We start from the raw sequence: 1,147,647 nt of genomic DNA on the forward strand, positions 1-1,147,647 counted from the left end.
GATAACTGGGCTGCGCCACCAAATGAGGTAAATGGAACTTAGCTGCTGAAAGGCTGTGTTCACTCTTTCCCTGTTGTACTGTAAGGCAAGCAAATTGCAGGTTGTGTTTTATGAAACACTGTCTCTCTTGACCACTGTGTGGCTTTTCTTAATGTGCTCAGGCTTTTTTTTTTTTAAAACCTGAATGGTCACTGGGCAGGGTTGCTCTCAGCCCTTCAGTAATTCTCTGGTCTGCCTGAGCACTTGTCCTGAGCAACAAAGAAATAACCCCTGACCAAGCCTGTCCTTTAGCCTGGGTCGAAGCATGGACTAAGGAGCCGAGCACTGACTGTGCAAAGCAATGAATTTGGGGGTTGCCCTGAATAAAAGCAGCAGCAGCAGAGGAGTTTGCTTTCATTTGTGGAAATACAGTATAAGGGTGGGTTAAAGGTGCAGCCTTGAAGCCCCCTCCTCAGCAGCCCTCCCCCCAGGGGAGTAGCAGGGCCGGGCGGTGGGTGCAGCAGAGCATTCCCCCAGCAGAGAATGGCCGGGCTCTTCGCATCGCTGCTGCCAGAGCTGGGGAGGGAGGAGGAGTGCTGCCAGGGCTGCTGTGTGCAGAGGGATGTAGTTAAACACCAGCCACCTGAAACGCAAAGTCCACGGCCATGGAGGGTGCAGGACGTGTCTGAAAAAGAACCCCAACAGCTCCTGCCATCCTACTGTTTTCAGCCTCTGGGTATCGCCGGAGTGCTGGCCTCCCAAGTGACTGTAGCATCGAAAAAGTAATCCCTAGCATCAGAGACCGGCTTGGAAATATTTGGCACAATGTTTGTATTAACACCTAAAAATGGGACTTACCTTTAGGAAAGCAACTATTCCTCTTTGGATTGAGCTGTTCAGACCTCACGTGTTTTATTTATTTGTGCAAGGAGCACATTGCAAATGCAGTATGTGTTCTTGTAATAAAGGTTGTGTAACTCGAATCTGATTAAACAGACAGTGGTGCCTAGTTACAGATTCACAGATAGTAAAAAGAGAGATTATATAATGTCAGATTGGTAGTAGGTTCTAACTGTGCCTTGATGATTTTTTTTTATTATTTTCTTGTTGGTTGGTTGGTTTGGTTTGTGTTTTTCAGGAGGAGTATGTAAGCCAAAAAATACCTGATTAGTTTCTGCTGCCCAGCAATGGTTGAAAACAAGAAACCAGAATGAGAAATTTCAATGCAAAGCTAAATGATTCAAAACCACATCCTTCAAATTCTTCCCTCTTGCCCTACAGCTAGTGGTGATAAAAATGAGAGCTGATTCATTTCTTGGGTTTTAACCAAGCATTAGCCATAAGATTAAATATTTGGTAGCTGGAAACCCAAAGAAGGAAATATTAATAATGTAGTATTGTATTTATGATTTATGCTATTATGATTTTACTATGTAAACAGAAGATAATGGGATTGAAGTAAAATGTGAAAATTCAGTTTGAATATCAGGAAACACCTCCTGACACAAACCCATGTTAGATTGCCCGATACCGTCCCGAGGGAAGGGGTGGAAACGCTGTTGCTTGGCTCTCGGGGCGATGGGAGGCAGCGCGGCAGGGCAGGGGCAGGGCGGGAGCTGTGGTGGGCCCGGGGAGCCCCAGCCCGGCCCCGCCTTGGGTCCCGCCGCGGGACGGAGCAGCCAGCGGGGCTGGCGCCCGCTGTCCTCGTTTTGGGGGGGAAGAAGGCTCCTTCCCCCCCGAACCTGGGGGCTGGGGCCCGCACACTCTGCCGTTCGCAGGCGCCGGACCCTGGAGAGCAGCAGGGCGCTTAGCGGCCGGGTTTTTTCACACAGAACAGCTGTTTGTTTCCGTAGGCAAGGCCGTGTTTGTGCAGCGATGCGCAGCTTCGCTCTGTCACCAGAAACATCGCTTGTTGTAAACCAGGAGAAAGAAAAACAAACGTTCACCAACAGTTTCGCGGTCTTTTTTGAGCACCGGCGCTGCCCTGGGGGGGTGATGGCGGCGAGACCCGCGGGGCAGAGCCGCCCGGGGGGACTCCCCGGTTGCCTCCAGCCTGGGGGCGGGGACCTGGGGGGCCGCTGCGCCCCGCGACCGGGGAAGGGCCCGGCCCCCCGGTCCCCGGCAGCCGACGGGGGCCGCGCTGAGCCGCGCCCCGCCCGCGCTCCCGTGTCGTCGCCCGTTCCCGGTGCCCCGCCCCGCGCCCGCACGTGCCTACAGGAACCACCGCGAGCCGCACCGGGGCACCAGGGGGGGGCCGGGGCTGGGGGGGGGCGCCGGTGCCCCGCCCCGTCCCGCCGGCGGCGGCTCCCCGGGGTGCGCAGGCGGCTCGCTGGCTTCCACTGGCGGCGCGCGGGTGCTGCTAGCCCGTCAGGCGCGGTGGCCAAGTGGTAAGGCGTCGGTCTCGTAAACCGAAGATCGCGGGTTCGAACCCCGTCCGTGCCTGCCGAGGCAGCGCGGTGCGCTGGCAGCCCCGCGGCGGGGAGGCCGCGGACGCCGCCTCGTTTGCGGCTCCTTTTTTTTTTTGGGTGCCGCCAGCTGCGGAGCCCCGCTCAATCCCCAGGGAGCCCCGCCGTTGCGGAACCCGGGGAGTGGGGCAACAGGCCCAGTGGGCGGCCGCAGCCCCCCGTGGATTTCCACCGTGGACCCAGTGGGGTGGCCGCGGTCCCCACGGGTCTTCTGCCACAGAGCTGGTGGGGAGCTCACGGGTGGCGTCCGTGGGCTGTCAGGCTCCCACCCGGCGTGCAGCCTGGCTGCGGGGGCAAGGGCCCTGCGCCCCGGGCCCCCCCCCGGCCCAATGCGGACACGGTCTCCGGTGCGTCCCACCGGTGCCCAGCGAGCGCGGAAACCACTGTCTCACAGGAGGGATTTCTCCGTGTTTGCTTCGGGACGGTCGTCTTGAATGCAATGAGTCCTAGCTAAAATAAAGCTGATGTTTGCACCGCGTTGCTGTGGAGGAAGTATGGTGAGCTTGGAAGCGATGAATCCCTCTTGCTGTTACTTTATAGGTGCTGGTTTTGATGTAATTCTCACATAATCCTTAATTGGTAGAGGGGAGCCGGATCCTGGAATAAACAAATACAGCTATGAAAAGCTTAGTGCAGTTGTACCGTTTACGCCAGAACTGACCTTGATTACTTGGTTCTTAATACATGAAGACGTGCGAAGCTTTACACATGCGCAGGGGCATTTCTGCTGGCTCTGTATAACATCACTTTGATTATTACTGCTTTCAGGCAGCTTAAAATATGTAAAGAATAGAGTCATTTCACTGCAAAATCACAATAGCCAGGTATCTGGGAAGAGCTGAGGAGCCTCTTCCAAAAAAACTAGCTGCTTCCTTTAATACTTAGAAAAAGCTGATTTTTGCTGTTTAATGTGCCACACTTAGCCTGGGACTGTCTGAGTAGGAGGCTGTTTGTCTTTCTCAACAGGTATTGAAAGTGTGTGTGTGTGTGTAAGGTGTTTGAGAAAGTTTGTACAAAAAGATTATACAGATTGTACAAGCCACAAAAAAAGCCATAGTACGTTTTGATATAAAAACACGAAATGCAGTTTAGATCTTGTTTAGAAAAATGTGGACATAATTTTACTTGGAAAATACAGTGCTGTCAAAATCCTGTCAGGTTTGTTGGAGGCTTTTGAGGATGGAAGTTCCAGCTTTAAAACACCCTATTTTGACTTTTTTTTTTTTAATTCTACAGTGTCTCATATCAGAATGTCAAACCAAAATGTTTCCAATGATTCAAAAGCCGTTTTGCAGCTTTTGCAGAGAATTTCAGAATTCTGTGGGTTTGTTTCTGGTTGAAACCAATTGTGAAACCGAGGTCCTCCCTGAAACAGGCTTGCCATCCCGTAAACCCGAGCAGTTGAGTCTTGCCCAAACGTGTGCCACGAACCCAGAACTAAGAGCCAGATATTTCAATAAAGCTCTGGCATCACTGTTCTCTGTGGCCATAACACATCCAGGCAGCTTACCAGTTGCTTAACTTCAGTCTCTGCAGAACTGGAATATTCGCTTCCAATCCCCAGGTGTCTTGTGAGGAAGGTCCTTTGCAGGGTCTTTGCCCAGCTCCTCAGGGAGGGGCCCACAGGAAAGCTCCGTACCAGGACTGCTGTTGTGCATCTTCACCCTTGGAACAAGCTCACCTGCCTGCATCCTTTCTGTTCGGTGACGTGCAGGTCTGCGTGTGCCATCCTGCTCACGTTGTTGTCTTCAAGGCTCCCCAGCTCTTCACAGACACACTGATCTGAGGGCATGGGGTTTTTTTCGGTCTTCAGGACCATCTTTTTAGGGCTGTTGGTTTTGCTCAGCACAGCAAGTCCTGGTGTGCAATACAGGCCCCTGCTCACCCCCAAACTACAACTGGAAAAATGATTTGTTGGTTGTAGTAGTCAAAAAAGTCCAGAGGAAGCCAAGGACGTGTCCCGGTACAGCAAAGCATGGGTGGAGGCCTTGCTATAAATACCACATTTCAACAGGTAAAGCTTTCGCAGCAGTTTGTCACCTCTGAAAAGTTCTGGCTGGCTTATTAGAAGGAATGGAGCTGTGCCTCCAGGCTCACGTGTAAAGTTTACACGAGGGCAAGATGCTGTGCTGAGCCTCCTGGAGAAGAAATACTAACAGCCCTGGCTCAGCAAGAGTGGAGGCTGCGGGTTGCTTAAGATAACAGGGACTTCTTGCAGCAGGAGCTGAGGATGTGAAAGTCCGGCCCCACGTGTGTGTCTGTCACCTGGCGTGTGTGCTGCGCTTGGCCTGCCTGGGACAGGAGCACTGCATGGTTTGTTAACAAAGCTGGAAATCAACAGCTAGACCCCAACTGATTTAAATTAGCAGAGAGCCACTCATGCTAACAAGGCTGTGTCAGCCAACCCTGTGTGCGAGCAAAGTCCAGCCTAAAAATAAAATCCATATAAAATGTCCTGCTCATCACATCTAAGCAGAGCTGATCCTGCTGCTCCCTCCCCTCCTGACTTGCTGGTGCAGGCACTGCTGGGGCTTTTGGTTCTCCTTGCTCCCCTTTCTTTGGTGTCTCTGAACCTTCATTTTCTGTGGGGGCTCCTGTCACGGCAGGGTTGTGTTGAGGCAGATCACATGCTCTCTCGCCTCCCAAATTCCTAGCCCCCTCTTTGCACTCACTGAGGCAATAAATATGGTTTTGGCTTTCATTTAATAGCTAAAGACCTGAAGTCCCAATGAACTTTAATCAAGATGCTTATGATCTGATCTTAGCTGTGCTGGAGATGGTTTTGGTTTGGGGTTTTTTTGGTGGGTGAGGGAGAGTTGTATATTTTGGACACAAGTCCTGACCAAAACCATAAAAATTTTTAGATGCCCCATTTGAGTTGTTTTAAGACCTTTGATTTTATTCCAGAAAATGCTGAGCAGTGTCCCTCTGAATATAACACCTCTATTAAATGAGAAGTTATTAAATGAGGATTAAAATGAGGCCCCTTTTAATTACCTAATAAAAACACATTACAATTAATGTACTTAAAAGATGTGTTACTGCTGAGAATTGTGGCCATATTTAGATACAGAATTTCCTGACCTTTCTGGTCTGACAAACCAGTTATTCAGAATCCAGACATCTTCATGACCCCTTTAAAATAAGTGTAAAAATGAATCAATTATAACAGCGGTATTTCTGAATTGTGTATTATATGTATTTTTGAGAGGCTGACAGAAAATGCTTGCTTTTGAAAGGTAAGATGTGAATGGGGACTAAAAGCATAATGTTCAGATTATAATAACATTTTCAGTGCTTTGCAACTCTCCTGAGTGTCTGTCACGTCCTCCCTAGGGTCAGGCTTCAGCGACTGAAAACCAGTGTGTTAGCAACACAGGAGGAGCTGTGAGTCTGGCTCAGAAATAGTAGTGAGATCATTCGAAAGCCTTGCTCAGACCTTGCTGTGTGGAGCTGGGCAGGGGGATTGTCCCAAAGCCTGTTCAGACCCGCTTGTCCTGTTAATAATGTGTTGGATTGTCTTCCTATCTCTCTTGTTTTTTGGATATTCCTCCATGGGATGGCTGACACCTTTTTTTTTCCTTAAAAAAAAAAAAAAAAAAGGGGGGGAAAAAAAACCCCAACCACCCAAGTCATGAAACCTTGAACTTCGAAAGAAAAGCCATGTGCCGAGTTGTGCAAATAGAGCGCGGTGTGCCAGGGGTGACCAGGCTGCCCGAGCCAGCTGGGCCATGTGCTGGCGACAGCCCTCGCTCTCAGAGGCGGGGCCCTGCCTTTGTACACGGTGAACGACAGGGCCAAACTGGGAGGATGCTCAGCATCTGCAATACAAAACTGTGTAACGTTTCCTGCAGATTAGACAACTAAATGTACAAAGTATTTTATAAAGCTGCGACTGCTGGTGAGACCACCAACAAACAATTGGGGAGGAGGCAGTGATCTCGGATGAGGCAGGAGAACAGTATTTGCAGTATTGTCTGAATCCCAAATATTTGGCTGAGTAAATTAACCCGTGAGCAAATAAACCCCAAACTGTGGAAATCTTCACATGGCTATAGCAATGCGATTCCCATTTCCATTATGCCTGGAATTTAATGGACTGCTGAAGTTTGACCAAAAGGCATTTCTTGTGTCAAAATGAAAAATTACAGATCAAAAGGGTGACTTTGCAGACAAACATATCGATCTAAAGCCTGGGTGACACAGACTTCCTGGAAGAGAGCCCAGAAGCATGTCTGTGTTTAAAGTCAAATGGCTGTAGCCTTTTACCACTGATGAATAAAAAATGTTTTTGTCTGCATGCCGAAGGCTCAAGCAGAAACAGAAATTACTCGATTTGTTCTGCTGGAGGAGCAGGTACGTGTTTGAGAATAGTAATCCATTGAATGCTGCAGTATTCGGTAATTTTAAAAAATGACGGTGAGATAGGAAATTTTTCCCCCCTTGAAAACTCTGTTTATGGCAACTGTAGGAAAGGCAAAGCAAGTCTCCTCATGCTGTGTTCAAGGGGCAGAGTTACTGGTGTCCCCTCCCCCACATGAGGAGGGGAGCAGTTGTGAAGTTCCTCCATGAGGATCCCAGTTGTATTTTTGCTTTGGTACAGGAGTAGCAAGTTTTACAGAGATCCAGTCCTGAGAATGCTGCTGTCATCTATAATTAAATATTAATGAAAGGTACCAGGTGTGCCTTCATGACCAAGATGAATGAAAGGATCAGCACAGCATGCTGCTGCTCCTCTGAAAACAAGGTGTAACATCATGAGTGGTGGCAGAGGGATTTTGTGACTGAGCTCAGTGGGCACCCAGGAGAGGGAGTGGGAGTCCTTACTGCCGTGCAGGCATAGTGTGAAGCAGTGTTTGGTGCCTTGCTTTCCCAAGGGAACCCGTGAAAACAGAATTTAAATGGAAAAAGTAGTGCTGAATGGCAGCAAGGGCTTCTGTGAAGCCCAGAAGATGCCAGTTGACACTCCAGACAGCATGTCTGAAATAAACTTCAGTTATGCAGGGAAGGAGGAGCTAGGGGGATGGATGGGAGATTTCTAATCTCATCTCCTCCACAGTCTGTGACCTCAGCAGCATGGGGCCTGCTGGTCACAGAAGCCCTGTGCCTCTCCCTCTTTCTCTCTCAGGTGCTTATTCATGTTCCTGACTGTAAACTGCATGAAAGAAAGAGAGGCTCAGAGCCCAGGCCTGGAGGGTGTGTGCACGGGGGTTCTCCTTATCCATGTGAGTACCTTCCTGCATTTACCACTGAGTGAAGTTTACCGCAGTCAGGAAGCTGTTGCACCATGAAGGGCAGTAACATGAGTATAGCTTTTACTTATTATGACCTTGGTGTAAATTGGAAAAAAATTATATTGGAGCTGATGAAATTATATGTTTGTAAATGCAGTGCCACGGTAGCAGAGTCAGATGTTGGATTAATATTAATATAGCTTCTGAACTACTAGTCCTCATATGAATCTCATATTATGGAGAATAATTTCCTTTGCATTCAGCACAATACAGCTGCACTGGCCTGGTGATTTGGGTGACAAAGCCAGGCTTCGGAGTCCAGCCTGAGACATCATGTCAGCAGTGCAAAAAGCATCAACAAACAGGACAAGAGGCAAAGGGCACAGACTGAAACACAGGAGGTTCCGTCTGAACATCAAGTGGGGGTGAACTGAGCACTGGAACAGGTTGCCCAGGGAGGTTTTGGAGTCTCCATCCTCGGAGATACTCAAAAGCCGTCTGGATGCAGCCCTGGGCAGCCTTCTTTAAGTGGCCCTGCTTGAGCAGGGGGTGGACCAGGTGACCTCCAGAGGTCCCTCCCAACCTCAACTGTTCTGTGATTCTGTGAAACTCCTTTGCCTTTGAAGTTTGTACTGTTTGCTGCTGCCTGAAAGACACAGGGCCAAACGTGCCCCTGTACTAACAGTAGTGGCTTCTTCAGGGTGATGCTCCCCGTGACTGTGGTTTGCCATCTCATTTGTGGCAGCTGTAATTCAACCTGCAGTGCTGAGTTGGTACAATAATCTAAGTTGAAGATTTTAAACTGTATATGAATTCAAGGCAAGGACAGCCTAATATAGAATCTAATGTTTACTGTCTTTGAAGAAGCTATAATAAACTTAGACAGGAAGCTCAAGCAAGAGATGGAGCAATCAGCTAGCATTGCAAATATGTTAGAGGGTTCTTGGGAGCTCCAGCCCGAAACTTTTGTATGTTATTGCTGGGCACTGTGACCGTCAGTTGAGCCCAGATAGTCATAAGAGTTTGATGGCGTTGTGCAGTTTGCATTGTCACAGCCTTACTGGGACTGTGAGGACTGTGCATCTGAATCAATGGAATCGTTGTCACTAATTTCACAGGGATTGTATTCAAGTTCAAACACATATTTCATAATAGGACAAGGAAAATAGGAGGCATATGAAGCTTTACTGGCGTAGCTGGTTTTAAAACCTCGTTTCATACTCCCAGCGCGTAGATGGGAGGAATAATACTGTGGCAGCATCTTTAATTTTAAGAAAGCACCTTGTATAGTCCTGCAAACACTGTCCCCTCTCGGCAGTCACTGCAGTGCCTTGGTGCCCATGTAAGACCTGTGCAGTGAGAAATGAGCTCCCACTCCAAGCCCGAGCCCGCTCCCTGTGAGCCTCTGCTTGAGCTGAATTCCTGACTCCCGTCCTTTCATCACTCCGGGCCCAACTAAGAGAGTACTTGTGAGCTACCAAATATAGAATGTGTGCAGCTTATTTCACAACTGGAACTTGCAAATGATGGAGTGGATTTCATGGACTGAAGCCCCCCAGGGAGGGAGCATTACAGTAAATAATGTTAGTGCATTTGTTTAATCCCTGGGGATTGTGGAACATAGGATTAAAGTGGGCTAAGGGGATTTCCCCATTGACAGCTGCTCCTCTGTGCACAAACACACACACACAATTTTTTTTTTATATGTAACTTGTTCAGCCCCAAAGAATTTAAACTGCATATGGCACTGTGCATAACATGACCGTTGTTTCCACATCTGGTTACACATATCTGTCTCCCCCAGTAATTGTCTTTAATAGACACAATTGGGGATGAGGTAGTTGTACTAAGAGGAGACATAGCTCTGTGTTTGAACAGGAAGCCATTATTTCTGAGCTTAATCATAGCTCGTTAGTCCTGTGATTTTCTCCTCTCCCCCATATACACACAAGCACACATGCTTTAAATATGAAGGCCCCATTTATGGTGGGGCATTAATCTTGTACTGACAATTTGCCAGAGGTTCTTTGGATGGGCAGAGCCTTGGCCAGTGAGCAGAGAACCGGACCATGTCTGAGTGGTGACCGGAGGCTGGAGCTCACTGGCGTTATGTGGGTGCTCAGAGCTGAACAACCAGGTCGCAGTAAAGATCTCAGAAGGACTGCAGTTTCTATAAATCTTTAAAGGACTTGGCTGCTCGGTGTTCCTGCAGAGGTACATGGGGTCAGGCCAGCTCCTTGCAGTACATCATATCTGTGCGTTTTAGAACTTGTAGTCATAAACTTGCTATTCCTGTTGTTCTGATTTTAAAAAAAAAAAAAAGTTCTGACTCAGGATATCCAGCATGGATTCATATTTTTGGGTGAAGACTAACGAATTTCATCCTGTGCCATCAATTATATCTCTCGCTACATTGTGTTCAAGTTTAACTCCTTTGACAATCCAGTCTCTTTGTCAACGAGGTCTGGTGCCGAACTACCAAGCTGTTGGCTACAAGCCACACTTGCTTACATTCTGCTTAGTACCACACGCTGGAAAGTTAACAAATCAATGGATCTACTTGCAGAGAAAGGTATTGCATAAGCATAGGCAGGATGGAGAAAGAAAAACTCAGATTAATGCATGCATTCAACTAGACCAAACTGCATCCACCGGGTCTAAGTGTGTCCCAGTCCCCAACATGCAGTCCAGTCTCCCACTCACAGAAGCTGCCTACTGACTTTGAGGTATCGTGCCAGTCTTTCACGTTGTGAGGCCTTTGTGAAGACCTATAAAGAAGCTACTACATCTGGTTCGTGGCACTTGTAAAAATGCTTTCTTTTTTCCAAACGGGGCTATTTTGAGAAGTGATAGAATCTATTGTTCCGTAGTTATTGTTCTGGGCTATTGTTGGTCTAATGTTATTAATATATTAGCCCTTTGGCTGCCAAACGGCTTGAAACAAACTGCTTATGTTTATTTTTAGAACTGTGAAAGTTGTGATGCTTTACAACTTGATATGCTTGTGATTACATCTGAACTGAATGCAGAGCTAATCCTCTTCCCAGCTCCCATCCAGGCAGGGGCTGTAGTCATGCGTTCCCAGCACAGGGGTTCTGCACACCATGGAGAGCAGCCAGCAGGTATTTGTGAGGGGAGATGAAGTCCAAAGACCTGACCTTCTCAGGTACGGAAGTGCCTCCTGCCAAGGGAAGACTTGCCTGAAATGTGCCTTATCCAGTTACCACCAAAGGGCTGCCAGTGCCGTCAGTGGAAGTGGGAGCGGGCTGCTGGCAGCTGAGCACAGCTCATGGGATTGGGCTCCCTGCATGAGAGCTCCTGCTGGGCAAAAGCGTGTGAAAGTCTTGCCCTGCTCTCATGGAAATTAAGAGGCGCTTCACATCAGTACCAGTGGGGACAAGACGAAGACAAGAGGCAACATGTATGAGGCTGCTGAAAATAGCAAATTTAAACAGTTGGTCAGGACATCAGCTAAGCAGTATGCCATCAGCTTTAATTAGGAAGAAACTCCTCCATTCCCTGGCTCACGCTCTTCCTTCCATACATGTAGGTGCATTATTTGCTTACACATAGATACATTATTTGCTATGAATTTGTTGTGTTCAGCGTTGGTCTGTGGTGTTATGAGCAGCTCTTTGATACAGCCAAAGAACAGTATTTAAAAAAAAAAAAATGAGAATAAGAGGTTGGCAGATGTAACTTGTAGTCTCTGTAAGAGTAACAGTCTTTTAATTTCTAAAAGCTGTTGAGGCCTTTTCTCATTCAACCCAAGTGATTTCTACAGCATCCAGGCCTTCACCAGAGAAAAGGTTAGTGTCTTTTACACAGTTTTTGGAAGTCTTCATTTCTGCCAGTACTCACTGGGCATCATCACTGCAGAACAAATTATTGGGTGTCACCATTCCAGATGGTCATGAAATTTTTAATTTCTATGCCGTATTTCCAAAATGCTCATACAACTTCTCCCTCTTTCAAACCTTTTTGCCCATGGTCCATGATTCACTTTGCATTCTACCATCGGCTTTAAACAACATGTTCCTTGGCTCTAAATATTCATCAGGCTTCCAGCCAAGGAACACGTTCTTCTGTGTAGAGGATGGCTTCGCAGTGTTGATCGAGAGCAGTTAGACGACAGATTGGTTCAAGTTCTCGCTGTCGCGTTCTATCCACACAAGCCAGGTAGAGTCACTTGCCACGTCCATAATGATGCTGATACCGTAAAGCTCTGGGCACGCAAAGGCTTCTAGTGCAGCCTGCATACATGTGTCCGTCTTGTGTGGGTTCTATATAGACACGGGAAAAAATTCAGTGTAGACAGCAGGGATGGGCATCTGTGTCCTGCTGAACCCAAATATTTAAAAGATGAGTCCTCTGGATGCTGGCTTTGATTTTTGTTAGCTTTAGCTGTTGAAGCCCAGTTTGGAGCTTCTTGCTTAGCTGAGGTTTTTCTACCAGGTACAGAAGAAATGATGGAGACATTCCCATGCGTTGGTAATGCCGTCCCATCACATAAACTCAAGCTAGTCTGCATCTCTTGTGGGCCTGCTGCTCAACTCGATGGAGCTGTGTTCCTGCTGTGATCTTTGGTGAACATCAGTTTGATTGCTGACATCTCGCACGAACAGTGTGTGATCTCCTCTCTCTTTGTAGGACAGAACCTTGCAAACCATTCCTTATGTTTATGGTGGCTTCAACATGCTGCTGGACTGGTCACCACTTTGCTATTGGGCTGGAGTAAGCTGTTCAGGGGTATGGCCATGGAAAGAGCTGAAGCTTTTGGGGATGGGGAGTGTGTTTTGTCCCCTTTTCCACAGTTTGGCATTTGGAGGATCTGTAGGAAAGATTAAAGGGAGGTGCAGTACCTGTCCAACCCTCTATAACCTGTGGGCAGGGCCTGTACACTCTGGGTTGGTATCCATGGTATATAAAAGTTTCATTCCAAAAAGCCCAGAATGCTGAAAAACATGATGCAGGCGAGGATGTGCAGAGGAATAATGCAAGACCCAAAAGCAGGAAGAAAGAAAATTCCTTTTTCATGGCATTTCAGCTGTCCCTTCTGACTTGACCTTGCATTACTGAGGGCATTGCGGTATTTCCTTAAAACACTTTTTTAACTTTGTGGGTAAATGAGTGGGGCTTTACAAGACCTTTCTAGTTCTAGACTGTGTGCACTGTGTAGCTGTGCTTTGGTCCCAGGTGTTCTCGGTCACCCAGGGGCGTTCACCGGCTTTACTGGGTACCTGCGCGAAAAGGCGCGGGAGGGCAGAGCGTGTCCCCCGCATGGCTGCGCCGAGGCCCGCGGGAGAGGGCTGCACACACGGGGCGATGTTGGCTGTGGGCGACTTGCGCGACTTGCGGAGGGGGGGCCCGCCACGCGCTGATCGACCCCCGCCGGGGCGATCCCCAGGGCGTGCAGTGCGGCCGAGGGTCTCCCAGCGTTTGTACCGGCGCAGGGGCGGGAGGCTCCGGCAGCTCCCTCAGCCCAGCCCGGCAGCTCCGGCTTCCTCGGCGTGGCCTGCGCGGCCGGTCAGCCCCGCCGGTCCCGCTCCCCGCCTCCCGCCGCCGCTCCCCCGCGGCCCAGCCGCCGCCGGCGGGGAGCGGCCGCCAGGGGGCGCCCTCCGCCCTCGGTGGGCCGCGGGGCGCGCGGGCTGGCGCGGCGGGGCTGCCCCGGCGGCGGCGCCGCCGGCGGGAGGAGCGCGGAGGAGGAGGAGGAGGAGGAGGAGGGCGGGAGGCGGCCGGCTGCGCGGCGGCGGGACGGCGGCGGGCACCGGGAGCCGCGGCGCCCGTTTCCTGCCTGGTGCGGGGCCGGCGGAGCGTCGGGGAGGGCAGCAAGTGGGGTGGGGGGTGGGGAGGGCAGCCCGGGAGAGCCTCCAAATCTGCCGAGCTGGGCTGCAGCGGGAGCTGCCCGGCGCAGGGGTGGGGACTGGCCGCTTCCTTAAACGGCGCGGGAGCGGCGGAGCGGGCCCGCACCGCCCCGGTGCGCCGGGCAGCGCCGACCCTCCCGGGACGCGGCCGCAACACGTGGAGCAAACTTTCGAGGGATGTGTGTCTGCCGCCGGACAGAAACTCCCCCGCATCGGGATTGCGCCGTAATGTTGCACGGAGCAGCTCGCCTCTCTCTGGTTTGATGGTTTTTGGGTGTTGGTTTTTGGCCTTTTTTTTTTTTTTTAAATTGCTGCTTTTGGGTGTTTTGTGTCTGGTCTTTTTTTTTTTTTTTTTTTCCTCTTTCCCCTACTTCTCCTCTGCTGCTTGTTGGGTCGGGACTTTTAAAGCTCGCTGGGGCAAACGCAGCGTGTGAAAAGCCGAGAGAAATGTTGCAGTGTCCCTTGTGGCAACGATTTCTTTTTTTTTTTTCTTTTTTTTTTTTTAAATTTTGCCTTTTGCAAGGGCAAAGAGGAAGGGTGGAAAAAATCCCAACGTGATCAATACCAGTTTAAATACTCATCTGCAAGCAACGGGGCTGCGGGAGGCAGGAGAGGGGACCGCGGTCGCCGGCTGCTTCTCCCCACTTGGTTGTAGCTCAGCCCGAGTCCTCCCTGCGCGTAATCCCGGGGACCTGCGGGGCTGGGGCGGGGAGGCGGCCGCAGGGTCCCTCTCCGAACCCCTTTCCCGTGCTCCCTCCTCACTCGCAGCAGGTAACGGAGGGGCTCGGGCTTCTTTGGCCGTTGGAACCGTACGGGGTGTTTTCGCTCCCGCCCTCCCCGCGCACGAAGTTCCCGCAGGAGCGGGCTCGGGCTCGGCGGTGCCGAGTCACGATGCGCGTCGGGGCCCGGCCCGGGGGCTGCGGGCCCGGTCCGAGGTGCGGGGCTGGCTCCGGGAGCCGGGGCCGGCCGCCTCGCCCCGCCGCGGGCCGGGCCAGCTCGCCAGTCCGGGGCGGGGGCGGCGCGGATCGCTGCCTCCCCCGGCCGGGGGCGGTGGCTGCCGCCGAGGGGGTGGCCCCGCTCCGGCGGGGTCCCCGGTGGCCCCGGGGCGGGGGCTCTGCGCTGGCGGTGGGCACCGGCCAGAGAGAGGAGTTCAATTAAAAAATAGTAACGAGAAATCGCGCAGCCTGCGCCTGATGGGCGAGTTGAGGGCTGGGTCTTTGCGGGCGAGATGAGAGGTTTGTGTCTTCAACTGGCCTACAAAGTCCCAGTTCTCGGCTCCCAGGACCTGCCGGGCTCGCAGCGGGCGAAGACGGAGCGCGGCGGCGCCGCCGCCGCCCGGGGCCGCTCCCGCGGGGTCTGGCCCGGCCCGGGGGGCACCGGCGGGCGTTGCTGGGGCGGCCCTTGCCGCCGCGTTCCCGGCGCCGGGGCCGGCGGGTGCCCCCGGCTCGCCGCGGGCGGGCCGTAGGGAGAGGACGGAGCTGGTTCTCCGCGAACCGTAAGTGCATTTTGTTTTCTTCCACCTCTGAAGGGGCCTCGAACGTGCGCGTCTTACCGGTGCTGGCGGCCATCCCCGCGGCTTCCCCGCGGGCCCCGACGTGCCCGGCCCGGCCGGCTCCGGGCTGGTAGGACGCTGCGCCCGGGCCCAGCCCCGGCAGGGAGCGAGCGCCCGGATTTCGCTCCTGAGAGGCCATGTGCATCCTTCTGACCGCTTTCGCTTTTAGAAAACACATCTGTTTTCTTTTTTCTTTTTTTTTTTTTTTTTTAATACATCTAGTCACTTACATACCAAGTGGCCTCGCTCCCGGTAATTCTCACCCCCCACCCTTCCGATGTTCCTTATTATTTGTCTTTGATTTCGATTCGGCACACTGGTGTGTGCTTCTTTGGGCACAGTGTATGTACAACTCTGTGCGTATCTTTTTGCTTATACAGCATCGTATTTATAAATTCTGTGCCCTCCTGTGTTATGTTACCTTACATTTTAAGTTCTTAGATTAGAATTGCTTTGAGGGTCCTCATAATTTTTTGGATTTATGCAGTGATGTTTTTACTTCTTTCTTGTAAAGTCAGTAATATTGACCTAGAATAAGGAAAAAGGCCAAGTAGCAACAGTATTTTCATGGCTAAGGTCTATAAAGGCAAATGGAAAATTAAAATCTTCCCATGTATTTTTTTGAGGCACTTAAAATTTAATTCTCTCTCTGATACAGCGTTGCAGGAGTCTACATTCTGCTTGTCTGTACACAGACATTTACACACTCCACACAACTTTTATGCTCTGATCCCGTGAGATTTTTGCAAACAAACCCTGTTTTCAGTGCTACATTCTGTAGCATTTGCCCATAAAAATAACAATATTTACTTAGTGTTTCACAATTAGGAAAAATTTGCAAATGGTATCACAGACCTCTGCATACCTTTTTCTTCAGCCTTCTAGATCCAAACACTTGTGCGCAGTATACTAAAATGTATATTAATAGCTATTCCTCTGACATGCGTCGGGGCATGCAGACCTTGATATATCAGAATTATTCCTGTGTGCAGTCCCTTAGTTGCCTTTTTGACCTGGGGGACAGTGGGCACAGCTGGGTCTGCGTTGGGCCTGTTCTCTTTTATTCGTAAGTACTGGTTGGGAGCTTTCTTTGAAACCAAAATTTAAAGGAAAATTTTTTGCACGTTTCTTTTCCCCATATGCCCATTTTTCCAAAGAGCTTGTGTCTAGTGGCCACAAAAAGGGAAAGTATGTGAAAGGAAGGAGTAAAGGCAAAACTACCGTTACCCTTTTAGGAGAGAGCGCTGTTAGAGACCATTCTGCTGGCCTGTTTGCAGCCTCCTTCTCCCTGCAGATCTGTAGCTCTTAATGAAATTAATCTGCAGTGAAATCACAGAAATCTGATTCCAATCATCCACCCTGGAACAAGATGGAGCTACAAGAAGACGAGCATAGTGTAAAAATACTTTAAGCACGCAGAGCTGTATCATTAACATTAAAACCTGATGGTGTGAAAGGGGGGAACGGGGAATAGATTTCTGTGCCTCTCTAGCATGCTCTTTCCAACTTCTTGTGCAACTTCTTAGGTATCACTGGCAAGCAGCAATTTTTGTTGAGGTTGTCTGTGTTGCTCTTCGGGCTCCTGGACTAGCTGGTACGCTAAACTGAAGTTCCTTTCATAGGAGATTTTCTTAATTGTGGTTTGCTTTGTAAAGCTGGTAAACTGCTGGGTTTAGCTTTTGTCAGGTTTAATTTAATCTGGAAATTTTTTTCCTAGCAATAATTGTTTTTTCCTGCCTTTAATTAACTCTGGCAAGTTTCGTCCCCCCCAAACCTATTTTGGAGTACTCTATAGCATAATTTGAGTTACCGTCTTTTGATTTGAGTGCATCATTCATGATTCAGTCAAAGCCTGGCTTCTGTAGGGAGTGAGTGCTCAGCGTTTTAGGGTCATCAGGACTTGTTAAATGTGTACATTTGAGCTTCCAACTTCCTAGTCACTTTTAGAAACTTTATTTTTTTTTCTTAACGGCATTTACCAAGGTGAAAGGACACATTTTTTTCAAGCAGCATTTGTCTGTTTGAACTAGCATGGATGTAGTTGTTTATAGCTGCTAGAACTCTGTTGACAGACTTGCTGATAGTTGGGATGTATTTTTTCTCCATTCATCTACATTATTAGCGATTATTTAGATCATAGCTGCACACACTGCATTGACAGGCACTTTCCAACTTCTGTTTGTGCCCCAAAGAACATACAGTGCAGTGCAGATGTATTTCTCAGCATCTGTTTTACACTGTTGAGTTTAAACATTCTCTCTGAATTAAAGTTCAGGCTGGAAGGGAACATTCCCTCATGCCCCAAATGACTTTTTGTGGGTCGAATTACAAAGTAAAAATATTTTATTTTATTTTTAAATAATATTGCTCTGAAGGCTGGGTTGGGGGTAGGCCACGGTTTAGCACTTTCCAAATGCTAAAGAAGATGGTTCAAGCTTCTGCTGCAAGTTGTGGACAAGCTCTTAAATTACTGTTTTAGCTCTGAAGCTTTCATAATGTCCTTTGCTCTCTGGGATGTAGACTCAATTATCCCCCCCTTCCCTGGTTAATAATGGGGCTTTGTTTTATTTTCACTTCTAAACTTTATGCCTCTCTTGCTAATCTTTCTGTGTGTACAAATATGCTTTCTTCATCAGTCAGACTTGGCAATACTTAGGCCACACTAAACTAGTTCTGGGCAGTACAGCAAGGCTCTCTATTTATCAGGGCCTTTCTGGGGAAGTTTATTACACTGTAGGAGTGACATTTTCAGCCTTCTGAAAGAGTTGGTAAATATTTGGCAGGTTCTACTCCTTCAACAAAAAAAGGGCCATATTTTATCTGTGATAAGGCCTGAAAGAAAACTATCTAGGCATTAAGGGCTTGAGTTGTTGGGCAGAAGGGTGGGGTTCGTGCAGGATATTCTTTGAATTGCACTGAGTGAAGTCAAATGTTTGCCTGCAATTTAGGAACCGCTGTTCCTCTATGTTTGCAAATAGAGACCTTCAAGCCAGGGTTGTATTTTAAGTTGCAGGAGGGCAAGTCTGTGGTGTCTGGGTTACAAGTATATGTAATCAGGGGCAGGTTAGATTCAGACCGTGCCCAGTATCGGCTCCGTTGTTCCATACAGACCTTTCACGGAGGCCTGGACATGCTCGTGTTAGAGCCTGGCACCCTTAGCGAGGAATAAATTTCGTAAGAGTGAAGCATCCAGCATGCACCCAGTTTGCAGATGCTTTCCCCTCCGCTCTTGGCCCCATCCGGAGATGGCAAATCCTGAGCTCGGGGTGTGCTCTGTGCCAGCTCTCGCTGCAGGCCAGCTCTTAAGCACACAGAGGCAAACCAGACGTGGAAGAGAATGTGTTTTTCGCTTTCCACTGCTGGCCTGCTTGAGAAAATCCTTCCAGCTCCTGCTGATTTCATTACTTCCCTTCCTGGAGACCCCAAAAATGGGACATCCCAGAGGAGAGAGGAGGGCAGGAGAGCCTAGAAGAAGCTGCAGGGTGGCTTGTGCTGGCCCGCAGGTGGGGACACCCCTCTGAGGCTTCAACCCCTTCCTGCAGTCCGAGTGATGTCCCTGTAAAATGAGAAAGATTGGTGGCATCTTCGTGGCTTTCACAAGGCAGAGTGCTGTCTCCCTTTGCTGAGCATGGTCTTTGCTTGGTAGAGGGGTTTCTGCTTGGGTTCGATTGCTTTGGGGGAGCAAGTGAGTAGGGGGGAGTGTGCATGTGGTGGTATTAACAGGAGGATTACAACTGCTAGGATCCCAAAGAGGGGAGTGTCTGATGCTGGGGTGGGGAAACCCTTCCTTGATGAGGGCAGAATAGGTCTTTCAAATCCCATTGCCAGTCTGCACATTCGCATGAACCTTCGTGTGAGCCAGCAACAGTGTGGAAAAGAAATCATGTGGCTGCAGACTGAATGAAGGCAATGAGCCAGGGGTGATGCTGGTCCGGAGACGACTTCCTCTTCCCTGCCTAACCGATGGACTGCGGCTTTATGGTGTATTTCTTTAGCACTGAATAACTAAAATATTTCCAAGACTTGGTAGATTTGGTTTTGTACAGACTTCTTGGATTTTATTTGGTCTTAGTGGCCTATCGGTTTAGGAGGATCAGGCTGTTGGTTTTTTCCCTTCTGTGGCAGCAGGCAATGGGCCTTTGTTCTTCCTCTCCTTTGGCAGAAAGTCCTTCACGGTGTCCTGAATGTCCACGTGGGTGGATGATGTGCCCACATTCCATGGCATCATGCAGGATTTCAGTATTTTTCCCAATACAGATCTGTTAGTGACACCATTTATAGGTCCAGGACTGGAGTCTTGACTCTTAGATTGTTCTTGCTAGTGCTGTCTTTCATTATTATTATTTCAATTGCAAAGCGTCCCATCTGACCATGGCTTTGGAGTCTTGCTCAGACAGTTACAGTACGGTACTCTGACAGTTGCAGGGCAGATGACAGACCACGGAGGAATGCCTGCTCCTTCGGGCGTTATTTCGAGGAGCAAACGTTACCCTGAACTGTCCGATCTGGTGAAAGGGTCAGTCTTGTACAGCTGGAGGTAGGGCAGGGACTCTTCCCGTCCTTTTCCTGGTGAAGTCTTGATTAAATGAAATAGCGACATACCAGTTCTTACAGCTGTTTTGAATCTCTATAAATGCACTTTTTTTTTTTTTTCAGTTCTAAGTATGGAATTTCCTCAAACTATAAAATTTGAAAGCAGGTTTCATTCAGCAAGATCTCTTTGCCTGATAACTTTTAAAATATGGTAAGGAACACAATTTAAAACACTTAAATTTAATTCAATCAGCAGCCTGTAGGAACTAATCTACAAGTGGCCCAAAGGCCTGCTAAAATTAGTAATGGTTTTATGTTTTTGGAAAAAAACTCTTTAGGAGTGGCTCTGTTGTTTTACAAAGAGCAGGGCTTTTGAATGCGATACTGTCAATAGGGTTAAATTCAAATGTGCAAGTGCAGTAGTTTAAGGAATAAATTCCAGAAGCTATTTAACGCTCAGCTTCGTTACAGAGTGACGATCAGGTTGGGTTAGGCAGAACTGCCGTATGCTGAAACATCTGGAATAATATCACATTTCCCCAAAACGGAATTTTCTGTAAGAGCAGCAGCAATTGCTGATATTTGAGAGGGTGGAGCTAGCAGCAACCTACAAATGCTGGAAAATGAATTAAGAATTTATAGAGTGAAATATTGAGACTTTGTCAGGAATCGTGATTTTTGATTATGATCTCTTGTTCAAAACATCAGCTAATTCTGAGAACTGGGACTTTCCAGGCTGCGGTGATTGGTGGGACAGTTTACACTGGGGCCAGAAGCTCAACTCCTTGGCACTTGGCTTTTTAGTCTTTTGATGAATTCCAGTGAAACAAGTTGTGGCAAACTGATTTGGAGCTTTGGAGCCAGAATATGCATGAAAAATCTTGTATGAAAAGAGAGATTGTTTCATAAAGAAGAATTTGAATGTAGTTCAGTTAAAATATGCTTGATTTAAAACTGTAAATGCTATTTTGATATTTTATGAAAGATAAAAGTTTCCTCAATTCTAGCATTACGGGTGTATTTTACACCTGAAGGATACTATAAAAGTAGACTTGAAGTCTCAGCTGCATTTTAAATGTCTTTTATTACAAAATCTGCTTTGACTACAAAGATATTTTGTATAATTGTGACTTCATCTGTTAATTTTGAAGGAAATATTTCTGGAGGAGGAAAACATTCCCATGCAAATATAACAGTTGTACAGAACAAGAAGCAGAAAGGTGCTTAATCACAAACAAGCTCACACATTTTAATTTACCTTGGACCATAAAACCAAATAATGTAATTTGTGAAAAAACTTAGATATTTACAGTATCCCTTTTTTTCATTATGGATTATTCAGCAGTACAGTTAATGGTGTTTTATGTCTAGCTTTTAATATATTGAGTGTCTGTTTCACATGAACTACTGTATGCACTCAAAAACCAGCTTGAATCTACATTTTAGAAACAAGGGTTTCTTTTAAACGATTGCACTGAACAATGAAATTCGCTGTGTAACTTAAACTGAATTTCTTAAATCTGAGTTAGTGAAGAACTTAATCCAAAATAGATTGTAACAAAGGAGCAGAACTTCACTGAATCACTTCACAAGGTTTGTTAGCTGCGACTCAAAAAGTGCTACACTGAGATTAGAATTACATTATTCCAAGTCCCAGCCTAAATTTAGCTCCAGGATTCACATACTGGACTCGCTTCATTGGAAGAGTTTGTTTCAGTTGTAGCATATTTGAGCTAGTTTTGCATCTCCTTGGGGAATAAATCATAGCGTGAATGAGAACATTCACACACATTTATGACATTAATGCTATATGCATTCAGAGGTTTTGCATGCATTCAGCCTTTAAAACTCACACTATCTCTAGCATCCTTCCAGGACTTTATTTAATTTCTGTATCAATGGCCATTAAGGGCAGTGAGACACAATTAAACATTTTTTCCTGATAGTGTTTCTTTGCAGACATCTTTGCAAACATATTAATAAGCTTCTCGCTTCAGAATTTCCACTGGAGTGAACTCTCTTCCCCCCAACCCAGCCCCCTGTGAGTAACTGCACTTGTATAGCGAGTTGTTTCACATAAAAATGTAATAAATCCAGAGTAAGGAAAATGCTTATGAGCCAGTTTAAGGTGTTATGTAATACAAGTTACATAAAGTTTTGGATGTCTTCATACTTTTAAGATATTATTGCCTTCAAAAAGAACACAAACTGTAGTTTCATTTCTGAACATCTGATAGGAGTTTAATCTTAAAACATAAATTGGGTTTGTAGATTGTCTACATCACAGAATGAATTTACAGCTCTCCAAAGAAACAGCAGGTGTGCCCACTGCTAAATAAAACACCTCTGGTAAGCCAGTGGAGATATCCTGATCTGCACCAGCTCAGGATTTGTCCTGTACTCTAATTTTGGTGACTGGTAATGTTCTTGGATGAACAGCCATGAGCACCTCGTATCATTTTAGAGCAGTATGTTCATAAATGTTTGGAAATTCTGTAACTTTCAAACCTTTTCTAATTTTGAAGTGCATTTTCCAAATGGAAATATAACTAGCTAGCTATCAGTGTTACATTAATGCTGAATTATGGTCAGTTGCTTGCAGGCAGCAAGCACAGGTTTAAATGTTTAAAAATACATATAATGAGGCTGTTGCAAAGCACAGTAAGCTCTGCTGCAAGTTGCTGTAAATGGGCATGAGTGTTGACTGCAGTGGCGTTGCACTGATTTACTTCTGCTGAAGCCCTGAGCTGATGGGCTACAAGCATGGGCAGTGCTTTAGGGACCCGGCTCCTGCAGCCAGGATCTCACTGAGGAGGGAGGATTTGCAGGAGCACTACCTGCACCGCTCTGGCATGTGGCCTGTGCAGCACACAGGAGATGGATGGGATCAACATGGTGACTGAGCTCTTCCTCTCTTCTCTCCTTTCCCCCTCAAGTAAATCCACACCTGCAAGGAAACACTTTAGTCCGGGTGAAAGAAATGTAGTACATCCCAATACAGCTTCCAGAAATAATCTCCCACCAGAATGATTTCCACAGCAACTAAAGATGTGGCCAAATACTTTTTTTTTTTTTTTAAATGAAATTTGCTACAACTTCACTATTCCAGGCACGGTTTTGAATGTAAGCAGCACTGCTGAGCTATAACCTGACAGCCAGGAAGGAAAACTGAGAATAAAAGCGAAACTGAGTACATTGATTATGGTGGCTGACCTGAAGTCAAATGAAAAAGAACACCAGGCAGCAGGGAGCGGGCAGAAAAGGCGCTGGGTTAACATACTCAGCATATTCTTGCCAGCTAGTCCTGGTGCCTTCTGCTTACAGTCTGTAATGTCCGTAGTGTGTTAGGGCCAAAGGAAAAATACCTGTGTACACCCACAGAAAGTCCAGCTCTGAACCGGAATCTTCTTAACCACAGCAGGGGTAGGAGCAAGGCCTCGTGTTCATTAATAGTATTTTTAAAGGGACAGAATTTCCCCCTTTCCCGAGCATTTCTTGTGCACCCCATACAGTATGGAATAGCAATCATAAACCTGGACACTGGTAGAGCTTTAACATTTTCATTAAAATATCTCATTAAAAGTATCTGGCAAAACGATTCGTAATTCACCTAAGATGGAATTCAGTTAACTTTATGGGTCTAAAAAGTGGGTCCTTGGTCTGAGCTCCCTCTCGAGGCAGAGGGAAGGGGAGATGGCTCCAGGGTCAGTGTGTGTCACCGGGCTAGTCTGACACTTGAGAGTGGGAGGTAGCACCCTCTGCAGTACCACTCTTATACTGCTCATCAGAGGAAGTTTGTACAATCAACTTCTAGCTACAGATGCTAAGACTTACAGCTCCCCATGCAACTTATGCAAATGGAAAAGCTTTAACCACGTATTTCACTTCACTCTTAGATGTGCTTGATGGCTTTGGTATCAGGGGTCTAAAACCTGTAGGTATGAAGCTGCTCCTGTAACACGTCAGTGGTGGTCAGGCACTGAACGCCAGCAGGCACTGGTGCGTGCCTACACAGTTCAGCTCTTCTGAACATTGCTGTGACTTTCAATCTATATGGCAAGTGAACAGGGTTTCTCTAGCCTATTCTTATGGCTCTAAACTATCAGTAATCTTAAGGACACTAGCTCAACTTCATGTTGCCAAATCCTGTCTAGTGTAATGACATTCAGCAAGTGAGGGGGGTGGTGCTGTGACTTTTACTGCTGTAAGGATCTTCTGGATATATAGGGTTAGACCCTAAACCAGTGGACATTCCCAGCGGTTATTGAACCTGTATCTGGCAATCTGGTCCCTTTAGAAAAACGTTTCTGAAGTAATGCTGCAATGAAAGAAAAAGTCATGTAAATTCTCCCAAACCTACAGCATTAAGGCTAGGTTCCCTGGTAATACAGACTTCATGTTTCTGTGGAAGATTTTACTGCATTTTGTACAAAAAATAAAAGCTGTAAACTTACAACAAAAGACCAACATCTTAAGCAGAGCGCAACATAGTTTAAAAGCTGGAGGTCACCATATTAGTGCCGTAAGAAGAGTGAGGGCACCCGGGCTTGGCCAGCCGTCTCTCTGGGGACTGTCGTTCTTTTTCCTCTTCTCTGTTGTGCCCCAGTATCCAAAATAGGCACTTTTCATGAATGTACTGGCAATAAACAGCATGTGATGGGATTAGTTAGGAGGAGCAGCCAAAACGTTTATCAATTATTGTATCTGTTTTCTTCCTCAAAGAAAGCTTCCTTCAGAGGCACATGCCTCCTCTCTTGTAATCAAATCCTCTGTGCTTTCAGTTGGTTGTTGAAAATTGATTTGCACATGCTTTGCTCTAATTGAAGTCTCTTGGCTTGTCAATATTAAATGATTTTCCTGGGTGAATTTGGGCATGGGTGTTCCCTGACTGCGATGCTCCAGCTGGCAGTGCACACGGGTCACACGCCTGCCTCGAGAAGTGGCTCTTGTCTGCTGCATTCAACCTCCCTGAGCGAGGATTTCCTTGGTCATAAAAGAGCCAGTTGTGTCTTAAAAAAAAAAAAAATGGAGCTTTCCCAGTCTCCTCTGCTTGCTCCTCCCTGGGGAATGGATACAAGTTGACCTTCCTGAAATTATTATGAACTAGGAATAAGCCTTTGCTGGAAAGGTGGGAAAGCGCAGTGAAAAAAATCCCCAGGATCATGTACACTGTGGCTAATGAAATGTGAATTTACGTGACCACCCATAGCTGATGCACATTTTATGCTTGAGTTCTTCCATGCGATGAGTCCACTGCTAGCAGGGGCAATAGTTTTAATGATATGCATCATATTTTTTTAGGACTTTGTACACTGCTCATACATAAGGGAACTAATCCCCGAAGTGTGCAAATGAAATGAATATAAGTTCTTACCTGAAGCCTTATTCAGGCAAAGTAAAAACTAAGCCCAATGCTTTTTAAAAGCTTGTGAATGATAATAATTAGCTCATGTTTTAATGCTAATACATTCTGATAATATATATACTATTGTAATACCCATAATGAGTATTGGTGGGAACATGGGGAGAAGAGGTACAAAAGTTGTAATTTAAAAAAAAGTCAGAAACCAGATTTTGTGTGAATCCTTTGGAGTGTATGACCACAGGAATATTCTTATATTCTTTCCACTTACTGAGCCTCAAAGAACTGGAAAAAGGGGAGCACCAGGATACTGATAGATCTACTTAAAGCTCCAGGTCAGTAGCATGCTTAAGCACATGCTTAACTTTAAGCATATGATTAATCACATCCCTGGTCCATGCAGTAATTAAACATGTGCTTATGTACTTTGTACAGCGCAGTACCAGCCTGCAGGCGTTCTCTAAATACTGGTGTGCCTGAGAAAGTGGTGAATCAGAAAGTGATTTTTGGCTGGAGTTTGGAAATGAGCTTAAAAGAGTTAGCTAGGCACCCAGGACTCATTATATTTGAATAGCTATGGAAAAGCTGGTCTTGTTAGCAGAACCGTGAAGTAGCAAGGTGTGGTCATTTACTTTATGGTAATGCCTTAGTTTTGTTTAAAGTAAAATTTAAAATCCCTTTTGCTTGGCAATTTCCTGCTGCTCCCCTATAACTCTTTGCTTCCCTTAATGCTGGCCAGACCAGATTCTGTTCCAGCGAAGCCCAAGCTGGGCAGTCCTGGCTGACAGCTTCTCTCTTAACTCGCTGGTCAGAGTTTAGGTAGATTCAGAATTGGAGGCAGCACTGGCAGGTTGATGCCAGTGGCACAGCTGCTTCTGCTGTTGGTGATCAGTCCAGGCGCAGCTCTGCAGTAACGCGCTGCTCTGGGACGCGGCAGGCATCCGCGCGCTGCTGCCTGCTAGCCATATGCCCACCAACCCGCCCGGGTTTCTCCAGCACTCCTGTGCCGGGGGCCATACCCTTGGCTTACGGCTGCACTAGTAAACCCAACAGCTGATGGCTGTGTGCTGAGCGTGGTCCTGGGCAGAACTTTGGCCTGGGACTTTTCCAACCAGTCCTGTATATGGTCTGAAAGTCAGCGTGAGCAAGGGACCATTATCAATAGGCTCTTTGGATGTGGCCTCCCTTCTTTTGGTGGCTACGAGACTTTAATAGGACAGCTGTGGCCAGACTGGGCTGGTTGGCTGTGCCCTGGCTAATTTGCTAGCAGTCATGTAGCCTCTTCTAGCCAGAGCTCCTCCCCTGGTGTTTTTCTCCTGGCGTTCTCCCTTCCTGTCCCTTTCCTTGTGCCAGCCAGTTTCATACATTAGTCGTCACACCAGCAAGCTCCCTTCTGAGTTGCTCAGGGTGTGTTTTGCTAACATGCTTGTTTGGCCGTGTGATGTGACCAGGCAGCACTGCCATCCTCCTCTTTGCCAGCCTGAGCCAGATAATGGTCTCTTGCCACTCAAGGTGGGTGTAATGTGGCAGCCTCTAGAACACTTTTTGATGACTAATTGTTTTATTTTACATAATTTTAAAAGTCAGTTAGCTGCTTTAACTTCCTTGTTCTCCAAGGCCTCTGCATATAAATGCTAGTGAGGTCACCACAATGAGGCAAGTTAGTGCAGCATCAAACGTTACTATTTGAACTATTTGCTCCTACATATCTGAATGGTGGGAGGCTCGTTTTCAAAGCAGCCTCCATGGAAAGTCTGCGTAATGTGTTTGATTATCCAACCTTGTCATTCTCAAAGGGACCCAGTCAAGATTAACAGGGCCTAAATGTACCATCTTCTAAAAATAACTCTGGCTTTCCAGCTCCTCTGCTGATGTTGGTGGTGGGAGGGAGGGGGAGTGACGCTCCAAACTGAGGATTGCAAAGAAAGTGGAAATGTCAAATGCACATGACCAAACCCCCGCCATGTCAGCCCCAGAGGATAGGTGCTCTTCCTTTAGTGCTCAAGTGCTCCTTCACTTTCGGGTCCCAGTGCAGTGCACCCTCCTGTGCATTGGCTCTTCCAGGGGACGATGCTGGAGCCGTGAGGACAGGGAGCTCGGCACTCCGTGCAGAGGCTGGGCGGCTCTCGCTGCTGGAGACGGCAGCAATGGGGATGTCATTTGTTCCTTGGCAAAGTGAGAGACTTGCTGAATTTTCCTAATGTGTGTATTTTTATTTTCTTGTTTTCTTGCGGGTGAGGGAGACTAATGAACCCAGCTAACATTGGCACTCCTGGAGCACGCTTGGGCCTGCACAAAGGATGGCCCAATCACAGTCATAGTTTATGCTGGCAGGACCCCAGGCCAGTAACTGCTGCTCTTAGTAACTTGTTCACAGTTGACGGCATTTCCCAAACGCCGGGTGCAATTGTGCTGTGCTGCAGTCTCTCTCGGGGCAGGACATGCCTTCGTTCTCCTGCACTGCGCACTTAATATTTTCTTGCGGATGTCTCATGTAATTTTCAAGATGGCCTGATCTTGGTTGGGGGAGAAAAATATGAGACAAGCCTCTTTTCAGAAAGTAAACCACATATAAGTGGTTTTTGGAAGCTGCTTTGCCAGTGTTTCTCCAAAGCAGCTCATTAATTTCAGGGCCACACTGGTATCAGTTATTTTCTTGCTGTCGTGTCCAGTGGCTCGTGCACCTGGAGTCGGCTCCAGGTTTGGGAACTGTACAGTGTGCAGGGTCCTTGGAGCCCTGGTGTGTTTTAAGCTGCTCTGAGGGCAGCCCTTCTGTCTTTTTCAAGCTACACAGAGCCAACGCTGCTGCCATCTAAAACCAGAGGCTGAAGGTCTTGTCTGGGCAGAGCAGGATCGGCAGCTGTTGTTAAAAGGGCCAGAATCTCTCCTGTGAGTGGGTGTTATTCATTTGGTCATACCAGTCCATTCCAGCTGAGGATCTGTCTCTTTGTTTTGTGTATAGGACAATTTGTTTTCAATTTTTGTTTCTGAAAGGAAACTGTCAAGACAAAATTCACACTTAAAAAAATTAAGGGAAACAGCCCTTTGTCCATTTCTAACAATCCCCTTCGATGACTAAAGCTGGAAGAATTCTAGAAACTGCAGTCATTTTCTACCTTCAGTTTGGGTTTGTGCTGTTCTTGCGTTTTCTGAGTTTCAAACCCAATGCACCAAAAAGACTTCAGTCCCAAATCACCCTGATAATATCTGTGTAACCTAGAGATCTGTGCTGTGATGATAAAAATCTGATTGTGCTTTATCTAGAAGTGGAACTGGGGCAGCAGGGAGCCCGGAGCAGCTTGGGCAGTATTCCTCTCTTCTAGCACGCACAGCCTCGTGCTGGCTTTACAGTCCGAGAAGCACCATGTAAAGCCTCGGTGAAGGGAGCAGCACATACCTGTCCTTACTGGAATCTGCCAGCAACCCGATGCGAGTAAAATAAAATTGGCGGTGAGATACCCGGGCTGAAAATTGCAAGGGCTCCCATTACCTGCTTTTGTGTACCCTGGGTGTGCTCTATGTGATTGTGGTGGGGTCCTGGCTGCTGGGGAGCTTGTGGTCTCCGTGGGGCTGGAGCTCATCAGATTTTCTTCCACGTTAGTACAACAGCAAGTGCTGCAGGGTCCTGGTCCTTGCCTGGGGCTCCGTCCTACTATAAAGAGTTTTTTATTGTTAATCCAAGAAAAAAAGAAAAAAACTTTTAAAAATAATAACAGCATGCATCTCATTTTCATTTTAGTCCTAAAAACTACTTGATGCTCATTACAAAGGAATTGATTCCTTAAATGAATGAAGCAGCCGTGAGTGCTGCTTTCAGTGTGGGACTGCTGACGCTCTGACTCATGCTTTGCTTCTTGCAGGCTCTGGCTTTTATGCTTCATTTAGGACACCAACGTCATTAGCATTCAGAGGGCTGCTGCTTTTTTTTATTATTATACTGCTGTTGTAATTTTTTCAAAGATGCAAATAATATTTGGAGCAGAATCACGGCTCATGTTTTATTACCAAATCAGTGCATAGGGTTTGCTTTTGACTTGCAAGCCTTAGAAGAAGTTCTAAATGAAAATAAGGGGTGGCTTTGTACAGTAACGAGAGGGTCTCAGGGGTGTTTTGGATGCCAGGTTGCCTGCTACTGCGGAGCGTCATGCCCTGTTAGGACGGGTGAGGATATTTGTCTTGTGTTGCACATGGCTGGGATCTTTGTGACTGCCCCAAGCCTTGGCATTTCCACTGCCTGCAGAGCGGCCACGCCAGCCTGCGTGCGTGTCCCTGGAGATGGCATGTTTGAACTGCAGCAACTCCAAACAAGATGCTGCTCTGTGCGGCTGAATGTGACAGCTTGGCCTCTTTGTTTTGGAGCTGAATGTTAACACACCGGTTGAGGCCAGCAAGTGCTTGGGCCCAGGCAGGGAGCTGTGCTCCTGGACATCACTGTGCTGCCACTCACATCTTGCCTCGCAGGTTTTCAGAGACACTCAACCACCTGTGATCTTCCTAGCCTGTAACGGGGAATGGGGGAAAGGGTCCTTTGCTGAAGGGCTTGATGTCTTTACTACAAGGAGGGGGGGAAGAAAGAAGAAAAGTCCTGAGAGTCCTCAGGGGTTCCCTGCTCTGCCACAAAGGCCCTGGAAGCCTTCGAGCGTGTCACAAAGTCCCTCTCAAGGGCCACAGCTTGCAGAGACACTTGCAAGCCCACCATGGGGATGGGGCCCGTCCCAGCACCCTACAGACAGAGAGTTCATGGGGAAACAACAGAGCCGATTGTGGGAATCTGCCTATGGTTTCTGTTGAGTCCACCCCCATCAAAATTCAAATGATGATGAATTAAAAGGAAAGTGTTGCACCTTGCCCTAAGGACATGCTGGGCTGGGCTGGGATTTCCAGGAGGACTTGTGAATGGGGGTTGAAAATTCCCAGCCAACTACTTGGCACCTTTTTAGTAAGAAACCTATAGATCTTTTTCAGCTATTACTTAAGCTGAAAGTTGTTGAGAAATCAGTAGTAATTCCCTAATTAAAATCCCTGCTTTATTAATAAATTAAAAGCAACTGCTTCTGCAGCTGGGCATATGGGTATGACCTGCGTGCTGCAGCTGGGCAGCTCCAGGCACCCCGGGGATCGCAGGTTATGCTGCACGAGTGCAGGATGTGCAGCACTGCCTGCGAAACGGGCTGGTCAGCCCTGGGGTCTCCGCTTCGCCTGGACAAAGCACCAGGGCTCATCCGATTGCCAATATCATGTGTATTTGCAGGATAATGTGTTATTGCCTTTTGCCCCAATGATGTGGGGTATTTCAGGGCTGCTTGCAGCTAGCTGTGCCAGGCTCTGTTTGATGGCATTTCTGCCGAGTGACAGACGAGCCATCTGGCGTTATGCTGAAATGCAGTGCGGCGTTTGCTTAGGAGGGAGCTTGCAGGGATGACAAAGCAGTTCCACACCTTCCGCTGGCCGTGTCACGGCTGGGCACCGGGGCTGGGGCGGCGACTGGGCACATCAGCAGAGCCGTGTGTGCCAGCATGAGATGGCACAGCCATGCCGGAGAGAAAGGACCCTGTCAGACCTCTGCCCTCCTAGGGATGGACTGAGCGGCAGCAAGAAAAATGAGGGACTTTCAGGGGCAGCTGTGTTTTACTAACCCAGTCATAATGCCCCTAAAAATCCTTATTGTTCTTGCAATGGTCAACTGTGACCTCCGGCACGGGGAGGCCTGGAAGCAAAGCACTAGCGCTTGGGCAGGGCAGGCCTGCCCTTGGGAAGGCTCGCTTGCAAGGAGCAGTGTTTCAGGCTGGGGAAAGAGTTTCTGTTGGAGTGGAGCTGAAGAGATGTGTTGTTGTGAATTGTGGCGTGGAGCATGTACTGTGTGCAAAGCTCAGGGCGTGAGGACTGGAACACAAAGTGGGAGAAACGAAACAAACGGAGTGCTTTCCCTCCCTGTTGTGGCTGTCTTGCATTTCCCCCCACCAGAGTGAAATGCAACCGGAGAGATGCACAACCCAGCCCCAGAGAAAGAGCCAAACCCAAACCACTCCTCCCCCAGCCCCAATTCCTGTTTTACTCCTCTTTCAGCTAACTGCTCTAAGTCATTGCAGGTCTCTGCTCATCCACAGCACCTTTCTCTGAGCTTTCTTTCTACTCTCATTTTTCAGATCAGACCAGGATGCAAAGAAGCAATTTGTTAAACAGTACCGCAATATTCAATTATTTGCCATCTTTATGCATTCTAACACTTAATTTGCATTTCTGAGAGCTGCTGTATGTTGAGTAAAAGTTTTTATTTTCACTGAACTTTGCAACAATGTTCAAAGCTTTTATCCTGTAATAACTCTACCTAGGGGTATGGATAGTCAGATTAATCTGGCCCCTTACAACAGCAACAGTCCCTTTCACACTGTCTGGTTGGATTACTCATTACCTTTTTGAAAAGGCTTTGTTTAAGGCTTTTATAATGTTTATCAATTAATTGATATGTTTATCAATTAATTCTGCTTTATATGCCTATGCCAATAGATTAGAAATGCATGCTTTTTTTTTTCCACAGTGACTACATAGACTTCCTTTACACATCACTCACCTATTTTTAATTGGGTTATATGGCTCTGGAGCAAGATTTACTCATTTGTTATTTGTTATTCTCAGGAGCATTTCAACTGCTTTTCTTAAAGCTGAATTCTTTGTAAATAAGAAGTGACTAGAAACCCTGAACTGAGTCCCAGGTCTCACTTACTTTGTAAGGCACACTGACGCTACTCCAGTTAAGGTATGGTATGAATGAGGAGCTGTACCAGCTGCTGTGGAATGAGTGTGTTCACATGAAGTCATCCTGCCGTAGCTATTGCAGAATCATCAACTTGGCTGTGAAAGCAAGCCCTAAAAGACAATCCTTGTCCCAGTGACTGTGTGACTAGATAAGATGAGACAATGGGCACCAGAAAGGCACTTTACTATCAGTTAAGGATGGTACTGTTCAACCACCTGGGAACAAAGGAACTTGGGCTGCTCAAGGCCCCACAGGACTGCCTGCACATCCTTACCTGCGGGCCAATTCCAGGAATGTGCCACTTTTGGAACTGTTTGTTTTGGGACTTCCTGCTTTGACACCTCTGATTTCTGAGACTGCCCCATCATAGGAAGCCCCAGACCCTCTGCTCCTCTCCTCGAGGATTTCTTCATCTAGCAACTCCCATTCATCTGATACTGAAACAAGATGGAAGGGCTTGAATGTTTCCTTGGCAAGATGTGTGGATGGAATTAGTTTAATCTGTTCTGATTCTGGTATCTTCCAAGCCAACTGGACTCAATCACCTCAACTGCTAACAGGCTACAGAGCAATGACCTACTACAGTGGAATATTCTTTGTGCTGAAAACAGGAAGATCGGGAATGAGGGTTTGTAACTTTTCTGGATGTGTTTCTGTGTTACAATTTTTACCTTTATTATCACCACCTTACTCAAAATAAGAATATTTATATGTTAAAATAAACACATTTTTGCTCTGAAATACTGGAATACGCCTCCCGAGCTTCTTCCTATCTCAGCTCTGCCACTCTGAAGAGAACCCACTCTTGGATTTTAAAGTCAGAAGGACAAGTCTGAACCTCTAACAGAGGATGTGCACAGAGCAACTCTTGCAATTCATCCTGACGCCAGGGCCCTGATGAATGGATCTTTTTCTTATGTGCTGTGGGAACTCTGCCTATATAAATGTCTGACAAGCTGTTCCAGTGCTTTATAACCTTGTGTCTTGTACCTTATGGCAAGCTGCAAGTTCCCGCTTATGCATCTCGTACGGGCTCTGTGGACGAAACCCTTCATGTATGTGACTGCATGTGGTGAATAGGAGAGCACAGTGGTTTGGTGCTATTTTTACCCTATCTGTTCCCAAAACAGCTCTCCCAGTCACGCCGGTCACACACATCCCCTCCAGTTGCCATCCTGCCTGTCAGAGGTCTGCAGGGACACTTGGTACATGGCCAGGGGCTTATATGCAGGATCCCTTGTGCATGTCCTGCAGGTGGGATCCAGCCCCGCGGGCCCCTCTTTAACACTTTAGGATAGTGTCAGCAGCCCCACCAGTCTGTTTCTCTCTGCCCAGGCCAAGCCACTAAGATTTCAAGAACAAATCTGGCTGGTTTGGGTTTTGTTTTCTTTTGAAAGTTCAGTGTCATTTAGTACCTTCGATTTGGCTTGGAAAAACACAGAAATACCTAAAATAAAGGGGTTTTGAAAAGTAAATGCAGGCAATCATAGTTTTTTTCAGACTCAGTCTCAGGTGATGCCATCAGCTTCTACTGCAGTTAAGCACTGCCCCAGACTTCCTTGAAGCTGCCATTCTTAGTCTATCCTAAGTAGTATGAACACTAAAATAGACCCTACTGAAATAAAACACTCTGGTACTCATATGCACACAATTCCTTCCCTGAAAAATGGATAAAGGCAGATGAACTAAACTTGAGCCACCATTCATGCTACTTTGCACATCCTTGGGAGATGCAGAGCATCTAGACTGGAAATCGACAGCCCACAAAAAATAGACCCGAAGCAGCAAAGAGCAAAGGGTGTGGGGGGAAAAAAAAAAAAAAAAATCACTTCTCTTCAAGTACAAGCAATTCTATTAATGTTTTTCAAGTACCAGTGTTCCAGGTGGCAAGGAGTTTCTCCCTGCAGGGGACACTTTCTGAACTGCCTTGTAATACTGTCAACTGCTTTCAGTGCACAACTCCTGTCCAGAATAGTGTGGTACATACAATCAAACAGAAATTGCATGTCAGATACATAAATGGAATAAAACCAGTGCAGGAAATAATTTTGCAGGCAAATTTGTTGCTTTCGTTTACTGAAGCACTTCGGTACTTTGCTGTAGATGAATAGCTGCTTCATGGAGGAAATACGGTTATTTAAGCAAACTTTCATCATAACTTAAACATTTAATTTTCAGCCAGGCTGAAGAAAAACCAAGCTCTCAAGGGACCTTCAGCTTTAGCAGGTCGTTGGCTTTGTCTTTTTAACTGGACCAGAATCTGCCCTGTTTAACTAAGAGAACATTTGCAGGAGTTGGTGGGAAAGAAACAGCAACTTTTCCAGTGAGATGGCTGGGCCAGCCTTCACAAGAGCTGGACCCTGTTCTGGTGCCCAGTTTGTACTGCTGGGGGTTCAAAGGTTGATGTTTGGTACTTTTCAAAGAGGAAAACCAAAACAAACCCTCAGCAAAGTGAACAGATTTCCCCGAGTCTAGTTAAGCACACAAACTCATCAGCTGACTTAGGATAGCGTGACTTGTGTGTGCATGCCTTTCTCTGCAACATCAAGTTTGAAAACTTTGTTATGTCATTGGAGCAGGATTTGTCTTCCTAACCTAAAAGCCCAGCAGACAGAAAGTCCTCTCATTACTGAGGCTGATGCTGCTTTATATGCAGCTTTAAAAAAACAGAAGGGGGAAAAAAAAAAAAGGACATGCTCTTGCCTGACTATTAAGAATACAAGAAAAAAAGTTTGTGGTATTCCAGGTAAATAATGCTGTCAAGGTGTAAGGAGTTAAATCCCACATTATAGTCGTCAGTAGTCCTCTTGACTGTCTGACATGGTGCCCATGACCTGACAGTGTGACAGACACTGAAGGGATCCTTGATGACTAGTGTACCTGCAAAACTTTCCCTATTTTTTCCAAGTTCGTATTCCTGTACAGTTCACTTATTCTCTCTGTATGTTAACTCAGACTGGTTCTTCAAGCTCAATAGCAGCATGTTCATAGACAAAGAATGCAAACAGAGAAATTCAGAGTTGTAGCACTCCCATTTGTAAATTAGGGTACCAGTAAGCGCATGGAGATGGGCATGATGCATTTATTTATTAGTCTGCAATTAAGGGAAGGCAATGAGGGTTTTTTCCCCTGTGTGCTCCCCCCCCCCCCCGACTCCTCAGGCTGCTCATCTGCCCCATGAGAGAAGCTGAGAAGTATTCACTGCGCTCCTGAATCTGTGGATGAGCAATTTGTTTTCTCCTTAAATTTCCTGTGACTTTTATTCAGCATTTTTAAATGAAAAAATATAGAAAGACTTACTGGTTTCTACAGCCTACAGTTTACAAATATACTCCTAGTTCATCCACTTCTGATGATTCATTCACTTCTCCCACAACAGACTGACATCCCCTAATTAGTGCCAGCATATACAAGAGGCATTTTTAATCATTACATAATAAAGTGGAACTGAAAAGGACTAATGATACAGTAGGGTGCAATGACATTTCCAGTGCTCTGTTACATAGGACAGGTTTTGGCCACCAGCCTGTAGGCACAATAGCCGTTGTTACACATTCATACCATGCTACCAGTTACAATGTATTCTGATATTTATGTCTGGTGGCACAGCTCTTACGCTATGTGTAGTACCAAGTTTTTTGCCCTGTGACAGATGAGAAGCAAATCTATGGATTCGTGTGTGGACTTCCAAGTAGTTACAGCTTGCTCTTAATTGGGGAAAGGAGGCCAAAGGAAATCATGTGCATTGGAGTCAAATACCATTTTTAGGAGTGGAAACTGCATGTGTATTTCAACAGTGATTAAAATAGCCAGGGACCAAGGCATACAAATGATTAATGGTCTCTTTCTGTGAGCTGAGGACATGTCCTACAGAATCCGGCCCTCCTGAGAGACACTCATGAAGTACAGTTTGGCCGAGCACATTTTAAAGGCATGAGCAGGAATTGGTTGGTTAGGCTATATTTTCCTTTCTGTTGTGGATCAACTATGTCATGTGGGTTGAATTATTAGCTCCTATTTCTGAAGTGTGTGATGTATACAAGTAGCTCTAACCCCACCTGAACCAATGGTGTATCCTCGCAGGCAGCCCCGCAGGGCAGGCAGCCTGGAGATGTTACAGTGAGCTCTCACACTTGCACACTGAGTCTGGTGCTGCAGATGGAACAAGACCAGACAAACCATTATTTTAAAGCCGTTCAGTTTTTCTGACTGTTCTTGTTCACATTTTGTGACTGTGCTGCTTCCTAAACCCCTGCCTGTCCCTCTGGCCAGTGGCTAGCTGTACCACTGAGTAGTGACTCCTCAGCAGGAGCAGGCAGTCTCCTGATGGAGAATCCTGCAGGCCGCATGTCTGTGAGCTCGGAGGCCCTGACTTTACAGAGCCAGGCACCTCAGGACTGGCTCAGCCCACCCTGGAGGAATAACCCCATTAGCGAGGCTGTGCCAGGCAGTCTCAGCAGGGTACGGCAGGCACTGGAGCACTGCAGCCGAGCTGGCACTCGCTGGCTGCCTGATTGATGCCCGAGAAGAAACTGCACAGGGTCCTCAAAGCTCCAGCAGCAGCTGTGAGGGTGCTGGGGAAGGCTGAAACCCACGCAGGAGGTGAGCTGGGAGCTGCTGCACACTCCACCCTCGCTCGCTGTGTGGCAAAAAGTGCGGGCTTAACCTCTGCGTGCCTCCCACCCTGGCTGAACCAAAGATAGGAACCTCTGTCTGTCTCAGTGGGTTTCTGCAGTACTTAATTGATTTGTGCTGCTAAACAGCCTCACGCTAAATGAGTACAAGGTGTTAAAGAAGGATGCATTAGTGGGAAAGATCCAGCTGAAACAAAGCTTAGATAGAAAACATGTGCATGCTTAGAGAGAGTGCACCCTCGCCCCGTTCCCACTCCCCGGCCCCTGCACAGAGTGATTAATGCTTTACAGAAACGCTGGCTTGTTTTCAGGCCTCTGACTTGTCCTTGAGCATCTCTTCGGTCTGCCTGTCCAGTGGGGCTTTCTGCTGCAGGAAAGAGGCCAACCAGAAAGCTGAGTGGCACCAATTAATGCAGCCACCCTGTTCCAGCATCGTGCTGACACCACTGATTTGCCCATTAAGGATGTCTTTTCCTGCACAGAGACAACAGGCAAGGCATTACTATACGAAAATTTGAAAAGGACACGAGTGAGGAACTTCTGGGAATTCCTCAGGTTTTTCCAGCTGCAGAGAAGGGTGAAAATGGTCAGCTATAAAAATATTATAGTTTATGCTGTTAAACAAATCATCATTTGTCAACAGGTAGCTGAATTCTATCCAATTCTCCTGGCAGAGCGAGAACTGATTTTTTTCACAATACTATTGTATAGTTAACAGCTGGCAGAAAACGCAACCAAGGCTGTGCTGGGCTGATAAACAACCCGATGAGCCTCGGAGCAGAAGACACAGTGTCTCATGGAGCGACTGCAGCTTATGCTGGAATGTGTTGAACAAACGCTTGTTAACAATCTATGCACAGGCGGAGAATTGCCTGATGAAAATGTACTAGAAAATGTTATTTAAATAAGACACAGATTTTCTTGGGTTATCAAAAGTACAAGCCAGGTTTTAGGTCTAAGAATACTAAACCGCAGCAGCAAACCAGCAAATGTTAGCATTTCTCACTCATTGAATTTGAGAGTCTGGTAATAATGAGTGAAATATCCCAACCAGTTCTAAGATACGAAAGGCAAGCCAGAAAACCAACAGAGAGAAATATTTTTATATTTGTTTCACAGCTCCCAAATTCTGCTGGAGAATTTTCCACTCTTCCAGATGTTTTCTGAGGGGTGGGGGGAGAGAGAGAGCCATACTCTTGATTTCAAATGCTGTGTTGCTTCTAAGCTGATGAGACCACACTGTACCATCTGGGAGAAGGCAAGGTAACAAGTGAAAATGTCCCATCAGGAGATACTGCTTCAGGCTGGAGCTCAACGCCTTGTACAGCAGCATATTACTGCCCTGTGTTCTGTACTTAACACTGCTCTGGTTTTGTCTCTGCTTTGCAGGCATTTTATTTTTATCATGGGTAAGAGCAGGAATGTGTGTCTCTGAGAGAGAATGAGCATGGGGCTGCAAGCTTCATCTCAGTGCAAATAATATTTTGGCAGGAAACCTGCAGGAGATTAAATTAGGGGCCTAATGACTGAATATTAAAACATTTCAAACTTTGAGTTCCTTTAAATAAGCAGCTACAAAACAAGGAAGCGGTCTGACAAAATTAGCAGGTCCAGAGCGCTAAAGGAATCCACTAAGGGTGGTCACTTGTTTATTGATGCAGATTTAAAAGGACCATTTTTATGATTTTTATTAGTAGCTGTATATGTCAACATGCTATTTCCTCAATGCATTTTGAGTCCAGATTAGCTAAGGTTTTAGGTGTTGGCAGACTTGCTACAATAGAAGGGAAATGCCAATGGAATAACTTTAAACATGATCCAATCCCTGATGATTCATTGGATGTGTTAAAATTTCCTTTGAGACCATGTAAGTAATGCAGGGACTGGAGTGCAGAGTGCCTGTGACTCAGCTCTCTGCGAGGCAACGGGAGGATGTCAGAATTACTCACTGGGACAGGAGGAATCTCATTTATCTATTTATAGGCAAGGCTGAGATGAGCTTGTACCATTAAAGAGCTGAGTTTGCCAGTTCCCATAAGGGGAGGAGGAGGGAAGGACCTCACTTTAGCTGTTGAAATAAAAGCTTCAGTATGAGCCTCCTTTTTTTCCCCCATTTTCAAAGGTGATGACTGGCCCGTTGCATTTTCTCACGCTCACACAAGCAGCACGGGGCTCCTGGCCCCAGGCTCCCAGCCTGTGCCAAGAGCAGAGCAGTGCTGTGAGCCCCTGGCCGGGGACACGCTCCCAGCCCTCCCGAGGGGCTGTCGGGATCGCCCGGTTCAGTGCCCCAAGGTCGGGGAACTGCCACTGCAGGGGCATTACTGTGTCATGTATCTGTCTACGAATTTCATTAAAGAAGTGCTTGTTGGAGGCCAGTGCCCACTTTGCCAAAATCCTGTCTGCTGCACGTTTCTCTTTGAAGATGAAGCATTATCCCTTGGCTGGGCATTTTGACTGACAGAGAGGAAAGGGCTGGGAGCTGAGCACATCGCCTCCTTCCAGCTCCCAGGTGAGGAGGGCCAGGGATGCTGCCTGGAGGCAAGGCTGCCACACTGCCAGCAGCAGGACAGCAGTTCCTGAAGACGTAGTTTCAACTATGTAGGCTCAAGCCTGGGAGGAGAAAGATGGTGACATTCTGAGGTAAAAACCAAGAGCTCAAACTCACAGTAAAATGTTTTAGTGGCACTGTTTCTGTAATAGAACTAGCACTTTATGGCATGTGCTTTGCCGTAGCTTTCTTGGTAAGGAAGAGATCAGTACTTGGTAGGGGCAATGCGAGTCTCAGTCGTTTACTGCGCTGCAGCGCTTCATCGCTGGGAACATGTTTGTGGTGTTAGTCTAGGCTGTTCCTTTCAGTTCCCTGCATGTAACTACCACCACGGCTGACTCCCTACCCATAAAGCAGTTATCTAGGAACACAAGGCTCTGGATTACTGATCCAGTCTCCCACTATTACAGTCAATTACATCATATCACACTTTTTGGCAGGCTATTCCAGCACTTCATTTTAAATTTCCAGCCTTAATATCATTTGTTCTTGTGCCAGCATCATAATTTAGTTTAAACAATTCTCTTTTTTCTCTGATCTTTACCTATCAGATGTATTTAGTGAAAACAATCCTATCTCCTCTAGTCTTTGTTTTGAGAAACTAAACAAATGAAGCTCTTCTAGTCTCCTCTTGTTCTAAACCCTCTGATCATCCTCAGTGCCCTTCTCTGTACCTGCTAATCTTCCTTGAACATGAATGAACCTGTATCTTCTAGGATTGTGTTTGCCTTTCCATATCAGATCAGTGGCTCACAGTTATCCCTCAGAGCAAGTAATTCTCTGTGTTTTTTTTCCACCACCCTGCTTTTGTCATTCTCAAGTGAGTAATGTGATATTCTAGTTATTCATTTCTAACTGCATGTCTTGATACTTTGTCTATTCTATCTCAGACAAATTCTGTCATTCAGTTATTGCTGATTGATGTTCTGATCCTCCTCTGTATTAACAAAGCCTGTGTCCTCAGCAAATTTCTTTACTGCATTCCTACAGCTGTGCCAGAGTAATTAATGAAACAAGTAAGACTGGCTCAGGACTGACCCTTGAGGAGTTCCACTTATTAACTGCCTCTGTCCGGCATTTCTCCTTTCCACGGAACTCCCTGTCATTTGCTTTAGCAGTTCTGCATTTGCCATCCACACTAATCCCCATCTTCTCAACTTCAACCAGTAATTTCCCATGTGGTATAATATCAGATTCTTGACTCAAGTCTGGATAGAGTAAATCACCTGTATTTCATTTGTCTAGAAAAAAAAAATCAGTCATCAAAGAGAAATATGAGGTTAAGCTGAGCTCCTTTAATGTGCCAGTTCTTTCCAAATCCTGGGATGGAAATCTGCCAGTGCACCTTGATCTAAGCACACTGAATTCTTTAAGCTTTTCCTTCCGTCTTCTATGTGATAATTTTCATTCCCTTATGTACGTTCCTACTAGAAATCCTGTCTTTGCCCCACTGTTCAATATGATCACCTCTACTGAAAATGTAGGCAAAGTGTTTTTCATTCATTCTTAGACCATATGTAGACTGGTCTAATCTTAACCCTATTCTCACTACATAATGACCACATTTCTTCTCTTTTTCTCTTTTGTATTTATCTAGCTGAAACCTTCTGCCATCTGTTTAATTTCCTTTTCAAAGTCTGATTCACAACTTTACTTTTGACATTTCTCATTCTACCTCTATATTTCCTGACCTCAGCAAATTAAAATCGGATGACTGAGGCAAATACTGCTTCTTCTCTGATGCCGCCCTTGTGGCAAAGATGACAGAATAGCTCATAAAGCAGGTCCAGAACTGCTGGACTGAACACGTCACTGGCACAACGGCTGCCTAAGCTGCTTAGTCAGCCCTGTGGCAGGGGTGATGGGCTCCAGCAAAGAGCGAAGCAGGTGGTCGTTCCCTGCAGTGGTTCCCCTCCAGACATCTGATTTCAATCCCTGGCTGCATGTGAACTGAACACCCTGTTGCTGATCAGACCTTCTGCCCGTTCCTTGCCTGCTCTCAGTTAATTCTCCCCATGTGTTTGGGGCTGGTTATTTATCCCACTGGTTTTGGAGTGTTTCCCTTCAGGGTTCATCCTCCTGCGTGTTCCAGCTAGTTTTGGAATCCAGTTTCCATCACATTCAACTCCTCAGCTCTTCCGTGCAGTTGATTCCACTAATTAGTTCCCTTAATTTCTCAACATTTTCCCTTTTTGAGATGAGTATGTTTGGTGTGTGACTACAGACAGTGCTGGAGATTCAGCCCTAATGAGGTACATTTAAAAGCTCCTCTTTCTTAACCAGAGTCTTCAGAGGCTCTGGATGACTCACAGCTTGGTGCTTTAGAGACAGTAAAAGAACTGCACTTGGCTTTCTGTGTGTGTGAGACTCCGTATCACCATAACACTTCTCAGTATTAACCAGCATTTTCATTTTAAGGACAACTGAGACATAAAGAGCCAAAGATCACATTTCTGAAGATCCTGCATTATATGAGGAATTAGTTAAGCACCTAAGGTGAAGTACAAAGCTTCCTAACCCCATTGAGATCACTGCAGCAGTCTAACCTTGCTCACTTGAAAACAAGGTGTCTGTGCCAAGCTATTTGCTTTGAATTCCATATAGTTCTTGAAGACAGCAAAGCACATCCAGACTGCAGGTGGACCTATCCCAGACACGCAGCCAAGACAAGCAGCAAAGGCCTAGCTGAGACTGGCTGTATAAAACCAACATTAGAAAAGAGGAGGCCTGCCCTCAAAACACTTTGCAAAACGGTACTAGTCACCTAACCCCCTTCAGAAATCCAGGTCTTGCTGTCGCTTAGGGTTTCTGTATTGAAAGTGGGATTTGAACCTCAGCAGCGGGCCACCTACCCACTCACTGATGTTCCCCACTCCCTTGAGAATCGCTGTGGGATCCTGCCCATGACACGGGTCCTTGCTTTACCAGCCTTCTCAGCTGCAGAACGGCAGCAGCACAGCCCTTGCTTCCCAAAACAGCGTGAGAGTGACACTGCCACAGCGTAAGGCCATGTTACCATCCTAGATAGATGGAAACTATCTTCCACTGGCAAACTGGTGCATGTTCAAACCCTGAAGAAAGAGATGAAATGGCAGAGCGAAGCAAATTTCTCTCCTTTCCTCTCCTCTTCATTAATATACTTGAAAATACTTAGGAGTGGGAGAAAAATGTGCCCCTCTCCCAAAGCATGTCTGCCTTGAATGCCCCCTGCTCTGCTGGGCACCTACTGACCTTGGCAGTGTCACAGGACTCATGTGTTTTTCTAAAAGAGTAACCTCCTTGTGAACAGGCTCTTTGCTTTGGGAAACACAAAGCAGTCTTGTCTTCCAAGTGTCCAAGCCTCCTTTTCACGTCTGTTTATTCCTTCACTAGCATTTATTTTTGGCCTTGAAAGAAAAACAGAACTCCACATTAAAGGGATGGTGTCCAGTTAAAACCCACAGGCTGCACCACCCCTTTGCTCCCCCTTTGCAGGGAAGGCAGTGGAGGAGACCAACAAAATAATAATTAAAAAAAAAAGACAAATCTGTCGCCTGTTGGGCACAAAACTGCTTTTGCTTTCTAGTGAAAAGGCAGCAGAGCATCCTCAGAAGCACATAGCAACTGGTCAAACAGGCCAGAGCCTGGATGCCTGAGGCTTTTTTGTAATCGTAATAACAAGTCCAGGAGCCACATTTCCATTTGTCCTGGAAAGCCTTTCCAGCTAGGGCTTCTCAGGGGAGCGACATACCGATGTTCCACAATGTCATATTCAGTTTGTGGTGGGTCTAACCCTTTGGCAATCCCAGACTTTACAACATCGCCTATCAATGATACCAACTCAGAAAGACACCCTTTCATGCCTCTTCCGCACTGGCTCCCCAGCCTCTTTGGCTACTGGAGAGCCAGCACTCCAGGACAAGGCTGCTTAAACTGTGTGAAAGTGCTTAGGAGGGGCTGCAGGTGATCACTGCCTCCTGAGACCAGTGCCAGCTCCACACACACTTCTTCCCGGTTCAGGGCTAGTGCTGAGCCAGACAAAAGTTCTTAGGCTACCAGTGGCTTATGCTCACCTGTTTGACTTTGCAGAGAAGTATCCAGTGCCAGCTCTGTGCCTGTCACCTCCCAGCAGAGACTTGCGGCTGTGTGTGGCCTGATGCAGCTGCAGAAAGGCCATCTAAGGGCTCACAAAGCTGAAGTCTGAGGCACAAAGTTCAAGGCAGAGGTCCTGTATTGACAGTGTGTGTGTGGTCAGGACCTGCATTCCTTTGGGGAGAGGCAGAGGAGGGAGCAAGATTGGATCAGGAGCTCTTCGGACCAGCTCTGCAAGAGGAAATAAGCTCGCTTTGGCAACAGCTATGTTTTGGGCGACCCATCAGCATTCAGCATCCCACGTCAGGTAGCTGTGCTCCCTTCCTATAGCACAGCGACTGAGTTGGGCACCTCAGAACCAAGTTATCAAAGCACCCTGCCCTCAAGACTATGTGACAGTGTCCGCAGCCCTGTTCACTGAAATCAATGGGACTCTGGCCACAGGCCTGATTCATCTCCCTCCTACATCAACACCTTATCTTTTAGGTCCATTGACTTCTATGAAATTAGAGCTGTCAGGCCCTGGATGTCCAGGAGGGCACAGCTGGGCCAAAAGAAAGGGGGGTAGCAACGCTTGGACATGATAGAAGTTGAAACCTCAGGAAAGACTGTGTCTGCCTTGCACGCTTAGCAAGTTAGCAGAATATTAATGATGCATCACTCATAATAGAGTAAGTGCTTCTCGATGCTTGGCTGACTTTGGCAAGGGGCACTTTGAGAAGGATAAAACTGCATTTTCATTGCTGAGAATCTTCCTCCAGTAATAAGATGTGCCCCATGGGATGCTGGTAACATATTGGTATTGTCTGCAGAGAGCAGCTACGGTCTTACATTGCTAAACTGTATGCACAAAATACTTACCCCTGGATATCGTGTTCGTCCAGACCCACGGTTTACAAACACAGAGACAGCCACAGGTAGTCTGTCCTCCAAGTAGCCCATGAATATAGAAAGAAAAAAAAAATTAAGTAATTTTGTATTCTTTCCTTTGCATATAAAAGATAATTAAAATAATTAGAAAAACAGATGCATTGTAACAGTAACTGACAAATTAAGAATTCAGTCACGGTTGTTCAGGAACCCACAGCCTCCTTGCAATACCAATAATGATTATTTATAGGCTAGTATGCAGGGAAAGTAGTCCAGAAAAACTGGATGATTATGATGTAATACAGTCATCCCAACAGAGAAGTCTTAGTGCAAGGTGCAGGCAGCCAAGATCTCACACCATTTTCTCGTCTTGAATTATAAACTTTATTGTAAGTACTCTTTGTGTATTTTGTACAGAATGTCTTGGTTCCTCTATAACAAATACCCATTTTATTCCTGATGAATTTCATTGAAGTTACCCCTGATTTATACTTAAGATCAGAGGCAGATCCATATTACTGCTTTATATATAAATCTCTTCGCTGCCTATTCACAAGGATGCGCAGCTTGGCAAAAGAACGAGTTGAGAGAATGAGCTGGGTGGCAGACTAGCTATTAGTCTTGATGATATTACCATAGCATCTGGAGAATTACATGCAGTACTAACACAAGGTATGAGAAATTCTCTGCTCTTGAAAAGAGCTAACAAAGAAAATACACAGAGGGTGGGAGGTAAGGAAGAGCCACAGAAAAGAGAAGTAGCTGTACAATGTCACATAGCAGGCAAGTGAGAGAGGCAGGAGCAGATCCCTTGTCTCAGCCCTCTCCAGCTTCACGCTGCCTTTTGGTCCTTTCTGTTTCTGCATGTGGATGTGATGCATCTTTAACTAGAAGCTCAATCCAGAAAAAGAATTAATTTTTTTCTTATTTGTGAAGAGAACTAGCTTTCTGCTACTTGTGCAAACAAATTCTTTCTTGCGATTAATACCTGTCTCCTGTGCTAAAGACGTCAGTCTCTGCATGGATCAAATCCTAATAAAGCAAAGCTCTCTTCTTAGAAAAGAACATGTTTTCCATTTTTTCTGCTAACATTCCTCCTCACAATTGCCCTTGTTTAGCCCTATGATAATTTTATGATGCAGGCCCAACATAACTCACAGTACTTCCCATTATTGTGTGCCACAAGTGTTTACAGAGCCATTTTTGTGGTAGATACCAGCCTTTAGACATTCCACATTTCCTGTTTCACTGGAGCCAATCACACACTGTTCAGTACTGAAATGCAAGTCCCTAATTAATTTATACACAATGAAGTACTTCAGTCATTGTAATGATAACGTAATGGAGAACAGCCCGTTAGCAGAAGTTCACTATCTAGCATGGACAAAGTATTTTGTTTTCATGTTTCCATCAATACTAAGATCCATTAATCTTCTTTAAAAAATAAACAACCTACCTCAATCCCAAACTGCCTTTACACTTTTCCACCAGTACTATATGGGATACCTGGGCCAGTCTTGTTTTCTCTCACAGCAAGGAAACCTCTCTGATATGCTGAGAAGAACTGGGTTTTCACCACTACAGGGGACTTCACAACTCATCCAACTCCACTGATACTCTCTTTATAGCATCAGAATATAATAGCCGAGTTTTAACAAAAAGAAATGAAGATTAAATTCAATATATTCTGAAGGAGTGAAAATTCCTAGCAACAGCTGAAAGGGAAGTGGAATTCATAAATGTCTCTTTCATCTTTATCAAATTACTATTCAGTGCAGTTACATTTATTAATAACAACATCCCTTAAACCACATTGTGAAAATCCATTAGCAAGAAACGCTTTAAAATGTTCAACAGGCTGTAACAGATGATTTATCAAAAGCTAAAACAATTAAATACTATGAGCAGAGTGGGCATTTTTATGGGCTATGGGGTTTGCCAGAGGGCCATTATGATATATTCAGAAATGGACTGTTTGCATGGTGTAACAACCTTTTTCTTTTAATTCAGTCATCTACATTAGCAAGGGGTAATGCAAGCTAATAATATTCTTGGAGTTTTTCTTCATCTCACTTCTGTATGTACTTGCCACTAAAAATGCTGATGGTCATTTCAAGGTCATGCATCACCTGTGGCATTTGCTACATGCCGAGGTACCAGACTGCTGCTCAGAATCAAGTTCGGAGAGAGGGAACCTGTGAGAGCGGATCACTGCCCCCAGAGGAGACACGCTCTGACTTCCCTGTAACAAACCCTAACAAGAACCCTTTGCGAAGTTGTTTAACTATCCCCATGAGGGTCACACTTACCAAGACCGACCTGGAGGCAATCACCACATTGTTTTCTCTTTCAGCACAGCCTGCATTTGCCCTGGAAGTTCACATATTCCCCTCTTTCATTTCTTTACTTGCTTAAAACACAGTTCAAATGTCCATCACTGCTGAGTAATCACAATGAAAGTACTAGATACTGAGACTAAATGCAGATGAGGGATTTTTGTTATTATCTTCACACAACAAATTGCCAGTCTTGACTATTGTGAATACCCTGCAACACGGAAGGTTTGTTGAGGTCCCAGGGGGGTCGTTACAGAAGGACTGACTGCGTTGTCCTTCTCAGTTGCTTCCAGTTTACAGCAGAGAACAATAATGGCACAGACAGCTCGGCACTGCTCCGCGCTCATTCCCCAGCCGTGACTGTATCTATCGCAGCCTCCCGCTGCATCAGTATAAGGAGGTTTTTGACGACATTTTCTTTGTTGCTGCAGAAGGCAAAGCCCGAGTCAGGGATTACAGGGAGGGCCGAGGGGCAAGGGGTAGGAGATGCAATCACAGCCGGGGAGCGAGCAAAGCAGCAGCTCTGGGGTCTCAGTCCCTTGCCTGCGCTGCACACAGGGTGGCTGTGGGCTGTATTAGGTTTTTGCTTACTTGCTGACAGATCAGCCCATGCAGGTTCTCCTTCCAGATTTGATCACTGCCTAAATCTGTAAAAGATGCCTGAGGCAGGGGTCAGATGGTTTCTGAGGCAGATACGCATGGCACAGCCCAAATGCAGCCCAATTTCCTCTAGAGTGAGAAGCTCTTTGCACCTTTAAGCTGTATGTTTAATTCAGCACAGGTGAATAGACAGACCTGTAACACAGATGAGTCGCACTCGGTGTTCATGTGTTCCCTCGGTGCACACCACTTAGGAGGGCAAAGGTGCCAGAAGGAATCAGTGGCAGAATGTATCTTCTGTAAGGCACATGAGCCAATTTGTTAGATTATTTTCTGTCCCAGCTGAGATTGTAGCTCTATGATTAGTTTTGACTGAGCACAACTAGAAAACACAAAATTATGTGGGCCAAAGCTCCGAGAACTGCAGCTACAGATGCCTGGCCTAGCTGGTGAAGTGCAGCACATGGCAGGGAAAAAAGGAAGTTAGAAATGAAGTATACATTGCCACCCCACCATATCCCTGCTGCTGAGCTTATGGCTTTCAGGCTTGGGCAGAGTGAAAGGCTAAAAATTTTCACATGTAATGACAGATTGTGTGGCATGAAACATCAAAAACTGTATGTCAGTGCTGGAGCTGTGGGTGCAACTTGTCCAGCCAGATGAAAGCAGTCCAGACTAATGCTGGTGAGACAATACTTGGCATCTCGCAGGCACAATCATTCTTGGCTGTAACATCCCCCTCCTGGTTCATTTTCTGTTTTCTCTGTTGTTGACCTCTAGTGATGGAGGAAAGGGGCTGGACATGGAGAGGAAAAAGAGAAGGCAGTGGATGGTGCTGTGAGCTGGAGAGAGGCCTGTAGGAACGGGAAAGAAAGGGAACAGCTGTGGGGCTGGGAGGGAAACGGAGACAGGGGAATGAAACAGATACACTTCCCCTTTGGGAGGATGGGCTGAGCCAGTCTGAACAAAAAAGGGCTAAAATGAAAGGGAGGAAACCAGAGAAGAGAAGAAAGATGGAACAAGGGAGATCACAGAGAACAACAGGAAGCAGCGCTAAGAGGACAGAGATGAAGGCTGGGGCTTGTTGGGGAAAAGCAAACAGAGAAAAAAACTTCAGGAATATTGTGCAAAAGACAGCGAATTTAAAAAAAAGCCCTATAAAAGTGCCAGCTACCCAGCTGCTGTAAGTGAAACTCCAGTACACTTACGTCAACACCACACCACTGATCAGCACCAGGGGAGGAGGTTTGGGGTTGTTTTTAATTGCATGGAAAGGCTTTCAGTGACGCAGAACACGAACTCCAGCTTCCACTGAAGTCAAAGGGGTTTAGAGGTGCTTACAGCCGCAGAAAAACAAGACCCAGCTTGATAAAGCCCATGAGACAAGATGCCACATTACAACCTTGAGAACAACCAGCCTTTCACCTTGCCTGACTTCCACCTCGAGACCCAGGGTGGTAAGACCAGCACGTGGGGGGAGGGGGCACACAGCAGCCTCTGCACCCACGCCAGGGACACTGCCTCAGCTCTGCCCTACCTGCACCGCAGCCACCATTTGCTTCGTTCTCCCTGATGAGCAGTGAGGTCCTTGATTTACATATCTAAGCTTGAGTAGGGGTAAGAGGCATCCGCTTTGCTGGTTGAAGTGAAATGTTTGGCTTATTGGCATGGCTTGTTTAATTTGGCTCTTAGTGCTCAGCCGGTGTTATTAGAGAAAGCAATAAAAATGCATTAAATACTAGGAACTACATTAAAACAACATGGAGCATGCAATGCAAACCAAAAAAAGCAAGGAGGCTGAGTATGGAGACAGCCATTCCCTCCTTCAATCATCCTCTTCTACATGAATATGAAGAGTGTGGAGGGGTGGAGGGCCTGGTGGTCACCACGCGTCTGGGAAGTGTCAGATCTGTATCCAAGGTTGGCTCCTTCCCCCAGTGCCAGGGTGGCTGCTGAGGTCAGAAGTGGGGGCAGATATTTAGCTCTGATGCAAGCTGACAATTCAGAAGTACTGAGCTCTCAAAACTGAAGGCTCTGTCAGTGTCTGGCTTCAGTGCAGTCTCCCCAGAGGCAGCAAGTGTCCATCCTCAGCCATATCTCCCTCCAATCTACATAAACCATCATTAAAGAGAAATCTGTGCTCCACTGTGCACCTAAAGTGTTTTTCCTCTCCAGGTTTGAGGATTGTGTGCCATCTGCCACCAACCCCATGAATCGCAGCAGCTGCAGAGAAGGATGCCGAGCCTTGCACAGGGAGCAAACACCAGCAATGGAGGCTCCGCCACTCCAGTGGCAGTAGCTGGGACTTGTGTCAGCCTCCCAGGCTGCAAATATTGACCTGATTGCCACAGATGTTGAACTTAATTGGTCATCTTCAAATCCTAATTCACCTCAGCAACACATCTTCATACACTGCTATGGTTCATTAGATGCATTTCAGCTCTTCCACTGCTTGCTCAGGGGTTCTTCTGCAAAAGATAGTCCTCCATCTCTGCAGTCCTTTTCAAACCTTGAGGCCCATTTCACATAAGTGCCTTTCCTCAACTTGCAACTAGTCACACCCTAAACAATCACGTCCCTTAGCAGCCCACTTGCCAGCAGTGCAATCTTAGCGCATCTAGGTTCATCACACGGCTCTGCGAGGTAATGCCCAAGGGCCTCGCTGTCAGGTCTGCTGGGCAGTGATACTTGTTCCCCAGGGATGACTCCCCACTAAGTCAGACAACAGTTAAAGCACAGTTTTGACTGTCTTTGGCCAACCACATCTAGCCTGGCCATGCTTTTAGTGGTATCTACCAAACACCACCAGAGCCGGTGAGTTGTTGCATGCAGCAATGTGGAAGATGTCATCCCCTCCCCTTTTTCCCTCCAGCCAGTGGTTCTAGAAAGACTTTGAAATGCTGCAATCAGCTCCTACACGTCCCTGCTGAGCTCCTTCCAGACTGAATTCTTAACACTTGCCATGTGTTTGCCAAGACATCATTTTCTTTTGACAATATAATAAGGGACAGATCCCCCCCACCACAGGGAAGGACTGAGAGACATCAGAAATCACATGTCTCTCACCTGCCCAGGCCAGTGCTCATTGCTCTACCCCAGCTTTTGTAGCTCAGTCAGATTTCTTGGTTTCTGCTTTGGCCTTGAGATAGGACTCCTGGGGCCCCGAGATCAATAATTTGCCCATTTTGTTAACTGATTTGAGCCACAGCTGTATCCTTGCATTTCTTCTGCACCATGAAAACCACAGCTGCATGTTATGTCTGGGCAAATGGCAAGGTGGTTGTTGTAAAGCCTGAATTTCCTAAGGAAACAAAGCTTTATGTGTGATCACAGTGTGTGTGTGTGTGAGTAGTTCTTGAACATGTCAGACAATTCAATGAGACAGAGAAGAGGATTTCTCAAAGCTGTGAAGCTCCCAGAGGTGCACTGGAGATGACAGATGGAGGATACAGACACCATTAGTATCCCCCCAGGAAAAGGCAGCAGTGAGTGCTCCCTCCACATCAGACAGCAGACACGCACAAGGGTGAACACTGTTCATTAGACGTGCTGATCATGAAATTACTCATTAATAATCTCACTGTGCCTGATCACCTTCTCTTGCCACTCACTCCTTCTGTCTGCAGCTGGACCTGCACAGCTGTTACATTAACAGCTTTCCTCACTCAGCTGCCCATCACCCTGAGGCTTAAACCTCTGGTGATGAGGGTACCTAAGTGTTACCACAAAATGGGTAACGGAGAAAACAGCGAGAAGGTCAAGACGCAAGATGATGGGGGCTGCAGTGGGAGACAGTTGTCCCTCAGTGCATCCATTGTTCCTGTTCAGAGAAGCAGCTTTAAGAAAGTGGTGTAAATTAGAGGAACTGGATCACTGGCTTGAACAATGTCAGCATGTCCCTTCGAGGGCATTCACTCCCACTACACCATAAAACGACAAGTTATTATTTAACAGCAGACCTCACACAGAAGAATGTTTTTCTGTATTCATGACCTCTAACAAGTATGGCAATTGTTTACTATACTCTGAGCAATCCACCAGTAGCTATAATGTAATAATTATAGAGAAACCTTCCTAAAAATATATTTCTGATGCATCAGCAAAAACTCAGCAGGCCCCTCCAGCTGGCATTGAACGTATGAGTTAAGCCCAATTTGAGAATCAGATCGGGCACTACATTTTGTGCAGCTGTGTAAAGACTCCGGTGAGGAGCTCTGGAGCAGATGCCTTGCAGCAGCAGAGGGAAGGACAAGAAGCAACAGACAGGGAAGGAGCCACAGGTTCTTTTCTCAATGGCCAATGACAATGGAAAATATCAGGCCCATTTTCAAGCTGGATAAACTGAGGTTCTGGAAATCAGAACACCAACATTTTCTAATCTGGCTACTGACTTGGTGTCTGGTTTTAGAGGTTCAGTCTGAGTCCAGGCTGTGACAGCATTTTCCAGGGAGTGAGATGATTCATTATTATTATTTTATTTCATCCCTACACACTAGAATAGCATCTGGAGGTTCCTGCAAGGATCAGATCTTCTCTGTGCTCAGTGTTAGTGAACTCCAGCTCAGATTCTTCAAGGACAGATCTACCAGCGCTTCAGATGCTGCTACCTTGTAGCAGAACCACCAAAAAGCCACCCTTCTGCCACTGCCGTTCAGAGCCCTGAGGCTGACCTAACCCCATCGCTGCTATTTTAGCTAATCGGACTGTGAAGGGGAATGCCAGGGCGCAGGTGTTTGTTTTCTTCTTCCAGGACTGTTGCAGCACAACACTTCCCTGGAGACAAGCTGGATTCTTCAGAGACTCTGCTACCTTGGTAGCCCCTAAATGCTTCTGTGCCTCAATTTCCTCACCTGCAAAAAGGCCAAGATGAAAAACCCTCAACTTAGGGCTGTGTTCAGGTTTGGAAAACACTTTTAGCACCTTGAAAGAAGGTTTCTGTGGAAGCCCAAACTGTAATTTATTGCTTCAATTGAAAAAGTGTGTGTTTTACAATCCACAGTCTGTTTACACTTCTACTTCTTATAGCTATATCTCTAAAAAGAACCCAGCTCTGGTAGCTCATGGATTTGGCACAGCTTGTTGAAAAAGTAGGCTCACCAACCTTTCCATGACACACAGTGCTCCTGTGTAACTTTGCAGGCTATGTTTGACTTGTCTGTACTTGAACAGTCACCACTGATTGATTGGCTTCTAAAAATATCCACCCGCCATGGTTCGAAGTCCAGAGAGCTGTTGTTGATTTAGATGGAGACCTTCTTGCTGGTCAGAGGCTAAGACCGACATCTGACACCTGGGTGCTGCTCTGTCTGGGCTCTGCTCTCTGCCTCCTGCCCAGGGAGGGACCAGCAGAGAGACCCTGCGTGCTGGGCAGCACCCACACTCAAATCCCTGCTCCACCACACTCGACAGCTCTTGGTACCGCAGAGCGAATGGTGGGATGCAAGCAGCCCTACAGGCCCCTTCCTTTCCTGCATCCCCATTTCCAGACGCCCCTGCAGCTGCTGGTACTAAGTGAGACGAACTGCAGCTACCAGGAGCCCCGCAGGTCCTGTAAGTCCCCCCACAGTGGTGGGAGAGCTCTCAGAGTCAGGTATGCACCTGCTGCAGGAGGAAGGCATGGCGGCATACCCTGGAGAAAGCTGCAGACACATCATCAGTGTTACGACAGCGCCCAGGAGAACAGCCAGGCTGCCATCTCTGTTGGAGGCACTGGACGTCTTGTTTCATAAACCTGTCACTGCTGGCCATTAAGCACACTGTGGTACAGCTTCTAGATCCCATCATCAAGCCGACTTTAAGAGAGCACTCCATCACAGAGTGTAGGACCAGGGTCCCCCCTTAGGGATCCTGGTGTTCGCAACCCCCAGCTATGCACACCCAGATTACTACAGCTGAAACCTCAAAATGCATTTTGGAAAAGGAAGGGCGTGCAGAGGCGGGGGGAGCCATGGTTCAAGGAGAGGAGCCCAAGCAGCTGAAACCTTCCACAGAGTGAAACAGCAGAAAGGCGGAGAGCCAGGAGCAAAGCAGTGTCTGCTCATTCCAGCAGAGATGCATCAATACCAGCGTGCCGGGTGCTGCTTAAGGAATGCGGTGGCACCAGGCTTGCAAAAGATGTAAAACCGAGACAGACTCTCAGCACCGTGCACCACCACCAGCAGGTCTGGGCCATGCTGATCACTTACCTGCTGACGTGGAAGCTAACAAAGACAAAGCAGAGTGCAGTCTAATATATACACTGGATGTTGCCACGTTACTGCATGCATCTTAACACAGCAGGATCTTTTCTAAATGATGTATTATAGCTGAGCTAAAACCTAAATAATAAAGCCTACTTTTGACTCTCTGGAAGATCACAGCTAGACAGCTGCCTATGGAATACCAGGCTAATGGAAGAAATTAATGGCATTCTGGGAGTGTACAGGACTGGAGATGATCACTGCAGCCAGACTCCACTTCCACAGCTTTGCATGCAATCCCTTTTGTATATGGGTTACACAATAGGACCCTGGCCCTGCTGTCCCGATGCAGAACCCAGTTGCTCAGAAGCCCAGAGCCCTCCTCATTTCCAGCTGAAGCGTATTCCATGACAGTTTATAATCATTCTGTTGACCAAAGATTTCCTTTCATTTATATAATATTCTTCCTTCTGCTGCATCTACAGAAAGCAGTGCCCTCGCTTCAGCTCTGCTACGCTGAACGACCCACACTCCTTTGGTTACTCCTTGTAAGTGTTACCTACTGTCCCAGTCACCTTCTGAGTTTCACTTTGGATTTATCCTTCCCAAAGATGGGTGTTGAGAAGTGACCATGGCTTTCCAGACAAAGGTTCAGCCATTCCTTGTACAGTGGCAGGAGTGCTTCCTCATCTTTTCTGGAAATATCCTGCCTGATAAACCCTATGATCTCATTTGGCTTTTGTGTTTAGTTTTCAAAGGGGTATAAAGCAGGCTCTCCAATATTTCACTTCATTTTATTTTAGTGTTTGTTATTTGGAAAGAAGAGGGTAGTTAAACTGCCTTTTTAATTAAATTCCTTTAAATCTTTGAAAACAATAAAGAAAGAAAGATAGCAAACAAAGTAAGACAGAAGAATTACCATGTGTATGAACAGAGGTATTTTTTCCCGTAACACATTTATATATAAATCTCTTTTCCAAAAACTTCCAACATTTCTCAGTTGCTCAGTCTGTCTCCTGGGTAACTTGACACCTCACAAGAGGAGCCTTGTGCCTCTGCTCTTTAGTGGGACACGAGTCTTAGGAACTCTATTGAAATTCTCCTCTAAATAAAGAGTATTCCTAATTTCTTGAAGGTGAGAAGAGCTTGCAGTATTGCATCTTTCTCTCTTTGCTTCTCTCCCTCTTCACACAGCTTATGAAAATAAAAGGCTCTGAGCAGCAATAGCTTCATTAAACCAGGGGGTTTGAGCCGTGGTCCCTTCAGGCACACCTCTTTCTATAGGTCTGTGAAAAGCTCCTAAGAATTTACATGAGCAAGGAGATAGTAAATATAGTAAATAGGCTCGGGTTTGCTGTAAAAGGGTTCAGACCTGCAGTGTCAAATGTTTAGAGTTCCATAAAGTAAAAATAAGGTTGGAAAACACTAGCTTAGCTAAAATAACCTGACAAAGGTCCTCTGCCATCAGCACATCATCTACAGGATGAGATCTCTCCACTGAGGCTGGATATGGAAGAAAGCGTGTCTGTCTGAAGGCTCAGACCCTCTAATTCAATCAAATCCATGGTGCAATGGTTCCGACCATGATGAAGACATTTGAGCACAAAGCTGCATCCTGACTCCACCCCATATGTGTGTGGAGTGGCAGGAGCATTAGCCCCAAGAGATCAGGGCAGCTGGAAGCACCAATTTGACCAAGCTTGTCATCTGCCACTGCTATGGCTGGCGACAAGTAACACAGGGTGGATGTAAAACACTGTCAGTTACTGGCACTTAAATTCACAGGACACTTTAAAAAATCACAACATTAAGACTGGAAAGTGTTTGCCATTTTCATTGGACTGGGGAATTGGGAAGACGGCGTGCGAGTTGTTCTCAGTGACCTGTGCAGCCCCAGGCACTGCATTGCTCTGTGATACAGTTTGTACAGCAGCACCACCTCAAAGCTCTCTCCAAAACTAGACCTTTGTGGTAACAGGCACAGAGCACTTTTAATGCACATTCAGCCTACTTAGAGTACAGATTTCAGAAATGTGAGACTGCTGGGTATTGAGGGTCACTTCACTGTCTACCAAATGGCTCTCAGACATTGCTTGCTGCTTGCCCTTTAGTAATATCTACTTTATTTTCTCTACAACTTGCCTAATTTCTTTTTCCTTTAAATTGTTGTTATATTCCTTTTTTTTTTTTTTTTTTCAAATAAGAAGACAATGCTTTCTGTGTCTCCTTCCTCAGACACCATCACTCTCCCAGGGACCTCTCAAACACAAAGGCCAGAAACTGAGTCTAGGAATTGTAGGTTGCAGTTAATCTAAAATTGGTGACTTGTCAATTTTAATAGTTTTATTTTCCCAACTGTCTGCTTGGGTTACACACATAAAACTTTTAAATAATATGCCTTCTCTCTCTCCCCACATAGAAAACCACTGTGCTTCCCTGTCCTCCTTATAGTATGTGACCTTTAGCTGCTCTCCCTTGCTTATCAAGTCAAGGAATTCATTCAGCTTCTCAGCAGCTCCAACCACTGCCTCTCCATTCACATCCCTCTAAAGGGCCCACCCGCTCCTTGATAGGTTTAGAAAGATTTATACTTGCGTGCTCCTTCATATCCTTCCTCCTTAGGCTTTGATTTACCATCCTGGTTTTCTTATCACTCTATAGCACTTCCTACATATTTATCTTTATAGCTCCTCATTTTCCCTCTTTGAAATCACCAATGAGTTGTGTTTCCTTAACGGCAGTGGGAAAAATTCACCCGGCAAAGAGGCCTTTGCAAGGAACTGTGCAAACCTGAGCTCCAGTGGAATGTAAATGGCATTTTCCTTCTGACACTGGCTCTAAGCACAGGAAGGACTTACAGCCCGTATCAAACTTCCTTACGCAGTTCTCAGACCTTTGCCTGCTTTTACATTTCCTGCACATTCATTAAAGGAAAGCTTTGTGCCCTCCGCAAGGCATGAGGAAATACAACCTTTTTCACCTATTTTCTTAGAGCCTCCCTCCACAAAGAGCTACTCCAACACAGCACCACTTTCTCTAGCAGAGACAGTGCCACAGCTGCAAAATGTTGCTCTTCATTTTTTCCCCTCCTGGAGTTTGTGATCAATTCGCTACACAGTTTGTGTTAACCCGTTAAAGAAACAGGACTAATGGAAAAATGCAAGGCCATGACGGAGAGGACTCTGGCTGGGGTAACCACCACCCCAAGGATCCCCATTAGGGTCTCTTAGAGTCACAGATGCACTGACCTGGAGGAAAACAATGGATCAAGACCATCGATGGATCAAGATCAAATGATGGCTGCAGACCCCTCTGTGCTCGGCTGCTCTTGGCCAGACCTGAGGCTTGTGTTCCTCATCTTTTAACTCAGCCTTTGAAGTTACTTTCACATTTATTCTCCTACTCCTAAATATTCCCCTCTGCAGGGATTAAAGCTGGTAGTAAAATATCTCACAAATGTTTACGATCACAATTACACCTGTTCCTAGAAGAATTTCACAGTCAATTGAGTCATATTATTCTTTTCATATTGGCCTTTTCTGCCCTGGTATCCAGATTTCCCAACCACATGAACCAAGTGGGAGCCCTGCAGGCTGTGATTTCAGAGTATTCTTTAAAGTATTTTAAACTGAAATCTTCCCCATTACAGACATACAAGTCAGGCAGATAATGAATGTCTTTAGCTAGCTGAACGGCAAAAAAAATGGAGGAAATTTTTTCAGTAAACATTGACTCTGTAAAGAACTGGGATGTGTATGGCCAAGAACTCAGGCCGGCTGCTATAAATGTTGCAGAATCCTGGATTAGATAAATTTAACCCAAATTAAGGCATTCCTACTTTAGATCACACAACTTTGATCCCTTAAGGGGGAATTTCAGTTATCAATGTGAGTTAATACTGATCTGGGTATGACCAGTACTCAAGCATGCAAGACACTGGGCAGAAAATCAGGGGAAAATATTAAGCTTTCTTTGGCATTTATTCAGCCTGAATTTCCCAATAGAAAAACAAAAGATCGGCACTTATGGGTGAAATTCCCCCATGACACAATAAGGCTTGCCTATGAAATAGGAATTAAGACACGCACAGTCAGGCGATTTGGAAGTAGAGTCTACAAAGTCTAGCTAGAAGCAGAAATAGGAAGGAGAGCCATAGTCCTTCACAGGAGGCTGCTGAGAGTCTCCTACTCCCGTCAAAATCACCTGGAAATCCCAAGTGCTGTAAGGAGAGGAGAGATTTGTAGAATATTCCTGGACAGAGTTCAATTTTATGTAACATCCCTGCCTATCAACTTTGAGCCCCTTTTCTCCTGTAACTTACTTCAGCTGTTAGTGCCAAGCAGCAATAAAACTCTATCCATGTTCACTCAGAAATCATCTTGAAATGCCTTCGTGCAAAGGGAAATAGTTTCACATCCTGCATCAGATTTCACATAGGAATATCTTTCAGATTTCCAGTGTAGAATGATTTTTCCAATAGGAAAAATCAAGTCCTGTAGTAAAGGCTAATCTAATCTAATATTCATGTTCACAAGGATCACTCCCTACCTTTGAATGCCCATGAAATAAATAAGGCTGATAAAAGATTATACAGTCTAACTGCATGAAAGAGCTGACAGACAGCAATGGCACTAAAACTCTTTGCCATAGAGACTGGGATACCATAGTTATATCCTCCTCTAGTTCTAAGGAAAATACAGCTTATCTCTTCCATTGGGATACAGTAACTTCCAGCAAAATGTTCAATAGTTATAGCTCTGTCCTAAAAGTCTAATTGCACAATGCAGTAAAAATAGATGCAACCCTAGCACTTACAAAAAAGTCCTGCAATGTCAAACAACACTGCCAAAAAAATACAATGGCAGGCCTTGGTCCTGCAAAGCCAACATCTAGTCATTCTGCTTTTTCACACATTTGGAATAGCTTTTCTAAAAATCAGTGATGCTATCCGTAATAGGCAAGGGCCTTTTGTGGGATCAGGGGACTCCTTTACTTGCTCTACTTGGTGGAAAATTAGATCTGCTCACTCCTATATAACCTCTTTCAAATAATATTGAATTACCTACAGGTTACTAAAATTAGACTAACAAATAAATTACTTTGTAGCTGAGCTGATAAAATGTGACTGTTTACATATGATTTAATCCTAGAACTAAGATTAAAGACTACTTCAAACAGAGCCTTTGCCCAGTATGTCATATAAAATTCTGTTTGGTTTCAGCAGAGCTGAGAATGACTTTAACAACCTTGTTAATCACAGATTAAGAATGGAAAAGATCCTATTTGGCACCAGGTGTGCCATTAATAACAACTGGGGATGCAGGGGAGCTGCAGAAATGACCTAGCTCAGACGCCAAGGAGAAGCTCTGAGCGCTGGAGCTGTGCCATGTCCGAGGCGCAGCAGCCCAGACTCGGCAGGACAGAGTGGCACTTGTGCTTCCACATGCTGCAAGAGAGATCTGCCTCACCATCGCTCCTCAGCTCATTTCTCTCTGAATTCCTGTAAGCCTATGCTGGATCCATTTGAAAAGCCAGCACATATCCCCAGGGATTCAAAATTTCCTAAATAAGTGTTTTCTAGCCCTAATGAAGTCCCCTCCCAACAAAAATGATGGCTTGTGTCCTGGATGAAACAAGGCACAAGGCTGATGTTCCTCAGACCACCCTTCCCTCAGCAAGGGCACCACGCGCATTTCTTTAAACGCACATCAAAGTCCTTGTCCATCTCTGGGCTATGCTCAGCACTTCAGAGGCGCAGGTGGAGGCTGAGTGTGGCGGAGCTTCCCATGCTGGCACAGGCGGCGGAGCTCCCTGCCACCCTCCTGCTCACGAGCCCACAGACACCTGCCCTGTGCTCCCCAAGCCCGGGCTCAGGGCCAGGCACCTGGGCACTTCTCACAACGGCCGCCCATTCACCAGCATCTCACCCAGACATTCCTGTACCCTCTGCCCTCCGTCTCTCCAGGGAACTGCTCTGCAGTGCTCCGTGGTACTGGTACGGCCACCCGATACCCTCCACCTCTCCTCCCCAAAAGCATTTTTCTGCTGGGATGGGAAATCAGCTGCTCTCGGTTTATGCAGTGTCTGGTCCATAAGAAACTTGCAGGCACTGTCACCAAACCAGATGTGATGTAGAAGTGTGCTGGAGTAGGAAAAAGGTTCATGCCTGGAGGACTCTGAGCCACTGAGTGAAGCCCTGCAAGGTCCTTTCCACTCATCCAAGGCAGAGTGCCAGCACCACAGACTCTCCCAGCCCCCCCAAACTGCACAGAGGCAGAAGAGAAAATCTGCTTCATATTAAATGTATCTAACAATCATCTTTAAGCACATAAAGGCTTTGCTTGAGCAGCTCTCCTTATCATCACCTCCCATGCAGGCCCAGGGTCCCCCAAAATGGATCAGAGGGACTTCGCACTTCAGAACAGCCTGGTTACAGCAGCTGCCCCATAGATAAGCACTGGGCAATGACAAGCCTTCCCACCAGCAATACACCAGAGAAACTCCACAAGCCCATCTTTCAGGTTTTAGTGCTTGCTCTGCAAAAACAAGATCTATATAGGTATATTTTATATATATATATACATGGTACATTAGGGTGGTGCCCAAGTATCTAGTTGGCATTGCCAGCCATAGCTCATTTCCAGCATGCACACAACACCGAAGCCAACACAGCTAACCTGAACACTTACGAGTGAATTATCTCCCAGTTGTTTGTTGTAGGGAAGACAGAAAAGATGGGGAGGATGGACATTTCTTTCCCAATGATTTTTTAAAAAGATGTTTGCCATAAATCTCTTAAAGGTAAAAAGCAGAATAAAAGATCTGGAATCCTCCCTTCTGCTATGCAGAAGATAAGCTGTGATTCAGCATGAAAGTCCTTCTGAATTTTTCCTAGTTCCCAATTACCACAGTGCCCAAATATCCCATTGTGAAACAAAGTCTCCCCCAGCGAGGTGCAGTGCCAATGCACAAGAAACATCAGGGGGTTTACAAAAGAGAAGAGCAATCCTGGCGCCTGATATTCTGAAAACGCTGTGCAGCTGACCTTTGATTCTGAAATCCCTCTCATCAAAACAGAGGCTCCTAAAATCACTTCTCATATTTTATAATGTTGGTCAGATCTCTGCCCTGACAGTTTTGCAGTGGAATTCACGTTTGTGATCTGTACTCCATAGCCTTTAGTTGCTGCAATTTAATGCACGCTTAAGACCCAGCCAATTGCAGAGAGCATGCACAGAATTCTCTTCCTGCTTATATTGCATGTGTTCTACATTGTTTAGTTTTTATTCCATATTCCATGCTATTAATGCCTTGTGTTTCTATAGCATCTCCCAGGTGAAGGGCTCAATACACTTTAGAAATGTAAATACAGCTGAAGAATACCGCCAAGACTGGCAGAAGCCCCTGTTCTGTAACTACTTTGACAACTTTAAGTTGTCTTGTAACTTCGAGTGGTGCCTTTCTGCTCTTGCATGAAGCCCGTGTTCTTCTGCAGAAGCTGCCAAACTGGTGCAGGACCAGACTAGTTTACCCCTGCAGTTCCTCTGGCAGGCGCTGGGTAAGTGACTCTGAGGTTTCTACCCTTTTCATAGCGTAGAGCCAGGGCCTGCACATACTGATTTCCTTGGGAAGCTCTGGAAAGGGGCAGAGCTGAAAAATCCACTGCTGTGCAGCCAGCCCTGGTCCAGCTCTTCTTCCCCTGCAAGTTCAGAGGGCTCTACCAGCATGCTACTGTCAGTACTAGAAAAAAAAGGAAATTCTCCTGAAGGTGCTGTGAAATAGTAAGAGTCTGGGAGCCAGGACTGATCGTGCTGACAGCAACATTTTCTTTGCACAGAGCTGCCATGTGTTCAGGTTTTCCTGGATACTTCTTTTTTTCTCGTACAAATTGTGCCTGGCAGAAGCAGAGGACTTTATACCTTGGCCTAGGATTCCTCAATATCCAGCAGCCAGGTTGAGAGCAGCAATTGCTGGACTGGCAATCTTTGATTTATCACATACACAGGGATCAACTACAACACACATGTGGCCCTGGAGATTTGAGCCTGCTCTGTGCTTCTACAATAATCCCAGTGTCTGAGATTACTGTGCATGTTTGGATCAACTGCACAGAACACACACACCGGATGTTTCCTGCAAATGCCGCATTCACTGTGCCAGTAAACAGATTTCTGCAAGACTAATTGCCTCAACTCGGCTTTTAGCAAGTCTTCTTGTACCTCAGTGTGTCAGTGGGATGCTGTCATAAATCTACAAAGTTCTGCAAACGCCTAGGACAGATATCATTTCGGTTGAATTAAAAAGGTCACCCAAGAGCAGCACAATAACACAACCAACTCAATCACACGAGGTGTTTGTCAGATCTTGTTCCTGTGTGTTATTCTCAAATATGACTCTCTTTGGATTCTGATTGGGCCACCGCGCTTCTAACTATGCCCCCAGTACTCAGACATATGTTCAGCTTTGGTTAAATTTGACTTCTTGTTGTGTTATACAACTGAGCTTTACTCAGTGTTATCTTTTGATTGACTCCTCCACTATTCCCCTCCCAGCATATTTATCTGAGGCCAATGACAGCTAGCGAATACTCACTAGAACTCTTGTCTTTGGCAACGCATTCTGGCAGTAAGTGTTTTCAGGCAGTTTGAGAAGTGGGTGTCACTTACATTAGCTCACTCTAAAATCTTGACTCACCCTTCACGCATATAATCCCTCCTGCAAATTCTAGGCCATGGATTTTAATAGAGTTTCCAAAGTAGGTGTGAGGGCCGCTGGCTGTGCTAATTTAGTTCCTATTGATTTATCTTGTCTCCTTTCACGGCAGCAAATTGTAAATGCTTCCTTTGCTTCACTTGGTGTTTGCTCCCTGCATGACAAGTCTCTAGCATTGATGGAATGTGTTAGTGAAAAGTGCCTTGATGTCTGCTTTCAATATCACGGAGACAGAGCCATCATCTAGTGACAGTCCCACTCTAGGAGAGCTGCCTCATTCAACCTCTACCTATTTACTCAGAGAGGAAAGCTGGGCCCCGTGACGTGAAGGCTCCATAGTAAGAGACACAAACCAATCTCCACAAGAGATGAAATAAACTTGTCTTTACGATTAGAGGTAAAACTAAACTACTGACCCATCTCACAGCCTTTTACATCCCCTGTAGCAGAGGCTAAAGTGGTTACAGACATGAATTTCTTTCTTTGAAGTCAAAAATCAGTTGTTGCGGGCTCCTTTTGGTCAGCAGCAGAATGCACCCTCCAGCGAGAGTCCTGCCACATGCTTTAGTCCTTTATGGATTTTACTTAAAAGTTTAAAATCCAATTTTACCTTCAGTTAGAAGTGGCTAAAAACTAGTAGCTCTTGTTTTGTCTCCAGTTGAGCTCCTATTTCTATGACTGGATCAGACATGTTCTTTTAAAGTCACTGCAGTTTTAGAGGGGTGAAAGGAGAGCCTGACACGCAGGTTCACCCTGAGCCATCACCTTCCTCTAGGGCTTCAGTCAAGACCTTCCAGGTAACGCTCCTGGTTAGCTGGTGATGAGTCCTTATGCATTTATTCCCTGGAGACCTCTGTGTGGCATCTGGAGGCAACTCTGGGACTGTGCAAAAAAGAATTACTCAGGGAATTGTGTGCCATGTTGCGTCCAGCAGCCAGGGTGTCCCTGCAAGAGCTGAGGGCTTCACATCGGGACCCTATGGCCCATCCACTGGTTGGAGTAACAGAGCTCGACTAGCAGGAGTATGTGGCCAGAAGCTGGGAGGCAGATGGAAGAACAAGATCTCCCTCTTCCAGCAGCAGCAAACTACAATGTGGCTCAAACCACATCAAGAAATCACACTTCAATTCCTGTTCTCAGAGTCATTTAGGCACCAACCTCCAAACCTGCTCAAGGCTGGAGAGGAAGCCAGGTGTCTGACTTGCTCTCAGTGCTGGGGCAAAGAAGTGGAAGTCCATGGTATAGCAGTGCAATTCAGGAAAACTGACACTTCATTAGTGGGAGTAAAAGCATCTCGATCTAGTCTTTCATATGCACGTTTAATTACGTCTTGATCCAGTCCCGAGCTCTCTCTGTCTCACACGAGAAAGGCCTGTGTGCCAGTTGCTTTTAGTTCTCATTCATGTCTTGGGTACTAATCACATATTTTTTGAAAATATAGCATGAAGTATTCCCTCTAGGGAAGGGGACATTTAGATGGAGCCTACAAAGATCATACATTTTTGTCTTTGGTTATAATTATGTATTACATTAGTGGTGTTTTTTAATGAACAAGTGACTTAATCTTAAAAATTACACATTTGGAAAAAAGAAAAAAAGTTAGAGATGCCTTTTGCAGCACGCTTCCCCTGCCTCCTTCACTGGGAATCCCAGCATGTGCCTCTGAAACAGATACGCTGGGACTGGCATTTGCCAGACTCAAATCCACAAACTTCTGGTTGTGCCAGTTTGTGAATTACAGACCTGATGTCTGCAAATGACTGGTTTTCAAAGTGAAGGCAGCCATCATTTCAAAGGCTGAGAAATAAATATATCATAAATCAGCATATGTGGATTTTACTTATAAAGATCTAATTAAATTTTGTTCTGTAATTTCAATATGCAGTATACACAAACACGGTATATTTTTTCTTTCTTTTTGGCCATAAATACAAGTGATATACCTTATAATTCTCTTCCTCCATAATGTGCCTGGTTTTTGTGCTGGTAAAGTGACATCTTAGCCTTTTGTAGTCTGTTACAGTGCACTATAGAATTTTTATTGTATGTTACAGTCTGGTTTGGAGATCATCCAACAAAGCGATCTGCTTCCTTTTAAAAAATAACATAAAATACTGCATTTTTCATAACGTGTATAAAGCCATGCAGAAATCCAAGCACGGAAAATAAACACAGCATTGCCAACACCAAGCACTTAGCAGTCCTGTCCTAGGCCACAAAATCACGAGTTTGCCTTACAAATCTTGAGATTTCAAAGAAAAGTAATTTTGGGTTTCCTCTATTTGCCCTTCTTCCTTTTAAAACTTTTTGGTTGTTTTCAAGCTATTCTGTACAATCACAAAAGTTGTCAATTTACCTTCAGCTTTAAAGAATGCTGAAACTCTCACATAATTACAGGCTATGAGGAACCAGAGCTCTGAAAAACAACTGCAACAAAATCTGTGGTAAAATTGCAAAGGCTGGTGCTGCTGCAGGCTGAAATCCACTACCTGGCATAGGGCTGACACATCCTCACCCCTATTAACCCTCACCATGGAGATGTTCCGAGAAATAAGCAGGAGCTAAGACTGCCCTGAACACATGCAGCAGTTGCTTGTCTCTACTTCCCTTTGAAAATTCCAACTTTTTGGCTTACTATTTGACAAGCTTTCTGCTACCAAACCAAATTGCATGCCCAGGCTGAAAAGAGTATTTCAAGACAACACAAAACATTTACCTAAGTATAATTTCCTTTAGCAGTTTCAGTTTGGTTTTTTTTCCCGGTAAACACTGAAAAAGGCATTATTGATCAATGCAAAACAGGCACTGCTTCCACTCAGTTTTTCTGCACAACTCTTACTCTGAAAGTTGCTGTTCTCACTGCTCTTGTGGTGCTTCCAGTGCAAGTCTCACCGTGCAGATCTGTGTGCTGGTTCAGCTCTCATGGACAAAGACATCCATGCTTAAAGGAAAGGCAACGGCCTGATGTCAGTGAGTGCCTAAGCCACGCTGCGTGGCTGGGACTCACCGAGGGATCAGAGCTGCACAAGGGGATTTTGTGCTGGTGTGGTTTTGTATACAAGAGTCACATGGAGTTACCACACCTCTACTGGAGACTTTTTAGTTACTGTGTTTGTTAAAGGGTGGAAAGAGGCAACATACCCTCTGCAGCAGCTCCTGCAGGGACAGCAGCTTGTGAAGGGCTGGGCTGGATTCCCCCCCACCATCTGCACCCAAATCCTTAAAGTCCACAGGACAGGCCTGCATATTAAATGCTCGGGCTTCCCTGGTAAAACAAAAGCATTTCACTGTAGTCAACAGGGCCAGACAAACAAGCATTAAATGATGGATCATGTGTCTTCTTCAGCCCAACCTCGGGCAGGACTCAAAGGCAATGCACTAACAAACCCAGCTGCCAAGTACCTCGCCTTGGCTCTGCCCAAGGTGCGTGGAGCCAGTTTTCACAGGGGCTAAGAGAAACACTAAATCCCATGCAGAGCAGGGCACATTGCTCACCACTCCAGGCAAGGTTGTCTTCAGTTTTCTGAGACACTCGTTAATTCATTTTAACACCAAGATTTAAGCACAAGATCATCTTTCCCTCTGGCTTTCATGATTAACCAGGGATAACAAATGCACTCTGGTCCATCTCACCCTCTTGTCACTGCCAGGGCCAATGCAAAGGAAAAGGATGGGGAGACCCAAACCTGCAGTCCTTGAACCTTTCAATGCTGGGATCATGGGAAGGCTTTCTAGGGAGAGAATGGAAGGCAGGACTGTACCTTTATTCTAATTCAGACAAAAGGGCCAACTCTGAATTCATTTCAGGCCTCTACTGCTTTCACTTAAGTTTGCTGCTTTGTTGGTTTTCCTGCTGTGCACAGGGATGCAGCCAGTGGTGCAACCTTCACAGGGCCTGGCATGGCCACACACCGGCATGTGCCTATCATCCATGTACCCAGCCAGGTGCGTCACGCAAGAGTGTGTCAGATCACACCCAAGCGCAGCCCGTGTCACTCTGCAGCTCATTTCTGCTCAGAAGCGGCCTTGGTGTGTGAGCCAGTGGTGTTTGCACCAAAGCATCCAATATGCAGTTGAAGACTGGACATCTAGAAACTAATTTTACCATGCAGTGTCAAATGCTCAAGACCCAGTCATGCAAACGATGCACATGGGGAGCCCTTCCTCACACAAGCAGCCATACAGCACATGCAGGAGTGCCTGGCTCCAAGCACAGATCCATTTTCAGACTTGTTATAAGTACATTAATTAAAGGGCATCTTTCACTGTGGCATTCGTTGCCAGTAGATGGACTGCGTGCAGCAGAGATATGCTTTCAGTGTTGACATGTAAGGGTAGCATCGCTTCAGCAGTGATAGGAAGGTGTTGATGGGATAAAGCCCACCCTCCCAGTAACTCCATCTCTGCAATCATAGCAGGCCATGAGCCAGCCAGGCGGTTGGTTTTCTCTGTTCCACAGTCCAGCATTAACACTAAGCAAGTACCTAAAGACCCCAGTGGGATTGCAAAGACTTTGTGCCAGGTGCTATTCATAAGGTAAAAGGCAAATGTTATGTGCAAGCTAACCAGCAAAAAGCAAATGGGGAAGGAAATGCAGGATCTGGTTTAGATGCCCAATTCCTACTGACAAATCACCTGGAGTTTGAAGGATGCACGTTCACCTGCAAACCTGGGGCCTCAGTGCCGTTGTGGTGTGGCTCATGCTGACCTCCCTGAGGTCACACAGCAGGGTGGCAGGAAAGAAGGGAAAATCATGGTCTGTTCCCTCACCCTCTTCATCAAATTACACCGGAGTGATCCGGACAGGTTCACCTTGGCAAGACGGAGGAAGCCGGGTGGAGCATTTCAGCAGCTCACGGCACAGCTCCCATGTCCACAGCCATTACAAGGGACCCCGCTGGTCCCGCAGGGCACTGTGCCCTGTTCCATCAGCTGACAAAGGCCTTTTGCTCCAGGAGAAAAAAAAAAAGTAGCATGGTTCTCTGTGAATTTCAGTTGCTCCTTAAATAGTCCCTTACATCTACAGGTCACACTGTGAGTCAGTTTGACACATAAAAGGGCCATTTCGCAAGGCAGCTTATGTGCCATACAGATGTGATCAATCACACAAAACAAATAACCAGCTCCAACAACTACTCGGTTCCAGCAAGGGCAAACGTCACCCCTGTGCCAGGGGCGAGCCCATGAGCCTTCCCACCCACACAGGGCAGGGTCTTCAAAACAGATCACAGGATCTTGTGAGAGATGGATCTTGTGAACGTGATCCTAATGCCATGTTCCCAAACAGTGAATGTCCTACGCAAGAATGATTTCTGTCCTGAAAAATCAAGTTCTGCCCAACTTCTAGGCCAAAGCAGCTCCCATGTCCATGGTGAGGCTGCGAGGCTCCAGAAGCTGTCCTAATATTCACCCGTGCTCACGGGGCACTCATGAAGTCATGACATTAATTTGTACATGGTGGTTAAAGAGCCTGAGAAGGCTGTGGGTCTGATGGCATAGTCTGATCTCCCATGCTATAGCGTGTAGAGTGGATAAAGGAACAGACTGGGGTCAATACGAAGTGAAGAACTGTTCAGGAGTGTCTTGCTGAAATAGCCCATGAACTCTATGAAGATTTTGTAAGCAGCATTGTAAACAGTCTTCTACTAGGCTTTAGCCCAGAGCTCGTAAGGGCAAACCCACAATTAAAACAGACTGCGAAAACAGGGGAAATAGCAACACAAAGTGCCACAAACCCCCTGAGAGGAGAAATTCTTCATCCTGTGTCCAGGCAAAGACTGAATGCAGATGTAATGGCAGAGGCTTGTGCAGCGTCTTCTGCAAGGCTTCCCACCTGGTCCCCTGGCAGCAGGAGGGCAGTTCTCTGCGGGAGCCTGTCCTGTGGTGGCTGGGGCCAGTCACAGGGCAGGCTGGGGACAGCCTCCGGATCTGCCCTGGGGACAGGCAGGGAGGTGCCCTCCAGATCAAGGCTTGTTTCTACAAACTCCTCCTGTGCTGCGTGAGCTGTGTCCAGGTCCCAGCCAAGGGCGGGTGTCTCAGGCCAGGGCTCATATCTGATTGGGCTGGGTGAGACACAAACCTCCAAAGGTATTTCCAGCATTACACCAGCCAGCACTCGCCTTTCTCTCCCAACATGTGAGAGGTTCAACTTGTATCCTCATAACCTCTGCTCTAAACAGAGCAGCAAAACCATTAACTAAGACAAAAGCAATAAAAAAATCTGGATGATGAAAGAGCCCATGTGTGGGGAAAACACAGTATTGACCCAATAGGGCAGGGAGCAAAAATTGCAGCTAAAATTGTAGCTTGGATCAGCCTGACCCGCGGCAAAACTTTTAGACTCCTGTGTCACTAAAGCTCCTATTCTGCAAGGCACCACACAGCAATATGTGCAGTAAGATGTCCAGCAATACCCGGTGTGAGGATAGCAGGGGTATATCCTCTCTGGGGAAGAGCCAAATGCTCCAGAAGCACTTAACCATGGTAGAAATAGAGCTACGGCACTCTCCACAAAGAGGTCTCTTGCTAATTGAGCAAGCAAAGGCTTTTCTGGAAGAAAACCAAATATATTTGCAGACAGGCTAAAACAATAAAGGAAAATTTAAAAGGCTGAACAAAGGGACCGGAAAGTCAGCCACAGAAGTTAAAATCTCCGAAGTGGCTGCCTGCAAGCGGCAGCGGAGGCTGCGCAGCCAGCAAGAGCTCCCTGCCTCTGTCCTCCCGGCCAGCCGAGGCCCTTCACGTACCGTGCTGGGGGAACAGGAGGCGCAGCAAGAGGCTGCAGAAATCAAAAAGATGTTTCAAATAGCAATAAATTATCAAGGCCAGAATCTGCATCTAGGATTAAAAAAAAGAGAAGTGTTGAAGCTATGCACTCTCCTTGGGGAGGAGCCAAACGCCAGGGAAAGCCGAAGCTGTTGGGGTCTGAACCGTGAAGAAAAGCACGAGGGGGACCTGGGACAAGAGGTGGCTACAAAGGCAGCCATGAGCGTGGCAGGGAGCTTGAGACCCTGCCTGTCCCTGCCTTTGGGAGTGGGAGAGATTATGCAGTTTCATCACAGACCCTTTCCAGATAGAAAGATGCAGACTTCAGTCTTCCTATGGTTCAACCATCTTTAAGTCAGTCCGTGGAGCTACAGGGTAGAGATGTAAAATCCTGAACCTCTCAAGAGATCTTGTGTTGCCACGAGGTGGTGGCTGGTGATGGGAGCACTGAAGATGGCCGCTTGGCAGGGAAGATCCCAGCACTCCGTTATGCATTGATACCCAAACTTGCAGAATGTAGGAATTAGTCACCAATAATACGGCAGAGCAAATCACATTTCTTCAGAAGAGACCTGCCTTCAAGTTGACCATTTTCTCCAACACAAACCACAAGCCTTTGATGGATTTTTGAGGATTATACTGAGATTCTCAGCTTCAAGGAAAATTAAGATGTGCCTAAAGCCATTTACACTGCCTACATTTAAACAACATGCCCAAGTGTAAGGGTGTGCTTATATCCCTGCATTTCCTTTAATGTCAGAAGAAAAGATGGGCTTCTTACAACATTCACAGATACAACTCTCAAAAAGGGAGCTGCTTTTCCCGGCCATAGAGGAGCTGGAGGGAGATGGGTGCCTGGCCTCAGGGAGCTGAGCAGAGCGAGCAGCCCCAACCTTGCCCGCCTCTGGAAGTGATTACTTAATGCAGAAACCCACCTAGATTCTGGTCTAACTGCTAAAGTAGATGTTAATTATCCCCTTGATGTTCTCCCTGACTCGGCAGTGAGAATTGCTGCCTGTTGCATTACTGTGATGCTGCTGAAGCCGCCTCAATCCCAGGAATGGTTTGGTGTGATTAACACAGACCGCCTCTTTTCACACACTGTGGGCCAGATTTGTGTAGTAAAATCCAGAGTCATTCCTCTGAAATGACAGATTTCATAGGTATGGCTGAAAACTACTGGTTTATTTCAACAGGGTTATTCTGGATTTACAGCAATGAAACTAAAAGGGAAGTTAGAATTTGCCTATCCTTGACAACTAATTAGGAGTAATAGAGTGTGAATTCAGAGCACAAGTTATTATTGAATTGCTCCTCAGAATACAACTGAATTAGGACAGAGGTACTCTTCATTCTAGAATAAAACAGTAGCATTTAGGAATAGGTACTCCCGAATAGTATCTTCTTGTTATTTTGTAACTCTGGAATAACAAGTACAGCAGCGAAGATTTAGCAAGATGGCCATTTCATGCTTTACCTTCTGGGCATCAGAGAAACTACCCTCCACCTTAATTTTTTCAAACCCAGTTGACTCTCCTTAAAAGAGTTTCTGTTCATAAATACAGTGTGAAGTTCTACAGGGCTCACCTGCACACCTCCTTTCAGCATTAGCTTTTATTGCTAAACTCCTGATTTATTTAAAATGGAAAAAAAAAAAAAATCACACAGAAAAGAAAAACAAGCATTTGTAGGAGTATGGCAACGTTTTCCATAAATGCTTTCCCCATGAGTCAGGGTCCATCCTGTGTACTGACACATCCTGCAGACTTGCACTAACTTGTGGGGCAAAGCCGTAGGTGCACGCAGCCCAGTCACAGGGAAGACACCCAGAGAAACCAGAGAGAAAACTATGCATCCCAGGAGTTGCCATATAGGACAGTTTCCCAGTACTTTTTTCCCAGGATATCAGCACGCTACTCATTTTGCTCCACGCTATGAACACTGCATATGTACTAGAAAGCAGCTCCTTGGTGTTGGACTCAGGACATTTTGGAGGAGCTCTGTCTCTGCAGAGGCTGCAATTATAATAATCATAATCAACATTGCCCTGTGCAACTTGCAGCGCTTCTGCTGAGACTGGAAAACATGGGCTTATCTAAGCCTGAGAAGTGATTCAAACTAAGGTTGTGCATTCAAAGCATAATGGCTGTTCCTGCAAAATGCCACACTTGGACACATTTATTCTGGAATAAAATGTGACTTGATACTATCCACTTTATCCCTTTGGACAGTTTAGTTGCATTGGCTTTAAAAGCCGATTAGGCTAACATAAAACAACGCTCTATTTATTCTACAATGAGTTATGCAGGAATATAGATGATGGAATGAGTCCATCCCTAAAATTAAACCCAGAAAAGCACACATTGAATTGCATATATTAATAACAAGCGTATATCATTTCAGTGCTCAGAAGACCAAATGGGCCCCCTGATTAGAACAACTTGGGTGACTCTCTGTCAGCAAGATTTCCACCCCCAAAATATCGTTATCTAATCTGAAAGCTAGGCAGTTATTTTTCAGTGTCTTGGGCTGTGATTTATAGCATGGTGTATCAGCCCAAACCTCCTGAATGATCTTAATTAAACTCTGAGGGTGAAAAATTAATCACCATAGTTATTTTATTATGCATGACCAGCAAAAAAATTACTTCAAATTTACATAATGTCTAACTGAAAATTATTTAGTAGTCATATTGAGACTAAGATTATTATTAATTATTTAACTTGTCCTTTTATCATCAGGGAGGAACAGGCAACATTTCGGCACCAAGTTTCTGCACGAGGAAAGGGAAGGGGCTGCTTTGGTGTATTTCTGCCTTTTCCCACAGGTGGCCAGGCTCCATACCTGCTCTGGTATACTGTGATAATGCCAAATGTCTGCTCCTCTCCCCAGAAATAGCTCTTTATCAGCACTCCGTCTCCAAAAATACTTTTACCGGTAATATATAACATACATACATAGCCCTGTGTGGAAACAACGGTTCTCAGTGCTGAGCAGGATTATATGCAGGTTTCTCAAACAGGCAAGAGAACATGATGGGACAGGAGCTTCCCTGCAGATACCTGCCCTGCAGGTGCTCCCAAAAGAGCCCCACTTTGTGTCACCACCCCGTGCATAGGACCCAGCTTTACCATCGCCATCCACTCACTTGGGGATGTCTCTGACACCTGCCTTGTCCCTGCAGGGGACACAAGCTCTATGCAGAGCTGCTGGGATGAAGCTGTTTCCACCCCTTGGGTCCCTTCAAGGCACCTGAGTGACAATCTAAGCCTTGAAGCAGCAGGTTGGTGCCAGCCAAGCCCCTACTCTGCTGTCCACTCTGTGTGTTATCTTGACTTCTCCCTGAGGAAAACTTATCTGGGACATCCTGGTGGACCTCTGTGACCTCCTCAACATACTGTAGCATCTGACTTACTGAAGAAATGGGGTCTCCCTCTGAGGAGCTGAATAAACTCCTCCCTGAGGTCCTATTAGCACCTAAGAGGAGTCAGGGAGAGACACAGCCATGGAGGGTCTCCTCAGAAACCTCCTCCAGCCTTCTCCCCATGCCCCATCCCCAGCTTTTTCCCAAGACACACCCTGGATGCCTCTGCCAAGTGCACGCACTGTGCTGGGGTTGGCAGGCTGTGCAAGGTGGGGGCCCATAAATCACAGTGCGGGACGTGCCGCAGCACTTGCTGAGAACAAAGAGGAGCATATTGACAGGTCTGTTCACAGTATCAATACATCAACCCAGAAGAGATCCCCCAAGGTAAAGACAACAACCTGCTTTATCAAATTATCACCTTAATGAGCCAAGATTGCAAATAAGAGACAATTGTGTGGGCTAATGCCTTGGTACGAAACCAGATAAAACAGAATATGGACTGGCATGATCTCTGTAAAACACAGTAGACTAATTATACTGATTTTCCTTAAGAATATCAATAAGAAAAGTTGAAATTGAGAAAGTATCCCAAAAATTAGCCTCATAAGGAAGTCAAGGAGCACCTGGTAAACTATTACCTGCTGCATTGCATTTAAAAGCTAATATGGAAAGTTATTACACCATGAGAGTCATTACTACTAGTTTCATCATCTGCAAGAAACCATTGGCGTGTGATAATATCAGCCGGAGATCAGCCTGGATGCTCCTTTCTAGCCCTACCGAAATGGCTTCCAGCCATACGCCGCATGGCGTAACACTGCTCCTCATTTCTACTGAACCAAGTAGCACCAAGAAGCCACAGTGGTGGACTCAGCTACTGTGCTGGGCTCCACACACACAGACAAAAGGCACTCCCAGCCCTCAAGAACTTGAGGAGATGATTTAAAGAGCATGAAGGGTTTTACCATCACCTGCATCTACTGGCTCTGGTGATTCTCAATAACATAATAATAATCGTTGGGAAACTGGTGCTTTTGTAATTGCTGTGCCTGTTCCAGCCTATACTAATTTTTTCTGTCTTGGTTCAAATGCTACGCTGACAGGTCAAAAGGTAGTCCTCTGTGCTTCTGCCACAACTTTTTTAAACAGCTGTCTCAACATTTCCTTATTACAAAAGGGCAATTTTTATTTCATATATAATGGAAATCTTTTGTTTATTGAAAAACAAGACTTTCATTAATTAAAGCCACTCAATCACCACCTTGATAATAGTTGGTAAAATGGCAGTGTTTTTAAAAACTAGAATAAAAGGTAAAATGTTTAATTTCAGGACTTTCTAAAGGAAAACAGGCTTTCTGTTGAGTTGTCTTCTTAGACATGATAATGACTTTTTAAAAAATTTTGAAAAGAAGCAAAATTATACTTAACCTAGAACTCTTTTTTACAGGTCCCAAAAGAGGGGGAAGTGGTCTCAACTCTCAGATAAGGAAACTGAGGCAGAGATCAATTAATAGAGAGGTCAGAGATCCCAGATTTTCTGGCCATCTACTACATTACCTACAGGATCACCACACAGAGGAAGTTGCATTTATAAGTACTACTTCCTTCTGGTCTGTAAGTCACCAAGGTGACACCATGCACGGGGGCTGTGTCCTGACACTGCCGGGGCCACCCCTGCCAACCTCCCCTGCCGCAGCAGGACGGGCAGCATTTCCAAGCTTTTCTAAGTAGAACAGTAAGTGGGAAGGTAACACCATAAAGTAACTTACACGCAATTAAATCCTCTCATTTGATAGCCCCAAAAGCTAAGCCCCACCTGAAAACATGCTATGTGCCTATGCCAAAGTGCTACTGGACCAAGGCTCAAACAGCAGAATAAAGATCTAGCAGCTTAGACTTCATTGGACCCGTAACAGAGAAGAGATGTTGCTAGTCAGTCCAGTATATATTTATATATCAGTCTTCAGAGAACAGCAATGCTCAGTTGTCCTCATCTGTTTGTATGCCTGGGGAGAGGTTTCCAGTTACACAAATTTATTGCAGGGTGACACTACAGATCTGATTTCTTGAGAGAGATAATGAAGTCCAGGACTTTCTGGCAAGGAGCAGAAATGTCAGTATGACAAGCTGATCGCTTACTATACCATAACTTAATACATCCTGTGCGTGTTTGTGAGGATGTTTTTGATGAACTAGCAGCCCAAATTAGCAAGGAATTTTTAGCATGTGCCTGGTCTTCTCATACATCAGGTATCAGGATTCACCTTGATGGGGGAGATCATTCCCTAAGCATGACTCCATTTGCACAAGCATTGCGATTTATGACTCCAAGGTGCTTGGAGGGATGAGTGGAGAGGTGGGAATGTCCATAATTGTTCAGGGAAAGCAGATGCTATCAGACAAGACTGCACCATCAGTTTCCAGATCACACAGCTCTCTTCTAAACAGGACAGTAGAAACAGCTGCCAGCACTGTCTGCCTCTTGATGACCATGATAAAAAAAATGGAAAGTAATATCCCATTCTCCAAAACGCAGTTTTGGAGCGATTTGGAGTGCTGCCTGATCCCAGACAGTTAAGACTTCTTTTGTAAATCCTGCAAGAGCAGGAAGTGAGGTTGGTGATTTTTTGTTTTCAGCAAAGCAAAGGACTCTGCAGGGGCAAGTTAAACATTGCAACGGTGAAATTAAATATTGCAATGGTGAACTTAAACATTGCAATGGTGGATCACAGAGTGATGAAACAGAATGGCTGACATGAGCGTTGGCAGTTTATAACTCAAACTGCAAAGGAAGATTATATGTTTAGGCCTACAGCTTTGTTATCTTACTGTAGTCAGATCCTGTTTACAAGACTGATGAACACAACAGCTAGAGAAGTGAAACTGTTTACTTGTAGTAAACTGCTGATGCTCACAGCTTTTGCTCCATGTGCCTCTCGTGTTGCTTTCCCATCCTTCCAAATATAGTCTTCTGTGACAGCCAAGATCTGGAAGGCTTTTACGCAGGAGTCTCTTCCCAAAGGGCACTGTGCAGTGCAGTTTGGCCTTTGCATATCACTGGCACTCAGGATATAGAAAGAAATTATCTTTCTGGAGATTAGACAGGAATCCGTATAAACTCAGAAACAGGGAGATTAATTGCTGGAAATAATATTACCAAACCTGTACACTATGTGAAGTGCATGCCTGTGTAGGGTGTTAATGTATGCGTGTGTATGTGTGTATCTTTACGCTTGGTGGGCGTATGTACATACGATCTGCCCAGAATTTCACAAGTTAACTGGGTGGAGGGCAAAGAAGGCTATGGGGAGGGAACAGAAGGATGCATCCATTTCTTGCACAAACCAGATGATTTGTTAATCTAGGGAATACTCACTGACGTGCTAGCCCAACATGAGTGCTGGCCTGCTGACCCAACTCATGAATTCAACTCCTGATCCTCTTTTGTAGCCATGGGAAAGTCCATAAACATCCTTTCTGCTTCCTCTCCCTATGTTACATGGATTCAGATCTAGACCTACTATTGAAAAGGAAGCAAAATAATTTCCAAGAGCCAGAGAGAAAGAGCAGTGGTCTGAAGACAGAGAAGGAAGTGATGGATGTGACAGAAAAAAACAACCTGTGATTTATTAGCACAGAAAAGGTACCTAAGGTACTTCCAGGGCCCACTGACTGAATATGCTTTGAGAAAAGCAGCTGAACAAGTAGATATCAAGGTGACAATAAAATACGTGCTCCTCACATACAGTACTAAGTGAAACGCTGGTCCACTGAAACCCATAGGAGCTTTGCCACTGATTTTACTGGGGCCATAGTTTCACCCCGGTCCTTTATTTCTTCTGTTGACAACACTGCAAACAGCCTCAGTAAGTCATAAAGTAGAAACACGTCCAAGACACTGCTAGTGATGAGCTACATTACTGTAGGTGGTAACTAAACTGTAAATAAAGCTGTAACTCTTTGGACTTTGCCCACAACAACGTTTTTTCCTGACTAGAAATTCAAGCTTGATACAGAGCAGGGAGAACACACTGACTTTTAAAACCTCCCAGGGCAGACTGACATGAAAGACCCATCTGATGCCAGGAACACAAGTAACTGACCTCTCCATCTTAGAAAAAGTTATCTGTGCTCTGCAAAGCTCCAGTGTATAAAATGTATATGAAGAGAGCTGAAAAAAACCCCAAGTAAAATCTCTGACATAACTGAAAAAAGAACATGCCAAGTAACAGCTCTCTGGGCCTAGGGCTTTTCATTCCTTTCCACATAGATCTTGCTGGAGATGAGCTGACTTGGTTTTGGAGTTGGATCCTGAGCCCACACCTCCCAAATTGCTGGGCTCTCCAGGAACCTTCCAAACGCCCAATACCTTTACAGAGAAGGCACCAAATCTCCTGCTTTGCAAGGGAGAGCTGGGCATAATCAGACTGATAATTATAAAGTTAGATTTACCTTCCTGCTCTCACTCACAATCTGGGCTTTCTTGTGACAAAGTCTTCTCTTGTTTTATTTCCCAAAGCCACAGAAATCTTAGTAAGGACATTATTTTGACATTTCTTAAAGCTAGCACAAAACCCTGGAGAATAATGAGGTTTGAAATGGTGATCCCTGAAACGAGTCGTTCTTTTCTGGTCCATACTGCAAATCCATACATTTCTGGCCTGTGTCACTCAGAAGAGCAGTACAGTTTCATGAGACAAGTTTACCAGATGTCATGCTGACCACGAATACTCCTTGAGCAATGTGAGCAAACCCCTCAGCGTTATGCCAGCAGTACAAAAACCTACACCTGAAAGACATACAGGTGTTTAGATCTCCTAATCTGAGCTCCAAATCTCACTCAGAGCCATCTTTGGTTCCTCATGCATCTTTTGATCTAATCCTTGTCCTGACTTGTATTGGTGATATTGCCACTGGCAACAGGCAAATTCAGGAATGTAAGAACAAAGAAACGTAGAACAGAGAGAGACCGTCCAGGCCATAAAGCCCAACTTCATGAAAACCTCATGAGCCTGGAAATTTATCTGTTTCTTCTATCCATTTCTTCTGCCTTGTCAAATAAAAGTTTTTACCTCACCCTGTAAACAAACTGGTACAGACATTTTCAATTTACTCAATGAAAGTATGTTGGGGTTTTTTACAGTCAAAAAATTTAATATCAATGAGACCAAAATTTGAGTGTTTTAATCTTTCAGATTAACAGAAAACTAAGTTATTGTTAAAAAATTACTTCACTAGGTTGATGCTGATTTAAGTTAGCGAGTGCCAGAGTAGCTGGCATCTCAAAGCCAAGCTTGAAATGATCTGTTATGTCCATAAGAGCTCCACAGATTTCCCTGGCCTTGCACAACCACCCAGCTCCTGCCTATCAGTCACGCACTGGACATTACAAGTGGAGAGAGAGCTCTTAACTATCCCGCACATGTCTGCTCATCAAGGCAGCAAACAACGGAAATACCAACACTGACTGTTCAAAGGAAGATGAAATAAGACTGCAAGACTCAAGATATTACAGAAAGAGATGCCAGTAGACAGAAAAATTAGCAACTATTACTATTTACTGGGAACCCTATTTTTCCAGTGGCATCACACATAAAACGCCTGCTCCCATTCTCATCAAAGTTAAGAGCAGAATTCCCACTGGCTGGCCTAAGGATCAGGACCACTGTATATTTTTAAAAGTAAGATCAGCAGCTTTCAAAGTCTCTAGAGGGTTTTTATGATGCTGCCTAATTAATTCAGAAGCAAATAGATTATTTCTCAAGAGGTGAAAAGCAGGAATTATTTAAAAGCTGCCTTTAGGCAAACTACCAGGGAATAAGAAAAATGTAACTACTGGTTATGTCAGATTTCATTTTCCAGATCAAAATTCATTGTGTCAGCTCCTCTTCTTTGTAGTGATTCTTTAAAGATCTAACAAGAACCCTCCATTTGTGGGAAAAGAAGGTGCTGCTTCGCAGAGCAATGCAGCTCCAGGTATCCAAGATCTACATTTTACTGTACTTTTCCCCACCTAATAAATATCTTCCAAATGGGAGTATGTGGGGGAGGGCAAGACAGTCAAGGAAACAGAAGACAGAGGTGCTTTCCCCTCAGCTCCAGGTTGCTTCGGCATGGGACAGGAAAGCTTTTCACCCACTGAATTGTGCAATGCAAGTGATATTATGGGTCAATTATTTAAGTGGTGCATGACTGTAACCCCTTAGATTAATTTCTGCATAAAAGAATAACAAAGGAATCCTTATCCAGAGGTCTTGTCTTCTAAATATGTAAAGATAGGGTAGAAGGGAAAGCAGAGTCACAGATAAAGTCCCATAGTAGGTCAGTGACAGGGCTAGAATTAGCCAAGATCCTCTGCTTTTACCTGTCAACAAAGGCTGCCTCCAGATTTTCAATCGCTGTAGTTTGGCACAGATCTGCTGAAGCAACTGAAACTACACCTGTTCACACCAGTTCTAGTTTTAGCCTGGGAAAGTGGCAAATCTTTTTAGAAATTATGGCTGGAACATCAGAATACCAAAAAGGCGTTAAACACCCAAGTCCTAGTGGAAGTCAATAAACTCAACTTCCATTACATCCCTTGAAACAACCCAGCTGAGATGGAGAGTGATAGGAGAGCTCTTATCTCAATACATCATGTATTGGTAATTTAGAAAAGCTTACTTAGTATTAGCTCTGTGTGTAAGAGGTTTGTGCTTCTTAATCCCATCTAAGCCTTCTAAGACACTGCTTTTTAATTCAAGGTTTTACAAGGCAGAGTGTTAAACACTGTCCTGCACGAAGAAGCAAATGGTGCAGGGCTGGAGAGCAAAGAACCCTGTGGAAAGCACTGCAAGTCCAGCGCTGCAAAACTCAGCTTTGTGGCAGCCCCCGGGATGGGCAGAAGGGAGGATTAGTGAGCACAGCACAGCCTGGCCGGATCCTGCCAGAGCAAGTGGAGATGCTGCAGCTGATGAGAAGGGTGTCAGGTCCAAGCAGGCAAAAGCCCAGGGTACTCCCCCCAGGAAGTGCTGCATGTTAACTCCAACAACTGCAAGAGCAAATACACCATTTCAGGTATGGAAATAGCCACATAACCAACCAAAAAAAAAAGCATCTGACCAGAAGTTTTTTATACTTTACAATACTTTTTTCTAATCTGCTGCAGCACTGCTGCAGCAGCTCTTCAAAACTGATCCACTCTGCTTTGCCTGAAGGACGTGGGAATCATTCCTATGCAACAGGACTAGCAGAGGCCTCTGCATTATTCAGTCCCACTACACTGTCAGCCTTGTTGGTTCTCTCCACGCACAGTACGAATATCACCCACAGCAATAAAAGCCCAGCTTCTGGAAACCACTAGGCTGGAATAATAGTGTGTCACTGCAGCAGCTTCTGGCTCCCAGCACTGCCGAGACGACGGCTGCCGCTCCCCGGCCACAGTTCAGGTTTAAAGGGGAGCGCTGCTGCTTAGCTGGTTTTTCTTTTGGGGTGGGGGGTGTTACATGGGAATTTTGAAGACCTTTAAATATTCAAATGTGGGTTTAGCCAGTCAGATTCAGAAAGCACTTAGAAAACACCAGCATTTGAGAGGGCTGGCTCAACCTCCTGTTTTTCTGGGATGCCCTCCAGGTACCTGAGGACTGTAAAGCAGAGAAAAGGGGAGAGTCAATAATTCACACTTTTACAGGACAAAATTCAGATAAGCCTGAGCAAACCAAGCCAGCCATGCACTCTGCTGGGGCTTAGCTGCTTCAGTCCTTAAATATTTTTGGCTCACGGCTCCTTTGAATTCTAAAAGAAAATTAAGAAGCTTGCTGTTTTAAGAGGTTTTGCACATCTCCTTCCTTTAATTCTCATGTACTCTCTCTGGGTGTGTTTCTCATTACAACTAGGAAAGACCTGAAGATCTTGTTTCCAGGCTCTTCGGTGTGGGGCAGATTTGAATTCAAGTCATAAGAATGTGAAAACAAAAGAACTAAGGTTGAAGAATTTCCTTACTCAACAGCTTTCCCTAGTCTTGACTTGGATCTTGGCGACTACTAATTTCTGTATCTTTTCACAACTACAGAGCCAAAATCGTATTTGATGCGAATGTGCTGAAGACAAGATATTTAAAACATTTCTTCACAGAGTTGTCTATGCCTGGGCCTTGAAGAAAATAAAGGGCTGACCTAACACCTGTGGAGTCAATAGGAATAATTTTTTACTATGGTGGATTTTAGATCTCAAATCTATACCGTGAAGCAGGTGCTGTGGCAGTAAAAGTGAGAGTTGTGACTTCAGTCAGAGATGGCCAGGGACAAAGGACTAAACCCTGTCGTGCAAGCCACTGACCCCTCAGGAATACCTAAGAGACACAAAACTCCTTTGCAAATATCACACCGGTGAAGTGCTGTGCCGAACATAGAGCTGTGCACAGTCACTTTTCATGTGTCCTCCCAGGAAGCCTGGGGTGAGACGGGGAGATGGAGGGACAGGGAACATCACTGGGCCAGGCAGCTTCCAGTTCTCCTTTTTTCAAAAAAGACAAAGAAAAAAAGAAGAAAAAAGGAAAAAAAGAAAAAAGCTTTCCTGCTGAGAGGAGACCCTCATTTAGTCATTACTGCAGAAGCTTTGGAGTAGTCTAAAGGAGATTCAGACGAGGACATCTACTTATGATTATTTTATAGCCTTCATAATGTTCACAGCAAACTCACGCAAGCAAGGACTCATTTCTGTTACATTCAAGAAAGTGTTTACGTTGGCAGAAAATGTATCTCTTCAAAGCCTATTAATGCAGCATTACAAAAGACAGAACAGTAAGTTACTCAAACTGGAGATCAAACCTGTTTACTTTGATGAAAGAAATGGTTAAGGGCAACACAGGGTGCAGCAACATCTGACAGGCCAATACACTGAGTCCAACCCTGCAAATGCTTCCCCTTCTGACCAGGTCAAGAATCTAAATAACACAAATGATATGAATACGCACAGCAGCTCTGTTATTTCTAGCTGTAGTTAGGAATAAAACCAATCAGGCCAGTTGTCAAGGTGGAGCCATGCAAAACACAATGGCATTATCTTAAATGACACGTAAATAAATAACATTTCCATTAAAGTTTTTTTGTTGCTTTAGCCACATATTGGCAGTCACACTTGCTAAGCAGAAAATGGTTTTTAATAGGCTCTCCTGGGAGCGCTGGACAGCAGGGACACTTCAGGACAGTTTATTACTATTTTCTTACTCTCAGTCTCCCTTGGGTGGCTTCTGGATTAGCCAGGACAGAGACACTTGGGCTGCCTCCAGGCAGGACAGCTTGCCTCAGCAGAGCCTCTTCTTTCGTGTGAATGTGACCGTGCTGCTCTCAGCAGGCAGCCGGAGCGTCTCCGTCCCACATTCCTGACACCGGGACACCACTCCCATGCCGGGATGTGCACGGCACAGACATCCAGGCACATGCGTGGAGCCAGCCTGCATTGGAATTGCTGGCCCTGAGCCAGAGCTAATAAGGCTGGCGAGACCTGAGCTGACTCCTGCAGTCATGAGTGCAGGCAGCCAGGTCAGTCCAGCGCTGCATCAAGGCGCTACGCTCGCCCGGAGCCGGGAGTGCTGGGAAACGTGGCATAGAGAGTAGCTCAGATCCACCAAAGTTTATTAGCACCAGCAAGACTTCTGTCATACAGACCTGCCTGGGTATTTTGTACTACTCTTCCCAGTACTCATATTACCTAGTTTCTTTCCTTACCTGAGCTACCCTGGCCTCTAACATGTAATGGTGGGCTACCTGTGTCTGAAATTAATTTATAACAAAATTTAAATACTCTGATGAGTTACAGCCAATCTGCAGTTCAACAGTTTTTGGCCAGATGGTCACCTTATCATGACCATCTCGTCTGATCTCCTGATTAACACGGGTCACTGAATTTCCTACAGCTGGTTGGTCGGATTAGCTCTGAGAGCTGTTAGTCAACAAAGCGCTGGGCCAGCATGGTTCTCCATCACCCACGTGGTGGCTTGAGCAGTGCAGTTAAGCAGGATGGGTCTTTCTAGCAGACAGCATCACTGTCATGTGAGATTCAGAGAGCTGCAGAGGACCTCAGTTCAGTGGCAGTCTGCTGGGAGCTGTAGAAGGGCATTGGCTCCGAGAGCTGGCGCTGAGCTCTTGCAGCCAGCTCCCATTGGCAGGGGGCTAAATCACAAAGTCCTGCCTCTATTTGTAATGAAATCAAGTGGAGTTTTGCTTAAGTAAGGGCTGAGTCAGTCATGAGTCAGGATTCATGGACTTGGCCCAAAACACACATACATTTAAAAATAATTGCCTTGAGTGCTTGGATAAGTTTTCAGCAACACTGGGGAGATGTGAATAATTTTGGTCCAGTAGGAAGATCAAAGAACACTGAAAACATCCATGTTACCCAGCCTCATGGGCACTGTCCAGCCCAACCACAGGAGCTGTTTGCTTCCCAGAGTGAGAACCTCAACCCATGGGTGTCAAAGAGTGAAATCATAGCTACTCTTTGATGTATTTATATGGGTGGAGATTCCAGGTCATGCAATGAAATGGAATTACTCACACCCTTTTGTTCCCAAGGATTAAAGCCTTTATCTTCATATTCTCAGCAGGAATATCATAATGTTTTGGGAAAGAAACCCTAAGATCTATACTAGTTATACGCTACCGTTCTTTTAAATATATATGATATGTGGTTAGCCTTCAGGATAGAATACAGCATCATAAGAGCAAACAAATGAATTAACAGTAAAGAATGGTGTATGACTGTGAACAACTGAGTACGGCCTATCGGTATGGGCCCGATCTTTTTTTCCTCACTCCCACGGAGCACTCATCACTTGTAATCATATGGGAAAACTGCACCAGCAAAATAACGTATTGTTAATATTCCTATGTTGATTCTTTTCTGCCTGTGATATCTTGCCCTAGCTTGAACAGCCCCAGGCACATCTATTACATTCATCCAATGGAGACAGTTCCTTATGGTTTGAAAGTAATGAGGAGATCCATGAAAGTGTTTGCCTGCTTGGTACCAAGTTCATATCTTAAATGATGAGCATGACCCCAACAATAAAGTAACTTTAGGAACAAGAATAATAACTCAGGTTAACAGGTATCAGCTACTCTGTAATAATGAACTTTGTGCTTGCTCTCCCCCCTTGGCAAATACAAAGTAAGCCAAAGTAGTTTTCCCCTTCCACAAAAAAGGGGATAGCTGCATTACCTTTACTGGGGTAAGAGCATGAACAAGGCAATTGTGGTGAAGCACTTGACATGCAGGAGCTTGTTCCACTGTGGTAATTTGCCTGTATGTCAGAGCCCTTAGCACAAGCAAGACTCAGAACCAGCGCAGGTTGTAAGCTGGAAACGGAAATATATCATATCGGGCAGGCAAAGCTACAGAACCACAGCACTTCTGTCATGGATCATAGAGGCAAACCCTCCTGATATGTACTGAAATTGCACTAAGCCATTTGGCATATGGTAATTACTTGCTTTGGTAACATCTCCTTGTGATCTGTCTTGGCTAGCTAGAAGAGGTGTGAAACTGAGCAGCTATTAGGACTAATTCTCATTATCTGCCTTCAGCAGGTGCTGAGAACCACACCACAGAGTGCTAGGTGCTGTACAGGACACAGCAAGGAACAGCCATGCCACAAAGAATACGCAACCGAAGGGAACAGTATGTGTCGATTCACAGTTTTAGAACGTGTCTTATGGTACCTATGCACTTCTTGGTCATTTAGCAAACCAGACCTTAAACACAGTTTCTGTATGACTTTACTACATAGCCGTAACAGAGTACATAATTCTATGTTTGTTCCTCAAGTCAAGCCATTAGGTGAGCATCCTGTATCCAGTGCAGAAGAACATGATGTCTAGTGCTCATGGTTTCAAGGCAAAGTGTAAGTATCTCAAGCACACCCCGAAGCAGAGACAACAAATCCCAATTAAAGACTTAAATTTAAAAGCCTATCTCATTACTTTATGAAGCTAGCTTTGGTTTTGTTGTTTGGGTATTTTTTTTTAACATTTGAGCAAGATGGAAACTTGGTGAGGCCCAGAACAAGTTAGAGAAAACAGAGACTGACAAGTAACTGAGTGATGAGGACAGCACAACACACAGCAGCCATGCCACAGGCGTTTTGCTCATACTCAGCATTTTGCAAGCATATCTAAGAGGACCTTAATAGAGGATTTCATGCTCTATTCCTTCATTGGACAACCACAAATTGCACTCATCTGCCATCAGAACAGACCACTGACCATAGGCTCAGAAAAATGCTTTCAGAGATCCCAATGAGAGCCTCTTCCTCATCCTGCCATTACTCGGATAATCAGCGTGACCCAGTTGTGACTGTTAGAGGGCCAAGGACTTGCGAAAGCCTTAAGCACATGCTTAACACTGAGCACAAGAATAGCTTTAGTTAAGTTAAGCACATTTATGAGTGATTTCATAGAGTTGGGCTGAACTCTGCAACCGCTCGGCATTTTTGCTGATTGCATCTGCATCAATAAAAGGATTGTTTCAAGAACAAGTATCAGCTGTGTGTTACATGGAAGGGAAAGGTGAAGAGAAGAGAAATCAAGGAGGAAAGTTGGTTGGTAAGGGAAAATCAGGGTCTGAAGAAAGACTTTTTGGCTCTTTCAGCAATTACAAAACCTCCCCAGCTCCCAGAAGGGAGACCTCAAGTGAGCTGCCTGTCAGAGTTGTGACTCTAGTGTTCATAAAGGTCAGCCTGGCCACAGGAAAACACAGGCACAGCCAAATGCCAGGCATTTGTTTGGCTTTAAGAGTCACTTACTGCATTAAAAACTGCAAATGGAACGCAGCACAAAGCTGGAGCACGCTAGGACTTGAGCGTTCTCCATTAGCATAGAGCATATGGGAGGCTCCCTTGTGCCAGCAGTGCTTGTGGCTCGTGGAGGTAAGGCCAGGCGTGGTCTGGGCTCCTCACCTCCTCCCAAGTCATTGCCCAGCCTGCATCCTCAGGCAGCCTTGGGAACATTGGTGAAGACTCAGTGACTTGACAGAGGTTCGTCCGTGGTGGAGGACAGAGGACAGGACAAGTTACTGATCTGAGATGTGGTACCGGGACCTGATGAGCAGGGCCAGGACTCACAGGAGACCTGGTTTTTATTTCTGGCCTGCTGGCTGATCATGGATAAAAGCTCGATTCCTCAGTTTCCTCCTTTGCAAAATGGGGTTAATGGTACTGACCTTTATAAAGCTCTAGCAGACAGAGATATTCTCATATTTCAGAAGACAGCTAACAGTGCTATGCCTGGCATTTATTTACACACTTTAGGCCACAAATGGCTTTTTCTCTGCGTGTGTGTGGTGTGCTGTATCACAGGGCTGCTGTCTCCATTGGGCTCCGCAGAGCACCACTGTAACAGAAATCACCAGTTAAATGAATAAATGCTGTGTGTGTTAGGATTTGAACTATTGCATTTGGTCAGTTATTGGAAGGATGACCAGACTGCAACAGAAACAACTTCTTCTTTGAGGGCAGGCAGCCAAAAGGTCAGCATTTACCAAACAACACACAGACAGGGCATCCCAAGCATTCCTCACTAAGTGTAAGCCTCTGCTCCAGCCCGTGTGCACTGGAGCGGGCACAGCACCATGCAGGGTACAGGGTGCAGGCAGGCCAGGACAGGCCCACACAGGTCACCCAGAGACATACAGTTACAGAGATTGCACTTGAATCACTGAGCACGGGATTTGGCCCCATTCCCCATGAGGGTGTCCAGGGCATCCGTGAGCAGATGAAGGCACAGAGCAGGTCTCACTCTGGCTGGCAGCCGCTGGGCAGTTCAGCCCTCCACACGCAGGCATTGTACCAATGACCCGAATGACTTCTTCCCTCTTGATATTTTAAAAAACTTATTTCTGAGTAATTTTTTTTTTTTAAATCTTCACTAACTGCTGTGACCCTTCAGTCCTTTCATTCCCTCCTCTAATTTTATAAGTCCCAGGGGTCAGGTTCTGCAAGCCCGTGAAGCTGGAAGCTGGACTGACGAAGAGTACTGATGGCAGGACCGGAAAACGCAGGCAAAATGCTCTGTGCTGTGGGGATCCTGGCAGTGGGAAGGAGATGACTCCCTGGCTTTCTCCAGCAACGCAGCTATTCCCGAGAGCTCCAACCTCAGCAACGTGCAAGAGCTGGGGTTAAAACGATCATGCTCTGCGATAAAGCTCGAGACGACCAGCTATATTTAAACCCAGCGGGCAGAGGCCCTGCAGCGGCTGGCCCAGGATCAGCAGGCAGCACCTGACCCACACCCCTGACCTGGGGAGGGAGTCCCAAGAGTGGGGCTGACCATGGCGTTGCACAGCCCTGTGGCCGCCCCTCTCTGACCACTTCCACAGACACTTGACGAGTGGGATAAGCCACCCCCGACTCGGGAACAGACAAAACTGGGCTCCAGTTTGCCACAAGAGGGAGCAAAATTGCCGGCTGGGCACTGCGGGGAGAGCTCAGCCCCCGCGCTGGGGACCCCCGGGCTGGGGACCCCCGCCAGCCCCTGACCTCTCATCACACCTCGAGGAGGTCAACATGCATCACCTTCAGTAGTCAACACAATTTCTACCAAAAAAAGTTCGCACAAATATAGAACAGGCACAGGAATGAGCCATGAAAACCAATCAAGCAGTGAGAGCCGATCAGCATCTCCAGCTTTCACAACTATGTATGCATGTGTGTGTATGTCTGAACATATATATATAAAAACATATACACGTCTATATAAAATCTTCCATTATCCCTTAAGGCATTTTATTGTTTTGTTAATTCCCAGGATGTAATCTGTTTTGCATTAAGTGGGATGTTAAGCATCTAATTGTCAAGTGCTGATAAGCCATGGGAAATTTTATTACAAGATAGGCATCAGCTGAATGGAGATAAAACACATCAGATGTTAAGGTACGATTTCCAGCTGAAATCAGTGTACGTACTTGTGAGTACCAGAACCCGGGGCACGCCAGGATGAGCTGCAGAAGTGCTACAGGTGGAAACAGACAAATTGAGGAGTTATAGATCAAAATCTGCTATTACCAACTGCTCCACGTTCCCAGCTGTACACAGCACTGACAGTTTGCACCTGGGCTGATGTTGTCATTTGGAAAAGGCCCCAAAATTCATTCATTTCATGTAAAACCTGACATTTACACCTACAAGTACACAGAATCTAAAAATACCGTCAAGTACCCATAAGTACCAGAGCAGACACTGTAAACATGTTTTTCTTGCCCCCTTTTATCTCTTCAAATGAGGCAGAATTTGCAGCTTGGCCCCAGCCTGTCCGCTGCCATCTGGGAGCCAGTCCCTTACTGGCCAGCCCTGCCATGTGTAGTTCATGCCCTCGTACATGAAGATCAGACACATTTTTGCAATTCAAACTGAGCTTACAGTCAGCCCAAGTAATTGCTTGATCTTGCGATTGCCAGCATTACCTTCCGCTTCCTCCTGCCTGCACACATCCCACCATCTCTTACCGTAGGCAGCGAGGTCTCTGAGCAGACTCTCTTCCCATGTCTGCCGCAGGGGCCCCAAGGCTGCGTGACGCACAGCATGTGCTACCATCCATCTAGTATCAACATCCAATATTAGGGTGTCACAGGCTACTCTAGGTCCTGGTCCATTGGTTTTACTATTAAAATTCTTTAATTGTCAGTAGGCTGTTGAGCAACTTTGTCTGGAATGGCACAAACACAAGGGAAAGGAAAGCGTGTCCCCTTGGCGCTGGCGCTTGGGTAACAGCTCCTCCACCAGACGCAGCATTGCGTCAGCCGGGTCCTACTTATCTCCGTGACCTCCTGATACTTGCTGCTCTCTGTCATGATTTTGGAACAGCAGACGCAGATGCAGAGATTGGGTTTTGTGATACTAACACACTTTGAGTTTTTTAACCTCAAGTACTATTTGTTTTGCTTGGCACTTCCTCTATGACCAACCACGCAGAGGCTGGTCCTCCAGAGCAGCTCTGCGGTTAGGAGCTTCCAAGCGGAGACTGGAAGTGACTGTGAGCCTGTCCCTAACCTGCCCTACCACCAGATCTCTGGCTCCTGTCAAGCTCAACAGGTAAAGGAAAGGCCTTAGAAGTGCTGGGAGCTTTGTGCATTTACTGGGAGGTAGCGAGGAAGAGAAGTATGTTCTGTCTGCCTCCAGCACCTAGCTGGAGCCAGAGGCTGCTTGCTTTAGCCACCATCCGAGCTCAGCAGGGACAGGGCACCAGCTTGTACCCTGCAATGTTTGCACAGGAGTGGGAAATAAGGACCCTCAGAGAAGCCTCACTAGCTCCCCCAGAGCTTCAGAGAGCAGCCACAGGGGAGGCAGTGCAGCTTGGTAAAGAGGGAAGGAGGCTGTGAGAGCTCTCCCGGCACCCTCCACCTCTGGGAATCCACCTTCACCCTCCTCGCGGCACCTCAGCCAGCAACTGGCTGGCTAAAAGATACTCTGAAACCTTTGACAGGGATAAGGAGGAAACATGGCAAAACCCTGACTTATGGAAGAGTCAGAAGCTTTAATTCATTAAACAAACAAAACTTGAGACATTGCTCTGCACTGGCTGTTCACTCCATGCTATCACCTAATCCTGGGCGTTTCAGACCACTGGTTATTTTAATGCCACCTGCATTAGCTTCTCCAGAGGCAGCAACTGCTGTTGATGGACTCATAAACAGCCCTTCCAGGGCATCCAGCTACTCTGAAACAAGTGCCTAGCACATCCTGACATTGTTTTGAATTGCACCAGCAGAGAGTAGAAATTCACATCCTGGTTTAGTGTGCTCCTGCACTGCTGAAACTGGGTCTCCTCCTCAGCAGCCCCTGCACTCTTAAGAAGTTTCACATCAAATGAGTCTCCACGTAGCGAACCAAAATCATCTATGTCTCCTCTCTGGACTGCCCTGACAATTTTCTCATATTCTCTAGGGACTGGTTGGAATGTCTTTCCTATGCACAATTCTTTGATTTTTATTTTATTATGTGTAAAAGATGACCATTTTCAGGTTCCTGAAATTTCCTGATTATGCGCTGTTAAAAAACAATTGGCAATAAGTTCACTTCTAGTTCTTAAGAAGCCGCTTTTTTTCCTTTACTTTTTTTTTTCGTTTTTGCCACAGAAGGTGGTAGAGGAAGCCAAGAAGGAAACATAGTAAAATTCCTACATATTTTAGGGACAGAAAGCAGTTGTCATTTCAGGACGTATTTTTAAGAAAAATTCACTTCATCAGTTGTCAGGCAATTCTGTTATGCACAGTGCCACTGCAGGCAAAGTAACGACACAAACCAGTATTATATTGTATATAAAAATAAGCTTATATTCCCAGCTGAATCAGAGCTGCCTTCAAACTAGGGCTCTGACAGTCCTGACTGGCACTCGGGGCTGGTGACTCAGCAGCTGCTGGTGACTCAGCACCCACGGAAATCGATGGAAGCGCCTCCAGCACTTTTTATAAGAGCTGAATCAGGCCCTAATTGCATTTTAGCCTGGTAAGTGAAACGCGCTTCTGACAACTTCGCTTTGTAGCTTCAAGTCATTTTTTGTATCTGCTCTAAACTAGCTTCAACTGTCTTTCGACAAAGACAGCATTTCCCCACTGGCTTCTTGACCCGAAATGGGTTGAATTTCAACACTTGGAGCTATTTGAGCTCAGATCTTCTATGTGTTGCTTGCAATTACTGTAGGGATCCAAGAGACTTTTGACATGAAATCCTTTGGCTTCAAATAAGCATTTACAAACACAACCCCTTTTTTTTTCCCCTCTCTCTCTTCTATCTCTCTTTTTTTTTTGCCTCAAGGTGGAATGTACATTCTTTGGGTCAGAAAAAGCTATTTACTGCTATTAGGACTTCTAGTACATTGTTATTAAACAATGTGGTGGAGGTGTATGTCTGCCTCTCAGACGTTTGCCAGTTTTCTTTAGGATGAAATTCTTAGTGGTAAAAGAAGCTTGTTAAAAAATGTGAGGGGGAGGGAGGAAAAATATTCAGTTGCTTTGTAAATAATTTTGCTCTGCTTTATTGCTCCCGATGTTTCTGGCTGCCTGACTGCAGCACAGGTCTGTATCTCTTCCTCATGTATGGCCCACAGGAACCCCACGAGCAATGGCTCAATGCTGAGTTACCCTGAGCCAGTTCTGGTGACCCCACAGTTCGAGAACAAAGTCTTACCACAGCAGTGGGCTCCTGAAAGCCATGTATGATACCTGAAGCCATCCTGAAGAAACATCCTCCTGAGATACTGGCCACCTTTGGGTCTGAATGGAGGTCACTGAGGACCTAGCATCACTTTCAGCACTGCCAGGTAGAAGTAGCAGCAGCCAGGAGGCAGGGATGCTGCCTCCTCTGGCATTTAAATCATCAAGGCCCAGCCTGTGTGCGCTGGGCAGCCCCTCACATGGATGCCAGCCCTGCCACTCCATGCCAATGCCAGCCACTCGGCATGCGTGTGGGAAAAGCACAGCACACCCACACTCAGAGTCACAGGCTCCAGTCCCAGCTGAGTCAACTTAGCCCCTTATTTTTGCAGAGAAGATATGCAGAATCTGATGGAGCTTATCACGTGTGTATGGGGCAGGGAGTGGCTCCTTGCCTTCAAAGAGCAGATAAGGCCCTCAAAGTGATTACCATCTTTAAACACTGCGTACTTACTCACTAGACCTGATCACCATGTGAATCCAGACTCAAAGCCTCTCACTTCAGTCACCACGTGGATGGGTTTACTGCTTGCCACTCCTGTTAGCTTGTGGAGTCAGCGCAGCCCTGAGGAGAAGAGAACCATTCCTGCTTTCTGCTTACGCATCAGCAACACCTTAGAAGCTTTGCCCTGAGATGCAACTGTTGTACCTACACGATGTAGTACACCAAGCCTGGGGAGCGGAAGCCCTGGGGGGGGCTGTGAGCAGGGACTGCCTCCACACCCTTCTGTTCCCAGAGAACATCGCACAGATATGTTTGGGAAGTAAAGGAGTTGTCGGGACACACTGTGGGTCTAGGCAGTGAAGACGGCCACCTGGAAAGGAGATTTAATCCCAGGGGCCCATTCCAACAGTGCAAGTGGAAAGAAAAAGCAGGCAGGCAAGATGACAAGTTCCCTACCCTGATGAGAACAGGAGATGGGAGGCACCACCCTCAGATGCAGACGGGATGCCAGGGGGAGTCAGAAGTGGAAAACAAAGCGAACCTTCTCAGTTGACTCAGGGGCAGGAGTAGGGACAAGACAATCTTCTGCCAAGGGCTCCGATTCACCCAGCACCACCTCAGGAGGACTCAGATGGAAAGAATTTCACTTGCGGGCAGAAGGGCAAGTCAGATACAGTATCTAAGCACACTACCCCACCCTTCCCTAGGCTTGTCCTAGGTTTTGATATGCAGTGTGCAAATCTGGAATGCATTCATAAATAAATGTCAAATTCTCAGATGTATTGTCAGCCTTAAAGAAAACGAGCAGACTTAATTTAAAATCCCACTGTTTCTTTGACTCATGACCTGAGTCACATCTCCAGCATTGCTGCTTTTTATATATTTAACACACATGCACAGAAATACAGTCAATACTTATCAACTTCAAGAAGCCAGCAAGATGATACTACAGTGTCTGAGAAAGTAATCTGTAAGCTGTAGCAACAAGAGACTCAAGATCTCTGAGGAATCCCTGTGCAATATGCTTATGTGATAATGATACGCAGATTGCCATTTACTGAAATTACAAGATGCCATGAATCTGCTCCCAAGTTTCCTATCCAATAATTATGTATTTTGCTGCATTTCAAATATTTTGCTCCATCAGGTGACAGCACAGCCCCACTGGGATCCAGATGTCTATTACTAAAAATCTCCTCACAGTGGGTTGACACATTCAACTATTAAAAAATAAAGTTGATTTGTTCCTATGTCTCTGGCCCACGGGAACGCAACGCTCCTGCTGGCAGTCAGCATTAGAAGGAAGCCAGTTCTGACCACCTACACCACAAGCCATTCCCATGGCTGGCAATGTCCCATTTCTTTTTGGCTTCAGAGGAGTGGCTGAGGGCTGCAGGCAAGACGCTGTTTGACAGGGCAGGTTGGGCTGCATTCACCGGCGCCGCTGCCCATTCCTCCTCCTGGGGAGCCAGGCGGGCTCTGTCCCGGCACGAGGCCCCAGCAAGCAGCTCCTCTGCCTCCCAGCAGTACCCGTATTGTTTGTGTGTTTCCAAAAAGGAGAAAAGACGCTCCAGAATGCCACCCCTGACCACAACTGATGGAAGACAACAAAACCCGCAGAAGGCACCTAGCCCTCGCACACCGAGGACATACCTGCCAGTGTTATCCTGTGGGACAGCTTCATCCAAACCACAGCAAAGGGCACGATTTCCACGGACTTCAGCTGAGGTCTGTTTTAAAACCCTTCCTTTTCCAGGACAACCTCATTCTGGACCCATTTTGGCTTGTCACAAAGCCAGTGGCAAACATCCAATGATTTTAGTAGTAGATGTGTTTTAGCAAAGCTTAATACAAACAGGGTTAATTGGAAGACTACAGACATCACCTATCCATCAAACACAAAAAATAACCCTCTGGCTGGTGTATTCTGCTGCTGGTCAGTTGGCAGCAAACTCTCAGGAGTTCAGCAGCAGTCCCTCCTGCCAGCCCAGCCTGCCGCAGGCAGCACTGTGCCCAGCACACCGGGCACACACACAGACTAGATGACCTGCCTGGCTCTCTTTCAGCCATATTTTCTATTATTAGAGAGTTTCACCATTTTACTGTATCTCATTCGTTACTAACAAGGTTTATCATTAAGACTCGCCACTAGAGAACAGGCACTTACACCAGATGATACGCATACAAAAAACAAAGACAACGGGCCAGCTGCTGCTGTGGTGATACTTATTTTTCAACAATGGCAACGGACATGTAATAGCAAGCAGAATACACCTTAGTAATTTTGCAAACCAGGCTGTCAAGCTCCAGTGCCAGGAAATCTACCTGTTGCAAAATGAAAGCTAAACACCACATCGTTGTAACATCCGCACTGCCTACTCATGACTATGTTTAATAAAAACTAGCCATCTCCTTTTTCAGTAAAGCAATGCAGCCTGTATTTATGCCCATGTGAGGAGTTTAGCACCTCTTGTACGCTGCCTTTTTCCAAGAGATTAGCATTTGGTCATAAAAATTTTACTCTGGAGTGGCATTTAACAGAGACACCTTTTGGCAGCAAACTGAAAAAACCTCCATTCAAGCACTGAAGTGGCTGGGCTGTGATACCAGCATAACCATTTTCTCAGAGAGATAATTTGCCTTCTCATCTGTTCTACTAGACGCAGGCCCACGCAGTAATGATAGCCTCATTTCAAGGCTCACCAAAGGGTAGTGGGAATTTCCCCATCACCTTCCACCTATCAAAACATAACTCACTGCCTAATCTTCACTTTTTTACTTTTTGCTAAGTATGATTTTACCTAAATCAAGCCTAACCTCTGCTCAGTACAGCACATGAGCATGAGTTTTAGTCCCAGGATTTAAGAATGGACTTAAAAGCTTGGCTGATACCAGAACTGAGCATCCATTTTGTTCATTATTCATGGCCCCAATGGCGCTGGAGCTGCCTTCAGAAACTGCCTGCTCCGCAACACTGCTTTTGACATGCAGAATTGCCAGCCCTTGTTGGCAACCAAGCAATCCCCCTCCACTCTGGGAATGCATCATTAATTGTGGAATTTGGATACTAGTGGATGTCCTTACAGTTTCCAGACTTTCACCGTTGAGAAAGCAGAGCCCATAAAAGGACTCAGTGGGGCTATTTCCTGGTTAGAAAATAGACAAAACAAAAATTTAGCAATTTAGTCCACTTTGGACCTATTGAAGACCTAACCTCAGCTACTCCACTGCTTGTCCAGAACACATGCCGAAAAGTTAATGGAATTACTTCAGACGTTCCCCAGTATGGCTGAGATCAGACACTGGCCCACACTGTCTGGGGCTGGAGATATTCTGAGCCAGACTCTTCACCCTCAGCCTTGGGAACATTTTCATAATGGAACATGATGTTTGCAAAAACTAGTCCAAAGGTGGCTTCTCCATCTGTAAATATGTCAAGAGCGAATTGGCAAGGCAACTTCTCCGTCCCTGGAATGCACAGGAAATAGCTGTGACTATACTTATCCATAAAACAAATAGCTTAATTCCTACCACCAAAACGGTCTCTGACATGTCGTGCTCACAGTAGCGTTGATAAAAGGCCGTAATACACCGTATGCCCTGTAAACGGCTTTTAAATCTCAGCCCAAGCGTTTCATTATGAGCTCATTAAAAGATGACTGTTCCCTCAGACTGGCTGTGGTCACACAGCAGAACAGGAGGTAATTGGAACCACTTCCCCAGTCTTGTATAAATGTGTAACGTAGCAGTCAACGTAAACCTTCGCTTTGGTTGCCAATGTTGCCATACAAATCAGCACACTAGACTTGGCAGGAGTTCAGCCAAATTTGGCACAAGCTCTAAGCCAGTTCGTTTCACAGTTGTTAAGAAAAACAAATCTGTATCATGAACGTGCTTCAGAGCACTCACGTTTCTGTTTTGGTTTTGAAAAAAAAAAAAAACGGGGGGGGGGGGGGGCAGATTCTGCTCTGATTTACTTTGGTGCAAACCCAGAGTAACTCTACTGCCTTTGATTCTTCCAGGTTTATACTGGTCTGTATTGATCACAACGTGGCTCTCAATCTGACATAAGGGATGATTAAATTAGGCAAGAGAAGGTTTTTTTACCATGTCATTAGCATCAAAATCTTATTCACACAAATTAACGGCATTTTTAGCAGGGTTACCAATTTGCTAAATCCTGTGTCAGAACTTTTATTTTAACAATCTTGTTTAAAAAGTTCATTAACTGCTGGCAACACTTCACTCTAGATTAAGAAAAGACAAGCAAGAAAGAACATAATTTGGTTTTAACTTTGAAATAATTTTCTAATTTACATCCACTGAGGACAAGTGTTATCTTTTGACTTGTGCTTTGTTTTTTTTCCAAAAATATTACTAACCATCTGTGAAAAGCTATCACTGTCTTAAATTTGGGTTATTTTTTGTAAGGAGAAAGACACTGGAAATTCACTAGTTATATTTTACAATGTCAGATAAAAGAAACTAAGTTAAATATCTGACAGTACAAAGTAATTTTGTTTTGTAAGGGATTTTAAGAGAAATCAAAACTGGATCAAAGCTATGTTCAGTTCTACAGCATGTTTACAGTGAGCAATTTATCATTCTTCCATTAAAGTGGACTAACTTCAATAGCCAATAAAGTAGCTTTAATTTCATTTATAGTCTGATTAATTTCAGTAGTGAGGACTGGATGCTATTTGAATCACATATATTTTATTTAATATAATGTTAATTAAAGGCTTAATAATACACTTTGTACACTAGACAGCCAGTGACAGCACTAGACAGCATCAGGAAACTGAGCAGAGAACAGTTACAGCCTCATGAAAACATCCAACTATACACACCTCCTTAAAATATCTAATTATGTGTTTCCTACTTACTGCACTAACATTTAGGAAATGGATATTCTATACTTTAGATGCTTAGAAATAATACACTGGCTGTAAACTGTGCCCACTTCAGTTGCCAGAACTGAGCATCCTTCTTTGCAGGGATGGAGACTGAGGGTTTGCCAATCCAGTGTGCCATGGCGCTCCGCAGAGCCCACAGCGAATCCTCATCCAGCCTCATGGTAGTACATAGACATACGCCTACTTTAAAAAGCAAAGCAAAAGACAGCAAAGAAGCAGAAACTTAGAGGAAGAGGACAATCTGGGAAAGCAGTGAGGATGCCGGCCCAACCACTTGAAAGCTGTTTACAAGGCACAGTCACAAAATCTGAGAAACACCAAACATCGAAGTTCAACCGTTAGAAATTCATGTCACTGTGGCTTTCAGGAACTCCTAAGAGCATGCACTGGGGAGGGAATGAGAGTTCAGCTAAAACACAAGGGGCTTAAGAAAAAGATATTTTAAGCATGCGTTCTGTAACAAAAAGAGTAGCATGACTGGAAATCATATGTCGTCAGTACGATAAGAAAGCCATGAAATACCAGACAGTGTGGTGTTTGTGTGAAACCCGTCAGTAGCATTTGTCACAAAATATCCCCCAATATTCAAGATTTTGGACATATATCATCTCCTTGAAATGAAGCTATGCTGGAAGCATAAAATAGCAGTTGCTTAAAATAGGGTTTTCCGCACAGCAGTTACAGGAAAAGAAGGAATGTGACAGGCCAGTGCCCCACTGCCTGGCTAGCGCGGGGCCGCTGGATGGGAAAGGACCGGAGGCCTCTTCTCTGCTATCACACACCACTGCATTACGTGGTCTCCTTTTAGCTCAATCAAGCTCCATCGTAATAATTATTAAGACATTTCTGCCACCTCCCCTTTTGCTGAAGGTGGCTCCAGAACCTCTCTGTTCTGTACTTGGAGACCATCCTCTAGTTTCCAGCTTAAATTCATGCATGGCCAGCTTATAAATACTTGTCCTCTGGCCAGAAATGGGGTTCAAACTGATTCAAACCCAATGAAATTAATGAGGTTTTTTTTCCCCATTGACTTCAATGAGCCTTGAATTAAGGCCCTGTGTGTGGACAAAAAGGTTTAGGGCAGTTTTTGTAAAAGGAGAGTTTTATCCTGTTGATCTTGGCCTCTCTCCTCAGCCTGCTGTGAACTGTCTGCCTTATTTTCATGCTGTATTCTCATCCTGCTCTAGTGTAAAACTGCTATTGAAATCTAGGATGGTCTTGCCAAGTTGTTATTAATTACTGTGGTTCTCGAGGCTCAGTCCTGCAAACTGATCTGCGTGAGCTCAGAGGTCTCTCTTCAAGGATCTCCTTTCAGGATCTGGGCTCTAGGGCTACAAAACCAAGCACCAAAGGGACCGATCGGATCTCGTTCAGCTCTGCCTGCCACCCCGGTGCCATTGCAACCCAAAGGAGCATGCAAGCCCAGCGCTGCTGTTTTCGTTGGAAGGCAGAGGGCCAGCAGGGAAATGGTGCCGTACAGGCAGCCTTGCCTTGAAACAGAGCTTTCCAGGCCAAAATAACCAGCCTTTTTGCTTGTCAGAGTTTAAGCACAATTCAGCTGTGCTGGAAGAGGGCACAGCTGAGCTCCACTCCTAAGGATGAAGGGAAAAAAGCTGCGTTCCACTGCGAGGGCTGCAGGCTGAGGAAGGGACCAACTGCTGTTGAATTTGACTTTTGTGGCTGGAGCACAGAATATTTCCTATCCTAAGAAATGTCAAGATGTCGCACAGGATGCACATGAGGTCAGAAGTATATCGATATGTGGGCAATTTATTGTATTTGCAGCACTGGGAAATCCTTCTTTTATTATAAAATGGGATGTGGATTAGTTTGCCCTGCCTTCATTATGGAACCTAGTACTTGGCAGTGCCAGGACCACATTAAAAGCAAATTTTGGATATACTTGTGTTGTCCATTTTAGCTGAATGGTGAAAAAAGCTGGAAAAAGCTGCTTTGCAGTGGAAACAGAAAAATCTCAACTAGTTATTTAAAAAAGTTATGAGCTCTTCAATTAGACCACAGGCATTTTATAAGGCAAGCAGGTCAGGATGTACTTTACTCCCTGAACCTGAAATGTTAAAACAGTCATGTTAGGTATTTGCATAGAGTTATGCAGGAGGAGTTTAGATCTCACTAACCTAGCTAGTCAGATGCCTATAAAAATAAATAAGAACCTAAAAAAGAATGACATCAGCCATAACTGCTTATTCTGCTCCAGATTTGGCAGGTAAAAATCAGCAAGAAACCAACCGCATTATGCTGCCTGGGCTCTGCGCCTATTTCCCATCATGTAGGGAGCCAGGCCAAATCCTTGACACAATAGCAATTTTTGCCCAATGCCAACTATTCCCAGCCTGGCAGTGTGAATGCAGAGCTGTCTCCTGAGGTCATGGAACTGTAATGGCATCCAAACTGCAACAAATATCCCTGCTTTAGGAGGTGAAATGGCTGTTGCATATGAGACCATCTCCACTGAGTCACCAGATTCAAACACAAGCTGTCAGAAGACAAGTTACAGTGACAACAGACAAGGGCACCCTTAACGGAGTCACAGCTCATGCCAAGCAGTGTGTAACATGTGGACCAGTGGCCTCCAGAGAGCCTGGAAAACAACTGGGTCAGAAGAATTGTTAAACACCCCAATATCAGGTATCTGTGCGAGCTATGACATAGCAACTGTCAATCACGTTAAGTGACAAGTGACTTCTATTTAGATGTGCTCCACTCAGTCAGTGCCATGATAACAAAAGCACTTTACTGCACTACATCCTTCCATGGAGACAGGGACATCTGACAACAGCACAGTAAAGAGTTTAGCAGCTAGATTGCTATTCACTGCAAGCACAGAGCTTTTCCTCACCGTTATGGTTGATCATCACGTGCTCTATATTGAACAGTGGGTGGAATGACACTGGCTTAATAATATACACCTACTGAGATGGACAAGCTAAAAAAATAAAATTATGTATTTATCTGCCACTAGCCAGCATGCCCCGCATGTGTTCTGTCTGTAAAAGCAGACCCTTGTCTTCATGCTATAGAGTCACAGCAATAGACATGAACCTGCTCAGCTGGGAAGATGCCAAGCCCTTTCTAAGTAATTCAAAGTCAAAGTGACCGTAAAGCTTGCTGTGGCATGAGTTATGGTGTCCTCAGTGGTGTATGAATGTGCTGGAGCACTCAGAAAGGCAAAATGCTACACTGCTGAGCACCTGTGTCCACAATGCAATTGGGCACACATTGGTAGTAATAACTATGGGTACTGTCACCACAAACCGTGGGACATCCCTGGCTGTGCAAAGTTAGGCCTGTGCTAAGTCCTGCTCAGGGCCACAGTGCCTCCACCCTCCTGACAGCTCATCACTGACCGGCACTAACAGTGCTCTTGCCTGAAAAGGGGCGAAGAGGCTCTGTGCTGCTGCGAGGCAGACGAGCCACAACAGGACAGTACAGCTATGATTTTTGGGAGTGTTCCTATCTATTTTTTTTATTCTAACATTGTTGGTGCTCACTTTTCATGCACATTTTAAGCAGCACAGTCTCTGCAATGCTGCTTCAGACAATCTGCTCTTCTCAACCACTGGTACCAAGCTCTCAGTTTGTCTTCAGCAAACCTGCTCATATAAGCCCTACTGCAAAAGCAATATTCCTTCCCCTGTCTGTCCCCCCAGCTGCCTCTCATTGTCCTTGTGCCCTCTACTGTAACACAACAAGGTAATGCCAGAGCAGCCTTGGGCATCATAAATAAATATGGTAACTAACAACAGGCTGTACAGTCAGCAGCACAAAGCACTCTGATTCGCATCCCTCTGAATGGCAGCATCTGGACAGACTGGACAGAGGGGAAATCAGGTTCTTCTCTGTATATCCTGGCCCTGACAGCAGCAGTTTGGACGGTTTCTGAAATCCCATGGCCTAGTAACGAGCTGGCAAGAGAAGAAATATCCCCATCACTCTCTCTTACTAAGGGATGCAATCTATATTATTCTGCAATCAGGAAACAGATGAAAGAAGAGTTCTTAGAGCTTTATGGAAAGCTGTTTAAAAAATACTTTAAGAAAAACTCACAGTAGCAGCTCCAGTGATGAGCCTCTGCAGAAGTCATCACTGGCAGAAAGCTCCCGCTGCCTGGGGGAAGCGCATGTGCTGCCCAGCTGCAGGGATCCTCGGCGGACAGCCCCATCTCGCACGTGGGCAGCGTGACTGCTCCACAACTCCGCGAGCAGGTTACCAGCACCAAAACAAGTGCTAAATGCCTGGTGTGACCCCACGGTACCTGTAATGTGATTCAGGGTAGCCTGGTCCACAGAGATAGAGGGGTAAGAGCCCGCACACAGGGAAACAGTGAGCAGTACCTGGTACTGCAGTAATGTGTAACCCTGTAAGAGCTGATTCATGTGTCTGTAATCTACTTCCACACAGGACTCACGGCAGTTCTTTCCAAAGATTAAGCAAGAGTATTACACTTTACAGCAAAACCATCTCCCACTGACTGAGTGGAGCACTCCAGTGTGCAAACTAGTCAACTGAGCACAGATGCTGGCCCCGGCAGGCGTGCACCAGGCTAGCCTGTGCTGAGAGACCATAATCTGCCCGCACAGCAGAAGGGAGCGGCCGGGCTGCTCGCACCTCTCGCTTCCAGGGCACAGCACCGACAAGGTGCTCCTCTACCCCCCCCGCACCCCGTTAGGAAGCTCCTGGCCTCAGCTCTTCCTGCTCAGCTGAGTTAGATGGGAAAGGATTCCAAATGCCAAATAAGCCTTAGGCAAACAGCCAGGTTTCCAAGCCTCTTGCCGAAGGGGAGACCGGGAGACCGTGCTTCTGCTTTTCTAAGTGCTCTCTGATCTTGCACTTGCAAGGCTTCTAGAGGCTTTTTCCTCCCACTGCACATTAGCAATTCATTGAGTGGTTTCTACAGGTCTGAAAAGGAACAGATAGAAAAAGTTTTAACACATGGAGAGATGGAGTGGAAGAATTGCAGAAAAATAGACCATCATTGAGCCCAGAGCAATAGGGTCAATAGCCCGTTGCACTCTCCCAAAGATGGCACAGTCAGAGGGAGCTAAGATGGTCACAGGAATCTTGGCATCTCCCAAGGAGGAAGAGCTGTGTATCTTCCAAAGCTCCCCAGACATCTTATGTGACCTCAGGTAAGTCACTCCTCTTTCCCAGTTTCCCTCTCTGTACAGTGGTGATAAAACTTCACAGGAGGCTCAATTCATTAATTCTGAAAACATTCAAATAAACAGCAAAGATTCTCTGTAAATATACAAATCCACAAATAAACCAGTATTCATAGGGGAGGAGAAATCATAGGTGGGGCTGAGAACATCCCAAATTTGAAGCTTCCCCCAGCAATCTCCTCCCCCAGCAATCTCCTCCTCCTGCAGTTTCCTGGAAAAAGGCTGTTCTGGTACACACACTGCTCTTGTAATGTGAATTTTGTTCAACAGGCTAATATTATTATTTCTAAATTTACTAATACTGGATACAAAATCATCTGTATTCATGAAAACCTGCAAGTTTACAAGCTCTCGCACATACAAACAGAAGCCATTCCAAACACCGCGCTGTATTTAGAAGGCTGCTTTGAAAATTTGGCTCTTAGTATCACCTTTGGTTGCTAAATAAACTTGGCTGGAGATTAACCGCAGCCCACACAAAAATAGTTACAAAATAGTTTTATGACTGAGTAGAAATGGGTGTTGGTAAAGAAGCACGCTCGATTTTTTTTCCCCTAAAGTTGAAATGTAAAAAAAATACAATATAAGCTCTGTAAGCAGATTCTTCATGGTAAATAAATATGCAGAGATGCAGAGAATGCTAAGTGATCATTTTTAGAACATTTATTTTTGGCAGGATAAACACTTTCAGACCCCAAGCAACTTCTCTGTGTGTACAGAATCTCCGACTGTGAAAAGAAAACAAATAGCAGAGTTTCATTTGTTGTAATCAGGATTTTTTCATGACTGTTTAGAACAAGGCTGGATCACATTTGGAGTGGCTTGGAAATTCATTGTTTAGGCATTAGTCTCCAGTGGTAAACATCCTACAGTATGTGTATAATACAGCAACTATTTTTGTACTTCAAAGTCTTCCCTCATAATTTGGGAAGGTGCAGGATACAAACAACCTCTTCTTTTCCCTTCTAGGGAACAGTGGCTTCGTTGCTTGTCTTTACCTAGCAGAGATCCCTCACTGTCCCGCACCAGACTCCCTCTGCTTGCATAGAAACACCAGACAGCAAATTGCACTTGAGAAATATAACTCTCTTGAGAAATAGGAGTATAATGGGGGGACTGTACAGTCCAGGAGCCTTATTATTCCCCCACTCCTCTGGGCAGAGAGGTTTTTTTAATACAGGAACTCACTGTTGACTCTTCAGGATTGAATATCCTGCAGATGAGGAAATCTGGGACAACAAGGACAGATGCTTGGTTGGTACAAAAGATCACAGCTCCACGGCCAGTGCCTGACTGCAGTCCCAGCTACCATCACTCCCTTCTCAGAGGAGGCGACTTTCATCACTTTAGATAGAGGAATGGAAAGTTCAGGAGCAGAGTTTAAAAATGTATCTTCTTATTTTGAGCAACCTAGTGGAAATCTGGCAGCTCAACACTTCTGAAAACACCCATCCGAACTGTCCCACACTGAGTGTCCAAGGAATGAACAGCCAATATTAGTCAACGATCTGGGAAATGACGGCTTGCCAAGGTCACGTAAGTCTGTGGCAGGAGAAGTAACAAGATCATCTGGCTCTTCTCCTGTTTCTTAGCCACAAAACTTTCTTCCTCCCCTAACAATTACATATGTGGGTTTCCTTAACAGTTTCTTTTTACATTCCTGTTTAAACAGCACAGGGAAAAGGAAGAGGAGACTTGATGTGGAAAATTAGTTTTGGAAATGTTGAGCAGAGTGGATTTGCCAACTTCTGTTCCTCCAGTCAATTCACTGTAGATGCTCTCGGCTCTCACCGAAATGCTATTTTTAGGCTGTACGTCAGATTTCACAACTGAGACTGACAGGATTTTTCTAAAGGCTTTTCCCTGAGAATTAAGAAAGAAAATGTGGAAGTTCTGCTTCCCCCTTTGTGCTGCCGGGGCTTCACTGTAGCTACTACTCCAGGGCAAAGCTCCAAAGGGACCCAGCCCCACAGGAGCAGCTTTTTCAGCAAGTGTCAGGAAATTCCCAGCATGAGGGAGATGTGCAGGTCTTTTACATCTAATGAGACACATGGAGCCTGAAATGTTCTGGGGAGACGCTCTGCAGCAAAACAAAGCACAGACGCAGAGCAGGGCTTCAGAAAACACAGCTTTCTAATAAAATCCTCCAGCTGTTGCCAGAGCTGCCAGGCAGCTCCTCAGGGGCAAAGGCAGCTGCGGTCCCGCAGTGCCGTGAGCTCCCGCTGCCACCCCCAACCCAGCTCGGGCCTGAGGGCTCTCTGGACCTGCACCACCACTTCTTCACGCTGCTCGGTGGTATCCACTGAGCTGTAGCCTTTAAATAAGAAGGCCAGAAATGCAGAGGTGGCTCATTTTGTTACACTGAAATACCAGCAAAGCCTCTGGCAGCAACAGCCGTCTCCATTGCATTATTTGTTGAGCACTTGTCATGCTGTTGGACATGCACATTAAGAAATTACAGTTTCTACATGGTTATTTCCTGAAGTTAACAGGTGTCCAGCTCTGCTTGCCATCCAAATATAAGGAACTCGAAGCAGGTTTAACTTTCGGGTTTTTTTTAGAGAGACACTCTGTGCTTAAGATCTTTGCTATGACTATTTTGATCAGGCCACGTACATATTGACAGCGCTTGCTGACAGAATAGGGCTGCAGTGAGGATGTTTCATCCACACATAAACGAATGGCTCAATCAAAAAAAAAACATTGCTGTAAAAGACTTGCTATTGCAATGTTGCTAAGGATTTTTATTCAATACCCACATGGATATTTGAGACTGCCTGATGATAATGCAGATTGTTTCAAACATTCCAGGGCCATTTATCCATAAGAGGCTTTGGACAAGTAATCCAGCTAGATTTCAGTTTGCAGATCAACGTGTCTAGATATTTGACTGAGCGGTTCTACAGAGAAAACGTAGTGTCATTGTGCTAACTGAGGGCAGTGAGTTCACACAGGTGTAACTGAGTGCAGGATTTACCTCCCAAGGGTTTTCTGGTGCTTCCTGAAGCTGACAAGATTAATTTAGCGATTTGGAAATCTGTTGCCAAGCCCAAGTCCCCCGAAGACTGCATAGCAATAGGAAGATTAAAAGCAGATGGTTCAGCAACCAAGGTTTTATAGTTACACTTTTAACAGACTTAAAATTCTTGGTCTTCGTATCTGCATCTTCATTCTTTCCTTCAATTCAGCATGTGTTAATATCTTTTGAGCACTTTCATAGGACATGAAGCCAAGCACATCATGCTAACAATATGATCTCAATATATATATACACACCTTTGTGACAGGCTTAATAAGAGGTTAAGGAAACGTTGATTCTAGCTCGACCAAAGCTCTATGCAATTAGACCATCTCCACATCGTTCTTAATTTCCACTGAAGGATGCTGGAATTTAAAATATTAAGAGAGAACATTTCCGGGAGGGACTTTAGCAGCTGAGCATGTTAAACAGAATTTAAACACTGTTGCAGTCGACAACAGACTCCTCCATTAAGGTGAGGCATTTGAAAAGGCTTAAGGGCGGCTCCTGGGAGCCGATGGCCACACACTGCTCCCCAGTTCCTGCTCCCATTGGAACCACTGGACCCCTCTGTCGAGGGCGGCAGGAGCAGTGGTGACGTGGGTCAGGCTGTCGGCATCCCCGGGTCTCTGGAGATCTACGATGGAGAAGAACAAGGTGGGAGCAGCTAGAAGCAATAACAGTTCTGGAAGTTACCTAATAAACATCATTGCTCTGTCCAGCCAGGGCTCTCTCCTCTCTCACTGCTCTGACATAGCAGCCATACAGCATTGACCAATACCAGACCAGCCACAGCTCTGTCACAGTTGTGCCAAGGTTCCTACTTCAGGCTCCCCTTCAGGTAAGTAGGATTTAGACCCCAGTCAGTCCAGCTCCAAGCCTCAGCATGCCAGGGTGATCTCCTGTCTAGATCTTTTAGGCTCCAGTGCTAATACAGAGCACTTGCGTGAGCGGGATGGACAACGAGGCATGTCCAAGCAAGAAAGTGCCTGGCTGAATCCTTAGCGACTTGCTCCAAACTCCCAATTAACGTCAGAAATGAAGGGAGGACAAGTGTCTGCCATTCGTCTATGAGAAATCTTCCCTCTCTGCAGAAGTGGCAGTTAAAATATTCACCCAGATTTTCCACATGAGGCCCAACAAACACCAAACACAAATCAAACACACAGAAAATCTCTTCCTCTCCAGGATCTTAGAAAATGTCTTTATAACACAAGCCCAGGATCACAACTGACTTTATGGCCACCCCATGCAGAAGCTGAATGCTGATGCAGAGCTACCAAGGACACAACAGCCCCTTTCTTCCTGTCGTCTGCACTGAACAGCCTCAGGATTTACTTTCTAGAGGTCATTTCAGTTAGCTCTCACAAAGGCACTCGGGGGGGCCAAGCACCAACTACTTCTCTCCATGAATGACAAAAAAGAGCTTTCTTGCCCAGAGTACCCTGCGATACCAAGGCAGCCTTTCACACTACCAGTCTCGGGGTCCCTGGCTCCCAAAGCCAAGGCATTGCAGACACAAGCTTCCATTTTACAGGTCAGGCCCATGGCAGCACACTCCCCACTTCAGAATAAAGCAAGAGAATTATCCACAATGCCTGATACTGAAGACTTCAGCCAGAGAACACAGCTGGCCTGATTCTTCCCATCCTTGAAAAAAGACTTGCAGGAGCGTTTCAAACTCACCCCACGTTTCTGGGTGCCCACTGTGTTGTGTGCTATGCTGCATGCTGCAGTGAGTCCTGCTTTACCCTCTCCAAATGTCACTTCGAAGGCAAAGTTAGTTGCAAGGACAAAAAACTGCACCTGCAAAAGCTGAGGAGGCCTGCTTTGAAAAACCAAACCCCAAAATACATTTGAACACATGAATATAGCGGCCAAACCTCAACTTAAATCTTCCATATGAAGTGTAAGGAATCAAATAACCATCCAGAAAAGATGTCTGCAAAATAACTTGGCTCATAATATTTTCATTTGGGTTAAATTAAAATAATTGTAAATCTTCAGCGCACAGCATGAGAGCTTCATTCTGTGTAACACTGTACATATCCCATTAAGCTTTATACTCAGTTCAGTCCTACAAAAATGCTTTGAAAACCAGACTGAGTGGCCTTTCCTTAGGCAACCAATCACAGAACTGCAAGAAAGCAGAATAAGCTCCGTGAGTGAACTTTGTCCATTGCAGTTAACCAGAGCTAAAAGAGGCAGGGGAACAGGAGGGGCAGAAGAAACATTCCTTGGAACGAAGTGGAAAAGCATCATTACACGCTGATCTCTTGGAGCTGTGTTAAGCCTCAGCTGTGCATGAATTAGAAGCCAGTGCCAAGTTGACTATCTCACACATAAACATGGTTTATCTAATGATCCATTCGTAATGACTTCCAAGTTGTGACTTCCTGGGCATCCTGGAGGTTTAAGGAAAGAAGGTATCCGGCCTCAAAGGCTCCTCAAACACAAAGAATTGAGCCCTGCTGGCTGCAGCTCAGCTCTATGGGGCGCAAGAAACTTTGGACATCATTTGCCAGGCTTTTTGCTAAATCCAGAGGATCAAGAAAAGCAAAGGAGGTGAAAAATCACCTCCATTCACAACCCTGTTAAATCATTACTCATCACTACAGATTTCAATAGCGTGATCAGAAAGCTCAATCCACACATTGGAATGAGAATTTACAGCAGAACACGTGCAGTTGTCTGTGAAAACCATGCTAATTCCTGCTACTCTTCCCCTCATTTTGGATGATTTTGCCTCCACCATCCTGTCCTGACAACCTGGTCCCTAAGGGTATTCACAGAATTGGTGGGAGCAAAGAAGGGCGTTTGCAGACCCTGCCTTCACTATCCAGGCTCAAGGATGGTTCCAGCTGGGTGAAATACAGACATCAGATAAGACTGCTTGGCCCCATCCCATACACAGCACAGTTGCGCATCTGATCCCATGGGATGATTCCACAATGCAGACACTGCTGCAAAGGCACTGTCCATGTGGTACTCCTGGACCACCAACAGATCACCTGAGCTCTGGTCTTCATCCAGTACAGGTAGCTGTCATGGGGGCCAGCATACCCTCTGCCCTGTGTAACATGGAAACGCCTGCAAGCTCACCAGTGTACTGCTTGTGGGCTCCCACTGCTCAGGGAGCTGCATCTAGTTCTGCTAGGGAAACACACTGATACTCCCTGCTTCGCTCGTGGGCATCAGTCCGAGTTCTCCTGACCCCCTCAACTACTCCTTTCCCCAGCACTGCATTTTGAGGAAACTCAGCCCTAGCCATGCAGGTAGAGCAGAGCAGTCACTCATCCCTGGGTCTTATCAAAGCTCTCATTGACTTTACAAGGCTTGGAATTAATCACTCCATTTCTCCAGTCCAGCTGTAAACAGAGTATTAGAATTCTCACTCCACAGTTGTATTGGCACCAAGTGCCAACCTTAAAGAGGGTTTAAGAATCTTTGCTAAAGGTGGCACAGAAGGGCAAAGGTTAACGATTACTGGCACAGTTCTGCTCATTAGTTCTCGTAGAAGAAGAGTTCAGAGTAAGTTAAACCCCAACTCATGAATTTATTTCCAGAGCTCTTTCTGAAATTGCTCCTTCATATTGGTGCCAATAAATCTTACATTCCAGCCATGCTTCTCTAATAGATACAGGCATAAATTCTTATTTCTAGTTGGCCAGATTCACGACAAAGAAAAAGGGAAAAATAAAGCAAAAGCTGCAGCTAGCATTTATCTATCTCTATCCTGTAGCCTTTCTTTCTCAGTACTCCTGCAGCTCTCATATTTAGAGGCAGCCAAGCTCTCCACATGCAGCTTTAATGGAACACCTATCCCCCAGCATCCAGCTGCAGTGTTCAGCTGGGACCACAGCTGCAAATAAAAAACATTGTCCACTTCCCGAACAAACACAGCAATGATAGTGTAGATAATACTTGCACTGCTGAAACAAGAGCCATCTAAAGATTTCAAAGTGCTTTACAGACATTCATAATTTAAGACAATCCACATCCTCCTAAAGGTGATACTGGATCCTCACTTTGCAGAGGAAGAATAGAGGCATTAAGAGGTTAAGGGATTGAGGGGCACGGATGAGTAAGGCAGCACTGAACAAGGTTCTGCTCACAAGCTCATACATCACAGCAACTGGACTTTGTAATGGTTTCTGCAGGCACTGTAACCATTGCTGTATGCTTCTGAAGTCTGCTTTATCAGTTTCTCTGTTTTATTTCCTAAATTACACTCTTGGATATTGTTATCCCATCCCTATTACCCTCATCTTCTCTGATCTGAACCTTACTGTTTCTTACCAGTAACAATCATACAGTCTGTATTACACTGTCTGGTAGTCAGTGGTGACACTGGAAACCAAGGGCGTCTGCTATTTCGACATCATTCAGGCATGATCTGCTTTGGTGAAACAGCTACAATGTTTTAGCTCTTTTCTATACATTAGATATTACTAATAACTTATTAAACACACCTTACTTTTACTGACTTTCCTGCCCAGGCTGTATACTTTCTAACACTGTACAAGCTATGGCTTTAATGAGATGAGCTATCCTTTCCAGGAGGAATCTGGGGTACCAGCCTTGTCAAGCAGGGTCTGTTCTAGCCTAGGCTTTTCATTCAGCACAGGTTCTGTTTACTGAATAACCCTTGAAGTTTCAGACTCCAGTTTAAAAGCTTTAATTGATACACACAAAAAAGTTAGATGAGGTGCTGTCTCTCCTGCTGGACCTCTCCCTGAAGATTGTGAGACTGGGAAGTTTAAAAGTGAAGATTTTGTTCTTCCACTTAACTGCCATAAAACATACCTTCTCTGTAATTAATCCCAGTGAAATAAAACAAAGCAGCCTAAAGGAGTCACCTGTTGCAGTGCAAAGTGCAAAAAGGCTGACTGAATACACAACTTCAGAGGTGAAGTTTGGCTTTTCTAATGTACCTCTTTAATGAGCATCTTGTACATGAACACCACAGAGCACAGAACAGGCCAGAGAGACAATGACAACAAAAGGCTTCTACAACACTAAATAGAGGTGAAGCAATGCTGCAGTATGCCGAGTTATGAATGAGAAAAGCAAACGTAAAGACAGTCTGTCTCATGAAAAGCCAAAACCAAATACAAGGCTTACTCCAAGCAAAGTACAAGCTGAAAATAGAGAATTCAGTTTGCTTCTGAGCTGACCTGAAACAAAAGGCTAAACTTATACCTAGGGCAGAATGCTGGAAGAGAAACCAAACCTAGAAAATGCCTCAGGAATACAGTGGTATTCTTGCAAGTGCAATGGTTTTCCTCTCTCCAAGTCATGGTGTAACCATGCCAAGAGGGGAGGGGACACATTCCCTGCTGCAGTGGTCTCATTCGATGTGCACATGGTTCCACCTTTGGGGAGAAGTGTTGGGTATGGTTAATACACCCTCTGTGGTCCTTTCTACTTCTGTGATGCAGAGGCTGTCACTCTGGTACTTTTTAAAACAGGATACTTATAAAGGCTACCAGAGGACCATCACGGGTGCAGTCAGAATAGCTTCATGAAATAATGACCATGACAACTTCTTACTTAGGCTCTTCACTGAGTATAAATCAGTGTAAATCACAGCAGGCAGACAACCACTGCACCTCTGAGCCAGCTGCTGGCCACCTTCTCCCCTTCCTACCCTTCCCTGGTCAATGGCTGAAAGAGGGCAGAACCAAGCTCTGTCCTTCCCCCCACCAGTTCACCACAGGAATAACCCCTGCACAGGCGTTGTTCTAGCTAAAATCTCAGGCCATGACTCTGGCTGAACAAGGGAAGTGACATAGACCTTGTCCAAGGTGATGAAGGCACAGCCTCTCCCCCGTCCAGGAACGTCCAACCTCTAGGCCGTTGTGCCCCAACAAGGGCACAACCAAGCATACACACCAAGGACTAGAGCAACAAAGCAATGATGGTGCTGAGATTAGGGACCTGCACCTTCAGGTGCCTCTCCTGAGCAATTCCATGAGTGCCCCATGAACTATCTGCAGGCCTCTGTTCTTATCCAAAATAGATCCCTTCAGATTACGATTTCTTCAAGAGAGAGCAGCACCTGAGACCAAACAGAAATCAAGTTCATGGACTAGAGAGAAGGGAGATCCTAAAAGACAGAACTTGCCCCACCAGAAATCAAGAAAAGCTTCTTCCTCGAGGTTATATTAGCACTGTGCTGAGGATATAGGCACCAGGTAAGCCATAGACTGACAGCTCAAATTCAATTGCAATACTCAAGACTCAGTTCTTGATAAATATACACAAAAAATGATACTACAGATGTTGGTAAACAATTGGGCAATAATTGGGCAGAGACAAAAACCAAACGATATTATGGAGATGAAATAATAATATTTTATACTTCAAAAGAGTAAGATACAAAGCTGAGATTTTACTGATGGACTTTAGTTAAGGAATTAGTCATCATTATACAATAGCAATTTGAATATCCTAGCACAGCACGTCACAAGAAAAATCATTCAAAGCTTGGCTGCATTTTAGCTGTATCAATTAAAGTTGTACAACACAGTATGACATCAGATAGCAAAACTTATTCCAAACAAGTATTTATATAGTGCTATTAAATGACAAGGATTTGTTTTAATTGGTGAGTAAATGGAGCTGGAGGTTGCTAAAATAGTCTCTAGCAACCAAGATCACTGGGGCAGAACAAATTGTTTTACTCTGTTTTGTGTGTCTGCATTTTAAGCCTTCCAGACACTACAGTAAATGTAATAATAACACTGTATAATGAAGATGGGTTGAAATAATGAGTTTGGGGTGAGAGGGTGAAGCAGTGACTTGTGTAGCAGTATTTCACCAGGGAAGTAGAGAGAAGCTGACAGAGTTTCTGCCTGGAAAGGGATGAGGAAAAGTGGATCACGGCTATAAACTAATGGAAATCCTCCAGAAACAAAGGTGGCAGTTTAGATATGTAGGACAGCTTTGCCCAGACTCAGTGAATTGCTGCAGTACCAAGAAAGCTTAGTGGTACTGTAGGCAAGAGTCAAAGCTCTAAGAGATGATGAAATAGGTTTGGAAAGCACAAACAGACAAATCCAGATTTTTCATAAAGTTTCATGCAGCACTCACTTGAATGGACACAGCACTGTAGCACCATCCTTTCCAACAGAGCCAACCCAGAGACAAGATCAAGAGACTGCTCTGGCAAAGTGAACACGTCCCTCAGCATCTCTGTTAGCAAAATTTTACTCCTCCACGTCTCCAAGAAGCTGCAAATACCATATGAACAGATCTATGGGCCAGGATAATTTACACCAGCTGGAAATCTGACCCACCTATTTAATGCAATGGAATAGTCATGACTTCTTTCCTGCTGCATTGACTGAGATCTCCCCAACCCTATTCTGAGAACTCTCTAGGCGTTGGGATATTAACCACAGAAAACTGAGTGGAAATCCCCAATCAGGAATAAAACATATGTTTAATAAATGGTTCTTCAGAAAAGACAAAAAAAAAAAAAAAAAAAGAGAGGGGGAGGAGGAAGAAAGGAAAAGGTTTGTAGTTGTGAGATCATAAGAGTCCAACCATATAAGTGATGACTAAGTGTAATCTTGTGTTTCAACAACATGAAGAAAAACATGTTTTTGAAACTGTTGAGTCTGGTGTTCCCAGCCAACAGATATTCTTTTATTGGCCTGCAAGTGACCCTTTCTACTTGGGCTTTCCTCCAGCCTGTGGGTCCACGGCAATGATTAGAGAGTAGAAAATCCCTGCTACTGGCCAGCTGTGCTCCAAATCACCTTTCTCAACCATGCCTATAAACATAATTGCTTGTTTCCATGGAACTGCATCAGAATGACCTGCTCACCCCTCACATAATTCATGTATTTGCGATCTCTGTAGATAAAAATCTTTCTTCTGCACATGTATGAAAGCACTGTGAGGACAGAATCAATTCTTCATTAACCAGGGAAATGGAGGGACCAGATAACCCAGATACAGCAAAACTCTGAAGAATGCAAAACACAGGTAAATTATATCCTAAAATGCGCAGCAAGAATATGGAAATAGGGAATACTTTAGTGCTGCTGCTGACTACAGACCATGTATCAACATACACTGCCAGGTCTTACACCAGGCAGCACAGCACATGTGGATGCGGCACGTTGAGCCCAGCTTGACATCTCCAATAGTTAATTAGTACAGGGACAGTCTGTCTAGGGATAACTACAGTTCACACTGGTGGTGTACAAACAGTGTGGACAAGCACTGTAAAAAACCCAAGTCCCAGTTCAGGTGAGAGCAGAAATGTCTCCTGATAACCCAGAGGAGTGCCTTCCAAACTGAGTAACCAAGAGCTCTCTCCTGCCTCAACTCAGCTTCTCCTTTCCAAATTCAGTCAGCATTCACTTCTCCTCATGGCCCTCTTCTCCTTCTGGCTCTTCCACCACAGGCTGAAGAAACTGGTACTCGGAATTTCTACGCTAAATGAGTGCTGTTCCGTCCCAAAGCAGCCCACAGCAGAGCAGGCTTTCCTGTGGTCCAAGCAAAGGGGAAAGTCAAGTACAAGCAGAGGCATAGGAGTAGGAAGTTTTGGTGGCTCCGATTAGAGAAGAGTGCCCTGGTGCAAACTGCAGTTTGGGCCACAGTGTGGGAGGGGAAGGAGAAGACTACAAAGCCTCAGATGGCTACAGGTCAATGTTTGGCAAGAGCCTGGGTGATCTAGGTAGAAAATTTTGGATCTAGTACAAAGGAAATCCCATGGTTCAGTTTCAAGATGGGTCAGGTCAGCCATGAAGAGAGATACAGAGAGGAAAAGAGGTGAGAATTCACCTCCTTTACTTTTAAAAGAAAAGCCAGAGAAGAGGAAAATCAACTAAATGTAACAGCCAGTGAAATAAATAAAATGTCTGTGAGGCTATTTTGTTGGTAACAAGCTAGTGTAAGTAGACCTTTGTATTAGGACATGATTGTGACGTCCACAAAGATGTCAGTGAACTCCCTCCATTCAAAGGCTGCCGTAGGATGGACGTTTTCATGGCACTCCCTCCCTGCCCCACCGGACCCACCACCATTTCCTGTCAGGCCCTTCACACGGCAGGGCAATCCTGCTCCTGACAATGACTGAGGCTCAGGACTATTGTAACCAAAAAATAAAATATGTTCCCATTAAAAAATGTGGATGATAGCAATTAATTCCACATTTTTGTGAATAAATATCATGTGTTTTGTGCCAGAGCAATTTGGCTTGTTCGCAAAAGCTAACAGTGACACATAAATCTATTTTTCCTGTTGCTCAACAGACCATCTCACTCTGCCGACCAGATTTTGCAATGGAAAAGGTTTTTTCTTTCTATCTTTCAGTCAGCACCTTAAGTAGTACTTGCTACCCATCTTCATGTTGACCTGTGGGTTACAAAACTCACTCAGAGCTACTGAAGTCAAGGTAGTCCTGTGACCGCTTGGAGTTTTCACCAGCCACTGACACCAATTATTTTACTTCCAAGAGCTGCCCCACTGTTTCCCAAGAGTGATGTCATTCAACTGGAGTCAATGATCAAGATCTCTCCCCTCTCCTACGGCCAAACCCAGCAGAACAGATGTGCTGTGAGCATCCTTGCCACCACGGCTACGCTGAATGACCCATCCTGCTCTCCCTGTTGCACAGCTAGGAAAGAGCTCTCCCCTAGCACCCGTCATCCTGGGTTAGCGACTAACAAGGAAAGACCAACATCTGAGCAGAGAACAGTCAAGCATTTGGAAGAAAAGCTAATATACTCCTGTTTTTCCCAGCTGTATTTACTTTGTTTTACTCCAGTGATTTCAGCGTATTGAATTGTAGAAGTGTAAAACCAAAGTAAAGCTGTACAGATTCTGGCTGTTTGGAAGCTTTGCAGATGTTTGCTGGCCTTACGTGGGAGAAGCATCACTATTTTATTGACCAAACTCTTTTTTGTTTTAATATGGAAAATCTCAGTGGCACTTCACTCCATTTGTCTTTTTTTCTTCTTTAGTCATATGATAATGTACACTTATAACCGGTGAATCATCCCCCGAAAAGTCATAAAGAGAAAAATAGCTCGTATGTATGCCTCAGCGGTCAATGAATCATTGACGACAGGTATAATGGGAATAATTATATACTGCTGAGAAACTTTACCCAAAGCCCAGCTCAGAAGGCTAGTTTCAAAACTTCTGAGTTGTGCAGTTGAATCCAAGATTGTAAGTGCCAGGTTAGGAAACAGCCAGGAGAATTTCAGATTTGTGTTGTTGCAAGGAAATATCCTCTCCAAGTGTCTGTTATGTGTTGACAAATTGTTTATACTTAACCAAGCAATAATAATGAACAGTCTAAATAGACATTGATTTTTATGTTTTTAATTCACTTTTAGTGGGAAAATATCCTGGCAACAGAAATATGGATGTCAAGCTTTGGGTGCCAGCCACTGCTTTATGACTATGCTATTTTGAGCAGTAATATGTATTATTTGGTATAACAACATATATTTTTAGGGCCTAATCCTGGAAGTTCCTACTCCAATGAGCTCCAGTCTTCCAGTCAAAGTTTCTGGGATTATACATATGAATGTGAATTTGTAACAGACAGTGTCCAGACAAAAAAAGGTTTCAGTCTCAATGCAGTTTGCCTGCTGCCTTCTAGAAATCATCAGTCAAAATACAAATGTGAGGCAATTGCTCCAGAGCACAAGTGTAAAACCCTTCCCTAAGCCAGCTCAAAGAAACATAGCAACTACAAGAAGACATGTCCGTTGCATCGAGTCCAGCTATAGAAGGCAGCTTTGATATCCCAGTGCAGTGACATTACCTACTTTGAAGAATGTGTATTACACAGAGAAGGCAGGACTGCCTAGCAGTCTGCACGGGCGGCTGACACTTTTCAGCTGGATTTGTATCCTCAGCTGAGCTCAGCCCCAGTGCCAGCTCTGGCAATCCCCAAACTTTTGCACATCTTTAATCAATGTGGAGCAAGGTCCCACAATCACCCTTGAGAGCAAGACAGCAGCTATTTTGTTCTCAGATGTGCTGAAGCCTGTTTGAGAGAAAAGATGCACAAGTGTGCCCTCTCACAGTAATGTACCTGTGTCCACTCCCATCAGTGCACGATACGAATTCTCTCAAAGTGCAGAATTCCTCACACAAGGAAAACTAACAAAATGGATTATGGATTAATCAGATCTGCCGTGTGCAGCATGAGCCTTGCCTTCTGCCAATGGCAAACAGAAGTCCCTAGCATCAAAAATGCTCTTCCTCTCAAATACCCCGATGGTGCAAGAAAATGGTGATCAGCACCATCCTGCTCCAGTCACACCAGCATGGAGCTGTACACCAGCGCCAGCATTTAAGTCAGTGAAGCTATAAACACCCATACCTGGGAGGAGAAGGTGGTTACAGGAACTCCTTCAGCGGAGAGAAACCGGCACCTTCTGAGAGCAATTCATCTGATCCATCTTAGACATCTGTCTTAGGATAAGTTGAATCACCCTCTGGAGGTTCCCATTTCTCCTTGTTAACTGCAAAGGGAGCACAGCTCCAGCCCTGACCAGCTCAAAGGTAAATGTCTGACTTCTGGATGCCTTGAGTTAGAGCAGAAAGATCTCACCCTTAGCTGGGGAAGTAGTTGAAAAGAGATGAGTGGCTGCTGTTGCATTTCTGGGAAATGTGAGATATTATATGACCTGTTAATTTATTCCAGAGTTTCCCTTTATGCTTTAACAATACTGTTCAGTATTCAATTCAAGTCATAACACTTAATGGCTTGTGGTCAGCTAAGCTTATCCTGCATTTCTGTGCCAGCTTAAAAAATAAACAAAGCTGTGTCTACTGAATGGCACAATTAGAGGGATTTATCCTGCTCCTACCCCAAACCCCATACCAAAACATACAAATACTATTTCAGTTCAATTCAGAGAAGATGGGAAAGTCCTTTACATCCAGCTGTAAGAGACTGCAAAAGTTGAACAGTTTGTTCAGATTAGAACATCACTCGGAGATGAACAGCTCGGGGACCTGAACACTGGGGAGAGCTTCAAGTTAACACTATTTTCACTTCAAAAATATCTAGGGGCCTCAGATAAGATCAGAGATGCAATGTGTTAGGGGCTGCACAGTTACTTAGGACTTGGTTCCACCACCGAGTTAACTCAGTTAATAATGTGAGTCTTCTCCTCACTCAAAGCATCACTCATACAGAAAAGCTTTGAGTTTGGAGGGTGTTTTTAATAGTGACTAGCTATCCTACATAGCAGCAACGTGGCATCATCACGTATGAGCCACCCCTCTGTCAATTCCCTGTACAGCTCACTGGAGAAGAGTTAACTCTATGCTGCAAATAATCACCCCAGTAAGACATAATCCCTGTCCTGAAGAATTTACAACCAAAACCCCCACATAAGGTATGGCAGGAGGCAGAAAGACAAAAAGAGGTAGAGCAACTCTTACAGAAGCACATTGGTTGCACAGTTGGGAACAGTATTTAATACCCAGGTGGTGAAATAATAAAACAAACAACCACAAAAAACTGAACAAATTGCCCGAAGATGCTCCATATCTCAGGCAAGGGGAACAAAACTCAAGCCTTTTCATCCTAGAGATATTTTTCTCTCCATGTTACCAGGTCTTAAGCAAAATTGTTTGAAAGTGAGGTCCAAGGTTGACAAGGTTTACTCCTAACTCCCTCAGTTTCTCCGCAGACCTCTTCTGCTATCCCTAGTTTCAGGCAACAAGTGGAACAGACCCCTCCCATACTCAGCTGTGTCACTAACTGAGTAGTCATCCTGTATTGAGACACTGCCCGAGCATTAGCGAGTTACACAGCCAACCCTCAAGCTCTATGGAAGTCTGAAGATGTAAGCGAGGATGAGCCACTGCAGGTGCCAGCAACGTAAGGAGCTCTCCCAGACACATAATGTTAAAATCCTGCCACACACAGTGTGTGCCATGCCAAGCTGCTCTGGGGAAGCTCACCAGTAAGCCTTTCTCCTTGGCATCTGCACCACCTCAAAGAACACCCCTCCGTTACAGGGTCTACACACACTCAACTGCTTCCATCACAATTCATAAAGGTAGATTGTAATTTCTTGGTCCCAAAACAGTTCTCTAGACATACCCAGTCTATGAATCTGCTGCACGGACCTTCTCCATGTGCTCAGCTTCCTGGTTTAAAAGCCATCAGCCAACTTCAATGACTCCATTTCTTCAAAATCCTATTTTAATTTAATTTCAGCAAATCGGACTATAACTATTTAAAGCTGTTTTGTGGTTGTGTGCTTTGAAGGAGAAACCATTACAAGAGACTTTAGAAAATTTCCATTTATCTATTGTTTCTCTGCCCTTATGCACCTTTCCCACCAGCCACTGGAACGCCATCTGCCATCCCACCTCCTCCCGCTCCTGCATTCCACATTCAATGGGCTCCTCTGCAGGCAAAAGCTTTCTCCTACCTCGTGGTGCCTTTATGAAAGACAAGTAATTTCTGTTTGTTACATTCAGAAGGCAATTGCTTGGCCCTGTCTCTAAAAATGTACAGCATATTTACAGAACCTATCTCTTTTACCCTTTGCTTGGAAATCTGTACAATTATGATCTTAGGATGAAAGTGCATTTTTGAGTAGATCATGCAATGAGACAGGCCATTTTATCATAAGTGTCTATATGGAACTTTGAGTGGTTTCTTAAATATATCGTAATAAAAGCACAGAACCAAACTATGAGACCATCTCCAAAAATTGAAGCTCTTTCCCAATCTAAACCAAACTCTGTTTCTGCTAAACAGAATGCAGTTGTCTGATTTGAGAGCAGGAGGGTGAGGAAGAAAGGGAGTATCTTAAAATATATTTTCTACATACTCTTCACTATACTAAGCTGTATAGTTGAGGTTTCACTCAAATGGAGATACTTTCCATTGCATGCTATCCTCTTTCCCTCCTCTCCTATGAAAAGCAGTAGTTAACTACTGAGTCCTTTGTTTCCTCCTTCAAATGTCTTCAGCATCTATAGTTCCTGCAGTTACATCCTTGTAATCTATAGATTCGTATCTAATAATATCAAAGTTCTTCTGTAGCATCTTCTGAAGCAGGATTTCCAAGCTGTGCAGTGAATATACATTAATTTGCAGATCAAAGCTGCCATTGTCATTACACTAAAAATTGACTTGGACAGTATTATACAACCTAGATTCAGTACGACCTTTGCATCCAGCCCTATGAAAATCATCTGCTGAATATCTTCATTTCATAGAGAGGGTTCTGAAACTCCTTGCTGACTCCTGCTAACCCACCAGCATTGCTACCTAGTTATGGGGACTGGGTGACATGCTGCAGTTCTGTCCCATGACCAGCATGTCCCAAAGGAAGAAAATAAAGAAAAAATAAAACAGCCTGTGGAAGGGCCCTTGCTCAAGTTTTGGAAGAGCAATCTTTCCTCTCTTCTGGAGGACAATGCGGTGCTCACAAAAAGGTGCCACGTAAGCACCAAGCAAGGTGATGAGTGGGGGCATCTGCAGCAGTCTCTGAAACAACGACATAAACCCAGAAGCAAACACCATTACCAGACTTCCCTTACACCTTCACAAAGATGCAAATGTGACAAGTTTTGTCAAAAGACCCTTGGTGCAAGAGACCCTCTGCACAAGGAGGGCAAAATCCCAACCAGCCTTTGCTCATATTTCCTGAGGGCTGATAAAATCATGTGCTAATCCTGTCAAAGCTTTCTGCACCCACTGCCAATGGTGCACACATAAATCTGCTTCATGATAGCAACCACTACGAACACACATGCAGGAGGAGCAGTCTTTTTTAGCACAGCTCTGCTTTCAGGTTACCCTGCTGGGTCATGTTACACACCCAGCCACAACATCCTGAAATACAATATCACACCAGAACAGATATGAGACAAATTCTCCTTCAACAACCCAACAAGTGCCTCATCCCTGGCCCAGACCAAAGTACAGCACTGCAGTGCTGCCACCAGCCAGCCCATGGGCACAGCCACACAGGCACAACACGAGCTTGAGGGGAGGATGGCACTCCAGAAATTGCAAAGGAGGGAGAGATAAAAAGTGTATCTTCTTGTTTATGCACATTTCACATGCATGCTCTGTTTGGTTGTGAGGAATTCCCTGTTTCCTTCACAAAAATGAATCAAAGACCAAGCATCTGCCAAGGAGGGCAGCTACGGTGTGCAGCATCCTACCCCACACGCCACAGCTGCTGGTAGATTAGAAGCTTTAACAAATCTGCTTTGCAACACCTATTGCTCTAAAATGGAAGAAAGGGAAGGGGCGAGAGAGGTAGGAAGACCATCATTAAATTTCAATGACAGGGACAGAGGCAGCGAAGTGAAAAAATTTCATTACTGGGCGTCAAATAATCAACTCTGAAATCTTGGCCCCATGCGTGAGGTCACTGGAATTCCCCAACTTGCCATTGACTGCTATGTACCTACAGGGCAGGCAAACCTCTGTGCCTCAGTTTCCAAACCTGCAAAGGTAGGAATATGAGCATTTCCCCTGCTTCAGCAGGGCTTGTTGAGGCTTGGAGGTTTGCAGTGTGCTGCAAGATCAAAGGATCAGAATAATATTACATATTCAGTACAGGTCCATGCACTATTTGCAATGTCTGGAGGCGTGGCAGGTTGCTTAGCTTACAAAGGAAAGCAGGAAAACAGATTTCACAAGCCCTTATACTGCAATTACTTGGGCTTGAACTGGTCCTCTGCGAGATGGGCATGCAAGGCTGTTATCTCCCGAAAAGCATTACCTCAGAGGTACCAAAGTTTCAAGATTTGCCCTAACAGTACCCTAGAAGGAAATACACTGAGCTGGTTCTTCTGTTTGTGAAAACACAGTTTTTGCTTAAGTTTGTGAGTTGCCTCTCAACCATTTGCCCCTTACAAACTTCTCTCTCCCTGCGGCCCTTCAGTTTGTTGGGAAACACAATATATATCCTGGCATTTGGAACACTGCCACAGTTTGTGGTACCCTGACAGGTCTCATATTTCTGGAGAAATAACAACTCCTTTGCTTGTCACAGTAAGCCAAGGTCTTTCTTACAGCAGACACGAACACAGAAGAAAATAAATGTATTCCAGGAAAGCACAGGGATGAGATCACAATTACAAATGGGAATCAGTGTTTTTGTAAACACATACAGACAGAAATATATGATACAGATCTCTTGTTCCAGCTACCATGAAAGGTCACTTAAGTTAGACAACTTGACTGGGGACCTCTGGTAGCAGATGGACTCTGTTTTGCTCCCCCTTCTGCCTGCAGAAACTCATGCTGCTGCCAGTACACCCACAGCAGGTGGGCTCTGTCCTCCCTGGGGCTCCTTGAGTCTGCTGTCCCCCAAGCTCCTGCCTCCCAGTTAAATGAGGGTTTTGCTGTTTCAGGATTTTCACATTTCCCAACTCGTGTATCACAAGTGCTCATAGTGCACACACCTATCTCTCTAAAACCAATCTCCTGCTTGTTAATTCTTCCTACCCACCACACATGCAATATGACAAATACAAAACACAGCTCTGTCATTCCCACAGACACATACACAGACGTTCACTGATCTTTGGTCTGTTTGAGGGGCTCCAGCTGCCACACCTCTCTGTTTTTAATTTGAGTATCATATCTTAAAATGTTTGGCAGTAAAGTGTTTGCCAAAGATTAAATGTTGATCTGGGGCTCAACAAAAATCAATGAAAGTCTTTCCATTGACTTCAATAAGTTTCACAGGATTTGGCCTCGGACGCCTCGCACAGTTCTGAACATGCACAGGTCATGCAGACATCAGCCGGAGCACTTGGCACTCGGCAGGCTCAAGACCTTGTCTTGCCAATGCAAGCAATTGGGACAAAATGGAAGCAAAAATCAGGACAGCGGGGTTTTTTTATATAATTTACCTAGGCTCCTGATTTAGGGCTGACACACTCACAGAAAAATTTGTAAAAGGTGCAGAAAATACAATGAAATAAAGCTGCAAAACACATCTGCCAGGAAAGGTTGGTTTTGGTTCTTTGGAAATGAGCATGTATGACCAAACTGCGGAAACCTATGGAGAGAACCTGAGATGGTGGAAATGACAAACTTTTACCTGAGTACTGCAAGAATATGAAGCCTTGCATGTAAAAAAAAAAACAGCAAGCAAGAAATGTCTTGCTTGCAAAACCTTGGAAAAGTAGTCAAATGAAAGCTCACATTAATGGCGGCATTACCTGAGATCCTCATTACAAAAACAACACTCGTGAGCAGACAAGAGCAATCCTGGACTTTACTCAACAGCAAGGACAGCCAAGATTTTATAAAAAAGTTTCTCAGCTGATACAGACAGCAAATAAGCTTTTTGGGAATGATGCCAAATGCAAGAGGAAGGATGATGAAACCAGATCTGAAAGAACCAGGAAAGAAGTTTACATGGATACCACCTGCAAGTTTGACAACAGGACTAAAAAGCAACACTCTCCACCCCATGCACACACAAAAAGCCATAGGTAGCTCTGCATCCCATGACCTGAACTGGTCATCTCCTGGCTGGAATGACTCTGGAAGGCTTTACCATCAAGGGGCCCAAAATGGAACAAGATACACAGTATCTTAATCTGCTACCTCATCCAAGAGTAGAAATGGGTACTAAAAATCTCAGTGACTACAAAGTGAATAAAAAATTATTGAGACATGAAATAATGCAGAAGCCCTTCACACTAATTAACAACTGTATATGCATGCTGTGGGACATCGTAGCTGATCCCTCACCTGAAGTCTTTCAAGCTGAAGCACTCCAAGGGTCCTGTGCGTATCCAGAATATTAGAAATTCATTTTCTTCTAACTCTATGAGGTCCTTTTTGATAAAAGCAGCTTAAATTGACACAACTGGATGCTGTTCTCAGAGATACGTTCCGGTTCAGCCACATGTTAATGGCTGTAACGCAGAAAACACTGGATGAAATGCCACAGGCTGTAATGTGCAGGTGTTCAGGCAAAAGAATCACAGGGGTCCCTATGGGCCTTGAAATCAGTGAACTGTGCAGAGAGCAATTAAACACTCACAACTGGAGATGACTTTGGTTTCCTTTGCTGAAAGCCTCAGTGTGCAGCTGGTCACCTCTTACTCTGAAGTTTTGTTCAGCAATCCTGAGCATGAAGACAGAACAGAATCTGATGCATATGTGTGTGTGTATATATATACACACACATATATACATATGGCCCTTTTGTGTGACACACAGAGCAAAACAAGAGAAAAGGGATCACAGAGAGGAAGACAGAGAATGGAGCATTTGCAGCTGCTCAGACGATGTGTCCCGCAGCACAGTGAGCTACCAATGCCATGCTCTGTGGTGATGCTTAAGTCAGACCTTCAGCTTCACAGCCAAGTAACAGATAAAGAGAAACTACCGTTCAAGTAAATTGACATCCGGGAGTCAGGGAGCTCTCTGCATCCCTTCTACCAGGCTGTTACTGGTAAGTAACTACTAACCGGATTAGTTTAGAGCCAGTAGTTCAAGCAGAACGTGTCCTTCCTCCCAGTGACCAAAAAGATGAAGCTTTGCTCAGCAGTCTGTACAGAAGTATTGTTCCAATTTGGGAAAACATATCTATTCACAAAAGCACTCAGAAACATGCTTAAAATTACACTGTGTTTACATGCCATCCTGAATAACAAAGGTCTTAAGCATATACTTAAGAGCTTTCTTATGCTGGGTATTTGGAAGTATATGGGGAGCCAAGGAGAAAAGGAATATGCTTGTCCTCCTGCCAGGTCTTTTAAGGAAGACCAAAAAAACCCCAGACATCATTAAATAGTAATATCATGCTGTGAACATAAACTAAAAAAAATGCACCAGTAGAAGTCTGTGGAGCATAGAGATTTACAAAACTATATGCCGAAATGAGGGACAAGAAGGATACTGGATAGTCTAATGAGTACAAAGGAATGTAACACAGCATCTGTAAGGCATTTCTCACCTTGATATTCAGTGAGAAACATATCCTCATCTCCCAGAGAGAGAAACTGAGGCAAAAAATGGTTATATGACTTGCAAAATGCCGTATCAGATCTGGGAAGGCGCCCTGCAAGGCTGACTCATTGATCTCTGCACCAACACACCAGCAAAAGGAATTGTTTCCAAGCCAACACCCCAGGTCGCTGAAGCCGATAAGGAGCCAGGGCCAGGGACACCACTGTTTGCTGTGATCGTGATCATGTGTCAAAGTCTTGCAGATACCTGTTTTAGTACAGAGGGTGACTATTTCTGATAAAAAATTTAGAGTATAGTACAGCAAGCCCACACATCTTACAGATCCCAAAGTCTCATCTGGAATGAATCAGTATCAATTCAGACTTTATTTAAACATATTGTTTAAATACAGTTTATCCCTCCTGATGCTGGGTTGAGAAGTTCAGTCTTTCAAGTATACTTTCTTACACTGAAATTTTCTTCTATTTAGGAACAACTTGAAAACACATGAATGCAGAATTACATGCTCAGATACCTTAATCCTATTATCAATAATCTGTGATGTTTTTCACAGGACATTAGACTGACATGTCTGTGGGACTGTACACACCATGCCACAGCAGTACAGCAGTGTTTGGGAACAGATACAACAGGGACCAGATGAGCTTACAGCACACTGTGCCACATGCCTAATATACATAGCTTCAGTATCTGAAAAGAAAGCTCTCAAACTTCCCGAGCCAAGAGAATTAAAAGCAAAATATACAGCTCAGCTGTATCTTTTCATTTTTATAACATTCTGTTTCTCAGTGACAAACAGCATCTTCCTATAAATTCACAGTTCAACTTCATATAAGTTTGTCCTCTGAACAATGTTATTTGCTGTTTCTCCTCAAAATCATCTCCCATTGTTCCCTACATTAATTCCTTATTGGTGAAATACCTAGTATGGTCAAATGAACGATGAACAGCAAACTTTCTAAATTTGAGCATAAACTTGTCCAGGAGTAAACCTTTTAAGGGCACTTTAAGGATATAGAAGCTTAAATCCCATTTTCAACAGTAATCTAGGGCCAGATTGTCAGGCTGCGTTGGCATCTAAAGATTTAGAGCGGTTCCTATTTTTATCCTAAATGGCTATATACCCTTCAAAAATCTGGCTGCTACAAACCAAAGACTGTGTTTACACTGAGAGAGGAGGGCACAGAGATCTCAGAAATAGCTACACAGTCCAATCCATTCACATGCTGAAGGACAAAACCATACAGGACTAGAGGCTCAGGCCTTGCAAGCCACACAGCCACGCTAGTGGGGTTTAACAGCCCAGGACAACTCCGCTTTCCAGAGTTTGGTTCGATGGTGCTGTGCTTCACTGGCCTCAAGTCCTTCTGAAATGGGCCGTCAGAATCTCACCCCACACCCGTCAACCTCTTTCTCTCCTTAGTACGGCTGAGGGTCATATCTTTAAGAAAAAATATCTAATAAACAGCTAATAGAGGGTTTATACATGTTTATCTGCTGTTATGAACATTTACAGGTGTGAGCTGTGTGTTGCAGAATCTCATCATCAGTAGATGCTCTCCAGCCCAAATGTCCCAGCTATAAGCAGTCAGTTGCTCTCCAACTACTTATTGATCAATAAAAGTCACTAAACTAAACTGTTTCTGAGTGTTTACAATCTAAGCTTACTTTTAAAAGGAATGACTGAGTGGACTGTGAACACTACTAGTTTCAGTGGTGTGAAAGGTCCCAGAGGGGAAACACTGCGTATGGGGCTGTGCTGTACAAGGGTTTGAGGTGGTTTGTCCTTTACAGAAGCCAGTATCGGACAACGCAGGTGTTGCTGTGCACATCAGCACTCACTTCTCCTGCAGCTCCCTTGCGTGACAGCGTAGAAATGCTGGTTGTACTGGTGGCACAAGATGCTCAGCCTAAGAGAGAAATTCCCTTCAACAAATGCACTTATGCCTCATCCAGAGAAGGCATCATGAATTAAGGACCTGCTCGCCCAGCTCTGGGGTCAGCAGATCATGCAATACAGTTTGTCCCAATCAGCAATGCAAACACACATATACTGAACGGCAAGAAGAGCTATAAGCTCATACCTCAAATTAACCATGTGCTTAAGTGTTTTCCTGATTGAATCTGGACCGCAGCCTGAGGACCAACAGAGCACCTTCTGCCACCTCCCAGCATGCAGGAGGGTACCTGGCTCTGAAGAGCAAGTGCTTCCACTGATTTCCACAGCACTTTTCCTCTTGGGTAAGCATTGGCAAAATCCAGCTCAAGAGTACCACCTAGCCTTCTGACAACATTTTACAAACACTAACCAGTGAGCTCAACATCACCAAATTAGGTAGTTATCAACTCTTGCACCTGTCCTACAAGAGAGATTTAAAAGACTGATTGATGACTAGGGTAGGTCTAGCTCTACCACAGCATTAAGGAGCGCAAGAAATACAGACCTTTCTCCTGCGTCCTGTTTGCTTTTGCTGACAAGGCAAACTCCCCTCTCCACCCTCCTCCCATTCTCTCTGCTGGGGCTTTGCTACACGCACTCCCTCAGAACAGCCGACATGATTGACTGACTCAGCAAGGGATGCTCAAGCCTTTGCTTGGTGTGAGACACACCAGCATCAGTCCCGTGGCAGTGGTATGCCTCAGAAAAGGGACAGCTTGCTACAGCCTTTTTTCCCCATAACAATGGACTAGAGAAGGTTTGTGTGTTTCAGGAGTAATCACAGCATAATGTAACATCCTACACTTCGTATTTTATAACCCCCCAAACCCTTTAATTCATCCACACTCAAAGTGACATCCAGGCTCTGCAAAGGCTCACTATTCCCACCAGTGACTGCAGTCACTTCCAAGCTGAAGCAGAACAGCACATAACAGCAAACAGCAGTATCTGCTTATAGTTTAGCCTAGGAAATAGAGGATATGAGCCCACTCCAGGAAATACAGGGCATGTCTTACACTGGTGGCTACCTACAGCCTAAAGCACAGTCCTCCCACATAGCCTGGTAAGTGGGAAGCACAATGTAAAAGCACCTACGTGGTATGCTGCAATTGCTGCATCATGCTGGCCAGAGGTGAGTCAATCTGAGCCTGGAAGCAGCTACACTGCCCTTGTAACAGCATGGTCACAAAGCAAGGGCAGCCAGACAACTCCTGGGCATGAGTTAGGAGGCCTGAGCAATGCTGGTTTGTGCCCTCTGGACTTGCTGGCTCTAACCTCTGATCACTCAGGAAACCCTACTCCAATGCACAGTGTAAACATACCCTGACTTAACCAACCTGGAATCATGCCAGACTTCTGGCATGAAATCCCTTTTACTTGGGGGGAAAAAAAAAATCAAGATGATCTGAGTGAACAAGAAGGGACACGTTGCAAAGGCAATGCAGGAGATTTGGGTTTTGTTCTTAGCTCCGCCCAACCCCAGTGATGATAATCCTTTGTTTGTCTTTTTTCTCTATTTAGATTGTAAGATCTTAAAGACAGAGACAGTCTCTTGGTATTTGTTTATACAGAGTTTATATATTAGTCCAGGGATTACTGCAATGATTAGAATAATCTTTAATGACCACAAATCACTGTGACCCCTGTTTTATGACTCCTCTAAGGACATGCATGTCAAATAGGTGTTCAGAAAGAGGCTCTGAAGTAATTACAAGGTATAAGATACACACTACAGTATTTCTCCATGCTAGCTTCTTGCCAGTACATCCAGCTAGGAATCAAATCCCTGTATTCTTGGCTGTAACCTACTTTCTAGAGGAGAGGCAAATGAGCCTTAATGTGGCTGGGAACTCTGTGCCTTTCCTCCAGCAGACTCACACTTGACAGAGAATTAAGAGAAGTCACTTCTCTTTTTACCCTATTAAAAATAAAACAACAACAACAAAACCAAAAAAACCCAAAACCACCAGAACAAAAAAAACCAAAACTAAAGCAAAAAAACCCCACAACTAGAGACAGAGAGAAATTCAACAACACATCAGAGGAACTAAGGCAGACAGAATCCTCTTGTAACTGGGAACTTTAAAATAAAAGGAAGTCTAAGGCAGGGCTGCTGACTTTAAATGTATACCTGGGGAACAGACAGGAGGAAAGGCAGGAGTAGAAGAAGAAAGGTGCCAGGAGTGGGAGGGACTCACTGATTGGCATCTGTTAAACCCAGAGCTGCACCTTGAATTTGCTTTTCACTTCTGAGCAGCAGCATCAAGAGGAAGTGCCGAGGGATGGGGAGGAGAGGAAATGAGCAGTGAACAGTTCCTCAGCCCATGCAAACCCAGACCCCAGAATGAGCCTTATTGCCAGGTTTATTTCTCTGGGACTGCTTGCCTTTCTCCAATGGCTGACCACAGCTCCTCCGACTTCACTCATCTGCTACAGATTACTTTAGCATAGTCCTAGAGCTAAAATGTATTAATAACTGAATTCCGTAGTTACAAGGGGTTTTTTCTAACCAACAAAACCCTGGCTCAGAGAAGTTTCCATCCTGTACACTCTCCAGGAGAAGTGGCATCATGAACACTGCAAGCCCTGTTTTTAAAGGAAGTTCGCTTCCTTGCCGCCACTAGCTGATCTCTCTTCAGTAACTATCCCCTGGTTACAGGTGTCAAGTCCTTCAGCACATCCAGCCCACCGCTGCTCATCCAAAGGCCAATGGAATCACCAAAAAGGCTTTCATTCCATTTTTGCAGGCTTTGGCTCTGGCCATAGAGAAGCAGCTCTTTGCCCTAATGACTTATGACACCTATTTCAGCTGCTTGGTGTACATTCATGGCATTACCCTTCCTCTCGCACAGCGCAGCCCTGCTGCTGCACCAGCTCATGGGGAAGCAGAATCAAATCCAAACACTGCTGTTCTGAGATTAGCGCAGATGAAATACAGGTTTGCCTGTGTGCAGACTGCAGATCCAGGATTAGTTTAGAAAAATGACTCTGGTTTACTTCACATGTCCATCCCTATACGCTCTTCTTCCAGTTGAGAAAATTAACGTTCTTGAGGAAACATTGATTGGTCCCTAATATTTGTTCAGTCCTGTAGAATGAAGCTCATTTTGGTTCTGAAGTCAGTTCTGTTCAGGTGAAGTGTTTGTTTGCATTTAAGATCTTACTGGATGTTAAGATGAATCAAGGTGCTTGGGGCTGTCAAGTTGAAAGCTTAATATCTTCAAATTGCTGCCCAGGTTACTTTGAAATATTTATGTAATGTACCTTTCTTTTCTGGCAAATTACCATTAATGGGAAAGGAGCTTAAAATTACCTAATAGAAGCACCAAAGTCCTTTTAATGGAAACAATTATTCATTCTAACCTTTTTTTTTATAGATATTATTTTTCCTGTAGTATCTTAAAAATACCTGCAATTCCAGCAAAATGTTTTACGTTAATCTAAACTCTGATTCCATCTTACTCATTTTTTGCAAAGCTGCTGCCTTGAGGAATCAGGCAAAGCAATAGATAAACACTGATTTCACTCTTCTGACTACACATTCGATGTGAAAAATCCTTTTGCTAATGTAGGCTGTTTTTAAAAAGGCTGAAACCACTTCAGTTGGAAAGCATACTATCGTGGTCTCAATTCAAGACCTATTGAAGCCAAATGGAAAAATTCCAAAAACTGCTCCTCAAAAGGGTTAATAAGTCAACAGCGGATATTTTCATAAGGAGTTACTCAATTCTAAACAATTATCATAGTCAGAAAGGTCAACAGGCTTTCTCTTAGCTACCTTAAATACTCAATAACGTTTATTCAAAGTTCAGGTTTTTTTAAAAAGCATCCATTTGAAGAAAATAGTGAGTTTTCAGTGAAATAATGAAGAACAAAATATTTCTATGATTAAATGCCTATACAATGCCTCATCCCCTCCTCGAGGGGCAAAGTCTCCTATTGAAACTCATTTAGGAGAACTGCAGGAAACCAGGGAATCTAAATTATAACAAAGAGGAAGGGTGGTTTGGGACTGTGCCAGCAGACAGGACATTCGTGAGATCTGGGTTAATTTCCCAATATCGCTGCAGCCTTCCCACGTGAACTTGGGCAAGCTGCTTACCCCCTGTGCAGTACCCACCCATAACACAGACATACCACCACCTCTCCCCTGCCCTCTTTAGACTTCCACTTCTTCAGAGCAAGGAAAGATTCCCTCAAAACGTATCAGTACGGTGCTTTTTAGCACAAAAAGGCTTTATTTTGGAGGGGGGAAGTTGGCTGAACTATAGTTCAAACAACAGCTGCTAAACGCAGCGCAAGTCATCACTCTGGTGTGAGGGTGCAACAAAGCCAGAAAACAGCGGAGCTCTGAACAGCAATGGTTCTGCTGTGTATCAGCCCAAAGGAATTCAACTGATATTTTTTTTCTGATGTCCCCTAGGCAATTTTAGCAAGGCCCACTGATTCATACTGTGGTCACAGAGCAATTTTATCAGAAGCAGTGAGGCAGCCCCAGTTCTGCTGGGCCAACCAGCCCCACACCAGACTGGCACCACAGCAGAGCACGGCAGATGCTCCCCAAGGGACTGGGACCAAGGTAAGAAAACACCATCTCTTGTGCAGCAGGTAGCACATGGGTGATGCTACTTGAACAGCCACATGTGCACTGCATTCAGTTGAGATGTCTGAGTCTCCAATCTGTAGAGTTCTTCATTTGCCCTGATTTAAGGCCGCCTGTGCTACGAAAAGCTTCTAAAATTGGTAGGTCCCAATATCGAGGTTGATGAAGCTACAGGAGAGATGTGGAAGCCAAGGAGACAAGTCTATCTTTGCTGCCATGCGTTGCACTTTTTACTGTTCTCTAAATATTCTGTCAGAGCATCAGGTTGGGGCTTTTTTGATTCAGTTTGAAACAAGGAAAAGCTGCTTGTAAGTTATTTGCTGTTGCTGAGCTAGAGAATATTTCAGAGAAGATGGAGACCCAGAAGGATGAACTTCCATCACTGAAGGGTTGCATGAGAGAAACATGGGAAATTCAGCTGTACACTAACAAGTTCCAGAGGTAAAACATGCTCTTGCACATATGGATATGGAAGTTAGTATTATTGCCTTCTAGGACAGCGGAAGAAATGTGAAGATAGAAGAAAACGGAATAAAGTTTTTGGGGAAAACACTAAGCAATGCACCTATTACAGCCACGTTGTAAATAATCAGACAAACAGCCAGCTCAATACATGCTCTACCTTCTTCCTTAAAATGATTGCAATGAATAGTAGGATGCCAAGATGGTATTTTCATGAGAACAAGACAATGTAAAACTAACAAAAACTTGCACCCCTCCCAGGAACTGCTGCCTGTTTATAAAAAACAAATCCATTAAGGCTCTTGGAGAAATGGAATACTCTGGTCCCATCAATAGTGAGCAGGTAAGTAGGAGCGAGATCTAAAAGCTATGTAGGACTCTGCAACAGAGCTGCAGCTCTTTCAGAGTTGAGTGCAAGTACTTACCTTCCCATTTATTGGTTTCAAATCAATCTCATATGCCCTATATTTACCCATCTGTACTTGTGCTCTGGCCTCTCTCAGACTGCACGATAGAAAGACTTTTTTTTTTTTTTTTAGATAGATGTCTAGACAGTTGTCTTCACATCAGATGAAATGATCACACAGGAAATTCAAAGGAAAATTGATGCAGGCTGCTACAAAATAGAGGTATTCAGTATAAGGATGGCAACTCTGTTCTCTGCCAAGGCTCCCAAGGTGGGGTGGGTGGCCCACCTGCAAACTCTAACCACCTCCCACCACCACCCACCCAGCTCTGCCCCAGGATGAAGAAAGTCAAAGGAATTGTTCAATTCTCATCTGAGCTCCACTGAAACCAATGAGAGGTGCCCATGTACAGCACCGCTACATCAGTGGGTGGGACACTGAAGATCAAAATCACCCACAGGGATCTCAGGTCAGTACTAAGAGAGAACCAAATGGAAGTGTAATTCCCATCCACTGGTAGCAACTGAGTGGAAAACAAACACTAAATTGAGCTTCTGCTCCTTCCCTCTTTTAAACATAGTGTCAACTAACAAAATAGATCTTTGAATCATCTTGTGATTCACCATAGCATAATACAAAGTATTAAGTTACCTCTCTGGTTACATGGACAGGTGACACATGATCAGAGCAAAGTTTCAAGACCAAAGGAAGAATCTGCCTATGTAAATAAAGCAGGCGGGAGCTTAATTCATTTATTTTCACAGAAACCATGCCTCTATATGAACTAATTAAAAAGAAGAATTTAGAAGTATTTTAGATTTTTTTGGAGCTACACTAACAAAACAAGAAGAGTTCTGATACATATTTTATGTTCTGTTTCTTCCTTTCCTGCCTCAGCATGTATTCCAATCAGGATGGGCAAAAACCTAAGGCTATTTAATCAAAAAATGTCAAAGTTGTCCAGTGTATGAAATAGATGGATTTTTCAGTTTTTCTTTGATCCTTTTTTAATTTATATGTTATGCAAAAATGTGAATGATATTTCTCTATAATGGAAAATATCTATAGATGTTGATAACATTTTAAATGAAAAATTAAACTACAGTCAAAAAAATATAAAACATCCAGTTTTGAAGAAAAATGCATTTTAGCGATTTTTTAAAGTTTAGTTAAAAGACCATTTCTCCATTAAAATCTTTCCCAAAGAAAAAGTCTATTTCAAAATTCTAAAAACCACCTAGGAAACAAGAGGGGAAGGAATGAAGAGGAGGTTCAGACAGAAAATGGACCCTCTCCCCTTTAAAAACTCTATCAATTTATCTCAAGTTCTCAAGCCAATCTCATAGTGGTGGTCTTAAAGACACAAAATTTATCTTTAACATAACCTTAGCTAACTATAGAGCACTTGCAATTAATAATTAAGTGCTTAAATCCTGCAAGAAAGTCCTATTGTTTTAATAGGAGTACCAAATTAATATGACCATTTCAAGGCAAAAACGATTACTGAATTGCTGTTGTCACGCAAATGACAATTTTAAGCGACTCTAGGAATAACTCTTCCAGAAGCAATTGCTTCATCTTCTATAAAAAGTCGTGCACAGCATTCAGTGAGACAGTATTCATATCAGAGCAGCTGAAACTCCCAAAGCAAACATGAAATTAGGATTCCTCATGGACCTTTTAATGGTCCCATAACATTTTTTTCTTGCCTTTTTTGGTTTTCAAATAATATACATCCTTTTTTACTGCCAATAAAGTTTACTGGTATTTTCATGGCTAACGGTCACTCACGGTGGAAATCAGAGCCAGGGATTAAGGAGGATGCTATTTTTATAGTTCTTCTGGCAGAAATTGCTTCTCCTCCATCTGAGGAAGTAAGCCGTGGCTGGCATGCTCTCCTGCAACAGGTAAAGCCTGGCTACAGAGGACAAAACCAGAAAGCTTGGAGAGAGGGCTTATGTTTGGGGGTTGTTTTTTATTAACCATGGTGTGCCACACAGGGTGAAATCCATCCTTTTAATAAGAAACAAGGAAAAAAAAAATTAGATGCATATCATGTATGCCTTGTTTGGAGAGCTTAAAGGGGAGATGAGTGGCAGGCCAGATTCAATTTCATCTGACTTGAGTCAAATCCAATTAATAAAAGAATTGCTAAATCAGAGCAGCGGGCAGAAAATCCTCATTTCCTTGCAATAACTCTGAGAGGGGCAGGCAGGGCAGCAGCCCGGCAGTCCTGCTGCCAGTCACACGGGTACTCCACGTCAGGGGTGCCAATTATTTATTCATTCAAACAGTAAAGTAAAAAAGATTTCTGCTGGAAATGATCATGCTTGGAAGTCTCTGACTAAGCAGTGATGTGATCACACCTGTGCTCCCCTGTAGCTCTGGCATTTTCCTTTCCTTTTCTTTGTCATATATTTGCTAAACTTTCTCAGTCTTTTGCAGCTGTGGCTGTTTCCAATTCCTCAGCCAGCAGAGTCCTGCCTAGGGCACCGTCTTAGCAGCAGCAGCAGCAACAAAAAAAAAAAGACAAAACCCATCCAGTTATCTCAGGAGAAATACTAAATGATCTGGTGTTTTAACAAATTTGAAATGTAAAGATTTGAAATACAACACATACAGTGTTAAGAGTGCATAAACTGAGGGATCATGATTAAGCATAAAGGCAAGAAACTACAGGCTGTACCCGAGTCCCCAGCCTGCCACCGCCCCGTGGCGTGGGACAGAGACCAGGTGGGTGCTCCTCAGAGCTTTGCCAGGCCAAGCCCTTTCTCCTCTGGTGCCTCAGTTTCCTTGGCAGGAGCTAATGCTCCCCCTGCGCCTGGCCATGTGGGGAGTCTTGGTCAACACTGGGAAGCAGAGAGGAGCTGGAGTAGGAAATAGGTGGAATTCCTGAGCCCGTCGGGAAGACTGGCGGCAGCAATCCCACAGACTGCATGGAAACAGGCATGTTGCTTTGTTTACCTCAAGCTTTATTTTTTAAAGCACCATGACAGCTCTGAGACCCGTTCTGTCTCAGACTAATCTATTTTCCCCTCAACACCTTGCAGCAAGCCGTCTGCCAGCTTCCCGTCCGGACCAGGGGTCAGAACCTCCCGCAGGGACGTACCCGGCTGCTGAGCGCTGGATGAGCCACATGGGAGCAGCAGGATCAGCACAATCTGACCCTCTGATATCAGCTCTCGATGTTCAGGAGCTCCCCAGATCTCAGGCTCGGTACTCGGTAGATTCCAAAACTCAATGCATACGCCTGCAAGAAGTCCCACCTCCTCTGTGAGCAAGGCAGCAAGGCTTCAAGAAACCAAAGCAGCTGAAATGAAATACTGCTTTGTTTGCTGGCACTTCACTTTTGTACAGGTTTGAAACGGGAGACTCCCATTTCTGCATGACTCTGTACAAAATAAACTCTAAGGAAGAACAATGAAAATCCTATTATACAACAAGGATTCATGAGCCTCATGTTAGACTGGATTTATCTCATGAGCGTTTTACCAATATTTCTAACACTAGACATTTAAAAAGTCACGAGTCAGACTTCTTAAAATCACAAATTGGGAGTTTTTTCAACAGTTCAGTTGTGTTTTCAAGCTCCTTTGAAAACCACAAAGACAAGAAACTTGCTGGATTTTTTAATATGAAAGCTGAGTCTTAAGCAACACATTAACTCTAGGTGCTGGGACTTTCCAAATAACACTAATTAACGCAGCACTCGTGATAAGATCCTAAGAACGGATCCTATAATTTTTGTAGGATAAACAATAATAAAATTAATCATTACTATAATTATAACTAGATGTGGGGCTACCTCACAAAAAAAAAAAAAAAAAATCACTCATAAATGGGAATCCTTAACTTCCCCCAAGTTTTGCTTAATCCCAGTTTGTTTTCTATTTAGATTGTAAAATTTCTTGGGCTGACTCTTTCCCTGCTGTTTATACAGCATCTGGCACATGGCGATAGTGAACCTGTTGGGAACCTCTGAACATTGACATAAAATGAAAAATAGCAGTGTGCAGGGAGTTTTATTTTGGATCTCAAAATACGAGTGGAAGTTCCCTGATGAGAACTATCACGGAGTTATGGTGCACATTTGATTTTTTTATTAGAGAAACTTCCTTTTTCTGGAGGTTTTGGATTTATCAGAACACAGCCAAGACAAGATTCTTTCACTGCAAACAAACAAAACAAATCTCTGCCATTTGGGATTTTACAGACAACAAGCTAGAAAAATGTGCTTGAAGCAAAATAATTTTCTAGGTGTTTATGGCTCTTCTTGCACAGCTGCCCCCCATTTCAGGCAAAAAAGTTAATAAATAGGATCTAACTTGTGACAGACACCTCTAAATATTAGCACAACACCAATTAAAACCAATAATGAGATAACTGAGCTTTGCTGGCATAGTGCAGTAGGTGGAAAGCTAATTATGTCAGTAGAGGAGGAATGGGTAAGTAGATTTGAGCCGCAGGACGTTGGCAAAGGCCTGGGAGGAGGCGCAGAGTCCAGCACGGCCACAGCAAGCAGGCACTGGAGGTGGAGGCTGTGCTCAGAAGAGCACTGGAGCCAGCTGCCCTGCTTTTGCCAAGGCACGTGTTGGCCCTCCTGGACACACCTCACCACGAGACAGAAACAACAGGACAAATCCAGCTTCTCTCCCCTTGTTATTTAGCTGGGCAGAACTGATCCTTCACAGTTACTATGATGTGGCACTGTGAACTGTCTATGGAGCACACACAGTCAACAGCTCAAGTTAACAGTTTAACTTGAAAAATCCTAACATTTCCCAGTGATGGGTACAACACAGACAGCAAGGTTTGCTAATTAGGTCATTCTTTACTAGACATATTTGAGTGGTGTTTTGGGTTCTCTTAAAACTGCTGTCTAATGAAGTAATTCATAATTTGTATACTCTTATCACTTAGAAAATCATTATTTCATATACAGGATTAACAAAACCTAAATTTATACGCAATATTTTTCTTTAACAGCCACGTAGTCTCAAAGCAGTGAAGTTCACAGACCAGCTCCCTGCTCAGATTCAAAATTATGTATCAGTATAAAAGGTAGTAAAATAGAGCTGGCAGCTCACACCATCAACATCCTCTCTGCTACCACAGCCCAAGAGGGATCAAGCCCAAGAGGGATCAGAGTAGGGAGGAAAAGAAATAGGTACCATTTAGGGGACAGAAAAGCCTATGAATGAAGGAGCACACCAGGTCCTCCTCCTAACTTTCTCAAGTCCTTAAATAAGAGGAGCACAGCCCAATCGATGCCACTACCGATGACATCCAGGGAGAGTCCCTCCTCCGGCTCTTCTCAAAGCCTGGATTTCAGCTGGGAGAACTGAAAGCATTTCCATCCCTCTCCAATATACATCTGTGTTTATTATTTTTTTGCCTGCAAGACTGACAATGAGCAACCCTGTTCACATATTTGCTAAAGAGCACAGTTTGTTTATATGTCAGCTATAGATGCCAGTGCTTAGTATGTCTGGGGTGACAAGAAAATAAATGGACTTACTATGCCATATTTAGATCCCCTTCCCGTCCCTCACCAGTCCCCCATGTGTTTGACTCCTTTTTGCTCTCACAGGGGACTTGTAGCACATGCAGCACTGTGCCCTTGCCTGTATTTGCTCTGATGCTCAGAGAGCATTTTTAAAGTATGTGATATTTTTTCAAGGACTCGACCATTCATCATCCCAAAGGAAAAAGTTCTCAATGATTTCATGAGGATTGGCCCTTCAATGACTGAAACAGCTTTTACAGACTGACCAGATTCTGCAACTTCAACCACTTCCTCACACGGAAGCAACCGTGTTGAATTTCATCAGATTTGAGGCCTGTAGTGATTTTTCTTCCTGGCGTAGGAACCAGCCTGAGGGAGGTGAAGGTCCCTGAGATGTATTTATGGAGCAGACTTTTTTCTGAGCATTCAATTCTTAGACCTGCAGCCTAAAGCCTGACAGGAGTGCATTTTTCCTCAAATGAATTTTTATACATAAAATATGAAGAACCCTAAAAATGAGAATTCCAAGTCAGAAACCCTCATATCTGAAATCTGGCTCTGGCTGCAGGTTTGCACTGCGTGCTACCCCATGCATCGGGGCTCTTCTGCTTTGGTGTTTTATAGGGACTGGCCCGAGCCAAGGAGTGCAGGACCAGACCCAGCCCTCCTGGCACTCGGCAGCAGGGAGGGATGCCTGGAGCACTCACTGTCAGAAATGCCTGCTGCATGGATATTCAGCTACAGGAAAATTAAATGTGTCACACACTCAGTTTTCACATCCTTACGGAAGTGTTCTAAAGGCTTGTCAGTCACATCCCTCTAGATCAAACCAGATTAAGCATTTAGATGTCCACTCTTTCTTTATACTAATATAGGCAATAAGTCTAATGTCAACCTACAGGCTAATGCTAATGTAAACATGATAAAGGAAAAATGCTCTGAATCAGTTTTTGAAAGTTACTTACAAGAGCCAGGGTCGAGGGGGGAAGGAAATTCAACAAGCAAAGTTAATAAAAACATTCCCAAACTGTCAGCTTAATTAGCACAACATTTAATGTGGTTGAACAGCATGGGATGGTTTGGGAAACTTAGCATCAACTGCAGCAGGCATGCAGTGCCTCAGTGAGAAATGGATGAAATCTCTTTCTGGTACACAGCAAAGTTGCTGGGAAACATTCTGTTTGCTGGGAAACAATATCTGCCCGCAGGATGAATCTGCTGCCCAGTTTTGGCCAGTGAAGGGGACTGAGGACAGCATTCATCCTTGGCTGGCTGTTACATGGAACCGCAGAGTCCCTTCTCTTCGCGTCCCGGCGTATTACGCAAAGCAGAGCACTGGGGAGAGCCTCAGCAAGTCCCCCACCTTGAAACGGCTTCCAGTCTGGTAGGAGGAGATTAGGACATCTTGTAAACAGAAGGAGATCAAACCTGGAGCTCCCAGATTGGATCTAAGCCTCCTACCCTTTTAGTCACAGTATGAAGCAAGTACCAGCATTTTCTCCACCTCAGGCAGGTTTGCAAATCTTGCTTTCCCTGCCCCAAATGCAACAGCCCAAAAATGAAATATCTTATGTGGGGTGGAGTGGTAAATGGAACATCTTGTTGGACACAAGAGGAATCCAGGGTTGGTTTTTCTCGTTTCACTGTTTGGTTGTCAAGCCAAGAAGTCATGCATGTATACAGGGCATTAGTGACATATGCAAATTATTAAAAAAACTTGAGCAGACTAATGAACTGGCACTATTATTTTCCCCCTTGCAAACAGTATCAAGAGATCTTTAAATGGTGAAAACCCTGTTTTTGTAAAGGTGAGAACGTAATGCCAACCAAGAGTCCAACCCAAAATTGCCCCCATCTACTCAGATTCCTAAGGAGACTTAGGAGGATCGGCTTTAAAGATCACTGCAAGACCAAAAATCTTTATCTTATAAACCGGCCGCATTTCCTGAAGACATCCAGAAATGCAAAGCTCAAGCAATTTGTCATCTCTACAGTCATTTGAAAAATATGTAAAGAGAACCATTATATTAAAGTCAAGATTAAAATGGCTGAAAACTTCTGCTGCAATCATCTTCTGGTGGGGGGAGGGAAGCTATCATTGAGCAGAAACTCTAAATCCCCGCTAAAGTAAATCCGCAGCTGCATTTACGCTTTTGCACCATCTGAGGATCCTGGCCCCATAGTTGTTTCAAAGGAGGTCAAAGAACAAGTCTGAGAAGCTATGTACCAGTTTCCTAATAAGATTGCCTTGTCTCACATTTCTGCTGATTTCTTTCATACCTTCAAAGTTGTTACAGCAGCTCATAAAGAGAAAATAAAGATTAGACACAAGCCTTTGCCCTTGAGACCATCCCTGACCTCTGGTTTGCCATTTACATTTATTACAAAAGAGCCTGAAATGTTTTTGAGTCACAGAAAAGCATCTGATGGTTACAGAGGGTTTTGCACCAATAATGCTCTGTTCGCTGGGTTTCCTCAGACAGAACTTTGCAAGGATATTGAAACTCCCTCAGTCACAGGCAATAAACACAACTATGCCAAAGTTGGGAGGAGGGGAAGGAGGGGGATGGTTCCTTGCACACCACTGTTTTCTTATCCATCTGGAATTAGGAAAGCACGCCTGGAAAGAAAGAGCCAACAGCTTTGGATAAGTCAGCCCAATTCCTCGGCTATGACATATTCATTGTATGCACACGCGAGAGAGAATGCAAGTAACTCATTTGTCTGTATTCAGCCATTCTTTAAAATAGAGTAAATTAAAAGATTCACCATGGCAGTAGCAAAAGACTTCTTTAAAGGATCTGCTAGCCAGCCTGATCTGGGCTGAGCCCCCTCCTGCAAGAAGTGAAGCAGTCCTGAGCTCAAAATCGGATTTAAGAGGATTTGAGAGTGTTCACATCTGGTAAAATTTGACCCCAGATCAGTGCTTCCCTGCAGGCTTGTGCCATTGAAATCAATAGGAATTACACTAGAGACGTAAGTGTGGTTAGCTGGGAGTCACAGCAATGAGAGGGCAAGAGTGAGCTGCCATGACTGGTGGGCTCCTAAAAGAGAGCATCCTCCCCTCCTTTCTAGCTTCAGTTTTATTTATTAAACTAGCTATAATTTGTCCTTGCTGAATAGCTATAGCTTCCTTTTTATCTGCCACTCACAAACTGCCCATTGCTACCACATGCTGCACTACAGCCTAGAGGAGAAAGACAAACTGTTTCTCATGAGTGTTCATATATTCGTTTCAATTCAATTTAAATGTGAGCTTCATTATGACCTTGTTAGCACCCTCTCTCCTGTTTATTTTCCATTAACATTCAGCCTGTCAAACTTTATTACACAAATGACCATAGAAATTGTGAGCTGCTTGAATTCTTGCAGTTTGAAACATATTTAGTGGGTGAAATTCAATCTGTCCAGTAGGCCAGGGGAGCTCTCTGCCGTGCCCCAGTCTTCTGCTGACTTGCAAATTTTAGAAGGGTTCACAAGCAAAATGTGATGACAAGAATAAGTCTCTCTGAGTTAGGGAAAACAGAAGCAACACACGTGACTCCCAGGCAGCCAGCCACAGGTACGCTCATTCTGGATTTTCAGAAGAAAATGTAAAAAGGAAGGAACGGATATATTTTTTTCCCCAAATTAGAAAAAACAAAAAACCTAAAAAAACCCAAACAAACAAAAAAATCCAAACCAAACCAAACAAAAAAAAAAAACCCAAAAACCAAACAAATTAGGGGAAACTAAATACTTCAACCCCAAGGATGTTATACAAAGAGATAGAAAGGGGGGGAAAAAGGTCAAATAAATTATATGATTCAAGGAGCTCTGCAAACCACACAAGTATTTGTATGCAGCCCACACCACCACTTCTGTCTCAAGACAACTTCTTTACTGAACTTACCCTTCCCTTTAGTCTCAGCTAGATTTCTTGTCCCCAGAAGAATATTATAACATATGGTTGACTTTTTCACATAATACCTAGTTCACAATCTCACACAAAAACTTCCACAATATATGTCATTTTGACACGGATTTAAACATGATAAACAGTGTAATACAATCTCCAGCTGTTTGAACAATTCTGGTCATAAACTGCCTCACTGCACTGTCATCATGCTCATTTCTGCATCGAGTCTTTGTTCTCTTTTATTCCCTACATTGTTTCTTTTCCACTTCAAGATGTTTTGAAAGAAAAATGTATAAATGCAACATTAAAACCAACATTCCCTTGGGTCTTTTATCTCTATGCAAATAAGAACCCCAATTTTAATTTTTATTAAAATCGGAGACTGACAAAAAAATGTGGCTTTCTTTTTGAAATCTGGTCAGGTCATTCTGGAATATTATGCATAACGTTTCAATAAATGCTTGTATAAAACATTTTGAGAGTGGGAGAAAGTATATGAGAAGAAAATCTAGAAAAATTAAACCATTCAAATTTTTCAGTTCAAAATATCCAGGGTAAATATTTAGTTTGTTTTTATTAAAAAAAAAAAAATCAAAAAGATTGTAAACATTTTGTCTATTTATTAAGTTGCCACAGAAAAAAATACTTTGTTTTCAATGAACTGCAGTGATTTCTTTTTCAATTTTTTTAGCGTGGCCTAGAAGATCAGAAAAAAACCTTCCCTTTTTCTATGCAGTTAGCGTAAAATAAACTTAACATCTAACAGTGAAGCAGATGTCGATTAGAAAAGGTTAATACCCACTGGTATGTTGTTTTCTAAGCCCCATTTCTGGAGGTTCCCTACACTGATCAGTTATGAAATCCTATCTGCTTCTGCTCTAACAACACACAGACCTGGCAGAAAACTCCTCTGCTCTGAATGCTCTTGTGATAGTTGAAAATTATGGAGAATACTTATTTTCCAACTGTTCTTCTATGATAGCACAGATACACTGAAACGTGGAAAGATGAGAGGAAACGAAACAGCAAAGACAAGGCCTATAAAGGCAAGCCTGTATCTGAGACTACAGTTGGCAGTTGCAGGGGGTTTATTACAAACCCTTTCCCATAGAGTTACACATTTCTTCAGTGCTCTAGCATGGCTACAGAATGAATTTAAATCCCTCCCTGCCAATCCAGGTGTGGAAGAATATATTTTAATATCATGAGAAATACAGAGAAAAGGGAAAGGAGTATTTCACTTCATTACTGTGCTTTAAAAAGGGAAGATCTAAGATAAAGATGAAGGGAAATTTAGGGTAGGCTAAGGAATGAGTTCCCGAGGGAAACCATAGAAGCCCCATCAAACTGAGATGTTTAAAATTAAACTCAATAAAGCATGAGAAAGTACATGGCACAAAACAACCCTGCATCAGCAGAAGGATCGGCTGCATAAAGTGTCTTTTTTCACTCCTGGTTTCTGTTGTCTCCTCTCACTGGTGCCCAAGTGTCTTGGGAGTGTCTGCCCCCACACAGCATCACTGTCACTCCTCAAGCAGCCAGGGGCATCTCCAGTTATTTTAATTGGTTTAGCTTCATGTTAAATTCCTATCTATAAATGCAGATGGACACATTATTATTGGTTCATTTGTGCTGAGTAATAACCTACTCTGGGCTAGCTTGTAAATTTACACTTTCCTCTGAATAAGGATGATCACTGTCCCACCGCTTAGCAGTGAAGAAGGAATTGGGGCCTCCCACTAGTTCTTGCCCTTTTGATTTCCCTCTGGCCATGAGACATCATCTCAGGGACAGCCAGCAGGACCCCGGGACAAAGCTTTCAGAGTTCACACTGCTCTAAGTCAGCCAAGACTCAGCAGCAGTCCCTGATGGCAGGTCAGCAGCGAAGAAACAACAGACAGGTGCCCGTGCAGATAACTTGTTCTTTTCACTGTGCAAACTTGGGGCAAAACTGGGGTAGTTCCGGTTTGCAAATATGATGGGGTTATTCCTAGTGTAAGAGAAAGAATTACCAAAATCAAACAGATTAAAAACCATGTTGGCTCATGCCAGGAAAGCCATTAATATAACTAAATGCTGTTGACAGGGAGAAAGATAAAAATCACATGTCAAAGCTGGGGAGAGGAGGATTTGATTAAAGATGGCCTAACTGATTCAGCAGCAATTAAGGTTGTTCTTCAAGTGGTGCAGTTCATTCCTGCCAGGAAGGAGGCAGCGGGTCTGACTCCCTCCTCACTTGCACCAGCCTTACGCTGGTGAAAGCCACCACCTCTGCTCAGGCAGCTGCTGCCTAAGCACAGTGAAGAGCAGAGCAGAATCCTGCCCCAAAAGGCCTGTGGCAATTGTACAGGATCAGATAAGACACCTCAGGAATGCAGCACTGAGTGGAGCACTTGGTAATGCTTTAATTTCCATCCTTGGCTTACTCAGTCCCAGCTTTCATTAAAAGACTACACAGTGGTTGGAGAAAAAGTTTTTACATGAATTAGTTTAAAGGGCAGGAATTACATTCGCATTTTAATGGTGTGGAAATGAATAATCTGAACAAGGAGCAACAAACGTGGGAAGGGCCGCGCCATGTTTTCCGTTTACCAAATGAAAATAACACTTGATTTTCTTACTGAACTACCTCTCCAGTTAGCTGGCAGCAATCTGGTAGACACTGAGGCTCCAGCCCTGCAGAGCACACAGATGCCCTCTGATGCAGCACAAAGGATCATTTTAGCATTTGTACTGGGGTAGCAACTGGGGGCCACAGTTGAGCTCAGAGCCGGTTTGCCCCACCGTACAATGCCATAAGTGATTGAAGGGTCTGGTCCAACACAACGGGTGATGCAGCTGCAGGAGAAGCAGGTAGCACGCTCTAACGCGGGAGGCAAAACAAAGCCATACACTCACCTTCACGCTGTAGCTCCATCAACAGTCCCTTCCTCAGTGCAAAATCCAGACCAGATTTTAGGGAAATGCATCAGAGGACCAGAATGAATCACACCACTTTCCAGGATAACCTCTCTCATACTGATGAGTCTACAAGTGCTTTACAACTAGTTATTAATTCTAAATGCACCTGCTAGGGAGTTAATATTTTTATCCCCCTTTTATCAATATATAAACTAAGGTTCAATGTGTTAAGATGTTGCAGTGATCAATGGCAGAGTCAGAAACAGAAGCCAGGGTCCTGGGAATTTCTTCATCAGATAAATACCTGTTTGCATGTTTGTTTTATACCCACATAAACTAAGGGAGACAACAAACTTGCCTGAAGTTTCACAATGAGTCACTGCAAAAGCCTGGAAAGCACCCCAAGAATACCCTTTAAAAAAAAAAAAAAAAAAAAAGAAAGCTTTGCCCTAACACATTTTTACTCTGTGTGCTTCATTGTACACACAAGTCACGTACTGACAGTTGCAGTGCAGCATCCATCCAAAAGATGAACCGTAAGGAGGCTCTGCTTTGGACACAATCAAGGCTTTTTATTTTTACAAGGAGAATCCCACAGACTAAGAGGCCATGATTACATGTCACTTGAATCTGGCAGAAGAACATGCTGCTGCTGCTAAAAGAGGCCAGGCACACACGGATGCTGGCTTTCCTAAAGTAGCTGGCAAGAATGAGCAATCAAAGGGAGGGGAAGATCTTGGACACGAGGCAGCAGAGGCCCCATCCTTGTGCCAACCAAGGCAGTCAGGTTCTCCTTGCAGCTTGCCCCTCACAGTCAGCAGTGCATCAATCCCCCCACTAGCCCCAGGAAGCCAAACTGGGCTCCAGGGACAGTGCCAGAGCTCTTCCAGTTGCTGCACTGAGAGATTGCAGTTGCCGTCTTCTCATCTACTTCCAAAATGCAGCAATGAGCCTGTTTGAAACATTCAACCCTTGTGTTTCTGGAGTGGAAGGTCCTGGGTGGAGCTAGTCTATTATTTCCTTCTTTATGTTGCTGTAAAAGCTCTATAGGTCTGGGCTGCTGACATTGCACCACATGAGCTCAGGACAAGAGGCTGCAGACAGCTATTGTATCTTATTTGTGTCTTATTTCCAATCAGGCTCCTGCCTGAAACCTCAAAACCACACATCAGCCACTTGGAAATACGCAATAGCGACCAACAGGGCAGTGCTGCTTGTTTAAGACCAATAAAACACGAAGTTGGATGTATGCCACCCACAGCTGATTTCTTCAACATTTTCTACACCAAAACCTATCTCCTGACTTCAGTGGGAATTGTATACATGTATGGTTGCAAAATCTGAATTATAGTTCCTGGAAATCAGAAAAAAAACTTGCATTCAGCATCAGAAATACAACTTTGTGGTTGTGCAGGTAACCAACCTGCACGTACACACGCCTGTATGAATAAGTGAACAAACCAGCTCCCTCTCACACCCGCTGATCCACAGATCAGTTTCTCTTTCGAAAAGAAAGTGGTGCCATCACGTCTGGGGAGGGGGTTTGGTTGGTTGGGTTTTTAGTATAACTTGATTTTGATTACATTACAACTTCTGGTCCTTGAAGAGAAACGATCACAAAGAGCCCACAAAAAAACTCAAGCCTGTTCCCCAGGGAGCTCTCTATCACATGAACTGAATCTGCTTAGAGAAATTAAGGGAGCAGCAACTCTTCTGCTGTTCACTAGCTCTCCCAAAAGAGCATCCCATCCTACAGCAACACCAGTAAGGATGGAAGAATGGGTGTGTATGTAACAGTGCCATCTGGTGATGGCAGCCTGAGCCATAGTCATGTGTTCTGCATATGTGTACTTAAATGACATATTCAGTACACATTTACCGTGACAGCTTGTATTGCAACCAGTATTTTAATTTCTTCCTAGCTGTGGCAGTGGTCTTAAGGTAAAGCCATTGGTAAGTACATCATCTAATTCTACCACCAGCTTTTTGTTATTGTCAGATGCTTCATGCTAAAAAAAAAAGTGCTAGATTGACTTGTCTCAGGGGTGCTGATTCTCTTTATAAATCAGTATTCCTTTGGGGGATGAGGCCTCACTGGCTGAACATCAGCCTCATGATTAAAAGAAGCCATTTTCAGCCAGCACAGAGGCACATCCACTACCTGAGAAAGACCCAAGGACACAAGAGGAAACAGGTACAGCCCAGTTTACTTACTGAAGTTGCTCTCTGTAAAGAAAGAAATGAACATAAGCTGTAAAACTACAGGCTATGAAGGAAACAAAGAGGCTTAGGGAAAACAGCAGAGCTATCTGGAACAGACAAAGGGAATTTGGTGTTTACAAAGGGCAAGGACAGGAACAGCAACTACATGAGCTGGGAGGATGTTCTAGGGTGGCACAGAATATATAACTGACGGTCATTAATCTCTGCAAGAGAAGGAGCTCTTCTTTTGGGCCATCTGTTTCTAATTACTGCCCCACTCAGCTCTAGGCCTAAATTGCGCAATTCAAACTCGATTCCAAACCACCCAAAGTGCTAAAGGTTTTGGAAGGCACAGAAATGGGAGTATCGGGCATAAATTGCAGGGTCTATGGTATTTACACAAGAGCACCCAATTAGTTCATGCATGAGTGCCAAAACAATACACACAAGCACCCCATCAGGTCACACATGAGTGCCAGATTACTTCACCCATGCGCACCCAATTAGTTTATGCAGGAATGCTCCAGTAGTTCACGCATGAGCACCCAATAAATTAATGCATGAGTGCCCAATTAGTATACACACAAGTGCCTAATCAGTCTGTGCATGAGCAGCCAATTAATTTATTCATAAGTACACAATTAATTCATGCATGAGCATATGATTAGTTTATGCATGGGTGCCCAACTGGTACATGCATGAGCACCCAATTAGTTTGTACCCAAGTGCCTAATCGGTATATGCTTGAATGCCCTATTAGGTCATGCTTGAGCACTCAAAAGCTTCATGCATGAGCACCGAAATAATTTACGCTTGAGGGATGTATTTTATGCATGAGTGCCCAATCAGCACATGCATGAATGTCCCAGGAATTTATGCTTGAGGACCCAAATATTCCACGCATGAGCCCCAGTCAATTTATGCATGAGCACCCCATTAACTCATCCCAAGTGCGGTGTTGGACATGGATGCAGGTTTTGGCAGTTGAGACTGCAGTGGTGCCTCTGCCAGGTGCTGGCCACAGCCAGTGCCCAGCCAGCTGTGCAACTGGTGGAAACACCCAAAATGCTCCAAAGCATCAGCCCATCAGAAGAGCCCCTGGTACCCCAGCTCAGCCCTATCTGAGAAGGAGCAGCAGCTGCAAGCAGTGGAGACACATGGAGGGGGAGATGGCTGAGGAGATGTGGGGCTGGAGATGTGCTCTCAGAAGGAGACATTCCACGTGCAAGGAGTGTGCCCTGAGGGACTGACTTCGGGACGACTCATAGGTATTTTTAACTTCTTTACTTCTGCATGCCTTTTGCAGAAGTCTCAGAAACAACACATCTGGAATCAGGAATAGTTGTCTAGAAGCTCTGATACAGGCCAGCTGCTTGTGATTCTGCAGCATGCCCACAAGAACTCAAATCCAGAGAGTAATAACTGGTAGTGTCTAGAGAAGAGTCTCACTAACAAAATGTATTGGCTTAAGAAGGATAAAGGATGAAGCTCTACAGCCTGTGCTACTCAGGAGCTCAGATAAGATGATACAATGACACATAGTGGTCATAAGATCTTATCAGTCCAACTTGCTTAGGTCTTTTAATCATTGGTAAGTCCAACTTGCACAACTTTCCTTGTTCAGGCACAGAGAAAACAAGGTGGTATGTATTAAGCCTCGCTCATGCCAATAAAAATGTACTACAGGAATGAATGTATTTATTAACTCTCAGCAGCGATGCCAATGGTTTTGGCTCAGCTACAGTTTCCTGGCTTTGGACACAGGGTCACAAATCTCTAAGACTGTTGAATCTTGCCCTGGAGTAAGGAAACTTCTAAAGTCTCCGCTGGAGCTGGCTGCCACGGGACAGAAAGCAAAGCCTAGGCACCCTTGAAACAGTATGATAATATTTTCAGCATTCAAGAACAATTTAAGCATTTGCAAGAGCAGGGGAAAGGCTGATTTCAAGATGTTTTGGATCAGCTCTTTGCACTTACATGCAGTTAGATGCAAAGAAAGGGGCCAGCCAGAGCACTCTGCCTGGGAGACCCTGTCACAGCCTGAAAAGGGAGGCTATTCCTGAGAGCACGCTGCAGCGCATCCATGATCCAAGCACTTTCAGGAACAAGGCAAGTGCAGGATTGGCTGTAAGGCAAGAGGAAGCATGTTGTCTACCTGGCTGGCAACCAAACTCCCAAACGCAAAATTATTTATTATTTACCAGAACCAATTATTTCCTGGTATAACTGGCTACAAATTCAGTCCTTTCAGCATTTTATTAGAGATTCAGAAAATTACCATGGAAGAATGGCAGGAAGTCCTTCCTACTACCTAGAAAACAGCAAATATGGGTATAAACAGTATCACTATTATGTATCAGTCCTAGCCATGATACTCTCATAACTGTAACAGTCTTGCCATTAACTTCAACCCCCCCTTCTCCTCTGCATGCCCAAGCTCTCCTGTCCTTTGCACCAAGACAGCATGTTTCTTCATTTGGTTGCATATTCAGTGTCTAACTCAATGAGGCAGATCACTCACTGGAGACTACTCATGCTCAAAAGCAACAAAAATACATTTAGGATTTGCCCACGGCCAATCAACCAGGGTCACAGCCAACCTGAGCATTTTGAAAGAGCTCAAACCATACACAGGCATAATGCTGGCACACAACTGAAAATAACTCACTTTGGCATCCCGTTTCTAAAGGTAGCCTAAGTTCTTAGAAGCACACATCTCAGTGAAAGTTGATTAAAATCATGTTCCTAAGGCCCAGACAGTCTAAATTTTACTTCTAAAAAACTGATGCCTAGAAATTCCTATCTATAAGGCACCTCTCTAGGTGACATCCAACCAACAGCAAATAGTAGGTACAGGGAGTACATACTGGCTGAATCTGGCCTGAAGAATCTCTTCTGAAAATGGGTCTTGGCCTCTTAAATCCCTAAGCTGTTACTGGGAGAGAAAGTAAATACATTATTAGATACAGAGGTAGAAAGACCATATATGGCTGCAGAATGCAATTAGTCAATGGTTTTATGCAAGAGCATTTGAAGAGATTCAGCACATGCTCTAAACAGAATTTGCCAAACAAGGCTTACTTTGGTTCCTGCTCTGCTTTCAAACCAATCCTCTTTCCTAGCTGAGACCTAGGAGAACTAGAGACACATTTCTTCTAATGCAGTCAGAGGCTGCACTTGGGAAGTCACAAACCTCACCAGATGGACCCACCCTATCCAGCCCTAAAGGACAGGATTAGCCAATGGATTTTACTGGAAATCTTGGATTCAGATTTCATTTACACCTCTCTGTCAGCTCAAAATCAAGGACCCCTTTTCCCAGTCTGAACATACTCCGGCCACAGAAGCAACAAGCTTTACATTTCTTCAAGAAGCATAAAAGCTTTTTCATTTCTTAAGCAAAATCCATAGATATCAAACATTTCTTCATGTGTTGAAATCCCTGCTGTTAGTGCTGAAATTTAACCTATCAGAGTTTGCAGTTAAGGAGACCATGAGCAGTCTGTGGTTAAATCCTCAAGGGATGATAAGGCACCTGAACACCTGTGAATGCCTGGACTTACAAGCTTTCAGCATAATCACTTTCTGCCCACAGTACTTAACATAAACATGAGCTGTATGGAGAGCCACTGAACAGTCACCTCCCCACTTCTTTCAAAAAACAACTTTCTCCTTTTGTCCCCCCTAGCTACATGGGAGGTTTTCAGGGGAACCGAGTCAATAATACTGCGAGCTAATAACAACATATTTTGGACAAAGAGCAATGTTAGCTAGGAAAAAAAAAAAAATCAAAATTAAAAAATACACCTAATTAAGCTAGCATGCGATGTCATCAGTTATATGAAGCATCATTAAATATATTCATCACAGCTAATGAATCGCAGGCTGGTTTTACAGACATGGATAATCTTTACATAACTAAATGGTTCACAAATTAGTGGCATTTAATTCTTAGATTTGAGTGTCAGTGAGTTTCCAGATGAAACAGGGAAGAAAAGGATGTTGCAAGAAAATAAGCAGAATGATTTAGCAGCCTTCTGTCTTGACTATTTTTTAAGCAGAGTTTTGCAAGTAGGCAAGAGGATGCCCTGTTACATGCAGACTTAATGTGCAGACTCAGTGATTGAGAAATAATATGTCCTAGAAACAGAGGTTCAGTCTACTGCATACAGATGGGAGAGAGCCCACACTTGTGCTCCCTCTCAAGACAAAAAAGCAAAATTCAGACCATGCACATGGGGACCTCCTCTGTGTTCCTGCAGTCTTAAGTATTTGCCTGACCCCGATGACCACAGCATCTAATCACTACTTCGCAGTGCAATACACTCTAGATACACTGCTCCCCACAATATTGCTGTAAGTGGGAAATACTTTCATAGCAATTTTATAGATCTTAAAGGGAGGCATCAAGAGATTAACTGACTTGCCAAAAGTCACAGAAGAAACCTGTGGAATAGGAGGGAACTGAATGCAGGTTTTTCATACTTCAGGTCAACGTCATGAGTTTGTACTTCTCTTCAGAGCTACCTTTTGAAAGATGTCTTGGCTGTAGCTGTTAAATTCTCTCCTTATCATAACAACTGATTTGTTTGTAGAAAGATGCATGTGTGTAAGATGTACCCATGTACCATGATGAGGTTATTTCATTTTCAATCACAAACTCCCAACATTCCAGAGTTAAAAATAAAAGTAACATTTAGCTCTACAGTGCATGCTTTTGTTCCAGAAAAGGTTAGTTCTGTTCTTGTTTCAAAAACTAATCATGTTTTTGTTTTTATCAAGGTGTTTCTAAGGGTGCGTTTGGCCCCAGAACAGCTCTGGATCAGGCAGCAGTGCAACACATCCCCACTGGCAAATGAATCTCTGCACATTTAGGAGCTACAGGCTTAAATGAAACATAAATCTCCTTCAGTGTGAGTGTCTGGACTCTTCTCCAGGCCTGTTACAAAGCAGATAACAAGTGGGGTCACTGAATAGTACAGAAGAAAAGTTTGTATGGGCTGGAATATGTCAAGCTTTACAGTGAGACATAAGCTTTAAGATTTGTACTTCCAGTGCACTTGGACTCTTCTAGAAGCATCAACCAAGGCACAAAGACAGCAAGGAAAAGATTCAGCAACTGCCGCATAAAGCCACAGGCCGGGTGGGCAGAGGTGCACACATTATTCTGTGCTACAGCTACATACACTAACAATCTCCCAGAGCTGTCAGCAGTTGGGCACTACCAGTCCCATGGCTGGTGTAGCTGGTGTGTGCCCGTTGCTCCTGGCTATGTCTTCTGTTCTTCTCAAGGAAGGATCCACACAAGCATGAAAGAATGCAAATAACTGCTCAGAAAGGAAACACAGGAGTGGAACCCTGGTGATTCCCAGCTTTACCATCACAGTCTGTTTCAGACCATTCCTGAATAAAGATCCCAAGAAGAAAATACAGCCATCTCTAACACAGGCAGTATTTTAAAACCTCACTGCAATACATGCAAATTTCCAGAAAAAGATAAATCTGCTTTACACTGACATACCTTTTTATTAAAGCTAGTTATAGCAAACTGGATGTGTTTCCTAGTATGTATTATCTGACCAATGTCCCAGCAATATTTATTGCTTTTCAAGGCACGTATGGATATTATATCAAATGCCGCCATAAGGCATTGTGAGGAGCTCTTTTCTTTCCACATCTGAAATTCCCTGTACAGGGCAGATCTTTGGAAAAGAAAACATCAGTGAGAAGCAAAATACTTGTCAGAGGGAAGAGAATCACACACACTTTACTAAAGCTGCTTTTATCAGAGCAAACTTTCTCCTCCAAAAATATTCATGTCTCTGGGAAAAGAAACCTATCAAATCAGTGCTGCTTGTAAAGGAAATGAAAAACAGTGAATGTTTATACATTAAAGTGTTTTTAATGAGCTTAACTGCTGTATTTTAGTCTTGGAAGAAGAGTAAAAGTACTCAGAAAAACAAGCAGTGTAACAGAGATTATGGGATCTACTAATTCCCCTTGAACCACTTTGTACTAGTATGTATTCTCTCACCATCTTTGCCAGTCCTGTTTTATGGCATGTGGGATAATTGCAGTCTGGCATAGAAGGAACATGCCTTTTGCCAAATGCAAAAGTGAGCTACTAGTACCTGTGTCACCTCTCTGTGGCATTCAGTAAAACTCATGACTGAATCACCAGCCACTTGCCGCCAGCCTGCTCACTACGTTTAACTTTCCAGTGGGGTTCTTGCATGACAATCTCTGAAGACAGTGGAGCGTGTTCCCATTTTCCTGCTTCTGTGGCTAAAACATAAGAGCTGTGTTGCAGGTAAGAGTGCAGATGAATCCAAGTTTGAAACCAGTTAAAGACAGCAAGTTACAACAAGAATTTGGGAGTGTAACAATTTCATTAATCATCTTCATTATCTTGGCATACATCAGGAACTTATTAGCATAACTTAGGAGCTAAGCAAAAGGGTATGAATACTCAAAAAACTGCAATTAAAAGAGGACAACACACACCCAAGGGAAGATCAAATAAACACTAATCTGTTAAAAAGGAAAGAAGAATACAGAATATTGGAGAATAGGTCCTTATCACCAGTATGTACCACACAGCCAGATCCTCCTGCCTCCGCTGCGCCCAAACCAGTCTCACTGCTGCCCCATAAACGCAGGACTGGAGCTTGAGTGCTTTGAGAATCATGTACGCAAACAGGCAGAGACTGACTATAAGGTAGGGTGACCCTAAGCAAATAGTAAAAGACAGAGATAGCAGCTTGGACAACTTGTAGTGGGCTTAACTATCAAGCCTGGCACCTCAGCATGTTTTGAGGTTGCCAATACATCCTTAGATACTTATTGGCCTCTACAACAAATGGACTTACAGACTGAAGGGAAAGTCTAGCCCCTGCTGCCGCTCAGTATGAATGACAGCTGGAGGCAGATTTAAGAAATCCCCAACAAGATTTTCTGGAAGAGAGGTTCCCAGACAAGCATTAGGGGGAAAAAAAAAAAAAAATCTCTTGCATGGTATGTAAAATCTTGCAAATTTGGAGTAGGTAGAAAGCCAACTGCTTGAGGATTTTTGTATGTTTTTTTTCCCAAGATACAGTTTAAAACACTGTTCTCTTGCTTAAATTTCACTAATGGAGAGAAAGTCACAGTACCAACCTGGTTTTAGCACAGTGAAAACAAGGCCTGTCTGGGTTTACATGGAAAAACTGAGACTTGAAGGAACACTGAGCCATCAGTAGTCCCAAGGTATTATGATGGCAGACACTGAACTCTGGGCAGACCATTTTGTTGTGGAAATACCAGGCGACAATTTTGGCTGAGCATGTTGGCACATGCTACAGTCCAACATTCCTAAACATTGCAAAAATTTCCTTTGAATGCCAAGTGACTGGTGTTGCAAGTATTTTTGAAAGCCCATAGCAAAAGTACCCTTATTACCTTCAACATAACAGTACAACTGGAGAACAGAGAGGTGCCTCCCTGTGACATACTGAAGTAAAGATGGAAGGGGGATATTCCCAGCAACACATGCTGGGACACAAGGCAGCCTCATGTACTGGGATTTCAAGTGTAGGACAACATCTGTCTTTTGGGAAATAACAGACAGGGTTCCCACTTTTTGAGGTCCCCCCTCAAAAAGGGGAGAGCAGGCACCCCTCAGAATATGTTCCTTAACCACGGCTACTGAAAATTGCACTTTCTAGGAAAAGCTTGAGAGAACCAATTGGGCTATTTCTGATTAAGATGAAGTCAGACCTCCAAAGAGAAAATAAAATAGCAGAGGACATCTAAATCAGCTTATAGATAAAGACAATTAAAAAGACAGACAACTCCCATTCTGCCTCCTCCTCCAAGTATCCAATGAGTGAAATGCTTAAACATTTCAGATCTAACCTCATATTTAAACTCATATGAGTTTACACCACCTTGGGGGTATATAAAGTGGCCTAAATATGAGTATAAATAATTATGTGTAATCAAGAATTCAGGCTCCCTTTGCCTGAGGTGGAAAAAAACCATATTCGTTCCAAATCCAAATTAATTTTGGAAATGAATTTTCATGACTGATCAGCGTATCTGCTAATCAACATATCTACAGTCCAGCCCATAGCATGACTGCCAAGAACAGACGGTACTGATGACAAATGATGATACAATCTGCATGTTCATTGAATTTATCAGAGTTTGACGGATACCCTGTGCCCTGGGCAGATAATTAAATGTGATTGATTGGGGTTGGAATGGACCAAGCTGAAATCCATTTCAAAAATCTGGGTTTTCTCCAAAGCAATAGCCAAGAGCAGTGACCAAGTCCCCAGCACACAATCTTTTCATTCATTGCAGAATTTCAAGGTTGTTCTGCTCAGAGAGCCACAGGAAGACCTGCCTGTATAACAGCAGGTCACGACTGCTGGCGTGAACTCTGAAGATGCAGTTGCAGACCATCTTGCAGTGATGACAACAGTGCCTCTCACCACTGACTTTGACTTCTGACAGATGTTGCCAAGACAAGGCCACCTGAGATACTCACAACTTGGTTCCTGGAATCTCTTTGCCTTCCACAGTGGAATAAAACTGTGGTAGTTTCAAAACATGATAGGTAAGCTGTACAGACATTCCCTGCTACACCAGCCCCAATCTCCCTCAATCACCAATCTCAACTCTGTGCCAATAAGGTTCAGTTACTGCATTTTAAACTCCTGCCACACATCCTTCAGAGCCTTTTAGCCTAAACCATTGGCAGAGAAGCATTTACAATGAGATGATGGCTCTAAAGCAGGGCCTGGATGTGCCTTAGTTTCCCCAACAGTGTTATGAGAGTGATACCCTGCAGCAGGTATATCTGTCAGAGCCCAGCACAAGTCATTCCTCCATCCATTAACTCGCTGGATTTGCCAGCCCATGGAAGCACACAAGTGTTCTGTACAACTAGAAAGACTGAGTAAGGAAGCAGGCAGGCAGATACTCGTAACATGTTTCCAAGTACAGTCAGAGCTTACAACCGAGACACCATAGAAGCAGATATCTCTAACATAAACTTTAGCAATTTTGCTTAAGATTGTTGAAGCATTAGCAGCTATAACCTGAAAACTCTTAACTACAAGATGCAAGCCGAAAGCATCTGACTAGTTCTCATTTAGACAGTATCAATGATTAATTAGGATTTAGAATCTGTCCTTTCTTACTGCTTCCCATTTCAATTACCTGCTCATTGAAAAGGACTAGTTCACAACTGGAAGCTTCTTGTTAGCTCATCCTTGACAAGTCCCACTTTGGGATCTACCATTTTCTAGACACTACTGAGAATGAAGAAGAGCTGTAGAAAGAATGTATAGATGAACTTTTGTTTTGCTGCCTCCTGCTCAGCCCTTACTTTCTCCATCCTCACCAAAGAAAAAAAGGCAAAGCCCAAACACATGACAACATTTCAAGAGCAACCTAGGTTTGGATCCTTCACATTCTTGGCACCCAGCATTTGCAACTGCATACATGAAAACCAGCACACAGAACAGGGATTATTTTTTCCCATGACACTTCAAAATAAGGTAAAGGTTGAATACTGCCTGGAAATTCACACTGGATGAGGCCATCTGTCTGCAATCTTCAGGCTGTAAACAGCAGTGCTGCTGGCAAACAGGAAAATTATCATTTAAAGGGAAGAAATAGCCCAAGTGGGGCAATTTGCTGCACCGTGCCTGTGTTTTCATCCAGTACTAGAAGACTGCAGAAGTAAATGAACTAATTATTTAAATCCAGAAATAGAAAGGCAACATCTACTGGCCTAATTCCCATGTCTACATACTCCCTGGAAATATTTTACTGTGAACTTTGACACCAGTAATTCTCACAACAAACTGTGTGCTAAGGTACATGATCTGTAACGGATGCTCAAATTTGGCTCTTGCTGCTTGGCTTGTTATGGCAAGTATTGAGATGTGACAAACCTTTCTGGCTCTTCACTCCCATCCACTGACCTCAGATCTTTGTAACATACTTGCTATGTAAAGTCGCCCATTATTCAGTAGCAAGAATTAGCTGCTACAGCTAAAACCTGTGGGCCCTTATGTCAGACCTGAGTGCAGAGCCACTGAGTTGGGAAACTAAAAATTTGTACTTCAATTTACAATAGAGATAATTTAAACAATCACTCTGGATTTGCAAACCCCAAGTAGACAGGACATACAGGCTCAGCACGTCCACCTCACTCCATATTGCTGGCCACTATCACATCCCTACTGGCACATCAAGGCAGCTGGATGCACACCCTTTAAACAGGTACTTTTAAGAAGAAAAGCTCTCCCTCAGACAATCCTGGCTCTGCACTGAATCCGCTGTTCACTTTCTAGCTGAGCATGTTGCTGCATATCCACTTGGCACAGCCAAAGGAAAGTGCACTTTATCCTGCATCCGTCAGCATCAGTGACAAGCAGATTCCACATAAGGGCATGAAATAGCACATATCAGGGACAAGGTACTCATAAGAAATGTGTGAGATTTAAACAAGAATTTCCATCTTTGCGCTTCTGCCCTGGGAGAACGGACTTGAAATGCCGCTCAGGAAGAGGAAAGATTTTTCTAGAACTGCCAAAGAAGCTTCTACAGAGTGACAGCAAATTCTCCTCTCTCTGCACAGTTTCTAACACACTTAACAACTGCAGTGAGCAGCGCTGAGCCTTCTGCAGCTCGTGTGAGCTCTCATTCGCATCAGAAATCTCTGCAAAGAAAATGCAAGCTCCCCTTTTCCTGAAGGAAGAAGTTCAAATAAAACAGCAGCGCCTTAAGCTGAAGTGCAAGTTGTCAGAGGCCAAGGTCACATACAGACAGAGCAAACTGGACAGCAAGTGCCTGGGCTTTGGGACGGTGTTTGGGTTGCGCTCCTGAGCTCTGCTGCCAAACAAATGCAGTGTCCGGAGCAGGCCATTCAACCGGACTGCACCTCAGCATGTGCAACAGGTCTCGCAACACTGCTCCGAGAATCAATTCCATGTTTGCTGGAAAGTCCTTAATACTATCATACAGAAACCTATTCTTTTTTAAACAGGAGATAATTACTAAAATAGTACAAAAGCCAACAGTTACGTTTCTGTGGCTCACTTCTCCCTTTATACACAAAAAAATTTAATATACCTTACTGATTAAATTCACATATTTGCAAAGGCATGTGTGTTTGCAAATGCACACACAGACACTGCTGCCTGCCTCTCCTTTCAATTCCCAAGCAATTCCACAAATTCTTAAACTCCCTTTGACTAATCAGTTCAGACTATATAAGGGCAGCCCATTCCTGGAGTAACAGATGCTCCTAATTTATCCTTCAACATCACGCCTAGAAATTGTCACAATTGGATGCCAGAGTCCCTAATTTGGAGCGTTGTCTGTCGGAACAGGGATGGCCACGAAGCGAGCTTCAGAGCCACTCTGCCACTCAAAATAATGTGAACTATTAAAAAGGAAAAATTTTTTAAAAAATCAAGCCAGAAATCACTGTTCACTAACACAAACTGCAGGGAGAGGGCAAAGCTGCAACAACTTAGCAAGAGTTGAAATTCAGGCAGAAGAAAAGAAGAACCAAAAATAGTTTATTAGTGAATCAGAGACATAGAAGGAGAGACAGTGAGCAATGGAACAGCACGTGGCAGATCCCTATTGGAAAATAAATGCACACATTATCATGTACAGAAAATAGAAGTAGTGAGGCTGAAATAGAGCTACTTCAAAAAAAATATTTCTGTGAATAGGAACATTTTAAAATAATTTTCTTCATACTGAGTCCACATGGTTCTTTTTGGATTTGCTCTATGTGACTGTTCTAGCAAATAAGGTTGTAAGTAGGAATGTTGTAAACAAGAGCATTTTAATCATATGTTGGCATACACTCAAAGAATTCACATGCAAAAGCATTTCACTGAAATCCTAAGAGTTACATTCATCCAATCTGAGAAACAAAATCACATGTGTGAAGTGAAACAGCATATTATCTGAATTTAAAATACAACATTGCCAACTCCAGCCATTCAAATGTCATCAATGAAAACCTCTGCTTTCCATTGTTCTCATGGAAGCTGCTATTAATGAATTAAAAGAACACACTCATCAAATAGTGAGGCACAGACAAATGTGGTAGTGGCCAAAAACTTGTGTGTCTTTTTCCAGCAATTATATCAGTTGGTCTAATAAAAGGTATTACCTCTCATAACAAAACCTTCTATCACCCTAGTGGAGAAAGGTAGGTAGAGAAAGGAAGAATGAATTAGCCTGAAAGACGTGCTAGAAAGATCATAATTTACGAAAAGGCAGTCAAGTTTAGCAACAGCTGGAGCTGTTACTGGAAAATAAATGAAGTTCTTAGATGAGATATTCCTTGAGACTGTCTGAGTCACTCTCCCAGTAGCTGAATCCAGTGGTCTTCAGAATATTTGGCAATATGAGGAATTGATGGCACATTGTCCTTAAAATACACCAATGGCATCCAGGCAGTAAGAACTGGAGACATTTTTGCAGTCATCTATCACATATAATGAATGTAAAGAAAACTTTTTTTGAAGTAATTTGCAGGTTCTTTTATGTGGGAATTGAAATGAAAACATTGATTTGCTTTATGAGGAATCACTGAATCATGCACTAGTCTCAAGATATCAAGGTGCAGTAATTAAAGATTTCTAGACCTGCAGCAATTCCATCTTGGAAAGGTTTATGTTAAATTAACTGAGAGCAGGTGCATTTCTCAGTCTATTCTAAAACAAAGAGCTGATACAAAGGTATGGAAAACACAAGCCCTTTTGTGGGATAAAGTCTGATTAACAAAGACATGAAAAACAGCAAAGATCAGTCTAAGCCTTCGGCCAGATCTGGCTCCTTTTGGAGTGCCTCTGTCACTCACATCCAGCCCACACCCCAGCTGAGGCTCTCTGGGGTACATAAACCAACACGAGCTGAATACAGCTAAAGCCCACCTGTGCACGTTGCCAGTGGAATCCCTTGAAAAGGCGCAGAGTTTGTTTTAATTTTCTCAGATTATTTGGTTCCACATTTAACAGAAGTAGTGGAGACTTTAAAATATGAAGTGAGTCATATACGGCAGGTTTTATTTGCTTCTGCATTTTTATATATAAATAGTAAAAAAAGCAATTTTTAGTATTTATTTCTCAACACAGATAACAGAGTTACCATGGCTACCGGTCTCCAGTACCATGGTTTAAAAGGACAAAAAAAGGAAACCAGACTGAAGCTTGAAATAGTCAGGTTGCTCTGCCCAATACTCACACCGTGCGTGTTATGATAGGAACATGGGACTGAAATCAGTCAGACGGGAAAAACACAACACTGAAAAGAAAAACAAGGAAAAGGAGTCAAAAAGGTATGTAAGCCATGCACACAACTTCAGATTCAATATATTTTCAAGTACACAGAACATCTCAGTAGGACCTAAGCAGCCCTGGATTTAAAGAAAACGCAGCAAAGTCCCTGAAACAAATTCAAAGACAACTGCTTCATAAGGAGATTAATTCAGCTCCACGGGCAGCACGCACAGGGTAGCCCAGTCCATGGGGTGAATGTCCATTTTAAGGCTCAGGTACAAAGACTAAACACTGGCCCAGCTCCTGAGCGTACCACAGACCAGTTGTGAGTGACCTGGAAAATTTCTCATGGTGTCCATGCCCTACTTCCTCCCACCCCCCCCAGATAAAAACCACTTCCCAGTGCTGCAGACATATGCTGGAAGTTCTTGGTTTTGATGTGCTCAGATGCCCTGGCAATGAAGACAACAAGGGAGCGCACAGTAACGCTGCTCACTGAGGCTGTGCCAGCAGGATGATGAATGGCAATGCGCTGCATTAATTAAAGGGCAGAGAATAATGTTACGTTTGTAATATGGGAACAAACTCCAAGGAAAGAACACTATTACTTTACTGCTGAAAAAATCAATTTAACACTTTCATGCCAACACATGCATCACATCACAGATGGTTTAGATGGGAAGAAGTACACAGCCATCTGCCCCCTCCAAATGCCTGAGGAGCCAAACTCCAACCTTTCCACTTCAAAAATCACTGCAGCCCCTCCAGCCTCCAGGCCTACCCTGTGCACATCTCCACCTCGCTGCGAGGTCCTGCCAACTCCACCCACTGCGAGGCATCACGCTGAGACCAAGGGGCACTCAACACATTCCAGTCCCCAAAACCTTCAATGGCAGCTCCAGTTGGCCACCGTGTTGGTCAGTTGGTCAGCTGATGAGTGCACATCAGCTGCTGTATTCATACATAAATATTTATAACAGGTCATTCACCCACACAATGGGAACAATCGTACTTTGGTGTAACTCCACTTAGAAGTGGAACCAGCATAACTTGTTTCTACCAGTTTTTTCATCCTTCTGTTTTTCTTACAGGAAAGAGTTCAACTGTCTTCAAAAAAAAGGAAATTTGATGCGTCATACACTTGATTTTCTGATATACTGAAGGCCTTTAGACACATGTTTGAACTACTTTATTGATATGATACAAAGGACTCTTTGTATACCAGACTTTCCACTAAGAATACGCAAAGATACTTTCTTATATTTCAAAAGCTGAGCAAAGCAGGTGTTAAATAAAGGCCTGAGAAGAATGTGTGAGTGTGATTCATTTTATATTGATACACACATTGTTCACAAAAATGTAGCCTCATTTAAACAGTGTAATACTTGGAGGAGGAAAAAATTACCTGGCTACACAGGATGATGCACTTTCCAATTCACTGTCATATGAGTGTAGTGATAATTTATTGAGAAAAAGAGATAATTTGCACTTATACGATTGGGACTTTGATATTTAAATCATAAATAAAACTGTGGGCCTCGGTTTTTTCAAAATGATCTTTTTTTCTTTCCCCCTCTCAGGTCCTCTAGTATCATCCTTATACTCCCTTACTACTGATATCAAGTATTTAGAATGCATTTGCCCATCTGGTGACAGGCCCCATTGTGTACACGTCTGAGTACTGCTCAGCGGCGGTGGGGAAGGCTTGGTCCTTTCATAGGATCTGCCTCCTAATTTATCTCATTCTGAATTTTCTCATTACTTTAAATCATATGAGCAAAGAACAACAAGAAGCCCCCTTGGCAATGCCAGCAGCATCAGCAAATTTTAACAATAGTTTGTTTGTGTGTTTTTCAACCTCATGATGGCCTCTGCGTGTTTGACTCAAGAGCTTGATATTTGTTGGAAATTCTGTAGTGCCAGAAGCGTAATCTTTGTGGAAGAATTAGAAGTATGAACTGTTTCCAAAAGCATCACAAAAACATCTCTCTGAAAGATGAGGGGACAGTTGTTTTATATATTTAAATTTTAAACAGCCCTAATTATGCAAGCAAAAATTATCTTTCTGTCCCTCACTAATTTATCCCCACATGCCACTCAGCCACAGACCAATGAATTGCAGAAGCATTGCATCTTGTGCAATGAAGCGATTTTTCCTCCAGCTACTAAAGTAACACCTTGTGCAGAGATGTGACAGTTCAAAGTGTGCATGTTACTTTAATGAAACATCATGATAGCTCATTAAAGAAAGATGGCAACGGAATTGTGGATTCTCTCCTGTTCCCACGTTATGTATACAAATGAATGCTCACTTTTTTCCAAAAGGTACAAGCAGAGTTCAGCTGAGACAGATGTCTACTGCATCAATTGTTCTAACAACCACCTCTGACAGCCAGCCTCCAGTCTGAGGCTCTGATTACCACAGCTAGACCCAGCTTATGGGTCACTTGGGAATTACGATTAGACCATATACATTTTTCTTAGAAGGCAGAAAAACAGGATAGGATGAGTAAGTTTTGGCTCACTAGAAGCTTTTTTTTTTTTTTCTTTCCTTGGGATGAGATGCTCAGGTTTCTAATGAATAATACTTGGTAAATGGCTGAACATGGATGGAAGAAGTGGGGAGGGACAAAAACCAGCAAACAAGAAAAGCAAGTAATGCATGCTGTTAGACTATGTTCTGCAATGCTTTCTGGAAAACAACATGGGGACTGACTTTAGTAGACTGAGACACGCAGGAGAAGCACCTGAACAACCCACAATTCAATCAGAAAGGATGCAGAGGAAATGTGCAAACACTCCACCTACAAGTTTTGAGAATACACGTCCTGGTATTTGGCAACCTTGTTCTCCCAGTTCCCTATGCTGCTCTGGAGAGCTTCTCTGGGAAGGGCACTTACAGGAACAAGATTCTGGATTGCCACGGCTGAAAGACTGTGAGCTTACAGGGAATCACCCTCCTACACTGTTGACTCTCTGCAGATTTGCAACCAGGCTAATGAGAAATGCATGGCGAGGATACACTCTGCTGCTCTGCACCATGTCAGTGAGACCCTGGTTCTGCTTTTGGTCTCACCACTGATCAGCCATCTGAGTTTAAGAATAAAATCCGAAGTAAAAAATGACAGATGAAGCCCTTCACTTCTTCAATCTGCATAAAATGGGGAAAACAATCTCTGCTGCAGCCCTGTATTACCTAGCCACTTCTTTACCTAGAAAGGTCTTTGAGACTTTCCTTAGCTGAAGAAACTGTGGATTCAATTACCATCTTGTAAGCATCACAGGAGGCTGAAGAGGACAAACATATGCATCGGTTTTATTCCTTGCTATGCTACCAACTTCGTGTGTGACCTTAGCAACTCATCAGCCTCTCCTGGGCCTCATTTCCCAATTCACTTTTCAAAAAGTCTGTGGTTCCTACTCAGACAGGTAAGATCACATTATCTAGATCTTTGCCATTATAAAGTTCCCCAACTCTGTTTTATATCAGCAAGGAATTTGGCTCAGCATTTCTCCTGGAATAGTTCCGTGCTGTTGCAAACAAAACAGTGGAAAACAGAGAAAGAAGCTGAGAGAGTAAGAAGAGACCCTTAATTTAAATATTAGATGTTTAAACGCTAAAAACCTGGGATGAGTGACACAGTTAAACCCTTTGGCCAAGGAGATGCCTAGGAAAAGCCTCCAGAACAGTAAAAAAATGGCTTGACAGGAAAAAATACCAGCAAAAGTGCCTAAGGCAAGTTCTGCCTTTTAGCAGACCCTTGGTCGTCTATGTTTCCAGCCTGAACAGAACAAAGGAGAAGGTTGAAGGGGAAATAAGATCACAGTTATTCACCAGATTTACCATAAGAGACATAAATGAACAGAAGATACATTATCATTGTCATTATCGCACAGATCAAGAGCAGCACTTGACAGCCTGTAGCAGATTCACTCCGGAATACCTTGAAGCGCTCTGCCATGCCAAGGAGAATCACAAACATCCTCCAGGCTTCCTATCAAGATGCAGCACATGCACTTCCACCAACGGAGGTTGGAGCAACTGGGTGAGGTGTTCGCACGCCAGCCTGGTACTGCCCCATGGCTCCCCAAGGAAGCAGAGCAGAGACTAACACAACAAACACCACACACTTCTGCACTGCTATACTGGGAGAGATAGGTTTTGTCAGAGATGCAGTCCTCTTCAACAGGGCCAATTTTAAGTGTCACTGTCTGCTGCCAGGCCACTAGGTTTCTAGGGGTCCTCTGAGCACCTGCCAGGGGAGGAGCAAACCTTCCTGTAGACTCGTACATTCCTTATGAATGGACACTTCTAGTCCTTAATCTAGTATCTAGTGTGCTCATTCAAAAATGGTAAATTTGTATTAACCATCCCACCAATACTGTAGGACTTTACACAGTGATTTAATGCAGCAGCATGATTTAAAAAAATGTAGCAAGACTAGTATTTCATACCTGTCCCGTTTCTCTTGAAATCAACCTAATGATTCAATTAAATTAATAATAAAGAGGAAATGAGAGCTTGATATATCACACTACTCTGCACATTACACTTAGCTGCAAACAGGAAAGAAACCACTATAGAAAATAATGCAGAGACCATGCAGGAAAGGAAAGAGCAAAGGAGGAGGCGAGAGGAGTAAATTTTCAGGGGGTTGTTTTTTGTAACCCACCATTTTCCAGTTAGGCCAGATTAGGATGCAGAGCGCACCAATCACTCACTTCAGGTGCAGTCCAATCACTTCTGGAAGAATCTCTTTCTGGCCTTGATTTGGACTGAACTTTCCTGATGCATATGCTCAATACGCCCTCCACTTTCCTGCCGAGTCTGTTCCCTCCACTGAGGCACACGCGACAGTTGGCTTCTAGAGACTAGCTCAGAAAGTAGAGAAAACCCAAACGATTGCACAATACTTGATGAACACTAAAAAAAGATTTTACTTTGCTAAATTCTTAAATTGTCAACATTTTGCTTAGAAGTTACACACTTAATGTAGCTAATTATTCTTCTAGGCATAAATTTAAAAAAGGGACTTTGTTAAAATGAAGCACTTCAGGTATTTGTTTGTTTCAGTAGAAAAAATATGGAGGGAAGTTGAATCCCAGGAGACTGCTTGCTTGTTTGAGCACTGAATTGACTTAAAAAAAAAAAAGGCCCCAACCCCCCAAATGTCTCCACATGGCCCAGGATGCTGAGTCAGGATATATATCTATTAACCACTAGCACACTACTGCACTGGTTGAATAGAAGTGGTCTTCAGGATGAGTCTTGAGAAAAGCTTCAGCTCACCACTCTGACAGAATACTTTACTCATCACTGCACCCGTGGCTCTCCAGTTTTCTTAGCTGCTTCTCATTGCACAGCTACAAAAATGAAATGTCTTTACCCCATGTTACAGATGTGAGGCACAGAAGGATTATGGGACTCGCCTACAGTCACAGAAGAGTTGTGCCACAGGATAAGAAACCAAACTCGGATTCCCCGTGCCAACAGGTACTTGGCATACGGCTCACATTTAGAAAGGGGTTGAGCTCCAGCTTCACACAAGCACTTAATAAAATACAGAAAGTGTTCTTGAGGAGTACCTTGGAGATTAAAGAGTACTGTTGTTATCACCTAAGCCTTACACACATTTTTATATATACTCAAGTGATCAAATTAAGTGCTGCCTGATTTCCAGTGTACAGCATCTCTAATATATCTCACCTTAGGAGCTGAATTTAAGATTGAAAATAAATGGATCTTTTGGAATATCCTGAATAAAGTTTTGGCAGTTGTTTCTACAATCGGATCTTTCAAAATTAAATATGAATAAAAATATGAATACCAAATTAAAAAAGAAAAAAAGCTACTAAAAAGAATTCTTATGATTAGGATTTATGACTCTCTCAATTTCTATCCTAATTATTGTAGAATCTCTTATTCACATTATTTTTTTAATTACAAAATGTTATAAAATTCAAAAATATAGTCTCTGTACTTTGATACAGCCCCACAAAAAGCCACCAGCATAATGAGAAGGGACACTGCAAATAATACCAGCCTCTTCCTCCTCCAAGTCTTTCATTTCCACTGCCACAAAGAGGAATTCCTGAGAGCATCCTTCTGGGTTAAGGTATATCATTCATTGATTTATGTATAAACTCATTTAAAAGAAACTGAATCTACCTACATAAATAAAGGTTATAAAATACCAATTTCAAAAGACTTTTTATTCTGTTAATCCAATAATGCATTTTCCTTTTTTTTTTTTTGCCTTACTTGATATTTTTTCCACCCATATTTTAAAGCAATTTCATGACAAGTAAATCCAGGCAATAAATAATTTTGTTGAGTCTGATCTGTGAATTATCAAATCTAATGACACACTGACACAGCGCGTTCTTCCTGCCATGCAAAATTTATCACATGCAACTCGAGCACCTCTGAGCAGGAAGAGTCTACCATTTTTGATTTATATGACTTGAAAGGAAATGGACACATTTTAAAGTTGCAAAGCTGCAATTCCATTTTGTCTTCTGCTGGGCGTGTTTGATCAAATCAGAGCTTGCAAACCAAGCTCTCTACTGCGGTCTGTGTTTGAGAGGGGAGAGAGTTGGTTTTGCGGGAATGATCTAGCTCAGGAAAAATGCCGAGGTTAGCACACCCTTGTGTAAAACACATTGCCGGCATTACTTGGCACTGCTGCCTGCAGGTCAAGCTTCTGCTCATGTCAGCAATCTTGGCTCTTTTGGAGGGAACTTCACAGGATGACAGAAAAAATTGTACATCCCTCCTCGATGAATCCTCCTCTCCTCGTCCTCTGGACATCAGCAGCAGCACCAGTATAGTTGGATGGTGCTGCTCACCTGGGCTAGAACATCATCTAACACTATTTTTAGCCATGGTTTTCCTCCCAGGGAAATAAAAGATTTATTCTAAGTTTCCTTGGCATCTCCCAAAAAGTCATAAGGGATGGGAGAGAAGAAATAAAGAGAAAGTACTCCTAATCACAGGAAAAGCAAGGGCAGATGGAGACAGGTTAAAATTACTTGGTTAAGTAGTTAATTAGAATCGAAAATAAATCATATTAATATGCTGTGACCAGAAAAAAGTATGCTTTGTTACACTAATACACATCACTTCAAATTCTGTGCACCTAAACAGAGACACACATCCACATGTTGCAACATCATCTCTTTCAAAGAGTGTTAAGTACTCCAGTGAGTGTGGCATTGGCTCTGAGAAACTGCTTTACAGAAGCTAAGTCTGACTTGGTGGGAGCAGGCACAGCATGCTTGCCTCAGAGGAGATAGGAAAGGACAGAAAAGATAAAGGAAATGAAAATAGGACCAAGATTCAAGACAGGAAACTGCTCTAGCAAACCAAAAGGTTGTCTTAGTGCTTCATGCTACAGTGAAGGTGAGTTTAACACAAGAGAAAACCAGGATTCAGATTCTCCTGCCCCATAAACCGGCCTCTCGACTGAAAACATTTCTGATGCATCGGCGGTGCTGGGACCAGGCATGCAGCTGAGTTCTTCTTCTATCCACGGGAGGGCAGAGCTGCTCACACATGACACAAGCACATTTTTACATAATATTAAGAAGTCTGTAACTTCAGTACCAAATACCCCTTATACAGTTTCAAACAGCATCGGTTAAAGGAAGCAAAACTCTTGTCTTTTTAAGTAGATGTCAGGCAGCTGGAGGAACAAACACAACTCATTTCTTAGGAGAGATCTGCAAAAGAATTAAATTGAACTCTATATAAACTGCAGCTGCAGTCCCACAGCCAGGATTAGGAAATTCCAAGAACAGATGATTGAGGTGGCAATGAGATGGCAGGAAGAGTATTTATCCAGGAGAGGAAGAAAAGACTATTTAGACAGTGGTATTAGGGTGGTTCTTAAGCATAATCATAAGGGCTTTAGTAAAAAGAAAGGGCAAGTACAGAACTTCCCCAATTAAGATGACACAGGATGATCCAATGACTAGGACTGCAGAAAATGTAATTTAACTTTGCTATATTAGGAATGAAGTTACTGAGATTTGTTTGCATAGAGCTTGAACAATCAGTCCTTGCATACACAAATCTTCAAAATAACGATCTAATGTAGCTAAAGTATTTTAATTCTTCACTAGGTGTGTATCTTGTTATTTTAAAGAAAACATAGGCTAAATGCAGTTCTCAGGAACCACAGTAATTTCAGCTCATGTTATTCTTGTCACTGATGGAACAGAGAAGACCAACTACAAACCATACATACACTTCTGCTTCCCATACTTAAAAATAACACCTCATCTCTATTTTGACTTACAAAGATTTTACACTTTTTACTCCCTATAGAGTAAAAAAGTTAACCTGTTTATTCACAACATCAGGTCTGTCAGTTCCAACCCGGACAAGAAAATAAAATGAAAGACACCATGCAGACCAGTGCACAAAGACAGACCATGAATCTTCCTCTAGCAAAAAGAGAAGAATGTCCTTTTTACAGGGCAGTTACATTTGTTTATATTATTTTCATAAAGCTGATCCAAGATCTGCATTTGGCAGACATTATTCAGCAGCCAAAAGAAGAATTAAATAAATCAATATAGCTGGCAGCGTGGAGGCCTAAACAGCTGGCCAAAGTAGTTGTGTGCAAACATGCAGCTGCGTGCATTGCTAATCCGTGCAAACATGCAAATGTGCATATAGCAGGAACGTTTAAATTAAGCCGTGTCAGTTTAAAATACCTCAGGTATCATAAGTGAAACAAATACTCCATTGTGGAGCATTTCAAGGAAGTCAAACATTTATTTGGCAGCTCCAGTTTTTCTCTTTGGAACTATCCACCTGCCAGGCTGTAAGGTTCCTTGTGCATTTTATCTGAACACAGAATTCTCTTTTACTTGAAAGTCAAAGGAAGCTGCTCAGGAATTAGCACCTCCTGGAGCCAGGGCTCTTAAATGAGGTGAGGTAACCCTTCCTAAACTTTGCTACAGAGAAAGCAGAAGCAAAATATAGCACAGGAAAGAAGCTCCAGACTTCCTCAAGGTCTCTTTCCTATGTCATGCAAGGACAGGTGGAAGAGAGCTCCTTTGTTCCCGTGTTCCCCTTGAAGGGCCAATCCCCACCATGCTGCCAAAGGCTCTCCTGCCTTTCTTCAACACATCCACTTAACGGTTATTTCACTGGTCCTTTCCCTGTTGTGCCTTCACAACCGATACCATCCTAAAGCTTATCTTCCAAGACAATTTGTACCTTTAGTTTTGGGGAACAGTTGTTTGAGAAGATGGCATGCTAAATGTCTAGATTTGTGATACTGCATGCTCCTGCGAAAACATGAGTGCACAGAGAGGCTGTCTCCAGGCTGAGCACATTCTTGCTCAGTAGCTTCAAGAATGGAGCACTGAGGAGAGGGCAAAAGAGTGCACAAAGTTCAAGTGACCACTGGTGGGCTTTGCCCTACCACCTCCTGAAATACAGAAGCTCTGTAGTAGGGAAGCACCTGTAGTGATGAATGCCACAGAGAAACCACCTACATTATGCTCAGTGGGTATGAATGGAAAGTTGCTCACATCACACCTCTGCCACTGTTTTGGAAAAGCGGTTAGAGCTACGATCTACTATGCTGGGAATTAAAGAGAAATAGGAAAGGGTGGCGGGAATTAAGGGCCAGTTTGCACTGACACTGAGGTGCAGTGCTCTGGGACCTGTTTGATAATCATAGCCCTGAAACACACACCAGCCAGGTTCTCCTCAGGTCCCTGACACTGCTCAGATGGTCACTGCTCACTTCAGGCAAAGAGGGATGGATTGCATCTTGTTTCCCCTTGTATCAACTCTCTGCCCTGTCAGCCTGATGGTTCAGGACATCATAAAAACTAATGTTTAAGGAAGCCCCTTTCCCCTCCAAGCCCACCATGTCTCAGCCAATGGACAAGACAACGCACGGAGCCAGATAAAGTTAGCAACAGGCAATGCTAAACCATTCCTGAAGAAATCGGAGCTTGAGCCAATATCCACAGAAGTCACTGTGAAACACTGTTCTTCAGTAGGTGTTGGACGAGAGCTATACAGTTCATCACTCATTACTACATTAAATGGAGGAGGATAATAATTCCAAAACTAGGAGCCTTGGGGATACAATGCTTTACATGGAGACAGAAGATTTAATGTTACAGGCATGATTTAACACTACTTTTACAGACAGGTGTTAACCAGGAGCAAACCTACTGAAGTCAGTGGACTTACGCCAGTGTAAAACCTGCACAACTGAGAGAAGAGACAGGGTCAACATTAAATGGAGATAGCAGAGGCAGGGATTTTGAGAACTGCCTGTGGAAAAACGTTCACACATACTTTGCACACATCATTGCTATGATTAATTTCTTGTGCATGCATGAAGTACTCAAAATGTGGGCTTGAACTTGCTAACTCCAGCAGTATGAGAATAGACTCACACAGCAGATCCTCAGCTGGAGTAAATCAACATAACCCTATTGAAACCAGAGGAGCTACATCAATTTACAGCACCAAAAGATCTGGTCTGGAGGCATTCAAAAACCGCATGAGGAAAACAAACCCACCAAAAAACAAAAACAAGAAGAAACACATTGCAGGGAATGTGCTTTTCTATCCTAAAAGGCAACTTTGGTTTTCTTTCCCTAAAGATGTACTTATTCATCCTGCTCCTCTGGGAGTTGCTCACAAAGCTTTCTTACATTGCTGTCCATTTAGTGTCAAGTTTCACTCCCACCAGCCATTCAGTTTAGGGGCTCCCTTGCTGATTAAGAGACTTACAGTAATTCAGTAACAGTCCAGATGCTAGACACTGCCTCTCTAGGTAGCTATTTGAGGCCTGGTAATTTGAAACCTTTTATTTAAACCCCCATCATCTTCCAAAATACAACTTTGGAGATCTAACTAACTGTGCTTTCAAATTACTGAAAGCAGCAGGTGGGCTACAAGGAAGCAATTTGTTATAAACATGATGCTGCCTACATAATGGTAGCTGTTTAATCCCTGCAGTGGTTAATGGCCAGCCTGCTGGAGAAGAGTGCAGAACAATTTATGAATTCCAAATATGTTTTTTGTAACAGAATTCTGGCATCCAAGAAGAGTAATGTGATATATGGACCCGACTACTCTGATTATGCCTCAACCCTTCTCGTAGAGCCTGAAGGAAAGATTTTAGGCTATTCATAACCTAGGCTTGTGTTCAGCAGCCTAATCTTCAGATTGGAAACACCTTGAATCCCTGGGGTCAGTTTAGCTTGTCATCCTTTCAGCATACAATAGGGGCATTGAGATCAGGCAGCATTTCTGAGGATGAAAGCTCTGCGAACGGTACAGGAAGCACATCTTGGATTAGATGACACAAATCAAGAGGCTCTATGTTGCTTACAGATACCCATAGTTTGGCGGCACATACGGATGCTGCCCAGAACCCTGACACCCCCCAACCAACTCTGAGAACTGTTTTCTGTTAATGAATTTAAATCTTCAGCAGCTTTCCTGCAAACAGTCTCTGTATGTGCTGCTGGGCAGTGACATATGCTCCTCTCCTCTTTGAGGAAAGATTTTTCAGACTTTACTAGTGATTCTCAGAGTCCCTCTGCATGCTTTCATCCTAGCAAACATAACTGGCACTGACCATCACTCACTAAAGGGAAGAACTGCAAGGCACTTGAGAAGTTTCAGACCACAATGAACATTTCTAACTGCCTTCTTGCATTATTATTATAATGATGATAAAGGCTTGCACCATGCAGTGGCCAAAAGCTCACAAATGCTTCCATTCCTCACACTTTGGACAGGTATGAAAAGAAAACAGATCGTATCTTTGAGAGTCTCTGTGCTGCAATTGAAGATGGAAATATAACAAAACAAACAGCAATCCATGTTGGTTCATACAGCAAACCCAGTAGAAAAATAGAATTAATAGCTGACACTGGAAGGTTTGTTCTGTTTCGGGGGAGGTTCAGTAAACATCAGAGCAGTAAGTCTGAACTGTACTGATAATGCATTGCTGAAGATCCACACTACACAGAGGACAGCAGAGGCTCTATTTATGAATTCTGGATTCAGGACTGAACCAGTACTTTCTAGTGTGCATAGCAAAAAATCCAAATGTGCAGAAGAGGAAACAACCCCACAAAGAGAACAAGGGAAAGCTTGAAAGTGATGTCCCTTCTAAATGAACTGGAAAGAAAATGCACTTACCGCTTTGACAGCAAATCACAAGGTAATTGTTTCTTCCCACAGACATTATTGTAACATAGACAAAAATTGGTCACCATTAAACAAAGTTTACTCAGTGGCATTTTTACTGTTCTGCTGATGGGCCAGTTAAGAAAACACTGAATAAATTATGAAACAATAGAGGGAAGATGGCTCTTTATAAGCAGCGTTCAATATAACAATTTTAAAAGGCTATAACACAAGTTTATTGAATTTGGCAGGGCTTATAAATCCTAACTCCCATTACTGTGCTGCAACTTAAAAAGAAGTATTCTTCAATTCGTCATTGGAAACTTCAAGTTTAAGTGGTCCCAGTGCAAAATGATAACTTACATGCTCAAATGTTTCCATGCATGCACCACAGGTCAAACATCTGGCTAAATGCAGCACTCCACACTGCAGCCTGTCCTGTGTATGCAAGTGCGAGACACTGGTTTTTACATATCCAGCTGACCCATCTCATTTGAGATCTCATTGGCAGTGTTGGTTTTTTGTTGTGTGGGTTTTTTGGTTGGGTTTGTGGGTTTTTTTTTTTTTTTTAAGAATTCTGACCCTCTTGAACAGCTTTCTAGGATGATTTGGTGTTGCAAAAGCTCAAAAGGAGTGCCAGAGGATTTCAGTTAGGATGCCCATGAGTACACCCAGCTGGTTTAATGGCAATCAGGTAACCAAAGGGTATTTTGTGAACCTTTATTTCTGTTGCAGCAACTGAAGTGCTTGCCTACAGACTGTTTCTGACATGCAATGATGTAATTTTGTGGAGTAATGCTTCCCAGAAATTAACCTGGGCTCGCAAGACTCTCCTCCTCCTCCAAAGATCATGAGATCTTTAGAGCCCTGATTTGCAGCAGGGAACAGATGAGACACGAAATGCATTTTGCCACAAGGTAGAATTGTTGAATAAAGTCTGGAGGTTTTCAAAGGGAAGGAGGTTCTTTTCCCCTCTCCCTACATAACAAGCATGCTAATATGAAGCTGCTCTAAACAGACAACTTTTTTCCAGAATATTGTCATACAGGTAGGTCTAGTTCCTTAAGAGCAGAACAAGATTGGATCATTTATTTTGAAAGTAGTAAAAATTTAATTTTTTTTTTTTTTTTAAAAAAAAGAGGCTTAACCAGTGGGAGCTGCTAGAAATACAACTGCTCCAAGCCTGAAATGCCAAACTGTGATTGGAAGTAAATTATTCCAAAATTTGCCAAAAAATCCTGAAGCTTTCTACTTTGCTTTCATTCTATGGAGGATATATGGCTGTGCACAGACTTCATTGAAAAGATGCAAATATTTTGTAGTAACAAATTCACATCATCCTGCTGTATTTTTCTATTAATTTCTGCTTTGAATTTACAGATGAAAAGCTGAAATAAAAATCCATGTTGCAATGAATGTGAATAAGATCCTCCTGTAGAACAACATTACCTTGAAAAGTATTTAACCAGGGAAGGGCTTGAACCAAAGACAACAGGAGCTGATGAAAAAAATCTGTACATCTTTAACAGTTCCTGAATCAATTCAATTAAAGCATTAATTGCTCCTAATTATATATATATAGCTTTACATATCTGCAGGAAAGATATACTGCATTTTCACTGTGACAGAATGACCTGTAAATGGAGACTGTTACAGGGACTAGGTTGTGACATCTATTTTTAAATCTAAAAAATGCTTTCCAGAGTTATGTACTCCAGACCTACCTTCAACAAAACGCAGCACCACTTAAAAAGAGGGATAAGAATATCCTTAAAACAGAGACAAATCTGTTCCCCCAGAGACACAAATGGTTAAATTAGAAGCTTGAAGTTCATCACTTGTGTTTGTGTGAAAGCACACTAAGTCAAATGACAATCTCCACAGAAGATCAGTGATGTTGTGATGACTCTTGGGCTGTACTGGCTTTTGAACACCAACCTTCATTTAAGAGCTTTCTTTCAATACAAGCAATAATATTTGGACAGCTCCAATAGAGCAGGATTTACCACTCTGCTTCTACAGCCCCCCTCTCTAGAATGAGTGCTTTTGAAATACTAATGATTTTTTAAGCCTTCTTTTCTTGGTGAAGCACAGAGAGAGTAACAGCTTTGCCCAAAGTCAAGTGAAGTGGAAGGAAAGTGATATTCCTCCAGGTCACACTGAAAACCCAAGACAGACTAAGAGCTGCATTCTGATCATGATTCTCAGCTCTGATCCAGGAGCTGCTGAAGTTGATGCAAGGCTCTCTGCTGACTTTAACGGGCAACAGACCAGGACCCTTTGGCCTTAACCCATGGGTTAATCCTTGGCACAAGCCTGAAGATAAGTAATTGCAGAGCAGCTACGCTTCTTACAAAGCGGCACATCATGGCAACAGCCAGATTTGCTTCACATGGACTGGGAACGTGCAGTGCACTAAAAACCACAATTCCCATTATTATCACACTGTTGAAACCCTTAGAAATTTGAAAGTGCAGTCTGCTGCTTCGATAAACCACCTCCTCGTGCGCATTTCATGTCACATCCCTTTGTTATTATAGGGTCATGTATTGCCCAGGATCCGTAAGTTCTGTTGTTGTTTAGGTTTGCTAGACAAGACCAAATGAAGGACCCTGGGTCCCTGCCGTTTTCTCACCTGAAAGTACTGATACTTTTTAAAACTCAGGTAGACTGACAAGGATTGCAAGTTTGTATATGAAAACAGATGCAATTATGGCGTAAAGGGAATGATTTTGCTCTAAACTCTCATTTTGTTTATTTCAAAACAAATATTCCCTATAAAAAGCATTGAACACCTATACATCTGAGAGTCCAGCTCTATTTGTTTAACTCAGACACTGGCTGTATGCTAACAAAATCTTTTTTTGAAATGTGCTCTAAATAACACATTTTGAGATGTCATTAGACTAAATGCAAACAGAACATGAGCCTTGACACGCTCTACACATAAAAAAAAGGATTCCTAGAAGTTGCACTTTATGGGACATATCACACACTGCTGACGTCCTTGGATGCTTTGCCAGGGCCAAGATTAATAGCCCATTTTAAAGCCTGAAAATGTTTAAGAACTGAAATGCTAGTGCTGATGGCTGAGCTCCCTCATGTTCCACTGAGATCAATGAATTTGAAAGCATTTGGCATCTTACATGATGGGTGAGCTTTGCTCTAGCTACCAAATCTTGATTAGTCCAAAATAGAAGAACTTTGAACACAGTCTTGGAAGAACGTAGAGGAAAATGTGAGCTGTCATGGAAGAGAAGTAAATCTCCTCCCTGCCAGCCGCAGTAAATCTCTCTCTCTCTCTCATCAGCTTCCCCTTCCCCCACGACCCCAAAGGAAAAAAAAAATTCATCTTAATGGACAAGACTGGACCACCTGATAGTGTATTTCTGACCAGCTATGTACAACCTCCTGGGAATTTCAACAAACATCATAAACAAAACCAGGTGGGAAACTGGTTTCATTTATTTTCATTTTACAGAGAAGTTCAGACTGAAATTGAGTTGTTTACAAAACTACAGGACCTTGAGGGGCCAGGAGAGAAACCTATGTCAATCTGAAATCCACAGTCCACATCTCACTAAAAGCAACAGTATATTTATGTTATGTGCCCAGAATTAGCAATAAATAAAGAAACTCTGTTAAGATGCAGAGGCAAAAATTCCTAGTTTACACAGCTGCACCAACCCAAAGCATTTTATAACACTATGCAGTACCTGAAAAAGGTTGAATTGCAGCCTCCTATGAAAGGGAGTTTCACAGAAGTTTACAACATGATGTGAGGGTTATCAATACACAGTTATAACTGCAAATTGATTACAAAAATAGGCAGAAGTAAGAAGCTGGAGTTTAGCCTGAATAGAGGGATAACTTGCCACACAAGTTCTTTAAAGCTGATGAGTAATTTGAAATTAATGTTTCATCTCATTGAGAAGATGGAGAGTACCCATTTGTACTATGTGAAGAAAGGCTCAGATTGAAAACAGGAACATCAGCCACCTGGTCATCCCAAGTATTCCTCAGAAATCTCTCTCCAAATCATCACCTGAGATATTGAAACTATGGGTAGAATATACAGAATGAAAACTTTCATCTCAAAGGTTAGGATCCATCTGGGGCTATACATTTGAGAGTAGCACCATCCCAGCTGGCCATGGCTAAGATTACCAGCTGTGTGGTAATAGAGGCCTCGCTGTAAACAAGGACAAGTTAAGGCTGTGACATGAACTCTTTCAACTGACTTAGCCTTTGCTTAGAGGTCAGCAGCTCTACAGCAAACACACACTAACAGTTGAGTCAGGAGCATGCTCAAGCACAAGCAAAACTTCAGAAAGAAGCATGTGAGGCTCCACAGCCTCCCCAAGTTTCTTGCTTATAAATGGGTGAAACTTAACTGCAGACCATGACAGTGAGCCTTAACTGCAGGGCAGAGACATCTGTGTTTTTCCATTCTTCTTGACATGACAGTAAGTGCATGTCAAAGAGAAAAAGGCAACACTTCCTTAATCAAAGCAAGGAGCAAGTTTTCACCAGCTGAAAACATAGATTAAGACTTAACTCTGATAAAGCTGCTGTCAGACCTGTATGATTGAAAAAAGATTCACACCCTTGCAGAAGTAGGCTAGAGAATGTCATTTAAAAGAAAAAATAGTTTGCCACCAGAAGCTGATCTGTGTGCAGCTCCTCTGCCATTTTTCATGCAGATTCAGAAAATGCAATTTCATGAGAAAAGGAAAAATTGTAACTTCATAAGAGCTGAAAATTCAAAAGACCAGATCTGTTTTTATATAAAACAGCCCCTTTTCATCATTTAGCTGAGCAAAGGAGCTTAAAAATACATTAAATTAAATTCACTTTAATATCCTCTTAGACTGCTGGGGTGGTACAGACAGTCTCCCACATAATTCAGAACCAAATCACACTACAAGTTGCAGAGAGTCCTGAATACCCTATTTTATTAGCACATAGAAAAGCAGCACTCAATACTAAATAGCTTTCCACTGAGCTCTTCACAAAGTGGCATGGTAGTGCAGACCCCACCCATGCAGCTGCGTGTATTCACCAATGTGAATCCTTTGTGCTATTTCATTTTAAGAAGAGAGGAGAAAATGGACAGGTTTCCATGGTCAAAAAGTAAGCCACTGTGTCCAGGACGACAGCTGTTGATGGATTAAGGTAATTTTGGGCACCATGTTGCCCATATCAGGCAAGACAGGGATGAAACTGGTGGTATTTGTCTGAACAGCACTGCCACCCCCCTCCCATTGCACTACTCTTTGCACAACTCTATTGTTATTTCTCCTTTTGTGGCAATGAATAAATCCCCAAGTTTCAGTCACAGGAAAGGTTCTCCCAAAAGACTGTATGAGTGTACCAATTCCAAAGGTTTGCAGGTCACATAACAGAGATAAAAATAGAAAAGAAAGAAAGATTAGACTGAGTCAAGAAGGAGATACAGAGAACTGATCAATATGTAACCAGTATGTGCCAGTGCTCGAGGCCTTCCCCCAGCATTGCTAAGTTCTGGCTAGTTACTTCAGTGTCAACTTGATGGTCGTGTAGCCACCTAGTAGAGAGGAATTCGCTCTTATATATATTGCATTAAGAAGTGACCTTGGCTGCCCTCCACAGCCCCAGCTTTGCCAGAAATTGCCTTCCTCAATCACGTAGCACCTCCCAGCACAGCCAGATTACCTACAGACATCCGTGATCTCCCTCTTCCCTAAAGCTGAAAACACATGTAAGACACAGTAAGCTCACAGAAAATAATAATATAAAACACCTAACCAACTTGCACTAATGTTCAGGAGGAACACATGGAGCTGAAAGCACCAGGTAAACTCTTGCATTTTGTAGGTTTTGAAAGATGACAATGTACAAGATGAGTAGAGGGCCATGAGCAACAGATTGTGGGCTGTGTTGGAAGAAAGGCAGATGGACTGTTATGTCCTAATATGCAAAACAGTTTTGGTTGATCTCTGCTTTGGTATGAGTGCTCGGAAATGAGACATAAAATAAATTTCAGGAAGATTATCTGGTTTCTTTGTGCCTCAGTTCTCTGTCTACAGTTCCCTAACCAGTGGGGTATAATAAACATGTTAAAAGTCGTGATGCCTTTCTATCCTACAGCAGGATCCATGCAGGGGCTCCACGACCCTCCTACAAACTATACTTAGCAGCTCCTGTCTCAGAAATTTTTGAATAGATATGCAAAGAGTTCATGCAGTTCCCAGGGAGTACTGTGATAATTTTCAGCGATGAAGAATAGCCAATTATTTCTTGCAAAGTATTCAGTGTGCTTGCTTAGATTGTAACTTGAAAAATAATAGATTTTTCAGCTAAAATGTGATAGTACCACAACGACTTTAACAATTTATGCCAGCTGAAGTTGTATCCCTGGACAGTGCCTTTTTTTTGTTATTTGTTTTGGTATTAGGATTATGCATCTACTGCTATAAAAAAAAAAAAAAAGGACACTTTGGAGACCTTACTTTAAAAAGCACATATTTTCATAACAAAGTAGTTTAGAGAAGAAAAATTAACTTACTAGTAATCAAAACCAAAGCCAGATTTGTGAAGTTATATTAGCATAAGACATGGCCCTGAAATGGCTGACACTGATACTTGATTGACACAGCAGAACTAATACCAGTGGGGATCACAAGAGGAGCAACCATAAATTTACAGACGCATCTTTAACTCAGGCAGACGAGCTCTCCCTGTTACATTCTGATCATTAGCGATTTTACCTTCACTTACAGGGACAGTACTATGAGGGGCAGTAGTTCAGCTCTCAAGGTAAGAAGAAAACACCCACGCATTCACTGACAGCAGCATTTCTATGTTCTTCGCACATCTCGCATCTATTCGTCAACCCAGTTCTTTCTGCTTGGAGACTTCCAAATATCTTAATGCAGGCATTCTAAGAAAATTTTGATCTGTTCCCCTGTCTCTCCTCCTCTCCCTTTTTTTCTGTTCACAAAGACGATAGATTAGCTATTTGTATTAGGGAGGTATTTGAGGCCAATGATTCAAGCCACACCTGCTCAAGTAAGGCTTTAATCCATTTGATCTGGGAATAACCATAGTTCTCATGCTCTGGCTAGAAAGTAATTTTTTAGCAGAGTCCAACGTGCATTTCTGAGAACCAAACGTTTGTTTCATCTACCACATGCCTGCTTTTTTCAAGTTTCATTTGCAATATGCACGCAGAGAAAAACTAGTAAACCAAGACTGAAAAACTACAAAAACAGATAAAAAATCACAAGATTACAAGGAATACAAGGCAGATTTAACCTTTTTGTAGTCAGTATCTATACATCCATACAACTGACACTTTGCAGTCCACATTCTCATGGCGGTCCAGTTATTAGACATAGGTTAATTTACTGATACAGTTTTGCACTATAAAGAAACCACATCAAATTATTTACGTGAAGTAAAAATAAAAAGAACAAAAGCTAATTATACCCCCTCTGTCATGGGCAATGTGCTTTCATAGGAATCTGCTCTGAGCACTAACCACAAAACAACCAAAGTTGCACACAAGGAGGACGCTTGCGGGACACTGAAGGACAGTACACAGAGTAACACACAGGAATTGGTCTCGCTGCTGCAAACTCACTGCCATTATCAGGTGACAATAAGGTGCTTAGTTATGTGTTTTCTAATTTGTCATTCCTAGTTTTGCAGAAATTTGTTGCTTTGGGACTCTGAGCACTGTTTTTCCTCATATGTATTCTTAATTTTGTTAAATCAATGAAAAACAGTTGCATTTGTGGTAGGCCATGGTCACACAAGGACAGCTGTATTTCACAGAATCTCTTGACAACTGGAAACAAATTATGACTGGATTCTGTATTCAGCAGAATCCCCCAAAAGTGGTAATAGATAGAAACACTGCAGGTGTGAAATACAATGGTTTGCCCCAAACTGGGAATTTTCATTCCAAATAGGATTTCCAAAAACTACATTAAAACACTACAAATATACTGACCATTTTCGTTACAGGATGAGACATCTTCTTGTCCAAGTCAGAAGAAAGAGAAGGCTCTTACAGACAATTTTTCCTAAGTGTTTCTCCCTTCCTCCAAGTGACTCTTTTGTATTTCCTGGAGAATCAATTTTTTATTATTATAACATTTACAGTCCTCCAGTTCCCACCTCCTCTTGAGTCAGCTGCTGATACCTTCTAAGAAAATTTGAAAGTGCAGCCATTTCTGCTTGATAAAAAAATCAGGCAGTTCTGTTGTCTGTAGGCTGCAGCACAAGAAGCAAGAGGGTAATATCACAGTCTTAATAGTCCAGTTTCTACTAGCAAAAGCAGGAAGAAAAAGGCAGGTAGCCATGTAATTTACACTGGTCCCTCAAGACAGTCCAAAAGACTGCAAACTACAATAGTGCTAGCTTGTTTTGGGTTTTTTTGAAATATTCACTAGGTCTGCATATATGTTAGTTTGAGTTGTCAGAGGGATTTCAAAACAGATACTTATTCATGATGTGGAGTCACATAGATCAGAGGCAGAGCATGCAGTGAAGATTCACGCTTACTAGAACGATAAACACTGCCAAAAAGCTTCATGAGTCACGCTTACAGAAAACTCCTACTTCAGAGATCCTTATTCTTAATCCAGAAGTTGCATTCTCAGAAATCAGTATAACCTTAAAAAACCCTCACATTATAATTCTTCATTGTGTCTCTGAAAGGATTAATCTTTCTTTTTGCATATACTGTCCTGAAAAAGTTACAATGGGAAAAAAGCTGTTATCTTCAGTTTGGTGCTGAATTTATGCATGAACTTGAAAAAGTTATGAGAGCTGTAATTTAATATGAAAAGCAACCTTTCCTAGTCAGTCCTGTAAACTGTTATTTGTAATGCTTTGCATCTAGTGAAAAATTAATAAGATGGAGAAAAAATGAACTAGCTCCAAGCCAGATTCTCAGCTGAGTTTAGCTTGCATTGATCCCCTAGAGAGAGCTAGTTACATTACAGGTTCCCCAAAAGGCATGATCTGTATCCACAGTCTGCTATGCTATATTCTGACAGCCTCTGCAACAAATGAATCTTACAGCTGAAACACTCAGCAGATTGAGAAGGGAAAGCAGCATGGGGAGAGATTTTTGAAGTATGCAGAGCAACTCAGTGGCACTGTGGAAAAATAAGAAGAGGAGAGTGGAGCTCCATTGCTCCATTCCACAAAGCCCAGATGGAGACCTCTGCTGCTGGAACCTTCCCTCCATCCCAGGTCAGAAGACCTCCTCAGCAGTACTGCCAGCTTCCCCCTGAAACTCAAATTGGTTAGGAAAAAAAAAAACCAGACATAAAGCATTATCTTGTCCCTTCTGCCAAAAATGCTACAAATGGCCTTTGACAAAGAGCGAAGTGGGTGGATTTTGATAACATCAGAACAGGATTTACAGTTTTTTGGCCACTGGGGATTGGCCACAGTAGCTTATCCTCCGGATAATTCTCCCCTTTGACTGTCTTTTCATCTTGCCCACGCTGCCTGAGCTGCACTCATCCTTCCCTCCTCTCCTCCACCATTGCTCTGCTTAGCTGCTCTCTTCCTAAGACATCACACAGTTATAAAACAAAATAGTGCCACTAAATCACTGTTTGCAACACTTGTATCATCCACTGTGCTTGCATGCAACATCCTCTTCTCCTAGACTAAATCAGCCTTGTCTGTTTAGGAGAGATCAGCTCCTTAATACTTTGATTTCTACAGCGCTGACAGCTGTACCCTTGTCAGTTCCTAGGCTCTAGCATAACACAGGTAATGACCTATTGAGAAGATCAACTTACCATGGTCAAAAGTCTGCATGAGATGATGACCCTAAGGGCTTTTAAGCACACCACCTGGCAATACCCATGTGCTCAGCACCCTTCTAGATCAGACTTAAACCAAGCCAGCTTAGCAAAACTCTTCATTCAACTGGAAACAAAGACAACTCACTGTCACCAAAGTAGGAGTAGAGAGCAACCAAGAAGATTTAGTGCTTTGACTGGTAAGTCTAGAGACACTGCAAGGCTGCCCAGACAATCCAAGACTCATATCCACCACCCCAGCTGTATGTTTTAAGGCCTCAGTTTGTGAGCCCTCAGTAAATCTGTCTTCAAAGTTCTGGCAGCAAATTATCTCACACCAGAGGTGTTATGAGTAAAGGAGCATAGCTTCAAAAAATTAATGAGTTGGGGTGTATTGTTATGCAACTGAAGAGCACGTTATGTACCTGGCATCCAGTGACACCTTGGAATGAGATGAAAGACATGTTTGCTAGCACACCGACCAACCACCGCTCATTAAAGTGAGCTTCCTTCTGCCATCTCCTTCCCTTATGGCATGAGCAATTTTTACTTTTTCTTGACATGACACAACGTACTAAAAGTGAAATGATCCCTCCCATTCTCTTTGCTGCTGACTCACAGCAATGGTTTATGTCAACAGCAGTTATTTGACAAGTTGTCCAAAGGTTTAAACCCACAGATACTGTATATGCAAACTGAAGAGATGTATCCTTGCATCTTCAATCACGCACACATCAGAAGGGGCAGTGGCACATGGTTAAGGAGATCAGCCTAATACTGGGATTCTCCACAAGGATTGGTGTACTCACTCAGACTCTGCTTTCACAAAGCCCCCCACAGCTGTGATACAGCAACTACTCAAACACATACAACTATTTATTTCCTCCAGCCAAGTTAGCTATTTCTCTATGATGATCTGATGCAGAACAGAACAGCTCAGGAGTCTATCCCTACAGAGTAAACTATAGCTAATACAAATTCTAACACATTTTTCCTCCTCTCTCCCCACTTAACCCTCTAGTAGGGAAGAAAAAAGGGTTTAAAGGTAAGGTTTGTTTTAGTCAAGGTTAGAGAGGAAAGACACTACTGTGCTGGGATGAATGACTTGGAATTGAACTCAATTATCCCCACTCCACGTGTCTCTGAGAAAGTTATTCCTGTCTCTGTGCCTTAGCTGCCAATCTGTAAAACAGAGTAAGACCTACTGTTTCCCATCTCTTGCCCACCTTGTCTATTTAGACTGTAATTCTTCAGAGTGAACTTTTATTTACATGAGCTAAAACACCCCAAACTAACAAGAAACCCCAAACAACTCTCCCCCATTTCTGGCCTCTTTTTTTTTTAAAAAAAATAAAATCTTTTGAATGAGGCATTTCCACATAGATACTGTCTAAATGCCGTTCACACAGAGCCACTGAACAAGATCCCAGGAAGATACAGCACTAACACCTGAGCAGTAAATTTCTGAAGAGGAAGTAAAGCTGCACTGCTGCTTTACTGCAGCTACTACCAGCTCCCCCCAACCTGTCTCGCTCCTTTGACTTCCGTTGGGGCAAAGAAGAAGGGGAAAGATCACATCTCCACAATGAGCATCACTCACAGAGACTGCAGCAGGCAGGCTGAAGGTGACTGTTTTCTATGGATCTCTATTTCAGAGAAAGCTAGTGATTCAGGACCAGAAGCTATGGCAAATGCCATGCTACTGGGTTACCATCACACCAATGCTCCCCTTTGATCTCGGTATCTATTTTCATTACAGAGACAGAGCACACATCTTTAGAAAACAAAAAGTTAATTCATAAGCAGTTTCAAAGCTACAGACAAATATCTCCAATATGCTGCTTACCTTTGTCTGCAGCTTTGCCAGTGATCTGAAGACCAAGTTGGATAATCAGTGGTTTAAGATCCAAGGATCTCAAGGTACTTTCACAGAAAATAATAAAATGGATGACATCCATAGGAGATAAGTGTCATTACTATAGCATATTTTACAGTGGGATAAAAATTAACCTAGGCTAAACTGAATTGCCATTACTAAAGCAAGCCAGAAATATAATGAAAATCTGATTCTCAGTTGCTGGCACTGGCTGGGCTGCTTCCCCCGTCGTACAATTACTACAGAATCCTGCTCGTCTTCACTCCTGCAGAAACTGAGGAGAGCTGCTCAGAAGCAGAGTTCAGCGATAAACAGAAAGGCATTTCTGGTGAAAATTCAAAATGACAACAAACAAAAAAATCCCCTTTGGCAGAAGAGATATTTTCATTTGGAAATGCTGCCAGTGTATCTTATGGGAGTTGTAGCCTGGGCCCATGAAAGCTGACAATCTGCTACTGAATGGCTGCATTATTATCCTCTATAGTTTTACTTTCTTAACCAGACAGGACCAGAGTCTTTGGAAATGGGAGACAGTATGAAAATAGGCATACTAGGGAGCCCAGTCCCAGAGAATGTAACATGAAATGCCTTGGAAGCAATTTTACATTTCCTAAAGGAAGCACACTCCATTTCTGAAAGAAATATTTCAGATCTCTGAAATGAGGATTTCTTTTTTTAAAACAGAGAAAACTTTTGGCAGAAAGCACATTTTTTCACCCCCAAAAAAGACAATGATTGCAACATAGTATAACTTTATTTCCCTGAGATTTTTGTTTCGACCAACATTACTTCTGAGCATTTAAGCTGATGCTTGGGAACAAAAATGGAAGCTCTACACCTTAAAAAGCCATCATTTTTATGTAAAATATGAGGATAACATAGTCCACTATTCTTCTGATGAACTCTATTCATTTTTTCTCCCTCAGCCCTTCCAGTACCCTGGATCCTTTTGCCTGTTGTGTCCACGTCCTGCACTCCGCTTCATATCTAAACTAAACCCTAGGCACAATGACAGCACAATGAAGCCTTGATCAAGCGCTCTGAGCTCTACTGTAAATACATCAGATAGGATGAGATCTTCCCATTTGCCCTCTATAAGCTCTGGATCAAGTCCAGAACAAAGAGAAGTTTATTAATGCACACACATTCCTACTGGCCTTTGAGCTCTTTGGCAAAAATTGCTTTAAACAGGCCCCTGTAGAGACTGAATGAGCAGTATTCAAATATTTACATTGAACAAGAGAGTTAATTACACTTCAAGACATTAGTAAGATTCACTTTGCTGCAACCTCAGCAACATACTACAGCAAACCAGCAACATAAACCATTTTCCGCAATCTGAGGCGGGCAGCTTTCCATCTGGGTTTCAGCTAAGGCAGGAATGTTTCTGTCTACAATAGAACCTCACTAATCAGCACTTCACTAATCCACACGTTTTATTAACTTCGCCAAAAAACTCACAGCCTCTCCCTGCCCCTCAGCAAAGATTTAATAGCAGAGACCTCAAGCAAGGTCTTTCATTACCAAAACACATTTTTTAGGCAAATGTTACGTGCATGGGAGTCAGACATTACAAAGCAGTTTGATAAATAATTTGAGCAAAACTAGAGTTGTCAAAGACTGAGCCAAATCTTATGCATATCTGGAGAAGAAAACCCAAGGCAACTTGAAGCTGAATCTACAAAAGAACATTTTATCAAAAAACACTTAATCCTTAGTATCTCTCAGGATTTGGCCCTTTGTGAACAAAATAACACACACAAATGAAATTTACTTCCTTCTAAATTAACGCTACATTTACCCACTTACTTACTGGCTCACAAATTCAATAACTTCCAAAGAAGTCTCCCTTCAGCCACTTTTGACACTTCATTCTTCCTTTCACAGGGTAGTCTGCATCCTTTAAATGTAAGCCAACAGAAAAAGCAAAGCCAACAAAAACATTTAAATATACTCTGGAATGAAAAGCTCTGTCCATCCCAGTGTCTTAGCTCTGTGCTTAGTGTTCGTACCTCTCTGTCCTAACTGTTAGCACTTAAAAGGTTGCTGCTATAGCAGCTCCGTTTGTCAAGCCTGCCAAATATTACCCACATGCCATCCTTACAAATGAAACTAAATGACAGCACACCATTCATTATCCTTCCACTTCCAAACATATTTTTAAACAAGTGAGAAGATAACCAAATTTACTAAGTTGCTGGGTTTTTTCTTCCTCATCAATTATGCTTGCTGTTGATATAGAATATGAATAATACAATCTATAAATTATGTACATGCATTTATAGAGGAACATAAGGGAAATTCATATACAGAAAACCAATATATTGGATGGCATTTATATTGATCCATTTCTACATTTTTGTATGAAATATTTAACACCACATAGAAAGGAAGGCCATTTAAATTCTACAAATGTTATTTCATTACATCTATTGTTTTTTGACTTTTTAGTTGTAATTTCTGTTAAGATTCAAGCAATTAATTTTAGAAGCATGAATAAGTACACGCAAAGAGCATAGTTTCCATTATTTTCATAATTCCAGAAAAATTATTATAAAAGCTACCTTCATCTGTAAGGAACTGACCAAAAAAAAACCCACCAACAAACTAACTCAGAACTTAAGAAGCTTGTATCTTGTATTATTATGTTTGGAAGGGGAGTGAGAAATTAATTGGGTTTACTTTATATATTTTGAACAGTGTATTGCTAGATTTCTTCACAGGGTTTAGTTAAGACCCATACAAGCAGTAATGTACTAGTGCTCCTCCATCTGCAATGACTAGCACACTAGACAGAAGAAAGTGAATGACTCCAGCCATCAATAATTTCTGAGACTGTGTCTTTTCAGGTCATCAGCTTGAACTGGAAAGCCATACATACTGAAAGCTGTACATTCAGCTAAATAACTTGTGAATGTCTCTTTTCCAGTGCATAGGCATTCAAAACCCCAGGATTTACATGTTTGCATGGGGTCTCAGCAAACTGCCCAAGCACTGAATTTGCACAAAGACAACAGGCAGAATGAAAGAATACGCAAAAAGCAGCTTATTCTCCCACGTAAATTAAACAAACCAATGGATTAGAGGCCTGATTTGTCCAAAACACAGTTGGGCACCCCTTTAAAAATTCACCTGTTCAAGAGATTTTGTTCCCCAGGTAACACTCCGGCTGCCCTTGCAGGTGCTCAGAGGGACTGTGAGCACCTGAACCCCCAGGGATCCTGCCAAGTCCACTTAGCCTATGATGACATTCACATCTCACCAAACCCACCTCTCCCCCAATTTCCCTGGCATACAATATAGCACAAGCATTCACAAGTTCTCTCTGGAGTGCCAGATCACAGTTCCAGGCAAAGATATGATATAGACACCATATATTCTCCTTGAGGGCTAAGGAAAAAAAAGAAGGGAAGCCTCAGCAAACAGATGGTGTACACAGAGGAGGGGAGGAAGCCGCGGTCTCACATGGTCAATTCAAAAGCTACAGACATCCCTGCTTCACATAACATCCTCTGTACTGCCACAGTCCAGAAGAGCACAGAATCTAGGCGCTCTTACACAAGCTCATTTAGAGAGCACATCTTTCAGCTAGCATCTGGTGGTCAGAGTAGATGCAGGTAGATACAGCCAGAGAATGGGCCATCAGCTTGACCATCCCCATCTGGCTCTGGGCTCTTCAAAATCTTATTTCCTCAGTCTAGCAGAGTTCGGTGGATAAATCAAAAGCATGGTTCCTCCAGAGCTCTCAGTCCTGGCAGCACTCCTAGTTGCAGATGCATTGTGCTGGATTTACAGCGAGTAGTGCCACAAGCCTCAGGAATCTAATAGTTTATGTCTGTTAATGATCTAACTCAGTTTATTACACAGATCTTGACATTTTAAATTAAATTACACTCTTAAAGAAGCATACAAGAAACCCCAATGAACCACGACTTCAAGTGAGACCACTAAAAGTAATCCTCGTACCAAACAGTAACAGTCTTGTTTGACTGCGTGTTCACTCACTATCATCATTTATTCTCCAAGTACAGATTTCTGTTCAATCCCTAAGATTAGGTCAGTAGGTCAAAATTGGAAAATACCACGTTGCATCTGGAGAGCTGAATGCTGCTTCTGTCCTTGAGAGTTAAAGTAACGTTGAGATGTTCAGACTTTCTAATCCAATATTCCCCTTTGCCTCTATTTGAACAACGCTGGAAAGACAGGCTCTGTGCATCACTAGTGGCAAGACCCATACACCCACTCGTATGTCATTCTCAACTTCCCACTAATGTTTACTGGGGGATATTTTAATTTATTCAGATAGATGCCCTGCAAAACACCCACCTCACCAGAACAGACATGATACTGAGGCAGGCTTTGACTTTGCACATCTTTATCAGTTACCTCCAAAGCTTGTGTTGTCTTAGTTTTGGAAAACTACTCTGCTTGTTGCCTCTTCTTTTGAACTGTATTTAATAATAACATACATTTTGACCTTCTATAGCATATACTGCCCACGAGTAAAAAAATCAGGTCACACACAACTCTTCTGCATGAGATGGAGATTTTGTCAAGATTCCAGCGAAGGGAGTCCAAAGAAACTAAAAGATGCATCCCATCCACGCAGTTTTGTGTGTCATTATGAGGAACTGAAGAGAGACCAACTAGTTCTTCTGCCTTAAACTTAATCCCAAGTATCCCTTTTAAGAAGGCAAACGTTCTCCCCTCACAAGCAGACGAGGAACAGAGGGCGCTTGAGAGCAATTCTTCTCAAGCTTTGAAACTGCAATAAATCCCTTCTTAAAGGGTTTGCTTAAATGACTTCTGAGTTCAGGTCATCTGATCTACCCTGACACGTGGGCTCCTCTTCACTTCCTCCTTGCTGGGTTAAACTCCGCTTTGCATTCTTGCATCTACACTGTCACAAACATACCTCACTAGCTAAACTCTCCCTTTCCTAAGCAGCACAGAAACTTTCAACAGACCAGTCTGAGATCAATGAACAACGGAATTCTCCCATGATCTGCTGAAATCACAAGGGTTAATGTCAAATTGCAACCTTAGCTGAGCATGAGGGACAGATGTGACAAAGCCTTCTCTCCTAAGACAACCTGCTTTGTATTCAACAGACTAGCAGAAACATACCCTGCACAGTTATACATCTGGAAATCCATCTCTGGCATGACTACTTCAATCAACTTCAGTACATGTGGTACGATACATATGGCAGAGAGACTTTCTCTATCAAAGCAGCATCTAGCAGCCCAGTATAAATGATATTAAGGAGAAGATTAAAACACAAATATATCTACCGATTATTTCTTGCTTGAAACAGTCAACCCAGGGATCTGAGAAACTTTCAAGCTCCATTTTCCTTCTGAAAAGCTAATAAAACCATCTCTCCCACTTTATGGATTACACCCCATTTGTTCTCACTACTCCAAATTACAGTGTAAGATTTCAGTTAAACTTAGGCAGAGGCAGGATGCCAACGCCATATTCTGTGTGCCGCCAAACATGCTGTAAACACACAAACACTTACCTGTAAACATGCACAGGATTTATATGAATATACTACACATACAAATTCACTTTATAAACAGAGGCAGACCACACCTCAATCTTCCAGTCTGCACAGAGATCCAACTCCTACACCACTGGGAATTTCTAGATACGTTCAAACTTGAAGTCAATCCTGGGTGTGCTTTGACCTCTGAATTTTTGGGCCTAAGACAGATCTGAACTTGCACAGAAAGTTTTCACAGATATCTCCTCAATCTCTAAATCAGAGCTTATATTTGAAAGAACCAATTTATTGGTAGTAGCCAGCAAAAGAATTACTGCACTTAATGTAAATATAAATTAACAGCTGTTGGAACAAAATTGGTTGGTATTTGTTATTTTTATAAAGGAATTTAATAACACAAAAATCAGGAGAGACCTAGCACAGCTAATAAAATCAGCCTGAGACATTATAAAATTCATTAGGTCTTTGTCTCCACCTACTGTATGGAGGAATAATACTCGTAACTCCTTGAAGGATACAGATATTTGATACATTTCTCATTTTAAAAACCCAACATCCATTTCATACAGATCGGAGTACTTCAACCTTTGCCAATTGTTACACCAGCAGCTGTTAAAAATCTAACATTGAGAGACAATCACAATGTCTTCTTTTACTTAGAATAGATCATTAGCCCATAATTATTGCAAAGTGGCAACTGTTATGGTTTTATGGTACATTCTTCCTTTATAATAAAAAAGTTTTGAAATACAAGAAACTGCTGAAAATAACTTCTGTAAGCGTAGGGGGTGATTTGGAAACTTCCTGAACAGGAATGAAAATTAAGAGCCTTCATAATATTTACTTCAATTTTTTATAATGACCAACAATTATATTTCAAAAAAACCCTGCAGGATTGCAGTCTAAACCTGCACAGGCCTGTGAACACTCTCAGGTGCAAAGGCAAAAGGAATTAAATAAAACAGTCTTAATTAAAACTCTCAATCTGTCAAAATCTAAAAGAGATTACAGAGAAGTCTGATCTATGGTTGCTCTATACTTTGCACGTCCTAATTTGACAAAACAAAATGCAGGTTATGAACTTTTTCTAAAGATAGCTCTTTCCTGCTATTTTAGCACTCATCCGACCAGTTTCTTTCTTTCCTACCTATCACTAAATTTCTGTACAATCAGAAGCTAAAATAAAGCTTTTCATTGCTATGGAATTGGGAAGACTGGTGCCAGACTCTGCTTGAACAGAAACTGGGGAAACCCCAGGAGTCCATTAAAAACTTGATTGAAATTGTCAGGCTGATGGCAGAGAAACAGCCAACCTGCACAGCAAGGGGGAACAGATGCACCCCAGGCAATTTGATGTTTTTATTTATTCAAACCACATGTTGTTTCCAATCCTCAGAATGTGTTCAGGCAGCAGATTCAAAAGTGCCAGAAAATTGAACTTTGAAACACAGTGGTATTGGTGAACAAGCTCTTTCAGAAATATGCCCTGGATGTACCCAAGTATGTACTTGTAAAGGTGCATACAGAAATGATTTTGTTTTCACAAAGAACTGTCTTGACTGCATGTTGTGGATCTGTGAGGGTTTTCAGCTATTTTGAAAACTGTAGGATTTAAATAACCAGTTCCCTGTTTATTTAATATGAAAGAGAGGATATGGATACTGTGGCAATTTCAAATTTTAATCCTTTTCTTCTCTGTGTACAAAATTATATGGATTTTTCCTACTCCAACTCAAGAGCGTGCAAAGTGGATAAAGGCTCTTATGGGGCAGATGGACCTAAGGATCTCAAAGGCTTAAAAGAAACATCTTCCATTCAACTCGTCATAAACCTCAGGAAGTGCAGTAACCACCTATTTCATCTGAAATAAACAAGTAGAAGATTTTATATGCATATCCAAGCTGCAACAAAAGTTGCAGTCAATATTACTTCATCACTTGTTTTTCATCTTCACTTAAGGAAGCATTCAGGCACTTCTAGAGCCCACAATCAACAATTAATTTGGCCACAAGTGGTACACTAGAGACCCACACCCTCCTCCTCTGTGGACACAGCAGGCTGAAAGGTATCATTGCACCCCTCTCCAGCTGGGCCAGCCTAGCCCACGTCAGGCAGGAGGGCGAGGAAGGGAATGGGGAACCATGTCACCAGGAATGCCATGGCTTGGCCAGAGCTGCACACTCACAACTAACAACTGAACGCTTTCACGTATCCTGTCAGATTGTTTTCCTGAAGGACAAAGCTTTGCAGCTCCAAAGCAAACAGACTTAATTCAGCAAATGCTTTCCCTCCATTCATTATTTACACAGACACAAATATACACGTTAAAAATAATTATAAACCATAAGCAGAAGCTCCACATTGGATAAAAAAGGTTTGATAATATAAAGAAAATGTATGGCCACAAGAGAGTCACCTTTGCATAATAAACCTAGAGGACATGATGGGAAACACCTAACACACACTTTTTTGTGTTCAGTATAAAGGGAACAATCCCTGACAAGCAATGTCAGAAGCACTTGATCTTTGACCTTTGCTGGGCAGATGTGCTGTTGGTACAGGCCAGATGCCAGGATGACAGAGCAAAATCCTTTGGTTTTATTTCCTCTGCTTCACTCTGCACTGTTTTTATAACCTTGTTAATATTATCATTTATTGAGCTCAGTGAGGTAAGCTGCATAGGAATTGTCTAACAGGATCTCACCACAGGGCTTATGTCCATCCTTACATGTTACAAGTAACAGATGATATTTTCCAACGGACTCACGAACATTCAGCAGCAATCGGCCATGATGACAATGGTGGCAGCACCTGCAACTTCAGAGGAAATGAGCCCTAATGGAACAATAATGGCATATCTTGACCATAAAAGTCATGCCTCATTAATCTTTTCATTTACTAGTCAAGGTGTACTTTACAGCAGAAATATTCAAAAGTGCAAGACCAGTTTCAAGAACAAGTAAATGGGCATAAGCCACTCATATAAACACAAATGTGTGACTACACACTCTTAATAGCACTCACAAGAGACCCACAGCTGTATTTGTTAGAGTTTTGCCCACATTCAGTGGGCAGCTGCGAGTCGTACTTGTCCTCCCAGCCAAGGGATGGTTACCTCTGCCCTACAGTACAGAACTGAAGAATATGATTTAAATGAGATTTAATTCAAAGATGCTGTGAAATAAAAGCATATGTTTTGGGAACAGCTATATTTCCAGCTTTTCCAATTCTTCGTGGCAACAAGTTCCACCAACTAATGCATGCAAATTAAAAGCACTTTTGAAAGTTCTATTTGATTATACTGAAAGAATGGGAAAAAAGGAATTCTTCTTTTAAGTGAAATGCACTGCAGACCTGGAACTAAGGAAGCTTTGCTAACCACAGCAACATTGTAATTTTCATTATAAATTTTAATAGATATTTAATTTGGCAAATCACAGACTGGCATTCAAGCCATTTTTTTCCAGAGGGCCTATGCTTTTCAATACATGAAGCTATTCATGTGTACTAGGAGTGGCCTCTGAAGCACTTCACAACAGAGCTACCTTCCAAATACAATTTTCATATCAGCCTTGACAAAGAAAATTTGCTAAGTGGTTTCTACTTCTGCTGTTATTGTCCTTGACAACTTTTTTTTTTTAAAACCAAGTGAAGTGTTTGCAAATATTCTTTTTTTTAGAAGACAGAACAGGCAATGTTCTGTGGTGACTAACTCATAGGTTGTTAAGACTAGCTGAAATACTTTGTCTTCCAAATCCTGTTCAGTATCCAAGTTATTTTAAAAGTATGTAGCTGTATGGATAGAAGATTAATGAATAAAGCTGGCACTGAGCTATAGTAGAATGTTACATCAGAATGAAATCCACCTGCAAAAGGCTTTCTGAAAATCACTGCTGAAGAGAAGACTGCTAAGCAAGAAAAAAAATGCTATTTATTACTAGTGAATTTGATGAAGCACTTTAATAGTAGAGTAAGTTTCCATGCCTAGGAATAAACTGCATTCCTCTGTTGTACACTGCAGACTGTAAAAAGCTTGAAAACAGGAAACTATTTCACAAATCCAGAACTTTCTCAAGATAATTATGACAACTCTTAAACATGACAGACTCTCCACTGAACATATCTCTATCAGATCTTAAGTGTGTAACGATTTAAAAATCCACAGTCAAAAATATCAGCAGTGAAAATATGAAGTCAGAAGGAATTTGGGATATGTCACATTACCACAGTTCTAGTCTATCAGTGTATGCCAACAACTGTCATGATTCATAGGATTTTGCGCTAGAGTACTAGTTTTCTAGTAGAGTACTAGGACATGCTACCCTTCTTCTGGGGGGGACCATGAAGATGAGAGATCTGGTACACACGTATGTCATGTCCTCTCATTCAGTAGGGCCTCTATGGACCACCTGAAGGACAAATTAGATCACATGCAGTCTTGCACAACAGAAGAAAAAGAATACCATTCATTTAACAGTGGTGCAGATGCCATATTTTGCCACATAATATCAGAGAGAGACCTGTAAAATTAGACAATCACTACAATATCAGTTTTGTGATAGTAAACAGGCAACAAAAAGGATGAGAAACAACATGTAGAAAAAAAATCACAAAATCAGAATCTGTAAACAGTAGCATTAAAACACAGTCAATGGAAGTGTTAATGAAAACAGCAATTAGTCTAATTAAATCATCCCTACAGCATCCGACGGCAAAGCACATTGGTATACCTATCATTTTACCAAAGTAACAAGAAGATAGTTAAAACTACCGAGCTGTTAAAATAAATTAGCCCTAAATATCATCCTAGATGTAATGATAGAATCAATATAAAATGAATGCTAAGTCTTCAATCATACTTATTTTTTTAAAACGAAGAATCTATCTAGCCACAAGTACCTATTCCTAGATTGCAATCCCCATGAAGAGAAGCAATGAGATCCCTTGGGTAGAAATTTGGAATAGCCAAGAATAAAGAAACTTATTTGTTATTATTAGAACATGAAGGATATTTGATAAGACATGGAGAAAACAGCTGTCGCCTACATCATTAAAATAGCATTGAACGGTCAAACAGAACCTGCATGGATTAATCATGGGAAGAAGTGCTAAAAATAAATATCCCTCTCACATCAGTGTCATGTCTAAGGTAACATAGCAAGTACAGCAAAAAAGGATACAAGGCACTCTAAACTAGAGAAGGGAAAGCTCACAGCTCAATTAGGTGAGGCTTCAGTTAAAGAGGAAGTAATCAAGTCAAACTTGAAGCATGCCGCAATTGTAAAAATGAGCACAGTTACTGCCCACTCTCTGTGTTCTCCCATATTTACATTTCAGCCTCCAGCCACACCCACTGTTGATAAAATTCTTGAGTTGTTACACAAGGTGGACGCTGCCATAATAGAGAACATATTTATTTTCTTTAGCTAGCACTCATTGCTGGGTCTTTGTACTACAGCTAGCAAGAAAAACTACATTTAACCCCAGGCAGAACCACCATGAGGTACAAAAGACAGACAAAAAAAGGAAAAGAATCCAAAATGGAAAATTCAAGCAGAAAGTGAAACACAAACTAGAGATAAGCCCTGAAACCAGAAAAATCCTGTTGCAAAGCCTTGAGGACTGAATGGTGGTGGAAGCTAGCATTAAAGCCTTAGTAATATCCAGTACCAAGGTAAGCTGAACGGGAATAACTAAACCAAACTTGAAAGGATATGCAGCAAAAGAGGTTGTTTCCAAAGTACCTGGAGTCTCTACGGAACAGTTAAGTCCATTAGTAGGACACTGAAGGTAGCCCTTTTGTTTACAGGCAGGCAGGATCACAAAGGCTGGGTGTTACCAGTTTCCTCAGTCGTATAATACCGTGGCTGTTCGGTATTATAGGACTGGGAAAATTGGTAACACCCAGCCTTTGTGATCCTGCCTGCCTGTAAACAAAAGGGCTACCTTCAGTGTCCTACTAAAACAGCCACGCTACTACATGCTGGCAAAACGTCCACATCTACCCCCTTTTCAGATGGAACCTAATTAAAAGTAAATGACAATAACGTAACCTGTAAGTGACAGAGACATGGCTGATTTAAGAACTCGATACATCCTTTAACCCGAGTTACACACTGTGGAGGGCTGGAAGGTGCTTTGTGCAGTCAGCATACCTGAGAAGGGCTTCCCCCCCCGTCAGTGTTAGGTGCTGGGTTTAGGTAGTCACTCTTTTGCACAACAGAAACCCTGCTGCAGTTAATGGGACAGATGATGAGACTCCCCATTCTTTGCTCTGAGAATTTACCTCTGTACATAATTAGAAGCACCATCATTACAGTTAGCATTCAAAATTGCAGGCAGGAACCAGACACACAAAGTATTCCTATAGGGCTACAATGCACTTTATAGACCACATAAGAAAGTCTGTCCTTAAACCAAATCCCAGACCTGTCTGAAAAACAGTTTGCCCACTTATCTCCAAAAGACCAAATTAAATCTAGTCCACCTACTAACACAAGTGCAGATAATAGAACTAAATGTAGCTCTTACCTAGTAGACAGGCAGCCTCTGCCTGAGAAATATTTATCTAAGTGGCTTTATCTAGAATGTCTGACCAATCCCACTGAAAAGACCAGACTTCTGGCAAACTACAAGATGCAGAATTAGAGACCAAATCAAATCAAGTATGTATGATGCAGAAAAGCTAAAACTAAACAAAATGGAAGGTAAAAGGTGTTTCAGACCAGGAAAATAATGGCCTATATGAAGAATATGGAACTGAAGGTACTAATAAATCTAACACTGAGAGCAAGGTGTGCCTAGTATTCTAGCAAATCCAGTAGTGACAGCAGACAAGAAAATGATGATGGCTTCTGAATCAGCACTGTGACAATTTACAGGCTCCACCTTGTGCATTCATTTCAGATTACCGCTTGTCCTGCTTCAGTTTGTGATATAATGAGCTAGCCACAACTGAAACAAAATTTGCGAACTTCCCTTATGTGTTCTTCTCCTGTAGGAAAGAGAATGCAGCAAGTAAGGTTGCTGTACCAGACCTGGTCCCCCACATGGACCATCTCAGGCTTGCACACAGGGACAAGGGCTTGTTGCAGCAGACCAACACTCCAGGTACTAGGGTGTACATCATCTCATGTGTTTATACTTAATTATTAAACCTGTATTTATAGCTTTGTTTTGTCTGTGAAATAAGAGCTTACAAGATGTGTTAAACCAATATGGAAGAAGCATTTCTTCTGCCACAAGAATTCCTTGGCTGTATCCTGGAGAAGAGAGGGTTAGGCTACATGACCAAAGTGATCCCTATCTATGACATGTACTCATTAAAAGTTTAAAATAGCAGCTATATTAATTTCCCCCCTCCACCCTTCCCCTTTTCCCTAGGGGAGCTTTAAGAGGGGTTCTGAATTGCAATGCAGTATCAGATTTTTTTTTATATGAGACCCAGTATATTTTGGTAAAATGAAGTAAATACAGCAACTGGAGCCACAGAAATTTCTCTGGCTTCAAGCAGAAGAATCTAACAGCCCTGCACAGCATAGAATGTAGACATTCCTAGTTATCCTCCTCTATAGATATTTTATTTTCACAAAAGATGCTATTTTGGAGCAGATGTGGTCCCTGAGTTTTCTAATATTGCCCACTTAAGGGTGTATCAAATCAAGACCAAACATGTCTCTCCTGACAGAGGGTGCTTTTGGAGCTACTCAGTTCAGTCCCCAACTCCTTGCAGAGAATCCACCTGAGACACCACCAGCTCAGTATTCACTTGTGCCAAATCCCTCAGTATGAATCGGCTCCAACTGGCATTGGCTTTCAGTGGCTGCCTACCCAGACTAGAAATTAATTCAGATCTAGTGATGAACAAGGTTCTAATCTATCACCACTCTCCCTAGAAGTTACTAAGACAACCCCTAATATATTATTCTGATTTGTTGCTCATGCTCCTGTTGGAAGTATCAGCTGCACCTCTGACCTTGCTATTCCAATTCCACTACACTACTGTCACCAACACTGTGAAGACCTGTTCAGCTAAAATACTTTTCCTTACTATCTGGAACCCCAGTTACATAAAAGGAGGCTGTACTCTCTGTTATGGAATATAGGTCCTGCTTAATCACACTGTCACACCTATTTACTTCCCCCGAAGCATTTAAGCATGTAACGCAGGAGACAGTTACACAATCCCCAGCCAGCTGTGGCCAGCCACTGCTATAATGTTGCACATTTACTCACAAACCTGTAAAGTGTCTGGACAAAGATTACAGATTAAATGGTATTACTTTATCTGTGATCAAATAATTAAAAAAACAACAACATATTTTCTAGTATGTGTTAAGTAACTGAAGGAACTCCTCTGTGAGAATGTGAAAGCTCTGGAGTAGTTCCCAAGGTAGCAATAGAAATACTAAAGAACTTGTTTAATGTTGGAACAACATTCCACAATATCTACAGATTAAAACTGCAAAGCAGCACAATGAGAACTTGGCATTCTCTGGTACTCCAGATCTCAGAGAAGATGTGTTGCTCAACATAAATTTTACTAAGGACCAATAGATCAAAAAGGACTGAGCAGAATTAACTGGTATTTCCTTTTGAGGGAAATAAAACGACAAACTGAGACCTCAGGCTCATAAGCAAATACACACAATTTATGTATACAGCTCAGTCTTAAATTCCTGCATCACACAACGAAAAGATTTTCCAGGTCAAATGCAGAAGCTTCAGGCAGATCAGAAAAAATGTGGTTAAAATAATTCAGGCCAGAGTCAAGACTTGCTGAATTACAAGAAGTTAACTCTCCTAGGCTGATTTTGGCTACATGTCCTGAAATTAGCTATTGTCAATTTGGAAAAAAACAACAACAAAACAACCTGCAAAGAAACAAATATAGATACTGAGCCACATTCATGGTTTTTGTTCTGTGAAGGTCAACAGAGTTACAATGAATGTAAAGAAAGCCCATTATATTGAAAACTAAAATCCACAGCAATAATGGATTTACCTCTGAGATGACACAGGCCTTGCATAGGGGGATATACAGGGACAGAGCTTCTGCTTGGGTGATGAGCTGCAACAGTTTATACCAGCTGAGGATCTATGCCAAATGCTTGAAGGAAGCCATTTCCATCACTAAAACCAATTACTAGGGTTGTGTGCTTCCCAGCTTTTTTTAGTAGGTTACAGTCAAGTGTTTTAGTAGGTTACAGTCAAGTTATAGCAGGTTACTTCCAAGCTAGGAAGCTATGCCATGAGCAGCTGCTACTCCCAGAACAAACAACTCCTCCACACTTTTATCCTCTAATACTTAAGCCTCCGATGTCTATGTTTGCAATACAGAACCACAGAGGGTAAGTATCACAAGTTCCTTCCCCGTGCCTACAGAGACTTACCCACTAGCTTCACAAAATGACCTTTGTTACAGTGGGGTTTACACTGGTGTCCTTGGAAGCAGCAGATGGTCAGGATGGGCTGCTGCCATCAGCATTTTTCCTTTAGTCTGTGAAATTATTTACATAGTCCCCTCAACAGCGGAGGCGTTTTCTCAGCATAAGAGCAAAAGCATGCTAGTTAAAAGATGGGACAAAACAAGTCAAGCGGTAGTGTCTTTAAAAGACACTAAAATGGGCTGGATTTTATGGTTATACAAGAGCAAGAAACCACTATCTCAATCTGATATATGAATTAAATGCTGTACCTTATCAACAGGAAATATGAACACATTTCCTTCAATTATTTCCTCTTGCAAATCATTCCCTGTAGGTCTCAAAGGAAACAACAGATGCACCCAAAACAAGTTTTCATTTCTTTGCTGGCCTTTTCAAAGAAAATGCAAAACTCTGGGTTTTGTCTTGTTTTTAACACCTCACTACTTAAGACAAAATTTCTTGCTCAGAGAGTTTGAAGGTCTTTACAAACAGGCTGGTATCTTTACCTGTACCTGTAAAATGGGGAAGTGAGAAGAAAAGCAATGGCAACTCTGGAGTTGTACCCAGGTCTTCTTCTGAGCCACCCTATTATGCCATACTACTAAGGCTCGCCCACAATATAAACCCAGCAAACACATTATCTTGCAGTACAGCCTTCTGTCCTTTGAATGGTATCTTATACTGTAGGTGTAGAAGGGGGAAATCTTGTTAGAGATATATGTGCATTTAACTGAGAAATCTCTGACACTTCTGATAAATTTTCCAACTGATTTATGTACTGCCAATGTGTTTCTTGTACGCGTAAAATATTTACGATCCTGGTGCTGTAATGGGACTCTATTCCCTCCAATAATCTGAGCAGGCTGAAGGGTTGTCGCTCTTGGCTTGAATTGCTGTCTCATGTGTTACCTTATGTTGTTTTTAATTGCAACATGTTCTTGCCTAGAATGACATGCTTGTGTCAACACAAAACAGGCTCAGTGCAAGATTCACAATGGAATTTGAAACACTCTGTAGTGTAGAAACATTGGAATCCATGAGCTTGGTTTCAAATCCTTCCAGGGAGATGCTTTCTGAGAAGTCTGCATCTGGTTTTCTAATCCCACTGAAGTCTGAGAGCATTCAGATCAAGCTTTACATTAAGCCCCTTCCCTAACAAGCAGGGCCAAGATGAATGAAGTTCTATTTGCCAACATATCCCTAGAGAGCACAATGCATCTCTGCTGTAAAATCTTCATGCCATTTTTTCCAAAGCTGGTGGGTGTTCTGTCAGTTTTAACCTTAAAGGGAAACTGAAAAGAAATCTTTTAAGTTTACAGTGATTTAAAATACAAGCAGTTTGGCAAGGCAGCCACTCAAGACAATTTCTCCTCAAATAACAAGACAGTCAAGATAGACAAGGCTGATCGCAATTAAAGGTACAGGCTGAAAAACCAAACTTGATTTATAAAATGTATAGAAAATGGCTTGAAGACTTTGGTACTGATGGATTTTTGGAAACATACAGGAAGAAAATCATCCTAAATGATGTTATAAAGACTTCTTGGTTATCCTACACAGAATTCTGTTAGTTTCATCTTTATTAAATATGGTGGGACATCTCCCACAAGCATAGTAAAAAAATATATTAAGCCCGAAGTCAAGTGATGTTCTTTTCTCAGCCATGGGAGAAATTTTTCAGTCCAGTAAGTATAACTTCAGAGTGAAATAAAAAAAAATGAGAATCTAATCAGGGCCATGAATCAGTCTCACTGGGGAACAACAGGGCTATGCAGAACACAGATCTAAATTGCTATCAACGTTAGAAATCCAGCCCGGGGATCTGACACTTGCTGATTAAACTTAGTGCCAGATGAAAATACGCTAAGCAGGGTAGACAATTTTTTGCTGCCCTCTGCAGGGTAGTGTCGAGCATTGCCATCTACAGCTGAAGCCTTGGAAGCGATAAATAGGCTCACAAAATAATCTGTGCTTTTTCAGAACTTTTACAATTTACTGGTGTATTGTTATTTCAACAGTAATCCGTACTCAATTTATATTTATTAATATTGTGTTTATAAATGCAAGTCAACAATTTTACTCCCATTTGTAAGTCAGTTATAGTTACGCTCAGAGTTTCATTCCACTTTTCTCAGTTAAAGAAGCCACTATATACTCAAACCTGATAAACTGAATATTTCCATTCCACAGAGACAAGTGCATGTTCTAACTAATGCAGGACTCAAAAGAGCTGCACTCTCTGTCTGATACACAGCAGCCCACAGAACAAAAAGCCACACCCAATTTCTCAGCACAGCTAGGCCTTTCTTGTTGTGCAGGGAGAGAAGTCTGTTAGACCATGCTTTCTGCTGTAGGTATGTGTTCTGAAGGCATGCCAAAATAAGTTTTGATGGAAATACTAATCCCTAGATCACTCCATCATGTAGGTGTAAAGAACAGGCCCTCTTTCTTGCATCCTCAACACCAGGTTTCCACTCTACTTGGATTGCTTGCTAGGTACTAAGATGCAGGTGCCAGAAGAAAAGACTCTTCCAAGCTCTTGTCTTCCTCTCCTCTCAAGAAGATGATTAAACAAATATCACTGTGTCATTCACTTCCTCCTTCCAAACTAAAAAGTAAATTATTTCAGTCTCATACATTAGATAATATAAAAAGAAAAATCTCCCCGTGGTAAATGTTAACTCCTCATCTGAGAATAAGCAAACATGGGTGCTGTGCTCCCGTATCAGTCAGTGTCAAAACACAAAGCCATCAAAAAGTTCTTGAAAGATAAGTGATTAATGAATATGAGCATTAGTTGGAGATTATTGTTAATCAAGTAACAGCCATTCAATCCACTTACATACTTCATTTGAGAACGTTTCCTTTAACTCCAAAGCAAAGGCAAGAAGGATACGGTTCTAGCTCCAGATATTCTCTTAAAGACTTTATGAAGCTATGTGTTCCCATCTCCTCATTTGCCATAACACAAACAACAACAGAACGAACATATCAGCAGCATCAGGAACCTTAATCCACTACTGTTTGAAGGACACTGAGATTATAAACTGCAAGACACTACATAAACGTAGATATTTTCTCCATCATTACACCTCTGATGTCACATGAGAATGTTGTGAAGGCAACTGTGAGACTGAAGGATAATATGCCCATATACAAGAGGGTCTGATGTGGAGAAACCTTTGCTGGGAGACAGTCGGAAGCACCCAGTCTTCCTGCTGGATCCAGCAGGCCCTACTGTATGTCCATACGCGTATTTGCAAAATGTGTATCACATATCCGTAATTCCTTTATACTGAAATACATAAAAATAAAAACAAACCACTCATTCTGTATTTTGTCATGACTAATTTTGTTAAACACCAGTATTAAATACAGAATCACAAACTGCAACATAGAAATACAACAGAGAAGCTGGAAGGAGGAAGAGTTTTTAAAGCTGTCCAAACCAATTTGACAGCATCAAATGAAAGAAAACTACAAGTTACACAGACACACAGGGATCAGCACGTCAAAACTGGCAAAGCGTGGCAAACAAGCTGAAGCTTAGAAATTAAATACTGCCTTTCAAGCAATTCATTAGCAACAACATAGATCTATGTAATACAAAGTCCAGTAATGCATTGACTCCTTACAGCTAGCACCTGCACTCTTGTTTCCAGAGGTCAAGCATGGTCAATTTATAAACAGCTCAGAAGCAGTCTAAGTAAAACTTCAGAGATGGTGTAGCATTTCTGGCCTTATACAGAACTGCAAGCAAGCCAAAGGACTTGACATGACTCAACTGGTGAAGAACATAATCCAACTCAGAAGCCAAACTTCTGAGTTGGATGAGGGTCAACCTCATTCATCAGCATCATCAAACTGGCCAGCCTCGGTCATTCTAACTGGTGGCGTAAAAGCAAGGCAAGCTGCATGGTGACAGCCTGGGTTGTAAAACGAATCCTCTTGCCAAGAGTACGAGGCCAAAAGATTATTTTCCTGAAAGCTTCCACAGTAGAGATCGCCAGCATCTAAAGAAGATCAAAGAAAAGACGTAAACCATGGGAGATACTTAGAAAACCAATGGTACGAGGTAGCATATTACTTTGCAGTTAACTATTTCAATTTGATCTGCCAGCACTCATTAATCAGACCTACAAACAAAGCAAACAGAAAGCTGAGTTTGGTGACATCTTCACTTTAATGAAGGTCCTTGCCGCAGAGACAAAGCAGTTTTCCAAAAAGCTCAGTGATATACCTGGATTCAGAACACCTGACACTAGCTCTTATGCTGCATGCAGTTCTACATTTTCTCCAGGCATAAGAGGTTCATGAAACCATTACTTTTATCTTCCCTGCCCCTTCCTGCTGCCTCCATAATCACATCCCAGTTAGGAACCCTCCAAACCCTTTAAGAACTAGGTCACTGGACAGAATGGAAGGGTGGGGTCCTGTAAAAGCCAGCTCTGAACAACATTTCCACTAAGCTAGAATTAAGCCTAATAAGCCTGTTATTTAACCAACCTAGCACAAAAATAGGGCAAAGTCCTTCAACAGAAGCAAAAGCTTTCTAGCCAGCAGACACTGAAAGGACTGAGCAAATGAAAAGCCCAGAGTATGGGGCAGCAGATGACCAACACAGTACATCCATGTCAGCCTTCCAGTAGCACTGCCAAACAAGCCAAACCAAGCATTTTAAATATTTTTTTTAAAAAGTCATAAAATAACCAAACAAGCACATTTTTTATTTGTAGTGGTTAACAACTCAGACACTTGTACTCAGTATCTTTCACAAGCACCTAAATCCCACAATCGCAGCTTCCTTAGTTTGTAAGGATCTGAAGAACATAAGCTACAGGTAGGGATGAGTTAGTTAAATAAAGGAAGAGAACTTGTGACAGTTCCAATTAAAAAAAAAATTCAAAACATTCCATAAATTTGAGCCAATGAGAGATTAAGAGGAAAGCCCAGGATGGAAGAGAGAGAAACATGTGAAAAGGAAACAAGTCTTTTTCTCAGATTACCCAGTGTGAAAAACCACTACTGTATTTCTATTTTAAAATCAGAATGATTTTATAGGAAGTCTGCAAAAACTTTCCCACTTCCTTCCGTTATCAAAACAATGGAACTTGAATACAACAACCATTCATGCAATTAAAATAAACAGATAACTGATATTTCCTAAGCAAAGAAAGGAGTGTTTGTATTAATTACAAAAGATACACATCAATGAGAAGAAAATGGAAATGGTACTATTCTGCATCAACAAAGACACAGCAGGTTATCAGCCACTGCTGGCTAAACTCCATCCACTTGTTCTGTCCTAACATACAGCCTGCAAATGGAAGGTTGAGACTCTCAGTTCAACACGAGTCACCATGAAACCGGTTACAAACTGGAGGATGAATACAACTATAAAGATGTGGATGAAACTGCTTCTATCCATTGCAACCTTTGTCCATGGGACTGATCACATGTCACTTAAGAGGATCAAACTTCAAAAAAACAGCCAAACCTACCACTAAAAAAACCCAAAAACCAAACAACAAAAAAACCCCTACAGCAAAAGCAACACCAAACCATACTCTGAGACTGAGCACTCGTATTGCTCCCCTCCAAAGAACTCCATGCTCTAGAGAGACATTACAGTGTACAGTCTGGACCAATTTTCTTGGAGGAAAGGAAGAACACCTTTTACACAAAAAAGTTACATTACTGCACTCTGTGTACCTTTCTCTTCTGCTTCAGAATAACAAAGATACACTAGTCAGACCTAGCTTCTCCAGAGAAACTCAATACACACACAATTCTCGTTACCATTCCACTCCCCAAGAATTCAATTGCTCAAGAGTTTCATGCCAACTTGACAACACTGCCTTTAAATCCTATATTTGACAACAAAATTATGCATTACAAACCCGTAAGGTCCACAACAACAAACACTGCTTCCCAAAATAGAACACAGAGTTATTTAAAACACGTTCTCCTGCAAAGCACCTACCTCCAATCACATACTAACCAAAACTCAAATGAAGCACAAGTAAATTTGTACTCACCGTAAGGATTACATTCAGAGTCCCCCAGTTCTTTATCCCAGTCCTCCACCTCGTACACAGAAGCTGTCTGCAGCTTTGGAAAAGTTACAGCCTCAGGCATACTGGAATCTTCACCACCCAAGTCTTCCAGATCAGGATGTAGGTGAACAGAGTCAACAGGAGAGCCACTGACATCATTTTCATTGTGAGAGATACCAGAGAATTCACTTTCTTCAGACTCACTATCAAGAACATTTGGAATATTCTTCAGCAACCATTCTAAAAACAACAGAAAGAGCCAACAAAGATATTTAGGAATTGAAAAGGAACAATTAAATGCTATATAAATGCGCTTTGTGACTACTAAACCAGTTATATGCAATTCCTTACACATATAGTATCACTACAGTGTTGTTTCAGATGCTTAGAAACATCAGACATAGGCTTGCATCACAACACTAGCCCAAGACAGGATTTTCCACAGACTCTTGTTGGAAGATAACTCTTTTTAAAATAGGGCACAGGACCCAGCAGTCTTGTTTTATCACATTCAGCTGTTAGCATTTATAAATAATAGGTATGTTGAAAAACCACAGCTCTAAGTTTAAAAAAAAATATTTTTTCATAGTATTAATTACTCTTGCATCTAGGCATACACAAATATCTACATGGAAATAATTCATTCAGTGCAGTAACTGAAGAGGCATTTCCCATGCATCACCACAGAGTTTTAAGTGTATTTCCTCAATCAGAGTGTGTTATTACTCAGTGTGTGCTTTGTTTTGCCCTAATACTGTAGACTTACCTTTTCTGGGCTTCCAGGTCATAGTTTCTCTCTTAATAGGAAGCTGTTCCTTCTCAAAGCTTGTGGGCTCTATGGCAGCAGCCATCACCTACAAGACAAGTTTTAAAGAATCAAGTAGCACCTTTCATCGATTCCTCCAATGAGGCTCATGCAACTTCTACTGCATTTAAGTGTTTCTGAGCCATTGAGCCTGACCTGTTTGCTCCCTTTTTGAATCAGAGGTTTTAAACCAGACAGGCTTTCATTTCAGAAAGCAAATCTGCAGAGGGACGGCTCATCCTGCTGCTGCCATCAGTCAGCCCAGGCAGCAGCAACCACGGAACAGGCAGTCTCCTCACAGCCATAATCCTGCTGCCACCCTGAGCTTTGGGAAGGGGTCCCAAAATTGACCCAAAATGCACCAGTCTGGGAACAGCAACTCACTGGGAAAGCTACAGAGGTAATGAAGGCCCAAGAAGCGGAATGAGTACAAGCCCCAAAGACTATGAGCCAGCCACCTTGTAGGAGCCGATGTGCCAAGGAGACAGGAGAGGGCCAGACCCCGCGGCAGCCCTCAGGAGCTGGAGGAAAATGGCAGACACGCAGCTGGAACGCAGAAGGTAACACCTCAACTGGTCTGACGGTCCCCAGAGGGAGAGGAAAGTAAAGGTGAGTTATCCCCACCACTCCCACTACAACAAGGATGAATTCGCTGAAGGACAGCCTCTGCCCAGGGCGGCGGGTGCGGGAAGCCGCGCTCCCAGATGCTCCCAGAGCGGAGGCCGGGCCTACTGGCGGGAGGGGACTGACGGGGGTCGCGGCCGGCGAGCAAGGGCAGAGCGCCCCATACTTCGGGCAAGCCCTCAGGGGCGGGCCCCGCCGCCTCTGCTGCCCACCCGGGCCGTGCCAGGGAAGCGAACCTGCCCGAGCCCCGCTCCCCGCCCCGCGGGAGCCCTCCGCACCTGCCGAGGCGGCGGTGCCGGCAGCCGCGCCATGCCGGCTGGCGCTGAGGGAGCGTCCGCGCGCGGCGCCGCCGTGAGGAGACGCTGGTCCGGCCGCCCCCGCCCGCCTTCGCGCCCTGCCGGGGCCGCTCGTCCCCTCAGCAGCGCCTGCGCCCGAGGCAGCCAGCGGCCGCGGGCACCGCCAGGCCGGCGGCCTCCGAGGAAGGGCGGCCGCTGCTGAAGGCGGCGGACGGGCTGGTTGTGCCTCGGAGCTCGGTGCGACACCGGTCGTGAAAGCGGCTGGAAAGGAGGCGCCCGCACGGCGAGCGGCAGCGGCTCCCGCTTCGGCCTGGGTGCGAGCTCCCGCGTCCCTCCCAACCTGCCAGACCCACGCTCTCTCTACTTTTTGAACGCCTAACTTCTTCAATTGCTACTGAAAATTGTGTGTAGTGAGAGAGAAAAACAATCCGACACGAGGGCAGAAACAAGCAATTAAAACAAGTGGGAAAAAAAGGTGGAGAAATACAGACAAGAGAGTAAGAAAACACATTTGCACTCATAAAGTTGTAAATAAAATATCAATACCTCCCCAGGCTCTGTGGCTTTTTAATCTTGCCAAAAGATAACCATCTCCTTCAGGCCTTGTGCTAGGAGCATGCTCAGAGGAAGATTAAGAGATGGGAAGCACCTGTGCCAACCAGACCAGGTGGGTGCTCCACCAACAGGTGCTGCAGGTTGTGGAGTGAGGGGCAAAGTTCTGCAATGAACCAGGACAGGTGAAGAAAAAGGGTCCACTTCAAAGTGGTGGTCATGAGCTTTGCCAGACTCAGAAAAAAACAAAAAACAACCTAAAACAAAATCCCCCAAACCCAAATTTTGTGTTTAAAAGCTTTGTTGTGTAACACCAGCAGCAAGATGAACGATTCAGGGGAGGGAACTAACATAATAAAGGGCAGAGAGGGTAGAAGAGGAACAATTGGGGGGGGGGGGGGGGGGTGGCGCATGACCCCAGGTGCAAGACAGCTGAGAACTAGTGGGGAGATCAAAGATGGCCTGGCTAAAAGCTTGGGAAAGACAAAGTAGGATGTACTTCAGATGTCACAGAAGGAGCAATTTAACAGGCTGTTGCTCCAAACCTTGTTTCCAGATAGTCAGAAGTTACTGGAAGATGTTGCTTGAGAGGAGGTGCAGTTTCTACTTGTGCAAAAAAACCTTAAGGAACTATTTTTCTGTATTGTCATGGCACCACCACCCAGTCACTGGGAAATGAGATAGAGGAACTACTGCTGCATGTTCCTATATTTTGCCTAGGCATGCTCTGCTGGTCCGAGAATAGCATTTATGCTGATTTAAGGGGTTTGACACAGGAAAATGCGGCTCTATGAACAGCCAAGAACACCACTGTCCCAAACAACTATTACCCATTTTTCACATATTATAGACAGAAAGTTAAGTGTAGATCAGAAACAGATCTCAGCTCCCCTCAACACTTCAGTCACTCTCAGAATTACAGCTTAGGATACAAACACCAAAGGCAAGGCAGGCAGAGAAGTTGGTGTTGTTTTTGAAGAGGATTACAGATGACTTCAAGACTAGGAAACAATAAATACCATAATTTCACAAATTGTTTCTCCAGTGTTCCACTTTTCATTATTCAATAGTACAGTAAGATACAAAGGTCTCCCACAGGTGGTTTCCATGGAGGGTTTTTTTGCATTTGGGTGCTGTAAAACTAGCTTTCCACGGTGTAAAAGCTGATACATTATGACTATTCCATCTGAATGTTCAGGCAGGAGGAAGAGTTTACTCTCAGAAGTCTCAGTGAAGAACACACTCAGAAACACCTTTGCTTTCACCTCTAACTGTGCACTTGAACTTGCCCCTGGCAGAAGCAACACTAGAAGCAACTGCAACAGGGCACATGATTACTCTTTTTCACATATGCAAGGATGTAAAGAAGGTACACTTTAATAAGATCCAGAAACATATTTACCTTTGTACAAAGAAGTTAAAACATGACAGTGCACACTTTTTTTAACTATTTATAGTTTTTCATAAGTGTCCAGTTTGCAGTAAAGTGTATTTGGAAATAAAGTCTTCCACCAGGTCTCCCTGCAACATCTTCATAGCTCGCCAGTGAATGGTCCCACAGTTTTCTGGTTTGCCTTGGGGATGACTTAGCTCCTCTTTGATATAATCCAGCCAGAGATCTTTAAAAGAAAAATAGAAGTTCTGGTTAGATTTTGATTAAATATTACTTAACAAACATACCAAACCTAACATAGAAACTCTGCTTTTCTAAGGGTTCTTGATGTTAACACAATGAGGTTTACTTTGTGAAAGTACAACCACCTGCCCTTGAGGACCCAAAGCCTGGATTCTATTCCCAGCTGGAACAGTGATGTCTTAAGTAATGTAGCAATAATTGAGCTGTTTACTTCCTTAAAAGGAATACTGCAGAAATCTTGATCATAAAAAACATAGCTCCATACTGTTTGCAAATTCAAATTAAAGGTGATGCGCATCTCTTATGCCAGTGTCAAAACCTTATTTGCTAGTAGTTCTGAAGCCATCCCACTGTGCACGACAACCCTGGACTGAAAGTGAAGGGTCACTGCAGAGTGTCATGCACTTAATGCCACAGAAAAAGTAAGTTCCACTCTGCATGACAGCAGTTCCAAGGGCAGAACAAACAGCTACCTTTTGAAATGGATGGAAATAAAAGAGGCAGCACTGAATGAATGACTAAATAAATAAAATCCTCTTACCAGAATCTGTTGAACCAAACTCTCTCAAGGCACGTTCATAGTATTCTCTCAGATGAAGCATTTTGCAGGATTCCTAACAAAGGAAGGTATTAAAAGGCCATTTATTTTGTACAGAAGTGAATCTGCAGCTTGATTACATTCTTACAAAGAAAAAGAGTCATGGTAATTACACGCACACATGCACACTGCCAAAGATTAGTTACCATGGAACTTGTTTTTGTATTACATGCTATGAATCAACTTTAGAAGACAAATATGAACTGAGCACAAACTAATGACACTACTCATAAGCCCTCTGTTTCCTATTTAAATCCAAAGTTAGAAGTCTATTTTGCAAATACAAGGCACTAATTGGATATTCAACAACTTACTTGCTCCTTTTCTATTTGGATCATCTTCCTGAAGAAGTCAAGTGAAAACGGACGATTTTCACACAGGCTGAAGTAAAAACATAAGTAACTTTAGAAGTCAAGCCTTTTTGATATATGCCCTAGAACAATCAGGTTTGAAGGTTTTATTTGTCACCTGGTAAAGACTCTTTTAACTTTCTTATAACCACCAATTCTGTAAGTCCAGTCAAGATACATTTCTTTCATAGTCACAGATTCAGCAGGAGTTGTGGCACGTAAGGATCTCTGCAAGTTTAAAAGGGGAAAAAAAAAAACACCAAACCAAACAAACAAAACACATAAGCTACAATTAAAAGGCAACAAGGGAGAAGAAACCAAATAGCACCTTTTCCCTAATTAGGTATGTGACATAAAGCAGATCTCATAAGTGAGACAAAATACTGGACAAAAGCATCACAAATGACATCTGAAAGACCGCATTAGGTAACACATCCAATACTTTTCACATCAAAATATTGTATTTAGGTTGTAACCTAAAATACACATCTTCTCCAATATTCCATACAGCTGACAATTGGCATTTCCCTAATATCCTTCATGCAGAGGGTTTCACAATGCTCTACAAACTGAATTCAAGCTTCCACCTGAAATACGTGCTTTATGTTGTAAAGAGGGAAAAAACCCCAACAACCCAACATTACAGGCAAAGAGAAAATGTTTTGCCCTAAACTATTTAAGGAATTTACAGTGAGATTAAAAGCCCAGTTTTGTTCTTGAGTTTTCTTTAACAAGGTGGATGTTTTCACACAGATTGAAAAATTCTCTATTCCATCTTCAGATAGACATCTGAAAATAGAGCAAAATTTCTAGACTATGAAGTAAAAGAAGAGTCCATCACTGGTTGTGCTTACAAACATCAAGATGTCTTAGAAGCATGGGGACATTTGTGCATATGAGCCTACATCCAATTGATTTTTGGTAACATACAGTTTTACTTGAAATCCTTTGATATCAACACATCCATGAAGGAACTGCAGTATAAAGCATTTGCTACACATTCCATCCATGTGCATTGTTCCCGTTTATTTACACACTGTCATCAAAAGTCGATTTCTGTTAGTTAAGTACCTGGTAGAGAACGTCCGTGTCTTCCTTGCTGTTTGTGCCTTCACTCCATTCCACCCAGAGGGTCCATAATGGCAAAGTGCCCTACAAAGTAAGCAGATAAATCAAATGATTGAAATACAGTGACTCTGATTTACAGAAACAGACCGCAACACATCCACCAGGTTCTGTATTACAGATGCCTTTAGACATAGCTCTTAGAAAGACAACTTTGGACTGCACACTGAAATCACTTCATGTTTCCTTCCTCACTTACAGGACAAACACTACTTAGCTGGACAGCTGCTAGACATGTTGGCAGGGATGAGAGACAAGTTCTTCTGCATCACCAAACACTGCAGTACAAAGGTAACTTCTGAGAACAAGGAGGAAAGAAACAATCACCTCCTTGTTTGCTCTTCTCACTCCTTGTGCCCAGGGTTTGAAATGGAACAGTGAGAGAGCACATAACTAATTCAAGGCCTGAAATACCACACGCAAATACATCAGAACAGCAAAGAAAAGGAAACACATTTTTTCAAGTAAGACACAAAGAATACCAGGTGACTGCCAGAAAGTATGCAAAATGTCACCTGTGAGCAGATTTTATAAGTGTGAATTTGAAGTGAATTTACAATTCCCCAATGCTTCGGAATGCAACATGCATGAGAAATGTCAAGTTCTTATTTTTGACCATAAAAACAGTTCAGGACTTTGAATGTCTTGTGAAGGAAAAAACCCACTACCTCAAATAAGTATCAGTTTTCCAGCCCAAGACTAACGTGCAAGTCCAAAAAACCAGCACAGACCTTAGATTTCACGTGCTTAACAGCTTCTTCAAAACACTGGGTCACACTGTCACTCTTCAGCTGGATCAGCACCTGCAGCCTCATCTGCCACGTTTCCACTGACAGGCTGAAGCGTTTTGTTGCAGCTTCTGCCACCTCTATAGCCTTCTCAAAGAGGCTGGACTCCAGTAACAGTTGAAGCTAAAACCCAACAGACAGAACTAATCACCACAAGAGATTCGTAAAACCTTGTTAAAACAATACCTTTGTAATATCTTGAACACAATATTGCCCACCTTTATATCTACTCAAAATGGTAAAGACAGGCATGCAAGCAATGCAGGACAGTCTCACAACCATCTCGCAACCTATGTTTCTATGTCAACTCTTACCCATTGCTTATAGAGAGCTTCAGGCATCAAACTGGACTCATGGGCTTTGTTGAACACACTCAGTGTCCTCTGCAGCCTCTAGAACCAACACAGAAGAAAAAGTAAAGAAAATAAGCATTATACCTGCATATACCACATACCAGCATTACAAAGTCCTGTAGATTAGTGTATCAACACGTCACTGAAATTCAGTAAAAGTTATGTATCTAATGCTTTAGGTACCTGCATACATTCCAAGATCAACAGGAAATCTGAGCATCTGAATTACACTTCTTACTTAAAGAGCAGAAGAACAACACAGTAATGTTCTTTTACTGTATTAAAAAGGAAGCAAACTGCACAGGATGATTACTTAATTCACTGAGTCACATCCCAGCATAGATACATAATTAAGGTGCCCATGTGCCAGCACCAAATTTTACTCAAGATTTATTTGCAATAGTCATTTTAATTCATCCTTTTATTTGAACAAGGATGAACAGGTTTGCAGGACTGTCAGCAAACATTAACAAGTTTGCACTCTTAACTCCCATCCAAAGAGGTCACTGTACTTTACTGACAAGGCTGGTTTATGCCCAAGTTACTCATGTTCAGGCAGGCCCATGTAAACTTGACAGTAAAAGTGATCCCCTCAGATGGAGGCTAAATGATTTTTAATGATGGTTTCAGGTAAGTATTTCTGATAAAATGCCAAAATATATTTGCTCCTTGTTTGATAGGTTACAGAAGTCAGTAAAAATAGGGATGATTTGTTACTATGATTTCCTAATAGGCTTTTACCTTTTGCTTTAATTCTTCACTGTTGGTTTTCCTCTTACATCTCTCTAAGCAAAAAGTGATGTAGCTTTTCCACATGTCCTCTGTAGAATCAAAGGCATAATATCACTTTATAGAATCACAAGAGTAAGCACAAATACTTGTCTTTAAGGAATATAGAGAATCCAAGCACTCAAGTGTTAAAGCCAACTTTGTTCTAAAATGTTGTATTATAACAGAAGCCCTACATTTATAACATTAACATTTTAAAATGGCTTCCCAGTATAAGCTGCAGCCAGTAACTCTTTCTAAAGAGCATCAAGTTCTTAGTTCAACTGGGGCTTCAGCACACAGTGTCACAATTGCTCAGTGTACCCTTTGCCTGTAGTTTTCAATGGTCCTGCAAGAGCGAGGACACTCAGAGGCAGTCGAGAAAATCCTTGTCTTCAAAGGCTATATAAGCAGCAAGTTTTGAGTCCACTCCACAGATAGTCCCTTGAGAGTCTCCTTTGGGAGTAAGGGCAATGCCAGATGTTGAAGCTGGATATCCACTCCACTGGCAACTCAAAAGCATTGCTTACTCACAGTTAACCAGCAATACACTTGAGTTCTACAGGTTTCCTTGATTTAGGAAAATTTTTCTATTTGCAACTCCCAAAGTTCTATTCATCTGTGGGCTTCTATTCTCCTCATTAGTTAAATCACATTAATAAAAGCAAACAAGCAAATAAAAGCACTTTCAGTTAAGCAGCTCCTTCAAGAACATAAATACACTGGAAAATAACCGAAATAACCCATAAAATAAACCCCCCCAAAAGTAGCATCTAAAAATGGCTTGCCTTCTCTTAGGTATGGTAGAGCCTGCCAACACCTATTTTAAAGCTTTCACAGTATACAGTATGGCAAGGTATCTGGAAAAAATTATGGTTAAATGCAGGCAGAACTTTTCACCTGTCGGGACTGCCCTCACAGCCTCTTCAAAGACTGCACAGCATCGTTCCTCTCTCTGGGTCATTTCAGATACTTTCATCTGTTTTGTGGTGTGTTCTGCGGACTGCAGGGACCCCAGCTCCAGCTCACGACGGGCCATGTAGTCCCACGTAAGAGGATCATCGGCATACTTGGTCTGCAAACTAAACACACCATATCTATAATACCCCCCAACCATCATTCTTTTGCAGGTATGTTTAGAAGGGTTGTTATATTGGTATAGAAATGTACTTGATTTCTAAGTAATCAAGTGCCAGAGAAAAAACATTTTACTATTCCACAAGAGAAAGACAAAAATATTAGCCTATTTTGGTTTTTTATTTAATATGGATATTCTCCAGTAACAGCATGAACTAGACAGGAAGGTTTCAAGAGAGATCCTTCTTTTGAGAGAGAAACTACTGGACAAACTAAAGATGCAAAAGAACCAAAATACACTAGAAAAATTCACAGTTCCTGCAGTAAATTTACAGAAACTAAGTGTAGTAATTATTCAGCAACAACTAAGTTTTTCTTAGCAGCTTCTAAAAGCCTTTTCTGAAGTTAGATACAAGTGTCCTTTTCTAACAAACACGCTTGCCTCATATTTTGTTTTTCTTAAAGGATTTCCCATAGGCCTTAACATTCTATTTCCCTATAAGAACAACCTTTAGTTGTTAACCTGTCAACTCACTATAAATCAGAGAAGTTATGAGAACATGTTTCGTAAAAAACAAAACAAAATAATAAAAAAAAACGGTACAAAGCCACACCTCACCTTTCAAGAATTTCTTTTTGCAAATCTTGGGTAAAATCAAAGAGCTTTGCGATAGAAAGCACAGCCAGATGGAACTCAACACCTACATTTCAAGAGGAGAAAAAAACCCAACTATCAAGTGGAGTATTATATCCATTGCACACTGCATTTCTATATCTGTGCAAGCTTTTGTCAAAACACAGATAACATTTACATGTCTAGATAGATACACTTTTCTGTAAATCTCAGGGTTCCACCTATATAAGCCATATGTTAGAATGTTGGCTGCCTGACTATTTTCATGAGTTCATGTTATCCAGTTAGAAAAAAAAGGCCATGAGAGGCAGGACATTTCAGACTCCAAAGTGATAAACTAGTCCTGTCCTGACATGCTCACAGAACCTTCCAGCTTGGTTCCACTTGCAAATGTTATCAGAACCTCCTCTACTCCTTCATTTGACTCTGCAATGAAAACACAGAAGGCTCCTGTGGAGGTCTGGGACAGACCTCTCCAAAGCTGCACAGTATACATCAATGAATCGTATCCATCCATCTTGTATCTCCATAACTTATCTTTGAGAATGTCAACTGACATGACTTGACATCATTAGTTCATTACAAATCCCTGTCAGCCATTACTCATCTCCTTATTTTTAGGTGCTTACAAATTATTTGCACACCTACTTATTCCACTATTTATCCAGGAATTTAAATTAAGCCAACTCTTTCTGTAATTTCTTCTAATGTCCTTTTCCTTTTCAACATTGTTATTACATTTTGCCAACTGTCTTCCAAAATATCCCCATCTATCATGGTTTCTCAAAGATATCTGCTACTACTTTGCAATTATTTTACCCAATTCTTTCAATAAAATGGGTGAATTTTACCAAGCCTGGTTAATTTACAATGATCTAAGCTGTTTTGTTACCAGTCTGAGTTCTTACTTTATCACTAGTGCTAGCCGATTAGTTGTGACCTAATGTTCAGTAAACAACAAAGCAAAAAAGGTGTGTAATTCTGAACTGTCCTCCCTTTGTTTTTTTAAGCCAACAAGTTTTGAGACTGTAAGCCCAGCACCTGGGCCACTTCAGCCCAAAAGCTGTTGTACTGAGAGGTGTCAGCCTGCAGAACAGTTATGAAATCAGAACCATCAGCACTATTAGTTTATACTTTGGGCATTATGTAGGTTCTACTGCAGAAATGGTGTATTTGAAAATGTATCTTAAGAGTGTACACTGAAGCTAAGTCTATCTATATTAGCTACTGGAGAATAAGTCCAAGAAATGTTAAACCACCTTTAATTTTCTGAGCAGCATCCCTGTAGATTATGCGAGCCATTTCCCCATTGAGAATCTCTTCGGAATAATTGAATTCCCCCTGCAATATCAATCATAACATCGTTGAAAAAATTGTTTTCCTTTCTCAGCTACCATTTTTGCAAATGTGGAAAATATATCAGAAGAAAATATTCACGTTTTTCTTCATCCAAATCTATTGTTATCTAATTTGCATGTCAGCTATAAAGAAACAAAGAGATAGTAAGTTTAACTATTCCTTTCCAGAAATTACTATTAACTTTCAAACTGAGGGATGTAACAAAGGACTTTAAAACATAAAGAAAAATCAATGTATGAAGTATTTGAGCTGAGCACCAGCCAACACTTGAAAAGCTTAACACAGGCACAGGACATAAAGAAAAACTTCCTCTAAGCTGTTCTTGAACAAACCATTAATACAGATCCTTTGAAACCGTGTATTCAAACATGTGATATGCAAGCAAACAATATCTCTTAATTAAGTTTAGTTGACCTACCAAGTCCATCTTTGCTTGTTCAAATTCCTTCTTTTCTTTCCTTTGTTTTTCAGCATGCATCAGTTCCATTCTGAAATACTGCAAGAGAGAGAATAAACTGAAATTATTGTGGGGGTGGGGATAAATCATAAACATCTAAGTCCACAAATATGGTAAAACAAGCTCTATTTGAGGAGCTACAAATCAGGACTTTGTCAACATCCCACATATGTCCGAGAGCCTTGGTTTTTAAAGGTTTGGGCATATAGCTATCTGCCCTACGTATTTACTCAGAAATTTCCCAAATGCAGAAATTACCACTTTATAGTCAAAGTCTAGTTCTACTCAAAGAAAACCATGTTCCCTAGGCAAAGGCTAGGGACACCAGATCTAATTCAGACAACTATCTCCTAGCAGAGTTTGCAGTACTTTAGAAAGGGATTCTGACACAGTTCTCTATAAACAGTGTTAAAACCTACATAAACACAGGATTTGCTGAACAACTGAAAAATGCTACCAAAGTTTTTTCCAGTTTTCTCAGACTGATCTAAGAAATATGCTGGACTGATTTGGTCTGATTGATCAAACAACTGGTCATAGAAGAAAACCAGGAACTCACTTCTTGATAAAGCTTTGGGCACTCTGGGTGGAAGCGCAAAGCACGAAGGAACAAGTGCCTAGCACTTTCTGATGAGAGCTGTGTCTCCATTTCCCATTTTGCTGCCATAATCCACAGTGCTGCAACAGATGATACAAATAAATTAATTTTAAGGTTAAAGCAAGCGGCTGGTCATGAGAACCTATTCTGAAGCTACTCTCCAGGATGCACAGGTTGTTTTTGTTCAATATACCAACTCCAACATAATCCATAAGATCAGCAATGGAATAAGACTGATTATCGCCCAGGTAAAACCAAGTTAAAGGACTAAAAGCTAAGCAGATCCAGGAAGTTTAATCTGATACAGCTACAGATCCAATGCTGTACAATGATGTCTTCAAAAGCCAAAAAGCATCCGCAAGTATTCAACATCATCTACCCGTGAAACATTTACCTAGTCCCAGACTACCTGGGAAATGGTCATTCAGACCATGGGGACTCCCACCTCACATCACCTTTTGATTGCTCAGCACAATCCCTGTCAGAGCCCTTCTCTCTGAAGCAGCAGCAAGCCAAAGAAAAGACAGTAGGAACTTTTACCCCAATAGCTTGAACTGAGATCTGTAAGAACTTAAACCAACACTATACAACGTATACTGAGTCATTAACACAGCACTCACCATCGTTTTATTTACCTGGTTTATTGGAATGAATGGCCAACATGGTAGAAAACACCTTACTAAGCTGATGTTTTGAATTCTGTGAAAGAAGAAGTTTTGGTTTACTCACTCTAGTAGCAAAGTGAACTACCAGCACCCAAGTTACATTATTAAAGGTTACAAGTTGTAATGCAATTGTACTGGAAAAGACACTTCTCTGCTACTTTATCTTCAGGAGAAAGTTTCTCATATTTGTTCAATACTAACCAGATTTCAAATGTTACCAGACTAGATTAACATAGTTAACTCAAACCTCTCTGAACTACATAGCTAACTTGAATGTTGCCTAAATCACAAACCAATAGTCTCTGACCACTTTTGAGGTAAAGACTGTATTTTTTCTTTGGCCATTTGCGTGACTATGACAAGGTCACCTTCTTCCATACAGGAAAGACAATGACTGAATGCTAATAATAATGTGAAGAGTTGCACAGGTAAGCTTACAAAGTACAGAATTGCCAAATTGTATTTTTCAGCATAGCCACTATAAGAAATGTTTGGAACAAAAATCACAGCTCACAGACAGGTGATCCATTCATTCCAGAGAAGGTATAACCAATATTATGATTCTCCCAAACCAAACGGTATAATTAGCCTTACCTTTGCCACCTGTAAGCATCAGATTTCATACTAATTCATTTTGAGTCAAATTTTACACTTGGATACATTCGTGAAATCCCAGGCAGCTCCAAGACTATCAAAATTATTTCAGTATTACACAGTAAAATTTGTACCCCTGTCTTGTAACACAACTTCCAGATGCCTGATTAAACAACTGTCCAGTATCTCAACTCAGATTATGATTAGCATTTTTAAAACTCACCCATTGCTTGCAAAATGCAACATGTGAAAGCCAAAGCTGGACATCTTCCTGTTAGAAATGCAAGGCGGAAAAGAATCAACCTTACAATAAGGCAAGCACAAAAATCACTTGGACATTGACAAGTAAACAATATGCCCTTGGTACAATGACTTGGCATGCAGAGAAGGAATTCTGAATCTCAAAATTCCCCTTTTTCTTCCCCAGATCTTCAAATTCCTGCAAAACTTTCAAAGAAAACCTCCCATGTCAAGATACACCCTCACAGCCAAATCTGTTACACCGAACTCAACAGAGACCTCACTGTAACGGTTCCTGAGGTGCCTCATTTAGGTTTTACCATTAGATGTATTTTCCTAAAGCAGCTGAAAGTTCCAAACATACAGACCAAACTCACATTGCAATATGTGGCTCTAGACAGCTGAGGACTAATGACTCGAAAAGGACAAAATACTGTTTGTATACAAAAAACATCTAGACTACTGCTAACTGCAAGACCAAATGTCCACTTAGTTTTCCTACTACATTCTTCTGTATATTGTAAATATTTTGTGGCAATATCTAGAAATTTTTACATACCAAAAGGGCATTTTTCAACCTATCAGTACAAATAAACAAACTTACTTTCCATTTTCCTGTAGCACGGTTGAAGAGACCATGGACTCTATGTAGAATAGAGTTCTCAATCTCATCCTTCTTAAATGAATATCCAATGCGCTTGGAGAAAAAAAAATATTAATTTTACTGCAATAGAAAATCTGGCATAAAGTATTTTGCATTCTAAATAACTGACAAACTTACTGCTCTTCTTTTCTTGATCAATTCCAGCAGATTAATTTCATACTAGAATAGAGAGAAAAAAACATTTAAAAGCAAATGAGGAGACACGTAACAGTGAGGGAAAAAAATACAGATCAAGTTTTTTATAGCTAATCAGGTGAACAATAAAAATTACATCCAGGAAAACATAAGCAACAATTTTTTGGCTGGATCACTACATTTCTAAGGCTGACTGAAATTACCCTTGAATATTTGTATTGCACATGATATTTCAGACTTGATTTGTTAGCATCCCATACTCCTAGAATCATAATGCACAAGCCAAACTTCTAGCACCACAAAAAATTAATTACACTTAACTACAATTTGCACAGCACATCAGGGAACTGGGGTCTCTGCATCCCTGGAGAGAGAAGAAACTATAGGAAAGGCACAAGAAGAAAGAAGACTCTCTCATCCCAAACTCAGGCACCGACTCGCGGCTCTGTTCGTGCTCTGGTGTGTCAATAAAGAGCCCGCGCCAGGACAACAGTTACAAGGGAGCACTAGGGACCGGGTGAGGAGAGGCCTCGAGAAGCAGCCCCGTACATCCCTACAAAATGACTTCACTTCTAACTGAGCTGCACCTAGGACGCGAGCTAACACGCTCTGCTAATCAGTAAAGCCTACCTGAATATAATTAATAAAATCCTCCTTCCGAAGTGCTCTCCGCTGTATTTTGTACTCCAGAGCCGAGGCCTTCCTCAGGACAGCCCTGCGGGAAGGGGAAATCAGCGAGCGGGGCAAGTCCGGCCGCGCCGCGTGCGCTCGCTGCCCCCCCCGCGCCCCCGGGCCCGCCACCGCCACGGCCACGGCCACCTCCCGCCTCACCTGGTCTCCCTACGCGTGAACAGCCCGACCCGCTCCAGCTGCTCCAGCTCCGGGACGCGGTCCTCCAGCCGCTGCTCGACGCGCTCCGCCATGGCGGTAGCTGCGGCGGCACCCCAGAGGCCTCGCGCGTGCGCCTCGCCCCGCCCCTTCTGCGTCACTTCCGGCCGTGCCGCGCCGCTCCGCTCCGCCTACCGCCTTCCGGGGCCGCGCCGCTCTGCCGCCCCCTGGCGGCAAACGGCAAAACCCGGCGGGGGCGGGCCCGGGGCGTGAAGAGGCGGAGCGCGAGCGGCCCGGGGACGGCTCACCCTGGCCCGCCGGTTGCGCACGGCAGGGCTGGGACCGGCCCCGATCAGGGCTACGGACGGGTCGGGGCCCGGCAACAGCCGTGAGCCTCAGCGTTTCAAGAACCGCAGAAACGCGGGGTGCTCTGACGTGGCACCCTCTCCACCCAAAAGGCGCGGGGGACATCAGCCCAGAACCGCTGAAGCACATTGCTCTCTGGTGGGAATCCTCCCAGGAGAAATGGCTCTTCCCCTCTCACACGGCACCTTTCTTCTGAGAAAAATAACCAGTAAAACCAGGTGACGGTAAATTTCAGTTTCTTAAATGAGGGAGGTCCTGGAAAATCAAAAAAATGGAGATGAGTGGTAATTTTTTTGAGAGAGTTGTTTTAATACATATTATCCACAGCAGTATCTTCTGCTCTTGCTCTGAGCTGTCACTGCCATCACTGAGCTGGTAAGGGATGGAACCAGCTTCACACCTGCTCTGCCCTGTCGTGGAAATTACTCCCTCCTGGAGGAAAAGGCAGGAGCCCTTTCTCTGAAAAAGCACAGGGGGAAGTGACTAAGGGCAAGAGGACTTCTGGCACAGCATTTTTCATATATAATAGTGGGTGATAAATATAAATGTGGATGATCTTTCCCTTTTATTGTAATAGAATGGCTTAAAATGCATTGCTGAGTACAGAGCAAGAACCTGAGCAGCTGACCTCTATTAAAAACACACATAAGACAAAACACTTTACAAGAACTATCAAGAACAGTGGTCATTTTTTTTCACCTGCTATGACTTGGATTTGTGGTGGTTTTTCTCAATATTGGGTGTCAATTAAAAAAAAACCAAAATGAATTCTTAGTGGGAGAGGTTTAGCAACTTTTCACTCTGACAGGAAATAGTGACACTGTTTTCCCAGAAGTGATCAAACAGGAAAGCTACCAGGAAATGGAGACGCACCATCCAGTCACAGACCAAGAACTACTGAGTGCAGAGCTTGGTGGCTGGGGCAGCTCTGAATTGCAGCTACCTCGTGCAAAGGGGCCACTTACCCACCTCGCAAGGCCGAGGCAGCCCCTGACACACGCTCTCCACCCTGGAGGCTCCCACATTCTCCACTGAACCGCCACAGGCCGTGGGTTTGTGTATTACAGTGCTGCCAACTCACCTTTACCTACGCACAATATTCACAACAGAACTGGTGGAATCCTGCAGCTGCCTGGGAGCAGCTGAGCCATCCCTGCAGTGGAAGGAGGCACTCCCCCAGCAAGGACAGCTGGAGGGGGGAGGGTGATCGGCTCAGCATCCCAGCGCAAGCCACCCCCGCTTGTGGGGCAAATCCTTCAATCTCTGGGGAACTGAATTTCAGTGAGTTCACCTCCCACTGCGTTCAGCCGTCAGTAAAGCAGCACAACGGGTAATCCTCAAAGTGGCTCTGTAAGAGTATTATTCATGATCATTAGTAACACTTATTAATTACATTGGGTTTGACTTTTTTTGAGATGCACCAGCTCAAACTGATTCTCATGTAAGTCCACAGACTTTACTAAAATAGTACTTAAGGAGGACTACACTGGGCATGAAAAGTAGCATTAGCATACTGAATCACTAAGCAAGAACTGGATTGGCATTACTACACTTGATAGTTTAACTTCATTTATTTTGATATTTCTGCATCTGATTGCATGATTTTATACCATAAAACCATTCTGTATTTCAAGCTTCTCTGTCATGGTGCACTTAGAGCACAACATGCAAATGAGAACACCACAGGCAGTGCAGGAGTTCAGAGCTTAACAAATAAATGTCAGTCATTACCTGGAAACCTCTGGGAAATTCTATTTCTGTCTTCTTGCTTTCCTCATTCTTTAAACACTAAGCTCTCCTTTGGCTGAAAACCAGCAGTAACTACAAAAGAGACACAAACACAAACAACAGAGTCTTCTCCTGAAACCTCTTGGTTGATTATCAGTCTGAAAATACTGTTTTGTGGTCAACCTGCAGTGTTCTGCCATGTGCAGTCAGTTAGGAACTTTGAAACTCAAAACCCATGACCAAACGGCCCATGACTGTTTTAACGTAGAGGATAGAGAAGTGTGTGTACTCTAAGGGGCAACAGCAACCTCCACCTTGAATGGTGCTTCCAGGAGAATTCAGTCATACGCATGTATCTACCAACAGGTCTTTGACACGTGAGAGTTACTCTCATACTATCCACACACCGCTAACAATGTGTGCCCAACAATGCCTCTTAGGGCATTAAATCCCTTGTTAGCACTTGTCAAAGCACCACAATATCATCCAATAGAAGCATACAGGCACAGCACAAACCACTCTGCAGGACCCATCACTGTGGGACTCGAAGAAAGAATGGTGTGCACCAAAACAATAGACTCCCCAAGTTTCTAGTTTAGGGGCCTGGTATTTCCCACTCAAAAACACATGCACAAAGTGAGTAACAGTAAGATTTAAAATACTGAACTTGTTGATGACCTCACAGGATTATTTACAAATAAAATAGATCACAAACCAATTGAAAATATTCTCTGTTCCCTCAGATATCCCTCCTTTCTTGTAAATGGAAGAAGTACTAAAATAAAAATGCCTTTCCTTCCCCCAGCAAAACAGTCCTTAGAACAATTAACATAATGGACTGTCAAAAGTGTTCAAACCAAACTGACAAACGTAGTGAGTGGCAGGCAAGCCCAGCCCGACCCACCAGAACACTGCATGCTGGATTTGTCATGCAAATCAAAATGGAACCTGACATGCTCTTTGTTCATTTTCCTTTCAAAAAAATCTACTTTAAATGCCTCCCATGTGCCTTGTTTTGGAAGCTGACATTCCAAATGCATCAGTGCAAATTATCAGAGGGTTCCATTACCCATAAAGACATTACGATACAGAGAGTTTCAACAAATCTTGTTGGGAAGACCAGAGAGACAACTGCTGCAGCTTGGACCTGTAGGGTCAGTCAATTTGCTGCTGCTGCTTCTTTTATGAAGTCTCCTTAGAAAAACTCCAGTAGGCCCTTGCAGGAGAAGTTCTGGCAAGCTGTCACAGCTTAGTATTTATAGATGGTAGTCTGCAAGCAATGGATATATTGTGAATTAGGAATAATATCATTGGCTTCGCTTTAAATCTTGTCTATATTAAAATGCATGACAGTTAATTGATTGATTTAGATACATCTTCTTTATTTCTGCTATTTTACCACCTGAGTGCATAAACAATTACAGGTTTTCAGAAGAAGCCACCAGAGGTACAGTATTTTACATTTAACTTATACTATATGAGGATGGCTTTTAAACAATGAGAGTGATGTTCTGACCTTATGAACATAATTGGGAAACTTCCACCAACTTCAGCTGAGCCAGTGGTTCATCCTTGGGGACACATTTTTAACAAAGCCCTCAAAGCATTTACTGAGTATGTGGGGCTTTGGTTTAAAAATATACGAACACATCTGTTAATAAAGCAGCTTGTAATTTACTCTCAAAAATAGACTAACCCAAACTTCTGGCTGTATTAACTTCCCTAGTTTTGTAATTAAAACAATTAACATGACGATTTGGTTTTACCTCTGCCAGAACCAGCAGTCAATCTACATAAACAGTGGTTTCATCACTGAGCCTCCAAAAATCTGTATTTAAGACTATGCAATCGGTCAGTTGGACTGCTCCATACCTAATGTAATACTGGTACATGTACCTGTCCTACACAAATGGGTTTTTTTCCAGTCTGGTAGATAACCACTTGTCTTTGTTGATGCATTCCTTTACTCTTGCAGCTTGTTGGCCCTTACTCTGCAGCATTAGATCTGAATGCTTCCTAGAATTGAATTCACTTACCTCTTTGTCAACTTTACCGGTAAAAGAAAAACAATAAACATTTTCATTCATGCTTTAACAGAACTATTATGCAACAATTTACTCTTACATATAGTCTCTTAAAAAAGGCAAGACCTTTGCTTTTCTCTCTGCATTGGCTCTGAACTTGAATTTTTATCAATGAGATTTTTCCTCCTACTCATTTTGAGGCATTCGGTTTCTTCTCAGTTGCCCCAACATCTGAACATCTATACACAGGGAATTTTCAGTGAAGGGGAATGATGTCTCTGGAATTGTTTCCTCGCCAATTCACATCTGGTACTCGGTACAAGATCCATCTGTTTATTCAGGGTCTCCAGGGGCTTGTACAGTAGTGGCTATAAGTATGCCTTTTAATTTGATTTTGTCATTTGGCTGGTTAGTAAGTAGCTGACAGTCTGTCTAAATGCAGCAGAGCAGTTATAACTAGTCAGTCATCATATTCTAGTTGCCAATTCATAATCCAGTGGAATGACAGTCACATTTCAACAATTTAAAACTGTATCAGTCAACTCCTACATACTCCCAAATTGTCAACACCATGAAATGTATTGCTTAATTACCTTAATTTTAGTATTATTTCTTGCACGTACATTTGTACTTAGATTGTTGCCAGAGCTCTGTAGTGCAGAGTCATGCTAATCTTAATTTACCTTACTAACCTGTCTAGGTTTGAAAAGTAGATGAAATTGTGGCATGGCCTTGGGTGACCTCCCTATATCATAAGTAACAACGCGGGTGAAGATTGAACGTCCTCAAAGCAAAGCCTCGTATCTGTTAAACACAAAGATGTCAGTACCAGCATCAACTAAACTGGCATGCCAAAGAGCATAAATTACGCCTTATATAGATTTACTTCTCCTTCCAAAAAGTGGGATTAGTGGTCACAATTTGCCTCTTGCTATGTTTCTCACCTTCTTCTGTGGAGAAGTGTTTAGCGTGGTAAAAGTACTTCGACCACAGTCATGGCAACAACCAGTAAAACTACTTGTGGAGTATAGATAATTCAGATTATAGTGTGCAGAATCGTATGTCCCAAGCAGCATGCCAAAAACAAGATAAACTTGTAAAAGCCTTCTGAAGCAACCTCTAGTATATAAAACCACAGATAACATGTTAATTTTCATATGAAACACTTAGATAAGGTCTCCTGTGTGTGAATTTTGTATACCTGTGCTAACTGGAAAACACTGGGAAAAGTTTCTGCCCAAGCAACTGCTGATGATAAAATTCAAAATTCTCATCTTATTAACCTGTACTTGGTTTAGTCACAAAAGAAAGAATTGATCCCTGTTAAAATTTATCCCTTACTTAAAGCTGAAATTAACTTGTTAACTAATTAATTTGAGGTTTCATTTTACTATCTATTGGCATGTTCTTTGCTCCTATATTTTTCTTTTTGCTTGATCGAAGCTTTCATTCTTGTACTGTCAACAGACTTTTGGTAAGAAACTTCTATTTACATCTGTAACTGACTTAATTCTCACATCTTCCCAGTAGTTTCTCTTTGATCTCTGCATTTCTGAGTTTAATCATTGAGTTTACATCAAAAGTTTTTCAGCTGCTGTATCTTTTGGTTTCTGGGACTCAATTAAGAGAACCCAAATCCTGGAAGTTCATTTGGAATTATTTTTGGATAGTTTTGCACTAAGTACTACACATGCTGGATCTCTGAAATTACAGTATGAACTAGCATGATTCCTATTCCATTCCCATGTCTTAAGCACTTAAACATCAAGATTTGGCATGGGTTTTTTCTGTGTATTTTGTTTGGAATCATACATTAAACATATTGTAGTGCAGGTGGTTTTTTGCAAATTTATCATATACAAGAGGTCTACAGATTTTCTGTAAAAATGGCAAACAACTCTAGATTAAAATATTAAAAGCCTACAATTTTTCTTTCCTGAAGCTCAAGTTTAAAAAGGGGGCTTATGACAAAGATCCACAGTTTCTCTGAGGACAAAAGGGACAAGAACTTTTATACAGCTCACCTCAAGCACCTTTAATTTTTCAATCAATTACAAATCTGATGAAAACATTCAAAATGAAGGGCACAGACAAACAAGTAAACCAAATAAGGTCTGTTCTGAGTGCTGTGTGAGCTCAACTGAGCAACGACAGTACTGCATAGAGACTCCAAAAGTCCTTTTCCTACTTATCTTCAGTGATACAGGGAATATGTTCAAGTTTTAACAAAGGTGAATAACACCACCTTGTTTTCTTTCAGCAGACACTTCCTTTTTGATTTTGATCCAATCTTATATGAAGATCTTGTTTTAGACTTTGTCTTTAAAACTAAGTGAGTGTTATCCTGAACTTACTGTTTTTACATTATAAACATTTTTTTTTAGTTCATTGTATGAGATGTATTTTTCTGTAATGAAAGCTTTTACTTTTAGTACATTTCTGGGCTTACAAGTTAAATCATCTTAAGAGATGTTCTGCCTTTCTAGAGCAAATTAATATATTGGGCCTAGGCTTTTCATAATGATTTTGAAATAATTCTGGTATTTTTAGAGTGCTATCTAAACACTAAAGACAAACACCACTGCTAAAAAGCTACCAAGCAAAAATAAATCATTAACTGAAAATCAGGAAATAAATTTCACTGTAGAAGAGTCATGAAAAATGTATTAAAACATCACTAAGAGAACTCCAAGAAATAACTCCTGAGCATGCATTTCTACTAAGCAGTAATGACTAATAATTACCAGTTATTGTTCACAATGTGAATGCAGAAGATAGGTGACTCGGTGCAAAACATACTGTGCATTCACTTTTCACTCTCTACAATAACTCAAAACACATAAGCAACCTGCTCGCTGAAAGCTGTGCATTATGGGTGCATTAAGATTCCCTGAGGGCCAAGTTCCTTGAGTACTGTGCTCCTGGAATACATTTGAACAGCTCTGTACAAAAGCAGTCCCCAGCCAAACACATGAATGAGAATCACAAGTGGCTGCTCTGTCAATCTTCCACACATACCGCATTCATAGCTATACATCAGAATACTTGGATTGCTATGTAAGATCTTAGCTCTTCCCTTTGCCATGCTTCAGAACAGTTGTTCCCTTCCAGTAAAGTTTATTTTCTCTTTTCTTAGTTTCCTGCTTATAAAAACAGGGCAGCACTAGACATTAACATGCAGAAAAGCAAACGGAAACTGAGAGCTACCACCCCAACAGCAATATGATCCTGCTATCCTAAATATACCCAGTACTCTGCCTACCCACTCTCCCGCTGTTACCCAGAAAGCTGCAGCTACTCCCTTTTCTCCAGCTGCAGTATTATGTAGCCTCTGTTTACAAGAGACTGGGGAAACACAAAGTGGCAGTTGACTTTTGCTTTCCAAGTAGGTAGGGAAGAGTAGCTTACCTAACAATTTCCATGGCCTACTACTGCTGATTGGCATCGAATCAGGCTGAAAATTAAGAATATTAACTGAAAAATGAATGAATAACTATTGCATAGGAAATTAACTCAGCATCTAGTGAAGTTTATTCATGTAAGTAAAAGAAAGGGATGCCACTGAAACAGAGCTGGAGTACAGTGAACAGCTGTGGGACCCATACCTTCCCATCTATGTATTAAGTATTTTTGTTTGTCTTGGTTCTACAGCATTTGTCATTTTCAGTTCTCTCATGGAAAACCTGGGTTTGGTGGGCTGGACAGAGAGTGGGAAGGAGAACCTGGAAGCATGAAAACAGGAAGAAGTGAAGTTTGGACGTAACCACAGAAGCAGAGTGCGTAAGGTCTCTTCCATGCTGGATGCCCTTGAATCCCACTGAATGCGTTCATTAGCTCGAGGCCAAAATAAAGAAATGCAGCTACCCAGAACACTCGCTGTGGATTTGTTATTCTCAGCAACACCCTGAATAGCAAACTTCAGTTCCTTACCAATGTGATATAATAGTGTTCCCTAAAAAATACTGACACTGGCTTTCATGATGGCCTGAATCTGTAAGCAATTTTTAAAAAAAGATTGACCAAAAGTTTATATTTAACTAGTAAGCAGTACTCTTCTGTTCCAAAGTTATATTTGAAATTAAGTTCTCAGACGATCTGTAGTAGTATTTAGTTAGATACTAACAATATATACACAGACCTATGTTTAAAGATGTGAGGAAAACAGTGTAATTATACTGACAGAACTTTCACTTACACTGAGCTCCAAGTATACAGGTATTTATTTCCCCTTTAAAAAAGGATTTGCTTTGTAAATATTCCTGTGCTGATATACAGTAATTTGGAAGACTGGAAGCTGGAAAGTGAAGTAGTGTGGCTATAGTGGTACTACAGGCAACCAAAAAAATCATGTAACTATGAAATGAAGAAAAATTTCATGAAGTGCTATAAAATATGCATATACTTTTTCATACTTATCTAAAGTGTAAAAATCACTGTTTAGCCTTTCAAAATGACAGGAATGCCAGGTACATACAGGCTGCAAAAAGCCTTAGGAAAAAGAGATTTATAAGTAGTATGTGCTTTCAATCTACAGGAAACAAATCTGATCTTTTGGATATCAAATGCAAATCCCACTAACAGTACATGAAAACAAGAGTCGATTGGCCATCTTGAGACATAAAATCTGACATATCATAAAAGCACCTCTGGCAGCTACTTCTGCTTTCACTATCAGGGGTTTGTTCCAACAGCAATCTTGGTTTGCAAATGATTGTTTCTTCCATTTATCATATTAAACTTATTAAACTGCCCTTTTTTGCATTATGTTAGGACATTTTCTATATTTATAGCAAAAAATACACTACTTGTCATCATCTTTTACTTTTTTAGTTTTATGAGTTGGTATCAATTTCAGTAAAGCACACTATATTTCACTGCTTGTCTTTTTTAGACTACTTTATTAGAAAACACATATTCACTGGCTCTGCAGATACCCTGTCATTTGCTAAATATAGTCAACTTCTTTCTGTTACTTGGTGTATATATATAGAAACGAATTTTTTAAAATTATTTTTTTAATAAATGTGTCTATAAAATCCATTGGGGTCTATATTACCAGGCAGGTCAAGGACACAACCGTCTCATGCCACAGCTCATTTCTTCTGAAAAAAACATAATGATTTCCATCTTTCTGAAATGGAATGTTTATTTTCTTGCTTCTAACTGTGCTAAGTAAATGTTACTTGCTATTTTATGCCCTGCACTCTTTCTAGCCACCCATAATATGAAGCCCCCAGTATGATGTTTCAGAGTTGTTGAGGCTCTTTCAGTTGAACATATCTCAACAGTACTCTACACTTTTTAAGTACATATGAACAGCCCAGGGCAGCAGAACTAAACAACTTAAAAAATGAAGAGTCTCTCTACCAACTAAGGAAAACAGGCTCAAGCTATTGAAGCTCTACTATTTGGCAGTCGGTCCCATGCTTCCAGAGGGCTTACAGGCATTTTGTGTTGCACTGTCCTGTCCCACTCAAGGCTAGAGTCTCATCCTTAGTTCCCCTGTTCACAAGCAGATCCAACTCCAATGCCAGAGATTAATTGCCTAATTATCTTTCTTACTCCTGCTTGGAAAGTTGCCCTCTGGCTCCTCCTCCTGGTTTTGAAATTCAGAAGGATGAGCCACCAGAAGCAGCAGAGGCTTGTAAACTACTAGGGAGGAAACAGGAATAGATTTTAGGCAATAAACAACTTCCGAGGACAAAATTGCACCTATGCAACATTTAGGGGCCTTTCTCACACATACTGCAGTATTTGTTACCTTTTGTCACTTGGCACAGGATATCAAGATCAACCTCTGATCACCTAAAGATGCTCTTCATTTGGTGTACTGTTGCTATCTAGTCTGTGAGTTCAGAAGGCTGACAAATACCCAGTGCATCAGGAGGCTCACCAGGAAGTCCCCTGGTATTAAGGGCAAAGAAGCTACATGTAAGGTCCTCAGAAACATACAGTGCATCAAAACTGCTGCTGCCAGGAAGTAATTGAAGACATATTCAGCGACAACAAATGAGCGGCTGTAGAGAAATTGAGTAGGAAATAGAAGATCAAGAAACTGGAATACTACGCAAAGACAATTATGATAAGCAGGATAAAATGTGTAACAGAATATTTTAGAAATATCACTTTTTGTTTGGAGGGAAGAAAAATAGAATGTAGGTAAAATGGTGACAAAGATGAATTTCTAAAAGTGTATGAAAATTAAGGTTGAAACAAATTACAGAAAAGACTGCATGTAAAACATCAATGTCTGATAAAAATGGAAGAAGGAAGAGTAATTAAAAAAAGCGTAAGACCTTTACAAAACAAACATGAAAGGGGAGGCAACTGAAAAATAAAATTAACATTTCCAATATTAAATAAGAATTAAGGAACTGTAAAAAAGAAAAACACTGAGGTTTGGGGGAGGGGAAGAGTAGCCAATAAAGACTTATTTATCCAAAGGTGTGTAGGGTGTATCTACATGTTTTCTTAAAATACAGTAAGGCTAGTAACAGCCCATTGAGACATCACATTAGAATCCTCCTCTGTTGATAATGTAAGGCACATTTACAGCATGGCTGATTTTGATATATGGTTTTCCTCCGAATATTTATCATTAAGTGCATTTTCCTTAACACTCAGAATTAGAAGATAAACCAAAACGGTATAGTGCCAGCATCACAGCTGTATCTGGTATCAAATTTCAAGGCTGTATTTCACACATAGACCATTTTTACCCTACCTTGTACAATTACTCTCGAAAAGTTTCGCAAAAGAAAGCAAATAGAAGGGGATGGCTGTTGAAGCCTTTTATGTATTGAGCTTGCTACACCACTGATAAGGACTTGATTAAATAAAGGCAGTGCTTAATTTTCCTATTGCACAGTTGGACTCAATATTTTTATCACATACATGAGGTAGTCCGAGAGCTTGCCCTGAGGGCCTGATCCTGAACGTGTGCTCGGCCATATGCAGGCAGCTGTCAGGACGCTGAAGGTAGCCACAGCGGCACAACCTTTTTTCCCCCCCGAGAACTCCGTGGGTCCTCATTAGGCAGAGGAAGGTGGGAATAAAACCCGAAACATTTTACCTCAGACTTTACGTCTCCCTGCACCTATGAGCAATTTCTTCTGCCACCCTGTGAGGAAACCTCACGGTTAATTCAGGTTAAAGCTACAGGATACCAGCAGGACCTCATGTCCGACCCAGAATAACCATTTTTACCACAAAACCGGTTTATACCCAAGCTTCTATTTCAACTAATTTGGCTCTTTCAACGATCGAGCCCCAGCCCCCGCGGACAGCGGCGCAGCTTCCCTCAGGCGAGAGGGGCACCAGCTACCTGCGCGGCCGCGGAAGCACCGGGACGTGGCGTGGAGCGGCGCCGCGGAAAGGGGCACAGAAAGCCCGGAGCTCCGGACAGCCTGGCGGGGGCGGGCAGAGCGGCGGAGGAGGGGTGCGAGGGCCGGAGCGGGGGAGCGGCCCCACAAGCCGGCGAGGGGCGGCCCCGGGCGGCAGGCGGAGGTGGCCCGCTCTACCCAGCATGCCCCGCGCCGGAGGGCGAGCGGCCCTTTCCCGCGAATTCAGTTCAAAGGAGGGGGAGGGGAGAAGCGCCAAGCGGCGAAGCGCACCGACCAACCAAACTCTTCCAGAACCATCCGTGCGTCACGCGGGGGCGGGCCCCACACCGGCCAATGCGGCGGTGCGGCGCCATCTTCGGAGCCAATGGGCGAGTGGGGGAGGCGGGCGCGTCGTGGTCGTCGGGTTCGGCTGGTCGTAGCGCTGAGGAGAGCGGAGCGGAGGAGACTTAGAGGAGTTGGAGCTCGGCGCTTCCCCTCCCCCCTCCTCACCCCACCCGCCCCAGCCGCCCCCTCCCTCCCCGCTCGGTCTCCGTCCTGCCGGGGCCTTCGCGGGGGCCAGGCCCATGGCTCCTCAGAAGCACGGTGGAGGTGCGGGGCCCAGCTCGGGCTCCGCTGGCGGCGCCGCCGCCGGAGGAGGAGGTGGAGGTGGTGGCGGCGGCGGCGGAGGCGGCGGCGGCGGCGGTGGGGGGTTCGGGGGCTCCGCCGCGGCGGCGGCGGCTCCCGGCGGCAAATCTGGTGGTGCCGCAGGCGGCGGCGGTGGCAGCGGAGGAAGCGGTTACTCGGGCGGTTCCTCGGCCTCCTCGGCGGCGGCGGCAGCGGCGGCGGCGCTGCCCCCCGTGAAGAAGCCGAAGATGGAGCAGATCCAGGCCGACCACGAGCTCTTTCTTCAGGCCTTCGAGAGTGAGTACCGGGCCGGGGGAGGAAGTGGGGGGCCCGAGCCGGCGGGACCGGCCGGGGCCGCCGCAGAAAGGGCGGGAGGAGGAGGAGGGGAGGGCTGTGGAGAGTAGGGGCTTCCGGGGGTAAACATGGTCGGGGGGGGGAGGGAGCTGGGACCGGAGAGGAGGGCGAAGGGGAGCGGGGCTGGGGGAGGAAGGGGGCCCGGCGGGTGTCGGGCGGAAGCGCAAGGTCCGGGGGCCGGTGTGCGGGCAGGGTGGCGAGAGACTGCCGGGGCCCGGTGGGTGGGTGGCGGGCGGGGGGTGTGCCTGCGCCCAGCCGATGAACTTGGTTTCTCAGTTACAGTTCCCATCAGGCGTTCGGGGCGGCTGGTCCCTTCCCTCCTTTAACAGCCCTCGGGGGCACTGGGGAGCTGGGAACGGGGAGGCTCGTCCCTCTTTGGCCGCAGCCTTTGGAGCCCCTTCCAGGGGCAGGACGTGATGAAGACTTCACTGTACTTGGTTTTTCTTTGTCTGGCAATAATTGTCCCTTAGTTGAGATTTCACATTGGAGATTGACCTTTGCGACCCGCGCATCTCCCTGTGGCAGCTCAGATAGGAGGAGGGTCCCCTTGGATGGACCAGAAAGTTGTTTGTGGAAATCTGATGCAAAAGCACAGTGTAGCAGTCAACTTCTGTTGTACAAAAAAAGATTTCTGTGCAAGTGTTAGGGTTTGAAAAAAAATTTTAATGCCCTACTAAATACATGATCCGGTTCTGGGATTGGTGCTGTCACTGCTCATACTCACTTGCTACAGACGGTGACAGTGTTTGAGAAAGTATTGGAGTTTTCCGGGGTGTCTCAAGTCCTGAGTAACGCAGGGTCTTTTGAACCTTGGCCCTTTTAACAAAGCTATATGTTCAATAAATACTGTACTGCAAATAGGTCAAGTGGCAAATGAGTTTTAAGAGGTTTTCTCAGTGTCAGTGTCTGAGACGGGAGGAAGAATTTCTCTTGCCCATGCCTCAAGTCTGTCAGAGAAGGGAAGCACAGAGCTGTGCAGGTAGCGATCAGGAGTAAGTTACAGTGTAAATGTATCGTGGTGTGTTAACTGTAGTGTGAATATTAGGTGAAAAGTGCAATAAGTAAATATTGGATTAAAAAATCTTAACACAAATAGTATTGAATCACATTTTTTCTGAATGTTTTTGTCCCTTTTCAAGGTCATATGCTAGAAAAAGATAAAGATTTAATTTAAGCTTTTGCTGAGTAATATAGACTTGTGAAACATGTGTCTGTCTGCAGGTTGAAAAGCGTGTTTCAGAATTTTAATATTCAGGAAAACTAAAGTTGAAGCATCAGTGCACTGTCTTTAAATTAAATTACATCCTTGTGAATGTAAATTAATGTTTTCATACCTTTCTAAATTGTAATGTCTTTTTTTTTTGAGACTAAAAAACCTGGGATATGTCTTTAAAAGTTGTGACTACTCTCTGTATTTTCATTTTCTAGCAAAGTGCGTGTTTCTTAGTTTCTTTCTTTTCTTTTATCTTGATTTGAAAAATACGGATTTTTATTATGATAATTTGCATCAAGCAGAATTTTACTGTTTTTCATCAGGCTTCTAAAAGGAAATATTGGGATCACTTTAAGATTTCCTTCTCTAATAATAATACATCTCTCTAATAGTACATTCTTTGGGGTCTTTCATACATGTAGAAATAAGGCAGAATCATATCTTTAAAAGGGGATAAAGGATATAAAATGCTGTCCTTTTTCACTCCTAATGGCAGAATTCCATAAATTACAAGTTTTCCAGCTATCTGAAGTAAATGTTTTGCAGTCATATGAAAATAAAGTTTTATATTTCTTAAAAAATAAATAGTTGTTTGTTTTCTTTATGTGGGAAATGGAGGCAGTATTAGCCTTAGCATGGACATCAAGGCATTCTCCATTCTCTATTTTTCTTTCCACTTAATGTGTTTTATCAAGTCATTTCGAAGTCTCTTGCTGATGTTACCTAATGGAGCTGGATTTTATTTCAGTTTAAAAAGGGTGTATTTCAGTTTAGATTGGAGTTCTTATTAGGTAGAACCTGATGCAGACAAAAACCTTTTTTGTCCTGATTTAACTGAATTGGTTAAAACTAAACTCAAGGTCCTCTTTTCCATAGGGAAGTCCTGATCTTTTGAACTTTGGCTGTTATACCTATTTGAAATGATGCTACCCTTTCATGTCAGTATTGCTTATGGGTGTATTATCCTCCCTCAGTTTGCACTTTGAAACAGCAGTTGCTTTACCGGAATCAACATTTTTCTGATCCTATGAATGTGAAAGATTTTGAAAATGAATTTCCTAGGTTAGAATGATCTGTAATGTGTCATAGTCAACTGACAGTCCCTGTTCTTGTTTTGGTACCTTGTGCGAGTGACCATGGTACTTTCCAGAAGGATGAAACAATCAGATACCAAATTGTCCGACTATGTAAATTTAGTATACTCTTTTGGTATTGTATCAGATGTGTTCATTAACTTTGTGAAGAAAACTTACCTATTCCACAATAAGTTGAGATATTTTTTTCTGCCCTTTCATGATCTAAAGCCTGTAAGAAACACATGTTGTGGAAAAGTCATGGTTGTGAGGGTAGGGACTACTGATTGATGGTAGCTTAAACAAGAAGTTGCTTTGTGTTATACAGTAGGTGAAGTAACCTTTGACTTGTTAACTTGGAGTTATTTGGACATTGTGGTGCTTCACTTAAATGATTACTTTTGTGATAATTGTTTTTAAAAACAGGCTAAATTAGATACCTTTTTTATCATTATAAGGCTGTCTTTCTGGAGGTATAAGGTATGTTGGATAACATGTGTTTCTTTTCCTTAGAACCAACACAAATATACAGATTTCTACGTACCCGGAATCTAATAGCAGTGAGTAATTGGTCTTTATCACTCCTTTACTTTGGACTTGTAGGAAATTTTAATTAAAGCATAACCTTTTTTTTTTTTTCCCCTGCAGCCAATCTTTTTGCACAGAACTCTCACTTACATGTCCCACAGAAACTCCCGAACAAATATCAAAAGGTAAAATTGTTTTTGAAAAGTAATCCTAAAAAGTTAACCAAATAGCAGAAGTCCAAAAAATAGCGTAGAGTGACCTCCTCTTTTCACGTGGTGTGTAAAACATGGCCTTTTCTTTTTGAAGAACTTAAAAATATGCACACATCACTTTACAGTTGATTTCTGAGACCAAAGAACTTTTCTGTATTGTTAAGGGGCTGTGTGACCATGCTTGTGCCTTCTGTTGATGTGGATAACTATCTGCAGAATCTAATTCTGCCATGTTTGTTGTCTGTTTTGGGGGAGAACTTCTTAAACACAAAACTGTATAATGTCTGAACTCTTGTAATCAATGATGGTTGATCATAATAATATGAAACATTTTATTTTAAACTGTAACCTAACTGCTTACTTAAAAACAAACAAACACACACAAGACTGTTGGTTTTGTTGATTAGTCTTGGAGAGATCCAGTAATTATTTCTGTAATTATTTTAAAAGCTGAAAAATGAAGGAGGTCAGTTTATAACGTTTTACACAAAATCTAGCAAACACTTCAAAAAGGCTGCTTTGAACTGGATACATGTGAGAAATGGGCTTCAGTTTTGACATAGCAAAATAGTCATTCCTATCATGTGAGGTGCTACAGCTGCATGTCAATAGACTTCAAAATATATAAATACTGCAGAGTGAAAAGTGCAGAGTATGTTATTTATTAGCAGAATCACAAAGTACTTTCAGTTACTTCCCCCTCACTGAAAATCATTTGTTACACTTTGGATCTTTTTGTAGCCTGAACACTTCTTTTAAAATATTTTAACACTAAAGTTCTTATTGCTTGGAAACAGTTGCTGTGGGACTGAAATACTTATGAATGCCTAAGGAATAGCAATAAAATCTGATTATGCAGACAATTCTAATTTAGACTATATTTGTATCTAAGGAAGGTAATACTCGAATGATTTGTTGAGCAACGGAATGTTTTTATTTAAATTAAAGAGACTGTGTTTGGCATTCTTAAATCTCTTGGATATTGTTTAATGTTCTTGCCATTAGCGTTAATGCTACAATATAACTTTTTCTTAAAACTGAATCCATAACATACAACTTCAGGTACTTAGGACAGGTAATGATCAGATTATTATTTCTTTTAAACTTGAAGTTGCTGCTTACTTTTTCTTATAAAAGTTACAGAAGTTAATTGTTTGCTTATTTTAACATAGGGCAGAGCCAAATTTTAAGAAATCACTTTCAGGGTGCTTTGGTTTGGTTTTATTTTGTTTTTAAACTAAAATTGTGCAACAGAAAGCTCTTGCTTATAACTTATATTAACTTATATTTGATTGAATGCATGTGTTTTTACCTGAATCCCTTTCTTTGGGTATCTGCTGTAGTTGCTGGGAAACAAGAAATGGTACTTTGCACATACATGGTGTTGTCTACTGTTTTAAATTTCAGCTCAAATTCAGCTGCACAAGTAATGCTTAGTTTCTCTTTGAAACATACTGATTTTTACTAGTTCCCTTAACACTTTGTTTTAGAACTGTTGATTTCAGTTTGGTAGTGGTCTCATAACAGACAGATTAACAGCCATTTCACTCACTAGTTTTCTGACAATACCGACTTACTGAAATCTGATAATTAGGTCTAGGAAGTAAAATATTTCAATATGTTTTTTTAATAAAAATACAATAATGCAACAGAAGTAAGCTTGCATAGTTGAGGGGAAAAAAACCCAGAAAATAATTGCAAAGAAGTGCATTCTCCCCTGGGTCCCCTCCTCCCGCTTTTCCATGCTCTGTCAGTACTGTGGTCCTTCTCTTTCAGCCTAGTTAAAACCACAGAAGTTGTAGTTTGAAGGTAGTTTGGACTACTTAAATGTAGTGACAAAACTGAGAGATTATGGAAAAACAGTCTCAGCTGAACTTCCAGAGGAGGTTAGCAGGGTAGTTGTTTGCTGTTCTGTGCTAGTAAACACTTTGAAATGTGCACAAGACCTTCATTGCCATTATTTATTCAATAGAAACAGTTAAGGTGTATGATCCTCTTACTCTGGTGAAAAAGGGGCTTTAAAAGAGGGAAAATATCCTAACCAGAGTAGAAGATCTTCCTGAGGAAGGAAAAATTTATGTACCTAGGTTCAGTATAGTAAAAATATTAGTAGAGTTCACTTTGCAAAGAAATATCTTTTGGAACTGCATTACTGTTAGCCTGCTTGTGTGGATCGTGACTATACATGTATACTTATTTATTTATTCCCCTAGAACTTCTTAATTCTACCATTTTTAAATTGCCGATCGTTGTTTTGATTGCCATTTCAGTAAACAGTATCATATCTAAAATATACAGAAGTTATCTCCAAAGTTTATAGAACTTACCTGTTGCAATAGTACATCTTTTATCTCTAGCTCTGTGGTAGTCTGAGAAAAACGCTAGACAATTTATCACTTGGAGGTAGGGAAGTAAAACTGCATTTTTACCAAGAAGTTATCCATTGATGATGGTCCATATGTTTAACACTGAGAAAGTGTTTATAAAGACTAGAATGCTTAGAGTGTAGAGAAATGTTGATAGGGAGTAAGTTAATGGGCATGTGTCAACTTGGGCTAAAAAAGTATTGAAGGTGCTGCTTATCATTGGAGAGGTGATAGGCTTTGGTCAAGTGATACTTGATGGAGAATGGAAATGGGCTTTCTGCCTGTGGGTCTGTCTTCAGGTGTTTATTAGACCAATTGATGGCATTGGAAAGAAGTTACTAACTGTTAATAAAAGTTGCTTCCCATGCAGTATTTCTGGATAAAGGAATATTTTTTTTTTTAATTTATTGGCAGAGTAATGGCATGCTATGATGTGACTTTTAATACTTTGTTAATTATTACTGTGCTTGACTGGAATAAGAGTGGGTGGAGAAAGGAATGCACAAGATGTGTGTACTTGTGGCACAAGTAAATGCTGTCTTGAAAATCCTGGATGTTAAGGATGGTTATTACAAAAACTTAATTTTGTCTGTTATGCCTGGGAACATAGTAGCATAAAAATAGTAATTCAGTTTAAAGTAATTTCTGTATTTTCTTATGTTTTTGCAAGTTAACTTCAAAGGCAACAAATCTGGTTTTATAGGTGTTTTGGTTGCTATTTTTATTTTTTCTGAAAGAGTTTTTAGGAGGACTCTTTGACTAACCTGAGTTTGAAATTAGGAAGGGTTGTGTCATTGTTCGTTTTGGATCAATAATGCTCAAAAATACTAAATCCAAGCTGTGTCATTGTTCTTTTCAGATCAATAACGCCCACAAATATTAAATGCAAGCTGTGTCAATGTATTTTATGAAAGATTGTTAAACTTTCCCCCATTCCTGAAACATGTTTGTCTCTTAGCTGGTTTCTGGCTCATATTCCAATCATGACATAACTTTGCTGTAGAGCTGTTTTAAGCAACTCTTTAGTCTGAAGAAAACCTTCTAAAGATAAGTGGACTACTTGCTGTTCTGCAGAACAGTGGCTGATTTTGATGAGCTTGGGCAAGGTGCACACGAAGACTTTTTTACCTTAGGATCTGAAACTTTCAACAGATTCCTCTGTTCTTAACATCTCTTGCTTTAAAGCTGAGCACTGCAGTGTTCATTTTGATAATGCCACGCTTTAGTGTAGGTGAGTCAGTTCTTGAATCTGTCATCTGTGTGAACCTTAGGCTGAGTAGAGCTTTGAATCACTGATTGCTTATTACACAAATCATAATTATTTTTCTTCTTGTTATCTGACTGCAGCCCTGTGCTTATGTAGTGTTTCTTGTCCAGTGTTACTGTTTAGCCACCATGTGATTTGTAACTAAATCATTCAGATGCATTGCATGCTGAATGTAGACAAGGTATGACATTAGTGTTTCTTCAGTCAGGATATTTCTGTAGATGATGCTTCTCACTTCTCCAGAACATGTCATCATTGTTCCCCCCACGAGAAATTCAGTATTTGGCAACAGCTTATGTTCTCTTATTTCATTTTTCTAAGGTATTAATGTAAAGTAAGGATGCCCTCACAGCTCTTGCATTGTCACTCTAGTCCAGTGTAATTTTGTTGGCATCTAGGTACAAGCATTAATTTTCCTTTAAAGGAAAATTAAAAAACTATTCTGGAAACTATTGAATAACTTCTGTTCATGAGTGAACTTTATTTAGCAATGCACATTAAATTGTATGTATGGTAGAACAGGCTGAACATATGAGCATGAACAGACTGATGTCAGAATTATGGAGAGAAATGATTTGAAGTGATTATTCTCTATGACATTGTTGTCCTTGGTTGTCATCGTCCCCCCTGTTTCCTCTGGGTGTGCTGTAGAAGTAGCTTCAGAATTTGTTGCTCTTTGTATTGTGTCCATTTAATATAACTTTGTGCAGAAAGAAGGGGGGGTTTATAATTAGGCTTTTAACTGTTTTGTCAGAAGGTTTCAAGTGTTCTACATGATTATGATCAAGATTAAAATAGTAATAACTGAAGAGCTGACGCGTAAATTCCTAGTAGGTACAAGTGTCACTAAAGTGGGAAGATTTTTTTGACCAAAGCTGAAATGTGGTTAGATATATTCATTGCAAGGTTTGATTATGGTGCTGTTAAATGACACTTCTTATGAGTAGCAGGATTACTTCTGAAAGGTCTGGTTTTAATTTTTTGAATTATTTTGATACTGCCTGAGAAGATACATTGCAGTTGAGTCCCTAAAAAGGGCACTTTATGAACAGAAGGCTAAAATTGTGTGTGTATATATATACATATATACACAGTTTTAGATTGAAAACTAAGTCAAAGTTTATAGTGAATAAATGTTCTTGTTATATTATGGGAATAGTGGCTATGTGAAACTATGCTTTCTGCTTTCTCTTCACAGGAAAACATTCAAAGTAGATGACATGTTATCAAAAGTAGAGAAAATGAAGGGAGAACAAGAATCTCACAGGTACTGTCCTGCATATATGTTTGTGTCTGTATGTACAAATGAGCACATGCATGTGCTAAATCAGAAGTCTTTTTGACTGATAAAATGAAAGTGATAAAGAGTAATTATTAGAAGCAAGGTAATTACTGTTTGAAATGTTGCTTTCAAAATCTTAAAATGTATGTGTGCTTGTCACTTAAAAACTTGGAGAAAAGCAATATCAGGGTAAACTTTCAATACACATTGTGCTGTTTCTTAAAATGCATGTAGAAGCCTCAAAAAGGTATTTGTCTTAACTTTTTTTTTCAGGACTGTCAGTTGTGTCAGTAACTAATCTGTGTCTGCTGGACTAAAAAAAAAGGCAGATTTGGAAAAATACCATAGTTATTCTATTTGGGATTTATATGGTTGTATACTTGCTATTTTTAGCCTTATGTTCATAGTTACCTAAAAAAAACGCCAAACAAAACCAATCCCAAAACAAACCAAAACCCCCTGAAACTTTTAACAGTATTTAAAAGATCTTACCCATCTCAAGCCATAATAGGGTAACTAGTTATAAAATGTTTTCATTAAAGGCTGTAAAACTTTCAATTTTCCCTTCTAATTCTCTTGAGAAGTATATTCTTTAGTCTGAGATTTTTGTTGTGGTCTGACCCCACATATATCTCATGTTGAACCTTTGCATAGTTCTGTCTGAATAACAGTGTTCACTCTTGAACAAGTAGATAATTTAAAGTCTTAATTCCATATGGAACTGTCATTTGGGGATGGCTTACTCTGTAAACTCCAATTGTGAAATAGTAATTACCTTTATACTGCTGTACCTATTGGTTTTGTCATGTTATTTTTTTTCCACAAGGGTTTACTTTATGTAACACACTTAAATGTTGGATAAAACTCATATTTTATCAGGTCTTACTACTCTGCTTCAGAAAAGAATACTGAACTCTTGCTGAATTTACCATATGGTATTTGGCAAAAGTCAAAGTTCAGCAGTGATGTGAAATTTGGGGATGATGCATTCAGTTCGCTTTCATCCTAGCCTGTCTCTAATGATGGCAACAAGAAGGCATAGCAAGTATGCCTGCTCTGTTGTTTCTTGACCCGTTTCCTAGTGCTGAAATAAAATGGAATGAAAAGCTTATTCACTGAGAAGTGATCTGGCATACAATGTGTTTGTGATATTTTTGTGTGATACGTGATGACCATAACAATTTTTTAAAATTATAATCTTTATGTATGGATTAGTTAAACACCTAAGCTTTTTGTCAAAGTAGGTGTGATAGAAATTAACCAATCTATTGTAAGACTAATTTATTTTATCCAGAATAATTTTTTTCTAATCTATACAATTCAGTCAGAGATCAGTTTTAGTCCTGCAGGTTGGCTTTGTGTTCTCTTTTGTTAGAAAGACTGTAGATAATTTGCCAAAACCCTTCTATTTAATATACTGAATAGATCATGAAATGCAAAGCATTTTGGAAATTTTAAAACAAAACCAGACATTTTAAAGACTAACCTAAGTTGATGGAATGTGTGAAGACCTGTTGAGATGGTTTTTTGTTGTGTTTGCTTGGTTTTTAACCAGCTGTTCTTTTTTCCATAGCACTTGCAAATAATCAGACTACTTCAGAGGCAACCATGCTAGATATGGTTTAGTCTGAAATTTATAAATTTTATGTTCTAAGAGGTTTTACAGATTTATGATATATTATTTTTCCTCAATTATATTTTGCTCCATATATTGTGGATATTTAGTAGGTAAATATTCTCTTTTTAAGGATAAGGATTATGTTGAAACAAAACAGAATATTGATTTGGGTATTGGTTTTTGTGCTTTCAAAACTATCAAAAAATGTACTTTAGAAGTGGTCTGGAAAAGTAACGTGGATGAATGATGCAAGTTGGTATAGATGTAGTCTTCTGAATGCTTAAGCTGTTGGGCATTTTCACTAATCATCTCAGTGCTCTTGGGAATGTTTGTTTAAAAATAGGTGTTGAATGTCAGGTTGTATCTTCCTGAGAAAGTGAAGATGCTCAAAATTGTATCTGGTATTGTAGTGTAACAGATGTTTTGTTCAATACTATGTACTTCAGAAATACTTACTAAGTGTTTTTGAGACCCATTTTAATCTAGGTTTATGAATACTTGCTTTAAACTGAAATGTGTTCTGAATATAGCAATTGGAAATAAAATGGGTCTACAGTCAGCAAAATAGTCTAGGCTATGAGCTGCAGTGTTGTGAAACAAAATAGATGCAATTATTATTTTGATTGCATGTGTTATGGATGATATGGACTTGATGTGACTGATAATCTTTATTTCTAAGGCTGTAGCTTCCCCATTGTAAGGATTTTGCTTACCAAACTTAAAATACTTGTTAGAAAGACAACCGTGATACCAAGTGCAAGTTCAGGGCGAAGTCCTAGAAAATTTCCATCAAAACTTGTCTCTTGCTGGTGAATGTCTAGGAAATATGTTTGCCTGCCTGTGAAAGCAAGATCTCATGTCTTCAGAGAGTGCCATTCTACTGTAGTGTTTACACCTCTACTTTTTTTTATGTGTCAAGTCATAGAAGACATAGAATCAGTCTGTAAAGAGAAAAGTGTTCTACAGCTTTGCATCAATTGCAACTGCTGTATCCAGGCAGTTTCCAAGTTAGGAAGATGGACCAGTTCATTATAGTTCTGCCTCTTTCTTGTGCAGGCCTGCCGGTGAATGGAGTGGAGTGGCCGCTGTGAGAAGAAAATACATATTTGTTCTAACATTTCCTTTCTTTTTTTATTCTGTTTAGCTTGTCTGCTCATTTGCAACTTACGTTTACTGGGTTCTTCCATAAAAATGGTATGTTTGCTAATTCATTCATTATAACTTTGAAATTAGTATAGATCTGCGAGTGGAGTATTTGAATATTTTGAATCTTTGCTGTTTGGATACAGATTTTAACTTATTTAAGTTCAGACTGTCCCATTAGTTACAATACTTTCAATAGTGCTTTAAATATGTTGTAGTGTAATTGTAATGCAGATTAAGCCTTCCAGGGTTTTAGTCAAAACAGTGATTTTGAAAAATACTTCAAGTCATCATCCATTCAAACTGAAATAGACCTTGAGGAGTTCCTGAAGACAGTGATTTCATGGGAATGTGTCTTTGGGGTATTTGAAGTAGCTTTAAAAAACCCCTCAGCCTTCAAATAGAAGGTTTTTTTAGAAGATTTGGTGTTTTTTAATTTAAAATAGAAGTGTGAGAAATCTTATCATGTAGAGCCTAGAAATGAGGCAAAGGCCATGTTGGCAGTTATAAAGGCAATGGAAAACATGTTTTAGTGACTTGCAGTTGTAAAGCCTTATGTGCATAAAAGACAACAGAACGTCTCAAAATCGGAATATTGGACTTCACAGACCAGAATGAAGGGAGGGTTCTGTTCTTTAATGGAAGCAGAAGTGACATGCTTTGTGCGTGGATAAATTCATGTCTTCCCTGAAAAAAAATTAGCTGTTTATCCATTAAAAAAAAGTGGTGTTTCTCATTTTCAGTTAAAAATATTCTGAATAGCATCTTAGTCTTTGGATGTGAAAGCTAATACAATTCATGCAACAGGTTTTGTACTTTTTTCTGGAAGTTATATTCTCTCAAAGTAACTCATGCTTAACCAGATCTATTCAGTAAGATGTTTGAAAGTTAAAGTTGCTCAAGTCTAGATTTCAGTATCACTTCTTTATTAAACTGTAGTATTATACTGAGAAAGTTTTTCAAATCTGTAGATTAGGAACATTCTGCTTCTGGAACTTCAGAATACTGCTGGTCTCAATGGATAGTATTCACCTTGTTTCTGCTCTCGGGAATTTCATGTTATATGTTACCTTCAATATTTAAGCTGGAAAACCACAAGAGGCTTTTGGGACAGCTAGTGATAAGAATAGAGAAGTATAGAATAAAGGTGGAGGAAAAGGCATGCTTATGTGTCTTAAATTCAGACATGTAACTCCAAAATCTGATCCTTCCAGGACTGTATGTAGTAGTAAACCTCACATATGGAATTGAAAGTACCTAGTGGATAGGGTAGTTGGTCCATAGATTTTGCTGGCAGACCTTCTTTTTCTTTTCTGCTTTTCTATTATAGTGTGATTTTAGAGACATGGGCTGTAGTAGATTTTTCAATATGTTAATATGTTTGACTTCCTCTGTGTTTTTGACTGTTTAGATTATGTGACTACTGTTAACTATAAAAACCTTTCACTTCAAGAAAGTACTGCATATAGTGAGAGTCTGATGGTCATTTGTACCATAGAAAAGGATATCACTAACATAAGTAATGTATACTATATTGAATATTAAAGAAAATAATTAATGAAGCTGGTGCAATTAATATGCTTAGTTGTGTGGATATAAATTATGTTAGAAAGTCTTGAAACTGAGAGTGTGGTGGGGTTTTGCTTGGGTGTTGTCATCGTGTGTCCCCATCCCATCCGTCCCGTTCCCGTTCCCTACCGCCCCCCCCCCCCCCCCCCCCGAGTTTCTGTATTTGCTAAGAAAACTTCTAGTATGTCTCATGTTTACAATTTTTTTAAAAAAATCCACGTGTTTCATAAAACTGCTACTGTTTCTAGATGAGTTACCAGAACTCTCTCTTAACTGAAACTCATTAAGCTTGTTCAATGTTGATACAGTGTCAGGAGAAAGGCAAGAGAAGAGACAGGGGTTATGTTGTCTTCACTATACTAAAGCTTTGCTCTTTGTATCTGATGAGCATAACAAAGTATTTCATTGAATGTCAGGTTTTTTGTGACGTCCACTAAGGTGAAGCCATTGTGGTTTTTAACTTAAGCCCATAATAATAGATTTTGTAAGCACAGAAATAACTTCTCACACATTCAGTTTTGGCTGATCATTGCTTTTCAGAATTTCTTTCACAAACTGTTTTTTAACTAGATATATAATCAAGTTTTATCTTATTATTCTTTTTCTGTATGAGGGCACTTTTCCAGATAAATATAGATTCACATAATTAAAGGTTCTCTTACTATACAACGAAATTTATTTTGTAAGGTGGTTCTTAATTGGCATTGCTGATCATACTGCTGGTAGTAGCTGTATTGAAAATTGCGGGCTCTAGGAACTTTACAGTGCAGAGACTGTGAAGCCAGGTCTTATTTTTCTAATACTTTTCAGGTTCTTTCAGGGGTTCTTTAACACCTATTCTGCATATACTTAACCTTGCATAATCTTTAAGGTTGTTTTTTTGTTTTGTTTCCCTATCTGATAGCATCTGGATCTTAAGTTTTGATGCAAACCAAATTCTAGGTTTGCAAGCTGTAACGAAAAAAAAAAAATACAGGAAATAATTTGACTCATCTGTAATTAGTATATTCTGGCTTTCCTTATATCTACCTATATCCTTTTTCTCTGCTATAAAAAGATTTTGACAGTGCCAAAGGTAGCAAGTTTACTCTTTTAAACATTGGAGATCAACTATGCTTTTTTAAACTGCTTGTATTAGAATAGTTCGGTAGGATATGTTCTCAAGTGGGAATTTGCAGTAAGTTTGGGGAGAACTGAAATGTAGAATTTGACTAGAGGTCTTGGTGCTTGGAGGTACCTATGGTTAAAAAGTAATTAGGTGGATTTACACCATTGAATAGATCTTCACTTTTTCAGAACTTACAATATTTTTCTGTTTAGATAAGCCATCACAAAACTCAGAGAATGAACAAAATTCTGTAACCCTGGAAGTACTGCTTGTGAAAGTTTGCCACAAGAAGAGAAAGGTAAAAATTATTTGACAAACTATTAATATATGTTAAAGCAAAATGTATAGCTGCTTCTGGAACATCTAATTAACACTGCCACACAACAAGGTAATGGTGAAATGATGCTTCTCTTAAGATTAATTTAGTCTTTAAATTTAAGAACTAATCTTTTCAAGTTGTTTTCTATTGACTGGGTAAGGGATTCTTAAGAAGCAAATATATATATATATGGATTTTGCTCTGCTGTGTGAGAAATAACTGGAAGTTTTTTAAAAAGAAATCAGATTTGTTAATTGAATTGAACTTGCTTATAAGTCAGATTCGCTCATTGTGAATTTGTCACCTCTATTTTTACTTAAATTTTTTTGTATCACACTATTAAACTATTAATTCTGTTGAGATGTCCAGAGGCTTAAGTAAACTAGGCAATCACAAAATCATAAAATAGTCTATGCCTTTCAGAGTTTAGAAATAAAAGGAACAAATTGTATTTGTTTTGAATTTCCCAGTCATCTGCCAAGTCTTGTCTCTTTCCTTGCTTTTTCTGTACTTATGTTTTTTACATTGATCATCTCAATTATTGCAGATTTTAGCTACTATGAATCATAAACAATTTTCATATCTTTTTTTTTTAAGCATCTTTGAATTTGCTTGCTGTTTTAGCTATGTTTGCTTCACACCAGTTGGCAAATTAGCTTCACAGCTATGGGAATATGGGAAGCTCAGTAATGCATGCTGTAATTTTTAACCAAATGGAAAGATTTGCAGTCAGAACTTTGTGTATTTTCCCTAAGAATGTTAAGCTGTTTTGACATGTTTTTAAGAGTTAATATTGTTTCTAGCCAATTTTGTTACTTGCTATAGTATGGATAAATATGGTAAAAGCAGGAGGTGCTGATGGTTATTTGAAATGTTTTGCTGCAAGTTTCATACTTAGGCCATCTTGCCTTGTTTTTCCAATAGTACACAGTGTTCAATGATCTATTTGAGAGATAACTGAATATAATAAATCCTAGGTAAGTGGTTCTTTATCTCCCAGATAGCACAAAGTGCACTTTGTAATATTGGAAGGAGAAGATAGGAAGCCCTTGAAATATATATATACACATAACCAAAACACTTAATTTCTTTAGGTAAGCAGAATTAAATTAGTATTAATGACTGTTCTACAGTCTGAGTGCCTCATGTTAGTGTTAATTTAATCACTTAGAGATAGATGGCTGCTGCCAGAAGTGATTATAAAATGCCAGTTTTCTTTACATTTTCAAATATCTGGTTTTACATTTAAAACCTGGGATCATTATTCCAGATTTTTTTTTAATCTACATCTGTTACAAGGCTTACTTTCAAAAAGATGGCAGGACAAATACAATTCATAAATTATATAAATTTTAACACCTAATGGTGTTACTTTGTATTCTGAAGACCTAAACCTTAGTTTTCTTGTTTTCCTACAGGATGTCAGTTGTCCGATAAGACAGGTTCCTACAGGTAAAAAGCAGGTGCCTTTAAACCCAGACCTCAGCCAAATAAAACCAGGCAACTTCCCATCACTTGCAGTGTCCAGCAATGAGTTTGAACCAAGCAACAGCCATATGGTGAAGTCTTACTCATTGTTATTCAGAGTAACTCGCCCAGGAAGAAGAGAGTTTAATGGACTGATCAATGGTGAAACTAATGAAAACATTGGTAACTTCAACCTTTAAATAAGTTTTTACAAGGTTTATCTTGTAGGCACGTTTACAGTTGTCTTGATGTGCAGCCTAGGTCATACTCTGCGAAGGGGCAGTAATAGATGAGTGACTGAGTTGGCTTTCACTTGTTTTCAGTCTATTTCAAGATGGGGCTAAAATACAGTTGGTAGCTAGAAACTGTGCCTCTATTTTTGTGTAAATTTAACACCAATTTTTACTAACGTGTGATGGTGAAGGTGTGAGCCAACGCTGTTGGAGGGTGAATAATGGAAGAGCGCCCTGTGGTCAGTGTGACTGTTATTAAACCTCCAACAACACTGGTCACTGCCGACAGCTGTAGGTGCTATCATGGTCTCTCATCAAAACTAAATGACTAGCCAATAAAGAAAATACCTTAATTAGAAATTTTTAAAAGTTATTTTCTTAATCTTAGTGAGGCATATGCTACATTACAAATGTTATAGCCTTGGAGAATGCATGTTGAATGAAAAACTTCTTCTGACTATTTTATAGCTACAAGAGGAGGAAGATCAAATCCCAAATTTTTTATGCTGATAGAGTAATATGACTAAACTATATGTGTTATATACATAAAATATACATGAACATATCTAAAATACGATTAACTGTTAAGCTAAGTGCTCTTTCCTTTGCCATTGTGCTGTTCATTAAATACTGTCCTTTTCTATTGTATGACATATCTGACAACCAACAGCCAGTTATATTTTACAATTGCATAGAAGCTGTTTGATCTCTTGAATTTGTGCTTATATAATAATCGAATACTATATTTCTTATGTACAGATGTCAATGAGGAGCTTCCAGCTAGAAGAAAAAGAAACTCTTCAAATCGTGAAGATGGGGAAAAGACATTTGTAGCACAAATGACTGTATTTGATAAAAACAGGTAATATTATCCAAAATAATTTTTGTGTCTGTTAATTGTTAGGAATTTGTTTAATACTAAACTTAAATCTGTTCTTTATTTTCAGTGTTGTCTGTCTTTGGCTGTATTTTTAGTTGGTGTTTACAATAAGAGCTTAGGTTTGTTGTCTTTGTAAAAAAAAATACAGGTTTCATAATGCACATTTTATACCTGTTCAGTGACAATTGTAAATAATTCCCTTTTATGAACTAGAGTATTGTCCTGTTAACATGCATCAGTATGTCTGTTCCTTGTCAGTTTTTTGACAGATGTAATTTCTGTGGTTCTGTTAAAGATCAGTGACAGCATAATTAAAAAGTAACCCAAACAAACAGCGTCTGAAATATGCTTACTGCTTACATTCTCTTTAGTGGCATAATTTTCTCCATGCCCAGACTTTTGCTGATGCAGTCACAGATTGTATTCTGCTAGCACCTAAAGATGTTAGTTTTCAATTACTACAGTGAAATCAAACAAGTAGTTAAAATCACAGTAGGCTTACTCTGTCATGTAGTTTAAGCGTGATGAAATATTTTAATATTTGTTATCTTGACACTACTTAATATATTTTAAAGAAGGTGGAGTCAGGTAAACTCACATGTAGGTGTAGCTTAGAGCAATCCAGATAGTTCAGAAGATAAGTAGCATACCATTTACTCTTAAGGACATTGTAGTTGTTTGTCCTGCAGAAGATGATAATACCAGCAACAGCCAAAATACAATATATGAAAATAAGTGTTCTATCCATGGCAGGTGTAGATCCCAGGTGGAGGTAGGTATCTAGGTAATTAATAAAAATACATCTTCAAGAAAAAGCTGCTTAAAACTTAGCTCCAAGTGATTCTGACAAAATGGTCATTTATCCAAATATGGTTTTAGAAGTCTTATATTTTGAGTAGGGTTTTTTTAAGAAATATCTTTCTCTAATCTCTATCTTCTTAGAAGTCTTGACAATATTTTGTTCTTTCCTATTACTGAATTCCACTGGAGAACTTTAGTATACTAAACATGATATGAACCATTAGGTGGTTTTGTAGTGATGATACATAAGCTAGGACATTTTCAGCCATGTTGCTGTGTAAGTGACACTGTTTGATTTGCAGCAGAACTAAATCATGCCTAAAAATCAGTACTTTTTTAAAAGAATCTTTAAAATCTTACTTTATGTAAAAAGCCATCTTCAAAATATAACCCATTAACTTCATCAATTATTTGTGGATTTTTGTAAAGTATAAGCTGTTCTTTTATGTTAACTTCTTGAAGTTACGATCTTCTGTTTGATGGAGGAATTGAAAAATAAGTTATTTTACCCAGACTCCAGGCCTAGAAAAGGATATTGGGCAGATCTAAGAAAAGTATTGTCTTAAGGCCTTATGTTCTCTATCTATATGTTTATTTTTTTTACCTTTTGAAGCTCTTCTAAATAGAGTAAATGATGGAGTTAGTGGTTTGCAAGATGCTGTCAAGAAATAGAACTAAAGGTTTCTGATGGCTGGCTTGGTGCATTTATAACTTTATTCTGCTGGGATACGTCTGCTGTAATATAGTTTACATGTAAAAGAAAAAGATAGGCTGTAGTTTACTTGTTTACCAGAATACTGAAGGATCTAGAGACAGAAACAGCCTTTTTCTGTAAGACATAATTCCCAAGTTCACACTGTGTAACAGTTTGCCTACGTTCACATGGAATTTATCTACTTAGCAACAACTCGTTTATTTTGAATGATGCTTCTGTAGCTTATGATCTGTTGTCAGGAATGCTTCAGAAAGTAAAGTCTCAAAAGGAAAAAAAAATATCTTGGGAAACTGAGCTTGTATTGTAAATTTATATTACTTGCTGATTTGTGTTGATGTCTTTTTAAAGCATATGTATCCATGAAACATTTTCCTGAGACTATACCTTTATTCACTGCAACAAAATAAAACAAAATAAAGTAGAAATCAGAAGTTCTCAAGCCTCACTGAACAGACTGCTGCACAGGAGGAAGGAGGATGAGATAGGAAAGAAAGTGAAACTGGTCAGCTGAGATGTTCCAAATCTGACCTGAATGAAATAAGAGCTGGAGGGAGAAAGTGTAGATCTTGACCGGTTGGTAGACTTAAGGGTGAACTTGAAAGTTTGCCTTAAAATTTTCTTACTTCAGCCAAAATAGTCTGAGAAATATATATTTTTTTTTTTTCTTATCCAACTGGGTATTTTATGTAGACATTTTTGTATTTTTTATTTGTCTTATTTGAGAGTCATATGCAACACATGCACTTGGCAGTCTTTTCTCTTGGACAGAAAAAATGTAGCATGTTGGTTAATGTGTGAATTACTCATTCTGGTCTATGTAAAGCTGGATTTTTGTTTGCTTTTTGAGAACATCATACTTTAAATTTGCTATGTTGAAGTCCTCTTAAGGTTACATCTGACATGGCTCTGATATTATGGTAGAATTCTTTAGTTTTGGAGACCTGATTAGGGGTTGCCATATATTGGTTTGCTAGAGCAGAGGAGTTATTAATAAATCAGGAATAGAGATGATTTGGAGGGGGTGTCATTCAGTTTGGTTTTTGTTTCTTCACAGGAAGGTTCCCATCACAGTGTTAATTTGGTATTAACTGTAGTTTTCTTGCATCTCTTGGATGTTGGTTTTTTTTTTTCCTTGCATCACTTGGATGGGGGTTTTTGCATATTGTTTGGCATTAGGCAGCTTTTTTATTATGGATATTGTTTACCTAAGATTCCCACTTAGTTGCCAAATAAATTTGCCTGAAAATCTGCCTTTAGTTTCATGGAAGGATAGTCACTGTAAAATAAATTCTATGTTTTAATAGACAATTAAAATTAATACATATTCTGTGTGGGCAGGCGCTTGCAACTGCTGGATGGGGAATATGAAGTGGCCATGCAGGAAATGGAAGAATGTCCCATTAGCAAGAAAAGAGCAACATGGGAAACAATACTTGATGGGAAGGTATGGATTGTTTTAGTAGCTGAAAGACCTGTCTTCACTTGAAAATGATCGAGATTAAGGTGGAACACAATTCAAAGTATAGTCCATGGCTCTTCTCCTGAATATGGGTTAAATTGAACAGTTAATAGTCTTTCAGGATGATGGACACAAGTTTTGACTTAGGTCTTAGTTTAGGAAAGCTTTGGCTACACTAGATCATTAATACAAGCAGATGTTAGCTACTGTTGGTATGGCAGCTGTCTCTTTCAGTGACTTCTGAATTCCTGTCTTAAAATCAGGCAAATTATTTCTTGTACATCCCCAGTCTCCTTGTTGGCAGGGTAGTATGTGAAGCTGAAGTCCTTGACTTAGTATAAACACTGCTTAGCAACAACTAAAACATCAGTGTGTTATCAACATTATTCTCATCCTAAATCCAAAACACAGCACTATACCAGCTACTAGGAAGAAAATTAACTCTTCCAGCTGAAACCAGAACAGGTTACTTTCTGTTGTTGGGAGAATGTGAGAGAGGATTTTCATGCTGGAGGTGCTACCACAAAGAAAAAAGAAAATAGTCATGGCCAATATGTTTATCACCCAGATCCAATAAGCACATTGTCATTGGTTTTCTGGTTTTGTGATAGCATCTCTGTAAACTAATGAGGCCTGAATATAATAAAGAGCTTTTAAAATGGAATTCTGTAACTTCATTGATAAATTTAGTGTATGATACTTGATAATAGGGGTTTTGGAATTGAGTCAGGTTTCTTCTATTTCTTTATTACTACTATCTTGATAAGCAAGTGGAACATAACATATCCACAGGAGAATATTAAAATAGCATGTCTACAGCAGACAGTGGTGCAGTTTTTAAAGCTTGTGTATTAATATACAATACTGGACTGCAGAATTAGGAGTAGGTATGAGTAGAAAGAGAAGTACACTGGCAGCAGGCTGTAAGTGCTGTTTTCTTTATAGTCAGGGCCCATGCTGCTTACTGTTTAGTGTTTCACAAAGATCAATGTGTGCCACAGTATGTGCATGAAGTGATTGCTCAGTAATGTGCAGGAAACTGCATAGCCATCTTTTTCAGCTTTTTTTAAAGTTTATTTAAATGTATATAATTATGTTGAAAGCACAAGGACTTCAGGTAATTAAAAAATTACATCTGTCCCCATTCTGTGAATATTTTCTCACGACTGTTTTTGTACATGGGAAGACACAAATTCTGCTGTTTTATTTTTATTCCCCCCCCATCCGCCAGAGATTGCCTCCATTTGAAACATTTTCTCAGGGACCTACACTTCAGTTTACTCTTCGTTGGACAGGAGACACAAATGATAAGTCTACAGCTCCTATAGCTAAGCCTCTTGCAACACGAAATTCTGAAAGCCTCCCTCAAGAAAACAAGCCCAATTCTGTTAAACCTACTCAGACTATAGGTAAGCAAACTTTGGTTTTGCTGCTAAATAATGATGTGCTTAGCACTTCTGTGCTTCAGAGTTCCTGACTCACTGGTGCAGCTGCTTGTAATCTTAAACATGAAAATGCAAAATTTGAATGGGCTTTGTTGTATCCCATACTTTGTACATTTTTTAAGGTAAACTTAAAAGCTAAAAATAGTGGGGTCTTTGAAGTCATGACTATATTGAAGTAATTATATACAATACTCATAAATTCTGATGTAAAATAAATTGAGGAAAGTCTGTGAATAGGGCTTCTAGGGTTGTCTGGTGTACTCACCTACTGTTCTGTAGGTATTTGGATTTATAGTATTAATAACTTTTTTATGCTTTGTAGTGAAAATAGTTTTAAAATTTGTCTATCAGATGATATATTTAGCTCTTGGAAAATGTGCTACTGCAAAATGTGACAAACTGTCTAAAATATTGCCCATTACATTGCACATTTCTGGTGTAAAGGTAACTCAAGTTCTTTCAGAATGCTTATGAACTGGCACTGATCTCCTTGAAACATAGTTTGATGTCTAGGCATGGTCCCATGGTGGAAGCCCAATATATATTTTTATTATTTAGCTGCATTTTCTGCATATTCACAAAAGTTGAACAAAGATTTCTGTTTAGGCCTAAAGGATTTTTCTGCTTTTTGGGCAGTCTGAGGTTGTCTAGATAGAATGCAGGCTTGCAGTTAGTACTGTCTGAAAATAATTCTCTGGTAAGAGAAAAACATAGCAAGTCTGCAAACTATTACTACAGTGTGCGGTAAGTCTGTATTTGTGTATTATTGAACTAGTTTCTCCCTAGTCATTCATTAATGTTTAGAGCATTGTAATTTAAAACTAAATGCTTTTTAAGTTCAGAATTTTTAATGATCTGAAATGTAACTGGTTTAGTTTCCTTCTGCAAGTTCATTCCTGTACATTCTTTCCAGACGAGTTTACATGTTGTCAAACTTCGTAATCAGATTTTGAACTGTTTTATCATAACTTTAAATATGTAACACATTAAAAGCAGTGGTGGATAGACTGTTTAAAATTGGGTTGTTTAACCTTGCTTCTTGGAAACATTAAGTAGTGTACAATTATTTTGCTTTTTACTTGTTTGCCTGGTTTGTATTTAATGTAGTAAGTAGCACTTCTATGGAGGCTACAGTGTCATTGAAAATTTAATATAATTACCATTGTAATCTGATCCACTACTTTACAGATTACATAATGCCAAAAACATTAATGCAGTCTGATAATACTGCAAATCTAAAATTATAGTTTCTGTTACCTTAATAAAGCCCATTTTATATTTAAACACATTAGTTCAAGAGCTATTGAAATGTCTAGAAACTGCTCCTTCTGCTGTTGCTGCTACTAAAAAGCTTGTCTTGTGAAGCTGCTGAATATAAAACATTTATCCTAAATTTACATAGGTGATTTTAAGCACTGTTTTAGAAAAACTTTGTAAAATGTCCTTTGACATTTCTGTAGGTATATGTTAAAGAGTATGTGTTTCAGATCAGTTTCTTTATGGAAAGTTTTCTGATAATATTTCCCTTTACATAAGCTTAGCTAATCAGTATCAGTGCTGGGTCTTACCTTGAAAATTTCAATGGATTTATAAGGTTTGACCCCTATTAATTTTCAAAAGCATGCTATCACATTCTTTGAATTCATGCATCATGTAAAAACATTAACAGATGTATACTTGCTGTGAGATGTTTTGCAGAAGATTGTAGTATTAAGATATGCATTGAGATATGAAAAACAACCCATGACTTCTTGTCCTTTGAGAGTTGTTTAGATCTTCTCACAAAATACTGGAATAGCTGCTGAGGGGGGAGTAACTGATTGTATACTGCAGTCTGGTTAACTGAAAACTTCACAAAGTTATGTAGCTATTCAGCAGGTAGCATGCTATTTGATTATAATTATATCAAGGAGTTAAGCTTAATGTAGTTGTTATATTTTTAAATACAAATTTGTGATTAATTTAGTTTAGTTGCTTAATTGCAATTTTGCTAATATGTTTCTAAAAACATGTTTCTTCCTTGATGTCCTAGAGCTTAGCTCAAAAAAGCTACTACTAAAAAACTTTCTGACACTAGATAGAAAAGGCACCTTTGACCACTGTGTCCTTTTTTTTTTAATAGCATTTTCCTGTCTCAGGGTCATATTTAATCTGAAACTCCCCTTTGATTCCTAAGTGGCAGTGGAGGCTGGCCTAGATATTATCTTTCTTTTGTCTAGCTCGCAGTTGTTTGTAACTTTGGCTTGGAACGTTGGCAAGTAAGGCCCAAGGACAGCTGGAAAACTTAAATTGTACTGAAGACACAGTCTGCTCCTGTTTTTTAAACATCTATGAACATACCTAGACTCTTGACTGGCACCCGATTCACTTCAGAGTAATCAGTATTTCCAAACTTGTAGCTAGACTGAGACTGTGTGATTAAGGGAACTTCTAGGTCCCTATTATGGAAGTTATTATCTGGAGTGCAGTGGTTCTGTCTCCAGGCTTAGTCTCTGGGCTATGTAGCCAGGCACTGTTTGTGAAGGGTTGTCTTGCTTGTTTTGGGGTTCATCTATGATAGCACATCAGAGAATTTGTGCACAATGGTATTTCAGTCTGATTTTGTTGGATATATAACTGAGGTTTTGGAGCTGTAGTAGCGATAGCAAGGGAATGAGTATTACGAAAAAAAATACTGCTTTTCCAAACATGCGTTTCGTGCAGTTATATTGCAGTATGTGTTGGGAAGTGTGTCAATGGTAGCTCATCTCTGGTGAGACTTTCTAAGGGTGGAAATTCTTTTCACTGTTTTTAGAGGTTTGGTGTGTAGTAATACAAAAGTTAGAGCAAGAAGAATTTCACCCCTACCTATGCAGAAGCCCCTGTCTAGAGTGATCCCTAACATCCTCAGCCAACCTACAGACATCTTTGTCTTTGGACAGAGTACAAGAATATTTAAGTAAGACTGATTCCTGTCTTCTGAATTGAATGTTGTACCTGAGCTAGGGATTGCAGACACTTAGGTTTCTTAAATCGGGATGAATGGCTGACATTTAATGCACACAAACATGAAGCAATTGCCAATAGAATAAAGGCAACGGAAGCAGGGAGGTGCTTGAACTTTCACTGTAAAAGTTGTTCTGCTTTCTCTTTACTTCCTCATACAAGGCCTCCTTGTATTTTAGAGCTTCTTGGTGACCTGTATTATAATTTGTTAGGCAGATTTTATGCTCAGACTTGCAAAAGAAGTAACGGTATGTTGACTAACTCTAGAAGGTGTGTACTAGTTTACTACTTAATAAATAGTAGGAAACTTCTCTCAGCGATTCTGATAGTAGAAGAAAAAGGTCCAGTGCATCTTTCCCAAGGGTGTATGAATTTGGTGTTGTCATTTTACTTTGGCATGTTTCCCAAGGCAGACCAGTAGAATAAAGACATCAAAGACTTTCTAAATGTGGCAGCTTAAGCTTTGCTGTAATTACAAAGTGCTCAAAGTAACTGAGCCATGGAATTCTAATTTCTCTGATGTGGTGCAGGCTGAAGTGTCAGGCCTCCTCTCTTTTTCATCCAGAAAGAGGATGAAATTTCCCCTGTTCTCCAAAATATTAAATATAAAATAAGTGCATCCTCTAAAAGAGCTCCTTTTGTCAGTAGAGCTGAGACTTGTTTTGCCATCTTTTTCACCATTCAGAAGGAAGTAGGTGTCATTGGTGTTTCCTGACGGTAGATTTATAAACCTGCTTAGATGTATGGGGTTTCCTGTTAATTGCATGGAATCAAACCATCTTACTGAGATTAAAATGTACTGAAGAGGCTCAGAGACAACTGAGCAGTGCCATTACACACACAATAAGTGTTTGAGAGACAAGAGTTAAATATTTTGTGTGTTGCTTGCATTTCATACTGATGTCCGTTGTGTGACTTTGGAAGCTTCTGAGACTGAATTTAAGCAAGGTATGCGCAATGCAGCCATCTAGAAGCAGTGTTTCTTTTTTGTTTCCCAGCCACACCAGCTTTTAGCTATACCTAAAGAATTCTTTGGTTGCTTAAATGGAGTAAGAAAAATGTTGCTCTTTACCTGACCATTTTTAAGTTCTCTGAAGCGTTCTCCAAAACTGGAGATACATCTGGTGTTTAAAAGTGGTGGGTTTGCCTCTAGATTTCTGAAGGAAGCTGATCACCAAGACTTCCTTGTTGCTGATATGAACTATTTTGTCAAAGTACACTAGAGTAGCCCATTTCCTTGAGCAGCAGTGTGCCCTTCTTGGGGCACACTTCCATACTTGGGTAAGAAACAATGTCTTTGGTTTTTTTTTCTTCTCCTCTTCACCAAAGAAATGTGTGTCTATACGTGTCTTTTTCAGCTGTGAAAGAATCCTTGCCGACAGACCTTCAAACAAGAAAAGAGCGAGATGTTTTAAATGAACCTCGACAAAAGTTGCGAATATTTTACCAGGTATTGAAAATAAGCGTTAGAGGGAAAAGCTACAATCTAAATATTGCATGGAATTAAAATGTTTGCTTCTCTTCTGAGTCGGGTGGAAATTTCCATTTGCCTTTTTAGTAGATGCCTTAAGGGGTCTCAGATTCACATATTAAGAGCCATTCCACATATTTCTTACAGGAAGTATTTTTGAAAACTAATCTTCCTGGAGGCATGTCCGATGCTCCAAAATACAAAGGACATCTCTTGTTAGACATCTGGAAGGGGACAGGTGGTCTCCCTATGGGGAAAAAATTCTTGAAATACCAGTGTTTCAGTACACTGAGCTGATGTAGTGTTCTCAAGAACTTACTATTAGTGCAGAGGTCTCCTGAAATGATGCCCAACTCTGGTTTGGGGGTTGGGAAGTTAATGAATGAAATGCATTTGATGCTAATACCACTTGTTCCTTTGTTTGCATCAGTTCCTTTATAACAACAACACGAGACAGCAGACTGAAGCCCGAGATGACTTGCATTGCCCGTGGTGCACACTGAACTGTCGGAAACTGTATAGTTTACTCAAACATCTTAAACTTTGCCACAGCAGGTTTATCTTTAATTATGTTGTAAGTAATCTTTTTGTAGTTTAGCACTACGAAACACTGTACGAAACAGTCTGTCACAGATATTTACATATGCAGTGATTCTGTTGCTAGCCTGTTAAGTTGTAGAACTGTATTTACAGGTTAAATACAGCTTCTTTTGAATGTTTTGTGAATGTCTGCATGTTACACAGGAAAAAAATATTGTGGTATTAATTTTTATTTCTTTAAATATATATAGTAATTAATGCTGATCACTGGAGGATTAATTCTGACTATAGCTGCTGCTTTTGCATTAATGTATTATGTGATGTAGAAAGCAATGTAATTACGTTTGGTTGGAAGTCTCTTGAAGCTTCAGGAAATTTAGAAATGTTCTAGTTTCTAGGGTGCTTGTTAGCAATCTTTTGCTGATATTTTCTTTAATTTTTATAATTAGTTCTATTCTGAGTGGTTTTATATAAAACTAAAATGGTACAGAGCAAGGAAGCTTTAGTATAATCTTCCTAGAGGTTAAAAATTATTTGGGTGTTGTAAATGAAACTAGAGCTATGCCAGGTTATTGATAGGGTGATATTGAAAGTATTCAAAATTTAAAAGATTACTTGTTTAAACTTCCTGAGGTATTGCCATTACTGTTTGCTAAGTATATTTGCAATTATCTGTTTCAGTATCATCCAAAAGGTGCTAGGATAGACGTATCTATCAATGAGTGTTATGATGGCTCCTATGCAGGAAATCCCCAGGATATCCATCGTCAACCTGGATTTGCCTTCAGTCGCAATGGACCGGTCAAAAGAACTCCAATCACACACATACTTGTTTGCAGGTAGGGAAGTGGAAAGCAGGGTCCATCTGTATTTGTGTAATACAGCATGTGGACCAGACTGGTAAATCTGTAAGTGCAATAAACAGTGTTAAATTCCACTATCATAAAACTACAGCAGTTTATGACTAAAAAAATGTTATTGAAGAACTTAATCTGTGATTTTTCTATGTCTTTTCAGTTGAGGGATTGGTTCAGAATAATGTAACTTCTTAACTGCCTTATCCTATTTCTTCCCCAAAAGGTGGAGTGTGGGTTGAAGTGGGGTGTTGGGTTTTTAATGGGGTTTATTTCACTGCTGGTGATTCTTCCGCCCGCCCCCCCGCAATATTTTTGCAAGCTAGAGCTTAAAAGAATAATTTGTGTTAATCAATTACATTTCTTAGTATTTGCATATTTGATACAACAGTTGAAAGCAGTCACTGTTTTTTTTTTTCCTTCTAGGCCAAAGCGTACGAAAGCAAGTATGTCAGAATTTCTTGAATCTGAAGATGGAGAAGTAGAACAGCAGCGAACATACAGCAGCGGGCACAATCGGCTATATTTCCACAGTGACACGTGTTTACCTCTCCGTCCTCAAGAAATGGAAGTAGACAGTGAGGATGAAAAGGACCCTGAATGGCTACGGGAGAAAACCATTACTGTAATTATTCCATTTATACAAAATTATTTTAAATGGATTGTGGTTTTTAAAAGATGGCCGGCAGTTGTTGTAGGGAACAAACAGAGCATATATTGTGAAAACGATGCATTTACTTTAAGAGTAAGTAGAGAATTCTGTGATGCTGAGCCACTAATGATAGAAATTCATGGAATCAAAGTTTGTATTTTCAGGTATGTCTTTAGTTGCAAAGCTAGCTCGGTCCATGTGTGTCCTAACAGGTTTTCATTGTGGCTGGTTTTCTCCTTCAAAGAGGAGATGCTGGTATCACAGGAGTACACACTGGGGTGTGTACGTAATGTGGAAGTAATTTATCAGCAAGGTCTCTACATGATATGACTTTTTTTTCTGACCTTTTTGACTGCAGTGCCTGAATTTTCATCAATAGTTATTCCTGTGATGTATAGGTGGCATAAGTTGAATTTTAGGTTGCTTTCACCACTTGTCAGCATATAGGCAGTTCTGGTGTGGTTTGTTTCTTTGCCTGCCCTTTCTTACAATCCTTTATCTCTCCAGCAAATTGAAGAATTTTCTGATGTTAACGAAGGAGAGAAAGAAGTGATGAAATTATGGAATCTTCATGTTATGAAGCACGGGTATGTTACTGTGCTTAGTTTTGATACAAATAAATTATGGTATAGATTTGGTTGACCATTTTGCATTGCAATTCACTAAGTACTTAAAATTCAGTTAGCTCAGATGTTTAGGAAAGTATCATTAAATGATAATTTGGTAACAAGCTTTTGACTAATTTTTTTTAAAATGTTCTTGTGCCTAGTAGCCCTGCGGCTTTGAAAAGGAAAACGTTGCAGCTGTTGAGACTATGTAATAGATGGTTTACACAGTTACTTTGATAAACCATTTTGTAGAGTATCTTTTTGTTGTTGACAATGTTCTACTTGCATAATGATGGCTTTCTAATTTGACAGGTTTATTGCTGACAATCAAATGAATCATGCCTGTATGCTGTTTGTTGAAAATTACGGACAAAAAATAATTAAGAAGAACTTGTGTCGAAACTTTATGCTACACCTGGTCAGCATGCATGACTTTAACCTCATCAGCATAATGTCAATAGACAAAGCTGTTGCCAGACTCCGAGAGATGCAGCAGAAGTTAGAGAAAGGAGAATCAGCCTCCCCAGCGGATGAGGAATCTTCTGAGGAACAAAGTGGGACAACAAATGGATATAGTGAAAATAATATGAGAATTTCAGAAATGGATAGCATCTCAGGTGTCACAAAACAGAGCAAGAAACAAAAGCTCTGAAGTCAAAAGTCAATTGCCATTCAACGGACAAGCATTGAAGTGACATTCTAGGGTGCATGAGCTCTATAAAGAATTACACGCAAAAATACAGAGATTCCAAACAGGCACTGCTGGATGGAAATAAATGATTTCAACAAGGATATTGTTTTAACAGGGTTTCTATTCAGTTAATTATGCAAGTACTACATGTATATCGGTTTTGGTGATGTAATGACAATATTCTAAGAGTTTGAGCATGAAGAGCAATATGAAATCTTTTTGTAATTTTAGTAATTAGTGTCTTAAGAACTTTATGGAATTTACATAATTTAAGTATATGTAAAACCGTTTTTATATTAAGATTTTTGCATCTGTATCTGGCTGTTTTCCTACCATGAAGTTGTGAAACATTGGGGAAAGGGAATTGGGATACAGTTTCTGCTTTTCTTATTTAGAAATTCTCCAGTTAGCTTTTTGTGAAAATAAGGTCTCACTATTTAAAGTTTAACCTTGATCCTTGTATTTGAAATCATTTATCAATTGATCATAAATTACAAATTAATTTTTTTTACACTAAAATTATCAAAGTTGGCAAACTTAGCACTTCCTTTGTCTTGTGCCTGTTTGGAAAGATCTTGGCTTTTCATGTTACAGACACAGTGAAGTACCACCTTGGCTTTTTGAGGTTACCAGCAGTTTGGTTTTCGTGGATAATTCTGATGTATTGATCACCCAGTGTACCATTTTAAACTTGAACATTAGCTCCTTTATATTTTTATTACACATTTACACAGCTACACAAACTATTTGATGTAAGCCCTTTTTACTGGGGTTCCGCATCATAGTGTGCCATGCTAAAGCCGAGAGTCTATAGTCAGTATGTAGGCATTACGTCGATTAACTTCATTTGAAGTTTATGCCTGCTGTTTTGCCTGAGTACAGACTGCAAGTCCAGGCCATAGGTTTAGCTTTGGCTTTCGAGATGCCACTCTTGAGGGAAAAATGCACTGTAAAATTGGACCAGAAAATGTGTTGCACTTCTTATGCAAGTATTCTGTGATGTATTGTATTCAATACAGATACTAAGATGCTGACTAAACTATATTTGAGCAGTTTTGCACTGCTGTTAACACATTTTATGCATACGTTTACAGATTTTTTCCAATGGAAAGTGGTTTCACTACTGGTACAGTATCAGCACCGAAGGGTTTATTCCAGCAAGCACTGTGGTTGAGTGACATCACCTCAATTTTTTATTATCCTTAAAATATTGCATTTTTCATATTCTTTATTTATAAAGGAACAATGCTGCTGTAAATACAGGTATTTTTAATTTTTTATTTCATTCCATCACCATGAGATGCAGTTCCCTATTTGTTTAAGGGGTATATAAGCTTTCTAATGGTGTCTTCAGAAATTTATAAAATGTAAATACTGATTTTGATGGTCCTTAAGATGTGTTTAACTGTGAGACTATTTAACTAATGGTGTGGATGTGATTTGTCATCCAGTATTAAGTTCTTAGTCACTGATTTTGTGTACAAAATAGGAAAGAGGGAAACTGCAGCTTTCATTACAAACTTCTTGAATTTGCCAGCTCCCTTGAGTTTTAGCAAACTCTAATTATGCCTCTGGATAGTACATCAAGCATTTCTCTCTGGCTTTAATTTGCTAAAGCTGTGCACATATGTAAAAAAATAGATTATTTTAGGGGAGATGTAGTTCTAGAATTATTGCTTATGTCATTTCTTAAGCAGTTATGCTCTTAATGCTTAAAAGAAGGCTAGCATTGTTTGCACAAAAAGTTGGTGATCCCCCCAAAAATAGTAATGAAATTACTTCTGTCCAGTAAACTTTGTATGTCATGTCAATTTATAATAAAAGCTGAAAAAATCCCTTTGTTTTCTATTTATAAAGATGCCTTTTCTATATGTACCTCTGATAGATTTTGAAGATACCATGTAAGCTGGTTAAAAAGAATTTGAATGGTACAGTAGATGTAAAAAAAAAAAACAAAACAAAACCCCAAACAAAAAACCAAAACAAGTTCAGTTGTTTGAATGAATCATTGTTTTTACATTAAATGTTTTATTTGAAATGGGCTTTTGTACATAAAGTTCAGTAATATAAAATCTGCCATGATGGTTGTCCAGTCATTTTGTGTGCATGCAGAAAGGCCACAAGCAGCACCTTGTATAAACTCTCTTCTGCATGTCTTTTAAAATTTGGATACATGTTCTTCCTTTGCCAGATCATTACAAAGGTAGCTAAATTTCTGTCCAGTCTTATTGTTATATTTAAGGTGTCTCCATAAATTACCAGGTTTTTAGCTGGATTATAAAAACTTTCATTCTCCTTTCTTGGGAGTAGAACTGAATACCTGAGATATAGATATAAGTTGTGTATTACTGTTTAGAACTGTAATTTATATAACTGAAAATGAAACGTATCACTTGTGATGTGTCAGTTATAAAATTGTGTGGTTTTTACATGCAAGTGGGTAATGTTTCAAACAAATTTTACAAGATAGTTTATTCGGAGCGAGGTTTAAATCAGTATCAGTTTAAAATAGTGCTTCTGTGGGACTGTAGAGGATGGATGCTCCAGGTACCACAGAACGAAACAAGGAATTGCACTGCTTGGCCAAATAGTGACTGTTGAATAGCAGACACTGAAAACCTTTTTCCACGTTAGAAATAATCCAGATACTGAAATACAGGATATGACAGCTAGATTCTGTAAACTTGAGTTCAGACTGCAGTTGTCCGGAATGCTTTTGTCTCTAAAACTGGCAAGGTTCTTCCAAGCTAATACGTTCATGGCAGATTTTAATGATGTTTTGTATTTAGTGATCATCTTTGACATGACAGGTCTGTGAACCACAAGTTGGAACTTAACATGACTTGAATATTTAATTCAGCACATTAAATACTATATTCAAAATTGTTAGATGAATTTAAGTTGTTAACCTTAAGTGTATGTTGCTTTGAGTGTGTCTTCAATGAAGTCCTTGAATTTTTGGGGGGTGGGATAAAGGTTCATTGCCTGAAATGTGAGGCAATTGCAAATAATTTGAATTGTTATTACTTCAATCACCAAAACCAAAACAAACCCCCCAAACCACAGAACCCTCCCTAACCCAGCAATCTGATTATACTGTTGAGAATGCAGGTGCCATTCTGTGAGGACAATTTTGACAATATTGTTCAAAGCTAAGTATTTCTTAATTCACAGAACAGTTTGGTGCCATCATCAACCAGTGCTTGAATGAAGGTGTTCCCGTTGGACCAGATCCTGGTTATAAACCTCACACCGCGTGGTTTCACAACTGAGAAAACAAAGAGCTTTGAATGAAGGAGGTGAGTCTTCCTTCTGTGACTGACATCTGCTGTTCTTGAGTTGCTTGATTTGAGACTGAAGATGCATTTTTTAGGAGAAATACTCAGCATTTTATCATGAATTACATGAATTGTGTATCTGAGAGAAAGCTACTATGTTGGCAACCTTACTTTCTGGTTTCACAAGTTATTTTTCCTTTAGAAGAGACCAAAGAAATGGAGCAGGCTACAGGTAAAGCAGAACTAAGGGAATAAAGCTGTGTGTTAGTTCAGCATGGATTTTATTTGAAGGAGATTAAATACCTCTGCTTCTTGCTCAGTAATGGGGGCCAATAACTACTATTGTGTAAGAGTTGCACCATTTAATACAACAGTAAGGAGATGGAAACAGTAAAATAGAGATAAATTAGCTGTGAGGGAATATTGAGTCAAGCCATTTACAGATGCTGTAACTAATTTTTTTAAAAGGAAGGAAAATTATTTCTGCAAGAGATGTCAGTTAAGATCTGAACTTCACCTGAAAATGAAGGTAAGCACACAAGTGAGAAACCTGAAAAAATTGTTTGGGACTTCTGAGGGTCAGAAGATTAAAAAAATAAAAAAAGGAAAAGCTCTTAAAGATGGCTGCAGTGCTATAGAATACATTTTCTTACGTTCTTGTTAGAATGCAGTGATGCTCAGCTTTGTGCCCCAATAAATAATTTACTAGACCATACACAGTCAAGGGATAGAACTTTATTTTTAAAAAATTCAAATTTCACTTGACACAAGTCTTAGTTGAGGTAAGTGAATGTACTAGCTTAAGAAAACAACTTTCAGGATTGGATTTCATAAGCATTGAACATGCTTGCAAGGCTCCAATAGCTGGAGGTGAAAAATTACAGAGGAAGTGTCAAGTTTTCTATCTAGCTGAACTCCACTGTGGAAGAACAGAATTTCAACCTTCTTAATTCAAGTGTCTTCTGATTCTTTGCACACTTTACTTTATTACTCAAGTCTCTTGCCCTGAGACTCTTGACCCCTCCCAGGTTTAAAAGGTGCAGCTGTAAGAAGTGGCTGAACAGTACCTAATTTGCAATTTGGACAGCTAGGCTTATCCTAAGGAAAAAAAAACCCACAAAAAACCAAAACCAACCCAACACTGGCAAGCTGCCCTTGTTCAACATACAGCTAAAGACTGAAGTCAGAAAAACTATTTCTTCTATTGTCACCCTCAGCTCTCAAGGGGAGCAGTAGGGGCCTCCTGGGGCCCTTCACAGTTGTCTTTAGCTGCTTTGTATGTATATTCTGAACAGACATGGCATTACCATCTCTGCAAGTACCTGAATTCAAGGCTTAAGCTTTATTTTATAATATGTAAGTAAATATCCTGCAGAATCAATAGTCTGACTAGCCCTTCCAAAGGCAGATGAAAAGGTACCTGACCTGTTGGTACCTCAGAAGTGTACATATTCACAATTTTAGTTTCCATATGGTAAAAGTACTAAGTTACAACTAGTACCTGACACCTGAAGTGTGTATGTAAAATTCCCAGTGCTACAGGGTGGAGCAAGACAAGTCAGCTGCTGCCAGCCTGACCCTCTCTAAACAGAACTTCTTCACTACAGGAAAAGAACCATCTTTTGAAAGTATTGAAAATACTTCACCGGATAATTCAAAAGAACACTGAAAGTGCAGTATAAGCTAGCATTCTCTTACCCCCTTAACAGTGAAATAAGCTTGAAAAACTGAGAATACTGCAGGCTTTTTGTTGCTAACACTGGATAATCTTACCTGCAGGTGTCCAGTCTTCCTCACTTTGTCTTACAGTAAATTCCGACCTAACTCTGCCATGTGCAAGTTCTTTGCATCCATCTGAATCTACTCACAATTATTTTCTTGTAAATGGTATAAACACCAACAGCCATTTTCCTCTTCTGAAATTCTTGCATCCCTACTACAGATGCTTGGGGAAAACACACAGGCATGATGACTAATCTTTTTGTACTGACATGGAGGATGGAGGATATTAATCTAATGTAAATTAAGATTTTTATGCTAGCAGAGAGGGCTAATGTAGCATGTTGACACTGAAGGAAAAAGGGCAGAATGATTGTCTAGGTTTTATAAATATTGCTATTCTAACATGCTAAAATATTTTTAATTTTAATTGAACTTGAGGTAAGAAGGCCCTCAGTGTTACTTTTAAATATTCTTTAAATCTAGCAGTATTGCAATCTTTTGAACTTATCAAAGCGAGGAATAGGCTTGCTTTGATAAGTTCATTTCCCTTAGGGGAAATAGTGGTAATTTTATGTAACTTCTGAATTCAAAGTCTATTAATCCATCATAATTTCTTATCCCATTCTATTACATGGAAGAGAGCTAAATTACCACCTCTGCTCCATTTGGACTGCCACAGGTGAAATCTGTGCCAGTGGGGTCTGCCTTAAGCCTGTATCCAAAGCCCCTCTCCATCTCCCAAGGTGGATCTGCAGCAGCAGGCCCAGCTTGCCAGAGCAGCCTCATCCAGCCCCCGTGCTCAGACCACAAACCTGCACTATTGCACGTGAATGCAAGGCCTTCCCAGGTAGCTGTCTGGGATTTCCAGGAATCCTGCACCTCAGAACAGCACTTCCCTTGTCCAGCAACAGAGACAACAGAAAGAAGGCTGTCTCTTAAGTCTTAGAAGGGCTCTGTGAGGAATCGTGGCTGCCACTCTGCATGTTGTGCCTAAGTACTAAATTGCTAAGACTTGCTCTGACATCAGGGTAACTGTCCTACTCTAGGTATTGGTCTAGTTTGAGGCAAGCATCTGCATTAAGTTGACGTAAGCATCACCATGCAACTACTCTAGAAAATATATTCCAAGTGACAACACACACATAGAACAGTTCAAAAAATATCTGGAAATAAGGCACATAAGTGAGACATTAACTGACTGGCTACATCTTTAAACAGACATTATGGCTCAGATGTCCTTGCTCAGAGGAATGAACGGTACCGTGCATGGAAGAAATAGCTGCTGCATGCAGAAACCACTATCCATTCATACTCTTAAGGCAGCATTGTGTACAAGGAAGCATAGCAGGACATCACTGTTCTAGATACTTTGTTCTTTTTGAGTGGTATAAATAAAGCTTTGGTCCATTACCACCCTTCTACCCCTTAAACGTTTACAGGCTTATTTCACAGAACAGCAGCATTAAGCAAAGTCAATTCTACACAACACACGTACCCTGAGACTAGAGTACAATGAAATACTGACAAAAATCAAGTCTAGAGAAAAAAAGGAAAAGTCTTATGGACTGCTTAAGTTAACTTGCCTACGCAAATGCCTGTTTCTAGCTTTTTCCAGAGTAACAAATCCAATCTTTCACAATTATTTTTTTAAATGAATCCAGTAGGGAGTACAATATAGTGGAGTTCAAGTAGTATAAAGACACATTTTTCTTAACAGACTGATGTCAAACAGCTGGAAACCCAGGTTTTAACATTACACTTTATAGCAAGAACAAAAATCCCTTCACTCACTGTTAAAACACCAAAACTTTCCAGCCTGGGTATGAAAATGAACATCCAAAATACAAAGAGACACAGCATTGATCAAGTACCCAGTCAAAGACCACTTCTCTGTTGTTAGAGCTAATGGTTACTCGAAGCTTGAAGTTTCCTCCCTCATTGCTGGAAGGGCCTAACTGCACAACTTCCATGTCAAATGTCACAGTTGATCCAGAAGTAACAGCAGGCAGTTGGTTTGTCATCTCTTTTCCATTTACAAATACTGCCCCTGAAACAGTCAAGATACAAATGTTATTTTTCACTTTCTGTACATACTAACATGCAATACTATGTCTCCTTATCTTTTTGCAGGCAAATAGAAATGGAAAGCAACCCTGCCACATTCCTTTTTGTCACATTAAACAGGTTGCAGTAACTACTAGCAGGAAAAGAAGATCCATGATCTCACCAAAGATTTTAACTGCGCAAGCAGTATGTACATAAAAGGTGAATGAAGCTGCTCATATGTCATCCAGAGAGATAAAGAACCAGGGGCTATAGGTTTTGGGAAAGGAAAAAAAGGAACACATTCTTCGATTATGTGATTCAGACTCACCGTTTGTGCTAATGCACACAGCTTTATCCCTCTGCAAAGAATCATAACCGTTCTGCTGCTCCACACACACTCCTAGGCTGTCTCGTCTGTCTGGCTGTCCCACAGTTTCAATTCTACCAAGCAAAAAGTTAAGTCAAACCCTGAAGCTTTAAATCAAAACATACACTGAAATCCAGACAGTAATACCCTGTCATACCAGACCTCTGTATTGTGCTCCAGAGCTTTCAACAAATTCATCCAACCTTTTGGGGAGATTCCTGTTGAATGACCAGAAGTCCTACCAGCTTTCCCAACAGCCCCACTGAGCAATGCTCCAACTATTAATCTGTACAAAACAGGAATCTGCTTCCTGCAAACCTTCACAGATTTTTAATAACATTCTCCCCTGTCACAACTTAGTCTTCTGAAATTTCCAGTTGTCTGAAACAACCAAAACAAAAATACAATCATCTATACCAGATTACTAGTCAACATCATGTATTATGGCAAGATGGCTGTAGTTTCAGCAAGTATTTCATAAGCATGACTAAACCAGGGGGTTTTGTTTGGTTTTTTTAATAAATCAGCTTGGTGCAAATGTGTATTAAAAACAATGCCTAGAAGAGCATTTACAAGTCTGGCTTCTGCTCAGCTGCATTTAGGATTTTGGTCCTGGGAAAGAATCTCCAAAGAAAAAGAAAACAAGTTGTGCAAATGACCTGGGTTGCAGTTCCCTTTGGGCCCTAGCAGCTGAGCGAGGCACGGTTTTGTACACTGAAGGACTCTTCTGTATTTGAGTCCTTTCTCTTGTACTGCCATCTCTCAAAGGTGCTAAATCATATATTAAAGAGAGCCTGAGTGACTTGGGAAACTCAGATGGTCTTTTCTAGAAAGGAAAACAGTGGTTGTTTTCATTACAGCTTGAGAGAAAAAACAGCACTAACGTGGTTGTTGCCAAACAACAGAAAAACTTCAGCAGAAGCTTTTAAGAACTGGAAATTAAACTGGGCAGTAGGCTGGCACACAATGGGTTAACTCTTTCAAGACAAACAGGGAAAATAAAATTGGAACCATGTTTTACTTTTGCACTCCATTAGGTTTTTCAGTCCCCTGGGAATGTCACTAGGATAGCAAAAGCCTTGTACTGGAAAGCAAAGCGGAAAAAAAAAAAATTAAATACCCAAGCAGCTTTTAATTTGGAAGTGATCCACAATGTTTTCCCAAAACAACTTTAAATTCATTTTGGTACTCTACTTTAGATTTTAAACTGCCTGAGTTACTGGTGAAGCTTTATGAGCAGCTGTTTATCTGTAAACTTTGTGCATAAGGTAACATTAATTCATTCCATCCCTAGTTAAGGGAGCCTTTCTCGAGCTTTGGGTTGGAAATAAGTGTTTGTACACTCACGAGAATGACCAAAAATGCATAATTATAAACCCATAAAAAAGTAAGAATTCTATCATGTCAATCTGTATCCACATTTACTTTATATAGACCCCTTTTGCAGAATGCTGTCAAGATAACCTGGACCAGCAGCAGTAGGAAGAAAAAAAAAAAAAAAAAAAAAAAAAATCAAGTAACAGGAGAGCAGATACCCGAGGGAGGGGTGATGGTACAGCCAGAGCCGGAGTGCTGACAGGAGCCAGTCTAGGACCAGCAAAACGATTTAGGTTCAGTGCTCTCAGTCGTATCCACACTGAAACCAGGCTGAGGTTTTTATCATTGCCTTCTGTATTCAGCACATCCAGGCTTTCCAGCATCCTGGATTTCCCTGCATCGCTGCCCTGACTCCGAGAGCAGGCTGGGCTCTGTGCTAACGCAATGTAGGAAAGAGCCAAACCTTCCCTACACCATCAAGAGGAAGCACAACCCGAGTGCCCAAGACAACAGCCAACCTGTAACTGCAGTAGCTTTGCTCCTCTCACATACATAGGGAAGAGGATCAGGATCTGGTATAGATCACCCTTCCTTCCTTACAGGATTTTGATTTTTTTCAGGAATTAATAACCAGCCCAAGACAGAGCCCATGTACAGTACAGAGCATCACTGCACAATCTCCTAAGCTTCACGTCACTAGGCTGATTTTTCCTATCACATTAACAAAGTTATTCTCCAGCCTCTATGATTCCTGGGACTTAAAATTTTTTAAAGCCCCCAGAATAGGTGGTATGAACAATGCTCAGTGGAACACTGTTTGAATCCCTTCTCACCACTTTCAATGCTGCAGAGCAAAACCTTGCCTCTGTCACTGCAGCATGCAGACACTGAACCAGTTCAGCCTCCACCAGTTTCCATCTGCCTCAGAGCAGAGAGAAGTAAATCTGTGGGCGATCACATGCACTTCCTTTGTATTAGCTGTCAGGGGAGTTGTGTTGGGTTCCTCACAAAGTCAGCAGAATCTTCATGGGGTGTCTGCTGGCTGATCCCACATCACCAGCCTGGCCAGACTGGCTGTGGCTCCCCACTGCAAGCAAAAGCTTTAGAGGCAGCTGCAGAGCAGGTCACTGTGGAGAAACATTCCCTTTCCTAAGGGCAGCTCCCTGAAGGCTGCAAAGAAACAGGATGAGTCTTCACTTAAAGCAATGATGTTTCCTACAGCTTGTCCAAATGCCTCACCTCAGAGGATAACTGAATGTTATCTGTAATATTTTTTTTAAACTATGTTTAAAAAGCAGATACAAAGCATTGTGTTTATCACAGCTTCACTTTTCACTGATGAGCTATGCCTGTGTCCTGAACATACAAGGAGAATACAAAGCTGCTTCACAAACATCTGTAACGTGAACCTTGCTTATTTGGTTTGCTCTGCAAGCCACTTACCCCCTTGTGAATACACTTTTGTTTCAACAGATGGAGAAAGCCAAGTGCCAAGTACTACAATTCCCTGCTCAGGAAAATCTCACACACTTTCAAACAAGAAGCTACTCTTGGACCTCGGAAGAGGAACACAACCAACTTTTGAAGTTGTCTTCAATCTTAAGATTCGTGTCTTTATAGTTCTTGTGGACATGTGCTTGAGTGCTCTGCCATCCTGAAACAATCTCCTCTTGGAGAGGAATCCACATTACCAAAATGTGAAGCAAAAGATTCTCATGTGCTACCAATAAAGAAAGATAAAAGGCATTGGTCTGAAAGAGAACCAAGGGAAACCTCAAAGTTCTGCCTTTAATTTCACAGTTATTTCTGAGCCAAGAGATGTTAAATCTAGCAACAGATTTCAAATGAAAGCTTTAGATCTTTTTATCCCAGCTCAGACAGGGCAACTGAATACATCCTCATACTACAACCATCTGAAGTGAAGATAATTCATTAGCAGGAAGGGAGAAATGAAACATGATGGAATAAGTTACAAAAATATAATAGAACAGCCCCCTTAAATTGCCTTTGGGGGTTGTCTACTGTACAGCAAGTAGTTTTATTTAACCAGGGAAAGATGGAATAAAGCTCCAGAGTCTGAGGTCTGTAATTACAACTGACATATCCACTAGGACATTCCTCATACCCCATTAAACAGCACCATCTCAGGAATAGGACTACAGGCAGCAAAGCTGCCAAGGTTTTTAATCATATTCTGTGTCAAATGGAAAGCTTGATTTTCACAAGATCTCCTCTTCTCCACTCAGGATTTTCTAATACCGGTTTCAAGCAGTAGTCTGATCAGCACTAATTATCTCAGATGTTAAAGACATCAGTGCCAGACTGTCGCCCTTACCCATCCCAACAGCACATACAATGTTTTCATGTCCAAAGTCTTCAAAGCACGTGGACAGTCTGGGAAGACAAGCACCCACTGACCCAAGGTTAAAAAGAATCAATGGCGAGTCCCTACTGACTTCTGACCAGCCAGTAACAGCTGCTACAAAACTCAAGGAAGTTCAACATTCCACAGATTTGCTCAGCATGGGCTATATTTTACTATCCCTCAGGAGTTCTCTCGTCTCTACTTTAGATAGCTGCAGGTCCTACAAAAACATCAGGTGTTTTCCTAAAGAGCCAGGAAGTAAAAGTAAAGCGAAGGAAGTTCAGACTTCACAGACATGCTACCCTGACTGGGGCTGAGCTGATGTAAAACTCCAACATGCATCATTACTCAGGTTGACATACAGCGCAGATGTAAGACTAGAGAAGGAAGCTTGGCTCACAGCAGATGCACCAGACAACAGCTACCCAGAAAGTACTTGCCTGAATGTTAATGTTTGCCCACAGAAATAAGTAGGAGCTTTGGAGTAGAGCACACCACATGACTGAGAATCATTTCGAAGTGCTATGTTTCTTCGACTGCTCAAGCTGTAACCCTCCAAACCAGCTGTCCATTCTTCAAACAAACAAACAAAAAAACACCACATGAAAAGTGTGAACCTCAACTCAACTAGTTCCTGTCTGTGCAAAATCTAGTCAGTCACAATGTCCACTCAGTTTACCTCATATGAAGCTTAAGCTAAGTTAAGAACAGGGGCTGGTTTTGCTGCCTTCTGATGGAGAAATTCCTTTTTCAAATAATTTGCAATTACAAAAAGTATTTCCCGGCTCACAGAACTCACCAGAAGTTCACTCTTTGCCATGTGAAGTCATATTGTAGGCAAAGGAAAACCTTCATTACCCACTGCCATTAAAAATTTGCAAGTGAAGAGAAAATTTAGGTTTATCTCTCCAAGATAAGCTTGTTATGAGGTCATACAAAAATGCTTAGGTAGGGGTGAGGGATAAGGAAAAAAACCCTTCATTTCTGGCTCACTGATGCTTTTCAAGGCTAAGCAATGAGCTGCCTGCTGGAAAGGCTCACTCACTATCCCTCACACTAGGAAGCAAAGAATAAACTGTAGGATGAAAGGGGAGTTCATCGTACATTACACACATACGTGATAGTTAAGGACACCCCAGCATCATACAAAAAGCAGCTCTAAGTCATTCAGCTATAGACCTTCAGGAGTGCTGCACTGATGACACAGGCTTAAGATGAAGAGGATCAGCAACAAAACAGTACCATGGGGAACTAGTGTGGTATGGCCGATCTGAGGAACACTCCAGGGACTCCACTCCTGCCGTCCATCTCCTCGGGCACAGACTCTGAACTGGTAATCAACATTAGGATCGATATGCAGCACTATGAACTCTGTCTCTGAGCCGACATACACATCTTCAAAGTGACTGGCAGTACTCTTACGATACTGCAGTCGGTAGTCTTGTGGTATGAAGTCATCATCCACCTAGAGAAACATTTATTGAATTAATAAAGGTCCCCCTCTTGTTTTTCTTTCGCCTCTGAAATACTAGGGTAGTACTGCAGGCTGTCAGAGGCAATTCAGAGTGACAAGGTATTAAAAAGCAGAATGCATAACTTACAGAAAATAAAATCAGTGCATGAACTAATACAAAAAGTATAAGAATTATTCAATTACAGTTTAAAAGTATCTATAGGAGAAGAAACATTTAACAGAAGGCTTTGCAATCTAACAGAGATGTAACAAGATCCTTCAGCCAAAAGCTGAAGACAAATTTGCAGAAGAAATTCAGTGCCAGTTTTTAACAGCAAGAGAAACTCACTGTTATCCTTCATAAACAGCTCCAGGGAATTATTTCCAATTCTTTGATATCTCCAAGTCAAAAGAGATTTTTATTATTCCCCACCCAAAAGCTCCACTTTCCCCCAAGCATGACCAAATTCAAGGAACTCCTGTACAGCACAGAAAAATCAGACCACATGTGACAATAGTGCCTATGATTTCATAATCTGAGCCCACATCCTTTGCAAGGTAAGGGTGGCTGGCTGATGGCTGGCTGTGGCTAGAACAATGTAAGTTTGTTTAATGCTGCCAAGGAGCGTAGAGCTGTCCAACAGCAACTAAACCACATCAGAGCACAGCAGTGATTTACTTAAAAATAGTTTTTCTGTACTGAAGAGAAAGGCTACTTGCCCTGCTAATCCCAGTATTCAAATATTTTCTCTTTCTACCCACTGCATCTCCCTAAGAACACAAACATGTTTAGGTGCAAAAGCATAACAGAACAGGTTCAGCCTCATCCTGGATCTGCTAAAGAGTCCTCAAAGGGAACAAAAGCACCACCCCAGCACTGAAATCCAGCACTGAAATCCAGTCTCACTGAGTGTTTGATGCTTGTTGCCACATAAACCAGCCACTCGCTTCTGCAGCACAAATGGCTACGTGTGAATCACCTGTCAGAAACACACACACCAGGATTTCTTTGTCTTGTCTGTACAACAGAAACACAGACAGATTACACTTCAATATTTATTTGTTTAGTGGGAAGAGTACATGAAGGAGTTGTTTCCTGCTTGTCCCGTAGCTGGCACTTGCTTAAGTGCGGGAAGCAGGGGTAGTAGCATTTTCAGCTGCCCCTCCCGACTTCCCCACCCACTGGGAAGGAGGTTGTGAGGCAGCAGTGCTTTAGCGTGTTGGCCCTTTCCACCTGCAGATGGGAGCAGGTAGAGTCCAACAGCAAGAGTCCAACACACAAGTGTCACTGCCAGGCAGGCACAAACCCCGGTGCCAACCACATCACTAGATTACCTTGCCTTTGTATGAGGCCATTACCATAAAAATCTCTTCTAAAGCTTCTAAATACACACTGGAGTGGACTATTCCTCTGAAGGCAGTAGAGAATCCAGAATGAAAGTGGCTTTTTCAGTTTCTTTCAACAAAACTGAAATCTGAATGATTTTCACCCAGGATATTTTACCCACCTTACACCATCGGACTAAAATACCTCCAGGCTTCTCAACAAATTCCTCTAGCTGTACAGGTGGGCGAGATGCCACAGTTCCATGTCTGAATATCTGATTTTTCAATATAGTAAGGAGGCAATCATCCAGCTGGGCAGATAAACAAGGCACATCAACCAAGGAGGGTACTTCTGGTAAACTGAGAAAGGAAAGTTTGCTGTAATGAAAGGGGCCAGCTTCTACAAATTCATATTTCGTCCATACACTTGAATCTGTGCAGATTTGCAGAGAGAGAACAGCTGCAGAAATTGGCATGTGCATTTCAAACTTAAGACTCAGAAAACATTGTGTTTCAGCCCTAACCAGACTGTTTCTCAGTAAATACTCTGAAATACAGGCTGTTCCACAAGGACTGGTTTCACTGTTCACAAATAAACAGCCTATATTTCTACAGAACATATGGAGGTTGAAAACTACTCCATTCTGTGACTGCCAGCCTCAAGGGAAGTCTATGAAACAAACAGGACAGTAACACCTCAAAAGAATCTTTCAAGGCAATTGGAGCAGAAGGCTTTTGTTTCAAAGGATAAAAGACCCCCTATACAAGAAGAACACATGCGCCGCTGCCTCAGATCACCTCGGTGTGTCAGTATCTTACCTATCTAGCTGAATATGTAAAGCTTTTTTTGTAAAGCTGCAAAGTTTCTCATTCTGTTGTCCCACATCTCCATGGACTGCACTCTCTCCTGGAATCAAATGGTGAAAATATTCCTAATGAGAAAACGTCCAAGAAAGGCATTCTTTGCTTCAAAGAATAACCAGTTCTGACACGAACAACCAATTAAACATGAAGCATTCTCAGCACTTTTGCCAGACTCTTAGCTAGAAAATACAATCATAGTTAACAATATAAAGCCTATCTAGCAACTTTTGAAGCTTTCAAAGCTTCCTGTAGACACACCCATAACAGATGTAATAATTTGCCTCAGGTCTCAGACAGTAGCAGAACTGGAGTCAAGATACCAAAGATCAGGATTATTAATCCCTTCCTCCACCTGCTTTAAAGGAAGAAAAAAGCAGAGAACCTTCACTGAGCAGAAAATAAAAAAAGCGGGAGCTTAAAAGCAAAAAATAGTTTCAATCATTGCTCTGTTTACTACAATCTAAATGGTAACTATTGTCATAATGAAATAAATAATCCATGCATTAAAGTGTGGAGATAAATAGAAATCTTTTCATAAGCTTTCCATATAAAGTAGCATCCCACACTTCAGCTTACAGAGACGTATGCTCCATTCTCCTATCTGATGACTTTATGGTAATTTACAACATAAGCAAGCTCAGTCCTTTTCCAAATGGAGGATTACAAACGCTACAAATCTCTAAAGAAAAAGCATACGTCATAACTGGCAGCAGGAGGTTTAATAACCATGGAGGCTTAACTCCTTTCTGACTCAGATGCAACATCTGCTCATTTTGATGACACGACTTAGCAATGCTTCTACTGCTACAAAGGGAATGGTGACCCACGGGGTAGGAAGTACACGGCTAGCCAGGTTCTCATGAGATCTGATAGACACTCTATAAAACTCAAGCAGTCTTTGTCACCACCCTCTGATTCACTATCTTGAGACAAAAAAACGAGGTGACTACCAGCTGTCCCAGAGGTTGTGGTGCTAGAAAAAAAACCCAACAAATTCATAACTATTGTCACTATTCTGAGCAGGAGGCAGAGAGCTGCCAAGCCAGCATGCTCTTTAAGTGCAAAGCTCATGTCTGAGTGGAAACTGGTAGATCTGCTACCCATGGGAGCCTGCTCAATGCACTTTAGTTCGCAAAACTGAGATCATGTTGAAAGAAAGTTAAAGTTGAGACATGAGAACAATGCAAGGAAACTGCCAACATACTCACAGCTCAGACATGCTTCCAGTAGGTTCTCCAGTGTGGGGAAAACAGTCAAGAGTGACATTCCTTTCTGGCTAGGTATTCAGCATCAGTAGGGTACAAACTGGCCCTTACACTAATATTCTACGTGCCCATTTTTGTCTGCCTCATCCTCAAGATTTTTGGAGAACTTTTTCCCATACAGTGGTCATTTCATTCCTCATGTCCCCATCAACTGTGAACACAATCACACTTAGCAGGAAAGAATCTGTTTACTTCAGCTGCAATTCCACTAAGACACAAATAACTTTCTTCAACCAACAGAGACATTTTGTTATTATGGTACCCAAGTCATATTTTATCTCAAAGTAGCCTGACATAATCCTCTCTCTAGCGTGGAGGGGTGCAGGACACCTCTGCAGTGAGACATTTCCAACGTAGATACTTCCTGCCCTTACCAAGTGGCTACACCGATACATGTACACCCTAGGACTGGAGTGGAATATTTAATACGGATTTGTAGGAGCTAATATTGATTGGTTTTTCACTACAACTACCCGACTTTAACCTTTTCTTAACATTTGGTTTGAGAGAAGCCCAAAATGAGCCAAATATGCTGATCATAACAGCCTTTCAGAGAAGACACACTGGAAAGTAGAGCCAAGACTTAGTATCAGGTCCTGCCTTACCTTCCCGGAGTAGATCATCAGCTGTACTGACTCCGTGCTCTATTAGCTTCTGGCATTCATCCAAGGGTTTGATGCTCTCTTGTTCTATAGCATCCACTTCCTGCAGCAGTGACATCAGTCGCTCATCCAACAGCTTCTTTAGGGTCCCTTTTAAATCATTAAAATGTTGCTCAAGTACATCTCTGGTCAATGTTGCACTTTCTCTGATCTAAATTCAGGTAACAGGAAAGAAGGATTCAGGACAAAGGCAAAGGCCATGCACATCTTTTATTTTTCTGAACCACCTTATCTGCATCTGCTGGTGAAAAGCTGCGTGTGAAGTCAGCTTTAAAAAAAGGACCATCAGCAGGTAACAAACTGGTGTAGTAATTTTTAGTACACATACAGCAGGGAAGGAGGCAAAGAAACTAGCCTGGGCAAGGGGAAGAGCACATTAACTAAGCAAAATACAAATTGGGTTACATGTACTTAAACTGAGGATTTTTTCTTGTCAGAAAAGTCTGAATGCTCTGTAGGTCTTTCCCCTGCCACCCCTCAGAACTGCTGTAACCCTATTCAAAAAACACTCTGCCATCATATACAGGTAATACTCACTGGAAAGAAAAAAATATCAGGCTTTTAGAAGACTATCTAGAAGCACTTTTCCAGGCCCTATCACTTCACTGGATTTTTAAAATCCCCATAAAGCTGCTTTTATTATTATTTTTTTTCCAAATAGCCACCTTTGATTTATCTGTTCTCTGGGGTTACAGGGCACGGTAAACAGCAAGTCTGTTTTGATTCTGGAAGAACTTAGACCACAGAAGGTTCTGCAAGTGCTTATTAAGATGTTTGCAAACTTGCTGAATTTGACTTTTATGGAAAAAAAACCCACATTTGAACACCCCTGAGCTAAAGATGAAAACATCAGAAGTAAACATCTCCCTATGAACAACTTTTCTAAGTCACACACACAAGGAAATGCTGCAACATACACACAGCCTTACACGTAATATCTAGCTCTTTAGAAGTACAGACAACCAACACAGGAAGTTCTCTGGTTAGGTAAAATAAATTTCCTCTTCAAGCAATATTCATGAAGCTCTGCAGCTGCCCCACAGCTCAGTTTCCCTTCTCTTGTTATTTCAAGCTTGAGGAAAAAAAGGAAGTATTTAGCTTCGTGAAGGGGCGGGACAGAGGAAGAGCAAACAGTCACTTCTCTAAGCCCATTACCTCCTTTACATGCAGATACAAATTCAACAAGTCAGCCTCAGAATTACAAATACTACTAGCCACGCAGAAGAGGAAATGCAAGTCCCTGAACATACAGGCCTGCATGAAGCTTGTTGAAAATCGTGTCCCGTTGGCCCAAAATAAAAGGATGCAATGAAAGTGATCTAAAGTGCTTTTCCTATCACATCAGCCCACCAGTCCCCAAATGATAAAGCTTCTGCTATCTGAACCCCAGTCTAAGACATTCAGCACTTCTGGACACAGGGGATTCTTGGATGTGCGTTGCATGGCTGATCCTTTGTGTACAAAATAGTGTGAGGCCCTGAAAATGGAAAGAGAGAAAACAGAAACATGCACACAAGCAATTTCCCCAGAGAGGAAAAGGAGAGAGAGGTAAGCTAATGAAGCACTCACAGACACTGCAGAAAGGCGAACTGCCTTCCTCTCAATGCATCTTGAGTTATCAGGCAACACTCTGAGGTGACAAGCTTTGGATTAAAGACAGTCATGAACAATTCATTTTCTTAAGTAGCTTGTGGTTTTGAGGATGACTAATGTATAGTGATGGCCCACATTCACACAGTAGCAGGACACTAACCTAGCAGATTTCTATGCTAATGGAATCTGCTTCCAAAAAACTATCAGGTCACCACAGAAATATTTTCTGAATTTGGTTTTGGTTGGTGGTTTGGTTTTTTTTTTTATTTACCCCTTGCAGAGTTGAATCAAAGATATTAAGGCATTGGTTCTGCAAAAACTAAAATGCTTAGAAGATCTCTTAGCAGAGAAGCCAGTCCTTCACCGGCTCTCCGCAATCTCCCTACCCACACTGCGTATCTTATCATGCATCTTCAGCACAGAGTGGGTGGGTTACTAGTCCCAATGAAAACCCTCCTCTGTATCCCGTGCACAGCTGCAGAAAAACCAGCTAACCTGGAATGTTGGCAACACTTAGACGTGACCCACAGAGTACGTGACCCACGGAGTTCGGAGCATGGGGACAGCAGAGTTCAGGATAGTAACCAAACTGGAGCATAACTCACTAGGCAGGTGTCTTTTAGATGTGAGAGGAAGAAGACAGGCATGGCACTCCCTATAAAATAAGACTTAGCATCCCAGCTACTAGAGAAAACGTTGTTCCTTTAGACATCTCTATTCTTGCCTAGGAAACCTCCCTGTCATCCCAAAAAACGAGGCTCTGTTCAGCAGCAGACCTCAACTCGCACCCCCTCATCCCTGGTCCTTCCTACATCCCCACCCACTCCCCGAGTCCTCCGGCGCCCACAGAGGCAACACGCGGGTCTCCCCGCGGCGTGGGCAGCCCCCGGGCTCCCCGCAGCCATCGCCCACCGCCGGTCCCGCGGGAGCCCCCCCGCCCGCGCCCCCATCCAGGCGCCAGCAGGATGCTCCACGCACCCGGCGCGGCGGGGCGAGGCGGAAAAACACGGCTCCGGGGGAGAGACGCGGCACCGGGCGCTGCTGCTGCCCGGTCCCGGCCTCGGGTCCCGCCCCAAGTCGCCGCCGGACGACGCCCCGCAGGGCGGGAGGAGCGGGCGAACCGCGAAGCCCCGGGCAGACGAGCGCCTCCCGGCCGCTCCTCCCCTCAGGGGCTCGGCGGGGAGCGCCCTCCGGGGAGCCCCGCCGCCACCCCCCACCCGGGCAGCCCCGTCCCGCCTCCCCACCTGCTTTCGCGCCTGGTGCAGCCCCCGCAGCCGCAGCTCCAGCTCCCGCCTGTAGCTCCGCGCCGCCTCGATGCTCTCCCGAGCCTCCTGCAAGAGCAGCCGCGCCTCGGCCTCCATGGCCAGCCGTGGTGGCGAGGCACCCGGCGGGGCGGGGCGGCGGCGGGCGGGCCTCGCCCCCGGAAGGGCCCCACATCCGGGCGCCGAGCCCCGCGGGGCGGAGCGGGAAGCGCGGCGGGTGGCGGGGACGGACGGACGGTGGCGGCACCGAGCGCTGGAGCGGCCGCGCGCGGGGGGCGGCGGCGGGCAGGGCACGTGCGGCCGGGGAGCCCCGCGCCGCCGGAGCCGCGGAGTTTGGCCCCTCTCGCGCCCCGTAACCCCGCCCCTCTCCGCCCGGCGGCGCCAAAACCCGACTGACAGCCGCGAAGCGGGAGGGGCGGGGCGGGGCTCCCCCGGCACGTGACCGGGCCCGCGGGGAAGGGGCGGGGCGAGCGGCCGCGGGCCCGCGTCACGTGAGGGTGGAAGGCGGACGGCCGTTGGCAGGGCGGGCGAGTCACGTGGGGCGCCGTGGCGCCGCCCCCCTCCGCGCGGAGGTCCGAATCTCGTCCCGCGCGCGCTTTTCTGCCCGCCCGGCCCCGCTCCTGTCAGGCGGCCGCGATCGCGCGGGCGGCGGCGGCGGGGCCGCTCCATGGCGCCAGCGCGCGCCTCCCCCCGCGGCTGAGGGCTCCGCTCCCCGCCAGCGCCCGGGGCATGGTGGGCAGGGTCGCCGTGGCCGCGGCGGCCGCCTCCCTCCCCGGGAAAGACGGCGATGCTCAGGTGGGGTCGCGGCGGCGGGCGAGGGGGGGAGAGGGGGCTGGCGGCGGTCGCGGGGGTGCAGCGGGGCGGCCTCGCAGGGGACGCGGCGGGCGCCTCTTTGTCGTTCGCGCCCGACACGGCGCGGCTGGTGCGACGGGGGGAGGCGGAAAGCGCCGCCTGGGCGCTGCGGGGCGGGTGCCCGGCGCCGCGCCCTTGCTCGCAGCCTGAGGGTGGGCGCTCGGGAGCGCTGCGCAGCCCCCGGGCCAGGCTGTCATGAAATGCCTCTTGGGGCACCTCGGCGGAGTCCCCGGTAGCTTTGGGAAGAAGCGTTTTCAGTTTCAGACGATGCGATTTTAGAAGAGTTCAGTTTTTAATAAACTAGAAGAGTTATAAAAGTCTTTGTGAGCCGGCTTTCTTGGAGTCTTAGAATCACAGACTCATAGAAGGGTTTGGGTTGGAAGGGACCTTGAAGATCACCTAGTGCCAACCCCCCTGCCCCGGGCAGGGACACCTTCCACTAGCCCAGGTTGCCCAAAGCCCCGTCCAACCTGGCCTTGAACCCTGCCAGGGAGGGGGCAGCCACAGCTTCTCTGGGCAGCCTGTGCTCACCACCCTCACAGGGAAGAATTTCTGCCTTTGTACAAATAAATTTTCTTTTATGGTTTGAATTACAATATGAGATCTGAATTCTCTTGTATTAATTTTCTTTAAGAATTTAAAATGAATAGTTTTTTCTTAAGAGATGTTAGATGATTACAGTGGGATCATACATCTCATAAGTGATGTTGGAATTCCCTGTTAAGTGCTCTACAGTTGCTGTGGTGAACATCTTGAGGTAACCAATAGGTAGATCATCTGTTTGAACTCTAGTGTTATGAAGTCTCTGCAGAGATGTTTGAAAACCTTGTGGTCACTTTCAGTTTTGGCAGTCTCAAAGTTTCAGAGCAGGATTTTTATTTATTTCAAACAGCAGAATTTTATTTCAAGCTAAGATGGCAAACATCTTACAACATTTTGCAAACATGGAGATAAAGCTGATGTGCACACAGTCTTAGCGCATTGACGTGAGTTTTTTATCCTCTGAAAAAGTACTACTGTCACTAATATATACTGCAGATACTGTACTGCTTTATATTACCATGCTAAGTCATCTTAAGTTTCTAAAAACTAAGGTTGATGTTGAACTTCTTTATAGCCATGCAAGAAACGGCGAGAGGAGGATACTTCTGTAAAAACAATCACAAGATATTTTTCACCATTAGCAAAACCAGTGGATAAAGTGTTGTCACTACCAAAACCCAACAATATATTGGATTATTTTAAAAAGACACCTGTAACTGAAAAAGCTACGTTACCAGTTGTAGCTGGAAAAAATAAAACACCGTTGGATGCTGATGACAAAGACTGTAGGTCACCTCTTAAACCACGTTTAAAGCGGAAGAGGAAAGGGAGGAGAGTTAATTTAAATAATAAGCTAAGACAGATGAAAGAATCTGTGAATGAACATGAAATAGAAATTAGTAGTGATGACAGCAGAGAAACAACAGGACTGAAACAAGACAGTAATGATTTTATTGCTACTTGTACTTTAGTTGACCAAAAATGTGCAAGAGAATTAGCAAAAGATAATGTGCAAAGAGAGAACTTCTCAAATGCTGTCATCTACGAAAAAAACACAAAGAAAGGTGGTTGTGAAATAAATGGAACAAAAAATAGGATAAGAAAATCAAGGAAAAGAAAGCGCAAAGTAAATATGGATTTGTCTGAAAGTTTTTCATCTGAAAACCAGCTGAATGAAAAGTGTAAAAAGGAAACTGAAGATAAGAAAACTATGGTATCACCTACAAGAGCAGAGTGTGACGCTACTGTTAGTGACTCCAGTTTTGAAGCTCGTACGGATGGTAAGACATCACAGGTAAATAATAGTATAATAACAGTGTCATTTGAGGACTTCTTGAGGAGTCAGGAAGAAAATTATGTCAGTCATGTTGAAGAAGACACAAAGTCAGCAATGGACAATTCTGCTACAGCAAATGAAATGGACAAAAGTGATAGTATTGGTGAGCCAGAAAAGTGTGAGGAATCTCAACAGCTACCACTTAGAACAGTAACTGTCCTTGCACAAGTTCACTCCATTCCCCCCAGATTAGCTCCATTCCATAAGAAGCAAAAGGGCTCTAGGAAAATAGCTTCCATTTTCTTGAAGCAGAAAGAGTGCGTACAGGAAAAAGAAAGTAGCCCACCCCTCTTGGACAGTGAACAAGCCGAACAGGTTACTCAGAAAAGAAAATCTAATGTAGTTATTGAGGAAGAAGAATTGGAGTTAGCTGTACTAGAGACTGCAGGGTCTGATTCTTTGAAGCCAAAATGTACTCTGGAAGAAAGGCATCAGTTTATGAAGGCGTTTAGGCAACCAACATCAGATGTAATAAAAAGTGGAGTTAAAAAGGCACCTGGAAAACAAAAGCAAACCTTTGGAAAGTCTTCAAAAGAAAAAGGAGGACCAGAAGATGACATTGCTTCAAATAAAGGATTAGAAAGTGGAGTACCAGAAGATCATGTGGACAAATATGCACCTTCTAATCCTGAAAACAATAGAACTAAAACCAAAAGACCTAAAAAGTTTCAGAAGAAAGGAAACAGAAGAAGGAAGGCTTCAGAAACTAAAGAAACTAATGTCTCAAATACTAGTAATTATAATGAAGATGAGGATTCAGGAACTAACGTTCTTACTAAGGAAAACACCTTAGATGTAAGTATTGCATCAAGTCCAAAAGTGAGTAAGTTAAGGAGGAGTTTAAGGCAGAAGAAAATCAAACCATCAAAAAATGTTACACCTAAAAAACCCAGGATTAGAAATACCTTTTCTGAAGATGAATTAAGTGACTGCCCTTTACAGACTTCTACACCAAAAGCAAGCAAGCAATCCTTGAAGAAAAATAATGTGTATAAAGCAGAGGTGATTACCGTGCCCTTTGACGGAAACAGCCCAATAAGGTAAAGATTTTAGAGTATATTCTCTCTTTTTGCATTTTGTTTCCCTGCAAGTATTTTAAGAGTAAGACATAATTATAAATTGATTGGAATGCATACCAAAGCTGCATGAATACTGATTGTGGTGCATAATAATACAGAAGAACCAAAGTTGATGTTATAATGTGTTTGCAGTAAAGACATTAGAAAAAACAAACAAACAAAAAAAACAACCACCAACTGGGGGTTGCTTCTGTTTGCAGCACTGTATTTTTAAACACTTTTGAAAAAGAGATTGAGAATAACATTTCCCTTTATTAAAAAAGTAATAATTTCTTACTACTTTTTTTCCTAATTAGAATGAGGTTTACACGTATCAGTGCGACTACAAAATCAAATAAAACAGAAACAATGAAAAATGAAGAGTTTAACTCCAAAAATATAAAGGTAATTTATGTAACAGTTTGTGTTTTGGTGTTCTGTTGTTTATTATATGCATATTCGGTATTGTGTAATAGTTTAATAGAATATGACAGTTCTCAGATGCCCTATGAAAAGAGACTATTGCTGTGATTTATGATAGAATGTGAGATAGTTTCTTGTACAGCTATTGTAGCTTAGATTTGGAAATATGTTTTATTAGCATACATCTACTTTTCATAACATAACAGAAAAATCTGGTAAAATAGTGTGCTCGTGTTCTGCAGGTTCTCAGGATGGGACATAGTGTTTGGGCACAGCAGAACAGCTTGTGCTTAAGAATGTCACTGCCCATGTTCCATTTGTTCTGTGGACAAATTGGAGGATGCCCTTGTAGGGCTCTCACTCCCTTTTGAAAAGTATTTATATTACCTTGGTTTGCTCTTCCTTTTCATCCTTTGATTTTCTTTTTGATACAAATAAATTTTATACAGATCATATGCTTTTATGAATGTGAAAAAATAATATGTGAAATACTTATTGTGAATATATTGCTACTAATTGGTGGGTATTTTGGTTCTTTTGTACTTTGTTAACAGGCAAGCTCTACTTCTAAAAATATATCCAAAGCGAAACAGCTGATTGAAAAAGCAAAGGCTATACGGCATAATAGATCAAAGGTTAATGAAGACTTACCAACTCCCGTGAGGCGCTCGTCTCGACAGCGAGCTCTTGTTGAGAAGAAAAAATCACAGGAAAATGAAGTAAGCCTGTGTACTTTGTAGGGGAAAAATATATTTTGATGTTTTTGTGATCCATTTGAGCAACAAAATGTTTCTTATCTTCCAACCATTTCTTTTAAAGAATCAGATAAGGTAGATTTCTATGCAATGGTGTGGTAAATGTCAAATAGTAAAGCAACTGCCAGGCATAGACTGGAAAGCTCATCCTAACACAGATCTGTAACATGCAGCAGATGCTCACACTTTAGAAGTGACTGTTTCTCTTTCCTAATGGTCAGCAAGGTGTCTGTTTCAAATGTGTATGTTTCAGACATTTGAATTTAGATGAGAGTAATTCTGGCCTTCATTTATATATTGGGGATCTTAAGCTATATTTTTTTTTCCTGTGTAAATGGTAATAAAAGGACTGTATAATCTTCAAATTATATTTTCTAACTTCTGAGCTCTCCAGCACTTTCTTCAGTTTTCTCAGTACTGATCACTCAATTGTATTGTTAATAAAGGAGGAAAAGTTGTTTCCTTTCTTATTTTATATGCTTTCCTTCTAGGAATCGGTAATAATTTTAGATTCAGAACTGAGTAATGCCACTACTACAGTGCAGAATGTGAAGCAAAAAAATCTTCGGAGCTTGAATGATGTTTTGGGGAAAAAGTCTAGAAACTTGAAGGTTGCGAAGAACTCAAATGGTAATTGAATTTTACAGAATGTGTTTAGTGTTTATTACAGTTATTGACTATTATAACTTTATTTTATAAAGCTCCCTTTGCAGTACATTAATCTTTTCTTCTGATTTTTTTATATAGTATTTCAACATATATCTTTTATTTTTATAACATGAGTTAATAGTGCAGAGGTTATTTGCATGTGCTGCTTTGATTTTTCTTCATTCAAGGAAAAGACATTTGTCTGAAAAACTGCTGATAGTATACCATGTTTTGTTGTCTTCTAATTTAAGGATTTTTTTAAATATTACAGAAAATAATCTCTGTAGTGATGAAATAACTAGAAATAAAACTGTAAGGAATTTTGTTAAAATATTCTTCTTGCACTTAAGAAAAGGAGATTCCCTAATGTTATTAAATGGAACCTATAGATAGTGAACAGAGAAACAAGGTTAGAATCCTGTATCAGTGCTAATCTAATCATAATTTTTTTTTCCTTTTAAAGGAAAACTGGGATATGCACCTTCCTTCCTAGGCAGAAATGCTCAAAGCTCTGCAGGTGAACCAATTGTGGTCTTTGATGAAAGCAGGTCAGTTTTCAAGATTGCAGTCACTTAAGAATCAAAATATATTTCAAGGTTACTTTAACATTCTCTCATTTTACTAATTTAAATACACACTGAAATGTGATATAAATGATCATGTTTTTTACACTGATCAATATGTTAATCTGCTTGCAAAATTTTGGGGGGTTTTGTAGAGAGTGTATTCTTCTAACCATTGTTGAGCCATTTTAGGTGGTTGAAAATGTAGTTGAGTGATTAAAAAGAAATCCTAAATTGCATATAAAAATAAAAAAACCAAAGAGGATTTTTTTACAATTAAAACGTCTGTAACACAAAATTTAAAATTAAATGTAAACTTACTAAATTTATTTTCATTTCTATTTTCATTAAAGCCAAGATGCATCTGAAAATTCTCAAGACGATGATCAGTTCAGAGCAAAACGTGAATTCCTGATGAGTGGATTGCCAGAGTCACTGAAAAGACAGATTGCAAAGAAAGCAGCAGCAATGGAAGCGTACTCTCTTGCAAGTTCATGTTTTAAGACTGTTGTCCATGTACAGCAGAAGGATGACTGTAAGCTTTTGTTCAGCCATTGTGTAAATGTGTATAATATTTTCTAGTAAATCTGTGCAGAAAAGAAACTTGAACAGCAGAACTTACTCTTGTGACTGGAGTAATTGGTAGTTCCCTCTTGTTTTGTGTCACAGTAAGAAAACAAAACTTAGAAGCTTCCAGTGAGGTGTTTATAAATACATAATTTACAAATTAAATTGATGCTAAAATAATGTATACATTTATGGGTGGGGATGCACAATCCTTAATACTTAGTAAAAAAAAAAGTTAGTTTTTTCAAGTTCCAATTGGGAGAATAAAGTTCGTATTGGGCTGACTGGGGCAGAAACCATTTCCTTCTGACAAAGGCAAAGTATTTCTCAAAAGATAAAAGAACAGCCCATTTCTTCCCACTGAGTGAGGGAGTGTGCTACAATGTTCTTATGAAAGGGCATGACAGAAAAGCAGAAAGTAGAATAGCACTTAACAGAATTTATATTTGCAAACCAACCAATAAACAAACAAAATCCTTAGTGAGCATCTGTCCTACAGAGAGCCAGTGGGACACAGGTTGTTACTTAGAGCAAAAAGAGCCCAGAAGCACCTTACTAGAGTAATGTTGTATGCAAAAACATGCAAATGTGGGAGGTGAAATTCATAAAGATAAAAAGTTGATGCAGTGTAAGTTAAATAAGCTTGGCTTTGACATAATAAAGCTGTAGTTAAAAGAGCATTTGCTCTTAATTACTGTGGGATGGTTTTGTCTGTGACTGTATCTCTGCTTTGTTAACAAAAGTTTCCTGTTTTGTTTTTGGTGGGGGTTCTTTCGTAGGTTATCCGATGTGGAAATTAAAGTCACCATCGTGTCCTCTATTAGCTAAGCTAAGGGAACTGAGTACTGAAGTCACTAACGTCACAAAAATCACTCTCTCACTTGGTGAATTTTCCACTGTGAATTCAAAACTAACTGGAAACTGTTCCGCACCTGTGGTTAGTACTTTAAAAGGGGGGCTTGTGTTACAAGAAAAGTGCAAAGAAATTTTAAATTCTTTTGTTACTTGTTAGGACTTTTGTTGTTTTAAAAAATCCTATAGTTTGAAACTGCGTCAGTCCTGGATTTTTTTTTTTCTTGTTTGTGATTTACGCATTCTGCATCATAACATTAGACAATTCTCAAGGCTTTCTGCTAACCTCTGGGTTTAACAAGACAGCTATCAAATTAAATTATGCAAAACCATCACTGTTCTTCTGTGAAATATTTTTTGAGTAATAATGTGTGTGTGTGTGTTACAGCTTTCTGGCTACCGACCAGTTTTTCCTGATACATTCAGAAAAGATTTACTAGATGAGATCATGTCGTCCAATTCTCAATTTCCTGCAAGAAAGTACTTCTACAAGTTTCTGAAAAAGCAAACGGAACGGTTCGTTTTTGAAAACAGTATACAAGGTTAGTAATCTACGTAGGGAAAAAGAAACACACACACACACACTCCCTCTGGCATAAAAAGGCAACTTGGAATTTCCAGAAATGTTTCAGTGAAGGAATACTGTTGTTGGAAATAAATTGATCCTCACATTTTAGGTAATTTTGACCAAATTCTTCAAATATGATTTAAACAAACATAGGGTTGTAATGGACATAGATTGAAATTCTAAAAGGATGTAATTTATTTTTTTTCTTAGAAAACAGAGATGTCACTGCAAGTTCTGAGGTAAATCAGAAACATTCTGACAATTGGAAGGAAACTAAGAGGAAAAGGAAAGAAACAGAAGACCGTAAATCAAAAAGAAGAAAACAAATTGAAGGTACAGAGACTGAAATAAAATCCAGAGTTTCCAGGAACATTATTTCCCCCATATCTGGAGAAAAACAAGCAGAGGCAGGACAAGCAAGACATTTGGGAAAAAACAAGACTCGGAAACAAGATGTTATGCCAGAAGACACTGAATATTTATCAGAGCCAAATGCACTTTCAGGTAACTGCACCTCCTGTCTGATTTGAATTCTCTGCGCAGAGGAAATGTATATATGATGTATGTCAGCCTTCCACTGTGATGCAAAAATCTTATCTAGTCTTAATATTCTACTAGATCAACTCTTTTGCATGAAGAACTATTTAAAACTGGCTATTTTTTCTGTAGGAGTTGAAAAGGAAGACATGCTCTGGACAGAAAAATATCAGCCTCAAGATTCCAGTGAACTTGTAGGGAACAAGAAAGAAATTGAAAGGCTACACAGGTCAGAAGTGGGAGCGTGGATCCATTCTTAAAATAACTCAAAACATCCTATTACTTGATTATGCTCAAAGACGTGAAGTCAGTTATTTTACTCTATGCTTGAATAACACAGGGTGTATGTTTGTGGCTCTTGTTTTGGTTTACTTTCAAAAAGTTGTGGAAACAAGTTGTCAGTTGGTGTGAAAGATCTTTTGGTTATAGTTTCTTTTACAGTAATACCTCAGTAGCTTTTATGGTATAGTACAAAACAAAGACACACATGAAATGCTACATTAGGCTGTGGGAAGAAATACTTAAGTAACTAATGCCCTTACAATTTTAGGAAGAATTATTTTTGTCAGGTTATTTAAGCTTACACCCTATGAGGAACAGCAACTGATCAGTACTTGTCCATATTTCCCTACAAGCGTGCCTGATCCTGATTTTGATATAGTGCCTCTGCTTTTGACAGTAATTTAGTGCAGAATCATCTAGGTTGGAAAGGACCTTGAAGACCATCTAGTAAAGAGCATCTAGTGCACAAGTCCATCTAATATATTGTGCTTTTGGTTAAATTTTCTGAGCGGGTTTCAATGTTGTGGCTCTTATGCAGAATTTAAAGATCCACCTGACAACACGAAACTATGAATGATAAAGCATTTTCCACAATTTAAGTAGTTCAATAAATGACCTGGTTTTATACCAATCAAATAATAGAATGGAGAATGAAGAAGGAATCTTTTTTTACAAAAGAATCAAACCTTGAACAATTTTATCATTTTTTTTAATCTGAAGGGACTTGATATATTTTTGAGAGGCATAAAAAGTGACTGATGTCCCCTAGTTTTATGTTCTGTTCCATCTGAATTTGATTCACTTTATTCAGCAGTAATTTTTAATTTTTGTTCTGTTCCTTCCTTTTATAGTTGGTTAAAAGAATGGAAAAAAAGAGCTGATTGGGAAGAAAAAAGAAATCAGAAAGGGGAAAAGGAGGACAAAGAGCATCAAGGTGCTGATAGAATTAAAAATAATATATATAGCTTCCCTTTGAAGTTGGCATAAGACTGTCATGAGTTGATAATGGTTTGAACAATCCTTTCTTTTCTTTTAAATAATTCTACAGATTCTTTGGACAGCCTTGACTTTAAAGATAGTAAATCTGATTTTGAGGAGGAGACTAGCCTTTGCAATACAGTTCTGATAACTGGCCCGCCAGGAGTAGGGAAAACTGCTGCAGTGTATGCTTGTGCTCAGGAGCTCGGTTTTAAGGTCTGTGGAGTCCTTTCCTCACTGCTATTTTTCTTACTTGTAACTAGTGATATGAAAGCATTCATAATACAAAATACCTAATTTTTTTTTTAATATAAATTAAAAACCATTGCAGATATTTGAAGTCAACGCCTCTTGCCAGCGTAGTGGTAGACAGATACTGTCTCAACTAAAAGAAGCTACTCAGTCTCATCAAGTGGACAAAAAAGGCATTAATGCACATAAGCCTTGTTTTTTTAACAGTTGTAGCAGTGCCAAGTCACCAAGTAAGTTTCATGGTTATATCTGGGGGTTTTGTTTAGGGTTTTTGTTTTGTTTCAAGGAACTGAATTCCCAAAACAATTTTTAGACATCAGTTGTTTAAAAAGGATAGCAAATTTCAGCTTATCTGGCCATAATAATAAATACTGTGTTGGTTAATGCAATCGCATACCAAATTAAATAATGACTTTATCAAAATTACTGACTCTTGATTATCTTAAGTTATTTCTGTAGTGGTGGAGTAAGTGCTATGGCACTTGAATAGAACGTTGAAGAGAAAGCATTCCCTGTAACAGAAGAGTAAAATAAGCAGAAATCAGCACAGTAAACCTGTCCTGTACCAGATACAAAAATGGATTTGCTCTAAATTTGCCTGAGAAATGTCAGTTTGAGATTACATTTCCAGCTTAAATTTAATATAAAACGTGTCTTGCAGAAAAAATGTATTCTCCAAAGAAAGTTATTTCACCAAGAAAACCTCCACTGTCACCAAAAGGAGCAGGATTAAAACGAAGCTTACCCCCTAAAACACTTGCAAACTATTTCAAAATTTCTTCCAAACGCAAAGGTAATGATGGAGCAGTAACATCTCAAGAAAAAAACAAAGGTAGGCATCGCTATTTAATAATTGGTTACCTTTGGAGATGGAAAAGCTACACTGTACTACTATGGAGCTACTACTAGTATGGAGTACTACTGTGGAGCTGTGTGGACAAGAGTAGAGCAGACTTACTACACTCTAACTGCTGTCAAGAGTTACTTAGTGCATCACAGGTACACTTAACTATCTAGGAAGTAGTCATTACTCTGTATTACAGGAGAGCTAACTAGGGTGCAGACAGTCTGAAGTTCAGTGGGCTTTCCTTAGTTGTTTGGGTTTTGTTCTTTTTTTCAGAGCATTTAGGTAAGAGAAGATAAATTAAAAACTGACTCTAGAAAAATACACCTTTCTATTACCTCAGTGCCTGTTTCAGATTGGTGTGGAATGGTCATTGTGCCAGGTGGTATATGTATATCAAAATGACTGCCACAGAATTAAGAGGTCCTGCAAAGCCAATAAATGCTTGATTGCAGGCTGTGGATTTTAATACATAGAAGGGCACACTGAAATCTTTTGAGTCTCTTAACATTAGAAAGTATATTTCCAAATGTTTCATGGGCTCAGGAAGCCTTAAAGACAGGTTTTGAGAAAGGAAACAATATATTTGGACAACCAGTATTTCTGCACAGACAGTACAAAGGAATGCCACGAGCAAAGTGCTGGACAGAATTGGGGCAGTTGAGTCTAGTCCTTGTCTTTTCAGGCAATCAGTGCACTGTCTTGAAGGACTTACCGACCCCATGCCCCCGAGACATCATAGGTCACAAACAGGTTAGGTGCAGAATCAATTTTACAAATAGTCCGCCCTTCACCAAACATGGTTGAATTCTCAGCAAATTTGTTGCAAATTTTTTAAAATGAGACATCAGAAAAGGATGTAGGTCAGATTTCTAAGTTTTTGTGTCAGTGTAGATTTTCCTAAGCAGTTAATACATGGGGTGGTTTTGAAACCAGTGTCTAGAATGCATATTAAATAGTTTCAGTCCTCCTTTGCTTCCTGCTCAATTCTTCACCCATCTGCAGGAAATACTCAGAATTCACTTGAAGAAAAGAAAGATGCTCAAATTAAATCAATAAACAAAGAAGCAGAAGGAGGAGAACACAACAGAAAAAGTGCAACATCTCTCATTCTTTTTGAAGAGGTAAAATTCCCATGAAATATATTGATGTGAGCAATATGTCCTTTCACTATGCTTAAAAAGTTTAACCTTTTTTTCCCTTCCTCCTTGAGACTTCTAGGTAGATCCGAGCGTGAGGATTATCAACTTAAAAATTAATTCACTGTTTAATGATTTCATCCTCATGAGTACTTTTTTAACCATGGATCATTATTTTTTAAATTTATTTTAAAACATAAGGAAATTATCGTCTATCAACAGTTGTTTGCTGTTGGAACAGTTTTCAGGATTCTGCTAATTTAATTCCTTTGATTGTGTCAAAAGTGTTGGTTTATAATTTTACACTACTTACATGCACTGAGACACTTTAAAAGTCACCATTAGCACTGCAGTAATTACAATATCTAACCCCAGATTAAATTCCTTTCTTTAAGCTCTTGCCCAAAAATGTCTTTGAGTCTTAAACTAAGAATACAAAATTGCAGCCATGAATGTAATATGAAGTAAATAAAGGACGTAGAGCAATGTTGCCAAATTTGGATTGATCCTACAGATCACTGGTGCAATTCTATTAAAAACAAAAAAACAAACTTCAAAAGCCACCTGGACACGGTCCTGGGCAACCTGCTCTAGGTGACCCAGCTGGGGCAGGGGGGTGGGCCAAGGTGACCTCCAAAGGCCCCTTCCAGCCTGGAGCAGTCTGTGAGTTTGTGAGCTTCAGCACAGCCTGTGATCGAAGTGGTGTGTGCTAACAAGTGAACTCTGCCTGAACCATGAACAGCCACTGCCCTGGGGATGTTCAGGAACTCTGTGTTAAGTCTAACTCGGTCGTTAACAGCACGCCTGCATTCACAGCTTGCAGCTATTGTTAAAGCTATTCATTTGTTTTCTATAGGTAGATATAATATTTGATGAAGATGCAGGATTTCTAAGTGCAATAAAGACATTCATGGCAACTGCAAAGAGACCTGTAATTCTTACTACCAATGGTGAGTGGTGTTTGTTACACTAATTGGTCTTTACAGACAGAAGAGCCTCTTTCAGTAAGATGGTTTAAATGGTGATGGTTGAATACAGCCCCTAAACGTAAAATTAAATGAGTGGAGACTATATAGTGAGTATTTTAGTATTTGAATAAAGATACTGGCTGCTCTAATGGGTAAAGAAAATGATTAGTTATGAACATAATGTCATGACAGTTCACTGATCTCTCTCTCTCTCTCTATAGATCCAACGTTCAGCTTAATGTTTGATGGCTATTTTGAAGAGATCAACTTTAGAACCCCTTCCTTGGTAAGTCTGTGTTTGGAAATGCAGATATGTCCTAAGCAAGTAATTGTCAGCTAATTTAAGTTTGAAATTTAAATGTTGGTGTAGGTTTATGTTCATCTGCTGTAATATATCTGTTTCATCAGAATACTAATTTTTCAGGTTTTATGCAAAGACGTATAGGATGTATTTATCTTTACATGTGGAATTTTTACTAGCATGGAAGTTAATTTCTTAACAACTTAGTATTTCAGAGAATTACACTAAGAACATCACTTCATCACAATTTAGTTTTTAGGATGTAGTAAATAATTTCATAGATTATATATCTAATAGTTTTCGTCTGAAGGTTGACTATGCCAGTATTGGTTCATTCATTAAAAAGTATAGAAACTATTCTAGAAATATTATGGGTTCTTTCTTTAATGCAAACACTAGTATTCTCTATAGCAAATAGTTTTATTTGCAGCTAGGTATTATGTGAAAAACCTCAGTAAATGAGAATCAGAAGAAACTAACTTTTGAGAAGGGCGATTTTTAATGTGAAATTGAAAATCTTTTGGACTACCAGACAATTACAGATTTAAAAGAAAGAAAAACCTTTGATGTGAGTATAGTTTACTAAAACCTGTTCACTGGTGATGAGACACGAGGTGTATGTGGTTTCAGGAACATAAGCAGAGTATGTGTGTTTTGTTTGGTTTTAATGAGTTGAATTTCTAAATGGAACTTAATTCTCTGACATGGACTGTTTGGATTTGGTAGAGTATTCTGCTCTTCTATGGAGGTCTTGATGTAACTGCAGTCTAATTTAATAAACTAATCTGTATTAAAAGGAAAAATGTATTTCAAGCATAAATAGAGTAATTTGCTTTTGTGTGATGTATTGAGTGATTGGTAAGAATTGTTTTCAGTGGTATTTGTCTAACTTTTGTTTAGATGAATGCTGCTAGCTATCTTCAAGTGCTGTGTCTGGCTGAGAATCTAAGAACAGATGTAAAAGACTTAGCTGCTCTGTTAACCACAAATAACTGTGATATCAGACAAAGTGTTCTCTACTTACAATTTTGGGTTAGAAGTGGAGGTGGATTCTTGAAAGACAAATGTCTGGCACATCATGGTAGGTTCATTTAATTTTAAAAAAAATCTCCATTTTAACATGAATTTGATTAAATCAGACCTTTCTTAGACATGTATGAATAGATGGTAACTTTCTCTAAGACTCCAACTAAACATTTGGGTAGGGTTTGGGGGTGGGGGTATGGCTACTTCAAAGCCTTGTATATATGCATAAGGAACTAAAAGTTTGATTTATATTCCACCTGTTTATTACCCATCATTATGGTACTTAATTATCTCCCTTTCCTCTTCTGAGTAGTGAAACTGGGCAGAGGAGGGAGCTAGTAGTAGTTTCCCTTCAACTCAGAGTTTGCAGTTCTTTATTGATTTAGCTGAGCTGTAGGTAATTCATCTAGAAGAAGCAGAACTGAAAAAGGAGAAAAATTGGACAGCTAGCAAGCAGTCAGCAGTCCCAAAGGATACAGGAGGAGTGTCCTCAGCAGGCGTGGGGGTGTGAGACAGCGTGTGAGCAAGCGACAGAGAGAGAACAGTGGGGCATTAAAGGAAGGACGGACTATTTCAAATGGTTACTTTGAAAGCAAAGAAAGGAGAGCGGGCAGATTGGTAACACTTAAAGAAATGGGGATGACAAACGGGGATGGGGGTGACTAATTTCAGTTGCTATATTCATTCACAACAGCAGTGAGAGGTGGCAGTTACGGTATCCTTTAGAAAAGGAATTGAATCAAAGGGGAAAAATCAATTTCATGATGCAGTTGTTTCTTTTCAAATAAAGCATGTTATCTTTGTGCAGGAGGAGATGAGACAAATAAAGCAGATGATGTAATTCATTCTGAAAAGACTACTGATTCAAAGATCCATTTCTCTCAAGCTGATGCACGTCTTCAGGAGTTTCCAAAATGTGATACAGGCTGTGTAGAGACATTGCTTGGCCTTAAGAATATCCTGTTGCCTTCAGAAGATTTGTTTACATTTCTTAAGGTATTTTTGTAGTTGACTAGCTAATACTTTGAATGATTGGCAGATAGTTGAGTGCAATTGACTATGAATAGCATCTTCTTAGAAGCAAATTTCTTTGAAAAGGTTTGTAGCAATTAAGGGATTCTGTCATTATTAAGCAGAATCTGAACTGGGGTGGTCTTCTGCAAGCAAAACACTCAAACACAAAGCCAGGAGTATGAGATTTTCTTAATACCATTTTTATTTTTAAAAAAATATTTTAAGGTATTAATAAATTTTTCACAATTATTATTTTACAGCACAAAATCACAACCATGGAGAAATGGAATAAATTGATACAGCTTCTCACAGAATTCCAGATGAAGAAAGTGGATTTTATATATAGTAATCTTGAACTTATTCTTCCCTTACCGGTGCAAGTTCTTTCAAACCAGTCTGAAGCCTCTAACTCCATACTTGAAAGGACTACCATAGTTTCTTCGAAAAACAGATCTACTAACAGTTGTTGCTCTAGAAAAAGTAGCCCTGGAAAAAAGTCTAAAAAAACAAAGAACCAGAAAAGGCTTGTGATATTGGATGATAGTGAGTTATTTGATACTGGACTGAACTATTCAGCTGAATTCATAACTTTGCCATCAGGTAGTACTACATCATGTGCTGAAGTGAATAAAGAGGAATCAAAACTGTTGATGAATAAAGAAGAAAAAGAAATTAAAACGAAAGCCTCAGCAAATGAGAAAAGGTCTACTGGTTTTCAGTGTCTGAATTCACTGACTGAATTTGTAGAGAACATGTCCTTCTTGGATTGCTGTGTAAACACCAACACCAAGGAACCGCTGGAGTTTTCCAAAGATGAAGGATTTAATTGGACAAATGGCAAAATCAAAAATGGTCTTTGTGATGAATTCAGTATAGAAAATACTGACTGGTGGAGTTCCCAGAGCTGTAGTGAAATAAAGGCAGCTATTGAAGCACTCAGTTTTAACAAATGTTCTGTTAATATTTCACAAAACTTGGAATCCTCTTTGAGTACCGGTAAAACACCTGAAAGTGATGAACTGGAGGGACTTACTTTGCCTATTTCAAACACAAGAAATCACGTATCCTTCAGTCAGTCGGCTGATTCAAGGTAAGACTTTGCTTATATTTCTGGAATATAATGCAGTTATTTGTCAAGAAAAGCATTTCACAGGGTGTAGGACTGTTTCAGATTATATACACATTCATACCAATATGAATGTTGTCAGTATGTCTCAGAATGCTGGAATACGTTGTTCGCTTTGCTTGTATAAGCTTAAATGAACTGCTTGGCAATCTCTGCAAGCAAAGTGACTTTCCATGTTTGAATAGCCTGACTGCAATGTGGTTCAGAAATGGTAGCCTTAATCTAGTCTATTTACTTGGAAAGCAAACAGACAAACACCACTGCCACCCCCAAAAGAATAACAAAAACCTAAAGAAATGGCTTTTTCAAGACAGACAGATGCACTGAAATGGATTCTGCAGTACTAGACATGCAAATTTTTCATCCAGTGCCTGGTCGTACTGAGCCTGTATTAAATGCATAGGTGTTGCTTGATGAATTTTTTTGGTAGTAACTTATGCTAACGAAGAATAGCCTTTAATACTTTATAAAAGATCAAAGAATACGCTGCTGCTAGCAAGTGTGGGTATAAAAGATTGTTTTCAACATAAACAAGTTGTCATATGTGAAACTGGCATAATAGGTGAATAAAACCTATTCCAGTCTCTGAATAGGAAGACAGGTTAGACTCGTACTTCTTGAAGTCAGTACCCAGAGGAGCAATGTCAAAATGGATCTAACTGTCTAACCTGTGACCGAGTTTGGCCAATATATCATGAGTTATTCATGGATCTGATATTGACATTCTGGCAAATACCAGCTGCATGAAGCTTTTTATTTTTGAAGACCACAGATGCTTTCAGTTACCTGGTCTGACAGATACGCTAAACCTCACATACATAACTAATTGTGAAGACCTCCCCAGATTAGACTCCACAGTTAAGCTAAGAGCATTGGCCAAACAAACTACTGTCCCTCACGTTTCTGTCTCTGAGCGCAGCTTTGTGATGCTGTGTAAGCAGCACATGGTCACAAGTTGCAGGCATTGAATCCATTGGGATGCAGTTTTGGCTACCAGTATGTTTAACAGAGTTTTAAACCAGTGGATTTGATCTTAAAGGAACAAAATAGGGACTGCACATTCTTGAACAAGAAACAATAAAGCTTCATTTTCCATTTTAGCATTCACAAAAAAGCACAGAAGAGGCTGGCAGTCATCAGAACTGTATTTTCCAGAAGTCCTTCAAACCTGGGTAATAAGCAAGCCAGCATACTTGAATACCTCCCCACTCTTCGCAGTATCTGTAGGTCTGAGAAGCTTAAAGAGCAAGGGAAGACTAAAAGAAGGTAAGTTTTGGTTTTCCTAAATCTTGCTACAACATAGAAGGTAGTTAAGAATTTTAATAAAATATTTTGTCAAATAATTCTAGACAAGAAAGGCGAACATTTGCCTCTCCAAATAATAAAAATATTACCTCATATTTGGAAATAACTTTGTCCCCTTATAGTGACTTTTATTTTTCTTTTTATAGGTTCTTGCATTATCTTGAAGGGATTCATCTTGAAATACCCAGACAAATGATAAGTGGTCTGTCTTTGGACTTCCCTTAAAATTGCTAACACCAGAAATACTTTGTGCCTAATGGTGGTATTCTCACCATAGTTTGATTTTTTTTTTTAATTTTTTTTTACCACATTATTTTATTGTATATTCAGAGCCATTTGTATATTAAATTTCTATAAGTATTTAAAATAATGTATATATCTATTGTCATGATATTGCTCTCCACAACTGAATGTGGGTATGTTTGGTGCTTGTTCAGTAAGTGCATTTATAATATTAAATGCCCAAACTAATCAATGGGGACTACTTCATACTGTATTTCTCTGTAATTTGTGTATCCCATAGCAAGAAATCCTTCCGTAATGACCAACTGTCACAACTTCCACAGCAAAGTTGCTTTTTTCTGAGGAGACCATTTCATTAAAATAAGCTTGTTTCCTCCTGAATTTGCAGTGAAGTGTTAAATAACTCGGGATGGGAGGGGGCAGGGAGAGGATGGGACAAGTTGTCTCAAGTGTAAAGGACTAAAAACAGCTCTTCACAATAACAAAGTCTTCACCAAGCACTATGCCTCAATGTACATATATTTGTATACATTCATTTCATTATTTACAGCTGTCACATCTGCATGTTAATCTCCTAAAAAGGTAGAGAAATGATTACTGTAGCTCAAGATGGTCTGAAATTAGGCAGGATTTTGTAAATAACAATTATTCCAGTGTTACTTTGGTTTCAGTAATATTTAACTACTTCTAGTGTTGTATATTGTGTTCTATTTTTATACTTAATTTTGTATTTGACAAGACTTCAGCCTGATTATTTGTGATTGAATCTGGTTTTATATGACAATAAATTTGTGAGACTTTGCTAAAATTCTGAATATTTCTGTTGTATGAAAAGTAAGACTCCTAAAACTTAATGGTTTGGGTCCATAAAGATGATGTTTAAGGGTTTTTTAACTGGAAATATTTCAACCATATACTTTTCTGTCTTTGTATGGCAATTGGACTGTTCCTCAAACTGAGTCAGACTGGCGCCATGCATTGGTACTCCACTTACCTCAATGTCTCTGTAATAATAAGGAAGGTCATTTTCTAGTACATTCTGTTCTCATCTTATATTTTTCATGTCTTAAAGATGTTCAGGAATGAGAAATATTTATGAAAACAGTAAATTATTTTAATTTTCTGCATTGTAGATAATAACCTTTATAGTTTACTCTTTTCGTAGCCCAGAATTATCAAATAAGAATGAAATAAAGTGGTGGCTGTTAAAATCTTAATGGGTTGTATTGTATCAATGGTCTAAGCAAGTCCTGTACATTTTTGTAAAAATAAATTAAAATTTAAATTTTTTTAAAAAAATAAAGTAAAATTATCTGTTCACTATTTTATAAAGGCAATCTCAATCTAATTAGATTACAGTGGGGACCTACATAAATTGGAAACAGGCCTTATAAAATATGATTATTTTAGGAAACTTGTGGGTAATTTAAAAGACAAAATCGAAAGCAATGGGAGACAACTTACTTCCTTTTGAAGTCAACTCTCTGGTTCTAATAACTGCCTTAAAATTTTTTTTTCTAGAATCTCCAGGCTGTGGTGTCCAAACAGTAAGGTGGAATTAAATCACAGAATACCAGGTTGGAAGGGACCTCAAGGATCATCTGGTCCAACCTTTCTTGGCAAAAGCATGGTCTAGACAAGATGGCCCAGCCCCTGTCCAGCCGAATCTTAAAAGTGCCCAATCTTGGGGAATCCACTACTTCCCTGCGGAGATTATTCCAGTGGCTGATTGTTCTCATGAAAAATTCTCCTCCTGTGTCCAGTCTCCCCAGGAGTAACTTGTACCCATCACCCCTCATCTTTTCTGGGTGACTCTTTGTGAAAAGGGAGTCTCCATCTTCTTTGAGCCACCCTTTAAATACTGAACGTGGTGATAAGGTCTCCCCTAAGCCTTCTTTTCTCGAGGCTGGACAAACCCAATTCTCTCAGCCTTTCCTCGTACAGAATTCAAGTATTTCACTTCTTAAGTTTGTATGCTAGAAGAAAGCAAGTTTCTGAGAGGGATGGGCTGGTCTTGAGGGAAAGAGATCTGGGGCTGGTTTTGATTAACTTGGCTTAAAAGGAAATGTTTCACAAGATCCATTCCAGTACTGTGGAAGTCACGTCCTTTTGGTTCAAAATGTTTTCCTGCAACAGTTTGGGCCCTGCTTAGTCCTTTATACTGCCCGTCTAGCTAGCTTGTGTGTCTCATGTAGCAGGGCACACAACCTTGCTTCCACAGCACGTAAGTGTAATGTAAGAAGCTTCTCTTCGGAGCAGAAAACACCTTTTCTCCTAAAATGTAAAAATCAGCTTCAGGCATCTTGGGAATGACTGAAGATACCTGGAAAGGAAAAAGACAAAACCCATGCCTGCGATCTACCTAAACAAAAGAATTCAGTGAGACCAGAAGTAAAAAACCCCCTGCAGTTTCACTATGAGTACACCCTATTGAAGCAGTGGTTGTTACTGGGTAATTTAAACCCAAAACCTCAGCAAACATGTTCTCATTGAAATATCAGTCAAGTTTCAAGCTTTTTCCTGTCATTTCAGTATTGCTTCCTAGAATGTAAATGAAGGCGACATTATTCTACAATCCCATGAGTAATACAGAAAAAAGCAGTTAAGCCTTATGCATGTTCTTGCAAGCATATGTTGTATTAATACTACTGCAGAGTAGCAGGAGGAGGATGGAAGGATCCCTCTACAAGCAAGACTACCTCAGTCTTTGTAAAAGCCCTGAAACAGGGCAAGGTGTATCCTGGCAGCTGGGAGGGATGTGACCCTTGCAGGTTGCAGCAAGACACTGAACCTCATCAAAGCATGACACTAAGAAAAATCCTGGGGCTACTGACCAATGTCAGGGGTTTTGGTGGTGCGATTATATGTTGTCTTGAATATAAATAACCATTTTGCAAATGTCATACAGATTCTCTTTTTTATTTTACAGGACTTGTAAGGACACCACAAAAATTAAGCTAGCAAAAGAGCTTCAATGTATGGCTTGCACAAAAATTATCTCTGGGGAAAATTAAATGCGTATTTACGTTCTAGTATACAACAGTCCTTACAGGGCTGAAAAGAGAGATTTTATGTAGGTAGCTGACAACTTTTCAGATGTTCTGATGCCGTTTATTTCACGACTTCACAATATTTAAAAATAAATAAAAGATGGAAAAAATGTGTCAGTACTTTCAACTGATAATACGTCTTTAGCATAGTATTTCGGCATCTGCAAAATAACAAGTATTTTTACAAGATTATACATAAACTTCACTGAAGAATCGCGTGTTATAGCGCACTATAGTAATGCAAGTTAACTATGTAAATTAAGTTTAACCTGAAACTAGTAAAATGAAAAATATTGTACTAGCTCTTAATCTATTTCTGATTTAATTAACCTTGAAAACCTTTCTCGCATCTTAATTTTTTCTCTTTTGTCTTTTCTTAGATAAACTCAACGTCAAGTCACAGACTTTCTGACACTGGCTTTATCTTGAAGGAGGGACATTTTCATTAGGATTTGCAAATCCTGAAATGCTCCGTTTTCCCTGCATTGAGTTAGAGGATTTTTTCCTCGCAGCTTCTCGGAGGCGGTGCTGAGCCCCTCTGCTGAGGGGAGCGCGACTCTCCTGCTGCCTGGGCCCCAGCGCCGCTGAACGGATGCCGTTCTGTTCCGCAGCCGGCTTTTTACAACTACTTTTTTAGAGCCAAACCTGAGGTGGAGTTGAGGCAAAGCTGCCGGTGTGCGGATGAGCCCTCCTCCCAGAAACGGGACCCTCCGGATGAGTGTTCAGAGCAGAAACTCTGGCCCGCGCGGGGGGGCCTGGCCCGGCTCCGCTCAGGGCTGCGGCTTCTCTGGCTGTGAGGAGCGGCGGGACGGGGCTGCTGCGGTGCGCGGCCGCTACCGACCCGCCCCACTCGCCGGGCCGGGGCCGGGGCCGGGCGGGCTGTCACCGGGCGGGCTGTCCCCGGGCGGGCTCTCCCCGGCAGGCCCCGTCCGGCGCCGCCCCGGGGGAGCCGCCGGCAGGAGGCGGCCTGAGGGGCGGCCCAGCAGCGCCCGCCCGGGGGCGCGGGAGGGGACGGGGCGCCCCGCGACGCCGGGGCCGCGCTCCAGTTCCTCATTTTCCTGCCGGGGCTGAGCGTCCCGCCGCGCTCCCGAGCACCGAACGGCGATGATGGACCGCGACCGCAACAAGACGCTGCTGCTGGAGCTGCAAAGGGCCGCCGGCACCGGGAACGGCCGCTGCGCCGACTGCGGGGAGCCAGGTAAGGGGGCTCCGCCCGGCCCCGCTCCCCTCGCCGCCCCCCGGGCCCGCCCGGCGCGTTTCTGACAGGAATGTGGGGGTGAGGGAGCGGCCGGCCGGGCCCCCCGGGCCGTGCTGCCGGCCGGGTGTCTGCCCATCCCCGGTCAGCCTCCCGGCGTGGCCGCCTCCGCTCCCGCCGTTCCCGAACGCGGGGCCCGTCGACACCTTCCACCTCAGGTACCACCGAGGCGGGAGGCGGGAGGCGGGAGGCGGTGGTCGGCGGGCCCGCTCTCGGGGGCGGCCGTTCGGGTGAGCCCTGCGGGGCTGCCGGGCGGGCGGGACAGGGCTGATCCCCGCCGGGCCGGGCCAGGAGCGGTGGTCGGAGCCCCGGGGGATGCGGAGAGGACAGCGTGGGACAGGAAGTGGCCTCAGCACACCAGCAGCTTCCCCAGAGTTATTTGTAGACAGTGCAGAAGGCCGGAGGAGGAGAGTGGCGGGAATGGCTCTGCACCGGGGAAAGGCAGCAAAGAGCCTGCGGGAAAGGCCACGGTGGGCTGGCAGCCTGCGCTCGTTGGAGGTGGGAGGCGCCCTCACCCAAGCCAGCGGTCAATCGGTAGACAACAGCAGCTGGAAGAAGACAAGAAGTAGCTTCTGTTGGCTGTGATAAGGGAGGAGCGGAGGGCGACATGCTGAAAGTGTCAGTCCAAGGAAATGGCCTTGCCAGAGCCCTCGGAACGCCTCTGAGCATCGACCTGTCAAGGCCGCTGCAGGGGATGCAGCAGCAGGCAGGAGCAGGGGCCACATTCTTCATTGGGGAAAGCAGGTGCTGTTCCCCTGAGCACAGTGAAGTGACAGCCATACACGATGGGGTGGGATTTGAGGTATTCTGTGTGAAGCCTGGGCTGTGCATCAGATGTGCTTTTTGCCCTTGCCAGTGGCTGTGCCTTCTCCCATGTATTCGTTCGTTCTTTGTGTTTGTATCTAGATCCAGAGTGGGCTTCTTACAAACTTGGAATATTCATTTGTTTGAATTGCTCTGGAATCCATCGCAATCTTCCTCAAATCAGCAGGGTCAAATCCCTTCGCCTTGACTTCTGGGAGAACGATCTTATAGAGGTACAGAGGAAAAAGCAGTAATTCATTTACTTTCCTCCACGTTTCATCATAGCCTCCTCTGCCTCATAATTCTGATGTCATCCACCATGGACAGAGGAACAAAGCCACGCAGAACCAAGTTAACTCCATGGGTAACTTTAGGGGTTTTTTTAATGATCTACTCAATCAAATTACATTGACAGGCGATCATGTTTCTAACAGCCTGCAGTGTATTTTTTTTTTTATAGCACACAGTAACTCCTCATTGTGGTTTAGAAGCCCACAGATATTTCCAGACAGTATGTTCTATTCAGTAATCAAGATATCCTTCTTAAATAATGGTTCAGCCTCTCATCTCTCAATTGAATTGTGTTAATAATATAATCACAGTTAACGTCTGGGAGGAGATGAAGGTATGGGGAGATCGTAAATAGATTTTCTCTTAATTTTCTTTTGTTCTTTTAATCAACAACCACAATCTTGTGTTCCTTCCCATCTGGTTCAGAACTGTAAATACTGAAAAAGGCTCAGCCACCTAAAAAGTGCAAACCATAGTGCCAAAGGGAATTTATAAATGTATGTAGAGACACCCTGAGAGTTATGGCAAGACTGAGCAAAAATTTGCAGTGCTCCCTTTGATACAAGTTTCATTTTATGTTCATGGCATGGTATTGATTTTGTAGTTGCACACTAACTGTAACTTCTTTTGTATTTCAGTTTATGAAGCAGCACGGGAATCTCTGTGCCAAAGCTAAATATCAGGCGAAAGTCCCTCCCTACTATTACATCCCTCAGTCCTGTGATTGTTTGTAAGTTGATGGTGTATTCACTGCTACAGACCTTTACAGCTATTGAACTACTGCTTCCCTCTACAGGTCTCTGGTTGGTTGGTGAAAATAGAGTAGAGGCAGATCAGCTTTATCCATGTTTTCCTCTTTCAGGGTTTTAAGAGAGCAATGGATTAGAGCTAAATATGAGCGTGAGGAATTTGTTGCCACCCGAGTCTGCCAAGATCCTTGTTCTGCAGGTAAAAGTTAGGATTGTCAGGGAAAAAGTGTTAGTCTTAAGGCCAACAGCACAGTGTTCTGTTTGCAACTTTGAAGGTCTTCCAGGTTGGCTTGTCCTATTTGAACTGTTGGATGTGCAGGCCTTGCTTTGAGAAGAAGCTCCTAAGAAAAGGCACTTAGACAAGTGCGAGGGTGTATTCAGATCTTACAGTTCTCTAGTTCTCCACTGATTTTTTTCGTATGAGGTGAAAATTCTCAGATGGAGAAGAGACTTGAAACTCTGTGCCACATCACTGTTTAGATAATCAGTCCTGCTATTGTGCTGCCCTTTTCTGACATTTATCTTGGCCCAATCTGCAGGTAGCCATGAAGGATTCCTCTGGAAGCGTGGGCGGGAAAGCAGACAGTTCCAGAAGAGGCGATTTCTCCTATCAGCAAGGGAAGGGGTGATGAAATACTACACCAAAGAAGTGAGTTCCTCAGCCAGAGTTGGCCATATGTAGCTGGTCAACATCCGTCCTCAGACCCTGTTCTTCACCAGCAAAACCCAGCATAAATAGCTTTGTCTCTAGTTTTGCAGCCAGGACAGCCTGTGTTTGGAGGAGCCCAGATGTTTCTCCATCAACATATGTGGTATCTTAGGCAATTGCTCTTTTGGATTTAGCCCTTTTCCTCATCCCTTATCTTAACCCTGCAGCCTCCTTTTGCTTAGTGAACAAAGGAAATGGATACTGGCAGTTGAATAGCAAAATGAAGAAGAGATCTGTTGGCAGCTGTTAGCTGTTGTATTACCAAAATATTCTCTCATCAGCCACTGCAGTGTCATCCTCAACACATCTCCCTTCTGTGGGCAAGTGTGGCTAATTGTTCTCCAACTATGAGGCTGGAGGTAGAACCCATCCCTTGCAATTCAGACACATCCCTCTCAAATAGCAGCTCAGCATTTGTCTAGGAAAGGGAGTCACTCTTTGTAAGTGATTTTATGTAGCATGTAATTAAGGCTTTATATTTCAGGTATATCCCATATTCAGATATTTTAGGATGTCTGCTTTTTCTTCAGTAGGGATCTAGTTCTCATACGGCTAATCTGTCTTTCATTACCTTCCTGAGAGCACTTTAATACAGTGATGCTTTTCATTTCACAGTCCAGAGGTCCAAAAGCCATTATCAGCATTGAGAATTTGAATGCAATGTTCCAGACAGAGAAAATCCAACATGCTCACGGGCTGCAGATCACATACAAGACAGATGGTCAAACAAGGAACCTTTTTGTCTATCACGAAAGTGGAAAGGTGAATACCACGGAGATTTTGGAATAAGCAAGATGCTTAGATGTTGGATCTATATTTTGGAAAATAGCCTGTTTCTGCAGGATCTGGTTTGATTTGAAGGCACTGTGACTTGTAGAATGTAGAAAGTTGCAGAATTTGACACTAATAACTGTAACATCTTTCTCCTGTTCTGTTGGGGCATATATTCAACTTCACACCCTGAATAGTCTTAAGGCTTCAGTGGGGCATGTATGTAAATCTCTGCAAGGTAACAGTCTCATGGTTTTATACAATTCTATGGTTATATTATTTGAAGCCTTCTTGACATGCATAGAAAATATTGTTCTGCATTATTTCCAAGCAAAGAATGATAATTTTAAGAAGTATGTCTATGGGTTTTGTTAGATTTCTGATTCTTCCCTTGCCATAGTTCTCATGTCTTTCCAGGTACAAAGGTTTTTAAACAATCCATAAATGAATCAACTGAAAAATCCTGTGTACACAGACTTGGGTGACTGCCCATGGGGCATTTTTAAATTATTTTGGAGGCTCAGTGTTTTTCAGGTGTCTGGGACAAGTCACTGACTCTCTGCCCCTTGGGGAGAAAGTACATCTTTGCAAAGAGGTCCCAAGGAAGGAGAAAGGCATTTTGGAGAGGCAGCACTCTTACTTCTTGTTATTCTTGTCTTTATGTTTGTATTTGCTCTTTTCCCTAGGAGATTGTTGACTGGTTCAATGCCATTCGGGCAGCACGTTACTATTATCTCAGAACAACCTTCCCAACTGTCCCTGAGCCTGAGGTGAGAACTGAGCAGGGCTTGAAGCAGTCTGTGCAAACATAGCATGGGAAAACATTTTCTCACTACTTCTGCCAGAGTCAGGTGCTCAAACAGCAGCATATGGGTCTTGGGAATGGACAGAATAGGTAGAAGGAAAGGCTGCGCTGCATAACATGAAAAAAAAATAGTCAACATTTTAGGCCTAAAAGTCTCTGTATAGTCCTTATAAAGTGTAATCTTTCAAAAATCTTATGTTCCTTCTTATTTCAGACTTCCCTTTACTGAGCAGCCAAAAAAACCCAGACCCCAAAAGCCAAAATTGATGGGGTTTAGCTTTGACAGAAACAGAACAGAAAAGCAAGCTTGAATGAGACAGACTTTTTTGTGTGTGTGTTTGTGTTCTCCTAGCTCATACCCAGGATCACAAGAAATTACATCAAAGAAGGATATATGGAGAAGACAGGACCAAAAGTAAGTGCATACTTGGCAATATACAAATAGGATTATTCCAGATGGAGAATATGTGATAGTTCTATGATGTTTACTAGTAAACGATTGGTTGAGTGACTATATGCTTCCCGGGTCGATAAAAAACATTATATTCAAGCCTTTTGTGTTCTTTGGGATCATGTTTTATTTTGTGTTGAAAGTAAGACTGGAAAGAAGAACCCTCCTTGAAGAGTAAGCAAGATGGATTAGCTGGCAGTGGATGTGCAAAGTCCCGTTATGCAACACTAAATGGATTGCTGTATCTGCTAACTGCAGCTCTAGAACTGCAGCTCCTGCTAGAACAGAATATCCCATGCTGACTCCCCTACTTCCCTGTTTCTCTTAAAAGTCAGTAGCACATAAGTCATATCTGCTTATAGCAGCAAAAGTATGATTGAGCAAATTCTCCACAGTGAAGCCTATGGTTTGGTTTGTTTTTTTGTGGGAAAGTGTTTAGGCCACTGCTCCTTGGAACAGGAGAGGGAGATCTCAGGTACTGCTGAAGGAGGAGATAAAGATCTGAGGTCTTGTTTGAACATTGCCGCTTCTTGCCTTGCTCTCCTCTGAGTGAACCATGAGCCAAAGTTCCATTAAAAAGTTCAGTGGTATAATGCTGATATTGAATATGCTGGGGTTTTGGCCCAGCTCAGTGCTAGTGTCCCAGTGCATCTTCCTGCAGGTACTTGCACAGGGCTTACTCACACCTACAAGCATGAAAGATTGTGTGTTTTTCTCCCAAGGCCTAAATTCTGCTCAAACTGAAGTGAGCCCTAGAAGAGGACACTTAAGTTCAGCACAGAGCAGTGAATAGCTCAGGGAATGGTCAGATGAATGTAGGTGATGGAATTAGCACTTTGAAAAAAACCTACCATTGTGCATCCCACAATGCTAGGGACAACCCCCCAAACCAAAATGTTGAAATTGATGGCACATTCTCCTCATTATCGCCACTGGCCCAGGGATCACTACAGTGCTTTCAATTAATCCATTTGCTGCAACTTTCTTAATCTTGATAATCTGACCACTGGTAGAACCAAACTTCCCTGCCTTACCCAAAGGATTGTCATTGAATGCAAATCCCTAGTGTGGACCCAGGGAGAAGGCAGCTGAGGGCTGCACACAGCAGTGACTCACCTGTTACCAGTTATGGGGATGAATGAAACTGAACTCAAGCTCCGAGTCATTTAAGCAGTCCAGGGATCTGCCTTGAATAGGCCAAACTCCCCCTCTGGGACTTGGTCTTTAAAGAACTTCTACCATCTCCTTGCAGCAGAAGGAGGCCTTCAAGGTGCGCTGGTTCTGCCTGGATTCTCAAGACAGGAACCTGATGTACTTGAAAAATCCACTGGTAAGAGGAGTGTTCTCCGCTATTCCACAAGTACCTTCATGAAGTTGGGTGGGGAGGAAGGGTCTGTTCTCATCCAGCTCTTCCAGTGGCTGTGCAAGACTGAAGCAGGCTCCGCCTCAGGAGCTCACCTCCCTTGTGAAGGGATCTCTTTGAAGCTGAGCTGTGTGGGAACTCTGGCCCTTTCAGGGGCTGTGAGGAAGATCTAAGTCTAATGCCTGTAGCATTTATGCCCACTCTCTCCCAGCCCTATTGCCATTGTGCCTGTAACCCTAGGCAAGATGAGCAATATACCAATAACAGAGGCATGACGGCCCCAATATCCTGCTTCCTAGCACTGCTCTGGCCATGAGAATATCCTTCCTTGCTCCTAAACACCCAACAACCAGCTCTGTAATGGTGGGTCCCCATCTCCTTCTTCCGAGAACACCCGTGAGTGTAAAAAAACTCAGGTGTGTTTCCTGCTGCCTGTCACCAAATCAGTGTCCCCTTCACACATCCCCAGTTCCTGTTCCATGTCAAAGGATAGAACAGTGACTGCTGGAGCTGTGCTGTCCACTGGCTAATGGGTGTCTTCTGCCTCCTCCTTTCTAGGATGCATTTGCACAGGGCCAGGTTTTTATTGGAAGGATGGATGAGGGATATGAAGTACGAGCTGGCTTGCCCCAGGGAGTTCGGGTGAAGAAGAGGAAGCCAGCCATCACTGTGGTCACACCAATGAGAGAGTTTGTGTTTATATGTGAGAATGACAGGGAGCAGAGGGAGTGGATAGATGCCTTAAATGGAGTCATTGCCCAGCCTTTGACTGGTTAAGACTAGCACTGAGTTCTGGTGAACTACACTTGGGCTCTGTTCAGCATTGCTCTGTGGACTCTTCCTGCTGGCAAGGATGGTGCTCAAGGCCCTGCAGGGACTCCAATACAAAGGGCTTCTTCCTTCAACAGCCCCAGGCACAGGAAGGGTGGCAACAGAGAAATGAGTAAGAGGGAGTGCAAATACTCAGAAACTATCTGTGACCCTGCAGAACTTTGTTTGAAGTGCCTTCTCCCTTCCTACCCATCTCTGCTTTTGAGCAGAGGAGGCCTTCCTGGTCTGCCATGGGGGTGAATCATCCAGTGTTGTCTCCTGGAAAAAAACAAAACAAAGTTGATGGAGAGTCTGACCCCAGAAGGGCTGGCATGCATTTCCTTGAGGACTCCTGCAGGTGCTGTTATACCAGCTCCTCCTTTTCTTGCCTTGGTCTGCCATCAGAAGGACTCCTCTACATCCTGAAGGATGTACCTGGCAATCCAGCCAGTGGTATGGGGTCATCTGTTACATGAGTGCACAGGGACAGTGACTGAGAGGCAAAGATACCGTCTCCCCTCAGGAAGATGCAGGGTGTCCTGTTGGATCTAAGGTACCAATTCATGCTGGAGTCACAGGATGTCCTTCTCGAGGAGGAAGAAGTCAGGCAGCTACATTCTACCTGGCTGCAGCTCCTGTCCAGATAAGGACATGGCTGTTTTCAACAGGGTGGGTTTAATGGCTTTTACAGTGTTACATCTCTGGCACAGTAAAAAATAAAAATCAAGTTTGAATCATGGAGCATACTGTAATGGAATCACTCTCATGACAGATACTCCTAGCTCCGTGCTTTCAACAGTCTCTGCTGTTTGACTTTTTTATGAGTGGCAAATTCAACATGTGAAGACCAATTTTTTTCAAAGCAACCCCATGTAGTGCCCCGGTAAACCCATCATGAGTACAGGATGAACACACACTGATCTGTCTCACCTCCTAAAAAACAGCTGATGCTTAATGAGCTTGATTAGTCTGAGCATTGAAAGGCAGAACCTAGTTTTAAAAATATTATCTTCAGTGACTTGCTTGAAGACACTCAATGAATGAGGACCAGCACTGGAAGTGGAGGGTGAGTGCCCCCTGATCAGGTACCACTTACATCCATTCTGTGCAGGAGTTGATGAAGATTTCCATTGGCTGATGCAGTGCACTGAGTGTTTTCTTGCCTCAAGACCAAGTCTGAGATTTGGTTCTGCCAAGCAGCCAGTCATTCAGATACTTAATTCTTCTTTTTGGATAGCCTTAGTTTGCAAATCAAGAGGAAGTCTTGCAGACTAAGTTTCTGGTGAGGCTTCCACCTTTTGCTGACAATTGCCAGCCAGTCTGTGATACCCGGAATAGTTCTCTTCTGCAGAAATGGGGAAGTGCCAATGCTTGCAGGGATTAGCGAGATTAACTCTTCCCCACCCCCCCAATAGTGCAGAATTGTTTGAGTTGGACCATCATTCTGCCTGTCTCAGACAGCTCATCTCCATCCAACTCCGAGCAATGCAGAAGTTTTGCTTGCTGATATGCTCCCATGAGCTTCCCTGTGTTCCCACTCTCTCTCCCCATGAAACCTGCTTCATTCTAGCTCACATGCTGGTTCAGCAAATCTTTTCAACAACCTAATTCTGCAGGCCTTGAAATCAATAGCAAAGCACCTTCTGACCTGTATGAGGAACAATGTCAGTCTTCATTTGGGTTGACATATGTTAATTGCTATTTTGAGATGAACTGAGTCTGCTGGGATGACCTCAGAAGAGTTCAGTCCATCCAGTAGCCTGAACTTCACACGATGGGGCTGTGCAAGCCGTGCTGGGCTGTGCCATTTGCTCTTCCGGATGGGTCACTAGACCAGCCATGTCAGCAACTCTGATACGACTTGTTACAAAACCGGGAAATTTTCCGTGAAAATGAAATCGTGCAGATAACAGCAACTTTTCTGGAGAGTCAATAAAAGTCAAGGCCGGGTCATGGACAGCTTTGCGTCACAGTTCACTTCTACAGTCAACCCAAATCCTCCGACCAAGCCACCAGAAGAGCTGGGCCGGTACTGGGCTTTCTGGCTGGCGTGGGGAGCTCTGCTAGGCGGTGGGGCACAACCCGGTCCATCGCAGGGGTCTCCAGCTGAGCAAGGACCAGGGCAGAGCCGCCAGCCGCGCTCCCTCGGCTCTCCGGCACACGCAGGAGCCTGGCGGGAGGAGGCGCCCAGGGGGAAACGAAACTCGGGCGGCCGCTGCGCTCCGCCCCGGGCCGGGCCATGGCCGCTGCCGTGGACCTCGAGCGGCTTCTGAGCGCCGTGGAGCTGAGCTGTGCCTGCTGCTTGCAGCACTTCACGGAGCCCGTGCGGCTCACGGGCTGCGGCCACAGCTTCTGCCGGGCCTGCATCGTCAGGTACTGCAAGGGGAGGCAGCGCGCCGGCTGCCCGCTCTGCCGGGAGGGCTTCGAGCTGAAGGACCTGCGGCCCAACCGGGAGCTGGCCGCTCTGGTGAACCTCGTCCTGCAGGAGGTACAGGGAGAAGAGTTGGAAACGCGGGATGAACCGGGACCCTCCGGAGATGTGGCCTGCAACGACCGGAGCTCGGCGGGGCGGCGACCTGGGGAGAAGGTACGGCCGGAGGCAGCCCGGGGCTCCTCCCCCGGCACCCCCAGGCACAGCCCGGGGCTTCTCCCCCGGCACCCCCCGGGCCAGCTGTGGCCACGATTCTAAATACTTCACCAGGGTCACGAACATGGGGACGTGGCTAGGACTGAGTGAACTTTATCTTTCTTTTCTCTTCCTCCCCCCGCCTCCCCGGGCATTTCCCATGCCAATATGAGCGTTGTCCCAACAATGTCACGTGTGCTGAGCAGATGGGTTTAGCTAAAGCAGTGTCTGGGGTTCACTGGTGGTGTCCGGTACGTTGAGGACTGCATGGCTGCATTAGAACTGATAGCTCTATGTATTCAGCTGATGTATGATAGTAGTAACTGTTCTTTGTGCTGGGTGTTATTTATTGCACCAACATAGCATTGGAGACTCCTGAAAGGCCACATAACGTTATTTTACAGTGCTACAGCTCCACCCAGCTGAATGGCACAAAATGGGACTGGTTATTACCTAGAGCTCTGCTTAAAAAAAAACCCCAATTTGGAGGAGATGAGAAAAATCTGTTGACCTTCATTATTTTAGCACATATGTATCTAAAAAGTCATCTTCAGCCTCTGCAGTCGAGCAGAGGTGAAGCTCACAATTATATTTGAACATGTAATTGATGAGCATTGCATGTTGACTTCACTGTGACTATTCCCACTCAGAATTGTCTTTCAGACCCCTCCTCAACCAGCCCAGTGCTTAACTAGTGTCAATGATGTAGGGATTTTTATTATCCTGCTGCTTAACCTAGTCACACTTTCTTTGAGGGTTATATAGATAAATGGTCCAATGTCACTTTAAAGGAGGAAGAGATATGGGACATCTCCAAGCAACTAGAAATGACTGCAGAGACCATCCACCTCTTGAGGACAGATCTCAGTAAAACAAAGGTATTACACACTGTACATCATGACCTGCAGTCAGCTTATGTTCCCACTGCCACATGGAGACATGCTCGTCTCCAGTGTAGCCTTCCAGCCCAGAGCAGGAATCTGCCTTTTTGTTTCCTTCTTTTGCTGTCACAACTCTGGTTTTATTGATGAGAATGAACTATGGTACCAGCTGTATAAACTCCTGTCTTAGCTGGCACAAAGGGCACCAGAGTTCTGTGTTGTTGCCTTTTTCTGCCTATCCCAGGAGTAGCCTGAATGTTTCTGGTACTCTTAGATGCAAAATGCAAATCATAAAGAGGGAATATTGATCCTTCTAAATTGTCAAACAAAGACTGCTGGCCATAAAATAGTCAAGATCCTTAACATCCCCAAAAATCTCATTGCAGGTAATGAAAGATAGTGTCAAATGTATTTTATTCCTTTGAATAAAGGTAGCTGTTTCTGTTCTGCGGGGGTCAGTCAAAGACCACGTTAGGTGGGGCAGTAGATTCTCATATTCCACGCATCTTTTCTAACAACACAAAGAACTCCATGTTTTCTGCCTTTCAGGAATATACATCTCAGATCAAAAGCCAGATTACTAAAGATTTCTGTTGCATGAAGGAATATGTTGAAAGACAGGAGAGAAACACACTGAGGTTCATTGAACAAGAGCAAAAAGCAGCTCAACAGAAAATTGAAGAGACTATTCACCAGCTCTGTGTGGAAATGAACAAGCTCACAGACATCAAAACCCAAACGGTAAGTGATGAAATTAAGTGGCAGAATATAAGTAGAAACTCTTAAACTAAATGTCTTGGATAGCTGAACACTTTCAGGTCCCCACTACACTATTCTCACTAGATACCAGTCCACAGATATTGCTGTTACCAGGGAAAGTTTGGAGTGATAAATTCAGAGAGAAAAAGTATTCAAAAAGTCATAGGCTGGGGATGCAATTCAGAACTAGATTTGTTCCAAGGACATTGGTGAGCTGGAGTAAAGTGGGGGCTGCATTGCTTAAATCCAGTCTTGAGTCAAATCTAAGGTTAAGATAAGATCCTTCATTATCTTTTTATTTCCGAGAGTATGTATATACACATATGTATGCAAGTTAAAGAACTCACAAAGTTATTAAGTACTTTCTAACAACTTTCTTGGGGAAAATATGTCAAGGGCTCTTAAAAGAGGCAGTTAAAGCACTTTGAATTCTGCAGAGCGCATTTTGATGTTGAAAACAATTCCAATGATGCAAATTAGCTAGCAGGAGTTTGGAGCGGGGCTTACTGGGTGTGATGGTGCCAGGAGGCAGAAGTGGACTGCCAGGGCCATGGCACAGGAGCCTCCATTGGGATTCACCTCGTGTAACTATGTATTTATTCTGATCCAGAGTCCTGCTAGAGGCAAGGAAGAGAAACGGGCACTTTTAGAGCATGAGTCATCTGTCCTACTTGAGACGCCTACCTGCAAATGAGATCAATCGAGCCTTCAAAAGGCCTGTTTCTTTCCACAGACTATAAAGGCAGACTAAGAGAACAAGCTCACATGTAGATTTCCACAGTTTCTAAATTTAGGCAAATGAGGTTTACCCTTTTGTGGGTATTTCATGCTAGATCTCATATTAATACATTTTAAAACTTTTGGGTTGGGTTCTAGAACAAGAAGAAAGTTTAAAAAGAGAAAGATTGTGTATACATGTATATACTTAAGGAAATTGTAATATATACAAGAAAAAATAATCCCATTCTTAGTTTTCTTGGGGAAAACTATTTTTTTTTATTAATAATAAACTATCCTTTCATATTTTTTGTAAGATTTCAGGTTAGTTCTCTCAGATAACTATCCTACAAAGGAAGCTCTCAATACAGAGAGTAAGATTTTAGAGAGATCACTGCTGGTTTTCCACTCTGGCTTTGTAATACAAACTGATGTTCTAGATGAAATAACTGCTATTGTTTACATCTTCCTCTTGATTCTTTTATGTCATTATTAGAGTAACTTATCTGAGAGACATAGGTACAAAGGCTCACCTTCAACAGTGGATAAAATTACCCTTGATGAGAAACTTAATGTTGTCAAAACTGCTGTAGAAGATCTTAAGAGAAAGTTGGAGATTTTACTTTTGGAGAAGTATGCTCGGCAGTTCCTACCAGGTGAGTTTTCTTTATTTTGAAATCTCTTCTTTCAGAGGGCCTGTATCTAGCAGGGTCCTGCATGTGACCCCCCTCAACTCAGTCCCTTGCATGAGGGTGTTGGACTGCTGTAATTTGACGCTACTTTGACCCCACAGTAAAGATTTGTATGAAAGAACCATTCTTACAAACTGGTAGGTCTGTAACTTTGGAAAACAAACCAAAAACTTCAGCAGAAAGAGGTGTGCATGTGTGTGATTATTATGAAACCCCTTGCAGTTTTGGAGACAGCATGATTACTTTGTACCTCTTTCATGGGAGCGCAAAAGAAAAGAACTGACTGACATGCAGGTCAGTACTGGAGAATGAAATATAATTCATTTAAGTAATTTTTTTCTAACCACAGAGTAATGTAACAGCCAAGTCTTTGCTAAGAGCAGACATAAAATTCCCTTCCACCAAAAGCTGTGTCTAAGCAAAACTTTAGATCTGGTATGGCCTTTGCTGTGGAGCTCTCCTCCTCCAGCACCGTCTCTGCTGTGAAAAGACCACTGAATGTTTCTGAGAGCAATTTAAGGCTGACCTAAAGCCCCACTGCCACCGAGGGGCAATCCTCCCTCCCCTTCCCAACCTTTCCAATACTACCTGTACTGGTTCTCAAAAACCCCAGATACTTAATCATATTTTTATCTTTTATTTATTTTTTATTTTTGATCATTTCAGCAACTGAGTTTACAGCTTTGTTCCACAATCAATCAGTGGGCAGAGCTGTGAGGCAGGAACTTCTAAGGACGGCTTTCATGATGAAGCCAATGTATTATGTAACTATACCAGAAAGTCTCTGCATAGCAGTCTTGTAAATATGCCCCACAATGTCACAGAAAATTAGAAACAGCCCTTAAAGGTGTAGGGCTGAATGTCAGACTTTTTGGTCAGCAAGTAGGGTAAAAAATTGTGCTTATGAAATGCACATGCAGGTAACACAGGAAACCCAATAGTCAGAAAAAAATTAAGAACACCGTAAACACTTTTATGACAGAAACTGGCTTATCTGCATAGGAAGATCCAACCCATCTAACTTTTCTGACTGTTCCATTCTCACCACACTTAGGGCAGCAGCATACATTTTTTGGATAAAAATGTTTGCCTACACATCCTTTGATAATTTATACAATCAAAAAAGCAACTCTGCTTTGTACTTTAACCACTAGCTGCGTTTATTTTATGTATGTTTTCCTTTAGAAGCATAAATACTTCCTATCTACATTTTGAAGAAGTGCCTTAACACTTCAATTTTTTTTATTTAGCACAACCTCCAGACTTATATCAGGAGACAAATGTCTGCTCATTATCTCCAGAGTCTGCAGCTAAAAATCCAGAACCAATGATTTCAAGCCAGTTTTCTCAGTGTAAGTATGCAAGCCAGCATGATTCTCTTCAGTAACAATATTCAAGTGACTATGAGACTGTGGATTTGCTGAAGAAAACTGTACTTACAGACATCAGCACAAGATCTGGCTGTTTACCTGAACATAGAAACACAACAAAGTTACCATGAATTAATCAGTTACTGCAGCCTAATGCAGTACTATACCTGACTGCATATCCAAAATAAAAAGGATAAGAAACGGGTTTCAGGGAAGTATATAAACTGTGTTGTAGCTTGTGCTGGCTGCAGAGTCTGACTTGGTGTATGGGCAGTTACTGCACCTTACTGAGCTTTACTGTGTTCAGCCGTAATGACTCCATTTGTTGTCTGAATTCTGCATAATTTTTACAGAAATATTTTTACAGTCAACACACAGCTGTAGCTTAAAATGCAAAATAAATGTTTTTGCTGATAAAATATGCAAGAATATGTCCCAGTGAACAGATGACTGTGTAAGTCTTATTAAGGTAAGCATCCCATTTATTATTGGCAAAAGGATAATTTTTTTGTAAGATTGTGGTTAGGAATAAGATCCATCCTGTAGGGTGCCAAGTACCTTCACCTTCCCACTGGAGTCTGTCATGGATGTTTACGCACTTGTGCCTGTTAAATGTTACAGTATGCTCAGGATACAATTGTTAGTGTTTGGTTGAGGATTCTTGGGGATTTGGAGAATTGAACTTTGATTATCAGGTTTATTGTATGATCATTGGTTTTCATTTCTGTTCTTGAGTAGGGATGCACATCCACTGATACTTAGGATGCTTGTAAACACTGAGGTGATCTGCCTTCTTGTTGCCTGCAGGTGAGAATATTTTCCTTTCTCTCTTCTAGGGGCAGATGATGTGACTTTTGATCTCACGAGAGTATATGAGCGCTTAGCAATCACAGCCCAGAACAGGAAAGTAATGGTTTCCAGCTACCCAACTGATTATGAACCATCACCCAACAGATTCTGCATCAGCCAAGTGATGTGTTCGCAGAGCTTCTCTACTGGGTGCCACTACTGGGAAGTAATTACCAAGGACAGCGATGGATGGGCTGTTGGAGTTGCTCATGAAATGATTGGTAAAAGGGACAAATTAGGAAGAACAGAGCATTCCTGGTGTGTAGAGTGGCTAGGTCCCAAAAAGCAGCTGTCAGCATGGCATAGGGATCAAGAAACATTATTGCACAAGGATAAACCACTGAAGGTTGGCATTTTCCTGGAGCTACAAAAGAAGACTGTGTCATTTTATTCCATCACTGACAAAGAAATGCTTTTGCATACTTTTGAAATCAATAGCTCAAATCCTCTTTACCCTGCTTTTTGGCTATATAGTCTAGAAAGAAATGGATCTTTAACTATAAATCATACAAACTGGAAATAAAGCCTGTTCAGAAATGTGACAGTTTTGCCTATGACTGCAGAGTTTCTATACAGGCTTCAGTGTTTAGCACAGGAATTTACCAAGGAGTGTATAACTACACAGGCTTTCCTGGAAATCAGCAACTGATACTTTGCTCTGCTTTTCGTCGTGCTGTGCTCTGATCTAGCCATACTTCATTAAAGCAACTCCAGTGTATGCTAAAGGTGGTAACCATCCCTGTGGGAGCAAGGTGGGTTTCCTAAGCAGCTTTAAATAGTTCCAGGATATTCCTAGGAAGGCATGCTCCAAGGAAGCTCTGAGGCTGCAGATAAGTCCTTCATGTGGATCTCATTTTCCTACATTGATCCAAAAAATCACAGAAGAACAGATGATGCCATTACATTCTGTCAAGGGAGCTTTCTTTGGAAAGATCTTATTGAGTAAGGAATGCTTAGAGAGCAAGATTGTTACTGATCTCATGCATGAAAATCTTTCTCTTTAGAGTAGGTCCTAAACTACAGGAAACAGTCTTTGTATTTGAGGACCTGACACTTCAGGGAGGTGTGCCAGAAGAACATCATCTCACTGGCACTCTGTCTTGTTTTAGTCTTGCCCAGGCCAAAGGGTTGTCAGTCCTGGTGCTGGTGTGACCATGGGAATGGTTTTGGAAGCAGATGTTTTCAAATTTGTACCAGCTAATAAATCATGCCATCACTTCATTGCTCTTCTAAAGAGCCAGCAAACAGGACTGTGTCATGGAAAGGACCATCTTTTCTTGCCAGGGAGCTTGAGGAAACAAGAGGTTCTATGAGTTTCCTTGCCAGCATACAGGCAATATTTCTGCTGTTGTTTGTCATGTATTTCTAGCTGTAGGAAGGTCCCTGTTGCCTGTATGGAGTGAAAGGACGAGAGCTGAGATCGCGCAAAACCTACTGACAGCTGAATTTCTGAGAGGACCACCGCTTCATGCAGGCAAACTGAAAACAGAGTTCCCAAGAAGCAAAAGCTTTTTCAGGACGATGATGGCATTCCAGAATGAACAAAATGGGAAGTTTAATGTGAGTAAAGTGTGTGGGATTCAACTAGCTCATTTAGCCAAACAGAGTTCCATGGCTTTTAAAGTCATTGACGGAACTGTTGGTAATTGTCAGTTACTCTCCTTTGCTGTCACTGAACGCTCTTGGACTGAATGCACATTTGTAAGATCCCAGAAGTGTGTCTGTCAGCTTCTACAAGACTGGGGGGTAGCTCTCTCTCAGCGTAATGCCACTGCCTCTTGTTAGGACCGAGGTCTCCTTTCCTGGTCTGTCTGGAAAAAGTAAGTGACAGCATGATGAACTCACTGGCCACCTCCAATTTTCCACATACAAGTAGCGCCGTACTGCCCAGAAGCATTAATTTGTTATGGTTTGATCATAAATTACCACACAATTTGAGAGGCAGCACGTTCTCTCGCTTCTGATGTATTCCTGTGCGTCGGACGCACTCGCTGGGCTGTAGCACCACTGCAGCCAGCACCGCTGCATTAGAGTGCATGAAATCTAAATCCTGGCTCCGTCATGGCAGAACACGGAGTCCCCGTGCCGGGGCAGCCCGGAGCGGCACTCCCCCTCGGAGGGCCACGGCCGCCCGCGGGATTTCCCGCCCGCGCTCTGAGGGACGGCGGCGCAAATCGCCTCAGGGCGGCGCGCGGCCCTCAGCCCTCGCGCAGCCGCACGCAGGCGCGCGGGCCGCCACTACCTGGGCTGTCCCTCGCGAGCCGCCGTAGGCTGCCCGCTTCGCGGCGGGGGGGGGGTCGCGGCGTGAGGGGATTCCAGGCCTCAGCGGCTCCGTTTCCCCCGCGAGCCCGATGTGAGCCGCCCCGCGCCGGGGCCAGGCAGCGGGGCCATGAAGAAGGACGTGAGGATCCTGCTGGTGGGAGAACGTGAGTGCGGGAGGGGCCGGGCCGGCCCCGGGGCAGGGCGGGGGCTGAGGCTGTGGGGCAGGGCGGGGGCCGCCGGGGTGAGGGAGAGCTGCTGTCGCCATGCCGCCGGCTGTCAGATCGCCCTGGTGCTGCGGGACGGGGGGGTCCCTCATCTCTCTCCGGGTTCCTTCGCCTTGGGGCGGTGAGCCCGGCCCAGGGCGCCCGCGAGAGGAGGGGAGCCCCGGCCCTGTGTGCCTGGCAGAGGTCGGCGTTGGGTGCTCCGTGACCGCGCCGGGCTTGGTTACAGCGGCGGGAGGGACGCGCCGGCGGGCCCGGCAGCCTGTGAGTGCGGTCGGCCGGGAGCTCCCTCTTCCCGCGTCCCTTCGCTGGATACCGAGCTCGCAGCAGGGAAGTCAGTTTGTGGAGTTGGTCTGCTTCTTGGATGTCCCTGGAGATGAAACTGGGATGAAATTCTTGCCCTGTGTTTAGCCACGTCCTGTTTAAACCTTTTTTTCCTTTTTTTTTTTTTTTTTTTTTTTTTTGTGGAAACCAGACTTAAATCTTTCCTATTTACTGAGTTTGGAAATCAGTGGCCAGATGTGCTCCAGGTGGTTATCAGTCGGGTGTTGTGGATTTGTGGCTAAGACAGGGCCAGGGAGTCCAGATCCCTGCTTCTGCCATTAAGTTACTATATGACCTTGAGTAAACAGCATGTACTTACATGCATTGCAAAGTTACAGAGGGTCTGTTTTTTCATATGTTCCTAAAATTATGTCCATAAGTTCACACTTAAGTACTCAAATAAGTGGTTAGGCTTTCAAAGATACAGTTTCTTACTGATGTAAATAGCAAGAAGGAGGTTCTGTTTTGTTAGTTTGTAAAGTGTGCTTAAGTTCCTCTGAAGAAAAGAATACAAAGTAATTACCAAGTGTTATTAGTAAAATTACTTAATTATACTGAGAATGTAGTACTACTAACAAAGCTTTTCTGAGAATTGAGTCCCTCATATATATTTATAGTACAGTTTATATAGTTATTTTATAGTGCAGGTTGGCTCGGTCTGTACTGCCTAGAAAGATCCTCTATGACTTTAGAGAGGAATCTTCAGGGAGATGGTACTGTGCAGAAGAAGTTAACTTATTAAGCTTGTATTTGACTAGTTTTACAAGACTCCGTTTATTTAGAAATGTATTTGCGCATTTGAATACACAGTTGAATTCCTCTTTGGAATACATACCTAATTTATCTTACTTTCTTTAGTAATGGTGTGTTCTGAATGGCTCTATACAGTGGTTTACGTACAGGTGTAACAGGTGCTTTGGTTTAGCAATTAGGTTCACAATGTCTTCAACTGAAAATTTCAAAGATACAGGCCTCTTAAATATAGCAACATATAGTATGTGACGCACATCAGAGATTGTGAGCATCTTTATATTTTTGTTGGAATTGTAACGAACAGAAGGGAGAAATTTGTTTTACAAATCGGTAAAACTTGTCACTTATACTGTTAGTTCTCTATTGCATACATGTCTTTTATATCTATTAGTCTGAAACCACAAGTTAGTTTAGACCCTGTAATACTTCTAGATGAGAGCAGACTCTGAAATATCATGTGAAGACCTTTTGTTTTAAGCCTGTTCTGATACACAGCTTTTTTTCATCCCCAGTGGTCCATGTTTTAGATTTGAGGTTGTTTTAGTCCTAGTATCCATGGTGCAAACATAAATTTTTAATAGCCAGTAATTTTCAGAATGTGTTCAGCATGTTGTTTTATGCAGCATGACCTAAAAGACATATATAGGAGGAAAAAGATGTTAATTATCACAAAGTGCTGTGCTGTTTTCTTCATCCTAGTCGGGCGATATTATTTAGGCTGCTATTTCTAAGACTATAAACAATTGTAAAGGCAAATGGTTGGCCTAGATTCAAGCGAAGTAAATGAAATCTCTACACTTGAACCTATGGATTTTCATTTAAAAAACAACTCTAGAACACTTGGAAGTGTATTGGAAGCTTATGAATACTGAGTATTTTTACTAACCGGCAGTCTGTAATCTTCTATTTTCAGTCATATAAAATTAATGAAATGAGTTTCTATATCTGCAAAGCCAACATGTTGTGTCACTCTTTCAAATTAAAGCTGACTTAGATGCAAAATACGCTGCACTATTTTCAGTAATTATTTAATAACTTGCCTATCAGGAAAGTACTTATCTATGGAAGTAGGAGGGCTTTTAAAGTTTGTTTGATTCTGTCAATGTGAAACTTAAGATGTAGGCTGTGCAGGAGGACACCTGGCAGTATAAATTACGTTTTTAGCTCATATGAGTATCTTTGATGAAAACACAACCACATTTCTGTTAAGAAACGTGCATCTTACGGCTGTCCAGCTGATACCACTGGGGAAGAATTTACAGCTGTTCTCCCGAAGGAAAACAAAAGTCTTCCTCCCCAGGATAACTTTTTTTTTCTTTTCATAATTTTGTAATAAGTACTCTTTAACTTACCATGACGAAGAGAAGCTTTTATTTCTGGATGTCAGAAGGCCCTTTGTTACTATACCAAAAATAGACTTGGATAAGTGGAATGTACTTTGACTAGATCATCAGTTCAGTAATACCATTTTCTGCACAAAACCAGTTGTACAATTTCATCTCTTCTTCTTCTTCTTCCCGTATTCAGAGTTATATACAATTAAATAGACAAGTGTAAATGCAGCGATATCAGCAAAACAACTTCTGTCAATTGGTGATGTTTTATACTGTTTTCACTAGGAACAGTGGTACAGGCTCAGACTGATTGCGAGCAACATCTTGGTTGATAAAACATGCATGCTAGTGAAGATGCTGTACGTCCAGGATGAAATCTGTTTTTTGCTTGAAACTGAGGGCTGTCAGAAATACACAATCCTAGATAATATTTGAATCTGAACATTTTGGTTTTTAAGAAATGTCAAAAACAAAGCAGTAGTAGTCCTTCAAGATTATCAAAGGAACAGGAAGTTGACAGATGAAGGTTTTTGGAGAGAGGGGAACCCTGAGAAAAGTTACCAACTCTTCATTTTAAATGGCCACATTAAAAATGCTCAAAACCAAGAAATCCAACTGTGATATCAGAAGTCTGAACTTTGCAGGTAAACTGGGTCATTTATTTGGTCAAATAGAGTTGAATGTTGAAGTGGAGATTATATTATTCTTCTTGGCTTAAGAAAACTGTGACTTTAGAAGGGTTGGTGGTTTGCTTTTTTTTCACTTTTTATGGGAGACAGCTCATTTGTATCAAGTTTATATTCTTGCACTTTCAAAGTAGTCAAGCTAGATCGTGGAGACTTTGTCCGTTCATGGTAGAGCCATGTCGTCTTGTCCAGCTCTTATGCTTGGTAGTTCAGGACTGAAGCACAGTCATCTTATCAAGAATACTATAAAAATAGTTAACTGCTAAATTTCTTTCTTTGTATTTTCTTTGTTTCTATTTATTAAGTTTTATTAATGCATTTCTAGTTTGTTTTGAATTTTTGTTTGTTCGCTCAAGTGTTCTGTAGTAAGGTTAAAACCTGCCAATTCTTTTGTGTAAGACAGCAGGATTTGATTCCCTTCTGGATGAAATGCAGAAGTATGAAACGGATCCTAAGGTTTTACAATAAAAGAATTATGAGAGAATTGCTGTCATCCATATTTAGTATGTTTAAACAACAGATAAAAAGCCTTTAACATGGTCAGTTGGAAAATGTTTTTTAAATACTTCCCATTTTAAGATGGGATGCAACTACTGAGTGTAACAAAGCCATGTTATCTAATCTCTGTTTTTAATGCTTTTGCAGCCAGAGTTGGGAAGACATCGCTAATTATGTCTCTTGTCAGTGAAGAATTTCCAGAAGAGGTAGAGCATCCTTATTTGTTTTCTAAGTTTTTATATCTATCCTGTTGTATAATTTTTTTCAAAGACTAAGTTAATAGGCTCTGCTTTAAAATAATGTTTCCTATTTAGAAAAAAAATAAAGTCTAAAACTGCAATGATGACTTCTGAAAGAGTGAGGTAGATTAGTTTAGATATATCTCTGTGTGAAGATTAGGAATTTAAATTTTATCTAAGTTCCTTTGTTTTTCACATGGTCGATTAAACTAATTTTTTGATATCTGAGAAATGCTAGGTTTTTTAAGCAGTTGAAACTGGTCATAACTGGCAGCATATTTCAACATCAGAGACTCATAAATGGGAAGGTGCTGAAAGAGGCAAGACCCTCCAATTTTTTTTTCAAGTGTTGTATTTAAAGAACAAGTAGATTGCAAAATGAACGAGGAATTAAAAAGTCACATCGTATAACTTGGCCATTTTTTGTAACTGAGGCATTGCCTTTACTTCTATTTTTGAAGAATGTTTTACTGACTCTTCTGAAGTAAAAAAAAAAGCTGAAAACTCTGCCTTCTTCCAACATGAAAGTAAAGCAACTTCTACACTTCATTCCTTTAAAAGCAACGCATAGTTCTTTATACCATGAAAAGAACTGCAGCTGCTGCAAATAGTTAAGCTTTTTACATATAAACATGAATGTTTATTTCTTCTGATCACAAGTCTTAAAATAGACATCATGTGCTCGTCTTTGAATCTACACTGCGCTGTGTTCAATGCAAATCAGTAGGTTACCACAGTTCATGATTCAAGATTAGGTTGTTAACATAATTGAATTTAGTTCCCAACCTTGCAGGTATCAGTTTCTGTTTGTTCTTAAACTGCTCGGGGACCCATTCCTTTGGCAGGTTGTTTGTTGATGTATTTAATGAATTGTAGGCCTCTTCACTTCTCAGCTTCTTCCTGCAATATAATCTAGAATATTTCTCTAAATGCTTGTTCAGAGAAAAAGTATCATTTACGTATGACACAAAATCTGCCTGAAATTGCAGAAATAACTTTCAAAAAAATACTGCATCCTATATAAACTGCTGACAGAGTGATGTACAATTCCTGCAAGTAGGTTGTGCAGATCAGACCTATATGGGTGTGTGTGACAGACATTTCAGACTTCAAAATAGTGTTTAATATACTGGGCATTATCAGTAATCATTCTTGATGAAGGTATAAGTAGAGCCTGAAGCTTTACGAAGAGCCATTCTTCTGGTGATTGGCTTTTCTTTTTTCCTTTTTTTTACTAAAAGAAAGCAAAAGTATCATGAAATTTCAGTGCCAGCAGGTAAAAGGCAATAAAGAGCTGTGCAGGAAGTTTTCATTAAAATCAGGTTTAAGTTGATTCTTCCTGAATATGGATTAGTGTTCTTTGGAAAAAATGGCTAGCGATGATAGCTAGTTTACAGTATTTTGCAGAACATACTTTTTATTGGTATCATGCTTTGCTTTGCAGGCTTTTCTGAACTTGATGTTTAGCACTCTGTCAGAAGCAGGGAAGTTGTCAGGTTATGATTATGTAAAAATCGAGACTTGTATTTTGTCTGTCATACTTGTTTGCCTTATCTTGAATATTTTTTTTTTTAACAACTCGTGCACTGTTCGCAGGAGTAGTTCTTATACTGATTTCAGTGGGAGTAGGATCAAGATATCTTGTGCAAAAATTAAAACATTTAAACATAGGTTAAATAATATTCAATTTGTCACTAATGGCATGCTAACTCTGATGTTACTCTCCTGCTAAAGAATGTGTAGCCTCTGATGTAATTGGTTGAACTTGGTAACTCCCCAAATTTTAGACCTTTTATTTATCTTTAAAGTAAATTGCAATTCAGGTTTTGTTTATAGTTTTCACTATTATAGCAGTTCTGTATAGGTGGTTGGATATAGCGGATTTGAGTTCTATAGATGCATCCTTTGAATCCCTTAACACATTGCTTTCTTGCAAAGCATCCAGGAAGTTCCTTATTCAGTAAGTAGACTAATAAAGGCAGAAAGTAGCAGTGACTTTCAGAACATTGCAAAAAACCCAAAAACCCAAAAGTACTTGAACTACTAGTAAGTTGTTCTATTTAAAGCTGACTAATTGGCAGCTGTATTATAGTATATGGCTTTTTTTGACCATCTGGATTTTCTGGATTATCTTTAAAGGCTTTTTCTTGCTGTTTCTTTACAACCCAAGGTTCCACCACGAGCTGAAGAAATCACCATTCCAGCTGATGTCACCCCTGAAAGAGTGCCAACCCACATAGTGGATTATTCAGGTAAGGATTACACGGTACCATTATTGTTTGATTTGGTACGGACTGTTTATCTAACTCAGTGGCCTCTTTAACAGCCATACAGGTATGGGACCAAAGCTACATGTAGGAAAAGGCTAGATTAAAGTAGAAACTCCTGGAATAAAACTAATTCAGATGATGATGGCTGGTCCTGCTAATTCAAAGCCTAACATTAACTACTGTTGGTACTTCTATGAAAGGCAATTGTAGCAATATTCCAGTGAAGTTAGTGTTCTTTGTGTGACAGACATATTTACAGGTTCAGACAAAAGTGGGTACTTTCATGGAATTCAAAACTATTTTTTCTTTCTTCCAGTGAAGAATTTACTGAGATTCAGGAGACTTTACATACCTTATATTCTGTGTTTTTCTGAATTTTTAAGTTGGACAACTTATCCTTTTGTGTCAGTTTCATATTTTGTATTTTTCTTTTTTGATACATTCTCATCTGCTTGACCTTACTGAATAGAAAAATAGGCTCAGTATCAAGGTTCATATGTTATTGTAAACATATATGCAACTGTTGCACAGCTGGAAAAACCCTTCCACCATTTATAATGGAGGCCAAGAATTAGGCCATGTTAGCAGATACCATCCTGTCTTCTCTCTCCCACCACTGCTGAAGAAATATCTGGTGTGTTTACTTATTTGGAACAAATAAATAATGTGTATTATTTCTGTTGGACTTGAGCTTTTGGGGGTTTTTTGAGCTTTTCATTCTATTGGATTAAATGTTTCATAGATTTGGTTAACAGAAGCTTGGTCTCACAAAAAAAAAAATCATTGATGCTGCAGTAAAATTAACGTATGCCATATTCTGTTGTAAAAATTTACGTTATAGAACAATGTTGCTACTTATTATCCCAGGAAGGGGATGCTGATAAATGTAGAGGGATACAAACTATGACTCATTCCAGAGAGAACCTGTCTACAAACATAATTATTCCTCTTTAAGATAGCTGCTAAAAAACTTGTGTACAACAGACTGTTTCTGTCTTGCAAGTTAATGGATCAATTTCATTATTGTTACAGCAGAAGCACTCTTCAGTGCATTTTATGAAAAGATGTTTAAATAACAAGGCTGTCTGGCAAGCATTGTGAAATACCCTAATTCGGTTTCATAGGTTTTTCAGTTTTCTTTGCAAAAATGTTTAGTATTAATGAATGGCTTATTCTGTTGAATGCAGAAGCAGAGCAAAGTGATGAACAGCTTTACCATGAAATATCACAGGTAAGTGTACTTCAGTGTTTCCTAGAAAATAGTTTCGGCTTTTGGAGAAATCTTTCCTTTTAAATTCTCTGCATTAGATGGGCTTCAGTTTGGATTGAAGAAAAAACCCCTCTCTTGCTTGTTCTTGCCTGGCATTTCTTTTTGTTTTGTGCCCTGTGCTATAGTAAACTTTCATCTATTTAAGAAGAGTAGGTACCACCACTGTGTTGGTAAATTGAGCTTAAGCTTTGTCCTTCCAAGTGAGAGGACAGAACCTAAATATCTGTTAATCAGTAGGCCAAGGGATTGACAGTTTTTGTAAAGTAATCCTACCCTGGAAAGATCCATCTCGATTCTTTCTGTCATGTTGTACTATGCACTTATGAATAGCATGGGATTCTTGGTAGTTTTATAATTTCTTCTGTTTCCTATTTTCAGTTCTTTCTGAGCACCTTTGCAAATCTTCTGTACAGTCTGTCATGGTGTTACGTTCCATTTCTGGCATTTGGTTTGGTACTTGAGTGGAGGCTGCAAATTATGATTCTTCAGTTTAGATTTCTTGGTAGCATAGGTCTCTCTGCAGGCATAAGCTGTGAATGTCACACTGCAAGACAGGCTTTTTGGTACTTCTCAACATATAAAATTTTTGGCTTATGCTGCTGTTCATGCTACAAATAGCTTACAAAAGTCAGGGACACAGTTTTTTGCCTAATGGTAGAACTGTTCTTACTCTGATGTTGTTATGTGTGGTTCTTAATTGTCTCTGTTGCTCTAGAGACTCTAAACGGTGGGAACTCCATGCCTTTCCTTTTCTTTCATTTTAGGCAAATGTGATTTGTATAGTATATGCTGTTAACAACAAGAATTCTATTGATAAGGTATGGTAACACATTTTATCCAGTTATTGCTTGAGATGTAACTTGCGCACTGTTAATTGTTGGCAGGCTGAACAGTATTAGACATTTAAAATGCATAAGGTGGTGTTTGAGATCAAGTTGTTAAGAGAACGTACAGATGTATTATTGCTTCTGGTCCATTTCAACATCTGAGTTTTCAGTCATTTCAGTTATCTGAGAAGGTTTCTCATTAATCAGCTCCAGCTTTTATTTATTTCCTTCTTTGTGGGTAAATGTGTGCCTTCTTGGGAAAGAAGCAGCAGCAGTTGTAGTTGAACTTGTGCACAGTTCAGCCATTAAATTTGAAAATGTATTTTTCATGTTTGTTTTTAATCCCACTTTAGGTAACAAGTCGGTGGATTCCTCTCATCAATGAAAGGACAGACAAAGATAGCAGGTGCATAAGTAAAGATGAGAAGTGTGAATTAGGCTGCACATCGATGGGTGTCAATGGACAGTGTTGAGGATGTTAATTGTTTAAGAAAAATCAAATTCTAAACCTAAAGTTTATGTAAGAAGTCCCAAGCAACAAGAGATTTAAAGTATGTAGGTCTGTTACATATGCCAGCAATGCTATTTATTTTGAATTTCATGGGCAGCTTTTACCAGGTGTGTTTATATTTGTTATGGTATAACTGGTTTTGGCTACATGGTCTGTATAGCTTTTTTACTGAGACTGATTTTGTGTAATAACAATATGATTAGTTACTTGTATATTTAACTGTGTGGTTTTTGTAGTATCAGCAAGTACATTTCTGTCTAAGAGTATATCAAAACAATTTACTTAAAACTGCTATAATTTAGTTTTGTCTGTTGGCTGCCAGTGATATTTAATTACATCACAAAAATAATATAATGATTTCTGGTGGGAGGTGTAATGCTAAATTAAGATAGATCTTTTATCCCTCTGTCTTTAAAGGTCTTAACCTTTTTTTGTTTTCAGGCTGCCTCTTATATTAGTTGGAAACAAGTCTGATCTAGTGGAATATAGCAGTATGGAAACTATCCTTCCCATTATGAATCAATATACAGAGATAGAAACATGTGTAGAGGTATGCAAGATTTTCTGAAGTTAGAATGAGTAACAAAAAATACATTCTTGCCAAGCATGTATGGCAACTTTTTAACAGAAAAGGTGATTTTTTTTGTCCAAAATATTTCAAATATAAGTTATTATCATGGTAAGTTTATATGTTAGTTTTCTTTAGAGAAGATTACACTACTGTATAATCAAATGTTACTTTCAAATTCTTCTAATGTATAGAGCCTACTCACACCCTTTCTTTAGCAAGTGTTTTAATATTAAGCCAGACAGATGTCTGCAAAGTATTAAAAATGGAATTAATATCTATGGATATGCCTCTTTTTTTTTTTTTTTTTTTTTTCTTCAAAGTAGATACAACTTTTTGATTTCCATTCTTGGTATGACAGCAACCTGTAGTGAGACTTCCTTTATCACTTACTGAACAGGTACAGGGGCTAGATGTCTTTTTTCTAAACCAGCACTGTACCCACAAGAGGGGGCTAGATCTTTAAAAGTTTGATGTTTGCTTAAATTTCAGAAGAAATCACCAAATAGTCAAGAAACTACCTAATCAATATAAGGATTTCTCTTTCAGTGTTCAGCCAAAAACTTGAAGAATATATCTGAGCTATTTTATTATGCACAGAAAGCTGTTCTACATCCTACAGGTCCTCTTTATTGCCCCGAGGAGAAAGAGGTATTTATACATAGATTCTAAGATCAAATAATAGGGGAGGGGAGTTAATCACTTTCCTGTTCTTTCCTTTTCAGTGGATTTTTACGTTTCTTAGTGTGTTCTGTTACCACCACCCTACCCTCAAATGTCAAGCATTAGGTTCCAGAACCATGGTGGTTGTTTTGTGTTGCTCTAATCCAATCTGTCTTTCCTCTTCATTCAAAGCAATGAAGACAGCTTTTTGTTGCCCATGTGAACTGCTAAGTAAAATGAGAAGCTTTGGGAATGGCTTTAAGCCAGATGTAATGTGAACAAAATCATGTGTTCAATTCAGTTCTCCTTTATACATACATTTCAGAGTAACTCCATTTATTTCAGGGAAAATGCTCCAGACTTGGCCTGATTTAAGGGAAAGAACTTTTCTGATCATATTGTGAGACTTTGGCAAAAGGGATAAGAAACAAGTGATGTGGCTTGTATTTAAGTATCCCAGGTAGTTAGCTGAGCATATTATGAAGGAGAGTGGGTTTTTTTTAAAAAAACATTAATTTCATGGGAAAATACAAATAAAATCTTTAAACGTAACCCCCATGTAGTATTGGGCAGTAGGAAAGTTGCTTCAATCATAAATATTTGTTAAGTAGAGATCCAGAGAATAACCCTGTTTTGATTTCTTCCATCAGAATCATCTTTATGAGTTAGTAATGTTGTGATAAAATTGTTGTGCTGAAATCTTTTTGGTTTTCCAAAACCAATCTCTATGCAATCTGTGTGACTTCTATGAAGAGAAGAGTCCATCATCACTGTAGTTGTTGGGAGAGAATTACCAGTGTCTCTTTTCCTTCACTCGGAAGGTATCCTAGCAATTCTTTTGTCATAGAGATAGTCCATATGATCAATGCTTTGCCTGGTAGATTAATGAGCCCTGTGAAGATTTTCAGTATTTGATGTTTGAAGCCTTCTGAAGCCATAGTTGAAATGGTGCATAGAGATAGCGTGCTTGTTTAGAAAGAGTTGACTGTAGCTCTAGAGCCGTTTATTTTTGCAACAAACTGGGATTGCAGGGCCACTTTTTTTTTTCCCTACCAAAAAATGTTGGGGGGAAAAAAAAAATTCAGTTGCTTTTTTAAAGCTTTCTGTAGCAATAAGACTGAACTTACAGAACTGATTTTTTTTTTTTTAATAGCTTAAGTAATGCCACCTTCCACTTGTGAAGAACTTGAGGCTCTTCTAATAATTGAATAGAAAGTCATTTAATGTGGAATAATTGCTTTAAAGTTATGGATATAAATTTGCTAGATCAGGATTTTGTTTCCTCTTGCTTTTTGTTTTTGTATATTTGTGTATGAATGTCTCTGTTCTAAAAATGTAAAATGAAGGCTAGTATTTGTTTTAATGTGATTGAGCTGCCTCATGTCATTCAGTGTAATATTTTTATATTCAAGCCTAGAAAGATGCTGAACTTTCTTTTATTCCTTAGATGAAACCTGCCTGTATTAAAGCACTCACTCGCATTTTCAGAATTTCTGATCAGGATAATGATGGTACTCTCAATGATGCAGAGCTCAACTTCTTTCAGGTAACTCTTGCTTATCTTTTCACCATGTTTAATAGTTGAACTATAATTCTAGGAAAAAGAAGTGATTGTTTTTGAAGGAACTGTAGTAAGGTGAATTGAAAGGGAACTGGGTCTAAATATTGAAAGTCTCAAGTGCAGCATAAAAGAGTAGATCCATAAAAACAGAAATGGTATTAATTTTATTTCTAACCATTGTTCAAGTTTTAGTTCAAGAGCAAAATAAAAAAAACCCAAACTATTTACATGTAGAAGCCCCAATACTTGTATTTTAAAATAAAATAAAGTTTGTACACCTTTATTTCCACTAAGAATTTGGATTGTCCTTTACTGGCTTATCAGAACGTTTAAGGCTGCATTTCATACAGGACATGCTGTTTGTCCAGCTTAGTAGCCAGTGGTCCTAACGTGGTCTTTTTGGTTTTTGTTAGAGAATTTGTTTTAATACACCACTGGCACCTCAAGCTTTGGAAGATGTAAAGAATGTAGTCAGGAAAAACCTAAGTGATGGAGTTGCAGATAATGGATTAACATTAAAAGGTAAGCCTTATTTAACTCTTAAAAGATGTGTCTTTATACAGTTGATAATCATTCTTACACAAATAAGCTAGTCTTTTGGAATATGATCTCTGTCTTGATTCTTTTAGAGTAGAAGATCTGGGTGTAGTGGCAGTATGATATCAAAGGATGATTAAAATGGGGAATAACGGGGTGAATAAGGTCTGTCTTCTCGTTACAGAGCTTGGAATCTAAATAAGTAAACTGATTCAAAAGAGATTGTCTCCTAGATAAATCTGCATCTTGTCTCTAGGCTCCCTGCCTGCAACACTTGTCAGCAAGGTGTGGCGTCTGTCAACATTTTAACAGCTACGTTGTACAGACTTGCTCAGAGCATATGGCAGAAGTGGAAGAAGAAAAATTTTTTTCTTTCTGAGCATCAGTGTAACTGCTTTGGTTGTGGAGCTTACATAGGACTCATGAGAAATTGTAGAGAGTGGCATTGCCTTACTAAACAGAGAAATCTCAGTGTTCATTAAGCCCTAGAAAGCGCTAAACAAAAATCCTGCCCAGTTATTTTGGTACAGGAAAACTAAAGGCAGTCTTCATGAGACTACTCTGCAGGCTTCTTGCTAAGGCTTACTGTTTTGGATTGTTGAAAATATTGTCTTTATTTTCATACAGCTAAGTTCTTAAGAAAGAACTTAAGAAAGAACTGAAAGAAGCAAACAACAGAGAACCAAGTGGGTTGTTTTAAGGAAAATTCTTTGAAGGACACTTTTACAAATAACATGATTTCTGAACCCTCAGTCTGTGTAGATAATCTGTAATGTCACCCAGGAAGTTTAAAATCTCTGAATGTGTATTTCAAGCTTTTTTGTTTTCAGTGTGATTCTATTAAAAAAACTTGTAGCAGATAAAACATTTCAGGGCCCTAAGATGTCGTCGTTTGATTTTTAGGTTTTCTTTTTCTACATACACTTTTCATTCAGCGAGGAAGACATGAAACAACTTGGACTGTTTTACGTCGTTTTGGATATGATGATGACTTAGAGCTTACGCCAGAGTACCTGTTTCCTCCGTATGTATCACTTATTTTAGCTTTTTTAATTTACTTTCAATTTATGCTGCCTCCTGCTTTAGAAGGAGGAAAGGGTTATTGTAGTGTGTTTATTTAACACATTGTTATATCAAGTATCTCCCTTACTTTATGACCTACCAGTCAAAAAATTGCGAAGGAAGAACTGTCTCTTGTGCCAAACCATGTACTGCTGTCTCTCTGTATAAGAAAGATGACAAGAAGAGACTCTTAACACAAAACTGGAACACGAGTCTGAGCAGCTGCTTATTGTATGTGGCAATGACTTAGAAAAGGCTTGTCAGTATTTTCATAGCACTTGAGATCCTTTGTAAATGCCCAAGTGAAAAAGTTAAGAGACCTACCAACTCTCTCTTCAAAAATGTAACTGCATAATTTTCTGTTAAACCACAAAAACCCCCCACAAAACCAACCAAAAAACCCCCCAAAACCCCTGATTACTTTATATCTATATATCATGTAATATAAAGACACTCCTAATAAAAAGTATGTGCTTTGATCTCTTTAAAGATAAATTACTAAAACTAAATGCAAAGGTCAAATACTAAATGTTGTAATACATAAAGTCTGTATTTTGAGTTTTAATTTTCTATATTTCATAAACACACTTAACACTTCTTGTATTTGTTTTGTTTTCAATAAACAGGCTAAAAATTCCTCCAGACTGCACAACGGAATTAAATCATCATGCATACTTGTTTCTTCAAAGTATTTTTGATAAACATGATTTGGTAAGCTTTTAATTTGAGTGTGTGTCCCCTTATACTTAAGAGCCTTAGTTTGCTAGCAGTTTTGCTAGCAAAAAGTGTGGTTATGTCATTTCATTCAGAAACTGGCTCTGGCTTAAGCTATACGGTCAAAACTAGCCTGCTGCTTATACTTCCATCTACAAGGAGAGTTGGCAGTTATAGTTGTACTACCAGATTTTTTTTAACTAGCTCATATATTCAGTCTTATTTAAAAAAAAGAAAAGAACAGTGATTAAAAAGAGCAGCTCAGTTTCTTATAGCCGGTGTCTTGAATCTTGCAAGTGTACAGCAAGAAATTATCAATTTAGAATAGATATGAATTCAGTGATTTATGTCTGATATCATATGCTTGTTTTCAGGATAGAGATTGTGCTTTGTCTCCTGATGAACTGAAAGATTTGTTCAAAGTCTTCCCTTATATGCCATGGGGACCTGATGTTAACAACACTGTTTGTACAAATGAAAGGGGATGGATTACATACCAAGGGTTTCTCTCTCAGTGGACGTAAGTGTGATACGTAACATTTTACTAGTTGAGAACTTTGGGTATGATAATGTGTTTGTAGATTCTTCTTAAAAACCTAGTAGAAAGAGTGGAAGTTTAATAATTGAAATTGACCTAAGCAGTCACCTTTTTGTAGCCACCCTGTGGCCTAATCTTCAGACAGTCGTTATCACCTGTTCAGGATTTGGCCAGTATTTAGTGCTAACTCTGAAGAAGTGTCTCTTCAAACTGTGGAAATCACCCTGAAACTTGTCAAAATACTTATTTCTGTGGTTCTCTTTAGAGATGGTAGGAATAATGATGTTTGATAATGAGTATTTTTTTTCCTAATGAAAATACAGAAAATTAGGAAAACATTTGCTGAGTGTAGGTTGATTGGCCTTAACAAGTACTGCCTTCATAGTGTTTTGCTGCCTATTAAGACTGGTAAAGTTGCCACCATTTACCTTCAGTGTGCTCTGTCCTTCAGTACTATATAGTGCCAGGAATACTTCTATCATATCAATCTGGAGATAGGAAAAAATTGTTTCAGTACTGTAAGAATCGGTATCACAGATGCTAACAATTTAGAAAATTCTTTTTGTCCCTTCTGCTAGACTAACCACGTACTTAGATGTACAGCGTTGCCTGGAGTACCTGGGTTATTTGGGCTACTCAATACTTGCAGAACAAGAATCTCAAGCATCAGCAATTACAGGTAATAAAAAGAAAGATTTGATATAACTTAGGAATTCAAATTTAGAAATCTGCTCAAGAGTAAATTCTTTAGACAAAGGATCTGTCTTTTTTCACATATATTCTTATTTACTTTCTGCTCAAGTCAAACCTTTGATTCAATATTTTTGATTGTTTTGTGTGCATTTTAGTGTAAGTGGACAATTATTTCATGTTTTCACATACATACGTGCATGTACATCTTGTGAAAAATATTTGTGTTTTTTCAAAAGTAACAAGAGATAAAAAGATAGACCTCCAGAAAAAACAGACTCAGAGAAATGTTTTCCGATGCAATGTTGTTGGAATGAAAGGCTGTGGGAAAAGTGGAGTTCTTCAGGCTCTTCTTGGAAGAAATCTAATAGTAAGAAACCTTTTGCTTATATTCACCTAGATACGCTTTTGAGTTAAAGTTCAACAGCAAAACCAACTGATCTTAGAGCTTTGATTGTTACTGAGTTTGGAGAGTTCTATAAGGGAATATGGAATTATTGGGAAGGGGGTTATTTTTTTTTAGTTAGCATATAGACAGATGGCTATTGCATGCAATAATTGTACATATTGGATTATAGCTATGCCTTTACTTGCAAAATAAACCACAGGTTACTGTAATTTTCATTCATTAATAAATGGAGTAAAAGAGCTGTTCAAATCTAACTTAAAGGGGCAAGTTGCTGTGGTTTAACATGAACTTCTGCATTTTCAGAGACAGAGGCAGATACGGGCAGAACACAAATCTTACTATGCCATTAATACAGTCTATGTATACGGACAGGAAAAATACTTGCTGGTAAGGTTGCCTCATTATTGTTTGCCTATGACTGGTTAATCTTAGAATTCAGTGAATTATTCAGAGCCTTCTGCAAACAAATTTCAGTTTTATTTGTGCCTTCTTCATAACTGCAAATTCCCCCCGCCCTTTTCCGGCTCAAATAACTTCTGGTTTTATATATTGCTAATACTTTAAACTGAACCTGTTCAGGACCTGTTATTTTTGAAACCTTGACCTAAATGGTACAGAACCCAGTCCATTATGCTGCAGGGCATCAAATTATAACATATGATTAATTAGTAGCAAGCAATCTACCTATTCAGTAAAGAAGAATCTGTCATGTAGGGCGATTAGGATGGCTAAAGTTAATCTTCAGTGGGTGAAATAGTTTATTTAAAGCTCATTCCGTTCTGTGTTTTCCTTTATGATAATATGATACCTTTCTTTGTTTTTCAAGATCTAGTCCTGTGGTTTTCCTCTGTAGGATGAATGCCAGTTTCTGTGGGAATCTAAGACTTTGTGTTAAAGTAAATGTAATTTTTTTTATGCTGAGGTTGTGATTGCCTGCAGATGTGATGTTAACAGCTCACATATGCTGTTTGTATGGTAAATTCCTACTTTTTCTTTTTCATTAATTCTGCCTGTTGTCAGTCCATTAGTTTTAAGGATACATTAAAATGAGTCATAAAAATTATGAGAAAAAGTAAGTTATAAAATTCCTTTAACTGTATAATGACAAAGCTTTTCTTCCTCTCGGACCATCTTTTTTTCCAGCTACATGATGTCAGTGACTCTGAATTTTTAACTGATGCTGAAACCATATGCGATGCTGTCTGCCTGGTATATGATGTCAGTAACCCTAAGTCCTTTGAGTACTGTGCCAGGATTTTTAAGGTTTGTATAGTTCATATATACAAACCTTTACATTTATATATCTTTTCACTGACAAAATATTCAGTGTCAGTTACTGGTCCTATACACAATTCTAGTGTTTAAAAGACATTTTATTTACAAGTCCTGGTTATATATGGCTGATTCATTAAAAATGCAGTTTTGTTATTCATACAAAGCTAATGTCTACTTGTCTATATAAAATGTTCTGCTTCTATCTGAAGCAGACTTCAGTGCAATGAATATATCTTAATGCTGTGGCAAACAGTTCAACTCAGGCTGTTCCAGGTTGAATGTATCATATACTGTTCCTTTCACTTTTTTCTTTAAATTTGCAGCAGCACTTCATGGATAGCAGAATACCATGCTTAGTGGTAGCTGCAAAGTCTGACTTGCATGAAGTTAGACAGGAATATAGTATTTCTCCTGCCGAGTTCTGCAAAAAACACAAAATGCCTCCACCTCAAGCCTTTACTTGTAATACGGTTGATGTACCGAGTAAGGATATCTTTGTTAAACTGACAACTATGGCAATGTATCCGTAAGTACTTGAACTGTTACATTTTTCATACTGCATGGGTCATGCACAACACCACTGCATGTCATTGTTAGCCACAAGGATGGAACTGCCTCACTGAGAATTAGCAACAGAGAGACATAAGTGACCTGAGCAGAATCTTCACATTATTTCAAACTGAGAAAGTTGCTTTGTATCCAACATTTAAACCAGTGTCAGCTATTGTTGCTAAGGTATTTTTTAAAGAATACACTACCTCATCCAGCTCCTGATGCAAATTCCAATGAATATGTAGGGTTCTGTTCTGTCCTTACTGTGGATACATAATTCAATATGTCAATATTCATATCTTGGTATTTTTGAGACACTTGACAGTTGGTTACAAGTTACGACACTCTTTAGTAAACAACAGTTCCCCCGAGGCACTGCTTGAAGTTTTTTATTTTCAGGATGTTTATTCTATGTGCTTCAGTTCATTAATCTAATAGATCTTACATTATTTAATAGAATTTCTATATAAACACCTTTTGGGCTTCAGATAGAAGATACTTAAGCTCATGTTGTTCTTCACTATACATCTCACTGTTGCTAAGCTCACTTTGCATCTCTTTTTGGTGGGTAGAGCTTTTAATATGGTGTTGAACTATGTAAATATTACAGCAGATGGAGTCTAGTATGACAGCTGACATTTGCTTTAAATTAAATAGAACTAATGTCACTTTCACCCAAAATAATAGGGGTTGTTTTTAATGTTTGAATTTATTGAATTAGATTTATAAAGCTTTTGTTTCGTTTTTGTTCTCTTGCATTTATTTTGTAGCGCTGGAATACTGGGAAACCACTAAAGTGTAGCACTGACCAAATGTCTTGTCATATTGATATTCTTGCTTCTCCCTTAGTTTCCAAGCATGTGTGTTTGTTAGGGTGGGAAAGGTAGAGGTAACTGTCACTTTGTAAAGTGTGCATTCAAAGTGGTAGAAAATGTGGCTTACTTTCCTTTGAAAAAGGGGTGTTATCTATTGCTGTGCAGACATACTCAGAAGCCTTTAGATGCTTTCCTTACAAACTTAAATAAATTCAGCAAACGTTTTCATTCATGTTTGTGCTTTGCTATTACGATATGCGTATGGTGGTAATGCCAAAATGCCCAAGACGTAGAACATCTAACCTTAAATTCTGCACAGCTGTAGTTGTACCCTTGCTTCCCCAGTGTATTTTTTTTTTCTCCTCTCCTTACTCATTCAAATGTACCTTTTATTCCTAAATCTTTCTCGGTTGTGGCACAGTCCTAATGTGCACCTGATTTTATGAGCAAGATTTCAACTCCTGTCCTTCTGTGTGTTTTCGCAGCCATGCCCGGTTACGCTGTATGTGCGCCTGCAACAGGTGTACATTTTGCATCTGTCAGAACTTCCTCAACTCAGACTTGCTGCAATCTGTAAAGAACAAACTCTTCACTGCAGTTCTTAACAGGTCCTTAACTTTATTTACTAGGTACCAGGTGTGCTTTTAAAATAAAGTTTTTCTGAAAAAGCAATTGGTAACCTTATACTGCAGATTTTTCACTCCATATCCACTAAATAGGCAGATACTTACTTTACTAATTGTCATGAAATTGTCAAGCTTTGTTTAACTTGAAGGTACTTTTGGTCTTTTGAGCTTAGTCCAGTGATTTCTTTGAAACATTACCAATTTGGTAGTTGATTCAGGCACTTAGTGATTGCAAAAATGCTGTGGAGAAATGAGGACTGTTTTTAGGGAACTGGTAATGGACATTAAGTAGCGTCTATAAATCTGTGTAACGTGTCTCACTTGAGACATTATAGGTTTGTTTAGTATTGATTAGAGGTAGTGCCTCTTAGATATCAGTTACACAAATATATTCATAAAGGCACAGCTTGACTCTAGCAGCATCGTGTAACATATTACATGTTTATATTTGCTAGTTGTTTGATATTTGGGAATTCATAGAATTTCTCTGTGTGTGTGTGTTATGCTTGGTTTGCACAAAGAGTGCGTATTTTGTGTAAAAAACCTAGAGCTTTTAACATCCAATTCCTCTCTGAAGAAAACACAACATGTAAGAAGTGGTAAATGGTTAAACATTTGCAAACACTTTGGAAAAAGCAATTGGTAAAGAGAGATAACTGGTTTTCAGCATTGAAAACAGTGCTGTACCTTGTCTTGTGTATACTGCAGGCAGTTTTTGACACACGTGATTTACTAACACCTCAGCACTTGTCATCTCACCCCAGCAAATGGGAGTTCAAACCGAACAATTTTGGTAGTGTAGTGGTTCCATCCTTTATAACCTTCTTGGAGGTGTATATGATAAATGTGATTCTTGGAGGCAACTATGATAAATGTGTTTATTTGAAGGCCATGGTTAGAATATCCTGACATGCTGCTGGTCCACATACGTTACTACTTTTTACTGTTTTCAGATGTAGCGGTTCCAAATAAGAGCAGCTGTTTCCTTTAAATGCAAGTTATACACACAGGAGGCCTATTGATACACCCACCTACAGTATTGAGCATCTTTGTGAAATACCACTTTAATCTAAAATAAAAGTGTTAACCACAGAGTGAGAGTTCAGGGAAGGGTGAAAAACTCATTAGCTTAGGAAGAGACTGTGGGTATGAGTGAGACTGTTCATGCTGTATCTGTTCTACAGCAGTCATCCCTTAGACAAAAATCCCTTGAAACAGCAATCTCTTTGCATATTGTCACTCTAAAACTTCATTGAGCAGTCACTACTAGAAAATCTCAACCCTTTGTTACTGAGGCTGAAATCACCTCTATAATGCATCCTCATTTTTTTGGAATGTTTTTGGGTTGCTACATTAGCTGTCATGGCTTGTTTCTCTCTTGTATGGGCCTGTGATTTTTTTGAGTATACATTAGACATTGCACTTTGTTCATCTGAAATACTGTCAAGGACTCAAGGTATTGAAATCTTCTCATGAGAAGTCTTGGGTTGCTCTCATTCCACAACTTGTCGCTAGACAGTGTGGAATAAGCATAGGAATCTACTACTGCCTAAAAAAAAGTCTGTAATTCAAGGTAAGGAGAATTCCTCATAGACTTTTCCGCTGACCCTACAGAAAGGAAAAATTATTTGCTAGAATCTCTTTGTCTGTAGTCATTCAGTTAGTCACTAGGGTTTTGTTGCAGGTTTCCAGCATGCTCGCATCATCTTACCAACTCTCTTCCTAGTTAGCTCTTCAAGGCTGTTTCCTTACTGAACACATTGCCACATATTATGCACCATTCAGTACATGGACTGCTGTATAACTGCATATATAGTAGAGCTGAGATACCTGTAAACGAGAGGAAATAGCTCCTAATTGTAGACTTAGAAGGGTAGAGATGGCTTTCTTGTTTAAAAATGTTAGCTCCTTAGATGCGTTTTTAATGATTTGTGATTGGATTAGAGAAAGCGTTTGAATCAAGAAGGATTTTCTAATGTAGTTAGTTTATATAACTTTTCTTATTTTGCCTTTACAAGTTTTACCATTGGGTCAGGTAGTTGGGCAAAAGTTAATTAACTGATGGGTAAAGGAGGTTTCTCAAGAGTGCTTATTCTCTTGATCCCTTCCTGTTCTGTAGCTTTAGACAGTGGAAGTAGGTAAACTGAAATTTTTCAGATTGGACCCTTCCTGTATTATTTGTTGCTAAGTAATGCCTAAACACTGTTACCAAGGCAAACTATAATACCACATTTGAATATTCCCACCTTAGTAATTAAAGGAAGAACATTGCCTCTATGCAACTGAAAAACCTGTTCATGCCCACCTTGAGTTTCTCTTCTACGGACAAACTTCAGAGACTCTCCTGAGGGTTTGTAGGCTATCAGGAAGGCAAGTTCAACAAATGTGGAAGTTCAGTTTGGAGATGTTTATCGTGCAGGAATGGGATTGTTGGTTTGAACTACCCAGAATCACACTTTGTTGGTTCTTTGAGGAAGAAGGCACTGCATTCAAAGCACTATAAATGCATGTATGAGACTCATTACTATCCTGTAGTATTTTTATATTTTTAATTTGTTCTTTCCTTTAGGTGTTCATTTGTATTTGTCTGGCTGGCACTTAATCTCTTTTTACTACATTGTTTTACCTCTTTTTAAAAGCAAGGTTTCTGCTTATGTCATTCTAACCCCTTCTTTAATGATGGGCTTGGCTTTTTGGCTTTTTTTTTTTAACTCCAGAGCATCAATTTTAAGTGTGCTTTTCTGCTTTCTTGGTTTTAAATCATTCACTTGTTGCCTTTTGCTTGTACAGTAGTGGCATTTTTCTGTCAGCTCAGTTCATTTCAAAATAAAATAATTCTAATGCATGAAAATTGTGTTGTTCAGTGAGGGAGACTTCTCAGAGCATGTTTTTCTTCCTTCTAAGTTTTTAAATATTGTGGAATAGAAGTGAAGTTCTACTTGCATATAAAACATGGTTGCTTTAGGAATTATTTCTAAGATTTTTTTTTTTCTGTGAAAACCTTCCTTCCATAAAATTAAAATTAAGACAATAGTTTCATTTTCCTGTAATAATGGGAAAGTTTTAAGAGTATAACCCAGGATTTATTTTTCAGTATGTGCAGCGTACACAGATTATTTTTCAAAACTATAGTATATTGCCATTGAATCTAATTGCTGAAATCTATCCCTATAGTTAAGTGTCCCCCAAATTAGGACAGTATTATGATATTTTACTTATCTATTTTCCTCCTTCTCTGACTATTTAATGCGCCATACTGAGTAGAAATTTGCAAAGCTGCCGATTTCTTTCCAAATAGAATATATTGAATTGGCATTTTACATTCTTTTTAGATCTTACAGATAAGCTTTTCATTTTAGATGACTAATGCATGGGGGAAAATTCTAACTGCTGGAGTTGTTTTGCATCCTAGGAAAGTATGTGCCTGAAGGGAAGCTGCAGCAGCTTGCGCATGTTTACGTGATGTTTTTGGAATTCAGTGGCTTATATTTTATTGTTAGAACCTATTTTCTGTCAGAGCAGGCTGCTGCCGCTTGCTGGCTGCATTAACTTGCTTATAATTTTGGTGTGAGTAGCCATGTGACTCGCCTGTTGGCCTCACCACTCTGCTTTTAAAATGCTTTTGTAGTTAATGCAGGAATGTTTTTGAACTCTTATAGTTAAGGTTAAACCTTCCCAAACTTGGGATTCTTTTGCTGCTGACATGGGGAAAAGTGTCAGTATTGGCCCATAACTCAGCAATTTTCTGTGTGTAACCATGACAAGCATGCTCAGTTAACCTCTTGATAAGTGCATGTTCCAAACTTCTTGTGAGTTGTTAAAGCCTCCTAAAAGAAAGAGTGTACAGATTTCAAAGATCTTATTCAACAAGTCACAAGTTACTTAACTCACCATTAAGGGTAGGTTGAATAAAAATCTGTCTTTTTTTCCCAAAACGTGCATTAAAATCTGAATTTGATGCCAAAGGCAAGATTTCTAGACTTTCTTATATATGTGGAACTAATTGTATGATTAAATAAACACTTCAATCCATTTGGGAAATCTGAAAGCTAGTTTTTATTACTAATAAGCAAGAGTTTCAAATACAGCTTCATTTTTGGAGTCCTAACTACTACTGTGTGTGTATATGTGCACATCCATATATATGTTTTACCCTCGGAGAGAATAGTTCTTTGAATTCAGAGTTACTCTCTGACTAGCAAAGCAGTAATAATTTCTACCACTGGTGAAAATTAGTTTCATTAACACAACCACACTGAAATAAAATTTGAACATTATCTATTGAAGAGATAGAAATTCTCAGTATGTATTGGGAAATGTTTTTCTGCATCGTAGCCACTTTATGTCAAAGAACCTGTGCTGGAAACAAACATTGATCCTTTTTTATTAGTTCAGACAGATTTTTTTTCCTTTAATGACAGCTAAATTAGGGATCAAAGTTGGAAAAATTGAATTTATGACAGCATAAAGAATGTTTAAGGAGGAAAAATTGGAATTTTTTTCAAAGATGTAAAGCAATTAGGCATCCATAGTGTTCTGAATTTCAGTAAGTATTTTTGGACTTTGGATTTTTTGGCTGCAATGTTCAGAGGGCCCTAATCATTTCTTATTGAAGTCAGTACGTTTCCTTGAGGTTATAAGATAAATCCCTGCCTTGATTTAGTTCCTTTATTTAAATGAAAGAGTCTGTTACTGTTAGGCTTAGAAAAGGGATCAGAATCAATTTACTCTCCCTTTAGACATGAAAAGAGGATTTTATCATGACTGAGAATATATGAATTGTTTTTAAAAGGATGAAGCATGCTCAGCAAGTTACTTGCATACCATTAAATATGGACATGTGCAAAAGTCAAAACAAGGCAAATTATAGCTAGGAATCAGAAAATCTAGATGTGAGAGTGCTTTATGAGGCAATGCAAAAGCATTAATTTGCAATTTAAACAGTGATTTGCACATTTAAAGGAATGGTTTTTAAATTATACAAATAGTTGGGCATTTGAATTAACCAAATTAAACTTGAGAGTTGTTAGTTATACAAATACTCCCCCAGCGGAGCTTGTCACATAATCTATTAAAATCATGTCACATACAAAGGATTTCTTTTACATACGCAGATAAGTTTTGTAATTTACAGATCTGAAGACAAGGAAGGGTTTATAGTCTTTTATTAAAAAAACCCACCACATGTAGTGATAAAATACAGTCTTTAATTGAATTACCAGCAGTAATGAGATCTTGTCAGTTTTAGGGCTGATGTGTTGGAGTCATTCCAGTGCGTTTAGCACAGGTACTCTAGCTGGTGTGTATGGTGCAGGAGTGTTGCAGTATCCTGTGGACATGTGAAAGCTGAGGCTTTGGGGATGGAGTGGGAAGAGAGTCAGTTTCTTAAGCAGTTTTCTTTGTCCTTAAAGCAATGGCATTTAGCTACCTAAAATCATATATTTTCCTTAGTTCATCAAAAGTACAAACTCCATTTTTTTTGTGTTTTTCCCCAAGCACTAAGTTTTTAACAACTGCACAAGAATCAGGGGCTAGATGGCTAAAAATTATAAATTCTCTGGGCTTTGTTATTTAAGCATATTTGAGATGCTGTTGTTGAGCCATGCTATGAACTGCAAACTGTGCATGTGTGTAAAAAGGTTAAGACCCTACATAGATGAGTTGGGGGCCATGCTGTTAGCAGACGAGGAGAGCAGTATTATGCAGCAGGTGCACGCCGTCAACTTTGTAGAAGATTCCATCTTCATGGAGTCATCTCTTGGTCCACGTTTACTTGACGACAGGTAACGACAGCCAAACGAAGGTCATTGCCTTTCCCTTTCTTCCCCTCAGCAAACCACTTGACAGTTTGCAGAGAGTTTGTCAAAACTAGCTGTAGAAGAACTAAGGCTTGCAGGAATTAATGAATTTGATCTGTTCCATAACCCAGCAAGATATTCTTAAATAAGATTAGGATTTTTTAGAGACCAGCTGTGTTTTGCTGTTTGTGCACCAGAGAGCCTGTTCTTCAGCATGTGGTATGACAGTACACTGATTATCTATGCAGCTTATGTTGCTCCTGCAAATGTCTACTAAAGGATGTCCTAAACTGGTTTTGTGTATTCTCACAGCAAGTAACAGTTCCTGCTTTATTAAACAGCTTGTATGCTGTAGCTCTGCAGTTCACACTATATGAACTCTTTTGGGCACCGTGTATGCTTAAGGATCTCTGTATGCTCCTTGTATTTAATACTCTTGCAGCTTTTACTGAGTAACCCATGATGTTTAATACAGGCTAAAATACTTAGGCTAGTGAAGTTCTGTTGTAAGTTCTATCTTAAAAGCAAACAAATAAACAAACCCTTTAATATTGTTTAGGAACTTCTTGTGCTTTGAATTATGGCATTTATGATAACTGGTTTTAAATGGTAGCTCCTGCTTTATGGTAAGCTGTCATACTTGAGACTACTTTTGAGGATGGCTAGCCGTGTTTAACTGAGCATGCTCACAGACTTCTTGCAGTATTTGGGAGAGTTGGGTCATTGGCTGTCTCTACTGTCATGCAAGATGTGGCTTTTTATGTCATACATTCACTTCATACTGTTGTTACATCTTGTCTTTTTCTGTTGATGCCATTGTCACTGCTTGATTCACTAGCACTTTCTCTTAGCTTTCAGCTTGGTATTGGATGGTTGTTTCTATTGCTGTTCTTGTGAATGTACTGGGAAGAAAGGGATTTACAAATGGTCCTTCTTTTGATTCTAGCTTTTGGAAAAATATTACTCGCTACTTGTCAGTAAACTTTTTTTTGGAAAGAAGTATAAGTAGATGCTCAACAGGACTGGAAAGTTTTTCATGGAAAAAACAGAAATCAACATTTTAAAAAAGCATTTTGCTGGACAGAGTTGTTCTCGCTATGGGTTATTAATTATTTGCTAGCTATTTTTGTTTTCCTTTTCTGAATGCTTGCTGGTACTCTCAAAGAAGACACGCTGCCCTCCCCACATTCATGACTAATGATCTGCTCCTGCATTTCTCTCTGGCTGTGTGAGCTGTCTGACTTTAGTGAGATCTACTAATGTGATCAGGGCTGCAGATCAAATCCTAAGCTTTTAAGAAAAGTACAATGACTGTGTAAGTACTTGTAAGGCTGAATTGTAAGCTGCTTGCCTGTGACAAGTGTAGTGATGAATTTCCAAAAGCAGAGTAGTTTAGCACAAGTTGTCTGATATTCCTGTCATGGAATTAACCTGGTTTTGTATGTGTGTTAAATTTTAGGCATGTGACACAAGCGGACCTCAAGAGCTCTACATTTTGGCTCCGAGCAAGTTTTGGTGCTACTGTCTTTGCAGTTTTGGGTTTTGCTATGTACAAAGCATTATTAAAGCAACGATGATCTGAGAAGAAACACATCTGGCCCTACCAAATAAAAAAAACCCCCACTTTTATGTACATTCTGAATGCTTTAAATTCTGCTAGAAATATTTATATATGCAGAGTTACTTTATTAATATTTGTAATTCATGCATAAGATTATTTTAAATTATAGCTCTAACTACAGTATTGCAAAATGCGTGGAAAAAAGAATTGCATCTGAACAGCCAGCTAAAATGGCTTAACTTGTGAGGCCAAAAGGGAATTTGTTGTAAATAACCTGTACATATTAAAGCAGTAAGACATTGCTTCCCAAAAAGCTATTCAAAATAATGTTCTTAGATGTTTCACCATGGTGACATACTGGTGTATAGTTGAAATTAATTTTCGGTAGCATAGGTTCAACTCAAGAATCATACTTCCTCAAGGATTGCTTATTTATTTCACATTCATCTGAAGTGACTTCATCTTTTTGGACTATAAGCTGTACCAGGCGAATTTGTGATTTTCATTCTTATCTATTCTTTTTAACTGATGAACAAATTTCCCCACTAACTGTATTTCAAGAAAAAGTCACTGTTGCTGTCCTGGCCTATGATTTTGTATGTTACATGACCAGTGACATATTTAGCAGTCTGATTTTTTTCTTTTAAAAGGAAAAACGTAAACTTCAAAAACTGCCAGATCATATGCTGTGTGTAATTCGTGTTTTTCATTTTCCACTATGTTGTGTTTTATAACCCTTATGAATCAGATGAGCAAATTTGTATATTATAAATGTTTATAATTCAAAAAATGTTGTTTAATTTCTCACATCTGTCAATCATACCTGTTGAAACCTGTGTATAAGATAAAACTAAAATAGTACACAGTGCCTATTCTACGGTAGTATATTAGTTGCATGGATCACAGTGCATTCTGTAACTGGCTAAAATTACCTATAGACACAGCTTTTTTAATGATCAAGTAAATCAAACATTAATTCTTCATGACAAACCTATTTTTCCATTGCTGGCCTTTTCAGGTATTTCAATAAAATGACTGTGTACTGTGTTTGTGTTTATCTTTTTTTATTTTCTTTCCCCCCCCCCTTCTTCTGCCCCAAAAGGTGGTCCTTATAAAACCTTGTTCTTTATCCAAGAGAATACTGTCAGTGCCTTCAGTTGTTGGAACTTAAATGTCTTGGTTATATAGTTTCTTTGATTTGTCTTATGACTGTGCTGCCTCCATTAGAGGTTTATTCTGATTTTTATCAGAAGACAAAAGTGACTTCTGTGATATTTTAAAATAGAAACACAAATGCATAGTTAACCATGAACCCTGTGTTTATTGTCAAGGACAAAATAAAGCAAAAGAAAGTAAATAGTTCGTGGGTTGTTTGGGAAAGTAATGTCTGTCTATTATACTGACCTTCCAGAAAAGTGAGGTGAGAGGAGCTGAACCAGGAAGTTTTATCAACAGAATATTAGAAAGCTTCCAAACTCTGAACTGTTACACTCTCTCTAGAAAATTACTAATTTTCTAAAAGTTTTTGAAGAAAAGAGTGCTAATATTTTTCCAGAGAGGTACATATGCTGTTACATAAAGTCTTACCGTTTTCCCTGGGCAAGTGATCATTAGAGACCACTTCTGTATCCTCCCACTCTGTAACTGGAGACCATAGATGCTAGATTTCCCCCACATTAACCTTCTCTTAAGACCTGTTCTCTCAGCCTCTCTCTATGTCCTGTTCCAGCTCTCTACCCATCTCGGTGGCCTTCTGCTAGCGGACTCACTCCAGTGTGTCAGTGTCTGCCTTGTACTGGGAGGGCTGAAACTGGACATAGTACAGCGCAGCCTTGCCAGTGCCAGTTACTGAATGTGGCTGTGGATAGTGCTTGTGGAAGGTTTGTCAGGTAGTTGAACAGTATTTCCTGTTCTTTTTCTGTGAGATGTCTTCTGACATCCATGATCCAGAAAAATGCATCAGCGTTAATGTGGAGCTTCTGAACTGATGACCTAAGCGAGCAAATATTTCTGTCCCTGAATTTTTACAGTACTTCTCATGAGCTTATGGTGCCATGCAGCAATGGTACATGAAAGCTGAAAAGGGCTTTTCCATTCACATTTGTTCTCAAGAGCTGACAGATCACTTGTTTTGTGGTTTTTCCTTTTGTTTAGGTACTACATACCTGCCTTGGTAGAGGGAGACCAGGCTGTGATAGGAAGTAAGAAGGAAGACCACTGTGATAGTGTGACTTAATCTGCAGGGATCTTTGACTGCTCATTGATCTGTTGATCTTTTAACATCAAAGCAAGCAGGGAAGACTAGATATTTACATGTCTTGAGCCTTTTTTCTTTGTTTTCCTAAGGGGAAATTCTGATTTAGTAGATCTTAACACTGCTGATTATTCCCCTACCACCCTCAATGCACTTCTGAAAGGATATTTCAGGACTTCATTTCTCACAAATTTATCTCAGACTGCCACTGTACTGATGCTAAAGCGCCTTTTGAGAGACTGATGGCTCTGCAGCCCTGCCTGGCCTATCTCTGAGGTTGGTGTTCTGGGGAGGGCCTGCTATTTTAAACCAGTCGGTGGCTGTTGGCTCCAAAACACTTCTACATATGTGATACCACGCACTGGATTTACAGTTAGGATTCCCACTCGTCTTCCAGAAGTACCCTCAGAAATCTCTTCAGTGTTATATTAATGACAGTTCATCATCATCTGTGCCAAGTACTAGAGCGTTGTAACTGCTGTTCCAATGATTGACTTGTGATTTATTGCTGTTTGAGCCTATTGCTGTATTTTTTCTGAGGGGGGGACTGATGCAGACGCTACTGTTCTCCCTGCAGCACTTCGGCCTCCCCCTCGGGATATGCCACACTGCCTCGACGGCGACTCCACGTGCTGGGCGTGCGGAAGGAAACGCCGGCTCTGGTGTGCTGGCCTAGTCCCTTCGCGCGTCAGGCAGCCATCGAGTGTTTTCCGGGCTCGGCGGGCGGAAGGGTTTTGGGGACGGGGCTGTGAGATTCCCGCCGCCGCCGGAGCGCGGGCTCGTGTCAGGGACCCGGCGCGAGCGCGCGGGAGGTGCCGCCGGGAGCGGCCGCCAGGGGGCGCGCTGCCGCCGAGCTGACAGGGGAGCGGCTCAGCCCGGTACCGGCGGGGCGGGCGGCGGGCACCGGCTTTGCTGTGAGAAACGGCGCTCTCGGCTCAGCCAGCGCTCGGAGACCGGCACGGGAGAGCCGCCGTCAGCTCCCCGCGCCGGCCCACTCGGCGGCGGCCCGATCGGCCCTGAGGAAAAGGTGTGTCCGGGCGGCGGCGGCTGAGGCGGGCCGGGCCGCGGGGGAGAGAAACGCCGCTGCCCTGAGGGGAGGCGCAGCCCCGCCTTGTGGCGAGGCCTCCCGGGGCAGAGTAGACCGCTGCGGACTGTTACAAAACCAGGCCTTCTCCATTGGTTTAGGGAGAGGAATTTGCACAGACTGAAAGCTGGGAAGAGAATGGAAGCCCCGGTACCTAACCCTGCTTCGGCTCGGTTTGGGCAGGTGGCTGGTGTCTTCTCTGAAAACCTCTGTGGCTGTGCCAGCTGGGTAAGAGTTACCATGTTCACTGCATCACTGGCCAAGACCTCCTGGATCCTGTGAGGGGGAAGTATTCTGCTCATGGGGCACATAAAGAAGTAAGTCAGAAAAGTTCAGCCATTGCTGTTGAGCATTAGTTGGCAGAGAGAAAGAGCAGCAGCTCAGTGAACTCTCTACTCACTTGCACTCTCTTCACAGTGATTTGTTTTCTTCCCTCTGATCCTGTCATTTTCCTAACAACTTCTTTCATTGTATTTTCTAAAACCAGACTCTGTCTCCTCTTCCAATTCAGTCTGATGTGTGAATCGCCTGGCTGTGGTATAAAGTCACTGAGAGGACAAAGATCTTGATTCATCTTCCTTGGAGACACATCCTTCACCCCTCAGCTTTGACCTCGTGTCTGAAAGCTTGTCAGTTCAGGATTAATTGTAAGCATGAATTGATTCTATGTTGGAAATTAACCTTGAGTTACTAATTGGGCTCCATTCCAAACAATTCTTTTAATTTGGAATGAACCAACCAATGTGTGCTGTGGTCCCATCAGGTGACAGCTAAAAAGGAGCAGAGACACATCTTAAGTACTGTAGGGCTGACCTGATAGGAGAGCTCACTCTTACGACAACCACCCAAAACAGGATTAATGGCAGATTTAATTATTTCCCCAGCTATAACCAAAAATTAGAGCCAGCTGCAACCAATAGAGCTGCTGGGGCAGAAGAGAGTAGCAGGTAGAAAGTCTAGAGTCGACTTTTTTCAGTGCTAGACTTGAAAAAGTTCTAACATGAGGAATAGAGAGGGTCAGGAGAATAGTCTTTCAACACAGGTTAGAAATCAGAGAAGAGATTGGGCCTTATTTTTTCCCACTGTTCCTTCTCTTTAGGAGGGAATGTATCCATGAATCAGGGAGAAGCCAAAAGGCAGCACATACAGTCTAATTCATGTTGATCCTAAAAGGTGAACTCCTCCCAGCCACAGGGAGTATCACTGATACCAAAAGAGCCCTTTGCCACTATTACCTTTTGGACACAGTTTAAACCCCAATCTCATACCATCTGTGGTCCTTAAAGATTTTTTTTCATCTTCATGAGTCTGAAGGGGTTAATCTGACTGGTCCCAACTTTGTGCGTGCTATCTAACTTCTTGCTCGGGTTGTGTTTGGCTGCAGTGTTTTTGGCTTCCGATCCAAAATACTGCATTTTGCTTCAGAAGTTGCCTTCCAGGGCTGGCTGGCTGGCTGAGCTCCGGTACAGTAATCAAGCTGGGTAGGTTGCTCCATTTAGTTCCAATTGTGAGAGCTGGGCAGTTTTGTAAAAGCCCTTTGGGGCTACTTTGGGTGGGAAAAAGACCCATGAACAAACTGTTTTGATTTGCTACAGGAGGCTTAGCTAACAGATGTTGGCTGGGTCCCTACTTTGAGGGCTTTTTATTGCATATTCATGAGTTGACCTTTCAGCCACTTCCAATGCAGGAAGGATGTGTATCTACATTTTGTTTGCAGTATTAGGAATATAAAAGGTTGCCTACATGGCTGAATGTGAAAATGGATTGGGGTTTATTATCTCAGGTTCTTTCTAAGTTTCTTCTGAAACCCTTCTGTGTTCTGTCCGCATCTGCTCTGTGGTGGCCCGCAGTTCCCTAGTTTCTCTAGCAATTACTGTTTTCCAAGGTAGAGTCACCAGGGTATGCAGTGGGGAGGAATGACAGTCTAAATTAAGAGGCTCTCACAGACTGGGAAGATGATAATTTGTCTGTAACAAAACTCCTCATTAGAATACTGTTAATTTCCTTTCTGTGACAATTATAGCACAGCACTAGCTCATATGTGCAATGTGCAGAAATGAAAAAAACCTATCATTGCCACTAGTGAAAAACATTCCTTAGAGGAGAAAAATGAACTTGTAATTTTGCAGCAGTTTTCCAGTTTAATGGGAGTCTGGTGTTCAGGTAAGGTTTTGGGGGTTCTCCCTGTTGTTTACTGCATTTATGTTTGACTTCATGTTAGCATTTTCCTGGTAGCATCTGGAATGAGGCGATACAGAGCTCTTGTCATGGTAGTCCCCAATTGTGTGAAACCTGTTACCCCTGAAATTCAGCTCATTTATTCTCTCTTTACTTTATAAACTTGCCCCCCTCCTCCTTACAGACATCTTTAAATGATTGCTATTTCTTTCTGTTGGCATAGCATCTTTTTGCTTATCCATCTGTTTTGAAGTTTTGATGAGGTTTAGTTTTTTAATCAAAAAGAGATTGTTTTTATAATAGCTGTTTAGTGCCTGGAATATTTTGGCAGGCATGGTGTTGTGTGAGTAAAGGGGGTTAGTGCTTCTCAAGAGTGCTGGATTTGGTAGCATGTTCTTAGGCTTTGGGAGAGCAGACTGGGCAGGCTCTAGACAAGCGAGAAGTGAATGCTGTGCTCAAGGAATCACCTTCAAACCTGAAGAAGGCCTGCTCTGTTTAACTGATGATGATAGTGTTGATCATTAAGGGGAGAGAAGCCCTCTTGTTCATCAGTTACACTTGAGACCCCTGAAGAGCTTTTACTTTGTTGTCATTTTCCTACCTGAATCCCAAGGTAGAAAAGTTCTGCTCTTCAGGTCCAAAGGTCCGGGGTTTACTTCTTGAACTTGGTTTAAAAGCTAAAATCTTCAAGTACTGGAAGGGACATTTCTTTAAAAAATATCTTTTGGCTAGGATTGTGATCAGCTGGGCTCAGAACCATGAACAGAGGCAAGTTTTTTTACCTTCGCACTCCTTGGAGATAACGGATTCCTTTCTAATGTTTGTTCAGGATGGGGCAGCTGGGCCATACTACAGGATAAGGTTATCATCTTAACTCTTTCATTTGTTCCCCATTATGGATCCTTTGCAGGATTGAGTTCTCCTGTTGTTCTTTCCAAGGAGTCAGATCAGGTAACAGGGGAGATCATTCCCTTTACTTGACCTTGCTCAGCTGTGTGAGGTATTTTAGCCCTTGGCCCTGACCTTAAATTAGTGCCAGCCAGGCGGGATGCCAAGATGTGGAAGCCTGCTGTTCCTTGGTGGCTGTAGGTAGGTGTAGCTCATGTGGGCATATGGAAAGAGCTTGGCACAGTTTCCCTTTTCCTGCAGAAAAATCTTTTAGTAACTAAGAAGCTAGAACCCAGTGGTTAAGAGCATGGACCTGTGTGGTTTCCCATCACTGTGGGAGACAAATTTGATCCAGGACAAAAGTAATACGCAGTATGGAGTTTCTGAAAGCTGTGGATGGGAGAGACAATATTCTGTCTGCTGGATGGAAGATCCTGTTCCTATTCCAGAGGTATTCTGACTAGATTTTTTTTTTCTTTGTTGTTTTTTAAACAAACTTGTAAAGAAAAGAGGGACTTCTGGCTTGGCTCTGTCTTTGGGGCTCTTGCATCAAGAAATGTGGCCTGCGGTGCTGGACCCTCTCTGCTGACTCTGGGCTCCGTCTGGCTTTGGCTGTCGGTGCAGCAGAAGGCAGAGGCGCTGGCACACGCGGATCAGCCTGGCTCTGCTTGCCCTTCCCCCTCGCCAACCTGCTATTTCTGTACTTGATTAGAAGAAGCGAAAACTGCTGGATTTTTGCCTTCAGTTGAGGCATTCCTCAAGTTCCTAATCCAGGCTCCAGATGGTTAAGGTACCTATCTTAACATATAGGTACGAGTAATTACGGTAAAAAATGTAAAACCCCGCACCAGCCCCTAACTGGGAGACCCTCGGTGACGGCGCCGTTAGCTCCAGACAGCCCGTACGACCCGGCACGGTTTGCCACCTGCCCGCCCTGGCTCAGTGAGGTCAGGGGCCTCAGGAGCGCAACGGCAGGCACCCGGGAGCGGGATCGGCGGGGGGAGAGGGCGGGAAGAAAGGGCTAAGACACCCCCCGGCTCCCCTCGGCCGGGCCCTGCCGCGGGGGCCTCGGTGGCTCGCTCCGGGGGAAAGCGGTGCCCGGGCGGGCACGGGGGCGACCCGGGGCTTCCCTCTCACCCCTCCGCCTCCTCGGACGCGCTGCAGCTCCGGGCTCTGCGTCCGAGACCCCCCGACCCCCCCCAGGGCAGCGCCGGGAAGGACAGGCGGCCCCCCCACCCCCCCCGGCGGGCCGGCATGGCTCGGGGGAGGCGCCGGCCGTGCCCGGGGCTGGGGGCACCGCCCGGCCGCAGGGGCGGGCAGCGGGAGGCGGCGAGTTGGCCGCGGCGGCGCGGGGAGGGGTCACCTGCCCCGTCCGGAGCCGCCGCCGCCGGGATGCCGCCCGCCAGCGCTGCCCGCGCTAATTGGATGTTCCCTGGATGGAGGATTTCCTCCCCTCCCGGCTGCGGGAGTCATGAAGGCAGGCTCGGCTGCGCTTGAAAGTTTGCCAAGCAGCAGCTAGGTTTAATTTCTTTAAGGATCTGGAGAGAAGGGAGGGGGGGGGGCGGGGGCTGGGGCTGGAGGGGGACCGTTTCCAAGCATGGGAGACAGGCTGCCGGAGCCTCACGCCAGCTCTTCCCCTGCTGTGGCTGCCAGCTCAGAGGCGGAAGAAATCGAGGTGCTGGACTCCGAGGATGTCCTACCTATGGCCGCAGAGGATGTAAGTTTCCTTTGCTCGGTGTCTTCCCCCCCCCTTTCCCCCGGGCCAGGTTAATCGGCTCAGGCTATTTATAGGTGAAGTCCGGGATGGGGGGAGGCAGGGGACTGGTGACCCTCCGGGGCGAGGGAAAGCCGCCGCTCTGCGCGCCCCTCGCCGCTGGGTGTCTGCGGGCTCCGGCAGCCGCCGGGCCGTCTCCGTGCCCGGGGTCGCAGTTCGTTTCTCCTCCCTGCCCCGGCCCGGGAAGCCCCGGCGGCGGCGGGTCCGCTCTGTGTCGGCGCCCGGGGCCGCGCCGCCGGGGAGATGCTGGCTCACGGCGAGCTGCGGCCGGCGGGGCAGCGGCAGCGGGGCTGCGCACAGAGGCGTCTCTAGAGGCTGGAGAGGGGCTGACGCCTTGGCTTGAGGGGCTCCCAGGGGACAGAGAGCTTTTCCAGAGTCCCAGCCGCTCGGAGGGTGACAGATGTTTCTTCCAGCCCCCGAGAAACAAACAGCCGAGGAAGTTTTTTCCCCGGCTCGGCAGGGCTGATAGCTTCTCTCCACCCTCTGAGCTTTGACTGGACCTAAGGGTGGGATAACTTGGCACCGGGTCTCTGCCTCTGCTCATACAGCCCAGAAGGACACCAAGTGGTCCTGCGTGCTCTGAATCCGCTCCTGCCAGGCTGAGCAGCCAAGCCTGCAGAGCTGAGGCGGTAGTTCTGCAGCTGCCGGTGCCGGAGGCAGGAGCTCGCTGTGCACCTGTCTGGGAGGGAGCGATCGGGAGCAGATCCTGCTGCATCCCAGGACTGCTCGCAGCCTTCCTTCCTTCCCAGCAAACTCTGCTGGGATGAGAACTGTGCAAAGTGTCTGCTCAGTCTGCAGAGGTAAGTGCAGGGTCTGTCCCTGCCTGTGGAGGCATGAAGTAGTGATATGAAACGTCTTTCTGAAGCTGGCTCTGTCTTGGGTCTTGCACCGATATGAAAGGGACACTTGTGAACTTAAGCCTCCAGCAATGGCGCATCCCCTTTCCCCTCTACTTTTATGGCACTGCTGGAGGAACCTGTCTGGGGCTGCTTAGGGGCAGTGCCTGATCCTCGTCCTCCAGCCCTTCCTTCGGAATCACCTAGAATTCGGTTGCTGTTGGATTTTCCTCCCAGAGGGTAGCGGAGGAAGTGCAGCTGCCCGGTAGAGCTGCATTCCCCAGGCTGTACTCCTGAGCACTGTACAGTCAGGAGGGTACGTGTGATGCAGTTTGACCTCTGCTACAACACTGCCAGACGGTCTGAAGAGGAGCATGCCTGACCCAGGGGCAGAAAGGGTGTAGCTTTCACTTGGAAAGGGTGGCTTTCCTGGAGCTTTCACAGGCCAGGTTTCCAAAGCCCAGTGCTTGCCTACCTCAGACTTTGACCTTTTCTTCACTAACAAATTTTGTGCTTGTCTGGATGGTCTACAAGAAAGGTTTCCTGTTGTGATACACATGGGCCCCTTGGAGTCACTCCAGTCCCTACACGAATGCTGCTGTTAGCAATTCAATCCTGCCAGGGGCCCAGGAGGTGCTGAAGTGCTGAGTGCCTGGCAGGATTGGGCTCCTGAGACAGGAGAGAGACCATGAGCTTTCCCTGATGAAATCTAGATTCTCATCCCAGTTCCGCTACTGTCTTGCTGCTTGACCTTGAGGTAGGACACCTTGGGTTGGATCCAGCTTGCAGTGTCTTGCTGTTACTTACGCTGGGATCTGCATTGTTATTTGACTCTGGTACTTTGTTTTCTGCAATCAACAAAATGGAGCTAGAGCCTGCAGTTGCATTGGTTATGGGAAGCTGCTGAGACCTGGCAATAGATGATGTGACAGAAGCCTGAGGTATCGTATGTCATCTGCAACTCAGAAGAGTAGGAAGTGGTGTAAATGCCCCCCTCCTTCTCGGCCAAGATTTCCTGCTGAAACAAGCAGGCTACAGAGCATCATCTCTGAAAATTCAAACTGTTCTGTGCTAGGAGCATGCCCCCCTGAGACCTAACTGGGCGTTGATTTTCTGTTGTTATTATTACATTTCAAAGCTTGATGTAAGCTCTCTGGCTTGGCCAGCAAGAACTGACACAAAGGTCAGTTCTTTGTGTATTATTAATCACAAAAATATTACGTAGTGGAGGTTTGGCTGTCACAGCCTTGACAGCGTAGAACAGCTCAGCTGTGATGTCATTACAGCTCTTGGAGCAGAGTTCCACAAAGCCAGGATTCAGGCAGTCCCAAAATGTTCTGTTTAAAGTGCTGGGCTGATTTATGATGATAAATGGGAGTTTATAAATGGATAGAGGCATGGGGAGAAGGGGAGCCAGCAATTTAACTGATTAAATGGAATTCAGTGGCCTGATATCCCACTGTCTCTCCAGTCAATTCTGCTTTAGATCTGCCTACCACGTGAAAGGAAATGTTCTTCCAGGACTGGATAAGACTCACCAAAGCTCTGCTTTGCATATAGCGCAGTGAGGAGATTTGCTTCCACGAGTCTGGTGTTGTTTTTTTTTTTTACTCATTTTGCTTTTATGGTAAGGTGAATGAGGCAGAAACAAAGTGTTGTGCTGAACAGCCCTTCAGACAGGAGAGCTGGAAATGTGCAAGGTTTTTCCTGGGGACCCCAAGCCAGTGGTTATCCCACTGTTGCCCCATGGAAGTTGCTCTCCTCAGTTGGCCCCCAAATCCAGGAGAGATGAGAGGGCACCTTAAGCAATTCATTAGGAATTTCCTCTGTTCCGTGGGACAGTGAGGCAGCAAGCCTGGGTCAGGGAGGTGACTTGAAGTCGGTTGGTCTTTCTACAAAGCATAAATCTGAGCCAGTCACCAGCTTGGTTTTTTGTTCCCAAGTGACAAGGACTTGGGGAGTGTTAACATGGTCATCAGTGTTGAAGTGGAGCTTCCTCCTATACAGAGCTTTTAAGGTAGATTTGCTAGAACAAAAGTTGTGGGGTAAATCCTTGTAAAGGGCTCTCTCCAGCATTCCACCTTCTCAGCTTGTTTGAGAGGAATTACCTGTTTTCCAGATGCAGACATGTGAGGCTCAAAGAACTGATGGGTTATCAAAGACATTGCTGCAATTCACTGCCAGAGATAGGAGCAGGCAGCAGACAAGGCTCTGACAACCTGGCAAGGTGGTCTATGGGCCAGTGTTGGGCCACAGGATCTCAGAAAGTGATCTGAAAAAACATTGCTAATTCTTCCTTCCCCTCAGTTTACACCAAGATGTTTTGATCCCTGTGAGTAAAAAAGCTTTTTATTCCTTGCTTGCCTGCAAGTAGATAAAAGCAGGAGAAGACAGAATTAACACATGAATGTTCTGAATTCATCCTAATTTGGATTTGTAAATGAAAACTGTCCTCCCTGTGGTTGGTAGATTCCCCCTGCCTCCTCCCCCGGAAGGGTAGGTGATTCTGGGATGAAGAAGGATGTTGTAAATGGCACTAAATCATTTGGTTATTTCTCTATTAGAATATACTTCTACAGTTTACTGCATGTTAATGTCGTTGCTCTTATACCTTCTTTTTCTTCTTTTTCCTCCCTTATGCATTGCCTCTCAGCACTGGAAAGCCCTATTTGATCAGGTATGTGAACAACTGATATATTGTCTCTGTCTTGTGAGCAAAGAGTCTAACCTCCAGTTAATTTCCTCTGTACTAGATTTTCCCTGTGTTTAAAATATAGCCTAGGAGTAATGTGCTCCATGCTCCCAGTTCCCAGGATGCTGGTGTGCAAGTTATAATTAGCACTACTGGTTTGGGCCTTTCTCTCAATCCCTCTTCAGAGTAGCCGGGGACAGGAGCAGGCCCAGCCTGGCCATCCCTGCTAGCACGGGGGCTCAGCCGAGGTGCTGCAGCAGGTGCTCTGTTTGCTGCCAGTTGTGCTATCCTTGCTCTGTGGATTAAAGGATCCTCTACTCTTTGAGGCTGGCAAACTAGGACCTGTAAAACCAGCACTGTAGTATTTGAAATGGCTCCCCAGCTGCTAAAGTGACTTCTGTGGGGTTACATTCTCCAGGGGAGGACCTGCTGCTTTTAACTTTAACACAATTAGCAAAGTATCTGCTTCTAAACCAAAAACTATGGTTGTATCAGGTAAATGCCTAGGGTCAGATCTGTACCTGGCTGAAATCAGCACGGCTCTGTAGAGCTCTGAGTTATAGCTGCTGAGAATTTGGGTTGTGGATTCTAGTTTGTAAATTATGCTTTTAGCTGCTTTAACTGATGTGTTTGCTTTGTGGTATTCCTTCCATCTGCCAGGTTGAAATGTGAAGCAGCTATAAACTGAAGGATTTTTCTAGGGTTGACTTGCTTCTAAACTGCAGCACTCTCTTGATGTCGTAAACTTTTATGCTGTTGTGTGTGCGTGTAAATGTCACCTTCTGTAAGGGAGCTTACTCTGATGCTGGCATCCTCCCTGCAGTACTAAAGTTCGGGTGGGATTTCGTCCCTGCTTTATGAGGCGATAATCTTGCTTCTGCGTCTGGCTGAACTGCAAAGCCAAAAGCTGTGGTGCAGTCTCTGTGAAAGGATGTCCTTGGTACCCTGGGGGTCCTGTTATCATTCAGCTAATAACTGGACTGCCTGTTCTGATGAGTGCTCATTTATACCCAGTTAGCCATGACCGACTGCTAATCCACGTGTCTGGACTGCAGTACGTTTGTTGTTGTACAGTCAAGCAAGCTGGCAGTTAGGAATTAATTACTATAATTGTTGATCACACCTAAATTGTGTGGTGTATTTGAATTTGCTGGGGCTCGTAGGGTATGCTGCCACTCAAAAGGTGGATGCAAGATAAATTGCTTGTGGTCTGGGCTGAATGTTTGTTTCAGCCACTTTGAATTCTCCCCCGTCTCTAACAGTGGCCTTAATTTAGAGTCTGATTCTACAAGCGTGCTTTGAAGTCATTGAGTCCTTGTGGGATGGGGCTCTTGGCTGGTAGCTACCTTGGGCTCAAAGAGAGGAATTTGTAATTTCCCACTGGACTTGCTTGAATAGTAGATAAGGTTTTTTCCTTCTTTTTTTTCTTTTTAAGGGAGGGGGAAGTTTGACTGTTGGATTTACAGAACATTACCCCAGTAACAAGGGAATGGACTGTAAAGGCAGACCTTCAGTAATTAGCTATGTTTCAATTAGGCCTGCAGCTGAAATTTAAACCTTGGCTGCAAGGCTTTATTATCAAAGAGAATGCAACCTGTGACAACTAGTCGTAAGTCCTGAATAAATCAATAATGTCCTTGTTGCCTGTGGGCAAAGCCAAGGAGCTGACGTCTTCCTTGAGTGTTATATCAGCAATGCAATGCAATTAGCCCTGCAGTGAATTGCAAGATGCTGTTTGTCATGGAACAAGGTTGCTATTCCCAGCAGCTCTGTGCTGGTAGGAGAGAGGAGGGTTTTGTTTAGCTCTGATTGGCATCCATGTGAAACATGAGGACAGTCTTCATAACTAGAGAAAGCCTGTGTGTTGAAACTCAGAACAGTTGCAGCTCTCCCTTGGAGATGCAACCTGGCCTTATGTGTACTTGGACTGGAAATGGGTGGGTGGCCGAGGATTCACGTGCCCTGTGCATTTGTGACTCACGGGCTGCGACTCAAGTTCGGTAGTCACCTTCTCACCTGAGACACGTGGGCCTCTGTGTTTGTGGCCTCCTGGGAGAGCAGCAAGAGAAGGCTCTGGAGAAGGTGTTAGAGCAGTTGGGAACTCACAGGCTGGGAGTCTGCAAGTCTCTTTTGTGGTGATGGAATGACGGTGAACAGTGCAAGGGAGGGGTCAGCACTTCCCCCCACCTTGCCTTTGAGGGGGGAAAGAAATTATTATTAATCCTTTTTTTTTTTTTTTTGTGGGGAGATATTTTTTTAAAATACTTTTTTTATTTGTTTTGATCCAGCTCTCAACTATCACCCTGGGAACTGACAGTGACTCAAGCCAGTATCTCCAGCCACTTGCAGATTGCTTCTTTTTAAGAAGTAAAGAACTTAGATTTGGCAAAAAGGCAGATCTAGAACTGCTTCCTAGGCTTTGAGGTTCAAAGAAGCCCCTCCCAGGGCAAAATCTTGGCTACACTGAAGCAAGTGCCGAAATTCCTCCTGCGTTTAGTGGGGTCAGCACTTCACCCAACAGTTTGGGAGCAGGTAGAATTGCAGCTTTTCAGTGCTGCAGTTACAGTACAGCTGCTGCTTCATACTGTGCTTACGAGATGTGGTTTTTATTACGAGGCCATGGCCCTCGGGCTGCTCTAACTCACTTTTATATGGGAACTTTTATAGGGATTCATACATTTATTTATTGTGCTCATAAACACCCTCCACCCCCACACACACATTAGCTGCGCATCTGCTGCCTTCTGCCGAGCTTGCACTGTCGCTGAGCACTCAACGCTGTCTCTGTGTGGAATCCAAGCTCTGAGCAGAGCGTGGCATTGCCTCTCTCCATCCCTCCACAGCCACTTGGGATTTTCTTCATTTGTCCTTCACTGTCTAAAACCCCATTTTTTTTGTTAATCTTCTGGTGAAGTTAAAAATGCAACAATCCCAGAAGCAGGTCCTGACAGTTTCACACTTCCGTGTTAATTGCCTTGCATGCAGACATGAGAACATCTCGCTGTCCTTGTTGAAGCCAAGTTGTCTGGTTAGAGTGAGTCTGCAGATGAGTCTCCTGAGGGGGGCTGTTCCTGCTTTGCTGTGTCCTTTCTAGGGCCTTGGGTGCCCTTCTTTGCCTCCATGTCCCCAGTGCCCCTGCTTTAGAGATGACTGCAGCTAATCGGTATTATCCAGCCCTTGGCTGTGCTGGGTGAAAGGGGCTGTCTGGGAGGACGATGTTCATTATTAGGACAGACCTGCCTTCTGAAGGTGGTTTTTAGCCTTGTTAGATGCCAAGAGCTTGTATCATCTCTGTTTCCCCATCCCTGTGGCTGCTGAGATTTCAAGGATGTATTAACATTATCAGCCCTCATCTTGGAGTTCTCACTTCTTCTCACCCGTACCCTGGTTTGTAGTCATGACAACAAACTTGTTTTAAATAGACACACACAAAATTCTCCAAAAAGACCCTCCTCACTGGCTCAGCACCTTGATCCTATTGCTTGTCAATCCAGGCTGTGTTTTTGTTGCAGCTGCTTTAGAAATCCTGGATTCCTTCCTGAGACTTGTATGTGGGTGTGATGGCAACATATGAACAGAGTTTATGGGGAATGCAGAGAGATGCCAAGTTACCCAGTCTGTGTAGGCAGCTAATGGAAAACTTGAGCTCAGAAACAAGGCTGTAGAGATATCCTGGACCAGACATGCACTTGCCAGGAGGAGTTCTGTTGCTGACACTACCAGCAGTGGGTGCAGCTGAACCTGCTCTGCCATGGTCTCAAAACCATTAAAATATGGTTGAAAACATGCAGAATTAGCAGCCTTCTTGTATCCAGGTCTGGTTCTTGTACAATTGAAATTGCAAAGCAATCCATAAAATCAGGCCAGCTATTCTCATGGTTGGGGGTAACCAAGACGGGGAATTATTTCTTTTATGTTAACTGTGTCCCTTTTCCCTGGATGGCCTTTAACACAGGCAGGACGAGCCTTTTCCTGCACTGTAAAAGAAATTCCAGTTTGTTTTCTGGGGCACTGTTGAGCTAAACATCACACTTCTCTTTGAAAAGTTTCCCTGATTATTGTTGCTGGCTAACCCCTGCCGGCTGTAGCTGGAAGACGTCGCCAGGCAGGTTGCTCCGAGCTCTGGGCAGTGGTTTGTGCCTGGAGATTTTACCACTTTCTCTGGCAGATTGCTTGTGTCTTACCGCTGGTTTGTGTGGGTCACTGGGAGCAGGAGGAGCAGAAACTGCAAGATGAGGAATAGGAAATGATGGCAGTGAGAGCGGCAGTACAGGCAGGGGGGTTGAGTACAGGGTTGTATGCAACCTTCAAGTCCTTGCCTGAATTTTGGAGTATCGCTGCCTTTTTAGAGTAGTGTTTGTCAGGACATATTCCCACATTTAAGTGGAGTGGTGCTGCATAGAGGAGGTTATAGGAACTGGAATTAGGAAATACTAATAGACTTGTTACTTCATCTCTTATCGTGAACTGGAGAATCAGAGGTGCTGGTGGGAAGACTGTCCATGGCGATAACAGATTAACATCCAGTTCCTAAAATCAGGGTCTGCCTTGTCTGCTATATTAGACACTTCTGTGAGTGTGACAAGAAATTTGCCCCCTTCTCCCCCTCCACCATGCTGTGCATTGTAAAGAGGAAAGACACTTTAAAAGCTACAAGGGTCTCTTGGCAATGCACAGAGGGGGTTCTGCATCTGCCCCATGCCTTGAAGTCTAATCTCATTTACAGTTGTCAGTGTGGGCTGCTGGAGGAGATGAAAGGCAGAGGACAAGGAGGGAGAATAGATTAGTCTTGAGCAGAGGGCACTGGGAGTGCACCTGCCTCTGCCCCGCTACCTTGAGGAGGGGCGGCAAGAGCAGCTGGGCATGTGTCATCTGCTGCTCTTTGAGGCGCCCAGCCATGGAGCACACGATTAATGACTCAAGGGGCTGGGCTTTTGTGAGCAATAAAGCCCTGGGATTTAGACAGGGCTCTCAGGCCTTTTTTCTGAGCAGCACCATCGCTTTGCATTTCTCGAGTGGCATTTTGGTTGCAGGGAGCTGCTGTCCATGGCCACAATGCTTTCCTTTCTCCTCCCTCCCCAAACTGGGCTGACCTTTGTCATGCAGCATTAACCCTTTGACTCCTCCACTTTGGGTTATGGGGTTGGGAAAAAAAAAAAGAGTCCCTTCAAATTCATTGCCTTGTGGACAGACTTGAAGGGAAGAATGGGCTGGTAAGAGAGGATCTGTTTTTGGTGAAGGAGATTGGTTTTCTGCTGCTGTCTGGATTATCAACCCCTCACTGCCTTCTGCCAGAGGCTCTTTTCAATACGGCAGCCCCTGGGAAAGAGGGGAGGGGAATTTATCCTTCAGTTGAGGAGGGAAACTGAGGCATTGAGCAGCAAATAGATGTCTGAGAGACTATTCCCTCTGCAGGGTAATGTCTTGTCTGTTACCACGCCTGGATTAGCCTGTGTCCATCCCCAGTGTTGTTACAGTGGATGGCAATCTCCCAGCGCTTCAAGGTTTATACCCAGATTTGGCTTTTAGCCATGATGTCCTGGAGTGATGGCTCAGCATGAAAAATCTACCTGGAGGTCATTAATGATCTTGCTGCCTCTTGCAGGATGAACAGCAAAAATTCCCCAAGTTCCTCCTTGATCTTCTAATACCTCTGTACACTGAACACTAGCCAGCCTTTAGGCTGAATGCGGGTCTCTGGGATTGTCTGTGTTTACACCTTCCCTGCAGCGTGAAAGGTTTGTGATCAGGTACCCCATTTCTCCTTTCCCTGGCTATTTGGATGCTCCTCTCCAATCCCACCAGCCTGTATGCAGACTGTTGGCTTTGCCTAGTGCAAAAAGTTGGGAGTAGAAGCAATCGATATGAACCAGACATCAGCAGTGTAGCAAACACAGCACTATTAAGCTTGTGCTGGTAAAAGTAGGCATCTCCTGAAATGTTCTAAGGAGTCATAACAAACACACCGAAAAGCACATGGAGGCTGAGTCAGTCTTACACAGCTTGTGAGTTACTGGCAGCTTGATGTCTTAGATTTGTAAAAGCCTCAGGAGGCTTCCTACTCATTACACATTTGTGTACCTTCATGTCTGAGCTGCCTAGAAACCTGCACGTTAGAGTGCAGCGTCCGAGAGGGACGGCAAGCTGCATTCAGACCGTTGTCTCTCTGCTGCCTCCTGATCCCAGCTGCAGTGGGAGGCTTTGGTAGCGTACACTCTGCCATTTCAGCTGAATGTGCGGGGTGGTTTTTAGGCACATAGATCCTTGCTAACGCATTGTTCTCAAATCCTGTCTTGCACATAGAAAATCACTGAAGCAATAAAAACATTTAAGCCTGCATGTTTGAAAAGAAAGGGGGGGAAAAAGCTGTAAACACAGAGTGGATTGATGCTGTTCTGCAAATCAGCTGGTGCATTGTGCTCTGTGACTGTGTGCTCTGTTATGACAGAGAAGGGGAAGAGATCATCCTGTCTCCAGAGGAACAAACCAGCTGCTTAGAGATTGGAAACAGTTTGGAGATGCTTTCCTACACCATCATCACTTATGCCTGTGACATTTACAGGCCTTTTAAAGTTACTCTCTGCCAGACCTGGAAAGCAAGTGTTTCTCCTCTGCGGTAGGAAGTATGATGTTCCCGTTGCCTTCCGGTATTTGCAGTCAGTGCAAATGTACTGGGGCACGTTTGCAAATTAAATGCAGCAGTGGGCGTGTTTTGAGTTTGGCAGCAGCCAAGGAAGCTGTGATCTCTTTCTGCCTCCTCACTAGGCATTGTACAATGTGTTGGTCTGAAATCAGCTTGGTACCAACACACCATGAGACAAAGTTCCAATGATGGGCGGTTTTCCTGCACTGTTGTACATACAGGCTGTTGAGGAAAGCAGATCTCTGAATGCTCTGGATTTTCATGTGATTCAAACCTCGCAGTGCTTGCCTGTTCAAGCTGTAACACATGGGACAGTCACTTCTTTCCTTTTCCTCTCCCAATCTCCTGAGTGGTGGCATATTCTCCCCCCCCCCCCCCAATTCAACTGCTTGTGGTGATGCTGGGAATATTCCATCACCAGAGATGATATGTCTTGGTGAAATGTGTAGTGAAAATCCTGAATGTTGTGATCACATTAAGTCTCTCTTGGACCTTGAATTCCTTCAACTCTGAAACTGAAACCCCAGCACTAGCAAGACACAGAGAATGTATGTATTCTTAGTATATGTTGCTGTTGCTTAGGAACAGCTGTCTCCAGTGACCCTGTATGCTGGTGAGAAGAGTAACAATGTATGAAACTGATGTTAAACAAGCAAGATCAATCTTACCCCTAGGAACTGTTTTTCATGTTCTTTGATACTTGACATACTCTGTAAGTAGCATATACTTTGGAGTTTCCTGACTTGCATGAGGAAAAAATAAATGAAGCTGCTGGAGGCAAAGCTGTTTGTGACTATCATCATACCTTTGGTCTCATGCACTTCTTCAGGGCAGTGTTCCCCAAGAAAGCATCTCTTTGCCTCTGTGATCCTTCACGATTAGGTACCAGTGATGATGGAGATGCTGCTTTGTGTCACATACTTGTTTGTGATGTACAATTGTAGTGGAAGTGCTTGTTGATGGCAGCCTACAGCCAGCAATGTAGCTGTGCTTATCTCTTGACAGAGAAAGGATTACTATTATAAAAGGTGAAAATATGGCAAGTTACACAAAAACTACTGGAGGACTTGATCCTGTGTGCTCTGACTTGGTCTAGCAAAGCACTTGTGTGTGGCAAATTGTCCTGGACCCATCAACTGTATGTTTTTTCTGGGGCTCATACCAGAATGGTGTGTGTCCTAAGGGATTTGGAGAGCAAAGTGGGTTTTTAGGTCTGCCCCTTGGTGCTGAAACAGAGCCAGATGCTTGTTTCCCTCTGCTGTCTTCCTGCCACTCCTCTAACACGTTTACTTACCCTCATGCTGAGAAATAATGGGAAGTGGGCCTTGAGCATCTTTCTTCACTGCAGGCAGTGGTCTCCATGGAAGGATGTTGCTTTTTAGACTTGTTTGCACTGGGGAGGAAAATGAAAGTGTTTATTGTGGTTCCTTCTTCCCTTTGAACTGCTGCCTCTTCACTCAGCTACTGCCTCTTGGTTGCTAACAGAGGAGTTGCTTTTGCACACAGTCTTGTTATCACTGGATTTATATGTCTGGGTTGTTGTCCTCCCCATCAGCAGGGAAAGCACAAGCATTTTTCCTTCATGTGTCCTCTGACAATAGTATTTGGGTTTTGGAGAAACGTTTATCTTGCATTGATTGGGGCATTTAGTCAGCCCCTTTGGGGGAGACTGCTGTGAAGAGCGTGTGAGATGGTCCTGCTGCTGCTATCTTTGGTCTCTGAGCTGTGCCTGGAGACCATGGCTGGAGGAAAAACTTCCTTACAACCTAAATAAAGCATCTGAAGAATCTTTATTGAGCTGCATATTTGCTTTATCACACTTGGACTTGAACTGTTTGGGGAGGTCTTGTGCATATGTGTATGTGTTCAGGATGCTCTTGTGCCTTCAACATGTTAAATATTCTTGTGTTGTCTCCTCTAGACCTCTATGAACTAGAGTGTATGTTGGCTTTTTTAGAGGATTCTCCAGTGTTGGGCATCTCCACCAGAAGTTTTTGCTCTTCCAATGCTTTTCAGTCAGTCTGTATCCCAGAGGCTGTAGTGTACTGGCTTGCTTGTGTGCTCTTCACCTGATGGGTGCCTCCCGCCTGCATTCATTGGCTCTACAGCATGCGGAGAGGCCAAAGCCATGTCTTTTCATGAATGAATGCAATGGCCAGTTTATCTGTCAGGTGTGACAGGACTGGCTTTTGTGGTGGAGAGAGCAGCAGCACAGCTTCATAGTTATATGTGAGAGCTGAAGCTGGCTGGAGTATAAGTGCTGCACAGTCCCCTTCGACAAGACAGATGCATTGGGTGACTTCTCCCAGGGTGGTGATAGCCAAAATGTCTCCCAAAGAATTGTCATATGAGTTTGAAATAGCATCTTCCAACCTTATTCCCTCTGTGGCCCGTGAGCTGAGAGCTGCTGTTGCTGCATTGATTTATGGGATCTTTTAGGGTTGATACTGGTGGTTGAGAAGATCTGGGGCAGAAAGTCATTTGCCAACTGCTGGTTTCTGGCCCTAGTAAACAGTCCTGAAAAGCACAGTGAGAATTTTCTGGAACTGATATTGTTCCAGCTGACTGGAAGCTTCAGGCTGTTATTTGACCATGTGGAGTAATAAAACTGTGAAAACTAATTAACTTTTGGGCCTACTGAAAAAAAAACTAGTTCATGCAAAAAATTACTCCACGCTTGCAAGCAGCAGTGACTTTATGGGCTTATAAGCCTGTATTTAATGACCAAGCATGTAGTACAATGCATGAAGTATGTTCCTTTTGCTGACTTCTGAGGCTGAATAGAACATAACAAGCTCTATCGATCACTGAGGATCTGAATACCAGCTTGGGATAATGTTCTCTTTCATCCTTATTAATTATGTAGCTGATGTGTGAGCGGAGGTTTGACAAAAAGCTGCATTGGATGGTTTCTTGTAGTCTAAACCAGCCTGAATTCCGTGCACCCAACATGAGCCAAAGTAGTTTATTCAAAGAAAGATGCTCTCTGCAGAGTGAGTGCTGTAGTCTTTCTGAGGTCATTCTCTGCTCACTGGTCCCCAGCTGAATGAACTCTTTCCCACTGGGAACACCAGAACACCAAGGTGTTTTTCTGTTGTTAGCAGGCAAACAGTCAGCCCTGCTCAGGACCTGCCTCCTGTGATGAGGATGCTCTGTGTGTGCCTGTTGTGATGGCGACATCAGAGAAGGGATGTTTCTGAGTGCCCTGGTATTGTGTTCCTTGCCAGCGACAAGACACGTATTGACATTGTATAGATGATCCAGCCTCTGTCATCCTACACCAATTTGGAGGGAGGGAATGACTGGCCGTTCTTCCCGGTTAATCAGATTACTAAGGTAACCCTCCTTCTGTCCCATCACTCCTGCATTACTCAGCAGCCCTTAATACTAGATGTTTAACTGTCTATATTATTAGAGTCAAAGTTGTGCCTGCCGATTCCTCTTCTCCTTTGCTAGGGTCTGTCAGTTCAGCTGGTGGCAGAGCTTTGCGTAGAGTCTTGGCTCACTGGGACGCATTATGCTGCTTTGCTGTTCTCTTCTGATTGGTAACTCCTCACCCCAAAGAGCAGAGCTGGCCCTTTTGCAGAACGTAGGGTGCTCTGGAGTAAGCTGTGCAGTTGTTTGCTGTGTTTGAGCTGCACAGGCTTGAGCTATGGTTCCTCAGAAAGCTGCAGGCAGTGCATGGCCTGTCCTCTCCCCCTGTTGAGAAGGGAGGGGAGGAAGGTTGAATATTGTACCAGGTCCCTTTGCTCCCCTGCTACATGGCTGTGGAATGAGGGAGCCTGATCTGGAGCTACCTGCTGTGGGAAGAAGGTTGTGTGCTGGTCAGGTCCCCACAGCTGGGTCAAACAGAACATCTCATATCCTGGCAAGATACTTGTCACGATTGCTGATATAGGAGCAGGTATTTGGAATTTGAAAGAGAAACCATCTTAAAGGCAGGAAAACTGTGATATGATGAGATTTCAAAAAATTATTAATTTATTTATTTTAAAGTGTGTCTCCCCCCCCCCTTTTTTTTTTTTCTGATGAATGTGCTTGAATTGTCATGGTACTCGGTACCAGAGTACCAGCTAGCATGGGTCTATCCCAAGCTTTGGTTTTCTCTGCTAAGCCAAGTATTATTTTAGAGCTATTATTTGACCTAAAATAAGAAGTGTGCATACTTGCTGCTATAGATTTCTGCTTTTTCACGCATCAAATCAAGTCCCTGTGGATTTTCACCTCCCTCCCAGATTTGGCAGACAGTGAAAAAGGGAGCTATTTTTAATCTGAAGTGTTCTGTGTTTCCAGTCCAGAGTATAAAATGTAGTTTTTCTCCTGACAGGTTTCATGGCTGATTGCTATAAAACTCGTAGCCTTTAAAGGAAGGAAAAACTTCCTACAGGAAGGGCAGAAGTTCTGATTTTTGGGGCTATGGATCTTAGTTCCTATGAGAAACTGAAAAGCAGTGGTAATTACTCCTTGGATTAAAGAATTTACTGAGAAGGAGAAACAGTTTAAGTGAAGAGTCTAGCAGAGTCCAGTATGGTAGAGTGGTATCAAGAGACCCAGTTCCCCTCCAGGAGGGGAGATGATGGTCACTGGATTAGGAATCACTTGCCTGAAACAGTATTTCTGGCAACCAAAGAGATTGACGTCACTGCCAGAATGGTGCTTACACACCTCTCATCATCTTGGTGTCACTACATTTCTATCATCCCACTGGAGTCACTGCTCCATCTGTCCTCTTGAGAGGCTGGCATGTATTGTCCAGAAGAGAAGATGAATTTTGGGTCCAAGTGTTCTCCCTGCCCAGAAGACATGGGGATAGAAAAAGTTTCTTCCTCTCCTCACTGTATGTGCTGTCCTGTACCTGAGCCCAGTGTGATGGGTCAGAGGGGAAGTCACCTTCCAGAGCCGGTCCATCCTTCTGTGCTGACTGTCCTGCACCCAGGGGTGTGATGATGGGGATAAGCGAGTTGTTACCACCAAGGTGCAGACACTTGTCTGTGCAATAAGGGCTGAGACCACTGGCTTCTTTTTGCCCTAAAGGGAGGAGGGAGAGAGGCAGAGCAGATGTGACTGTACAGGAAGGCTTGGGTTGGGGAAAGCAGCATGCTCAGTTTTGCGAGGTAGCTTTAGGTCAGGACTTCAGGCTAGGCTGTAGCCTGGATGCCTTGGGTGTGACAGGAGCAACATTCCCTAGTCAGCGCTGAACCCTGTCCCTCTGTCACTGGTAGAGCTGCTTCAGTGCAAACCCCAGCTCAGCTTTCTTCTGGCTCCCGGTGCTGAAGGGGCTGTTCCTGACTGTTCAAGTGCTGTGCTGGTGGCCCCTTGAGCTGGGACAGCCCTCACCTGCCCTGCTGCAGCCTTGGTAAGCACAGAGTTGCAGTGAATAAAACACAAGGTAAGAGAATCTCCCTGTAATTGTATGGGCAGAATTTTTCCTTGCTGAGTAAATTCCCACCCTGGTTACCAACCTGGCAGCACCCTGCAGACTTAGCCTTGGTCCTTGCTGGAGGGACTGGCTAATGCAGCCAGTCACAGCATCCTGGCACTTGATAAGGCTTAATGGGACAGCCAAGCTTTGAGCCCAGCAGACCACCCACAGCACTGCCCGGCAGTGTGCTCCCCTCTCTTCTGCCTGATTCAGCAGGGGAGCAGCTCTTGTCTCCTGGGGCTAGCTAGATAGTTGGTGTTTCTGCCTGGCCTTCATCTTGCTGGTGTTACTCACCAGATATGTCCCTAAGCAGCAGCAGAGAGACACCCAATGGCACAGATCTGATTAACCTCTGCAGCTTTATCCTGTGTCTTAATTGGTTTAGCTGCAGGGGGGTGGTTTTGCTCTTGTTCTTTTTTTTTTTTTTTCTTAAACAGGTACTTATCACTGTGACATCTGATGCAAGGAACGAGTTAGAGTAGTGAGACCTGTGAATAAACAAGTGGTGGTTGCTTCTTTCCCGCTGCTCAACTAACAGCTTCTGCCTTTCCTTTCTGAAAAATTGCTGTAGCTGATGCCTGTGAGATGGGTCTGAGCAAGCCCTGCAGTCAGATCTTTTGGGAGGTGTGGGACCCGCCCAACAGCCTGGATGCCAGACCAAGGGTCCCTGATTGCTAACTGCAGTTCTGTCACATTTGGAAAGATTTCTGCTCAGTAAATGTTCAAAGCAGTATTAACTTTCCATGTTCAGTTTCTTTCATCTTTTCTCTGAGCTTTTTAGTTTCTTTCAGGGCCTGATTCTTCTGCACCTTAGGGTTTTTGCTTGTATCACTGCAGTGGCTGTGGGCTGTAGGGAATTGGCCTTATTCAGCACTGCAATGGCTCTTCCTCTTCAAGGACTTCAAAGCTCATTCTCCAGTGTCAGTTCATTTAGTTTCGCAGGTGGGAACATGGAATAAGGAGATGAGCAATCATATCCTATTACAATGGGGCACAGGCTGCTACAGACCTAAAAAAGGAATGGAATCCATTTGATCCTGGGATTGCCCCTCATTCCTCAAGCTGCTGTCTACCTACGGGTGCCCAGTTCAGAAAAAGGAGAACCAGTTTACAGGAGACTTTCCCCCCATGTCCATCCTTCTGTCTGCAGCACCCAGTTACCTCTTTAACAAGCTTAAAATAGAAGCCTTTCTCCTTGCCATAGCTGTAATTGGTCCTGGATTGGGCACTGGAGAGGGTCATTCACCTCCCTGGGATGGTAGAAGGGGTACATGCTGCTGAGCAGCTCTCTCTTACATCTGCTTCTACCTAGCTGTGCACAAAAAGAGTGAATTGTAGGTGTGATATCAGAGCACGGCTCTGTTCCAGGAGGAATAATAGATGTACCAGCACCACTCTAGTTGTTACAAGATCAAAAGTGCTGTTATTTTAAAGCTGGTAATACTGCCTGGCTTGGCAAAAGGGCTGAGAAATTGTTCCAGGGTTTTAATGTATGTTCAGATAAACTGTCTTCCATAGTGAGGATCAGGACTTTGAATTTAGTCCATGTACAATAGTGTGGGTTTTAGTGTCTTGGTGAAAATGTAACTCCAAGGAATTCCCTCTTTGCACAGGGCTTGAATGTGATTAATTTGTGAACACTGTGTCCATCACAGTTACAGTCTCTAAAGTTCAGTGCTTTTTGCATCTGGGGTGCCTTTACGGGGTGTGTGGTTGTCAGGCATGGACTCTGCTGTTGCTTGTAAAGAAAATGTGACCATTAAGTTGAATTACGATGGATGTTATTTTCCTTTTTCAGATTTAATGTATTCATGTATTTCATGTCCACTGGCCCCTCAACAGCTTGCAGGCTGGATATGTAAATTTGTAGCTGCAAAGGATGACTGATCCATTAATAGGTGGAATTTGATGCTCATAAAAATGAATGCATTTAATGTTGCATGGCAATGGTTTGCTTGAATTTTTAAGTTGCCTGAGGATCTCTTACTTGGAATTCTGTGGCTCAGGCTATATTTGTTACAAAAGCAATACAAATGGGGAGGCCCTGTGGTTTCAGAGGCTTGGCTATTCTTTTGTCTGTGAGTATCACTTACACTTTTTCTGTATCAAATGTTATTCCAAGGAAGCTGTGAAAGTGTGAAATGCAATGATATCTGAAAACAAAGCATTGCAGTCCAAATTCACTGTGTCCACAGAAATATCTGTCTTTGGAGATCTGTTCAGATACTATTTTTCAGGAAAAGCCAAGTTTTAGTAGATAATTTTTCATTATTAGGCTTTCATGGAGGGATGTAAAGGACTAAAAGGATTTGGTGGGTCATTAAAATAAGTACAGATCTGCCACTGTGGGGTTTTAAACACAAGATGAAATCCTGGCCCCTCTAAAGGGGCCTCATTTGCTTCCTTTGGGCCCCATGCTAATTTCATTACTGATTTCAGAAGGGTAGGGACTTGCCCTGATTTTAATTTTATAGTGTTTCTTTAAGCATACAGACATGGAAATATTAAATTGCTTTTGCTGAGGGTTTTATTAAAGGAATTATACACAACATGCACCCCTTCCATGGTAGAGCATTCGTGTAATAAATTTCATTTTTCAGGCACATGAGTTTGTGATGATCCCTCAGATATTGAGAGGCTGTACTCTGAAAACTTTGGCACTTCTTGCTTTTCCCTTTAGCACTGTGAGATAAATACTTCAGCTCTTCATCACTTAGGCAAACCTGGGCTGAAGGGGCAGTAGCAAACTATGCAGGAAGAATATTGTGATGCACACCATAAAGTTGTGCCAAGGAGAAAGGAATATCCAGGCTCAAATGATCTTTTTCCCTGAGGCTTCCATGGTTTATTTTGATTTTTATTAAGGTGAAGTGCTGGATCCAAGCCTTGCGAACAGCCAGAATCTTTCATGTTAGGGAAAAAAATTCATTGCGAGCATCTTCCTTGGCCACAGCCTCTCTAAATGTTGGTGATTTCAATGCAACAGAGTTTGGCTGTGGAAAGTCTGTTGTTACTGTAATAATGTACAGCTCTGTGGGTACTGCATCCATCTCTGGCTGGTTTGTTCTCACAGGAATGTATGCCATGGTTAGACGACTGAGCAGTGTCTCCATTTTGCAGCCCGAGGAAGTGACCACGGTTTGGTATGTTTCTGAGACGACAGTTGAAAGAACCAGATTTGCTGGGTGAGCAGCAGGAATAGAACCAGGGTGAAGCACTAGTGTGCAGTGGCTGGGCACCTTCATGGTGCATCTTCCCCACACTATGGTGTTTGAAAAGAAATCCTCTAGAGGCAAGCAGAGATGCTTGGTTATGATGTCCTGCCTCTGAAGCTAGCTAGTTGTGGTTGCAGGGATTTGCAGTCTGCTAGGGGTTGGTATAAGCCCATCTTTCAACTTGTAAAAAAGTTGCTGTGTTTGCTTGGAGGACATTGGGCAAGTATGCAGGCAAAACCCAGCTGCTTTTCTTCTAGAGGCTTGGTCTCTCAAATCGTCAGTGCCCAGTGTTCTTGGGAGTCTTATCTCAAGTTGGTGAGTTCAGTGGCAGCTGAAGGTATTTGGCATCTTTGGGTATCAATCACTCTTCGGGGCTGCAGAAGGCAGCATTGCACTGTGGACACTTCGGCCAGGCCACTCTAACCACCAGCTCTTTGTCAGAGAGCGCTGGCCTGCTTTGCTTGGACTTGGCTGCAGCACACAGCTCTGCACACAGCAGCCAGCTCATGGCTCAAGGGTGAAGGAATGGTAAGATATGTAGGACTGAAAAAGAACCTTAAAGACATTTCCCCCCTTTCCCCATCAGCGTGCCCCCGTTGTAGGTATCTAGACTGTCCTATTTCCTTGGTGTGGGAGGGATTCTCACTTCAGCTTGTCTGAGACCAGGTCCACAAGGCCTGGGAAGAGAAGAGTGAGTGGAGAAGCTGTCCACCAGGACCTGCTGGTTCTGGTGGCATCAGCTAGCGGTTTCTGAAATCACTTTTACTTTAGCCACCTCCGAACTCTGTAGAGGTGAGAACTGCAGCAAGCAGCACTGGTCAATTAAAATGGCCATATAATTTTCATTGCCATAATAAAGACTACTGTAAAGTAAAATTAATTATTTTATGGAATGGGACAGAAATTAATCTCAGCTAAGCTAGTCTGTTGTAATTCCCTGCTTGCTACAACAAACATCTACGCAGTGAGATTTTCTAGGATAGAAATGTGAAGAGTGTGACGGCCATGGGAATTGGACTGTCTTGCTTTCTAGCTGTGTTCCTTTCCTTGGTTGATAGGTGAAGAAGCTGATGGCTAGCTTCCAGATAACACAGTTACTTTGCTAGCTTACATGGTAACTGTGCTGAAGATCCTGCTATTGCCTGAGTAATCTCATTTCTAAAGAGGGATTCTGCTGAAATCTTTGTCCATGGAGTGAGCTGAGTCAAAACTCTAGTTTCCCCTCCATGCTGAGGAAATATCCAGACTCAGGGTGCAAATCCTCAAACCAGCAGCAGGTTTGTGCCTGTCCTACAAGGGACAGAAATACTGAAGAGCCCAGAGCAGCTTCACATCTGGGCCACGGCTACTTCCTTTCTAGTGAGAACAAGCAGTGAGACTGTCTCTGTCACTGGCTTACATCAGTTTATGGGGGTGCAATAGATTTGCTGTCCCATGCATGCTTCTGTGTAGTACTTTACTGCAGGACTGAGCAAGGCTAAAAATCTTGCCTCCTTGTCCAGCTCCTCCAAGTCACTCAGTGTGATGAGCAGAGCCTGGTTATATCTGTTCTCCATCTGTCCGTTCCTCCCTCATCTTCGCTGTCATTAATTGTTGGCATCTGGCTTGAAAGATTGCCTCTTAACATGGTGCTGATGGGATCTTTCCACAGAGGATTAAGGCTGGAGTGGATTGACAGGAGACAGTATCCTTGCTGTGGGAAGTTTGCCAATTGTGCGCGGGCTCGGTGCTGCTGCTCTTCCAGTTACTTCAGTTCATGTCAGGACGTAGGCAAGAGTTGGTTGCAGCTCTGTACCCCCTCACCGGGGCCAGCGGGCCAGATGTGGCCTGGTGCACTGCGCTCTGGGTTTGGGAGATGCCTCCTGCACCCAGCTGCTGCAAGCAGCCTTTGTCGAGACTTTGTCTCTTTACATCAGCTGCACCATCCCATGGAGGTGATTTCATACCTGGCTCGTCAGGTGGTTTCCACTGTGTGATTGCAGTGCTTTAATCAAGGGTGTGGATAATAGTAACAGCGTTGTGGGGGGGGTGCTGGCAGTAGGAGTTGAGATGTCATTTCTTACTGTACATTTCTTACACGCTCCCTAGGTGGCTAATGTGTCTGTAAATCACACAAGTGCTTTCCCGTAGCTTTGCTTTTCTGTTACTGCCTCAGCTGCCAGGATTTCATGGGACACAGATCTTAGCTTTTGGCAAAAGCACAGCCTCCTTTCCTTGTAAAGGTACTTAGTATGTATTTCCAGTGCCCTGAAATGTAGCTGAGAGCCCTGCTAAAATCACTGAATCCAGGCCCTGAGAGATGATACTTCTTTATGCTTTATTTGGTTTGATTTCCTGTGGAGTCTCTATTTTTTCCTGTATGTTCATGGGGAGCAGGGGAGAATCCCTTGGCAGTTCAGAAGACAGGAATTTCCCCTTACCTTACTGATCTGTTCCTAACAAGTCCTTGGAGACCCTTGTTGCTCTTTCCCAGAGGTGATATGTGTCCTGCAGTAACCAAAGGGTATCTGTTACCTTGCAAGGACAATCTGGGACCTGGAGGTACGTTTACTCCTTGCTATCAGTAGCACAGGTGATAACTCTCTTTTTTTCATGGTTAGGACAAACTGGCAGAAACTTTCTGTTCTTTGAAGCTGTCACACCAGGGAGAGCTTCCATGTGTGTTGGTGCTGTCTATAGCTACAGCTGTTGCAAAAAAGTGTTCTCCCAGTCTAAAGGAAGACCTTTTATATTTAATCCATCTCAAAGATAGCCAAGTAAAACTAGCAAAGTTTGCACCAAAGGGCTCAATTTTGTGGGCTTCTTGGAGGGAATGTTAAAAGATGTTAACAGGGTTTAGAAGCATTGTTGGATTTTATTTTATTTTTTTGGTATGAAAATTGTACTGGCTGGTATTCCCATGTCCCTTTAAGCCATTTGAGATAACATTTATTTTGTGTCTTTCATTAGAACTATTTTTGTCCTGGCTTGTGGGACTGTACAAGTAGAAATTAAAACACTGCTTGGTATTTCCTTGCCCATCCTATCTGTTCTTCATCCCCAGATCCTTTCAGCTCTCCCCAGCTCTCCCCCCTTCCCTCCCCAGCTTGCCTTGAAGGGCTGGGAAAGCCGGTTGCTGGCGCATTATGTTGCCTGTCTGATTGTTGTAGGGTTGTGTTTGTGTGGGGAAGGTCACGAGACAAAAAGACCACCAGGCAGGGGTGGGTGGGGGGTGTTCAGTCCCTCGCCATTCAGTCCTTGTGGCTATGGGTGGGAAGAGTCTTGTTTGCATGACAGGATTCCAGGAGGCGACTGCTTTTTGTTTAGGTTTCTTCCACGGCTGCTGCATGGGCCCTGGAGGGCTACAACAAAAGTAGAGCATATATATGAGATTCATGGGGCTGAAGCGTGCTGAGATAACCAAGAGGCAAAGCCGTCAGTGCAGGAGTGACTGAGCCAGAGTCAGCCACTGTGCGCTTGCAGCCTGGAGACTGCCAGCAGTTGCTCTGGGTGGGGTGTTTGTGCTACATCCAGTCTTGGCTCTGGTGGGAGCTCTTCTCGGGTGTCTCAATCCTGCGGGCTGAGATTCTCAGCTGGATGAATGCTGTGGAAGCTTTCTGTCTGTGGAATGAAGGTTGTAATGCAGGGGGGATAGCTCCACAGGCCTGCCACAGTGGCTCTGCTTCCCTGAATATTTTTGAGACTTCCAGTCAATGACTTTTATTTGCAGCATCTGCTTCCTTCCTTGCCCATCAGCTCCACGCTTCTGAGAACATCCTTGCATTTAAACAGTGCTTACTTCCTTACCATCCCTCTGAGAAGCTGAGGGGCTGTCCCTCAGTGCAGCTCTCCCCTCACCCCCCATCCTTAGAAAGCAGCTCAGTCTATATTTACCACTAGTGTGCACAAAGGCAAACATTGTCAGGGACTCATTGTAACTGTCCCTATTACCCTAAGTTCATTTGCATAAGAAGATTGACCAGCCTGTGGTAGTGGCTTTGCCTTGGCTGTCTGATATGGGACACTTGGATTTGGGGAGCAGAAAAGAACTACAGTTGCCAGGCTGGGTGTGGAATGGTGGTGGTCTCTAAGTGCATGGATGCTACAGCAGCCCTTCCTGGAGGGAGGATGACTTGTCAGTGCCTAGCCACTGGCAGCATAAGTCTGTCTGATTCATTTGTAATAACTGCCAGTTTCCCAGAGATGCAGATTCAAGGAACTCCAAGCATGCCTGAGCTCCTGGCTGTCCCATCTGAGTAAATCCTTCTTCTGTATAGTATGTATGTGAGTATTTACGTATTTATTTTTAGTAGGTGTTGACCCTGCTTCAGTGCTTTTAGACTAAGCAGTGACCTGCCTTGTGTTGTCACTTCCCTCAGGCACATGTAACCTCTTCTCCTTGTGTTTGGATTTCTTCCAGAGAGCTAGCTGTTCCTGCAGGCAGGCACTAAAGGGAGAGGAAAGCAGCTGGGACGAAGCACAAGTCAGGAAACAGGCTGAAATGGTATGATCTCTTGACCTAAAGCAACAGCTAGTGCTGTTAGGGCTTGCTTGTACTGCAGCAGCTGCACGGCTCACACTCCTTTCACTGAATTGAGAATTATTCATATTCTCTTTCCCTTCCCCCCAGTGCCATATGTAACATGATCTGCCTGTGCCCAGGCTGGCAGATGGAAAAGCAAGACACTCTTCTGTTTGCAGTAATGGTTCTTCATGGGCTTGACTGGCCTGTGAAGTTGCAATGTTCAAGCTTGTCAGCTTTGGCTGAGCAGCCTTTCTGGAGACCCTTACCGTTCCTCTGCCGCTGCTGTGTGTGCGTATGCCTGCACAAACACACGTCCATCTCTTCATCTCCCTTCTGCTTCCAGGAGAGACTCACACTTGGACATCTTTTCTTGTTGCTTGTGGATATCGCCAAGCTTATTGTACTTCCTGGGGGTGCTTTGACCTTTATCTTAACCCTTCCCTAAAAATCCCTCCTCTAGTACTTGGCAATTTCCAATTTTTATTAGTTGGCAGTGTAGGAGTGCTTCATGGAGGTGGCTGGAGCACAGGCAGCTTATCTCAACCATAGTAGTATTTTAAGCCTCTTGCATCTTTGGGTGAATTACTTTGCCTCTCTGCCTTGAGTTCCCAGTTCATAAAGTGGAATCTGTCTACTGAGCCAACGGCAGCGGTACCACTGTGAATCATAAAGAGCACAAATTATTATATCAAAGTGCACTCTGTGATAGAGACCTGATTGCTAACAGCCAGATCCCAAGTCTCTGTCCTATATTTTTGGACCTCTCTGAGACGGTTGATGATCCAGCCCAGATTTCTCAGGAATTCCTTTGCTATTTCTTTAGGGGGGGGAAGAAATCCTATGTCTTTTCTCAGATGAGTTGCTGCTTGTGCTCGGACTCCAGGATGCTCACATTTTTTGCCTGAAATTAACTGCATTGGTATTGTTATATTTGCTTGGTGCAAGAAACAAAAAGGAGGAGGCAGAACCAGAGTCTCAAGTTGAGGCACAGATGGGCCCCTCGTGGTTCCTCTAGCAACACTTTAAAGTGTTGCCAATTTGTATGTTTGACTTCCCTGATGTGTTGAAAAGGCAAAGTAGGGTCAAGTCTTAGATTTAAATTTGTTTTCTTTTCCATTGTGTTTGTTTTGAGGGCTGTGTCCCACCTTCTACTGGGTTTCTATGACCTCTCATTTCAGCTTGTGTGACAGTGAAGTCTATGAGCGAGTGAAACGTGAGCTTCAGGCACTGAATTAGCTTTAAATGGTTGTTCCTGATAAATATGAAAGAATTTCTGAGCATGAAGTAAAGGACTATGATTTAAGACCTTACACTATCCCTTTTAGAGCAAGTTACTGTATCTTTTGCTTTGCAATTGGGAAAATTAGATTTGGCACAGGGTCATGTAGGGGGTGACTGATAGACCTAGGAGGATAACGGATACCTTGGCCTATCTCAACCTGGACTCCCCAAAATGGATGGGAGTGTATCCAGCTTTGGGCTCTGCCAGTGAGATTTGAAGTAATAAGATGTGTCCTTTCTAAATGCTTTATCTTCCCCAGCTGTGAAAAGGACAGAGGTGGGTGAATAATGATATGTAGAGCTTTGTTTGCAATTCCCCAGAAGATTGGGAAAAATACTTTTTGTTTCTCTGAGCACAATATTTAATTTGACTTGAGCCAAACCATCTGGGTACTCTGAATGTAAACATAAATGGCAATTTTCTAATGAAACATTTTGAAAATGGTGATGTCCAGTGTTTTGGTCTTGTAGAATCTGAGGGAAGTTCTTCTAAACAATCAATATTCAAATCTAAGGCAAATTCACAGGAAAGTCTTGGTGTGACTCAAATCTCCAAGTTTTTACTTGAAAAAGTTTTGTTTTGAAGATATCATCCTGGCTTTAGAAATGGGAGGAAGGCCCTGCAAATAACACTGATGATAAACGGTGTTTCTATGTCGTACATATAAACTGCATCTTGTCCCACCTTTAGGGTAGCGTTACACTTGCATTTCTTGGACTGCTGCTTGTAATTATTTTGGTGCTTTATCCCATCAGCTGTTTCTATGTCACAGACTCAGTTTTGCTACAACTTTGATGGGGGCTGTCTGGCCTTTGGTGGCTGCTGTTCGAGTTGCTCTGGGTTCATGAGAATTTGTTGACTGGGAGCAAAGAAGGTGCCTGATGGTGGAAGGATTATACAGGGACAGACGACAGTAACACTGTCTGCTCCAGGCAGCTTTTCTGCTCTTGGATTAAAGTTCATGCTGTGTTACTTGTCTCTCTCTCTAAGGCCTTGTCAAGTCCATGTGGGAAGCTATTCTGCCTGCACTATTTCACTTTGTGCTGCTCAGCTCTCTCTCTGCCTCATTTCTCCTCCCTCTTTCCCCTTCCATTCAAGCGGCATCTTTCAGTCTTCCCCATTCAGGTCTGTCTTTGCTCTCTGCCCTGTGTAAAACTTCCATGCCCTCCCTACCATTCATCACCTCTTGCTCATTCACCTCCCTGCTTGCTTTTTTCCATTCATCTGGCTTCCTCTCAGCCAGTCTGGGCTGCCCTCTCCTCCTGCCCCTTCCCCAGTCCTCCTTTTGAGCCTTTGCACTCCCTTCTCTGTGACCATCCGAAGTGCAGCAGCCTGCAGTGTGCTCCATGAGGATGCTCTGCTAGAAGTTGGCCCCACTTGATGGGCTAATTAATCCCCAGTGGAAGCCAGGTGGGATTGTTTTGGGTGGATTAGTCTCTCTAGTTAACTTGCAGGTGAGAAGATTTCCCCCCCTGCCCCCTTTATTTCCTGCTCCCCAGAGATACAGCATGATGCATGAAGAGGAAGAGTATTGCTATTTCCTAACCTTCCTTTTCAGTCTGGTCTTTTTGTCTCTCCCTCCTGGCTTGTTTCCCTTTTGTTTGCAGCTCTCAGGTGACTCTGGGGGGTTGTTTTGATTTCCTCATTACTGAGGAGTGTAATATGCATGCTCTTAATTATGCTGTCTCTCTAATGATGGTTGTTGCCTGTGTCTTCTCTGCTTCCTTCTTCTAATCATCTGCTTTGAGGTCATAACAGTTTTGGAAAGCTATCTCTGCACTTAAGTGTGTGTTGTAAGTGTCACCCCAGTAATAGAGCTTGTGAATTGCAGTAGCCAGGGCTTGTTGTTTCTAAGTCTTAATGCAGCAAATATGGACCACAGGCCTCTGCCAAAGATCGGCCAGCCTGCTGTGCGCCTGGTCCCCTACAGCTCACAGCCCTGCCGGCAACGTGCAGACATCACCCTGTCCTAGTGAAGGAGCAGGTCTCTTTGCTGCAGTGTGGCAGGAAAACTAAGTGGGAGGTCTGCTTGCCTCTGGGTGCCCATGGGGGCTTCAGCTTTGAATGGTTAAACTGCATTCAAGCCAGTCTGTTCAAGTAAAAGGGGAATATTAGAGCTTGGGAAGAGTGCACAGGCTTGTTGGAGGAAGCAGGTGCTCTTTAAAGCGTGTGTGAGCCCTGCACACATGAGAAATCTGATTAGGTCAGTAAAGGAGGCAGAAATGAGGTGGAGGCAGGCAAGGAGAGGGGCTCTGAGTGAGTGCAGGTTTAACTGACAGGACGAGGGCTCTGCTGTGTGGGAGGCTGCAAAGGGACTGTCTGCTGCTGTCTCCTGAGCCAGCAAGGAGCCCCGGTAGGGCCCAGGCAGGGCCAGGCTCTGTGAGGACTTGTTAATGCTGTGAGAAGGAGCCTTTCCCCAAGTAACTGACTAAAAGAGGGATTTCTGTGTGGTACAGTTTGTTGTCAGGCTGGTGAGTGTGTAAAAGGGATTCCCTGCGCACCGTGTTTGGGCCCCACAGAAACACTACACCTTGCAGGGCACAGCTAGCCACAGGCCAGTGCTGCGTTTGGTCCCTTGCAGGGAGAACTGCTCTGCTCCAGCCACAAGGCTTGGGCTGGAAACCTGCAGGGACAGTCCTTCTTCCTATGAAGTCAGCTGCATTCCTGTTGTGGAGTCTTTATTAAATCGTGATTTGCTTTAAAACTTCAGATGCGTTTTGTGTCTGTTTGAAAACTGTGGCAAAGAGAACTCTAGAAACGTTGTGCCTTGCCTTGCGTTTGTCCCTCATATCCAGTAAGAGCATATAAGAAGCCAAAAATGCAGTTTGATTTTTTTTTTCCGATTTGTGGTTGCGCAGCTTTGGCACTTGGACAAAGCTCTTCTACCCTTAAACCAAAGTATATTTGACACAGCAGACACTGGGAAAGTGCAAACGCTGCAGATCTTACCCTTGCAGTCCTCCATGCAGGGAACCTGCAGTCTGGGTGTCATCCAGGACTGATTTGGATATATCTCCTAAGAAACAATGTGAACCAGTGCAGCTTCCAGCAGTCTGGCTCCTTACTGCAGTTGTAACCCCTGTGATCACCCTGGAAAGATGCAAACCAGGATTGCTTGCTCTCAAGTGTTTAAATGATAGAGGTTAGAGTAGTAATTAATATTCCCAGCTCTGGGCTCCAATTTGGAACCAGCCTGTCTGGAGTACTTCTGAGATAGTTATGTCGTAGTGGAATGCCAGGTGCCTACAAGGCATTGCAGGGAATCACGCAATACCTCTGTCTCCTCTTCAGAGGGCTGACATTATCTTCTGCTCCAGTTTAGCTTGGAAAGCAGAGGAGTTTCTTTGGTAGCTTCTAGTCCCCATGATTGAGCAAAGCCAGATGTAAAATGAGTATGAGTTAAATGTTTCCCAGTCTGTTTAGTAGGAATTTTGCTCTGTGATGGTTGTTCTATAATTCCAGTATATGTGGGTCATTCTGGTTATATGTATGTTATTGCAGTTGTTAGCTGGAGCTTTAAATGCATCTGTTTGGTTTAAGTTTTTCTGAGCCGTAATAACTCGCAGTCAGGTCAGAAGGGAACTGCTGGGATTGCCTAGTCTCTCATAACGAGGGCCAGAAGATTTTTTGAGTGGTCTTCTGATTGACCTCGGCCATAGCTCACCTCCTAGAAAAACTTGCAATTCAATTGTAAAACCTCTGGTGAAGTTAATGAGACGTTCCATGTGTTAATAGCAAAAATAATCAATTTATTCTAATCTAAAGCTGCCCAGTTTTGACCTCTAGCCCCTAGATGTGGTAATACCTTTGTCATAGTGGAGAATCCTCTACTGCCAAATTTCTGTTCCCTTTGTGGTTCTTCTGGACAGTGATCAAGTCATTGCTTAACCTTGCCTTTCACAAGCTAATGAATTGAGCCTGTCAGTGAAGCCAGTCAGACTATACCAGTAACTAAGTGCCAAATGAAGAAGTAATGTCACCTCATTTACAAACCTGCAGGTCATGGTTCCTTTTCTGAAGGCAGTGTTACCTTGAGAGCGCTCAGTGTAACAAATAAAGGCTTTTTTTTTTTTTTTCCCCGAGTGGCTGCTTCTGTAGATGGCATTCCCCATCCTGTAAGCTGGCTGGCATTCTTGGCTCCTGGCCATATGCCTTCCTGTTTGTTTTTACTGTTATATGTATTGTTTGCAAGCACCCAGCTTTATCAGAAGACCCAGCTCATGCTTAGTAACTTGCTGCTTTAGCTCATCGGTGAGCATGATGCAGACTTATGCTTTCTCCTGTCACTAATGATAATTCTGTAGGGGCAAGAATGAATTCTCATGGGTCCCCATTAGTGGCATCTCCATGTGATGGTAGCTCTCTAGTTTAGTTTTATTTTTGTGACCTGTCAAATAACCAGACTTTAGCATGTTGGATGTGTGACAGCCTGAGTTTGTGTCACAGTAAGTCCTCAAACAGAGGGCTGTCTGGTGATGTCAGATGCCCTGCAGAAATCAGTTATACCAGCAATCTTGTCTTATGATTTGTGCCAAGTTTGTATTCTCATCCCAGTAATATCAGCTGAACATAATCTATTTTCTGTAGCCTATTCTGACTGATATTAGACCAGTCCTCTTTCGATTATGTATTGCTCAGTATCAATCATCTGTTCATTTGCTGGGGGTTGCTATTAGGCCAACAGACCTGCTTTGTCCCATTAAATTCTTGTCACAGCCCTGCAGTTTTGGGAGTGGTGTGGGTGCCTGTCACCATGTTTGGACAGGAGTTTTGGAGCCATGGTTGGAAGTGCTGCATTGCTGATTCAGAGCTGGAAGAAAGGTAAAAAGCAGATCTTGGTGTTCCTTTAGTGTTCCCAGACTTGCAGAAAATCAGTATTAGTACCGGCTTTTTAAAATCTTTTGGATGAAAGTTACCTTGACCTGCTGATTCAAAACTGTCTAACTTTAGCAGCTGCTGTGTAACATTCTCCAGTGTTACTGCTGGGTCAGAAAGTATATCATCATCATATGATAGAGGTAATTCATTGGGCTTTTGTCCTTATACAGAACAGAAGCATTTCAGCTACTCCTGACTCTTTTGCGCAGGTATGACCTATGCTACTTTTTCCAGATAGTATCAGACCAAAACCCTGTTTTGAATGAGAAGGCTCATCTGCCTCATCTGTACCAGCAGAGACGCCGCTGTGACAGGAGACATTGTCAATAGCAGCAAATTTTTCAGAAATGCTTGCGTATGTTTAATTAACCTGAGGGCAAGCAGGGATCTGACTGTAGGAACTTGGCCTGAAATACAGCCCCAGCTGAACAGCTCTTCTGACTGTTGTGTGTTGGGTTTGGGTTTTTTTCTATAATTTCCTCGTAGCAATAGTGATTAGAGCCTGTCTGTCTCCCAGTTGTGAGGTTGACTTTACATGCTATGCCTTCTACTGAGTTACATAGTCCAAATATATGGCAGCATCCCACCCAGAGTGTATTGCATTTCAGCTCTGAATGAAGTGGCTTACACATTATGTCCTCTCATGATGTAGAAGCCCTGAGAGATGTAATTAATATTGATACAGGGTTTTGAGATTCTCCAGTAAGACATGACTAAAAAGATGTAAACAATAATTATGTGGTGGTGAATGAGAATATTGTGTTCCATGGTAGTATGGATATTGCTGTTTTCAGCTTTTGATATTCAAGGCCTTACACCATCCAGATGAAAAGAGGGTTTTATTTTAGTTAGACTGCAGAACTCATTGCTTCAGGAGATTGTGGAGCCCTAAAAACTAGAGGAATTCAAAAGAGAGAGCAATTCAAAAGATTGGGCATTTGTACATATAACAATGTCTGGACCAGTGCTGACAAGTAGCTCTGGAAAGAGAGTTAAACCTCTTGCCTAAGGATTTAAGAAAAGGTTTTAACTGCTAGGGTGGGTTTGGTCATGGCAGTCACTAGGTGATCTCTTGTAGGCTTCACCTTGTCCACAATCTCAGAAATGTGCAGTCAGCACCAGAGCTGGGCTGGAGATGTAGGGTACATGACTCACCAGTCTGGGCTGTCACCTGCCCAGCCTGTTGCTGCAGCTGAGGACATCTCTCCAGCAGAATGTGCAAGGTGCCCAGTGCTGGATCAGGATTTAAAATTATATTTCCACCGAAAAAAACCCACCACTTTTTAGAGTGCCTCAGCTTCTTTCCATTAGTTTTAATGCACTTACATAAATAATAAAACAGGAAGAAGCAGAGCTGAAGAAGGCTCAGTCTATAAACATGTCTCTTCGCATTAAGCCTTGTGGCATAATGGAGGGCACCTCCTGCCATCCATGCTGTCTCGTTAATCACGTAATTATCTCCCTCAGTTTTAGTGCTTCATCTCCTCCCTTGTCAGTGCTCCTGATAATGGAGCTTCTATTTACCCTGGCTTCTTTCTGGGGAGTGGCTTTGGTTTCAAAGCCAGCACAGTGGCATATTTTGAATAATTTAGTTCTGGGTGGCTTGAACACTGTGTGTAATTCCTCAGCTGAGACTGGAGGCTGATTCCTGTGAGCGTTCTGCCAGGAGGCTGATCTGGAGAGACGCGGTGGGATCGCTCAGAGTGGTGGGTCATCGAGGTGACAGTGGACTGAAAGCTAGCTCAACAGGTCCTGTGAGTGCATCTCAGCTCTATCCTCTCTTAGTGTCTCAGCAAAGACTTGCAGCAAGAAACCCACAGGCAGAGGAAGGATAGGGGAGAGACTTGCATTTAATAAAATGCGTGGAGACAGACATGGATTTGGGTACCTGGCTGAGCATGATAGGCTTCCTCAGCAAGCTGTGAGTCAGAAATTCCTGGGATTTCTGGATGCAGGATTTGCTTGGCCTGTGGTGGCTTGGATGAGGGATCTGAACCTCTGTGGAGTCAAGGAGTTCAGTGTGGTGTCCAGCTGTCATTGGCTTTGGAAAGTTTGATACGTTTCTACACATGAAACCTTGGTGGAAGGCCAGTTCTGTTCATATTCTCCCTGTGCGGCTTGGCCCTGTGGCTTGCTAATTGTCCTTTGTCATTGCAGCCATTATCCAGTAACACTCTGTAAGCGCTCCACAGCCCTCACTGTGCTGGATCACACAGGCAGAGGTGTGTTGCTTGTGCCTTGTAGATGGGAAAGTCAAGGCACTACAAGAGGCACCTGGGCTCACTCCAGGAATCTTGGCAATACCAAGAATCAAACCTGGTCCGAGAGCCCTCTTTCCTGTCTGCCCAACAACTGAGCAGTGGTGCACTCCTGAATCTTTTTATTCTCCCATTCACTTTGAATCTGTGCTTCCAGTGTCTGTTTAGATGAAGTGCTTTTGCAGAAGGTTACAACAGATGGTAGTAATGTAGGTCCCTTCCTTGTCTTTGCACCTAAGACAGTAGGAGAAATAAATTACCGCAGAAATGCCTCTACAGATTGGCTGGCTAGCTGATGAACCTGGTCCTTCAGGCTACTCTGCTCTTCAAGGAAAAGGGAATCTTATCCCTTCTCCCACCATCTCCACTTTGCCATGTGCTCCTGCAGAGACACACCTGAATCCAGGTGATGGGCTCTGTGAACGCCTCCCCGCCTAGGTGAATGCTGAGCTGGGTAGCTCTGTACTCTCTCGCTGCAGCTTTCTGGGGAGCAGGTCTCTCTGTGGGCCCTGCTTGGTGAGTTAGTGAGGGTATATCCTCCGTGCTTAAATGCAATCTGGCTTTTGAGAGCTGGGTGATGTTTTCAGCCCTCGGGTTCACCTCAGGTCAAAGCAATCTAACATGCGCTAAAAGTACTGCTGGACAGCCCTTAAGCACTTTATATTGTCTGGGCAGTGGTGGAGAAATTCATTATTTACAGGGGAAGAGAGTGTGCATCACTGAAGCCAGCACTAATGTTTTACCACACATGTTCAGGCAACTCAGATCAGGTGACTTCTAATGGTGAGAAGGTGGATTTCAAGATGGAGGGATATGCATTTACTTTTGACTGGCCTTCCTCTCTTCTGGATCAGGGTTTCTCCTCTCACAAGTTGGAAGAGAGAGCAGGATCATTAAGCTGCTCAGATCATCATCACCACCAGGCAGTGATGAAACTCCTGTTAAAACAGCCCCTGCTTTTTGCTCTCTCATTTGGATTATAAGGCAGACTTTCATCTTCTGCCTTGTCATTCCTTTAATCTTCATCAAAGCAGCAAATGCTACATACACTGTTGCCATATTGTTGGTTTGGGTTTTTTTTAAAAAACCCACAAACAACAAACCCCCTCTCACCAACTCACAGCATGACCCCAGATACTGTGGAAGGGTAGAGAATGGGCTCTGGTAAAATGTGTGACTATCTTGAGGAGAGTTTCAATGCCTGTCTTAAATGTCTCTTCACAGCTTCAACTTGGAGTCTGTCAATTCCATGTATTGACTTGGAGACTCTTGATTTAACTCCGGCATGGCCCTTGAGGCTGGAGATGGTCTGGTTGTTTCCAAAGCTTGTGAGCATCCCTAGATTGCAGACAATGCCATCTAATGGTCTGAGTTCAAATCCAGAAAAGCTCAGAGTGGTTTCTGAAACCCTTGGAGATGAACAGATTTTGCATGTGATTGACTCCCCCTTTCTGGCAGGAAAGGGTCTACATGTGAACAAGAAAGCGGGCCTGCTATCGATAGCTCCCTTCTGGTGGGCAATAAGGCAGGAGTTGTAATTTCCGTATAATAGGAGGGGAAGCTCAGGGCAATTTATTTCCAGAATCTGCCTCCTAGTCTGGAGCAGAGCTGGGGTCAGTGTCTCCCAGAAGTAAAGATACCACCGAACCATAGAATGATTCAGATTTTGAAGGGACTGATCCAGCTCAAAGCCAACTTCCAGTTTAGATGAAGTTGCCTGGAGCCTTGCCCATTGCGAAGCAACTTATGGCTTGGGTGATGCCAAGACAAAGCCCCTCAATGACGAAACCATGGATGGTAGCAAATTCTGTTCCTGCAACAGATCTACAATCCTAAAGCCAGCCAAGGATCCTCATGTTGTGCCCAGTTCAGCTGTTGACTCTCCAGCTGCTCTGATGCCCCAGAGGGCCGTTTGCCATGGGGGAGAGGAGCAGCTGGCTGCGCTACGTGAAATGTCTGCCTTTTCCCAAGATACCCATTGTCTGTCTGCAGCATCAGCCTCCACCCTACTTGCTCACTCAGCCGTGGCTGATGTGTCTTTAATTAAAGAGGAACAATTTGAGATTTCACTTTATTTTCTCAACCATATTTCCTATCTCCATCAGAGTTTGCAGGGCCCCCTCCCCTTATTTCTGTCTTGTAGTTTTGCTATGGGGCCTTCAGTTTGTGGTGTGTCTGCTCTAAAATAAGGAAGAAATAGGAAAAAATAGCTTGTTTTGGGCCAGGGAATTAAGATCCTGGGTCAGATGGCTGCTACGGTCATTAACATATTTACATTTTTGCTTAAGAGCCTGGTTGAGGATCAAGGGAGTTAAGGGTGATTGTCATTGAAATGCAGAGGAAACGTTGCATGAAATTGCCGTTAGTGTCCTATTGTTTGGGGGGGTGAGGGGGGGGCAGATAGCCTTCCTCATCCCTGCACCCGTTGTGTTGCACTTGTCTGCCCAAGTAGATGCGCAGAGGCAGCAGTAACTACGCTGAAGGAAGCCACTGTGCTGACTTAGCTGTTGGGAGGCTTTGCCTGGGGAGCACTCCCTGTGGGGCTGGACCTGGGGCTCAGCGCAGCCCTGCTGCTGGCTGCCAGACATCGTCTGTCCTCTTGGTGACACAAAGGTGCTCGGCTGGGCTTGTGGGAAAACTGGCACTTAACGAGATCATCATGGATAAATACATGAAGCGTCTAGCAAAGGTCAGTTGCCTCTTCTATAATTAGTGGACCCAAGTGTTTTGAGTGCACCATCACATGTTGGTTTTGCCATGTGTGGGGACTCATGTTCTGCAGGACCAGCTCAACTCCTGGATTTTTGTGGCTAGCTGTGATATCAGAAACAGGGTTTGAGGCAGTTTGAAGTGTTGGGGTGGATTTTGAGTGCTGTGGTGACAGATGAGATTTTTGTATGCTGAAACAAGTTGTTTAAACATAAATAAGAGAACTCCCTTACAGCTGGGGTTTACAGTAAAACATTCTGCTCCAGGTTGTGAAAGCAGCGGTCTGGTCCTGCTCTGAGGCAGGCCTTTTTTAGTTCAGATACCAGTTGTTCATTGCTCACCTGTTACTCTTTCATGCTGTTCAGATCCACTGTTTTAATTCAAACCTATTTCTAATTAGTATCATTAACTTAGTGCCAAAAAGAAAATTATACATAGTAACATGAAAGAGGAGAACAGGCTTCCTAGCACATTTACAGTACTGAAAATACTAGCTACCTTCTGCCACTGCTTTGATTTTGGTGAGACAAGCAGCAAGACAGTGAGCTAAAGGAGGAATGCTGGTGCCTATTGGTGTGAGAAAGAAGCATCCTTGGAGCAGTTCATAGCTAACAGACAGGCTTCAGCTGTCCGTCCATTTGGAAAGCCAGCAGCCAGTAACAGGTATGGGCAGTACCATCTTGAGTGACAGGGAGTATCTGCTCTTGCACTAGTGAGTCTGGAGTCGTTAGTGTGTCCTTGTGGGCTGGGTTGAAGCTCTGAAGTGGTTGTGTAATTTCTGCTCTTGGTTACAAAATGTTTCTGTCTGGAATGCTTTAAAACAGAACAGTCTGGGAAGAGCAGTGGTTTGTGATCTGAGCAGCTCTGTTCTGCTTTGGGAGCCTGTGTGCTTCAGCTCTATCTCTTCTGCCCTTTGAAGCAATAGCCACGTTCCCCTTGTCTGTGGCTGTTGGTCGTTCCTACAAAGTGAAACAACGTGCACACAGCATGGGGAGAGTCCCAGGCTTCAGTCACTGACCCTGGCCTTCAAAGTAGGGAGGTATTTAAGCCTTCAAGGAGCAAATGGTTTTGTCCTAGGCAAGATAGGTTCTGACATCTTAAATGCCAAGATATAGTTAAAGTGGTGCAGTTAAGTAAGATGTTGGTTAGGTCAAATGTTTTCAGGAAACAAGGATAAACACAGGAGTATCTATGGGATTGCAGGTGTTAGATCTATTCACTGAATGACTCATCTCCCAGCTTCTGTAAATTCCCCTTGAGAAAGGTCATCTTAGGTATTATGCTAATAATACTTTATTTCCTGGGTATCTGTGCCTTTGGGATTGGACACTGCAAACTGAGGCTGGTTTGGGACTCCCAGCAAGAGCCAAAAAGCATCAGAGCTGAGCCTGCGTGCGGAAGCCCTGATTTTGGGACTGGTTTTAGAATTTGATCTGTTAACTCAAAGCATCAGAGTGGGCTGGAGTAGGGGAGCTAAACTTCTCCAGGGATTAATATTAAGCCCTTGTTTAACTGTAAACAGCTGATGAAATCCACCTTTGGCTCTGAGTGCCAGCTGTCAGGAAGGTACATCCAGGCCACCTCGCAAGGTCGTAACAACCCTTGGCAGAGGACAGGGGAGAGTGCCCAGCTCTGAGTCTTCACAGGTCACTTAGTTTGTCTTGTTTTGTGTAATCCACTCGCCCCAGCAGCTTCCTCACAGAGGGACTGCTGCTTTGACAGAATAGCGGACCAGGCCTGCTCCAGCAAGGGGCTGTGATCTCCCCTCAGGTTAGACAGCTCCTCCTCAGCAAAGCCACCAGTGATAGCAGAGTCCCCAGGAGCAGCTGGATGAAGGTGCTCAGGCCAGAAGGACACAGAGCCAGATCCTCACATGTGGGCACTGCGTCCTCTAAAGAAGCTGCCCGTGCCTGAGGATGGTCTGTTTTATAGCCTCTCTGCTTGCTGCAGAGCAGAGCCAGCCCTGCCACTGGCAGGCTGTATCCTCTGCCACATCCCCCTTCTCACCTCCTCCCTTGCCAAGGCAGCCTTTACTCTGCTGTGTCTGCTCGAAGGCCCGGCGCCTGTTCAGCTTTTGTTCTCCATTAGGAAAGAGTGAGGATTGTCAGGACCTTTTTGGCTCTGCCAAGGCCTTTTATGTCCCAAATGTTTCCATGAAAAGACTCCCTCCTGACTACCCTGCCCCCTGACAGCCATTCAATCCAGCCAACAAGCTTGATATCATTATCTACAAAAGGAGGCCACTGAGAACCAGGGTCCTCACAGCCAAGTTTGGGAAATCAAAGGCAAATCTCCCAGCAACAGAGAGCTGGCGGAGATCGGACTGCAACACAGCTAGTGCGGGCTGGTCTGGCAGCTTGCGTCCACTAGTTTTCAAAGCACAAAAGAAACGTGCTCGGCATGGTGCCAGCACTGGCTTTGTTGGGGCTGAGGGTGTGCCCGCCTGTGAGCTGGCAGCCCCCCGCAGAGTGTCCTGGGGAGCTCAGCATGGGCTAGAGGCCCGCTGGAAGCAGTCCTAAGTTTGAACAGCCTTGCAAAGCTGTCTCTCTTTGGTCAATGGCATTTTTAGGAGATTCACCACTTAGTCTGAAGAAAAACACTGATGCTTTTGGTCAGAGTGGGATTCACTCCAAATCTCACCGGAGACTTTCCTTCTAATGACTCTGGTTTATGTTCTGAAAACGTCATTGGCTGCCTTGTCACTTTTAGTTTGACATAACGTTCATCTGCTTTTCTCCCTAGCCAAAGACTTTCTTTCCAATCCATCGTAAAAATAGAGAGCTCTTCAGTAAAAACATTTATCATTTATCATTTTAAAGGCATCTGTAGATGTGATCTGGAAAGGTGACTGTCAGAAACACTGAGCACAGAAAGCGCTTGAGGAGGGACGGCATATTCCTGTGTTGCAATTGAGTTAGGAAATACATGAGTAAAACTGATTTCAGTATGTTTTATCTCACAGACTGCATCTCTGGTTTGCTTGAGAGTCCAGATAAAAGAGGGATATAAAAAATAGCCAAGATAAATGATGATGCAGAGGGAAGAAAGATGAAGGGAGCTGACTTAGCTGAAGCTTGGGTAGAGACAGGGTGATGATGCCTGGATTCACCCTCTCTGCAGCAGGGTGCTTTGCAGTCCCTGAGCAGTGAAAGGAAGCTGGAGACGGGGTGATTGCAGGGCATTGCATCACCAAAGCCTAGAGCAGCCCCTGGGCTCCCTGGGGGTCTGCTGCAGGTGATGAATGCATAGGAGGGCAGAGTTGTGTGTAATGTGGAATGGTTAATTCTAGCACTTTCCCCTCCTATCCCAGTTCGATCCTGACAACACCGGCTACATCAGCACCGAGAAGTTTCGCTCCCTTCTCCAGAGACACGGCTCGGAGCTGGACCCCCACAAGCTGGAGGTCTTGCTGGCCCTGGCAGACAGCAACTCTGAGGGGAGGATCTGCTACCAGGACTTCGTCAACCTGGTGAGTGCTCTGGCTGGCAGGGCCTGTGAGTCCTTGGCTCTGCTTAAAACACTGACTGTTGAGGGATAGTCTCTCTCTCTCCCTCCCATCTATCAACACCAGTGTTTGTTGTACCCCTGCATCCCACTCTGCATGGGCTTGCTGAGGCATTCAGTGGTGACTGAACTCTTGAACCAAGAGTCAAGTTGCTGCTGATTTTTCCAGCAAAACAAGTTTGTATGGGAAGAAACTGTGGGAGCTGTTCTAAAAGGAGCACGAAGCAGTGGCTGCTGTTAGTTTAGAGGCTTTTGCTCTCAGTATCAGTTGGTAGCTGTTGTAAGAAGCCATTTGTCTGCAAGCAGAGGTCTCTCAGTCTGGATGTCTCCTATTTTATCTAGAGATTTCACCACTTCCAGACAAAATCTATAGATAATATTGTGTTGACTTGCTGGGTGGAGTCATATTGCACTGCTGTAGGCATCAACAGCAACAGGGATAAAGTATTTCTGGGTCATGTTCATTTTCTCCCAGGTGAGATGTCTCAGACTGCATGAGTCATGATCTGAATGCCTCTCTATCTCTACTAATGAGTCAATTAGTGAAGGGATCTCTCTGTTTCTTGTCAAGGCAGTTTGGCGAGTCTACACAGATGTAGACATGTGTTGTTAGATGCCCAGGATGGCCTAGAAACGTTTGCAAGATAGGTGTCTTGAACAGTGGCCATTCCAGGGGCTTTGCTCTGTTCTTGCTCTGTCATTCCCCCCTGGAGTCCCAGCAAATTTAGTGCAGCAGCAAGAGCAATCTGGGTGACAAAGTCAACGAGCAATGAAAGTCAGTGATGGTGTCTAAGGTTTTACTGGAAAGCTGGATGTGTTCTTGATGCAGAGTATAATTTGCATCTCTGTGTGTTCCTGCAGTCAACATGGGAATCTGATCTCTCCATTTGTTATGATCACTCATGCATGTGTTCTTGGTTTAGAAAGAAAGTGTCTTCTGTATGTCCTGTCTTCTCATTAATCAGGAAAGTGTGGTAACAGGGCACAGCTGTCAGGCGTCCAGCTCACAACCTCAGTCAGGCCATGGGCAGTGAAGATGAAATTACTGTGATGCAATGACATAGATCTGCTGTATCTAATCAAGCTGTTTTGTTAGCCCCTTGCATGTGTTTAGGTACACAGTAGAATAAATGTAGAAACAATTAAGTAGATCACAGTGAGTGTGAGGTTTTCCTCAGCTCCAACTTAATAAACAGTGTGGTCAGTGGTACTCTGTGATCAGCAGTGTATTTATAGTAACAGCTGCTTGTTCTACAGTTTGGTATATTCAAATGCAAGCATTCACTAATTGAGCTGCGCAACACTTAGGTAGCAGGAAGAGGTATCATCTAATATCTTTTACAGGAATGATGGCCTAGGGCCAGCCAACACATTGGCAACAGGCTCAGGAATAGAACTGGGCTTTTTCCTCTCTCCTGGCTCCACTGAGCTCTGGAGCAGTACAAGCTAATGAGAGGCAGGTGGGAGGTGAAAGGCTTGGACATCCTCCTCCTTTGGGGAATAGGAGATGGTGCCAGCTCACACCCACCTGATGTGATTTCTGCAAAATGGCCAATTTCCTTCACTACTATTGAATGACTCCTGTAAAGAAGTAATTGATTTTTCTGTCATCAGTCCCTCTATCCTCATCTGCATTTTTTTTCACTTTCTAATCAATAGGCAATGCAATGCCAGAACATTAAACTACTTACAAATGGCATCTCTCTTCTCACTCCTCCTCTAGTTGCCGTTGATTTCCAACCTCCTAACTTTTTAGGGCTCCTTCTCTTTTCTCTAGTTTCCTGCTCCCAAACCTGCCTTGTGAACTTTCTGATGAAAAGAGACACGACAGTTGACACAGAATCACTGTGAAATAAGTGATTTCCTTTCCTTTATAGCTGTCAATCCTGGAAACTATGTGTGCTGGTGTTTTAAGTGCATGCTTGTGCTTGATGATCATCAGCCATCTCTGCTTTTTTGCTCAGGTTAATTTGTCTGCTTCAGTAGCTTAGCAAGAATTGATCTGTTCTCAAAAATGGTGGTGCTGGATGTGGGGAAGGGAAAGGCTGACCTTTTACTAGATCCACAGAGGTTTTACAAGCATGGCTCAGTGGGTGTGGTTTTCCTTTTCTCCATCACTATTCATGAACAAATATTCTGACATGATCAGAGAACCTCATGGCCTCCCAAACATGTCCAAGGTACTGAAACTTTGAGTGAGAGGTAAAATGACATTAATAAAGCTCTGGCCACAGGAGAGGCCTTGAGGGGAGGATACATTACAGTGCAGTTGTTAAAGCAGAGGTGTGGAAGGAAGGAGACTCTTCTGTGTGTGTATGTCTCACAAGCAGCTCTTCTGGTTTCTTTCCAAGCATGGAGATGAAAGGAGCTGATGAGCTGCCTGCTCAAGCTGCTATGAAAAAAAAATTAACTCTATCCTAGCCAAAACCAACATACAAACATGTGCTGTCTCTCAGAACCCAGCCGGAGGTAGGGTTTAACCACTGGGCATCAAGAGAACTCTGTCTTCAATGGCAGGTCCTGGGATATAATATCCTTTCTGTTTTTTCTGTCAGCTTTGCTGATGTTGATCAAAATCGAGCAGGGAGGGTCTTCCCTTTTTTCAGCCTGGTAGAACCCTTCGTCTTTGCCGGGTTCCCTGGAAGCATGACAGAATGCGATGCTGCTTATTCTGCAGGGTGCTTGGCTACCTACTAGAGAGTCTGATGCTGAGAGATGCTATTAGTGACCACAGAAGCAGCTGTAACTCCATTAAATTATTATTTCCAAGGGACACTACAGGCCATAAACTTCACAGAGCAGTAGTGTTGACACTTTGTTTCCTCCAGGGTATTGGATGTCCCAGAGAGGGCAGTAAAAAATGCTTGCACCCATATGCTCCAACATCATCATGAGCACCAAGAACTCTGCCTGCACTCTCAGATACTGTGATCCCCAACTAAAGGACTGCTATTGAGCAGAACTGTGTTATCTCCCAATGTTCAAAGTGTGTTGTGAAGTTCTAGATGCACCAGAAATGTAATTCTAGGACTTCTCACCTTAAGGAGACCCACATAAAACATACACCTGTCCTCAACTCAGCAAAGCAACTTAAATTTCTGAAATTGAAAGTTTTACAGGATGAGAATAGACCCTAGAAATCACTCAGTAAATAATTTGAGTAATGAATAAATTCAGGAAAGATGAAGACTGCTGGTATGATCTACAAAACAGAAGGGCCTGAAAAAAAATCGGATAGGCAACTCATTGGGAATTATTTCTCCTCTGTCTGTATGAGGTTTATCTCATGTAGTTGTAAAACACAGTGCTGTAATTGTATCCATTTTTGTTTCTACACTAGGTCTTGAAAGAATGGGAGAAAGCAGTTTCAGGTGGGATTTCTTATCCTGTGTCTGAGGCAGTGCAGAATAACAAGTGTTTCCTGTACAAGTGGAGACGTCTTGTACATATTGTTGTCTGGTTGCTTTTCTATGTCATGAAGAGAGGCGCTAAAAATGCATGGTGAAAATTCTGACTATGAACAGCATAGGCCACAGGAGGAGATAATGAACAAAGCTGTTTAACTAACTTTGCTACTTTTAGAGAGGAGACAAGCCAGGAGGTAATTATAGTTGAGATGTTATTTGCTGGGATCCTTGCTGAACAGCAGTTGCTGCTGGAGGTCCTGGACTACTTTGCATAATATCCTGTGAACTGTAACAGAGCTAAAGAGCAGGGACCAGTGATGCCCTGGAAGAGACTCAGTCTCTTATTCTCTGGCTAAACCTTCCTTGTATTCTCTGCCTGAGAATGTGGATTACTATTTTGGATGGGCTGGATCATAGCTTTACAACTTTCTCACCCTCTCAATGTGTTTCTCTTCAGACATGTGAGCAGAGGCAAGAGGGTGCAGTGGAGCTTCTGAGACCTTACTTTGCTTGACGGAGGGGCAATATGGAGCTAGTTCAGGCTGTGGTGGTAGTTTATATTCTCTTGTTGTGAAAATCAGGTAGGTAATTCCTAGCCTTGCTCTGGACAAGGGAAAGTTTTACAGGAACTCATGTTTAATAAAGCAGCTTTTGCTAGAAAAGTAAATCACAGCTTACACTGAGACTAAAGCAAAATCTGTTCTGCAGCCCAAGATTTCTTTGCCAGCGCAAGCCTACAGATCACTTCTGAACCAAATGTGTTGCAAAAGCTGACCTCAGTGCATTCAGTGTGGTGCAGACTGGATCTGCCAGCATGGAGCAGGAGGACTTGAGGGGGAAGGGAATGTGGCTGTCCCCCATTCCACTGGCGCTACCCTGGGAGGTGCCCCTAGCGCACACTGAAGGTGTCTCTGTCCCTGCTACAGATCTCATGTTCAAAGGGCAAGACTGGAAGTCAGGTGGACCTAAGTTTTGTTCCTGGCTCTGCAAAAGACTTCTTGTGAAACTTGTGTAAGCCTGTTTATGCCTCATGGGTCTTTCTCCAGCAGATGGAAGGAGGTAAGAGTTGCATCTCTTTTGGGGTTCGCAGTTTTGGCAAAGTCAATGGCAGTTCTCCAGTGGAAGAAGAGCCAGGTGCTGGGGAACCAGCTTTCTGATGAGCATTTGCTTGAGGAGATGTGTTTGGTCTAGAAGAGCTGAGGACAAAAGCTGTTCCCTGAAGGCAGTGGTATTTCAGCAGGTTTGGAAGGAATTAGTAAGCTCTGAGGCAGAGTTCATGTGACTTGGGGAAAAAGAAAACACTGCTGCTTCCAACAGAAATGTTTAGCTGTAGCTTTATGGTAACTTGAGGCTGATGTAGCATCTCAGTAGTGAGCAAAAATGTATTAGCTAATTAAATGCACATCCTTTGTTTTCCAGATCAAGAATTAACATCTGCCTTGCTTTCCCTGGCCTTGCTAGCTTCTAGGGGCAAGCTAATTCTACCTCATTTTCCGTGAACAACATGCATTTTGTTAAGCACTGTGTAACAATAATCAGGTCACCCTAATCCAGACTTTGCTGGCGCCAGCACACTTTACCCTCCAGAGAAAGATTTCCTTTAGTTTTGTGATTTCTCTGTGACTTGCTCAGTGTGCTGCCAGACTGCAAATCCTGCATCTTCAAGGTAAAGAAATAAAACTGTAGATGCAGGCTAAGAAATTTGCAGCCTCTACTCTTCCTCCTCACGAGTGACAGATACACAGGTCTGTTGGCCATCAGAGAAGGTGAGAGGAAGATATCTTTGCAGTAGTTTCTTACTTCATGGAAGAGGCTGGAACATGATTAGCTGTTAGTGGTAGGCTGTCTTGTGCTATATGCTGTTGAGCTGGATGTTCAGAGGGGCAGTTGTTATGTCAAAATATTGCAGGAGTCATAAAACCAAGATAAAATATGGGAGGTGAAGGAGAAGTGATTACCCCGAGTCTTATGGTCTGTCTGTGCTAGTGGATGCTGTAGAAAGACAAAGGTTAAGATCTGGATGCTAGCTTCACTGTCCTAAGCAGGGTGATCTGTGTAGGCCTGTGTAGTTTGAAGAGCAAGAAGGACTGGCTGAAGGGATAAAATATTTTGGGATTGTGTTACAATCCACAAACAAAAACAGTGAGTCCAAAGTGGGTCCTAGAATGTTGTAAGTGGGAAACGAGCTGGTTCAGTGGAGGCCTTCACTTGCACTTTACAGCTTCATCAGTCTATAGAAACTTATTGTGTGGCTTATCCTAAAGAAAAAATATAGCAATATAATGAATTCCCATTCTAATTTTAACACTTTTGTAGACTTGTAGGAGTCTAATGCAGTGTAGAAAGATACTTAAAGATGTACTCAATTTAAGGATGGTTAAACTTATGTATGTGTTTAGAACAAGCTAATACCTTTGCACAGCCCTGAGTTGAAGCCCTATGGGTGTGGAATTAGCGTGCTTGGAATTAATGAAGTTGTGTTGGGAACTTTCCCTTCTAGACAAATTACTTGAAATTTGGTAAGGATAAAACCTTTAAAATGCCACTGATGGTGTCATTAAATGGGGTTCTCTTGAGTCTGTTTCAGCTGTAATAGGATGTGGGTGGTGAGGTTTTTTTGCTCTTTTTCTTTAAAGAACCAATGAAGTTTAATTAGATTTTAAACTGACCTGTGCCACTAGGAATTAGCAGCCATGTTCCACAGGGGGATGGCAGTTTTCTCTCTGAACTCGACAGTGCTTTTCCCTTTGCTTTGTGAAAAGCACAGCATGTAGGCTGGTAGCCATTAAAATACATGTCTTAGAGGCTGCAAAGCCCTTCCATCTGTGAGAGGGATTTTTTTAATTTTTTTTTTTTCTTTCCCCCCTCAGAGTCACATGTGTGTTGCAGTTGTTCTGCAGACCTTCTGCTGGCCACTTAACGCCACTAAAAGGGGACATTAAAGCACCTTCTCTGACTTAGTTTTCCTTTTGCAGGATAGCAGCACACCCTCCCTATCAGTAGTCACCAAATGAAAAGTTCACCTTGTTTGGGTCTGTTAAAGGACTTTTCTCCAAACTCTCAACTTTGTTTTATCTTAACAGAGCAGAGGAGGGACATATCTCCAGCTGGGCACAGGATTTAGTAGGCAGTAGCAAGCCATGTCAGAAAGACCAGTTCTACAAGGTGCTGAACCCCTCCTGCTGTTCTTTTAGCTCTCTATTCCCTCTTGCTCTAACTCCAGCCTGCTTTTCCATTGCTTTCCAAGGCTTCAAAAGTAGCTGCTGATACTTTTCTTGAGACACTTTTCAATAATAGGTGTCTGGAAGCCATTTGTTTTTATTAGCCACTTCAGTGATAAAAGTAAGGCTTGGTTCTGCCCCTTGTGGGGACACTGTGTGCCTGTAGATTGTCATGGTGATTCTTCCTGCTTTGAAAGGGGAGTAATTCTTGCTTTTGCTGTTTCAGTGCTTGCAATAGTAACACTTTTACTTGGGATACTTCTTCCTACCTGGCTTGGACTGAAATGAGGGGAAACGCTGAAAGCAGTAACTAGGAAGAGAGATAACTTTTTTAAAAAGAAGAATTTTATCTTTTGGCTTTGTTGAGTGTCTATGTAACAGCACCAGGAAGGTTCTATTATCTTTGTGGAGGTGAGATTTAAGAAGTTACATACTGTATTCTTGTGGGGGAGAGGTGAGAGAGGTCCTTTAAACCACAATTTGCTTGAGGTTTTTTTTGATGGTACTTAGAAGTACTTTGTAGCACAGTCATAAGGTAGCTATAAATTCCACTTCCAGTGTCTTTGCATGTCCTTTACTGAACCAGCTGGCAATCTGCATAGAATGCTTAGGTGAACAAGGCTTTGCAGGAACTGTATATAATTCTTTATTACCTGAGTCACTGGGAGGATAAGCAATAAAGCCTAAATCTCCAGTTCTCAGGGGAATCCCCAAGCAAGACAAAAGTTTGCCCAAATTAATATCTCCTCTTCCTGCTAAATCCTTGTTCGCTTTCTACTGAGCATTTTAAGATTAAAAGGCTATTGCAGAATAACCCGGAACTTCAGTTCTAGTGGTTTTGTCCGGTGTTTGTTGTTTTGTTCTAACTTGTTAATCTGGAAAGGTTTGTTGCAGGCAAAGCTGCAGGTTTTATAGCTCCATTTCTTACCCTCTGTGCTTCCAATTAGCTGCACTGTTGAACCAGGGCAGATCCTCTGCCAAGCATCAAGAGGACTCCCATCTGGAGTCCTCAGGGATGTCCTTCAGCTTCTAATGGGACACCCCTTTAAGTGTTCCCTCTGTCCTTGATTCACTGTCTTGGCTGAAAGTATAGTATTTCTGAGCTCTCTTCCTGGCCTTTATTCAGAGGTATAATAATAAATATTTAATTAAAAAAGGTTAGAAAATCTCTTCAGTATTTGATCTAATATTATGCTATTAGGAGTAAGGAGGAGGTTTTCTCAAGAGATGGATGAGGGTGGTCACATGATTGTGTCCTTATCCATCTCTTACCTCTCAGGGTGTTAAAGCCCTTATTGAGGTTCAAAGTTCTTACTCTAGGGAGCATTTCTTGGAGCTGGATACCCCTCCTGTCAAATGTGCCTCACACTGCCTTCACATTTTCCTTCCTGTTTTGGAGAAAACCTGTGATTTTTGATGTTGTAAGTGCTATGTGCATCTCCTGAAGAGGGAAAAAAGCTGTCACAGGGCCAGCTGAGTATCTTGAAACTTAATAACCAGGATGCAAAAGCTGCTTTTGGAGTTTGTTCAGCTTTTACATTGATCTGAGTCCTTTAGATACTGGCTAAGCCTAGCAGCAGAAGAGAGAACTTTCTTCCAAGTGAACTAGTCTGGCAAATAATCTTTATGCCAATTAAAGTGGAACTTAGCATAGAAATTTCCATCCTTAACCATGATTCCTCAGCTGTTTTCAATCATGTACAGTTGAAACTTGAGAAGCACTATGTCAACTTAAATGGTTGTTTTAATTGTGTATGTATCTAAAATACACATGTGAGTGGGAAATGTTATAAAGATATTTTTAAAAATTTTGCTTCACAAAATTAAATCGGGATTAATTTCAGTTGTGGAATCCTTCCCAGCACCAATGAAAAATGGAACAGGTGTTGAGGGGTTTGAAGATTCAAACTTGCTGTGTTTTGACACAATGTTATTTGAACCACAATGTTAGTCTTGTCCTACAAGCAGTGTTCTTGCAATTAACCTTGAAATCTGAATGTGGTTTTACCGTTTCCAATGGAAGTGTTGGAAGGTCTAAGCCTGGCATGTTTAATAGGAGTCCAGGCAAAACCTTGGGCAAGGAATACCCCTGCAATGACCAGAATAATTTATTTGGCCTCTCCTGCCTCTAGCTTTTCTTGAATCCTCAGAGCAAATCAGGATGTTGGTAGTTGCTTTTTTTCCATTTGATACTGTTTGGGAAAGTGCTACCAGGTTGGCTCGGAGGATGTGAACATCTGTGACAGATGAACTTGATGCTGAGCTATGCGTTTTGGGAGAAGCCGTCTTTACCCACATTAGCATTTTGTAGAAGTGTGTAGTGAGGGAAGGAAATAAATGTGAATCTTGAAAGCAAAATTGATTGGAGAGGCTGCATTTGTAAGTAAAGTGGGTTGTAAAACTGGAGCTGACAGAGGCTTTTAAAAAGCTTGTGCTAACTTCTGATTTAGTGTTCTGTGTCTTGGAGGATCAGAGCTGGAGAGCTGAATGTATTGCCTGTCACAGTGTTCTATGTGTTTAAAAATAGCTGTAGACCAGCCTTAAAGATGCCAATACGTAATGGGCAGAAATCCATGTTTTTCAAAACCTCCTAAGTGAGGTTGAATAAAAACCATAAAAAGGGTACTGTGCCCCACGCAAGCCATGGAACTGGAGATGGGGAAATGCTACATGACTTGGCTGTTGATTATCTGAGGCAGCACCAGTAGTGCAGATAGCCAAGAAACACAGAGAAATTGGTCTGCCAGTGGGAATGGACTGTGGCAACGTTTCCATTGCAAGTTGCAGATTATCTGAGACTAGTTCTAGACTGGCATATGTGCTGAACAAAAGCAGGGCTTTGTGCTTCACCAAAGTTTGGCACTGTCCCACACTAGACAGTAAGGACTCTTATCCTAAATTTTGACATTTTCAGTGTTGAAGACAGGTTCAGATCTAAGTAGGAAAAAATTCTCCTTTCTGACAGATGTATCAAACCCATCCTTTGAGCAGAGCTGTAGCACTAAGCCTTGTTTTGTTTTGGTATGGTAATACCAAAGGGCAGAGGTGGCAGTGCATGGTTACCAGTCATGTCAACTTGGCTGTTTTGCAAGGGAAATTTCTTTCTCTCTGCATAATAACTTTTTGCAGGCATGAAGGACTAAAGGAATGTGTTGTTCCCCACCTCTACCTTCACTTTCCACATAGTATTTGCTGTACCCATCTGCCTGCAGCTTTAATATCACGCTCATTAAGGAAGTCCCAGATCAATTGCATGAAGAGAAGTGGGATGGGCTGCCCTGAGCTTCTGGAGCCTGTGCGGGCCAACAATGGACCCAGTGTTCTTTCAGCTGATGATTAAATACTTGGCTCATAAATACCAATATTATGTAATTCCTAAATCAAGTCAGCAAATTGTGACCATATGTGAGACTCTCTGTTTGGGAAGATTTGAGTCTTCCAAAGTCAGTCTGAGGAACAAAATAGGCTTCTCATCAAGAGTTGATGAGAGCAGCAGTAGTGACTTAATCCTCTGTCTTTCCTCATGCCCATCACCTCCTAGCTTGAGATTAAGAGCATGATCCAGAGGCCTGTGGGGTAATGTGAGTAGGCCCAGGACTGTTGTGTTTGCTTAAGCCCTGGCAGTCAGCTTTGCTGCCTCTTTGGAGATCATTTCCTTGTTGGTGTGATGGGCAATGATTGCAGGTGGGGACCAGCAGGATGTCTTCTTACTGAGAGGCCTAATTTTAACAGGTGCTTAGTACATCCAGTCATCCACATCTTGGTGGATTGTGGGGGCTTTTCAGCACACATGGTATGCTCCTGACACTGTGTATCCCTACCTCATCTGCGTGTAAAACCATACCAAGATGACAGCATTTAGAGGTAACCTGAACCTTCTTTCCATGTCCTCTGCCCTAAAGGAGGCCTGACAAATATTTTTATGTCCTTGCCTGAGGTGACAGGAAGTTTAGTTAGTGCTAAGAACTCTGAAGAGTTAGAGTTATAATTATGGGTACCAAAGGCTTTTAATTTTCTGGGTAAATTGAAATCTGGCTCCCACTGACACAGCACCTACTGTTGTTGGTGGATGCAGGGAGTGTCTTGCTTCTTGAAAGTCACGTTCCTTCCGTGGGGTCTGCTGGTGCATTGCAATCTGGGAAGAATACAGTTGGTGCTGGATACCTCCCTATGTTCTGCAAGACTGCATCAGTTCGCAACCTGCTCCATTTAATTTGCAGGCAGTTTTCTTGTTGCCTCTTTGCTAAGAGCTGATGAATTTGAATCCCCAGTAGAACCTCTATCCTGGGACAGGATTCCAGCTACCTAAGAAGTTGACTTCAAAGGTATTTTCCATCTCTGGACACTTTGATCCCATGACCTCGTATCCGAGATAGCCATAAATGATTCATCAGGCATTTACTTTTGTTTGTGTTGACAAACCCTAGAGACTCTTAATCCATTTATGTGTTTTTCTGTGCCTATCTCACAGTATCTGTGGAGGTCTACCAAAAATCAACTAGGAGGAAGAGGCTGTGCCTGCTACTTATAAGTGCAGTTGATGTGATACATCCATACCTGTTGTTCAGAGAGTCTACCAACCGGCAGTGCCTCACAGTGTATAGAAATAACCTTGTTGTGTGTGTTGAGGCATACAAGGTCTTTCTCCAGCAGTCACATATGCTCCCCAGAGAGCTATCAGCATTTTGTCCACGGGCTTCCCTTGCTCTTGTAATATCAACATTTACTGTTTTTCTATCATGACCAGTTTAAATAACTCTTGGCATTTTGTCATCCAGATGTGGCCAGAAACAACCAATATGGAACAGCTTGTAAAAATAATGGGGTGTGAGAACAGACAGTCGAGGGAACAAAGCTGCGACTGTCTTTCATCATTCCTAGAAGGAAATCGTGTTGTCATGAGCTTCCATTTTAGCTTCTATGTGAGGTGTGGAAGGTCCTGTGGTTTATTTTCCTCTCTTGGAGGAGGAAGGCAGAGCTTTCTGCTGAACAGAAGGGCTTGAAAGCAGTGCAGCCTAGCGACCAGAGAAGTCATGCAACTTGGATTCTTCTAACTCTAGTGTGTGGCCTTTGGCAAGTTGCTTAGTGTTGTGAGGTTCAGCTTCCCGCCTAACCAGAAGAGCCAGAGGCTTTGTTCATCTGAGGTGTGATTTCCACACTGATCCTGCAATATCCTGCTCTTAACAAAACTAAGACAGCCTTTCCCTTCTGTTTTGTCTTTAGTATGTTGAAGAACACCTTCAGAAAATATCATGCTGATGAATTTGCACTGCCCTGGCTGTTATTTGGGCTCTTTACCAGTAATGCAGAGAAGGACACTGGACTGTGGGGGCTGTGCTGATTTCAGGTGATTGAACTGACCAAGTCCCTTTTTGCCATGCTCAGCAATAACGGACGGGCTCAGTGGTGCCTGTGTTAGGATCCTCTGCTGAACAAATGCAAGGAAATTTCTGTTGTGAGCCTAGCACAGACATGAACGTCAGCGGCCTTTGGAGTTTCCTGCCCATCTCTCTCACAAGTTTCTACAGCGAGGAGGTGATCATCTGCTGAGGGTGGTCAGCACTTCTTGATGTGAACTGCAATGATGATTTTCTTTGGTTGACTCTGTAAATTGTAAATTTTCCACCAAAGTTCTGCAGCAGGGAAAAACACTGACCATTCGGTGGTAGGCAGGAAAATCACACTTATCACTGTGGTTAGAATAAGCATATCAGCAGCTTCAGTCAACTGTCCAGTATCTTCATCTGTAGCAGGCAAATGTATAGTTTCAGTCTGAACTTTCGTCCACAAGAGGAGGAAACCAGAGAGAACAGAATGAACTCGGTGAGGGAGCATGCACAGTATGTCTCCAACAGGCTGCTCTGAACTAACCCGGAGCAAAGCTTTATTCTGTGGACACCATGAGGTCATTAGGTGGTTAAAGGTAGCTTTTGAAACAGAGGTATGTCTGTCATCTACCCAAAAGAGTCTCACAAATTCTGAGGAAGCCTTAGACCTGGTGGATGTTTCTCTATGAAAATATTGGTTTTCAGTATGAGCGGGCTTTCTGAATGCAAGAGAAGATCCCCAACATTTTTTTTCCCATCATCTTCCCTAATTTTAGATAAAAGCTTTTGGATGATAGACTTGAGAAGACTGGAAGAAAGGTATTTGTGGACAGAATTTTTTCTTCTTTGCCCTTTCTGTTTCTTTTGCCAGAAGTCTTCTTTTACAAGTGTTTTATGAATGAGCAAAGGAAAGAGTTTTTAGGGTAAACATTCTTCCTCACTAAAACAACTCAAAAAGAACAACAACAATTATTTTTTCCCCAGTTTCAAAAAACATGAAATAGATCAATGCTGTCATGTCAGTGAATTTCTGCACTGGAGGGACAGGCTGCAAACAGAAGACTAAGGAGGGATGGGTGGCTGCTGGGAGAATGGGCCTTCACCTCAGGTGGCCCCTTGGCCTTCCTCTGGTGATTAACAGGAGGAGGTGGCTCCCTGCAGTGATTATGGTGTTTTAAGCAGCTTGGTCCAGCTTGGAACAATTACCTGGCTGCCTGGGCACTCTGAGAGCACAAGCTCTGGGCTTTTCTGTTTTTGGGATATTAGCTGAAACCAGTGTGATCCAAGACAACTGGAAGCCAGTGCTGTTGAACATCGTCTTTTATTTGGTTCTGAGAGACTGGAGATGCCCATGGTTTCTGAGATCAGTCCTTTCAGAAGAAGGACCAGGCTGTCACATTTGCTTTGCTGCCTTTTACTGTAAAAGGTCCCACTACAGTGGTCTTTATGCATAGTTAGCCTTTTAAGCCTTCCTGCCAAAGATTCAGCCAGTACAGACAGTGACTCTAATGCAGCAGGTTTGTTTGACATCAGGGCTAATTAGCAGTTATCCAAATCTTGGAGCAAGCTCTTTCAGACCTGTTTTTTTTTTCTTTTTTTTTTCTCAAGCAGGCTAGGCATAAAATTCCATCTGCCTAATTTGCAAATGCAGTTGCTTTAATTATGCATCCAAATTGGGAAAGTGTATACTCAAAAAGATAGACAGCTAATTCTATGCATATAGGATGATAAAGTGTATACAAATTAGCTGTATCCTCCAAAGCCTGCAACATCTCAAAGCCTGCCCCCTCTGAGGATAACTGTTTTAAAAGAATAAATCCTTTCATCTTACAAGCTTACAGCAGCTAAGACAGCCTGTACACCAGTTTAGTTTGTTGTTTTGTTGCTGTTGCTCATGCGGTTTTATTTTACACAAAGGGATAATTTTCTTTGTCCCTCCTGCCAACAAGGACCAGAACTAAAGGGTTACATGCTGTGAATGCACCTGCTGCTACATTCAAGAAATTTTCTATCCCAAGAGATGGCAAGTGCAGGGAAGTGTGATAGAGCAGGGGGAGCTGAGGGAAGGAGAACACAGGAATATGGATCATGGTAACTGCTGGTGAAGGCTGGAGAATGGACCAGAGAGCTCAGCCAGGTGCATCAGCAGCCTCTGCTCTGCCTTGCCAGTCTTCTGCCCTGACCTCCTTTATTGCCATTGTAATAGCAGACCCTGGTACTGGTTTTCCTTGCACCCCGTATAGATCATGCAGTGATCATCCTGAGACTTGGTTCCTAAACCTCCAGACTGGTGGTGGTTCTCTTCCCTGCCTGGATCTGGTGCTGCCAAACTGGCACTAATCTCCCGGGATGGTTGTGCCAGACCTTGCTTTGTCCTCATGGTTTCTTCTGTTTCTTTTTCCAGATGAGCAACAAAAGGTCGAATAGTTTCCGCCAAGCCATACTTCAGGGGAACAGGAGGCTGTGCAGCAAGGCGCTGCTGGAGGAAACGGGGCTGAGCCTTTCACAGAGGCTGATCCGGCATGTTGCGTATGAAACCCTGCCACGAGAGATAGACCGCAAGTGGTACTACGACAGCTATACCTGCTGCCCTCCACCCTGGTTCATGATTACCATCACTATTGTAGAGGCAAGTACCTTAATGCCCTCTCTCTGGGAGCCCACCCCATACTGCCAAAGGCTTTGCTGGGACATGAACAAGGGCTAGAGTGGGACTTGTTTAGACCCAGACGAGGACAGGCATGAAGCTGATAGTCATTTTGGCTTGCCTGTATGTGTGTATGGAGACTGTGATCCTATCTGTCTCCAAGCACAGTTATTAAGTCAGTGAAACAATTTTTATATGAAACCACAGAATTTGGGAAACTAGAGCAAAACTTTTTGAGGAGTGAAAATCAGCACAGTTCTAGGGAAAGTGGTAATTCAAATAATGGAATTAGAAGAAAAATTCCTATATGGTTACCTCTGTTCTGTGAATGGAGAGAAAAAGGAGGAAAAAGAAACTGGGTTAAATATTCTGACCTGCTCATCTGTTGCCCAAATGAGATCTTTGCACAATTGCTGAGTAATGTGCTCGAATAAGCACAGAGGAGGATATAATATGGCACTGATCAGTAGGGTGCTGAGTTCCTCTGACTCAGTGGCTGGTGTGTTATGGGAAGTCACATATAGAATTATACCAATGTGTTGCAGGTTCCTCAAAACAAGGAACTTTCATGCTGTGTGGAGCTGTCAAATGGGAGAAAAATTATTGTACACTCGACACTTCTCCATGGTTTTGAGCTACAAAGTGCTTTTCAGCGAGAGAAGCATTTGCTAACCAAGGAATCTCTCTACTCTTCTAGGTTGCCTTTTTTCTTTACAACGGGGTGGTATTAGACAGATTTGTGCTGCAAGTCAGTCACCCCTTATACCTGAAGAATGCATTACTTTACCATCCTCAGCTCCGTGCTCAGGCTTGGAGGTACCTAACCTACATATTCATGCATGCAGGGTGAGTACATACAGACTGTGCAGATTCCCCACAGTTCAGGTTCCCCAGAGAGAGGGAGGAGGAGGAAGTGACAGAATCAGCTCAGAAATAAAATTTTAAAAATCAATTCTAAATTGCGTGTAAAAATCTGAAGCTGTTGTTGAGTGCTGGGCAATGAGGGGCAAACCTTCACAGCTCTCTGAAGGGAGGAGGCAACATAAGGAACTTAGCAGATGCTACTCTTCTCCCCAGCAGTGTTGGGACCACACCTTCCTCTTATTGTGCACTTCCCCAGTGTGTACTTCCTAAAACTCAACAGATTGAAGTCCAGTGTCCCTCTAGAGGAGCTGTACAAGTGGTAGAACAAGTCTGGAAAGATGCTGGACTGGTATTTAAAAACTGCATGGTGTATTCTTGCTAGACTTCCTAGTTGAGGTTGGAAAAGTCAATTAAATTCCCTGTGCCTATGGTATGTCATCGCTTAGTAATGTTGTCCCTTCTGTAGGGACTGAGATAATGCCTAGAAGCCTGAGTCAAGATTGAACTCCCATATTGTACACACTGTAGAAACACCAGTGTTCCTGAAGAGTTGACAATCTCGACTGACCAGATGGACAGAGAATGGTCCATCTAACGCAAAATGCAAAATGAAGGTGCACAGTAAGATGAATCCTCCTTCATCCCATAGGAGGTATGTAGCAGACTTGGGAAGACAATATAAGGTGTGGGGATTCTAACTCTGTGCTTCTCAACTGTGCTAGTCCTCCCAAGATTCCAAGACACTTAATTGTGTGATGTTTGTGATGGCATGGTGATGAGTGAGTGTCACAGGAAAGTTCATCCCTGTACAAAACACTCTACCCCCTCTGAGTAGTTTCTCAGATCATTATTTTCACACATTCCTGGCAGATAATTGCAATTTTCTTTAATTCTGTCATTGAAAAATCACAGCAACAAGCTTTTTAGTAGTAGTTTATAATTTGAAACTAGATAAAGCCTCTTTGTTCTTAAATAGAAAGCCTATATCCCCATCAGTCAATGTTCTCCTATGAAAGGCCAGAAAGATCAAGCTGATCTTTTCCTTTTTCCATGTCTCTGATGGATGCTGATGTCTCTTCTCTGCCATGGAATAACTTCCTCGTTGTGTAATTGCCTTTGAGCATAAGATGTGCCCCAGATCTCTGAATAAAAACCATAGGACCCAAGGGGAGGGTAAGAAAAACTTACAGATGAAACTTCTGAATATGGCAACATTTGTACTCTGCATGCTAAATTCCTCCAAAAAGTCCATTGTATATAGCTTTCAGTCTGCAAGTGGAGACTATTGGGCTTAGCCGTGAGGCTGGTTATGAAAATGAGAATTGGAAATTTCCATCACTGAGGATGTGGGGAAAACTGGAAGAAACATTTGATTTGAACTAATGTTAGCTAATTTATATCTGTGCTTTTTTCTGGTGGTGGTGTTCTGCTTTATCACTTATGTAACCACAGACTGTTTTGGGATATGTTTGAAGAGAAGCACCTGCACAAGGACAATTTTTGCAGCATTTACATGTCTTCTTGTATCAGCTGTGGCATGCTTTCCTAACCTGTGCAAGGTCACCCTTTCCCGTGAAAGGAGGCAGTACTCTCATGTTCTTCACACTTCCTGACTGAAAAATTTCTCAGATTTATTTCACATCTGTGGCTGGCTCAGAGATGGACAGTGGAGAAGGTGGTGTGCAGGAGACTCATTGTTTTTGTGATGGATTCCAAGTTCTTAAGCTACACAGCCTCCAAAACAGTGGAGAGTCCTGCTGAAACAGTAAACCCCATGATTTATCTGGAGTTAGTCTAAATGTTCATTTGTTGCTAACTTCTATGTGTTAAGCTCCTTTTATATCAGGAGAACAGATAAATCTTGGAAAGGTAATAACATTTGTTAGTGGAAGCCCATCATTCTCTTCTCGTTTTCAAATGAGAGGCTAACACAATGCCATGGGTTCTGTTGTTATCCTGCTTCCAGCTGAGACTTTAAAATGGTAATGTGGACTGCTCCTTCATTTAGTGCACTTGGTCTGTTTTTTTGAAGAGCAAGTGACAGCCGGAAGGTGTCCGAGAAGACAGCAGTTGCTAAGGTTTGGCTGGCTGTGCTTCTAGAAAGATTCCAAAAATGCACAGGCTGTGTGTTGGTCCTGATGGCGGGAGCTTTGTCAACGGATGAAAAGGCAGGAAAAGTTGTAAATTCTGCCCTTCTGCTTTCACAAAAAGCAGACGTTGATTATCTGGGGCCCATGTATTTGTAACACTGCCATAACTAATGACTTGCATTGATGCTCAGTCCCATTTGTTTGGTCCTGGGGAAGGAGAAAGTCTTTAATAAATCAATGAAATTGTCATTTCAAGAATGACGCATTCAGCACTGGCAAAGGCTAATTATATTTTATGGGTGCTTATTGACTGTGGAGCCTTCAAAGCTCTTAGCATGATGGGGAGGAGAAGTGAATGGGATTGCTCGTGGAAAGTCTTTTAAGAACAGCTGTGAATCAAAGCAGTCACTTTAGAGTCTAGGATAAACTTTGCTGAGCTCTTACAAAAGCTTCCTTTGAAAAATAAGACCCAGTGCTTTGTGTGAAAATGTCAGGTGCCACCTCGTGACGTTGACTGTGTGCCAGCCAAAGCTTCTTCCCTCCCCTCTGTAAAAGGGCACTTGGATGCTTTGACTCTTTTCTGTGATCTCAGTTTGACCTTTGCTGGTTGTTCCTAATTTAGTTCCTAAGTTCTGTGAACATGCGGGATCAGAATGAGTGCCAGAATATGCCCATGCCCTGTGGCTTCAGAAGTCTTGAGCAGGGTAGTAAAAAAACTCAGTTACATGCAGCAGTTTCCCATGATGACAAATTGAAGTGCTGAGTGTCTCATGCAGGAGAGAAATTTATCCTTGGAGAGAAATTCACTGTAAACAAACCTATTAAGATATCCGGAAAGGACTGTTTCCTGCAGTATCATTTCCAGCAGTTTTTTCCGGTCCAACTTTAAATTCTCATTTATGAGACTGTTCTGTCATTACTGCATCTCGCCATCAGCGCTTTTCTCTCATGTATATGGGAAATTGCTATGGTAACATGAAGAAAGACCAAAACAGTGAAAATGCGTGTAACTTAAACCAAAGATTGGTAGTGGCTGTCTGTGAGCAATCCTTTTCTTGTATAAAATAGGATGTAGGTTTTCAATGCATTAGCTACTTTGCACTCTTTCTCCCAAAACATGGCTAGGCTTCTGCGTTAAGGGTAACACTGTGTCATTTAGATCCACCTGCTTTGTAAGCAGACTCAGGCACTTCTCATACAGAAGCCAGTATACCCCGGGGTCCAGTGTGATGTGGCCATTCAGCAAGGTCACAGCCCTGTGAGCCCAGGAATCTCAGACACTGGCAGGATGTTGAGAAGGACCTTGCTCAGGGGCCTGGTGCTGTTGTTACTTCACTGGAAGATCCTGCAGATGGCAAAGGCATGGGTAAATATTTGTATAGAGCTTTGAAAAGTGGCGAGACAGTTTTGTTAAGTACTGTTGATCAGAGTAACAAAGAACTTGCTTTGAAACCATTGACTTGGCACAGGAGAAAACTGTTGCACTGGAGTCTTTACCAAATATGCACGTCTCAGCTGTCATACTCTCTACCTTTAGGCTGCAAGTGGTCCTGCACGATGTGCACAGCGGGGTTTTCTACAAGACTAATCTCAGCCCACCTTTTCCCATTGTGTTCAGCAGGAGTTTTGCTATTGACTGGAATGGGAACAAGGGTAGGTGAACAGAGAGCTTCAGTGAATACATCTTGCGTCTCACTGGGCACCTAACCAGCCATAAATATGCCCTCTGCTTCCCATTCTGACCATGATCCCATTGCAGTAGGCACAGCAGAAAAGGGTAAGGGTCAGATAGCATAAACAGTAAGGCGGCATTATGTGTCACAAGGAAACGGCAACTGTCTTGGGACTTATAGGCTTACCTTGCTCTTGACTTGATATCTGTATCCCAGCACGGCAGTGTAATATGTGCAGGGAAAGTCTGTATCGTTAGGAGGTGACAAGAGAGGAGCAGGTCAAGTTTCTGGCTTCTGTTCCAGGCTCTGCTGCCATCTTGCTGCTTTTTTTGACAAGTCATGTAACTTAAAAAAAAAAAAGGGGGGAAAAAAAAAAAGTCTCACTAAGAACCAAACATGCTATGAGGTCTTTGGCTGACAAGAGCTGGGTGGATATGAAAAGGATAATGAGCAGTAAGGAGGGAAGAAACATTGCAGGTCTCAGTCTGATTTTTTCGGGAACCATTGTTCTTCACAGCGTTACAACCTGCTTTCATGAAGCAGGTGCTCTCTGATTTCCTTTCCAAGATATCCCTGGGTAAAGAAGGGACACAAAGAGTTAGAAAAGAGGACAACTGTTGTTTTTCCTTGCTGCAGGATAGAACACCTTGGACTCAATGTTGTCCTTCAGCTCTTGGTTGGGGTTCCCCTGGAAATGGTGCATGGAGCTGCAAGGATCAGCTTTGTGTACATTGCTGGAGTTGTGGCAGGTAGGTAACACCTCTGGATGCCCCAGATGGAGAAGCATCTGAAAATGGTCTGTGCTGGCTTTTGTGTAGAATAAATGTTTTGTGACATTTGGGTGTAGGAGAGGAGCAGTCACTGATCTTCTGTGCATTGAAATTCTTTTTGGAGGCTGAAAGTGGGGAATATGCTACAATTTGACATCTATTTCTAACTAGCCATAGGCTCTGTGTTTAGGAGACCTGCTAAAAAAAGCACCAACAACCTGTTACTTTACAATAGCTTTGCTTTAGATGGTCTTCCTGAATGTGGAAGTCATGCTGTTCCTTTCCTCTTGTGTCCATAGAGGCCTAGAAGAAAGGTGGCATCACAGGCATTCCTGCATGAAGAGTCTTCCCCGCCACCCCCCCCCCCCCCCCCCCCCGGTTCTATGCCAGTTCTTCCTCCATTTGTCCTGTGCTGTCTGTTTTCTACAGCCTGACTAAGCAAGAAGTATTTGGTTGTAGGTTGTGAGCAGTGCACAGGAACCTGGAAATTCATTTAATCATGAAGCCATGGGGTTTGATTGATTTTTAGCTTGTGCTGTATTGCTTTTATTTATGTCTAGCATTTCCAGCAGTTTGGAGGTGATGGAAGTTAGCTGACAATAGATCAACATCTAATTAAAATGGGGAGAGTGTGAGAAAAACCAAGGGCTTCACAGTGGAATTCAGGCAATGATTCACTGCCGTAGTTCAAGATTTATGGTGGTTTTTTTTTCTTCCAGCTACATAATTTTATTTTTTCCATAATGAGCAGATAAAATCTTTGTAAAATGGGCTGCATTGGGTACTAATAAATCCTACATTCTAGCAGAGACACTGTGGAAAGAGTAATTGGACTAGGACACAGGACCAGGCATAGTACAAACACCACACTTTTTAATTCAGAGAAAGGAGCTAGCAGACCAGCTCCACCGTCCCTTGCCTGTTATTTTAATAAGCACTGAAGTGGTCCCCAATCAGCAACTTTCCAGACATAAGCTTTTCTACATAGATCCATCTACCAAACCCTGGGGCTTCATTTATATACGTGTAAATACGCATTGCATGGCTTTGCAGGTAAGCGAAGCAAGCGAGCATTGAATCTGCTGCAGTTGAGTCCAGGCCAGCACTGCGAGTTGCCAGCTGCCTCTCAGATTTCTGTGGACATGGACTTGCTGACAGGGTCTGCAGGGCCACAGGCAGGTTTTACTTGGGCATTGGGTTGGGCTGAATGTCTGGAGCTCTGGAGGCTTGTAGCCAGTGCCTGAGTGAGGCTCACTAGCCCACCTAGCATTATTAGTTCATTTCTGCTACACAAATGATCCCCTTTTTTTTCCTTAGATAAGCTGCCACATCCTCATAGACTTGTCTTTCACACCTTATGACCTATAAATTGTGGAATAAGGTGCCAAAGGAAAGGGAAAACTTCCTTTCTTAGTGCAGGATGGAACTACAAACATGACTGGAGAGTCCCACACAGAAAAGCATTCTATGATACCCATACCTCTTTGAGTTGTTAGCCAATTATTAAACATGCTTTATTCTTTGACGTGTGCCAGGAGAGAGAGAAAGAGGCGTACTTATGCTGAGGATCTGGCAATAGAAAGATAACACAGCTCCTAGACAATCAAGAATAAACAGTAAAATGTAGACACAGGCCACAGCGGCCATTCCCTACTTTATGTTTTTTTCTCATTTGTCTGGCTTTACTAAGACGACATGTTGAGACTGAGATAGAGAGACTCAGTGCAGTGTCTGAGGACTTAACTACAAGTTCTCATTACTCCTTTCTTAAGTTCTCATTAACTTTTTCATTATGTCCTGGTTTTGACCAGGATAGAGTTATTAATGATGATGTTTAAGAGCTGAGAAGTCTCAGGGCCATACAGTGAAGGAAGGAGGTATCAGCAGAGTTGGCTGGTGGAACCTCAGCACTTTCTTGACCTAGAATCAGCTGAGCAATTAGGAAAGAAGTTTGTTAGATTCTGTACTACCAAGGACTCTCTCAAGATTTGCCATTGTCTCTTTTTCCCATTCCCACTCATCACAAAGATCTTCATTATCCCTGCCTTGTGACACCATGTCTGCCTTTGTGTCTCTATTTCTTAAATTACTTCTAAAGTTTGCAATGAAAGGAGCTTTTAGCAGATCCAAGCCTTCAAATGGGATAAGGAGAAGTAGTGCCTATGTTTGGATGTATTGTTACTAGCGATGCCTTTATGTGATTGACCTGTCATTTTGCTATCTTGTGTTTACTGCCTCCACCCAGATTATTTTTAGTTACTTTTGCTCTGAAGTTTTATAAGTAACAGGCTGTGCTCTGATCAGAGGCCTGTGCTAAGTTACAAGTCCCCAGTTCCTTCTCGCTGTGCAAATATTTGTCTTGCCAGCATGGGAGCTACTTCTATTTTATCTTCAGGTGAGGATCCAGACACAGATATTTGTCTGTCTCCTGCTTCCTTGTTAGTTTAATCAGGGTATAACTGCCTTTTTTTGGCATATGTTTGAAGATATGTTTCTGCCTTGCTTGGCTGCTTTTAAAGTAGGTGCAGAAGAATCGATCAGTCACTGTCTTAGCTGTTCTACAGGACTGAGTTAGCTTCCACAAGTCAATTGATTTCCCCTTTCCGCTTCTCTTTGTGTATTACTGACCTGCATCAATTAGCACAAAACAAGCAGTAGCAAGGATGTAGGGTAGGAGAGAGTGTGTTTATTTGGCTGGCAATTGTCACAAACCCTTGTTTTTTCTCCCAGGGTCCCTGGCAGTGTCAGTAGCTGATATGACTGCGCCTGTGGTGGGCTCCTCTGGAGGCGTGTATGCTCTTGTCTCAGCTCACTTGGCCAATATAGTCATGGTGAGTACCGGAATGACTGTCTAACCCCTTTGAAAGTGAGCCAGGTCTGGTGGCCCAAGGGGATTGGAAATGGGGCCTGACCCAGCTGTTGGTCATTCAGAGCTTGCCCCAGTTAAGATTCTTGTCTTCGTGTTGTGGTCCTGGAATAGAAATGTTACACTGCAGTTGGCTTGGTACCCTCATGACTGGCAGCTTGCCAGGAGAAGCCAAAGATGCTGATAATCCAAGATTTAGCAGTGTACTCCAGGCTGTCAGCTCTCCTTGCAAGGGCTGACAAATGTTTGGAAAAGGAGGAGCTGACTGGCTCTGCAGAAGTTGCAGTCCTGTTTCTGTCTGCATGTGCCGTGTAATGTCAGTGGGTACCTAAGGAAATTTAGTGTTTGGTGGATTTGTGTGCAGAATACCCCCTGATCTCCATTTGTAAAACTCAGACTGAAGCTGAACCCTGGGCATAGTAGTGATGCATCTTTTTGTCATTTCACCTAATGAAATACTTTACAAAGATCAGTAAATACCAGCATCGCATCGTCATTCCTCTAAGACCTGGAAATAGGAGCTCATCCAAGGTTCTCAGCTAGGTGGTGGCAAAGCCCAGCACATCTGCCTGTGTGACTCCTAAACTGATCACTGGGCAAAAGGGCTTTGCTGAGAGATTTGTGTGTGGTGGTACAGGGTTGCATGTCTGTCCTGTATCAGCAATGTCAGAGCAGAATAACCATAAAAATGATGGTAATGTGTTCTCCCCTGGGTCTGAGTGGGAAGATAATGCGGGTCGGCTGCAGTAGAGACAGAAGGTCTGTTATATGGATGCTGAAAAACGTGTGTGTGCTGGTACTTGTGTCAAGCCTAAAAGAAAACCTAGTATTTAATGCTTGTATGTGGTGAAGTCAACAGGCTCCGGCTGCAACCCACAGCAGTGCTGCTCCAGGCAGCTGGCAGTGGGGGAAGCTAGTGATTTCCTGAGCAGAACAGGACTCCTTTTGCTGTCTTCAAGTTTTTCAGAGCATGAATGAGCTGGGAGCTGTTGTCCAGTTGAGTGGCTGGGCAGAGAGATAGGGAGTGGAGGAGAGGGGCTACCCCTGTACCACAGGGTTTCTACTGGGGAAATGCCCCCCTATACACAGTGATTTTTAGTACAGTTTGTGTTCCCTGCCACTGGGCCAACAGAAGCAGGAGGGAGTTTCCCCTGTCTCACAGGGTGGTAATGCAGACACAGGGTTTCTTCACACCAAGATTCACAGGGTCAGAGGGGGACATTGGAGGAAATTTTGGTTTGTTTTAGAGAAAGAGGCTCTGCCAGAGGCGTTACCTTCCCAGACTTCTTAAAACATTGCAGAGTGGCCTGTTCTTTCACTACTCATTGGCCTTCTCCAAATCTATTTAGCAATTGTTACCTTAGCATCTCTATTTCTTCATTATCCGCTGTCTCTCTTCTCATCTGAAATTACTTCTACTGCCTTTCCCATTCTGATGGTGGTTTTTTTTCATTTCTTTCCCCCCTTTCTCTGCTCACTTAGTATCTAGATGTGGTGCTCCCACGTGTTAAAAGGCACGTTGGCCGTTTGTTGGTAAAGCACACAGCCTTGCACAGGTGCTTTGAGCGTGCTGGGAAGAAGAGGCACTGTTGCAGAGAGGGTCTCTTGAATCTTCTGTTCCCTTGTGCCTCCTGGTAACCAAAGGAAATGAAAACATTCCTGCTTGTAAAAACTAAATATTATTGGAATTAAATATGTAAAATAACCAACAGGAGGAAGCAATAAAGCATGTCACCCTAAAGAAAAGTGTGAGGGGAGGAATTCAAAACAGCTACATGGAAATGAAAACTGAAGGAAGCAGCACAGTATTAATCAGCAGGAGTTCAGAGCCTTCTGACGGGGTTAGGTGTTTGTGTGGAGAGAGAAAATGAGTTACTTATTTTGTAGAGATTGCATTTTTGCAGAAATAATTTACAGACAGATACCATATAAAACTTGAATATATGTAATATGTATTGCAGAATATTTTTTCAGCAGCCTGAAAAGTCACTGGGTGCTGTTAAAGTTAGGCTGAAGAGTTTACAAGCAAATTTTTTTTTTTTTTTATTCCTTCAATGTGATGAACAGGGAGTTTTTCATAAGAAACCTTCCTAGCGTGGTATCTCATACTGCTTTCAACAGGCAAAATTTCATTTAGTCACTTAGTAATAATAATAGTGTTGTCATACATCTGAGTTCCCCAGAACATGATCTCTTCTTCTGCTTGGAAATTTTGTGCAAGTGGGAAAGGAGGAATATAAACATTCCTCCCAAGATTTCTGTCATGCAGAGATTCTTATTCCACTATATTGATTAATGACCAAGCCTGAAGACAGAGGAGGCCAAATCTGGGCTTTCTTATGGGACTGTTTCCTTGGTATGCTTTTATTGAGGTCTTTATTATTTGTGTGTGCTCTGCTGAAGATCTGAGTTGCAGAATTTCAGGGAGCCTGAGGTACAGGCAGTAGCACTGGAAAAGCACTGTAGGGCTTGAATGCACTGAGAAATGGCCTGACAGGTGATAGTATGGGGCCTCCAAGTGGATCATGATGGCCTGTGTGATGTTAGTCAGAATGATGCTTGTGTTGAATGCTAGGTACTACTGAACATAATTTTATTTGATGTGACCTACTACAACAAGGTTTTGCAGGGTAGGTAAATTCAAATATTCTTAAAAGTCAGAATTTAAGGTGAAACATACTAACATGTTAAAAATTAGTCTGTCTGAAGAACAGAGAATGGCAAGGCCAGTCAAGGACCACACCACACCAGCTGGATCTCAGGCATGGAAAGTCAGTAAGACTGCCAGCCACAGAAGTTATGGACTGTCCATAAGTTGGACATGTCTGCAATATATCCTTCATGGTTATGTCCTCTGGGATTCACAGACCTGTGTTTGGTGTGGTGAGTGGAAAGTTCACAGCCAGGTGGCAAAGGGGTTTCTTTCAAGGGATGGTTGTCCTTGATGCTCTTCCAGTGTAGATTTGAATGTAAAATCCCTCCAGGTTTGCATGCAGCATCACTTTGTTTTCCTTGTCTCTTTTCCAGAACTGGTCAGGAATGAAGTGCCAATTCAAACTGCTGCGCATGGCTGTTGCCTTGATCTGTAGTAAGTATCATGCAATACTTGGCACGTGTGCAGTCCTGTTTTCTTTGTCCTTGTCATAAGAGTTCATGCTGATACAGAGAGTTTTGACTTTGCAGCACTTTTGGTAGGAACTTGCAGCTGGACCTTCTGGCAGCAGAAACCACATCACACTCAGATGCAGATTTTGGCTTTCAACACAAGCATTTGTAAATGAGGATTTGTTGTGAGCCAGCATCTGTAGCTTGTGGCATTTGTGAAGATCTAGGACTTAAACATCTCATCTTTGAATTCGCAAACAAACAATGCTTTCATAATGATAATACTTACATTTCCTAGAGCGCTTCCTATCTGGCATGGCAGTAGCATTATACATGTTACACATTAATGAGTTATCTTCCAGCCATATCCGTAGGGTGGCCACAATAAGGGAAACTAAGCCATGTATTCATCACAGACAATTGTCTTCAAAGTCTAACTCTTTTTTTTTTTTTTATGATTTTGGTATAAATTTTGAAAGATGGATATTCCCCCTCCCCATCTACATTTCCACAAACCCAGACCACTGACCAGCCAGTGGGGAGACCTCATGTCTGTGTGCCACAATGCTTACATAGCCATGGCTTCGCAGCTTCCCTGTGCTCACCATAAAAGGCAGTTTCTCCCTTTCCATCTCTTCGGGGATACAGTGCTGCCTGCAACATGGATTTAAGAAGGGATAGACCTAGAGAATTAATTCCTTTTTCCTTCTTTATTCCAGTGAGCTTTGAATTTGGAAGAGCCGTGTGGCTGCGATTCCACCCCTCTGCTTACCCACCGTGCCCACACCCCAGTTTCATGGCTCACCTGGGAGGGGTGATGGTTGGAATCACTCTTGGTGTCATCATCCTGAGGAACTATGAGCAGAGACTCCAAGATCAGACTTTATGGTGGATCTTCCTTTCTATTTATGTCATTTTTGTCTTGTTTGCCATCTTCTGGAACATTTTTGCCTACAGCCTGTTGGATCTAAAGCTACCTCCCCCTCCTTGAAAACATGGGACAGAAAACTGGAGAGCGGAAGTCATCTGTCAGCTATGTTAAATGAATGAAGATGAAGGATCTATTTTTATATTTAACTTAGGGGAGGATGATTCTTTTGAACACAAGTGTGTCCTGGAGGAGATGCTTAAAGGTCTCACGAAAGAATGGGCTGATCAGTTTGTTCACAAATCTAGCAGGTACTGTAATACTGGCTGGCCTGGACCCTGCAGTTTCTCCACTGCCAGGGCTCCCATTGGGCAGCTTGTACCTGGGCACTTATCAGTTGGTTTGTTAGCACACATCAATATTTTGTACAAGATATTTGTATTTTCCAGATCAGTGCTAGAATTATGGCCAGTTATTGAGAGAATCTCCTCAGTGTTACTGAACACTAAAAGGGAAAAAGAGCAGACATTTACTCATTAGAGACTCAGATGGTTCTCACAAGGCAGCCTAGGTTTGGTTTCTATGGACACATCTGACTGTTCAGCCATACCAGTGCCACTGTCTAATTACTTGAATGGTTCATAAGATATTTTAGCCTACAGTGAAACCTGTCTTGAGCACCTGTCAAAGAAATCAGCAGAACTTGATCACCCAAAGTGATGGAGACTGGTCTTCAACTACAGGTCAAATGAAATTGCACTATAAACCTTGGGAACTCTTAGAGTGTTGTGGGCACCCAGCCAGAGGTGACTTACTGTGCATGTTTCACTTGATTTTAATTATTTTTTTTCCTCAGCCTGCTATGGCTAGAGGGCATGACTGGAGCTTCTTTTTTAAGGGATGGAGAAAAGGAGGGCAAATGTTCAATTGTGTTTTTATCAGCTGACAATCAGGTGCTGTTTTCTTCTCACTTTATTTCTGGCCACGCTGATCTAATACCTGGCCTGCAGTGAGCTCCTAGCAAGGATCTCAACTATTCCAGCAGGTTCTTACTGGAAAAGTGGGACCAGGATCACCTATAGCAGCACAGAGTGGGAACTAGACTTTACAGCCATACAGTCCATTTGGGGCCAAATCTGTCTGCTGAAGTCAGTGGAGTTAAATCAGGTTGTATGTAGCACTGGTTTCCCACTGAAATGGAAAGGATGTTACTGTGTTACAGTGATCATTGTGAAACTGATGAAACTGGTTTTAAAGTGACTGCTAAATTTTGAGGATGCCTCTTCCTGAGGCAACGGATGTTCGGGGGCTCCAAGCAACAGTTAATTGCATTGATGCCTTTTTCTTTAACGTTGGTCAAGCCCAGGTTTTAACAATCTGTAACTGGCCTGTAGCACAGTCCATACAGTTGCCTGCACGGACCTGGGAACCAGACTGGAACATCTGTAGCACAAGCAGTACTTATAGGTACACTTCTCTGTAAGGTGCTTATATTATTTTGCTTCTCACTTTAGAGAGCTGCCAAACTACAGTCCAGGAGTGTGGATGCCCTCCTTTTCTCTCCCCTTTAGCCACCTAGTTTGATGGCCTGGATAAAGCAGCCATAGGAGCCTCTCTAGACTAGCTCCTTTCTTCCTTTTTTCTATTTGCATACTGGTGCCCAGGCACCAGCCACCAGAGCCTTCCGCAGCACATCTCACGGGCACTGTAGCAGTTGGGTTTGCTCTGTAGCAAAATGTCTCTGTATTGTGGGCTTTATTCTCTCAGCTGTGTAATCGGTGCTGCCAGATGATACCACAAACTGGTGGGAGCTTGTCTTTCTAGAGGGGACATTCACAAGTGCTTATCAGCTACCCCTTCTTTGCCTCTTAGGGGAAAAATATCTCTGGTCTGGAAGGGTGAAGTTTAGCTCCCACAGTATGCACTAGCAAAACTCCTGTTGCCTCGGGGAAAGGGAAGCGGGGAGAAAGTAAGTGTTTCTACAGCCTGAAATAAGCCTTACCTGCAAAAGAAACAATTTTTGCTCTCTTTGTGCACAGGAATGGAATCTCTGAGGGCAACTGCACCTTTGTTGTTCTGCATGGCTAGTACATTGCTCATGGGCCCTCAGATCAAGGAACAAGAGGAAGGGTTAAGTGTCAGAGCTCTGTTCATTTTGGAGAAGGGGATTGGTTCCCTGTGCCATTTTACCTCTGCAGTTTGGGTCCAGATCAAAGCAGTCATGAGAGTTTACATGCATCTGTTCAGGTGCTGGCCCAGTGGGTTTCGTAACAGTGGCGATCATCTGCCTGGGGAGCAGCAGGCAAGCGGGAGAGTGGGGAGCTAGGAGAATACTGACAGAAGCATGGTTAACACACAAGGAGGACGTTCCTTTCCTCACCTATTGCTAAGCCTTTCTGATTACAGATGCCTTTAAAACAGGTGAGCAGAAATGGGAGTTCCCCTGAAAGTTTTAGGAAAACTTTGAAAATTTTGGTAGAAAATGTCAACCACAACAAAACCCAGATAATTTTGCTTATAATTTAGCAGAGTACAGTATGCACCAATTGACTTTTATTTTTGGTTTCTCAGCTGAAAGCTACTTAATGTCCATCGGTTTCTCCCCAGAAAGGTTTCTATGCCTGTCAGTGATGTGCTCTGGGGTGAAGCAGCAAGCTACAAATTCGATGACCACCAGTTTCTTCATCAGCCTGACCCTGGCCAACACATCTTTGCCGCTGCTCAGGAGTAGGCAGGAGCTGAACAGAGTAATACAGGCACCGTTTTTCGGTCCTTTATCCATAGATAAACATATTTTACATGAACTGGTTGAAAACAGCTCTGAGGTTGAGCTGAGCTTATGACTTGTCCTTTTAAACTGTTGTTCATCTTTCTGACTTCCATTTTGTGTCCCCATACCTTGTCTGAGCAAGTCTATAAGCAACCCCGGGGACAAAGGCCAGACTTCAGAGCAGTAGTAGATTTATTGTGGGTGAAGAAACGAAACCCTCTCCCATTCCTGCTCATCAGAGCTGGAATCTCTCCCCATACATAGAGCAGGTTGTACACAGAGCCCGTTGTCTGCTAAGAGTCTGTCAGCTCATGCAGTCAGGAGCAGCGCAAAGTGCTTAAGCTTTTATATTATGTTTTTTTAATCACTAAAATTGCACTGTGAAAACTTGTTATGTTTTTACAGAGTATCAGGAAGTCTAGTTATGTTATTTTCTAATGCACCCAGGAGTGCCACAGTGCTGCAGCACCAGAGAGCTAATAGCAACAAGGCTTTTCTTTTACCTCCAGATGTCCTTGAAGCTGCTGGCTTATGTCGGAGACGTAATATTCTCCATCCTGCTCATTTGTGGTTCCAACTTGTCACAGTCAGCAATGTGTTCCTGAAGGAGACGTCCACTGAGGGACTGGTTTTGGTGACTGTTATGGTTTTATTTCAGCTGCTGCCAGGATTTTACATCAGTCGGATAAAATGTGAATCTGTTGAACCTTACGGATGTGCAGTGCTAGAGCGAAAGGCAAGGACTGCTGCCAGTGTACAGATTTGAACAGTGCACATTAAAGAAAGTTATTTTATGTCCTTGAGGAAGGATACAACACCTGGGGAGAAAAAAAAAAAAAAAAAAGCCGTTTCTGTGCTGGACTTCCCATTTAGTAAGTATATTGCAGTACTGGTCCAGTGAGGCTGGGTGCAGGGAGTAGTAATGCAGACTGGGAGAGCCTGGGTGCTGGCTGAGAGCTCCTTCGGGGACATCTGCTGGCAGCACGGCGACAGCACGGACAGGGTCGGCTCCCAGCATCTTGCTGGTCCCTCAACCCGAAGAGAGACGGGAGAAGGGGCTCAGACAGCTGTGGGGAGGAAGAAGGAGGAGGAGAACCAGGTAGATCAAAGTCCACGGGGCTTGCAAAAATTGCACCTTTTATTCCTAGATGCTTGTAGGCAGGTAGAGATTAATTTTGCACACATCCGTAATAATATAGGAAGGAGGAGGGGTGGGGGTTTGTAATGAAGTGATGGGAGAGGAAGTTACCAGAAACAATCTCTGAGTGAGGTGTAGAGGAGTTGTAAAAATGCTGATGAATTTACTTTTGCTGAGTTCTTAAGACAACGTCTCATGTCACTTTTTCCCCATCAGTGAGTGAGGAATCTTAGCACTAATGTGGCATATTGTGATTCTCCACTGCTTGCCTCTTTAGCAGTAGGAAGTATTTTATCAATGGGAAAGGGGGAGGCCAAAGAAATTATGGTTGTCTGAGGTTTCTGGACTAGAAATAAAGCTCAGGGATTCTGTGTCCCAAGACCTTGCTCCTTATGATGGATTGTACTGCCCTGTATGTTCTAAATCAGATTAGATCAATTTGAACTGGGGTGTGAGGGATGGAATCTGACACATTTAGAGCTGGTACTAAAATAACAGCAATGTGCTGACCTCACAAGACAGCTGCTGTTTTGTGCCAATATTTAGTCTCACAGGATCATGGGTAGGACTTTCACACATGCTTCAGTGGGTAAAGAGCTCAAAGTCTATCTGTTTACATAGATTCAAGCTCAGCTCAATTGCTTTGGAAACCCCATCCACTGGCTTTACCCAAAGTGAAACTGGAGAGCATGGATATAGTTCAACACCAGCAACCTCTGGAGGCAAACTGGGATGTAGAGAACAAAGGCCTGTGCCTCTGGGGTTTTAGCCTCTTTGAATATTGCTGCTGTTCTGTTTCTTTTGTAGTAGTGGCTGCTCTACAGTGGTCTGTGATACAACTCAAAAATTCCTTCTGCAATCACTGATGCTGAGAGCTGGTTATAAAGGAAAACAGTGCATTTTGCAGCTCTGTAAAGAAAGAATCACACATAAGACAGAAACCAAGCTTGTTTAAAGGTAAATGAATTTTTAATGTCACCATTAATCATTGGCTTTTAATTGGAAAAAGCTTTCTAATGAGGTATTTCTGAAATGCCAGTAGTAGGACAGAAAATTTATGTTTCCGGGTACTTTACAACACAGAGCACAAAATATTCCCTAGGCCTGACTTAAGTAGCAAAAGTACCTTAATTTTCGGTGAGCTTAATAGATACGTTAGTCACTGTCTCCTGACTCCTCCACAGTGTCTGTTTAGTTTGCAAAGAAACCTAAATTTATGCAGCTTTTCTTTTGCTTACACTACTAATGCTAACAGCACATCCAAGTGTTAAACACAAAGCACTAAACAATGTAATTTTCTGCCTTAAAATACAGAACAAATGATACTTTCCCGTTAAGGGCTAGTAAAACAAAATGATATTTGCAAGGTAAGATGCTATGGTACGTTTCCAAATATTTTTGTATTGTGTACATTCTGTATATTTTTGTTGTAACAATATTATTTGAGCGTAAAATCCATTAAATTTTTTTTGTTGGTGTTTTTTTGTTTGTTTTCTGTTCCTTTTCTCTTTAAATTGAGCTGGACACATGTCCAAAAAACAAGCAAGAAAAAACTTTCAAAGACAGTTTTGTAAATTTGTCTACAGTTAACACAGTATTTAACAAAAGAGCAATTGGTTTTGAGCTCTGCAATGTAATCTTTTAGTAATGACATTGATAACTCATTTTTATGTCTCTCTAAAAGTGTCTGCCTAAAAGATAAAGGGAAGAGTGAACTGCTGCTTTATTTCTCCATGAGATATAACAAGGATGCAGAACCAGCTTGGGACTTGTATTGAAATTCAGGTCTTGTCTCACCATTTGACAACTGATGCTTTAGTGCAGTAGTGACCTCAGAACTGCGGGGAAGTTGATGATCAAGTATATTGGACTGTTTTGGGGGTTTTTTATTGGGGTGGAGGGTTGTTCTCTTTTAACATCAGTCTCTACCGAATGTCTTAAAAACTCAGAGCTGAGACATTCTTGTCTCTGGAATCAATAGCGGGAACAACAGATCCAGGGAATTCTGCAGCAAACCTCCAACTGATTTAGTTATTTTGAGATAACTAAAATAAAAATCCTTCCACCAATGTGGAAGGGCAAGGCTTATTTTGAAAGATATTTTGTGTTTTTGTTGGGAAACATTGGGTTAAAGTGTAACTTAAAGAGATGAAGATGTAACTAGCAGCAGTTCCTGTCAGGTTTGTTATGCCTAAGGGGAGGCAGATCGGCAGATCACTGACTGCTACAGCATGTGGGACTCAGCTCTTGCTGTTAAGTTTTCTGCACTTGGCTGAGCTTTCTGAGACACTTAAATCTCTTTATTCATTAGTTGAGGACTGTCAGCAAAAAGGTAAGGTGGGTTTTGTTGGGTTTTGTCAGTTAATACAGAAAGTGTTACTGTCTGCTAGCACCATACATTTTTCTTGCTGGCTAAAATAATTTTAGAAAGGCAAGCTGAAGGACAGAAATTTGCCAATTCAGCACATCTGTCGCAGAGAAGGAGCCAAAAACTGGCAGCCTTGATACTCATAAAACTCATTATCATTTTATTCCCATAGCTCCAATCATACTCTGTATAGTAAGCGTTGCTCATAAGTGTTGGAAAGAGAAATACTAATTGGTTTATATGCTACTTCTCTTGGGGGTTAAGAGGGGGGAAACCCAAAAAAACCAAACCAGACCCCAATCCTTCAAACTGCAAGAGCTCTGTAGCAGTTAAATCTGAACTTGCATTCTTAACTAGGCCTGGGGGACCTTGTGTTTGGTTGGTTGGGTGTTTGGAGGGGGGTGAGGGGTTGTTTGTTGGTTCATTTTGTTGTTTTGGTTGCTTGTTGTTTTGTTTTGGTTTTTTTCACAAATGCTTTTAAATCAGACCCATAAAAACTACAGTAAAAATCTCTCAGGTTTGCAAATTAAGTGCACATCTCAGCATCTTCTGTCCTTTTGTGTGCTTGATCCTGAACTTTGAATAGCCAATTGCTGGAGGAAGTTGAGTGTGTAATACTCTCCAGGCATCCATGCAGCTAAACCATCTGCTTCTGCATTATTTATTATGCTTTTGCTTAACTTCCTGTAGTTTTGTTTTTTAAAATAGAATTTATAATGGGAAGATGCCAGTAGGACCTGTAAATTCATGAACTACCAGGGTGCATTTCAATCCGCGTGTGTGTACTTGTGAGCATCTTGAGTTTAGGAGTTGGATAGCTGAATGGCAAAGTCACTGCAAAGCTGGGAGAAGCAAGGTGATGTTAAAACAAAGGCTGCAGAAAGCAAGAAGTGCTATTTTTCATAATGCCAGCCACTTTCAGTGCTGGGAAAATTCAGGAAAGGAACTTAAAACAGAAAAAGCTGTGACTGAAGCTGTCCACATGTAACAGTACAAATTCAGTGTGACAGATACTGAACAATGCAAAAAGACTAAGCAAGGTTTTACAGTCAAGGTTAAAAAATCTGGATTTTGAAGAGTGATTTATGATAATTTACCTAGCACAGAAAACAAAAATCTTATTTAAAGGAGCATAGTACAGGTCACAGGATAATAGGATAATTTAGGTTTTAAGGGACCTCAGCTCTCTAAGCTGACCTTGTCTTGAGCAGGAGGTTCAACAAGAGGTAATGGAGGTTGTTCAGCACTTCAGTCAGTTTATCTTTGAAAACTGCCAGGGATGAAGACCGGGCAAAGCAATTGTGGTTGCACCTCAGGAAAAGTTTATCACCACCAGCACTGCTGTGCCTGGGACTGACCTACTCTCTGTAAATATAAAGCCAGCACACAGAACACCTGGCCCTGCCAGGCTCCGGCCCAACTCTCCACTGGTGCAATGATTCCTTACACTCCAGACCACAGCTACCTGCTCTTCACAGCCAACTTTTTTTGTTTTTTGAGCACTGAGCTCTTCCCTGCCTCCTGATCAGGCAAAATACTAAACGATCAGTGCTCCAATGTTGTTAGAAAAGTACAAGAGCAACAAAGGGTGACATGTTTTATTGAGTGGCACTGCTTTACTCACTCATGAATAAAATATTCTGAAGGAAAACATTGTTACTTCTCAGAGCTCCTGCAAATGAGAGAATAAGGGGTTTTCTTTCAAACTATTATTTTCTTCTCTGATCTGCCCATACACATTATGTGTCACCTCAGCTGTCAATATGACACCTGCAGACTCCTGCACATTACACTAACAGCTTCCTCTGCACTGTGTGAATAAAGGGTTTTAAACAGGAGACATCAAGGACAACACTCATTTGTAATTTAATGGAAGCAGACTATTAAGGATTTGAATGTGGTTTATTGTAAACCTCATTATAGGTTCAACACAGTGCCGCAGCAAAGCACTCTTATAGTCACAGCTCTGGCAGAAGTCAAACTTCATTGCACTAGTAAGACTCTTACTGTTTCAGGGAGAGTTGTTCAAATGCTGTTAGGTGTTCCAACACCCTCTGCTGCAAAGGAAAGCAATGGAGTTTTGCTTATATCAGGTTTGCCGAAATAGTCCTCGTGGTCACTCAAGAGGCCTCATGAGTTTTGATTCCACCTGTAGCTAAAGATTTTCTTCAAATCTGTCTAAACGTCCTATGATGTGGGTAAGAATTCATTGCTGAAATACAATGACATATTTTAAAGTCTAAATAATTAACTTGGGAACTTAGTTTACTCCATTTTCTGAATAAGTTTCTGTTAATTTGAAGTTAATATTTAATCTGTAAAATTTTCAGGTTTAATTCTCCATGGTTGAAAAAACAGGATTATTTACAATTATGCAAAATGAGTACTAAGAACACACAAAGGTGGTCTTCACCACAATGCAAACTAATGAAGAATGGGATTTCTAACAGCCTGGGAATTTAACATGTCTGTCCAGTGTATGTATGCATACATACAAAGGCAGTTCCGTTTCATACCAATTAACGACTTATTTATCTAATAACAGCAGAACAAACTGCCAACTTGAAAGCAGAATGTGAAAACTAGCTACAGACTTGTTACCTATGTTCTGTTACATAAACAAATATGATTAATTCATTTGCTGTGATTTATCCAATTTATGCTTCATAATATATAAAATTAAAACAAAAGGAACCAGATCTTAATGATTAGACATGATCATTTTAAAGATATTTAAAATATTTAAAACACTGGAATGCTTGCCAGGTAAGAGGATTTAGGGTTTTTTTTTCTCCATGTAATGACTCTAAAAACCGAATGTCATGATTTCCTCAGAAAAGGAAGAATGTGGTAAGCACTGAAAACTATGCAGGAGTTTGTATGATCTGGTATTTACACATTAAAAAAGCTCACACTGCTTTCTCAAAAAAGAGAAAAGGCAGATAAAACTGCAAGTTAGGTTTGACTTAGCTAATACTTTCAAATATAAATTAAAAATCCTGCGATAGTGAAACTAAGCTGCACAGAAGAAATTAATGATTTATACAATACCCTCAAACAAGTACAGAATAATTAAGATAATTTTAAGCCACTGATGTTTCTCTCATGAATTCCTCAAGGACAGTCACTACATTTCTGGCTTCTGGCATTTCTGCATGTTCTACTTTGACAATCTTCAAAAGGATGTCTCCACTGCCACAGTTCTTCAGAAACATGTAACACTTGAACAAGGCGTAGTGGTTCATTTCAGCCTGGCGGATGAACCTCTTCAGGTTGTTAATGTCTTGTATAGCCTGGGGAAAGAGTAATGCAGCCTTTTCTTATTCTTCTACATGGAAAGAAAACATACTATCATGTGGAAAACTGAAGGAAGAATAGCAAGAGAAGCAAAAGCATTTCCAATAGGAATTCTGTATTACTACTCAAGAGTAATGTAAGAATTGAGTACCATCTTTGATGTGTCTTACCACTGTTACGAGGCAAAATGTGTGGACACCACAAACTTATCCAAGACTTGTAGCAAGAGTTCTTCTGTTATGACAGATCACTGAAGTGTTAACTACTGAATCCATGTTACCCCATTACACGATATTGTGTGTGCACAGCTCAAATTAACAGTATTTTAAGAAAAAAAAAAGTGGGTTTTATTTTAAATATGAGAAAATGCCTTTGGAGTACTCACTGAAGAAACTTTCACACTACTTTACATTCTGATCTTGTCAACTACACTAAGCCAGTCCTCAACTTAAACTCGAGTTAATCAGTTAATGACGTATAAACATCGTAAATAACTTAAACCTCTTCTTCGCTGCAAAAAAAGTATCTGCTTCCTCAAGTCACCTTCATACCTTCTCCAAGTCTTTAACATATATGAACAGGTACCTTCAATTTAAAGTTTTCCAAAATCTGCCGGAAAAGAAATGGATTTCCACCTTCAGCACCATTCACAAAAGCATGCATCCAGTCCTCACAGAATCTGTTGCTTCCTGTTACGTGTTTAGGAACACAGAGAAAAAATGAGAAAAAGTAAATGAGCTCAACATAAATATGTAGCTGCGTTCACCTGGTTTAATCACTCTTACATAGCAACTGATAACAGTGTACCTGAGCCAGGAAATAAGTTTAAGAAAAACAATATACGTGGAAAAGAAAAGTAAACCATAGCTACTATGATTACATGAAATTGTGTTTTGATTGTTCAATCCTTTTTCACAACATTTGTCAAAAATACAACAGAAAAAAAGTTTTGCCACTTTCCTGAAGTGTACAAGTCATAATTTCATGGTCCGCAAACTAAACGCGCTGTGCATTTTATTCAGAGTTCTGCTGTAGCTGGTAAAACAAACTACTTTGCTACCTCACAGGAAACCAAGTGTTGTAGTTTCCAGCCAGAATCCAGACTTTCTGGGCAGGAACCTATGAGCTTCTGAATATCCTTAACTCTCAGCAGCTGAGGGATACAAGGGGGTAACATGAAGAAGTATGCACAGCTGTAATCTCACCTGCATTGTGCAACTGAGGCTGAGGTCCACTACAGTCTATAATCATTGACTTGTGCTGTTCCTCAGTCATGGCAATACACAAGGAGGTCATGGTGCCTTCCTGAACCAGTCCTTGGAGGCTGGCAGCTGCCAGAAACCTGACACAAAAAGCTCTTGTGAACTGCTTGCTTCTTTACAATTCCTGAACAGCAAGAACAGGAGGCTGTCGTACACGAAAGCCAAGTTACTCACAGGTTCCTCAGTCTCTAAGTATCTTTACCTGCTAATGTCTTTTTCTGTTCTTTCATCTGCGTTTTTTACTTCCACAGGAGTATAACTCAAAGCCTTAAAACAAACAAACAAAAATTTAAAAAGCTAGATGCAACTTTGATATTGCTTCTGTTGCTATATTGCAGTTACTAGCAATATATACATAATGTGGTACTTTAAAAATTGCTCTTTTCAGAGAAAGAGTAGAATACTCCATATTATAGACATTGCAGAAGAAATAGAGCAGTTATAGTCTATTAGCTATCCCATCCAAAGCCTCCTCAAACTCAGGGACTAGAGCTAGGATTAATTTCTTTTCTGTTTCCAGTGAATTACATGAGGCACATACACCATACAACATCCCTTTTGGTTCAGGGGAATTATAGCAGGGACAGCTTTCTCATGCTGTTTCTAATTTTATTTTTATTTCAACTTGGACACTGCTATGTAATTTAAAATGAGTTAACTACAAAAATTGATAGAAGAAATTGCTATGTGCTTCCTTAGCAATAAAACAGGGAAAAAGTACTTGCCCTGAATTTAAAAAGAAAAAAAAAAGAAGAAAAAAGTTGTTCCTCATTTACTCCCGGCTGGGAAAGCAAATGCAAGAAACATTTTTAACACGATGGAGTCACTGAGGTTCCCTCTGAACTTTTTTTTAGTTATCCAGTTTGAAATAGACTTACAGCATGTAGCAAAGAGGCGAGTTTGTCCTGGAAGAGCTGTACTACTCGCTGAATAGGGCATATGGCATTCTCAAACCAGCTTCCCAAGTAGGGGTTAACACAGGTTTCCAAGGTTTTTCGCTGTAACAAGTTGAAACATTAAAACTTTAACTACAAATCAGATTTCTACACAAATGGAAGCCTATTAATAATCTATTCAACCTAAGATATTTGGATGTCAGAGTCTTTTTAATTTCAAACCACAGTAAATTAAAATAATGAGATTGACATTTAAAGCCACACTTTCATCAGCATGAAGGGTTCTGTATTTAAAGAAATAGAATTGTAATATTATGGTATATACTGAGCAAAGACCATGCAACAGCACATGGGATGAGAAAGAGACTTAAAATGCATACTTTCCATGAGAAAAATTGTGACAAGAAAATCACTGAAAATTCAGAAATGGTAAGAATCCAGGTGGACATTAGTAACTTTCCTGTAGACCATGACTTGTTACTAGTCATTCTTCTCTCTGAATCTAACCGCAAGTGACCTTTAAGAGACTGGCGCAAAAAAGCCCCCCCCCGTTTTTTTTTTCCTTTTGACTTGTGTGGTTGATAGCACTTTAGACAGTTGCTGTCCCTACAGTGACTCAAGCATCTCTCTCAGTGTTTCACACTGGTACTTAAAACACCTATTTTGTCTCTATAGAATAAATCTTCCAGATTGTCTTAATAATTAATTTGCGTAAATAGTACTTTTCACACTTAAAAAAAAACCCACGTTAGGCCTTACCTCCAAATCAAGGTTTATCTTCAGACTTTGAATGTATTTGTCCAGCTCAAGTCTGAAAGTATCTTCTTAAGGAAAGTAAGATGCATCAGTTAAGACCTGCATTTTTCCCTTTCAGTATATGGCTGTTATTAACATTGTCAGTCACTGGACGGTGTGCACAAACAGGCTGATTTCAAGTAGGAAGCAGACAAAATGAGAACAGAATTTTTACATCATCTCCCTCTCCACACAGATAAAGAAAGTTAAAGGTAAGGATATAGTTCCAGACCTTTCTCTGAGCCACCTAAGAAACAAATGACATATTCTGGAGCATTGATGTCTGATTCCAGTGTTGCCATTTCTAGAAGATTTTCTTGTTGGAAATGACAGTAATAACAACCAACTTTATATTCTGGTATGCTATGCAGAAAAAAAAAAATATTTTGTTACAGATACAATAAGTGCAAAAAGCAGACATACATGATTTCTGTAAAGAATTTTCACCTGATAGCACTGGTGGCTCCTATGGTCACATACAGAACTCTTAAACCTTCTCTTTTTTCCTCTGCGGTGGAATCACAGTTTAAAAGGAAATAGCCATAAACCCACATAGTATTTTTTTAAGTATTCAACAGTAAATTATTTACTACAGTATTTTTCTCAAAGCTGCCTAGAAAAAGAGGAAACTGCCATTGCATAAAACTTATTAACAGCAGCAGTAGGCTGAGAACATGGAATCAAGATCAAACCTAAGTGCAGCAGCAGATGGGAAGATGTGCAATGCTGCCAATGTTTCTTACAGTTTCTCATTCACAAATAATTTTTAAAATTTACCTCAGCCCCACTGATGCTACATTCCCCATTCCTTCAAACAGAGCTCCTTTAGTGAGACGCTTAGCAATAAAGCTGCGCAATTCGGTCTCCGCTTCAGCTGGTAAGTTAGTGTCCAGCAAGGAGAGGCTTTAAAAAACAGGAAGAAAAAGTTAGCAAAAAGCAAATGTTATTGTTTTGTTTCTCTGAACAAGTGCAGAACCACCTGCTTCTAGAAGAGCGACCACTGTGATCTCTCACTGGCTTACAGTGAACTTGCTCAGTGACTTCTGGCCCATCAGAAATGCATCCAGTGGTTTGCCCACCAGACCAGAAGTCTGGACTTGTGTCAGCTGATGCTGAACTCCTCAGCAGCTATGAACAAGTCACTGCCTGTCTCTGTTCCTATGTCTCCCTAGTTGTAATACAGAGCAACAACTCCATTACAGAGCTTGTGGAAAGATGTCCATTTATAATTGTTTAATAAATTTTAAGTCTCTATGAATACATGAAGACCTAAGTCAATACAGTCTAGCAACAAAGGAAACAGAGTTCAAACACAAAGATGACAGTTTAATACATCATCTGACCTCTGTAGTTGTGTCCATTCCCTAGGTATTCCACAAAAAGCATCCAGGGGACGTCAGTATGCTTTTACAGAGGTTTCTGCTTTGAAGAGACTTCAATGTACTTGCTTACTATTCACCTAACAGCAATACAGCAAAGACTTCAAAATGGGGTGTTACAGGCAATTATGCTGTTCTGCAGATTGGCTTTACCTGAAGTCTTCGCTGGAGGGTGTCTCTGCCGCCGCACTGCTGGGACTGCCATCCCCACTGTCTGTGCCCTGCTGCGAGGATCTGAAAATGAAGCCGGTTTTATGATTGATTTTACAGCCTTAACACACAGACCAGGGAAAAGCGACTGCAGCAGGGAAAGGTATGGCCTGAGGGTGTTTTAAAGCAGAAGCAGGAGCAGGGAATCGGGACATGATGGGAGGAAAACAAATCTCTTCGGGGAGAGAGAGAGAGAGAGAAAGAAATAGAATTCAAGCAGCTGGGAACTGATGAGGCTTGGAAACGGCCTCCCCGCGGGGCGGACCCAGCGCGCACCGGCCTCGCCAGGCCGCGGCCCCTCACCTGCAGCTCCGGTAGCCGTACAGGCTGTGGTAGGTGCTGCCGTGCCGCTCCGGCCGCCGCTCCTCGCCCGCGCCGCCACCCTCCTCGCTGCTCTCCAGCTCCCGCTCGTCGCCGTCCGGTAGCGCCGGCAGCATCCCGGCCAGAGCCGCCGCCTGTGCCGCGGGGAAGGCGGCTCCCTGCCGCCGCCCGGGCCGCGCCTCAACCCCCGCCGCCGCGGCCCGCTCGCTCCGGGCCCTGCGCTCCCCGCCGCCCGCCGCTCCCGCCCCGGAGGCAGGGCAGGGCAGGGCAGGGCGGGCGCAGCGCGGGGGCTGCGCTACAGCTTCTCCCTCCCGCGAGTGGGTGTACCCACGGCCGGGGGCCGGTCGCGCCTGGTCCCGCAGCTGGGAGGAGCGCGAAGTGGCTGAGGATTCCTGCGAGGCGGCTTTCAAGGCCTGGAGCCGCTCAAGGTGCAAGAGGCCGTGTGCTCACCCACACTAGAGCTGTACCGGACAGCGCTGAGAGAACTCCCGTTGTTGCAGCTCCTCTGCTTGTTACTTACTGAAAAATACAATACAGACGCTATAGTACCTGTATCAGTGCAGATAATCCTTCAAAAGCCTATTCACTGGCTTAATGGCAGGACCTACTCAAATAACATTTGACAGGATTAGCCGTGCGGCCTGTTTTTAAAAAGCCTACTTTGCTTCTGAAATACTTTTTTCCTGTTAAAACAGCACATTTGTTAGCTCAGCCTCGTAACTAACAGGCAGTTCCCGCAGACAAGCCCTGGGGCCAGGCAGCAGCTCTCGCCCCCAGCAATGCCGCTACAGGAAGCTGGCAAGTTTCCTAGAAGCTGGTGAGCCACGGGGCTACTCAGGGGGCTAACACAGACATAATGCCAGATGAGATGTAACAGAGGGACCAGCCCCATACAGGCACAAGAAGCTCTGGGGGAAGGACAGGGCCCAGTGTGTGGTGCTCTCGGGGGGCCGGCCTTCCCCACACCCCGCAGTCTCCCCTTCAAAAGACACAGACACAGCAAGCACCACTAAAACACTGCGCAGAGCAGCCTGTTAAGAGATACCAGCTTCTTGCCTAGTCTGATTTTGTAGGGAAAAAGTTTCTCCTTGACGGTAAACGCGGAGACGGGAAGCCTTCGACAGCACAACCCCCTCACATCCGCCCCAGACCCTGCCCTGGCGGCTGGGACAAAATGGCGGCCAGGTGGCGCCGCGAGGCACGACGGGACAGCCCAGGAGGTGGCGGGGCTGGCAGGGAGCCCGTCACGTGGGCACCCCCCGCCTCCCGCCGCCGCGGTGCATGCTGGGAGCGCGGAGGCGGTGGCGCCAGGACGGACCGTGGCGGCCATTTTGTGTCTGCCTCGCTCGCCTCCGTGGGGAGGCTGGTGTGGGCGTTGCGGCGCAGGAGGGAAGAGCTCGGCTGTCTCCTTTTTGTGTAGGTCGGGGGCGCCGCCGCCATGGGCCGTAAGAAGAAGAAGCAGCTGAAGCCTTGGTGCTGGTATCCTTCTGTGTGGGATGAGGCGGGTGTAGGGAGCTGGGTGGGGGAGGGGAGCAGCACGGCCTAGCCTGGTCTGGTTTCTGCCCCGTCCTATCCTATTCTCCCCTCTCCTATCCTGTTCTCCCCCCAACCCCGGCTCCTCGCTCTCCTGCGACGGGGCCTTCTCCTCTGCACCCCCGTTACGGTTTGGCTCTGCTTGGTCCTGTTCTGTTTCAGTGCTCCTTAGCGTGGGGATGGGGCCTGGTACGTGCCTTTCCTCTTCTCCTTCCCCCCGCCCCGTGCGGCCTAGGCCGCCCGCTCCCGCCTCCCTTGCTTGAGGCCTCGGCCTCATGTCCGACCCGTAAGGCTAGGGCAGGCTGTAGCTTCTCCGGCCGGCTGTCCGTGGCGCTCCTGTCGCCAGGCCCAGCGGGATTGCCGGGGTCGTGGGGAAAATGGAGAACGGTCTTTATCCCCTGGGGGGAAGGGTGTTAACAGAAGAAAACCCTGCCGCTGATCAGTTATTCAAGAAGTGGGGCGGATGTGGTTAAAAGACTTTTTGAAATGCCTTTTTTTTTTTTTTTGAGGGGAAGCTTTCAAATTTGTAATTGCTGTATCAAAGTCACATATAATTTCTCAGAATCCAGAAATACCCGTGGATTTTTCTTCGATTACTCCTTCACAATTTGGTTTTTGTTGGGAGGTGATTACAGATTTACTTTTTCTCCCTCTAAAATGTTTCTGCCTATTCTAAAATTGTTTAATAAAGGAATTTATAAGTTGCTCTGAGATATTTTACCGGTTGGAAGGCACCTGTGCTTCTATTTTAGATATTAATGTATTTCAAGTTTTGGTGGAAGTGAGGGACACCTTGTGTTAACAACGAGTAGAAAGAAATACCAAATGTGTAATGGTGTTGCTTATGAAGATGTGTGTGGAGTGTTGCTGAAATACTAATGCTGACCTGCAGAAAGGAAATTGCAGTTTGTCTCTTCTGTCACATAGATGTCCAGAAAGTTCTTCGCTTAAAATCTTTCTTTTAAAAACAGAGTTCTTTAATGACTGCAGCGAATTGTCCTAACAATCAATAGTTGGATAACTGAAAAAAGGAATTTTTAACTAAAAACCTTTGTTATTTTTAATAAATGTTAGCTACTTGTTGCTAAATAGTCACTTCTGAGTATTTAGCATCACTTCCTTTTCATGGATTTCAAGTCTATTTCTCCTTTAATGCTTTAGCAACTTTATTTGAATCTACAGGTATGCAGAGAAGGAATGCATCCATTTAGAAATAATTAGGTCTTGAAAAGCACTTATCAAAGATTATGGAAGTAAATGACAATTCTGATTGCGTGCACACATCTTGCCAATCTTGTATCTATCCGAAGAGGGAAATGCTGGATGGCGTGAGGGGGAGGTTTGGTTTCAGACACCCATGAAATAGGTGTCATGCTTTGAATGCTCAGAGGTGTTTCCTATGCTTTTTTTTTTTGCTTTAGGAAAATCACAATGATGCTAATTGGCTCAGTGTTATATAGAGGTCACTTTCAGGATTAAATGTTTCCTTAACAGTCTTCAATAGGTATTGTAACAGGGATTTTGATGATGAAAAAATCCTTATACAGCATCAAAAAGCAAAGCACTTTAAATGCCATATATGTCACAAGAAACTGTATACAGGACCTGGTTTAGCTATACATTGCATGCAGGTAAGAAATTTTAGGCTTGCATAAGCTTTTCTTGACAATATAAAATTGGAGTTAATAGTGAGCTTGAAACGGTGGGGGGTTGGGGACTTCCAGTGTCTTAAAAACTGATGAAAAAAAGACAGTGAGGGTCTGTTTCCAGGAGTCCTGCTGTGTCAGCAGTTATACGGAGAGTATGCAGTAGAGATGTAGGTGTAGGAGTAGTGAAGGAATTGTCTTTGGTGTTCAGAAGACAAGTTTATATAAACTGATTTTAGAAGCTAATTGTAGTTAACAGTGATGAGGAAGCACATATCAAGAAAATGCTTGGCCAGAGAGATTTTTCCCATTAAGGGTGGTTCTTTTCTATCTTGAAAATGGTTGAAGAAGAGATAGACTCTAAGCTGAATTGTGGTCAGGATGATTTTTTTTTTTTTTCCCCCTTTAGGTACATAAAGAAACAATAGATGCTGTTCCAAATGCTATTCCTGGAAGAACAGACATTGAACTGGAAATCTATGGCATGGAGGGCATTCCAGAAAAAGATATGGAGGAACGGAGGAGGTTACTTGAACAAAAAACTCAGGGTAAAGTATGATCTAACTAGTTACCTGTTATTTCCCTAGTCTGTTTCTTACTGATACCAAGCTGTGTGATAAGACGTTTCGCTTCTCAGAAGAGTAAGGGTAGGGTTTATGCGTTTTCTAACTGCAGCTCTAGATGTTTGCCAGTCACGTAGAACGTTGAGAAACATTTTTCTTTTCCTGTTCAGAAGTAGCTGCATGCCAGTGCTGCAGCTGTAACAATTACCTAATGAATATGGGGGTGGTGATTTTATTTTTGAGGGTAAGGGGAGGAAAGGCCAGAGGTGGTAGAAGCCTGGTGATGCCCAAATACTTAGACTTCTTTGCTGTTTAAGTATACCTTTGAACTGCTTTGGTTTATTCTGGACAGCAGGAGACTGACATGAAGGAAAACCCTCATTTATGTTGAGGGTCATTACAGTGTGAGTGACTTTTCTTCCATTTTTTATTTGTACGTATAGGTAGGCTCACATAGGTTTTCTTCTTTGTAGTTCTATGAATTTTTGAACACACAGATGAGATTTGAATTTTATTATTTTAATTCCAACTAGAATACCCCAGATAAAATTAATTTCATAGAATATAATTTGCCTTTAGTCTGACCATATACACTGTACTCTTTAGCAGAGAGCCAGAAAAAGAAACAACAGGATGATTCTGATGAGTATGAAGATGATGAATCTGCAGCTTCGACTTCATTTCAACCCCAGCAAGTTCAGCCACAGCAAGGGTACATTCCCCCAATGGCGCAGCCAGGTTTGCCTCCTGTGCCTGGTGCACCAGGGATGCCTCCAGGTAAGGTGATGTTTTAAGCTAGTTACTGAAAAGATGAGTAGAAATGCAGATTGCTGCTTGTATGCTGATATAATCTGCCCTTTCTAACACTGGGTGATAGAGGTCACAAAATAGTTTTATCAGGTGCACGTAGGCAGTTTCTTCATTTTCTTCCCCCATTCTCTGTGTGAGCGCAGATCTTCCTTTGTGAAGTAGATTAAGATACCTAATGTCTGCACTTAGATTGAAGGAATATGGTAGTAAGACAGATGAGTACTTTAAACATAAGTCTACCAATGATATTTGTGGTGTTTTGTAACAAGATTTTGGAAGCACATCAGAAAAGCTGACATATCTAGAGACTGCTAACAGAACAGGCAGTTTATACACAGGCCACAAATATAGTGAGGAAAGAATTTTGATCAGTGATAGTGGGTGAAAACCGGTCTCTTCTTACTATATTTTCTGTAATGATAAGGCATGTTCTTTGGGGACTACAAAGAAAATACACATCGTCTTGCAGGACTGAGAACAATGGATCTCAGTCAGCTTTTCAGATAATCTTTTACATTGTGTTGTTTGTAAGCAGTGTTATTTCAAAAAAACGTGTTCTAGAACTTCTTGTAAAGCATTTATCCAGTCCAGATTTATTAGATGAGATTTTTTTTTAGTGGATGTATGTTGTCGGAATTGTTTACAGTTTATTTTTCTTTTAAGGTATACCACCATTAATGGCAGGTGTTCCACCTATGATGCCTGGAATGCCTCCAGTTATGCCTGGAATGCCACCTGGGTGAGTAGCAAGAAAGACTTTTAATATTAAGTGTTCATACTTTGCATTTTAAACTGTGACAGAAAAAGTAAAACTAATTAGAAAAATGTGTGTAGGGACCTGTGAACTCTGTAACCTTATTATTAAGACTAACCAAAGAACTGGATGACTGTAAACCAACATTAAAAATATGGCCAAACTGTGACTTACGTATAAAGTACGTTGCCTTTCTTCTAACTTTGAGTAGTAGTATAATAATTTAAAGTTTTATTGTGTTGGTTTAGAGTCTTCTGTGAACCACTGTTCCTTTATGTATTGCACATATGTTGTGCATCTGGTTATCAGTCATCAACCTAACAGGAAAAAAAATACTGGATAGTTAAAATTTTTCTTGTATTTCGGGCAAAAGTAAGATATTTGTTTTTATGCTTGGTTGGGGTTGACACCGTACCCTATCACAATGTGTTTGGAAAATCACAGTTAGATTTTTGATTTTGTCATAAATTTTCACAGATTACATCAACAGAGAAAATACATGCAGTCATTTTGTGGTGGAAACATGTAAGCATCTCATTAATGTAATTCTAGGTACATTCATTATGCCATTTTATGTCATGTTTTTGATAAGCTTTAAATTGTCTTACTGAAAACCTCTGAATATTGCCTAAGAATTGGGGGAAAATGTCTAGTTAGGTTTTGTTATTGTATAATATCTGAAGTTTATATGCTTTATCTAAATAAATATTAGAGAACTGTATGTTATGAGAAATGCATTCTACAAAATATTACTAAAATAGACCCTCAGGAATTTAAGAGTGCAGCTCCATGTGCTTGATCCTTTACACTGTAGGACATACTGCAGGAGCTTTGCTTCTAAGTTTTAAAGTTCACTGAGATGAAAGGTTGGTCTCTTCTGAGACATAAATGTTGTTTTAACAGCCTTTGAATTTAAGAACATGTCATAGTGGAACAACTTGTGGGTGCTCATCACATGACTGTAGCCTTTCTGGGTGGAAACAGAACAGAATTTTGTCAGGCTTGCTGGTACTTAAGTCCTTCTTAAACTCTTTGTTAACTTCAGGTGAATGTAATGTCATCTAGTAAAGACAAATTAATTTGCCAAAAATACACTGCACTTCCTTTTCTGTGAAATTTTAGGTGAGGGTAGTGTGGTGTTACATTACACTCTTACCTAGTTTAACCTAAAATTTAGTTTACTTAACCTGATGATCTTTTGTTCAAAAATGAGCAAAGAAGAATTAGGACCTAGGAAGCAACTTTGGTTTTAGTGTGACACTAGTTCTAGTGCTATCTCTGCAGTTTCTCAGTCATCTTTGGGGTGGCAGCAGGCGGCAAGAATTGAGCACTTTTTTGGGCGGTCTAACAGATAGTTGTCAAAATGGGTGTTGAGGCTGACTTTGCCTTCTCCAACCATTAACCCAAAATCAGGGCAATGGTACTATGTTCATTACTGCTTCTGCACTGGCGGTTCCTTTTGTAGCGGTGGTAGGCAGGTTGAGAATAAAAAGAAGACTGGGTAGCAGTTTGCTTCGCAAAATGAATGCTTGCCTGTTGATGATGATTTGCTTTGATTTTGAAACGGCAGCGGTGAAGGTGTCTTGACTTTTTCATACAAATAAAAACTGCTTCTTAGTGGGGTTTTGGTGTGCAATTGGCTGCTACATATCTGCTTATCTTGCTAACATAAAGTAGTTTATTTTGTTTTCCTAATGCAACTTCAAGTGTCTGGAAAAATTTGAGCAAATTTAAGCTAGGCTTGGTTTATTCCCTGTAAAGGGAATACCTTCCCAATATTTAAAAGCACTTAGTGTTTTAGACAGCTTATTTTTTTAATGAAGTTGCAGCCCTGTGCAGGAGGAATTTGCTTGTATTAAGGGTTGTATCTATGGTTTAGATAGGGAACATGTATTAATGTGTAGTATCGTTTAGTAGATAAGGATAAAAGGAGTCATTTAGGTGCCACCTAAATTTCTGTTTAGGAAATAAAGACCAGTTTTTTTCTCCAGGTAACAGTAGCAAGGGAAAAACCCCACCCCAGACCTGGTTTTGATACGAAGGAAAAATATGCCATAATAAGGACTTCTCATTTAAAAAAAAAATAAATCCCACTTTTCTATCCTTAGCATAGGCAATATTTACTGTAATCGAAACTCCAGAAGCTTTCTTACCCTCTGGTCTCTGCTCTGCTTTTGTTAGTGTTTTGTGGATAGTTCTACAGATTTGGGTTGTCTTACCATTCACTAGAGGAAGGGGAATATGTTAAAATAGTATGAGGGTGCTATAATCACAAATAGACTTGTGTCAGACAGGAGTAGCAGCACAGGTACAGCGATTTTAGTGTGATTTGAGTTAGCTGGTTTTCCTACTTTCTGATTTTCTGAGGGTACTAACATGGGGTCCTTGGAACACTGTGCTGAAACTAGTAGCCTGAAATAGATTTCAAGAGAGACAGCAGTTCTGGAAATCTGATAATAGTGGAAGCAAAAGCCTGAGAAATTAAAGTTCAAATGAAAAGTGTTTGGGGGTTTTCTAGGGGTGGGTTTTGGGTTTTTTTTGGTGGAAAAACGTTTCTAACTGTGGAGTCAGCTGGTTTTGAATTGCCTTTGAGAGCTTTTTGAAATTATTTACCATAATTTTTTGTCTGATACAGGTATGTGCCAATTGTCTTAGCAGTTTATCATGAATGTTCATACCAGTGCTCATTTTCTGTTTAATAGGATGATGCCGATGGGTGGAATGATGCCTCCTGGTCCAGGAATACCGCCTCTTATGCCTGGTATGCCACCAGGTAGGTCAGGGTTGTTGAGCTCGTACTACGGTGAGAGCTGAATTATATTTATTGATTTCCACTAAGATTTAGGATTTATATAAAGAATATATAGACTTAGGCCACCACCCTGATGTGGATTGATTGCCACAGAAGCCCCTCTTCTGCATGGGTGAAGGGGGTTGATCTGTGGCTTTTGATTATAAATAATTACTTGTGTTTGGTACCATTTTGAAGGTTAAAAATAGAATATAGTTTTCTGTTCCAATTGTACTTTCTCTGGCTTTTGTGTTGCCTAGTCTCTCTTCACCCCTTTTGTAATGTCTGCACCTGAAAAGTCATAATGATTGAAAATGTGGGCAATGAGAAATACCCAAGTAATGAACCTGCTGGGTGAAGAAACTAACTGCAATTTGGGTCTCTTACCATAACTAGAAGAGATGTTTCTTGAGCTTGTGCAGCTCTTAAGCAGCATTAAGTTTTGAGAGTGTTCCACTTGACCAGCAGCTCTGCTGTAATGGCTTGAGATTTGCTGGTTTGCCTCCATTTCTCACTGGAGGAGGAGGCAAGGCAGCAAGACAGTCACAGTGTAGTTCTGCTGCGCAGTAATATGATGGAACTCAGGGGAACTGTTAACTTGCCATCTCTGAACCTCTCCTAGAGCCCCGCACCGTATGAAGTGCATGTATTGTGATGATGGGCTACAAAAAGTAGCCTTGTGTCACTGTTCCTCTGTGCTAAACACTCACAGCAAAGCTGATCTGTTTTCATCAAAGTTCTGATGCCATTCATAACGGCTGAATCTTTTGGATTTTGTAACAGTTCTACCCGCGCGCTTGGCAGCGTAGGTGCAGTGTGTTGGAAACAGTTACAGCGTTAATTGCATTGATTAATTGAGAGCATATAAACTCCATGAATGAAAGTCTAGTAGAAAACATGATTCAGTATTGCTCTGAAGTGTTTGAGGTTACTGCCTATGCATGGACACCTGTTGGTGACTGCTGGCATTATCCTTTGTTGTGTTTTATTTTACCGCTGCCTTAAAAATACATCTTCCTTGGGGGACGCTTTGTTCTAAGGAATGCTGTGAACAGAATCCTCTAAAGGATTATTCTTATTTCCTTCAGCTGAATTTGTTATGGATTCCTTGTGGTTTGTAGGTATGCCACCACCTGTTGGTCCTCGTCCTGGGATGCCTCCAATGACACAAGCACAGCCTGTTACAGCACCAGGCATTCTTAACAGGCCTCCAGCTCCTGCTGCATCGGCACCTACCCCCCAGCCCCCAGTTACTAAACCACTCTTCCCAAGTGCGGGGCAGGTAAGGTATCTCATAGCTTGGAATCTGTTGTTATATTCTTCAAATTGCCACTGTGTTGACAGTGTCTATTCTTTATTATTGAGGAGGCCCGAGAAATGACTGGTCAAGTTTCTTGCTTGTGATGATTCTTAAGTTTAATTCAGTATAGTGCTTGAATGAATTTTAAAAGATTCTTTTGTTTGTCTTATAACAGCCATGAAACCAGACAGAAGTTCTGTAAGCACATGGGAAAGAAAGGAGTAGGCAAAACACTTCTTTCTTTAATCCCTTTAGTTTGTTGTTTATAAGGGTGCTTTGGGTGGGTGAAGGGATGTGTTAGTCAGCTACAGGAATCTGATTGCGTAGAACTTTACCTATATCCAGAAATATCCAGAGTATAAATCTTGACGTGACTTGTTCTCTCCTATTCTTTCATAATGGCCTCTCTACCCGTAGATGGACTAATTTATTATATAGTTTTGTTAAACTGGTTAAACGTTGCCTGAATTAGGAGGTTTCTTACTTAAGAAAGTTTAGGAGTAAGTTAAGGTAGTAAAAATTTGTTTATATATAGTTTTGGGGAGGGAAGTGGGGAATTGATAGTGGCTTGTGACCTCTACCCTTTGATTGCACTGGTTGTGTATAAGTCCTGAAGTTTTTACTTGCTTTCAAGTATGTTGCAGAAACCTTCATAGTGTACTATTTGCATTTTGGACTTCTGCAGGGAAGATACTCGTTTACAACTCAGTCCTTTCATAAGAAGGGACTTAGCATAAGAAATCCTTTCATCTGGATACTTTCCACCCATTTGTTTGGAGACTTTTCACTGTTTCCTTTCTTTTATGCTACAGATGGGGACACCTGTCACAAGCTCAAGTGCAGCTTCCTCCAATTCAGAAAGTCTGTCAGCATCTTCTAACGCTCTGTTTCCTAGCACAGCACAAGTACGCAGGAAGTCACAGTTAAAAACAAATTGCTTTGCAACTTAACCCTTTGGACCGTTCTGTAAAATCTAAAATTGACTAAACATCTTCAGATAATTTATGTTATATTCCTGATTATGTTTAGCTGGTAAAACTGCAGTCCTTGATTGTGAGTTGCATCTTACTAGAAATCAGCATGTCAAAGTGCCCAATTTTTCTTAGTGTGAAAGAATGAAATGTTACATCCTGGTTCTAAAGGGTTAAAAAAGCATGAAAGCAGTTAAATGCATTTTAGTGGGCAGTGGTTAGCTTGATGCATGGTGAAGGCTTTTTAGTTCTTGTTGTTTAATATGGTACATCATAACGGATGGAATTTCGTAATTTGCATTATGTGCAAAAAACTGAAATATTTTGTTTTGATTGGAAAGTTCAGATAAGTGTAAATGTACAGTGACTAGAAACAAAAGCAATCTCATAACTAAAGCTTGCTTTGGAGATTACTGTGTCTTCAGAGAAAGCCTGGTAAAGCAAAATTTTCTTGTCTAACAATTTAAGAAATAAGCAGGAAAGATGAGATGCTAGAATCTGTAGTGGACCTCATATCTGCCTTCAGTTGATTCTTTATTCACAAGAGAGATTAAAGATCTGCAGAGATATAGTACTTTGTGAAAATATTGCAGTCTTTTTACAGAGAGAGCGCTTAAAACAAAAATCCTGATACAATAGAGCTTTCTTAAATATTTAAAACATTTCTTAAATACCTATTTTTAATGAATACTAACACTTTGAGCTGTACTCTAAACTAATGGTTGCTATGCTGATAATTTAGTAGAGAACAGTGAATTTATACTTAAACGCTCTTAATGAAACCATAAATCAGGAAGGATTTAGACATTTACCAAGCTGAGTATTTGAGATAAAAATTTTGGTAGTGGGGGGTGTTGTTGTTGTTGTTGTTGTTCCTTTTTTCTAGTTGTGGCTTTTGACCTGCAAATTTTAGACTTTCCAGTGTGTGTGTATGTGTGTATATACTGGGTTTTATTTTGTCTTGTTTTCAGTTGCTCTAGTACGCGATAAGGCTGAACTTTACTTTTGTCAGGCTTGTTTTAATTATGTATCTCGCTGAAAGGTTTCAGAGGTCTAACAGACATCATTTAAGTGGTCTTATGCTTTGAGAAATAAATATTGATCTATCTCTGTGTTTCACAGGCTGCAGCAGCTGTTCCAGGTCCAGTTGGTACTGATTTCAAACCTTTGAATTCTACACCTGCAACAACAACAGAACCCCCAAAACCTACATTCCCTGCTTACACACAGTCTACAGCCTCAACCACTAGCACGACAAACAGCACTGCAGCTAAACCAGCTACATCTATAACAAGTAAGCCTGCTACCCTCACAACAACCAGTGCAACCAGTAAGTTGATCCATCCAGATGAGGATATATCACTGGTAAGTTAAAATATTTTAATTGTCTTACTGAAAAATGCAATTTATGATGATATGGCTGATTGAATAGAATGTCTTCTGTGCTCTGCACTATGCATGTTTTAATAATGGTGAGAGTGTAAACTGTGCAGAATTAACGTAACAGAACCATGCATTGAGAAAACTTCTTCAGTTGCAAGGTGGTGATTGGCATATTGCAGTGATCTTGCTGCAGATCTAAGCCTTATTTTTGTTGGTGATAGGAAACTACTCAACCCAAAATATAATTTGGACTTTTTCTGCATGTGACTTAAGCTTGAAGTTAAACACACTAATGAGCACAGGACAAAAGACTTAACAGTATGAAGTGGTCTTGGTGCTATTACAGCACTCAAATACGGAATTTATGGATTAAACAAATGAATGTTAATTTCAATTCAGATATCTTTAGATTGTGTTTGGCTTTTTTGTCTCAACTTGTTATGAGGAAAAAGCTTGCTTCAGCTGAGGGAGGAGGAGAATTTGTGTTGTGTGTGAAATGCTAGATTGGCCAGTATTAATACAGTAACTTTGAAGGAAGGGGGAAAAATCCAAATGCTACTGTGTAATGTTACTGGTAGCAGTCTTTGAACTTGTAAGGTAGTTGAAATAGTTTAGTACTTGTGATTTACTTTGTTACACTTTTATTTACTTTGCTTTTTGTGAGTTTTAGTCTTAACATGCGTTACGGTTGTCTGTTCCTGATTTTAGGAAGAGAGAAGGGCACAGTTGCCTAAGTATCAGCGCAATCTTCCTCGACCGGGACAGGCTCCCTTGGGTAATCCACCAGTTGGACCAATTGGAGGTATGATGCCACCACAGCCAGGAATTCCTCCACAACAACAAGGAATGAGACCTCCCATGCCACCTCATGGTAATCATAAATTTCCCAGCTTTCTTTTATTGAAAAGATTTGTCTTTGGTATAAACTTTGCTAAAACTTGAAGTGGCATATACTGGTGAGGGGGTGTGAAGCTTTTCACAAAATGCAACTTCTGCCCCTTATTTTAAAAAAAAAAAAAAAAATTCTTCTTTGCATCTTAAATGTTCTGTTTATAGGTCAGTATGGTGCTCATCACCAGGGCATGCCAGGATATCTTCCTGGAGCGATGCCTCCATACGGTCAGGGACCTCCGATGGTGCCCCCTTACCAAAGTGGACCTCCTCGACCTCCAATGGGAATGAGACCTCCTGTAATGTCGCAAGGTGGCCGCTACTGATGCTACTACACACGCTCTAATAGGTTTGGAGATTAAACCTTTTCTCATCTTGTGCTGTTAATATAGCCGAGCTTCCGTCAATTAAAGCTTCATTGTGACTTTAAAAAAATAAGTATCTTCCCACATGCAAGGAGCTATTGGACATTCTTATTTTACACGGGAAAAATTATTTGGAATAATAACAGGAACTTTTCCTGATGTTGCAATTTATACTGTATGGCTTCTTTTTCATGTTTCATCTAGGTTTTTAGAAGTGAAGTATAGTAAATATGGTTCGTTAAATTGTGAAGGCGCTGGAATTACATGAACATACCACCTTAAAGGCAAGTTCTGTAACATTATGTTGCTATTTGTGAAATGATGCCTTCACAGCACTTCAAGTGCTGTTGGACTTCATGTCCCCAACATAGTTTGGTGAGGGCTGTAACTGTTCCCAACTACTTGTACATTTAAGTCTGAACTTGTAACAATATTTAATGTATTTAGAGTTCTTCCTGTTTCAGGGTTTAAGTAAACTGACCCACTAAGGTCGTGTGACTTTTCTGTACTGTTATAAACTTCATTGTAATAAAAGAAGAGAAAAATTTATATGCCTTTTTATTCATGACCAGCTGTGGACAACTGCCTGAAAGGTTTGTACAGATGCATGCCATGGTAGCTATTGGTGTAATGAACACAATTATTGGTGCTGTTTTGATAAAATCTGAATTCCTTGTTCTAAAATTAAGTCACTCCTTAGCTGCACGTCGAAGTAGACAAAGACCTGTACACTTATTAACTGACTCCTCAAAAATGAAGCTGCAGGAGGCACATCTTAACCGTTGGTTGTAACTTCTCATAATGCATATGTTTCTTTATTTGTGCTTTCTTGTCCTCAATAAATTTCAAATGATTTCTAATCCTGGCACTTACTTGTAGGATGTAAAAGTGATTGCTCTAAGATGCATCCTAGTGCCAGATGTGTCCTGTTAGTTCACTCTTCGACTGACTCTTTTTAATGTGCAAATGCATATGAATTTCAGGAGCCTTTTAGATGAAGATTTCTAGAAGCTTAGGTGCATGTCACATGGGTGAGTGACTTCCAGTTGATGTTGTATTGAAGTTGACCTGCAAAAGAGAAAAAGTAGCTTGACCACATTCTCAGTGTATAAGAGAGACAGAGTGAGTGGGCAAGAGGAATATGTTATATGCTGTATTTTTGCTTTAAATGTTCAGAATTTCAGATATCAAGAGAATCTAAAAGATGAATCATCCGTTGTGTGCTATGGTCAGATGTGACTTGAGTTTCTTGAGCCATGTAATGGAAGCGCCTAGAGTAAGAGACCTTTTTATCAGTTCTCCTAATTCCAGTTATCAAAAAGAGGTCTTCCCCATATGTATTAATCATCTGTTTACAAGAGTAGAGTGATAAATTACTGTCAAGGTTGTAATTCTCTGAACGTCTAACACCACTGTGTTGGAGTGCTGTATTTCTGATGAGAATGAAGATGTAGAGGGAGACTTTTGGGGGGCAGGTGAGAGCTTCCCTGGTCTCTTCACAACAGGGGAATAAAGGAGTGGTGAATTTTTCATTTGCAGGTCAACTTTAAATACATGTTCCAGCCTCAAGCCTTATCTGTGCAATTTTAATTCATGGGGATATCTCTTCTTTTAGGGTAGGTTAGAAAGATTATCAGCATTTTTGTGTTGATATATGTTCCATAGATGTTTTTGTGATGGTGGAGTTTTTTCACTTAATAATACTGAGCATTTTGGCTCTCTTTCAAGAAAGTTTTGGGGTTTTTTAGCTGCACTTAAGTACTTTATGTGGCTTTATTCTGTACTGTCTCTTAATAGTCCAGAAATACAGTGCAGCTAAAATACTACATTGTCTCTCAGCTTCAAACCTGGGGTCATGGCATGGCTCATAAAAGCATTAGAGCATCCAGTATGCTCTAACAGCAGCTGAATGGCCTTAGTTTAACCATTAAGAATTTACAGGCACTTTTTCTGAAGTGTTTAGCAGTTTTAAGACCATAACTCCAAGCCTCTGTTGAGAAGCAGTTCTCTCTGATCACTGGTATCTGCTGATCACCTGTCAGATGTGCAGTATTTGGCTTGCAAATGTGCTGAGTGGGCCTTGATGTCAGATCTTTTGTTAGCTCTTCATCTTGCTATGTACATGAGTCTAACAGATAAAACTGTTTTGCTTGGGCATTGCTTTTATACTCTGGTTTTCTTCTGTTTTTCCTTAATAAGGATAATTACAAAACCAAACACTGGAGAGATTTTTACAGTGTCTTACATTCATACTTTTTGTAATACTACATGTAAAATTCATTATAAATTGATCTTAACTTCTGCTTTTAAAACTACAGAACTTCTTGCTTTTTCTGAAGATCATATAGCTGCTGTAAGGATGCTTTGCCCTACTGCCCCTAGTAAAATAAATACCTTCTCCCTTCGGTGTCTTTCTGTAACTCATTGGTATATTATTTTCAGACCCCGACTTCCCGGGATCAGTATTTGAAAACCTTACTGCATGTACTGTTAACTCAGCATATTCTGCAAGTTGTATTAAGAGTTTCCCTCTTAAATAGTGAATGTCTCGTTGTAATAATAGTGCCATTTTGTAGCTAATACTACATAGATTTGTAGCTTGTACACATTTTAAGATTGAACTTTCCTTAGTAGTAATGTTATGATAATCCTTCAACTAAGTACTGCCACATATTATTTGTATCGTACTCTAATAATCCTCAGCAAGCAGGTGAACAGTTTTTCCATGGTTTTTCACGTGGATACTTACTTTCCTGCTCCTGTCATTTCTGTGCTGTAAGACCTGTGATGTGGCTATCTTCAGTTACTCTTCTGTCTCTTGTGTGTACTCTTCTGTAAACAGGCGGGTATTTCAATGCATATGTTGTCTGTTGGTCCCTGCCTTCATTTCTTTGGATACTGCTTCTTAATGTTCAGAGAGTTGGATTTATGGTGCATTTTCCCAAAAAGAGGAAAAATACTTTGAATGTACTATTTGCTTGTATAAAGACTAAGGCTTGGTTTACAGTGCAAAGTTTAATCAACGTAGTTGTGCCAGCAAAATCCCTAATGTAATGCAGCCATGCAGACAGTTTTTTGCTTTAGTTAATCTCTCCCTAGAAAGAGATTGCAGAAACCTTTATGATTACAGAAAAGCATCTCTCTCTCATATCTGTTGCAGGACTGTAGTGATATAATTACACAGGCAGAAGCTTTGTTTTTCAGTTGTTGCGTACATTTGCCATGGCAGATCTTACAGTGAAATTAAAACTTGCAAGTGGATTTGATCAATCTTTAAATTGGTATGTAATGCAAATGTTAAATAAAAAAAACCAGGCTGCAAGAAAATGCTAGACACAGGTGGGAAAATATGTTTAGCAAAATACTTAGAATTTATGACATCTAGGACTTGTTTTAAAGGTTCTAAATTATTTTATGCATGGTCTCTCAATATGACAATGAGAGGCTCGTCTTGTATCTGCTGATTTTTAGAGTAAAAGGGATGAGACTGGCATGAAAGAACCTTGGAAAAGCCCGGGCTAGTTTTTCAGAAGTCTTGATATGACTGTTTTGTACTGCCTCTAGAATATCTTTCTGCCTTTGGCAAAGGTTGCTTTAAATAAAATCTTGAAAATTTAGCTGGCTTATGTGGACTAAAAATGTTGTCTTTGGAACTTTTTGGATTTTTTTTTTTTCTCCACAGATGAGATTTTTTAGGTGCTGATAATAAATTTGAGGCTGGGATGTATATCTAATAATTTCAGTGGATAACTGTTCCTCGCTCTGTGCATGCATGGGAGAATACAAACAAGCTTCTAGAAACATATTCAGCTGCATCTGCCTTCTATGGTTTCTGCAATTATTTTAAGTGTATGGAGCTCTTGAACATAGAACTGTATAACTTTCTTAAAACTGGGATAAAATTGAACGGAATATATAACCTGCAGTTATTTTATAGGAATCAAAGAATTCTGCATACAAGATAAAAAAATATCAAGATTACTTCAGTTTTATAAACAGCAAGAAGGGCATTATGACTCTTCAGTTAAATTGAGACTCTGATATACCAGTCCATGAGCTGGGGCTGCAATTTAAACTGATGACACTTAATAGTAAATGTCTTAATAATTGTACTGGTCTAGCTTCTACATAAATACTAAGGTGAGGGTGAACATTTTCAGTGGCTGATGGAATCTTTAACTACTTTTTGTGAACTAGTACAATAAATACTATCAGTTATGGGAAAAATGCCCCAAGACAACTGACTTATGTTCCATTGATCAAGATACAAAGCGAAACAAACTGTCTAATTCAGAAATAGCTACCAACTGTAAAATTTTTGTTTAGGCCTAACAAAATAGGTGCTATAGCAGTCATTTTCTTTTGTTTGCTTGATCACTGGAATTTTGATAACTTTGAATGCATGTCTTTCACTTAATTGGGTCATGTTTTTTCTAAAATTTAAATTTTTCTTCTTCCTATAGCCCTGCCATAGGACAGGCTGAGGCAGAGTCTCAGTGTTGCCCTGTTCAGTCTGAGGCAAGTGGGATTTATTTTATTCATTCTGGGGGCTTTCACAGCTTTATGGCTGTTGGATATTTATGTCCCCAAACTTGCAGCAAGTTTGGTGAAGGCCCCTAAATTTATTTTAATTTAGGTTTTTTATTCTCTTTTGGTAGATGGGCTCTATATTAATATTTATCTTTTTATTATTGTTGTGTTTTTAAGAGTTTTAGGGGGAGGGAACGTGTTTTAAGATGCTTGGGTACCTTTTCTCTTAAAGGAAGGCGTTTCCTTCAAGGCTGCTCAGGTAGTCCTTCAGCCACACTCCCCCCCCTCCCCCTCTTCCCCTGCATTGCGTTTGTGCTGTATTTGGTTTTGGTTTCAGTAATGTGACTTTGTGTAGTCTCTGAACTAGTGGCATGTAAATACCAATTACTAATGTTTCCTCTTCTGGGGAGATTTATCTGTTGAAGTACTTAAAATGCTTAGGTTTTAACTAGTAAGTGACATTAATAGTCACAAAATTGTGTAGCCTAAATTACAGAATACAGTTTCTTTGGAGGAGGTTAAGATGTTAATACTGCTGCGTATGTAAGCTGCACCACAACAAATATTAATGTAGAGCCCTATGAAGAAATAGATTCAAGTTGGTAAAGTAGAATAGAAGAATGAGAAGTGGAAGCTGCAGATTTTTCAATTTGTCAGTTTCAGGGAAGACCTTTTGTCAAATCTCAAATACACCAAACTTGACAGTATTTTGTCTGTTGCAACAATACTGAAAGTCAGCACTTTTTTTAAACCTTGTGGAATTCTCTTGCATAGTCAAAATTTGCTTAGGTATATGTTTATCTGAAGTTCCTTCTTTCACAAAGTGACTAGCAAAAAATTCTACCCTTTGTGAAGAAAAATGAGCTTTGGTGTTGCTGCTCACTCTGTTGCAGATATATTGGCTTTGAATGCTTGAGGTTGCTTAAAGACAACTTCAGCTTCAGAAGAACAGGTTTTGTCCAAGGAGGTCTTGTAGCCTATCAGCAGTAAAAAAGACAATTAACAAATGTCGGAGTCGGGATTTATAACTTCTTTTAAATTTTTGAGATATTTTTAAAATCTGTGATGTTTTTTGATGAACATAGACTATTTAATTTCTTCAAGATTTTGCTACATAATGACCCCCAGTTGGGATTTTCAGTAATTTTAATTAAAGGATAGAGTTGTAATTCTTAACTTAGAAGAGTGGATTTCACATTCCTGTTGTGCTCTTCTTTGTTTGTACTCTGCCTTTTGCATTTTTCCTGTAGAAGGCCCCCATAAATAGTCTAGTCTGACTGGAAAATTGACATGTCTTCTGTTGACTGTTTCAAATTATTACTGAGCATGGTGTTGCTTTTCTAATTTTCGTTGTGGTGCTACCCTTGATAACAGTGAAGATGAGAACAACACTTCAAGATACACTACTGCAACCAGTATTTGTTTCACCTGTTTAGTCTATAGGAGCTTTTGGCTTAGTTCTTATTTCTGTAGAATGTCTAAGGAAACCATTTAACCAAAAATAATATGCAGTATGGCTTGTACTTTAAGTATGAATCTCTTAGAGACTCAAAATGAAAAATGGGCAAATTTCAAATGCCTGATAATGAAGTTTGTTACCAGTTTCCATTTAAGACCGATGCAGCACTAGGTAGTTTTTATCTAACTACTCACATTCAGCTTGTCATCAAGCACACAAAGCTGAAGTTCAGATATGTATGCAGTCTTGTGTCCAATGGAGTACCCTACTTAGATCCACACTTGGGTTATATCTTATAAATTGATACCCTGGTGAGAGCCAGAAGTTTTCGAATTCAGAGAAACTGCTTTGATCTGTTTTTGTTGAAGATAGATAGGTTTGACAAGTTCATGGAAAAGATGTCTCCAAAATGCAGTTCCTCTTTTCACTGTGTCATTGTTTAAGCTCTGCATACTAATACTTCGGAGCAAGTGAACCATTTATTTGTGTTTTGATATGTTTGTGAGCAAAATAGAGCATATCTCAGAACCATGTCTCCATCGATTTTTTTTTTTTTTTTTCTTTTTCTTTCTTGAAGCTGCTTTTAGACAATTCGAAGATCAGTTTCACACTATCTGCTTCTGAAAGATGCATTTGACATTAAGACAATTCCATGGGGTGTTACTGTATGAATTAAAAGGGGGTTTTGACTCTGGGTTTTTTCTGCTATGCTGCAGATACTGCTTGTAACTTCTGGTGGGTAGTTCACACATCCGTCACCTCCATCCTTTACAGTCCTGTCCTTTCTGTAAGTCTTTAAAGGACTGGACAGGACAGGTCTTTTTTGTTCCTTCTTTGGGAGTTGGTAGTTTTAGCAGATTATATCTGTGTTACTCTGACCTGTTACCACAGACTCACGTTTGTCCTTAAATTTGCAGCAAGTAGTGATGTGCATTTTTCTTTTGCTTTATGTTTTGTCTTTAAAGGTACATGTACAAGTGCTGCTGTCTTTCTAGTCACAAGGATGGCATAATGGCTCTGTGATTTTTGCTGGGAGTATTTCCTCAGCTGTTAGACCAGCTGGCCTGTCATCTCTTTAAAACAACTTGAAAAATTCTCATCTAGTGCAAATGGTTCATATTTTGCTCTTTTTGTGAAATTCTGTTAGTGATGTTTTTCTCCCTGCCTCCTTGTGTGGATCTAAGGGGGATAGGTTAAAAAAAAACCACCCTGTAAATGAGATCTCTTTATTTTAAGGGACGGTAGTGTGTTTTTACACAGACTGCTGTAATACTGCACTGTCAGTATCACAAAGCTGTACACCTCACTGACTGTGGAATTTATTTTCTAATGATAGTATTTTAGTGACTTGACTTTTATAGATATTAATGCAAGTAGGTCTTGGCGAGTTTGGGGTTTTTTTAAGCTTAAGTAAAGGTACATGACTTTTTTTTTTTTTTAAAGGGCAAGAATTACTGATATTCTGCTAAATTGGGTGAATTTGCACCCACTGTTTTTAATAAGAGAAGTGATTAGGAGATGTGGCAAATAAAGTAGGTACCACACAGGAAGTTTTGGCTTGCGTTACAATTGTGTGATGAGTCCATAATGTGTTCTGTGCCTTGCCTAATAAAGATTGTAGCCCTTAAATACTCTGAGGAATGGGCTACCTTCAGAAGAACTTTTTAGAAAAGTATGTATCCTTGCAATCAAAATAATCAGACCAGTGAAGTAATGGGTAGTGACTGGGTTCTGTAAAAATGCAGCTATCAGTGACTACCATATTTTTCTGTAATAGTTGGAGTAGGTAGAGTAAGAAAAGTTTTGAGGCATCCTTTGAAGGGATCAGGATAGAATTGAGGTGATTCTGAAGTGTAATGTATACAACATTCTTTCTGAAGTTCTGAAAAAACTTTGTGAGAGTTTTCTTACACACTGTAAACAGCAGGTTTATGCAGTCTTTTGATTGTCAGAGTACAGATTCTCGTTAAGGCTCCACTAGAAGAAAATACAGTTCGAGTACAGTATTTGTAGATTTTCTTGTATAGTGACTACATTTTTACCTTTGTCATGAAGGTCTGTTTGAGGGAGCCAGGCACTTTAACTTGCTGCTTTTGCAGACAGCCATATCCTGTCATGAACCACAGGATCCAGGATGTTATCCTCAGTTTTTTGTTCTTAGCGTCCTGATGAGTCAGTATTGACTGTCCATGGTATGAACTGTCTGTGAGGGTTGGTATTTATACACCTGAACACTGTTGTGAATAGTGAGGTGCTTGCACCATCTGAGCAAGTTTACAGTAACTTGTTTTACGGGCTTTCGTGCAGTAGGAGCAATCAGCAACACTGCTATTCTAATGATGATGAATTTAACTTCTCCATAAGTATTGTCTTGAACTTATCTTAAGGTTTTTCTTTCTCAAGGATTTAAAGAAGTTAAAAAGTTTTTGGAAAATAGTAGAATTCTAATGCCAGTATCATCTTAACTAAAAACAGTCAAACACACAACTTTGAGAGCTTGAAAGCTTCCTTAAAAACTTCTCTTGTTAGCAGTTAAAGCATATCTGTTAGCTAACTGCCTTATACCAAATTCAAACTTCTGACATCTCAAATTACATTTCTTAAATTTTGTCTAAATCTTAACCATGTTCCCAGGTGCTATTTGGAAAGGGCGTGTGTTTAGAATTTAAACTTCTGCTGCCCTTAGTAGCCAATATGTATAAATGGCTTCCACTAACAGCAATTTTGAATTACCAGAAATTAATGCCATACAACCAAAGCAAGCTATTTCCCTGTCTCCCAATTCAGGATGTTACATAATGCTTTGAGATAAAGGTGTCATGCAGAGCTTTTTTCTTTTTTTTTTTTGTTTAGTTACTTGCATATATGTTACTTGCACTGAGTTGTTTAGCTTCTTTCCCATAAATTTTAGTGGAAGAAAATACATTTTGCTCTTTCGTTTGTAAAGTCTAGAATAAGAAAACACTGTATGAGACTGTTTAATGAAGGAACCTGGCAATGTAAGTATTGTAATTTCCTTTATGTTTGTGGTAGGCAACAAGATTACCTTGTTAAACTTCTGGCTTATGTATGAAAAATATCAGAAAAGTAAGGGCAAACTGAAAGAAGCTTTATAGTTGCCTTTACTTCATATGCTTTTCTTAAGCAACAAATTGCAGTAATTGAAGTTTGGCAGCTTTTTAAATGAAAAACTAAATTATGGGTTGAACTCCTTGGTTTAATACAATTTGTGTTTCTGTTAACTAGCAGCAGAATTTCAGCATTTGCTACTTACTGGTAGAGAAGAAAAATTCCACAGCACTGCCAGTACAGGTTAGTTTAATCTGTAAGTACCTGATGTTCCTATTTGAAATAATTTGTTCAAATGATACCACTTAAATACATGAGGGGAATTTTGGTCTCTGAAATGTGAATGTATCTGTTATCTACTACTGTTTTCAGTAGTGAGTGAACGTTTAGATTTTTTTTTTAAAGATCTGTAACGGTTTTAACTACACTTGTGGGTAGGTAATATCTGCAAGCACTTTTAAGGAAAATTTAATACGGAACCTTAACAAATAGCCATCGGTGTTACTGTAAAGCGTGAAGATCTAAAGTTGAAGTCACTTCTTCAGTAACATGCCTATTATAAAAGAGGCTGTTTTATCAGTGAACCAATTATAGGATACTATATTTTGTTGGGGAATAAGCATTTATGTAAGAATCTGTAGCAGTAATTAATTTTTCTTTTGATTTTCTTTAGTTATTGCTAATTACTGTCTCCTACCAACAGATTTTTACTTTGTTAGGCCTGTAAGCCAGGAGCTTGTTCCCCTCTTTTTTGTTGCTAGCTCATTTCAGCACTTCAGAGGCTCCCTACAAATGTGGTTTTGCCCAGCTGTTTTATCATACTCCAGAGTTACTGCTCTGCCTCTGTTCTTTTTCTTCTGTTGTATTCCATATTCCTGGAAAATGTGGCATTTTGTTTTGATTTTATAGAACATTTTACACCTTAACAGAAAATAGGAGAGGTTCTTTGTGATTGGATAAAAGATGCAACCTTCTCCAGAAGAGCTGCATACATTTGTTTTTATTTAAGCTTTGTGTACTTCATCTCTACACATTAGCACAGGAGATGGAAAACTTTCCGTGCTGTAGGACATAGCGTAGTTTCACAGCTGGATGAGTTGTAAACCCCCGTTCTTTTAATTCCCTTCTCAAGGGCATGTTAGCACACTGAATTTGAGGGGCTTGTGACATCATTGGTGGAATTGGGAAGATCACATACTAGTGTGGTAGCTGAACAGACACTTCAGTTTTGCCAGCTCATCTGAATGGTCTAGAGCAGTTTCATGAGCAACTTGACGCTTCCAGAAGTATTATTTGTTTTAGAATTTTGAAATCTTATGTGACACTGCAGAATTCATCATACTAACATACAAAGTTTCAAGGGGATTGTATCTTCCCAGGTTTTAGAATAGCTACACTTGAAGCCTATCTCCTGGCATCTTTTCTATGTCAGTTAACAGTCATTCACACTAAATTTCTTTGTCTGCAAAACTAGCTACATGCAGATTTTTGAGCGATGTTGCATAGGTGTTTTTCCCTAGAAGAAAAAAAAAAAGGAAAGTTGTATAATATTTATAACTAATCTTTGCCTATATTTCCTAAATCTTAATGGCAGATGTACATGAATAGTAGGGCCATTATCCTATTAACAGAATGTTTGCATCTTTTAACTTCTGTGTTTGACCCTAGTTGATACTTAATGCATTGCTCAGTAATAAGTCGGAATGAGTAACTGACTGCTTTTAGCTGCTGAATTACTTTGTGAAGTCTCAGTTTTGACAGTGGTTGGATGCTGACCTGCCCTACTTGTACACCAGCTTGGCAGTCAGTGGGGGTAACTAAAGGGTAGTAGTGTTCTCTAGTGTCTTTAACAACAAAAAGTGTATTTGTCCAGGGTAGATTCTAATATGAACTCTGGCAGAATGTCATCTCACTGTGAAGATTTATATGGCAATTAATTACAGCACTTTTTGGTAGAATTAAGTTTATCTTCTTTTGAGGTGGGACCAAAACAATACTAGGAATCTGAGCTGTCATAACCAGGTGAGCAGTCTTAAATTGTAGCTTAACTTCTGATACACCGTTACAGCAGCTTTCCTGATGTGGTTCGGAAGTCTTCCTTCCCAGTTCTGGTACATGGAACAGTGAGTTAGTTCACACTATTTCCTTTAGACTTCTGCTTAATGACTCCTAATTACCCCTTCAGAGATTCTGGTGACGCTGCAGCAAACCCAAACTACAAACTGGTTTTAGTACCTTCTTAAAAGTACCTTAAAGCACATGGCTGAATTATGTCCCCTCTCAGCAGTACAGCCACAGAAGTTAGTGTGTCCTGAAGGTTTTTTCTGTAACTTGATACTGCTTTTGTGTAAGTAGTATGAAAGGGATGGGATCATTGATCTTTTTCAAAAGACAGGTGGCAAAATATTGGTGTCGAATTTAATTCGAGAAAGTGAGAGACTGGTAAGTATGTGCATCACTTTAATGCATGCAAATAATAGTAATGGTAACTAGCTTAATTTTATAGCATTCAGTTTACAAAGAAGATTCAAAGAAAATATGGAGCTAACATCATTTGCATCCATTGGGAACCTTCTATGAATTGTATGCTTCGGGAATGGATCATTGCACATATACACGTCTGTAATGTGTGTCTACCACTTTGTAAGTCACTGATTAAACAGAAGTGAACCACTGTTTCTGTGTGGTTTTTTTCCTCCTCTTGAGGAGCTATTTAAATTACTGCAACAAATGTTAGCAGTTCCAAAGTGTGTGTATAAAAATCTACCTTGACTCATGTTAAGGTTTGAGTAACTTTGTACTAGCTCTCTGATTGTCTATAAACTGCAAAAACTCGTTCATGTGAGCTTTATCTTAAAGTGGTTTATACCTGGAGACAAGCAAATGAATCCCAGCTTCTTAACCTGTAGCTTCTTTTGCTGCTGTCCTGCTGTCCTTCTGCTGAACTGACTATACAAAAAGTTTGACTAAGTTGGAAGAGTCAGGGGGAGTATGGAGGAAAAGTATCTAATAGCATTCTCATAAAACCTGGTAAAGGGGGCATGCTGAGGGGTCTGTTCTAAACCCTTTTAGAGCAAAATGCTGGAGAGATGAGGTAGCTTTGAAGATGTGTGTCCTTGCAGCTCCTGTCTACAGGATGAGAATGGATTACTCTGCTAGGCAGGTTGGTCTCATTTAGCTACCATTGTTTACTCAGAGATAAATTTCTAACAGGTGGTAAAAGGAAGATAAATCCATTATTTTAATGCTACACTGCCTGGAACAATTCATGGCATTTTGAGTTGGATATGTGTAATGAGGAAGAGCTTAATACTAGAGGACCTTTTAGGGAAGGCTGCTACTTTGCATGAGGTCTCTACTGGAGTTTACATTCTCTGGCCCTTTCAGCTCTAGGGAAATCTGAGAGGGCATTTGAAAAATGGGAACTGCTTTGTCCTAAAAGCTGGCTAGAGCAAGGGGGTTTGTGTGTTGCCTGGCTGGTTAAAGCACTCTCAGGTTTGATTTATCAGACTCTCTGGGAATTTGAGTATGACTGGCTAAGAGTAAGAAGGATGGGTCTGTACTTTCTCCCCTGTGAGCCTCAGTAGCTTGTTTTGCAACACAGGACCCCAAGTGCTAGTCCGTAAGTTTATGCTTTTTCTCCAAGTTGGTTGTTTTTTGTTTTTTTTTTTTCCCTTTGGGGTGTAGAGGGAGGATTGTGTTTATAATACTCTGGTGAGATAAAGAGTTTGGATCTAAGCCTTTAGTTTCAAAGAGAAATGGGTATCTTTGAAAAACAAGACCCTACTTGGGCCTCAAAGGAAAGACTTGAGAGTCTGCAGTGGCATGGGCTACAGGGCAAAGGATAGCTGGCTATAGGATCGAGTCAGGTGCCTGCAGGCAGGAAGGGAACAAGTTGTCTGACTTCAGTTTTCCACCATGGTGATAGTTTGGTTCTAAAAAAGCTATACTTTTGCCACAGCATTTGGGCAGGTTGGATAAACTGTTAAGCAGCTAATGATTTCTTTTTGCTCCCATGCTTTTCATAAGTTTGCATATCCTATTTCTGCTCTGGGCTGAAGCCATCTTTATGGCCCATGCTACACTTAAGAAAGCTGCCTTTGCCCAATTAACTTTTCAAACACACCCACTCCCTGGCCCCCTGCATCAAGGCTGGGGGACAGAGGAGGCTTTCAGTAGCACTCCAGCTGTTGCTCCTGGCAGGTCAGATGCTGTCATGATTTGCTCCTCCAGTGCCCCTCCCTAGCTCATCTTGGGGAAGGCTGCCTTTGATGTGCTTAACCCCTTAAGGTTAAGCTTAACCCTTAAGCATTTGCTTAACCCTGGTGAAATTGTCCAGCCTGGATTTCCCAAGAAAGAAGTGCAGCCCTCCAAGAGTCTGTTCTGCTGTTGGTATCTCCCACGTTGAAGGCACTGGAAGGAGACAAGTATTGCTTGGCCAGCAGTCACAAGCTTTGTTTCCAGTTCCTGAGGCTGGAAGGTGAAGGCCTGGACTAGATGGAATAATCTTTGGTTTCATCCTGTTTGTTCTGAATTCACAGTGGCTTGCAATTCCTGTTCCGGTTTTTGGCTGTGCCCAGCTCTTGGCCAAAGTTGGAAAAGCAAATCATACCTTGCTACTTCTAGAACTACATCTTCAGGTAGGGTAACTAAGTTCATGTAGAAATAGTAATTCTTCCTAAAGGTTGGTTATTAGATTAAAACTGAAGTTATATGATGTGTTTTCTGGAAATTTTAGTGACAATACTCGTATCAAACAATGTTGAAACTCAATAACAGGCGACTTTATTAAAAGCTTAATGTGACACAATGGTTGCAGACACAGTGCTGATGACAAACTCCTTTGCGTTTTTCAAATTAGTAATCAGGCTAGACAGTGTTTTCAAGCATGGATATATGCAGTAGACAAATTTGAGTCAGGTACTTGTGGACATTTCTTGAATAATGCTGTAAAAACATTTTGCCAAGTGCAGGAATTGTTTGGATGATGCAACTGTAACAGTGCTTACAGATAATCTTATCAATGTCTTAACTGCTCACATGTCTGCACCAGATACAGATATATGTCTAGTATGGTTTGTAATATTTACATGGAGAAGCAATGTGGTGTAAAATTTGAGACCCATTTTTTTACCAATCTTGATGTTTGCAAAGTCAGCTTAGTTGTTTAGTTTCCCTCTGTGCTTCTACACTGGATGTTGCTTGCAGTTGATGGGTAGATGCATGGTACATGTTAGTGAGGAAGTATGTTACAGCCAGTGTACTATACATGTTGTAAGTTCACTTTTTGTTGCCAATACAGGAAAAAGAAAAAACAGTTATAATGGACAAATTCTGTTACTGATCGGGGCCACACAGAAATTAGTTTAAAATCCTAATCTGTGAGGTGAGAAGAAAGTGATCCCTGCAATACTCATTTATTCCAGAGCTCAGTTCACCAAATATTTTGGGGAGGAGGAGAAATAGTGGGTCTTTTGTCCCCACCTCCCCCAGTCCCCAGGTAAATACTGTAATTATTGCTGTCTTTAAGTTTGAAATCTTGGTTTTGGTGACTCCAGAACTACCAAAGACTTCTGTTCCAAGGTATACTATACTAGTAGGGTTCAAACTTTTTTAGATACTTGGTCATTATTGCAGTGAAGTGTGGTTATCTTGCTGCCTCCTAAAAGCACAGTCGGTACTGTTAATGTACTAAATACCTTGTATTCAGCTGACAGTTAAGGATTATTTTCAACCTCAATATTGAAAGCAACAAGACCATTAAATGAAAAACCTAAATAAAAGGTCACGTTTTCATTTCCGGGGGGCACTGAATCACGATGGAGTGGCAAGATAGGAAACGCCTTTGTGTGACCACGTATAAATAAATTTCTGTCTGTGGTCCAGCCAGAAACTCTCTTGAGAACGTCACGAATCTTGGCAATATTCCATACAGTTCCATGTAGCCACTTCATTCTCCTCTCATCTAAGGACCCGCTAATTAATTTATCAATTTTAGTTTTGTGCACAATCTTACTTAAGCCATAACCCTTTCCCAGAAAAAAGTGGGTGTAGATTCTTTTCTTTCTGGTAGGAACATCTTTCATCTTGATGTCATATAAACGCTTCAGGGTTTGAAGGGCTGAGTTTAGAATTTCATCTTTATCTGGATGAGGCTCTCTGTCTAATGCCTCATCTGGCCAGTAGAGCAAGGTGAGCAAAAAATGGGCGCTTGCTGGAAATGGTCTTTTTGCTTTAAAGAACCTTACGCTGAGCTCACGGAGAGTTTGCAGTGGAAGAAGTCTGGCTGATCCTGGTGCTAAGCATGCTAATGTGATGTGGCACAAAATATAATTGATCAGATCGTTGTCCTCCAGCCTGTCCCTTACTGGGTTTTCTGTATAGAAACTAAGGATCTTTTCTAGCTTTTCAGCTGACCTGTTCTCTTTCTTATCTGTTAAGAATGACAGGATAGTAGTGACGCTACCTCCACCACTCTTATAAATATTCATGCGTCTCATCAGCTGGCTCTCGGGGCCACTGTTGCTGTCCTCAATAAGTGATGTTGAGATGAAGAATTTAGCATATACATCAGTCTGTCTTTTTAGCCATTTTCTGGGATTATGAATTTGTTCTTCCTTTTCATCTTCCTCGTCCTTCTCCTGGTTTTTATCTGTTTGGAAATAACTTAGGTCTTCTGAAATCCATTCCAGAGCATTGTACAGGTTCTGGCGTAAGCCTTTTAAGCGGGAGTGAAGCCTTCCCCATGGTTTTTCAATGTCTTTAGGAATGTAATCTGTGATCAGGTATTTCACAAGCTCAGAATGTTCCCCCTCTGGACTTCTGCTAAATACATGGACTGTGGATAAAAATTTAAGAAGACGACATCCTACTTCTACCTCTCCAAAATAGCCAGCGTTATTCATACTGTCACGTTCTGCTTTTGCAGCCTGTTGTGCTGCCCTGAAGCATTTCATGGCTTTAAGAGCCATCTCTATCTTCTGAATGATGCTTTCAGGAGTGTCCTCCTGTGTCATTTTATCCACAGTGAAACTAAACCATTTCCTGTAGACTTGACCTTCTGTATCTAAAATATAAGAATCATTTGGCAAATGAAATTTTGCAACCCCTGCCCAGTATTCTGCATCTTTGAATTTTTCATTGTTGTAATTCAGTCTGGCAAGCTGCTGGGCAAAAAAAGGATCTTTTCCAAGGAGTTCATATGCAGCTTTTAAAACAGCTATAGCTTTTTCACAGTCTTCAGCTTTGCAGACGTGTTCAATGAAGGGGGAGAAAAGAGTGTCAGTATTGTCACCCCTGCTTCTTTTATCGCGTCGAATAAACAGATCTCTGATGAACTTTATGAATTCCTCTCGTCCAAATCTGTTTTCAAAGAGCATCTTTTCCTGAAGAAGTGTCATTGCAAGTTGACTCTGAGGTTCATTCCCTGAAAGCTGATGCAGAATTTCTTTTGCAACCAGACAGTGTATTATCCGAACAGATGAAATGTAGGTGGTACTTTCCCTTAGCTCAATGAAAATCATTCTTGCTTGTTCACTCAGGTGACTTTTGAAATCATATGCTCTTGATTGCCTTTCTGTATATACCCCCAGTCCCAGAAAAGCCTCACAGTGTGACAATGAAACATATGAATTAGGTACATAAAAATTAAGCAAAGCCACATAACGCATCAAGCATGTATCGCGAGACGAATAATCTATGTCTTGCAGTATGTGCCCTACAAAGTCTCTCACGTATGCTTCATTGAACTCCTCACACATCAGGACAAATGTAAGTATGAATTCTGGCTTGACATCTTTCTGCTTCAGTTTTTCAAGTTTAGTTCTGAACAGACTTTTCTCGGAGTCCATCAGCTTGTGAGTGACAGCAACTGTGTCCAGTGGCGAAGCCTTGCAAAGCCTTTCGGGGTCATTGGATCGTCTACAGCACATGAGGATGAAGTAAGGTCTGGGGGAATTAATTTTCCTAGTTGCTACAGCATCCGTTAACTCATACTTTAGTTCTTCTAAATAGTCTTCATCGTAATCTTCAATCAGGAGCAGCACAGGAAGACAATGACTGATTTCTTTTTCTTCATAATCTCTAAATGCAAGTGCGTGCTCACAGACAGTTGCGGGTGAATACGAGGTTTTGATAACAGCACATCTTAAGTCCTTTCTTCTTTTCCATAGAACTTGCCGTGCTATTGTGCTTCCACCACTTCCAGGATGGTGAAATATCTTTAGTTTAGCCACAGAATATTTGAGTTCACTTCCTCGTAAAATGTCATCTAGGAGTTTGCTAGCGTCCTTACATGCTTCGCGTTCAATGATTTCCCCGCAGCGTCTTTTATCAGCAAGCCAGAAGTTTTCCCAGATGATTTTCCTCCCTCGGTAGAAATTTTGTTCTATTTCTTGTATTTCTTTTTCAGTCAAAAGATCTAATTTGATATCATCACACTGGTCAACACAAAGGATTTCTAGGGAAAACAGTTTCTCTTCTTCCAGCGAGGGAAGTGTACATAGCCCTCTCGTGGAAACTGGCAGGTGCCTGGGTTGTGCTGTAGAAGGCAGCATGGTTTGAATGGTGGCATCTACGTGACTTAGTTTCATACCCACAATACTGCATTGTTCTAGTGTCTCGATGCTGCAGGATGCCTGAGCTAGATTAGCCCACTTCCCATAATTTTCTCTGGACTCTGAAATGCAAACGATGTACTCAGTGCCGTTCATCTCTGTATAGAATTCCTGAAAAGTGTCCACAAGTTGTTTCTGCACTGGTGATAGCAATAGGAAAAGCACAATGAAAGACCGCTTTGGCAGGATTTCGTCACAGATACGAGTAATTGCTTTCTTAAGGTACTTCTTTTTCATTCTAATCCATGTATTTTCATCACAAGGTTTTTCATCCCCGAGGAAGTCACTGCGCCCATTGCAGAATATCCAGCTGGTCTGATCAAACAGGCACAAATGTTTCTGAGAGGGAGGGTTGCCAGTCTTGCTTTCATTGGAAAAATCCTGTAAAAAATAAGACCTTGTTGCATGGTGTTCTTTGTACTTGCTGTACAGCCCTGACACATTAGAATCTTCATCAAAGTCAAAGACACAGAAAATGTTCAAGTGCATTAAAAAGTTGATACAGTTCAGATTATCCTTTTCGCATCTGTTTGTGACAAGGATGTACCGTAGGGAATCATCCATATAGCTTTTGCCATCATTTAGTAGAATCGATAGCTTTCTTCCTAAATTTTGATGTATTTCTGTGTGTGCTTCTGTGCTGGAGAGCTCAGCTTTTTCTCTTTGAATATCCCTGTCTCGTAATCCCTGAATAAAAGTAGTTAGATTGTTGTGCTTTACAGGTTCAGACTTTGCTCCTAGTCTCTGATAGAGAGCTCTATCTTTGGTCAGGGTCACCTTCTGGCTGTCTTCATTGTATTTTGGCAAATACACTTCAAAAAGTGTGTCCTTTACTAAACTGGACGTTGGTTCAATGTCAACCTCCACCACAAATTTTTGTTCCTGAGAGTCTTTCGAAATCACTTCAACAAAAACAGGTGGGTGAATACATTTCCTTGCAATTTCTTGTACACTTTCGCAAAAACATTTTTCTATATAATCTAATGCATCAACATAGTATTCTCGCTCTTTAACCTTTATGCCAACGATCTGTCCGTGTTTCCAACCCCTATCCTCTACGCTGTCCATGATGCCAAAATGTATGGTGCCGTTTGTCCTAATGTTCATGCAGGCTGAAGCAAATCGTATCACTTCGCAGGCAAATTTTGATTGCAGTTGATTTTTGTTCAGTTCTGCAGCCGTGGCAAATGATTTGTATTCATGGCAAGGAGTGATTAAACCATTGACTCCTGATTCTGGAGCAAGAACTTTGTCTTTCACATACTTAAAATCGGTATTCTGACTTCGAAATGGTCGACAGTTGCTGAGCTCTAAAACTTCATTGGTATTTTTAAGTTGGGAGTTGTTACTTCTCCTTTGCCTCTTGCCAGAAGTAGAAGCTGGGGTGTCTCTGCTAGTTTTATCTGCTGGATCACAGCTGTCTCCGCTTGAAGTTTTTTGGGCGGGGGCATTTCTGGGTCTTACTGGATCTGCTTGTGCATCAGTTCTGCCAGATGTGTTGGTGCTGGAATGCTTGGCTTGCTGGGCATTTTCCTGTAGCTGCAGAAGTTCGTTTCTCTTGCGGATTAACATGTGGATTTGGCCTCCCTTCATACCTATGCCTCTGAGGAAAGTGTCATCCAGTTCCATTAGCGCTGGACCTGTCACTTCTTCTGCGTGTAGTTTTTCTACATACTCCTTCTTGATTCCTGTAGATTCTAGCCAACACTGGACATGGTTCTCATCCCATTTATTCACGGGTAATGTTCTGTAATCTAGAAGTTTGTTATGTATTAGTAATACAAACTAAAAACATGTCAACATGCTTGACAAAGCATTATAATCCTTGCAGAACTGGCCACATTGAATGCTAGATTGTTTTCTACCAGTCACAGTGAGAGATTGTGTCAGTTCTGATGACTAAAAGCATCCTTAACCTTAATCAAAAGCAGTCCTGAGCAATGGTACAGGACTAATAAATCAGTGAAGTGGGAAACCATGAAGGAGGTTTGGCAGTGATCTTCAAAGGGAGTCATGGAAGTAACCCAGAATGTTTTTTGAAGGGAATGATGTGATAAAGTTATTGGAACTGACAGGGGCTGAGTTCTCTAAACTAGAGAGGTTTGGGTAGATCATTTACCGACTTGGTTTATTTTATGCTAAAGGAAGACACCATCAATACAAACCACAAGGTGATGTTAAGAGTACCAAGTAGTTTCTGCACTAGAGATTAACCCTTAAAGTGCAGATATTAAAAAGCAAATTGCTACATCTAAAGGACAATTTTTTTGAAAGCAACACATACCCATTGCCTTTGAGGAGGGAAATCCTGCTGGTAACAAAAAAAAACCTAGAGGGGAAAAAAGTAACTGTTCAGATTTACAGTTAACATTCCTGTGTTAGTTAAAGCTGACTTGTTCTGTTTCCCCAACCCCCTCCCCGCCTTTTCAGACCAAGGTAGTTTCTGCACCTCTAAAAGCCTGTCTTGCCTGGTACCCTGCCTCCCTCCGCCCGTGCTTCGTGGGGGCTCCAAGCAGAGGGGGTTTTCCTGGAGAAGCACGTGTTGGCAGCTGTGCCCATCTAACAGCCACTTCAGGTAGATACTGGGAAAGAGGAGGCCCGATGCTCCTTGGGGCTTTCCAGCGCCTTTGCCCCCCCCCCCCCCCCCCCCGCCCGGGGCTACGCTGGTACAGGGGTGTGGCTTAGGTGTGGCTTAGGGCGGACAGACACACAGACACACACACACACACACCCCCCCCACACACCCCCCCCCCACACCCACACACACCCACACACACACCCCCCCCACACCCACACACACCCCCCACACACACACCCCCACACCCCCCCACCCCCACACACCCCCCCCCCCCTCCGTGCTCCGCCGAGCCCTCCTCTGCGGGCAGGAGCGGTTTCTCGAGAAAGTGAAACTTAACGGGGAATAGAAACTAAGGGAGGCGCGGCCGCGGGGAGCGGCTCTGCGTGAGCCCCGGGCGGGGGGGCGGCCGCCGGCCCCGGCTCCCACCCGCTTGTAAGAACTGTCGGGGGGGGGGAAGCGGAGCGGCCGTGGTTTTGCGGTCCCCGCAGACCCTCGGGAGTGCTCGCACGGGGTGGGGGGCGGCAGGGCAGGGATGGAGCCGTGGGGGTGTATGGCAGAAGTGTCCGCGTCGTCCGTCGTCGCCGTCCCGTCCCGTTCCCAATCCCCCCAAGCTGCCCGGACTTATCCCTGCCCAGCAGTTCTTCTCCCAGGGCTGGGAGGCTGACAGTGGGGAGATCCCCGCTTTTCCTAGGCCTGCGACCAGTAAAGTAACCGGCCAGGCTGAGAATAACCCACCCACCCCCACCCGCGGGCCCAGCACGGCGCAGGGAGGGTTTACCTGGCTGAGCCTGCCGGGACCGGGTACTGGCTCCAGTGCTGGCACTGCCCGATCCTGCCCGCGGAGGGAGTCCGGGCAGGAGCTGCCGCCGGCGGAGCCCGGGGGTGTTCCTGCAGCCCGGGGGGGCTCTTCCGTGGCCCTGCTGGGACCGGCGATACCGCGGGGAACTGCTTCAGCCAGAAACAGGGCGGGGGTGCCCCAGGGAGGCTCCACGCCGTGGCGGCAGCGCTGTCGCAGGCAGCCCCGGTCCCCCGCCCTGCCTGGGGGCAGCCGCACCCAAAGCGGGCACCTGCCAGCTGCGAGGGTGCTTTTATTTTTATTTAAAAACTGGGTTACCCCTCGCTCCTGCCCAGCTGACCGAAGCGACCAGTGGCGGGGCTGGCGGGTCACCAACGCGGGTGGGCTCAGCCCTCCCCGTCCAGCAGCCCAAGTTCTCTTACAGGGTGGTGTTTCCTGTTACCCACGTGATCGTGTGTCGACTTGGTTTTCGCGCAAAAAATTTATTTATGAGTATTGTAGCACGTGATCGTTGCAGCCATTTTTCTCTTACCTGTGCACCTGCCTCAGCCGCCCGGGTGTAGGGGGCTGGGGGCCGTTACAACAACAAAACGAGGCTCCGTGCCCCCCAGCCCCAGCCCCAGCCCCAGCCGTGTGTGTTTCCTGCACCAGTGCAGGAACAGGGACACAGGGGGTGGGCGCGGGCCCCTCTCCGGGGAGGGGGACCCAGAGGTGCGTTTCCCTCTGCCGCGGCTGTCTCCAGCCCGGCTCTGTTCCTCACTCGCGGCGCAGTCCGGCTGAGCTCCCCAGGCACACATCGTCACTAGAAGGTGTGGGGCTTTTTTTAATCGGAGTACAAGTCTTTATTTAGTAGACTTATAAAAGAACTTTACATGAGAAGTACAAAAATATGAAATAGGCTTTGAATCTTCTTAGGTAAAACTACCATATTTTTTTTTTCCCCCCAAGCTTTAGAAACATGTAACTTGCACAGTTGGCATCTTAGGTAAATTGCTCTCATACATTGTAAAACTAGGAAAAAACTTTCTGTAAAATAGCTCCAGAAAAGTAGCTGTACATACCCAATCATACGCATCACTGTCAATAATTTATTAGTTTAAGACACAATGGCACAGTCATACAAATTCCCACTTTGTTGTTTCTCCTTTAACTAATTCCATTGAAAGATGCAGTATCACTTTCCTCTTCCAGTTGTTAATATGATTAAATATAAACACAAAACGGATTAAGAATGATTTGGCATGCTTTACACTTGTACCACTTGGATTTGATACCACTTTGTAGTAAAAATTAAATAAATATAAATATGTTAAATAAATATATTGTAAAAGAACACCCCACTTGTATCATATTAAAATTCAGCATTTCTTCATCCTTAGCACACACTTAATGCTTGGTCACAGCTTTAGGGCCAATGAAAAGAAATACTGCATCTTTAAAAACATTAGCTCCCGCGGATGTGATTAGCAACCCACAAACAGGAACCAGGGCTCCTCTACAGCCTTATCGCACCCCTTAAAAACACTGCCTGTAATTTCACTGTTCTGTACATCTCTTATTGTTTCCTATTTCGCTCCTTTTTCCCCAGGACTCCTCTTACCTCTGGCTCTGCAGCTGGCGACCCTTCTTTGTAAGGAAGTAAGGAACACTTGCAGTAGATAAATGATCAGCCTCTCACGAGCAGCTCCCAGCTGACATCGGTGTATTTTTCTGAAGTTACTTGTGTAGATCTATTCTGATACTGTGATTTTGTCAAGGACTGTTCACACTCTTCTGTGAATACTGGTTGATACTTAAACGATGAGGCTTATTTTCAAAGTAGGTAAACCTTTAACTGATTTTTCAAGTCAGTATTTTTTAGAACTTCATTGTATCTGCTCAAGTATGAGGGACTGATTTCCCAGGGTAGTACTGATTAAACAGAAATTGTACTCTCTACTGTTTTTTGGCTAATCAGGAATGATGCTTTCTGCAATCACTGTGGTGTGCCTAATGCAGAACGTAGCAGTAGTGCAACAGCAGGTTCTGATGATTTGCTACAACTAAAAGGCTCCTTTTGCAGATCCCAGTCCCTAGTAATTATATGATTTCAATCACCATATTTTGATTCTTTGTAGTAAAACACATCAGTTATAAAATCACATACAGTACAGGGATATTGGGTGACGGTTATATCCGGCTTTTGCTCTCCATTCTCACTGTCTTGAGAACTTGGAATAACCTTACCCCAGGGTTCATTGCTTTCCTGAAGCTACCACTCCCTCCTTGGGCTCCTACCACCTCATGATCCAGTGCAGGCAGAGGTACAAGGCACTTTTTGGAAGCTTGGTTTCTTCAAAGAGAGAGAATTCAGCTCTTTGATCCCACTTTTCCCTGCTAAAGGTAGGCCTGTTTCACAGCCCTGTGCTTGGAATGTTGGTCCCAGAGAAGAAAGCTCCATCCCTCTCCTCTCAAACAGTGTCTCCTGCAAGGCTCAGCTCTGCAGAGTCCTGATGATAGTAATGCTGAAACAGTCTTTCCTGGCAGCAGATGTGCATGGCATTGTAGGTGTGTAGGAGCAGGTGAGGGAAACGAGCTGTAAAGTAACACACAAAATCATCCGGGATGGAGCCCAGGGTCTCCTGCACGTCAGGAGGCAGTTCTCTGTAATGGTGCTTCTGTGAAGGAAGGGAGAACAGGGAAAAGCTCAGTCAGAGGGTTTGTGTCCAAGGATCCGCTTGGAAATAGAGCTGACCACGATGCATCTGCGTGGACAGAGTAACCTCCTATTAGTCTATTGTAAAGCAGCTCAGTACCGAAACCGAGGTGAGACAGAGGCAGACTGGCAACAAACAGCCAAAGGGGGCAGAACCAGTGTGTGCGAACTCCTTTACCTTATTTCTCATTGCCCTCAGAAGATCCCGTACTGAGCCTCCTTTATATGATCGGAATTTTCGAAGATCTACAAAAGAAATTACAAGATTTCTTTTGGTGTTTTGATGCAGTTTTAGTTGCTGGCCTCAAATGTAAGGTATGTGTGCCTACAGTCACACAGCCCGGTGGGTGTGTTTCAGTATCTAAACATGTACTTTAACTTGAAGAAATACACTGACAAGTAAAGGTCATGTGTCAAAACTGAGACAGTGTTCTCCTCACCTTCCTGTCCCTGCAGACTGGGAACAACAGCACGTACCTTGTTTCCACTGATAAAACACCATCCATTACCTGTCTGGAGAGGAACGGTGATGTGCTCTCTCCAGTCCATTTTCACCACCTCTCTTCCACCTCTTTCTAATTGCTTGACTATTGGACCATCTAAAGATTCTTTCTCTATCCGGTCACTAACGTCCTGGAAGAGACATTCAGGTTATTTCTAGTTTTATTTCCAAGCTTTTCCCAACAATGTAAAATTGCTGCTTCTAGCCAATTACAGCCTGTCCTGATAATGAGTTGTGATTCTACTTCACTCTGTGACAAAGTGTGATGCAATGGATTATGCTTGGGACTGGGCTACAGAAGTTTCTGTGATGATGAGCTGTTTCACCATCTGCCAAAGCCTTTTTATCACAAAGCAGAAGATGATAAGGCTGGAAAAAAACCTCAGCTCCTCAGCCAGTTCCCACTCCCCATCTGGATTAAGCCTGCATATCCCCTACAGTGGGCTACCCTGTTCTGGCAAACCCGCCAGGCACCACGCTCTCCTGCATTGCCTCTAGCTGCTAGAGAGCTTCCTCACTCCAATTTAAGTTGATAACATCTCATTCCAGCCCCCCTGTAAAAGATCTTCTGTAAGATTAAGCCAGTTTCTCGAGAGATGCCACCTAGGTATTACAATTTTGCTTTGTCACGCCTCACAGTAAGGTTGTGGATTCTATCACCTCAAACATCCACGACATTAGGAGAGACTGAATTCGAGATTTAAAGAACGTCTACAGGGGTTCTTAGAACTGAAAGGATAGAAAAGGCCAACACAAACCTGAAAAAACTGGAGCTGCTTTTCTAAACTCCAAAAGAATGGGTGTTTTAGCACACAGCTGGCAGACGGACGCTTCTGAGGGTCCATGTTTATCATTTGCTCTATTAAATCACGAGCAACTATATCTTCTGCAAGGAAAAGGGTGGTAATTCTTAGGCTATAGGGAAATCTAATGTTTGGTACTTTAGAAACTCATTATGTTCTCTACTTCCTCCAACACAATCCTGAACACTAGCCCCCCCAGCTCAAGGACCTCCCTCACAGATACGCTGCGCAGTCAACAGAAAGTCAGTGGTGTTGAATCAGTGTGATTATGAAGATCAAAGCTCAGCTCTTTCCCACCCTTTAAATACATGAAATAACTCTACAGTCAAGCTTGTAGGTTCCTGATTGTGTATCCCCAGGATGCCTTGGGGTGCTGACCCTAAGAACTTTAGGAGCTTTACTTGAGTACGCTGGGAACACAACTTTCACCACTGCCAGGCTGGGATCACTGTGGGTCATATTGGCATTTTAACACCCATGAAAAGTTCACTAAACTCTAATGCGTTATGTTTACCGTGCTTTTCTTACCATGCCTCCCTGCATTTAAAGACTCCAGGCTGTATGCACCCAGCAGAATGTTGGCTTGCCGCTGCAGAGATTTGCCAAAGGGATGGCTGCCTTCAGATACCACATAATAAAAGACACAGCCAGCTGAAAAGATGTCCACGGTATACGTCTGCAAATAAACAACCTTTAATAGCAATAAAACATTTTTTTTTTTCCCCTGAAGACTTTGATCATCACAGGGTGGTTATTTTGCATCTAAGAGCAGAAGGAAACTTTTCAGAATCACATATTCAGCTGCAAGCCAGCATGAATGCCCAGGCATCAAGTACTGCATCTCTTAAAGTCTGCCTGCAACAATGTGCCACCTTGGTTGTGCTGCCTCCTCCGGGGGAGCCCAAGGGAAAGCTGGAGACTTACAGGGTTCTCTTTGCAATCTTCACTCAGCATCTCTGGGGCAATCCACCCTTCGGTGCCTGGCACACCCGACCGACGGCTAAAGCTGTGCCTGCCCACTGCCAGCTTCTTGCAGAGGCCGAAGTCTGAAATCATAGCTTTGACCTTCCCATGGGCGTTAGGCATCGAGATGAGGATGTTATGGGGCTTCAGGTCCCTGTGGACTATTACAAACACCCATTTATCCACTTCAGGCAATCCCAATGATATTTGTAAATTTTTAACGTATTTTGTAAACCTTTCACAAGGCTGATCCACCGTTTGTTAAACCAAAGTCCTAACCTCAAGCTTCTGTCTTTGGTAGAGGCTCATCACCTTTTTGTTCCATCACCACTAGTCATTATGTTTTACATGACATGCAGCACCCTGCACAAATGGTAATGACCAGCTTTACTCCTCCAGTGCAGCAGAATGTTACAGGGACAAGGCCGCTGTCCAAGGACAGACACCACTGCTGCCAGCACCAGGTGGAGCTTCTACAACTCTCTCCTCTGGGATTGAAGAAGTTAGCTCCCAGCACCAGACCAGTTTCTTTTTTTTTTTTCTAGTTAAGAAAATATACCGCTCTCCATCCAATAGTGAAACAAGAGGCATCCTTACCAATACTAAGGGAGTGCAGGTAGGCAAGACCAGATGTTGTCTGTTGCAGGAGAGTGATGGGCTGTAAGCCATGGTGGCTGAAGGCCTTCTGCTCAACATACTACAAATTACAACAGAAAAACAGAAGATTCAGCCACAATATTGCTTATCATCAGTCCATTCTCAGATAGTAAGTATACCCCCTTCACCCCCCAAAAAAAAAGTTTAGACTGGATAAATTGCAGGTTAATGCTAGTCAGTAACACACATGAAAGAGTCCCTTTTTATTTTTGGCTGAAGGTGATGATCTCTAAAACATCACTTGGAGCTAGAATTCTATAGCACTGTGCTCCAGAAGCAAGAGCAGAGGGTCTTTGAAGCCTAGATGGTAGGAGTGGGAGGATGACTAGAAAGGAGTCCTTCACAAGAAGGAAAATCAAAGGACAACAGCTTCTGTCCTTAAATCAGTACAGGGTTAGGGATGTCTTTCTAAAGGTCTGAAAACACCCCTGTTGTAGGAATGTGTAATTGTCACAGAGGTGATGGCGGGAGTAACTACATCTCCTGTAGCAGGCACTTCAGCACTTTAAGCTGAAGGAAATTGCAGGCCTTCCAGGGAGAAGACTTTCATAAATTCTGTAGGTTTGCAAGGGACCCGTCACCTCCTGTAAAGTGGCAGCACACAGCTCAATGGCTATGTACTGAAACTGCCGGTCCTTCTCTGTGCAGAAATAGCGGATCACGTTAGGATGCTCATCTGACTCTCGCAGCAACTGTACTTCACGGTCTGCAAAGCTGAAGCACTCAGGAAGAATTCTTTTCACTGCAACATCACGGTTATCAAACGTTCCCCTGCAGACAGGAAGGAAAGCCACGTCAGCCTTTTACACTCTCTGTAGACAAACCATGTACAAAGCAAGTGACAACAGAAGACATTTTACAGAGGCATATTAAAGCATTTCTCATGCTGGAAACAGATAAGTTTGGTCATTAACCATTTCTAAGGGAAGTAGTTTTTGCTAGTGAAGAAACACTGCATGAAAATATTCCAGCCACACGCAAAATACTTTTTCAAAAGTTTCATTTGTGTTCATATTAGATATGTGGGGTTTCTTTATTTAAAAAAAACCCCAACAACCGAATGTAAGACATTCATTGGTCTATTTAATGCTGAATGCACATATTGTCTTCTACCTGTAAACAATTGTCCCTTCAGCTCCATGTCCCAGTACATCTTTTGGGTTAAACGAAATCTTGCCAACCATCACTCTGTTTGCATCTTCATCTGAACAAAAAACAAGAACCAAGGACTGGTTTAGGATGGGTGAAGCCAGCCTTTTACATCCTTCCAGGCCAGTATGTGAAAGTCTCTTTGCTCATGTTTAAATTAACAGCACAGAACATCCCCATTTTGGTACTCATGTTGAGTAGGCAAACACTCTCTGGTGACCAAATGATCCAACAGGCAGAGGCAAACACATTCTGTACACAACACCTGACATAAGGTCTGGAAAGATCATGTCTCAAGACAGTATAAGAAACTGGTGGTGCTCAGCAGCCAAGCTCTAGAAAGTTTTATAGATGTCTTGTTGAATTTAGGAAATGCTGACTGACAGTTATGGAAGGGGGTTTACTAGCAGTTCCTCTGAAAAGCCTTTGAAGGGACAAAATAGTGCACAGGAAGATCAGCCAGGAAGGCAGGCCACGCTGCATAATCCTCCTTCTTGATTCTAGTTAATCATAATAACACATATTTTTACTTAAGCGAACCTCTCCCTAGAACAGCTACAGGTTATAAGAATATACCGTCATGGAGAACATAATCCCTCAGACAGCAGTTATGAACTGGATGTTTTTCTAAAGCAAATAATCCTGCTCAACGTCAGGGCATGGCACACCTGCACAGTGTTTTGCAAATGGTCAGACTAAATGAAAATGATGGTCCTTTTCCGTCTGATCCATGAAGTGTCATCAGTATTTTCATCGTTGTGCTGTATCATCATACAGATGGGGGAAATAGAGAGACTCGCAATAAAAGCCGCTCGATCACCTTTACCTCCTTCTTCTTGCTCAGTGGAGAGGCAGCTCCCAACATCGGACGTGGAGATGCTGGAATACGCAGAATGGTTGGATGCTCTGGGTGACATATTTGGTGTGCTGGCAGCTGAGCTCTCTGTCCGTCCATAGGAGGTGTCCAAGAAATCTGCTTCTGGGGGTAGATCACTGGGAGCACGAAAGGGCAGCTTTTGTTGCTGCAAGAGCTGTATCTTCTCTTCCAGCTGATGCTGCCTCTGCTGCTGCTGATGTACACTCTGTGAGAAAGGACCTCAGTTCCGTAAGTGGAGTGAAGTTTTTACAGTCTCGTCATAAAAGGGAACTCTATAGCTACTGGGGTGGCTACACCCAAAAGGTGGGAGGAAAACTCTTGTTATAACACTATCGGCCAAGTAGGCTGGGGAACTTTCACTCACACGCTTTCAATTTCATTCTGAATTTCCATTGCAAAGCTGAGAAATCACACTGCTTGGTTAATATGGCAAAAGCTAACTGTTACTAGGTTGACTAGGTGTCTTTAAACCACAGAAGGATAAAGGCTTTGATCCAAAAGCTGGAGAACCTGACAGTGGTTCAGGTGAGGAAGAGGAGTGAAGCCAATGGTGTTAAGATCATGTCTGTGAAAAGAGTAACACATACAAAAACCAGAATTGGTGGGGTGAAAAAAAAAATAATCTCCAGAGTTGGCACATATGCCCAGAGAAATCACTGTTATGCCAAATTTGTAGCCTTTGCTACCCACTGCAGATCTGTGAGGAGGGAAAAGAAACCCTGTAGTGTGTTATTTTCTAACTCCTGTATCATTTCTTGGGCTGTAAAATGCTATTGACTCTCCCAAAACTCAAAAGCACTTCAAGCTAAATCAGCATTACCATTGGATAAGTGATGATAAAAGCCACCCAGCCCACAAGCAGGAAAGTGCTGAGAATGATCGTGGCCATGTCTTTCAGCATGGAGTCCACAGGAGCCTCTAGCCGAGGGACAGGCCGAGCAGGCTTCTCCTCAATATCCTTTGGAACAGCAGGAGGCACTTCTGTTGAGGAACCTTCAACGATGTCAATAACCTAAGAGGCAATGAAAGCTCTGTTAGATAAATATCTTCATGGGTAATGGAGCATCTGTACATCAGCCTTTCTGCTAAATCATTTCTAATAATTTCTAACCCTACCAAAGTCAAAGAAAGTCTTGCATGTGGAAAAAACAAAAGCAGCTGAAAGCCCTAATTCTGAAATAAGGAATGACACATCATCATACCAGTGAGTCTACATGCTAAGTACATGAAAATCTGGCACAAAAACATGAAGTCATTCCACGTAGCTTTCCTTCTGAGTCCTTCCCCAACTTCTACTCCTTTCTATTCTTCTATCATCCAGTAAGATGATTATTCTCATCACAAACCTCTTCAATAGTGGCTTTATCAGAGTCAACTGGAATCACGTTTTCAGGCCTCTTAGGTAAGTTGCTTGGGAATTTCTCCAGGATCTTTGTAGGGGCAGATAATGGCGTTTCATGGTGCCCTTTAAATAAAACACATTTGCTGAAATAAAAGGTCATCCCTTTTTAGGAAAGATATTCTTGATTTCAGCATCTTTGCTGAAGAGCACATATAAAGCTGATTTACAATAGGCTTGAGAACATCACAGAACAAAAGCTCAAATTAAAACATTTTTTCCCTCTGTCCTTCCCAAGCAGTCACAGCTATGGTGATCACAATTCTGAAGGACTCTGTGCTCAAGCACTGGCTGTGGATTTGGTTCCTGGCCATTAGAGGACCGTGCATTATGCCTCCTAGCTGGCTCACTCTCAAGGTAGTTTTGCTTTCCGATGTGGCCTTGAGGTGAAGATCATGTTCTAGATACGAAATGGTTCTGAAGGGAATGGATCGTGCTGCACAGGAAAGCAAGAATTGATCCAGCACTCAGCTACAAGTGCTCTTCACACTCCTTTGGCTCGTGCTAGCCAAGTAGGTGAGAAGAGGGAGATGCTACTGCACTTCCAGTTTTTGCAGCTGGAGTAGACAGAAATGTCCTGCTCATGTATAGGGTAGGAAAGAAAAAGGAGGGAAAAACCTGAGGGCACAGGTCATTCAGCACACAGAGCTGCAGAGGAATGCGAACTGTTTAAAAGCAGCTGCCTGACGTACTGCAAGAGTGGGACAGTATTGACAAAGAAAGGGATGACAGGAAGAGAAAGGCGGCAGTTAAAGAAGCTGAAAGTTACACCCTGTCCCTGCCACAGAGATCTACGGCACGTACCAATCACTTAATTATAAACTTGCATCACTTAAAGCTGAACTTCAGATAATTCTTCATTTTTGAAGCAAAATTGTAAATGCCCTGAAAAGTTAATTCCAAAATACTGGGATTTGGGACACACAAGACAGGCTGACACTTTATTATCTTCAGTATCTGTGCCTTAATCCTCCATTTGGAAAATGGGGAAAACATGACCCTCTGATCCATATGATGAGAATTAAAGCAACATTATGCGCAATAAAAAAAATCCAGAGGAACCAGAATACAATATTTACAGTAAATAATAAATTACCTATACCCCTCTCTGAAGAGGAGGCAAATGAACAATAAACAACTTTCCACATACTGAGCTAAGCACTCCTCATCTTATTCACAGAATAAAGCAGAGGCCTTGGGAAAAACGGTATGCAGTGGTATACTTAAAGACATTAATTCATATGCAAGTGAGAACAAATTAGAAACGATTACTGGAATTCAGTAATTATTGCCTGAGTTTAGGCAATCATTGTGACTGATCTACAGCAGCTGAAGAACAGCGCTGAGGTTTGGGTGAGAATTGCCCACCAGATGGCAATGCCATCCTGCGCCAGCGGCCGAGCAGGGCCAAGCTCGGGACCTCCGATACAGAATCACAGAATTGTCTAGGTTGGAAAAGACCTTGAAGATCATCCAGTCCAACCATCAAAATACCTATTAAAAGCCAGTCGTTCCAATAGTTGAGTTTGTTCTTTTCTTTCAGTCTGCCTGAAAACTTTACATCCGTACTGGGGGTGATAACACACTCGCCATTGTCTTCAATTGTGACTCCTTCTGTTTTTGGACCCTCTAGTAAGGGTATGGCACTGCCGCGGGGCTAGAAAGAGAGATTAGTGTTACAATTAAGGAAGCACTGTGTCCCTATAGTATCTAAATAGGCAACTAAATAAAAAAACGAAGGTCAAAATCGGTGGGCAGGCAAAAATTACTGGCAGCAAAGTCACCATAAGTAAACACTGCCAATATGCCCTCAGCAACTGCTTCAACAACCTTGGACATTAGACCTTCTAAATTACATGTTGCCTGTTGCCCAGGAGATGAGATTACTCTCTCTTTTTTTAGAAAAGTTAAATAGGATCTTTATTTCCTACCTTGACAGCCACAGTGTGAGCAAAACAAAACTATGATGCAGTTTCCTATCTATGGGGAGTTACTCTGATGAACAAACCAGCAATTTTAACATTAACCACAATGCACCAGCAATACCGCGTAACCACCTCTGGTCCACTCCTGCTCAGCTTGTCTGGCACAATTCCTGATGAACTACAGTTAATTCTTTGCAGCATTTGAAATGAATCCTGAAATATGGTCATGCATTCTGAAGCTTACTGTTAATTGTTTCATGAAATACTTAATTTGCTATGTATTTCCTGATAGCAATCTGCAATTTAAAACCACATTTCTGTAGGTGTACAGCCCTCAGGGTTTTCTATTTCAATCAGATTCCTTTGCCACTTTACTATGGCACAGTTGTCTTTTTTAATATATTTTTATGTATGTTTCCATTTCAACTTTTTTTTTAAACCCAGGACGGTAGTAATTCTGTAAAGGCACTTTTCAGCAGGTGTCAGTCAACTATTGCAGCTTTCAACTTACCACAACAGTTACTCCTTCGTGCACCATCGATGGTGATGCATACAAACTTGTGGAGTATTTCCCTACATACAGAGTTGGTCTGGGAAAAAACAGTAAGTGTTAGAAAATAGTAGACAAATGGATGTTTCACCATCTTAGCTAAAACCTTGGCAACACAATCCTGCAGAACTAACGCATGAGTTGCTCAAATCATCCATATTTATATCTTGAAAAGCCTGGATCTGTAAAATTGTTCTAAGTACTGCTGTACTATGAAGCTATTCTTTTTAATTATGAAAGCATTATTAGTTGATTATTCACATCGCAATTACTCATTTGACATAACTCATGTCCTGTTTCTGCATTATTCAATAACTGGTATTTGCCAAAATGCCACGCATCTTTTTTATAACATGAAAGGCTTCACATTATAAAAACAATTCCATTCCACATTATAAGAAACTCTTCAACACCGAACATATGATTAAAGTTATGAATATACATTTCCTAAGTTTATGATAGGTTTTTTGTCTCTGCCTTTAGACAGTAAAAGATCAAATATGATATAAAGTAACAGCTGGAGAACTAGAGCTGCTTTTATGTATTCTTTTCACCACTTTGAAACTTGTAGAACAATCCTTAACTGAATGTATACAAGTAAGGTTTTAATGACAAAACTCTGTCAGACAGTGAGAACAACAGGAATATTCATGCTCACGTCAGTTTGCTCTTGGTCTCCGTTTCCTTTGGGAAAGGATATTTCCACTTGGTAATGTGTCCAACCTCCCCAGACATGAACGTCAAGTATCGCAGAGTTTCTATCCCCACGTTAGTGTGCATAACTTTCCGTAATCCTTCGCGTTGCCAGATGTAAAAAGCTACCACAGGAGAAGCGTAATTCTGAATCCACAGTACGTCCCCAGACTCACTGTCTACAGTCACCACCAGTCCATCTCCATTAGACACAAAGTGGGACATTTCTGCAATATACAGATATAGAGGAGATTATCTGGATTGCTGCAGACATGCAACTTTAACAATACACATTAACAGTTCAAGCCCTGCGTTAACTGTGGAGTCCGTTACACGTTACATTGCAGAAGAATATCTGAGCAGCGAATCAGTTGTCTTAGGCTGATAAAAGTTCAGTTGCAATAGCACTGCAATAGCTTTTCCTGAGTCTGCACCACAGTTTACGTTTGCTTCTTCTCCTGCCATTTTTCACTAAATTTTAAAGAGTTGTATCTTCAAGAGCTGTACCTTCTTAGATTCAATTTACCTGAAGCTACCTAACAGGCTGCAGATGTTATTGCATGTAAAGGATAAAAACTGGCAGATGCCTATCAACTGCACAAAAATCAGACAGACAGCTTGAGCTATTAATTATAGCAAAAAATCAGAATATTTTTGCCTGTACACAAAACCCACAGCCAATGGGGGGGGGGGGGGGGGGGCGGGGGGGCAGATCAAAAAAGCAGCAATTAAATTCTTACTGTATTTTATGTCTTCATCAGGTAGAGTAGCTGCATAATCAAAATAGGTTGCATTCCATCGCAGCTCCTTCTTCTTGGTGTCATACATTGTGATCGTGTACTCTGTTAAAAAATATACAGTCTGTGAAGCAAAAAAACCTATGAGAGAATAGAATCAATCGCCTCAAATCTGAGACACTCTTCAAAACACTTACTGTGCTCTGCATTTCATTTTCCCAACACTCCTAATAAATAAACATTTCATAGCTGTTAAAGATAATACACGATCCACTCACACACTGATCTACAGGAATCTCTGAACAAGCCCTGCAGACAGTTACTGCCCATGTTACCAGCATTTTGTTTTTACTGCACAGCTTCTTCTTACGTACTTTGTTGTACTTACAAGTTTCCAAACACTGCATTCTAAAATTCAGCATACTGTGTTCTGTAACTGAACTATCACACTTAAGGAACACATTAATATAGATTAAAGAACAAGTCTATAACACTTATTCCTTTTTAATAGTCAACACCTATATGGTGTTGGTCTAGTTCTAACAGTTATTTAGAATACTGCATTTGTAATTTCAATGGATATGTTGTATCTCCAGTTTCTTTAAACAGTTTTTATAAATAATGTATTGTACAGAGCAAACAGGTTCACAGCTGCTACTAGAATGCACTGTTAAATAGAATATATATGCCACTTAGTCAACAAGAAGAATAATGGACTATGCCTACTGCCAAAGTTTAAAAACACCAGTATCCTTCTGCTGCTATAAAGAGTTAATAATTTTTCTGTGTACAGTCTAAAATCATAATTTACAAAAGTTTTTCTAAGAAATAAACTTGAAAACCTGTACTGATCACAAGGTCATTTGTTATGAGCCTAAACTTTAACAACAACAACTTTTCTTCTAAAAGCTGCAGAAAATAAAGCATATGACCTGTTCTCCCAAGATACAGGAGGGATGTTGATGGGCAAAGACTTTCTGCAAATGAGGAAGTCAAGGTCTGTTGCTTCTCCCCAGTCATGAGGTCAATCACATACCAAATATCCTGCTTTTTACCTGAAATCGTAATTTAAGCCACATTACCATTCAGTTGGAAAAACTGCACTTCCATCAATCTTTTTTCTTTAGTACACTCAAGAACTTAGCATGAATAAAGCATTTTTAATAAAACAATTTCTCATAGTCAGGCTTAGTTTCCAATCCTAAATATCGACAAGAAAAACTAAATACAATATTTAGAACAGTAAGTACTATTGGCTGAATTATTTTTTCACACTGATAGAATCTAACAGAGTTCTGAGTGTAGAAAATCCTGTGAGCTAGCAGAAGAGGAGACTGAAGTGCTGATGTTGAAGGACAGAAGGTGGAAAAGAATTATGAGGGTCTACACATTTCAAATTGGTTAAGGATTGCAATCCTAACATCCCACTCAATACTGTGTCCCGTGACCTTAAATATTTCTTTGACACTAACATATGTGTTCTGTTTAGAAGCTTCAAATAAACATTTTTCACTCCTTTACTGGAGAGACACAAAGTGGAGAACCAGAAGTAGGTATTGTCCATTCAGGAGATTAAAAAAACAATACTAAGTTCATCCTGATCCTTCACACATTTTACTGTTGTGGTAAGTAATAACTGCCCTTCCTTCTCCCTTTCTCCTCCTAAATCCATCTGCAGTTAGAAGAGTCAGGACAGTGAGCCACAAATTTGTTATTATTTGTAGTATAAATGAACTGACTGTATCTCAGATAATGGAAGATGTCTAACCATGTTGCAACGGGATTTCTAATTAAATTATAACTGTCAGGCAGTCAATGACATTTATAAGTCTAAGAAGATTTTAAGTAGAAGTCACATTTTGTTGAGAGATAGCATTTCAAGAAACCAAAAAAGCCCATACAGGCTATTCACTAGTAGTAAAGCTATTTTCTCCTTCAGGAAAAGTAGTTGGTTTTTAATCTTCAAACAGTAATTGAATTCTATATTATTCAGATTTTCTGTCATCAGAAAGGTTCATGAAAAACCATAAGTAATACCCAAAATAAAGCATATTTCCATGCAGTCTGTCTGGGAGTCTCTACATTTTCTAGTTGCTGAATACCTTACAATCTAAAAGAGATAAAATTTGAGCTCACCCATGTACAGAATCCCATCTGAACTGCGACAGGGAGATGCCTGCACCAGCTCTGGGATAGTAAATGGAAGTTTCTAGGGAAAAAAAGACAACAATAAAAGCTTATTCACATTGGTGTGATAGTCTTCACATTTGTTCACAGAAAAGGGTGGTCAGAAAACTTCAGAAATCTCAAATGACAGGTTTCTTGTTGTTTATTTGTATTAATGCAGTGCCTGAGAACTCAAAACTTCAGGTCAAGACCTTGCTCTGCAAACCCAGAACAGAGAGAAGTCTGTCTCAGTGAGTTTACAACAGGAGAAATGCAAATAGAATGGAAGAACCACTTGCAGCTGCGAGGTTTGGAGGCCAAGAGTCTGTGGCTTTAAGGTCTACCATCATGACTTATAAACTGTTTGGGCTTCAACATACCGTGGTTTAATTGCCTCACCTATAACGAGTACAAAATGGTTCTCCACAGGACTGTACATTTATAAAGGCCAGGCAACTTCATACAAATGAAATTGTTGAGAGGGTGAAGCACGAGTCTCCAACTGAAGAGTTCTTGAGATACTGCCAAGCCTGTATTGCACTTACAGAACGGGTGACGATCCTTGCTAAGTTTTAAGAGACTTTTACCAGGATGAGGTCACAAGAGTAACGCACAAGCTGCACCAACAACAAAGATCTGGTCTTTGCTATGTTTACTTAAATATGCTAAAGTTACTCCACTCTTCTTTAAAACTTTTATAATAGTGATTCTAAACAGAAATTAAATTACTTTAATTCAGAAGAGAGATTAACAGAATAAAGGAATAGATTCAAACAGATTGCTGCTTCCTGGATTCACCCAGGAAAAGAACCAAGAACCATTTTGCAAGTTATGATTTGGCTGTACTGGGGAGTGGGGGGAGTGGTGACTAAATGCTAAAATATTTAACAATATTAAAGTTCTTAAGGGAAATCATAGCAGCTGCCAGAGAAAAGAAACTTGTGGGAAGCCGAACATTTTATCTGAGTATCACCACAAAGCTTAAAAAGAAAAGTCAAACGTTAGCTAGTATCTGTGGGTTACATGGATTAGTGACTATTTTGAAAAGGTTCAGCATTTGTGTCTGCTTACTAAATCTTATAAAGACATCTTCTAAAGGTGTCAGCACAGAACATGTATTAGTCCTGCCTTTTGGCAGATGGTTTTAGAAAATTAAGTATTTGGGTGATAGTGATGTATCTGGTTTGTATTATTCTGTGTACACCTTTCCCATCAAATCATATAGATTATTCCGTATTTGGATAACAACACATAAATTTTATTTGTCATCATCACCATTTATCAAGTTACAGAAAAATAGTACAAGTGGACAAAACATATCCTGGTTTTTGGCTAGTCTGATCGAGCTTCTCCAAGAAATTGGTACACTTCCATTAAACAGTACAAAAACCTGCAAAACTTTACAGTACTATCAAGAAAGCAGAAAGCTCCCTTAGGGACTTATCCTTCGTGTGAGTCTGATTAGGGCACTTTTCTAAAAATTATCAGAGGAGAGAATCTAAAAATATACTTACGGTCAAGCCTTCGCTATTCTTGCCACCAAGTGTATACAAACTGCCATCATTTGGGTCTGGAAGAAACGCTGGCCTAGGATTTAAGCAGCAATTATAAATGATAAAAAATGTACTGTGTTTCTCAGAGAATAGGAAAGCAACTATGGTCAGTACTGGCTTTACAGAAAAGTTCACCTTACATTAAATTTTTTACTTTGCATTATTCATTTTTTTAAGCTTAATTTGTTAACTTTGAAAATGAACGCATATAAAATAGTTTCAGAACTGATATAACTAAGATTACTAATACATTTGAAAATTCAAAGACGCAAATGTGGCACACAATCACTTGGATGAAAGCTTTTAAACAAGATCTATATGCTTTTAAAATGTCACAGAATTAAAAACAAACAAAACCAAAGAGGATAAGGAAGGCAAAGAAAAATAAAAGAGTTGCCAGAACTAAGTAAATTTGAGAGGTAAAGGCAACCCCCCCCCCCCGCCCCAACTACAAAAAAAACCAACCCCAAACCCCAACATCAAAAACAAACCACAAAAAAGAAAGGATGTTACCACTGACTTCAGAGACATAAAGTTAAAGCCTGAAATTTTCTAGTTAAATGTGACATTGCAATGCTGGAGGAACTACTCTGAAGTTAACAGCTTGAGGGTTTCATTCGAAGATTCTGGTAGTGGTGGTGGTTGAAGTTTCCCATGCTTCACTATTTTTAGTCTTTTGTTCAAAGAGAGCAAGTACAAACCCCAGAGATCACTCCCTAGCTGTTTCTGTCATTTTCAAAGCTGCCCAGTTAAGATTGTGGCACAGTTAGCACACTTAGCTCTCAACCTGAGCAAGGGCTTGAGAGAAGTCTGCAGACAGGATGCTTCTTCTTAGTGCTACAAATAAGAGAATTTTATGTAGCTAATTATATCCTTTCTGTATCTGGTCTCTAAACCACCTATCTATATTGACTTATGCAAGGCATGTAACTTTTCTAGAACACAGATAGTTTTGGTTCAAATTAAGCCAAATTTCAAGATTCAGTGAAAGCTGAACAAGCAGTAAATGAGATAAAGTGACTTACTCTTCCACATGTATTGGCACCTGGAGCACAGGATCTGCATAAACAGAAAAAGTCATTAATACTGGCAGTTCAATTCCTTGAACTCACTAGATCCAGGATTAAGTCAGGCCTGCAACAACTTGCTCCTTTCCGAAAGGCTGATGCACGGAGTTTGAAAGGGGCCACCTCAGCAGCCTCAGCGATCTCCTGTTTGGTCGTGAAACTAGGTTTGTAAAATGGGAAAGTACAAAGCACCTAAGAAGTTTTAAACCTTCTGAAGTTCTTTGCTCAGTTTTGTCCACGCTACTCCCCAGCTACCCTGGAAGGAGACTCGGAGAAGACAGCAGTACTGTACTGTATCTTGAGTATTCTCATTTCTCACTTGGACACTGTTAGAACTGCCTGTATACATGTTAAAAAAACCTCTTGCTTCCAGTATGTGTATGTGATCGCTGGGCACTGGCTGCCCAGGAGGCCACTGACCGTAACTTGCACAACTGCTTTCACTGTGCAGGCTTCAACAGCCAATTTTACTTAAAACCAAGCTACCGCTAACGGAAGTTTGCAGACACTGTGAGAACAGGGATACAAAAGTACTGGTTTTGGCTAGGATAGTTTCAGCTAGGATAGAGCTAATTTTTCTTCTTAGTGGCTAAAATAGTGCTGTGTTTTGGATTCAGTAGGGGATTTGGTATGAGAAGAATGTTGATAATACACAACATTTTTAGTTGTTGCTAAGAAATCAAGGACTTTGCAACTTCCCATGTCTTGCCAGTGTGCAGGTGCACAAGAAGCTGGGAAGGAGCACAGCCAGAGCAACGGACCCGAATTGGCCAGTGGCATATCCCGTACCATACCACGTCATGCTCAGTACATAGATGAGGGCTGGCCGGGAAGCTCGCTCTCTCACTTCTGGGATTGCAGTTTCGGGATCTCCTCTGGGATCGCTAGCCGTGAATGGGCTGGGCATCGGTTGGTGGGCTTTGGGCAACCTGGGCTAGTGGAAGGTGTCCCTGCCCGTGGCAGGGGGGTTGGAATTAAGATGATCTTTAAGATCCCTTCCAACCCAAACCATTCTATGATTATTATTCTTATTTTATTTCAATTACCAAACTGATTTTATCTCAACCTATGAGTCTCCTTACCTTTACCCCTCCAACTCTCTCCCCCATCCCCTGAGCGGGGGAGGGTGACTGAGCAGCTGTGTGGTGTTTGGCTGCCAGCTGGGTTTAAGCCATGACAATCCTTTTTTGGTGCCCAACATGGGGCTCAAACCCACAATCCTGAGACTAAAAGTCTCATGCTCTACTGACTGAGCTAGCCAGGCTAGTATTTTGTATTTTTTAATCTGTATTTTATGAATTTTTGCTACTTTATGTATCAGACAGGTAAGCATCTGCTTTCTAGCCAACTCAGCATTTAATTTAAGATGCAACACACAAACTGAAAGCCTAGTGCTACACCTACTGAAATGAATGGAAAGGCTGCCAATGACTTCAGAGCAAGACTCCAACACAAGTCAGAAAAATCTTAGTTTCACTTCCTACTACAAGATAAAACCTCTGCGATCAGCATGTCACTGAAAAGAAAAACAAGTCTGCCAAGGGGTATACCTGAAACCTGTTTTTTTCACTGAAATAATCTCCCCACTAAAGTTTATCTAAGAATCCACATTACATAAAAATAAAAGATATTACATAAAAATCCAAAGGTTTGGAAACAATCTCACAGCAGTTGGTTTTTTGAGTGATCAGAATCACAGTTTAGCTTGCATCAACAAAAAGAAATCATGAAATAAAACCTGACAATACTAAATCTAAATCCTTACAAATTAAAAGGTAAATTAAGAACAAGAATTTGATTTTAATATAAGGTGATATGACCTCAAAGTTACTATCTGAGGCCTCAAAAAAATCCTGAATCATGGGATTTTCAATCCTGATGCCAAAACCACAAAAGTTCCCAGATTTGTAAGACATACTCTACAATTTCCAAGACAAACGTGTGTGCCTATTTATGGGTATATTGGCAGAAAGTCACTCAGAAGTCAAGAGGATGCAAGGTAGCTTCACTTCCACAGGGGAAATCAAAGCATTACACCAGAATAAGCCTGAGTAAGAAGATGAAAGATGACCAAGCAAACAAACACTGTTTTTTCACCTGTTTTGTCTCCATGCAAACATCATGATGCAACAGGAAGGAAATAAGAACAAAAACAATGATGTTTTGAGAGCCTTTGATTGGGAAACTGGCAGAGATTCTGGACAGCTTGAGTGTACTGTGATATTTGCAGAGCTAAGCAAGACAAGAACAAGAAATTCAGGGTTTGTTACATGGGTCTTGCAAAGTCTCTACCACTCTGCAGTATATTGTATCCCATGAACTGCTGGGTTTGATGATAATGGCCTAGGAGGACATCCCTTCGTTTTATATAACAGATTAAAAAAAACATTAAAAAAGTTAAAAAAACATTAGAAACCCCTACCCAAACAGATCTCTAGCCACAATGCAGCTGAAAACAGTAGTCACCAAAAGATGCATATAGAATATCAGAGGCAGAAAGTACAATATTTTCATCGATTTATTTTTACAACAGTGAACACTCTCAGAGCAGCTTTGTTCAAAACATAACTACATATTTTTATTTTTTTCTCTTTAAGCCTAAAAAATGGTCCAGATACATCCTCAAAGCTGTCAGGATAAACTACTCAAAAGCATATTCAGCTTCTGCAAACAACCCCACCAACTGGAGAGGGAGCAGTGCTCTGCTCAAGCACTGAATCATACTACATCTAGCAAACTCACTGCTCAGCGAGGAGACTTGTCAACTTTCGTGCTTTACCTATTTCCCTCATCACACAGTTACTCACCACTGCACTGGCATCTCCAGCACTGGCAAGAACACTGTCAGAGTCTCCTTCCAAATCACAACAAATTCCCTCTAACGCAGGGAGACCCTGCAGACCTGTACACTGGCTCTGGGAGGAAACCCACTGGACAGCACAGACACTGCCTAGTCCTGTTATCTTATACTTGGAGCCTCATACATAGGCAGCAAAAACACTGAGATAGTTTAGCTGGTACTCTCAAGAGTCACAGGCATTGACATGCGGTCACAGAAGACAGAGAGCATCTCTTAATGATTACCACCATTACCACAGTTCATTGATGTAAGATGGGAATGCTGTGTAAGTGTAGAGGTCCACATTATATCATAAACTCGATTTAATTTATTGAGAACTCAAGTACACATCAAAATGCCCTAAGAATAATTAGGATTCAAACAAAGGAGCTAAGTGATTCATCGTTACATATCTGACTCTACAGACCATGCTGCTTAGTCAGACCTTTATTCCATTAACTATACCAAGCAATTATTTCTATCCCTTGTGTGAAAAAACTGGTTTCAGGGTATGTTGGGAGGGACCCTCCCACTCCAAACTTACAGTTGATTATATGCTAGTTATTTCTCAGTGTTTGCTTCAAGTATTCCATGAGCTTCACAATATCTAAAGCAACACATGGTGACTAACAACATCATCTCTCCATTACTAAAGAAAAGCAAGCAAGAAAAAAGCATTAGATAACCATTATATAAAGTGGTTCAACTCGAGTTGGGAACTGCTAGGGTGAACTACTAAAAGCAAACAGACATCAAGTTTATATACTCATTGTATCCATAAGTCTAGGTGAAATGAACTAAAAGAAGAAAGACATTAAAGACTACAGGCTAGATTTTTTATAATCATAAATGCTTCATGGGAAGGGAAACTCTCACAGTTTTGTGAAAGAAACAGCATCATAAATCAGCAGAAAATGGCACATGCCTCGGTTGAAGTAAGATTTAATGCAAACGCTACAAGCACTGCTAAAAGCAAAAGCCAAATAAACTTTGCAAATCTCTTGATGAACTGATTACACAGAGTGTCTTACCTGGTAAAGAATAAACTGTTGCCTGTAGTGATGATGACTATTGCTACACAAGAGCGATCTTCATCAACAGTGCTTGAGCAACTTTGTCCTATCTACAAACATCTCCCCCTCAAATGATCATTAGTGATAACAAAGCCGCACAACTTGTCTTTGAAGTGGTAACTGGCTGCATATACATTGTTTAAGTATAGTAATGCAAATTTTCTTTAAAATCACTTTCTAGTCAGCCTAGGCAAAGCATAGAAAATAGTTTCTTGTCCAAATTATCTTCAGAAACCTTTAAATTTAGTTTTAATAAAAGGGATTGCTTATTCTCTGAATTAAATGGAGGTGTGAAGCTGTTATATGAAATTACAGTGTAAAACTAGTACTATCTGAATCGAGTTTCAAATTTTCTAACTGTGCTGTTACTGACATAACACAACACACACTCTACAGTAGAACAGGACAGAATGCAATTTCCTCAAACAAATTAGTATGTCAGGGTTTTTGCAAAGAATGCTCAGGAAAACCTGAACAATTACAGGAAATTTCAAAAGGTATATTAGATTTTCTAGCAACTGATCCTGCTTTGTCCATGACATTTGCAGGAGATTCTGGTTAGTGATGCTTTCCTATAGCTCCCTCTCTGCCCCCAAAATACAGTGAATAATAATAATACAGTATAGCATCTTTGGACTAATAACTTGTTTTCACTTCATTTTCTATCACTGGGCAATCAACTTTTACCGAAAAAAAAGTGCTCCACTCTGCTCCAACTATCTCAAAGGTCTAAGAAGTTTTGAATAATTTTATCAACCACATAGCACCCTAACAGCAAAAGAACACACATACATCTATATATACGTGCAATATTTACTTGCATTAAGCTTTTACCCCAAAGCTTATATTTCTGAAAGCCATTGGAAACATGCCACTTTCAACAATTTCATCAACAAATGTATCCTACACTTTAACAAATGATGCCAGAAAACCCATGAATGTCTCTTCAACTTCTATAGTGCATTTTTCTGAAGCACTCTTGCCTATCAGAAGACATGAATGAAACCCTTATGACAAGTTCCAAGCTGTTCAGTGCATGCTGTAGGGAAGCATCATGCTCATGAGAAAGTCCTTAAACTTTTCTTTAGTATCATGTCTTCAATATCAAGAATAACAGTGCTTCATCAGAAGTGAAAAAAATCCTGCTTTTATTTGTTTTCTCAGTAACTGAAATTAGATTTACTAACAATGATAAAAAAGAGGTAGATGGAACAGATTAAGATGTTATTACAAAGCAGCAGGAAATTTTTTTAGTACTTACTGGCAGGTGAACCAAACCACTGATTATTCTGATGGCTTCCTGCTACATTTCAGTGTTGTACATGAAATGCTAGAAAGCATTTAGTAACAGTATCTGATTCATTTCCACACATGAGGCTATTCACAATGAGGGAACACAAAACTAATGGAGGAGTTTATTTTCTGAAGTGAAAGGCGTTCTCTTTTCACTACTAGCATCATCGACCTGGAAAGATGGGCTGTGGAGAGCCATTTCTCTACATTTTTAGCTACTCAGGTGATGTAAATTTTCTCATTTTCTTAACAATTTCATGATCCTGAACTAAGGTTGTAGCTCTGTGAAGATACTTCGAAGACAATGAACTCTTCACATTCACTTTCATGTGGTTTGGGACATACTCCAACTTTATTTCAAAGTTCGTTTTGAAATAAGAACTCACTCTCAGATAAAAAGAGAATCTTGACTTTAACTTATTGTTGGCAGGTCTTACAATAGTTTTCATATGCTTGAATACAGACTAGTAAAGGAATGAGTCGTCTTATAACTGAAGTCACCTGTTGCTCCACAACGGGTCAAACAGAAAAAGTTCTTGCAAAAGTCAGAGAAGAGGCCTCATCTTCTCTTCAACAGCTCAGCACTCAAGTGTTAACATGCTGAGACTGTAATCATGTACCCTGCTTTCAAAATTTCCCTGAACTGCAGTTCCCTGTAATTGGGTAAGTCATTCTAATACGCCCGATCTGTTCCAATACCAACAACAGTGATGATAACCACTGAACAAAGTAGTAAGTATTCTGTATCAGAACAAAAACTTTACAGAGAAAATGTAATAAAACTGTGATAAAAATACATCTGCCTCTCCCTTAAGCTTCCATTCCATGTAGCAGAGGAAAAGCCAACTTCTTGCAACATCCTACATAAAGTTTTTGGTACGATATCCTGTCCAAAAGCTTTCCACTTTCTAGACTAGGAAAACAAAGATGTCAGAACAACTATGGAGTATGGTGGGGGGTGAGCTAGGAAGCAGGACACCACCCTGTAAATATCTCCAGTGCTGGAAGGAAGATCCGAGTTTTCTATAGATATTTCCATGGGTTTCCAATTTGTTTTTCCTGCAGCCTCCACTAAAGCAGAGTATGTTAATGATTCCTACATTAAAATCCTACAATTCAATACACACTAGCTTTAGCTTTCTGATCTGGTAATTCTCACCTGTGTGTAAATAAGCACATGCACATGCTATTAGTAAAATTATTGCCACTGATACTCTTCATTAAATTAATTCAGCAAAGCACAGTAATGCCCACAAGCACAGGGAGTTCAGGGATATCAGTAGACCAGAAATGCCATCAAAAAGACTGCTGATACCTCTCCTTGTCATTGTGGGCCTTCAAAAATGTTATCCTGCAAGAACTGAAAAGCTTTCATTTTTACAAGGTAATAAAGAGATTTGTAAAATAACTGTGTCAAGAAAAAGAGAATTTAAAGGACATTGATTCTAGGTTATAAAGATTTATTCTAGAACTCTAAGAGTTTGTCCACAAGTACAACAGTTATTAGAAACATGTTAACATAATGACTGGCCAGGAAATTAGTAAATTATTGGACTCAGTTACGCTTCCCTGAAGTTAACATTTTGACCTGACAGCTGGCAGCTGTCCCAATACAGTTTTGGTTGCATCATGGTCAGAAAATATTTGTGCCTGTATCATTTGGTTGTGAGTGGGCAGAACTATATGACATGTTTCAGATTATTCTGAAATAATTCTAACCCATATTTTGCATACATATATGGAAAAAAGCCATATATACAATTTTTGAAACTGTAACCATAATGCTAAATATAATGTATTTGCCTTTTTTCCATATTTCACAAACACATGATAAGATAAAATTTGCACTTTGACCAAAACCCACATCTTTTTTAATGCACAAGATAGAATTGCACATTTTTATCACTATAATGTGCCCTTACCAATGACTGAAAAGAAGAAGTGGGAGATTCTGAAATAGCAAATGAGTAAGTCGCTGCCCCACTGGAATGAGCTGGAAAAAACGGTTTCCTGACCTGAGGCCTCACCATAAGATTTGGGCTAACGGGCCAATTTAAAATCGTGTCATCCTCCCCTGCTGTTGCAATTACAGTAAATGAGGTTAGAGATACTAACAAACTATCCTCTGGAAATTGCTGAAAAGAGCACTGTTTTGTTTTGACAATCCTTATTAATTTACAGCTATGCATAAAGGTATTTCTTCTTGCCTGGAAATAACCACTGTTATTAGAGCAGGACCTACAGATCTCAGATTCACCCTTTAGAATCTACCTATCGCATACCATTAATAACTACAGTCTTTCTATCTGTCTTATCATGACTGGCTCACTGAAATCCACAGGTTATGAGTAATGCATTAGAAATCAAAACCTTTTAAATTGACCGTGGGCCATCAGTTTTTTTAATTGCTACAGAGAACTGAAGATCACAACAAAATTTCTGCTGGCTCTAAATCTAGACCCAAATCTGTGTATATGTTCTTCCGGCAAACTACTTTGAATTAGTTCTTAGGAGAAAAGCTTTTAAGGAGCTGGTGAATGAAAAGAAAGAGATCACTGAACAGTACAGAAGGACACACAGAAGTGACTGTCTGAAGAACAGAGAAATACCTTGTCCAAGAATACAGTTTGAAACTACATTTCTTAACATCTCAAAGTTCAATATTCTGCTCATTAACCTAAGCTCTTCAGCTAACAAAGATGTACAGGATGGTTTTTACAAAGATGTGAGGGAACAGGACAGTCTTTAAATCACATTCTTAAAGCTCACACTGAAATCAGAATTGTGAATATAAAGTCTGACATTAAGGAGAAAAGCATTCTCCAGATTATGCCTTGCCAACGAGTTCTTTAGTCACCATCTCTATCACTGTCTACTTTCTTACCTGCATGTAAAAGCAAACCTAAAGTGCTGCGCCCTTGTACCTTTCAAAGAGATCTATAGGAAAGGACAGAAGAAGTTTCATTGCCAGCAATTTTGGGGAAGAGTTTTCATTCTAAGTGATCTTACTGAGGATGTTTACTAAGTATCTTGCTAGGGCAAGTACAAAAACCATGGGAGTCTATCACACTGTCACTTAGAACTGACAGCTCCTTTTATTGATCAGAGAGGGCATGAAGAGCTTTATTTAGGCTCTGATCTTAAATGCATGCCACACCCTTTCAGTGCCCTTTCAAATTAGTGCCTTCCAACACAATGTGTTTTTGTGGGGCCACAGCAGGAGCAAAGGTGCCTTTCAGGAATTTGTGGGGAAGAGGAGTATGGGTTCATTCTATAAACATTCCAACCATATGCCAGCTTTCCAAGACCCAGGGAACAAGCAGCATCAGTTACCTGGCCACTGAAAAATCCTGAGAGCTGTCAGATAGTAGGACCTGTTGAAGCCAACAGGAAATGAAGGTATTAAGCACCCTCAACAAATAAGTCCACAATCTTGCTATATATAACTGCAGGGAATGCAGCTTTACTTCTGAACTACTGGAGAGTCCTGTTACTAACTGACCCATTTTTTTTTGCCTGCTTTATGGAGAGCACAAGTATGCAGGCTACCTTTCTTGCCAGCGCTACATGAAGGCAGGAAACCCAAACATATTATTGTGGTGACAACCTCTGGCTCATTTACTCTGCATACCTAAGATAAACTTCAGTGCTAAATTAAAACAAACCACATATGGCAAGATTTTCATGTTTGTTTAAGTACTGCCTGATAATGAACACTGCCTTGTTTTTTTCCCCAGTGAAAATAAAATGTATATGAATTGCCCTTTGTTAAATACCTTGCTGTTTAAGTGCAGTAATAAAATGTTCTCTTCCTGATGAATGCTGCTGCAGCACTTGGGGTGACCTCCACAACTTCTCAAAGCACATGAACTACAACACATGGTTCACTGTCTGATAATCAGGGTAAAATGGCACCTGCAAGAACACTGCTTGCAATGCATGCAACTTCCCACTGGGTAATTTGCTGTAACAACAGAAGCATATTGTTGTCAGAGAGAGTGCACCCAACAAATGTGTTTATACACTGATATTAATATTGAATTCTGCACTATTAAATCTCTCTGGGGATTTAGCACAGCAAGATGGTTAAGGACTTTTTTAGGCTATTACTTTCCAACACTGTCGCATCTTTGTTGTGTTTCCCACCCACATGGTGACCACCAACAAATACAGTTTTGCAAAAATAAATAAAACCCCTCCAATTACAAATTAATTCAGCAATTTATATGTACAGGTCCTTGGTCCATGTACACTTAACTAAGTTAACTCATGAAGCATCTTGTAACAATGATAACTACCACTAATTTTTTTTTCCATTGACCCTTGTGTGTTTTTCTATTACACAAAAATAACTAACGGGCAGTAAGTGCTTCGCAAAAGCAAGTGAACATATCTCATGCATGTAAGATGCAGAATAATAAAGTTAGCAACAGAGAGAAAAAAAAAAGAAGTCCTATAAAACTAGATTATCCAGTCTGGCAGTTCTACTGTACCAACATAGTTTTGCAACAACGTTTTTTTAAACATGGGAAGTTCCTTGAGCAATACACTCTGACCAAGATCCTTTTCATTACCAAAGTCTGTTCACTTCTTCCTCAAAAAACCTCTTGCCACTTACTAAGTGTTACTTAGTAAGTAGCAAGTTACTTACTGGCTGCAAACAAATGTCAGTTATGATATCCTTCTAGGATAGGACTATGTAGTGTATGTTCATACCAGTAAGCTTCTCTTAACACCGCAGTAGCCTATAGGAACAATAAAGGAGAAGGCTGATAACTTACTTGTTTTTATTCAAGCCTGTTCAGGGAAAGGAGAGGTCTAAATTTAAAGAGGAGACAGGGGAGAAAATGTAATCACTGCAATTACCAAGATCCTTCAAGAAAATACTTGCTCACCCCTTTTTACTTCAAGAGGAGCTACAAAAGCATTCTCATTCACGAAGTTAACTCTTTGTCTGGTAGATTTACATTCAAATATGAATGGCTTCACAAATAAGAACAACTGGTTTGTACTGCAGACATCCAGTATGCACAATCCATTTCCTACCATTTCAGCGCACCTACTAAACTGACATTAGGTTTAAAAACAGGGGACAGAATGATGCAATCATTGTGACTCCTTTCCATTTGACCCGCTTTCTGATTTATTTCCAGAAGTGAAGAGAAAGTGCTACTATCACTTCTACCATAGATAATCAGAGTTCCACTAAAACAATTGGTATTAAATAATGAATTTTTCATGAAGACAGAAAGAGCTATCTCTGCTTAGTAATTAAAATTATAAAATCGCTTCCAGTCACTGAGCAATGTTAAATTTCTTTTCACAAGTGCAGTTCTTTTATTTAAAAAACTGTGCTGTTCCTAAACATCTATTAGAAAAAAAGGCCTGAGGTTTGCATGATACCCACTGCACCAGTGAATGTAGGGTATTCCAGAGATAGAATCATGCAAGCCCTCCGCCACCAGTTCCACCAGCTGACACTCTCATTTGACATCTGTTCTATGCTTGTTTATATTGCACTCATTCCCGTAAAACATGATACCTATCAATTATATCACTACAGCTTTAACATTCTGGCAAAAAAAAACCCCAAAACATTAATCTGGAAAAGATCTGCAAGTGAAAATATAAAGATGAACACGACTCCAGAAACACTGTAGCTTAATTCTGGAGCAAGAGCCAAATTAAGAAAGAAAAGCAAGTATTTACCAGGCCCTACAACAGTTTGAATTATCAATTGATTTGACTTATTTCTGTTACTGAGTAGAGGGCATCAGGACACCTCCTGCTCACCTTCTTTTAAAGTCCACTTGATTGCTCCTGTCCTCTTGCTGACAGCATGCAAACTTCCATCAAGGGTTGAAACAAACAACAGTGTTTCTGGCACAGTTACTGAGCTGGTGTTCTGGAAAAGAAAAACCCATATGCTGAATGTAATTTACTACAGAGTTTACTCGTAACGGTCATTGTCTAGAACATCACTTCTCTTCAAATCACACACACTGGACAACTTTCTTGTCCCTTTGAATTCACTGATTTTTTTTTTTTTTTTTCTGTCAACATTATGGAACTACTTACTGTGCTAAGTTCCCCTAGAGACAAACTAGGGGATGCTTTAACTTAACCTCAATTTTCAATTTTATATTAAAATATTCTTGTACTAGAGTTAGGAGAAACCAGAGATAGGGCTGATCTAGGAAAGAATTGATACAAAGACTATGTGGTAAGTCAGCTAGAGTAAGGAACTTCAAAGCAGCTCAGAGAACCTAAGTGTTAATGTCAAAATCATGCTACTACCAAGTAAATAGAACATACTTTTGCCAAGGTTTAGTCCCCTAGAGATGAAAAGACACTGGCTGGGTAAAACATGGATAAATAAAACTGAAAGGCGATCAATATTCTGTGAGGCTGACTGTGGCTGAGAGACAGGATGGAGCTGCAGGCATGTAGGCTGTCTCAGAGAGAGGCCAGAATATTTAGGATAGATGCAGCTTAAAGGCTGGAGGAGATCCATATTGTTAAGCCTCTTAATTGTGTTTTTATACCTCCTGTCTCCTGGTACTGTATTTCTGCAGTAGACAGTAAGTAACACTGTTTAAGAAAGTCCATACGTATTAACACACCCACAGACATCTCGAAAGCAGTTAGCTGCAGGATTCAAACCTCAATTTGACAGTCTAATCATTCTGCCACTGGAGACACATCACTCTGTATTTACGTGTATGGGTACAGAGCTGCTGTCATTCCTATAGCACAAGTAGCTTTTGAGCCTGGCTTTTGGAGAGCATGTAATTTTATTAAAAGGGCATCACACAAACATCAAAAACTCAGCGCTATGTAGTTATTGCAGGAACTATGAGGCTAAGACCAAGGTGTTTCACTGCACAAAGCAGAAAAAACATGTTAATTTAATGTCTACTCTTTCTGCCTAAACATGATCCCACGCACCCTAAGACCAACCTATATCCATTTACCAAGTCTCAAGTTATCGCTCAAGTAACTTGTCATTTGTAGACTATCTGCACTGCTCATCTGCGTGCCACCTGCCACGTTTAAGAAGTTTCACAGTTAAATATAATTCTTAACCTACCACAGTTCATGAAATGAAAGTGTATGCATTTTATATAATTAATAATGTCTTCAATGACTTAAATTGTAAAAAACAATTATTAGTCATGTTAGAATTATTGCAAAGCAAAATACACAATTGCCAAATTAAAATGCATGGATATACGAGTAGCTTTCTTTGGAAAACTATACATTTTTAATGCATCTCAGCTAAAGCAATTAGCTTTATTCTTTACCTGAAAGTCTAAGAGGATATTATAAAGCAATAACTACCCAACTTTCAGGTCACACCTACAAATATTATACATGCTTCTTTCCAGTCATAATGAAAACAGCTGGAGCAGACAATTGTAAAACACACCGTGCAGAAAAAATGAAAGCACAAATCAGCAATACACAAACCATAGATCAGAAATAAATGCTGGAAGTTCAGAAAAAAAGGAGATGTATCTTAACACATAAATATAACTTATCTGATGTAGTTAAATTATGTAGGCTGCAGAGACATCTACACTTCAATAAAATATTTACAGCTGCATCTGGAATCAAACTTTGCAATGTTTCTTCAGACAGGGACACTGAATAACAGCTCTTCTCATGCTGGCCTATAAAATATGCAGCTTGAGATGTTACTAATCAGAACTGAATTTAAGAGTAACTTTCTAGCCTAATGACCTGATTTGTATGTAAGAGCAAAGAGAGGCTGTATTGTAGAGTTATGAGTTCTCATTCTTTTGTATTATGACTGTCATTAAATCAAACTATTGTGGCCACTGTATCAAAATAATTCATTAAAATTTTGCCCTTTAGGTCTTTTTCTATATGAACTCCCAAAACAACTTAGGATGGTGTAGTTGATTTACAATCGTCTAAGTCCAGTCTTCCCATTTTCCTTAAATAACCATTTAACAAGCCAGATCCACTGATTCTGCAGCCAGAAGGGGAAGACAGAATCCACACTCCATTATTTGGAGCTGAAAGCCATCTAACTGTGACACTGAATTTGCCTCCCCAGGAAGATTTACTTTTTAAATCCGTCATTGCCTAGCTGCCTGCATAAAGCTATCCTTGAACAAAAATAGAAGGGAGGCTTTTGGTTGCATTCTAGCTATCTTTATAGCTGCTTTTATGCAAAGATATGGCTTCTTTGTAAACAAAGACTGCTTCCTGTACAAGGTTGTAATAATCTAAGAATTAGAGTAACTAATCTTCCTAACCTGGGGACACTAATGAGCAAGTGGGGCACTAACTGAGCAATGGCAGCACTCCTCACGTCTAAGATGTTGTCTTGCATCAGACTGACAAATTCCCTCACTCTTATCATCGGTGTGAGGCAACAAATGACAGTGGTGCAAACCAGGTTATAATATGAATATTTTCTGAGTGAGTTGTGATGAGGCCCCCAAAAGATACTGGTTCAAGGAATACCAGGAGGCTGAAAAAAGCTGCACTTGAAGAGGTTTCTTTCCCTTTGTAGGCCAAACTGCTGTGGAGACTTGCAGATTGAACTGATCTCACCATGTATAAGCTCTTTAAGCATGACAGGACATCTCAATTCAACAGGGTACCAGCAGTAGGAACAACTGTTAGGAAATCCTCCGTATCTTAGAACATTTTCCCCATAGAGTTACTTCAGGTGACTTCCAGCACTCATTTGGTATAGGGTTTTGATCTTGAGATGTACCCAACAGGAGTCATCCTCAGAAACATATGTATAGCCACATACTAGCCCAGAGATGCACATGCAGCCATTACTAATCATTCTGGTTTCAAGCTATTAAGGCAAAAATTTAAAAATTTACAGGGAACAGTGTTGTGATGAAAACAAGAAGGAATGGACAGTGGTCAAAATTTATTTCAAATTAACCTCTGTGCAGTAACTGTCATTCTCAAGTGCCAGATGTTGCCCTACATCAGAGAGCAAGAGGCCGTTTAAAGTGCATACTACATATCTGTGTGAGTTCAAAGAAGAAATCACAATGAGAACTGCAAAATTTGAACAACTTCTTATACTGTTTTTTACTCAGACCTTTGACAAAGCACATCTGAGCTTTCTCATACCAAACAAATGTGTATTTTCACTGCAGCTGTACTCACAAAAATTTCCAGAGAATTTAATTCTTCTTCCAACTGATGCATAGATAAGGCAGAAAACATTGTTAGGCAGTATGTCAATACAACATGATATATGGTATAAATCCTGTACATTTTACACCACAGGGAACACAAGAAATACCTGTTTCTTCATGAAGACCTAGCTACCCTAAACCAGCTCCATTAACAAAAACATTTAATTTAAAAGACTGGAATGACTCTGCTCTTCTATCAAAAAAGTTACACCAAAAACATCCATTATCCAAACTGATCATTTTAGCTAACAAATACACTGAAATTGCATCTAGAGTGAAACACAGTAAGTTGAGCAAGAACATACAAGTGTTAAAGGCAGGAAATGAAAATTATTGAAGTTCCTCTAAATTGCAGGTGGGAATTTTGACACCCAGAATGCAACGAGGAACGTTGAAGTTTAGTTTCAAATAAAATACAACATATAGCAAATCTAGGACATCTTCCATTTATACAGACTGTTTTTCTAGGCTATTTTTTACTGTCTGCACAAGTTTCGCTTAGCTTTTATCTTCTTATCTTACAGAATCAGTATATTCTCCACAAAGCATGTTCTCTTCCTGTCTTCTTACTGTAAAGTGAATAAAACATGTATCATCTTCACAAAAAATGTGCTTGTAAAATAACCACCATGACTATGGGTGCATATCAAATATCAGTAATGTATAGTATATGGAACACTACTTGTTGTAGATCTGTAGATGTAACATTTTCATATTAAACATTTGAATATCTATTTGTTGTGACATCGAGGCTATAGAAATTATGGAATTAAACGTGAGCTCTGAAACTCTCATCAAAACATCAGTAACCAATACTGTCTTCCAGATTACTGACATTGTAGAAGCTGCTAGTACTTGGGACCAAATAGAAAGTACTAATGTGCAAAAAGTGCCTCTGCACATTCTGCAGTCACAGGAATATGAAAACTTCTCCGCACATCCACCCTCCAGATCACTTACAGGCTGAACGATAAAGAAAGAAAACCAAAGCTGAAGAAGCTATTCACACAAGTTTCTGTTGAAAACCAGATGAACACCTGAATGTTGCCCACAAGCAGAATGACCCAGAAACTTCTCAGATATGACTAAGATCATGAAATTACCATAGCTTTTTTAAGCTTTTCTGTGTAGTGTCCTTGGTCTGGAGGAAAAAGGGCCACTCCCAGCTACCATTCTTATGGTGCCTACCACCACTTTGTGGTTAACAGGGAGATGTGAACTCTTCCTGGGACGGCAAGTGCTTATGGCATTTGCAAGCATCAAGGGGACGGGGGGAATGGTACGCTGGAAGAGGTTATTCAGTCTGTCGAGCCAGAGGAATCACCTTCTCTTCAGAGGGCTCTGGGCCCCAGTTCTGCTCACTGCCCAAGGAGTTTCACTGGGAGTGAAATCAGCACCGAGGCACACCCATTTCACTGACAAAAGGATTCTGGCACATACATGCATCTTCTCCCCTCAAAATACAGTTAGGCAGCATCACTATTCATGCTAAGCTTATGTTCTCCACTCTGACTGGCTTTGTCTTAATACCACTTCTTTCTAATGCTTTCCTTCACCTCCCTCATAAGTCCATGTTTAAGTTTTGTTGCTTTTGAAGGGTGTTCTTATATTTAGCCATCAAAGTCGCATTGATGTGGTCATTGCAACCCTGTGTGTCAAAGATACCATCTTCTTTAGGTGAAAGACTGAATATAGGGCAAATTTCATTAGCTCTTCCTTTACTTCTAAAGTTGTATTTACACACAGATAAAACACCTAAAATACCATATATTAAAACTCGTCCATTCATTCATACTTTTCAAAGCATACAGTATCATGCAGTTGTGATTAACCAGCTGAGTAATACACTGACACTGCTGAAGTTTATGACCTAAATTTAAAAAAAACAGATGAGTCTGTAGACGTTGCAATGCAGTATTGCTAATTTGTTTTGAACACCTACAGTAGTCACTTGGAGAAAAGGCTAGGGAGATAGTATAATAGTATGGAAACAAGGTTTCATTCTTTCAAATTGCATAAAACAACAGGCATAAAAATGAGCAGATTATTTAAATAATGACCTGTGCTTCACCCAGACTCAGAAATAAAAAACACTTTCTCTTGATTTTATTAGTGACTTTTAACAGTGGCTAGTGACTGCAGTATCAAGGTTGCAAATACTCAATAGACTTTATTTTGAACACAAAGCTTTATAATGAATTGATTGATGGATTAATTAGAGCCTGGAATTAGCACTGTTATGAAAAGCCATGAAAATTATAAAAACCTGTACGTACAAGCCAAACTTGTTTTCATTTTTGCGTGAAGTATGTAAGAGCATTCTCCACCACAAAATAATCTCTTGAGATAGACTCTTTATAAATACTGGTATACACAGATATTTTCCTCCCTGCAGGGGTGGGGTCTCAACTGTTGTGATGCAATGCAAATTCTTGAAATAGATTTTTATTTCATACTGCAATTTTCTTTCTGAGGCGATACAATTGAATACAAAAAAATATGTCAGGACATGAAATAGCTAAGCAAAAAGAATTTAGTGACCAGAGAAAATGAGACAGAAGGAAAACCTGGTTTGGGTCTTCTTTTATTTTATCTGAAACTGCAATAATGTCTATTTTAACAACGACCCTCTTTGGAATTCAGTGAGAGCTTCTACTGCCTTGACAGTCTGTACTCATAATAATCTTCCACATCAACAGTGATGTTAAGTGAAGGATTTAAAGTATTTGGAAATTACTTGGGGACTTCTCTAGAATTAATTTTTTAATAATTTAATTCAAAACACAAATTTTCAAGCTCTCACTTGAGTTCAACTTTGACAAATGCTCTAAAGTGCTGACTGCTAATAATCAATAACAGCCTAAAATTTGGGACTAAATAGAAAATAGCATTTTTAAGCTAGAACAGAAATATACTACCTAATAGAAATAGCATTTTATAAATAAAAATGCACTATAAATACTAGTTAACTTTCACGCAACAGTTTTCTCCTCAGTCCAGATCTACCACATCTTTAGATAAAATGTTTTACAAATCAAAGTAAGAAAACAACTCAAAACAATTCTGAAGGACCCATGGAGTCAAACGAAGGTCAGCAAAAGCTGTAGAACAAGTTCTGGTGTGTTTGCATACGTCTGTGGCACAGTTCAGTGTCAAAGATGATATTATCTTCATTCACCGCAACACTTCAAATTTTTTTAAGGGTTAGCAGAGCAATGCCCTATTTTTATTGCGTTACAAGAAAACAGATCCCCATAGGAATAATTTCTTCCATTAATTTATCTGCTTAAAGACAATACCTTTGAAATGCAGGTCACCAAGTATGCACAAATCCCACTGAAGTCAGTGGAAACAGCAGATAGAAAGCAAATCAGGCCACTCAGTTCCTTGAGGTTATCGTTCTGTAACCTAGAAATATGTTTTGCTGTGGGGGCGATAGTACAAGAGGTTCTTCAAGTATGAATAAAGAAATGGAAAACCCTTCATAGTGACACTAGATGTGTGATGGTGTGTTGCTGACTCTAAGAATAGTGTTACTGATTTCATAGAAATAATTGAGTGCCACATGTTACTAGGTAATAATTTTATCTTTTCTGAGCTTTAAGTAGGAACACATATGCACCAAACTTAATATGAATGGATGATAAAGGATGGTTTGCTAACTATAATTTACATCCTCATAAATTCTTTGGTAATGTCTGGTTTACCAAACAAAAAAGTTGACAAGATAAATAATCACTCAAGGAAAAAAAAAAAAAATCTATATTCCTCACTTCATAATTAGTTTAATATACATCAGGATGTATATTTGCATTTTACTAAAAAAGTATTAAAAAACAGCTTCAGCATTAACAGCACCAGACACTTTCCTCACAATAACAAAAGGCCTATACCATAATTTATGCTACCGGAACCACAATCAGTAAACCAGTAAGGACGCAAAGCAAAACATTTTCAGACATTAGCACATGCTGCAAGCACTTGGCATATTCATCACAGATAGCCTATGATTCATTACCCTGGTTTTGATAGCTATCCTCTAATTACATTGCCAGGCTAGAGGCTAAAACTCACTATGCATAATAAAACCATGCCGTGAAGAAACTCTCTGTGAAATTCAGTAAACTACTGGGGGGAATTTTTCAGTATAGCTAATAACTAAGTTAATATATGAAAGAGAGCTGACAAAAAATGTATCTTCTTTAGAAAATGAAATCAGATTACAGATCTTTTAATCTTAAACTAAATTCCAACGTCTCATCAACACTGTAACCCAGCTCCACTGACTTTTCATTCATATGCCCATTCATACTGCAATTAAAAAACCTGGAACCTACGGGAGGTCCACTCCAACTATCCTCTGACTCGACTAAACTTTAAGTGGTGCTCTACACCATAAACTTCCAGCTAAGTTTTCAGACTTGATTTTCTCTGTAAAACCAAAACTTACTTCAATATTCACAAGAACACCAGCAATCAAAACGAGTAGGACAGAGTTATAAACACATGAATTTACAACCCAGGACAAAGCTGTCCTTGGCAATTTTACGTGTGCAAGACAAGTTTGCATCCCCCCCTCAAAAACCCTAAACTACTATTTTTTTGAGCGACCAAGGAGATCTGCAACTCAAATAAAACACATAAATGTTAGTTAACATAGTGACTGAAGATGTCCCCTTTAAAACCTTCTGCTGTCTCTCACATAGGTTTTCATGCCTATCAGTTAACTGGCCAAACACATGCTGAGATAAAGAACACATCAGAAGACAAGACATCTGGCTATGGCTGGGGTTTTCCCATGTCAGGTGCAGCCCGCATGTGCTGCCTGCACACACCGCGTCACAGCACCGAGAACAGTCCCACGGGCTGCGGGAGGGAACAGACCCATGTCCCAAATCCCAGAGAGGTGGTTATTTTTGAGTTGCACTTGACTCCATGTTAAAAGAGAAACAGGCAGAGTTTGGAACATCCCTGGCTCACAAAACCAAGGGTTTTTTTGAACTAGAGAAACCTGTAAATTATTATTGTGTAGTATTTACAGTGACTGCTTATTTACTGACAGCTCTACTGCATTTTTCATTGCTGTATCTGAGATGTCACCTTTTATAATGTGTTCCCATACATGGCTAGGACAATTCCAAGAGCCATACACTGTGTCACCTAAATAACACAAGACAGCATTTCATCTTATAGAAAAGAGAGGAAAAGAAGCCCTTGTATGAACATACAATATAAACTGTAGCAAAATAATATTAAAGTTGGGATACAAAGTAACACTACATTTATCAGAAAAAGAAAACACAGAGCAGCAAATCACCAGTACTCTTAAATCTATTGAAAACACAATCTGCAAAATCTTTAAGCAATCTCATGTTCTTCATGTCACCTCAATACCAAGAATTGTATGCCAGTCTTTTTCATGGAAATTTATTACTCAAGTGACATTAATAGTTCTACATAAGCCTTCCCAGTTAAATGGGTTAATCACAGGTGAGATGACTGGGATGGAGTTCACAGATATGAAAACTAGTTCTGAAAAGGGACTGAAGTACGTAATAGATTTTAACTTAGAAACCATGGTGGGGATTACAGCTGGCAGAGCAAAAGACTAGAGTAGAAGCTAAGAAATGGAGAACCTGAGATCAGATACTGATCTGAGGCAAGATGTCAGGGCAGAGAGACCAAGATGAGACAACCTAGAGAAAAAAAGGGGCTGAATTCTACCGGGGCCCAAGTCTAGGTTTTTGTGACTATGCAAGTAAAATTATACAAAATTTAGTAATAATCTGTTGATTCAAAGAGTACTTTTAGTATTTAAAAATACTTCTTAGTATCCTCATTGAGTACTATTCTTAAAACTTCATAAGTTGCAAATCAGTGTTTTCCTTGCAAAATCTGAACTGCAAACCTGTCAGGACCCTGAAGATATCTCAGTCCAACCTTATAGTCCAGACCAAGGCAAAGATATTAACACTCTACAGTAAAGATTTTAAAGCAATTTTTGTTGACCACCTCTGTTTAATTTTTTCCAGTTTCCTAATGAAGGAACAACACTAGGTATGTTACACAACTTCACTACTACATGTGTTTACTTTTAAAGAAGGGGAATGGAGCTATTATATCCGAGGTAAAAAAGCCTTCAGCTTTGCTTAACCTGAACTATAACCCCATATATTACACCAGCATTTTCAGGTAACAATGAACAATCCATCAAACAACATAACCTAAAACTTTCCTCTGTCACACTCAGTATAATGGCAACAGTAAATGCCAGCTGGCCTTTTCATTGTTTCCGGATCCTGAGAATTTACAAAGAAGAGCACCTTTCAGAACTGAAATTTTGAATACTTAGTTTTCCATCTCAGTAGACAGTATACACAGAGTAGACAGCACCCATTTTAAAGTACACTGTTTAAAATTATTACCTCCGTACAAATAATCTGCTCAGCATTCCATCTGCTTTGCACCAGTTTCACTATTCCCTGTGCTTTTATTGCCCCACGCAACACTTTATAACCAACCTCTTAAGGGGTTGTGTAGAGCAGTGACTTGTGCACTTTGACTTTCACCTTTGAATTTAGAACTGTAGTCTCTTTTGGATACCAACCTACTACATGTACACTTAGTGCACATTGCTATCTTTGCTCTGGAAAGAGAATGATCAAAATGCCATAAGACGGTATACAGGGCATGTAGTTAGTCATGGGTATTCGGATATCAACACACACACACTGGGGTTTTATCAGAAAGAAAACAAGCCTCCTCACTTATGATGTTATGAAGGGACAGAACAAAGATCCAGCATGTTTCATTAATTCCTCTAAACACCTACATAGTTTCAGCTTCCAAAGTTTCTTTGTCCTACTTTTATCAACCGCTTTCTGGGAAGTTAACTGTTCTCTATTTCGAGGATTACTGCATACGCTCCATGTTCGGGTACGGTGTTCCGTGGAACACGGAGGCAGGCACGCAGCCGTCCGGCCGGACCGGGGTGGCACACCGCAGCCCCTCACCCCGGCGCACCCCGGGGGGCACCCGGCACTAACGGCAGGAAAACGGGCAGCGTTCGGCTTCGCAAACACCGCCCATGCGGCGGGCTGCGCGCACCGACGGCAAACTTTCGGCAAAGCCCCGGCAAGAGCCCACCGGGCCGTTCGTGCGTCCCCCCCCCCCCCCCGGCTCCGCTCTCCGCGGGCGGGGGGGCCCGGCCTGCACGGGGCGAGGCCTCCCCTGGCCCTCGCCGGCTCGGCCGTCCCCGCACCCCGAGCGAGCCGTGCCCACCTCCCCCGCCGCGGCCGGGCCGGCGGCTGCACCGCTGAGTGCCCTCCCCGCCGGCCCGCAGCCCCCCCAGGCCCAGCGGGCAGGCTCAGCCCGGGCCGCGCCTCGCTTACCCCGGGCCTCGGCGAGAGCAGCGCCAGCAGCGCGCCCAGGCGGAGGAAGAGAAGGAGAAGGGGGGGGCGGCGCGGCTCCATGGCTGCCACCCGCGGGGGCGCGCAGCGGCTCCCCCCGCGCGGCGCTGCCTGCGGCCGCAGCGTGTCCGGCGCTCCCCGCGCGGCGGGGCGGGGCGCGGCGGGGCCGCCCGCGGTGACGTCGGTGGCCCGACCCGGGCGGCCCCGTCCCCCCACAGGTACTGCCCGCCCGCCCCCCCCCCGGCGGTGCCTTCGGGCTCCCCCGCGGCGCCCGGGGGAGGGGGGAGCTGCGGCCAGCGAGGCCTCGCGGCTCCGTTCCGCTGCCGGAGCCTCCCCGTTTGTGCTTAGCCCCGACCAAACTGCCGCCGGCCCGGGGGGAGCCCGGCCAAGAGCCACATTTGAAACGGCGGGGGGTGCAAGGACAGCTGCTGTTTGTTTGGGGGTTTTAAAACACCTTGTGGGTAAGTTCAGGCTTGACGAATTGCCGCCCTCCCCCAGCACCGCCCCGCCCGGTACAATTTCCCTGTTGATTTTTCGCTTTCAAAGCAGATCGGGTCAAATTTATTTGGCATAGCTCCTGTTTTGACAAAGTCACTGTTGACCCTGGTGTGCCTTGCAATGCCTTAAATAAATGTAAAAACAAAAGAACATGCCTCTCTGAACCAAAAATCAGGTCCAAACTCCTCTGAACTGATAAAAATACACACAAAATTACTGAACCAAATCGAAGAAGCTTTTAGAAACGAGAGTAAATTTACACTGTTTAGCAAAGGCTTAGCTTTCAGGTGCCTATTTATATAACAAAGCCACTTTGTCCTTGCTACATATTGTTTGCTTTTTAATACTGATACCACTAATGGAGCTGCAGAGCACACTGAGTGCTAAATATGCAGTCTGCACATAACAGATCAGCTCTGGCAGCTCCCTCTTAATGTGTGCCTTTGATTATACAGGCAGGAGGCATAATTAATGATCTAACCTGCAAGTCTGAATACATAAAAACATCCTGGAGCAACAAACCACACTGAGATTTCAGTTCTCCGGTACTGACAGATGGGTTTCTTTAGGGGGGACTTGGATTTGAAGCATTTGAGAACAAGCAGACCATCTAACACGCTGCATTACACGTGCCATGGTAACAGCACGGACGAGGAGCACATCTAGACCTCTACCACACGACAGAAAGTCCTCACAGCCATACACAACGGCGGTCAACGCGGGCAGTTGTGCCTCCGTGAAAAGCACACGCGATGTTGTACAAGATCCGGGCCTGCAGTGTTAGTGCTTTCGCTCTGCTGCCTCCGCTCAGCTCCCGGCTTCGGGTTCGGCAGGTACCGCAGGATGGCAGCATTTCCCTTCCCATCGGCCTCCATCTTCCCCGGGAAAAAACCCCTCGTAGCTGCCGGCCCGCCCTCAAGTCTGAAAATTGTCTGGCGAGTGTTTGGGTACCATTACCTCTTAAGCTGAATTTCACGCCGTGCTACGTTAAGGAAGTTTTTCAGTTTCGCAAACACTGCGTATGCCACCACCGGATTGTAGTTATTTAACACGAGTGCCTCCCAACGGCCTCGCAGGAGGTAGGAAAAACGTCAAAACCAAGGGCTGAGGCGGGAGGAGGCCACCCGGGGCGGGAAGACGAGCGTCACCCTGCGCCCTCCCGCTCCCCTCGCACCTCTCCTCAGAAACTGAGGAACCACCTCTGAGGTGGGCAGCTCTGAGGTCCGAGCGGGGCCTAAGCTTTTACATTTTTAATATTAAGCCCTATTTTTTAACAACAACAAAGCGCTAGAGCAAACTACTAAAGAAAAGAGTACTGTTTCTGAAAAGGCGAATAAAACTACCGGGGAGGGGCCAGGTTCGCCAGGCTCCCTCAGGCTCCTCCCGCCTCCGCCCTGCCCTCCTCAGCCCCGCCCACCCCCGCGCGCAACCGCACCCGGATGAGCACGTGCCACCGAGTTTGAATCCTATTGGGCGAAACAAGGAGGGGCGGGCGCCGGTTGTCTATAAAAGGGAGCTCGGCGGAGCATCGACCTTTCTGTCAGCGCGGCGAGCGGAGGTGAGCGCTGGCGGCTGGAGGAGGGGGGCGGACGGGCGGGTAGGCCGGGCCGCGCTGATGTCTCTTGACACGTGTTAGACTGCTGACATGCATGAAGCAAACCTACTACTGAGCGCCCAGGCTGCCGCCCACTCTGCGGGGCGGCTGCGGTGCACTGCGTCTGTAACCTCCCCGTTTCCCTCTGTGTCTTGCAGGGCCCGTGGGGCGACCAGCGGCGGTGAGCGGCCGGTCAAATAAAGCTTTTGTGCACCCCGCGAACGTGTCCGGCTGGTTCTTGCGCGCGTCTCCGCCCGTTCCCCGCACTGCCTTTGACCCGGCGGCGTGCCCTGCCCGCGGCGCCGCTGGCCAAGCTGCAGTGCTAGAGCGAAGCGCTTGTTCATAACTGGGGCTGCTCGGCCCGACCCGGGTGGCTCTTTTAAAAGCAAGTGACAGCTCGTCGCGGCCTCCCCCACCCGCACTTCCCGGCGCGGAGCTGCGGGCGGCACAAAATGGCGCCGCGGCCTGAGGGGGGGCAGCGGCCACAACCATGGCGCAGGGGCGGTGCCCGCTCGGGGAGAGGGTGACAACAGGGATCCAGGTTAGGCGTGCTCTAGCGGTTGACCCAGCCTTGGCCACTGCACACGGTTTTTCCTGAGGTAGCTTAGGGTTCAGTTTCTAAAAGAGAGGTGGAGCAAGTAGCAGAAGTCCTGGGATTCCTGCCTATTCTTGGAGGAGCAAAGCCAGCTGTTAAGCAGGAGAAAGCAGCCACTGTTGGGGGTCCTTTATGCACACAGCAGAAGAGAACTTGGAACAAAAAAATTGACTGCAGTGATGTAAGCTGCAGCTAAAGTGCCTCTTTTTTGTCAAAAGCTGTGCTCATGGTGTCCTGCAGGTAGAGGGGGCAGAGTTAGTGCTTTCTGTAAATAGGAAAGTTAAATCTACACCCACACTAGTGATAGGATTGGACATCTAAGAGTAATAGCTGAGTCTTCCTGAGGAAGACTGTAAAAGAAAAGGCCAAACCTACCACAGAGGGTACTGTATGCCACCTGGTAATCATTTTAAGGTTGTCACACATGTAAAGTGAAAAAACATTAAGGTGTATTCCTCATGTGAATACTAACTGCTGCAGTGAAATTTTCACTACAGTAAAATTGATCAGTTTAAGCTTTTCCTTAGAACTAGAATAGTCTCAGCACTGGTTAACCCTAAAATCATCATATGCCATAACCACCAAGTACAACTGATAAATCTGAAAGAGACTGAGCATGCTCTATTGTCTTAGCAAGTTGCATTTCTAAAGTTTTTGAAAAAACTTGCAGAACAGAGTGGTTAAGCACAATGTAGAAATAAATTCTGAATAATTGTTTGACATGGGATAAATTTATTTAATAAAACAAAGCAAGCAGATTGTAGTTACCCACAGTTTATGAAGTGCAATATGACAATCTTGTGTAATAAGTCTAAATCTGTTTACACATTAGTGCATCTAGTCCTTTGACTTCAGTTATTGCACATAGAAATTAAATCATATAAAAGACCTGCGTACAAGACATGCAGACTTCATGAAAGGCAAATAATGCCTACATAATCAGAGCAAACCCCAGAATATACATGGCCTGGAATGGTCAAGGAGGAGTTCAGGTAACAAATATAACCTACTAATATTTCAATTAAAGGTAACCAAAATAGGTGTTCAAATATAGAATTAATTTTAAATATATTAAATGCTAGTTTTCTTTTATGTTTCAGGCAAGGTGCTGTTTAAAAAACCTTCAATATAATAGCTTCATTTAGAGATGGTAAATCATCAAGTTACACATGGAAATTCTGATTTACATTAAATGTGACAACACAACGTACAAAAAAGTTCTTAAAAAATTACTTCTAAAAAAAAGCAAATCATGTTATAAAAGGAGAGCCAAAACTCACCTTCTTTGTAAACTAAAACTTTTTTTGACATCCATGAACAGTTGGCAACACTGAGTATCAGAAAAATATTACATGTGTTAAATAATGGATATGTAGTGTTCAAATGTTGGATTTACTGCATACATTTAGTCTTGAATCATTACACCAGACAGAAATAAAAGGCAGTTGCCCCTCCCCCCTTAGATTTGGCCATTATTAACAGAAACCATCTTTAATTACATCATGATCAGCTTGAATAACTAATGCTCAAATTCCTATTCCACAAAGTCCAAAAAAACCAATGCATGGGGTCAAAATCTTTCAGTCACAGGTGAAAGTCACAAACATCAAGCAATTTGATGCCTGGAGTTGCACAGCTGTAACACAAGAATTTGGTCCCACGCTTTGCGCGTAAACACAGTGCAATGGAAAAGACTCACAGCAACAAACTCCTATAAGAAAAAACTTGGTGTGTTTCATTGTAGCAAGAGGCTCTATACACGGCAGGGTAACTAAGTACTTCTGGTCATGTCCAGTGTTGACATTTTAAGTGTGCTCATGTCTTTATAAACATTCAGAATTAATCATGAACCAAGGTGATTGTACCTCACTATAAGGCGGCTTACTATGGTTTGGTCTCATGGCTTACCAACCTTTTTCTCCTCATTTACAAAAATCTGACAGTCCCACCTTCACTGATAGTTGCGTGTGTTTTATGGCTACTTGCTTCCCAAAAAAAGCGTTAAGTTCTGTATGAAAAAAGTAACATGTATATACCACACTGAATCACAATATTACCTATACATCCAATTTACATTCTTTTATCCTGAAAGCATTTCATATTTCGATTGCTTGACACAAGCTATTGACTGCAGAAGTGAAAGAACATAAAACAGTTCATTCTACACCTCCAACTGCCTGAGAAAGAAAAATATTCTTCCAGTTTTATAAATTCATTCCTTATTTAGGATTTTTCCCATTTGGCACGCAGTTCCTTTGCTGCCAAACAACCTTTCAATGCTGTAATGCACATTAACAGAGCATGAAAACATAAGCTGAACAAAAGGTGTGTCAACAAGCTCCTTGATCTATTACAGTTTGGTTCCTCCTCCCTCCCGCAAAGAACAGGTCATCTTAGCCTCCAAGTTAAAATCCTCATGGCAGCCAGCACAAAAATAAATCAACTGCTTAATGGAATGAAATTTCATGTAGCTGAAGTACACAGGAACAATAACCAGGCAAGTGAGCACAAAGGTATGGTTATAGGCAGTCCTTGTGGGGGGAAAAAGTGGCACAAGTCAAGGATGAGAACTACAGCACAGTTTATAAAACCATGAGAATAACTTTTATAATACTGTAAACTGCAAGAGTCTTCACAAGTCATGGTTGATCAGGGGCCTCCATGATCAGATCTTTCGGAGGGCATGTAGAAGAGCGAGGATCCATGGCTGAGTGCATTAAAGGAATATAAACATCATCCATGTTTGGCATGACAAAGATTTTCTGTGAAAAAGATGCAATTAAATCAGGTTACATTTCACATGCCACTTAAAACCTTAGTTTTCTGATTTAATTACAAAATGCAACAAATGTACAGATAAAAAGTTCTTGAGTTCAGCATTATTTGAGTCCATGCCTGTACTGAAGCCCTACAGTCTCTGTTCCATTAACTCAAGCCCTTTACTTGTTACAGTTGTAGATGAAGCTCAGAAATATGAAGATCTCTGCACTTTCCATTAAATTGAAATAGCACTAAAGCAAACATACCACTTTATTTAGCTCTGCTCCTTTCTCAGCTCTTATCCATATACTTTCAAACTGTACTTTTAATGAAATAAAGAAGTTTGATTTCTGCCTGATTGTACAGGTCGGGGTCCAGAATGAATCTGGTCAGTACTGTTTTCCTATCTTGCAAGTACTTGTAATTTTGGAGGTTTTTTCCTATTTTTCAGTATGGTTAATGTGATTTTTTAAAAAACTATTTTATTTTAAAGGAAGTAGTAACAGGATACCTTACTGCCTCATCTGTTCTTAATTTCAAGTAACAGCTTGGTCCTCTATCATCTAAGAACACCTAGGATCATGTTTTTATTTAAGTACTACAAATTCTGACATGGTACCCATTTCAAAGAACTGGCATTTTTGGCTCTAAAATCATTCTGACAAGATTAAAACAGATTTCCATCCAGGTCTACACACAGTCTTGAAACCATCCCAGAAGTCAGTTTCAGCTGAGTTCTTAACATCCTTTCCACTGAGAAGGAGTAGTGGAGGATACCTACTAGTCTGGAATGAAATAAGGGACATGCAAAAATTAAAAAAAAAAAGTCACCCCTCTAAATACACAAAAACTATCATTAATGAAATGAAAATGTAAGGGAAACACACCTGAAACTCTTGTTCTAGTTTCCTCTCTATCCAGTCAGTTACATGAACCAGAGTCACTTCTCTCTCACCAAGTTTTGGCCGAGCTTTTAACTCCAGGTAGGGAGGTCTTCGAAAGCCGTACCTTAGGAGAATACACAGAACAGGTTTTATTATAAACCCTCCAACAAAGCATATCCTTAAATGTATTAACTACCAATGTTCTCTTAATAGCAGTTCCTACCTCATTTACAACTATTTTGTATTGCACCTCTCTTCCAGAACCCATTTCAGTTACACTTTACCTTTTTTCTTAGTTGCAATCCCTTTGCTAGCACACACCTGAAACATTGCCCAGTTCTGCAGTAAATTCCTCTTACCATATTCTGTCAGTAGGTGGAGGTGGAATGTTAATTACTAGTGTTCCTCTGCACTCTTGTACTTCAACTGTTAGCAGCAATGGAGTATTGGAGACCTCTTCAATTTTCTTCTTAATAAACTCAGTCTCTGTTGCTTTCTGAAAGTATTTTGACTTAGTAATTTTATCCACAATTCTCATGATCTTACTTGTCCGATGTCCTCCGACATACCTTTACATAGAGAGTAGAAAAAGAGTACATCAAGGTAATGTTCTTAAACCTATTGTTTGCTAAGACACCTGTGGATTTCCTGTTAAATGATTAGGTTTTTGATACAAAAATTCTAAACAGATATGTATTCACAGGCGCAAGGAGGACCTCCCAGAGCCTACACACAGCAGCCATACCCTGTCAGCTACAAGTGTCTGGCAGAAATTCTGTCCGGTCTGAACACTCCTCTTTCCCAGATGGCATTGGAAATGCAACATTTTTTAAAACTGCAAATATACTTCCATCATTTATGCCAGGAAGTTAGCAGAAGTGACAAGCCTGTCTATTACCGTTCTAACAAAACTGTCAAGACACAGATGTACCAAGACATATGCCCATATCACATGGAAGGCCTAACCATCATGTCTAATCTACTTATCAGTGTGTGTTGAACAAAAAGGTTTTCATTTTAAAATATTGTAGAATTTATTAGTACAAAGGTGGTGAAAAGGAAAAAGAAGGTAATTTCGGCAGTAGGTAGAATGATATTTCAAAAAACGGTTAACTATGCTTGCAAAAAGAGGCTACTTTTGCTGGCAACAATGTCAGGCAGCATCCTAGCTTTTAAAACAGACGCTTTAAGGACTGAGTATGTTTTTTCTCACACCTATCCCATTTCAGAAATACGCACTCTAAAAATAGCATGTTTGATATTTTCACACACTATATTATACCTAATCTTGACTCTTGATGCTATGTAGCAAAGACAGCCTTACTAAGGAAATAACATTTTCCTATCCTGCAAAAAAATCATGTTTATGCAACCTTTTAGAGAAATTTTTCCTTAGCATGAGATAAGACAAGAAACTCCTCAGCTGATATAAAAGGGGTGAATTAATTTCAACTTTTGGATTTTACACTAGCTGTAACTTTACCCAGATAAAGTAGTTATTCTCTCATCAGTTTCTGTAGTGATAGTAATGCAGATTTTTGAAAGGTGTACAGAAATTCTTTTGGTATTTTACTTTAAAATTCTTTGTTCTCCCTCTTTGTCCTTAAGAGTTCTTTATATGATCTACATATTTTTAAAAGATATGAAATGCACCTATTGAAATAATTCCAACAATTCATCACATACTTTTCAAAAGGTTTTAGGAGTAAAACTCCAAGGAAAGTCCCTTGAACACCTTGAATATGTCATGGAGCCTTTTGGTATATTCACTGTAAAGTCACCGAGATGTATTCAGACATAGGAAACATTGTGATTGTCTGAGACATTTCAGTGTTATTACAGATTTCTTATTGCATGGCATAATCTCAATCAGATGTAAAAAGCAAAAAAACCGGAACAGCAGCCAAAGCAAGGAATGACGTGGCAAAACTGACATTAGGAAATTTTTTTTAAAATTCTCGCACAGCATCAGAGGGCAGTGTTGCACAGCCCAGACACTCCACGCCCTTTGAGGGGGAAAAAAAAAAAAAAAAAAGAACAAAACAAAACACAAAAGCCTGAGCAAGAAAGCTAAGCTTAAAGAAAAGAACACGCTGGAAATAAGGGATCAGCATGGGTATAACATTGTATACAAACAGAGTTTCAAGTTCACACACAAAATCCTGTTCTTGGCTCTGCTACCAGGCAAGACACGCTGGGGAATGTCCCCATAGGTTCTCTGGCCCAAAGACTTGTGTCTCTCTGTAATTTAATAGTGAAGAAATTAGGAGGTGCCAAATGGAGCACTGCCCAGGTCACTCTGCAGAAGTGCAGTATGGTGAACAGTGCTCCCAGCATGCTAAAACACTCAGCTGAGCAGCTTCCTTTCAATTTGTAGTACATGGCTTGATTGCTGCTCTAGAAATGGTTGTGTTTGCTTAATTGCTTGGATATAGTCACCCTGATATCCTGTGTGACAATGAGCATTATAGGACTGGACCAAGATATCAGTTATACTAAGTCTGGAAATTGGGAGGAGGAAAGGATTAACAGCTCACCCTTCTGCTCCTGGAGCCACCTGCTTCTCTCCTGCCAATTCAGGAGCATCATCCTCTTCTGAAGACCCAGCGCTGGAGGATTCCTCATCACTGTCTGCAAGACAATATGCCCTTGGCCTGAAACTGAAACAATATAATTTCCAGGTCAAATATAATATTTTTAAATAGGTATTCATCATGTACAGCTTTGGCTGATATTACAGGTATTTCTCTTGGAGACTCTGAAATGTCCCCTCTTCTTTTTTATAAACTCTATCTAAAAGAACAAAACCAAAATCACTCTGAGGCCAGTCTGTCAGAACTAGCTTCAAAACAGAAAATTTGTTTTCTCTGGTGGAATGTAATCCTGCATAAAAGAGGATGGCAGGAGAATGGCTGTTCTACATATTCAAATCAAATGTGGAGATTATTCAAAATACATTTGAAAGCATCTCTGTTCCTGCTTGCGGCTTTCATAAAAGTTAAGCAGTATGTAGGCTGGACAGGGGTTTTTTTGTTTGTCTTTAGAACTCTGACAAAGACATACTTTAAATTGAAAGGTGAGAACTGCAGTTCTGCCTTGTACTAAAAGCAAACATAGGACTCCAACTTCAAATGACATCATCTACTAACCAAATCCCAGAATCCCCCAGAGATGTTAAACAAGGTGCTAACATATATACCTTATCTTCACAATGTATACCTTATCTTCACAGCACTTTTAACACAAGTCAATAAATATCATTTTGTGTACTCACACACGTGCAATTTTTGCAACATAGATGTATTTCCAGCAATGGTAACACGTGAAAAACACAAGAGAATCGATCTTTGTCATCTGCCTCCAAAAGGAAATGCACAACACTCATGCTAGCAGAGCAAAGTTGTCTCAAACTAGTGATTTACCTTATTGTCGCTACAGTGTGTGTCATCACTTACCAATTTCATGTAGAAAAAAGGCAATTTTATTAACAGAAGTCTAACATAAACCTGAGAAGTAATATTTCTTAGATGTTTTGCAGAGATACTTTTGTTCCATACAAATTTAGGCTATAACCTTCCTTTAGTAGCTTTGCTGAAAATATTTCTTTTCCTACTATATTTGTAGGGAATTGACCTTTGGGCTTGTGAAATTTTAAGTTCCTCTAACACAGCAAATGACGTTTACAGGATTTAAAGTTTTGTTTTGCTTTTTCTGAAGAGAGTCCAAGATGGAATAAGGCAAAGAATGTCATGGGGAGAAGAGGGGAAAAAAGTAATAAAAATCAAACAAGTGCTGCTCTTAGGGTACAAAATATCACACAGTAGTAACTAATTCCAGACTTCAACTATGGAAGAATTTATGTACACAATCACAGAAAAAAAATTCAAATCTTTTAAACAGATTGAAATTAGGGAAGGATACAGTGAATACATTTCAGTATTAAATCGATCTCTACCAAATGCAAGAGCTTGAAATAGTTACACAACAAAGGTTTCAAAAGCATGTGGTTTTAGCCCCAGGGACTATACCCAGGACTATAATACTCTACAGCTTGTTCAGAGTATAGTTTATAGCTGCATTTTCTTCATTCTGTGTATGTGTGTTCTTGGAAATTTATTTGAAGCATTTAATAACCTCACACAGGGCAGGGACTGAGGCTACTGTCTGCTTTTCTGTACACAGAACAAACTGTTAGTTGCTGCATGAAGTCCTAATGTAAAAGGACAGTTCAAGCACAGCTCACAATGCACAGCACTCCTTCCTAACTGCCTATTTAAGAACTGGAGCAGTAATCCCATGACCTCTCTACACTGAAGAATTTGCTATCCAGGCTATGGAATCAGAATCATAAACCTCTTCTTACCCAGACATGTATTTTGTACCTGCAGAAGAGCGTAACAACACACCAAACTGAACCACCTCCCAGAGGACTTCAGGAGTGGTGGATGGTTCATGTCACTGGCCCAAATAGCAATGCTGGAGCTGCTTCTCAGAGAGAAATTCATGTTTTTAGGTCAGATTCAAACTACATATTTTCTATGTGAGACATCACTTCACTTTCCTGTGCATGTCATACCACCCAGTTCAAAGCACACCCAGTGCATTTTCAAGGCTCTCAAAGGTGTCACCTTCTTACAAGAAAGTAGTTTATTTGCTCAGGTAATGGGGCCATCTGAAATGCATCCACAAGCATGAACTGACTAAGGCCACAAGATTTCCTTGCATTAAACACAGCAAAAATAAATAACCTTGAATGAGAATTCAGGGGATCTCTGCATACAATGGACCATTTATGACACAAACATTGGCAGAAAACTACTTTGAAGCTACAGTATTGTTCCCGAGCAGATTGCACCGTATTTTCTGAATTGCCATTTGTCGGTTTGTTTTTACATGGCACAACATGCCAAAAAAAAAGACAGGGTAAGAAAAAACCAAAAAGGATGGGGTAAGAAACTGCAGTAACTTTGGGTTAGCTTGCCTGCATTTGCCTAATTTCCGGTACGATAAAATTAATACAGTAGCAGGTTCTATAAAATTGGTAATTCAATAGTTTTCAACCCTTTTTGAGAGATGCATTTTCCTGAGAGTGCATTGCCTGACAGCATTATCAAACCGTGTAACAGCACGCTTCTATTTCAAAGTAACACAGCAGCAACGACAGAATGGACCGCAACACTGAACCGTTTGTCTTGCTTTACGCTGACAATATCCAACGACAATTAAAACTCAGTGCTGTTTCCTGCACCCTCCTCTTCCTGGATGAGTAGATTACTTTCTTACATGAGTTTGTGGCTACTGCATCTCAAGAGGCGGTTTGTTCTAGGCTCTTGAGGGATAGAAATGAGTGTAAGCAACCAACATGCCTCACTTACAATACGATTGTGGATGCAAGTGCGTGCAGAAGAGTTTGTTTTTTCACAGCAAACATCAACTGATAATTTAAAAAGCCAGTAAAATTAACTAACACAATGGAAAGCACAGATGAGAACCAAACTGTTCTATACTTCTCAGAGTCCTTAATTTTATTTGTTTGTTTATAATATCTATTGTATTTAAGGAAAAAGAAAACAACCACCAAGCAATCAAAAAACCCCCTCACTCAAATTAGAATACATTAGACTGCTCTTTATGTAAAGCTGGCATGTACCTGGCCCTGAGCATTTGAAACATCACAGCCTTGCCCAGGGAGCAATATGGTTAATGGTTATACCTTCAAGTAATTGGTTGCTTAGCTACAGACATTTACATTTGTGTTGCTGGAGGTCTATTGCTCAGCTAGAATCAAGCTGATTTTTAAATATGAAATCAATGCATTCACTAATTATTTCCAAGGCCATTCTTGCACTGGACAGATATAAAAATACACAAAGAAAATCCTGAAGGGATGGGGAAGAAAAGCAAGAATTGGATTTGTAGAGACATTTCCTCCTCTATGCCCCATTTTTTGGGTGGACAAGATTAAAGGGATTTTTTAAAAAAAAAAAAAAAAAAAATCACACCTAGCAATTATACTGATGCAAAATCAGAAATATTTATTTCAAGCAGTGACAACGAGAATCTAGGTCGACTTTAAATCCTCTGAATTTCTACCAGCATATGAGATCATTCAGCCATTAGTTTTTTCACATTTATTTTCTTGTCATGACTGCAGTGTAATATAGTGCTGCTATAAGTATTCCTTCAAGATATCTCAGAATAAATGGTTAGAGCTATGACATGAGTATACAAGTATCTGAATTCTGAAAGACCACGATATTTTACACATATCTAAACAAATGGTCAGATTTAGGGAATATTTTCTGGATTTGTTGGCAGTGGTTGTACACTAAATCAGAGACCACCTACTGTTCAGCGACTGCAGATTTCTTAAGTACAAAGAGAACACAGCACAAAGAGAATCAACATTCGGCTGAGAGGATGGATATTTGACAGGTGTCACTCACTGGGTTAATACAAATGGACAGATTGATAGAATTCAAACATCATAAAACTGACAGGGAAAGCACAAATACAAGTTAGGTAAGTTACAGTATTACAGTATGTGTTTTCTAATTAGTTCGTTTATAAGGCATTTCTCTTAGACATAGCAGGTAAACAGAAGTGGGATATGAAGAAAACTGGAGACTAAAGCAGGGGTGTGATTATTGCCATGATGCAATAAAGCTATTGAAAATGTCTTTACATAACAACTACAGCCCATTTACCTTCCACAGTTGTTTACTATTACATGGTTTACAGCTATAGCTGTATGTACCATAGTAGCACGTTACATGTATCCATCTCCACTATTCAAGTCTTACTAAGACCCCAAATCAAGCCTAAGACAAAACTGAATTTTAGTCACAGAATATTTTTAAATCCTACTAAAATATATAAAAATGATCGTACTACAAAAGCCTTTTATTAAGACAGTTATAAATGCTGTAATCAAACATTAATGTTGCACAGAAAGACCAAGTTCTATACTCACATGTATGCAACTTCCCAGCTCCTTTCAATCTTTTGCAGAGCCAGAGCTGCATATACGCAAGGAAAATTTCACTTTTCACTATGAAAGCTCTCGCTTGATTCTACCATTGTAATACCTTACCCTTCTTTGCCGATCTCTCCAACTTTAAGTGCTTCACCAAGCGGCTCTTTACCAAGTTTGGTCAAGTTCATCTTGGTCTCTAGGGTCATTAGAAAAGATCCATTATAGGACATTTCCAAATCAATCCAAAGTCCTAAAATTAACAACAAAAAGAGATGCCACTTTAAGAACAGGCACAATCACTTTATTTTAATGTCAAGCCAAAACTTGTTTAAAAGAGGTCTATATATCACACTTATTCCAAAGAGAAAAGCTACTTTTTCATCAACTGATTATGTCATCAATTCATAAATAATTAAAAGCTTAAAAAAAGTTTTCTGTTCACATTAAGCTTATGGAACAAACTTGCATGTTCAGATATAAATCAAAGCCACACTGAAAGACAGATCAGTGAGTACAGCTAATGATCTAAAAAAAGGAGTGTGATTTACACACACCTAAACTGCTCAAGAGATCTGAATCAAGATAAAGAAAACAGAATACAATCAGGGATTCACTTCAAAACTATTTACAGTACTGCTCCAAGCCAAACAGTAATGGGGACACTGCTATTACTTATGCTGTCCAAATGAAGCAAAACTTGAAATCCCAGAGCAGTATTACTCATCACACATCGCAACCTACAGTCTCTTTTGCTTTAGACCAATGGTGTATCGAAGAACTATGAAAAGGATCGCTCAGCAACTCAGCTATAGGCATTCTTCTTATGACTCACAGCAGAGTCATTGCTTAGAACAATTCTAGACGTGTGGTATTAAGTGAAATCCTATTGTCTGGGCAGACTATTTGCTTATTGTGATCACCAAAAGAATTGTCTTGGGAATAGCAAGATTAGCTCCTGCCTCTAAGTGACACCCTGCAGTCCCACTGATTAAAAAAAGCTGTAGGGTATTTGTGATCCAGAGATTAGAAATCAGATGCCACTAAGCACAGATTATGCATCTTCCTTTTCTAGATATCGCAGCTGCATACAATGTGCCCTACCAGTACCTGGCACATCAACCACTAATGCATTCTACTTTTATTTACTTATTCGGAAGCAATTGATGATAACTACTCTTTGGGTTTGATCGATCTAGAAAAGACACACTTCTTCACTTAAAGAACAACTGTTTTATTTTCTGCAAAAACATATCAGAAGAATGGCACTGTCCCCAATCCCACCTGTTTATATTAACAGAAATACACACAGCTCCCAAAGCCCAGGTCATTGATACACTATGAGATTACGTGTTGGAAGCAGTACTGAAGCAAAGCTGCTTCTTTACTAACCAAATTATTCCCTTCCATCATACAGTTTTTCTCATGCTGTTCTAAAACAGAACACAAGAACTCAAAGCTTATATAGATTTTTCCTCTTTACAGTAACGAAATAGCAGTAAGATCATCAGAAACAAGAATACAGCTAAACAGACCTTTTGGATAACCAATGAGTCAGCATGCTCCAAATGTCAATGTTGTTTTAACAGTAGATCAAATTAAGCAAAGGATGCCATTACCAAGAGGGAAAACTCCTTCTGGCCAGAAAACGTTCATGCGCATTTTTCCAGAGGGAAAAAGGGAGGTAGGGGAAGGAGAAGGGGGTGAAGAATTGGGCAGATGGTATGATTTATTCAGAGTTATCTGGTTCCCTAGCCTTGACAGAAGTACAGTAAATACTACACCATATGCTGCCACCCAAATAGGGCTGTATTAACAGAAACGAGATTTTTTTTTTTTCCTAACACTGTTAACAAATCCAGTTACTTAGAGGAACCATATAATAAAGTATTTTCCTCATAATCAAGCGCTGGTAAAAACATATGGCTGAAACAAAGCACATCACAATCAGTAACTGCATCTTAAAGCCTCATAAAAGGCTACCCCAAATGACTGTCTCAAACACTGAAAAAGAATTATTTTAAATCCTTTTAAAAAATTCTTTAAAATGTTTGTTCTAGATACTGGCATGAAGTTTTAGGATTATTTTTATTCCAAGTGTAGTTTATTCATAGGTCAATTTACCAAAATATACATTTACCCTTATGAAAATAAGCATTTCCAATTATTATCCCCTTATTTATGTCCTTTTAAGTACAATAGCAAAACAAGTTATTTCAGTAATTATTTACTGCAAGCTCTTAAAAAGTCAGATATTAAGAGCCCACATATCATTCAACAATATGAAAGAAGTGACAAGGATTACAAATTCTACCATAAATGTTTGCTTGACACAGTTTAACTGAACAAGAAACTGAAGGAGTTAATTGTTCTCGCTGCTGTTGTCGGCAATTAATTGAAGTCAAGTGTTCAGCAGACTCCTGAATCACCTCATGACTTAAAACTAGTCTTTGGTTACAACTAAAGTTGTGAGAACCCAGAAAGGAATTCAAAAAATGTTTAAATCTAGGCAAAGGGAAACACTCTGACAAGAACCCCAAAGCATAAGTTCGTTTAAAAAGAAACGACAAAACCACAAGCATCATACATGTAACAATTTTAGAAAGTTTTCACTTTTTCTGTAAATCAGAATAAAATTTCTACTGATGGTGAAGCCACTTTACTACTGGGAACACTGGAGAATGTCCTAAGTGCTGTGGAGAACCCGCTGTCCCACGCAGGAAGCGTACAATAAGAAGCAGCAACATGCTTTAATTCCCCAAATACTGATTGCACATGAGCTTACTCCATCTATTCCATTTTTATTTCTTTTAAAAGACAGTTTTCGTTCCTCATGCAACAAAACAATTTGCATGCTTTGTTTATAAAGCTCATGGAAAACATACTTCCAAGAAGTTGAAGGCAAAGTACACAGTGTTTCAGAGATAAGGCTTTTCCCCAAAGAGTTGCAAGTCTCAAGTGAGATAAGGGCAAACAATAGCATTTGGATACAACAGGCAGCATTAGCTAACATGTTATGCATGTCCAAGAGCATTTTAATAATTCCCCAAAGTCTGTTTTGTTCACACTTTTACGAGGGAAAGGTTAGAGCTTACTAATCTTGTCATGCTTTTAGTCAATAATTTGAGTTGCATAACATTTTTATTATTAGTGATAAAGTTTATTTATTTCCTCCTAAATTTCATGCATCTGGTATTCTTGCAAAGGTTAAGTTAAGAAACCCTTAATAAACTCAGAAACAATTTAAAATTAAAGACTGTTCTGACTACATGTCTTAGAAGAAAAATGGCATCTACCTCTCCTCATCATGTAGAACAAACATTTTTGAAGCTAAAAAACATTAACCCGAGTCTGTTTTCTTGTGAAACTACTCAAGCCATAGGAGTATTCTCAAATATACACTACATATGTGACCACGTGCAAGCCAGAAAAGAGAAAAAAAGAGTTCCGATTCATAAAGCAGCAATATGAAAGTCATTCAGATTATAAAAAAAAAAAATCTAATATTAAGGACATAAAATTATGTTGTATTTTGAAGTTTCTTTTCAAAGCAACCCTGTATTCTTGTTTTCTGAGTATTACAACTGTATTTTCTGAATCACAGTTTGCAGAACAGGGCAACTTTTCTTGAAGGGAGCCAAATCTGTTTTCTGCTACGGTACAGGATCAGATCTGTCTTGAGGAGATATGCATTGTTCTCTGTAGTCCATGACAGAGTATCAGGTACAGGTCTGCATTTCTGTTGCATGCAAATTTTAGTTTAGTTCAGTAACTATTTCCAGTGGAAAGGCACACTCATCTTTCCTATCCATAGAATTATGTTTATACCAAGCCTGATGCTACTACTATTGGAGAGAGAGCGTATCTCCTCAGAACAATCTCTCATTAAGCGTACCTTCCTCTGATTAAAACACTCACAAGACAAACAGATCAAAATTCTGTTCTACGCAGGTGCGAAGGCACGAACCTGGCAAAACCAGAAGAGGAAACATGTATTTTACCTCTGTGATCAACAGAAGGTTTGAAGGCTTGAAGGATCTTCGGCACTGCTATCCCCATATCAAGCTCAGTTAGAGTTAGCTCATTCATGAAGTACGGCAGCTGAAAGAACAGAATGTAAAAATCAAATCCTTGTTGTGGAAACTAAACATCATTGTTTCCTGAGAGAAGAAAGGTCTTAAACTTATGGAACTGATTGAGCTGAAAAGCCACCAGTGAAAGAACACAAATAGGATTAACACAGATTTCTTCCAATTCTAGGATTTCACAGTTATCAGTTTCAAAATAATATTTTAGGAAGAGATTCAGCATCGGAACTTGGAATGCTTTAAAAACTATGCTCAAGTTCAGATGCTGACCTTAAACTTTTAGCATGTTTTTTAGTCAAAACATGTAGCAAGCTCAAGAATGAAGTGTAAATCCTATTTTACTATGGATAAAAGACTTCTTTGGATTTTAAATTCAGTCATATATTTTAGATAGCTGCAGTTATATCAACATCTGAGCTATTTTTATCTTTAGCAAATTCTTTCATAGCACATTACCTTCTAAATCTATCATAATTTTAGTATAATAGAGGCACAGACTCACGATGCTTTAAGTATCTATTTACTGTAAGTATTTCTAATTGATAGAAATTCTATCTCCTGTGAACAGACAGTGCTTTAACCTATCAAAAATACATCCATTCCCCATTCCCAGTCTTTCCACTTAAACTGTTTCCAGTGAGATGTTTGGGTACCCTGCTGTCACAATTGGGGAAACAGCCAGGGCAGAATTAGGTTACTGCTTATTTCCCAAAGCACAAGCAACACCATCTCACAGCTGGTGCTGGCAGCTAAATTTCAGAGCTTTTGTCAGCAAGACTATCTCCCTTTGCCTTTAGGAACAGGCAAACTCCTCCCCAAACATCAGGAGCTAAACAGGCCTGTAATTAACTGCTGCTGTTCAGAAGAGTTACAGATGCAAAGGGAAGACCCAGAAGTCATTCAAAAGCACCACACCTCCCTCCACCCTTTGAGCTTATGCAGTTGATGCACAATTATATCCCATCACCTCACAGACAGTTCTTTCCCTGACTCACTCCCACTGACCTCTCCTGCAAGCGGTGTATGTCTGAAGTTAATAGGAACACATCAGAATTGTGGTTTCCTGATCTCCTCCATCTTAAAGGCAATCTACTATTTCCCAAAGCAGATTTTGTAATTTATAAGCAGTTCTATTTATCCCTAAAGTAAACACAATAATAGCTCTACTTTTTACTTAAAAACTTCACAAATACTTAATCCAGCTGTAGTTATTTTGAAACTGAAGCAGCAAAGTTACCATGTTGAGATCATACCAGGAAACAGATAGCAAAGCTGAACTGGAACTCTGTTATCACATTTATTTACTTGTCTTTTACATATAAGTGTGAAGTAAGTGTTTGTTCTACTGTTTTAAAACTCAAAGACTATGTGTTTGTTTTACTCCATAAGGAATGTGTAGTGCAAGTCTCCAGATTAGTTACCTTTATTTTGCTAAGTTTCATTTGGATCTTCTTTGACACTAGATCAGACCAATACTTTTCTCCTAAAAAATCCCAAAATATTCTTCCAAGCAAAGCATTAACCCAGGCCTCCTGTTCCTCCTCTTCAGCTTCCACATGGGCATCTGGTAACTGAAAGCACAGAGCAGGTTATTCAGCTCTATAAATTCTATAAACTAAAGTCAGAAAAGGCCTCATTTACACTAGGAAGTTCGGATTTATAGGCTGGGTTAGCTAAGAGCACCAAGTGCTCAGCACAGATAGCAGCTTCACAAGCAGATCAGCTGGCCTGACATGAGCTCGCTTGTCATCATCCTGACATGCAACAGAGTGAATGAGAGCACATAGATATAGCTTCATCTCTGGCAATGAAATGAGAAAGTTGTATGTAATTTAACCTCTGACAGAAAAAGCAGCTAAACCCAGAGTGGGCAGACTTAGAAATGTGTCTGCAGTAGAGACACTCTCTCTTCCCAACAGACTGGAACAGCAGCTACTCTACTCCTCTTCTGTTTTATCAAAAAATAGGAAAACAAGACCCAATCTCACATCTTTAAATTCAGTTCAGAAACATCACAAATAGATGATAAACAAATGCAGTACAGGGACACAAATTCTTCCTTCCAGTGTTTGTATATAGGATTCAGGAAACCATACTGTCCCTTCTGCTGCATTAAAGGTTTTATTTACAGTCCAAGAGGACTGTGTCTTGGTCTCATAATACTTGGAGATATATGTTCAGATGTTACATCACTGACTATAGACATTAAAGCAAAGGCAGCTGAATAATTCTGGGTGTGTACATGCTATCATGTATTTCATTAAAACCAGGAGGTTTCCACGAAGAAAAGACAACACACTTAACATCTCTCAACTGCCAGCAATGAAAGGAGAATTTGCCTTTCGTTAGTACAGGCAGAAATCCTGGAGCTGGCAGAAAAGCAGTGCTAAGAGGAGTCAAGTAAATGCTACAGTTTTGAACATAATTTCTTGGCAACAACCGCTCCCAATGGCTGCAGCCTCACGCAGGCAGAATTGCTGGGTTAGTAGCTTCTGCTGTGACGCAAGTTTCCTGACAGCACTCTTGATCTATTTATAGAATGACTTCTGACACGTGCCAGATTCAGCAGCGAATTCATCACTGCTTCAGGGGTTGTCAGGGGCTAGAATATCTTTTTTCCTGGGGGAACACAAGATGTGTTTATTCATACGCTATACCATGGCCTCCTACTCCTTACTGGACATTGCATGAAAGTCTGGCAACAAAGATGCATGACATGAATCACATCTTTTAAATGAATAGTGATTACACTTAACATTAAGGATCTATTTATTAACAGTGCTGTACTTAAAGTTCTGTTTTATTAAGAGTGATTCAAAAGCAGTCCAAGAGACCAAAGGATTAGTTGGAGCGCTAGACATTGTTTGCTATTACACAATACTCACATATCAGCCATTTAGTATTGCTTTTAAAGACATATAAAAAAATGGAAACCATACAATCCATCCATCCACGCCTTACGTCTTTTTGAGCAAGACTGTCCAAATCAAGCTGTAGTCTACGCAAGAGCCAATTCCGCTTCTGTCCCCCAGTCAACCCAAGCAGCAGGTATACTGCAGTAAAAACTGCCCCACTGTCATCAAAGCCACAGGCAGAGGACCATCAGATACATACTAAAGGCAAATCCTAACCCTGTTCACAGCAACAGGGCCAGGACATCCTTCTTGAGAAGAACCAAAGAGGATAAGCACTTTCTGAAACATGCAACAGAAAAACAGTTCTCAGGTCCAGGACAAAAAGCACTGCTTTATGTGGTCCAGAGAGCATGAGCAAAGCCAAATGTGGGGCTGAAAACAGATTTTGTAGTGTAATATCTTCACTGAAAAACTGCTACAAACAGCATCCAATTTATACTTGTGTAATATGACAATTCTGTCCCACTCAGGTGCTCAGATGCATTGAGGAAAGGTAGAAGGCCTTTAGCTCCCTACAGTCAGCAGAAAATGAATATCAATTTTACTACCAAGTACTAAAAATTCCACTTAAATCATTTCAACAAGCCAGGACCTCAAAAATATGCTTTTAATTCAATCTGCTTTAGAATATACACAGAAAAAGCTAACTTTTTACCACTATTGGAAAGGGAGGTTTCTGGAATTTTGGGGGTTTTTTTGTTTGTTTGTTTTAACCTTAAGATATAAGTTATTTTGGGACCAATGGTTTTTAGGACACACCTGTGCATTCCTAATGAAGAAAATCTACAGATATATTGCCTTCAGCTGTACAATCTTTTAGGTACAAGACGCTGCAAAGGTCAGAAGAACCACAGGTGTTCTTGGAAAATAAGAAATCAAACTAAACCAATGAAAAACTTGTATGTTATATTAAGAAGAAAGTGTGGTCAACAGGGAACTGGCAAGCGTGAAAAGCCACACTGACTTTATAAAAAGTTTAGGGCCAACCTGTAGTTGAAATTAATTTTTCTTTCTACATAACTGATTTTTAAAGTAGTAGTTAACAAGATAAAATATATCACCACCTCTGACGCATCTTTTGGGGGAAAAGTATTACCTTTTTCACAGCTGTAGGGCTGCTATCTGCACTGAGGACTGGACTACCCGAAGGGCTTTTCTTTTCATGTGGAACACACTTTGCCATATAAATACTGTAGTCCAGAAGCATTTTCTGCCGCACATTGCCAACCAGATCCTTGTGCTTGGGCTGGGATGCAATTTCTTCTGCACTTCCCTTGCTGCTGCTTCGGCTGTGAGTGAGAACTCCAGATTGACTATCGCTTCTACTGTGTGTTGGCAAGATCCCTAAATTAAAAGGAATAATACTGTTTAACTGAAAAGGAACCTGACAGTCAAGTAGCAGAGCGTATGATCAAACACTTAAAGGAACAAAATTAGCTTGCAGATATAATTTATTCCAAAAAAAAGACCATTCAGAGCAGTGCTTTCTCATTTTGAAGGGTAAATGTAAATTCCACTGCTGCGTGCTTAGGTGGTCCTAAACCCAAATTAGTCAATATTTGGTATGATTCAGCACTCAGTAGGATGTGAGACTGGAAAACTCACCTGATCAATAGCATATTTAAATATGGACACTCACATATGTATAACATATGGCAGAATTCCCCACAGCCCTGCTAGGGAATGCCTAAAATAAAAGTTGGGTGATTAAAATGTACCTATAACTGAACTTTTTTTTAAAAAATTTAATTATAGGCTGTTACAATTAAAAGGACTGTCAAAAGCATGTAACTATTAGAATTTTAATTAGCCATTAATTTTGCATTTGCATTTCAAGAAGTTATATGCCAGAAATAATGATGTTAACCAATTTTAAAAGCTTCTCTGAGAATACATAAAGACAGAAAAGCATGAGTCATTCAGATATAAAACTATATCAGAGGATGGTTCTAAATTAGCATGTCAAACATTTGATCAATACTGTAGATTAACATGTTTGTTGGTTTGGATATACATATATTAGCACAGGACTTTTTATTTAAACAGAAAAATATGTTTGCCTGTGACATTAACCCATGAGAAAGCTCTTTAGTCTTTACAGGAGACTGGAGTGGAAGGAAGGATGGAGGAGGAAGAATGACCAATAAGAAGTTTGAGTGTAATACTGCAAATATTGACATCAGTTACAACAGTATGGAGAGAAAAAGGATTGAACAATTCATCCTAACAAAAATTACAAGAGTTGTTACAGTCACTGAAAAATAGTGTATTCACATAAAACAGTCTAAAAATAGTAAGAATAGTTGAGGGCATATAGCCAAGTATATAGCCAAGAGGAAAAGGCAGGGCGGGAATGTGGGAATGAGAGGCCAAGATAAGGAGCAGAAGAGTGTCTTTAGTATTATTTGTCTGTAAAGATCACTATGGCTCCATAGTTGCTATAACTACCACTGAGAAAACACAACTTTGGTTTGTTTCTTCTAACAGACACTTTTACTAGAATACGAAATGTGAATACCTGGCTTGCTCCCACATAAACTGGATGGCTTCTTTGCTTCAGACTTCAGCTTGGATGCGAGGAGGAACCTTCTGAACCATTCCTCCTTCTCCCTACCTGTCCTTCCAAAGAGATAAAGCACTTGATCCTTTTGGCTAGTATACTTTGCTCCATCCTGAGGTTTCTTGGATTCTTCATTGTTCAAGTCCACTTTTTCAGTAGATAACTTTTCCTCTGTATTCTCTTTATCAGTCTGGGCCTTAGCCATAAAGTCATCCTGTCTAGCAAGTTCAATGCAAATAGGGTACTTCTTATTCCAAATCCGTTTTCGTGCCAGACTCTTAGGAACCAGGAAAATCTGAGGAATAAATGAAAGGGTTAAATTAATTTATTTTTCAGTTGTATCTTCTGTGTTTCTGTAGTCACATAGAGAACATATGAACACGAGAGATACAGATCCTGCACTGGATCTGCTGGGTTTAACTGACTCTTAATGTACAGCTGGTTGATGTCCAGCCCACTGCTGCCACTAGGTCTTTGGTGAGCCATAGCCTTGGGACTAAAACAAGGACCATTCAAGTAGTTTAGACTTCTACAATCATAGAAAAACTCAGTTTTCACTTAAAAGATCTTATTCTCATAGTTATGCAGAAAGAATAGAAAAAACAAGAACCTTATTTCTGTGACCACAGGGTAGGTAATGAGAATCTAAACTGAGTTTTGAAACTCAACTTCTTAGGCCTACCTCATGAAATTGAGTGTTTGAAGTTGGCCATACTCACATCAAGTGATTCTCACATCAAGTATGTAAGAATCAAGGAATAAAAGCAATTTTATTCCTTTATTTATAAATTATATTCTGAATTTGGTATATTCAGAGAGAACTGAGAAAACGCAAGTGATGAGAAGAGTAATAAGAGTTAAAAATTCTAATCTAGGGGCTGAGCTTACCCGTGTTCTCCAAAAACTGTGGGTACATACCTTGGAGAACAGCCATAATTTGCTTATTATACTCAGGGCACCCAGCACTTTTGCAACCAATCGGGGGTGGGAGGAGGGGGAAGTACTGGAAATTTTTCTAAAATACCATGGAGAACAATTGTCAGTCAAGTGCTCCTGTAGCATGTGACAGCTTTGCTTGTCTTCATTATGGGAAAACAAATCTGCAATAGGCAGGAATCTAAGTGTTTGCTTTATATTTTTCACCATATTCCTTTAACGGAAAGCAGAGCTGACAGCAAGCTCCTTTCCCTTATTGACTCAGGGAAACAAAGGGAAATTTTCCTCACTGTCGCCTTGGTCTCTCTCTCCCTCTAACTCTCACAGTCAATTGAAGCATAGTTTCCTCCTACATCTGTACTGCCAAGGCCTTCTATTGATGCAGCACATTAAAAAAATCCATTCTTTTAATCATGGGGTATTGATGTATTACTTAATACAATGCCAATGGAATCAACTTCACATGGCAACTCTTCACAGACTTGAGACAGGCAAATAACATGTAGGAAAACTGTTCCAGCATTATTCTCGATGCACTCTTCCAACTGCAAATATCCCTATCCCCTTCCCTAGACAGTGGGTACCAACAGCAAGTCGTGTCTGTCCCAGCCACATCTCGCTCTCCTCTTTTACATCCATATACAATGTACACTCCCCCTTCCAGTGAAATGCAAATGTTGTCTGATCTGCCTTGGGATAGAGACAACCACCAAAGATTATGCCTTTTGGTGTAAGCTTCAGAACAGTCATGCAGTAATCTACTGTATGGGGAACAATTCTCTGAACTCCCATGTGTTAACTTCTGCTTTGAACTGACAGAGGAAAATCATGCTTTTCCTTTACTGTGTAAATACGTATTTTTTTCTAAACGTGGCTCAATCTTCCTCCCCAGCACAATCTTTTGCAAGTTAGTCACGACAACAGTTTTGTTTACATAATGACAGCACATGAAACTAGAGGAGTGAAAAAAATTTCAAGGTTTCAATGTATTCTTTGTTAAAATCAGATGTAAGGCAGGCACACTCACCTTGCTCTCTGTAAGTTCATAAATTTTCTGGCTGATATACGTGACTTCAGGCTTTGGCTCATTGTACACAGCCCTTCTAGAAATATTTTTATTGGGTTTTGAAAGTCTTAAGGTGCTTCCTTCGAGTCGCACATAGACAGAGTGAGTCAACGTAGCATGGTATGTTTCTGGATCATAATTATAAATTTCATTCATCCATCCCTAGAGAAGAAAACACTTGTTAACAGGCTTTTAAACTGCTGGAAAACCAAGTACAGCACATACATCAAAGTATTTAAATAATTATCCAAGCTTTTTTCAAAGTGACATCACTTACTGTACAAATACAACACAGCAGTAAACACCCTAAATGAGGTGGCACCAAACTTGAGAGAGTGTGAGATGAAGACTGTATCCCAAGAACACAACTTGTTTTTCTGAGTAAATCATTTTGTATATGTAGTGCAGTGCTCCTCCACCTCATCTTCATGAAGTGCTGCGAGATCTGCAGATACAGTCTTGCTGGGAAGAGCAGTCCATCTGCTTACAGCAAACACGGACATTTTCATCACCGACAGTCAAGGCAGAGCAAACAGTCTGCCTGCTTATAGACAGCACTGACATTTTAATCACCAACAATTAAGGACTGAGTGGAAGACCACAATGGAGTTTATTTTAACACACCATCACTGTTTAACATCACTTAACATGTTGCTTTATCTGCCCAGTTACACCACAGCAGTCATACACACAGGGATTAAATGTCATGTGTTCCTGTGCAACAAAAGAAACAGAAATCAAACAAGCAAGCCCTGCTGTAACAAGGCCGTAAGTGCTGACTCTAACCATGGGGGTGATCTTACTCCTCTTCTCTAACATCTTCTTACAGAAAATGAAAGATGATAAATAGAGCAGAAGACAAGCCAAAATACCCATTCAAGGAGGACAAGTTTTCCTTCTCTTAACCTGCCCTACAACATACTTTGATAATTACTTCTACCTGCACATCAAAACCTTAATTTGGCATACTCAGTATTCATTAATGTCAACAGAAAGCAAAGGAGATAGACTTAAACGTACCCTAGAGCATGAAGTAGAATAGCATCTTTACAAATACCTAGGAAAGTACAGTACAGGGGAGAGCATCTGCTGCTGGGAAGGGGGCAAAGCTGAACGAGCATCCCTAGTATTCTTCAAAACAAAATAGTTGTAACTGCCTTATGCAAAACATCCCAGAAATTGCTGCAACATTTTAACTGATTAAAGAAGTTTCCACCCACACATAGAAATATAAAATTTATTTTAGTGCTCATTTACTTCAGTGCCATATAATTTCTCAAGGTAGCATACTCTTTCTTGGGTGCCATAGTAACAGTGATATCTACGTTTTGCTTACTCCAACATCTAGATCCATTTTCACTATAAACCCCGAAAAACCTAGATAAATTAGCATTTCTGTTATGTTCAGGAAAGATTAAGTCATTCATCTTCGCTCAGCTCCAAAGCAGACTACCTCTTTTATTAACAGAAATACCTATACCAACACATGCTCTTTGAAGCAGCTTTGTGTATACAACTACCATATAGTAAATACAATGCATGAGGAGGAGTTTTCTATAAACCATCAAAGTTCTGCACAGCAGGGTTGATGCATGTTTGAGTACATCGCATTCCCTTCCTAGAAATTATTAAGCCAAGACATCTTTGAGCAGACAGCAATTAATTTTCAGCCAGGAACTCCAGCTGGACTTACTGAAGCACAAGGACACCACATGAGTTGCCTAAAGCCACCATGAGCCATTCACTCTGTGCAGAACTGGAATATCCATATGGCCCACAGATCTCTGGAGAGACTCCCACCTGCCCCCCAGCTCAGATCTCCAAGCTATTTCTAGCTCAGACACCGAAGTCTGGAGCCTGCAGCCAGGCAAACATACAGACGAAAATTTGCTGTCTAAAGTTTATCACCTTCTCCCGCAAAGCGGTTCAGCCAAAGACCACACAAGCTGGCACAAAGAGAAAGGGAGACTTGGAAAGTGGATCTTTAAATGAAGCTTAGCCACATGAGCCCTTTTTATAACTGTAATAAGTTACAATGTTATTTTCAGTAGGAGGGTTGGAAACCTGGGTATGTGTGGTACCCAAGAAGGAAGGTCAGAGTACACTTGGAAGTTTCTTTAGCATCCTGCTTGAGATGGAACCAGCTGGAGTTTTCTGACACCAACACTTGAGCTGAGCAGAGGACATGTAGTGATGAAAACAAGAAGTGATTTACACATCATTCTCTTGACTGCTGTGTACCATAGTAAGAAGTAAAAATCCATGAACATAGTTTCAAAGATGAAAACTTGAGACAACATGACCACCTTGGGCCACACATCAGATGCACAAACTTTGCTATACCTTCTCTGTAGATAAGGCTGTTATCCAACACCCTTATAGTCATGTTTAATTTTATCCCTCCAGCACATGCTGAGCCAGCCACACCTGCAATAAAAAGGAGTCGGGCCCAGCCTATATTAAGTGACTTAACTAAGTCCAGAGAATCTCTGGTAGCATCCAGTATGTCATTCACTAGACCAGCACCTTTCCTCTCCTGTTTCTTCTATAACAGTGCCAGTACCAGCCCTTCTGCCAAAAGATTTCCTTACCCTACACAACTAAACAGCAGAGAAGAGGTCCTTTTGAAGATTGCCACCGTCCTCCCAGCAGCAGCAGCAAGACACACTGAATTTAAAGGACAAAAATAAACAAAATAGAATCTCTGCTTCCTCAGTTTGTGTATTCCTGCTTCTCTTTTAGCATTCAGAAGCCCTGGGAAGTCCCACCTGTTTTTCTGATCCCTACCATGTGCCCAGGCTTTCTACTTCAAACAAATGGATTAGCTGGATAATCTGCCAAACACACAATTTTCAAACCCCGTACTGTCGCCTTCCCTGCTCACTGCACATAACAAACCCAACAGAAGTGCAAACGCTGCTTCTCATAGCACAACCATCAGGTTATTAGCAACTGAAGAACCCGTCCAAGACTTTTAACAATGGACTTCACGCTGCCTAAGGTACCAAACGTTCAAAATCTAGAGCCAACAGAACATAAATACACCTACCATCTAATGTAGCAGCCTACATAGTGATTTCTATACAAGGAAGATACTGGCTGCTTCATGTATTTGAGGCAGAGCCCAAAAAAACAAAAGATACAGAAGTTCAAATTCAAATACTTGGGGCTTTCTTTTCAGACAGTACCTAGCTAACAGTCAGGATGAAAGAGATACCACACTACGTTACTACAAATCCTCCTTGTACATGAATTTTTAGTTTCCTAATTTCTAAGGATGCACTGTTTCCTTTTTGCACTCAATTTTCAAGTTATTTTGTAACATATAGAAACATTATACAGCTGAGAGTGAAGTGTTAATACTTCACCAAATGACAATTCTTCACTCTATTAATGAATCTGAATGTGTGCCAGCTGCAGGAATTTTCTTTCTCCCATATAACTAACAGTGTTAATGAAGGAAGTGACACCACCTGCCTTCCACTTCAACAATTTTCATATTTGTAAACTGTTTCATCTACCACAAAAACTATTTTTGAGAAGGTTATCCAAGAAACCCCCAAATTAATTCTGAGGTTCCTGCATTCTAAGAACAATTTTAGCAGAAATACCTCCACCCCTCTCTTTGCAAAAACAAATTGGAACAAAAGATTCACAGCCTACAGAAACCATTTTGCAATGCATCTAAACAGAGAAGTTATGTTACCATAACGTGCTAGCAACAGATGAATTTTCCCCAACTACTGAAATAACAATGGATTTCCTTGTGTAGGAGAGGAGTGACTGTATGATGGGTCTTTTTTGTACTAGCGAAGTTGTTAAAATAAGAAATTTAGTAATTCAGGGAGGACAATGACCATAGTCATATGCTACTCTGCAGCTGCTTGCCATTTACACTGATCCTGTGACCTCCATTTATAAAGGTCAGCAGTTGCTCTGAATTCACAGCTGAAATTAGGAGAAAGTGCCTCACCATCTGACAACTAACCTGAAAAAGTATCTGGTTGGAATATTGGACAGCATGGTTTTTATAGCAAAGGTCACAGTTACTATTCAAAAACCCACACATGTGCTAACAGGATCTGGCCTGTTTGTTAGACAGCAGAGACTGAGCTGGCTCTCAGGGTGCAGCGCGTCACACAGCACCATCAACTGTACTGGCCCTCCGGGCTACGCACGAGTCTGTGGAACACCAGTACTTGCATAAAACAGCTTTAAAAGGTCCACCCTGGTTTGCTTTTCCTCTTTCATGGCTCTGGGCTGCAAATTTTCTTCCAACTGCAGTTCAACAGAATTCGTGCGAGTGAGAACTGCAGAGTCAGGCCCTGTAGAGTATCAACTTTTTAATGGTACTTAGTTTAAGATGTCAGGCAGACCTTAACCTGAGAGGGGAGATGGGGGGAACTACAAAAAAAATCCTCACAAGGGACCCAGAAGGCTGGGGGGACAGACCTGGTCTGCAAAAAAAATAAATAAAAATCATTACTTCTGTGATATTTTCAAATACATAAATAAAAGAATCAGCAAGTCAACTTCACAACACAAACCCAAGCCTGGATTAAAACTGCTCCCAGAGTTTCTCAGTGATATTAACAGTTTGATTTATATCCATTATCTTTAAATTATATAATCAAATGCTCCAGCACCACAATTCATGAAAGACTGCTGATCACTGGAATCAAACTAATTGTATTAGTATCCTTCTCATTACCACCATATAATTATAATGAAGTTATAATACTTCAATAGTATTTTGCTATGAGGAAAAATGTAATGTTTTTTTAAGTTTTTATTGACAGGGAATCTAAAGACACTAAAAAGGTCCAAGGTGGGTAAAAGTAACCTTCACCTTAACTGGAAAACACATTTGTCTGCCAGAGGCCACTACCAAACATGAAATCCCTTGGGTGATATTCAGAAACAGCATGCTGGTAAAAAGCCTCCTCTTTCTGTACAGCTGTGGTTCAAAAAGCTTCACTTCTCCAGCAGGCACTGCCAATAGTGAGTGTCTTCTCATAAAAGTTCGTTCTAATGGAACGGGTAAAATCATCATTTCCATTTTAGCTGTTACTTAAAACCTTTTGTATCAGCCAGCACAACACAAGGGAATGAACACTCGAGAAGGCCAACAAGGAAGTCAGAAAAGACTAATGCACTAAACAAGGAAAAAAAATGTGGGCAGAGGAAAAAAGGAAAAGTAAGCTAGAGAACTGAACACTAAGGGAGTAAGAAGATAAGAAAACATACACTGAAGTTGCAAGGAGTTTGTGTGCATTTTCTGACGGGACAGGGTTCCTCCCTCCAACACCAAAGACATTTGAGCAACATAAGTACAGAAATCTACAGAAGCATACACTAACGAGCACAATGGTGTTTTATTCTTTCACATTGCAAAAGAAAAATTTTGGGGGAGATAATATTAATATCCAGGTATTTCGGCAATTGCTGAGGGGAATTTTCCACTAGTTCTTGAACCCAGGGAAACGCGAACTTCTCAGACAATATTTACATTGGGGAGAATGCACACGTACTTGTACAAAAATAGCCTGACAGCAGTTTGGCATAATCCTAACTCCTAGAGCCCTTAAAGGCTATCTTACTCATAGCCTTTATCATAATGGCATGAAAGCAGTTCAGGCCAGAATACAAAACCAACAAGTCCTGAAGAGAACATCTTTATGCAATAGCATCAAGTTTGATTTTTCCTATATTCACATGAGTTTTGCTACTGATTAAATCTTCATCTCATTTTTTAGAGGATCTAAACTGTACAGTGCTCATTTTGACAGAGGCAAACAGAAAATAGTTGTATGCAGGGGGAATAACAACTTGCAATCTGCTAAATCACATTACATTATATTCCACTACAATATGGGCACTGAGCTGGTTTTTAAACTCCTGAAGCATTAAAAAGCCCTTTTATAGGGCTTTACATATTAAGGACAATTACTTTGTGTGTTAATGAGCACAAGAAATACTTATCAGGTCACATAAAACAATCTACATTCATACAGACTTCTCTGCACAGTTCATTTCTTGCCTACAGTTATTCTCATAAAATGTATCTCCTGGATAAAAGTATTAAAATATAGTTTAATGGTTCCCGAATAATAGCTAACACTTCAAAGAGCCATCTTAACACCACCCAACAATGAGTATCAGGATCTTTACAAGCTTTCAAGTATCAAGGCAAATTTATACGCAAGGTCTCAGCACCCAATTAAGAAGAACAGAACTTAAAGTTTGTGAAGATCTGTACACATAAGCAGCAGCTAGATCAACTGGGCAGGCATGATTGTTCAGTCTGCATTTGCAACAGCAAATAAAGACCACAACTCATAACATTCAAGAAAAGCAGGAACACCAAGGTAGCATCAGGGCTGGGCATGCATCTGCTGCATGTATTCAGCAAAAGTTGGCTTTTATACCCCATTTCACCAATTTTTCTGTTACCTAAACATGAGGTTAGCTATCAATATACTATAGATTCTACAGCATATAACCAATACAGTATGAATTGAAATTCATGCAACCTTTGTGTTGTTATACAACTGGAGATGCACCTTCAGAAGCTCAGGATGGATTTAATATTTACACAAATGCAAGAAAGCATTCACAAATACTTTGATAAGCAAGTGATATCAAGTGAAGGTTGTATCACTATCATTCTGAAATGTTGTTGCACATCAGAAACTAGTAGATGCTTTATTATTCAGAATTCTGAAATTGGGAAAATATTATTTTAACTCATCAGAGATGGAAATTAGGAGAGGCAGGACAGGGACAAGGAAGAAGCGCAAAGCCACTGAAGTTAACTGAGTGGTTGTATGAATCACAACTGGACAGACAGCAATATGCCAGACATACAAAGCGACAACAGCTTGCAGTACCTGAACAAGAAGTGGAGATGGGGAAGGGCAAAGAGGATGGAGGAGAAATTTTCTAAGAGCTTGATTTAAAACCCAGCTCTCAGGCATGTGTTTTACTGAACTGTAATCCATATTATATAGTACAACATTCAAGATAGCAGCATGCAGAACCACAGACATCATAACCCATGAGTATGTCCCTTTCACCACTCATTCCTCCTCCCATTCTAATTAGCTTAATGTTTGAGGAGAATCCATATGCTCTCCAACTACCTATGCTTTACTGGAACACAATGCTTTTGAATCTGCTTAGACTGAACAGACAAGACAAATTACTGCCTAGACAGTAAAATACCCCATAAACAAAATACATCTCACAAGATGCAGCTTCAAGCACAAATGTTATTTTACACTCTAAACTCTGACACTACTTGCTCTCAGTAGTTAGCTGGATCATTTCAAATCTATCAGCAAAAACATTTGCCCTTTTACTTTTGAAGCAATTCTGGTTTTCTACTAATCCTCAAGGATACTGAAGTCTTACATATTCTCAGATACTAAACCATTTGTGCCCCTGCCAAAGCTGCCTGACCCCAAAACAATACTGTATTTACAAATGGGGATAATTCAGCTCATTTACACCTTTCACAATAAATCTAGTTTATTACTTCTACTCAAAAAAATGCTCACAGACAGACACACAAAATGCAATGACCTCACCTTCAGTATTTCAGGTTCTTTGATGTCTAGAGCTCCTGTATTCCATCGCTTTTTCATACTTCTATGCAATTTGAGATATTCATGAGTACGTGGAGTAAGAACCCAAATCACACAGACAGCTATCATAAATCCAAGGGCCATTCCAAGTAAGAGTCCACTTACGTAGCCAGGGAGAGGGATAATAAAGTAAGCATAGACTAACAGTGTTAAGAAGTATAAAGTTTTCACTGGTATTTTAGGTTGTTGCACATATGGATTATTTTCATCTTCACTACTGAGCATAGTACCATTTTCCTCAGTCATCTCTGGATCGAGCGAAGTTTCAGTAGGTTTATCAGTTTTGCTTTCATCCTCTAGCAAGGAAAAGTCTTCAGAATACAGTTCACAAAACTCCTCATCCTCTCTGCTTGCTAGTGCAGACAATGAACATTTTTCAAGTACGAGTGAAGTTTTTGAACTCATGTCCTTTGTGCTTGCAGACTGAGAGCTTTTGGTCTCTGTCTCTTTTGCATGTTCCTCAGCCGTTTTTGACTGATCGTTCCTATTCAGGTTGGAGTCACTTCCATAGAAGTCCCCTTCAGAATCACATTCTTCTTCCTTAATGCTGTAGTTGTTATTGCTTTCCAAATGGCCATTCAAACTGGAAAGGTTTGAGAGTTCTGAAGCACTTGAAGATAAGGCTTTGGGCCTGTGGCTACTACTTTCATCACCCATTATTTTACTGAGCAGCTGAAAAGGCTCATAGATTACTTCAGAAAGGCGTCTTTTAGTATCTTCAATTTTAGCCTCCATTTCAGGTACTTTAAAAAAGGAACGGGTGTCAGAGGGGGATGTTAATGGAGATGAGGGGGCAGTTTTAGAATCACCACCTGTAGCTCGAGGTTGAGTGAACTGTTTGAACAGATGCAAGTTCAGTTTTGAGTCAGGTGGCCTGTAAGACACAGCTTCAGATTCTTGTTTAGAAGTGTCTGTAGACAGAGATTTCACTAAGGTTTTCATTAACTGTCTATGTCGCATCGGTGGGGTGGGTTCTTTTGGTTCCACATCTGTTGAAAGGGACTTGACTAAACCCTTAAAAGGCTTTGAACTAGAAACTGTGGATGATCCACTAGAGCAGACAACTGATCTGGAAGGGGATGAGGATGGGGAAGACGACAGGCTGGATTTCTGTTCCACAGGTAGTGGTGCACCTGATGAGCTAATTGCATGACATGAGTGTGATGATGGAGACAGGACTAGTGGCACTGCGCTGAATACTTGGGATGTGGAAGGAGAATCCAACAGCTTTACAGTCTCTGCAGTTGGCAGAACTGCAGGCGATGAGGACAGTAGTAATGCAGAGTTGGCCACGTTAAGCGAGGTAGCTGGACCAGAAAAGTCATGGCCGGTATGCTCAAAGCAGAGGTCTTCCTTGGCTTCAAGTGCTGTTACAATGCTTTGGTCATCTAGTTCCTCATCAAGAAATTCCTTAAACTCCTCTTCCTCCTCTTCTTCCTCCTTCCCAAATGCAGAGAAATGAATAGTGATGGTTTCTCGGGAGACAGATCTTTGGACCTGCACTTTTGGTGCTGACTGCTTTGAGGACATTTCACCAGTTTTCTCTGCATGGCTACTGTTCTGACTTGTCATTGCAGGTCCCAGAGATGTGTCAGAGTCTGTGAAGAAAATGTAACACTATGTTAAATGCCTTTTTTCCCCACCCTTATTTTCAAGCGTTGAGCGAAACACAAGAGACAGGTTATAGGCAACAGGTCAGTCAAAAATTTAAACACTCTGGACACTCTTTGTATCACTGGCTTTAAAGCTTAGTCAACTTATGGACTGTTACTGAAGAAATTGACTGTAGATTTATTTCACTGCAAAAAAACGTATCTATATTTTAGTTAATATCCCCTTCACATCTGCTTAACTACATCTCATCCTTACTATCACTGAATGCAAGAACAGATTCAAAGAAAGACAAGGAGAAAAGCATGCTTAGGACAATTGGCAATCATGGATAGGAATGGAGAGCACTACCAGACCCTCTAAGATGATCTTGAAGGAAGAATCTGATACAAGTTTAGTAGGAAAAAACAACCCCCATAAAAAAAAACGAGCCGAAGATACTTACGCTCAAAATTACCGATATACATTACTGTTTGCTAGGTAACGTATTTCCACATAGCACAAAAAAAGCAGTATTAAGAAGTGCTGTGCTGTTAAAATTACCTTCAAGTGTTCTGAAATTATAGTTCATCTCTGATGTGTCACCTTCCTATTTTCCCCACTAGATGCACTTCTGAGTTCCAGAAGCCCCATCCCACCACAGCACACTGAAATTCTTCACTCCCAACTCTCAGTTCCTGCTACATACAGCATTAATTATGCTTTCTATTTCTTTTAAATAAAGCAAATTTGAAACTCAAAGCAAGATCAGAAATACATAAAAGTCTTCATGTGTGGGACAGTACCTTCTCGTGTATACCTGTTTGAACTGGTCTATAGGAAGTAGAGATTTAAATTGTATTTTATCATGTGTGTTATCATGGTTTATGGCTGGACTTGATGATCTTAAGGATCTTTTTCAACATAAATGATTCTATGATTCTATGTAGTCTTTGCTTTTCTGGGTTTTGCAAGCTATGGACAAATGATACCCAAATAGTCCAATACTTGCAGGCAAAACATAGCATAATTGGACAGAACTTAATAGTTATCCTCCTGAATTCCACGACTAGACATCCTTTACAACTGTATTTTAGCAGAACCCCAGTACAGTAAGATGAAGTAGCTTCAAACACTTCAAATAACAGACAGTATCAAACTAACTGTTGTCAAAAAGACAAGAGTCAGACTTCTGCAGATACAGCATGTCTGAGATCTATCTCAGATAACATATATACCAAAAGAATTTATTACTGCTAGCAGTTTTGCTGTAAGAATGCATAAGGACACTTCAGTAGAGACAACTGTTCTCACTTTTTGAAAATACTGATCTCTGATCAGATCAGTGCACAGAGGCTGCTTATGCGATAGACACACTAACATACCTGCCTTTTACATCAATTATATCTACATGTTATTTCAAGGATTTTATTGACCCATGAAAGTCAACTTAGCATATATTTACATGGACAGGAAATACCACAGACTTAAACCCAGCACTGGTGACCATACCAAAAGATGGATCAGGAATTACAAGATTAGCTCTGCCTTTCCGGCTGTGAGGCAGCACTTTATCTTCATTGTCAAGGCAGCAAGTTTACCACTTCAGTAACTGAATTATTTTTCAGAAGCTGTTAAAATGCTGTAATCAAACTGTCAAGCTGAATTAATGAGAGGCCTTTGCTGACGCTTAAAGAGCAGTTCAGAAGAATGATTATGTGGTGGTGAAGAAATGTGCACTTCACAAACAGTTGTGATATCAGAGTGTATCATCCAGCAAGCCAGTGCCACCTGTTTGTCATCATCTTCCTACTAAAGGTTGTAGCCCTTTATAGTTGCTAATGGAGCTGTTCATGTAAATATTTTTTAACCTGCCAGTAAAATGAACAGGGTTAAACATTTGAAAATAGCAGATCTTTGCTACCCAGCTTATCCAGTAATGTTGGAACAGAAGCGAGTATCTGTCCACAACTTCCTACTCAATATAGTTGTCCATTTTATGGCTCATAAATTGTTGACTAGTTTATTCCTTGCTTCTAGCATTTGTGTGCTTCCCAATCAGGTTGTACAGAAGGAGCTGGACTCTATCCTGCTTCATGCAAAGCCTCCAGAAATTTTAAATTTCAGTTTTTAGTCCCAGTTCTGCTGTATACATCAGGGAGCCAGTCTGGGTTCAAAGAACTTTCACTTGACACCTAACCATTTTTCTGACAAACTGCTTAAGAGACAAAATTCTGTCTCAAGATCAGGTTCTGCCTTCAGCTTTTATCATAGAATGGTTTTCTTCTGTTCTCCCCAAAACCCACCTGACGTACCAAAGTATAAGTATTAAATGAAGAACTCACTTTCAGTGATGGAGGTGTAACCTCCAGTCCACTTAAGACTCCGCAGATTGTGACCCTTCCTGCCACATCTGTGGGTCAAGTAGTTATTTACCCCAATAGTAAGAAGTCTCAGTTATTCAGAAGTTTAGATATGCAGTTATCAGTCATGTATATGTAACTTGGTGATTGCTACAATCGGTAAGAAACTTGGTCTTATTGCCCTGTTGGATTAGCACACTTGGGAACCAGCATCAAACAGAATCCATGCTTCCTATGGACACAGTTCCATTTCACATAGTTCAAACTGCAAATTTCCCAATTTTTTTAGACAAACGCACCCAGATTTATTTTGGAGAGGGGGAAAAAAAACCCCTACTACTGGACAAGATACATATCCAACTCTATTGCCATTTCCCTAGTGTTAGACCATCAGTTATCACACGTCTCTAACATTTTGTGCCAGTTGAGAAATTGCAAGACTAGCAAACCAAAATCTGTAAGTACAAAAACCCCTACACATTGTCCAGGTCACTGAGCCATTTATACACTATACACTAAGGAAGGAAAAAGCAAAACAACAACCAAAAAGCCACTACACAGGAGCTGCACTTGCACACGATGTTGTTGGTATCAGCCTGAAATGTCAGACCTTTTCTCTTCTCCCCATTTGGCACTAACTTTGTAACAGTAATCTAGCCACACAGGAGAAAAATATTGACTGGCTCTACCCCCAAATAACATTTCTAGTGTGTTATTTTTGATCAGCTAGAAATTCATGGGTTTGGTTAGCTCTTTAGCACACTATGTTTACACTGCACCGTTAATTACCTTGTGTTTAAACACCAGTTGCCATGTTGTGCTAATGCAGTGCTAATTACCTGAAACAGATGAAGTTTACTTGCACACACCAAATGTACTGAAAAAAGATTTTACTGCTTACTGAACAAGCAAGATTTTTTTTTTTTACATCATGATTAACTAGTTAACACAGAAAGGAAGGAAATTCCTGATTAGCCAATATTTGCCTACCCTTAAACATATTACTATACCATGAATTATGTCTTATAAAAGCACATTCTTAAATCAGCACTATCAACAGGGCCACAGCAGAATATTACCATAATCCAACTGCTTGCAATTTGGCATCCTCAGCCCATGACTTACAAGATAAGTCTGTAGTATCCAATGCCTTCAACATCTGGTCCAACTGATATTTCAGTTGAGGGGACTGGTTTGCAGCAACAACCATTTCTACCTGGGTAAAGAGCAGTTTTTGGCCACCTTCTATCTTGCTGGAACTTTATAAATCAACCCTGTTTATAGGGTGGTTTTGCTACAAGGCAGTTCATGCTTTTCCCAAGCACAGGCATATCTTGTATCAAATTTTCAAACAATTGGTACATTAAAAACCAGTGTACAACACAGGAGAAATACCGTCATGCTATTTACTTGAGAGCACGTGTGTTTTGGCCAACAGCAGGTATTTCATTACAGGCATTCTGACTATCAATTGGCATTGCAACAGTAGCACTCTCTCAACATTATTCCAAACTTTTAACAATTCTAACCTCTCTCAGCACACCAGATACCCTACTGAGAGTAATCTCCCATATCCTGTGTCGTGGGGGAGAAATTTTCCCCTGCTCTGGGCAGGCCCATGTTTCCAATCATTCCTGAGCACAATTTCTCTTTTTTATTGCACAGGATTTGGGGTTTTTTCTCAAGTAGATGTTGAGAAGCTTTTCCATAGCTAATACCACAATAACATCCCTGACTTCTACCACTACTGACAGCTCTTTCACTAGGTGTTCGGTTTTAATAACAAAGATATTTCATCAGGTTCTTGAACCATACATTTTTACCCCTTAAATCATTCTAACAGATTCACCACTTCTGATTTCCAGCCATGTTTTCCTCACTCCTTGCTTCCCCTTTTTTCCTATTCCTTAACTCCTCTCTCAGCTGTTTTAAGACCTGGCATTTCCATTTGAAGGGGCACAATTCTGAACCAACTGTTTGCAGATTACAACAATATTTGCAGAAACAGGTTTTCACTGATCCTTCTTTTGAAAGCCACCCTGTCCCCACGTTCTCTGGCTGCCTCTTTAGTGTTTTGGGTTTTTTTCTGTTGTTGATTCTGAATATGTAAGGTATCAGTTTTATTTATGTGGCAGGCAGGCAGGCCTCAATAATAATCTTAGATCCTCAGGCTTCAAATTATTCAAAACATGAATTTTTACCTGGAAGGGAAGGAGGCTGCTTGGAAAATAATTCCCTTCCCCCAAAGGTTTCAACTTTGGATGCTTTTGCAGAGTGAAATGAGAGAGCTGCCAACCAATGACTGTCACTTCTACTTCTTATGCTAAGCCACTGCACCCCCATCACCCACATAACAGCAGTTTATAATCCTCACCTACAGGCGCTGCTTTTAAGGCACTACAACAACAGGGAACAGCAAGCCAGGCAAACAGCGCATGCACACTGCCTGGGAACAGAAAATATTTCTTGCCCAGCCCTTTCCTACCAAGCAGCGAGGCAGCACAGTGCAGGAGCTGAGGATGCTTTTTTACCCAGATGACAACACGTCTCCACCACACCATGATGCACCTGCTGACAAACAGGGACACCCAGGGAGAGGCCAGGTGTTGGGCAGCACTGGGTCAAGTTAGGCCATGACACCTCTTATAAGTGTTGCTACAGTAACATGTGCTCTTACCTATGCCAGGAATGACTAATTGGGAGTGATTATAGAAACAGCCAAGCACCCAAGCAATCTGTCCTTTTGCACAACATCACAAACAGCCTTCTCCAGAACCGGCAAACCCTCTTCCTTTTCCATGCAGTGGAAAAACACACACCCCACCCTTCTTCAGCTTAGCCTCAGAAATCACCTACTTCACAGCACCAAGAAAACACATGGTGCACTGAAGTGCCTATTTTAAACAATCATACTGTCAACTTTATAGATAAAACAAAGCAATTATTTTCACATAAACAATTTAGAAAGTGATTCAACCAACACACAAAGCAGTGAACTAAGAACTGACTTAAAAAACAGGTCAAAGTTGCGTACACCATGCTTAGCTCAATTTAGGCACACTTACTAATTAAGTAAGGGATATTCAGTAGAGCAATTCAATGTTTTTTGTAATCATTCAGTTGGAGAAACAGGACAGATTGGGTAACTAAATTCACACATATTGCAACAGTCAACTATTCCAATCACACTGCTATTACTTAATGTAACATCTACAAAGGGGGAAAGGGTATGCTATATTAGTAAAACGCTTTCATAAAAATCTGCAGCAAGATTCAAAACTTGTCAGAGTATTTTCCCTGCTTGTTGCTACTAAACACAGACCAAAAAAAAAAGCATTTTCCACAAAACAGAAATTCCTTTCCTGTTAAGTCAAGTCTTACAGGTTATTAAAAAGCACTGTAATACTTTCCCCTGTATCTGCCAGTTGCGTCAGAAGAACAAGCGCTAAATGATATTTAGGAAGCCACTAATTTGATTATTGATAATGCCACAATTTGACTTCATGCAGATTGCCATCACTGTTCAAAGGAAAAGATGTTTCTAACTGGTTACATCTCTGCTTTCCCCAATAATCCTTCTGTGCCATCACTCTTTCCAACAGGCACCTCCTGCTTTGGCACACTGTCATCCTCTAGACTGGGGAAAAAAACAGTTGTTCTTCAGGTCTGGTGGGGCTCATTTTTATTATTTTGGGTTACTCAATAGTCATTTCCAAGTGTCAGACTGAAGACAGCTATATGAGTCATACCCTAAATCTATCCTCCATTTGGTAGGAAGTAGAAGTAGTGTATTTGGTTTAGATATCTTTGCAATATCTATGTGGTGTCACAGAAGAGCTACAGAAGATCTTACACAGACAGGACCACCCTAACGCATTAAGCCCTGCTCCCAAACCAGACTAGAAGCATGCTAAATTATTCTCTGTTTGGGAATACCTGCACAAGCCAATGTGATCTGAAATTCATATTTGCTCTCAGAAATTATAAATTCCACTTGATTTACTAGAGACTCAGTATCTTCCTTTCAACACCGAGAGATATGGGAGGACTGTTGCTATTCTTCTATTTATTTAAAATAAATAACAGAGATCTTGGCATCAGACAAAATTCCTTCTCTAAAGAGCTACAAGTCTTAATTTCAGGTCCTTCAAAACAAAGCACACTATTAGTGATCCTTATCATTTACAGTCTTTATTTAAGTGGTTTGAAATAATTGGAAGTTTACATCTCCAATAATCCGTTACCGCTACTTTGCCACAGAAGTAGGCTAGAAATCCAGTTCCCATTTAGCCCAGAATGACCTCACTGAAGCAGAGACCACAGCTACCGGGACATTATCTGTCACGTAAATTTCATCTCATTCATCAGATTTATACTGTAAAAGACAAAAAAGCATACAAAAACCAAATTTCAACATCCCTTCCTATCCCCATTCAGATTTCTAATTATGACAAATTACATTCCCCTGGCATCTCCACGAGTTAATGTATTCCATGGTTAACATCTATTATTCCTTTTACATCCACTAGTCATTACTTTTAAATGAACTACATAGAGAGCATTAGTAATTACTGTCACACAATAGCCCTGTGAAATCTTTGTGTCAGGGATCTAGTTACCCAGCCTGAAGATACTTTAAAGCTCACTTTCCAACAGGAGTAAGAAGGAAGCTTTGCTTCACCTTTCAAGTTCACGCAACTGGATTTGAGATACAGAGCAGGGAAAAGGAGGAACAAAACCCCAATAAAACCTGTTTTAAATCTAAGCACAGAAATGAAAAATTTTATATCAGTATCAAGTACTATTAAAAGAATGTAGTCCAATGTGGTCGACAGAAGTCAACACTAGGATCACAGCCAAAGCAGATGATGCCACCCACTATGGACTAGAATATACACACACAGACCTTCCACAGCACATACCTCTAATAGAGGTCAACCAGGTTATCACAACTAAGTTGGTTAACAGCTAAAATACCTCCATCAGGAGTTCTCTGAGCCTCATTCAAAAAATAAATTTTATTTCTGTGCAAATGATTTTAAGGGACGAATAATCCAAGTTAAATAACCAGCATTTAGGTACACTTAGGGCTACTTCAACGAAAGATCTTAGGCAAGATTTTAAAGTATTGTCAATGAGATGATACTTCTAATGAAAACTATAAACCTATCAGAGATAAATAAGAAGGGTTGTTTAGTGAAGTCTAGGACAGAAAGGTCAAGTAAATTGCAATGGCAAATAAGGAGTCTTCAAAATTACCGGATTTTTTTTTTTTTTTTTTAAGACAGGCGCTGCTAATAAGGTCCTTAATACAAGCTTCTATTTACAATGCTTCAAAAATAATCAAATAAAAATTGTTTAATGTTAGCTAAGCGAGTCTATTCTGTATTAACATTTTCCCCAAAGATCTAAGAAAGGTCAGCTACCACATTAATAATTAACCTTCTATCAGTGAAGGCAGAGAAACCATTCTTTCCTATTCTTCTTCCATGACACATCACTTACACCAAAAACTTCGTAAAGCTGCACTACAGTTTAATTTTGACAAACACAAAAAGCTAAGCAGTTAAAGGATGTCCAGAAACTCAGAAAAATCTAACTTCTCCCTATTTAATTTTTTTCTGAAGACTAAAGTGAAGCATTATTTATAAGAAATTGAACATTTCCCCTAACAGAAGAAATAAAAGAAGTTAGATCTTAAAACAAAACATGCAATAACTCACAGAAGAACAGTAAACAGTGGGTAGAGAAGAATCACTTTATTTTGCTACATATTGTGACATTTATCCTTTTAAAAACAAGAACATATAGAAACACAGAAGCACTAGGAGCTTTCTGCAAAAAGAAGGAATCACTGTTGCAGGACAGGGTCCTCATCCCTCTGGCCCGTAACCTGAAGGTCATGTTCACAGAACAATGCCTCTCTTCTGGACTTCAGAAGCAAGGCACAGTCCCAAAACAACTCGATTCCCACAAAGCAATATGCATCAGCACTAGATTAAGAACAGGGCAGCAGCAAATCTGCTAAAGCGCGAGACAGAAAACTAGCAAAGCACGCCTCTGGTACTTAGCGCAGCGCTTTCGAGCTGCCAGAGCTGGGAGCTGAAGCCTGTCAACACTGAGGCAAGAAGGACTTCTGCAGTTCAACAAACCTGATGTCATGCCTAGACAGAGGTTGCTGCCTTGCCATCGTATCAGCGCAGAACTCTTCAGTTGCTACAGGTCAGATTTTATTTTGCAACAGAACTGATACTCTGAAATTCAAAGGAGAAGCTGGAAGAGGTATGGAGTGAGTATTGGCAACGTTAGCTACAAGTTGAGCCCAGAAACTGGTTCTTAATGTGCAGCTCTTCAAGAGCTCAATATCAGCATAACCTCTGCTGTTTGTTTCCCAAACAACTGCAATACTACTGGTGAAGCTCCCCAATACTCCAAGTATTATACATGTTAGTAAAGCACTGTGAAAAGAACCTTTGTAACAGCAAAAAGTTGCTTTTATCTTACAGTCAACTCAAACTATAATTATGTCTTTTCAGATTACTCACACACTTTCACTAACATATTCTTCTGCTCTTTGCAGTAAATTCAAACTGCACCAGAGTGTAATTTCATGAGAGAACGTTTACTCCCTCTTGGCACAATGAGAATAAAAAGTCTAGCACATCATACTTTCTCCATTCACGTGTTCTCCTCCTATGAACTACTTTATTCTTGTTTCTTTATCACTCATACTTGCAAGCAACAAGTACCATCTTTTCTTTCCAAAACCCTCATGAAACAGTTCAAAGGGACCTTTTACTAGTTCCCTAATTCCCACAACAGAACAAAACAACAAAACAACCACCAAATCCCCCCTCTCCTCCTACGTCACAGATTTTGGAGATTTAGTCATTTCCTGTATCATATATTGCTGTCTTTAAAAAGTATGTTCAAATACTTATTTTTCCAGGTAACAAGTCACTGGCATCAAAATTTTCCCAAAACCTAATTTGGTCTTGAGTGAGAAATGTCCCAGAACAACAAAGGCTTACCAACCTAGATCTGAAACTCCTGAAGTAAGAAATTTAGAAATAAATACATTTAAACCAGAGCATACTCACAGAAAGAGGTAAACTTCTGTCACAGCCAAAAGCCAGTTTTTTTCCACTTTCTTCTAAAACTGCTATACTACCTGACTGAAGCACTCTCTTCAGAGTCACCCTGACAAGCCAAATGGGAGTAAAAAATCCACTGGTCCATTAGCAATCCTGAGCAATAAATATGCAACTGCTGCTTTTGTTCTCTTCTAAAACAGAAGAGAGACTAAATCAGAATTTGCTGGTGCTGTAGAAGTTCAGCATCTCAACAGAAACTGCTTTATTATTAGAGAAATAAAACATCAGAAGTTTAAACATTAAAAATTACATCCTATTGAGAAGGTAAATGGTGAGGTAGAATATAAAACTATGCAACACTGTAACTCTCTCCCTCTTGATCTCAGTGGAAAAAAAAAAGTCAACTCCTCATTAATCTGATGAAAGATTATCTAAAACCTCTGCGGATTAGTCCACAGTTGAAAATGCTGTCCGCATCACTGATTAAATTAAAGGTCACTATAAAATCTTTAGGGGAAATTCTGAGTGACTTATAGAAAAACATGTTTCCAAAACGAAGTAAATTAAGATGCCTTCAATCCTAAATTAAAAAGGCCTTATCAAAATTGTATTACAGGCTCATTTTTCCCCAACAATTCAAATGCACATCAATAGGTAAAAATGCCTACAAGTGAGTGTTCAAGGACTTTACATTTACATTCATTTCACTAACAGAAAGTCAGTCAATATTCACAGCAACTGCAAAGTTAGAACAACCATCATACACCTTCATATGAAAACAGCAGAAATATTAAAAATGAATGTTTGTCCATGTGACGCTAAACACAGATACACTGATGAGCAGCACCAATTAATAATTCAAACTCTAGGTCTCCATATAAAATGTAGTTATGAAAGATCATTAAAAAAAGGAATGGAATCTACAGATTTACAAACCATACCCCATAGGTATCTAAACTGATTATTTTTTTTCCAGTGGATTTTTAATGATTCATCAAATCTCATCTTTCCTATGTACAACCTTCATTTTGATTTCATGTTCTGCAGAGGATTAGCATGCAAGGTGCTTTAAGGCTTTTTTACCTGACAGGGCAAAACATATACACAATCATGGTTTCTTTATGTCTCAGAGATGTTTTCAAAATTAGAGAAGGGGGTATTCTCTGGTTTAACTAAACAAGACTAAAGCATTTAATACTTATTTAGGTTTGGATAAGCATACATCCCTAAAGCAGCAAGGTAATAACTCTTAAAGAGCTACAGAACCACAATAGACCAGTGATGCTACATATGCCAGAAAGGCACAATGGCAGAGCAGGAGGAAGGCAGGGGGTGGTGGGCAGTGCGGGAATGTCTCCACTCAACCTCTCACAGACCCACTCAAGTGGAGTATCTTTGCAACACTTCACGCACTCAATGAGCCCTCTTCTCTACCAGCAAAGTCCTCACAACTTCATATATACAAGTGTCAGCAGGACTTCTTGCCACGCATTGCCACGCACCTGTGAATGTGTCTTTGCACGTGTATTGGGAATGGATGGGTCAATATGCTTCAGCTAAAAGGAACATCTATGTTGTCATCTACAGAAGGTTACTCACTTACACAGATGTCTGCTGGGTTTTTACCAAGGTAGCTTTAGCCAGAAACAGCACGCTATCTCCAGCTCTTCCAATACAGCCAGGTCACTGCTGTTGCCTTTGCAACCACTCTAGACCCTCTGAGAAGCACAAGAAATACAGAATTTCCTATAGAAATGTAGATGACTTCACATGCCTAAAACCTTGGCATGCCCCAGGCACAATGCAGTCATCATCTGAGGATTATCTAGTTTCTGATCTTTCTCATCCTCCAGCTCTGGTGGTACCTTTCCAACTTTTGGATCCCCAGGCAGTTGGCAACAAAACGAAACAAGAACAACTCATCAAAGCAAGGCTACTTTCAGAAAGCTTAAATTGTCTGTGGGAAGGAGGGCTACATCTGCATTTAATACAAATAAAAAAGTATTCATACTTAACTAGAAAGGTAGTTGTACTTAACAAGTGAAAATTAATTAACCTAAAGTACCTGAAGATACATAGCAAGCTATCATTATTAACATAGGGAACTACTGTTAGAGGGCATGTTGATTACATTTATTTCCTTGCATCTCATCTACCCAAGCAAAGCAAAAACTGTCTTTGATAAATGCCGAAAATGCATTCCAGATAGAATAGAACAGGATTTTTCAGAAGTTTTTGCAGGCATAATCCCCAGAAGGTCCAAAGGACAAAAAAGCTTAGGAAAAGGTCAATAAATAGGACTTCATAACATGCAAGTCTTCTCAGATTTGCATGTGATGAGTTTGAGAAGTGGTGGGACAAAAGTAATTCAAAATTAATTCAACCCAGAAGTCAGACTGTTCTGCAAGGTTTCTTAAAAAAATTGTTCCTAGCAGTTAGAGAGGCAGTCTTGCCCATAGCTCTGTGCCAACATTTCACACTACCTGAAAACTGCAAAGGCAAGAAACATAAATCAGCACCATGTGAACAAAAAAGCTCTTCATGATCTTATTTTGGAAGGAAATGGCTTATGGACTAGACTTCCAGACTTCTCCGAAACCCCTGAGCAGGAAATCATGTTATTTTGAGTTGCAGTATTATTAGGAGGGTAAGAAAAATTTTGCTTTGACTTATGTTACTGAAGAGTAGTGTTCACACAGCACTTGGAACAAATAAGATCATACAGAATCACGACCTTCTTAAAATGGCAACAGCAAAGACTGAGAACCAAGTTAAAGCAGCTGAAGAATCACACAACCCATCTTATTCTAGCAACAGGTGCACAGAGATCCTATACTAACAACAGCTTCTATGCTTTAAACTCCTTTAACTTCTAATTCATAGAAGGATCCATAGAAAGTTAACAAAATGTAACGTCAACTCTGAAGAAACCTTTTCCTAAGAATAGCAGCAAAACAAAATGTCAAACTCAGAATTGGTGAGTACCAGACATCTCTCTCTGCTTAAGGCAACGTTCATCTCATTTCATTCAGATTTATGTTCAACTCAAATACCTACAAACTAAAATGCAAAAGTTCAGCAGCACCGTAGCTTTCCAACTAGAGGACACTGTGCAGAGTGATGAGGACAGGACAACATCCAAGATACCAAAATTTTAAAGACTGAAATGGAACTTAGATGGCTCCTAACAACCTGAATTTCTCCCGTGCTAAAGACAAAGTTTTTGGTTTGGGTTTTGTTTTGGTTTTGTTGTTTGTTTTTTTATAAGCAAAACAAACACAAAACCAAACACACAACACAAACACCTCAAAGAGCAAAGATATTAAGTGAGGCTCAACTAAAAACATTAGGACAGACAACCCAGACTTTCCCAGCTTCTCAACTAGGAACACATAAGGGGTCTTTAGGCTTTTTCAGATTGTCAAAAAGGTTCTAGATCCTTGCAACTGCCATACACATTTCCACTGTAGTCTCTCAAAGATTAATTTTGCATTGAAGAGTGGCTTAAGCATTTTATGATTAAAAATACTGGACTATGAGAGAGAAGACACAAGAAAGCCCACTCAAGTGTGCAAGGCTGAAGCAACTATAAAATTCCTAGTCATTCTATTACAGTACAGTAAAATATTTTACAAAATCCACAGAAGTATTAAGGCAAAAGAAGTAGAAGTATGTGGCAAAAGCAACCACATGTATGTTTCCATTTAAATATGCGTTTTTTTTATTTTTCACACAGTATTTGTAACTCTAAATATTTCAAGGTGTAAACTTACTAATTGACAGATGTTGGCAAGCATCTTCCCCAGACTTCGTTATCCAGAACATGAAAGAGGTCCCTGCCAAAGACAGTCACTACTAAAATCAGAGCTACTAGCTTGATTCGCATTCCCCTCCATTTCTTGCATTAGACACAGAAGAGAGCAATAGTTAATGGATCAGTTTAATATATTAAAGTTTTCTGGTGGTTTGGTTTGGGTTGGTTTTTTTTTTTTCTTTTCCTTTTTTCCCCAAGAGTGATTGAGGTAACTCCTATTTCTAAAAGCATTTTAATTGCAACATATGATAGGTCAATTACAGATTGCCTGACCTTAACAGCTGCTTTACAGGCTTGACTCTTACTGAAATCAACTGAGTCAGAAAATTATGAGCACCTCCCAGAACATATTTTTCTAATCCTAATTACTAAGAAACCATGGCAGGTAGATACATGAAAGAAAAACAACTTTGCTAGCAATCTGAATTAACAGGATCATTTTACATAGAAGTAAATATAAAGACACCATATTTCTCATAAGGAAAATCAGTATACTGTGATACCAAAGTGAGGTCCTTACACATCTTATAGCCCTTTTGTTCACACCTTAAGCAACAAGAATATGAGGGGATCCTGCCTACTCTGTTTTTCTCTCTCAAAACGTGGGTACTGTTAGCACACCTAAAAAGCTAATCTGACATGTGAATACTCTCAAAAAAATGTAAACAAAATAAGATTGGGAAGAACACAGTGCTCTCCTTTTCTTCAGCAGCATGGATCTACCCCAACACGGTCTTTTCCTGTGTGAATGAGGCCACAAACATGGAATTAAAAACCTCTCTAAAAGGTTTAAGCTAGTTAACAGTTTTCTGAACTTTTCAGCACTCTTTGAAAAATGTTCTCACTGCCTCTGGTGAAAAGTAGTTTCCAAAGATCAATAATGCAGGAAGCAACACAGACAGCCATTACTCATTCTCTCTCAGCTCAGAAAGCAATTATTTGTTCCTATATGGTATAATTCACTCATATAGCATGCAAACATAGACACAGGTCCTTATCTTAGTGGAAGGTAGACCTCAGGTAGACTAGTATGATGGGACAACATCTGTAAATTAAATCATTCCTCCAGGCCTCATTATTTCAGAGATGCACATACCAAATTCTGATCGGCTACATACGGAGGTGTAAAACATGCACACAGATCTCACTTTTGCAAACATTAATCAATGTAGTTGTCTCCAGGAATTTCATCTGACAACCCCACAGGCTGAAAACAAAAAGGTCAGAAAGTGGGTGTCTCGTGGCAATACATACCCCAATTCCACAATTGCCTGCTGAATTCATAGCACAATATGAAGAAGAGAGGTTAAAAAAGAACTTTTTTTAATGAATTTTTAAGAATCACCCCAGTTCTACTTTAAATTCAAGTAGTATCCATGCACACTCTCTACTGGCATTCTCCTTTACTTCCCTGTAAAAAAGGGCTAAAATCTTCCCTCTCTCATCCTATATTTGCTATTCAATAATCAGGTATTATCAGTGTTATGTTTGTCCAGCAAATGCCTTCAGCACTATAAAAGTTTCTACTATTGCAGACAGAAATAATGTCTATAGCCTCAACTACTTGATAAAACAGGTAAGAACGAATGCATGCCATTGTATGTAGGTTACATTTCGTGCATGCACATGCTCAGAAAGGGAAGTGTCATTAAAGTAGCTTCAGGGAAATGAATTTTAGGTCATCAATTTTAAGGTCTTGATTTGCTGGGAGATAAAAGAACAGCAAAAGCCACCAGATGGATTCAAAAGGGCAAAGGGAAGCAACTGTCTTTGAGCCATATCCTGCCTTGTTCAATTACAGTATTATGCAGGCAATTCTAATTTCAGGCATATGGCAATGTTCTATATACATGCTTAATAAATCCACCATGCATTTGTTTATCAAATAGAGACAAGCATCCATATAAGCTCTGAATTACATGTTAATAAGGTTTTGAGTACACACATACTCCCTCATACATCACCATGCATCAGGGGTGCGGCTGTTTAGTGAGGCTTTTAATTGCTGAGAGAGGTCAAGTCAGAGAAGCCAAGCATGGGTGGCAGCTACAGTTGTCCTCCAGGATAAGGTGACAAAACTGTGATGACTGAAGTGTGAGGAAGCTGCACCCATCCCTAAGGAGCTGTCTCTGCCATGCTATATATAATGGAGGCTTTAGAGACAAGATTGGTTGCTTTTTTGGGAAAACTGAAAAAAACAGTGCAAGTGGCAACCCAGACATGGGATGGAAATCTTTTCACCTCGCATTCATCACCACACTGCGAGACAAGCTCCTCTCTCTCAAATCACGGAACAGCCTCCACACCCCCTCAAAAGTTCTCCTGAACTCCATGAAGGAATCAGAAGTGTGATCCTAACAGACAATGCCTTCTTTAACAGCGTGAGATCTGAATGGATCACACAACTCAGCATTTATTTGGCTTGTGGTATTGGAGGAGAACACCTGACAAGCCACTGCTCACCCCATACCATGTTGTGACTAGAAAGAAATTGCAGGACAGTCAACCCACAGCAGTTGTCATTGGTAAATACACCACTTAAGGCATCTGGATGCAAGAAGCAGATTTTAAAAAAAACATATCCTGAGAAAGTAAAGTACTAAAACAACAGCCATGTGCAGCACAGCCATTTACTCACTTTTATCATTTTAATTGTGAAGTTTTAACTTGATAAAAAGAATAAATATCTAGCTAGAATTTTTTAAATCTGACCAATAAAAATGAAACTGAAAAGTTGTCCCAACTCATCAGAAAAGCAAGGGTTCATAAAATCTGTTCAATACTCCAAAACACCAATCCACATCTCAAAGCCGCATGACAAAATAAGTGGAGATCCATACAACCAAATATTTATGCTCTTAAATACAACACACCTCTAAATGAATCTTTTCAGACACTCTCAGTTTTCTACAACTGCTAGGCACAGATCTTCAGCCTGTCTGTAACCTCTAGACAGTGTTAAGGCATCTTGGAAAACTCAGCCTGATGTCATAAAGGGGATGATAACTGGAATTACAAAACAGGAGATAGTTTGCATACACAGCTGGTCCTTTCTCCATCCACATCTCTTGTTATTCATTAAAATAACATATAAATAGAGTAGTAGCAAATTTTTAAATTTTTTTTTCGCATAAAAATACTTTTGCAAAGTTGTCATGCATTTGTTCAGAAGGTTTATTAAAGACCTGGCAAAGCCTTTATTAACTAGCACATTTTTGAGTTGACAGACATTTAAGATTACCTCCCCCTTAATTCTTCCCCCTTCTCCCAACTAATTTGTTTAATACTTCGAGTCAAGTTGAACAGGAAAAAGTGTGAAAGCGGTTAGATAAAAAGAACTACTACTGAGAAGGTCTTACAAAGATAAGCCTTATCAAACTTCACAGCAGCTACAAACAAGAGAAGAAACGTATGGGTCACTTTCATTTACTACCAAAATACATTTATTTATGCGTTCAACCCCAAACATTACACAAGAGTATTAGGAAAGAAAGTGAATCCCCTCTGGGCAACAGAAATGACAGATACATATTAAGCAAGTAGGACGGAAATACCCAGCTTGGACGGCATCCAGAGCAGAAATCTTCACCTTGCATTGCCCGCTGTGGGGCAGGGAGACGGGAAGAAGAGGTGGGAGGTGACCAACAGGCAGGAGCAGGGGGTATGGGAATTCTATGGGAATTCTGTGACTCAGTTGTGAGAGTATCATTCCCGGCCTCAGCTAGAGGATGCTCTTGGAAACCTGGCTGAGCTCCCCACAGGCACGTTCTCAATACTCAGAAGTTTCAGAAGAGAAGGTAATACAACATACTGCAACTAGAAGCCAGGAGACCAAGACAGCCAAACTTAGATGACAACTTTCACTGTCTGCTGTTAGTATCATATGTTAAGCAATATTTCTTAACCAAGATACCACAATCACAAGAGTGTGAGCATGACTATCTCCCTTCCTTTCAAAGGAGCCTTATTCTTTGAGTCTGTCTGGGCTCATAAATGAGACATTTTTATTTCCTCAGTCTTAATCCCAACTTCCAGTGAAACAAAATTATTTTTGCAGCTATTTAATTTTAGATCAGAACTTCAATGCAGTTCATGACAGGTATCTACATTTCAGTCCTCTGCTTTGAAATTCGCAGTATCAAATGATATAGTAGCTTGGTTTGTGCTTATATTTTTGCAATAGAAGTAGACACAAAACACATGAAATCCAGAGTAAGATCTAAAGTCTTAACAGCTCTCAGTCCTCTGCATAAGCTACTAAAACCCAATACAGCAATTTTTCAGACTCAAACAGATCCTTTAGAAGAGCACACCTACTCCTGAATATGCATTTTCATACTCTTTTTTAAGAGATCCTTGAGAGCTTGACTATCCCATCTTCTCACAGCTTTAGGACAATCCTGCATTGACAGGATAAGTGGCCCAGGACATGCAATACATTCACCAGCACTAAGGGACATTCTTCTGCAATGCTCCTGTCATCCAACACCAGTGGGGTCAGAGAGCATAACAGTTTATAAACCACAGAGACACTAGGTAATGAATATTAAAGCCCAGTTCATACAACAATTCATTTGTGCTAGCCTCCTGGCCTTTATGGAAAAACACCACTGTTTACTATGTTTTATTGATCTTCTGTTATCCTTTGTCCATCAGTCGTCTTGTCTTTTAGAACACTAACTTAACTACTGTGCTATAAATCGATTTGGACTTTGCACAGCAGAATAACACACCTTGCTGTTTGGAAAGGAGAGAGTTAAAACAAATAGGAGAGAAAGACAATGAACAGAGAGCTAGGAATTCTGAGAAGCAGGAAGGCAAGACAGGCAAGATCAGAGAATAAACCCTTTTTTTACCATTATATTCTCATGTCTCTGCAATGACAGTAACCGTCGGCTTTGTCAGAGACAACAATTCTGAGTACCCAGAGAATAAAGATGACTGGTAAATAACTTGACACCTTAGAATCTCTCTTCTCACAGGGGGTGAAGCAGGAAGAAAAGACACCTGCAAAACTTACAGAGATTACTGCACACTGCAGATATTTCAGCCACTCTAACCTACTCTTGTCAAAACTTGCTCCTCGGCTTCCTCTCTCCCAGGATTTCCAACAGAGGCAGGACTGGCCTTGGCTAACGAGGGAAGTTTTTAAGCAGCTCCTCTCAGATGCCTTAATTGAGCAATTTCAACTTAAGGCACTTGCTTTTTATTTTCCAGATCTGGTCATCACTCCATTAAAGGAAATGGTGATACTTCTGGTAATCAGGTCTTAAAAGGGATACCTCCATAGCCCTGGGGATCCAAAATAATTTGTTACTGTAACAGCACTGCTCCACGGCAAGAAACTACAGAGAAAGCAGACAGCACAGGAACAAATATAGGCAAATACTACATTACAGGACTAGTCTGATTGCAAGTCTTACACTACATTGGGCATATTGTTACTATGCTTGCCAAAGAGAGGGAATTTTGCTCTGTAAGCATGCTCAAAACTCATGAAACTAAGTTAGCATACAGCAGTCTCCAGTGCAAAATTACTCCAATAAATGACTTGCGTGAAAGAACCTAATATCACCTTAGAAGACTTAAAATTTCATTTGCCAAGTAGGCACTTTCAGACCTACACTATGCAAAGCTTGGCCCAAATCCAGGCAACTCCATGCACTTCCAGTTCTTCTGAAGAAGAGGATACTTAAGTGCTAACTCTGCAGGTGGTTAAATCTCAGTCCTCACGATGCTCCCCAGCAAACTGCCACACAGAGGTTAAGGCCATTAAATGTTAAATGTTCCTAGCCAACAGGCAGTCTTCGTGTTTTGTTGCCTTAGGTTGGAAATAGAATCTTGACCAATAATTATTAACTTTCTGCCTTCAAACTTCTGGGCTTGCCACATTAACAGAAGCTTAAAAAAAAGTTAATCTGTCCAAGAACAGACAAATTCACAATTCTGACAAGAATTCTGCCTCCCCTACAGACCTGCGCAATAGAGGCATGAAGCAACAATAGAAAACACTTAGAAATAGTGAAGCAACAATAGAAAATACTTATACAACTGTCTCCATGCCACAAATTTCACCAGTTTCTCAAAAATACAACACCCAGAGAGGAAATAGCATTATCTCAGACAGCACGAGCCATCAGTGAAAAGATCCCAAGCATGAAGAAGCCTTGCAGACCTGGAGTTTGTGCACTACTTCCCACTGGTCAAGTCTCAGAAGAGTTCTCCAGAGGACCTCTTTAAAAAATATAATAAAAAAAATATTCCTGCCTAACCTAGTTGAGCAATCTCATTTTTCCTCCTCTCCTTCATACTCCTTCCTTCTCTCAACACTAATGCTTAATCCCACAGCGTACAGTTGTTTGCTTATTTCTCAGAACATGGATCCAGCCTTTCACTCAGAAGAAACAGCACAAGATGTCCATGCCTGCACATCAAGATGGTTTGAGAACTATGAAGCTGAACCACTCTGCTTGCTGTACTCCTTTCTCCCACCACACCGAGCAATTCATTCTCCTAAACACCAGCATTAAAGGACTTGTATATGGCATACTACCTGACAAATCTCTATCGTAAAACAAAAGAGATGAACATGGAACTAAGTTCATTAAATACCCTATTTTAACAGCACAGTGTACTAGGAAGCACAGAACACACAGCATTTTCTATCTTCAAAGTACACTGCTAAAACTCAGAACTAAAAGACCATACAAGATCTTTCTTTACAGAATACGTACTCCTCTTGAAGAGCTGATTAACTCTGTTTCTGTAAATCCACAGATGGGATGCTTGAGTAGATACCTAAGGATACAAACACCTATGTCAAGGCCTCACACATACATAATGAAGGCTAATGCTATCTTCTGAACAACATACTTCAAGAGAATTAGTTCACATAAGTACCACTTTTCTCATATGAAGACTGCTTTTGCAATACGTTGTTGTGAATGTGGTAATTTTCATATAAAACTGCAGACTGTATTTTCTTAACAAAACTTTGGTGAGCCAGACCCAGTACAGCTACAAAAAGCTATAGCTGTAAGAGCTGCCGATGTCACAGGGCGAGACTACTCACTGGGAGCAAGCCTCCATGTCAGCTTAGCTTTGTAAAACTCAGAGTTTAAAAGAGCTGAAAAACATTAATAATCAAAGAGGCACTTAGAATAAAACTTTTTTCTGCACACAAAAACTAGTGGAGAATTAAACTGCAGGAATCAAGCCTAAGAAAAATCTTGAACTGCTCTCCATCAAATTCTCTTTTAAGTCTCTCCTTTGTCATGATGCCCTAAAAAAGCTTAATAATTGTATTATTAATGTGCTGAAATCATTGTCTGTTCATATTGTCTCACCATTTCCTTCATTTAGTCATCTGTTGTCTCTTGAAATATAAGCTCTTTAGACAAGAGAGCATCTTTGCAATCATTGTACAGCACACTGGAAAATGCAAAGTGTTTCATGAATACGGTTCCTATACGTCACGTGCCAGTGCAAAAAAAGTTGTTTTCCCCAGAAACATAACAAAGTTTAAAAATACAATGAACGACTTACTTGCTTATTACCTGGAATTTTAAAATCTGACAAATGTGTTGCCCTACAAGTAGCCTGGGAGATACTTTTATGCTTGTCATTTCTCCTCTATAACTGCTGTAGAATCACAAGATAATTTATGTTGAAAGAGACCTCTGGACCTAGTCTGGTGCAACCTCTTGCTAAAAACAGAGTCAACTTCTAGCCTTCTATCAAGGAGAGGGCACCAGGAATAAGGTCAGTTGCATGCAGCGTTGCAAGTTTGGTTCTGACCGTCAGAGATCTTGGGCCATCAATGCGAGAGGGTCTATCAAAGTTCAGGCAACTCTGTATGGAAGGTTTTCTTTGAACAGGTCTCTCGCTACCTAGCAGGCACAAAGCCAACACTGCCCTAACTCCCTCATTGGCCCCTTAAGTGCTGCATTCTTCAGCTGTCCTGACACCCGGTATTGTTCACTGTTCTACCATCCTCCACCTTGAAATCGCAGCACATCCTTTCTAGTGTCCACTTTACATTACCTGGAGTAAGAAAAGTCATTGCTCATCCCCATTATTGGGAACATGTGACATCCTTATGCACTTCCAGAATTTGTTTCTACTCCAAATACATTACATTTCTAATACCAAGTACACACTGATGAAGGCTCACAGTATTAACTCTTATCTTTATTTCTCTAATCTCTAAGCCTACATTATGCTCTTATTTTCCAACATACATTGTCATCTGATTGTTTCATTTAGGGCAGTAAGGGCTTCTAGAACACGATGCCTTTATTCAAGGGTAAGCATTTTAGAGTACACTGAATTAACATTACTACTTACTGTGGACATCTGATACCACAATTCCTAGCTTACCAAAGGAAAAGAATAAAAATTCAGAGATCTGAGGGACTTTTCCAAGCTCCAAGACTGTGTTTAAGACCAGAATTTACTTACGCTCCTCCTCATTCTTTTGAAACCTACAATTTATCCTAATAAATGGCCTTTATTTTTCTTCAGCTCCTGGGCAGGTACCAGTTACCCTCTGCGCACTCAGCACCACAATTTACTCATCCCATGGGCTGTACAGGCTAAAGCCTGGTCTTTGATGTCACACAGAGAACCAGACAGGGGAACAACAGCACATGAAACATACCCTTATGTATGTTCACTGCCATGCTTGTGACTGCTCACCTGCACATTCACACAATATAAGGTTGGTGGCCTACAAGAGAAATCTTCTGATTTCATCTAATGGATTTGGTTGAGTTCGCACAGAAAGGTGAGGTTAGAGCAGCACAATCCCCAAATCTATCAAGTAAGCAGCTGTTTGAACACAACAAGGCATCTTCAGTCCTCTAGCTACATGATTTTAAATTCATTTCAGTTACAATAACCTTTTATTTACTAGATAAGTTTCTCTATCTCCCATTACTTTGTTTACACATCTACCGCAACAGGGATATTACTGGTGTTATACATTGTCCCGGTTTCCTGCTCCACATTCTTTACTTTGTAAAACAGCTGTCTTAGAAGTTCTTTAGTTAGAAACAACTAAGCATTTGCTATTAATATTTGAAACTACTAAGTGTTGTTTTCATGCAAAAATAAGTATTCCATTAATATATGTACTTTACTGGGCTGCATCCTTCCTCAAGTTGTCACTTGGGATTTCATTAACTTATTTCCTTTCCTGAAATAAAAGCAATATAGGTCATTTAAAGAAGTTCTTTGCATAGACCAAAATCAAAGTTCAAAAGCGAAGTACTCAGCTTACCAATACAATTCACAGCGGATACCATACCCCAGAAGAGTCCAGTATAAGATGTCTCTGAGCAAAGAGTTACCTTTTCGGTCTTTTGTTCAAGAGAGAAAGCGCCTTACCCTGCCCCTGCCTTAGAATCGCTACCTCAAACCTCAGCACCTGCTGGGAGTATTACTGTGCCACCCACAATAGAGCAGCTTGTTGGATCAGCTTTGCAATCAATCAAAACAGTAACCTCTCATATACCATAAAAGAACATGATGTCAGAGTTTAAAAGTTAATTCTAACATCAAAAACATTAGTTCACTTCCTTTTGCTTAAGTTAAAGTACTTTTACCTCTAATTTAGCACATACTCAATTCAGAGAAAATTGAAATGGGGTACTCACACTGCCTGAGTTTTATTCGGAGTTTAGGAATATGAAGTTATTTTAAATTTTTTTAAAAAGTGCTACAGCTTCTTGTAAAAAAATACGCCCCTGAGACTGTGAGTCTGCCTTGTTTTTCCCCGAGTTATGCAGGCAAGATCATCTTGAAAGAAGAGTTGTGTGAAGACTGAGGAGTATGACAAAGCATCTTAACAGAAGGTAATCTTACATCACTGAAGTCTCATGCTGATTTATCTTACAGTTACAATACTAAAGTTACATACAAAAGTTTAAATTAAACTCGGCTGTATACTTAACTCCCTTAAATTATGGGCAGGAGTGCCTTAAGACATTTCCTGACAGATACAAATCACCAAGAAGTTGAGCACAGACGTTCAGAAGGAACTTTAGCACATGCTGAAGAGACACAGTAAACAGATTTAGACACTGAACTGCAATAGAAAGGTAAAATACAAATGACACTGAGAATTAAAAGAGAAGCAGAAACTAAGAGCCGACACCTAGGACAACAGAGACGGAAACAATTTTAGGAGACAGAACACCTCTCGCCTTTGATACTAAAAGCCAACTGGAAATCCTCCCCCCAGTTCCAGCAAGAATAAACGTTACCGCTGTTTCCTCCGCTGCTTGTTTTTAAGGGATCACTTCTACTTCAGCAGTGCTCCTGCCAAACTGCATACCCGACTTCAGCCAAACCTTTATCTCAGTTACACTGATGGAAGGAGGAAGTAACTCCATCCCGCCGAGCCAAATACACCCTGCAGCCAGCCCCGCCGGCCCAGGCACGGCTCACCCGGCGGCAGCCGCCCCGCAGCCCCCGGGGTCCCCGCGGGCCGGCCCGACAGCAGCGCCCGCCGGCCCCTCACGGCCGCCATCAGCCCCCGGCCGGCCCTCGGGGCGCCCCGGGAGCCGCCTCCCGCCCTCCCCGCCCTAGGCCCGGCCCGGCCCGCCTCCGCCTCCCTCCGCCGCCGGACGCCCCTTTCCTGCCGGCCCCCAGCACCCGCCGAGACCGGCGGAGCCCGCCCGGCTCCCGCGCCTCACGCCGGGCGCTGCGGCGGCGCTTCCCGCCCCGGCGGGTGCGGCGAGGAAGGCGGGCGCTGCCCGGAGCGGGCCGAGGCGGCGCGGCGGGGCCCGCCCTGCCTCGCTCACCTTACCCGCGGCTCATGGCACTGCCCGGCGCGGCCCCGGCGTCCCCCGGCCCGCGCCTCCAGCGCCGCGCCGGGCGGCAGCAGGGGGAGGAGAGGCGGCGGGGCTGCCCGGCGCCGCCAATCCGGGCCCCGCGGTGGGCCGGGCCTGCCCGAGCCGCCGCAGCGCCGGCCGGAGGGGCGGGGCGGGGCGCGGGCCCGTCGCGGGCGGGGTGAGGCGGGCCGAGGCCTGGCCGGGCGCGGGGGAACGGCGGCGGGAGCGGGGCAGGGAGGGGACGGCCGGGGGGGTCGCCCCGGGAGGGAGGAAGCGCCCCTTCCCCTCAGGCGGGCCGCCGCTGCCAAAGTTTCAGGCAGCCGTTAAGAGGTGACGCAAGGAAACGCCTCCCCAAAACGAGGAGCCCCTCGGGGAGACAGCGGCCGGCACAGCGACTGGGAAATCCCGTCCTCGCCCGGTCACTTGGAGAACCGGAGCCCCGGTGGAAACGGGGGTGGGTTTGCGGGGCCGTGGACAGCGCGGGCCGTGCTCCGCCGCCGGTGGTGGTGTTAAACCGCCGCGTTCCGGGGTTCTGTGCTGACCACATTTACAAGCAGCCAGTTCCAGGAAACGCTGCGTTTGGTTGGGGTTTGTCTTGTCAACTCTTGTGTATTGGTTTTGCAGGTAAATGTTTGCTGCTGTCATCTCTGAGTAAATCGTTTCGTAGAAGGAGCTGCTGCCTGCAGGAAATGTAGGTGCAAGCACACAAAATAAAGCACTTTGGTATCGAGACCTACACAAATGGCCAAAAACCAGCTGTTACCCAAACAGCTAGGCAGTTAACCTAGGAAACATACTGTGTCGGAGGTCGTTTTATTTACTCTTCATATTTCCCAATTTGAAGCAGACTGAGAAAAATCAGTTAAAAGGTTGTATTCTCAGTAACGTCTCATGCAATACATTACAGCCTTACCAATGCTTTCACCCCTCGCTTAATTGCTCTTGCTTCTGAAGACAGCTAATAATGAGATTACAACATCTACACTGGGTCACACTGATGTCAGCCTTAGCTACCCAGGTTTCTTTAGCTACCCCATGCATTAGTTTAGCTGTGTCAGTTCACTTCTCTTTGCATCAACAATTTCTGTTTGAATTAAAACACGAAGAATCCTACGAGATCTTTCAGACTCTCCTTATTTCATACCAGTGTTCAAATTTATGATGCTTTATGAGTGATAAGGCAAGTTATTTACTAGTCAACATTTAGTGGGATATGTGAGCAGAATTCATATTGCTCCAAACTAGCTAACGCAAGGAGTTAAATATACAATATTAATTTTCAAATAGTTTACTATCTGATCTACGGCTGTAGCTCAGCCAAGGTTTGGGGTCCTGTTACACTAGGCATTATATATACGGTAGGTAGTAGGTTTTGCAGTGTAGTTCAAAAGTAGGTGCAGGTAGCACTCATCCTGCTTTTCTGTTTACATTCCGGGGATAGTTCAGTGCTCGGGGAAGTGAATTATCACCAGGCATCTTTGAGTTCTTTAAGTCTCTTAGTAGCTGTTTTTAAAACCAGGATTCCTGCATGTAACTGTAAAACCAGAGGTACCAGGAGTGCTCAGCACCTGGAAAAATTTGCTTCAGTGTGGAAAGGACTGAGCTCATCAAATGGAGGGCCAGATCCTTCAAGCTGTTGGATGTCCGAGCAGTAAACTCAGCAGTCTTAAGTCTCCCTGAGTTGAAGGAACCCAGCAAAAGACTGCATTGTGTGAGCATCACTGCATCACCTTTATTCGTTCTGCAGTCTTTTTTAAATTAAAAAGACAACATTATATTTTAAATATACGTACAAGTGTATACAATCATCTAGGACAGGTTTCTTTTCATAGCCATCATTGTATATAGGCAGACCTTTGAAACATTATACAAAGCTGATGTTAATGTTTCCAAAGTCTGAAGATAAGATAATGGTTGTTTCTTAACAACAGGTTTTCCCTGCAGGTACAGAGACTATGGCTGAAACTATTACTGACAGGTTGGTTTTAGCTGAGTGAAACTATAAACAATTCACTAGAATTTCCAAAGCTTTTTCTGCCCTCTATTTGCACCCAGCTTAGGCAACATATGGCCTAAAAGACCTGACCTCAAGAGAAATATTTTTGCACCTGAAATCAGGTGCTCAGAAGAGGCTTCTTCCACAGAGTGATACATGCTGAGCAAAGGCTGGAGCCAGCCACTGGGAAAAACTAGGCACAAGCTGTGTCTGACCAGGTTACCTGCCTCTGCGCTTCATAGTGTATATGGCCCCTTAGGAATCCTCTTCTAAAGGCAAGTCCCGGTCAGATGGAAGAGGGGAAAAAGGACAAATCTCTGAATTTTTGAACCATTCAGTGCTGTAAGAGTAAATCCTTTTGTTGGATAATTTATATTCCACCCATCCTACAAAAAGACAAGAGAATAAAGTAATGCTTACTATTTTTAATATTTCGGTATCCTGTGTATAAATATGACATCATTCTGAGAAACAACAGGCCTGCAGGTTCTAGAAATAGGTATCTATAGCCAGGAGCTGCTTTTGAAAAAAATTACTTCAATCTTTTGGAATATGTGAGGGAGACATTTAAATGCCTTTTAAAAGCAGTGCTTGAGCAGGCTGTAAAATAAGTAATATTTATCTCCCAGAGCTACTGTGAGGCTCAGTTCATTTCTCTATAATGTCCCATCAGAATTTCACAGCTCAGGACATTTTAAAGCTTGTACTTTTGTGAGAAAAGAATATTACATGAGATTTGGGTTTCCACATGGTTTTCACAAATCTCTCATTGCCATCAGATCTCCTGGGGAAGACCTGAGAACTGCAGGAGAGGCTTGCTCGCAATTTTATGCTGAGAAGCTTTAAAACGAATGAGGCAGCAGCTGTGCCTGAACATGTGAATCCTGGCGTACATGGTTTATTTGTATGTGTGAGAACAGCTTTACTGTTATTTTGTTTGTTTGTTATCCGTACAATATTAAACACAATGGAAAGAGGCTTAGCACAGAAAAAACAAACAGGCCCCCCCAGCCCACTCAATGTGTACAGCAACCCAGCAAGCACTTGCAAGGCCAAGGCTTCCCAGTAGGCTTCAGCTGGTTCTGACTATGGGTACGGAGAAGAGCATGAGCTTCCCGAATGCCACGCTCCGTCCACAGTGCTTGTGTGCCTATCTCCTGCTTCTCAAACACTGAAACGATAGCATCCTCAGCTCTTCCCAATTCCCTCCCTGCCTAATGGCTTCACTGTTGCCTGTGGACCTGAACTCTCTAAGTTGCAAATCTGCCCACCTTGGCCTCCAACCCACCGATCCCAGCCTCCGAGCAGCAGTGCTGCTGCCTGGCTTTTTGCTGGCACAGAGGAGCACAGCCAGGTCACGTCCTCCTCCAAGAGCCTCCCCAGGCAGCTCTCCCAGCCTTGCTCCAGCTCTGCTTCTGAAATTCCCCAGGGACCTGCAGACACTCTGAGCTCTTGTTGCTTCCTGTGCACATCAAGTCCTTGCACACACTCAGAGAAGACACATTTTCAGAGCCAGAGGAGGTTCTAACTTCCACCTATCTCCCTGCAACTGTGGGCTGATGTACTGGTAGAAGGGCAACAACAAAGACCTCTCTCATGGCTGCCAGGAGGTCAAGTGGATTCACAGGACAGGCTAACACAAGGTCAGAGGGGCATGCAGATCTAGAACCGTGCTGCTGAGGTGATGCCCACAAGCAGACCTGTTCCCAAGGAAGGTGCTTTGCAGTGCAGCCTAGGTCAAACACTTTGAATGCTGTGAATTTGCACTGGTTTCTCTCAGGCCTTCAAAACCTTCTTGATGCTTCTCACATAGGCTAATCTCCCCCCCTGACACTGAATCCAGACAGGGAAAATGGCTGGTGCATACCTATAGCAGTGATGCCATCCATCTCTGGGGAAGAGGTGAGTCCATGTGCTGTGCAGAATAGCCACGTGCATACTGCCAAAGTCACATGAAGGTTGCAGGAGCTGGTATCTGTATTTCAGTGTACCTGGCAAATGCACAAAACTCTAAAAGCCTGAAATTTGATCTGCACATGATGGAGAAGTCAATACCCCTCCCTCCGCAGAGACCTTTGTGAGTTAGAATATATGCTGTCTGAGTGCTGGAGTACTTCAGAGTGCAACTGTGACAAAATACAAAGCTGGGGGACGGTATAGGGGATACAGTGGCACTATTCTACATTTTGTCTGCGCAGGCATTACTCCAGAAGTCCTTGACAATAATATCAGATGCTACAGACAATTTTCTATTAATCAGGAAACGCAAAGCACAAAATAAACAGCGTGTGTCCTGACCTTTTAGCTGCCAAATCATTCACCTATTTTAACTCTACAAGTAAATTTAGTACTCCTGATACAGAACAGCTGAAGCTACATATTTAAACCAGGCACATACACTGCAACTTTTCCAAATGCACAGCTCTACCACAGGAACCTTAACACCAGCCAGCAGTACTCTTCTACTCTTGCCTGGACAGAGGCTACGGTTCTACACTTATGTGCTTAATTTAAATGGTTAGTAAAGGGAAAAGAGCACTGACTATAGACTAGAGATGAACAGCAACCTTCAGATCCAGAACTCCAAATCAATTGTCCAATATTCAGGAGGAGCTGGGCCCATAATGTTTTTTGCGGGGGGAGAAGCAGAACATATGGTCAGGTCATCTATGATGATTTTATTGTCCCTTGTCTTCACAGGGAAAGTCAGAAAAATTAATCTGAATTAATGACAAGTGTGACTTGAAAGTGGTTAGGTAAGTTACACTGGAGTCCTGTATGAGTGCTGTTACTCAGAATTAAAGTGGCATTCATTTGATTTAGCTTTCTTCAGTTTCAGAGTGAATTACACTAAATCAGATTAATGCCACTTAATTCTGAATATGAATATCTGCATAGGGTTTAATAGAATTTAACTAATCTATTTTAAAAGATAATTCAGGTAAGGTTTCCTGAGTGGCCCCTTCGAGGAAAGACTCACATCAATAGACTTAATGGGAATTGTTCCTGGATTGTGTTGGCGTGAGGTCAGAACATCAACACTATCATAAAAATAGCGACATCTTGCTCAAACGTCTTTGTTCTGAGAGCAGTAACATCTGATCCGGAGCTGAATGTATAACTGGTAAAATGGAATCAGAAATGGCAGCATGAAGTGAATCCTTAGTTACCACAGAGGGATAAAACACTGAAGAGACTTTGGTTTCTCCAGCTGAGATAGAGAACTGGCATAGATGGACCCCTGGGCAGGGCATTTCTCATGTTCTGAAGGTGTAAACATCATTGTGGCCCATATCCACGTAATGTAGAACAAACCCAAATGTCCATGTCAGTCAGTCCAGCATTTTGGAATAAAATAGGGGTGAGATCTTCTTTTAAATGGGGCAAGTTAGAGACTGAGCTTTGCTGAGGAGATTGGGCTTAAACAATGAGAACACGAAAGTGCAGTTATGTCCCGGAACAAACAAGAGCACGGCTTTGAAACCAAACACAGGACTGCTATTTTCCCATGTTAAAGAACTGCCTCTGACAGAGCATTCAGTACTTGTCCATTCACACAAAATAATCACAGCCAAAATTCAATCCTTCCTTTCTGTCTCTACAACCAACCAAACACCAGTGACAGCTCCGTCCTGGCCCATTTCTGTAACAGATTTGGACCCAGCCTCTGAAGCAAAATGTTCTCAGTGCCTCCACAACTGAATTCTTGTTCACCTCCAAAGAGCAGTTCTGAACAGGACTTTCAGAGACTGTACTAGAGAGCAGAGTAGCCTCTTAGCTCAGACATCTGAGGTAGATGTCTAACGCGAGGCACTGAGAATATTCCGCTCAGCTTCACTTTGTAATTTTAGTGACCTGGTGCATTATCCAGTCTCCAAACCTGCCCAGATGCCCTGACCCTTCTGCTCAGCTCCCACAGCCATCTTACATTGCTGCCTACTGCAAGTAGCATCACACTGTGCAGGGCAACATCTGGCTCCATACGACCTTGGGGTTTTTTCATATATAGGAGCGGTTCCCTGTTGTTCAAGAGTGAGTCATGTCTTGTTCAGAGTATCATTAAATCTTTTAATTAAACATTGCTCAGTATTCTATCCAACCCGAATCCCTGAGTCAAAATTTCAAGTGCTGATAGATGCTGTAATATCTTTTTCACATAAATCCAGTGAGATATACTAAGGAATCTGATAAGTAAATGCACAGTCTGCTCTGGAAAAAAAAGTAAACTAAACATAGTCATACCTTATACTTTTAGAACATCAAATCCAGATTCCAGGCAATATTAAAACCTTCCAGATTTGAGTGAGACTCACCAGTCAATACTGCCTTCTACTGCATCTAGACAGAATTAATCTTGATATTCAAAGCCTTCCAAAACTCTTCATGTTTTAAAAATAGTGAAATGTATTTCTTTTGAAGTATGGGCTTGTTACAGCTATTTAGGAACATCCTACTCAACTCTGATGGATCTTGAAACTCCCCTGGGGATGGTTTAGATGTCGGTGTTCATTCATTAACAAATTGGAAACTGTCCAGGGCAATATTGCAAGAAAACACACGATGTCCAGGCTTTCTGTTTCCTCCTTTCTTAAACAGGACTTTCTGTGCAGTTCTCTACAAATAAACCCAAGGTTAAATATGATTAGTAGGGCAAGGAATGCAGAGAAATTCAACCCAGTATTAGCAATGCATACTGCTTATTGGTCAACAGCGGATTTCTCTCTAATGGTAAGGGAAGCATATAGTAAAAACTTCACTTTGGCAGCAAGAATCTCATCTCGCCCCAATTCCATCACATATTCCTGTTCCTCGTCACTGACAATAAGTGTGTAAAGGTCTTACTCTTCATCAGCACAAAGACACATGCTGAGTATCTAACCCTAATGTCATCCAGACACAGGGTTCAGGCAAAAGTTTATGACCCCAACAGGTTTAGCGTTGCCTTTCATTGCATATTCTTTTGTATAAGAAACAACAAGCTCTGGTATAGAAGCAAGCAGCTGAAACAGGAACAGTCACCCTAAGAAAGAAGGCAAAAGGGCAAACCCAGAGGAGAAGCTAATGCATTCAGGGTTTCTCCCAACTGAAATGTTGGTCTTTGAAGATGCAGGGAGGAAGGTAGTGCTTGGAGCAGCTGTGTGCTCCTATGGTCTGGCAGGAGCAGCCTTCTCTCAAAACCAGGCAGAACCAGATAAACTCTACAAGAACAACCTTGAAGAAAAAAAGCTGGTGGAGTGCTTCTGGATAAAGTGCTGGCTGAAAGGACTGAAATTGCATGCAGAGAAAGTGTCTCCTATTGTCTGATTCTGCCTCTGTTCAAGGAAACAGAATTTTGTACTTTCTTTGCAAATAAAAGCGCTGCATCAAAGTCCCGGGTGATCAATTTTGTCTGCTATTAGAAACAATCCACCAGGCCTAAAACCCTTTAAGTGCTTTTGGTCAAAGACAGGGAATAAAAGCTCCATTCATTTCCTCATGGAAAGGCAAGAACTTCATCCCTTTGACTGCAACTGCACAGAGCTTGAAAAGTCAAGGATGCATGAAGCGTGATTGCTATGACTTATGAATTGCAGAACAGGGGACATGTGCTGTGGATGTGATGACTGCTGACACTCCTTTGCCCTCAACCTTGTCTTTCACTGACATAAGTACAAAGGAGGTGTAAAGCAGCCACCAAGTCAAACTAGTGCCCTGGTGGAAACGACTCCAGCAATTAGGACAATCAGTTGGTGTGAGCACACAGCCCTATCCATGTTTGTATGCAATGAAGAAAACACAAATGTGACCTTTGTCACACAGTCAGTGCACTAATTAGTGTGTCAGAGATAATAACCATTAAACATGAAAATCTGACCTATATAAGCTACAAAAGAGGAAAAGGCAGCAATTTACTTAAGTCTCTGTTATACTGTTAATGATTATAAGGTGAAAAACTAGACCATAATGCAGGAAACTTGTAATTAAAAAGCATCAATTATCGTTTTCTCCTTGTAGGGGACATTAGTCAGGTCCGCTTTCCACAGTCCCATTCAGTATACAGATAGACACGTAGGGCTGTGTGATTCATCCTGGAAGAGTCAGAAAGAAATCAAGTCAGTGGGAAAAGATCAGCTTTAAAAAAAGAAAAAAGAAAGGAAAAGGAAATAACTATAGTTAAAGAAAACCCTTTCAGCATTCCTTGTTTGACAAAGCACAGGTGTGTGTCAGGGTTGTTTTCTAATAGGGCAGCCTTGCCTCCCTCCAGCAATGACTAAACTGGATTTAAGCAGCGTACACAATGTTCTGAGGTTTCAGGGCTGAGCCAGCTAATACTTTCAGTCATGCTGAACATACCATCCTTCTGTAGAGATCAACTAGTCCCTGAGGTCCCTGGGAGGAACATGAATCTCTCTTCATAAGTCTGCATATTTCCCCTCTCTGCTCCCTTAAGGTCTCTGACTTCCAGCCAGGGAGGACAGATTGTCTAGAGGCAGTTACAGGCTCAGCAACCACAGGTGGAACCAGTTTTTCAAGAGTGCCAACGCATGCTGTAAGTACATTTAGATTTGTTATTCCAGCCCTGAGGAATACCCTGAGTCAGGGCTGAGCTCTGTTCACCGAATTTGTCTGGAAATTGCAGCCAGGGAGGTCTCACTCCTGTTGTCTTTGTCTATATGCAGGCAGTTCCAGGAGTCCAGGGAAGTACAAAATGCTAAATTCTCATCTGGAGGCCACAGCTCAAGTGGCAGTGGCCACATGTAGTGAGAGTTATAGGAGTATCAGGCATGGCTGGTCTAACTTGCTTGTGAGATGTAATGGCCAAAGCAATTGAAGCAATAACAGGCCTTCTAGTCCTGATCACCTGACTGGGTGATATGGACACAATTGGTGGATAGAAAATTTAATTTATCATTTTGCATGCAAGGACTGCATTTAGACACACTTGGCTTTACCTCATTTCAGCTCTGCCATGGATCACACTGCAGAATCACAGCTCATCTCTAGCCCCCTCTGAGCTTTTGCCTCATAACAGCTTTTGCAGCTTTTGGCATTCCTAGATAAGAATGGCTTGCTCTTTAAAGCTCCTGTTCCTTTAGTGATCATGAAGTTGAAACAAAAATATAAACACCAACTCAAACAGTAATAAAATCAAAACTGAGTTTTGCATTATGGAGACCGAGATTTTCATTATTACTATGCTTTAAATAATTTAAAATTATTCAAAAGCAATCTATATTTCCTATTGACAATCTCATGTTAATTTAATAACCTGGGTGGCGGTAGTTTTCATTAATTGACTTACACTCTGACCGCATCTTAATAGACTTGACATTTTTTTCTTCCATTAGACCCACAGCCTATAATCAAGCAGGGATGCCAAGTTCACCCCTTCCAGTAATACTGTGACTCAGCCCACTTAAGACAAACCCTGATCTTTGTCCCACTGATGTCAACCTCTCTGTCCCCTCCACTCCTGAGGCACACCAGCAGTGCTCATTTTCACTGCCTTGGAAGCACTTATCCCCAGAGCAGAGAGTTCCCTAAGGAAAAGCTGGGGCTGGAAAGTGGTGATTGCACCTGGGAGAGGACATATTTCCACAACTTACTGCTGGCAGGAGCCTGAACTACCCCAGAAGTTCCCACTAGTGAACAGCCTGGGTGGGTGGTGAGAGCCTCAGGGGAGTTCAGCCATTTGACACGGATTACTTCCGTGAAGACAGCAGTCAGTCAGGGATGTCTGGCAGCTCTGAACAATATGAAGTTCACAGGCGAGACTTTTCTGCCCTTGTAGCACTGTCTCATTGATTTGCAAAGCGAAACCATGTCAGTTGCAGTGGAGACTTGGCTCTGCCTGTAGTGAAAAAATGAATAAACAAAAAGCCAGTGCAGAGGATTTAAAGCCAAGCTCTCCCTGTGCAAGTGTTGATAAGTGCTTTGTGGAAACAGGCTATTTCAGCAGTCACAGTTCCTGTGCTAGCACTGAACAGGGTTTGGATTATGCCTGCTAAATAACGGTGTAACATCGTGTTCTGTTTTGAAGACACACACTCCCAGGGTCACCATCATAGTCTGTTAGAGCCCCTGTATATCAGACAGCTCCTCAGAGCCTCATGACTACATGGCCCGTACAGGACTAACGCACTGACAGCAGCAGTTGAACCTACTGTCTTCTCGGAACAATGGTGCTGTTACCTGCAAAAGTGCTTTTTATTAACAGGTATATTTTCTACTTCTCCTAGTGGTCACAGGACACGCGGATGTTTGGGACAAGCCACCTCCACAGCACTGACTGTGCCGCAGCACATTGCCCAGAGCATCGCCAACACCGTGAAGTGCGGAGCCCTTAAGGTGACTGCACTGATGGGTTGTTTCTTCCCAAACCTTCCACAGTCTGGGGGAGCTCTCTCCCTCAGCCCTGCCCACCCCACTCTTTCATCCTCTTTATTTTCACTTTCTTTCTTCCCTGTAATAAGCCTTCATTCCAAGATCTCCTTTTATCTCCTGAGTAAAACATTAAATCAAAAAGACAACTACAGAAAAATCAGGGCAGTAACCAGAGGACAGCGAACTGTCACACTGATAACTTTTGGGTTTTATTCAGTGAAAAAACTGTTGCATTTTCACTGCCCCAAAAGAGGGCTAGTGATTTCATCTAGCACTCCTACACATTCAGGATTACACAGAAAGATATTACTAATTTCTTAATTTCAGAGCCAGATTCTATCTTTACCATAAGTAATAGTTTATTTGTGCAATTACTCCTCAAACAATACCTTTTGGATCTGAATTCCTCCTAACCTTGGGAATGTGGTAAGACCCAGGATACGGTGCAAGGTCCATTTCTAACAAGCACCGTCACAGCTTCACACACAGTTCAATGCTACTGCAGATCCCAGGTTGACCAGGGCATATTCCAAGTGCCTTTACAGTGGCTGCCTAGACCTTTGCTGACTTGTGCTAAATCTTTCATTTCAGCTTCATGCTGTTATTCTGTTTTCTGTCATCAGACTTTGCAGGTGACTCCCTCCCTGAGGAAACTGTGATTTCTTTTGCTATTAAATTTAAAATTTAATTACAGTGATTATTTCCTGCAATGGTGAGAATTTTTTCAGCCTTCCCACTCAGCATGTCTGTGGCTGGTAAGAAAACAAAGTACCTGGATAAATATAAATGCTCTCGCATTTAATTGAAGCTTCCCACGCAAGCCATATTCTCATGATTGCTAGACTCTCTAAGCTTTTTTTAATGGGAGCACCTGTGATTTAGAGTGAAGCATTTCAAAGCATAAAGACAATAAACCCCATTCTTTCTGATTCTTTAGACATGACAACTGGCTTATTACCTCCCAAATAACAGTAAAACTGATGTTTATTCTGCTTGGTGAAAGACCGGTGAAGTCTATTGAGAAAGGCCTTGAAATTCTAAATATCACAGTGTGCTAGCATTTTAAATCTGTACTGATTCTTTATTACTTTCAGTTTGATTTCTAGTTTAATTGGTGGGGTGTTTTTTTCACTTGATACCTCTGGTTTTTTCTCCAGCTTTCTTTTCCCTGTACCTGTCCTCTTTCTCACCAGGGAACGGCTGTAGCCAATCTGACAGCATTACTTCCCTTGTCCCCAAAAGCTGGGGGCTTATGATGCAAGACGGCTTAGTGATGAATTGCAACATGAAGAACTTGAACCGACCCAAGCTCACAAAGGAGCAGTCAGAACAAGCACACAACACCCCAGAAAAGTAAATAAACTTTGGGGTTTATTCACCCACCGATGAGCAGGATATGTACTCTGCACAGAAGTAGTGCCGCAGCATTTACAAACGGTTCACTAACCTATGCGAGAGGGAAACAAGTCACGGCTGGTAGGTTTACACTGCATTTTGAAAACTGTTCTTTAAGAGTGGCAGAGGTCCAGAGGAAGAGATCGTACCGCTGCAGGAATAAAAGTCATAAGGCTCAGTTTACTCCATGCACGTAGACGTGAAAAAGTTAGAACCCGGCGCAGAGAGCGGGCGCGGCGCTCAGCCCTCCCCGCACCCGCGCACCCTGCCCGCCCCCCGGGGCTATCCCGGGCGGGGACCGCCGCGGAGGCAGGAGGGACCGGTCGCCACCCCTGCAGGTCGGTTGCCACCAGGGGTCAGCACCGGCCCAAGCCGGGGGCTGGCAGCGGCCGGCGCCTGGGGGCTCGGCCCGGCGCCGGGCGCGGTCCCTCCCGCCCGGGGCACCGGTGACCCCGAGGGAGGGACGGACAGACGGCTCGGCGGCTCTGCCAGGCAGGTTCCAGCACAAACCAGACAGACGTCATCATCGATTTTTCCACGAAAGGGCACGCAGAAATATACTTACGTTAGACAAGAAAATAAGCAGCTGCTAGTTTGGCGGAAATGAAAAAAAATTAACAGTGGCAAGGAAGAAGAGCCTGTTGATTTAAAGCATTTCTGTATCTCATCCCTAAAGCCTTCACTCTGCAATGGTAAAAATATTATAAAGTTAACCAAGGCAGCAGGGTGGGTAAGCCTTTCTGAAGGTGCTTAGTGCCAGCGGGGTGGGGGGCGGTCAGTGGAACTGCTCAGACAAGGCATGCCATGCCACAAAGGGCCTGGGGCTGTTCTGTCCCACTTGTCTTCTCAAAAAGTAAATATTTGGCTACACACCTCATTTTATATTGGTTGAGCTCAACTTGGTGACAACATATTTGGTTGTTTTTCAATAACATATTGTTTGATCTCTAATCTGAGTTTTAATCTGTTTCAGTAACAGATTCAAGACTTATTTCCCAAATGTTTCCAGTGGGACAATGTGGTCTGTTTGGCATCCACAAGACATGCTCATAAGAGGACATTTGGACTCCTTGTGTAGCTGTTTACTTCATGGGCCCATTCACCTTGTCTTCACTGGAGAAGTCTGCCGATCTAACCTCCCATATTTTAAAATATTTTTGGTATATCTGTAAGACAAAACAGAAGTGCTCAAGGCAGTGCACAGCACTCTAAGTTAAAGTGGACAGATCAGATATGCTTTAGTATGGCAAACATCTTTTATTATAGACTAAATCCAAAATAGTTTAGGATTATTCCAGCCAAGAGACAAGCTGAAACAGATGAATTGTCCCACTGCTGCTCCATCACGCCCAGATGACATTCTGAAACGTCCCAGAAACCAGGGCTTTCCTGAGCTGTGCCAGGGACTGCGGAAAGGTTTGTGGAGGAACTGTTGCCTTTGTAATTTAACAAAACAGTTATGTGAATGCAAGCACTCTTGTGCTCAACTCTTAAACCAATTTAGTGCATTTAACTGCTGCTAAACTGGTTCATGACACCAGATCTAAGTGCCTGGAATCACTTGTTGCAGAGATTACATCTTCCATATGTAAATTTATACAGTGGTTCATATGGTTCATCACTAATAAAAAAATTTACAGGTATTCATTTGCAAGTGGTCACTAATACGAACATGCAAGATCCCATGACAAGTTCAATTCAGAGTTTTCTTTATTAAAATACCTTTTCACATTCCTTATAATAATGTGTTTGTACGGACACTCATGGGATGCTAGAAAGAACATGTCAACAGAAGAGTGCTGTGAAGTCAGTCATTTATGAAAGGCTTATGATACAAACAACATTTGCGTAGGGAACAATAAATTAGAGATATTAGCCAGTCACTGGAGCTTGAAAATTTAAACGTATGGAATGAGGATATAAAACCCTTTTGTATTTCTTGCTGGTTTTGTGCCTTTGATGCAATGATTAAAGCAGTAACTATGTATGTATATACAAATCCATGTCCTCTCTTTCACTATTTTCTAATTAAAATGGCCCAGATCTTGTAGTAATTTAATTTGCAGCAAGAAAAGGAGGGCAATTGCAATATCAAAGACCCGCTGGTTAAGGGGTTGGGGATAGTACTGTTTCTGTTCTGTTTTGTGTTCTTTTTTTAAACTAATGCAGCCGAGATAAACACGGTCTGCAAAGATTAGATCCAGGTCCAAACTGGGTCCATGTTAGTGGTTTATCATACTATAGAGTAAAAGGATAGATATGGAGGTCCATACTGGACAAACTGGACACAAGTACGACTTCAGATCTCTCCTAAAATCAAAGGAATAAGCATTATACATAACAGGATTTTCAGGTACAAACTCACTGACCTGGGTGTAGTATATCTACCCACTCAAGACCTATATTCTGCATCATCCAAAATAACTGTGATGGGCAATCATTCCTCGAAGAACCATCACACCAAACTAAACAACAAGCATCAGAACTTTTAAAGGGGAAAAGCAATTTAGCAAAGAATAAAGAATATTTGTGCCTCTACTGGTAGAAGCACTTGGTAAAGTACTGAATCTCTGAACAGTTATTCAAGTTTTTCGAGAGCCCGGAGCTCGCTCTTCCGTTAGGCCCTCATTGCAGTGGAGCATCCAGGTGAGCTATAAATTAGCTGGCTCCAAGGCTGGTGGCAGTCCAGCTGCTGCAGCACAGGGAGTTCAGCACAAGCTGCAAGATCATGTCAAAGTACACACATGGCTGGCCAAGCTGTGCTGAGCTCTGTTCTGCCACAGCAGTGTTACTGATAACCAAGTTAGCTAGTTTAAAGCAAGCTTAAATATTTCTACATCCTACTGGCATCACAGTAATTACTGCACTGTAGAAATCTATTTCCTCAGCTGTCGCTTCCCCTTTTATTTCCTCAGAACATGATGAACTGGAGGCAAGAAAGGCAAAATTGCATTAGCAAGAGAAATTAAAGATGAGAACCTAGGTCAGTGGTTTCTAGAACCACTTTCCTATGAGAATTTTTATCTGTAATTTTTTCCATTAAATGCTTTAAGAACATCTCTATTGTTCCCTGTAAGGAAATAAACTTTGAAAAGAAGAGCCTGTCAAACTCATAAATAAGTGCTGCAGAGCTTTTGAAACATTTGCAACATCTTCCATCTTGGTTTGTTTTCTTCCAGCTGATCTTTGAGATGACTGTTCTAAGTAGCATCAGGATGCCCTTGTATTCTCTGTGGGCAACAAGAGCAAAAAAGAAAAAAAAAAAAGTTATGAGTATAAATGTCCCCCTGCCCTCTCTTTCTTTTTCGATCAATACAAAAACTTTAAATATAGTAACGTATTCCTTAAAGCACTGTACAATGAGCTAATAAATACTCACAGTTCCCTGGGGAGATATTAGTATTATCTTCATCAGATTAAAAAGGAAGTAAGACAGTGGGAGATTTAGGTTAACAATTACAGGCTAGACTGCAGTACTGTTAATCACCAACATCTGCAACCGGGCGCTTACTGATAAAAGTTGGATTCTTAAGGGAACTGCTGGCACTGAACAAATCTGAAAGCCAGATCCCTTTTTTAGTAGCAGATGCTCAGCTGCCATAATTAGGCCCCCATCTTCAGTCCCACAAGAATAAAAACCTTTTCCTAAGAAGCACCTGGGTATCTCAACAGTGACCAATGCAGCGTTCAACTTTTAGACACCGTGTTTCTACAGGAGCCTGCTCCTTTGAACAGGTCATCTTCAGAACACAGCAGGGGCACTGAAACCTGGCACGGAGAGCCACAAAAGGCAGCGTGCAGATAGAGGCCTCCTCGACGCCAGCCAATGGGAAGGGGCAAAGCGAGATCCCAGACTTCATTGTCTTTACATTATATGACAGAAATAATTCTGTCCACTGAGGATTCACAACTGTCAAGTCTTTCCTGACAGCAGTTGCCAAAGCAAGTCTTCCTCCCACAAATACCTGCTAAGAGTACATGGTGGCCTCTAACCTAATAGTTTAGTCTGTCAGCACCGAGGCGCCTATTCCTTTTGTGGACTTACCCCCAAAGGATTTGCCCCATGAGTCAGAGGCAGGAATTCCTGGTTTATAATTCAATGTTTATTTCAGAGTATCACCTTGTTCTTCATATCCTGACTGCCTGAAATCCCCCCCCAATTTTAAATGGACACATCCTTCATCTTCATTTCCTGTCTGGAACTATTGTGCCATGTTACTGTGCACAGTTAAACACATGCCAGCTCCCCCTTCGGAGCTGGCTATGTTGTGCTGGCAATGTCAGCAATTCCTTCACCACTGAAAATTTACAAAATACTTTTGGGATCACTTGACTAAGATGAGAAAGGAGCTAAAAAAAGCCAGAGATTTCTCCAAATAAACTTAAATTGTACAGGTTTCTGTCTCAGAGGGTACATTCTGAGGTTGAACAAATAGGCAGCTAAAAGTACACTATGTCCTGCCTGAGGCTGCCAGTCCTCATGTACGCCTAGGACAGAATCAAACAAACAAGCAAACATACACATCTAAGAGGTAATAGGGGAGGAGGAGGTATGAAGTCAGAACGTACCGCTGAGGTAAATTTGACACAATACCAATTAGTATTTGGCGAAGTGGGTATCTCATTGTTAAGATATTTCCTTCAATATGTTTTCAGAAACTGGGACCATTAAATAACTTAGAAAGATTGCCAGCTCTGATTTCAGGAAGGAAACCTCCTCCCAGTTCCTCTCTAAGTAATTCATTTCTTTTGCAAATGCTTCCTATGGATGGCATTTAAGATACAAATTTCTGAAACAGAGGAGAAAGAGGGAAGCAACCCCCAACCCAAAACTTCAGGTTAATTTCTAAATTACCTAAAAGTCCAAGACATCCAGGTTCAAGGTACTCTGGACTGCAAATCAGTCAGAACTTGTACTGCAATTGGGCCTTTATGCAAGTCAAATAATTCAAACTTTAACTGATTGTTTTTATAATGCACCACCTTTCTTGACATAATACAAACACATTCAATGCCTGTGTGTAACACAACACATTGTCAGTACACAGTGTTTACTAAAGCCCTGAACAAAATTTTGTAATGGTCTCTCAGTGAAGATGTAGCAAAGTTCCTAAATTTCCATGCTGGATTATATTTATTCTGACAGAAACTATGTAGAGACAAATGCACAAAGCAGGACTAGCTCTCATTAAAATGATTTGCTTCATCTTTCTTTTCCACAGTGCAGTACTTGGTTTTGCCTGTGACTTCTGGAAGATCAATGCAGAACTGAATAAGTTAACAGAGTTTATCTGAGGAGTGGAACCCACATTGTTATTTGAATTTAGAGAGTGAAAAGGACAGCAGGATCTGTTGTCAAGTCTCCACCATCATTACCAAAACAAAAAGGTTGCATGTCCTCCTGTTTCTAAAAACATAGCTCTCAGCAAAACATCATTCTCTCTGCTGTGGTGCCCTTTGTCCCACACTTCTGGAATACCTATTACTTCCTAAACAGAGCCAAATTCTTCAAGTTTTTTTGACAGGTCTCTGTAGCTATGTAATCCATCTGGTATTTTCATATGACTGAGATACCAGCTGACCAGCCTAGCTTCTGAAGCCTCCTTTCGCTAACAAAATAAGGGAGTAGCAGATCGAAAGCAACTTCACCTCTAAGCCAAACACTTCATCTGGCTATAAAGAAGCAGAACAGCTGGGGAGGAAGTTTAAGCCACTTGATCACTATATAAGGAGCATTTTCCTTTTCATGAGTAGGATCAACAACTCCTCATTTGGACCAAAGCTCTGAGGTGCCTGAGAGTTAAGCATTGTGTGAAAATGAGCTACAGAAAAAACTAGTTACAAGAAAATAATGATAGAAAGCACATTAGTAGCACCCCGCCTCTTCTGTACTCATCTATGTTGCCTGTAAAGTGCTGAGAGGAAAATAGGGGGGATGGAAAATCTATAAAGAAATTTATCTGTCCAGTCCAACTTTAGGTCACTTATCTGAAGAGTTCAAAAGAGGGATGGTGCTGCTTTTTGTCACAAGCTTTATTGGAAATAGAAGTGGGAATTTCTGAAGCAGAAGATGGGGATCTGTTTTTTTGCTATGTCCTTTAAAGCACTAATAATTCAAAAAAAGAAAGAGTTACTATGTTAAGTACATGAACAGTATCTAAGGAGAGGACAATGTCACAGATGTGAACTGAGTAAGGCTACTTCTAGGAAAACTCAAGTAAGATGTGCAAGTGTTATACAGTTGACTTTTGTTTGGGGTGTTTATGAAAATGTGATTAGTTTTACAGAGTATCTAGTTTATTACTTTCCTATTGTTAACAGGAGTTTGTTTAGACAACACAAAGAAAACACTGCCCTCAGCTGACACTTTTCTCCCTTGAATCCAACATTACTTCATAGATTGTCTGGTTTAGCAAGCTTTAATAGCCCAATTAATTATGGTGAAAGTGATTTACGTGGGGTAGTCAGTGCATTTTCACTGAAGCAGTCTCATTATACTTCCATGGAAAGATTTCTTACTCACTTTTGGCCACAGGAAAAGAAAACAAAAAAATCTTCATAAAACTTTAGTCTTTCATCCAATATCCATTATAAATTATGTAGGGTGTGGAAAAAGAGAGGCAAAACCTGCTCCCTGAGCTTACACCAGGTGTCTATCACAGCCACACTTGACCATTTTTCTTTTTGTGTCGGACAGGGACAAATTTCCTTCTGCGTGATTCTCCAAGGAATGCTTGGTATAACCCAGAGGAGGGTTCAGCTCAATTTATTTTTAGAAAATTGAGAGCAAAGAATAAAAACAAACCTTTAAACTAAGAGAGACAATGATACTATAAACCCTATTGGCCTGTTAATATATGTCTGTTTATTGTAACACAATCTGTGACCTTCAGTGCACTGCCAGTGTCTGTAAATAATACAATGGGCTGCTTCTTATCCCATGGGGATGTGAGTGCTGATGGAGCCTTTCAAAACTCAAATGGATGCCATAAGCTGACGTAGACTGTGCTATTGTGATTCTTATTTATGAGTCTCTCTATTTTTCTTTTTAAGTACAAGTTTGAAAGTCACAAACTGGATGGCAGAAAAAACACCTAGTCTGAGTGGTTTGAGCTTGAATTAGATACTTTATCTAACATTCTTAAAAGTACTCCTGAAATGTAAGTTCCCTGCCCCTTAGATCTCTTGAAAGCAGAGCAACAGCTCATTCAAGACAAGTATTTTTTTTAAAAAAAACCCCGTATTTTTTCACTTGCTTCTTAGCCCTATAAAGCTGTTCACCACCTACAGAACCTTCACAAAACTCCTCATTGTTTAGCTAAGACCCTGCACATGTGGATGGTAATATTCTCACCTCTTGGTTAGAGCAGCGTAACTGTGACATAGCTATGTACTCTGAGGTAAAACATTGCTTGCCTTTAAAATTTCTTACAAAGTCTCAGTTTTCACCACCAGCCTTTGAGTCATCCCACTTGCTATACCAGTGGATGAAAATGAAGCCAGAAGGAAACAGTGGCAGACAGTGAATAGAAGTGACTTTTGCGAGTTCAGGTGATCAGCCATTCCCCCTTAGTTTAACTCTTCATTTCACATCTTAGGAAGGACCTCACTTCTCTGGATATTCCAATCACAGAATGTACGTGTGTGCACGTGAGCAGGCACACCTCGAGGAGATTCACCGGCACTAAAAACCCTACAGATTTTACAGATGGGACTGGAAAAACAGCTCTGTCCCTAGTGATACATTAACCAGTTTAGGAGATTTTCATATGCAAATCTTGAGTGCCTCGGGTCCATCAGGAACCTGAAGCAAGCAGCAACCATCCCCAACTTTGTGCCATTCTGTCAGCATGAATATTTGTGACACATATCCAAAGCTGTGCAGGTGTTCAACACAAATTCTTGAAAGATCATTATTTGCATCTACCTCCTGTACCAGCACTACCAAATACCAGTCAGTTCCATGGACTTTTAAAGCTGACCATTCTATAAATGTAGTACTGAAAGCCCGATTAGTAAGAATATATATGAAGGGATTGCCCAGTAGCTGTCCAGTAAAGGTCCTGAACAACAAATAAATAATTAAAACATAGCAACACTTGAACACTATCTCACTAGATACACAATAATCTCAATCCAATTTCCCTATATTTAACTGCTTGCATAAAATGTATACTTACAGAATGCCTGTTTTCCACAGAATCTGCAAAATAAAATATGTCTAAATTATGAAATAGCACATTGCAGAGTGATTAGTTCTATGTTCCAGAAAATACACTTTTATGTTTAATATAACTTCTTTTGTTCACCTTGCAATGATGTAAAATTGCTACCTATAACTAAGGTTCAAGCTCCAGCCCTAAGAAGTATCCAGGCACTATCTTAATTCAAGAACACGGGTGGGACCAGACATTTCAAAGACCATGTTGAACAGTATATGTTCGACAGCTTTCCTGGTTATGGTTTAGAGCAGAAGTCTCTACTGAGAGCACAAGCTGTTACTGGACAAAAGAGTCTTCCTTTTAGAGGCAAGTTCTCATGAGCATTATACTTCCTCTTCCAACTCCTTGCCAGGAAAATAACGTACTGCAGAAATCCGGTATAGGATGCAACTTTCAGAGCCAAATAAGATCCTGCAAAGACACCTGAAATTTTATTAATAAAAAGATGCTTGTTCCCAGTGAAAGCCTGAGAACCAGCGGGCTCTTTCTATTTACGTTCAGTGAACTTTAGATCTTAGGCTTTTTTTTTTAAAAAAAAGTGGATTTAGCTATTCAGAAATTTCACAGAATACCTTCAAATACTAAACAATAAATATTTCTTTGCCCTCTGAAAGTAAGACATGAGGAAAGCAACTCTGCTTTTAGAGTAAGACTTCAAGTCTTGTTAAAAGTGCTCTTTTGTATGGTCTGTTAAGATATTTCACATGTGACAAAAGTGTGTGCTGAATCTTGAAGGGTATTTTCTTGGAAACCATATCAAATTCAGTGGAAAGAGATTGAGTCAAGGAAATAGCTCAAAGGAAAATGCCCAAAGCAGAGGGTTTGGACTAGGGCTCTAGGTTAATCTTGCCAGTATTTTTTCTATAAATGTGGGGTAGTCTCTGCATCTGTGGTTTTTTCTAAGTATGTATTTTCTAAATAGCAAATAATAACATCTGTCCTCCTATAGGCAGAACACTTATGTAAATTTTGAAAAGTTCTCTGAAGTCATTACATGAAGGATATTATGAAAAGTACTATTACCATAAACAGACCTTAATAAAGGTCTTTTAGAAACTCCCTTGCTAGCCAGCAGAAGTAATGAGGAAACTGAACAAAAGTGAATCTAACTTTGCAGATAACAATGCTAAAGTGTCTTTTTCTCTCTCCTTTATGATTACATCTGTGTATATTTGCGGTGCAGTTAAGCTCATGCAGTTTCTACCATCCACATTTTTATTACATTAGGATTGTGATTCTGCTTCACTGAAAGCAGCACCATGAACACAGTATACAATCAGGCTGCAATTTCTGAAACACAGAGAAACTATATGAATGTCGCTGTCATTGTACACTATGAGTTTTCTCCAAGACAGTTCTACCCAGAACTTTTAGCCTAGGAAAAGGATTCAAAACTGAAGTGACTACAGCACCTTATACCAGTGCATAAACTTAATTTCAGTATAAAATTTATCTTAATGTCTGGCAAGATTGATCCCTATATGTTTAGCCAGTTTAATAAGAAATAAAATAAAAAGTTATATGAGAAACACATAAAAGCTTTTTGTGTCCTGAAACCTGACAGAAGTGGACAAAAACACTGCTGACCCAGTGCTACATCAAAGCTTGACTTTAAGTGGACAAAACTATATGTAAGGTTTATGAAGTGAAGTATTGACAAGCTGTAGTTTAGTCCTCTGTCACAATGTGTTGTGCTTACAGGAAGGAGGAAATGAGAAATTTTGTATAAATTCCAAACTTCAAACAACGGGATGTTTGCTACCCCAAAGCTACTAGGTCACAGTAACAGATATCCCGCCTTGTTATCTGTCACCCAGATTCAAAATAGTGTGACTTTCTAGCTAAGTATCTTATCTCTACCAGAAGAATGTCACAATCTGTCCTTTGAAAGTGCTGCTGGAAGGCTATATGATTTCTAAAAGGTACCAATCAAGTAAGCCAGCACGTAGCCTCTAATGAAAGCACAATGATATGGTACTTTTACTGATTCTTGCTACATCAATCTTTTCACAAGCTTTTTATTCCATTCCTGTTAAAAATATGAAGTGTTTTTTACTTGAAACACACTGATTTTACTGCGATGAAAGAGAACAGAGAGATTTTTCAAATGACATCTGGCTTTCCCTTACTAACAAAAACAGGGAAATGAGATATCCTGGATTCTAGTCATACGCAGAAAAATTGGTCAAGCTCCCATAGGAGGGCAAACAAGAAGCTGCGTATTTTGTGAAAGGAACCAGAGCTGAAGGTCTGGTGCTAGTGATTTCTAAGAGATTCACAAGTCTAATAAAGGTAGGTGTTTTTATGGATTTCTGATGAATTTAAACCCTTGCTGTTGCTTTTAGTTGTTGGGGTTTTAAATTCAAAGAACACATTTTTACAAAGGAATACATTAATGGCAGGAATTCAAAATGCTGTCATCCCCACCTGCTCTGCCCTTTCTTGTTGCTAGAGGTTATGGAGAAGAGAATATATGCCTAAACAGTTGCAATTCATAATCCATCTCAAACCCATCTCCAACACTGGTGAAAGCTAAAACGCTAGATTATCAACTGGGGATGCTGAACTGCAGACACATACTATGTTCTGCCAAGGCTTTTGTTGGAGCAGTAGCTTCTAACAGAGAATCTTGGCAGGCAGCTTGGGAACAGATCTTACACAGGGGCATGCACGCAATTCAGCTTTGCAATTTTAGGTTCAAGCAAGGTCAGAAGCTCCCTGCATATTTGTGCCTTACTGAAACCATCTGGCTTTGCCTAATTTTTGGCTGCAGCTATTATAAGCATTTGGATCTGGAATCAATGTCTCACAGATCCAGGCTTTGGTCTAGAACGTGTCTTGAAACCTAAAGATCCAAAGAGTTTTTGTTTTGGAGAAGGGACAGGTTATTTGCATGATTTCGGACTGCATGCAACTAGCATGTCCTCCTAAGGCCTGAGTTTTGAATAATATCATGAATCCCCAGACCCTGGGAGTTTTCTCTATGCTGGAAAAGGCGTTCAGTGGGAAATTCTGTGTAGTACAGAGGTGTTAAGCCTGAGGCTCAGTAGCAGGAAAGTATTTGAGTAGATTTCCTGATTGCTAGAACTGATTTCCAATAGTTTGTTCCAAACCACTGAATGCAATGGGGATTTCTCATGCCTCTTTCCACTGGGATATATTTATTTTTCCATAGTACATTGTTGGTTGCAATAGGATTCGTAGAATTTCCTGTCTCACCAGTGCAGTTGCTTCCAAATGAGCAATTCATTTTTCCAGACTTAGCAGCACAAAGGTTGGTTCTGCATTTTGTTCACTAGATTTCCATTTTCCTAATAAGAGATTAGGAATAACAATCTTGCAATAAACCACTATGAGTTCAGTTCAGCACACATCAAGATCAGGGCGAAGCCTATCACTGGCTTCTGTGAGCTCTGGATCTGATACAGAGCAAAGGCAGAGTTCACCAAGGAGCAAGAATGTACTAACACATTGTCTTCCACAAGAGGTTCCCTGTAAAAATATAAGGAAATCTGTCAACTGGAGTTGCCTCTAGTCTTCTCAGCAATATGAACAGAACTGTGCTACCCCAAGAACTGGGATCAGTGTTGAGGGAAGGGGAGCTGAAATAAAGAACCAGTATGGAGATGCTTGGACTTCCTGCCCCTACTGCCTCTTGGGAGGATGAAAGGTGTGATGGAAGTAAATCATGCATCTAAAAGAGCCTCCACCCACCCATCTGAACTTAGTATCTGACACATCCTGACCCTCCCTCAGGAAGAGCATCAGCTGCCAGCCTAGCCTGGTGGGACTCCAGCGCAGGCAAAGTAAGCAGCAAGGCCACAGTCATTTTATCATCCTTGGCAGTCTGTTGATTTAGACAATTGCCTGTTTTGCTTAAGTTTTGGACTGTCTCAGTTCTTTTCGAACAAAAAGCAACAGCTCTGGGACTGGGCTGGATATTCCTGACTCTCAATATAATTTGGCCTTTTCACAGAGCAACCAGAAAAAGCAGTATTTTAAGGAAATTAGTTCATCCTGATAGGTGTGAAGGAGTTTTAGACAAATGTGTTAACTAATTGTGACCATTCCCTAAACTGCCATTTGGATGTCAGGTTTGATTTAAAGCTGAGGCTCCAAGCTTTAGGTACTTCATGTAAAATACTAAAGTAACAGCCTATTGCTTTAGAAAAGGTTTTAAATCAATTCCTGGGTGAACTTCCTGAACGCTAAATCTTCTTGCTCTGAATTAAACTAACCTTTCAATAACAATGCAAGGACAACTTCATCTCTTTGAGTTGTTTCCAGAAACAATGCTAGTGATCAGCATCCTCCTTAAACCTCTCATTATATCAGGAAATACAGTGTTCAGCTAAAGACTGACATTCTCTATCTACAGGACTATTATTTGACTTTCAATCAAAATACACCTGACTAGACTTGAATTTTGCAAATGACCTGCTTTTCCTACTGTTAACAGGTTAACTGTAGTTAACCACATGCAGGTCTTCTGGGATTTTAAATGTGCATTTGACAGCTTGTTTCTGTCTATCTTTAATGTAACGCCTCTTTAGGCCTGGTACTCGGAATAAAGCAAGCAGCACAGCAGATAAGATGGGAAGTCTTACCACAGTGTGATGGAGACACTAAAATGATAGTAACAGGAGATAACATAGCCAACACCAGGAAAATAAAAAGAAAAAGAATAATGGCAGATGCTCACCATACTGCCAAAGGCCTGGGACTTGGGAAAAGTCAGAGCATTATCTGCACTGTGGATTCATGATTTGGTATAAGGACAAGCAATAGCTGTAGAACTCAAAATACAGAAGTTGGTTACTGACATGGCATCTGCCTACTGGGGACAGCAGTGAGAGCCATCAGAAGAATGAAGGGGAAAGATATTTTAGCTCAGTCACAAATTATTGCATCAGACATAACAACTACTGACAGCTCTTCAGCTTCCTCTCTAGTGGATACAATTTCTGGAATGCACGGAAATTCCTTGAAAGGAAAAAATTGCTTATAAAGCACTCAATTAACTCTAATTAAACAAATCACAATAGTTAGCTACAAACAAATAATAATAAAATGTTACATAGGTCTTAGGTGTTACATCTGTCAAACTGTGTAGCTGGAAATTAATGTAATTTGCCCAGAGGACACATTTGTCTGAACCATTAACTTCCTGAAGTAGACTGTACTCTTGGGCATTTGCTCAAAAATCTCAAAGAATATTCAAAAGTAGTGAAGCTCATAATGGTAAACCAACTTCTGCACCCACTAGTAATGTTCAACCTCCTTCACAATTGGCCTTTACTAATATTAATATAAAGTACTTAAGAAGATAGATCTGTTTCCTAGCGATCCTCCACTGCATTTATACTTTGCCACCTTGCAATCACACAGCCTATCAAAAATCAAAGTAAATATTACATTTGAATAGGCTGTAATGTAGCTATCCAAAGCAACTGCATAGCTATGTGATGCACTGCTTATCTATTTGAAACACTTTTCCTGTGTATCAGTCAGGAAAAACAGACGTGATTAAAACAATAAACTGTTACTATGTTTCCAAGAATAACTGAAACTGTAGAATGTTATGCATAAAAGAGCAGGTGGACTGCAAGATTAAGGGGCGTTTGCATATCATGTGGCTAATTCAGCTCTGTCTTTCAATCATATCTTATTGTATTGCAGTTCCCACTTTATGGCAAGTACAGTCTTATAAGAGCGTTGAATTATAGCTCTGCTGTACCAACCTTGAGTTTACACTACAACTCACAAAACATCCTTTTAGTATACAACACTTTCTGTTATGGCAAAAATAGAAATGATGAAAGGTGTAATAATCAGCTTCACACCTTGGCAGAAAGCAAGGGAGGGGTTATGCAGTCAGCTTCTGCAGCTTGTCACAGGTCCAATTCACACTCACTGGAAAACAGAACATTAGCAGCCTTTTGGTTCAGCCCTAAAATGAGCTGTTTTTTTCTCATGATGCTGCCAGGTGATCTTACATGAAGTGCCTAGCCCTGTTCTTTAGTGTAAAGGATATGCTGCTTTTCACTGCAAGGCTGTGAAAAATGACTACAACATATAGGCTCAGCACCAAGCCAGGAGTCAGGATTCTGAAATTCTGTTCCCAGTGTTGTCACTCTCTAAACACATTGCCTTAAACAAATGACCTAATCTCTCTGTTTACTCAGCTGTAAAACGGAGATAAAAATTGCCTTATAAGTCCTCACAGGGGAAAATTAAGTAATGTTTTCTAAAGTACTTGGAGACCCTCACATGAAAGATTCCCTAGAAACAAAATACTGTGTCAGAGCAGGTGGGAAATCCCTTATAAAATAGAAAAATAGCAAAATAAAACACAATGATCAAAAATTAAATATGGCACACAACAAGCCCAGCTGGTAACATGGATGGGGACAAAACCTGAGCAGTTTACAGCCCTAATATTTACAAATCTAGACTTCCTAACACAAAGAGAGGAAAGGAAATCCTTTCTGATTTAGTCTTTGACAAACTATGAAGAAAGACTTTTGACCTACTGTCTCTGAACTCATTACTGCCAGAATATTTATACACAGTAATTGCCAGTAAGCTGCTAATGCTCGCATACAAAAGTCTGTGTTACAGAAGGTGGAAGGGTAGAACGGCTGGCACGTACAATCCGAGACAATTTTTGATGGTGCTTAACACAAACAACCCACCCTACTGAAGTGACCATATTGCTTTAAAGGTTTTTAGAGTTTGTTGTTGGAGGCTTCATAGATATTTACTGGAATTATATCCAAAACCAGTGCAATATTTTGTAACACATGGCAAACATGATCAACTAAGAGGAAGAGTGTTGTTCACGAGCAGTTTGAGATAACACAACATAGCATCCTAATCCCTAACAGGGCATGTTCAGCTCCAGATTCAGATGCCAAACTACTTAGCAGGTAGAGCGCAAACGGGCTGATGAAGTAGATGTTAGAAATATTAATCTCACTACATTAAATATCATTGATTTATGAGAAACCATGAGGGTGTTATACAATTTATTGACACCTGTGATTTCATAGCTGCCCTTTGGTATGTTCCTATGTGACTTGGGTGTCTTTTTATGGCGTTTATCTTTTAAACTATTCAGTCACAAATTTATCTCTAATCTCTATACAAATGCTTTCTCTATGTGTTTAATTTTTCACTAGCTTACTTACCATTATTAGCTTTTCTGATTTCACTATAAACTGTTTCAGTCCCCTTCTGTACAGGAGCTGGAAAATGTATTGGCACAAAATCAATTTCTTTTCTTTTTTTTTTTTTTTTTTTTTTTTTGTTTGTCTTATGAAAAGCTCCTTAAACAAACAGAACACACTGTTTTACTTTCAGAGGAAGTAGTTACATAAGCAGCAATGAGCCTGTGGAGTCTGTATGAAAAAGCAACTGCACCCCCCACCCCAAACCCAGACTGTAAGGTTCTGAGAGGGAGATGTCTCCCCCTCTATATAAAAATAAAGATGAAAATAGACTTCCCTTTCTAAATTTGACTTTAACATTCTAATAATCTTCTCCACCTAAATTGATACTGCTTTAATTTCACAGAGACATATACCACTAGAGAAGAGTTTCTCTGGATCACTTTGAAGAGCTTCTTCAATTTGTTCTAAGGATTTGGGGATCCTAGACCTAAGGAGATCTATCATTTGGAAGACTAACTACACCCCCTTTTGGCAACTAGCCTGATTAAATCTTATGGGCACAAAAATAATCTAATTTGCTGTTCTTTGTGAAATGTCTCAGAGGAATATTTGCAGATTTCACACTGCCCAGCTTATATTTAGGTGCTATCTAGGAAAGGTCTCCTCTCAGTTCCTCAGTGTGGTGGACTCTTCCATTAGTGCATGGAGATCAGGCAGACATAGCAAGACTGAAGGCTAAGAAGGCTTGTGGAAAGATAGAAAGTAAGGAGAAAAAGCAGACAGAGAAGATTTGTGCCTCCAAGGACACAGCTGGGATACAAATGCAATGTTAGTCTTAGATACATAATTTTCAGACCATGAATTTACAAGTAAGTTCCTGTAAAGCTCTGCTCTTGTATGAGATGGAAAGCAAAAAGCTCTTCCTTTTTTGTTATCCGACATCTGTGAAAACTTACCCAGAGTTCTGATACCAAACTACAGGCATTTACCCCAGTAGGGAAGGGGCAAAGACTTGTCTAAGGGCCTGAAAGTAGAAAGAACTCAGCTTCTCTATGGCCAGCGTAAACACAGCTCTGGCTAGTAGGAGATTAGAACAATTTCCTTGATTTCTTGCATGGTTGTAGATTAAGAATCCCTGGGCAACCATAGTAGAGCAAAGTGCTCCAGAACTCTGTGCATTTGAAACCACTTTTTTCATTTGGTATAAAGGCCTATGCAGGCAGAGTCTAGGAGCTTGATGTTCAAGGAATTCAAAGCCTTTTAGAAACATTCATTCATTTCAGTTAAACTGATTCTCTGAGAAAACCTCAGAATTCTATCAATATCACCTCCAATTTCTGTAGATCTTCAATAAACCAAGAAGTTAGATTTTTCTAGTTAAAAAAAAAAAAAGAAAATGGTTGTTCCCCCTCTGCAAGAAACTGGAAAGAAAATTCTCATTTCTGGATACAGAGTCCTGTACTTTAGCTATAAAAAACATTTAAAGAATTCAGACATACTGATCTGCAGCCAGACTCAGAATCAGGAATGTTACTGTTCTGCATCGCTCTGAAGAACCTAAGTGTCTCTCACACCACATTCTAATTTCCCAAAGCTAATTTAATTTTTAATTCTGTTAATCATCCTTTAAATGTTGGGAGCTAACACATCAAAATTGAGTTGCAAAACTGCTATTAATTTCAACAACAGTAGGAGTTACACTTCACCAAGTACCTAATCACACCTTTCAAACTTGCAGTTTTGGCATGAACTTTCTTTGCAAAATAGTCTGGAGATCTTGAAGTGCATTTCATATGCTTACGGACTATTGCTTAAATTATCAATTCAATTTCCAGTGAAGTAAGAAGTCATCTCCTCAGAATTTTAATGAGAGGTAGCTCATTTTGTTTGGAACACTTTTTTTTAGCAGATTACAGTCTTAAATCTACTTCTGTTGACTCTGTGGAAAGACTTGGTGGGAGGCATTTCCTTAGCTTGCCTTTTTTTTTTTCAGACCCATTTCATTAAATTGTGATATAATGTCACTGCCCATGTTATTTTCTTTGTTAATCTTCCAAAAGTCATCTCAGCACTGAAAAAACGCACTAGGAGAAATTACTTGGATGATTTGGAATTTTATTCCTGCTAACTTTATAATGTTGCCACCCTGCAGATAACTAACCAGCTATAAAAGTAAAAGGAGCATGTTCTTCCTCACCATCATTAGCAGTTTCTCCCTTCTCACTTTAGGGATATTTCCTGATCTTACTTTAGCACTGGCTTTTGGTTTTGCTGGGATTAACAATAAGGGGTCTAAATCACTTTGCCATCTTTTTGCACAACTCAGCTTTAGAAAAGATAAGCACTGTATTTTTGTCAAGCATCTAATCTCTGTAAGTATTCCATTTAATCATTCTCTAGAATTACCACCTCTTTAAATATCAAATTAACATTCCACTATGACTACCCCAAATAAGAACTGGACTGTGTAGCCCCAGGTCTACCTCATATTTGTCTAGACTCTTCACCCCTGCTTCAAAAGGTAGGTATCAAGTTATTCCCACATGGAAGTTTTAAAATAAAGAAGTGCAATTTTTCGTCTAGCAAGCTTACCACTCACTATCAGTAACACTGTAATGAACCCTGATTTTTGCTCCTCATACAGAAGCATAGTACATATAAAGTTCCTAACGCTCTAGCCTATTGGCCATTATACTGTGTTAAAAAGTATTTCAGAAATGACCAGCTAGTGCAGACATGGCTGGAAAAACAGAGTGAATTCACTTTTTTCAAATGTAAGTAGTTCTTTACTGTCAAAGACAAGATGTACATCTTTCTACAATTATGTAATTTGTTTTGATGTGGCATTCAATTATTCCTGATTCCCAAAAGTGACATGAAGGCTACTGTTATAGCTTAGATACTGCAGCATTTATTGCAGTAGTCTTTCACAATACACAAAATACGATTCTCCCGCTCCTGAGATGAACATTAGTATTGACATTGACAACAGTAGCAGGAGAAACAAATGACTGGGAAGATACATTAATTTGAAGTTAGTCCTGAGAGATCAAAGAAACCTGGAGTTTCTCAAAAGACAGAAGGAATCAGACTCTACATGTAGCCTGCTGGATGAGATATGCATGCCCAGAGAAAAGGTAAGCGTGATATACTTGGTCTTCGTTCAGAAAATACACAGAATCAAAACAGGTGCGATAGGGTTTGGAGCTGGGTCATAATCTGAAAGGTCTGTTCCCTAAGAAGGACTGGTCATAACCCACAGACAGACATGAAAGAATATTATGATTTGAAACAAAACTTGTACAATAACATCAATGTGGCAGAAGTATCTGGGACAGTCCTATGGCTGAATTATTTTTGTGGGTGCACATGATTACGACAAGGGTATATAAAAAAACCTGGCTTTGTTCCTCTTTTCCCAAGAATAAATCTTATCCTGCTCTCATTGTGATAGGCAGTGAAAGGCTGAAAGACTTAATCTTGCAACTTGGTCTCATACGACTGGTTCCATTTAAGCAGCATCCTCAAGATGCTCTGAAAGATTAACACATTAAATACTTGCAGTGCAGTTGCCATTTAGGTAACCAAAGCATGCATTTACTAAGCATTCACTTGTGTCCTGGGTGCAACAAAAGAATTAGATTAGGGAGCTATCATATCTCAATATACCTGAAGCACAGTTCGGTCTTATAGAATCGATTAATGTTCTGTATGTCATACATAGGTGTGTAACATGAGACAGCATTCTGTTAAAATGATCTGATCCCATTTACACACTATCTTTTAAACATTATTTTGCAGTTTGCAGTTTAATGGGGTTCAGTCTACATAGCATGGATACTATCTTGCTACTCAGTCTGGTATACTGGAATAGCGTTATATATCAGGAATGGGATGAAAAGGCTATTTTTAGAGATGCTGATCTTGCATTTAATAGGGCGTTTAATTTAAATAATCATGCACTAGCATATCTTTTCCATTCTACACCATTGTATTGTGTAGTGCACGCTCAAATACAGTTGGAGCAATTAAGTATTAGCCCAAATCTGAAAAAGAGCACAACAAATACGGTATCTCAGTGCAGAATTTAGCAGAGGTGGATAAATAGCATGCTTAGAACACATGGAAAACTCTATGATGAATGATACCAGCAAGTGAAAACAGAGAAAGAATAGGAGGACTGGCTGTTGTGGGAGAGCTCTGCTGCCAAGCTTGAAGAGTGAGCACTTTTGCCCAAACATCTGTACTACTAAACTAAACAATCATGTCTTTGGTCTCTGAAGTGCATGAATGGTTCTTCCTACCAGGAAAAAGCAAATTTATCCCTTTCTTCCTGAGTCTGCTTCTCATTCAGCTAAAGCAAAGAAGCTAGAGCATAGCATAAACATGTCTCGTGGGTTTTATTCACTCTTAGCTACTTGAAACTTTTTGTATATTTCTGAAAGATTTAGCAGCTTTCAACACAAGGGCATAACGATATCACAGATCTCCAGATGACACAGAATGACTGAAGTGTGCATTTGGGTGTTGGAAATAAATTTCACTGGATATTTCTCCTTCAAGATTGCAGAGACCTGTACCTTAACGTCATGCTATGATGTCTGGTTACTGTTACCACAGAACTCCAGGCAGAAGGCCAAAGTTATCTGGGCATCAATATTCTCATTTCTCTGATTAATGTGCCACAAAATGGTCTCCAGGCCTCTGCAGAGTAAGGGACTAAATCTATGGTGTCTCTCTTCCTTCTCTATCACAAGTGAATTACAGCTTTAACCCTTCAACCAGTTCCTTTATAAAGGAGAAAATTCCACTGCTTTCTGTTCTCTCCATTATCCTACCCTGTGGCTAACCTCAAATGGCTGTCAGTGAACTTGGACTCTTGTAACATGAAGATTCACAGCAGGCTGCCTTCTGCTCAGAGCCACAGCTCCAGCTGGAAGCCCTGCTCCGCACAGACCTCACGTGGATGGGAAGGGCAAGTGCACAAGAGGATCCCAGGGGAAGAAGGGCTGTGGTGAACAACAGCATGGTTGCCACAGCATCATCTGGATTAAGGAGCGTTACTGGCATCAAACTGTCATGCACACAAAACACAACCTGCTCTTACATTCACAGGTGCCAGTATCAGACCAGTGTCAGGGAGTACCAACATGCCCAGAGTTGCTCCCAAAACATAACCATAGAGGCCAGACAGTTTATTACCTCTGTGAGGATCAAGCGTTGATACTTCAACTTCAGTGTACTCCACCTCAGCACTCTCAAGGTCAGGTCCTGCCCCAAAAATATCAAGAAGATGTTTCTTTGTAGGACCGCATGCTCCATTTGAGCTGTGGGCCTGATCCTGCTACCACTGAAATTGATGGACAAGTCCTCATTGACTTTGACAGGCGCAGGATCAGGCCCTACTCATGGCAGGTGTGAGTTACTCTGCTAAGAGTTGTAAGGCCAACCCATTCCTAAGGGTTATCCCAATCTGAATGGCAGTGGACCAACTCGAGCCAGATTTCTGAAACTCTGGGATGTGCAAATTATGCCTAAAATTCTCACTTCAATTTAACACCTTCAAAAGTAGCACAATACAAATGGAGCAGGGAATTATCTGAGACTCTCCGATATTCCTGCTTCAGCTCCTCTTTTCTATTCCTCTCCCTGCTACTACTTTTTCCTCCTTTCCTAGAGCTGCTATGGCAGGACACCTCCCATTCTCCACTTTCCTCACATTTAAAGCCTTCTCTAAGTCTTTCATGGCTTCCCTCATCACCTCTCATACTCTCAATTTCTGCTTTGCCAATAAGCAATTTCAGGACTTTTCTCTTACGTTGCCCTCCAAGCTCTCCATAAAACATCTACAATAGCAACCCATCTTCCTCCTCAAAATGCTTCTCTGCCACAATGCCCACAGAAAGCCTGACAACGATCAGACACCTGACTTGCTAAGACTACTAGCTAAGAAATACTGGCTACCTGGATACAACAGACATAAGAAACAGCTGTTGCTTTCTACTGTGTCTTTTCCTTAGGGTGGAGATGGTTTTTGAATAGATTTCTGTAAAAGTTGGAAGGAACCACAACGGTTGTCCAGACTGGAATCCTGCAGAACTGCTTGTGGATTTTTTAGAACAGAAATTAGAGAAAGATCTAGTGATTAGAACAGCAAAATTCTGGAGCAGCCTTCCAATAGCATTGGTGAAAGAAGGAAAGAAAGAAAGAAAAAGCTGAACAAAACAAAGTGTTTAAGGTGGCATTAGTTAATAACAAAGTTTAAATTGCAAGCTTCCTACAATAGCGGTGATTCTGAATGATCAATACAGCCTTATGTTCCTATGTTTCTGCTGTCTGTATGTTTGCTTTGCATGAGAATGTCTCTCTAGTTCTAATTTGACTTATCCAGGCCACAATGGAGTAACTTCCATGCACAGACTATAAGCTCCTTCCCTTTGCTTTCTGAAGTAAAAGCTATTGTCACACAAATGCAGAAGAGATATTGTTAATTTTAGAGGTATATGAATAATAGACTTGCTTTTCACATCTGGTAGAGAGATCTGCAATAGCCTAGCTGGTTTTAATGCAGCTTCCCAATACACAGTAGGTAAGGATTGAACCCATTTATTTCTGGCACACATGCAGATCATTAAACTAGAGCCCATTTCATCTGAAACAGGTAGGATAGTGTTGCAATGGAAAAAAACAAGAGTCATTGAGCTAGAGTTTCCAAGTTTTCCTGTAAAATTAACTTAGTGCAGCACCTTTCTCTTAGTTTTGTGGTACAACGCTGCCTTGCACACTCAGAACTGCATCAAAGAATTATCGATTAGAAATTCCTGACACCTAATGTTGCATATAGGCTTATACAGGAGCCTAGTTCCATGCTCTGGATTAATTTTAGCATAACTTTGATCTTCAGTTACACTAGATGCTTTTCTAACTGTCTTTCAACTCATGGCCCAATAGACAACCAAGTCAAAATGTACTATAAGCCATCAGAAATTGCATCTAACCCATGAGAATACTTTCACATCAATATAAAACAAAAATACATGGGAGAAAGTATGCTTTCAGATGGCAATACCCATCATATTTAAGTACTATTTTTTTACTAAATATCTTAAAAAACCAGTCTTGAAGAATACAATGTGCTAGTTGATGCAGTACTTGATGACACATTTTAATGGTTATATACATTTAGCCCACATGGTGTCTGAAGGTATTTGGCAGGTTATTTTATTCAGATTTCGTAATAGATTATTTTTAGGTTTAATGCTTAAATATTTCAAGATCTGCAGAAATGAAGAAAGGACAGAGAAGTAAAAGAAGCAGAAGTCTATAGAATTATTTTTTTAATTTCTGAATATTTGTTGTACAGAACTTAAAATTTTGAGTCTAAGTTGTATTTTTACACCATCCTTCACTAGATGGCCTGGAATGCAGCACAACTAATTACATTTCATAATGCAGTTGGTAAATGAGGCCTATCACTGTCATTCTGTGCATAAGGAAAACGTCATTTTGCTCAGCAAAAGAGTCTTCCCCACTATCAAAGAGAAAAAGGAATGGACTGGACCTATCAAATCCTGATTGCTACCATGAGAAAACATCACAACTTTCAATCATAAAATCATTTTAAAATCTATTGTTTAAGTATGAAATTACCTTTAGTCTCATCTGTTGATTTCATGTGATTTTCACTATCTTCAATGTAACCTGATCCTAAAATATTAAAGCAAATTTGATCTAAATATTTATTATAGCAAATCAAATAAATGAGTTATACAGCTGCAACTCCTAATGTGCTTATTTACACATGAGAAATTCTACTTTTAGATTCACACCTAAGACATTCATATAACACAGGTGGGAAGAATGTGGCTTTTTAAATGATCAGCTAAAAACCACCCAAGGGGTAACTTTGTTTGTATCAGGTACTCTAAATAACATGTCCACCTATCTTTGTAAAGTGCATCAAGATCCTGGAATGAAAGGTGCCCAGTCACAGCAATTTAACATCTCTATACTGTGGCCACCTCACAGAACCAAGTTCCACAACTCAAATTTCCTCTCTGAAATAATTTTCTTGCAGCTGTGTTAAAACTGTCAAAACCAGAAAGTAATTTTCTTTTACCATGATTTCTCCATCTATAATATTGTTAACTGATGGCCTGGTAGAAGTGTCTGAGCAGACTTATAAACTAATCTTTGTATAAGACATACTCATAAAAAACTGTACATAGACAAAATGATAGAAGATACTTGGAAGAATGTTATTGGTATTCCTCTGTATTCCCAAAACACTGGGTCCTATCCAAACAGCAACAATGTAAGTCCAAAACTTTAAAGAAATGTTTAATTAAGCCAACTCACTAATAGTCTTACAGCAAAGTATCCTACCTGAGTAGTAGTCTCCATCATTGTGCTGTCTTGTCAGTTTTTCACTTGTCAAGTTTGTAGCCAAGGCAGAACTGAAAAGCAAACCAACAAAAGTAGATCTAATTATCCCAAACCAGTCAATAAAACAACATGATGCTACGCAAAGACCAGTCATTGTCTGTGCTGACCACCACACATTCTTAACTGTTGAAGCTAATAAAAATTTTGCCTTTGTCTTTAAGAGAAGTACAAACAAACTTTAAGGTCAAAAATGTTCCCCTCTTACAGCTCTCAAAGAAGAGCTCTGTATTTTTAATTCCATATCTAAATGCATACAAATGCAGGCCTGACATTCCTCTATTTCTCTTAGCTGGCCTTTTTTTACTATTTTTAGAGTATTTCCTCATCCTGTTGTTGTGTTAGCAGGTGATACATGAAGCACAACCATCTATTGTCTGCAGGTGTGTGCCATAATAAACTATATTCATAGGGTGGAAGGCCTCCAGCCCTTTTGTCATGGTTTAACCCCAGCCATCAACTAAGCACCATGCAGCCACTCGCTCACTCCTCCACCCTCCCAGTGGGAGGAGAATAGAAAAAAAAAATTGCAGGTTGAGATAAGAACAGTTTAATAACTAACATAAAATAGAATAACAATAATTTAAAAAAATAATAATGAAAAGGAATGTAACAAAAAGAGAGAGAAATAAAACCCCAGAAAAGACAAGTGATGCACAATGCAATTGCTCACCACCCACTGACCAATGTCCAAGCAGCGATCCACCCCTCCCAGCCAGCTCCCCCCAGTTTCTACACCGAGCATGACATTCTATGGTACGGAATAGCCCTCTGGCTAGTTTGGGTCAGCTCTCCTGGCCATGCTCCCTCCCAGCTTTTTGTGCACCTGCTTGCTGGCAGAGCATGGGAAACTGAAAAATCCTTAATTTAGGATAAGCGCTACTTAGCAACAACTAAACCATCAGTGTGTTATCAACATTATTCTCACACTAAACCCAAACCACAGCACTGTACCAGCTACTGGGAAGAAAATTAACTCTATCCCAGCCAAAACCAGGACAATATCCACCCCTTATTCTATACCATTTATGCCATGCCCAGGTCCCACACTTTCCAGTACATCCCAGTTAATCACCACCACCTTTCTTGTTTCTTAATATATACACACAGTTATCATTCCCACAGTCTATGGGACATCCCTATAAAATGTCTCTTGAGGTCATTCAGTCCATGACTTTGGGGTCCATCTGTCATAACAGTCTGTCTGGGCAGGAGGGATGGTGCGAAGTCTGCTCAGTTGGTCAAACAGGATCGGGCTTCGGTGCGGTGCAGCAGGTGGGTGACGCTGGGCGCAGCAGGAGGATGGTGTGCAGTTTTGGACTGTTACATGCTGAAGTCAGTTCTGGTTCCAGCACTACTGCGCTTTGCTCGGTTTTATCAAAGTTCATTCTTCATTAATCTAAGTGATTCTTACTGTAATACCTTTAATATAGCATATAACAATTATAGTAATGATGACATACAGTTGCAGGGTTATATAGCAATTAACATCATAGAATTTATTGGCTATTCTCACCTAAAATCAAATCCCCTTGAAGCAGACATTGGACTTCCCTGTCGTTCCATGTCACCCACCAAGTACACCCTGGTCCTTGAGCAAAAGCAACCCCTTGAACAGCTTTGCCTTTGCCTGAGGCAGGAATAACCCAGCTTGTTTTCCCTAGCATAATTTTTGTGTACTATGGGAACTTTATCCCCTTCTACAGTAGGTAAAAGTTCTGATTGGGCAAGGCCAGCTCGACTGACAGATACTCTAGTGTTGGCTAACCAGGTGGCTTTTGCTAAATGTGTATCCTAGTGTTTGAAGGTCCCAGCACCCATTGCTCTCAGCGTAGCCTTTAACAGTCCATTGTATCATTTGATTTTCCCAGAGGCTGGCACATGATGGGGGATGTGATATACCCACTCAATGCCATGCTCCTTGGCCCTAGTGTCTATGAGGTGCTTTCAGAAATGAGTCCCGTTGTCTGACTCAGTTCCTTCTGGGGTGCCATGTCACGACAAGACTTGCTTTTCAAGGCCCAGGATAGTGTTCTGGGCAGCGGCATGGGGCACAGGATATGTTTCCAGCCATCCGGTGGCTGCTTCCACCATTGTAAGCACATTGCACTTGCCTTGGCAGGTTTGTGGGAGTGTGATATAATCAATCTGCCAGGTCTCCCCATATTTATATTTGAGCCATTGTCCTCCACACCACAGAGGCTTTAACTGCTTGGCTTGCTTGATCGCAGCACATGTTTCACATTCATGGATTACCTGTGCAATAGCGTCCATGGTCAGGTCCACCCCTCGATCACAAGCCCATCTATATGTTGCATCTCCTTCCTGATGGCCTGAGGTGTTACGGGCCCACCAAGCCATAAATAATTCACCCTTATGTTGCCAATCCCGATCTACCTGAGCCACTTCAGCTTTAGCAGCCTGATGCACCTGTTGGCTGTTTTGATGTTCTTCAGCGGCCCCACTCTTGGGTACATGAGCATCTACGTGGTGCACTTTCACAACCAGGTTCTCTAGCCAGGCAGCAATATCTTGCCACAATGTGGCAGCCCAGGTGGGTTTACCTCTTTGTTGCCAGTTACTCTGCTTCCATTGCTGCAACCACAGAGCATTTGCCACCATCCATGAATCAGTATAGAGAAAATGTATTGGCCATTCTTCCTGTTCAGCAATGTGTGAAGCCAGCTGAAAGGCTTTCACTTCTGCAAACTGACTCAATTCACCTTCTCCTTCCGCAGTTTCTGCAACTTGTTGCAGGGGACTCCATACAGCTGCCTTCCACCTCTGATGCCTTCCCGCAGTGTGACAAGATCCATCAGTACACAGGGCATATTCCCTCCCATTTTCTGGAAGTTTATTATACAGTGGGGCCTCTTCAGCCACATCAACCCCTCTTCTGGTGACATTCCAAAATCTTTGCCCTCTCACCAGTCCATGATCACTTCTAAAATTCCTGGGTGACTAGAGTTTCCTATTCGAATCCATTGTGCGATCAGTGCAACCCACTTACTCCATGCAGCATCAGTTGCACAATGTGTAGAAGGGACCTTCCCTTTGAACACTCAGCCCAGCACCAGCAATCGGGGTTAATAGGAACTATGTTTCAGTACCAACCACTTCTGAGGCAGCTCGAACTCCTTCATATGCTGCTAATATCGTCTTTCCAGTTGGAGTATGGAGGGTTTCAGATCCTTGATATCCCTGACTCCAAAACCCCAGCGGTTGACCTCAGGTCTCCCCCAGTGCTTTCTGCCAGGGACTCCGGGTAGGGCCATTCTCCTTGGATGCAGTGTAGAGCACATTTTTAACATCTTGTCCTGTCTGGACTGGCACAAGGGCTACTATGTGAACAATCTCCTATTTAATGTGTTCAAGGGCTTGTTGTTGCTCAGGGCCGCATTTAAAATCATTCTTCTTCTGAGTCATTTGACAGAGAGGGCTTACAATCAGAATTTGGAATATGCATTCTCCAAAAACCCACAACGCCTAAGAAAGCTTGTGTTTCTTTTTTACTAGTCGGTGGAGACATAACTCCTATTTTGTTGATTGCATCCATTGAGATGTGACAACATCCATCCAGCCATTTGATTCCTATAAACTAGATCTCCTGTGCAGGTCTCATAACCTTACTTGGTTTCATGGTGAAACTGGCTTTCAGAAGAATTTGGATTATTTTCTCCCCTTTGTCAAAAACTTCTTCTGCTGTGTTGCCCCATACAATGATGTCATTGATTTACTGCAGGTGCTCCAGAGCTTCACCATGTTCCAATACAGTCTGGATCAGTCCATGCCAAGTGGTGGGGCTGTGTTTCCACCCCCGGGACAGTTGATTCCAGGTGTACTGGACACCCCTCCAAGTGAAAGCAAACTGTGGCCAGCAGTCTGCTGCCAAAGGGATTGAGAAAAATGCTTTAGTGATATCATTTGTGGCATACCACTTGGCTGCCTTTGACTCCAACTTGTATTGAAGTTCTAGCATCTCTGGCATGGCAGCACTCATCGGTGGCATGACTTCATCAGGCCACAGTAGTCTACTGTTAGTCTCCACTCTGTCAGACATTTGCACTGGCCATATGGGGCTGTTAAAGGGTGAGCAAGTCCTGCTGATCACCCCATGGCTCTCCAGTCAACAGATCAACGTATGGATGGAAATCAGGGAGTCTTGGTTGGTGTGATATTGCCACTGGTGCACCGTTGTGGTAGTGACTGGCACCTGTTGTTCTTCAACCCTCAGTAACCCCATGAAGGATCTTCTGAGAGACTGGGCAAAGTGGACAACTGTTCAATTTCCTCCGTCTCCAAGGCAGCTATACCAAAGGCCCACTGGTACCATTTTGGGTCCCTGAAATACCCTCTCCTGAGATAGTCTATGCCAAGTATACAAGGGGCCTCTGTGCCAGTCACAACAGGGTGTTTTTGCCACTCATTCCCAGTTTGGGTTATTTCAGCCTCCAATGCAGTCAGCTGTTGGGATCCCCCCATCACACCAGAAATACAAACAGATTCTACCCCTTTATAGCTTGATGGCATTAGCGTACACTGTGCACCGATATCTACTAGAGCCTTGTACTCCTGTGGGTCTGATGTGCCACAGGATCCACACAGTCCAGTAAAGGCAGTTGTCCCTCTCCTCCACCTGGCTGGAGGCAGGGCCCCTCTAATCCTGGTCACAGAATTCTCCACTCATTTCTTGTAAAAACAGATTAGAATTCCTTCTATAGGAGTAAGATCAGCCCTTCCGCTCTGTCTGGCACACTGCTCACACAGCCCACCAGAGACTGCAGCACCAATTTTTCTGGAAGAAGTCCCATTTGTGATTGTTCTTCCTTGCAACTCACTTAATTCACGTACCCATGCATCTAGGATCAAGGCAGGTTTTCCATCCCACTTCCTCATGTCCTCTCCATGATTCCGCAAGTAAAACCACAGGGTATCCCATGGTGTGTACCTTCTATATTCTCTCTGTTGAGCAGGGACACACTTACTCTTAATAGATGAGATACTGGTCCATACAGGTGGGGATCAGGACATACCCTTTTCGAATTGCTGAAACTCTCAGGACAGTTTCTCCACAGCTGTGACGAGGGAGGAAGAGAGGTTTTCTCCATATCACCATGGCTGGTGAGCCACATCATCCACCGTCGGTGCCTCTTCGTCTTTCCAGGCCATTACTACCGATGCATTGGCATGCGATAATGGTGCGCTCCATACAAACTTCTGCCACGTGGATTGTGTGCACTGGACTTCCTCTGGATCTGTGGGTAACTGCGCATTGTCCGGGTCATAATAAACTATCTCCCACATGGCTAATTCCCTCAAGTATTGGATACCTCTCTCCATAGCGGTCCGCTTGCCTCGTTGACATACAACATCTTTCTTGAAGGGGTACCTTTCCTTCACACTCAACACAAGTCACCTCCAGAGGCTGAGGGCTTGTGTCTTTTTTCTAATTGCTTTGTCAATGCCCCCTCCCCTAGACAGGGATCTCAGCTGCTTGGCTTCCTTACCCTCAAATTCCAAGCTATTGGCCCTGTTATCCCAGCACCAGAGCAGCCAAGTGATAATGTGCTCACCTGGATGACAGCTGAAATCTTTTCACATACCTCACAGGTCACTCAGGGATAGGGATCAGAACCTCTGGTTCTGTCTCTTCCTCCTGTTCTCATGATGACCCTGATTCATCTTCATCCCTCAGTATGTGAACTGATTTTTTATATCTCTTCTTCTGTATAGGGGCAACTGATACTGGCACTGGTTGATTCTCTGGTACAGCTGTATCACCTATTGCCAGAGTCTGAGTAGCCATAGTGCCTGTCACTGGGGTCCAAGTAGCCAGAGTGTCTGTCAACAGGGTCTGAGTAGCTGCAATACCTATCGCAGGGGTTGATCTTTGGGTGGTGTTCTGAAATAGTTGTTTAACCCTAAACAGGATCTGAACCACATTCAGGGTTACTAGCAAAAGGACTGTTTCAACATCCCAAGGATATTTAAAATTTTCAAATGCTATTTTAATTAGCCTGGTCGAGAAGGGGAAGATGTGGGAAGATGTCTCCTCTATAGGCTGGCTTTCCAAGAAAAGGTAAAAGGTGTACTTATTAATAGTTTCCAATAGATGGCTCCCAAAGTACATAGGTGACAGCAGTGCTGAGTACAAATACCAGGTTATTTTCACGACGAGCAATTCTATCATATCATAAACCAGTGTTGCAAAGAACAATATGATAACTTTACCCCAGTTCCCACTGACGATGAACAGCACAACAGGGAGAGTATACTGCAAGTAAGGTATTACATAACACAACTTTTAAAACAATCACACCAACTTTGAAGCAAATTAATCAACATTGTGACCAGTGACTATTAAACCAACACAATGAATACTTCTAACAAATTTGGTTTAATACACTCTGATCAGATCTGTCGTTATCTCAACCCTTCAAGCCTCATGCTAGGCGCCAAAAAGGACCGTCGTGGTTTAATCCCAGCCAGCAACTAAGCACCACACAGCCACTTGCTCCCTCCTCCCTCCTCCCAGTGGGATGGGGAGAACCGGAAAAAAAGTAAAAATCGCAGGATGAGATAAGAACAGTTTAATAACTAACATAAAATAAAATAAAATAATAACAATAATTTAAAAATGCAAGAATAACAATAACAGTAATGAAAGTGAATATAACAAAAAGAGAGAGAAATAAAACCCCAGAAAAGACAAGTGATGCACAATGCAATTGCTCACCACCCACTGACCAATGTCCAAGCAGCGATCCACCCCTCCCAGCCAGCTCCCCCCAGTTTCTATACCGAGCATGACATTCTATGGTACGGAATAGCCCTCTGGCTAGTTCGGGTCAGCTCTCCTGGCCATGCTGCTCCCCAGCTTCTTGTGCACCTGCTTGCTGGCAGAGCATGGGAAACTGAAAAAACCTTAATTTAGGATAAGTGCTACTTAGCAACAACTAAACCATCAGTGTGTTATCAACATTATTCTCACACTAAATCCAAACCACAGCACTGTACTAGCTACTGGGAAGAAAATTAACTCTATCCCAGCTGAAACCAGGACATCTTTAAAGAGAAATACTTCACCATTACCAAAAAGCAAGCCATCTTACCCAGACATCTCCATGGATGGTCCTTTAGCTTGATAGAGAAAAATAAAAGCATCTATTAATAGACTGCACAAGTAAAAGAATTTAAAAGTAAAAATCAAACCAAAAATATAGTGATTATCTACCCAAGTCAGAATAATTTCTCTTGGCTATCACAAGATTAATTACCTAGTGTCCTACATCCTGCTTATCACCAAGGTCCCTTAAATGTCTTTTTCACAGAGAACCTAAGTTCCCAAACCCCAGACTTTAGCCTGGCCAATTTAAGCAGTCTGGGACATCCAGATACTCCAAATTTTCTCAAATACTTTGTAATGTACTGCATATCACGGGATAAACCAGATTTACTTATTTTATGAAAGAATAAGATCTGAAAGAATACCTTAATGATAAAAGACAAATCCCTAAGTGAAATTGTATTACAGTGTGGGGAGAAAAAAAACCATAACCCCACAACCTAATAATCCTAAATTTGTTTCATGAGGACTAGAGAAGTACCTCAGTTACACCTGAGTTGGGATCCCATATCAAATTGTCATAGCTCTATAAGGGATCAAAAAACTCCTCAGGCCTTGTCTGCCTCTACCTTGCACCGGACTGAATTCCAGACCTAGGACTGCATCAGAACAGTGCGATTCTGGCCTTTGCTTCACTAGTGCCTTCCCAGCACCATTAGATAGATGCTCCCATTCTGTCCAATATACTTGGAAAGCTTCAGCATACTTGCAGTTTAATTTGGGCCACCCAGCATTTTTAGGTAGATTTTTAGTTTTTTAATTTATATCTAGTCATCTCCTAAAGCCTCAGCCCCACAAGCCTTTGCTCCTGAAACAAATGCAAGTTTAACTGTAAAACGTTTGTCACCAAACAAATAGAAGGGGACCATTCATTACCCTTTTTCTTCTTACACAAAAACCACCATGAAGCGAAAGTTACTGCTCCTGCGATAGGTATTAGGACAGATGCAGCAATGACTCCTTTCTGCCAAACCGCTAAGATGACTGAAAATAAGAAAGACATGTTTGAGAGTATGTACAGTGGCAGGTCATCATTACCAACTTCTGCAGTTCCTGACCTTTCAGTTTACTACAAATTGGCCTTCTTACACTCTGGGGAAGAACTTTAAGGAGACTTGCATGCAAAGTTCACTAGAGAGCCTCTCCTTTGTGACTGAAAACTCAGTACAACAACGGGTTGCTTTTAGCTTGCATCTGGCTCCTTTGGCTTTTGAGCACCCCTTAAACTTTTTAATGTAAGTTAGACAATCTCTGTAAACGGATCTTTGTTTAACTTCCGACAATGGTGGAACAAAAACAAGTAAGGGAGTTCTACTTAGTAACATTCCATATAACATGACCTCACCTGTCATGATGACATAGCATGCAGCTTATCATAAAAGTTAGCTTACCACTGATGGTTATTGGATGGCTTTTCACATCCACATTAGCTCGATTAGAAGCCATGCAGTAATATGTCCCTGTGTCCTGCCTGTTCATTGCTTTCTTGCGCCACACTATTCTGTCTGCATTTTCACTTGTTTCAAACAGAAGAACTTCATGATCAGTTTTTCTAAAAATCCTGAAGTGGATTGGCCAAGATCCTTCTTTCACAGAGCAGAGAAAAGTAGTCTCACGGCCATCTTCCACTTCTCCATACGGAATACTGCCCAAGCTGGCACTTCTGATTGGTACTACAGAGGAAGGCACAAAGAAAATCAATATTAGCACTATTAGAAATAACTCTGATGATCAAATACTGTAGAAATACTTGCTTTAATGCTTAGTTAAACAGAGATTGAATAAACAGTATTAATATTTCTGAACAGTCTCTGCCAGACAGCATCCTCTAGTACATATTTTTATACACCCAGAAATAGAGAGGGCACTATAAAGAAACAAAGCAGACACAGAAGGAAACTATCTCCATTGTACAGAAGTCAGTCAGCCTCTTCTCTTAAACTCCTTTGGATGCCCCTCAGACCCCAACCTACAGATTATTTAATTTTCAGAAATAATCAGTCAGCAGTTCAATATTGTAAATAACTACAGTTCAATTTATATAGTTATGCAGAGTTATGCTATTTTATGCTAATTGTATTATATCTTTCTTGTACTCTTTAATGTACAACAGTAAATATCAGCAGATAATGGACCAAAGGCATAAGCCAGTCCCCATTCTAATGGTTACAGAATATAGCAAACACAGTGAGAGAAGTTAGTTTGCATTTAAACAAGTTGTAAGAAATACAGTTATTAGCCAAAATACAGTTTTTAAGTTTGCTGGTTTACAAATGAAGTATATTAGCGTATACAGAGCTAGCACAGGAGCAGATGAGCATCAGCACTTATAATCATCTGGGGAAGAAAATGTACATACATTCTGCGATGTAAGGCGTGTAGAATGTTAGTAGCTTCACAAAATGTTTGGGATATGTAGCATCTGTTTTGCTAAAAATCACTAAACAAAATTTCTCTGGAAATATTATAAATGTGTTTGGGGCAGGGTCATGGATAACACAAGGCAGATGTAAAGGAGGAGTCATTAAGGCAACACTGATACAGAAGAAGGAGGAAACCAAATCTGATAGGAAAAGCTGCTAGTCATGAAAGCTGTATTTGTATTAGATAGGAAGCAGGAAACAGAATTAGAATTAAGATGTGGATTACTATGACTGATCCCATCGTAGAGAGAATCGCTCTATAAAACAAGTCTTTTTTGAGATCTGGTACAGACAGAAAGGACAGAATACAGAGAATTCGAAGTCACCACCTCAGGAGTGGTGGACTGCAGAAGGCTGGCTCACCAGGCTCCAAAATGTGACCTTCTATTCAGAACTTCCAAACAGTGTCCCAGTATATCGTGAACCGCTGCTCTAACAGCTGGGATACACTAGTTCCAGCAAAGAAATACCCACTTGTTAGTGGACTAAGATTATGCTTTGGATTTGTTTATTTGTTACTTGTTATTTCAAATTATCTTGACTTTAAATCTCACTGGACAAATCTCTTCAGAGTTCTATCATTCAGCTTCTCTCTAGTGTTAGCAACACACATCCTGGTGGAACTGATGAACTTAAGGTCCAGTCCTACTTCTATATCTAGGCAAATGCAAATACTGTATTCAAAGACCTGTTTGGGGGCTCAGAGAGTAGAGAGCATGTCCTTCAACTCTGCAATAATCCAACTGACTCAGAAGAAATGCAACAATTCTGGATGTATCTGTTCTAGCCATATACATCTCAATGTCAAAGCTCAGAGAAAAACCAGCCTGTTAACCACAAGGTTGTCTTATTAAAACCAACACAATTCGGGTTCAAGCCAGGACACAAAACTGAAAACTCCTTGGTAGAGAGAGATTTTTCTCTTCAATACGTCAGGAACAGACTTCTGCCCTGGTCCTGTACTACTTTGCTGTAATCAGGTTAGGTAAACCTAAAATACTGCTGATACATTCAAGAAAATAGCAAGGAGCCAAGGATATGGGTTAAAAGGGCTCTACAAGTAGATTTGCCATCACCAATTCCCTTACTTACAGTCCCAAAGAACTCGTTTTTTTCCAATAGCTGTATGCGGTTACTATCTGCTCAAACAACATCGACACAGGTGCTAGCAACATGGACAGGATACACAGCTCTACTTACCTTTCACCGCATATTGCCAAACCACTACCAAAATAGTCCATTTTTTTTACATCAGACTGACAAAACTGACCAACTCTGAATCGAGTAAGGTAGAGGTGATGCTACTGAGCAGATAAATATTTTGAAGATGTTACAAGCAAATTATTATTTCCTTTAATAAAAGGTCAATACCTACAATTAGTTGGTTCCTTCTGTAGATTAAGAATATTTTCAGGTCCTCCAGGAGCAGCAGCCACAATCAGTGCTTTATTTCCACTTGGGTAGGAGACTAATATTTCTGCTTACCTCACTCACTATTAAAGATGAACCCCAACAAGACAGTATCTGTCAACATGAAGCCTGCAACTATTAGGGACCTTCATCTAGTGCAGAAGGCTTCAGTATGCCTCCTCAATCAGCTACTCCATTCTCTACAATTATCTTAGATTTTCAAATTAAATTCAAGGTACAATCCATATCTTGGGTACAGGATATCCAAGAAATTTCCTTAAGGCCGATTGTGAAACCTATTGTTAACAAATAAGTTCTTTGGGTACACAGGGAACTGCTTGTGATGGGGACAGAACATACGTAAATCAGTGACAGAATTTTCTTGAGCCAAACCTTTGAACCACTAGGATCTAAACCAGGAACTGTCACATGAAACCTCGCTACCATCTGCTTTGAGTGCACCAAACGAATCTACAGAAACACAGTATACTGGTTAAAAAATCCTACGAAGACAAGACGCTCCCTTACACACATAATGACAGGGGAAACCACACACACGTTTTAAGAGTTATCAGTCCTGACACAGGTCTTACATGCCTACTACAGAATTATTATATGCTTCGGTTTCTCTTCATATCTGCCAATAGCACATTTGCAAATCACAGCTTTTTCACTTGCATTCCCCTTCTTGAAGTACTGCTAAGATTCCCAGAGTATATCAGACATCATGCTTTCTTCTGTGGGCTTCCAATTCCTCTTATTTTTAAAGCTTCAGCTACCATCTTCCTTCATGGGCAGAGAAATTTTCCTTTTCTACTTCACACATATTTGTGTGAAGAGATCAGAGACTTTGCTCACGTGCAGTAACTCCTAGTTGCTAATAAGGCATAATAATAGTCTGACTTTCAGAGCTACTTAGCAACTGCAGCTTCTGGTGTTGAACATATGCTCAGTGCCTCTGAAAACTGCAACTAATAACAGAGGTATTTAGAGGGATTATTAAAAGTGCAGGTTTACATCTTTTACAAGGAATCTAGCTAGCTCAATTATTTTAGTGAGTAAAATCACAGACTAACTTCAATATCATTATGTATACATTTAATCCTGTCCTATGAAAATCAAACATGAAGAAAATGGATCTGGTCCTGAAAGTTTTAATCATTAATTTTACTAAAACAGTTTTTAACATTAAAATAAACTCAATTGTAGTTAAATTGATTCAGATTCCTATCAGGATTTTTACTTTAGTGACAAATAGTCTGTGAGACAGATCTCCAACTATTTTTAATTCAAGTGAGCAAAAATCTGTAAACTTTTCACACCCATTTTGCTTAGTCCATCATTTGCTGCTACAGTTTCAGAAGTCAAAATATGACATTAGACAAGAAGAATTAAACAGACTTACCTATTATTGTGATGTTTAGAATATTGCTAGTTTTCATACCACTGGAGTGATTATTTCTAGCATCACATTTGTATCCTTTTTTGTCATTTTGTCTAATATTTTCATCCAAGAACGTAGCATATGTGTCATTAGTTACTATTGTCTTAACTTCGTTTCCTTTGTGGAATCTGAATGTTATTGGCGGTGTTCCCATCGCTGAACGACAGATTAACCGTAGAGGCTTCCCTAACACCACCTCCGGTAAACCACTGACGACAGAAAGAGTTGGCTTGGAGACTGGAGCTAAAAGGGGAATAAAGAAAACAAACTGTTGCAAATTACACCACATAAGGCTGAAAGATACTATTTTACAGAAAGCATATAAACATACAATATTTAGCTAGTTTGCACACACGGCCTACATTGGGAAGCTCTTCCTCATTGATAGAATGGAAGCAGAGGGTGACTTGAACAAAACAAGAACATAGATAGTAGAATATATGTGACTTAGAATAAAATAGCATACAAGGAGAATATAAAGGAAAACAAAAAAAGGATCAGTGACCCAGCTGTGGATCATTCAAACTTCAGAACTAGCTCCAACCCAAGGAGTAAATCTGTAGAACAAAAATATATGCAAGTACCATTGCATGTATTACCTGAGATGGATCCTGACCTCTGTTTCTGCAGCACAGTGAATCACAACCCTGTTAATCCCCCTTTACAGACTTGAGAACCGACTGTGCTTGTTCCATGAGAGAGGGAAGGAAACTAGGGTGTTTATAATTAGTGTGCTGGTGAGGGGGTTTTATTGATAGCAAAAAACTTGGCTGTTCTGGAGTAGAGCTATCCAGATGACCTCTGCCTCTCATGGCTTTCTGCCTGGAGGGTCAGAGGGAGGGATTCAAGGCAGACACTGACAGAGTTTCAGATCAAATTGATCAGTGAAAGGTTTGCAGAACATTCCCACCTCCTGCAAATGGTAATGAATGAGAGTTTATCTGGCACCTAGCAGAATCAAGGGAACAGAAGGAAGACATGCTAAGTCCCTTCTCCTAGGGCCAGCCCTGGAAAAGTCTGACTTGATTAGATCATGATAGGCCAAATCCTCTACAGGTAAAAATGACAAGCACACCTCACAGGAGTTAATATTGCAAGAACTAATAGACACCCTCCTAGTTCACGGACTAGAGACTGATTCTGTGAACAGATGAGCTTATTTATACGCTTATGGTTTTATTTTTTTCCCCCACCACTGGGATCTAAGCCTCTGTATCAACTCACCATAAATGTTTATCATTACAGGTTTGCTCTCCTTGACTATTCCTTTTACTTCAGCTTTACAGATAAAGGATCCAGTATCATTCACATTAACTCTCATTGTTAAGTTTCTAGAATTTTTCAGTGAGATGTCTCCATTTGAATTTTTCCGTAATATAGAGAAGTTAGCTTTCCGAAAACCACTAATGCTGCAACTCAACGTTAATTCTTTATTTTCATCCAGGTTACTCGTAGAAGCAGACAATATTGGCTTGGGGAATAACTCTGCAAGATAAAAAGAGAACAAGTTAATTCAAATTGAGCCTAAAAGAATATGACTACCTATCTCAAAGTATATAGAACGAAGGATATACTGAAAGTTTACAGTCAAGGAAAAAAACAATCATGTTATTTTAATATAATAATATTTTCAGGGAAAAAAGAAAATATATTTTAAATAATTAAAATATTAATCCACTGAGTAAAATCTAAGATGAACAGAGGTATTACCTGACACAACCACATTCAGTTTGGTGGTTTTAGATGCTCTCCCTTGCTCCACCTTACACAGGTATTCACCACTGTCCTCTAGAGTAGCTACTGCAGAGTATTTCAAAATTTTCTCATCTTTTACACTCTTCAGTATTGTTTTGTTTTTCTGGAGTATGATTTCAATGTCACGCATTCGGGCTACCACAGTTGAGCATTCAAACTGTATTCTGTCTCCTTCTGTAATATTACCAGAGGGCTTGGCATTCAGAGTAGGCTTTATAAATGGTTCTGCAAGAGAATACATATAAACTCATGACCCAACTTTTTAATTATAGCAAGCAAACAAATGTAAAAACAAAAGCTAAGCAACTTACCCTTGACTGTAACAAGTGTTCTGTTGCTGTGTTCTGAGCTTTCAAATTCAAGTAATACACTTCTCTTTCCAAAGCAATCAAAATATAAAATATTATCTCCCTCTTCAACAGAAAAATTCACTTCAGAAAAATTTCTATATGGTTCATACACATGTTTTTCTTTAGGTGTTGAATTCATCTTTATCTTCCGGAAAACGAAATATAAAGGAGGTACTTCTTCTGGCAGCTCACAACGTAATTTCACAACTTCACCCTCTAAAACTTCTTTTTCCTCAGCAGTCAGGATTGGCTTGGTCATTCCTTAGAACAAAAAACAAGAAAAGAAATAGAACATTGCACAATCCTGAAATAAACACTATCTCTGATGACTATGGTAGTAATTTATGCTAATGAACAGATGCAATAATTTGCAAGAACCGAGCTTTTGAAGACAGTTCCTTTGATATGTGGGTGCATGCCAAGGCACCTTCAGAAGAACAAAATGTCCCTCAAGAGGGTAATACAATTTCGATGCAATGTGTGAAGTGTGAAACTTGCTGTTTTGAAGGTAATACTGCTTCCTCCTCAATGTTTCCTATTGCCACTCAGAAATGAGCAAGCAAAGAAAGTAATTGTCGTGGCAACTTCTGTACCTAGAGGTGCAGGCCTCTGAAGAAAAATTACAGGCCTTGCACAACCCGGTAACTATTTAATGATGAACAAATTCTTTCCAAGTTGTTTTTCCAAGGGCAAAAATGTCACTTGCAGTCAAGAACACATGGCTAGAAAAAGTATAAATGGAGGTGGCCCCTGTTCTCATAACAGGTGGAAGAACAAGACCGATACAACATTGTCTGCAAAAGTAGCCCACAGCTGATACTAGCTTTGGAAACAGCTGTCAAAAGGTGAGAATCTCTATGCATTATTTCCAGCTTTTCCAGTAATCTACCTGCTCCCCATCATGTTTATGACCTACAGGCACAAGCTTTCACAAATAATACTTCTTTAGTCTAGGGAACAGCAGCTCAGGACGGAGGGGATGGTGGCACAGGAGGCACAGATATTCCTGACTATCAGTGATCTGCCATGTAGCCTCGGGATTGTGATTTCATTTCTGTGCATTAATGGGAGGATTTACTACTGAACTCTTGTAAACTACTGTGATGTCTATGGATAGAAAACGCTTTGCAAGATACCCTATTTAGCTCTGACTATTATTACTTCCCCTGGAAGGCTGTTCTCTTCTTGTATCTTAGAAAAGTGCCATATTTGAAGGAATACTCACCTGTTACCCAAACATGTAAGGAGTTACTAGATTTTGTCTTTCCGCCTGCTTCCACAGTACATTCATACTCTCCTGTATCTGAAGATCTAGCCACAGGTATTTCATATTGTGCATCTTCTCTGTCCGATACGGTCATGAACACAGGCTTGCCATTCTTAAAAACTGTAAAGTTATGCTTCAGCTGGAAATCGGTACTTTTGCTAATATCAGCACGGCAGACAACTGACATACGAGCTCCATTCTTTACTTTGACAGATGGCTGAACCTTGATTTCAACTGTGTTGAAAGTAAAAACTTGATGGAAAAAAAATAAAGAGTTATATTTATTTTCAATTAGTCCAACATAATACTGTTATCTCAAGCTGCTACATTTTAATCACAAAAATGAATTCATTGTGCCCTAGTAGCAGTTGTTCTAATTTTTGTGGTCAAATCTCACAGATGTTGACAGTGGTAGTAGCTTTACCTTCCACTGTACAGATATACTAGAGGCAACCACTGATTGCCACAGCGCACACTGTCCATCTGCTCAGCCTTCGCCTTGGGGGTCAGAGAATGATTAATTTGGCCATGTTCACGCCAAATCTGCTACATTCCCTAGAAGACACAGAGGACACTGGAGTAAGTTTGCAGCTACTTCTTGGTTTTCCTTATTTCTCATGGTTTGTTGTCTTCAGCTCTAATTGGCAGAAGATCTGAGAGGTGAACAAAGTTTTGTATTTAGACTTGTCTGAATAAACTGAAAAATGACAGTAAAACCCTGCTTAGAGTCGTATTGAACCCAAAGCCAATTCGTCTCCAATTAGCAGAAATCCCTGGAGTTATCCTGGTATTTTTTATATGAAAGTAAGGTTACGGTTATGTCATTCAGAAAATTCTACTTTAAACATGTAACTCACAAGCTTGGGATAATCTTAAATCTCTAGTTTAGGATAACTAGACCATAACAGAATATATACAGGGTCAAGTTCTGCAAGCAAACATGTACATGCCTAACTTTACATTGTTGGCAGTCCAGCAATCATATTCTCAAGAGTCCTTAGGATTCACACTCTGATTAATTCAAATACAAAATCATATGCAAAAGCAATACTTTCAATTAATTTAGATATCTTAGTCCCTGAAAAAATATACCGAATACAGTATTCAGATTAAAAACAATTACAAATAAGCACTTTAAGAAATAAAATTTATATTTATAGATTTAATATATATATAGTGCTTCTGTGTTTATAACCACAGCAATGATTAATAATTTGTAGCTTAAAAATTTATATTTATTAGAATCCTGGGGTAATTAATATTTTTATTCAGACAGCTAGATGAACAAGTATAGAGAAAGATTTATGAGTTCATTCACTTTCCCTTCCTTTAGAACTTACAGCTTTTGGGTATGCCCATTTTGGCCAGGATTTCTATTAGAAATTTGCTACTAGAACAGGAAAACTTTCCTGCATCTAAAGAAGTCCCTTGCCATGTACGCTTACCAGCTATTTATAAATTGTCCTTGCTGGAGAGTTTGGGGCATAAAATCAATGCAAAAATTGTAAATTTTTTTGCATGTGAATAGACTACATGACAGCAAGAAGCAAACATTTCTCCCTAGTGATGGAAAGAAGGAAGCACGCAGAGTGTCCGTGCTGGAAGTCAGCAAGATGATAACGTAAAAAGTAAACACGTTCCTTTCAGAACGCAAGTTCTGTACTCTGCTCAGACGTGACCTTTTCTTTTGCAAGAAAAAAAGCAAGAGAGAGTGCCCTTAATTTATATTCTAAAATATTATCCTACCTCCTTGCTTGTGGGCATGAGAGGGTTTTTAAAGACCAAAACAAAATGCTAGTAATTAAATTTCCTCTCCCATCTCTTCTCTTGTATGCCTCAGTAAAGCAAATTACTCTAGGAAAGATTTCACCAAAACATTTATTAAAGTATGAGCAGCACATCTCTCATTTAAAGACTATACCAAGAAACACCACCAAGTAATACCTTTTTTTTTTTTTTTTGACATGGCCAAATTTTGTACTGAGCTATAGTAAAGCAAATCCAGATAAACTCTGTTATGCATGCATACCAACAACAGAAGAATTAGTGAAATTAATTATTTTCAATTTGTATGTGAAAAAAAAAAACCTATCATTACCTACCTCTCTCTTGAGTGTCAAGTTCTGAACCTGGAAAAAAATGAAAATAAATGTTATTTTCAAAGCTTACTGACTGAGAGACAGTAATGGGAAACAGTAAAAAGTCCCAACAAACCCCAAACAAACCAGAAACACATGTACCCACCCAGATATTTAGTTATCAGACTTACACTGCAAGAAAATCACCAGAAGAGCAAGATACATCTCGTTCCTGAAGAACAGACACTTAATTCCAAAATACAACAATATTCATCATCAGGGCTGATACCTCCAGGTTCCAAAAAAACAAGTTATGTTTTTTCTGTTGTTGTTTTATGGAAACAGATAAAATTTTGCCATTAAAATTTGTAAGTTTTCCCAGATCTTCAACAGAAACTGGCTAGATCAAGTAATCGTTCCCATTACTGGAAACTGGAAGTGGCAAACAATGAGAATCTATCTGCTGCTCACAAGCAGATTACTGTTCAGGAAGTGACTGGACTTTTCCTGAGGGCGCCACCAAATGCGTTTGCTTTGTTTAATTTCTTAAGGTGTATTAAAAAAACAAGAAGTTCCAATGACATTTATCCTGCAGTTCCTGTCAATACGGGTAATTTTAAGTCACAATTAACCATTTACGAATACAAATTACGGTCGCTATTTGATCTCAGCAGATCCTTGAGCAAGTATTTCCCTTCATCCTGACATGGAGAAGTCTGTCAGGGAATATATGTACATAATTATTTATTTTTACCCTTTCCTCCACTTCTAGGTGGCAAAGAACAGCTTTACTGTAGGCTGCATAATAAATTTAAATTATCTCAGAAGCCATAGCTAATGTTGTGTTAGACTAGCATATGGACAGGTGGACCTCTCATACTACCGCCATATATGAAAAACATGGAACTGCACAAGACTTTATTTTATGTAGTTGGGACAGTGCAAAAAACATACACAATCGTAAAACTTAAACCCCACAAGAAAGTTGGAGTTTCATTTCTCAGCAGAAATCTGAAGCTGCACTGGCCCAATCTGAAATAGAGAATACGCTGGAGCAAGAGTTAAATCTGCTAATAGCTTGAGACTGTTTGAATTCAGGCATCCCTGAGAGACCTGCTGACCTTTTCTGCATTGTTTAGTTTTTTGCAATGGTATAGGTAGCCTGACAATATGACAGCCAACCTAAATCAGGGATGATTAATTCTGCACCCAAAACACTGAAAGAAGAAGTTGAGCAATCGTGATTAGAGGAGGAGAAGCTGCAAAACATTCTACTTCAGCATTTTGCCCTCAATTTCCACTGGTATAAATGTCTACGTAAGATACAGTAAGGAACTGATGTAAAATTCAGAACACTTGAATTACTCAACTTCCTTTAAGAAAATGGAAGGGGTTTTTCTGATTATGGATAAAAGCCTAAAGAAAGTAAGAACCCTAAAGAAAGCCTAAACACAAGTAAACCTGTAGCCATCAGCTTTGATTAGGGTGGAATTGTTCTGAAGAAGACTAGTTGTGAAGTAAAATGTAATCATTACCCAAAATCTCATTATCAGGATCAGTTTCTTGATATTCAAATGGGGATGGGATGGGAGAGATGGACAGAACAAGGAAACCAAGAGGATTAGAGAGATACTGTCTTGTCCTATCTCTCCTTTTCTACTTTTCTTACTTTGGTACTATCATTTTTGTATGAATGTGCTTTTAATCTTAAAGAATCTTACAATGCAGAAGTGGCAGATTTAAGCACCAATTTTATTTTTCCAGAAAAAATTTACTCTGTAACTTTCAGGAATTCAATGTTCAGTACCTTTCAGTTGTTCAGAATATTCCTTTCTTGGTTTATCAGTCCACTTTTAAGTCAGACTTAAGTCATTCCACTTGAGCCCTAACACTGACTCAGTCTATAAGCTTGATAAAGTGAGTTGAAATCATACCCTTCAAAAAGTGTTCGAGTTGGGTGTCCCAGAACTTCCTAAGTAGCAATTTAGTTATTCTTGACAATCGAGTGCTTGACTCTTAACCCCTTACTTTCTTTCCTTTGTAGACAGTTAATGCTCTCGTTTACTTCCAGCAACATTTTCCAAGCTTGTTAAAACATTGCTTAAAACAATACTACATACATTCACAGACGTCTATAAATGAGACATACAGTTCTCATAAGCTTCACTGCTTATATGAAAAACTTTTTTTTTTCTCCTGGGGTCAATGAAAACCGTATTTTTTTTCCCCAAAAACCAATAGTTTAAAACTATAAGTGCACTTTAATGCTTGTATTACACACTTAAGCATGGTATTTTGCAAAAGGAAACAGGAGGGAAACACTCAGCCATTTAACAATGTATTGGCAATATGAACAAGCATCTATCTAGCTGTTTTGCAGGGAAGGAGTACAGAATGGCACAATAGTCGTAGCAATTAATGACTAAGAAGTGAGCTGGTTAACTAGCAATAGCATTTGTTCTGCTTAATCCAGTCTGTTTGAAATACACCACCAACAAAAGACTGTTGGTTTGGCCAGTTGCCAACAATGGTCTCCAGAGCCAGGTAAAGGAAAAGAGGAGGAGGACATATGGCAGGTGGAGAACAAAGGTAGATCAACTTTTGCCATTGATAACAAAAAATAGGAAGGAAGGAAGGAAGGAGATTTCCCCCTTCCCCTTTTCCCCATAAAAGAATTCAGCAGGATGTACAAAGCCCAGCAAAACCACACCAGTCTTTCCCACAGAGGGGACAAAGGCTCTCCTCTTAGCCACAGAGAGGGAAGAAGAAAGCAAGTGAAGGCAAATATCCTTCAGAGTGAACCAATATGGTTGAGTTCAGAACCAGGCTAGTTACAAACTGAGGTGGAAAGGCCAGCTTTTAGGATGAACTAGATCGGGAGTAAGGTTTAATGGTGCCAAAACCTGAGGCTGTTGTGAGATGTCACTCCCAAGTGAAGGATGTTCCATAAAATCTCACAGGCCAATTAGACTGTCATATTCTTGATAAATCCTCAACATTGCCCTGGAGAGTAAAATCTAGCTGATATTCACCAAAATCCAAGAAGTAAATTCAACTGCAGGAATTTAAGCCAAAATATCATGACACTTGGGAGAAAAGCATTTCAAACACAAAAGAATGGCTTGGGACCATCTTACATTGTTAAACTGAAAATCAGATGAACTTCAAGAGTTTAAACTTAAAAGTACCTGTGCCAGTAATACAGCTGCATATTTTCCTAAGTCATCTTATTCTAATCTCTCAAGATATGTTTTTCTGAAATATGTAAGATCAGACAAAGTTATCCTAATATACATTATATAAAGTACTCTATTCCATCCCTATTACATTTGTGGGAAAATTAGGATTGACCTCAAAGATGCAACACACCTTCTGAAGCAGACAGAACAGTCATTACCATCTGACGCAATGACCTTTGAAACCTACGGGAATCATTACATTTAATCTACTGCCCAATGAATCGGACCCTTACACATTAAAGCTGTGCTCATCTGGGAATTCACGACCCCTGTTTCTGCTGGCTGGGTCCCCTGCTACTTGCTTACATATGACATTTCCTAAAAACCATCCGCTCTGTCATCTGAACTGAGCTTTGCCTAAAGTCAGAGGCAAAGCCTATTTTCCAAATAAGGGCAAAATGCTGAATAAGGTTTTCAAATTTTTCCCTCTGCAAATACAATGTTTTCAGCCAGTCCCTTATGACAGGAAAGGAAGCTAGGAGTTCACACCACACTTCAGCTGTTTGTTTTCATTTGCTCTCCAGCTGGCTGGCATGACAGTAAAGAGCACACCACAGCGCCGATCTTTAGGGCTGACATCTCACTTCCTCACAGAACACACGCTGATTCCAGTGAATCTTCTGGGGCCCCTGAACTTTGTCTCCCGGTCTCAAATGCCCAGTTCCTGGTGGGAGTTTCACTTTCTTCAGAAAAGATGAAGTCTCTCACGGGTTTACCAGCAAAACATTTCTCTTAACACAACATCCTGGGGTCATCAAATCTTGTCCCTGATAATGGAGGCTCCACAGAATTTCTGGTATAGGTTCACTGATTTTAAAAACAGTTAATTGCTATAGAGGTCTATCTACAAATATTTGGTATTTTCTAAAGTTTACTTAAAAATTTATAAAAATTCAGAGATCTGTGTCTATCTATACTGAAGTCAACACAGTAACTAAATCAAGAATGGAAAAGCAGCTCTGATTTCTAATCCTCCAATCCCTGACATGTAAAATTGTTTAATCGTTTTGGTTCCTTACAGCTTAATTATCACCTCGTGTTTCAGTATACTCATAGATTATAGAATTATAACAAACATTGCTGTTTTCACAAGTCTAGACAAATCCCTGGTGAGCTGGGAATGAACTGAATTTGCTCTACATATATTTTCAAGTAAATTGTCTTCTCTTGAATGTGGGACATTTGCATCATTTGTCTTTATTATAAAAATGTCTCTTTATACCTCCCTAGAGAAGAATAAAAAATAATTTTATCCCTGGATTTGAATATTTACAAAGAACATTAAAGAAAATAACTTTTTTTTTCCAGAAGTCTAGAAGTTCTACAAATTACAGACTCTAGACTGCCGAAAGTTTGTGCTTCTCACAATAAATTGCATTTCACAATGGCACCATCTACTGGGAGATGATCACGACAGCGAAGCACACTGTCGTTCCCTCCCTTCTCTCTCAATTACTGATATCCAACACCTGCACCAAATGGCACTCTAAATTAGATCTGGAAAAGTAACTGAAGGAACCAAGAAGCTGATAATGAGAGAACATCACTGAGGCTTTCACGCTGAAATCCTTCTTTTGAATACAACAGGAGTTAATTATTACTTTTTGGCTTCCTTACCGATACGGTGCAACATTGAAAAGAACACTAGGAATCTGAAGTCTTGACTTGTATTTCACGTAGCACACACTTCCACATACGTTAGAAATTAATTCAGTCAAAAGGAGAGAAATGCGTTCTTTCAGAGTTGTGAAATCTATTTGTTGGTTTATATTATGATTGTGATCTCCAATACCACCTCTCAAACTTCCTCTGTTCCAGTAGTGTGCCTAAGTGACTGATTCTGCATCTTGAGGACATTTTTAACTGCTGTCTTCTACCGGGTCAGCAAGTTCCTCAGTTTAGAAACAGACATCACGGACTGTGTCACTAGCACACACTGTGCTTACCTGGCAACATACCACAATTTGCACTTGTTTTGCTTAACATCCAGCATTTCTGGATGCAGCAGATAAACAGCCTCAAGCTCTGCAATAATATTTATCACAGAGTATGGACAGTGTCAGAGGAAAGGTCAGAAACTTCTGGCTGGAGAGGGAATTAATTCTGCAAATATTTTCCCTTCTCTGTACGTTCCCATCATTTTTGTATTGCTTGATGATTCTCCAAGCATTATTCCACATCAGTTTCATAAGTAAAATTCAGTTGGTAGTCACTCAACAAGCTGATCCAAGTTGACAGAAAATCTTTCAAGCAGACTTTACACAAACCAAGAGGAAGAATTTATGTGCTTCCTCATCTGCACCCATTGCTGCTACTCATATAATTTATGGTTAGGATGCACAAAGGAGCAGATACACCTCAGAGTACACAAACAGAAGTTTGAAAAGGGCTGAAAAACAGACATAGTTCTGACAGGTGGATTTTTTTTAACACTTTTCATTCAGTATGTTTTCAAAGTAAAAAAAAAAAAAGTTATTTTTTATCAGAGGTTAGGAAGCAGAGAAAAAGTTAAAATTACATCTATGAATTTGTAAAGAAGGCTGATTAAGAGAGTACTTGTATTTTTCAACCTACGGTATTCATACAGCAATTCCTCAACACATTAATCTGGAACACTTTCCAAACAGTGATGTCAGAATTTATCCCAAGAGAAATAAATGCATTAGTAACCCAAGTTTTCAGTGTCTCATCAAATTTTTATATTTCTTTTTTCATTTTGTGGGGGAGGAGGGCACAGGGAGAAGAGTCAGGAGAAAGACACACTATTTAAAAATACTTCATCTTTGGGGGATTTGGGAGCTGCTAGGTTAATCAAATTGGGTACCCAAAATTTCCTTTCACCTGATAACACGTTCCTTGCAATTTGCAGTTCATTGAAAACCATTCACTACATTAAAATTCTCAATCAGAACCTGAATATCACTGCAAGAAATTTAAAGATATCTTAAATATGCCTATGGAAGAGATCCTTTCCTCTTCTACTCTTACTTGTCCTCTAGAAAAACGATCTTCTCACAATCAAATACCAAGTAGTTACAATAAACAGCAGACTTGCTACCACAGCTATTTTGAGTAGGAGTGTAAAAATATGTTATTCCATGACCATCTAGCTATATCAGTAAAACCTTTTTGCAGACAAAACAGAAACGCTTGATTTAATTCATCACCAGACATAACTGTCAGTCTATGGTGATTTCTAGGAAACCTTCTGCAGACTCTACTGTAGCACACACTCTTCCAGAATGGAGGACCTCTCAGGATGAGAAACTGGCACTGGGAATAAAGTTTGTAACTCTGCTGAAACATGCAAATTTCCCTGGAAGCCTGTGATAGGACAGATACAGTGTGAAGCCTTCACAGCCTTACTACAGAATGCTATCTCACACTGTTTTCATTCTTAAGTCAAAGAATTGACCTTGAGAATGAAAGCTCAATTTGTCTTTAATTCTCTTCCACCTGCTAGCTTGAGGCAAAATATTGTCACAGCAGCAAGTGAGACACATCTCCCCCTCAGACTTGTTTTGGCCAGATGACTTCTGTTCATTACTCTCTATTAAATTAATTCAGTTCTTCTCACATGTACAACCACATTAATTCAACACAGGAAATCTGTAAATCTAATAAAAAGGGAACTCCAAGCTTGCACAGATCTTACTCTATAAAACTCTACATACACGTGCTGAACAAATAAACATCATATTAGTCCAAAGTCAATAGCCAACTCTGCCAGAAAAACAATCAACATGGAAGTAAACTTCATTTACTATTACCCAGAAAATTCTTTGAGAGACTGATGTGATAGTTAGTATTCAAAGTTAAAGACAGTATTCAAAACCTCACAGAAAGGTAATGCCAGGGGCTAATTTTGCCTTTTTTCACAGCTTCACATTGACAATATGGTCAACTGGATGCCATATGGACAATGGATGCTGTTCTCCTTGCTGAAGGGCAAAATAAGACAGTAACATTTTCTCTCAAGTAATACTACAGAATTTAATGAAGCTCATTCTCTTGGGGCAGGATTTATGATAATGATTTCTCAAAACTAATTGTAATATCTCTCCCTATTCTCGGGATTATCATGAATATGTAAATACTTTATGCTATAGAAAGGAGCTGCTTTTCGCTCCAAAATGTGCATGTTTGTGGAGGAGCGATCCCCCGTGCACCCAGCGCTGAATAAACATACCTTCTTTATAACCTTACTGGTTGTAAAGTTGTTACTCCGCACATCACTTGTTCCTGTTATCTTCAAGAATAGGCCCCAACTGTCTTATTTATTACTCTCTTATCTTCAAACCTTTCTTCTTCACAAAAGCACCAACCTTCAGCTCTGTCTGCACATACCAGAAGCTACACTGACACTGACCTAATTTATTCTCAGTAAAAAAAATGTTTAGCCAGACAAAAAAGCACAACGAAAAAAAAATGTTAGCAAGATATTTTGGCTTACGCTTCCCCCCCTTTGAGACTTATAGGATAATGTAATATCCTGTAAGTCTCATTCCATATGAATTTCCATGTTTGATCCTAACAAGAGTTACAACAATAAATCATGATACGCACTAAAACACAGAAACAGATTATCACTATGATCATTATAAACAGGTTTTTCAACCATGTCCAATTTGGTAGCTAAGAGTTAGAGTTTCTTACTACTTCCAAATATTTTTCTCAGTTATTCTTTTAGTACAACCTACACAGATTCCTATAATAGCTGTAACTACACAAATCATCCAATAACGTGGCTAGCCATCCTTTTAGAGACCATCCACCTAATTCTTGGAGGATTTTGTTGAGCCAACTATTTTTTCGCTGCATCCCTGATCGCCCTGCTATCTACGTGAGAGAACTCAGTGACAACTAAACTTTTCTTTAAAAAGTGTGGACAAATTCACAGCTCACAATAACTGCTCGCCATTACCCCCACACAACATGAATCAGCTTCTTAGAAAAAGAAAAGCGTTCGGTTCTGGGTGAGCAATGTCAGCCAGCCCCTCAGCGGCTTTACAGACCAGGAGTGAGATCGGCGGCAGCTTAACGGCTCCACGCGCCCTCCACAGACCGCCCCCAGCTCCGTGTGAGGCCGGCGGCTGCCCACAACCCCTCTCGCCTCCCCACACCGGCCAGGCCGCCCTGCCCGCGCCTCAGGTGAAGGGGGGGCGGGCCCGGGCCTCCCCCCCGACCGCAGCCACCTGCGGGGCGCCGCGGAGCCGCTTCCCGCCACAGCCCATCATGGCCGCCCCCTCCTCCCGCCGGGTCCCTTCGCAGCTTTCGGGACACCTTGCCTCCTCCGTGACCTGCCTGCGAGGACTTTTTTTTTGGTGTTCTGACAACGAACAGGCTCTCAGAACAGGAAAATCCACAAATGCGCCTAGTTCCTCCAACAGCTGCATTTTTACACGTGCTTCCTGCCAGCTGCAAAAAAATATTCCACTCTTGTGGTTATTTGTCAGCATTTCCACATGAGAAACATTTGTGAGGGCAGGGTGGAGGTTGTCTTAAAAGAAATTAAACAACAACAACAACAAACACCACCACCACCACCCCAAAAAAAAAAAAAAGGAGGAAGGACACAAAGGCACACAAAATTCTGTGAGGGAACTTTGCAATACTGCAACAGACGAGGCTTTAGGAGGGATTTTGTATAACACAGGAGAAGAGGACAGACTCTGTAGGGCCTTGTCTTGTTACCTTCATAAACTGGAGACAAAGAAACAAGAAATTAGTTGCATCAACACTTTTAAGGGATTCTCTGTATAAGTAGTTACTTCACATACAACAGGGCCTAGAATTCTTCAAAAGGCATTGCCCATGTGTAGCTGAAGATTACATTTACTTTGCCCAGAGGATGACAAATAAGGAACGTCTACTTGCTGTGACTGTAATTATGTAGCTTTGTATTATTACTCATTAGATGATCAAATTAGTAATCAAATTAATTTCTGCAGTGCTGTTGAACTCAAGTTCATGATGAGATTTGTACCCTCTAGTACAAGATTTTACTTCTTCACAGCTTCGTATTTGAAATTTGACCAAAATATTTCCCTAACAAACTGGCTAGCTATAAATATTTATCAGCATCTTAAAACTTCAATAGATTTGATATTCTTTTTTTTTTTTACAATTTTGAATACATCACTCCTAAAAAAAATCCCAGTACTGCATACTCCCTTAGTCTCAGCCATACAATCCCTTGCATTATTTCTAGCAAATGTGTGACTCTTTCGTGTGAATCAGTGATCTCATTCTAAGAACAGTGCTACAAAAATTATATAGTCTTGTATGCTGCATGGCAGCATGGTTTTACCACACAGCTCTCACATGGAAAAGCTGCTGTTAATGTCAGCTACATTTTAGAACAACTGTATGTGACATTTAGTTGTATCCCAAACTGCTGTTCCTTACCCCACAGCTTTTTCTTCTGCCCACTGCTCTGTCTGCCATAGGCTAAATGTAAGTGGAATATGAGAAAAGTTTTTACACAAACATCTGTAAAGATCAGCACTGTTTCCATATTTAGGACTTCCTCAACCCCTAGAGCCACTCCTCAAAGATCTCATCACTGTAACTCCACCAGCTGTCTTCTTCAGTATCAAGAAAATGTATTTGCTCACAATTCTGCTGTTTGCCTACCGTAAGCCAAGGATATACTTTTTATATATTACAAATCTTTCTAAACAAGAACCACTGTTTCTTGTCTGAAAACTTTCTTTTCTTCTCTTAGTTCAAATGTCTCAGCAGATTTGGAAAACTACTGCAAGTGGCAAAGGTAGGTTCTCTTCCGGTTTTGCAATATTGCTGAAATCAACTGTTAACAAAACATGGGGAGGGATTTTTAAATGTCCAAAACCTTCATGTAAAATTAAATCTTTTGCCCCTGTCTGTGCAGTGAGGCAGTTTACAAGTTTGTATACAAAGTTAGCTGTTTCTTTGCTGACTTGTATGTACAGTCAAAATTGCTTTAAGTTGTTAAAAATATTTTTCACGCTCTAGAAGTGTCATAATTTATCTTAGTCATGGCTAGTTTATTACCATTTTCTGTGAAAAGACATTACAAGTTTTTATTATTAATTTATTTGTATAATCTCATAAACGCAAACTAACCTGATAGACCATCAAGGCTCCTGCTGCTACTATTCAGAAGTTCAATCTACTTACACAAGGTTAATTCTGCCTGTATACATACAGCCACCATTAAAATACTGCTTTTACTTTCGGGTTCACATGCTACCTCTCAACTAGCTTATAAGGTTACTTTCTCCTATAATTAACATCCCATAATATTTATATTTCTCTTTTATACTTCCATTATTTTCATTGCTGCTGTAGTTCAAAAACATTTTTGTTGGTTAATCTCGATACATCTGTTGGCTTTGTGTGTATATGCTCCCTTTTGTATGAAGACATGAATTTTTCATCAAGTGTTTGTTTGAAGCTACATACTGATTTTGAAAAATACGAAGTTTTGTTGCCTGCTACCTGAGGCGGAAAAAATATAACCCCCTATTTAGCCTGGTCCTCAACATATTTTGGGAAAAATCTGAGAGTTTTTTGGAGGATAGGTGCACTGAACTCACTCAGAAGTTTCTTCTTTCCAGACATGCTGTCCAATCCCAGGCTCATACCTGTTCGGGGGACTTTGAACGTAGTGATGAACCAGAACGTGAGCCTCTCCTGCCACTCAGACTCTGGATCTCCACCTGTCAGATACACACTGTTTAAACAGAGTCAGAAAGTAACCACTTTATTTAGGCCAGACTTGACCCCAGGTTTGTTTAACTTGACTATCAACTCTGCCAGTGACATGGGTGAATACAAATGCAAAGCTGAGAATAACAGCACCGGTGGCGGAAAATACAGCAACAGTCTCAACTTCACCCTTAAAGGTATGTCTTTCTTACTGCTGCACATTTTATTTTAGGGGCACATATATTGCATCAGACGTGGCTGTCTGCAGCAGCAGGAGTCAGGGGTTTCTTTGCGGTAGGTACTGTTTTGGACTGCAGCGTGTGCCTGCCTTGGCTGCAGAGCTGAACTTTACTGCAAATGGCTATTATTTGCTTAGGAGTCGGCCGTGCTGTCCTGATCTGGCTCACTGAGCTCTCCATCCTTGATGCCCACCTCATTTGCCAGTGTTGCCACTTAACTCTAAGCCTTGCTTTGGAGCTTGTCCTGTACTCAGTGATGCAGTCTTTTCAGTTTTCCTTTTACAGAGCCAATTTCCAGACCAGTGCTGAGCTCACCCACCTCTCAAGCAAAGAAAGGCCAGAATGTGACTCTGTCTTGTCTCTCAGAGAACGGCTCTCTTCCTATCACATACATATTCTTCAAAGGAAGACAAAGCATCTCTACACCAGTGAAGATGCAGAAGCGGGAAGCAGCTGTGATTTTTCTATTTATCAACTCCTCTAGTGACTTTGGAATCTATAAATGCAGAGCTGAAAATAGCTTTCACAATAATACAAAATACAGCAACAGCTTCAACTTTACATTAGCAGGTATGCACGCATGAAACATTTTACCACTGTCAATAAACAGGGACCACACAAAATTCAGAATGTTGTAACAATGCAAGTTTTTTAGCCAAAAATTTTGTTCCTGCAATTCAATGCTCAAAATATAATTTTTTACAATAAAAAAATGTGAGTTTTTAAAATTAATGCAAACAGGTAGAATTTCATGCAGTCTATATAGTAGTAAAAGGTGAAGTGACCATGAGGGATGACTGTAAAAGATTCATTTTTACAAGACACCCCTGGTCCACCCTTGCTCCACCTTGAGGAGTCTAGTTTCATTTTTCTATGAAAGAGAGAGTCAACTGGCACCAGCGAGCTCCCTTCCTTCTGCTGTGACAGTGTGCCCTTGGGACTCTCCTGCGTAGTTTGGTTAACCACAGTTAATCCAAAAGCTGAAAGAAATGCAAAGTCTTGATTTTAATTTACAGAAAATACTTAGAATATGAAAAAACATTTAATTGCATAAACACCTTTTTTTTTTCTTTTTGGCAGAAGAGAGAAGCCATTCTCAAGCCTTGATCATTTCTCTTGGGCTGATCTTGCTACTATTCGTAATAGGATTTGCTCTCGCAATTCCGTTTTTCATAATTCCTTCATACAAAGCAAGTGAGTTATTTGAATGTCTTGTTTCATTTTCCAGAGATGCTCATTTATGTTGTCAATACAGTGTGTGAACATCATGTTACAAGTAGAGTTATGCTCTTGGTATTTGAGGATGTTGTCAAGTCTCCTCTTAATCAGCATAGACAAGACATTGACAAGGCAAAACCTCTGAGCTCTCTTAGATGGTAGGTCTGCGATGGGGGAAGCAAAGCAACATCTAATTTAATACACACAAATGCTGGAAGGAATTGGACCTCGTTCTCAATAAAGAAAGTAAATTCTATTAAAAATGCCCTTGGTTAAGGAGCAATTTTTATTATGAAAATAACATTATTGAGATCTCCAAGTATTCAAAAAATATTATGGAGCTGTTTATTTCCCTCTAAGAAAAATTGATATATGTATATAGGCATATATTTCTCTTTTACAATTTGCAGAAAAACTTCAGTCTACTAGGCCCTCAACTGCCCTTACTTCAACAATGAATGCAGAAGAGTCTGAAAACTATGTCATCTACACAGAGATCGGTAAGTTACTTCCCTTGCAGTCATGAAACTTACTTGTGAGATTTTGGTTGAAGAATGTTATTATATTATTTGTAGCTAGTATGAGCAAATTTCTTCAGGTACTACAAAAGCAGTGGAAGGGGACACCTACTATCACTCAGTGGGCGAGCTAATATTCCTACTGACTGTGCCTGGCAGAGGCATTATTTGAAGTCCCTCAGGATCCGCATTCAGCACTGTCAGCCACTCAGTCAAAACTGCAACTGGTTAAATGAACTGAAGCTCTATATAAAAATCTACTGTAAACACAAGTAAAATGAAGAATTGCATTTGGTAACTCATGGTGAGGATTGAAATAGCCATTACAGAGGAAGGAAAAAAAAAAAAAGACAGTAAGTAGATCAGAGGTGTAATGCCCATTTACTAAGAGACAAAAGTGGGCTACATGTAAATTGTAGTGAAATAAAACTTACATAGCTTCTGTGATCTGTTCAAAATTGTTCAGTACCAATAGTTCTTTATTCCATGTTTCTTAACTTTGACAAGACTCACAAGTCAGTTCAAACTGAAATTATGAAGTAATGCTAGACAAGAAAGCAACTCACCTATGTTAAAACATTTTACTGCTTCAACTGCAGAAAATACACAATAACGGAGACATTACGTGAAAGCCACGATGGTATTATCTTGTAGTTTTCTACATTTGCCTTATATGTAAATGCCAGTATTTTCAAGGGAAGAAGAACCCCCCAAAACAAACAGCAAAGGTATTATCTTTCATGTGTCTAAGTATCAAAAAGTGAATCATTCTCTCCAAACAAATCTGCCTTCCTGTTCACATAGTAGGCAGAATTCTAGCTGCCCTGCTGTTAGCTCAGTGCTCTGTGTAGCTGCTCACGCCAGATATCAATCAGTGCTCTACCCACATAGCCTGCAAGGACAGTGACAACAGCTCTGATAAGGCCCATGAATGCTACAGAAAGCATGCTAGATTTATATTCAGTATGGAATCTTGCTGCGTTTTTCAAGACAATTAAAAAAAAAATAATCTGGTCAGTCTCTTGTAATTGAGTTAACTGCTATTCATCATCTTTAATCCAGAGCCTGTTAAACCAGAAGAAGAATACGTCAACTTTTCTGTTATTGGAAGAGAAGATGAAAAAGGTGAAAACCTTAAGCTATACTATTGAACATCTGATGGGCACTAACATGTTTTTGGTGGATTTTTCTGGGGGGAGGCAGGGTTTAGATAGTAGCAGTTACATACTGAAATTGCTTACTTACTGTGGAGAAATTAAAATAACTCTTTTTGGGGAAAAAAGCAAACAAAAAACCCAAATAAAAACTCTATCACCATCCTATGACCCAAAAATTCAACAGCCTCGTTATGAAACCATGCAGGAGATGTTATTAGTGACCAAGCTGCTGATGGAATATTAATTCTTCTGTTGAGTATCTACCAAAAAAAGCAATTCTGAATTACGTTATTCTGACTTTTAGCAGAGAAGAGGGCATGTACCGTCTATTCAAAGGTCTTCATCAGAGATTGAGTACAAGGTAAGACCCCTTTTGTGATTAATTTATCACATATTTTTAAAGAATCTTTCAGTCCTCAGATGTGATAAGTACCACCAAGTCTGCACAGAACGACATGATGTTTAGATCCTAATTTCCTGGCCTAATTATTTGGTACACAGTATAGCTGTATAGAGACAATATAGCTCATTCTCTACTAGCAAGCAAAATCCCCAAGTCATAATTTCTAAGGACTTGAACTTAAAAGAAAAAGCATAACAGATAAAAATTGAAATTAACAAAGACCCAAACAGCAATCTCATTAGATAAACAGCAGCTTATTGCCCAAATAGCACCATAAAAAACAAATGAAATAAACCAACACAATCACCTTCAGTTAAGATCCTGCTGGATGTAATATATAGTCTGACATTATATCCATCTGATGAATAAACAGACCCAAATTCCTGTACCTTTAACAATTCTGAAATATAAACCAGACTGTATGCAAACATAAGATAATCAGGCTTTAGTCAAGTATTAAAAAAAAATATCCAACTGTGATGGCACACACTAGAGAATTTGTATTTAGCCTCTGTACTGCTGTTACCTAGCAGCAAGGATGGCAGTTTCTCAGTTCAACATTACTTCAGCTCTCAGAGTAGGGATAGGATGCTAAAATTAATTTTTGGGATAGTTAACTCCAAAACAAAATCTGCATCCTGCTATAGGCTGTTTCTTAGACGTTTCTGGGTTGTTTTAGCATTATTCCATAGCCAGCTTGTGTAGAATTCCATGAGTAAGTCATACAGCCAGACTATGCTAACCTTGCATTATTTCTAGCATAATTACACTATGCAGCAATTAATATCATTGTTACAAATAACCTGTATATAGTTAAATAAGCACCATGTTAATAGAAGAAATTTTTAAGGCAAGTTCTTGTGTTTCATGACAATGATGACTATTGGTGGCTGCATGCCTTGTTGCATACACCTTTCATACTGTGACTTACCAAGCTGGACATGCACAGTGAATCTAGAGATCAGAATCACTCGATTGCCTATCTGTGCAAACTCCTGTATCTGATTTTGACTACAACACTTAGCTATAGGATAAATACGATTACACATTATAGTCTTTTTTCCACCACTTTCTATGTACAGACATTTTTTGTCCACAAAAATGTTTGTCAAAAACTTTACAATTTATTTCTTCTATTTCCTCTGTACTCTTGATAATGTATTTCTGATTTTTGTGTTTATCAAGTGGAAGATGAAGTAGATTACATGTTGAAGAACTGAGGTTGTGATTCAAATACATTCCTACAAACAGTACAAAGATACTTAATGATGTTATTAAAACATCTAAGATTGGGAAGTCTTTTATATAAAATACCATTTCCCAGCAGAGACCATAATTGTGACAGCAATACACAGATGAAAGATTTTTACGTTAGGACGGAGTACTTTCAGGAAGATGGTAAAACAGAGGACATGAAAGAGAATATGGTTAGCCCTGCTAATGAGGGAGAAGTTTGTCCCTTCCCTCTTTTCAAGGTAACCTGGAAGAACCACATGGTCTAGATTTGACAGAAAACAGATGCACCACCAAGTTTTAGCAGAACTATTTGCAGAGAAACCACTGAGTCTGTGACACCGTAGAACCCAGTTCAGGCACAGATGTTTAAGAAATTCCTTTTATTCAACAAATTTAAGTTTACACATTTTTGGCTGATGTTACATACTTAGTTAAAAAGTCCTTTAGCCTGGAAATGTGCATCATTTCCTTCATGGTAGTGTCTCTGCTTCTCAGCTGGACCACTCCATTCTCCAGAGTGGCATCAGTTATCAGGACCATGAAGAGAATGCTCATCTCATCGTATCTGCCAAGAAAAGAGCACACCTGTTACTGCTTTTGGTGTACGAAAAATTCAGATAAGTTACGTACAAACGACCATAAGCTGTAAATATTTATTTTTGCTATAAGGCACTAAGTCCAGTATGAAGACACCAGTTTTCTTGTTGCCATTCCTTGCTTTCCTGATTACATTTCTTTAAATTATTTAGCTACTTTTGTACGTAAAAAGAATGTTATTTGGTGACCTATTACAAGAGTATTTTTGTAGAAGCAGAATATATCTTTCTTCCGTTATTTAATAGCCAGGCTTACTTTGAAGACTACTGCACAGAACAAAAAGTTGTATTTATTTTCTCTCAGGAAAAGATATTCATCAATATGCTCGAGATCCATTGACTTATGTTCAAAGTTCACTGCTGATCAACAAATCATATATGAAGCCTTCAACAGGAATAGTAGTTTTTATCTGCACAATAATTCTATCACATACACTAACGGTAATGGCTCCAGACTTGGAAGAACATTCAAATTCAAGACTAGACCCAGTGTGCTATTTGAAATAGTACTTAAGAATGAAACAGGAAACCAATCCAGATGCAAAAATGGGGGGTGATGGGTGGGAAACAGTTCTGCAAGCTTATGACTCATCTTAAGACATTTATTTTCAATAGGAGAGACTCTAAAAGGCATTTCACAGTTCCAGAGAAACAATAACATGTGAAAGGCTTATACTTCACTTAATTTAAAAAAGGAACTCTCTGACATTGCTCTTTGTAATAAATCTAATTATATCCAAATTTATAGTTGAGGATACATGCCTTCAAGTCATGTGGTTACTGCACTCGATGATTTCTTACTGAAAACAGGCATATTTTCGCTAGTCCACAGAAAGTCATCTTTCACCTTCACACTTTAATTTACAAAAGACTGTTTCTCCTTACTTTGTATAAAGCTGTTCCAGAGATACCTGCACGGTTTCAAGATAACCCGGCCATACAGAAATTCTATTTTCTGACAGTTCATTGAACAATCCTTGACAAACCTGTGTTTATTTAAAAACAGAAGTAAAAGACAGACTTTGAGGGTTTGAAATCCTATACACAAAGAAACTATTAAAAAAATATAGCATGTGTGGTATTAGCATTCCTAGCTGGTGTTAATTTTCTGTCTGAAATAATCTCAAAATAGAAAGCAGCCTGGCAATTAAATCTCCATTTCTATTTAAAACCATACCAGTGTAATTTTCCTCCGTTCTGTGGGGACTGGCTTAATGACTGACTTAAACAAAAACTTTTAAAAAATCCTTCTGAAGATGTGACCCATGCGTGAATTCTGAAAGATTAAGAAACTGAGAGGGATTGTGTTATTTTCCTTAATTTTGTATGGAACAAGTATCAACTCTATTAATAGTACTAAAAGCAGTGTGCCAACGCAAGGAAGGCATCCACTACCCACTGTCTGCAGTGTACTCCTTTGGCTGGGACTCAGAAGCTGCACAGTGGAAGCATTGAGAATCTCTGAGAATCAAAGTAGCAGCATGATTTCTCCCCAGCATAAACAGTGTCTGAATTGTAACAAAAGGTTACATGGAGAGTCAATGCTCAAAATACTTTCTTACAACATACCTGTCTCAGCTCTGTGGTTGGACCTTTTCCTACATCCAAGGCCACTTTAACAGGTGCTAAACAAGGATGAAGCTTAAGTACCTAATAATTTTACAAAAAGCAACAGATTACTAAGTGTATTTAGTGTGAAATTCTAAACAGAACTAGGAAATATTAGACTTTTTTCTCTGGAATTAAGGTTCTAAACATGCAAAAATTTTCTCATAGTGTAAACCCCTGAATTAGAAGCAAGCTGCATTTTATATAACTAGCACACGTGCCAACTAGGTCAGCATAACAGAAATCACTCTGTTTGGGCTGAGCCCCAGAAAAGAGATGTTTTGTTAGCAGAGCTCCATCATCTTTAACGGAGCCAGAGTGATCAGAGACAGCCCAGCAGACAGTTCCCATCCAGTCTACTGCCTGTTGCTAAAAGACCAAACGGCTGTTTGATTAACAAGTGCTGTCTGAAAGCAAGCACTTTAACTCCAGAAAAACAGGGTAAAAGTGGGAATAATGATAGTCCTTGGGGAAATACCCCAATACCACCTGCGCCCCACTTTTTCTACTCTTCTCAGCAACCTTCAAATGCTGCCAGAAGAGACAAACTCCTGTTTCCCACGCACAACAGCTACATTCCAATTCCTCTTAACTCCTTCATCACTTGCGTGGCAGAAGCCTACCTACTCATCAGAGAAAAAGAAGGTAAAACAGGACAGGTGACCTCAGAATGAGAGAAAAATGGCTTATGTGGGTGAAGAGGACCATGGCAGCAGTCCCATGGGGCAGCGAGCAGCTTTCTGTCTGCAGCTGCTGGGGAAGGGAACGGAGGATGGCGATGTGGAAAAGGGAGACATTTCCATGCTTGAATTTACCATGTTGTCTGTGGGTTTTGTACTTAGACCTGCCCCTGCCTTCCATCATCCATTCTTCCTTCCACCTTCTACAGAAAATTACCTTTCTCTGTGAATTTTTCTTTTTTGTAAATGGATTCTCCGCTAGCTGTAGAGAGTCAAAGAGATAGGCTAATACTCCTCGGTCCAGATTTCCACTCACAGACAGAACATGAGGAATAACATTCTTCCTTCCATCTCGGCCCTGAAGAGAAAAAACCCACAGAGGGATATCTCAAAGACTGTCCCCAAAAGCCTTTTGTTTACTTTAAACATATAATGAGGCACTGAGCTCAAGCACTCTTATTACAATTAAAATACAGTGACATTTGTTTTAAAAAGTTACCAGCAATCTTAAAAGTGTAGCAGTAACTAGATAAGATTGTAACACTGGGGAAAGCAGAAGATCAGAGCAGGATGGGATTATTTTCTTGTCCTGCCTCTCTGATCATAAATTTAAATCTATGGCAAATACACTTGAAACTGCCTTTTGGAAGTTTGTAGATTACTTCCAATTGAGCACAAGAATCTGTCCCCACATTTTGACAAATCACTACGTAAACCACAGTTTTGTAGGTTACATTACAGTCTCCTGCCTTTTGTATAGAAATAAACTGCAAAACTTGGAAAGACAGACAGGACTATCATGTGGAGAAAGTTGCAATTTACTGGCAAAATACCAAATTACTCTCATTTTATCTGTTCAGCCTGACTTTTTAAGCATTGCCATTTGCCAGAAGTTTGTCTCTCTCCAATATATTCAGTGGAAAGGTTTCCCTCTGGTCCATTCCCCCTTCTCAGTGCAGTAACTTCTATAAAGCCATTTGCAATGTTTGTAATCCATTAATCCACATATACTTCTACATATATGGAACTGGACAAGCTACAGAAAGAAAAAGCATTTACATGTTCTTTTTGATGTGAGCTTAACATGCAAAACAGACTGTTTGTCTTGACATCTACTCACAGGTAAAGGCTATGCAACTGACAACAGCTGTCTTGTCAATATAGCTCATTTCTAATTTCAAAGAATTAGCTCCTTGCAACAAAAAAAACCCCAAACCACTATTTTATCTGCTTTTGAAAATGAAGGTCTGACTGCAGAAAATCAATTGTACTGCTTTTACAACAAAAGAATTAAAGACAATCATATGCTAAGCAACTGGACCAGCAAAGAAACCATTTCTCTCACACATTATCATCTTTATCAGAAAAGATTTTTAATATAGTAAAGCTTACAAGTAATTTTGAACTATCCCCTGGATAGATCTGTAGTAGTTCACTATCTCCAAGGTTCTTCAATGTTTCTATTGTTTCTGTCCCCCAAGGAAAGCTGTAATGTAAATTAAATCCTCTTCTTCCTTCTTCATCCTCAAAGTCACTGCTGCTGAAGTTAGATGGGCTGACTGCAAACTGAAAAGATAGAAGAGGTGATCACTACTGTGCATGCTGTATTAACTTCAAAAATCAAGTCTGTAATGCAAGCTGGTCTGATTTTCAGCAAGATTTTTTATAAATTACAGCCCAACTCTGTTGTTTTACAGCATTTTCATCTCAAATCACTTGAACACAAAACATTTGCCTTTCTGCAAGTCACATTATAAACTACTTAACAGGTTTGTAATAAACTTAAGTAAGTTTTTTGGTTTCTCGCAAGAAATACACGTATTTCAGCAACAAGAATGGGCTAGCAATATAACGCCATAAAAGCAATCTGTGTGTCTATTCCCCCCTTCTCTGAGATAGATATAAAGGAGAAGGCCAAGATTTCCCGTGGATATGCTGCTGTTACCTTTCTCCACCATTGGAGCCTCTGCCGTAACCAGTAATCGAGCCACTGTCCTGCAGTTCTGGGAGAACTAAACCATGCAAGCAAAGATGTGGTCCTTTCGCCTATTCTTTAAACAATAGCAAGGGCAGCAAGTTAACTCCTTCAAAAATAACAGGGAAAAAGCAAGAGACAGCATTCAAAAATAATCCAAAAGTGAAACAAGTGGAAACAGTTGGTTTAAGTATAGAAGGGGATTAACTAACCCCTCTATTACTCTACCTTGTAAGGTTTTCGTTGTGCTGTTCGCTTTCTGGAATAGAGTGAAAGCACACTCCAATCTGAGCCAGGCCACAAGGCAGTCTTTTGTTCACCAATTCTAAGCAGCTAACATACTGCGCCAAAGCACCTGTCAAAAGACAAACTGCTCATTTTAGTAGCCACAGGAAAAATTTTCATTTGTTAATTCTACCGAGGGTGAATGTAGCACATATGATACACATGCTGGTTATCTACACAGTCCCACCAGCTTTAATGTTTTGCAGGGATTAGTTCAGCAGTCTGTAGCCTGATTCCTCCGGGTACTTTAGCAACTGTGATTTTAACGTGCCTTTCCCCTAATTACAAGGGGAAAGCATCCAGCGCGTACTCCAGCACTCATGCTGCTCAGGCCCTTGAACAGGACACAAACTCACAGCGTATCATATAGAGGGGTTTGGGTTGGAAGGGACCTTAGAGATCATTTAGCTCCCACCCCCCTGCCACGGGCAGGGTCACCTTCCACTAGCCCAGGCTGCTCAAAGCCCCGTCCAACCTGGCCTTGAACCTGCCAGGGAGGGGGCACGCAGCTGAAACTTTCCCAGCGCTCTAACACAACTGGAAAATTCCCTTAAACGCAGCTGCTTCGCTCCCAGCAAGAAAAACAGGAGCAGGCGCCCGGGCTGTGCAGAGCCGCTCACCCCTGTGCTGACGGACGAGGCACCTACCGGGCAGCAGGCTCTCGCGAAGCGTCCCCGCGCTCCCCAGCACTTCTTCCAGAGCCGGCCCGCCCTGGACAGCTTCGCGCAGCGTCTGCGGGTGCAGCAGCCGGAGCCCCTGCTCGGCCCGCGGGGTGCCGGCGGCGGGCGGGCCGTGGAGCGGGGCATCCACCGCGAACACCTGCTCCTGGAAAGCCAGCGCCGAGTCCCACCACTGGGCCGCCAGGTTGCCCCGCAGCGCCACGCCCAGCGGCCCGAAGCCCGGGTGACAGCCGCGGAGGTAGGCGCGCCAGGGCAGCGCCGGCTGCGGCTCCGCGCCGCCCCGCAGGAAGTGCCGCCGCCAGCACACCGCCAGCAGCTCCTCCCCGCTCGCCGCCTCCTGGCCGCCGGCCGCCGCGTAGGGCCGCGCCGGGGATCCGACCTCCACCCGCTCCGCGACCCGCGCGGCGGACGGCCGCCGCCTCAGCACGGGCCGCCCCCAGGGAGCGCGGCCGCACCACCGGCTCCCCTGGCGGCAGCCCAGCGCCATGTTCCCGCCTCCCTCCTCGCTCCTGGCGGGCGCTGCGCACGCGCCGCGTCCCCGGCGCGCAGGAAGCGGCGCTGGCTCGCGGCCGGTCAGGAGCGGGCGGGGACGCGGCGGCCGCGCGTGCGCGCTGGCACCCCGCGGCCAGGCCGCCCCAAGGCGCTGCCCCCCGAGGCGGCCGCTCGCCGGCGGCCTTGCGCGGGCTGGGCAGCCGCCGGCGTTCCGTGCCCTTCAGCCCGCCCCCGGCCCCCCTGCGGCTGGCCTTCCCCTCCGGGACAGCGCGGCCCGGAGCTACGCTGCGGGCTAGAAGTGGCGGCGTGCGGGGAGCGGGTGGGCTACACTTTGGGGTCAGGGGGCCACAAAGCTCTTTAGGGCTCCACAGGAAGATTTCTAGGGGAAAAGCCCCTCCAGCTCTCCGCAGAGCAGCAAGACCTTGCTTTGTAGGGACTGAAGCAAGACAGAGGCGGAGTTGAAGCGAACTTGTCAGTGCAGGACCTTCTGCTCCCAGGGCGGGCGGCGGCCCCCCCGCTGGGGAACGCGGCGGAGGAGCCCCGCGGCAGAGCAGTGGAAATTTCCATACATGCTTCAGCACGATTTTGTACCAGTGCCAGAAGGTGGAGCTTAAGAAAGGAGGAACCATTCCGTGAGCTGGCTGCCCTAAGAACTCATGTGTGTAAAGCCCGCTGAGATGGAATCAGCTCGGCTGTGGTTCTTTGCTGCACAACCCCGTCCCACCAGCAAGGGTGAACTGAGAATTGAGACAAGGCTGGAGGAGCCGCTACTCTTAGGTACAATTTTATTTATAAGGCAGATACCAGAGTACCTCAGAATATTGACTTTTTTTCACCCCTTGATGTGCAAATGCTAAGAGGAGTGCCCACCTTACACCGAGCAAAACCCTTCTCCCTCAGGGAACACTTTCCCCCAGGTGGTGGACATTTGGAAACACTGCAAGGCAAAAAAGACTCTTTGTCAGAGCTGTGCCTTTCTGGTTAAGTAAAAACTAAGTAAAATTTCAGAAAGAGCACTCCCCTAACCCACGTCACATGTCTAGAAGCAAGACAGAACTTGAGCCTAAGTTCAAAATTACTTCAGCTTCTAAAAGGTAGCTGATTTGGCCACATAATTACACAAGTCCACCAAGAATCTACAACCTTGAAAAACCTGTACTGAAGAGTCACACGGTGCATCTCTTCCCTTGATTTCCTGATTAGGTTTCCAAAGCCCATTTTCAACCAGTATGACTTGCAAATACTTCTCTGGGTTTCACCTTAGCACCAACCAGATTGTTATCTCCCATCTAAAGGGAGAAAAAGGCTGTTTGTTCTTTGCCTCACTGTTAAAAGCACCACAATTCACAAGCTAGAAGTTTTCTACATCTACCTTTAGCATAAAGTTTTTAAAACAAAAACCAAGCTTTCCATTTCCTTTGCGTTGTTTCAGGCAACGGACCTGGAAACTTAGCAATTAACATGTCATATTTCAAAGATAAATAACCATCTACTTCCTTGGCCTCAACACTGACAGCACTGGGCTGGGGGAATGTTGCAAAGCCAATTAAAAAAAAAAAAAAAGACTTGTTTCCACATTGCCAACCACAGCTTTAGACTCAACTGTGAGGACTCCAGCTGAAGTTCTCATAGCAACAGTGAATGATCACAAAAGTAGTCAACTGATAAAACTCCACGGAAAAGGCAGAAAGATATAATTAACAAGCAGATTAGGCTGTGGTTAAGAACATCACAAGCTAAGCCTCAGAGGAAAACGATCACCAAGAGCTAGGTAGAGACTAGCAAAAATATCTAAGGCATAAAGTCTTGACTTGGGTTCAAAACCTAGACAGAATCTTGCCTCAGTTCTTGCAGATTCAACCTTAAATACTTCAAAGCTGTAGTCAAGCATTGTTAAACTTTAAACTAACCATTGTTACTGATAAATGAGAGGAAGGAACTGAAAGTATTCACTGGAATTTTAATACACCGTACTTGAAAGCATTAAGTACTTTAACCCCAGGATCAAGTATTATTCTTTCTTCACTCAGCATGGGCAGTGCTTTGAGATTAGCAAGTCATTTACACATACTACAAGTCTTGAAAAAAGAAATCCATGAAGTGTGTTCATGGATCAACAGCCCACCTCCCCCCCCCGCCACTGCCATAAAGAAATCACTGCTCAATACCGGTTTAAGTATAATTTGAAGTTTTAATACTAAGATCTTCCCGTTTCTCTGAAGCTCATAGTAAGCCTGCATGCTAACTCACAAGGCCTGACAGCTGTAGATACATTGCACTCGAGCCTAGTCTGCACATATGCTCCTGTGAAGACAACAGTTATGGTGCTGCAAAAGCTTCCTACACTTGTAGCAACACCACTGCAGAGTTCTGGTTTGCAAGACTTCCAGCTACACCATTACTCCTAGTGGATCTTTCCCAAAAACTGGCCCTACACTAGGGAGACACGGAAGAGTACTGTTTCCAACAGGTACTTAGAAGCCAGCTTTAGTTTTCTTCCCCATCAAAGCAGAGCCTGCCATGCTAAGCAATCTAGCCCAATCAAGGCAAGGCTGGTTTTCGTATAAGCTTAAATGTTTAATCAGACACAGTTGAGAAACCTTTCTAGAATTTAATATAAAAACATTTGACATTCCATCAATGTAAAGTTGTGCACATGTTGAGAAAATTGCCATCTGAAAGAAAATTCGGTCTTCAAATATCTTTATTGGAAGGCCATGCACTGCCTTCTGTTACTGTATTTCAAATCACTGTACATTTACTTTGAAAACACTGTCTGCATTTTCTAGTACAAAAAACTAAAAATTGTTTCAGGAATGTAGAGAAATATTCAACTTAAATAGCGAAAAAGTGCACCATAATTACTGCTGCACTGCAGTCATTTCTGCATTTCCCATTTCTTAAATAACTATCCTGTTTTGATAACACACAATATAAAGAGCAATTATGAAAAACTGAGACATTTAAATACACTAAGTTATTGAGAATAACTTGTCGGCATTGGGTAACCTATCATAGGAGCAGCACCAGTGGCAGGATATGCATACTGCTGTTGGTTCATGCCATTGTGCATATTTGCAATGTTACTCCCGTACTGCTGATCATAGCCGTTCTGGTAAGCCCCCGCAGGGTTACCAGCCCTGAAGCCAGCCTGCATGCCTGCAGCTGCAAAGCCATTTCCAAAAGGAGTTCCATTACTGAAACTTTGGGCACTGTAGGCCCCATTCTGAGTTTTTGCTCCAAAGTCTCTCTTTCCTAGTGCACCATAGTTTCTCTCAAAGTTCTCCCTCTCTCTAAAACTACTAAATCCACCCCTTTTGCCCGCAGAATATCTGTCACGTCGATCACCTCGGGAACGACCTATTAAAAAAGACAAGACATAGTTATATGTATGTCAAAAAGGCTGTATTTTACATAGCACCAAATGAGTTCAGCTAGTAAGAGAAAAATCTTTCCCTCTGTTCCAGCAATGCAAACCTACTGTAAAAGCTTTCCAGTTGTAACTGGACTCCAGTATAGATGAAGACTATTTTGATAAAGCTGTCTAACCTATGAGGAGTCACATGCTCTCCCCTGTAACACAAGTGGTGGCATTGACACAAAAAGTCACTTTCATCTTGCCAAAAGGACACTTACATCCATCTTTCTTAGCCATATGAGAGAAGGCCACAAAAACGAGCCCTGAAGTGTTTTATTTCAGAGCAGATAGAAGTGCATCTTTGGCCAGCACGAACCATAGGTGCGCCACAGCACGAGCGGGGAACGTTCAGGGGAAGGGGTGGGGTTTTTGTTATTGCTGTTATAATAAATACCTTTTCAGGTCACCATAACTGGTAGCTAAACCACCTTCCACATCCATTTTGGAGAGAGGCTGGAGGTGGAATTTGAGTTTCCATTTTGTTCCGAGAGGAAAGCTATGCACTGTGGTTGAGAACAGTCCTTACCTGAACCTCTGTCTTCAATCAACTGAAGCAATTTGGGGTTGATGGCTTGATTAGCCTCCCGAAGCACAGAGATGAGGTCATTTACTTGCTTAATATTGTTAGGAGTAAAGAATGTGTATGCTGTGCCTGTTTTGGTACTGCGGGCAGTTCGTCCAATTCGGTGGATATAGTCCTCTGAGGAGTTAGGGTAGTCATAATTGATGACAAATTTCACATCTTCCACATCTGTAAAGTGTTGCAGTGTGGCAAAAAGCAAGGTACAAAGTTTTGCACACCACAACAGCCAAATCGAAGATAAACATTAGACAATAGTACTTTAAAGGGAATAATGGCTGCAAAGAACAGTGTTAGAATCATCCATTTCTGCATGAGTATTGTGGAAGAGAAAGTTATGCACACTCCGTCTGTTCCCGTCTCATCACCCACCCTGTGATCCAAAACCTTACCATAAAGGAGTATGCATTTGCTTGTCATTCCCAACTCAAGAGTCCCCTTTACAAATCATCAAGTGACATCTGAATGCTTCTTGCAGTAGGGCCACTAAAGCTCACAGCAGCCTCTTCATGTGCTCATTTGAGGACCTTAGAGTAAAAACATACAAGGTCCTTCACATACACACTCATTAGAAGCTCAAAAAAAAGGGGCCACACTGCTCGTCTTGCCAAGACCTTTGAACCGCAGCTGCAAGAAAAACATACCTGTCCCCCCAAAGTCACCAAGTTGTTTTTATGCACTGTGTCTCGTCTAGGCAAGCGCTTCCAAGAAGCCAGGGTTCACTTGAGAATGTGTCTCTCTCTGGCAGGTCTCGACATGACGACTATGTATAGGTGGAGGAACTTCGACTTTCAAAGGCATTGAAAAGCCATTGCTTTCCTGCCCCACTTGCTAAAGTGAGAGGTGGACTTTTTCTCAGATTTCATGTGCCAGTACTCACCAATTTGTACAAGGCTTAGTACATTTTAAAGCTGCTCTCTCCATTTCATGGTTGAAAAAAATTTCATTGAACATTGCAGTTTGTAATTATTTTCTTCAACATTTCAGCAAACTCACTGAAATTCAAAGACCCACAGATCACAGCAGACAGTATGCACAAAACTAACAGTACTGCACCATGGCAAATCATGCAAAGCATGGAGAGAAGAGAAATACCAGGGCAAAGTGAACTGTGAATGAAACTGCTTATTTCATGAGAGAACAGTTTATGGGGTAGTAGTTTAAAGGATGATCTTTGCCTTTTGAAGATTACTGGCACACAATGCTCTCAGCTTTCACCTCTCTATTTGACTGGAAGCAGCCAGCCGATCACTTCCACTAGTCCTCCATCCCCCTCGAGTCCTCCGATTGTCATGCCTAGGCCTTGCCACAAAGACTGCACCTTTATGTGAAGAAAACTTAGAAAAATGCAGAGGTTAAAGAAAGCAATAGACTTTCTTTAAATAGCTTTGGGCAACTGGCATTACGAGTTGTACTAACCTAGACCTCTGGATGCAACATCTGTAGCAATCAGGATTGGTGCTTTTCCGTGTTTGAATTCTGTAACACAAGCAACTTGCTGTTAGTTTGTTCATTAAGTAACAGAACATATGCTTGTAGAAATTGCCAAAATACTCACCATTTAGAACCCAGTCCCTCTCCTGCTGACTTTTATCACCATGAATACCCATTGCTGGCCACCTGAAAAATACAGATGACCTCAGACCATTCCCTGAGTAGGTTCATTAGCCAAAGACAGGGCTACTGGCAAATTCCAAATAGCTTCTAGAGTTAATTTTAGCATTTTACCTGACACCTGGTATCAGTGTATTTGAAAGGTTTTTTTAAGTGGCCACTCATGAAGAATCAAGAGCATGCTCAGACTACTGGGGCAGCTCACTGAAGTTTCAGCTATTACTCACCCATCTCTCCTCATTTTCCTGGTAAGATCATCACACCGTCTTTTGGTTTCCACAAAGACAATTGTTTTATTTTCCTTCTCACTCATTATTTCTTCCATCAAACGAATAAGCCTATTATGAAGAGATGATGGTTAGAGCTGGGATTGATTTGTACTGCTGAAGTTTAAACAGCCTGATTTTTTTATACTTTTAGTCATCTCAGACTGGTGTCAAAAACCCATCAAGCATATTAAGTGCTTTGCCCCCACTGACTACTTACTTGTCATCTTTCTCTACATCATGACACACATCCACAATCTGGAGAATGTTGTGATTTGCGCTTAGTTCTAATGCACCAATGTTGATGTGTACATATTCTTTCAGGAAGTCTTCAGCCAGCTGCCTTACTTCCTTTGGCCATGTGGCACTCCACATCAGAGTCTGCCTGTCAGGCTGGAGAAGGAGACTAGGGTCAGTACAAGATCAATCTACAGTCAAATCAAATACCCAACCAAAAAAAATTCTACCCAGGCAAGCCTGAGAAAGCCAATTGCACTGCCCTTGCTTTAAGGACCACAGTGGCATTTTGTTTCTGCAAGTGAACCATTCATACTCACTCTTATCTGATCCACAATTTTTCTGATCTGAGGTTCAAATCCCATGTCAAGCATCCTGTCAGCTTCATCAAGGACAAGGTAAGTACACCTCCTGAGATTGGTCTTTCCAGCTTCTAAGAAGTCTATAAGTCTTCCAGGTGTAGCAATGCAGATTTCCACACCTAAAAATCAAGGACTAAAGTCAGCTGAAATAGTTTTCACATTGCCTCAGAGAGAGATGCATCAAATCAAGGCTTATCCGTACCTCTTTCTAAGTCACGGATTTGTGGTCCCTTTGGAGCACCTCCATAAATACATGTAGACTTCAAACGGCACGCTCTGCTATATTCAGCAGCTACCTGCTGCACTTGTTGAGCCAGTTCACGAGTTGGTGCCAGCACAAGACACTAGAAATAAGATGCCCACCTTTCAATACCAGTTGCATACCTATTTGAAGCTTCTAGTCTGACACCCATTTTAAATGGAAAGGTTGTCATATATTCCTTCAGTGCCAGATGACTAAAGTAGATTTAAGTAGCCCAAACTAGCAAACTAAATTACCTAACATCTCAATTACCAAACACTGATCTATGCTGTGTGGTAAGATACCTGAAAGTCACTAGCTTCCAGGGGACTGCAACTTCCAAAACAGGACATCTAGCCCTGTTCTGTACAATTTTAAGGACGATCCAATCAGAGCGTATAGAATGTTCCTGGGATCCTAACAAAACATGGAACCACTTTAATCATACATAGAAACACAATACAGCTAACACACCCTTATGATTGTGGAAAACTGGACTGTAAAAAAAAATATCCCATTCTCTAGAAATTAAGATTCCCTTTCATTTAGGAATACTCACAATAGGTCCATCTCCTCGCTCCAGGAATGGCTGATGATTTATATGCACAATAGCAGGCAACAAGTACTGTTTGGAAGAAAAAAAAGTCTCATTAGTCTCTTCCCAGAAGTGTTCAGCCTGCACTAAGCCAGGCCATACTTTCACTGCTGAAATCCAGCAGTATTCCAGGCTACAACCAACACTTACAGACAGTGTTTTCCCTGATCCAGTCTGTGCCACTCCAACCATATCCAATCCACTCAATGCAACAGGCCAACCTTGTGCCTGAATAGCAGTTGGTTCAGTGAAGTTCTGCCTCTGAATTACTTCCATAACATTTGCTTGAAGAGAAAAGTGAAACTTATTAGGACTTTTTTTTTAATCAAGTCTAGAAGAATAACCAGTATGCTAGTCTTCACTTACCAGGAAAGTTAGCTTCATAGAAGTTTATAATTGGTTTTGGACAGTTATGGCCCCTAACTGTGACTTCTTTGCTTGATCTGTACTGTTCAACTTCTTGCTGCAAGACAAAAAAAAAAATTTTTTGAAATAAGCTTTGATACCAAAGTTCTCTTTTAAGTTACCCCATCCATGCTTGTTGGGCCCCATGACCCTCAGCATGTTTGCACTTTTTGTTTACTTTTGCATGAGTTAGACAGGGTACATACCACAGTACGTCTAACTACATCAGGATGTTCTTGATAGAAGTTCTTCTCAAATTTGGGCAGCTCATCTAAATTCCATTTCTTTTTTGTAAGTTTCTCCCCAGGGTTTCCAAATTTCTTCCCAGAGAGGGGTCCACCTCTACTTCCTCCAAAACGTGGGGCTCCAAACCTAGAGAAGAAGATCATACCTTAATCTAAGAAAGACATTTTGGTGCTGCTCTTATACAACTTAACTGCTATATTTGTGGTCCATCCTGTAACTTTACAATTCAGATTTATAAACCCCACCTGCAGGATACCAAAACTTAAAAAAACATACTGAAGTTGCAGATGCCACAATCTGCCTAGTTACAATTCATATTCAGAGGCTGAGGTAACACATATCTCTGCGGTTTCCTTAAAATGAAATTGAAAGGCCTATTAACAAGTTACCACATAGGCGAAGGACATTAAAACCTTTGTACTACCTCATGATCAAAATGGTTTCCCACCCAAGTGACACTCCCACTGTGTGTCAGCCTGCAAAAAGTGAGCTGAGGCAGTTACAAAACCTTGGGGCAACTTTCCCATAAACCGTTTTCTTGTATCCCAAAAGAGAGACTTCTCTCAATAACGATGTTTTACGAGGCCATGCATTTTTACGTTAGTATTTTAGGTTCGCTCACTCCGTTCAGAAAAGGCTCATCTCGAAAGCCTGGCCCGGCAGCCCTGAGGCGCAGCTCGAAGCCACGCTAAGCCCTGCACTGAGGACCGCTAAACTGGATCCGAGCGTGGGGCTCTCTCCCCCGCCCCGATTGCTCCCCAATTTTGGCCGGGCAGGCGCTGGGAGCGATCCTTCCCAGCACAACACAGCGCTCCCAGAGGGGACCTGGCTGAGTGGCCGCTGCTTCCTGCCAGCGCTGTTTCCTTTGTCTCTCATTTCTGTCTACGCCACATTTTCCAGCCGCTGCCATTTTAGAGTCTGAGCTGGGCGGGGGGAGGAGGAGGAGGAACAAAGGCAGCAGCAGCAGCCGGCATTTTGATTTCCCCTCAGTCACCGCATGGCGGGGCCGGCCATTAACATCCGCTTACACAACACAAAGCGGGAGCCGGCCGGCTTCTGCCAGCAGCAGCTAGAGCCACCGTCCCTTGTGAGGGGGAAGGGAGGAAAAGGGAACCGCCCTACCGAGAGCTCCCCAAGGCTTCGGCACCGACGAAACGCCCGGCCAACCCACTGACCCACAAACCTCCAGCCAGCCCGCGCTCCCCGGCCCACCCCCAGTGACGGGGGGAGAAGGGAGAATCGAGCTCTGCGTGGGCCATCCGCACCCGGGGGTACGTCCCCGGAGAGCAGGGGGGCGAATCCATTTTCCCCGCAAAAAAAAAAAAAAACACCCACCCACCCGCGTCCCTCATAAGCCGTCACACACAAGCGGGGGCAGCGCTGAGGCGGACGGACCGAGCCCCTTCGCGGATCACACCGCCACCCACGCACAGCTGCCGCCCTTAAGGGCTCCTTAAAGCATTTCCCCTTCCCCGGCCTCCCCGCGCGAAGCTCCGGAGACCTCGAGACGGCAAGTGCTGCGGAGAAGGGCTCCAGGGCCCAACCCCCACGACTCGCCGCCATTTTAAACGGCTAAAAAAACAACCACCAGCACCCCGCAGTCAGTCTAAGAGTCCGGACGCTGGCGGCGGCTAGCGCCGGCCGGGCCCCCGGACTCACCCTCTATCCCTGTCGCTGGAATACCCGGGCATGGTGATGGTGGCGGTGGGCGAGACGATCCCGGTCACTTAAAGTGGGTGTCGAAGGAGAGGACAGGATACGACGCCGTCGGTGGGGGCCACTGAATGTAGAGCGCCCCTCCGCCCGGATGCCGGTTATATAAGGGGGCCGCGGGGGCTGCTGGGAACCGGCTGGTGACGCCAGCGCAGAGCCCGCCCCTCTGTTATGTAACGACCCAGCAGCCCCCTCCCCGCCCCCTCCCGTGGGGGCGTGGCCACGGCCCGGCCGACTGACCGGCTTCTGCGCTGGCGGCCGGAAGTTCCCCCCCTCCTTGGGGCGTGGCCTCCGCTGACGTCACGGTCCGCAGCGCCCCACCCGGAGCGCCGCTCCCCCCCCCCGTGAGGAGGGCGCGAGCGGCCGCGCCTGCGCAGAGCCGCCGGCAGCCGCGGCCTGGGGGCGCTGCTTCGGCCCTTGGCTGAGGCCTTTGCGCGCCGCCGATGGGTCTTGGCCTGACGGCAGCGGGGATTTCCCCCCTCCCAGCCCTTGGTCACTGCAGCTTGATGCCTTTCGGCCTCCCGGCTGGCCCAGAGAGCCGTTTGGCTCCCAGCTGTGGCGCAGGAGCCTCGGTGAGGCGGCGTGCTTCAGTCCTGGCTGGGGCCGGAGGGCAGCTGGTGGAGCAGAGGGACCCCAGCTGCCCGCAGTGGCGTTCCCTGAGCTCAAAGCCTCACAGATACAGTCACATAAACTGTTTGTGGAAAGCCTCCTGCAAGTGATCTAACAGGTGAAACCCAGGCTTAAGCGGAGTTGCCACGTTTTAACTAGTAACTGATACCTGAAGGAAGGGTAGGTGCAGCCACGCACCTCCCGCGATCTTCGAGAGACTCGAGTCAGGTACACAGATCCTCACAACAGGTTGGACACAATCGTAATAGCAGATAGATTATTAAATGCTACTTTGAGCAGTGCTTTTAGACTGCTACCCATTGCCCTTTATAAATATTAAATACATGTGATTGGAAACAGTTACTATTTTTATCTTTCCAAATTCCACACCAGGACTAGTAAAGCAATTCAAAGGTCACAAGAAGTGCACCAGTGCACTAAAGGACGGGGCTGTTTAGAAAGTGCATGTATCATGAACATCAAATAGCTGAAGCGGATACTGTGTTGCTTATCTGCCCTGCTTTGCTAGCCTGAGGAATAACTTGAATGTCTTGCTACCCGAGGCTTAAAGCACACAAAAGAAAAGGTGAAGCTTGAAGCATAAATGCAATCAACCATATTGCCAGACCACCTGTTTCAAGCAGTGGTGAATGCAAATGAAAACAACATAAGGAAGAAGTGCTGTAATAACACTCTCTGTTTATATCCTCCCACCTTCTAGCAATCCATGCTTTAAGGCTTTTCTGAGACAAAAATAACTGTATTTTATGGCCATTTCTTCACATTTTTGTTCTATTTATACTCTTAGCTCTTAAGACACCATGACAATGTCTTTCACAGTTTAATCATACACTACCTGAAAAACATTTCCTTTCATTTTCAACACATTGCCTGCTAAGAACAAGGGGCACGAATGAGTTATTAGAAATGGTGAGTAATAAATTTCTATTTATTTATACCCTTTGTGGACATTAATATCTTCTAAGTCACCTCCTTTGTAAACCAAAGCTACAGTCTATCTAATCCTCTCCTTTAAAAGCAAATCCACACTTCTGATTATCCTTGCCATTTTCTCTTTATTAACAAGGATTCAGGATTTGAGCCCCATACAGATTTACATAATGAAGGCACAAAGACGCTTTTGATTTGTTATGTATTGTTTCCTAATCTTTGTCCTTTTTTTTTGATTGTTGCTAAGAACGGAGCAAGGTTTTTCAAAGAATACTACTAGACGTTTCCATGATCTCTTCCTCAAACTAACACCTAAATTAGGCTTTTATTTGTTTGTGAATAGCCACAGCTGTTCCCGCTCAGCAATTTGGAATACCACCTCCATCACTCACTTTTTTATTGTTTTGTTCTTTCAGTAGCACTTCAATTTGACTAGGTTTCTTAATCCTGCAAATTGCCTGCAAATATCCCCTGCAAATTTCTGATAGGGGATCCTCCCCATTTTTTTCAGTAGGAGTTACTGATTTAATATAGTGTATTAAATATTTTTCTCCCCAAATACCCCTTTTAACACTCTATACCTACTGACCCTATAGGCTTCCTGCTTCTGATGAGTCTGAAAAAGGTTTTTTCAAAGGCTGTGAAAATGTCTGATCTTTTCTTATTCTTGCCCATTATATTTAGCTTAACAGTTTATTTTTATTTTTTTGTTTGTATATAACTTACTGGTTCCTGTTACTGTGCTGTTTAACCTTGCTAACATTTTAAAGAATTGAAAAGACTAAACAAAAACCTCTGTTTCGCTTGCACGCATTTAGTCTGCAAGTAACTCCTTTTGATTTCCTCTTTGAGATCAACTTCCTCATTTTTGTGTTCCACCCCTTTAAGGTAAACAGAATTGATTTTCTTGTTTTCTTACTTTGAGCAAAGCAAATCCACACACCTTTAGAGCTGCATATCTATCGAACTGAAATCCATGTTCTAGTATTAATTTTGATAGTACTGATATGCATGTGCTTATATACACAAAAGCTCTTTTGTGTTTATTAAAGCAGTATGTGCATTTGCATTATATTTAAAAATTACATCTGTAGACTGTTAGAGCTAACACTGTCACTGATGTTTACTTGCTGCTATTGTTCTTAGTCATAATTGGTATCTTAGCTGCTTGTCATGCTCCAGGAGATTAAGGATATGGGCCACCATTATTTCTGGTTTTGTGTGACTTGATGCAACATGGAAATTCCAGAATTCCTAAGGCGCATGGAATACTGTTGCTCAGTAGGGAAGATAACTTTCATCATCTGATGTCTCCAAAAACCCATACGCTAACAGCTAATAGACAGTGAGGTTCAAACACTCCTCTCGTGTTACCCCACGCCCCAGGCAAACCTACACCGCCCGCCGGTTTCATGCTAATGTAAACACCATCTCGGACCATCGGCAAACCCCCCCGGCCAGGTCTGCAAGGTCAAGTGCTAGAACTTTCCCCGCCAGAGGCCAGCCCTCTCCACACCTCATTTTGCATGTGAAAACAGGAACAACCGCCTCCCTGTCAGGGTGACGAAGGTGGAACCGCACCGGGCAAACACCCGCTGCCGCCTTACAGCGCGGGGTTTATCACACCGTCAGCCGCCCTCAGCAGCCGAAGCGCCCCCGGGCAGGCCGTGGGCAAGGCAGGGCCCCGGCAGCAGGGAGCGACCGGCGGCGCCTTCCCACAGCGGCCTGGGCGCGGAGCGGCGCGTCACGTGACAGCCGCGCGCTGCCTGCACCAGGAAGTGGGGGAGGGGAAAGCCACGTGACCCGCGCTGCGGCGTGGCTTTGAGGCACAGGCTCTCTTCGGCTCTCTTCCCCCCTCTCCCCCCCCCCCGTTTCCATGACAACCAGCTCGGCCACAGCCCCCAGCAGGGACCCGGCCGGTGCTTAAAGAAAACAACCCCCGGGGGCGGGGCATCCCCGCCCCTTCCGGTGCAGCCTGCCCAATCAGCGCGGAGGACGCCGAGAGGGGCCATTTCAATTCCCCGGGGCGGGGTAGGGCGGCCCCGGTCGGCCGTTGGTGCGCGAGGCGCCGCGCCATGGGCAGCGCTGAGGAGAGAGGTAGGGGCGGCCGGGGCTCCTGAGGCGATCCCTGCCTCTGCACCGTGGGCCCCTCCGGGATTCACGGCCCCCCCCCACGCCTCGCCGTGCCCTGTCCGCCGCTGGGTGATCGTGGCCTCTCCACGCCAGCCTGTGGGGCCTTGCGGTGGGGCGGGTGCGAGCTTCGTGCCTTGCAGGGGGAGGCAAGGTGGAGAGCTGCTTTGTCTCTCCCCTCCACCTTGTCATCCACCTGCTGCTCACACCGTCCATTTTATTCACGCATGCTTTTCCTTAGAGCTCTCTCTTGCGTTGTTACTTTTTGAGCTCTTCATGTCAACCTCCCGTCTCCTCTCTTGCCTTTAAAGCCCTCTGCCCGGTGACACTTTTAAATAGATAAAGCTGGAGATGAACAGTAACTGAAGTTTTCTAAGACATATCAGTCTGGAGTGTAGGAGGTGCTATTTTAACTTTTCATGTGCTTGAAATTATTAAAATATTAAGGTAAAGTGATTTCTAGAACTGAGTGAAGAGTAGAGTGATAGAAAAGTAATACTCCCTGTGCATGGAAGAGTAAAAATTGTACAAATTAGTTTCTATTGTAGTAATTGTATGCTTTTTTTCCCTTCCAAAGATGACTTACCCCTCGTCTAGTAATTTAAAGTCCTCGATAATATTTGTTAAAATACTGTTTTGTTTGCAAAAACAACACGTAGGGGGAAAATCCAACATTGAGAGATCACAGACTAACAGAGATGGAGATATTTGATCTTCCAAGTTGATACTGGAATTGGGTGACAAGACTGTAGAGGATACACGTGCTTCAAAGCACTCTGAGTTCAGGACACAAAGTTTTGGGAAAATCGGGCTGTTTATGCACACATCTCATTGAGCTCAACATAACATGAAGTTGGTGGGATCAGCTCCATGTTCTTGTAATCCCTAACGAGCAAACTAATAAAAGTAATCCTTGAATTTAGCTTGAACAAAGAATACTTATGTTAGGAGGGCTGTCGTTGCCTAAGAGTATTAAAGAAACTGGGCTTGTAAGAGAAACTCATGTTTTTCAAAAAAGTATATGTAATTTCTGATTCTTGATAAAAGAGGTATCAAAACTTATTTTATTAAGTCCTTCAAGGTTTGGAATTCCTGACTATGTGGTCAGTCCAAAATTTGCTTTCCATTATGTGGAAGAAAAAAAAGTAATCTGCCCAGCCTGTGGTACTTCAGTACCCTTCAGCTCTCAAGTCCAGTTGTGCTATGACTGTGTACTTGAACAAGGTCCTGGTGTGTATCATTCCTCACTCCCTGTCCTTGCTTCTATCTGAAAGGAAAAGTTTCCTGAAAGGAGGTTGTAGTGTGGTGGGTGTTGGTCTCTTCCAAGTAGCAAGTGACAGGATGAGAGGAAGTAGCCTCAGGTTATGCCAGGGGAGGTTTAGATTGGATATTAAAGAAACCCTTATTCATTGAAAGGGTTATCAAGCCTTGGAACAGGCTGCCCAGGGAAGTGGTTGAGTCATTATCCCTGGAGGTATTTAAAAGATAAGTAGATGTGGCACTTTGGGACATGGTTTAATGGGCCTTGGCAGTCTTAGGTTTACAGTTGGGCTCAATGATCTTAAAGGTCTTTTCCAACCTAAATGACTCCATGATTCTATCTGAAGTAAATAGGGCATGGAGCAGAAAGCATACAACGTTCAATATTTTGGGTGATTGGGATAGGATGACTGGGGTCAACCACCTATGGTGGAGTTAAAGACGCTTAAATGGGTTCCATCTTTCACTGTAACTAACCATGTCTTTATTTCTGTGTCTTTCAGTTCTGACGTTTATATGTTTTACTTCTTAATAGATTGGGTTGATGTTGCCAATGATCTTTTAAGGAGCTGTCACATAAACCAGCACATAAAGCATCTCTCAGAATGTGGTGCTGATGTGTTTGTTCGTCTTTATGAGTCAATCTTAGGAGAAAAAGTACCAGGTAGGAATGATAATTTATAAACCTGCTTTTTTTTTTTTAATCTGTATATTGTAATGAACAATACGAGTTTGCAAAACTTACTACAGATGTAGGGTTTTTAAAATATTTGTGTCCTTCCAAAGACAAACACGTAAGATTGTCATTCTTTAAGAAGATTTAAGTAATATTGGCCAATTTTTTTTTGGTTTGGTTTGGGGTTTTTTGACTGCAAAGAATGGCAGCTATGAAGGGATTTCACTAGTATAGCTGCAGCAAAACTTCTCCTATTGTAAATTAGGCCTTGAAAGCCAGACATAGGCACTTAAATACACATAAATACTTTAGTAGTCTCTATTCTTGAATCTGATACTTCAGCTGATAAAATCCTCACATCTTCCAGGGGGTGTTATAAGTTTGTACTCAGTATTTATAGAAGATTTTAAATAACCATATGATACTTGGCCTTTTCACCAAATACACAACGTATTAAAAATGCTAACTTTTAAGTGAAAGTTCAAGTAGTTTAGTCAAAACATCTGCAATAAGTTATCCATTTAGATAGCCTAAAATCTATTATTTATTTTAAATAGATTTCATAGCTACTCCTAGAAGCCAAGAGGATGATGCACATAATGTACAAGCAGTAATAGATTCCCTGGCATTGGACTACTTGCAGGTCAGCCTGTCGCACATCACTGGTAGGTACTCATTTTAATGTAGACAAACACCAGCTGAATATCTGTCTGGTTTAATTTGAACATTTTATAAGAACCGTATGTTATAAAGCATATTTTCATACTTACGTGAAAGGTCTTTTTCCTGTAGTGAGTGTCATCAAAACACTGAACCCTTGCCTTGGACATCAGGTTATAAATTTAAACAGCAAGCAGAGAATAAATAAGAGCTGTCTTGTATGACACAGACCTGTAAGAAATGTTAGTTAACTATCAATCATACTTCACTTGTCTGCTAAAGTGTTACCCAGAGTCTGTTACTGGCTCAGTATTTTTCTGTATGCATTTAAAGCTTGGAAACTGGGTTGTAAAACATGAGCCTTGAATTTCAAACTTGTTATTGAATTTTAAAAAGTCAGTGAGTAAAGACTTGAACTATGTTGTGTCTGTTCTTTGTACACAGATAATAGTTTCATTGAGTTTTCATATGTATAGTCTCGCACAACATAGCCTGCAAAGAATGAAAACTGCTTGCCTGATATGAAGTATCTCTTTCTAATTTGGTCCCTGTACAGTATGGCTGGTATTTGTAATCCTGCCAGTCCATAGACTTGGTTCATGCTATAGCTAATATGTATAAGAAAATACTAAATACCAACTAACATTGAAAATATCCCTGGGGTTTTTTTGTGTGTGTGTAAGCAGGTATAGCATCAATAAACTTTCACTTATTAGGACTGAAAATATGCAACTTTAGAAAGCTTTTAAGATACCCTAAGCTTATGTATAGCCATAAATGAGTGACTAGTTGTCTTCTGAGCTGACACTTTCACAAGAATTTCTAAGTGCTCTTTTCCAGAAAACTCCTGCTTTTGAGAATTTTTTTTCTGTGAAGTACTAATTATTAATATGTGGCAGTACCTTCTCTTAAGGTGAGAACATTGTGAAAGGAGAAAGAGAATCTATCAGAAACCTCATTGAAATATTTGATGGTCTATTAGAGTATCTTACAGAAGAAGTCAGTGAATCTTCTTCTCAGAATGAAGGTGAGTAGACAGATGTCCTAGTTTAAGGTATCATGTTCTGTTACTACTATATTATGGACAGCTTTCTTTTTCTATTTGTCTGCTATCAAGTTAGCTTGCTGAGGGCTTAGGTTCTCATGACCATAGTTCTTGGTGTTCATGGATGGAACACAGTTCCCATAATAGGTAAAAACTGTTTCTTTGCTGTTCTCCTCACTAGCAGCTACAGGAATGATGTCCATTTGAAGATGTAAGCTTTGTGAAACCTTGTTTTGGGATACCCAAGGTGTTTCCAATATAGTGGAGATTTATTTGGTGTGTTTGTCTTAACCTTGACAATGCAGAAGAAAAGAAGGACTGAAACTTTCCTCCCCCCTCCACAGGGGGAAACTTCAGTGGCTAAACTGACTATTTACATTCTTTATTGTCATAATAATGATAAAATAATTTATTTTCCCCAAAACTTGTTAAAAGGCAAGAACTGGAGAACATAACCTTTCTGCTTCATTCTTGTGGCAGAAACCTACTCCAGACAATTCATCCTCAGTTAGTATGTTACTTTTCAACTTGTAAGTCAAATGATTTATGGTTAGGATTTGGGGAGGGAAATGTTGACTTTAATGGGAACAATGAGCAAGTGTCCCTTTTACTTACTAGGAGACAAACAGGGGGGATGACTTAAGCTTTCCTGTGAAGTGGGTCTTGGGAGCAGATCCACAGCAGGGGCTATTTTGAGGAAAAGGCTAAACAGGGCAAGAGAAGCAACTCAGCCCTTCAGAGGCATCATGGTTACTGCGGACTGAGTACTGGCCTTCATCTCTTAAAGCTGATAAGAACTGTCATCACTGGCTGTTGTGCCCTTGGAGTAGAGGGAAGAGCACTTGGTGGCTCAGACAGTTGCCTCCTGACCTGTTTCACTGTGAGTGGCAGAAAAATGGCAGTAGCAATTTCAGTGCCTGTACGTCTGCTTTTCCCTTCTCTCAGACTGCCAGTGTTGCTACTCAATAGGTGTTAGCGGCTCCAATTTTCTAGTTATAAGTACAGGATTTAATTCCTTCGAGGAAGGAAGAAAGGGGTTATTTATAATTGAAACAATAGGGTATATGATAGTTGTATCACTTGTAAAAACTTACCATAAAAGTTGCCTTAAACTCGTTTGATGATATTGGCAATAGTACCTGTTAGTTAATAGGTAGAAGTAGTTTTCCTGAAACTAATTGCCTCTTGATTTTTAACAGATGAGGCAAATGTGCTATCCAATAATGAAATTCAGATTGCATCTCAAGAGCAGCTGGAAAGCAATGCTGGTCAACTTAAGCAACCTTCAATATTCTCATCAGGTGAAGGGTAAGAACAATTTTGAGTATTTGCATTGACATAGTGATTGACTATGATTGACTGTCTTTTTGTGTATCTGTAGAAAAACTAGTCGGTTTTTAATAGTATGCAAGTAGGAAACATACTGATTACATAAGTCAAATGGAATGTGAGGTAACTTTCTCCTTTAGTTAGATCCAGAACTTCTAGAAATTAGATACAGAAATTTTTTGCTCTTGAAGAGTGCTGATGGCATTTTGTTCCCCATAATTTTACTTTGCATGTGGAATGAAACAAGTTGAAAACATTGTCTCAGTTTTAAATTATTGTATTTTAGTTAAACTGCATTTGATTTATCTTCATGACTTCTGCGTTGATTTGTTTTGTAGAAGCTGGCCTCTAACATCCTACACTATAATAGCCACCTACCTGAAGTAGAGTTGCTACTCTTCTGCAGCTCCATCTTGTGGACTGCAGGAACAAAGACTTCTAGAGTAAATATTTAATGGCTTTATGTTCCTCTTAGGTCCCAGTCAGAATTTTTTGTTCCATCTTGTGATGCAGATGGGTCAGAATCTACTAGTGAATTAATTAGACTTGGAGATACTGCTCATTCATTTTCCAAGAGAGAGGAAGGTGAGTTTGTATGAAAAAAAGATTTAAGACTACTCTGTAGTAACATTTCTAGGCTTTTTAAAAGTTATTTCTTCCAGACAAATACTTTGTTTTAAACTCTTATTTAAAAAAAAAAAAAAAACCTAAAAAACCCCAGCCCAACGCACAATAAGGAACTATAGTTGATCTTGCTGAAGTTACAATGTAGATTTCTTTAAGTATTCTAGACTGGTTTTCATGACTCCTGAGCTACATTATCTGGATAAAGGTTTGTTGAGTTCTAATTCAGTTCTCCCTACAAAGGCATTTTATTTTGTTCAATAAAACAAGAGATTTCTGAAGCCTTTAATTGGTTTAATTTATTGCAGCAAAATGTATTATTTAAGACTGTAAAAAGACTAGCAAGTTCATTCTTAAAGAAAACTTGTTAGAGTGTGTGCCACTTAAAAACATAATGGGGGGCTCTGGAACAAATAACATGCAGACTACTTAAATGGAGCCTATTCCTATTTCCTATTTTTCCTATAAGAATATTCCTATTCTTATTGGTGATTAATCTCTCCAAGTAGAGGCATAAAGAAATACTATGAATTATGAAATTTTTATTTAATAGAATTACAAGTAGGAATTTAACAGACCTATTTTGATTATAGCATGGATTGCTAACACCAAGTTATTAACATACCAAACATGAAGATTGTCCATCTAAACAGTTCATTGCAAGATGCTTTATAGGTTTTAGTTTAATCTTTTTCAAACACCACTTCTAGAATTCCAGTTGCCTAAATTGTTACCAGCAGAAAAGGACAAAGGGGTGGAAGAATCAGAAGACGCAAAGGCTTTTGCAACATTACCTAGACAGTTCTCTGAAACTGAAAGGGCCATTGTAAAGGAAAAGGAAGATGGTGAGTATTCATTCTGATAGCTTATTTATCTGATTTTGACTAAGGGGTGTAGGAAACTAAGGTAGTGTAGAGGACAACCTTAGTCATGGATGGAAACACTCTAGTTATATTTTGAAATAAATTATTTTCATAAATGTTATATTTTAGTGTCCCAGAGTATACAAACTCTATTATCTGGGGTATGTCTGCTTAGCTAGGATTCAGCTTCAGCTAGGTTTTTTCCTTTTGTGGTTCAATAAGCAAAATACTAAAAGTAAAAAGCCCTTGTGGATGATCCTAGCATTCAAAATCATGTTCTCAAGTGAGCTTTCATGCTGTTCTTAAGGACAGATATGAACAGATTGAGTACTGGGTGAATTATTCTGACAGGTGGCAGCCATCTTATCCAGTTGTCCCTGGCCTCTGCTGACTATGGCTCCATCATTGCCTGGAATTCCTGCCCCTGAGCAGGCATTCCCTGCGTGTATCTAAAATGACTGTGGGGAAACTAACAGCAAATTGAAAGATATTTACTGTGTATGCATATAGCTACACCCATGCAGTATGAGAGCAGTATATTCATATACATATATACAGTCTTGAAAAACTTGGTGCTCTTAGAAAAGTAGTGAGACAGAGAGGGGCTGCAGTATGTATCTCTAAACAGAAGTAACATTGTAAGGCATAAAAATGTTACCATGCTGTTCCATGCAATCCAACAAATATGGTAGTTAACATTAGATATTTAGATACTGCCATCTAATATGTATGCAGAATATAAAAAACTGCTTTGGGAAATAACGCTTAAACTTCAAGTTCTTTGTATGTGTCTCTTAAGGATCAATGGACTCTGTTCATACTACTGAGCCTCAAAAAGACAATTTGAGTGCCAGTGCTACAAAACTTGGGGAGCCTATACAGCAAGCCATTCCTTTGCTACCACCATTTCAGTCTTCAGAAGCCAGACCTCATTATCCTGGATGGAGAGATTATCAGAGTTCAGCCAGCCAGTCAGCAACCTTGGCTAACAGTGAAGGAGTGAAAATTCCTACTGTAAGTAAAAACCTATCGTTTGATTTCTTTTTTTTTTCTATTAGTAATCAATACTGATTTCATTTTAAAACCTTTTAGTGTACTTGCAGAATGGGAGTAGTTGGTCTCTGAAGAACAGTTCTGAATGTGTCAGATTTTATCTTCAGTTCAAAGAATTTTTGGATTGTGGATTCATTCTTCACTGAGTATCCAGAGAGGAAGTTAATTTGAGGGGTGTGTTTATATATTATACACATTATTATACACATATACATATGCATCTCCATGATCAATGTAAGCGCACAGCTTACAATATAGTAAACAAAATAATTACAGTGTATTTTTGTTTATCTATAAAATCAGCATTGATTTCCATATGCAGACAAACCTAAATATGTGACCTTCCTGCCAACACTCTCCTGTGAATTTACAGAAAACATGTTGGTTTTTATTTCAGCTTGAAAAGTCACTTACACAAAAATCTGAAGATGTTTCTGGTAGTCTTCCTCCATCAAGGAAAATCACTGGTGAGAGAAAATTTTGCTTCTTATAGGGTAACTCTTAAGTGTCAAATGTTGCATTTATTTTTATTGGCACTACAGGAAACATGGTTTTGAAACTACTGGGGCATTTTTTAAATTCAGCCACAAGTTCATGTTTTTATCTCTGTTTTATAGAGAAACAAAAATAGGTTACTTTTAAGCTGTTCACTGTGCTGGAGAAAAAAGATCTGTGTCCCCAGCTCAACTCCTTTCTTAGTTAATCCAGTTAAGATGGGCCTATACTACAGAAATCTCTTCTAGCAGATAACTCTCATGTCTGAGCTTATTCTGAGCAGAGAAACATGGACCAGACAAACCAGTTTCAACTCTAGGAAAAAGCCATTAACTGCTATTGTAGGAAAGGTTTAGAAGCTAGTTTTCAGTATTTTTCTCTGTTGCCTGGGAAACACTGCTTACCTTTCTAGTTTCCATAGCATTCCCATGACACTGAACATTCAAAACCTGAGAAATTACCAAAATGATTGTCACAACTGTGTAACCACAGTTGCTTTGTCATTGTGTTCTCTTTGAATAATTGGGTTCCAGAAGCCATGGATCACATCTCTTTTTACTTGTTCCCCACAGTGCGGTCTATACCATCAGCTAACAGTTATCTGTCATCTGCTGCTGCTGTGGGAGACAAGGTGCTGTCAAATGATGCTGAGGACAATGTGACAAAGGTAGATGTTGCATCTTTTCCTTATTTGTGGAAGTTCAGTCAATATTTTTGGATTTCCTCTTTAATTCTCCTGATATCTTGTGGCACTTCTGGGCTTTTTTCAAACCTGCTTTTGGCTTGCTTTCTTAAATATACAATCAGTGATGACATGTTGTGACTATGACTATGTACAGTTTGTAAGCCATGCCAGTTCTTTCTGGAGGTGTTTGCTCCAAGAAGTACAAGTGCCAGTACCTCTAGAGTTCTAATTTATCACAACCAATCAGTTACTAGTTATCTTGGGTTTAATCAAAGATGTATAAATCACAAGACTACAGTCATGTCCTTTCTCTGAAGTGTATCAGTATTCTAAATTAGTAAGAATTTTCTTCTTCTGGGGTTGTTCAGACTCCAATAAAATTCAGATTTTCTCCCTTCCTAAAGATCACTGAACTGGCTGGCTATATTCTTTCATTTTATTTCCTTGCATTTTCCTTTGCTTTTCACAAACTGAATAATGCAAAACCCACAAATTGATCAGCAGGTGCCATTCTGTGCTTGCAGAAACATATCTGTATAGGAAGTTCCTTGCTCTGGAAAACACTTTTTGCCTTCTGCAACCACAAGAGGTACTCACAGACTTCATTTGTTCCAATAGTTTCAACAGCCTTTACTTCTACGTTGTCTGTTTAAAACATTGTCTCTGTTTAAAACTCATTTTCCATTGGTGTATTTGCAAGTTTATGCATGCCAACCCTGAATTACTCCAGTTTGAACAGATAAGTTACCAGGCAGTATTAAACCAGTGTAACCAAATGGTGTGAGGACATAAGTGTTTTCTTTAGCCTATAGCCAGTGAGGTTCAGCTGGCTTGCGTTACTGGGCATTAGTCCCAGGCTAATGAGATAGTATGTAGGGATATTCATATAACTTAACCTAGGCCTTGTTCTTCTGATTCAGTGGTTTAGCTGTAGATGATTCTTGGAACTGATCTTCTATATTTTTGCTAGTCTATTTCTTTAAACTTCTAATTCTATAAAGTACACTATCTTCAGTCAGACTTGGACATAGAACTACTTTTTTGATATATATATATATGTACAATCATAGGGTTTGACATGGTTGTCCTACAAAAGCTGTTGTGGGATCTCTCTACTCACATGACCGATGGTATTTCTGAGCTTTACTGTGGATCTTAGTTTATGCTTACTCATTTTCCTAGGTTCCTCAGCTATATGGGACTTCTGCATCTGGTTCCTCGTTACATCAAGAACTCTCACTACGTGCTGAACGAGTAACGCGAAGTCAAAGACCTGAATCTAGATATCTGCCTAGAAACAAAAGGCAAGTTCTTTTTTTTGGTACTGAACTGAGCTAGCATGTTCATATGCATGGCCACCCAGGTGCCTCCCCTGCCCCATCCTTGGCTGCATGACAGTAAAAGGTTAATTTTAACAGAAAGATTTCCTGTTTCTCCTGACATACATGCATTTTCTTAAATACAGTTATAGGCATTTACAGATTCAGCTTCTACTTAATCGTATAAAAATGTGCTCACACAAAAAGTGAACTGGAATTGTATGAGGTAATGCTTATCTTCAGGTTTTTAGAATAGAAATTAAATCTGTCTGTTTCCTGTTTTAGCAGATATGAAAATTCTACCACAGATTCACTTGAAGAGTCTATTTCCCACAGAACAACAAAGGAAAAGCTATCCAAGCAAGAGCTTCATAAAGTGTCAGAAAAACTCTCTTGCAGGTTAAATGAACTAGACTTAGTAAGTGAAATCTATTCTTTGTTGTATCTGAGCAATCTAGCCTTAGTAATGATAGCAGAGAGAACAAGAATGTAAAGTAAATATTGATGAAAAGGAAATCTGCAACTAACACCTGAGTTTAGACAGTTCTAAATTTTGAATGAACTATTGAACCTGACCTTCAAAAAAATCTATCCAATAGATGTTAAAGAGAGCTTTGGGTGGGCACTCCAGAGAAGAAGAGTTGACAGATGAAGACAACCTGTCTCAGCATAGTGACAGTGTCATGGATTATCGACAAAGGAAACCTGAGCGAGGTAACAATTCTTCTGCCACTGAAGTATTAGGATGGAAAGGAATATTAAAAAACACAATTCCTTCTCATGTAAAGCTGATACACTGAACTACTCATAGTTACTAAGTTATGTATTGTTAGTTCACTTACATTTTGTCTTAGATCCAAACCTGAGCAACAGTAACAGAATTAGAATTAAGGTCCCATTTAATACTTAAATAGCTATGGTAAAACTTTATGAAAAATACAAGGCAAACACAGCTGCAGTAAAAAATGTACAGAAAGTGGGAGGAGGAATAGAACACAAGCTCACTGATCGCACTGGGATTCTGAACTGAGGGCCAATTCACAATGTACTTCACTGCAGATTCTTCTGGATCAAACACAGCATGTACATCTAAAGTATCTCACAGACATATTGTGCAGTGTGTGTGGCGGTGGCAGTATGATTAAATAACCACTCTGTATGTACTCCAGGCTATAAAACTATCATAGCTTGTTCTAATCCATGTGCATGCCATTGCAAGATGGAGCTGTTTGACCCTGGTATATAGACGGTCTCTCACCTTGAGCTACATTCAGTTGTCTTTGCTGCTTTTTCCTTTCCCAGCTTGAATATCTCCTTGCTATCATATAAGCCCTAAAATTTGTGATTTGGGGCAGAGATAATTCTAAAGGCAAAGGCTTTAGCTTTTTATGACTTAATTTGTGCTAAACTTTTTGAATCTTATGCTGTGGAAAGATTTGACCGTGTGCTTTTTTTGGGGATTTTTTTTTTCCCCCCTCATGTCTGGCTGGAGAGGGGTTTTTTTGTTTGAAGTTAAATACTCAATGAATTGCCTTTCCTTACAGACACACCACATCTAAGGTACCCAAGCAGGCCACGATCCCTTTCTCCATCCTCACCCTCATCTCAACATCAACTCTTTTCTGAGTTGGAAGATAAACTCTGCAGTAATGGAACACGACAAATAAGGAAAATACGCAGCCAGTTGCAAAAAGAGAGGGATGAAAGAACAAAAAAAACAAAGGTAATTTCTAGGATAGACCTATCGGTCATTCTTACTAACAGTTATACTGAAACCATGAAAACTGAATGCTCCTGCTTAATGGTGACATCTGGCCTACTTTCGTAGTTTTGTACTGTTGTATCTGTAGACTGCTGAGAAAAAGACTTAAACCCCAAATTTAGCCAAAAAGAGTTTGAAGTGGAGGAAGCTACTTTGACCCATACACCAAACACGTTAATGAGGTAGTCATATGGACTGATTATTTTCTCTGAAAATTCCTTTTGTTTTTATTTTCTAGGCAGTTGCTAAAGCTTATGACAATGAACTAAGAACTTATGAAGCTAGGGAGAGGGTGAGGCTTTCCAAGGTTGGAGAAATCATCAAGGATAGGGTATGTGATGCACTACAGTGATTGTTGGTTATGTTTTGGTTGGTTGGTTGTTTTATATTTGTCTAGATGATCTGTCCAGACAGCAGATATGTCTTTTGGGTGCAAAAACTCCTTGACTTCCACTGTCATAATTACAGTGCTGTATACTACTAAAGCAGTAAACAGAAGGACAGCTTTTCCTGAGATAGGTAGAACCAAGGGACAAGTAGAAGTTTTGGCACTATATATTAAGAATAATACCTATTCTTATGGGTAACAACCACCATGTTTTTCACATCAAGTGGTAACTTCAAGACGCTCAGATTTAAAGAATTAAAGCCAAGTAAGCAAGTAGGTAGCTTCCATAGACTGGCCTAAACTTCCCCACAGACAGGCACTTCACACACATCCCCAACAGCTAGGGTTAATAAGGTTGGAGCCCCTGTACACTGTAGTCAATCTGCTTAATATTGCCATAGTCATATTTAACTACTCTGAAAGTTGGGTTTGTGCAAGGATGATTCTTTAGGGTTATGAATGTAGCAAAGGGCTGTTTTTCTACCTTCTTACTACTGGAACAGCAAAGGACCTAAGCTGAAAAGCTCTGTCACACCAATGTAGACTGCACTGGCCCTTTTCACAACCTTTGCAGAAGCAGTCCATAGGCTGCTGCAGTAATGTTAAGAGATGAAGTTATGCAATAGTGAGATTTAACCTTTATTTGAACCCTGACCTGCATTTGGTAAACTCTGGCCTTCTGGAGAATCCAATACAGTATGTCCAAATTCTCATTCTAAAGTTTCAAAGACATTTAAGTTCTGATATCCAAACTATGTGATCTATCAGTCTTTCCCTTTCTCATACCTGTTCTCCATCTGTTTTACATCTGCTCCTAAGGAACAAGAATACAAAGAAAACATCTTTAAAGAACCTCCAAAAATGCCTCAGCCAGTGAAAGTTTATTCTAGAAAAACCACACCTCGGAATCCCAGATACAGCCAGTGGATTCCAAAACGAGGGACTGTGAAGCCAAAGAAAGCAGCTCCAAGTAAGAACTGCAAAACTATACTTGGTGGAAAACTGGCATCTTTTGAAAGCATGTGTTGAACTCCAAGAATAAAGGCATCAGTCCAACATATACCAGTCAGCTGTAGCACTTTCCCCTTCTTATGACCTCTATATGTCTGGATTTTTGTTAGGGAAGATAATGCTTTAGGTAAATGTAAACCACCAATGCACAATCAAAACTGTGACCCATTTGCTACCTCCTTAAAATCCTTTGGATTCTTTTCAAGGCTTGTTTCCATTACTGCTACTCCTGTGCTTGTTCCACTATAGTCTGAGCTCAATTGTTGGTTGGTTTGGTTGGTTTTTGGTTTTTTTGAGCATGTAACAGATTTAAAATTGGGCCTTTAGCTTGAGTGGGCTGCTGCTGAGTCATGTACAGGTAATAGAGCAGGATCTATCAATTGCTATTCTCTTCAAGCCCCTGCCATGGTGGTAACACTGCCACTGGTTTTGCTGAGCAAGTGATGCCTCAAGAACAGCCAACACACAAATCACAGGCTCAGGTTTGGTAAACAGCAACATGCTTGCTTAGGTATAAGAGTGTAGTATGATCCCCTACATATCTCAGTGTTATTGAAGTACACTGCCTTTTTTTTTTTTTTTTTTTTTTTTTTTTTTCAGTGTTTAAAGGGCATAGAGTTGGTTAGTACCCATTTGTTTCATCTTCCCATCATCTTTTCCTGCCAGAAAAATCAAAGATGTAATGGGAATGAGCTGGTTGCAAACCAGTTTTTTACACCTGATTACTTGATCTGGATCTGTCACTACTACTGGTGTATTAGCATTATTTTAAGTTGAGACACAGATAAAGATGGTTAGAACCATTTAAAGAAAGAAGGGGATACTTGTCTTAATTGGTGGTGGGAGGGAAATAATGGCTGAGCTATAAAAGCAATTCTTTAGCAGGAAAAAAAAAAAAACAACAAAAACTTGGGATTACTTTTTTCACCACTGTATTGAGAGTGATGTTATGTCCTGCTGGGTTTAGCTTGACATCATAACAGCATGGTAGTTGTATATAGTGTTCAATCTAAAATATTTCATAACTTAGGCTGACACTGTTTGGAAGAATTTACCACTAAATGTATTCTCCAGGAATTTATTGCTTACATCTGTCTTTACCTTGTAGTGAAAGTAAGAGATGATGACCTCCTATTTCAGCTACTGGAAGAGTTTCCCCACCTGCATATTTCCCACCATACTATGAATAAAATGTGGCAGCAGCAGCTTGCACATACTGAACAACTTAAGGCAGCTTCTGGCAGAACTAAACCAAAACTCCAAAATGAAGTGAGCATTCTTATTCTTACCTTCTAAGTGTCAGCAGGGATCGCAGCTCTGACAGAATAGTTAGCAGTCATCGGTTTCTACTGAATAAAATAAAAATAAAGTCATCCTGACTCTTCATATGCAGCATAGATCGGGTACATGCACATCCAAAGCACAGTATTTAACTAACCCAGCTCAGATGTACATCCTTCCACAGGGTAGGTTCAACATGTGGGTTCAACTTTTTATCAGCCACTTAAATATAATGTTCATTTTTTGTACTAGTTATCTAGTACTGCCTAGGATTTTGGTATTGCTTTTTAAAATGCATTTTGTAGTTTCAAGTGCTAGTTCTGAACAGTCTTTTAGTTTGAAAGTTAGGTATGAGATAGAAAAGTTGATTAATTTACGCATGGTAACTCTCAACACAAAACATAGCAGAGGGGCAATATTTAAAACCCCTACACACAACTGCCTGTCCTGCAGAATGATGGAAGTAATCAGCTTTTTTTAAACCTCCAGGTTCAACAAGCCCTGAAAAAGTACGAGCATCTTGTTGCAATTATTAAAAAAGATCAAGACCACAGCAAGAGACTAGTAAGTTCTTCGAAGGATATTTGTTACTTAATACAAAAATTTCATCTTGAGCTAGCTGGAATGCATATTCCCTGGTCCATGAAAGTGGCTTTTTATCTTAAACAATTTTAGGCCTCTTTGAGTAGCTGTGGTCTCAAATGTCATGTAATCTGTTTGTTGTGTGGCTACTGAGGTCATGGGAATGGAATATTATTATTATTATACTACACTGTTGCTTTAAAAGTACAAACAAGTTCTAAGAATATGCAAGGAGGCGAAACTTCAAGCTCCTGGTGTTGCTGATAAAAATGCTAGCTACCATGGCAATGCTGACTCCTTAATTATACGGTGCTCTTGATGGCACCACTTTGCTAAATCAGTGGTGCCTAAAGCTTCAAACCATAAATGCAGTGTAAAACTGGGGTAGGGAGAAGGTCCTTAGTAAAGGACCCTATTTATTTAGCAATGATTAACAAAGCTTCACCTGCACCGATAGCAGTTGGAAGCTTGGTGGTCTTACAGCTACTGTTCTCCATTTAGCAAGAATTTAAGCAACGTATCTGCCGACAGAAATGGGCTCAGAATAAAGTGAGAGAGAAACGCCAGCAAGTTGCTCGAGCCAGGAAATATTATGAAGATTACCGGGTTCAGTTGCGTGCCAAGATGATGCGGGCTAGGACACGGGAAGAAAGGGTAAGTACAAGATGTCTTGCTCTGCAAGTGTGGAATTCTTTTTTCGTTTGGACCCCAGTGCTGGGACCCACAGTCCAGTAGTTCAAATAATGGTAGAAGTGGACAGAGAGCAAGTCAAGTGAACAGAGCGTAGGAGATAGGATCAAATGGTTGGTCAGTCGAGGCCACAGATGAAAAGGTTCCTTCTTTGGAAGCACTGATACAGTTTAGGGCAAACCACTGTAAAACAAGAAAGGATGGTTTATGGGGTTAAGAGAAGGAGAGAAAGGGTGAAGTATCAGTATGGAAAAACAGGGCTGGTAACATGAGAAATCAGGGAAATGAGTTTTCAGAAACAGTAGGATTAAGAAGTTGTTCCTATAGTTACTATCCAAAGAAAACAATCTAAATCTTCAGTTAAGGAAACTGATCAAAAAGACAGCTTTGTTATTCAGTTACATTTGTTAAACAAAGCAGACTTTGACAGATACGATCTCTCATTAGGGCTGGACATCAGAGCTAAGGAAAGCAAGTAGAGTAGTTAAGACTTTGCAAGAGTAGATACAGAATTCTCACCTTTTAAAGTAAAAGACTAGAAGTGTAGTGCATAATCCACTATTAGTGATTTCAGAACTGTTTGCCTCAAGCTGCACTGTAGCTAGTGAGTGTTTTTTTGTATAAATGGAAAGCCTGAGTACAGGCTGGATTTCCTGCTATTGGAAATCTGGATGAAGGTCCTGAAGTTAGACAACAGAATGCAGGGTGGGCTGTAAATCACAGTGCGTGTTCAAAGACTCTGGCTTGCATTGTCAGGTTGTCTGGAGTGATTTTAAAAATGTAATATACATTTGCTGCTCTAGTCCCTTTCTTAGTCATATGACAACATAAATTTTTCATGTCAGTTTGTCAGAATCTCAGTTAAGTGAGAAATACAAATACAGCTCAACTGTATCTGTGCCACCATTACTAGATAGATAACTTACTTTCTCACGGGCAATGACCCACCTTCATGCGATCACCATTCCGTCAGGAGATAAAGCAGCTGAAAAACGTATATCTATACTTAAAAGTGTCTGGGAAAGTTTTAGGTTTGCTTTTTTTAATTGCTGGCAGATATTTAAAAACTTATTTGAAGAAGGCTTAGAAATTCAGAAGCAAAGACTGAAGGACCTGAGAGCCTACGCTCAAGAGAAGCGTGCTGAGCAAAGGAGAGAGCATCAAAATGAGCTGGAGTCTATGGAGAACTATTACAAAGATCAGGTAAAGCTTCATCTGCATCAAAGACAGTAAATATTTTTTTACACTAAAGCCCTTCTTTTCTTTAATTGGTTCAACTCAAACACATGTTATGCTTAGTTTTCCATGCTAGCAGAAGCTTTATCTCAAGAACGCCAAGAAATCCAAACCAGAGAGAAAGCACAAGCACAAGTAAGTCTTTTTAATTTTTGTAAATGTCTTGTCTTTTTACCTGCTGTGGCTAATGTCTGTATTTTCTTTAGATGCTACAGAAAACAAAAAGAGAATTGAGATCAAGGATGGAAAAGGAAATACAGCAACTGCAAGCAGCAATAATGCAAAGTGATGATGACACCTTTTTTCAAGAACTAGAAGCAGACAGACTGAAATCTAGACTTCAGATGGCTTCCTTTCAGTACAGTAAAAGCCATTTCTTGTAAGACTTATGGTAAATATCACTGCAGTTCTCTGGCTAAAATGATGGGAATCTTTGAGAGTTGCTGTAACAGGAAGATGGTGTGTCTGTTTTTCTCTAAAATATCTGGTCTGTCAGTTTGACGTGTCAGAGGTGTAGCTGCTGGGATCTGGGATCTCTACAGCACTTTTATGATCACTAATAAAGTTTGTGAACTACGTTCTACCTTCTTAACAAGGCTGAGATAATGTTGAGCTCAAGGAAGCAGGATGAAGTCAGTGTGCTTTAGTGAAGTTATCTTAGTGGAACAGTGGAATGCTAAGCCTCCTCTACACCTGTGATGGTTCTGTTGTTGCTGGAGTTGAAAAGCCCCACTGGACCATTAGCCAGAAATTACTGGATTGGAAAGCTCACTAAGAACAAGATGATCTTTTAAAGAACATTAGTGGTTCAAGTTTCCTGTGAAGGGACAAGTTAGAGAATGCTTGCAATAAACCTGACAATATATTTAAATTACTGATTTTTTTTTAAGGGATACTTATTCTACACAATTCATGTTTGTTTGCAATTTTAGTGTTACTGGATTGTTAATGGCAAAGCATATGAAGTACTACTTCCTGCGCTACAAGGGTGTTTGAATAGAAAACAATGAAAGTTCTTCTAAAGCAGAAAAAGATGAGCTGCTGCAAGAACTGAAATGTGGGAAGGAACTGTGGACAGCATTCCTGATTATTTTCAACAGGCATATACTAATAAGTGTATGCTCTGTAGGTATTTCAATTGTTGGATTTCATGCCAGGGTTTCAAAACTATGTAAGCCCATGTGTAAACAAGCAAAGTTTTGTTTCAAAGGATCTGTTTCAGAAGGGAGTAACAGTAATGCTATACACAAATGGCCAAGCAATAACAACCATGTTGCTCTTAGAAGCAGATTATTTGACAAAAGTTTTGCAAGGGTATACTTGTATTTAGTACCCTGTTTAGTTTTTTTCGGGAAAAGCAGATCAGTTCTAGTTCTGTCAGCATGAAGCTAGAGTAAATAGTGAATAAAAACTCCCAACATTCAGCTTTTACCTTACTTCAGGTTGTAAGGTCTGCTTCGAGGCAGAGTAGGAGCTGACAATAGGCACTGCATCTGTCTTTGTAGAATCATCATGTGCTATAAAAAATACACTGGTAGAAAATTCAAGTCTCAGCAGCCATGCATTATGGGCCCTTTGAGATGCAAACACAGAGGCATATATACTTAAACTGAGAACAGATTACATTAAACCAAGCTGATAATTAGTGAAGCCCAGTACTGATATGTTTTCCTCTGCTTGACAAAACTGCAATTTTTAAATAGTTTGTCTTGTTAATGAGGAGGAATAGAAGTGTAATTTTAAAAAGGCTCTAGTATAAGAGTTGCTTAAAATTGCATGTGTGAGAAATGATACAAAAATATTGGAATTAATTGCATTGTGTATACAATATTTAAAGCTTGCCATGAGATGGTGTCTCTTATGGAACTGAGAACACACTCAGTGAATTAAGACTCAATGCATTGGGAAGAAAAAAGCCTCCAACAGCTGGAGATGCTTCCTTTTCTGATGAAATAAACCAGCTAGCAGTTAGAGCATCATACACCTCACTTCAAACCAAACCCAACATACACACAACAAAAAACCTCCACAAACCAGAAACCCATACCCTGACTTTAACAACCCTTTCCAGGGAGTTGCTACAAGCCGGGCTAATTTGAAGTCTTTCTGTAAGGGACAGTATTTACCAGCTAAGTTGATAAAATTTAACAAGTATTTACTAGATTTATTTACCTTTTTTCTTCCCTTAAGATGGTTTAGCTTTGCTGAATTTTGAGAGGAGACACCTGTTCACCAATGTTGAGAAAAAGTCCTTGCCAGGACATGCACACCATTACATGACAGCCAAAAGTAAGACCTTTTTGCTTTGACTAGAACATGTAGCACAATCCTTGTTGTACATAACAGCATGTAGAAAGACAACAAGTTTTAAGTATTTTCTCCCAAAACAAAGCTGAGTTACTTTAAAATGATATTGTTACATTTTAAAGTAAATATTTGATTAAGAAAAACTTACAACTTTTAAAACCATTGATGCTGTGACAGTGCAAACAGCATACAATTTATTGCTCAACTTCTGCATGGGTACATACATTAAGTACTTAAAAACCATTTTATACAGATTTTTTTTTGTTAAAGCTCATGTAACAGCTGGGTGAAAATACAATGATACCAATGCTAAAACACTCTGTAATAAATACAATGGAAATGATAAACTAAGAACTGTCAGTTTGTGGAGGAGTAATTACACTTGTATAAACTAATTACAACTACAGACAAAGCTCTGAGGATGTGGTAGAGCCAGAAACCTACTACATAGTGTAAAGTACAACAAATGGCACCTGTTAACTATATGGTGCTGTTTAAAATCTGAAGCCATTGGAGCATGCTACATTAAGCTGTATGATGCATACTTATGATATAGAAGCAAAGCTTTTACTTCCATCAATGCAGCCAGTTTAAACGCACCAGAAGTTCAATACAGATGTAGTGTTGTAGAACAAGAATTTAGGAACGGCTTGTGTGCTCTGGACTTTAGTACAACACAAAAATTTGGTACAAATAAATCAGTTTAGGGAAACTGAAACTATGTGCAAAAAAAATTAGAATACATACTGTACAAAGCACCATTACAAAACTCTTTACACCGAGAAATTAAATCCTCTGAAACTCAACTGTGTACTGTATATTTGAAATCTACAAAAGTCACTGTTCATAATTAAACATTCATAATGAAAAGCAACAGCATAAAACCATGATGTGACATCTCTCTAAAACAACTAAAGACTGGATAAAGTAAAACCCAGTAAGAGGGACACATTGAAATAAATATTCACATTAATCATGGGGTGAAAGTCCAAGGTTAAAATGCAATATTAGGCTTAGCACCTTTTTGAGGGGAAAGTAGCTGACATGATCTTGAAACAAAATTCTGCAAAGGAATCAACCCTTTAACATTTTCAGATAAACATCTGACTAGGTGATGAGGTGCTTTAGTTAAAGCTCTCAGTCATTATGAAGGTAGAAAGGCACTCAAAATACTTGGTATATTCATCCTCATCTGTCAGCTGTGGAAAGTCAAATGTAGATTTGTCTAGTTTTGCCTATAATATATTAAATTTACAATATTCACCTGTGGCAGTTAAAAAAAATTCTCTATGCCATACCAAAATGTTTGGTAGAACAAACAGATGTACTGCTAAGGCTGCTGTGAAAATGAATCGTATTTATCATCTGATCTAGAGTCTATATTCTGCAGAGCTCATCTCCTCCCTCCTCAAAAATGCTTCTATGACACAGGGATGGCCATAACTATGCGTTTAATAACTTTACCGACCTAAGTAGGTTGACAGGGAGAAGGTTCCTGGGCGGTGGGTATAGGTGATGTGATCAGGAGACACTACAGAGAGAGTCTTTAAGTAGTGCTGAGGTGAGGAGAGCTGTCTGGTGCAAAGGGAACAGCAGCAGACCTTCCCCCACAAATCACCTAACAGAGTCCTGACTTCTCCCAAAAGCTGGATCAAAGCGGATTTTACGTTTTTCATGTTTCACGACCAGGGAGGCTGCAGCCATGGCCTGAGCAAGAGCAGGGTGGGGAAATAACTCACTTAAACAACATTGGAGTATCCATCCTGTGAACAGTGGTCAAAAGAACCTGTCTCTGTAAAGTCTCTGTAAATAGTAATTCACATCATACCTCAAAACTTGCGGGGGGGTGAGAAGAGGTCTTTGGGACTGCCTAAAGCAGTGGTCCCAACCACAGGCAGCAGTACTGAGTAAGAAACACACTGGGCAACAACCTACTTCGCTCTCCCAGGCAACCCGGACAGATGTAGTGGCAGCTTCTCTGGTAACAGTGTCACCTGAAAGCCGTCAATTAGGGATCCCAACTGTAGATGCAAAGGTACCAGCCATTTTACATGAGTGCAACAGTCCCTTGAAATGAAGAAAAAAGGGGTCTGATATATTTCAAACCTGGCTGTCAAAGCAAGTTTCTTGGCTTTACATTTACATCCCTAAGTAGCCTCATCTCTGCAGCCAGCCCAGAATGGGAAGCAAGTCTCTTAGAACAAACCTTCCAGCAACAGCTGTACAAAAAAAAAAATAATCAAATGAACATGTGGATTTGGCTCACCAGATTCTTACCACAATTCTACAAAAGTAGTCCATCGCCCACTATTCTAATACACAACATCCAGTAGTAGTTTACTCACTGTGGCAGTCAGATTTGGCAGAACAAAATTAAGTTCAAGCTCCATAGAACAGACAGAATTAGCTAGTTCACTGTGTGACTTACACTGCAAAAATGGAACAGCTGTTTACATCCCATTCTTTTAGCATTTTCAATACCCTTGACTTTCTTCTCATTGGCAGTGTAAAAATAGTGCAGATTTGATGATTAATTGTAACCCAAGTTAAAAAAACCCACAACACTGATTGGAAAAAACCTGCTACTTACTCCAGATATTCTCACTGCTGAGAGGAGAACGCCACCATCTCTTAAGCAGACTGATCTATCTACACACCACGAGCAGATCATACAGATCTTAACTGAGAATTCCCAAACTAACTTCAAAGTTCAGTTCCCTCTACTGGTAGTGCATTTTATTCCCCTTTGAAGAGATCAACCCATGTTATAATTCATATATATACTTACTTCCATCCCTACAAACAATAAATTATGTGCTTTTAAAACCTCATTTTCAAAGCACATTACACATATTTCAGTTAATACACCATTTTTTTTCCTTAGTTGTAACTTAAACCCACATGTCATGAGCAGCTAGACAAAGATTACAACATGTTTTACCTGATAAATCTTTAGCATCAACAAATATATAACTCGATTTGGCTGCATTCAAACAAACTTTGGTTGACTGGACAGGATGGGTTCTGAAACAAACTGCTGACAGGCTTCTGCTGTCAAATATCACCTCATCAGCATGCTTAAAAAGTTGAAAAATGCAGTGTTTAAATTTCAAGTCAAAAGCAACAAAAAATACTCTTGACAGACTTGTTAGAAAAATGCTGTTTTAAAAAAATCAAAACATCTACTGTTCAATAAAAAAGGTCTATTCCACATATTAACACAAGTACTGTACCAAATACAGTATGTGTCACTCACACTAGAAATTTTGTTTAAGGAATCTGACAAGTGATATAAATAGGACCCCAAAACAACGTATTTGTAATTCATGCTTGAAAAATATAAAAAAGCCCCCTGTGGTAACATTTAAGTTGAATTTACATTGCAGAATATAATGTTTTACTATAAGAAAATGCAGTTAACATGTAAGTGGCTTTAATTAAAAAGATTAATGATTCTTTCAGCCAATTTTATGCAAAGTTAGAATAATCCAAAATATTTTTTCCAAAAATAGCAGGTATAGATGCTGTTCAGTATCATACATTTAAAACAGGCTGAAACGTGACTTGTACCGACTGCTGAAGTTGTGTCTTGGTATCTGAGAATAGAAATCAGGTAGGCAAATATAATAGATTACCTTTTACAAAAATAGTAGTAGTCTTTTAAGTATAGAATACTGCTTAACTGTTGAAATGTAGGAAAAGTCAGCATTCTGTATGTTCAAGATATTAGTTTTTAATAGCAGCTGAATGATCCTATGGCAGGAACCACAGAACCTATTTTCTTGAAATAAAAAAAAAAAAAAAAAAAATTCCAAAGTTGTCCTTTCCCTCCCAGTGTCCTAGTGTAGAAAAGGGAAAGTTTCCTGTATTTCAAGCATTTCTTGAGTCTTGGCTGAGGGAAGGGCTTTCTGGCTGACAGGAGTATAAATAGAGTCTCAGGTAAGCCTGTGAAGGGTCATTCCACAGCAAACCCACATGTTTCTTCAATGGCAGTTAGCAGCTTCTCGTATAGCTTGTCATAGCTTTCGTAAGGAGGAATGTCTATTCGGTTAAAGCTGTGGAGGGAAGGCAGAAAAGTTTCAGCCATCTGGAACTTCAAGCATCACCTAGCAAAGTTCTGTTACACTATTTAATGTACTTGGAAAAAAATGACAAAGCAATACTTAACAAGGCCAACGGAACTTCATATAAAGGCAAATCTCTAGTTTTCATACCTTCACTACTCTGTAGCAGATTGCATTTATGTCAGGAAAGGAGGGGAAGAAAAAGAAAGTCTTACCAGGTATGAGCTTTCGGCAAATTATTAGTGCTGGCATCGATCTGGTGTATTGTAAATAGTCGTGGGCCTGCAGCACCTGAAAATTCAGAAAAGATCTCTAATACTACTCTATTGCATAATATGGTATTTCTTTGTTGCACTGCAACAACAAAAAACTAACTAAAACCACAAAAAAAAGAGAAGCTATGCACAAAGAAAGCTGAAATCGTAAACAGGCAGGAAAAAACTTAAAACTCACAGTGCCTACCAGACAGATTCCTCCCCTCCACCCACACAGGATAACCATGCAGTTATTTAAACCTTCGAAAGATAAACAAGAACAAAGCACTGATAAGGAAGAATAAAACACCTGTTTTACATAGTGCACTGTATAATTCTATACAGTTTTTAATCGAATTTCTCTCACCTTTCCTAGAGAACAAAACACATGCAGCTGTATTTGTCCCCATTTTATAACAGGTCTTGAGTAGTGGCCGATTCCATTCAAATTCAATAGAGAGGTCACAATACCAACTTCTTGTGATTTTGTTAAATTAATCTGACGATATAGAGATCCCCTTAATCTCTCTGCTAAAGAACAAAGACTGCAGGACAGCAGTCTTTTAGACTTAGTATACGTTGAAGATTTCACAAAGGACAGCAAAGGTTACAAATGCCCTAACCTTAGTAAAACGAATTCTTGCCTGTGTAAGCAGACATTAAAGAATATAATCCACAGTCTTTCTCATGGGGACTCTGCTGTTAAATGGGAGCTGCTTGTGCTGTGTTAGTGCAACCTGGTCTAAAACCTGACAACCTTTATGTCCAAATCTGTAGGAAAGGAGGCTTCATTTGTGCACAGAAATACTTGTTTTACTAGTTTTACTAGTATAGTCATACTAAAGCCTGCAGTGCAGCTGACATTAAACTGCTATTACTGCCATCACCATTCTCCAAACAGCTCACTATTACAGTAACAGCATACACATCAATAGTGGGGTTAATGTAACTTTTAACTATTCTGACAGGGTTAACAGTTACACAGTTTGTCCCAAGTCCCTCCACCCTCCGCAATGTTATTTAAACACCACTGAAAGTACCACACTTTGCTTAAAGTAATTGGGGTCTTAAAAAAACTCAATATTCCTGAGCTTCTAATGCACCTGAATATTTTTAGACCTCAAGAACAGAGGAAAAAGAAAACAAGGGCTTCTATCTGATAATGAAGGGATAACGAGGAAGAAACACTACAGCAACTGGCTTTTGTATGCGGCAGCTGTTACGACAGCATTTGTGTTCTGATGGAATCTTCTACCTGTTAAAATGGTTTATGGGCAATGTTTTCCCTGGGCAGTTTTCTCTCATCTTGTGAGAGGCTAAAATTGGATAACTATCCTTAACAGAGCAGTATGGGCTGCAGCCAGAGCTGCTACACCAGAGACCCAGAGCTTCAACTGAAGTTCAGAAGACAGGCCAGGTCGGTAATTAAGGTGATTGTTTCTGAGGCCTGGGCTGCCTGTGATTATGTCACTCTCACAATAAAAGTAGTCAGCATTACGCAGTGCCTCTGCTGTCAGAATGGCAAGAACACTGCATGTTGGTGTTTCTGGTCCCAGAGCTGTACAGGTGATGAGGGCTTGTAAAAAGACAGAAATTAAAAAACAGGTTTCTAGAAAAAACATAAGCAGAACCCCACCAAGATCTCTGCTGATCAGAACTTCTTGCCAGAGATGGAAGTGCAAAATTGAAACAAAAGAGCCATTTACAGCTGAATAACAAGGTAATAAACAACCACACAAAAAAAGACTATTTGTGATTGTTATTCATCAGACTATTAAAAAATCGCTCTGAAAAAGTCACATTACAGCCCACCAGCCTCATTTTCAGCTAATGTTTCTGTGATGTGTCCTACTGCTTCCTCCAAGTACAGGCACTTTGCAGTTACTTCTGGAGAAACACATTACCTTGTAATGCCTTGAAGCCCTGCAGAGGCACTCTGGATGAGCCAGTCACAAACTGGAGAAGTCGGGCTCTCCTCTCTTCATCAAAAAACTCCACAGCTTTCCAGAACCATTTCACGATGTTGCTGTCTGGGGTACAGTGTTTTAACCTAGTATTTGCCTTCCAGTCATTAACATCAATTTTTCCCAGTCCACAAATGATGAGCTGTAAATTTAAAATATAATTATTTCATTATTGATCAATAAAAATAGTTTTGGAGCTAGCCAAATGATGAATAACTGATTTTGAAAAAAATCGATAGATTTTATACCTAAGGCAAATTATAACCTCTCACTAATCTTAAGTAATGCAGAAATAAAACTTTTCTTTTTTTTTAAATCTTACTTTGTACGCAATCCACTTTTCAAATGGCCTCAATTCAAATTAAAAAATCAACAATTTTATAAGCTTATACAAAAGTGTCTTGAACTGTCAATTAAATAACAGAAGCACAGATCCTACCCATATGGAAAGTGCATAATCCACACTTGAACTCAGTATTTCTTTCTGGAGCATAGCTAAGGGTGTAGTTTGGCTGCTCCAACTCTGGACCCTCAAAAGTAATCTCGTTCTTGTCATACCACACACACATAACACAAATCAGACTTCTCTCCTGACAAAGAGCTTTCAGTGCTTCTAAAAATGGAGATCCACAATGGATCAGTTTAAGCTCAAAAGGAATATGATGATGAAGATTTTTTCTAGTGACTAAGAACACTGGATCTTCCCCTCTCTTATTCTGCATTTGCAAAATGATTCTGGGTTAACAGTATGGCTGGTTCACTGCTGTTGAATGAGAATATTCAGGCAAAAAGAAGAGCAATCACTAACATTCTAGTACAGTGAACAGAAGAAAAGCATGAATAATTTACCTTGTGGCCATTTTATATGGCAAAAACCCCAGCTCCACAGCTAACAGGCTGTATATTAGATTGCAGTTTTAAAACAAGCTTGGGATCTATGGGATTTGCCTTGAGAGGATATTGTTTGGATGCTGATCCTGACGTTTTGTAGCACATTTGTCGGTGACAGCACCAGACAGCACCTCCCCTTATGCTGTATTTACAGGGCCAATTTAGTCTGGCATAACTCAGGTCTGCAAAACCACACAGCTGCCCGACACCAGAGTCAGGGCAGTGTGCTGGAAGGGTTGGGAGCAAGTGGTAGGAGGTGGAAGGGAGTGACAGCCTATTTTCCTGGCAGCACTGAATTTAATATTGTGAAACTGCACCGTGAGAAATAGGCACCACCACCTCTGCTGGAGTAACACACTCTGAGACAACCCGAGGTCCTTGCAGTTACTTCTCAGTAGGTACAGCTGGGTTTTCAGGTACAGGAGAGGGTCTCCTCTTCCATCGCTTCTGCAGTTGCCATGAGACATCACCCTGAGAAACACTCTCATAGCTCTCACTGGAAGGTACACGCAGGCTCAGTGACTGCATGACCTGGTAACCCCTTATGCTAACTGTATTTCTTGCAACAGTGCACCTGCAAACCCCTAAAGCACTGGGGATACAACTTTGCACGTTACTCAGTCTCAGAAGAATGCCTCAGGCTTTTATTGTTACACTTGACGACATAACATTAGTGGACTGACCTCTAACTCTTTCTCATCAAATGTCTTCAGCAGATGTTGTGGGATTACTTCATTAAATCCCTTCTGTAGAGCCAGAAACTGAGCTTCAATTCCTCGTAAAAATCGCCAGTTTACATAAAGTCTGCAAGCAAGTGCAAATTGGTCTTGTGAAAGATATATTCAAATACAATAAACCTGCAATTTATCCAGCCAAAAAAATGGCCTGACAGGAATACACACACCACCACCATTGCACTACCACTTGGAAAAAAACCGACACCATCAACTAGTTCAAATAAGTAAGAGTTCCTCCCCAATACAGGAAATATAAAAAAACTACCTGACATATTCCTTTTTGTTTTCCTCTGTCACAGGGATGCTTTTCCCATTGGGTTTCAGTTCATGTTGAATAATTTCCCCGTATGCGTTGTGTTCTACACAAAACGTATGGTCCAAGACTCCTGTGATATCATTCTCACTGGTGGAAAGAAATAAGCAAGTGACTCAGTGAAAACATATTCTGCAAATATATTACAGCTGTAATAGATCTGACAGACGTCACAATTTAGTTTTTCAATATCATTCCAAATTACTGCTTGGAAGCAGAAAGCGAACACACATTTTTACTATGCTATATTTTAAAACCATTATCAAAGTTTCAATGTTATATTTTAATAACATGTTACTGTTAATAGTAGGCAAAATTAATAAATTAAAATGTACAGACTGAGCACTTTACATCTCAGTAAACATTTATCTCCCCCTGCCCCCCCAATTTGAATACCTTGAGCATGTTAAGCCTTAAAGAAGCTAAATTGTGCAAGAAATATGTTTCTTAAATCTGCCTGAGCAAGAGATCAAAATGCACTTCGTTTATTTTCAACTGGATTTAGGAACATTATCACATGTTAACTAAGACAGAATTCTAACATTATAAGATATAATACACAGCACGTACAGTATCCAGACTAAGCTGTTATGAAGATCAGGGTCCACCAATTCCATATCATCCAAAGTAATTGGCTTCCCTAGCAACTGCTTATAGAAAGGCAACGTGAAGCCCCCATCAATATAGTGTCCGTGAAACACAGCCATCCCCATTATCCGTCCAACAAAATGGAAATATGATAAGTGTTCCTAGAATAGAAAGAGGAGACTAAGCCATTCAGCTAATAAGACATCCAGGTAATATCTGCTGAACATGAAATAAAATTTCAACACAAAGAAAAAAAAAAAACCACAAAACAAAACCATATCCAGAGCTTTTTGTTTTGTTTGTTTTTATACACAGTACATTGAGTATATGGCTTCCAGTCCACAAGTCTTACTACTAAGAATCAAAATAAACTTAATTTCTCCCAAAGGAAACATAAATCAACATTTTACAGAAAATTAAGAACACATTTGAGAAATTTCTTTGATCAGTACTAAGAAGAAATTATCATATTATCGCACAGATTCAGTCTTTAGCAGTACTAACATGAGGATTAGGTTCCTAAGTCTAGAACACTCCCCAGATGATGTATTTCATTTCTAGTCACAAAACGATCATTTACAGAACTCATGTTACCAGTCCTACCGGGTTGACTGCAGAGTCTGGGTTGATTTGCAGGGTATAGATATCATCTCGGGAATATTGGAAGAGACCGTAATACGGATTCAACATTTCATGTGACAATAGGTAGAGCCACTCCCTGAAGAAAATAAAATAATTTATTGTGTAGACAAATGCATTCCTACACTGAGAATCTTTTCCAAACAGTGTGATTTTAGACATATGCATTCCTACACTGAGAATCTTTTCCAAGTAGTGTGATTTTTTTAACCTTACTGTTAAACGTGAAGGTAATGCTTAGGTAAGGCTGAAATCAGAATTATTTTTACTGGCTCAGTAACTACACAGCACCTGACAGCTGATGTATTTCCCAGCTTTCCAAGATTTTTCTCCAGGTCACCTATTTCCAAGAGAGTTTCTGACTACGACTCTCCTTCAAACATTACACGCTGAGACAAGACACTGTATTCTGTTGACTCTATATACACCTCAGAGATGTTGGAGTCAAAGCTTTTAATATAAACCATCTTCAGGTAATGGATATATTTACTTAAAAGTTTTAATTACATGTTCACAAATCAGTAAATAATGGTCTAAGAAGTGGGAAAACTTTTAACAATTTCTAGCTTGGTCTTCCTGTATTCCCAAATGGAAGATGGCAAAGGCTCCATGGCATACAGACTCGTAACAAAACCCATGTTGAAAAATACTAGCAGATACTTTGGAAAATAATGCACAATAGCATCTGTAACTTCTTTATTTTAAACACTGTTATTATCATCAAACAACTGAGTCAACAAGACTGTTTTACTAGTTATGGCTAATTAGCATGTTAAAATATTTGGGAATGGATGAAGTGAAAACTCCATTGGCCATTTGCAAACTCATGAAGACACATGCAACCTAACAGCCCAGGTCCCAGGGGTTACTTGCCATAAACCAAACCACAGACGCAGAAGATGGGCTGTTTGGGAGCATCGTCTGTACTTTGAAATGAATACTAATGGTAAAAAAGTGCAATGCAATGCAAACAATGAGTCAACACTCATTTAGAGTAGAACCACAGGCCAGAGGTGGGGAATATTTTCAGTGAAGTAAACCAGCACCTGTGCAGCTGGCCAATACAGTTCCTAATGCTGTTTTAATATGTAAAGAAAATCTTCATACAATCAATAAATGTCACTTTTTCTAAGCAAGTGAAAATAACCCCAGACTACTGACAGACTCAAGTTGCCTACTAACTGCTAGTTTTTAACATTTTGCTTCTAACAGGAGCGAGAATTTGCAGTAAAGCATATTTTTTTGATCAAAGTTCTGCCACAAAGCCAAGTATTTAGTGGTATAAATTCTGAGATACCCAAGCTTTACTAACCAAAGTACAGTAATCTCAATAGATACCAAAAGCCTGTCTCGCATATATGATAGATGTCTGTTACAATCTGTAACATGCATTTTGATTTGTTTCCAATAAATTAGTTTTCTTTGATGCAGTTTTTCCTTTAAAAGACTGTCTGAAAATATATATTCTTCTGACATACAATCTGTTACAGAAATAAATATGAGCAAGACTAATGTAAAAAGAAACAAAGCTGATACAAGGCTGGTTTAGGATTCAAAGCACAGATGTAGTTGGTGAGGGCAGAGACAGAGGATGGACTGTTTACCTGGCAACACCTCCATAATCAAGGCCTTCCTCCCCACGAAATTTTATCATTAATCGTTTCCACAGGTCTTTTGGCCTCATCTTCATGACTTGTCTGTAGGATTCCTGTAAACACATAGCACTTTCTTTTACTGACTGCTTTTTACAGACAAGAAGCTACGACTTTATTAGAAAATAGGGGAGTGTCAGACTCTGAGTCCAAAGGGGATACTATTAAAGGGGATGCCATTTTCCTAGATATAACCAGTTTCTCAAATCACAGACTGTTACTTAGTTTTCCACAAACATGATAACACTTGTCAAATAAAACAGATGTGAGACGAATCACCTTCGTTAAATTTCCAGAGGTGTACAGTGATCAGAACACTCTATCATTCTCATGTAACTTAAAATCTGTGTCAGTAAGTTCCTTTTGTTTTGCATAAAGGCTCAATTTTTGCAGTCTGAAAACCAACAGTGGAGCTTCTGCTCTGGGTACAACACATGGGCAAACGTTCAAGAAGCATCTTAAGAACAGAAGCATCAATGTCATCCCAATACACCTACAGAATTATTCCTATCAGTAAGACTTCACCAAGAAGACATAAAAATAAAGCTGAAAGAGGCAAACCAAACGCTAATTGTTAGAAAGGAATTTTTTAAAGTTTGGTTTTTATTTATGTCTGGTATCGGTGCCCCAAACTTTGGCTTTGCAGAACAGAAGAGGTAGGTGTGTCTGGGACCCAGCATACTCAGCTTAGTTTTCAGAACAAGAACATTTTCGCTACAGTACAGCAGCCTTTCCTCCCTTTCTTTTTTAGTTGATTATGAACTGATTTGACTGTCTCCAAAGGGAAGACCAACACAAACCTTTCTTGGCTGGGAAAAAATGTGACAACACAGCGGGGCCTATCACATTTGTGGGTAGGGTAAAAATGCAGCAGGGGTGGGTGGGATGGGTGCTAAAGTTCTCAAGAAGACAGACTGTTCTCCAGAAAAAGCCAGTGAATTGTAATTGAATCAATTCAGCAGAATTCTGCTGAATAATGTCACAAAATAAAATGCAGATATCCCACTGTGGGCATCTTGGGTCATTCAAAAGCCTAGACAATTCATAAAATCAATCTGATTCTGGGGAGAGGAAAAAAAAATCAACCCAAATTGAGACAGATTTTGACCCAGCGCTGAGGGATCTGGTGGAGTTGAGAACGGTCAGTGTGAGGTTAATGGTTGGACCAGATGATCTTCAAGATCTTGTCCAACCTAGATGATTCTGTGATTCTGTAAATAATCCAAACTCCAACGATGAATGCTATTCAATAGTAATTTTACTGATGTTACAATAGATGAAAGATCACTAATAATTGTTTGGTTTTCAAATTGTAACAGTCCCCCTGTAACAGACATCAGTGTTCTTATATTCAAGGAAGAAGTCAGCCAGTATCTTCAAATACTTGAAGTGCTTGGACTCCTTCCTCAGTCCCTGACACAGTCTGTGTATCTTCAGCCTCGTTTTTCTTCTTCTGTACAGGGTAAATACATCTACTTTAAGTACACAAGTGTTCTTAACATTCCCTTGAAATGCTTCCTCTTCCCATTCGCCACCGGTAAAATTCCAGCTTTAACTCCAGACTTCAAGATTTCATCTAACTGAATGACTTCTTTAGACAGTTATGAACACCCCTCCTCCCCTTCCCTCAATGTTAAGAAATGGGTCAAATTCTCAAATTACCTCAAAAATCTCTTCCCTGGAGACCTCAATACGACAATGGCCAGCTTGAGGTTGCTGCTGTGACAGCTCTTGCCTCAGGATCTTGAGTTTCTGCACTAGGTCTCGCTTGTACCTTGGCACAGTCAGACACTCTGCCTCATCTGGAAGCTGACACAGGGACACTACCTGCTGCTGCTGCTGGTGTTGCTGATCTTTAAGTTGATTCTGGCGGCTAGAAACAAACACAGCTGTTTGCAGATATTCAAGTCACATGTCCCCTATTTTCTTCAGATGTTTCTTAAAAGGTTAAATCTTTGTAACTAAACTACTTTCAATTTACTATATTATTACTGTGATTACACTAAAAATGTCCGGATCTAGTAAAAAATAAATTCAGAGAGATTTTATACTGACTAAAGACATATGCTTCTGTCTTTCTTGGCAACTATCAGTTGTTTTTAGGGTTTGTTATTTCTATTAGTACTACTCTACAAAGTACGTCAAAGGTTACAGCACTATATAATAAGGTATTATCCACACAATTTTACTGCTAAGCTGCTGACACTGAATTTCTCAGATACCATTTCCGTATTTCCTTTGCCTGTTTTGCCTTCCTCCATTTTAAAATTCAGAGATCTGCCAAACACTATGCCTCTAATCTACAGTCAATACCATAGTCTGTTTTAAATGGCTTGTCTGAAAAAGAGTAAGCTTACAAAAAGATGTTTGTACTGGCAGCTTGGGAAGGACCTTGTCCCTTGTACCTGGCCTAGTCTGGACCACAGGAATGTGGGAGTTCACATGTAACTAATTGGCACAGATAAACAAGTATTTTTACTAGCAATTCTAAGAGATTTTGTAAATCTAACTTCTTACTAGGAAAAGTAAATTAATCGTGTTGCAGAGATGTCCTCTCTTGTCTTGTTTCTTGTACACAGTAAGTGGATATTTTTATAGCTTTTTAGTATGGCATTTCCAAACAACACAGAATAAAAGCTGTACTCTACCTAAACCATGAGAAAAATATCTCTGTGTGGAACACATGAGAATACCCTAAATTTACTGGATAAATAAAAAAGGTTATTCAGAATGTTTTCTGAATAAGAATTTCAGAAATAAGAAATTCAGAATGTTTTCTAGTGGAATGTTAATAAATAGCTTTTTTCAACATCAAAGACCAAAAAAATATTAGATGGGACCAAATACAGTTTTAGTATATTTTAAAATTTCAGCCTATTGTCTGTTTTGAAACAAGGTCTACTAGAAAGCTCTCCCAACCAACCAAAAATCACCTCCAGCAGGCTTTCAGCACAGGAACATTCAGAAATGGCAATTAAAAAAAGGGGTAGGGGGTTCCCAGTTTGCCTTGTGGTTCTGAATAGCTATTCTGTTATTTGCAAACCTTCTATTTAAAGCAGTTTTGCATAAACCATCCTCAAGGGAAACTAACATCAGGTGACCAGGAAATCTTTATCAGTAGTCTCACAAGCCTAACATTTAGAAACCCCTGCAATGGCACACATTGTAGATTACTTCAGCAATAACTCAAAGCTTAATATCACTTAATAATACCTCTTTACTCCCGGGCTCTAAGATGGGAATAGCGCACAAAAATCCTACTCTGTTACTATGTCCTAGGACGCAGAACTTCAGAAGTTAGCTTAATGAATGCTGTTCGTTTCACAGTGTTACACTGTTTGCTTCTGTTGTTTCTTTAAATAAGGCTACCTTAACTTTATTTGCAAGCTGTTCACACTGGTCTTACAATAAACTACTGTCATTTTAAGTCATTCCTGAGAAACCAAGTCATTACAATAATTTAGAGACACACACTAGATGTGGTTCCAGAATACGTCTCTATGTCATTTGTGTTACGTGCATGGCAATTCCTTTTCACTTGTGATTAGTTTTAAATATGAATCTCACTAAAACTGTATTTGCTTGATGTACATATTAAAGCAAAATCATCGTTCTATCTTCTGAACTTTCTAATTCCATAAGGACGAGCAGGTGAAAATATTCCTTGTATATGCCTACCAGAAGGTCATCACTATATACTGACGTGAGCATATGTTCATATTACCTTCAAGAGTAAAAAAAAGACACAGTCCCCTAAACACAAAGCCAGTCAACAGCAGTCTTAAAGAAAATGTAAGCTTTGAAGTGAGCATGAACTTAAGATCTATGCATCCATTGAACCAATCTAAAATGGGGCAGTACTAGGAGAAATATATAATGCCACCCTCCATATCAGACTAGAAATATTCAGTGCAGTATTAGCTAAACTATTTGCCATGCTTAAAGTAATTAAATTTAATTTCTTAGTTTGTTTTCACAGCTGAATGACTATGCTTGATTCTGTATAATGCTTTAAGAACCTAAGTACTTCTCAGGTGCCATAACTATCAAAACCTGTCACAAACTCTTAGTCAATATTTTCACACAGAACTGTGTAACAAGCGTGATTATTTTGATAACTTACAGTGTCATCACCGGAAGAACAAACTGCTTTACTCAGTTCGATAGAAAAGTCAGTATCACTGAAAATAAACTTCTTGTTACACCTTTGAACCTAAAGCACTATCACATCCATCCCACCCAAATACTAAACTTATTTCTCAGATAATGTACAAAATGACAGGCCTAAGGCAAACTTTTTTTTTTTAAAGAACAAATAAGGAGGTGGGCTTAAGGCGGGGGGTGGGGGTGGGGGGAGAAGATTTCACATATCCTGTTTGGTGCAGTAAAAGAATAAACACCAGAAAAGATTTATCAGGCAGCAAACTTTGCTGATGACACTGTTGGTTGAATTTCTGAAATCCTTCCCTAATGAAAGACAGATGTACAAATGAAAAACTTAAGCACACTGTGGTAGTACTTTAAGTTTAAAAGAAATGCAAAATAGTTCTGTGATTCTGGAACTTGAAAGTCAAATTGGATTTTCTAGATAACAAAGCTAGCTATGTATTTGCCCTCCACAATACATGTAGAACGAGCCACTGTGACCCTCCAGCCATTTAAAAATAAACCTACCTGTGAAAGACAGTTTTTCAAATATTGTCCAGTTAACTGAATTTTCTACAGTTTAAGAATTGGACTGTTGTGGCTAAGAGGGTCTGATGCTTTTCTTTGGGTAAAATATCTAAATCTGAATTAATTTAATGAACTTCTCTGTGTTTCAAACACAAACATGCTCCTCCACTGATAAGTTTTTTCAAGATCATGTTCATTTGAAACTACCAATTTAAATTCAGCTAAATTAGTAATGATTTCTTTGTTTTAAATTAAAAAAAAAAATCTAAAAGTGTCTGGATGATGGGAGCTTACTGAAGTTCTGTAGTACACACATATATAACCAATGATTTCTCTAAACAAAATAGATATTCATTCGTGCATAGACTCTTCTCCCTCTTAGAGTGTTAAGTTCAAATGTATATTGGCAGACAAAGGCTAGCCAGCTTTATGTATTACACAAAAGATATGTTGACCTCCTGGATATTACTTTCCGTTCCTCTGTTTTGTCTTTTCAGTGCTTGTTCCCATTTTCCTTCCTTCAGCTTTTCTTCCCAATGATTCACTTCCTTAAAAGGACTATTCCTCCTACTTACTCCTTGCCCAGGGCTGCATGACTTTCTATCTAACCAACTCTCTTCATTGTTTCTTCCACTTAACACCTACTCAATACTTTACGGGTGTTTTCCAAGAGTATTAAAAGGTGTTAGTAGGAGAAACAAGAGAGTCAAACTCCCAAATAGCTTGGACCAACTGATAGCCATGTCTACGCAAAAAAAAAAGAAGAAATGTTTGTTTGCTTTTTGTTTTCCATTTTTAGTAGAAAATTCCCCAGTGTGAAATGAGTGCCGAGGGAATAAAAACAAGAGCCAAAATTCTTTTGAGTTTCCCCTTCTCTTTTTAAAAGTGCAGTATGAAAATGTGGTATCAAAACACTAAGGCAGAAAAATACAGTTCCTATTTTATTATTTTTGTAAAAAATCCGAGTTGATTTATTGGGGTCTTATTTTGAGAACATCGCAACTAGTCCTACTCTAAAACTGAAGGTAGGAGATGAATTATTTCTCCTTTATTCCAGAATGGTGGGGTACTTGTGCACCTTTAGGTAACTCACCAGTATCTCACTGGCTACTGAACGCAATCTCCTACTTTAAAAGAAGTTCTCCATAACTGAAAGTAGTATGAAGTATAAAGAAAAGGAAAGAAAGTGTCTCTCTCGCTGTGAAAAGATTCTATGGACCAATCTTTTCCAGCAGACAGCACTTGCTTCCTCTCCTGCTGCCCCCAACTCCTGGCATCACAATAGCCACATTCCTGCCTAAATGCTGCTAGAGATTTTTTTTTTTAAAGAAATATCAAACCTGTCTTCTTTGCTATGTAACACAGTAAGTTGGTAGTATGTTAAAGAACAACACTACTATACTTTAACTACTACTGAATGGCAGAATACATCGTGATATAAAATCTAGCACCCCTCAAGGGTCACTTTCTTTCCTCTATTACACTCAACATGTGCCTGAGACTTAAGACTTACTTTAAGACTAAATGCAAGTTAGCAGATAGGCGTGGATCTGTAAACTGCGTTGTCCTGTTGTTATGGTCAACAAAATAAACTCTGCCTGTTGCTGTATTTCGGATCTCCCATCCAGGAGGCAGTGGACCAAGCTCTTCACAATTGATGTTGCTAAGATCCCTGTGAAAACAAATATAAAATGAAAAATACCTCAGCATTTGGCCTCTGAGCCAAACAAGCGTAAATGTAACAGAACAATTCCATGAAGTCTGAGAAAATGTATTGTTTCAGAAACTTGATCTGTTCAGCTGGAATCTCTACTCCCAAGGTGCAAGCCCACCAAAGAAAAAACACACACCCCTGAACACATGCCGTGGGGAAGAAAAATTCTTATCAAATAACCTTCATTTTTACAAACTAACTTCAGATGGTAAATTAATACAGGCTTAAAACAAAAATAAAGACCACTGCCATATTTGCCAAAATGGAATTGCAGTTCTACACCAATTCTGATAGAAAACATTTTTAAAACAACATTAGTCATGTAAGGAACTCTGAATCACACTTTAAAAAGTCCTACAAAACAAAACTGTAGTTCTGAAGAGTTATACTTTCCATGAAGAATTACACATGGGATGTGTGTATGGCACAGTTTTACCCCAAAATCCCAAGTGCTGGTGGGAAGGAAACAGCTCTCTAACAAAATATTTCAAATAAAATATTATATTAACAATGACTCAGCTCCGCACTGAGCAATGGAGAGATAGCTTAATTGGTCTCAAGAAAATTCTGCTGAAAGTAGGAAGATGTAGATTCATTCCAGAGGTTCACTGAAAACAAATATTAGTCTTCAAAAATGTACACTTACTGATTCTTCATGTATATAGTTCACACCTCAGATACACCTTTAAAAAGAGCTGCACTTGACAGTGTGAGGTAAGTGTTCAGATCTCCCAGTATCAGGTGAGTTGAGGGGAGGAAAGAGCCAAGGGACAGAATGGCTAAAAAGATGCCTTCTGCAGGGACTCAAAGGCTGAGAAGCCACTAATGGAAATAACAAGGCTCTGGGATTGAACTTCTGCTGATACTGCCCATATACACCCTCTGCTGAACTTCAGGGCTTACTTTTATTAATTAAATGACTGCGGCATATTAGCATAAAAATACAATATTCCTTAGAAATGACACAAAACTCTTATCCTCATGCAAACAGCCAAGTTTTGTTCTCGGACACACTCATGCAGATTCTGCTGCCACACCTAAGAGCAGTGCTAATTTAGATTTCATACAAAACTATTACACCGCAAACTTAATGATTAGATTTTAATATTTTTTTTTTCCAGAGAAGTCCAGTTTCTAGCTTTGTATAATACTCAAGTCATGGACTTCCTAATGCACAACTGCCAGCTGTATCACACCCTCAAGCCTGCAGATAATGCATCAAAGCAAAGTATATTCTCGTAACACAAAAATAGTAATAAAACCAAAAGAATCATTCAAAAATGCAATGAAGTTATGGCCATGAGGCACTTTGTCCTTGCTGGGATATCCACTTCCATTGCAATGAACACCAGCAGCAACTGACAAAGTTGCTACAGTTCTCAAATGCCAACACTGGCTGCCAGGGTCAAACTACACACGCTATTTTACACTAGCCACAGACTTTAGGAGGAGGCAATCATTTTCAACAGGATTTCTCATTTTTTTAAAAGAGCAATCAGAAGCTAACAGTAATTTCCATTATCCTTCTTTCCTTTCAAACACATCAGAAATAATCACATAAACAATCACGTACAATATGTACACATGTGTATTGTGTAAATAAGGACACTAAACTAAAAGGACACTTCAGATTTATTCTCTCTTCAGTGCTGAGATAGCTGCAACAGAAATAGCAGTTTGAGAACTTTAATCACAGGTCAGTCTCTCTCAGCTTCTCTATCCATTTGTCTCTCTCCTCCATATTCTTTCCTATTTATAGGCTGCTAATGAGGTGCTTGAAAGCATATATGATTGCTCAAGGAATATCCACGTTAGAGCATTATAAAGAAAATAAATATTCATTTTGGCTCTGTAACAGGAAGCCTGCTGTAAAAAAACTTGTGCATTTTTAGATGTTTGCTACCATATTCAAATTTTTAAAAAATTTTAGATAATTTTTAAAAAAAAACCCATCACCCTGGCACTTCAAACAGCTCACCATTTCTGCTTCCAGGCTTTTTATGACCCAGTGTCTCCAATTAGTTTCTTAAAAATGTACCAAGTTCCCCATTCCTTGAGTAAATTATGTTTGGTAGTCTGAACATGGGACAATAATTCTCACAGACAAATAAACTTAAGCTAATTCGATGATGAGACTGTAGCTCACTACAAATAGTAGTAAAACACACAAGGGCATCCACTAGATTTTCCAGGTTTTCCCCTTTGTCTGCTCCTCCATCAAAAATGATCACATTTGTCCAGTCTATCTGTCACAAAGTTCGTTTTTCATAAATATATGCTGTCAATTTCTCAAGTCTTGTTAACTTCTGAAGCCTGAATTAAAAATCAAAACCAACCCAGTTTTCCCTGAAGTATCTCAATAAATCTAAATTTTTGAAAGTGCTCAGGATCCTACTTTGTTTCATTATTTTTCCAGAGTATTAAAACCTGGACTTGGCTATAATTCTATGCAAGATCTAGAATCAGTTAACTATAGCTGTTTTCAAAACACCACCATGATTTATTTCTTGAATTTCCATCTTTGCATTAAAATAACAACTTGAAGAACTGAGGAAGAGAGACTAATTTATTTTGATGAATGACTTGTTAAAATGACATATTAGGGGCCAAGGGTCAGAAATACAGTATTAGACAGAGAAAACTCTGAGGAGAGTACTGCTTAAACTGTTTTGATTTGCCACCTTAAGGATACTTCCATTGTTTCTTACCTAGGTACTCTTGGATCGTGCCACGTGCTAACACCAGTCTGAGTATGCAGAAAATAGACCTGACCCTGCTGAGTTGTCCTTTGCTCTGTGAAATCAAAATAAATGAGTAACTATAAGAACAAAAACTGCAACGCAAAACACTCACAAAGACTGATTTCCCCAAACTAAGGAATCAAAAGGATCTTACATACAAGAAAACACAACCCATTTTCCCAGTTTCTTGGGACCTACAATTAAAAAACTTTTAATTTGCATACCATATCCTTCAGGTAAATCAGGAGGAGTGTGCAAGTGTGTCCTGCTCATGTAATTTCTGTGCCTCTGTGACCTGACTCTCCTCTCCGCCAGGCGGGGATCCGACGACTGCCCGCAGGTCGCACCATTCGTTCCTGTAATTGGAGTGTTCTCGTCCACAAAACAGCTCAGCGGTCTGCCTGGACTGGAGTATTCAGATGCTGGCCTGTTGGAAAAAACGTGAAAACTGCATTGCTGACTGGACACGGGGCTACACAACACACTGTACAGAAGCTTCACCTAAGAGCTCTCAGAAAATCTTTGTGGACAGCGGAACTGAGCAGCTGTCTTGTCGAGCAGGATACCTCAATGACAGGCAGAAAGCTGCTGTTCTGCACTCAGTGGTTCATCCCGGAGTAATGAGTAAACCCCCTCAACTTCAGGTCTGACCTGACACTTAGTATAGGATGCTGCAGGATCAAGATCATATCAAATGCTCACAGGATTAGTTTCTTACACAGAGTGCCAAGAGCAAAATTATTTTCTTTTTTTTAAATGAGCATCATAGAGCTCAAACTTTCTCACCTTGTCTTCATATAGCTGAGGAAGTGATTAGGCCTTGTTATTCCTTCTAATTTTTAAGGAAAGTTATAGGCAATGCTGGTGAAAAAGGGCTAAGCATGATAAAAACCAGTTGCTCTTAAGAGCTCGACTGCAAGAGGAAACATTGAATTATGTGGGTTTGTATCTCAGTGCTACTTTCAAAAGGATTTAAAATGGGTTAAAGGGGGATTGATAAGGATGCAGGAAATTCCCCTAACAAATAGATCTTGCATTTGTTTTTCTACTGTAAATGTGTCTAGAGCTTAGAATAGGTATTTTAACATACCAGGAAAAATACAGATAGGTAAATTAAAAAGCTCACTTGAAAACTGCAAATATATCAGAGCTGGCAGCGTTAACAGTACAGATTATTTTAAGTCAAATATATCCATACAGAGACTGCAATAATATTTATTGAGGATGGAAGAGACCGTCTGCAGGCACAGACGGTCTGTGGAAGAGTCTGAAAAATATGCAGTGACACTGTCTACAATTCAGGTAACAGCAAAACTGGTTTGAGGAACAGCTTCACACCACACATCTACAGTTATTAGAAAAGGTGATCGTAATGATTTTGAAATACGCTCTGTAACAATCAGCTTTAAAATTTCTGTATTACATGGTCATAGCATGTACCCAGACAACATCTGTCAGCTATTCGTGATCTCTTTTCTTCATCCCTTATGATGTCTGCACATTGTAACGTCTGGATTTATAGAGTTCTATCCTAGCAGCTCTATAAGAAAACAAAGATGCCAGTACGAGTGAGGAAAAAAAAAATCTAGTCAGAATGATTGTTCTGAGTTAAATATTAGGTAGACTGAAGGAGTTGGATGTTAGAGAAGAAATGCATACAGTGTTTGCAGAGTGACTCTGAGGAATGCTGAATACCCATGTTAGAGCCACTTAGAATCACTTGTGCTCAGCACTCCTGGTCAGCAAGCAAACTTCATCACACGCACAGCGTCCTAAACAATTTCTTACCGTGTTGGTCGCTCCCACTGAGTTGTTCGTGTAATATGATTTAAATACTGGATCCTTCCAGAAGCAGTCCTCCTCTCCTCCCACCTAGAATTCAGACATTGAGAGATAAGGCAACGAGCGGTATTTCCAGGAAACCAGGGCACAAAATGTTTCCAACATAAATGCCAACTCAGGAAGACTTACACTATTATGAATCATGTTAGCTGAACAAGGTAACAGGAAACAACTGAAAGTTCAACTCAGAATTGATTTTACGTATTCTTCCCTTGAAACCAGGCGTACCATTAACAATCTCACACCTTCATATTCAATAACTATTTGAATTATAATTAAATCCAAATAGCCATATACAGAAACTCTTGAAAACATCATGTTTAATAATGTATTTAACTTTTGACCACTGATTCTAATAAGTGCTTTCATAGATCTTCATGCACTACTTGCTTTCATTAAAAAGTCACCTTCAAATAACAAGACTTTAATTATGATCACTTTTACACTCCAAAATACACAAGACTATACAGCTAGCTTTGCAGTTACACAATTAAGTAAGCAATATTTATACAAGGAACATTTGGAAGTGAAAATTTAAAAGCATTTTCAAAAATGTTTTTGACTTCTCCAGACTCCAAATTAACAAAAGAATGCTGTTTAGGACTTAGATGATAATTTATATTTCAAAATTCATCATCTAAAAAATCAGTTTCTCCTGTCTTTACCTGCCAAGAATCACATTCAGAAGGTCTGTGTTTGCTCTGAAAAAGCTGATGACAGCACCAGAACCTAAAACAGAGCATTTTTCTGTATTCGCTAAACTGGTTTAGGTGTTAATGATGTCATTAACTCTCACAGGGACAAATCAAAATCCTAAAGCCAGCCTTTGGCAGGTAAATACAGCAAGAACTCAGGCTCCATTACCTTTTCCAATCATGTTTTCTTCGCTGTGATTTACATGGAAGAAAAAGTGATCTATTTTTATAATAGCGTATGCCTCTGCACAGCGCTGAAGAAGGCAGCCAGGCCTGTGTGTTCACTGCCTTGCTACGAAACTACTATATGGATGAAGTCAGTTTGCTGGCTGTGATTTAACATTATATTAGTTTATCAGTTCTATAATTTGAAAGGCATATGTTTTCTCAGACAAGTTTTTGGTTTGTTTTTTTTTTTTTTAACACATTTATTCATATATGCCACCTCCTGTTTTCCAAGAAGAGGCAAGACAAGGGTCAAACTATCCTGTGTATCTCCTCCTCCTAAATTCAAAGTGGTAGAACTCTGAGTGCGAGAATAAAAATAAATTAAGCTATTTGTACACTGACTTGTCATTACTACAGAAGGCTGTTGTATGAACTCTATTGTTGTTTACATCACAGTGATGTCAGCTTACCCATCTGGTAAATCATTATCAAATAACCGACTGCAATCCACAACTTGTCCTCCTGTGCCTATTCGGTCTCTGGACTGAAGACTTACTATTAAGATAATAAAAAAATTATTAAAGATGTGACATCTGAATGCAAATTACAGTTATATTTGAAAGAGAAATGGTACAACTTGAAGGACTAAACTGATCCATGTTCTTGATATTTTTTCCTTCCCACAAATCAAAGAGTTACACACAAACAGTGTATGTTTTCACACATGTAATTCTCTACATCTTCAAAAAAGTTAGTTTACAAAATATGAATGCAAGTTAAGGCAGGAAAAGAAGTTAACTCTGAAGCTATCATTAACTTTTCTCCATACGAGATGGACTGTGACACTCATCTGGTGGCAGCAGGGTGGCTAACCTCATGCGTTGCTGGGACAGCAAGCAGGGCAGTGCTGGTGCCTCACTTGCACTGCTAACGGTAGAACTGCTAATAGAGCTAAAATACGAAATTCCTGGATGTATTTGACTCCTCCTTATGTATTTTGTGTACACATGGGATTCAACACACATGTACACACACGCAAAAAAAACCCAGGCAAAATTTACTCCTAGAAGCACTACACGTTTGGTTTATTGGCTTCTTTCAAACAGCAGTGGTATGAAGTCAAATGCAATTCTCTCACAAAGCAGTGCTCAGCACCCTGAAAAGCCCTTACTGCCCTCAACAAAACCGTATCGCTTTTTTAAAAAATTTTAATTTTTATTTTTTCCATGTTTCATTGTAATGGATATTTATGCCTGAAGCTTTTGTACTACGATTATGAAAACAAATTTTTTTAAAGGCAGCTTTTGTTCCCAATATCATAATTTTCAAGTGTCCAATATGATAATTTATGATACTTGTGTTCCTGTGGGGTTGGGGGTTTTTTTGATGTTTTGTTTTGCCTTTAACAATAAAATGGTTGCTTAAAAACCTCAATACGTGCTGTGGCACACATTTCTTGAGGTGGCACTACTGTACCTCTGGACAACTGTCTTCAAGTCCTATTTATGGATGCAGTAAAATAAACTTACAGACCTTAAGCTAGACACAACCAAACTTTTCTCAAGATGACAAAGTTAAAAAAGATGTAGTAGTACTGGCAGTTTTTGCCAGAGTCCAAGTTTTCAACAACAACATGTTTTGAAGCTTAGGATTTTCAGCCTCCAACAGATCAACCCAGGGAGCCCTGCAGAACCTTATTGCTTTATTCCTAATCAATATTAACTCCTAGTCTTCCATGAACACTAACACTACAAAGCAACTTCTTAGACGGAAAGATTTAAATTTAATTTCAACCAAAACAAAATCTTAGCTGATGTATTTATTCTGCAACAAACCCACACATTACAAGTTCACATTGTTGCATGTAGGCAAGGTTTGGCAAGCAATACACACAGACAAAAATGAAACTGAACAAAGGCAATTACCTCCTCTTTGCCTATGTGAGGATCAAAATTTGTGCACGGCTTCATATTGTAATGAGTAAGGACTCATTTTTTCTGCACCGCCACATCAGAAATAAAATGGTGGCACAGAAGACAGCTGCAAGATTAAGACACAGTTCAGGTGCCCTTTACATCCACTGCTCACAAGCATCCCCTTTTCTTCCCCCCTTTGAAGATAACCCCAGGTATTTAAAGGATCCCCTTGCTCTTTGTCCCAAATTATAAAGGCATACCCACTGTGCACTTGATTTATAAGGTTATCATTTGCTGAAGGTATCAATTACATTTTAATATTGTTTTCCAATCTTGCATAGCCTCTTAATTTAAGCCAGTTTATCATTAGAAGGACTGAGAGTCTATTTATAACTTATATTATCTTCCTACTTTTAATCAAGATTTCTCCACCATGTAACTACTGCAGTAGAATTATCTAGTTTTACTTAGGCTCATTCACCCATTCATCGGATGCCATTAGTGAAGAAAGATTAAAATATACAGAAATTAATAACGACAATTTAAATTAAAAAAAGACAGAAGTCTCTGGAATCTTACCAAGGATACATTAAATTAAAACACAGCCATGACTGAGGAAACCTGACCTTTCTGATAACAACAGCGGAAAGCAGAACATACAGATTTGTTCTCAGACTCCGCTGTAACCTGACAAACTCTGTTTTTTCTAGGTTCAGTGCACAATCCAGCAGCTCCTGATAATTAGGGACAGCCCCAGCAGCATGCCAAAAGAGCTAAAGCTGCTTTGGCTATGCCACTTTTCATGATCACATCAGGATAAGCCAACTGGTCAGTCTAGTTTATGGCCACAGTGCTGACTAGTTATCTCTGACAACTAGTTATCTCTGAAGTGTATTTGCCATGCCCACACTGCATGGTATTTGCCCCAGGCTTTCCACCCAGCATCCCAAGAGCCTCGAGACCTTTCTGCTTTGGGGTGGGGTTTGGGGGTTTTTTTGCTTGTTTAATTAACGTTAGCATTCTCAAGTCATGATGACAAGGATGCATGCTGCATACTCTGGAGGGCAGCATGAGAGCACGTCAGGGTGTGAGGGTACAGTCCCTGCTAGTGTCATGTCTGAAGGGCTGCTATGGGCAGAGCAGATCTCTGCTGCTCAGAGCAGACCCTGAACAAGCTCTCCTGTCAGCTGAGCTCAGCTTCCTCTTAAAAGGAAGCCCACAAGCAAAGTTTTATGCATACAGCATGGATAATCAGGGGACCAGTATACCGGCACAAAACCCAAAAGCAAACCAAACTGACAACATAACACCTAGAAAACCTAAACACCTTAGAAAACTACTTGTTTTATCCTTCTCTTCTGTGCAAGCTCACGTGGAAAACTGAATATTCAAGACGGTCTGAAGTGTCGGCAATGCACTTACGATTCCACATTTCTACCATCATTTGACTCTTGTGCCACCTCACTCTTAACACTGTGCAAACACTTGCAGATCAGATGCTAGACAGATGGTTAGAGCAACATCAAGAGGTAAAGTCCCAGGTATTATTCAACAGAACACTTTGAGAAAAGCAAACAAATGCACTGAAGCCCTTATTTGCTGACTGATATTTCAATAGTTTTCCCTGGCTGACAAAACAAGAATGCTGCTTGGATATTATTTGAACTAGGAACTGAACGTAAAACTGAGCATGCAAATTCACCTTTCCCCCGTGTCCAAATATTCTTATTAACACCTTGCCATAAAAATAAAGATCTCTTTACCCTGACCAACTTTTTTTTTTTGACTTCTTAAGTGACCTACTGCAAAGGCTGCCTTCTGAAACAACTTACAATGCACCACCAAGAGAGTGCTTATGAAGTTTTTTTGTGGATACTGGTTTTTCAATGTGCCAGCTTCTTTTTAATTCTTAAGTTATTTAAGGTTTAGGAGTTAGCAGAATGACAAAGCACAGCTTTACAGAGATTGGTGACAGACTTGTTAATAACCCGTGAAAACACAAAATGAATTGACCAAGTCATCCCAGACAGCAATTCACTCCTGTTACAGCAAGATGTTTTAGCCTTTTGCAAAACCTACAGGAAGCACAGCTTTGCTGGAACTCTCCATGGCCAAGAAATTTGTATTCGTATTCAGTTTTTCGCAGGGAGTTCTGGTTCAAATTGTCACCATTCTTTACAGTGAAATTAAAAACTTTCTAAATAAATTTGGTATTATCTATGGTCTTATCTGTCCCAACACATATAATAATATCTGGGGGGGGGGGTGGGGGGGGTGGGATTTTTTGGGGGTGCTTTTTATTTTGTTGATTGGGTCTTTCTGGTTTTGTTTGTTCCGTGTTTTTTTTTTTTTTTTAATTCTCTACATACACACTTCTAGCTTGAGCTCCAAAAGGCTCTGGCAGTAAACACTGAATTTGAAAAAAAAATAATTTCCATACAGGAAACTGACATATAGGAAGAGTATTTCTATAATTACTATTAAGCTCCAAGAGAACTAAAAGATAAAAACCCTTACTTACCTACTATCTGTCCTCTAACAGTATCGTTGTCATTTGGCCCAAGCTTGCACAGATCCAACCTCTGATCTATGAAACAAGGACACAGAGCCCAAGTCATACAATATTCTGCTGCCTTTGAAAGGCTCACTGAAGTACCATCAGAACAAAACTCAGCCTAACGTAAGATAGTTAAAACTTCAGGAGATGGGGGAAGGGAAGCAAAACTAAAAATCTTCAGCCAAGACTTAATTTTTCATAATTTTAAATCAGAAAACAAGACTAGAGTACTTTTGATTTAACATTTTTCCTACTTCACAAAGCTCTTCTGCTGAATAGGAAATGACATTATCCTAGATTGGATGTCTAACGTGATTGTAACAAGTATTTTGAACTCTCTTCCCTTGTGGAGACGAGCCTTTGTCATAATCCACTTCCAGTTCAACACTCGTATTAGTACAGCACAGAGCTAACCTGCAGCATCAATCCACATGTTCCACACTAAATAGAACTTCATACAACTGAGCCAAGCGCAATGCACTGAAGCACTAATCCAGTGACAAATATTTAAAAATGAGAACTTCAGTTATGCCTTTATCACCAAGGAACCTGTTATTTATGGTAAAATCACAACGCTTCTCTACCACCATGTCACTTTTTTCTTTTCTTTCCTTTTTTTTTTTTTTTTAAGTTATCTGTATAGCCAAGCACTACTTTTGCATCACAGTGCAGCAAATCTTGTTCAGCAGTAAATGGATAATGAGAAAACAGCATCTTACATGTTAATTAACTTTTGAAAAAGTAAATATGAAGTGCTCAGAGTGTTATAAAGCACTTGATATCTTACGACAAAGTTCACTAATTAATTTTGAAGGCACATTAATTTTTAAACTACAAAATTTGGCTTCAAGATAGATTTACCTTTTTGTTTACCCCTTAAGACTTGCATTTTTGAAGGTCATAAAAAGATAATTTGGAAGTAATTAGAATCCATCTTCCTTTGGAAGTGCAACACAGTAAGTTCTGTCTTGACAATCCGCAACCAGACTGCAGCACTGAAGTTACCACTGTCTATGGTAATGGACAAAGGAGTTGAAATGCCAACAGCAAGTTACACTCTTTAACCTACTTGTGCTACCCTCAGCCACAAAACACAAACTACCAAACCAGTTGGAATATACAAGCTTTACAAAAACCAGCAAAAACCAGTTAACTGTCACTCTTCAAAAGTCTGTGCATGAAAGTTTGGTCTGAAAGAGAAGAAACTCTAGTCTTTAGCTTACTTACAACCAGTGTCTTTAAGGCGGTTGATTGCGTTTGAAAGAAGTCTCACACAACCCAGAAAACCAGCTCCCTGCTTTTTATGAATTTTCTTGTGATTCCACACACTGATTGTTATTGAATCCGACTTCCCAATATATCTGAAAAATGTAGAAGAACAGTACTGTGAATGGCACTTACTGAATACTTTGAAGATGCTCCAGAAATCACCTTGGGGAAGAAAAAGATTATCAACCATTACATTAAAAATTTAACACACACTGTAGCAGCAAGAGCCAGTAAGTCATCTTCAGATAAGATGTACACATTATACTTTAATGAAAGCATGTCTTATGAAGGAGTTTACTTGAATACAAACTAATCTAAAACCCTGATTCTGGAAGAAGGCATTCATGTGAATCCACAGTCTCCCGAAACCCGTTTAAAACAGCAGCATGAACAGGCTCGGGGCTAGCCCGGTGACCACATCTCTTCAAGCAGTTACAAACGTGCTTAGATTCATGCCTAGGCTCAGCCTAACCAAAGAGAACGGCAATGCTCATGGCAGCGTGTGTTTGTGAGCAGCGCTAGCAGGCAGAGCGCTTCAGATGCCAGGACAGAGACTATCAGTTTAGCATTCCTTTCCAGCACTTCATCTGCTGCTGCTTTTCAGGTTACTCCTCCAACCACTGGCAATGCAAGTCACCCTCACTTAGAGCTCTTCCGAGCTCTCAGGGGAAATATAAAGCAAACCTAAGTTACGCATCTGCAGTTAACAAATTTCTGGGAAGCCAATTTACTATTAAGAAAGCTTCAGAAAGGCCCTGTTTATAACATCCATTACATATTATGAATGTGACCCGTTACAAAAAGGTCATACAGTATCTTGGTTGAGATGTGCCACATTCCCCTCCTGCTCACACGTGGACTGCCTCCTCACAGCATTACCACAGAAATGCTTCACAAAACCTAGATCTGCATTTCACCAACTTGGGGAAACCTGGACACTGTGGGCTATTTTATTCTTGCTTTTTTGTTTGCAGCTTTGTTCTTCAGAAGCAATTACTTTGTGAGCTAGTTTTTGTTTTCAAAACTTTCAGGGGACAATTTCAAAACACCTAAGATATATCAGCTATTGCCAGTACTGAATTATTACAGTTATTTCAAGCTGAGGAAAATGAATTTGTAACTATGGCTTGGATGCCAAGAACTGCTTGTAGTTCTCCCTTCCCAGACCACAAATTCTGGCCTTCTGCAGTTTATTTCCAAGCGCTTTTTTGTTTGTTTTTGAAGGAAAACTGATCAACTAAACTCAACCAATGTCTAAATACATCTCCCCCATTGACTAAGACTTTATCAGCTTTAAAACATCTTAATATTTTCATAAAGATAGAAATGATACTGTCAAGGTTGGCAAACCAAACAGTTGAACTAACTGTCATGGCTTAAAATTGCAGCTGTGATCAGGTAAGTTCTCAATTAACACTTCTCGCATTTTTCCTTTTCCAAAAAGCAGAACTTTGACAACTTCTTTTTCCCACCTGCAGATAGGGACTGACCCAAGAAGTAGAAGACAGAAAAGCCTAACTGTAGGCACATACCCATGAGCATGGTTTAAAATAACCAGTGCACATTTAAAAAAACAAAACAAAACACAAGCTTCACACAGAAAAAAAGCCAAAGTTTTTTGAATAGTAAACTGATTGCGTAATATAGGTCAGATTTTTGGCCTTACAACCTTGACAATGCCAATTTTGCATAAAGGAACGAGAGATGAAGATGAGTATTCACGTGCACAGTTGCAGTCTACAATGTTTCATGTACTTAAAATAAATTCTTATGAGAACAAGTTAGGTGCACTTAAAAATAAAGACTTATCATGACCTGTCTTGAATTTTCCAGTTTTCCTTGTTGCTTTAAAAAAGTCAAAGGTATATGGTTAAACACAATTTCATAACAGAACAGTTTGAATAATATGTAGAACAGCTGAATATACAACACAGTTTCCAAGAATTACTGTAACATTTCAGGGTGAGGTTCTCATGGTTGAGATGCAGACAGTAAGCCATCCATACCAAACAGGTGAGGACTTCTATATCGCTACTATAACCTACTCTGATTTTTGTACCAGCAAACCTGGCTGATTCACACATTTAAAGGAAATAAGCAAGACAAGCTGCATTTTCCAAATAAAAATCTCATCTTTTTTTTTTTCTTCTCCAAAGGAAGAAAAGAAATAGTTCAGTAACTGCTAGTTGGCTTTATAACAAAATGTTTCATCTATGTTTCTGCATAATTTCAGGCATGAAAATACATGGTTGCATTTAGAGAGTGATGGTAGGACAAGCTGACATTTCCAATTCATTTGGTGGAGAAGTTACATTTGTTTTACATCATCTGGCAATAAAGTTCCAACATAAAAGCCTGAACTAGGAATTTTATTTGTTATTAAAAAAGAATGTTCAAAAAAAATAAAGTGAATAAGCTTGAAAAAAAAAAAAAAACAACCCACACCAAACCAGAAACAAATAAACCACAAAACTCCCATTTTTTTTTAATGCTACCCTATCAGGTCAATATCTATTTCATAGATTCAGTACTTCAACAGAGATAACAGGATTAGTATTAATGAAGTGGAAAGTTGGAAACTCAATTTCCATATACATTTTCTTAACTCCCGTATTTCCTGAATCTGTAAAATTACAGGGCTCTGGATAAGAATGTGTGTTTGGAAATTTTAAGAAAAATGTCTCTGCACTTTCATTTCTAAACAAAAGTCAAGTACATGCCATACTGGAAACCTCTAAAATATTTTAATCAAATTTTAAAACACAGGGACAATTGTTACTTTGTCTAAATAAAATTATGTTTGCCAAGGTGGTATTTCCTTCTGAGCTAACATACCACTCAGGAAGGTTTGGCGTCAAGTGACTTTTCATCCCCATAGCATTATATACACTTTCCCTGAAGAGTTCAGCTTGGTAGAGAAAAGCAGAATGAAGCAAGTGGAAAAAAAAAATATTTCTGAAAAAAACCACACCTCTTCCTGATCACAAGCCAGATGTACTCCCTCCAGAAAGAGAAAAAAATGCAACATCAAGAGGTACGAACTCAGGCTTAGAAGCCAGGAATTCCCTTTTTCTAATCCATGCTGTCACACAGACTCTTTTTACGACCTGGACAAATTAGTTTGTTTCTCCATTTTCCCATTTCTGAATTTTTTCTAATATAATGGTAGTGTTCTGCTTTGAGATATCAGCTGTTTTCAGATTGGGGGAAAAGAGGGTGCAAAGAGACATAATGAAAAATATCATCCCTATTTTTTTTCTTCTCTTGTCCTTCACCCTGACGTTGCTCTCATCTCTGGTAGCAACTGAAGGGTGTTTGAGCCTCTGGGATGGTCAGAAGAGAACCAGCCAGGGGCTGCGGCTTAGACAGGAACACAGCATAGACACGTGGCACTGACTGCTTGCTTCTTTCTCCTCCCCAATGCTACCCAGCCCAATGTTGAGCTGAGCCTACAAGATACTGTAAAAGCAGCCACACCAAGCTAACAGCAAGCAAAGTGGGCTTCTACTCCAGATGTTCCTAACAGACCCACCAAAGAAGTTCAGCAGAGACTTGTACGCCTGATGCGCTTGAGTTAGAATGGCCAGCTCTGCTGATACGGGCCAAACACGACCCAGAAATGCTTTCACCCTAAACGCAAAGGGCATCAGCTTCATCAAACTGGTCTAAACAACCACGTCAAGAAGGCAAAGCTGTTGCAAGTAGCTGTTTGATGGCTCTTTAGGAGTCTAATCCAGGCTGGGATTGTCTAAACCAGCACTAAACAGAGCTGTTGCCTTCTCTCCCTGAGAAAATTCAGGATCATTAGCAGTAACTAGACAAAGTAGAGTTGGAGGGTTGGGAGAGAAAGGTGATACTGTCAGGGCAGCGCAGGGGCTTGAGAATGTGAAGGTGCCAAACAGCACTAGAACCTGCAGTGAGGAGATTTTGGGAAGACGAGCTGTGGAAGTTGGATGAGGTTAGATTTGAGAGGTATAACAAAGAAGGAGAGCAACGAGTCCACACTAGAACCTGGGGATGCAGATTTGAAGGGCACAGAGTAAAGACAGGACCAGGACTAGGTTTTGGTGGAGATCATGGTACAAATGTATTTAGAGATAAATAGGTCATATGACTTGCTATGCCTTAAGGGCAGAGTCTGGCTGCCGGTGAGGGCTGGAGTAGGTTAGAGGGCACAGGTGAGCATGGGAAGGCTGTAGGAGAGATCTAGGCTATCACAGAACAGAAGAAAGGGGAAGGAAGAGAAAAAGGCAATTTGTTAAGTTTCAGAACTGCTGGTTTAGGTAGCGTTTAAATGCTTTGAATGCAAGAAGGTCTGTAAATGTGTTAAGTCTGGTTATTCAAAACTTTGAGGAAAGGCCTGAACAATAGGGAAAAAACACAAATGACTGAAAAATAAGGAAGGGGAATACATCCAGGGCAAGCATGGTATTTTACTGACATTAAACTGCATCCAGACAGCAACTATTTGGCAACTTCTTTCTGGAAAGCCTCCCAGACTCCCCCCTCCCCTTACACACACCCATCTAGACTGAAGAATCTAAGCAACTAATTCAGCTGCTTCCTTTTACACTAAGATCTGAATTAAGAACCACGTAAGGCAAAAGCTTTTTTGTTCTTAATGACACTGCAGCTGTCTTTTTAAAAAAATTTTATACAACAGAATACCTATTATGCTGAATCAGGTTAGCAAGCAACAAAATTCCCTTGGAATTCACAACTTAATTCAGACATTATTGCATAAATACAACAGATCCATCTTACTGTGCCATTTGCATATGCCATCACACGATAGATGAAACTGTTAATTAGCAGCAGCGTTAACTTGTTATATAAATTCCAGGCTGGGGACACTTCCATCAGCCCAACACAGCCAAGAGACTGTTTTACTGCACACAAGCTTATTACCATCTTCTAAAAAACAACAGAAATCTTCATAGTAAGAAAAAAAAGTAGGATTTTTCTTTTAAAATTCTGCAGAACTGCACCTTCCTCTGGTTCATTTCCTATGCTGTGTGGTGGCAGGAGCAGGCAAGCTGCCACCGAGCCTCCATCTGTTATGCTTGGTGTGCAAAGCATTTCCTGTAACAGTGGAAGCGGCGTAAGGCAGAGACGAGCGTTCCCATGCAATGGTGTGTTGTTAGGGTAAACATTAGGAAGTTTAAAAACCCTATTATTTTCAAAGGATGAGAAAAAAAGATTTAAGTCCTGTAATTTATGAGGTTTGCCATCAGGTACTTCGCAGTAGGACAGTTACTATTCCTATTATAAAATCCAGGCAGTGAGCTGTATCAAAGAGATGTAATCTTTTACATCTTTCCTTTAAATAGGAACTGATGACTAGGTGACTGATGCTTATAAATGGAAATAAATTTCCATAGAGTAAGGAATAACAGGCAAGACAAATAAAAGGGGTTAAAAGATTACGAAGAAAATTTTGAGAGGGAGAAGATTATTTTCAAGTTACAAGGCCTGACATAACGCTAAATTTTACTTTGGATTAGAAATGCTGTGTATACCTCTGTCATCAGGGAATTCAACTGCCAGAAACAAGGAAAGTAGTATTCCCTACAGGACAAGTAATTTATATTGAAAATAATATCCTAACTAAACAAAGCCTACGTTTTTTAGGGATCTTCTTCCCAAAAAACAAACCACACACACATAAAAATGTTTCACACAGGTCTAAATTCCTTTGGACAATCTGACAAGACTTGCCCCAAATCTGCCCTAGCAAAATATTCTGCCAAAAACTCCATTTCTATCTCTGCTTTTTATAACATGATGTGGACTGCAATCACAGTTTTGCTTCTAAGCTAACTACAGTATCCAGATACAAGCATGACTTGTTCTATAAAACAACATAAAAACACCTTCTCTTCATCCTTCCTTAAAATTATAACCAGAAAGGAATTTTTTCTAAAGATTTCACTATTTTTTTCCAGTACTCTTATTACGTATTAACATCCTCTCTCATTTCCCATGTTCTCTGCTCCTCTCTTCTCTAGAAAGGAACCAAGTCTCCAAGTCATTAGACCATGGAGCGCTTACCATCCCCTATAACCCATTCCTGTCACGTCCTTACTTGCATTGTCACCACAGCACTTCGAACACCACGATGTGACTGGCAGGTACTGGGGGAGACGCAGGGAACCACTGACATTTTCAACACAGAATTTAGTAACAGGTAACTGCCAAATGATAGTCACCATTCCTTCTTCAAAAATATCCCTTCCTGGGTTGTATAAAGTTTATATACAGGAAGGCTTTACACTCAAGTCGTGTTGGCAGCACTTTCCTTTTCACCTTACTCTCCTTTTATATCTGTAAGCTATGCGTTAATGATCATTAATGGGCCCACCTAACTAAACACCAATAAAAGTCCATGCTTGCATTTCATTCCTGCAGCAGCGGAGCACTGGTGGTGCTCAGGGGATGCACCCTGTGGTCCAGCTTCATCCAATGCAATTGGGTTCACGTACTGAAAACCCTTTCACGAAGGAAGCAAAACCACAGCAAGTGGGGATGATCGAGAGACTCCCTACGAAAGCCCACTCCTGATGCAAGCTAACACACTAATCCAGGCACACTGTTACTGACCCAGTGCAACTCATTTAATAGGCAAAGAATTACACACATTTTTTTCCCCTATCCAGCTACCTTCCTGTGGGTTAAGTGAATTGAATCCATTTACCCAGAAGCCAGATGGACCCAGTGCACGACAAGCAGCATGAACACATGCAGTAAACTGGGAAAGGGGTTGAAAGCAGAGAGAAAGGGGGCTTTTCATTTTTGGTGGCAGCAAGCTGCAAAATCAGTAAAATCTACGACGCTGCATAAAAGATTAATTGCTGTTGAAAAAAAAAAATCTTCAGATAGATCTTCATAAATGGATGTTCAATCTTGGACAGGATGCGGAAAAGCAGAGGTCTGAAATCTGCATTCTATACAAATCAGCATTTTGATAGGTTTAATAACATAAAAAAATGAAATTAACTTAGAATTCTTTAAATATGTAAAAGAGCCATTACTTCTACATGAACTTAAACTTTGTTTATATCAATTTTTCTAATGAATATGAATTACCATCTCACATGCAGAATCTAAGCTTGGACTGAGCTTGAATAATGAAACTATAACGCTATAGCTTTCCTCAGAGAAAGTGCTATTACTTCACTAAACTGCCAATGATATTTTGTTAGGCAGTAATGAAAATGTTTTGTATATTGCACTAAAATATTATGAACAATGACTTCACATATTTACTCTTGAGTATTCAAATACAGAGTAGGTCAAGACATGACTTTAAACCAGGCCCTCCACATTCTGCTTAAAGTCCCATCAAGCTGCTTTACTTAACTGGGAGAAAGGGGGACAAGAAACTCTCAGTGTACTAATACTTGATTTGCTCTACATTTGGTGATGTCTAAAGCTAACGTAAATATGCTTGATTTCTAACAATATAGATAGTGAATGGAGCCATGGGAAAAAAAGTTAGAGATCAGAACAATGCCTTAGAAAGGAAAATACAATGAGGCAAAACTGTTCTCTTCCTCATCTTCTATCCCAAGGAAAAAGATAAAGAATAAAAGACAGGGAAAATAAAACATTCACAAAGAAACCTATATAAAAAATAAAAGTTTTAATAACTTATATTATACAGAATATTCTATGCTTTAGAAATACAGAGGAAAAAACAGGATATATACATGCCATATGGATTATATTGCTCAAAAGCACTGAAAGATGCTCAAGTGATGATAACATAACAATTTACAGCAAGAAGAACATTTGGGACAGCAAATGACATAAAGGAGAGAAAGCTGAACAAGAGGAGCACAGAAGACAAGACACTATAGCACTGCAAGACAAAAAATAGCATGAAGAGCAGTTTGAGGGAAATATTGTCAATTGTTTGCTTCATTTTACAGAAGTGTTAACATGAAAATATTACAGTAAAATAATGCTACAGTACATGTAAAGCATCATTACTAGAAAACCAAGTGTAGTGTTTAGATTTTGAGGGAAATGAGAAAATGGTATTTTGACACGTGCATTTTTCACTCAAACTAATAAACGCTGGGATATTTTCAAAGCTGTAAATAGGACAGTATTATGAACACTTGACAATGTGCGTGTACTTTAGAGGATTTCACTTCAAACCTTTGGTTATCACTGTTACCACCTACAGGTCATAATGCTGATTCCATTTTGGATCAAGTGTATTCTTCACAGTATCTGTAGAATGGCATTGGCCAGATCCGTCCACCACAACCTTAGCAAATGGATCAGGAAGTCCTAAGAGGAGGAAAAGAAAAAAAACTAGAAAATGGATCAGGATGCTTTAAAGTCCTGTATCACTGCACGTTTACTTTTTTTTAATATTTTATTTGAAGTTGCTTTTTATTTATAAATGAGAGCCATATTTAATGAATTTGAATAACATGACATATTAAGCACAGGAAATGGCTAAATTAGCAATTTATTTCACTGACATACACAACTTTTTCTTGGTCTAAGTCAAACACGTTGGGGAAAAAAAATCTGAACACCTTAATCTTCCTAATTCAAGATTGATTAAATTCTCACTATACAAAGAATTTGGCAAAAACCAGATAAATCAGATTTACATTCTTCCTATTTTTAAGATTAATTACAATCGCAATTTTGGTTGTTATTGGTATTACAGGAAATCACGTATAAGAGGTTATTCTTGTTTTTGAGGTCCACTTTCCACTTTGTTTTCTGCTAGCTTTCTACTTCATTTTTTGCCAGCTTAGTACCTTGGAAACACTGAACACAAGTTCAGCTGATCAACAAAAATCAGTGCAAAGATGGTGTCAGGCTACACAGCTGAGGACAGGAAAGAAGCAGGACCAGAGCAGCCTACAATTAGCTCTACTGCAACTGCTATTCTCACCAACCTATTAACTGACACCAAAAGGGATGGTCCACCGCTAATGTCCCCAAGTCAGGCGGTTCCTATCCCTTTTCCCCCCCCTCATACTGATTCCTTCCCTCATCTGAGTGCCCACTGACTCAGATGAAGGAACTAATGTGGTGAAACATTATTCACATTTTCTGTAGTGCAAATTCTGTACCAGTTCCGCTTCCTCAGGTGACTCACGATGGAGCCAGTCAAGCAGCAAGAGCGGCTCAAGACAAGTGTCAGACAAAACATGTGGGGAAGGGGAGGAACAGGACCTTGTGAGATTTGTCCTTCAGTACAGAAGCACATCACAGATTTCAAATCCTGAGGGGTTTTTTTTAGGCATTATTAAACTGCTAAACACCTGAAAAATTGCAATCAATACAAAAACCCAGATATAAAGCAACTTTCAGAAGTATCACAAATTACAACATAATTCTGCATCAACCCTTCTTCAAGTTCTTTTCAAAGCTCAAGTCTGATCTTTCAAGTTCTCCCTACTCCCATCTAGGAGGCAGCAGGCAGGTGATCTGTGTGTGCCTACACAGCCAGTAACATTCCTTTCTGCCTCCTTCATCCACCTCTTAGCACTTTTTTCAAAACATTATTAAAATTAATTAAAATATAATTTCAGAGTACATAAGTATTATGACATGATTATTAATAATTAAGACGTACATCTGTCTGCTGGACAAAAAGTTCTTATATGAAAAACATCAATAAATATGTGGCACTAATTGAAAAACATGTGATTTGCCTGAAAGAGTAAATTTGTTTCCCACTCCCACAAAACAAAGAGTGTTTAATTATTACAAATCTGTGACAAGTGTCACCTAAGAAAAAACTGGAAGCCCTGAAATAAAACTGTGTGAAAACATCAAAGCTCCCAGCCCCCTTAATGCAAAATATCTTAATACAATGATCCTGTACAAACACTGATGTACAGAATCTGCATAATATTTATCCCATCTATAAACATATAAAACTTTAACAGCTACTTACGGAAAAAATCCTTTTTCACCAAGTTTTTTGCACACAGTACTGTAAGAAAAAAAGAAATACAAAATTAAATTACAGAAACTTGAAAAAGTTAACTTTACCTATCTAGCATTCCAGAAAAATCTTGCTCAAAATCAAATGAATGAACATAAACAAACTGCGCTCCTACATGATTTATACTGTCACGTAAAAGAATTCCTGAAAGCTGAGCCACAAGTGTCATCTTTTGACAATTTACCTTTAGGTAGATGATAGTGGAACTGATATGGTAGTGGTTTCCTCAGGCCATAGTTTCACATGCGTTTCCCCCTGCCTCAAAAAGATTTTGCCAACTCTGTGTGAGGGAACTGGACCATTTCTAACTGGCTCACCATACAGTGGCACAAACAATTGTGCCAGTAAAATCAGCAGTATTTCATGAGCAGGGTCTTATGTTCAGTTCTACAGACCACCAAAGCTCCTTGACCATAAAAAATAGTGCATTAGGAAGTCTAGGCTTTTCTGTTATCCTGCATGGAAACTAAATGAAAGTTTTTACCTAAAAACATTTGGGTGGAGTAAGCTAACTTCTAACACCAGAGTTTTGATGGCTCCAAAGATAGGTTTTATTTGTAGAAGCTGATAATTGTTTCAGGCTTTTTTGTTTAAATTAAAAGGGAGGAACATTTGCATTTGTCAACTAAAAATACCATGGGGAAAACAATCTCATATGAGAATAAATAAAAATAAATAAATAAATAAAAGGTCAAAGGAAACAACTTTCATATAAAGATGCCAAGGTACACACAGAAGAGTTCTCCTCACAAAATTCACCACTGTTCAACTACATATGCTTATCTATTGTCACAGGTTTAGTAAGCAGGAAATATTAGATTCCCCTGTGAAACATTAAAATATTTACTGATAACACAAAAGGATTCTTGGGTATTGAGTGAAAGCGTGAGTTCCCACAGCTAGTACAAAAAAAAAAAAGGGGGAGTGGGGAAGAGATATTTGGTTGGAACCAGTGTTGCAGAAGACTCCTCAGTGTATGATTCGCTTGGATATTTCTTCTGTGAGATCGTCAATATTCCTTACTACCAGAAAATGCAAAGACAGAAAGTGCATCCAATAATCACATCCCACAGACACCACCCAAAACCAAACAAAAGTGGTCATGCTTTCCCCCATAAAATATCCTCAAACTGATCCTGCAAGGCTATGAATTCTCCAGTTTCTCTTCCAGTATCTGTCCAAACAAAAGTAAGAGGATGTAGTTCACGAGCACTGCCATGGAGATTTCCACGGTAAGGGCAGAGAAGCATCACCCCGAATAGTTCTGCATGCCAGCACAGTCAAAGTTACATATTATTCTAAATCAATGAAATTAACGTTTTCCGAATGTTTATGTTGATTTTAGTGAAACTGCTTTCCACAGGAATTCAGCACTGTAAACTCTAGCTAAAACTCTACTCGGGTCTAACGAGTTTTGGTCCCCCATAAAACAGAAGGGGACACCTATTAATGACTACAGGTAGTCGAAAACCAATCCCCTGCACATTGACATATAACCCAGGAAAGGTGTATATAAGCTCCCAGGAAAATTTCAGCATATTAGTTTGATGCAAGAGGGTGCTAATAGCAATATCATTAACCTGAAAAAAAATTGCCTGATTCCAGGTTGTTATTAGTTGGGTTTTTTAGGAGAAGATAAAGGTAAAAAAAATAATTTCTCTCCATTCAAAGACATAATGTAATCCTAAAGCAGAGCTCTATTTAAGGGATTTTCACCCAATAATCCCACTGTAAACAGTCAACAGTAGTAAAATACTAATAGAGAACCAAATGTTTTAGGTATTTCTGATACCTGGAGTTCAAGCATGTATAGGAAACAGACTGTCGCATCACTGTCTGCTCCACAAAACATTCAAAGGATTTAGGATGGTCTAATAAAAATCCAGCTACTAAAGACTTCCATGTGCCCAGCAATTTAAAGTCTACTCTATCCATACAATTGATAACAATTTAAAAGACATTTAAGGAAACAGATAATAAGACAAACTTAGAAAAATGCTTCTGTGGTTCCTTAAGATTTTATTCCACCAAGAATATCCTCAGCCTGAGTTGTCAACAGACACCACTCGCCCATGAACTGAAAAAGGTTACTGCTCACCTTTCATCTAGTGGTGAAAAACTTCAAGTAAAACAGATGCTTATATAGATAGTCACTTTTAAAAATATCTCAAAAATATATAATTATTTGCACAATTTCACCCATGAAAAAAGAAACAGGAAGTGTCAAGTGAAGCTGAAAGCTTTAAACCCTTCAGTGCCCAGCGAGCCATACAGTGCATTCCTGAAATTGTATAATGTCCAAAATAAAAGAAGTTTGACTAATCTTTTGTGAGAGAAATTGCAAGGTTAACTAATTAGAAACACTTCTTTTCAAAATATTAAGCAAGCCTGCCAGTGCAATTTAACCAAAGTCTCACTTTTATAAGATTGGGCACACACACAACATACAGACTAATAACCGTTTCCCCAACAATTAGCCATGAGCGAACAAACTAATATTTTTGGCTCAAGATTTGCTTCTCTAGTAACCACATTTAAGGAAAGTCAGATGTCAGCCCACTCTGGCTTTGTCAGGTTAACAAAACAGGAGAGACGTGGAGAAATCTTCCATTAACAACACCCCCTCTGCCAGGTATTTCTAGGTGAAAAAGCCCAGGGTCTCAGGAGCATCAGCTCAATTCTAAGTGAAACAATCTTCTTCCACGCACAGAGCTGTAATCTATCTCAGGAGTTTTTTTGGACAAAATTTTTCCCACTGGTGGGAAAAGTACCAGAGTTTATGCTCCACTTTTCTAACAGTTTCAACACTGTATTAAAACCTATTCTGAATATTCTGATAACCAACTGATTAATAGTTCCTTGAGAATAAAAACTAAGGAAGTTTGGTTTCCTATGGATTTATGCTTCATGGTTGACTGAAAGCTATAGCTGAGGCTTTTCCCACTGGTAGGGCATTTAGTCAGACACTCTCCCACGCAGACTCTCCAGCGGTCTAGCAACATGGGATCTCTTGCTGCAGCTTTTTCCTCTCATTTCAGGTCACTGCTAGGGTCTCCTCTTTATCCAGGCAACGATTCTCATAAAACTCATGGGACTTAATTATCTTTGAGACCTCTATCCTATGTCAAATTTGAGCTAAAGATTCAAAAACCAGAAAGAATCATAGCAAGATTTATTTTCCTTGACAAAGCCAAGTTAAAATGCTGATGGTTCTGGGCTCAAACTCACATCGTTATCAGAGCTACACAGTTGTACCATTAATAGATCCTCTAGAGGCACAAGGCCACTGAAGAAGGTTATTTGTTATTTGTATGTGCTTGTTTTAAAACATTTTTTATTAAAATTCTTTTTAAGCAAAAGTTAAGCTATTTAAACTTGCACTGAAGGTTTTCAGAAACTAGGATGCAAGCCAATGCCTGTATATATTGACAGTGGTTTGAAAAAAAAGGAGGGGAGGGGAGCATTGTACCATAAATGCATCATCAAGACATTAATGGCTTCTAGTACACATATGTAGATAAAGTATTTATTACTAAGTATCAATGAGTCAGTGGATAGCTATGTTTTGTATTTATTACAGACTTCCTGGGTAGTCTACAGAAAAGAGAGCATTAATATTCCAATACAAAGGAACAATATATATGTGCCAAGACAAACATGCACATCAGTTTTACATACGTTCATTAAATATCTCTTTATCACGCCTTATGATCTCATTCTAACACATGCTACTCAGGTCAGTTCACAGAAACACGAAGACAGCATGATATTACAAGCTACCTAGTCTCCTTCCATGACAGCTTTGCACAGTTCTCAAACACTCAAAAATAGAAATTAAGTGAACCACATTTGTCAGTTTCCTTCTTCTGATTTACTACTCCAGTGACTGACAAAGAATGGTTTACTGAAAAATAATTTAACTATTGCAAGTAAATGAAAAATATTTAATATCCCCAAACTCCTGTAATCTAGTTTATGCATGAGCTATTAAAATTTACATGCAATTATAGGGGGCGATGAAATAATTTGCTGAACCCACAAAAAACCTGAAAGGAACTACGATTATTGAAAATGTGATTTTAATAGAAAGATAAATGTTTGTCTCATTTTCTAAACTCTTCTTACTGTTTTTGCTAGCTACTGAAGAACTCTTGTTACAACTGCTTTTTACTTTGGAATCATTTTTACAGAAAAATCAAAGTTTTTATTGCATAAAATTGTTATAGAAGATATCCCATTACCACTATTTTATATAAGTATTTATATAAGTATTAAAAAGTATGTTTATTTCAGAGTAGTATGTATATCTATAACACAAGGTCTCCATACTTAAAGGGAAGAAGCACATGAACAGGAGTGAAGAGTGCCATTGTAGGAAGTTTGCAATGAAAACAAGTGATAAAAGACCTATGAGATTTCACAAAATCACCACATCTTAGACAATGATCTAAGAGTCTCCAACTATCCCATTCACCTTCAATGGCTGGGAAACAGACCTAGAATGAGTGTTGAGGAAGGCAATGTTAAGAAAGAAAATGTTATCTGAATTTAAGGAACTTGGACATTTAGGGGTAGTGATCTTGTATTCAACACTCGGGTATTTCCAACCTATATAAAACTGCTTATAGCCAGTTTGTTCACCACATTCCTTCATACCTGCAAAACAGGAATAATACTACTTTACCTCACAGGTACGTTTTAGCGTTATGTTACCTGTATGTTTGTAGACTCTCATCTATCTGTTATAACGTGTCTCTTGATTTATGACAAATTACAAGGTTTAAATGTGTTTGTACCCTGCAACACGAGGTAGAAGTACCTTCAGGGCTACAGTTGTAGACAATCACAATAGAAATATATTGGGTTTAAAATTTCTAAATTAAAAATACTATTGCTTAAGCTATCTTCTTAAGTAAATAACTCTTAAACGTGCACACTGGAGACAGACGCATCAGTACTATAAAAAGTAATCATAAATGTCTATGGAAGCAAGCACACCAGCTGAAGAAGCTGAAGGAAAAACATCATCAACACATTTAAAACTCAGTACGTGACTTAGTAAGAAAACACCCCCCATCTCATGTCAGACATCCACAAGCAACCAACAGTGTGTCAACAGTCAGCCCCAAGTTTATAGGGGGAAGAAAAGGACTGGGTCCAAAACTAAGATTATGTTTACTAATCTTCTGGCTTTTCATGTGTCATCACCATAGAAGAACTAGTTCAGCCTTCTGAATCCAAGCAACACTTTTAACATTATAATTCCTCTTGGTTTTTTCTTTCCCCAAGGGTTTTTCTCCCAGAAAAAGTGCTTGTTCCAGAACATATGTAACACATGGGATAGCGAGGAGAAGGACAGGCTGCCTATCAATTTTTACCACAACAGTTCATTTTGAAGACAAGTCTTTCTTCCCCCTACAGGAACACCATCTTTTAATGAAAGCCATTAGCGTTGCTTTTTGTGATCAGATCCCAGTTGTTTGCATGTAATACGCAGTGCAATACAATCACTAAAATAAGTCCCAGCTGTAGAAACACAATGCTATGCTGTTGCTAATGTGTGTTGTACTGATAATGAATGGTCGTCTATGCTTTAATCTGAATAAAGCTCCCAACTGCTCTGCCTCTCCTTGCCAAAAATTCCCCTTCCTCCTCCAGACTGTGGTTGCATTCCAATTACACTGCCGATTGGAATGAGCCTGCTTGGGGGAGGGAGAGGGAGGGAGGCAAATGAAGGCACACACACGCCCCTCCTCGCCTTCGGATGGCTGCCCCTGGGACCCAGAAACTGCTTGGGGTGTTTGAACCTATGGCTGACATGACATACTTTTCTCCACATCGTATAAAACTCTTTGTAAATTTACTTATTTACTTTAGAAAAATGACGGGCAAACAGCACACCATGCACAGGTTCCAGCAGGATAGCTCAATCCTTTAAACATTTCTAACAGATTCCTACTGTTTTCTTCCATTGTTGGCATGCTACTGAGAAACTTACATTTCTCTGCTTGCATTCCCTCCTTGGACCTGCCTAAATTCCCACATGGGAAGATATAAAACAGGAGGTCCTCAACTATTCACGGAACAAAGAGCTGTAAATAATGCCATACAGATTTGCAAATACAGCTGTTGAGGTAATAACTTTCTCAATTAAGGTTTTGAAATAAAATTGTTTATTCCAACTACTCACATTAAATTTTATTTTACGATTAATCTCTCAGGAATTTTTTTTTTTTAGCTTTCATTTCCTTTCACTTTTAATTTCCTTTGAAAGGTGTTTTTTCTTCAGAGGAACAAACTAAGTGACAGAACAGGATCATAAATGAAGAATTTACTTTCAGTTAATGCAATCAATTATTGACAAGAAGGGACACACAAAGGCAGGTAAACCTACCAAATACATGTTTCACAGGTGCACAGGGGTTTTGAGTAAAGAAGGTATTGAAACATGAAATGGGTAAGAATGCAGCAGCTGACCATTATTCTAACCATGATCACTGATCAACAGGAGCTGGAAGGTTTCATATTGCACCTAACAATAAAGAGGGCTGCAGCTGTTCCTCTCTCGGATCAGGTCTAGCAATCATATGGATGCAAGGTAGATCAGGAAGCTGAACTGGCTTAACAGAAAATTAACCTTCTGGGGAGATGGATTAGTTTGCCATTGGCTCCGAGAGCTGCGTTGACTTACCCAGCAGTCATGCCATCCCAAGCTCTAATGCAAAGGAAGCAGCAGAAGTGCACGGCTGCAAAGGAGGGAGGATTGGCCAGACTACCTTTCTGATGGCAACTTGCAGTTGCACTGTGAAAGTGCACTCCATACCTGGGAGTTTTTCAGCTCTGAAAACAAAAATACACCCTCCCCAGTATTTTTATTTTCATTCAGATGGCTAGTTTTTCCTCCTGTCTCTGTTTGGGAGTTCTACAGATTTATTTCAAAAAAAAAAAACCACCCAAACTTTTTTTAAAAGCAGATTTTTGCCATCAGGATACCAAAAAACCAACCTAACACCCTTCAGGTTTTCAGAGACACAATCTTAACCTTAAACATTCGGATGGAGTGTTATTTTCTATTTCCCAAAGCACACTCAGAAGCACAAAATCAAAACACTGAAAAAAGCATTTTTCTTGCAAGTATACACAAGTGCTTTCAGCTGCTCCGTTTTACTTACTGACAGCTGTTCTGAGCCTCACAGAGCATTAGAAATTTAGAATAACCTAATGAGCTCTAAACTAGAGTTAGTACAAAACATGTACAAACACAGAGGCTGGCATGCCCTTCTTAAAAATGTTTATTTTTCCCAATGGTTTATCTGAAATTCAGTGCTACCCAACTTAAATCTCCAAACACCATCCTCTGAAGACGTGAGTTGAAAGAGTCACTAGTCACCCCAATGCCTTTCTTTTCTGGGATGAGCATAGAGGGAGCAAACACTGAGATGAGGGTGCCATATGATATACACTGGGATGCCCAGTTCACCCAAGGACACCAGACAAACTGATGCTGGTTTCAGACATACTCTGCTCAGTTAAATTAAATGTAAACGCTCCCCACCATCCCCTAGATCCATGGTTCTGCAGCAGGGAAAGCACAGTGTGAGCGCTGCCTTCTGAAGCAGCCAGGTAAACCTCAGACCACCATCACTCGCTGCTTCCTCTAGCTATCTTTTTCTGATGTGAATTAGGAAATACATAAGATGATCTCTTCTGCCCCCCTTAACTATGGGAGCCAGAACAGCTTGGAAGGGGTGGTAACTTCAACAGGCACAGCTATCTGCCCATACTCTTACCACGTCCACTTACAGTTCATACTGTTAGGAAACTAATTTCCAATTCTCTTTCAGAACAATAAATCTAGTTTAAATCTAATGTAAATTCAGAATCATGTACCAGTTCTAACTGTCTTAGTAAGAATATGTGTTTAGCATGAGAAGTACTAATGAATTTTTAAAGTGCTATTAAATGCTGTCAGGTTAAAAAAAAAATTCAACACTAGTTCTAAGTGACATATAAAAGCATTATTGCTAGGCTGATATCCAAACACAAGGTAGATAGCTTTAAAATAAACTCTTTCAAAATGTGTATTAGGATAACCTTAGTACTTGAAAAGCACTTTTAACAAGACTTTCCTTTAATATTTGTTAAAATTCTAAATTGTCCCATAAACATACTTCTTCTGCAAGTTCAACTTCAACACAAGCCAGATGCTAAATCCTTAAGATACTGCATGTAAAATGAAACCCATTTCAAAGGATCACATGCACCTGCTTATAAGCATTGTCAGCTAGAAATCAGTGTCTCAACAAATCAGAATTATTCCTCTGGGGCTAAACAAACAACAAACAACACTACAATACACTGCATTCAAACACCAAACAGCCATACGGATTATCCAGAAGTGAAAAACGTCCTAAGAATGCAATATACTTTAAATCACTGCAAAATATGCCAGAAACTAACATAGTAACAGTACATTTTTCTTTCCAACAGATTCACTGTATTAAATTCTACCTGTAAGAGTAGGTTGTGCTTTGACTGGATTTAGAATTCTAGACCCATATTACCTGCATGTAATATAACTCATGGAGATTAACATTCAAAATGAAAACATCACGCATTTTGTCATGGAAGAAACGTTAATAAAAATGCATTGCATCACTGAATATAAACAGTTAAGCCAATATCATTCATCTCATGCAATAATAAAATTCTGGGACACAGTCTCGCAGGCTATTTTAAATTCCCATAAGGGGGGGACGACACGACAGCGACTCAAGACTCCAGCAGTCTGCCGGGGATGTCTGAATGACTTGTGGACACAGCCAGATGGAGTCTGCCTAGATTTGCCATGTTTAGACTCCTGTTTTAACATCATGATGTCTACTTCACAGTATTGTTTTACTGTAAACAAAAGGCTTCCTTTTCCACTTCTCCTCCCTTATTCCACTCCAAGCCAAAAGTAAAACAAAACACAAAACCCCCCACACCATTGAATTCTTCCTTCAAGCAACTAATGCATTCACATTTCCTAGATTCATTCAGTGATGGGCTTACTGCCACACACGTCACCAGCTCTATTCATGTGTCCAGTTTATTTGATACGCCTGTCAAGAGGCAAAGGAAAGAAATTATGCTGCCACTTTTGCAACGAAGGTAGCAACCCTCCCCGAGCATTTCACGTCTTACCATCAAGTTTTACAAGTCTCTTTTATGGAGATTTATGTTTGAACCAGTGAAATTGAATATGTAGATGCAAAACCTTAAGTTATTTTTGGTTTGCCTTTTTTTAGCTATATACCAAATACGCAAATTAAATCTGAGTGATACAGGACTACATCATCCCCATCAGGGCTCTGTGTAAACTAGGGCTTCAGCCACAGCCTCAAACAGTGAAAAAGAAGCACAAGTAACACGTGGGAAACTTTAAGAAAACAAAGGCTATTGCGAATATTTGCATTTCCTGGTTTAGTGTGGAAGGAGCCTCTCAGACCAGCCAGGATGTTTCCAATGCATAAAACTTTCATACACTAGAAATTCCACTTCACTTCTCCACCCTACTCCAAAATGGCCTAACCCTCACATCTCATCCATTTTTCAACATCTGAAAAACCACTACTGTACCATGAAGTCATCACAAATACACCGCGTACAAAGACTGAATACTACGCTGGTCAGTTGGGACGGTGGAAGGGGAGGAAACAACATAGCTTTAAATTAACAGCTATTAGAAGACTTTTAAAAAAGTCAGCAGACAAAGATTAATTTTCAAATCAATTTCAAAGTTATCTGTTCTGTTTCTCACATTTGAAGTAAGCATAAAATTGTATTCCAGTAAACAAAATCAGGGTGGGAAACAGAAATCCATTAAAAGGTAAATGAACCCATCAGCTTTGCTATTATATTTGCTCTGTGATCCTCTCAATTATTCTTATTTTATCTTCCTGTACTATTAAAAACATAACTCCCATTTAAAAAAACCCTTTTAATTTAAAGTAACATTACCAAGATTAACTAATCTTAAACCTACAGAGGTGGTTATTATATGCAAGCGTGAGTGAAGTAAACTATTACGAGCATTAACTCAATTATCCTAGAAATAAATAGAATAGTATTTAAGAGCTCGGGCAAAGAAAAGGGGGTACTCTTATCTCAAACTCTTAAGAATCATTGTGCTAAAATCTTACCTCAATCCTTAACGATTTGTTTGAAATGCCAGCAGCTAGTTTTTAACCAAGACCCAGTTTAGACAGAAGTGATTAGCCCAAAATTATCAACTTGCAAAATACTTAGCACAGGATTCTTCCTCTGAGAACTGGGTAAATAAAAAAGGTAACATGGAAATTTACTCTTATAGCTTATTTTGACAGGAACATGGGTGGGGGGAAAAAAGCTAACACTAGAAACAAATTATAGCTCTGCTGTGCCTGATGTATTTCATGCACCTCTGAAAATGTGCTGGGGGAAAAACATGCTAACAAGAAGCAGAGCCCTCGGATTTGTTTCACGGCAGTAAAACTCTCCACCCTCTGAATGATCTATAGTAGAGGCAACAACAAAAGAAATTCATGATCTAATTACCAACCAGACAAAAATGCCCTGAATTTTAAAAAGGGTCTCAGACAAGAGGCACCTGCAACTAACCCAGACTCCTGGGTATCAGGAATTGTAGATACCAGCAGCTTTCCAGACTTTCAGACCACTGCCATCTCTGTCGGGACACAGTCACACACTTGATTTCAACAGGAAGTCTCAAAATTCTGTCTCCACTACAGACTCGATCCGAGGGGGACACTGCTACTGCTGGGGCTTTCTTGGCAAGAGGCGAAAAGAACCAGAAAAAAAAAGACACCAAAAGCATGCCCATCATTTACCCTTCATGAGTAATTGTTGTGCCACTCTTCAGCAAAATGTTGTAAATATTAATTTTATAAGAAACGAGTCCCAAAACATGACAACAACTAAGGTGACAACTCGGGGGGGGGGGGGGGGGGGGGGGGGGGGGAGAAAAAGCCAATTCTGGCATTTCAAATATATAACTTGAAATATTTGAGTAATTTTTAAAAAATCATTCCCTAATAAATAAAACTTAAAAGAGTCCATGAGGATCATTATTTTGATGCTATCACTAGCAAAAATCACTAATTAAGCATCCACCCTTAATCTAAACTCCTAGGTCAGCACAATTTTGTTCTACTCCTACACCTGATGTACTGAAATCATATTATATGGGGAAATATAGATGAGTGATGCACTCTTTACATCCTCTTGCATGATCATCAACACCACAACTTCAGACACGAATTCTGATCTGTCTCCCTGATAATATGTAATCCTGCCTCTTCTTCCTTTAATGCAGCTGAAACATTTGAGCACTATATTTACTTTTTTTGGGAAAACTGGTTTTAGTGGAGTGCTTTCAACTCTGGAAACGGCCCCTCTCCCCAGAACTGAGTTTGGCCACTGCCAAAAACAAACAAAAAAAAAAAGAGCATCAGGAGAAAGATGTGTGGACTATATACACACCTTTACCTGGTTACTAAGCTTATGCCTCTGACTACATAGTTCTGGCTCTACCTACAGAAATACAATACCATCTAAGTGGGGAATACACCAGCTGCTTAAAGAAGGTACATGCGGAAAACCCAAGATGTCACCCATTCATACATTGTCAAAATTCTCAAGTACCTCAGTCCAGTCTTCTTCCCCCATCAGAGAGATAACCATGAAACCTCATCTCCAGGAGATAATTATATCAATAGCCTATACAATTTATAAACTGATTTAGTTAAACTGTCGTCCTTTAATAGGAACAGCTTCAGTTTAGTTTCGCTGTGTAAACAGATGTGTTCTACAGAACAAATCCAAAGTTTAAGAAGCTGCTGCTGTTAAACAGAGATAAGCAATCCTATTTATTTCAACAAAAGTAAAGCGACTTATATTAAATCCTCATTTTGTTTTGCTTTGTTTTTACACAAGTTATTTAAATTATATACTACTGTAAGAAACAATACAAAAAGGATTTTAAAGAAACAACACCAAGAGATTCAGATGAAGTAGCTCGCCAATACATGAAAATAAAGAATCTTGCCCAAAAAAAGCTTCCATTCAAACTACAACTTCAGAAATCTTTTGGGACAATGCAATGTTCAAGAGGTGAAGAGACAAGAATTTATTGATAAAGAGGAGCACACAGTAGAAGATAATAACCAGTAGAGTAAAAATGAAGAAAGCTAATGGGAAGCAGGTAAGACTGAAAGGGGGAGTTGCTGATTACATTAATGTAAAAAAAAAAATATAACACTGTGAATCAACACTCCTAGTTGTATATCAAATGAATAAAAATCCAGTAAGGTATTTCCAAGAAATTGGAGGATATTGCTAGGCATCTACAAAGGCAGAACAGCTTTCAAGCATAATGAGCATGCAGGTATCTCCATTGATCTCAAACACCAGTTATGAGCTTCAGAAGGTCTGTGTGGACACAGTGGGGATTTTGAGGGGACACAGGAATAGAAAGTCCTCATTTACTCTGGTGCCTTTCACTCTAGAAACCCTCAGCCTCTTGCAGTTCCACTCACAACACATTATACTAGATATCACTTCTGGTTTTTACCATTTCTTACTCGGTTGCACATGCAAGGTAAAAGCAGACACAATTTTCCAGAGGAATCTTTACATTAATCTCCTAGGCACACTGCTCCTTGGAAATCTCAACTGCTAATTGAGTGCTATCTCAGGCCCCACCCCCCCAGTATAATTATTTGCTAAACAATATATTAACAAGTAAAACAAATTTTCCTCTCACAGCTATCTTCTCGTATCTCAGTTACTTAATACTAAACACCATTCAGTGATCTAATTCCTTTAGTTTATCATCTATGTTTCTTAGAGCTAATATGACAATTTATATTAAAACAAGACCAGAGACATGCTAAAACTCCAATCAGCTATATGAACAATAAAGGAACAAAGAGGGCACAAGCCTCTTCCCCCTTTAAATTCCTTCAACTAGCTTTGTAAACTGTACCTCCTTTCTGCACTAATCCATAACTAAGTTTAAGAATTCCCAAATATATTTCCTGTTTATCTTTGTGCACTGTAGGCTACAAATAGCATTGTCAATGTTAAATAGATACAGATTTTTAAAATACTGAAAATCAAAATGCAGTGTTCACCTTGGAACTGGCATGCCATATTAAAACTCCATCTCCAGCTAATCATGTATTTTCACTGAATATAAGCAAATGAACTACACTAACTCAGTTCTGCCAGCGTCACTTGTGTCATGCTTGCATTCCAGACACGTAACAGTCCTCACTAAAAGGTGATACTGCCAAAGGGTCACAAGATCGGATGCATGCAAACACTGCGATTTAGCCGAAAGTCAAAAAAGTATCTGAACACATTCAAACTTACAAAAGAGAAATAGAACAAAGAAGCGAGTCTTGTAGATTTTGATCCTAAATATAGACTACTGTTCAGGAGACAATAAAAAACACAGGATTGGAGAAGATAAAGTGTTAATCGCATATTTGGTGGTTTATGAGCCAAAGCAGTCTGAGGTTTAAACTGCTTCTGCTCAGTGCTCATCCCATTCAGAGACGATGAATCATTTCCCATTTGGCAACACTTCTGCCTACAAGGCTGTCTTCTGTGAGATTTCTCCTGTATCCTTGTAATAGATTTGCTAATTTAGTACACCTGACTTTGAGCAAAAGCTATTGTTGCCAGCTGTCAGACTAGACCTCGTCCTGTTTATCAGACACATCTAAACCATCCTGTTCTGCCCCAGTCATAGAAACAGAACACTCTTTACTAATCCCAGTGCAGTAAATTACTTTCTAATATCCTTGTTTTTCTTACTCTGCCAAAATACCAACACATCATAGATTTAAAGCAACAGCAAAATCAATTTATCCACAGCAGCTGGGCTCATACCAGTTTATTCAATAACCACATTTTTTTAAAGTCATATTTGCTGTTCTAGTCATTCTGTCCATGAATTCCTGAGTTTCAGCAGTAGAGGTTTGACCATTTTAAACAAAGGTAATATAAGCTCACAGCGAGTGTATTTGAGTTTTTTAAGGCACGTCTCCACAGCTCTTTGAAAGATAAATCAGAGCAAAACAAAGTACTAAACGCCTCACACACACTAAAACATTTCCTCATTTTCCCCAGGGCTTTGTGCATGAAGAAAACTGCATTACTTTCTGTTTATAAATATTTGTCTGGACAGCAGCTTAAAAGGGTAGGGGCAACAGAGAAAATATGTAGGGGTTTTCTGTTGGGGGTTTTTTGTTGGTTTTGTTTGGTTTTTGGTTTTTTTTTTTTGGGGGGTGGGGGTGTTTTGTTGTTTGGTTTTTTTTTTAAACCTACCTACAGAGAATCTGGGAAACATATGAAAAAACTGTTTGTGTATGACATTTTTACTCCTAAACAAAATCTACCAGAACTTAAGTCTTTACATTCTAGATTACATAAATCAGTTATACAGATGCAAAAAAAGTAGACTCACTCTTTTCAGGTTTTATATGCTGCCCAGAATTCCTGCTGCACTTTAAAAAGCTCCCTGTGTTCACAGAAACATGTAAACACACATCAGATGCTCTTTTGATACTTCTACTCTTCCAAATATTTCAAAACTCAGTATAATCAACACAAATATGAGAACGCATCCACTCCACTAATAAAAAATATGGAGTATTTACATTCCTCTCTTCCATTTTCAGGGGGCCATGAAGCTGCTTACTCATCTCCAGCATTCAGATCTGGCCTTGTTAATTCATGCTGAGCAGTCGAGGAAGTGCACCTGGACTCTTCCACCTGGGACTGACTTGGAAGGCCAGTCAGAAACTGTGATTCAACAAGCAAAGGCCATTTACTGTGAGCAGGTTCCACACCAGCCTATGGTTATTTTCTGCTGTATTTGTTGCCAAAATTAACTGTATTTGCCTCCTTGTAGACTAGCAGAGGATCCCCACTAACATCTTCATGATAATACCCATACAACATTCAAAACAGGCTGATGCCTTGACTGGTTTCAGACAGGAAAAAATAAAATAATTGTAAAATATGAGTAATCAAGAGCACAAACTCCATAGCCATAGGTAGCACAGTTTTCTTCTAGACTATAGATACAGGGAGGGCACAAACAACATTGCTAACACATGGTATGAATGAGAAAAGTTGCAGCAAGTTCCTAAAACAAGAGAAAGCAAAAGGCAAGAAATTTATGGGTGCAGAGAAAAACAATTTAGAGCAGTTGATAGTGATGTAGCAAACCTGCGTGAGAAGATTGCTATGATGCAGTTGCATGCAGATAGGCGCGCCTGCTAGGATGCAGTTACACACAGGGCACGCCTATCTGCAGGCAATCAGAGCAACTCTTTGGGGATTTGCAGAACATCCTCTCCCCACCCCAGTAACTGCTCATCTACTGCAGCCACCCTGCCCTTGCAAGGGGGGCACAAATGTGAACCGCCTGCTGCAACCTCAGCTGCAGAGCCAGTACCTGTTCTTCCAGGAGGGACACAGGGAAGGAACCTGGGAAACAGAACAAGATCTTGGGATTTTAGGAAATCGAGGTGCAGTCAGAACAAATAACAGAATTGAGAAGCAGTATTATTTCATTGTTCTACAACAGCTACATAGCCAGTCCAGTTCCCTGTAAACGCGTTCTCGCAACTAAAAGGAAAAAGACCTATATATATTTTTTCACAAGGTTTTTCATTGTAACATTTGAAATGATGAATCAGATACTGTATTTCAAGTATTATTCATAGGTACAATTTAAGCTAGCCCTGAGTAATCATTAAAGAAAAATATTTGCCAGGAAAAAATAACCCAGAATATATGATTCATTCACTTCTGAAACAATAAAACGGATCACTATAACAAAAATAACTATATTGTAAATACTTCAATTAAAAAGTTAAAAAAACAGCCAAATACAATGAAGAAAGCATGCCCTTAAAAAAAAAAAACCAAACATGCGTGTGTGTGCAAATAACAAAAAATGTCATTAGAAAAAGGTAATTCCATGAAATACAGTTAACACTGTATCTGATGGAAATTGTACTCTCTTCTTTAGCTATTTAATAGTCTTAAAACAACAAAGATACATCTCACCTCTCAAACTCTGGCAACTCACTATTAAGCTGATAAACAGATATTTATTTCAGCACAAAAATGATGCATGTAGCATGTGTATGAAATAGAAACAGACCACTAGCTTTGGAAGGTTCAAGATAGCAACATCACAGGGACTCCTAAACAACTCCCTGGGAAGCAGTTGGGGCTTTCACAGACCTTAAATAATGAAAAAGGGGATCAGCTGAAAAACAAACAAAAAAAAATCAAGTATTTAATTGCCCAAGGCTCAAGGTGTGAAAATGAGCAGCTATTTGGAAAAGAAGTCTTCCTAGGAGCAGATTTTGTTTCGGCCTTGTATCAAACACGGGGAGGGGGGAAGAGAAGTAGTGTTAAACATCAACAAGTAACACTGGACAAATACGAAAACAGTTTAAAAAGCTCACTTTTCTTCATGGTTAGACAATATTAAGTGTAAGTTTACTTAAAATGAAACCTTGCAGTTTCACACTGTATCAGTTAACTTATTTTTAGTTGGCTAAAAAAAAAAATCATATTATCTGATAGCACTCTTAAAACTTCTCCTCACTTTGTCTATATGTAGCCATTTTCGGAATAGGCCTCTAAAGGAAACTTCAAATAGAACATGATGCCTTTCTCCTGCTGGAGGTACACCTGCTGACTACATGTAGCTTCTGATTTGTTTCTTCACTCTTTGGTAGACTCGTGTGTGTGTATGTTTAATATATAGAGTGAAGATCGAAGATTTTCACAGCACAGGCAACTCAGTATAAACAAAGCACAGTATATTATATCAATCCACTAACACAGTAAGCTGTTCCTGTACAAATCCAGTGGTGACAAATTGTGAAACTAGAGGACTCCCCTCTTCTATAGAGAATTCTTTACATCCATCAGAGTACACAAATGACTGCCACAGCTTTCTCTCTCTCCATTCGACATTTAACATATTTGTATTGACTCTGACTAAAAAAGGTCAAATCTTTCATGCAACTAACCCATCAATAGCAGATAGCACTTATCTGAAAAAAATATTAATTGTAACTCCAAAACCTTTGTGAATAGGTGACATGTAAATTAGCCAAGGAAACATTAAAAACCACATCATTCCATTATTACCACATATTACTTAACAGAAAGTCTTCTGACCCTTTTAAAGCAAGAAAATATTAGCATTAATGAAGTGACCAAGACATCACATCACATTTCTTAGAATCAAGGACTTTTTTTTAAAAAAAAAATTTCTCAAGTTTGGTAAAAGCTGAAGAATTCCTTTTGTTCTACATGTAAGGAGTAATCCTGATTTTATCTGCAAGTTTTTCTTAGAATTATGTTATGAATCATGGCCACTTAGAAGCCAGCCCTTAATTCCCTGTTTCTTCTATATACGATCAAGGTGATGAACACGTGGAGCAAAGGAAGAGATGGGAGAAATTTTGGGGTGGGTGTTTTCTCCTGTTTGTTTTCAAACTTCTGTCCTGTACCCAACTGCAACCACTTATATTCTTTGCACTTGTTATGCATCTTAAGTTCTTATAAAGCACCTCTGCTGTAGATGACAATTTCTTCCAAGTAACGTGCTCAGATCACTAATAACAGCACGTGCAGCAACAGCATTCCCAGGTTACAAAGCCAAGTGTTAAAAAGTTTGGAAACACAAGAATCTGGACTGCCCCTGCGACCCTGTGTCATGTTCATCGCTACAACACCAGAGTCCGGGCACCAGAAGATCCCCAGTGCCTTGTCCTGCCAAAAAATCGGTCTCCCCCACCACCCATTTGTCCCGGACAGTTCCTTGTTCCAGGTCACTCCCTTCTCCACCCTCATCCAACTTTTGAACTCTCTGCATTCTAGTTAATGCCTCTCTTCACACCGGGAGCACACCACCAAGTTTAGCATTAGCAGGTCAAGATCAACTCCTGTCCCAGCCATTTGTTAAACCATGCACTAATTTTTACTAGGCTGATTCAGGGACATCTGCCTATTACCATGTCCCTGTTTGACAGCGTTCTTGACCAAGAATAAAGGACTCACATGAACAAAGGATTTTAAAATATGTGCAACATAATTCTAATCTCCTTCTTGAAACTGGTTGAATTTTAACAGAATCTTCCCAAAATAAATTCAGCCCAATTTAGCTACTCAGCATGAAAAATTTCAGTGTTAGCAGGCTGCTTAACAGCAAGCAAAAGAGAGTCTTATAATGGGAAGCACTAACTATAGTTGGTGTTATGAGCTCCAACTTGGTATTACAAATTCAACTATAGTTATAAATTCCACTGACAGTGAATAAAAAGTGATGTTCAGACAGACAAAGCAATTCAAAACTGTGTTTAAATTACATGAGGTAGAAGCCACCGCAGGAACCAGTGCTCCTACTCACCACGCTGCTGAAGCACAAATGTAACGTTCAAAAGGGTCAGGTTGACAGGGACAATTTTTCTTTTCATTTACTGCTACTCCATCACTGTGACACAGGGTGGGTGCAAAACAAGTGCATCTCCAGACTTGGGCCACACTAGGAAGAACTGTTTAAATGTAGAGACAGTGAAGTTTCTAAATTTCAATAAACTTACAAAAAATACAAAGCTTTTGAATGGGTCCAAAGTACTACCCGGTGCAGATTAAGTTACATTATGCTGATACACAGGAAATAGCTGACTTATTCTACAGGATGAACAATTCACCAGAGGAAAGGAACTTTCAGGAAAAATGATAAATATTGTAACGAGGAAATCCGAGGCACATATTCACAAGACCACATTCAGATTTCACAAACGAACAGAAATTTCTTCAGGATCTCTTGGCCACAGAAGCAAGTAAGACACAGATAAATATAAACATATAGTACCGCCCCAGACAGAGCAACAGCTTGCTGTGAGGGAGGGGAACCAAAAACTGTATTGTCTATCCTTGTAGATGGGACTACAGAAATTTTAACCTCCTTTTACCACCATCGTGTAAGACAAGTATTGGGAGAAAATTATGAACTGCAGGAACAGCTTAAGGAAGGGAGAGAATATTTTATTTTATGACAAACCAGGCACAGCATGTACTACTGAAAATTACTGCAAGTCACTTTTTCCTTAAAGGCCTTCTCTTTTCCTGTTGCAGAAGAAAGCAGACACCAACATCATTTTAAATCACACTTTGACCCAGTTCTTAAGTAGAAATCCCAAATCTGAAAGATCTTCACAAAAGGGATACAATGTTATGTGACATCACAACTTCAGGATAAATCTTGGCCACCCCTGCCATGCATGATCATAAAGATTTTTTTGACAAAGAGCACATATCCAGCTATTTAAGGTAATCCAGAAACATTGCATGGCATCTTGAACTTACAGATAGTATTTGCTTCTGTAAGAACACACAGGCATTTCCCCTGTGCGGCGCCATAAATTAGCTTGAACAGAGATCAACAGCAGTTTTTCCCTATTCCGCACATCCATACTTGACCAACAGTTTATTATAATGCATGATACATACATCTGAAGATTCTGTTCATCAACACACCTTGTGCTCTATCAAACATCCAGAATTGCTAGTTAGACATTTAGAAATGCCACGTATATGACCCATTTGAAATTATGAAAGATGGCAGTTAAAATTTTTACAGTTGTTCAGAGGCTTTAATTACCAGGAGGCTCTGCAATAGCAGAACATTTTTTATTTAGAGGATTCTAGTAGAAAGTTAAAAGTCCCAGAAAATTTCCACTTTAACATTCATTATACCCTTCTTTAAAGTTTGGTCAATTAATGTGTCATACATTGTGAACCCAGGCTTAAAGCCGCCAGTCATTTTTAATTTCATAATGAGTAATGCTGAGCAAGTGCTCTCAAGCATATGGGAGGACCAGGTCCTTCATGTTCTTTTAAACAGAGTACTTAGCAACACATATATTTTGTGTCTCTTGAAATATATGTATTAATACTAGCATGAGGAAGAGAAACACTTGGCATCTTCAGATTTCACATTGAAAATGCAATCATTACTACTTGGCTAAGAGCAACATTGTAATCAGCAACATGAAAGGCAGGAGAGATTTCTGTGTGTTTTAGTCCAAGTACAGGAACCCACATTTGTTTTCTGCTTCCACTATAAAGTGACATGAAACCTGGTATACTTCTAGTGTCTTCATGTCCCTGTGTCAGCTCCTCCGGCTAGCTCTTGAACACTTTTCACAGAATCATCTCGGTTGGAAAAGCCCTTGAAGCTCCTCCAGTCCAACCATTAACCTCACCCTGACCGTTCCCAACTCCACCAGATCCCTCAGCGCTGGGTCAACCCGACTCTTCAACCCCTCCAGGGATGGGGACTCCCCCCCTGCCCTGGGCAGCCCATTCCAACGCCCAACAACCCCTTCTGCAAAGAAATCCTTCCTAAGAGCCAGTCTAAACCTTCCCTGGTTTTGTCCCACTCTGTCCTGATTCACCTTTACAAATGACCCCTTTTGCCTCCGAATGACAACACCTGCCTACACCAGCTCCACCTTTATAAAGTTTCTTATATCACATCTGATATCACATTTTATAAATCAAGACACAAGTACTTATTTTGCTGCTAAACAAAAAAGAGGATACCTTAATATTACTACACCTAGGCACAATGCTATTACTCATTTAGTCCTGCATAAAGTCTATAAGCCATTATTTTCATAAATACATCAGGGTAAATAGTGGGTGAGAGGTTTTTTTACTGAAAATAACTATTTATACACATAATAAATTAACCATTTCAGACAATGTAAAGTGAAAATTTTGTGTTAAAGAGTTAAATCGAAGAATTGTCATAAGGACACCTAAATGCTTAGCACAATTAATGCTATGAATTTCTAATTCCAGGCAGTTAAGCATGAATGTAATTCTATGTATTTTATCCAGACATGTTTAGTTCCTTTGCACGCTTAAGGATTATTTTTTTTAAACCAGCCATGTTTATAAGTACTCTAATCCAGAGATCTTTCTTCCTCCACCAAGAATAAAAGAGGATTTATTTTAGTACATTTACACGTTTTCCATGAAAAATAATTGCAAAAGCTAGTAGACTACCTTTTTCTAAAATGAAACAGCAAGCTTTCACTGAGTATGCTCCATCCACTTTCTTCATGTCCTATGATAAGCACAAAGCAGACGTTTTACCAGGTGCAGTTTTAGAAGTACACAGCCTGGTCTTTATTTGTATTATAAAGAAATAACCAAGCTGGCTCAAGTTTTCAGAAAATGTGTCTAGTATTACCAATGCAGATTCCCACCTTCAATTAAATACAAGCACAACTGCATCTATAATTGAATTTACGTATGCATCTATATATAAACTCCAAATCAAATAGGTATGTTAAAAAGAAGTATCATTACAGATATAATTAGTTATGACTCCATTTAACTCCATCAGTAATACTAAGATCTGGGTCAAGGCAGAATGAAAATGAGCGTATGTCCCTTAGTTTTAAACTATTTCATGTGATCAGCCAAGATACACCCCCAATCCCACAAACAGCCTGGCTGTTCTGCAAACACCTGGCTGATTTAAACCACTCACACACGTGTGCCAACCCACAACAGTCCTCTTCTACACTCAGTTAAAAAAAAAAAAAAAGGGGGGGTGGGGATGAGAGGAAGAGGTCGATTTTAACTGGATATATTCCTCAGCCCGCCCCATCTGACAGCACGGGATGGAGCAGAGGGACGCATGTATCCTGGAAAACGGCGCTGCGGGTTGGAAAGCTTTACTATGGCATTGTCACTTGAATGTTTGTGGCAAGATGGCATCACCCATGCTAATTTAAGCATGAATGGTAGAATCTGGGTACACATTTTTACTGTGACCTGTAAATTACATAGTCTGTACATGCTCTGCATATTTGAAACAACTTAAATGAATTCATTATAGAAAGGACGCATTGAACCACTTCACACTGACAATACCAAAGCCATGGTTGGAGTGACTCTCCCTTTCTGCAAGAAAACAATCCTTCTAAGTTGTGTTAAATACATACTGGCCAAGAGTCGTTCCAGAAAATTAACAACAGGATACAGCCACATGAACTCACATACTGCTACTTTTTCTTTCACTTTCAGAATTTTGAAAATGGGAGTAACACTTCATCTAAGCAATACTTTTTACTCACTTTCGGGAATATCAGTCCTCCTAGTCTAATTTGCCTGAGCAACAGCAAAAAAAGTATTCTCAAGTAGAAAAAAAGTGCCAAGAATCTGCAGGATGCTAAAATACAGCTGATAGTGCAACACAAATATGGCATATAAGAGAGAACTGCACCTGAATCATGCTGGATGCATGGAAGGCCCAAAACAGAACCATGTTTTCTGTGGATTTAAACTCAAGAGAAACAATGTCCATGGGCAGAAAGTCAAAAGATAGTGGCTCTAAATCCCAGCTTTACCTGGTTTATCCTTTTTATGATCTTAAGCACGTCTATTCTCCATTCTGTATCAGTCTCCCTACTTAAATTCAGATGATAATGCCTAGCCAATTTTGTTCTGAGCTTTGTTATCTACAGATGAAGATTTCTTGAAAGTTACAAGCATTCTTATCTATGCTTTCACTGAAAGCATTTAAAGTTTAAGTAGCAAGAAAAAGTCAACAGTTTGCTTCCTTGAATATGCTATTGCTAAATGTCCCTCAAGATTTTGATCCTCTTTCACAAATAGGAAACGTGCTTTGCTAATAGCAGATACACACAGTAGCTACTTTTATATGCATTGTCTAACATTATTGAGATTAATCTTTACCAGCCTCTCAGAAGCTACCGGCATGATCTCAGTCATTGCACATGTCATAAGCATTTACATTTTATATATTAAAGCATGCACGTAATAGCCTGCATAGTAACGTACTCATGCCATTAAGCCAAGTCAGAAGTTAGGTCATCTTATTATTGTGAGGAGAAGAGGGAAGACACCTAAAGAAATCATCCACCTCTTTTAAACACCCGCAAGAAAGGTCTGGCCCAATGGCGAGATGTCATTTTAAGTAAGATGGCAAAGCAAGGACACACTTCAAAGGCCATGAGATAAGACAGAACAAAACATTAAAAGCTGTCTTCTTTTAGGGATCAACCCATTCACCTTAAGGACATAAAGACAAAAATGCCTTCATCTGGGGTCTGAACAGATTTTCAGTGTCATTAACATATAAAAAAAAAAAAGAAAATAATTTGTCACCACTAGCTGAGTTACTCAGCTAAGCTCAGCTACGCAGACAGACATTACAGGACAGCTTAAACTCTTTAAATGTAACTGAAAAGTACAATTAAAAAATTACTCACTAGTTTTCCATCCCCGGGATTTATCTTTTATTTTCCCCCCCCCAACAGCTTTAATTTTTTTTAAACATTAACATTAGGACTGTCTGCAGATTTCCCATACGTCTCCTACATATGTCCCATATGTTACCTACACACGTAAATCCTCTACTAGCTTCTACTCGACGCTTTCCTGATTCTACAACCAAAGATGAATATTGGGCCTTTTTGCTCTTTTAATTGGAGCTCCTGTAGAACTGTTTTCCTAATATTATTTCCTCCCCCAAGCCCTTTTTGATTTTTGTTTTCCTTGCCATGATACCCCATTACGTATCCTTGAACATAGATACCTAATTTTACACCAGATGAATAGAACTTCTTTATATAAGCTGATCCCATTGAAACAAGCAGATGAGACTGCTCCATACAGCTGCTCAGTTGTTTATTACGATTCTTTGGGGTCTGTGCGATCCACAACTGATTTATATGTATATAAATAACTATATACTGTATATATAAAAAGCATACATATACACACACACTTCATACTTTGATGAAAATATTGAGGGCCAAGCATCCATCAGTCCCGGCACAATCTGATTAGACACATGCCTATTGACTTTGTTATGACTGCACCAGTTTAATCCACCTACTATGTAATTTATTGATTCTGATTTCTTAAGTACTAGTTTTTAGTAAGTCATGTGTCATTAAGTCAAATACACCTTACATGAAGGAACCCCATTGTTTTATTGTTGACCAAAGCCTATCTAACTATAGGCTGCTGGTAAAAGAGGCAGTCCTGCCCTCTTTTCAGCTTCTTGTGTGCATCCCTCTCCTTCAGTGCAAAAAAACCATTTTTTTCTTGGTAGGATTAGCTTTCAGCTCATCACATAGCTATACAGTTGCTGGACTCAACACAAGGGAGGGCCCAGAAAAGTGAAGCCAGGGACTACAAAGAGAAAAAAGAAACAGCAGTCTGATTTTAAACTGACCTAAAACTGCGCTACAATTTAAGCCAACGATGAAGCCATAGCCTTGTTACTTAAAAATACAGGTAGCTACTTTATCAGTCAATCAGTAATGCTACGTCTACAATGAGTCTCTGCTATCCATAAACTTCAGTCCTGCTTCCAACGACTCTAATGAGAATTTAGAATTTAGGTTAACCACTGTTTTCAATTGTATTAATTTAACAGTTAGATTTATCCACTGCAAAAAAATGATCTGGAGATTCCACATTGTTTTGCAAAACTCAAGAATGTTTTGGCGTTTTCTAAATAACACCTGTCTTTCTCAAGAAATATTATTAGCATCACAAGAGTTTCTAGGAACCGATAAGAAAAAGCAGCACCTTCTTCCTTCAACACCATAACCTTATAGTAAAGCACAGTACCACCTTTGTACTGTAAGGAATGAATAGACAGTAAAATCAACAAAAGAGATAATAGGGCAGAAGATGAGATGCTGTCCATTTTCTACAACACAAGATCCAGTGCTTTTATTTCCCTAATTAGCAAACTCTGCCAGGAAACCTGAAAGCTTACAGTAAGGAGGAGGAAAACCAGATCCAACAACTCCTCAGGCCTACCTCTGATTCTTTACCAACAACACTCCCAGTTCATTCCAGTTTTATCCATGGGATATTTATTACCTCTTTTTATAGTAGAGTGTAACTGTGCTTTGTGGCTATTAAAGTATCTTTACTTGTTAACTATTCTGACAAAAAAACTAACTATAACATATCAACTACATAAATTCATGCACTAACCTTTATTCAACTATTCTAGTGCCCATGCAGTTTTTCAGACTTCAAACTGATTTTAAAATAAATCCTTCTACTTGATAAAAACAGCCCTATGGACTTCGTTCCGATAACTGTCATTGATATCATAAGTGAAAACAGTCAAATATAACCATTCTAACATTAGTTCATTCACAGATTACGACATAAAATATTTACTGAGCAACTGAAAGCAATAGTAATTTCTCAATTTTTTTGAGGAATATAAGATAAATGCAATTCAACATGGGGGGTGGAAGAAAAATAGTACATAGTGTCTGAGAGTATAGCATATTTACAAATCCACAGATTCAACACAACACTGAGAAAAATCACAGTAAAATGGAAGGGGATGACTGCACTTGTAGCTTTTGTAGAACTCAGATATACTCAGGATAGGACTAGATAAAACAGTGGTAAAAATGTCAGAGTTGACGGAACTTTCCTTATATTACAGCTTGCTTGGATGGTGTGGTTACAAGCCGCTAAGATAAATTTTGGAGAAGACAAGTGCAACAATTCTAGGCTTTGGCTAACTTGAATTACATTGCCTATATTTCAATCAGAAACAAACATTTACACCTCACACTAGGAGTGAATTATCATCAGAAGGCATAATCTTTGGTTTTTAACAATTATCCAGCACTTTTCTAGCTCAAGACTGTGCAAAATGCCTTGACATACATATCACTAAAGAGTCAAGTGATATTTACAACAGACAACTAGACCTAGGAGCAACAGAATAACCTTTTATAAGAAATGTATAACACAGATACACTGTAAACTAAATAAAAACTTACTAGAAGTATGCCACCGCTGTGGTTTTTCTCTGTTATGGAACCCAGACCTAAATAAACTGTTAAACACTTAGTGTAAAGGTATGCCAAACATTTCTCAGAACTTTCTTAAGGTCCCAACAAAGAATCAACCTTTTTTGCAAAATGAGGCCTAGGTTAAATATTTTATTTGGCTCCTCAAGATGGACTGAGAAGTTGGGCACTAGCTCCAGATCAGTTCTTGGACTCACATCAAACATTACCCTGTCATTTATCCAGTCAGTCAAAACAATGTTTTCCATCTAAACCTTTAATGTTTATGTCCTGAAAAACTGCTAATTGAATCCAGTTCTTGAAATTCATTTTTTAATCTATACCATCTAATTTAGAGATAATGAACAGAAGAGATAAGTATTATACAATGATTGCAGAATTAATCCTATAAATATTCAAGCCAAAACAGAAGACTGCTAGTTTTATACAGCCAAAGAAAATTAAGATTAAATAGCATTTGTCAGTTCAAGAATAAACTTTTAAAAACACTGGATATACAGATTCTTTTAATTCCAAACAGTTCTAGAATTCAAGAGCCCTCAAACTGCTTTTCCAATCAAAAAGGGTAATCAAAACCACGCAGAACACTTAAAACTATTCCTAGGCAAGAACTGACAACATGTCAGCTGAATTAATAAAATTCAGTGTTTTTCCTAAACATGTAAAGCTTCCTTACAACAAATGACCTTATGTGAAACAACTCACAATTAGCTAAAGCATAAAATACCTCAAGCCTTTTTAGCTCGAGAAATAGGCCAATGTTTCATATAAGCTTCCAAGTAACAGAACTGGTACTCAGCAACTGCAAGAGCTGCTAACCCTGGAATAGCCCCTAGAAAGGCAATTTTGCCAGCGTCCCGTGCTCTGCATATTCCTTTCCTAAAATACAAGACGACAAAAAAACTCAGAAACATTCCTTAAGATTGTACCTGCTTCTTTTGTGGGCTGACCGCACAATTAAAACTCTGTATGTAAAACTACTGCCTATTTCTTGCTCACAATCACACTCCCCATAACATACTTACATTGTCACTAACACGATTTCATTATATGCTTAAACCTTAACAAAAATAAAATAAATATGAAACAAAACAGAACACAAAATCCAAAGGTGAAAGCGACAACTCCCTAAACAGTACTTTCCATGCTTTTACATAAGGCTACAGACCATTTTTAATGTTTCAAAGATAAGCAAGCCTGAGCACTCAATGCTCAAGAAAAAAGTACTAAAGCACTGCATCAATAAAGCAATAACCTGAAGAGAAACCTACAAAACACTCTGTAAAAACAAGGCAGCACTGTTCCATGCATCAGTCCCAGCTACGCTTATTTTAAGAGTTTTATTTCTAAGTGTAATATACAGACATTCACAAATCTCTGTGAAAACTAGATTAGAAATTTAGTCCAAGTATTTCCAAAGTAAAACAAAAGCAGATACATTTTACTTTCCCTGTAAAAATAACATAAAAAATAAGTATGAAAGCACTTCTCTTTATTTGGCATAAACTGGAAATATTTCACATGCACCTAAAGTAAATATATCAACTCTTTTAGTATTTTTTAAACACATTTGTTTTGCAAGCTAGTTAAATACACTATTATGCAGGGAAGAGTATTTACAGTGTTATCTATTATTTTCTAATTGCTTACCTTCACGCACCAACACTTTAGAATACAAAATATCGTTTATCTGCTGGGGGATTTGCAATACTTTGAACTAGCTCTTTTTCTTAATCTTCTGTATTTTTTTTTTTTAAAGAAAGCTCTAGCAGAACGTCCAAGATTTTTTCTCTAAACCTATTTACCAGGGTTCTTATACGAAAAAGAACATACTTTTAAGTATTTAAAACCAACTTATATTTCTTCCCAGCATGCAGGTGAACAGTTTTTATGGTATTTTAAAATATTAGAGGTCAAGTGGTCTTCTGAAAGAGGGCAGCATAAGGCACTTCACCAAACGAACCGTGTACAATCTTAACTGAGGAAGTTGGTTTAAAAAAAAAACACACAACAAACAAAGAGATCAAAACAAAGAGTGTGACAGTTTCTTTCAACTTTACACCGAGTAAACGAAGGGAGGGGGAAAAAAAAGAAAAAAAATTGGGGTGCGGAGAAGGAGGAGAAGGTGCCCGGCGCCTGAAGCTGCCCCCGGCCGGCTGCCCCAGGCCCGGAGACCCCCGGCGGGCTGCGGGGGCCCGGCCCGGGCGGCACCCCCGCCCCGCAGCCCCCGAAGACGTGTTGTTCCGGCGGCGCGGACCCCGCGGCGGGGCAGGGAGGCGAGGGGAGGGCAGAGCTCGCCGTCCCCCTTCCCTCCTTCCCCGCCGCTCTCCTCCCGCGGCCTGAGGGGCTCCTCCGGCCCCAGGTTCAACCTCAAAGACACATGGAGGGAGCCCGCTCCCGCCCCTCCAGCTGGGCTCTCCTCGCCCCGCTCCCCCGGCAGGCCGGGCTGCGCGACCCCCCCCTCACCGAGCCCCGGCCGCTCTTCGCTTGCCCCGTCCCTTCCCTCGGCCCTGCCCGGCCGGCGGGCGGCGGCAGGCCCCGCCGGAGCCTGCCCGCTCAGCCTCACCTGTCAGTCGCAGCTTGACGGGCCCGTTCCGCCGGGCCCCTTGGTTGGACATGTCCCCGGCCGCTCCGCGGGCTCGGCGCTGCCTTGCCCGGGGCTCCCCCTGCCTCTGGGTCCGGGAAGGGAGACGGGGAGGGAGGGGGGGGGGGGGGGGGAGGGGAGGCGCTAATGGAGTCGGGCTGGGCGCTCAGGGCAGCGGCGGCCGTCGCCGGAGGAGGAGGAGGAGGAGGAGGAGGCGGAGGAGAAGAAGCCCGGATGTGCCCAGCATCGCCATGAGCGGGGCCGAGGAGGAGGCGGAGGAGGAGACGCGGCCGCCTTCCCCCGCTTCCCCGCCCCCTCGCCCGGAGCCCGGGCGGCGAGCACAACAAAGCCGGGGACGGAGCCACACGGCGGGCGGACAGACGGCCGCCTCTCCCCCTCCCCTCCCCTCCCCCCCCCCGGCCCGGCCTGCCCCCGGGGGAGCCCGCCCGCACCCCGCCGGGCTAGGGGGGAGCCCCCGGCCGGTTCCCGCCCCGCCTCGGGGTCTGCCCGGGGATGCTGGAGTGGGGGGAACCGCGTCAGGTGGCGTTGACGCTTGGGGAGCTGCTGGGGAGGGCTGGGGGGTCGGGAACGACGGGAGTGAGGTGGTTGAGGGGAGCAGAGCGGGAGTGGGGTGACGGGAGTTGCGGGGGGGTGGGATGGGACAGGACAATCAAAGGTACAAATGGGGAGAGACCATACGGGTGAGAATTCAACGCCGGCCGAAATGTGGGTCGGGGTGCGTCTGATCCCGGGCAGTATTTTCATGGAGAGGGTGTGACAGGCTGGCCGTGCAAACTGTTAAACTTTGGACCGAGTCACTTCTTACCAGCGCTTTGGAGAAATCAGCAGCCCAGTTCTGTGAGCTGCCATTCTCAAAGTAATAAAAAAATAATAATAAAAATGCCTTGCATCCATGCCGTGTGGCCTAATTCAACTCCCATCCTGGAGGAAAGGTGACTCTTTCCAGAGCTTTCCCAGCACTGCCGCACGCTTCCCATCAGGGGAGATCCACACTACCGCAGAGTCACGGGCAGCTTTCTGCAGGGTCTAAGGAGCCTCGGGGTGCAAAAAGCTCCCAGAAAAGCTACAAAGGTTGCCACAGTAAAGTTTACCTTAGAAGACCAAGCTAATAAACCCCACACCTATTCTTACTAACAACCTTACTAATACTCTGTACTCATTCGGTCGTGTCATTGCTCTGGCTTCTTCCTATTGAGGCAACCTGTAAAGTATTATCATACAAGTAGTCATAGATTAGGATCCAGTTTATGGATCAGGATCCAAACATGGCACGAGAAGATGACCTGTGCTTCACAGAATTTACAACGTAGCTTCAACAGAGCCCAGGAGGTTTACTTTCTGAAGTTACACACACAGAGCTGAGGTATAAGCAAGTCTAGCGTGGTCCCGTCGTGACAGAGCTCAGAGCTTGGGCCTCATTACATCAAATCTGGGGCCTTAGAAGTGGGATGTGGTTCTCAGAGCTTTCCTCCCTTAAAATGAGACCCCTCCCCACAGAGGGTATGTGCGGGCTCACCTCTCCTTCCTCCCAAAGCGTGTCTTAAGCACCAGGTTCTTCCAGGTGGGAATTTTCAATGCTTCCTGCTGTGGTGGCACTGCTGTTCCAATGTCACTTCACGCAGGAGCAGAGGAGTCCTGGGATCAGGAGCTGGGATCCCTTCCTCACACAGGACTCTGTCTGTGGCCTGTGCACTTGCCTGTTTAACACAAAGCTAGCAAATGTTAGAAGCAAACCTTTCTTTATGGCCTAGACAGAGCACAAGAGGAAATGCCGATTCATTGCGTAGCTGCTATTTCAAGCAAAGAGAATTTGAAACAAGTCTGAACTTCATTTACTACAGAACACAGACACAATATATCTGCTGATTTTAGGGCTTATATGATGCACTGAAACAGTTAAAATATTACTTTATAATAGTTATGTAAAATCACACACACCTCAAAGACATTCCAGGTGTCCTGATTCCTGCATTAAAAAAAAAAAAAAAAGGAAAATCAGCCTTCATAATTGAAGGTCATACTATTAAAATTTCAATCTATTGCAAATTCACATAGCGAGGTCATTATACTTTTCTAAAATCAACTATATAAAGCAAATGGCTAATGGTTTGCAAATATTGCAACATTACCTGGCCACTGCTGAACTGAATATAAAAACAAAATATAAAGCCACTTTTCACAAACTTAACATATTTTTAGGTTACTCTAGATTTTTCCTAACATGCAATGATTATGTTTCTGGGGTCTTACAGTGCACTCTGGACCCAGCATTCAATAATTCAGATATAATGTGACAAAAGTACTCAATGTTATGTTAAACATAGTATTCGTGCTACATGATCTTTTTCTAATGGATAGCTAGTGTGTCAGACATTAATTGCAATGCCAATATTTAAAAAAAAACCACTATTGGGATTAAGTATAGTATTTCATTGCTCAGTAGGTATATGAACATTTTAATGCTTTCATTAAAAGTGTTTTTAAAGGTCATGAAGTATAATTAGTTTCATACTGCTTTTCAGAAAGCAACTTGCTGAACTATAAATTTTTCTAAGATTTTTGGACAAGCTACTCACCTTTCAGTGAAAATACTGTGATATATTGCAAGTGTTAGAGCATTAATTGACAGGTCGTGCATTTGGGTCACTATATAAAATGTGCTGGCTGCAAGATTGCTGCTACTGCCATGCATTTTTTTTTTTAAATATGTGCAATATGTGATTGTATTTATTTATTTTTAAATAACCTATGTGACTTGAGCTTTTTTACTAATCCAAAATGCATCGATGACACATAAGAAAGTCCTACACAGTAGGTATGTATTTAATAGGGTGAGAGAAGAGGGGCTTTATCTCTTGTTAGCACCTGCAGGCATGGTACGTGTCCCATTTAGGTCAGGACTATGTCCTCTCTTCACTGACATAGGTAGAAATGACCTAGATCAGGCTGCACTTGAATAGACAAATGCACCAGATGCTAACTGCTTGCTTCTTCCCTTCTGGATTTGTATAAGCATTACAATGACTGCACCTTGGATGCCCTACAGATGTTTCTGTCCCATCGTATCTCCCAATTCTGTAGAGAAATCACAATTTTTATTCGTTGCTCCCCTTCATTGAGTAGACTTGCCAAGCAGAATTCAAGACGAGCAGCACCGTGAGGGATCTGTGCAAGGTCTGCAGTGAGCAGAGGTCAGGAAGCCTTGCAAAGCGCCAAGAACTGCGGGGAATGTAGGAGACCAAAGATACTGACAGTACCTGATGATTGAAAGTGCTACTTTTCCAAAAAAAGAATTCCACATGAATGTTATGATCCAGAGGTTCTTGTGCCAGTGCTATTCCCCAAGTTCTTAAAATATTCTCAGATTAATGGAACAGATACCTTGCTGATCCTGCTTTAGGTTTTAGAAGCCAACAGAGTTTACAGTAAATTTTGTCTTTATGCAGTTCCATTTTAAGGGTGAGAAGAGGTTTCATCCTTTACAGTGCTGATCGTGTAAGATAAACAAGCAAATATCATCATTAACTGCTGACAAGTGATCCGTGTTTCACTCTAGGCTGATATCATTGAGCAACAAATCCTTTCAAGATGAGGTAGCTAGCTCAGATCCGGAGGGAAGGGAGTGCCTTGCATCACCCCACAGCTCACTTCTGGATGACAGCCTTGCCGCTGGACTCAGGAGGGAGTCCCATCCCATCTTCCTCAGCCAGAAGTTAGCAACTGAGTCGCAGTCTCAAGGGTTGGAGGAAATGTATGGAAAAGGGGTAAGCTCAGGCATCTTTAGGACACCGACGGGGGTGTAGAGGAGTCCGTAAGGACAAAATAATGTAATAGTTGGTAGCATATTAGTGAGGTTTTGAAGAAGTATTTAGAAATACAAAAACTTCTTTTGTTCTATGGCTGCACAAAAAAGGGCTTTGATTTCTTTAATTTCCCAATAGGAAGAGAAAGAAGGCTTTGCATTCACAGATATTTCTCAAAGGATTTTGTGGTTTTGGACACTTGGAAATGTGAACAAACATCTTTAACCGAATAGTGTTCATTTTCAGAAGGGGATAGCTGTAGTTAATTTTTTGGAGGTGAGGTCCTCTCCGTCTTTAGAAACAGAAGAGTACACTGGAAACTCATTCCTCAGCATGTGGTATGTGTTCAAAGCAAATCAACATGTAAGAATTACATTCCATTTCTTTCTGTATAGAGGTTTAATCACACCACATTCCTTCAGCAGTAATGAGAGCTGGCTGGTGTTATATCACATTCTTCCCCCAAGCTTCTGTGATGATACCAAGAAAGCAAGAGAGTCCTACCCCTATTATTAAGCTTTTGTGAGTAAATTAAAAGGTTAAAAATATTTTCCTGAGACAATTTGATAAAATAAAGGTATTTAAAATTATCTGGATTGTATTTCTTTTTACTAGTCGTCATTTACTATATTTCCCAGAGCCTGTCGTGGTTGAATTATAGACACCATCCCTAGAGATCACGGAGTTAAAGACAGTTGATCAGAAGAGAATTACACCTCCATTTCCTTTTTCTCTGTACTGCCGTTGTATGTGCAACTGTTAATTCTAAATGCCTATTTTTGCCACCTAATAGTGCATTTCTGAGAAGAAGAGTATTACAGTAGTATACACCTAGGCAACCCCATTAAGATTTAAATTTATCAGGTCCAATTTAATCTGAAAAGAAACAAATTTGAAATATTTACAAAAGCCTATTCCCTTTCTTGTCACATCAATACTTTTATTTTTGTGGTAAAGCTTTGTTAATGTTGGCCAAAAAAAAAAAGAATAAAAAGAAATTGTGAAGAATGATGAACATTTATACCACCAGTGTTCCCTGCCTCTTTCTTAATTTGCCTGATTAACTCATTCCCTTTCAGAGCATTCCTATCTATCACTTTGCAAAACATCATTTTAAAGAAGTCGTAGTTCGTTTGCCTGCCGTGTACTTTTCACTAGCATGCACTATCTGTCCCAAGCCAATTTCCACCATTAACAGCAAGGGTCTGCAAAGCAAGGACTTGCTTTATCAAGTTAATACAGTGCCTAATAACAAATAGACCTTATCCAAGTCAATGTCCCACCACACTCCTCAGTAAAATCTAGTCATTGGCCTTGACTGGCAGTCTTGACCTGCTCCATCAACACCTTTGCTCACAACAGACATCATTCTCCTAGTCTCCCTCTTTAGCACAGGTTTTTCTTCTAATCCTTCTCTAAGCCAATAATAACTTCTTACTTCAGCAAAAGTACTTCCTCAATTCATTGCAGATCCATCATGTTTTTGTCCTGTTCCTGAATGGAATTCTGTCCTCCATGAGGCTTTCTGTCACCTGCCATGCTGCTCTTCTGTACGAAAGGATCAAACTCTACTGAAGTCACATATAAAGTGCTTCTTCATTTCAGGAAGAAAAACTAGGAATAGATAGTTTTGTTTGGTACAAGATTCCTTATTTCCCTTTGCAGATTATGAAAATTATCAGACTGGAGCACTGTTACTACAGAGACAGAGAGTTAACCCAGCAATGGAAGACATACCTATCAGAGTTGTATGATGAAGAAACATGTCTAGACAGGGGCTCTAAGACTCCCTTTGGCATGCAGAGACAACATTTATGCAAGAGGTCAAGATTCAATCCATTTCTCAAGCTGGAGCTTGAGATGAAGCTTTTCAGAAGAAACTAGGAAGGAAATCTCCACCCATATGCTGGCTACTGAAAAAGGGGACAGAAGCTTGGAGCAGCAGACACCATAGCCCTTTGAGACAGGATGTGTCTTGGGGAAATGATGTGTCTCTGAAGGGAAATGACTGCAGCTGTGGCTACAAAAAAATGCATGAGCTCCCATATCACAGGATTTTCCAGTGGTTAGTCACTAAGATAACTCCTAAGTCCATCCATCCAGAACAGATTAGTAACTGATGCACAGATATTCCATGCAGTTCTTTAGCTATGTTATTTCCTCATCATGACCTGCAGGACAGCACTATCCTAATGTGACTTAATAATAATAATAATAAAAAAGGCAGATTTTAAAGAGACAGGCATTGAACACGGAATAAATAAATGCATTGCACTGCGTTTTATTACTAGCCAGAGGCTAAAATTCACTTTCTGAAAGAAGTAACTCTATCATGAGAAACCATGTCCTGGTGCTTGGGCAAAAGACTGGAGATTACATCTGTGTTCCAGCCCCAGCCCCACTGTTGAGCTCAAGTCAACACTGTTCTCTGCTGTTGGATGTACAGCGTCTCACAACCCATGACACAATGACAGGCTTTGCACAGCACTTTTAACAGCCCAGCACAAAGGGCAAAGCCTAGCTTCAGTCTTTAAGCACGGTGAAGTATCTTAGGCCCAAAATATTTTCCCTGATTTGTTTTACGTTCAAAATTGATGGGAATGCTGACTCAAAGTACAAACTAGGTCTTCAAAAGTCCTGGGCCACAAAGAAAGTCTCTTTCTGAAAAATATTTCCTTTATTCTTCCATGATTTCCACTTATTTATCCATAATATACTGTTGATAATACAATTTCTTTACCAGACTCTTGGACGACTGACTTTGTCATGTGCTTTGAGAGCTACACGCTAAGTATTCCAACTGAAATTACTAAAGTTTCCTGAAGAACCACATGTTCCCTCATGCAACTGCTCTGCAGGACTTTCTCATGTTGCTTTGTGAATGAAGCAACTGTAGAATCTCATCCTTTGATTTATTTGACTGATATTAGGTTCATAAAAGACCTTACAGAATAAGACAGTTAGAATCAGTCTCCTCTGAGTGACATGTATCAAGAATTTACTTTACTACTCTACTACAACATCTGTCTCCAGATATTGTCTGATTCAACTTGACATGGTGTGTATTTGTCCCAGTGGTATGCAGCTTAGACAAATGAAGTGTTATTAGGAAGACTGTCAGCCCAAACAAGTGTTTAAGAGAGTTGACATACAGCACTGTTTTTGACCAAGCCACGTTATTTAGCCACTAAAAAAATACCAAACCTTCTCTAATCTTTCTATCCCTTGTGGCCCAACATCAATTTGAAATAACAATTCTGTTGTCTGCAAAAGATGAGCTGTAAAATCTCCTATATTGTAAGTCATTCTGAGTCATAATTATGCCGATGCTGAGAGCAGGGTGCCACTGACAGTGATGGCAAAAGCTGACTCGGTCCTGCTGCTATAAATTCACCCCTTAGACACTGTTGATCAACAGTGATACATTGGAAGCTAGCTGCCATGTTAAATCAATCTCTTGGTTTGCCTGATTAACATCCTGCTTAGGCCACAGCCACTATTGTCATGCTTTGGAAGAAGTAAAATATGTTCTGTGATGCACCTTCCATCTATGCAGCCAAGAAAAGCAGTGATGCTTTCCTGACTCCCAAAAAACCCTAGAACAATATCTGACAAGCCTTAATACCTTGGCATAATTAGCTTGTTCTTATTAGCCACAGTTATTTATCTAGATATTCAGGGATTAAAACCTTATGTTTCTAGCTGTACAGAATTCCACACGTCAGGGGTTAAGATGAGGGTTACAGGAGGACCAATTTATCCCATTGCAATCTGTTGCAGGGACTATGGCTGTCAGAGACAAATACTGATATAGACAGTCAACGAGGCTGGCAACAGACTTCTCTGCGTGTCTAATGTTGGCAGAGAAAGCAGCATCTTGGGGAAGCGTAAGCTGCTTAAAACAGCCCTCACCTGGTAGCTCTGATTTTCTGTTTCTTCAAGCAAGTGGAAGTTTTTCCATGTGTCTCACAGAAGTTACCTCCAAAGATTTCCATTCAAGAGACAAGATTAATTTCAGGAGATTTATCAAATTATGACAATATTGCGTGCTTCTACAGGTAATTGAATCTGCAAGGTTCAAAGAAAAAAATAGCTAACAAAGCCTTAACCCCACAGGATGATTATTTTCTGCCATAGGGAAGCAACCACTGAGATTCAGAATGAGCTGTTTTAAAATGTGCACACTGTATCTACTCACACAGTTTTCTGAATTACTGGAAAGAACACAGGCTAACCGGTTTTGGAAGCACTCTGTTTTGTCTTAGATTAACAAGTCTGTAGCCATCTATAAACATGCTACATGAAAACTAAATCTATAAATAAGATCAATCATGACACAAAAGCATTTCTAGGTTCAATAAACACAGCAATCCCTCTTTTTTTCCCATCCAATTACTAACACTTTCTGAACTGCAGAAATACCTAACCCATCCACAATCTGGACAAGCTTCTTTTGAGCTTTCTTTTAACAGAATCACCCACAAGTCCCCCGTGAAATCTATTTGAGAGGATTTAAGATAAAGTTGTCTCTAAAATTATTTCACCCTAAAAATTATAAAGCAAGGTTGCATGCCAGATAAGAACAGCACAGATATTTAAGTAGGTTAGTGGGTCTAGTGAAGTGCTAAAAGTAACCTAAAGCAAAATCTGTCACCATGTGTCTTGAGTCATTCTTTCACTCCACTCCTGAAATCCTTTAAAATAGAACTGGAGGAAAGGTGGTTTTTTTCTTTTCTTTTTAGCAGTAGAATTCAGGGGCAATATGTCTAATTAGGCAATATGTCTAGCAAAAGATGTGAGGTCTGGGCTTGGCAATCGCATGTAATCACCCTGCGTATGTACTCATTCACTGACTGCAAAATTTGGGTTTTTCGAGCAAATGTCATATCTCATTTGTTCTGCAAAGTGCCTCGCACAGTTTGGTTGCTACAAATTTAACGAGCAGATTTAACAAGCATTTGGATTATATTGCTAGAAAGACACTATGTTCCAATTTGAGTTTAATACATAGTTGGTTGGCTATGAGGAAGTACTTTTTGTGTGTGTGTGTGTCATGTTTACTCCTGGGGTTTTTTTTGTTTGTAACTATGGCACACTGAATTCTGTTGACAGCTGCAAATCTGCTGTGCAATATAGCAGATCAAATTTTGTATTTTGCAGCAGTATAAGATATCTGCATATGCTCTTGGTTATACTGAACAGAAAAGTTTTTAAAGGTAGTCCGGTCAAAAGACAGTTGCAGGAGCAGGCTAATCTGCTAAATTTTCTTAAGTAATTCCTAGGATTATTTGCTATTAAAATTGGTTTTATCAGAAATTATTAGATCCCCATTGTCAGTCTTCCTCAATCACCTCTGTTTTTCCTTTCTGACTTAATTTAAATCTCGCACAGTTTTTACCATTCCTCCTCTACTGACATTTTCCTTTTCTAATCCATGTCTGCCCACAGGCTGCAGGTGTTGATACACACTTAAGTACAGATGGGGTAATAGCTTCAATTTTAGGAACTATATAAAACAATCTTTCTATGCAGAGGAATGATTTCTGCTTAATTCAAGTCAAATTTTGCAAAGCAATTCTTCAGAAATGGAATGTGGCTGTCCTGTCTGTCCCATCCCCCCGTCTTTATTTTCCTATATTGGTAATGTTCTCTCTATTGTAAGTTAAATGGACTTCAGCAATGAGTTTTTTTAGCCATTAGGGGAAAGGAAATGACATATGGAGAGAATTCAAGTCCCTCCTCATTCCTAGAGAGTCTATCCAGAAAGTTAGTATGCTGAGCTCCGTCCAAGTGTCGTTTCCTGCTCAGAATTGGGAAGGGGAGCTGGGGGTGGGAGGAGAGATGGATACGTAACATTAAATTGCTGCTTCTGATTAACAGCAACATTCTGCAAATGATTTCACAGTATTGCTTTGAACAAAATTGAACCTCTGCAGCCCAAATATGTGTAGCAATCCACTGATGAAAGAGCTATTTTTACATCTGTTTCATATAGTGGGTAAAAATGAAGTGATTTGGATGGTAGAAATGTGCCTTGGAGATTATTCAAGATTTTCTGATAACTTTGTACATCCAATCTTCCACATGCCCACAGAGCATTATTACACACTCCTGGTATTATAGCTATTTTACCACTGTGAACCTGTACACAAAGCAATCTGTTACAGATAACAAATCAGGCAGCTTTCTACTATTTTTATATACATATGATTTTTTAAAAAATTATTTAAAATTTTAAAAAAATTATATATCTAAAAATCACACCTTCAAAAGATGATCCCATGATTTTCATTTTACATTGCAATGCAAATTGAGAAAGATGTGAAATAAAGTAGAATGCTTCCTCATTATACTGCCTCTTTTGTTGAGCTTATAGGTGTAATCCAACCTCTTCCACAGTGAAATTGGTGCCATTGATTTTGCTTTTAGTATATCAGTCAATTGAAACTCCCTTCCTGATGGATGTATGATTTATACATCACTTCTGGATTTGGCCTGTTGTTTTATTTAAATGATTAGAACAACATTTTAATGTGGTCAAGCAAGTTCTGCTTAATAAGAATTAACAGGATTTTTCTCCACCCTGCTTTAATTTTTCTCTCCTCTCCTCATCCTTTTAAATCCCAACTTCACTTTCCTCCCACTAATGACACTCCCTAGGGCAGTGGGTGAACTGCAACCTGGAAACAGGCCATGGCTCTTCCACGAAATCTTCTGGCTTCTGCGGAAGAGCGTCCATTTCCTGGAGCCAGTCTGAGACAGACAGTGCTCTGCACTCAGAAAGAGGACTGGAATCCAGTGACCCTTATTCCGTATGAAGTGCTATGAAACTCACAGCAAATCAATTTTTCTTTAGCTGTCTACATGCTGAGTTTCTGTACGACTCGTATCAGTGCCATGCCGTGGATCAATAAGAAGCGTTTTCCAAACACAACGGACAACTTTGCACACTTGTAGCTTGAGTGTTCTTGTGAATGCTTTTTTTCTGAAATTTGCAATTGGGTTGGGTACACCCCTCAACCTTAGGAGGGGTCACCTAATTCCCCCAGACTTTTCTCCTCACACATTCCCCTGAAGGTGAGTCAAACTTAAGTTTTTAACTCGGACCAAAGGGTTAATGTGTTTCCTATTAGATTTTAAGTGAAAGTCCCAACATTTTCCTCTATAGGCCAAATGTCACCAGTCACAATTATCCTTCATTAATTACTTGTTTTGAATAACAGTACTTTTTCCACAAACTGCACATACTCCCAAAGCTTAGACCTGTGCTTAAACCTTATGTCATATCTCATCACAAAAGAGATTCAATACTCCTGGGGTAATCCTATATTCACAGCAAAAGGATAATCATGGCCAGAGGTGCCATGGTTTAACTAGAGGAATGGACATTGGGATTCCCAGGCTCCAGGTTAATTCTGCCAGCTACTTTCTGAACATCTGTGGATAACTTTCTTTTATCTCAGTTTGCTCTGCTGTAAAATAGATTTAGAAACAGAAGAGATCTGTGAAATATTGTTGGCTAGTGAATTCCTTTTCCTGTAAACTTACAGCTGTTCCTTTTTGCTGATATACCACTGTAGTTCTGTGCAATTTAAATCATTCTGTAGAGAGTAGCAGGAAGCAGCTTCACTTAGAGAATATTTAGGTCTAAATCGCAGGGAAATAAAAAATAGATTTCTTCTTATCTAACAATTTCTAGCTTTTCCACAGTTTAAACTGTTCTTCCTGTAGTGGAAAATGAACAGCAGGATTGCAAAGCCTCTGCTCTTCTTTCAGAGCCTAGCATCTTTGGAAACAGCAAGTGGAAGCAATCACACAGGCAGCATCTGCTAGCATCAGAATTTCAGAGGTGGTTACATCTGCTGAGATCTTAGACTGAAATCTTGCCATCACTCCACAGATAAAATAGCATTAGCAACAACTGCATTCCAAGCCAGTTGATGTCAGCAGGGGTCTGTTATTGTTGCTCTCAGCACAGAGGAGCTGGCAGACTGACACACAGGCCACCAGACATTTATTCCAGCCCTTGTCCTCAATTAGGCATGTGCCAAATAAAGAAGGCTAGCTCTTAAATCTGGCTGGGCAACACCAGAAAAAAACCAAAACCCACCACCAAAACCCAAATCCCAACCAACAAACCAAGAACCAGGAGCAGTAACAGTTCTCCTCTCCTGTTTTGCTCCTACCACTTTTTTAAGCTAGACACGCAGCCTAATGGGTGACTGTGATCCCAACCTCAGAAATAGTTTGCATTTTCTTAGAATAAGGGGTGACTCACTCCAGTCACTTACTCATAAGCACTGTAGATTGTTGCTTGTGGAAATGCGTGCTGCCAAGAACAGGGCTCATTGGTGGATAGGCTGAACACATTTTTCTTGGATAAAAACAAAGTCTCGGTCCCCAGAACGTTAATTATTAAGCCACGGAGCTGTCAGGCATCTAGAGAAGAATTTGCAGTGTTCTATTATTAACTCAATGTATTAGAAAATTGTGAAACAAGTACATTGGGAAAAAAAGTAGAGACAATGCTATTCAGCAAGCGTTCTGCATTCTAATCCACTTTACTATATACAGAGATAGAAAAGTCAAATTAACTGCATATATGTTAAAAAGTGATTAAAGCAAGGAGTCATGCTTGAAACTAACAGTGCCCTGACATAACACTTTTAAAAGATTATACCTTATATTCAGTATTTAATCCGGTTAAATACTCGGAAATTATCACATAGATGTTTTCTGTAACTACAGGAGGTGCACCAATGGATTTTCTCGGTGTTATCTTAACAGGAAAATAATGTACATCATACCTGAGTGGTCCAGGCTGGGTGAAACTCCACACGAACCTCTTAAAAAGCAAACGAGACTGTGAGGTTGCCTGTAGCACCCTCTACCGGAAGATGCCATAGAGTTAGAAAACTAAAATGACACAAGAATTCTGGATTATGTTTCACAAGTCATTGTGTCATTGCCCTTATAAACCTACAAACATTAAGTATGCGGAAGCAATGATTTAATTTATGAAAGCTTACTCTGCATAACTGCTTTTATATAGGTTAATTCTTTCAGTTCTCTACAGTTACACAGAAAATCGTGATTTTTTAACTGATGCTTTTATATCAAAGTTGGACAATACAAAGGACACACGAGGCTTCACTACAGATGCATAAAAGCCCTATTTGGTTGTTTTTTCCCCCAGAACATTAGCGGCTTTGACATTGCAAGGCAGATGGTTCTTTCCGCTTTGCATGGGTACCGCTAAGATAATACCAGGATCTGGTCCCACGGGTGTTGCAGTATCTGTGGTGCGAGACTTGCGTTCTGCTCCTCAGTCTGGCACTGCCTACAGCTTCTTCTGCAGGTGCTGGATGGCACCCGCAGTCTCCCTGTTAGTACGGGGGGCTGGGAACATCCCACGGCCCCAGAGCAGTCACACCCTTCTTTTGACAGCACAGGCATGGAGACAGAAGGTTAGTAACACCGACACCAACTTCTCCATCAGGAGATGCAATAGAGTTACAACAGGCATTAATCTGTCTTTAAAGACTCCTATAGTATAGCTTATTACTTGCTACAGCTTTGTTTTAGGGTAAAGAAAAAACATTTGAAGTGGTACAGTCAAAAGTATGAAGCCATCATTAATCAGTTCAGGATATTGTGATTTTTGTGAGACAATCTTTTGTGACATGTAAAATCTGCAAGCCCCTGTTGATACACCAGGGACAGCACCATAAGTGTCTCTAAGGCTGTTCTGAACACACAGGGCTTAACTAGCCCAGCAGAAGTGTGCTTACGCAGGTGAGCTCACAAGGGATTGCTTTGCAGGAAACATTATTGCTGCTAACCATGAAATATGAACGCATATGCAGACAAATTACCTGCTACCTTTTGTAACATTATTATCGTCCAGCAGTAGCTAACATCCAAGTGGCTTGCACAGAGAAGTCATGGGGGGGGCACAGGTAATCATCAGCCTCCAGCGAGGGAGGGAACCATTACTGCAAGCAAATGTGAAACAGGCAGTAGCAGGCTTGCACCACAGTAATGGAAGCGAGAGTGACATCTTCCAGATTAGTAATAACTCTTTAGCTGAGTCCTTCAGTGGCAGTACATAAGAAGGGTAATCTAGGTTTAGAAAAAGTGTCCTTTTAAAGATCAGGTATTCTTAATGAAGAATTTAAAGAGAGTTACACCCAAATCCACTTATATAATGCATACGCACTTTAAAAGAGACTTGAAAGCACAGAAGCAGATTAACGCACAAGATCAAACCAGATTCTTTCATCAGGCTCACTTAATAGAGTACAAGGGGCTTTTTGTTTTGTAGTTGTTTGTCTTTTTAGTGTGTGTCTGCCCCCCCCCCCCCCAAAGGCAGAAGCCAAATTCTGGGAGAATTGCCTACATATTAGATTATTTTTTTCCCTACCTTTTATTAATAACTGAAGTGACATGTCAGGCTTTTGAAAAATCTCACCATGAAAAACTGACCTCTCCTGCACCAGCATAAGAGTTAGAGAAGCTCAGAGAGCTGAGTCAATATAATTATTCAGACACATTGACTCCTGGGAGGTTTCACTTAATGAAATAGTTCAAACCCCATTTTTCCAAAAAGCTGGAACATCATACTGCAGTTCTTTCACTCCACCCACTACCCCCCAAACCCCACCCTGCACAATCACCTTTAGAGACAGAGTTGGCTACTGTTGAGTAATTATTGTAGAAGTAAAGATTCCAAGATCTCTAGAGCAGGCAAGTGGCAGGCAAAGCATTTCCTATGCTCGATGCTAAGGCTACCTAGAGAGAAGCAACAATTAATTTGTTCTGCAGTAACAGAAGGCTGCTAGACAGGAGTGAGAGCTTGGGGTGACCAAGCTGTTTTAAAACCCCCATCTTCAGAATTTTATCTCTCATGGTTTAGACCTACATTCTTGCCATCATACATTTTTGATTAAGTAGACTTACCATAATCCATCACCTTTTAAGAGAGCAATTGACACAGGTCAGTTCGATGTATTGATATCACTTTATTGAGCTTCAAATATAAATCCTCTTTAAAAGCCTACTCAGCATATTGATTACAGCAAGAGGTTGTGCAGAACACAACAGGTTAGGAAGAGGTTTGCAGAGTAGCGGCTTATGCATTGTGAGAAGCCTGTATCGTGCACTTACTGTCCCTGTCAGGGATAAGGATGCAAGAGCCAGAAAGAGAACAAGTATTTACAAGTATCTCTCAGAAAGAGTGAAGTTTACAGCTAGAAATTCACATAATATGTACAGGTTTGAACGGTTCAAGTACATTTCAGTTGGACAAAGTGCTACAGGTCACATAAAAAACACAGTAAAAACAAGAGGACCTATTAAGACAAAGAGGTGGCAGTCATTTTTGTGCCAAACAACTTGTAGGTGGTTGCAGTACATGCAAGATCTAGAAGTTGAAAGTATTTGGAGTATTGCCCTGAATGTGGAAAGTGTAGCTGGCAGCAGTAGATTCTGGTACAACATTTTGGTCTTCTTCCTCCTAGAAGAAAAAGAAAAGAGTTTTCAAAGAGCAGTAGCATTTTAACCCAGTAGTCAGTGCTAGAATAGAAAATAAAAGTGGAAAAAAGCCATCCTGCAGCCACTTACTTCTGCTGAGAAGTATTTCTCAATCAGGCTGGATGAGGCTTTGTACACTTGTTCATTTTCATGTGACTGAAGAGCTTCAATTTTGTCTAGACCCCCACACTCCTCAATCATGAGGCAAAGTTTTTCAGTCTCATTAATCTTCTCAGCAGCCTGCAAGAGACAAGCATGGAATAACCTCAGGAAAGATGTATGGCACCAACTACTGGAGAACCATTAGCAACAGCTTGGACAATGATTGAGTATACTGCATCCACATACCAAGAAGATATTAGAAATAGCATCCAGGATAACTAGCACAGTTTTGCTGTCTTTAGCTGAGAGGAGATTCAGGAGGGGTTCAACAACACCAGCCTGAACGAGATACACGATCTGGTCAATTGTTCCACCACTTGTGTAGTTAGTCACAGCCCACACAGCTTCCTTCTGAGATTTGAAATCCCCCTGTAAAGGTAAAAGCAGGGTATTTGAACACAAATAGTGGTAGTAATAGCAAGAGCCTCAACATAGTCAATGTTGTTTTTATTTACCTTCCTCAGAATACCAATGAGATAAGGCACAAGACCATGGTCCACAACTCTCTGAATCTGATCCTGACGTCCAGCAGTGATGTTGGACATCGTCCACGCTGCTTCTTTTTGAATGTTGTTTTTATGATGAGAGAGGAGACTTGGAAAGACAGATAGTGCTCCCGAGTCTATAACAATCTGTGTCTGCTCATCAGTACCAGTGACAATATTTCCTATGGCTCTTAGTGAAGGAGTCTGAAACAAATACGAGAATAGTACTTAGATTAGATTATACCAATTTTCCTGTGTTTGAACAAATACAGCCATACTTGATGCCCCTCTGCTCTAGCCTTCCCAGTTAACAGCATGATATGCTATGTGCTGATGAGTTTTACACTCCTCGTTAGCATTACACATGCAGACATTAAGCATGCTAAGACTGCACACCTTCCAAGGCCAGTCTGCAAACAACTACCTGTGACAGAGCTTAGGAAAACTGTCTCCTAAGCATTAATGCAGTTTTATTATACTATAATTATAGCATGCACAGAGCCCACTTCTAAACACCATCTCTAGAATTTGGATTTGCAACAACAGCTTAGAGTTAAAAGCAAGCTTTAAGGATGTTGACTGTTGTGCTGGCCTGTGTGTGAAATCCAGTGGTTATGTAAAGAAGCTTGATAATCATCAACAGCAGTAGTCTGTCTCATGTGGGGCAGTCTCCAGGCAAGACAGAAGCTCAAGTCTTACCTATGCAAAACCTAGAGCAAGCATCCAATTGCCATGTTAAAAAAAAAACAAACCAAACATTCAGTTACGTGGACACTATTCTAACTGCAGTTTTATTCATGACTCAAATCAAGCAACAGCAATCTGCATGTCTGATGCTTACCATTATTGGCAGTTCACTACATGCCAGGAGCTTCACAAGTTGTGGCACCAATCCAGTTTTCACTACAACTTCTATCCTGTCATTGGAACCATCTGTCAGATAGGAAAGTGCCCAGCATGTGTCTGCTAACACTTCATGATCATCATGGTGCAAGAGCCGAACAAGAGTTGGAAGAATCTGCTCAATAGCTTCTATGGGTGGTGCAGGATTCTTATTACGACACAGGTTTGAGAGGGTCCAGGTGACATTGCGTAAATATCCAGACTGCAAGAGTTGAAATCAATGGTTAGGAATTGTTTAGTTATTTGAGCTCTTTTACTCATTTATTAGTAATTGTAACTTGAAATCATACCGCACACTTACAGCCAAAGAAGAGAGATCAGGAACAGCTAGTAGACTCAGCAGCGGCTCAATTGCACCAAATTTAATAACCAGATCTCTATAGGTAGAACCATCCCCTGAGAAAACAAGAAAAATAGCCAGAATAGAGGGACATGTGCATACAGAATCATTATGTGTTAGAGGATGAATTCTTCTACTGCTTAAGAAGGGCTAGATAAAATAAGAAATAGTAGGACAAAAGGACTAGTGCCATGGTTAAGTCATATGACAAGCATGTGTTTTTCTAATCAAGTCACTGAGCTTAATTTTTTTTTCTGTTGGAAAAAGAGCTAATTTAGCATATGTTTTCTATACAGCTTTTCTTAGAGTTCATAACTAAGCAGGGACTTGCATGTTTTTTGAAAACACATCTCAGCCCTACCACTAGAACAGAGCTCTTCCCATAATATGGGACTTCAAATGCATTATTATAATTTGTTGCACGACTGGATTCTATAGTATAATGCTGATGGAATGTCAGACTGAATTCTTCTATTGCAAGGTACAAAAAGTACCTAATAATTAAAGTTTAAAAAACTAAGGACAAGCTTTAAGAAAACTCAGATCAAACAAGGCTTTTGTTGAGCTCATTTTCTCTGCGTGAAGATTCAATATTCTCTAAGGCACAGCTGTTGGAAACAATAATAATACAGCAAATAGATGTTTAAATATATTATTGGTTCTGACCAGTTTGTGGTGTGTGGGTTTTTTAAAGAATGGGATCCAACACTGGTAGGTCAAGTAATCCTGAAAGGGTGCATGAGAAACTTCAGTATATAATACTTTCACATCAGTAAGTAGCTGTCTGAAAGCAAGGAATATTTGCCATCACATACACAATTATGCGAGTCATCTGCTTCCTCCCTTCCCCCTTCTAGTCAACACACAGAGCAGAGCTCACTGGTAGTCACAAAAGCATCAAGTGATATGTGAAAGAGCCCTATGTGGTAGCATGGTTCTATAGTTCTATTAAAGCTGAACTGAAATATGGAAGCAATCCACAGACTGCCAGGTATTGCACGAGACATCTTATACCAGGGTCTGAAGATAAAGAATTGTCTGTAGCATAGCCTACATTGCAGAGCATGTCTTTACTTGAAAACCATTAAGGCAGAGTTCCCAAGAAGCTCAGCATGCTGCGTGACATGTCGGTAGTCATGTCCTCCTGTTTTACATAAGGGAATGGGTCTGAGAGTTGTGTAGCATATTGACATACCTGCAATATTTCCTAACGCCCACACAGCCTGTTCACTGATGTGAGTATGGGGAGAGGCCAGTAGTGAAATAAAGGCTGGAATAGCCCCTCCATCTACTACTGCCTTTGTTTGTTCTGATGTGCCAGAAGCAATGTTGGTAAGTGCCCAGGCAGATTCAAACTGAATAGGACTACAGTCTGCTCTGCCCAAGAAGGAGACAAACTTTGGAATCAAACCAGCCCGAATTATATTGTCTATTGGGGGCTGCTTCTCTCTTGAGAGGAGTTTCCTAAGGAGGGAAACAAAGAGAAAGCATTATTTTTGCCTGCAGATAGCTGAACAACAGATTAAACAGTCTAAAAAGATCCTTATTTAAAAAAAGGTTTAGCATTGCCTTAACATTCAGAGAAGGCAATGTGACATGAAGGAGAAATACAGACAAGCTGAACACTAGCTTCCTAAACCTCTGTTAACATTGGTTTTGGCATGTCTTCACTATATGAGAAGTTCTACTCAAACTCTGAAATAAAGCAGACCTGCAAGAGTCATAATCCATCTGAATCGTTAGAGGTTTCTCAGCAGAGGGAGGTTAATGACTGCCAGAAGCAGCACTGCAGCAATATACGAGCTTACTAAAGCAGATTTTAGATTTGGAAACTTGGCATACTTCAAACCCCAGTCATCTTACTGTTCACATTATTCTAAGATCACTGCACTCAAATATTGTAGTCAAGTGTTAACAGTTTAAAGATATCTTGTTTTGTTACAACAAAGGGTTTATTGTTATTACTCCTGCAATTCTAAGATGGACTACTGTTTATTTTGCCACCTCAAAACCACTAGAAAGAATTACTACTTCCTAGTAAAATGTTCAGGCACTTTAAACATTCAAAAGCCACATGGTTTCAATAAAATCATGACTAAGTTAAGTGTGCCTAAACAATGTATATAAGGCTGACTCAGGTGTTTGTTGAAATCTTATCTGATAAGAAGAGCCATAGCTGCTGCCAGAAGCAGACACTTAGGCTCATAAGCCAGTTCTTTTACCTTGCCTAGTTATTGGCTTGCTCAGCTGAATTGGGTACCTCTGAACTCCTTACCTGGCAGCTTGAGTAGCCTGTAGCTGAAGCTCCATATTATTACCATTAACTCCTTTGACTATTTCTTCAACTGACCAGTGTGCTGAAACCTGCACAATAAAAAAAGGTTACATGAATGCTTTGTTGGGAGAGGCATATGTCTTCACAACCACTGAGGCCTTCTATACAATACTCTGAATAGACCCCAGTTTACAACCACTTTCTTTGTTAAAAGATCACACCACTACGTGATGCTCCAAAACCTCATCACCTACAGTTATCTGAACTACCAAGAGCCTTTTTTTAATCAAGTGCTTCACACCACTGTTACACAAGACTTAAACACAACTGGCTAAGCCATGCTTCAAGACTGTTGTCCATTAGAGTTGGTAGTATAGACTTAAAATTGGTAATGTATACGTAGTAGTGGTGTCCCCCACACAAGAAGGGATTCATATGAGTGCAGCTGCATAAGCTTATATCGCAAGACCTCCAAGAGTGCCTGTTCCAAGTACCTACTTACCTGATTGTTCCTGTTTTCCTGAAGGGGAGAAGTAGCATCATCTGGCAAAGTGTTAACATTTCTTCTCTTAAACATCTGGTCATCTTTCTTAGCTTTCCTCAGCTCTACATTGACTTCAATACGCCGCCTTCTCATTTCCTGAAGGATATACATTCATAGTAGGTTCTTGGCTTTTACAACTCACATTTAAAAAGATGATGGCTAGATGAAATACTAATTGCATCAAAATACTCACTGTAGTATCCTTTCCTTTGTTCTTAAATCTGTTCAATCGAGCTGCTGCTGTATTGGCATTCTCGTTAGTAGACATCTTGTTTATTAGATTTTTGAGAGAAACAGATAAAAAAGCACCTGAAAAGAGAGCAAATAATAAACAGCAAGTTTAATTCACAAGAGTTAAATTTAAAAACTGGGATCAGTACTTGATAATGGGAGACACTTGCCCAAATTAGATACAATAGCAGCCTCTGGCTCGATGGAAGATACTAGTACTTAAAAGCTGTCTCTTTAAACACCTAGACATTACAGCAAGCTCTAGCATTAACACAAAAGCGGTAGACACACACATTAAGGCTCTTCCAGCCACAAACATTACCGGAGTCATTGTTTTTACGAGCAAGATTGCCCTTCCTTCCCATACACAGAATTTTAAATGCTATTTTCGCTGTGTCATATATCAGGCACCCCATCCACTCCCACCCCGACCCTCTTTGACGGGACCAGCGAGACCTCGCCCTGGGAAGGACCCCCGGGGGGGTTTGCTGTGCCGGCACAGCCAGCAGCATAGAGCCGCAGCTACACTAGTACCGAGGCAGGCCGCTGCAGCTTGGCCAGCTCCAAGGTAACCCACCGCATAAGGGCTGGCTTCATTTCGGCCACAACACGCAGCCCGCTCTGGGACGCGCCAACCCTGTCAGCCCCACTCCAGAACCCGAAAGGCTCCGGGAGGGAGCCCTCCCGTAGGGGCTGCCCGACTACCGACCGAGCCCAGTCCTTTCTGACAGGCCAGCGCACGGCCCGCATCCCCGCTGCCCCACATCAGGCTCCCCCTCCCTCCCTGTCCCCACAGCCGGGCACCTCCACCGCGGGCTCCGCGCACAAGTCACAGTCCCGCCGCCGCTCCCAGCCCACGCGCACGCTGCCACTACCCCCGGCCCCTCCAGGCGGGATTTAAATTTCCCGCGGCCTCGCCCCGCCATTGGCCCGTTCGAGCCATAGCAACGCTCTGATTGGCCAGTTTGAAATGCGGCTCGTCTCGCGAGGGAGGGGAACGAATCTCTACGGGGGCTCCCGGAAGAGCCGCCCGGACCTCACGGATTCAAACACCCGTCCCCGCCTCCGCACTACAACTCCCAGCATGCACCGCGCAGGGACGGCCGCGCTTCCCGCCTCAGCGGCTCGGCGGGAGGCGGCGCAAGGCATGCCGGGAGTTGTGGTTTCCTGAGGGGGGAGGCTCTGGGTGGGGGGGTCACCCAGGGAACGAGCGGGGGGTGGCTGCACCCCAGGATGGGGTGAGAACAGGGAGGTTTTCACCCTCTGAGCAGTTTGGGGCAGTAACATGTCATTTCCTCACATACAGCCTAATTTCTACCACAGTAACCCTCAGGTGATCGCGGGCTTTTCCTCAGACTCCCCGTGTTGTCTCCTAGAAACAGGAGTGCACAGGAATTTAAAGAAAACGGGATGAAAGCAATTCACCAGCAATCAGAACAGATCAAAGCTAAATCATAGAGTAACAAAAAAAAAAAAAAAAAAGATGCCTGCCCTAGCGACATGCCCAGAAAATCGACAGATTTGAGATTGTTTCAGAGGGGTTTGGCCTAAGGGATGGAATACAAAAGAAGCAACACCCTGTTTCACAGGAGATGTAATTCAAACCATAAAAACGGGGGGAAAACATGTCTCTGCCAGCACCTCAGGCATTTCAACATCTATAACGTACAATTCAGGGTAGGGATGTGTCAGAGATGCACATTGATACACCTATGTGTTAAACCATTACATTAAACCATTTATACTGATCTGTAGATGCACACATTAGCTGACAGAGATGTATGCAGAGGAGGAATTACCAGTAACATTTTACATAGCTGGTTTTGGGCCTTACAGTTCTGAGCTTTGTAAAATAAAACCATCACAAACAAGAACATTTAAGCAAGAGCAGGGAAGTCAAGAGAAGAGAAAGCACATAATTCACAGATATACTGAAAAGGACGATTTTGAAAGAAAAAAAGCAGTTCAGAAGTAGAAATCGAGGTAAAAGACCTGGTGTGTTGAAGGCTGATGTGAAGAAAGTCCGCCGGGTCAGAAATCGCTGGTCTGGAGCAGCGTAATCTGGGCGAAGGACACAAGGGGAGTGGACGGGTGGGTGTTCCAGGGCAGGGAGAGGGCTGGCAGAGATTTGGGAAACTCGATGTGGCTGTATGCCAGGTGCTGCAGCCCGATATGGGGTGAACATGTCTTGGGACAGGAGGGAGGTGTCACAGCTTGAAGGGCTGTTATCAGTACAGGAAAGCGACAGGGTGGAGGGAGCTGGACAGCCGGGGTGGAACGGCCCCACAGTGGCTGAGCTGGGGCTGAGGTAATGGGGCCAGCGGAGGGTGCGCAAGCGGAGAGAAAAAGGGCCGCGAGGAGAGGAAGACCCGTGAGGGGAGAAAGCGAGCGTGGAGCCGGCGGGATGAAGCGGGGCGAATGGCAGCGCGGCGCTCGAGCCAGCGGCAGGACGGTGGCAGGAAGCCGGGCGTCGGGAGGCCCGTGAGGGGAAGTGTAAAGGCACGGGTCCCGGGAGAAGGGCCGCGGTGGCTCGAGGTGGCTCTCCTGAGGCGGGCGGGCGGGCGCGCGCGTTACCGGCCGCCGCGCGAGAAGGGCTGAGGGCACGAGCCCGCCCCCTGCAGGCAGCGGCAGGTCGGCCTCGCGTGACGTTAAAGGGCGGGGCCTCGAGGCCCGTCGGGAAGGACAGCGCCACGGCCAATGGCGTGCGAGGAGGGAGGAGAAGGGGGCGGGGCAAGCAGCGGGAGGCGGGGCCTACCAGTCACGAGCGGAGAGAACGTGAAGGCTCGCGTAGGGGCGGAGCCCGCGCCGGCCGGGCGGGGCTCTTACCGCGCGGCGCTCGCAGCTTTTGCTGGGTGACCCAGTGGCCTAATGGATAAGGCATCAGCCTCCGGAGCTGGGGATTGTGGGTTCGAGTCCCATCTGGGTCGTACCGTAATCGTTTTGCGGCCGCGCGGAGGCTGCCCAGCGTCTCCCGCCGCGCAGCGCGGTGTTTTCCCCCCCCGACACTTTTACCCGCGCCCGCCCGCTGCTGCAGCCGCCGGTGGGGAGGACCCGAAGTGGATCCCGCAGCCCGCTCTGCCGCCGGGGCGGGCGCCAAGCGCGCCCTCAACTTCCCTCAGCCGCGGCCGCCGCCCTGCCAGCGGGGCGCCTGCCCTGCCCGCCGGCAGCGCGGCTCTTCCCAGGCGCCACCGAGCCCGGTGCCGCCGCCGCCGCTTCGCTCCTTCCCGCGGGGATCCTGCGGCAGCGGCTCGCCTCCGCTCGGGGCCCGCCTCTGGCAGGAGGACGAGGCGTGAGGCGGCCGCCGCAGATCTGTGGCCGAGCGCGGTGAGTGCCCCCGGCTGCGGGGAGCCCGAACGAGCCGGAGGCGGTTCTCGGGCGGGAGGTGCCGGTCCCGGGGCCGACCTGAGGCGGGCTGGCCGCGCTGTGCCCCCGCAGGGCCGCGCCGTGGTTCCTCCAGAGCCGCTGTGGTGGCCACGCGCGGGAGCCGGAGCAGCTCCTGCTCTGCCAGCACAGCTGTCCGCCGCCTCTCGGGGGCGGGGGGCGCGGGCACTGCGCTCTCGATCCCTGTTTCCCTCAGACCAGGGAGTCCTGCTCGGAAAACTTTCCCCCTCTGCGCTGCTGCTGCCATACCTGTAGCTTCCTGAACGGCAGAAACACTCCAAACGCTCCTCCTGTCCTTTTAATCAACCTCCTGTCCAAGCAGAGCCTGGAGAAACCCATTAATACAGAGATATGCATTAATACAGGTTGAGTTACACCACCAGCCAATTTAAACAGCAAACTCCTTGGAGCAGAGAAGGCCTGCAGGACACTCCTGTGTCCGTCCGTCCATCCGTCCATCCATCCATTCATCCATCCATCCATCCTCAGCACAACCCTCAACAGCACGAGCATGTCACACGCGCGACTCCTCTCGCTCGCTGCAGGTACGTGCGCTGGTTGAGCGGCAGATGAGGTACATGAAGGACATAAGAGCTCACCTCTGCCCCATCCTTAGTTTAAATTCCTATTTCTATACTAGCTATCTTTGGGAATTAAAATCTTTAAAATAACAAAGGATAATAAGGATTAAATGCTGCAGTAGTAACGTAACACGCCAACAGATGTGTTGAAATTTCACACTAATCTGGCTAATTTTCTGAATCTTCATCCACAGCTGTGCGAGATAAAGCCCTGTACTTTCAAGAATTGTATTAAACTGCTTAATTAAGGCGGTACAAAACGGTGCTTAAACTAGGCAGTAGCTGAGCTGCATGACACAGGTATTACCGATGAGCAGATCTGTTGTGGGGGGGGAGTTTCAGGAGCTGGGATATAGTGCTTTGATGGGGTTTTTAAGTTGCTAGTTGCACCTTAAAAGTGTGAACCAGTTCACGAACTTTCACGACATCCAGTAGCACCTAGTGAGATAAACTGTCACAATGGAAATCTTGTCTAGCAATAAGGTCACCCATTTCAGTTGTGAGCGTAGGAATAAGCCTACTTAATTCAGTAATCCAAATCAGAGCTGGCTTGGTGTGTGAAAATTTGCAGAGTTCTTCATTTTAGCAAATACAACTTTAAAGATAAAACTTTATCTGGGGTCAGCAGAGCTGTCCCTCGGACTGGACAGTAACTACTACATTTTTCAGTCTGAAAAGAATCACTGGGAAGGGTGCCTTAAACTAAAAGATTACCAGCTGCATAACTGGAGGTGGCCAGAAATGCCTAAATATGTTTCATTGTAACACATGTCCTTTACAGAAGCTGAGTTGCAGGGGTAATGCGTGTTCCAGCAGCTGCCAATCGCACTTTATAATGTAATTGTCCATATCGAGTGAAACCATATTTGTTCTGTACGATTTTCTCTAAAAAACACCACAGGGAGCAAGACCCTCCCCTCAAATAAAAATCTTGTTGCTAAAAACACCTATCTGTACGTTATTCACAGAAAAAGCGGGTGACTGCAGGCAGTATAGACTCGTGTGTATGTGGGGAGGGGGGTGTCCGTGCGGGCAGGGCTAGTGGGAGGCTAGCGGGGCGGCCAGCAGCAGCTTGGTCTTGCTCCAGTGGGTTGTCCAGGGAGTGATTCCTGTTTCCCCTAAGGCTGCCTCTCATTAGCATGAATCGGGGGAAGGGCATAAAAGACTCCAGTTCATTTTGAGTCTGGAAAAACTTTACTTCAAAATGACAACCCAAGTGTTCTGGCTCCTCTGCTTTGTCATTAGATCATCTTCCAGCTCAGTGGCCGGTAAGTCTGTTAACATTCAAAGCGGGGCTGGGGCATGTTTGCCTTTGGTATCAGGGGAGGTTAAACACATTACTACAGATTCTTGCCTGAGCAGCGCTCTTCGGCTGAGGTCTTTTCAGCAAGCGGTAGCAGTAATCACATAAGGGTTCAAGAAAGAAACATTTGAACATGTTTATGGGATGGGAATGTACATTGCAGTATTTGATTTGTCAGCATTTGTAAGAATTAAGAGCACCTGCCAAAAGCAGGCAGCGAGCTGGTGCCATGAATCCTGCTAGCCATCCTTCAGCAATTGAAGTTTGACTTGCTTCTGCATCTGGGATTTTTTTTTTTTTATTTCTATCTGACCTTTCCCTTTTAGTCTCCTTCCCTTCACCTGTAAACTCCAGATTTCTAATTTATTTCAACATGTGTGCCTGCAGCAAGCTGTCCCAGATATTTTTTTTTTAGTACCTGATTGATGGTACAGAAATAAGATATACATCTAGTCCATGGGGAAGGAGAGGTCTAGGAGCTGGTTATGTTGTAGTTATATTTCTTAAGTTGCATGAGCTAGACAAGAATATACTGATCCAGGGGAACAAACCTCAAGGTCCTAAACAGATTAAGTAGAGAAAAATAAACTCTTTCTTGTTACGATCCATGACTGAGAAGGCATGATAAACTGGTAGAATAGTGTACTTACAAAACCAAGTCCGAAACACCTGTTGAATTCACAGCTTCATATTGAACCATCTCCAAAACACCCTTGCCTATCACTTTCTTTAGCTTGGACTTCTTCCACCCCTTTCTTCATGGACATTCTTTTGACTTTACGTGTGGCCAGCCCAAATATCAGGGAATCTTTCCCATGACAACAGCTGGTGAGAGCAAAGGGGGAGAAGTGGCAAGGTCAGCAGTTGAGTCAGTTATAGAAGATAAACCAGGACGTTGTTCATCTGTGTATGTCAAGTATCTCTTTTCACATAAGGAGTTAGGATCAGCCTCCTACACGATGCTAACCACAGACAGTGAACACCCAGACAGTGGCTGTGTGTGGGTGAACTGTTTTAAAACTGTGCTGGCTAACTAAAGGCATGCAGTAAAGGACTAAAGTAAAAGAAAAATGAACTGCAGGAGGAAATTTCTCTCTTCCCAGGCTAAAGGGAAGGTCATTTTGCTTTTTGAGGTCCAAGTGATCAAGGTGAAGGTATAAATGAAGGCCTGGTGACTGTCCAGCTTGTGTTAACAATGTCATTAAGCCTTTCAATTTTTCACTAGAGTCCCAGACACTTCCTGTCTTTCTCAACCCTTGTCCTCTCAACTTAAGAAAAGCCTGGAAATAATTGTTACTCAGCAGCAATAGCCTAGCTACCAGACTATAGTACTACTACTATACAACTCTAGTGCAAAAGTCAGAGACCCAAAACTGTGGATAAAGATCTTTTCAGTAGTGTTCAAAGCCCAAAACTGCTGAAGAGTCCAGATGCCATTGTCAATAAGGCATCCCATGGATGGGAAAACCAAATAGTTCTGTTGTCATGGTCTTTTAAACAAGCATCCCAACTGGCAATGTGAACCTTGTTTCCTCCAATGCTCCCTGGAGATTCAGGCTTTTGAGAAAAGGGTTTGTTTATAAGTCATGTTTTTAATTTGCAACAATAATAAAGTAAAAATGCAAATCTCCTGTGTTTTGCTCACACAGCTGCATTCTCTGTACTGGGCCTTCCATGTCTGAGTATAGAAGAATGAGGAGCTCTACTATATTTTATCCATTGAACTCCTGATCAGTTTTATTGTCTTACCGTTGAAGGCCTCGCTTACAGACTAGAGCCTCAAATCCGGCAGGCACTTCCCATTCAGAAGCACATGGACCAAAAAAATTGAAATGCTAATTTGCTCTCTCCTTTTTTTTGTTTGTAGGATCCCTGCCCTACGCCGAGAAGCCCAGAGAGACTCTCAGCAAAGACACTGCACCTGGCCAAGGCAAAGTGCCAGCCTGGGGCACCAGCAGCGCTGGCGAGAATGGCACAGAGCACTGGCTTCTGCCTCCCGCCAACCTGCAGCGGCCACCACCTCCCGAAATCATCTCCCTCTCATCAGACAAAAAGAAACACACCAAACCTTCTCTAGAAAACAGCACAGGGCTGAGGAAACACCTCTTACAGTATGGAGGAGCCCTGCCTCCGGAGAGCCTGACAGAGGGGCCTTCTCCTGCCTCCTCTGACTTCAACCACGCAAACAGAAAGCCCGCAGACAGACGACTGGCCGAGGCTGCCAACAGCGTGTCAGCTCACTTCCATCACGCAGCCTCTTCCTATCAGAAGATGACATACTTAGTGGAGACTCATCCTCTTCCAGACTCCGGAGCAGTGGAGTCAGATGATCCTAACGCGCTGGATCACTCCAACCGACCAGGCAAGATAATCCCTTATAAACATACTGATCCCCTCAAAAAGATCACCAAACCCTCCTGGGTCACCAACCGCCAGTCGTCCAGCTTGCCGTACCACTTCAGCGTGCTGAAGAGAGGTAAGGGGATAGATTGCTCTGGTGAGGGATATCGTGAACTTTCCAAAGGTTGGGTGGCCTCATTTGGCTGAAACACCCACAAAGGGCCCGTTGCTGTCCCTCAGTGTGTGTGCCTGTTCTAGATGGGGAGAAGGAGAAGGCATGTCTGACCGAGTGCAGGAAGGAGAGAGACGAAGCAGAGGCCTACTGCGCGAGTGAATTCGGTAAGTCGTGTCCTCCGTGAAGAGGCCACCTTTGTTCATCTACTACTGACATTTCTGCTTTTAAGATACCATTTCGTTATGTTAAATAATTACTAAGTACACTAAAAGGACCCATCACAGCTCTTCATAAATGTACTACAACAAACAGTACCAAGTCTTACACTACCCTTTCCCTACCTTGGGCTACCATTGCTCTTTTTTCTGTTTCTTCTACTTTCCACTCCTGGGAGGAAGACAGTGTTCTTGCTGCTGGTCAACAGAACTGAAAAGACCAATTTAAGATTAAACATTGTAGCTGTGTTACTTACCTCTTACTATGTAGAGCAAGTTTGTGATTTTGGGGGCTAAAGTTTCAAATTAAAATAAAATGGAGAACCAAGCAAAAATAAAACTCAGATCCTCCCTGTGTAGAGGATTCTCCCTGAAGTTCCTTAAGGCTCAATGTCTTCAGTCCTTGTGTCCAAGCTGAAGTAGCTAAAAATGTTGGAAAACAGCCTGGCGTTTTTGTACCATTTAAGAGCAAGCATTTTCTGACTCAAATCTTGCCTTGTGCTTATGAAGTTGTGAAATAGATACCAACTTTTTCTCACAGTATTTTAAGAGATAAGCAAAATACATGCCTAGTGGTAACAGATGTTTCCATTTGTAGAATATAAACACGTTAAGAGACATCTGTTTTCTCTAAATGGGGAAGTCAGGAAGTCCTTTCTACAAATGTTATATTCTTTATTTTTTACCACTCTCTTGCATTCCTGCCAAACGTAGGTCTTACAGCGACACGACCTCTGTGTATTTCAGCCTTTAACAAATAGCAGTCTCATTCATCTCTTACATTGAAAAAGACAAGTAGGAAAAACAGTCTGAGCAACAATTCAGCCAAGGTTCCATTCCAGTGATCAGTGCTGTTCGTTTCTTTACATTTACAGTGCAGACTGAAGAATAAATGACTGCATCCTCTTTGCCTCACCTGCCCCTAACACGTTTGGTGTTTTATGATTCCCACAGTCAGCTCTGCACTTGTCAAAACCAGAAGTTGGGTGGACAGCATGAAGCGATTGTCCGAGTGTACAACACCGCCTGCTTGGTGCCCTTGCCTCTTGGTATGACAAGGGCCTTTTCTTTCAAAAGCTGAAGCGTTTCATTAGCAGGTTAGCTTTGGACCTCATTGTGAAGTTTTAAATTTGAAAATTTTACTTGGTTAGGTAAATATGTCCACTTTTTACATATCAGGATGGAAAACAGTACTAGAATCATCACTTTCTTTGAAACATTTTATAAACTTCGCTAAGGAACATCAGACCTGTAAAGCATAAGGTTAGTAACTTAGCAAAAACTGAAGGTGATGACCTCATCAGATGTGATTATTTGAAGCAACTCCTACTTGCTTACTACTGAGCCAAAGAATTTCTGCTGACACTTTACAGCATTTTAAATGAGAGTCTTCATATATACCCTGAGTTGCCACCAAGATATGTAACCCAATGCTTGCTTTTTTTCCCTCCCCCTTCCTCCCTTAAACCAGCAGTGAATGGAATTGTTTATAACATGGAAAGACTGGGGAATGGAGTCCACTTGATTACGCTTTTGGTAAACAGCGATGGATTATACAAGATGAGTCGCCTCTATATTACTCCTGATGGCTTCTTCTTTCGAGTTCACATTCTAGTTGTGGATACTTTAAACTGCAGTAAACCGTGTCCAGACTTTAAACTTGGTAAATAATTCCAGCTAAATCCATTCCATTCTTCCTCCTGCATGCAGTGCAATTTTAGTGTGCTGTAGTTTAATAGGCTTATCCTGGGTTGTTGTAATATTTTGAAAAAAATCTGTTTACTCTTAAGCTGGAGGGCTTTCCCCCCAGTTTCTCTCAATTTCCAGAGGAGAACCAACTGTGTCACGTAGCAGCATAGTCCTTTCTTAACTTTATCCAGTTCCCAAATGATTGCAAGAGTTTTTAGGTTTGCCAAAAAAAAAAAAAAACCCCAAACCAAAAAACCAGGAGCTTAAGATGGTATCTTTATAAGCAGTCCGGTTTTCCTTCTAAATGCAAGTTTATCAAATACTAGTGTTTCCCCTGAAAGGCTTCTAATTGCAATACAACACAGTAAATTGTTATTTCCATGCAAGCCTAGCCCACAGGTCCCGCTGAAGCTCAGGGTGCTGCTGTACTAAGCCACACGTTCAGGATGTATTTCCGCAGGGTGCAACTTCACATCTATTCATAAATCTGCTGCCCTTAGAGCGAGCGCAGTGAACGAATCAGTGCTTTCTTCATAGCACAGGAATCTTGTTTATTTTGCAGGCAGTAGATACATTGTGATGGGTCGGATCTACCACAAGAGACGGCAGATCCCTGCCAACCTGCTGCAGTTCCTGCGAGGGCGCCTGAGGCCAGGGGACGGCTTGCTTCGAAGTAGCAGCAGCTACGTGAAGAGATTCAACAGGAAGAGGAATCGCAAAGTGCAGGCGGCTCACACTAAATGTAGATAAGGCTCCAACAGCCTCCGACTAGGACACGGGCAGCAGCAGAATTCACCTACCAAAATAAACCTGGCCATGGTTTAGCAACAGTGGGAGGTAATTCTTCTCATGTCTGAAAGTGGTTGTGATGGGACACTTGCCTTTGTGCTTAGTGAACGCTAACTGAATGTCTTGACCTCGGTACCCATATATTGTGAAGTTTAGCACAAAAGTCAGTCTAGGGAACATTAACTGGTTGTGAAGTTGCTCCAGCTGTTTCCAGAGCCACAGGGTATTATTGCCTCCCCTGCTGTCATGCACCCCTAATAATCTGTAGTAACTGTAAAGTAAAACTCTGGAGGCGTTGTTCTAGGTACACAAGAAGTAACTGTGCTTTCAAACCCTTCACCTTGAACAAATGTTAGATGATACCACAGCTTTACCTAGAGAGGGTGTCCATTGTGTTTTCACACAACTCTGCCTAAGGTATTACATGCACTTGATTCAAAAGAAACCAACAAAACTAAGTATCCTTTGTATTGTTTTGGTATCCTCAAACATGTCCATGCTACTTTTAAAAATTACATCATTCTTCAAACAGAGCTGGATTTTCGAGGCATACAAAATTGCTATGTAATTATTTGAATATATGAATACACTAACTGAAAGCAAATCAAGTAACTGCACAACACAAATGCCCAATTAGGCTTACAAATAACGACACAAGTTCATGCCAAGGAATGGAAAATAAACAATTGCAGGCACATTTTGTATGCCTGCTTACACTGTCAGTTCCTTAAAAGTTCAGTCCTTAACTGTACTGAATGTCATCTTCCCATGAGAAATATTACCAAGTTTGTACCTGCACATCAGTAAAGTTACTTTTTGAATCAAAGAATCTTTTAGTACCTTTAATGTGGTGGGATATAAGAACCTATGAAGCTGCTGCAAGGGGATCTTTTTGTTTGCTATTCTGTGTCAGTATTCACAAATCGTAGGTCTTTAAAACGTTCATGGAGTTCTGGGTTCACTGTCTCCTGGGTACTGGAAGATCCAGAAGGCTTACATAATGATATTAAACAAAGGCATCTCCTTGTTTGACAAGTCAGCTGGGGATTTCAAGATATATATTTATATTAAAAAGGCAAAAATGCAGTCTAGCTTAAAAAAAAAAAAAATATATATATATAGTGATAACACATGATGTGACCTGGACCAGGAAGCAGTGGCTTATATTAACATTTTCTGTTTTGACACAAAGGTAGTTCTAACACAGCTCTATCTGTCATACACACCTGCAGCTTGATTTGGTGTCACTGAAAAGCTACAGAGTAGTGGATGGGTGGCAAGTCACCCTGTATGAACTATTCCTTCATATGGAATAGGAGCCAAATACTAAGAGCAAACATCATACATTTTAAGATCCAAAAGGCAGTTACTATAGGACAGAAATTTACTTGTAGTTTGTGTCTATCTAAAAAATACACTGTCTCACTTTTGTCACGTGAAAGACTTTGCATGGAGCCCAGCATATATAGATGGAATTTTCCTGAGACACTCTGAGGGGGCTTTTGACTTGGCAGAATGACCATTCCTGGCAACGAATCAAAGCACTGGAGTGGACTGGGAGGGACAGGAGAAAGAAGGAGGAAGGGTTACATGTGCATCTCAAGTTTCTTCATTTCTATTTTCAACTGAAGTCAGGGACTAACCGGCAAGTCCTACAGTCATCCACTTGCCCAGAACAGCAACTAAACACCCTTCCCACCCCCAAGACATTATCGTAATCTGAAACAGGCAAAGCGTGGGTACAAAAATAACATCCACAGCTATATCTCATTTTGATTGTCTCTCGGAAGAGATAAATAATAGTATACCAGTGTTAATGACATCCAAAGCCCACGTAAAATCCCAGTAACTGACACAATGTCTGCACCCCTCTCTCCATACCGCTATAGCTCTAGGAGCAAGCCTGAAGAGCAATTTGTGTTCTCTTTTTGCATTACAAAGGCCTCTTACCTTCCTTTGTGGCTTGGATGGAAGCTCACTCCTTAAAATGTTACAACAGCTGAGCAACAAGCCACTGTATTTGACAGTCCCTGTGAAATACAGCTGGAGCAGGAGCATAATGACTTTTTACCAGCCTTACAACACACTAACTAATGTACTGAAGAAAAAAAAATTACCAATTCAAGTTGATTTCCAGAGTCTTGCACTCGCTATTGCAAAAATCTCACAGCCCTAATCACACTGAAAAGAAGATGGCACTTACATGCAATAGCTGCTATGGCAATTTTGATACCTTACAATAAATCATTTTTTCCCCAGCAGGATAAGCATGAAAATTCTACAGCAAATACACAGAAATCCAGCTGTACAGGAATATTGTCTTCCTGTCTCTCCAGGGGTTTACTCAAAGCTTTTGGGTAAGCCCAACTTCTTATTTTACTTTAAATCCCCATTAACTTTTGCATGAACTAAATCTAGACCAAGGATAATTGCTTCAAATTTGTTTGAGGAGACAAAAAAAGAAAATCAAGCAGATACAGCTCACATCATCAAAATCTGTGTTACAATATATGACCATTTTGAAACAAATGTTGCAATAATTTACAAAAACACAAAGAGAAGGATGACTGAACAGAAATCACAAATCTCAGGAACTTACCATGCTCTTAAGAAAGGTGTGTGTTAATTACAAGTGATGTATTTTCAGTAACACCATTTAACTATAAAAGATCACCACTAATAAAATCGAGAAAAGTACCTCCACATGCTCAATGGCAATTGAAAACACTAAAAAAGGCTCTCAGCACAATTAAATTGTATGTATGGATTATTTCCCTAATCAACCTGGCTCACTGAGTATATATAATCTGGCAAAGCCAAGACCTAGATACGATAACGTTATCAAATGTTTCATTAGAAACACCACCAAATCAATGTCAAACACATTACTTTATTTGTCTAGGATGATGTGTCCTATAAGGTACAAAAAAAGTACTCTTCAGTTTGCCACAATTTGTTAAAAACATAGCAATCTATTGCCTACAGGTAGGAAAGTTTTAAATCATGTCATATATATTTATATATGAATAAATAGTACAGAAATACCGTGTCGATGAGATGCAGGATATGTTCAAATGCTGTTAAAAGTTGAGATTTTCCCTCGTTGCATTAAAAACACAATGCATACAATATGCAGCATTTTTTTAAACGTCAAAGGACAACATAACCTAAATGCAACTACTCTTCTTAAAGTTAAAGAAGCATAAATGGATTATTGTTTTCACATTGAACAATTATTTTTAATTTTCACATATAGGTTAAATGACAACATTTGTATGTACAAAAAACCACGGGTTTTTATTAGATAAAATTACCCCAGAAGAACCTGTACACCTGAGCCTGTAAGTGTAAGAAAGAGTGGTCAGTAGCAACATCTTTTTAAGAAAAATAACAGAAGAGGTTCTTGCATAGCAAGGTGTGAGGTTAAACCCAAAAGGAGCTTATCCATAAATCAGGTAAATCCCAGGTCACTGCAGAACAGAAGTTAACGGTGAATTAGTGCAAAAGCTAGTCAAAGGGTTGAAGAGCCGCGTACAAACCGTGGCTGATGAACTACAGACAGGTCGTATGAGCGAGTCATTTATATACGCAATGTGAAAAAGCGATAGATCAGAAAGAAACAGCAATGTCATCTGCAATTTGCATCTTCTTGTGACTTCAATTCATCCCTCACAGTAGTGCTCCTCACACAGGAAACAATGCCGCAGCCCAGAACGCCCTTCAGAGATATCCTGACACTCGGTACTTTACATTCCTAGAGCACTTGGCAAAATATCACTTAATTCAGCAGTGGGCAGTCACATTTCACAAAATACTTCCTACCACGTTATCTGTTACAGTAATTTTGGCACCACTGTAGAAATTTTATAAAGGCATAACAGCTGCTTAAGAATGAAACGCAGTAAACGCTACCTTTGGAGCAAAATAAAGTCCAATCTCCCTGGCCACTTCCCTCCCCTATTACTTGAAATATCTGAACAGATCCCCAAAGTGTTACAGACATATTAGCGCACACTCAAAGACACCTACATCTGTGGGGAGAACAATTATCTCCATTTATTTTGTTTCATATACATCCATATTTTGAATTTTAATACAAAAGAAAAAAATTAGAATCTGACAAATGTTTACAAACAAGATACCTTCAAATAGATTTTACTCATTTCAGTCTGGTGCAGAGTAAATGACAAATTGTACTGTTATACTCAAGGCAACAGAGTCTGTAGTCCATGACCACTTAGCCCAACTTTTATGCAAGCTTAATTGTTTTTATCTACCATGAATGATAAACTCATTGTTGATTCCCAGTTCTGTGTGTGTGCACATGTGTACATAGCAGCTCCTTTCATAGAAAGAAAAGACATCTAGAGGTCTTCTTGTACTTTTACCTACAGGAATCATGTTAAGATACAGAATGGATTACATGTAACCGGGGCTGGATTTTATAAGAAAAAATAATTAGCTGACAAATGAGGGCAGCAATAAAAAAGCGTCTTTTTTGCAACAATAAATAAATACAGTCAAAGTTTTCTGTGTGGACTTTAAACCAGCTTCTTCACTGAAGAACAGACGTGGCATTTCCATGGAGTTAAACGTGACCCCATTTACTGTATCTTTTTTCTTGCTCTCTTTCTCTCTCTCCTTCAACAAAACAAAGTTTTCCTGCTTCTGCCACAATAGTACAACAATTTGATCTTGACAAGAAAGTGGTGCTGCTGATTTTTATTTCTTTGTCCTTTGGACAAAATAAGCCAAGAATATAATTTGACTGTTGTGACCAATAAAAACGCAGTTTACATCAAGTCTTGTCAGGATAACCTGACTAAAAACATCTGGCTTCTTAATTAAAAATTTTCAGACAACCAGATTCTTGCTCGTGTGTTAGGTTAACACGCTGAACTCTAAGAAGCTGTAGACTGCAGTTTGTTGTTATGGGACCTGCAGAATACAGAAGAAAGTGAAGAATTAAGCACCCTTCATTTTGGAGAACACAGTTGCTGCAAGGTGTTGCCAAGGGTAAATCACAATGAGGGAATTACCACCATGTTGCTTCCATTTTTTTTTTCCCCCCTCCAGAAAAAAGAACACTTGAAATAATTGTCTCTGAATTTTAAGCACATTTTCTCCTACAGTATACAAATATTTCAGTACTTGTAAAATGCAGTGTGTCACTGGAATATTCCAAAATGCCTGAAATCAGTCTCTCGTATTTACATAATAGTAGTCCATCAAAAGGAAAGCAAAAAGACATTTTTAATTGTGAATATTTATAATAAGGTGTACTTTGCTTAAATTTATTCAAGAAGTCTTTGGATTAACTTAACAGAAAAAACTGAACAGGCATGTTTAAAATCACATTTTTGCTAATCAGAGTTCAGCAAAACTCCTCTTTGACATTCACAGTTTTATTAGTGACTGAAAATAAAACAATAAAATACATGGTTTCCACGATGAATTTTTCATTTTTCTCAATACAGTATTTGAGGAATGGGACAATTTTTTTTGTTAATACAGTCATGTGTACCAGTATGACTGCTGGTAACAAAAACCCAACATTTACTTTTTAGACAAGTGATCTGGATTTTTAGGGCAGTTTAATGTCATCGAATTGTACAATAAAAGAAAGTGACCCCAACATCCAGTTCTGATTCCAGTTAAAAAGTTCAGACTAAAGATATCACAATCTGCAAGAAAAGAAAGAACATGGATGGTATAAATGAAAAACAATAACAAATAAGATGCAGCAATGAAATTAGTGTGCAAGCAGTGAATGCTGGATAACCAGCTAAAGCAAGATGACAGAAACATGAGTTGAAAGCTACCTGATAAAAATCATTAATACAGTATTAAATTGGAAAGAAAAATGCTGGACTAATTCATTTGATCTCATCGCTTCTTATCAATCCTACTCTTGTTGCATACAGAAAATTAGATAGCTTCCACAACAATGGATATAAAGTAAAGCTTTCAATTTAGGTAATTACAAATGGATATAATCCTGCATTAATATCTTAGACTAGCAGTCTGTTACAGTTTTGACTGTTACAGTCAGACGGACAAAGTTAACTACTACACATATACAATTTCTGAGTAATGCTGAAAGGCAGCCAACATTTGTAACTCGGTTCCAGTTGGCTTATGCTGGAACACAGCAGTGATACAGGAGAAATCTGTATACTCCGTCAGCGTTTTCAGTAAGCTGGTTTAAGGAACAGCTGTACTAAATACCACATTATAATTTGTCTAGTGCCATACAACTCCCATATATGTTCTACTAGACAGAATAGCAAGCAATAGAAAAATGTGTAGTAGAGTTCCATATTCTTTTTCAGAAATGTCTATGTTAGGGAAATACTCTACATTGATCCTTCTACAGAAAAACATTAAAAAAGAAAGTTTTTAATTTTAAATAGTAAGTTTTGGACTGTCTTTAGTTTTCCATATCCTGCTTTAAACCTTACTTATTCTCTGTTTCAAATATGGTAAATTATAGAAAGGTGAGAGAAACAGTAAAAACTAAAGTCTTTTAATTTCTTTCACTGGATTGTAAGTGTCATGGAAGGACTGTCTCTTTTTAGCATCTGAAAATTATTTACTGCACAGCAGAACATTATCAGAACTCAGAACACAGTATTTGTCCTGACAGAAATCATTAAGTTTTCTGCAGTAATGACTTAATGTCATTCAAATTTTCTACATTTATGATACTGCCCAAATTTGCATCTAACAACTCATTTTGAACACACATTACAAAGTAACCTCCACAAAATCGTATTTAAGCCTTAATTTTGACAGAAAATGACAGCTGGCTATCGTAGAACAGATTTTTTTTCCTTTAAAAGAAAAGCAGTTTTCCAGGAAAGTGCATGGAGAGGCAGATCCCTGTATGAATGCAACGTAAGCTTATAAAAGCATTAAGGAGATTTTAGGGGACAACAGAACATCTATGATTAAGAACACTTTAGCTTACCTGCTTGCCTTAAATCCTTTTAGTTTCTGTACAAAGAATGATTCAAGAACTTCTGCACATTGGTAAAAAGGGGAGTCACTTGGATTGTAATAACGACAGTTATCAAAAATTTTGGTCATATCCGCCACAAACTCCGTGACCTTTTTGTAGTAACGTTTCAGTATTCTTTCTTCCATGGTGGCAAGGTCTTTAAAGAAACCAAAGGTTATTAAAATGAGACATTTTCATCCTCAACAGAAGTTCACATTGTGAAGACTGTAGGAAAGAAAGTCTATCTAGGTTAGTTGCTTTTCCAGGAATGCTGGTTGTGACATGGTGACACCAGTAGGTCTCCTTCAGAATAAACACTTCTGCATGAATATGTTGTGTGCATCTAAATTAAAATGCAAGTATCAGAATGACCTTGGAAAACTTGGGTCTTTTGCAGGAAGCTATTTGCTTTATCTGAAGAAATTAAGGAATAAAAAAAGTCAGTCTGGATTCAGTTACTCGTACTTTATTTTCTTTACTGCCCTCATGGAGACCAACAGTCATATATGTACATGTAACAGCTATCCAAACCTGATTATTTTTTAATTTGAATTCATTACTTGCTTTGAATGAATTAATTTTCGTGGCCATATGCACATTACCACATGGCACAGATGAAAGAGATTTCAAGTGCAGGATCATGCAAAATGCTAGTGCTCTCATTCTTACTGACTAGACACATTAATGAGACCAGAATGGTGAAGTAAGTAGTCATTGTCCTATTTTAATGCAAATGTAAATTAAAAAGGGAGACGAATGAGAACTGCCAATTATAAATATAGCTGACTAAATGTATAGTCACACTTAGCTGGAAAAACAATGACCTGCCCTTGCAAAATGCCCTTAAAGTGCTTGCTTTGACACGCCAGTAATGCCAGAATGTGTGAAAACAAGGGTAGATAGGCCTGGATTAACTAGTGTATTTTCCATATATTTACTTGTATACTTACAAGTCTATTTTCCTGCTACTTAAGTCAGAAGGGGCTAAACGCACTTTCGTTTAATACATTCAATCATCATATGCTTCACTATATTATTATTTGAGCTTTCCTTATAAACTTTAACCCCACGGAATAGGAGTTGTTTACCATTTTCGTAACAGCACAATCCAAAACTTTGGAACAGAAAAGGACATGATTTCTAAGTAAATATTGTCTTCAGTCAAAATACTCCATTTTGCCAAGATACTAAATTTAACTTCTCTATTTCTAGGATCAGTAAGGAGTAGGTGGGAAAGCTCAAATGATATGCTGGCTCTCATTGAGACATATGAAAAGGAATTGGTGCAGTAACTGGAAGGAAAGGAACAACATTTATTTAGCAACACCATTTCGTGCAGGAAGTAGATTTTCCTAAGAGGTCTCACGTTCAAGTGTTAGTCCACCGTATTCCTAGCTAACTGGTAAGGTCTAATAAGGTCAGAGTAAAACACTATAAAGCTACAGCATCTCCTCTTTCTCTTTCCCCCACATACACAAGATTTGAAACAATTCTTGTTCATGTACATTTAAAGACAAATTACATATAATTTAATATTTATATATAAATTTAGTATAAGCAAGTCAGATGAACGTCATTTTTAACTCCATCTTAAGTTGTGTGTCACACTTAACTGCATTAGCACCACTTCCTCCTCAAACTCTAGAGTACACACCCCACGCTTTGTAGGAGGAACTGATGCAGAAAAAGAAGAAAAACAAGCAAAACAAAACATAGCAAAATTGACCTCCTGAAACAAATAATTTTACAAGAATTCTGTCCTACTGCTGCACTGAATTTCACATTTTATACATTAAACTGACAGCATTTAGGGTTAAGGAGTCAGCCTAGAAGTAGACATATTAAGTCTCATGAACTTCTAAATCTATCAATGAGAAATCACATTGTCTCAGTTTCCCTGACCACAAAAACTGTATTCTGCAAAACATATCTTTAAGATGCCTGGATGGAAATGGTCAGCAGGTAATTAATTTGATATTCAAACCCCCAAATCTACACACTCATGTTATTGCTCAGAAACACTTACCCATTGGTTCTTTAATAACACCATAATAATCTGGTGCATCATTGGGGTCTACTGGTTCTAGGAATGGCCATGCCATCTTGTGAGCCTGTTGGAAAAACAAGATATAATTACAAAAAAAATTTAAGTTAAATTAGCACTATTTAGTAGCTAAACATTTTCATTATACTTTTATCTGTTAGGGCCTGGAGTTGAACTTAAGAAAGAAGTGCAGTGTTATGTGAAAAGGTAACTAGTTCTCATCTGGTGACCTCTAAAGTTTTAAACCTCGATGTCAAGGACTGAGCAGTTGATCCTCAAAACAGGAAACTATGTGAAATTGAGAGACAGCAGGATACTGTGCTAAACAGGCTGCATAGGAAAGCATGTAATGAATTTACTGAGTGCTGGGCACTTCACACCTAGAAATGGGCCACTGTTTTCACTTTCAAGTACTCTAAAATTAATTTGTTTTCATTCAGGTCTGTAAAATGTAGAACAACGCAAAATATGGATATTTTAGGATTTCTGTTACCACACAATTATATCAAAATTCTTGAAAATTCTTTACAGTTAGAGCGGAAAAGACATATTTGGGAGTGACTGATAAGCCAGAAATATAGCAGATAGACGTAATTCTTTTTATCAGGATGCCATCATTTACATGCTGGTAACGGCTTTCTGTGAGAACACTACTGAAATCAGTAACTCTGAGATTAAAGTAGAGGAGCCTAGATCAGAAATCATATCAAACTAATCTGAGAACAGAACGTTGCATCTTCTATATCCTGTTTAGTTAGGCTAACACTCTGCCTTTTGGTATTTTAAGTAAACCTGCTTCCTTTAAAAGCCTTCCATTGAAGAGATTGTTTAGTTTCACTAACTCAGAAGCTGTGATTACTAATTACTGTAAAGATTCCTTAGCATAATAATGCCAATCAAGTTTGCAGCTGACAAAGTGGCATTTCTCACAAAAAATAAAAAAGAGCTTTGCTATTTCCTTTTTAAAAAAGTCTCAGACAACTGGAAGAGAAATCAAAACCTACTCCAAGACTCACCAGGTATGTCCTACACAGTAAAAAAGCACTCCTCTTTGCTGCACTCTTATTCTCACCTGTAAAGAACGTAGTACTCTTCTTAAACCTTCATAATCTTTATCAGTGAGTGGACTGAGTACAGTCATGGCATCCTCTGTGGACTGACATTGTGGACACACATATTCATCAATGAGATCTGCCTCACTTTGTAAAATGCCAACACAGCGCCCATGATACCAGTTCTGACATCGGTCGCAGCCAATGTAAAATCTGCAAGATCCGAAACAGTGTTAGTGACTCAATCTATTTAATTTAAAGGTTACATTTAAACACATAAACCTGCAATCCCCTGCACACAAGCAGATACTTGGCACAATTAAATACAACAGTGTAACGTGGTATTTCAGACAAATTCTAATTACACTATTCAAACTGCTTTTGTATTTACAAACAGGCTAAATTACAGTCCATTTCGAAATTAGTTCCTAAATTTTATACTAGCGCTTTCAAGCAATCAAGATTTCAAAAATCATTCCTCTGCTTTAGAGTTTGAAAGGAACAGTGTAATGCCAGAAGTCTCACCCAACCAGTATTCCAAAACAATTCAAGGTACGTTTTGCACAAAGTGGACTAAAACTAGGGCTCCTGTTTCACTCCGTACAAGCATTTTTCATACGGAAGCTTCAGTCTTGTAGTTGAATACAGAAGGGGTATTCTATGACACAAAGCCTTACAGTAAAAGATACCAACCATATACCCCCACACTAGAATTATGCTTTCTATCCAGATCAGACTAAAGCACAAAAAAAAAATTCCACTAAATACTACATTTGTCTTTTAAGCTTTCTAACCATCCCTTGTTAAAAAAAAAAAAAAAAAAAAAAATCAATCCCAATTTAAAGCACACGGTGTTTTATTAAAACAAAGCCCAACACATTTTGACCACCCTGAAAACTCCACTTTTCCTAAACATTTACTGTATAGAAATATTTTGGAGAGGAAGACAATTACTGAAAAGCAATTTGTATTACAAATGAATACAACATATGCAGAATAACTTCTTTTTTTCTTTGCAAGGAACAGGTAACCACAGTCAGAGCAGTTTGCTACCTAAACATTAAATAAGAGGTTCTTATCAGAACTCACTGTGACTCATCATAAGGTGTTCTGCAGATACAGTACAATTCCTCACTGCTGCCCTCTTGTGCCCGTTTACAATCATTACAGATGTACACATCCATTTTCTTAGCCTCCTTTTCTGTGATGCCAACACATTCTCCATGATACCAGTTAGTACAAAGATCACAGCCAATATAGAACCTAAAAGTATTCACAATGAAAATGACAATGTAATTGTCATTTCAAATGGCATGGCACTTTTCCCTGCATTTCTCTCTGACGCACTTTCTTGCTGGCCTACTTTCTTCAATTTTCTGTCTCGGTTTCCCTGCTTCCTAACATTCTATCCTTACAAACTAACATCTCATGCTGCAGCTATACTGTCAGTAAGGTCACTTGGGTCAATTTTAAATTGACAGTTCATTAAAATGCACATCAATAGGTAACCAGACTTTGACAAAACTGGGCTAAAAATGTATGTCTCCAATGTGTGTGTGAAAAACTGTAAAAGGCACAAAAAGACAAGGCCAAAGAAAAAGATTTACATTTTCAAAACTGTAGCTCAAAAGCCACTGAAACATTTCCTTAAGATTTGAAAATGTAGGTCTCAGTTAATTTAAAAAACAAAAGCAAAGCGCAAACACCAACTAGGAGTTACAAGTATACTACGAAGAACATGCATACCAGCCATGTGTAGAATACATATTGGTATAACATGATACGAAAGAAAATGGGATCAGGACATGGTTGTCATTTTTTTTTTTTTGGGGGGGGGGGAACGCACTGAAAAACAGATATTAAACTACTCAAAATTGCAACAAATTGGAATGTGGACTATTCTTCAGAGAATAACGTCTACTCTCAGACACAGCTATGTGACGGAACCAGGTATGGTATGACACGAAGTGAAGGGAACCAGGTACAGAATCATGTGAATGGGACCTTGCACAGAATGACGTGACAAAACTGTAAAATATTATGCAAGGATGCTTGACATTTTGTGTATGGATATCTCAAAACATACCTATGACTAGTGACAATCAACCAGATGGGCGAAGTTACACATCCATTCTCTCTGCCTAAGCAAAAGCAAGCTGACTCTGAACCTCGATCTTCCCAGATTTCAGAGACCACCTGCCATGTGCTGCTGCATGAATTACTGCCACCCGAGTTCGTCAGTCTGCAAGCACCACCCACTGGACACTACACACGAGCAACGGGACAGCAGCTAGCACATGTTCCACAAAACAAGCATCTCTAATTTCTTGGGCCTCTGCATACGCCCCGGATACTCAGATCCTTCCTTTTCTCTTAATTTTCAGTCAGACAAATCCTAAAAAAAAAAAAAAGAAATCACACAAGCCAACCTTCCACAAAGAATGGATCGATATAACTCCTGACAACTATCAACAACGATTCAGCCAGTGTCCTCTTCCCAAGAAGGACTGTGTCTGCTCCTGGTGACGTGGAAGCACATTTATGTCTAGGTGTAGATGCTAAAACCTTGCCACTAAAATGTGGAACAAGTGTCACATATGCTTTAACAAATAAGCTGCAATCTAAGTAGGAATCTTAGAAAGATACCCTTACTGACCATCCTCGAAAACAGTATGAGCAAATCCCTATAACCCTGGAGTATCACAAAAGGAGAACTAAACAGAAGAGATCTGCAATAAAATACACAACACAGAATGACTTTTGAGGATTTACTACATCCTAAAAAATGCATAGGGTATTCATAATATACCACAAATTAGCTTTTCAAGCAGCACATCCATCTTTTCTAAAGTAGAAAAGAGACATCAGCACAAAGATGAGTATCTGATGCCTTTATATATTTGAAAATAATAAAAAAAAAGTTTACCAGAAAAATGTTTTAAAACTTGACTAATCCTTTTCCAAATAGTGAAAGGATAAGGTAGTTCAACAGTACAGTCATCATTTGTAAGAACATAACATTTAGAATTCACAAAAAGCAAAGCAGCAGAACTGAATCATATTGCTAAGGATACTACTAAGTTATTACCATTTCATTTTCTTGAAGTTTTATTCTGTGCATTTAAGCACAGTTCTCAATCCAGGCTAACAAAATTCACTCTATAACCACATTTTTCATCGGCTTACTCAAATGCCCACTAGCGTCAACAGAAAGAGTTAGTCTGACAATCGAATCCTTTCGCTCACAGAATTTGTTCATCTTTTTTGTGACAGTTCTATCACTTACTAACAACAGAAGCAGTAAGACACAGACCTCAGTATCACAAAAAATGAGAACAGGGTATCCTAAATTTACTGGATGGCAGCCTAACACAACATTCTTTAAGTGAGACTGGTGACATCCCTTAGAAGTAATAGTGAATTAACAAGCAGGGCATCACAAGTCTGCGGTTAGTAATGGCAGCACAGAGAGCAGTCCAATTTCCCACACTGATGTAATGCTGCAATGGGCAGAGCTGCTGAACAACCAAGGTGAAAAAAACCCAAGGACCTCAACACCATTTAAAAAAAAAAAATATTAAAAACCAAAAAAGGCTAGAAGGAACCTCAAGAGAGTCTTGGCCCTAAATTTGGAAAGAACCACCGGTACTGGAGTGAAAGAACTACTCCATCCCTATGGTTTCTTTCTGTTATCAGCATTTAAACCACCACCAAATGGCACCAATTAATACTTTTTGGTATTGTCACTTGTTGAGCCGATACATACTCACTTGAAATTGGTCTGAAGTCAAATTTATTTTACATACACCTCCACACAGCTATCAGATACTAACCATTATTAACTACTGATGTTAGTCACTTCTAGCTTGAGCAGGAATGCATAACCCTATCCCCCTGCAATCCACTCAATCTTCCACTCCACCACTTACTAAATTTCTTCACAAGCTTTGTACGTAGTGTAAATATTTTTCCTCATTCACAGTCAGAATCAAAGGACACAGAACTGCAGGTTTCACTTTGAAATGTTTACATACTCATTTTTTTATCAACCCTGGGATGTAAATTTTAACACATGGAAACCATTTCTACCTGAAACATTGTCCAAAGTGAACTGCAGTCCAGTAACTTGGAACCCTCTTTACTGGCTACTGACTTACAATAAGAAGTCATTTTTTGGAAGACGGTACCAAAGCTATTTCTAAAGAACATCAGCTACTTGTTCACAAGAAATTGCTCAAACCAAATTGTCACTTGCTTCTGAGGCAGAGGCAAAACGGCAAAAGAAAGAACAACAGAGCGGAGGGGAAAAAAGAAAAAAAGAGTATGTGCATGTGAGACAGAAAGGTCATACAATGGAAACATGCAAACAAGTAAAAATATAAATCACGTACTTCAATAGTATAAATCAAGTATGTTAATAGTTTTGAAACTGCTAGTGGAAAACAGAGACTTTATTCTTTATACCTTAGTGATCACTGCAATAACACCCGATACTCTTATCTCCAACTCTAGAACTACCTTGCACTAACAGCTAAATACTAAACCTAAAGCTAAGAATACACAGTAAAAGGCTATGGTGTTCACTACTCACTTAGACTCGTCGTAAGGCGTTTTACAGATGCAGTAAAGCTTTGTGTCCTTCTTTGTTTCCTTTGAGGTAGTAGAAATCATTTTCTTTTTCTTGGACTTGGAAGCTGACGAATCTTTCTCTTCATCTCGCTTTCTCTTCTGGGAGGATACTGGCATTGGGACTGTGGTGGAGGAGGAGGAGGTGACGCTGGCTGCATGCTGCTGTGGTGGTGGTGGTGGCAGTGGTGGTGGCGGTGGTGGTGGTGCAGCGGCTGCAGCTGCGGCTGCAGCAGCTGCGGCTGCTGCTGCAGCGGCAGCTGCCTGGGCTTTTTCTTTTTCTTTCTTAATTTTAGTCAAGTCTTTCTTTAGCTCCTCCTGAAGTACATTAAATGAATAAATAGAGAGGGAGGCACTTCATATGATTATTCCGGGACAGGATTAAAATCTAGACATAAGTCCCCATGCTTAACCACAAGAAAATAATTAAATCCATTTAAATATGCTATTTGCTTAATGTGCTTAACCTACAAGTCACATAACATTGAGGGACAACACTCCTCGCCTACTAAGATCCACTGGCTGTAATTTATCAGAAGCTGTTTCAGGAAACAAGGTAATTTCAGTCCAGATTAAAAACAAGAAGCATAAAGAGGACATATACTGGCTTCGCAGAGATCCACGCATCCACAACCAGAACTTCATCCTCTACGTCTCCTTAAAATCTCACCGAGCAAACAAATAAAGATTAACATGCAAGTGTTCTCCCCAGCTTAAAATCAAATTAGTCTTTGAGAATAACTGTCCTTACCTGCACTTCAATTTGTAGATCTTTGTCCAGAAGTGCTCTTTTTTTCAATATTTCAGCTTTCAGCTGTTCTTTATGCTTGAAAAGCAGAGCTGAGAGCTTAGTAGCATTCTGTTTACTACGCTTCTGTTCTACGCTCTCTTCTCGCTTTCGTTTCTTAGCTGCCTGTTTTTCTTCTTTGTCTATCTTATCCAGAATATATTTCATCACTTGGTTGCACACAATCATTCTGGGGAAGAAATAAGGAAAAAATACATTGTGCTGAGCTGCCCATTTAATCCCAGTTGAGAATACAGAATCATTTAATTCTTCAGTCTCTGCAAGCTAAATTATTACATTTCTTGAGACGTACAAGGTAAATTTAGTAACACACATTGCTCCCACTCAGACTTGTTTACTAGAACACCACTGGGAGAGATCAAGGCCCTAGTTAGGCTCAAGAGGGCCAGTCCCAGTTTCATATAATTGATCCAAGTACTAACCATTCTTCCCCTTCCCCTATAAAACTCCTAACAAAGCTTAGGCTTTAGTATGATGAGAGCTATTTTCACTCGGTTCAGCTTCCACAAACATGTTTGAAAGAGATGGATTTTGTTTATTCTGATGCAGAATGAAAGCAAGTTGTAAGCCCGTAACTTCTTCTAAAACATACATTTCCACCCTCCAGTGACCACCAAAAATTACTAAGGTTTTGTGTTTTGGCATAAGGACTGAAAAATATTTTTTAGTGTACAGAATTCACTACAAAACAGTTCCAAATTTCTTCACTAATGACAAATCAAGGTTGATTTTTCATCTGCTGGTTGTATACTCAGCTATAAATCTATTTTCCTGCTCACTTGTTCTGCAATTTTCATTTATTTTGCTTTATATTTCAATTAGAAATTGTTCTTCTGAATTTACTTTTTCCTTCCCATTCTATCTCAAACCCACTAGAAAACTAAATGCTTCTTGTTGACAGAGTGACCAAGAAAAATAACTCCCATTGACATACAAGCTGAAAGCAAACAACAAAATAGCAATGGCCAGGGCAAGTAGCTGCTGCTAACTCTGCAGGCTTAGGCTCAGACACACTGTCTTTGATACACATCTGTATTTTGATGACATATGTAATATGCTACCTGTTTTGTAGGGCCATACAATTTTGTTTCTTTTGCTGTTTTTAACCTGTGCTATATCTACTTGTTTTTTTTTTTTTTCCAGGTAAGATACCCAAACTACATTTTGGAGAAGAAAAAAAAAAAAAATCAATGAGACAAAGTCAGCTGTACCATGAACCAAACTAGTTAGAACTCTTTTTTTTAAGTGGACTTCTGTCAGTCTAAATACTAATTAGGCTGTCTGACACCATTAAAGGCAGAGTATATGACAATACATCTTATTCTTCATACAACTGTGAACATTAAGCGAGTAGCACCTAGTGATACTGTTGTAATCAACTAAGCTTGTACCCTGATTTGATGATCAAAATTTTATAAAAAACACTATTATTTTTCTATCTGACAACATGCACTTGTGATTATCCGATTGAAGCAACTGCATGAGTGAAAAGGAGTCAAAATAACACCAAGACAATGACAAACACTCCAAATTTGTGTTTAGCAGCTTCAAGCATAAAATCTCCTACTTTGTCGAATAGCACTATCTTCCAACTCTTCAATTCCTTCTGTAGAGTGGAATGTACAGCGGACAAGAATGGAAATAAATTGCCATGATAATGGACAAACAAAAAACAGGCTTTTTGCAACAGAACCATTAGTTCTCTATTCTGTGCTCCTTTAAGGATGGTTTTTACCTTGAATTTAAAAACTATGGCCAGCTCCAAACACATGCAATATAACATTTCACTTTAAAAACATATAATCAAAATAAAATTGAGCGTATACAGGATTCAATTAGAGTTAAGAACATTGCTATGGAAGTTACTTTAAGCAATTTTAAAACAGCAAAATTTCTCTAAGCAGGTTTTTACAAATCACTGTTTTCTTATACCACCATTAAAAGATCTTATAAATGTAAAACTTTCACATCTAAAGATGCACCATGATGCACATTCACCTCTGATTTTCTTCCCTCTCAGCTGGAGTCAGTGTCTTCTTCTGTTTCAAGTGTTCTATGACAGCATTCTGTTTCATAACCACCTGTAGGATGATACAGAATCCAAAATAAAATATGAAAACTTTAGCCAGTATTTCATAATATTACTGGGAGAACCAGGACATTTCCTAAGTTAAAGTTAAGTGTTATTTTCAGTGACAAAATAAAACTGATTTTATCAGGGGGACGGTGCTTGTTTAAAGCAATAATTTGAAAATGAAATTGAAAACTACCACCACCTCCACCCCAAACAGAGTAGGATACTTTGCTTATGTCGAGTTTAAACCTAGGGACTAAATGTAAATTGACAGTATTTCTTCAGTGACTGGTTGTTTTATTTTAAAAAATGGTAAGAGTCTCATATATATATGGGTTTTTTTAAGCCTCGCAGCCATCCAACAGCATTACATTTCAGATACCTCTTTGAAACCTCAGTTTCCTGTAGCAGGCAATGAAAGTACTGTACATGTGTTCTGAACATCAGCTCTCCTCTAGCTATAACCTATCTTTCCTGAACTGAGAATAAAGATATATTGTCCCAGCAGCTAGTGGTAAGTTGAATCAAGGTGTCAGAAGACTGCAAACATGGTACAATTGACTTGATGTGCTGAATTAACTTAGAATATTTAATTAAATTGCCAAAAGCAATCGTGCACTAACTTTGAAAGAATCAAATTAACTGCCTATCAAATGTATTAACATTGTTAACAAGAACAGGCATTTAAAATGAGATTGGTTTCATTCATTAAGTTTTAATTTCCTTCTGTTAACTTTACCTGTTTCTGGATAATGTCACTTTGATTAGAAGCCTGAAGGGCGTGCTCACGTTTAATTTCTATCTGTTGCTGCTTTTTCTTCTGTTGCTGCTCCCTGAGCTGCTGAACTCTCTGCAGCTGCTCCTGAACACTAGCTGCTTGAACTGTTACCACATTCTGAATCTGGTGAGCCTGTACTGGGCTAGTTTGTTGGATCTGAATAGGTAACTGAAGCTTGATCTGCTGGGGCACACTGCCTTGTTGGGCTTGTATCTGAGCAACAACATGTGACTGAAGCTGAGAGAGAACTTGGACTTGTTGCTGAAGCTGAGGCACTGTAATAACTTTTGTTGGAGGCTGCTGAAGTTGCAGCTGAGGACGAGTTGGGGATTGCACAGGAACCTGATTTAAACTTTGAGTAGTTGGAAGGGTTGAGACTGAAGTCTGAACCTGAGGTTGTGATTGCTGCAGCTGAGCTTGAATTTGTATGGGAGCATGGGGCTGCATCTGAATCTGTTGTTGGGTTGTAGTCTGCACCTGAGCTGGTTGCTGAGGCTGGACTTGGGACTGGCCTTGTGGAAGGATTGCAGTCTGCGGCTGACTCTGGACTTGCACTGGAGATTGCCCTTGAGCCTGGGTCTGTGCTGGCGACTGAACTGGAGATTTAGACGATTGTGCTTCAGGAGTGACTGGAGAGTCAACAGATGCCGGAGTCTGAGATTCAGGCTGGGTCTGAGTTTCAGGCTGAAGTGCTGGCTGAGGTGCCTGCGACTGGGCCAGCGGCACCGGCTGAGTGCTCTGATTCTGCCCTTGAGGCTGGGCTTGCGGCTGACTCTGAGATTGCGGCTGAGTCAGTGGCAGCGCTGATGTTGGCTGTGCCTGTAGACCTTGCTTCTGTTCCCCTGTAGCTGTGAAAGATAAAACCAAGTATTCCAATCATTTCAAATGACACATCTATAAGTCTTACTAATTTGAACCTTTTAGAACTACTGTAAAGCTCTATGCAGAAATTCAAGAGATTTCTAAGCTTATAATACACTTCTAACAGATTTACTGTAATAACAGAACATCTCCCAACCGCACAGAAAGTCCCATGCAATTGAAACAGAAGCTTTTTTTTCTGCTGAACAAAACAATTCTTACCCGTGGTCGAAGTAGAAACTGTTGTTGTAGTTGTGCTAGCTGTAGTAGCAGCTGCTGGTAGTGGGGTGAAAAGAAATCTCTGAATTGTACCATTTGGCATAGCTGCTTGCATAAGCTGTTGTCCTGGACCAGGTATTACAGTCACACCCTGAGGGATTAATTGTAACTGACCAGTAGTTTGACCTTGTCCCTGAATTACCACAGTTAATCCTTGACTGCCACCCTAAAAAAAAAAAGTTAGTATTGATGTATTAGTGATATAATTTTTAGACAGACTTCACTGAAAATCAGAAGAATTAGGGTTTTGGATTTCAGAATTCAATACTTTTACCACATACCATACTCCTGAAATCCAAAACTAGCATCTGAGATTATGAAATACTAAAATACTCTTTCGACAATTCTATCGTCAACAGATTACTGGGTTGGAGTTAGATAAACATATTTTCATCCAAATATTGACAAGAACCCTAGCCAGAAAACAGCTAAAATAGAACAACTTTGTTCCTAGAATTTACAAGCAATACAGAGCATGGATAATTTTAGACATACTATTAATTACTTTCTCAAGAATCCCAACAGTTTGTGTAAAAGTTCTCTGCACTGACATTTCCTAACCGCATATCAGATCCTACCCAGCTGTGAGCTTTCATGACTGACAGTTCAGTTTGTAATGTATTGGGAATTTCTGTTGTTTAAGCTGACACTTAGACAGCTCAAGACATCACTCTCAACTCAGTGATGGAGAAGGCAGGGTACTGTCCCAACACTCAGATGCACAACTCCACATTTTGTGAACCCATAGAACAGAGTAAGGTCCCTACAAAAATCCTTCTGAGTCTTTTGCTGTGGAAATTAATTCTCTGAGTCTTGTTCCACATATAAAAATCTTACCTGGCAACAAGCAGCCTGTACATTACAATAATTTATATATTTTACTTATAATTTGAAGAATAGGTATCGTGGTAACTCACAGAGGTCTATTTTTACCCTAGGCTTGACTCTAAACTTATTTTGTGCCCACAGACCTTCAAGATCTGTGCAGAAACTGTAATAACTTTTTCCTCCTCCAGTTCCAGATACTGCAATTTTTCCTCTGAGGCTCCGGATAACATGAATGAAAACTAAATCTTCACACAAACTCAAAAGACAAGGAACAAACATTACGCTCTGAAGGTCTACAGAACAGGCCATACAAAATAATTATGTCCCTTACTGCTATTAATGCAAAGAATTTTTTCCATACTGCTAAACTTTCCTGATGCAAGTTACATTGCTGGGGAATACAACAGGAAGCGATGTTTAAAATTTTACATATACTATTTAAGCTTCTTCCAGTTGGTAATTATGCTATCAGTCATCCTAAATAAAGGCATAAATGTAAGTTTATAAGCAGATATACTACACTGCTGAAATCCAAAGGGTTGGTAAGATGTTATCAGCACATTTCCACGCCCAGAGGAGTATTTTACCTGTCCTTGTGTTAGCTGCGTGAGTTGGGCCATAGTGAGTTTCACTTGTCCCTGCTGAGGGCGAGGGGGCTGTGATGTGGTTTGTGGCTGTATTTGCTGAGGTGGTGTGCCAGGACTCGTGACGGTCTTCTGTCCAGCGCTGGAAGAAGCTGTGCTGGTACTAGAAACTGCTGTTGAGACAGGCTGACCCCTGATTATTTGAGTCACCACTTGCTGTGTCTGACCTGTAAGAGAGTAATTTAGGATAAGAAACACGTTTCCAACATTTTAACCATTAGCACAGCAAGCCTCTGAGTCGCAACAACTTGGAATAGTGTATCATCAGACAAGTGAAGCAAACACTGTAGCTTGCACATAAACTTTACTAACCATTTGTCTGTGTGGTTGACTGAAAAATGTCAGCAAAATGTTTTCTATTTTAATTCAATTCAAATACTTACAGAGTACTTCAAACACTTAGCTTGCCTTTAAAAAAAAATAAAAAAAATTTAAAAAGGCTTTCACAATACACAATTATTCTAAACTTTGTTTTCAAATGAATGGACTTAAAAACAAAGCCTGCAACCGACACATTCCAAAGCCAGAAAAGGCACTTGTTAGAAGTCAAGCATCGAAATGAGGTATTTTTGCATTGGGACGTATGATACAGAAAGTATTTATGAAGAAACAAACCATGGATTTCACACTGGAAGTTCAAATATTAAAATGAACCTACTGGCTGGAAGAATACCTTGTTGCACCACTACAGGTGTTCGAATGATGGTCTTTCCAAGGGTTGACTGCTGAAGTGGTGTCCGTATTACTGTCATACCAGGACGGAGTGGTGTTCCTTGCACTACCTACATACACCAAAATGGAAAGCATATGTAAACTTGGGAAAAAAGGCTGGTGGGATATACCCTGATGTTTCCTGTTTTCTTGTTTGATTTTTTTTTTTTTTTTTTAAATATAGTAAGAAATCACAAGATGCAAGCAGCTCCATTATTTTTTCATCTATGCCCACACTTCTAGGGCTTACCAAGTTCTAAACTATTAATTTTTCCAATTGGAGAGAACTGTTATACCTCCCTGGAATAAAGGATCCATAAACACTATTGCTGAGACGATCCAAAAACATTGAAAAGTGACTAGACAGAACTCTTAATATCTGCCAATAACTTAAAATATATGTGCCCACATTTTTTGCATTAAATAATCAGAAAAACATCTTACTTGTGAAGTGCTTGTTGTTCCTAATGTTCCTGTGGTATTTGGCCTAATGGTTACAGTTGCTGTCCTTGGCTGGAATGAAGTAAATGTTTGACTTGCACCGGTAGTTGACGGAATGATACCCAATACCTTTTGCTGAACTTGAACAACACCTAATTAAAGAAAAATTGAGAATTCATTAATGACATAATCGCCAGCAAAAGAAGTAAATGCAATGCCAGGGTGGCATTTAGAAATCAGTCTCCAGGTTTCTAGAACACCTTTGAGTCTTTCAACATTTCTTGGGAAAGCCTTTGTCATATTGTAAAAAGAAGCAGCATTATACTTTGGTCAACAGTCCAACTACATTTTAAGTTAAGAAATAGGTATTTTAGAAAAGATTAAAGAAAGAGTGAATCTTCACAAAGATCAGTTTGATGGTAACTGCAAATAAGTCCTTGCATTGACACGGTGCCACAAATTAGTATTATACAACCATTAAAAGCTATGATCTGATTCATTTAAAATGTAGGAGACCAGTTTAAACATCTTTCACCTACAAGCCTGTGGTGCTGAAGAAAACGGGTAATGCTTTTCCTGTCACCTAAGAAATTTCAATACAAAACTATTAGCCTTCGTGATTTCCTTAGATGCTAAGTATAATGGAGACAGAAAATTGAGCTTTTCTGTTCAGTACACATTCACAAATCTCAAAATATTAAGTCTTCTTCTTGAGGCAAGAAGAAAAAATGCTAATCTTAGTTTGGAGCCGAACTCTTGCTCATCAGTGAAGAGCAGATGTAGGCATTAATAACTAAGAGCAGCAGCTTTTTTTTTTGTGAAGAAAGTTGTTCTGTTGATGTATAATTTAGGTAACGAAAAAAAAGCATGCTTCATTCCACATTGTTAAAAATAAAGCTTCCAATTTTGCACTATGAAATGCAGAATAATTTACAGGCAAAAAACTTGCATTCTTCCCCTACAGACACAAATATGCAATACAGGGGGAACAAGCTCTAGAAACTTGTATATATGTATATAAAAATATTTTTTCCCCCTTCAAGTCACAGTTTACTTCACTGGGAAAATAGTGTCAATGGAGAATTAATCAGCAAGCTGGAATACATTTTTAATTCAGTTCCCTTTCCCCTACCTCCTTGAGTTGATGGCACATTGACGGCAACAATCTTGCTGTTTGCAGGGAGTGGCAGCTTAGTTATCACTTTCCCTGCCATCGTTACTGGACTGCCTGAGATCTGGAAGGTCTGCCCTGTGCTGGCAATGGTTGTGGCTGAAGTGGCAGCTGTGCTAGTGGCTATTGAGGCACACAGAACAGTCAGTTTTAGAGCAGAATAATTAGTCAATGAAATGACTATTTTCAAGTATGAAACAGCAAACTACAGGATTATTTTTACAATAATTTTTGAATGCGTCATACTTTCTTTGGTAAAGATTCTTTTTTGGAAACAGTATGTTACAGCACAGAATGCTTTCTTTCATTATCAATGATTACTAGTACAACAACTGTCAGTAATAAATGAGACAGGTCAGAAATAAGACTACCTAGCAAGTCTGAACAAAGAAAAATTAAGACAGGTATTATCTCAGAAATGTCCTGCTGACTTAGCAAGAGAGTTAAGAGCAAAGATAACAAGAAATGTAATAATGCTATAGGTTCTGGAAAAGATGTAGGTGCCATATATAGCATGAACTCCAGCACATGTTCTTACCATGATAAATGGCTACTTACCTGATGAAGACTGGCCTTGTTTAACCCAAGTAGCAAAAGTCTGATGAAAATTCTTGTTCTGTTGGAATGTTACTGTAGCTGGGGAACCCACTTTTGTAGTAAGCACTACTTTAGTTCCAGTGGGCACCGGGCCTGCTAAAGGGCCTACCACAACTTTCTGTGGTGTTGAGACAGTAGTTGCAGTGCTGCTGGCTGTTGTGACTGCAGGGGCCACGCCTGCTGCAGGGATCTGCTTCTGCTGCTCCAGCCGTTTCTGCAGAATTTAGAAAAAAATGGAATGAAGGGATAATTAGCATTCTCAGATTTTGTAAAACAAATGCTGTCTCTTCCCAGTACAGAAAAATAGGTAGGACTTCAGTTCAAGTTGTAAAGGACTGAAGAATAAGCTGCTTGCACACACTATAGCACGAGACTTGACCTGCAGAACTACAACTCTGCTTATAGTACACAGCCAGAAATTTTCCTTTATAGCATCTTTCAAATCCTCAGCTTATCTTAATTTCACTGCACATTTTAATTTAAAGAAAACTTATCAATTAGACTCAGATTAATCCAAAAGGTTAAGAACTTTGACAAATATCCATCTATATTTGGCTCTGACCGCGTGCATACAGCTTGCATCTATGTCAACAAGCCACACATTGTCATTAACACAGAATTTATTACTAGCATTCCTACATTTAGAGCTGCTTGCACTGAGATCCTGTCAGTTACAGAAAAATTAAAGGAGGCTGTATCATTCTACTTCACCATTAAGAACACAATTTTAAAAATTATTCTTTTAACAGTAAATCCTGTTTGCAGCCTCCTTATAAAAATTAGGTTCAAAATCCCTTACCTTACCCAGCAACCTTCTGTGCTGTAACTGTCAAGAAGGTACATTAAATTTAGGGACCCACTTCATGAAGGGATAGTATCAGTAAGCTCTTTTAAAATTCCAACCAATCTAACATTCTTCTCTATGTTACTGGAATTATCTCTGTATTTATTAATTTAAATTTCAGTGTTTGGTTAGCATTATATTGCGGTAATGCCCACGAATCAGAAATACTTATTCACTAATAATGTGTTTCCTTCAGGGAAGATGAAATGAAAAAGGAGTAAGTTGGAAAAAAGCACAGTCCTAAATAATGTATGTGAAATACAACATGGCATTGGGTTTCCTAATTTTAATTGCATACGCTATACATACATATACACTTACACCTATACATACATATCTATATATATTTATATAAAATTATCAACGGGCTTAATTCAGACAATTTAAGATATAAAAAAATCAAAAGATCTGATTTGATTGAAGCATGAAGAACAAATGCAGTTGTATTCTCAAGTCAGCTATACACCAAGGCAGCTTTCCATTATACCATTCTAGAACACCGTTGACCTTACCTGAAGATTGGTGCTTCTCAACCTTCTTTTAAAATGGAAACAAACTAAACCTCTTTAAAGTGTTATAAATTAGGTGGGGAAAAAAAAAAAGGCAATCCAAAACAAATCTTTGCCTTAACCTCATTTCAAAATAACAAATGTACACAGTGGGAGCAGCATTGTTTGATGGCTTACTTCGCACAGGAAGTGGAAACTATTTAAAAAATGGTGTAAGATAGGGATAAACTTTGTTTCCCATATTCTAATGCATGTGGACTATCAGTGCATGGTTGCTGACAGGTGGGACTACTAATAGCTCCCCCACCTGCTGGGCAGCCAATCGTTGGTGTTTTAGTTGAGCCTCCAATTGGGCCTTGAATTCCTCTGCCTTCTTCTGTTCACTAACCTTAGCCTGTTGTTCAACTGCCTGTGCCTTTTCCTTCTCCACCCTGCCAAAGACACAACCGAAAGTAAGTTATACCATCACATAAAATCCAACCATCAAACTGGATTTCATTTTATCCAGTTTAACTGCTCTTATAAGAACAAATGTCAAGACTGAAGATCACTGAAAAACTGGTCATGGCTTTAAAAGTATTTTGAAATTAACTATTGAATTTGCATGCAACATCCCTGAAATATTCTGATGCTAAACTACTGCAACACCTTACAGGAAACTATTAATCAAAACTGGAATGTATAATTACACCTAAGACTGCAAAGCTATGTAACGCCAATAACTTAAAACAATTCTTTCCAAGAGACTCAAAAATGTTGTTGCAACTCTAAGCATGCAATACTGGAAAAATTTATTTTATGACTTGAATACTCCCAGGCTGAATTTACCTTTACTTTACTTGTACACATTTGTTTTCTTTGTATTATAGAAGTATTTAAACACATACTGTATAAAGTCATGCCAAAAGCAGTCTAAAGCCTTTCCATGCATTACAGTAAGAGCCTTTTAGCATAAAACAGTGATTAGTTCATAAGCATGGAAAAATTAATCTAATATTAGTTCTAACAGATCTGTAAGGTCTGTGTAAATTAGTTTTGGTACCAGCAAAAAGTTACAACTTTAAGCTTGACTATCATTATCAAAAGGCACAGTAAAAATGCAACACAGATCCACTTTTACTGATTGTAGCTACCAAGCTTGTGTTCTCTAGTGGGAATTTTTATTTCACACACACACACACACGAAAATGTTTTTCTTTAAAAGCTCATTTGAGTTCATTTACCTTTCAGCAAATGCCCTGATCTCCCATAGTTCCAATTCCTCCTCTGCCACCCAACTTTCAATTATAACAGGGCCTGTTTGCTTGGGTGTTTCCGGCCTTTTTGGCCTTAGTGCACTTGATCGCAGTCCCTTCCTCTGGGGTGTTGGAGTTTCTTTAGAGAACAGTCAAAACACACACGTTAAGCTCAATCATAAAACAAAATTCAAGTGTAAGCCAAGATTTAGTGTCTCTTTCAAGTCTCATTTTATAAACAGAAAGGCCTTTCAGCTTCAGATAAATCACATCAGTTTGTTAAATGTGTCATTTGTTTCCAATAGGCAAATGAATAGTTCGTGTCAAGCTATATTTACTCCCTTGATGGTCTGAATTAACAAAGATCCTGTTACCTTAGTTTCTGTAGGAGCTTTTGGGAAGGAGGAAAAAAAAAAATGTATAAACAAACATACCTTTCGGAGCCTCTGGTACACCAATGGGACAAATAATTTTTCTTATACAGTACTCTGACCGGATTCCATATGGACCAACATCTCTTCGCTTGATTATTTCTGTTGTTGTAATTTCAGTTTCAGATGTTTCTACAACAAATTAGTCCAAATACGTTAATAACAGAAAACAAACAAAAGCTAAATCTCCAGTCAACCCAATATACTCAAGGTAAAGAAACAGCAACTAGTACAAACTCTTGACTAAAAAAAAATCCAAAATGCCATAGCTAACACCAAGCCTTTACAGAAATGCTTGGAACGAGCGTAATATTCAAAATTAACAGCAAGAACTTTTGCATTAAGAAACCCAGAAATTTAAAGTAATAATACCTGTACGTGTAGTTCCTCCCCCAGGTGGAGCTTTTGCTGCCATATCATCCCATTTGAGACATGCCCACAATAATCGCAGCATAAGGCTCACTCCAGCCAATGATTTTACTGTTTGAAGTCGGTACCTAACAATAGAGTATTAATTATGTTTTAAAGTAAAAATGTATTTAAAATACCTAACCAAACTAACGGGACAAAGGTTTTCCATTCTACCTTTACTGAGCAATATAGAAAATTACTGACTAATAAATAGCAAAATTTGGATGTTTCGGCACAAACATGTATATCACTTGTATTTTAAAATTCAATTAATTTCATCACACCCTTAACTTTTCCTCAAAAATGTAAAGTATGTACCTCCAAGTGATCCCAAAAGTTGGCCTTGGGGATGGATATGGCCAGATATCCAAGGCAGGCTTTGCATTGTAATTGAAATAGGGAACTTCTCTGATCCCTCCTTTTCTGGCCAGCTTTTTTAAGTCATCATTGGGTAAAACAAATATGCTTTTTTTACTGCTTTTGGTAACAAATTTTCTGTAAGATGGTAAGGCAGTTCCAGAACGAGTTTTTTTGGGTCTTGCAAATTTCATTAACTTCACTTTGTCTTTTGTAGAATACTCTTTGCTGACAGTCATGGAAGTCACCAATGTGCCTTCTGGGGTGGTCAGTGAATCTGTTACTGTTGTCGTAACCACTGTTTTACTGTGCTCTTGTACAGAAATGACATCAACGTTACTGTCTGTAGCTGGAGTGCTAAGCTTTGTTACAGTAGTGGTGGTAGTTACAGTGGATATGGCACAATTTTCTGTAGATGACACTACTGTTGTTTTCTCATCATTAGAAGCTACAGTCTCTGCAACTTTAAACACAGTTTTGGATTCTGTAGACACTGTTGATGTTGTGGTAGTCACTTCTGTAATAACAGTCTTTATTTTACTTTCTCCATTAATATTTTCCATTTTATATGTCTGTACACCGTTCTGATCAGCAAAGTCACTACTCAAGCTAGATTCCTCACATGAGGTTACAGGTGATGGTGCACTTTTCTTATCCTCAATTGCTTCAGTTTCCATAGATTCTGTTTCATTATTCAGGTTATTTTCTTTACAGACCGTATGCGCTGGCGTGGAGGCAGTGCCAACAAAGGCCGATCTCTCAGGATAAAGCTGTTTTTCTTCAGTTTTCTGTACATAGTTGGGAACTTCACCTGGGGGCTGAAGACCCTCTCCAGACTCAAACTCAGGTGAACTCTGCAGACGTGACTTAGGATCCAAATTATTTTTGTCCTTTGTGTCCTCTGTCATGATGTCACCATTCATGAATGGTTTTACTGGAGATTCCTTAAAACTCAATGGTTTTATTTCATGTTCCGGAATGGATTTATTAATATTATTAACTTTTGGTTCAATATCACCCCCTGCCTTAGTTTCACAGGTATCTTTAACTAAGCAATCATCATTTGATAATACTTTAACATCACTGTCTTTTCCATTCATTTGAAATGCTGATTTTTCTTTTCCTAAGTCTGTCTCAGTTTCTTCATCTTTATTATTCTTTTTGTCAGTAACACTATTTCGATTTGTCTGATCAAGATACTTGTTTATGGTACTTGTCTCCACTTTCAGTTCCTGACCTTTCTTTTGACCGTTAGCCTCAGTTACTTTAGAGCTCAGTAAATCCTCATCAACTTCTGCCCCATCCATGTGTTCCAGAGTTTGACTTTCAAGATTTTTTTCAGAAATTAGCTCTGTTTTAAACGGTTCTAGATCTTTACTAACTGATTTTTGGTGAAATATAACCTTGTTTTCAGATTTACTTTCAGTCTTTCCTGGAGCAGTTTCTTCCTCCATTTCACTTTCTTGAGAGGATGTTGGTTCAATATGGCTTTTTATCATACAATTGTTTTCTGGGTCTTTGCTCTGCTGTTCAGAATTCCCTTCTGAATCTGTTTTTTCAAGAACAGCCAGACCATCTTTTCTACAGCTTCTTTCAGCTATCACTGGCTCTAAGTTTTCACGTTCACGCTGAGATACTCTGGTAATAGGTAGTTTTTGTTTCAAAGGTTTTTCGCTTCTTTCCGTAACATCCCATTTGATTCTACCTTCTGCGTTTGTTTGTTTCAAGCCATCCACAGAGGAATTCTCAGACTCTCCAAGAGCCTCTTGTCCTTGACACTTATCAGCAGTCATAGGTTCAGGGTTGTTTTCTTTACTATCATTCTGAATGGAGCTTTCACCTTCAGAGGATTGAGATGAGCCTTCATCCAGTAGCTGGCTTTCTCTTTTTGATAGCCTGCTTGTCAAAGGCAAAGAGGGTTCATCTAGCTCACCAGTTTTGGGGATCGGCAAGCAGTCTTGTTCTGCATCTTCCGCTTGGGTCTTATCTGAAATATAGGTTTGATCTTGGGAAGACATGTCAAACTGGCTTCCTTCTTTTACTTTTCTCATTTGTAGCTCATCTATGTTTTTCTGGGGGCTCACCGATCGAATGCCTACAGTTTTAGCACTAGCCTCCAGTTTCATCCTTTCTAGACGTTGTTTTTCTTCCAGTGTAAATTGTTTTATTCGCCTCTCAAGTAGTCCATCTAATTTTGATGATTTTACTTTCCTTTTGTAGCAAGTCCTTAAATGAAATCCCTCACTAACATTGATTATATCCAGCTTACAATGACTATCCTCATCTTTTATGGGGGACTCAATTTTCACATCATCTACATCCATAGGTTCTTCCTTGATGATTTTATCATTTTCACCATCAATTTCCTTTTCCACTGTGAAGAAGAAATAACTGAATCAGTAAAAGCTCCCCTAACAATGAATGCCAAACTATATTTTTACATTAAGTACTAAGAAATAAATGGACCTTTTAGCATATTAACAGATTTCAAGGAAAAGGGAACAAAAACTTCAGACACTACTACCAGGAATAGTAAGTCATCATTTAACGGAGACATTTTAAATGTCTTGACAAAACCTGTTACAGAGTTTTTCAAGCTATTTCTGAGGTCCTAAAATTTACATATGCAATGTTGTAATGAACAGCTAGTTTTACAATAACTTAAGTGTATCACCTTTGTCTTTTGCATGATCTAAGCTTTCAGAAATTGTATCAACTTCTACTTTTTCTTCACGTGACTTTTCTTCTTTCACTTGTACTTTCTCCAAGGTTTCTGAAACATCTGCTTTGTCTTTTGCTTGCAGATCATGAGAATCCTTTGTTCTGTCTTTCTCTATTTTTACCTTAATTGGACCTTTTCGTTTATCCAAGTTGCATTTTTCATCTTCGCTCTTAGCTATTAACAAATTAATTAAATGGTTTCAATTATTCAGAATATTTTTTGTACTCTGCTATATTTTAATGTATGTTAGTTTACCTCTCAAATCATTCACACATCATTACCGAAATTCAGAAGTATAATTAACCATACTATGGTAATGTCATAGATTAAGCTTAGTGCAATACTGAATTAAAAAAATAAGTAAAAATAAATAAGCTAAAACCCCACCAGAGAGAAAATGTTTCATTTGCATTTTTTTTTTACACATGTTCAGCTGTTCTTAAAAAAAACACCCCAAACCAACACATTTTTCAGGAAACTAAATACCACTTTCTGAAAACCCAGCCTATTAAGAGCATATTAATTCAGACCCTGAAAATTCAAAAATAGTTTTTAATAATTTTGATTTCTACAGTTAAGCCAGAATGGACATTAGTATTCAAATGACTTTGTGCTTAACACTGTAGTGGCTATTAATTGCAATACAGAAAGCAAAATAAATCTAATTTAACAATCCTATAGACAACACTAAAGGCAGCAGCACCCATTTTGTGTTTGATCCAGTTAGAAGTAACAGGGAAAGTAGTACATCAATATGTGAGGAAAGAGATAATTTTGATATGTAATATAGGGTGGGCTGCCATTTTCTAAATTTTAAAAGGAAACGCAAGATTAAATTTATTATAAATATGACACATACAGTTCAGGATGCATTCTAAAAGTCAACGGTGCATATTTTTCTTTTTTAATATAAATCCTTAGAACAAATAAGTGAGAAGGTATGTTCTGAACTTCCTAGAGAAATAAATTTCTTTCCCCTTATAAAACATTTGTTCCCAGATAAAATTGGTTAATGGTATTCTGTGATCGGGGGGCATGCATACATATACACCAATATTTTAGATGTTACTTTTTGCTTAAGGCTACACAAAGCTGTACAAATATTACACACAGTTTCATAACCAAAACAATTTAATGTAGCTAAAAGTGTCTATGACAACTGAACTGGTTATATTGACAAAGATTAGCAGATATCCACAAAAGCTTCTTTGAAACACTATTTGTGACAAAGTCTACAGAAGAAATATCACATACAAATAATTAACTGAATAAGCCATAAAAAGCAGTATGTGAATAATTTTTAAAAATGTAAGCAAGGCAGACACTTACTTGGTAGCAACTTTCTGTAATTTGCGTTAGTATTTCCAGGCAGTTTGGGCATAAACCTGTGGACATGTGTTTTACTAATCCAGCTCCAGCCACCATATCCTGTTACTCTATATTCCTCTCCTTTTTGCTTCCAAACCTGTTAAATATTTTTAAAATAGTAGTTTTAATGGTGCTATTTGCTGCATTATTAATGTATACATTCATTTAAAAACCTAAGACTATTTTAGAAAAACAAAAACTTCAATTTACAGACTTTTTCAAGGAAGTTGAAGTGTATTTGAGATATAATGTATTATCTAAAATTAAAGATGTATTGCTGATAATTAAATTGATTCTATCATAGCAACATCTGAAAACCGTATTTATTTCATATAACAGTGAGAATCTATTTACTTAAAAGCTGAAAGATTATACAAGTCTTTGAATCAACCTGTATGTTTTTTACAACAAATCAATTTAGAGCAAAGAACCACTCCAACAGAAGTATTTAATGTCTACTGTAGGGAATATGAAGAGGTTTCTACAGTAGTTCCCATTGTATTATATAACCTTCCAAAGTAAAGGTAGCTAGGCTAGATTTTCTGGGCGGTGGGGAGTGAGGATGGGAGGGGAGCACTGGACAAGCACAGACATACTGGCAAGATTCCACTAGGAAAGGCTGCATTTTGAAGACAAACATCTGTCAGCTCAGGCAGTGTCACTAAGAGCATAATATATGTCAAATTTAGTTCAGACCAAGGTTATGTGCTTGCATATGTGGGCACGGTTCCTACTCCAACGGCAGGAAGTAACGCAATGACATTAAAATTTTAAGTTTAAAATGAAAACAGAAAAGGAGTAAGAAATCAACAACTTCCATATTTTGTTTGTTCTTCCCACAAAAGAAAACCTTACCTGATGCTTGACAGGAAATGTATATTTCACCCACGTTGCTTGCTGCATTGTTTCTTCTTCTTCTTGTTTTCTCTCTTTTTTTTTCACTTTCTCCTTTTCCTCTCTTTCTATTGCTGTCATTCTGCGTAATCTAATACATATAGATTTAAGTGCATTTAAATACAGGATCTTGTAAGCAAATACAAGTCAAACAACAGCATATACTATCCCTTTGAGGAATTTTAAATATCTGAAGTTAAGAGGAATGCCCAGTATAACGTTATATGTATTACTTGCAACAGGAACCCTACTTTCTTTTTGGCTATTCAAGTAAGGCAAACACAACTGTCTGCAACTGTGTCTAACATCAGACACATCTCATTTCTCCTACGACATAATGAGACACAAAAGGCAGACTCCACTGAACTAAGTGTGTTGAAATTTGCTCTTCTAGTCTCCCAAAGTTTTATCACTTTGAGACTGCTGCCCAGATAAAGAAAACAAACTTGCTTTGCAGGAGCAATGACACTATAAAAATCTTGTCATGTATTTTCAGTGTTTCTGGTTGAGAAAAAAAACACTTCAAGTGCTGAATGACTGATTAAATTGAAACATAATTCTTACAGGCTTTGAGGAACTAGTAATTGCAAAACAAAGTAAAGTTCTCATATTCAGAAAGATTTTTATGTTTATTTTTTTTACCTAGTGTGCCCCAACGATTCCCGCCAGATTGGCAGCATGACAACTGGTTTAATTGCACATTCCAATATAGCCAGCGCTAGTGCAAATTCTCTAGGTTTGCTGCACATCTGAACAGCCTTAATCCAGTTAGACCTAAATTGGAAAAAAAGATAAAACCCTGAAACATATACATGCACTAATACAGCATGCTATGTTAATAAGATTTAATGGTAGGATAAAACCTCCTGTATTTTAACACTTCACTCAAATGTGCAATCCTTTTAGCCATCCATCACAAAACACACATGTGTTATATTTTAATATACCAAAGCACAGTGCTTGGACATCACTGATTTGAAAAAATAAAGACCATTCCTTATTAATGCTGTTAGTAAAAACCCAAGTAAAACAAGAGAATATATATCTTAGTTTATTAATTTACCTGTGGGAAGCCCAGTTAGGGTGAAGGAACGACGCTGGGATATTGTTTTCTAGCTGAATAATAGTTAGCCTCAAAGTGGATATGGTAAGAACTTTGGACCCATGTACAGACCCATTCCATTTGAACTCTCCAGCAGGAGTCAGACAGAATTTATGCGAGAGATGTCGTCTCTTGTCATGGTCCTCCCTGTGCTGGTGCTTGTTCAGTGCGAATGAATTCGTGGCATACTGATTATGATAAACACGATACTTCCCCTCTTGCCCTAATTTGAAATAATTGTTGATATTTCCTTTCATCACAACTTCCTTCTTTGTGTTCATTCGGGAAACTTCACCTTGAGAGTTGACCACCAGGACCTTGTGAAAAAAAGAATGATTTTAAAGAATCACTTAAGTTTCTAATATTTCTATTTACTTATTTATGATTTAGGCTTCAACTGTCTATATATAAAATTCAAAAATACCTTGCATTAGTTTGTAGAAGCAAATAAATGTTTATCTGATATACAAAACATATGTACTTCATCACTGATTGTATATAGAGTTAGGATACTCCCAAAGATCAACTTTAACATTAAAAAAACCACCATCCAGGCTCCTCAGGAAGTCAAACAGGAACCCGTTTTGCTGCTCTGAATTATGCCTATTGAGGGAGACAGCTTTGGGAAAACAGCTTCACTGAACTTAAGTAAGCTTTCTGTGAAACCCCTCCTTGGTAAATTGCAGAATTCATACATGTAGCTAAGCAAACAAATATCTTTAACTTTGAAAATATGGCACGGATAACATCACTGGCCTAATTACTCATAACTGAGTTCCAAATTTGAGAGGTTTGTGACTAAATATGCTAAATGAGAACTTACAAGGAAAACCAGTCAATAAAAATAAAATTAATACACAAATTAATAGAACAATATGCAGACAACTAACTGCAACAAACTCTTACCATTCAAAGACTTCTTTCCTGGAGAAACTGGGCTACTTAAAAAAAAAAAACAAAAACACACCACAAAAAAACCTACCAAACAACTTACAGCCACACAAAAAATTTATACCAACTGGCAGCCATTTGAGAGAGATTTCACTTTTGTCTACATCACGCTGTGCTACAATTTTGCAATGATTGTCTTTAAATGGCCATACTCTGCCAGTACAGGTTTGTTATGAACTAGAAATGTGGCCATTACCTAGCTATTCAAACAATGATCAAACACAAACCGCTGTGAAGTTGCAGTTTTGGCACACCAGTTCTGAGTGATCTGAAGACAAAAGTGGGTGAAAGTACATATAACTTATTCCTGGCTCTACAGTAAACAATTGTCTAACTGTTTATGACCAGCATGTTAAAGGAAAGGAGGTACACTGGGTCACTGTCATACCACTCTGTAGTTAGCAACAGCAAAGGAGAAGGAGGGAAAAAAGCTTCCTGTGATACTACAATTTCACCATTTGCTGATTTATTATCTCTACTTTTAAGTACCTCCACAGTCTGCCAAAATAACTTTTTTATTTTAAAAAATATTATCAGTTTTCTAGAACAGTTTTCGTACTTCTTTGAGTTTTCCAAGATGTGCACAAACCTCTCTGCCTTCTTTATATAACTTATTTGCTTCATGTGCTGCAGCAGCAACCTGCTGGCTTTTCATCTGGCTCAACTTGCTATCTGGATTTCGTAATCTTGTGAGCATTCGCGTCGAACCTGGCGTGCCTTTTCCTGCGCCTGGAGAATCACTTCTTTCGCCATTAGATTTCTCTCCTGCCCAGGAAAAAAAGGCTTTTAATACAAACTTAAAAATTGGAAGTTTTCTATTGATGTATGGGAGTTATAAAGTAAAAATAAAATACGCATAAAATGAAAGTTAGAGACATTATTATTATTACCTATGTCCTCTGAAGTCTGGGATCCCCTCTCTGCATTTTCAGCATCATCAGGTGTCTTAATGGAGTCATTCTGCCCAGAGCCCAACTCACTACTGTTGCTGTTTTCAACATCTGACTGTAGAGGTGCAGCAGACGCACTGCTAATGTTGCTAGGGATCATCTGACCAGTTTCTTCTACAAAAGAACAACTTCATTTTTAGTTTTTCTTTTAAATTGGATCAATGCAATTTTTGCTACTTTTAAATTTTTCATCAAAGAAAAAAGTTGAATGAACATGTTTTGCTGGACTGGAAAGAAATACCCATAAAATATTAATTCCCTCCAGAGCACTGTATCTATGTAAGTATTTTTTGTTCTGTTTCAAGCAGTTTCAACTCTTAAAGTTCTGAAGAACTGAAATCCATATGTGGATGAAATATGAATATATTTTAAACACAAGGCAATTTTTTTTCAGTAGATGCACACACAGAAAACTCTCTCCTGAGACTTTGTTTTGCTTTTAGAATGCAGATTTCATGAAATTTGGTCTTCCTGCAGCTTCTATGATTTTTATCTCTTTTGATTTTCTTATGCTTTAGCTGTTCCTCAAAGCATACACCTTTCAGTTCCCCTCCAGTTTTCCACCAAGTCTTTGACTGTCTCCTCTTCAGCACGTTAATTCTGAGGAATTCCACAGATTTCAGATCAATTGGCACCACTATCTAAACTCCTCCTCTGCAAACTTAAAATATCAGCCTCTTCCTTACAATCTGATGGGTCTAGATGTTGCTTCAAGCTCAGTAAGACAAATGGGTTCTTGGTCCTCAGTTGTCCTTGTTACTGTCTGTCTTGACAGCTGTGGACATTATTGCCACCTCACTTGTTGCTAAGGTGTACTGCCCAAGTATGACCTTTCGACAGAAGCATCAGTCTAGCTACCTAGAAATAAATCACTCCAGCTTCCCAGTAAGAACAAGCCACTCTTCCCCCAAAACAGCACTGTCTTCTTCATTCTGTGTGAAAGAGACACAGTTTAGCTGTTTAAAAAATACGATATTATTCTGTTTCTAGAATTCTTCTAAAACATCAGGGATTCTGCCATTATTAAGAAAGGTGACAGAACAAAACCTCCTTTTGTGAAATATTCATTACTAGCAGAAAGACGATTAGGTAAATATTCTGTGTTTCTTACAAGATCCCTAACCTGAATGCACCATAGTTTCTGGCTTTGCCAACGGGGTGACCACCACTGTATGATCCATTTCCCTTTTTACTAAGAAAAAAGGTGCCTGCTGCCTGGAGGAGAGTAGAAGCATCCAAACTAGACTCTTTATAAAAGACTCATATCCAGATTGCATTTAACAAGGAAGGTGACAGACACATTCTCATTTTGCTTTGCATTTTACTCTTATTTTCCCCCTCTTTGGGGGTAGTTGCCTCACTGATAATGGTTCAGTATCTCTCCCTCCCTCCGAGTGTCTCAAACTGAAATTTCGTAATAGGAACACAAGTATCACTATGAATACAGTAAATTAGACTTGAGGAAGAACCCTCTTCATACACGCACACCTTCCTACAAAAATGCCCACTAGTTTAAAAATAAGATCGAAGCTTTGGAAGAAGAAAAGTACTTGTGAAAGTATAATAAAGAAATAATGATCAATATATAAGTGAATCTTTAAAATAAAATACAAACTATAAATGTGTCTGGAACAAAGTTATAGGATATGTATCTTTCCCATTATAGCTCTATACAGTTATTTTAACTTTAAAATGAAACAACAAATGAGAACAGACAAAAATATTTGGTCAAATATCTAAAATATACACTTTTTGTCCCATGCACTAGGACACTTTCTGTATTAAAAAAATGTATTATGAGGCTTCGAGATTATGGATTAATCTTAACTTTCATTTTCTCCTTCTATTAACAAAGTTTATTACAAGGTTTGGATGCATTCACATTTCCAAGTTCAAGAACTGCAATCTGTATCTGAATGGGAAACTATTTCTGTAGGAGGGAAAATGTTTACTACCACTTTTAAAAACATAACACACTGACTATGGCTACATTGCAGATTAGAGTATTTTCAAATTTTTAAGAACTGAAAATAAAATTCTAATCACTTTAACAGTAATCAGGTGTTTAAAATAACATTTGGTTATGTAGTAAAGTTTGTAATAGAATATAATTTTAAATGTAATAGAATATTATTTTAAATAGTACACTGACAATTTATGTTACACCTAATCAAGTCCCATTTATTCCTAAATCTAAGTTTGGGGGTTTGTTTTGGTTTGATTTTTTTAATTAAATAGTGTGTATTACTACTTTTGAATCACCGATATGGCAGAAAAAAACATGTTAAAATACAAGAGCCTCTGTGCTTATAATTCTGAAATGTTTTAAAATCCCTAGCATGACAATTTTAATCTTGACACTTCAGGGCAATGGTTTACTCACGTGAATGAAAATACTTTGTTAGTAATTTATACAGTAAATAAGAGGTTAAAATAATAAACAAGCCAGCAGCAAATTAGATTTTGAAATAAACTTTGATAGGATGCTAACAATCGTTATGGACCACTATGGAAAAATAAAATATACAGAAAATAGAACACAAAAAGCTTAGCCATAGTCATCTTTGGAAGGCATGGAAACAAATGCTAATGTCACGGAGGGCCACAAATTTCAAGCACTAGTTGCAAGAAAATTAACTTTGAAATGTTAATGACAACGTAGCAGTAAAGGATGGCACTGCAAGCAAACAGCATGAGTGATATACGCTGTGAATGGTTTTAGTGGACAAACTGGATAGAAAAACTTAACAGATTCCCCAAATTACAGAGGCATTGGTAACAGTGCCTTCTGTACCTGAGAGTTCCTGAGGGAGCTCTGATGCCACCTTCTTCTCTGCCACGTTGTTGCTATCAAGGGTTTCTGACTGACACCCCATTGCGTTCTTGCCTTCAGAGCAACTAGTCTCTCCTGCAGAAGGATTTGTGTTGCTGTCATCAGTGCTTGATGTCACAGAGTTACTTTTATCCCCAACGACTGTTGCCTCTATAGTAAAACGCACAACAAAACTTTAGGGATATTCTTTAGTATGTCTTAGGATGTCATTTGGCATCATCCATAGAAAGCAACTTCAGCAGCTTTGTTTGTTTGATAATGCTGAAAAACATTGAGCTTTTTCCTTTCCTTTTTTTTTTTTTTTTCCTTTTTCTATGAGATAGCATTGTCTCAGAATCAAAGAACAGGCTATTTAATTCTGATGAGGAAAACAATGTTAAAAATGATGTAATATTTCTTACTACAAACGTGTTGTTCACAATCTGTGTTACGTGTACCTCAAGCGAAGGTATCTACAAGCTATCTGTATTTAACCTGAAAAGTAGGAAAACCAGTGAAATTACTTAAAAAGAAAAACAATTATAATATACAACCACAAAGGAACTAACAAGTATCACCTATTACTAAAAAATAACTTACAGAATCATATATAAAAAAAAAAAAATCACATTAACACTTAAAGAAATGTGAGGATCTTAACTAAAGATTCACTTTACTTAAATGAAGTTGTTAAAGCACAGTCAGTTTCTTTACCTTCTGTTTTCACTTTTTCCGCATCTTGCTCGGTGGGTGTTTCCTCAGTTTTATCTTGGTCTCCAGATTCTTCCTTGCCTCTCTCAGCATCTGTCTGGTCATTATCAATGTCACTTTTGGCCTTTTCTGCTTCATCATCTGCTGTGTTTTTGTCTTCCACTATTTCTCCTTTTCTTGCTCTGATAATGTCCAAGATTTCATCTACGACAGAAATTATGTTGTCATCAATAAACAACAAGCCATGACCTCCAGAGCCACTGAGCAGAAATAACATAAATACTACTTCTTTACTACTTCTTTTCAGTGAGACAAAACATCCAACTTCTTACCACTTTTCCCCACTTAGAAGCAACACTTCCAAAGATTTATTTATTGATTTCTCAGAGTTATGCATTTATATAGCGATGACTTAAATCCATTTTTAAACCTGAATATCTAATCTTTATGTCTTCCCTGGAACCAAAGTTCAAACCTCCACAGATTTATATTGCAATTTATTGCTCCAAGGTAGATAAATTAAGTTGGTGGCAAACTGCAGAGGAGATATGCATTCTTCCACACTGTCCATAATATTGGAGCTCTAATATTTTTGCCACTCCAACTCCCATTAGACTGTTAAATGCTTATTATATACATTTTTATATATAAAAGACAGTACATCAAGAAACATTTGACAGTTAACACAGCTCTACCCCAACACCTGGAATGATCACTATCTGGCACACCCTAAGCATATCAAGAATCCGAATCATTCAGGACATCCTGGAATACATGATACATAGTCCTACAAGAAGTCAGAACTAAAGAGCCATGCTGGTACACCTGCATGATGCTTCTCCATCAACTTCGTATGATAAGATAAATATTAATAGTATTTGAGTCAAAGTGCAACATCTATTCCCATTAAACAAAATATTCGTACCGTTTGCTGCAGAAAGGAAAGACTTGTTGTTGCCCCTTGCTTTATTAGTAAGGTCTTCTGTCACATCCATGTGCCGATGAATTTCTTCACGCATTTCTTCCAGAGTTTTGCATAGGTCAGCTTCCCAGTAATCTTTGTCTAGGCATTCAATTAACTCTGCCAGCTGTATCTTTGTGCTATAGTACCAGATTTTCTTATCCTTCTCACTTTCTGAATCTTCCTCTCTGTAAGAGTATTTTAAATATTGATTTAAAAATATCTGGATAAATGACAAAAATTAATATCAGCCTGTTTTTTGCAGAAAACTATTAAACACCAATACCTGAGTGTGAATAAACAAGTCACTTGAGGACAGTCATATGCATCCAGTTTAGTACCCAAATACTCCTTTCTCACTTCCCCTCCCTTTCTTCATTCCCTCAGTTCACATGACAACTTCCTCAGGAAAGCTTCTGAAGAGTCCAATCTGGCAATAATGTTTATTCTCATTATATTTACTGTTACTGTAACCAGTAATCTGCTATTAACTCTCAAACAATTTGCAGTGAAAGAGGGTACGGCTCCAGAATCTATAAAGGGCAGTGTTTCTGACTGCATATTCAGGAAATAGCAAAGTTAAGAAATTCAAAGTGTGGAATGTCACATTCATAAAATACTTTACATTAGCATCTCTATGGCATTCACCTGTGCGAGCACCACTAAGGGACAAAAGACTCATAATAAGATCCTTTGAAAAGACCAAGGGATTTCCACATTTTTTATCTGGGGTGCTCCATGACACCACAAGCCCAGACAAAACTACTGGAGAACCACAGTGTCAAAAGCATCTCTACAGGGTCACCAGACCCAAGGGTGCTCTGTGAATATCTCGGTAACGCGCTCTCCCACAGTGCTGGGGAGCGTAAGGAGGACGCTCGAAGCGGTTCTGCAGAAGGCTGCCTGATTTCAGCTCGGCTTGTTAGGTCCTGCTCAGCACCAACAGCCAGATCCAGGCTGGCTGGGGGCAGGACCACTCACTGCCACAACACACTCTAGCACTCCCAATATTTGGAACACCATATAGGGTGACACAATTATCGGCCTGGCTTTCACGTGGGGAAGAGGAGCAAAACTACTGCGACTTGTAAAAGCATTAGAGACCTACGGCTCACTAATAATCCTAAACCAAATTGTCAATAGGACTGGTAAGATGACTGTAATTTGAAAGATCTACCCTGGTAAGGTTTGTTTTGTGTTCCTCTCTACTGGTGCCTCCACATGGCTTATACATTAAAGACAGTGAAAATTTACCTCAGATACTCAGAAAGACAAATAACTGTAAAGCAAACTTGATTGTCATCTATCTACTATTTTCCACATTCTATTTATGAAACAACTGTAATATTTGCAACTCAATCAGAACACTACTAAAATAAGGTGCTTATGAAGTCAATAATGGCAACATTACTCAAAATTCAACTACTAATTTGTCACAACCACTACCACAAAAGAGACTTTTGGTTTTGATGATAAAACCTGGTGTGTTGCAAAGAAATATTATCATTTCTCTCATAAAGGCCTTTGCTCATAAAAAGCAACTAATTCTACTTTATCCATTTACTCCTCTAGGCTACCAGTAACTTTCCATTAGCTTTAACAGGTTAACATGGCTAAGTTTGACAAGTTTTCTCAGAAAACAGCTAATTTCAGGAAGACTGCCCACATACTACACATCAAAAAGTAGCAGCTGAACATTGATAATAATTTGACACTATGGAATAGTCTATGCCTGTAGACTTCCATGTTAAAGAAAGATTATTTAAACGACATTTCCTCTAAACCAAGAAAATTATTTACTAACAATAGGAATGGCAGCACCTTTATTATTGTTTGAGCCACAGAAAAGGAAGGTAACGGAAACACCCAAGAACTAAGATGGAAGAGGAGATGAGAATGCAAGAATACAGCTTTATACAGCAAGAGGAAAGAAAAGGATGAAACAAAATGCTTAACTAAAAAGGACAGGGCAAGTCTGCCTTCTGAATTTTCCCTGGCAAATGTCCAATGGAAGTGGCGAGAGCAAGACACTGGCAGAGCAGCAACTGTAAGGTTGTTCTGCTCCTTACAAACATGACTGCAGAATATAACGCTGGTGCTGAGTTTATAGTTTAATTATTTCTTAGCTCACCAAAAAGGGAACTTTAACCTTTCATTTTGAACCCCTAGCTCATTACACTACTATTTGCTAGATAGATATGCCATTTATACATCTTCTTACATGACCTAGATATGCAACAATATGAATGTTTTATATAGTCTCATTCCATGAAGTAAGGCTGTGCTAGTACCCATTTGCCAGACAAGCAGCCTGGGCACAGAGGCTTGTACACCTTGCTCAAATTCCCATGGTGATCATCCAAGTGTTTTCTTCTTTTTCCACTTTCGCCCCCCATTTAGCAAATCAAACTGATACAGCTATGCTAATGCATCCAGGATGCATATGTATGTCACCTGAAAATCCCAAGAAGCATCTGTCTTCTCCTTTCACAACACTTCTTTCTATTCTAGTGTTACAAGGTTCTACTGGACTGACAAGCAATTAGCTGTTATCTTCAATTTCCCTGTATAACTCAAGAAAAAGCCATCAGTACTAGTAAAGGTATGTTGTATTACAGGCCAATAAAACCCAGAGGCACACTGTGAAGAATCAAGACACTGGACCACAAAGAAGAGAGTATTCTGCATGAGGCACCTAGAGCTAATTAATCTTTCCATGTGTGATTCCAGTCCTACCCATTAGAGAATTGCTCAGATAATATTCTAGAAATGGACAATGAGGTTATCCAAGAGTATTTTATTTCCCTTTTACTTCATTTATATAGGGTTTTCAGCATAGAATTTCTCTGTAATTTAAGGCTATCACAACCCTAGTAACAGAAGTTCGGGAACTAGCTTGACAAAAGTACAGATATAAAATGAAATTGGCTCAAGCTTGCTGTTATGTATGCTTACACAAAACTCATCTTTGGTCAGACTTCTTTTCAAGATTCAGGTGTACATCAGTAGAAGCCTTGGAGTGCTCATTACCAACTCACTAACAGCCAAAGAACTACCGCAGAAAGCATTCTATGTGATCCACTTTGGCAAAGTTAAACTAACTTTCCCTGAACACCTTCTTGCATTGGCTAAAGGGACACTACTTTTACCCTTTGAAGAGATCAGAGAGGCTATCATAAAAAGAAGATGGAAAGATGCAAGTCCACACGAGGACCAATTCCCAATGTTTTTCCCTGATAAGCCAGGCAGATTTGCCAGCTTGGTGCTGGACAGGTCTCCTTAGTCTCCAGGGGACTCAGTTGAGTCACATAGATTAAGTGAGGCCAAGCAAGGGAGAAAAGAATCACACAAATATTTCCTACCTCTTTCAGCCTCCTTCGCTGCCAGAAACTATTCACTGGCAGGCTTTAGAGGCAAGTTTTAAGACTGATGAAAATGACAACACAGAAGAAGCTAGAAACTTTCAAGCAGCAAAGTAGATACACCCCATCCTGAATTCCATGCTGACACAATTAGAAACTGAAGAATTCAGTAAATTGTTTAAAGTAATCTATTCCAATGAAGATCCAAAACCTTTTTAGTTAATTGGAGAAAACAGAGGAGGACCCACTAAGAACATAAACCACATGACAAATCTTGCAGAAAAAAAGCTGAAACTGTTTTTGACCATTGAAGAAGATACATTCAATGCAGGAATAACATTTTGTGTCTTATTTCTGCTATCAAAATGAAAGCCAAACAATGTTTCATTATTTTCTTTCATAGCCATACGACAAATCCAAAGCATCTCAGTATTTCTGGAAAGTTAACGTGTTAAAACACTGCTGCAGTTTACTAGGAGAATGCAAGTCAATTAATTGTTGTTAATTGCAGAAATAACTTTAATAGGCAAAACCAACACAACTGACCCAGAGACATCATCCTAAATTTCTTAACAGCTTGAAACAAAACCTCAGGAATTAATTTTCTCCTGTTTGTTTTTTTTTTACATCTTGTTGATATTTGCTCATGGGGATATATGAGAGGAGACCTCCTCAGTGTCCACTTCTCCATCTCTGTAAACTAGAAAAGATGGAAAAGAGAAACAAAACCACAATGATGGGCTTCAACAAGGCTTATTACCCTCAGGCAAGTGATGAGCACGGAAATAACATGTAACACTAATACATAAAAGTATCAGTGAACAACAAGTCTACATAACGTTTAAAAGATGGGAAAACCAGTGGTATGATGGATTTGTAACCTTTATAATGGGAGAAGTAAAAGGCCCCCAAAACCCCTTTGAAAAACAAAAAAAAGCAAGAATTTAGGATTTCAGTTCTCTAATCCCCCTCAGCAAGATTTCAAATTTGTGTTTGTGCAGATTAGTTTTAGATCTATTAATTTCCACTGATATATCTGATCACATGGGATTGGTGAATACACCCTATTCATTTTACTAAAGTTGATAGGACACTCTAATTTCATGAATCTCCGGTTTTAGCATTTGGCAGTTATCCTTTAAGTTATCCTTCAGTTATTCAAGATATCTGGTGTGGTTTGACCCTGTTCAGTATGTAGATGGTTGGTTTTTAAATACAGCATGCTTACTGAATCTAAAGGATATTAAAAACTGAAAATACAGAGTTTAATATCTATGTAAATTAAAGCTGTAATTCTCTGGAATTTAGTTATTCAGTAAATAATTTTGTCCCCTTATGAACTGGCTTTAGCATAAAGTTTTAAAGCACATTATGCATAAATTTAATTATGTCAAAGTTCTATGAAAAGTCCAGTGTTATTGGTTGATTCTGTACTTCCCACACTGCTCTGTTAAAGAGTACTGCTGCTGTAGACCCACCAGAACAGCTGTTTTTTCTTCTGCTTCCATCAGGAGGATTTGAAAAATTCTTAATCCAAACCACATACTTCAGAAACAGCTTGTGTTGGAAGCATACACAGGTATATTTACCCTAGCAGAAGGCCTGATATCTAATAGCAACAGGAAGGATAGGGACTAGCAGGGAAAGAATCTTTCAACCTAGATGATCTGCATGAGAAAACAAAAGAAAGTCAGGAAACAATTAATGGATGAACTGCATTTCTTGTCTTTGTAAACGTAAAAATGCTTTTCTATGTATGTCTGAAATACTTTAAATCACTAACAAAAAAATCAGTAAAATGGAAAATCCAGTAAAACTTTTCCTCTTGCTGTATTGTTTACAGTCCTCACCTATTTTGATTTAAATGGAATACTGATGTATTTTCTCTTTAAACAAATCCCAATTAGGATACAAAACTTACATTCATAAAACTTAATTTATGACTTCTGAAACAAATATTTTGCCCACTGAACTCCTAATAGGAATGCAAGATCATTAAAAAAAAAAAATTCAATACATTTAACCTTTGAAGATGTCTTTTCCACTGCAGTAAAAATTATTACCGATGTGCTAGAGAACAAACTTTCACATGTATAGATTTCAAAGGATCAAGAAGCACCTGCATGATTTATTTTAGTCTGAAATACCTTGAAGTACTGCCTGTATCAAAACTTTCTGAACATCAAATATTCCACTTCATTGGGAAAAAAACCTGTTTCACAGATCAAGTTCAGTCAAAAATAATTACCAACCTGCCTATGTATTGGAGGGAAAAAAAGCCTGCCTATTTATCTTAAAATCACCTCCTGAGTGACTCTCTGGATTTATGTTTATTCACAGACCTCTAATGGTGAGCAGAACATAATCGTTCTGCCAGTACAGTGAGACAAACCAATCTTTAGAACAACCTTTTTCCTCAGAGTTTGAAAGGAAAGACACAAAAACCACGCACAGAGAAGACTATAAGTTATTAAAGCACAGGTAACTAGAGCAAAAAGAATATCAGCTACATGTCCTTCACAACCAGGTTTTTTTGTGAAAAATCAAACTTGCAACTAATTTTCTGGAAACAGAAGGTAGAAAATGATGGATGAGGCAATGGAAAAATCAGGGTATCAACAGTTTCAGGCTGGTCATGACATCCTGCTGAACCGTCTGAATGATACAGCATATACTGTAAAGCATGTGATTGAGTATAAACATAGCGTATTAAAAAAAAAAAGATAAAAGATTCCCTACATCTTTGAAAAAAGATTACTTGACACTACTGTGGCATTTATAACCCAGAGAAACTAAAAATAATCAAACACGGACTCTTTTACAAGTGTGGAAGAACAACATAGGAAACAAAGAGCAGCAATAACACTTCAAAGCATCAGCTAGCAATACATTAGAGAAAGGGCACTATATTTTAAAGGACTAAAATGAGTCTTGTTGCAAGATGTAATACCACCAACAGTCCTCACAATCCCTTTCAAAGACACTAGCTAATAGCTTAACATTCACTGTAACCTCTTCTGTATGAAATTCTGTTAGGGTATCCAGCTGTGGCTTATTTTCTTCACAATACTGAATAGGAAACTGTATTTCAAGAAATCTAGTAAAACCTCTTCATTTTTCCTAAATTAATAATACCATTAATTTCACTTAAATATTACTTCTCCTCCATTATGAGAACAATTACATAAGAACAGTCTTTTACAAGAAAAAACAATCTTTAGCTATTTTCCTGTGAAAAATGTAGAAGTATTTTTATAATTTCAGATTCAACTTTTCAGGTAAAAAAACCCAGGACACAATGCCCTCACTAACAACGGTTTGATTATTATTAATGTTTTGAGATACATCAGCATCTCAAGACCAACCAGTAACAGGAACTTGTGTTAAACATACATAACAGGACATCACTTGAAGACAGGCATTTCTTGCAATTTTGCAATTCTTGCACCTATAGAAGTGTTCACATACAACATCTTATGCATTTCTAGTTAATAGCTATGGTGAATACCTTTGAATGCTTCAAAGTCTTTGCTTCAAAGGCAGACCGTCAAACCAGTACCAGCATCTAACAGCCAAATACTATCTAAGCAGGTGATAGTACACCAGAACTAGTGTCCCATAAACCATGGGATCACAAAGAGAATTAAACTACTTTTCATTAACTTTCACAAGAAACTTCAGAGCTCTCATTAAAATTCCTTTTCTTTTCTTCACATTCACATGTTTTAGGCACATTAAAATCAAGCTGAAGGCCCTGGTTTTTTTCCCCTTTTTATATATAGATTATGACAATACTTATTTTGGAGAAAATTGATGGATTAATTACACGGTCTTTAGAAATCTACTTACAGAACAGCAAGCAACGGTCTTATCTAAAGAAAACAGTTTTCAGATGGCAACAGCAACTTACAGGATATATCAAAAATACATTAAATACAATATTATTGTTCAGAAAATATGAAATTATTAGTTTACTTACATTATGATTCTTCTGTTCAGGAACCAATATTTTCGTCTATGCCTGTCATATCCAATAGGTTCATGTCGAATGTATGGTTTATTTTTTTGGATTTCAGCAACACAGTCAGTTACTCCAGGCACCTTATGTGCTACGCAGACCTCACACTGCCATTCATCTTCTGGTACCTCTTCAAGAGGTGGTTTCACGCACTCCAAATGGTACACAGCTGAGCAAGTTTCACAGCAAAGCAAATCCCCAAGTTTGTGACAAACCCTACAATGATCATCATACTGAATAACACCTTCTGACATTAACTCTTCACGTGCAATGTTTGTTGTAAGAAACTGATCCACTAAGAACTGCAGAACTTTGATTTTATTCTCTACTGGTCCATAAGGATAGTCCTCTGTCTCTTGGTAAGGAAGAACATGATGGTATTCCTTGTCACTCTCACAATATACCCGCAGAACCTCTGGCCACGTCATTCCATCTATGAAATACAAAGTGGAATTAACGCTATCTTTGAGGTCAGCAGGTCCAAAGGTAGTATTTGAAGTGTCTTCTTCACGTAAAACTGCTTTTAAAAGCACTATATGCATCTCTGCCATAAGTGTGCACTGCTCTTGACTTACCAGAGCAGCACAGAAGTCCTCAAAACGAAAAGGAGAGAGGCGTAAAACAGTGCCAAAGTTCCTTAGTACCTCATAGATGGCAATAACATTCATTATATGCTCACTAGGCACCATTAAGTCCTCTGAGGATTTAGGAAACTCCAAGGGTGGGATATCTTTTTCTTCCAATATTGGAGAACGAGGACGATGCACTCTTTGTCTTCTCCTACCTGGAATAAAAACCAACAGTAAGAATGTTGCCATTCAGAGATCAACATGTTTAAACATCTATCATCAATGACTGTGTCAAACTTTCTAAACTACTGCAAATTAAGGATTCACATAAATGTGATAATTCAGCTAATAATCTTATACTTTAATTAACAGTATGAAAATAAAACACACAAGATATCTGAAGTTTTGCTTTAGGCACTCAGAGCAGTTGCATTCCCCATATAGTGTACTGAATCTTTAAAATGACATCTAGAATTTTAATTGTTTAAACGAGTTAAAAAGAAAGACATTTCCCTTAGCCAAAATATTAATTTAGAATTTCTACTCATTCAGCATGACTAGTTTATCATTCCTTTTTGGAATTTTAACTTTAAACTTGAAGCATCAAGCTTCAAACAACAGATCTTTTGTATTAAAATATTGCAAGCTATTCTCCTACCCAGCAATAGTATACAGGAAAGATCATTTCAAGCAGATGTCTTAGGACATCAATTTCAATCAAATTAAAACACAAAACAGAACCTAAATCACTTTGTACACTGCCTTCTAACTAGAATATTTCTCCTGGATATCTACAAGCCAGACATGAAAGTTAAACACGATGTTTTATGAAAATGCTTCAGGAACTCCCAATATTGCAAAACAAACCAAACAACCCCACCCCCATGCTTCAATAAAACAGGAGAGATATCCACAGAATAGAGGAGGTAGCATTATGGAAGGACAAAGCTTAACACAGAAAGCTAATCTGAAGAGCTGTCCCACCACCTAAAACAAAAGACACTGAGCATAATTAATTCAGTCTCAGATGCTAATTCAGATGGGATGCTACCCTTTCTTCCCTTTAATTCCACTATCCTTGATGCCAAGCAGAAGGAAAAACAAGAGAGGAAAGTTTCTGTACCTGGCACTACTAGACAGATGAAATATTTCAATCTTCTATCAAAATAATGAAAAAGTATCCAGCTACATGCAATTATTTTGCAGCTATCAGTTAAAGTATTAGGATGCACTCATTAAACCTACTTCCTTTTTTTAAAAAAAACAATCAAGTTTCAACTATCCCATAAATATCTTGGTTTAAAACCAAGAACTGAGATGAAAACTGCTTTTAGGTCCACTGGTAAGCATATTAAGATTTTGGTCTACAACTGAATTTCGTAATTATCAATTCTATACGGAAAAGTGGTTGGCAGGATGCATTTTATTCCAAGAAAATCCAAAGGAAAAAATAAGCTGTCCATAACAGCTATTTCATATGCACACTTTAATAAAAAGTGACATATATTACACATTGTGTGATCTGAGACTGAAGAGTGACACAAGCAGTATTCTGGAATTTTAAATTTCACATTAATGGTTTTCTGATCAAATTCTGCGCGTAACAGGACTGCCCCCTCCCAACTGGTTCAAGGAAATTAAGAGATAAAGTAAGTTCCAGTCATCTTAGATGCTACCATTATGATGAAATGGTTCTCTGTGGCATTTGTTCAACCCACCCTACTCCCTCCAATACTCCCATAAATACAGGAAATAAGTCTAATAGGGAATGGGGAAAAAAAACAAAACAACAAGAAGTCCTGCTAGGGCAAGCAGATAACCAAAGACAGATCCTGCTGAATCTAAAAACACCATCATTAAAACTTTAATTCACCAAAAAGGGAAAAACAAGTTATCAAAAAGAAAAGCTACCTTTAAGAAACATCTTGATGTGTAACAGACAGTTTGCCAAATGATTCCAGAAGAAAAATAAATCAATCTTTGAGCTAGTATGGCAAGATGACACCAGATACATTTCTCCCTCAAACTTTAAGGAATGAAATCTTATGCAACAAATTAGACATTCTGAAACAATATAGAAGATGAACTGCCAGATGTTTCCATTACAGAAGTAATGGGTCAACATCATCTGCGTATAAAAATAAATTTCCAAGTTTAGTTAAGTTTGAGTTCTGACTGTGGAAAATGAAAGAATGCTTGTATGACTGTCTTCCAATATGCTTCTGCACAAATCAGTGGAAAATGTTTTAATCATGGCAAACGCACAAAAACACGGGAGTTTCACAGCCAGGCACAAAGCAATCGTTCTTACAGCAAGAAATATCTAGATTAAACCCAACTTTTCCATCATCGTGATCCAAAAATCATATATGCATAAACCAGAGTTGCTTTAATTAAAAGACTCCAAAGCAAAAAGCACACACGCACACTCATGGATTAAACTACTTTAGGGTCCTGAAGCTTCCTTCAAGGCTGCAGGACAGCGTAGGACCGGTCCTAGTAGGCTGTCATGCAAGACAACAACAATGCAGAACAGATATTCTGAAATCACTAATGGTCTTCACAGAGCCCAAATATCACAAAAAGCTGGCAGAGCTATAAACTAGGATTCTTTTCAGTGTTTGCAATTGCAGCAGAAAAACGTGTCTGTCACACAGTAAAGCCATAAAAGAAACAGCTTTTCAAGGAAGAGAGCAGCAAGAATGATAACCCTGGTTTACCTAAATTAATCAGAAGTGACAAGCCCTCCAAGTAATTTTAGGCAAAGATAAACTAGAATGAAGGAACACTGCTGAAAGAAGCAAAGACTCCTTATCTCCTCTCATTTGTTGAGATTTTCTACACTGAGAACAAAATTATAATTGTCCTATGCATTGTTTTTATCCTTCACTGAAAAAAACCAGACTCCCCATACACCATCTTTGTTGATGTCTCTTTCACAAGAGATAAGCACTGGTATATTTTTTACATCAAATTAACAGGAGAAGCAACAAAAGAACCTTAAAATAAGGCATTCCTATATTTTCTGAAAAAGTTAAAAAAGTTCTCTAACACTTCCTCTTACAAAGGAAGCATATTGGTGCAATTAGAGATCTAGAATAAACACGTTATCAGGACACAAAGTATGTCACAATACCGTAATAAAGAATTGTACTTTGGTGCAAGTACAATGTAACCGTGTGGTTGCATGATTCACACCACTCTTCACCTTCTATTTAAACCAATTTACATATTTTCACATTTGCTTTGGTATAAAGCAGAGAACTTCCAAAAGTAATTGTAAAACTGATAGTTTAGACAGTAAGGAAAAATATATTGCACGCTTCATCTGTCCACTACTTTGTGTTACACCTCACAGTATGCAGCACAGTTACTACACTATACCACTCAACACTCCCAATCCATACTGTAAACCACACACCACATCTCAAAAGCTCAAATAATTTCTCTCTTCAGACACCAAACTGCTTTGAACAATTCTGCACTGCATATAATCTGGTTTCCAGAGCTAAAAAAGCAAAGTATTCAAAGATGCAGAACATTTTAGAAAGAAATGGTACCTAGACATATTTTTCTTGAATGGCTTGGGGGCACGGTATTTTGTATTTACGTTCTGTTTTTTTTCTTTCCAATTTCATTTTCAATTTGTCATTGATATTCGCTGTACTAGGTTGAACAGAATCTGAAGTCAAGAAAAGGATCACGAAGTGTGATTTGGATACTCAGAAATTCCAAACAATTTGTGCTTAAATGTATTACTGTTCGATGCATCAACTGCAATCTCAAGAAACACTCCATATACATGTAAAAAACTAAAACTCTCCCCCCCCAACCAAACCAACAAAACCGAGCAGCCTAATGTCCAGTGAAAAAGATGGACATTCTCTGCCAAGGTGCTCAGAAATCTTGAAGCATTTTAAGTGGCTGCTGAACTTTGATTAAAAGTGTAGGCCAACGGAATACGATATAATGATGTCGAAGTGCTGGAGTCTCTCTTTTGAGCTGAAATTTTTGTGTTCTAGGGGTTGGCTGGATAACGCCCTCCCTTGCCATTAGCTCAGACAGCTGAAGAAAGGCAGTTTTGAACTCCAAATAAGGACGCTAGGCTTGTTGGCAATTCTGATAATAACAATTTCTTCACTGCTAATTATCTGCAGTGTTCTGACATCCCATACAGCTCACACTACTTAGAAGCAGCTTCAACTTCTGTGAAGGTTTCTGAAGATCACAGTTCATGTTTACCCAACTGTTCCTTCATATACACAAAAATATCCCTCAAAATTTGAAAAATGTTTTCCTACAATAAGCATATCCAACTTTTCAAGCTCTTCACTTTCAAGGAAAAAATCTCCTCTCTTCCACAAAGCAAATTGTCTAATGCTTGAATCTGACATCCACTCATGGACAAAAAAACCCGAACAACTTTGGTCTCTTCAAACATTTATATGTTCAAATTATTTTGTTTTTATTTATTTTAGAGATTCTGGGATTTGACAACAACTTTTTTTTTGCTTTACTTCTTGTCATTCATCATGGATTTTGCCCTCCACAGGGAATTTTGAGTACTATCTGTGAGAAAAAGTGTTAACTGAAATTTAATTGATTATTTAATCAAATTGATTAAATAATCAATTTAATTACTTCAATGTAAATATTTAAGAGGGAAGTGCAAGCTTGTGTAGACTATACAACTGATGATTACACAATAACAAAGTTATTTTGATTTGAGACACTACATATGTGCGTGACATTAATTTGTACTCAAAATAATAACATGGAAGTGAAATAGTGTAACAAATATTGCAGTGCAATGATCACATTGAGCAGTCACAATTACACTGTTGCTCTCTCTCCTTAACTTTGTATTACTGCGTCACCTACTGCCATTTTCAATTTCTCTTGGTATAGTTTAAATAACTTTGGCTAAATCATTTTTATGATTTGCCCTGAATAATTTCCCATTTGTGGAAATCTCCTCTCATAGCAGCAGATTTTTGCTTCAAGTCGAAAATGCAATATGTACTACTTTGTCTAAAACAAAAAACTTCAAGAGGATTTCAGAGCAGGTGTACTAGCATCTGCTAGAAGTTACTTCTCCTTCCAGCACCACCACCACCTGACTGACTGAACTTCAAACTAATCTACATGTATCCTCTCTAAAGGAAGTCAATTTACTCACACTGAAGTTTCCCCAAATGGACTCAAGTTTTATTACACATTAATTGTATACTTCTAAGATTGTTTCTGCATATTAATCAAACCCCTGAATCAATTTCCACCTTCAAGTTTGAGCCAGTACAAAGAGAAAAAACGTCCACTTCTACACCATTCAAATTCCATAGCTTTATTTAGAAGGATAACTGATGTGCCGATAGCCTTCTGCTGCCACGACTGGACTATCTACAGGATCCAGATCATCCTGAGTGTCTCAACATTATACTTTTATCTAGCACACGCTTCTTTTAAATCACATTCCTTCACTAGTTGTCTCCAAAAGTGATGAAGTAGTCTGCAATGGTTGCCTCTCCCTATTTTTAATTCTCTAGTTGAAGAGCTGCCTGTAATTAAGATTAAAGAGTAAACAATTTTATTCACATGGCACATTTAATTATAGATATTGATAATTACAGTCTACGCTTACCATAATCTATTAAAATAATTTATATTACAAATATTTAAGCAAACACACTAATGATATTTGAAATAAAATGAAGTTCTGAACTGAAGTAACAGGCTGAGCACCCAAAACCAGAATTTACTGAAGCACTTGAAAAAGCCAATCTATCTTTATTTTTATTTTTTAATATTTCCATCTATTTAATCTATTTGGTTAAAATGTTGATCCTTTCAAAATTTAGAAATTAAGTGGAGTTTTGATTTGCTCCCCTGCCCAGATTATTTTTTGGCTTCAAGTTCCACAAGTCAAGTCAAACTACACTACTCTTACATAAAAGTCCATCGTTAGTAAAATACAACTGGGTTGGTTTTGTTTTCCAGATCATGAGTCACTATAGAAACTTCTCAACCTAAAGACCAATTGGCAGTTATATGATGTCCTGGAACCACGAGTACTCAGAGAAGATGCCCTCTCCTACGTTTTCCTTCCTCCTGGAAATTTCGGCTTTTCACCACCCTCCTAAACTTACTAAGGCTGTCCTATTTTTGTTTAGCGCTAATAAATATACAATAATCAGACATTTTCTGTCCCATATTACTTTGCACCAGGCAAGTTTCAAATGAGAATGTACAGATCACTGAGAAAACTGGAAACAGTTGATGAAAATGTGTAAGAGAACATTTTTTGTGTTTTTCTTTTCTTCTTTTTTTTTCCCCCACAACAGAATGCATAAACTGAATATAGCTACATGTTTGTCACAATATCCAAACTGGTTCCTTAATTAAAAGTCAACCTCTTGGGAGAGCATTTGCTCATCTTACACCAAAGAAGAAAAAACAGTAAAATGAATCAGTTTAACATAAACTAAGAATATATTATGAAAAGGAGTACCAAAATAGAAAAATCTAAATCTTTTTCTTGGGATGGGTCAAAATTAAAGGCTTTGACTTATACAAAACACTTTTTTCCCTTTTAAAAATGCTAACATGACAATCAACATGTTTCTAATATTCACAAGTCAAATAATCTCTTCCAGAAAAATTTTCTGGAAGAATAAGATGCATTTGTAACTACTTGTAAGTGCAGCTCCAATCTGAATATTATTCTGCCACAATTGTACCTAACTGAAATTTATTTATTTACCTGGAAAAAGAAAAAAACCACCCAACCACAAACCAGATTAAACTTAACATCTAAACCTACATTAAAAATGAGACATTCCAAGCACCACAAAAGCTTTGGAACTTGAAGCACAAATGAAAAAATAACCAATTACTAGACTAGGTCCCGAAAGCACCTTCCTGAGAGCGCTCATATCGCAGAAATTCTCAACATGAGCTCCTAAGTTAAGACTTAACTACTGCCTTGCGTTGTGCAAAACTAGGTCTTTGTGTTCTTTGGAAACTTTAAAACTTTCAGCTGTTTATTTTCTCAGTTTGCACATCTGTCAGTAGTACACTTCTAATCAAACTAGGGTTCTCTGCTGATTTTATACTAAGAATTTAATTTCTCAATATTAAGGCTATCAATACACTCTCAGTAGGAGCCAGGAATACAAACCTCCTATATTCTAAGGTATCATTTTAATATTTGGATAACTAATGCAAGACAAATAGCAGATGAGATCCCACACTGTCATTCTGAGAAGTACTCAGAGGGACAACCCTTTTGTGCCTAGAACTCATGCAAAAAAAAACCAACAAAGGTAGCACTAACAACGATGTTCAGGCACATTCTGACAGACAATTTCTTAGCTGGGACACACTCAGTCTAAGCTGTAACTAATTTCAGAAGTTAGTGAGCCCTGAGAGCCAGCCTCAGTCTACTGAAATCTGCATTTATTCACCTTACACTAGTTCTATGCAATACAACAGTCAGCTATGGAATTTTACTGCAGACCTACCAAAAAAGTTTGCACAATAAACTCACCTGCAGTACATCAAATTATTCTACCTTTTACAGCATACATACTTTGATAACAGGACGGTATTTGCTGCACAGACCTTCTTAGATGACTGAAATGACAAATGCTCTCTTCAGATAAACTGCAAATTTGCATGTCAATACAACAGATTCAACCAGATTTACTCCTTTGGCCTTCTAGACAGTTTCTTTGCTAGGACTCGTCTTCTATATTTTTCATGACTGCCATGATGAACTAGTGATAGTTCCTCTAGAGTACAAGCCAAAGTTCAGATTACTAAATGGTAAAATAAGAGCATGCCAGGTTTAATTTAGAGAACAGGGTACCCTAGGTAAGGTGTTTGGGAGGCTGGTAAATCTTCTCACATGACAGACTAAAGAGGCTGCCTATCTTACTGTCATATCTCAATATCTCCATTTAAACAGTTCTTCAAGAGCATGAAAACGTGTTAAGATATAAAATTATTACAGACATACAAAATGCAGCACCTCACTTCCAGTTAATTTCTTTCACTCTGAAGATAAAAGCACACTGGTGAAGTAGCTGCTTAACAGAAGTGACGGTCAATCACTGTAAATGCTCACAGACTAGCAAAATTCATTTAAAAATTTCATTTAATGTATTTTAAGACAAACCTTTTGGCTCATCACTTCACTGTTGTGCATTTGCTTGTTAGACAGACTGATGATTATTATCTCAGCCAAAATCTAGATATATAGCTCTTCCTAAAGCTACTTTTCCAAGTTTTTGACAAAGAAAAACAAGAAACAGAAAAAACGAAGGACTTCTAGGCTTCTTAATTAAATCTTTCTTTTAAAATTCTGCAACACATGGAAAACACTTGATATCTATAATGCAATTATGACAAGCCTAAAGCAGAATTTACAGTAGACAGGTAATGAGAAAAATGTTTAGTGATGCAAGACATATAAGATACCTCTTCTAAAAGTACACATAACTTCAGGGGATACAAAGGGATAAGAAAGAAGGGACATTGTTCACACACACAAAATCCCCTTACCAGAAGTCCATCCAGCAGAAGAAAAAGCAATGACAAAAATCATATGCATTCACACAATAAGCTTTCACTGTATCATTTTTAAGTGTGTTATTGAAGGCATTTTGCCATTCCTAAGATTTTGCTTATTTAAATACTTGAATAATAATATAGTAAAAAACTTCTCCTACATACAAGTTCAGGATACATCTATCATAAACTCCCCAGCAGAGCACAGAAATTGAGCCTTTCTTGGCTGGAAACACCGCACTGTGATCTTTTAATTCATTGTTCAACCTAAGTTTGAAAAAACTGTAGAAAGTCTGTCACCCATTTAAGTGGGATGTGATTTATGTGTAAAATTTTGGTTGGTAGGAGAGTTTGATTGGGATTGCAATTTTTCAATACCCTGCTCTCAAAAAATAAACTCTTCAGCCCCTAAGACTACATCCTGAAAGTGGCAGTAATTCAGGCTGCACGTGACTGAGGGAAAGGTAAGTAGAGAACGATCATTCATCATCTCTTCTAGCAGAAAAAACTCAGTGGGCACCGCTTGACTCTGTCAGGGGCCAGTTTAAAACAATGGAGGAGACACTCCTTCAAGCCCTCCAGTTAACCACAGGAACTTTGTCACTATGCATTGCAATTTGTCTGGTTTGAAGACAAATATATGAAGGAAAAAAAACCCTATTAAACACAGCTAAAGACCGGTTCTGGCACAGCATGCACCTGAGGCAAAGAGCACTGGAGCTCATGAAGGAACTCTGAAGAGGTATCACTGTATGCTTGTCCTATTCTTAACACTCTTTGCACTGGCTGCTGTCAGATAAAGAGATACTGAGGTTAGGTGAATCTTTTCCTTGCCTATTAATGCTGTTCTAATGTCAAGTATCTTTTCCCGGATTATGATAAGACTATGATTTCAGTTAGTGCCACCACTGTGTAGCAGTGCCTACATATTAGTTCAGCAGAAACAAGGCGCAGACTGAGCAGATCGAATGAGAAGTTCGTACTTTCTTTGCAAAAGGGCAACAGCATGTCTGGGAGAGAGGGAAGGAGGGAGGGAGACCTTTAGGCAAATACTGAAGTAATGAGAACTGCCAGTAAATTGCCAAAATAACAACACAGATGTTTTAACTATCAAACACTCAGTATAAAACAAAACAAAAAAAGCACATAAGGATGAAAATGCTTACACTTCAACTTATCTTTAAAAAGTTAACTGAAGTTACCCTCACCAAGTGAGAAATAAACATATAAATTACCCAAATGGTTTGTGATACACCTAAATAGCACATAAAACCTGTCTACGCTTGCACAACAATGCACACCGAGGTATCTCGTTAATTGCCAAAACACTTAAGTACGTTTCAAAAATTGAATACACCCATACTCTGTAGAGCTCATTTTAAACCTGGATGCTCATGCAAAAAAATATTTTCCTGAACTAGCAAATTAAAGTAATAAAAATATTCTTTACCTGATGAAAGCAGCCCCCCAAAATAGTAATAAAAATTAAAGTTACCACAGCTAAACAGAAAATGAAGAGTTAAAAGTCAAGAGTACTTCAGTTTTTTTCTTCTATGAAGCCAGACCTCAATCTTTAATAAATATTCAAAAATTTCAATTGGATTGCAGGACATCCCTGCAACAGGTAAACCAACACCTTAAAAAAAAAAAATCTAAATTAAATTAAACTAATTTAGTAATGTATGTACTTATTTTGATTCATTTAAGTTCCTGAGCATATAGGTTAAAATATATAGACATACAGAGCTTTTTAAAGGATTATTATGAAGTCACATAATGAGCTGATACCATTAACTCACCAAAATAAAAACAAATGACATATTTAGTAGCCAGTACTTCCCCCTTTTAAGAAGTCCAGCTAACTACTCAAAACTACACTCCTTTTTTAATTAAGATGCAATGCATTTACACCAACAACCTGTTCCTCCTTCCAAACTGGCCAAATACTTGTACAACAGCAGTGTCTGTTATCCTGTAGCCCAGTTCAGAAACACTCCTAGGTTATCCCTAAGTTTAACAACTCTCTGGTTCAGACACTTTTAAAAAATTTAAAAATCTGAAGCTTGAACTTCATTCTGGAATTAATTCAAATAAATTCAAAGCGCTTAAGTTTAGATAAAAGAATTTTTGAAGCTTAAACCCCACATGGTTAATGAACTAATTAAGGGCAAACAGAAGTGCAGGCCTTAAAAAATTGAGCCCAAATTTGCCACTGGAGGTTAAAAAAAAAAAAATTACAATGATGTTTAACGAGTTTTTACCTCAATATGATTTTTAAAGGTTGCCATATCTGAACATAAATGCAGTATTTAAAACCAAGACTTTTGACTCAACCTCCACCTTTTAATCTTTGTGTTTAACTAAAACTAGGTTTACACCCTTGCAATGAGGCCCTGTGCACTTTTCCCCAAACTATAACAATGCAATCTCCATTTTGAACAATGCACCTCATTTCCCTCCTTGGAAAGCTAGTTTTGCCTTAAAGCCAGTAAATGCTGGATCCAGTTATACCTCTGATTTCAAAAGCCTGAAAATTTTCAGTGTTTATGGTTGTTGGTTTTTTTTAGGCCACTTCAAGTTGCATGTGCTTCCTTTCCTTTTAACATCAAGTTATATTTGCAAGCACAAGCCATTCTTTCCTGTATATATTTGAAAGGATCTCTTTGCAAGGCATGCATTTCGTTTCCCTTGTTTTTAAATATTAAGTGAACGCTCCATACACTTCTGACATTCTTTGCAACACGTTCTGGTGTATCATGCATTTCTGCAGTCACCAGAATCTCCATGCATATTTGCAAAGCATCCCCTTGTTGCAGCATGTACTGCCCTCCCTCCCTCCCTCCTCTCAGTGCATGTGCTTGTAAGCATCTTCTAATGTTCCCTGCATCCGTGGGGTTGCCAGTCGTTAATTTGCATACCCCTCTCTCCCTGTGAGTGCTTGCAGGCATCCCTTACATACACGCATGGGAGGAAGAATGCGTGCGGACTGTATTTGCAAACCTAGAGGGAGCATGTGGGGTGCCCTCGACTTGTTTTAGTTCATCCCACTGACTCTCTACCTGGGGTGCTGCTGTAGGTGCTGTGGCTCCTGAAGCTGCTCTCAGTGCAATAACTGGCATCGTCTTCATCCTCCATCTCTTCGGGGTAGTCAGAGTCGTCGTCGTCCTCCTCCTCCATTATCTCCTCCTCCTCTTCCTCCTCGGAGTCCTGGTTATCCTCGGGGTCTCCCTCCTCTTCCTCCTCGGACACCATGCTCTCCTCCTCCTCTTCACTCTCATGATCATCGTACACCACTTTGCTGATGCTCCTCCTGGACGAGGCAGCCCTGCCTTGGCTGTTGCAGCTGCCTCCTCCGCCTCCTCCCCCTGCTCCTCCAGCCCCAGCCCTGCCCCTACCCTTACCGCTGCTGCCTCCCCCACCAGGGGTGCTGCTGCTGCCGCTGCCTCCCTTCCTCTTGCTGCCCCCCCTGGGGGAGGCGGTGGCGGGGGAAGAGGCCTGGGCAGCCCCGGCTCCCTTCTGCTTGGGCCCCGCCGTCTCCGCCTGGGCCGAGGTCGCCCACCTGCCGCGGCTGCTGCCCCGCTGCCGGGACCTCAGCCCCCCGATGGGGCCCGCCGGGGCGGGCGGAGCCGGGGAGCTCGCCTGAGCGGTGGCCGCCGCCGGCTGCTGCTGCTTGGGCGGCCTGCCTCGCCGGCCCCGCATCTCTGGGCGCTGGCCGAGGGGGGAAGGGAGGGGGAAGGAAGGCTCGGGAGGGCGCTCGGAGTCCGGACAGGCGGCTACGGGGAAGCTCCCCCCCCTGCGAGGGATCCGGGCCGGGGAGGGGGGCCGCCGAGCTGTGAGGGCCGAGGGCTCAATCCGAATTGCCGGCGTCCCGCTCCGGATCGCCACCGGCCGCCATCTTGTTTCTTCGTCTCTGCCTCGGCTCGCTCCGCTCTGACTGGGGGAAGCGGCGGCGGCAGCAGGCCCCGAGCGCCTCACGTGACCGGCCGCGCCCGCCAGCCGCCGCCAGGGGGCGCCGCCGCCGCCGGCCCCGAGAGCCATGTTGGAGACGGCGCGCTGGGGCGGCTCCGCACCCCCCGGCCGCCCCCGCCGCGCTGCCCGGCGCCTGCCCGCCCCACCGCCGCTTCCTCCGAGCGCCCTGGGCCGCTTTCCCCTCCACCGGCACATAGTGCGCGCCCCCCGCCTCCCTCACCCTCAGCTCGCCGCCACCTGTCAGGACGCGCTGCCCCGCCGCCGCCGCCCACCACCACGAGGCTCCCCTCAGCCCCGGGCGCTCCCGGGGCTCCCCGCCGCGCTCCCCCGCCGCCGGCTCAGCCTGCCCCGCGGCTGCCGTCTTCCCCCGCCCCCCCCCCCTTCGCCGGGCTCCCCTCCGACTCACCGTCTCCCCACACCTGAATAGCGACGCGCGCCCGTTACCGGTCCTCTCTCCCCGAGCTCGACCCGCGCCCTAAGGGGAGCCCCCCCGGGCTGCCACCCCTCAGCTCCAAGCCCCAGGGCTTCGGCCGGCCGCGCACCCCTGCAGGGGACAGCTGTGAGCGCAGGTAGGCGACGGGCTCTGCCCCCCCTCCACCCCGGGCAGGGGCTCATCACGGGGCTCTTCCACCCCCCCCGCCGCAGCGCCCGCCAAAACGAGAGCCAACAGGTCTCCCCTCAGGAGCGAGTTCCCTCCTTCACCGCGCTGAGGCGGCGGCCGCCCGCCCCCACAGCGCCAAGCAGCACCCCTTGACCACTGCTATATTCATCTCTTGCCGTGTTTTAAATTTTCACCCATTATGTAAAAATTAAAACCCTCTTGCAGCTCACCATTACCTAGCCAGGGTCGTGATAAAGCAAAATAGACTGAGGAGATCACGTAAGGCCCCACCATTTGCATTTTTGTCCATCTACTTTCTCTGAACTGCTGTGTCTGCAGTTCACTATGCAACGAAGATGGGCTTAATCTATTTTGTATTCTCCCTTGTTTTCCCATTTGCCAGAGCCCCCGGAGGGCTAAAAATCTACATAAACCAATTGCCCTGTCGGGTTTCTAATGCCACCACTTGAATTCAGGGTATCAGTTTCCTGAGCAAAAGCAATACAAATTGAAAGCCAGCCCAAGGCATGCAAACGTCTTGCATTTCTTAAAACCAGCCCTCTTTCATTGCTAAATCTACACAGCTTTGGGATGCCAGAGAGTCTGAAGTCCTAGCATCAGCAAGTAAGTGTGTTCACATTTTCATTTTCTCTCAGGCCCTTGCTTATGGTTCTGTATGATGTACAACCCAAGACTGGTCATGGCATAAGCATGCCAGTTACATGTCCAGTGTGTAATTTAATTTGCATTCTTCTATAGTGATTTTTGAAGTGCCTTTTGTTCATGAACTTGTTGCTCAGGCTGAGAACCTCATTAAACCCACAAACCTGCCGCAGTGTCAAGCATGCAACACTGTCACAATGGCACCAGGCAGCAGGGTTTAGCCCAATTTGCACTCTTACATCCAGCTTTTTATCTGCATCTCTTTTATATTCATTTGCACTCTTTTATATTCAGTGGTGCAGCTGCACAGGCTCAGAGCCATGTTCTAGACACAGTACGATACAGACACAGCAACAGTAGTAGACAACATTGCCTAACCCCGCTTACACCTTTATACTCAATTTGTGTTCTGAATCTTTCAGTTAGCTTTAGATTGCTTATGTCAGGCTAATTTTTGTAATCTCTTACAAGGGTGCAAAGGATTGTGGTGACTCTTTAAACACACAAATACACAGATACATGTTTTGAGGTACTTATTTCACTATCTCCCTTTGTGATCTTGGAAAAAACACCTGTGAATTCTGCCATCTAAACATCGTTGAGAATCTAGCAAAGGTATCTGGTGTATCTTCTGCACTAATATTCACAGAGCCTGTAGCATTATGAGTATTAACATCTCTACTGTGGATATTGTGTGGCTGTAGTAGATCAAAGGTGCTAAGAATCATTTGCTTTTGAATAGTGTGAACCAGAATACCTTGTCTCTTAATCCCATCTCTTATTTAAGATTTATCACTTGTCGATGTGGAAGTGCTCACTGAATAAGACATAAAGAATTTTTATTTTATAGGTGGAGAAATGGATGTATTAGAGAGGTATGTTAACTTTCAGAGTCAGGACTATGATTATTCCTTTCCAACACACAGCTTAGCTCAGTACAGAGAAATCAACCCTAACCCCTTAACCTACTCACCTACCCCTGTCCACTTCCAAGAACAAAATGTATCTCCATTAGGAACATGAAGTTCCTATTTTGAGTCTGCTGGTATAGTTAAATAAGCATATTTGTAAGTGAATTGAGTAGAGCAGGAAGAGGAATTTTAGGTAGGAGGCCCTACACTGCCTCCATACTCAAGACAGATGGAGAGAAAGACTCCTTTCAAAAGGCACTTTGGAGAAGATGAATAGCCTAGTTGTTCCAAGCTGTTGTCTGGATGGGTTCCTTTCTCCAAGAGTAAGGGAAAAAACTTAAGACCCTACAGCTGGATGGCATTCATAACAAGTGAGCATATGCTCTTGCTTAAATTATTGAGCTGCTTTTGTCCAGTTCTTCCCTCCAAATTATTTCATAACATGTATTAGGCACTGAATTTGAGTATTCAGCTCTAGAATCAGTGACATGTACATTTATAAGACACCACAGTGTTGCTGAGTAATGTTAGACTAGAGCCTAGCTGTAGACTAAATAAAGTCAGTCTTAGGAACCAAGGGCATACATAAATTTTGGTGGTGTAATTCAATATACTATCATTTTATTTAGTATGATGAAAACCAAACTATATCGATATACTGATATGCTGAATTATATTAATATTCAATCACATTATTAGTAAAATGAAGTTTTTAACATCTTATTTGCTATTCTGAACATGTACTGATGTGTCTTCTCTGAAGGCCTCTGTCCCCAGCCACCCATTTTATACTAGACCTCAGGAAATGTAGCATTATGCCTGTTCCATTTTCCCCTATCTCAGATGAGCTTTCATTCAGATGAATATTCAGTCCCACAAGTAGCTTATAAGTCTGTTTTAACTGAACACTGAACCAGAAGCACAATTCAGTAGATGCTTATACCTGTAGTATCTTCAAACAAGTGTTGCTTTCATTAAACTTTAGGTTTTTTTTTTTAAAGAGACAGTCAAATCTAAAGCTAAGATATACTTTGAAATGCGAAAATTCAAGCTGTATAGAACAAGCAGTATAGATGAGGTTCACTGAAGTTGAGGTGTTCACTCTTTGAAAAAAGTACTTGTAGAAAACAAACACTAATGTAGGCAAGAATGTTATTTTAAATTGGAGATGTTTCCTTGTTCAGAAAAATCAAGAGCAACTACTGCCAGTGCCAAGTACCCCTCTGTACGATTCTTCAGCTACCCAGTGTAGTGTTTTTTAAATTTTACTTTGACATACATGTGGTACTGACCTCTGATAACAGTATATACAACTAGAACATGTCAACTTCCAAAGAGCCTTAAGGCTTTGAACTGTGTGCAGCTGTTTCAAAGTCATAAAGCCAAAGTCCAGTAAGTTCTGCACTTCAGCCACAATAATCTTGTGTTCTAGCTCTAGCCAGAGAAAGGAAGAAAATGCTGTTGTTCATTCTCAGGCAAGTTAAAGCTGATGAAAGTTAAGGAAACTTTTATTAAAACAATTATTTCCAACATTCTGCTCCAAATCAGACTGGATATCTCCTCTGTGTCCAGTGACATATGCTTAAGAAAAATCACTATCCAAAAAGAGTTATTTTCATCTAGGTGAGTTCTTTGCTCCAAACAGGTAAGATACGGTTCTTGCTCTGAGCTGTGCTGGCAGTTACCAGTTTTATGGTCAGCTTAAAGTCACGTCAAGCTCACTCCAAAGTCCACAGCATTAAATTTTACGTGAATGTTATTTTTCTGCTCCTCTTCCAAATTTCCCCCAAAGCTTCAAATGTATATAGGCAAGATTTCAAGAGATGAGTATTTACAAAGCAGAAACTATCTCGGATGCAATCTTTCAACATCAGAAAGCTTCAGAAATTTCTAAAGCAGAAGTCTTAAGTACAGCTAATTATGCTGAAATCCAGTAACTCCATTCTGAAAGTCTGTGGAGAAGAGCACGCGTTAGAGGAGCAGTCTCTCTGCTCGAGAAAACAGTTGTCTTCAGCTGATGGCAACTTCTGTGATAAAGATTGTAACAAGACATCCTATTAAATAACTGCACTTTGCTTCTTTATTTGAGGGAGGAGTCCAGTTCCTCTTCCTTCTCCCTAGCTGTGGGCAGCTTCTGGATGCAGGTGGTCTTATCAGATACGAGATGCATCCAAACAACTTTAGATTATTGTCATTCAAGATTTTAACTACTAACCGCCACACAACTCCCTCGCTTCTATTTTTTTAAAAGCAGCCTCAAAGGAGACCTGGTTGAACTGGAAAAGAAAGCATGAAAGGCTACACTAACAAATTGTGATACCATGACATACTGAAGAGAGAAAGCAGTGTGAGTTAGGTAATAACACTGTATCTACACTTAAGCTTCCTTCCCTGTTTAAGATAAGTCTGTAAATGTCAAAGACATCCTTGGACAAAGTAAAAACAACTTAAAAATAGAAAAATCAAAGCAGCAAACTCAAACGAGTTCATCTACAGTTCATAATGTGAGTGGAGATAAAAGAACTCTGAAGAATCTAATCAGAGACTTCAACTATTAAGCAGCAAGTGGAATAAAAATGTCAATTCATTTGATGAAACATCTGTTGAAGCCTTACTGCAAATATCCTACTAATTCTTTGTCTGTGGTATTTTAGGATGTTCTTACGATTACATATCAAAATTATATATGAAAATATAAGCAAGCATCCAGCTTCTCATCCAGTCAAAACCACAGCTTTTAATACACGAATTTCAAACTTACAACTCTCGTGTAGCTACAGAGTAACTGCTCCTCCTACATAAGAAACAACTTTTCACATCCCCAATATGGAGTGCTAATACATCCTCATCATAAAAGGAATCAATAAAAAATGTGTTAATAATTCATTTAAAATTCAAATAAGTTCCAGCACTTCAATAGAATATGTCTGAGGGTCTTTCTGGTGGTTAAGTCTTTGTAATTCTCGCAAACTTCCTTCAATCTTGTTGAGTTCAGAGTAGAACCGTACCTAAAAAGAAAAACACAGATATTTACAGTAAAATAAATTTTAATTATTTTCCTGCTGTGGAACTATCTGTGGTTCTGCAGTCAGATATTTAAACCAAACAAATATAGCAGCTTTTGAAATCAAAATAAGAAAGAGAGGCAACTTCCATTTCATGCTCAGGAAGGAACATACAGAGGAGAAGAGACATTATTTGATTTATTATATAATTTGCAATTGCCTGCCCCCCCCCCCCCCCCCCCCCCCCCTTAACACCCATATTCTAAATCCATACTAAAATGAAATTATTATCCCAGAAGATGCAACTTACTTGGGCTCTCACAAACCTATGCAGGTCTGAAAGCAACCCTTTCGCTTCTGGGAGCATCACCATAACTGTGAAGTGAGCATCAAGTAATAAACACATCCAATCCATAATCTGAAGATAAACAAGAAAAGTAGACTTACACTTTATGATATGCAAATGACACAGATTTTGATTTAAAAGCTGAACTCTGAAACATTAACTTCTAATGCAAAAATGCATGGTTTCATATATTAAGGCAGTATATTTATTTTCCTGTAATAAAAGGTGTTGCATTACATTTGGCTTCACACAGGTTATATTAATAGACAATATAGAATTAATGTAGTTGATTTAATACTCACAACTACTCACTAAGTCACACACCACAGAAACCAAAGGAAGTACAGCTCTTAGAACTAGCTTCTCACCTGACTTATAGTTGGACAGCGTATTCCGGGAAGAGCGGTATTAATTTTTTCACTGCATTTCACATACAGGTAGTATAAATACCTGAGAAACAGCTAAAAGTAAAAAAGTCAGAATATTTTTAAAGGACAAACATTTAATAGGCTGATAAGTTTTGTCCTGCGCACAGCAATACTTGTAAGGATTTTTTTTAGAAATTTATTTTTTAAAGCAACATAGATGCCTGTACACTACACACTGAGATTAAGTTCCATAGTTCTCTTATACCACCTATAGCTAGGTGTTTGAAAATTCTCAGCAATATTCAGCATAAAGTTACATTCAGGGATAAATCATTGTTCCAGTGCTTGTGTCAGTGCAACTTAATTCAGACACCGACTTTTCTAGGATCTCTGCTAAAAACTGTATCAACATTAACACTTTTAGTCCCGGTTTCACTTTCAGTAGCCAACAATAAATTGCTACTGGTCAGAATCAGGTCACCATCATCTTGTGCTGAGCACAAGTCAGAGATTTCTTTCTCTCTCCAAAAAAAGAAATCAAGGATTTCAAGCAAGGGTCAGTGCTAAGATCAGCTTTGTTCTGATGTGGGGTTTTTTTGAATCACTGGAAAACCATATATACGCTCAGGTACTATGGTACATGTGGTTCTTGAAATTGTATTTCAGGTTTTGAGGTACAAAGAAGTTGTTTGGTTTTTTTTTTTTAAACTGAGAGGATCTGAGATTGAATACTCGACTTTGATTTGTATTACATTTGGCATTTTACACAGCGTACAGTTTGTTTCTCGTATTTTCTAAACTTCTGTTTCTGGTGGGACTGACTAAATCAGAATGTCTCATTCCTTTCTTAAAAAGCATCCAAATCAAGAAAAGGTACTATACTTGCTAACAAAATATGAACAACATTTTCCAAGCAGACTGGGTCATAAGCAAGGACTATAGAAATTAATAAAAGTTCCATATGTATGTGGAAAAATGTGACATTCGTTAACATTAAATCTCATTAGGCATTTTAATTTCATTTTCATGCATTAGTTTGTGATTCAGACTCCAGTAAGACTGGCAAGTTTCTAATACACAATTGAAATACTCTCTTCCCTTTCCCTTCCCCCAAAATAATAAGCGGTTTTAAAACTTTTTTATTTTAATATACTTACAACAGCTTGCTGAGCTGGAAGGTTTTTTAGATGAGGCAAAAGAAATGTTTCACTGTAAGCAGAATGGAGAATAGCATTTCTGTGCAGTACTATTAAGGAAATAAAATTGCAGGAAAAAAATACCAGTTTCTACAAACTGAAGTAAATTCTAATTAAAATATTCCTCTAGGTTCTTTGAGAGAGATCCTATTTCAGCTTTCTGAATCTCCATTATTTCTACCATGACACATACACAGCAACTGAAATATCAGAGTACAGTTAGCTTGAACAATTCTGTTTGCTGCAGGTAGGTAATTAGCTAGTGTGTGTTTCAACAGGGAAACAATCATTGACACTGTTTCCTCTTGAATAGATAGTTTTATGACACTTTTGCAATAATATAAATTTAAATTGGTGTAGATACTTTCTAAAAGTTGTTTCTGTTTATATTCTAAACAATTCTTCTACTGAGTATGAACATCTCTTATCAGAGCTTCTCTTATTGTAACTTTCAGAAATTTTCAACAATAACTGAAGATATGTCTTTTAGTAAATACTGAATATAAACATTCCCATCACATGTAATGCACTGACTTTCCTTCATTAAAACATACAGAGGATACAATAATGCTGCCTTCTGTGGTCCAACAGGGCAGAATTCACCACCAGCCGTCAGATGGGTTTCCTTTGTGATTTTAGTATCCCAGATGTCCTGTTCCAGCTCCACATTGAAACCATTTTCTACAATTTCAGTCTTAACTTCTTTATTGTTCAATTCAATATCAATGTAACAGATTACAGATTCTAGATTCACATCTATTCTTTGAAGATAGGCTTCACTAATGCTGTAGAAGAAAATTTCAGACATTTGATACATTTAATTATTATCTTTAAAATCAACAATGCCATCAACCCAACGCTAGTACACACTGAACTCTCTGAAGCTTACTATAAAAGTAAAAACATATACTAAAATATAGAATCTTGCAGAATGAATAAAAGACATGAGAGAACAGTTAATATTTTGTAATTATTAACCTTGAACAATACAGGTACTGCTCTTTTATTCCAACAATGTAAGTTACTATATTATTAGACATTCTGTCATGGGCTGATTTAAAGGTTATACCCCATTCAAGACTGTTATTATATTCTGACATTAGTGGAACTGCTTCAACCTATAAGACAGTTACGATTTTCCTAGTATTTAGTAATAAAGTATTTAAAAATTCTAAGGTATGACATTAACAAGATCTGGTGTTTCCAATAAAAAAAGAATCCCTTTTCCTCTGGAAACCTAAAGGAACAGTTACAACAGTCTTGTCTTTTGGTTGTCTCCATCCTTTTTGGGATACAAAAATCATTTTTGTCATGAACTTACAAGAGTTAGTTGTTGTTGGTTTTTTTTTTGTGGGCTTCTTACCCCAGGTAAGTTCCCAGTTAAGTCTGTTGCACAGCACAGAGATAGCTGTAACAACACGTAGAAGGATGCAAACGCCATTCAAACCAGCAGTGTTATGAAGGCATGTGTATTTAATTACCATTTACATAGTCTTTACAATTAACATATGCAACAGACATCTTGTAAAAAGCTTGTCAGTCTGCAAGACTGCAACATACAGTGTACTTAGAATTAAGACTTTAATGCACAGTATTAATTGCTCATCTATAAAATTAAAGCCAGTCTTGGCAACACACAGCTTTTTATTAAGGGGCTTGGTTTGGTGAAGGAGAAAAAAAAAAAAAAAGAAAAAAGAGTGATTCCAACTTACCTTAAAAATACTTTCAAGCAAGCACAAGTAATTTCTTCAGGAATATCTGGAAACCGTTGTAAGCAGATTTGTAAGAGATACACGTCTTTTTTCTCCAAAGCAACAGCCATTAAATCTGGACATAAACTGTAAGAATATGAAATGAATAGGCTGCATAGTTCACACTCACTGAAAACTACATTGACAACTAATGTAGAAGTATTAATCTTGTTTTACCAAAAAATCCATCTGGGAAGCATCAGCTTCATCAGAAAATAAGCATAAACACCTTCAACAGTAAATTCTGGGAACTCAAGAGTGCTTTATAAAGACTGGATTTCTACTTTTTTTTTTTTTAGTTTTTAAAGACTATTCCTTCAATTAAAAAATGCAGAATCATCACCTGTAAGACAAGTCTTGGGTTTGGACTATCTGTAGCAGGAAATTTCGAGGGTAGTACTTTGGATTTGTTTTACATCTGTTTATAAGAGCAGTTACTACACATCCAATGGTGGCTTGGAGATCTGGCATCTGTACTTTTGACATCAATTGTCTCAATTCATCTTCAAATACAGTTGTAGAAGCATTCTGAAAATGACAAATACTGTGCAACTCAGAAGTACAAGGCATAGGTTTGAGAACTGTACTATTACTAATTAGACCGAGTAGAAACAGACTTATTTTGCAATTCAATCTAAAAAAATTTACAAAAAACCCCTCACCACTCTGCGTTTTGGGAGTCTCTCTCTCAAGCATGAAAGAGCCAAATGAGGGTAATTACTCACTCTGGACTCAGGTAATGTTACTTCAGTAACATTACCAAGATGTCCAGCCACAGCTGAGCTATAGGTACATTCACACAGGAAGGGATGCAACTGGAAGTATCACAACACTTGCAGCACGTTTTAGAAAGGAACTAAAAAGCTTATTGCTGTATTTCTGGTGGAATTTTCAGTATTCCAACTTTCTAGATCCAAAATATCTTCAATAAAATTAAAGTCATAAATAAGAATCTAAAAAAGCTTAAAAAAGCAGAGTTCAGGTGAAAAATCCTCCCACCTTATTTACTGTAAGAATAGATTTTCATTAAAAAATAACAAATTTGTGCAAGTTTTCAGAACTCAGATAGCTATTATAAGCCCTGTACAGTTCACACAGAGAACACACTCCTATGACAAAAACTTTAATTTCATCATGTCCAAATACTATTTCAGCACAATAATAATTATAATATCCTCCAACTCCTCTGTTTAAGGCATCTTTGTCAACTTGATACATGCAACAGGTCATGGGAAAAGAAAACGGCTTAAGAGACAACTACAATATTCTGAGAGTATCCAAAACACTACTTTAGAACATTTGGTTTACTTACTTTTAGATTTAGTAACAGCTGCCCAACTGATAAGGTGTCTGGCTGTACTTTAGCAACAGTGTTCCTTTTTGATCTTAACTATAAAGAAAAACCTAAAGTTATTATTCAGCTCCAAAAAGATGGTATATATTTAAGGATTTCAAACAAGATAACTGGGAACTTCACATGTCAACTTGCTGCACAGGTTACAATTAGTAACTGGCCAGTCCAATTCCACTATTAGAAACAATAAGTGACAAATACATGTGAAATTTCCTTCTGCTAAAACACTTAAGAGTAAAAGTGGCAGCACGGGGAAGAGACAAGAGAAACACACCAAAAACCTCACATGCTCCTGATGCTAACTTACACTCATTCTAGACTCAGATTTTAGAGCTACAGGCTGCTCTGATGGAAGGGAAGCTGCCAGCTCTTCATCTTCAAGGGTATTCCAGTTTACAAATGAAGACACATCTGTGGACACAAAACCAAAACTATATGAAGGTAACACTTAAAGCACATTTGTTAAAGTATGAATATTACAGCAACTTCTTATACTAATAGGTATTTTCTGAAGTATAATCCCAGTCCTTTTATGCCAAGAAAGTTTCTAGTTTTAGCTCAGCAGCAGGTAATTTTATGACTCTTTCCGCACACTGTTTTTCCATTTAGCTTCTAGGAGGCAGAGAAATAATTTATTACACAATTTATTGTGAGCGTTACTTGCAACATTTTACCAGTGCAATGCTAAATTGAAGACACTATGACAGTACAATTTTAAACTAAAGTTTTCAAATGAAGGTTTGACACTGACCCATCTAATCACAAACTCTTTGAAAATAATTTATAGGAGTCAGCACTTCATTTTGTTTTCAGTATTCATAGCTAGCATTCCAGCATTTTCAGTTATTCCAGTATTTGAATGACAACCCAGGTTACGGGAAGCCACAATAAATTCAGATATTTGTGTGCTTTGGTGTTCTCGTGACTGTAAATTTAACAGCTAGGAACAGAACACAGTGTTAGGTTACTTCAAGCTGTTTAGATTAAAATGATTTTACAGGACTATATGAAAAGAATTTTTATACAATTTCAGAAGTTTTCCTTTTACAAGATCTTTTCACTGCAATTATAAAAATTCTTACCAGGGGTTTGACTGTCCTTGAGCTTTCCCACAGCAGCTGCCAAGGATGATGTTTCACATTTGTACATAATCACAGTTAGCACTTTCCCATGAGTAAAAAAAAATTTTTCCTCATAACACCACAACTACAAAATATTAAAACATATTATTAATGAGATGAGCAGAGAAGTGTGTTCCTGCACAAGCTGATGATTAACACTCTACTACAAAATTCAACTAAGAGTCAGTGATCAGAGCATTTTAAATTATTTTTGTTAGGTTTAACACTTGTTAGCAGACCTTCATTAACTGTTGATTTTATACACAGAAATAAGAAGCCTTCTGTTGAGCATCTTCCAGCGATCTCTTAAAGTACAGCGGCTACTCCGAGGCATTAAGTCCACTTGATGATTTTATTTTTTAAATTCCCTCTGTGCAATTTTAAGACAAAACCAATCAGCTGTTCTATTGCACTAGTGCATTTATTACTGAGGTGTCAGTTTACTTATTAATTGACACCTGAACATCTTGAAACTCTAGGGAGATGCAGGGATCATTTAGGCTGTCAATTGTAAATTGTCTGACAAGAATAGATACTGGCTGGGTTTTCTGTTTAATTAGCTACTTCATTCTCACCAAATAATCAAGACCATCAGAAATGAGAAGGTAATGAGTTATCAAAGAAATTGCCATAGGCCACCATTCTCCCACTAAATATTCTGACAAAAATTGCTCATCAAATGGTGAATATTAATTTTGTTTCAGAATCTGGCATTCGCTGCTCTTCCAGACAGAAGCAGAACTCTGAAGCACACCAGTCTCTTCACTGACATCATGCCAAATGCTCAAGAGCCACAAATTAAAGATTGAGCTTACTTGTCCGCTGGTTCCCAGGGGTAGTTCCTTTGAAGTTTGCAATGTCTGAAATTTTGTATTCCATATTGTTAGACACTCTAAGGAAAATAAGAGATAGATGTTACGTGCCCAAAAATGTTACATTTGCCTTTGCTACTTTCAGTTAAAAACACCTGAGGAAATAGAAATAACTGTTTCAAAATAGCTCAGTTAGTAATGTATTCAATATTAGGAGTTAAGTCATTCTGGTTAGATCTCAAGAAAAATATCTGAAGATGAGTTAGTTTTCAAGAGCTTTAACCAAGAAGCTGTGGCAGGAGGGACAGCAGCCAGTGTGGCTTCCAGTCAGGAAGAACATTTTGCTATAAAATGCTGTGTTCGGTAGCTTAAATTTCAATGATCCTACACTTTAGAAATTTAGGCATGAGCCTCAAGTGTTTGTTTCACTTATTTTAGACACCCATTTCTTAGAGGACATTAGGTCTGTTTCCCTGCATAGGTCCTTTTACAAGTGTCCAAGTCCTCCTTTCAAATCCCCTCCATCCATGAGTTCTCTTGCTGCTTCTTCTCAACTGCTTCGCAAACACCGTAACAGCAAATACTGAAACAACAGCGAGTGCAGTCCTGCAACCCACGCTGCAGTTCACTGCTAAAGGTCATCTTTTGGCTAGTGCTCTGAACGGCACCGCTCAACTACGTACTAGTTTCGAGAGCCATTATCATTTTATTTGCACTATTTCCTGCTATTTCCTAAGGAAATTTTAGACCTTACAACATCTTAATCTGATTTTCCAAGTTACCTTTGGATTCTTCACCAGACACAGCTAGTCTTCCTAATACTGCGACGTGGTCTTTATCAAGAACAACAAAAGAAGTTCCTTTTAGAACACTTCCAGATACTGAAAGGTTTAGTAGTAGTGACTTGGGCAAAATTTGCTCTTCCTCTTCAGTATTTTGCTGCAGAGGTATCAGAACCTTATACACAGAGTCATTGGAATCTGTCAAAGAAAAGTGATGACGCTTTTATCATCTGTTATTGTGGAAAAACTATTTGATATGATATGGCAAGAGGACATCAAAGAGAACAAGATCCAGTGAGTGCTGAAAGAAGAAATAATACAGGATATTTGAAGGACATGTTATGATGCAAAGCAGCAAAATAAAAGCATAGCTAGCACGAGATCTGCACGGTACAAGTCATAACATTTAGGAACAGTCAGCCTTTGCAGACATTAAAGTACCAGGAAGATTTAATTACTATTCCTACCACTAGCTGTTTCAGACAGTTTAAAGAGCGAGAAACATTAAACAGTAATTCATAAATACCAACATTTTATGTTCTTCCATACAATTCTTTGCTTTATTATCACATCCCATCAGAAAATATAACTTACACAAACACAGAAGTGTGATTATTTGCTTTTTTATGTATGCCATGAAACTCAGTGGTTTAGATAATTCCTGTTGTTCAAGCTTATATTTGTGTAGACTATTCATCTTAAGTTTCTGTACGTAGACAAAAAAATCCCCATCCTAAAACAAAAAAGAAAAGTTTTCCTTTAATTTACACAAAGAAATAGAAATTCAGATATCAGTGCTGCTTAACTTTAATGTTAAGCAAAATTAGGAATGTGTGTTTTCTATAGGACATACAGCCTAATTCAGAAAAGTTTGCAGACTCAAGCACATAAAGGAAATTCTGATTTGATGAAACGAATGGATTCTCAGGAAGAAGCATTTCAATAAAGTCAGATTCATGCATAATAGATTTTTTTAAAAACATAAATCCTTTTTAATGTTTTTCACAATAAGCAAGTATTTGAGGGCAATGAAGAGTCACACAATCGTCTACTGTATTTAATCTTAATTATTCTCTGAAGTTCTAAGAGCCAGGCTCCTCAGCCCTGAAAGCAACACAACTTCAATTTAACTGCTTTATCAGAAACAATACATATATAGGGTATTGATTAAGTCAGGATAATGATTTCACTAAAAGCTCTTACAGTCCAATGAAACAGGTGATGGATTTTAGAAAAAACACTTAGATTTGTTGCTATGAAAGTTTTAAAAAAAAGTATTCAACTCACTTTCTCAGTAGTGAAAATTAAGACAGGTTGTTGACCTTCCATAAAAGCTTCACTCCACCTAAAACCAGAAAGCTGTATGAATGTCTTCTAAATTCTAGCACTATACCTAAAGTCATAACACTGTTCCTTAGGCAGTCTCTTATTTTTAGTATATCTGTATAAATAATTCTAAGTTTTTAAAAACAATGTGTCAGGAAAAAAAGAAACCCAACCCCAAGATCTTGGTCTTCAGATTTCTCCCCTATCCCCTCAAAAAAGGGAACACCTTTCATCATCAATTTCTCTGAGCAAGAAGCAGGCTTCATAAAGCTGTGGCACTTACTTGATGACTTCATCTGAGATAACATTTTCAATTTCTTGTTGTGGGGCTTCCAAAAGGACATCTAAAGTTCGAACACCACCTCCTTTGAATAGTACCACTGGCCCTCCATTGGGTAGTGAATGTATTCTGTACACATCAGCTGAAAGCTACAGAGAAAAAAATAATTCTATGTTCTTCAGTACATTACCTTGAAAGCCAAGTGTTTTATCTGTGATTCTTTTTGAGTTCTTTCAATAAACAAGTAACAGAACAATGATGAACCTGTAAGATTCCTAATAATGAAGGCCTAGTAGCTGCCAGTTTTCTGAAACGCTACAAATATCGCAAATCACTACCCAATAAAAAGCCAGGAAAGTGTCCCGGTGAGCATCACATTTCTGAATCACATCACAAAAATGTAATGGAGGGTAAGGAGTTCAAACAACTGTTATACAGCGTTACACAAAGTGTTGTTTAACACAACCACCAGCGGAACAGGAAAATCTATACTCAAACATCATTCACCATCTTTAAAGAAAGTCCTCTGAAACTTTGGACTTGGGATACGAATCATTTTAAGAGTAATACTTTGACGATAAGTCTCTCGGTCCAAGTGGACTCCTTGCAATATTCCAGAATATCATGAAGCGCAGGTTAAGACAACGGTCAGCTAAAGTGTAATATTACTAGTACTATGAAAATTAGCATCTCTTCCCTCCACCAGGATTCAGAACATTAACATAAAAGTGAACATACCTAAGAGACTTACCGTTGCTTTAAATACTTTGTCCAAGTTAATATCTTGGTTCTTCCATATTCTTAAAACCTTTAAGAGAAGCATCATTTTTTAAGCACAATAAAACAGTAACATATAGACTTCTCAGCACACAAAATTCTAGCAATTAATTGCACATCACTGAAACACAGGAGGAAAACATACAGAAAGTATTCACAGTAACCTTAGTGGAATCTGACCCAGGGGAAGTTTGCAGGGGAAGAAGCTGAAGCAGAGACAACAGGAATACAAAGCAAGCTTAGGAATCCTGACTTGGAAAGAAAGAATAGGAAGGAGTAAGGTTAAGGAAAAAGATACAGCAGAATTCTAAATGACAGTGGATCAAAGTGCTGGAGACAGATTAAGATACAGGTGACCTGATCGGGAAGAGAATGTTTCAAGGAGAACAGTGAAAAGTCAGGAATGATATTTCATAAACAACACTTAAAAAAAAGCTAAAGGTTCAGCATGTGCTGAGCACACACCACAAGTACACAAACAGGAAATGTTTAACTGTAAAATATGAGCAGAGAAACCAGGATGCAGGTATGAACTATCTTAACCATTTCGGCACAATAATCATGCTAAATGCCAACCAGCCCGCAACATGAGAAATAACTTACCCTCTGAGAATGTACGCATGAGGCATTCTGCACTGAGAGTGCTTCAGTTTTTAAAAGGCCACTGAACACCTGGTGCTCGGCACAGATTATCTTCACCTCACTGACAAAGGAACACACTGTGCAGTCCCAGAACTGCACGTCCCCCTCCCCTCAGAGAGCAGAGACGACCTGAGGGTGTCGGGAGCTCCGTGCGTTTACATTTAGCCACAGATCTTGCACTGCTTATTTCCTCCCTATCTACATTCCCTGGGAAGACTCACTACATCCTTTTTTTCCCTTTAAGATAAAGGACCTCACCTTGTCATCATGAACAGCTACATATTCATGAGTTTCAAAGTTGCATACAACTGGACACGTGATAATCTGCCCGTGTTTAACTGACCAACAACCCAGTGGCTTCTGGTCTGAAACCTAAGAGTCAGAACAGAGAGACTGTAGTTAAAACAGAGCACAGCACACATGGGGGGTTCTTCTCATGACAGAAAGGAAACGCAAGGTAGCTCCGTCTGATTTGAATGAGAATATGAACACATGGAAACTGCTATACTCAAAACTTCTGCTTGAGCGTTCCTGTCTCTGACTTTAATACCAAAAATTTCAGAATAACATGGAGGAACTCCACATTAATTAGAAATTACTTCTTTTCACAGGAGAAGTAACTTTGAGCTGTGATAGTCAGGTGGACTTATGTCACGAAGCACAGGTATGATGCATGGCTTTTCCAAAGTGAAGGTATTACTGTTAACCACTAGTGCAGGTTACCTTTACTAATACAATCATGCAGAGAGCCACGCTTTTCCTATTTCAGTGTAAGTTACTGAGACCAAGAGCAATGAATTTCACTGTCTAAACTCACGTTATGTATGATTTAATTCTGGCTGCTCTGAGGGTTCTCCACCCCCTCTCCTCAGCCTAGAGCTACACTGGGCATATTTACCAACATATTCATGTTCTCATGTATGGTCTTGGCAGTGGCACTAAACAACCCAAAGGAGGTTGTATCATGAATCCACTAAGATACAATCCCTAAGCGCCATGAAGGTGAAGGCCAGTTAAAGATAGAAACCCAAATATTTTCCTGACGTTTCTTACTATGGTCTACTGAAATATATGCATACACTAACAGCTTTTGAGTTTCAAATGCTGCAGACTAAAAATCTTTCCTCTTCCAGCCAACAGGAAGGCAGCTGACACAAGACAGCTGGACAAAACGCATGTCACCAAGACAGCCGGACAAAACGCCTGTCACCCTGGCTACGGTAAGGAAACGTCGCAGACCCTGCAGCTTCGGGACACAAGTATTTCTTGGGGCGGGGAATGGAGGGAGGAAACCAGCAAACGGAGAAATGCGCAAGCAACCGCCTAAGCCGACGCCCGCCCGCTGGCAGGCCGGGGGGCCGCGGGAGAGCGCAGGTGAGCGGGGCAGGGCCGGGCCGGGAGCGCCCCCCGCCGCCAGCCTGGGGCCGGGCCGGGGGTGCCTGGGGCCAGCCGGGCCCAGCCGCCCCCCGCGCAGGCCGGGGCAGGAGGGAGAGCGGCCCCGCGGCCCTGCCCGGGGACCTCCCCCCACAGGCCGGCGGCAGCGCCGTGTCCCGAGGACAGGCGGCCGGGGCCGGGCTGCGCTGTCACCTTGAAGAGCGTGGCCGTCCTGCCGCGGTCGGTGAGCAGGACGTGGTCGGGGTCGGGGCCCGGCTCCAGCGCCAGGAGGCCGCCGCCGAGGCCGAGGCCACCGCCGGGCCCCAACCCGCACAGCGTGAAGCTCTCGCACAGCGCCGCCATCTTCGCCAGCCGCCAACTCTCGCGAGACTTGGCGGGGGTGTGTGTGTGTGTGGGGGGGGCACACTGCGCATGCACCGCGGCCGCGGCGGCGGAACGGCGGAAACGGCCGAGGCCGATCGGGAGTTTCCGGGCACCCACGGTGGGGAGGGGGGGTGTGGGGGTCGTGTCGCGGGTGGGTGCGCTGCCAAGTCGGGACCGACAGTCCGCGAGGGTGTGGGAGGTTTTGCCGGCGGGCGTTTGCAGAGGACAGAAAGAGACGGCGCGTTCTGGGTATTTTAACTATTGTAAAATCGAAGAAGAGCCATTCATTTTTCAGAACACCCTTACAAAGCGGGACTGCCAGCGGCATTTAGGATTTCTTTTTAGTTGTTTCCAGTGTATTTCGGATCATTTCCACGGCCATTCGCACCGCTGGTCCTGCAGGAGAGGTGGCGGTTCAGATTAGCGCAGGGACATTAGATAAAAGGCTTCTGTAGTTTTCCATCTACGTAACAAAACGTTGCTGATTTTAAGGCTGCTTTAATTAAATGTATTTCTGCCCTATGAGATGCCTCATTTTTGTAAAGAATGAAGGGTGGAATTTTTTCCCTCTGCAAGAGCAGAAGCCAACTCCACCAATTCTAATAGCGGTAGGATCAGGTTCAGGTTTTTAACCGATTTGTAACGTATTTTCATGCGTTAGTATTTTTGTTTGTGGGCAAAGTTTAATGAAGCCGTACCAGTACAAGCCCAAACTGTAAAAACCATCAAGTCAAACCAAACCAACAACAAACGAGGTCAGGCCTGACCATTAGCTGGGTTACTGTGCTGCCTGCTGACCGCTGCTGGGGAACGTGTGTTGCCAGCGCTGTAATCTTGGGCACTTGCCCCTGGCATGTCTGTTTGCTGGGGAATCCAGCCGTAATTTTGCCTCATCGAGGACGGTCACAACCTCACTTCGGCGGCAAAGGCTCGGCCCGAGCCCCGGCTGCCCCAGCACGTTTCCCAACAGGGCCCTAACGCGCTGCAGGCACCGGGCTGTCACCACCGCAGACCCGCGTGGTCTCTGTCTCGTTTGTACAGTGTGATTTCTACCTTACATATTTTCTAGGCCTATGTTTGTGCCTTGTGTCCTGTCCTAGGCTATTGTGAAGCATTTCTATACAGAATATGTGACTACCGTTTTTCTGGTGCAGAGAAAGCTTTGTTTCTATGGAGTAAGCCTCTACTTAAAAGCTTAAAGAATCATTGTACATGTGAAATTTCTGTGGACTAAAATTAAATGACTTGTAGACAAGCCTGAGAGATTTTGAGTGGCCTCTTTTCTACTGTTTTCCAGTATTTACTACAACACTGGGCTGCCAAACCCTGCATAGAGAATTCGATTCCCTACTGAAAAACTTCCTTGTCAATCAAATGGTCATTTACAAGTGAATGGGCCAACACCAGACTGATGGCACCTGCCCTGATAAAATCTTTAAAAAGCTGAGGCACAACAAAACCTAGTAGATGTGGTTTAAATTTTAAACCTAGAAGTGGCTTGAATTTTCCTTACAAAGCCAATTCTTTGTGCTAGCTAATTTTGAGGAAGTGACTTGCAGAGCTGGGGGTAGAAATGTTAATGGGTATGTTCCTGCTAGAGGAGACCTAGTTAAAGAAAACAGCCACAATTGTAAAGAATAATTGTTGGTAGTTTATTTACAACAAAATGCAAGGAAAAATACAATATTAAAAATAATAAATAACTTGGAAAAAACAGAAACTAAGTGATATGGATGAGAAATATGACAATCAAATTCTCCTGCGGAGCTTTGCATTATTTAACATGCAGAGCGTTTCAAAACTTGGTCCTTCTTTGATGGTAGTGATGTATTGCCTAATGTAGCCATCGCTGCTCTAAATAAAAGAAATTAATTACTGGATATTCAGAGTCACATGGAATTATCACAGAAATGAAATAAAACAATGAAACCTGTTTTAGTGACACCACAAAACTACAGGAGATTGTAATTCAATGCCCATGCTGTTCATTTAAAGCAAAACATTGTTAGACTTATTTAGCATTAACTTACACATATAAACCCAAGTCCAAACAATGGAAACAGAAAAGCTCCTATTGACAAGATCATGAATCCTCTCTTACTGCACTCACTAATTCATAAAAAGCATATACATTTGGCTTATTTCAAATGATAGCACATTGCTTCGAAGCAGTTTTAACAAAATATAGCGGTCTTGTTACAAACTAAAGTTCAAGGAACAAATATTTCCATTTCAAAATCTCTACAGCAGCAATTAATGCAAATTGGCTACTAGATGTCACAAAATCACCTTCCAGGATAATCAAAAAAGCCAAAGAATAAGGTCAACTAGTTTCTTTCCATAGGCTTTATCCAGTCATGTACAAAATCAACCATTACATTCATAAGAAATCCTATTAAGTACGTGTTTCAGGAATGTGCTGCTCCTCATAGTCTTTATGGATACCTCCCTTTTTTGATTTATTAAGAGATCTACCCTTCTAAAGACTGCAGTGAATTGCCAGTTATTTTGTAATGATTGTTCTATATGAAATACATAAAAGTACGAGCAAAGCTGGGAGGAGGTTTTAATAGAAACCGAAAACAAACTAATCACGGTCTTTGCTCTGAACTGTATTCTCCTTGATGAAAAATTCCTTGTCAAGTCCTGGCAGAGCTGTATCACCGAATTCTTCAGTCACTGTGGCAGGGAACAGGAACACGGCTGTTGTGCCTACTCAGCTCTGCTGTGTGGCACCATACTCTAACGATGCACTCACTGAATAATCACATCATTTATTTTTGCAAAAGAAGTGATGTGCACCTGCAAAATGCTATTTTTCTCCTAATAAACATGTTTGAATATACAACAGAAAGCACTGTGAAAAAAATGGGTAATGAAAACAACCCCTTTGCCTCAAGATATTATACTGAGTATTCAGACCTTCCTTTTCATTTAATTTTGTGTGATTTTGAGTGTTTGCTGGGAATATTCTAGAAAAAGTTATCATACCTTAAAAAACAAACAAACAAAACCCAACCAAACAGAAAACGGTATTTAAAGATCATATTGACCAAACACGGGTAAGGACTGATGGGGAAAGTAAAGAACACAGCAGAGGGTACTGCCACAGGCAATGAAAAGCCTGCGGCAATTCTTATCCAAAGCAATGAAACATTACAGAGCTGTTTATTTGTTTTCATTAGGGAACAGCGCAGAGGAGTGTGGCTGATCGTGATCCCTGCTGTGGATTCGGGGCACTGCTGGGGGAAGGGCCACAGCAGCAGCACACATCAAGCCCTCCGTGTCCCTTCTTCCATGATACGATCACGGGCTTTCCCCTACATCTGTCAGGCAGCGATTAAGATGTGTCCTATTCAGGTATGTTAATAATTTTCAGACAGGCCTTATCCCCAAACCTACTTAATATGATAATCACTGTATCCACGTGGGACTGGAAATCAATCATTTAAATGTGAATAAAGGTATGACTGCTTTGGTTTAACAACCTGTGTCAAACCCAGATGCCAAAACATATATAGAAACAGTCATATGTAAGCACAAGGACGTTATGACTAGAGTTGAGCAAATTTTTCTTTGACAAAGAAAAAAATAATTGAAAAACAGACTTTCAGGTGGAGCAGAACTAAACTATTTCTATATAGGTTAAATTCAGGAAATGAAAAAAAAACCAACAATGCTTTTCAAAGGTTTCCCTTCTCTGCCGATGTTCCAATCCTGCTACTAAATAAATAATAATAATAAAAAGATTAGACCAGTTATAATCATGAATATATAATCTGCACACTTTTAAAGCTGAAATCATAAACTAATGTAGGAAAGTTTTGTTTGCATCATTACAGCGGCTTCTTTTTAAACAAAAAAATCATCACCCATTAGTTTACTAATCACACAAAATTACCAGCTCTGAGAAGAAAAGCAAAGCAAAACATGGACAGTAAGTGGGAGAATGCATGAAGTCAGACCACAGCTAACCTACAAAGAGCTCCCGGATTTTGCTAGCTACAGGATTTTAACTATCAAACAAATATACACTTGTTTTCAGTGCAGGTTGGCAGTGGAATTACTTCTCCTGCTGCTAAAACTACCCTATAAATATCACACATTCAACATAACTTCTACTGGATCTACAGCCATTGAGAAGTTCAGTGCATTTAAGCCAGTCAAATCACAGCATTGTGTGGAGAAGATGGCACAAACGTCCCCTCCAGGTAAAAGGCCATCCCCAAACTGATTGTTCAATATTCAATGATAGCTGAGCTCTGGAGCACTCTCATTTTTTTAATCCATGTACCAGGTCACTGGTGGTACAAAATATCACCCACTTTGATCACATGATTCAGGTAACAGCTATCGTTCACTGGGAATTGAACAGCGGCTTCTTTAACACAGCTACCGATGGAGACAGATACTGAGCGTTCATTAAATAGCAATCTGCGTGACAGGGAACAGAGTGCCCCAAATGCGGGTCAGGGGGAAAGTTTCCCACGGCGTTTACATTTTGAAAAGGAAGGAAGAGACCACTTCTGCCGTTTATCCTGCTCCTCCTTCCACAACCTAAGCTTCCCTGCTGGGAAACATCCTTTTCTGCATTTTAATTCCTGAGATTGAAGAGTGATCTCACATGCAGACGAAGGAAGAGCACTTCTGTTTCCTTAATGTCAGCCTACTAACTGTGGGACTGAGCAGCCCCACAATTCATTTGCTTTTTAAAGTGAGTGAGTTTGTTCACCCCTTCCCTGGATGATGGCAAAGCCTGGAACCAGCTTTCTGTTAGCAGATTGTGCTGTTTAGGAAAGATGTGAGGCAGGAAAGAAAAAGTCTCATATTTTCTTTCATTTACATTCAAGGTCTTACAGCATAACTACCACTCTTCTTCCAGCGAGGAGAAGACAGAATTCATCAGTTTTGCTTCTCAAGTGGCTCAATTTAGCTGCTTATTTTTTCAATCTTACACATGGAACACCATTAATGAACACCAATACAGACTTAAGAGATCACAAAAGGAAGGGAGAGCTATTAAAATACATTATCTACAAGAAATGGGTGGTTTCTTTTACAAATTCTGTGCAAGATAGAAATAGTTCAATGGCCTCAAAGTCAGTATAATTAATTACAATTGGGGCTTCAATACAGCGATATTTTAGGTTCGAAAAGTTTTGTGTTTGTTAGCTAGGCCCCAAATCCTGAGTCATATTAAGCAAAATGTGAGTCCGAGTGATTGCTGTCGGTGCTCAAGTACAATGAGTTACAGGTCAGATGTTCGTGAACACACAGGAGAAGCCTGAGAGTAGGAAGGATTTTAAAATTGGCTATAAAAGAAGAAAATGGGAGGGGGTTTTTTTCCTGTTAACCCTGCATTCTAGCTGGCACTAATTTGCCTCAGAAGTCCTTGGCAGCTTTAGTAAATACCTACTCCCAGTTATAAATGCTATGACCTAGATGAGGATTTGTAGGTAGAATACTGCTACAGAAAGATTTATTTTCTTTTATAGGGTTCCCCTCAGACTATTTCACTGTATGTCAGTAAGATGCACCATATGGCTTGAAACACTACTTTAGGAATATACAAACTACATTCTCTTGCATGCACTTCTCTGAAGGTTTTCAGGATCAAGTCTGAGAAAAGAAGTAATCTTTCCACACCAGTAAGATTATTTTAAGCAAAAAAACAACCAACAAACCACCATGACCTTTGTAGAAATTGAGTTATGCCACTCTTGCTGTGGTAGACATGGCTTATCAGGAGGAAACATGCTGGGCTAATTTAAAGGGGTTTTTTTGCTGGATCTGGAAGAGTGAGAGTTTCTGGAGCAGACTTTTTCCTAGGCCGGTCTTTGGGAACTGTTAGGAATTCAGGAGCATCTGTGGAGAGAGGAGTTGATGGAGCACTAGATGGAGCACTGCGGGTTGAAGAAGGCATGGAAATGTTAGAGATAGATATTGCAGGCGGGAAAATCCCAATCTTCTTGTTGGTAGCTTCCTGAGTTGCTCGTTCAAACTCTCGGACTTCATCCATTGTCATGTCTTCAACAAGAAGGGAAGAAAGATAAAGGCACGTTAGAATCATCTCAAATGATCATTTCATTAACTCAGTTAAACTGCTTCCATCCAAATTCTACATCAGGAAATGATTGCTTATCGTGCATATCATTAAGTGATTCTCCACACGAATGCCCTCCTACTGTAATGCACTGATCGGAGCACAATAAGCAGCAAGCGTCAAGGAAACAAAGTTAAGTACATTAATCACATACTAATGGTTCTTCTACCTGGCTCTGAACTGAATAAAGATTGCTACCTCTGCAATTGCTGGAAAAATCAAGCTATTTCACAGGCAATTAAAGAATACATTTAGATACACAGTCAGCAAGCAGAATTTTTTCAGAACTTCCAACAAAATAAGACTGGTAGGGGTTTTGGTTTTTTCATTTAGATTATGAGCATGAATGGGTAAAGGGTTGTCATCGGTTTGTTTGCCTCCTGTAATTACCAAGGGATGAAAAATTCTCTCTCCTCCCATGCACAGCTTCCACTGACTTCTAGTTGCGGCTGCGTGCACATAACTGAGGCGATTTTGCTTCTCTACTAACAAAGCCTAAAGAATTCCCTTGCACTTGATACAGCCACAACAAACTTTCCAACTCTTCCATCCAGAATCTGTACTTAAACATTTATGGCCAACTGACAATTCCACTGCTTAATTCCCTGCAAAATCGAGGCAAAATGAGATGAGAGGGTAAAGCCACTTTGCAATGGCAAATCGGATCCACAGCCAGCAGTGGAAGTCTGCTCGCGCAGGTGACAAACGTGTCACAGTGCTGCAGAAACCCACAAGAGGGCAGAGCGATCCCGGCATAGATGTGCTCTGAGCCCAGCCGTGCAAAACTTTTTCCATAAAATCCCAGATCTGCTACAAACTGCTAAGTTGAGCAAAAAATCAGCAAGACTCTTCTGGAACCTGCTGCTTCATGTCTACGTTGCCTGCAAGATGTCCACTGAGCCAACGGAAATAAATTTTACGGTTTTCACTGAACGTCACGTTGAATTTGTAAATTTGAAGTATTTCATTAAACTATTTTATAGATTCTTTGAGCTCTGAAAGCTGAAAAAAACAGAAATAAAGACACTAGCATTTCAATCACTTTAAAATTCTTGCACATTTGGGTGTCTGAGAAACGGGACTGGCCATGGTGCTTATTACCATATGTATGAGAATATCCTACACTTTCTGTACATCGATACTTTTTAATATTACCCAGCTGCATGCATCTGTAGCCTTGGCTGCAAATGTTATGTAAAAGCAGCTCTATGTTGTATTACTACATCCTATTAAATAAACAAAAGCGTGCATCTTGCCAGCTGCCTTCTCTCCTCCCTGCAGACGACATTCCAGGGACCTTTCAGCCGACATTGCCAGGTATTAGGAGTGAGGACAAAGCTGTTTTCAACTCTGAGAGAAGTGGTGGAAATAAACAGATGGTCTCACAGGAACTGTACCTACTTGTGCTGGAGATAGATTTGAACCTGTTTTGCTGATTTACATTTTGTTTCACACCCTGTAACAGTGTGTGTAGTGTTTCTGAACTCGAAGCGTTTAAAAGCACCCTGACATCAAAGGCAGCCCATGCATTCATTTCAGCTATTTTTGATTGAGGACTTTGGTACAACGTGAAACAAAAGCTGTCTTGGATACATGAAAGTGAAAGAGGACAGGATGATTTCTCAGTTTACTGGGCACTGAATTGAGGACTGACTGAAATCTTGCTTAGTGGTCGTCTCCAAGACCGTTCATTTTAAATTCAGACATGAAATACTTATTGTTCCTTCAGCTGACCCCTGCTTTTTAGCTTATACTTGCTTTAAATTCCCTTCTGTTCTGATATACACTCAAGTAAAACAAGTCCTTACCCTGAGCTGAGAAGGCTCAGACTCTTTTTTTTTCCATTAATGACAAACTCTGTTCTGCCCTCAGTGGCAGTTTTTCCACATGGGATCTAAGGGTGGCAGACTTCATTGAAAGCCAAACCCTGAAGCACAGAGCCAAAGTCAGAACTGATTCTCAATTTACTGTTCAACTAAGGAGTAACCTTGATGTCAATAGAGCTGCAGTATTACAGACACAAGAATTACCTTCCTGGTTATTACTTGGACAACATCTTCTCAGGCTGGTGACAATTTTTACTGAGTAAGAACAAAGGAAAAGACTTGAAGCCCTTTAGGCCTTGCCCCACACTCGTTACATGAGTAAAACCATCTCTGAGCTCTACGGTGCAGTTAGTAGAAATAAAGGAATAACAACATTTCAAAAGCAAATATCACTGCATCTTTTCTATTTGCAAATAGTAATAATTTCTAATTTTAGGCCTCTCCTTGAGGTGTCCAAATTAGGAAGTTAAATACTTTATGAAATTTCCAGAATCTGAATCAAAGAACCTATACAGAAACCTGTTCTTCTCCACAAACTGCTGTTACATACTTCCGAAAATACTTCTCATGTTGTTGGTAGCTAATCAATGACAACATTAAAATTAGTTTGAAAAGAGTGAATAATTCATTAGCTTATTTTTTTCCTGGTGAAGCAAACAATCTTACCAGTCCCACAGAAATTTTCCACTCCCCATGTTCCTGGCTTTTTGACTGAAGCACTCTGAACTCCTGCGTTTTTTGACCATTCAAATAATAGAAAGTAAACCTCCTATTTAACTTCCTCTTTATGCATCCAACTGAAATTTGAGAATTGTGTTTTCCTGAAAGACAGGGAGTTGCATAGGAGCCCAACCCCACCCTTTCTTACATCAGTGGCAGTTTACAGTGCAAAAGAAAGGCAGGACTGCACTTGATCGAGAAAGATTCTGTTCCTACTGAAGCAAAACCTCCCCAAAATTCCACTGAGTGGTCAGCAAGATCAGTTGGTTGCTCTTCTCTGATCTGTGCAGGTGTATTAGCTGAGGATGGGCAATATGTTTTAAAAAGTGACATACTCTTGCTTTGGCATGGCTCTCTATTTCATCCACAGTAGATGAATGTTGGTTGCAAACTTTAATGTTGGTTTTTTCATGCATATTTTTCTCGAATTCTCGAACATCATCCATAGTCATATCTGTAAAAAGTTCAAAATTGTTGGCATTTTCCATTGATTCAGTGCAAACTTATTTTTTTTTTTTAAGGAGAACGTTCTAGGAACACATAGTCTTTCAGCAGAAGCCAAAAAAAGATTTAAAAAAAAGCATGGAGCAACTAGCTTTATGAAGATTCACTCATAAAGGTAGTTATATCAGCCAAGGAAGGTGTAAGAAGGTTAAGTCAAAGGGCGTCAGAGAACAGGAAGGAGTGGAAATTGTTTAGGAGTATCTGTGTAACATAAGGTAGGCAAAAAGTATTGAAGTGCAGCCCTTTGCAAAGGCCAAGATCTTCTAAAAAGATTTTAGAAGATCCCTTGGAATAAAGGATAGATACAGAAATACTATAAATATTTACTTACCTTGCCAGGCACTTTCAAAAAGGTTTTATGTTATCTTTGCAGAGTACCTCTCATAACCAGAAAACATTCTTACTGTTAGAGCACACATGAGCTTAGATTCCAGAAACCAACACTTAATTATGCTGGTAAGTGAGTTAATAGTGAATACGTTAACAGTTTTGTAGCCTCAAGCAATTTAATGAATTATAAAAATTAGAAATATTCTACAAATCAGGCTGATTCCAGTAGGCTCACTTATCACTGTCTAGGCATGCCTGATGTTGTCAAACTAGTGCATAATCTGTTTGGTGCTTGCTATGTAACTCCAAGCATTATTACAGATTTTAAAAAGATTTGTCATAAACCACATTTCCAGTAAAAACATAAAGAGTCCAATTAACTGACTTGTGACCTCACTCTTCTGAGTATTCCCATGCTTTCAGTAAATCTACTTGAGAGTAAGCAAACATGAAGGCTGTCAGAATTTTGGTCTGTTCTTTATAACAGTTTGATAACTTCAGAGTTTCATGAAAATAGCCATCGACTTTTTACTCATAAAACTTAAATAGCATTTTATTAGCACAGTATACTTGCAAATGTGTACCCCTTTTGGTAATGTACACTGTGTTTTTGTTCTTGAGGCTATCATTTCTCTGAAGGTTATTATGTGCCATTTGGATCTGTGAATTCTTGTATCACACCACTCCTTGTTATGTGATACGAGTCTCTTGCTGCATTTTGAGACAGCTTTTAAGGAAAGATATAACTTTAGCTGTTATATTAGTAGCACAATGTAACATTTCATCAGTGGAAATGAAATACAGTCTAAAATTTTGATCAGAAGGAAACATGTAATATCACTAACTCATACTCTTTTGGTCTTTTCCTTTTACTGTTATCTGGAATGAAAAACAAGCTCATAAGCCATGTCAGTAACATGCTAAGGATGGACTTTGCCAAGCAGAGAACATGCTCTTTATTAGTAACACTGTGAAAATAGATTTTGTTAATAATAAAGCTAAATACAGTTCAGTAAATTTAATGACAAGACACATTCATACTTACAGTATCAGTAACAGTAATCAGTCAGTAATATCCATAACATAACATGCTGTTTAACAACTGATTTTATTACACTGATTATTTGATTCAGTCTAGCTGACTAACATGATCTCCAAGTCATTCTCAAATTTTTTTTTAAAAGATGGTAATAGACACATTGAAGGCACACAGACGCTTTAAAAACTGCATTTTTGAAAAACTCTCCCTACATACATAAACATATCAAGAGCAGTACCACAAGAGTTCTACAGATCATATGTACTACATAGAACTGGATGTATACGAACTGGATCTCACTCATTTTGGATAATGAAATACTCGGAGTCTTACCAACTGTTAGAACAGTGGAGCAGTATAAGGGCTGCAGACAGCACAGTGTTACCTGAACTAACTTTCTGCACTTTCTTTTTTTTAATAAATCTTGCTATATACTTACCCTTTATTCATGTCTATTTTAGTAAGCCCAGATTTTAGGTTCTGTACTTAGCTTGACAACTAAGTTCTAAAAGTACACTGTATTATTTAGTAAAGAGACTCACCGTGACAGTAAAAATCCACAAGATAATCGTGTATCACAATATTTCATTTATGGAAAGAGTATTTTTGACAGGGTGCATTCCGAGTTAAGATGGGAAAATCTGTGGTTAAGTGTTTTGGGACTAAACCTATTCTGTATGTTTAACTTCATAACTACTTGCTTGTTATCATTATCAATAACTCTGCTAAAGTGCAGATGACTTTGCTTCCCAGTAACATTTCTTTATGTCTTGCTTTAATGGCTACTTTGGGTAGATTTGGGGCAAGTTTATGGGCTCAATTTTTACATGAAGTCAGGCTTCTTTATTTAAAGTCATTAGTTTCCCTGACTTCCTACAGGGAAAAGAATAGATCACTGTATTTCAGGTAAAAAATGAAAAAAAAAATTTCTAAAATAAAAACCCCAGTATCCCTTAAGAACTCTTTCTCACTGAATACAAAATTTTCGTACTAGTTTATGGCTATCCCAAAATAGAAGGTATTTTTAGTAGATTTCACTATTTTTATGATTATCACAGCACAAGGTTCTCATGCAGTATTAAAGTTATAAGAACATTGTGATTTCAAAAGCAAATCTCCCTGTATTTTCAAAAAACCAGCACAATGTGTTTGTTGTTAGATTCTAGTGTAAAATTATGCAGGTTTATGAAGTCACTGGAGATGTGTTTGCACCAGCTGGGCTAATTGACAAATATATTTCTAAGCAATGCAGAATGTTTCTGAGTTTTGATGAAAGACAGGTGTCATTTTTATCCATGAAATGCCCCAAATGGTGTTTCCTGAAGCTTAAGGAGGGTCTAAATAAACATTCTAAATATATTCCCAGATTCCTATTATATGTTACAGAGATGTCTTAGAAACCGTTCCACAAGTTTCTATGATTATGGATACATCTTACTGAAAATACATGTAAAAAGCACAAACCCTGCAAGCTGATTTTATAAAATGTAATTGGCTGTTTTGATATTCAGATTACTCTGTACCATTGAAAGTGCCCATTCCTACAGCTGGTTCATGGATTCAGAACAGTTTTTGCATGCAGCTGCTGTTGAATCAGACCCAGTAGGCTTTACATTTATATCCATTTTTCAGAAAGGATGTTAGAGCTCCATCTTTTCTTTATTGCAATCCATATTAACCGTTTAAAACTTTCCTAAAAAGCTGAAATCGTGTTGGGTCAGAGGCCTTAGGAGTTTGCAGTATGGAAATGACTGCATGTTAATGCAGTCTTAATGAGCAGCTTTATTCAAACCTGCACGCTGTTCTCCATATAAATGACTCTTGGCAGGGGCAGCTTCTAGCTGCCTACAATGCAGGGGGACGGGACTGATGCATATACACGGAGATGCATGGGATGTAAAGGCGTCCCTGTACGCTGCCTACTGGCTGCCTAAAATACAGCCTACTCTTGTTACAAAGAACCTGCTGTAAATGAGCTCCGTATGTTCCAGAGAAACCAAACGTCGTTCCATCTCTTTCATGAACAACTTACACCCCAGGACCTGATGATCCATGAAAGCAAATGGAAATCTGTTGTTAATTGTCATAAGCGTTGCATCAGCCCTTTTAAATGGGCTAAATTTGGAGAGTACTTACCGTACCACTCGTCAACCCAGGCAAAAGCCTGCCGGTGACCAATCAAGAGTATATCTCTGACCACCTGCAGAACAAGGAAAAGGTGAAATATAAGTGTGGCAACAAAACATTTTAGAGAAGTAACACTGTTGTCTTTCAACATGATTTAAAGTGAAAAATATTCTGACAGTTTTCTGTCTAAAAAGACATGCCCTAGACAGTCAGACACACTGGCTCTGAAGGTCTTGTAGTCCAACCTCCCACGTGAAGTGGATCTAGTGCCAGCACTGTAGCGTGGCTTTGACTAGCATGGGAAGCCATTTGGGAACGTGTACAGAATCCATTAATCTTCAGGCAATTAGACGTTCTGGATGTCTCCTTTTTCCTTGTTCATTTTTTAATCATGTGGAAGGTCACTACGCTGAAAAATATTATCATTTGGCTGTTAATGCCATTCATTAATTAATTTTTTAGTAGACCGACTGGAAAACTTTCCCACTACCTGTTTGTAAGAAATTCTGCACATCATTGCTACATGTATGGTACTCATGTATACTCATAAATACTTCAGCTCACAGTATTGAAAATGTTATTGATAGTTTTTCTCAACCTTAGATGTGAGCAGCTCCAGGCTTCGCCAAATTTACACCCAGAGATGAACTCTCTGGCTCTGCTCCAGATCCTTCAGACCTTGAGAGAGGTCTGAAAGCAGATTCGGCTGAGCTCCCTAGCTTCTACACAGCCATAGTTACATTCCTGTGCAGGGTAGTACTCAAGTTCTGCTTATGTGAAGGATAAGAAACAGCTCCTGTTTCACTGACCTTGTGTACAAATTGCTCTACTCTGGTTTGAAGTCCCCAGACTTCAAATTTCACAGTCACAAGTTTGTAGGAACACATAATTGGCTGATGGGTCTCTCTCCAGCCTTCTTTTAATTGGCCTCTCCCAGTCTTCTGTGACTTGAAATATTTAGGATCCTGCAAAACAAAGAAAACATACTGGGAAATGTAGGAGAGGAAGTCCTGTTTGTCAGTTTGCTAAAGTAAATGTTTTGATAAGACATAAAATAGGAAAACATGCTAATAAACATTCTGAAAAAATAGTATGGAATTGACTTAAATAAGCACTAGAATGTACTAAAATCCCATCCTGTCTTTTATCCAACAGCCAGTGAATCGATGGCAGCATATTCTTGGAGATGCTTTGACAATCATACCATCTAGGACATTTTCTGCCATAGGAAAATATGTTCCTGCAAGTCATTACAATACAATGCACTCCAAGTGTTATTTATGGCCTTTGGGAAAAAAAAGCATTGCTTCTTCAGAGCTTGCTTTTCCACCACTCCCTCAGTGTGATTTATCAGTACTCCCTACCCATGCCTGTCTTCCTGAAATCATGTCCAATCTGAGCTTTGACACATCAATGCTGATGCGACCCTGACAATGCCATTTCAATTTTAAGTGAACTTGTATATGCAGGTGGCCAGCTAAGTACGAAACTCCTCCAATTACAACTGAGTTATGGACTGACTAATTGCAACTCTGTCTCTCTTTTACAAACTGGAAAATCAAATAAATTGCTGTTGAAACAACAGCAAGACCAAAAAACCAATAAGGACATTAGTTCATCTTTGAAGTTTACTTTTATCTGTACAAGATACAGTTTTATCTATCAAAGTGCTATTTTCCATATTGGTATAATTCCGTTTCACTTTATGTCCAATCCTGCTAATTACATCTTTTAAATAGAAATAATTTATAGTTAAGCATGGATTTTTAAAGCTTGAAAATGATGTAGTTTCAGTAAATTCATAGTGGAGCTTCTAAAATCTGTCTTCAAGAGTAACCACCCGCGCTCATCTGTGTTGCCTTCCCCAAAGCTGAGATCTGGGAAGATCTTTTAAATCCATCCTTCGTTATAAAAGCAGTTAAATATGTATTTAAGTATGTGCTTAAATGATGTGCTAATGGAAGACGACCAGGAGAAAACCTCACAAAATATTGGTAAGTCTACTCTGATCTTAATTTTCTTTCATTCGATGTGAGCTTATGTATCAGTCAGCATTCCTTTTTTCTAATGTTTAGTTATCTCCCAACTTGGCTTCTGATTTTCTGAATATCCATAAACTGAAGCTCTGTCATTAAAGCTTCTTTACAAAGCTCTAATGAGGTGATAGTTTTCCTTCTCTGTGAAAGTCATTGCTTTTATTGCTGACATATTCTTTTCTAAGTAGAAACTTTAAGCTCGCAGTATAATAAGGTTTCAATGTTAAATTGCTATAAAAAACAATTCAGCGTCATCATATATCAGAGCAACATACCACTGTATATCACAACTCACAGTCACATGCTGTTGCCAATCTTCTCACTCAGTAAAACTTGACCTCAGATTGATCTAGATATTTTCTGGTTGAAAGAGTTGTTTTATAACTGATCACTGCCTGAAGCAATCAGTATAATAATATTAATAATAAAAAGAAAAAGTAAGAAGGGAAGAACTAAGACATAATATTCAGAAAGATGTGAAATTCTAGTAGATGGTTCCATGAATAAATAAATTATTACAGAAAATATGATTTCAAATATTCCTGCAAAATATTCCAGTGTAAAATAAGTATTTCTAAAAAGGAAAGTCAAAGGAAAATGGTTTCCTGTAAGGAAGGGTCCGCTCTTTCTTACACACATGTATGGTGCTAGTGTGATGGAGCCGTTGTCCTGATTAAGCATTTCAGATACGCACTTTAATAATACTGAGTATTATACTTTATATCCCTTCAGCAGTAACCAGATCTATAATGGAATAACGTCAGTGCAGTCCAAAGGGATTTAATGTAATGAATTTGAGTCAGTATCAAGTATTCAGAATTTATAAATAAAAGTTAAATAATGAACAGCTACCCTGCACAACTGCTCAGTCATGCATAAAACTTGTGTCTTGTTCAAACCACAAGAACCCTTTGGGTGCCGTGAAAGCATCGTTTTGCTTTGTTTTGTTTTGTTTTGGTGAAGTTAACCTGGCAGACGAGCGGATTCGTTGTGGAAATTGTTCTTAAATTGGTGGCCCACAAATAATCCACTTACTGCAATGCAATGCATCCATGACATCACTCCTAGTTGCAAATTCCTTTAACAGCACCCAGAGAGGGCACTTTTGCTTCCTTAATCGTACCCATTCTTCTTGAAGGACATGGAAGTTTAGTCAAATTGGCTGGACAGTTTCAAGCAAAGAGCCAGGCAATGATGGACAGCATGGGCAACTTATATCTAATAGCTTTTATGGAAATTCCTGCCTTTCTGAAAACATTAACATATTGATACTATAAAACTGTAGACTGGTGAATGGAAGCCAGGAAATGGAAAGAATTCAGAGGAATAGATTTCCAGAGTGCTGTATGAAAGATCAAGATGTTAAAGATCTTACTGCTTGCTCAGGTGAGCTAAAACTCAAAGACTGCATATAAGCTGAGTAGGGCGCAAGATGCACAGCAACATTAAGCAAAGTGAACTTGAGAGTTTAACCTCTGGGCCATCAATTCAAAGGGCATGAGTGTTTTATAGAGGTGAGTCGTTACCATAAGTAAAAGTAACATCACTGGGCTTTTTACCCAGATGCTAAAAAATCAGGTATTTAAAAAAGTCTTGGGCTATTTTAGAAAGACACAAATTCTGGCTCAGAAATTGCTTGTGCTATGGTTCATATGAGGAAGTATTTAGGAGAAGAATACCTATATTTATCTCTATATTTTGAATATATTGACACCTTTCTCAGGCCTCTGCTCTTGGCCACAGCCCCAGGGAGCATACCACATCAGAAGGACCTTTGGTGTGACCAGGACTGCTCATCTTTTGCTCTCCAGTGTCTGATCCAAAGCTCACTGAAATCAATCAGAACTTTGACATAAAAGCCACAACCCAAAATGGTTTTATGTGCCAAACTCATGGCTTCAAATTGCAAGATTAACAGTCTGGAATCCTTTCTGCAATTAGGCATATAAGGTCCTTCTTAAAAAATAAAACGAAGCAGGGATGATCATTTTCTATTAAATGCAAGTAGAAATAATATTGGTACACAGCACTGCTTCTCCTCCTGACTTTCATGCTGTAGCTCCCTCATTAGGTTAGTCAGATAGAACAAATCAGACTCATGAGCCACGCTCACATCTCTCGGGGTCCCAGGAGGAAGCGCTGAGCACCTGCCTGTACCGGATCATGGCCGTTCCTTACTGCTCCTGTGAAAGGTATGGCAGTTTGCAAAACATTTACCAGAGGCACCAGGCTGGGGCGAAGCACTGTGCTCTTTGGGAAGGAATTGTGGCACACATCTTTGAAACACTCCTGTCAGTGACTAGAAGCTGGGAAAGATGATCTTGGGTCTGACCCCATTTTTATGTTATTATTTAGAACATTAATTCTGTGTGTGCCTTATTTTTGCTCTTAGCCACCCATGCCTTCCTTTCTAGAGAAGCCATCATCCAAAGAATACTGCATCTATTCACTATTTTCCTCTTAATTTATCTACTGGCAAAATCCTCAATCTGTTTTAAATGTAATGGCACAGCTAAAATCTTTTTGTTTAAATAACCTTCTCGTCCTTTTATCAGACACAATTTATTAGGAAAGCCCATCTGGCAAATCCTTTTGCTACAGAGGAGCAAAACCTACTCTGTATTTGCAATACATTATTGCCAGGTGCAGAGTGATTTAAAAATAGCACTTCTGCTAACATAGCAGAAACATCACTACCCATGAGCTGGCCTTATTTGAGAATAAAATGTAAAATTGCAATAAAATAAAAGCCACAGTGTGATGGATATGGTTTCAAACACAGCACTCTCCCAGTGTTTCTTACTTAGGCCGTGTATGGCGGGTCAACGTGCTGCTTGTTGGATATTCCATTATTTAGCATTTAGCATTTATTTACTTAACCTTTGTCATGGACTGCAGTTGTCATGGGCATCAGATGTGGAACTGTGACCCCCTTTCCAGGAGGTAAACACCAACATGTTGACAATATAACACTGGGTTGTTGCAATGCCTTTTCATATTAATTCTGAAATGTTATTTTTTACTTAAATAATGAAATACATTCCTTGTTTACAGAAAACTTCCAGATCTGACTGGGCATGCTTTTCCTTAGCTTTGCCATGGTATCAGGCATGGTTTGAATGAAGATGCCATACTATTCTGCAGCTGGCAACACCTCCTTTGTCTGTGTGCTGGAAGGCTGCATAGAACATCTTGTTAGCCTTGTCACCGATCAATCTCAAAAATTACTTGCTGCTTGTATGGCCATTTTAGCGTGGAAAAAGATCCCCAAGCTGAATATGCTCTCCAGAGGTGAAAGTGCATTGTGCTTATGCCATGCATCCTAGTCTCTTACTGGAAGGTACGCAGATGTCCCAGAAACAGATACTTCCTTCCTTCCTTTTAATGCACAGATTTGTTTTTTCAGACTCATATTGCAATATATTCCATCACTGGGCTTTTGAAGTGCAGTCAATTTTTTTTTTCCCTTTAAGCTGAAGACCATTTTGTTTGATCTTGAATTTCAGAACCAATCTTTCATGGTTTTACTACATGTGATCTGGCATTTCACCATCAGCTGTAGTTGCTAGGTTTTTGATTTCAGCTTATATAGCCAGGGCTCTGGAAAGATTTGCTGATGTAAAGATGCTACTACAGACATTTATGTGGAGTGATTTTTTAAAGACTTTTTTTTTCCTCTTTTTGAATTTCCATTAAAATGCATTTTCTGGAAGACCCAGCTAAATACTTAAGGATTGTAAATATTGGGAGAGTTCTGAGGTGTTAAAATATGATAATCCAGCCAGCTCTTATGTAAGCTCACAACCGAAATTAGTAAGGAAAAGGAAATTTTTATCTGTTTTTGCTGTGCCCTGTACTGAACTACTGTACTGACATGTTGCACACATTCACTGTGGGAGCTGAGGCAGTTGTATTATTTCAACCACCATAATTTTCTGGCTCTGTAATGTGATAGAAGTTTTGTTATTCTGAAAGCACCTGGACAGTAGTAAGCTGGACCTATTACAGTGCAGCTGTGTTAAAGTAAAAAGAGCCAGCAGTTGAAGAACACTGCAGCAGCTGCACGAAATCTTTCTGTTTGGAGGTACCTTAAAAAGTTTATTCCATTTGTCCAACTCTCAACTGCTTTGTTATAAACAGGAAATGAAATACTGTTAATTCTGCGAACTTGAATACGGTCGCAAAGAACATTGTGCTCAGTAGCTCACATCTACAGTAAATGTTTCATTTCAGAGAATGATTCACTTGAGGCCCTCACTCTTCAGCATAGCTCAGTTTTATTCTTTTCTATAATTCAGATAAATATGTATGTCTATATGGGGAATACATGATGGCTGGTGATACATATTCATTGGTGGTAAAGTCACAAGGAAATGACTACAAATATACAACTACTCTTACCTGCAGGCTTGTACAGTCTTTATACAGAAATATAAAATTCTGTATTCAATGTAATATGTACATTCAGATTTGGAAACATATGTGACTACTTACAGAAAAACAGGCAAACCTGTTAGCTTGGATCTAAATTCAAGCTTTCTCAATCTGGAAGCTCACATTTAAACTTCTTAAACTTTTAAGGATTTTTAGGTCCATGCTTGTAAAAAAAAACCTTTATTTATGATGTGGCAGCACGGCTAAGTATTCTGGTGGCTACTTCACAACGAAGTTTGTAGATGGTCATTAAGTTAAAATTAAGCCACCTGCTTTGGGATACCCAGAATTGCTGCAGTTATACCTCCTCCAGTCTTCTACAAGAACAACTTTTTTGACAGCAGAAATCAGTGTATCTCCATGGAAGACAACTGGGCTCTGTGTATGTGTTCGTAATAGCTAACAAAACTGCCTTCTGAGTCACTATTTACGTGGTGATTTAAGTCCTTTTGTGCATACACTGACAGAGAAGCCCCCCAGTCTTAAGGGAATTCAAATCACTTGGATAATTCTGGTCAAGAGATTATTAGCAGAGGTTCCTTTAAAGTGTTCCTCAGTGAAACAACAGCTCTCCTTAAGTCACCAGCTAACTGTATTTTTTTACTTTTCAATTTTAGTTAATATTTAGAAGGAGACAAAAAGCAGATATGCACAAAGTTGAATTCAATCATTTTCCCTTCAACTGTCATGACATTTTCATGGAACACTCCTCCTCTCTCATCAGTACCAGCACAAGTCAAAATGAGCTATGCAATTCAAATGGAATATTATACATATGAAGAAGTTTTATACATTTTGTCTTTTTATGTGTGAATCTATGTAAGTTATAATAGAAGGAAGAATATAGATCTGTTTATAAGATTAATGTCAGAGCAACTGAAAAATAATCATCATAGGTGCTAGAGAGCATAGAACAGTAGCTTCACTTGTTTGTGCTGAGCCTGATGCTGTGGGTCCCCTGGATATCTCCTGAACCCTCCTGTGGTAACTGCAATGTTATTACCTCTATTGATGATACCGGTGTAACATACACACAGCCATATCTTCTGGTTATATAAATGAGAAAAGCTGCTGTGGTTCATTCTGTTGTAATCAAGGAGTTATTTGATGCACTAACTCAAAGGTTGCAGTCAATTGTAGAAAAGGGCTTTTCATAGAGGGCTCTGAAAAACTTATATTCACCCAAACAGCTTATGAAGGGTAACTGTGCACTTTAAAGCTAAAAATAATGGAAATCACAAATACTAGCTTAATAGCAGCCATGTAATTAGTGCTGTCTGATCATATCCCCACTGTAGGAGAAGATCAGGTTCGAGGCCATCTAAGGAACCTGAAGGTGCACAAGTTCATGGGACCTGATGAGACGCATCTGCGGGTCCTGAGGGAACTGGCGGACGAAGTGGCTCAGCCACTATCTATCATACTTGAGAAGTCGTGGCAATCCACTGAAGTTCCCTTGGCAAAGGGGAAACATAACCCCCATTTTGAAAAAGGGAAGAAAGGAAGACCCAGGGAACTACAGGCCAGTCAGTCTCACCTCTGTGCCCAGCAACATCGTGGAATGGATCCTCCTGGAAACTCTGCTGGGGCACGTGGAAAATAAGGAGGTGATTGGTGACAGCCAACATGGGTCTACTAAGGGCAAATGGCTCCTGACAAACTTGGAGGACTTCTACGATGGGGTTACAGCGTTGGTGGGTAAGGGAAGAGCAACTGACGTCATCTACCTGGACTGGTGCAAAGCACCTGACACTGTCCCGCATGACATCCTTGTCTCTAAATGGGACAGACATGGATTTGACGGATGGACCACTCGGTGGAGAAGGAACTGGCTGGGTGATAACACACAAAGAGTTGTGGTCAACAGCTCGATGTCTGAGTAGAGAGCAGTGACAAGGGGTGTTCCTCAGGGGTCGGTACTGGGACCGGAGGTGATTAACATCTTTGTTGGGGACATGGACAGTGGGACTGAGCACACCCTCAGCAAGTTCACTGACAACACCAAGCTGTGTGGTGTGGTCGACACGCTGGAGGGAAGGGATCCCTCCAGAGGGACCTGGACAGGCTGGAGAGGTTGGCCCGTGTGAACCTCGTGAAGTTTCAACAAGGCCAAGTGCAAGGTGCTGCACGTGGGTTGGGGCAATCCCAAGCACAAATACAGGCTGGGCGAGGAGTGGATTGAGAGCAGCCCTGCGGAGAAGGACTTGGGGGTAGTAGTAGATGGAAAACTGACTGTGAGCCAGCAATGTGCGCTCGCCGCCCAGAAAGCCAACTGTGTGCTGGGCTGCATCAAGAGAAGTGTGCCCAGCAGGTCGAGGGAGGGGATTCACCCCCTCTACTCCACTCTCGTGAGACCCCCCTGCAGTGCTGTGTCCAGCTCTGGGGCCCCCAGTGTAAGACAGACGTGAACCTGTTGGAGCGGATCCAGAGGCCACAAAGTTGATCAGGGGGCTGGAGCCCCTCCCCTGTGAGGACAGGCTGAGAGAGTTGGGGGGGTTCAGCTGGAGAAGAGAAGGCACCAGGGAGACCTTAGGGCGATGTCCCAGGGCTTAAAGGGGCTACAGGAGAGGTGGGGAGGGACTCTTGATCAGGGTGGTAGGGATAGGACAAGGGGTAATGGTTTTAAATTGAAAGAGGGGAGATTTAGATCAGATCTAAGGAAGAAATTCTTCCCTGTGAGGGTGGTGAGGCCCTGGCACAGGCTGCCCAGAGAAGCTGTGGCTGCCCCCTCCCTGGCAGGGTTCAAGGCCAGGTCGGACGGGCCTTTGGGCAACTTGGGCTAGTGGAAGGTGTCCCCGCCCGGGGCAGGAGGTTGGGACTAGGTGATCTTTAAGGTCCCTTCCAACCCAAACCCTTCTATGGTATCAGAAATCACCCATCTACAAGCAGGCTCATAAGCACTAACAAAGAGCTGAAGTAGTGTGTGAAAGGTTTAAATTATTTAAGCTACCTCTCTAATATACAGTAATACAACTAAATAATGAAATTTGCTGTTGAAAACTGAAGTGTATTTTTAATTGAAGAGGGATACGCTTTCATTAGGATATAAAAGAAATTTAAAGCTCATTTCTAGAAGCTGCTAAGTATGCTGACCCTGATATAGAACTTGCTTAATTTTAAGCATGTGAAAGATACATTGAAATGAAGAGATTACTAACATGCCTGAAGTTAAAATCATTCTCACTGGTCTTTCTGAATGGGAGTCAGAACACTAATTCTCAAATCCTGAGGATTGTACTTCACTTTTAATCTTTAAACATAGTATCAATTCAGATTAAATGATCTAAAAGCAGCCAAATTGTTATTGGTGAAACTAAAATACCTTTCAAAAGCTTACAGTAAATGGTTTTTAGTTATCTCTGAAACTGTTATTTGGAAAACATGGGCCGTTCCTCATTTACATAGAGTTACTTTTTTATGGTGTTCTGATTGAAAAGAGACGGAAATTACATTTACAAACATTAAAAATCTTGTTATAGTCCCTAAATTACGTGAGAGACCTCATCAGAAATGGAAGTTTGGCTTCAAGTTCATCATATGGTAGCATAAAAAACCCATAGTTTGTAAACTTTGGAAGATACTGAATTAAACTAGTATTAATTCAATATCAATTACAGTATGTGCACAATTAAATGCTACGGTGTTCTTACTATTTTGTATGAATTCGGAAACAGTATTTGATAGCCAATATACAAATCATCCATCAGTACAGAAAAAACAACAGATGCTGGGCTATTTTTGTTGTTTAAACCCATACAAAAATTCCATTTTGCGTGGAATCAGGTCGCTAGATATTCATCTTTGAAATAAAACAAAGACTCAAATTTTCTTCTCACTTAACATGAGGTTGGTTTTCTATATCATAAGATTAATCATATGGAAATTATGCTTAATAGTTGACTATTAAAAATGGGAAAGAAAGCTGAAAAGCTCGATGTTACCTTCATGTTTACAATTTCTGGAAGTGCACACACTGTGATGAAAAATCTTACATGATTTATTTAAAACACAGTCAAATACTGACCTGTTCAATAGCAGCAGGCATTCCTAAATGGAACCAGAAGACCGTGGAGTTCAGATTAAGATGATGGCACCAATACGCTGTTTCATGAGGTGTTATATCATTTTTGGTACTAAACAGATGGGTTTCATTATCTAAGGAAACTAATAAAATCACTTTTCATTCTGCTGTAGACCCAATTTTGTTTTATGACCCGTACATAAAATTTGAAATAGGATCTATAAATGGAAGATAACAAGTACCTGACTTTTTTAGCCTGAAAATCATGTCTCCTATGGTATAGAAATATATTCATCGGCAAGTCTTCATTTTCTATCCTAAAAATGATTATGTAGTCTCGTTTTGTATAGTCAAACAGCTGCCATACTCATTGCCAGCTATGAATATATACTTGGCTCCAGAGGTAAATCATATCTCCAAAATTAAATGCAAGCAGAGATCTGATCATTCCTCTCTAGCTACTTGTTGTGAACCATCATTTTTCAAGTCTGAGGTTAAAACATTGAGACCTCATCTTCATTTGCATGGTGGTTGCTGATTTCAAAATAGTGAATTGCATTGACCTAAAAGAAACATGCTCTTCAGAGATGTGCACTATCAAATATACATGGGAGAAATTTTCAAGGGAATTTTAAGGGAGTGAATGTGTCTGCTGCCATTGATGCTTTCTGGCAGATTTACTGCAGTATGCAGTGTTCTTCAGTCCCTCTTGGTCTTGTGTCACAGTCGCCCCTGAGCAACTGTGCATCAACCCTATTGTCACTGCAGCATATCTGACCTCTGCCTGGGCACTTCGCGTGACTTACTAGTCGGGGCAGGATGCAAATAACGACAACAGTAATGTTTAAAACTGCTCAGACCTGCAAACACTTAACGGAGCTTCATGATTCAGAGAAAAGTAATTTTCTACTTTGAATGAATTCAGCTAAATATCCAAGGTCTGTTACAGGATATGTTCTGATGAGGGTACGAAAGTATCTCAAAAGGTTTGAGGAATCTGTAAAACAAAGCGTCAGGCAATCTAGATAGTGAGGTTGCTATCTGCTTCCCCTCTAATCGAAAGCATTTTAAATACTACTGATCAGCGAGATTTCATACAAAAAAAAATAAATTGTTTTGATCCCTATCAAGGCTTTCCTACAGCCTCCTACTTCCCTTCTTCACCATTTCACAGTCAAGTTCTCTCTTACCTCTGATTCTTTGTAATAGCGCTCAGGGATTTCATCGCTGGCAATATCAATAAAGCAGACTTCTCGCTCCAGATCTTTAGCTTCTTTGTCAAAAATCTGCAAGAGTTAAAGAAATTCAACACTGTAACACAACAACACTGTTACAAAATCCACCTGGAACAATGGTTACAAGCAATTTCAATGACTTGTGCAACACAGTGTGTTTTAAGCTTGTGCCTGAACAGCTTCTGATGTAAGATACTGAAGTTTTTGCAGGGACACAGTCACATTCTCTAGCCTACTGCAGACATCAAAGGGAAGAAAATGGGTGTTCTCAAGACCATACATAAGCAAGGTGTTCCTAAGCAAGATTAACAACAGCTTGAATGAATTATGCCGCAGATTTTTTTGGGAACAATCCACTATGTCAGACCAAGAGACAGTGGACTGTTAAATATAAAAATAAATAGAATTGTGTTCAGCACTTACTGCTTTCACCACTGTCCTTGCACTTTCTGGAATGGAGACCGGTCACAAACAGTAAAGTCAGCAACTAAGATTAGTTTTACTGTGTTCTCTAATCTGTGAACTAGATTCCATCACCGTGTGAACAACCTGGCTTTCTGGGCTCTGGCTGTTCCTAGGGACAACTCTAGGGACAATAATGAAATGCAGGCGTCTTGTGTGAACTAGTCAGGCTAACTTGCTGTTATACTGAGAATCAAAATTTTGGTTGAGCTGCCCTCAGTGGAATCTGGAAACTTCCACTATCCATTTGTGCACACATGGAGCTTAGTTTCATTTTAATCCTTTCAGACCCGGTTTTGAACACCAAGTTTCTTGTTCTATGCAAAGCAAATGATGGGTATATTTTGAAAATGCAGGTCATTTGCATCTGCAGCATAGTATACTTCTGTGCCTGTGTCCATAATTTAATTATTTAGGCATCTTAGTGACCCACATGCACGTGACTTATGCTATGTCTACAATAAATTTCTACTCATGATTCTGGGACTTGGAAATAGTGACCTGTTAAGAGGCTGTCATGAATTATTGCCATAAAATTTGGGGAAGTTGTGCATACACTGTGAAGATCAGTAACAAACTAACGATGTGTTTTTTCCTTTGTGGCACAATGTTCTATAGCTAAGATTTCCAGGAAGCATAAATATTTTTGTTTTCTTTTTTTTTTAAATAAATGTAGTGAATGCTCCGTTAATTTAATTTCATTTAATCCTAGAGGAACAGTTAAAAATACAAAACACCAGCAACTATTCAGTAACAAGAATGCTACTTTATTATTTCTGAAAGAAATGCAGCTGCCCATTTAAAGCATTCAAAGTGAGCAATGGACTACAATGAACAAGTACACCAGCTGGTAAGAAGAATATTGCTCAGGAAATCATAATTCAAATAAATGAAAAGCTGAAGTTTGACTCTACAGTTTTAATTTGTCTTGGTAGTTAACAGTACTGGAATAACACAGGCAACACTGAATACTTATGGAACTGGATGTAATATGTCAACATGTCTGAAACTGCAGAACAGAACAAAGGGAAATGCCAGTCTGTTTTTATTTTGTGCACTTATTTTCCTTGTCCAATCCTTGCTTTGCAAAAATTTATGTTGATTATTTGAACAAATTTGAGCTGAGCAGTCCTTCCCCTGTAGTGCTCTTTCTTAGAATTGGTGTACATTTTTAAAAAAATAACTGTTCTAGCTATAACATAGGTTGCTTTTTGTAAGCTTCCTCACTTACTTTTTTCCTAAATAAATTCAGATATACAGGGCAGTGCCTTGATGAAATCAGTTGAACTATTTCTGGAACAAGATGCATTTCACCATAATCTCTGAGCTTTAAATAAAATAATGAACGTTTCTCTTAAATGGACATTACCAGGTCAGCTGAGGCTCTGAATCAGTATAAGGTTTAAGTACAAGCCTAATAAATTTAAGCACATGCATATCTCTGCACATTTGCAAGGACCTAAATTGGGACTATTACCCAATATCTTATCTGAAGAAATCTGCCCTGCTCTGTCACAGGCTTGATCCACATATTGCACCTCTAAGTAACATAGTTTTAAATTCTTTTTTCTCTCTTTAAAATGCTTTGACAGAAGTGGGGATGACAGATGCCTTTGCCAATCTGTCAAAACTGGGAGGAATTTTTCAACCATTTCAACTGCACCTTATTTGCTGCTTAGGCTATCTCTGACCATTTCCTCCATTCCAAAAGTTTGCTGAATGACATTCTTGTTTCCCTTTGCTGGCAGAAGTTGTTGTCTAATCATTTATGCTTCTCCCCTTCTTAGATTGTCCTCACAAGATTTCCAGATAGAGATTTAATCTTCTCATTCTATCAGCAGTAGAAAATAAGAAGTCATTAGAGAACAAGACTGATTTCTTTCTTAGCTCTCATTCTCTTATTGCCTCTCCTAGCCACATAATCTGGGATTGTCTTAAAACCTGTAGGGAGGATGGGTTTATTGCATTTGTGATCAAAGAGACTAGAGAAATTTAAAAGTTTTAAAAGGAAGAGATTAAAGGCCACGAAAAGAAGCATACGGCTCCCAATCTGTGCAACTGTATTTGCAAATGTGCAGAAAATGAATGGTGAGAACAATCTGTATCCTTAAGAAGATGATGTAGAAAGGCAGAATATTAAATATTATATTGGAAAGAACTGGACAGGCTTTACATTTGGAAGCCAAGTAATTAATTGAGATTGAAATACACAATGAAATGGAAAGCAAAGAGTAACATTCAGGCTAAAATGTCCTTTTTGCGGTGGGTTTTGGTTTTTTTTTTTTTGGCGGGGGGGTGTGACAGCTTTTTTACAACAGACAAACATTTATACGCTTTCACTTTCTAAGAGGAATGAAAACTCATTGTTATTTAGACTAATTCATCCACAGAATGACAAAAAAGTAGAAGAAAGGTTTTAATTGGGTCATGTTTACAATGGTTGATAGTTTCTTTTGGGGAAAATTTTCAAAAAAACTCGTCAGATGATTCTAATACCTCAGGAAAAAAAGATCATACAGGATACTGCAGAAATATAAGTGCTGGTGTATTTAAATTTCTTTCTTTTGTTCTCCTCATGACCTACAATGACATGTTTTAGCACATACTTTGCTACTGACTTCTCTCTTCCTTGTAGCCAAAGCAGAAAGTCAGGCTATGAGACCATGGTAAGTTAACAACAAATTTAATACCTTTTTTCCTACAAGCCCGTTTCCCATTTTATTTCTTTTTCTTCTGTCTTCAGACTAAGTTGCTGGCTTCAACCTCATTCAGATGTAGCTAATCCAAGATATAACTTCTATGGCCAATCACCACAGCTAACCTGGTTTGGATATAAATAGTATAAAGCCAGACTCTGCTGAATCCATTGATTACATTCACACTGGCAAACTCCTCACTCATCTACACTACTAGGACTCAGAGGGACAAATCTGTGCTTGTTTGGCTTGGCTTTGTTTCATAATATATGATTCTGTCTTGTGATGTTTTTATTCTATCATTGAAAGCAAAGAAGGTATTCAAGGGATTACCAGCTGGAAGGTTGTTCGTTTCTGTCTTCACAACAAAAGTTTTTTTTTTTTACCAGCCTAGATACAAGGAGTTTGTGGTCAGAAGGCTGTAATAAGGCAGCTAATTTGCACTTGAAACACTAACACATACAGGACATTAAATTTCCTATGGAAACAGTTAAATAACAGGTCAACTTAGAAATAAAGACAAGTTGCTAGAGATGAAAGTGATAAGGCAACCTATATAGAAAATTAAATACTATAAACAAACAAGTTAAAAGTGGGTGTGCTTTTTTCTGGAAGCTATTTTTTCTGTCCCTTGTGAGGCTTCGGGTGAGAGAAGATTTCTATGTTTTTCTTGTTATTTTAGATCCAGATAGTCAGCCATTGCTGAGAAATGCAGCTAAGGCAGAGAAATGAAACAGATAAGAGCTAAAAGATTTTTTTTCCAAAAAAGCTGAGCACTCCTAAATTAATTACAGGCAGGTAATACGGTAGCAAGCATGATTATTATCCCATGTGCTAAGTAATTAGACACCTGTGCCCATCTACAAACTTAAGCCAAACTGATCAGATTGTCCAATGTACAACACATAAATGTAATTTATTGAGATAAAAATTTCTACTACAAATCAGATTTCCTCTTCTGTTAAATCCTTCTTGGAGTTAATATCTATGCCTGAAAGCATTGTTCTTCCCTCTCTGCCTCTGCATTTTTCCTGCCCTGCCAATAAAGCCAACAGTCATCCCAACAAACTTAAATCTTGACTTGCATTAGCTGGACATCATAAGATGACGTCTTAGTAGGATAGGCAGGCTATGACATGAATGGCATGACAAAAATATCTTTAAACATTAGAATTTGAAATTAAATTAAATTTATCTCTGCCTCTCTATTATATTGATTCATTGCCATTGAGCTTCAAGAAAATAGAAAAAATACAGTAGGCAGCTAGAAGAGCCCCCAAGCTTAAATGCACATATGCAGTATATATGCTTCATTTTTAATTCAAATATTGGTATTTCACTGAAGCTTTTGGGTTTTCTCTGTATTTTCTCCCATTCCTGAAATATAGCCTAGATATGCAACTTGCAGGTATTGACAATCTGTATGATGACGAGCACTTTCTGTGAGTAGAATACATATGTATCCATCATTTGTAGGATGGTTTAAATCTAGATTTCATAGTATGTGAAAGTTAGAGGTATAATTGCAGTAAGGACTGCAAGAATAATCCTTTTTTTTTTTTTTTTTTCCTTCCCTATTAAAAAGGTGAAATCTGGCACAAAACCTAGTCTCCACCTTGGAATTCTAATCTCTTTAGATTGCCATCGTCAGAACTACTGGCTAGTCTCCAATTTATTATTACAGCATCCTTTAGTAGGTTGTGTCATCTGGTCCACTTTGACTCTCATTTTTCTGAAGGAAAATTTGGTCTAAAATAAAAGAACACCCACTCAGAACTTGATCTATGGAGTTTTATTCAGTGTATAACTTTTCAGTAAGTCACGTTCCAACCTCAGTTACCCCCAAAGACCGTTAACTTGCTTTTGAGATTTACTTGGGCAAAGATTACAGGAATTGACCAATTTCAAACCTGTTCACTGGCTAAAACTATTTATGTGGACTCACATAATTGGAAGCAATTCTTCTATGGAAAAAGACTGAATCTCTCCCTGAGAGCGGTAAATTTGGCTCACTGAACAGCATGGGAATATCACTGTCTGCTGCGGAGTGGAAGAGGCAGTTACATATTTATCAGCAGCCTTACTCCCTGCTCCTTTTTATCTCCATGTCACGACTCCTCTATTATTCCGTCTCTTAGAAAATACCTCATTTACATTTGTACTTTCTGAACATAAAAATGTATTTTTATGCAATTATGTCAAAAGTAGCTATGCTTCCAAGACCATCATACACTATCAATAATATTTACTGAGATTAGTTTTTTTTAAAGTCACATCTATTTCAAATGCTAGATTTACTAATTAACTTCAGTAGTTCATTTAGAAAAATCAAGAAGTAGAGGCACAACCATATGACTTGTTCACACCCTCTGTCAGTATGGGCCTTATCTTATATAGCCATATGGGCTTCGGACATAGTATTTGTAGTTATGTTAACAAAAAGAGAGCTCTTCACACAGAAGGAATTTTAGGCTAACCTCTCCACTTGTTTGCCTGTATGTTTTGAGACTTATTAGAGGGGGAAGCTTCACAAAATCAAGATTTTTCATTACAAATTATACAGGAGACAAACAGATACTCAAGACTATCATACAGAAAAAGTCCAGGTGCAAATAAAATCATCCCTAAAAGTGTCCCTAGCTTTGATTTTGACATATTTTGCAGTGATGCCTAGCAAACCTTTCGACAATTTACAGAATGATATCCTGTAGTGCGGTGAGGCTAAGCCAGGGCACAGCTGAATCCATTTCAGCTGAAATCAGTGTTTCATGGCAGTTTCCTTAAATAGTGAATTTACATTTAATTTACATGTGCCATACTGAAGTTTGTTACAACCTAGTTCCATGTTACTAAGACAGGAGACAAAAATAGGGGAAAAAAACACCCTAAACCCAGCAAAACTAGAAACTGTTTTTCTTCTTAGCTGGCCATACATTTTTACATTTTTATTTTACTTTAGTCAAATGTTTCCCAACCAACACTTCAGAAATACACACTAAGGATGAAGCATGATGAAAGATCCAATACTGTATACTCGGTCACTTGTAGGGCTGCAGAAATGGAACTCACTGTCAGGAAAGGATTTTCTAACTTTAAATGATGGCACTGCAATTTACTTAGGTTGCATATCAAATAATATCTGCTTTTAGCTGGCTGGTTTTAGCATGCTCAAGCTATTAATGTGTCAAATGATACTGGTGTTAATTTATAACTATATGGAATACAGAACTACCTCTTGTTTTCATCTGGCAAATGGTCATTCTGAGACATACATTTTCAACACTATATTATCTTTGAATGACAAGAAACAGAAACACGTTGATAATATATTTTTCTCTTGATTGACAAAGTAATAGTATTGTAGCTCTGATGCCTTTATCAGCATTACTGAGACACGCATTTGCAAAAACTTGCCCAATGATACCCATAATTTGTTATCTTGAAATATAACTCTGCCTCGAAATCTTTACCCCATGCCTTAAGAATAATGGTATTTTTGCTAATAAATATCATGGCCCTTTAACAAAAAGAAAGATTATGCTATTTTAAGATCTTGCATGCTATTCTGTAATAATCAGGATCCAGCCATTGAGTCTTCCAGAGCAAAATGTGATGCTACAAAGAGCAAGGCACTGTAAATTTTACATACAGTGAATTTCCACTATTGACAAATATTGGATTATTTTTACAAGCTGTACTTTTTTATTTTCCTCAGATGCTATCAGATGGCAAAAATTCACTGCCCAAATATCATCAGAAATTAATTCTGCGACTAAAAACCAAAACAACAAAAAGCAGTCAAACATAATGATCCTTCTGCAACAAACAGGAAAATTGAAATGTCTCTGTGATTCAGTGATTTGCTTGAACAGTGGCTGCCTTCCCTTTACCTTTCCTCTACCTTCAGCTGCAGACTGCTTTTTAGAAATTTTCACCAGGTCTAGACTGTGGCATGCAGGAACAGACAGGGAGCTGCAGTGCGTGAGAGCATTGTGCATTGATTACAGCATCTACTAGAGCCATGTGGTGGATCCTTTGTATCCAGCAGAAAGCCTAAGATGGGAGACAACTGAGAGCAATACACTATTTAGAATAAAATTAGCCTTATGTGGCATAAATACTGAACAATCAATAGACTACTAAAAGAAAATATCTGCCCAAATAAAAAAAAAGAGGTTAACAAAGTCTGCTCATGAAAACCACAGACTAAGCATTTATTCACAAACAAGCAGTAACTTATACCACTCCTGCCTGTGATTTCTGACCATTTCATTAATTAGATAACCTTAAGAATTCTCCTATTTAAGTTATGGTTTTAATATTCAGAATATAGACTTTGTGTATCTATATTCAAAGTACTTAATTGCTAATTTTTCTCATGGGAAAAAAAGTGTGCACTGAGTGATTAATATGCCCTTTTATAGCTTGTCTGTGTTCACTGAAGCTGTCTCTCGTAGGCACCTGCACCTCCCTCTTCCCAGCAGCTCCCACTGCAACCTTGACTTACGTAAGCAGCTAAAGATGCAAAAGGGAAGCAATATTTTCACGTACTCTACAGATACCACCTACGGTGTCATTTACATTTTACAAAACATTCTAATTTTTAGAAATTCCATTTTGTCATTTAAAAGTAAAATAAAAATAAAATTTCTCTTTAAACTAAGTTTACTTTTTCAAAGACCCGTAAGAGGAAATGCTGAATGGCCTGACTCATTGGTCTAGCTTCTAACACTGTTAATGAAGCTATAAAGCTTCAGCATAGCAGTGACAATATTTGATGTACAAACATGTTCACCCAACATGTTGCCATGCGAACATCTAGATGCAGTACAGCAAAATCAGCTGCGCTGTAGCACTAGAAATCACAACTGGATGGATTTATGGTGCTGCACTACTACCATCTACACAATGCTTTATCTAAATAAACGGTCCATTTACTGTCCATTGTTCTTTCTGGAAATTTTTGTATTTGTGCAAATCAAGTGCAAACTTTAATAGATCAGAACAATAGTGCTTTAAGCACATTTAAAATAGGTTAAAATGATGATAAAGTCTAAGACATAGAAAAATCAAGTTCCAAAGCAGATATCATTATCTTTGACTAGTTTCTTCTATTGTGACAACTGGGAAGAAAAATCAGGACGACTTTTGCATCAAAATACATTACAGTAATTAGGTAGAAATTTACCAGACAATGCAACATGTTAAATAAAATAATTCTAATAACATACTAGCCTGCTAAATGACAACAGGAACCTGAGAGCGTTTATATTGCTTTCTTCCACTAATCAATGGAATTAGCTTTAGTATCCTCATATCTAATTATTGCTTTTCACAATCAATATCTACTTTATTAGTCAGCATGGAAGTGAAGAATAGATCAGATTCAAAGATTTCAAAAAACTTGTATGATCTCAAAAAATATATCTAGAAATAGTTCAGTTAAAGTCAGACATGCATTACTGCCCTCAGTACTGTAATATTAATATTCATTCAGTATATTTTGCATTACAACTCCAAAATTTACAGAAGTATTTTTGGATTAATTATTTGTTCATCAGCCAAGGTTGATAGTTGCAATAAAGAAAAATATAGTGTATCCATAGAAATCTATAAAAATGGATGCTATGCTTCCTGTTGTTTTCTGAACAGGCAAACATAGGGAAATTGAATCTAAACTTTTCTGATATGAAGTAGAAATACACGTCACATTTTCCTAAGTGAGGTTTAAGCCTACCCATTGAGTAATAGAAATAGGATCAACTCTTGGTCCTAGTTCCAAGGTGTCTGGTTTAACAGAAGTCTCTCCACAGGCTCAATCATGTCTCTGTATTTACTAACCTTCCAGCATTTCAGTGCTGTACCAGCCACATCTGTGTCACTGGATCAACAGCAAAAAATGTAGATCTTCCCTTGGTTTATTGTGTTCACACTAGTGAATAGCATAGCTCTCAGAATTACAAGAATCATGGAAATTAGGGCTGGAGTGCAGCCCTCTAATTCAGGTTCTCTTTCTCCCCCTCAGTTCAAGTAAGGGTCAATTAAATCTGTTAATCTTGGTAAATACTTGCCTAGTCTGTGACTCAGGTACTGCAATATAAAGGCAATATCATATTATCCCACTGGCACTGGTAAAAATTACATTTGAAGAGATGGATGCAAGCAGAGTAGAGATTTTTTTGGTTTACATAATCTGAGTATGCTACCTCTGTGTTACTTTCATCTTAAATTCACTGGCTGGGTACTACTATTCAGGGCTTGATTCATAGTATTTTAGCCACAAAGCTGACACAGAGAGAAAAAATAATTGAGAATTCACTGATTAAACAGCTTCATTTTTTCCTCTGTTAGGCATCAGTACAGAACGTGTCTTCTCACTGCTGACATTATAAAGTACCAGAAAACTAGTGTGCACCCTCCCAAAACCAAAGGTGTGGGCTTGCTCTGAATTAAAGTACTGCCAAAAAGCAGAAGTGAACATTAAAAAGTGCATAACTTACATAATGCTCATATAGTTGATAATGTAATACACTTCTTTTTTTTCTCCTCTCTCACTGATCTGGCTTAGACTAGGAGTGACTGAAAGTTGTTGGTGTCTGGTGGCTAATACATGATCTGTGTCATGTTCCCATTGGGAAAGTGTCTGTATGCCAAAAGCATTATTCAAAATTATACCTTGTTCTTTTGCATGTAATTATTCTGCCATAAGCAGTGCAACAGCTGTCAGCCTTATTAACACACAGGCCCAAGGCGGTTAGGGAAATGCCTCCCATCTGGAGAACAGAACACTTTAACCTTAACAAGCCTGCTAGAGGGACACCCCTGGAAACTGAAAGGCTCTGTGTTTCAGATCCTTTAAAATCTGCTTTACTGTCTTCTTCTTCCTCAATAATTAGTTTAAGCACTGCCTCATAGGTCTTTGTATTACAGATCAATTTTCCAGACATTTTACCCTGTATTTCATGCCTACAAGAAACTTCTTCCCATAAGTCTGCAAAAAAAGACTGTTTAAAGCACACCAAAATGAAACATATAGAAACGTATTTGTGTGTCAATCCAAGGGTTGAATCTTTACATGCCTGGCTTTACCAAACACTATTCTTTTCTTGCAAGTTGTATGACTCTGCTTTGCTCCTGTCAGGGCTACAAGGTCTGACTGACCTCCTGCCTTCTATTCCTGAGCATCTCCCCATCAGCAGCTGCCGGCAACTCACTCCCACCTTTCCTCTAGAGATGATTTTGCACAGTTAATTTTACTTCTCATCTCTAAGCTCTAATTCTGAGAACTTTTTAACTTTTAGTAAGTGATTGCCAAAAGCATCACCTCAGTAGCCCAGCCATTGTTCTCTTGAAGTTGTTTACTGAGATCTCTCATGTCTGACCATTGTTTAGCTTCCTGTTTGCTCTTCCTAACAGCTCCTTTGATTCAACCCCCTTTACTCAGAGAGAATAATGTGAAACAGATAAAGTGGAATACAATTACACCAAAAAAAAGACTAATCTTTTCTTTACTCCATAAATGTTCACCAGGACTAAATTCACATATGTAAATTATGTTGTGTTTAGAGAAGTAACAAGTAGACTGTGAGGTGAAGAAGGGAAGTTGTGTACATCAGAGGGGTCTTTCATCTCATGGTGCTTTAGAGGTAACCACTCTGCAAGCTGAAAAGCTGCTAATAAACCCGCATAGGTGCAAAGATACAAGCCTGATTAGGACTTCTTCCCCGAATGAAAGACCTACAACCCCTAGATACAGACCATGATTAACTAAAAGGGTTAAATCAAATCTTGCAAAAGCCATCATACTTACACTGTCATTGCTTCCTTTGTTGTCCTCGTATTTTGTCTCTATATGAATGGAGAATTTAGGCAAAAATGAACACTGCAACAAAAGAAAAATATGTTTGACATAAAAAATATGCCTTGCTTCATCAGCTGACATATTCAGTACATCTTGTTTGGTGTCAGCTTTTTTATTTTTTTCAGATTACTTCAAGAAAAAGAGTAAATGTACACAGAACATAAGACAGGTTTTTATGATTCTAGAGGTATTTAGAGATTCTATCTAACAGTTGAATACTATAATGAAGGTATAAATAAATTAGTGTAAGTACTCTGGAATAACTAGATACAATAGTTTTCATGCTCAGTACGCATACAAGTACAAATGTCCTGAATGTCTTGTTATAAATTCAGTTCACTAAGATCTTGAGAGCAACTAGATATTTGTCATCATAGATTAGTCTACCCCCCATATAAAAAATCCAAGGACACTTCACTAGCTGCAGGTGCTAACCAAATAGACAACAATGCTTTGATGTGTGAGGGCTTTTCGAAATTTTCAGTGAGAAATGAATTTGAGCATAATTTCCTATTAATGAAATTAAGATGGATTATGAGCTGCTATGGAAATTCCTTTATACTAAACCCAAATCAGTCTTTAGATAGTAATGCAAGAAAATTAAGAATGCACAGATGTTTTTCTATTAAAGATAATATTTCTGTATTTTACATGGAAATAATTTTTCTGTGGATTGCTTAATTTAGTTGGCTTATCAAGGCTAGAATTCATAATACTAGGCAACATAATTTCAGTGGAAAAAATATTTCAAATTTCTTTAGCATTTCACAGTTGTTCTTTCAAAACAGCTTTTCAGATAGGCAGATAGAGTAGCTGTCTAACTAACTATGAAGGGAACTAGTTCAGCATCTTTACTATTAGTCATCAAGTCTTTTCTTGCATTAACTGCCAGTGAAACTGAAGTGCCAGTTCCTTATATGATGCATCACTAATACCCGATGGCAAAGTGGCTTTGTAAAGACTATGACTACTTAATGTGCTGTACATACAGATTATACAATAAGGACATTATGATGCCTCAGTGTTCACAGTGCTGTCGGTCCAAGTTTGGACTTGATAAAATTCGGAGAGTTCTTCTAAGGGAGGGGCTGATGACTAAGAAAAGAGATGATTTAGAAGGCCAGCTGTAGTGCAACAAAATTGAAATGAGAAGCCAGCTCCTTTGAGACTGCAGCAAATGTATTCGTGATTCCGTGGATATCACCCAACAAGTCCTTGTTCAATCTTCTTCTGGTCACAGGCTGTCTAGCATTCACTAAGCACATCCAGAATCAATCCTTGTTGAAAAAACGAATGAGAGAGTTTTGCCAGAATAAAGTTCTGGTGCCATGGAAGGCTTCTGGTCAAACTGTCTTGCCATTAACATAATGAAATACTCCCATGTAACATGCTGGTGCTGCAATATGCCCAGACTGCACAGGCTTCTCTTCAGATCTTACATTGTTTTGCCTTTTATTAAAGATTTCTGTGGAGTAGTACATTTATGAATTCCATTCCAATCTGAACTGTGACTAGCTCTCAGCTATGCAACTTGTTCATTGAGTGAATATGTGGGAGGCAAAAAAAAAAAAAATCAGCAGTATGTAGAGTGCAGGATGGGGCAAGTTCAATTACAGATCTGCTAGCTCCTATTACTTACATTTTATGGGCAATTAAACATTTCCTATGTATACATCTCAGGAAGTGCTGGCTGAAAATATACAATATTTATAAGCAGTCTGTCAGAACTGGGGATCTTGTAACACAAATTAACACACAAAAAAAATCCAGATATTCTCCCAATTGAGGTTTCACTATGTATCTCAGTATGTTGCGCCTATTCTGGCAGACATCCAAAGGCATCTGCAAACAAAAGCCTTGGCAAACAGTAGGCACTACAGGGAAAAAAGTTGGGAGAAAAAAAAGCAAAAAAAGCCAAGGTTTTTCATAAGGCTCTAATTTGTTCTCCAAAATTAACCAAAAGGTGGAATGAACATCCTTGAACTATGTTAATGTTATCTGGAAGAGGAGATCAATGAAAGGGGTTGATTAGAACAATTCTATAATCAAATGTTCCTAGAGTAAGAAAAGTTACATATGTGATGTTACAAAAAAACATAGGGAGTAACCTAGGAGACACAGGGATGCCAGCATGTCCTAAAACAGTATTTGATGTTGCTCAGAGGATTCATATTCAAACACCATAAACTGATATTCTAGTTGTTTTCCATATTTGCAGGAGAACATGGAGGGTTGAAAAGTAAATTACTACTGGAGGTGGATTATGAAAAGCAGATTTAAAAAAAATGTATAACCTAACAACAGATATCTTCTACTGCAGTTTTTAGAGCATTTGGAAAATAACTACACTGGTGCTAGGGTGGTAAAAACATGGGTTATTGATCTCAAAAATTTGTGTTTTACAAAGATGCATAACTACAGGGGTCACAGCCCAGGTGTACAGAGCTCTTTGCTGACAACAACCTAGTGGGAAAGCATCCTTGAGGAAATGAGAGGAGACTGCCAGTGAATATTTTGTGTTATCAGCAGTTACTAGTATGCTTACTTAATGCAGTAACTGGTACTGCACTACTGAGGACACAATGCTTCGGTCTGAATAACAGCTTTTAGAAACATTCTCCCTGAAAATGGTAGAGATGTATGTCATACTAGCTACAGTCTACTAATTGTTTAGAACAGTTATTAGGAAAACAGAGTTTACTAGCATCGTGTCTGCATATTTCAAGGTTACTGCTCTCAGCCACGTTTTACTTACATGTTAGTGTGTGTTAAATATCTGCCCTCTTGATTTGAGGACCAAAATTTAATTCTCTTTGCTACACAATTAAACAACATCAACACTCCCTAAATAAAATCTAGTAATTGATAAAAACAGAAAACAGAATGACATCAGTGATCTGTTAGTAGTGGAAGGGTCATCAAGGCCACAATGCTTGAGCAGACTGAGTATCTAGGTCAGAGCTTTGTGAGTCTGCAAACTTTTAAGTTATACAGTCTGAGTCTAGTTTGTTGGAACCCTCTGTGGCTATGGAGAGTGCTCTGACTATGCTGACCTCAGTGGCTCTGGCAGTGCAGTTCTCTTGGCTCTTTTAAGTAGTAGAGGGTCCACCACAGGACTTGGTGCTGCTCTCATGGTCCTGCTGTCAGGTTTGAAAACTCCATTGGCAGAAGGAACTTCAGTACAGCATCTTCCACATTTACAGAAAATACAAAGCTAACACCCTATGAAAGCAGTTCCTCATCCCTGGTTCTGATTAAAGTTTCTTTACCTTTGATCTAATTATAGAAATTCAGGAGTTGTTGGATGGAGTACATTTTTTCAGTACACAACAACTTTTTTTTTAATTAAAATAGTTGCTTTTAGGTCACAGTTTCAGAGACAGTGGAGGATAAAAATGCAAAATATGAAAAACCTTTGTGCTGTTTGATTTGAAGCATGGCTATAGTTTCAGAGGAAATTTTGAATAAAGCCAAACGCCAGATTTCCCTTTTACCTTGCTATTAAAAAATATCTACTATTTTCAATCACTGTCTGGAGTTTACCAGTAATGAGTCAGATCATGATACTTTGAAATGCAGCCATTTCATATATTGAACTTGAGGGCTGCATTAGGCTGCCTGTAGCAGTTCAGCAAGCTACTGCTTGAATCTAGTTGTTGTTTCTTGTGACCCAGAATCTAAACTCTAATTAAAAAAAGAGATCTTCTAGTCTTGTATTTCAAAAAAGAAACATTAAGAAAAGACTAAGGATCTTCAGAGTGTTATACAAGAAGAATTGTAAATGCCATTTACCTCAAGCCACCTCATTAGAGAGCAGAAAGTCATTTTCTGCACAAAGCTATCAAAAGTCAACCTCCCTATGTATTTAGCATAAAGGCAAGGACTGTAACTATCTAATTTGAAATTATAAATGGTAACATGAGTTTACCTCAAATTAAAACTAAAATTCACCAAAAAGTGCTCCATTGCAAATACATCTCTCAAAACCTCAACTGACTGGCAACCACTGCTTTAGCAGCTATGGGGGGTCTCACTGGCTTTCAGGAACACTTAGCAGGGTCCAAATTTTGAACATTTCACAGAATGTGTCTCATGATTCATCAGCTGCACTCTGACTAATTGGCAGAGGGCTCTGGCAGAACCAGAAAACTGTTTATGCATCATTCAAAAGACTTTATTATTCATCATGCAAAAAAGTTGTTGAGTTTTTTTCCCCCCTCCTTAAGCGGCTGCATATTTACTTAGCCGGGGATTAAAAGTGTTATGCAACAGTCAGAATCAAACTTGGGAGTGAATGGTAGGTAATAAACCTCTTAGTAGATTTTTTTTTTTTCCCCCAAAGCACCACTCCCTTTCTGCTCTGCCTCCCCCTGGGCGGGTGTTCTTCCAGCACAAACCTGGCAGCCGATCGATACACTGAGCACGCACAGGAATGCACAGGGCACTGTTTCCAGTTTTCCATTTCACTGTCTCTACAGCTTGCAAGGTTCCTCTTTGAAAAAAATAGCGGCAAATAGAATCTTTAACTTGAAATTAGACTTAAATCCTACGTAATAGAACAAAATCTTCAGAGGTCTATTGTCTTCAATTATAAGGTTTCTTTGTGTATAGCTCTCAAAGGAGGTGTCTTTTATACTGTCACCTCCAGATTTTTTAGATGTGTTATAAAGTCCTTAAAAATTTGTTATAATCCACTACACCTGTGACATTCAAAAACAAGTAAGGAGACTATTCCATTTGTTTGTTTGTTTTCTTAACACTTTCTATATTTGGCACCCCTTTTGGGAGAACCAGGAGAGTTTTGAGGCTCAAGAGAGTAACCAGTGAAATAACCAGTCTGTAATAGTAATTACCACACATAAGCATGGGTATTTCCAGATTAAAATAAAGTGAAATGAAAGCAGCATATGGAAAACACAGACCGCAGTTGCATTTTCAATTCACTACAGATAACCTCTTGAAAAATGAAAGGCCTATTTTTAGCATGATGATTGATTAGTGTTGCCATAGCAATAAGCAACACTTACAGGAACAGGGTAGAACCTAAGTGTGCCAAAACACTTGCCAAAGTCTTAAAGAGACAGTCAAACAACATACAGTGTTTTACAATTGTTTTATGGAGAAGACTGTAAAAATAACCTTTGCATAGTAATTATGCCCAAGGTGGGTACAGGAATTACTATAGTCGACAGTAAATACGGTGGACAGAGGGTAACTGAGGAAGGTTTCTTCACCCTCTGTAACCTGCTTTGTATGAGCGAGTGCTATTTCATCAATACCGTTTTAGCTAGTTTCATTTTCCATTTGGTTTCTTTCTGCAGAATGTTCAAAGAACTGCTAGAGGCCTCATCACTGCACTTCACTTCTGCTCCTTGTGAATATTAATCCACAATCTTTCGGAGTTATTTTTGTACAGTAAAAATTAATCCCACTTTTTTTTCAAGCAGCAGAAGCACATTCCCCTAAATCTTAACATAAAAGCCTGGAGAGGGAGTCATGGCATGTAAATGTTCTCTCTGATCTCCCACCACTTTTTAGACTGAGGATTCTTTTTTTTAATATGGTCATGTATACATTATTTTGGCAACACAGGTGGAACTGAATCCTTTACAGAGCAATCTCCATGGAGTCTAGAGGTAAAGAACACAGTAACTACTGCAATGAGGTGAGACTGGCCCAGCAAAATTAATTTTTTTATTATTAGAGCATTATTATTTTATTATTAGAGTAACTTTTAGATACCACATCCTTTGCATTCAAAGTTTTTGGGCACTGTTTTGGTAGTCAGTGGGTAACAACACCATTTCTTTACTGAAGATCAAAAACCTGGAAAAGACAAATGGAGTCCCTACTTCTCCTTAACAGACAAAGGGGAAGTGGGGTAATGGAAGGGCCCCAGGCTTACTCAGGCAGGAGGGAATGCCCAGCACAGCAAGGGGCAAGGAGGGAAAACAGGCAGACACACACACACCAGCTCTGGAGCAATACTGGGCATTTATAAACAAGAAGAATGGATGGAATGGGAGGAGGGATGCAACATGGGCAACTGCCAATGGCAAGCACAGAACAGAGACCTGGATGTGGAAGAAAAATCAAAATCACACATGGGTATAGATAAACAAGATGTCATCGCTACAGTTTATACGCAAGAAGATATGTGAAGATAATATAGTGATGTCTCTACAGCGTATTTCAAATTACGTATTTCCTTCAGCTATTTACAGGAAGAATAAAGACAGTTTCTTTAATTGAATATTCAAAGTTTTTTGGAAAATGGCCACCATGTTATTGACTACCTTCAGAAAACTCTGGACAGCACTGCATGTGAGCGCACAGAGCTGCTACACAGGTTACTTACTACACAAACTAGCATCAATCAGGATGACAAAGTCGGAAGAGAATAGACGGAAAGGGCTGGGCAGGGTGATGGCAGGATTTGGAAGATGTGACTCAATGACAGGGAGGAGAATTTGGAAAGCAAGATAAGCACCGGAAGGTGGCAAAGAGCAGAAAAAATACTGTTGAGCGGAAAAAAGAACAATGCAAAAAAGGGGCTTGAAAATAAGCAAGAGAGTTAAACTCTCATAAACAAGCTCAGAAAGAAAACCACTGTTTGTATTACATACAATAACTTGAAGATGAAACAGTCGACTAACAACCAGTATGAAACTCAGCACTTATCTCTGTTTTGCCTTCCCTTAGGATCTCCTTTGATACATGGGAACAGTGACCTGTTTATTGAGGAAGAATGGAAGTGAGAAGCAGTGTGCCCAAGTGAAAAGGACAGTCCCATGAATCAGAGAGGGGTTTGGATTGCTTTATAATAAGCCACTGGTGGAAAAAGGGATTCTTCCAAGCAGCTTGATTTGCTCTGTTTCAATGAAATTAAGCTATTAAATGAGAATACAGGTTTGCAGCTTTCTAAAAATGTATTACCTGTTTCTTATAAATACTGCAGAGGTCCTTCCTTTTGCTAGAATCTCTAAAGGAACCAAGTATGTGTTTTGCTAGAGCAATGTCACCAGTTAGCCTGTCTTCTAAGTTGGGGGGTGAGAGGGGAGGAACTCTGGTAGTAGTAGGTAGTACTACTTTGTAGTAGGCTCTAACCCTGCAATACAGATTCTGTTGTATTTTTGATGCAGACTCTTCATATAGTCAAGCTGGAGAAAAGTTTGTGCACTGAAGACTGATGGGTTTCATCCAAATTTCAAGCACTGGTAATCAGATAAAGAGAACATAAGAAAAAAACCTCTACAGATTGCTGGCAATGTTTATCTGAAACAACTTTTTTCCCCTCTCAAGTCATCTCATTATAAAAATAACAATTACAAAAACATTCCTTCCAGATAATTTACTTCATGGATGAATTTACTTCATGAACTGGTAGCTGAGTAAGTGAAGGACAAAACATGTCTGTTCTCAAAAGTAATCAGAAACCAGCAGGTCAATAATGGAACATTTAGCAACTATCACTCTGGGGCCTTGACATATACCAGATGAAATAATTTTATTTGCCTCAGTCATTTGCTGTAGAAAAATCAGTGTCATTGTGATATATCTTCAAAGGAATCGTTGTCGCCTGCTTTCTGTTCCATAACTGGTTTTCATAAATATTCTGAATTTATATCCTATTCCTAAATTAATTTGAGAAATTGGCAGGTTGAAAGAATATGCTTCCTCCTTGCAGAGAGTAAACCATGCCATTTTTAGTGGTTTTTTAGCTTTATTTGTGAAACTAACAATTGGCCCTAAATTATGCATTAAAAAAGTTTTCCAGCTGTTTTTAAATTTCAGCCCCAGAATTTAAATATTGCTAAGAACACTGAAGCTGTTCAGAGCAGGCAGCAAAACTATTTGAAATTATCCCTGGTAAAAACTAGAACTGCACCTTCAAACTCAGAAGAGTTTGCTTAAATTCTGTTTGTATTTTTCGTAGCCTCTTTGTACTCCAACTTGATAGCTAAACTTTGTTAGGCTCAGTTTCCGTGCACTTTGATCATATGAATTTTTTCTACCATGGTTTAGTCACCACACATTCATGATCTGATTATTTGTTTGCCCCTCTCTGTCCAGAATCTCAACTGTCACTTAAACAGGTCAAATGGATATTTGCTCTGTGCTGCTTATTGTCTATCAATATCCCAGCACAGGTAAGGAAACTTAGTCCTATGCAATCCCTTTTCATTTGGTTTGCAATACAGGTTTGCTTTCTAGTTAATTATTTCTAATCTAGCTGGACAACCTCAGAAAGAAAAATAAGAAAGGCTCCTGAAAGTTCAGTCATTCTTGTCCACATATCTAAGAATAGCATAAATATTTTACACTAAAGATATGTATTTGCAAATGGTGTGATAAGCTGGCACATAAGGATTTGTTGAGAGCTGCAAGGCATCTTTTCTCCATCCTCCAAGTGAAAAAGGCTCCAGCCTGTGATTAGCGAAGGAATTCTTTCTAAAAGCCAGCAGCTCACAACACCCATTGCCCAAGAGCATGCGTAGCTTGACAGGAGGCACTCACCACTACCGAAGTCCTGCAATCGCTCACAGAGCAGAATCCCTAGGAGTTACTTCTACAGGGCTCCCTTTCAGCTGGATCCCAAATAGAGTTTCCCAAATATATGAGCCTAACATCAACCTAATCACAATATTAAGTGAACTTATAAATAAAAATTAAACATTTATTTTAGCGACATATCTTGTCAGGCTTCTAATTACAAGATCAAAACCAAAGCAACTCCTGCTGTAAGTTTAAGAGACTTTCTCAGATACAGTCCTGAAGTAATGCCCCAGCCACAGAAACAAGGGTTTGAACTTTGGCAGAGTATCTTACTCTCTAAATAGTACCCCCAAATCTGGATGACTTCCTTTGGCTTCAGCTTTGAAAGTATTTTTTCTACTTCCTCCTCCCTCTCAATGTCAGCAGGAAGCTTGCAAGGATTAGCTTAAGCTTTGATACAGCATTTCTTGGGACATTACCCATGTCTCATCTTCCTGATAGGAAGTCTTTTGTATTGCAGTTTTAATGAGGCCCTCCTCCACAAATAGCATAGTGTACATTTTAAAATGCTCTCCTGACATTACAGTATTTCACATATTACACACCACAAAAGCATCACTTGTGCAATAGTTCTGTTAAGCTCATTACCTTAAGTGTGTCATTTGCTTTACATATTATTAATATGGTTGTCAAGACTTGGTAGTAGACCTGCTGTTTGCTGTCAAGTTTAGGGGTTTGCAGTGTAACAAATACCATTCCTTAAAGTAGATGCCACCATAACTGGACCCAGATTATAGAGTGACATGCTAATTTCCATTCCTGTTTTCATGCATCCAATCACTCTTGGCTTTTTATACTACCATTGCAGAGAACAATATTCTGGAAATTATTTTCAATGCCTGCTGAGCTTTTCTTAGAAGATGTCCTAATTTCAGGTCCTTAAGAAGGTCATGTTTATGAAATCCATAATATTTCACAGGAAAACCAGACTGATGAAATTACTCTGCATCGTATCTCTGAATGCTAGTGTATGTGCTTAAATCCAATTTCTCAACAGCCTTCATATTTTACAACCGAAAAACCTTAAAACTATCAGCAAGAATCAGTCTGTTGCTCACATCCTCTTCCAAATCACTAACATGCACTGAAATAACACTACTGAGCCTTTAAGGTCCTTGCTCTTTATTTAGAGTGGAATTTATGAGGTTAAGTAAGGTGTGAACATACTATATAGCAGTATGTACTTGATAAGATAGTGCTGTATCTATCCAGTTATTGGCCTGCCTTTAGAATCAGTTTTCCTTTAAATGAGGCTAAATTTAATTCTTAGGATGTCCCACAGACCCTCTGAAGGGAATTTACTATCTTGAAGAAAAGGGTTTCCAAGCTGTCTTACATATTTTGGGCAATGTCTGTGGGTTTATTATTTCTTTCAGAATTCTCTAATGAATACAGAAGATCAAAATTTAGAGAAATATTCCAGACAAGGACAGGAATTATTCCCAGTGGTATATTTAACATTTTTGTTCTAGATTCAACAGTTTGAGGCAAAGGCACTTTCTCTATTTCCCTTGAAGGTAATTTCATAGTTTATCAGCTCCATTAAAATATATTTTAGATTTTTGTCTGAAGTACAGTTCCCTTAATCTCATCCCAATATTTCTAGTTCTGTTTCCTTGCACCATGGTGAGTAATTAGTCCCCAACTCCCATAGGCAGTTATACTGTCACTTAGTGACTGTTTTGCCTACCTTCTACATTTGTAGACTGATTTAATTTTTCTTTACAAGTCTCTTCAACCCTGCAATCACTTTTGCTGATGCTCCTGAACATCTCTATAGCTGTGTACATTCACCTAAATGTGTTTCAGGTGTTGTCTCATCAGATTAGATAAAGATCACCTCCTGATTCAAATTCTATGAGTATGGCATTGCTATTTGGTTTTGGTAATGTATTGCATTTCAAATTCAGACACATATTTTGGTCTGCTACCGCCCCTTTAATCATTCCTACTTGTTTTTTTCAGTTGAAGAAAAAAAAAATCACATTAAAAATTTCAAATTGACTTTCAGTTAAAGAAAAAATATATGTGTAAGTAACAGACATCAATGCAACACAGCACATGTCATCTTCCCAGCCTAAGATTAAACCTGCTATCAAATGGTAAACCCCTAATTAATGTAAACTGTGATAGGCCCTACTGAAGACATCTTCCAACAAACCCAGCTGAGAATCTGTCCCCTCATTACTACTGTCCATTATGGGACATTTGGGTTTCCTCTGACAATCAAATGAACTTTAAACATGAAACAAAGCAGAATATGTGATAAGTATCTACAGTACATATTGAAAAGCACAGTTTGCTACTTTAGATTTTCAAACTTGGTCATCACAGTTTCAACTCTAACTCTCTAGCTTTCAGATCTGAGCCTTTAAATCCCTTTATTTTTTCTCTCTTTTACATTTATCACATTAAAATCTTCTTCCTCTCTGTATGCCTTACTGGTTTTAAAAAAATCTGCACAAACGTTTTGAGCACTGCAGAGTTAAGACAAACAAGTGGATTATGTTTTATCTGCAGTCAGAAGTTCAAACTAAATCAAGGCAGCAGTTTCTGAAAGGTCCCTTCACCTGGAACTTCCTCACCATCTTCTCCTCACTTTCTAAAGGTTGCTGAAAACTTACTGTATATTATTGAGGCCAGCACATTTAAAACAATTTTTCTCATGATTTATGTGCTATATTTTGCCTTAGCTCTGCTAGAGGGAATAGTTGATTTTTCTGGGCACTGTGCCCAGATTATGTTTAATTTTGTCTACAGATTGTACAGTTTCCCAGATACTATACCAGAGATGAGCATTTTATAAGTTAATAAAACAATAAATAAAATAAAATCTGTTCTCATGTCTCCACATAATAACTGGAACCTTAAAAGCCTTACCCTGTTTTATAGAAGCTTCTCTTTGTTATAGTCAGTGACTAAAAATATATCAAATTATTTTGAAGTGATAAAAAAATAAGGTAAATAATTTATAGGATCCCCACAGAAACACTTCAAATTTAACCTTAGATTTCTTAAACAAATTGCTAAAATAAAGTTCCACTATTGAATGCATTATGTATTAGTTATATTAAGAAGGAATCAGGTTGGATTCCACTACTATATTTCACATAATTATTCTGTTTTTAGAATAAAAAGAGGAAGAAAAACTTACTGTGTATTCTGATTTCCAATTGTCCATTTGTAAAAAAAAGAATGATGAGAGAAAAGAAAAAAAAAAGAAATGTGAAATAAAACAATGATGCAAGATCCTTACAGTAAACATACATTAATAATAAAAAAATTTGTGTCAGATAATCTGCTGATTTATATTTGTCTAAAGTCTATGGGACAATAAAGGGTACAAGTCAGCACAGAATCTAAGCACCTTTTCTTTGCAGGGAAGAAATTGCATAGATACAACACTCCAGTTCTTACCCGTCCATAGTCTATAAACTGTATCTCCTGCTATTAGTCAATATAAGATGTAAAAATATATCCAGTTCAACAGGAGTTGTTAAAGAAACTTGGTATCTGTGGCTCAATATGTAATTTGGAGCTTCTGAAGATAAACTAAACTATCCATAAAGTACGAGTCAGTAATCATTTCTGCTTTATTCCTTACCTGTGATTGTATAAGGATAATAATTCCAAGCCTTCTCTGTGACATAAAATATTTTGGGAACAACTGCTCTAGCCCAGCTAGGCAGTTTGCTGAAAATAAAAAGAAAATATAAAATTAGAATATTCCAGGACTTAGAGTATTGTAGAAAACAAGATACTTCTAAATGTGCTCATAATTTGACAGGTGTTTCACAGGATACAGCAATACCTACACTTCACAACAGTATTTTCATCTCATGACTATGCATTCCGTCTCAGCTTTCTCCACAAGCGTAATATGAAACCAAGTCTGTCCCCCTCTCAAAGTGAGCAATATGGTGCCAGTGCAATAACCTCTGATCAGATTTAAATTGAGGTTGCACATTTCAAGAATTTATGGCCTCAAGCCTTTGGTTATGGACGAACTCAGCAGGTTAGACCATACAAGGTGTAACTGTGTCACGGTATCCTTAACCACAGGGAGGCACTCTCTAACAAGAGGTCATGAGTAAATATGTGATTTCAGTCCTCTTCGATCCTGATTCCATTATTTCTTCTTAGAGACTATTTCTTCTTCCTCCATATTCTCTGCTGGCACACAAACCTTCATGTTCAGCTCACCTAGCACGCAGTTTTTCCCACACTACCAACACCAACTCCTGAGTAGGAAGCTTTTACATTAAAATGAACAAATCACTCAAAACACCTCCGTGAGGCTGGTAAGTAGTATTAGTCCCATTTTGCTGATGGGAAAAGTAAATCACAAAAGTGAAGAAAATCATTGGAACTGATGTCATAGCTCAGAGCTCCATCTGCCAAGGGAACCTTCCCAATGTGGTGGTACAACAGCAGTAGAATAAGAAATGAAAAACATGGATAAGCACATGGAAAGATCATTAAAAGGTAATTAAGTATGGAAGAGTGGGAGCATTTTCTTTACCACAGATCTTGGGTGTCTCATTTCCAGAACTCTGGTCACATAGGGTACCAAAGAAGTGATGAACAAATACACATTTTAAAAAGGCAAGTTCATGATAATCCATCTTTCAACCCTTTCTTAATGACATTGATTATAATCAGTGAGGCTGCCAGGAACAAAGATGCAGTACTAGTCACTCACAGGAAGGCAGACCTTGGGAGACCACAAATATCACTGTACTTCAGGGACCCAGTTAAAATTGTGTTAGTCTAGCAATGTGTCAGGCAGATCACCCAGCCCAAGACTGAATCTTTACTGAACTAAAGCAGATGCTTTCAAACCTCAGTTTTCCAAGTGTAAATGTTCAAAACACTTATGTTTAGATAACTGTGTGCAGACTTTCCATATTAGCAAATTTCTGAAGAAAATACAGAGTTTGGATCATTAAGGCTTATTTAACCATGATCTAGCTACACATAAATATTGTATTTGTCCAGAGGCAAAAGGCAGATGTTAGTACGTTATCTAAAGACTCAAAGTCAAGTGCATTGACTTTTGTTTTTTGATGACATTGCTCAAAACAAAATTCTTTTCTTTACATAAACCTTTCTTGTGTACAGTCTTTTATGCAGCATTTTACATACTGCATAATAGACTTCACTGTATCAGATCTTTTGTTTATTTTGTCAACCTCTGTCAGTGTCTTTTTATGACTCTCTGCTCCCTCCCTTACCCCTGCTACACTTTACTCTGATGCCTAAATAATAAATACCAGAGGATGCAGACTTTCAGCTTCTGAAAACAGTGCTCCAGCAGGAGGGAAGAGGCATTAAAGACTCCTGAATATAACTAAGGCTTACACTGACACTAGAAAATTTTACTAGTAATGTCTTTGTTAATGTACAGCTGTTGTATTTTTTTGGTTATTGTTGGCTTCAGCATATTTGCCTGTCTACCTATCTTTGCTGGCATGGCACATCTCCAAAACCAAGTAATTTTATGAGCAAAACACACATTATACTCAGAGGTGCCAGCAAGTCACGGTCATAGACACACATGAACTGTTCCAAGGGTCCACTCAGAGAAAGAAAATGTAATATTTCTATTTTAGCAGTGCAGGTATCTGTGGATGACACTCTCTCTTTTTTTTTTTTTTTTTAAATGTAACTTCTTCCTTCCCCAGATGAAGTTCAGTCTTTCAGCGCATAGGGAGGAAGTGTTTCTTAAAGGCAGTCCAGCAAAACCATTGGTAAGCAAGACGACCCTCTGCAAAAATTAAAGTATTAGCAGGCAAGAAAAGATAAATGCAAATAATGCACAAATCTTTCCAAGAAACCATCACTGAAATATATAAGCTCAAATTTCTTCAGGAGAGATCATCCCAGAGCAAAATACAGTGAAGCAAAGCTAGCAAGTTTATTAGGGTGGTGGACCCTGGAAGAAGAAAAGATGACGGAGAACTGTGCTGGTGTAAGGAGTCCTGCTCCTCAAGGAAGGCAGACAGAGAAGAAGTTTTCAGCATATCTTGTATGGCAGCATGTCTCCTTGAGTGAAGCCTTCCAGAGAGATCCTGGCCTCCCAACAAAATCCATAGTTTCCTGAAAACCTGCTGATCCTTTCCACAAAGCTTTAATAGTACTGCAGTATCTGGTGGTATTGTGACACCAAAACCAGATTCAAATAGCAAATCTGGTGATGATTATCAATGAGTATTCATAATTATCATTAAACTCAGAGAGCCTGACTTCAAACATCCACCACAGCTTTAGGTAAACTTCCCAAATTGTTGTAGGCATGCAGATCTTCTCTGTCTTTGGGTAAGAGATCCTTTATTCCATCGTCTTCGCTACCAGAAACCACATGCTTCCTAAATATGTCTTGTACATGCCTTATAGGACACAGTCCTTGCAGCTATTCTGAATTATCTTAAAGTGGTAATTCTGAATACGCTCTTCTGTGCTTAAAGCCTTATCTCTTTTTAACATGAAGGAACGAAATATCCAGAAACATTAAGAAAAACACAACTTCTGGGAGCTGTACAACAGCAATACATTTATTGATTTTTCCCAAGTTCTGTAACTAGCCTGTGAGAGAACAGACTTACAAACACAATAATATTAAATGTTGGCAAGATATATATTATTGGACTTGTGTGTGTGTGCGCATGCAACATTAGTGGTGATTCAATTTAGCCTGAGTTAAGGTTAGATATGTCAAGTTTGCAGTGGAGGAGTAACTTGCAATGTAGAAGTAATAGCTATAGTGCTTCTATGCCCACTACGAAATGCTGCAGATCATAAGTTTAATAAAACAAAACAGGCCTGGGGGAATAGAAGAACTTCAGAAAAGCACTGATATTCAGTTAGATCAGCAGCAGTAAAAAAGGGAACAGATTGAGCAATATATTTCATAGGACACAAGTATATATATATGTGTGTGTATATATAGCTATATAAAAAAAAATTATATATATGTAAAAACATCTCTGGCCTGTGAGTGTGGAGGCATTGATCCTCAGCAGTATAATTTCACCATAGGAAGTGACACATATTTCACTTTAAGAAATGATGGAACTTCAGGGCAACAAAAGCCATTTTTCCCATCATGTCTTTAAACCTATTATTTTGGTACAGAAGGTCATCATTGTACAAGCCTAACGGTCATTCATAACGTCAATTAACTTTGCTGAGGCAAACCTCTTGTCACCAAAAATGGGATACTGGCTTTGTGACATTATTATGAGGTGAAGAAACCCTAAAACCCTTTTAGTGGTTTGGTTTTGGATTTTTATTTGGGAGTGGAGTGTTTGTTGGTTTTGATTAGAGTTTTTGGCTCCCCCCCCCCCCCCCCCCCCCCCCCAGTTTTGGAAAACAAAATGACAAACAGTTAAGTGTAAAAGAAAGCAAAAGTTCTGATTTTCAGTACATCCTTAACTTCCAAGTTACAATTCTTTCTCTTAGAAAAGATACTCTAGAAGAAATGACAACTAATCCCTCTATTTTAAGCCACTGGTCTATCCCACCTTCCTTCTTCCTGCAGCTACCAGAAAGCAGCACTTATTCATGGGAACACATTCTACTTGAAACAGAACAGCTATTGCCTGGAAGGGGTATTCCTTCCAAATTTTTATTACAGCCAATGCTGAGAGAAACAGTTTTATTGCACTTGCCTGTTGAGATAGACACGTTTTTCTGTTAGCTGACCATTGCCATGGTTTGGATCTTCATAGGGTTCATTCTGCACCACTTCCACACCTTCGCCTCGATCACTCTGCTCATGGCTATGCTTGCTTATCATGTACAGCTGTCCAATTCTGTACTGCAAAGCAAAATCAAGACAATGTATTAGCTTTATATAATACATGTGCATTTAAAAGCTCTTGTCATACAATGATATAGCTGTATGTGCCAATGAAAGGTTGTTCAAGGGTGAAAACCAGTATTTTGCAGCTTCATTTAGACTTATGAGTCAGGGTCCTCCCATTATCTTATTAAGTCACTTGTGGAAAAATAACAAAACTTGTGTGTATACAGATGTAAAGAATCAGGCCAGTCCTTTATTTTTAGACTGTATTTGTAAGCATGTAAGTTAAGAATAATTAATCTACTGCTTCCACGTGCTGACATACAAGAGAATTTTAATCAGCAGGTGAACTCCAAAAGTTCTGTGGGACACAGGATCCTCCTGTCATGCCAACACAATGCCAAATAATGAAGCCCTGCAAAAAAATTCAGGATAACTACTGCTGCTTCACAGACATAGAAGCATCAACTCGTAAGAAAAAAACCCATGTAGACTCTAAATCCTTTGAAAAAGAAGTCTGAGACACGTCATTTGGCAATATTATTAAAATGAATTTAAGCACCTAAATGATGCTTTTTCTATAGGCTCTCGAGTTACTTAGGAAGCCAAAACCCAGGAGGGTTGACCCAGTGTTGCTATCACAGAAAAATAAATTGTTGTACTGGCAAGTGATTTTTTTCTCAGTATGTCTGCATTTACACCAGGGCTTTTGCCTCCAGAGAAATGTAACCAGAAGTACGTCTTTGAACCTTTAGTAGCAAAGATTTTAGGGTAAAACTGTACTTTCCCATACATTTTCTGGTCTGAGATTTTATTCTCACTTAAGTCTTTTCCACATTCTTGAATGTACCACAGTTCTTACAGCAAACTATCTTCGGACCTATACAGTTTTCTCCATTGGGATCCTTCTCTCCTCCAGAGTAATTTATTTAGGCATATACATGCTAATCACTTCAATCACATCAATCACTTCAAATACAAAGAACAACCTGTTAATTTAGAGAATGGCTGAGCTACTACACAAGCTGCCAAGTACTAGCTCAGCATAAGGAAACAAAAGGATAGTGACAGTCTGACCTCAGAAAACTCTCAGATTCTTGTGGTTATTACATACTATAAACAGCAATCCTATCACATACTTTAAAAAGCCCAAATCAAAAGAGCAATTAGCTGGGGAAAAAAACCCCAAACCATCACAGACCTTATTAACAACTGCCAACAAGACAATCTTACTAAACAAAATTAAGAGATAAAGGATCATGGAGGGCTCCCTACAGAAGTTCCTTAATTCCACGTAACCCCATTTTATTCCTCTGCAGCAGGCCATAAGAAGGTAAGAAACTTAGAACTTGCACCTTGCAAGATCATTCAGTTAGGGGACAGGGATGACCCTTCTCCCAGCACTGAACAGACACCTCCTCCTTCCTTGCCAGCTACACACTACAACAGTGAAGCAAATGATTTGCACCAAAATGTGCCTTTCAGCTGACAATTCCAAAGTACTAAAAATGCCTCAAGTTTATAAAAAGGTTCTTTAATGGCAAAAGGGTGCTCTAGGGCAATGATGATGAACATAACCCACTGTTAAAACTTGCTGGAACTAGTGGAAAAGAGGATAACTAGGGGGGGAGGAAATACCGTTGTCATAAAACTAGCAAATGTCATATGGGTCAGGTCAATTAATTGTGTGACCCTTGTAACGTTTGAAAAAAATTAGTAAATCTCTACGTAAGTGCTGGCTATGCAAAGCAGAACTGCCTGGAAATTTCAGTGTTATGTACATAGTATTTCTTCCTCTCCTTTCTACCTATAATTAGAATTGATGGTGCTTTTTTAATTAGAACTATAATTCTTTCTCTTTATATCTTATGTAACTTTGGAGAATCTACTTTCTCACTACAAAAATGATAAGTAGAATAATGCTATTTAAACAATTTGATGCTGGCACTCTCCTGCCTATATATTCAGCTTTCTCATCTCTGGTACCTCTTTCACACAAAATGTCCCCATTGAAGACATTAAGACCTAAAATTATTTTTCTTGCTACTCCAGTTATCTACCTTAGTGTCTACTGAATCCTTTTCTTTGTCTCATCATATTTGAACATTTTGTCCTAATCCTGAAGGCTCTGAAGGGCTGCAGTCCTCACACATACCTTTTAACTGGTTCCATGAAAAACTATCTTCTCTTTTTCACTAACAATAAATGAATGCATTGATACATAGGCAAGGCAAAGTTTTTGGACATAAGTAGTATATTTTATTTGATCAACTAGGAGAACTTTCAGGCACACAAAGCTGTTCTTCAGGTCTGAAATCAAAGCAACACACTTCAAAGCTGAATGCAAGTTGAGAAAAAATTCTTTGCCTTTAATTAGATATGTATCAATTAGACCACCTGAGAGTAAAGATGCTTAGTGCCTGTGGAGCGATAAGGATGTCAGAAAAGAGGAAAGGTGATAAGGTGCTTATCTTCTAATGGAAAGAAAGAGATCAGTAATTTATAGCCTGTGGAACATAAAAAGGTTAGGTGAGGAGAGGGGAGAGGAATTATGATTTGCCATAAAGTCAAGATTTCTATTGAGATTTTTGTTATCCCATATAGTTATGACTTCTAGTTGCCATGGACATCTCTGGTAAGTCTTTCATAATTGCACATATCACTGCATGCTTTGATTTCCTACTTTGCAATTTTGCTCTCAGTTTTAATGGTCAAATACAGACACCTCAGTTTCTGCTGGAAATACTGGCTCAGAAACATCAAGATGAATGTATGTTCACACTGACAACAAACAATGGGGTTGTACTAAAGCATTCATTTGCTCCAGCATCATGAATCAGAGATATCCACCTATAATGACACCACATGTTTTACTAACAGAGACTGTTGCTCTTTCATGGACCCATACCACCACAAACTGCTAGCAAAATATCAAATCACAAAGACCGTAAATCAATCTGAGTACATGGTTAGGAGTGGCTAAGCTGCATACCCACTGCTCTCTTCGGATGATGATCTGTATTGTCAAGTAGAAATTGCTTTACAGATGTTGCACAGTCAGTGCTTCAAGAAAGGTTCTGCTCCGATGAGACTCAAAATCACGCACACTCCAATTACACCTAAGATCTCACAGAAGGTATCCAAGACAGCTCAGCGTGGTGCTTCTCACTTGGGGGATGCTGAAGAAAACAGACGGCACCACTGGTGCTGGACAGCTCTTCTGTAGGAATCCTACTGCTACTTGCTTCTCCCCAGGCAATGGCTTTCCACAGCTATGGATCTGACACCAGCCAAGTGGAAATATCCACCTTTCATAACTATTGAAATGACTGTGCAGTCCTCCAAGAAAGCAGCTGTATTCTGCAAAACATGCACTTTAAAGTAGCTAACTTAGTTCTTTTGTGTGCTATTCATTTGTTTTTATCTGGTTTATAAAATGTTAATATCATTCTAGAGCAGGATGAGAAAAAGAGTTAGCTTCCAAAATTATAGTACTTTACTAAACCAGAGAGCACAGAACTGTTACATCAGATAAAATAACTTCTTTAAAAGTGTATGTTTACATACACTTTTTTTTACATGAATAAAATCCAAAGCAAAGATGTGTCTTTTAGAACTCGCTGAAATTTAAATGCCTAAAAAAAATCTCACAGCTTTTTCTAAGTTCCTATTGATATTGCAGAGCAGTATCACTTAAGAAACATTTTACATCACTAAACAATACTATTTTTTCCTGCAAGGGTAAACTGATGTGCCACTGTTATTTATGTTGCTCTATCACAACCTGAATTTCTGTGTTCTCAGCTGTAAGATAATCTTCCAAGACCATATACTCTTTCAAGGTAGTCTGTAAAATTTCATGCAGTGGCACCTGGAGAAAAGCTCTTTGTTTGAAAACTCTTCACTTTAATATGGGAAAATTTCTTCAATATCAAAGGAGAACTTCAACAAACAAATGCACTGAATGTGGAGTTAAGAGATTTCTAAGGATATTGCTACCCAGCTTTTGCAGTAGACTTGATGTTTCTCAACTCCTAATGAGTTAGATGTTGTTTCAGTGATGACCTCTCTTTTCCTTCAACAGGCAGATGGTGTTTGCCTGTTGGGAGTTTAGTCATACAAGAAACAAGGTTTAAGTTAGCAACAGCATAATGATGGTCAGTCTGATTTTGTTTAAAATTATAAGTGAGACCAGAATTATGTTTTTGGTGTTCTTGAGATAGGAAGAAAAAAAAAGAAAAAGAAAAAAAAAGGGGGAGTCCACCCTACACATCTTTCATTTGTAGAACTCCCAGTGTCTTCAGCAGAAGCTGCATAAGAAATCCTTGTACAAACATGTCAATTTTTTTCAGCCTGACTGACTATTACTCAGTTTTTGATCTAATACTAGTCTTACAGTACAACCTTTCAAACTTCATATGGAATGTAAAAAGTAACATTCTCTCAAAGGAGAAATTATGCTAAAGCTATCCATAGTCGGAAATTTTTATACCATTCCTTGAAGTTCTTATCTGAATGCTCACATAAAATGGAACAGATCCATCATTGGCTTAATCTTATACGTCAATTTTCATATTCAAAAGAATTGCTGAACCATTTCACCTACATTTACTTTTCTGTAACTAGACTGAACCATCAAGGATGGTGCTGCCATTTCAATTTATGCAATTTATTGTTCTAAGACAGTAGTAAGGTCCCTCCCTCCCTGCAGTTAGACGCTGGAGTCCAAAAGATTCTGAATGTCTTTCATACCTATTAAAGGTAATGATTGTTCAGCACACTGCATTTTGACAATGAAAAGTATTTCTCACACAGTGATCCATGCTAAAACATGCCAGTGGCTTCTAGTCCTGTCCTCAGAAAACTGCAAAGGTAAAACAGAAAAAAAGAAGAAAAACAGCAACAACTACACTGAAACAGATCTGTACTTATGCACAAATGTGCTCCTTTGCAGAGGTAGCTATAAAAAAAAAAATCCCGCCTCCACTGATGGCAGTAGGTGTTTTGTCATTGACCTCAATTTAGTGAAGATTTACTTCTAGCAAGAAAATATAATGAATCAACTTCATCATCAGTTGTATCTGTCTAGCTACACTGAATCCAAGGACACTGATTATGGCAAAACAGTACCAATTTGATTAAGGAATTCTGATTTATAGAATGTTGTCTCATTAATAGAAAGCAATCTTAAAACTGATTTATATGTTTTTGATTTATTTTCAAGTCACAGTCTTTGGAAGACTCTTTGTGTGCTCTTTGGTGAATGGGTTCCAAGACTTCATTTCAGGCCATTTTTTACTAAAAAAGATTACTAAGCACATTATTCAGCACTTGTATAATAATTTCCATGTTTAGAATTATTTAAAACAAGTTCTCATTATTCCTCAAAGCACCACCATGAGACAAGCATGGTGATCCCCAGGTAAGTTGCTTGTCCAAACATGCATAGCCTGTCACTTCAAGCAATCTCTTAATGGCAATTTAACAGAGGTATTTTATGTCTGGAAAAACTTGCTTGAAAACATACTTGCTTGAGTAAATAGCATTGTTCAGGAGGATACACTGAAGTTTCCTATTGTGTGTTTTGTTTTGATGTTAGAAAGCATGGTTTTCAGGTCTTGATCAACACCTAAGCCCCACACTGCCATAAACATGAAAAGTTTACAGTTAGATATTGAAGACAGGCAAAGAAAGCATTATTCTTATTTTATGTTTGATTAAATGAAACAGAAATTAATACCTCAACCTTAAAAAAAGTCTGTAATAGAACAGGGAATTTTGCCTCAATCTAGTGACTTCCAGCTCAGTACTTTTACCACAAGACACACCTGTAATTTTTTAAAAACTCTAAACAGTGATTACTTAGTGGTTTCTCTTATCTCACTCACTGACTATAAATCCTTCATGTTATTATTATTAGACATGATTCTGTCTCCCTTCTGAAATGGGTGAAGCCTAATGCATCCTCATACTCATCTGGAGGTTAAAGCAGAGCCCTCACATGTGGGCAATTACAACACCAGCTGATAGAGTACCAAGATTGTGCCTTCTGATCCCCATACTTATGTAGATGATGATTCATAGCTATTAAGAATAATTGAAGAAAATCTTTTCCATGACACAAACTCCAGGTTCTGACAAGGTGATTTGTCTTCCTTGTTATTAACATTCCTAGATTGGTTTTAACTAGCATAGTACAGTGTGCTGGTATTTGATGTTTCATGTACTGGTGGATTTGTATTGGCTCCTACTTGGTCTGCTTTTTGAATTAGGTTTTTGTTTGTTTTGTTTTTGCTTCAGTTGGATGACTGGCTCTCAGAGCTACCACTCTGCAAGCAACAGAAGTGAATGTCTCTCATTAACCACCACCTTAAGGTTTTACTGCAGGACATTGCTATGGAGGGAAATTAGTCAGACTTGTAAACACTGCAGAATTAGAAAACTTTTTGTCACTGAAATAATCATTCTCTTTGCCTAGATAGCTATGTGCAGGAAGAAAATAAAGCCACTGTAAATTTGAACTTGGAAGTCTCTTTTATGTAGCATAACTCACCAGTGTGAAGGTAGCACTTTGTATTTCTAAAATAGTGATTTTCCTGGTAAAATAACTACATTGTGGGCTAGGGTCATGTGAAAGGAATACTGCTGGTTTTGACTGTTGGGAAAATCTGCAAGGAAAGCATGAATAGTAAACAGAGAACACAGAAGGGGTGTGTTCTAGCCCAGTGTAATGCCTTGCAGAGATATCCAGACTACCACTGAACTGATCTTACATCTCCTTTAGCCTGGCTGAATAGCAGTATGGACTGTACACTAATATATTATTTAACTTCTAATTTCTAAGCTGTTTAGAGCAAACGAGGCACCTTTATACTGCATTCTCTTTGCTATGTAGAAATATCCTAAGTGCAAAGAAGTTTTTATGAACTGTTATTTTAAAATGACTGTCCCTGAGGCACAAAGACAAGAAAGTAGCTCCAGAAGCAAAGGTACCTTTCTACATGACTGTCTTCAAAAGTAAATCTATTTTTACCTATACAAGAGATCAACCTTCTGAAACAAGAGAAGGATTGACTCGTTACAAGAAGGAATAACAACAAAAATCCTCGCCACTGACCTTATCTAATTACAGAGGTGCCACAGTTAAGTGAGTGCCATAGTTCCAAGTGTCATTTTATTTTTGGGTTTAAACACATTAGAGGTGCAGTTGGTATTGAAAATAGGTTGTGGAAAGCATCTGAATTGAACAAGGCAACACAGAAAAACCCAGCAATGAGAAAAATGTGCACAGAAGAAGGAGAAGCCATATGAGAAATCAAGATGGTATTCACTACCAACCAGTGGGAGAAATAACAGTTGTAAGAGAATCAATGTTAAATATTTCAAGGGGTTATTTTGTCTACAGATGATTTTATGTGATTAATGCCATCACTGCTCAGGACAGTAACCTGTGTAAAACTTCCTACACCAATTGAACAGTAAAGATTAAACCTGGCAAAATGCCGTCTCTATTACAGGATGTCCATTGCTTCATCACAGTACAAATGAGGGAACCGACCTTGCCTGTGTAGTAGTTTGCCTGTCTAGCAGTCCTGAGACTAAATTAAAGCTAAAACAGGAAAACACAGAATGAGCTGTCAAGAAGGCAACAGTACTTTCTGAACTAGCATACAATGAATGGTTTAAAAGTAATTTCATTTAAAAAAACTAGCCAGATGAAAAAGATCTATAGGAAGCTTTAGCAGGAAGGTTGTAATAACAACTATAAACATCTAGGTCCTAAAATTTGAATGTAAATATGAGGCACTGTTGTGATTTAAGGCCCTAGAAAACTGTACAAGTCATTTAGTGGTATGTTACCCTAGTAATATATAAAGAATCTGACTAGTTAGAGTTGAGCTTGAAATTTTTCTTTCAGTTAATTCCTGCATGCATCTGTGATTCACAATGCACGACACATCTGCTGACTTGCATCAGCAGTCTTCTTTAGTATTGCCTGAATTCATGGGAACATGCTTTTGTAGCCTCACAAACAAACAATTGCAGCAGGAACAGTTGACTTTTGCATGCTGTGAAGTGCAATTCTTACTGCTTTCATGTTTGCTTTGCCTTTTCAAGGAAGACATTACATCCTTAAGATACTTTATCTGTTTAAATTCCTGTGAATGACAGTTCAGCAACAACATATTGGATGTTCAGCAGGACAGTATCCTCCTCTAATATTTTCAGCTAAAGAAACATGACCTACTCTAAATTTACAGTATCCTGGCACAAAATGGCTTACAACCTGAAGGAGTAATACTGAAATCAATAGGAGCAGGTCCAGATCTGTGGTTAATAGGTGTACAATGAAAATTAAAATAAATTAAGTTGCAAATTTTCAGCTTTCATGCAAATGTTTTGCCAAATATAGCTCATGTCCTGTTCAAATGGTAGTAATTTTATGTTTCTACACCAGCTGTTCTATTGAAAAAAGCCAGCTGTTTATTCTGAGTGTACAAGCTCATACAATTTTTAAGAATCAGTTTTTATTAACAATATTTTACAGTGAGTCAGCTGGTTAAATTTTTCAACCGTTTACACTATGTGCTCTTTATATGAATACCAATAATACTGTATTATTTAGATTTATGAAGATACATAGATTTCCTACAAAGGATGCATGTAAATTTTCAGGAGGCTGTCTAAAATGCCCTCTGTTCACAAAACCAGAAAGAACAGCTAAAAGGGACTACGATGTCGCTTGACCACTTATAGCCAGTCTGTCAGTAATGCATACTGAAACACTCTTCACATCTACTGTGCCCTGTTTATGAGTATCTGCCTCTGATTAAGCCACAAATATGCCATGCCTTAATTACAGCTTATTGTTTTTCAGGCACAATTCACTTGGTCTTAGAGCGCAAAACTACTTTGATAACTATTAAATGCTATTGATGTTTTTTCTAAGTCAATACAAAACCATATTTTATTTGGTAACCACAATTCATTCATGAGATTGTAGTTAATTTGAAGGCTGAAGCTCAAGGACCTGTTTAGCAAATCTCTTAAAACTTTAACTTAGTATGCAGTAAAATGAAGTAAAACTTCAACATAATTTTTGTAGAGGCTACTAAAGTTTTTTTAGTAACCCAAACTCTTTTCCTGATATTCCAGGAAAATACTGTTTCCATTTGAGATATTCCAAGAAAAGTCAGAATGGAAAAGCGCAGGCTTCCTTCTTGATCCCTGCCACTGATCTCTTTCCAGCAGCATGCACTCGTCCTCCACACAGGGCGTCACGTGAATCTATTTCACTCACAGTGAAAAGTAACATTCTCCGTGGATTAGTGATGGTGATCCAGAAGCTTGCTTTAGTAAACCAGACAGCAAAAACTCTTGTATGTTTTTTCATTAAAATAAAGATGATTGTGGGGGGGGCGGGGGGGGGGGGGGGGGGGGGGGGAAGAGAAGAAACTAAACCTGTGTGCTATGCATATTAAACACATTTCTGTTGGCAGGAGAAAGGAAGCGCTGTGAACAGCCAGACAATGCAATGCATCAAAGGGCTTGAGCTGCAAAGCTGAGTTTGAACACACAGGTTAACTTCTCTGAAGTGCAAGAGTTTTAAATCTTTATTTATTTTAATTCAGCTCAGTTTAAGCTGGGAGTATTCAGAGTTGCATACATCCTTTGACCCTTTCCAAATTCAATGGAGTGCAGAAATGGACTCAGAAGTTAGGTTTATCTTTAACTATAAACAGACCAGACACGTGTCCATCTGTTCATACTTTTAGAAATTATTTTTCTCTTTTTGCATGGCTAATGGTATTTGCTTAATGCTTAAGTAGAACTTCTTTCCCCTCAGGCTTCTTTTCTCTTAATTACTCTTCTTCAGTAATTACTCATTTTTGTGACTTATAAGAATCTCTCATACCAAACCCACCAATTTTCAAGTACGAGAATTTGATGATTTCAGGAAAAAGCTTTGCCTGTAAACTTTGAGTTTAGAAGCACCAAAGAGACCACAAAGGATTCTATAAACTTTGTCAGAATCAGAGGGGAATAATTCTGCAACTACATTTTTTTGTCAAGCAAGTTCCTTATGATTCATTTTAGGCAATAGAATTCTGCTTATAAATATGAAAAAAAGGATACCTTTCTTAGTATACACAGTCTAAAATAAAAAAACTGAACATCAGAATTTCGCATTTACTATTTACAACCTTAATAAGACAAATCCAACCTGCCTTCTGATATCTTATTCAGAAGAAAGTGAAATTTTGTCTGCTACTTCCAATGAAACAAAAATATATTCACAGTCCAGAACATTTGATTATCACAAATAGTTCATCTTACTTTCTGATCTTCTAAAACAAAACTGACTTCAATTTAATTTTTAAAATGCACTTGTTCTATGCCTGCATCCTGAAGATAAAAATAACGTTACATACAATTCTGTGTCTGCAAATAGTTGAGGTCACTCCTGCATCTCTGCATCTAACCTAGAGATTAGGGTGATGAAGATATTAAGGTTATCTAAAGTCATCTGATGAAAGGAAGTACATGAGAGCAAGACTTGAATTATGTAAGAAGGAAATGAAGGCATACTTTCCTCCCCATTCCTAGATTTATAAGATACACTGAAATCTCAAGATTAATACCAAAAGAAGATAAAATTTTTCCATTTTAGTTCACTAGAACAAATATTTGCAAATTAAGTATGTACTCTATAAACCTGCAAGTGACACCCCCCCCCATGTTGAAATAAGTCACCACATAAGTAGTAAGTAGCAACTTACTACTTCTGCAGTGATGCCTTTTTTACACGCATGAAGCCTCTAATAAATGTAGTAAGTACATTTAGGGTAGAAATCTGTTTGCTGGCTACTGACTTATGGAAAATCAAAACTGCAGCCAAATAAACTCTTGGGCAAGAAACCTGAAGTTTGCTGCAGAACCCAACGCAACTGTGACATCTGTGGAGCGCACATGCTGGAGAAGCAAGCATGCTCCGGGCAGCATGTGCCTGCCATCTAATGTCTTTGTCTAGACTAATTACAGAATACAGAACCTTTCAAGTAAAACTCTTCCACTTTGAAGGTGCAAGTACTTTTACAATATACAGATAAGTAGAATTGTTGCTTTCCAGCACAACAGAGAACGGGAAGCTCTTACGTAAGTATAAGTAAAATTTCCAGGAAGGACCACATTCCTGACTAACTGACAGACTCCAAAGCTTCCAGATCAGACATTCTTTTAATACCACATGTAGAATAAAAGGCACAAAATTACTGCCAAGGGACTATATAGGCTTAATTCAATTGCATCATAATCCAGAAATGTGAAGCTATATGGTCACCAGATGTTTTTGACAGATGGTGTCACAGCATTAAGCATTCTACCAGTGCTTATCTGTTTTTACTGACCAGTGTCAGATCCCAAACAAATCCTGTAAGGAATGTCTAGAACATTACAAACACAACGAGTGTCTCCTGTAGAACAGAACTTGGAAACAGCACAGAGGGAGGTACAAAAAACTACAACAAAACTGCAGATTTTAACCAATACAGAAGAATTACACTGGTTCATCATACTTAAAAAGACTAGAGAAATAAACCCTTTTAAAATATGTTGTATCTTTGTAGGGCATGAATTTTAAAAATCCTGCTACCAAAATTTCAAATGCAGTATTATTTCACATGCACTTTTAATTATCATATCTGCAAAATGCCAGTGAAAATTTTAAAGCTGATATCAAATAATGCATATTGGCTACTATAAAATATTATAAATAATACAACTTAATTATTCTTATGAATCCAGTATATTGAAGGACTGCAAACCAACTTACAACAATTTCATTAAAAACTCAAACATTTATAAGGGTCCAAACATAACCTTCAAAACTTCACATGGTCAAAATAAATCATTATAAGCATACACACAGAAAGGTAATTACCTTTCTCTAAGGAAGTTACCCATTCTAACAGAGTTAAAGTAATAATGCTTGGGTTAAATGGGATATAATTTCTTGAGCTTATACAGCAAATAAGTATCTATATTCTGCAGAGATACCTACAGTCTTGTTATAAGTAAGTGCTGTAAGTAATAGCTAGCAATTTATCAGTGAAGATATGCAGCATGTAAGAGAATCCAATGCTGCAAATGGAGCCTTGACAATAGAACTAAAAAGCTCTTCTAGGACAGATACTCCTGCCCTACCTCTGCTGGATACCAGCACTAGTAGTAATCACCAGTGATAGCAGAAGAGCGAGTAACTCCTGGTTCTCCGCTGGACTGCGCACTCTTCTGAAGTACCTTGCATAGCACAAGTAACAGATAAAACAATTTCTCAATACTTGTAAGTGGGAATATCTTTCTTTCCACCATAAAGAATTTTCTTTGGTGTTCAAACTTTCTGCTACAGAGAAGTTTCCAAAAGGCCACTGCGGCTGGAACAGATCCTGTTGAGTTCAATGGAAAGACTCTCCTGTTGACTCCGGAGAGCTTTGTACGTAAGTGAACAAACAGCTTTTCTGCACTTTCTACTCCAAAGTTAACCACTTCCTCATTAGTTAGAGCCAGCTGCGTCATTTAGAACATATCCTTTGGGTATAAGAGTTCATGGTGTACAGTAGCACCAGGGAATAAAGCTGAAAACCATAACAACAATATGTATAAATAGATAAGATCTCTTTATAGAGAACCTGGTTTTCTTCCTCCAGTTCTTCAGAGCACAGCACAGTGCTCTGCAGTAGTCATGCAACTACAGTTTATGCAAGTACTCTGGGCTGTAATCTGCTACCAAAGACACATGTTTAAAATGGAAAACATATAGCTTGAAGACTTTAAATGCATACACATTAGAAAAAGCTGGGCTTGTGCAAAAGTCAGAATTAATCCAGAGCATTCTGCTGTAGACCTCAATAATAAAATCAAGCAAAACCACATGCACACAAAAGCTCAACAAAAAACCCCTCCCCATAGCCTAAAAATAAAATTAAAAAGGTATCATTGCTTCCTTTCCTGCTACCCCACAGCCTTCTACTACCTAAACAACACTCTCTCAACAAGTCGTTGGTTCAAACTCAGAGAGAGGAAGTGGTTGCTGTAGCAATGGCAGAAAGAGCAGACAGCAAGAACACAAACTTGCCGCATGCCGACATAGCTTTAACTTCCTCTGGTTTGTCATCTGCTTGTTTGATAAACTTACTACTTTTCATTAAAATAAAGAATTCAGACAGGTTTACAGAATTCTTTGACACATGCTAGGTGGCCATAAATTACTCATCAGGAAACACTAAAAGGTATAATTAAGGGAAAAGATGGAAGAGAAGATTAAAATATGAATGAATCTCACTAAAAATGTCCATACCCGAACTGATCTCACAAGTCGGTCAGTAATCAAATTTTAGTCTAACACACTTTTAAGTGCCTGTGGTTCAGTAAAACATTTATAACAGTACACAACAGTATTACTTTTAAGTTCAAACATTGCTTTTATACAGTTTTAGATGGTTCCTACTATTTCTACAGGCATGTGAAGTGAAACATTTTTATGAAAGTATTTTTTATTCTAAAAACTTGATGAACTATCAGTTTGGTTAACCAGATAACGCTAAACTTGAATGTGAATACTCAGTGCTTTGTTCTACAGCTCAAAGGCTGGGCAAATGCATGTTGAAGAATTTCCAATCTAACAAACTTAAGTGCTCTAATACACTGTTTCTCAGACTTCTTTTACCGTAAATCTCTCTTCAATGTTTGCAAACTTTTGGGGTGGGCAGGGAGGGAGGGGATGTCACACTACCTACCTACCACTACACACTCCCTACTACAAAACAGGGAAAACTCTGGAATGCAGTATTTTAAGCAGGGCCTGGGGTCTGGAGCTTGCCTAGGAATATTTTAGCTAGGTAGTTCAGAGGACAGGTTTAATAGGAGCTCATGGCAAACAGTTACCACAGGATCCACACTCTCACTTTCCAGTCACTTGTTAATCTTTATAATATCCCATTCTTCCCTCTCTTACATTCACTGCATAGAATGAATACATATAAGGAATGTTAATGGTTAATTATCCAACTTTGAAACCTAAATTCTCTATTTCTCTTTTTTTTGTTGTTGTTTTGCCTTGTGCTGGTGTGGACTGCACAATTCTCCTGAGAAGCAGATAACCATCTGGGCAGGCTGAATTCCTCGCTGCCACGGCTGAACTGCTATCCAGCACCTCAGACAGACAAATTAAAGCTACACAGTGCCACAGCAGAGTAGGCATATTCTTCAGCTGCATCTTCCTTCATCATCAGGATCTGATATACCTGCTTCCCAATCTTGGATTATCAAAGCATAATCTTGGATTATTGCAGACAACCAGACTAAACAGTACTTCTTGAATCTTTCCTTCGATCCAGGCTGCATACAACTAGTTAAAAACAAATAAATTAATGCATAAAATTCTGCTCTTGATTGAAAGGATCGTAATGAGAAATTTGCTGTCTTAACTGGTCACAACTGTCACTTAGAGCCAGCTATCAATGTGGCTCTGTGGGAAGCTTGCAGTGTTACTTCTGCTGGAGCCAAATGGTTGTCTTGCTGTGAGCACAAATGCTGACAAGCAGGGCAATATGTGGGAAGAAATCTGGCATTTCCAGTGGGATGCATGGATGTGTACAAGCAGTTATGGCTTTATATACTGAAAGTGTATACTCTAGTTGACTATACTAAACCTGTCACATGCCCATTCTCTCCTCATGATTCTGAATAGCTCAATAGCTACCTGATATAATCTGGATGTCCAAACAACTCACATCAAATAAACAACTAAGATAGATAAATGAAGTTACTTGATAAAGAAAAAGCACCCCAGGTATTACAATAAAATAGAACAGATAATGCAGTGGTCTCAAATATTGAATAACAAAAAGGGAAAAAATATTTAAAAAATCAAAACAAAGTTTTTGATTGCAATTTGTTTCTTTAAATTTAAATTGCAAAATCAGTAAATACTATTTTAAAATATTTCAGATGTTTAAAGTGAGGTTAAAACACAGAAGAGGACTTAGTGTTGCAAAACAAAGTTCATTTAGGGAAAGGAAAGGTGCAAAACTGCATTCAAGGCTGCTGGATGGCAATACAATGTTTTCATGTAATTTTCCCATGGCACTTAGTGATATTAAAACTACAGTGTCTGGGAAGCATGACCGATTATTGCTTTATTTTCTTATTCTTCCAGTAATTTCTCACACACAAACACATAATGACCATCAAGACAGTATACAAAAGCTTAGATTTGACAACCAAATAAGCCTTCCAAAAGGTCAGTGTGTTTAATTCAATTTAATTTAGTGAAGGGCCAGAGCTCTTGTTTTACATCTCAGAGCTGATTCCCATTGCCTAGTTCTGAGTTACTGAGAACAAACAGAAGGTTTGTATTATAGCACCTGAATGATAATGTGTGGAAGGGAGGAAATGGAGTCAGAATTTCAGTTCTGGATTCGTCTTTGCTATTTTTTCCTGTATTACCCAGATACGCTGCCTTCATGAACACCAGAGAATTCCACATATAGCAAAATATGTGTCACAGTTCCCTCCAATCGGTACAAATCTAGCAGATTCAGCTCTCATATCAGTCTTCCACCTTCCGCAACTTCTTCTTTATGTACAAAATATGGTAGAGAGAAAAAGGATGACTACACAGCATTATAGATCTGACAGCCTCTTGGTGGCCTCCTGAACAAAATTTAGGAAACTTCTTGAGCTGCACTGACAACAGTACTGGGTTCAGAATCCACTAACTGCAGTGGACTCCCTGAAGGTCACTTCATTTTCTGTGCCAGAGCTCACACAATTGGAGAACCAAGCTTTCTGCATACTGCCTTAATTTGGTAAGGCTGTTTTCTTAAAAAAGACCTTACATTTTCCCTATGAGCCATAACATATGCTACAGAAAGAGAGACAACATACTTTTCTATAGCCAGAAGGTCTGTATTTGAGGCTTGCTATTTATACCGTTATTCTAGTCCTTTACTCTGCCACAAAGCCCTGACAACCCCAACTATTCAACAAATGACCTCCCTGTCACAAAGACAGCCAGAATGACTGCAGATTCCTTCATATGAATAAATGCCTATGAAGGATTAAGTTTCCTAATATATTTTTTTTTTTTTTACCTGTGGAAATGAAAGGATAATTCAGTAATTTCATTAGATCAGGAAGATAAAGCTAGCATTGGTTTTCCACTTACTATTAAAGGTAATCATGCAGGGCCAAAATACTGTGTTATTCTTTGCCATTCCATTTTTAGATTATTTTCTTTCCCTTTCTAACTATTGGTGAGATTCATATCACAAAACTATCAACCTTTACAAAATGGATGCTTTCATCTTTGCGGCTAAGGTGTTTGTGAAATCAATATGATGTGAAACAATTTTCTACATTATAGTACATTTGCCATGTGATTAACTGGAAGATGTCACTGCGGTATTACTATTTTATCTTCATGAAGACATGCATTCAGGGCAACAACAGAGCACAATATGCACTTTCTCAAGTCTAGAAATGCAAGCAATCCCAAGGGAAACTTGCAGAGACATGCTTGCCTCTCCACTCATCCGTACATCAAACGTTTCATTAAAGCCATCTGACTGACATTTCTCCTTCCACTGGCATCAGAAAGAAAAAGTGCCATTAAATGGATTCTCAGGTTACCATCGGATATTGGCTCCAAAATAATCTTCTAGATGTCACAACAACCTTGTGGAAATTCCTAGAACTGCAGTTGCGCCTGCAAGAATGTATGAACAGAAGTGTAACATTTTATCCTTTCAGAAATACTTTAAAACACAGATGAACTTAATCTCAGCCTCTCAGAGAATACCTGTGGATGAATAGCTATTAAGCGAGAAGCTCAATGAAGTGAAACAACTTTAAATTTTCTTGAAATGAAAGATTAGATGGATTTTTAGAAGGTTATGAAGAGGATGCTGAAAGAAGATGAGATTTAAGGGCTAGCAAATAATTCATTCTATGAAACAACACAAAAAGAATAAAAAATAATACAGATATTTACTGCAGTGCAAGCTCAGCGTGGGCTAAATTGTTTGGCTGAACTGCTCTGTGCCACCATGGCTAAATTGTTCCCAACACCCCGGCTAACACTTGCAGAAAATCCAGGTGTAGATAACTGGCTGCAATATTGCACTCAGAAGTATAGCTGTACTTTTAGCTCCTTCTTAGCTTTTGCCAACTTTGAATTCTGTTTTATTTCTTTTAACAAAAAATAAAGGAGTTTATAATTGAAGCCAAATAACCATTCTCATCTCCTGCTGATCTGTATTTGACTTGAAGACAGCCACTGTCTTGATGAATCTGGCCTAAAATATCATAAGCAGCTTGCAGCTTCACTTAATAAAATATTGGTCTGACAATAATTCCAATGAAGCCAGTTTAGTGAATGTGTTGTGTATTTACTAGCTGTACTGTTTATATTACTAGCAGTGATGTTGATACTGTAGCTGGTCATTGCCAGTTAAATAAAACACGAGTTTATGTTACCATCAACTATTTATTTTAACATTGACATAGGCAGTATGATGTGTAAATAAGTAGCAGTATTTTTCTGTTAACAGAATTGTATTTTAAATTTATGGAAGAGATGTATCTAAAGTATAAGCAGAGAAAGTAACAGATCACCTATCATTAAGCTTGCTGACAACTTCCATTAGAAAAGATTGTTCTCTTGTTGGTAACAAATCTTCTAAATTTTAGTTGCATGGATGTTTTACTGTGTCTACTTTAGGCTCAGAAAGCTGCAATCAAAATGGCTCAGGAATGTTTCAGTTGCTAGTAAGAATAATAGTAATTATTAAGTAGAAAAGATTCATTGTATTGGAAATAAATGTATTTTTTTTCCTTTGGAAGGCTCTCATGCCTAGAGTGGGCTAGTAAAGGGACTTGAAATTCAACAGACATGTAGTCTTTGCATAAACACTTACCTTATGCTGTTCATGTGAAAATCTATTCATATTTAGCCCCTTGGCTAAATATAAATCTTTAAATTTAAGCCTTTGCAAATACAGTTCCATATTCTCAACAGAAGTTTTTTAGAGCTTTCCAGAAGAATTATCAAAATATTATGTTCTTACTGCACACTCTCAAGCCTCTCACAGATCCTACTATATATAGGATATATGTTTTCCTTGTATGTTATCACACTTTTTTTCTATTGCTTATTCTGTTCTACCATATGTCATCATGTACATTTTAAATTATTATTTTATCCATTACCGTCCATTATCTCAAGTGCAGAAGTCTGCGCAGTGCATCTCAAGGTTCTAACACTGATGATAATACAGACAGCAGCTCACATGAGGCCATATAGTCAAGCTTTTTTTCCTCAGAACGTTTTAAAAGCCCCCAAAATAATTACAAACAAAAGCTATGCTTAAGGAAATCCTACCAAGCTTGTAAAGCCAGGCACTCAAGAGTTAGGGAAAAGCGATGAGTGGCTTATTGGATATTAATGCACTTGTGTACATAAACACTATGGCACAATTAAATAATTATGTACCGGTTTTTCTTCCTATTTGAGGTAGTTGCATACTAATGTAGATGACTTTACATAGGGCTTCTGCTCCATTTGCTAAGAGCTGAAAAACATACTGTGCCAGTTCAAGGTCATATGGATTTAAGAATCCACATCAGTGCATATCCTCTGGGCATCACCAGCACAACAGTACCCAGTTGTCATGCATAAGGATGAGAAATTACCGAAATTAAGAAATCTAGGTTACATAAGGCAAATTGCTTAAACCCAAATTCTTCACAAGCAATTGCTATCTCCTTGTTCCTCATCATCTAGGTACCCCACTTGACACAAGAAATCTGGTTCAAAGAAATGCTAAATATTTACCAGATAGCTAAAGTCTAATGAGAACTGTGTTTTAAATGGGCTATATAATTCCACTCTGAAGTAGGTTCCAAGTGTTAAATATTCAAAATACGTTAATATTTTCAACTGTCATGTCTCAATACAGATGTTTTGTCTTCTGTAAAATCAGAAAATTTGTTCATTTTACAGAAATGTGATGAAAATAAATTGATTAATGTTTAGGAAAACATTCAGACACTTTAATGATAAGCATCACTCAAAACCATGATAGACAGTGGTTCCAACTTCAGAGATGGGTAATAAGTTACTGGAAAAGGAGACAAAAAATTATATCATGAAAAAGTGGTGTTCATTCGAGGGTCACCCAGCCCTTCCAGGAACCATTTATATGGAAAATACATTCAAAAAGCTGGCAAATCAAAACTGTATAGGCAATGTTAATTTTGGCACCTCCTAATTCTAAGTGCTTGTCCTGGAACCCTTAAATAATGATTTTTAAACCAGTCTATGTTGATAAAAATGGAATTACAACTTCATTGCTGGTTTAGAATTTATGAAAAAGGATATAGACTACTGAAATCTTTGTAGACAGGTTTGCAGATGAAGTGGGTATGAACTCAAGAGTGTCAGCTTGCAGATGTACTTTTTCCTGCTTGTGCTGCTGTTTTTGGTGGTGGTTGGGGTTTTTTTTGTTTTGTGGTTAAATAAAAGTGTTCAGCTTTCAATTCTTATCTTTTGGATGTGTTATATTCATACTACAGAAAACAAACATCAGTATTTTGACCCTGTGGGGTTTTTTTCCTGAAAACAAGACATTAATAGAAGGTAGAGTAAGCAACAGCAAAACTTCATTTTTTAAACTGGAGAAGCAGCAAAATTAATTTTGAAAGCTTCTTCATTCAAGGCTGAAAGCCTTTGTACAAAACTTCATCCTGGAGTGATATTTTCAGCTGTAATATAGGGGTTTGTAATGGAAATGCTGACAGGCCCATAATTATGGAAGCACTAGCGGGCACCACTATAATAGTATATCAGATAGGCATACTACTTAAATACAATACAAGGTATCAGAAGATGTTAGTGTCTGTCCTCATTAAAGCAGCACTTAAAATTCCTTTTAACCTCCATGACTCAAAACTATTAATCTGACGTTCAGAAGGACATATACACTGGTACTAATATTTGCAATGAATACATCCCCTTTAGTACTTCAAACTGAATTGAATATGTTTAAGCTCATAGAAACTGCAAAAAATAAATAGTAAGAATAAGAACATTTTATTTTACAGGACAATCTGAAACCACGTAAAGTAATATAAAAATTACACATTAGTTCATGTGTTCTATAACATTTTAAAGCTTCTTTTTATATCCAAATATGCAATGATATATCTGTGATGCAATTACACTTTTGAATATTTAGGGGGGAAATGTTGTATCACCTCTGTTCACTGGCTCTTGTTTGTCAGTCAGTTATAAATATTAGTATGAAATTCTTGATGCCTGTACAAATTCCACACATGCAGAGAAAGGACGATCAAGCCTGAATATCCTGAAGGGTAGCTGGTTGAATAATATGTTCATAGCCTATATAGGTTTTAACTTTATGTTGTTATTCCCACCGAAAACATTCAACAAATCGGTAGCATGATTACAATATGCACAGTATATTCTATTTCTGTAATACATTAATTCTGAAATTTCATCTGAGAGTTGCATGCTATAATAATGTTCTTTTTTTCCAACAGATGCAGAAATACTAGCAGGATGTTACCTTTGAATTATTTCCAAGCATATACTCTATTTCATGACTCCAACAGACTCACCCCTATTTCCTTCTCTGCATTAAGGTGCTCGAAAACAATAGAAAGAGTGAATTTACCTTTCCTGCATCTTGTCAGAAAATCAATTTTTTGGGGATAAGTTCTCCTGAACAAGCCCTTTTTCAAGCATAAAAATTTTTTTTTAAAAAAAGTATGTGCTACATTCTGTACAAATCTAGGTATACAGCTCTTATCAGGTAAGGGAAATAACAAACGTCACATTCCACAGAAGCTTGCCTCACTGGAAATGGGACTGATGATGTTTTTGATGACTAGGTAGAGAAAGAAAACATCTCACTGAACAGAAAGTACTTTCCCATGGAAAGCTGGAATAGTACTATTTTGAGTAATGCCCTATTTAAACCAGGGACACCCTCACTCTGTCACTCACACAAACATGATTTGCATGCTTTGGTGGCTTGTAACTCTGTCTCAGACTACAGTAACACCTTATAAAAGATGATTCAGAAGATTATTATATTTGCATATTTTCCCCATTGCTGACAGTGAAGGCTTCCATGGGCCATCAGTTTCAGGACTACAGCCACTACAAGAGAGCATGATCAGCAAAACAAAAAGGTCCCAACATCTACTGATGTCATTCCTATTTGAATGTGGAGCATAACCGAGGCTGCTAGGATTCCTGCATTTGTGGTCATGGGATCCTTTAAATTTCTTATGAGGAAACCAGGTTTTCTCCTGAAGAGGATAGGTTTTAACATTTTGTACCAACAGAAGACAATGCAATTGCCAAAGTTCCAGAACAGAGGTCCACATGATGATTTTTTTTTACTATTAACTCACTTGCTAAAGAAGATGAGGCAGTAAAGTAACAACTGCCAGAAAAGAAAAATGTATTACCACTTACTAAGCCAGGCTCATCTCTCCTAGAAATCTACTGACCAGACAAAAATTTGCTTCATCTTGTGCCATTTTTTCCATATTCTGTATCATTTATCATCTGTTCCACAATTTTATTAAAAGTCTCTAGGAAACAGCTTGAATTTTCTAACATAATTTGGTTCTCTGACAGAACAGAGTTAAAGAATACATAAATGTGAATGTCATATGCAAAAATGATTTGTAGTACTTTGGGGGAGAGTAAGATAAAGAGGACTTACTTGAATCACGAAACCAGGGGTGATTTTTTTCTGGTATTGTGTTATACTGTGTTGAAGTAACAGGGAGTTCTTCACCATTCCAGGAACAAAATATAAGTATGTGCAACCTAAAAGTATATCTTCTTAATGCAAACCTTACACTCTGTTCAAATGTTGGTCAGCTCTTATGTTGCCATAAGCATTTGATCACGCACTTTTATTTTTCCTGATCCTGCTTCCTTCTGGCCATTATACCCAACCAATATACCTCCTACATAAGTGCAAAAGATGGAAACATGTCAGAGGAAGTTTTGCAGCGATGTATTTGGTTTTCCAAGGCCACAAGATTTTGACATGACAGTAGTTGGTAGTCCACAGATACACGACTTCCTTTTTTATGTTACATCTCACCTTAGAAAATTTATTTTCAAGTTTGATTCTTCTTACTACAAAACTATCTGTCTTATCATTTTTATCATAGTTAGTATTAACTTGGTCCATTGATTGTATTGCAAACTGATGTATTGTTACAATCTGAAGACACCACAATTGAGGCAAATCTTTAATTCGAAATTCACAAGTCTGCAGACATATCCTTATTTCCCACAGAGAGATAAATTATTAGATTTCCTTCCACTTTACCTAAAGCCAATGGAGTTCTACAGAGTTCAGTTCAGTACAGATTTTCTCTTGTATTTCATACACAACTCTTCATTCAATGAATTCTCTCTTAGCATCATATTTTTGCATTCTTAATGCAAAAGAAGGGAAACTCCCACTGACTTCACCATGTGTAGAAGTGGACCTGAGAAGGGCACTAATCTTGCTTATCAGCATACTATAGGAATGCTGTTGATTAATTACAACCATATCAAATGCTTGGCTGCAGATAGCATACATAGTGTGCTTTTCACTGACTGACTTACAGTCAGTGGGAGGAGGTGATAGCAAAAGTGTAAGAACAAATCAAAGTTAAACATGGACATGGAAATTCATCTCTGTTTTCAAGAGTGACAGTTCTGTGTGCATTGGGCATGAACTAGGCATGTGGTGATGAAGCGACAGCAGAGCAGTGTTTGCTACTGGCAATGACAAAGCCTAGATAAACCAAAGAATCATGCCTCAGAACACAGTATCCTATTAGTTTAAATCATATGCATCCTGCAAGAGCTAGTATCTAAAATAAAGCAAATGTTAATTCCTTTCAGAGATAAAACAATCAGAAAAGTACTCAGCTCCAAATGGAAACTAAGGAACATGACATACTGCCAACCAGCACTTGGCAAAACAACTTATAATATAATATGGAAATACTGCTGCACGCCACTAACAAACATTGCTTGCCAAAAAAATTAATAAACCCCCTGAAATCCTAATTGTTAGCATTATTGCTACCCTTCTGATTCTCTTTATGAAGCAGTCCCCAAATAGTCAATGATTTCAATGAGTAAGTATTAAAAAAAGTTATCAAAAATCCTCTACCAAAGTTTTGTGCTTAAGTACAGTAAAGCAGACAGTCATGCAAAACAAACAACAACAACAAAAAAATCAGCTGCTACTCTAATTGGGATTCTGTCTCCTTGCACTTACAATTAATTCAACATATTGTGATGGCATTAAATTAAAATTCTATTAGGACAGGAGTTGTATTAATTTGCTTTACATATGCTTTTCATTTGCTATCATCAATTCAATGTATTGAACAGAAAACTGAGAAAGAGTGTATGAGGGTGATTCCTATTATTCAAGGGAAAAGAAAAGTGTGAATAGCACAGCTTGGATGCATAAATATAGAGGGAAAGTTAACACAGCTTTAGTGAAGTCACGTCTTAATCTGTTTCTGAAGGGGTCAACAGGTATGCAGTCGAAGGAGACCGAGCTGATATGGGCCAATTCAAACCCTTTGCCAAGGTCACTCACCAGATGTTCAAAAAGAAACAAATTTTCTGAGATAAAATGTCCTTACATGGATAAATCATTGTTTAAAAGATACAATAAGAGAGTAAAATAAATAGACAAGTAATTTTTATCACTGGAGAGAGGACACCAGTGAAGGCCCAGAGGAATTTGCACTAGGTCTTAAAGTGTTCAATGCACTCATTAATGATGGCAGCATGCTCATCTACAACTTATTTTTAAAAAATCCCCAATGAACAATATATAAAAAGAACAAATGATAACTTGAACCCAACAAGGATGGAAAGCTACATTTTTGTAATTAACCTCCTACAAAAAGGATTTAAAAGAGGGAGTGGGAGGCATATTATAGAGAGTACAAAGAGAAAAAAAGGAGAGAACATAGAACAGAGAGGACAGAGAGTTACACTGATCACTTGCAGGCTGCAACGCTTAGAGAGCAACTCTTCATTAGATGAAAAGCTGAGTAACTTTATCTCCTTGACCCTAGCGGCAATGAACACCTGAAACACCAGCTTAAAATTCTTCAGCCCAAATTCACCCTGGAGTCACCTCAGTGCATGACAGATGGAAGAATTCAAGGATGAAAATTTAGGCTTCACCATGGTCTTCTACAGACAGAAGCAGCAAATAGCCCCCAGTTTACCACCAGTTAGTCCATATCATGCAGCTACTGTTATTGCTTCTACTTATGAAAATATATAAATGTACTACTAGGGACACAAGACTTAACAGTGTGCAATTACAGAGAAACATCTCAAAAGGTCAACTAAGAGGAAAGAAGACCTCCCATATTACCAGTGCATGGTTCTTTAGGAATACAGTACATGAGCCTTCAATCTTGGGCTGGTTATTTCTCATTCTTATGAAAATGCATTACACACCACAGTGCCATCCTACCTTAAGGTAATGATTAATTTGTAAAGTTGTTTAGAGCCTGCCTGAAAAGGATCTCATACTTAGTACGTTGGAATGGCTTCATGTCACCCACAAGTCTTCGCATTTTTATGACAGCAACTCCCCAACGTGAACCTCCTCAGCAACTTCGTTAGACAGATAAACTGAAACACGGGTTTTCGTCAAGAAATGATTCACAGAAGAGTTTATATATTTTTGGAGTTTATCAAAAAATGCTAAAGATTTCACAGGAACAAACCCAGTAACTCTTCGCTTCATTAGCTTTGAGCCTTTCATCTCATCAGTATAAATGCAAAATATGAAGAAATATTTTATATTTGAAGCCTAAGAAAAATAGTTTTGAACTAGTATCAATATGCACGTATGGGAAATGGTAAAACAATGTCTACCGATGCTCCACATCTTTTAAACTTCGATATCAGTTTTCTTTCCCTGTTTTCTAGAATATCATAAGCAGATACAGTGCACTAATTTGCTCCAGAGGGGACACAAGGGACCAAATCAGCTGACTTACTGAAGGATAACTGTATGTCAACTTGCAAAGTTTACCGGGCCTCCAGAACTGTATACGCTTAAATTTGACATATGCAAATAATTTGCACGCATAAATCAGCAGGGTGATGAACTATTATGTAGATGCAATGGAGTGAAAGTCCTTTTTCTTTGAAACTCTTGACTGGAAGGTGTCAGAAGTGCAGAAGAAAAATAAGGGTTTGCAAAATAAGAAAGGTGAAAATGCACCCCAACAGGTCTGTAATTATTTTATGTCAGTAATTACATGACAAAAGATTTAAAGAATAGCGAAGCTTTCATTAATCAGCAAGTCTATTTCTTTTCCTACATAGCTTTCTTGTATTTCCAGTTGCAAAAAAATGGAAAATGCTTTTAATTGTCACCTGATGGAGCAAGTAAATTCTGCCTATTGCTATACAACCTTCTTATTTAATAAATTCCTTTCTCTGAAAAATGACTTCTGTGTACATCCTTGTTTCCTTACTTCTCACTTATTTTCTTTTAGCTGACAAAATGGGTTAAAATCTTGTTTTAGACAAAGAGTCATGCAGCATTTGCACTGCACGGTCTAACCTGGAGTTAAGAAGCAAGATACCAGAGAAATGAATACCCGGAACGGGAGGGGGGCAATATCAGGAACCACCTATCAACACCAGCATAAAAATTCACGCTACAATTTCATGCAGAGAATTTTGACTGTTAAGAATGAATATTAATAGGTAACTATTTAAGAAAAGGATGGCATAACCTGGTATAAACAAAATGAAGCCTGGTAGAGCACAAAGGCAAATCTTTCATAAATGTGAAGACAAAGTTCTGGTCTGTAACTGATGAATACTTTGCTAAAACAGCAGTCTGGCTCAAGATTCTTACTCTCCTACCCACATGGGCTACACAGATTAGAAATGTTACTTGGTTATTTCCCAGGTGAATAGTCTATTTTAGATGAGATTTAGGCAGCTCCAGGGCACCACAGGTTTAAGCAAGGATTCTGTGACTTTCAGATTCTGTACGAGCACCAAAAGAAAGCAGAGGTCCTACATCTACAAAAAGACCAGGCAAAGGGCCGGCTGAACAGGGGTAACTCGGCAAGACAGTTAAAAACCCAAAAGTGACAACGAACTTCCGTTTGGATGCGTGGATCTATGACACAATTCTTAACAAACATGATCTAATAATCTATATTAATCACCTTCAAGTAATGCATTTTTTATTTCATTTGATCAAAACAGTCTTGCAAACCCAGTGCTTTTTTTCCTAAATCACTGTTCTTGTCGAAGGTTTGGACTGGCTACAATGCTGAGGTTTTCTTCTTTCCTTGCCATTAAATATGCATGATTACTTCAAAGACTAAGGCTTTACTGCAGACTTACTGTTACATGGAAGTTTGCTAGTGGCCCTAGGGAATGCCCTCAGCTTTTCTCTAACAATAAAGTCAATCAACTGCTACCTATAAGGTAAGCTTAGAAAGCTAAAGTAGCTCACTTAATTTGCAAGTCTAACTTCCAAAACTGTTACATGTGGAAAAGGCCTACAAACAAAGATGTTAAGTATAACAACCTGTGGAAAGGAATGCAATTGCTAGGAGCTTGTAAAAGGCCTTAAGGACCTCCTTGCAAAGCTTTAAGACCGCAACTCTGACTCTCCGTCTTGTGTATACAGGAAGTGATACTGGTTTAAATAACATTAACATTTCAAGCCAATGTAAACCAGCTTAAAACCAAAATTTGACAAATCATATCACCTTCTGAACCACTTTTTTTTGCTTGTTTTATTCATTGGGCAAAGTGCAAAAGGAAAACTGAGGAACAACCTTGAACTGAATTAAAGAGAAAAATCTATGTATGCATACAAACTCCTGCTGGTGAAAATTAATTTTATATCTTACAGCTCTATGAAAAATTACAGGACCCAATTAGCCTTTGGCTGATACAAAACTTAACACAGTAAAGATGGAAGTCTGACAGCTACTTCTAAAAAAGGTACAAAAATCCTCAACAGGAGACTGCTGTGCAGAACTCATGCAAGAATCTCTACTCTGCACTTCCGTTCATACAATCATGCCAATTATGTAGCTTTTATATGGTCCTATTAAAATGTATTTTACAAATACCCTTGATAAGAACCATCCTATCCTGACTGAAGTGTTCACACTTGGTTACTTAATACTCTTGGGCATATGACTTTTTACAGTAAGTAGAGAGTGTGAAACAATGCTGTATTTAATTTTCACATTTTAGAATATTTCTGAGAGAAAAATCTACAATCCTCTTTTTTCCTGCCTAAATATTTTGGAGAATTTAGGATAATATCCATATGTTTCTGTCCTTTTAATCTGAAGAATGGAAAAATATATATGCATTCATATATAAATAGGTATTTTTATATGGTATGATTTATGTATTAAATATTTTTATATTATATAAACAAAATTTAACTGATTTTATGGAAGCTGACAGAATTTAATCAAAAGCTATTCTTACGGTTGTGAGAGGGAGATGGTTTGAACAGTTTTGCCAGTAGGATGTGTGTTGCCAGCACCAGGAAGGTGGGTGTAAGCTAACGTCAAATGAAGCCACACAGTATTAAGACCTCAAAACAGATGTGCAAGTCCTTACAGTGGACAACTGAAGGAAATTAAGAGATGAGATGAGGTAAGAGGGCTAATAGGAGGAAACCACAAGGGAACAGCAATCACTGTCCCTCAAATGCTCTTAAGGAATTAGAGTTTTATCCAGACTATGGTCCCCAGAAAGAGGATGAGATATAGACCTCCTCCCCTGCACCAAAGCATTTCCTTTTCTCCCGCATAAGAACATTTGCTTTCTGAAGTCTGAAGTGGAGGATACTCACTGTTTGCCACTGAGATTCCTTGGACTGTCATTAAGACAAATCACTCATCATTTACTTCAGTTCTGGCCACTAAAGACAAACTGGCACATCCGAAAATGCCTTAGCAAAAAAGCAAGGTTAGAGGTATCCACATTTAACTTGTATTATGCTTGCAGCATGATTAAATAAAAACATAACCACCTGTTACACTTTTTTCAGCCGGAGTATCTATTTTCAATTATAGCATTTACTATCCACCCTCAAGTATGGCAAGTAACACCATGGTAACATAAACACAGTCGTGGCTGCTTGAGAAAGTTAAATTATAAATAGCCATGTATAGCCCATGAGGTCCTGGAAATAAACTAACTAATCCATAGGCATTTATTACTATGACATAACATTTCCACTAAAATGTTGTTTGCCTCATCTCAAACCCACTCAGAATAGATTTAGAAGTTTGGCATCACTTGACTTTGAGTGAGTTCATGTTCAGACATGAAAAAAGCAGTGACAGTGAAGAAAATAAGCTATAGCAAAGCAGTGGAAAACAAATTAACAACAACAACAAAATCCCCATAGTAGGCTTTATTCTGTTCTCATTGAAGTTAATGGGGAAAAACACCCCAAACAAACCAACCTATCCTGAATGTATAACAGAGTTCCCTTAATATATGGAAACGTGTTTTTATACTGAATCATCCCCGGGGGAAAAAAAAACAAAACAAAACCACAAACCAAAAAACTTGGTCTTAACTCAGTAGCAAACAGTTTGGAAATGCAAATAAACTTAGCAACCCTCTAAAACATTTGAGACATTTCAGAACTCTGTGCTCTCTTTAGCTCTCTGGGTGCAAAGAACCATGGTAACTGAGGGAATACCGAGATCCAAGCCTGAGCTTAGTACTCAGAGGGGAGCTGAATTATCAATTGTTTTAGTCTGCTGTGTAGTTCCTTATTCTCCGCAAGACTGAGGCAGAGCAAGAGCAGCAGGCTGTTGTTCTGAGCAGCAGATTTTTGCCAGCTGGCCAGACGCCTGCTGTGGTTGGCTAGGCTTCCTTATTTGGGAGTATGACCAAGGACTCAAAAATGGGAGAAAGAAAGAGAGAATTGGAGTTTCTACAAAGTTAGGACTGAAAATTGAGAGCAAAGAGGTTACTGCCAAGTTTTGTGGTGTGAGGACAGCAATCATTTAATTCTATGCAGGCTCAGAGACCTTATCATTGGTGTGACACAAATCAGGGGCCTTAATCTAATTGTGTGATAATGTCTTTTAGGTCAGGCAATAATGCTAAAGATTTAGAGACAGCTTGGTTTCTTTCTTGTTAAGAACAACAAGTTTGAGAAATTTACATTTTCTTTTAGTTTACAGCCATTGGTTAAAGTCTACTTTTGACTAGACTGATGGAAATCTGGAACAGATCTCCTGAGGTCAATGGAATTATTTCAGATTTGCGCCATCCAACTAAAACGGAATTTAAATTCCCAACATTTCTCTTCTAAAAATATGCTGAGTTTTGTCATACATATTTGCTGAAATCTTGGCCTGTCTGACATCCATGACAGAACTCATTGGTATTACTATGGTCTAAATTCCACTGAATGATTTTCCTTTCACACAGCATGAAGCAAAAAAACCCCGTGATCCACCAAAGTAAGTATATTCAATGGGCCTAACAAGTGAGACTGCTTAAAAAAAACCATGTATGGATAACCAGGAGAAATACCAGCTTGGCACGTGTAAGAACTTCATGCTTATCAACAGAATCATCATTGTCTTTACCTTTCTGATAAATACAATTTTTTTTGTTCACAGTAGACTTCAGTTTTTTGGTAACCTTCCAAGTAACACTGTGACACTAGCACAAAAAGTTATTTTTATATATTTTTAATAACTTTTATATGAAATGAAAGCAAAAAACTGAAAATATATTCAACAATTAGTTGTGTTTCTGACTGTCTTCAGTGAGTGATTGTTAATCAAGCAATTGAGCAACAGTATGCGTTATACTGGAGTGTCATTCTCACGTAATTATTTTGTCATGCATTGTAATAATATTTTTACTGAAAAAAAATTAAACATAGTCATTAATCGGGCAATACACTAACCCTAATATGACATTTAGTGTGATGAAATGGAAAATAAGGCATACTCAGCATGCTCACAGAAAACAATTCCCACAGAGGCTAAGTATTCCTAAATCACTTAGGCTAGACTAATCTTAGAACAGACATGTGAAAACTCCTAAATAGAGACCATGATTTTTCTGAAGAGCATATGAACAAGTCTTTCATTAAACTCAGTCTACAAACATTTATGCATGTGACTCAGGACATGTGACTACTTGTGCTTTAAATTAAGTATGTGCGCAAGTATATGCAAAAGCTAGGAGTGTGCAAAACCAGCTTCAGAACTGTAAAAGTACAAAACTAATGGAATCCAAAACTGCTTCAGCGTTTTCTGACCGCAAACAGGAAGAAGATGGAAGATACATATTTTTTTTCCGAGAAAAGCCATTAAAATGTCATTCCTACAATTTAGCACCCTGCATTGTATTTTATAAACATAAAAATAGTATTTTAATACATATCCAAGGATTCAAAATAACCAAAATCACTTATAACCAAAATTGGAAAGAAATGAGGAGCTGAGGAGATAAACAAGACAAAGGCTAGACTAAAATCATTATATATAAACACAGGTTAAGTTCAAGTCTAGTTTCCCCCACCTACAGACTGTAAACCCATCTGTCAACTCAACTTGAAGACTAAATTACCTTTTCTTCACTCCTTTTTAAACCTAATCCTGGGGAGCACCTTTCTCCTTGCTTTCTAGACGCATGCAGACATTGGTAATTTCACGGAAATAGGTGCAAATTATGCCTACAGAAAGTTCTTCAGGCTGCAGTGAAGCGCTATCACAGCAAATTTGCCTGAAAAGTCACTATTTGCTTTATTTTGGTATCAAGTCTTACTAAATACACTGCTGGTCATGATAGATGCTCTACAAACCAAAGAAGCTAAGGATAAAATATAAGGAAAACTGTAATTATTTGAAAAATAAATAATTTTAAAGAACAAATAAGTTTTCCATGAGCAAGGATACAAAGAATTATCCCTTACCCACAACTGTTGAGTGTATTTCAATGGTTTGGATGTGTGTATTATTGATCTCCATCCTTATAGTATATAACAGTTGCTTGTGTGTTAGATTGGACATTCAAAATGGAAAGCCTGCATGTATTTCAGCACCCACAACCAACTCGGTCCTGTAAGGACAGCCTGGGGAACGTATTTGTCAGCTCACTAGTCACAAAGAAGAATATTGTGAATGAATCACTGTTATATACTATGGGTTTTCCATTATCTGACTAGGCAGTCGTTTGTACAAAAGAACATGATCTCTAACAGATTTTAACAACACAAATGCCTAACAGACTAAAATGAATACTCATGAAGGAAAATATAATTTTTAACCTTTCCTAGTTATTACTGAAATCTTTCTCTTCCTATAAGCTAAAGGGCTTTATATACTTTAAGGGCTATAAATGACCTAACATGTTTTTAACATGTGCAGTCAGGCAAAAAGCACATGAAAATTGGTATAATTATACTATTTCTAACCGTACAATTAGACAGATGAGGAAATTAAACAGACTGGACTAAAGGAAAATGTATTTAATGTATCAGAGTTATCAAACATCAAGGTGCTAATATAGGCATCTACATTCATTATTAGATATGTAAAGAAAAGTGGCCACAATTTCAAAACTGCCGATTATTTAGCGTTCACATCGACTCTCACAAGAACTTCATGCTCTCAGCAACAAGAAGTTCATCCCAAAAAATAAAAAAGCAAAGCACTAAGTTTTAAAAGCCAGTATTGATATTCTGTGTCTCTCTCTCCCTGTTCTTTTGTTTCCGAACTTACATTATGCTTCAAAGACAAACACACTTTGTGGAGTTCTTGATAGCATCAAAGTTCTGTAGAGTGCTTTAGCTAGAAAATGGCCTAAAACACTGACAAGCTGCATTTTCTTTTATGGGAAATGCAAAACTGGGCCCTATATTTTGCCAACAAAGCCTTCAAATCAAATGTGTAGTATTATTTGCTATATATATACCTTGGAGAAAACAAGTGTTGACAGGGAGAGACAGAAAAAGAGAGATGAAGAGAGATGTATATCAGAGGCTGAAGTTTCTTGGGTAATATCTAATCCTTTCCACTGAAAGATTTTTTTAATGATTTACACTGAAACTTCAAGCACAAAGGTTGTCTTGTTTCTTTCACAGAGTTGTATTGAAATGTGCAAACAGGAGTAAAGGAGAAAACTGGATATTTTTGGTCTTCTATTTGCAGTGGAGTTCAGTAACGATTTGACATCTGCTCTGCATTGCTTTGCTTTTATAGCTCTCTAGGTGACTACAACTAGTACAGGAAGGTCAAGCTAAAGCAAGGTATTTATTTTCTTCCCATGGTAAAACACAGCTCTTGCTTTCATCTGTTCATTCTTACAACTAGACTGTACATCAAAAGAAAATTAAGTAGCTGTTCTTATTTGGTAATAAAAGTTAAATTCTGGTGCTTTCTCTTACCTATTTTATCTGTTATATCATTATAATGAGTCTTCCCAGTCCACAAGCTTTAAGGTCAATTTAAGGTCACATTGTATATAGCAAAGGCCCTGTGATGCGAGTAGACGTTACCGCCCACAAAAGACCAGATCAGATCTGTTTGCTAACAAAAGTCTTACACAATGATTTCTTTTGAAGGGTGAAAAGATGTTCATAATGGTGTAAAGAGCTTTCCTAGATCAATAATTAACTTTGAATACTCCTCAGACAAATGTATCAGTGCCTCCACAGTATTAATTGCAAAGAGAAGGTAAGGCCGGTGATGTTCTCATAAGGCATATCCAGAAAGAATGATTAACTAGAGCAAAAAGTCCTTTACTTCTCATAGCACTTTACTATCTTGTAAGGGAAACTGTAAGACTATAGATGCATTGTAGCCGTTGATACTTTAAGTTAAAATTGCACAATAAGACTCCATCTTTTCTGGACAACTTCAGCTCAAAACTACCAGATAAACTTTTTCTGCAGAGGTCATGGTCATGACATGATCCAACTATTATTTTATTTACAAATAATTAAATTGTATTAAATTTGAAAAGCTGAATTCACCTTATATTTGCTTATAGTCCTCTTGCTTACAGCCAACATGCTGCTTTTTCAAATGTTCCATACATTTACATATTCCTGAAAATATGTTCTGTTATAGCTGGGAAGTTAAAACAGCAGCATTAACTGCAGGATGAGTATATGTAGTTTGTCCTGCAGTAGATAACTGTAGTTTAGAGAAAATGCATTTTATACTTTATACCCTACTAAAGACTTTTCCGTTCTACATGCATATAGTTATGTCTAAGTACTATAACACCTGCTAACTCTCAGGGCATAAAAAATCCCAACTTTCTCAAATGCTTCCTTGAGCTTTAAATCTGTCTGTACAAAACATGTTATAACAAGTACCCTTTGTACACAAAACAGTAGACTGAGAAATCTTTTAAAGAAGAAATGTACACAAGAGTCAGAGAATACAAATACTGTTTACACATATGTTGTTGAAATAATCTTACATAAATAATCCACACTGGGAGAATTCATAACGTTTGAAACAAGAGCTAAACACTGGATATTTTTATAAAGGAGCAAGCACAACACCTCTAAAACCAGAATTTGTTAATGTTCAAATGATTTTTTGTTGAAAAGCCATGATGTACATTTACAGACATTTTGCAGGTCTCTGCTTGTTTGTATTCATGACACTAGAGCTGTTTCTCCACACCTCACACAGGCAGTGCTCCCCATGGATCAAACTTAGCTTTTATTTAAAGCACAGAATGGGAGCAGTTCCACCAACTTCAGCAACTATTCCAACCAACTATTGGTTGAAATAAAGAACAAAGGAAAGAAAAACCTGTTAAGACTTTAGGTACTGGCCATACACATATAGTTCAGAACTAATAGAAACATTAATGGTCATCTCTGTTTCCAAGGAAAAAAACCCATGATGGCTACTGTATTTTATTTGATGTTTGGCTGTTAAATACATACAAGCTAGCATTTTACAGCAATAACAACTCCCATTTTCAACATGATCCAGCAAAAACGTCTTTCTACCTAGTTCCCTAAAGAATAATCACTTTTCACACAAATCACCAACTTCTCTGTACTTTGCCTTTTCCAAAATAAAAGTTCAGTAACATGCCAACCTATCAGATTTGGTTTACATTTTCAGATAAATGCATCTCAAAAGCACAAAGCCATGTAATCCTTCCTGTGAAGAATTGTGGAATTATGATTTGCAACGAGACCCAAGTCTGAGCATTTTTTAGCATCTCCGCTCTTTTCAATTGCTTGGTGTTCTTTTCACTTGCTTCGGAATGTCTTTTTTTAACTGATGGTATTTAAAAACCCACAATGTAGCCTGTTATAATATTCTCTCATGTGATGTAACAAACTATTTGTAAGAATGAACTAGCACATTAAAATGCAAGGGGAAAAATAACCAAGAGGCAGGCTCGTTTATTAATTGCAGCTGGGATGAAAATTGGTAACATATCCTAAGCAATTACTTCAACAGATTTTACTTTTTTTTATGTATTAATGAAAAGAAATGGCTTTTTCTAATTTATAAGGTCTCAGTGTTAACAAAAGGACTAAATTTGTGGGCATGCCTCCCAAAAGTACCACAAATGAGGTAAGCAATGACTTCTAATTGGCAATCATATTGGCTTCATCAACAGTTATATTCTGACCTAATTTGCAAAGTTCTTACAGCAGTTGTTATTATTTTGCTTAGAAGTTAACATATTTCCTTTCCCAAAGTATTTTAAAGCTGATCAGGCAGCTTGCAACAATATATATGTAACAGTCCTAAATAACTGTCAATAAAAATTCAGTGTAATGAGTTAGCCTCAGCCTTGAATAAGAACTGTAGTGTGGTGCCACAGCACCTCAGCAAGCACTCTGGGCACAGCCTGTCTTTCCTGGTGCTTCTAGACAAGTAACAAAGATGCACCTCTGACTCCTGTACCCTAGCTCAAAATACCCAAGAACAGTTAAGTCTGTAGCAATCAACATTTCTTAGGAAATGTTTTATTTGCAAGAAAGCATTTGGCCTCCAAGCTGACAGGTATACAAAGAAAACTCCCATAAATATTTGGGTATCTTGTCTAATATGGGAATGAATGAAAGAATGCCTCAAGAACACAATCTGAGCAGCTACTGAAGAGCAGCTATGCAGAATCTCCTATCCACAACAATGCCAGAAACTCTTCAAACCTGGAGACAGCTTTGCTGCTACAGGGACATCTATCAGTTTTTTACTCTTCTCTAGAGATAAATTTAGGTCCTAGTAGCCAGCCAGTGTAGCATTAATTGCTATACTGCTGTGTGAGCATTTATCTACATGCAGAAGTAATGACTTCCAGTTACTAGACTGGACATTAATGCACATTTTTTCACATTACATGTAAAATTTGACTACAGAAGATCACATGCAGGTGCTTGGCTGACACAGATAACACTCCATTTTGCCTCCTGTGCCTGATTATTTTCACAGGAATGACATGGGAAGCCACTCTGGTTTTGGTGACAACACCACACCACAGACTAAAGATGGAATTCTTTCTCATTCACGTTGTGAGACTTCTATGTGTGGATAACTAGCAAGTCAGCGCTGAAAAAGAAAACTGCTCAAGGAAATGCTTTGCCTGTATAAAGTGCACAGGCTGAAAGCCAGAACTTCCAAACAGCGGAAAAAACAGAGTTGTAAAGTCTAAGGAAAACAGCACAAAAAGGGAAGCCATGCAGCTGCGTAAGAAAGAACTGCATTTTTCACACACCTGTTGAAACATACAACCTCAAAAAATATTTAGGTGCTTAACTCCCCATAATGTCAATGTGAGTTAGGTACCTAAGTGCTATTGTAGATCAGTGCCCAACATCCCAATCCTGTGAGAAATTGCATATCCTTTGGAAATTGCTTTTCCATCAAAGCCCACTGAACTTCAGAGTGACTTAGCACCTTGCAGAAGGCAGTTTGGACCTCTTAGAACCAAAATACTCTTGGTTTCTGAAAGATGAACATTGCCCCATGATGTTCTCCTAATGACTGCATCACTGTCTTATTCCACAGAGATGCCAAAAATATCATGCATTATTGGTAGTTAATGTGCAACTTAAGGTAAAATAATTATACCTTCACAGACTGTAGGAAATGTCACAAACATGAACCACAATGAGAAACACAGTGCAGCACTTTTTTAGTATGTAAATAGTATAATGGAAATAGTTAATTTTATAATTAATAATGAAAACCATACTAAATATCAGAGATGTTCTAGGTCCCTCATTAAGGCATGTCAGCTACAGCTCTTCGATTAAATAATGGACAATTCAATATAAGAGAAACTACAAGACTCATGAGTATCTTTATTAATTCTGTTAACATTCTAGAGAACAAGAGACTTCCAACATTGTCTTCTGCCTCATCATGCATCAACAACTCCTGTTTTGAGAGATTTTTGAACTCTTCTGTATCTGGAAATCTTGTTTAACAATGATTTTTCAAAATAAATTATATCTACTCTCTTCTGATGACATAACGAATTGTTATTAACTAAGTGTGGTGGCCTGAGGACATCAGGAACTGGCCTGGATAAAATGTTGTCTATATTAGGATAATACAATAAACAAATAAAATTATGTATTAAAAGAATAATGCCATCCAATAGCACAGCATACTATATAACTTGGTTGGAAAAATGCTAGAATTAAACCTACGCCTGTTTACCTACACGTATGTGGTGTTTTTAGGTCCTGCTCCCAGAAGATGGAATTTCCTGAGCAGGCTGAAGGAAATATTTGGCAGTTTAAATTCTCAGTTTTAGAAAACTATTAATTTGCCAAATCTGAAGACACAGACAAAAAAGACCATTGAACTGACTACTCTATCATAGTTGTGCAGACTCCTTGTAGAGGAGTTGTGAGGCAAAACACTCACCTGGATGCATTTAAACAGAAAATGCGTAAATTAATTTGCAAAGGAAATGTATTTCATTATAAACTTGGGGGAGAGGGCTCGAGAAGGGGGAATATTCTCCGTCTGAGCATTACTCCCTGACGACTGCGGGCAGCAGCCGCTCTGCAGAGGCGGCCCCGGGGTGCGGGGCGGTGTAACCCCCGTTACCACCCGCTGACCGGAGCCGCTGCCTACGGCCGCCCCGCGGGGCAGCGAGAGGGGTGCGGGCAGCGCGCCCCCTGGCGGCCGCGGGGAGGGCGCCCCCTGGCGGCCCGGCGCCGCCCCCAGCAGCAGAGAAACTTTGCGCTCAGGTCGGCGCAAGATGCGCGGTGCGGGCTCAGCCGGCCCGCGTAGGGCGTGCGCTCAAGAGCAGCCTCCTTCTCGCTCCGCAGTGGCCACTTCTATAGCATAAATGGCTACAGAAAACAACACCTCTCTTTTTTTATACGTGCGAGACACTATAAACCAGAAAGCACCATCTCATTTCATGTGCCATCAGGCCTCTGGGGACATATTGCACCTATAAGCGAGCACTATTTATATGCACAACTAACTATATAGCACGTGTATTACATATAGGTACTACTATCTTACTTAAAACAACGAGCAGGTAGAATGTTTGAAGAGAAATAAACACATACTGTTCCTAACACAGAGTTCAGAACATCGACAAAGAGCAGTTTAACTTTCAATCATTTCTTCACATGACAAAAAGTTTTACTGATAAATTATCACCTACCTACCCTACCTGTGCTAGAGAGTTTCAGGCCACGTCCATCTGCAAGGGTATTTTAAGCAAGAGTGAAGATATATTTAGAATCTGGGTTTTGGACAAACGCTTTAACAGAGGATTTCTGCACAAGGCATTCCCTTGCAAATATGCCCAAGATTCTTCTTAAAAGTCTGGTTGGAAAATCTTTATAACCAATACTTTGATGACACAGTGCTTTTGATACACTTAAGTTACCTTCGTTCCTGCAGGATTCCCTTATTTTCCAATAAAAACATTCCTCTCTAACCAATCATCTCCGACTAAGTTCATTCCACGAAGAAAAAATATTCAGTAAAACAAAAACAACCTCAACTCGCCTTGAAAGAGAAAACCCTTAGTAAGTAACAACCTAACGACGAGCAGTGGCGGAGCTTACCTCTTCAACTGTCAAAGGCATACAGATCCGGTACTCCTTCATGAGCATATTCCTGCTGCCTCAGTGCGGACCAGCAAACTGGGAGAAAAGTGGTTGTTTCTGCACGACGATCACGACGAAAACCAATCACGGGAAAAAAGAATCAAGCCTCTCTCTCTCTGTACGCGCTTGACAATGTGTCCACAAGAGAGTAATGCAACCATCCAGGAAGGCTGAGCCAGCACGAAGAAAAACCAACACAACTGCTCCTTTCTTCCAATTCTTCCTCCTTCAGACTACGATCATGGGAATTTCGCACACGCTCGCCCCGATAAACGCTACCAAGTCTCAAACCCCAACCGCTCTACAGCCGAAGACATCCGTCGGAAGTGTACGAAAACGGCAGCCTCGCAGCTGTGTCAAGACATGCCTGGGGCGGCGAAAAGAACAAATGAGCCGAAAATGTGGCTTGCACCGCCGCCGGCAGCACGTCGGGCGGCAGGAAAGATGAGATGCTGATTTCCAAGACAAAGGCTTTTTATAACGTTTCCTTCCCCGGCTGCCAAACGCGGCTCCCACCGCCCCACCGCAACGCGGCTGCGGCCGCCGCGGCTCCCGCTGTGCTCGGGGCGGGGGGGGCGGGGGGCACAGCGCGGCGATCCGGCGGCCGCGGCTTCCCCGGCGCAGCCGCGGGCGCGCTGTAGCCGCGGGCGCGGAGCGGCTGCAGCGGCCCCGGCGGGGGCGCGGCTGACATCAGCGGGGCGGCAGGAAGGAGGGACGGACGGACGGACGGAGGGAAGGGGGGGGGGGGGGGGGGGGGGGGGGGGGCGGCCGCCGCTGCTTGGGCGGGTTTAAACCGAAACGGCGCGGCCGGCCCGGGGACCCCGGGTCTCGCCCGGCGGTGCCCCCCGGGAAAGGGGCGCCGGCAGAAATCGCGATTTCCATTAATTCTGCCGTGAAGACTTTGCGATTTTTTGGGGAAGTTGATTGCCCTACGTGTTTAGAATGCACCTCGCAAAACATTTACAAGCCGGTGTAAGAGAGGAGAGCCCCGGGAGGCCGCCGGCCAGCCCGCTCCCGCTCCCTCCGCCTCACAAGAGAAAGGAGAGCGTGCCCGGGGGAGACACAAGACAGGATGTGAAGGCCTCACCCATTTCCCTTTTGGTCAGCCCTCCGTTATCAGCCAGCACATTTTGCAAAACAAATAAAACTCTTTTTCCTATCAGCTATTTACTTTCAAATGCCACGCAGAAAGTTCAGTGAAAAAGTGCCTCCTTCCTAGCTGAACAACAAAGCCAGAACCGATTTAGGAGGGGTTTGGTTTTGCTACTTAGTAGGAAATTTGCTAGTTAAATCGGTTTTTAATATGCTTGGGGTTTGTGTTTTTCAGATAATTTTAGCCATTATTAAATTATGCACAGGAACCCAATTCTGAAACTAGCTGAGAAACCTGAACTGTTACACAATCTCAGGTAAAGCATAAAATGTTCACATTGCTGTTTCCCCTGTCTTCCAACTGGCCAGAAAGCTTGTATCGCAGACAAGCACTGTAACAGTAACATGAAATATAAGGCACTGTACAGAAAATGGTAAAATACACATCTGCATTTAAATATAAATTATTTGCAAAAATAAAAGTGATGAAATCCATTTGGGACAGTTAAAGATTAATTTAGGTTTACAATGAAATGTGTGTTTCATAACAAGAAAGAGCAAAAAACCCTCAGAATTTCATTGGTTCTCAATGTACATTTCAAAGCTATGTATATAATTTTTAGCCCAGAGAGGACACAGTGCCATCTCCTGGAACTAATAACATAACTTTTCCATCCCATTGCAATAATGACACGGTATTTCACACACCCTGCCTTTCCAGTGAAGTGCAAACACCTACACAAAGAAATGGAAAATCTGGGAGCTCTGTTAACAGTCTGGATTTTCAACTGAAGTATGAACAATGTGGTTAATGAGACTTCTATCTCAAATCTGACAACAGCCATTTATAAATACCAAAACTGTAGCTATAATTCATAATGTTAGTAGTACATGTTCCTGAAGCTTCTATGCAAAATAGCCAAAACAAGGCAATACCTGTGGTATTACCTGTAGATGAGAAAGAATCCAAACTCAGATTAAAAAAATCTACTTCAATCTTAAGTGATTTGCTAGTGGTTTCATTCACTGAGAACAACATCTCTCGATTTCTGCTGAAAAGCAGTGTAAAAACTTCTTGATGCTTCCCAATTATAGGCAAAGGCAAAATCAGGAGAAAGACCTAAACTAGTTTATCCCCTGTTACGTTTATATTCAACATAAACCAAACCGTATAGCTCTGTTTAAAGTAACAAAGCATGCAGATCTGTGGAAAATAAGTGTGTCCAAGAAGCTACTTAAAATGGAAACCAAAATTACTTCCCATACCTGCAGCAAAACATTCTTCACTCACCCCATACTTATTGCCACAGGCACAGCTCAGTCTTGTACCATCTGCGCATGCACATGGGGGAAAAAAGTGACTTTAACAATATTCTTGACAAGTCCCTGCTATGACCACTGTCCCAGGACACTCTACAAACCATGGTCACCAAATGCTGTCTAGGGGACATGCTGAGAGAGAAAACTTTTAGCTCCAGATAGCCAGGAAGTTTCTGCCAAGCATGCCTGACTCAATTTTGGTTGTTTTCTGTAAATTGTCAGAAACTATTACTCTTACCTCTGCAATATGCTATGATCAGTTGTAAAAATAAGATGTCTTTCACTCATCTTTCATTTTTGACCTGGGGGGAAAAAACCCATATGTTAAATCATGCTGAACATTAACTCCAGATGGACTTGTGTCAGCAAAATATCGCTTCAGAATAAGAGACAGTAAAAGTCTTCAGAAATTTTACTAAGGGCATTTGAATAAGAATTTAGGGGTTTTTTTAGCCATTCAGGAAGTCTACATTGGAGGCAAAAGCTGCCTCCTTGTCTCTCAGCATACCCATGCAGGTAAAGGAAGGTAACAGTTACAGTATGCATTACTTTTTTTCCTCTTTCATTCACTGTCTGAATCAAAATTACTGTGTATGGGAATATGTTCAATTAGATTAGTATCTGACTTTTAACTTCCCTGAAATTCATCACTCCCTATCCATTGACTGTAAAATTATACTAATATTACAAGCTAAAAGAATGCGATTTTTAATTCAAAATAAATAATCAAAGCTCTGTAAACATTTGTAAATGGCTAGAGTTAGAACAACTCTGTGATACATGTATGTATTTCCAATACCTAGGTCAATTAATAACTAAAAAATGATTAAGTTTAATGGATAAATTCCGTGGCTGGACTTTTAAAATCAAGTTTGAGTTCAAACAGAAAGTGACTCAAAGTCCATGGTCTGTTCTGTGCTAACTGGAAAGCATGTATCAGACACAATTGCAACATACAGCATTATAAACTTTGAATTAACTTCATTTAATTACTCTGATTTTATACCAGTGTAGCAACGCGGTCTTAATCTCTAAATGAAAAATTCAGAATAGTTGTATCAAACACCTCTTTGACACATCGTTATGTATGCAGTATAGTCATAAAGGAACAGAACACAAAATGTAGTTTCATAGTAACTCATTTTTTCTGGAGTCTTAAACAACATTCAAAGCTAGAGGGCATTCACTGATCATTCTTTCCAAGTTGTATACTTGCAAACATGAGTGAGTTTCTCCGAATTTCTCCAGTGAATGAAACTTCTGTAGTGCATGAAATTCTGCTTTGGAATGATGGCAATCTACAACCCCAAGTGTTGCACCAACATCTCACAACAACTTATCAAACACATTGATGGTGCAACACTCTAATATCAGGATCCTTGTGCTCTTAAAAACCACTGTGTGTCCTACCTTTTCCCCACCTCTCCAGCAATGCAAGATGATTAAATAACTTGAAGCTGGAACGTGAGATACGTAAAAATCACCACAGTGAAGCCACCAGCTCCTGCACCCGAGTCCTCCACTAAAGCCATGCCGTGGTGTGGCCTGCCTCATCGGCATGGCACAGTTCTCTCAAAATGGGGGGAAACAGCATAAAACCACGATCCTCCTGACTCACCACCCCCCACCCTGTGGCCACATCAAGGTCTCAAATTCTTGACGCACAAGCTACGAGCAACACCGTGGCTGGGACAACTGTGCGGAAAACCCGTGTCCCTGCTGAGGCAAGAGGCCACAGGGCAATCTAAGGGCCGTGACTGGACGCCGTGAGGAGCCATGTGGCAGCACCCTCCCCTTTCCTGGGTGCTGGGGGTCCCCTCAGCCCGGGGCACGGCTCCGAGCGAGCCAGGCCGGGGTTGGGCGGCGGGAGCAGCCCTCGGGACAGCCCAGAGGCCGGGCCGCGCGCGGCTCCCCTCAGAGCCGCCGCCTCCACTCATCCCCCGGCCCGCCCTGGGTCCTGCGGCAGCCGGAGGTGGCTCCAGCAGCGCCTGTTTGGCGCAGTGCGGGGGCCTTCCGCGGGGCTGCCCCGGTCGTGCCTGCGCACAGGGCCTGGCTGCTTCCGGTGTGTGTTCGCGGGGGGACGCGGAGTGGAGCCGGGGAGATGGCGGAGGGCGGCGCGGAGCGGGCCGATGGCCGTATCGTGAAAATGGAGGTGGATTACAGCGCGACGGTGGACCAGCGGCTGCCTGAGTGCGAGCGGCTGGCGCAGGTGAGGGGGGAAGGCCGGCGGTGCGGATGGGCTGAGTCATGGCGTGGGGCGCGCTAGGCCGCGGTGGCGGGGGGACGTGCGGCGCGACATGCAGCCGCCTCTTGTCACCCGATCCGGTGCGGAGGGGTCCGGGGCTCGGGCCCTCCCGTGCCGTGTCGGGGAAGGGGAGAAGTAGGGACTGCTCGACCATTTCAGTGGCAGTGTGTGGGAGCGGGGGCAGGAGGGCGGTGAGGGAGACCAGAGGAGATGTCAGGGTGCAGCCCCGCTGGTGAGGGGATAGGAAGGCCCGAGTCCACCAGAAGGGACGTGGCTTTTCCCTGGTGCCACTTTCCACGGGTAGCGCGGCTGGGCAGACGCCTGGGCAGGTGTTTGTGCATCCTAGGACCACTCTGCGTCAAAGCTGCCTTCGTGTAATTGATCCTGTGTCAGGTTAGAGAGACAGCACTTTGCATCCTTCTAACTCGGTTATGTACGTGCCCCAAGAACTGGAATGGAGGGCCAGAGCTATGGCAGGCTGATAGGGCGCCTGGCGTCTGCTGAGCAAACATGTACGTGCACCCAGCCACAGGTGACCACAGAATGTCTCGCTGATGGGATCGTAGAGGTAATCATGCGTATGGTGTATCTTAAGGTTTCTTTCATGGGCTTGTTCTGTAGCATAGAGATTCTTGTGCATCTCAGACCTCGGAATAGACAGATTGGATTTGCTGTTATGTCCTTTCCCGGTAGGATGGCATCTGATTCTTCACATGCTGCAAATGCTCTTCTTGGTCCACGTGTCTCATTGTGGTAGACATGTTGTAGTATAAAGCATATTGTACAATTCTGAAGGCAGTAGCCTTAAACTGCATCTATCTTAAGACTGTATTGTATGGAGAGTAGGCACAGGTGTTTTAGCTCACAGACATGGCTCTATGTAGGTATGAGCACCACGACCATGTTTCATTGCTGTGTAACATGTAAATTTGTGGCAGTAAGAGCGCATCCTTGACAAACCATTATAGTGTAAAGATTTCACTAGGGTAGGTACGTTTTAGAAAACAAATTTAATTTTCTCTATTTTGTTACTAGTTTCCAGTTTCTAACCATTTTTTTGCAGCCCCACAGTTGCCATGGGCTGTTACAAATTCTCCCATGTTAACATTTTTTTTTTACAAGATATTTGCTAGCAATTACAGTTTAGGTCTAAAAGTACATTGTGGTATCTTTAACTCCTCTAAACAAAGGCAAATATAGTTCTCAAAGCGCAAAAAGCAGGACTATTAGAATTCCATGATTAGACTAAAGCATGTAGTTTATGCTTTCTATAGCATGCTCTAATTAAAATATGATGAATGTGGATGAAAGTAATAGTAAAACAAATTTTTGGCCAAGGTATCTAACTGCCTATCTGTTCTCACTTAAAGCGTTGTTTTGGCTCGGAAAGAAATCAGTCTTCCATCTAGCTCAGTGAGTGTGAGCTAACCAAACCTGTCTGAAACTTGCTACGTTTCTCGCACTAGACAGACAATTTATAGCATATATGGGGCAAAAATGCAACTAGTACTTTTCCAGTTTAATCTGCATTTAGAACCATATATTTAAAGTTAGTGCTATATATGTTTCTTTTTTTAAGATAAAAAATACTTTAAAATGAGTGTACAGGCTATTTATGTTTTTTACTTACCTGAGAATTAGAGCTCTTCTCAATTTAAACTGAAATGTGTTTTTCACTCCTGGTGATAATTCTTTCCCTATCACATTAGGAAGGAAGATTGCAAGAAGTAATTGAAAACCTTCTCTCCTTGGAAAAACAAACACGAACGGTAAGTAGCATGTTGTGTGCAACATTTATGCTGGTTTGCCCTACACACTCCTATTCCACTGCATTAAAGTCGCGAAAGGAATTGGAGTATCAGTCCTTCTCTTTTGTTGTTCTTTTCTTTAAAGAGAAAATCAATGAGGCTAGATATATTTTTTTCCCTTCATATAATAGAAGTGTAAGTTGATAGAGGTCTGCAGGTTGTTTATCCCATCACTAATATGCTGTTTGTTTGTTACAGGCATCTGACATGGTCTCCACATCCCGTATCTTAGTTGCTATAGTGAAAATGTGTTACGAAGCTAAAGACTGGGATGCTCTTAATGAAAATATTATTCTTCTATCAAAGAGAAGAAGTCAGTTAAAACAGGTGAATTTAATCCTTTGAAACAAAAAATAAAATTGTGTTTGGAGCTGTGTTACGTATCTGATTCCCCCTTGTGTGTAGGGACTTCCTGACCTTCTAGCACAGATATATGCCTGAATATATTGTAATTAGCTTCTGTTGACATTTTTTGGTAGACATGTGAAAGCCAGTAATAAAGCTGATATTTGGAATTAGTCTTCACCTTGTGCCTGAACTCTGTGTGGTCCAGCTTCCCATTCTTGGCAACACAGCTGTGACTTTTCTGCTTTTAGATGGTAGTTCATCTTTAGACTCTTCTACAGTCTATATTGTAAACATATTCTTAATTTTTGATGTTCACATGAAGTGTATATTAAACAGTTACTGCAGTTGATTGTGATCAAACAAGGTATATGCTTTACATGCTTGCTTTTGAAACTCATACTCTGGAATTCAGTTCTGTCTGAGAAATTGGCTATCAGGATAGCTGAAAGCACTTGCATTTAAGAAGGTACAAAGTTTATTGCACTGTGTGTTTAGTTGGAATTAATTAGAAGTCAGCAACAGGTAATGTAAATGGCATCATTGCTTTAGGAAGAAAAAGGTTACCTACTTTTTCATGCGCAGAAACATTAGGAGTTTGTGTACAAGCAGAGTACAGTTTAGTTCTCTAACTTGCACAAACTGTGGCTGAAGACTTGGGTCATTTCAGCTGAATTTTCTTCTTGACAAAGAAGTTTCTAGAAGTTTCTTTTTTTTTTTTTTTCAGAAGTAGGTGTTTTAATAATAATTGTAACAGCTTTGTCAGTGTTGTTACAAGAACATACTGCAATACCTGTGCTTGCCAGTGAAGGATGCTGTTATTAGTGCCTGTATGGGAATATGCAGAGATGGAAAAGCATCAGTCAGAAATAATTACCCTTCTTCCTTCCCTTCCTGAAAAATCTACAGGTGTCCTAAAGAGATGGGCTAGCGCACATGCTTAAGAGAAGATGTACCTTCCCTTTAGCCATGCAGGTTTTAGGGCAAACAACTAAGTTTTGTCAGTCCACGTGGGAGACGTGTTGATTTGGCAGAAGAGGAATACTACTTTTCAAGGGAGAACAGCATGGGATGAATTATTTTAAGTATCACTGGAAAAACTGAGATGAAAGAAATGACAGAACAGTATCACATCTGACTTCTAGCATCAGTTGCTAGCATTAGTTTACACTTTTATGAATCAAAATGATGAGATGTATCTTGCATATATATATATATTTATTGAAATGAGTCTCTTAAGTTTGATATGAAACTATTTAATACTTATCTCTGAGTGTTATAGTTCGAATGCATTTGTGAAATCTAAAAACACAGTATGTTTTTCTTTTCTGTTATCGTACTAGGCAGTTGCTAAAATGGTCCAGCAGTGCTGCACTTATGTTGAAGACATCACAGACTTACCAGTCAAACTGCGCTTAATTGACACGTTGCGTATGGTTACAGAAGGAAAAGTAAGATTTTGTTTTAAGACTGAATGTCTAAAAGGTAGAATAAAAATGTTCACCTTCTTTAAAAACACAGCTTCTTAATGTTATTTTTTAATCTTGTTCAAATAAGAGAAGTAATTTTTAAATTAACCTGAGAAGCCAAGTAGTGTATTTCTTCACAAAAGACTGCAAATATTTTCCACGTTTCATATTTAAATAATTTGCTGAAACAGTGGTTATATTTCCATGATGTAGCTATTTCCATGATGTAGCTATTTGGATTTAGATCAGAGTTCTAAAATGCCATTTATTTTTCATTTTTTAAAGTGTTATGTATTTGAATTTGTTAGAGAAATGGGCAGGTTTAGTTTGATTTCTCCTGCACTAGCAAGGTATTACATACAGTTACAGTAACCAGAAGGTGATACCAAAGCATTATACCAAGTTAATAGTTTACATAACATTACTTTTCTTTAAGAAAATAAACAATTCTGGATTAAGGCAAATTTGTATTAATGTTACAGCTCTTGTCTGTTCAAAGTCTAAATTGTTAGTAATAAAATATTGTTGATTTATGGCTGGTTAGGAGTGAGTGAAATAATGCAAACAGTAGCACTTAGTACATATTAACCATTAAAGTCTTAACTTCATGTCTGTTTCAATATATTTTAGCAGACAGAGTATCTAATACTTCATTCACTGTGCACATCCTTTTATGCTTGCTTAAAGAATGGTAGATGAATTCAGATGACATTTTTTACATTAATTTGGTCCAAATACTTCTGGTGTGTCAACTATCCATCATATTTTATCTGTGTATATTGTGGATAGTATCAGTCTGTGTCTTTGTGGGGTTGTGGTCTTAGAGTTTGCACTCTTCTGTGGAAAACGCCAATGTTTAAACTGCTGCTTCTGATTTCAGATATATGTGGAAATTGAACGTGCTCGCCTGACAAAGACTCTTGCAACAATAAAAGAACAGAATGGTGAAGTGAAAGAGGCTGCCTCTATTCTGCAAGAATTGCAGGTAACATGCCTTGTAACTCAAAACTGAGTCAGCGATAAAAATTAATTCTGACTGCTCTTAGATTATTGTTTAGAAACTTAGTCAGGTACGCCTGCAGAAATGCCTGGAATGAGCTTAACTGTTACTAGTGAAAGTAATTCAGTTTTAACTGCTTTCATTACTCTCATGGTTAGGTTACATAGAATATTTCCCATTTGGAAAACAGATTTCAATTCTCTAGGTAGCGCATTAAGTTTAGTGCTAGTGGATTCTTCCAGAGTAAGTGGGGGCTATAATTTAAAATTGAATAATCTTTCTCCATTTTCACTTGCTCTGGAATAGCTGTTTTTTTCTGTTGTTTTGGTTTTTCCCCCCCTGTCAACCTCCCGCTCTTCTTGCACAGTTAAGACTTCACTTGATTTGACTTTGACAGTGTTAAAATAGCTGCATTTTCATTTTAGGTGGAAACCTATGGTTCAATGGAAAAGAAAGAACGTGTAGAATTTATCTTGGAGCAGATGAGACTCTGTCTAGCTGTAAAAGACTATATTCGGACTCAAATTATCAGCAAAAAAATTAATACAAAATTTTTTCAAGAAGAAAACACGGAAGTAAGTCACTGGAGGATTTCTCTCTCTCCCTCCCCCCTTGTCCCAGTTTTAATCTGACATGCCTCTCCTCAGTCCAGGTGTATTTGAATCCCTCTGTTTTCTGGGATCCACTTGGATTTCATTTACATGATTCATGGACCTCTATTAATTTGAGTGTTTGATACTGTTTCAGAAACTAAAGTTGAAATACTACAACTTAATGATCCAACTGGATCAACATGAAGGCTCCTACCTCTCCATCTGTAAGCACTACAGAGCCATTTATGATACTCCATGTATCCAGGCTGAAAGTGAAAAGTGGCAGCAGGTAAAAAAACATTACATACAGAATGTCTGTATTTTCATGTGGCAAATACTCATTTCATTACCAGATCAATTTACAGCAGATTAAATAGCTCATCAGTCTGTTGTTCTCAGTGTTTTTTAATAGCTATATTAACAAATTGGTTAGTTGAAAACAGATATAATAAAGTTGATTTCAAATGAATATTTATAACTAACATCTTCATTATATTGTCTTTGAAATCTTAAGAATGTCTCGTCTGTTTTATACAAGTGCAGAAATTAGAAACAGCTGTGCAAGTGTGGTCGAAACGATACTGTTGTGTATGCAGTACAGATGTTACGAATTTGAAAAGAATTTTTTTTCATGTATTTAAATACTAGAATTTTGGTTAACCTGAATCAATTTAAATGTAGCACTGTGAATGAGGGTTCATTTCTGCAAGATGACATCAGTTTCACTTTTAACTTCTTAATATGCTGGGCTTAAGCCTTTTACATGTTAAACTCAAAGCTCTGTGAGCAGTGTTTTCAATTCCTCTGTTTAATTATGGGAAAAAAACACACTCTTTCCTCTTAAACAGGCACTGAAGAGCGTTGTTCTTTATGTTATTCTTTCACCTTATGACAATGAACAATCTGATTTGGTGCACAGAATTAGTAGTGACAAAAAGTTAGAAGAAATCCCGAAGTATAAGTAAGTATTCTTTCTAATAATTCTTATGTTAAAAAAGTGTCTCTCAAACTAGCTGTGCAAGTGAAATCTGTTTACGCTGAGTCTGCTGTAAGCATCTCAGTGAAAAATACTGCAAAATTTTCATGATTGTGCAAGTTCTACATTAAAATAAATGTCCCTTTATAAGATAAAGATCTTTATTAGAAACAGTCTGACTTGAGCTGCCCCCTGATAGCGTGAAGTATTAAGAGTACATTCATGAAGAACAATGAATATTAATGGTAATAACATCAAAACATTTCTGAGTATTTCTTTGATCTATTTAAGTATGAAATGAGCCTTATTAATACGGGATTGTAAATCAACTTTACTGAACCATTTAGAGACCTCCTAAAACTATTTACCACCATGGAATTGATGCGATGGACTGCCCTAGTTGAAGAATATGGGAAAGAATTGAGAGAAGGATCCCTTGACAGTCCTGCAACAGATGTTTTTGGCTGTACAGAGGAAGGTGAAAAGAGATGGAAAGATTTAAAGAATAGAGTTGTGGAACATGTAAGTATGGCTGTCTTTAAGCATTAGCTATGTGCTCAGTGCCTCAACTAGAAATGCTTTTTGCTTGCCATATTTTAGTTACAAAGACAAACAAAAGTATGTAGTAAAGCAGCAGATAAGTTGCCTTTTCCATTGTGTTACATTTTCATCATTTTATTTGCTCGTATATCTTTATTATAGATAGGTATTTGGCACAGTTGCCAGAAAAAAAGAGCATATTGCACTCAAATTCTGAGATTTAGCGTTCACATTTCAATAGAGCAGAAACTTGAAAGCCTTGCTTTGTATTAAGCTCACAGTTAGTTTATTTCATTACTTAATAATTTGTCATCTAGAGACTTTATAGGTTTCACGAGCAAAAGAACTGTTCACAACTTCCTTGCATACCTTATGCTGGACTGCTGTTAGAGCACTACAGCTCCTAATCTGCTTTTAACATTGACTTTTATATTTTTGCAGCCTGCTTCAATTATTTTTTGCACATAACCCTCTACTCTGAACACTTTTATTCCAGAATATTAGAATAATGGCTAAATATTACACCAGAATTACAATGAAGAGAATGGCACAGCTCCTGGATCTGTCCGTTGATGTAAGTGTTGCTTTGCTTATCCTTCTTTCATAAAGGGCATGGAAGTGTATGTGTGCATGTGTTTGTGACAAAAATGTTTTATCAATGGTAAATCAATGGGTGATTAAAACTGACTGAAGATAACTGGGTTTCTCACCTTTAAATGTCCCTGTTTGTAGATGGTTGTACTTTGGGAACATGGGGTGGAGTAGTCTTCCTGTCACTCCCCTTCGTGTTTTCAAGAGCTTTCCAAAGAGATTCATAGATCATGGCATATTGGTATTTTGAGTGCAAATGAAAAGCTTCGCCCTACTGCTTTTAATTAAATCTGCTCTTTTCCACAAACTCGGAATAAACCTTCTTTGACAGTGGTCAGTAACTCACATGGATTTTCCTATGCCTTGCTCGTCAGACAGCTTGTTCTGCTATCTGTGTAGCCAAGTATTCAAAAGTGTAAAAGTCTGTTGGTGTGGTACATTAAGCTTTTAATTTCACTAAAGATAATCAGATATAGGTCAAACAAACAAACAAAAAAGTCTTTTAATAGCTCGTCCTAGTACCTTGCAGTGTCAACATGTGTAATATTATTGTGTGTTTTTTTTAAGAACAATATTACTACAGCTGTATTTCTGTTAAGTATAAAGAAAATCTTGTTCCCTGTGCTTTAATGCTGTTTGGGAGGAATTCTGGTGTTTTGTAGATAAAAATGCTATCTTCTTGACTTAGTGCTGTTTGTCTTTACAGGAATCGGAGGAGTTCCTGTCTAACCTAGTAGTTAATAAGACCATCTTTGCTAAAGTAGACAGGCTGGCAGGAATTATCAATTTTCAGAGGCCTAAGGACCCAAACAATATACTCAATGACTGGTCTCACAAGCTCAACTCACTAATGGCCCTAGTTAACAAAACCACACATCTCATTGCCAAAGAGGAGATGATACATAACCTGCAGTAAGGTGCCTCAATAATCTCAGTGCTTTTAAAGAAGGCATTAAATCTTCATAATAGAGACTATTATTACAGTGTGTATATGGTTTGTTTTCTCCCTGTCAAGCCTTCCTGGTTTAAAATTTAGAACATAATTCTGAAATTCCCGTTGACAATTAAGTTCCCTTGATTATTCATTCAGTTGTTAAATGTTTTTGCTACAATTGGTGAAATAACATAATAAAACTGTATTGCCTGTATAATAGTAGTCTTGTGATTTCTTCTTTTCCATGTATACCTTTATCTGTCTAATACATCTGTGGTTATTTCATTACAGGACTATTTTTGAGGCCGTGATTGAGAGATGTAAATAATAAAGTCCTAGGGTTTTACAGTAGCATGCATTGAGGTAACTTATAATAATAATGTTATGTCAAGATACTGTTTGAACAAAATTCTGGATGTTCAAGAACAATGCTGTTTCTTGTGATTTGGGACTACACATAGACTTAATTAATTCTGAACTGACTGAGAAATCTACCGAAATCTTGTCTGCTTGTGCAAGTCACTGATTTTCAGTGTTTCACTGTTAGTTTGTAACAGCTACAATAGCAATTATACAACTAGCTAAGATAGTATTTCAAAGCTGCTGCTTCCTATAATTGAATGTGTTCTATGCAGACAAGATAATGTCCTATTACTTGCTTTAACCTACTTGTAATGGAAGGAACCTGTAGACTTTTCCCCATGTCCCTGTTTTTTTTAAGAAAGTAAAATAGTATACCAATAGTATAGTAAGAATCAATGGAACTTTTATTGAATTTGCTCCGTTTTTTACTTTTTTTTTTTTTTATGCTAGCCATAACTAACTATTCTGTTCATAATTAGGTAGAAACTATAGTTGTAAACGATGTATTGAGATGTATATAAATCCCGTCTCTTTAAAAGCGCACTGAACTTCATTCAAAGTAACACTTAGCACAGGTAATTATCATATGAATACACAGTAAGTCAGGAAACTTCAGACAGCGATTTTGAGAGAGGGAAGTCTGTGAAGGGACAGGAAAAGATGGAAGCTTCAAAGCAGTGTTTTGTAGACTTTGGATGTAGTTTAAAGGAAACTTGGGAATGTGATTTTGGAGGCAAGTAACTATCAAGCCATGCTAATCTAGCTGACTGCCTTTGAGCAACAGAAAAACAGCTGAACTATCAGTGAGGGAAGGGAGAAAGAGGGGCAGACTGTTTAGAATGCATAGAATGTTTACCATCTAACTCCCTAAATTGTATTACAATCCAAATTGTATGAGTTGTTGTGTAAAATCTTGTCACAGCCTTGTCTGAGAATGGGATGTACTGGTCTTTGCAAGGCTAGCCTTAGTAGCATAAGCAAAACTGGCTGCTGCTAGGATAGTGAACAAAGTAATTTACGTCAGTTTTGACCTTGTGGATTGAAAAAAAAATCAGTCCTCTGGAAACTGAGGCAAGTGGTATCAGAAAGGGGAACAATGGGTCATCAGGGGAAGTGAGAATGTGCCTCTCCCTGTTCTTATCACAAACCTTTTTACTCCATTTGCAAATCTGGTCTGGAATCTTCACCCCAAGCATTTAAGCTTATGGACTCTGTGACACTGCTACCAGATGAGAGATACTGACCTGTTTCCCCAGCCAACCCTCTTTTCCTTTTTATCTAGAGGGGAATGGTTCAGTGGTTCCCTGGCCCTACTTTTTGGGGTTCTTGTGGATCCTACTCCCTCTCTGGCCTAGCTGTATCCCTCTCTGCTGCCTTTGCATTTAGAATGTGAGTTTGTTGGAGAGAGGAAGTGGTTTCTCTCCCCTCAGAACTACCTTTTGCTATCAGTGTTGGAAAGAACATGGATGGAAGCACTCTTTCAACAGTCCAGGTATCTCCTTAAAACTCAAATCAGAAGGATTATGAAGGTTCACTTTCATGCTCTATTTATACCAAGGATCCACATTGATCAAGCTTTTTTGCCTTTTAGTCTGAAATAGATTTTTGTCCTGAGTTCACGTACAAACCCTTTGTCTTGGTTTGCCAACAAGGGAAACTCCCTACCTAACTCTATCCCGAGAGTGAGATACACCTCTTGCGTACCTCGTACTTGGTGTGAGAAGCAGGAATCCCTCAGGATTTGTCTCCTCACATGTCACAAAGTTAGGAGTTTTAAAACAAAATTGTAGAATTATTAGGCTATAAGGTAAACCCAAGCAAGTGGAAAAGAATCTATTCATTTAGCCTGGAGATTTTTTATTTGTTTGTTTTGTTGGTAGACTACTACTATTAATGAAAATGAAACCAGTGTATCTTGAGTCTCTCTGGAAAAGGTTGCCATGTTGAGGTTGCTAGGAAAAAAGACAAGCTGTAAACTTTTGGTGTTAGTTCATCTCAAGAATGCAGATATATGTCAGATACAACTCCTCCATGAGCAATTTAAAGGTCAAAATAAAGGCATGCTGCCTTCTTAGAAAAAAATTCACTGAGATTGAAGATCTTTGATCTTGACAATGTGGGATCAAACTATCGCATTAATCTGAACTTTGTAGTTCCTATCTCAACGTACCCTCAACATCCCCTTACTGCTGTTTGCTTGTCAACATTCTCATTTTGTAGATCAAAGGAAAAATGAGCTAGAATTAGTTTGAATGTTACTTGCTAAATTGTATGTGTTTAAAGAGTCCACGCTGAAGAAATATTATCCTTGGATAATTGTGAAGTAAGATTAAAGTTGAGATCATGTGTTCATTAGAGGGCTCTGGAGGAATTCCAGGGGAAATTTCATGCTGGAAAATCAAAACTTGCTACTCTTCAGCCTAATAATCAGACATTAATGGCTGCCTTAGTAAGACCAAGAATTACTGTTGCTATCTAACCTCAGGTCTACCACTGACTTGTTTGTGGCAACTTCTGTTAGTTTCCCATGATTGCTGCTTCTGAGGGAGTTAAAAAATTTATAAATGTCCAGTGTGCTAGGACAATAAAAACATTGCTGCTATTACTGCAATCAGTCTGGAACTTCTGTTGAGAAAGGCCAACTGTTGTTTTGTTTCTCAGAGGTGAAAACTGCTCAAGATGCCTGCTGGGATGTTAGGCTGCAGGGTCAGGGAGGCAATTTGGTGCTGAATATATTCTATTATGTGTTTATTACTTTTTGCAGGTTAATGATTTTTTCTGTATTCTGAAGTTAGATGCTCAATCATGAGTGGAGCTGAATGAAAATCAAGTTTTCTGTATTGGAATTCAAGAAATGCCAGTTCCCAGAAACAGGAGTGAATTTTATCATAGAATGAAAATTGATATTCTGAATTTCTTGTGAAAGCAAAAGTTTGAGGAGAAAGGAAAAAAAGCAGCAGCATAAGTTTGAAATAATTAAAATTGTTTTGAAAATGTAGAAACCAAGCTATAGCTGTGATAGCAAGTGTGCAGCTCATGGGCGAGCCAGGACTCTAGGGCTTTTTGGCTACCAACTCTCCCTTAGCCCCGAAGCAAGTGAGGGTTTCACAGTTCCCAACTCTTCCAGAATCTGTGCCACACCTTTCAGATCTTCACTTCATGGCAGGGAGCCTAGCAGCCCTGAGTGGCCCCAGGTTTTCAAACTCCTGTTTTTTGGCAAGAAGCCTAGATTCTCCAAGGACCTGGGCATGGCTCCTAGCTTCACAGAATAGGAAGAAGCCCTGTGAACAGTCTTAATTTACAGAATCCTGACTTAAGGGTAGGGAGACTGGATGTGTTAGTACCTCCTGTACAGGGCTTCCTTGCAGTTACAGTCCCTGGGAGGTTGGGCTTCCTAAACTTCAAGCAGGAAATTGCACTTTTCAGATCTGAAAGTTTCTGAAATCTTAAAAAAATGTGAAAGTGGAATTGAATTTGGTATTGTTGCATTCATGGGAGGGGTTTGTTTTGTTTTGTTTTTTGTTTTAATCTTACCATTATAACAAGTCCCTAGAAATATCACTGTTAGGCTTTTGAGGATCTGAGTTGTTGAGTCTCATGATGCTGAGCAGAGAGTCATTGTTTTTGTTCCCATCTCATGCCTCCCCATTGTGCCTTTGGCATTTCTTACACTTGCAACATATACTGTTGCTTTTCTTCTGCTCCCAGGCTCAGTGTGACCAGCTGCTCCTGGTCTTGGGCAGAAGCCTGGTACTGTGAGCTCTCCTCTTGTCATGAAATCCTACTAGTGAGCATAGCACGTGGGGATTCCAGGAACTTAGGAAGTCTGGGCAATTCTGAAAATGCAAGCAAGCAGTCAGCTCATAACACGTCTGTTTCTGTGCCTAGCCCAGTGCTGAGAGAAGACCTGGCTTGTCAGCTCAGCTTGTAGAGGTGTGAATGATATGTTTGATTCCAGAGGTTGGAAGCCAAAATTGCAGCTTCCACTGGGGTAATATGCATCAAGGAGAGAGAGACATTTCACGGAGTCCCTCCCCCAGTAGCAGCTAATATTATAAGCTTATTTCCTTAAATTATCCTTTAATACTGTACTGAAACATGTCAATAAAAGCCACAAGAAGTCTCTTTCTTCCCATGTAATGTATAACCGGTTGCTAGTGGCATACTCTGCCTTCTGTGCTCTTACAATAGAAGTGGCTCTGAAGCGGAGGTTTAGTTATATTAAGGCCCTTTGGATTTGGAATCTCATCCTTTAGGCCAGCTGCTGTACAATTTGCACTTTAAGCAGAATTTCCAAGGTTAATGAGTGTGTGGAGCCCAAATTTGTTTTGGACCAACAGTCCTCATCCTTCTGTCTGGTTAAAAAGACTATGAAAGAGTTTGGAGGGGGCACCACATGGAAATAATACAGTTATTCCAATCTTGCAGGCTCAGTGGCAGTACTTGAACAAAATAGTGCTTGGCAGCCAATCCCATCTCAGAGCTGCTGGCTCCCTCTGTAGCCTCTGGCATGTCCACTTAGGGTTTCTGCAATACAATTAACCAGTCTACAAAACAGAGTAAAACCCATTTCGTGTGGGGGTTAAGAGGTTTCATTTAAGTAAGATCATAAAAAGCAGTGGGTGTAAGGGCACAGTCTCCATATTGTGTTTTATACACAGCACTTTCTGAGATGGGGGATTTCCCTGCTTGCCGTAAGTCTTTCCCCAGCTCCTTTTTGGGCTGTTTCTACAGTGCAGAGTTGCCATCTTTTCACAGCAGTCTTTGCCTTTCAGTACTTTCAATCTAGGAACTTTAAAACAACAGAGACAGATAGCAATAAAAATGGTGTCTGTCATTAAACTAATCCTTCCTCATATAACTCAGTCACTAGCCACACAATTTTTTTCCTAGCACAGTATAAACACTGTCAGAACAAATGGACTCAAAAGTTAATGACAGCTTATGTTGAAAATAAACCCAGCAAATTTGCCTCACCCCAAACTGAACTCTAGAGCATATATACATATTTTTAGATATATACACACATATAAAACTGATTCTGTTTTCCAGTGCTTTTCAGAAAATTATTTAAAGAAAACCTTCCTTGCATTTTGTAACAGAAAAATTTACCAGTAATACAAAAGCTCACTAGGAACCAAACACAATCAACCTCCAAAATTAAAGGCCTAATTCCACTTCAACAACCTGGACTGAATGAGACACAAAGACACTTAGATCCTAAACGTGGTTTCACCTTTACCTGATTCCCCATAACTGCAGCGGGGGACCAGCAGAGATGGCCTACAGCAGGCTCCTCAGGAGTGGTTTTGTCCTCCTGAAATGGCGTCTCCTGGGTTGAGGCTGGGACCAACCACCCTCCCCTCTGGCATGGCCTCTGGTAGGGCACCGAAACAGTTAACTATAGTCCCAACTGTATTTATAAAGTTGAATTAAAAAGTGGACTGATTTAAGTCTGGGGCTGCAAATGCAAAGGATTTCTTTAAATTTATTTCCTTCTGCATTTACATTTTTGCAAGGAGCTCTCTTTATAAATGCCTTACTGATGAATATTGAAAATATTCTTGGGCACAAGTATCATCTTGCAGTGGCAATGCATCAGAAGCTTGGCTGGTGGTTATTCTTCAAAGAGTTAGGAGGCGTTAAATGTAAATTTAAATATAAATGTATTTAGGAAAATCCAATAATAAAATGATCTGGATCTTATAATTATTTTCATTAAAGTAGAAGGAAAAGTTTTTTTAAAAACATTGGAATCCTGTTTTGTTGGTAAACTTTATTAAGATCCTGAACTAAGCTGCTTTCCCCCGATTTCTCGTCCACTCTGCCCTCAGCCCGCCGGCCCATGCGCGGCGAGGGGCTCCATCCACGGCAGCCGAGCCAGCAGCGCCTTGAAAAAGCCAGTTTGCAAAACAGCGTAGGTATTAAGAATTGATTGCCAAACATTTTGAAAACACAGCTAACAGGGAAGATTACTGTCTGAAAATAAAACTGTTATGCAAAGCAGTTTCTGGGATTCATGCACAGCCAGAAACGCAGTACCAACAGTCCTTCAGCAACAGCAGATGGGTTTTTAAAACACGGTGTCTAACGTGAGCTGTTCCATCACCTGCCTGCAGCCTTCGCACCGGACCCCGGCTTCGGCAAGTTTAAGGGCAGTAATTTAAAAAAAAAAAACCCGAAACACCAAAATCCCCACAACAGTAGAATAACCGCCAGAAAGAAACCATTTTCGGCACAGGTGGACTTTGTCTCGCAGCTTACCGGGCGGGACCTTCTCTACGCGTGTGCGCACCTCATCCCCTGCGTTAAGGAGGACGGTCCGCGCCGGCTCCGCGGGCGCGCTGCGCCTCTCCCCGCGGCGGGCAGCGCCCCTCGGGCCTGGCAGCTGCTGCGGGCGTGTGGAGGGAGTGATACGCTTCCCAGGAAAGGGGAGGGGGCGAAAACAAAAAAAAAAAAAAAAGAAAAACCAACGAAAAACGCCGAGGTTGCCGGTTTCCAGCTCCAGCGGCGCGGCAGTGCCCCCTCACGCCGCTCCGTGAGGGGAGAGCTGCGGGCCGGAGCCCGTGGCTGCCCTCGGCCAACCGCCGCCTCCCCCCCACCGCGCTGCAGACGGGGCCGCGGGTGCCGGTGCCCGTCCCGGTGCCGCTGCCGGTCCCCGTCCCGCTGCCCGTCCCGTCCGCAGCGCCCCGCCGCCCTCCGCCTTCCCCCGCTGGCCGCCGGGCCGGGAGGAGGGCGGGGGAGGGCTTTCCCACAATGCTTTGTGGGGACGTTGACAAGTGGATCCAAGATGGCGTAGAAAGTAATGACAGGTAAGTCAGGACTTCCCCATTCGCCCCCCGCGGGGGCCGAGGGCGGCCGGGCCCGGCTGGCGAGGGGCTCCGGGGAGGCCTCGGGGGACCCTCGGTGCCCCGCAGCCGGCCGAGCGGCCGAGCGAGCGCTGCCGGCCGGGCCGGAGGCTGAGCGGTGCCGGCTGGAGAGGGCCCTGTGTCTGCGGAGGGGCCTGCGGCGGCAGCCGCTCGGGGGCTGTTTACGGGCGGGCTCGGCCGGAGCCCCGGGGGCTGCCGCGCTCTCCCGGGGGCCCGCGGCCGCTGGCGGACGGGCCGGCGCGGCCCAGCGCCCGGGCGCAGCGGGGGCAGGCGGAGGGGCCAGCCGGGAGAGCCGGAGATGCCTCGCTCAACCCCGGCTTTCCCCGGCTCCGGGGGTGCTCCGTCGGGGAGGGAGGTGGGGGGATGTAGAGGGGTGGGAGTCAGCTTTGTTTTTGTACCGGGCGGGGCGGGAGGGAACGGCTAGCGACAGCCAGGAAATAACAATAATAAAATAGAAGGAAAAAAAATGTTTTAGGTAGGGTTTGTTGGAGGATGGAAAAAAGAAATTGAAAGAATTTAACAGCTGTTGTAAAATTAACCCTCGGAGCAACTGAAGGATTGGCAGATAAGCTTATATTTTTGTCTTCTGCAGGAGGCTTTGTCAGGGCCAAGTGGCTAGAAGTTGGGAGCTCTAACACAGATCCTGAGATCACCTTTTATACGGTGCAACTGTTGTGAAACTGAAAATAGGAGCATTTATACTGCAGGTTGCAATACAGTCCTCCCAGCAGAGACTATACACGTATATTTATTTTTAGGGCAAATCCCCAAGTAGGGGAAGGACATATGTTACCCCTCCTGGGGTGGGTCATGTCCTTTTATTAATTTCCAAATGAGTGAAGTTGTTTGGCTTCAGTGCATTGTTAGTCAAACTGTTGTTGTTTGATTTTAGTAACATGATTAAACATACCATTGATGGAAATGAAGAAATAACTACAGGGAAGCAGTTTCAAGGTTGCTTTCCAATTAATGACAAAATGCATAAGAGGTAACAAGGTAATAGGATTTTTGCATTATCAGAGGTACGGCAAGCTTGACATGAAGTTTTAAAATAACATAATACGTTTTGCTTTTCATTGAATAAATTAATAAATTCAGTTGTAAGACACAAAAATGTCCTAAAAATGAGTATCTCTGTTGACAGATTGAGTGCATCATGGCTAGTCTTGTTGGGGTGGTTTGAATTGTTGGGGTCTTCTAATGTTGTTGTTCTTAATAAATAGTATGATTGAAACAAGGCAAAGGATAAAATATTTCCCCCTCTTTATTTATATTAAGACACATTCCTTTGTAAAAATAAAAAACCTAAACCACCAACCCAAATTAAATGAAGTGATACTTGGCAAGTTTGCATTATTTGCCAGGACTGATTGGTAGAACAGGGAGGTTTTAAAATAATGTGTTTTAAATACAATTGTTTTAGTACTTTCAAGTCATAGCAGATTGTGAATGAAAACTCCAGGGTTTTTTTTAAATAGCGAAATTTGTTTGATTGGGACAGTGCTGGGCAGCTTGCTGGTCCTCTGTAGTGAGGAGCTGATTTTGAACGTGTAGTTGGAATTTAGATGAGGGGAAAGTGTACAAGTGACCACCACATTCCCTCCCCCTCCTCAGGATGCAAACTGAGGGATTTGCTCTTAGATGAATCAGACTTTGGTAGGCTGAGCTTTTACAGTGCAGAAATTGAGAGTGGCAAAAGCTGAGTTAAGCTTTTTTTGTTGAACTTTAATTAGCAGAACAGTTCTTCTTTATTGGTAAGTGAAGGAACATTTTATGTGTTATTACTGATAAAATTGAGTTCTCTTTGTAATTTGTTATGAAAGCAGAAATTACTTTTTTTTTTTTCCCCCTAGCTGAAATCACATTTCTATTATCACTTCTCACCTCTGTGAATTTTTTTGACTTATGAAATGTGCAGAGTGTGTACTTCCCTTCCTTTAATTCATGCAGACACTGTGCCTTTTTAAGTGAGCCAGATGAATTTTTCTATGAAAGAGGTTTATTGAAGTGATTGCTCTAGAACTTGAAAGGTTGTAATAGTTGGTTTTGTTGGGGTTTTTGGGTTTGTTTTTGGTTTTTTGGGCATTGTTTTTGTCTCTCTTCAGCAGACTAAAAATTAAAGGGAAATGTGGAAGCAGTATTTTAATCTGTAATTTGTCCCAGTTCTGCTTCTTGATTTGTCATGGAGGATCCTTTCCCTTTGTGAAGTCTCATCGGTTTCAGGAGAAGTTGCTCCTGGGCTTTGGGATCTGTATTAGTAGATCTGGTTGCAGGAGAAGGGTTGTAGCTTGGAGAGAGCTTCTGCTTGAAGGTTAGATTCATGGAGAAATTCCCATCTCAAAAAATGTAAATAACAGTGTCTAGAAGGTTTGAAGAGGTAGTATTTCCAAGTGGATAGGGTACAGGCCTAGTGCTTGAGACATCTGGGCAGCCTGATGCAAATCACTTCACCTGTTTATGCTTCCTTTTGAAGGAATTTAAAACAGGTATAGTGAATCTTACCAACTTGTAAAGAGTCTTGATGCCTGTGGATGAAAGAGGCTTATATAAGAGCTAGGCAATATTATTACTAATGTTTTCCAACTCTCTTAATTTAGTAGTCTGATGAAGTATTTTCTCCATTGTTGGTAATTATTTTTGCTACTAAAATCCCCTTGGCAATTGTAGTTGGATATTCTTTCTGACTTTCAGTGTGTGTTTTTTTCTTTTTATTTGTTGTTTACTACCATCTTACATTTGCTACTGCGCTTTATTCAAGGTGTTTTCATTTCAGTAATGGCAGAAGCAATTGCTGGAGCAATTCAGATCATTAGTTGAAAGCCCTTGAATCTTTCACCAAACTGGCATTCCCTCCTGAGGTCAGTGGTACCTAATAGCAGGAACGAAATCTAAATTAGAGAAGTATTTTGTAGTAATTTAAATTCTGTCCCCTGTGTACAGCCTGAGTAACTAGGGAAAGCCATGGGAGCTGGCTTGGAGAGCGAGAAGGAGGGATGGTGTCATTCTGCTCTAGCTTAGGGATAGAGGGGTTGCACAGCTGGCATTTCCCCTGCCTTGGGGATCCGTAGGCCGAGAATCCTAGTAAAGGTGAATCCTGTCCTTATGTTTTTCATAGTGTTGTCAAAGGCTTCTTCTGGAAGCAGATCCCCAGTGTTCCTCTTTGTGCAAGGCTGCTAGTGGCTCATCGTGGGGGAGAAAACAGCGAGTTTTGTATTCCCAACCTTCCCTCCTGCTCGTGTATTCTAGATAGCTGTTTAGTCATTTCTCACTTCTTTTGTTGAGGTCCTAAGGCAAGATCCCATTATCACTACATGGTATATGTATTTTTCCCCTTTAAATGGAAGTATTATGGGTTAGATTATCAGAACAAACAAGACCTTCCTTTTTTTGTTCTTGTTTGTCTTGCTATTTCTTCTGTGGCCTTTGGCAGTAGTTAGCACTTGTGTGTTTATATCAATGACATATATTTAAAGACATTGTACTTCACCAAAGAGAGTAAGAAATCAAACATGTAGACTTCTGCGATGGTCATTCTTTTTTCAGCAAGGAAGAAAAGAGAGAGAATACTGAAAAAGAGACTGCTTTTTCAGAAGTTCGCACACAGCATTGGTATGGAATAAAAAAAATGAGGGAATGTTTGGTCTCCTGGAGATTTTGACTGGGAAAGTAAACACTTGTTTTCTCCTAGTATTTATTTTGGAGGGGGAGGAAGAAAATAACAATAACTAAACTTTATAGATAGTGAAATTAGCAGTCTGCAAGGTCAGACCGCTCCACAGAAACAGACCAGCTTCTGGTGATTTTATTATGGTGGTATTGATATGTAACTCAGGTTCCTTATTCAAAAACAGTCTTGCTTACTGAGCTTTCATCTTCTCTTCGCACAAATGTTTACAGCATGAGGCTTCAACCAGAAGCAATCACTCATGTCTGAGAAACATAGCAAAGTGAATATTACTGTGAGGAAAAGAAGTGCTTAGGAATTTAAGCAGGGGGAGAATTTGTTTTTTTGTTGTGTTTCCTTTGCACTGCTAGTTGAAGTTAAAGGATTCTTAATGTGCCTCTAACATAATATCCAAATATTTCTCTACAATTTTATATGCAAATTCCTTGTCATAAATTTAACAGAAATGCGCTGATTATTTACCGAGTCTTTTATCAGAGTCCTCTAGAATACCAGACTGCAGACTTGTGACAGGAAAGCTAGATAAGAAATCATGGATTTCAATCTTTTTCCTCCTTAAATGTAATTTTACCACACTGAGAGGTTCTATTACATGACTAAAATGTTTGAGTGGTTACTATGGCCCCATCCTACTTCTGAATGAGTACAAACTATCAAATTTTCTATATAGAGTCTTTGTCAGACGTTAGAAGACCTGTATTTTAGTAAGAAGGTGATTTAGAATTATCAACACTGAACTATACAGCTTTTCCAAGAAGCAGTAGGTACACAGTGCTGCTGAGTTGGGAGCAAGAGTTTTTGTAAGTGATTTTATGTAAAGCAATGTTTTGGAGATGTTACTGTAAACTGTTGTGTGATTTGTTTCTGTTAGTCTCAGGAAGTACCACTTGCATGAAGAATGATGTGATTGAGGTGGATGTTTTTAATCTTTGGCTTATATGTGCTTTGGGGAAATAAATTTCATGATCTCTCCTGTTCGTAAGCAGTAGGAAGGCTAATGATTCTCAGAGCTGTAATGACTAAACATTGGAAAAAAAATGATAGTAGAATTACGTTAGGTACGAAATTTTTGAATGTTGGAGTGGCAGGAAGTGAAGGATAGAAATGTGAGCAGTGTGTGGATTAGTCTGAGATGGTTTTATGGTAGCTAGGGTGTTATTTAGGAATGATCTTTCAGTCTGTGAATTTCACAGGTTTTTTTTTTCATAGTTATATATAACAAAAATACTGTATTCATCAAAACACTAAAAATTACACTGCTTAAATATGCTTAGAGGATCTTTCAGAGCCCTTCAGACCCCATGGCAAAAGGGGAAATATGAAACACAACAAGAGCTGTTTTTGAGAATCTTGGTTGTTAGTAATGTGGCACGAGTATTTAATTTACTGGAAAATATTTAGTGGTTCAGTAAACCAAGAAAGTAGCAAATCTTTGTGGACATAATAAATGGAGAATGCTACAAATGAAAAGTATAGTGGTTTTGGCAGCATATAAAATAATGCTCCTTCCTTATATATCTTCTCAATTAATGTAAGATAATCTGTATTTTTGTAAGTGAAAATTTCATTTTATTCTGGGATAATTTTGGGGGCATGGGGACAGGCAATGTGCTGCTGTTCCCCAGTAACGTTCCTTTGCTGCTCTCAACTAAGTCCCTCATCAGCTAGCTGGGATTCCCAAATACTGTTGACCAGCCACAATAGCTGCTTTGCATCTGCTCCTCTGCCCTCTCAGGAGCCAGAATTTGTTGGGCTTTTCTCATTGTCTACACAGGGAGGTTGTTAAGGGGAATGTTTTTTTAGCATATTTCTGAATCTGCGCTAATGCAGTGTTGTAGCTGAGTGCTGTGGGTATTTTATTGAAGTGATGTTTTTGATTATAGTTGTTTGTGCTAATGATTTTGAGGTAGCTGTACTCTGGCCATATCTTAAGACACTCACACATTTGGAATGGTGCAGGACATTTGTTTTGTCGTTTGAACTGACTGATATTACTTGGCTGTAGTTTTGTTTATATTTGTTTGGCTAGGCTAGACATTGCTTTTCTTCTTCCGAAGTTTTGTCAGAATTATGCCATTAACCACGGTAGGATTGTTACTCATTCCTGCTGATGTCTGTTCTTTGAGTGGGGTTTAAAATACGTGACTGAATCTCTAATGTTCATTTCAAAAGAAATGAGTAGGGTGAATGCCATTGGGAAACTTGGGGTGTTTTGGATACAAGTTATGGTGTTGCCCACAGGGTTTGCTGTGCGAGGGGAATGTGGGAATCTGTATTCTGTTCTCAGGTCTAAAAATTGAACCTGTTGGTATTATCATGTTTGTGTAGTTGAGGAGAGGAAATAGGGACATTATAAAAGCATTATCCGGATGCAGAAGGGTTAATATCATTAAAATACAGAATTAGAAGGCAACTCCCCAAATCAGGCTTAGCTATATTATGCCAAAGTATTTGAGGAACAGTCACGTAAAAATTAATTTCAAAGGTTATATACAATAAAGATAGCAATTTTTAGTGGTGGAGGTTAGTTATTTCTTTGAACTTTCAGAACAGCACACAAAAATATCATACACGGTTACATAATAGGTATGGTTTTGGGAAAGATGTGTTTGGAGTATCTGTGGGTGGCATGATTGTGTTATTAAATCTGTTATGGTAGGACCCTTTTGTGCTAAGCACTATATAAATGCGTAACAAACTCAGTCACAGTATTATTCACTACTATAATAAATTTAAGTTCGTTATAATGCTGCAATGAAGACTTAGGTATACTGAAAGAAAATTTTCCTGTTTTGTGTCACAACTCTGGCTTATTTCTATATTCAGTTTGTGAACTGTGCACCATATAAGTGATATTCAGCATGAAGATTTTTACATTCTTTTGCCTCTTGAATGGATTGAAAGAGTGATTCATATTTTGCATCTCAAACAGAAAAACTAACTATGGGCTTTTTTTTTCCATCCAACTGTAAAACTGTGATTTATACCGGTAGCATCTGCACTGGTGATCAAAGCTGTGTTCTTCAGGTAGATCTCCTAGTCGTAGGGGTGTGCTGGTTTGCAATACCGGCATGTGTCAAGAATGAAGAAAGTTTTTGCATGAAAATGAAAGTTTGACATTTGAGGAAAGAGTGTTTCAGCATCACTACAATATCCCTGTTAAGAAGAGAAAATTTGGATTGAACCATTGAGCGTTGGAGTTTGCATGGGGTTTTCCAAAAGGGGATAGGCTGTGAGAAATAATTCCTTAATTTTAAAAATACTTTTATTGCTGAAATCCAAATACAGCTGTATTATAGGAAGCTGCGAATTGAACACAAGTCTGAAAGTCAGAAACTGCTAATTTTGATTCTGTCTCTGAGACTGATTAAATTGGTGAACTTTGGCAAATGAACTGTGGTCAGGTGCTCTCTGAAGACAGTGCTGTATGAGCGGCACGTTCAGTGAGCGTCGTGGAAAACTGTGATGTGTGTTTTTGCCTTTAAACTTCTGAAATACATTTCTAAATATCCTGATATGTGTTTTGTGTTGAAATGATGTTTGGGAATCTTCTTTAACTCCCCTTTGCATTCCTTAGGAACGCAGTTTTGTACTTGCTGGGCATTTCGAAAATTAGGTGACAGATGCTTAGTCACGTAAACACAGATGTACCTATATATCATACAGCAGGCATTTATCAAAAAGGACTTTTGGCAATATCTTATGACTCAGCAGAGAAGAATATTGGTAAATGCATGACTGTGTAAGTCCTTAAGATTAAAGGTGTTCACTTTTTTTTTTGGTCAAAATTATTACTAAACATTATAATGTAAAATGTGCAGAGACACTTGGCAACAAGGCCATGTGCTGTTAGGTGTTTAAAAGAGAGGTTCTGCCACAAGTCTATAGTTTTAAAAGTTGTGGATTATGATGTTTAAAGCAGCTTTTAGAATACGAATACTGTATTCTTCTGCAAAGTGTGTTTGAATTTGAGGCTTGTAGGTTGGTGCTGCTCCACGGAGAGCTGGCTGGTCGTGTAGTGCCGATTCTTCCCTTTGTTTTTCTCTGGCAAATTTCATTAAGAGAAGCAAATATTAAATTACTTTTCTAATGCGTTTTTTTAAAGTAAGTAATCGGTGATGTTGTTATGGGGATAAAATGGTAACCATGGGACAATATTTCAATTAAAATGCCCTCATCTTGGATAAGTGTGAGAAACTCTACTCTCAGAAAGCAGTAAGAACATATAGGTATATGGAATACAAACTGCTGCTCTTAACCGGTTATTATGAAAGATTGTTTACGTGAAGATTTTCTATGAAGGAGCCAAAAGAACTTTAGGTGGGGCAGAAGCACCACCTATTATTATGTTACCTGATGCTTACTATGACATACTCCTCATTTCAGTTGGTTATTGCTTGCCAAATTTTAATTATTTGGGTTGAAATTTCCCATGGTAGGTGTCTATTGCAGGCTGACTTTTTTGGGTACTGTGGAGGGGAGTGAAGGATTCTGCCAACATGATTTGGTCTTTTCTAAAAATTGGGCAAGAAACATATTGTTACATTCACAGTAAAATAGAAAAAAAATATCTAATGACTTACAGTGCTGCTTTGTAAAAAGTTGAGTTGTGGTATAGTATGATGTTTCTGCCAAGGATATACTTGTTATCAACCCTGTGAAAATCTGCTCGGCGTTGGTCAAATTAGCATTTAGTACAAATCTAAAAGATATCCCTGCAGTGAATATACTTCAGCCTGAGCTAAATGGGATTTCCGTACAATTTGAAGGCTAGGGCTTCTGCATTCCTCCCTTGTATGATTTTGGACAAAAATGAGAGCACAGAGAATTCCCCTTCTGTACTCCTGATACCCTGTTCCTCTTTCCTACCAGCTCTACCTTCATGCAGCACAGAGGAAGCAGCAACTGAATTTAAACAGAAGGTGCAAAATGTAGGTTTTTGCAGAATATGTAGAATAAATGTGGAGATGGGGATGGCTGAACAAGGAGATTGAGATTGAAAAAATATTAGTGTTAGAAAGAAAAAAATAGAAGGGAGGCTATACTGTGTTGGTATGTATTTATTTTGTAATGCTAACACAGTTTGTTGGAATACAATTTCACTATTTGCATAAATTAGAAACTGCTTCAGAAATGGAGTAGGGAATAACAAAAAAAAGGCAAATCATACTTAAGCCCTATCTTTGCTACACTTCATTTTCTCTATTTCTAATGAGTGCTCTGATGTTGTGATGTAGAGAAATGCTGAATACTCATAAGTCGCTCTGCAGACACTGGGTGTTCCACTTTGATCACATAAAGGGCTATATAGTACAGGGTAGAGCATAATGGGGAAAAATCACTTTTAGTTGTCTTAATCTGAATATAAGAAGTTTATAGAAACTTTGGGCCTCAAATCTGTTTTAGTGTCTTAATTCTTTATAAAATGGGAATACTGTCAGAAGGATGAAGATATTTCTTAATACTTGTGAAGTGTTTGCTCACAGTATTTGTAAGCATTATTGAAAAGTTAATGAAAACATTAAAATGCAGTCTTGAGAACCAGATTTGAGCAGCATGCAGTAAATAAGGCCTTAGGCCCTAAGCTGAAGTATTTAACTACATGTCCATTAAGCAGGCAGCCTCTGTTCTGCCTGCTCATTCCACCAGGTAGCTCTTGGAAAATGTATGTGACTAATACAGTTAAAGGCAATATCATAATGCAGACACACAGGAGGGCCAACATAAGCTTGTACAGATACTTCTGTCGTTACACAACCTTTGAGTATCGAAATTTACAACCTAATATTTATATGGTAATTTTAATGAATGCAATATGTGTATATATTTGTTTTGTGTAACTAGGAATCTCGTATCTGTCAGTTATGGATAGCCTTCAGACGAGTACACGCCAGGTAGATGTTGTGCTTTGACTTGCCATGCATTTTGCTTAGTTTCATCAAGACAGATAATTTTCAGACAGCTGTGTGAAAAAGGATCATTTTAAAGACAGGAGATGAAGGTATTAGGGATACTTATGTGGTGGATGAGGTGGTTACAAGTGCTGAGGCCGTGAGTTATTTTCAGATTTTGAGCCAAAGATAGCCAGTTTGTCCATGTGTAAGTGTTGCTGCCACTGGGTCTACAGATGTCCTTTCTGCTGCTATTTTCAAAATGAAAATAACAGAGATTAGTAAAAGCAATAAAGTGATGTTAACCACTTAATAAAGTGTCTGTACAGAAATCATAACTAGCATGCAATAAAATCTAACTCGTTACTATCTGCGATGTGTGTAAAGTGATTTAAAGAACACAGCGTACAGATGTGGAGAGCATTTGCCCTTAATCTCAATTGCTGCTATGTTTTTGTTACAGTTATGTGAATAGTAAACCACCCACAGGCACTTGTTCCCTTTTCAGTAAACGTGGACGTGTTTATTCTATACATTAAGTTTGCAGGATCAGACTCAAGGCTCCATTTATGTGGCCAGAGATCAGTTGTCCTTCTAATATATGGTGCTGTCTTTGGTTTTTCAACATGGAAGGATAATCTAAGTATTTAATGGTAGGGGGCATCAGGAACCTCTTAATTCCTTCCCCCCCCCCCTTCCTGAAATCAAGCATACCATGTTCCTTTGAGGCCATGTAGCAGAAGTTCTTGCTGCTGTTATGCTATATAATAAAACCTTGAAATAAGCTTTCCTCATTCTGTATGCTCCATTTCAGATTTAACATCATTTTTGGAATTTAAAGTAGGGTCATTTTGCCTGGAGTTGTACAACGTTAACCAGAGTAATTCAGTTATTTCAGAAAACTGATTAGATTGTCCTCTCTCAAGGGTGGAGACTTTCGTATTTGTTCTGTAAGGTGTGCAGTACATTTCTGAGCACTGTGTATAACTAATATTACTGACTTCAGCCATAATTGCAATAAATGAGTGCATAAGATCTCAGCTATTATATTTTTCTTAAAATAAAAAAAAGCAAAAGCCCCTTTCATGTCATCCTTTTCTGCACCTTGCGTATGAAAGATGCGCCATCCTTTTTTCTCTCTGTTCTGTTAAGTCCTTTACATTGGTATAGTGCACTATCATTATCTACTCCCATTTTATTAAATGATTTCTGAGTGTGGGATTATTTATGATGTATATGTCATGACACTGGTAAAGTGCATTTTTTTTTCTGTGTGTGTCTGTAAGTGGCTTCTGTATTTTGTGCAGCTGTATTTTATTTCTTCCTGGAGGCTTGAATAAAATGCTTTTTTGTCTTAAGGCAAAGATAAGTTTATTTTATCACTATAGGTAAGGAAAAGGAATACATATTTAATTTTATTTTACTAATCTAAATGTACTTGAGTGGTATTTTGGAGTACTACAAAAACAATCACATAACACCTAGAGGTACAAGCATGCCTTAAAATGGGATCACTAGAGATGCCAGAGCAACTGTATAATATGAATAAACAGTAGATAGATGTATTATGCCCTAATTTAGTATGTGGACTGACAAGTGCGGTTTGTTTGCAGAGTCTTGATAGTTAAATTTCAGTGACCCATCCTTTTTTAACAATAGTGTTGGCATGTTCACAGTAGCTAACATTTTTATTGTGTAGTACACTTAATGTATTGTAATTAATCCAGATTATTAAATGGACCCAGATCTTTCTATACCTGCGTAAATTTTAGTATCTTGTCAGTCTTTTCCTGATGACTTTGAGTGAGAGGGAACTAGAAGACTCTTCAGTCACAGAGGTTGTGTCCATACCATCTTTCTGACTTCCCAAATACTACTTCTCTGTATTATGGAAACAGCAAATTTTTGAGGCCTTCATATGTGAATTGCTTGCATCTCAGTTTTACCAGTAACACATTTCTAAAAATTATGTGATGTGTACCGCTAGTGTCTGTGGTCTGAAAAGTTTGGTAACTTTGCTTTAGTGAAATCTGGAAACTGCTGGATGAATCCTTGAGCAGTTGAGCTAATGAATGCAGTTTATGGCTTTTATGATTATGGGCAAGCAAAATAAATAAGATTTTTCTTTTACTGATGACGAGTGATATTTTGGTAGAGTGCTGTCTCTCCTGCTGGGTAAATGCCAGCACATGGCAGCAGTTGTTGGGGTAACTGATGTCTTGGTATCAAGAGGCTGAATTAAAATTTATGCTTTCTCTGGGTGGACTTAAAAAAAATCCGAGTCTGTTACCTGTCTTGTTACCCATTTTTCATAAAACTGGCAGCATCTTTGAGACCCTTTAGACTTCTGTGAAATTCAGTTCCAATTGACTTGAAGGTCAGAAGTTACCAGGGAAGGACAGAGCAACCAGCCTCAGAAATAAATCTTCTAGATCTCTTCTTGCTTCTTAAAAGGAATTGCTGGGAAGTTATGATAAACCAGCTGTCTTGTCTTGACATGTTACCCGACTTTTTTTACATGTTGAAAACTTCTGTCCAGGTTAGGGGCCAGCCTTTCTAATTCACGAGGGAGGCTGAAAAATCACAGAGGATTAGGAAACACAGTGTGGTCACGGCACGCATTTCCTTAGCGAGGGGCATCATGAGTGGAATTCCTGCCCTGCTTTCTCTGAGCCAGCGCCAGCTTGACTGCAATAGGCGATGGAACGGCAAACCCTTCTTTTCCTCTCCTTTCCTGCATACAGTGGGCTGTTAACAGGAGGACACAGCTGAATAGCTTTGGCAAGGAATATTTGGGTGCTTATTTCTCACAGCAGAACTGTTTGAAGGGTTATGGATTGTAAGGGGAGGCAGCTGGAGAGGCTCTTCTCCTGCATGTTCCCCATGGCAATGGGTCTCATTCGTTTGCTTCAGTTTGCGAGTCCCAGGATGTGGCTCTTGAAGTATATTCAATTGACAGTGAATTCCTACCAGTCTCACTGTAGGGCTGCAAGTTGAACATCATTGCTTTAGCATAAATCTTTACAAGAGATGTTAATGTCTGGTTAAAATATGCAAATATTTACTGACTTGTCTACTGTTTGTCAGCTTGGCTTGTGAGACCTTGGATCTGATCCTTCTGTCTTGGCAGACATTGGGAATTTTGCCAATAACATTAATAGGAACAGCATTGTGCCCTCTAATCTGTTTGTTTATGAAGTACAGCGAGAGTTATCTGGCTAGATGCTTTACAGTGAATTGAAAAAGCATCTGTTTGAAATTTTTTAGGAACTGTCACATGCTTTAACTTATCAGTATCTTAATGTATGGATCCTTTGAGTCCATAAAATACATTGGTAAGCTGTGAAGCATGAAAGTGCACAGTCATGAGTTAAACTGCTGTGAAACACTAAAATTTTAGTTCATGATGTTCTCTCCTCCTACACTGATTTTTTTTTTAGTTTGAAGCTGGACTCATCAGACTGTGGAGTTAATTCTTCAAAAACCTCCTGCGCACCAAGCAGGCGTGGTGTTTACTTGAAAATAAATGACTGTGTAGATCATGTTGTTTATCACTCTTCTTCCTCAAGCTGTCCCTTCTGCCTTTCCCAGCCCCCTCTGCAGTTCTGGAGGGGAAATGTGCAGTTTTATTTGGAGATTAGATTTTAGTTATTCTTTTCATGTTTGTTTACAAAATCCCTTTGGAAAGAAGGCAAAATACTGATTAGGAATATTGAGCCTGAAAATCATTAGTTGTAGGGGAAAAAAAATATCCCTCACAGTTCATTAAAAAAACCCACCAAGTTTTAAGTTACACCAGTTGGAACTAACCAGGTCTTTTAAAATGGTATCTTGTGGAAGATAAGCTGAGCACAACTTGGTGTTCAAAGAAATGTAAGATCAATAAGTTTTCTTCTACTTAAAGGCAGGAGGTTTTCAGAGGTACAAACAATAATGCCAGGGTTAGATTTCTGGATTAGCCAGTGAGGAAGAGTTGTGTAAATGTCTGCCTCTGCTCTAGTCAACACAATGCTTACTGTCATATCAGGTGGAGTTCACTGGCGCTGTGTTTAAATATTTTACTCGAGTGCATAAATCGTGAGCCTTTCTGTAGGCAGCGGTGTTGCTGTGAGATGATTCAAAGCTAAGAAATGCTTTGAATTGACCACTGATAATAAAGGCTCTGTTGATAAGACGTTGTGCCTGTATTTCTAGGCTAGGCCCACCTATTTTAGATGTGTAACTTTAGATAGTGAGAATATGCGTGTTTACTGTTTCTTCAAAATTTTGAAGATGTATTAAACTTTGCTATTAGAATAAATTGTTACTCAAATTTGAATGTAGAACTCTCCTGGCATGCATGAGTCTCCAGGCCATTTTGAGAAAATGAATAATCCTGACATTCGTTCTGTTACATGCTTACTATTTTGATCTCAGTTTTACAGACAGAAAAAGTGAAGTGCATAAATAATTTGCTCAGTTTTGCAGAGAGAGTTGGGAATATAGTGCAGACCTTGTAACATTTCAGCTTTCAATTTTAATCTGTAATAATTTCTACTCTTGGAGTAAATGTAGAAATTCCAGTTTTACATTTGAAATTTTTGAAAATAAACATTTATAGTACATTTGCTTTTGACAAGTGTCTCCATTCCTTGGCTGTTATAATATTAACTGGTCTGAAATAATTGTAAACATGGGTAGGTCAGGTACTACAGTAGACTAGATATTAAAAAAGCATGGTGGTAATTCACATTCACGTAATCTAGTCTCAGTTGCTAATTCAGACACAGCTCAGGGGACCAAAACTAGGAGCACGGGTTTTTAGAGTCAGCAGGAAGAGCCAGATGCCTCCAAGGAACAGTTTAGAGCACCTGGATTGGAGTCTTAAGTAGATAGTACAAATACCCAATAAATGTGCATGTTTGTGTCTGCATGTATGGATATAAATAGAATTGAAATGAAATCTGAGAGCCTGAATGTATTGTTTTCCATATGTTGTGCACATACTGGTTTTCTTTGTTACAATTAGATTTCTTTTAAAAACAAATCACACTGCAGCGGCTCCTTATCTGTTACTGTGTCCCATGCACTGTGACTTCAGAGTTTTTTTTTTAATTGCACTCTGAAATACTGATAGTGTGACTCAGTTTAGCCCAGTTATCCAAACAGCCTGGTCCTGACTTCTCTTAGCTCCACTTAACTTAATCTACAGGTTATTGCTTAGGGTCAGTTAGGTCCTCTGAAGTGCTCTCTTCAGTCTTAGAGTTGACTAAAGCAATTGTGTGGCCTTTGCGGTACAGTAGGCCACTGCTGGGTGTGTAAAACCTGGCTTCTCCTCAAACAAACTAATTCAAAATTTATCAAAACAGCCAGCATAAGATAACTGATAAATAAAAATGTTTTACATAGTGCCATGTTGGAGAAGAAGGGCCAGATAACACAGCTTTCAAATGCCTGTCAGTTGTGCTGGCCAGGTCAGGATGGGATCTGTGTATAATCAGTTCTTTGGGAATAAACACACAGAAGCTCTGCTCAGACTTTTGGTCAAAGGAATTTTGGTTATATGTCAGCCAGGAAGTGAGGAAATCAAAAGTACAGCAGAGTTCATGAAATCCTCTCTTTCCAGTCCCTTCGGAGGAAAACAACGTACATGAGAAAAACATCACTTAACTATTGTATTACGATTGAAGCAAATCCGAGTTTTGTAAAATTCACTGTGGCCTAAAATGTTAGTGAAATGGAAATCAGTGTAATTTTTAGTTGTATCTAGAAAGGATCCTTGCATAAACAGCTTAAGAATACCTAATGTTTGTATAATTGAAAATATGTGCTTAAGTGATCCAGCTGAGTGTCTTTAATGTTAACAGAATTACTCCATGAATGAGTTTACTCATATGTATGGAAATGCAAAACCTATTTGCCTGTTCATATTCTGATTGAAATGGGGACTTATTTTTAGCAGAAAAAGAAATATCTGGATGAATGAGGTAATATTTTGCAAGGTCACTATTAAGAAAGAGTCATATGTCACAGATTTGTATCAGGATAAATTCATGCTTGTGTTCCTTCATTTTTTGAAAGATACATTGTTGTACATAAGTAATTTTTATATAAATGTAAAAGGGAAGGTGGTTTAAAAATTGTCTGGAGAAATCAATATTCCTTTATGTTTCTGTGTTGATACTGAAAATCAGATTTTAAGAATGGAAGGGAACACATAGAACACTATGTCTGTCATGCAATGTATGAAAAGTCTTGTTTACATTTCTACTGTATATTGGCTTAGGCATGTGTTAATGAGAAAAGTGGGATAGTGAATTGTTTTTCATATAAGGAGAATGCATTTATTTGACCTCCAGGTTAACTTCTTGAAGTTACTTTACCAAAAAACTTCCTTTATACTAGATATTTTTATCAGTGACTTTTTAAAGTGGGCTAAAGATAGTTATTCGAGACAATCATAATAGTTGATCTGTAATTACAAATATTGATAGTATGCTGCTTGCTAAAAATGAAAATGAGAACTTAACATTTTTTCCTCTTTCAGTTGTCAGAACACATTTTTGTGAAGTCAGCTTTAAAGTACAGTGTCTCTAGGGATGTGTATCGTATATTTAAGTACGTCAATGAAGGGAGAATATAGACAGGGATTATAGAAGTGCTTTGCTTTTCTACTGTTGGTTTAGATTGTGGATAGCCATTTATCTCAGTTTATTGGCAGATAATGTTGTCTGTCTTGTACAGAGATTTTTATCACAACTGTTTCAATTCCCCCCTCCAAGTATTTATTTTCAAATTATTTAAGAAGTTCTGCACAGAGGTGCTGCTGTGGTAGGACTATCAAGACTTTCTCAGACATAAATGGAAATAAACCAACTGAAGGAAGAAAGTGGTTTCCTGTTGACCTCCAGTTCTTTCTCATTCATCCTTGTCCATCCACATTGTGCTTCATCCAGCTGGAGAGTGCAGCTCCTTCCCCTGAGCGTAGGTGAGAAGTGCTTTGAAGAGAGGTGTTTTGAAGAGAAAGGTGTCTTGGAGTAAATGGCTGCAGGCTCCCAGAGCAGTTGGTGGATGAGTTGTATTACTTCCAAAGCAAAGATCATATTGCCAGTGAAGACCCAAAAGCCTCTATGTAGCAAAGTGCTTAAATCCATGCTGACTTTAAAATTTGAAACCAGTTCTTACATTCTTAAAATCAGTCACAGGCTTAAATACGTTTTTGAATTAGAATTAAAACTGAGAGCTGGGAGTGATGGAGAAAAGACTGGGAAGAGGTTAGCTAGTGAGAAAGCTTGGGATAGGAAATGCGAATGGCAGAAAATGAAGGGGATGTGATACAGCACCTTGAGATGGGAATGGAAGTTGGTTGGCAAATTGTCACTGCCATTATACAGCTAACCAACGTTTTATCATCCCCTCTGCCCCCACTCTAGGATTTCTGTCCCTGAGTCATGGCAGACAGAAGACCAGAGAAGTCATGTGAACAAGCATGTGAATCTCTTAAGCAGCAGGATTATGAAGTGGCAGTGAAGCATTGCACAGAGGCTCTCCTTTCCCTCAGCCAGTACCCCCCAGCTCACCTCCCGGAGGCATGCCAGGCAGAACTCGACCGCATCAAAATCGAGACTCTTCTGTATAGAATTGCTTCCTTTTTACAACTTGTGAGTGTGACTCTTTAATAGTATCTAGTGAACTGGAAAGAACAATCAAGTGTCTTGTACCGTCAAAATTTAAGTAAAATTCCGAGTTTTCCTGTGATTGGCATGTTGGTTTGCCACAGAATCCTTTTTTCTAAAGCATATATGAGGCTTGTAGTTTTCCCTGGTTTGTTTATTTTTCAGGATTGGGACCTCTAAGTAGTTTGGGTCTGAATCACAGTTCCCTAAAAGAATGAAGAAAAATACTTAAAAAAAAAAAAAAAATGCCAAGAAGGCAAAATATCTGATTTTAGGGTATTATGTTTGTACAGTTATGCTGAATTACATACCAAATTACCTTATCTTTAAAGAGCATGATATTAAAGTTGTGAATCTAAGCACTCTAAAAACAAAGTTAAGAAGTGCCAGAATTCAGGTGGCAGTTTCATACCTAATTTAGCTCCATTTGCATAGGCCTAACATTAGTCTTCTAATACTTGATCATATACTAGTTTGCCATTGCTAGGCTAGAGCGTATCTAGTGAAAGATGTAACTTTTAGGCGCAGACAGATTTTTAATGGAAATGTGAAAACTGGAGTCTTTGTAAAGGTTTGTAGATGCAAGGCAAGAGGCGTAACCCTGAATTACAGGTGATCCCATTGCCAAATCTGTGTCCTTGCTTTAAAAAGCATCAGAAACCTACAGTTTCTTAAAGGAAAGGACATTACAGTGCTTAGAATAAACGTACAACCTGCTTAATGAACCTACATTTTTCCTTACCTTTCTGTTTTGAAAATGTTATTACAGATTTACAGGGCCCTTGTCCACCCCAAATCTTCATGTATTGGTTATGAACAGTTTCATCCCAAGTGGAAAAAGTTTGGCCAAGTTGTAAGACCATGCTGGGCAGCTTTAACATAAATCTTGCCCATCTGATTAGGGAGCATTTTTAAGCATTCTTTAAATAGATAGCCTAATTGGACTGTGCAGTGTACAAAGCAAGAATTGGAAAACTTCTTAAATTAAGATGTGACCTATTGTATGACTCCTCAGGGGAAGAGATTCAGAAATAACTAAGATATTTTTTTTTTAAATGGAAATTATATTACTACAGACTTGACTTCTCAAAATTATTTACACAAACCAGTATGCAGATAGATGATTAGCAATATTGGATACATTTCTGATCTGGATGCCTTTGAAAATCCTGTGAGGCACCTATCTGGGTGTTCATCATAGTAAAAATTAAGTAAGTCTTCAGGGGCTTTGGAAAAAATACTTGTAATCAAAACCTTCCTACTAAAAACTTGGATTATATAGACACTTGAAGGCTTTTAAGTAAAAGAAAAATTCCAGATTTTCCTTCTTATTTTACTAAATGAAGTAATTTTTTAAATTGCTACTGATAAGACAGTAAAATAGATACCTTACAAATTTCAACAGCACCATATTAGTGCAAGTTTAAAAAAATTACAGTGGCTAGGAAAGAAAGTTAAGTTTTTATATTTTTTCCTAGGTGTTGTGAGCCACCTGCAAGCATACATAAATACACACCTTTGCCCATTCATGTTCCTCTTCTAAAATGTCCATTTGCTGAGAATTTGAGAAAAAGTCTTCTAAGAATTAATTATATTTGACTTATGACTGATGTTCTTTACATATTCCACCCAGTAAAATGGATTCTTAAACTTGTAATTCGAGCATGTAGTTGTTTATGCTAACTGGAATAATGCTATTTTTAAACTTTTCATGTTTTACCTTTCAGAAAAAATATGGGCAAGCAGATGAAGACTGTAGGCATGGTATGCGTATTTCTTTTTTTTTATTACATAGTATTATAAATTGCAGTCAGTTGTTGAATTTTTAAAACTGATGCCCAGATTTGTTAGTTTGCTAACAATGTTTTTTTTCTAGTTAAAAGTATGTGTCTGCTTTATAACCCTTTTTCTACTTTTTTTTTTTAAAAGAGATATTTCACTATTTTGTAACTTGTGTTCAAGTACCAGAACTGAAATGCATGGTTTTGGCACAGCAGTGCTATTTGGCTAATAGATATTTTAGTTTACAAATGTAGGATGAATTGATAGTGTTAGGAATCTTGTGAAGATAAAGGCAGCCGATTGTTCCATCTTTCTTCCTAGGGACATGGTGGATATTTTGGTTTGCATTTTGGGACTTGATTCAGAGCAAATCAGGATGATGTACTTCCATTTATTCCTATTTGTTAAAGCTTCCAAATGTGCATATGTCACATTGAAGTTGAGCCTTTCATGTTTCACTGCCTTGTTCGGTTGGGGTATTTTTAAAGGAATTAACCATCCTTGCTAATGTTCTGTTATTCATGTATAATGCAAGTGATTCAAAACTCACTGAGAACTCTTTGCTGATTTTGGTAAGCATTGGATCAGAGTTTATCAGTTAGATCTGGAAAGAAAAAGTGGGTAGATCTCATCTTTCAGTTTCTAGTTCCTCAACTACTCTTGAACTTTAAAGGAAATTTCCTCAAACCACAGTTTTATTACACAGACTGTGTGATATACTATTCTAAAATTCCTGTGCTAACAATGACAATCTTTAAAACATTCCTTTCTGGTTTTGTGTGGGGCTTTTTTTGGTGTTTTTTGTGGTTTTTTTTTTTTTTTTTTTTTTAAATGCATTTGTCTTCACTGATACTCAAGTCATAGTCTGGGGAATTTGTGGGGCTCTGCAGCTTGCTTGTGCAGGTCCACAAAACATAACTAAGAAAAGTAAACTTGCTTTCTGTAGGTGTAAAATTAAAGTTTAACGAATGTAGAAAGGCTGAACATCGCTTAATCAGTACCATTCTTAAAATAGTCTGGGGTTTTTTTCAAGCTGCTTCTTTTTAACTGTTGATATATGCCAAGGGTGTAATATTCTGACTAACCTCACAGTTGTCTTTCATGATGGCAAATAAAAGCAAGAGACACACATATGGAAAGATGAATGATGGTTAAAGAAGGTAGGAGGGAGAATGCTGTTTAATGAATAGTATTCTCATTGATGAGATCTGATGGGTTTGTCATAGGGGTAGATGGGTGACATTCATCTGTGAAACCTTTTCTTGGCATATGTGTCAGTTATCAGTATCTCAAAGGAACTGTCATGTTAACTATTTTTCTTCCTTCTCTGGATGGGCATAGAAGTGGGTGGAATAGGAGCACTGATCTCTACTTTTTTTTTTAAATTAAGTAGAGAAAACAGCTTTCACATGTACATTAGTAAGAAAGAAATAGCGTCCAGTTTAATGTTGCTTTCCTTAATTCATGCCAACATATTCTGCAAATATTTTTTTCAGATCTATAACTGAGGACATTTTTCAACTTATTAATGCCATATTTATGTATGTATATAAAAATGTTGTGTGTCTGTGTATGTATATATATTTGTATACACACACACCCACCATATTTTTATGAATATATGAATGAACTATTAGGTTGTGGTTCCCTGTGATGTGCTGTTATCAGTTATAGCCCAGCATCTGACACTTTAGGGTATCTGCATTTATGATCCTGAAAGGTCTTAGTTTTAGTTTTACGTTTGAAATATCCTTGGGAAGAAACAACCTTAGCACAGCCTATCTGATACTCACACTTCCTTGATACTCACAGGTTGTTTTTTTTCTAATAGATGAAGTTTTATTCAAGCTGCTGTTCTGTCTTTTTACAAGACTTGACATGTTGCATACCTATGACTGTTTTATTTTAACCTGAATGATAAGTGCGTTTTGAAATAGCTGGAGAAATCCATGTTCTTTATAGCCTGCTGCTCGCACTGTTTCAAGGAATGATGATAATTTACAATCTGTTAAATTATTCCACAAATCTTTACTAAAAGATACTGGTTAATGTGTTGTAACTTTTTACGTGCAACTGTATGTTTTAGCTTGGCTCAGTTAATGATATGAAATGTCATAATTGGACATGTCATCTTTGAGGTTAAAATAGCAAACTGTCAGACATATTAAAGCTATTTCTGGCACTGCTTCTTCTGATTTGGGAAGTAAGCTCTATTTTTGGAAATGTGGTCAGTATCATCAGAGTGGTGAATTCAGAATAGTCTTTGAGGCACTTTATAAACAGGATTTAGTTACCATTTAATTTTGAAGAGATGTCTAGTTGGTTTTATGTAAATGTTTTGTGGGACTTTTTTTCTTTAGTCTTTCATGCAATTTCTGTTAACGATGTGAACGTCTGTTGAGTGAGGAGTTTTGATTTATTATTCTAAAATGTAATCCTGAAGTTGTGGTGAATGTAAAATTCCTGTTAGCACTTAACAGGAGCTGTTTGCATCTGCATGAGTAGCAGTATAAACACAGATGTTGATGTTGCCTGCAATAACACTAATATATATTATAATTCCGTAATTTTTAAGCACTGTCCAGCCTTCTTTTCAACTCACACGCTTAGTTTACTAGCTTTTTAGTCACTCTGGCATTTCGTTTTCTGGACAGGTAACATATATGATTAAGTGTTATTCCTGCTTGTCTGAAGCACGTCTATATTGTGAAATAAATCCTTTCACTATTGGAAGTGTCAATGAAAGTGTCTGTTTGGCGAGCTATCTGATCCAGTGCTAGAAAGCATTAGGAAAGTTTTCTGTTACATGGAGCCAGTAAATTTCTGGACTCAAACAATCGTTCCTATATCCTGCGCTTTACAGCGTAAGTGAATAAAAGCCCTTTTAAAGTAGCAGGAATTGACCACGAGGAGGTTAGCTATATTTGGAAACGACAGGGCATGCTTTTTGTGAGCATGAATGGATCTTCCTGAGCATGTTTGTGTTACTGAGAGGTTGTTGGTTGCTATTTTTTTTTTTTTTACCCCTTCTGTGAAGAGGAGGTCCTTTGTGTCTGTGTCAGATATTTGAATTTACCCTTCCCATATTTAATTTTTGTCTATTTTAGCATGTAAACATTAAAACTTTTTTTAGAGCTCATGTACAGCTTTTCTTAGATGGTGGGAGACAAGTTTCAAATTATTATTAGACAAGAGCAAGTAATACTTTCTTTACACCCAAGACTTGTCTTTCCAAGAAGCCATGGATTTCAACCCAAGTTTCAGACTTTATTTTCATGTTCAAGGTGAAGGAAAACTGTATATAGTTTATTTAAATGCATACTGTGATGAAGCTAATGGTTGCTGATTTGTGTTGCAGTGCTGGGAGAGGGGCTGGCCAAGGGAGATGGATCTTTCCGTGCAGTGCTCTGCTGCATGCATCTTAAAGGGAAGCTGCAAATTGTGTCTAATGTTCTTTCCAAATCACTGATGGGTGAATCACTGGTAAGTGGGTTTGTTGCAATCTACATAATTTAAAAAGCAGTTTTGTATTTCCTTTTTTAAAAATGTGTTTAATAACAAACTTCTGAACATATGTTTGACTGGCAGGTTGCAACAAAAATGATTTGTATGAAAAAAACCAAAGATTATATGGGCACGCATATGTCATCAGGATACCTAGGTTGTTGCAGTACCAGTGTTTCAGAGTTGTTATGATTTTGAAAAGCTTTTTCTTTGTTGGCTCTGAATCCTCGGGGAATGCAGAATAATTTGCATGTTTGTGCAATTGACTAGAATAATGTAAATCTCAAACTTTTTCTTACTTTTTTTTAAGTTGCATCTGACACTATTTTGTATGTACTTCAGGAAGTTTAGCCATTAAAGCAGAAAAGTTATGGATAGGACTTTCAAATAACTGGCCCATGATAAAGCATGAAAAGCTTTTAGGGGAAAAAAAAAAGCGCTTTGCATTTCAAGACAAAAAATAAAGGTTTGAGTTCAAAGCTTCTATTTTACCCTTAAACTGTCAAAACTTGTAAGATGCCTTTAACCCCATATGTGTAAGTAAGTGTTCTGACTCTTATGTGGCTACTCATATGGGGAAAATTAGGGACATATATAAGTCTCCAAGGGATAGTGTCCTTTTTATTTCTGTAATCTAGATTAAATAGCATGCAGTTCATCACCGTGAGCTGCTGGTGATGCTAAATCCAGAAACATGGTCATAGAAAAGACAAGAGCAGCTCCGGTCGGACCATGAGGAGTGTGTAAGTGACATCAGAAGCTGTTGTAGGAGAGCCTATTACCTTGAAATTGGATCATGTCTCCTATATGTTGGTGCTTAACTTAATCAATAGGTTGTTTTTGAGAGGGAGTTCTGTTTGTCTGGTATATCCTGAATTCCCTTCCCGCCTTGCTATTGCCTATTTTTACGTAAAGAAAAGGTTTTGTTCTTTGTGTAGCTGGTGTTTTCTAATGAAAAGATGTTTCATTCAAAAATTCCTGCAGAGGTTGAAGGAAACTTCAGGAAAAATTAGTAAAATAGCCAAAAGCTCCTTATCACAGGAAATGTACATTGCCTTGTTTTGAACTATTGTTGTGCAAATAAAGGTAGCTTGGTATATAATTCCAGAGTGTTGTCCCAAAGCAGAGTTTGAGGTTTTTACAAGCATTAGCTTATTAGACACAGTTGTTTTCAGTAAGAATATTAAAGTCAGCAACTGATTTACTGACTTGTGCCATTGTCCAAGAGAAGAAATGAGACAAAGTTTTGGAATTAATTTATTGAAGAGTTGGAAGCCATCCAGTTTCCTCCCCAGTGACTTAAGAGAATGATTCTTAGTAACGTTTTTATACTCTGATAGGTTTAAGCTCAACAGGTTCCATTTGTAGCTTTCTGCTGAAGAAGTGAAAAATAATTTTGAAAAAAACCTAAGTGTGAGAATTGAGTGTGTAAATTTTTAGCAAAGACAGTAAGTTCTGCTGCTCAGTAGCACAGTCAAAATATGGAGAAGCGTAACAAATGTAGTAGCACTTAATTAAATTTTTGCAAGAGGTTATTGAAATAAGGAACCCAGACCTGTGGTTTTTTAATCAAAGTTTTGACTTACGTGAATGTGAAATTGTTACACTTAGCTATATATTTTAGATAAATTCAATTCTGAAAGATTTTTACTTCAGATGTACTTGAATATGCAGTTACTTTTAGTTACATGGCTAATCTTTGCTTTTTAGTGAAAACTTCAAAAATTACATAGTCTGCATCAGAGCAGAAAGAGTTATGAAACTGTAGAAATTAGTAATCTCTAAAGTAGATCCTTAAGAAGAAATGAGCCCACCACTGCAACAGCAGTGGAAGTTATATTAATTCCTTTAGAGCCCGAGTGTTTCAGTAACTACAGCATAGGGCTCACGTGTAGTGCTTTGCATCAGTAGCTTACAAAGTGCTCTGTGAAGACAGTCTGTGTCACTAGCCCCATTTTGCAGATGGGAAACTGAGGCATGGAGAGGTGAAGTGACTTGCCTGAGGTCACCCAGCAGGCCAGTAGCCGAGCTGATAATAGAGCATAGACCTCCCGAGCCCCTGTCCTTTGGGCTGTGCTGCCTCCATGATTACTGTGCATGTAGACTACTGTTTGGAGGATAGCAATCATTAAGTATTCTAGCTATTAATGTTTGTCTTGAGTGGCAGCTAAACTTCATAAGAAATTTTTTTTCCCCAAGTTGTTCTACATATGCTGCTCCCCTGCATTGTCCTGTATTGATACTTGCTGTAGGTTTAGTGCTGGTTTTGGCCAGTGTAGAATTCCGTTTTTCACTGTAATGTTTGCTCGCTGTGATGTAGTATGTCATCTAAAATTGTGCACTGTAAATCAAACTCATTTTTCCTTCTTGCCCTTCTCCTTGGTGCTGGTGCGGGGAGAAATGAACTTAATTGCTGTGGTTTAATGCATGTGAAGGTTTGCATGTTTGGTGTATTAATATTTTTTCTTCCCCCAGAACGGGATGGTAACTAAAGATCTGACACGACTGAAAACACTTCTTGCTGAAACGGAGGTAATAATGAGTATATTATTGGGGAAAATAATGAGCAGTACCTGAAACAGCTGAAAGGAGATCTGGGCTCACTATAAACATACTGGTTCAAACATTATTGTTTCCACTGGTCTCTTGGTCTTTACCACCTACTTATTCAGGAACCCTTCATCACAATCTTGTATGACGTATGAGAAAATAGAGAAAGATACTGACAGGTTGTTGACTTTCTTGAAGTAGCAAGTAGAAAGAATTCAAAGCATTAGATCTGCATTATTTATTTAGTGTATTTTTCTCTTTTGGAAATTACTCTGAAGTAATAAACATGACTTAAGAAATCTTTTAACAAATATAAATACCCTCTCAGTCACCATTTCTTGTATTAGAAGTTAATCTGTCATGTCTGCTGATTAAATTGCCACTTTTTTTTTCCTTATGCTTTGCAATTGATTTGGGCTTTATTTTTAATGTGAATTCAAAACTGAAAGACATCTCAATGCAGTTTAGAGCTTTGGCCTTTTAAAATCTTCACTGTAGTCCCCGTTAAAATCATCACAGGGTGAAATTTGGTCTTGTAAAAATCTCTAAAATTTTCTTCTAACAATGAGTGGACTTTAATTTCCTGTCAGAATTCCTTTTATCAACGGCTGCAATCCAGTTGTTAGGTTAATATGAAATTCCTGTTTGTGACTGGAAGTGATTTCAGACTTCTGATAAATATTTTTGTATTGGTTGTTCTAAAACACACTTTGACAGCAAAGAAGCCAAAGCAGTTCTTGTTGATGAAATTGGTTTGTGTTCTTTTATAACTGTGGGTTTTTTTATATAATTGTAGGCAGCTGGTAAAGTACCATCAGGATATCATGTAGAAGATTTAGAAGAAGGTATGTAACTCAAATCTTAAAGCTACTTCATTTTTTTAATGAGAAGGCTTGGATTCTGCTGAAGGCTCAACCACTGCATCGTAATCAAAAAGCAAAAAAGGGGCTTGACTATCGTGATGAGCCCTGGGGATTGAGGTAGAATTATCTCATCACTGACTGAATTTGGAAGCAGAAGTTTCTATTTATTGGTCAAAGTGCTGTATCGGAGCCTGCTCCATTCTGCAAATTGTTTGAAATTTGCCTTCGTAATCTTTGAACCTTTGTTAGGAACTGAAAATTAATTTTTGGTGGATAATTTTGCTTGTGTACAAATACACTTTGGGTTGATGTTTAGCAATACAGTTCCCTGGACAGTTGCTATCCGACTCAGAAATACTTGGCAATTAGAGAAGTAACCCAAGTTTTGACTACTCCGCAGGGTCCCGGGATGGCTGGCAGTTCCGCCCTCCACCCAGGGGAGTCACAAGCAGTGAAGAATATACGCTATGTAAAAGGTAAAGTCATTGCTTTATATCAGCATTCTCCAAGGGATCATAATGTTTCATCTTTTATTTAGCTGCTGACAGAATGATTAAGAGGTCAGGAAAATGAAGGTACTTGTTGGAACAAGAGTTGATTTGTTCACAGATTTTTGGAAGGGTCAGTTTATCCAGAAGCACTTCAGTTTATGAGAGAGTGGTTTGAGGACCATTTTTGTAGTGACAGGTCAGCATCTGTCTCTTTCCCCTAAATTTTCTAATTTATATAATTTCAGAGATGTGGAAAGTTCCCACAGAAAACGGTGTTAGCAAACTGAAGCACAGTGAGGTGTGCTTTGATAGCAGGTAGCGTGCATGCCTTCAGATAGATGGGCTTTGTCTTCAGATTAAAAAATGTTTGTAGAATCTCCCTCTGGATCTCATTATTTCCATTTTGCATAAGCTCAAATAAACAGAGGTGAATTGCCTTGCTGAAGATCCAATGGGTTGTATTGGAATTTCTCCTCCTTGTCTTTTTCAGTTGTCTAGTCAATATTGCTTGTAGTTTGTGTTGTTAATTGTCATTACTTACCTAAAACTATTAATATATATGGGGAGGAACCATCATTATGCACTTGATTCTGCCATGTATGTAACTGGTGGAAATAAATTGTTTTAAAAACATGAGCAGGAATCTGACCTGCTTTTTAAATGATGGATTTGGGCTACTTTTGTCGTTATTTTCTAGAGATGCTAGATCTTGGCAACTCTTGTTGACTTTTATCCTATCTGGTGCATATTGAGCAATTTTTAAAAAGCAGATATCTACAATTTTTAGCTCGTGATGACTTTCTGTTGAGTAACATCTATACCATGTTTCCAACCATTGCTCTGAAACATTTTTCCACTAAAGCTGTAATTAGCTTTATGCACACTGTTAACCCTTACAGTGAGAAGGATGTGCCTTACTCAGCAAATCCATATGAACACTATCATTCTGACCATGGACTAAAGATTTTAGTTCCTTATGAGGAGGCAGTTCCAGGTACTGAATATGAATTTTTGAAGCTGTGGTTTATTTTTCCCCTGTGTGCCATAAAGCAGTAGGAGTACAGCATATTTATTCTAGATAATGAAGCTATGGAATTGCAGGAGGTATTAAATAAGAAACTAAAAATGAGAAAAAAAAGTGTCTGTTAAAAATATGAACAATGAGAGCTTGGAAAACTTGCATAATGATGACAAATTTTCAAGTAGTATGCTTTCCTATTAAATAATGAAAAGGAAAACCACTTGATTTTAAAGCTGCTATGTAGCTAATAAGAACAGCTCAACAATTTTTTATGCTTGCTCTACATTTACTTTGAGCCATGAAAATAATAATTGTAGTTTAGCATTCTAATATAATGGTGAATTGGAAAGTTTACAATAAAAATACTAAAATTGACTGCCAAGAAAAATATTTTAATTTAAAATATATTAAGGAACATAGCTTGAGAATGCTTTTAGTAACATCATGATATATATCATGCTTATTTTATTTACAATTTGGACATGCAAACCTTTAAATACATTTTTCCTGTAAGAAAAGATCAAATATGCTAAATCAAGTTATAACCACTGATACAAGCGTGGCCTAGATATCCAGGTACTTTTGCTGCAAGGTTTTCATGTCATAGTCAGGTGTTATTTGTTTTTGTCACGTAGCTCAAAGTTCACTTTCTAATTCATGTTGCCTTACATAATGTATTTACTATGGAAAGGTTATTCAGTCACTGATCCCCTTCTGCTGTCTTTATCAATGTTGTGGGGTCCTGACTTGCTGTATTAATTTAGTCTTGGTGCCTCCTTTCTTTTTGTGCAGTAACTCTTCACTGTAGGATTAGATTCTTAATATAAGTATATACATAGGTATCCACGTGAAATTCAGATATAGTTACATTTACAGAGTTCCTATAAATTTAATATCCTGATAGAGATCAGCCTGCCTGCCTTTATTTATAATAAATGTGATGCTTACATTAACTCTTTATAGTCTCCTTATGCAAAAAAAAATAAGCAAGGCAGCCTCCTGGCCTGATGTTTATAGTTTCTTAGTACCTTCAGAACTTACCCCCCAATTTATTCTTCATTTTGTCATCTATTTTTTAAGTGCTTCAGTTCTGAAGAATGATGAAGGTGCAGCTACTGCCTTGTGTTTTATAAAGATAGTTCCCAAGTTATACAGTCATTTGCCCAGACTTGCAATAAATTCTGAGAACTAGAATGCTTACATTGTATACAAGACATTTGGAATATCATTAATTTTGATGCATAAGCAAATGCCATTAAATGAAAAATATACGTCTTTAACAAATTCTTAATCTCTGCAAAAATAGATCCTTTTTAGACTGATACAGCCTTTACAAAGAAGAGGATTAAACTTTCTCCTTGAGACATGATTTCTGTGTAGGTGTATTTAGTAGAGAGGACCATGTGATGTCACTGTTGCTCCAGGAAAAACTGCTGAATGAGTATTTATCTGCTAATAACGTAACTGTTGGAGGAAATTACGCTGTATCTTCCCTTTGCCCCTGATTAACAGTGTTTTATTCATATTAATACAGTACCTAGCCATTTCAGGGATGGTCCATGATCTCATTGTGTTAATTGCTGTACAAACACTTGAATCTTTCTTCTTTGAAGCTGGAAATTTCTTAAGAAGACTTCTGTCCCCTCTATGTTTCAAAGAAATCTGATACACTTTTCTGGACTTTGCAGTAAGAGAGGGTGCTGCCTTCCTTGCAAAATGCTGCGTACATGTATATATTTCCAAATTAGTTCACATAGACTAAACTGCCTTAGTTCTGTGAGAGAGACTTAAAGAATGTCCTTCTGACTTTAAAAGTAAAATTTTGATAAATTTATTTTCTTAATTGGAGACCGAAAAGTTCAAGGCATAATCGTTTTTCCTATTTTATGTAGATTTTTAGAGCAAGGGATCTGCAGGTACGGTGCACAGTGTACTTCAGCACATTCCCAGGAAGAACTAACAGAATGGCAAAAACGATATGCTTCCCGCTTGATCAGATTAAAACAGCAGAAGGAAAACAAACAATGTTCGGGCAGTTATATGGAAACCTTGATTGAGAAATGGATGAATTCGTTATCTCCTGAGAAAGTGGTAAGGAAAATATACTACTTCCCTATGTGCTCATATTTTAAACTAACAGATGAGCCTGTTTTTGGCCCTTACTATCAGAGCTGGTCGAATTAATCCCTACCAAGAAATTGTCCAACCAATTTGCTCCCTTTTCCATCCTGCCCTATGTTTTCTTGCAAAGATACCAAAGACTTAGACTGATTTCTGCAAATGTACTCGTTCTTTTCAGGAATTCAGTAGAGCTTGTGAATTACAGCTTGTGGGTTAATCGCAGCTTGTTCATTTTGCATACTTACTATTCTCAGTGCAGGATGGGTCAGCCAAGTCTCATGGTATTGTTCCTGTTCCTTGACTAGATGGCAGAGCTTTTTAAACTGGAGAACAATAAATGGTGAAGCTTTCACGACTTAGTGGAGAATACTCGTTTGTGCATGGCTCCTTTTCTTTGCCTGCAGCTGCAGGCACTTGTATGAAGAGCAGCCAATCCCTGAAATGTTCAAAAAAAAGTTTGAATACTGAAGAGTGTGGGGTATGGATATGATCAAACTTAGCAGCTGTTTGGAATTCCAAAGAACGTTTTTGTGGCATTCGACCAGCTCTACTTACCACTGACCCTAAGGAGTTTTCGGTCCATCTATTGTTGATTAAAATCTGGGAAGAGTGGACTTTCTGCAAAATGCATTAATGAGTAGAAAGCCTGATTCTAGTTTCCTGGTGTCTCTAGTAGTCTCATTGACATCAGTGAGATCTAGGGTCTTCTGGAAATGCAGTCTTTGGGCCTCATTGTATCAGACCCTTCTTTCCAAACGAAATCATGTTTTACTTTAAACATAATTAAGTTGGTTTTTGAAAATCAAGTCCTGTGGTTAACTGTCCTTAAATGGTTATATTCTTTGCTTACACAGTATGATCTAGTAGATTTGGCTTGCTTGTCTCCTCTGAATTTGCACATATTTTCTTTAATTCCTAAGCAGGACTTGCATCAATCCTGCACAATCTAGGAAACCATTCTTTCCACTATCTGTTAAAAAATAATACCTTTTCCTGAATGTTTTTATTTTGTTACTGCCTGTAGAAGTTTAATGTTACCTTTTTTTTTCTTTTAATCTAGCTTAGTGAATGTGTAGAAGGAGTGAGAGTAGAACATAGTCCTGAGCTATCGGTAACTGTCACCACCAAAAAGTCTCATCAGACATGGACATTTGCGCTCACCTGTAAGGTAGGACTACTTATCTTTTGAAAGTGAGTCAATAATAACTAGAATGCAGCCCATAACCTTTTGCAATTAAGATTTCAATTGTATAATTCTTAAAATAGAGAAACTTCCTAGCACCATCCCTTCTCTTTTTTCCCAGCAGCTGTGGTGATTATGTGCTGACTGCCTAGGTTTCTTGAAAGCAGGCAGGACTTGTACCTGCTCTGAGAAGCGGAGAGTTCTTATAAGCTCTCATTATCCAATTGCAAATGAAGATATTCCTGAATAATTTCAGTTTTCCAACATACTGTCACTTCAACCTTTGCATTTTTTTTATAGCCTGCAAGAATGCTGTATCGAGTGGCATTGCTTTATGATGCCCATCGTCCACATTTTAGTATCGTTGCAATATCTGCTGGAGACAGCAATACCCAGGTATCACAAGAAGTTCCAGAAAACTGTCAGGAATGGATAGGAGGAAAGATGGTCCAGAACGGAATAGACCATTATATATACAAAGTCAGTATAGCATTTAACACAGAAATCTTTGGAACTTTTCGCCAAACTGTTGTGTTTGACTTTGGATTAGAACCAGTCCTCATGCAACGAGTAATGATTGATGCTGCTTCAACTGAAGGTAATGTATTAAAAAATTCTTTTGGAATAGTGGAAGTCTTTCATGACATCTCGTTTCACATTTCTGGACAGAACAGCTTCTGTATTAACAGCTAATGAATGTCTTTTACTGCACATTATGTTCATCATATACATGAATATAAATAGTGGGCAGAAGCTTCAGAGGGTCTAAATAAGGCAGATAACTGGAGTATGACTAGTACTCTGTGTCAGGATATGGCTCCTAAATCTTGGTGAAGTGCTGGGAATTTCTAGTTTGGTACGTGTCTGAAGGCAGCACTGGAAGTTAGAGTAGGTTTATGTTTTTATAATCATTCTTGTATTGATGAAAACATTAAGCACATAGAAGAAGGTCAGTAGAGATATGAAGTGTTTCTGTATAAGAATACACCTGGTCATTCATTCATTGATTAAAGCAGACTATCAGAGAAGTTGCTTGGTTTTGTTTTTTTTTTTTCTTTCCCCTCCACTTGCAATATCAGACTAGGGTTGTCAAAGGCAAGAGGCAGAGTATAGGCTTGTAACTCAATTGCTGTTGACACAAATTTTGAAAATGTGAAGAAAGTGTGACTATGTCTTTGTGTTCAAGTAAAAAAAAATACTAATTACATGTTACTGTAAGGGTTGTATTCTGTTTATGAAACTGGTCTGTGCCTTTCAGTTCAAACCTGAAATAACTTCATTATCAAAAAGATGTCAACAAACTGAAAGATGTTCGAAGAGGTGCAAAAATGAAGGAAGCACTTTGATTTATGATTAAAAGATTGAGAGCTAAATATAGGTCTCTATGTCACTTGGCAGCAAGCAAGGGATAGAGTATGGTAATTTTTTATGAAAATTGGAGAGATACAAACACCAAAGAAATGAATTGTAGCACTGGGATGTAAGCGGGAAGAAGAAAAAGAAAAAAGAAGGAAAAAAGTTGAAACTAAGAAAACAGCAGCGTTCTATTCCTGGCCTTTATTTTCATATAACAGGCTAACATTTGCAACATTAACAAAAAGAAACTGTACATAGCGGATACCAAAGATCATGAACTGATCTTTCCAGATGACCCAAGTACTTGTAGCCAAGAGCAGGAAGACTGTACAAGTTGTAATGTCTCTTGAAGCAGAGATTATTGCATTGCGAATGAGAAGCTATGCTTAGAAGCAAGGCTGTGGTCTTTTCAGGAACTGTTACATGATCTCCATGTAACAGTGTGGGTAATCGCAGGTGACAGGCTTCTTAAGGCATTGAGTTTGTGGAGGATAGGTGTCCTTTTATTGTAAAGCTGTTTTAAGATCAAGAGAACCAAGCCATAACTTATTTGCCAAGTTACTGTCAAACCAGTCTACGGTCTGGGTCCTCGTTGGCTTTAACTAACTACTAACCAAAGCGATACAAGGAATAGGCTATTCAAGTCCCCGTGATAGGGATGGGTGAAGCTGAGATAGCTTTAGTTACTGATATTTCCTTTTCACATATTGCTTGTCTGTGTGTAGACAGATACAGGTTCTTCAAGCAGGTTGTTACTAACATTTATTTCGAATGAAAGGAGTGCTAGGTGCTTTACAGATAAAGATACAGTATCCTGGGGTAATCTTAAGAAGTGTGTAAGCAGGCAAGTGAAGGGGATAACTATGTTGGATGTGTGTCCGATTCCGTTGTTGCTTTTGCTTTTGGTATATAAGAACTGGGATCTCATAGAAGTGTTTTTCAAAAAGAAAGATGCCCGAGGTCTCTACATTTGCGTGTAATTCAGGACCTTGTTTAGATATGTAGGCAGGAGAGATAGGTGAACATTAAAATATTTGAATGGAGGAGCCTTCATTATGCATTTTGAAATCTTTATTTGCTGTGGAAAAAGAGAACTAAGAAGTTTTCTGTGCACTGAGAATGCACAAAATGCTATTTAAGAAAGGGTCACTGTACGCACAATCTGTGCCAGGAACTGTTTATGTCGGGCTTCCAGTGGAAGCCTCTCTAGTGCTTGGAGTTAAATGGCTGTCTTTCTAGCAAACAAGGACTCAATCCTAGCAAAATTACTGAGCTTTTGTGATCAGAAGTGTGGTTAGTACCAGAGAAAGCTTCATTTATGGTGAAATGATTTCAAACACAGAAACCACACAAACATGGACTTTTTCTTGTCATACAGTAACTATAGCCACTAATACAGTTCAAGCTTGAGGTAGATATTTAAATGCGGCTTCTTCGTGAACACATGAGATTAGTGAGTAAAATAAGCTGCATTCCTGTAGTCATAGTCAAGCTGAACTGAGATTTCTTTTGCTAAAAAGCTGTTTTCCTTCTATTTAGAATAGACAGTCAAGATGATGTTAAGTGTTTAATTAGAATTCGAAAATGTCTTTTTTTGCACATTTTTCAGCGTTGGTGTGATATCCTGGATACCTATCTTAAATCTTACTCAGAGATAATACATTAAGATATTATAGCTTCACTATAAATGCCAAATATTTTCAGCTCTGCAATTTAACTGCGGTTCTGTTAACTGTTGTCATAGTGTTTTTGTGGCATTAATGAATATATTTTGGGTGGCTGTAGACAGTGCTTGGTCTTCTGTTTCTCATTTAAGCTATGTGGTCCCTGAAATTAGGGTACACTAAAAAATTAGTTTCCTTTCAATTTTCTAACTTGATATCATGTTAGGTTAAATTTCCAAAGTTTTTAACTTTGGCTATATAAGGCAATTGTCTGCAGAATACGTATGGTATGGTAGAATAGACTTTCTAGACCAAAGAAAGACTTTCACATTGTTGCAAATATGATGATTTCTTACCAGCTAGCTTATTGACTTGTTTTTATTACCTTCTGAATCTTATATATTGTAAGGTTCTTCACTGCTTTATATTTTTGAAATGAGGTGATGTTGCAGTTAGGCTTTGAAAGATACTGCAGTGCCAAGTCTGTCAAAATTACTTGTGATTATTAAAATAAAAGTGCTTTCCTTGTTTGTCCGTATTAATTCTTTTTGCTGTCTAGAGAGTATTTTATTTTCTGATACTGTTTGAGAGCCTGCTTGCTCTCTATATACACTCGGGAAGTAGGGATGGTAAGTACTAGCAATGAATTTACTAAAGCTGTTGTAGGCAGAGGAGACTTTTACCTACGTGTAGTTCATTATATCTAATGGGATTATTTTAGTAGTGTGTTTTTGTTGTTGTTGGGTGTTGTGTTGTTTTTTTTTTTTTAAAGAAAACCCAAACACCTATGGAGTTTGAATTATTTCCTTTCCCTATTATGTGTCTACATCCAGATCTTGAATACCTGATGCATGCACGGCAACAGCTACTAACCACAGCTAAGCGTTGGGATTCTACTTCTAAGACTATTGTAGAATTTGAGCCTAATGAAACTACTGAATTGGAGAAGAGCCTTCTTACCAGATACCAAATCCCTCTGTCTGCTGACCAGCTATTTACACAATCTGTCCTGGACAAATCATTGACCAAGACCAACTATCAGTCACGGCTACATGACCTCCTTTATATAGAGGAAATAGCACAGTATAAGGAAGTTAGCAAGTAAGTGATACCTTTATAAAAATATTTCATGGATATTTCTTGCTATTACAATGAGGATGACACCTTTAAACCTACATGCTTGTTTAAGATGCTAACTCTTCCCGTTTCTTTGAAATGAATTTGAGTATTAGTCTGGAAATAGTAACTTTTGGTAAGGGTCACTAGCAATTAACAAATGTAATTTATTGGTAACTCATTTAAAACAAATAGTATGTATCAGTCTATGCTTACAGTTGGAGGCACTAAACAGCTGTTGTACAATGCTTTGTTAATGTCTGGATAATAATTATTTTTGTATGTAGTTTTTTGGCTCTTTCTATGCAAAAAGGTATTAATAATAGTAATTTTGTTCTTGGTGGAAATAGGTTATGGCAAAGTGATATATGAAATCTTTGTATAAAAGGTTGAATTGTGGGTGGATCAAACTCTGATCTTATGATGATGTGGCAGCTGACTTTTATATTTATTCTCTAAATAGGCTGAAACCCAGCTTCTGAATAAAAGTTCCTAATAAAAGGCATGTAGTATACATTGTTTTGTTCTGTCTTTAGGTATTATGTATGTATCACCCAACTGGATTAGCTGCATGAACAAATACCGAGTTAGGAAAAAGATGTGAACTTCCCATGTATAGACTTTCATGGGCCTTTCTTCTGTAGTTTGATATTTGTGGTTAAAAACTTTGCCTGCAATCATGTGGTATGAAAGAGTTTTAAAGTGTTGCACTACTCAGAATGGAAAGTCAAAAAGGTGTAACTTCCCTTTAACCTAATTTGGTAGCAAATTTAGTTCTATCAGTTACTGAAGTTCCAAATCAGAAATGTCTTTTAAGACAAACCACTCCTGGAGCTACAGAGAATTTAGGAAGAAAATACTATGAGTAGTTGTATTTCTAATGCTTTTAAAGCAGAAAACTGATTCAGTTTCTTTTTTGTATCTCAGATGAAGGACAGTATATTTGAACTATTGTTCTTCATATCTTTCATCACTGCTGCTCTCTGCTCTTGAGCTGGAATCTAACATACGGAGGAATCATGCTTGAACACTGTTTTCAGCATACAGAAGTACTCTCCATCATACATATTTATAATCAGGTTGACTTTTCTAAGGCTTTTTAAACCAAAAGTGGGTTTAAAGTAAACATTATTAAATATGATAGAAAAGTAAACAATATTTTTACTGAGTGAATTTTCACATTGAGAATTACACTCTCATGCCTCATAGGAAACCAAAGAGCAGCATGCCTGTAGATACAAAAGAACAATGAGTGTATCCTGTGTGTAATGCTTCCCCTTTGGACAATTTGGTGCAGCGATAAGTTATTGTTCTTCTTTTTCTATCTAGTAGATTAATAAAAGTGAGTTTTATTAATGTTCTTGAAATCTTCTGTTTTGATAGTGTTGACGACAGAAATACTCTTTTGATCTTGTAGCTGACCCACTTTATTGCAACAAGGCTCAAACTAGCACGCTTTTCTGATCCTCTGCGGCTAAGATCACACACTTGGTATTCTCTAGTGACGTGTCAGGGTTGCAAGCTTAGAAAGGGGCCCAGAAATACAAATGCAAGTGGGTTGTAACACTTCTGAAGTGGTGCCACGAGTGAAAATGTTGATGAGCTGCTGCTCGCTAATGGGTTTGTGTATGTATATCGTAAAAGTAGTAGGGATGTCAACATGGCCTCTTATGACAAGACTGGGATAACATGAGTGTCTGCTCTTCAGAGTGGAGTGTATTGCTGGGTTTTAAGAATGTTGCTTTCTCATTTTGTAGGAAAACACTGTTTCAGGCTTTATGTGGGATCACCTGACTGGAAGTGTAGGATGAAGATTGCAGTGGCTTTAAAAAGTCTTGAACTCAGTTATAAGGGAGTTCATTCTGGATAGTCTCAGAGAGCTTTACTTTTTAAATGAGGTTTATTGTCATATTTCATGAGGCATTTATAAAAATTGCTCCATGAGTACATCACAGTAAGGGAGCTACTGCTGTTTACTTTCCAAATGCAAATGTACTCTGTAAGAAAAAGCAAAACAATGTTTGATCTCGGTACTAGTTTTGTTTTGGAAAGTGTTGCCCTACATACACCTGTTGATGGTTTTAAAACTCTTCCTTTCTCTCTTGCACATTCCAAAGAAAACCAGCATATATAATTGTTAGAGTGGCAAGAATGTACTGTGTATTTTCTTGTATGAACATTAAAGAGTGTGTGAGGTGACATACAGCTCCTTCCATGCAGTACACTATCTGCTACCAGAATTACAGAGCAGATTTATCCTCAAGGCTGTGAAAACATGAAATACTGAGTTTGATGGAAAATAAATTTGCTTTTGTCATTACTGTGTCTTACATTTATCAGTGCATAGATAGGTGTCACACTGCACACCCTGTCTGAACTCTGCATGTATAAATGTAAGAGGAGGTGTGCTGAACGTGATTTTAGAAAAGTGTTATATGGGGCTTTGTTCAGAATGGGTTTACTTGGCCTTTGGGAATTTATTGTTTGCTTTGGTACTGAGTGGATTAATGATTTATGAAGTCTTTCTTTGATTTCTGTGTTTTTAAATATGAACAACAGGCTTTTTCTTAGCTAGTTCCATTATCACTTCAATTAGGCTGGGATTTTGCAGTGTTTAGGAGGAAATGTAAGTTTTTGTTTGTTCGATTTGTGTAAGCCTGACTGAAAAGCTTCTTTAGTATAAACCTGCAAACAAGGTTGAGGAATGGATGAAAGAAGCAACATTTGATTTTTTTAAAAATCTAATCCTTAGAGGTTTTTGTAGTTTAACACTTTGCCAGAAGGTGTCAGCTTACTCAATGGAAATGGCTTGATAATCTCTTAAACTTTAGATTCCCTTTAGCACAGCAGATTCAGTCATCTGTGAAGCCGCTAACTTGTGCCTTGTCTCAGAACAGCAGTAATACCGTTTTTCCATCCCGTTATCACAAATCCTAATTTGAGAACGACCTGATACATATTTAGCAGCACAGGGGTTCAACTTTAAGAAAGCTTTAACAAAATAAATTCACAATAGCAAGTGGTAATATCTTAGTAATAATGCCCAGCTCTTGGATAGTGTGTTAAACATTTTATATAGTATTTTAGCAATCATCTGAACGAGATATGAGCTGTTTTATGTGTTGCTAGCTTGCTCCTTTGGAATAGTGCAACACTTGTATAGAAGAAAGCTTGGTTTTTGTTGTGTTTTCTAGCACCTGTGGAAAGGTCACGCTTAATTCTAGTGTGCTCCCTGAAGTATGTACTTTTGAGTGATTCCTTTAACTGTAGCTTGTGCAGCAATCTTTGTGGCTACTGATGAACTGAACAAATCCGTGTGCAGTAAGAAGACATCTCTTACTTTTTGAGAGTGGAGGACTGTAAAATTTGGATCTGACTTAATGCCCGTATTACGTAAAGAAGCAACTATTACCACAAGGGGGCAAACTTGCAATTTTCGTGCAAGACTCGTGATTTTCCAGATACGAAAAAAATATATTTGATTGGTTTTGGTAGATGTTTAATTACCAAGCAAGCTAAAATGTTGGATTTTATTGTTACAGGCTTATGATTATTGATACTACAGGGCTTAAATGATAAATTATGAGTGTATTATGTTAAAATAGAATTTAGAAGAAGAACAGATCAAATAAAAGCAGTATGAGAAGTATTATAAGAGAATGAGTGTTATTTCCAAGAGATTTTATTTCATTTGTGAAAACCTTTGTTTTTTACTTTTTTCTGTAATTTTGTTGCAAATTCAGGAAAAAATTGCAGATGAGAACTGAATATTGTTAGTGTAGCTCCCCTTTTGCTCTTTTTAAAACCAGGTTGAAGCAATCTGTTTAAAAAAACCCAACACTAGGACAAGCTTACTGTGTATTGGTGAGAGATCAATAAAGTGCGCTAATAAGTCACTTTAATGTGTTATGCATGTGACTTCTAGAAAATGGTAACTACAAAGAATGAATTTGTTACATGTATGATTACAGGAAGAACTTACTGCTAATTGAAATTCTGTGGATAGATGGTTTATATGGCTGAGCCTGTGATGCATACCCTCGTTTCAAATAAAATTATCTCATTCTTATGCCTACATTCTGATTTCAAGGCATTTTAATCAATCCCTCTGAATTATAGGTATAATACAATGTACCTTTTAAGATGTAGATTACCCTCTTTGGTGTGCAGCCTGGAAGAGATACATGAAATAAATAGGAATCTTACTCTGTTCTTTGCACATCTCTCCTTGAATACTTAACATAAACTTACAAACTATTTAAATAGAAATTTTTACTGCTTTGGGACATGCACAGCAACTCTAATTCACCCTAAACTTATTATGGTCTCAGAAAATCTAGTATTCGATTCTCTCTTGTGAGGGTTCTTTTTTTAAGCTTCATAGATGTCGATTCTTTTAAATATATGTTTTATAGGCTATAATCAAAAGGATGATGTATAAACATTTTACAGCTACACACTTATGAAGGGCCAGTTTGGCTATACGTGTTTATGTGTAAAAGTTATATATTCAGAATGTAAGGCAGTGACTCTTCAGTCTGAATGCGTGAAATCTGAATCGGAGAGCATTTTTCTGCACTGACTTGATACTTTTTTACATAGGTTCAACATAAAAGTGCAATTGCAGATTGTAGCAAGCTTCATGCTCACTGGTGTTTCTGGAGGTGCAAAGTATGCCCAAAATGGACAACTTTTTGGCCGCTTTAAGCTCACTGAAACGCTTTCGGAAGACACTTTGGCTGGACGGCTGGTGATGACCAAAGTCAATGCTGTTTATTTATTGCCTGTCACTAAAGAGAAGTCAGCACAGACCCAAGGAACCAAAGAGAAGGTTTATGAAGCAGCTATTGAGGAGAAAACAAAAGATTATATCTTCTTGAGGGTATCCAGGGAATGCTGCGAAGAACTTAATCTTCGGGCAGACTGTGAAATGCAGGTAAGTCTGAGTGGAAGTGGTTCTGGTATGGGAACTGTTTGCATTATGTCTGTTTTGACTCCACCCAAAATAATTGCTTGAAGATACAAGTTTTATTATTCATCATCAAATGCAGAAAGCAGAGCATGGATGAGAATTTCGGATAGGTGAAATCTTTTTATACGTAAATATACATGTATGTGTGTGTATGTATATGTAAATCTTATTATTTGGAAATTAATATTTTAGAACTGTTACAAAGTAAAAATGCCAGAAACAAAATTCATTAAAATGTAAAATTCAGAGATGATTAGGCATTGCTTGCAGATTTTTGGTTGTGTATCTCATGGTTTTGAGAGTGTGATTTGTAAGTTGTCTTGGACATCGTTTTTACATCTCTGGTTCAAATACAAAGCCTTCTCTTGATGGAGTTTTAAAGGAAAGCTTTGTCTTATTTTTATTTTCCTTCAGGTAGGTGTCTGTGGGTAGCTCATGGGCTTTCTTCCACTTCTCTTTCACCAGACCTACCCACCTTCTCCCCTCTCATTCTGAAACCACTGAATGTATTGCTTACTCCTGCTGCCTGGACTTTTCTCCAGCTTAGTCTCTCTCATGTGGCTTCCATTGGTCTGTTAACCATAGCTCTTCTCACCGGAGACCTCAGGACCCTTTTCTTAATGAAGTTGAATGAGGGAGTTTTCTATTCCTATGTGTGTTCTCCAAAAAAACCTTTTTTTAAATATCTGCTGCTCTTGACATAGCTTGAGCTTGAACTCGGTCTTTGATAACTTGCATCTTGGATTCCTTATTTTGTATCTTCTCATTCTTTTTGTATCTTCTCATTCTTTTTGTTTGTGTCATTGTGGATTCCGCTATTTGTTCCTAGGCCTGAGGTGAGATTAATTTTTAATAAGATCTGTTGAGTTTATCAGTGGGCCTTGTGCTGCTTTCGGCACCCATATTAGAACAAAAGGAATATTGTCCTTCACTGGAAAAGTCTTCAACTTACAGTATTTTCTTGATGAAGATGATGAGAGTTGGTAGATGGAGGCATGAGGAAGGTGAATAAATACTTCTATTACAGATATCCCGTGTTTCAGAATGATAATACTTGCCTCCATGGCTCTCACTCTGCTGACACTTATTCAAGATGGATATTTATCTGTCTTGGAGGCATTCAGTCACAAAATGAGGACTTACAACACTTTTGCTAGAGAAAATTGCGTTGGTGGTAAGATTAGGCTTTTGTTTATTTTGCAATCAACATGAAATGGGTTAGGATATATTTAAAAAAAAAAAGAAAAATTGTGTAGCTTGCAAACAAGATACATGCATTTACAGCTAATACACTAAGGGAAGACAAAACTCTAGTTAAGTTAAATACTTACACACTGGGGATGGGTGAGGAGTTTATCTGCTTTAGACTTTGTGATTGATCTTACCACCAAACAGAAATAACCTCAAATTAAGGTCACTGGCATTGCTTGAAATAAATGCATTTTCACCAAACGATTATCTCCTCCCATTAATTTTGTTTTGGGGAAACATATGCAAGAATCCTAATGTCTTAATTTAACATGGATAATTGGTCTGGGAAGACTTACGTTGTTCTGGTCTCTTGGCTTTGTGTTTGTTTTCTTAAAACAATAATTAAACGTACTAATTGATTCTGTCAGAAACTCCACTGGAATACAAAATGAGCTGGGGCTTCGGTAACTGGCTTATTTTTCTTTGAGTGTCTTATAAAACTTTGCCTGAGGCAGCAAATCTATTCTGCATTAAAAACTGGGTCCTAAAGTTATTTGTAAAGTCTTTTAGTACTTCATACATATATTGGTGAACTGGTGGTCAAATCCTCAGAGTGTTACCTATATCTTAATGAATTCTAATTGTGAGGAAATTTTTTCTGATTAAGTATTGGCTGAAAATTTAGAAAGGGATCCTCAGGTTAGAACTGAGGATATTATAATTTGGATGTATAACGTTTCTATTAAAGATGCTGAAAATTCTGCTGTTGTCTTCAGTGGAGTTAGTAGTCCCTGTGTGATTCTTTAACAAAATTGCTTTTATTTCTGTAGGTTTGGGGTAAGTTAGGTGGTTTGCTTCATTTCGTCTTCAATAATTCATCTCAAACTTCCTGATCACTTGTTTGCCTGTTGTCCTGGCTTAACTATAATAAATACACAATTCTGCTTTTATCAAGTGAACCATTGGTGAGGGTGGGATGGAGTGAACTGGTGCTTTAAACCTCCTTGGCTGCTGCTCTCTTTGGTGACCAAACTAACATGCGACTGTTTTATTTTTGGAGTGGTTACTCTGTTCTGTGTCCTCTTCTGTGAAACTGGCAATGGATTAACTTCCTTTCCCACTGTTTTCTTATTGTGGAATATATATTAAAGCAGGTTACATGCCTATCCTTCACAGATGGCCTCATTCAGTACTCTGCAACAGCAAATATAACTTTGATTCAATCCAAACTGGATTAAAACCAAAACAAATCACAAGCTGTTAAAGAAAGTGGTGAATGCAGGTAGATAATAAGAGGTATTTAATGCTAGGCACCTTGCTTGGACTCCCAGAAGGAGCTATTAAAGTGTCGCTCAGATGAACATCTCAGTTTTTCAGCATTTAAATTATCATTGTTATATTGGGTGGTCTTTTGTTAGCCTTGGTCTGTCTGAGAAAGGTATTTTTCCTGTATAAATCAAACTGAGAGGTTGGGACCGTTGCCATTTGAGTGGAAGTCTTTTGCAAACGTCTGAGGGATGTGGTTGGGCAAGGAAATCTGCACTGGGTGGAGTAAGACCTGGTTACCAGGAATATAGAGAAGGCTGAGGTACTCAGTGACTCTTTTGCCTCAGTCTTCACTGGCAAGGGCTCCAGCCACAGTGCCCAAAACGCAGAAGGCAAAGGTGGGGACTGCGAGAATGAAGAACTGCCCACTGTAGGAGAAGATCAGGTTCGAGACCATCTAAGGAACCTGAACCTGCACAAGTCCATGGGACCTGATGAGATGCATCTGGCAGATGAAGCGGCTTAGCCACTATCCGTCATATTTAAGAAGTTGTGGCACTCCACTTGAAGTTCTTGCTGGCAGGAAAAGGGGAAACATAACCCCCATTTTTAACCAGGGAAAAAATGAAGACCCAGGGAACTACAGGCCAGTCAGTCTCACCTCTGTGTATGGCAGGATCATGGAGCAGATCGTCCTGGAAACTCTGCTGGGGTACATGAAAAATAAGGAGGTGATTGATGACAGCCAACATGGGTCTACTAAGGGCAAGTCATGCCTGAGAAACTTGGTGACCTTCTGTGATGGGCTTACAGTGTTGGTGGACAAGGGAAGAGCAACTGATGTCATCTACCTGGACTGGTGCAAAGCATTTGACACTGTCCTGCCCTCCTGCCTCTGCCCTTCAAGACCATCCTTGTCTAAATTTGAGAGACATGGATGGACCACCCGGTGGAGAAGGAACTGAATGGGTGGTCACACACAAAGAGTTGAAGTCAATGGCTTGGTGTCCGAGTAGAGAGCAGTGACAAGGGGTGTTCCTCGGGGGTCGGTACTGGGACTGGAGGTGTTTAACATCTTTGTTGGGGACATGGACAGTGGGACTGAGCGCAAGTTCACTGACAACACCAAGCTGTGTGGTGTGGTCAACACGCTGGAGGGAAGGGATCCCTCCAGAGGGACCTGGACAGGCTGGAGAGGTTGGCCCGTGTGAACCTCATGAAGTTTCAACAAGGCCAAGTGCAAGGTGCTGCACGTGGGTCGGGGCAATCCCAAGCACAAATACAGGCTGGGCAAGGAGTGGATTGAGAGCAGCCCTGTGGAGAAGGACTTGGGGGTAGTAGTAGATGGAAAACTGACTGTGAGCCAGCAATGTGCGCTCGCAGCCCAGAAAGCCAACTGTGTGCTGGGCTGCATCAAGAGAAGTGTGGCCAGCAGGTCGAGGGAGGGGATTCACCCCCTCTACTCCACTCTCGTGAGATCCCCCTGCAACGGGGGTCCAGCTCTGGGGCCCCCAGTGTAAGACAGACGTGAACCTGTTGGAGCGGATCCAGAGGCCACAAAGTTGATCAGGGGGCTGGAGCCCCTCCCCTGTGAGGACAGGCTGAGAGAGTTGGGGGGTTCAGCTGGAGAAGAGAAGGCACCAGGGAGACCTTAGGGCGATGTCCCAGGGCTTAAAGGGGCTACAGGAAAAGTGGGGAGGGACTCTTGATCAGGGGGGTAGGGATAGGACAAGGGGTAACGGTTTTAAACTGAAAGAGGGGAGATTTAGATCAGATCTAAGGAAGAAATTCTTCCCTGTGAGGGTGGTGAGGCCCTGGCACAGGTTGCCCAGAGAAGCTGTGGCTGCCCCCTCCCTGGCAGGGTTCAAGGCCAGGTTGGACGGGCCTTTGGGCAACCTGGGCTAGTGGAAGGTGTCCCTGTCTGTGGTAGAGGGGTTGGAATTAGATGATCTTTAAGATCCCTTTCAACCCAAACCATTGTATAATTCTGTGATTCTCCAGAGCTTTGGAAGGAAGCTTGAGGTCCCCTTCAGGCAGGATGAGCTGGAACTGTCATTCTTGACAAGTGCTAAACCACACTGCTCTGAAGACCAGGGTATTTATTGAGGTAGTAGATAGGAATAAACTATGCAGTGGAAGAGTGGGGAAAAATTTTCTTAAATGTTCATGTTTCCTATTTAGAAAAAGTTTTCCTAGCAGTTACAATCACTTCAGTGAACTCCATGCTTAACATTGTACAGATTTGTTACTGCCCTTTTCTTCAGTTATGGTTATACATCTTGCTGTAAAATGTGATAGTCAAGTTGAATATTTAATGTCTTCGTATCTGTCAGAGAGTGAAAGTTAATGGCTACATTCTGCACTGATATAAGCAAACGTTTATTTACAGGAAAGCTATTGCTGGTTTTACATGCTGCATAATAATATGAACAGTGTAGTATTTAAATATACTAGAAAAAAAGAAGATGCGAAGGGCTGTGTTTTGCAAATCCTTCTGAAGGAGATGATTTTCAAGTAGTAAACATTACTGGTGTACAAGAGGGTTTTCACAGGTGTGATCCCTATGGTAGGAAGTGAGTTTGTGGGCAGATAAAGCAGTGTCAGGTCCAGCAAGTGGTTAAATCTAGAAGACTAAATTATTCTTCCATGGGAGGAATTCTCGTCCATCAGAGAAGGTTCATTAGGAAAGTTTATATGGCTTTGAATGAGGCCTGTCATGTTCAGAGAAGTGATTGCTTTTCTAACATTTTCCCCTCTCCCAGGTTTGCTGTCTTATTTTGATAACCATAGGGATCTTTAAGCAACAAATTGGGTTTTGTTTCTAGTCTACAAGGGCAACGTATTTTAGCTGACAAGACTTTTAAAAGTCTTTATATCAGTTGACAGAAAAGATAATTACAAAAAGATATTCTAGTATTGCTTTGTGTTGAACTTTTTGGTTGGTGGCAATAATTATAATGAGATTAAAGTGTGATTAATAATGGACAGACTGATAGAGAATCAGTGAGTGCTAGTGGAGAAAATTAATAGATCTGAGACCAGATTTTTGCTTAGGGCATGGGGGTACATTTAGTATGACTGTCACCTCCATGGTGTTCCCCTGGGATGACATGGGACGTGCTACCTCAGCTTTGCCCCGTCTCTTCAGCCGTGTGATGGTGCTGATGTACCAGCTTCAACTTGTATTTACTCTGTTTCTCTCTTGCTCATCTATTTATTCGTAGTACTGAACCAGCTTCTGTACGGTGGTTGTGGAAGCTATCGGTAAAGATGACCATAGAAATTTTATATATTACTGGTATGCTTTCCAGGTAAATGAGGGGTACTTTTCCAGACAGGTTGCAGTAATTTGGCTGGCTGTTTGTAAGCATGCTCACAGTTCATTGTAGATCTCAGAAAGGTGCTTACTCTTACTTAATCACAAATGCGCATTAGAGTTGTAGCACAGTAATTACATAAATATTTAGTGAAAGATAGCGATGCTTTGGAAAAAAACTAAAAATGTATGTCAGTCACTTGAAGTTCAGCAGCTTTGGGTGTTTTTATGCTGTTTTATATTAGTGTAAATCTATGTCAAATTTTGTATGAAGACTTCTGTGTTAGTTGTTAACATGTAGTTCTTTGGCACAATGCTCTGATCAGAATAATTTATATTTGTAGAGGTTAATAATTGCAAATTTAAATATGTCTGAAAGGTAATCCGAGTGAACTGTTTGTATGAATTGTTTCCCCAGGAGCTGCTTTTATCCCGTGTTCAAATTTAGAATGTGTTTTTTCTCTTTGCTTTTTTAGTGTATGTATGTATAAACTAATTTCACTATCCATTGTTCAGTTCTGAATTTAATCAGGGATGTTAACGTGCTCTGCATGTTGTTTCTGGCTTTGTACCAGAATTTTGTTGGCATTGTGTTTTAATGCTAGTAAATAAAAGATAAGTAATTGAGAGAACAAAAAAATGTATTGATAAGCAATTGTTAAATTAACTTTTGGAGAGTCCTAATAATTGAACATAAATGACAAGTTATATTATTCCAGAATGTTTGACTAGAAATAAATAATGTTTGGGGTTTATCTCTGCTGGTCACACATCTGATTTATGTCATCTGTTGATCCATAAAAATTTCTGGCCTGTCACTTTTTCGAGGTTGTTCTTAAAATAAGGGATGGAAGCTTATATTTGTAAAAATGTTTTAGGACAGTAATGTTTTCCAGAAGTATTTTTTTATATTCAAAAAATAATTCCAAGAATGTTTTTCCTTTAATTTTTTTCTGAAAGTACATTGGAATCTAATTGTGAAAGTCAAACAGCAAAATTACATTAGAGCAAATGCTGTATTTATCTTTGCTTCAAAACAAACAAAAAAAGGAGCAAGTTAATTTTATCGTAAATCTTGTAATTGAATGATGTTTGCTGTTTTCTTCTGAGACTCAGTAGTTTGCAGGAGGATAAAAATGTATCATATGCAGCAAAGTCTAACGAGTGTTTTCTAAATTAATAACTTTGGTTCACCTCTTCATTTATTAATTTTGTACTGCAGGTCGAACTTCAGTTTCAGTTAAATCGCTTACCCCTCTGTGAAATGCATTATGCCTTGGACAGGATTAAGGACAACAGTATTTTGTTTCCAGATGTCAGCATGACTCCCACCATACCCTGGAGTCCCAACAGGTACAAGAATACAAACACTTTAATATCAAAGATTGTACGGTAATGCAATACTGAATTTCTCATAACAGATGGCTGAAATCTGCCCTAGAACAAGAAGCATGCCTTGCTCCTCATTAATGGTGGGGATGGTTCAGAGAAGGGAGTGAAACTGTTCTAAATAAAACAAGAAACATGATCCTCTGAGGACTAGAATCTGTTGATTGGTTTTCCCTGTGGTTGAGCTGTGGTTTTATAGGCATTGCAGTTGTATTGTAGCTGTAGAAAACAAATCTGCTATTGTTATTTACTGTTCTGTTCTTCACTGAAAATATGTGTGATACTTCATAGGAATGTAAATACCAGTTACAAGGAGTTTGCTGTGCAGGATCTCAAGCGTGCAGAGCACTGCTTGCAAGGAGCGATCCAATAGGACTGTCTGAGTTGGATGCAATGAGCCCAAATTTGGACATATCACTGAGGGGATGACTTAAGAAAAGTGTGGGAATGAGCCTTGGAAGCACCAGTGTTGCACTTGCAAGCAGTCCTGAGATTCTTTGTATACATGTCTTACAGTTTCCTTTATGAAATTATAAACCCCTATGTTATATAAATACTTTTGAGGAACTTAAGGCTGATGCAGTGAAAATAGTTTGGCTTGAAGAGGAAACTTAAGGAAGAGAAATGTGAGGCTCGGGGAATAGGGGAGGATAAAAGAGGCGTGAGGTTTCTGTACTTAGAAACCAGGGAAATGAGAGGCATGTGGAACTGATAGCCTGTACAGCATGCGAGTTGTGTGGTGTCTTGAAGGTGAGAATGAAGAGTGTGACTCTGATGCAATACAAATCAGAAGATAGCTCAAGGATTAAAAGGGAAGTGATCTGGCCAGAAACCTGAGACAGTGAGATAACGTAAGACAAAAATTACTGGAAAAATTCTACTTTGTCTTTGGAAGTGAGGAAGAACAGAGATGATAAAAGGGTGAGAGTAGTGTTCTGGGTGAGGATGATTGGTGCATGCATCAAAGCTTTGACAGTACAGGCAGAAAGAAGGGAATAGGCTTTGCATAGAGTTATACTACAGAGCTAATGGAGGTCAGTGACGATCTGTTCGCTGGTTTAGTTAAGTTTTGGGCAAATCTTACAAGGAAATACTGTTTAAGAATAGTTTGGGTTTAAGCAGTGATTTCAATAAAAAGGTAAGTCAAGTAAGCTAGAACTTTCTCTTCTGTTTCATGTCAGGAAATTCAATTTGCAGAAATTTACATATTGTTGTAGTTGATGTAATTATTTGTGTAATGTTTTATATTTTTCATATATATAAATGATATCTATAACGGTTGTTCAGTTTAAGTCAGTGTAAAGAGCATGGTTTTTTCCATCTGGTGGCTTGGTTTGCCATACCTTGAGAATCAGTACTTCTGACTGACTCAAAACTGTCTTTCCCTCTGTTTTTCTTCTATTTTTGTTTTATGTCCCTATTACTTTCCTGTATGTCTTAGTCTCCTGCCAGCTTGTTGTTCACAGCTGTCTTAGAAGTTAGGAATTCAGTCAACTCCCTCTTGATTTTATTCTCTGTTGCTCACTACTACTGCATAGAAACTTTCCCAGTCTGTAAGAAGCGTAGTGCTTGTACCAAAGCAGATCACATTACTAAAGTATGGCCATATGTACAGCAGTGACAGGTGTTTTTCACTATGCATCTTTTAAATCTGTCAGTGGGAATATTAAAAACTGTGTCTACAAATCTTTAACCTCTTATGCTCATTGGAATTTTCTGAAAGCATCTTCCTCTTAATGCTGGTATCGCTAGCTGGTTAGAGCTAAAATCCTTTTTTTAGACTGCTTTCCCATTAGAGATATGTGCCTTAATGATCTTCAAAAAAAAAAGTAAAGGAAGTTTGTAGTTAATTGGTAGCCATTACTTTTTTAATTGTTTTTTCATTTCATTGTAGATAACTTTTACCAAGCCCTGGAGTTGTATAACTGTTGACTTTTAAAGTTGACAGTGTTAATACTGCAGGGAAGAAACATAATTAATGTTACATTTTGCATAGTAATAGTAGAAGATCATTGTATGTCTACTTGCTTTTGTTATCAGGTGATGGTGCAGCATATACTTTTTCTAAGCTGTGTACTATGCTGGTTAATTATTGTTAGGTGAGGTAATGTAAATTGAGAAGTAGTTAGATTCCTTTTGGAAAAAACCACCCAACTGATTTATTGCAGATACTATCAAGTTTTCGTGACTGAAGTGTGCAATTGTTTTGCTAGATCTGTTGATTTGTTTCAGTGTGCCTCAGAATGCCACAATCGATACAGTAGCATATAGGCTCTTTAATTTGTTTAAAGCTTTTGAAATCTTACCTCATTTCATTTCTGACTGACAGTGGATTGTCATAGCTTCTGTTTTTAAACTCGGTTGCCTCCTTTTGTACAGACAATGGGATGAGCAGTTGGACCCTCGACTAAATGCTAAGCAGAAAGAGGCTGTTCTGGCTATCACCACTCCGCTTTCAATACAACTGCCTCCTGTTCTTATCATCGGTCCCTATGGGACAGGAAAAACGTTCACTCTGGCTCAGGCAGTCAAGCACATACTCCAACAACAGGATACTAGGTGAGATGGGGCACTAAATATAGAGCGATGCTTGATTAGCAGAGAAGATGTAATTTTTTACTGAAATTCAAGTGAAAGGTAGAAATATAGAATTTCCATCCAGCTTAAAAACAAACAAAACCCAAGCCATCCGTCATTGTTTTGAATGATAACGTAATTTTATAGTTTTAGCCTGTATTTTTCATTTAGAACAAAACTAATTAAAATTGACAGTATGTAGAATGACTGTGATTTGCTCGACATGAAAAGTTTTGCAGTATGCTAGACAATAAAAACTGTTCCTTACTTAAATTCAAGTCTAGATTAATAATCACAAAATAGTTATTGAAAAGCTGTTTGAACTTTAAATCTTTTCATAACTGAAGGATTTGAGTTAAAGGGCTGAATCGTGCAAACTATGGTAGGTCAGTGACTAGTTTCATTAAGACAAATGTGCAGGAAGATGGCCACTGTTTCCTTTTTTTTGTATTCTACTGCTTTGAATTGTTTTCTGTTTCTTCATTGCTTTTTTATTTGCACCATTTATTCCAGCAGGATTCTCATTTGCACCCATTCTAATAGTGCTGCTGATCTCTACATAAAGGATTATTTACATCCATATGTAGAAGCAGGCAATCCCCAGGCAAGACCTCTCAGGTATTTTTTTAAGGCTTATTATGTATCTATAAAATACTATTCTTAAGAAAAGGTGTCTATAAAAAAAGGTTAAAGAACTTTTAAAACATAAAAGCATATTGGCATTACCAGCAGTGCTTTTAAAAACATAGACTAAAAGGAACGTGAAACATTGTCAACATAATTTTGGGTCATTTGTTAAATAAAAATAAAGACATCCTTTTTTAAGCTTTTATTATTCTATTGATAAATGTGTCTTTCATAATGAGCAAACTTTTGATATGCTCCTCTAAAAGCTACTATGATAAAATAAAATGAACTTTAATTGTATTTTAATTCCAGAAAATTTTGACTCACACTTACAATGATAATTTGGAAACTGGGGCTACCCACCTGACTTTTTGAAGAAAAATTTTGATGTTATAGGAGCTATATAATTCGAGAATCATGTGAAAGTAGTTTGGCCTCTTCTGATAAGTCAGTTTGAAGTCGTTGTATATGTGGTTAAATGTACTTACCATTGGTATTTTGGGGAGATTAGGTAAGGGAAAAAAAAATGAAGAAGAGGTGGAAACTTTAAGAGCAAGGAGGGTAAACTTGCATAGAAATAGTTGAGGAAGATTTATTTATGGGCAGAAACCCACTCCTGGGAATATTTTGCACAATAATCACAATATATAATGTATACTGCTAGCTTGGTATATATATTTTAAATTATAGGCATCATTTTCTGAATGCCGATGTATGAGTTTATCCTATTACTAAGAAAATGACACTGAATGTTTACTTGCTAGCTCTTAAACACCATCCCGGACTTATATTTTATGCAATGTCAGTAAAGCCATGAAGTTGTGTGAAAGGGCTAGATTTACAATAGGTGTAAATTCTCTTAGGTTTGCTGGCTTTAGTTGCCATGTGATGTTTTTCAGACACTGAGGATCTGGCCAAGGAAAAGAAGGCAGTTTATTTTTTAAAAGTTACCTTTTGATCTGGTTGTATTTTAACACAGATTGACTTAAGGTGATTTGTAAAGCACTTTGTGATGAAAAGCATTATGGTGTCTTAATTTTGTGGTGGGGAAAAAATGTGTGTAATTGACACCTTTGGGAATATTGAAGTGTGATTTAACAGAGCAAGGAGTTAAATACAGTGTTATTGTGGTTGCTAGGCTTTTGCTACCTTCTTTTATGTGCTGTATTCAACTATATAGTACAGTCTCAGAAATACTTATACAAAACATACATAAACAAAAGTGGTGCTTCTCTTACAGTTATAATATATATACATCTTTGCCAAGAAAATTACAGCACATAAAAGTCAATGAATATTTGAATTCAAGTATAATTGTCATAGTATTTGTTATGAAGTCTCAAGAAGTGCTGCTGTAGATTGTATGAATTGTTCAAATAGTCATGATACCTCTGTAAAAAGCTAAAGATTTAGAAAATGGAGGCACCTCTGGAATTGTGTGTATATATTTATGGATCCACAAGTATGTATGTTTTTGAATAAAAAATATGACATATAATTGAGAAGCATATGTTGTTTGAAAGCTTAACTGCGTGTCAACTTGATCTGGCAGGAGTTAAAGGGTCAATTTATCTGAACTGAAAGCTAGAGCTATGTGAGACTCCTAGCATAAAATTAAATATGGGTCTGTTACCTTTCTTATTGACTGTTGTCAAGATATATTTTCAAATTAAATTTGCTACTGTTAGTTTAAGCAGGGTGCTCTGAGCCTCTTGCAGTATTTTAAGGGAAACATGAAGTGGAGCAGAAGCAGTTAATTATCAAAGCTGGATGTGCTACTTGCAGAGTTTGTGTTTCTAGATGGCTGAACAGTTTGCTTTAGATTTTTTTTTTTTCCTTATTTACTCTACAAGGGATGAGCTGGCTGAATAGTATCCTTACTAAAAATGTTACCATAGCTTAGTGGGGAGCACCATAATATTTATGTTGTTTTTAAAGAAGAAAAGCTTAATTATTTAACATTGACTGGGTACTGAGAACTGTATAAATATTTCTATAAATTTCTGTGTGTTAGACGTACACTAAATAAATTACTGTGTCAGTGATGCAACATAAAGTTTGAAGCCTAGAGTTTGGGGTTTTTTGTTTAAATATCATGTTATAAATTCATATTTTTTCCTAGCAAAATAACTATCTGTGCCCTTTGGAAAATGCAGTGTCAGAATGAACACTGAGAATTTATGTTGAGTCTAAGTTCTGCACCTAAATAAAATACCAATGAGCCCTGAAGGCCAAATTCTCATAGTCCTGATGCCCATAAACAAATTCATACCTGGTAAAAAAATGCCCCTGGGTGTGATTAGATGATTCAGATGTATTAGGGGCGCACTCCAAAACCTGACTCTTACTGAAGAAACTTGACATTGAAACAATTTTGTTATATTTATGTAAATGAATGCAGAAGTGTTTCTGAAAGACAAAAAAACCCCAACCCTAACCTACAGTTATGAGGAAAAGCCTTCTGTTAGGTGCCAAGACACTTGATTTTAAGTGTGGAGAAGCAGGCACCTTTAGCTGGTGAGTCAGAGCTATAAGAGGTAGTAATTGGCTCCTAATTTGTATACCCTTTTACTCTGGGGATGTGCTTGTCTCCATCAACTGCTGGAGGCTTCAGGAGGTAGGCTGCTGAGGTAGGCACTGTAGCTAGATACTTCAGATTGTCACCGTCTCCTAAAAACTCCAGTCAAGACCTAGGAAGCAGATAGCAGCAGTTTCTCCCTATGTTTCTGGGCATACAGTGGTTTAGGTATCTACTGTTTATTACTATTATTTTACTTGCCTATTTCAAATTTAGTTGTGTTCATATGTTGGTTTTATATGTAACACTGGGGGGAAAGGAAAGAGCTATTTATTGCTAAACATGTTATTGTTGACTGTCAGTTCAGCAATGTCAGAAAATAAGTTGATTCTGTTTAAAATATCTCAGCTGAAACCTCTCCAGTTCATTTTTTAAGTACTTTGACCATAAAATAGATGTGTAAGTACTGCATGTATCCTGAAACCATGTAGCTTTAGTATGTGGCTGCTAGCTTCAGGAGATGCCCAGAATATATAAATTAATTGGCTGGAGCAAAACAGAGTTTGAATTAAAAAAACCCCAAACAAACCCAAAACAAAAACCCAAGAGGTTTTAAAGGACCATTGACCTTTTTTCCAAATTGCCTGGAGTAAAGTTCTCATACTGAAAATGGTATTAATTTATCTTATAAAATGTTAGTTTGTAAAATAAATGCCTCTTTAGCCGATCACTTTTTTCTTGAAACTCTAGCTTCTATCTTACGCCATCCTTAAAGGAAGATTCATTTAAAAAGTTAACTTTCAGGTTGTAAGACAGGTTCTTTACATGTTTTCTGCAGTGCAATGAACATACGTATTCTTGAGCATGAGCTTCTGTTTGGAGGTGGATCAAAAGAAATGGAAGAGGGAAATCAGATGCTTTTAAAGTTTTCTGTAGGCTTCTTGGGACTACTTAGAATTTTTTTTTTTAATGGTATTTTAACAGAGGCATGAAATGAGACTGCTAGATTCTTTTTTCTCTAAGCTGCTGTGTTCTTTTTACTTGAGGGATTTCAGGTGAGAAAAAACTGCACAGAATCTGAGGAGCTGGGATTGGAGTTTATCTAAGAAGAGTTCTTTGGAGCACAGCCTGAAGGGGGAGAGTTCTGGCCTTTTAATCAAGAACTGGGAAGAGTTAGTGTTTTCCAGTTCAGAACAGGGAAAAGAAGTTTTGAAGAACTTAAATTTAGTCCCCATGCATTCTGTGAGGAATCATGAGAAGTAGAAGACACTTCTGTAGGACAGGAGTGCAAATGGAACTCTGTTTAGCCTCCCTCAGAGGTTCTGACTCTAGCTTCCTGCTTTATTAACTATTAGAAGTATATTTTAAGTGATTTAGGAGTCTGAAACATGAACAAGGAAATGATTGTGAATCTTAATTACTGATACAAATTCACTACTTTTGCAAGTAGTCTATTGTACAAATTGATACTTTGATGGAACTTTATCAATGGAAGCCAAACATTGAAGATTAGGAAATACTCAATTTGACTAACATTTAATAGAAATATTTGGGCAAATTTATTTTTTTGACGTAATGGCTGGAAAGTTAATGGGAACATAGACAAGGTTAGCTGATGCTTTGTTCCATTCTTTGGCTCATTGGCTAGAGGTCCACAGAAATTAAGGCTTTTGTTGTGGATATCCATATGCCACATTTAGAAATAAAGGTGGTATGTATTTCCCTGTGAAATGCACATTCTGTGCATGTTAACCCAGCATTAGTAAGTGCAGTGCATATATTCAGTGCTTTTGTTTGTAGAAGATTGAGTCCCTAATCTATAATCTGGGATTTCTATTTCAGTGTGGTTCTCTATGTATTTGCCTGTGGTTTGAGTAACCTTTAGCCTTCAAGGTTTTAATTTCTCCAGAATTAGTCTTGCTGCGAGGCACATGATGTGGGAAAATACACCCTCATGTGAGCCATGGCTGGGTTTTGGTTTTGTAGCTGCAGTTTTTGCTCATCTTTGTACCTATAGCTGCACACTAGTAGAATGTGTTGCAGGTACTGATGAATGTTTTGCCTAGTAATTGCCCGACTCTGCTGACATTCAGGTACTTTGCTTATGCAGGTATTAAGATTAGAAGGTTAGTTGCTTGTTTAGTCAGAAGCAGGGTGAAATGTTATGATTTGTGTTAAAATGGTAAAACCCATTTTTGTAATGGCTTCCTCTAACTTTAAGAAAAAAAAACCCTAATAATGAAATTACAGGAGATGTTATTACCCCAAATTGCACCTGAGAAAGAAATCCCTTGTTCAGTGTGGCTTACTTATATCACGACATTTTTGAAGTAGTCACATCTGTCAGGTGTTTTTATGCCAGTGGTGAATAACAGCTCTGGGATACCTTTTTGATCTCACATCAAAATAAAAGAAATTAATGGGTAAGCAGCAATGCAGTTTGAAATGCTGTCAGCCAATCTGTGAGTCACACATAGTTGAATTTTTGTAATAAAAGACAGTGCATGGTATAATAATGTCTAATAACCGTAATATTTTGCATTTCAATAGCACCTTTCATCTAAGAATCTCAAAGTGCTTTACAAACATAAATTCACAATAAACTCATTAATCCTCACAGTTCTCCTGTGAGATGGTAGGTAAGTATTACCCTCAGTTAAGATTGAGAAACTGAATCATATGAAAGCTGACTGAACGGCTGGGATAGGTAGAGCAGGGTTATCTTGCTTCTGCTACCTTGTTCTAGCTATTAGGCCGTAACTTGGTGTTGTTACATCAGTGTAATAACAGCTTGTCAAATAAAGCTTATCAGTTTGGCTGATAAGAAATAAATATATTGGGGTAACATTCCGAGGTTCTTGTTCTGAGACTGACTCAGGAGTGCATTGTTTGCTCCTGCACTGAGCCCAGTCTTAACTGGAGTTACCTTTGGTCATGAAGTGTCAATTTTGGTTCCTTGTGTTGTCACATTAAAAAGCCATTCAGAGTACTGCAGTGCCTTTACACCTCTTTGCATTTAATTTTGAGGTTATTGTCCAAAAGGGACGTTGTATTTTCACAAACCAAATTTATTATAATCCTAATAATTGTTTTTCTCACATTATATGGAACTGAGCTTTAATTTTCAAATGTGGGTAGACATGTGATATCCAAATTTCAGCCAGTGCAATCATGTTTTGCGCTTTGGGGCATAATTACACTTTTCGAAATACTTGTAATGATTTGGGATTTGTAGTATGGATGCAGGAGAAAATAATGAATAAATAAACCGAACAGCATTAAATTCCGTATTTAGAACTGAAATTAGTTTAAATCATTTAATCTTCATTTGCCTTGGAAATAAAATAACTTTAATTCTAAATATTAATATCTGTACAAGAGTTTCCTGTAGTGTAAAGGTTCCAGTTTAGATTCACAGTTCTTACTTGATACAGATTATATTTTTGAGGAACACCCCATAGAGAAGCCCTTTGACATCTTTATCCAGATCCTCAGCTGGTGTGCTTTGGTAATTATCTATATACCTCTGTGGAGTTACTGGTACTCTGGGGCGTAGTCTTTGTGTCTTCCTTGTTCCTCTTCCATTTAGCTAGACTGGCTGTAACATTTCATCACTTTTTAAGAAAAATTCATCATTGATCTCATGATATGGTGATTAAAATTATATTGTGTCACGGAAAGATATTAGAAGTCCAGTGCTTTGAGGACAATGTCCTCGTATTTTAGACTCCAGCCATCCTTTTTGGCACTGTTTTCTCGTTCTTTTATACAGTGTATCATAATTATGGTCCCGCATGATAAAAAGATTAATAAACTTCCTGTTTGGATCTTAGAACTCAGGAGGCGTACAGTGTGTGTAAAAGGAAGTACAGGATTTTATTAACATCTTTTGAAATTTTTTTTAAAGATCCTATGGCTGCAGTTGATGAAATGTGCAGACCATTGCAGCTCTGTCAGTTCAAAGACTATGGGCTATATTTATATTTCAGCTGAGGAAATATTTCTTTGAAATGAGTTTACTGATAGTTTAAAATTAAACAGACATTGATGTGAGGATTGCAGAACTTAAATGTATGAAGAATTTACAAATTGCCATATGTGAATTAACCCTTGGTAACTGTCATGTATGTAGTATTGCACTGCAGCAAATAATGGAAGGTAAATCCAAGACATTTTAGCATATCTTAGCATGTAATTCTGCATAGTTGTGATGTTTTGCTTCGTGAAGATTACATTTATTTACCAGAAAACAGAATATTGGCATTTGAAATATTAGGCTGTCACTGTGTTCAAACTATATAGAAAATAATCCTCCTTTTTCCTTTCTAGGGTATATTTCAGAAATCGCTGGGTAAAGACTGTCCACCCAGTTGTGCATCAGTACTGTTTGATTTCAAGCACACATTCCACCTTTCAGATGCCACAGAAAGAAGACATTCTTAAGCAACGAGTAGTAGTTGTTACTTTAAATACATCACAGTATCTATGTCAACTGGATCTTGAACCAGGTAAAATAATTTCTAAACAAGAAGTGTTCATGCTTGAGAATTATCTTCCTCTTATCAGTGTCAGTTACTTAACCAATTCTTTGAACTTTTAAAAAATAAACAACGATTATCTTAAAATGGTCTTACCATTTTTTAATGAATAAATGTTTATTACAAAACTATAAACTGCTGGCATTCAAATTAACCTTTTGCTTATTCTGTTTTTTCCTTACTTAAAAAAAAATTAAAGAAACAGTACTATCTATGATCTGGTCTTGCTGAGATCCAAGAGGGAAAATTCTGTTTGAGATTCTGTCTCTGAATATTATGCTCATTAAGGTCATTACTCAGTGGAGCATGTAAGCATAAATACATGCAGAGAGCTTTTTTTTTCTTGTTTTGTAAATTGTTTAGCTTTGCAAACAACTCCCACACATACAAGCCCATGCTATGTTAACGTGATACTTCTAGAGTTGTTTTCTAAACTGAAATATATTAGACTGATTTTTTGGGGGCAGAGGCTGCTTAGGTTTTACTGTTCTCTTGATCTGCAAATGAAATTCATCTGCTTTTTGGAGAATGTGGAATTTCTTTACAGAAGTTGTTACAGTTAGTTTTTTATGGCTGTGTTTAGGCATTTGTTGCAATAGAGAAAACTAATATGGAATTTATGGTAAATATTTTCAGATCTTTATGTGGAAGTAACTGCTTTGTTTGGCAGTGAGCTTTGTACAGTCATGCTATAGTAATGTGTGTGCAGCTGTATAAAATTCATGTTTTCCAAAGAAAATTGGTACATTTTCACATATATAGTCTTAATTGGATGGTACACTAAGTCCTCTAATACTTTGTTTTGAACTTTAATATATATCAGTGTATAAAAGCACTTCTATACCTATGCTGAATTTACATTTCATAAAATGTAAGTCTACTGTGGCACAGTTTTTTTTCAAGTGCATGTTACCCAGTGCGTAGATTCCCACCCACCCAACAAACCTTTTGGTCCAATATTATCATATTGAATTTAAATTTTCCTTCAACTTTGTTCCTTTTTTCCCCCTGACATTCCTTAAAGTCCATAACCAGCAAAGTGCTCAGGTATGTGTGCAATTTTAATGGGAAATTTAGTATATAAAATAGTTAATAGGACTCCAAGTACATGAGGAAGTCCTTTTCATTGTCATTGTCCAAAGCCTCATGGTGATGAAAAGGTTTTCAGATTTGAGAAACCTACTGAGGGAGGTCTGCCAAGAGACATTTCCTCCTGGTATAAGGAGAGCTCAGATAAGACACTTGTTTAACTTCACATATATCAGAAGAAAGAGGCAGATCTGTGGGCTGTTGCTAATGTCACTGGCAATCAGTTGACCACTGTTGGTCATTTTAAAGGGTTTGAAAATTGTTTGTGTGGTTTCTAGTAGTTGCTAGAAATTAATTTGTATAAGCCATACTGAATTTTTTCTAATTTTGTTAGTATCAGAATACAGAACTTTCAGTACAACTTCTTGTATTGTTATCAGTGTTGATTTTATCATATTTCAAGTTACATTTATTTGGTGATGTCTCTGTTTTACAGGTTTTTTTACACACATTCTGTTAGATGAAGCTGCGCAAGCTATGGAGTGCGAAACTATTATGCCTCTAGCATTAGCTAATAAAAACACAAGAATTGTCTTGGCTGGAGACCATATGCAGGTAAGAGCTATGGAATTTTTGAATGTAAAGTGCATACATATAATATTTGTATTTTCATATTTAAGTTATTTGCTCCAAATGTCTGTGGTATGTGAATACCTCATGATCTCTAACATAGACTCACAGTATTTCTGCTGGGAATATACTGTTGTCTCCATTTTATAGGAAGGGAATTGACACAAAAAATGTGTGAATTGTCTAAGGTTACATAGGAAATCTGTGACAGAACAGACTTGGGCCTGCCTGCCCAACCACTGAGCTATATGCAAGTAAAATTTCACTTTAAAGGGGGAAATGCATAAATTGTACTGGTCATGTAATAGATGGGGAAGCCAAGGGAAATTCAAGGGATGTTATTTGCATGAGATGTGGCGATAGTTACTATTACAGTCAGGGTAGGAGTTTCTCCTACTTTTTATGACTGGTGTTCCCTGTTGATTTTTTGAAAGAATCGAAGAATACGGAGAATATGTATTATGATTTAGATAACTTTTTTTTCATAGAAGCATCATAATCTGGTAAGGATTTGAACAAGAAATAGAGAACTGAAGCTAAGCAGTGCCTTTATGTTACGATATGCCTAGGAATTGCTTGGTTTAAAGAGTTTAAAACACTGATTATGCATGTCATTTTGCAGCCTGTAGGCATGAGGAAGCATTCTTGGAAAAGTCAACTTTACTTGCTTTGCTGATTTAGGCCAGATTTATTTGTTGTTATAGATTTGCCTTTAATTCTCTTGACATGTCACAATAACACTAGAGTGGATGTTTGCTTTGGTAAAGTAATAGAGTAGTGTTGCCACCTATGACTTAATACTACCACATCATTTCAAGTCACAATAATAGTAATCCCAAGGACTCAGTGCTTTTTAAATACAGATCTGAAAAGGGCTTTCTAAGAGATTGGAATTCTCACCACTTCAGGCTAGATGACATCAGCCCAGCTGGATGGCTGGAGTCTTGACTTGGCCTGTGTGTCCCAGGCTACATGTGTAAAGAGCTGTTCCATAGCTCAGGTTCTTACAGAAGCTACTCTGAGGCATCCAGTATTTAAATTTCAAGAAATAATATTTATTGGAAGTGAAGCTCAAACTCAGAATCTGAATCATATGTATTCAGAATGACCAAGTAGATTGGCTTAATTTCTACATTTTAAAATTCTATTTTAAAAATCTTTTTTCATCATCCTTGCTTCTGTTTTCCTGCTGTGATAGATGGTGTTTGTTAAACAAGCCCAGTAGTAGTTTAGTGTAGTAGTAACTGGGCTGCTTGGGTTTTAGATTTTTTTCTTTTTATTTCTTTCTATTTAACTTTTTAAAATTGTGTTACACATTTTTATATTTTCTGATCTGTACTACTTGTGGTAGTAACTTATCTGTAAAGCGATTGTCAGAGTAATGGTATAATGTCATTCAAAACACAGTGTTTGGGGGTTTTGGGGTGTTTTGGTTGTTGTTTGTGGGTGTTTTTGTTTTTTGTTTTGGTCAAACAGCTCTCTGCTTGGAGTTACTCATCTGTGTAAGCCACAAAGAAAAACCTTAGCTATAAGGGTTCTTCTCTTCTCTTTACATAGTTATTTAATGTTTTATTGTTCCTTTAAGAGCATGCTGGCCTTTTGTCACTTTTACAGTAGGAATGGGCATTTCTGTGGAATAGTCATGGTGTAAGTCTTCCAACTGTGAAGGTACAGTAAAAGTAAGGTTTCGTTTTTGTTTTGATGCAAAATGCTTATGTTGGGAGCACGAAATTCCAAGTCCACATGTTTAGTTACATTTTCTTTGTATGTGTGTGTCTATTACAGCTCAGTCCTTTTGTCTACAGTGAATTTGCCAGGGAAAGAAACCTTCATGTTTCATTGCTTGATCGGCTCTATGAGCACTACCCTGCAGAATTTCCATGCAGGATCTTGCTGTGTGAGAACTATCGCTCCCATGAAGCTATCATCAAGTAGGTGTGAACTTTTTCACTGTATCATGTGTTTCTTTGACTGGTGTGAGTGAACAAAATGACTCTTGAGCCAAGCACAGCTGAATGAACAGAGAAGCATTACATGTTTCTGTAATGAAATCTTAGTTGTTTCAAAGTTAATTATTAGAGTAATTCTTTGTTACTAGGTTGAAATTAGGTCTCCTAGAACAGACGCCAGGGGTTCAGTTAGCTCTATTACAGACCCCTCATTCAGCTGGGGATGCTTTGGCTGGCAAGACTTGCACACTAAGCCAGAGAAGAGCTGACTTTCCCTTTTTAACTGTTATGCAGTATACTTTATAGGGTCTGTGTTTCTCTGAACTGTTTCAGAATTTTAGAATTACTGGGGTGGATTATCTTGGAATGGTAAGCTACGTGCAATGTAAGGAACGTACAGATACACAACTATGGATAGAAAAAAATAGGTCAAATCTTGGGCATGATTCTTTCCCGTTGTCATCTTTTTTTACTATTTTCAGGCCACATTAATCAGTGGGTTTGCATTTTTATGCTATGATAAACTAATGGCTGCTAGTGTAGTGAGCTCATCCAGGAGCTGTGCTAGAAAGAATAAGTGCAATCATGGGGAAAAATGCTAAAGTTTAAATCCTGGCTTAAATATGTACTGAGGAATATTATGTTGGTATCTAGTCATACTAATTAGGTTATCACTGTGTTCAAAGCAAAACCAGAAGTATTTAAGTGCACTGGGGAATCAAAAGTAAGAATGTAACATAGTTTGTTACATAGCTTGTTCTGTCTTCATTTTGTGGACTTTGTAATTATACACTGAGAGATGCTAAGTTTTTTTTTTTTACACATTTCTTGAAATTTTAAGTTTGAAATGAGAGAGAATCTGAAAAGGAAGGGATTGTTTCAGCTTTTGGTTAGAGATCACTTCCAAGAAATGTGCCTCAGAAAGATCATGAAAATTCACTTCAACAGTTGGAGTTCAGACAGTGAGTTCCTAGAAAGATCCACTGTGTTGAACACCGAGGTAAGGATTGCAGAAATGCCAGTGGGGCTGGTTGGCTGTCTAGTGGGAGTCCGGTGTGCCTAATTCCACTAGAAAGTATTGCTTTGTGAAGGGAAGCCTGCTAAATACTCTCACGGTGGTCCCTTTAGGAGATTGTCTCAAGTCTACTTTTTTTTAATACTGTGGAATTCCCCCTGACAAATGGGACCATGGCACTTAAGACAGAAGTAAGTGTAGGAAGATGGTTCATGGTGGGCTCATTAATCACACCTACCTAACTGAAGAGACCGAAAGAAATTAAGGGAAGAACAAGCCATTAGTTCAGCCTGACTTTGGAGCAGTAATTGGAAAAAACAGTCCTTGTAGAAAGGGTGTTTTATTGTTTAATGAGAACTCATTACTAAGAATTAATTCACAGAAGAAATTAATTAAATTAATCTGCTCATTGGCAGCAGTGGACTGCTGCAACTCAGTCCACAGAAGAGTTTCATATTCTTCAGGATTGTCCAGTGTAAACCAGTTCTGGTCAGCAGTGGGCTGCAGTTTGATGATGATTTGGTAGCAGACTAGTTTCTTTAGCTTTTCTGTGACCAGTTATTTACATCTTAAGCTATGATAGTTGGAAACCTGAAAGAACTCGTTGGGCCCACTGACTGCAGAGTCTCTTGCTTTTGTTGTCTTAATGTCAGGCTGCGTTCGTGTTACTGCATCCACAGAGCTATATCCGAAGAACATTGAAGCTGGAGGCTGAGCATTCAAAAGTTAGATTATACCAGAATTCACTAATTAATGAAAGCCAGTACATGAGTTTAGCTCTGCTGTGCATGCAGTAGTACTACCGATGGTAATCTGAAGGCTCTTCTTGCTGGCTTTTTGTCGTGTTCCATTTGGTTTGCCTTCTTTCCTCTGACTTTTCACCATGGAAGTAGTTCTTGCTTCATTTCTTTTTTAGTCAGCCAGCTTCTGTGTGGCTGCTGCCAGCAGAGGAAGTATGTTCTGGTTGTGTTTCTGATGACTAACAACATAGATTGGTCTGGAGTAGAAGTCACAGGGGAAAAGTTTGCTTGAAAGCTGTACGCTTGGCCTGCACTGTTCTCAGTACGCATGAAACCTTTACTAAATTTGTCTTCCAAGTTCAGCAACTCTTAACTGATTTAAGTAGGCCCATCGTCCAGTCAGCCTGGGCAATAACCAGTTCAGACAGCAAGTGTTCCTTTTGCCCAGTTTCAAGCCACCAGAACTTCTGAGTGAAACATTAGTGACGCTGTTCATAACTTTGTCGAGCTTTAGATTAGAAGAACATACTGCCTTTGTAGAAAAAATGTTGGTAAAGCATATTTTTACTGCCTTCTGCTCCATCTGTAGTATGGTATGTAGTACCAGTTCAGAGAAATCACTTGAAGACGCCGAATAGCAATCAGTGGTTCTGTTTTCCTTATGAAATATTTTGTGTTTGCATATTTTATCAGTGAGCTCATATGTGGACTCCACATTTTATTGTTTTGCCTTGTTACAGTTATACATCCGAACTTTTCTATGAAGGCAAATTGATGGCAAGTGGAAAGCAGCCAGCACACAAAGATTTCTACCCTTTGACTTTCTTCACAGCACGTGGAGAAGATGTGCAAGAAAAAAATAGTACAGCTTTTTACAATAATGCAGAGGTAACTCTTCTTTGGCTTTATTCTTGATTGTTTTCTTAAAGCTCCGCTCTCCCCAAATTTATTGGTCTCTGCTCAGTGTAGGTGGAAGATGTAAATTGTCCTCTACTAGGAGAGGGGAACATGGAGTTTGCTAAACATGAAGTAGTGGACATTGCAATTGTAGTAAACTTTTCCACTAATTTATCTTCTTTTTTTTCTTTGCAAATTGCAAGCTTCATACAGTTCTTTCAGGCTCATTCTTCAGAATCTCTTTCCTGATCATTTTTGTGACATTCTGCTGGATGTATCTTAGCAACTGAGAGTAACTGCAATTTGAAGTAAAACTTAGATATCTGTGACTGTTGTAGAAATGTTCCCACTCAGATAAGAGTCCTCTGGAGTAACATTTCATATTAGCTTTAATATGTTTAGGATCAGTGACATTAATCATGTGCAGATGAGATTTTTTTTTTTAGGTGAGAACTTATTCTCAAAATGTTTGTTTCACATCGATTTATTTGTATTCTTCAAAAATTACTTTAATTTTCATTCCTTTCCTTGAGTTAAAAAAAAAAACAACCAAACCAAACCCCCAAAACCAGACAAAAACCAAACACATGCACCCCCCTCCCCTGAGTTGGTAATACTTTTCATAGTGGAAGATGCCTTTTTCCAGTCATCTCAAGTTAGGGGAGGGTTGACCCAGGTTCTTTTTTTCCCCACCAAAAAGATGTCTTAAGAAATGTCCTTGACATTTAAAGAAAAACAAAGAAGTATCACTAATTTTCTTAAATTTAGGAGGAATTTTAACTGGTTAGGTTGCAGTATAGCAGCAGTGTTTGTTATGAAGCACTGCAGAGCTGTCTGTTTCTCCTTGTTGATCAGGGTGCAGTTCTTCTGATGCACAATTTTTAACCTTTTTGTTGTTACTATGCTGCACTTGTTATGTATTCTGTGATGTATTAAAATACCTGCTTAAATAAGAAGCTCCAATGACTTCTGGACACATCACTGAAAAAAACTGAAGGCACCTGACTACTTCCATTAATCTACTTGGATTGCTTTGCCATTTAAAAAAAAGTTGTAAAAAACCTAAAAATATCTTCAGTGGCCAAGTAACTGTCTGAAGATTGTGAGTCATTAATAGCTACAGGCAGAAATGAAGGACAACAGCTGCTTAAACACCAACATGAAAAACTGAAATTCAGATCATGAGGGAGATTTTTGCTGTTTGACCCTTAATGGACATTTGCATTGGGGTATTTTATGGTTCATTGGTGCCTATACTGAGTATTAATCTGGAAAATACACTTTCCCTTTTTGGTCTTAATTCTAAAATTTCCTTCTGTGGTGTTAATTCTAAATACATCCAGAAGCTATATGCTTTCAGAGAAGCTTGCCAAAATACCTGCAAAAGATCATTAAATTTGTGCTATGGTTTTTATAGATATCAAAGTTTATTCTAATATCCTTTCTCAGTAGAACGAGCTTTTAAATACAAGAATTTATGTTGCAAAAAGGTATATTCAGGACTTGTTCAAAAACAGTCACATATTTTCACTGCCCTCTGAAAATCTGAAATTATAAAAAATAAACTATTTGTGACTTTTAAAAGATTAGCAGATCTTTTTGCTCTATTAGTTTCCTCCTGATTTTTTTAAATTCCTGAGTTTTTCAATAAACTGTTCCAGTTTACATCAAGTTTTAAAAAATAAATACTCAAATGAATGTGTGTCATATAATCAGACCTTAGATACTAGGAAGTCAGCATAAAACAACAGACTTTTATAGCAGTTATGAACTTTATACTATTGTACATATCTGTTGTGATTTATATAACTTCTCATGTTCCTGAAATGTCCATAAAAGTCCCTAGAATTCCCACTTTGCAGAAGAGATAATATAAAAGTGAAGAGCATTAAATTTATTTTTAACTCTCCCTTCCCACAGCCAAAGAGAACTGGATGAATAGGGAAGAGAAGAAAATTAAGAATACTTGAGGTTCTTGTAGGAAAGACTATCTGCCTCGCTTCCAGTAAGAGGCCGAGCTTGCATTTTTGATGCTATAGGAAACCTGCATTTATCCATTATCATGCATTAAATAGCTGGATAAATATTTATTGAATGACAAATTGACATTTTTTAAATGACATATTGAATATAAATGGTAAAAAAAAAAAAAAAAAAGAAACCACAAACCTTCCATAAGGTTATTCAGAAATACCTTCTGTAGTGCATATCTCTATTCAGTGTGTTGAAACAGAACCTGCTACGCCTGGTGCTTTTTGACAGGAGGTTACTTTAAGCCTGTCTCCTCACAGGAGGAGGTTTTCAGGTTTTATTACTCATTAGTCTTCTCAGATAGCACACTTTAATAGTATTTCATAGAGATGAACTAGCAGTTGATGAATAATCTGAAACTCCTGATGGTATCCTTTGGAATGGGAAGCGATTGTGCTCTGGTATACATATTCTCCATATATAAAATCCAGAATAAAAAGAAAATAATCCCTATTTAGGCAGTATATTTACTTAGGGAAATTAAAGTATGATAAGAAGGGTCCTACTGCACTTGACATTTTCATAGGAACACAATTATGAAAATTAAGATTATAATTTCTCAATTTGTACTTTAAAGGTGGCATTTTTGTGGGCAAACTTTTATTTCAAGATTTAAAAAAGGTACTGTATAGTAAATACATTGTTTTAATACATGATATTTTAGAGTATTAGAACGCAATAATATTACTGCTTGTTCAGTAAATCTACATAATACTGTGTCATGTAAATGTTTCAGAGCTTTAAAATTCAAATTCTCTTTCTGTATCAAAGAATGGTCTTCAGTGGAGCATACTTTTAAGAATTCTGACTTTCTTTTAAGGTGTTTGAAGTAGTAGAGCGTGTTGAAGAATTGAGAAGAAAATGGCCTGTTGCCTGGGGCAAATTGGATGATGGCAGTATAGGTGTCGTAACACCTTATGCTGATCAAGTGTTCAGAATTCGGGCTGAACTTCGGAAAAAAAGACTGTCTGATGTCAGTGTAGAGAGAGTGCTAAATGTTCAGGGTAAGTAATAGTTATATGTCTCCAAGATATGCTAAGGAAGTGAAAAATGTAACTGGTGAAGTTAAGTAAGACTTACTAAAATAATCTTAAAATGATCAGAACAAAAGGAGAGCTGTGATATAGTCGATAAAAATCAGCGTATCAAAATGAAACTGGCAAGTACGCCGATTAGATGTTATTCCGACAATGAAAACCAAACCAATAAATTCATGGATGTGAGATTTATCTTTTTTCAAAATCAAGTTCAAGCTTACTTAAAAAATACATTGATTGAGTGAGTGAAAAATGTGAAAACTGATGGATTTTTATCGTAAGGGGAAAAACAGAGTTCCAAATAAAAATGTAACAAGGCTTTAGCCTCAAAATGTTTTACTGATTTTTTTTTTTTTTTTTTTCCCTCTGCATTTGTGGAATAAACTGTTAAAAGAGATCCACAAATTTAGGTATTTGTTCCTAGAATCACATTGATAACAAGAATTTTGTGTAGGCATAGCCTGTTGCTAGGTTGCACTTTTAGTCAGTAATAAACAAAGGAAGATAATAAAGTAACTGAGTGACAGTGAGTGGAGTGTTCTGTTATTTCATGGCAGATATTCATATATTTGAGAAATTTTAAAGTATGAACCAAGAACTTTTTTTTTTAAGGTAGAATCAATAATTCCAAGATTTGTTATTGGCTGATTGGCAATGTTGTAAAGATAATTAACGTTTCAGAAAGTTCTGGAGTGATTAATATCAAGATGAAAAATAAGTTTTTTAAAAAGGAAATATTCTTGTAATAGAATATGCTATTTATAGTGCATCTTCTAAAATTTTTAAATCTTATTATTCTTGCATAAAGCTCGTCATGTGAAGGGTAGCTATCAGTTCTTCAGAATATCTAGGTGTGAAATGTGGCTGGCAAGTGCAGTGGTCTGATTGTGTTACTAGCAGAAATAGCTACAATTATCTCAGATATTTGTTTTTTGTTTCGTTTTAGGAAAACAGTTTAGAGTTTTGTTTCTCAGCACAGTACGAACACGGCATACATGCAAACATAAGCAAACACCAATTAAAAGGAAAGAGCAGTTACTGGAGGATTCAACAGAAGACTTGGATTATGGTTTTCTGTCTAATTACAAACTTCTCAACACTGCCATTACAAGAGCACAATCCTTGGTAGCTGTGGTGGGAGATCCTATTGCTTTATGTTCCATTGGAAGATGCAGGTACTTTATATATGTTCCTTAGTTAATTGGGGCTAAGGATACTAGAAAACGTGTTTACCTATGACTGATGGATTTAATAAAATGATGGATGTTCTTTCAGGTGCCAAATAAGACACAATATATTTAAACCCTTAAAATAACTGTATAATGAAATTGAAATTCTTCACATTTATATCCACAGAAATACCATAAAGCTTGACAGTAGCAATTGAAGATGCTTAATTTTATTTTCTAGTGGGTTTTTTTTGGTATACCTCTTACAAGTTTAAATAAAAGTAATATATAATTTGGAGTTAAACATTATGATGTAATTTCACAGTTGAATATTATGGCAGTTGTATGAAGGCAGAAGGCCATTATTTAAAATGGTCTTGAAAAACATTATTTATGTTTTTATATGTCTTCGTGACACTAGGAAAAAAACTTGTCAAGATTTGAGCGAATTCACTTTTTATAGACCTAAATGAAGAAATGTGGAAAAAGCTAAGAGATGTAAACACTGAGATTAAGGATACCAAGTTCTTGTTCTTCAAAGGTTTATTTTCCAGTGGAAGAGCTGAAATGTTGAGATGATCAGAGATTAAACCCCGAGCCTTATTTCTCAAAGAAAAGAAACACTGCGCTGACTACATTATTAAAATAAAGCTAAAAATACGTATTAGTCAGTTGTTATATCTATGTTGTATTCTACTTTCCTGAGCAGTATTCTTCTGTATTGAAAATGGATGTGATTTTCAAAGATTAGAATTGAAAAACCCAAATGGAAACCAAACCTTTGTTTACTGTATTTATGAAATATAACCTGAGTTTAACCACTTAGCTGCTGGGGACGCATCAAGAGTATCTATACATTAATATAGTGATCTGCTCTAAACTGCTAATAACATCTTATTAAAAGAGAAATAATGATTGTGGTTTTATTTCACTTTTCCCATTACCTGCTTGTTTTTTTTAGAGATGATCTGGTTTATGTAACTCACTGATGAGAAAGGGCTCTGTGCTTCCCGAGCACTTGATCCACAAATGATGAGTGTCTGTTACAGTCTGCTGGTGCAGTCTCTAGTTCATCAAATTATGCTGCAGAGATACATGACTTCACTGTAGAGGTTGCCATGCTGTGCTGACAGATTTCTCCTACTGCTTGTTCAGAAATTACTTAGTTGATAAATTTTGCTTCTCTCCCTACATTGGAGTTCAGCATGAACAGCGTTACCTAAGTCAGAGAATTAAGTTAATCCCTAGTTAGTCTAGCTAGCACCTAGGACCGTTATTGGTTCTCTAACCATTTGTCTAAATACAGCTTTTGTTGGAGAACGACCATGTGTCTCATTCTCTCTAAATCCCAGTGAGAAAGATAATGTCTTGAATTTTCATGTAAGCCTGAGTGTTGAGGTTTTAAATTAGATACCCAAAGGCGACCCAGTTTTCAAATGTGGGGGCTCAGCAGTTTCTCCAAGTATGGCTCCTTCAAACTATCTGAAATAGGGCCTGCAAAAGGGTCCTAAAATAAAAGTATAAGCTATCAGCATGCTACATAAGTTGCAGTCTTGGCAGTTAGGGATTGAGTTTGCCTTTGGAAGACCAGCAGTTGTTTATATATGTATAGCTGTTTGAAATTATAAAACAAAAAGATAATTAAGAAACGAGCACTGGAGCTTTAGTAAGATGTATCTCAAACTTTCCCTTTAATACACCATTGTCTTGTTTCACTGAATAATTGAACATTCACTCTTTGAAAATAGTGCTGGAGGGGCTCAGGCATGCTGCTAGAAAGATAGTTCTTTTTTAGTACAACAGGAGTATAGAAGTCTGAAAGAAGTGACATTTCGTTAGGAAAAACAGACCTCAAAAAAGTTTAGAGAGTACTTGGATTTTATAAATATTCTAATACCTGTCAAAATCAGTCAAGACTCTGTAATAATAGTTGTAGAGAGCTCTGTGAAGTGTGCCCAGGGTAATCATTACGTTTCTGTGTGTTACAATCGGACTAGACAGGGCTGTTTTGGCATACACTCCCTTTAAACTCCAGAGCACCCTGTAAGACACAGACAGCAGTATTTTATTCTCTGTTCTTACACCTCAGTACAAGTGTTCCATGTGTAGAGAGACTGCTTGGGGCATTTTAAGCAAAAGTGGATGGGTCTCAGTGGATTTGTGGTACTTGGCAGTAGGTTTGGTAACTGAATTGATTAATTGGAGGGAGTTCCATCATTAAAGCATCCCAGTGAAGTATTTAATTTTAGTTTTTAATCCTCACTTGCAAGATATATTTGCCTCACAGTGAAATGCAGAAAAAGGGCCATCTTGCATCCTGAATTTTAAAAGAGCGTTTCTTGCCTTTATAAAAATCACAACAGAAGGTGGGCTTTTAAGGAAAAAGATTTTGAATTTTTAAATACATCAGTAACATTACAGTATTCATGCAAGAAAGACATTTGTTCTTTTCCACAAAGCCAGCTACTCAGCAAAATGTGACACTGCTGTGAAAATTAGTGCGCAGCAATCTCTCATTTTACAGGTTTTGGGGAAATACCAGTGCTTGCTTATAGGCCAGACCTTATTACTGAAGGGTGAATTACAATGAATTATAGTCAAGCACACTTTTAAGATCACTGTCTTTTTAATACTCTTTTTCAATAACTTTCATTACTCTTGTTTTTTTTGAAAGAGAACAGCTCAATCAGTTTTTTTTAAAGTGACATCTTCAGACCTATTTAAATATCTTGTAAGCTTAAGTAACTTCACCCCAAAAGTTCCTTTGAGGTTAAAAAAAAAAAGTTCTAAGTGTAAAATTTTTGTATAGATCCTGATAAAAATGTAATGACTTTTTTAATAAGCAATAGAAAGACATGTCATGAGCAAGCAGAAGACAGGTAGGAATGTTCTTTTATTACATGGTTTAAAGAACCCCTCCACCCTCCAAAAAGTTGGATACAGAATTTTCATAAAGTCATTTGTCATCCGATGGTTGTCTTTCTGGCTTGAAATTTCTTCTATATGTTATAGAAATATCTGTCCCACAATAAAATGTATGGTTTTATTTGTTTTCCACCAGAGGATCTCAAAGGCCCTCTAGATACTCCTGACGTATTAATCTTCACGTGACTCTTAAGTGTTTCACAAGAGTAGTTTTGAGGGTATATCTCAACTTTCGTATTTGTGACACTGGAACTGAATGATCTACCTAAATTAATGGAATCTTTTTGGTGTCTTCTGGGACTCAGAATCTATATAATCCCTGTGACTCTCTGAGCTTTAATAAGTTCCATAAATCATATGCTTTCCAGAATTTTAAGCATTGTGTTTACTGTGTTTAGTTTTCTAGGAAAGAATTCCAAGTTAGACCTGTCCATGACATTAATAATAAATGTGCTATACACCCAGTGCTGCGATCTGATATGTATCGACAGACCCATGTGTCGTATTTTAAATGACCGGGGAGCTTTGCATTATGCTGTGAGGTTCAGATGCATGGATCGGGTTGCAGGATGGATGGCTTGGTGTGTAAAATGAGAATACACAAAAAAAATAAAAATGCCACACAGTTATATTAAATCTGTTTTAATTTTAACAATCGCCATCAAGTCTTACTCCTTTTTATTGTTTCTAAAAATTGTTTCCATAGGAAATTTTGGGAAAGGTTTATTGCCCTATGTCATGAGAATGAAAGTCTCCATGGTATCACATTTGAACAGATCAAAGCTCAGTTGGAAGCTTTGGAGTTAAAGAAAACTTATGTGTTGAACCCACTGGCTCCTGAGTTTATCCCCCGAGCTCTTCGGCATCAGCATTCAGCAAATACCACCAAACAGCAGCAGTCACCACCAAAGGTAAAGTTTTACTCATGATGAATTTTGTCAGAAAGTGGAAGTGAATCTGGAAGTGCCTTTTGAGAAATGACATAAAAGGCTTATGGAACAAGCTGTTTGTTTTAAAATTGCATCAGTGCAATCAGATATGAATGCAAATTCCAGAGGGATCCTCAGCATTTTCAAGTGAAAACTCTAGACTTGTATTATAATACAGTAGTTAGCAGTATAGCTTGAGGTTGCCCAAGCCTTATTTCCTTACTAAAATGTATACCTTGGGTCATACTGGCAGGTTCATTGACTATGTTGTAATGACTCTGATGAACTTCAGCGATGGATTTTGGCCTCAGTATTTAGATGAGCCAGATGAAACCCTCTGAACAAGAGGCAATCCCTATCCCAAGCAGCTTGTGCTCTGTCTGTAGCCGGAGAAACAACAGGTTAATATAGACAGTGGCAAGGAGTATAAGGAAACAACAAAATAATAGCCAATATGTTATGTAAGATAATTGTTTGATTTAATTAAAAATATGCTGTAAAACAGTACATCACCTAGATTACCTCACTGATAATGTCCTTCAGAAGACCAGATTTCATTAGCATCAAGAGGGCAGAAAGATGAAATTACCACTCAGCAGTAATTTTATCAGCTGTTTTTATAAAAGCAGGTAAAGACGTGATTAAAATACAGAGCTTCCTCTAGGATGATAAAGAATAACACTAAGTTTTGGAGCTTTTTTGGGGGATGATATATTAGTAATTCTATTTTAACAGTTCTTTATAGTTTATTTCAAAATAATTTGAGTTATAATTTAATTAAATTGTGTTTAGAGATGCAACTAAAATGCAGGTTGTCAGCTTTGTGATGAATTCTGTTGTGCAAGAGGGAAGAAACGTACGTATTTTCCATAGCTTTGCATTTTTGTTGCAGGCTGTATCATTTAAATGAAATTTTTACAACAGGTTTTTTAGCTTTAACAGTACAAAAAGGAAAGCCTTCCTTTTGGCAGTCCTTCCCAAAAGAGAGTTTGTAAGTGAGAACATTTGGTTTCTTCTTCAAGATGCATTACTTTCTGAAACAAACACCAGATTTCTAAAGCATCTAGTCATGTGTCAAAACACTAGGCTTACAGAAAACCATAAATTAAAAAATTATTGCCTTTAAAAAGTCATTGCTGCACTCTCATTTTTCATGAGTGCTTCAGCCTTGAGTGCCTTTTCTTTAATAATAGAACATCACTATTAATATTTTTTGTTTCCTAAATGAAAGAAAAGTATTTGAAAATGCAGGAATAGTACATTAAAAAAAAGGGGGGGGGCGATTGGGGGAAGGGAGAGTTTTGTGAATACACTGTTCTGTTTATTTTTCTTCCAGTTTGTTAGTAAACTAAGCACTTGTGCTGTAGAAATCAGAAGAGACACTTTCAAACTGCCAGCACTGTATTTTCAGCTTAAGAGCTGAAGTGTTTTAACCACCTATATCATAATTATAACAAGATCTCTTCCCTCTGAAAACAATTGGCAGCTAGCATGTGCAGTAACAGAAGTAAAGCAAGCAGGTAATACTCAAACACACAGAGAAAATGGCTGTGATACGTGAGACATTTCCCTTTGCTCAGGTTTTAAAAGCAGATGGTTAACTTTGCTTATTTTAGACTCCTAAGTACAATATTTAACATTAAAAGATTTTTTTATTTTGTAGAGAAAAAATGAGAACAGCCTTTGATACAGTGTTTTGTGGTGAGTTTATGGACATCTGTGCAGTTCAGAGCTTGTTTTTCATGATTTTGTAGAAAAGGCACCTTCTTACTCAGCAGAATTGCTCTTGGATTTATGTAAGGACATTAAAAAACTCTTTGCTGTTTATTTTCTAAAGAAGAAAAAAGTTTCTGACCTGTGTCTGAGAAGCAAACAGCTAAAGCTGTGGGCTGCTGTGCTTCATGGCAGCCCTGTCTGTGAGGGCATCTGCCTCCACCTGTGTTTCTGTGGCTTGGCTGGGGATGGTGAAAGCGTGGAAGGAACAGCAGTGTTGGGTAGGCACAGCCTTTATTAAAGGTGATGATGCAGAAACAGAGAGTTTTCAGAAGTAGGAGCTTCCCGCAGGGTAGTTAGCGTACAGTAAATTAGGCTCTGAATTTTACAACTCTGCCTACCTCCCGTTGACTGCCTGTGCTCCAGCTTTTTGGCCTGGATTCAGGCACTTAATTGGGATGCATCATCATCCTAGACGTTTTATACAGTCAGTGAGGACCACAGGTCTCATTAAGTCTCTGGAGAATACTCTCTCCTGTCTGTTGACTAAAGGGGAATCCTGGGAGTGACAAGGCTGCTAACTGCCTGAAGTCACCTAAATGTTGGTCTGAGTTTCCCCGAAGTGCCTTTATGTAATGTGGATTTTAATACTCTGCAAGTGGAGCAAGTTTTTAGCAGAAACTGAGTGTATCTGTGCTCCAGTGCTCTCAATCGCCATCAGTTAAGTTGTAGGTTTAGGTATTTTGCAGATGGGTAGGGAAATGAACCTTGATGTGGAAATCTTTGAGAAATGATAACAGTTGAGTTAATAATAGACTATTATAAAGTCATTAATCCATCAAAACTATTAAAAGACAAAAGAAAGCCAGCTCATCCTTTCCCCAGTTTAGAAATGGCCCCAGTTGACTTATATTTACTAATCTGATACCATTACATGCTGAAGCTCCTGTTCAACAGGACAGCTATTCTTAGGAATTGATGTAATTATTTGCTATTTCAGTTTTTAAAATATGGCACCTATAAAATACAAGTATGGTAGGTAGAACAGAGATTTGTTAGACTTCTGCCTGTACAGCTTGACGCTAACTGACAGCGTAACAGATGTAGAAATGCCTTGTAGTAACCATGAGTGATTAAGGCACGTAGCTCCTCCACATTTTAAGATTGAATCTTGCTCTCTTTAGTGAATAAACAGGTTTCTTTTATCTAAGTACTGCAAGGAAAAGCAATTATTATTTTATTTTTCAATAATTAATTTTTAAAACAAGGGAAATTCAGAGACCAGTTCTTTAATCTGGTTTATGCATGAGTCAACATTGTCAAACAACCTGTCTTTGTACCCTGACTAATTTGCTCAGACTGCTGGAAAACTGCCTAGACTTATCTCCTGGGCAAGAAAAGTTTTGCAGCATCAAAGGGTTTTTAGATTTATTTTAAATTTGTGAATGTACTTAGGTCCAGATTAAATAAAGTATTCCTATCCTGCAAAAGACTTAAGAGCATACCGACAGTTGAATATGTGCTCAAGTTTATGAATATTAACTAGTTCATTTATGGCATAAACTCATGAGCGTGTGGGAGGGAAAATTCATTTCTGTTAACCTCCTTTTTTAATGTACAATTCACCAAGGAAAAACAGTTTCCCCAGGGTACTCTGGTTCTTGACTCTACTGTATCGTACTTTTGGGGGAGCAGTCACTACGGGGCCAAAGTCCAGAAGCAGATACCTGAGATGGGGTAGGGATGCAGTGTCTGATGAGGCTGGGTGAGCAGCTGAGTAAAACTGGTGGCAGCTACTTTGTCTCCAAGGTTCTTGAGCTGAAACCTGGAGAAGAAGATGGATAATGCTTCCACGGCTGCCATGGAAGAGGAATACTGAGGGTTACGTTAGTACTGGGTGCTGCTCCTGAAAGAAGTGAGACTGCAGGAAATAAAATTGAGAGAAGGGGAACTCAAAGTGGCTTGTTGTCACTCTCCTTGCATCTGAAAACAGGCCTTGAGAGAGAGTATCCCCAGAGGGACTGGTAATGACCCCCTGGTTAATTGAATTAAGTGGTATTTAATGTCCAACTTCATGAATTCATAGTCAGGTGGTGGAACTGGACAGTTGAAAGCATAAGAATAAAATGTTGGGCTAGCTTCTTTTAAACTCTATTTTGTATTTAATTACAACGTTCACTTTGAAATAAAAAGCTTTGGTTTATGTAAGAATGCAAAGCATTACTACTGTTGTTTTTCCCTTTAAAGGGCAAGGTCCATCACCATACCCAGAACGACCATTTCCCACCTGATGGAATCGGTAAGTATCTCTGCTCTTAGTGAAGGAGTTCCTCTGAGCTCACACTGATTTGGCTTCAGCAAAGTTGATAGTAATTCGACGTAAATTGAGTATCTGGTCTCTTCTCTGTTTACTACTTGTGTGTATTTGGGGAACAGATTATAGACTGTTAAGTGGACATTAGGTATTTCCAAGGTTATCCCTTTATAGGTGTTGTGCACACTGGCTTTAAAGCCTTAACACAGCATAGTTGTTGGCCTCTTAGAATTGACTGTGTTTGAAATTCATAATATAAAATACTGTACCAGTGCATTTGCACTAAAAGAGTTAGGATGCTATATTGCATGCAGTGCTTTATCATGTACTTTGAACTTAAATTTTGCTGTCATATATCCAGATATTACTGATAATTCTTTTGCAAGGTAGCATGCAACAGCTTAATAACTTTGTTATTAATTTGAAAAAGCATTAATTTAAAGCTTGTCTTCCCTGCTAAAGAAAGTAGGAAGATTCTAGTTTTTGATGCAGTATTTAACAGCTACTCTGACTGTCAGCATATTTAATTGGTTTGGGACGTTCTTTCATTAATGCAGTTACGAGGTACCTGTTTCTCTGTATCTCAACTGGTATTTTCTGCCTCTTCGAATTTTTGAAATGGGATACAGGATTTGATTAATGCTTTCTCTCAGTGTATCAGACCTATGCTGTTAGGGAGTTGCACACATGCTTTATAAAGATAGATGCTATTAGGATGAAAAAAGAAAGATAGTCATCTTCATATTCTTTTTGTGTATATATCTTCTTTTTTTGTATGTGTGTATATATATATATATTTTTTTCTTTTCAGTTCAGCCCAATCCTTCTGTTCTAATCGGAAATCCTATCCGAGCATATACTCCTCCCCCTCCTCCTCTGGGACCTCACCCCAATCTGGGGAAATCTCCAAGTCCTGTTCAAAGGATAGATCCACACACTGGGACAAGTATTCTCTATGTACCTGCTGTATATGGAGGAAATATGGTCATGTCTGTGCCTTTGCCTGTAAGAATTCATTTTCTGTTTTTTTTTCCTCCCTCAATTGTTGTATGTAAAACAATGAATGGCAAAATCAGTGAATATTTTGCAAGCTTTTTCAGCACTTCAAATATGTGGGCTTAGCTGGCTTTAGGAGTGGCTGTGCAGAGGGCCACCAGAAAATGAAGACTTAAAATGTTGCTCCCACAAATAACTCTGGGCAGCCTAAAAGCAATTTCATGTTCACGTAATTTGGTGTATTTTCTCAGCTCTGCGTTTAGGCACACCAGTGGAATCTGTCTCATCTGACTTGAGATACCTGCATCTGAATTAATTGCCTAGTTCAGTTCTTAATCATTGGAGAGACATAGGCGATTCAGACGGAGCTTGTTTATCGGCTTCATACAGTTTAAATTACCAGCTTCGGATGTCTGCAGTGCAAGGTGTCTGAAGTGAAGTGATAAGAAAAATAAGCATAATGGGATGTTTTCCCCTTCCAGAACCTCATAGTGAACCAGTTTCCTCTCCAATCCCTCTCCTTAATGGCATTTGAGAACACAATGAAGATCCCTAATCAGGTCTGTTAGGCTACATTTATGTATGGAATTTTGCATTACAAGTAAAACTATCCCACCAAAATTTACACAAATTAAAGAAGCAGACTCTGCTTTATTTCTAACCTTCACAGTCACATATTCCAGGAGGAAAATGGGGAGGAAAGGCTGCAGAAGTGATGCTGTGGAGTAACGTGTATGTGTTGCACATGATTCCTGAAGACTGTGGGAAGGACATGGAACCCAGACGTGCAGATGTGTTTAATACTATTAATAATGCTAAATGTTGGCATACAATTAATTTGGTTTTTTAATAGTTACGAGTCCTCTGTTGTAATTTAGGTTATGGATGCTGTATAGGGGACTTGCTGCAGGAACTCTGTTTTCAGTTGTATGTCTTAGATCAGCTAGCAGCTATAGATTGGTTTTCTTTCCTAGGTCAAGAAATTTTCCATTTTCCTAGCTTGCTAGAAACCTGCATTTGATGGATAAATTTAAATGCAATGAGAAGGCCAGCAGCTGTATCTTTGTCATGCTTGCTCACATTATATTAATATCAAACCAAGATAATTTAAAAAGTTCTGTCTCATTGTTCCAAGGTTAATATATTTTTGTGTATTTCCAATCAAAAGAAATATATTAAAAATAAGTATTTTGAGCTCACCTTCCCTGAGGATGGATTTTTTAAATAATTAAGTGGGAAGACTGAGGTACTAATGAGACAGCTGCTTTTGAAAAGAAGCTGATTTGTGATTGTACAGATGCAATAGTAGCCTAAAGCTAAAGTTCAAAGTGCACATTTCAAGGGCAAATACTAATTTAAAAGAAGAATTGCATGAAAGTTGTTACACTTAAAACAAGTAGGGACTGAAGTAAAATGTGTTTATGTTCGTGTAAGATAAAGTGATCTCTTTGCTTTGTTTGAGGCAGTTTCCATATCCAAGGTAAAAACATGTAGAAGTTGTCTGCTGGCATCAGTAAAGTATGCTTTGTCAGCCTGAGTGTTGATGATTACTTTCCCTGCACTCTCCTCTTACTCATACATTTTCCTCCTTTTAATAAATTCCCTACAGGGCGAGATTGGACTAATTTGATCCAGAGCTGTCTTCCTTTGCGTTCCTTTCAGGAATAAAATTTAAAATCTTCTAAAAATTCCTGACTCTTTTTACATGCTTTCAGGAGGTAGATTTTACTTCAAATATTTAGGAAGATGATCTGCAATACATGTGTTATGTAGCATAGACACTTTGGAGTGGCCCTGTCATTCTTAACAAATGGATAGTCTTTGATTCTACCAATAGTCCTGTTAACTTCACTAGGTGTCTGGTGGGTGCAGAGGTATGGTATGCCTGCTCGTTCTGTGTTACAAGATTACAGCACTGGGTGGTAAAAGGACTATAAAGAATTCCTCAGGTTCAAGGCTTCTCTCTCTGTTTCCTCCCTGTGACATAGCCTAATGTCTCTTTTCAACTACCAGGGGAAAGGGCTTTTTATTGTCTTGCACCTCACCCACGTCTATTTATTGAGAGAAGAGATTAATATAAAGTTTATTAAAATACAATTTGTCCATCAGTCTTTCCTCTCAGAATTTTGAAACCACTGAAACAAGAATGGGTTTTGATACAAAAATTTTTGCCCAGGGTAGTCCTCCAAAATCTTTGCTCTTTGCCATTGCTGCTAGGCCTGCCCTTACCGCTCTCCCTTTCCAGCACCGCCTGTAGTTGTGCATTAGGTCATCTGATGTATGGAAAACTGATTATTACTGATGGAATGTGAGTCTGCTTACTACTTTACTTCCTTTAACGTACCTTAACAGATTGCGTCTTTTTTTTTGTTTTTTTTGGTAAATTATGTAGGTACCATGGACGGGGTATCAGGGTAGGTTTGCAGTTGACCCTCGAATCATTACTCATCAAGCAGCTATGGCATATAATATGAACCTGTTACAGGCACATGGGCGTGGGTCTCCTATCCCTTATGGCCTGGGACATCATTCACCCGTTAGCATAGGACAACAGCAGCAGCTTCAGCATCAAGACAAGGAGCAACATGAACAAAGTCGAAATGGTTAGTAGTTGAAATTCCATTGCAAATTGGCTTTGTTTTGAGGGAGTTTGTACTTTAAACAGGATATTGTGGAAAGGATTTCTTTTGTTCTTTCTCTCTTTTAAGTGTCATTGAGGGATCTACAGATTTGGGGAGATAACCTGTGATTTCCCATAACAAATAGAATAACTAAGATATTGTGAGATTCAGAGGAGGAAGTAATCAAAGTCGGGGGGTGTGTCTGTTGAGGGTATAATTGGTCTGTCTCTGTTCTGCAGTCCAGTGGTAATTACTGCTGATGTTATTTGCAATTAAGTTTGAAGAACTACTTAGTGATGATTAATGAACAAAGTGCAGCGATTAAAGGAAAAGTGTTATTTGGCTGAATTAGATATATATGTTGAAAGTGTATGTATGCTGTAAATGCTATACTAATATGTCTAAATTTTCCTTTATCTGGGGAGGAAAAAACCCCCAAAATAATTGTTTAATTGAAACATTAATTTCGTAAATGTTTTTAGGTAAAAGTGAAAACACTGCTGGACCTGAAATCAGTAAAATTCGAACACCTGAGAAGAAACCTCTAGAATCCAAGCAGGTGGGTTTGTCTGGTTTGGGTTTGTGGGGTTTGTTTTGGTTTTTAATATTCTCTCTTTTAATGAATTTATTCATTACTGACGTGTTTTTGTTTGGGTTTTTTATGTGAATTTTCAGAGTTTTTCATTCTCTTTTTCTAGGTTGACTTAGAAGCAAATTCTCAGAATAGAAGCCCAGAGTCACGTTCCAGTGTTGGTTATCCTAATGCTAAATTTCATCGCAAAGATAATCTTAACCCCAGGCAGCTGAATCTACATCTCACCCCACCCCACTCACAGTATGCAGTTCCCAATCGTCACTTCCAGCACCTGTCACAGATACCAAGGCAGCCATATCCTCTGCAACAGCAGCAAAACCTTTTAAGTCAACAACAAAATCATTTGCCTGAACAGCAAAACCAAATGCCACCCCAGCAAAGCCAGGTAGTTCAGCAGCATAATCATTTGAATCAGCAGCCTCCACAACCTTCGCAGCTTTCCCCTGCTTATCAGGCAGGCCCCAGCCAATCTTTTTTTAATAATCCAATTCCCCACCGACCACATTCTCCTGCTGTAGATGCTGTGATTTCAGAACAACACCCCCCACCTATGTTACAAGAAGTCAATAATCCTTTGAGGCCTATTGCACAGCACAACCCTGTTCTGCCAACTCACTTGAACAACTTCATTGAAGAGAATCCATCAGGAATGCCTTTAGGGGACACTTTAGGTAGGTGACTTTTCTTTATTTAAATTCAGAGTGTGCAATTATAACTACATTGAAGTGAAAATGAAGGAGGTATTTACCTTTTCAGGCATATCGCTCTGAATTGGGTCATTGTTGGGTTAGTTTCCATAAGTAATGTCATTGAGCATAATTTGCTGCTTGAGGCATGTTTGAATATTCAGCACTTTATTAGAAGATTTCATGTTTATATGATTTTCCATATGATTTAAAGAACCAGGTTATACACTGCAATGCAGTTAGTGTATAATAGGCCCTGGAATATACTGTGTAAAAAGTATAATTTTTTTTTTTTCTGACAAAGATCTTTAAAAAGGGGCATTAGATAAATTTTTTTTTTGAAACTATTTTTATAGATCGTATGCATGGAAATGTAGCTTTGGAAACAATAAGGCAGCAACAACAAGCCAGGTTACAGCAATGGAATGAACATAATGCCTATCTCAGTCAAGGCACTATTCCATATCAACACCATCACCATCCTCATCTACCACATCTTCCTCAGCAACCAATTGGATTGCATCAACAGCAGCAAGTTAGGGCAAACTGGAAACTTGCCAGTAATACAGAAGATGAAACAGAGGCAACATATTCAAGGTATTTGTTTACTGAGTCATCAGAGCTTGTATAAAATTGAGCAGTGGGCACCTATCTGTAACACTGTGATCAAGTGCAAGACACTGAAAGTATTGCTTTTTGCTGCTGTTATTATGAAGGTTAAAATAGTTGGCAGGCTGACTTACAACTATACTTTTATTATGTGTTATGCTTTATTTTGTTAGTATATTGGGTAGTAAAGCTGTCATGGAAAAAATACTTTTATGGAGCTTTTCAGTGCTATATTAATGGAATAAGGAATGGATAGAGAGTAACAACCTTCTGTTTATAAAAGAGGCGTCTGAGTGTAGTTAAGGTCTATTTAAGTTGTAAATTCTTCAAATTGAATTAGCAGTCTCAGATTTGTGTGCTTGGAAAGAAACAAACCGACCCCTCCCCAATGAAACCTAAACTTTTCTTCCTTTTCAAAAATACTTTGCTTTTAAAGCAGATGAAAAAAAAAATGCTTATATTTGAGAATGGAGCATTAGGGGGCAAGAAAAGAAGCTGTTGAACATAAACATAAAAATGGTTCCAGTGATCATCAGCTTTAATCATGTATATTGTAAAGGCTGGATTTTTAAATTGCCTCTGTTTACTGTCATCTCCCACTATGCTTTATTTTCCATCTGGTTTGTTATAGCCATGGTAAAGCATCTAAGTGCTCTCTTATCTGACTTTGTGAAGTGCTGAATTGAATATTCTTGACCGTTTGAAGAAGTTTGGAAGTATATTGTGTAAATGAGGGGAATCCCTGATTGTTCTGGTTTTTGCCTTTTAAGGGGTTAAAATTTTCTTTAACTATGTGAAGTTTTTTACTTTGTATAGTAAAGCAGGAAATCCTTACCTTAGTTGTCTCTTAAGAGATAACAAAAAATTGATTCTTCTGACTGTCAAGGAAATCTCAAGAGTTATTAAAACTTTGAGATGATTCAGGTAGGTATTTCATCCAGTTAATCCTCTTGTGCCTAGATTTCTGATTGCTTACAGTCATATCCTTTGAAGTTAGGGTCAGTAAGCGCAAAGATGAGTATATTTAAATTCAGTGTTGTGTGCTTTGAGTTTTCTTCACCTCAAAAAGAGTGGGATTTCAGCAAAACATTTTTTCTTTTTCTTGATACATCTATTCTGTCAATACAGATTCCAGGATTTGCTCAGAGAACTGTCACACCGTGATCAAAGTGAAAGTCGGGACTTAGCTGAAATGCCACCCCCTCAGTCAAGACTGTTGCAATACAGACAAGTTCAGCCCAGAAGCCCACCAGCACTCCCTTCTCCTTCCTGCAACTCTAACCACAGTGCTCACTTTCCTAACTTCACTGAAAACAACAGAGACATTGAAATACCCAGTAACCCAGCATTTCAGCAGCATTTACCCCAAATATACAATCCCCCTTTCTCAATGCCATCTGAACATATAACCCCATCTCCCTTGAAATACCTGCAACCTGATGGATCGTGGACTTATGCTAACCTACAGCAGAATCACCTTATGGGGCAGGGCTTTCATTATGGTATACCTCCATTGCCCCATAGGTCACAACAAAACCCTTTTATACAAATACAGAATCATCAGCATGCAGTTGGTCAGGAGCCATTTCATCCGCTCGCATCTCGAGCAGTATCTGCTTCTTCGCTCCACAGCTTAGAAGAGGTAGGCGTTTTTGTCTGTGCATGCCATTGTCGTGTCATTTTAATATCAAATTATATTTTGAAGTGGTTATGAATGCAAAATACCTCACGTATTAAAAGCTCACCCTGGGAATTTCTGTGAGGTAGAAATTTTCTCTGTCTTCTCTGTTCACCCTGTGCATATTCGTGGTTCTCATCACTGCAGGTATAACATTTCCTCTGCTAAACAGGAGGTCTTGGCTTTTTGAATGTTACTCAGAGTTTTCTTGCACTCATTGCTCTGTTACCTGCGTGTCATTTATCTGGAGTGCAAATTAACCACACCCCGGGTGAAAACTCATGCAATAACTCTCTGGAAAGTCAGCTTGAATAAGCCACCCAGTTGGCTCAGCACGAAACTGTGAATATATGGTTACTTTTCATATGAACTTGAAACCAGAGCAGTACAGTTGTTTCAACATGGTACAAAACCTGCTTTAATAAATCTCACCTAGCCTGAGGAAATTCTGTGCAAAGCCCTCCTGTGTATTTTGGGGGTTCGGAGTGTTGGAAATCAGTGCAGAGAGATCCAGCTGTGCTGCGAGAATCTGGGTCCAGCACAAACCCTGCCACACCAGAGCTGGCTCTATCCCTCTCGATCTTTTTGTGTTCTGGGCTCGAAGGGTCTGTGTGAAGGGTCTGTGTTATGGGATGCAGACTATGCAAGCACATACAGCTAGGGCAGGTCATGTTCTGAACAGGGTTTTTTAATCCCTGTTGGAATCCAGAGTGCTAAAGAGCGTATGATATGTAGACATGGAGTATGCTGGAGCCAGGTTGTATTCCAGGCATGTCAGAATTAATATTATGGGATAATCTTGCACTGACTGTATGTAATCCAATATTTGAACATAAAGTGGCTTGTTCTGTGATGCATTTTTGTCAAGTTTTTGCAGAAACTGTGGGGGTATCCCTGCTCATCGCTATCCCACATAATACATATTTAATTGTCTTTTGACTTGAAAATAGAAAATACTTAGTTTATGTGCCTGAGCAAAATAACTGAAATTGAATTCCAGTGCACTTTACAAATTTCTGCCTTACACAGATTCAGAGAAGTTAATGGAGTCCTCAGGCCCGGGTAGAGCTGTAGTAAGGTTTGATTTTTACAGACATTCAGAAATTCTGTGTCTCAGCCCACTAAGCCATACCACCTTGTATAAGATCTAATACTTTGTGACAACAGTTAATGTCTTCAGTACAGTGGCACATAGGAACAATGGCTTTTCAGCAGTAATAAACTAATAAATATTCCTATAGAGTTTGTGACAGCTCCTGCTATCTGAAGACAAGTAGAGTGAGCTTTTACATAATTAGTGCAAATTCATTTTAGTTCTTATTTCTTCTTCCTTTCAAAATACATGACAGAAATGCCAAATGCAGTAAAAGGGTTACAAGACAGACTTGCTTGTAAAGTTTCCTAGACTACTAGTTCAGCTGGTAGGTAGAACTGAATACACAAAGAAATCAAAATGCAGTTTTAGGTATATTTTTAACAGAGATCCCTCATATAAGGCAGGTGTCAGGGGAGATGTGATGACTTTTGGTATCCTTACTAACTGTTTTCTCAATCACTATTTATAAAAGTGTTCACTGACTTGATACTTGATAGCTTTTGCATGTGTTTAGTCAAACCAGATTTGAATTGCATATCAAAGGGAATACTTCACTTACTCTGTCTGGTCCTGTACTTGCAAGTGTCCAGAACTTTAATAACTTCCTGACTGCTTACCAAAATTGCCTGTTAAATTCAATAGAGAGTATACTTTTTGGGTATGATTCGGGCAGTAACTTCCAAATTTTGTTTATTTGGTGTGGAAGGATACCCTCAAGAGAGTAGAGTGACAGGATATCTAAGTGCTGTTCCCTTGCTATATCATAATAGTGTGGTGGCTATAGTGAGATATTACAGTTTTCTTTCATGCACTCTTTTTTCCCCATCTATTTTTTGTGGATGATATAACAACAACATTGGGGAATTGCAACCAAGTTATGTGATGTTTATTTAGCTATTTTTTAAATGACATTTCATTAGGATGTTTACTTGTTCCCTTTACCAAGTATAGATTTACTTTTGTGACTTTTCTGTTATATGTGCTCTTGTTAGTACAGTGCGGAAGGGAGCAAATACTGTGTTTATTTTTAAAAATAAACTGTAATACAACAGACTTGCTTTGAATTTTAAGAAAGTTTAGAGTGTCCTTAAATCTGAACTCTTGAAGCCAACACATTAATTAATGGTGCTCCTGCCATTTTCATCTACAGGATTTATGGAAGCAAGTAGTTTCTGGGGTTTCAGATAAAATTCTCTGCATTATTTCTTCTGAGGGCACACACTTCTCCAGAGCATTTGTTTTGTGTGTACATACACAAAATCTAGTATACAAATGTGTCATGCTTCCCCAAATCATGCTATACAAGTCACTCATTTGTCTTTTGGAAACTAAAAAACCATTTTTTTTCCTCTCTACATTGTAATTGAACATTTGCTCTTGTATGTTTCTGTGCTTTCTTTGCTTCATTTGTTAAATGCTGGGTATCTTCCTCCTCACTATGTGATACATCTCCCATGTGTAGGAGTGTGAGATGTAAAGGTTGATAAGAATTAAGAAATCTCAGTTGACACTCTTTGCACTTCCTTTAAAATTCTATGTCTGTTTTGTATGGTTAAAATACATTAGCAGTGACCGCAATATACAACACATAACTTGAAATGTATTAGATTTTTTTTCTAAATACAAAGGACTTTTTTTTTTTTTACTTCGTAAGACATTGCAGGGAAAAAAATTGGATGCAAAAAATGGTATTTGATACATGCAGTTAATAAAAGGAGCAAAAGGCCTTTTATTGTTTTGTTTTTTTTGTTCACAGTATGAACCAAGAGGACCAGGCAGGCCGTTGTACCAAAGAAGAATTTCCTCTAGTTCAGTCCAGGCTTGTTCTGAAGAATTAAGCACTCCTCAAGACAGTCTTGGTCAGTGTAAAGAGCTTCAGGACCACAGTAACCAGTCATCTTTCAACTACTCACCACCTGAGTTGTGGGTAAACTCCTCCTCATCTGCCCCATACCCAAACATTCCATGCAACGGAGCCAACAGAGCAGTTCCACCCCGGGAGTTGTTAGGTAGGTGCAGACTTGGTCTTTGCTTCTCTGCTTCTCTCTCTGCTCCATTAAGTAGCCTATTTAGGCTGGAGTGAGCAAGTCTAAATGAAAGGGTTGGTTGGGGGGGTGTTTTGTTTTGTTTTAGTTTTTTTTTTTTTCCCTTTTCACAAAATGTTTTCTGCCATCTCTTCAAATCCTAAAACTAATTAAAGCAGAGATTTTTTTAAGTATTCATTGTTTTAGTAGTTAAAGTTTTGCTTAGAGTAATCCTGTTTTCATTTGCTATCTTGTTAACTGGTACGTTGCTGATGTCTAAAGAAGAATACTGTTGAGTATTCTTCATTGACAAAAAACCAATACTGCTTCTTAGTCTTCTCACAAAAGTTGTAGTAAACCCACATACTCTCTTACAGTGGTTTCAAGTGCAACTGAGTTAAAAGGAGCTAAGGTAACTGGTGGAATTTATTTGCAAGATAGATTATTTGTTTCCAGAATCAATGATATTTCTTATTGATATTATAGTCTGGGGGAGAAACGATGTAAATTGGATTAGTTAATCGCAGTATATTTCCTAGTAAATGCAGCTACTTCATCAAAGTGGTGATGAAGTTTCAACTCTCACTGTGGAAGAATCACACTGGAACCTGGCTTCCCTGGTGGTAGTGGCAGTGCTGATTGATTTAGGAGAGAGAAACTAAATTAACTTTTCAGTGATTAAAAAAAATCTGCAAGTAGAGCGTTGGAGCAGTGTAGCTATTCTTCTGTTCTTGTTTTTCACAAACATTTAAAAATATCAAAATTGCCAGGATAGTACAGTTTTTTTTTTCTATGATTTTGCTTTAAGGATCTCAAACTATAGTTAAAAAAATAGTAATAAAAATATGAACAATATTTCAGTGTGAATATTAAAAACGCTTAATAACATGAAAAATTATTTAGAAGCTGGTTTTATTGCCCTTAAAAGATCTAATTGCTTTTGGTCAAATTTTATAAACTTCTTGTATTTCAGAGTATAGTAATTGTGAAGCAGAAACATGCAGTGTTAGACTGAATGAAAATAAGCTGTTTATATTAGTGACAGCATTCAAGAGTTAAGTTCCTAATGTGCATTTTTATTTCCAAAGTGTGAAAATGTTATTTTACAAAACCATATTTATGGCAGCATCTTTAGTGGTAAATTCAAAGCTTCAAGTTCAGGGCCCCTCCTTCAATCTATTTATATTTTTACTGAAAATCAAGGAGCTGAATGCATGATATTATGTGGCATCCATCTCTGAAGTTGCTCTCTAGGCTCTGTGATTATCTAATAGGAGTTCAGGAACCCTAGCAAGATTATGTTGGGATCAGCTGATACCACATTTCCTTGCTTTAATGTAAAGGTTGAGAACATGTGTTTGAGTAAAATCCTCAGAGGAAATATGTGTGTGTAGGAAGTACCATATCTATACATTTGCTGTCAAATAATAAATCCTAAACAAAAGGGGCAAGTTTTGACTAGTGTCTGCATTTGCTATGAAAATATTTTTTTATTGTAGTTAAGCATGGTTTCTGTTTTGTAAATAAATGTATATGCAACATTGCCCTGCATCTAATCATTCATGCAAACAAATCTCCATTTTTATGGCTGCTGTGCTCTTCTGCGTTTACAGCTCACTGGCTGTGATGATCGTATTTAAAGCCCAAATGTGTTTTATAGTGCTAAGGGTTAACGACCAATAACTTCAGTGTTTCTGGTTACTATTGATTTTTATCCATGAAATAAAAATCCATGAGAATGAGATGCTGTGAACTAGTCCTGTGCCTGTATTCATTGCCTGGGAGTGAGCGATCATGACACCAGACCGTTCAAGGACTTAGATTTCCTCTACATCAGAAATGGCCACGGCACGAGTACTCGGTTCTATCAGCGTGGATTTATTGAGTGCAAGGAGAGCTGCTGTGAATTGCTCAGTGTTGTTATATACAGGCACTTTCCAAAATTGAAATTTGAGACCTTGATTTGCATTGCTTTTTCTGTTGGTAGAAAGGAAATTATTTAAGTTCTTATTCAAGATGTTTATTTCATATTTTTTCTTCTGTTAGACTACTGAACATAGCTTTCACCTCTGGCCCTGCTTGTCTTCTCTTGTCTTCTCTGTCTGAGTGCTATGGTTATTTTGGGGAGGTTTTTTTGCTTGTGTTCTGAGGGGGTTTTTTTGAGTCACAGCAACCCTAGCAAAACTGTTTTACCTCTGTTTTTTCATTCTTCTATGGGTTGGATTCTTTTTTTAAGTACTTCATCAAAAACAAAAGCCTGTGTGTGACCTTTCCAGTGAGAAACTTTATACTTTGTTTTTCTACTTTTGTACTAATTTGATGGCACATTTTTGTATGTGCACTTTAAAAATAACATAATACATTTAAAGATTGAAATAACTACAGAATATATCTGTTGCTCAACTCCTAGGCTATTTTAGATAGAACGTATACCTCCATTTCAGTGTGCAATTTCTCTAGCTATGCAAGACAGCAGAATTCTCCAGACAAAAGTAAGATTCCTCATTAGGATTCAGGAAATTCACTTGAAAGCAGTTTTATACCTATGGTTTAGAGCGCCATTTTTTCTGATAGTTACAGAAGTTGTTAAATGTGGAGCAAGAACATATCAATTAGCAGGAATGCATTCAGACTAAAATATCAATAATTAATTGGTTGGCATTCAGGAGTCTGAATTGCTGTTTGAGAATGAATTATATATGGTGCTGTAAATTTTAATTTTAGCCTATTAAGCTCTAAAGCAAGAAGAATGAAGTATTCTTTGTGCTGTCTCAGTGGATAAAGTGTTTAAATTAGAGTATATCCCATTCTGAAGCAGCTTACCTTCAGTGCATCTGCGAAATCCAGCTGTGCAGAATTGCAGGTTCAGTGTTATGAACTCTGTAGGTGCATGCACGTGAAGAACATGTTTAATAATGCCAGTCTTCTCAGCATTGCTGACAAGGATGATACAAGATGCAGTAGTTGGAAAGGAAAGTAGATAACTTATTGTTAAGAAATTTCCCAGGACCCAGAGTGACTAAACACAGAAAATTGGTGGTGGGGGGGGCGAGGTTACCAGGAGAGGTCATGCCACTGCCCCCTCAGTACTTGCTTTGGGGTTACTATAGATAGATTTCCTAAGTCAGAGCTGTTCATTGAGACAAACTCTGGTTGCTCCTTTTGCAGCTCCACCGAAGACGGTCAAGCCCCCAGAGGAACACCTGAAGGCCGAGAACATACAGCTATCCAATTCCTTCAACTACAGCGTGCTACAGCATCTTGGCCAGTTCCCACCTCTCATGCCCAACAAGCAGATCGTCGAGTCGAACAGCACCAGCCAGCAGAACGCTGGTGGGAGCAAGCCTGTCATGTCCTACGCAAGTGCTCTGCGGGCTCCACCAAAGCCCAAACCTCCTCCTGAGCAGACAAAAAAGAATAGCGACCCTTTGTCTTTGTTTCAGGAACTTAGCCTAGGTAGTTCATCAGGTAGCAATGGCTTTTACTCCTATTTTAAATAATCAGATTATTTTTTTTAGAGAGAATTTAATTTTTATTTGTGTCAGTAGATCTAAGATAGTTGGGGCTTCACCTGTAGTTGCAAATATTCCCTTTGTTTATATTAGTAAATATATCCTCACTTAATTGCTTTGCTGCTAGACTTGCAACTAATTTTTTTTAATTATATTCCATTATTTTGCATTTTTTGATGTGGGTCGTTTTTTTTGGAAGCTTTTCTGTAGGAAAACACACACATGTTATTTTTTAATTTGTGTAATGTTAATGATATGTTGCATTAAACTAGCAGCTGAGAGGTTACTTGTACAACTTTAAAAAAGGAAAAAAAAAAGAGAAAAAAGAAAAAAAAGGAAAAAAAAAAGTTTGTTTAAATTGTATTTAAGGAGATTGTAAGTAGCATTTACATTTATTCAATAACATTAGCATACTATTGCTGGGTTTCTGTACCAGAAATGGCCAGTTAATGTAAAAATGTATGTTATTTCTGCTTAAATTCATTTAATTTTTTTTTTTTAAATAAAGGTGCAGCATCTTCTAAATACTTTCAGTTTTATCAGCTTTTTTGTGAAGGGATGCTGCATTCTCCGACTTTTATAGTTTTAGATTCTGTATGATGTGGTATTGTATTTTCCATCCACTGTAGGGTAAAGTAAAGGCATTCTTTGCAGACACCTATGCCATTGTTTGGAAACATTCAGATAAAAAGTATTGGTATACTTTAAAAAAAACAATAAAAAAACAAAAAAAACCAAAAAAAAACCCTAACAAAAAACAAAAAAACTCTACATTTTATTTTTGGACAAGCTAGTAATATAAGCTTGTTTGAAAAGTTAATTTGATAGGTTTTTTAAATGAATCATGAAGCTGAAAATAAATTTTTAGGTATGTTGGTGCTTAGTAGATTTAATAACTATTTTAAAGAAAATGCGTGAATTTAGTAAAATACTTTTTTGTTTGTTTGTTTAATTTTTTTTCCACTATGCATGTGTAAATGTTTGTAATCTGGCTTTTTCCTCCCCCCTTCTCCAGTGGTATAAAGAATTGTGCCGCTTTAATTTTTTTTTTCCAGTAAAACTTTTGGTACATTATTTGATGTTTACATTAAAATGTGACATTATACAAGGAAATTCAGATATTTTGCTAACTGTTTTGTTTGAGGAACATCATTAAAGAAGAGATTTAATGTTTGTCAAAGCTGTATCCAAATTAATCTAAATCTTCTGGGGATGAGAATGATTACCAGGTTATTTATCTATATGAGTTCTGCTAAGTTCTCCACAAACCTGGCCCTTTAGGAATGCAAACTGAAAAAAACCCATAATTATGGGATATTTAAAAATTAAAGAAACAAATATGAATGAAAACTCAGAAGATAAATTTTGTCCATAAAGATTTCTGGTCTTGCACACTGTTCATACTTTTGCAGCTGGGGAGATAGAGAGGGGTGTTTGTATAGTTTCTCCAGATTAGTAGTCCTCCTTTTACACTTGAAATAACTTCAAATCTGGGAAATATTTTACAGGGACTGAGCTGGGTGTAGTTGCAGTATTCCTCCACTTATTACATACAAGAATTAAAATTTTAGAGCTGTGTGGGGGTGATTTCAGATTTTTACAGCTGTCCATGGGACACCTTACTAATGAGCAGTGGCTGCTGCTGTATTCAATCAGATTTTTGCTCTGGTTACAATCAGGTTTTTTTTTTTTGCATTTGACTTCATGTTTTAAGGCAAGGGTCTTTGTGTAATGGGGTTGATTTAAACTCAGTACACCGCAGAGGTTTGCATATAAATTTTTTATTATAAATCTTTGCTGGTTTCTGACTCAGAAACTTACCTGAAAAACTTTTTCCTTCTTTTTGCTGTAAAGAAAAGCATGCATAACTCGTTAATTTATTTCCTAATGTCTATACCAAACTAAAGATGCTGGGGGAGGGGAAAGCCCCTGCCAAGTTATGCTTAGCACTTCAGCATAGGGCATCAAATCAAGAGGACCCAAAAATGAGTAGAGGCCAAACTCTGCAACCTTGAATCAAGCAAAACTACTGTGTTAAATGGGTTTTTGCCGAGCTGACGGCTGCAGAAATAGGTCCATGGGAAATTAATTTGCAAGGGCCGGGCGTGTGCTCAGTGTAAGTTAGCCTCAGTCTTTTTATTTCAGCAGAGCTGCGCCAGTTCTCCTCGACGGAGTGCCTGGCACTGCTCTGTGAGAAGAATCTGTGTGCCTGAACGTTGTAGTCTGTGAAGAGTTCTTGATGAGATGTGCAAGACTATGACAGAGGAGAGGTAGAGTTCAAATGCACTTCACTTCGCCGAGTTGGCATTGTAATTTCAGGGGTTTCAAAATCACTCATTTATATGGAGCAGTCTTTTGATTCTGTTCACCATATTTGAATATTAAACTAATAAACATCACTTGTTAATTTACTGCTATCTGTCAATTAGTTAAGGGGGAGATGGTTGCATCTCGCCACATCTTATTCTGTTTTACACTGGCATTTTATCTGCACTGAAAATGTTATGGATAAAGGAGCATTTTCTCTCTGACTTGCAATTTCATTTTTATAACTTTATGAAAATCCCTGCTGGTTTTGATTCTAAGTTTTCATAAGTGCTCTCACCCAGGAGTTTGAGGGTGGTGTGGTAGAGATCTTCTGACTATCAGCTTTGGAAATGTTTAGCGTAAATCAGTTGCATTTCTTAGAATTCATTTTTTTCCAAAAGATTATTTATTTTGAAATGTCTTGTCTAGCCATTATATGTCAAGTATATAGCCCTAAGTGGGATCTTTTGTTTTTAGAGCAAATTATCCAACGTTTATTGAAGTCACAGCTGTTTAAAAAAACCCCAAACTGTATTGTAAACTCTTTTAGGGCTTTAATTGAACTCTTATTAAAATCAAATTAAGCCTTACAGATGACTCCAGTGGGCACTGGCTCAGGCAGCACTGTAGATATGGAGCTGTTGCAATTACAGTGAAAATTCAAAATGATGAGTTTAGATTCTTGGTTTGTGTAAGTTGTCTCAATGCAGAGGAAATGAATGGAGGCTTAGACATATACACCAAATATTTGGCTCCTTGACTTTTTTTATAGCTAAAATGTCACACTTAAAAGTACAATTAGTGCCAAATCCGATGCTCCTTGTCCAGGAGTGAACCCGCATTGTTGTCTGTGGAAAATTTAAATCAGAAGGTCATTCTGATCTAAATTTAGAAAGCTTGTATTTAATATTAAGTTCTGGTTTTATTCTCTTTAATTCCAGTTTTTCATGAGAAAAATCTGGCTATCTCATGGGAGGTTGTCAGTGTGGTGTTAAGAACTTATAAAGAATTGAGAGAAAGATTTTTAAAAAATTATTTGAACTCTAAAAAAATTAACCTTTTTTTTTTTTCCATTTGAAATAGGGCTTCTCCCCTTTAAAAAGCTATTCACTGAGTGCAGCTGGTAGGTTTCCCTGGGTATGTTTGAAGACTGAATTCTTATGAGGCTGCAAGCTTTAAACTTGGCCTTCCTAAGTCAGAAAAAGAAACTGGAGAAGGTGCTGCTCCCTTCCATGAGTGCAGAGGTAACTTGGAGATGGATTCTGAAATACTTTTTACACCTTTTAACGATATAGTACTTCCCTTTGGTGTCCTGGGTAAACTTTGATATGGCGTGGGACATGAACGTGCTTGCCTGGGTTGCTCTTGCCCTTCCTGCCTGCAGTTGTCAACCTGTTTCTGAAAAAAGCTCTGCTGCAGCCAAGGTCTCGGGCAGGGCTCTCGCGGTGTGTCCCCATCTCAGTTAGTTCTCTGGCTGCCACAGGCTGTGTTGTGGGCTGGTCTCCCTGCTCCAAAGGACACCCAAGTGCAGTGGATCCACCTGGGGATGCATTCGGGTCTGCCCATGGTGTCCAGCTCCTCGTAACCAAGAGCATGTCCCAGGGACGATTCCCCTCCCCGTTCTGTCTAGCATAAACCTTCACCCTTTGTAATGCTTAGCTGCTATTCAAATGGCAGCCTTAAGGGTTTCCACAATACAAGTAATAAATAACTGTTACACATAAAAGCTGGCTAGTTAGAACCAAAGCCCTTGCGTCCATTTCTTCCTCACAGATCCTGGAAGGTGTCATCTAGCATTGTTTGTACTGTTTTACTTAATTGTATGTGCTATGGCATTACTGACCCTTAGCAGTGAATACTGCTATTGACTGTACAACCCTGGTGAGTACTCTTCCCTGCTTTGATTAATTAATGCTTTGTTCCCAGATTTGTCAAGTTCAGCTGGGCTTTTTTGCCTAGATCATGCTCTATAAGCAATTCTTTTGCTCTGTATGTAATACCTCTGCTGTAAGTAGCACTGACAGCAGCGTGTTGGACCACTGCGAAGTTTCTTTTTAGAGTGAGCTCAAGCATATCAGAATCTGCACATTTCCAGAGCAATAAGCCCATGATGCTTCATGCTCTGCCCATATCGTTGTTCAACTCATTTCCTTTGTTTTGTTAGTTTTTAAGTTTCTAGTTTTCCTAGAAAAACTGCAGACAATTAACTTGTCAAGATGGATGGTGATGATCTATGGTGCCTATAAAAGTCATATTCCTTGACATGAAATACGGGCTATTTCTGTTGGTATAGCAATACTCGCGCCAGTATCTTTTTGTTAGCTGTGTCAGGGAGCAAGGATTGAATCATTCTAAATTTTTTTTTTCTTTTGTTCAAGAAAAGTAAAAGGATTGACAGCAAATGCAATGGAAATGTCAGTTTGGTGTGGGGTTTTTGGCAGCTTTAGCTTTAGTTGAGAAATGTTGAAAAGTTTTTACCTCATTAAGGGTTAATAGATGCTTCTGATAAATTACAGAAAATGCTCTGTGATCTGAATTATCTAAGACTAGATAGAAGATGTTGTCAGTCCATTTTCCATAAGACTTGCTCCCTCCTGAAGGGCAAATCTTTTCACAAGACCAACTGTAAAGCCATTGCGCTGCTCCCAGTGAGACCAGTGATAGTGGGCACAAAACTGAACCAGCGCCCTGGGGTGCAGCCCTGCCAAACCAGACTTGTGCTGCTGGTTCTTTTAGAAAGAAAGTAGGCCAGAAATTGGAGTTCATTCCCTTCTCTGCATTTCTCTGTAGAAAGCAGAGGAGCAGCTCATGGTCTGTCTAGATGCAGAGTGTGCATATGTGATGTCTGTATAGCTTGAATTTATGTTCAATAGCTTCAGTAGAGCCAGAACATCGATCAGGTATGACAAAGCAAGAACAATCTCATCCTCTACTTCAGTCAAAGCAAAGACGTGATGCTCTTTTCTTGCCCCTTGGTGATAATGGAAAGGGGAAACAATTTAAATGGATGCGTTTAAAACAGGTCCTATAGTGGTGTGTGTTGTTTATGGTACAGAGCAGACCAGTGTTTAAGTTATAAAAGTAATACAACATTCAAAAGGACGCTGTCCCTCCATGGAAAGTGGATGCTTATTTTAAATGAACTTTAAACAGGTTTATTCTATAAACCATTTTTGCACATTGGTCAGGTTCCTGGCATGCAAATGTCCAGCTGCAGCGCACTGGATGGAGCCCAAGGGCTCAGTGTTAATCTCCTGGGGCTGGCAGGATGCAGCGCTGCAAACAGCCGTGTCTCGATGTTGATGACCTCTTTATTGGGTGTATCCCTCAAGAGCTGTCAAGCCCAGGAGAGAAAGTGTCTCTCTGCAGCGGGGCCAAGGATTGCATTGCAGGGGGGGGAAACTTTCAGATCTTTGGGACTTTCTGGAAATCATTGACACAACTGTCAAAGTAAGGAGAGAAAGAAGAGGTGATGGCCACAAGGAAGTGACACAGTGGAAAGGGATCAGTGAAAAAAAAAAAAAAAAAAGTAAATAAGTAAGTATACCTGTTCCTTTGTAAACCACATGCCAGGGTGGTCAAACACCCGAGCATCATGCACGTGCTGGCCCTTTTCAGGCATGGATAGACAGAAAAGTAGGATTTTGTACCAAGATTTCTGAATGAAACCTTCCCTGCACATGCCCCTCTGTGCTCCATCTGACCTGCGAGGCTGGGGCAAGCTCTTTGTCCCCGGCCTGGCTGGGGCTGGGTTGTTACTGCTGTGGTACCTCTTTGCAGATAAATGTTGTTCTGAGAGCTCAGCTAGCTGCTTGCTAAACAGGCAATTTTGTTCTTCAGGGTTGTTAGTCTGGCACCTTTTCTGCACATTAAGTTCACACAACACAGCATTTAAAAATAAGAGAAGCAGATTCTCTCCACGCCTTGTGCCTAACAGCAAATCTTACTCTTACATAAACACAAAACTTCACGTCTTCTGTTGCACTGACTCTGTGATTTAACACCTGGTATCTCACAATAGCGTGTCACGGGCGGTGCCCAGAGGAGGGGATGGGCACCAATGTTGGTTTACAGAGTGGCAAATGGCACATGCCCAGGGGACCCGTAATCAAAGGTGTCCATGGGTCTGGCAGTGGCAGGACCAACGCTCAGGATTTCGTGGTGGCTGGTGGTAGTTACATGTTCTGTGAATTAATTCGCACATTGGTCATTAATTTGCCTCTTATGCTCTCTGGTGCATGTTTCCAACTCGGTTCTCTGGCCCTGACCCAAATCCACGTGTGCTCCTGTTGGCTGTGTAGCAGCCAGGTTCCCATCCCTGTTTCATTCTGACTCCCTACCAGTGAGAACGTTTCTTTCATGTCTTCATGCTACATTCCTGAAGTTTTGGTGGCTGTTCCCTGCTATTTGCTCAGCTGTGAGAATGAAAACTGAAACTGGTAGCAGCTCCCCCCCAACATTATATTCTTTTTCCTTTATGAAGGCCAATTACTTTTGTTAACTCTCTCAAAACACATTATCAGCTCCCTGGCAGAGAGATTTCGATATGGCAGAACAAACCTGCTGTAGGAGCAGTGCTGTTCCCACTGTGAATACCAATGACCAATTTAATGGATGGGTCCCTCATCAGCATTTCTTAATATCTGGAAAAAGAAAATGAAGTCATCCGCATGCTTCTCAGTCTTGCAGGGGCCATGCGAAGTAGTGAATGATCAAAAAGCCTCAACTTAAAGCAGACAGAAAACAAAGCTCAGCCAGTTTAAGAGCTTTAGGAGCTATGCAGCTCAGCTGCCTGAGTTGCTGTCTGTGGGTGTAAGGTCTTGCTACCACGAGCTGTGTGTTTTCTCTGTCTCATGAGTAAGGTGAGCCCAGAGTGGCTGTAGAACCTCTGGATGCAGGCCAAACCCCAGCACTCACTGGGAATCTTTGCATTGACCTCACTGGGGCTTGGGTGAAGCGGTTCAGCCCTGACACAAACGGGAGTGCGCGTGAAATGGATAAGATCTTCCAGGATGTGTTTATCTGAAATATGTACGTCTTCCTCTTGAATATCATGAAGGGGAGTAAGCAGCTCCTTGGCTGGGCAGCAAGTTGGCCCATCAGGGTAAGGAGCCACCTAGAAATGACTTTGTCCCAGAAGAAGCATTGCAAGAGAGGGATGGTGCTTCAGAAATGGTGTGGACGAAGGGCTTCCTGGGGGCACAGGACATGCCACTGGTCCACATGGGGCAGTGAACTTAGACCCACATCCCCAAACCTCACTTATCTCAATGTGTTGCATGTCCAAGGTGAGGTTATTTTGATGATGATGGCTGAGCTGGGACTGCCTTTGTCCTTGTCAGCTGCTTTGCTTAGATTAATCTGCATTGTGTCTGAATATCCCAACCTGGGGACAGCCACCACAGGGGTCACACAACTACTTTGCTTTCTGTTGTCACATGTAAAGGATCTCCCTAGAAACTAGCCTCTTGTTTTCCCGAACAATAAAAATGCAAATTAAGAATGTCAGCTCTGTACCCAAAAATAAGATTTCAAAACCATTTAGCGTTTCAGAGTGGTTCAGTGACAACTTGAAGACTTGCAGTTGTCTCTCACGATGAGAGACAGGCAGAGTTCCCCAGCTCATACTCAGATCTGAGCACCAATGAATGCTTTATCCCAAAACTTTATAATATATGTGTTATTTGTAGTGCTTTTCAACTTCAAAGAGCTTGAAAAATATTAATGCAACTTCACAAAAGGTTTCTGTTCTCGCTGCTGCTCTCTGATGGGAAGACAGAGACATGCCTGAGTGGCTGGGGGCTGCTGGAGCTCAGCATGCCCGGACAGGGTCTGGCCGCCAGCAGGGCCGTGGGCAGCCTCTCGTACCAGCACAGGGTCTTTTCTTGAAGTGCTTGAACATGTCACGATTTCAGATCTCTTCAAATTGATCAGAAATTTTCTGTTCCAAATTCTGTTTTACTTTAGAATTGGGGACAGCTAAGCATAGAGGGAAGGACACTTCAGTTTCCTTTTCTCCTGTTTTTGAAATTATCAGGTGAAAACTTGTGATGTAAAACATACTTTTTTTCTACTTGGGGAGAAAATGCTGAGCAGGTGCTAAAAATTGAACTTTAAAAAAATATGAGACACCCACCTCTTGGTGCTGGGAAACTGATAGTGCAGAGGGCTTGGCCGGAGGGGCCAGGTGAGCACATGGGCCTGGGGGACCCCCAGCCCCCCCAGTGCCGCAGGTGGCCGCGGCAGAGCACTGTGGGGGCTCCGCAATGCAACCAGCCCCCGCAGCGTCCCCATCAGCGATGCCTTGGGATGACATTTCTTCAAGCGTGCATAAGCAGCGATGCACTTTTGTAGTGTTTTTTGGGGCTGACTCTCCTGGGTGTTACAGTTTAAGTCCTTTCCTTCTTGGCAGTTACCTTGAAGGATTTTTCCTAAAATGTAGTTTTATGTACGTATGCAGCGAGCAAAGCCTGGTGTTCTTGAAAAGCCCATTCACGAGGAACAAATGAGAGTTCCATACAGCAAATACCATCCAGAATTACACTGTCATTCTGGACCTAGCAGAATTTGATGGGCCAAGTGATTCATGCATCAAAATCATTTTCCAGAAAGTCATGCTACTAGAAGATTATGCTTTTTATTAAAGGAAAATACCACTCTTAATGTTCAGTACTTCTTCACTTTTCCATCAAAGTTTAAGCAGAACAAAAGCTGTATCTTGTGGATTTCTTGTGCTTAATCAGAAAGAATGGAACTGCACAGCGTAAATTTGTAGGAGAAATTTTTATCCCAATGCTATGCAAAGGGGTTTTTTTTCTTTGTTGTGGGTTGGTTGTTTGTTTTTAACAGTTTAATAGACTAGCATAAGTATCTCCTCCTTATTCCAGAGGGGTAAGATAACCCTTTTTAGGAAGATAGAGGAGTACGACATGAATGGGGGAACAAACTCCCCACAGAGCTAGAATTTCTCATTGTATCTCTCTGACCCAAGTGAGGTGTAAAAGCCCAATATCCCCCATGGATCTACACCAAACATCTCCCTAAGAAAGCTGTCTTCTCTGTGGTATAAGCTGCCTTACACAAAGATTCTCCCTCAACTGTATCAGCACAGGGCACCCCCAAATTGTCACAGAGCAGTCCCCTACACCCACAGCCCACGCTGGTGCTGAATGCTCTTTCTGCTTTCTTAAAAAAAAAAAAAAAAAAAGAAAAGAGGAAACAAAGCAATAATTACAATTGAACGTGCCTTGGTTCAGTAATGACTTCGTTAATGGAGTGCGTGTTGTATAGTGAGACCCAGACTTTTTAAAAAATACCAATCTTTTCAGAACACTTTTTGGATTTTTTCCTGGGTGCTGGGGACATCAGTGCTCCGGTTCTGCATCCATGCAGGTCTCCCAGGGGTTCTGGGGGAAGCGAGGCAGCGCGATCAGGAGGAGGGTGATGCCACAGACGAAGAGCAGGACGAAGGAGGCGCAGGCACAGGCGAAGGACCAGGAGTAGCTGTACTCAGTCCAGGCTGTCTCCTTGCTGTCGATCATCCTTTTCACAGATTGTCTCATGACTTCAACAGAGATGATGATGCAGAGACCTGAAGGAAGATAGGAGCAGTGGGTTGAATAACCAGCTGTCAATTTTTCATCCTTAATTAACCACCTCATCTGTCTTTTTGCATACAGGAATTGCAGTGAGATTCACAGGTGAGTCACTGACTTCAATGTTTGAAGGAACCAACGCTTGCAACTGCTTAGCTCTGCTATAACCCAGGCCATCCAAGTCAGCTGATGACTTGTTGAGTGTGATCTTTTAGACAGGCTTGGATGGGAAACTCAAAGTGGTGGAGGAATAATTGCATTCCCTAGGGAGCTTTTCCAAAGGTTGAGTAAGGTTTTTATTGAGGTGACAATTTGCACATCTGTCTTTCAGCTATTGTGTCATGTCAAAGTATGGCTCGTGTGAAAATGCAGTCTTCATGTTTTTGGGAGACAGCTGTGTATTTTGGGCCTGGATCAGCTGTTTCTTTGGTATGAGTCTTAATAAATGAGATAGTATAGTGTATATCCTTGGTTTAGATTGAGGCTGGCACTGAATATGCTAGAAATGCCCCTTTTAGAGGTAGTTGGAGAAAATACAGACAACCTGCTGGGTGGTGCTTGCTGAGCAGCACATTTTCAGAGCTCTTCAGCTGGAACACCGCACAGGGACTTGTAGCCTGACCATGGCTAGGAAGAAAATGCCCCTTTCAGGGCATTTTTAGAAGTGTCTCCATTCTCCCAGGATCCATCTAAGTTTCTTTACATTGTCCTATGAATTGAGTGCAAGTATGTGAGTGCTGAGCCTCCTACCTGCAAAGGTGTAGAACATGGATGCTGGCTTCAGCAGATAGTCCCTCTTCTTCCTGAAGGATAGGAGGACGCAGATTGTTCCGATGATTGCAAAGCCAACACTGAAGATGGCAATGGCTGCAGCTGAAATGCTGTATTCTGCCAAAGCAAACACCAAAAAAAAGCAAATGTATGCAAATTTTGAGCATGCTCCCATCAGCTGTTGTCACTTTGCAGTAGGTCACTCTGAAAAATATGTATCCTCCTACTGCTGTGGAGAGGTGGCTCTGGTGAATTGATTATTTTCCTCAAATAAAAGCAGGAGCGAGTACTGGCCACGTATCTTTTGAACGTGAAGGATTTAAAAACAGAGTAGGAGGGGGAAACACTTCTGCACACTTACTGAACAAGCAAATGGTACCTGTAGTGGTCTGATGAAGCTCTGGGCTGGACTCGTTTTAGCTCTGCTGTATTGATGTTATTGTTGAAGCCTTACTGGGCTCCACGCTCTCATTTCTTCCTCCACACTCTACTCTCAAAGTAAATAGCCAGCTCTATGCTATTTTTATTCCATGGCTGTAACGAAGAGCCCTGACAAGGCCCCCGTGCAAGGTGCCCATGTTGTACCAATCCAGAAGGACGGCTGCGTGCTCCAGAGGGCTCAAAACCTGAGCAGGCAAAGCAGGCAGGAGGCCAGAGGTGAAGTGTTTGCATAGCACCTTTTTTTTTTTTTTCCCCTTTAAGACAGTGATTTCCAGCTCTGTGAAAACCCAGATTCTTCGGGGCATAGCATTAAACCAATGTCCTGGTTTTTGCTAAGCCAGCTAAGTTGTGCACTGGACACTTTTCCCAGCTGAAGCACACTTCAGTGCCTGAATGGAGGGGAAGAATTTCTAACTGAATAATTCAGGCCTTCATTTACATATTGCATTCGTTTTTAGATTAGTTTAATATTTAACACATGTAGCCATGCATGAACATCACAGTGCCTGATGATATTTGCCTTTCAAGCCATTAAAAAAAAAATATCTCCCAGGCAAAATCATGAAGAATTTTTTTGCCTGTTACTAATTAAGCTCCCATCGAATTGTAGCTATTTCTGCAAAAGGGAGCAGCAGATCACTCTTTGTTCTCATTGCTTTTCATACCACTGTTTTATTATAATTTCCTTAATGTTTCTCTTTACTATGTGCTACAACTGCCTGAAAGAGTTTGTTTTGATGTAAAATCTTTTGCTGGGGCTTAAGCTTTTTCTTTTACTTCAAAGAAAAGAAGTTTTTCCTGATATTTTTCTGAAAGGACTAAGAAGGCATTGGGTGCATTTTTAAGATCATATGGCTGGATCTGAAAGTATATAAATGAGCAAAAGCAGGTAGCTCAGATATATGCTCTTCCATCCACTTAAAATTCCCAGTCTTTCGTGTCTTAAACTGCATTTTTAGAAAACCTGTGTGCAGGGTTTTCCACCATTATCATTTCCAAGGGAAGCAAAGCAGATTGTTTCATATGTGTAATGTAATCATCAGCTTATTTACTCCATAGCAAAATGTGTTGTGTGGCAAACTAGAAAGGAATTTGTCCTCAATGAGAGGGCGAGAAAAAAAAGAGAGGAGCATATTAGATGAGTGCTAAAAATATTTGGCTTTATCAGCGACTTATTAGAAAAGTGAAAGACTGTTTTCCAAATCCATGCTCTGTAAACTCTGACTGTGAGTGTCTTTGTGGGATCTCTGTTCCTTCCTTCCATTGTTTGCTCTGGTTTTGACATGACTTTCATATAAAATCAATATGAAGCATAGAATTCCTAATGGTCTTCACAAAGTCTCTGTACTTCTTTTCAGGGTCAAGACTCTGCTTGGGGCATGATTTATTCATTTAGATTTTATTAATGTCTTCTTCCTTTGATGGCAAAGGCTCAGACTGTCGCCAGTAGTGCCAACATTGTAAAGTCGTTTTTATGCTGAAAAGACTTTTTGCGGTTTTCATGTGTATTGACATTGTTATATATTTGTGGGACAACTCTAAGTAAAATCACACTTAAGAGTGTTTTTCACATTTTTCACATTGTTCCCAGCTGATGGTATCTGATAGAAATTCCTCTACTGCTTTCAGCAGAACCAGGGTTGAGCCCTCATTTTGGGGACCCCTTTACCTTATATCTTGTGTGCACCTCAGGAAAGTGTTTTTCAGGATCATTCTTACCTTTCTGGGTGGTTACTTCAAATATCTTCGAGCTCTGTCCCGGTGTGAAGTGCCTGAAGTAGGAGCAGTTGTGTTCTGAAAGAGAAAAGGAAATTTAATTTTGTGTGCTTGGAAATCGCTGATAAAATGTAGGAAAAATGAATTTGCTTTTTATTGATGTATCAAATTTGCAATGTTTTTAAGGTTCCCTACCCTTGGTGGTACTGAGAAATTGGAGTTGGATGTGTTTTATTCTGGAGCAGATGAGTGGCACATGCACGCCAGGTCATCCACTCCAGCATGGACAAGGCTGAAGTCCCCTCCGAGAGCTTGGCACACTGATTGCTCATCTACTTAAAATATGAATTACAGATAATTTTTCTTGTTCTGCCTTTGGCCATCACATGTTTCTGCCTCTCAGCTGTATTTCCTGGTGATGAGACCTGCCGTGCCTGCAGCTGAGCTGGCATCTCAGCTCACCTCCCCTCGCCACTGCCAACCCACTCTTTAGTGGCATCACCCCATCGGCCACAGGAGGGTCAGCACTTCTGCGATGAGCTTGGACTCCAAAAAGGGAGGATGGAGTGTCCTCACCCACCTTCTCCCTCCTGGCTTTTCCCTCCTCCAGCTCGTAGACCCCTGTGCGGCAGTGGCTGGCAGGGGGGAGCAGCCCAGGGTGTTTTGCTGCATGGGTGGGGGATGTCACCACGCTACAGGGGTCCCAGAGATGAGGCTGCTGCAACGCAGCAAAGCACACGGTGGTTTACTACAATAGGGACACTAAGGGCTTTGTTTTGGCTGTCAGTAAAAAAATACAAAAGCTTTCTGAAGCCGCAAACAGTTGTCCAGGGAGGGGAAGGCCAATCAAAGACATACAAGTCAAGGGCAAAGAGGCTCCCATGCAACCTGTCTTTACCAAAGTTCACTCCCATCAGAGCAGTCTATTAAGTTAATTTGATAAGATAGCAGAGTTAGATAGTGGAAACTTTATGAAGTTCTTCTATCTGGACTTAACATGAGCATGCTGCCAGGTATATGGGGTATTTACAGAGTGTGAAGTGAACAGGGATCAAGATCGTGGGGCAGGGTGATACTGGGAGGAGGGAAGTTGGTAGATGGGTCTCCCAATAGCCACGGTATTGTTTCATACTCGGCCTAGTGAGAGTCAGCCAGTGAAGCAACGTCATTGCTGTCAGGAGATGCACAGGAGGCTTTCAGCCTCAGTGTCCCAGCGGGATGGGGAAGGATCTGGTGAGGACCTGCTGACTCGAAGCTTTGGCAGCAGCAGGGTTAGGGTGGAGGGTGTTCTCGCTATTTATAACTGATTTAATTGAAGGTTTGAAGGGGCGTGGAGCTGGGAGAACAGTTGCTCGCCAGGAATTTGGCTGGAAGGGTGCAATCGCAGAGAGGCGTTGAGCAGCGCCAGCTCTGATTGCGCTATTCTGCTGAGCCGGGCTGGAGAGGACACGCTCAGCGCCTGCCCCAGCACCCCTCCTGCACCCGGGGTTGGACTCCCATCAGACCCGGAGATCGTGCCAAGATTGCACGAAGTACAGGCACTGCCTGTGGCAAGGGGCCGCTTGGTTAACACTAGCATCTCTTGTGCATAGTTAGCACCAGTTTCCAGGAGATACTGGTCCTCTTGGGCACCCAGGCTGGGGCAAGCTGCTCCAGGGCAGGTCGTAGGGTAAAGCCTGAGCTGGGTCCCGGGTGCAGGATCATGCAGGATGTGCTGTGGGTTTCTGCCTGGGGGCACAGAGTGCATTTCAGTGTTTATTTACAGCATTAATTTCTAGTGGCAAGAAAATACCAGGGTACTGTATGTTACCTGTTGGTTCTTGTGTGGTTTTTTTCTGTCACGTAAATGGGAGGTGTTGGAGTTACTGATTTAAGGAGGATTTATTTTCTCTCTCCCAGGAGATAAGCAATTGTAAAGCAGCGGGTTTGGGCCCGTTAGTGGAAGATTCCTTCGAGACGCTCTTATCTACTTAATTTTATAAGCTGACTTTTATTTCATCTGCAGCTTCTGCTTGCTGGAGACTAGGTTAGTGTTCAGCTCTGGCATCTCCTGACCTGTTCTTTATTATCGTTGCAAATGACTGGAGGAAACATATTTGAACTCAGACCTCTATGACTGAAATGACAAATTTTGAGCCCCAGAGCAGAAGTTGTGTGCCTCTGCCAGCAACTGAGTGGTGGCTGAGGCTGAGCATCATCATGTCTGGTGATCCCAGTTTGGGGATCCTTTCGCTCCTGGGCTAAAGGGGAGGGAGATGGGATGAGACTGGGACACTTTATTTGGCTTGTTTGGTTTGGCTTTTAATTAATTCTCTGAATAGCCTGAACTCAAAGGAGTCCCCAGGCGTGTTGACTGTACAAAGCCCAAGGTGAAGCCATCCAGATGTGGTGTGATGGGGGACACAGCACAGCTTTGTGTGCACTGCAAGTGAACCAAACCAGCCCAGTCCACCCTCCAGTCCATGAAGGCTCATCAGAGTGGGGGAGCACACAAACCCTTCTTTTAGAGATGGACTTGTCTGCAGGAAAAGGAGCTGCCTCTGTGTCTTGTGGCTTATAGCAAATCTTTGCCAAGGTACGATAATTGGGATTATCACAAAAGGGGGTTAGTTCTAGGGGAGGTGTTTTTGGAGGTGTTGTTTGTTTTCAGTTTAAAGATGCTTCGGTGCTCTGCTGAGCTAGGAATATCTGTTTCAACAAGGCTCCCTGTTATTCAAGAGATCTGAGGCACTTCAATGCCTCTCTGGTGCCATCATGAATAAGAGAAAAGCCCATTTGTGTCACACCACATTTATGTAATGGATAGAATTTAAAATGGGTTTTATAATGGATGAAAACTGTGTGGCAATCTTTGTTTCTCTTCATCCCTAATTGCATTATTTCTGCCACGAGGCCACCTCAGTGTGCAGATGGGGACAGTCCAGAGGCTCTGTGGTCATTAAGGCTTGCACGAACTTCAGGGTTGTAACATGTGGTTTATCACACAGCGTCATCCCTCTCCCAGGTCACCCACCCTTACAGCCCTCCTGGTCCCCTCCCTTCAGATCCATCATTCCTGGATGACCACTGTGTTGGGGGCAAATTGGCCAATTCATGTTTCTTCTATTTGTGCAGAGCCAAACTCTCCTGCTGCTCACCGCCATGGGGCTGGACGGCAGCTACGCAGCCATGGGGCACAGTCAAAATTCAAACACATTGAGCTGTGGTTGAAACTTGGGGGTCTGCAATATGGAGATCCATGGGGGAAGAAAGGGCAGATGGGCCACGAGAAGTTTGGGCCATGCAGAGGTTCAGGTGGAGCTGTCACCCATGAGCATTGGAGTGACAGGCTGGGGAGGGGCTGGAGCCCACCTTGCTCTTGTACCTGAGATGGACACTAGCAGGTGGGGTTTTGTGGCAGGCTGGATGGTTAGAAAAACCTGGCTTTTAATGTGGGGTTTTCACTTGTGTTAAATCTGGGAGACAGGACCTGCTGCTGTGATGAGAGGAGGTGTTAAGGTAAGGGCTGAGCGGTGGAGGGGGCCAGACCTTGGGCTCTGACCTGGCCAACAAGCCAGGAGAAGGCCTTTGACACACACTGAGTTTTGGAGATGGTATCTCCAAATAGTTTAATTTCATACCAGTCTTGCAGAGTGAGTCTCTCGTACGGACGCAGGGAATGAGACAGCCCTGCTGATAAGCCATTTGCTCGAGCACTTTTCCTCTCCAGTTGCCTGAACGCAGGTTCCCATATTTACAAGGACCTATTTAACCTGCTGGCAGCACACGCAGGCTCGAGAGCATCCCCGCTGCTGCTGCCCAGCGTGCAGGCGCACAACAGCCCGCTTTGTAGGACAACACCTACGCTGGAGTTACTGGCAGTAACTCAGTTTACAGCTGGTAGTAAACTGCCCCGGTGCCCACTGACCACAGTTAAAAATGTCTCAGTACTAATCTGAATCTGCCTGGTTTTAACAGCCATCTCCCTGATCTTTTTATTTCTTACAGCAGGATGCTGAACCCTTTCCAATTTGTCAAGATCCTCGGAAGAGCGCTGTAAAATTTTAAAGCTCTGCCTAAATCACAGCCCTGCTTTGTGGACTGCGAGCCAAGTCTTCCTCCCCATTTTGCACACTGTGCTGAGCTCAAAACCTAATAAATAATGTTAATCGTGCCATCCATTTCCTCTGCAGGGAGTGACTGGTAAATGGTTATTAATGCAGTGATAAATTCTTATGTTTCTTTTCCAGCCCTGGCAGTAATGTCTGGTTATGTCTCATGATTTTCAGGAAAACCAGTGCCCACATCTGCTCTTTTACTGCACGTTTGTTCATTCACATTTTCTTGACTGCTGCAGTTCTCACAACCCCGGTGTTTCCCTGCCGACATCTCTTCCCAGAAGTGTGAAATCTAATGCAAGCCATGCGGACGCAGCATCATTTAGCAGCCCGGATACACACGGGCTGTGCTTCCCCCCTCCACCCCACGCTGTGTTCCCTGTGTGAGTAAAACGGGGATTCAAATATTTATATTATAATTGAGGTGTGAATTTCGCCCCTTGAAACCTCAGATGCTGATCACGATGCAGAATGTCATCCAAATTCCCAAATATCTTAAAAAAACTGGAAAACCACATCCGGGGTGGGGTGGGTGGCTCAGCTCCTCCATCATCACCCGGTTATTCGCTGCGCCCAGCAGAACAGCAGCGCTGGGACGTGACTCAATGCCTGTGCAAGCACATGCTGATGTCTGTCAAAGATAGTAGCTGCTTTCGTGCTGCCCTGCCTGTGAATCTGCTTTTTGCAGACAGCTGGATATTTATGAGTTTTATATTTACCCCGCAGTTGTGCAATTTTGGAGTTTATCCACCAATTTCTATTGTTTTTCCTTTTGTAGGAGTTTTCCTCCGTGTGCGAGGAAAGCCGTACAGTGAGGAATATGTCTCTAGGCACGTAAGTACCTTCGTGAGAGACATTAAGCATACAGATGACACACTCCCAAATTTGGTTAGAGGCAGATCCGAACGCTGTGGCTGAGCTCCTCTCCTCAGAACATGTAATTTGGCCAAAGAGATAAAGAATTGCAGTAATACAGGGAGTATACGATAAGCCCAGGCAGTAAGATTTTTTCACAGGAAATTTTCAAATATGTGTTAACATATATTTCATTTCAAGCAGCGAGTCTAACATGAAGGCAATCCTGTTATTTCTGTTCTGGAAAGCATCCAGTACCCTATGAGCCTTCTAAAAAGGCAGCGTAGCTCAGTCACGGAGGGAGTGTATTAGTGCATACGGCGTGAATGGTGCTGACTTTGCGATCAGCAAAAACATAATGAGCTCCTTTTACCACGGGAATGTAACGGTCTTCCCGGAAAGCAGCCGTGCCCGCTCCCCTGCTGCCCCCCCTATCGATTGCGCTGGAGAAACCTGTAGTGGAGACGTGTGTGGGACCCGGCTGCCTCCGCCGGGAGGTGAAGAGGCTCAGTAAGTCAATGAGAAATTGCTTCAAACTCAGTTTATGCCTTTTTTTTGGAAGTTGGCAAGACCTACTTCAGGCACCTCTTCCTCCCTACCCTGAGGAACAGTTGTTATTGAAGTAGCTTGGAGATAACCTAATGCTCACCAGGAACAGGCTGTTCCTTCGTAGCTATATGGATCTGGAAATCCTAAAGATCCAGCTATGTATGGTGGACCCATAAATCCTCTTTCTTGCCTGCTGCTGTCAGTGTGCCTGGGTGCTGTGGGACCCATGGTTGACGTCAGCAAAATTTCCTCCATCCCAACTTCACTCTGTGATTTCCACCGTGCCTGATCCTCCTCCCCTTCCCCCCGCCACTGTCGTTGTTGCACAGGAGACTCAAATATGGTCACAAACAGACGTGCAAGGCAGCACAGCGCACATGTACAGCAAGAAGGATGAAAACGAGGTGTGTTTGCAGACCAGCATGAAAACAGCCCCATGCAGCCCCATGCCACAGCAACACAGACCCTATTTTCCTTCTGCCATGTCCTGCAACCTCCTAAGCAAAGCCTGGTGTGGCCGCCTGGTGCTTTCTCCCGTGCATTGGTGGGTGGTCACCTACCTCCTGGCAGGCTTATTGGCCCACAGCCCTTCTCTTTGGGACCTTTCTCTTGCATAAAAATCCGCTTTGTACAGAGTCGCCATAGCCCAAAATGAGCCGCTTCGCAGGTGGCGTTCTCCACTTTGGGGCTCAGCACGGCCCAGTGGTCAGTCACTACGGCTGCAAACAGGAGCGAGACGCCAACCAGGATCACGGAGAACGTCAGCCGGACCTTCAGGGGTTTGCTCTCATCCATCCCGCTCCGGCGCGGTGCTCCCGGCGAAGCACGGCGGGTGATTCACGAGGTCTCCCAAAATCCTGGCGCATCTGAGCGTTCGCAAATGTCAGCCGTCCCGCGCCGACGGGGAGAGCGGGGCGGCCGCAGACAGCTGCTGGGCTGTGTCAGCCGGCGTGGCGAGGAGGCTATTAATGCACGGAATGAGAGCAGCGCCCAGCAGAGCTCAGCTTTCTGCCCCGTCCCGCTGGGTTTGTTTTGGATTCCCACGAGCCGACTGGGTGGGCGCTCGCTCTGAGTCGCTACAGCTGCCGTCCAAAGGCTGTAATCTCTTGACTTGCGGCGTGCCCAGAAATAGGCATTAATAGGATGATTAACTTTTCAGAGGGGTTATAAAAATATATGTGTTTATAATAACGGTGGGCCTGAGTTCGGTCTGATCCTAAATAGTTTAATAGCCCCTGCACCCACAAACTGCACACCCGTGCCTTCAGCTCGCGGCAGCCTCTGCAAGGAGTGCAGAGCTGGATGTCCCTCCAGAGCCAGGCACTGCGGCGTAAAGTGGCAAAATAAGCTAGCTTATTTATTTTATTGTTTATTTTTATGATGAATATTTTTTAATTAACCTGGATTATTCTGAGTAGCCTTGTTTTTTCTGTTTTTTGGGTTTCTTTTGTGCCTTTTGCCTACTGTTTCTTATGCAAAACCTCTCGAGTGCTTGCTTGTTTTCCCACCATCCAGGCTTGCCTCAATGCATACAGTAACTCCAGCGTTCACCTGGCACACCCTTTCCTTCTTCCACAAGTGACTTCTGTCTCCCTGAACCCAGACTGCAGGGGCTGGGGCCAACCTCTCTCCTTCCCTTTGATATTTCAGCTGATCGTAAAGCTAATTTGATGATAATGTCAATGCAGAGGCCACTATGGAGATGACATTACAATTGCAATGTCAAACTGAGGAGGACAACAGTACTGAATGTCAAAGGAATGGTTAAAATATGTCAGTGGAAAGCTGCAAATATCATGTTATCGTGTCAAGATAATGTCAAAGCTACTCCAGTCCTGTTTTTATGAACACACCAATTTGATGTCAAAATAAAGGTGCAGAGGTGTCAGCTCAAGTTAATGAGGACAATTTGAAGCAAGGAGTTAAGGTGAAAGGGGAGTGTGGGAAAGGGAGAGAATATAAAGAATAAGTTAAAAAAAATGGATTCAAAATAACTGTAATTGAAATATGACTTAAAGGGGTTAACATTACACTGCTTGATATGTGACTGGGCCAGCTTAGACACACCCGAGGAGCAGGGTGACATATCTGAACCTGGTATGGGCATCTGATGTTCTGCTGGTGCGGTGGGAGTCATAGGAAGGAGAGAAGGTACGTGGTGCAAAACTGGAGAAGGGGACTGGGGATGTTGCTGGGGACATGGGGCAAGGCAGGGACCAGAGACCACGGGCACATCTGTAGGAAGATGCTCAGAGCCCTGTGTAGTACTGTGATACGCTGGGTTGGGGCTGGGAGAAATACTAGAGGTTTATATTTAAACCAGAACCAAAAGTTCTCATAAAAGTGGAAAATCCTAAAGGAAATGGACTTTAAACCAGAAAAAGAATGCATTAAAAATTTAATGCCTTTTCTTTTGAAGTAGTCTGTTGTTAAAGTTCACTAGACATCAGTCGATCTTAGGAACTGCATCCCGACTTCACTTCCTTGATGCTACGAACTCCACTGGTCCTTCGCAGGTTGAGTGCAAGAAAGTGAACGAGTGTTTACAAATGTGGGCACAAAGAAAGGTTCTGGTTGCTGAGGAAGCAAGTGCTAATGATCATGCTTTAGACTAATTACAACCTACAAGGACTGCAGGGGTGGGAACTCATTAATTTTTTTGTTGGTGTTGTTCTTTGTGTCTCTTCCAGCCTTGGCAAGAATCAGACTTTTTGTTCTCGTTTAGGTACTCTGATCTGGATAAGTTCCTCAGGGTTTGGTTTTGTTTTGAGTTTCCTAATAATATCTAGGAAACAACTAAAGTGAAATCAGAAGGGAAAAATTCATCCTTCCATCCCCTGCAGAGTGGAGCTGAGAGTGTGAAGGAGACACAATGAGCTTTAACAGGAGAGGCAGCGACTTCCCTGGAGACTGAAACCCCACATTACTGCAGTTGAGATGAAACATTGTCCCCAGGCCAAAAAAAGTGACCTAGAGCCACCGGTCCATGGGAAAGAAACTGTTTTGTGGGGTTATTGCTCCGCATGAGCTCTGTGGGTTTGTTACATGAGCTGATGTAGCTGCATCGCAAGGGCACTGCTGCCTCCTCCTCCCGGCACAGGCTCCGTGTGTTTTGGGGGCCGTTGGTAGGTATTTGGTGATCGTGGCTTGTGGCCCCTGCAATGGCCATGGCAAGAGCCAAAAGGCTCCTCTGCCCATGGGCTGAGCCTCTGTCCCCAGCCTGGGAACCTCTTGCCCCGCGTGGAGGTGAAGTTGCCCTCCCTGGGGGGCTGGTGAGCTTCGTGGGTCAGACGGGCATCTGGCAAACTGCAGAAGCAAAAATTACTTCTGGGGGAGCAAAGGGCTAAGAGAAACCCCAAAAGTTTTCTGCACATCCAGAAGACCATGATACCTAATCCTCTAGGAATGGTTCCTGTAGTCTCCCTGGGTCAGCTGGCAAGTATTCACACTTAAAAATCAATATCACATGAAATATAAACAGGCTATTAATGAGGACCCGTTGGGAAGCAGGGAGGGTTGTAATTAGTTGCACTTTAGCAGCAGTGAGCGAGAGACACAATTATGTTTCTCTACTGGAGAAAATGCTGAAGGAGATGTCTTAAGATCAACTATTGCATTATTTTTTCCCTAGCAGAGGCACTGGCTTGGCTCTGCTCCCTAGAACTTGCACTTTTCTGTTTTTCTTCCAGACCAGCCTCAGTATTCACCACAACCAGATTAACCAAATTCTGTGATTCCCTTCTTGCAGAAGGATGTCCTGCAGAAGACCCTTCCCAGGTGAGAATAACCCAGAGCGGAGGAGATTGTGCCTGGTCTGCTCTCAGCTCAAATGCATTTTCAGCAAACAGCTTTCTTCAAACGGGAGCTCCTTGGCAATATTCGAGCCCCAGAGCCTGCATTGCCCTGGTGTGGGCACCGTGACCGTGGTCAGCTCTGCATAGCTGATACCCGGGAGTATTGCCAGTGGCACCCTCCAAAAGCTCCCGATTCTGGGGGTAAAGTCGCTGAAGGCAAGAGCAAAATGTGTGTGTGTGTTTTGGTGTTTTTTTTTTTTTTTAATTTTTTTAATAGACTCCCATGGGCTGGGGCATGAAGAAGCAGATACGATCCTGCACCACCAGACACAGCCCAGCCTCTGACGGCCCCAGCCCCACGGTGTGCAGGCAGGGCTGGCATCCCCGCGGCTGCCCGCACGTCTGATCCGCAGCTTCGTTCCCTTAAAATACCGATCGCCGCGCCGGGTGGGCCGTTTCGGTAAGCGATCCCTTTAGCTCTGGTGGAGCAGGGCAGCGGCGGCTGTAAGACGAGCTGTTTTGCAGACAGGTGCAGGTCACTCTTCATTCCCTTTTATTTTTGGCACCTCCCATGTTTGTTAGTTTTCTTATTCCAAGGAAATGCCACATCCTCCTCGCTGGACTCTTTTTCCACTTTCTTAAGCCTTAAGGACTCCGTCTTTGCTTCCCCCTCAAACAACATCACTTTTTGATACATCCCTGTTCACAGCAGGGCAGCCAGAGCTCTTGGGGTCACTATTTACCCACAGACTTGCTCAGCAATGTGGGAAGAGCCGTTATTTATTTTATTTCAAGGGAACCAGCTTTGGGCTTGAGCTTTAAATGGTTTCACTACGGGGTGTCGGAGGCATTTGAAAAGATGAATGCCCTGCCTCCCTCCAGACGTGCCAATTGATCATATGTACGGGGAGAGGCAGGCAGATAGAGATACGCAGGCAGTCTTCATCTTTAAAGACAATCTGGAGACTTGGGAACTGGGAAGGTAAAGTTAAAAGACGTATTTGAAGAAGAAGTATTGTCTCTCACACAGGGATGATTTGGGATGTCTGGGAGTGGTGAGAGGCTGCTGAACTGCTGACCTGTGTTTGGTGCTGCTCCTACTGCTGGGATTTTATGGTGGTGATCAGAGCAAGGCTTTCGTGGAGCTTCAGCACGCAGGGTCAAGTGTTCTTCAGGCAAAATGGACAAGATCAGGGAGAGGAGGATGCTCGCAATTGAATTCATGTGAAACCTCAAAAGGTGAAGGCAAAGTACAGGCTCAGAGCTAGCACTTCAGAAGACACTGGCTTATTTTTCTTGATGGTGATTTGCAATGCCGCTGGCCACCATACCAGTCTCAAACTGGGTGCTGAAACCAGTGCACTTCATATGGGCCAAGTTTAAGCTGGAAACTAGAAGGTTTTTCTTAGTTTCCAACCCAAATGACTGGAAATATTGTGAAGATAGCTTATGTCAGAGATTTTGTGGTCTGTGGGACTGGACCACAAGAATAGTTTTTTCTCCTCTGATATAATGGCTTCCAGTAGCATTCCCAGTGGCAATCAAAATAGGTAGAAAAGTGAAAAAATAAACACAGAAATCTCAGCTCAGAGAATTTGGAAGTGAAAAATCTATATACCTTTCTCCACACAAAAATGAATACATTTAAAATGGTTTATTTAAAAAGTAAGGATTAAGTACATTATACATGGTTGTGATTATACCAGTAGAACTGAAGCACAGTGGAAATAACACTTTAGAACTGCAGACAGAAATGTAACCTCAAGGGACGTGATATATTAGCCCTTGCGGATATGTGATCCATACAGAAAGAAAAGGAAATATAAAAATAGTTTATTGTTAGATGTATGGGCATATGAAGTGATTTCTTCTTTTACTCCTATTGTGTATGAGAAACTAGGAAAAGAGAGCTGACAATATACCTGAAACTTTGTTTCTTGGAAAGCCGAATCTGATCCAATAGCATCTTTTTTTTAGGTCTGTTGTTACAGTATGTTATAGGATAATACCAAAAGACCAATTGTTGTTAATGATATGATGATGATATCTGCAGGCCTTCTTGAGAAATGTGGCCTAATTTGTGTTCGATGCTGTCCAGGGAAACCAGAAAGATGTGGAAGAACAGATGATCTTTTTTTTGTACCTAACACTGAGTCGTTTCAAAGTCCGAGCACAATCTAATTCTGTTCAGATAGATCAGCCATGGAGCCACACACTGTTCACGGGCAGGAATGCTCCAAATTTTTCAGTTTTGTCAGAATCAAATTTTCCCACAGGAGAAGACTGCTTTTGGAGGATTTTTTTTTTTTTTTACTGGAATTGTCAAATGAAACAACATTTTTTTGGCTTTGGTTGAACAAATTACTGTGCTGCAATTTGACCTAGACCATGAGTTTTAAATCACAGCCCCCATTCTCCCACAGCACAAAAGCTCTGGTCCCCGCTACCTCCCCGTGTCTTGGTTCCCTGTCCAGGCCCCATATTCAAGAGCATCCCATGAATATTGCCCTGCTCCAGCTCCATTTTCCAAAGGTGCCTGCTGGAGAAGAGGCAGATGCTCTGGCCTGGACCGAAGCAGGGAGTCATGCTCGGAGGGCTGCTGAAACCAGCCCTGCTCTGGGGGAGGAGGCTCTGGCAAAGAGGAACATCCCAAAATGCTCAGCAAGACTTTTTTTTTTTGCCGATGTGGTGTCAAAATACTCCACATGCCTCTGCAGGTCTGACCCAGGCTGTAGAAAAGCCTTGGACTTTGGCAGGAGTCAGATGGTTGGTTTTAAACACTGGAGAATGACGATTAAAGGAACAAAACCAACGTGCAAAGCAAACCTCACACTGTCAACTTCCAGTTCAATGTACATGAGTTTAGAAAAACAGCCTATATCTAACTAACTCCTGGTTTTAAAGGGAATGGTTTTATTCTTAATTACAGTAAACACGGATGAGGACTTATTTCTAACTATTAGTTTATTAACACAGTGGGAAACAAATAGTTCTGGGAAATTGCACTTGAAAAATACATCGACTATAATTAGATGTAAATTAATTAGCACTTAGTATGACACACTAATGAGACAGAAGGTTTTTTTTTCATTGCAAACTTCTACTTCTATCATAGCTAATCAAAGTATTTTAATATTACGAAGTCTCAAAAAGTAGGAAATAATTTATTGTTTGAAAGCATAAAGATTCTTGTAAAAAAAACCTTTCATCAAGAACTTTAATAATTTTAGAACTCTTTTATGTTGTCCTAGCCGAAAAGTAGGTAAAAAAGTTTTCTTGTCTGCCTCTGTTTGAATTTTTTTAAAAAGCTTGTGTAATACCTTTCTCCATAGTGTGTTGATACAGAAAGTAGCACAACATTTTCTACTTTTAAATCGTTCCCATCGCTCCATTTGCTTTAGCTCTCAGAGTTCAGAGGTTTGAAAAAGGATCCCAGCAGAGTTTTAACCTGAATGGAAACTCTAAATAAGCAGGGATGAAGGCTCCAACCCACGTCTGCCAAAATAATGATGTCGCTCTGTCAGGCTGAGGGCTAGGCAGAGCTTAACAGCAACTAGGGGAAGATTTCCACTTAAAATTAAGAACTGTGTCTTGGTTCTTGCAAGGAGAGAGGCTTAAGCAGGGTTTACCTGGCGGGGAGAGGGGGTTCACTTGGATCTTGGGATGTTAAGGCAGCTCCTCCGAGATTTTCCTGGAGGACTTGGTTCCACTAGTTGAAAGCCTCATATCCAAAACACCACCGAGTCACTGACGCCGTGGCCATCGCAGGACAAACTAAGACGAAAGAGGTTTTTAACAGTTTGGCCAAGATCTCCCACAAACAGTGAGCCAAGCTTTCTAAATCATGATTTTTTTTCTTGTCACCACTTCTCTAGTCTTCTGGTAGCAAAGATTTTCTGGGCAAAGATGACGGGTATATTCAAAGGAATCTACAGGAATTAGATGCTCCTCTCTCACTGCACCTAATTCATCCGAGGGGAATTGGGCACCTCATTCTCATATGGCTTGGTTGAGTGGGCACTAAAATCAACATGAATACTATTAAATTAAATTACCTTTGAGTCAGGCCCTTGAGCTTTAAGATTCCAAGCCTAAGTGTAAAAAATGAAAGCGAGGATTTAAAAGAAAAAAATATTTCAGACTTTTTTAGAAACATACAGAAGCAAAGGGTGCAAATTAGTTCCCCCCTTAGGTGATGCATAGAGTTTTCTGTGGGCTCTTTGCACGTAAGTAGATTCATCATTACAAAATAAATTAAATTAGGTCGAACCATCATTTCCATCTAAAAGCAACTATACCTTGCACCATGCGGCACTTATTCATAATAAAAAGAGTTTAATAAATATCTCATAAACGGTGATTATTTTTGTTCTATTTTAAAAAATACAAAGTTGTCATCCATTCTGTTAACACTCATTTCCCATTGCTGCAGGAAGTTTTGCTAGTCCAAATGTATTAGCTTCTCATTTTCTTATGCACATTGCTTAGATATCTTAGTTTCCAGTAGCGTTAGTGTTGCACTTGTGAAGCAGTAAGGAAAACAGGAATGCAGTTGCAGGGAACTGGCGGCTTCGCCTGCGCGGGCCACCCCGGCTCAGCTCTGCTTCTCGCTCTTGCTATAAGTAGTCTATAGGGGCTCCTGACAGACAGCACTCAGCACCTTGCCGGATCAGGCACTAGGGCTAGTCGAAATGAGAATTCAAGTTTTCTAAATGTTAGGCAAGAAATGATATTTGCAAATATGCTCAAGTCCCACCTACTTTAATCCTTCCCTTTCTAGGTGTTTCAAGATACACCCACCCTCTTGTCCCCCACCTGCATTGCCCCGAGGGACACCTTACACCCAGAAATGGGAGACCCCCTTACCACCCCATCAGGGAGTCTGTAATGCTCAGTATGCGGGTGCTCTACGGTTTCAGTAGCACAGGTCAGTTTTAGAAAGTGTTGCCTTCAAAAATATTTTCTTTTTTTTTTTTTTTTTTTTTTTGAAAGAGGCAAAGCTTATGCTGTGTCAAAGGAAAGTGGCTCACTTGATGAGTAGTTCGTATTCATCCTTGGGCTTGGTTATAAATTATATTTGCAAGTTTGTATTAAGGGATCTCAATATTAGAAAAAAAAGTCGTACAACAATTTTTCTGTAATCCTTTAAAACACACTGGTGGCAAGTCCTTTGCAGTTTCTCCAAGACTTTGTACACACTACAAAAGTGCAGGAACATGAACTGCCTTCATCTCGTGACACCAAGAACTGAAAGAAACAAACTCCTAATAGCTTCAAAAGAAGCTACGAGTGTGTAATATCTTTATGTTGGTCCAGAGGATCTCCACTTGCTACCTCAACACATGCCACAATTAAAGAGGTGAGAGGGTATTTTAACATCGCTCCTTCTCTTTCATGACAGATCCATTCTGTTTCAGTATTTCTTCAAAAAGCGCAAGGAAGGAAGGTACTTCAAACAGGCGTCGTTCTCCTATTGACCATGTTGACATGGAGTCCTTCCTTAAATTCCTTCTGAAGGAAGTTGTGAACCTGCAGAAAACTGGCTTCTTGGTCTGCGTTGTAGCTGGCAGCTGTTGTAACCTTCAAAGGCTCTCTGGAAAGAGTGTACATGGAAATTTCATTCATGGGAATGGTGCTTGCTATCTTCATGCCAACCGGAGAAATGTCTCTAGATGGAGAAGGCTCTGTAGAACGAGAACTGGATCTGGACCTCCGTCTCCTGTACCTATAACTTGGCATCCTGGCATAAGGAGAACTGGAAGAAGTCTTAAGGAATTCCCTCTTGGTCTTAAACCTCAGCTCTTTGTTCTTCTCAATATAAATGTTCACAGCCAGAACACCTATGGTTTCAGCCACAATAAAAGACAAGGCTCCAAAATAAAAAGACCAACCATAGTTGTAATGGTTCTTTTTGTCCTCATCTCGCTTGTCACTGGGGTCACCTGCATTGCTTGATATGTAGACAATGATCCCTATGATATTACTTAGTCCTAGAGAGAGAAAAACATAAATCAGTGGTGTGGCTGGGAAGATAAAAGTCAAGCCATGTTACTTTCTGGACCTGAATGGTTCAAAGATTAAGACCAGGAAATTTTGTTACATTTATTTATGCTTTTATTTATCTCAAGATTTCATTTATTCTTGAAAAACAAAGAAGAGATCCACATCTGGGTCACATATGCTCGCACGGATTTCAAAATATTCAACAGAACTTGTTCCCATCTCTTCATTGCCACAGTGGGAAAGAAGTAGTATATGGGAGCTTGCTAATATTTTTAGTGGGATTATAACATTCAGAATAATAATAAAAATACATTTTGAACTCAGGGCTATGGCTGTTCACCTTGATCAAGATAAGTTCTCTTCCACCTTGCTGAATTTTCATCTAAATGCAGCATGCTTAATCCGAGCTTCAGGGAAAGCTATTAACAATGTGGCTGACTCTCTCGGATGTTTCTAGTGTGAAAAATGGGCTCACCTATCATAGGTGAATTTTTTCTGCCATGATATAAAAGAGAAGAAAGAGGCCCTGGATGTAAGAGATGCCCGATTCATCTAATGTTGAATAAATTTTAAATAGTCTAAAACCTGCTTGTTACTGACTTTAGCTTCCTTTTTTCAGGAAAACTAGATGCTTTTCTAGAATATACTTACTGTAGAGCTTCAAAACCACATTTTTGTCTTAAGAAATTTGCCTACTGTGATGTTGCTAGTGCCCTCAATCTAGGAAAAGGGGTACAGGGAGAGAACTGTCAATAAGCTTCTCCACAGTCCTTTTCAGTTTAAAAAGGCAGCATTTCTTAAGAACTCAATTTAAGGAGAACATACCTGCTGCAACAAAGAGAATCCCAGCACTGAGAATAATGTTGTTTTTGCTGTTGTAAATCCTTCCTGCTCCGACACAGAGTCCTCCCAGCAACAGCAATATTGTGCTTAGGATAGGGAACACACTGGAGGCACGGACAATGCCTGGAGGGGAGATAGACAGAAAACCAAGACAGACAGTAATCATTTCAGATGCCTCCTTGGGTGCAAGTCTGGAGATTATAAAGTCTCAAAACGCCTGGCTTTTGCTGGCATTATCACTGATTCTGCATTTCTGGGCACGTTTTGGGGAGCTGAGGCCATGGGTAGGTGGCCAGTGTGGCACAGACACTCTCAACTGAGCAGCTGAAATCTCTTGAGTTTTCTCCTAGAAAGTCCAGCATTATCGCCATTATCCGATGCCACCGCATACAGAACATTTCTGGCAAAGCATAAGGTAAGTGACAGTAAGACCCATCACCATGCAGGGAGCGGCAGTGAAAAATTCATGAGCTGGCTATGAACCCTACAATGTTTGGGGATGGCTTGAGCCGACGGATCCGTTCCTTGATACATGAGCAAGGTGAGCAAATTACAGCTCTTGAAGTCTGCAGCATTTGTGTTGCCAGCGAGCACAGCTAATAACCCCTTTTTCTTTTGTTGAATATTAAGAACATTGAAACCTTTCCGATTTCTAAGGAAGAAATTTTAACAAGTGTGTCTCAGATGTTTGTGTTTAGGTTCCTGACAGCTAAGTAGAGTCATTTAAAATTCTGTATGCTTCAGTCCATTCACCAGCTTGGGCTATAAAATCCCTGAAAAAAAAATTAAAACACCACTTCAAGCTAGCTTTCAAAGTCGGGTCACTACAAGACTAAGCAGCAAGAGAAAGGGAAGCGGCAGGGAGGGAACAAAAGGGCTGAGAAAAAATAAACAAGCACAAGTAGAGAGATGTCTGTATTGTAAAAACCAAAGGGGTAAAACCTGGTAGGTGTTCCTGAAAGGAAGAGCAAGGAACTGAGTTATATTGTTACAGAGAGAGGATTACTTTGAAGAAGCAGAGATAAGGTGCTGAATACAGGATTGCCCCAAAGCTGGGGGCCGTGGAAAGGCAAAGGCGTGGAGGGGAGTCCTGGCAGCGTGAGTGGGTGCCGGGGTGTGAGGGATGCCCAAGGCGAGTGGGGCTCAGAGGCTGCTGTCACAGAGGGGTCAAACCCCACAGCACATGGGGAGGACACGGGCACCCCGGGCTGAGTGCACAGAGGGGAGAAAACCGCCATCTGGCCCAGTCTGCTGATGCGGTGCCATTAGCGACGCGGTCCCTCCTGGGTGCCATCTTCCTGGCTGACACGCACAGCGAGCGGTGCCCGTTTCCCGAGGAGAGACGGCCAGATGTTACAGCTGATGCTTTCTCATTTTACTTTTGATGGCCGTGGTGTTCCCAATTTAGTGAATTGCTTCCTAACGATTCCCCTGGTAACTGGTGGCAAAACTTCCACTGACTGTAAGAGGGACAGGAGTGGGCCTTTATTAACAGCACTGCTTTTGTGTGCGCTGCAGAGCCCCCGGGGAGCCCCAGCCACGGGCCCAGCCCTCATTAGGATGGTGCAGACATAAAACAAAATAGACAGTCCCTGCCTGGGAAGCTTATGCCTGTATCGATCTGCAACAGCGAGAAAAGTACGTCTCCTACTAAAACCAGCAATGTCGCTGCACGTGTCCTTTACAGACGGGGCATTTTCTAACCGGATCTAAACCCAATTCAGTTGGATGCATTACTATTCAGACAGTGTCTTGCAATAATTGGCAAATCCAAGTCATGAGGGTGTAAGGTCTCTAATCAAAGCCCTTTGAGTGGTGTGAGCCTGTTCTGTTGTCCTGGGTGTATCCCCACGTGTGTGGTATGAAGTAACAGTGCTTTGACTTTGGGGTCAGTTTTTAGAGTCAATTAGAAAAAGATTCAGTATCTTTTGTCCTCTGTGCTGCAGGACATGAAGGCACCCCAAATCACCGTGTCTGTTAGCGTCCTGGCAAAAGGTAGCATGGGCTTAAAATCTACTGTGGCCCACCCTTTCTGGTTGTTGTTTCCTATATTTTATGGTCATACTGTTTATAACGATTTAAATTAAATCCAAGAGCTTTCCTAAAATGCTTCAGTGATACCATCAGAAGGAACTTGCCAGACATGCCAAATGTAGGGGGTGGGTTGTTCTACTTGTAGTAATAATCTCCAGAGATAATTTTTCTATACTAGGTAATTAATGTGATGACAAAAAAAAACACACAGTGTTCTCTTCCTGCAAAACTCTACAGTATGTTTTTTCCTACAACGTGTACTTTTAGCTCTGAATTTTAAGAGGAAGCTCATAGGTACAATGTAGAATTTACATGTGGCTCCTGATACTGGTAATAAAATGACAGCACATCAAAAAACATTAAGGCAATCTGGTTTTTGCTTTCTCCCCTGCTTTTTTCTTTTCTTGTTTACCATCCTGTCTGTTTGCATCGGCTGTTCTGCACCGCTATGCACTGTGACACCTCCTTCGGTGAAGTGCCGCAGCGTGCCGTGCTGCTCCTCCCCACGGGGCTGCGAGTCCCGGCGCTCTGCTCCTGCTTTTATTCTCCTCCGAAAGGCAGGAGCCAAGCAAACGGCTTTGAAAAGGGGATGCTATAGCGTGTGGGGAAGAAGTGTATGAAAGTGTAGACGTGCCCCTGAGGTGGGGTCCCCAGTCCCCCTCCTCATGGCTGCACTTCTGCACCACAGCAGAGCTGCGATGTCCTCACGTGCGCAGTGAGGATGAGTACGGCTGAAATCCCCTCTTCTGCGAAGGGAGAGGTGCGTGTGTCTTCGTGCGATGCTGGATCGGAGCAGCTTGGTTTCTGTGTGCTGCAGAAACGCAGGAGAGGAGGGAAGCCGGAGCACACGTGTGCGGCTGGGCGATGCAGGCGGCAGCCTGGGGGACTGCGTGGGCTTTCTGGGCACGGCAGCGATACCGCTGCCACTCGCTGGGCTCCGCACAGACATGTGAAGGGGATTTTTTTAGACTCATAGATTGGTGTGTGTTGTCACAGGGAAGGTTCAATAGAAGGGGTCTTGTCTGAGCTGCTCTGCATGTGTTAGCTGTCACTGTCGCTGGCGTTCGCTTGGTTTTGCAGGGAGCAGCCTGAACGCTGACGGGCAAAATCCAAACCCCTGCTCCTAGCCACACCCCCGACCAAAGTCTCCTAAAATAGTAATTTTTTCACTGACTTCAATAAGGTTTTGAACGAGGGATTGATTCTACTAGCACCATGATGTTTACATTTATCTGAAGCCTATATTAGATTGGTCACTGTGAGGCAGGCTGAGACCCTGCATGCTGCTATTTAGGGTGCACAAGATGCACACAGCATTGGTGCCTTTGTCTAAACCAGGCAGGAAAAATAAGGGTTACCCCTAGCATGGCCCTCTGAGAAACTTGTGCCAGGAACTAGCTAAAAAGCATGGTGAATGATATAGAGACAGCAGATCGCAAAGGTGTTGCACAGAGGGCAAAAATGGGACGGAAGGTCTCATGTGTCCTTTGAAACAGGATGCAAATATCCTCTTGTCTTAGACAATGATTTGGTCCCTATTACATCTCCATATGAGCTCATCTCTTCTGGATTTAGACACCTAACCTTTCAATAATCTCTAAATCAACCGTATGCATTTTAAGTGGAGCTGCAGTTTTTCTTACAAAAGTTAAAGCCGAGGAGCCCTGTTACTTGTGCAGGGAGCAGCTGAAGACTGATTTTGCAGAAGACATAAAGGGTTGGACCAACTTGTTTTTAAGGTCTGTACTTAGTCACTTTTGACAACAGCTTTTAGGAACACCCGTCACAAGTACACTTACACACAATTTACCAATCTCATGTCTTACTGTGAAGCTGTAGACTGTTTTTCCCACTTCTCCCTTTTCTCCAAATAAAAAAGGCATAATACGCTTTTATCAAGATGCTGCTTAATTCCTCTTTCCTTTACAGTCCTTTTACTAATGATTCTTTCCTAAAGCTGACTTGGCATCAATTTAACATTAGTTCCAAGGCTTTGTATGAAAGATAAATGCAGCTGTGCTCACACTCTGCTAGCCTGTCTTCGCCTGAGCACTGAAATCATGTCACCCAAGTGCTATGACTGATCTAAATTGACAAGAGTAAAGATGAAAAAAAATCTGGGTTTTCTGGTAAAGCATACTTTTCAGAGATTTTTTTTTTTTTTTCTTTCTTCTTGTCTTAGCAACTAGAAGTTGTTTCCCAGAAGCAAGCAGAAGGGCAGAGTGGTTCTCTAAGTGGTGTTTCAGGTAATTAATAGCAGTGTAATTGAGGAGCGTTTTGCCTTGCTGGGTGTATTAGCCAGCAGCGTCATTCATGGCTCCCTGAAGCTTTCCCAACACCTCGTGAACTGCAGTTTCTTTCTCTGGTAAAGGGCATTGCTTTCAGCTTGGCTGGTCAGCTCTTTTGTTCAAAAGGAATAACTAGGCAAGGCATCCTCTGGGGAAGGAGAAATCAAACTTTGCAGGATTCCTGAAGTTTCATGCTCAGGTTCCGAGACTTCCTATCTGCCGAGCGAATGGTCATCTGCAGGGGAGGAAACGATTGCCCGAATTTCAAGCACGGGGTTGGTGGATGAAATCACTTCTGTGGCGGATTGCACACCAGCACAGAGAAGCAATGGCTGGCTGGCCATGCAGGGAAGCCACAGCCCATGTTCATGCTGGGATTTTGCTGTTAGCGCAGAAATTTCAGCTTCCTTCCTACAATGCAGTAATTTCACTGCAGGGGGAGGTGGCTCAGCAGCTGCAAAGGATGGGGCTTGCATAAGGGTTGGGTTTAAGCATTAGGAAAAGCTCCCTAATGGGCTGGAACCCACTCCTCAAACCTGTTTTGATATGCTAATCAGATAAATACCCCCTCTGTAAAATATCCTTGCCAATCTGGGAATGATAGCTATAGATTTCATTTGAAAAATTCCCATATAATTTTTTGAGAATTAGCCCCACAATTCCACTGGCCGAAGGAAACCTTGAAACGGGGATCCCCGATGGTCACAGCTGTGTCGGCTGCAGTGTGAACTTGACATACATCACCACTGCTCTGTGCCACCCAGTTTGGGCCAGTCTCTTGCAGTGAATAAGACTTGGGCTGGACTCTACAGAAGAGAAACCCAGGAAAGTCTCTCTGGCTAAATCTGTTAATCCCACGTATTAGGTATCACTTTTTGACTTACGGAGAAGGTATTCTGAGCTGTCATGGTCATAGTCATTGTCTTCAGGGAAGTGGTTGATTCGGAAGCAATGTCCTTTGTAGATTCCTAAATGAAAACAAAGCAAAAATAACCCATAAGAAATAGAACCAGGTAAATGTGCTTCTGCCAGCTCTGCTTTATTTCCTTTTCCTCCCAGGTTGTATAATTACTTTCCTGTAGGTCACTGATTTTTTTTAATGACATCACGAAACTATCTCTAAGGTCATGAATTTTGGGCAGATTGAGCTGAAGCCTAGCTGAAGGAAGGGAGAGCCAGGACTCCTGGGCTCTTTTCTTCAGTCTGCACTAATACCGTTCTCTTGAGCTTTTTAATCTCTCTGTGCTTTACTTTATCAGTGCTGTGCTTATCTTACAAGCATACTGAGTTTGCAAAGCTGCTTTTTGTTCGTAGAGTGACTGTCACTGTGGGTCCCTGCTCTATGGCTGGGACTCCACAGCAAAGCCAAGTGCCAATCTAGTGCTCATCACCCCTCCTGTCTTGTCAGTGAAGTGCTGGCCTCCCTCACCAGAGCTGGTAAATGGTGAATTACTCTCTAGGCTTGGAAAACAAGTCCATAAATCTCATCCTGCTGCAATTTAAACCCATATGTTCCCCTCAAGGTTGGCTCAGCTTTTAATGGCATATTTGTTTAGTTAACTGGGAGCCTGTGCAGTAAGTCAGGGCATGAGTGTGCACTCCTGATACCTGAAGGAACAACGCCAGAGTTGGCTGGATGAACCCCTCGCTCGACTGAACAAGAAGAGGTTCAGCACTGTCTATCCGGGTAAAGCTTTACATTAGTATTTTGTATTATTTTCTATCACAGTTATCATAGCCACATCCAGTCCTAGCTGCAGTTGGGTAGCTGAGACTGCCGTTGCACGGTGAGCTGCGCAGGGACCTCTCTCCAGAGAGCTCTCTGCAGGAGCGAAGCCCCGAGGTGCGATTCTGCCTTGGTGCTTTCATTATTCATTAACCAGCGCTTTCGTGCTCAGGAACATACATCACCCAGGATGAGTTATCCTCTGCACAGGAGTTTCGGTGCTTACAGCTTGAGCTGGCAGAAGGATTTAAAAACCATCAGTTAATACTACTTTAACAGAAGCACAGCTGCAGTCTGTAGGATATAAATGTGGATTTATTTCACCACCTATTACCAATGATTACAAAGATCTCAAAAGAATTACTAATCCGGAGGATTTCAATTGCACCCTCTGAGTGTCAACTGCAGGTTTGCTACTACAGTGCATTTAATTCTTCCAGTAAATGATGTATCTACTCTAATTGCGGTAACGGCTCGGGCTTTCTCTGCGCAGCACTTCAAAGGCTGTGAAGAAGAAGTAAGCGGCTCACGTCACATCTGGAAGTGACACACCTGTCCTGTCTGCCAGGGGGACAAGAGCACTTCAGCTGGGACCGCTCCTGCTAAGCATGTTTGCCTGTGCATCCCTCTGTTTGCCATCAGCTGGGTTGCTGCTCCTGATGGCTCTCCAGCAAAGCAATCCAAAATTTAGATTTTAAAGATCCCAGTGCTTATTTTTATGGCAGTTCACGCAATGAAACTAAATCACTCCCAGAGTAAGAGCGCCTCTGAGACTGGATGGTCATTTCTTTGAGTCTCTTCATTATAGTGTGCCAGTTTAGAGGAAATACATTCAGAGTATGATTTTTATTGTCTCCTATTCATTAAGGAGAAAATCCAAATAATCTCACCCTAATTTCCTATGGAAATAGGCTTTTCAATGACTCTGTGTTTGTGTGTGTATAGGTGGGGCCATCTCTCAGTCTGTACGTACTTCTCCAACAACTTTTAAGGTAGTTGGTTGAATTTATCCAGAGCTGATAGAAACGTAGAAGTATCACAGGTACTCAAGCTCACACAACTTCCGTGAAGGAGAGAGCTCTGTCCACCAAAGGCTGCTTTGTGAACTTTGCACATTCACAGAGCATGGACATGGGCAACAGCCCAAATAAATGCCCCACTTCCAGAAACTCAGTTACGAGACAAGAAGTCTGCAAGACTGAAATGTCCCCCAAGCCTCTTGTGTTTGCAGCACTGATGGATTGATGGAGAGTTTTGGCCTCTGTAAAATGGCCTTACGTTATTAAACTTCTGAATGAAATGGGCCCCTCAGCAGAAGTGTCTCTTAGGCGGGGGCCATGAAGCCACCCCTTCCACCGTAGGGCTGAAATGCATCAGCAGGACAGGATGGGCTGCTAGTCGCAGTGTCTGGGCTTTTCCTCTTTTATGGTTGGAGACCTTCATTTCCTAGTGCTTGTATCTGGAGCCTTTCACATGAAAGAGTATTAGCAAGTCTAGCAGAGGTGAAAAAAGAGGATAATTAATCCCAAACAGAAAATTCTAGACAAGCTTGAGAGTTCCTTTCTATTTCCAGTTTTCAGGAATACTGAGATTGGTCATTCTGGCCAACTTTTTATAGAAATAGAAAATTACTCTGAAATTTGGACCTGTATCAAAGCCTGGGAATCCAAAATACTCTTCCCAATATTTTTGCATTAGTTCAGATCATAGATATTGGTTCAGGGTGCTCTCTAATGTCTATGGTATTTGATAGCTAATAACAGCAGCAGACTGGATATATTTTTTCCATAAATTTAACAGGTGTCATATAACTCAGAAGCAGCTTATTAAACTCTCGGTGAGGCTTGAAGTTGCTATCAAGAACTCTGGTGAGGTATTGAGGGCTCTTTTAATCCACAGAGTATCAGAAAGAAAGTCTTGCTAGGAAATGTAACAATATCTTTTTTTCATAATGATGGACTTTGAAAGTCAGATTTGGGAAAAATTAAAACTAGCTGGGTGGAAGCTACTGAAGCAGTGGTCAACTTTAAAAGCACAACAGCAGAGTCTGACTTGTGCTTAAACACAAAAAATAAAAACAAAACAAAACTGAGATTTGGTAAAATACCTGGCTCCATGCCCTTAGCGTGTAAAGCGACGCAAAAGAACAAAAGCCATGAAACAAGAGGTGGCAGAAAAGGAACCACCTCAATTAAATTCAGTAACAACTATTCTACAGCATCTGCACAAGGCCTGAACTCCTCGAAACTCCTCTCAAAGGCTTCACAGAGGATGCCTTGAAGAAATGTGTAGACAAACGTGGCCACTGGTCCACGCTCAGTAAGGCACACATGGGCTGCTTTCCACACCAGGATGTGACGTGGAAGAGAGATTTTTTTCTTTGCTTGCGTATGAGGATACAGTCCCTTATACACTTTGGAGAGGAAGATGGAATATTTAACTTCTACTTCTGTACCCACTAGAGAGACATAAATAAACTGCAATCACTGCCTAACAGATACTAAAATATTGAGGAACTCTTCTGGATACCTCTTGAGAATACAATATAACATCCCACTGAGACGCTGTAAGTATTACTCCTTTCTTTGAATGATTACTGATATGTTTTAAATGATGTTTTTAAAAATACAAATATTACAATGCATTTTTTCCTCATAATAATAACTTTGTTCTGAATTTTGAGGTAGGACTTGAGGATCTGTGTTAATGATAATGAAGAGGCAAATTTTCTGAAGTGTTGCTTATAGTGTAAGAACTTTTTTTTTTCCCATCGGTTGCAGTGTACTTAGCTGGCATTTAAAAACCAAAAATTGTTTCTGAGTCGGTTTTACTCTGTGTTCAAGGGCTTCTCCGACAAGGTTAGTACTTCCCAGTCTCACTAAGTGTTGTTCAGATAACTATAATTAGAGTGTGATGTGCTCAGATAATGTGATAAAGGAGGAACTGTAGTGCCTAAGTGAAGATTAAGCTTTGTTTTGGGGTTTGAGATCTCAAAGTACACAGAGTTTTCAACAGTAAATCAAACCAGTGATCCCAAATTCTGATGACATACTACCTTCTCCTTGCTCTTTCTCAAATAATCCTTTAATAATCCTGCCTGTACCATTGCAGAATTGTTCACTGGGGTTTTATTTTTTGATGACTGAGAGCAATGGTTAATGCTGTAGGATGCAAATGCTTATTATCTTTGTTTGTGGCCATGCATTACATGATCACGTTGTTGTTGGCCATACTATCAGCCATGTCTTTGAAACAGCCATTTCCCATAGTTAGTATTTATCAACGACAACATACCCTTCTGCCCTGGAAGTGTTTGCACAAATCAGCACTGGAAGATAGAGACAATATTTGTCAAGGCAGGCTGTACTTTTGTTTTCTCCCCCCACAATCCTGAAAATTATATACGACGAGATCTTTCCCTGACACTAGTGTTCTGTTGTAATTTAAAATTACAATTTAAAATGTTTCCACCACGCAAGACGCTAGCAGCTTTGCAGCAGAGGACCTTGTCTGTGGGGTACTTCTGTCAATAGCAATCTTTGTCTCCTTGCTCTGAGCACGAACTTATGGGCGGCGATATCTGATAGCAGTGCAGACACATGAGGAGAGATTGGTCGAGCTGCCACCTCCTTCTCCATCAGCAGCTTCTGCGGGCTATTGCTTGATTAACTATGTCATCTTCCAGCCCTCTTGCCTGCCCTTCTTGGTAAGACTATGCAGTAAAACATTGGTTTTGGGACTTGGTTGAGAACCCTTTCTTGTCTTCTCATGGGACACCAGACATTTGCAACCTCCTTGGATCAAACTCTCCCCTGCCAACAGGCCACATGCTTGTAGCTCTTGAGCAGCTACAGATACTCAGTGTGAACACGTGCTCAGTGCTCACTATTAATAGAGTTAAGCGGGGTTTTCTCCTGAGGGGGGTTACACTGATGGAATGAGTGCTATGAATGTCAGCTGCAGAAGAGGTCGCATGGCTACAGCAATTACCTGCGGGCAGGTAAATACAACCCATAATTGTCCAGCCTAAAATCCCACTAACCAGCTGATTTCTTTCTGGCAAATGTGGGTCTTCTGGGATGGTTTGAAGATGTGAAAGGAAATGATTTTCAAGATCATTTGACAGCAAGGGCTTGCAGATACAGGGAATACAAGTTGCAAGGAGCTGAATGTATATTTAAAATAAGGCAATTAGTAAGGAACCATGGGAAATTTGGCCTGCTGGTTCTGCTTGTTGCATCTATTCTGTGATTAAATGCCGTGCTTCAGTTCCAGAGCCAACTGTTAGCCTGATTTACTGAAACACTTGAATATCTGAATGTTTAAATGACAAGTTTTCTGAATATATCAGCACAGAGAAGGCTGACTGACAGATAACATCGCAGACGACAAGAAAAGCGTGACATGAAGAGTGGGGCCGTTCTAACAGAAGTGGCCTGAACACAGTGTCCATCTAAGCATGCCGTGTGGGACTGGGTTTCCTTAATGGCATGGCTTTGCACTTCCCTTGGACAACCTCTATTTATAGTGAGAGAGAGCGTGTCAGCACCGGACTCTGCCAGGGGAGAAGAGAAACAGTTACATATTTTTTTCCTTAGGAAGATTTCTCTGCTGACAAGTTCTGAAATCCTTTGCCGCATGATTTGAGCAATAGTGAGCAAAGGAGATCAGACATGCCAAAAAATGTTTCTCTCCACAAAATTTATAGCACAGAGTCTATCTGTGCACCGTGTTCATTTCTTTGATTTTCCACCAGTACAACTTCTCTGTCTCACTGGATTGACGCACAACAGCAAATGCAGATGCTGAGTTAACTTCCTTTTCTCTTCATTCCTCTCATCATAAAATAACCCTTGAAAAGAGGAATGGGTGGTGCACCTCCTTTTCCTTTCAAAACTTGCTTTGTGGTGCTGATGGTCAAACAGGGACTATTATGGTCCAGAACTCTCCACTCAGGCCACAAGGAACAGCATTAGATATTTTTCTGTAACTTGGCACTTTCTATGTTAAATTGTCCTGAGTTCGATTATTTGTCTCCTGCTGTTTGCTGAGAGTTTCACAAGCCTGTCCTTGCATTACTTGAATGAGCACAGATCCTGTGAGTCTCTGCCAGAGGATGTTTAATGCTGTCATTATAAAAGAAATCATGAAGTATTGATGCAGGTCATGTGCAAAACACACCCCATGTGAATTTGCTACCCCACATTGCTGCTGTAACACTGCCTTCAGCGCCATGGAGGATGGAGCCAGCAGAGAAAGAAGCCTCAGGAGGTTAAATACACATTTATTGGGTGTCTGCCTTTGAGAAAAGTTTGGCTGTTGTGAGCCTTGCGAAGCTGGAAACTTCAAAGCATGGATTGTTTTTGAGACAGATGCTGTCTGACACCCCCAGAGTCCTGCCAGTCCAAGAAATATTTGTCCATATGACAGTTTGTATTTTTGTTTCATCCTGAAGATGAATTTGATGAAGAGCACTGCTAGTACCTGGGGTTATTGTCATACTTTTGCCAGGGTAGGTCCTGTTTTCAGAAAATGCTTAGGACCTAAAAAGATTAGAAGGCCCTTCCCATAACTGTGGTCTATCATGGTACCATAAACGAGCTGACCAGCATGAGCTGTCCATGTGTGTCATGGTCAGGCTAAAGCAAATACAGTTCCACTGAGTCTTTAAAAAGAATTTAGCCCGAACCTTAACCATGTTTCTCTACAGGTGTTGGGACAGTGAAACAATAATCTTTTATTTTTCCTCATAAAAGTCCTTTCCTTCTTTCTCTGTCTTTCATCCCATAACTCAGAATTCACTTGTTTCTCATTGCGGGGAGCTGAACTGCCTACTTAAGGGCCAGATTCTGATTTCAGTGCAGTGGATTCAAATCTGTCTCACCCAGTAACAGTGATATCAGAATCTTCTCTTCTCCCTTTGATTGCTCCCCCTCTACTTCCCGGGCAAAAGGAAAATTATTTTAAAATGTTGAAATGTATGAAATTTGCCCCACTTTCTTCCTTAGGAGCTGTCAGCTCTAACAAACCCTTTGGGTTCTTCTTTTGATCTATTTTCAATTGTCTGGTGGGCAAAGCAAAGCTCCTCCTCAAGTCTCTTATTTTCTTATCTTCTGCTGTGACATGAATTTCTTCCTCTTCCAGTCCTCCCCCTCTGCTGCCTATAGACCCTCCGCTGCTCAGAGCTTTTCATCAGTCCCCTCAATCCCACGTGAATAACTACTGGTCGCTTTTGCTCCCTGCTCCATCTTGCTCCTCTTTAACGTTTTTAAACGCAAAACACCTTCCTGGTGTGTTTAACACCTCATGAGGGCTCAGACCGCCCCGGTGGCAGCGGCGCTGGAGGAGACAAGTGAGGAGCAGCTTGCAGCTGCTTCTGCCCACGCGCTTGCAAATGAGCTGGTGTTGGCAGGGGATCGTGCTCCGTTCTCACCCTGGCCTTTATTCTTAGTGCTTGCCATTCCCCTCAAGTCTGGCAAAAGCATGTTTTCTCTAGGAACAGGTCTCAGTTTATCTTGTCATTTGACATGCTCAGTCCCATCATCAACCTCACTCCATTTCTTCTCTTACCTTTGCATAGTAGTTAATGTTCCCTCCTGCATTTATCATAGGCTTTCTATGAGAGAAGAGACTGTTTTATACCACCACTCTCCAGTATTTACTCTAGGATATTACAATCTGCTTTCCCCAACGTGCCTGCACTGTGGCAGTGTCTGATCTGATTGCCTTTTGCCGCCTGCAGCCTCTCCTTGGTGCTCCTCTACAAAGCCCTCTCTGTTGGAAGCAGAGGCAGCTCACAGCTTCTCCTTTCACCCTATCCCTGCAGAATGAAGGTTGTGCCACTCTATTCCTTGCACTGCTTTTTTCTACAGTGGTCTCCAACTGTAGTGGAGCTCATTCTCCGCATTGCAGAAGAGCCATCTCCGCTGACCTGAGTGCCAATTCCACAGCCATAAATAGCGACCAGCGAGGTTCCCGCTTGAGCAGTTTGACCTTCATGTCATGACCCACCCTTTTCTCTTCTAACACTCTTGAGTTTCCCGTGGCCCGGATGTGGTGCCTTAGCTGATCTCCTCGACACCAGTGGATGCTCACCATTGCTCAAAGAAGTTAACCACATAGGAGTAGATGTATCTCACTCAGGTGCTGAAGAAGTTCTGCTGTTGGGTGGTGACTTCTAGTTCTGGCTTTACCAATTTTACTCTTTAAGCAATGTTATTTTGGCATGCTGCAATCCAGGACCTAACACCTGAACGTTACTTTGTACAGCTTGGTAAAGCACCTCCAGATTCTGGATCACCTACGCTAGAAGGCATCCAGGGAAATGCCTACAGAGGCTCAGTTGGTTATAATTCACGTGGGTATATACAGCCTTAGCAGCTGACCTTCTGTTTTCAGCTGGGTAAATATCATCAAAGATGTTGTGCATGTGTATTTCTGTGTAAGAAATGAACAGATGCAGAAAAGATGCTTTGCCACAGATGACTTTAAAAATTCTATGACAGCCTTTTGTTCCATTATAAGAGTTTATTTGAGACCTTGAGTGATGTTAGAAAATCCGTGGCAGTGAAACTCATTTCCCGAAGATTCACCTCACCTGCACATCTGGGAGCTAATAAAACACATCACAGTGTCTGGCTGCTGTCCTTTGAATTCTCTTCAGTCATTACAAAGCTGCTGCCAAAAGTACTAAGTGTCCTTGTGCTACCACAGTGAATACCAATAGTATCAGAGAAATGTAGGACACAGCGAAGTAGGTAAGAGTTGATTTTATGTTACATGTTGTTTTGAGCTACTTGATTTCCATTTTCTTTGAATGTTCCCCTCATAAACCAGTATTTTGGCCACAGAAGTCATGATTGAGGTTATTCAGCAATGCTCCTGTCCCTTTCCCAGGTGCCTTTCCTTAGTCAAAGTGCAGATAAAACAGCGTGCTGCGTTATTCCACCACCGCTGCTGCGGCATCCCCAGCAGCCCCTCTGTGCATTGCTGACAGTCTTCCCACTACCATTCGCAATTTGCTCCTTATTAACCATGTCCTCTTGTGCTACTGCTTGGATGGCAAGGTGGGGGAAATTTCGGGGGGGTTCTGTGGCTTACTTTAGTCATTTTTCTTGCTCCTTTTTATGGAGCTTATTGAAGGAATGACTCTGTGTTTTCTAGGAAGAAATGCTGACGTACTTCCAGCCCTGATGTTCAGTTTGCATTTTGTAAATCATCTGCACAGGGAAACAGGGGCAATTCCTCAAATTGGGTATGATATGACTTTTTTTGGGAAATGTTGGTGACGCTGCTTGAGGAACATTTTCAAATCAGAGCTAAGTTAGCCCTGCCATGGCGAGCGTTCCCATGCCTGGCTCAGTTCCAAGAGACTGTCAACATTTCTAGTTGTCATGGGGTTGTTAACTCACTTTCCTGTGTCTGCTTTTCTATCTACCACCACGGCCCACGCTTGCTGTGTTCTGCCTTCACACCTCGTCTCGTCCTGCATCTCATGCCGCAGTCCTTTATCCCGGCAGCCCAGAAGTTTGTCTCAACACTCATTTCCATACTTTGCTCTGCTGCCACTTTGCCAAAGCTGTTCTGTAGTTGGCTTTTCTACCTTAGCTAAAATTGGTCTAACACTTGAGACGTTGGTGTTGGCTTCTTAGGTGAGCATCTTCACCCATCAGAGCTTTGAACTTAGTCACTCTCCAATGCGTTTCCAGCTCTTACTTACATTCTGGTCCAAAATGCTTTAGTGACCCAACAGTGCTTTTGGCACAACGAGTCAGAGACTAACTTGGTATTCACAACTGGCCATCACCGCCCCGACACCTCAGGAAACTGTGAGAAATAGGCTGTGGTGGCATGTATGCTAGCCAGGATTCAGGTATATCTTGATTTGGACCATAATCCACCTTTTTTCCCTAATATTCTTGACCCTGACATACATTCACTGGTACAAAGACTGCTCATTCAAGCAGATCGCTGCTAGTCCATCAATCATTATGAGAGGGCTGAAATGCCAAATTGTACCGGATGCAATTTTGAGAACAGATAGTCATTTTGTCTGATGAAGCGTTCATATGCTGCAAAATGACAAATCGTGTTTATTTTCACATTGTCAAACTGTGCTTTTTTCCTGTGTTGGCACAATTGGAATCAAGTTTCCCTTAAGGGATAGTTTGGGTTTTATCCATCTGGTTTCCCTTCCTTCAGTAAGTCATCAGTTCTCCCTCATTAACATGGTGATCAACCAGGGCTTGATGGTTTCACCTCTTACAATCACAGCATGTCTATAAAGCCTGTATCATGGCTTGTCACTACCTGGGGGAGGAAATTTAAGGAAATGGACATTCATGTCTCTTCAAAGTCCCTACCGAGTTTATAATTTGAGACATAGTCATGGTCAGGTCTGGGGAATAGATACTGTTCTTGAACTAGATGAAACATACCCAGTACAATATGTGATGCTTTGTCCCTTGTATCTTCTGCCACTTCAACTTTCATACACGTGCAGCCTTGGGCTATTGCCTTCTCATTCTTAATTTCTACTTTTAGACCCTCTTAAACTGCCATTTTTTCAGGTTCCCGAAACATCCTTATTTTACAACAGGCAAGGTTTGCAGTTGTCATACAGCAGTCTAAAAAAGTAAGAAACAACTCTCCAGAATGAGGACCCAGGTAATCCTTGAGGATGTTTGGGGTAACATGCACAGAATGCACCTGGTGTCTTCTTCTGTAATGGAAAAACCCTCCAGATCTAGGCAGTAGAAAAATGGTTCACATTATTGGTATCCTTGTGAGATCTCTTGGTGTAGCAGAAGTTTACAAGGCATCATGTAATTACCTCTTTGCATAAAATGAATTATCGTGTGCTTTAATAGCAGGGAACGTCTCTAACCTGACATCTAGAACTGAACTCTTTCTTTACAAACCTTCTTTTGGCTCATTCGCACACCACAAAGTCATTTTTTATGAAAAAACCCCAAGGGTTACAGTGGAAAGTAGTGATACAGGAGCTCACTAGTTAACTCACTGGGAATATGCAGGATATTTGGACACTCCTGGAATCTTGTAATGATTGCATGTCTCTTCAATCCATGGTGGTTCATCATGAGATGATGGCATTGAGAGAAACGGTTGGATATTGAAGAAGCAATAGGGAAATTTCACTCCATAAACCATCTTAATTGCAGGGAATGCTTGCAATATGTCTGTCTTCATAATGCAGTGACCTTGAGTTGGATCTCCATTCATTTTTGAGTATGTCTTCCTCATTTCTATGCCAGCTTGTTGAGTTATACATAGAAGCTAAACCTCTAGAGATTGATCATGCACAATCAGTGATGCGGGACTGAAACAAGGCAGATGACAATGGGGAATCTAAAGGTTAGGAGAAAGGGGTGTAACTGCCAAACCCTGGTGATGGCTGGATTTGGGAAATGCAAGGCAAAGGTTTCAAAAATCATCTGCGTGATCTATCAGTGGAAAAGACACTCCACCAGGAGAGATTAGTGCGATGCATCCAAGAGAACGTGTTGTCTAGTTGAATACTCAGGGCTAGTGTCTAACCTTGGGAACAAATAACAGAGCTGCTGGTTGGAAAGAATAGGTTGTGAAAAAATGAAAGGAACAAAAATATTTTGCAAATGTAATATATCCTGGAAGAAAATAGAAAGGAAATATGCGGGACTTTAGCTTGAATTGGAGTTACTACTGACTTGGTTATTCCTGATTCCCAGCAGTATATGCAGCCCGTAAGGTGCCATACCCTCATGGAGGGTGGGTGCTGGCAGGGTTGGGTGTCTCAGGCATTTGGCAGCCAGGATGGTGTGTCCCTGGCTGTGGCCAGCCTCGTGTAGGAGATGGGGCAAGCTGGTCTCACCGGGGCATGTTGAGAGGGGAAGAAAAATGTTGAGCAGCTCTGGGGGAATAAGGGCCTGAGAAAGGAAGGCAGAGAGTGATGTAAAAAAGGAGGGGGGAAAGGAGTGCTTTGAGGCAGAGTGGGGTGGAATGGGAGGTGGTTTGCCGGGGAGAAGGAAAGGAAGCTTGGAAGAAAGTGGAAGGGAAAGAGAGCTGGGGAGGAGGAGGAGGAGGAGATGTGAAGGGTGGGCGGTGGGTGGCCGGAGGCGAGAAGAGGGCCTAGGAGGAGAGCAGGAGCTTGGCAGATTGGTGGTGCCTGCAGAGACAGGGACCAGATGGCGACCTGGGTCCTCCCTGAGCAGCTCTGCCTGCATCCACAGCCCTGCCCAGCCAAAGAATCGGTGCTCGTACTGCTGACAGAAGGTGAGGGGATGCACAAATCCACTGCCTGATGAAAATTAAGAGCCTGAAACTTATAATTCCCAGAACTGATTTTAAATTATTACAGTTAACAAATGAGCTAATAGATAAAAATGGAGACAGCTACCAAATAGATCTGTTTAAATTAACATATGCAGAAGATATTTCATTTGGCTCCCCCACCTGAAAATTTCTATTTCCTAATGCAAACTAAGCAGTGACAAATAAAAATGAGACTGCAAAAGCAACATGACCTCTTTAAGCTTTAATTATTCATTAGAACTGTTTTCTTCTCTGCTGAGATTCAGAGCAACACATTTAAGCGGGTTCCTCTCAGGTTTATGGAAGATGTAACTTCCTTGTTACACCAGCTAATAAATACCACAAAGCACAATGGCCCAACAATATTTGTAGAAACAGCATTTGGGAAAATGTGTTTAATGAATCAGAAGTGTCTTAATCTAGTCAGTCTTGAAAAGCAAAGCATATCATGCAAACTTACAATGCACTAAAGCACAGATGCATAAATATTTTATTGTCGAGATTTCCGAGTTTACTTTCAGTATTTCAGAATTGCATTTTACTATGAAATGTCTCTACCTGCATTGGGGAAAGATAATGGTGGTGGTAGCTTTGGGCAATCCAATCTGGGATCTCAGAACTGGTTTTAAATAATGTACCTGAGAGTCCCAGCCCTTATCAGCATCAGGCACATCTTCCACTGTAACCAGAAATGCTTATTGCTTTTTGCTGTCCTAGAATGGCATGGAAGTGACTGGCAAGGTTTACAGCTGGGAGGAGAAAACCAAGAAATTTTCCTTTTGCTGGAGACTGGACAAAAGACAGGGGCCCCTGTGCCCGGCTGCACGGGGCGTTGTGCCTTTGACTCCCTCACAGCCCTCCCTCATCAGTCCTTCATCTCTCTCCCTGCCCTTGTATAACAGCATCTCAGGGACCATATTTCCTCTCAATTTTTGAAAGCAGGAGAGGACCAGTTTGTCACCACCTTGGTGAGACCTCCCGAGAGGTACGCAGCTCGGGAGGCAGGCAGCAGCTCCGGCCGCCTGGGAACGGTGCCATGCACAGGGGGAGATTTACAGCTCCTCTCCCCTTCAGACACTTCATCTGGCGTGATGCAGAGCTGACAGCTCCTCATTTCCAGGTATTACAAACTCCTCTTCCTCCACAGGAGCCTGTACAGGCTGCCTGGGGTCCCACACGCTGAGCCCCCACCCCAGACAGCAGCCCCTGCAATGGTCCTGGCAGACAGGCACAGGCAGCCGAAGGGCAGCCTTCCAAAACCCGCTTCTCTTAACGGGGCCACGCTCTGGTACTTACTCAATCTTTACAACTCAGTGATATGCTGCCAATATATTTTTGCCAAGGAGACAAAAATACGTCTCTTCTTCCTACTCCCTCAGCCTCTGAAAAATCTCAGTTGTGTGCGAAGAGACTGTGTGCGCGTATATGTGTGTATATTTAGGGGGGGAAAAATAAGAGTTTCTGTTAATTTATTTTCCAGTTGAAAGTCTGCCTTGTAACCAGGGAAGCACTGTTTTCACCGTGTATAAATTTGGGCAGCAAAGCCTTACTTCGTGCTGAGCAGAAATGGCAGCGCGTGCAGTGGGAACTGGGAGCAAAGCCTTTAAGTGCCCCATGTCCCAGGTTCTCCTCTCTAGGATGAAGACATGATGGCTTATAAATAATTTGGGATTTTATGGGTCAAAGAGCCCTGTATTAGCAAAGTTGCCTAATGATGGAGAGGCATAATCCTTCTAAGGTGGGGAGCTCTCTGTTTAAAAGGTGCTTCAATCTGCCCAAGGGCCAGAGAGACTCCAGGTATTTAACATGTTAAGTTAACTTTTAATTAAGGAAGAGTGTCTCACACAGCCATGGTTTGGGATTCTAGCTATGCTCTCTGAATGGTTTTACTTTAAAGGCACCTGGTACAAAGAGGAGGGATGGGATTGGAGGCTTTTTCTAAGCTTCACAGCAACTTTGCAAACTACATGCTCAAAAAAGGTGTATTTCTTTTTCCTCCTTTCCTTTCCTTTTCCCCCAGACCTCGCATGACTTCAAGGCATTAACATCAAATGTTAATGAAAGTTTGCCAGGCTTCAAGGGCTGTGAAATGGAAGTTAAAAATCCTGCACCATAGGATGGCTCTAAAAATACTCAGTCATGTCGAAATATCAACCAGCTCCAGCAGCTCTCCTGCACACAGCACTATCGATGCATCAGGGCTTTTTCTCCTAAATAAGCTCTTGAGAAAGTTTGCCTAGTGACTATAGATTACTCATGCTCCATAGACTGGATTCACTGGGTTATGTGCCAGCAAATACCTACTGGAGAGTGAGGATCTGCCGTGTCATTTAACTCTGACAGTGCCCCGAGGGAAGAGCCAGCACCCGAGGGGGGATGCACCAATGCATGGCTGCTCTGCTGTGACTCCATCCAGAGGACTCATAAATGTGGCGTCCCTCCCCCAGGATGAGCACAGCCTGAAACACCAGCCCTGTGGATTTGCAAAGCTGAGGTCTGATGCCAGCCCGCTCACCAGTAGGGTTAGGCTCCAGAGCTCTGCTCTTTGGTGTCATTTATTGTCCAGGGTGCTGGGGTTTGTAGGCTGAGTTTCTACTTTTTAGGCATGGCAGCACCTAAACCCCTCTGCAGATCTGCTCCTAAGGGCTCTCAGGTAGGAGAGCCGTAACCCCATGAGATGTCAATGCTTTTCTGCAGCAGCTCCACATGCCTCAGGCGATCTTAGTTGATGCATCCTGCTAACCAGTGAATACTCAATATGCCAGATGCACCTTCATTGACTTCTGAGGGGCTCCAGCAGAGATACTGTCATCCCATTGTGTGTTAAAGGTTGATTTTTTTTCGATTTTTTTTTTCTAACAGTGCTCTCATGAGTGGGAATCCAGGAACTGGTTTTCCAGCACCACAGACTCCTTTTTCTTCTTTCTCTGAGAAGTGCAACATACTTTCTCCCCGTGAAGCAAATGAGGAGCCTGAACACAATGATTTGGATCGTGACTTCAAGCACAATCTTGAGTACGGTGTCTAACACATTCCCATCACAGGAGAAGCCACGGGAGGCTGTGACTCAGCTGCTCCTCTGAGTCACGCAGCATGATGCTCCCCTGCTCTCGGGGGACAGCACTTTGCCGTTAGCCTCTATCAGCAATGAACTACGGCTCTCCCTCGCTGGCTCAGACCTCAGCGAGATGTCTGGACCCCAAACTCTGGCCATTCCCCATGTCAGGGGATGGACAAGGGACACCGAGAACGTGTCCCCAGCCCGCAGCACCAGACCCAAGTGGGGAATTTGGTTCAGGTGTGTGCAGAAAGTTTCGTGTTCCCAGGCAGGGGCAGGCTGCCTGGTCCCACTCCAGCCCTTGTAAGTACATTGTGAGTCAAGCTCAAATTGCTATTTTTGAGCAAGTCACTAGAAATAATTCATGTATGTGCAAGTTGAAATTCTGCTTAAAAATCACCTGCTGCCTTGGAAGCTTAAAACCTGGGAGATCTACAGCAGCAGGTATTGAATTTCATTTTACTAGGTTCTTTCCAGCTGTTACAGTAAGCTTAGATCCTCACCCTGCATTTCTTCACTTTAAGGATCTTTTCTCATGCAAATAATGCCAATTCTAGTGCTGGCAGGACCAGCTGCACATGTAAGTGTTGTGAAGAATCTGCCCCTTTAACTGGACCAGATAAAGTCTTGCACCAAACACTGAGACGCATGATACTTCTTAAGTGAAAGTGCAAGTAATAAACCTTTTTCTTTTAAGGATTTCAAAATAAATTTCTGACTATTTAGTTAATTTATTTGACGGTATGAACCGAGGTTTTGGAAAGCAGGAAGGTGCAGGTTTATGTGTGTTAACTGTGTGAGCAACAGTGCAAAAGGAAAATGCTTTTTCATCCATATGAGCTTCTGTAAATTGTATTCTATTCTTAGGAGAGTAAACATAACATAAAAAAAAAAAATCTAATAATTTAAACCTTGCAGGAAAAGAGGCAGAAGCGATGGGAACCTCTGAAATGATAAATGTATGAATTTATTCCACTGCCACTGTGGGGTTTTAAATTAGTTTTATTTTTCTTTTCTTTCTTGTTGTTGACAAGTTGGGTTGCATTGCTATACAGTTATAATGTTTACAGATAAGAAAATCTTGAAGGTCAAAGATTCGGTTCTTAGTTATTCTTGTATAAGGTAATCTTCTTGTGTTGGTGACAACGGGGAATGATCTCATGTCGCCATGGGTACCTGAATCATTCCTGTCTAACAGCAACATTCTCCACTCCTATCCCCTCTCCTTAAGTTCTTGCATAAAAAAAAAAAAAAAAGATAGCTACAAGAAAAGCTTCATGTGTGATGCAAATGATGGACTGGAGGAAACACTTTTCTTTAAGAAAGTGCACTGTGCCAGTGGTCTCTCATACTGCACCCACACACAATTGGGGTGACGAATGAGTTTGTACTTGACTGCGACCAGTAAGAATTTTGCCATGAATGCTCCAAAATGCAGACCGAGTCCAATGTGTTATCAGTGTTCGTTACAATGCCTACTTGTAGACATCAAAACTGCTGAAGTTCAGATGGGTAACTTTGTCCCCATGGTAGCCTTGACCAGGGCGACACACAGCAAACTCAGCTGCAGCTGTAACTTGTGTTAGACCAGCACGAGGAAACTGAAAAATTACTGATATCCAGATTTTGCGGCAGAAGTGAGACCATCATCTGCCCACAGCTGATCATGGCAGGGACATGGCAGGGAAAGCAGAGAAGCACGGTGGGGGGAAAAAAAAAAAAAAAAAAGACAACCTTAATTCCACCTTCCCCTGTTTCTGCAGGTTTAGTTCAGTGCTCTAATACCTGCTGGATGTAGCTTTCCTTGACAGTTTTGTAACATCTAAAGGACAGAAAAGAAAATGAAGAGGAAGCAAAGTGTACGGGCCTTGATCGTGACAGGGCTACAGCTCTTTGTTAGCTTTACTCCCTGCTACAGCATGAAAGTTTTTGGTCTCTGCTAAATCGTGCTTTGAGTCAATGTGGATGGATCATGTACATGAAAGACCAGGAGCAACAGTTTCTAGAGGCTGACAGCATGGTTGTGGATCAAGACTTCTGCCTTTTTCTTTATCGATGGGAGGGACTGAAGTCTAAATTTGCGTCTTTGTGCTGAAAGTCTTTATTCAATCTTATTTTAAGGGGAAAAAAACCCACACAACAACAACAACAACAACAACAACAACAACAACAACAACAAAAAGAGTACTCTCCAGGAAGGGGGATCCAGCAGTGCACGCTACACATTTTTCTTGATAGCAGGATTTCCTTTTCACTAAACCATTTTTGACTCCAGTAGTATCCAGCAGCCAGGTAAACCAGAAACCTCAGCTGGAAGATTTAGACCTGCAGTTTCTGGCAACGGGACAATATAGTAGAAATCAGATAAACCAGCTTGTACATACCACCTTGCTGTGAATTAGGACTGTTCTTGCATTTCACTGTTGTACAATCAATTTTCAGAATAAGAACCTTTCTTTTACATGGTCGGGGGGTTAATTCAACCCTGGAATAAATGGGCAGCTAACAATGGGCCAAACTCAGCTTGGATGTTGCTCTAGTTAATTAAGAAGAGTAGCATCAGGGCTAAATTTGGCAAGGAGTGTTTAAGTGACTGCCTTCAGAGGCAGGGAAGAAAAACCCTTGCTTAGCTCACTGCATCCAGCTCTTCAAATGCAAATTAACCTGTCAACATCTGCATGCAGCCACACAGGACAGCTGCAAAAAGGAGCTCCCAGCACCCAGAAGAAGGGCTGGAAATGTTTAGTTCCAAACAGCTATTTTCTAAAATAATTTCTAGTAAATAAGAATACATTTAAAGTGGTAAACTGAGCATCTGCTACATGAAACGAATGGAGGACAGCATGTGAAAAGAAACATATGTCAAGTATGCACTTCAGATGCATTGACTACTTGCCTCCAAAACAGAGCGAATTTAAACATATTTGCAGCAAACACTGAGAAAAAATTGCCTCTGCAACCCAAAGAAGAGCCTCAAATAATAGCAGAATTTAAGTTTGGCCATACCTTGCCTTTCCTGTGGTGGAGGAGAGCAGATCACTGTATTTTGGCTGCTGCCTGGCTGCTTTAACTGAGGCACACGTGGGGAATGCCAAGCCCAGACAGCTTTTATTTGGATCAAACAATGTCCCTTTACCAGTGCATTTAAAACCCGAGCAAACCAAGTCACTGCTGGAGCCAAATCATACCAGATTCAGTTCACAGGAGGGAAGATACGAAAACACCCCTGCGCTTTTTATAAAGTATCTTATATGGCAGCAAAAGAGACGGTGACAACCTTACTCGGACTGATTCAGCAATGCGTACAGCAGGAACGAGCTCCAGCGCTGGAAGGGGATTGCTTGTGACTCAATCTCTTTCTTCAATACACTGCAACTCAGGGAAATTGCATTTCAGTATTTTGTTGAGCCCATTATCCTCAGACAAAATCTTTACTGACTTAACTGAAGCTCTTACTTACAAAACAAGTACAGGATAAGGCCCCTTCAGCAAGAAAGGAGAGGTTGGATTTCAGCTCTAAAGGGTGCAACTCATTTTATGAGGCAGCATGCGGGAATATTTCACTCTTGCTTTCAGTATAACAGGGCATAGGATAAGCTCTGATGTCTCTTTTTTTTTTTTGGTCAGGGAACAATCTCACTACCAAACCTAGGACGCTGTGCCCTCTGTCAATCTGCTGAGGCTTTGCTGAGGTTTTGCTCACGCGGCCGTGATCTCTGGGTGCAGCCATCTCATATGTCCCCTTAGGAGAGAGGGAAACCAGGATGGAAACAAGCCACCAGCAGCTTCTGCAGAAATCATTTTGCTATGATAATGAGGTATAATTAAACAGGAATTAAAAATCCCCTATCTATAACCCACGGCTTGTGTCAACACTTCTACTCATCTGTGGGTTTTTAGCCCAAGTCAGCACTGAGGAAATAGTGAAGATCTTTGACTCAGTTGACAGCATTGGGCTTGGTCCCTTTCACCTCGGTGTACCATAGCATCTTACTAACTAACACAAAATGAGAAGAAGAAAGAGAAAAGCCTCTGGAAAATCCAGAAACCTGCCAGAAACAACTGCGGTTCCCAGGGTGAAGCTCAGAAAGGAGATACCGCTTTCTGCCCCTTTGCAGCACCTTTACCTCTTTGCTTGGGTTTTGCTTCGATATTTTTTTTCCTCCTGATCCTGGGAACCACAATTATGGAAACGAAGAGCCTCAGTTGTAACAGTGGTGAACTGACATGGCCCAGCAGCGGAGCCGGGGTTTTAATCCCCTTGGCTTGCAGAGCAGCACAGTATGCTATTGAGTGTGTTTCCACCATGGCAACAGCGGTGGAGCTCCAAGAATTCGATTTCCACAGTGCCCCTGGGCCTTGCCTTGACATCTTCATTGTTTCACAGTGAAATAAATAAATAAAAATCCAATAGTAGTGTAAAAGCAGTGCAAAATATGGAATGCTATAGAACAGGGTTACTTAATGGTTAATTTAGAAAGGAACATATCATTAAAAACGTATGAAGGTGGCTACATATTGATGCTGTATAAATATTTAAAAGGATGCCTCTCGTAAGGGCAGCGTTTCAAGCTACACCTAAAATAACGTGTGCGAAGGAAAATTAAAAGAATATTTCACCATTCAGACTTGTTTAATCTGCCTTTGAAAGGCTTTTTCAGCCCGGCTACTGAATATTAGTATGGGAAAGGATATCAGACAAAACTCATTTTTGGTGTAATTCTACCAAAGTCAGCAGAGTTAAACTGAAGATGATTTTTCTGGCCTTTTAAATAGAGTGTAATTTTCTCCATGGGTAGTTATTAAATGCTATTGAGAGAGATTGCTGCTGCTGTTGGAAGGGCTTTCTGGAGAGGTCACTCTGTCCCATGTGAATAGCACCAGTGAAAAACCAGAAGGCTTGTAGTTTTTACAACTTGAAGAGTCCCTGGGGGCTCTAACTACACCGCACATCACTGCCTGACCCAAAGCTAAGAGCACATATCTGTTCTGAGTTGAGATATCCTGGCTTGACATCCACTCCTACGTTGCAAGAATTCTGCCCGTAGAAATTGTTTAAAATATTGGAGGGGGCATTGCAAAAGATATGCATGTGGACATTTGGTCCCATCTCTGTCAGAGAGGACAGAGTCCTTAAGTACACTTTCTGAGGCTCAACTGCCATTTTGGGGCTGGTTAGGGTTCGTATCCCTTTCACCAGCTGTCCTAAGCACTGGTTGAGAAGGGCATTCCCTAACCTTCCTGTTTTGGACTCCGACTCTTGTAGCCTTGTCTGCACATGGACCAATTTGAAGGCTGCAAAAATGTCCAGCTGAGCACCTACTGCATGTCCTCAAGACATGAAGACATCTTCAGGCTGAAGAAGTCCCAGACTAAAAGGTTCCTATTTTTTTGGCATTGGCAAGATCAGTGTGTGGGAAGGCACCATTGCTGTCAGCAGCTCTCAAAAGGTACCTCGAGGATCTGGATCTCAAGTGTAGAGAAGGAAAGTAGTAACCTTCCTGCAAGTTGACATAGGCAGGTCCTCACCCAGCACACACGTTTCCAGAATTGCTCTTTCAAGGCACCTGGTTTTCTTTCTGCATACACAGGCAGCTCAGCTGTCCAGGCAAGGACCCTGCCCTGTCTTGCAGAAATCAGGAGCTCAATTCTTAGGCAATGCAGCACCAACCTTTGTCTGGATCGTGCATAAATCAAGATAAATCTTGGCTTAAATGGGGGCCAAACCCAGAGAATTATTTAACCATTTTACAAAAAGCCTAACTAGAAAGACTCTTGGGATGAAAATGAGAACACATGAGACCTCATAATTTATATATGCATTAACTTCCCACTGGTGAAATTAAAATGCAAAATAGTATCTCTAAACAAAATTGTGAAGCTCTGTCCCTTGAGATAGTTAAAAATTAAATGGGCAAAGCATATACCAGAGGATCTATTCTTACCCTTGTAGGACTTTGGGCTAGATCGTAGGTATTTTCTCCCTCTCACAGCTACAATGCTGAGCTCCAAGAAAGGATTTGTCTGTGCAGTACAGTGAAGCTCAGCAATAATTACCCATTGTGCTATGTGATGAGCCATCCTTTTGGTTCTTCAGTAACCCGTGCACCTGGACTTTAACTAAAACCAAATAATATGCACAGAAAACATTTTTATGTAAGAGGAGGTGAACATCACTAAAAATCAGAGAGCCTTTGTATGGCATGCCAAACTGCTGAAGCGAAAAAATGTCTTCAGTGAAAGGGCTCAGATGTGAGCATGTTTCAGTGCACAGCTCCAGGAAAAACTCTGATAATAAATGTGAGCTTGTTATCGTTGCTTTTCAGTGGGAAGTAAAGCCGGAAGCAGGGTCGTGCTGGCTAATTGAAGCTTACATTTTCATTCAAGCACTGCATTTTAATTATAAACTGGTGACACAAGTGTCACTTAGTTCTTATCCTGTTTTAAGTGTGCATACGTATAAAAAATATTTTCAGTTATTAATTTATTCTTGTGATCATATTCATTATCCTACATTATGTCTACCAGGCACGTGTCTAATGACATGTTTGATACACGCTAATTCTTATGCCTCTTTTAATACAGGGCTTACACACACATTTTAGGCTGAACACAGTGCCAGTTGGCCACCAAAACAAGTGCACATTAATGCTATAAAATCAGCATTAGGAACTGCGTACCCATATTCTGGCCAGCTGCAACCACTTGCTCAGCCCTCCCGGGGCAGAGCCGTCATGCCAGAAAAAGGGATAACCTGTGGGAGTAGCCACATCCAGCGCTGATGTCTGGAGATGCCAACGTGAGGTCCTGGCTGCTCAGGTCTGGCCCTGATCCTGAACCACTTGCCCTTCGTCCAGCTTCTGCGTGTGAATGCTCCTCTGATCCTGCAGCCGAGGGTGTTGGCTCTTTGCATGGCCGGAGCCCTGGGTAAGACTTGGAATTCAGGTGGAAAATTTCTGGCCTCTTTTTCCTTCTCTATGGGGTTTTGCTGCTGTGTCCAAAGGCTGTCTCCAGCTAGAATGCTGCCATTTATATACAGAAATTAAAATAAAATGAGGAAAAAGGTCACTGGGAATTGGCTACCGAGAGACACAAGGTAAGTCATTAAAAGTCAGACCAGGAGTACAAGTGAAAACAAGGGGAATATCCCTAGAAAGCAAGTTATGAAGGTAAAGCTCTTTCAAAGACATCAGATGGAATGGGATAGCTATGTTTTTCCCCTCTTAATTTGCTACCAAACTATAAAGAGAATTCTATTTTAATAAGCACTACCGTAGCGGGACACTGCAAATGAATTGTTCGAATGGCTATAATTAGAAGTGATACTTGTGAGTCTAGCCCTAGCGTTATTCCCAAATACTGCATGTTTTATTTCAGGTCTTGCATCTTTAAGGATCCCAAAGCATCTCCAAAACCGTCTGCATTTGCCAGCACTAAAGGCAAGGACAAGAGGACAGGAAAGCATGCAGAGCAAAGGAGAAACGCTTACCAACTTCTGAGGCAAGCCTTCAGTCTACTGAGGAAAACCACAGGATGTTTAATCTCGTGATTAGCAGATAGTGACACAGTCTTGGATAAATATTTTTGGAAGCACCTAAGTAACTTAAAAAATTAAATCCTGTTGACTCTCAGTGCAACATGAGGTTCAAAGACAAACCACTGGAAATATGGTTAAAGTTCATAAACCACAGCCCTTGAAAAGACTGCTCATCATCTCGGAGCATCTTTTGTCGACAGACAAAAATGTGTTTTCGCAGCGGGGGGGGACGTGGACCAGCTCTGATCCAAATGCAGGGTGGGCAGATCCAAGCAGCACAAAGCCTGAGCCAAGAAACTCAGCCTCTTGCCAGGTTTATTGGCTTGGATTCAGCACACGCATAAATATAGAGGGGCTTTTGGTCTGCGTCCTACCCGTCCGTCTGGAAGAGGTTGGTCTATCTGGGAAGAGCACACTGGCGAACCCAAAATTGCTGTAATGGCAAATAACTGACAGTCTGCTGCCTGCTGGCAGGAGGATGAGGATAAACACCCAACTGGTTAGGGTTAGCAACGCTAGTTTTGAGAAGCCATTTTCAAACTGTTACTTAGCTCCCTGATTTATTAATTGATATTTTATCATGTCTAGGATAGCATTGCTTGATACCGATGTTTTCCAACAGTTCCCCTAATAAAACCCAATTGAAATCATTAATAATGTTGCTGAGCTCTAATTGTACAGAATAAACCACTGTCAGCTGGGTGTATGTCAGGTGGCAGAGCGGGTCCAGGGGATGCTAAATTTGGGAGGAAATGATGAAGAGTCTGGGGCTCTCCCTCTGCAATCGGCACTGGAAACCAAGTTACTGAAGTTCTGGCAGTTCACAATTGCCAACAAATAACCTGCCCACCACCAGCAGAGGCATATCTGGAGAATAACAATCTATTTTGGGCTATTTACTCCACTGGCTCAAGCAACAGAGCTCTGTTCAGTGAATCTGAGGGCTTCGACCCTGTTCATGATCCATGTGGATAAAAATGTGATGTGACATAATGCAACTTGCTGTTTCATCAGCTTGCTAAAAACGAAGTAACACACAAAAAACCCAACTCTAGCCAATTTTGCATTAAAATGTATGCAAGTATGTAAAGGAGCATTGCTATGGGTTACCTGAGTTTGGAAGATCCACTGGACAAAGATGATTAAAGCCCACGATTGCCATTAGTGAGTCATATACAAAGGGATATTACTAACCTTCATATCTGGCTACCCTTGAAAACTCAGTCTAAATAGCCACAAGGTCTTCCAGCGTTAAGAGTTTGCTATTTCATTTGCTTGCGGGCAGCTGAATGCTGGGGGCTGAGCTTTAAAAAACCAACAGCATGGCAATTCTTACAACAGAATTATCCAGTGTCTTGCTAATAGCCATCACTGATATTCAGTGAGCCATGAGATAGGTATGCACAGCTCTAGGATAGGTATATGCAATAAGTTGTATTTTAGATTTGATTATATTTAGGCAATGTACCTCTAGCAAGATCCTATTTCAAGTCATAATTGCGACATGTCATGGTTCCTTTTTAATGCCTTGCAGCAACAATAGATAAACTATGCCTCTGGGATGCAAGGAAGATACAATAACAATCCTAACATTATTGAATGCTATGTATTTGGGCAGGAGAAAATTTTCAGTCATCCATATTCTACAGAAAATTGCATTATTTAAAATGTATAAATGGGAGAAAACTGATCTAAAACCTCCAGCAGAGAATTGGCAGTGACTTAAAAATGGTTATTAACTAAATCTGAAAAAAAAAACCTGGCAGCTAAACAAGGGTGGTAATTCCTTGCTGAACTGGGTACCTCTCCCACTCAAACAGGGGATGCTTGTCGCTTCTGAATATCTTTGAAATATTTGGCATTATCAAGCTAACGGGACTGGCTAAGTGAGAAGCATTCAAAGGGCATAACTAAGTGGCACAATTCCAAAACAGCAATTAAAAGGCGGAATGCTTGAAAAAGAACAATAAAAGAGGTTAATTCGTATCAGGGCCTGGCAATCTGCACAGGAAATACTGTAATTCCATAACGCACTCTCCCTTCATCCATTTCTCCATACTGCGACCGCATGTTTATAATCTAGCATTCTTTTGCATATAACATTCGACAAAAAATGACTCAATTCTATTGAAGAAGAACTTACAGTGCTATTTGTAAAGTAAGCAGGAGCCTGGATAAACACATGGGAAACAAAGTAAAACAGGTAGAGAAAACAAACCTCGTACCTTTTGACAAATACAAGATTATACATTTTTCATTGGCAGGATGGCACAGAGATGCTTGAGAGTTAAGAAGAGAGATTTAAAATCCTAAATTTCTACCTGGGACAGTATCTACCAGTTCTCTAAAGAAAGACTCTCACACCATCATTGAAAAGCCGATTTAGAAGGTATCTTTTTAGCAGAAGGGAAGTTATAACATTTCAGCGAGGAGATGCAGAAAAAGAATGAGAACAAAGATGTTAAGATGACAGGATGCCACAAGAAGGAGGAGAAAGAGGGGCTGGACTATCTGCCAGGCTAAATCAAGAACTGCTTCAACACTTTCACTGCATTTGACACACACATGCAACAACTGGCAAAAATGCCCCCAGACTTGATGGGAAATCTAGCTAAAGTCAGCCTAGGCTGGGCTATCCATCCTGCGGGCAGCTTGCCCTGAGGCTTGCTATTTTGAGATATTAGAGAGGCCACTTATCATTAATATTATAATAAATCCCAGTACAGAGAAAGTCACCATCTCCAATGTTGCTGTGGTTCCCAGCACCTCTGTGTGCCCCTCAAAATAGCCAGAACAACCGCTCTGAAAGAAAAAATATGAGCTGGAGCCCAGGAAAGAGCCACCTTCCACTCTAAAATTTTGAAGGTAAAGTGAACTGATGTACTTTGAGAGTGGAGACAAATAACTAAAGGAAACAACTATCTGGGAATAGAAGAGAGAGGACAAAATATACTGTAATTTTACTGATCAAAATATGCTGAAGAAGTGAGATACTTTAGGGCAAGGCAGAAAATAGCAAGAAGCCCTGCACAGCACTGGAGCTGTCTACTGAAAACATCCTTTTGTTCTGAAGTCATAAATGTGTATCAGCCTCTCAGACATACGGGCAGTTGTGCATTTATCCTGTTTATTTTACTACTCCTGTGCATCCTGCCTTGCCATCTGTCGGTAAGAATTTGGATGCTGAACCATAAGTCTGCGACATAATAAATACCAGTAAACAGAAATCTAAAATGTAGAGAAGCACAAAGTAATGTTTGGAAGAAGCACCAGGTTTTCAGTTTGATAGTATGATTTATTTCCTGAGATGAGTCTTGGCTCAGAAAAGAAGGACCAGCAGGAAAAGGTCCAACTGAAGGGACAGATCTATGATCCCTTCTTATATTGGCTTCATATTGGCATAATTCCACTGCCTTCCTAGAAAGCAGTTAAATTTACGTAGGTGGAGAATCAGACTTAATCCTGTCCCTCAAGGAAGACATGCTTAAACACAAAATATTGCATGTATAAAACATACGTTGCAAGCAAAATGCTTCAAACCCAGTTAAAGTAGTGTTCATGCACCTTATCTGAGCTGGGCAGCCCAGTTGCCATGTCCCGGTTTCTCCACATCTTGTTTTCTCTTTTATTATTAGTATGAGAGGAAAGTGGGTGGGAAGGAAGCACAGTTATCCCTCCTAGTCAGGGGCAGAAAGATAAAGTAACTGGCCCCAAACCAGGCAGGAAACCTAGCGAAGCCCAGACCTACAAGCCCACACATCCTCCTCCTCCCTCTCCATTTACAGTTTGGGGATACAGAAATCACTGCTCGGCTCTTTGACACACAAACCACACAGACACCAACTAAATATCTGGGTGCTGAGAGGTATTAGTAACAGACTTCAAATTACACTCAGTACCTAAGTACTCATACCTCTTCAAAAGAATTAAAAATGCGATGAAAGCACTAGCCTCTCCTCCTAATATTTTTTCTTTTTTTCTGTTTCTGTAAAGATGCACAAGGCTACAGAATGGAGATATCAGATATACTCCCCTTCTCCCCCAGCTTTCTAAGGAGGTTCATGTGTTTTGTACCTGTCAAGACTCTGAGCAAAGCTACAGGTTGGACAGCAGGGCAGAAGTAATGCAGAGTGACCCAGTGAATAGGACAGGAGCCACTGGAGAAATAATTACTGTGTTGAAATTTCACAGGAACAAAAAAATACATCGTCATATTTGCCTGTTTTACCAGTTTACACTGGTGAGGGTTAGTAGAGCTGCCAGAGGCAGGGTAAGCCCTGATGAGGTGCAATGAGCTCCTGCCAGTATCTAAAAAGAGTAATAAAAGCCCATGGCAGAATCACAGAATGCTTCGGGTTGGAAGACACCTTAAAGATCATCTAGTTCCAGCCCCCCTGCCATGGGCAGGGACACCTTCCACTAGACCAGGTTGCTCAAAGCCCCGTCCAACCTGGCCTTGAACGTCAGTTAAAGGTAATGGCTGCTGGAAGAAGGCCAAAGACCACCATTATATTACACTGCAAAGGTCCCCACGAACCCCAAAATGACTTACTATGGCTCTGACAGATACTACCACACATGCCATCTGTCAACCACCTACAATATGCGGTATAATTATATACAGAATAAAAAAGTAACTATAGCACAACACAGCCACAGGTATTCTATTTGTATAAGCCAGTGCTTCCTTGACTCTTCACAAAACATTTCTGAAACCTAGGTAAGATTAATATTATCCTCATTACATCTTGCACAGAGGAAGAAGTTTTACAGCTGGATTACAAATGTGCTTTCATTGGTTTACAGCCTTCGGGGAGTATCGTTAATGCACAGAAAGTCTTTGGGTTCTAAGTTTTGCACTGGGATATCTGACATGCTGAGAGCCACGGAGAAAAACCGAAAACCTTCATGTAGCCTGATAGCTCCCTACTGGCTATATAGCAGATCGAGTTCAAGAAAGCAAATTAATTCATGAAAGCGACATATATTCAGGCAATTAGCTTCAGATCCCTGTTTCATAGAGCGTCTCAGGAAGAATGGATGTTTTGTTACATCAATATGGTCATTTGAGACCCTCTGTTCCAAATGTTCAGAGGTGCATTTAGGAGTTTCGTGCTTTTTTTATTTGAGAAGAGAATAGGTAATGCCTTAAACCATCTTCTGCTGACCGTTTCTCCAGAACAAAATTTCTCAGTATTTTAAAATATGTTATGCTATGGACAATGTTTTGAAGAGATTGAACTCTGCATCCCTAAAGATCGCTCCAAATTCAGAAACTCTCTCTAGCAAAAGGAATGCTCTTGAAAAAAATTAACCTAAAAAGGCTGTCAAAAATCACTCTATCAGTTGCTGGCAAAACTGCACTGCTTCAAACACTGTTACAAAGGTGACACTGGAGCTCTAAGAATTGCTTTTAGAAACAGTGAGTGCAGCACAGACACTTTCTCAGCAGCACGTGTTTTACCAAGGAAACGGAGATGGTATGAGCAGGATGTATGGAAAGAAAGAATGAAAACATGGACTGAATCTCAGAAAACTGTTTACATTTGTTTTGAAAGATTCATGGATAACAGATCACTCTTCAGGACCTATAATGCATGTACAAAATACATATATGTTGTCCTAGAAAGAGACTACAACACAGACAGGGCAAGTTTTTCATAGCAGAGACACCCATTTGTGCATTCTCCATTTGCAGCTCCCTTCTCTCTTAGTGTGAATACAGGCTCACATGCCTGTAAAGTCCGAGAAGACCAACCATCTCTTAACGTGCCTGTGGATACAACCTCCAAGGCAGGTCATGTCTGATACTGAAGTGATGTAACGTTTGCTCTTCGACAAATAAAACTTCAGCAACAGCATCTGAATATAAAGTCTGCATTGTATTTAGTTTATTGCAAATCGTGGTGGTGCTAGGACTTCATAGCTCTGCTTTGGGAATACTAAAGAATATTCCTTCTTTTTGGATAAGCCGTGAATTTGCAGTATTGATGGATAGCAGCCTTCCTTTATTTGCTTGCCTCAAACATTTGTATAAGCATTTTTATTTTGTTTTCAAGAGTATCCATGGAAGCAGCGCATGCGCACGCTGCAGTTCCCATGTTTGTGCGCATTCATCCAAGCCGGAAGACTCACAAATAATTGTGCAAATGTGCGTTTGTGCAAGTTTTTAAGTCATAAATGATTTACTCGATCCTTCCTCCCAATCATAAATGTTCCAACCACCCAGTCAGGAAGGACGCATGGTTCCACATGAATTAAATAACCAATTGCACCACTCGAAAAGTAAATGGCAAACAGGGAATACTAAAAGCAGTAGACACAATGGGTTCAAAGAGATTCATATGCTGAAGTGTTTAATAAAATACTCTTTGAATAAATTTAAATTACAAGTACATTACTTGATTTCATATCTTGATGTCAGAGAGCCTGCAGAGCTCTCTATTGCAAGCTGTCCTATTAACTTCAGCACGATTGTTCACCAAGATAAGCAGTTTCAGTGGATAAAGTGGTGTTTTTAAAATATTTTTTTTTCTAGGCAAATATTTTAACAGCAGATCCTGCTTATAAGTAAGACTGTGCAAGGCTTACATAGTTGTGCTGCACATTTACTATAGGAATAGGGGCTGCTGGAAAAATAATGGTGGTTTAACCTCTTCTCTCTCAGGTTAGCTTGACCATGAAATGATTGTTCATAAGACACAGCATTTGCTGTGTTTCCAAGACTCTGTTCTGCACCATCTTGACAGGGACCCACAGCTTGTGACAACTACCATAGCTCGAGTGTGGACACGGGATGTAAGAGCAGCCACTTGAAATGGGGCTGATTTGTTCTTATTATTAATTTGTGGGTTGGGGTGCAGATTTCAGGTGTGTATGGCTGCATGGGGGCTTCATCAAAAACTTCTTACTCCAGTGACAGTTTAACTTTAGCTGTCAAAAGTGCAGTTATTGTAGATGCCGTGGCCGCAGAAAACCAAACCCCAGCTTTTCCAGGGAGTCCCTGGGCCATTTTACTGCAGAGGCCCAGTCGAATCACATCCACTTCTGCTATACGCACATGCAGACCAAGAATTATTTTAAACAGTTTCCTACCTAAGGCAATTATCTTGGATAGAAGTTTTTAAAATCCATGTAAAAATACTGCTATTATTTAAAATCCACTCAATGAGCCTCCTACCTCCACCTTTGACAAACATGCTAAAAGAACAAAATCGGGATTATACAGGCAAGAATTTGACTGATGTATCATTAACGCTACTTCATGAGTGACTAAGCTCCATAGTAGTATCAACTACTAGTACTGAAACATGACTTCATCCCCAAGACAACTGCAGCTCTAAACAAAGACAATATGCTGGATCCCTAAACTGTATCACTCCAGTTACCATTACAATGCTAATTTGTTGTAAAATGTTGTCTCAAAGAAGAAAAACAGGAAAACATTGAGGAACACCTAATAATTTGATCAGAAGGTTATTCTTCTCCATTCTGTTTCAACAATTTTGTTTGAAATCTTGAGAATTGGGGATACTGAACAGGTGATGGTTCAAAATCCAGAATACAGGTTGTTTTATGGATATAGTTGAGAAACATTTTAAATGGAAAGTTTCAACTGACCTGAAATTTACTCCACAAAACGCTTTATTCATGTCAAAAGCAATCTGAGAGGCCGTTTAAAGTATTTTCAGCTTTTGCACATTTGCCTCTTAGGTTTGTCTTTTTGAGATAAGAGCGAAATGGTGCTTAAAACCATTAAAATAAATTAAGTAGGTTTTTGTAATTATTACTCCAAAACACAAAAAGAGTTCTAAAAATAGGTTTGAAGCCAGACCATTTAATCACATATAAAAATCTATAACTGAAATTATTTTCTTGCTGTGTATCTTCTCAGAGTTGCAACTGTTATGTTGATTTTACTAAAAGACCCATCCACTCCGAAGGCGTGATGCTCTGAAACAATCAAGGGGGTGTTGTTTTAAATCAGCTTCTAAAAATGGTTTTATTATATTATGAAACAAAGGAACCTTTCCATGGTGAAATCAAAGTCCCATGATATGGTTTAAAATATGAATACTTTAATGTATCTATAGATTTTATCTTACAAAGACAGAACATACTGAAAATGTAGGAGAGAATGTAGTCTCTGTTCCTCATATCTGTGAACAGATGACAGCTTTCTCAAATTGTCCATTCTTAGCACATATTTGACAACTTTAAAATTTGTAACTTTGTAATTCGATTAAGAGCATTTGAATTTTGAGCAGAAAAGCTCAATTGCTGTTGGATAGATGGGTCCCATGAAATGCTTTTTTGCCCCCTGAATTGATAAGGATTCAAGGTCCACTTGCACACAACTGCTGGGTGCAGTTTTTCAGCAAATACCCTTGCAAATAAAACGTGCTCAGGAAGGCACAGGCGCTGCCCCACTGGTGCAATGAGACCCGAGATCAGCCAGCAGTACTGGGCACTGTTTGCAACGCTGCCCATTTCTCATGACTTCACTGACTTCTTTTTTTAAAAATGAAGTTCTGACTTAAGCCCAGTTGAAAACAAGGCAAAAATTCCACCACTTCCAGCCAAAGCTGCACTTCATTTCTATGAATGAGATTCCTGGAAGACCACACAGAAATCCTGACTTTGGGAAACTCAGGGATTTCTCTCAGAGATGACAGGCCCAGTCTAGCAGAGCAAGCTCAGCAACTCCTGCAAGATGCAAACAAACTTATTTTCTGTGGAAAACAGAGTCTGAAGACGCTAGAACAAGCTCAGTGAAGATCACAAGATTCGGTTCAAGTGGAGGATGCTCAGCATCTCTCAAGCAAACTCAGGAGCTCTCAGATGCAAGCCCTCATTTTCCAGCTGTCATAAAAGCCCATATCTAGAGTTAGATTTCCTGTAGGAGTCATAAAGTCAAGCATTATTATTACCCATAAACCTTCACATTTCAGTAATACTTTCTCTCTTTATTGTCTAAAAATATTTCCTTGTCCTACAGCTATTCTACGTATGCATACTACTATTAGCTAGCAAATCTGATATTTTAAGAAAATAATGATGTCACACTGTAGCCTTAAATTGTTAGCAAAAGGAAAAGATGAGAACAGACGTGAGGATGAGGTGCTTCTACCATGGCACAGCCCTTTCTGGGGAGAAAAAACCCTCTGAATACAGACTCTGAACTATAGCTGGGCTCGTCTGGGCTGAGCTGTCTGTCAGTTAGAATAAACCTGGAAACCAGGTTTGTAAAGTTCATGTGTGCTAAGTTGTGCTGATGGAATGAGGTGCACTGCAGCCGATATGCCAAGCGCATTACTGTGGGAAGAAAGACTCGAGCGTACCCCCACCCCCACGAGCCACAAAGCAGCTCGGCAAAAGTCAACAGCTTTCCTCTATGCTCTCTCCCTTTTATCCAGCATCACGGAGGCTCTGTTAGCTTTTGTGTGGTGGGAATGGACCCAGTGGGTGAGGGGTTCAGGGCCACCGTGGCCCTGGCCCCCACTGCCAGCGCCTGCCCGCGGCGTGTCCCTTTCCTGGGGATGTGCTGGTTTCCCACGGTCCGAGCTCCGCGCGCTCGCCTGACAGATGTTGTTTCCCATCTGGGCTTTCCGATCTGCAATGCCAAATCCTTCAAACACCCATGTGGTTCTTTGTCCCGGTAGTTACCCACCGCGCCTTCTCTACAACTCCATTTTCAGAGAGGGAGCCACATGTTTGGCCTCTGCGGGCAACGGGGTGTCCTGCCTCAGCCACTAAAACACGTATCTTTTTATTTGTTAATATTATCCAGCCCGACCCTTGGGTTGTATTAAATAACCCCGAGTCCACACTAAAGCACTTGAACAGTAGCAACATCTTCGCCCAGGTTCCCAGCATCTCTGTCTGAGGGTAGAGGGGAGGAACTTGGCTTTCCGCTGTCCTGCCCGAGAGCTGTGGCTGAGCCCCAAGGCCCCTGAGGCCAAAGCCCCGGGGGGTCCCCAGCCTCGAAGCCTGCAGGGCTCAGATGCGCCCCAAAGGACCAAAAAGTCCCGAACCCGCCAGGAGCCCCCCCAAAAGCCCTGAAGTCCCGGGGAGGCGGCGGGAGTGAGGCGAAGGGGGGGGGGAGCCGCGGAGAGAGGTCGCCCCCCTGGGCAGAGCTCCCCCGGGCAGAGCTCCGCATCCCGCCGCCCGGTTCCCATGGCAATCTCGGAGATGCCGGTTGCCACGGTAACGCCATCCTCCTCCTCGGCCGTGTCCGAGGCAGCGGCGCGGCTCCGGCTGGGCTCTGCCCGGCGGCTCCGGGCGCGCAGCCGGGTCCCCCCCGGGAAGTTGCTTCTTCCCCTCCCTGCCCGCGGCGCGGCCCCCCCCGGTACCTTCGAGGCAGCAGATCCTCCAGAGCCCCGAGTGCGTGAGATCGCCCCGCGCCCGCCGCGGCGGCCCCTGCGCCTCGTCCGTCGTGATGTTGGTGCCGTTGCAGATGTGGGCGCTGGAGTAGAGCCAGTAGTCGGTGCCGATGGCGATGGCCATGAGGCTGAAGGCGGCGAAAGCGCCTACCGTGGTCAGCAGCATCTGGACGCCACGGTCACACCACACCATGGTGCTTCATAGTCCCCGCACGGGCGCGGGGGGCCGCACGACACCGCCCGGCAGCCGCCGCCGCCCGCGGGAGGGAGCCGAGTCACGGGGCGGGGGGCGGAGGCGGCGGCGGGGGTGGGGGGGGGGGGGGGCGGGAGGGGAGAGGATGGGAGGGGAGGGGAAGGGGAGGGATGGGGGGGGCAGCCGCTCGCCGCCGCCGCGGGGCCGGGCTCCGCCGCCCCGCCCCGGCAGGGAGGGAGGGGCCGCCCGGGAATGGTGTGGGGGGGTGGAGGGGGGGGGGGACGGGGACGACCCGGTCGCCCCTCGACGTGCTGCCGCCCCGGCCCGCAGCTCCCGACCCGCAGCCGGAGCATCGCTCGGCTCCTTTGGTGGTGGCGGCGAGAGCGCGGTGCCCCGTCCGAAGTGGCACCTCCCCGGGGCAAGGAAGGGGAGAGCGTGGGCGAGTCCGGCCCGCGACCCCCCCACGGCTCCGCCACTGCCGGAGCTGGGCTGGAGGTCGGGAGGGTGCTGCCCACCCGGTGGGTGCAGGGCTCTGCACCCTGACGGCCGTGGCGCGGGTGGGTTACGCGCACCCTCCGCCCGCTGCCCGGGGAATCACCGTAGAAAGGTGCCCGGAGCGGTGGGGACGAAGTGCTGCGGCCCCAGGGAGAGCGGCCGCCTCGTCGGGGAGCTGCAGCCGGGCAAACGGGGGGGTTTAGCCACGATTTCCTCCCGCAGCCTCACTCTGCGAATAGTTACGCAAGGAGGTTGTAGGCAAGTATTTGGGTTGCTGGTTTTCTCCTCTTTGGAAGGGGATGCAGAGAATCCAGCACCTGAAAATATTTCCCTTCGGAAAACCAAGGGGAGAAATATCTACACCATTTTTTATCGTGTTACCCTGCCTTCCACCCCTGACTCCCATCACTGCGAGTTGACAAGCCAGTCCTGCCTCCACCTCATCCGAGTGACAAGCCAGATGAATGGGAAGCCTTCCTGATCAGCTAATGCATTTGTGTGGAGGGAATGTGGCAGCACACCACCAGTTTTATGTATATGAATTAGGGAGTGGGAGGACAAGAGCTACAAACCTCGAGAAATACAGCGCTCTTCCCGAGCAGTGCGTGGATGGCTGCAGGTGCTTGTGTGACTCCACCGCTCAGCATACCAACGCAGAGATGCTTTTCAGCTGCTCGTACTTTTCATAAAAACTGGGAAAGCAAAAAAGCAAATACAAATTAAAAGCTGGTCTTCATTTCACGGAGACCTCGGCAAATTGCTCAGACATGAAGCCTGTGAGCATAGAAGAGCTCCAAAGTTAGATGCTTGGTTTAAGCATGTAAATTATGCTTTGCTTTTCAGTTGTACTTTGTAGGTCTATCGGTGCCTTTGCAAAATCACCTTCTAAATGAATGTCTCCATTAGGGATAGAAGAATGAAGTCAGGTAAACTCAAAAGCAGAGTGAAGCCTCGTTCAGAAAAACTGGATCGAGCATTTAAGTTTAATGAGGTTCAACAAACTTCTCATTTAAAATATATGTTTGTACCTCTGGGCTTTGGGGGTTTGGACAGAGTGGGAAAATGAGATACTGAAACAGCAGGAGAGAAGCTATTTCCATAGCTTTTTAAACCTATCGAGCCTTAATTAATATTATTTATTTGTATTACTGTACTGCCTGAGAGAGCTGCTTATGGCTGGCTCTCCACAGCAAGGAGCAGGGAAAGGGCTGGGTGGGCTGGAACCAGGGCAGGGGTCCCACTCGGCACAGAAATATCCTCCTCGAGTGCTCCCAGTCCAGAGGTGCGAGGAGGGACATGATGAATGGTGGTGGGTCTGGGGGGCTCTCAGCAGCCTCTGCCAGCAGGAAGGGGACACACCACTGCAGGGTTTTCCATGGGCTCAGAGCCACCAGCCCTGCGGCAACCCAACCCTATTGATTGTGCAAGGTACATTAACAGAATTTATTAATTAAATCTCTTGCTCCTCTTCCTCCCCCTGCATTTTTGCAAAGAAAACGATTGCTTCTGTTTCTACTGCCCTGTGAGAAATAACTCAGGCTCCTAAAGGGTTACAGAGAAGCATCCAAGGCAGACAATCATTTTCTGCCCAAGCTATCTTCTTTAGTTTAAAAATGTTCTCTATTCTTTTGAAATGCATGAAGTAGATTGTGGGAGAGCTAATATTATATTCCACTACTGAAAGCTGGTGGAGTATTTTACATTGATGTCTGGCTCTAGTGATTTTCTAAGGATTTTGAATTCATTAAATCCAACCATTGAATAATCTCCATTTGTGGCGGAAGGAAGGCAGAAGTGCTTATGCTCTTCAATAGCAAAAAAGCATGTAGTCTTTTCTTAAATGCAAAAGCTATCTGACCCACTACATGTAGTAAAGGTTGCCCATCATGTAACCTTTGATTGCAGACTTTGCTTATGATACAGCCTTATAATACTGCCATTGAATGTAGCAGTAGAGCAGCCTTGGCAGGGTGTTTTGCACTGCAGTAGCATCCTCCGTCCTCAATCAGAATTAAGACCCAATTGTTGCAAGCTCAAACCAGAGACAGAAGCTCACGACGATGAGAAGAGAGAGCCCCACAGCTTCTCCCTGTAATTTAGCCCCCCACCCCAAATGACACTGTGCAAGGGCGAGTGTCCAAATTCAGAAATGTTTTTCACACTGGAGAAACAGAAACTTGAAACAGAATTGGTTTGATTCCTTGAAGTTATTGTTCAAAGCTTTAAACGAAATCCCGTGCCTGATCATTTTGTTTCTGAACTGAATAACAGTTACTTTGGATATGAAACTTTGGCTTTAAATGAATTCAGTGAGAGCTGTCACTAACAAAATCCTGCCCCAGAGACACCACTGGTATCAGAAGAAAACTGCAAGATGTTACCATTTAGCATTACTGCTTCTGCTGCTAAGTGTCAAACACATTGACTTTAATAGATTAGGCTTTTTTTTAATTTTAAATCTATCATCTAGAAAAATAACACTAGAATTTCACTAAAAGAAACTTTTGGAAATTGCTCAAGAAACACTCAAGAGAGCTCTTTCTCGGAATGAAAATAATCACTTCAGTTAAATAGAGCTTTTGATGTAGATACAGTCTAACCATCATCAAAGCCTCGAACAGATATTTCATCCTCCCTTGTCCTTTCTCAGCTTTTAGCTCTATGCAAGTGAGAATGAATTTTAACATCCAAGAATGTTCTAAAGCTATAAGGACATCTATATAATTGACTATTGTAATCTCCTATGGGTTGTGATATCTTTCCTATCTAATTCAATGCTGATACTAGGAAAAAAATAATCATTAATACTTTCCTTCAGAGTAGGAAGAACTGGAGAAATGTTTCATACATTTTGTACAGTGTCAGATAATCTCCTTTTATACACAGGGCAGTGCTGGGATTCGATTCAACTCGCCAGATTAGCAGCAGAGCTTCACAAGTGCAAAGATCTCCAGCCCGAGCAGAGGACCTTGCAAGAATATGGGATGTGGCAGAAGATATCAGTTATGCACAGCTATGTTTAAGAAGGAGTAATATTAAAGTTGTTCATGGAACTATATTTTCATATACCTTGGATCAGATCTTGGAGGTTAGTGTGATACCAGCTGAAGTGCATTAGGAGACCTTTGCAGAACTGGATCCAAATGAATTGCCAAGCTCATAATTCTGTGGCAAAACAGCTGAATTCACTTCTGAGGGCTGGTACAGTACCTGACCTATCGATCCACCTATTCCTTCTATGAGCATTCATCATATATTGCAAAGACATAGTGTCTTTCACCTCTGAGGACCCCACTCTGTGTGGAGGGTCTTCTTCCTCCAGCAAGGGAAGGTTGGCAGAGAAGTCACCTTCACATTTCAGAGTTGAGTCTAGAAAAAGGTGAACCTGAATTTTGCCTGAGGAGTTACAAAGCTGAATTTCTTTTTTAGTCCGATAAAAGATCACCTGAAGTCAGCATGAATAGTTTCAGATTGTCCTTCAGAGCTGAAGAAATGGTAATCTTAAAGGAAAAATATTGTCATTCTCTTGCCACTTGAGGGACAACATCTTGGCTTCGATTCTATTATTCCTTTTAATATATTAAATATTCTTTGGCTTAGTCATGGGAAGCAAAGCAACACAACTGCTTTCTAATAAATAAAATGTGCTCAGAAGCAACTCTGAAGCTTTCCAGATAACTGCATTTTGAGTTTGCCAGGAAGCCAGATGCTGCTATTGGAAAAGTAGCTGCTATGGTTTGTCATCTGAGCCTAGAAATTGATACCCAAGAATGATATGATGAGACAGACTCGATGACAGCACTGCTCTTTCTATAAATAATTTGAAGAAAAGATTTTTTCATTTAAAAAAAAAAAAGTCTCTTTTGCTAGAGACTTGCACAGCAAACCAGAAAATTAAAAAGGATAGGCACGCTGTGTTTGAATAGGGCCATCAAAGGAACATGATATACACAATTTATAGAAGAATATATAGCAGCTCTCACACATTTTACACTACATAGGCTGTATTTTTCCCATAATACCAATAGTTATGAAACTCATTATCTTTTTGACAATGGGGAAATGGAATATTATTCCTTTACTTGCTTGATCATGTCAAATGTCAAAGCAAATTATGAATGCTTGTCCTTCAAATACTCATCCCTCCTGGTAAGATATTAAATATCAATAGCGTTCACATTCAGCTACAGAATGAACTAATATTGCACACATCTCACAGATCTAAAGTTCACTGTGCCCGTTACCTGTCATGCGATTTCATCTCTCAAGTCCTACCTCTTGTCCATGTCCTAAGAGCTGGGAAATTCACTGCAGTGCTAAATGCCACATTAAACATTATCTGAGTACGAGTTAAAACTGTGAGCAGGGGTTAAACAGGAGTCTAAAGTGTTAAAAAGGGAGTGGGAGAAAGAACAAAGGGTTAATAGGACTAGAGCCTTGATTTCACATCACAGTTTCAAAGGATTTAGAGAGGCAGTACCACTGCAGGAAGTTTCTAGACCTGCTAGAAGTGCAGGGAAAAAACTCATTATCTTTTTGATGGTGGAGAAACACATGTGCTGACTGAGGGTTCATCCAGTCAAGGTACTACTGGAACGAGCTGTGCTTGTTCTCAGGACAGCGACAAGAGGGAAATACAAATTCTCCTTGGGAATATGGTACAATGAGAGGGGGGGAGTGGGGAAAGGAAGAAAAAAATGCCTGTGAGGTTTTCTCATTCCACTCAGTCAGTTCTAAGGAATAATTACACACCTGTAAACAGCCCAGCAACAGGCTATTTATGCTGTACAAACACACACACAGCTACTCCGAACAAACTTCAGACAGACTAAAAGATGAAATAGGGAGTCGGGTGTCACCGTGATTGATTGCACTTCTGAGGGCTCTCTCCAAGCCCACGCGTGTGTCTGTGCACCCTGCTGACCACTACCAGGACTCCGAGCACCAATTCCTAATCACCCCACAAACAAAGAAACATTAGTCTCTTTAATGTCCTTTTTTTTTTTTTTAAAAAAATAAAAATTCCTCTTTCAAATAGATGTGCCTTCTCAGACCTAAGGGAGAAGGTGCTGTAGCAGAGTGGCATGGTGAGACTCACCAAAGTCACATGAAGTACGAAATGAGGCAATCTGTTGGGGAGGTTATTGCCTCTGAAACAGTGCATCACCCTGGCACCCAGAGGATGGAGGAGAATTACCCCTGGCCAGCGAAAGGGAAATTGCTTGCTGCACTCAGCTTGCATTTTAACCTGAAAAAAAGGGCTTCAGTGGGAACATGTTAGGAAGCGGATTGAGTGAAACAGGTTTTTAGGATAAGTCTTAAATACTTACATCAATCATGATAACTTGCTGCACTGAATTTATCTCCTAAGCTGCCTAAAGTAAATTCCTCAGATCTGTCTGAATAATTTTGAGCTGATAATGCGGCTTTCGAGAAGGAAGGCTGTTGCCCAGTGAAAGGATTTTCTCATTAGAATTTCAGCCGATTATTCACCAGAGAGATGGTCTTTCGGGAGCACACCCTGGCAGCTCCCTTGGAAAAGTTTTATAAACGCTCAGTCTACTAAGAAAGGAAATTGGATGGTAAAATTAAAGCTAGTCATTACTTCTGAGAGGTCAGTGATGGAACAAACATCCAAAAGACTGAGGATTATCTGATCTTCCCTGTGCTCCCGTTCTTTTCTACACAAGAGAGCAGGAAATCCTTTTAGATCAGCCTGCTGCGACAGCTGGAACTGCAGTCTGTGGTGCTGAGCACAACTTACCACAAACATGCTCCTGATCAGATGTTTGTAGCACTTATGAGTCTGAAGACCTGGTTTTCCACAGAATCACTCTTGGGAGATGAATATTGAACCAGATAATCAAAGCTTTACCATGAGACACCCTACTCCACTGGACTGAGCTTATCTAAACCAAGAGACTTTAAGCCTGTCTCTGTCAAGGATTTCTCATTTCATTGCGCTTTTCCACATTCAGTGCAATTAGTTTTTTTGATACAGAGACCGGCAAGCGAGGAGAGATGGCAGGTGAGAGACAGGGGAATGCAATGCAGAGTTTTACCAAGAAGAGGAGCCAAATTTTAAATCACTCCCAATTCATGAGCTGACTGAGGTGGAGTAAATGCTGGAAGAGTCCATGCGCCTCTTCCTCATTTAGCAACTGTACATGGAGTGGCAGAAACCCCTTTCCACAGACTATTATGTGATAGCAGCAGTGAGGAGGAGAGGAAGAAAAGCAGTAGCAATAATAACAAAACACCCTGAGATTGTGTTTTAAATCAGCTGTAAATATGGCCACCAGAATGCCATAAAACCTTGCCATACACATTGCAGTGGAACCATCATTTGTGCTATGACTTTTTAAAGCTACACTGGTGTCTCAATGAAGTATTTTATTTGGGCTGAGTAAATGGTAAGTGGTGTATTTATTGATTTTTATCTCTCTTCACACCTCAAATGCTGCCTGGCTGCTCAAGGCCAGGTCACAGCACACTTACTTATTCAGCAAACACCTACTCCATGGCTGAACCATAAACTCTTTGGGACAAAGACAGTATCTTTAATCAGCCTAAGGTCCCAAGAGTTTCCTCTCCTCCCCTTCTTTTTCCAAAGAGACCCAATGGTGACCCTGATGTAACAGAGTGCTCTGGAGGAAAAGCTGGTAGGACCAGTAATGCTTTACATCCTATTAGTGCCATGTATAAAATTGTTTGAACTTGGTACAGTTTAAGCTGAAGTTTCTATGCTCAACACAGTGATAAAGTACATCTAAGTGGTAACACCTGCAGATTATGCTTCTGCCATGGTGGTGTGGATTTTTTTTGTAAGCAAATAGCTCTATAATAGACATTTAGCAGTAAACTGTAAGTGCAGAACATTTTGTAAGAGGGCTTTTGCTAGAGGAGCCAATTTACTGCAAATATGAACCAAATCAAAAGCAACACAAAAGAAAAACATCAAACCCTTTGTACCTGAAATTGTCAAAAAATAAGTCAGAAACACCTTGAAAGAATAAGATCACAAACCAACACGACCTTCTCTGTTCACCCAAGAAACTCTTCTCAGAAGGATGATTAGAAGAACATGGAAGAGATTAACAAGATTCTGGATAGTCTGGTGGGACCTCGCAGTCCTTCAGGGGTCCTTGTGCCAAGGTGGCAGCACCAGTGCCACCAGTATCCCTGCTGTGGTGGATGGGGCTGGGAGGAGCCCAGCCAAGTGCTTCCCTCATCCCTGACTTGCCGTCAGTTTGGAAAGGGCAGAGTAGCTAGGGGTTACTGAGGGGCCAGAGGACAGCAGAGACTCATCCCATGGTGGAACGAGCAAAACCTCCTGCTTCCAGCTCTGGAACTCCTGCTTTGGTTTTCCTTTCCTGGGTACGTACAAGGGCAACGGACGTGGCAGCAGGTCAGTGCCGCGCTGGCACGCGGCTGCTCGCGAGGCTGTTCAAGAGCACCCAGGAAACGGCAGGTTTTGTTCAAGAGAGCTCAAGTCTCATCGACTTGAAAGAAAAACGGCTTCTGGAAAAAAGACAAGAAATTGCAGCAGCCGGAGTTGTGAAAAGCCTTGACAAAATATTTAATATGGAGAAAAAGAGAGTGCTTGCCAATTGCTAGAGCCTTCCTAATTCAGGTTATTAGATGGTTACTGCCACTACTATTAAAAAGGCACTATTTTCTGAGTGATCTATGCAAAGAAGGGCTGGAACACACCTACAGGTTTTCCATGTGCTTTTAGCTCTGCTAATGGAGAAAAAAAAATTTTCCTCTCATATGAGACTCAATTGAATAATTATTCAATTAAATTAATAAATAATGTGCTATTTTGTGAAGTATTCAGTAAATATGTGCCTAGAAAATTCAATAGCTAAATCTCTAGATACTGTTTTATGTTCATCACATCTATGTTGATCCAACTGGATTTTTTTTTTTTTTTAAATCTATGAGGAAACCATTAAAGAATGAGGCTGAGGTTTCAAAAAAACCTGAAAGGAATTAAGCTTCTACTGAGCTCCACACAACAATGTTATCATGTGATTAACTCTACTACAATTTACTTAGTAGAATGAAAAATAACAGCAGCTATTCTGGCTGTATATGACCTCTTTTCTCATAGCAGACACCCATTACAAGGTCACATCTACTGTCAAACTTCATGATTAGGCTCATTAAAACTGTTCCATTGAATTTTTATTTTTTTTTTAAAGGAAAACATGCTTACAACAGAGATTTTTTTTTTTTTTTGGTCAGAAAGTACCTGCTTTTCTTGAAATTTGTACATGTTATTATATGGAACTTGAAAATCCAAAATATGAATGTCTGATCTTTCCCCACCCTATCTCCTCCCCTCAGGTCCCTTTTTTTTTGGTATTATTTAGGTGAATGATTCTAGCAAAAGTGTTCTTGCCTTTTTAGCAGAATTTTTACATTTTTCACATGAAAACATTCCAATAAGATCTGTATTAATACAATGGTTTCTAGGTAGCAAGGAAAAAAAACCCCCACAGCATCTCTACTGAAAAGCTGGCAGATGTTGACTTTTTACCCATAACAGTAATGTCTCTATAAAAAGGAGCATTCCAGTCTCACAAGCGTTAAAATGGAAAATAAATAGAAGTGGTGAATATGGCATGCCAAAGATTACATGTGAGGGACCAGAAATTCAAATCCCCTCTCAGAGGAGACATTGCAGGGGTAATGAGAAGATGCAGAAACTTTTCAATCTCCAAAATCAGTCCCTCATGGAACATCATCGAGGCAGACAAACCAAATGGGGCAGCATGGGCGGGGAGGATTATTTAATGAGTATCGGCAAAGACACCCACAGACAGCCCAGACTGCAGCCTTTGGAAAGAAAGTACCAGAAGCCATTCCCATTTGCAATAAACTAATTATGTGTCAGGGATTTTCTTCTTGTTTAGACAAACCATATTGTTTTATTTACAGTTCTTTGCATGTTTGCAGCCTCGTGGAGGTGGGAGAGGGTGTGTGGGTTTCCCAGATGGCAGCCGTGGTGCTGCAAGATGCTGGAGAGCACCAGGCAATGCCCATCTTATTAGAGAGTCTTAAATGTAGCAAATACCATACAGACCTTGGGGGTTTTGGTGATGGGCTAGAGCACGTGGTCCAACACCGCCCTCCCAAGATGATATTTTAAAATGTGATGAAAATACCATGCACACAGGGGGCTGGGGAGGCACAGGCTTTCGCCATCCTGCAAGAGCAGGGTGGTGCTGGCAGTTGCCACGTGGGGACAGGTTATGGGGATGACAGGGGCTCCCTCCCTCTTCGGATGGGCAGGAGGCTAAAGACAGGAGGCTTTAGTTGCTAAACATCTAAGCAAAACCAGCTCAGTTACTGTATAGAAATCTGCCTTGCTGAGAATAAGAGAACAGCTGGTCCAGTGCACACACATGCACTCCTACCTTCTCTGGGCTTGTAGCCTGCAGGGTACTTTCCCCCCCGCTCCCCACTTTTGTAGCACGGCCAGCACTTGTTCCCACAGTCCCAACCCAGGACTGCAGAAGAAACAAGGTTGGAGAGGAAAGAAAGGTGAAGGAATTCTACCAGTTGCTAAGGGCTTGGAGTAATTCACACTGTTGTAATTCCAGCAGTTGAGATAGCCACAAAATATATTTAATATTTCATTCTTTCTGCTTCCCCCCACCCCCAAGACATTTTTTCCTCAGTGGGGGAGAACGCTAACAATTACTTCAATAGCAGAATGAAGTTTAAAGCCCAGATCTTTCCAATTCTACTTAGTCCTTTAAGCTATTCCAATCCCCTTTATGTTCTTTCTGCATACACACATCTGTCTTCTTCAAAGCCTTAACCATCTCTGACACACCTGACCTTTCCATCCAGGCGCGATGGTTAGATGCAAAGAAAAAACCCTTTACCTACAGCAAGTAACTCTTTGTTTTGCCAGTCCCACGCCTGAAAATTTTGCTGCTGCAGGGAGTAAAATGGTGAGCAACCTTTCCTTCTCTTTTGCAAAAAATGGAACTGTCATCTCTTCGAGAGAAATAACAGCTTATCTTTATTTTGTCAGACATGACTGTTAGTTATTAGAGTCTTCTTAAGAAAAATGCTACAAGAAGAATTAGACCAGTATCGTCACAGAAATGTCAAGGGTTCAGACAAGATCTGGGAGATCTCAGATATCTAATTAAACTTTCTTTGACAGTTATGTTGTGTAAATACTGGAAACATTAAAATGAAGAATGAGGTAAAACTAGTTTCCATACTCAATTAATAGATGTTACACCCATTCAACAGCCATTACTGTGATTAGATCCATTCAATTCATGCCAGTAAATATAATTTCATCTATTCATGCACACAAAGTTCATCCATTTTTAACTAAAAGATCTGATAAACTTACTATGTTTGGTAATACTACTATATTTCTGGCTGGAGTTTATATAAACTCTCCTTCACTTAGTGGATAAGACCATACATTGCCATATGATGGAGCACATTCACCCTTGTTTTAGAAGGTTTAGAATAATTTCTGTAGGAAAAAGTTATTCCATAGATGAAGAGAATTTAGGCTAAGAGGAATTATGGCTAATAGATTCTGACCTCAACAGGCTATAATGCAGGCTGGCTTTGCACTCAGTAATATTTGCATCAAGCCCATATCTCATAGCTGTGCTAAATCATATCAATTCATCATTTAAAGAAGCCACTACATCCATTAGTAAATTGTTTTAATAGTTAATTATTAGCAGTATAAAAAGGATGCGATTATCCCCAGCTTCAGTCTCCAGGGGCATGGTCAGCATGTGGATTATACTACTGCTGCAACTCCCATCCAAAGCCATCAGTTTAATGAAACATGAGAAACATTTTTGAAACCAAAGATGTTGGCTCTGGTTAGCCAACAGCTGGATATTAGAGCTGCCAGTCCAGGCTCAGACAGAGGCTAAACAGGGTTCAAATGTGAAACGCGGCACCACTGCTGCACACCCAGGCAGCCCACACAGCCACCACTGCACAGCGGTGGCCCTGGAGGAGCTGGCACAAGCCCACCTTCATTTGCCTCTCATCCCCCAGCGTTGCTTTCCCACGGGGTTGGTCTTTTTGGCAGAGGCTGGGGAGGCTGCTCATCCCCGGGGATCAGTGCCAGTTGGCGTGCGGTTGCTAAGCAAGTTCATCAATACCAATTAATCCTGGAGGTGATGTCTCCTGCACGTGACCATGGCCAGAAGGTGCATGTTCTGCAGCTGGAGGACATGATTAATAACCACAACTTCAGCAGCAAAGGTGGCCAGTGCTTCCATCAGCACTGCAAATGGAAGTGGAAAGTCACCAAGCCAGCTCGGTGCTGCCAGCCACAGACCTGCAGAGTCATCTTCAGTGGATGCAGATGAGCTAGGTTTAAGGAACAATGCTCAGAAGCAGCTCAGTACACAAAGTAGTTTTGTTTGACAGTACAATAAGAAATATCATAAATCAGTTCTTTCTGTTATTTGCTGCAATTCCTCTAACCGATCATGTGTCTTCTTAGCACTGGGGTTGGATAGAAGGAAGAGGATCATTTGCATTAAAGCTTTTGAAAGGAACTCCAATAATTTAATTCAATTACCCTTTCCAATTATTTTCTGATGCAAAGGCATGAAAATTTGAGTTGAATTGCAAGTTCATTTTGTTCTTTGATAGCTGAACAATGCTTATTTTTCAACTGGCACTTTGTCTCTTTCTGCACCCTCAGTTGTTCCCACCACCATCTTTTTCCATCTCTTCTCCATATCCCATTAAACCTCATGTTCAGATTGCTTGGCAGAAAACACACCTGAGGGCAGTTACCTGTGCAGGTCCTTTGGGGCCAGCAGTCACCTCTGCTCAGGTGGCCAAAGGGGAAATGTGCCTCTCTGCAGCAGCATCCCCAGATGAGAATTGATACGCCACAACCTCCATCACCAAAAAAATCAATGAGCCTTACCCTGCACGTTAACACTGGGGGGGCAGGACCAATGTTTGTAGCCAAGTAAGGGGAAGGTGCAGCCCAGTAAAATGATCTGAGATGAAGAAAACAAATGTAGAAGGAAAACACATTTTTTCTAAAAAATTCAGAGGGAAGGGATCTTTTGTAAGGGTTTTTTTCCAACAATTAAAAAAGGAAAACCCCAAACTCCTACTAGCGTGATTTGTTCTGGAGGCAGGATAGGATGACATCAAATCCCATAAGCAATTTGCACTGCTCTCTTACCAAGCACAGTTTGGCAATCTTAACTCCCCGCCTCGCTTAAAACAGTATCTCTGTTCCTGGATAACCCCCAAACCCATGGCGAGTAATGAATAAGAAAACAACGGGTTGTTGTTTTACTTCCCATTCCCAACGCTCACTCTGCATTAGGCTCCATCATTTCACAACTCGCTTGATGTAACACGATGTGGCAGAACGTACCCTGATCCAGGAGTGAACCCTGATGCAATACAGAACGGATGCCTTGGCCTGAAACTGCTCCTTCCTTGCCTTTCCTACCTTTGATCCACATTTTCTGCTTGTGACAGGCTGTTAAATAAATATCACTGACAAGGCTTGGTATGGATTTGTTTTTCTGCAGCTTGCTTTCTTTTCGTTCAGCTCTAAGCTGAGTGTCTTGTTGACAAATATACAAACTCCATTACCAATTAATGATTTTAGCCTGCTGTCCTCTACTCTCTTTACTCCCCAGTGCCAGTTCTACACATTAGCCTGGGTAACATTCAAAGATAATTGTGTTTGGTTTATTTGTTTTGTGGAGTAGCAGCAATCAGACAGGCAAATCCCAGTCCTTAACAAAGCTGCAGTTCTGTTTTCAAATGTAGCCTGCTCCGAGGAGAGCTAGAGAACCACACACTACATTTGCTCAAGGTGAAACCTCACTTTTCTTCTTCCACTCAATTTTTTTCTTCTTCCAAGAAAAGGGACATTTTTCTCAGCACTCAGGGCTTTTTGAAGGCTTTGCACATCCAGGGGCAGGATTTCTGCCGACTCTTAATTTGTTTTATCGCTTTTTAAAGCCCACTCTTGGTGCATACTGCAGTTAATCGAAAATGAGAAGTCATTCTTGGTAATATATGTCAGCCCCAGCACACATGGGGTCAGGATCATACATATTTGTGTAGAGACCTATTTCAATGTTTGAAGAAACATTTCATGAATGTTTTCAAAAGTGGTCATTGACTTTGAGTACTTCAATTTCCAACACAGCTGAAGTGTAGTTTTTAAAGATTGGGTACTTGGGACCTCTGATAGCAGGAAACCCAGTACCCTTAGGAATCTGGGTAAATTAAGTCCCTGGAAGTCCTCTGTGGAAAAAACCCCCCTTTGATTAACACTGTAAGTGCAGGCAGAGGTGGTACAGCTTGAACATGTTAACATGGCTGCAAAAAAGAGCGAGTGAAGGGTGAGCTTAATTCAGCTTCTGTTTTCTGCTTCCAGAGATGTAAAGTCTTGCTGAACAGCCGTGACCATGCTGCATGTTAACCGAGGAGACACGAGACACAGTTGGCAAAACACGTTAGTATCTTCCGCTCTGATAATTAGTTTAGTGAAAAATGATTGCATTATGTGTTTGGTTTCACTAGAGACCAATTGCAGTCTTAAAAAAAAAAGAAAAGCTCACATTAGGTGCTTTTAATAAGACAATAAAGTCTATAGTGTTTCCAAACAAGAATTAAAACCCATTCAGCACGTGAGTAATTAGCACAAGTCAGGTTGGAGGCCAAATGCATTATTTAGTAATGGAATTAAATTTGCTTAGAAAGAAGCCCATTAAAATCCACAAAAATGCATAAGTGTCAAGGCAATGTATTTAAAACATACTGTAACAGAACTGCTAACATTGCACTAGGATGTGGTTCAGATTTTAGCAAATACGCCCCCAGTCTTGTGGTCAACGATGGAGATTTTACTCCAGCTATGCAGGGAGAAATAATCCTAGCAGAGCCATATTGCACAGCAGGTGTTCATCTCACAGATGGGTTGAAATCAATTATCAACACTGACTGCTGTGCCATTAGGCAAGAAGTCTGAGATCCTCCAAATTACCCTCAGATTGTCCATATTTGCATCCCAAAGAGCCACTGGAGATAGTTTTCCTGGTACAGAAAGCCCTTCCCTTACAAGAACAACCTGTCCTTTTTTTCAGGAATGTGACATAAAGCTGTATTTTCTTACATGCTTTTTAAAACATTTTTCTTTGTGGCATGGGCAAATATGCTTATCAGTACAAATGATTCAGAAAAAAATAGACTATGCTTAGCAACCTCCAGCAAAACTAGCAGAATGCACTTGACAAAACTTGTGCTTTATAATGAAATTCCTATGAAGGCATTCAGCACTTAAAAAAACTAGGACAAATTATGCTGTAAGGAGTAGAATATGTGAATGTGGCAAGAAGCTTCATTTTATATTCTGGCTTCAGAGGGGTTACTTCCAGTTGACAGCAGTGTAAAGAAGACCAGAATAAGACCCATGCCCACCAGCAGAAATACAAAGCTGGTTTTGTATAAGAAAAATATAGAAACATCCCTTAAGCAGGTCCATGTGTATTCTGAGAACGGAGGTGGAGTGTTTGCATCTCTGCCATGAGTACATTCAGACCCTCGCTTATATGGTGGCTTAAGAAATGACAACAATTTTGGAGCCAGGCTACCAGCTCAAACACACTAGTGACTTGCCAGCTCATCCGTGTGGTAATTCTGCAAACCCAGTGATGCATGTACCATGCATCCATAGTACTAACAAGATCATGATAATTTCCATAAAAGTCAGCCAGCAGTGTCAAATGGAAAACAAAATAGAGTAGAAGTAAGAAATATGGCAGCTCACTTGATGCAGAGACTGGTGGCTCTGGGAAGAAGAAAGGATGGCTGCTGATCTCTGGTGTAAGATGAGGTTTCCAAGTCCTCCTGCAGACCCCTCAGCTCTGGGGCTTCTCCCGGTACCTTCTCAAGGCTCACATTTTCATTGCAAATCAGCAGCGGAGCTGGGAGTTAGAAGTGGGACCTGGATCTCCCCAACAGGGCTTACAGATAAGCACTTGCTGCAGTGATTTATGTTTCCAGGATTTGGACATATTCCTGCCTCCCTGGGATAGCTGTATACTTTCTGAGCCAATTTGCCTGATGGAGCAGGGATATCCAGATCTTGCTTTTCTTCCCTTTTGCTTTCCATCTTTGCACAGAGGGCAGGGAAAGGGACTGAGTATTAGGTAGAGAAGGGCAGTGCTCCCACAGCCACACACCTTGGTCCCAGAGGGGTTTCTGCCTTCACAAAACATGCACAAAAATGCAGAATGACTCTGGCCTGATATATAATTCAAGAAGTCCAAACAGCTCAGGCTGTTGGCATCTTTATTTGCAGCCTACAGTCAATCTTATTTACTTCTCATTCAGTTATGCCAATGGATAACCCAGCGTTGGGTGGGCCACCCCTCACCCTTGCCAGCCCAAACCCATGGTCAGGGCTGCAGAAGAGGGCTTGTGTATGCATTACCAGCCCAGTCCAGCACAAACAGCTTTTCCTCCAAGTTCACAGCAACACACCCAGACACAGGGATCTCACTGCAAGCTCTGAATAAAGCTTAAGCACAAAGCAGCCTGACAGTCCTGAAAGAAGTCAGCGATCTAAGGAAAATGGGTTTGTAGGTGATGCAAAGCTCTCCGATTCACTCTGAAGCCACTGAGCCTCTTATTATCTTCAAAACCTATTTTCTCCTCTGGGGTCACAAAGGAGGCTGCATTTCCTGGAAGACAGCTTTGAGAGGTTTGAGACTCCAGGAAAGCCATGACATTAGCAAAGGTCCTGCCACAACCGCTTGTAAAACCAGGAGATTGAGCTCTCTGTAGTGTATTCGTCCTCCTTTCAGGTGCTTGCACTTGTTTCTGAGCTGGCCACTGCAGTGAGGAGCCATCCCACCACTGACACTGAACTCCACAGGCACCTTTTGTGCTCCTTTTTTTCCATCTTTGCCCTTCAAGCAAGTTCTCCAAAGGAAGCATCATCTCAGGGGCCTTCTAATAATGTCAAGCTGGCAGCAGCTAGAGTAGGAAATGCATGGTGAGATGGGGAGGTTGGCACTCCACCCAGCACCCCTTTGGCACATCAAGTCAAAGTCTCATCTTCCATCCAAGCCCTGGCTCCCTGCTGGTCCCAGGAAAAGCTCAGAGATCTGTCCAAGTTGGCGTGGCAAAACCTCAAGCTTTGGACCAGAAGTCATTATGGTCATAAAGGCATTTCACCATCTTAAGAGTCAGTCTGTTTTTTCTAGCACCTAACCTGTTTAACGAGGGCCTTGGAAATTTGACCGAAAGTGAGTCTGTGGCCTGAAAAGCAGTTTTGCACCAAGAACTCCACACACCACTGAGAGCCCTTTTCCCAGCAGTTGTTGTAATGAGTTCAGCCACTATGCAGCTAATGACTGTCACAGACACTAAAACCCAACCAGAATATTTGGCTAGGGAGAAAATTAGACATTTCCATTGTCATTGTTACTAAAACAGAGACCTGTGAAGGATTACTTGCATATTATGGCAAACTTCAATTGAAATGGGCCATTACTTGCCTCATTAATATTTCAAGTATGTTTGAATGCACTATGGCAAAAATATATTACTTTGAAACAAATTCGGGTAGAAGGAAAAAAACCCCACAAACCAAATTTCATTACATAATGAACACACGCTACACTAAGCCATCCTGAGATTTAGCCCAAGAGGGTCAAAGACAAAAAATCCTGGTGTTCTACTTATTTATAAGGCAAAATTATCTGTTCGTTTAGGAAGAAGTAATCATGCTCAGTTAGACACACCAGAGAAGCATATGAAAAGAAAAATGGCTTTGAAGCTGCTCCTGATAGCAAGCCTAGACAGCTCAAGAAGAAAACTCAATCCAGGCTTTTTTTTTTTTTTTTTAAATTTTTTAAAGTATACATTAGAAAGTCTATGAAAGAAGTGGCATGAATTGGCAATTTTTTGTTGCATAACATTTTTGAATCTTTAAGAGAACATTAATGCAATACAGCTCATTTTGCCAGTACCCACGCACCTTGGTTGAAAACAATTCCCAGCTAAAGGTGTTCCTTATAAATTGGATATTAGCAGAGAACTGAGTAGATGGTACAGCCTTACTGCTCTCCTGCTTGTCTCTAGATGGAGCATGGCCTACCAATTTTCCAAAGGTATGGGATAGGAAAGTTATCTTTCATTGTAAAGTTTTGAACTACCAATAATTAGGCTAACTTGGGTAGGGAAGGCTTGTTACTTACCTTTATTTGTTCATAATGTCAATGCCTGTTATTAAGATCAAGTGTTGAAGAAATAAGGGATCTCAAAGAATCCAGCTCCATGCTAGGCTCAAGGTTTTCATCTTAATTTGGACAAAGCCATAGATATACAAAAGGAAAGGTATGGAGAGAAGGCACAACCAGAGTTTTCCATCATCACCTGGAAGGATGAAATTCCCTGTTCTGGGAGATGGCAGCTGGAACCAAACCTTCCTGAAAACTGGATTTGCCCCCAGAGATGATTTTTTTAGTGAATGACTGACAGTTTAGCCCTGTCACAGAGGTGAAGAAGCAGCTTCCTCCACATATGAAGTCTGAAGAGACTTTTCTGAAGCTAGGGGATTAGTTTCTTGGGACATCATTTTTTTTAACCATCTTTTCTTGTTAAAGCTACTGTTAATGGGTGATGAGCAATGTCAAGCTGCAGCCTGATGATTAGGTGAAAACTGAAAACCCCAACTGTAACATGAGCTTTGCTGCAGTAGAAGATGGATAGAGGAATTAGCAGTGTGGTTTGTCCACTCAGGAGTTTACCACCTGATTACAGTATTCTCTGGTTGAGAGTTGGAGGAACTCATTAGGATTTTTAATCAAAGTATTCCTCACCAGGACCATAATTATGTTCTCTGGCCCATCACTCCCATCCTGCTCCTGCTTAGGGTGCAATAATTCTCATTTTCATCCATACATAGTCTGCATATACATTATCAAGAGAGCTTTTTGTTTTGTGAAGACAGGAAGATAAAAACATGGCTTTTAAAGCTAACAGATAGCAGCTTTCATTTCACTTAAAGCCCTTCACATCAACAAACTCTCCTCCCTTCTGCTGGGCCCATAAGAGTCCAGCACAGAGAGGTCCTCAGCTGTCCAGGCAAGCCTGGACCTCACAGCAGCTGAGATCACAAGACACAAGGCTTGCTACCCCAGTTTAACTTTTTCTTTTCCTCTAGGCAAGAAGCTCACCTGTGAAGGCTCAAACTGGAGCTCCAGCAGGTTCTCCAGCACCACAAGGCATAGCAAGACCTCTGCTGATGCCTGCAGAGGCTCCTGAGAAAAATCAGGTCTCAGAATGAGATAAATTTCAGTTGAAAAGCAGCAATACTAGGACAGAGAGGAGGACTCTTACCTGAGCTGTTGCCCTCCTCCACCCAGCAAGGCAGGACTGCTGCAGCTCTACCTAGCCAGAGCAAAAACCCCTCACAGATCCCTCCCTGGTCCCTGCACCTTTTATAGCCCCACCACTTCCCACCTCTTCAGCACAAATTAAAGGGGCCAAAACCCCACTGGAGCCTGGAAGGAAACCCAGCTACCCATGGCAGGCAGGCAGCAGCCCCAGGGAGCGCAGGAGGTGAGGCTGCCAGCCCTGAGCATGGAGGAGCTCAGAGCTTTGATCGGGGCTGGGGGACGCAGCAGGCTGAGGCACCTGCCTGCGCTGCCTTCGCTTTGTCCTTTCTCACTAATGAGACCCACTGCTGCAGCTCCAGCCCTGAGCAGAGCCTGCAGTGGCCCGTGGGGCAAAGCTGTCTGTAGGGAAGCAGTGTCTTCTCTTTTTCTGCACAGGGAAAAATTACTGTCCTACACAGAGGCATTGCAAAAAAACCCCAAACCGAACAAAAAAACCCCACAGTTTCCTTCTGCCTGTGTTGGAGTGCTGCCTCTTGCTGGAGCGTGTCAGGATTAGTTCCATCACTCTGTTCTCAGACATGTATTAGGTGCTGTCTACACGAGCACCTTCCCAAAAAAGCAATTACTGAGAAAAATATCTTAAATCGAAAGGTTTACTATGTCCTGATTTGCCCAGTTCTTTGCTATGCCTGTAGCTTAAACACTAAAAGCTAACAAATAGCAAATATCTTTTTTTTTTTTTTTTTTACAGTAGAAATTCACAGACTTTAACAAATACAGGCCTGTTTCCAAGGTTAGCACATCCATGGGAAAAGTGCTGTCTTTCCAACGTTGCCGTACAGACCTGTGCTAAGTAAACCTGAGAGCTCATCACTCGTGCGGGGTTGCTGCCCTGGGCTCGGGCTGTGGGCATCACTGCTACGCTCTGCACCGAGAAATTAAATTGCTTTTAAACTTTTGAGTAATATCACAGCTACTTCTGCCAGGCATTCAGAGCAAACTCGCCTGCCACCTTCTGTTCCTGAAAGGATATAACTTCCATGGAAGAGTATTTTCCCATTTTTTTTGGGCAGGTCTGGTAGGTCGGGATCAGTGAGAGGAGTTTTTGCAGTTAGGGGCTGATTCCTGGCTCCCGCACACCCTGTGCCAGAGCCTGGGCTGCAGCCACAGCACATAAATACGGTAAGCAGAAAACGCACTTGCATTTCAGGGCTAATTTATGAACAGAAGGAGACAGATAAATGATGGGTGCCAGGGCCGTGGCTTCCAGTAGGCATGCTGAGAGGTATTTCCCCCAGGTACATTTATGGTGATAGGAATTTCCTTCCAGAGAAAGCCCAGGCTGGTTTTGTGTTACAGCAATGCAAAATGACAGCCACACGTGGCCATATGGCTAAAAACTCGGTTGCCTTTAGCCATATTGATGAATCACAGTGTTTGCTTTGTGATGGACTTGTTTAACCAGGCAGGAGTAACCTCGGGTGCCCAGGAAAGCTGGGTTACCTTTGCCAATGGGATGTGAGCTGCAGCCCAGCACGCCCTCCCGGGAAGGGAGCAAGGAGAGAGGATACAGGCACAGGAAGGCAAAAACCAATGTGGCATTTTCTCTGTCCCCAGACTTGTGACTGAAGGGATAATTGAGAAAAATAATCAAGAACAATGACTGCTCGACAATGGTGGCAAATTGGGTTGATACTCTCAATGCTCCTCAATTAGTCTGTACAGATGCTAATTGGAATAGTTCCTTTCTGTGGCGCAGTCAGCACAAATCTCAAAACCCGAGATAGTTTTTCTTTTTCTGCAAGCCATCTGTCATGCTAATGTATCTTATTGCTGAGAGTTGATGCTTGGTTTTTTCCTTTAGCCCCAATACAAAGAGAGAGTGCTGTGTTTCTCCCAAACCCAACCCTGGGCTCCTCCATGGGTGATGGTTTCTGTACAGAAAACAGCAGCTTTCCCTATAGCCCGAGATCTGTGGGCTGCTAATTGCTGCGTGGGGGTTATTCATATTAAGGTAACCAGGTGCCCTCCTGCAGCAGGGGCCTGCACACCTCGAAATTGCTCTGGAGTTGCAAATAAGACCCTTAGCTGATGCTTCTCTTTCCTGGGGATTGATTTATCCTGATACCTATCACTGCATCTCAAGGTGCATTTAATGATTCATACCCTTTAATAATGCAAGCAGATACGAGGAGGTCTTCATCTTCCTGAGACAGGTTCTTTTAATAATAAAAAATATTTTCATTTGTTTTCTTTTCAAAATAATAACAGGAAAACCAGGGGGATTCTTGGTCTTGGCACATTCTTAGTTTATAAGGAATTTTTTGAGCTCTCTCCTCCTGCCACCCTCTGATCCTCAGTGAGCTGCTGTTGGATGTGGGAGGATGCACTTATCTGCCCTTGTACATGATGGACAATTTCTGTCCCATCTCCCCTTCTCCAGCCTTTGTCATGGAATTTGGCCAGGTTGTTTCCCTTGATCCCCTCCACATCTAAGCAGGAACAACTCGCCTTTAGCTGCCCAGCATTGCAGCCTGGCTGATGCAAGGCAGCTTTTATTAGTGCAGTATTTACTAAGGGGTCAATTCTGTCCACACTGAAGCATTCAATTCTTATCAGCAAAAATCCATGTGCTATGTGTAGCTGTATCCCCGAGGTAGTTGCAGAGGCCATGCAAATCAAAGTTCAGCTGCCAGAAATCACACCAAAGAGGTGTTTATTGACATATCTCTTTTGCCAGAATAAAAACCGTTCCATTATAATATGATAAAGTTCCTGTCCTAGAGCTATGGACCCAGAGATGGGCAGGATATTCCCCGTGGCAGACTCTTTCTCCTTTGGGGCATTTGCTCCCATTCTGCTTTCCCATGCTCAGCAGTGTAAACACTGAGTATCCTCAATGTCTAAGCAAAGGCAGGAGTGCAATACCTTTTTCTTGAATGTCATAAAAGCAGCATTTCTCCAGAGCAGAAAGTCCAGATACACTGAAGTCTTCAGTAATCACATGTGACAGCATCTGGCAACCAGCGCCTGACACCTGCATCCGCATGTCACCCAGGGTTTCCTGCCAGACCTGGTACTCAGAGCCACCGACAAGTGGAAAATACAGAACAAAATCAATTATTCACCTCCAAGATACCCTCCACGGTGTGTGGGGCAGGAGGAGTAGGAAGATGTGCTGGAGGGTTGGTGAGACCACCCATGCAGGGTTCTCAGGCTTGCAGGAAAGCTTTTGCCTGGATATTTCCTGCTATGTTTTTGCCACTGTTTTCTAGAAAGTTCCTGATTCTTTTTTCTGCTAGCATAGGACTGGGTGCTGTCCTCATTTCCTCCTGCTTCTCCATACTGGTTTAAGTGGCTCTTTTGCTTCTGCACTTTCTGCTTCTTTTTTCCAAGCCCACACTCCTGTTTGGCTTTGTCTGCTCAAAGGTGCTGCATTTCCCCTGTTACAGTACTACTTAAGTGGCACTTTAGTTGTCCTTCATTCAGCCCTAAAGCTCTTTCATGCTGTATTCCCATTCACAGCATTTTCCCTCTCTGCTAAGAATTCATAAAACTTTCAGCTTTTTCTTTTTTTAACCCTTCCTTCCTAATAAAATATGGTTTGTGTGGTCTGTCAGCAGTGCTGGCTCTGTGCATGTTTGTGCATCTGTAACTTTGCATGACTGTTGACCTGTCAGTCTCTCTCCACACCTTTTGTACTTGTTTCAGTTTGATGTAGGAGACAAACTGGAACAATATCAGAGTGCTACAAAGTCACTGCAAATAGCTGGGTGAAAGAAGATGAGGATGGTAATGCCCTTCCTGGGAGAAGGATTGCTGTGGGAATACATCTCTGCCATACATCAGAGAATCCACCACAAGTCACAGGGCCATCAGAAACCAGGCTCAGGATGTTATTTCACTGCTTGTGAAAATATTAGTTTTCCTAACAAAATTTTTCACATCCCTCCAGTAGTCCCGGGTTTTCTGCTGATTCAGCAATGTGGCTGGTTTAGATCGGAGCAAGAGCATCTGCGAGAGAGCGCACCATGGCAAAAAAGGGGATGCACTGCAAGGGGATGGTGATGATGTTACTTCCTCTTCAGTCACTGCTTGGCCCCAGAGCAACACTTTGTGTCACCAGCTGAGTGACTTTACCCTTCTTCGCCTGTGTTAATTGCTCCAGCCACACACTCGTGTCACTGTGGCAGCAGGTTTCCCTGATGTCAAATGGGTTAATTTCTTTCTGCTCTTAAACAGTATTATATGTATGTATTTTTAGCTGAGCTTACTCGAATCTTTGTTTGGGTTTTTTTTAATATTTTTGCTCTGGCAAAATCCTGATAGTCTGTGGGAGTTACAGCTGAGTGAGGACCCTGAGCGCTGCTTTTGCTATTTAAAAAAACCCCCAACCTTTCTGGAGAAGCATAATTCCCAGAGGACAGCCTCTCCAGAAGGACTTCCAGCTCCTTTTTCAATAGCCTCTGTTCCCAGAAATGAACAATGGGGCTCAGTGTCACTGAGAAGCCTTCACAGGATCACTGCAGATGGAAAAAGCAATTTCTGGGCTGTACTCCGGGCCTTCCCGGCTGCTGTTCCGCCGTAGGAGCAGGAGAGGGTGCTGCGAAACAAGCGGCGGGGGCTGCTGAGCTGCTGCAGGGAGCGGGACCCCCAGCCCAGCCCCAGCCCCTGAAGAGCCATTTTCTCCTAAGGGGGAGAACAGGTTAAAAAGTCTCTCTGTAACACAGCTTTTCAGCATCCCAATGATGAGCGGTTCAGGCTGGAAACTGCTCCACACACTCTTTGTGAAATATTTTTAACTCAAAAAGAAAAAAAAAAAAAGATGAAAATGTTCATAAAACCACATTTTAAATCTTCTGCTTCTCAGCTATTCTGTCTCTGGAATGAATGGTGAACTTTACAACCTGTTGTGTCTTTCATGAAGGAAGAATGGGTGGGGATTCTCTTGTGGCTGTTATTTAATTATCAATCCCTGCCTGGGCCAAACGCAAGCGCTGGAGGGGGCAGAAGTGTTGTTCACAGCCGTGTCAGGCAGAAGGGCCCTGTCAGGTCACTGCCTGGTGATGTGCCTGTCCCCTCCCATCCCAGCGGTGACAGCAGCCCTCAGCCAGGTGCTTGGCATCCAGGTACTCTGCTGCACTTTGCAAGGGAAAAAGAAATGTCACAAATTTTCAGTGCTGAAAAGCAGCATAACCCGGGCAGGGAGCACAGGGATCACGCTGAGAGCCTGCTGTGTCCGTGGCGCCTGGCCGCTGGCGAGCCCACAGGCAGCGAGATACGTTGGGCAGGGACAGGCAGGAGACCCTCTGTCCTGAAACCAGAGGAAAAGCGGGTTTTATCCCAGCTTTCACTGTAGCTCCCTGCACAGAACCTGCCTGGAGCAAGAAACCCTCAGGGGTGTCAGGGGAGGGAGGCCCCAGCGGTGGCAGTTTAGCGATGCTGGGTGCTGTCACACAGCCCTGTCTGACACCCGTGCCGCAGGTGATTCAGCGAGTGGTGCCCATCGCCATTTGGGGCTGCTGAGCTGCTTTTAGGAGGCTGCTCTCCTGCAGCCGCGGATGCAGGCGCATACAGAGCCCCCAGTGCAGGACTGGTCTCCTTGGGGTAGTTCCTCGGGAGTCATCCTTGTAAATATTTCAACCCATGGGGCTTCTTCCCTCAGCCTTGTTAGTGAAGGTCCCTCAAGCCGCTCCCGACAAGCCCTCGCACCCGGTACGGATTTGACGCTGGCTGTCAGGAGTGCAACCTGCTGGCGAGGCGGTGAGGCGTTCTGTGGGAGCTCTCAGCATCCGTTTGGATCATCAATATTTGATGCGATGAGCGCTGCAGCTGGGATGCCGCAGAAGCCACCGGTCTTCCCAAGCCTGCTGCCGAGCCTCACTGTGTGCCCAGGACATGGCGAGCATCCCGAGAGCTTTAACGCCAGCACTGAAGCAGGGCTGAAGCCAAGACAAACAGCTTCTCTTTAACAGTTGTAACTTTTGGGTGGATTTTGTCCCATTCCAGCCTCTTCTGGCCCAGTGTCTTCATCTGCTAGACTGAAGGGTCCTCTTGTGTCCTGTGTCTTCTGTGCTGTGACCTGTGATCTCCCCAACTTCTCTTTGATGTTTTAAATAGCTGGTGTTTTGTCTCATTTTCATTGTAAATTCTGAAAAACGTTAACTCCATCACTGAGGGAGTATGAAATACAGACCATACTTCCTAAGGGTTTCTCAATCCCCTCCACTGGAATTACCCTCTCACCCTTACCATGGGTTACCCCACTGATGGAAAGCCATCGCCCCTGGGCTGGGATGTGCAGATCCTTCAAGTGCTACTGGCGAGCAGAGAGATAAGCCTGCTTCTTCAAGCTCCTGGGGACGAATTTGGAGATGCAGAATGAAATTGCTTTAAATGAAATAGACCGGAAGAGCTGGTGATGGAGAAAACCTCCTCAGGGAGAAGCCCACAATATCGCAGGTTAGAGATGAGCCAGAAGGCCATAAAGGACAGTTATAGGGTTGGCCAGTGGGAACACGTGTTGGATTAGTGGCCTCACCTTTGAACATCCCCGTCTGAAGGTCTCCTAGCCTGACTAGGACAGTGAAAGACAAAGTGCACATCATTTATGTGCCAATCTTTTAATTGATTTGCCTAAACAAGCTCTGACCCTTCCAAGTTTAATTGTTACTCTGAGCTAAATGAAACCTAATTTATTTTCAAGCGTCTTTCCTGACATCTTAAAAAACCCAAGCAATCAACCAAACAAAAACCGAAGACCCTCAAGCAAATGGGACAGGTTGACAGATCTATTTTCACCTTACTTTAAATTGCATTTTAATCTTCCCAACCTCTTCCTGCCTGTACAGCTCCAGCATGGAGCAGGAAAGACAGCTGTCCCTCGCCAGCTGGAAAAGGGTGTCGTGCATGGAAAGGACAATTCTATCCCCAACAACAACAAATAACCAACCAAACCAAACCCTAGTACACAAAAGCTCAATGGCATCGCCTGGAACAAGGACAGATGTGGTCAAAGAAAGGAAATAGAGTGTCTTCCCCCCATTAATGACCCACCGATGCCTGCAGAGGAGGCGCTGGTGGGAGCCCAGCCTCGGTGCAGCTTGGGCTGGGCTTGGTGCTGTGAAACCCTCATCGCACACCCCCTCTTCTGCAGCTTCAGGGCATCACCTTCCCACCTTCCTTCTCAAACAAAGGCCGGTTGGACATAACCCTGTTTTTTTTTTTTTTTTTCCTGCTCTTATTACAAATGAAGCACCAGAAAAATAGGAAAATGTGGTAGAAAGCCCCATTCTTTCTAGCTCATCTTTTCCTTCCGGCTCTGTTTCAGGCTCCTCATTTTTCTGGTGGTGCAGGTCCCCAAGACAGCCCTGACATCTCTCTTATGGCAGTTTCTATAAGCAGCTCCAATTTCTGTTGCAGTGGGAACACACAGCCCGGCACTGGGGAGGGAGCATCCTGCCAAGAAGAGCTCAGTGCCAATCACCATGCAGCGCAAACGAAACATTAAACCTCCAGAAAAAAACCATTATTAATTATCTGTATGCATACTAAGGGTAACACGTTTCATCCAAAGTTCCCAAAGTACCAACATGCCAATCAATAAAACGGTTTCTGGTTTATAAATAGGGAAACTGAGAGAGCCAAACCACAGTTTACCGCAGGGGTGTGTTTTCCCGTGGGCTGCAGCCCCACACATGCCGTGGGTCACTGCACTGGGTGGTACCTGTGGGGTAACCTCTCAGCCCCATTGGAAGTAGCTCTGATTTGCCCCAAAATATTTCACTGGGCCAAATGAAAATGTGGATGTTGCTCCTAAACACACTTATATACAGCCTCTAGGTACACACTGTGAGAGGGGCTAACGGCTGTGGTACTTCTTGTCTTCTCCCCTCATGCAAAGTGATTCCCAGCTTGCTCAAGAGCCTTTTGAGAATGATAATTGCTAACAGAGGCTTAGAAAAATGCAAATATACCAGAGCTGATGGAGGGGGGAGAAAAGAAAAAGCCCCCAGGAGTGTGGAGGTGGCAGTGTTATAATCTCAGGCTGTCATCGGTTTAACGTTATTAAACAACTTCTTAAAATAGCAGCCATAATTATTCCTATATGGAGCTCAATCTGGAGAGCTTTAAGCGCTTTCTCTCCTCTCCTGCTTCGCTCTGCTTTCCTGCTCCCAAACTGGGGGTTTGAGGCCCTGTGCCCGTGGCAGAGGAGCGTGGGACCTGTCTGTCCGGCAGCAGGACTTTGCCCCGAGGGGACTCAGGCATCAGCCCTAACCCAGTTTCACCATGCTCAGCTCTGTTGACATGAATGTAGTTTTTGTTGCATTTTTAATTGCAAAAATGTATTTACATGAATAAAATACAGCCCAATTGGGGATATGACCTACTTTTTATGGAAAGATAAAACAACTGTAGATTTGTATTTTTATTTCATTTATTTCAACTGCTCTGATAGAGCTGCTGAAGCACATTATAGGAAATCCACAACTGCCAGGCTGCTTTTTCTGTAAACAATCACATTCTGATTGAAATGACTGGGAGTTGCTACATTTCTGTGATGCAGCCTTTAACCTTCAGATCAGTAGAGCAATTTTGACAGTACATAATTTATATAGAAATAAATAATTTGATGGGGATTTTGTATGTCTGTGTTCTGCACTGCTAGAGAGACCTTCTCTGTTTATCTAAATTATAAATAATAATACTAAATAATATATAATTCTATTGTCCTGGACAAACACGGGTCATTCCAAAGTTTGTTAAGCACAGCAGGAGCTGGGGCTGCTCTCTGAAGAAACAGACCCTGTAATTCCTGCTAAAATAAAATGCAATTTGCTTTTCAAGTTAAGTAAGAGCTTTCACTCAGATATTTGAACTTGTCTAGTATTGAAGCAAGGCAGCTTTAAAAGCCACGTTATTTCAGTGTAAGATGTTGGCTGGGCACAACTCAGCCTCGGCAGGTGCCATGGGATGCCTCACTTGCCCCTCACTTACAGCAGCCGAGCTGGAGACAGATTAAACCAGCATTAAGGCCCACACAGCACTCTTAGGCCAAATCTAAATGCCATGGGTTTCCTTATTAGATATAAAGAAATGAGCCCGACCTGACCTGCACTGACATGACAGCAGGGTGAGACTTGACACTGCTCTCCTTGCTCATGTGCGTGACGCTGAGAGTGTCCCCTGGCTTCAGAAACGTCCCGTTTTGCCATGGAGGTGGAATCACCAAGCTCACCTCCAGAGAAGCTGAGTGACATTTTGGTACTTGTTCAAATTAGCTGTTATTAATTAAATAACACCTTTCAGCTTTCTTGGCAGATTTTCCCCCTGAAGTTGCAGCGGGAAGCTGGCATGTGTCAAGATGCCAGGCAGATGCAAGAACCTCAGGGTTATATTTTCATGAACACACACCTCATTAAGGATGTTATCACTATGGGAAAATAAGAAATTTATGGTCATGTCTTTTTACTATTTCCTCTTTTGTGTCTTACAGCTCCTCTGTCACAGAAGCCCACTACCAGGTGCTTTTAAACATGCCCATGAAGACAGCTCTCGTTCAGCAGAGCTTCGCTTGGGCTTAATTTTGGCTCTGATAAGGATCCTGCTGGAGTCCAAGGGATTTCAACATGTGCCTACACGCTTTGTTGATTAGCAACAGAGAGCTGAATCTCAGGTCTGGGGATTTGTCTACATGCAGATTTACAGGTGCTTGATAGTAGTTGGGACTAATTCAGGTAATATGGACGTTGTTCCAAACGGAGCGATTTAAACAGAACCAAATGCTCTGGCTCACGCAGCCCTTTGAGCAGCCTGAGCTGCAGCAGCCTCCATTTAAGCAGCTGCAAATCTGAATGGGCCCAAGCCATCAAACACCTTCTCTGCACCCCACTCATATGTGGGTTTTCCTCTTAGAAAAATGAATTCATGCTGCCCTAACATTAAAGATTTAAAGCAGCTGCATCTCATCACAGCCAGAAGATTTATTGGGAGCCGATGACAAAAATGATGGTTTATTGGGGAATAACCTTGAATGCTGGCACTGCATATTTTCAAGGCATATTAATCACAATTTATGTGTGAATACTTCTCCTTTCACTGGAAATGGAGAGAGGGGTGAGGCTTGGGGATTTCTGAGATGGTTTGATTAAAAATGCCAGCCAGAGCCTGCAGAACACCACGGTACAAACTGCTCAGGGCTTGAAAACATCCAGTTAGAGCCAGTGTATTCCTCAAATACAGCCCTTGGGATAAGAGTCTAGCAACAAGAGTTGAGTGGGGCTGATCTTTTGGTTGAAATACTGCTTTCCTGCGTTGCAAATTGTAATAAAAGAATCTTTCCCCTACAAAGTTTACTAGTAGACTGAATTGGCCAGAGACTCAAAGATGAAGTGATGTGATAACAAGAAGGGTGCTGGCACAGTGACACTACATGCTGAGAGCAGCTGCTGCAGTGATGGACACCAGGCTACAGGACAGCAATGCTGACAGCATCATCTCTTCTTCATCCAGCTCTGTTTTCACTGGAATCATTTGTGGCACAAGCCAGTGTGACTGGCTGGCTAAAGGCCCTTCCTTGTGTCACCCGCAGGGACATGGGGGCACAACACTGAGCACTGCAGTGCCCATCACTGAAATCAGTGTGACCTGGGCACATATTTTGCTGATCACAATTTTGCAGCTGTGCAGAAGGCCAGGCGATGGGCCTGGACAGTGCCATGCTGTCCAGGGCCACCCCTCCTTTCCTTTCAAGGGTTACATCTGGGGGGCTGGCTTGCAATTAGAGATACGCAGGGTAATCGCTGCAGTCGTCGCCTGCCCATTATAACCACTGCTCATTGAGGACACCATAATCCAGAATCTAAGGTATATAAAACCTTACATGATCATAAAGCAAAAAGGCAGCTTTTCCCTTTCCATAATCTACTGTATCCATGGGAACAGGTTGCAATTTGATATCTACACAATAGCAACAGACAGAAACCCTGTGGTGCATGGAGGAGAGGTCAGCTCAGCATCCTGGCCATGGCAGCGCCTGTGGGGTGGCACCCACTGAGCAGCCAAAGTGCTGGGGACACCCTGCTCCCCACCCCAGGAGTCACAGCTTTAATCTGTGCAGGACGGCTGTGGTGCAGCCAATTTGCAGAAAGAAAAGTTAAAGAGCTGATGTGGTTCTCGGGGAGGGAGAGCTGGCAGAGCCACTCGGCCCATGCAGCAAGGGATGCTGCAGCAGGGTGAAGGAGACCTCACCAGGAGGCCCTAAAACTGGACAAGAAAAGTGAGGAGGGAAAATGCTGGTTTTTTGTAGTTAGGTGTGAATGTCAATCTTCTGTGGTGGGAAAAAATGTCAAGTAAATAAATAAGTCTCATAAGGAAGGAAGAAGAAGAAAATAAATATCTCTCAGCTACTTCTCATTAGTGGAGAAGTATTTATTTGGGTGAATATTTAGCCTGTTCTCACAGCATCCCCACCACCGACATGCCAGTTCTGCACAGCTAACAAGCTATCAGCAGGGAGGAATAAGATTGTTTAATTTCTTAGCACACCTTAAATAGCCCATGGGGCTAACCCACATTTGGGAAAATGAATACACAAGCATGACAAATAGCATTAATAATGCAACACAAGGACCTGCAAGCAGAGCATTGTGTATTAGAAACCCCCAAACTGCGTACACCGTGCCTGAGTCAGCTCTTTACCCTGCCACAGTGATATGCAGCTGAAACCCACCCTAATAAAATACCTTTGGGGTTTGTCTGCTCAAAGCTGATGAAAGGGCACAGGTCTTCAGTCTGATGTCCAGAAGAGGCAACAACAAGGTTCATCTGGGGCTTCCCAAGCTGCAGGGATTTGCTGTCACCCTGCCCACCTGAGCAACAGCTCCATGCCATCCTCTTGGGCAAGAACAGGACCAGGTTGCCCCAAAACACCTGCCCAAACCTCACCTCACCACAGCAGCAGCTTCACCAGTAGCTGAAACAGTTCAGCAGTGCTCTTGGTCTGCATCCCTGCCAAGGGAGTTACTGTCTGGAGTGGGGTCTTGCCTCACCTTAACCTTCCCAGTGGCTCCTGGATAGGGGCAAGGGGAGCAGCACTGGGGGGCATTTCAGCTATACTTATATGTAGATTTATATATATAATGATATTTTTTCCCACTATGCAAGGAAGTGTTCTGGAGCCACAAGCTGCTCCAGCACTAACTGAGGGAGAACATGACCCAGCACAGCCTTATTATTCCTGGCTACTTAATTACTACTCATGATTGGTCTCTAATGAACCTCTTGCATCTATATCTCATGATTCAATAAGGGTTTTCAGGACACTCCTAACTAATGGGCAAATGGAGCCTGTTTCCACCTGGGCCCCATCAGACCTGGGGCCATGGGAATGACGGTGTAAGGGTGCAGCGAGGAGACCGTGTCCTAGGGGTGGGATGGGAGATACTGGCAGAGAGGAGACTTCATGTTCTGGGAGACACAGGCCACAAAATGCATCTCTGCTTACAGAAAGTGGATTTGATTTAAAAAACCCCAACACACAGGGGGAGGGTGGCTCCCAGGAGTTCCCCGAGAAGGTCTCAGAGCACCCATCTTCCTGACCAGCCTCCCCGAGCTGTGCGGGCTGGGGGCTTGCTCACCTCCCACGTGCAGTTTCTTCAGTTACCATCCATCCCTCGGGGTGCCATGAACCCCCCTATGGCACCCGGGCTGCGGGGTGATGTGTGTGCTGTGTGGGAGGCTGATGGCAGGGACAGAAAAAGCTTTGGTCCACTGCAGTCCTGAGCAGCACCAGGGAGTAGTGAACTGTGCACGGATCAGGCAGCCCTGGGTTTTTATTTAACCCTTAATCCCAGTACTTTGCTCTAACACTATAGTTCAAGCAGACATGGCCACATGCATAGATAGTCTGACACTAATTAGTCATTCATGCAAAACAAGAGGGGTTTTTTTTGCTTCTAAGTGCAAACAATTTTCTGTGAAGTGTCAGACGAGCAATTACCTTCCCACAGGCCCGTGTGGGTAGTGGCTTGACTCATCCCATCGGGTGAATTTGAGGACTTCAGTCTCATAGGGGTTAAACCTCTAATTTAATTTCTGATTTATCCTCAAACTTCACTTTTAAATTATTGCAGCCCAAGCAAGAGAGAAAGAACACAATGGGAGAGAGACTAAAGGAGGCAACTGAGCAGTGTTATTCAAGGAGGGAAGGATGTGGCCTAAGAGAGATTAAGGTGGGGTGAAACCATGCCAGATGCCTAGAAGATGTGTTTAAATGATGAGCAGGTGTCCTAAGGGGGTACTACATTTATTTACTGAGCATTTATTGCTGTGGAGAACATCAGCCACGCTGATGATGGGCGATGCTCGGGGGAGAAGGACCTGGCAGGGTGGCTGGGTGCCGCAGCTTGCCCCATCACCTTGCCCACACCATGCTCGTGTCTCTGTGCCTCAGAGGCTCTGGAGAAGTTTCTCCACAGTCAATGAAGGTGTGATACTTGCATTTAGAGGCCCATAGCTATCCATGCTGGGAGCTGCTGCCATGCCAGGACTGTTAGAGGGATGGTAACACCATCCGGCAGCCAACCACTGTTGCCTGTGCTTTACTGAGCACCACATTTTCCTGCTCAAAACCATCATTTACTGAACCAACAGCAAACACTTATTTTGACAGATTTCTTTCCGCAGTCCTGCACTTATGAAGGGCTTGTGCTCACTGGGTGAACATCTGAACTCCCAGGCTCACAAGTGCAGCCACATGATGACAATCTCCCCGGTGAATTAAAATAATTACTTTTCTAATTTGCCCCTAGACTCTGCTAAACCTTCTGGGGCCTTGAGGAAGGCATGAAGTTTTTTTTTCACATTTTCTGCTAATGTAGGCAGACATTTTAATTTATAAAATGAATAATTCTGTATTTAATCAGTACAAAGGAAAATTCCACATGGGGACAGGGATGTCTCATGATGCTGCACAGGATTAACCACACTAAATGACTCCCTGGTGTGGGGGAATGTAGCCATGTGGGACAGCCCTTGTGCCTTTAAGCATCAGCAATTTTTGGGATCCTGAAGGTCTCCCTTCC

General features: G+C 40.8%; 29 protein-coding genes, 5 long non-coding RNA genes and 5 other non-coding genes across 120 annotated transcripts; 20 read left to right on the forward strand and 19 right to left on the reverse strand.

Moving 5' to 3' along the window:
* The first annotated feature begins 2,349 nt into the window (after positions 1-2,349).
* TRNAT-CGU (transfer RNA threonine (anticodon CGU)) lies at positions 2,350-2,421 on the forward strand. Its single transcript has one exon. It is a non-coding gene; the product is annotated as a tRNA-Thr (tRNA).
* Positions 2,422-14,958: 12,537 nt separating this feature from the next.
* LOC141932936 (uncharacterized) lies at positions 14,959-32,487 on the forward strand. The gene is made up of 2 exons (XR_012625964.1): positions 14,959-15,037; positions 31,626-32,487. It is a non-coding gene; the product is annotated as an uncharacterized LOC141932936 (long non-coding RNA).
* Positions 32,488-199,908: 167,421 nt separating this feature from the next.
* COPRS (coordinator of PRMT5 and differentiation stimulator) lies at positions 199,909-203,487 on the reverse strand. The gene is made up of 3 exons (XM_074847325.1): positions 203,374-203,487; positions 202,590-202,847; positions 199,909-200,564 (listed from the first exon to the last, which is right to left on the reverse strand). Exons 1-3 carry the CDS (start codon positions 203,456-203,458, stop codon positions 200,395-200,397), a joined length of 513 nt encoding a protein of 170 aa, XP_074703426.1. The 5' UTR covers positions 203,459-203,487; the 3' UTR covers positions 199,909-200,394.
* A 2,758-nt stretch (positions 203,488-206,245) lies between these two features.
* On the reverse strand, positions 206,246-217,895 carry UTP6 (UTP6 small subunit processome component). The gene is made up of 19 exons (XM_074847195.1): positions 217,757-217,895; positions 217,556-217,640; positions 216,908-216,949; positions 216,731-216,823; positions 216,110-216,157; positions 215,263-215,326; positions 214,589-214,707; positions 213,991-214,068; positions 213,473-213,554; positions 212,199-212,280; positions 211,403-211,584; positions 210,476-210,555; positions 209,696-209,773; positions 209,325-209,504; positions 208,540-208,620; positions 207,587-207,696; positions 207,433-207,499; positions 207,062-207,134; positions 206,246-206,503 (listed from the first exon to the last, which is right to left on the reverse strand). Exons 1-19 carry the CDS (start codon positions 217,846-217,848, stop codon positions 206,346-206,348), a joined length of 1,794 nt encoding a protein of 597 aa, XP_074703296.1. The 5' UTR covers positions 217,849-217,895; the 3' UTR covers positions 206,246-206,345.
* A 511-nt stretch (positions 217,896-218,406) lies between these two features.
* LOC141932933 (uncharacterized) lies at positions 218,407-229,295 on the reverse strand. Of its 3 annotated transcripts, XR_012625961.1 has the most exons (5): positions 229,196-229,295; positions 220,917-221,117; positions 219,851-219,940; positions 219,201-219,467; positions 218,407-218,578 (listed from the first exon to the last, which is right to left on the reverse strand). It is a non-coding gene; the product is annotated as an uncharacterized LOC141932933 (long non-coding RNA). The 3 variants fall into 3 exon arrangements; XR_012625960.1 differs by having other exon boundaries at positions 218,407-219,467; XR_012625962.1 differs by lacking the exon at positions 229,196-229,295 and adding an exon at positions 222,564-222,677 and having other exon boundaries at positions 218,407-219,467.
* Positions 229,296-229,578: 283 nt separating this feature from the next.
* SUZ12 (SUZ12 polycomb repressive complex 2 subunit) lies at positions 229,579-260,505 on the forward strand. Its single transcript, XM_074847726.1, is given in 17 exon segments — positions 229,579-229,640; positions 229,642-230,114; positions 232,971-233,017; positions 233,106-233,170; positions 238,029-238,097; positions 240,875-240,924; positions 243,763-243,848; positions 245,288-245,519; positions 246,329-246,431; positions 249,304-249,409; positions 250,656-250,833; positions 255,213-255,304; positions 255,756-255,899; positions 256,547-256,704; positions 257,146-257,344; positions 257,879-257,958; positions 258,292-260,505. Coding segments are annotated over 17 exon segments (2,484 nt in total). The 3' UTR covers positions 258,632-260,505.
* Positions 260,506-261,893: 1,388 nt separating this feature from the next.
* Positions 261,894-266,033, forward strand: LOC141933242 (uncharacterized). Its single transcript, XR_012626046.1, has 3 exons — positions 261,894-261,969; positions 262,417-262,477; positions 265,801-266,033. It is a non-coding gene; the product is annotated as an uncharacterized LOC141933242 (long non-coding RNA).
* Positions 262,664-278,353, reverse strand: CRLF3 (cytokine receptor like factor 3). 2 transcript variants are annotated; one of them, XM_074847727.1, is made up of 8 exons: positions 278,173-278,353; positions 275,279-275,486; positions 273,364-273,451; positions 272,727-272,904; positions 271,008-271,230; positions 270,206-270,338; positions 266,045-266,157; positions 262,664-265,717 (listed from the first exon to the last, which is right to left on the reverse strand). In XM_074847727.1, the coding sequence occupies exons 1-8, from the start codon at positions 278,287-278,289 to the stop codon at positions 265,464-265,466; spliced, it is 1,314 nt and encodes a 437-aa protein (XP_074703828.1). In that variant the 5' UTR covers positions 278,290-278,353; the 3' UTR covers positions 262,664-265,463. The 2 variants fall into 2 exon arrangements, with proteins under 2 accessions (XP_074703828.1, XP_074703829.1); XM_074847728.1 differs by lacking the exon at positions 278,173-278,353 and adding an exon at positions 277,424-277,591.
* Positions 278,354-278,703: 350 nt separating this feature from the next.
* On the forward strand, positions 278,704-297,587 carry ATAD5 (ATPase family AAA domain containing 5). Its single transcript, XM_074847296.1, has 23 exons — positions 278,704-278,985; positions 280,160-281,961; positions 282,297-282,384; positions 282,957-283,121; positions 283,649-283,787; positions 284,269-284,353; positions 284,722-284,903; positions 285,715-285,872; positions 286,176-286,329; positions 286,566-286,859; positions 287,025-287,121; positions 288,026-288,108; positions 288,223-288,368; positions 288,484-288,634; positions 289,066-289,236; positions 290,254-290,372; positions 291,244-291,337; positions 291,577-291,641; positions 292,557-292,737; positions 293,491-293,678; positions 293,957-294,786; positions 295,924-296,088; positions 296,274-297,587. The coding sequence occupies exons 1-23, from the start codon at positions 278,920-278,922 to the stop codon at positions 296,350-296,352; spliced, it is 5,502 nt and encodes a 1,833-aa protein (XP_074703397.1). The 5' UTR covers positions 278,704-278,919; the 3' UTR covers positions 296,353-297,587.
* Positions 297,588-300,392: 2,805 nt separating this feature from the next.
* Positions 300,393-308,167, forward strand: ADAP2 (ArfGAP with dual PH domains 2). Its single transcript, XM_074847615.1, has 10 exons — positions 300,393-300,618; positions 301,582-301,712; positions 302,409-302,500; positions 302,633-302,718; positions 303,059-303,168; positions 303,844-303,990; positions 304,686-304,769; positions 305,157-305,219; positions 306,508-306,585; positions 307,177-308,167. Exons 1-10 carry the CDS (start codon positions 300,525-300,527, stop codon positions 307,393-307,395), a joined length of 1,104 nt encoding a protein of 367 aa, XP_074703716.1. The 5' UTR covers positions 300,393-300,524; the 3' UTR covers positions 307,396-308,167.
* Positions 308,168-308,274: 107 nt separating this feature from the next.
* RNF135 (ring finger protein 135) lies at positions 308,275-315,864 on the forward strand. Its single transcript, XM_074847614.1, has 6 exons — positions 308,275-310,015; positions 310,846-310,932; positions 311,485-311,676; positions 312,908-313,067; positions 314,354-314,455; positions 315,310-315,864. Exons 1-6 carry the CDS (start codon positions 309,668-309,670, stop codon positions 315,843-315,845), a joined length of 1,425 nt encoding a protein of 474 aa, XP_074703715.1. The 5' UTR covers positions 308,275-309,667; the 3' UTR covers positions 315,846-315,864.
* Positions 315,865-315,939: 75 nt separating this feature from the next.
* Positions 315,940-344,933, forward strand: RHOT1 (ras homolog family member T1). Of its 6 annotated transcripts, XM_074847610.1 has the most exons (22): positions 315,940-316,074; positions 316,692-316,882; positions 321,548-321,606; positions 323,810-323,891; positions 325,097-325,140; positions 325,944-325,997; positions 326,360-326,412; positions 326,959-327,067; positions 327,635-327,736; positions 329,196-329,294; positions 329,723-329,831; positions 330,750-330,870; positions 331,535-331,619; positions 331,997-332,142; positions 332,739-332,839; positions 333,090-333,220; positions 333,563-333,646; positions 334,403-334,522; positions 334,858-335,060; positions 336,387-336,509; positions 342,167-342,310; positions 343,785-344,933. In XM_074847610.1, exons 3-22 carry the CDS (start codon positions 321,574-321,576, stop codon positions 343,900-343,902), a joined length of 2,061 nt encoding a protein of 686 aa, XP_074703711.1. In that variant the 5' UTR covers positions 315,940-316,074; positions 316,692-316,882; positions 321,548-321,573; the 3' UTR covers positions 343,903-344,933. The 6 variants fall into 6 exon arrangements, with proteins under 6 accessions (XP_074703711.1, XP_074703708.1, XP_074703710.1 ...); XM_074847607.1 differs by lacking the exons at positions 315,940-316,074; positions 316,692-316,882 and adding an exon at positions 317,543-317,748; XM_074847609.1 differs by lacking the exons at positions 315,940-316,074; positions 316,692-316,882 and adding an exon at positions 317,543-317,748 and having other exon boundaries at positions 334,861-335,060.
* Positions 344,934-351,887: 6,954 nt separating this feature from the next.
* On the forward strand, positions 351,888-422,235 carry RHBDL3 (rhomboid like 3). Its single transcript, XM_074846812.1, has 9 exons — positions 351,888-352,007; positions 355,554-355,577; positions 389,814-389,972; positions 404,367-404,591; positions 405,307-405,455; positions 409,873-409,985; positions 412,737-412,837; positions 415,900-415,960; positions 416,697-422,235. Exons 1-9 carry the CDS (start codon positions 351,888-351,890, stop codon positions 416,966-416,968), a joined length of 1,224 nt encoding a protein of 407 aa, XP_074702913.1. The 3' UTR covers positions 416,969-422,235.
* Positions 422,236-425,004: 2,769 nt separating this feature from the next.
* On the reverse strand, positions 425,005-432,474 carry C21H17orf75 (chromosome 21 C17orf75 homolog). 3 transcript variants are annotated; one of them, XM_074846809.1, is made up of 11 exons: positions 432,338-432,474; positions 431,264-431,800; positions 430,904-430,984; positions 430,149-430,274; positions 429,594-429,734; positions 429,336-429,393; positions 428,559-428,678; positions 427,883-427,947; positions 427,624-427,760; positions 427,004-427,107; positions 425,005-426,414 (listed from the first exon to the last, which is right to left on the reverse strand). In XM_074846809.1, the coding sequence occupies exons 2-11, from the start codon at positions 431,395-431,397 to the stop codon at positions 426,205-426,207; spliced, it is 1,176 nt and encodes a 391-aa protein (XP_074702910.1). In that variant the 5' UTR covers positions 431,398-431,800; positions 432,338-432,474; the 3' UTR covers positions 425,005-426,204. The 3 variants fall into 3 exon arrangements, with proteins under 3 accessions (XP_074702910.1, XP_074702911.1, XP_074702912.1); XM_074846810.1 differs by having other exon boundaries at positions 432,327-432,474; XM_074846811.1 differs by lacking the exons at positions 430,149-430,274; positions 430,904-430,984; positions 431,264-431,800; positions 432,338-432,474 and adding an exon at positions 429,819-430,142.
* Positions 432,475-432,571: 97 nt separating this feature from the next.
* On the forward strand, positions 432,572-444,837 carry ZNF207 (zinc finger protein 207). 8 transcript variants are annotated; one of them, XM_074847679.1, is made up of 13 exons: positions 432,572-432,760; positions 434,319-434,445; positions 434,870-435,008; positions 435,630-435,800; positions 436,497-436,572; positions 437,065-437,112; positions 439,290-439,360; positions 440,500-440,660; positions 441,491-441,583; positions 442,772-443,014; positions 443,741-443,903; positions 444,089-444,272; positions 444,493-444,837. In XM_074847679.1, the coding sequence occupies exons 1-12, from the start codon at positions 432,720-432,722 to the stop codon at positions 444,247-444,249; spliced, it is 1,494 nt and encodes a 497-aa protein (XP_074703780.1). In that variant the 5' UTR covers positions 432,572-432,719; the 3' UTR covers positions 444,250-444,272; positions 444,493-444,837. The 8 variants fall into 8 exon arrangements, with proteins under 8 accessions (XP_074703780.1, XP_074703779.1, XP_074703781.1 ...); XM_074847678.1 differs by having other exon boundaries at positions 444,089-444,837; XM_074847680.1 differs by having other exon boundaries at positions 435,633-435,800; positions 444,089-444,837.
* Positions 444,838-458,108: 13,271 nt separating this feature from the next.
* LOC141933215 (sterile alpha motif domain-containing protein 9-like) lies at positions 458,109-465,397 on the reverse strand. The gene is made up of 3 exons (XM_074847666.1): positions 465,318-465,397; positions 464,246-464,290; positions 458,109-463,715 (listed from the first exon to the last, which is right to left on the reverse strand). Exons 2-3 carry the CDS (start codon positions 464,247-464,249, stop codon positions 459,064-459,066), a joined length of 4,656 nt encoding a protein of 1,551 aa, XP_074703767.1. The 5' UTR covers positions 464,250-464,290; positions 465,318-465,397; the 3' UTR covers positions 458,109-459,063.
* A 756-nt stretch (positions 465,398-466,153) lies between these two features.
* On the reverse strand, positions 466,154-505,011 carry ERN1 (endoplasmic reticulum to nucleus signaling 1). 4 transcript variants are annotated; one of them, XM_074847668.1, is made up of 22 exons: positions 504,865-505,011; positions 494,070-494,181; positions 483,030-483,063; positions 481,966-482,038; positions 480,422-480,494; positions 479,218-479,340; positions 478,289-478,390; positions 477,514-477,775; positions 476,817-476,895; positions 475,875-476,037; positions 474,328-474,446; positions 473,802-473,993; positions 472,931-473,186; positions 472,069-472,159; positions 471,537-471,726; positions 470,896-470,995; positions 470,260-470,459; positions 469,864-470,011; positions 469,291-469,418; positions 468,540-468,663; positions 468,209-468,276; positions 466,154-467,992 (listed from the first exon to the last, which is right to left on the reverse strand). In XM_074847668.1, exons 1-22 carry the CDS (start codon positions 504,943-504,945, stop codon positions 467,786-467,788), a joined length of 2,925 nt encoding a protein of 974 aa, XP_074703769.1. In that variant the 5' UTR covers positions 504,946-505,011; the 3' UTR covers positions 466,154-467,785. The 4 variants fall into 4 exon arrangements, with proteins under 4 accessions (XP_074703769.1, XP_074703768.1, XP_074703771.1 ...); XM_074847667.1 differs by having other exon boundaries at positions 472,925-473,186; XM_074847669.1 differs by having other exon boundaries at positions 467,986-468,079; positions 472,925-473,186.
* On the reverse strand, positions 484,263-484,335 carry TRNAK-UUU (transfer RNA lysine (anticodon UUU)). Its single transcript has one exon. It is a non-coding gene; the product is annotated as a tRNA-Lys (tRNA).
* A 1,320-nt stretch (positions 505,012-506,331) lies between the features above and the next one.
* LOC141933222 (uncharacterized) lies at positions 506,332-507,192 on the forward strand. The gene is made up of 2 exons (XR_012626040.1): positions 506,332-506,459; positions 507,133-507,192. It is a non-coding gene; the product is annotated as an uncharacterized LOC141933222 (long non-coding RNA).
* Positions 506,990-507,052, forward strand: LOC141933284 (small nucleolar RNA SNORD104). The gene has a single exon (XR_012626054.1). It is a non-coding gene; the product is annotated as a small nucleolar RNA SNORD104 (small nucleolar RNA).
* Positions 507,193-507,235: 43 nt separating the features above from the next.
* LOC141933286 (small nucleolar RNA SNORA50) lies at positions 507,236-507,372 on the forward strand. Its single transcript, XR_012626055.1, has one exon. It is a non-coding gene; the product is annotated as a small nucleolar RNA SNORA50 (small nucleolar RNA).
* A 909-nt stretch (positions 507,373-508,281) lies between these two features.
* TEX2 (testis expressed 2) lies at positions 508,282-572,688 on the reverse strand. 12 transcript variants are annotated; one of them, XM_074847264.1, is made up of 13 exons: positions 563,069-563,191; positions 558,993-559,056; positions 537,341-538,995; positions 529,713-529,913; positions 527,708-528,044; positions 526,286-526,533; positions 523,696-523,845; positions 522,188-522,287; positions 518,307-518,439; positions 513,751-513,873; positions 511,573-511,782; positions 511,217-511,337; positions 510,338-511,114 (listed from the first exon to the last, which is right to left on the reverse strand). In XM_074847264.1, the coding sequence occupies exons 3-13, from the start codon at positions 538,967-538,969 to the stop codon at positions 510,983-510,985; spliced, it is 3,384 nt and encodes a 1,127-aa protein (XP_074703365.1). In that variant the 5' UTR covers positions 538,970-538,995; positions 558,993-559,056; positions 563,069-563,191; the 3' UTR covers positions 510,338-510,982. The 12 variants fall into 12 exon arrangements, with proteins under 12 accessions (XP_074703358.1, XP_074703365.1, XP_074703357.1 ...); XM_074847256.1 differs by lacking the exon at positions 563,069-563,191 and adding an exon at positions 561,394-561,423; XM_074847257.1 differs by lacking the exons at positions 510,338-511,114; positions 558,993-559,056; positions 563,069-563,191 and adding exons at positions 508,282-510,331; positions 542,476-542,575.
* PECAM1 (platelet and endothelial cell adhesion molecule 1) lies at positions 569,134-617,070 on the reverse strand. 10 transcript variants are annotated; one of them, XM_074847268.1, is made up of 18 exons: positions 616,729-617,070; positions 616,562-616,588; positions 614,418-614,711; positions 613,154-613,453; positions 612,798-613,067; positions 612,312-612,572; positions 611,049-611,330; positions 607,202-607,483; positions 606,687-606,794; positions 605,797-605,824; positions 598,628-598,698; positions 597,893-597,949; positions 595,445-595,513; positions 590,261-590,317; positions 583,029-583,051; positions 574,901-578,078; positions 570,982-571,157; positions 569,134-569,703 (listed from the first exon to the last, which is right to left on the reverse strand). In XM_074847268.1, the coding sequence occupies exons 1-16, from the start codon at positions 616,760-616,762 to the stop codon at positions 578,049-578,051; spliced, it is 2,193 nt and encodes a 730-aa protein (XP_074703369.1). In that variant the 5' UTR covers positions 616,763-617,070; the 3' UTR covers positions 569,134-569,703; positions 570,982-571,157; positions 574,901-578,048. The 10 variants fall into 10 exon arrangements, with proteins under 10 accessions (XP_074703369.1, XP_074703370.1, XP_074703372.1 ...); XM_074847269.1 differs by lacking the exons at positions 569,134-569,703; positions 570,982-571,157; positions 583,029-583,051 and having other exon boundaries at positions 576,536-578,078; XM_074847271.1 differs by lacking the exons at positions 569,134-569,703; positions 570,982-571,157; positions 595,445-595,513 and having other exon boundaries at positions 576,536-578,078; positions 616,729-617,069.
* LOC141933011 (uncharacterized) lies at positions 571,439-576,489 on the forward strand. The gene is made up of 3 exons (XR_012625968.1): positions 571,439-571,618; positions 573,309-573,417; positions 574,647-576,489. It is a non-coding gene; the product is annotated as an uncharacterized LOC141933011 (long non-coding RNA).
* A 9,272-nt stretch (positions 617,071-626,342) lies between the features above and the next one.
* MILR1 (mast cell immunoglobulin like receptor 1) lies at positions 626,343-631,780 on the forward strand. Its single transcript, XM_074847281.1, has 8 exons — positions 626,343-626,413; positions 626,504-626,548; positions 627,378-627,665; positions 627,993-628,277; positions 628,788-628,901; positions 629,336-629,425; positions 630,506-630,568; positions 630,908-631,780. Exons 1-8 carry the CDS (start codon positions 626,380-626,382, stop codon positions 630,952-630,954), a joined length of 966 nt encoding a protein of 321 aa, XP_074703382.1. The 5' UTR covers positions 626,343-626,379; the 3' UTR covers positions 630,955-631,780.
* Positions 631,781-632,602: 822 nt separating this feature from the next.
* POLG2 (DNA polymerase gamma 2, accessory subunit) lies at positions 632,603-638,584 on the reverse strand. Of its 3 annotated transcripts, none has more exons than XR_012625970.1 (8): positions 638,031-638,583; positions 637,327-637,453; positions 637,069-637,174; positions 636,516-636,689; positions 635,341-635,481; positions 634,405-634,485; positions 633,598-633,821; positions 632,603-632,804 (listed from the first exon to the last, which is right to left on the reverse strand). XR_012625970.1 is itself a non-coding variant. In XM_074847278.1 (8 exons), the coding sequence occupies exons 1-8, from the start codon at positions 638,548-638,550 to the stop codon at positions 632,639-632,641; spliced, it is 1,416 nt and encodes a 471-aa protein (XP_074703379.1). In that variant the 5' UTR covers positions 638,551-638,582; the 3' UTR covers positions 632,603-632,638. The 3 variants fall into 3 exon arrangements, 2 of the variants coding, with proteins under 2 accessions (XP_074703379.1, XP_074703381.1); XM_074847278.1 differs by having other exon boundaries at positions 633,721-633,821; positions 638,031-638,582; XM_074847280.1 differs by lacking the exon at positions 633,598-633,821 and having other exon boundaries at positions 638,031-638,584.
* Positions 638,585-640,726: 2,142 nt separating this feature from the next.
* Positions 640,727-648,353, reverse strand: DDX5 (DEAD-box helicase 5). 2 transcript variants are annotated; one of them, XM_074847805.1, is made up of 13 exons: positions 648,203-648,353; positions 646,480-646,645; positions 646,235-646,331; positions 646,019-646,152; positions 645,833-645,898; positions 645,235-645,376; positions 644,991-645,151; positions 644,654-644,826; positions 644,395-644,505; positions 644,112-644,173; positions 643,973-644,032; positions 642,500-642,724; positions 640,727-641,915 (listed from the first exon to the last, which is right to left on the reverse strand). In XM_074847805.1, exons 1-13 carry the CDS (start codon positions 648,208-648,210, stop codon positions 641,533-641,535), a joined length of 1,788 nt encoding a protein of 595 aa, XP_074703906.1. In that variant the 5' UTR covers positions 648,211-648,353; the 3' UTR covers positions 640,727-641,532. The 2 variants fall into 2 exon arrangements, with proteins under 2 accessions (XP_074703906.1, XP_074703905.1); XM_074847804.1 differs by having other exon boundaries at positions 648,179-648,335.
* Positions 648,354-651,804: 3,451 nt separating this feature from the next.
* Positions 651,805-671,374, forward strand: CEP95 (centrosomal protein 95). 4 transcript variants are annotated; one of them, XM_074847672.1, is made up of 23 exons: positions 651,805-651,889; positions 653,718-653,846; positions 654,416-654,523; positions 655,432-655,545; positions 656,763-656,871; positions 657,368-657,477; positions 658,227-658,361; positions 659,179-659,393; positions 659,830-659,899; positions 660,500-660,594; positions 661,795-661,916; positions 662,220-662,349; positions 662,531-662,645; positions 663,476-663,654; positions 663,932-664,024; positions 664,901-665,051; positions 666,201-666,361; positions 666,863-666,937; positions 667,457-667,609; positions 668,702-668,848; positions 668,945-669,016; positions 669,088-669,272; positions 669,814-671,374. In XM_074847672.1, exons 1-22 carry the CDS (start codon positions 651,868-651,870, stop codon positions 669,262-669,264), a joined length of 2,682 nt encoding a protein of 893 aa, XP_074703773.1. In that variant the 5' UTR covers positions 651,805-651,867; the 3' UTR covers positions 669,265-669,272; positions 669,814-671,374. The 4 variants fall into 4 exon arrangements, with proteins under 4 accessions (XP_074703773.1, XP_074703772.1, XP_074703774.1 ...); XM_074847671.1 differs by lacking the exon at positions 669,814-671,374 and having other exon boundaries at positions 669,088-669,755; XM_074847673.1 differs by lacking the exon at positions 669,814-671,374 and having other exon boundaries at positions 667,487-667,609; positions 669,088-669,755.
* SMURF2 (SMAD specific E3 ubiquitin protein ligase 2) lies at positions 654,558-738,522 on the reverse strand. 7 transcript variants are annotated; one of them, XR_012626034.1, is made up of 27 exons: positions 738,403-738,522; positions 709,798-709,836; positions 708,056-708,164; positions 701,682-701,711; positions 699,825-699,958; positions 698,562-698,627; positions 694,595-694,679; positions 693,208-693,291; positions 691,644-691,846; positions 691,387-691,471; positions 688,478-688,636; positions 683,953-684,163; positions 682,243-682,346; positions 680,603-680,717; positions 679,982-680,160; positions 679,364-679,501; positions 679,045-679,165; positions 677,411-677,612; positions 675,468-675,543; positions 673,124-675,243; positions 670,314-670,454; positions 669,057-669,090; positions 668,572-668,630; positions 667,559-667,828; positions 666,382-666,441; positions 659,847-659,896; positions 654,558-654,749 (listed from the first exon to the last, which is right to left on the reverse strand). XR_012626034.1 is itself a non-coding variant. In XM_074847675.1 (20 exons), exons 1-20 carry the CDS (start codon positions 738,452-738,454, stop codon positions 675,144-675,146), a joined length of 2,292 nt encoding a protein of 763 aa, XP_074703776.1. In that variant the 5' UTR covers positions 738,455-738,522; the 3' UTR covers positions 671,340-675,143. The 7 variants fall into 7 exon arrangements, 3 of the variants coding, with proteins under 3 accessions (XP_074703776.1, XP_074703777.1, XP_074703778.1); XR_012626033.1 differs by lacking the exon at positions 659,847-659,896; XR_012626035.1 differs by lacking the exons at positions 659,847-659,896; positions 668,572-668,630; positions 669,057-669,090; positions 670,314-670,454.
* A 14,723-nt stretch (positions 738,523-753,245) lies between these two features.
* KPNA2 (karyopherin subunit alpha 2) lies at positions 753,246-761,351 on the reverse strand. Of its 2 annotated transcripts, none has more exons than XM_074847455.1 (11): positions 760,709-761,351; positions 758,679-758,794; positions 758,444-758,581; positions 757,942-758,030; positions 756,862-757,130; positions 755,628-755,722; positions 755,265-755,528; positions 754,394-754,627; positions 754,125-754,307; positions 753,867-754,016; positions 753,246-753,759 (listed from the first exon to the last, which is right to left on the reverse strand). In XM_074847455.1, the coding sequence occupies exons 1-11, from the start codon at positions 760,899-760,901 to the stop codon at positions 753,667-753,669; spliced, it is 1,824 nt and encodes a 607-aa protein (XP_074703556.1). In that variant the 5' UTR covers positions 760,902-761,351; the 3' UTR covers positions 753,246-753,666. The 2 variants fall into 2 exon arrangements, with proteins under 2 accessions (XP_074703556.1, XP_074703557.1); XM_074847456.1 differs by lacking the exon at positions 760,709-761,351 and adding an exon at positions 759,521-759,575.
* A 138-nt stretch (positions 761,352-761,489) lies between these two features.
* On the forward strand, positions 761,490-772,667 carry C21H17orf58 (chromosome 21 C17orf58 homolog). 3 transcript variants are annotated; one of them, XM_074847460.1, is made up of 6 exons: positions 761,490-762,040; positions 762,463-762,642; positions 765,849-766,457; positions 766,580-766,660; positions 768,183-768,374; positions 768,963-772,667. In XM_074847460.1, exons 2-6 carry the CDS (start codon positions 762,609-762,611, stop codon positions 769,148-769,150), a joined length of 1,104 nt encoding a protein of 367 aa, XP_074703561.1. In that variant the 5' UTR covers positions 761,490-762,040; positions 762,463-762,608; the 3' UTR covers positions 769,151-772,667. The 3 variants fall into 3 exon arrangements, with proteins under 3 accessions (XP_074703561.1, XP_074703558.1, XP_074703559.1); XM_074847457.1 differs by lacking the exons at positions 761,490-762,040; positions 762,463-762,642 and adding an exon at positions 763,872-763,946; XM_074847458.1 differs by lacking the exons at positions 761,490-762,040; positions 762,463-762,642 and adding an exon at positions 763,872-763,946 and having other exon boundaries at positions 768,186-768,374.
* TRNAR-CCG (transfer RNA arginine (anticodon CCG)) lies at positions 761,571-761,643 on the forward strand. The gene has a single exon. It is a non-coding gene; the product is annotated as a tRNA-Arg (tRNA).
* A 554-nt stretch (positions 772,668-773,221) lies between the features above and the next one.
* BPTF (bromodomain PHD finger transcription factor) lies at positions 773,222-829,812 on the reverse strand. 23 transcript variants are annotated; one of them, XM_074847435.1, is made up of 32 exons: positions 828,938-829,812; positions 816,703-817,525; positions 809,326-809,549; positions 808,404-808,604; positions 807,672-807,785; positions 804,818-804,991; positions 804,487-804,692; positions 802,938-803,293; positions 802,517-802,648; positions 801,836-801,965; positions 800,942-801,077; positions 799,565-799,786; positions 796,852-799,264; positions 796,495-796,619; positions 796,126-796,254; positions 795,680-795,830; positions 794,764-794,887; positions 793,065-793,317; positions 792,468-792,629; positions 791,339-791,487; positions 790,842-790,965; positions 790,127-790,350; positions 788,655-788,877; positions 787,533-788,419; positions 786,718-786,800; positions 784,663-784,888; positions 783,877-784,229; positions 780,375-780,548; positions 779,306-779,498; positions 778,216-778,300; positions 776,160-776,346; positions 773,222-774,127 (listed from the first exon to the last, which is right to left on the reverse strand). In XM_074847435.1, the coding sequence occupies exons 1-32, from the start codon at positions 829,575-829,577 to the stop codon at positions 774,091-774,093; spliced, it is 9,660 nt and encodes a 3,219-aa protein (XP_074703536.1). In that variant the 5' UTR covers positions 829,578-829,812; the 3' UTR covers positions 773,222-774,090. The 23 variants fall into 23 exon arrangements, with proteins under 23 accessions (XP_074703536.1, XP_074703554.1, XP_074703538.1 ...); XM_074847453.1 differs by having other exon boundaries at positions 787,962-788,419; positions 790,857-790,965; positions 794,845-794,887; positions 804,517-804,692; positions 807,672-807,860; XM_074847437.1 differs by having other exon boundaries at positions 794,845-794,887; positions 804,517-804,692; positions 807,672-807,860.
* Positions 829,813-833,514: 3,702 nt separating this feature from the next.
* Positions 833,515-847,528, reverse strand: NOL11 (nucleolar protein 11). Its single transcript, XM_074847063.1, has 18 exons — positions 847,370-847,528; positions 846,041-846,154; positions 845,115-845,171; positions 844,367-844,512; positions 844,045-844,102; positions 843,352-843,490; positions 842,758-842,955; positions 841,979-842,055; positions 841,125-841,248; positions 840,350-840,453; positions 840,001-840,078; positions 839,032-839,216; positions 838,650-838,775; positions 837,501-837,722; positions 836,899-836,977; positions 835,742-835,834; positions 835,338-835,445; positions 833,515-835,030 (listed from the first exon to the last, which is right to left on the reverse strand). Exons 1-18 carry the CDS (start codon positions 847,517-847,519, stop codon positions 834,917-834,919), a joined length of 2,172 nt encoding a protein of 723 aa, XP_074703164.1. The 5' UTR covers positions 847,520-847,528; the 3' UTR covers positions 833,515-834,916.
* Positions 847,529-853,329: 5,801 nt separating this feature from the next.
* Positions 853,330-938,162, reverse strand: PITPNC1 (phosphatidylinositol transfer protein cytoplasmic 1). The gene is made up of 10 exons (XM_074846847.1): positions 937,508-938,162; positions 899,161-899,309; positions 895,095-895,183; positions 894,645-894,652; positions 882,884-882,955; positions 871,871-871,966; positions 860,999-861,154; positions 860,199-860,262; positions 856,525-856,643; positions 853,330-853,567 (listed from the first exon to the last, which is right to left on the reverse strand). Exons 1-10 carry the CDS (start codon positions 937,553-937,555, stop codon positions 853,562-853,564), a joined length of 807 nt encoding a protein of 268 aa, XP_074702948.1. The 5' UTR covers positions 937,556-938,162; the 3' UTR covers positions 853,330-853,561.
* Positions 938,163-941,990: 3,828 nt separating this feature from the next.
* Positions 941,991-950,679, forward strand: PSMD12 (proteasome 26S subunit, non-ATPase 12). The gene is made up of 11 exons (XM_074847141.1): positions 941,991-942,170; positions 943,916-943,975; positions 944,213-944,341; positions 945,703-945,810; positions 946,709-946,813; positions 947,254-947,403; positions 947,576-947,710; positions 948,270-948,382; positions 948,745-948,919; positions 949,434-949,511; positions 950,235-950,679. Exons 1-11 carry the CDS (start codon positions 942,063-942,065, stop codon positions 950,442-950,444), a joined length of 1,371 nt encoding a protein of 456 aa, XP_074703242.1. The 5' UTR covers positions 941,991-942,062; the 3' UTR covers positions 950,445-950,679.
* A 5,678-nt stretch (positions 950,680-956,357) lies between these two features.
* HELZ (helicase with zinc finger) lies at positions 956,358-1,049,572 on the forward strand. 5 transcript variants are annotated; one of them, XM_074847394.1, is made up of 31 exons: positions 956,358-957,637; positions 974,683-974,910; positions 976,653-976,689; positions 980,066-980,190; positions 982,687-982,743; positions 983,558-983,606; positions 984,025-984,100; positions 987,029-987,227; positions 988,318-988,425; positions 988,741-989,038; positions 992,294-992,561; positions 997,179-997,512; positions 1,004,544-1,004,674; positions 1,007,090-1,007,269; positions 1,007,801-1,007,905; positions 1,014,762-1,014,940; positions 1,016,496-1,016,614; positions 1,018,415-1,018,560; positions 1,021,074-1,021,221; positions 1,024,082-1,024,265; positions 1,025,245-1,025,473; positions 1,029,099-1,029,303; positions 1,033,282-1,033,333; positions 1,034,160-1,034,353; positions 1,036,830-1,036,947; positions 1,037,448-1,037,524; positions 1,037,664-1,038,231; positions 1,038,603-1,038,843; positions 1,039,984-1,040,497; positions 1,043,386-1,043,638; positions 1,046,822-1,049,572. In XM_074847394.1, exons 2-31 carry the CDS (start codon positions 974,701-974,703, stop codon positions 1,047,151-1,047,153), a joined length of 5,736 nt encoding a protein of 1,911 aa, XP_074703495.1. In that variant the 5' UTR covers positions 956,358-957,637; positions 974,683-974,700; the 3' UTR covers positions 1,047,154-1,049,572. The 5 variants fall into 5 exon arrangements, with proteins under 5 accessions (XP_074703495.1, XP_074703493.1, XP_074703494.1 ...); XM_074847392.1 differs by having other exon boundaries at positions 956,359-957,637; positions 1,036,737-1,036,947; XM_074847393.1 differs by having other exon boundaries at positions 956,359-957,637; positions 1,007,804-1,007,905; positions 1,036,737-1,036,947.
* A 6,518-nt stretch (positions 1,049,573-1,056,090) lies between these two features.
* Positions 1,056,091-1,066,372, reverse strand: CACNG1 (calcium voltage-gated channel auxiliary subunit gamma 1). Its single transcript, XM_074847092.1, has 4 exons — positions 1,066,057-1,066,372; positions 1,059,999-1,060,073; positions 1,057,818-1,057,955; positions 1,056,091-1,057,063 (listed from the first exon to the last, which is right to left on the reverse strand). Exons 1-4 carry the CDS (start codon positions 1,066,289-1,066,291, stop codon positions 1,056,837-1,056,839), a joined length of 675 nt encoding a protein of 224 aa, XP_074703193.1. The 5' UTR covers positions 1,066,292-1,066,372; the 3' UTR covers positions 1,056,091-1,056,836.
* Positions 1,066,373-1,070,929: 4,557 nt separating this feature from the next.
* On the reverse strand, positions 1,070,930-1,114,727 carry CACNG4 (calcium voltage-gated channel auxiliary subunit gamma 4). Its single transcript, XM_074847526.1, has 4 exons — positions 1,114,442-1,114,727; positions 1,081,343-1,081,426; positions 1,076,119-1,076,259; positions 1,070,930-1,075,280 (listed from the first exon to the last, which is right to left on the reverse strand). Exons 1-4 carry the CDS (start codon positions 1,114,662-1,114,664, stop codon positions 1,074,742-1,074,744), a joined length of 987 nt encoding a protein of 328 aa, XP_074703627.1. The 5' UTR covers positions 1,114,665-1,114,727; the 3' UTR covers positions 1,070,930-1,074,741.
* Positions 1,114,728-1,147,647: the final 32,920 nt, after the last annotated feature.

This window comes from Strix aluco, chromosome 21 (assembly GCF_031877795.1).
Source record: "Strix aluco isolate bStrAlu1 chromosome 21, bStrAlu1.hap1, whole genome shotgun sequence".
NCBI classification, from domain to species: Eukaryota; Metazoa; Chordata; class Aves; order Strigiformes; family Strigidae; genus Strix; species Strix aluco.

Coding starts and splice junctions, on each gene's coding strand:
- C21H17orf58 (XM_074847457.1), top strand. CDS start 763,883: ATGACAACCCAAGTGTTCTGGCTCCTCTGCTTTGTCATTAGATCATCT. Junction 766,458..766,579: donor CTTCAGCGTGCTGAAGAGAG/GTAAGGGGATAG, acceptor TGCCTGTTCTAG/ATGGGGAGAAGGAGAAGGCA. Junction 768,375..768,962: donor GTGTCCAGACTTTAAACTTG/GTAAATAATTCC, acceptor TTTATTTTGCAG/GCAGTAGATACATTGTGATG.
- PITPNC1 (XM_074846847.1), bottom strand. CDS start 937,555: ATGCTCATGAAGGAGTACCGGATCTGTATGCCTTTGACAGTTGAAGAG. Junction 899,310..937,507: donor TGCCTTTGACAGTTGAAGAG/GTAAGCTCCGCC, acceptor TTTGCTTTGCAG/TACAGAATTGGACAGCTGTA. Junction 895,184..899,160: donor AAACGTGTCTATCTCAACAG/GCAAGTGCAATA, acceptor TTTTATTTTCAG/CAAACTGCCTAGCTGGGCTA.
- RNF135 (XM_074847614.1), top strand. CDS start 309,668: ATGGCCGCTGCCGTGGACCTCGAGCGGCTTCTGAGCGCCGTGGAGCTG. Junction 310,933..311,484: donor CAGATCTCAGTAAAACAAAG/GTATTACACACT, acceptor TCTGCCTTTCAG/GAATATACATCTCAGATCAA. Junction 313,068..314,353: donor TGCTCGGCAGTTCCTACCAG/GTGAGTTTTCTT, acceptor TTTTTTATTTAG/CACAACCTCCAGACTTATAT.
- TEX2 (XM_074847255.1), bottom strand. CDS start 542,560: ATGGTTGTTGCTGCAAACCAGTCCCCTCAACTGAAATATCAGTTGGAC. Junction 538,996..542,475: donor GGATACTACAGACTTATCTT/GTAAGTCATGGG, acceptor TTTTCTTCACAG/ACTCTGACACATCTCTGGGA. Junction 528,045..529,712: donor ATGAACTTACAGAGAGCAAG/GTGAGTGTGCCT, acceptor TTTATTCCTCAG/ATTTTCCTGGTTCCTAAGAG.
- SMURF2 (XM_074847675.1), bottom strand. CDS start 738,454: ATGTCCAACCAAGGGGCCCGGCGGAACGGGCCCGTCAAGCTGCGACTG. Junction 691,472..691,643: donor TGATTTACCTGAAGGATATG/GTATGCAAATTA, acceptor TTGATTTCACAG/AGCAAAGGACAACTCAGCAG. Junction 680,161..680,602: donor CAGACTCTGCAGTCAACCCG/GTAGGACTGGTA, acceptor TTTCTATTCTAG/GAACACTTATCATATTTCCA.
- CACNG4 (XM_074847526.1), bottom strand. CDS start 1,114,664: ATGGTGTGGTGTGACCGTGGCGTCCAGATGCTGCTGACCACGGTAGGC. Junction 1,081,427..1,114,441: donor GAGGATCTGCTGCCTCGAAG/GTACCGGGGGGG, acceptor GTTTTCATTTAG/GAATCTACAAAGGACATTGC. Junction 1,075,281..1,076,118: donor GATTCTCTTTGTTGCAGCAG/GTATGTTCTCCT, acceptor TTCTCTCTCTAG/GACTAAGTAATATCATAGGG.
- UTP6 (XM_074847195.1), bottom strand. CDS start 217,848: ATGGCGGAGCGCGTCGAGCAGCGGCTGGAGGACCGCGTCCCGGAGCTG. Junction 212,281..213,472: donor TGCTGCTCAGAAAATTAAAG/GTGGTTTAACAT, acceptor CTTGAAATGTAG/GTGTTGAGTTCCATCTGGCT. Junction 209,774..210,475: donor GTGAAGAATTAAAGCAAAAG/GTAAAAGCCTAT, acceptor TGTTGGTTCTAG/AGGCTGCAGAGGACACTGAG.
- NOL11 (XM_074847063.1), bottom strand. CDS start 847,519: ATGGCGGCGCTGTGCGAGAGCTTCACGCTGTGCGGGTTGGGGCCCGGC. Junction 836,978..837,500: donor CCACAGAAGGCAGCATTATT/GTATCCTCTGTA, acceptor AGTACTGCACAG/AAATGCTATTCTCCATTCTG. Junction 835,031..835,337: donor ATAGGTTTGTGAGAGCCCAA/GTAAGTTGCATC, acceptor TTTTCTTTTTAG/GTACGGTTCTACTCTGAACT.
- CRLF3 (XM_074847727.1), bottom strand. CDS start 278,289: ATGGAGGCCGAGGCGCGGCTGCTCTTGCAGGAGGCTCGGGAGAGCATC. Junction 271,231..272,726: donor TTTTAGTCCGATGGTGTAAG/GTGGGTAAAATA, acceptor ATGTTTCTCTAG/GTGGATGATGACTTCATACC. Junction 265,718..266,044: donor TGTGTGCATTAGCACAAACG/GTGAGTCTGAAT, acceptor TGACTGTTTCAG/GGGCAGTATTTGTAAATGGA.
- HELZ (XM_074847392.1), top strand. CDS start 974,701: ATGGCAGACAGAAGACCAGAGAAGTCATGTGAACAAGCATGTGAATCT. Junction 974,911..976,652: donor TTGCTTCCTTTTTACAACTT/GTGAGTGTGACT, acceptor TTTACCTTTCAG/AAAAAATATGGGCAAGCAGA. Junction 1,014,941..1,016,495: donor TCAACTGGATCTTGAACCAG/GTAAAATAATTT, acceptor TCTGTTTTACAG/GTTTTTTTACACACATTCTG.
- ADAP2 (XM_074847615.1), top strand. CDS start 300,525: ATGATGGACCGCGACCGCAACAAGACGCTGCTGCTGGAGCTGCAAAGG. Junction 301,713..302,408: donor GGGAGAACGATCTTATAGAG/GTACAGAGGAAA, acceptor TTTGTATTTCAG/TTTATGAAGCAGCACGGGAA. Junction 302,501..302,632: donor CCTCAGTCCTGTGATTGTTT/GTAAGTTGATGG, acceptor TTCCTCTTTCAG/GGTTTTAAGAGAGCAATGGA.
- ERN1 (XM_074847667.1), bottom strand. CDS start 504,945: ATGGAGCCGCGCCGCCCCCCCCTTCTCCTTCTCTTCCTCCGCCTGGGC. Junction 471,727..472,068: donor GAAGGGACAATTGTTTACAG/GTAGAAGACAAT, acceptor TCCTGTCTGCAG/GGGAACGTTTGATAACCGTG. Junction 469,419..469,863: donor TTTAAATGCAGGGAGGCATG/GTAAGAAAAGCA, acceptor TTTTCCTTGCAG/AAGATATAGTTGCTCGTGAT.
- RHOT1 (XM_074847607.1), top strand. CDS start 317,712: ATGAAGAAGGACGTGAGGATCCTGCTGGTGGGAGAAC. Junction 332,840..333,089: donor TCAAGCATCAGCAATTACAG/GTAATAAAAAGA, acceptor TTTTTTCAAAAG/TAACAAGAGATAAAAAGATA. Junction 342,311..343,784: donor CCACGTTTACTTGACGACAG/GTAACGACAGCC, acceptor GTTAAATTTTAG/GCATGTGACACAAGCGGACC.
- CEP95 (XM_074847672.1), top strand. CDS start 651,868: ATGGGCAGCGCTGAGGAGAGAG. Junction 665,052..666,200: donor GCCAAAGAAAGCAGCTCCAA/GTAAGAACTGCA, acceptor TTTACCTTGTAG/TGAAAGTAAGAGATGATGAC. Junction 669,017..669,087: donor GAGAGAAAGCACAAGCACAA/GTAAGTCTTTTT, acceptor TATTTTCTTTAG/ATGCTACAGAAAACAAAAAG.
- RHBDL3 (XM_074846812.1), top strand. CDS start 351,888: ATGGGAGACAGGCTGCCGGAGCCTCACGCCAGCTCTTCCCCTGCTGTG. Junction 409,986..412,736: donor CATTGCTGGAGTTGTGGCAG/GTAGGTAACACC, acceptor TTTTTCTCCCAG/GGTCCCTGGCAGTGTCAGTA. Junction 415,961..416,696: donor GGCTGTTGCCTTGATCTGTA/GTAAGTATCATG, acceptor TCTTTATTCCAG/TGAGCTTTGAATTTGGAAGA.
- COPRS (XM_074847325.1), bottom strand. CDS start 203,458: ATGGCTGCTGCCATAGAGCCCACAAGCTTTGAGAAGGAACAGCTTCCT. Junction 202,848..203,373: donor GACCTGGAAGCCCAGAAAAG/GTAAGTCTACAG, acceptor TGTTGTTTTTAG/AATGGTTGCTGAAGAATATT. Junction 200,565..202,589: donor CTCTGAATGTAATCCTTACG/GTGAGTACAAAT, acceptor GATCTTCTTTAG/ATGCTGGCGATCTCTACTGT.
- C21H17orf75 (XM_074846809.1), bottom strand. CDS start 431,397: ATGCTGCCGGCGCTACCGGACGGCGACGAGCGGGAGCTGGAGAGCAGC. Junction 427,108..427,623: donor GCCTCAGTTGCACAATGCAG/GTGAGATTACAG, acceptor AACACGTAACAG/GAAGCAACAGATTCTGTGAG. Junction 426,415..427,003: donor TGGAAAACTTTAAATTGAAG/GTACCTGTTCAT, acceptor CTCTTTCCCCAG/GCTATACAAGACATTAACAA.
- ZNF207 (XM_074847678.1), top strand. CDS start 432,720: ATGGGCCGTAAGAAGAAGAAGCAGCTGAAGCCTTGGTGCTG. Junction 437,113..439,289: donor TCATTTTGTGGTGGAAACAT/GTAAGCATCTCA, acceptor TCTGTTTAATAG/GATGATGCCGATGGGTGGAA. Junction 443,015..443,740: donor CAGATGAGGATATATCACTG/GTAAGTTAAAAT, acceptor TCCTGATTTTAG/GAAGAGAGAAGGGCACAGTT.
- PSMD12 (XM_074847141.1), top strand. CDS start 942,063: ATGGCGGAGGGCGGCGCGGAGCGGGCCGATGGCCGTATCGTGAAAATG. Junction 947,404..947,575: donor TTCAAGAAGAAAACACGGAA/GTAAGTCACTGG, acceptor ATACTGTTTCAG/AAACTAAAGTTGAAATACTA. Junction 948,920..949,433: donor AGAATAGAGTTGTGGAACAT/GTAAGTATGGCT, acceptor CTTTTATTCCAG/AATATTAGAATAATGGCTAA.
- CACNG1 (XM_074847092.1), bottom strand. CDS start 1,066,291: ATGGATGAGAGCAAACCCCTGAAGGTCCGGCTGACGTTCTCCGTGATC. Junction 1,060,074..1,066,056: donor GCCAATAAGCCTGCCAGGAG/GTAGGTGACCAC, acceptor TTTCTCTTTCAG/AACACAACTGCTCCTACTTC. Junction 1,057,956..1,059,998: donor TGAAGTAACCACCCAGAAAG/GTAAGAATGATC, acceptor TTGCTTTGGCAG/AATACAGCATTTCAGCTGCA.
- MILR1 (XM_074847281.1), top strand. CDS start 626,380: ATGTATTTGCTCACAATTCTGCTGTTTGCCTACC. Junction 626,414..626,503: donor AATTCTGCTGTTTGCCTACC/GTAAGCCAAGGA, acceptor TTCTTCTCTTAG/TTCAAATGTCTCAGCAGATT. Junction 626,549..627,377: donor AACTACTGCAAGTGGCAAAG/GTAGGTTCTCTT, acceptor TCTTCTTTCCAG/ACATGCTGTCCAATCCCAGG.
- ATAD5 (XM_074847296.1), top strand. CDS start 278,920: ATGGTGGGCAGGGTCGCCGTGGCCGCGGCGGCCGCCTCCCTCCCCGGG. Junction 286,330..286,565: donor TTTTGAAAACAGTATACAAG/GTTAGTAATCTA, acceptor TTTTTTTCTTAG/AAAACAGAGATGTCACTGCA. Junction 294,787..295,923: donor AGTCAGTCGGCTGATTCAAG/GTAAGACTTTGC, acceptor TTTCCATTTTAG/CATTCACAAAAAAGCACAGA.
- BPTF (XM_074847431.1), bottom strand. CDS start 829,577: ATGCGGGGCCGGCGAGGCAGGCCGCCCAAGCAGCAGCAGCCGGCGGCG. Junction 788,878..790,126: donor CGCAGCTAACACAAGGACAG/GTAAAATACTCC, acceptor TTTTTTTTTTAG/GGTGGCAGTCAAGGATTAAC. Junction 778,301..779,305: donor GAGTACTACGTTCTTTACAG/GTGAGAATAAGA, acceptor TTTTTCCAACAG/GCTCACAAGATGGCATGGCC.
- DDX5 (XM_074847804.1), bottom strand. CDS start 648,210: ATGCCCGGGTATTCCAGCGACAGGGATAGAGG. Junction 646,332..646,479: donor ATGTAGTTAGACGTACTGTG/GTATGTACCCTG, acceptor TTTGTCTTGCAG/CAAGAAGTTGAACAGTACAG. Junction 645,899..646,018: donor GATCAGGGAAAACACTGTCT/GTAAGTGTTGGT, acceptor TCTTCCAAACAG/TACTTGTTGCCTGCTATTGT.
- PECAM1 (XM_074847268.1), bottom strand. CDS start 616,762: ATGTATCTTGCTCTTCTGGTGATTTTCTTGCAGT. Junction 613,068..613,153: donor AACACTTGTTACAGTCAAGG/GTAAGTTGCTTA, acceptor ATTCTCTTGCAG/AACCATTTATAAAGCCTACT. Junction 578,079..583,028: donor CTGTGGAAAACAGGCATTCT/GTAAGTATACAT, acceptor TGTTGCCCACAG/AGAATACAAGGGCATCCTGA.
- KPNA2 (XM_074847455.1), bottom strand. CDS start 760,901: ATGTTCACCCCATATCGGGCTGCAGCACCTGGCATACAGCCACATCGA. Junction 758,795..760,708: donor ATCAGCCTTCAACACACCAG/GTCTTTTACCTC, acceptor CTCTCTTTTCAG/GTGCTTTTTTATCTGTTTCT. Junction 757,131..757,941: donor CAGGCTACTCAAGCTGCCAG/GTAAGGAGTTCA, acceptor TTCCCTCCTTAG/GAAACTCCTCTCAAGAGAGA.
- POLG2 (XM_074847278.1), bottom strand. CDS start 638,550: ATGGCGCTGGGCTGCCGCCAGGGGAGCCGGTGGTGCGGCCGCGCTCCC. Junction 636,690..637,068: donor GGCTCCAATGGTGGAGAAAG/GTAACAGCAGCA, acceptor CTATCTTTTCAG/TTTGCAGTCAGCCCATCTAA. Junction 635,482..636,515: donor GGGATAGTTCAAAATTACTT/GTAAGCTTTACT, acceptor TTTTCTCTTCAG/GGCCGAGATGGAAGGAAGAA.